This window comes from Vidua macroura, chromosome 3, assembly GCF_024509145.1.
Source record: "Vidua macroura isolate BioBank_ID:100142 chromosome 3, ASM2450914v1, whole genome shotgun sequence".
NCBI lineage: Eukaryota > Metazoa > Chordata > Aves > Passeriformes > Viduidae > Vidua > Vidua macroura.
In genome coordinates, this window is record NC_071573.1 from 7,210,287 (window position 1) to 8,334,266 (window position 1,123,980).

At 38.8% G+C, this 1,123,980-nt stretch overlaps 6 protein-coding genes and 1 non-coding gene across 17 annotated transcripts; 4 read left to right on the forward strand and 3 right to left on the reverse strand.

Moving 5' to 3' along the window:
- Positions 1-65,267: 65,267 nt before the first annotated feature.
- On the reverse strand, positions 65,268-916,001 carry MACROD2 (mono-ADP ribosylhydrolase 2). 4 transcript variants are annotated; one of them, XM_053972443.1, is made up of 19 exons: positions 915,586-916,001; positions 911,558-911,656; positions 891,604-891,711; positions 731,443-731,472; positions 653,543-653,659; positions 418,318-418,439; positions 347,945-347,975; positions 321,924-321,997; positions 150,729-150,810; positions 136,222-136,263; positions 127,938-128,006; positions 115,711-115,773; positions 112,322-112,387; positions 102,472-102,549; positions 101,779-101,853; positions 101,184-101,285; positions 75,823-75,906; positions 70,231-70,299; positions 65,268-68,396 (listed from the first exon to the last, which is right to left on the reverse strand). In XM_053972443.1, exons 1-18 carry the CDS (start codon positions 915,629-915,631, stop codon positions 70,238-70,240), a joined length of 1,350 nt encoding a protein of 449 aa, XP_053828418.1. In that variant the 5' UTR covers positions 915,632-916,001; the 3' UTR covers positions 65,268-68,396; positions 70,231-70,237. The 4 variants fall into 4 exon arrangements, with proteins under 4 accessions (XP_053828418.1, XP_053828417.1, XP_053828416.1 ...); XM_053972442.1 differs by having other exon boundaries at positions 127,938-128,003; positions 911,540-911,656; XM_053972441.1 differs by having other exon boundaries at positions 65,268-68,392; positions 911,540-911,656.
- On the reverse strand, positions 527,940-528,129 carry LOC128805853 (U2 spliceosomal RNA). Its single transcript, XR_008436602.1, has one exon. It is a non-coding gene; the product is annotated as a U2 spliceosomal RNA (small nuclear RNA).
- On the forward strand, positions 803,394-816,210 carry FLRT3 (fibronectin leucine rich transmembrane protein 3). The gene is made up of 3 exons (XM_053972438.1): positions 803,394-803,475; positions 810,623-811,366; positions 812,455-816,210. Exon 3 carries the CDS (start codon positions 812,500-812,502, stop codon positions 814,447-814,449), a length of 1,950 nt encoding a protein of 649 aa, XP_053828413.1. The 5' UTR covers positions 803,394-803,475; positions 810,623-811,366; positions 812,455-812,499; the 3' UTR covers positions 814,450-816,210.
- A 13-nt stretch (positions 916,002-916,014) lies between the features above and the next one.
- LOC128804576 (serine/arginine repetitive matrix protein 1-like) lies at positions 916,015-918,241 on the forward strand. The gene is made up of 4 exons (XM_053972444.1): positions 916,015-916,328; positions 917,213-917,308; positions 917,673-917,741; positions 918,186-918,241. Exons 1-3 carry the CDS (start codon positions 916,031-916,033, stop codon positions 917,687-917,689), a joined length of 411 nt encoding a protein of 136 aa, XP_053828419.1. The 5' UTR covers positions 916,015-916,030; the 3' UTR covers positions 917,690-917,741; positions 918,186-918,241.
- Positions 918,242-964,625: 46,384 nt separating this feature from the next.
- Positions 964,626-971,776, reverse strand: NDUFAF5 (NADH:ubiquinone oxidoreductase complex assembly factor 5). 2 transcript variants are annotated; one of them, XM_053974469.1, is made up of 11 exons: positions 971,559-971,776; positions 970,938-970,978; positions 970,662-970,725; positions 969,953-970,000; positions 969,748-969,851; positions 969,253-969,292; positions 967,383-967,580; positions 966,726-966,786; positions 965,402-965,485; positions 964,958-965,040; positions 964,626-964,831 (listed from the first exon to the last, which is right to left on the reverse strand). In XM_053974469.1, exons 1-11 carry the CDS (start codon positions 971,718-971,720, stop codon positions 964,745-964,747), a joined length of 972 nt encoding a protein of 323 aa, XP_053830444.1. In that variant the 5' UTR covers positions 971,721-971,776; the 3' UTR covers positions 964,626-964,744. The 2 variants fall into 2 exon arrangements, with proteins under 2 accessions (XP_053830444.1, XP_053830443.1); XM_053974468.1 differs by having other exon boundaries at positions 971,537-971,776.
- Positions 971,777-971,859: 83 nt separating this feature from the next.
- Positions 971,860-1,001,920, forward strand: ESF1 (ESF1 nucleolar pre-rRNA processing protein homolog). Its single transcript, XM_053974376.1, has 14 exons — positions 971,860-971,900; positions 973,553-974,246; positions 974,990-975,318; positions 976,094-976,207; positions 976,878-976,978; positions 978,133-978,285; positions 979,699-979,813; positions 980,767-980,905; positions 986,600-986,761; positions 993,859-993,980; positions 995,142-995,232; positions 999,888-999,955; positions 1,000,630-1,000,776; positions 1,000,928-1,001,920. The coding sequence occupies exons 2-14, from the start codon at positions 973,553-973,555 to the stop codon at positions 1,001,225-1,001,227; spliced, it is 2,535 nt and encodes an 844-aa protein (XP_053830351.1). The 5' UTR covers positions 971,860-971,900; the 3' UTR covers positions 1,001,228-1,001,920.
- Positions 1,001,921-1,012,902: 10,982 nt separating this feature from the next.
- Positions 1,012,903-1,093,557, forward strand: TASP1 (taspase 1). Of its 7 annotated transcripts, XR_008436357.1 has the most exons (15): positions 1,012,903-1,012,981; positions 1,017,862-1,018,079; positions 1,019,731-1,019,798; positions 1,021,258-1,021,326; positions 1,028,909-1,029,029; positions 1,029,725-1,029,809; positions 1,035,120-1,035,199; positions 1,045,581-1,045,687; positions 1,052,397-1,052,516; positions 1,053,481-1,053,559; positions 1,069,281-1,069,391; positions 1,069,484-1,069,600; positions 1,070,966-1,071,075; positions 1,077,100-1,077,144; positions 1,078,438-1,078,483. XR_008436357.1 is itself a non-coding variant. In XM_053973855.1 (14 exons), exons 2-14 carry the CDS (start codon positions 1,017,935-1,017,937, stop codon positions 1,092,151-1,092,153), a joined length of 1,266 nt encoding a protein of 421 aa, XP_053829830.1. In that variant the 5' UTR covers positions 1,012,903-1,012,981; positions 1,017,862-1,017,934; the 3' UTR covers positions 1,092,154-1,093,557. The 7 variants fall into 7 exon arrangements, 3 of the variants coding, with proteins under 3 accessions (XP_053829830.1, XP_053829832.1, XP_053829831.1); XR_008436358.1 differs by lacking the exon at positions 1,077,100-1,077,144 and having other exon boundaries at positions 1,078,438-1,078,519; XR_008436360.1 differs by lacking the exon at positions 1,070,966-1,071,075.
- The last annotated feature ends 30,423 nt before the right edge of the window (positions 1,093,558-1,123,980 follow it).

Sequence of the window (1,123,980 nt, forward strand, 5' to 3'; positions counted from 1 at the left end):
GTGGGGCACTGGAACTAGAGGACTTTTAAGGTCCTTTCCAAACCAGGACCTTCTATGATTCTGTGTTGATGTATAAAGATAACTGGGTTCCATTACTAAGTATAGCCTGCCACAATAAGCATCTTCAATTAAAATTTTTAAAGAAATAAAAAAAAATAGAATGGATGATTTAAATTTTGAGAGTATTTTCATAATTTTAATTCATTTCAGGAAAAGCAAAAGTTGGGGTAAAATTTCTGGGCCCTATTATTAGTAGGGTAGGATTTATTGCCTTTGAATATGTCTGACTTTATCTGGCTCTGACAAGTATCTTAATGCTTCAATTGGGAAGCTAAGCATTCCGATCAAACCTGTTGATTCCCAAACTGGTTTTTTTTCACTGGATCCTGGACATTCCTGGACTTCTTCATGCACTGGAGCATTAACTGCCTGTGCTTGATCACTGGCAAGGACCCAACCTTGTGATCCCTGCTCTGCCCAGTGCCTTTATTACACCTGTCCAGGCTCTCTCTGTGCACATTTCATCCTCCTGAGCACAAAGCTGTGTCTTCCCTTCCTTCTTCCCTCTGCCCTTTGGCTTTGCTTGTGCTTCCCAGATCAGAAAGTGGAGGTTGGGTGCTTGCTGGGTTCCTATGGTGAACTGAGTAACTGGAGTTTGTTGTTGCAGCAGGTTAATGGAAGACTGGTAAGTGCATGTTGTCTTGCTCTGATGCCTATATGAGTGCTTCAGAGGCAGAAATTAGGGATGATAAATAAATGGCTCTGAATCTCACTTCTAAGCCACTGATTATTCTGTTTCTCCTTCTCCCTTGGCCTGTTCCCCTTCCTACCTCATTGCAATGAGGTATGATAAAGAATTAATGCCTCAGAGTCTTTACAAAAATGATTTTGTGTAACTGTAGAGCATTATTTCCTGTCTGCCACTTCTATAAAAGGACCTAGCAGGCCAAAAACAGTAAATTGCTTTTTCTGCTGCACTGGTAAACCCATTTCCTGCAGTTGTCTTCCCTGAAAAACTACCAGTGTGCCAAGCAGAACTCCATTGCACCACGTGGTGAATGCTGGTTATGAAAAGGCAAAAGCGAACAGGACTCCTAGAGGTATTTTGTGTCACTTTGGATTTGGAGAACGTGTTAAGAAAAACTCAAAGTGATAAAGAGTTAAGTCAAGTGAAAAATTTTAATATTAATTTTTTTTCACTTGAATTTAAAAGAAGACTTGTACTAGATTCCTGTCAACAGTACAAATTGATTCAGGACCAGATGTTCCAGTGGTGTAAACTTGCCTATAAGATGGTTAATTTATGTTGTCTCGTTTATCTGACCTGCAGTGTTAAATGTGTACATTGCAAATAACAAAGGTCAATTAATCACTCTATTTACAATGTCATCAAGTTAAAATGTAGCAAATGTAAGCATGAGATTAGGACCACAACCCCCAGCTACCACTTTTTCCCACCTTTTTACCTATCTTTCACTGGTATCCAGAGTTTAATCAATGATGGCAAGCTCAGGCTAAGCTAGGAGGCATCTTTGAATAATTACATCAGTAAAAAATATGATGGCTGTTTATAACCTACAGTCTTTAAACTCAGACTTCATGAGGAGTTTTCAATAGAAGCTGAAATGCATATAGCTAGCCATTTTAAAGATGTTCCAATTGCATTTCTCTGTAGATATCCTCAAGCTCTAAAATTATCCATTAATTTTATTTTCAACATACTGACACTTTCAACAACATTGTGAAAGTTATTTTCAGGCCTGGTATGGGTGGTGGTTTTTTTCCAAGTGCCTAAGTAATTGAGAAATGTCCTCAAGTAAAATCTAACTTATGTATCAGTCCTATATATATATTTCAAGCAAAGTGTGTGTTTAAGTACTTTACTATAATGGGGCTATCACACTTACCCATGCAACTGAAGTCATGCCTCCATTAAAGTCACCAAACCACTTGGCTCATATCCTTGCTGAGCCTACAGCAGTTTTTCATCAATAGGGTTGCACCAAAAAAGACTAAAAACCACACTGGAGATGGTGCTTGTTTTTTTTTTTTTTTTTTTTTTTTCTGTGTGACATGATTAAATGCAAAAAAACTTTGAGGAAAGCCTTGTTGTTGGTTTTGACCCTGGTCTCCTTTAACTGGAAGTGCTTTTCCTCTCAATATGCTGCTGCTCATAGGCAAGAGTTTGAGCAGCCCTCAAAGCCCTGCTGATAAATGACTCCTGGCAATCTCCTTGCTCCTGTAGGTGGGAATAAGAAATAGGTTTGTATTAGACTGTGATAAAGCTCAACATTTTATATGCTCCCAGCTCACCAAAGCCCCAGAATTGGAAAAAAAATATATATTTTTAACTTGCAAGATTCTTATGTCCATCCTTGGGTTTATTTCCTCTGTGTTTCATTAGATTCTGGAAAAAAAATATGTTTGATAGACTAAAGAGCAAAAACTTTCTGTCTTCCACCTTCATAATGGGAAATAGAAGATATTCCTTTGCAGGACAGGCTTCATGAGCAATTAAGATCAATGCAGTTGTACAGGCCCCAAACCAGTTAAAAGCTTAAAGTCTGATAAAGATATATTTTCTTGGCAAATCTGTAAAGTGAATTTTTTTAATATACTGCATCCTGCCACTTCTAAAAATTGTTGTTTTATTATTTTAAGAGAGTGCTTTGTTATTATTGGTGGCAGACCAGAATGCTGCTGTAGATGTACCTTTTTATTCCTAATACAATGAAAACAAAGTTGATTAGGAACAAAGATATCATAAAATATAATCAATTAAGGTTGGAAAAGGCCTCTAGGATCATCAAGTCCAACCATTACACCAGAGCTACTGTGTCACCAATAAACCATGTCCCCAAATGCCACATCTACACCTTATTTGAACATTTCAAAGGCTGGTTATTCTACCGTTTCCGTGGGCATCCTGTCCCCATGCCAGACTACCCTTTCACCAAAGAAGTATTTCTTAATATCTAATCTAGACCTCCCCTGTTGCAACTTGAGAAAGAAACAGGTAGGGAAAGTGAACTGTGACCTGAAAATGAATTGTGTGGGAAACAGGTAAACTTCCTTATGCCACCTATCTAGTGCAGTTAAATCCATAAAAGTGCTTATCCAACTGGCTGAAAATACCTGATCACAAGCAGTACTGTTCTTTTGTCTTTTTGAAATTGAGTTTTAGAAGGAATGTGTTGGGAAGCCATATTAAGGGTGAACATTAATGTTTGACAAAATGGAGGCAAGATTTTGGACCAGAAACTTTAGTCTCATGTTTGCAGTGTGTAACAAGTCTTAGAAGCAAAAATGCAAGTGGCAGCATGGGAAACCCTGTATCTTTTTTCTTCTTTGAAACTTTTTCTTTATAAATACTGACAATTTTCTCTGAAGTTATGCTGACACTGGAGTATGTAGCACAGGTTTTGCTCTCACACAAAGTTTTGGCAGTACTTTGGTGGTTGTTTTTTGAAACTGGTCTCAGAAAAAGAAATAGGTCTAAGAAAAAAGTATACAGACTTTTTCAAAGTCCTCAGTTTCTTTTGCTAGCTGCTTCTATCTTCTCATGACAGTTTTGTCTGGGTGGCTTGTTCTCGTTCTTTGTAAGTTTTCAATTACTTCCTGTCTGTAGTCTTATTTTACAGATGGTTTATAAGAATGTGCAGGGAAGAGTTGAAGAGAAAGCAAATTCTTTATTATATGACAAATGGTAGTTACCATCTTCTGATAACTTGTTCTGATCTCCTGTTTTTCCTTAAAGGCATGGATCAGAGATCATCAACTGAAGCCACATTTTAGTTGTGTTCTCAAAAATTGGTGTCCTTGATTTTTGGTATTGGGAATTACAACAGAAATCAGAATCTCAAAAATGAGCAAGTGAAAATCGTTAATGGTGGTGTCGTTGTTCTGCCTGGGAAATCAGTGTGTTTTCAGGACTTCTGCATCATGGTTGTTTTTATTTCCCAAATGTGAATACCTTGGAGATGTATGGTTTGCAAATGACTCCTTTCCATGGTGCAGAGTAGCATGCTGATAATAAGTGCAAAATGAATCTACTGATAATGAGAGCTTCAAGAATTGTTCTGTGGAAACCAATGACGTGTGTATCGAATCGTTTTTCTCATTGAGTTCAAGAGAAGAAGGCAATGCTCTACTGCTGAAAAAACAAACCATGGCACATTTTCATTCATAACCACCTCCAGTTCTCATTATTTTAGTAGCTGAGCAACAGGAGAAGAGTTCTGGACAATGCAGAGGCATTAGCATAAGAGGATGTGAACAATTAAACACATATCTCAGTCTGTCCTGTGTTCAGATCTGTACTGTTCTGAGCTTGGGAGTGTTCATTAATGCAATGTGGATAAAAGAACATGCCAGTTCTGGGAAGCAAGTGCTTCCAGGAGGTACAGCAGACACCCTCTGGGCTCCAACACAGAAAGGTTGCTGAGCAATGTGTAAAATCAGAACCTTGGACAAGCTTCCAAGCTGCCTGAGCGTATTGATTCTGGCACCTGCTTGCATAAGCAGGTGCTCAGGTTTATGTGCCCAAATGAAGTTACCTCTTAACATCTTAATTATATGCCAGACTCTGGCTGTGTCTATTGTGTGAGTTCTTGGTGTTGTTAGAAAAGGCAATGGCGAATGGAAGTATGCAAAAAAAGTTGCAAGAAAATAAAAGAAAAACAACCCCAGACCAAACAAACAGAACAAAACCAAGTGATTGTTCGAAAAACAAAGGTATCACAAACTTCTTAATCTGTGATAACTTAACATTTGCATAACATTATTTACTGAATGGACACAGAATTGCTCAAATTTGTCAAGTCTATCAGCACAGCTCATTTCATATGCAAGGGGATTTCACTACCCCTGTTCTTTTGTAGTGATGGAACAGGGTTTTAGGGGACTGGGACTCTGCTGGGTGTATTGGCAACATTTATTTCATTCTGTGTGAATTAAATCAAGGGTGGAATTTAAAAGTCATATTGAGTAATCGGGCCTTTAAAAGCATGATGAGATTTTACAAGGAAAATTTTGGCCTGTTTATTATTAGCACTTATCTGGGATCCTGCACACTGCAGGACAAAAGCCACATAATAATTTTCACTATACCATTTTGAAGACTGTTGAATTACCTTTGACAAGGCTGCTACATGAGATTGCCTTGATGATACTCTGGAAAATCAGCAACAAGAGACCTTTCTTGGGTTAAGTGATTTATTATCCAGGCATGAAGACTTTGGCTGTGGTTATTAAGGCTGCACAGAGCTCTCTGCTAGAAATTTCTTGATAAGTATCTGTCCTGGTTTAAAGGACCAGGTGTCTGCCAGGGAAGGTGGGAAGCTCCCTTGGAATAGAAAATGCGATCCCCTTCCCTCCAAGTTATTATAACTTTGAAATTACAAGGTTTTCATGTCGCCCTGTTCTTTTGAAAGTTTTAAAGTTCTTCTAAAAGTTTTCTATGCCTTCTGATGTTTACATATTTCTATTGGAGTTTCTCACACTGTTCATGTAAATAATGATTATTTTGCATTCTTCTTTGTGGGAGGAGAGAATTGATGGACTCTTGGTTTGACCAGTGTGGTTGGAGAGGTGGCAATTTCATCCTCCAATCCACTGCCACTTTTGGAATTCTATATATTGCGAGGTCAGAAAAAAAGTTCTCCCCTTTTGCTCTTCTTTCCCTCTTTTGCATCTAGCGTGAATGTGTGAGTTATTTCATGTCGCAGTGCGACACTTTCAGGAAAAGATGTGTGAAAAGGAATAACAATTCTTTACTAGAATATATAAATATAGACAAGGCAGACAAACAACGCCAGCAGCACCGAGCAGCAGCACAATCGCAGTCCCAGCCTCTCGGGGCTGCAGGCACTTTCCCCTGTGGTGCAGTTCCGGGCACAGCCGGCAGGGGCGCTGCTGGCTCCCGGCCAGGCAGGGCAGGTGCGATGATTCCCCCGCACCTGCAGGGGGCGCTGTCTCCATGTGGGCGGACCAGCAGGGGAGATGGAAAAGGGATTTCCTTTACAAACTCACAGGGGCGTGTGGGGTGCAGCCAGTCCCGCTGCCAATCCTGATGGCAGGATAGACTCTAGCAGGAACTTTGGAGCAGCAGGCTGGAACACCAGATGTGAGCACAGCCCAGGGTGGCAAATGAAGTGTAGCATAAACTCCGAAGCAGTATCAGGAGCCTGGCGGACATGGGATGTTGGATTCAAGTCTAGCAAAAAAACCCCAAAGCAGCAGCAGAAAAAAGCCAGCGGGGCTGGGCAGCGACAGCCAGGCTCTTGCAAACAGCCAGGAGATGCTCCCTCTGGAGGGGGGAAGGGGTTGGGATTCAGGGTTCTCCCCTGAGGCACCCGAATAGATGGTGAGAGTCCTTCCCATATGCTGAAAAGGTACTGGTTCAATGGCCAATCTTAGGAGCAAAGCCTCATTCACGGTAGGAGAAGCACTGAAGGACGGAACTCTGCAGTGGCAGTGAATTGTCCCCACATCAACAGCAGCACTGTCTCACCTCCAGTCCCAAGAGTGAAAGCGAGAGAGGAGCTAAGCCCAGCCCCTCATCCCCCTGCAAAAATCTCGGGTATCTCTGCCCTTCCCAAGAGAAAGCCCCCAGCTAAGAGCCCTTACCCCATCTTGGCCACATCTTTTCTCTCTTAAGTATCGTTCCCATCTCTTTGGCAACAAATGGGAGAAAACTCTCTGAGAGAAAGAAAAAATAAAAGGAAAAATCCTAACCTCCAATCTAATCCTAATCAACCTCTAATCCTAACCTCTAATCTCTCTCTGGGAAGGTGCTGTTGTGGTTTAACTGGAGAGATAAGTAAATACCACACAGGAGCTCACTCACTTCCCACCCCTTGTGTGATGGTGGAGAGATTTGAGAAAAAAAAAAGTAAAAATTGTAGATTGAAATAGGACAAATGGAAGAGGTAGTAATAATGGTAATGAAAAAGTAATTTGAATACACAAATCAAGTTCTGTACAGTGCAGTTGCTCACCGCTTGCTGAGTGCTGCCCAGCGAATTCCCAAGCAGTGGCTCCCGAGCAGCTTTTCCCCAGTTTTATGCTGGACCATGTGATCTGGAATATCACTTTGACCAGCTGGGATCAGCTGTCCAAGCACTTGTGCCCCTCCCAGCCTCTTCCATGGTGGTGTGCTTTGTGAAGCAGAAAAGTCCTTGCCTTAGTGTAAGCACTGCTCAGCATCAGCTAATCTGTGTGTTATCAACATTTTCTCGTCCTAAATCCAAAGCACAGCACTGTACCAGCCTGTAGGAAGAAAAGTAGCTCTACCCCAGCCAAAACCAGGACAAGATACATTGAACTTAAAATAACTGATTTGTTTTACGAGCCTTTTATTTTTTCTGTACTTTGGCCAATATCCACCATTCAAGTAGACACTTTTCTTCCCTTGGCAGGTACCCATTCAAAATGCAAGAAATTAGTGGTGGCAGGATGGTAGAGGCAAAAGGGGACCAAGAAAGGTGATGGTGCCAGTTGGGCACCCCAACAGCCATGTGTTAACACCCCTTCCCCAGGTTATCCTGCTTAATGAGACTCAGGACTCACTGCTAACTTCCTATCATTTCCCACAAGTCATGGTGAAAGAGCTGCTCTGTGTTTTCTCTGCAGGTTACAATGATGTTCCATTCCTCTGGTTCCTTTGTTCAAGTCCTTTTTAAAGTAAATCACTTTTCAGTTGCATTTGTCTTGTTTATTAAAGGCATATGTAATTTTCATCCCTTTTCAATGCCTTGTGCAATTTTACTGTTCCCTTACATATTGCAGAGATGTGCAGTATCTGGGGAAAAAAAAAAAAGGGACCTGAAGTACCCATTTGTTTTGTATTTCCTCTCTCTTCCTCCAGCTTTATGATGTCCCCCTGTTTTCACCTTCATACAGAAATACACCTTCAAGGAAAATTTTACACTGGTTGGTCTCCAGGTAACCTAAAGTTGCGATTCCCTTATTATTGAACCTAAGCTTGTAACAGAAACTGAACTCTCGTCCCTTTTCAAATTAACCCCTTGGTGCAAAACATCAAGGGTTTTCCAACTCCATCAAGTGGAAGTCACTGAAGCTGGGAACATATTGACACACCAAGGGGTTAAATCTGCAGCTAATGGCGTAGATTATGTTGATTTACTAACCCCATTACAAAAATGTCCAAGAACTGATGTTGTTAGGTCTCTTAGTCAGGGAGAGACTTGAGAGAAAACCAAACAAATTCACAGCTCTAAAAAGGAAAAAGAATAAAGGGCCTGTGAGTGGAAAGCAGCAGAATTGTATGCCATGTTAACAGGCCATAGGCCAAATCCAAAACTGATAATTATAAAAAACTCCTCCAGTTCTCTAACCTCAGTGCAGCTGCAGGGTGATGGTGCTGGTGGCACCAGAGGGGCCTGGAGTGGACTGGGCAGACTGGAGTGGCTGGCTGCAGGAGGGCTCTTGGGTTTAGCCAAGCTCCCCTGCACGTCCCCCAGCTCTGGGCACGTCCCCCAGCAGCCAGTCTGGCCGTGTGACTGTGCATACGTGGGACCAGCCCGGGTGCAGGGCTGGGTAAGGGCACATCCAGGTTCCAGAGGGCCATGCCAGGACACAAGAGCACTGAAAGGCTCCAAGGCATCCCCCTGCCCGTGCTCCCAGTGTGGGAGCTGTTGACAGATGGTTTGCATGTTTGAGAAATCAAAGCCAGGATTTCTGCAGCTACGTGGGGTACCCCAGAGAGCCCCTCCTTGCCAGCCATTAGCTCAGGTAACACAAACAAGGCCAGGAAAAGCAGAAAAACAAACTTCCCTTCTGACTCTGTTGCCAAATGCTCCTTTACTGCATGGCATGGAAAGAAGAGTCCTGGCCAGATGGTGAGGAGTACCCCAAGGGTGCAGGCAGCCCTGGGACAAGTGCTGCCCACCTCTTCTCCCAGCTCTGCACTGGCATTTTTATCTTTTCCTGCACTGCTCTAATATGGAATGGGAACACAGCATCATTTTCTGACTACACAGACCACATTAATTTGAAAAGTAAACTCTGGATGTGATTTAGCACAAGGAGATGGAAAGTGGAGAGAATGTGGCAGTGAGTTTGGATTTGCAGAGGATGGTAAATCTTTGGGCATCCAGGTTTTTGGAGGAGTGGACTCACAAAATATTTATATGTATTGTCTCTTGCTCAGTGAAACATAGATTACAAGTAATTCTAGGGTCTGTAAGGCTGGTGACTGGCTGTCTTACCTTATGTTATTTTCCTCTTACTCTTGCCTGTTTTTGCTTCTACAGAAATGCCTTGACAAGACATTGCAGCAATTTTCCCTGCAGATATGATAGTCTATCTCTGGAGGCTTTAGAAGATATTTGCTCAAAGAGGGAGCATTCTCTGTACCACCCATTCTGTTAAAGTACTAAATTAGTATATCAGTTATTACATCTTACTACACAAATTACCATTTATGTAATTGTAAGTCTGTCTCTACTGAGTAACCATTTTTATGGTGATGATCTTAGTATTTACATTAAAATTGCAGTACACAAGGTAAATTGTGTATTCTAATCTACAATTTTCAACAAGAATTTACACATGCACAATAACTTATTTTTTCTTCTTAAGCAACAGTAATCATAAGTAATGTGCAGAAACATTCATAACCACAGTCTTGCATGAAAGTTCCATTTTTCCCTCAGTAACCTGCTGTAATTACAGTGTACATCAATTCTGCCATAGGTAGATACACCAGATTTTGTTTTTCCTTTATCTTCATACAATTTTAATGACTATCCCTGCTTAGAACACAGCATTTTAAATTAAAAAATTAAAAATTTAGAAGAAGTTTGTTTCCCTGACAACAGTGACAGCAACATTTAATACCCCTCTGTGTGATTTGTAGATAAATATATACAGTTGCTGATACTAGTGAGATAATGTGCCTGGGGCTAATTGTGCCATTACAAATATTTGAAGCCTGAGCTTGATAATGTAGGTCATGGTACTTAAAATATGTATGAACTGAACTAATTTGACTTTCTTGCTGCTTGCCAGCATATTGACAGAACCTTTGGTAACGGAGCTACATGATCGTCACAAAGCAGCTGAACTGTGCTGGGCACAGTTGATCGAATATTGATCAGGCATTTTGGGGCTTTATTTGGATTTATTTGGATTTGTGGTGGCAGCTCAAAGGAAGAGGCTCACATGGGATCATGGGCTTGTGAAGCAGATCCTGCTGTCTTCCTTCAGGCCCATGGCTGTCTTCTCCTGGGTTCTAGCTGTGGGACACCCCAGTTTGCCACATGAGGTATGTAACAGAGCTTTGCCTAAGTAAGCCCTGCAAAAAGATGGCAGCCTCGATTCTGACTGACCAGTCTCCAGGACTGGTCCTGAGAGGAACTGTGTGTGTCTGGGTTTTGCTCAGAACCATGAACAGGACTGCCCTGTGGTTGTGTCTGTAGTTTGGGACTCTGCAGAGCAGCCACAAAGTCATGTTGTGGTCATCCCATGATGGTAAGGCTGGTCTGGATGTGGCCAGAGACAGGGTCTGCTGAGATTAGCTGACAAGGGCCTTCTGGACTTTTTGCATTCCACATTATTGATTTATTAAGACAGAAGAGATGAGGGAAAATGCCAAGCTGTTTGGTATAATCATTGTGTCTTGCCCTGTGGCTGTGTACAAGAAATCATTTAAGCTCCTTGTATGCAAAGTTGTTCTGCTTACGGTGATCCTAAATGCTCAGTTTTGTCCTCTCAAGCACCAAGCTCAGTGAAAGAAAAGTGAAAGGAAACCCTTTATATACCATCAATGACCATTATTTAAGCTCAGGAGTCCTGGTTTAGCCTGTAAAGAGCTTTGGCCAGGCTCAGAAGTGCTTTGCCTCTCAAAGCAGATTGCAGTTAGAGGTGAGGAAACCTGATTCCTTGGCTCTGCTCCTCTGATCTTCAGGTAGAGCCTTGCTGGTGAAAAATTCCTTCAGCACTTTGACTCGGGGCGGTCCCTCGGGCTGGTGGCAAATGAACACTTGCAACATTGCTGAGTGCCCAGTTTGGGTATGGACAGAGTGAAATGTTTAAGGTTCTCTTAGTTTCTCATCTCCACTTCTCATATTCTTTCATAGCTAATGAGCACATAGCTAATGTGCTGAACTTAGTGAAAATTTACAGATGGTGAAGCTAATGCTAATCCCAACCCCAGTGTCACAAAACCTCGGAGGCAGAATTGTGGTCCTCTCCCTTTTGGAATGGCACCAGTGCATCATCCCTAAGGCTGTGTCACCTGATGGCTGCACCAGCATAGCATACATGAATTTTCTTGGAGGCTTTGGTAGATGGAGAGGTTTGTTGTCCTCATTGCATCAGCAAAATCTTAAACAGGATTGTTGAAGCTGGCTTCAATCCTCAACATGTGCCTGCTGCTGGGCCTTGGGTGAAGTCAGCGGTGTTACAGCGTTTTATAGAGTGTGAGGCACTCAACACAAGCTGTGGGGAAATATAATCATGAAAGTGGCATATTTTAGGGGGATGGAATTTCAGCAGCACAGAACACTGCTCCTGCAGGGCTCTTAGCTGGGAAATGGGCTGCCACAAGTCACCTAATAAAGCTCGGGGCAACATGCTGTGATGAATCATGTTGGAAAGCAGGAAAAGCAGACATAAAGGGAGGAGATGTAATGAGAAAGAAAAGGTTTGAAAATCCAAGCATTGTGGTTCAGATCACATTAAAAGGATTATTTAGATGTGAGTAAAGGGGTTGAAAATTCTATACCTAACTGGAAAAACCATGTGCTGTCCTATTACAGCAAGTTCTGCTTAAAACTTTTTAGATTTAACATGCTGAAATAATGTTACACATAGCCAGTGTTGGTCCATGCCAGTAATTAATTTGAGTGCAATTAATCTGAGTGAAGATGACATCTTTTGTCAGCAACAGGTAATCCTTCCTAGCAAAGGTAAAGCTGAGCAAGCAGTTGAAAGGGAAATCATTAACAACATTCTCCTTCTCCTGCAATTTGTCTTCACATCCTGTTACTTCCCTGGATGGATGAGCTAAACACAGAGAATAACAAAACAAAAAAAAGCCCTTTTGAGCTTCTGCAGCTGGTCTTTCTGGTTGAAAGGAAGGCTTTCCTTTGTATGTGTTGATATTTCTTAAATGAGATGCTCTGATGGTCCCTTAGGGATTTAGCTTGTCTCAAATGAATGTGGAAATTAAAGGAAATATGCAACGTCTAAGACAATTATATTGGTTGAAGAAAGATTCGTTGCAAGTGTCTTTGCTCAGATTTAACACATTTAGATATATTTATGTCTGTGACTTCTTTGCTGGAGTCTGTCAGAAATATGGCCCCCTTTTGGTACCACAGGAGGCAGCATTAGACAGTTATCCATGGCTCAGCCATCCAGTGCTACCAGAGACTGTCTGGGGAACTCTGCAGTAATGTCAATTAGCCATAAAAGTTCTGCAAACAAGCATTATGCCACCTCCTTATGCATCCCCTGCTGCTCACAGTGACACAGTAATGTCCAGAGCTAAAAAACTATGTTGGAGCATTGCTGTCTTTTGCAGCTCCTCTGGTGATCTAAGTTTTACTGGACATAGTCTCAAATGGAAGTCAGGTTGTCAAACTGAAAAAAGAGCATTTAGCCTTTGGTATCCTTTCTCAGGATGTGCTTTTCAAATTGGAATGCCAGATGCCAGTAGTTTGCATCTAATTCCTCTTGAGCTAAATATATTCACTTTCATTGCTTGTCTGTGCTTTTCTCTCAGATGGTGTTTCTGCAGGTGATTGGGGAATCCCTTAGCTCCAGGGGATCTGCAGACATTATTTGCCTTTTCTGTCCTCAATTCCTCCATGTTTATTTATTTACTGCCATTCCTTTGATTTTAAAAGGAAAAGCACAGATGTCTGAGGAGTGTCTACCTTTTCTCCACTGTAATTAATTATCTATTATCTATTCAGAGTGCTGCATCGATTTCTTCATCAAGGGCTGTGTAACTCAGGGAGGAGTTTCCCAAATGGAAATCCTTTCCCTGACCTCCCCAAGGAGTGTGAAGTATGGATCTGTCCCACCTGTGTGAGATGGAAGAAGAAGCTCAAAAGCTCTTAGCACTCCCATCATGCAAACATAGAGCTGGGTGCAGGAAAAGGATGCAACAACAATTGCCACATTGGCGACAGCCTTGAAATGGAGATAAGAATTAACACAGCACTTAAATTTAGGGACTGGGGAATGTGCCTGATCCCTTCTCTGCCACACCACCTGGAAAATAAGTCCTGGTGTAGAGGAGACTTTCTTTCTCTGGGCAAATGCTTTCGTACTAGATCTTGTGGTACTTCCCATATAGCATCCACCAGTCTGAGATGAATCTTCAGGTGCCTTTTTCCTAACTGCAAACGATGCATCTCTTAACCCAGGGCTACAAATCTGATGCATGCCATCCATGTGGATGAGTTTGCTGGATCGCACACCCTTTGCCTGCATGCTCACATGGGCTTTTCTGAGCACTGTCAGCAGCTGGGGGCATGCAGATCTGTATCTAATGCTCCTTTGCACAGAAGTACTTCCTCCCTTTTGAAATGCTCTGGGTGCTCCACAGATGAAGGGTGGTCAGGGCACATCTATGCATTTAACTTGGCTTAACTCATTTGTTCTTTAATCGTTCATTATCCAGATGGGAGCAACTTCAAAGTGCTGTTCTCAGCAAGACACATTTCTCCCTATCACTTGAATATGCCCAAAGCCTGTTTCATGAAAAACTTAGACTTTTTTTTCAAATGTATGGTATTTCAAAGTCACTTTATGATTAGACCAGGATCACTAGCAGTTAAATCCATCATGATCCAAAAGTGTTTGATGGCATATTTTACCTAAGTCATACTGTAGGCATAAAGGGCTCAGCTGTAGAAGGCTTCCTAGTGTGCCCTGGCTCCACATAAAAGAAAAATAATGGATATTTTCATAAATAAAAGTGCAGACCATCATATGCACTCATAATCTCAGAGTAATTAAGCAGCTGGAGAGCATAATGATTCATACCACGACTCACTGTGCTCAAAGAGTCCTTTTTCTGTATGTTTGAACATGTTTCTAAGAAATCTTGTAAATAATGTATTATTCTCTGGTTAAAAAGTTGCCTTCTGGGGATAAGGCAAATAGCATTTTATTTGTTATTGTGTATCATGATATATAACATAATCTGATGAATTTTCAAAGGGAACAGTGTGAGACCTTGCAGAGGAGCATTTCTGGGAGAAGTAATCCAATGATGAGGGTTCAGACTGTGATAGAGGCACAGCCCTGCAGAGGTTTTACTGTTGTGAACTCCTACCCTGTGTCTCATGGTGTTGGGGGTTACAAAGCACCACAGGCAGTGGGAATTTTTTGGTTCTCTCGGAGTATCAGCTTTCATCAAAAAAGTGTTTTTTTTTTTTTTTACTTCAGTCCTCATGGCGTAAGAAAAATGGTCAGAAATGTGGCAGTGCAGGCTGAAAAATCCAACAAAAAGAACTCAGACTGACTTAACATCTATCTTCTGATTAATATTGGGGCTGACTTTCCAGTTTATACTATTTGAAAGGCCAAATTAAATAACCTGTAACATTTTTATACTACCCTTCAGATGTGGATTGAAAAGTCCTTTCAGGTGTGAAACTGTCTTTTGTGATATACTTGTGATAGAGTGTTTCTGTGAATTTGGACTAATTTGGTCTTATTTTCCTATAGTGATGTTTCTTAATTCTGCCTCACTTTTCCATGAGTGATGGTCTGTACATATGCACTGCTCTCAGTGGGACCTATAGAACCCTGTACTATCCAGTTATTTCACCACAAAATTATCTGTCTGGGGATTTCACCAGCCTGAAGGTTAAGATGGAGAAGGGCATGTTTACAGAAAAGGACTGACAGCTGAGAAGTTATATCAAGAAGACTGAGCCAGGAAATCCCCCAGGAAGAAGAGCAGCTCCATGTATTCCCCAGCTGACTTGGCTCACAGGTTTTCAAGAAAATATCCAGGTTAGAGCAAAATAGAGTGCCTTCCTCCTGCTAGCTTTTAAATATGTTTTTTTTCTTGAATAATGCCAAGCTCCTTTGAGGTAAAATGTGTACAGGAATAAAATTATTGAATGAACATAAAACCCTAGAACTGATAGGATTCATTTAGTTCTAGCCCCTTCACCATGGACAAGGATGTCCCCCACTAGATCAGTTTGCTCGTGGCCCCTGGCCTTGACCACTTCCAAAGGTATCTGTGATCATTTTATGATTTCTGTGTATAAATAAGCACCTATTGGGAGAGGTTGTGGTGGTCACTGTGAATTACTTGGCCTAGGAAGGCTTGGAAATGATCAAACACAATCTCCAAGCAAATCCTGCGGTCAGATCGGCTCAGCATCTCATCCCACAGTGCTCCTTTCCCCTCTTGCCTAGAAATAATAGGCATAATTTTTCCACCAAGATACAATTTATATGGCAAACAAAATCACAGCAGCAATAAGAGCTAAGCAGTACACTCCAGGAATCTCACTGCTGTGTAAAAGTAGATGTAGCAATGGTGACTATGCACTGATATTGGCATCTCTGGCTCCTCTGTAAGTATTTGTTTACATCACCATTTAGGAGGAAATTTTCTGTGACCTGATGGTAGTTCAGCCCAGTTCCCTTGCCAAAATCTTGCCATTTTTTGCTTTACATTACCTCCCCTCAATACACACTCATCTCTTGCACCCCAAAACAGGTCAAATGTTTTGTTAAACCTCAAGTGCCTGACAGTCTCCTTGTAATATGGAGCTTCTTTCTGCTTCAACTTTTCCCAGTTCCTCAAAGTTTTCTAGTTCTTCCTTTTTAATGCTATGATCCACAATTGTGTTGATAAAGCCTTTGATGTGCAGTTGATAACCTACTCTCCTATAGATATGTCTGTCTGAGCAAACTCTGTTGCCTCCACCTGTCCTTCAAATGTCCCAGACAGAGGTGCTGAGGAAGGGTTAAGGGGAATACGCTCTGGAATGGTGCCAGAGGATTTAGGTGGTGATGCTCTGAGTATGTGCTTGAAAAGTATAAAGTGTGCTTGTCAGGTTTCATGGCTATGCTTAAAATCAACTCATCTCAGAACATGTGAAAAATAAAAGGCTTTGGAGGAGCATGGGATGTTTCCCTTGGCAGCCCAATGTACATCATACTGTAATCAGCTGTGCTTGCTCCCCATACCCACCTGGTAAAAAGTGTGCTTGGGGAAGGGGTGATATTTAATTCATGCACAAGCATAATTAAAGCAGGTTCGATCTGCAAAATCAGCTTGGTAAAGGGCTCCGAGAAACCCCTTTCTGCTTGCTCCTGAACCTCCTCTTGGATAAAGGCACAAGGCAGAGACTGATAGCAATCCCTTCATCTGCTGAGATCCAGGCATGATTTGCCCCTGCATCAGAGGTGAACAGCATCAATAACCAGACCAGACTAAACCGAGAGAATGGCAGAGCTGAGGGAAATGTGGGATCAGGGGACTTCTGAAGGCTGAAGTTCTCTCAGGGAGTGAATGGGACAAGATAAAAGGGTGAGATCACTGATAAGATGAAGCACAGAAGTTGATAAAATCCTCAGACTTTGGAAGATTTACAAGAGCCTAATAAAATGCAGCAGGTTTCTCTCACCAGGACCACAAGAATGAAGGCGTGACTGACAGCACAGGCAAGCCTTTCACCTGAAAGCAAAATTAGGAAGACATGGAAGATAAGCAACCCTAGGCCTTGGAAATCCTGTGCAAATGATGCTGAGGCAAGAACAGGAGGGCTGTTTCTGTGCTGCTCAAATCAGCCGAATCATGGGTGCTAAAAGGCTGTGCTGACCTGATCAAAGCCAAATGCTGTGGTCGGTGTTCTCATCACACAATCCTTAGATCTGGGAGGTGTTCAGAGAACAGTGGATGTTTAGTGCTTAAAAGTTCATAATGACTTTGTCAGAAACCTGATCCAGGCTTATAGAGGCGCTCTGAATCCCTTCCTTGACCTGCAAACAGGAGCCAAGTCTTCGCAGCAATGATATCCATGTTTCTCACCTCTGGGCACGTAACCACGTTTCTGCTCTGTATGGCAGGTCTGTAATTCACTACAGCGATTCACACTGACAGAACTGGAAAACATCACAGACCCTTCTATTGTCTTCAGTCCTATTCAGTATCTAGGACTAGAGAGCTAGGCTTTTTTTATGCTGTTTTTTTTTTTTTTTTAATTAATTTCTTAGGTCATCTCATTATTGCATTATGCACATTTCCCTCAAAAATAGTACTTTGGAATTAGTGTCAAGAATGTTAACTGCTCTTTTGCAAGAAGATTATTTATGCACAGAGTGAGGAATCCGGCATGGGGGACTGATAAAAATCAGAAGTCAGAGAGCTCAGGTGGAGAGGCCTTATTAGCCTTTGAGGTTTTCTTTTAAAATTCTTTAAAAATTACAGATCTTCTCCATGATTATATTACAGGCCACTGAATAACTTTCATTTATGTTGGTTTCACCTAAGTTTTGTCCATGTTATATCTCTGAGAGATTACAACTTTGAGTACAGGTAGGCCTGGAAGATGAAGATTACCTTGGTCTTGGAATATGAATCTTCCAAGAAGTTGATTCAACTTCAAAGCTATATGGTCATAATCTCCTCTCTTGCAGGAATAGGGAGGCTTTGATGCCAAGTTCTTGTTTTAGGACTTCTGAAAGGGGGCTTTGCTCCACCACATGGCTGAACCTGCTGTGGATAAACAAGGAAGACTAGATGCTGCTTTCCCAAGCTTACTCTTTGAAGGTGATTTTACTGGAGGCTGTAGATGAAAAGCCAGATTTGTTTAGTCTTTGTCTTTTGGGAAATTACCAGTCTTTGAGGAATACTGCAGTCCTATAGGCTTGTTGTCCCTCTGGACAACTGGCAAATTGTCTTTTCAGAATTTTAGGTTGTACCTAAGAATATAAATAGGAGAAAATTGCATTTATGAGAATGTAATGCTTCCTCAGAGCATGGGGGTAGCCAGGCCAAGGGCTGAAATATTGAACACCAACTATTCATTTTCAGACCTGTGCTTGGCACCTGCCACGGGCTTTTATGGTGTACGTGGAGTTGGTAGACAACCTATGACTTTTCTGAACAGTTTTGAAGCACTGTGAATTTTGGGACTTCTCTTTCACATTTTCCTGCCCCTCTCCTGGCAAGCTTTTCCAAGGCTGGCTGCAGAGTGTAAGTAGCATGGGGAGATCTTCTTGGTTTACCTTAATTTTTAGCTAATCAGTGACATTCCTTTCTGGCTTGGCTTCTTTCTAGCATTAGTGCTGTCACCTTATTAATTGCAGCCAATTAGCACCATGGCAATGCAGCCAAGTGTCAGCTGGTGTGAGCTTTTCGCCTCTTTTTTCAACATAATTAGAGAATATTCACTGTCATGTTGCTTATATATCTTTGTGGTGTTTCCTCTGTTGTGTAGCTGTGTCTTATGGCTCTCTAGCTGAACTTGGGCTTCTGCATGGGGAAAGGTAGCTGGGAGCAGAGTTTGTAATAATAATAATGCATCTCAAGGTGTAAAAGGGAAGGATTACATATAGGAGATTGTTGCCAGGAGGATTTGCAGGCAGATGACAGGTGTCCAGGACATGCACAGCACCCAGCTTCATGATCAGAGCAAACACACTGTACTGATGCAGCAAGTGGGGCTGGGGCACTTGGGTATATTATTAGTGTCCAGAGCTGGTTTCTCTGTCCACTGTGAGGGATGTTAGAGACCAGCTGAGCATTGGGAGGTACAGAAAGCTTCCATGAGGCTGAGCATCACAGGAGGAACCCAAATCCTGGTTGTGACTTGGCAGCAGCTTCCCTCTCTCTTTGTTGAGAAATGACCTGGGAATGGCTGGCCAGGAGGGATTGGCCAGGAGCTTTTTCACAGAAGGATCATGCTCCCAGAGATAGTGAATAATTTTCATGACGTTTCCTGAAGTCTCAAAGGCAAATTACTTACTTCTCATTGCATGAAATGTCTCATTCAAATTATTTATTCAGCTGAATTAAACAAAAGAGAACTTTCTTAGATAGACTGTGACTTACCAAAATGTGGTATCTTAATCATAGATTCAGTCCCATTGCTTCTCCCAGTCTGCTTCATAAGGCAAGAGCAATTGCTACCTGCTATAAACCAAAAGTGAGACAAGGGAAAATGCAAACCACCGAAGCTCTTCCCTCTTCCAGCACCAAATCATCAAGCTCATAGCCTGCCCATGTCCATCTGCCCTGCCCGGCATCTGCTTGCCACTGCAAACTCTACTGTAAAGAAGCACTCCTATTTTTTCCCTTGTTTTTCTCTTAATTTGGAAGTGAAGTCTCATGCAGGGTATAAGTTACGGTTCACTTCCACTATGTGCTTCCCTCTATTCTCTCTGTGATCAGAGGGAGCAGATGGAAAACTTTACAAAGAGAACAGACATCTCTGGTCCCTGGCTGCAAGGCCAGAGGGGCCTCAGATGTTATCCCTCATATTCTTACTGCAGTTAACTGAATTTGTCCAGGGGATTTAGAAAGAAAAGCTGCCATTGCCAGGCATCTTGTACAGGGAATATGTCTTGATATGTTTTCACTGTTACTGATGAGAGAGGGGGAAAATGCTTAATTAGGGAATTAACTGTCTTTTAGAAGGTTAAGCTTCCTCTGGACATATTTACTGAAAAGAGAAAAAAGTGTTGCAAAGTCTGACAAAAATCTCTTTTCTCAATGTGAATGAAAAGACAAACAGTTCGACTGAAAGATGAGTGTAATTGCTTGCTAGACCTAGGGCTGGTTTTGCTCTAGGGAAATAATGCTTTCCCTCCTCTGCTGATTTTCTTTTCTTTTCTTTTCTTTTCTTTTCTTTTCTTTTCTTTTCTTTTCTTTTCTTTTCTTTTCTTTTCTTTTCTTTTCTTTTCTTTTCTTTTCTTTTCTTTTCTTTTCTTTTCTTTTCTTTTCTTTTCTTTTCTTTTCTTTTCTTTTCTTTTCTTTTCTTTTCTTTTCTTTTCCTTTTCTTTTCCTTTTCTTTTTCTTCTCAGGTAGCCTGGGAAAGGGAGGCCCATGCAGGTAATTCTGATTTTGCCCCGTAAGGTCACACAGTGTTTGGCTTTGCTTCAAAGTCCTCTCTTATCCAATACCTGTTCACTGGAGTAACACAGATTATAAACTGGGAAATCCAAGTACTTTGGGGGGAAAATGGGAGCTTGAGCATATGCAGCTACAAGATCTGTTGCAGGTGTCTCAGGGTGACATGGAAAGCATTTGTCTGATGCAGTGCTACTTCTCACAAGTATAAACTAATTTACATCTCAAATCCTGAAGTCAATGAGAAGTTAATTCATAATGCTGGTATTGAAGATGATTAATCCAGTTTGGAATATGAAGGAGGAATTACCATTTTTGATGAGATGAGCACCAGGACCTGATACTCCTCTGTGCATTCCTCTGCTTGAGATTTAGTTTTGAAGGTGGTTAGGAATGTTTACCTTTTATGATTGGAAAATAGCACTGTATAAAGTGTGGCAATTTTTTTTTTCCCTTTATGAGCTAAATTCCTGCCTGGCACTTTGTGGAGAGTCTCTAATTCAAATTGACAGCAGGCTGCAATGCCAAGTAATAAGGTACATTTTACATATTTATCCATGTATGTGTGGGACAGGAATTAATTCACATTAATTGAGAGAATTTCAGGGAGTTATACAATGGGGATTACTATTTTTTTTTCTGATATATTTCATCTACCCTTCCTGAACTCAAAGATGATGATATTAGTGGTTTCCATTTGCAGTGAAGCAGCAACTCTGATGTGTCCCTAATATCTGCCAGCATTTGGCTGGAAAGAGGGAATGATTTTTAACTCCGAAATGCTGCGCTCAAACTCTGCTCCAGGCCTTGTTTCAAGTTTACATGTGAGAGAGTAATGGCACACAGCTGCCTGCCTGCAGAGGCTCACTGGCTCTGGGGTAATCCTGCAGTCTCATCTCCCATGTGTCTCAAGCAATGATTTAATTTTGCTCTTGGCAGTGAAGACTCTGGTTGGTCTCTTGCAGGAGCAGCAGCTTCTGCAATCCCACCCCATGAAGGTGCTCTCCCCGTGTGCAGTTGGTCCATTGAGGCAGCTTGTGGCCAGCTCAGCATGACATGGTTGAGGTTGTGCATCTTTTGGGTGCACAGGCAGGACAGGAAAAACCTTGGGCATGGGGCTTCCAAAGCAATCATGTTTGGAGGGGTGGGAGTATTGGCAGATGCTCATCAGAAAAGGAGTAATCAGCATTGGCATTTCCTTCATGAAAGTCCCATTCAAGCTTTCAATCCAGAGATTCCGTGTGTCCCCATCATGGAATATCCCATTGGAGGCCAGCAAAGAAGATTCACAAGCACATCTGTGCTTGAGATCCTTTTTCTTGTGTAAGCTTTCTTTCAAGCAAAAAGCCTGTCCTTGCACAGAATGACAACCAGGAGGTATTTGCAGGACAAAACCCAGATATCTGCAAGCGTGCTGACAGATGTCCTTGGAGCCTTTGTCACTTGTCTGCTGAGAAAAAAAAACCAAACCAAACCCAACAAAGATGCTATTTTTGTCTGAAAATTTGCAGCAATTGCTGGCACCTCCTTTGCTGTATAAAGATACAAGAATAGCTTTTTAACCTGATTTAGTGTTCATTAACACCTTTTAAAATTATGGTTATAGCCAAGAATTTACTTATATGTGGCACTGCGTCTACTTCTTAAGCTAATAGATCATCTTCTGTAATCTTTGGTGTTGCTAAGTCCCCCAAAATGGGGTGATACTCAATTACATTAGCTGGGCCTCATCTCTCAGAAAGCATTTCTGAAGGCCGTACGCTTTGGGGGACATGATTATTTAGGATCGTGGCAGTTGTAGGTGTTATTTACCATTAATAAATCAGACTGTTTTCAATCCATATCCATCACCACAGGATCACTAAAGAGAGCCACAGCTAGGATTTCTCTTTAGTGAAAGCCATTAACAAGGTGTACCTGTTGAGTGAGGGCTGCTTTACCATTGGAAATCCTTCACTTCTGTGGGAATGAAACTTTTATTTATTTTCCTTCCCCTCAAGGTTACAGCCACAAATCTCTTTTGCATGCAGGAGTAGTGTGAAATCATTTAAATGAGCCACAGAAGGGCTGAGTGGGAGATGCAATAAGCAGGTTGTTGTGTTGGCAGCATTGCTAATGTACTAATGTACTCGTGGAAAATGGCTGGTTCTGCTGGTAAAGTGCGGCTAAGGCAAGCCAGACCATTTGTCCCCACACACAGACCTGAGTAGGCTGAACCTAAAGGTGTTTGAGTGACAGCTGATCTGTGCTTTTGAGTGAGCCCTCCACACTGACTGCAAGCTCATTCTCTCACTCCAGCCCCAGCAGGAGGCTATTCCCAGTTTTTTGTCCCATAAACGAAAACAAAAATCAGTGAGACAGATTTATCAGACGGATATTCTGTAGTGGTGATCCCTGCTCCAAGCTTGGTGTTCTCTCTGGGCAGTACAATAATGAGTAGTTAAACACCCTTACCCTTTCAATTAAAGTTCCCAAAGTGCTTGCTAAGCATGAATTACAGTAAGGCTATGAGAGATAGACAGCAAACAATAAGCCTCAATTTACAGGTAAGAAAGACCCAGTTTGTCAGTGGAGTTTGATTTAAAAACTACCGTGAAAATTGTTGTCCCCTGCAAATCAATATTCAAAACACCCGAAGTTCAGTAGGACCAAGTTTGCACTTTAGGGATCCTCTGTGCCCTGTAAACATCACAAACAAAGGTCTAGTCCCAAAGGTGAAGTAAAAGTAAATTTATTACTTGTTTTTAACAATTTTGAATAATTTTCAAATATATCGTGATGAGGCACTGTAATTACTGTGTGAGTTTAATTTAGAGTAGGTATTTACCAATTAAATTATATCTGACAGAGGTCTTGAAGGGATGGAAGTCATCTTAAAAAAAAAATCTCAGTATGTGTATCAGTAATATTCCAAAAATCAATGTTGTCATCAAGCCATATTGACCTTGTTAGAAGCTGCATTTTTTTAAATTACATGTCTGGAATAAGATTAAAACTTTTCATTATGCCTGTAGAGTTCCCTTAAAATAAATAAAAAGCACCAAAGCATTTCTTATTGATCTTGAGTCTCATAATAAGTCTTTAAATCCGAACAAATCCAAATGAAAAAACACAAACCAGACAATCCCAACAATCCTCCTCCATTATCTTGTGCATCAAGGGAAGTTAAAATTTAATACATATTTTGTAAATGTTTAAATCATGGTGGGATTTTTCTTGTTGCCCCTTTTGGTGTCCCAGCTGTAGAATCCACCTTTGAACTCTTGAGGCCTCAGCAGAGATGGTTAATAAATGCTATTCTGGCACTTGATACAGCAAGTAATGCCACTCCATTAGAACAGTCCCAGACACCTCTTGCTCATGAATTGTTGTTCTTCATTAGAATGCATAGCTAAGATTTTTTTTAAATAAAAGAAAAAACTTTTGGCAGTGGGAGAAGGATATAGCAGGAAGGTTTCAGATCTACCAGGAAGAAGGAGCATCCATGTGCTGAATTCTGCCCTGAGCTCTTACAGAAGTCCACTCTTACATAATGCCCAAGGCATTTATGACAGTGTTCAGAGAAAGTAGGCAAAGTGAACATAAATAATCCAATAAAATTTACCTGTTTTTCAGGTTTTCTTTGGGGGTCTTAGCTACTCTGGACAAATCTGACTGTTGAAGTTTTTCTGTACATGGCTGAGATGTCTCCAGGTTGTCCTGGGGCAGACCATAGGTGTAATGTTGCTCCTCTGTGTTGGTAGTTGGTAAAGCTATAAACTAAAAGATGTGATGTTAAAATAAATCATACTAACTAGGTACATTTGTCTGTTTTTTCCTCTAGGGGGATATATTCAGGAATGTCAGGAATGCTGAAAATACTCACTTTCAGTAGGCAATTGACAAATAGATGGGGAAGAATAAAAGTTTAATTTTTTCCTTTAAAATTTTTGCTTTTTTCACAAAAGCTTTTTTCTTCCTGCCTAAATATTAACTTTAAATCTGTTCTCTCATACTAACTTCAAAAGACTGTAAACAGTCAAATAAAGGATAAAGCATGAGGAAAATATTCTGGAGGTAATTAAAAATGTGTATGTGTGGCAGTTGGGAAAAAGGCTTAGTGGTGGACTTGGCAGGGCTTGTATTTTATGATCTTAAAGGTCTTTTCCATCCCAAATTATTCTATGATTCTAAAAGCGAAACAGGAAAAAAAACAGAGCATACGAGAGATGACGCTGTCGTTTCAGGACAGATTAATCAGGGAACCAGGAGGCATCATCAAATGGGCTTCACCAAGATGTAAGTTTTGATGTTTCTCCTTTTTACTTGCAGCATGAATGTTTCTCAGTTCTGCAGCGCCTTGTCTGAGAAGTCCTTTGCTCAGTGCATGTGGCAAGGCATGGCCTTGCTGCAAAAGAAAAGCACCCCAGTGGTCTTCCTAAGAAGCCAAGGAAAGATAAATACATGTCTGGAAAACAATTCTCAGCCATTGGGTCAGTTTTCTTTAAATGCCTTTGTGCCTGGATGACTTCATGTCCAGACCTACCCCTTGGTGCCTCCAGTGCATTCTCAAATGTGCAACCACCACTGTGGGACTGGTGCAGAGTGAACTACTTCTTTTTCAACAGAACAAATGTTGCCATCCTGGGCTTCACTTGGATATTTTGCTTTTTCCTTAGTAGGACTGAACTCCCCAGATACCAAGATCCCAAGATGGTGCAGAGACACTGCTCACTCATGGTGTATCAGATTTAGGGACAAAGGATGACATGCTCAGGGCTGCAGCAGGAGGAGAAATCCTGTGGTAGTCACAGACTTTCAGAACTGATGTGGTTGGAAGGGTCTTGTGTTGTGTTTTGAACTAGGTTTCCACATATTGCCATATGAATACTTTAGAGTGAGACAAACCTGTTTTAGAGCCAGGTGTTTGGATATTGATTTGTACCTGTGACTGCTCTCCACTCCTTCAGCCTGTCCAACCTTAGCTCAGTGTCATCTCAGGTGAGTCAGAAGTGCTCCAGCTTTGCTCACATCTTCCCTCTCATCATCCCTGTCCTTTCGTTTGCAAGGTGTCAGCAAAAAAGAGTGCCCATGCTGGTGTGTTGTCTGTTGCTGGTGTCACAGGTGATGAAGACACTCTCCTCATCCAACCTGGCAGCATGGATGTTCATACTTGCTTTTAGATTAAATCCTGTCCACTGGGGGAACCACATGAGGGAAGAAGGAAGAGTTCTTCTCCCTACCACATGCAAAAACAAAATTAGATTAAAAAGCTAAAGAATGAATTAGAGGGTCCTTTTTTGTTGATTCATAGCTGTTTTCAAGAGCAAGGACAGTTCATTTCGTCACTTTCTGAGCTTTGCTTACAATTTCTGCATCTCATTATAGTGGAAAACATCTTTAAAATGCTTTTTCACATAGATGTGTGTGCATGCTTTTGAGATAAATGGTTGTTCTGGGTTTGGTTTTTCAGTGAATTTTCTCCTACCTCCTATCTGGAAGAAGGACAATGCATTGCCTGAAATTCAAATGGGGGCAATCAGAAAGCAGCTGCTTCCTCCTTGAACCCAGGAATGGGACTGCCCAAAAACCCAACCAAACCTCCAGGGTAGCCCCCTCGCCTTTTTCTCATGGTATCACCCGAAATCCGCCCCAGCCAGGGCTGTTGTGACACCCAGCTGCATCTTTTGTTTTCTGATTGCCCTTATTTGTCTTTCAGGCAAGGAATAGCCCTTCTTCCAGATAGCAGGTGGGAGAAAATTCACTCAAAAATCAAACCCAGAACAATGGTGTAGTTGTAAAAATGAACTTGAAGTCTTGAACCAGAATAATAAAGTATTGGAATTGTCTTCCCAGGGAGGTGGTAGAATCACCATCTATGGATGTGTTTAAAAAAAACTGGACATGCACTTGGTGCTATAGTCTAGTTGAGGTGTTAGGGCATAGGTTGGACTTGATGATCTTAGAGGTCTCTTCCAACCTCATTATTCTGTGATTCTGTGATCACTGTTGGCACCAATGTCACTGCATTGGGACATGTCTTAGCCAGAGTGGCATAAGAGTAACACCAAGATTTTATGGTGGCAAGTGCAAAGCATGAGGAGTGAAAATGAAAGCCTTCAGTTAAAAGAAAAAGTGTATCTGGTAGAGAAGGATGCTTTGAGGCCTCTCACCAGAAAGCTAGGTAGAAATAGCTGCTTGTGTTGAATTCTTACCTGGATGCCTGCAGAAGAAAGGAGAAAGTATGGTGTTTAATTCTTTGTACTATTCACCACAGAACATCAGCAAGAGAGACTTCGGCGAGCACTTCACAGTTTTCTCTCTGGATATCCTGCAGCATGCTGAACTTAGTATTCTCTTTACATTCCTTTTGGGAATTTGCTGATCAAAGCATTGGTTCCTACTTCAGAAAAAGCACACTTGATAGCAAAATTCATCCTTGTTCCAAAGTGCTGAAGTATTTGGGTGGCATTTCATTCACACAGACTGTAAACTCTTTGCAGCTGAGATAATATTATAAGGATTGGTATATTACCAGTAGGGGAGTGCCACATAACAAAATCCTATTTCTCGGGGCTTAAAAATACTGGAACAACATAAATACAATTAATAGGCAGTAATCAATGAGCCCCTGTGAGAAAAACCACTTGCACTTTATGGTCTCATCTTTAGGAAATGAGATGTGAAGTGAATTATAGGAAGTATGGAGTGTGTAGTCTCTGCCCAGCTGCCTTGACCCACGCCATGGCCCCATCACATCTGGCACTGCACTCGCAAAACTGAGACTCATCTCCAACCACAGAATTTCTGGGTGTGGGTCTGAGATCTCTTGCACCTGGCATTTTACCTGTTGTTTCTAGGATGCTGCAGCAGCCCCATCATGTAGCTCTGGGCTGGTTTTGCTCCCTCACCATGGCAATACCAGGTAGCTTTCCTGCAAGCAGCAGAAGGTGGTTTCCCCTCCTGAGAAGAGCACACACAGTTCCTGCCTGTATTTAAGCACTCTGCAGTGAGCCCAATGCAACATTCGTATCCCAGCTGGCGTATGCACAAGGATAAGTAGACACTGTCTTCATAGGGAGGCTGGTCAGATGTCTTGTGCAAGGCCCAGCAGAGTGGCTGAGAAACACAGATTCAGTGGCTAACACCGCAGGGGCAAAGCCCATCTGCAGAGAAGTCAGCACTGACTTCTCTGGGCTCACCCCTCAAAATCACAGAGGCACATATGCACAGAAAGGAACATAAATCTGCTGAAAATTAATCCCAAGGTGAACGGGCAAGTGCCAAATGCTCCTGACAAATGTTGTTGATGTCATGGCATTATGTAAGCTAGCAAGAGATTCTCATCCCACAGTTTTGTTTTGCCAGTATTCAAATTTGCATAGCAGCTTTTAATCGCATAGACAATTTAATAATTTTGGCTTTGCAGGAGTCATTCTGACCCCTTCTCTCTACAAAGGCTGCTTTTCTCCTTAGACAGCAGTGGTCCTAGTAGTCATCTCTATGTTTTCATTCTTGCAAATATATATCCTCTCATAATTTCTCTCTTTGCCCAATTTTTCACAAATACCTCTGTCCTCAGAGGAATATCTGGACACCCATCTTGTTTCTCTGCAGCTGCTTTAGCAATTTGTTTTCTTCCTCCTTTCATTCATATGAATGTAATTCCATGAATTTCTGGAGCATACCGTTAGTGTCCTCTGCTTTACAGCAGCATAAAATTAGACAAGAACATGAATTGTACTCAACACAGCTTAAAAACCTATACATTGTCTGTGTTCTTTTCTTGCCTCTGCCCCTCATGTCTACTTTGGTGTTTGATGTTTTCAAATGGGCCAGATTTGCACCAGAAAATGTTTTGTTTTCCTGGAGAAGGCAAATGGTTCAGAAAAATCAACATTTTTCTGAGAAGACATTCTGCATCTTAAAGATATTGCATAATCAATGGAGACATAAAAAAGCATGCAAAATTTGCAAGGAGCCATAGCAATTTTAAGAACATCAAAATATGTTGGGTTTGATTCCCAAGAGGAGCCTTTATTTGTGTGAATAGGGATCCTGTAATTTTATTATCTACTAGTAATTTTCCTGTTTTCCATTTCATACCTTTAAAAAGGTAGGAGGATATGAACAAATCTGTTCATTTGGAGTTATGTTTTGTTTTGGTGGTTTAATTTAAGTGGCACTGAAATGCCAACTGAAATTAGTGTGAGAATGCTGTAGCATTGTAGAGCAAAAAGCCCTTTCCACATTGCCAACTTTAGTAGGGAATTTCCTTCTTTTGTTCTGAGATAATCTTTACATTATGCCTCCATTGTTAAATATTTAAGGACCTAGGCTGCAAAGAATTGATTAAAAAATTCAGCAATTTATGTGTGTCATTAAACTTCATTTTTGCTGTAACATATCTTGCTAATTTGTTATGATATCTTTGATTTAGTAGCCATTGCCAGAAGCATTAGAGGAAAAGGTAAACTTTAAGCTTGTTGACTTGATTACTAAGTTGATTTATTCCTTCTTTTGACCAGTTTACACCACAGCTATTGCAAGACCTATAACTGCTATGCAGTCAATACTTCAGTTTCTCCTGTACTAGGAAATACTTTAGGCTAGGCATTTTTGTGACCAAAGCTTTCTGAACAAATGCTGCAGCACTATAACAATTCCCTCTATTTTGTTTTTTAAAGTTAATTCAGTACTTGTGAGCTACTTTACAGAAACAATCGCACACATTAGGTCCATATCAATAATTTATTCTCCTTATTAGAAACTATCAGGGCCTTAGAGAGAATTGTAGATGTGAGGGTTTAAAATATACCATTCCCTCAATGAGGCCATGGGGAAGGCACACATACTGTGAACAAGGCTTGGGGGCAAAGGACCTATTTTTATAGACATAGAGTTCGGTGTATACAGTTGGAAACTGCCTCTTTGCCTAAATTAAAAATAGATTTGTTTCCAGCTTTTTGGAGTTCACATATGTAAGAGTAATTGAGTCTGGAAGAGAGAATTTCAAAACTCAATATTTATGAATTTTAAATATGCATCTAGAAGTGCTCCTAATAGATGTGGTGGGTTTTTTCTCCAGGAAAAAATTGTTACAACTTACTGCATGATTCCATTTATAAGTGTTTTACAGAAGGCTAATTGTTCATAGGTGTTTTTATGCCACAGGTGCTACAAGCAACTTAGCCAAATGAAAACCCAGTGAGGGGCAAAAAGAACCAAACCCCTCTGGATTTAAGGAGAGGTCAGTGAATGACTGTGGATTCACTGTGTCTTGCAGAACCACAAAGGAAAAACTGCATTATTTTGGGTTTTGCCCAGGATGTTGTTAGTGCCTATATAAGACTGTAATTCCGTAATATAATACCTGTTTTTTTGCTATGTTTTATATGTATGTTTAGCCTATCATATATCTATTTGTTTCATTATTTAGTAGTAATAACTACATGAACACTAGAAAAGTGGAGATCGATAAATGTGTTGGGTTGGTGAGTGGGGAAAACTGTGAATTGGGTCTAATGCAGGCATCCAACTTGCAGTTTGAAGTACCTGGGAGAAAAACACTACCAACCAGATGTTTCCACACAAAAAGATATGCAAATCATTTTGACTTGCTGATCTGGGTCTATTAAAGCTGGAGCCTCTTGGAGCAGCTTTGGAGATCTCACTTAGGAGTGGATGCACTGCTAGGATCTCACAGTTCCTGGGGCAGTTCTCCAAATAGCCACTGCAACAGAGACTGCCCAGCAACTGTGGGTCTGGATGATGGCAACATATTAGAGCAACTGGGGATGTATCTTTCTCAATTACTGTTCTCTTTCACATATAGTAATGACTGGGTATCTTGCTTATTTTGTTTGTTACTGAAATCATAGTATTTGAAGGTGTTTAGACCAAGAGCCTAATTAAGGCATTTAACATGCAGATGACAGGCTGGCTCTTTGATGTCCACACTTCTCTCTGTGAACTAACTAAGCCCCTACTTCTCTACATCAAAGGAGATTTTTCTGCCCTGACATGGTATTTCTCATCACTGGCCCTTTCACTTGTTGCTACAGCTGAGTGGGAGGCATATAATCTATCTCAAAAAATGAAGAAACCAGGCTCTGCTGCAAATCTGCTTTGGTGACTTGATCTAGGGGTGTCCCGTCTTGGTTGAGGACAGGCGCTTTCAGAGATGCCACAGTATATCAGTTCTTTTAATTACAGAAGATTCATTAAGTTAAATTTCTTTAAGAAAAGTTTTGGGCAATTGATTACAGAATCAGAATACCTGTACTGAAGAGAACCAGAAAAATAACTTAAAAATAACAAGGTTGCACTGATACTTGAAACTTCCCCTGTGGCCCTCAGGTCCTGAAACACCAATTTCACTTCATGACCCCAAGTGTGCTGCAGAGAGTAGCCCTCTCTGTAGGCTCCTCACTTCCATTTATATTCTGGAATTCCACTGCTTTTTCAGGGCTGCCACATTTCAAATGCACCTCATTTGATGTTCTTGTCCTGGTGAACCTTTTATTTTCCCTGTGTCAGCATCCAGAAGATGTTGAAGATATTTCTGGCCATATGTAAATACTCTTTGAATTCATGGGGATCCCAAGGGCCACAGGGCCAGAGGCATAAGTGGGCGAGTTTTAGACTGGATATTAGGGAGCTGAGAAATAAGAAACACTGGAAAAAGCCTCCTAGAGAGGCGATCTATGCCTCAAGCCTGTCATTTTAGGAAGCATTTAAATAATGACATTAATAACATTCTTGAACTTGTAATCAGACCTGAAGTGGTCACTTGAACTAGATGATCATCGTAGGTCACTTCCAACTGAAAACACTTGGTTCCATTCCATTCCATTCCATTCCATTCCATTCCATTCCATTCCATTCCATTCCATGCATGGCCTGCCATGGATGATGTTTGGAAAAGCATTATTTGCACCTTTTCTTTCTCTTAATTCTGAAGTGCTGTTTCCAAAGAGCAGGCATATTATATTCCTATTAGTTACTGACCATGGGTTTCCCATTGGTAGGATTTAGGGTATTCTACCAAGAACCTGTTGACAAGCTCTGGGATGCAGAGTCCTTTCCAGAGCGATTGTCTCAGCAGAGAGAATTACAAAATTATTATTGCATTGATGACTCCTTGGCCATGTTTTCAATTTTTTTTTTTTTTTTTGCTTAACTCAGTAAAGTCTGAAAAACCATTTCTGTTAACACTTTGTTGAGTCTCTCTGACATTTTCTTTAGTGCACTGTTGTTCTTACAGATTTTACATTTACATTTTACATTTAACTGATATTCATCTTTTCTTATTCTTACACCTTGATGTTCTGCTCACCGTCACTGTTGTCTGATGATGACGGAGTATGTTCGCTGGCACTAAGAGCTTGATGTATTCAGTGGTTGACAGAAGGTAAAGCCTGAAAGCATTTCAGACACACCTTAAAAGCTGAACACAGTCCTCTATTTCCAACCTCAGAAGGGAGGCAGGGGAGTCTTTAAATCTTAGTGAATAAAATGGAAGCAAACAAGCAATTAACAAAACCACAGAGTGTGAGAGCACGGTGCTGAGCAGGCTGTGCTGGTGGCAAGGAAGGCTTTGGAGGAATCACCTTGCTCCCTTGGAAGTGCAGACTCCTGCCAGCAGTCTTAGCTAGGGCTAAGTTTGAGAGAAACCAGTCAGAACAGTCATCATGAAAGAGCAGAAGGACTTGATGTTGCCATCCTTACTAATGTGAAAAAGCAGCCTGGAAAAGAACACAGATTTTTGATCTCTTCTTCTAACAGACGTGAGAGAGGAGTAAAGACGGCTGAGAAATATCATAAAAGCCCTAGAAAACAGTGGGTGGGTCACCCCTCAGAATCCTGACTATCATTATCTTCCAGATGCCAAAAAATAAGTGTCCCTCTCTCCTGCTCCTTCCAGGTTTATACCCTTCATGTTTACAGAAAAAGGCTGGGAAACAATACTAAAATAAATCCTAGATATCAGAAACTATATGGCAGATAAAATCACTATTGCATTTCTTTAGATAGTCTTTTGGTGGTTTGGATGTCTAGCTCATAGGTTTTTATATGTACTTGGAATTAGCAATATGCCATTAGACACAGTATAAAAGCAACTCGCAGAGAGCTACTCAGAGTTTTCTTGTGCACAGAATGTTTGTGAGAAAACACACTGTAAAGACACAATTTGTTTTCAAAAAGAATTTTTAGTGGAGAATGCTGATTTTTTAATCCGTAGTCAAGGTACAGTTTTCCCTCACAAAGATTTTTTTAAAAGCTGAAAACATCCTTCATAAAACTAGATAAAACCATACTGCGTTCTAGCATATTTGTGTTTAAAAGAAAAAATCCCAGGTCTTCTCATGCTGACCCGGGGGACATATGCCAAGTTCTCTAGGGAATCTGGAAGCTTCTGTTTTGATTACTTTTTAAAATGGGGTTTTGTAATGCTAGAGTCTGGACAACAGGCCCAAGCCAGAGCTGACTTACAGATGAATCCTGTGCATTATATAACTAATACCACCTCTGCTAGTTACTTAAAAATAGATAAACCTTGTTTACAGACTCACCAAACCACTTATGCTAGCTGTTTTAATGCCAAACCAGATGCTTTAGAGATTTTTGCATGATCTTGTGCAATTGTCTGCATGATATGCTAAGAGACCCTCCCAGCCAGTATCACCAAATGTCTGTCCACTAGATATTTTAAGAAACCCTCCCAGCCATGGCATGGGCTCTGGCCAATCCCTGGTCCGGGGACTTTGGGAAGTGTACCACCAGATGCACAGCAAGATATCCAAGTCATTCTGACTTGCTGATCTGGGTCTGTAAAAGCTGGACCCTCTTGCAGCAACTTAGGAGTGGATGCCTTGATAGGACCTCCCAATTCCTGGGAAAATCCTGCAAACTGTCGCTGCAGCAGGGTCTCCCCAGCAACTTGCAGATCTGCATGGTGGCAATGTATTAGAGCAATTGGTGATGTAACTTTCTCAGTCACTATTCTCTTTCTCATGTAGTAATGATTTGGTATCTTGCTTATTTTGTATGTTGCTGGAACTGAGTGCATAGTAAGCTTATTATTTTATTAAATGTATAATTTTATTTCTGTGTTGCCTTGATATTAAAAGCAAAAAAAGAGCATTCTTTCCATTGGTGTCTGTGATCTTCCTGTTGCACCCATCAACTGGCAAAACAAGTATATGTTATTGAAGGTTTTTGCTTAAATTCACTGTCTTATTCACCTCTTTTTGGCACACCAGTGTTGAAGAAGCTATACAGAGACATATAATACCATGCAGAGAGAGTGATAAATCTCTCTGAGGAAAAAGGAGATCAAGTTAAGAAAACTTGGGAGGACAAGGAGCAGCATCCACTGCCTCAAACACTGCTGTAAAATCTTACTGATGCCTTTTTTTGTGGACTGCTTGTGTTCGCAGCCTGGCTGGACCATCACTCCAGTTACACTAACCTATGGCACTGATGCAACCCCCCCCCTGCACAGCTAGGACTGTATTTCAATTCTAGTTCCCTCAATGAGCTGCCAATATTGCTGTGACAATTATTCTGTAGCTTACTGAAAAGGGAAGAGTCACAGTTATTCAAGGAAAATGAATATATGAAATATTTACATCTGACTTTTCTTTTGTTATTGTTAATCTTTTTTTGTTGTTGTTGTTTTTCCTTATGAGCAGCAAACACAATGCTCTGTTTGTGAAAGAACAGATTGGATTTCTATGTCAGGGCTGCTTTTTATAATTAGTTCATAGTCCTAGGGAAAAATATTTATAAATCCAACCTTCACAATAGAACAACACAGAGGATCAGCTGAAGCCAAACATATATGAAGTTTTGCATTATGTAATCGTAAAATGCTCCTACTGAAATGTTTTATTGATTGCTCAATAATGAAAGAACAAGACTAAGCTTCCAAAAATGCAGCACCAAATCTATATGGACAGATAGATAATAACTGATTCCTTTCATTGTGGAATGTTAACATAGAAAAATATTAGGCTATCTGCGAGGAGCAGTCTGAATGTTCAGATTTGTATTCAGTGAAAGCTTTGTATGGTACCAGCATTTCAAGGTGGCTGTTTCATATTTTCAGTCTTATCTGTCGACAGCTCTGCATAATGCTCAATGGGTGGATCAATAAGAGCCAAAGGTAATGTGTTACAGTGTGATAATTCCTCAGAAAAGGTAGTGTGTGTTTAGGCTTCTTTGATAGCATTGATGTCAGTGGGCAAACTAAGAGGTAGTAATTATCCTTCCCTCAGACAATGATTATTTAAAAGTTCTCATGGATTGGCAATATGCAAAGCACAGAACTTGTGGAGGTGAGTGGCTGAGGAGCAGGTACCTGGCACAGTCCCTTTGGCTCCAACGTGCCCCATCACGGCCAGGGAGACTTCTGGCATGCATCGTCACAATTCCCCGTGGTGGGGGAGGAAACCTCACTCCACACTGACTTTTGATGTGCAGCACATCACAGCTTCATGTGCTGCTTCAAGGACTGTAACCAAGCATGTTGTAATGCCCAGCACCAAGGGTTGTGATAGTCTTCAGAGCTGGCATGGCACTGCATAACAGAGGAAGTGAGTTCATGCTTGGCCTCCCTTGCACGAGTTGCTCTTGTGGGCCAGCAAACACTTCTGCCACTGATTTGTCATCTGCTTATTGGTTTTGAACCCCATAAAGGGTGCCTCTGAACCAACTGTGTCTGAAGACATGCCCCTGTAACCATGAAGATCAGCAAACTAACCCTGAAATTAATTTTGAACCTTCTCCTCTGAAAATCCTTATTCCACACACGTCTGCCAGTATCCTAGATAACCTTCCCCAGCAGTCAGGCACCGTGAGACGGGGTGGATGATGCTTTGTGCCTTTTGCAGAGGTAAAATATTCACTTGCATTGATCCACCCATTGATTTTTTAGGCTTGTCTCAGTCATGTGACAAACCCCTCTATGAGGAATCATGAAATCCTCAGGTTCACTTAGAAGCTGCAGTGTGCTGTAGTGTAAAGCACAGAGTTTGCTGCTGAATGATAGACACTGTGAAATAAAGAGTACTCAGATTTTAATGTGTCTGCTTATTTTATAAGACTTTATTTTTAAGAACTTTCAGGTTCCCCCATGCTCACTTAAACAAAGGAGGCAACTTTCCAGATAAATTTATTCAGTGCTGACCATAAAAAATAATGAAATTGACAGCAAATCGAGTGCCAACATTTTTCAGACTGGGGTTCCAAACAAGAGAAGAGCAAGAGGGTCCAATTTCAGACAGACAGCAGGGAAAGGGCAGCAAAATCCTTGTACCAAGCAAAATATCACAACACTGTCCAGAGAAGCCTGGGGAAAAATTATACAATCTGGACAGAGTTGAGTTGTGCTGTCTGAAAGGAGACAGTTTAAAGAAAAATCCATTCCTGTACTCCAAAATACAAGATGAAGTGATTCTGGCACCTTGCTCCGAGCCAAGGCGAGGCAGCACCAGAAGACCTTGCCACCAGCCAGCACTGGTGCAGTGAGAGGAAAGCCAGCTTCCCAGCCTTGAAATTTCTCCCTCTTCCAACAAGAGCATGAATCCTTTCTGGCATGCTTCTTCCCCATCCTTCAGGGTGAGATCTTTTAATCCTAAATCAGCTGATAGGGAGGATGAGGAGCTGGGCATTCTGCAACAGCAGGGAAGGATTTCATCCCTGATGAGATTTCAGGTTTATATTAATTATTAATATTTATATTAACATCTTGTTGACACTGCATATTTTTAATCCATTTTTTTGCTATCCTTTTTTTGCCAGCTGTTTAGTTTAATTAAAGCTCCCCAGCCTGGGTTTCCCCCTGAAAGTATTCAGTGATACCTTGAGGTCTTTTGATGAGCCAAATATTAATTTCTCTGAATTAAGCTGGGTGCCTGCCTGCTCTTTTGCCTCAGGGAATGGGGGGTTTCTGTGCTCCCCCTGTCCCATCATTCATTTCCTATCCCTCTGCGGACAGACATGGCAACATAAAACCTTCATCTGTTCCTTGGTGCCCAAGGACTGCACCCAGAGGTGCCAAGGGAGAAGCTACAAGTTTTCCAGCAGAGAGAAGACATTTTAATATGCAAATCTCTTCCTAAGAAGCTGTGATGTGGCCAAACACCCAAGGGATAATCTGGTTTGTCTACCAGTTTTTTTAGAAAGCAAACACACAAAGGAAAAACCTTGCTCTGGATATGTGCATCTATTTACAGATTTAATACCAGCAAAGCTAGTGAGCAAGCGAGCACCCACCCCAAAGGTCAGAGCCAGCCTGTTCGCTTCTCCCTGCCTTTTGTTTCTGAAGTTTTCCTTATTCCCATATTTATAAGTTCCACTGAAAAAGAACAGAGCTGTCTCCTTCTGTGATTGAAATGCCAGAAAAAGCCTGTGGTTCCTCAAAATCTAATAACCAATGTGCTGGGATTGATTCCCTCCTCATCCTTCCTCGACAGTACATTAAAGAGAGAGGTCACAGTGTGCACCAGCAGGACACACAAGGATAAGGGGCGTGTATTTGGAGTTTAGCAAAACTGAGGGAGAAGGAAAAAGAAATTAATGGAGGAGCCAGTCAAGATCTGATACGAGGATCTGTTGGGTACACCTGGCCTCTCAACAGCAAACTGAACCAGAGCCTCAGAGGCTCTTGAGTTAAGGGTCTTGAATTTTATCTTTGATGAAGGCTGGACCTGGTATGCCAGAGGAACCTACCCTCTCCAGATCCAAATCACAGATGGGAGGGTGTCTTGATTTAAAAGACAAATGTCTCCGAAGGGAGGAGGAAACCTTCCTGGAATGGAAAATCCCCTTCCTCCAAATCATTACAACTTTGAAAATTACGTGGCTTCCAAGCCACGTAAAATGTAGGAAAAAGGAATAACAGTTCTCTACCATAAAAAAAAAAAAAAAAAAAAAAAAAAACCACAAACCCAAACCAAAAAAACAACAACAAAAAAAACCACAAAACAAAACAAACCCAAACAAAAAAAAAAAACAAAAAAAACCCCAAAAAAACCCAAAAACCCCCCCAAAAACCCCCAAAAAACCCCAAAAAACACCCACAGAACAGAACAAACAGCATCACAATAACAGATACTTCCTGTAATATATGATTTAGAATAAATTCGTGCTCAGGACTAAAAAATACAGTATCCTTTCTAATGGAACCAAGTGACAGGAAAGAGCGATATACACAGGATGAATTTCTGTCTCAAAAGATGGCTATTCTGAAGGATTATTCTGTCTAGAAGATATGCCTTGAATGATAACATGAATATTTGTTGCCAGAACAAGATATTCGAGGGGATTACCAGCTAACAGGATTTCAGCAATCAGAGTATTCTGGGAAAACCTCTGTTTAGAAGCTCCACAAGAAAAGAACACACATGAATATGTGAAAAAGGACAAAAGGAAACAGGAAGACCCCCCAGAATCCCTCTAAGTCTGGAAACAGTATAAAAAAGACCCTGTGAAATCAGTACCCCATGAACTGCCAGGGTACAGAACTGCATTATCCAGACCCAGTTCACCCAGCACCAATCGCCTGGCTCGGTGCTGATTTGCTTGTGGCTTTTTCCAATTTTACTTTGTTTTGATTTAATAAATTCCTTTTATTATGTATAATATGGATAATTCATGCCTATAAAGGGATATATATATAGATATAATATGTTATATTGCCAAGAAATATTTGTATAAAGTTTTAAGCATGAGAATCAGAGCCAAGGGATTACCTCACATATCTTGAAACTGACAAGAGGGAGGAGGACTTCATTTGCAAACGAATAAATGTAGCTGGCCGGAGATGGGTCGTTCCCCAAAGTGATCCAAGTAACTCCCAAGCGATGATCAACCTGATAACTATCTAAGACTGAGATAGCTGGTGCGACCAGAGAGATACATCTCAATGCCAAGTTCCCATAACTCAATCAGGGACATACATCGCTCTCTGGACATGGTTTTGTTCAATTCAATGTAGAGAAAAGAAATTCTATGAATATGTGAGACTGAAAGGAAAGAAAAGCCTGATCTCCAAGAACTCTGCCTCAGGCAGAATAAACTGTATAAAAACCACTCAGACAGGACAGTCAGTGTGAACATAGGAGACCCTCTGCTGTAGAGGTCGGACCTGTGTCTCACCCAGCGCCGATCCCCTTTTTGATTGGATTGTGGCTATCTCAGACCGAAGTTCGGTCGCGTAATAAAAATCTATTTTTATTAAATATTAAATCTGGCTTGATTAATTTTTACCTATAACACTTTAATAATTAAATTGACTGATTCATTTGTAACACTTCCCAAGCACTAAGCACTGTTTCCAGCTGCGACCACACCAGGCAGGGAGCGCTGGCAGGTGCTGAGCCAAGGGCTGCAGTGGCGCGCTGCTGTCCAGCAGGAGTGCGAGCCCTCATGAGGGACATTGGTGGCCTTGGATGAGATGAAGTGCGGAAATTGCCCTGAAACTCAGGCAGGAGGCCTTGGTCTCTCTCAGTCCTGCCCGTGGCCAAAGTCTCAGTCAACGGGGGGTGGTTGGGACCTCTCTCTGTCTTGTAAGCAGCGGTCACTGGCAAGAAAGTCCAGGACAAAACCGCAAGACAATTGTTCCCGCTCCCTGCATGGACAGACTGCACACACAGAGCTAAAAACTGCCACTCACTTCCCCTCTCCTCCCCACAAACCATTCTGGTGCTATGCCAGAGCCATCAGCTACGCTTTTGTTAACTCAATTACCTTGCCATCCTTCCCTGAGGTATCATCTCCTCCTCCCAGTGTCTTTTACAGCGACAAATGGGAAAAAATTCACTGAGAAACCTAACCCACAACAGGGGGACCAGCTGTTGAACTGCAGAAAGGAAACTGAGAGCAGTGTTGCTGGGTCACAAGCAGTGCCACTTCTGAGAAATAGTCTGTAGGAATCATCTTCAAAACTCCACACAGGCCTCTGCTCCTGCCCCAAGGATTTAAAGCAACAGCTTTATAAAAAAGGAGATTATTAAGGAATGAATGATTGAATGAATGAATGAATGAATGAATGAATGAATGAATGAATGAATGAATGAACGAGTTATAGATGGATAAAGAGATTATTGGATCTTGCAATTAAGGGATGACTATTGTGTGAATATTAAGAAAAGCTTTAGTGATGTATAGTTACGTCAGTGTAGCTTAAATGTCCTCTGTTCTCCCCATAGTTCCCTTTCCCCCTCTGTATTGTTGCCATCAGACAGCCTGGGTTGTCTAGGACAGGTAGAAAGAAGGTGAGCACATGTGCCCCTTGCACGGGGCAGCTGGGAATAGAAAAACTTGTTGCTAAGGGGGCACGGCATGGCAACATCTGACCTCCAATCAAGTTACAAGAAAGCAATCTCCACCAATAAACGGCAAAGAAGAGCTGACTGACAGACTTTGGGAGTGGCCAGGGTTGGCTGATGCAACCCCCAGGGGTAGAAAAGACTGAGCATCCATTTTGAAGATGAACCCGCCATGTGGTAGGCAGCCACGAGGGTGATTCCCAGCACTGCATTTTTTCCTTATTTAGTCCTTTTGTTGTATTTTTGTTAAGGGGTAATAAACCTTTTAAAATTTTTAAAGTGAGTGGTTTTTTTCTCACAAATGAATGAATGAATGAGTGAATGAATGAATGAATGAATTTATTAATTAATTAATGAAACTCAGGTTCCATCCCTGGCTAGCAAGTACATAGAGGTGTTGATGAGTTGTTGATTTGAAATGATGTGATTGTGATCTAATTGAGAGTTGGGGGGGAAGACATATTTTTGGCCACAAGAAGAAGTCTGATTCTTAAATGGCAATCACTCTGCTTGTGTCCATGAAAGGCTATGGATTTGCTATAATGGAGCTATAATATGGAAGGTCTAATCTACTCTACATGTGCATTTAGGACGTCTCATTTCTGAGGTTTCTTTTGTGAACTCTAGCTCATCTCCAGAAAACCAGAGATGGGAGCAGCTTCATCACAAACTAATAGTGGAAAGGGGATTGTCCTAATGAGACACTGGGCCAAAATCTTCTGAGATGCTTCAGATGACCAGGCCATTGCACTGTCCCAGGGACAAAACCAATTTACTGCTGTGCTTGCATACGTGCAAGGGAAGGCTGTTCTGACAGTGGTGAACTCCTGGTGCCTCACTTGACTGCTTGGACTCTTGTGTTTAAGGACCTTGGCATCCACATAGGGCTACACCAAAAGGTTCTGTGGCAGCAGCTCTCTGGCCACAGAGAGGAACAACTTTCCCAGGCATCCTCCTGGGGAGAGGGCTGTGAGAAGATCAGAGAAAAGACTGATAAACAATTCTTATCTTTGCGTGCTGCACCTCTTATTGTGAACATGTGGAATGTGTTATGGAGATTTGTTTGCCAAAGGGTGGTTTCTTAATTAGCCAATGATGATTGTAACTGTCTATAAAAGCAATGGGTTTCTTAATAATTATATACAGAATAATATAATAAAGAGATTGATCAGCCTCTGTGAATCATGGAGTCAATGCTAATTATTACCCAGCTGGGGGCCCGATGATGCAGTGACAGGTTCCACCGTGAAAGCAAGGGTTTGCTGAAAACTGTCTCTACTGGCAGCTGTAGCATTTTACTCTTCTGTCCACACAGTGCAAATTCATTAACAGTCCCATATATGCCTTTTCCCAAAGCCGTGACATCATTGTCACCAAGCCATTAGCATTTCATAGGACTTTGTTGGGGTATTGACATTCAAAGTAAGTCTTTTGGTTATGCCTATGAAACTCAAGGGTGTTTTGCCCAGCCCACAGGCACCTGCTGGCTGGAGCAATCTGTGTACAAGCTTTGCTCACTCTTAAATTTCTTTTTTGCCTTAATTTAGACTGATGGCTCAAGTAATGGCCATTTTCAGGAAGCCTTGAAAAGCTCTGTGAGCAATGACAGCACAAGGGGGAGAGAGCCCAAAAGAAGGGTATGTAGTACAGAAAACCTAAAAGCAAAAAGTGACACAGCTCTACCTCTTTATAATGAAGAAAAAATCAATTAAAATATTTGTAAGCCTAGAAAAAGCAGTTTCAAAATTAATGACCTATTTTGCCATAAAATGAGGAACATGATGTAATATTTTGCAAAGGCTGAAGAGCTGTGTAGGCATCTGCTTACTGGGTATGTGGCAGTCTTTTTTGAAAACAGAAGGCAAATTCCTCTAATACCTTCTTATGCGAGAGAGCTTTGTGCCTGATTTTATTTGTTGCTGCTGTTGCCATTATTTTAAGGCATCCTGCAGTGCAGGAGAAAAAAGGCTCAGATTTGTCAAGGTGGTGATGGCAAAGCCTAACGTGGCCATGCTGCAGCCTATTTGTGCTCCTTAATGCTTCAGAGATTTCCACATGAAGTGAATCATGCCAGAATAAAAATGCCACATCTTGCAATTCATTCTCATCAGTTTTAATGAAGATAAAGAGGCTCACTTTTTGAATCCATTTGTGCTTAACAAATTAAACATGCTGCGGAATGGTGCATATGTACAGAATATTTGTCCATATAATGTTCATTTAGGTGGCAAGTTAACTAAGCTTGTTCCGTATATTTTTATTTTTGAAATTCATCCTGTGAATTTTCTGCCTTAAGAAGTCCTCACAGCTATACAGTTGGTTCTGATCTTGTTCCCTGCTTATGTGAAGTTATTGTTAATCATTTTACTCCAATTTTTGATGTTGCAGCATCACTTTGCTTTGAGAAAGTATTTTTGGAGTCCAGCAGCCTGAAGAAGTGAGCCAGAGGGAGCAGAGGATAGGTGAAAGCCTCATAGAAAAATCTCCCTTATTTGCCACAGCATCAAAATCCACCACCAATCAACAGGTCTCACCTACAGGCAGCTCCCCATCTCCTTCCTGAAGCTTCATTCCATGACCCTGTATTTACTAATTGCTACCAGAGTGCAGCAGCCACACAGCAGAGAGCAGAGGGAGAGTGTAAACTTCCCACCGTGCCGGGGAAGTTGGCAGGTTACTCAGGTTTGTTATGAGGAGATACTATGAGGAGAAAATTAGGGATGACACCAACTTTGCCTCAAGAAACAGAAAGAAAAGCAAGCAATATCTGTTACATTAAACACTTTCATTCTGCAAACTGCTGAAAATAATAAGTTAATAAATACAAGAAAGAAGGTCAATTAACACTTGAACAAGATTTGCTTCCACAATAAACTGTGTCCAGCAAATAGCCAGGGAAGGGTTCCAAATACTTGATTGTCTGGACCTGTGACTTCGGATAAAATATAAAACAGAAGTGGAGAAACCAATGGGCAACAACTTTTGAGCTGTGCTGGGAAATAGTATTGACTACTGCAATGTGGGCAGCAAGGCAGGCTGTGCACAGGCAGTAGCAAGAGGGCCATCCAGAGGTGTCCCCAGAGAAGCTGTGCAATGGAACATGCACAGTTGCCATGATGTCAATCCCTGCTTGCTTTTTTCTGGCACAGGGAATAAATGGCTATGGGAACCACAGGGTGATAACTTTGTTTTGGCACTAAGTTATGCCACGTAGCTCAACATGGATCTCTCTATGATAACTTTTGACTTCTAGACACTCAATGGCGCAAAAAATGCTATTTTTTCTTTCTTTTTCTTCAAAGAAAAGAAGAGTTCCCTGATTCAGCTGTCTGTTAACTTGAAGGGTGACCCAAATATCTCCTGGAAGACAGGAGACAAAGAGAGAATCACTGAATATCCTGAGTTGGAAGGGACCCACAGGGTGATCAAGTCCAACTCCTGACTGTGCAGGGAGCAAGCCCAAAACCCCACCACAGGCCTGAGAGCATTGTCCAAAACTTCTGAAAATCTGTCAGACTCGGTGCTGTGAACAGTTCCCTGGGGAGCCCCTTTCAGTGCTCAAATGCCCTCTGAGTAAAAATCCTTTACATAACTTTTAAACCAAACATCACCTGACTCAGCTTCAGGCCATTCCCTTGAGTCTTGTCGTTGATCCCCAGGAAGAAGAGTTCCGTGCCCCTCCTCTTCCACTTGTGTGAAAGCTGAAGACTGCAATGATGTCTCCTGTCAGTCTCTGCCAGGCTGAAGAAGTTAAGTGACCTCAGTACTCCTCATACAGCTTCTCTTCCAGACCTTTCACCATACTCCTGCACCTCTTTTGGATGCTGAAAAGACTTGAACAGCTCAACTTTCATTTTCTTTTGTTATGAAGGGCATATCCTGTATTCTTGAAGACAAAACAGAAAACAGTATGTGCAAATGTCAAAAAGGAGAAATTAGAACACTGACTCCAGAAAATGCAGTTTTTCCCTCTGCTTCTGTCTTTTTTTCTTGTAGCTTTGTTGCTGAAGAAAGGTAAGCACAGTAGGTGGTAATAGCAGTCACTCAAAACCTCGGACCAGTTGTATCATCATCTGTCTGTTCAAAATGTTTCAAGGTTTGTTTTGGTCATGGACTCACAGCAGTTGATTAAAAAAAAGCCCTCATTGGGCTGCCAGAGATAAGCTGCTACTGACAAGAGGCAGAAGAGGAGGCACAAGAGGAGAAAGGACAGGCAGGTGAGCAACAGGACCACAAGTATCCCACATATTGACTTTAAATATTGAAACATATTCAAGGGTGCTGACTTACAGCAATTTATGCTTATTTCTAGGGGATACCTTGAAACACTATCCATTAGCAGCACACACAGCATCTGCAATTAGGATACAGAGGTGGGCACTCTGGCACCACAGGGTGAATTTAAAAAATAAAATCAACACCCCATTGAACAAAGACAGATTTGTGTTAGCCTGCTCTTTTTTTTTTTTTTTTTCTTAATTACTCCATAAAAATAGTGAATATCTTATTTCATTCACAGATATATTTTTATTCCCACTGTGAGGGCCCAAATTCGTGAATCCCAGCAGCCTTTTCTGTCCTTGTGCTGCTTTGTGTTGTCATTACAATACCACTGCCAATTTACTCTTTTAAATCCCAAAGCTGTATGTCTTGAAAAAAAAACATTGTAACTTTGTCTGTGAGGAGGCACAAGTCAGAGTCATCTAAGAAAAGTCTGTTAATCCCTTCTTTCTCCAGAGATAAATCCATAGCAATTGAACTGCATTGCCACCTGCACTTCTCCCTCTGTTTTGATGCAGACTTTACAGAAATACTGTCAACAATAACACAATTGGAACAGTTATTTGCTGCCAGATCCTCAGCTCTCCTGACAACAATTTGCCAGGGTGGACACTGAAGGGCATCTCTCGAATCAGCTTTAACACATTCATAGTGGCATCTCTTGGAAGCCCTGGAACAGGTCAGGACAACTTTTCTAGGATGCATTACAGACACTATCAACTCCGTAGAGATGTCTCTATGAAGAGGAACCATGGAAGAGGAGTATTTGATGAGAATTTTGGAGTGAAAATACTCTCCCATATTTTCACTTAAAAAAAAAATCCTAAAATTGCATCAAATGTAGTTGTTGTAAATGTTAGAGAGGGAAGTTAGGAAAAAGAGAGAATCACAAAGACATTCCCTACAGGTAGCCAAACAGTGTATCTTGTGAAGGTTGTATCTTGTGAAGAAGAAGAGGGTTTAAAATAAAAACCATTTCTGTATTTTGTGTAATACAGAGCAGGTGTCTGCACTATGATTGGGCTAAAGAAAAAAAAAGGAAATGAAAGTAAATTTGCAGGTGGGTGCAGCAGATTTTTTGGGGGCAAGAGCTGCTATTCAACGTCAGTGATAAGTAACTCCTGTCTGGAAGATAACAGAGAACATACAGGACTGGAGATAAAATTCAATTTTGGACAGAAGGTGACACATCAAGCCAATATGGGTATTATGAAATGATGGTAAGAATGAGGACTATGTTCATCCATCATCCCTGGGGAGAAAAAGATTGGAGAAAAAAGATCAAAGTCCAAGACGTCTCTTTGTACTGTAAGAGCCTCCATTTTAGACCCTCTGCCATCCACAGGATATTCTTTGTTTTGGCAGAAGAGGACCACGACTCATCATGGAAAAAAATTTCCTACTTTATTAATCTGTCCAGAGAGTCAGTTGTTCATCTACTGGATATGTGAGAGCCTGAAGGGGCAGGGAGGTCTTCAGGATGAGAGGAAGATTAATCATTTAAGAGTGAGCATTGCCCTGAAGATGGTGTAAGGACATGGGACGCTAGCGCAAGTAAAGAAAAGGAGAAAGTTGAAATACATGTGAAAACAAATGCTTTAGAAGGATTGGGAAGATCAAGAGAAGACAAAGTGAAAAATGCAATTGTGGAGGAGATGATGAGGCATAAATGGCTGTCAGAGAATAGGAAACTCCAGTGGGTGGATCGGATGCTCATGACAGAAAAGTAAAACCAGCCAAAACAAGTGATGAGGGGGGAGCTTAGATCTTCCAAGACCACCAGGCTATTCACTGGAGGATTGAGATGCTTTGAACAAAGGATACAGTCAGAATGGTGTTGAAAAGGGCCAGAAAGGAGGTAGAAATTAAGTCAAAGGCCAAAGAAAAATGACACACAGTATGGTGCTGGTGGAGACCAAAGGGGGATGTGTTTCATGTGGAGGGAATTGCCAGCAAAGCAAGGAGTGGCAAATTTTAACATACCAATGTACAACTTAGATGGGGGAAAGGGCAATGTCACAAGTCTTGGATTTACTCTCTTCTGGTCCTCTGTTTTCCTAAGCAGCCATGACAGGTTATCCAGGAGGCTTGACATTATTGCACTCTTTATGGCCATTGCAATGAAAAACTGCTGGAGTTTTCAAGAAGCTGTCCTGCCATCATCCTGCAATGAGATATTTTTAAAAGTGTTGATTTTTCTGTCTGCTAATTTTATGCAGGCTTAATTAAAAGCAACCACAGAGAGCAAGAGACTCAGAGAGAAGACAAGAGGGAGGAAAAATAAAATTATTTAGCTTCACATTCCAGGGACCCAAGCACAATTTGGCAACTAACTGAGGCTCATGAGAGATTTTTAAATTATTTTTTTTCTTTCTGAATTATATGTACTGAGTTTATAATTACAGAGATCCAGATCCTTGGCATTGTCATATCCAGCAAGTCTCATTACTTATCTTGCAGTAAGTACATGGCTGTTAATACTAATTCCATAATGACAGTGGAGCAGTGAAGTCAAATTTAATAGTTCCTCAGTTAATCATTAAAATTAGCCTATCTCTGTGGATACTGTATCTTCTAATATTTCCATGCAATGCCATTGTGGGTAATAAATAAGACAGCAAAGGGGGTTTTTTAATGTGTTATCATCCCATGGAGGCCAATAAGGCTACCTCAGTTCTGGCTCAGAAATGTTGGAGTGGGCTTTGCAAGCCAATTCCTGTCTGCGATAGTTCTCTGGGAAAAATCTATTTTGACATAGCCACGAGATATTGAAAGGTCAAAGAAGGAGAAGCAAATACGAGATAGCCAGAGCACATGGCATGTGTCTCAGTTTAGAGACAAATTTAGGAGAAAAACGCTCTGGAATGAGCATTGTTTTCTCAAGAGAAGGGATTCAATAATCTCCTTTTTCTGACAATGAAAGAAATGAATACCAGTGGGTGAAAGGGAAAAAAACCCAACTGTTTATTAACAAACAAGGTGCCTGCACAGTGCAGGAAAAAATATTGAATAAATGCTAGATATTGAACTTTCAGAACCTTGCCCCCCACCGCTCCCACCCACAGCAGAACAAAAAACTAAAATGCCTGGGGAAGAAAAACACACTGGCTGCTGTGTGGTTGGGAAGGCAAAACGGTGGCCTTCCCTTTGTCTCAGGGAAGGGAAAAAGTTCATGCAGCGGCTCAAGCACAACAGATGGGAACCTGTTGAATTTCTGGCGTTGGTCTCCTCCTCACAGCAGATGAAGCTGGTGGATTTTGGTGTCCTTTCTCTTGCTGGTTCAGCTTTTCCCAAGGTCTCAGGCTGGCTGGAGCAGCCCCTGCCGTTCTCCCTGCAGGTCCCAGTGAACCGCCTCGACGACCGCCTGACTTCGGACCAAAACCAAGCCAAACACTTGAAGAGAAAACGAAACAGAAGCCACCGAAAGGATTGCCAGAAGCTTCCAAGCCAGGGAAAGGAAAAAAGGAAACTTCTTGCTTAAGTTAGGAAAAAACTAATCTAGCAAAGCAACAATCTGTTGTCCGCTCAGCGCTGCACCCAGCACGCTCCGCAGAGAGTCTTTGAACAAAGCCCGCGCCGGGTAAAACTACAGCAGCCATAAAGCAGACGATTAGGGAATAGAGTATTATAGAGTAATACTGTGATGGCTGAACAGCAGGGCTGTAAGGCCTCACAGACTGGACTCTGACTTGATCGGCTGTACCTGCCAGCTCTTCTTGAGAATGGAATCCTGTAACAGTGGAAAACAGCTTGTTCTCCTGAGAAAAAATCCTAAGACTGTGACAGTTACTCGCACCTGTATAAACTATCCTAGATCGTAGAAGAGAAATATGCAAACAGTATCTAAAAAGACACAAGTGTTATAGATGGATAATGAGATGATTGGATCTCACAATTAAGGGATGACTATTGTGTGAATATTAAGAAAAGTTTTAGTGATGTATAGTTATGTTATTGTAGTTTAGATGTCCTCTGTTCTCCCCATAGTTCCCTTTCCCCCTCTGTATTGTTGCCATCAGACAGCCTGGGCTGTCTAGGACAGGTAGAAAGAAGGCAAGCACATGTGCCCCTTGCACGGGGCAGCTGGGAATAGAAAAACTTGTTGCTAAGGGGGCACGGCATGGCAACATCTGACCTCCAATCAAGTTACAAGAAAGCAATCTCCACCAATAAACGGCAAAGAAGAGCTGACTGACAGACTTTGGGAGCGGCCAGGGTTGGCTGATGCAACCCCCAGGGGTAGAAAAGACTGAGCATCCATTTTGAAGATGAACCCGCCATGTGGTAGGCAGCCACGAGGGCGATGCCCAGCACTGCAATTTTTCCTTATTTAGTCCTTTTGTTGTATTTTTGTTAAAGGGTTAATAAACCTTTTAAAATTTTTAAAGTGAGCAGTTGTCTCTCACATTAGCTGATACGTAAGCATGTCTGGTGTGCTGACCGATCAAACGGGGTAGCAGCTACTTCCTGACCAATTAGAGATGGGCACAATACTACTGTCAAACCCGATATGAACTGGGAGATGGGGATAAACCGGTACCTTTTTTCACTGCTTGGAGAAATGTCTCATCTCATTTCTATCTCTATCACTAGGTCATAGCGACAGAATATCATCATAAAATCACCCCCAGACTGCTTGCTAATAACTATGTGGTAGGGAGAAGAAAAAGAAAGACCTCAGGACAGTCAGATTGAGCTGCACTGTGGTGAACTCCACCAGGCATGGATTCTTGCAAATTCTTTCCAACTTCAGTGAGATTTTTTTTTTTTTTTTTAGTATTATTATTCAATATTGTTTATTTTCTTATTCTTGAATTGTATGGTTTTACCTACAAGATTAAATGCTTTGGCATGACTTAGAGTTTAAAGCTGCCTCAGAACCAGGGCAGGGACATTAGGAATGGTTCAGTAAAGTGAAATAGTTTTATCATCTTAATGAGGGAATTCTTGCTCATGAAGGTTTTCACCAGATAAAAACCTGAAAAGAAGTATTTTATCTTTGAAGAAACTGGATGAGCAACAATAAAAATGAAAATTTTGTTCTTTTTTATGAGTAGATGACTGGTGGGAGAGTACAGATTTTTAAAAATAATCACCATCATCTCTTCTCAAATGTTGATTCTTAAAAGCTGCAGACAGATTTTCTTAAATAATGGGCGCAAAATCTTTGCTGCTTTCTAGAAGAAAAGCACTGTGCTAAATGACTGCTCATTTTATAAGTACTCTGCCTTGTAGTTTGGTTGCTTCTTCATGAACTTTTGACTTTAATAACATTGCCTTGATTAGGAATACTGAAAGAAGGGACAGAGAAAAGACTGAGGGATGTTAATGTGAAAGAGATGGGATGGAGTTGAGCTTAAAGCATACAATAAACTGGAACCCAGGCAATGTGTTAGCGGGGCTGCTGTAGAGCTGAGCAGAGGAAGGTAGTGTCAAGAAAGACCCAGGCAAATTGGCAGCTGTCAAATACAAGAGGGTCTTGAGAAATGAAGAATAGAGTGGTTGTATATCCCATGACTCCAAAAATCCAGGGATCTCCTACATCATGTCAAGCCCCAGACATCTGATATTGGGATTGCTCTGCCTTCAGTGTCAGCAGTGCCAAGATTTTTCCTCTGGACTTTGGTTGCATGAAGCTCATGATCTCTTGGCTAAATTGCATATCCTCAGACACCTTGATTCCATAAGAAAATCTGGAAGAAAACGTGTGTCATTGTTTGGTGTATATTGGATTGTACGCTTTTTGTCTCTGAAGGATCCGTGTCAATTCAGGCCATCCAAATGGTCTGTGTTGTTGAATCTGATGTCCTTTGCACAGAAGATAGCAGGAGAGATAAAATTCAATTAATAGAATTGATCCAAACTGGAACTCCAAATAATTTTTTAATGCTTTGACAACAATTTCTGTAGGAGCAGATGAGTCAGTTTCTAGTCTGATGATAAGTATCTTTGTAATGAGATATGTGGTGATGCCTTTGGGGTTGAGACAAAATCCCCCCCTACTCAAAGCTCCCATTGGGTAAGACTCCACAAGACTTTGGCCTCAAACAATAATTAAGGGTGTTTTCTTTTGTGGCAAATTGCTATATCTTGTTCAAAATCAGATGGTTAAGGGAAGGAATAGAAATGATGTGCGAATCTCTTTGTAAAGACTACAAAATACTGATAATATTTTAAATACAAAATTTACTTCTTGCTCTTTCATATTTTTATTTGAAAATTTACTTTTTCAACATTCAATCAGTCTTTAAATCATTTCAAGGTGTCTCGTTTGAGCCCACCAATAGCTATACATTTTCTTAAATGAAAATCTAGGAGAGCTTTCTAGAAACATACAAGTTTTCTGGAACCTGATGTTTTCAAGAAGTTTTCTCAGGGACTTTATCCAGAAGAGATGAAGTGCAGATAAGTCTGTCAGCTGCTTTAAGATGCTCTGAATTAGTTCTGTCTTGCTGGAGAGCTTCCAGCACATCTCAAGCTTGGTGATAATATCTGGTCTCTATAGTCAGTGCATCCAAAATCTTTCTTCCAAAATAAGCCAATATATCATTTTTTTTCCCCCTGTAGGTTTCTTGGATCTTGCTCTTTGTTAGCATTGCAGGCCTCTGGAGCCTTCAGTCCAAACTCCTTCAGCCTCTTGCCCCCTACTAGCAGGGCCCAAGGGCTCTGTAGAGAGGAGTGTCTTCGGGAAGTGCCATTTCATCATTTGGCCTCGTCCCTTCCTAGTTCTGCTACAGGCTCACACACCAAGTTTGAGAACAAGCTTTGGCTGAAAACAAAGCTGAAAATTTAAAGGAAGCTGAGAAAGCATCCAATTCACAATGGAGAGAAACTCTGCAATTAGTTTTGTTGGAAGAGGCATCCAATCAGTTGTACACGTATGGTGTAAGTGTTCAGGAAGTTGGTAGCCTGACAAGCAGAACAGCTCTGCTCTCATCCAAGCTAGTGGGAAAGAGATTGGCGCATCTGTGAACAAATGTCATGGTCTGGGGGCTGTTCTCTTCCCATTCTCTTTTCTTTGGTTGTTTGTTTTCTTCCTCTCCCTCACTGTCATTTTTAAAAATGCCTAACAGCCTTTCTGTAAGAGAGAAATTGTGCAGAAAGCATGACTGCATTTAAAGAATTTCCACTATCTGCTTCTGTTTTTTTTTTTTTTATATTTCATAACTCACTGGAAACATGATTCTTACACCACCACCACCCCAAACAAAAAAAAAATCCACTCTTCAGTTCCCAGCTTTTAATGAATGGGAGACAACATGCCATATTCACTCCAAGCAAAATATTTACTTCTTCTCCATATAGTTAATTACAGTTTATCTCTTTATTGTCCAGGAGTCCCAAACAATTGCTGCAAGCTTCTCATTGAAGCCTGCAACTGAGAAAATAATTTTTTGTATTCACTAAGTTAAATCATAGCATGCTGCTCATCTTTCTAGACTTCAAGTCTCGTGTATTGCTGGTGCATTATAGCATGCACTTGTGATTAATAGACTGAGGAGTCTTGGGAAATTAGCTAGAGAAGTTGCAAATGCTACATTTCTGGAAATGTTGACTGGAGGGATCTTTGAGCATGTTGACTCAGGGAGTTTCCACCTCTAGTGGAAGGTGTGGCAGGGGCCTTGGAAACAGGCAATCTTTAAGATTCCTTCCAACCCAAACCATTCTATGACTCTCTGAATGGTTCCAAATGGTAAATTATTTCTTGCCAGAAATGCCATACAATGCTGGGGTTTTCTTTGCTATTACCTACCTATATTTTCAGAACAAGGAGTTAATACCTTCCCCACCAAATTAGGGCAACTGGCCTAAAAGGGTAAACATAGAAAGTGTTTCACCAAGCACTTTTTCTCCAGTAGCATGGGTACCAAATGTCCCGTGAGAGGTGATAGCTGCTGTTTCTGTCTTTCAGACCACAGACTCAGATGATATGAGGACTGTGACCTCTTTGACCCCCACACTGGGTAAAAGGTGTTTTCTCATCACATGCAGTGTGACCTCCCCTGGCCTATGCCCAAGGCATGCTGTGACCTACCTTCCCATTTAAACTTGACCTAGAAGGGAAAGGGTACATGTGTACCAGTTCTTAATGCCCAGTAGATATATTTTAAATAATGGAGCTTTGGGGAGGAAGGGGGAAATCAGTTAGATGGGAAACCCTGGGCTTATTTACCCTGTTTTTTCCTCACTCCAGGGCAGATGTATGTCTGTCTGGAGAAATATGATGAGTGTGTGTTTTAAGCTCTCCAGGAAATAAGGCCCAATTGATTGAAATATAAATTCACTTGATTAAGGGCTGATTTAATTTTTTTTTTAAAGCAGATTAAAAATTAAACAAGCTCTCCCTTTCTCTCCTAAATCTCTCCTTTTTTGAGAGCTGATCCACTGCTTAAAGATCCCCTTCTAGTATTTAAAAATGCATTTAAATGCCAGTCAAGCATCCACAGAGACCAGCAGTCATACTTTGGTTTTGTCACCACATTTCTGGCTGATACAACATTGAGTGCATTGCACATTCCCCAAAATAACAATAGTCTGCACATCCCCCAGAATAAGGATAGCGAGAAGGATGGGAAGAGAGATGTGGTGTTAAAGGACTAGGATGATGGGTTTGAAATCTTTTTGGTCTCTGGGTGTTTGAACAGAGTGTGAAGTTATCAATAGCAATCAGGAAACATTGGCTATGTTTGATGCTTCACTTATGGCTCAATATCTAAAATGGAAAGACTGATTGGTTTCGGAGCACGTTGTAATCAATACGGCATATTTGATGAATATTGCAGCTAATTAGCTGTGACTTGGTTGTTTAGTGCTTCAAATGAGGAAAATTATCATGTCAATGCTCTAATTTCATAAGAAGAGAATTATTGCCTTATTTTCTGGTATTTGTTTTGGTTTATGCATATACATCTTTATTTCTGTATTTGCGTATGCTCTTTGCTTTAGTGAATATGTGTTTTTGCAAGCTCATGTTGAGCAGAATTTGTCTCTGAGTCAAAATTGACAGAAAAAGCTTAATCTGCAGCAAAACCTCTTAATTTTTTTTTCCTTGCAAGGTTTTAAAAGGAGAGCAGATTACTTGCACAGAGCATGGTCATCATACTCCAACAGCAGGGAGTAGTGCTGTTAGCTTGCTTTCAGCACTGTCTTTGCAAGAGTCTGTGCAGCCTCCAGCACTCACACCATCTTCACCATCCACAGCTGCACACAGACAATGTCTCCAAGCCCAAACTAACCATTTCTTAGGACTTTGTATGTGCTACAATATTTTAATGCCACTATAAAGTGCCCTACAGCAGTGTGATTGATGAGCACATGCCTCATGTCCTGAGTGATCCTGTCACTCCTGAGGCTGTTAGATGAGCAGGGGGTGTCTTGTGGCCTCTTCGATTAGCTGACCCTCCAGTATGCACCAAGGATGCCCCAAGGAGATCTGTGCCCACTAAAGATATTAACTCTCCTTGCAGGAAGGTATGCTGATGAAACAGCATGCAGGATTGAAGTGCACCCTGTCATCATGGGTTAGGGGGATTTGTTTTGGTTTATGCATGGGTATGCAAAGGGTTAGGGGCAGAGCTAGATGCCCCAAATCAGAAGTTTCACAAATTTCAATTGCTAAACACCAAATAATCCTGATCAGGACAATGTGATCCAGAATCAGAACAACACAATATCTCTGACACTCCCAATTGGACACCAAAAATGCTGGGTCCTTCCTAAGTCCCATCCACATTTAGAGGTGCCTCTGTCAGAGAAAGGGGTAGACCTGCCTCTCTACTGTAGAGTTCACAGAGAGGAGAATGAGTTCCAGCTCAGAGGATTAACCAAGGCCATGTGCCATACCACCTAACCAGGTTGTCATCTACCCTGTGGGTGTAGATGCCCGAGGGGAGCTTTGCTTGCACTGTGAGATGAAGGTGCCTCAGGACTCATCCTGGATGCGTTCACATATCTATGTGGATGACCCTTGGGTCCCACTTCACCACAGTGACTGGGATCCAGAGGGTCCTGGAGTGGCCAATGATCACCTTACCCAGGTTCAAAGATGGATATGGCTTTGCCTTGCATGAATGCCTGTAGCATTTGTAGGGACACTGTAAGAGACCAAATGAAGAATGGACCCAGGGAGATGTATAAAGATAAATGAGTTCCTTAATTCTTGGCCTTCTCCATTCTTCTAGTCTTTAAAAACACTGCACAGGAGGTTAATCTGCCTCAAATGCCTCCAGCAGCAACCTGACCATGCTGAGACACCCTGTCTTGTAGCATACCTTGTCTCAGGTTTTTTTCCTGTCACAAAGTTATTTATGTTTGGCGCCTGGCAGTTAGTTGCCAATGAGAGAAAGTATATACAAACCTAATGCAGTCTTATACCCTCCCTGCAGCTGTGTTTGTCTAGCTCTTCCCTGGCAATGAGTACTTGCAGGGCCTCCCCTCATGTTCCCAAACCCTCAGAAAGGCGTATTTCCCCCAAAGAGAATAATAAAAGGGCAATAATCCCTGGCTATCATGAAGCATGAACCTGCTTGGGGTCACTCAGCAGCAGACAGCATAAAATGCCTAAACAAGCATTCTGAGCTTCCAGCTGGTGTCTTCTTGTCTTTCGTTTCACAGCTTAAGCTGCCAATCCTCCACAAATTCTACCTTGTAGGAAGACTTGGAAAAGGAAAATGTAAAGCAGTAAAGAAGATGACAAAAAGGTTTCTAAACATTTAAATGTCAAAATTTGGGATAGTCCAATTCCTTCTCAATAGAACATTGGAGCTTTTGAGTGGCTCCTGGTGTTATTTAAATGTGCATCAGGTTAATGGGGGATCTGATCAGGGGCTTTCTAATTGTGATAATCTTGCTCTGAGAAGCAGTGGTCTCTCAGAGACTACAACAGTCTTTGAGGTAAGCAAAGAGAGGAACTTGCCAAAAGAAAGGGGTTGTCATAGCTCCCTGAGAAGCAGATGAAGTTAGATTTCCCCTCATTTCAAAATGGGATTCCTTCACCCACAGGTTACCAGGATGGAGCCTGAATCATGAACAGTGGAGATGGGCCCTGATGAGATGATGGCCACTTCCAAATATTGCTTTCATTGTAATGCCTTGGAAATCCTGTGAAGTTGTGGAAGCTTTTTTTTCCCTCTGACTGATTCAGACTTTTTAAAGAGAATATTTTTATACAATTGGCCACTTTTTCTCCTCTCCTCTCCTCTCCTCTCCTCTCCTCTCCTCTCCTCTCCTCTCCTCTCCTCTCCTCTCCTCTCCTCTCCTCTCCTCTCCTCTCCTCTCCTCTCCTCTCCTCTCCTCTCCTCTCCTCTCCTCTCCTCTCCTCTCCTCTCCTCTCCTCTCCTCTCCTCTCCTCTCCTCTCCTCTCCTCTCCTCTCCTCTCCTCTCCTCTCCTCTCCTCTCCTCTCCTCTCCTCTCCTCTCCTCTCCTCTCCTCTCCTCTCCTCTCCTCTCCTCTCCTCTCCTCTCCTCTCCTCTCCTCTCCTCTCCTCTCCTCTCCTCTCCTCTCCTCTCCTCTCCTCTCCTCTCCTCTCCTCTCCTCTCCTCTCCTCTCCTCTCCTCTCCTCTCCTCTCCTCTCCTCTCCTCTCCTCCACTGAGTTCCAAACCCTTTGCCATAGGCAGGGACACCTTCCACCAGCATTGGTTGTTCAAATACCCATCTAAACTTTCCTCTTGAGATCTTTCTGATTTCTGGAGTTTTGATAAGAATTAAGCCATCTAAATTGCCAAATAGTTTTATTTGCAGGTATTGATTCCTGGAGAGGCAGGAAGTTTATATTTGAATGATGGATTGGCACACCATTAGCTCTGATTGAGATGACATCTTTAAATGAATACTGCCATCTTGCACTTAATTAGAGATGACTTAGTTATTTTGCAAAGCATTTCATGTCAGGATGGGTCTCTGATGAACTTTTGAACTTCTTACAAGGGAGAACATGGAGGAGGTTGTACTGTTTTGTCTGTATATAGATGTATAAAAGCAACAGAAATTTGGAAAGGAGGATGTCACTGAGGCACGACAGCAGAGAAGGATTGAGAGGGGTATGAGACCACAGCGTCCATAGTACTGTTGTTTAGCAGGGTAACCACAAAACAGACCTCTGTCTGATTTGTCATGGCAAACAGCTCTTAAAAAATGAAGGGTTTTAGAAAAAACCCTTTCTATATTTTGAAAAAAACCCACATTTTTCAAAGAAACAAAAATTTATTTGACCCACTTTCTTTAGATGGAAAAATAATAAAGGTAAGATGCCCCCTAAGATGCCCATTAATTTCCTCTTCATCTGTTTGATAGCATTTGTGAATGTTCTGTTTTCCCATCCTTGTGATTTGAGGATTATTTTGGGAGAATAAGTCTATGAGTCTAGGAGCTGCATTCCAGCATAGAACTGGGCACCAGGATAGGCCTCCCAGCTCTCTTAAGCATTGTGGTCCCTGGGCCAGAGGACCAGGGGACCTTGGGACTGCCATTCACTCTGCAAGCAAGAGACTGAGTTCCCCATACACTCCCAGCCTGGCACAGGCACCAAGTGGCTCCCAGCTACAGAGACCTTTCCAGGCACTGGAATCCCCTATTTTGAGGGTTTGCCCAATGTGAAAAGAGGAAAGGCTGGGTCCAAGCCCAGTGCTCAGGTTCAAGTCCAGGCCATGTCCAAGATGGCACTTTGTCCTGCTGGGGTCAGTTTAATTCCTGTACAACTTAGCAGTGTGTGTTTAGTCACAGATTCCCAGCAGATTTGCAGCTGTGCAAAGACAAAGCATAGCTGAGCATTAATGAGGCATAATTTAAAAAATCTTATTGTGTAAATTAATTTCACACATAAACACTGGCACAGTACACTGGAGTGCAGGCCTTGTAAGCTCAGTAAACGCCTGCACGTTCTCTGGCTTTCTCCAGGTTGAAAATGTTTCCTTTCCCTTCCAGAAACACCAAAGCACACAAATATTTTTTATTACCCCGAGGCAAGGAGATAAATCATCCAGCACAGTAAAAGCACATCCAGCATAGGGCGGGAAGGATGCAGCATGGGAGTCCGTGGAGCACAGAGCTCCTGGGTGCAGTGGTGGGAAGTGCTCTCACACCCACAGCATTGCTGGTGTACTTTCTGAGGTATGTTTCCAGTTCTCATTGCAAATAGCTAAAGGTCTCCCTAGATCCCCATTAATTATATACAAATGAGTGTTCTCTGCAGCATGGCCATATTTATTGCTAAAATTTGTTTGTGCCACTAGCCTTCCCTTATTTTCTTCCTCACAGCATGTTTCTCTGCTGGTGTTGTGTGGGCAGTTTTTCTTCTTCCTGGACCACATGCCACAGGGAAAGTTCCAATCTTGATAGCTATTAGACTAAAAACTTCTTAGAAATCAGCTGCAGAACCTGTTTTTTCTCTCTGCAGATCTAATGTCATGCCAAGGGGAGAAACAGACTCCAAATGCGCCATGGTTTCTCCTGTATAATATCAATTTGATATTTATTTGACTCCCTGGGGGCTGTTTCCTGAATGCAGGGACATAGGATGATACAGACCCTCCAGCAGAGCTACTCTGACCCCTCTACATCTTCCTCATGCTCTGTGCCAAAATAATGTATTGTGGTAGCAGGATTCCTCATCACTTCATGGAGCTAGAGAACTGGCTAAGGTGATCTATGTAAATAAAAGAAAATAGAACAGAGGAAAATAAAATAAAATAGTGGATGCAGAGGGTGAGCCTGGCAAGGCAGTGAGTGTTGAACTGAAGACATGCAGGTTCACAGGTCAGGAATGAGCCCCTGCATGGCTACCACTGCAAAGAGAGTTAGGAAATGAGGGACTGATGCATGTTGAGGAACAAGTTGTTTGATAAATTACTAGGAAAATTAAAATAATTATTCTACCCTTCCTATCTCTTGCTTTTCAGTAATGAAGTTTGATGCTAATGAAATCACCCATCCAGTTTTTCCCCAACCAGTCCTGGAGGAGAAGAAGTAGCAAGGCACAATGAGGGAACCAGGGTAAAAACTAACTCCATGTATGGCTTCATCATGTGATGCCAAATTCTCCTCTTCATGGTTGGAGTGGGATTTTTAAACTTCTTTTTCAAAGAGACATGTTTTTCACAGTGCCACCCATCTCACCTTTGTGCAACCCAGACCCAAGAACAAAAGGGGCTCTCTGTATGTTGATAATTTTGGATAAATAAATTTAGGCTTTGGGAAAACTGGATAAAATGTAGTCACATGTCCAGTGTAATGAGGTTGAGGGATCTCTTCCAAAGTCATGTTGTTGCTGGTGATTTTGTGGTGCCATAGAGGACTGCAGGGAGTACGAACTAGCCCAAGACATATTTGCTATGTGACACATCCCTTCTTAATCCCATTCAGATCCCTCTGTGTTCCTGGAAAAAATGAAAAGCTTAACTGAAAATCATGAGATTAAATAAATAAATTAAAAGGGTGTAAAAATCTAGTCAAGAAATAAACCACTAATTCTCACCTTTCTCCCAAGTGTTAGCATGAGTATGCAGGGACATGAACTTGCTTGTACCACTCCTTGCACACCCTTACCCTTCAAGGTCAAGTATTCTCTCTAGAATATATGAAATACTCAGACACACACACAAACCAGAAGTGTTCAGAGGCTGTCAGCTTTCCTAAGTGATACAAACCTTGCTCTAATAGCAGCAATAAGAGGGACTCCACTGTTTTGATTCTCAGGCATAAAGAGTTTCTTGCTGATCTGGGACAGTAACTTCAGGTTCACTTCCTAAAGGATCCAAGTTCTCCATGTGTTCTTCTGTCCTCTGAATTGAAGTCCTCCCCCCTTGGGAGCCAGATCTGATTCAAAGGATGATTTTTATGGATGCCTGTAGCTGCTGCAGCCCAAGTCCTGGAGGGGAAGCTGAGGCTGTTTAACTGCACGTGGAAGCTGGTGTTAATCGAGGGGATGCTTCTGGCCTGGAGGTGATGTGTTTATTGTGAGACTAGGAAACAGTGGAGGAGAAGGAGGCAGGAGCAGGAGGGACAGTCAGGAATGCTGTGAGAATGTGATGTCTGTCCTTGGGAGGAAAATGCCTTCCTGTCACCCTGCCAGCCATGGCTCCCCTGCCGATTACAGGGTGGGTTAAGCAAGCGGCAGAAGGGTTCTGACAGAGGGTTTTTTCAACATGCCTTTCTTTTAAAATCTCCCTTTATGCTCAGCCACTCAGAGAAAGCCATAGTTATTTTAGTATCTCTTCCCTTTCCTTCTCAGGAAATGCACTTGGCTTTGCAAGTCTCAGGAGTTGAGAGGAGACAGAGATAGGAGAGCTGACCACAACAGACCCAAGGCATATTCTGGACCGTATGCTCAGTATATAAAATGGGCTGAAAAAAGTGAGAGTTTGGAGTTATGATATTGGTCTTCTTAAGTATTATTACATGTAATGAATCCCTTCTTTCCTGGCGATTGCTGACCACCTACCTGTTCATGGGAAGTGGTGAATGAGTTCCTTATTTTTCTTTGCTTGTGTGCATGATTTTTGCTTTCCTTATTAAAGTGTTCTTATCTCAATCCACAATTTTCTGACTTTTACCCTTCCTATTTTCTCCCCATCCTGCTGGTGGGGGAGTGAGCGATTGAATGGTGACTGGCATTGAACATCTTGTAGAAGTGCCTGCCCACCTCCTAGGGCAGTTTATCCAAGAGAACTGCAGGGTGTGACCTTCACCTGGAGGGAATACATTAAAGCCAGGACCTGACTGCTTCGTCCTAGTTTGTGCTCTGCTGCTTGTCTCAATGATGGGCAGCAGCAGTGACCAGAGGAGAATACACGGCACCCTGAAAAGGCGACTAAGTATCAATTTCATTTTTCTTGTTAAGTATTTATATTTTTTTATTCCAACCTTTTTTTTTCTTTTTTTTTTTTTTTTTTTTTTGAGCCAAGGACATTTGGTAGATCTCCTTGATAGACAACAACTCTATTTTGTACCCAACATAATCTGTGCTAAATCCAAAGGTTTACTGTAACATCCAGCCACTCTCTTTGTTTCTATTATTTGTATTGTCTGTCCTTCTCTTCTCATGCTTGCAGCCCATAAGATGCCTTACCCAAAGGAGAAACAAGATATCTTTAAGTCATCCTCCCTTACCAACAATGATGAATGTGGCCCAAGGTGCAGATGTCCAACAAATGGGAAGGTGCTAAATGCAACAACAACAAAAAATGCATCCTCTGGACAGGCAACTGGCCTGTGGCACTGACTGCTCTGCAGAAGCAGTGAAGAAAACAATTTAAAAAGATTCAGGATAAATGCCTTCAAATTTTGGTTATTTATGTGGAGGTAAGGAGTATAAAGGGATACAGTCATACACTACATGCTTGTTTGGCTTCTTCTGTGTAAGAAGTGTGGGAGAGAAGAAACATCTCCTGGCTTTCTGAGATCCTGCCCTTGCCTCCCTTGCATTCTTCCTTCCCATCACTGCCTCTGCTGGATGCAAGCATCTCAGTCTCCTCCCTTACCAGGCCCAGAGTTGATGTGTGTGATGATGTAAATTTACCCAGGTTTTGGTACTGCTCTTTTTGCTTCTCTCCTCTTAGCTCTGCTGTGTTGAGGCTCATGTGAAGGCTGAGGGAGTGATGATGGCCTAGGTCACTAGAACTGGTGGTCACTGGTGTCCTGTGCTGTGTATGCTGCTTTCCCTGCTCTGTCCTCCCTTGTTTAATATTAGGGCTGCAAATCCCTGCATCTCTTTCTACATCTTGCATGAAGATGTACCTTTCCACAGCTGCCAAGGACACCTCCTGCTTGTGCTTGGCTTGTTCATAGCAAGGGTGTCTTTGGATGGTTTGTTTAATGACTGGCACTACCAGGACCACGGGTTACTCCTGACCCCTCTTAAGTTTCCTGGATTTTTCATGCCCTAGGTTACTGACAGATTGTAAAGGCAGAACAAGGTAAATCAAATAAAACAGTTGGGTATTTTTTTGATACGAAGTGCTGCACCTTAACTGAATCAAGTGGTTTGTTTAAGCTTGGTTTTAGTTTCAGCTGACTGGAGACAGTGAGTGTTGGATTGTGTTGACCAAGTGCCTGCAAGGTAGGCTTTTCTTTTCACATTGGCTTGAACAAGATGCCAACTACCAGAGGCTCAGGCTCATGATGAGGTTCAGAGGATTGTGGAAACCCAGCATCACAGAGGCAGCCCAGGATTTGCAGATGTCTTTGGGACATCATCTGTTCCAAGCAGCTCCCTGGGGATAGAGGCCTTAAGAGATGTGTCTGCTATGTAGCAGTGCTGAACCAAAACAGGCATTTGCTGCCCACAACCCCTCCTAACTCCCCTTTCCTATGGCACTGTTATTCTTTTAGCCATTTTTTGGGAAGGCACCAAGCCCAAAAGCATATCACGTCTTTAAGTCTTCTTTTCCTCGGGGTTCAGTAATGCAAGTCAGAGTTTTAGCAGGAGCAGTGTCAATCATGTTGTCTCCCTTGCTTGACAAACAAGGCCAGTCATTGCAGGGAAGGTCTAGCAGGTTGTCTCCGCCAGCAGAAAAAATGGCTCATGAATTGGGTAATTCTGCTGAAGCAAAGGAAGCAATGCTTTATCTCAGTCCTGTTCTCTTTTTGGCTAAATAAAAGTGTTGTTGTGGTTTTTGTTTTCTTGCTTGTGGGTTTTTTTTTCCCCTCTTTGGGGTCAGACTGCTAGGGCTGCCATGTGCTCTCCACAGCTGGATTAGTCTCTGTCTGCCACTGTCTACCATTGCCTCCCATTCCCAAGCACACGGGTATATCCCCATCTCCCTCCCCCTCCAGTTCTCCAGCATCCTGCTGAAATGTTGGCCTGAACTTTGGCCAATGGCTGTTCTTTCAGAGCCCTCAGCTGTGAGATAGGATTAGTGGCTGCTAGCTCAAACTCCAGTGAGCTGCTGTGGTGCTCACTGGGCTAAAAAATTTTAGTTTGCCCCACATCCAACTGTATGTTAATATAGTCAAGCAGAAAAAAAAACAAACCAAAACATGATCCAGGGCTCCCTTTGTGTCAAGAAAAAAAACAAGTGTGAAGGTCTGTGTTCTCTGTGTCACAAGTTTTGACACCTTCCACTGAAAGCTACAGGGGACTACAGCCTTTATTTTTTCCCTGACATTAAATTCGACTTTTTCCTCTTTTACAGTTTGTGCTAGGCTTGACTGGAAACAGCAACAAAGCAACACTTAGAAGTGCTTTTTTTTAACATGGTTTTTAAAACTTCCGTTTCTGTTTTTAGCTCATGATAGAAATCAATTTCACCACAGAGTCCTATTTGTTCTCTGACTCCTGGTCTCATGTCATACTATTGTTCTGCTATAAAGTTTCTCAATAAAATCTAGTGTACAATATTACATATTCTATGTTATACATGGGGATTGCATATATAGCTATCCTGGGAGTTTTCTTTGGGATGTGATAGATCCTACATGACATTTTACAGAGAATTTTGTTCAATTTTGTTAAGTGGATATACTGCCAAAAAAAAATCTACAATGACATACTGTATGTGCAATAGATATATACAAGATATAAAATACAGCCTATAGTAAAATTTATCTAAATACTGTATAACACATCATATAACATAAACATAATAATAATCGTAATAATATAAACTATAAACTATATATAGTGGATGATGGGTAGTTAATGTACTTTGGACCGTATAATGTATATTATTATATGCTGTATGTGTACTGCACCTAAAATGTGTGCTCTATAGAAAACTCATTTTAACAAACTTGGTTTTTTATACAGGTAAAAGCTGTAACATAAAGTCAATATTTGCATACAAAATATTTTGTATTACGTAAACTAAACCATCCTGGTATCATCTAACATGGAGATAATATATACCAGCAGTCTACTGGTATGTGGTTTAGACCACATATCATAGATAACATATAAGCTATATAATATTTAATATTCAATGTATATGTAGCTATATATACAGTAGCACAATAGTGGTGTTTTGTATGAGATAAATGTAACTTGGGATATAACTGCACACAACAGAACACTCTGTATTATGTAGTATATAATCCCTATGCTATTCCATTGTATACTACTCCTTTATATCATATATTTTATTTGTGTCATACCATATAGGAATTATATCATACTACGTTGTTTGTCTAGTAAATGCCATTAGCAAGATACAACACATTACATAATGAAGCATAATAAATCTTATCATAATGAACTATAATGAATCTTACACTACACAAAGTATTTACTGTAAACACAACACATAAATTTTTCTTTGACTGGGGGCAAGAGGTAATCAATGTCTCCTCAGCACCTGGCCTCTCATTTCCCTTTTCTGCAGAAAAAAAACACACCCTCCTCTGGTGTGGGGTGCTGTGAAGGGTACATTGAGCAGAGAGGGGATTTTTAATTTCATCATGCCCATTTGTGTACTTCTGGATTTGTGTGTCTCTGCTGCTTCTTTCAACTGTCTTGTGATTTGATCTCTACTTCTCTGTTTCTGCTTTTATTTCAAAACAATTTCCTGACTTGCTGCTGTGATATAGTTTAAAAATATATTAAAGTCTTATAATTTAGACTTACATTTCCCATCCAGAAGGACACTTCTACCAAGCAGGTACTTGCAAACTGGTGTGAAATAAGTAGGACTTGTACAAACAGGGCAAAGGCCAAAGAGGTTCCCTGGCCTGTACAAGAGCTGGTGTCAGCACTGCGACGCAGACTTGCACTGAAAATTATTTATAAAAGCTTGTTCTGTTTTTTCCTGGGGAAAACCAGGAAGATCTTGGTGACTATTTTTAATAGGTGAGGTGTGTCTAGTTGCAAATGCCAACCACATTTTCCAATATCAACCGAGTGCATGGACTTGCTCTTCTGCTAAGGAGTGGATGATGCTCAACAGGGTTAAACTGGAGGAAAATTTCACCTGTGTAATGCAAATAGAAGTAGCCCCCCAAACCATGAACTCTGAGCTGCCACCAGATGGAGCAACCTCCTCAACTACCTCCTCCACCGTCTGTATTTTCAAAAGAAATCTTTTTTTTTTTTTTTTTTTTTTTTTTCTGAAGGCATTCATTATGATAAATATTTTATCAATGAATTCTGAAACAATTAATAGTGATTTGACATTTACTTTAAGGAGTTCCTGATAATTTTAGTGGAGTGAGAAATTAGGGTATTTAAATGTCTCTGTACAGTTTTACTTAAAAAAAAGAAAAAAAAAAAAAAAAAAAAAGCCCACCCTCAAGACTAATTAAAACCCCAAAGCACAGTTTCTACCTTACAAATAAACCAAGGTCATAATGACCCCTTTGGAAGCTGCTGTGTGCAGGGGCTAGGGAGAGGAATCAAAGCCAATTTAAAGCATGCACATAACCCTCTGAAGAGATTCATATGGAATTCTCTTGGAGACTCTCTCTGAGAAGCTGATTAGGGAAATTGGTAATAGAGCCTCTGTTTCTGTAGACATATATTGACATCCAATGTAATCAGATCCACAGACGACTTTCCCAGGCACAAATCCACCACTTCAACACCTTCCCTTTCAGACCTTGTTTAGAAATTTGTCAAGAAGACTCTCCTAATCCACTTCATTTGGAAAAACATCCATCTCTGTGAAGATCTGCGCTACTTCAAACACATGCCCTTCTTCATACTCCAATGGCATGGACTTTTTCCTCTTGATGTTGTACTGACCAAGAAGGGTGGGATGGACAGCACTTTCTCAGCTAAGAAGGCAATTTATTTGCTCTCTCTTAAAACATACACACTCTTGCAGCAGAAATAGGCTACAGAGTGGGTAAAGTAGGTGCTTCCACTGCTGTACAGCTTTGGACATAAAGTGAAAACAGCTGAAGCCAGTGAGAAGCACAGCTATTTCTGGTATTTCTCTCTCTCACATTAGCTCAGACCATACAAACATTTGGGGCCTGCATACAGCAAAAAGGCAGACATTCCCCACGGCCATGCATCTCCTGTACCTTGTCCTCTTCCATTTAGCAGTCCAAGGGTTGCACACAAGGAAAGGTGAAATTTCAGAGAAGGAGGCCATTTGTTGGAGAGTGTTGAACCCACATAGCCCAGCCCCCTCACTTCAGTTATTGATGTTTAAAACCTTGGCTGAGAAGAGTAAGGCCGGGTTGGTACACACAGTTTCACCGATGTCGGTGTCATGAAAGAAAAAAACCCCACTTTTGTGATCTTTGAGGTATCCTCTACCTATCCATTTTTTAAATAAGTGATGGTAGAAAGAACAGATAACATCTAGCACACATAATTCTCTATTATACCTGTGGATTGCATTTATATGGAGTATTCTTTGACAGATAACAGATGCTGGGATTTAGTGCAACAGGACAGTTTTGTAACATCTCTTGTGCAGCACTGGGACCAGTCAAGATGCCTTCCCCCTTTGAGCTGTAAGATCCTCTAAAAATCCCCCCTGCCAGGAGATATCTGGTTGTTACAAGAATCTGCCAAATGACAAATTTTAATGAGGGTCCAGCTGCATGCGTTGCTGATGGCACATCCAAACCAAAACGTCGTTCGTTGACAACCAAAATTACCTCTGCACCACTGGCATGGTGAGGAGGGCATAAACACACGAGTGGCATTGCCTTGTCTTCAGGACAAGCTTTATTAACTATTTGCTTTAACAAGGTAGTTATGAAGGCATTGGTTCTTTAGGCTACAAGGAAAGTAATGAGACTCAGGTTCAGCATGTAAATGACAAAGTAACAAGAAAGGCATATTTTAACTCATATAACTACTAGACCATCTATTAGAAGACATTTTGCAAGCAACATTCTACATTTCTTTGCATTGAAGTAAAAACATATTTTTTGGTCAAGAAAATTACCTTTTTCAATTTTTACATTTTTTTAAAACTTATATCACAAATGTCAGGGTAAGGCAAATCCTGGATGAACAATATGATAAAAATCCCTATTCCCCAAGAAAATAGATCCACATACTCTGTTAAATTTTGTAATTTTAAAAGCAAAGCTGGCATGCACTGCATATAGAGAAAACTTTTTCTTTTTTTAAATATAATTTAATTCAAGTCCTAAAGCAGAACAGTGTTAATTCAAAGAGAGGCTTTCTCAGTGCTTTATAGAAAGAGTGACAATTAGCTGCAGTGACCCATTATTACAGACTATGTCTCAGTATCACCTTTGGATGTCATCATGGGAGCAGTCACCAGCCTGAGGAATGGTAGGGATGAGCACTTTCAGACACAGGAGAAACAACAATCAAGCACAGCCTCTTACATTGAATGCAAACATCAGCACCCAAAAGCTGCTACTCCCTTTACACCACCTACTGTGAATACATTGTGAGTTTAAATCAAAATCCTTGACATAAATACCAGTGTGGTGATTCTCCATCTAACATTTGTTCTTTTACAAAACCAGCCCCTTACCTTTCTGCATCTCCAGAAGAACATCAGAGACTGACTGCATCGACTGTTATTAACACAGCTGAAAACTCATGCTGCCAAAGTATACTCACTTTATGAGCAGTGAAAAATGCCAACAACTCAAATCAAAACCCACCCAAAGGAAGACAGATATAAACAAGGCTGCAAATAGTACAGTAAGGACTTAATCTACTCATAGGTTTCCTTGCTTTACACTTTCTGGACTTCATGCTTTGCCGACACATCACTGGGCAAATGGTTGTTTCGAAGACTCACTATTGTCTTCCAAGGTTAAATAAAAAGCAAAATAAAATTACTGACAGGGGCTAGAGAGTGTCTAATATGATGCATCTTTGCAGCTATTTTTTTTCTTTAACTGCCAGTCTTCACAAGACATTTAAGGGATCTTTATCTCCTTCTGAATGCCCACTAATGTTAATGTTGGCCATGGGGAATCACGATCAGAAGAGGTACAGAACTATATTCAAGGGACTGGATAGTCTGTTGAAGGTATCACATTTATACCACCTCCTGATGTATTTATCCACTCCTGATCTACCTATTACAACAGCCTGTTTCAATCATAGTAACACAGTATGAGAAATACACAGAAACATGAGGGACCATGCAGAAGAGTCCACATCCCAAAAGACATGTTCTGTCAAGCATGACCCCAAGATTGGGAAAGAAGAGCATCAGAGGCACCTAAAAGGGAGCAAGGAGTCCCTTCAAGAGTATTTGGAGAGAACAAGAGCCAAAGGAATGGTAGTTACCAAATACAGGTAATCTTAGCAAAATTCTCAGACTGATTAATAGTCTAACATTAGCTCATTTACTCCTACAATTGATCCGATCTGGAGTTGTTCATCCACTCCAGGTGATGAAGAAGCTCCTTGAGAGCCCCTCTGGTGCTAGTCACGCCTGGGTGAATATACCACAGGAGGCAGCACACAGAAATACCCTTGTGATCCCACCTCAAGCAAACCTGCTGGAGTGCCACAGAGAAGGGGAGGAGGGGAGGTGGGTGGGGAGCTGTACTTTCTCAGACCTATACTCTCTGCGTGTAATCTGATGCTTTTCCTGTTTTCCTTTCTAATCCTTATTTTTCCTTGACACCCTTTTGAATTAACAACAACCACTGCCTGTCATAGCCCATGTTAGGTACGCTCAGGTCACCCTTGACTTGCTGTTACTCCAGCACAGGATGCACAGGATTTACCATTGAAACTGCTCTAGCTGGGATGCACCCAGATCACAGGAGGATAGAGATATGTCTTACCTTTTTTTTTTTTTTACTTTTTTTTCCTGGCCAGATATGAAATACCTATTCTGTGATTCAGGAATATTTTGGGTGAATATAAGAGTACGGAACCAATTATTTTTATTAAAATTATCAAATTAGAATCAATTACTTTGCTTAAAATGACCAAATAATTCTTAGCAGCACTTTAAAATACAGTTTGTAGCACATCCCACTAGGGACAAAGGTTGCATGCTCTTCCATCCAGTGTATTTTCCATCAGTTTTGGTTACAGTACAGTTGGGAAATGTACATGAAAACCTTTTGTTCCTTTTCTACAAATTTTCAGTGCAGCATTTACTGACAGAACAATTGACATATGGAGAGACATTCTTATCCAAATAACTGTTAATTGCTTTTTAAAAAAAAATAAAAATCCATGCATATGCAGTGGAAAATGTAATGAGGGCTCACAAAAGCTACTGTGTAAAGCTGTTAAAGCTGGGAGCTGTATTTAAAGATGCCTCTAATGCAGAGTCTTTCCAGCATTGAGGAAATGTCTGTTGTCTACATGTACCCAAAGGTCATACTTACAGCACTGGTTTTGAGATGTGCAGAACTAACTGGAAAAATCAGGATTTAGGGTGCTGGCTGTTTGAGGCTACATGTGTTAGTCACATGTAAGGACATGGCACAGCATAGGCTGATCATGGGAAAGAAGATAAAGATGCTAGAAAAGGGGTGGGCCTGGAAACAGGCTACTGATGGTATGATGCAGGAGGAAAAAAGACCCAGTATTAAGAGAGGGACTCACATTTCAGAAGAAACTGTCGTAAATTGCAGGGTTGTAAATTTGCAGGGTTAATTGCAAAACATTGTGACATTATGATTCTTTCCAACAGACTTACAGAATGAAATGCAATGAAGAACAAAGAGAAATTAAAAGCAAAGACTCATTCCCCCAAAAGCTCCCCCCCTCCCAACCCGCTGATCATCTCTGTGTGCTCTTTTCGGCCAAGAATGATGCTGTAGGATGTCAGCGCCTGCCCGTAGGGTTTCCTTGGGTCTCTCCTCTCCTGCATCCTTCCTTCGCCACAGCAGTAGAGAGAAAAGTGGAAAGAAAAAAGTAAAATTTTCAAATGTCTGCACAGAACCCACATCTCATGTTTCCAGCAACAGATGCCTATGGTTTCATTTTTTGTCCAATGTGTCTGTGTGACACAGCTTATGTATAACAGCTACTATTGGGTGAGCAAATTACCTGTGCTTATCAGGGTGTCTTGGTTTTCCAGAGCACCACCAAGCAACAGCTTGATACCAGAGATGCCCAGCTCTGACAGGTGCTTTGGTGACAAACAACACATTAAAGTACTAAAAATAGGAAGCAGATGGACCTCCTTTGCTCCAGAACAACCCTTATGAGTTTCTCTGAGGTTTAACAGGCTGATCAATCCTCCCCGGGGATCGCTCCTAGTAATTAAAACAGTAGCAATGGAGTTTGGATGACTTTGACAGTGAGTTGCAATGCATTCGATGCCTGCTTCTAATCCTGTGCATGCCGTTGAACTGCGGAGCAAGACATGGTGTGCCCAGGATCTGGCCCCTTTGCATCAGAAAGATGCCACATCTTGCAGTGGAACTGAAGAGATTTATTAATTGATTACTAATTCATGAGCAAAAATTACTCCAGCCCTAAACATTCACAGATAATAATTTCTATGGGAAAATGCAGCATGAGAAACAGATTGCTTAAGGGCCACATGAAAACTGTAATATTCAAATACCTTTTTTTAAACAGAAGAAGGGTATTACCATATTGATGTATTTTTAAGTTAAGGATTTCATTATTTCCTCTTTTTTTGTTTGAGCAAGAAGCTAAGGGAGTGGGAGGAAGAGTTATGGATGCTGTATTTTAATTAATATTTTGAGGGTGCATCCTATTTTTACTTCAGTACTTTTTAAATGGGACACCATCAGGGCTACTTCTCACTCCAGCAGTATAGTAGCACATCACCTGTATGCTGATAAGGACCAAGAGTCACATTCAATAATAAGACCTTGTATTTTAAATCTCTGTGTTACAGATGCTACCATTGTGCACCTTGCTCTTGTGCTACATGAAACCCCCTTACAAGGGTAAAAACAGCATGTTGCTGTTGATGACATTGGTACTTCTCAAAAACCCTACACCAAAGGAAGCAGTGAGCACTGAAAACCACTTCTGAGGGAGAAATGGCTCCTGCTTATTTTTGTTAGGGATGAGACTTGGCCTTCTATCTTCCCACTACATTATTCATTTTAGTCCAGAAGAAATGCTATTTATGCCTATGAAAAACACTTCCTCAACAGCCACCACTGTTCCAGCCACAGCACTATCATTTAGTGTGGAAAGCCATAAAAAGCTCCAAAAGGCAGCAGAGCTCCAGAAGACAGCTCTCTGACTTTGCCTTGTTTTTCAGTGGTATTGCTGGAGACATTAGGTATGGAGAGCCAAGGGCAACAAGCCCCTTACAATGTGAACCTTTTGTTCCCAGAACACAGCTCATACAGAACTGAGCGTTGTTCCAACCAGTATAAATTGCCTGTCATTTTCCAAAGCAATGCCAAAAATTGTTTGCTCACTCATTCTTCTGTTCCTTGTCTCAGTGCTGTTTTGCCTTCTGATGATCTAAGACCATGTGCTTCCTACATCCATTAGAGCTGCAGACTGCTGCAATAATATTTGCTTGACAAATAAAGTTTTTCCTTTTTATGATGCAATACAGGCCATATTAGACAATTACTTCTCCTTTGTATTAGGTATTCCTATTTTTTAAAAATATTTGTTAAATTTTAACTTTAATTTAGGTGCTTTCAAAGCAAGTTTTCATACAGAAACTGTATGGAAAATAGGGGAGAAAAAATAGTTGTGAATATCTTACCTGTTACTTAAGCTTTCTGCTCTGTTTCCATTGGATCGTTTATACTTTCAACTTGACTATTCATTTCAGCTGAAAAAGAAATGAGATGGTCATTAAACTCTATTAATGATACTCATTAAGTTTATCATGTGGAGTAATAACTGCTTTTAAACCAAAAGGGACATTAATTGCATTAAGAAATCTCTTAAGTCATCAAATAGGTCTCTCAGGGGACCCATCCTAACCTGGAGTTCCCTGGACACTATGAGAAACAGTCCTGCAAGGAGGAAGGCTTTAGCATCACTAGAAATACAAGCCTCTGGCTCTAGATTTGCTCTTTGGTCCACATCCATCCAGTCTGACTTGGGCACCCAACCAAGGAGTCCAGCTCAAGGTCAAAAGGACCTTCATGTCTCTCTGTAGAGATACATGAGATACAGAGCCACAGAGATACAGGTATTGCCAAAGAGTGATCTAGAGTTTTGCTGGACTAAGTGGTCTTGACCCTCTGATTCAAACCTTGACCCTCAGATTCAAACCTTGACCCTCAGATTCAAACACTGGCTTCTGACAAAGTCCCTGGTAGGACTCAGGTTGAGCTGCAGGATGAACATAAATCCATTTCCATAGAAAATAGAATCATTTAGGTTGGAAAAGACCCTTAAGATCACTGAATCCAACCAAAAACCTAACACTGCCAAGGCCCACTAAATCATGCCTCTAAATTACAGGAGTCAAGCTGTGACACTTTTGATGCCATCTCAGTTACAGAGATGCTGCTTCCAGAAGTTCTTGAACTGCAAATTACTGGAACCTAGGGGAGGATTCAGAGGCAATGCTACTATATTCCTACAATAATAGTTTGCTAGTGTAAGATCCATTTAAAAGGCAATCTTATTTTCATTTAAAATGACAGAAAAAAAAAAACCTAAAAAAAATTAAAAAAAAAATAAATAGAAGGCTTAAACTAATTTCACTATGACATTTGTCAAAACTGTCATCTAAATTATGGCAGGTGTGATTGATCATAGCGAGGCTAAACATAAATATCTGCAGTTTTAAGACTAATATCTAGTATTTGTTCTGCACTGAATTTGAATGAAGCCATTTATAGTAAAACCATTTTTTGTTTCTTTACTCTGGGTTTGTGTTGTGTTATTACCTGTAGATTTGTGAGGCATTTGATATGGGCGACAGGGAAAAACCTCAAACATGAGTAGAAGATTTGGAAATTAAGATGGGAGAGAGGAAGGGAAAAAACCCCAAAATCAATAATGATGCTACTTCCAGCCAGGCAGTATGATGTCTTTTCTAAATCAATATTATGTCAATGTACCTGTTATAGTTTTGATTAATTATTTGTAAATTATTCATCACCCATATGCAGAGAAGATACTGTAATGGCTTCTTTGATGTATGTGATGAAAGTATCCTCTCCTGATTACAGAGCTCTGATGCACATCACATTTAACAAGCTTGTGTTCTTTAACAATATTTTCATGGAAAAGGCAGGACGCTTAATAAAAAAAATCACTGAAGGAAGGCTGCTGCACACTGACAGCAGCATCCTCTCCCAGCCTCATCATGCTGGACAGCCTCACTGGCAGTATTTGTTGAAAATACCGTCAGCCTTCACTCATGTTCTACAGAAACCTCCTGCAAAATAAATCTGGACTCGAGACCTGTGGTGAGGCTCTGTCAGCATTCCAGATGAACTTTTTCCTTCGTATTTGTGTTGGAGCTCAGCTCTTTGCATGAGCTCTACTAGGGCAGGGAGGTCTGACTGAAGGATGGGCTTCTGCAGACCACTGAGTGAACCCCAACATTTGCCACTATGATTCCACACAATTCTCTCTGTTTAGCTGGAAGCATAGTGAAGCACAGCAGTGAAGGACATAGCACAGGAACACAGGGAAGAACTGCCACTAGGTATGGTGGGGATGTGACTCACAGTCCTCTGTTCCTCTCAGCACAAGGTGGTGTCAGAAAGGCATCATTAACCCTGGGTGTTCTACATCCAATCACATCACAAGCTGAAATAGGGCTTCTCCCTGATAAGCAAGGTTTTTTGAGGTTTTAAACTGCTGACTCAGTTTAGCAGTCTGGTTGCATCTCCCCATAATATGCTACATCAGCCAACAACTCTGAGAAGCACCTGGAGTGCAAAAAGATCATATCTTCTAAATTCAGTTTTACCTGCACCTCCTTCTGCACCTTCACAGATGGTTTTTATGCCAGAAATGTACATCTCTGAACAATGGATGTGGACTTTCTCTGACTGATTTCTTTTAAATTTTGACCCATTTGGGGACAAAATTATCAACTCTCAAATGATGACTGGGCTGGGATTTCTCCCCCAAAAGAAAGTTCCTTGCAAGAGAAGAAATAACCCAGCAAATCATTCCCATCCATAACAAAACTGTGGTTGTTGCTGACCTGGGGGATGTGCTTTGGCAGTGCAACATTATTCCTCATCCCTGCAAGACAGCTATGTGCTTAAAGGTTAGCTAGCCAGCAATGACAGCACGGCATGTAAGAGGAGAAGACAGGCAAATGGGAGACTGGAGAGCCAAGTTAAAGTAATCTGCCAGAGAATTAGTGCATTTCTTTAGCCTAGGGTATTATGCTGTAGACCTGGACAGCAGATGACACCAAAATACTAGTGTTTTGGTTTAAATCAGGATGCAGCTTCCCACAGGCTTGAAACAAAAAAGATGATGTAGCAACCCCATTGTGAAAACTTCGATTTGACTAATACAAGCTGGAAACTAAAAATTGCCTTAGTAATCTCTAGAGCTTTGGTGGAAGAAGAAAGAAGGGATGGAAGAGATGGAAGGGAGGGAGGACTCCAGGAAGGAAGGAAGGGAGGGAAAAAGCAAGGGAGAAAGAGAAAGCAAGGAGGGAAGGGAAGGGAAGGGAAGGGAAGGGAAGGGAAGGGAAGGGAAGGGAAGGGAAGGGAAGGGAAGGGAAGGGAAGGGAAGGGAAGGGAAGGGAAGGGAAGGGAAGGGAAGGGAAGGGAAGGGAAGGGAAGGGAAGGGAAGGGAAGGGAAGGGAAGGGAAGGGAAGGGAAGGGAAGGGGAAAGGGAAAGGAAGAAGGAAAAAGAAGGCTGCTGTCAGAGAAATACCATCTAAGAACCTAATCACCAAAGGTGGGGATTGCCATCATTAAAAAAAACTAATCAGCAAATCTGTCCTGGGTACAAGAAATTTAATATACAAGGGTCTTTGTTCTGATGGCTGATGGAAATGGGCAGGACAAGTATGTGTCTGTATACATAGCCCTAATCCAGGCTACAGATGCACCTTCTGACAGTTTTCCTGATGGAGAATCAATCCCAGGTCTCAAATAATAGTAATTTCTCAAATATATCACTCTCATGGACCTGCCCACTGGATGAACAATATCGAGATCCACCTAAGCTGTCTAAACTCTCTGCATCTCTAATGCATTTTTCCACTGTGCCCTTGAACGTGAAATTAAACCACAAGAGCTGGGCTGCCAAGGGGGATGCAGTGATACATGCTTGTGCTTTCAGCTCTGAAGCAATGAGCTCTCCTGGGGTGGAAAGAAGGGGACCAGAGAAAAAATTGGCAATTTACATAAAAATTACTGTTAAAGGGAATGAGTTAGATCCTTCCTCTCTTTTTTTTTTTTTTAACATGCAGTGTATGTCCACAAGGAAAATCACCCTGTAACATAATCCTAATAGCAGTTTAAGCTGTCTAGAAATAAAAACTTCCCTGACAAGTGAAATACTTTTTGGCAGCCTAAGCAAACACCCTTTTCCTGTTCTTTCATATAACTTAGAAAGTTCAAAGAAAAGGAAGGTACAAGATGAGTCATATATAGAAGACGTTACAAGACAAGCCAGATTTGAAACAGAGAAAGCTATCAAGATCCTCATTTCAGAAACTGCTAGCTGGTCCTGCTGTCCTGTCCTATGGGCACATGTTGAAACAGCTATGCAATCACTTTCCTTTCCAGCCAGAAATCCCTTAAGATATTCCTTTAGTAAATTTGTATTTGTTTTCACTAAGGAGCCCAAAGTATCCCATGGATTCACAATTCAAATGCTTTAATGCGCTGTGACTTTTGGGCTTGTTCAAAGAATGAGTCAAGAAGGCTCCTTTATTCTGCACTTCTACTTGTAATAGCATAATCTCTAGCATTTTTTAGTAAAGAAAAGTTCATTATGCACACTTGCTTTTCCTGTGCTTGCAAACTTCTTTACAGGCCAGTATCTAATCAGTCACCAATTCAAATGCCGCAGCACAATCTGACATCAGAGAAAGGAAATCAGCATCAGATTCTTTGTGTAACTAATAGCAAAAACGATATAATTGGTTTGTCTTTGAGATGTATAAAACTGTCCCTTCGATTCATATTATGTCAATGTTGAGGAGGTTAAAGAAAGAGTTAAAAAATAGTCTTCACCACAGGGAGGAGTCTGTGGGTATAAAATGAGGATTGGACACCCAATCCCAAACCCACTGGTGTTTGGGGCAGTAAAAAATGCCCCTCTGTGTAAAACCCAACAAAACCCTGTATGTAGCTCCGTTACACTACAAGAGCTGACCAAAATGAGTGAAAAAGGCCTCACCAAAGCCTAAGCACCAATATGCTGATTCCCACCATAATTTCTTTACACACAGGATGAGTCAAGGAAGTCAATTATTTTTTGTTTACAAGGATATTTCACACTGTAGATTTTGAGTAGCATCCTAGTACTCAGCCCTTGATGGAATTTGCCACACAGATGGGTCATTGGCTCACCAAGATCAATGTTGGAGGTATATAATTGTCAAGTCAGGAATTATGTGTTGATTATGTCCACAAACCTGACTGGAACTGCTGTCGGGTCAACTAAATTGTGGTTGTTTTATTAACAGTAAAAGTCTCACAGCTGACCAAGAATGAGACTAACATAGAAGTTCAGAGTGGTTATACTTCCAAACACTTCCCCCTTGATGGAGTTGGGCACCAGCACAAAAATATTCAGAAATAATCCTCTGACTGCAGTTAGACCCCCAACCTCTTGGCCAATTCTGTATCAAGACCAACATTACAGTGGGTCTAAAATATTACTTAATTAAAAGGCAGGCAGTGTAGAACATATCAACTGAACACGTTAACCCAATCAAATTAAAAAGCAGGGCTACAGTGCTGAAAATTACTTCCACCAGACTCACAAGACAGTAGAGGTGGTGTAAACTCTCAGAAAGACTCAGCTGAAGAGACTGTAAATATAATTCAATTTTTTTTAGGAGGAAACATAGAAACAAACTCCAGAAAGGCAATGCTAGATATCAACCTCAGGACAATATACAGAGTCATAGAATGGTTTTGCTTGGAAAAGACTTTAAAGACCATGTAGTTGTACTCCCCTGCCTTGGGCAAGGACACCTTTCACCATCAGGTTGTTCCAAGCCCCCATGAGCCTGGTCTTGAACACTTCCAGGAATGGGGCATCCACAGCTCTCTGGACAACCAGTTCCACTGCCTCCCTACCCTCATAGTGAACAATTCCCTACTAATATCCAATCTAAACACATTCTTTGTCAGATTAAAGCCATTACCCTAAAAAATTAATTGAAAATAACAGAACAACATACCATCCTTATTTGAAACATCTGCTGCTTGACTTGCAAGGTCAATTTTCATAGGCTCCACAGAAGTTTCCTCTTGCTCTTTTATCCCTGTAATATAAGCCAAAGAAGGAGAAAAATCAATACCCACAGTACTTGGTTAATATCTAATTCTCAGACTCTTCACGTCTGGCTTTTTTTTTCCTTCTGGCAAGCTCTTACCTTTGTAGACTGCACTGTTGTATAGTGGCACCCACTAGAGAAGAGGACAAAGGATATAGGGAGAACACGACTTGAAAACAATTGCCTGAATATTTTTAGCAATTCAAATTATTTTTGAACTGAGATTGTTAAAATCACATCATGGTGTGTGCTTCTGCCTCCCCACCATTCCTTTCTCATCACTTTTAAAGAATCCCTTCTGCTCATAAAATGAAATATATGATGGAGACTTAATCACAGTTATAAAGTTTCTATAGCCAGCAGAAAGAAAATAAATACAGTGAAGTGTTCAAATACATCGGGTAGCCAAACACAAACTAGAATATGAATGTAGGAAAATGCATTTTATCACTGTAACTCAATATTTTTATCTCTTCTGCCCCAGGCATGTCTGGAAGCTTAGATTCAAACTAACAGTATTTGAAAAGGAAAAACAATGAATTTGCTGTTTTAGACAGAGTTCTACTATTCTGCCATTGGCTAAGAAGCCAATTTTTATTTACATTCCATCATGCTACTTCTCTACTTCTGTGGCCACTGTAAAGCCTGTTGCACTCATCCTGTGACAGAACTCTAGGATATCAGGTGATTGGTCACTAAGGGATCCAGGCATGTGGGTGGTTATAATGAGACAGCAGAGTGTAGTAAGGACTCAGATATTTCAGAAACATTTCATTCATAAACTGAAATAATTTACCCATTCAACAACACAGATGAAACCTTCACTGTGTCTCAAAAAGCTCCTTCTTTCTCCTGTGGAATTCTAAAGTGGGGTTTTTAAGTCCACCGGAGTGTACTACATTTATTTTGTCTATAAAAATGTATCTACTACTGAAAATTTCAGCCACTTTTCCTTCTAATTTTATCTGCAAAACAATGGTATAATGGAGACTTTAATTTTCTCTTTGCTTGCTGTGATGGCCAATGCGATTTTCACTGGCAACTTCTGCCACACTACCTATAGAATCACAGAATCATAGAATCATTAAGGTAGGAAAAGATATCTAAGATAGAGTCCCACTGTTAACCCAAGACTGCTAAGTACACCACAAAACCATGTCCTCAAGTACTACATCCACTCACCTTCTGAACATTTCCAGGGTTGGGGATTCCACCGCTTCCCTGGGCAGCCTATTCCAATGCCTGACCTACAGTCCTACCAAGTTTGGGGGATGGACAACTTTACAGTGATAGAAATGTTACTTATCATTTTAACAGTCCTTATTTCTCACGCAGAAACTCTTCAGTGGATCATCATATCACCAGCTTCACCTCTTCCTCACTGGTTTAAAAACATCTCCCCACAGAAGCAAATAAAATGCCTGTAAATATCTGTGAATGCTGCATATCTGCCTGAAATTGCCCCTTTGTGGGTGCATCAAGCTCCAGATGCTTCTCCAGGGAATTCATGAGAGTGAGCGTGGTTATCTCCTGTGGTTTTTTATGTACCAACTTCCCCAAGATTTCCCAGTGCTCACCCACCTGTCTTTTTGGCTCATGCAAAAGGTAAACCCAGGTGACCCGACACAAATAATATGTATATGGCAGGAATTTGTCAAGTACAAGACTGAACAGGTGTTTCAAAATCCCTGCCTGACTTCTCCTGGCAAAATCAATATGAAATTTGAGGGACCATGAAAACACTGATTAATGAAGGAAGATACACAGACATTATGATTGTGATGCATTTTGATAATAAAATTTTGAAAAATCTCAGAATAATCAGGTGGGCTGGGAGGAAGCTTAAAAACCATTTAGTTCCAATCCCTCTGCCATGGGCAGGGACACCTTCCACTAGACCAGGTTATTCCAAGCCACATCCAACCTGCCCTTGAATAATTCATGGGATGGGGCAATGACAGCTTCACAAGGCAATATGTGCCAGGGCCTCACCACCCTCTGAGTAAAGAATTTCCTCCTAATAGCCAGTCTTAAACCTACTCTTTCATGTTAAAAACATTCCTCTTTGTCCTACTGACTGTCTCTACATGAGTGAAGCCTGGAGTGGATGCAGCTCTACCCATGAAGACACCCTGATGTCTGATGTAGGTATTTGGGACGTCTGCTAAACACCCACATGCTCCAACTGGCAGCTGCTACCTCTGAATCTTTGACTCCTCTAAACCACCATGTATTAACCAAATAAAGGAGATATGAAATGACAGGTTATGTCTGGCCTCCCAGTTTCTCCTCTTGTCACTGCCTGAAGATGACCACATGAAGTTCCCAGCCCTTATCACAAGAACTTTAACTAGCCAGCATGCCTGGCTTCAGCACACTGCTGAAAGGTCTTTTGCTTTCCATTTCAGAAATCTCTCATGCAGCTGACAGGTGCAAAGGTTTATTGGCACAGTGCGAGGTGATGATGGAGGCTAATGAAAGAGAATTTTATGGACACATGTGCATATGTAAATTTCTGCACACGTGCCTAGTTCCAGTTGTCTTCCATTTGCAGTGATAACATCAGGCATGGGATGGGGGGTGGTAGACCTAGAAAGAGGCTAGGAAGAGTAACAACAGCATCAACAGATCTGCAAAATTTTTTTAAGAGGTTTAGGATCATAAATACTGTCAGAAGAGTTGCTTTTGTTCTGCTTTTTCACCTTCTTTCCATGTCTGAAACTCTGATTCCCCATCCTTTCTAGGAGGGGATTGTTGCAGTATCAGTGGTTTTTACACTGGGAGTTCACTGTTGGATATTGTCAGCAAGAAAATTATAGTGGGAAACAATGTTCAGGGGCAACCTAGGCAGAAGATATTTTAAACTTTTACTAACCTGAGCACCTCTGCAAATCTTGGGAGGAGATTTTCAAAGTTTACCATCTCATTTTCTGGGAAAATTTACAAATTCACTTAATATAAATGTAATTTCTTCCTTCATTATTACTGTGGGATGGACACAGGAACATTCACTATACTGCCATGCATGTGGGAAGGGTATTATCCAAAATAGCTCCCCTGCTGTGCAGTCAATTCAAGTTCACTTTGAGATCAGCCCAATTCACATAAACAGCAGAATTTGATCAATACCAGAAACTGCCTTGACAACCAATTTATTCATGAGGCCTCTCCCTCGATCTAATTCCTTCAGGTTAAAGCACAAACAAGCAAAGGGTGTCAGGTCTCTGTGCAGGAGCTGAGAGCTCCTGAGGGGAGGGAGCCCAGGAGATACCGCTTTCAATATCAATTCTCATTTCCAATTGTGCTCCTGCCAGAGCTCATTACCTGAACCCTTTGCCAACTGGTCACACAATCAGCTCAGCACTAAGAAACAATGGGCTGCTGGCATGGGCGAGCAGGGCTCCCAGCCTTTTCCAATGCATAAGACAAGTATATACCAGGAAGACAGAAATCTGTGTACACTTATATAATCTCTTATTTTTTTTCCCTTAATAATCACTTGTTCCATGTGCTTACAGTTAATACACCATTTTCTCTAGAGATGATTTTCCCCCCTCTAAATTCACATACTGTTTACAAGATTAACATGAAGCTCTTGTGGTACCTCTCGGTACCTTAGCATTGATTTTAAAATTGCCCAAACATAGAGGTTAGGCATCTGTTTTATGAATCCCCAGTAAATTCTAACAAGTAAAAAGCATAACCCTTGTCTTCCTCATCATCCTCTTTCTCCCTTTGCACAAGGTTTACATCTATTTCAAGCAACAAAAGCAGGCAGCAATTCAGGCTTAGAAGCTGTTACAACCCAAAAACTCAGTTTCTGCCCTGAGCTGCCTACCTTAAGGATGCTTATTTCTCTTTGATGAGTTTCAAGGGGGGTTCTCCTGGCAGAACCTTCGAGACAAGCCTTGACATTGGATGTGAGTCATGGATGTCAAGTGGGCTCTGAACCAGGAACCTGGGTTCCTGCTATTAATTTCTAGCTTGTAAATAATGTCAGAGACCCCCTTTAAGACAAACAGAAGAACCAGTTTTATGTGTAAATTCGTTCTGTCAGTGTAATCACATACTCCATGGTAACTTAAATCTTTAAAAATCCCCAATTATAGAAGTCTTGTAATAAGTGGGAAATCCTGGCCCTAAGATCATTCTGAATATTTGAGGGAGAAAAGAGTTGGCAATACTACAAGAATCCTGAAAACTATTTTTACAGGCAAAATGGCAATGCCATTATTCTCATAGCTAGTCTGCTTCACAATTCTGGGTGTTGCTGCAGGAATTCAAATAAAATACTATCCTGCCCACAGACAAGGTGCAACCTGAAGAAATTCATTAGCTGTAAATTATTTGTAAAGGAGTTGCTTCTACTTGTGTTGTATACTTGTGTTCAGCTATACTGAACAATCCGGATTTCTCCAATTCATACCCACTGTTGTTTTGAGTTCAGTTGTAAATATGCTTCCCCTAATCACAAGACTCTGAGAGTCAGGCACATTAAAAAAAAAAAAAAAATCCAAATTTCTCTGTTTAAAATTGGAACACACCCTTTTTCATCTGCAGTAACAAAACCAAACCAACCAAACCAACCAAAAAAAAAAAAAAACCCCAAAAAACAGACAAAGCTTTTCTGACCAACAGCTGCATTGTCTTTTCTGTCAAAACCAGTTCCCATTTCCTTGCTCTGCGAATAGCCGGAGTTGTTTTTTTCCTTCTTTCCAGTCATTTCATTGTAGCACTTTGCTAATGTGACTGTCAAGCCTTCACATGCTTTGTTTACTGCTGTATTTTAGTAACATTATAAATGCTGCCTCATTTAGAAACGGAAGCTGTCTGTGATACAAGGATTCTGTTTGACTCCTGTTTGATATCCATCTGGGATGACTGACCCTTTTAATCAGACCGGATTCTACCACATCAAATATTTCTGCTGTCTTTTTGTATGGCTTTACAGGTATAAGCACTCAACCTGCTGCTCTTGGGGCACTAAGAAAAAAAAACAGCAATCCTTTTCCATCTGTACTTCTTTATGTTTGAGCTGGAGGGCAGTTTTCTCCATTGTTGTCCTTCTGCAATGAGCAGGTCAAGCTTGACAGTTCCGAATCTGCAGGAATGGCACTGCCACCACCATGCCTCTCGCTGTTCAGCGTGGCTCAGTAAACAACAAACAACTCCATCTGTTATATCAGGAATACGACACCTCCATCAACCACCACCCTGTCCCCAGCAATTATGCTCCACAGAGATGAAAGAAAATTCCAGGACGGAGATTTCAAAGGAGGGTGTGCTGTTTATGGTACCAGCTTTTCTGGGCTTTTCAAGGCACTGAGTGAGCATCATTCTGGATTTGTGTTGCAGCCCCTTCATTATTAATTGGAGTGTGTACCCTCCTTTTTGGCATTTTGGCTTTCCAGAGTAAGCTTCTGTTTGTACTTCTGTTTTCCAGAGTAACAAAGAGTGATGAATCTCCCTTTTCCTCCAGTGCAGTGTGTGTCAGCTCAGCTCTCTGTTTGTGCACACAACTGTACCTAAAGGCATCATGCTGCTCCCAGCCACTGTTATTCCCAGCTCAAGCTGAACAGCAATTTAAAAAAAAAAAATGCAATTTAAAAGTGTCTAAGATCTGCTTATCCCTATCCCCTTCAAGCCTTTTATTAAACATACTGTTAGTAAAATCCCATTGTGCCAACCATTCTCCAAAGGTGAGTATGGGAGGCTGGTGAGGATTGTCACTCAGCAATACGGTCCATAAGAGCTACACTAATTTGGCACATCTAAAACCACTCATGTCCAACAGGAGCACTTTGTGTATTTTGTCTCTCTCTAAAAACAGGATAAACCTGCACATAGCAGGCTCTTGATGAATGCAAGGCACATTGTTTTAAGAAAAGCCTTTTTGATTTTTTTTTTTAATTCTGGAAAAATGTGTAAAAGGCCATGTCATTGTTTTCCCTCATCAGAGAAGGAACCTGAAGCATAGAATGTTTGAAATGGAGCACCCAAAAAATTTCATCTCATCCCTCAATTGCTGGCTGTTAACACGACTAAAATGTTGCCTGGTTGTGATCAAACTAGTAGATCACCTGTCCTGAATGGCTTCCAAAGCACTTATGCTCCACCCCTGCCTACAAACAAGGCAAATAGTATGCTCAGTAGCATTATGACGAGTGAAGGGAACATAAATGGTATGATTATTTACCTCTCTTTACCATTCTGTCATTTTTTTCCTGCTGTTTGTGAAACTCATGAGTGATTTGGTTCAGTTCCTGATCACTACCTGCCTCATCCTGAGAACTGTGTAGGTGTGAGGAATTAGAGCACTAGGGGACCCTTTTGTGTAAGCCTTAGAACATCTACATATTTCCTAGGGCACACCTTTTACCAGAGGGAATGATGCTGGGCATTCAGAAATATCTTCTGAATTCCACGGCCATGTGAGCCAGCCTGTTGAAAGACAGCTTCCTGCCAGGATGATATCTGCACCTCTACTCCCATCACAATATCACTGTTCTCCACACGCTCACCAGGCTCATCACCGCATACCTGCTAGCACAACAGCTCTCTCCAGCAGCTTTAATTCCTCTCTGCACCATTAATCTGTGGTGAGGATTCCTGGCCTTAATTTTGATGAACCAATGTGGGAGCCCAAATGCTTTAATAGGCCTTTCTTTCCCTTCGGTCCCCCCACTAAAAACCAGAACAACTTAATAGCCTGTGTTGCCATCAGCAGCACATACTCTGTCTCTATTCCTTTTCAATCTTTTATTCACTGTATTTTCTGAGCACTTCAAATGATCTTGAGAAAACCACAGAAAATCAGACTCTGATAGCAAAGAGATCCTGGATCTCCTAAGCAGGACAGATTTGTCAGAATGTGACACTGTTTCAAAAAAAAAAAAGGGAAAGAAACTTTCCATTTTGTTCCAAAGTAATAACTCCAAACATAAAGGAGACTGAGTCAGTCCTCAGCTTTGAGCAGTAGGGCAAGAAGCAGATGGGTACCTGTAGAGAACAGAAACAATATTTATAATAGAAATTATAAGGAAAAGATGGGGAAGAAGAGGGGAAGAACCTCAGAGAACCTCAAACCACTCAAGAGCTGAAAGTTAGAAGAGTTCCTCTCAGAGAAGCATCCTCACCTTTCATGGAGAACCCACTCCATCCACACAGGGCAAAAGGAGGCTTTGCCCAAGCTTATGATAATGTACTGATGGGGCTTCTCATCCTTCTGGCTTGCAAGCACTTATTTCTGAGGCCACTGCTTCTTGAAGAAATTACTGCTGAGCAAAAGAGTAGCCTTAGAAAATATTCTGTTCAATTCCTTTTCAAGAAGACTATTACCAAAATTAATGAAGAATGAGCTTCAAAGTAGCGGTGGACAGCAGCTGAGGGTGTATGGATCTAACTGAAATGCAGTAACAATATACAATGTGGGAGAAAGACTCTTCCCTGATATTTATCCAGAGACCCCAACCTAAATTTTGCAGCTTAAAATAGAACACAATATTTACAAACAAGGAGAGGCATATGAAGGTGAACAAAGTTCTGCTAATAGATTTCTAGATCATTCCTGTGACATTGGGTAAAAACTGGAGCAACTTGTTTTGAAAGCTAAGGCATGCTTTTCCTCAACCATCCTGCTTTCACTCCATATATTGAAAATTTCTCAAAGTTCTGTTATACCTCAAGGTACCAAATATAAACTAGAGGCTAAAACCATATAACATGGAGTCTGAACAAAAGTCTTTAAGAAAAAAAAAAGAGGGGGGAAAAGAGGAGCACACAACTATCTCTGTATGTTTCTTATCAGAGAATATACTTTCAAAAAGATGCAGGATTTTCCCTTTAGCACTGGAAATCATATCCCCTCTATCCATCAAACTATATTTTAACATAGAGGTTGCTCCAGATGCCAGCACACACAGGTCAACATTTTCAACAATAGCTGACTAATGTTAGGAGCACTTTAAAACAGAGTTTCAATCCCTTTTTTCAAAAACTTCAAGCTTCTAGCAGCTCCATCTGGCTTCACAGGGGGCTCACTTCATAAAGTGTTTTGGATGTGCTCAGCATTTTTGAAATTCAGGGCACCTATTTTGAATCCTAAACATGGACTTTAAAAATCCATGCCAATTCTCACTGCACTAAGGATAACACCACTTCTTTAATCTGTGCTTAGAAAGCTAAGTGACATTATAACCAACAACCTGGCTTTTCCATTCTCTTTCCCTGAACAGAATTTGAGGGAAATCTGAGAATTTGTAGAACTCCTAATAAAACTGGTGTCTATCATGAAAACTAGCGGACTTGAGTCTAAAAAGATAACTATAATTTTCCTTGAAACTAGTCAGTAACACCTCCTCAAATCCTCTTTGTAATTGATGAGCTCTTTCCTTACAAAGAGCTGTCCTGTAGGTCAGCCAGAACGTAGCAGCTAGGGCTGTGGGATACTCAGAAATACCACAGGCCATAGAAAAGTACTGAATTCCAGGCTGGCATGTTGGAATACTTAGCCCTTCCTGGAATGCCAGCTCCCTCCTACGGGTGCCAGAAAACATAAGGGCTTGTCTTTGCAATCTTAGCACCAAAGTCAAGACTTCTACCAATTAAACCAGAAGAGAATAATTGTATTAGCAGCTGATAGTGGCAGACTTCTGTCCTGCTAAAGCAGGGTGACATGCAAACACTAAAAACACTTCCTCAAGCTAAATTCTTCAGATTGCTGGATTCAGACCATGCTTTACAATTTCTCTATAATAAGACCTTCTTAGCTTAGGAACTTGCAGATGCCTAGAGCCTTTCCATTATATATCTTTCAAGTATTTTGAGTTTAGGAATAAAAAAAAATCACCTGACATAATGGTTCCAGCCTTGTGTCAAAAAGCAGCAATATTTCCCCTCTTCTTGAATACCCACAGTTGGAAGAATATAGAGCTTTTGCCAGCACATAGCCCAAGGGTAAGAATTAGAGGTAACAGGTGTGCTCTCTACAAATGTTCACATGGCCCAGCTCTGCAAGAATTTGTACGCTGGTGTAAGGATTGCCACTGCCCACAGTCTCAACAGATACCTTGGCAACTCTAACTTTCATGGGAGCTACTGAAGATTTCAAAAGAATGCAGAAGTGCTAATCTCCTGATGCAGGTGACTTCAGCCCTGACAGACATTTCCTCAGAGTCACAGATAAAACTGAAGGATTAAGCCATAAAGGATTAGGAGAGGTGTCACCTGGAATTAAGTCACTAGCCTTGAATCATGGTTTTGTTGGGCACTGAAAATAGCAAATTTCACCATCTTAAAAACAAGTTTTATTGTATTTCTTTAAATATATATAAATATATTTCAGATATATATCTTGATTTCCTGAGTAGGCTTAAAAGTCTAGATGGCTCATAGTTGTACAATTTCCATTTTTTACTACACTTCAGTGCACTAAAATACATCAATCTGACAATCTGAAGAGACCAAACAAATTTCTTTCACAACTGTGCACTGGATGTTTATGTATCTAAGAAAATACAGGAAATAAACACTTGCATGGTTCTCTTGACATAGAACCTATTTTAAATGATACAGACCCTAAAAGGGGAGGGTCTGTTAGACAGAAAATTGGTCTTTGCCTAGAAAGTTTATAGCTCATAGCAAATCTAGGTCTTCCCAACTTAGCTGCCCAGTTATTTTGCTGTAAGCACAAAAAAGAGGTCCATACATGAGATGTGCTTTAAGTCCAAAAAGTCTGTGGCATTTCACTTAACAGGTGCAGAGATTATTTGGGGTGGTAGGGAAGAAATAAGCCTAGTGCCTTAAAGGGATGTTTTAAGTCACTCTGGATACCTATGACAATGCTGAGAACTGGTTGAAAATCTTATGAGGGACTCAAGCACTGATCCTCAGCCTGATAAAACCTGCCATAATTTGGAAGTATTGTGTCTAGCTCAGGCTGGAGACTGGCAGAAGCTGACAGTGACAAAGCCATTGCAGCTACTGCATTCTGCAGGCAGGGGGTGGTCCTGCTGTACAGGGAAGCCACTGCAAAGGCACACGTGTAGTCCATGAAAATATTTCTAATAAAACCTTCTCCTGAATCAAATGATGCTTTGTTTTTCCTGGTTTAAAAGAACAGATAGTATAATGGGAAATGTAATGTTTTCAGAGAGTCATACAAATGTATCCTGTGAAGCCCAAGATTTCCAGAGAAACGTTGCTGGCTCTTGCCAGAACTATAAACTGAAGCTACCAGATTGCTGTTAAAAAATTAAAAGAAAAAGTGAAACCTCCCTCAATTTAAAAGGACATGAGTATTTTTCAATTTTGTCAGACATTTTCATGGAGAGAGGAACAAGGAGGAACTGCTTCTTGATTACCCAGCAGGAAGCATTTAAGAATATTTTTACTGGTCATTCATGACACAAGTACTTCTGGCAGAGGCAAGCAAGCTATTTTTTAAGCAGCAGAGCTGGAGGAAGCCGGTTGGTCACAGAGAATCCATGTATCAGACAGTGGTGCCACTGTGTTGGCAGTCCTTGAAAGGGATGCCTCAATTAGGCTGATGAGCATGCAAAATCATGGAATTTAGGCTGTGCATTCCTTGGATAAAGAAAATTGTGAAGGGCACTTTGCATGGTATTTCCAGTTTAAGTTTAGAGACTGGACTACACAGCAGTAATCATTAATGATAGTAAAAGTCCTAATTAATACTAATAGCACTAATAGGTAAAAAGATCCTGCTTATCCTTCTATATTCCTATTTATATTTCCTATCAGAAAAATTCTTCACTTAAGTTTCATTTCCTTAACAGACAGCAATTCATACTCTAAGTGACAACTTAACAGTGTAACCATTAATGTACAATAGAAAGTATAATGAAAATGAACCCAAATTAAAGTTCTCTAAATTCAGTTTATCTACTCTTCATCTCATGGCATATTTACTACAGCAAGCCTAAAAGTTTAGACTCATTTTATTTCTGCCTGTCCTCCAATTTACAAACCCTGAATTAATGCAACTCTTTTCACAGCCCACATACAAAAGAACTGTGCAAATAGCTGAAGGAAATGATAAGTACTGGATCACATGCCATGGATCACATTCTGTGCACAGAATGGCTTCCCTGGAGTAAGCCCATGCAGCAGTGCTTTTTGACATTCTTCATTACAGTCCAGTCCTTGGATCACTGGTGGTGTAGCCATGTGAAAGCAGGCTTCCAGTGACAAAACAACGCTTACAACAAAAGGCCATCCCTCCCAAGGGGAGCACAGCAGTGATTTGAATACCAGGCCTCAAAAACGTGGCTTTATTTCAAAAATTTTGCCAAGGGCTGCTAGTGGGCCGATCAGTTTCAGTGTGTAATGGTTTATAGCAACAAAACTGTGAAGTCTCCAGAAACTAGAAATCTGTGAAATGTGGGGAAAAGAGCTGCCTTCTTGCCAAAACAAAATTCCTGGTTATATGGAGTATTGGATCAAAGACAACGTATTTTGCAGAAACACAACATCATCACAAACCTCATCACCAAGGCTTTGGGGATGATGGGTGACAGTCCCTCTAGTGTCCTCAGCCACACTGGTTGAGCACAGCCAAGGCTGGACCAGCCCCTGCCCCTTCCTCCAGCTTTCCTCTGGACATACCCTCCACATTCTGATTTATTCCACGTTATCAGCAGCAGGGGTGCTCAGTGAGCAACTGGGGAGCCCCTGCTGCTCCAGGCAATGCCTCCTCAGCAACTCCCAGCAGCAGGGCAGGAAGAGGAAAATCAAGATGTCAATTCCAAAGCATGCCCAGAAATTTGTACCTGCAGTAGCTGCTCTCAAAGGTTTAGAGCTCACCTCTTCTTTCCTAAAGCCTGTAGCAGACCCAGCTACTTGAAGCTCTTGGACAGCACAGGGATACAGAAAGCATGGAGCAGCTTCAAGCTTTCTGCACATGTGTCCTTTGGGTCCTGGGGTCATAGAATCATAGATTAGTTTGGGAAGGGATCTTAAAGATCATCTAGTTCCAACACCCTGCCATAAGTTTTTGCCCAAAGATTTTTCCACCTCCCAGGCAATTAAGAGAAGATGCAAAATACCAGAGAAATGGCATTTCCTAGTGATTCTGATAAACAGAGTATATAACCAGCTACTTTAAAAGCAGGCTTTGAAATGCCACTGGCTTGCTTTGTTCTAAGCACAGTCCCAGGGAGAATGTCAGGTCACATAACTCATTTGTTATCTATATACAGAGGAGTTCCACTAAGCACCAGCCATCAAAAAAATACTAACATTCCTTTTAATGGAAAACAAATAGAAAAGAAAAATGCAACAACTCACTTAAAAGGAAGCCAATTAGCACTTCAAAGATTGCCACGTGGTCTGTAAACAGGGATGTTAATACACTGGGGTGCCGTGCTCCTCTTCAGCCACAGCCTGAGTTATGAAAATGGAGGGAGCACCATTACAGAGATAACACTCCCCCATGACACAAACCTACACTGTGCATTCATTTAGACACACTCTTTGCATTTTATTTCCCTCAGTCGCTTAAAAAATGCCAAAAATCAGAATAGCATGTGAAGAGCATTTTAATCTAGCCTTAGATAAGGCACTTTCCTCCTCTGGGCAGCAAGCACTCAGCAGCAACCACTTTATGTACAACATGAAGGAAAGTGTCAGGGAAAAAACTGCAGTAATTGAGGTCACATCCTCTGTGACTGCAAGGAAACCCTCTCACACATTTTCCCCCATCATCCATGGACATTTCCATGTATATACAGCTAACCATTTTAATGATATATAAATATTTATCTCCTGAGCAGATAAACTAGTAGGCATTAATTCTAGTGATGCAAACACCTGATGGATAGATGCTCTCATCTACCTGTAAATGCAAAACACCAGCCACTGAAATTATGTGGCAAAATTATATGACAGTTATCTCTGAGGTATTTGGAATTCCACACAAAATCTGTGCTTCACATGGTTAAGCAGCTAGCTCTCATGTTTTATAGGGAGGGAGGGAGGGAAGAAGGGAAAAAAGTTGTGCTTTGTGGTTTTTTTTTTAAATCTCATTTGCAGCTGTATAGTTACAGCTTAAAGATTAATAATAAAAGAGCATATGTGACAATGCAGAAACAAATGATGTTCAATGTCAAACACAAAGCAAGATGCAAATATATTTTTCTGTTAATTGACCAGACTTTCATTTCAACTGCGCTGATCTTGTAAATAAAGCTTACAAGCTGGTTTCAAGCAAACGTGGGAATTACACAAAGAAAAAAAATCCCAAACCCTAAATCAAAACACCTTAACTCAACTGTCTCCTAGTACTGGTTAGCTAATTATATTTGCCATTTTTTATTCAGGGGATTTAAACAGATTAAAACAGGTTAAAAACAATTGTATTCAGGAACTGGCCCAAGGGTAAGAGCTCTCTGGATAGTACCAGACATCAGCTCGTGTCAACCACTGCTAAAAAACAAGGGGCATCCCTAAATGTTCTGAAAGACAAGAAGAGGTTGGGCAGAAGGATGTATAGATAAGAGGACATACAAGCAGAAGGAAGAGAGTGAAGAAAGAACAAACAACTAAATAACACTAAATAACATTCTCCTGCACCTATGACTTGCCTCTAAGGATTTGCTTTCCAAGCAATTTATTGAAAATGTTCAAGTCCTTAACTTATCTTCTGGGGGGCAAATAAGGGGGCCTGAAAAGCCTTAGGTTAATTAAGCATTGCTGAGATGTGCTCAATGAGATGGGGAAATACAAAGCTTTTGAAAGGGTGAAAAATCTCCAACTATCTGGTAGTAGTGTTGAGAAGAAAGGGGAAATACAAGGGGCAGTCTGCAGCAGGGAGGTACAGAACTCCTTAATTATTGGGCTACCAAGACCATTACCACCCCAAATGCCTGTGAAAGCTTACAAAATGAACTTACAAGGCTCAGCAAAAATATCTCTTAGTAAGAATAGCATCTTCAGGAAAGCAAACAGGAGTAGCTATCCCCAAGATACATCTGCTAATTAGAAATTATGGGTAATAGATGCAGGCGGCAAGGTCCCCAGATGAGAACAAGACTATTCCTAAACCTCTCTACCTGTTTCTTCTGACTGCTACTCTCCAAGGCTCCACAGATGGTGTTCCCTTTCAATTAATACCACCCTGCCAGCCAGAAGGAAGCTTCTGTTGTACTTGGCAATACAGGTGAACAGTCTGCATTTAGATTTCAAAGCAAATGCCACAGGTGTTCCAGCAATATGGCAAGCAGCTGATGTGCTCCAGCCTCTCCAGGCCTGGATAAGACTCAGCTGTGTTTTCTTATCCCTAAGACTAGCTAGAGAAAAATCACAACATTCAAAGGGCAAACTTTGCACACTGGAGCAAAATCTCAACTATCTTTGCTCTAAATGACTTTGTCAGTTGTGAGGTGTGAAAGTGCCAATGCCATCCTGCCTTCTCCTCTTGGAGGAGATGGATATGTATCCAGCTGATTACAGGTGCAGGTTAGCAAGGAGCAAACTGGCTTTGACACCCAAAGCTGTGACCAAACCTTTGCCAAAAAGTAAAGGCATTCTGTGCTCATTCTCACTTTTGGAATGTGACTATGTGTAGCTGATTTCCTTCCCTCCTACACGCAGATTCTTCTCCAGTTTTTTTCAGCTGTGCACTGGTGATCTAGTTGGATTCACAAGCTGGGCAAGAGCAAGCTATATCTATCCTTGAATGGCAGACCTCATTACAAGAAGGAAATGGTTCTGGCAATCTAATACATTGCATGGCACTGCTGCTTCCAGGATCAGATATAAGCCTCAGGTCATGGCTACCTCTGGTGGTTAAATATCCCATAGCAGTTGTGATAAGAACAAATGGCATTAACCATATTTTACAGCCAAATCTTGACATGAATATCTCTCCCCCAGGCTCACCTTGAAAGTTCTTTCCACTTTGGAAAGATTTCCGGTGTCTTAAACATCACACCTTTAACTTAGTACTGTTAAACATTGGCTGTGTTTAATGCCAGAGGGAATGGTTTCATGAGCAGATTTTGTGATCTCTATATGCATCAATTTCTAAGATAACTTGGGTTCCTTTAGATAGGTACAAGATATATATGTACTTCTTATAATCTGTTTTTCATGCTTACACACTTCAAGAGCCAGCTGGATCTGCAAGCGGAACTGCATCCAGGAAATCTATTTTATCCCATGCTGGAAGCAGGCAATACTAGGAATATTGTTTAAAGACTTTTTCCTTTAACTTTCTTTTCTTTTTAAAGCAAACTTGCCCATATTACATTGCCAGAAGATTCAAAGCCAAGCTACAAAGGCATCCAAATGTTTGGACATTTACCTGAAAAACAGCTGTGTTCCAGCTGCAGGAGCCTGCAGTACCTGTAACTCAGTAACTGTGTGGTTACTGAGACATGTCTGTAACCTCCCAGTAACCTCAGTCATCTGCAATTCAAGACTCAGGTTTCTATGTGCAAGCAGATTTATGATGATACAGGCATTAAAAACATTGACAACAGTTTAAAAAGACCACAATAGCTGTACCTACCACACACTGGACAGTTACTGCCTTGCAAGACAGAGAGATAAAAAAAAACCACAGAGGATGCCAGTTTTACCAGACCAGTATGAGTGTGGAAGCTGTTAGCTATGCTCATATAAGGGTAATTGTAAAATACCTGCTGTCCCAAGGAGGAAGTCCCAAAAACTGAGAACACAGCTCTGGTCTCTTGGCAATCTAGCTGTTTAGATCAATGTGACCACCAGGCAGGAGCTCCTGATATCTAAAGGAAGAATTGGGTGTGTGGGTAAGGACCACAGCAAAACTCCATGGATCTGTGAGGTGAGATCACAAGAAGAAGGGCCAAGGGCTTAACCGAGGTGTGATGGCAGCAGCCATGCAAAACTTGGAGCAATGAGGATCTGAACCCAAATGAGGGAGAGGGACCATGCCAGTGCTTACCCTGGCCTTACACCCTCTTGATCAGAGCATGCTGGAAATAAATCTGAATTAATGCTGGAAGGGTTCCACCCCTGATCCTTGTGTCTTAGAGATTCCTGCAGGACAGCCATGTGGGAAGCCCCTCTCATTACTGGGCCAGCACCAATGAGAATGTGTCACCTGTAGAGACCTTTCAATGCTCAGAAAAGAGCAAAACAAAAAACAATGAAGCTGCTGCACACTCATAACAGCAAGTCCTCTGCAGTTTTCTGACCTCTCCAGACCAGCTGGGTTGATGGAGGCACCATACTAAGGTACCAGCACCCCAGAAAGGGGTGATGCTCAGACCCAGCTGTGCTGACAACCTCCCTGCTCAGTCTGTCAGCTTCCTACTAATCTTCCTTCTAGCTAGGATAGCTGGAGGAATCAGGCAAGTTTATTTCCTTCACTTGAGTTGCTGGAGTTAGGCATTGATTTTTCAGCATATTGACATCTTATTTTGAAGCACCTGAGGTATCTCCATTTGTTCTCATTTGTGTCATTTGACACCTTTGTGCTACATTTCAGGCTGTCAGACTGTGAAAAGATATCCAGCAATTGTGCTTTACCTGATGAAATGGTGTAGTAGTAACTGTGTAACTGTGATAGCATTTGGCCACAAATTGGGAATCTCAATGTTTTCTAGGCCCTGATACAGTGAATTTGCCATCCTGACCCCCTGACTATACGCCATTGTTAGCTGTAACCAGGGGGTAATGGAGAAGAGACTACTGAATTTTTCTGCTCAAAATCCAGAACAGATTTTAACCAATTTTTCTGTGCAGGTAAGAATGGTATAGCCTGTAAGTGACTGCTTATTTTCTCCACAGAGAAAATGCTGAATGTGTAGACACGCTGTCTTTCAAGGGCTGTAAATTAATGTAAGTATTGAGAGGTTTTAGGATTATGTAAATAGAATAAAGGAGGTGTAGGCCTCTGCAATAGGTATGATTACTGGCACAGTGACTGCAGAACAAACAGTAAAGGCACATCCTCATCCACAAAGGGGAATAATGAGTAAAAGGGCTTATATACCCCAAAATTTCAGTGTAACGACCCTACAACAGTGAAACAGTAATGAAGGTCATCTTTTGGTTGAAATTTGCTAGCTGTAGAAAGCAATGGATTTTAGAACTCAGGACAGACATCACAAGTCTGAACATGGGAGGAAAATCATTGGCAACTGTTTCAGCAAAGCACAGTGTTAATCAAGTAAGTACATTATAAGCATTGAAGCATGTATACAGGTAAGTAAAAAACCCCACCATTCCAATACTCTTCATGTTTCTCTTGGATCTCTGAAACAAAACTAAGTGTTTTTGCAGCTGCAACTCACAGCTCATAATTCAGAGCACTGGTTTAATTGCAACTATGAGCACATGCACAGCACACAGGAGTGCTCCAGGAAAGGTTCCTCAGAGATCATGCAACACCCTAAAAAGGAGATGCCAAGCTTTTGGTGAAATAACAGAAAGTCCCAAAGAGCAGCACTTCTGCACCAACGTGTTGAGATGACCCTACTGCCTGATTCAGATGCAGTCCCAGAGATGTAGGAGGGAAGAGCTTTCTCCCTGGTAGATCATTCAGAGTAGCTAGAGACAAGGTCAGTTGATGCTATGGGCCAGGTATGCTGGTGATGACCTTGCATGCTCATCTGGAGGCAAAATGTGATAAAAGCCAACCAAGCAGAGGAAAACTCTTCCAGATGGCAAGACCTCAAAAGAACACTCACCTGTCAACCACATTAGGAAAAGGTGAGGGGACAGAAAACCTGCTGCCAAAAAGTTATGAGTAAAGTACAGAAAAAAGGAAGAGAAAATCCAGAGGAAAGCATTATACTTCAAAGATCTGAGTGAGATTGAGTGGGATTTTTCCTGCTCTGGGTCAGCTGCAGTGAGAAAGTTTTAATCTCAGTTGAAGTCATGCCCTAGGAAAGCAACCTCTACTTTACAAGGCTGTACACACATTTCCCCTCACTATGTAGCAGTCCCTTCTTGTACAGCTCTGGCCTCCCTCTCCAAGCACAAGAAGCAAGGACACCTATGAAGCCATGGTGTACTTCATAGCTGAGCAGAAGTGTGAATACACAGAATAGAAAACAGAACAGAGCTGAATCAAAAAGTGTGTCTCTTGATCCACGTGACAGTATGGAGTGAGTAAATGCCACCCTTCTCATACGAGAACAAGATTTACTCCTCACCACAGCACTAGGCGAAACTACAGAAATAAACAGTGAAGTGAAAATGTTCTTCCACTCCTCAAAGTACAAGCAACAGAATCTTTCAGTCCTAGGGCATATGGTGTTTTCTTTTAATTCCTTCCTGTTCTATACTTGAAAAAAAAAAAAAAGACAGTTCCCCAAATCATACCTTCTCCACTCCTACTGGTTGTGGTTTCCACACAGTTATGACTGGACTCCACTCTATTTTATGAAAATCCTTGGTGAAATGCAGTTTGTCTCCCTGCTGCCCTAAATGTGTGGACATTTGAATTTTTGAAACAGCTATCCCATAGTGCCATAACCTGGGCAAGGAGGTACATCCATCCAAAACCTAAACAAGTGGGAGCACAGAATTTCCAGTTCCAGAGCCAGCTCAGTTGGATGAGTGTATTCCATCATAAACAAACTTTATTAAAAGAGATAAGAATCTAAAATTTATCAGCGCTTAACAAAATGAAGACTCCTTTTGTAGAAGATGGCACAAAGACATTTATCTGTGAGGGATCAAATTGTTTCCTGGTGAAACTGCCTGCACTCCTTTAGTCTGCTGGAAGACTGAATTTCTTACTGTGGTACACAGAAGCTAAACTCACTGTTCAAACAGGTACCTGTGTAGCTGTACAGTATATGTTGAAGTGGTGCCTTATCTCTGGAGGTGCTAAAGCTTATTTCCAGAAATATTGATGGCTGTGATGCCATCTGTAACAGTGCAGTCCTTGGCCAGTGAGTCCTACTTTTTCAATAAGTTACAGGAAGCTGTTTTTAAGATGTCAGACTCTCTCCTATATTCCTTCCCCTCATTCCTTGGGTGCTGTTTGAGATAGTTTGAGATAGCTTGAAAGAGATACGTGTTTTGTTTCCATAAGGCAATGCTGTCTCTCTGGAGAGATGAGCTAAAACCAAAGCCTGGTAGACTTGGACCCCACCGTTTGGAATACAGATTCTATTTTCTCCTCAATTTTCATATGTGAAAAGGGCCTTATCAATATCTTAAAGCTCTTCAAGTCTTGTAGCTCACAAGTAAAAAACATGCAATATCATGTAATACTACTATAAACATATGAGGACTAAGAATGACATCATAGCATCTGCTTTTTCACTGGGATTTAATGATTTTATATTTTTTGGCATTGCCAACATGGAAAATCAAAATGAAAATGGCACTTCAATATATTTCATTAATAAATCCAGTTTCTCCTCCAGCATCTTCAAGGATTTAATTTCTTCTCTTTCTTTTTATTTTCTGTATATGGAAAAGCACTCTAAAGCTTCTTTTACTTGATTTAATGCTGAGTGTGATTCAATTCAGTGCTGTAATATAAGTTAATTAAACTAAACAAAGGCTGCATTGTCAGTACTTTCAGCGGGAACAAAAAGATGATATTTTAAATGCAATAAAAATTGCTAATTCATAATACTATTTTCTGTTCTGCTTACTGTAAATAAAATGAAGAAAACAATCAAATAGAGATAATAAACCTTAAATACTGTCATTGTTACAGTATTCCCTATTGTTGTATTCCTGTTTTCTTTGCTTTTGGCTTTTTGTGTTTTACCCTTACCATCATGTCTGGTAACACAAAGTGACTGTGACAGCAAGCAAAACGTTTAAGCTGAAAAAATTTTAGGTTTTCTACTTTCTTATTAGAAAAGCACACAGAAAAAAATAAATTATTTTTCCTTTCAAGGTATGAAAAATAATTAAAACTTCAAATTAATCCTGCACCACCTATTTTTTATGTACATTCAGTTTAGAACCTGGGTATATGGAGAGTAATGAAAGGAAACAGATTCCTTCTGTGGCAGAAAAATAAATATGACTCTTTTCCCCTAAGAGACTGAAATCAATATCTAGAGCAGACTACTGACAGTGTAATAACCACCTGACTGCCAGTGCACAGTGCTGCACAGCATCCTCAGAGAAGTGCCCTCAGGAAAGCCCTGCAGGAGGTCTGCATCCCATGTGAAGCCTCTTTGCTGATGTAAGAGCCTGGACACTTCCCACTTCACAACTGACAAAGCCCCCACACAAAGAGTGGGGCCAAACCCCACTCCTCTTCTGCAGTCTGCAATGTGTAAGGAGAGCAAAGAGGATGCAGGTGAGCCTCACCTGGCTACTTCCACGAGGCATAGAAATTACTAGGATATCCTTTTCTGCCATAGCTATAATGCCTTCAGGAGGGCAGAGTGCTTGATACAGACCAAACAGCCTTGGACTGCCACAAACTCAGCACAGTGGGCTGGCAAACATAATCTGGTCACAAAATCTCCTCAATTGGCTGATACTGCAGCTGAAAAGTTCACTGGAATTTTGTGAAGTTCTCAAGAAAATAAAGGTATGTAAAGCAAGGCTTCATAGGTGAGGTACCTTTTAGGATTTCCATTTCTAATCTCTCTCGCACCTCCCACTAGTCCCATCTACTGCTTCCCAACAGCCCATATCTCTGCATAATCTAGAGCTTTAAATAACCATTTGTAACGTTCTGGTTCCACAGCTTTTCCAGCCCTTCTGCAAAAAAGTCCAATGGTGCACTTTTCTTTTTCTTTGCCAAACATCAGTATCTGTTAGAATAGGATTTTAAAGATATATTTCATATTTAGCATCTGAATATGCTGTAACAGCCCAAAAAATGGCATCTGATCTCTTCAGTATGGGTTCTTATTAAACACCAAATGCACTATATCTGGTTCAGGATATTTTTACCTCTCCTTTTTGAGCAATTGAATAAAAGAAGTTGGAGCCTTTATAGTAGAAGTAGTCTAGAAGCCACAGCAATTCAAAGTATTGTTTTCTTTCCAAACAAAGTGAAATTACCTATTTAAAGATTCTAGTGAAGACTTTTTTTTTTTTTTCCAAAAATGTCTCATCTTTCTCTACTTGAAGAATTAAAGGAGTTTGGTTAAGCAATAAAATTGCCATGAATCAGTAATAAAAATGTCAGATTTGTCCAAAAAGATCTTTCTCAAGAATTCTTTCATTTCTCTATAGTCACAATGTCATTTTGAAAGTTTTCAGTGTTTGATAACAAAGTCATTATTCTGACATTATTTATGACTGTACCAATGCATATAAAATCCTATAAATGCCTGACACTGAAGCTGTAAAACATGAGAGCTCTTTTCCCCAGGTTTTGGAATATTTTGTTCTCTCCAAGATTACACCATAAAATTATCACTCCTGCTAAAGCGAAATGGACAAGAGAAGAACGGACAAAGTGTTGCCTACATAGTTACAGGTTACAGCTATTCATGTTACAAAGAATGTTGAGCAAAACTGGGCTTAGCTAGAACAGAACCTGGCAGACTTCAACTTTGAAATTAGGCAGACTTCAAATTCAGAGTAAACAAGCACTGATCAGAAGATTGACAAAGGAAATCACATGTACTGCAAATGATGGAAACCTCCCACAGCCTGCCCCTGAGCCAGCCCTAACCTCATGGTTAAGATGAAGATTCTACACAGCCACTCTAATATGTTTCTCTTGTGAAGAAACATCACATGCCAAGCTCAAACAATATTCCAAATTGGTACAAAATGACAAAATACTTCAGCCCAAATAGAGAAGAGAGAAAACAGAGAAATAACAGCAATAACTGTTCATTTTCTAGTGCTCTGACAGAAATCCTGCCCCTTCAAAGAGTTAAACGACTTCTAAGAGTGATTAGTGAGGGAATCATCATATTGAACGTCTCAATGAAGGGAGACAGAAAGAGAGGGGAAATAAGATGACAGAGATGAGAGTGGGCTCAGAGGAGAAATTGGCTGCAGATTCAGGCAAATATGGGATTTACTTCCATGTGCTGCAAATTCTGTTGTGGAATAAATGTGCTGCTTAAACCTACAAATAAGTGCTGAGTGCATGGTCATTACAACACAACGGGACTACTTTCAAGTGTACATATAAAGGGGACTGCCAAAAGGTCTGTTAAAACTGTGTACACTTACCTAGTCAGCAAATAGGTCAGTGATCACCACTTGCTCTGGTTTTTAATAAAGGGATTTGAGAATATTCCCCAATCTTATAAGAAACATAGATTTTCATTATTCTTTTGTGAACTAGAATAAGCGCATAATAGTAGTTGAAAAAAAAATAAAAAAGGCATCTTAGCTTGCCTTTTTTCTTCAGCTGCTCCCTTATATAACTTCAAGTTGCAGTAGGAAAAAAGGGAATAAATTGGCACGTGTGATATTTTATTACTGATTTTGGAAAAAGCAACAGCAGGTTTTTATGAAACACACAGTGCCTCACATTGTTATATTCTTCAGGGTAATCTGGCTTGGTTCTTACTGCTGGCAATGGGATTTAGGAGTGCGACTGCCAAGATTTTGGTTCTTCATTCCTCTGGGCTCCCAGCATCCCAGAACACCAGGGTCTGGGACTCCTTGGGAATTCACACTACAGCATGACCCTGGAGCTGTGAAGTGAAATGAGCTACACAGAAAGGACCCTGTAAGCTTTAAAAAACCCCAAAACACAGAGATGAGCTGACAGTAAAATTTGCACAATTAAATCAGAAGATAACCTGTGGTTTGTCAGAAGTTCATGTAAACTGACAGATATCCAAAACATCAAGAAACAGACATTTTTTCCACAGAAAACCACACCATTGAAAAGCTTCCTAGCATGCTTCAAAGCCACAATCAGTAACTGAGCAGAAATCCAGCTTTAGCTTGGAAAAGGGACTTTGTTCTTTGTTGGTCCTTTAGTGGCTTACACAGCTCCAGTTCTGAGGACTGAAGGGATTGCAGATGCCTACCAAGAATATAATGCTCCCAGTGAGACAGAGAGAAGAGAGAGGCAGCTATATGCTACCCTTTGCTCTGGGATGAGTTTGAAAACACGCACAAAAAAATCTCATGTAGAACAGAAAGACCAGGTAGTTTGGAATTTAGTAGTTGCAACATTTGGCTTTGCATATAGGTCCAGAATGGGTCAAACAGACTAAAGATCCATGAATTTCTGTTTAACAGGACTAGCAGTACCACATTAGCTTTTTCCCCACATTCTTACATAAAAATACAGTATTTCATCCTATATCAAATGTACTGTGTGTGCTGCTGGAAAATTTTCAGCTGAATTACTTTAGGAGGTAGCACTTAGGTTACATAAAATAATGTCACATATTAAATCTCTTTTTAATGCCAGGTAATCTCTTTCCATTAAGAGAAATCTCTCATTGGGAAATATATCTTATTTTATCAGTCTGAACGTCAGCTGATTTTATTTTTCTTACCTTTTTTTGTCCAGATCCACTTCACTTTATGGCTAACTTTCAAAACCCATGTGCTAGAATTTGTGCCCACCAGAACAAGAAGCAACTAGCAAGATGAGCTATGAGGGTGCTTATACCCATAAGAATGAAAACAAGACAAGGGAAAGGCTTTATTTCCTTCTCTGCTCCTGCTCTGCAAGAGCACCCCATTTATTTTTCCTGTGCCAAAGACAGTACCTTTGGAAGAAGCTGAGCAGAATATTTGTGCTCTTATCCTGCACACAGACTCAACTCATCTCCTCTTATCATGGAACTTACAAAATGATCATTTAAATTGATGACACTACTTCTGTGGACTTCAACAAGCTTTGGATCAGATGAATCCTGCACAGTATCAACACCTGAGACCCCAGGTAGGAACAAGTTCCAAAATATTTAGCAAGAACTTTTTACTTAGTATTTGAAAGTTTTAAATCAAGGGCCGGAAAAGGAAAGGTGCCAAGAACAATCCTTTTCTGACATTACCTGCCTTTCCTTAACATTGCATATTTTAATAGTAAGTAGCACAGATGTTGAAATATAATCTCTCTTCTGAGAACTAAATGGCAGTCCCTAGCTGTCAGGGACACTAAAGTAGTAAAGAGGGGAAAATGTGCAAATAATGAAGGTACATTTTTTTCCAATTTAGTTGTGATAATGCATAAAATAATACGTAAATAATTTCTGTTTGGAGGAGACTAACATAAGAGCATTGGTATTTGCAATCAGAGTGAGACTGTACTGTATAACCTGGGTTTGCAACTGAGGTAGTGTGGTACCATTTACCTGAATTTGAATGTAAGAATTATATCGATTCTACCTTCACCATCATTAACACAGCACAAAACCAATACCATTAACACAAATGATAACAAGGAGATGTGATTAGTCTCAACCTGGATAGGCAATTAAAATTTAAAAAAGAAAAGAAATGGAAATATTGTTTAGCTGTATCTGAACAAAGAGGTTCTATTAACCTGGCTTTGCAGTGAAGAAAATTGTCAACGTTGCTAACGCATGTTTGCAATTAAGTTGATGTCAATGTGGCTGAGAAAAGGACTTCATAATTAGGACAACACAGTTAGTATTGACCTGAATTTTCAATAAAAATCATGTCTGCATTTTAATTTGGAACTGTAAAATTCAACCTTGGGCTCTACAAATGACCATATAATTAACTAGCAGTTACTTTAAAATTAGAGAAGTATTTACATAATACGTTATTTTTTATATAACCATGTGTCTTTACAAATGGTGAGATGATTGCAGGGTTCCCAGGAGCATCCAACACTTAAACTTCTACATTTCCTTGCAAAAGCATTCCCAAGGTGTTAAATACTTTACTCCCATAAAAAAAATTACTGCTTCAGAAGACTGCATTCTCACTCCAAATATTGGTTTCTTCATTAGAATTACTAGTTTTAGTTACTCTTTAGTTAAATCTCTATTAATGATCTCACAAATAACTATCATACCCATTTATTTAAATACTCCAAATGCTTCTAGCAAATGTGATCAAAAGGATACTTACATGGACATAAATTGGTTGTTTAATCAGCATGATGGGCTTAAATGCAAAAAACCAAAAGTGAGGAGAGTATTTAAATGCCACTTTTGAACCTGAGTGCACACTTTTTTGCACTTAGCTTCCTATTGAAATCCAAGTCCAACATATCAAAACTACACTCAAAGACAAGACAAAAAAAAGATTTTTTTCTTAGAGGGAAAAGGAGCACTTTTCTGTGCCCTTTCCACGTTTCTTCACAATAGAAAAGGATAACATGAGTCCTGCAGCATTCTCTGTCTCCATCTGCTTTATAATAGGCTCACCTGCTTCTTCTTTTCCTTCTTCTTTTCCTTCTTCCTTTTCCTCTGCACCAAGTATCAAAGGAATCTCAACTTCTGTTGTGTCTTCTTGGTTCAACAGTGGATCTGAATAAATTTGATAAAAAGATGAAGAGGAAGGTTTTTCAGAATGGACTTGAAAGGATTAACACCCACTAGAGACCTTGCCATTAAAAACACTGGCAGAGGAAAAGGATCTTTTCCTCCATGAGTACAAATAAAAAAGCTGTCCAAGGAAATCCAAGGGGTTCTAGTTCAGAGCAAAGCCTTGAAGATACTGAACTTTCTGGGGCTTCGCACAAAATCCCATGTGCCTACTCCAAACATGGGTCTTCACTGGGACTCATTGCAATCCCAGAGACGCACACAGTCCATGCCCCACCCCTTGATGTATTGAAGGCCAGGTTGGATGCAGCTTTGAGCAACCTGGCCTAGTAGAAGGTGTACCTGCCCATGGCAGAGGGGCTGAAACTAGATGATCTTTAATGTCCCTTCAATCCCAGACATTCTATGATTCCATATTCTACGTTAGTGTTTTTGCTTGTTAATCCTGCTCTTTGATTTCAAGACACAGAAGTACCTTCTATTTCCATGCAGGAGCCTTGGGAATCTGCCCCAGTTTTTATCTCCTCATTTGCAGAAATATCCTGTTGTCCTGTTAATACAACAAACAGAAAATGCTATCAGGATGATGCTGCATGCAGGCAATGCTAAATTCATTAAAACAGAACGTGAACCTTAGACACAGCATGGTAGTTCTTAGCTAAGCACCGCTTTTTTTTCCTAGTAAATGAACTATGTTGGACACATTTTAAATATGAAAATATCACTTAATAGTACTAAACATTAAGTTAGTTAGATAGCTTGTCAAAACTGACCCTGCAGCACTTATAGTTTTTCTTCTTTTGCAGCTCAGCCTTGACACTGTTTCTCATAGGAGCTGTTGTAAAGCACTTGTACTTGACAGTCAGCAGAAAGAACAGAAACACCCCACAGACTTTCAGAACCACAATAACATCTTAGGAGGACATGATAATAGTGCTATGCACCCAGGATCAGTATGGCTAAACCTCTTTAGAGACATATGGCTTTCCCAGTAGCATCAGGGGTTACTGCCCCATATCGGGCTGACACATAACCTCTACTAGCCAACAGCATTTCCTTAAGGTGGCAGAATTCAGGCTTAAACCCAGTGGGTGCTGACACTGGAAGAACTCAAGTTTCACACTGGTTCATCATGTCTGTCCTAAAAAACTTTGATACAAAACTTTACCTTTGGCTTGATCTTGTTCACACACCACAGGATGCACTGAATCACCCTTCTGCGTGCCTTTGGAGTCTTTCAGGGAATCTGAGGGGAAAAAGCAAACAAATAAATAAATGCTGAAGCAGTTTTCATGCTGGAAAAGTAAACTTGAGTTAGAGGAGCTCTTAGGAGCCAGCTTCATATTTGGCATTTTGATACACTGACCGAGTTTCTATCTGTTTAACTACAGTCTTATAAACTACAGAAGTATATTTGTGGGTTCCAATTATTCAAACTGATTTCAGAATCCCTACCCTTACTGAGCAGTTTTTTGCTGGCAGTACAAACCTTAAACCAGGAGCTGGTGAAGAAGGATGCATAAGAATAATCAGCAGCACTACCAAGAATTTTATTCCTAATGGGTGGAGCAGCACAAATCCATGAGAAATAGCACAAACCACCTACTTGATAAATAAAGTGATTTATTATTTATTTAGAATAACAGTTTTTCATAGCTGAATTTACAGAAACTTTAAATCTTTCCAGAAACATTAAATCCCATAAATCCCTGTGCAAATCCTAGTCTCATGTCACTCGATGACAAAGCTCCCAAGGTCATTATGGCCGAGAGTGCTTTTCTTTTTTGGGGCAGACTATCAAAATGAACTGCCCAAAGCAATGCTTGGAACCAGTGCCACAGTGAGACTTAAATTACATTTTGGCAGAAAGTCCAATTGCTGTGCCATCTGGGGTCTTCATAAACACAAGGCATTATTTTGTTGCGTCAAACAGCATTTTCTGACAACAGCCAGTTTTCGTATGGGGATGGAGATATACATAATGCATAATTCCACTGCATTCAGGTAATACAGCAACATAGACACTTGATTTAGTTTTGCTCATCCTCTTCACACACAGATTTCACTGGATAAAGAGCTCTCTTTGAACCTCATTAAAAACCAGTGCTGATCTAACTGGACATTGTGCAAACCACAGGGATAAGTCCACTCCAGGTTGTAACAGCGGCAACAGATAATCACTGTTTGTATTCCCATGTGAGATGCTTTCAAAAATCCTGCTCAATGGAAAAAGTAAGTGACGGTGCCAAAAGATCTGCAGCACGTGATAATAAATTACATTCTGACAGTGCTTTTACAGCTTAAATTCTGGAAGGCCCCTCTCAACAACATTGCTGAGCAAATCTTACCATATACTCCAGTATGCCCATGTAAAACTCTCTTCCTGAAAGTGTCCAAAAGTAATCTCTGATGGATAAGTAGAAAGCTAGGTTGTTAATATCTGATCCAAATTTAATAATCTGTAGGAAAGGTATGTGCTGAAATGGTGTGGCTTTAATTAACTGCAAATAATCCCCCAAGGCAAATATTTAATTACCCACACAGTTTCTTACTTCTTTCATGGCATGACAATAAGTTTAAAAAACCCAAGTTTGAAAGTAGAATAACTCACTGATGTACAATTTGCTAAACTTTATACTTGTTGCACTTTTTTTTTGCCCTACTGCACCAGTCTCCCATACCATATTGTACAATGTGGTTCAAAGGATTATCCTTATCAGCCTGAATTGGAGCAAAACTAAATTAGAATTTTATCAAATTCCAAGTTTAATCACAAATCAAGTTGAAGGATCTCCTGATATCAAAAAAATTCTTGGTAGCAAAAGATTCTATAGGGAATTTTTCAAGCAAACTTGAAACACATTGAGAGAAATTCTGGCTCTGCTGAAGTTTTTGACAAAGCTCTAAGGATTTCAGACAAGCCAAGATCTGTACTACCTGTAACTCCATACCCTAAATTAATATAGTATATTTTTCTGTATGATACACCTGCATGCTTGTAAAAGGAATTGTACTGGCAAAGCTGGAATCAGAAGGCCTCTGCCTTGAGTGTCATGATGCCAGGGCCCCAACACAGCTCTTGAAGCAGTCAAAAGCGATGGCAAGTGCTGTGGTGGACGGGGCGGTGGTAAGGTGCTGTGACCTTCCTGAAGAAGTGTCCTGAGAAGGACGGCTCAGGGACTCAGGCACGTCCTTCGTTCTTCCAGGTGACGTGGAGGGAAGAGATGAGAGCCTTGTACGACGTTCCACAGAGAATAAGCCTTTATTATGAGCAGGGCACTGTGCGAAAGACGCCAAGAACAGCACCTCCAAAGATGCAGGGAAAACAGGGGTTTATATGGGAAAGGAAGGGGGTGGGACAAAACACTGGGACTAATGGGATGAGGGTGCAGGGGCAGAGCAAAGAGGAAGAACCAATGGGGTAGAAGAAATCAACATAGGGTTGCAAAGGCCTCTGGGGGCTCACCCTCACCACAAAATTTGTGGTTCAGGGGTTGGCCTTCCAGGGGAGGGCAGCAGGTTTTCCCTTTGCCGGTTCTCCAGCTCTCACAGTAAGTATAGTATCACCTGCATTGGGAGGGGGAGATGCAAACAGCTCTGCCCCATCACTCCCTTAGAGCTCTCTTATCCCACACCTATTGCACCTTCATACTCCCAGCCTGGTGCCCTTAATCCCAGTTCACTGGTGCCACCTTTTTTACCAGGATGAGAAATGACTGCAACTTAATGCAAAAACCAATTCGCAGCATCACCGGCACGATTATGTGCAGTGGTCAATGGCAACTAATGGATTTTAAGAAGCCTTGTGCTTGGCTGATGTATGTGCCCCATCATGCTGCCATTTCTTGTGCAGCATCCCAGAGGGAGGGGTGTCATCACTATTCCCACCTATTGGCACAGCTGGCAGTCTGTCCCATGGGCTTCATTCTCAAGGAATTGTAATTTGGTGGTAAACTTTCATTTTTATCATAAACAGTTGTCCAATTGCTCCAGTGTTTGAGAAAGCAATGTAACTGCACTGAATTCCAAATTAGCCCAGGCAACCTACAATGATAATTTTTGCAAGTTGTTTTTTGCAAAGCATGTCTCTGAAAATAACAGACAATGGACAGAAGTTACTGCCTATCTGTAAGAGTCTCCCAGTTTTATGTCAGCAGCAGAAACCTGTCTTGATTGGTTTTACCATGCAGATTCTGAGCTCCAAAATCCTTAATGTCAAGATCATATCAAAGGTTCCTTCTTTTCAAATCCAAATATTGCACTAAATATCCAAGCCAAAAGGTCCAAAGACAGATTTACTTTTAGGATTAACAAGAATAAAATAAAACAAAGGAATAAATCCAGATTTATGAAGCAAATCTGTGTCAAGCAGAAGTGAAAGTGTAAAACCAAAGGCAGTGATCAATAAAAATGCTGATGATACACTACATTCTGTGTGCAAGTTTTCAGTAGGATAGTGGTATTCCTCAGGCTCAGTTGATCTTCTGTGCCCACTTAGCCCTTTAGAGCCTTGTGCAACTGTCTGTAAGGCCAGTATTATAGTCCTATATGATTCCAGGGTCTACAAGAGCTCTGGCTGTCCCTAAGGCCTTTCTTCACCTCTTACTCACTTGATTTTGTAAAATGGCATAAAGCAATGTTAGCCTTCTCCCAACATAGTTAATTATCTGTTAAGTCATACCAGAGAATCCATGCCAGGATATTCTTTCACAGCACAGTATTGCTTAACTTTTTGATATCATACACACTGGGCACTATTTACTTTGGGTAAGTACAAATTGACACTGTAAAAGTTAACACTCCTCCAGTTAGGACTGAAAAAAAAACTGTTTCTGATACCACACTGGAACACAGTTCCTAATATCACACATGAATGAACCAAACATGAGATTTAATTGCATAAATAAGCCAAAGGTAGGCCATATTTATCTACTGCACATCAGGAGCTTAAGTGATTGTTGAAGTCTGAGCATCCCTTAGTTCCCTCAAAACTCCTCCTTGCTGGCTGGAGTGGCAGTGTCCATGTCAGGAGTGCTTGTCTCTGCTACCCTCCATTTTATTGAAACAAATGTTTTGTGGGACTGCATGCTTAAGTCCACCTGGGAATTAGCCCTGGTCTTTAACAATCTGTATACAAAATATTTAGGCTTTAAATAAACTGATCAGAATACTCTGCAAGTATATTCACTGCTCCTATCAACTGTGTGTTGAATTCATCTCCAAGAAAAGCACACAGCTTGCAGTAAACTATCAATCATATCCTTCCTGCCAATAGTCAGGCACTATTTTGTCTAAATCCTGTATAAATCCCCATGCTTTTCCATACCATTCATTTTTTCTTTTGACTGTATAAAGCAATGCTGCTCAAACACGATTCTGCAAAAGCTAAGGAAGAAGGGACATGGTAAGAACTGAATGTTAAGTGGTTTTAATGCTCTTCTAAAATTCACTTCCCAGCTACTCTCTGTATGGCTTATTTACTGAGTAGTTTCTAATGTGCAGAGCACCTGGGTCCTGTACACAGCATAGATAAATCACCATGTTTTAGGGAGCTGTAAGAAGATCAAAGAGGGAAAATGCTGGTCATTAGGAAAGAAACAGGTTCAGTACATTTTATTTTTTTTAAGCATGATACTGTGATAAATGACTGGAATATTTCCAGAGTGAAAGAAATCAAGCAGACATCTAAAATTACAGGTAATGGTGTGCACAGAGGCTTCCACATGATTAGGGTATTCTTTTGCCTCATAAACCGAGGAAAATATGTCAAAATAAAGTACTATAAAATGATGATGTATGGGAAGTTAGAAAGAAATTCTTGAGCTTTCACTTTAAAATGTTATTTTTATATCCACCAAGATTTCATTTTAATCTATCTTTATAACAGATTAGATTTATTGGAGCCCAAGTTTAAAAATGCTTGGTAAACCAGACCTTTTTAGGTGCAACAACTCGTAGAGATATTTTATCAAGGTTTTAGATAATAGACCAAAAAGTTCATCTCTGCAGGTGGGACCACCAAATACTTCTCCCACCTGTTTGTGCTTCAAGCTGACAGAAGGGCATCTCACCTTCTGTCCACCTGAGAAATTCCAGGTGCAGCTGGTATAAAAACTGTGGGCATCCTTTTCCTGATATAAGGAGCTGGACCTGTTGTACAGGGCTCTGGGAAATGCAAAAACTGAGAAAAACCTCTAAGATTAGAGCCTGTCCAGGGGAAAGGACTGGAGGGAGGACATGAAAGAGCAGGATTTCATGCTGGACTGATGGGAGCCCAGCTGAATGGCTCCAGGTCAGCTAATACTCAAAAATAAGGAGGATTTAAATAAACCAGGTAAGTGGATTAGTGTTCACTGTTGCAGATGCCAGTACTGGTGAAGGGTAGAGCAGAAATACCTCTTGAGTAGTTCAGGGGCTGGACCTCATCTGGATGCACAACTCAGGTCAGATTAAAAGTGAAGAAGAGAATAACCCACATTACGAACCGCTCGCAGTGAACCTTGTGGAAGCTGTTAAGAGACTAGTGGCTGGTTGGATGGTGGTGCTGACATCCCTGGTTAAAAACCCCAAACCCCACAAATTAGCTTGTGTTAGCCAGTTTGCTTTCACAGGAATCCTTCTAACCAAGGGACAGAAAAATGTTATCACTTCAGTAGGCATGCAAAGCCACAGGTATGGCTGAGGGTGTTGAAACTCTTCCATTATAAAAGGTTCTTTTTCAGTTACCTATAATTGAAATTTTCCAGGCTGAAACTTTAGGTCTAATCATAGCCCAAGGGTGAAGTAAAAACATTTCAATGGTAGCTGCAGAGTGCTCAAAATCAAGTCAGTCATTTAGATATCTTAATATATACCTAAGAACTGATTTTAAATACCTCTTTCTGAACATATTGGCCTTTCAGTCAATCTTTTCATGTGCTTACCAATGACTAATTTATGTCAATTTGCACAGCTCCCCTGCATTTGAAATGCTCTTTCAGTTCATCCCTTCTCAATCATTTATGACTTTAGGACATCATGATTTTTCCATACTGAGAGCTACAGCTGGCCAAAGAGGAATTTATACCCATTATATTTTACAGTCAGGATACTTACTAGCTTCTGGGTTGCCCAAAGAGAATTTTTAGGGCTAACCTCTAGCCAAGTCATATATCTAATTCTGATTCTGAAAACAAAAGCCCTCCAGCCAACCGAATCTGACTCCAGAGAATGCAGAAAAACAGTGACTTGCTTTCAATGGCACTCCCACAGAAGCCCAGACATTGGTGAACACCTGGAAATAATTAATCAATCACTTCTTTATTTTTAAAATGAATTAGTATCTGATTTAATTTAGTTGACCTTGAAATAAAAATTCAGTTCTTATTAAGTGCTAATGAATTATAATCAATGTATTGTGCACAGAAACTTTGCACAGTAGGGATTTATGCTTCACCTGTACTAAATCCAGTTCCTTTTTGCATTTTCCTGCCAGAAAGTCTAATCATTAAATTGGGTTAAAATAGTAATTGGTCGAAGGAGCAACTGAGATGAAGATGCAGAACATTCTCTGTCACACACACACACATGCATGCATGTACACATACTCTCTTTAACAAAACATAAGCACAGGTTCAATCCTTCAATCCAATCTCTACATACTACATGATCAGTTCAAAATGAATTTGTAGCCCCAGCATAATCTTGTACAGACATACCAGACTGAGTGTAGCCTTCCTGATACACCCTTTATCTGCTGCATAAACATTAATGACTTTAATCACTTTGTTCTGCCTCTACACTTCACAGAAAGAAGCATCTCTCACTTGAAATATGTTGTATATAAAGGATCTACTTCCATATGCACAGTAGTGAAGCATTTGTGAAGGTGCTGCCTGGAGATGTCAACTCTTCCCCTAGAGATCATAGTTAAGCATGCAAGTTTTTAAGGGTAAAATTGCAACAGTTCTTTGCAGATAGTGGAAAGAGAAACTTGGCACAGATTGGAATAAGAGGATACCTTTACAGTGTTGCATTGAAAATCCCGTTATTCTTGAAATATGACTGTTCTCCCCCTTCCTGCACCCCCCGCCTTTTTTTTTTCTGAAGACAGATGAACACTCAAAAAATTCAGTTTGCTTAAAGGCCATGTGCAAACTGGGTTTGTATGGACTTTTTTTTCCTGGATGGTATCTCTCCTATGGTAACAGAAGACATATACTTTTAGATTAATGTGAGATTTGCAGTCTCACAGGAGGTTTTCATTTTAATCAAAGCCCCTCAAGTGTAATTCCTGCACTGTCCCTCACTCTTATCATGAAAATCCCTTTCATGTTCCCATCCTCCCTTTTTTCCTTTAAAAAATAATAGAGGACTCACAACAAAAATACTAAATCTTCATAGTAGCAGAGATGGATGTGCTTTGTTTTGAATATCATCACATTTTAGAGCAATAACCATGTCAATATGTTGGCTATATTTTAATCCCAGAAATATGAGAAGGAAAAAAAAAAGCAGAAAAACTGCTAGTCAACTCTAATTGGACACAAAATCCTTGTTTTAGTGCACTCAAAGTGAGCTGACATTTGAAAGACCTCAACTTTCATAGCAGAAAAGAGCGGTTTAAACAATGCATTTTGGGAATCCATAAGTCTTTTACAGTAATTAAGTGGAAGAACTGGGAAAACAATTTCTTTAAATGCTTTATGTCCTGTTCATTTAGTTGAAGATTAACTAGAGAAATTAATATGTGCCAGAACCTGGAGGTTTTAGCCTTGTTAACTCAGTGGGCAAACAATTTGAAAGCTGGCATTTGTTTCGGGAGCATCAGGTGTTTTCAGCAATGCCAGGATTTTGCAAAAGTGCCATTTCTCAAGAAGTAGCATTTTTTTTTATAACAGTAGTATTTATTTTAAAATCCTCTCAAAATCTGAAATTATAGAAACATTGAAGAATCACAGAGTGGTTTGGGTTGGAATGGACCTTGAAGATCATTTCATTCTAACCCCCCAGCAGGGACACCTTCCACTAGACCAGGTTGCTCCAAATCCTATCCAAACTGGCCTTGAACACTTCCAAGGATGGGGCATCCCCTACCACTGCCTCAGCACCCTCACAGTAAAAATCTACAAAGATGAAAATCTCCCAATGGAAATAAGGATTAAAACCATGGCCTAGTCCATGGTGGCCTTGCTGTTCAAAATTCTTGCTTCCGTTAAAAAAAAAAAACTAGCAAGCAAATATGAAAACATGGTCTTAGCTTTTCTTTCTTATATTTTCTTTTTTTTTTTTTTTTTTTTAACTTGTAGAGTTTTACAAACAAAATCTATGGAGGAGAGTTTGTCTCACTCCTTTTTCCCTACCAGATGCTTCCCATCTTTCTTTTGAGGAGAGGTAGGACATCAAAGAGATAATGCACTTTGGATCTCTCAGAGCACTATCTCTTCTGTCAGCCTCTCCAGAGAAGAGGGGAAAACACTATATATACTCTTAATATATTATGTGAAAAGTGAGACTTATCACACAAAGACGATTTCTTTCCTAAGAAGAGACTTCTAATGCAACGGTGTAAAAATCTGGAGGGCTTACACACTGAGAAGTGTATCAGAAGACAGCAATCTTCTTCATTAGGAACAAACATTCAGAACAATACCAATTTGTTGGGATCGTCAGCTGACTGCAGACAGAAAAGGAAAATCCAAACCCAAAGCCTCGCTGTGACCCTCACATTGTGAAACAGACAAAATGGGGAGTCTTCCAGATACAGAATACATAAACAGGCCAAATGTCATCAAAACAAGAGAAATTAATGACAGGCAATCACCAACCATGCTGGGATTGAATCTATCACTATTTCTGCCTTCCACTACCCTTGCCATGACTTCAATTTGTGATGTATCAAAAGCAAAAGCCAGTGCTCCAGCAAAGGTTTGTGGTTCTTTTTTTTCTTTGCAGCATCAATCAATCTGTTAAAAGAGCACTTAATTCAGCCTGCACAAGGCTTTGAACTCCTAATCAGGTAAGTATGTAGGCTATCTAGCATGTGGCTTTGAACAAAAGGGCAGGATCTCACACCCTGTCACACTTATCTAGAAAAATGAGAAGAGAGTCAAGTAGCGATGCTGAATTAAACACTAAATCTTTTAAAATAAATAACTTAATGGATGTTAATAATTATGTTATCTCAGTAAAATGCATGAAAATTTTCTATTAGTCTTTCTTGAAGGCCATACTGATGGATTGTATTTATTATAGATAGCATAACTCCTGTTTTGGATTACCAGTAGCAAACATTTTGTATATCAACCAGACTTCTTCCTGATATACCCCTACAAAAATGCTAAAAAATGTAGACCGGCACAAGCAACTAATAATAATAGCATGATTATTACAGGAATATCAAAAACAATACAGTTGTGCATTGGTTCCTATCTGTTGGTAAACCAACAGCTCCACAGGAAAAATCTCAGCTTGAAACATTTAAATTAGATAATTTCTTATTTCCTAAACACCCTATCATTTGGTCCTGTGACACTTTTAAATATTTATTACAAACTAAATTATCTGAGTGCCCAGCACAGTCTGCACAGATAAACATTACTTTCTGCCTCTCTGTTATGACTTCATCTCCTCCTGTCTCTTCCTGATGTGTTTATAGCTATTGTGTTTTTCTTTTCCCGCATCAGGAGAGCACTGAACAGGGAGCTGATATTGCTGAGATAGATGTGCATGCTTAACTGTATGCCTGTGAATCACCCCAGTGAGCCCAAGCTTCGGGCTTATTTTGGATATGTCATGTATGATATTTTAGTATTAATTCCATAACAAGAGGACTTAAAATTTGTGGCATCTCTCCTACCAGCACAACAGTTGGTACCAAGTACTTCATTACAAAGACTTTTGTAAATGAAAATCCAAGCATTTACCTATTTCTGTATTGTTTAACTGTGATTTTGGCTTTTTCCAGACAAAAGAAGAAACAGTTTCATGAAATGTCCTCTTGGGACGGGATATTTCAAAATGCAATTTCTAATCTGTACCTTTATTCTCACTCAGCTCAATGTCTTCTGACGATAGGCTGGCTACAGCTGAAGGTTCTGTTTCACCTGTAAGAACAAAGGAAATGAAAGAGAAGCTATTTATTAAATAGAAAACTGATGAAGAACTTTACTGAAAAAAAAAAGTGTTATGCCTTATTGAGACAAGATATTGGACCTGAATTTCATTTACTGGACTTCCATCCATTCCCTGGCTATTACTGGTCTGATCATCTTCCCTAAGCAAGATGTAATCTAACATTCCAATACAGGCAGGTTAAATCTGTATTTCAATTTCTCATAACACAGAGAGAGGAGCAGCTATTGGTTTCATGGGTATGCTGGTATTCTATTTGCTCTGAGATTTCTTTTTTTCATTTAATCCATATATTTTGAGAAAAAATAATTAAGTAATTTTTTGAATAGAATAATGTCCATGAATCCTACTGGAATCCAAATAACTAGATGCAAATGCTTTCCTGAAAATCAAAGCTTTCATGAATCAGGCCTGAAATTAGAAGTCCCTAAAAATCTGCAGCTTGGAGTTTTTTTAATAGTAGAGCATGCAAGTAAAACTATTGTAGTTAATAGATACAACTGGTACCTGAACTAAAATCAACAGTGAAAGTGAAAACATTTTATTTTCTTGCTATTTTTTGTAGTTCTAAAAATCTTCATAAACTTTCATTTTAATTTCTAGACTTTAATTTCTTTCAAAAGACTTGTTGATGATTCTGGGAAAATATTTTTCTTATATAGCCATCAGGTACTTTTAACTAGAATGAAAGAAGAGCTCAGAACCACCTGCCATGTTGTTTTTCCATGTGTTAACTGTGAAGCTCATTGATGATAGACTGGAGGCCAGACTTTAAAAAAACCCCACACAGTTTAAAATTTTCAGTCTTTTCAGACTGTTACTGTTTTCTCCACTACAATAGTTTTCTTTATAATATATACTTTTCTTTAGAATATCATGATATTTTTCACTATAATGAGAATATAAAAATCTTTATGTAGTGGACCTGGTAAAAATAGAGCATCAAATTTTTGTCCTATATTTTCTTTCACAATATCAAAGTATATGATTTGTCACACTCGGAAGAAGTTTATGCCTTCTGCTTAGATAATACAAATAAGAACTTTAACATTTGGTGGAATTACTCCTAACAGTGGTCACTCGTAGTGTTTAGACATCTTCTAAGCATACAACTGTGTACCTTGGAAAATCAGGTCATTTTCTACTGCCAAGAAGGGGTGAAAAAGCAGCAACCTCAAAGTTCCTGGTGATGCTTTGTCTCTGCAGTGCATAGAGCAGAAAACAGCAGAGACTCACTAAATGGATGTCCAACCAACTTGGGCTAATTGTGGCCTTCTCTGTTCCTGTCACTATGTAAACCAGGAGGGAAAATTAATAAGCCAAATAATTTTTTCCTGCAACACCATCTGCCCATGGTCAAGGAGGTGACTACTGGGATATGAGTAGGCATGACATTATCTTTAGGCATGTACCTAAATCACGTCCCTAAAGTATGACATTTTCTGGATCTGGGACCTCAAATGTCTGGATCTTTTATTTGATACTCTTCATGAGAATAATGAAACATGAGTACCAATACAGGATCGCAAAAGAATGTATATCATGGCTCTGATAAACCAGCTCTGACAGATCATATTGCAACAAGTCATAACAAGCTGTTTTGGGAAAAGCACAATGCATTTCAAGCACCTACAGCAAAATAGTAGTTTCAAGAGGCAAATATTCCTTAATTCTCTTGGGAAAAAGAGTATTTTATTCAATCAAACTGAAATACTCACCCCATCAGAGTGACTATCACTGACAAGCACAGTGGGCATCTGCAGATGCTATAATCAGGTTTAACAGGAACCTCAGCAACTGGAGCCAGGAGCTCCAGGCAGTATTAGCTCTTAGGTGAGCTAGCAGTCAAGCAGTACTTGGTAAAGTTAAAAGCTCAAAATTGCTTGAAAAAAGATATGCCACAGTCTAGTCAGAGATTCAAAAGAGAATTTCAATTCACACAGAATAGCTCATTCTTCTTCCTGGTCCCCTGGGCCTGTTTAAAATACAACTAGCATGAAAGTGAAAAACCAGGGAAGGATATGTGGTTGCCCTCCAGCACATACAAAACACCACGATACCCTTATCTTGGGGAGGATAAAGTTTGCCGAGGTCCATGGGAATCTATTTTATTCTGTAATACTGTTTGCTTCTGGCTTCACCTTGCACTGCCTGCCCCACATTAGGAGGCAGAAGAGGTGACAAAAAGGACATGAAACAGAGAAGGACTCCAAGCATGTACAGGCAACATCAGATGTTAACACTCAGTTGCAGAACAGTTACTTGTGGAAGGCAGGGAGAAAAGCTGCCCTTCTACCTACACAGTGGCCAATGCACAGGATGAGAAGAAGACCCTCATTCAATGGACTTCTCATTACCACAATACAGGAAGCAAATCAGGTAAGTCAGGAATCCAGGCCTTCTAAATTTATCTGTTGTGTTTGCTGACTGCCTACCTTCAGCTCAAGAAATTCCAAAGAAAACCCTTTTACTCTCTCTGTATTAAATATGTTTAAGGAACCTTCTGCATTACAATGGGAAAAAAATCTTAATCAAACGAGAAAAATCATGTGCTACATGTAATACTACAGTTAAAGAAATACTTAAGAAATAAGGGAATAGACAGACATTTTGATTGCCACTTCAGGTCTTTTGGTAACTAAGTCATTCTAGCTGTCTCTTGGAAGGAACAGAGTTGTGCAAACCATAAACAATCAGAAAACAGAACAGAAAAAAAAATATCTTCTGAGCATGGAGTGACACTATATTCCAACATACTGAACTCACTGTAATTTATAAGCGTGTCACCTGCAAAATCCACCACTTGTGAACTCTGGCATTCACTCACAGCATATGCAATATTTTTCTCTATGGATTTAAATCTTCATAACCATTGTGACTTGTATAGACAATTTTTAAAACTTGAAAATACCCTTTAAAATATTCAGGAGTTAGTTGAATTTTCATCAGAAGGAACCTGCTGCTTGCTTCCTCCTTCCCCAAATTTCTTTCCCTCATTCCTATTTTATGCAGAGAGGAAAAAAAAGAAAAGTTATGCCTTGTGAGAGGATTAGCTAGATTAGTCACCTTAAAGGGAGAATGTAGAGATGGCAAACTGGAGAAGGGTCTGCATTCCTGCACTGCAACACATTCATTCATAATGAATGAAGATTTGGTCTCTAATGGGAGAATTGCTCAAGACCTGAGCTAATCTGGTGAAAATTACAAACATTCCTCTTCAAAAGCACTGACTAAGGTTATTGTTCACCAAAGTGGATAAAACCTAAGACGGGCCTTTAAGGAGCTGGGCACAAACCTGCTTCTTGGCTCTGTGTCTTACTTTCATCGGTGTTTTCCTTATCCACTGTGCCATTACCACCTATTGAGAAAAACACATAAAAATTATTTATGCTATATCTTTTTATTGGTACCTAGAGCACTGCAATATTAATTGTAACCAGTTTAGCACAAACTGCTAATTTACAGCAAAGCACTGTGATAAAAAAGGAGAGATGTAAAGGTAAGCTGAAAAAACCTGCCAACAGGACCAGTTCCATTTAAACCAGTCATGTTTTTTATCTCAAGGTGAGGATTATAGATTTTATCTCAATAGGCTCACTGGAAATAACAATACCAAATAGAGGGATGTTTCCCTAAACACAGTCCATAATAAATGAAATTGTTGCTTGAACTTCTTTGTATTTTATAAAGAGGTTTTATTTTTCCTAGGGTTATTTTCCTCCTGTAGCATTTCAACAGGATTCTTGGGCTGTGTTTCTGACCTGTAGAATTTACTTCAATAGCTATGGAAGGTAAGAATCAATTGAATTGAAATCTAAAGCAAAAGCCACAATGTCACTTAACGTAAAGTATAAAAATGCATCACAAATGGCTGTAATGAAGACAGCACATCAAACCAAAGTAAGATTGCTAGGACTGAATGAATTTTTCCCTTTTTTACATTCACATTCATTCCCAATTTTCTTCACTACTTCACATTCATTATCCATTTTCTACCCTCCAGCTCCCTTTTGGAAGGCAGGCACCAAACAGCAAATAACCACTGAGAATGGGTAATTAGAAATATATCAGGAATTCTCTATTTTCAGGGATGGAAAAGGCTCTTTTAGCTTCATAATAACATGATAGGCTTCAGAGCTTCATGCAGGATCAGATGCCATGGCCACACTCCCTGCTTTGCAGCACCACAAGAACAGCTGAGCACCAGCCTCAATGAAATATTTGAAAAGTTGACTGCTGAGCGTATACATTGAGAGAAGGGAGATTCATTCCCAGGCCTGGAAATGTCTAGATAATGATACACATATTTTTCTTCTGTGATCTTTGCTGGCTGCTGGGTTTTCTGATTACAGCTTCTCTAAAACAACACAGCTAAAGTTCCTTTAACACATGGAACCTGGTGGTGGGAATAGCAGTGGTCCAAATGTGATTAGGTGGATGGAAGGAAGACAGAGCACGTATTTTCCACGGGCAGATGTACATCTGGTGGCACACTGCACCCAGCTGACATTTAAAGGCTGAGGTATGATGCTTTCCCTCTTTCCAGCAGGCAGTTCTTCCTGGCATCCAGCAGATGGGACTAGTGGAGAATTATTTCCAAGGCTGGCCCTGCACAGAGCTGGAGGAGGAGGGGAGGAGATGGAGCAGGAACTTGACACCCTTCACCTGAGAGAAGAGAGGTGGGTGGGGTGCGGCTGATTGCCATCAGTGGGGACTTGGGCTTCCTGCCCTCCTGGTAACTCTTTGTATGAATTCTAACCTTAATGGATGACTTGCCATAGTGATTTCTTAGCACATTAGTGAGCTCTAACCTGTAAAAAACTGCATTATGCAGATGACCAAAATGGACTGACAAAAGCTGCAGGGTTTTTCTTTTCCTGAATTGAAATCAAAAGGTATTGTTTTCAAAGTCACCATTTTGTCCACACACAATAGGAGGACCATATGGAAAAAAACCCCAGAAAGTTAGCTAAACTTTTCTCTGCCCCACCCCTTTTCTCTTAAAACACGGGCCTGGCGCCATCAAGCTGTGCAGAAAGTAATTCATAAATAAAGACAATCCTATAACACAGCAGTGCAGCGGCACTGGAAAAATCTTTACCAATAGGTCAGACCAAAAGAGATTATTGCATCACTGTAAAATGAGCAGTGCCAAAGCTTCAAGGATTCAATTATGGTCAAGTGTAACATTTTTCACTCTATGCAGAAAGAACTTCATAACCAGAAAAAGCAGGTCAGGCATAAATGTAACTACTGATACATAAATGAAATTAATTATAGCCATTACCTTACTGCATTCACAATTTAAAACTCAATTTCCAGATGATACTTGTTTCTACGTCCATTATTATGACTATGAGCACAACTTATTTGACTCAAACCAGGTATTTCAAGGGTTCATTCACATTTACTGCCAAGGAACTATATCTCTTGCTTAAGTCACTCAGAGAAAACTTAAACTACAAGAGAAAGTTTAAATGATCATCTGGTTCAGTAGATTATCAGGTAAATCACATTTTCTCAATTCTAAATGTATTATTTCACAGGACATTCACTGTTTAGAATTGGCCTCATAGAACCTAAATTACAGGATTCTCAACATGTTTTCACTTCATTTTGTTTCTTTAGGAAAAAAAATGTAAAATACTTTAAGCAGAAACTTCTCTTGCACTCTGACCCAATCCAAAGACTGACTGGATCATGACATGAAAATTCATCTTGATCGGTGTACTGACAGTAAGTGTTGTGCCTGGCAAGTGACTTCGGCAGAAATAGAGAAAAGAAAATGCTAAAAATTAAGACTGGACAAGTGATGCTCAAATAAATGACTTGCAGAAGGAATGGTTAAGCTCTGCTTGGCCTGGAGTATCTGTTTATCTTGTGAGAAAGGGAGGAAGCAGAGCATGAATACACTGACAAGAAAGCAAACTATAGAGTGGAGAAGTGACTAATCCCAAAGTCTTTGACAAACAGGTTTTTCCACTTTTAAAAAACCCTTCCAATGAGTCTCTCACAGAGTGTCTTTGACTGATTAAGAGTCTTTCTACATTTACTGCTCTTCACTGGAACTGGGTGCAGAGCAAATGGAAAGGCTTTAAGGAGCACGTCCTCAAGGCAAAGAGCTGAAAATATATTTTACAAGAGTAGTGAGACAATTTTTCCATTATATTTTTATTCACCCCTGGCTCTCCTTTCCTCCAGGCAGAAAAGCCAGAGCCAGTACATTTTCCTTGAGTCTTCCCCACGATATTATTTATAATGAAAATGTCTTTTCCTCTGGATGGCTTCTACAGTATCTGCCATCCTTCTTTTCCCACTAATGCAGCAATCAGTGATTGTATTTCCTTTAGGTGAAAGCTGTCCTCACTATATTTGCTTTTCTATTACACTGGTAATTGAACAGCAATCTGTCACTCACTCCAAAGGAGATACAAAAAGTGGCAAATGACATGTCGTGTCATTTTAGGCCAGAAAATCTAAATGATTTTAAGCCCCATCACAAGACAAATGGGAACATCTGTTTCTTTCCCCTTGGCATGAGAGTCAGTTCTAAAAAACAGAAATTTGAGGATTACAGTAGTACTGTACAAACAAAATAAGCACATCAGACACTAAAATACCTTCTTCTGTCCATATATTCTGCTTTCTCTTGCCAAGTTGACTATTGCCTGATAGGTTCTTGCTGTCTTCTCTTGTCATTTCTTTGAGGTCATCAAGAAAATCCATTCCCCTTCCCCCCCCCCCAAATGTTATATTTGGTAGAAAAGAGGCTATACAAGGATCAATCAGCATGCTCAGCAAGCTAGCAGAGTAAGTGACACTTCTAACTCCACCAGAAAAGAGGATTCTCCAGGAGTGCCTGCCCACTTTCTGTTATGGAGAGGTATTTAGCATGCTTAGTGAGGTGCCAGCTGCAGTGGCAGCCCCCACATGAAACAGATAATATGATAAATAATAAGCCAGCTGTCAGACAGGATAGGGCTGGGACAGGATCCTGACGAAAGGTCAGGGAACAAACCCTTGGAGCAAGTTTTAGTATTCTTCACATTTTCTCTGTAAGAGCCTGGAAACGTGGCTTCTTACATCTTCCACTGTTCTTGTGACAAACATGGCAAGTCAAAAATATTAATAGCCCGCTGGCCTTTTGGCTCTTCCCATATCAGAGCTGAGGAAGCGCTATGTCTGCTCGCACACCTACTCCCCTTCAGCAGCACCTTTCTTCACAAGCAGCTGGTGACATACATAGAGATGAGGCTAAAGTCAGTGCCCTAAAAACTGCTGCAAAAAGATATTTTTCAGAAGAAATCAGAATTGCAGATACTGTACATTTTTATTTCAAGGACAAAATTCTGCATAATCTGTACAAACTAGTCCATTTCTACCCCTCCAACACAGAATCACAGAATATCCTGATCTAGAAAGGATCCACAAGGATCGTCTAGTCCAACTCATGAACACAGAGGCTATTAATAATAAAATTGTTTTTGCTACAGAGAAAACTTTATTTATATCATCCATAGAGTGTCAGTGTTCAGAATAAGGTTTCTCCAAACCTCCTCCTCCTCCTTCTTGGGGTAGAAATAAAAGTGACAAAGGGCCAATACCCGAGTCTTTCATCTTAATCTGTGCAAGTGCCACATCCTGGGACACCAGGTTGGATCCTGTTACACCTCTGAATGGCTCTGCCATGCAAGTTCAGGAGCATCCTCTGCTTTTCTGCATGGCCAGTGACTTTGGCATCTCTCCACTGGTCTGACCTGTGCTTCTTTCTTGTAAAACAAATACAAGTACAACCAAGATCTGTCAGATGAGGGACTCCAGTTTTGAACTGTCTTTTTACAGCACAGAAATACTGCCATGGTAATCATATTAATGACATTGTAATTAATGAATATGTCATTATTGTATAGCAGAGAAACTAATTAATGAGAAAGTGAAAAATATAGGCCTTGATCTGCATTCTGCACACAAGTAGATATGCTGGCTTCACTGAAACCCCTAAAATGTGAGAAGAAAGCACATGTACATCCATATAGACACTTGAGATCATACAGCCTGCAACCATTTTCAAACTATTCCAGTGGTAAAATAATATCAGACATAAACCAAGAAGCACATAGACACAAAGGCCATTATTGCAGAACTACAAACACATTAAAGTGAATCATTAATGTGGTGGCCTGAGGTTGCTGAACATTTTCAGTTTTCATTTTAATTTCTTTTAATTAAATTATGATTTAGGTCAGTTTTAATCATTACTTGTATATAACCCCTTTGGGGTAAATTTTAAGAAGGGTTAGTAACGAGTTATCTGCAGTAATTGTTTAATGGAGTTATGAGACTCTTCCCTCTGTGCTGCTTCAAGAAATTACCATGCTGCAGATGCAGCCCTGAACATGCTACTGTGAATGCACCCAGTCCAGTGAACCTGTCAGTCTAATAAATAATAGTGTTTCATTTCCATGCAGCATTTTGTCCAGGAGTGTGGGAAGAGAATGAGAAAACTGCGGCTTGAGTGGCTTATCTCAGAGGTTAAAAATAAAACTTTTGTATTTAATGTATTTAATGTCCTAAGAAATACAAGTCTTGGCTAAAGCCTGGTGAAGTCACCATGCATGTCCCCCTTGCTTCACTCTTCTGTGGGTCAGAGGACAACTAACTCAGTTTTATTATAACCTCCCTAGTTAGGGAAGAACCAGGGGATAACAGCTACAGCATAAAATTAACTCCTGGGAATACAAGAGCATGCTGGTTTTTCTCAACTCACTGAGGGAAACATTGTGCTTACCTGGCTTTTCACTGGGTCTAACTCTCCATTGACTCAGATCGTGCAATAGAGGTGCTGGGCAAGGGACATGGAACATTTAGTTGCCAAAGATGCTGAGCATCGCTATTCCTGTGATGGTTCAAAACAAATAAAGGGAGACATCTCCTGGAAGCCTGAGCTGACCAACACAACCAGAATATGGATGGATATCACACCCTAGATGTCACAGGCAGTCTGTGCAGAGGACAAAGATAATATTGGCATTTTGATGCAAAAAAAAACCCCACATGGTGCTCACTTGGCTTTTCACTGGGTCTAACTCTTGACTTAGACTGTGCAGTACAAGTGCTGCACAGTATTACCACTGTGCTTGTAGTGTCTAAAAAGGGACAGAAATTGCTCCTGTGAGTTGATGCAGAGTTCACAGCAGTATAAAGAAGCCCTGACTCCTGGCCCTACAGTTAGTCCTATCCAAAAGAAACAAAATGACCCCATGAGGGAAAGTGGAAAATAAACCCTCAAATTTTATCATTACTATATAAATTCACCCTTTGTTCATACTTCTACAGTGTGCCTGAAGTCTGAGTAACTGCATACTACAAAGGACAGTCACATGGCTTCTTTTCCAAGCCACAGTCAAAATAAAGCTTGAGACCTATTTTGATTTTATACAAAGAGAAGAAACAGGCAGAGAAGCCAAAGACTACACTCATAAAAACCCTCACAAAATGCAAACAAAACCATGGACTACCTAGCATCAGCATTTTGGAATGAAGGGACCAGCCCCATCTCCTGCACTAGACCTGAGCAATCATGATGGTTTACTGTTATTCACATCATGCTTAAAAATGAGCAATGAATTCCTTGGAGAGATGTGCCCCCTGCAGGTGCCTAGGGGTGTGTCACTGGATAGAATTCTCTGACAACACTGCATTAGTCACTGCAGTAACTTAGTCTTTTGCACCTTAGCTCATCTCAGAAGGAAGACAATCTACTCTGAAGCATTCAGGGCGAAAACAGGAATTGCAAGTGTCTTTCTGGTGCTGTTACACAGACATACATTCGGTTGCTAAAAGAAACCCAAATGGGTAAATGGCCAACACAACAGGACTGCACATCACCTGTGGAGGCCAAAATGAGCTGTGTTTTCTGAAAACTGTGTTTTCAAAACTGTGTTTTGCACAGCCATTGCATGGCAATTTAATGGAACAGCAGAAGCCACTTCACCGATGAAAAGAATCTTCTAAGAAATGTTTGCTCAGAGAGAAAATACAACTGAAAATACAGATAACATCCTTCTTTACCCCTGGCTAAGTGCAAGGTGATCACCTAATATTCTGAAAGCTGTAATCAGTCAGGACAGATGGTGGACTTCAAAACAGAAGCGAAAAGGGAAGCTATCAACCACAGAGGATGGAGGTTAATTGCCACTTTTTAAATATAACCCATCTGCATTAAGGTGAAACGTCTCACAGATATGTTTGATACAATCCTTCCCAGGGAATTTCTTCTGTAGTACTTCATCTTCATTTAACATTTTATTAAAGGATTAGGTTTGCTGGTAAAAAGAAGACAGTCAATTGTAAGCTATCTTAATAAAAAGCAACACTTTTAAGGCTGAAAAAATGACTGTGTTTTTTGAAGTATAATTACGTGTCTCAATGTTCATTTTTAGAAGATTATGACTGGAGCAAAAATTTACTGAAGAATATGACTACCCCATGGGATGCAAAGAATTACTGTAACTACAGTTTATCAAGGGATAAAAGAACCCCTTGCTATAAACTGCAGAACATATTAAAACATATTAAGAAGTCAAATCTAGATAATATTAATTAATACCTTAAAGAGACAGACAATCAGGCCTGCACAGTGTTAGAAGACCCTTAGAAGAGATGCTCAGAACATCTCTGTGTACTGGCAAGAAAGAGCCATGTGCGTGCATCCCACCAGCTTCAGAGAGGATTGAGCCCACATTGGAGGGAAGTAGCACAAGCCAAGTGCCATGGACTATGGTGCGTGCATACACTTCCCTCTCCACAAAGCCAGAGAGTGAGCAGCACAGTGGCAAAATTCATGGCAAATAAAGGAGAAGCAGGAAGGGGAAGCCTTATGTTAATCTCACAATTAGAAGATTAAGCCATAAACGGAGGTTTATTTCCTGGTCCCAAGACTATGCACTTTTTGCCATTTCACAAAAGCTTTTTTGGGAGAAGGGATGAGGAACCAGGGTGTCTCCCTCTTGGTGAGAATCAAACTGAATGGCCATGACCTGCTAGACCACTGAGTTGTCAAGATTAAGATGCAGTTTTATTTTGCCTCATTTCTGCTGACATCACCAGACTGACATCTCTCATGGACAGAACATCCACCAAGTCAGGCAGGTGCCAGCTGGTGAGCCTGGATTTTTGACGTAACACTCAGAAATGTGATGTTACTTTTGAAAGCCAAGAGGCTAAATTGTGGTGACCCCATCAGGCAAAGGAACCAACACTATCAACTCTGTTAAAGGTGATTTGTGTTCATTTTGAACTTTGTGGTTTGGCTTATTCATCAACCTGTTCTCCTTCCCACCAAGTGAATGGAAAACAGACGAAGTTCATCCTGGACAAATAACTCCAACAGACCCGCTTCTTCACAGGTGATCCTGGGAGACCAACAGCCTATCAATCTATCAGGAGGAATCTGGTCATTCATCTGGGGAGCAGCTTATGAGAGAAGCTGGAGTAAGACAACTTCCAGAGCTCCAGTTATGTCTTCACATCCCTTGAAGGAGGGCAAGAAAATAGCTTTTGCTGCTATGGATTGATTTTTTTTCTGATGGAGGAAGAGAAAAAGCAGGCATTTGTGCTGCTCTTACTAGGTGTGTTACTCATCTTTGATACAATATTGGTCTCACATAGACCATGGAGGGAATGGATGGGGAAGCTCTTTGGCAGGCTCTGCTTTACATCTGAGAAATCCTGTAAAGAAGGAAAGGGCAAACAGTTTTGCTTCTCCCTGTTGCACACACCGTGCTGTTCACTACATATGGGAGAACACATGGGGAGGTAGGTAAGAGACACAAGGAACATTTAAGATTTTTGTTTTGTTAGGCTTTTGTATAAATGGTTTGCCTTTGCTTGGTGACAATAAGTAGGATGAGATCTGTGGTATTTGTGCCAACTCATGGCTGCTATGTTGTGACAAGTACTGCCATTTTGTCTATGAAGCCACTTTAAGATTGTGTTATGAAGCTATTGAAGTAAGACATGCATATGTTTTGTTTAGTACCAAACATATTTTGTTCACCTGACACTTTACAATCACTCAATCTATGAATGCCCCTGACTGAGGGAAAGGAAAAATTATCCCTGGCTGCTTTTACTCTCCCAGGATGCAAGAAAGTGCCAGGAAAAAAAAAATAGGAAGAAAATTATTTGGCATGTTTGCACATGTCAAACCTGAAATACTGCAGGGAACCTGTGAGTAAAAGAGATTTCCTAGTCTATCCATTTTCACAGACAATACCTCTGCAGTGAAAATCTATGGAATACAACCACTGACATAAGAATCTGCTGTGCAGTTCACGCTTACTTTACCAACAGTGTGGAGGCAGAGAACAATATATCTAATAGCATAATAACAGACACCTGTTTACTTTAGTGGTTTGGTATAAGATTGCTTTCATTAGCATGTCAAGTGTTTATTTTAGCTTACTGCAAAACAAACTCCTTACATACAGCCACTTACTTTTCCTTGATTGCAAAGAGGGTGATAATAAAGGAACTTACTTTCCCCAATATTCTGTGGAGGTTTTAACATGCACTGAAATGATATTGCTCCATTACCTCTAGCCAACGAATCAGCCTGGTGAGCTGGAGAAAAATATTACAGCAGAAATATTGCTGAACTCAGTGGAATAGGTTTCAGAGACTGCCACAAGGGCAGACACAAGGCTGCTATCATTGCAAGTTGTACTCCCATCTTCAATCTAAAATGACACTCACAACCAAGCAGAGGAAAATACGCTGGGTTCTTCCCATATCTCAGTGTATATTTGTTAACTATTTTATAGCTCGTCATTTTACCAAAGGGAAAATAATATCCTATGTTAAATTTGGACTTGCTTTTATTGATAAAAGATAGGGGTTGGGCTTTTTTGGGGGATTTTAATTTATTTTGTGGAGATTTTTTAAAATATTTGTTTACTTTTTTGTGTGCGATTTTGGCTTTTCTTCTTTTCTTTTCTTTTCTTTTCTTTTCTTTTCTTTTCTTTTCTTTTCTTTTCTTTTCTTTTCTTTTCTTTTCTTTTCTTTTCTTTTCTTTTCTCTTCTCTTCTCTTCTCTTCTCTTCTCTTCTCTTCTCTTCTCTTCTCTTCTCTTCTCTTCTCTTCTCTTCTCTTCTCTTTAACTTGGGGCACTTAAAGTGAATTATCCCAAAGTATAAACATACCAAACCACAAAGCACTTCAGTTTTACCCTAAGGGAAATTCAACCAAGTGGACCTCAGGCAGCGGTTTGCCTTTGTTGTGTTTTATTCAAAACTGTTTATATGCATTAGCTACTCAGTTTTTCTTATTAAAAAAAAAAAAAAAAAAAAAAAAGCTAGCTTCTTGGAAGACAAACCCCTACCTAAATAAAACTATTCAGACATGTAGTTGTTGTTCATGTCACATCTTCAGAACTTTCATAATCTTCAAGGCTCCCCATTAAAAGTTCTTTTAATTCATCAAAACCAACAGCTAATAATTAGACCAGGAGAAACTAAATCCTCTTCTCAGACAAATGTGTGCAAATCCCATTTACTGCAATGGAAATGGCTCACAGGTGTGTTACATTAGACCCCAGCCATTTGGCAACTTGACAGAAATTCAGTGTCTGGATCCCAACTTCTTGTCTCCTCTTCCAGAAGCACAGGTAATGCCAAAGAAATCTGATCCAGGTTTCTCCAGAGGCCCCTCAGCAAACACTTTAATCACCTATTCTTTTCTCCATCACAACAACTTTCAAGGCTAAATCTGAACTTTCAATCCTAAACATTACAGGTTTGCTTTCTGCCTAGCAGATGGGGGCTCTGCCACCTGCTATATTAAATCCAGCAGCAGTGATTATGTTTTACAGACTTCAATTCTACATCAGCAAAATCTACTGTATGACATCAAATTCAAGGATTTCAGGCATTTTACAGCTCAGGAGTAATGCAATAATTCTATTGCCATACTGCTTACTTTGCCCTTCCCTACACATTTATTTATGCTTCACAAAGTGAACAGTAGGTCACTGGAAAAAATGGATAGGCAGAGAGAAACAAGAAACTGTATCTAGGGAGCCACAGAAAGAGTGCAACAACATAGTTAATTTTTGAATGGAAGGAAAACCTTACAGTTTGACAATATTTTCTCTCTTCCTTTCATTTTATTTTGTTTTTTTTTTCAAGATACTGATACAATGAAAAGTTTTAGCCACACTCCATGTAAGAATATATCATAAAGCAACTGCTGTTCTGCCTGTTTAGGAACATTGAAGGTATCACCATGATCCCAACCGTGGGTTAGCCTGCATAAAAATGGACATGTGGTTTGTCATCGCTGAATTCTCTAATTCAAACATAAAATTGGTATTTTAATTTAAACTGGGTTCAATGCAGCATGAAAAACACTCAGGTGTGATGAAATTTCTTGGGTCCCTCCAATAGCTGTCCCTTCCAGGTGATGACAGCTATTGCTTTAATGACTTGCCCGTAACAACCAGTCACAATGTTAGTGACAGCATGTTACTAGCAGTTAATAAAAATGACAGATGTTAATATTTTTCTGCTCTTTGTGACTCACACTATACCCTATTCAGAATACTTTAGGAGCTGAATGCACAGCACTAAGTCAAAATGCTGAAGATTGTGGAGCCACTGAGATACAAAATTAGATAGGTCATTTGAGGAATATTAGGTCAAAAAGAATCCATGGCAAGGAAGTGTCATGGATTAAAGATGAAGGTTCTTCCTTTTATCTATGTCACAGAAGAGGAATTTCTTCAGCATTGGGGTATTTTGCTCGTCTACAAATCTGAAAGCAGTGAAAATAAGCCTTTGATGTTAACATCTTAGAAATAACTCTTCCAATGAGATAGAGATGAGGAAAATAAACTTTGATCCAGTTTTAGAGCAACATGGACCACATTAACGTCCATACACATGGACAAGCTTCCCTGAGCAGACTCAAGTGGAGGAAAATATCCTCAGAGCAGCAACACCATAGGCATAATGTTAATCACCTGTGACTTCTAACTGCTGAGGGATGTACCACACTGTGTAAGATCTAGAAACATAAACATTGTAAAAAGGAAAACAGTAAAAATTTCTTGTAGAAAAGGAAAGTGAGGATTATATCCCTCTGTGTTTCACAGCAGGTACCTGACCAACTTAACCAACCAGACTATGACCCAAGCCCCTCACAACGTGGATTATACTTGGGCTTTTTAACTACATGAAGTCAGAACTGGTTAGAGATAAAACAGCAGCAATTTATTAAGATGTATCAGCAATAATCAGTAGCCCATCACATAGAAATAGGGTTTGTACTTGTGACTCTACCTTAGGATGAAATATACTTCATAATATTTATAATCCCTTTATCTAGGCCAAAAAGAACTCTCCAAGTGTGTGCAAAGAGCATTTTTAACTGAAAGTTTTCCAGTTTTTTTCCCAAGAATTCAAAACAAACTTTTCCTCAAAATGTGAATTGATTAATAGCCCTGAGAAGTTGTTAGACCACCTACCTTCAGCATCATCCTGCAGGTCCTCAGGCTGCTCTTCTTTGCTCTTTGTGGGAGATGAAGGCTGGCCTTCTTTAAACATAAAAAATTATAAATTACATACATTACTTGGAAATAGTTTAATTGTATCAGATATTACCATGTGTGATACCACAATTGTATGTTTTATCTTAGCACTCCATTCAGTACTCAGTGCTTATCTTTCTGCTATTTAAATTATTGCATCATCTCTTATGAAATTTATAATATGTGTTTTCCAGCCTGGACTGGACTTTCTCAGACTTTCACAGGACAGCACTGAAGAAAGCTCATACTTAAATAACATACTGCTTCATCAGCACTACAGAAACAATAACCATAACCCTCAACCAAATAATGTTTTAATTTGTAGTTGCAAACATAATATTTATTATACTGCATTATGGAACTGTGGAAAAATAATCTGAACTAAATGATCTTTTTTCTCAGCTCAATTCTCCATTCACTGTTTTAACACAACAACAAATGAATATAGACTGAAATTAATAATTAAATGAAAGGCAGGGAAACAAATTTCACAGATTTCACAAATTCACAATTTCACAAATTTTACAAATTTCCTTAACTTCACAGATAGTGAAGTTAAGGAAATGAAAGCTTTACAAGATAGAAAAAAACGGTTGAAAAAAATTCATTCCAGCCTTTCAGACAGTGGGCAATATCAAGCTGGAGGAAAGGGAGCAAAAGAAGTAATTGAGGCCAATTAAATGTGAGATCTCCCTTACTTATACGGACTGAAGCACACAGCGTTTAATATCAGTTGGTTAAACTTCAAATATTATGAACTTTTTCTACAATATTTTCAAAATATCCTGTCAACATAAATGATGGCGTTACTGTTTGTTTGCTATGACACACCTCAAGGCACAAACTGGTAGCAGAGAAAGTCTGTTAATAAAAAGGGAGGCCAAGCTGGAAATTAGGCATAAAGGTATTCATAAATTAAGACATTTAATGCAAGCAGGTTCCCTAATTAAAACATTCTTTAAACATTGTTGCTTAACCACGAAAGCAGTGACTGACAGACAATTAAAACTCAATTCATTGCGCCTACTGAATGTATTCAACCGTGATGGGAAAATGACTCTCTGTCATTTGACTTTCTGTCAAACCTCCTGATTCCTTGTGGCTAACTGAGGGCTTGGTTGCAGGAGAAGCCTAAGGAAAACCTACTTTTGTGTGTGCTGGAAATAAACCTTGACCACTCGTAAGCAGGAAATTTAGGAAGACATATGACCTCACATTATTCACCCCTATTGCTGTTACCATTAGAAAATAAGAATCATGGTATTACTTCAAATTAGCTAATTACCAACTAGGAAAAAACTATCTACACATGTTTTATAAATTGCTTAAGTGTTTCAAAAACTCCCAGGTCTCTCCTGCTGTCACATATATGCCACACAATCATCTACTCTTTATGTTGCTGGAGTTTTAAACAGAGCTTGACAATGAGATGCCCAGCTGTCATGAAGGACTTGGCTCTATTAAAAGCCATAGATTCTCCCCTTTTGTCTTCTACCCTTCCACAGTTACATATATCTAAAATCACAGTTACATATATTGAAAACCAAAATGCTGAAAATTTTGAAACAGAAAGTATGAAAGCAGTTAGGATGTGAAAAAGGAACTTGCAGATTCAAGGGGTAGTTGGACTCAATGACCCTTGTGGGTCCCTTTAATTCAGGGTATTTTATAACTCTAAGAATATTGTGTTCATTCAAAAGACAAAAAAGGGAGTCAATCATTGGCTTTGAATGGAGGCCAGGGAACACAGAAATATTCTCTGCCAACCATACTTATGCCCAAAAAACCCAGAAGAGCCATGGATTGGGAAGGTGGCAGGAGAGCTCAAAATGTCAGCAAAAATTCCAAAATTGAGATCTGTATGTGAGTAGTTAAATTCTATCTCACTTTCTTAATTTTAATTAAAGAGCATTATTAAAAAAAAAAAAAAAAGGCCAAACTGAACATTGCTTCTACAAATTTCTACTAGAAGGGAGTTTACACTTCTTTCTAGAACTACATACAGCCCAGAGCATGAAGAGCCCTTAGCAATCAGTAAATAAAGTCAGCTACTGCAAAACAGAACAAGCCTTGAGGTTTGGCTTGGTACCAGGTGGTAGACTGCTCCTGAGAGCACTTAATACAGGACAGGTCATGTGTCATGCCATCATGCTTGCTCATCTGAATTTGAAATTCAAACACTGTATTTTGAGGAAAACAAGAGTTTTCAAGTGCTAAGATGAATTTCTTTCCGAAGTGAAGAAGGCAGCAGTAACCACAAGAAAATCTATGGGGAAAAATAAAGGCAAAACCTGCCAAATAAAGACATGCTTTGTCAACCCTTTAAGGGGCTCAGGAGCAATGCTGATAGAGATCAACAAGAACTGTAATACAAAAGAGAGATACTGAAAATAACCAGACTTGTGATGACTTATTATGCCAATGCTCTCACTTTCTTTCAAAAAATAACTTGAATATTTATAGTGGGCCATATCAACACATGGCTTCTTTGGCTCAAATGCCACTCTGAACTATCTGCTATGTTTTCTTTTTTGTTTGAGAATAACTCATATGAGGGGACTGAATCAATAGTAATGCTTCAATCAACACTTCCCCTCTACTGAGGATTTTTATCATCTAACCAATCCATGAAGTTTCCTTCCAGTCCCACACATCAAATGTCAATCAAGTTAAAGTGCAAATGTCCAGCCAGGTCTTTCAGGACTATTTGAATACATTAGATAATATAACCAACATCTTAATTGACAGCCCAAAGAAGGAGAGGGAAGAGGTGTACGTTCAGAGAATTCAGAACTGTTGCTATCTCAGAAGAAACCATATTTTTGCATTCTATAAAAAGCTTCAAAATGCTCACAAAAGGGTATACAGGCAGTGTCCCAGGAAAACAAGATTTCAATCACAATTTCACTATTTTTAGCAGAGACAGAAAAGGATCTGTGTTTACTATGGTCAAAATAAAACTCTTAACCCTTTCTGCTCTCCTGCCATGTGTATGTCCTTCCAAACAGTTAGCCAAATATTACAGAAATTATGTCTGTAAATTTCTTTTTAAAAAGAGCATACCTTCAGACTGGTGTCTGAACTGATCATATTAAAATCTTTTCTAATTGTGATCATTTGTGCAAAAAGGTTTCTGAGCTCTACTACTGGGAAACATACTTCTTCTTTATAGGCTAATTCAGACGGTCAGCAAGTCATGTAAATCTCACAGTCTGTCTCCAAATAACAGATTTCCAAAATCACAACTCCCAAATTTGCCTTGTTGCAAGTGATTGCTATTTTCATCTCAAGAAAAAAAGATAAAGTCTCCTTCCAAAAATCAATCTCCAAGTGTAAGTGTGTGCATACAGTGGAACATGCAAAAAAAAATCTGTATTTATGTATCTTGGTTGTAATAGGGTGTTATTAGTTATTAAGCCGTGATAGTGTGAATGAGATCCTTCATCTTGTTGTTTTAACTGGCTGTGGCTTCTAGGAAATGAATAGGTGATTCATCAGGAGAATCAGGATAGAAACAGGATAAACAGCAGGGTATTTATTAGGAATAACTACTTGATGGGAAATGACAGTACTGTGGCAACAGACAAATAGATGAGGTCAAAAGGCTTTGGTATCTGGCAGAGACTGAAGCTGAACAGGTTGAGAGAGAATATAGATTCAGATTCAGAATTAGAAGTTTTTCCTGAGTGTTTTTTTTTTCTTCTTTTTTTTTTTCCTTTTTTTTTTTTAATTGTAATGGCAATAGTAAGAGAATTGACTTATGTCAATAAACAATAACATTATTATGTGCTGACATAAGTAAATTTTCTTACCATTAGGGTGAAAAAAAAAAAAAAGGAAACAAAAACACTCAGGAAAGACTAACTACTGCATCATCTGGTACTTGTCTTGGGTTATGTAGGAAATCATTCACAAAGTAAAGCTGAGATGTAGACCTGCACAGGCCCAGACCTGCTATTTCTATATCTGCCCTTTTGACTCAAACCCTTCTAACACATCAACTGCATGACACATGATAACCTCAAAGCACTTCAAATTAAGTGGTGCTGTTAAGCCAGCAACTGCTACAAGACTCAGCATTCAGAGTAACAGACAGTTAGGTTAAAAGCCTGTGAATCAAATGCCATTAGAAGAGTGGGTTTGAGTGTGTATATTTAAAAAGAGTGGATTGTTTTTATTTTTAAATGCTTTTTCTTATTCTAGTATGTCCAATATAAGCAGTGATGTTATATGATAAACTTGCCAAAATTGTCATTCCTGCTTGTTGATTTTATAGAATGACTATAGATACTAGTGGATATTATTGTCTTGGGGATGGATTTTTATCCCATACCCATTTTTGTTTCTGTTTTTGTTTTGTGCCCAGTGTGGTCGCCGCCTCCCTTCCCCTCTCCTCCCCCAGCTCTAGGAGTATTGCTACGGGTTAGAGCCAGCCTGGGATTTCCTGTGAGAGTTGGGGAGAAGGATAGTTGCTTCCTTCTGCTAGGGTGATTTTGTCTCCATCGCCACGTGGCAGGATCCCTCTGGCAGAGATACTGTTGCCTTGTGTTTTTTGCCCATGTTTTTTTTTTTTTTGGCACTGTGACTGGAGCTTACTGGTTTGCTTCTCTGCTTCTCTGCTGCTCAGGGAGCTCAGAGCGAGTGTGTGCAGTGCCAGGACCCGGGAGCACCCATCCCCTGCTGGGGGATGCCTGCTGTGTGCAGCCGGGCCCTGGGACCAGCCATCGCCAGTGAGCATCCACGGGAGCGATTCCCCATCCAGCCCCGCTGCTCGCTGCTGCTGCTTCAGGGCTGCTTGCTACACTGGAACCCGACCCCGGACACCCCACAGCTTCAGACAGGGCCCTGGAGTTTCTGCTACATTTTGTTTGCCACCCCTGGGTGTGCCTGCTTCTGCCATTCCAGTTTCCTGCTTCCGAGGTTTCCTGCTGCAGTCCATTCAGTTTCCCGAGTGGCACTGAGACTGGCTGCTTCCCATGAGTTGGCAAAGGAAAGGCCATTGTCTCTGTCTGCTGCTGGCATCTTCCTCACTGTGAGGGAGACGTGGCTGACCTCCCGCCGCAGCGCCCCCTGCAGGCGCGGGGGAATCATCGCACCCGCCCTGCCCGGCCGGGAGCCAGCAGCGCCCCTGCCGGCTGTGCCCGGAACTGCACCGCAGGGGAAAGTGCCTGCAGCCCCTAGAGGCTGGGACTGCGTCTGTGCTGCTGCTGGCCTTGTTTGTCTGCCTTGTTATCCCTGTACATGCTAGTAAAGACCTGTTATTCCTTCTCCCATATCTTTGCGTGAAAGTCCCTTAATTTCAAAGTTATAATAATTTGGAGCGGAGCGGGTCACATTTTCCATTCCATAGGAGGTTCCTGCCTTCCTTGGCAGACATCTGTTTTTTAACCCAGAACACAGATGTAATTAAGACATTCTCTTATTTATTTTGAAGATTAATCAAAGAAAGGCAGGCTTTTCTGCATGTAATGAGATATCTGCACTTCAGGGTGGTAGAAACACAGGATAAATAATTTTCATAATGTATCCATCACTCAGTAATACACCCATTTGGTAATCTGTTATTTCTTACTCCCAGTTAATTTTCTGTCTATTCCTAAAGCCTAATCCAGTGTGCATTGAAGCCAATGGACACATTCCCACTGCCTTCAGCAGACACTGAACCAGGATCAGGTTGGTTTTTTTTTCTGTAATTTTTGCCACCAGATTTAAACTACGACTTTCTGTAACCTCCACCTCACCACCCTACGATGTTCTTAGAAGTGTGATTTGTACAGACACAATGAGCTTACATTTGTGTCCTTGCATTTCTTTGTATTTCTCTGTATTTCTCTGTATTTTCTATTGATCTGATATTGGCCCTCAGAAACACCCAGCCAAAAGGAAGCTGAGGCACAGGAATTTACCTAAAATTTAGATTTCAACTCTGCCAAAGTTCCTATACATGTCTAGTCTGCAACATGTGCTCTCTAGGAATCCAACCTCTCTTTTTCACTTTAAGCAAAAGAATTAGAGGAAACACCCCAAATGGATATGGACAGCTCAAGGAAAAAGTGTTGTCAGTATTGGTGCCAACTGCTGACTCCATCTGCTGCAGTCATGACCCATGAAGTCAAGTGGAATGGAGAATGATTATACAATTAATATCTTGTAGTGGTGACTAGAAATTACTTCTCCATTTTCCTCTTTGAAGAGCAAAAGCAGATATCCTCCAAACTGATAAAAATTTGACTATAAAAGTGAAAACTGCCCTCAATGCAAAAATTATGTTTGTATTTATAGTTCCAGTAAACACATCATACAATCATTAAAAACACCATACAAAAACAGGTCAAAAGGGAATAACTTGTATATCTGCTCCACTACTGGGGTGGATATACAAAAGATATTTCTTTTTAGCCCTGTAGGTATTAATTGCTTACAACCAATGCACTGATTCCCAAATTATCTCCAACTGATAAAGAAATAAGCAAGGATGTACTCTTAAAGCTCACAGCATCCTAGACCATCAAGGGCAGCTCTGATCTGATCTGTCTCATATGCATGGAAGAAAGAGCCAGGTAGGGAAATATTTTCTTCAAATTACATAGTTCAGTGATAATTTCCCAGAGTATCTATGTAACTTTACCTAAAGTAATGAAGCTGTGAAGGATACAAGACAAAAAAGTAGAATTGCACTTCCTTTTAATTCTAATTTAAAATGTTTTTTAAAAAAATAATTTGTATAATCCCCATAAAAACAAGACAAAAAATGCAAAAAATTTACATTTAAAAATAAATTAGAAATTAAAAAATTAAAATTAGAAATGTTAGATGAATACTGCAAATTTAACTGTAGCAATATCTTTGGCAAATGTTTGTTATATAATGACGGGCCTTTTTTTTTTTTACTTTTATGTATGTTCTTACAACTTTATCAATCACACTAACTGTATTAAAATTACTAGATGTTCCTATCCAGTAATCTTGACACCAAAATGTAATTACAATTATATGTAATAAAATCAACAGGCCAGAACAGCCATAAAGAATGTGCTAATCCATCAGTATTACACATATCTGTGTATATCTGTTTTCACACCTTTGTATATGCACCATTCTTTGAGTATTTCTAATTTCTCAGGTAAATCAGTGGTTGTCCATTTGTCTTTAGGACAATCTCACCAATTTAAGTAGTCAAAATACTGCTTCAAAACCTTTTACCTCTGTTTTCTGGCTAGTATATCCCTGCCTCTCCCCATGTGGCACTCCTTTCTGACCTTAAGTTTAAAGTCTGACCTAAACTCCTTATGTTTTCATAAAGAGAGCTGGATGTTCCTGCACAGTCACTGGACTGTGATGGGATCAGGGTCACAGAAACCTTGAAGGAAGTTTGGAAGGAGAGGCAGAGGAGTAGAAGGAGCTACTTTGCACATTAAAGGAGATGCACTGCGCAGAAATCCATATGGAACAGGAGATGTTCACTGAGGACCTCCAGATGAGGGAGGGGAAGTATCAGAAGGTGCTGTGGTGGAAGTCTGTTATAAAAAACCTGGTTAATATTAACTGGAACAAGCTTCCTTGAAAAAAAACTAGCAGAAATTTCCTGAATGGAAGCTTTTGTCCTCATGGGAGTTATCTCATCCTCTGTCCCCTCCTTTTCTTGTTCCTCTGGCGTTTCTTCCCCTTTTACCTATTCATCATTTCCATTTCATGTCATCCACAAACCCTAAACAATGACACTTGTTTTAAACAGTAGACTATGAGGACCAGGAAAAAATTCTCTGAACCATTGTGTGACCAAGATCAGCATATTTAAGACTTTGTGGAAGAGTTTTGCTACTGTGTTCATTGCAAACATATCACTGCCACTATTCAGAATGGCAAATTACTCAAGAATTGCTCTATTCACACTTTTCTACAGGCAAAGAGACTGAAGAATTATAATTATTTTCCCTTCATGTTCAAACTAGCTATTGATAAAAAGGAATGAAATATCGCCCAGAGGCTCATAAAGTGATGACATTAAAAAAGTAGTCTCAGCCAGTCTTACCATGCACTATTTACTATCAGGGATGGTTCACCCTAATTTTGTGTAAAAACCAGAGATGACTGTGGTAACATTGGCAATAATGATTAGCACTGCTTATCTTGACTAAGGCTATTAATCTTTAGATTTTTTTCAGTTTGGCTTATGCTTCAGAGAAGTAATATATTTTAGCACAAATTATTCTTTACTCACCTCTCTCTTCACTCAACTGAGGCCCTTCTTCATTAGCATCACCTGTCAAAAATAAAAAAAAAAAATGAAAGAAAAAGGTTACTGGGAATATCAGCAAACATATAAAATGAAATATTCCATGTTTGAAATTACTCATATCTTAGTCTGCCTCCTCCTGTTCAACATTTTTCAGCAAAATCTGGAGCTGGATGGGGAGGAAAGTTTCGATACTGGTTACTACCAGATACAGGTAATGCAGGGAATAAAGACAGGGAATGAAAGCCTGCATAATTTACAAAATTCTGCAAATAAAGACAGGTATAATAAGAAATTCCATTCTCTTTCCTGCAGAGCTTTTGGTTTACTTGACAAGTTTCAGTTTGCTTGGTTTCCCTGGAACAGTGGGCTATGTTAAGAAGAGAACTAGCTACCCTACTAGAAAACCACATAAGGAAGTTACTAAATATCTGCCAGACAGGAAAATTGGTTTAAGAACAATATGAATCTGTGAAGACCGAACTTGGGCTAGCTAGGAACAGATAATTTTTAAGCTTAAGATGAGAGACAAGGAAAGAAGATTCCTTTTGCAAAAAGTTCCATCTTGGCAGCAAAGGAATTTCTTATAAGTTGTTTTGCTGAGTTAAAAAAAAAATTATCAGCCTTAGCTGACATCTTGGTAATTCAGTGTTCCAGAGCCTCAATCATATAATGGAAAGCTCACTGATCACAGATGTTTGTCAATTATGTTCCTGATTCATACAGACTCCATTTGTATCCTTTTAAACAGTTACTGAGGGACTTATTACCAGAGCCTGTAGGACAGGTCAAGAGGGAATGGCTTTGAACTAACAGAAGGCTGGTTTAAATTCAGATTTGGGAAGAAATTCTTCATTGTGAGTGTGTTGAGTCAATAGAACAAATTGACAGAGAAGCTGTGGATGCCCTGTCCCTGAAAGTGCTTTGGAAAATTTGGACTAGTGGAAGGTATCCCAACCCTTGGCAGGGTAGGTTGGAATCAGATGGTCTTTCAGGTCCCTTCCAACCAGTCATTCTATGATGTGGACATGTGCAAATTCTGTAGCAAGCCCACAACTTCTGTGTGAGGCTTAGTATCTTTCAAACTGGCATATAGGCGTATTATGATTGACCACCATATGAACTCCAAGGAGCTTTGCAATATAATAAGCTAATGGAAACTAACAGCAGTATTTAGGTCCAAATTTACAGGGTTAGAACTTTACATCAGAAGCTCTGCTAAGATCCAAATTCTGTGACTGGCTATGAGGTCTCACCAAGATTTGGAGCCTGACACTTTATTCTAAGTAGCATGAGAGCAGAAAAATTGGTTAATAATAAAGGTCTCTACTGGGAATTATAATTAATTATAAGCATTGAAGTCAGGAGTGTGAGAATTTTCATGCTTCTGAATCTTCAGTAGATGGATCTGCATCCACTCTTTTCCGCATTTCCTCTCATTCAGACATGATCTGGAGAGCAGAACTTTTAGAAAGCACTACATAACAGCAGATATTATTCTGGCCCAAGGAAGGAGAAGGCAGCAGTGATGCCTTGTGAAGGCTGACCTAGAACAGAGACTAGACGGTGCTAGAGAATAAAGTCGGTATTTATTAAGAGGTCTCAGTAGATCCACCTTGGGCAGCACAACTTAAAAAGGCCACAAAAATGGATGACTGGTCACGGGGTCGCACACTTTTATAAGTTTTAGTCCATTAGCATATTGGAACTAATTGTCCAATTATAGCTTTAGCCTGTGAAGTCCCATCCTTCTTGTTTTCTCTCGTCAGTCCAACATTATTTATGTTCTTGGGCGTGAGATTTGGATTGGCTGTCCTTGCGTCCCCAGCTAGAGAAGAAGTTGTTTTGTCTACCTACTCTGTGAAGAGAGCTTATTATCCCCTAATATGAAGCCTAGATTTACACACTAAAGCAGAATAGAATCTGAAAAATACAAAAGGTAAAACCAGAGGCATCAACAGGAGCCGAAACACCTCAGTGGTGGCAAATTCTCCCCACAGTGACTGCAGCCTCTCTCCCCCTCGAGAGTGAGAATGAGAGCTAGAGGCTGTGCCCAATCCCTTCCCCCAGCCCAAAATCTCTTGGTGACTCTGGCCTTCCCAAGAGAAAACCCCTCAGGTAAAGGAGTAGCAGCCAGCTGCACCCCTACTCTGTGGCTACATCCTTTTTCTCTCTTAAGTACCAGCTGTGATTGTTTCTTAGCAACAAAAGGGAGAAAATTTCCTAAGCGAAAGAAAACAAAAGGAAAAAATCCTAACCCCCAACATACAACCTTAAGGAGATTTGACAAGTAATTTAAAAGATAAGAAAATGAAAAATATTGTTAAAGCCCATGGGAATTCTGTCATTGGCTTCAACAGAGCTAGGATTTTCAACTGGAGTTCTGTTATTCTTCAACAAACTGCTCAGAAAACATTTGGCAACGTAGAGATTATTAATTATTCAGTTTCCAATAACATGTTCTTTCCATGGAAGCATTTATAATGAAACCAGCATGATAAGATTTCAAATTAATCTAAGATAGGAGACTAAATCAGCAGAATCTTAACATATATATATCACCTGGTCTTCTGTGAAAGTTCTTAATTATAGTTTTGTAAGTGACTTGGAATATGAAATTCCCAAAGCAACAGAATCGTTTCTAAGCTAGTGATAATGGACACAGACAAGAAATCTGATGTTATTAAAAAGTAAGGAAGTCATTATGCAATATAATTATGAAGAAGCAAAGACTGCTTTTGTGAACTAATTTTGAATTAAAGGCTGGGGTTTTTTTTGGGAAAAAGTACCAAAGGCTTGCTGAACAGCCATGAAGTCTCTGCATCATTTCTGAAAATGGAAGTTGGGCTCCCAATAACTTGGTGATACAATCTCTGAGTCATTGTGGTGCCTTTGAAAAATTTACCCCAATCTAGGTATGAATCTGAGTTTCACTTTGGCACACAGCAATCCCCAGCCACTTCATGTGTCCATAATTATTACTCTCATACTATAAATCCATCTGGTAGAAGCATTTCCCTGTTAAATATAAAACATTCTCCTTCACTGGCCTTGGTGTGGCCAGCTGAAGTGATAAACACCATGTTTAGCTTACAGAGCTCTATGCCAATACCAATTATTGGAGATAAAAACCAGTGGTTTAGAAGTCTATATCCAAAATGCATTCACTTACCCCCTGAAAATAATGATATTAAGGGCAGTTTCTTGGTTACTAGTTCTGAATAAGTAAAACTATTTTTTTACTGAAGCTCTATGTGTTTAATATAAAGCAAAATCAGTGCCAATATTTCCATAAATTAGATTTGTTATACCTAGTTTTGTTTTTCTTTTGTTTGTTTAGTTTTTATAATTTTTAATTTTTTCTAATGTTTTCCTATACAATTTCTTACCCCATCTAGAGGAAGCCTTTGAAAGGTTTGTTTTGGTTTGAAATATGCAGCACAGACAATCAATCCCAAAGAAAAATTGGATAAAACCACAGGACAACCTTAGAGTGAATCTTTGACAGCAGCAAACATCTCCTTAAATACATATTGTCAATATTTCTTGTCCAAACTCCCCCACTGGAAAGACCAGAGGTGAGATCCTCTGTACCTCTCACCCTCACTTGAGAGCTGTTGAAAAATAATTGACCATCAAAACATGCTCTAGTGTGTGTACATATCTACCCAAACTTGGTTACTCCTCTGGCTGGAGAAGCAGAACAATAACCTTTCACATTGCTCCCCCATTAAAGCCCTAGATTTTAGGAAGCTCTACCAAGATGACTTTGCTAGAAAAGGAATGACTGACCTTGCGGTCTGGAGTGAGAGGAAAACTGACAGTGACTACCAGAAAGGGTCAGCTCATCCCCAGGAAAAGTCACATCAGTATTTAGAAGGCTTAGGAGACAAAAAAACCTTCTAATCCAAAATGTGTGCAAATTTTTCCAGTTGATAAATTCAGGTATTAAATGGGTGATGTGTGTGAGAAGTTTCCACTCAAGTACAAAATAATTTACAGTTGAAAGTCAGCCTATGATTGAAAGTCTCCATTAACTCCCAGGCTATCAAGGTAACTATATCTCTAAAGATCAGAGAGCTTTACATTTGGGAGCAAGGTGCTCAAAGCATAAGCTTTTGTGTAAGCCACAGGCTCCCTGTTGGGGTCATGCACTAAGTGATACCTGTGGCTCTTTCATTGCCCTCTCCCTTGTTATCTGCCGAGCTTTGGGAAATGGAATAATTACACCATATCTGCTCTTACTGACACAGGAGAAGGGGATGCTTTCTGTCAGATCCTTTTGTTTTGCCTTTTGCCTTGCTGGTCAGATTGTTTCCCTGTCTCCCTAGTCGTGGCATACAAGCAAACACAAGCGGGATGGCTAAAATCATCAATCTGTGTTAAGATTTATGTTAGGAACAGAGAGGTGAAAGGCTCTAAATACCACCAGTAATCCCCAAAGCCATTAAACCATCTCTTCCTTTTTACTCATGCTTCCTTTTGCACTCTCATTCATGTTAGCATGCAGAAAGCCAGCACTGCACAAACACTGCACATTGAGAAACCTTTACATGAGAACCAAATCTGTGCTGCAGGAGGCTGCTGCTTTATCTGCCTTCAGGCCGTGCATCCTCCTGTCACTCCCCAACAGCATTGCATGCTGCTGGCTCCTCCCTGCCTCCCTCTAATCTTTCCTCAGTTGCTTAATTGCATCCTTCAGGATTTTTATTTTTACCGAGCATTTTCTGCAGTTTCCTGATTTCCAGATGTTTCCCTATTTCTAGCCAACCTACATGTCTCAGTCTGCTCCTCCTTGCAACTGTGGTTCCATGTCCTGACCACAACCAGGGGAGAACTGGGAGGGCACTGTGGGAATGGATAAAAATCCCCTCTGCAGCTTGTATGAACATTCCCCTCTGCCAAAGAGAGCAATGAGATGGGCAGAGCTGTACAGGAGGCTGAAATGACAAGTTGGTGATCATAGTGCTGATGTCTTAAAACAGAAGCTCAAACCCCTCAAAATTTCAGCACTGAAAGCTTCAGCCATCCTCTGAGCTTATTTGCAATGCAAAAATAGGGGTCTGGTTTGAAGTGTTTCTACTGTCAAGCATTTCCCTAGCAAGTATTCCATGATCTGCCTGCACTATTTCCATTGGGATTACAGAGGAGGAGCAGTGCAGCAGTCTCACACCTTGGAGGAAAATGGATCCCATTTCAGGTCAGTCTTGAAAAACTTTTTGTGTCCAGTCTCAGAGCAGCCAGCAGTGTGGGCAAGTGTACCCACCTGAGACAAACCCTCTAAACCATGATAATATCAGGTTTCCAGCAGCTGAAAAGACCAAGCAGGTTCTCACTGTCCATATTTCTCTCTTCCACACATTTCTTTCCAAAATTTTATCCCAAAGCTTCCTACCTGACTACATGATCACCTTCACAGCCTTAGGGAGATTTATAATCGTATTTAGTTTAATCTATTTACAGTTCCTAGTAGCTGAAAAATCACTTATTTTGGTGGCTTGTAACCACTGCTGATAACCAAAAGGAGCTTCACGACAGTGTAGAGGTTTTATGTCCACCTCAGCATAAGAGTTGCTGTAGCACAGTGAGACACAGGAAGATTTCTCCAGGCCAAACATACATATGAGACTTCAATAACATATGAAATCCCAAGCTCTTTCAGTTGTTTTTATTCCTCCAACTCAGTTCTCCACTGGGGAAATGTGACAAAAAATAGCACAAAAAAGGACAGTATTTTCTTTGAGGAAAAGCAGGTTTGGAAATCTCTGGCAGATGAGATCAACTAAAACAGGCCTGACTATTTCCTCCTCTCCTAGTAAAAAGTTATATTTTCTATAAAACCTTTCTTCATCCTCAGTGCTCCTAAGATGAAGGAAAAAAAAGGAAAAAGATAAAACAAATAGATCTTTAACAAAAAAAAGTGCATTCTTCTGCTTTGGAAGTAAAAATAGGACTTTTTCTGGTCCTATTTCTCTCCTTTCATCATGCAATCCTGCATACAGAGCATACTACATAAACCTTCACCTGATACTGAGCAATTTTCATTAAATTTTTTTGTCTAATTGTAAAGAAACTCCCACTGATACACTCTGTACATCCTGGCCATACTGCAAGCAGTAGCGCTGCTTTCTTTCCTGTGTTGCTTAGTTACACCAGTCTCACAACACTGCAGCCTCACAGAATGTAGAATATGTTTGTAGTTTTTGAAGCCATATCAAATAGAAATTCTTACTACCAATCTCCAAAAAAAGTTAGGCACTGTGTCTTTTTTGTCATCAGATCAATGACCTCTTTTATGAACTGTATCACCTGGTCTGCTGTAAAACACATACCATACAAACCATATGAACCTCAGCTGCATACAAAGACTATGCAGTAACTGCTATTCCCACACTGAGGGAACTGGACAACCTCAGTCCAGTGAAGGAAATAGTACTCACACCAGGATCAGATTTGGACTTCTATTTTCCAGATGCTTCTACCTTACATAAAAGGAGCAAGGCACTCCCTGGGGAAACAGGTATCAGGTTAAAAAAAAAAAAAAAAATCCAAACATATTGAGTATTTCCTCTCTGGCCTAAAAAACTGAAAATAACAAAATTTCATTCACACAAGTGTTAAATTTGATGTTATTCTAGTAGTTACACACAAAATGGCATGTTTTGCATGTGGTCATACATTTGCAAATACAAGCTTCTAACAACATCTTATCAGTAACATATGGCAGAGGCAACCAAATGAGACAACCCCAAATTTAACTGCTTCCTTGGAAATAAGAAGCAATTGAGCACATGAAGTCATTTGGAGTATGTGGCCAGAGAGGACAGGATATTTTTGATGATGACATAAAATGCATTTGGAATGCTTTAATGAGATGCCACAAGACCCAACAGAGTAGGAAGAAAAGATCCCTGATCAAAGATATATTCACATAATGTATTTTACAGAAAAAGCTGCTTGCTCATTTTCTGGTGCAGGCATCCATGTGTGAAGGTCTGAGTACAGAAGAGAACAGCAATACACTTCTCTCAGTCTCTCCCTGAGCCTAAGGTTACATATAGGCCATGAAGATTAATAGCTGTTGTTGCACCAGTCTTCTGTTGGTTGAGCTAATCCTTTTTTAAACTGTATTTAAGACCCGCAGGCACTGCAGCACCTTGTATCAAGTACTCTTAGATCCTAACCTGTATGTTGGGTGAAAAACTACTTCCTTTTGCTTGTTTTCATCGAGATTCATAATTTCCTGGAACACCTTGCACTCTTTGTGTTACAAGAGATGGTAAATATCTACTCCATATTCACCTTTCCAATTACCAGGCTCATCATCTTCCTGTGCTCCCCCATGCTGTTGTCATGCACAGCATCCTGATCCTTGCATCTAAATAACCCCTGTGCCTTCAAGGGCATTCTCATCCACCTGCCATTTTGCTGTTTCAATGCAGCTCCTATCCAGGTGTCTCCCAGGAACTGGAAAGCTCATGGATTTGGAGTGAGTGGAAAAATACATAGAAACAACCATTTTCCCAGACTTCTGGATGGATTGTAGGCTCTGTTGTCAGTCTCACAGAAGGAGACAAGAAAAATCCCTTCAAGATGCAAAGAAGCAAAGAAGATGAGCCTCCATTTAGCAAAGCAAAAGCTCCTGACAACAGCACTTAAATAGATTATGGTCCTACTGCTGATCCATTCCCTGTTCCTGCTGCCAGCAGGAATGAGGAGGTAAATGGTTTTCCAGACCATAGTGCAGACAGCATGACAAGCCTCTCTCAAATCATGCTTTTAGGTGACCAGTACTTGCAACACACAAAGTCTAGAGCAATTCTCTGTCAGCAGTTGGCCAGAAAAATAATTCTGATGAGATCATAACAGGAAGTTTTATTATGATTCAAAAGGAAGCAGGAAACTACCCATAAACTTTTTTTTAAGTTCTGGAAACCCACTGCCATGTTGGAAGGTGCTGGGAACTCTTTCTTGATCTGCTTATCTCCTAAGATGCTGAAAAGAGTATCTGAACCATCAACTATATACTCAGTCCCTCAAGCATCACTCCTGAGCTTGATCACTCTCCTGCACTACATTGAGATGTTAGCAAAATGGGCAAAATTGACAACCCCAATGAGTGGTAGGACTGGCACAGTCTTTACTATGGCAAATAAAGACAGGAAGTCATAGAAAAAGATTGGTTTACAGTTTTATGAACACATTTAGCTTTAAGTGACCTTGAGATTTTCTTGAGATTGACCTTGAGATTTTTGAAGTTGTTTTCAGACATGTTTCAAAATGGACAAGTACTTTAAACATTGTGTCTATTTTAAGCTTCTGGATTGAGAACAATTTTTACAGCAACCTATTTACACTGTAGGGTACTTGATCAGGGAACGAAGGTGCTGTGGGAGAGAACTAGAGCAAAACCAATATCCTATTTTAGTGCACAGGCTCCTCCAGGCAGCGCTTCCTTGGAAGCCTCTACTGCTGAGGGCCAAGGAGCCCTCAGGGGAAACAGTGGGGCTGTGCTTCTCTCCAGCTGTTTGGAATCAAGTCCTTCAATAAGGGACCTTGCAGGAGCCATCTGAGTACGACATCTTCCAATATAACGACAGTTCAAAGGGATACAGAGAGCATTTTGCACCCACCTGAAAACATCAGTGTGCCATAACTTCTCCAAACTGACTGCTGTCTTCCACCCACCAAAAAAATCCTCACTCATCCCTGCCTCAACACAAGACTTCCACAAGACTCGAAATCTGTTAAATGCTGGCATGGAATCCAGAGCAGGCTGGATGGCTATGACTGCATAAATACTGAGGCGTATCCTGCTACACTTTCCATGGCTTGATACACAGCTCTGGAAAGGAAAGGGATGCGTGGTCATGGCACAGTCACTATCTGAAAAGCCAAGCAGGATCTCCAAGGGACAAGACAGAAGTTTCATGATGCAGAGAAATCAAAGTCCCCTAAGACAACAGCTCCATCAGAACTATGGGGTTGGGGAAGCAAGACAGCAAGCAGCATCTTGCAAGCTTTGTGAGGGGAAGCAGTGAAGAAAGTAATACAATGGTCTGACTGCTTCCAGTTTCACCCTGCGAGATCACAGGTGTTCATCAGCTCTGAAGACAACAACTTGGAAAACTTGCGTGGAGACAGGAAAAGCAGCAGCAACCAAAACCTTCAGGATGGCTGCCCTTATTGATCAGGAGAAGAAAACCAGAGAGATATAAAACTCCTCCAAATCTTACTCCCTAAGGGACATTTCTTTGGCGCCCTGGTGGCCTTTGTACTCCAGCCTGAACCAGTCAGAAAACCAAAGCCTTGTGACTTATGAGGCAAATCACTGCCCAGGTGAAACCTCCCATAAAGGATATTGGGCACTTCCAGTTAACTGCTTGGCACCTCTCCACAGAGTAAAATAAAGCCCATGAAAAATATTTTGTGGAATACATTCAGGTGATGAATTATGGAAACGAATTGGCTCATGAACGCTGCAAATGCAAATAGAGAGGCTAAATTTATCAGATGAATTATCCATTTGATACTGGATTACTTGCTAAGGGCTAACTTACGACTCCTTTGCTCATGCAGAGGACTGCTCCAGCCCCAGTGCAGTCTGCCATAGTAAGCAGAGAGAGTGATGCCTCTCAATACCAGTACAGAAATTACAGCCCCTGCTTAGGAGTTCGCTCACGTATTAGTGCAGAGATTGGCCTTTTTAATACAAAGGCCTTCATTCAGCCATTTAGACAGTTTCCAATTTGATTCCAAGCCTGGGAGATCTCTTAACAATGAATTTCCTCTGCAATTGTAATATATTTGCACATTTTATGCACAAGCGGGATGCTGTGCACCCTCCTGAAGTAATAGGAGAATTATTATAAGGCAGTAGCTCTCATCCATATGGTTTGGGTAGGGGAAACAGTGTTTTCATCAACCAGGATGAAAGCAGAAAATGCATTAAATATCATAGCCTGTAACAGAAGGAAGAAAAAGTTTTCTCAAGATGAAGCAATGTCTCTCTCTTTTTCCTAACATCAATTGATAATGGCTCAAAAAAGAAAAAAAAAAAAAAACCAAACAAAAAAAACCCCAACAAGAACAAAAACAACAACAACAACAAACTCCTGGGCTCAGCATCCTTTCATTAGCTCTAAAAGGACAGAAGTCTAAAAGCATGTACCTTCCATCTATAAACTAGCTTAATGAAAGTGCAAACATCCTTTCTCCAAAAATTTTTGCAATGTTTTAGTGAAGTAATTTTGTTACTCTGTTTAAAGTAGCAAGAAGTAACATAACCTTGGATGCTGCAGCTTCACAGGACATCCCTTTTATAGCACTATTTCTATCTAAAAAACATTTTCAGAAAAAAATGTTTCTCCTCTCCAATCCACTGGTAACAGGTGGTAGATTTAGAAATACTTTAAGCATTACAATTGAAGATAAACCGTTTATAATATATAACAGCCACCATGAAAAATAAGCATTTGCCAAAGGTCCTTACAAGATTATCTGTCTGACATATTAAGTAGCTTTATGTACACAGAATACAGGAAGAAAAGAAAAAAGGTATCTTTGCTCCAGCTGGCAACTGTTTACAAATGCTCTTAATTTTCCTCTTATGTATAGAATCTTAGAAGTATGTATCACTCCAAGGTAAATGTTGGCAAATCTCGCTTTTTAAGGGGGATTCAATTTTCTGGTAAGTCTTATAAATATGTTTAGTTAGCAAGAAAAGTAATGCCTGATGTCTGGACTCCATAGAGTTCTATTAGGAAAAACAATGCATTCCAAAAGAAAAAATTATCTAAGTAGCAGTTCCTTTCCCAGAAAACTCACTTGTACTACTAATAGCAATGAATCCAGCAATGTAAAAACTACACATATGAGCCAGAACTGCAGGCAAAGATATTTTATTTTCCTGAAAGACATTCTCTCTGTTTAAGTAGAAGGAATGTTCCAACACAGGTGAAGGGAGAATAGCTGGGCTATGTCATTGCACAAAGAGATAGGACTCAATTCATAAAAAGAAAAAAACCCATCACTGTGGCAATGTTTAATATATTAAAACAGTGATCCATCTTAAGCAAATGAAGTTGTTCTTTCTACTGCTCTTTTCTTACTAGAATATACAAAATCTTCTCAGCAAAACCCCAGAGGATCAATAGAAAATTCTGCCTTTACTTAACCAAACTAGGACTTTTCTGGACAACACTGAAATGAGAACCTATGTCTGAATCAAAGATAAGTGGTGCTCTGCTCCCTCTTGGAGCATGCTGGCTCTGGATTGGGTTCTGTAATCACTGAGATTGAATTAGAAATGCTGAGACAGTTACAATTGCTCAGTTACTGCACAGCTTTCCTGCACTAAGACATGACATTACTTCAAAGTCTGTCTCTTCCCACTATATATTTAAAGTTTGAAAATGACAAGACTCTTGGCAGTTGTCTTGATATCAATATTATTACTTGACTAATTTCTTCAGCATTCCACTTGCAAAATAGGCCTAATGATATGTTCAACTAATGGAACAATTTTCCTATATCTATATTCCACTTACTCTAATGCACTGAGGTGTAATTCTAGCTTCATTTCATTACCACTTTCATTACCTAGCTCTTGCATGTCTTTTCGGATTTATTAATGCAGTGGGTTTAAAGTAATAATTATTTATGTATATAACTCTATGAATATATTCTTCTTTCTAAGCATTTTTGTCCACATCTATTAAAGTAGATATATTTCACAATGTTTCTGAATGCAAGATGCACTTTTAAAATGCCTTGATGTTTTTTCTCTAAGCTTAAAGCAATACCTCAGTGTTATTCTCTCCTGTGAGTGTTTAGATAGTGTCCTATCAATTTATGTTTAGGGCAAGTCTATCCTTAAAGACTTTAATTTCACTAAATTAATAGATTTCCTTTAAACCAAAACAAAACCACCAGTTTCATTAATTTCTTCCACAGTACAAATATCAGGAATTTACTGCCAAAGGTAGAGGCAGTTGCTAACTCCTTGACACAGAACCATGTTAGCTAAGTCTTCTGTGCAGGAAAACAGTCCTGCAGAGAGATGGGACATCTCTACAGTGAGAGAGTCTGCTGATAACTTTTCCAGGTCTGCTATGTTAAATGTAGATGGCAATTCCCAAGACACCTGAAAAAAGGAACAAATGGCATCTGGTAGATGGAACGATGGTCATCTGGTGATCTCCATCCAGACCTTCAGCTGACGTTCTCACCAGGAGGCAGTTTAGCATGGGGCTGACTTTAGCTGACATCTGTTGAAGTGGTGGTACCCTGTGGAAAAGTGTCATTTCAAGCTGGCAAAGAAAGCCTGAGACTGTATATGAATGGTTAGGGCACTCCACAAGAGAGACCCAGATACTGACCATTTCTCCAGTGACAGTACAGGAGAGTGAATTGGGAAGAAAGTCCTACCTCTCCCTGTCTACTCACAAGTTGAAAATCTAAAGACACTAAAAATAAGACACTAAAAGCCCTCCTGAATCCCTGGCTACTGATCCACCCACAGGAAATCCTTCACTTAATCAGGAATAAAGTTCTAGAGCTAAACAGGTTCCTTTTAAGACTCTGGCTAATCAGACAGCAGATACCCAGCAACATTAAGGCATATCAAAATCAGAATCATTAGTTATGAGAAAATTACAACCAGGAGTCTATGAAAATGGGTCCTAAGGCATTTTATTAACCTAATCCTACAATAATCTATCTAAATTTCAGATACTGAGAATTAAACTTTCTCTGGACAGCTGTAAATTTTGGATGAACCTTTTTTATAGCCATATATGCAGAACAGTGGATTTAGAGGGTCCCTACCATGATCACCTGTCTATGGTCACACATCAGAATCCAAATTTTTGTTTGAGAAAAAAACCCATAAAAACTTTACATACATGAGAATAAACATACTTTTAAAACTATGGTATGGCAGATCATCTACATAATGTGGTGAAATGAAATTATATGTTTTTCTATAACAAAAGAGCCAGCTGCACAGGTTCTTTGTAGACAGGAGTTCAATAATGTCAGGTTAAAAAAAAATATCCAAATTAAATAAATCTTCCACTTTGCTGTCTTTCTGTCTTTAGGCTTGTCATGATACAGCTCTGAAGCATCTTCTTGTCTCTCAAACTTTCAAACCCAGGTGGGTCTTACATTTATAGAAATAATACCAGGCTTTATATCACAATTTCCAAGGCCTTAGAGATGAAAGTGAGCATTAATGATCTTGATTTGTTGACAAATTGATGCTGTATTCTTCTCTCACTTAATCTGAAGGGCAGTAACATAGCCAGCAACAGTAGGCAGGGTACTGCCACTTTATCCTTTGGGTTGGGTACGCTGACAAAAAAATAAAATCACTCATTGAATGGATTAGATATGAAAGCAGCTTCTTGAAATGCATGTTCAGTGTGCTCCAGACAAGAATATTATTAAGTGGTTAGACATCATTTGATGCTACCTGAATAATTCAATAGGTCTTTAAGTTTCAGCTGCCAATCACTGCAAAGTGGCGATTACAAAGTCATCTAAAAAAAAGCTTTGTTCTAGTGAGATGAAACAAAAATATCACAACTTCCATGCTACCAGACAAAGCAAAAGGAAAAATACACTAAGGCTATAGTGACAACACAGTCCTGTGAAATTAATGGAAATCTGAACACACCAAAGCTCTACTTCCTATTACTCCAGGGCCATTTTTACTAGACAGACAGCATGGGGAGTATTGGGAGATAAAACACTAAACTCTGGATCTTTTCACATGTAGTTGGACTGTAGTAAGCACAAAGCAAAATAAAATGGGAGGAGTATTAGGGTTGATAAAGTTACGGAGAGCAGATTTCTAATGATGTACGATAAAAATAAATCACAGTTTTATAGGAGGAGGGGGATTAACAAATTTACTATCTGCCAGGTTTCCTTAAATCTAGAAAGCAACCTCCTGTGTGAAATCCAAGATGAATGGCTAACATTTCCCAAGTGCTCCAGTGAGAGCCATCTTTCTCCCATTCATTCTTACACTTGGATAGCTCAAGTTTAAAGTCCTCATTCAGACACAGTTGGGCTCTAACCCCTGCAGTATCTTTTCAGACCCAGAGAAACCTTACCAGCATTGCTAATGAAAGACCAAAGTGTGTACAAAGTGTATAGAAAAGCAATATACACTAGGAGCTATATGCATTAGTGCAAATAATTTCCTTCTCAAGTCAAGAGAGCCAGAGCCATGCACCAAGTTTTGGGAAAATGGAATGAAGAGATTAGCTGTACAGAGCATACAAAAGCAGTATTAGATGTAGCTTAAATGGTTCACACATTTTAAATGTCTGCATTTGTCCAGGATCAGAGCCTCTATGTGCAGCTGATCTTTAAAGAAAGTTCACATTTCAGTATTTGGCTTTGGAAAGAAAAAAAGATGCCAACTGTTGCATTTTTTCTGCATACTTTTTTAAAGTCAAATGGTGCTTGATTACTACACCTACCTAGAGGGAAAAACTCGCCCATTTTCTTCTTGAAAATTTTGTAGTCAACCTCCAAAAAGACGCAGAAGATGATACGATCCACCTGTAAGAAACAAAATAATTCACAGTGAAAGCATCACAATCATCCATATTGGCAACAATAGTCAATAAAGGCAAAGAAACTTTTAAGCCAATGTGCTTTTGTGCTTCAGGCAAACAAGAAAACAGGGCTGCATGTCTTGACTTTATTGTACATCTGTGTTGTAATTTATAATATAACCTTTGCAATCACAGCTCACAACTGTATTCTTTGTTAACTGCCTCTTGTTTATGCAAACTGCTCTCGAGCACAGTATAAATGACTTTGGCATTCCAGATGAGAACTGGGATGCAATGTTTGATGAAAACGTCATGTGGGGACTTCTAATAAGCATACAGAAGAGTAAATGGGTAAGCAAGGAGCTGTTTTTCCAATCCTTGTCTGACAAACCTATTTGCAAACCCATTTAGTATTTTAAAATGGCTTTAAAAGGTTTCATGTGGCTTTAATTTACATGAAACCACTTATTCTCACTGTAATACAAATAGAATGCAGCAGAAACACAAAAGCTGATTAGATGACAGGTAGCACACAGGGTAAATAAAACATTTAATATGCCATCTACTTAGTGAGGCTGAGCATATCAATGAAACCACAACCCATAACGTATGCACCACCCATCAATGAGTTCAAATAAATTCTTTTGGGAGACCACTGTATGTGAAAAGCTTTTCTGAAACAGACCAAAAATAATTAAAAAGCTAAATAAAACAAAACCAAGAAATCTAAAGCCTTTAAGGCTGAAATACACCCACACTGGACTTTAGCCTTGCAATACCTTTGTGTTATTTATTTGCATTTCCCAGCACAAAATGCCTCTGTAGCTGAAACCCAGCTTGGAGGGGTGCTGTGGAAAACAAAAAGACCCTCTTACAGCTGAGCTGAGGGACCTGCAACCCAGTAATCATTTCTTACTCTGAAGTGCATAAGAGGTTAACCACAATGGGATGAAGCCCAAGCAATAGGAAGCTTGGCATCTTATGCTGCCATAGTGTCTCCATGGGCAATAGGACAATCTGTCACAGCAGAACTCCTCAAGAGTGCCTTTGCATGTGCTAGAAAAATCATAAGCCTCCCCCCTGCAGGGAAACAGTGAGAGGAATGCTCTCAAGATGTAAATTCTTTCCCTTATCTTCAGTGGAAAATGCTGTCCTTTTGCTGCAGCTGGTCTTAGAAGTGAAGTCCAAGCTTTGGCTTCAAAGACACTGTTATGCTGAACAGCTCGGGATGTCACTTTTGAGCTCACTTCAGCACAGCCCCATAGAATTCAGAAGGAAATGAGAGCAGGCAAGCACTGGTTATGCTGGAAAATACCAGCAGCTACTAACAAGGACATCTTGGAACAAAAGGTAATGACAAAACCTTGGCTGGGATGATGTCACCTGAATGATCAGACTGGGTATGTAATACCACAACTAGCAATAATACAAGGGGTAGGGGCCTCAAGTTGCACAAGGGGAGGTTCAGGTTCGATATTTGGAAAAATTTCTTCATTGAAAGAGTGTTTAAGCACCAGAACAGGTTCCCCAGGGATCTGATGGAGTTCCCATCCCTAGGAATGATAAAAAATGAGTATATGTGGCACTTCACAACATGGGTTAGTGGGAAAAGTGGAATTTCCTCAAAGGTTGAACATGAAGACTGTTGTAGTGTACAGCTACACAAACGGAGCAAAAAAGCTTTGTGAATTTGCAATGGGAGTTTCTGTTTCCTAAACCTAAAGCTGGAGTTTCTATTCTGTATTTTTACGTGTATTCATCCTTCCCCCTGAAGCTATTCCCATTGGATTTTACCTATAATGTATTCATACTGGGCATTGTTCTATTGGTTTCACCTTATCTCTTATTTTCCCCTATATAACCTGTAACTCAACCCCAGACCATTGTGACTTGTACGTGCGGCGTTCGAGCAAATACAACCTACTTTGGACTGCACAACAAGCGTCCAATCTCTTGAGTCTCTTTATCCCGGTCTTGATCGCGCTCTCTGAACAGCTCTGTCCATATCAAACGAACCCACAAAGGTGTTTGTTGCTTCTCTCCGGTTGCTCCTGGAAGCGCCTGGCCAGCGCCCCGGGAAAGAGGAGCCGGGCGAAAACAAGGAAGTCGGAGAGACAAGAAGCAACAGAAGACCTTGGAGATCTCCAACCTTAGTGACACCTCTATGACACTCTATGAGACTGAAGGTACAAGCTATGTTGGTGTTAAGGAAGAAGGAGGCTTGTGAGCAGGAGAGAAAGCAGCAGAGCAGGGAAGCCTATTGGCAGATTTTTCAGCAAGAAAACTGCCTGCTGCTGTCTGCTCATATAATGCTTACAGAGCCAAGCTGTTCTGTGCATCCCTCGTAAACAAAACAGGCTGGATCTTAAAAATATTCTCGACCATGGCATCAACTACTCTTAGAAAGGGATATAATAAAAAACTCAAATACTAGTTATGGGCTCAAGCCAAAAAACCATACTCATCTCCCTAGTCACAAATTCATAATGTAAAGCATCATTGCCAAGAAGTGTTACATTTTACCTACATGAGATTTGACATGATCTTTAAGGCTCCTACCAACCCAAACTATTCTATAATTCTGTGGTTCTGCCTAAGGTGGGTGTTTTCAAGAGGGAGGCTTTAACCAGCAAGTGATTTCTTGTGAAAACTGGCTTAGGATATTGCTGGGGTGTTGCTAGATTGTCATCTTCCCTCTCTGCCTTCCAGACTTTCAATCATTAAAAGTGATAGGCCCAATGAACCAGAACAGACAAAAGAGCAAGGACAGAAATGTATAAAGCAGAGGAGGAAGGATATTACCATACAGAGAAGTTTCTGAGTCTCTGTATAGTCCCATATTCTCTGCTGAAAATCCTACAGAAATTTGCCTCATTCTGTATAGTCCAGCTTCTCAAGATGTTCCCTTTCTTTTTTATTCAGTGCAGCTTGCAATAATAAAATTTCTCCATGAGAATTTCTACAGCGTCTAATATAATTTCTTGTTTTAAAAATAGGGAATTTCTCTAGAATTGGCAGACTTTTTCAAAATTTCTAGCCTCCTGATTGTACACATCCTATATATAAACCTGTTCCATTTCTTCTTGATGTGAGAAAAACTGCTCTATTTTTAAGTATGCATAAGATATTGTGATGACAGCTGAAATCCTGTGTTTATCTGATTGCATGGCATGTGTTGGCAGATAGTAAATCTGAAATTAACCCCTATTCTATCATTCTGCCAGTTACTGGCTATTTTATCTAACATCCCCAGCTAAAATAACTTGAGATTACGTAGGGAAAGTAATCCTTGTCCTCACTATGCCCATTCCAGCTACAATAAGGAAAGGTTTAATCCAAGCGAACATCAACCTACTTTTCCTGTTGGCCCACAAAAGCTCAGCAGGATTTTTGGGACATGCAGTTAGGAAAGCCACTTCTTATTCAACAAGGAAATCTCTCCTCTCATGTGGCCTGGAAATGCCAGCTTCATTAGAGTGTCACACCACCCCTTCAGAGAGGCTGAGGAATAGCCCCTGTGGACTCCCCTGATAGTGCCCAGATGAGAGCCCCAGTGCCTTTTGCAGATGCCCAGCTCCTCCACTGCTGACCAAGCACCACTCAACTGCAACAGAACTGTAAAGGAGTTCCAGGTTGAAGGTATTTAAGCTCATCCCTGATTGACAGCTCTTTTTTGAAGGCTGGTGTTAAAATCAACCATGCCCTGTCAGAGCCTGATTAAATTCTGCTCACTTTGCAGCTATGAATAGGTGGATCAAAGAACCCCAAAATCAGGAGCACTGCAGCACAGGAAGAAGGGAGTTAAAATGCATGAACTGTTCAGTTAGGCACCTTCACAGCTCAAGGCTGTGAGTACATTTGATTGGGTTTTTTTTGTTTTTTTTTTTTTTTACCTTGGGCCCTGCGTTCCTTGCTTTATTTAATTTTGATGGGAATAGCTTCCAGGTGGTTTTGTTAGCAGCACCTGATATGAATTAGTAAACTTCTGCAGGGTTTACAGGACTCAGGCTATTTTTTTCAGAATCACAGAATGGTTTGGGTTGGAAGTGATCTCAAAGATAATCCAGTTCCAATTCCCCCATCATGGACAAGAACACCTTCCACTAGATCTGATTTCTCCCAGCCCCACTCAGACTGGCCTTGGATATATTTTTTTCAGTAGAATGGACCCTAACACCAGAGTTTTAGAAGGACACAGCCATATCTCATGAACTGAAAACGTCTCCACTGGTGTTTTCAATTAATGTGATATGGGTATAAAAGCACAGTTGGTCTAATAGTAGCACTGATCTTAGTGCAAAGAAAGCGGCAAAGATATTTCTTCCTGGGTTTTGATATTTAGGGTTTTGTTAGTTGGTGGCTTTGAGAGCACTTCACATGTTGTGAGTTTTCAATTTATTGGTGAGTTGCTGTACCTTGGGTGACTTCAGTCACAGACCACTGATGGTCAGTGAGAGCTCCATGGAAGGCTGGGCAGGTGGATGCTCAAGGACATGCACAGGAATGATGGAAAGCTGCTGAGGGTCCCTTAAACTTGTCCTGAAGGGCCCTGCCCTCTACTGGAGTGTGTGAGAGGACACTGCATGTTTATATGCACATCTCTGCATGCAGCTGCTGCTATAGTAGGAATTTACAGCTATATCTGTATAAAAAAGACAGTGATTTCTTACATGGACATAGAGAGATAGGATAAGGGGGAATGGTTTTAAACTAAAAGAGAAGAGACTAAGATTAGTTGTTAGGAAGAAATTCCTTACAATGAGGGTAGTGAAGCCCTGGCACAGGTTGCCCAGAGAAGCTGTGGCTGAAGTGTTAAAGGCCCGGCTGGATGGGGCTCTGAGTAACCAGGTCTAGTGGAAGGTGTTCCTGGCCCTGGCAGGGGGCTGAAATGAGATGAACTTTAAGGTCCCTTCCAATGCAAGCCTGTCTGTGATTCTCTATATATTTTAGCATCAAACATATCTATGTTTTTATCTCAGCTCTTTTGCTGTGGTCTCAGGCAGGTGTGATTCCTCTGGCTTAATTTCTCTATCTGCTTAGGGGACAGGAACACCTGGCTGTGCACCTATACATTGCTTTAAAGAGTTACTGCCAAGCACAATCCGCAGGACATGCCAAATGCTTTCATGGGTATAGCTGTATGTATACCCAAGTAACAAGCTGGATATATCAAACACAGATCTGAAGCAAAACAATGATCAAAAGGCTTTCTAGACTATTTCATATAATGAGTGTTTCCATGTCATTGCCACCCCGTGTCCTAACAAAATAACAGCTTGCAATAAAAACAAACCCAAGTACGTTTCAGCACTCCCAAGTATTTCATGCATGTCTCCAGCACCAAGACATTTACCTAGCAGGAAGTGACTGCTTTTTATATGCATCAAAAAGTTTCATCATCACTTAAATCTTACCAGAAAATACATGATAGAAAAACAATGAGTACTTGCAAAAAATGTTTCCCAATCCTAAATCAAATGAATGATAATACAGCACAAAGAGAAGGAAGCAGCTTTTTGGTCTTTGTAGGTGTAGGAAATCCATGCCATGAAACACTCCTGCCTGGTCCCATTAGGACCTATTGTCATAAGGCAACAAAGAACACCAGAAGCTTGTGGAAACATTTTTAGTTTATCAAAATTACATGGATTTAATTCAAAACTCAGTGAAGCAAACCAGAGATTTTTTTCACTGACTTTAGCATGCTTGGATTGGCACCTATACTTTGTAGCACCAGACAGAAAATTTGCCTCCTCAAGAATTCAAGTTCTTCTGATAGAGACATTTAATTACCCTAAATGTCACATACATTCTCAAAGATATCCTTCACAGTGACAATTCGGGGCTGCCTGAACCCCTCAATATGCCTTGACTACATTGCCTTTAAGAAAGGAGCTCTGAACGTTCAAAGTTGTATGGGGCTTTCAGCAACCTGAGCTAGTAAAAGACTCCCAAGGCAGGGGGTTTGGAATGAGATGGTCTGTAAGGCCAACCTGAACCTTCTTATGATTCAGCAATGTTGGACATCTTCCTTTGTTTGGACCATGATTTCATGGGCAGCCCTGTTAGCTTTCATTGCCTGGCAAAACTTCCCTTGCAGAGACCAGTGAGAACAAAGCAACCCAAGTCAGGTTTTCAAGGCATGCTCTCAGAATCAAAATATCAGCTGTGAGAAGCTCAGAATAAGGAGCAAGAGGTTTTTAATTCACTCTAGGACCAGGCTACGAGTGCTCTAGCTGGTCCTTGCACATGCTGTAAAATCTCTTCTACTTCTGTGACAAGGGCTCAGTTTTCTGTTCTGAAGTCCATATCTCTTTCTTGCTTATCTTCAGGGACTTTATTTGCCATCTCTTTCTTTTCTATCTTTCTGACAGAGCTCCTCTCTGCCTGTAACTGAGCTGATGCCCTGAAGTACAGAGACCAACATTTCGTTCTGCCCTGCTATAGAACTGGTAGATGATATTCTCTCTTGATGCTGACAGTCTCCCCTTCAGCCTACCCTCTGCCTCATTTGATCCTCTGGTAATCCTATTGCAGCCAACAGATGGAAATACCAGCTTTGTAGAATAACACAGCCATCTGCCATATACCTCCCAGCAGCTGTGATCCACTTTGCCAGAGATGCTACCTTTCTCGAGCACCATGAACATCTGGCCAGCTGTCCAGATAGCAGCCTGTCTGACCAAACAGAGAAGAGAGGACTGCATCTCCCCTTGGAGACCAGCAGGGTTGAAGCCAGAAGTTTTCACATGCTTTCTGAAGTTGAATGCTTCAGGTCTATAAATACTAATTTCATAGTACTGCAAATTAAAAATCAACCTCCTGGTATTATTACTAATTTCACATAAACCATCAGAGCATAAAGCCTAGCTGACTGTCTGCTCCTTTTGGCATGACATCATGGTCTATAATCACAAAATTACTCCTAAAAAGTACTTCAGTTAAATATTTATGGCAAATAGAAAGCTTTGGTGCTGCCTTCATCCTAGGAACAAGATTTAAGCAGGGCAGAGGTGTCAGACTGGTGATACGGTGAATTTGACAATCAACGAACTGTGTGATGATGTTCACAAAGCTATTCACCTGCCCTTAAGAGCTTTTCTCTTGGCACAGCTTCAAATCTGCTGCAGACCTGAGCCAAAACACCCTGTATTTACTTGACCTTGCAATCATACAAATGAGCCCAGCTTCAAGCAAACAGGACATCTCTGGATTACTCTTTAATCCAGGGAGAAGTGTACTCTTTCAGGATACTGCTCCCTGGTTTTTATGGACTTGAATTTTGAAATTCTTTGGAATCCAAAGCAGAAGCCTAAATAAAAAATTACATTACTGCAAGCCTCTTGCAAGTAATGGTATTAATGGAGAGTTATGATATTGCGTCAAGAGTAAATACCTGTGGAGGACTGGCTGTGAAGAAGCAACTTTTACTTAAACTATCATATTACTTAGTTAGCCATTAAAGAAAAAAAAACAGAAATCATATGAATTATAAAATTATTTATGCTTATCACAGAGTGGAATGGTTTCTATGCTGGTCCTACCATACATAAAAAAACAGAACAAGAAAGTTATTATTAGTACTTTAATATCCTGCTTCATGATGGAACACATACTTAGCTTGGAGTGAAAGATAATTAAAAATCCAAGGGCAATTTAGAAAACCAAACCAAAATGAACTAAAACCCCACCAGAAATTTATTACCAGCTTAAAATATTAATACAAACAACATCCTAGTGCATAAGGCTTTGCAACAATCTCTGCCTCTAAACCAAAATGTTTCATTTAACACTGAAACTCAATAAAAATTCAAAATATCGCCAGAACGTCTCTCCCTGTCCTTTGTGCCTGGTCCTACAGGTCTGCTCATATTCAACAGCTGAGGGCTGCTGATACTCCCAGTATCACACAGGTACCAGACACACAGTGCAGTTATCACTATGGCCCAAGCCTATCTCCACATAACTGAAGCATATTAAAACCCACAAAACTGTCCAGTGGAGAACCACTTTTGCCCACAGTTCTCAAGCACAGGTCAGCATTACAGTTTTGTGACAGTTCTGATAGATCCCTGCTGTCAAGTGAAGATTTGATGTGCCCAAGGTCACAGAGAAACAAGAACAGCAGAAGTAGAGTAGGACCCTGGGTTTTTTTTCTCCTGATCTCTTTTGACCAAAGATGCTACAGATCAAAAAAAAAAAAAAAAAAAATCCCATGAATGGTCACATGCAAAGTTCACAAGCTTCCCTGCACACCACTGCTTTTCCTCTGGTGGAAATATATTTTCAATGCATCCATGTATTGTGTGAATCAATACTGATAACTCTTTTTCCCTTATACATTGATTGTTTTTTAAGAGTTACTTGTTCTTTGTGAGAGAATTCACCCTGTGAATACCTTCAATACTTTTTTAATACAGTGTATTATTCAAGGGCAGGTAGAGCATTCCCTTTTGGCCTTCTTTGTGCTGACCTGGTCCTTTTTTTGTGTGTGAACAAAGCATCTGCCTGACAAGCAGAATGGTTGTCCTAAAGAACCAAGCATCTCAAACAAGAAATTATAACAGCATTTTCACAGGAATTCACAATTTTGTTGTCAGCCATTTGAGTATATCCCAGTTACTTACTGCACAATTATATGACAAATAAGATGTGACAGTCCTGTAGTGGTAATATAAACACAGATAGGCTATAAAATAACCAGTCCTTAATAGTCCACATGTGCTTTTGTTCTCAACAACAAAAAGTTTTTCATTTTCCTAAAGGTGAAAAAAACCTGTAAAACTAGTTTAGGTTTTAAGGGAACGTCTCAGTACATTTCTTTTGATGGTCACTAAAACTTGTCAGGGAAGGGCCAGGAGAGTAGTTTAAGAATGCATTTGTTTTTACCAAGATATCCATCAATCTGCACAATTCACTTCTATGCCACACAAACACGATGACATAAAGCCCATTAATCTTTTCCAGCTTAATACCTACTGTCCTTTGAAGATACACGTTTGGAATATCTGAAGGCGACCTCCATTTTTCACAGTTCCCAGTCATAGGGCAGCTGACACAGCCAAGATATTCCTGTATTCAGCAAAACCGGGGGAATGAATGGATTCTGATGAATGTAATTTGCTATCTCAGTGACAAATGGCAAATGGGAAGAGAGGGTGTGCATGCAAATATAACTGCATTAAATAAGGGCTTGTGAAGGATAGTACTCTGAAAATATCTGATAGGCAGTTTTACAACAACCATGCCTTATGGAGGAGATAAATCATCAGCTTACTTAGAGTTATCATTATATCCTCATTGTGGAGCTTCGCTGAATAAGATGGAATTGTGGCATACAATCAAGCAGGGTGTTGTGATCCCATAAGCCAAGTTTTGCATCACATTTTATCTTACAACATCAGTTTTTCACTATCTTTTTAGTAAAAGTTGGACTTAAATATCCCAAAGTTCCCTATGATTATGAGCATACTAAACCTTTCTGGGCACTGAACCTGTGGTAGACTAATTCCCAAGACTGTTATGCTCCAGCTCTTTGCTGGATTGAGGTTTCACTTTGGAAAATTCTCTTAGTTTTGATGTTTTTTGCCAGTTTTGTTGCAGTACCACATAATATCTCCTGATAAAATTCCCACTCCTTCTCAAGGCCAGCAGGAAAATTAGGGCTACTTGTTCAGACTCCACCACTCAAAACCCAAAATATGCTTGAACACACAAATGTGATCACCTCCTTGCCATTATCCTAGTGGCTGCTGCAAGATTTTGAATACAAAACAGCCCCAGGACTTAAAACCACACAGACAGACCAAGTAATGGTACCTCCTACACTTCAGACAGGTATGAGAATCAAAAAATCACAGTTCAACAATAGTTGAACTGCAGAAAAAGGGCAGGAGAAACAATTCTTGGAAGATGATGATGGTTTAAACAACTATTTAAGTGTACTGCTACAGGCAGGGTAAAATGGCAGTCATGCTAAACTCAGCAGCAATTTTCTCACTGAGGTTGAGAAAAGGTTTCACCCCACCTCAGGGGCTGGGATACTTTCCAGCTGTTTTCACATTATTTTCAAATTATTGGAAAGGAAATCTGGCTGGATCTTACAAAGCTGGTTTAAAATGCAATTTTAAAAAATATTTTCAGCAAAAAAGGACAGATTTCTCCCACATACAAAATTATATAAGCATCTAAACCCAGAAAGTTTCACCTTGGGAAGCTTTTCAAAAGACATGATTTGATGAAGTCTCTCAAACCTATTGTAAATGAGAGCAGTCCAGAAGAAAACTCCCACTGAATATTTCCCTTGTTTGCTATCACTCCTTTTATCATTCTCATTTACATCTCATCTCTCTCCTTCATCCTGCATTAATGTTCACTTTTGTCACTCTTTATCCAAAGGCTGATGATTTCACAGGGGTTTTGGGGCAGTGCAACCAAATGCTTCCCACCCTGCTGAGAAGATGACAGCAGCACATGGTCACCAATTTTGTCTGACTACATCTATGTTTCCAAAAATTCAACAGATGTCATAAAAACTGCACTTTTAGGAGATGAAAAGGGCTCACCTAACCTGCAGCAATGTACTGCAAGTTCTCCTCACAGCACCTCAATATAGCCTTTGTTTGAGAAGAGCATAGGTAGAGATAACACTAGTATAGAAAGTTATTAATTCCTACCCAATGAGGTGATTAAAATTCCTGTTGTGGAAAGAAAGTAAAGGGTTAACAGACCTGCATTCCCAAGAATAAAGGCCATATGGCATAACTTGAAGCAGCTCTGAAACCATCGCTCTTACTAAAACCTGTACTGAATTATTTATGTAAATATTACCTAATCTCTCTCCTTGAAGAAAATGTTTTATGATTAAATTATTTGTCATTTAGAGATCAAATTAATCTCACTAATGCAAGCTATTAAAGACCATTTCCCAAGGACAAAGGCTGATTTTCTTAAGTACTGTATGTGTCTCATTCTAATACTGGAGATAATCTTTTTGCCACCAGAAAAAGACAGAACCAGACAAAAATTAAATTTAATGTTAAATTTACTGTACTGCTACAAAAAACACTTCCGTTCCCAGTATGCTCACTCCAGTGTCTCTTCCAAAAATGAGATCAAGTCAGGATCATTTGCTTACTGCATGTCTAGAGGTACACCCTATTTGTGCCTGAAATGCTCAGGTAGGTTCAACAAAATAATCCCATTTTTGTTAAATAGCGACTGTAGAATGATGAGCTATTTTTGTAAGATTTTGCAATGCTTGATTCCCAGCATCCAGAAAGAATCCATGCCAGGAGTCTGTATGACCTAAATGCAACCTCTGCATGTTTCTTGCTGATCAGAAGTGAGGTTAGGAGGAACAATGAGCAGCAAGTCAGGCAAATTGGATGCAAAATACTCACTCCCAAACACTCAAGAACTTGAGATGGTGACTGGGTCAACTCGTGGAATGGCTGCACCTGAGAGCCTGCCTTTGGGGTGTCTGCAGCTGTGAGAGGCTGGGACCAGTAAGGAAGATCTGTGCTTGAGAGCAGATGAGATTATAGATTTGGCAGTGTGAGCTGGGACAGCAATGCAGCCAAAATGCCCTCATGTAAAAGGTCATTAAGCCAGCTTGATGCAATTGACAGATGCCTTCCACAGAGGATATTGCAAGTCTAATATATGTTGTTTAGGAAAAAGCCCCAAACCAATGGGATATAAATGTCGACAGTACGCCAACACTTTTCATAAGGATCAATAGGGGAAAAATGAGATTCATCTCTAAGGGATCACTTTTAAATTAATTCTAATAGATGGTAATAGGCTGACAGTCCTCTGAAAACAGCCAGCAGATGTTCCAGCACTTTACCAAGTCCCTATGCCAAACACTGGGTATACCAATTCCACAAAATCCATCTTCTGGATGGAGCTCTGTTTCTGCAGTTAGAATACTAATGATGGCTCTTAGTGGGTGTTGACTTCCACCAGTGTGTTAGTTCTGCTGTGAATTGCTGAGCACGAGCAAGTAAGCAGATTTATGATTTACTAGAAAGGACAAGAAGTTGCCTTTTTTATGGTATGTTGCTGTCAACAGATAACCTTCGTTCTATCTATCTCCTCATCATAAGGTAAAATGCATCTAAATTACTAAGATGCTGCTCAAATAAAATTGAGAACATCAGAACAATTTATACAAGCTGCTCAAATGCACTGATGCATATAAAGTCTCCAAAACCATTTATTGTAAAAATGTCAATGCTAAATGCATAAAAGTGTAACTTACTTTATTCCATTAATTAAGTAATGTGTGCACAGCACTTTGAAAATGTAAAAGCACTTTGAGCACTGAGAGCTAAACAGTATTATTTTCACTCGTGTGGACACACTGTATGAATCATACATAATAATCACTTCTTGTGGAAAGTATTTTGGGTTCACTGCCAAACCCTAACCTAGAGATTTGGCACTTCGGTTCAGTAAAACATCTTTAAATGGCCCTATTTGGACTCCAGCTGGAAGTTTTCTGCAACACATTCATTACTGAGTCCTTCACAATATATACCGGGTATACAGTTCCTTCAAAACTGTATAATTAACATTGTATAGAGAGATTGTGAACACCTTATTGCATTCTCCTCATTTGCACAGAATATTTGAGAAGAGTCGCTCACTAGTGTTAGCTGTGATTTAACTCATTCTCTTTGACCTATACAAGATGCAACAGGTGTAATGGATGCAACACAAGACTGAGACTCCCTTTCATCTTTGTGAGAGCTGTAGATCTTAGATTATTTTCTGATCTCCTGGTGGAAAGGAGATTGTGTGAAAAGGTGATTATGTAAGAACTTGTTGGTATCATCATTATCTATCCCTATCATTGCTGTGACATGCTTCCCTCTAATCCCTCTCTGAATGGACTTTATTATTCCCCCCTCTATCTTTTGTGACTAAGGAGATGCCATGACCATGAGTTTTCCTTCCTAAATGAGAGCTCAGAGAGCAAGGGTCATGTGTTGTACCTGCAAGCACATCTGTTGCATCTGTCTTGAAAAAATAAGCCTGGCCACCCCTGCCTTGCACAAAATTGCTTCTCCATGATCACATTCACAGGGGAAAGTCTAAAATAACCAGAAACCAATAAAACTACATAATTCTCCTGATTAGTTAAGAGGAACAATGATGACTTAAAGCTGGCCTAAGTACCACCTGTGAAGTCAAGTCAGCTCCATGTTTCCAGCTTCCTGGCTGACCTGGTGGTAATATACTCTATCCTTGTTATAGCTCTCAAATCAGGAGATATTTTATGCATGCCTTGTATTTGTTTAAACACATGCCTATCCATAATATAAATTAGTCTGCATGGGATTAACCTAGCCAAGAATTTCTCTGGTAAAAGTCTTTCTGGATGTTCAGATTGAAAGAGTTTTCAAGAACCTTGTCTGTAAAACACTGCACCCATCTCTATTAACAACTCCCCTACTCTACCCTTGATAACAGATAGGTGTGTTTATTCAGCATAATTTTTTAAATTCTCCAATTAATGGAGATAGAAGAACAAAAGTAAGAAATATCTGATGTGGTCAACATTGCTCTGTAAAGTTTGGACCAATTTGCTCCACTTGAATTCAGAGATTTAATAATTCAGAGATTATTAAAAAGAAAGAAAAGAAAGAAAGGATATTTGAACTGACTGGCTTTGAACAGATTAAACATTTTACAGAGTTTACATTGCCAGCTTACAAACCCTTCTGGGGGGGCAGCTGCACTGCATATCTTATCCATAAGGTAAATACAGCGAGATCCCACACCAACTCCCAGCATCATGTGGCAGTGCAGGACTTGCATGGCCAAGTTGAGCTTTAAGGGGCCCCATGCTCAAAAGGAAGGGTGCTCCAAGCCTGTCAAAACATTGCTCAGCTCCTGCTCTAATTCTGCTTGGCTCTGTGGTGAGCTCTCAGTCTTTCCCACTCAGAAAGCAACATCTTTATCTTGTTTTAGCTAGACAGAAATAGGGAAAGAGCAGGGAAGGCAGAGGAGAGTCAGCTGCTGTGACACAGTGGGCTGGGCTGGTGCAGGTCAGTGTGGCTCCTGGAGGGCTTCAGCAATTTTCCACAGCAAAGCCTCTTGCCTGGCACCTCGCTTTCATGCAGTTGCTCCAAAGGTTCAGTAATACTAGGTCCTATCAGGATTCCAGATACATACATTATTCAATAATAATAAGTTACAGACTCATGTAAAACTCTACACTGGCTGTATATCTGCTGTAGGTGGAGGGGGAACAAAAGAAAGAATAAAAGCTTATCTCATGCAAATACAGTAGATAAACCATTTCAATTCCAACAATCAACTACCAGAAGTGATGTCAGTCTATCTGGCACCTCTTTTTAATAAGTCCAACCTGCAACCTTGCAACCTTGGTTCTCTGCAACCTTGAGCGTGGAGAGAACAAGGAGTTCTTGATCTCTTCCACATCCCACAGCGAGGACATGACTGTAACACCTATGGAGTCAAGCACCTCCTTCCAGATTCATCACTTCTGATTTCACCTGCAAGTATGCAGGAGCATCCATGTGGATGTGTGGAGCATCCACAAAGCTGATCCTGGAGACAACTCCACCTGATTAACTTCTGACTCCAATGTTCAGTAGTCCCATGTTAAAACCCACACAGCATGTCCCTGCATTTACATTATTCATCACCATCAAAACCAAATGATTACTCGCTGTGGATCATGTCATACCCACCCAAAGCTCCACATTCTTGTGTCTTGTAACTCACTCAAATTTCACTTGTGTAAGACTAATGTGCTGAGAGATAAGGTAAACATATCGAAATCTCCGAAAAGTCAAATCAGTTTTCTCAAATATCTTCTCTTATAAAAATATCTGTTCCAGGGCTGTGATTTTTATGCCAAGTGTCAAAGCACAATGACTGTATATGGTTAAATTACAACTCTCTAAAATGTGGATTTATAATACAGATAATGGAAGTTGTCCTATAACTGTAACATTTCAAATCTGCTATCTCTAAAAATGTCAGTTTTCAAGGGATGTCATCTGATGGTTTGAGCTGCCTCTTGATCAATGGCAAGATGATGCTATATTGGGAGAGGAAGACTTTTATTATTTTTCAGTTACTGTGGAGGATGAAGATGGCATCCTCCTCCTAAGAAGGCAACTCTGCCTACTAAGAAATTCTGTTGGAGTGATTGAACTTCTGTGGCACTAACACAGCATTCTGCTCATACTACCTCATACTGCCTGCAGAACTAAAAACATACTGTAGCTGTAAACACCATATTTACAGCCTTAATCATGATGACAGCTTAAAAAATCACAGCATTTCACAAACTAATAAATATGGGCATCTCTTCTGCCTTGTCATTTCTGTGCTTTTAGGAACTCAGGTCATGCTCTCACCTGTGTTTTCCAACTACAAAAGACTAGAACATATTAAAAGCACACATGAAATAGCTTAAAAAAAAATCTTTGTCTTGTAAGCCTTCAAAGCTCAAGTTTTCAGAGAAACATCAAATATCACAAGAGCTGGCAACAATAAGACTGCATTTTCCTTTCTTCAGAAGTCTAGGAACACCAGAAAAACACCAAAGGAGAGGCAGGGGACCTGGTTGAAACTCCCCAATATGATTTGCAAGGTTGCTCTGGTTGTGACCTGTTCACACTGAACTCAGTTGGGCTTCTTTAATTATGAGGGGACTTGGGCCAGGCTCAGCTGTGATGACCATTGCACACTTCTGCCTCCATGGAAGATGGGTCACTTCCCTCCTGCCATTACCTGTATACAAATGTCTTTAAATGGAAATTTTCTTTTTACTGCACTGAAAAGGGAGGTGCCATCTTTTTGTAGAATGGGTCATTTTCTCCTGGAACATCAAAGAAACAGCTCTGATGATTTGAAGCAGCAGCAGAAGGAAGAGCTCTGGAAATAAGCTTTTTTTCTGCTGCACTTTTCTTCCCATGTGCTGTAGGATGATCCACACTTAGATCTGTGTTTCTAGGCTTCAATTCTCTGCAGACCTCTTTCACAGGAGCCTGGAATGCTGCAGTGGGGAATAATCCCAGTGAAATGAAGAACCTGCTGCTGCAATGCTGCCAGGCATGGAGCAAGCCAAGAAGCTGCAGTCAGCTGGAGCTCCCAGTCACAAAGCTATCACTATCCTAACTTCCTTCACTAACAAAAAAGGCTCAAGAAAACCCAAAAATAATCTTGAGAGGATCTTGCCTGTAGCCTTGGAAGCCTTTGTGGGGCTTCCTATATATAAGGTTTCAACCTGACCTATTATCAGCGTTTATCTGCAAAGGTAATTACTTCAATCATATTGCCTGTTGCCAACTCCTGTGAGTGTGAATTGGTTGATCTGAGGGTCCACAATTCTGGTGAGCTGGTGAGTCAGGAGGTGTTGCATACAGGATTCCTTCAGTGATCTGTACAACTTGAAAATAAAATGTTATTTTAAATAAACTGTAGAGCCACTGACAGCTTTTGAAGCCTGAAAGCTACAGAAAGTAGCCATTAAAAATATTGGAAGAACCAAAACATGATTTCTGTTGTAATAAGACAAATATATAAATCACAGATTTTAGGAGTTTTAATGGGTTTTTTACCCCATCATAATTTTCAGAACAATGTACTTCCTTTATGTTCAAGTTGTGTTTGTTTAAAAAGTTCAATCTTCCATAATTCAGTGCTATTTTGATTGAATTTTTTTATTTTTCCTTTTCATTTTCCTTTTCATTTTCCTTTCCTTTTTTCCTTTCTTTTTTTTTTTTCCTTTTTCTTTTATTTTCTAATTTTCCTTCTTTTTTTTTCTTTCTTTTTTTCTCTCCTGTGAAGCCAGGCTACAGCAGCTCATCAAAACGATGCAAAGTGGCCTGAATTTTCTCTTATTTGTTATTGTGATGTATCTACAGCAGCAATCTGATCTCATCATGAAACCATTGCAGTAAAGATATCTAAGTGGATGCCACAGCTCTGCTGAAACATAATAAAGTGAAATGACCCCCCCCCTCAAAAATCTTTATAATACAAATCACATAGTTAAGTTGTAGTGAGTTGCAAACAGAATATGAGTACTGGAGGAGGAAGGTAAAGCCAGAAATGCCTGACTAAAACTTTTATATTATTTTTAACATATTTGGGGAGTGCATAATTAAGGGATTTACAGCATTAAAACCCAGAGCTGTTGTGCAGCACTGCACTAATCAGTAACAAGAGAAAGGGTGAATTACAGCACTTTCCCATGCAGTTTGAATACCTTGTAAGATAAACACTATTGATTTCTTTTCAGCCTCCTCTCTATTAGAAAGAGACTTCTAATTTTGGGAAATCAATAATAAAAGGTAGCAGAACACACACCCCACATTCCTCCTCCTCCCCAGCCCCGGGCCCAATTCTCTTCACATAAGCCTGGAAAGAAGAACGGACAGAACCACGCATTAAACTGGGAGATCATTGCTGATGTGCAGGGTGGAGGAGTTGGCCCTTGGGCCACATTCTTCTTCAGCGCTGGCTGAATCTGCATCAGAATCAGAACCCACAAGCTACTGTTTTAATTTCTTGACAGAAAAAAAATGTCTTGCAATGCTTGTTTTAACACAGTTTACTTTTTTTTTTGTTTTGTTTTTATTTTTTTCTTTTTTTTTTTTTTGGTTCTTTTTTTTTTTTTTTGTATCCCAGCTGCCTTCAGTGCCTGAAAATTAACTCCTTAAGTAGTTTCACAAATATCTTTTCTTTTTCAAAGCAAAGGCTTTTGTTAGAGGCCAAAATAGCTTAAGTTTTCAAGCTGTGGGGTCCTTTCTACTTCTTTTGTCTGGCTCATGATTTTAGGGGCCAAAAGGCATCAATTTAACAGCAAAGGAATGGGTGGTGGTATTGAATTACCAAAGCTGGTGTGCTGGGAGGCTGTTTGGGTCTCTGCTTTCTGGTAGTTTTTTTTTTGGAGGATGGCTGTTTTTCAAGGCCTATTCTATAAAAGCCCAACAGACAACGCCAAAATTCTAAGAACAGATATACACAAAACACTTCATAAAGCATATTTAGGCAGACATTGTGCATTACATACCATGTAAGATGCCCAGCAAGCCTTCCAAGAAAAACATCAACACTGAGTGAACCCAGGCCAAGGATTTTCTCATTAGCATGAGCAGAGGTTAGGCAGGCATACAGTGTTTCCCCTGTCTGTTTCCATTTACAGAGGCAACCGCTCCTAGGAATATTATACCTAACACACAGCTGGATAGTCTACAAAGAAATAGTTGTGGTTTTTTCCTGTCTTCTGCTGCTGAACTCCTGTCTGCTTGGTATTTACATGATTTCGCCTGAAAGTGGTGAGGTTTACCCTAATATGACACTGCTTTTCTTACAGTCTGACAGGGAATGGTCATCCTAGGCTGGTATTAAACCAGCAATTTTTCTGGTGACTCTCTTGTTAAAGCAACTACGTGTGGCCATTATTTGAATGCATCACTTAAGTCTTTGATGGCTAAATATTTAAATAAATAAAAGAGAACAAAAAGAGCTAGCAAATATCAGGAGATGATTATGTGGTTAAACCTATAAATGACAATGCTATAAGAACAGTCAGAGCTATTTTTAATAAAGTAATCACAAACAGATTAATAGCTTGGAAAGCAACAGAGGATTTTTCTCTTCCAAAGCAATGGGATTTTCAGCAGGCTCTAACCAGTCCTCATCAAAGTGGAAATGTGCTTATCTATATCCATCTCCTCTGATGGCCTCACTTCTCAACACAAAAGCAAATCAATAAGAAGACTTGTTATTGAGAGAGGTCTCAAGAGTCAGGCACTGTGATCACACCTATAATCCTGCAGGAATCTATTTCCAACAACTACATCATCTCCAGTGCAACTGGCATATTGTTTAGAACTGCTGTGCAAAGCCTATGAAATAGGGAAGGAAATAAAACTAGATATGGGGTATCCATGCTGACCTCCTGCCGCTGGATCTGACTCAGTACCAAAGGTTGTTGCACTTAAATAATGCTTTTGATTGCTTGCATTTCGAGGATGGAGACCTCTGTTATTAGAGAAAACTCTCTGATTCTCTGCACAGTGCCTGTGGATGGATTTCTTTCACTCTCATTTGGATGACCAATTAAGTAACAAGGGCAGTGGAAGGGTTAAGCATTGATCTCTGGGTTCCCCTGGTATGCCAGGGATATGCTGCTAATAACACTGGTGGCAGTTTCCTGAGCTGTAACTCCCTGTGTGATAACAACTTCTGATCTGATGAAAATTCCTCCCTCGCTGCAGCAAACACCCCTTCGTTTAGAAGTTTTGAATGTGCTAACAGCTAATTTATTAAAGGACTCCTACCGTGTCCATGTTTACAGGGCTCAGGCTGCATACAAAGGGAAAGACTATTCCAGACACATTAGGGGAGCAGAAAAGAGCTATATTTTTGGAAAGGCAGCACAGTGTGCCAGAAGAAGGGCTGAGCTGATGAAAAGAACAGCTATGATTTTGTACTGAGACTTCTTTCAGCCCTGACTAAAATGAGCACAATTACCGATTGGAAAAGATGAATAAATGAGAATAAGATGTATTTTACGAATGGTGAAATAAAGTGAAAGAAGTCCAGGCTACAAGTCTTGGAAAACGTGAAGGTTTCCTAGATGCTTACATATGGTAATGAAGGCAAATGTACATTGTGGGCAGACAGATATTTAACCGGTGTCTTATTATAAAGTGTTGTCTCTTTTTAGAAGGGCTCATCCTATAAATCACTATAAATGACAAGGTAAAATTTCTCATACCAAAAGCTGGTCTCTGACCCCAAACAAGGAGCATAAAAGGACTGAAGAGAAAAGGAGGCTGTATCTTCCAAAGAATTCTGCTTTTAACTAAGAAAATAAGATACCTTCACAAATTTTGAACAAATCACCCATCTTCTGCACAAAAAATGCTTTAACGGGTAATTTCAGCCACCTCCAGTAACAGTCACATTCCAGATGTCTCTCTCTGACAAGCTGTTAGAATACCAAAGCTTGAAAATAGAAGAGGTCCAATAAATAAGCAGGTGTCCTCCACATCTAACAGCATTACCTCATTACCTGCAGGTAAATATTAGGCATGGCCTGAGTTTAGAAAATAAGGTTAAGTGCAAGGAGCACCTGGTTAACAAGCTAATAGGCTAAATAATTCTGTACAGTTTCCAGACACTAACATTTGTATGTTAAGATTTCCACCTCCTAGCTGTGTTCTCCTTTCACTGAGAAGTATTCATAAAATAATCTTAACAACTTTGGTATTCATTTAGTTTAAAGATTTACACTTTAGCTTCCTTTTAAAATCCCATTGTTGTAAGCAAACCACTTGATATGCCGTCAAGTGATATTCTTATGAGGACAGTTTCTAGTGGGCTTTAAGTAGCTCAGGAGAAAGAAGTAAAAGCAAAGGTCAAACACCATGCTGGAGGTATGTTTATCTTTTCAAGGTACTGCCTTCTCCCTAGGCATCTGGTGTATGCTTTATGAAAATACACGTTTCTCTAATGAGCCCTTATAAATATGATGACATCACCTCTTCCTTACTTCATTCCGCCTGTATTTGAAGTATTAACTTAAAAATATATTCACAACATTTTTGGCTCTGTGAATAAATTTACATGTTAAGTAGCATTAAGTATAAGTAGCAATGTTCTGCTCCTTGCTATGCACACTTGATATGATCTACAGGTGTCTCGATTAACAGCTCCTTGCATGTGCAACACAAATGGCATGTGGTCCTTCCAGCACAGCACAGTCATGTGTGTGATGGGGCTGCCCTGTGCACAAGGTCTTCTGTTGTAGGTTGGGTTGATTTAGTCAGGGGTTTTAGTAATGTTAGTTAGGTTTGTTCCTTGTAGTTCCCCATTTTCCCCCTCACAGTGGTTTGCTCCAATTGTTTACCCTGAAAGTTCCCGCCACCCAGATCCCCAGTTACCTGTCAATCTCCTCTCCCTGTTTTCTCCTTATTTAGTCCCATCAATCAGGGTTGGTCACTCCTTGTCGGGGTGTCAATCCTGAAACCACCCCCAGCTTTCTTCCTGAAAGTTCTGTATCAATCACCCCACCTTAGCCTTTCTATTTGTCCCAGGACTCTTTACACACCTCTGTTATGTTACCACTGGTTGTTATAATCTATGTCATTTCTCTATGGTTTGTCCCCATTGGGTGAGCCGGGTTTCCACCCCTGTCCGCCCACCCCCTACTTAATCTGCTGCAACCCTTGGTTCTTGGGCATTTTGCACTGCAGTCTTTCTCATTCAACTTTACCTTTTACCTATCCCTTACTCTTTCTAGCCCCTCAAGACTCCTTGGAAGAAGAAATACTCTTCCTAAATCTTGACTGTGTGCTACAAGTAGTCCTTTCTCTTTCAAGGAAGCTGCTCATAGCACTACTCCATCCCCCAAAGTCTTGTTCCATCCCTATTTGTCCAAGCTGTAATCCTGCCACTGCCTTGTGACTCCCCTGACTTTTAAAGCAGTCAGACCTCAGTGTGTTGGTTACTTTCATCATCTGAAGTACTCTTAATAGATCAATTTACCTCAAAATGCTTAACAGTCACCTTCCATCTGTAACTTTCCTCCAAACATGCCTTATAAACAGGTTTATATCCAACTTCTCACTAAGGACTCCTGAAGTTCTCCAGTCTCCTGAAGTTAGTAATCTGTCTTTCTAGTGCTTTAGCTCCCTGCACCAGAGAGATGCCTAAAGAACATGTTCTACTACCATTCTTCTCAAGGAGGCACAATGGAAGAGTTTTAAGATGACCTTAATGCCCCATTTTGGATGTTCTGCTTGCTAAGCTTTGTTAGTGCCTGGTATGATCTGGACCACAGGCAGATGTGGCTCCACATCCCTACTAGGAAAGCCAGGTGGTGGTGTCCAAAGTGGGCATATGGGAAAAAAAAAAAAAAAGTACTAGAAAAAGGGACAAGAAACAAATTAGTCTGGAGGAACACACAGAAGAAGATTAAACCTTGGGGTTTAACCAGTAGGACTCCTTACAGCAGTTCCAGGGCTGTGAAGTCACTTGAGGGGTTATTTTGATGCTCAGCCTATGGATTAGTTGTGCTTCTGCAGCTTTGGATGTATGTATCTCACTCACCTTGTCTGCAGCTCATTCACTCTGATATTGGCTGGTAGCATTACTGGGCTCATTATCTCTTTGGTCACCACATTATTATCTCTGTTAAAAAGCATCCTGCATCACTCTTCTGAGGTTTCTTAGATTGCTCTATTTCACTTAAAATAAGTCTGTGACATTTGATGTGAAGTCACCCATAATTATAAGGTACTGAAAATACATCAAAAATAACCCTACATATTTTTTTGTGTCTATACTCTTGCAATGCTGGTAACATGGATGCACTAGGCTGAGAGGCCAAAATATTTTAATATCCATTTGCAAGGGACCAGAAAACATACCCCCTGAAAATAAGTTATTAAATTAAATGAAGATCAATTCCTTATTTATGGATGATACTCTGTTAAAAGTCACCACAAGGTCAAAGAAAGATGGAACAAATATTTATACATCACCCTCCTAGAGTATAATAATATAAAAAAAATAATTCTGCTATCTCCTCTTTCTGCAGCTCCTCTGAGGACTATGGCAATTTCACCTGATATTCAAAAGATTCTGAATTATTTTGAAGGACTTTTTTGATGTGTTTTCAGAAATTCTACCTCTAACAAGCTGCTTCCTTTGGTGCTTTTGATTGTTTTTCCTAAGCTGCTGGAGATTTGGATGGCAGTCATGAACAAGTGTCCACAGCCAATTTCAGTCCATAAAAACAAATTAGGCAGAGAAGAGTTCTCACGAATTCTTGGTATTTTCTGTTTGTCCAATATATTCCAGGAAATTCTGGTCATCCTCATATAGATCATAAAGAATAAGCTTATCACCATGTGAGGATGCAAATCCAAACTGGTTAAAGGATGTTGGTGGGGGGTTGGTTTTGGTTTTTTTTGGTGTTTTTTTTTTTTTTTTTTTTTTTTTAAGTTCTAGCTTTTGTCAACCAAAGAAATAAAAAAGAGTAAATTTCCAGTATTGATCAGTTGCCTTCAAAAGTATATTTAAGTTCAAGAGACAAACCACTGATTTTTGACAGTTTCAAAAAATGATACAGAAACAGAAATGGCAGAAGCAATATCCAGGGCAGTGTCATTGAATAAACACGTCACATTTGTTCACTGGCTAAGTCCAGAAAATTCTGCCATCTTTTGGTACCACAGAAATGTATGTCTGCCTTTTCCCAACAGTTAAAGAACATTTAAAGATCCATTGCTTATGTTCTCTCTAATCGCCTGCTCTGAGCCTGTGGCTGGGGACTAATTACAGTAGCTACTAAAAAACCCAAAACATACATTATGCTGTGTATTTTACTGAAAATATAGTATAATGAATTTCAACAGGCAAAGAAAAATGGAATATTTAAATTTCCTGGCAGAAATGTGGATTTATGAAAATAAGCCCCTAGGATGGGAAGAAAATATTGGTACCTATGTACTATAGAGATTTCTGACATTCATACCTCTGTGGGTCAAATAACTGACCCCAGACTCCTCAGTTTTGGGACCAGACTTGCTTTTTAACATTCAAAGTATTGTAGACTAGTTCCAACCTGACAAGTGCTGTTCAAGGCCAGGCTGAACAGTGCTCTGAGCAATCTGATCTAGTGGAACGTATCCCTACCCAGGGCAGATTGGTTGGAACTACATAAGCTTTAAGGTCCCTTCCAACCCAAACTATTCTCTGATTCCATAAGTACAAGCTGGATGGAGCAATTATTCTCAGAGAATAAACAGTATCAATGAAGTTTCACACTGCTTTAAAGGACCCATGTGAGGATGGACAGGCTTTTTTAACATTTTCTCTAATTCTTTTTCATTCAATTTTTCCTCTTAAACAAAAGCAGGATGTATTCCTCCCGTTCCCTAGTTTTGGGCAGCTATACTGTTCTCTTCGATATGAGGGAAAGAAGAGAACTTGTAATTCATAACATAAAATCTTCACATCATACCTGGCAGATGGCTTGATAAATAAACTAAGAACATCAATAAACACAGAAAAGAGCTGTTCTTTACAGAGGGAAGTGTGGTCCCACTCTTTGCTAGCACACATAGTGCAGCTCTGGCATATGACAAGCACACCCATGAGATATTCTTGCTTGCTCCAGAGAGGAGCTTGGCTTGCTCATAGCTTCCTTTCCCTTAGATCAGTTAAGGTGCTCCCTGCATAGGCAAGAAGAAATCTGTCATGAGACTGGGAGTCCTGGGGCACTTTGAACCCCTCTCTTTCCACACAGGGATGTGTTCATGAAGGACTGGGCTGCATGTGGTCCCTGAAAGAGCTGGGAGCCGGGGACTCGCTGATGTGACTCGCACTGCCCTTATTTCATTGGGCAGCTTCTTTGCATATCCGTGGTTTCTGTGCTTCTCTTCCAGCACCAAAATGGCCCCAACTTGTAAGGAACTTTTTCCATGTACGCTGGGGAAAACCTCTTCCTCAGCCTCTATTGCTAAGCTGCACAGAAAGGAAGGAAAATCTGCACCAATGTCAGCCAGATGCAGAAGTGAAAAGATCAGGTAATCCTGGAGGGTGGATTTACAATCATAAAATTCCCTCCTTTTACTTCACACATTAGAGAAAAAAAAAGAAAATCTGAGGATAAAGAAGGAATCATTTCTGCTTTCCTGCACAGAAGGGGAAAAAGCAGCTTCAGCTACCAACCTCGATATTTTTGCATCCTTCCAAATTGCGGCTCAAACAAACTGCCCTCAGTTCTAACATTTGTTTCAGGTTTCAGACTAGTAGAAATCTAATTTCCTTCTCCCCAAGAGCAAATGTCAGCACAAGTGGGATCTGAAATTTGTTGCTTGACACCTGCAGCAAAGAGCTAAATTGAGAGTAATATTTCAAAGAGGTACTTGGGAGGCATGCGCTTAAATTTGCTTAAAAGGCAAACAGGCTTGGGTATGGTCCTACTGCACACTGCCTCCAAAACATATTCCCTGACCCCCTGGTCTGATCCAAGGCAAAGGAAAGGGAACTGCTAGAACTGCTATGATTGAAACCATGTGGGCCAAATGTAGTGTTTTAGGAAACTTTGTAAGTCTGGCTCACAAGTAAGTATTATGATTTTACACTTCTAAACACATAGGCCAAAAGAGCCTGCCTACCATTTACACAGAATCAAACGGTTTGGGTTGGAAGGGGTGTTAAGAACATCCCATTCCAGCTCCACTGCCATAGGCAGGGACACCTTCCACTAGATTAGGTTGATGAGAACCCCATCCAACAGAAAAATCAGTTGACAATTAAAATGAATTTTTGATTCACGATCATTCCAAAATGAATTCCTGATAATGAGACACAAACAGCATCCTCAGTCTTCCTAGCCTTGCTTTGGTGTCTGGATTCCTATGCCACTGCAGGCAATCTGCCTCTGACTTTTCCAAGAAGAAATCAGCATCCAGGCTGTGAGCTACTAAATGCATCCCAATGCTGTAAATTAACATTCAGAAATTCAGCATTTAAATGTAGAAAATCAGAAAAATTCTGTAATTATATTTATTGATATTTACTCTAGTTCCTCTGTAAAATGCACTATTTTTACCCAACAGCTGGGCAGTGAAACACATGAGCTACCTATAGTTTGGTACTCCAGGCTGAGAAAGCAGGCTAAATCCTAGCCAGTTCTGACTCCATGTAACAAAGTGCACAAATAAAGTTTATTTTATCACTTAACTGATATGGCTTGTGTAATCCTTGTGGTACAATTGCTTGGCACAATTCTGAAATTTGCAGTGCAGTTTTCTCATTTTGAAAACAGGTCCCTGAGGTTTAAACCACACAGGAAACTTTTGTTTTAAGATGTCAGAGTGCATTTTCAAGTGTCACATCAACCTGAAGAGACACGAATCTTATTAATATATAAACAAACACACAGTCAGGACAACTGACTTACAGAAATGTAAGCAGAGAACCAGGTAAGATTAAAAGTCAAATAAAAATCAGATTATCTTCTTTTTTGTCCCCTGCTACAATCGCAGGGGTATAAGAATGCATATGGCATGTCAAGTTACTAGAGCAGAAAATATGCAAGTTAGCATTGCTTCCACAGTGCAAAATAACAAAGAAAAACTAAAACAATGCTACAGATTTTAAATGGATCTAAATTGGCACAGTTCCATTAAAGTCGTATGGATGAAGGTTGGAATCTAGTCATCTTCCATACAAAAATAGCAATATTTGGATAGGCTAATAGTTATTAGAAATTCCACTGGCATGGAGTTACTTTAATCTTCAAATCAAGCCATGTCTCAGAGGTGCTAACTGGAAGATTGGCATTACTTTCAGTACCCTCGTCTAAAGCCACTACAGAACCAATAATTAATGAAAAGGGCAGATTATGCACATGCAGTAGTACAAACATATTAGAAGTTCAGACTTCAGTAAGAAAAAAAAAGATTGCTGGTAGCCTGCCACCCACAGGGGCCATTCTACTATTTTTAAGTCAATTAGTTTAACTTCTCTCAAAAATCAGCCCTCTCTCCTTGTTAGCGGTGACAAACAGTTTACTGCACTTATTCTTTTAACAGCTCATTAGAACTGGAATTAATCGATGCTAAAGAATCTAAAGGCCATTTATCATCAATTTCTTGAAATACAAAACAGAAGACAAGAGCCATCTAAAACATCCAGAAGGATTCTAATTACTGTAAATAGGATATATTAGAAAACTGAAACAGAAACTCAGCAGCATCTATATTTGTGGATCATTATTAGAGAGAAAATGGGAATCACTGTTTCCTAGCTCCTACAGGAGAAAGTCCAGATTATTAACTTTCAGAAGTTAACTTAACTTTTAAAAGTGGAAATACATTCAAAATCCATTAGGATGATTCTCAGACACTTTATTGATGAGGAGCACTGATGTGCCAAGAGCAGGAAGCACCTGACCCACAGATACTGTGTGATGCAGTATCCTCTTACAAAAGCAGCATTTAGAAAGTGCCATATTCACTATTAAATGTGATTGTTTTCGAGGACAATGACTGCACAGATCTAGTAAATATCCACAGAAACCACATACTTCATTATCACTTGCTTGTATTAGTCTTTTCCAGAAATGCTGAATTCTGATAAAAATTATCAGATGCGTTTTAGGAAAAAAAAGTTAAGCATTCTGCATGAAAAATTAATTATGTATAATTACAACATAGAAATTACCGGTTAAATAATCTCATCAGTTCCTATAAAGAATATGCCTCTAGATGCCTTTAGCTGAAACTAATCCAGTGGAATAGGAAAATAGTCTGAAAACATGAAGAATTTATCAGAGGATGACAAGCTTTTCGTACAGTTTTGAACCATCTTATGTTTTCTATGCCATGGACATAACACTTTTTCCTTCATTTTTAAAAAATATCTCTGCAGAAATATTACCATTACTTATATTTTAGAGTGATTTTCCATAAGGGAAATAGTTTCCCATTTGGGGATATATTTAGTACATAAAAAATACTTAAATGCATATGTATTAGTCTGGGTATTAAATAAATGAAATAAATAAATGAAATGGGTATTTAAAAAACATAAGAATCAAAAGAAATGGAAGTTCTTAAAGACATGGTACAACAAAAATCCTGACCAAAATGGATCAAGGAACATTGCCTATAGCCCACACCTGAGAGGCTGTTAAAAATACAGCTACAAAGACTGGATAAAGACCCTTTAGGCATACATGCAGACTAGCTCTAGCCTGCTTTTTGCATCATGGATCCTGCCAGGGTCAGAAGGGATAGCCAAGGGAAGAATTCCAAATGCCAGCCCTAAGAACATTGATTCTCTCTCCCCTCAGTTAGCAGGAGCAGTGACAGCTCAAGGTTCACAGCCACCATGGGACTGGGGCTGGAGGGGAGCAGAAAGTTGTACTCTGAGAATCTGGAGACCTTTGAGGGCCTCACCATTTCCTGCTGAAGGTATCCTCTGCAGGTGAGAGGTGATTTACTTGTGAGTTCCTTTCAGTCATAAAGCACCATGCTTTTTGCTGAGGCTGGGATTTTACATTTTAAAATTTAGGTTAGAGCTAAGAAAGGTGATCAAGTTAATGCAAGTTAACAACTTCTAGCTCCTCACCTGAGCACAGTAACTCTTCCCTCCCAGCACCTGGCATTTGTAAGTGAAACAGTAACTGGCAGCACAAGAATCCCATAAGTTTTATTCAGGCCCACTTATTACACAGCATGCTTAAAGTGGAGCATTATGGAAACACCCACATTTTTTTCTATACGGACAAGCCAGAACCAGTGACAGGAGCTTCTAATCATACCTGAACCTAGGCAGGTCAAAAAGACAGTTTTATAAAATCATTAATGCTTTAATACTCTGAATTACTGTGGAAAAGTCTCAATTAGTCAACTTCTTTCCTTAGGGAAATCTCTCCTTTCTTTGTTTATTTTAATTAAATACCAAACAATGTCACTAAACACATCCCTGGCACTGTGTGGGAAGCAAGGTAGTTAAAACAATTATTTTTTCTCTTTGAGGATATAAAGACAAATGCACAGAGAAGGAAATAGCTCCTTTTAAAATGCAGCACTGATATTCCCTACCTAACATAATAAATTGGAAAACACAAACACATCTAATACATATTTATGAAAGGCAGCGTTTAAATACTCTGTAATACTGTGAATAAAACATCATGGAAGGTCTGTGCAGCTTATTCTGGAGGGGATTCTGCGTGTACAGAAATGCAAAGGTGCAGACACCTTTGGTCAGGTGTTGGGCATGAACCAACAAACCTCTTTGCTTGTTATGGAGTAATGATGAATGATTGCAAAGGTCCCTGTGTGACCACCTGCCCCTGCACCCACGTGCACCCAACTCTCCATGCTCAGCACCACACATATATGAGACCATAGGTTTATAGACCAACAGGTACCTTATGGTTTACTGTCCTTAAGTATTTCCTTTAACTTCATTAAAAAAAGGAGCTTTTTGTTCTGAAAAATGGTTTGAAAAATCCACTTTTCAAGGCAATTAGCCTGAGACATTTCACAGGGTTAAAGTGTTCAGCATTATTAATGTTCTATAAGCTTTTTCATCATGTCATTAGTAAATAAAACATCAGCTGAACCCTTCTAAAGCTCTGCAGATATATGAGGCAGTTGTTATAACTATATTTATATAGGACATTTCTGCCTTGCTGCTATAAACTATTATGACCATAGTAGATTCTGATTCAGCACCTTCAGGTGTAAAACATGCAAAAAGGAGAAAATATTTTTTATTAACTTCCTCTGGAAACAGTAAGGAAAGTCATCCTTAATTAATTTGGGTGCAAACCACTAATTTGGTAAGAGCACACATCCGTACCTGAGAAATAGCTGTGCAGTGTAATGAAAAAAAATCCAATGTAATGAAAAAAAAAAGAGCCAAACCCCTCTTTCCATAAGTAGTATAATTCATAATAGAGATCCCCTGTGATTAAACCAAAATTACTGCAAGAATTGCAAAGACAGCTACAAACCCATGTGTAAGTATATATACACAAATATGTTTAAGTATAAATTATTATGTATCTATAGGTAATATATTATAAAAGTGTAATGTATTTTATATGATTTATATTTTATATAATATAGAAGTACTTATATTTTTTAAATGTATAAAATTTCTCTCTCCTTTTTTTCTCTCTCCCTAACTGCATACGCTCAAGGAAATGAAGAGATGGTTCTGTGCTGAATAATCTCCCGTGGAGAAGGATGTACAGGGACTTAATGTACAGATCTGGTGGCTGGAGGTGGGGTGAAGATCCAGTCTGGCTGTGCCTTGTGGGAAGGATTTTCTTCCCTTCTGCTTCTCTTCTCTAGGCTTTGAGCAACCTGGTCTAGGGGAAAATGTCCCTGTCCATAGCAGCAGGGGTTGGAACGAGGTGATCTTTGAGGTCCCCTTCAACCCAAAACATTCTGTGATTCTAAGAAATCCAAAACTCTGAATTATTTTCCCTGAGTTTAGTTCAAACCAGTTTTTGAACTAAGGCAGCTTTGCCTTGAGCAGCAATCTTGCTAATAGATGGCCACTGACTGTGGGCTCACATCCAAAGTATGTGAATTTCAGCTCTGAAACACAGGAGCTGTTTCTTGCTACATCAAAACAGACTGAGGTTCCAGCATCCTTGTCACTGCCAAATACTTCAAAATAAGTTAGATTCATTTTTGCTGCTAGCAAGATTAATTCATGTACTAATCAACTCAGCTGAAACTGTGACACTGGTGAGCCTGACCAGATTTTGACCCTTACTGTACAATTTCCAGCATGAGAAATAAGCAAGATTTCTTCTGACCACAACAGATGATGCCCCAGAGCAAAAGTGATTTAAGAGAAGATTGGCATGCGGTGGTTATTTCATTTAAGCTGGTGCAACCAATTTGGGGTTTTGATCTTTGAGAATAATGTTACAGCATAACATTTTCAGAAGTGCCCAAACGACCTTCGTCCTTCAGCTCCGCTGGCTTTCAGCAGGTTAATACACTGAATCACCCAGGGATGTTCAAAAACTTTGCCAATACACTTGAATCTTTAGAAGTAAACCAAGAGAGGCAGCCTGGCTTTGCCCTGTGAGCTCCATGGGACTTGTTTTGAGGGAGCAGAAAGTGCTTTTTGTTCCACCTGTGTCCCACACCAATTTTTCACAGCCAGCAGAGTATCAGTTGCTACACCTCCATAGCTTCATCCCACTGCATCAGGAAAAACGTGGGAAATAGGAATCTGCTGGAGGAAGAATGGACAAGTCCCCAGTTTGTGATTATCTGGCCAGCTGAAGCAAACACACTCCCCCTTCCCAAATGTTCATGGGAACTTTCCCTGGGGCGGTCTTTTTGTTTTCCAGCTCCTCTCCTGGCACAAAGAGCTATCACCAGGCACATTTCAGAGGCAGACTATATCTTACTGTGAGGATAAAAAAAATGCATCAGAAATGCAAGGCAACTAATTTTGAACACTGTTTTTAATTACTGATACTTCATTATTTATTTTTCACTCTGAACGGCTTACCAGGATGATCAATTCCTTGAACCATTAATTAAATTCTGTTGGTGTAATGTAACATTTCAGACTTTTCTTTCTGCTCATTGTGTAGCCTAATCTCTTTGGATCCTCATTTCTTTGGAATTACAGGCTGTTTTCTTTAATTCTCCCAGATTCCACTCTCTGAGTTTTCATTTTACAGGGAATGTTGAAATGACATACCCAGAACAACACCATGTATCACTCCTACTATGGAAAGTGTATTCCCAGGTTTGATGGATGGGTTAAAGCTCTCTTTAGGTGGGAATGTACTGCTAAGTCTATGCAGATGGACTATTTTTCATGTGGTACAGCAATATGAATATGGATATCCAGCTGTAGTGCTTAGGTGCAATCAGGGAGGGAGATGCAAAAACACAGTGACAAGAAGGTCAATATGTTTTGCCTAATAACAAATTCTACTGTTGGTGCAGCTGAAGGGAAAGGCAAGCATTGAGAGAAATATATTTCAATACTTACTTCATTTTGAAAAATATGATAATTGCATACACAGAGTAGCCACTGGAGCTCAATGGCAGAAAATACGTTGGTTGGAAATGCATTTAAAAAACAGATAAATACACAGCAAATAGTGAAAAGATGTATTAAATAATGCAACAATTAAAAGAAATGTGTAATTTATGTGCATCTAAACATTTCCAAAATTAGGAAAAGCCTGGCATGTTCACACTCCTGGTTTCAAGTATACTCACATTCAGCCTGTGTACGCTGACATGTTAAATATTAAATGAGAAGCTAAAGCAAGCTCAGCATAGGAAGACTCAGACTTGTGAACAGCCAAGTTTTGGGATTGTGTAGTGAAAGCCATGGTGTACTGGTGTGCTTTGACACTGGCCCAACACCAGGCACCCACCACAGTCTCACCCTCCCCTGCCATAGCTGGGCAAAGGAGGGAAAGGAAAAAAAAATTACCAAAGGCTTCATGAGTGGCATAAGGACTGGGAGAAATATTTCAAGGCTCAAGTTCCAAAGTGAAATTTATTATTAACAGAATCAAAGAAGGATAATGAGAAGTAAAATAAGCCCCTAAAACATTTTCTCTCTTCCCCCCAGCCCCTCTTGTCTTCCCACTGACAGAGCAGGGAGACAGGGCATGGGGATTTTGATCAGTTCATCACTGATATTTTCTTCTGCTGCTCCGGGAGAGGAGTCCTTCCCCTGTAAGGCTGTAGGCTCCCTCCCACAGGAGACAGTTCTCTGTGAACTTCCCCAGCGTGGGTCCTCTCATGAGCAGCAGCCAAACCTCACCTGCTGCAAATGTGAGTCCTTCCCACGGGCACAAAGTCCTCCCAAAACTGCTGCAACGTGGGTCTCTTCCCATGGGGCAGAGTCTTCCAAGGACAGGCTGCTCCAGCCTGGAAGCAGGGCCCTCTCCCTCCACTGGGTCTCCCACTGGATCCCAGCCTCCTCCAGGCACCCACCTGCTCTGGCATGGGCACCTCCTCCTCCATGGGCTGTGGGTGGATCTCTGCATCCCCTGTGGATCCCCATGGGCTATGGGTGGATCTCTGCATCCCCCATGGATCTTCACAGCTGCAGGGGCACAGCTGCCTCACCATGGCCCTCACTGTGGCCTTCACCATGCTTCACCATGGTCTTCACCACGGCCTGCAGAGGAATCTCGGCCCCAGCACCTGGAGCACCTCCTGCCCCTCCTTCTCCACTGACTGTGGTGTCTCCATGTTGTTTCCCTCACATATTCTACCTCCTCCTCTTCTCTGGCGAGAAGCAAAACACCCCATGACTTTGTTTTGATCTTCTTCTTAAATATGTCATCACAGGCATTATCAGCCTCTGTCATTGCCCCAGCCTTGGCCAGCAGCATGTCCATCTTCGGAGCCATCAAGGATTGGCTCTGCCAGACATGATGGGAAGCTTCCAACAGCTTCTCACAGGAGCCACCCCTGTGGCTCCCCTGTTCCCTAAAACCAGGCTGTACTAAAGCAGTACCTGTACCCATTTCTGTGACCAGCAGCGCTCCTGAAACCAGCCCCATATTCCCTCTACTATCACCGAGGTGCTGCCAGACAACTCTAGGGCCTATGGTGGACACTGGAGCTCAGTCCTACATTCTTCTCGCTGGAGCATCATACCCATCTCTGCAGGTCTCTACACAACAGAACTGGGTGGATGGGGCAGGAATTCCATTCCTGAATGCCCATCACACACAGAGGTATTGGGAGACTGCCACAGCCTTTGCATCAGGGCTGAACAGCACTGTGGCCACAGGGGAAGAGTGGGAGGCTTAAAAGCAAGGAAATACCTTTCCCCATGATTATTGCCACAACAACTGTAAAAACTGAGGCACACCAAAGTATGAAAGAACCACAAAAAGTCTCTTCTCCAAGCCTATAGAGCCAATGAGAATGATACCACAGGAGCATAAGACACCACATTCCACATACTACCAATTTCTATGCTGTATCTGAAACCTGATAGCCAAAAAATATGAAAAGATCCCATCAAAAGCTCAATATCTTCTAAAATACTGATAGAATTAGCATTACGACTGGCCTGTGTAAATCTCCATGCCCATTCATACCCCACTACACACAAAGTCTGCCTGCTAACTGCAGCAAAAGGTAAAATTTGTGACAGCAGTTTACAGTAAATACATTCATTGATCTTTCCACTTTTTAACCAATATTTATCCCCAGACAACTTCAATTAGCCCCATGAACAAAGTGACGCCAGGCAAACAGAACCATAAATGAGACTTTGATGTTATCACATCCTAAGCCAAAGAACACAGGGGGTGTTTATTTTACTAGCTGGTCCACATTCCTAGATATACTTTACAAGGAAAAAAGGCACTATTAACACCTTTGTCTAAGGGCTAATTCTGTAGCTGTTAGAAAGTCCCTAGTCCTTTCTTCCATTGAAAGAAAAAGAGCCATAAGGAGGTGTCACCTGAAAAGCCTGCCACTGGAAGAGGTGTGGCAAATATTCTAACATCATAAAATAACAGAAAATAAGACAATGCTGAGAGATTTTAGTCAGCAAATACATAATGAAATGCAAAATTAAAACCCAAAAAAGAAACAAACAAACAAAACCCTCCAAAAAACCACAACCCAACAAAAAAAAAAAAAAATTGCTGAATGAGGGGCACTTGAATTGATGAAGGGCAATGAAGCATGGTAGCCAGGAGAGTCCTGGGCTCCACCCCTAAATCGCTCCTGGGAAAAACAGTACTTAAGTGTGCATTTCTATTTTTCTGCAAATTTTCATAACAGCAATTTGATTGAGTTTGAAGTAAATCACTTAATATTCGAGAGATATAAACCTCCCTAATAGTGTGAAGTAATCCTATAAAATATCACAGTTGTACAAACAAATAAATTATCTGAGTCCTTGGCAGAACAGCTAAGGACTGAATTGGGGAGATGAGAGACGGCAGTCCAACACAACGAAATAAAATGTTCTATTGGTATTTCTGAAGTTCTTGTGTTCTGACAAACAATGGCCCAGAAGGTGTAAAAGTTGGAAGTTGACTTTTGAGGCTTTCACACCAAATGCTAAGCAAGCAAAGAGGTGATAAAGTCATGACTCAGGTTGTACAGTGTTTTATCTGTGTTGAGCGCTCTCAGACTTGGTTCCTAAATCATGCATGGCAATTGCTCCCTAGCCAACATTTCATAACATAAAGTCATTTGGAGCAATTTAAAAAAAAAAAAAAACTTAACTGTTAGAAATTCCTGACCTGTATCCAGATTTTTGTCCTTTTTATGTTTTGTTTGGTCAAGTTCACTCCCAAGGAGCCTGAGACATCAGGGATCTCCATCAGAATCTGAGATATCCTGGCTGGATTTTGAGTTTTTTCCTCTCAATCAAAACGTATGCTCTGGCATAGTTTAGCATTAGATTAAGTGTATATTGCAAGATAATCATAATGCACTCAATACTTGATAGCATGTTATGTTGAATTTATTAAAAGAAAAAACAACCAACTAAGGCAGTAGACCCCACAATATACATTGAAGATGAATAAACAGAATAATTACCAGCATACTCTGCTAGTTATATTCCAAGTTTAATCAACCCAAGGGACAAAGTAACAGACACAGAATTTCACCCACACTTCAGAACCAGAATTTCTCCTCCAGTGCAGCATATTCTGCAAAACTCAGTGCTAGTGAAAAGTATAACCTTTCTGACTTTAAAGACTTGAGCTTGTTTTTTGAAAGCCCAACTCTCTCTTAGCTTCCAGCTGAAACGGGGCAGACCAGTCCCTCAGCTGCAGTTAATCAGTGTGGCTCCACCAAAATCAACAAATCTGTGCAATTTAACCCTAGCCTAAGAACTGACCCTGTGTTATTTCTCAGCATACTGTCCTCAGCTGAGACTACAGATATAATTATTTTGGTTCTGGCATCTGAAATATTTCATCAACAGTGAGTTAATTAGGTTACTGCAGTAGAGTGCTATAAACTCCCATAATTTTTGATGTTTGCTAAAACAATACATATTCTGCAGCTGAGTAAATATTTCTTTGGGGAACATAATGTAGGAATTGCTTCTCACTCCAGATGTAGATTGCATTTATAGAAATTTGCACTGTGGCTTTGATTTGAGTTCTCTCGTCCTCTGGTCTGTGACAACTGAATGCCTATAGACTCACAGCTGTAGTGATATTCCAAACTTCCACAGTGCCTTTCTCTATTTAGTCCTTTACTCCCATTGTTGAACTAAGCCACAAGGATCCCCCTGGGGTAAGAATGATTCTATTCATTTTACATATGGGGAATTTATGATGAGAAAGCTGAAGCCACTTGCCAAGGTTGTGTGAGAAACCTAGAGTAAAGCTAGAGAGAAGTGCAATCAATGCATAAGAAACGTTCCAGTCTTATTGAACAGGAATGAATGTTTGCAGAATTCAAGCCACATTTTAAAAATATTGTTAGGTAGGCAAGCATAATCCAATAAAAAAAAGAAAAATAAATACCATGTCATTTTGTTGAATGATAACTAAATGCTGGGCATATTTATTTGAGAAGTTTTGGAGATTTTTCCTCTCCAGGAAATTATTTTCCTAAAAGTTTTCAGCTTATATATATATTGGAATTTCCTTCTTGGGGGAAAATGTATCCCTTACTTCATTCAGCAATAAAATAGCACAAGAAATAAGGATTCTGAGTGGAACTTGGTGGCATTCATTAACAGTATTGGCTCAGATGTGTGACATTTCTGGAAGTGCTGGAAAAACAAAAGGGAGTTTCAATCCTGACTTCCCTGACAGCAAAGGTAGACAAGTTTTGAGCTATTTTCATAATTCTGTTGTCTGTTTTGACATATTGAAGAACAACAAAAGCATGCTTCACCAACTGCCCCATGAGAAATAATATTTTGATGCTCAGATTGTATTTTCAAGTTAAATAGTGAAAAAGAATTGCATAGAGACCTTTAGGAGAATACTACAGGTCACACAGCTCAAGTCAGACAATGATTTCAAATAACAATGATTAAGTTGACAGCAAGACAAATAACTGCCCATGGCATTCATGGCTGCAGCTGCAGAATGAAATGCTGGGGGACCAAACAACCCTTGACTCTCGCATGGCCCTGACTTCAGAGATGAGTATTGGAGTGTTTGAGAATTGTTTCAGAAAGGACAACCTATCATTAGCCATGCAGGTTTAGGCTCAGCCATTATAAGGATGGCAATGAAGATGCCAATCAGGAAAATTTCCTCCTTCAGGAGAGAGGAAAGAACCATGTCAAACATGTTTAAAACAATGGACTTAATCTTGTACCTTTAAGGAGCTTTTGGGGGGATGCAGTAGGTGCCTATGTCCATGTTCTAACAGAACAGAAGAAAGAACAGAAAGAATAGAAGAAGGTGACCACAGGAAAGGAGCAATGAGATAAAGCAAAACAGACTTTCTAACAACTATCTTGCTCTGCTATATGTAAAAAACCCTCACTCTGTAGGTCACGTTGAAGTAAAAAATCATTGAACATTTTAATGACTAGACAATATTTTCTCTTTAGTATGGAACTGTCTCTTTTCCTAGCTGATGCTCTCTATTTCCAGTAAAAATACAAAAAAATATTGAAAATGAGGTTCTGGTCTTGTACATTTTCATATTTCAGAGGTCAATTTGCATGCTAATCATGTTCCTCTTCTCTTCCATATTCCACAATAGGAACAAGTACATTCACAAAATATGGTACAAACTGACAAGGCATAACAGCTTCTATTGAAAATAGAAATACATGAGCACTGTCAAGTTACAGCTTAAAGCAGAACTTTGTTTCTGGCAATGTCAGTTTGCAAATATGGTAGTCACAGGATTTCTGGAATTCATGGAACAGATAGGATTCAGAAGAGGAAAAATATGTAAAGTGGAGAAATAAAGATGCTAGACAACACTAGAAAACAGGGAATAGCACAGTGAGAAAAAGATGGAGAGAAACAAGTAGTGGAGGGATGCATGTTCTATGGAGAGATGAAATGAAGGGGAATGAGATCAGAAACAAGGTTGATGGTAAGCACAAAAGAAAGTATCTCAGAAAAAAAAAGCTATTTTTTGGCTGATAAATTTTGCTGCTAGGCAGACTCAAATAATTTGCCAACACTGCTCCATAAATAACTACTTGCAAATGTGTCCTTTCATTTTATGTATTTATTTTTACTAGATCTTCCACTGGTGATAAACACTGGATAAACACTGGCTTTGCTAATGCTGTCTTCTGACAAAAAAAAAAAAAAAAAAAATATTCTTTACTCCTTCTTCAGGGATGAACAAAATGACTAACTGCTCATAAAACACAAAAAAAGAAAGCATCACAGGAAAATTCCTGCATGGCTGAAAATAAAACCTAAGATCACATCAAAATTGGTGGCCCAGAGTAATTTTCAGTGAACCACAACTGTTATTTCTCATGCCAGCTGGGAACATAAAGAGACTTTATTAATGCATGATTTCTGCATTTACCTCATATTTCTAACTTGGAATAAATTAGAAACAGACTTAAAGGCCCCATTCCACAGGATGAAGTAAACAAATGTGTTTTACCATATATGCTTTTCAGAATGAATTAAATTCATGCAGCGTTTGTTCAACTTGCTCACAGCAGACAGCTTTCATTCTGTACAAGAGGCTGTAAGAAGAACAGACAACCACTTCTCCCCATCACTGCTGTGTCACTGCACTGAACAGCAAAGGAGCTAAGTGTATTTTTAAACAGTAAATACACGTCTGTGACTGCCACCTGAAAACATAACTTCTGTTCAGCATTGTGTTGCCAGGCAAAATCACTGATAACCCAAAATTTAACAGCAATTTGAAGCAGGAAGAAAGATGGGAACTTAAACTTAATTCTCATTCCTACCAAAAGTGGTGCTGTAAACAGAAGCAGCAAGAGCCTTGGGATGCAGTAGCTCTGGAAGGCTGCTGGCTGCACACAACTGGTTCCATCTCATCCTTAAGTTTCCTCTCATGATTTGCTCTCAGAAGGGCCAATCCAGGGATTAATAGACCATATATGAAATATTAACAACATCTAACCAGAAGAGCTTCCACTTCCACTTGACTTTTTTTTTTTTTTTGTTTTTTTCTCAGATTAAGAAAGACTTAAAAAGAAGACTGCTGTTCCCAAACCCAAACTAGTGGGATTTTTTGGTTTTTGTGTTGGTTTATTTTGGGGTTATTTTTGTTTGTTTGTTTGGGTTTTGTTTGTTTGTTTGGGGTTTTTGTGTGTTTTTGCTTTGGTTTGGTATTTTAAAATTTTTGATTCAAAGGGGAGCACCAGATTCTGCTCCAAATTCAACCCCACAGTTCTGAGGTTGAACAGACAAGACAAAAAGTTGGGTCAAGATCAGGCTGAAGCCTTTGCTTTGCAAAGAACCCAAAGAATCCCTGCATGTGCTCCTCAGGCCACTTTTAGCAGCCTATACACCCACTATGGACAAGTGCTGCATGAAAGCATAGCTCAGAAATGAAACAACTGCTTTAAAATAACATCTGAATTGCTTCTGTGAATGAAAACAGCAGGTTATGCTACATCATCTACATATTTCTCAACTCAGACCTTTAAAACATATTTCTATGAGGGACTAAATGATGATGCCAAGCTCTCACTGCAATCAAAAGCAACCACTGCAGTTCATATGCACAGAACATCTAGCTATCCATCAGGTAAATAACTTGAAAAAAAATTCACTATCAGAATGGAGTTTGGATTAAACCTTTAGAAGTGAACTAGCAAATCATTACTATACACACCATTTTGGTATTTTTGCTGAACAGAACTTTACTATTCCAAAAAAACCCAAAAAGTCCATAAAGTTGAAGTAAACAATTAAAAAAAATAAACTCATAATCTTACAGCTGGGCCAGCACCATTATGACTAAATAATATCTATGGAACATTGTTCACTTGAAAAGAGAGGCTAAAAGCACCAGTGATGCTCAATTCTTTTCCCATTTGGTGTGGTGGATACCTAAAATGTTTGGTCTCTAACAACTGTAAATAAAAGAGTACTCTTACTTCAGCTAAGCTTAAGAATTAGTTTAAACTCATAATTTCCCCACTAATTTATAGTTTACCCTGGGACCTTAGGAATACACACAATGAACAGTATGTTGCTTATATTGCAGTTACTATTATGGGAAAAATGTATAGAAGAATTAATAATTCTGAGAAACAGTGGTGTTTGAAGTTAAATGCATAAGCAGTCTTTGCAAAATATATTTTCCAAACTGTTTTTATGGCAAGTTTTACAGTCATGTGGGTGTTTTAGAGGCACAAGGACAGATTTCCATAAAGGAATTTTTAATCATCAGAATTACTATGTCTTCATTTCTGTTTCATATCAGCTTTTAATATCAATTAAATTAATCTGGCTGTAGTGGTAAAAGACTGGGTTCATACTCTGGGGTTTCTCAATGAGAGTTATCAATTTATTGACAGCAATTTATGTTCCAAAGGAGACACACAAAACATAATAAACATAATAAAATGAAATAAAATAAGACAAAACATTAAATCTTGGGTTAGTTCCTCTGTGATAAATATATTCATCATTCTGAATAATTAATGAATTGGATCATACATATAAATCTCTCATTTCTTAAGTGGAGTGTCTGTTTAGGTCCCATGTATGCTGCATTTATGGATAAGGGAAAGGATTGTACATCTTGTCCCTCCACACTGTGCCCAAGCTGTGTTTTTCATGGACAGGGTTTCTAGCTGTAATAAAATAAGATACATCCCAAACACAAAAGCAAACAGAGAATAAATCTCCATCTATAGGCACAATAAACACCTATTTAGCAGGCACATCTTGAGGTTACTGAATTCATGTGGTAAGCAAATATTTTGAACAATCTTTCATTATCCTGTTGCATGTATCCCTCCTAGTCATCAACACTGGCAGGCTCCTAAGAGGGTTTAACTCATCTGCCCATCACTATTCAAGTATTGTGAAAGTCTAATGCCACTCATTCCACAATTCATTCCAATCAATACCAGTTCCTTTACATTTTTCAGGCAGCACTATTAGTCATGGAGGAAAGGAGATGGCATCCTGAAGGTGTACATAACCTCTTGACAGCTATGTACATTAAAACAATCTTCTCAGCAATGCAATTATATTAGTGAAGTGCTGTCAATCAGAGAACATTTCTATATACAACCTGGGGGCAAGAGGAGCAAGGGGTTTTGGGCACAAATTCTGGCTCCTGTTCAGGGCAGCACTTTAGCAAACCCCCGAGCTAAGCACTGAGGGTCTTTAAAGCCAGTGGACCATAGGCAAATACTTAATTACAGAATTAACTATGTTGAGCATTGAGTCCAAACAGCTTAATCTTGCAGCAGATAAACACCATCAGCTGCCATTATATTGAGAGCTGCTAATGCTTGGGGTTGAGGTAACTGAAAAGTCTGGATGTGCACATACCAGCTAGAATCCATGTCTCCAGCAATAAGGAAGACAGGCAGACCTGTGCTAAGGCTGAAGATCAGTTGTTCTTCCTTTAAAACAAACCCAGCACTTTGGAATATAGTACAACCCTTTTTTTATCCCATGAAGAAAGAAAAATGAATAACCTTGTATGTATAGTATATATGTTATTTCTTTAAACCTACAGAAGGATGAAAAACTCAGAAATAAAAAAAAAAAAAGAGGAAAAAAGGTTTAGGATGGCAAAGTTCATTTGAAAACATTATTCTCTATGGCCAGGGTATTTTGTCTAGGGTAACTTCTGCAAGCAAAGTGCATTTTAAGTGTTTTAAGTGAATTCTAATGAAAGACTCCTTTTCAGCCCTACTTTGCTTTTAGTAGCATTATTTCTTCCTTATTAGCATTTAAGTTTATTAATTACCCATTGCATGCCTAAAAGTATTTTTGGGAAGTGATAATAGCAGCACATTCTGTGATGGAGAGAAGACGTTGTTGGCACTTAGGCACTTGAAATGTGTGAAGTGGTTTGAAGGTGAAGGAACTTGAGCCCTGGGTGAAAGTGTAAGTAGATTTCAGAATATCTGACTAGCAGGATTTAAAGCCACAAGTGTAACAAGTGTACGCTAATGCAGCTGAATGTCAAAACAGAAAGAACATGTGTCACTCTCAAAATGACAGATTATTTTTTTTAACTACTTGAGACTTTAAGAATGCACATTTGATTGCTCATTAAAGCAATTATCATAGTTTCTTAAGCACATTACACAGCATCTTTGTGTGATTTTCTACCCAAGCCATTCAACTCTCTTGGTTTCCTGTTGAAAAATAACATTTAAATTATTTAATAGACAATTGGTGCAGTCTGGTGACCAAAAGTTCAGAAAACCAAGCAGAACTTCTAATGAATAAATTGTGAAAGCAATTTGAAAATTGTAGGGTTTAAAGAACATCACAAGTCTCATCTGAGAAAAAAAAAATCTCCTCAAAGAATACTGTTTATAATTTCAAACATGTTTCCTTGTGAAGGGAAGAAGGAAAGGAAGGAAAGGAAGGAGGAGGAAGGAAGGAAGGAAGGAAGGAAGGAAGGAAGGAAGGAAGAAGGATGGAGAAGGAAGGAAGAAGGAAGGAAGGAAGGAAGGAAGGAAGGAAGGAAGGAAGGAAGGATGGAAGGAAGGAAGGAAGGAAGGAAGGAAGGAAGGAAGGAAGGAAGGAAGGAAGGAAGGAAGGAAGGAAGGAAGGAAGGAAGGAAGGAAGGAAGGAAGGAAGGAAGGAAGGAAGGAAGGAAGGAAGGAAGGAAGGAAGGAAGGAAGGAAGGAAGGAAGGAAGGGAAGGAAAGGAAGGAAGGAAGGAAGGAAGGAAGGAAGGGAAGGAAGGAAGGAAGGAAGGAAGGAAGGAAGAGAAGGAAGGAAGGAAGGAGAAGGAAGGAAGGAAGGAAGGAAGGAAGGAGAAGGAAGGAAGGAAGGAAGGAAGGAAGGAAGGAAGGAAGGAAGAGAAGGTGGAAGGAAGGAAGGAAGGAAGGAAGGAAGGAAGGAAGGAAGGAAGGAAGGAAGGAAGGAAGGAAGGAGAAGGAAGGAGGAAGGAAGGAAGGAAGGAAGGAAGGAAGGAAGGAAGGAAGGAAGGAAGGAAGGAAGGAAGGAAGTCTCATATCTTTAAGACTGAGCAACTGGATGAGATTCTGTTATAAGAACACATTGCACAATTGCAGGAGCCCCAGCCTCAACCTTGAAAGCTCAAATGTTTCTTGTTGACAATTTTGGTACATTAGAGAGGCCAAATATTTAGTGCACAAGAAATAGGCCTAGATATCCACTTTTTTAATGAGGATGTAAATGTCTTTCTTTCCTTCTTCATACATACTGATTATGCCATAAGTGCATTATACCTATAAGAAGTCTCTACCTTAGTTTTAAAAAATATTTAAGAATTTTGCCTATAAAAACAATGACACTAATGAATTATATACCCAGTTCTTCATGCCTGACACACAGACAAGTCAAAGAAAAGTGAAAGCAGTCTGAGGATACTAATTTACAGAAGATGGTGTATATCTGTTTTCTTTCATGGACTTCTTGTTAATGATTTACCAATACCAATGAGGCCAGCAAGGGTCCTTCATTTTACATGCAAAAATTAGCTCTCAAATTACTGGAAAGTTTCAAAGGAGAAGAAACTTTTGCAATATGTTTATGTTTTCCTCCTAAAAATGCAGAATTACTTTTCCACGGGATTGTACTATCTTGAGTACTCCTCTGAAATTCAGCCAAGGTGCTGAAATAGCTTCCCTAGTCAATTAAAGGGTACATTTTCTCAAAAAATGGCGTTCACACAGATGGCAAGAAATAAGACATTTGCTTTTAGACTTCTAGTTTTTTATCCATCTGAAGTACTACAAACTTGGATTCACAAAGAGTAAGACACTCAGCTTCTCCTAATATTTCCCAAGGATATATAAAACAGGCAGTAGTATTGTTATGTTAACTGTCAAGTCCTTTGCAATGAAAAAGTTTAGTGTTTCTTCTGTTGTACAAACAAAAATTACACCAAAAAGGTTTTTGCACATTTATCTTCATTATGAATATGCATTTTTTCATTTTTGTGATCTTACAGATTTTTAAGTTGCACAGAAATTAGAGGAAATCAAGTACTAGCTCCAGTCCTGTAAGATGACATACAGCCACATGCTGAGTATGAATCCAGTGGTCTATAATATCTTCCTTAGCCCTTAGCCCTTATTCTCAACAGGCCTGTATGGATACAGCTGTAGGCAGCTTGTAGAAGCTAATGATTTCTTGCTTACAAATTCATATTTACATTGCTTCTTCAGTTTTTACTACATTACCACTTTTCCATTGAAAAACAAATCACCATCTAATAATTAAGTTTAAAGACTGTAGTCACCTATTCTAGCACTGTCACTACTACACCCAGAATGACATTATCACATTATTAGTAAAAGTATTATGTGAACTCTTCAATGTAATTATTTGAAGCTATTAATGTGAATAAAGCTTTTCTATGTGCATGTGATATCGAGGTCTGTTCATCCCTTTGCTGTTGACAAGATCAGACACTGAGTCCCTGTTCTCCTTGTTTCTGTGTTTCTGCTTTGATGCCTGTGAAACAGCCATGCCATGAGCATCAGCCTTTCAAGAGCTTCCCAACTATTCAACTTTGTGTCTTCCAGGAGTTGTTTATTATTGTTGGTCTGTTCACTGTTGGTAGCAGTGTCCCTTCAAGTCTCCTCATTTGCTCCCCAGCCCTGCCCCACAGCACTCTCCACAGCCAGCTCAGAGCACAGTGAATAGCAGTGAGGAACTGATCCATCACAACACAGACACGGCCAAAAACTGTGCTCTCTCAGCTGTCAGGCATGCAAAGAGTCTGTCACTAGAGGCTGTGATGGCCAAATGGGTTTTCCCTTTGGCTGTAAAGGTGAGCTTTCATGAAAAGCAGACCTTCTGTGGGGTATTTTCTGAAGAGTAGTGGCTCCAACCCCAGCTGCAAGCAGCAAGGCATCTACACTCAGACAGCTCTTTTGCTTGGTAATACGTACAATCTGGGCAGCTGGCTTTGAAGGAATAAAGAAAACTTGCCTAGCTACAATCTGGCTTTTTCTTTCTTTATGACATGCACTGTACAACAACAGCAGTTTTCATGATCAGCTGCCCTCAGTCAGAGCTTAAACCTTTGCAGATACCAGCAAATCTTCCATTTCACTTCCACGGGAACTGCAGCAGCCAGCAAAGCTACTGAAGCTTTTTACACTTTTCCTGACATTAACTTATGAACACCACCAGAAACTGTACATGTGTATTTGAAAGGATGCTGCACCCCACTGCCCGCTCCCCATCCTACTGCCCACAGCACAGCCAGCTCCCACACAGAGCTCTGATACCGGCCAGACACAGAGCAGGCAGGGGGTCAGAAATAGCTCCAGTTTGTCATCTCCTTTGCTTCTGTGCACTCATTTCCTTTTCACAGCTCTTAAATTCAAACAAGGAATTGAAACTTCAGGTGATTGTCAAACAATCCATTTAAGGAGTTATTACTGCATGTCATGATATTGATTCAATAATGTTCCTCCAGCTCCTGCTTTGGGTAAATGAGACAGGCTACCCACAGCTTCACAAACCCCTAACTCTTTCAAAGCATAGTCTTGCAATGACTGTAAAACACACTGTGTTTTGTAGGTGCTGTTCATTCATGGGAAAGTCCTACAACCCTTCTTGCTTGGAGGAGCTTGTATTTTAGAACCAGGGAATAATCAAAAGTGGTGTTGCCTTGTTATTGCTCTTTGGGTGTTTTTTGCTGGTACCTGGGTTTGCCTTCTGTATACTAGTATCAGCTAGCATTTACAGGCATCTTTACTCTCCCTGGACATGAATACACACTAATAGCATAAAAACTCTCAGATCCTAGATAAACCTGAGCCCTTCTGTCCTCTAACCTATGGTCTATAACGCAGCTGAAATCTGCCTCAAAGCAGGTCCACCACCTCTCCATAACAACACATTCATGCTGCTTTTAAAAGTGGATTATGTGAATTTGGGAACAGGCTGGTGGTGGTTATGGGATGGTGGGCATGGCAGCTAAGCTCCTTCCCAGGAACTGGAGTTGACCCAGGCTGTTCTTCTAGGGAAGTTAGCTCTGCTACAACTGCACATCAAGAAATGGAAAGTAACAAAAGCATATTAAAAAAATGAGGAAAAGGTGGCATCTGCACCAATTCAAGTTCTCCATAATGGTGGCCTCAGGTAACAGTCCCAGGATGGTCACACACACAGACACAGGACTTGTCAGGTCACAAAGCAGGTTTAATATGCCTGGGGATGCCCAAAATCACACATTTGAACCCAGCAGAACTGCCTTATGCCTTCAGCTCTCTAGGAAAAGCAAATTGCAGAGGGTGTGCTTTAGGGCATGGGGTCTCATCTCATTCCTTTGGCCCTGCATGCTCTAACTAGGAGCAATTCTAATTCCTTTTCTCCTGGGTAACTCAAATGAAGATGGAGAGGGATGGGGAGGAATACATTTGTATTATTACCAAACTCTATTTAGCAGTAAAGAGATGAGTAAATCTGTAGGTTTTATGCATCTTTAAAGCCAACAGCGGTCTTTTAAACATAGTTACAATATACCTATACATCACCTCTCTGTTGATTCATCTGAATCCTTAATGTCACAGTGAAGAAAATAATCTTACTTCCTAGGTAATTACTGTATATCTATTAAAATAAATTAACTCTCTATTGAAAAGGCTTGTTTGTTCCATATCCATCCTGCTAATGTGTATCTTTTCCTTCATTATATCTGATAAACTGTCAAGCCTGCTATGTTGGGGAAATCAATAATTAAAGAGCTTTACAGTAATTACTCCAATAACACACATTCTTGCCACTTAAAATACAAATTAAATCCGCTAAATTAAAATTTACTCTGTCAACAGACAAAGATGGGTATGTCAAGCACTAGCCCTCAAAGAGTTTTGACACTGCTCAGAAAGTCATTACATTGAGCAACAAGTCTCCTGCAGAATATTTTACAGAGTATTTTATTTGCTCATTGGTGTTTATCATCTGTGTGCTTCAGGATATGAGCTCTGAATCAATAATAGAACCACAGTAAGCAAGGAAAGGACTCATACAGCACAAATAAATTAGTGTCATTTGCAAGCAATTTCAGTGTAACTGTCCTCCCTGCATCTGATCCAGTATTTACAGCAAATGCCTATATGGACACATATACAATATGAATGCAATTTTAAATATATACGTACAAATAAATACTTCCATGTATTTATTTTTAAGTGTATATTCATTGTTTTGATAACATGCATGTTCAGATGCATAAGATAACAGGCATTTTTCTTATTTCAGGAGGGTTCTTTTAAAATGAACTGAATAGCAGTACTTTCATTATTTTATAATCTGAAAATTAATATTTTGGTGTATTCTAATAAAAAAACCACCCAATGTGTACAAACAAGTGTAGATGGGGACATGCAGGCATGTTCATCCCAAATTACATTAAATGCTTAAATTACAATAGCTAACTTCACATTATTAATCCCCTAATTATAGGGGAGACTGATAACAAATTTTTAATAACATGGGTTCATGGATATGAGAGTTGGACAGCTAAAATAAGAGAGCTTGTCCTCTCAGACCCACCCCAACTGCTTCCCTACTCTTAACTCACTTTCACCCTGGCACAACCTCATGGTAAAATTGATTTGGGGTCAGGACTAATTTTCCTTTTCATCATCACCATTCACCATTACCCCAGGGCTGGAGTAAGGATGGAATCACCATCCTTGGAAGTGATCAAGAGGCATATGGATGTGGAATCTGGGGATGTGGTTTAGTGGTGAACACTGTGGTGCTGGGTTAATGACTGCACTCAGTGATCTTAGAGGCCTTTTCTACCCTTATGGATTCTGTGAGGGTGGGGTAGGAGGAAGGAATAAGTGTCAAACTACTGCTTTGCTGAGTGGCAGAGAAAGAAATAATGACCTGACAATCATAAATCTGAGATATCTGGAAATCTTACTGAAGGACCAGCTCCAACATTGTGTTTTCCTTTAGGCCAAATTCTCTATCTAGGCAGTAATTTTAATGGCTTAGGCATATCTTTTGAGATATGAACATTTCTTACTTTAGCTTCTTATTTTAGAATAGCCAATATTTTTGTCTTGCCTACCTCAGGCAAAACAGCTTGTTTTTGTTCTAGAAAGGAAAAAAAAAAAAAAAGTAATCATAAATGCCATCTGAAGTCATGGCATAGGAAAAATCCTGAAATTACTTAAAAAAAGAAATAATCTGACATGAATATGCTATATTCAAACCTAGTCTCATTTTAAGGCTCACTTCTTCATAGTTTGTAATACGCGTCTGTGCTCCACAGGTGGAATTAACCAGCAAATCCCAATTTTCTAATTGTGCTGCAGTATATGTAAACATGATCCTGATTTTCCTATTATCTTATGCATAGAACAATTTTCTTTATTGGACATCACTAGTCAGGCTTGAGTGATTTAGCAGTTACTTCAAGGTCCCTGTTTGAAGCCATGGTCTTCTCTGGGAAGCTTTGTGACGTGCTCCTAAAACGAACTGGAGATCAGGGCCCACAGAGTTATTTAGGCTTTTCTCTCATTTATATAAAAGATGAGATTGTCTCTTATTTTTTCATTCAGCTAAGCCACTGATATTCAATCTCTGCTGAGATAATCACTTGACATTTCACAAAATATCACAGTATTCTTCCTTACAAAATAAGCCTTGCTCATGGCTTAGGTAAAGGAAATGGATGTACCAGACCAGTGTCACTGGAAAACTAAAACCTGCAACCCATGCACCTTTATGGGAGGAAACTCCAACTCCTTCTACTCTTATTGACATGACTCCTGATCTTACTGACTGAACTTTCACCAGCAATGACTAAGTTAATTTCAAGGTCACTGGTTTACACAGGCACATAGAGAATTATTTTAGATGTTGAAATGAAAAAGTTTTAGGTGAGATCGAGTGGGACACAGAGGGAGCAGGTAGAGCTGCTGTCCTATCAAAGAACCAAAAAACAATTTGGGTTGAAATGGATCTTCAAGACCATCTCATTCCAATCCCCTTGCCATGGGCAAGGACATATTCCACTAGACCAGGTTGCTCCTGCACTGTCCAACCTGTCCTTGAATGTTTCTGGGTATGGGGTGTTGCTCTTGGACATGAAATGAGTACACAGGAACTTGTTAAGTTCAGAAGAGAAAAAGGAGAAAGTTTTATTTGAACATCTGGTATTTATAGAATTCCATAGGTGACCGTGGATTCGAGGATGGAATTACCACCTCTCCAACCACACTGGTCAAACTAACAGTCCATCAATTCTCTCCTCCCACAAAGAAGAATGCAAAACAATCATTATTTATATGAACAGTGTGAGAAACTCCAGTAGAAATATGTAAACATTATCAGAAGGCTAAAGAAGTTTTATAAGAACTTTTAAACTTTCAAAAGAACTATAAAAGAAAACTTAACACTTTTAAAAATCAGGGCAACAATGGGAGAACCCAAGACTTCTCTGAGCAACCCGTGCCAATGCCTCACCACCTTCCCAGTAAGGGATTTCTTTCTAATACCTAAACCAAAACTACTCTCTTCCAGTTTGAGGCCATCATGTCGCTACCCCTACCTTGGCTATCCTGTGTGTTTCTATTTTCACTCTGGGCTGGTCTGCTGCTCTTAAGAAGTGTGTTTTGACAGGGGGGAAGTGATTCCATGGAAGAGCCTGAGCATGATCTCTGCTGTCGTTGAAGCTAAAGGCAGCGCTCTGCATTAGGGTGACTGAACTTGAGAGGAGGGCACTCCACATGCTCAATGTACTTTCAGTATCACACAGGTCAGGAAAGGCTAAGAGGTGTGGAAGAGACTGGAAAGGGAGTAAAGTGTAATCATAGGGAGAAAGGGGAAAAACAGCAGCAAAAAGATCAGCTGTGAAAAAAGCTGCATCCACTGATGCTTAACATAGCTATCACACAGAGCACTGCTCCTGTATTTTTTATAATATATATCCTTTTTTGCTTTGTATGCTTCTATTTATATTTAACAAGACCTTTTATTCACCCTCTCTCCACCCAAATAATACAAATAAAAAGTCAGAAAGCAAGCCCCACTGAGACTCTGAGCTAACACTTACACACTTCTGATGGTGGCAGAATGAGACCAGCACCATCATGGTCTCTTGACCTACATGGGAAGCACTGCTACAGCGCTGAGGCAGCACAGAAAAAGAGATAAAATGCTTTTCCTTGAAACAGCTGTGAAATAATGCAGACTCTGCTGTGTGCTAAGTGTACAGCTACTGCTGCTCTGGCAAACGCTGGAGTGGTTTTTCCCCAAGCATTGCTTCAGGAAATAAAAACTTAAAAATGCAAGAAAACACTTGAAATAGAGCTGAAGTTGATTTTTTGTCTGCCTTTTCAGTTTTGATGCTAGATATGTGTTTGACATCTCCCTTGACTATATCTGTGTTCCTCCAATTCATTATTCTCACCCAGATTTTAAACTAGGTGAATATTATTAATTAGGTGGATATGGCAGCAGCTTCTGAACTGATGCCCTGCTTGTATTACATCTGGGAAATGGGATTGTATCAGCCTTCAAAAAATATAAATAGTGTGTGAGATTTGTAAGTTATGAATTATCCTTGCCTACTAAATTAGCAACAGATAAATTAAGTGTACCCTTTTCATCATATTCATCCAAAAATCTAAGGAAAAAAAAAAAAAAAAAAAAAAAGACTGCCAAGCTGCCATTAGTTGCATGATTTTCAAAACAAAGCCGTATTTTCTGGATGTCTGATATTTCTGTCACATCATGGCTACTTGTAAGCTATCTGTCATTTTTGGTCATGCTCTCCCCAGACTGGAATCTCCTCTGCCCTCTCTGCTTATTCTCCACATAATGGTCATTACTTTAGAAGGGTGAGGTATCAATTTTAGTATTTTTAAGTTAATATTTTGGCAGAAACAAGTAATGAAAACAATTGTATCTCATTAGCTAATTACTACAGAGCTGGGAATAAACACAGGTTTGTCCATTTCCCCACTTTGTATTGAAATCTCAACCACTATCTTTGAATGCTAGAGACTACAGTGCACCTCCTCTTTTTGGCTGAAAAGAACTTTGTCTAGCAGTTTCTAAAAATACTATGAAAACTATACCAAAAATGAATATGCCTTGAAATATGGAGCATAGTATTGAATGTGAAGCTTCTTATAAAAAAATATTTCTAGATTTTCTATGAACTTATTTAGGGTATGGACTTTCCAGGTGCAACATCAAACACTAAATATAAAAATTTATTAAACATTGTGATGATGCTGCAAGACATACCAAATACAAATACCTGACACGGCATGCTCTTAGTTTTTATATTGGTAAAGAAAACAATCATTTTTTAATTACATCATGTTGCTTATTTCAGCTGCAAAAACAGAAAAGAAAAATGGGTGCTCACAGAAGTACACTAAATTTATACATTTTCAGATCCTGAGATGCTGGTTAGGGCAGGTTCCCAAAAAAGGGGATTTGTGGGGTGATAGCCTCCCCAGCCATAATGTACAGCTGTAAAGACCAATGAAAGAAATTCTTTGTTCAAGTCAGTTCTTAAAAGTAATGGGTTTAAAACATGCAACCTTGCTTTTTTACATTATTAAGCGGTCCCTTCAAGCAGTGAGATGGAGCTGTAATTTTTGCTAATTAAGATATCATTATTACCCTATGCATTCTGCTCAAAGGAGCTTGAGAACGTTAAGGTCTCTGAAGAGAATCCCTTACTCCCTTGGCCTGCTTATTTTTTATATCTGCCTACTTACCTTTTATATCAGCAGTAAACACCTAGGATTCATTCAGTCCTAGCGAGCAGCAGGCTTACACTGACTGTCCAATTTTTATAGTTAGGTGAATATTTGGGTAATAGAGTTTTTCTGAAGCCAAATTAGAATGCAAATAAATGATAATATGACATGCAATTATTTTCAGTGTCTGATAGCATAATAGTAAGGACCCATTTTAATGCTATGCCATATCCATAATCCCAAAAACTAAATACATTGAAATGCATACCTCTCCTATTATATTTAGTTAGTAACTTGCTAATATTCATCTGTTCCAGTATTTTCCTAAAATCCTCTGCTTGGAACAGGATATTATTTTATGATTGAAAAATCAGCAAAAATAAAATGAGCAGCTGTTAACCTCAGCAATCACAGAACACACGCAACTATAAATGCATAAAGCACTTATTTTTCAAAAACTGCATTTTTTTTCCTCTTCATTTGTTGAAATCCAAGTTTGGATACACCAAGATGTTGCCAATTAATCTAACACACACAGCAGAATGATCACTTAGCTCTAAGCAAATTGTTCATATTGCACATTACATCCCTGTTCATATTTACTTTACAGCTTTACATTTGGACATAGCCAATAACTGCTCTGATATTTATAAATCTAGATCAAGCAGGGTGGACTGCAGTGAGAATCCACAGAACCACTGAAACACCACCAGGCTTCTCACTTCTACTAGCAAATCTCTGCCAAGAATGTTACTTCCAAATGTTGTTTATTGAAGGATTATCCATTGTCAGAGTCACTGCCATGTAAATCATTCTAAAATAACTACTTGCCTCTCATTTTAAAGATTGATAAAAAGAAATCGCTGATGAGAAACTAAAATGCAATGTGGAAAAATGGGTCCACAAAAGAGGAGGAGGGAGGCCAATCTGTCAGGATAGCAGCTGGAAGAAGGGGGCTGGCTCTGCTTAAAAGGGTAAGCCCTCCATGGGTAAATGTAAACTGGGAAAGGAGAAAACTCGCTTAGACAGACTGGTATCATTAAAACTGGATGAAAAATATGAGACTGGAGAACAAGACTAGGATTCCAGCTGGGTACGAAGACCATGAGGAGAGTTGGGAGCCTTATTAGCAAAGACCTGGCTTCCTTAGGCATCAGGAAAAACAATGGGACAGGAATCATTCGAGGACACCAACAATGACCAGGTTAGGGGACTGGGCAGTTTCTCCTACAACGTGCCTGGAGGAGGAGTCATCGTGGCATCTTGCCATGCTGTCTTCCAGCAAACATCCCCGAGAGGCTCCGTGGCGCCACTCAGGGACAGCCACTTTTGCCACCAGCTCCTCTCTCAGCCAAGGACAGAGGGCCCTGATGAGTAACAAAAGACATCAAGCAGATGCCTCATCACAATTTCTTCCTTCAAAATCATAGGCAGCGGCAATTCAAGACCTACACAAAAGAACACCAGGAAGGCTGTCACTGCTAATAAGTTAAGAAATACATGAAATAAATGGCTCATAAAACTTCCCTCCTCCATACACAGATGTTGTGGCAACCCAGAACACCAGTCACATGGCAACAGGACTCATATTGGAAAAACACTTTCAAAATTACCATTTCCTAGTTTTTGACTGTTTTCCAACCAGAAAAAAATTGCTTCTTTAAACAGTTAGTGCCATTTTTATGTTCTTTACTAGGGATCTTCTGAACGCCATAATTACAGTGAGGCACATGCAACATCTCATTCTTTGTACCTGCTCTCAGAGGATCAATATTGAAATTGAATCTCCTTAAGATCATCAATCTTTTTGTTCAATGTATGTAATCTTTTCTAATATGAACTTATATGTAGGTTTTGTAGCACAAAATTCCTTCAGGCACACAGTAAAGCTTTTTCCTCCTGGACTAAATTGTTGGAATGAGCTGCTTTCAAAGCTGTCACCATGACATAAAACACTCTATCTGCCTCTTCCTTCACTGCCAGTGGGCAATATTATTTCATAAACAATCTAGTTCTAGGCTAATGTTGCCCACAGTTAAAAAAAAAAAAGCTACAAAGCCAAAAGGTAATCTTTTCAAAACACACATTTTAAGCATCCCATAAGGTCTAACCATCTGTACAATGTCACATAAAAATAAATGGGAATATTTCCACACTACAAATTAAGTAGCTGGTGGAAGCAGAGGAGAAACAGTGGCAGAACAGATATGGCATCTTGCTAGAGATGCAGAGGGTTTTTCCAGACTCGGCAAAAATTCCCCCTACTGACACAGCTATAATGGGCACACACGTCCATGGCCTCACAGAAATTGTATCTTAACCCTGTGAGATGACCTAATGGCACTTCAGGCTTTGACCTGGATCATCAATGCATTCAGGGACCATTTATATTTCTGGTGGCACTCATCCTCAAATAAGAAAAATAATTTTATGCCAATTCAATGCTTCTCTGAAAGTAACTGCTTTGTAGATTTGCTCCACTTTTTGTGACAAAGATTTTCCTGAGAGCGGAGTTAACCCAAACCAGCCATGGAGCACTGACCACTACACCACCTTAGGGGAGGAATTGCTCATCATCTCCTGATCTCAGTCTTTGTTCTCTGGACTCCCAAAACAGAATAGAGCAGCCCTGGCACTTCAAGGTATTCCCTTTTTTCCCAGCACATTATTAAAATTAGGAGGCTATGGCATAAAGAGGCATCTGAAGGAAAGTTATGATCAGTGAATTTTCAGTTATCATCAGTGAATTTTTGAACAAAAAGACTTTTTCCCCAGAGAAAAGGAACAAAGGAAGAATATAAACACAACCAAATAATACATATTACCATTCATTTTTCCAGCCTTAACAACCCTATGATTATATACTTTCCCAGTAACTTCTACAGATGGATCTTTAACCAGAGCATCTGAAATGGCAAATCACAACTGAACTTTGAGAGTACTCTTCCTTTATGATAATATACCGATCTTTGACCTCTTGCTTATCAATATAATATCTACCTGCCTGCAAGTCCATAGAAACAACTTTAAAAGCCAATAATATCTTGATGCTGCTTTAATCAAATGTCTGCTGCAATTGAAAGGAAAGTCAGAAGTAGATGAAAACCTGTTTTCACTAATGCAATAAAAATAATTCCATAAACATATTAATAATTTCCTGCCTCACTCTTAATTTTATTTTCTCTCCATTATATTCATTTAGGAAGATAATGATACCATTTGTTATTCTGTCTAATTTTTGTTAAGCATCCAGGCTAGGAGCAAGACAAATGAGATTGTTGGCATTTAGACAAAAAGGCAGATACTGTGGGATATAATTTGGATATAACAAATTATTAGGCAGGTATGTACCTGTAATTGGTACTTAGTTCTGCAGGTTTAGTACAAATATGGAACACATTTAATGGGTCCACAATGTGCTTCCAGCTGTTACTTGAGAGAGTAGATACTACTCAGGCACGTTCAACAGGATTCAGGGGAAATCCTCAATGATGAAAGTTTGCAGAAGCCAATGCTGCATGAGCTGGGATTGATCAATATGTTCAGTGTAATTTAAGGGGGTTTTTTTTGTTTGTTTGTTTTATTTTTTGATTGGTGTCTGTTTTGTTGGGTTTTTGTTTGTTTGTTTGTTTGAACTTTATTACTTCAAATTAAATTTATCTCTAATTTCATTTGTAGAAAGTAGAGACAAACCATTAAACCACCACAATTTCAAATAAACCCTAATTACACACAAGTGCAAATGCATCAACAGGGCTTGGACATGCAATTAGATAGCTAATTATTATTAAAAAAAAAGAGTACTCCAGATTGCTATACACACTGTCAGGTCCTGCATTCACAGAATATAGTATCATGTTAAGTGGCCAGGGTAGGAGCTTCTGCTATTTTTCTTGGGTTATTAAAGATGGATGGAGTCACCAAGGGGATTGATAAGAGTTTGCCACAGGAGGAGGTGTTGATGTGTCATCTCACACTTTCCTGGCAGGAGCTTACAAGAGAAATGGCAGGACTGGGAGGTTGGTTAGAAACTTCCCTAAGTTGTGGCTTTCTCCTGGGTGCTGACAGCTGAACCTGGACTTCCATGGGAGCAACAGAGAGATCATAAGAACTGGGCAAGAAGAACATTTACCTATTCCACCATTTCTGTATTCTCTTAGCTGAGGGATTTTGAATGAGGAGTTCCACTAAAATGAATGTATTTTTATAGTACTGCTTGTCTGCAAAGAAACTTCTTCATGAAATCTTTCCTGTATAAGTCTTATTCAAGTCTATCCATAATCCTTTGAAAGCCTGATGTCTCATAAAAGCATAGCTCAACACAGAGGCACCACTCCAACAAGTACCCAACAGGAGCAGAGTTGGAAGAAAGGGAAACCAAAGCATTCCAGTAAAAATTTCCATCCCTAGCCTGCTAAAGAAAATAAAGAAGAAACCTTCTCTGCACAAGCCACCAATCAGTAGAATCTGATTAGACCAAGACCATGATAAAAACAGATTGGCCCAAAAAAAGATGTGGAAGAAGCAGGAACTTGCTAATTATATACCTCATGAGCTTCTCACTTGCTGATGTGAAGGAGATCTTAATCCTCCTAGAAAAAGCACCAGATTTTTATAAAAAGCTGTGTTTATATTTTTAAAAAAATTTTCCTGTTGATAATATTTCCACATTTCCAGATATTTTGGAGACTTTACCGTGGCTCTGGTAGCAATTAAGAGAATTCAACATGAATCTATCTGACATAAGCAATATTTTTGTACCAGGATTTTGCCACGTAATATTTCCAGCTGCGTTATTTTTGAAATGCTATTAATGCTTATAGAAATGCAAAACAAATCTGTCATTCACCTTTTTTCCCACTGTACCAAACACATAAAAAGTATAAAATGACTGAAAGTATTTTACAGTATTCCTAATTCCCTTTGCCTAAAAGAAGCTAAAACAGTTTTCCAGAACAGCCCATGAATCAAGCATCAGATGAAATGCAGATGGCAGCACTGCTCAGCATGCATTCATCCATACCAGTCAACTTCCCTGATGGACCACTCCATTCAACGGTGTGAGATTGATTCAACTGAAGGAATCAGCTCATTCCTAGCGTTACACATTAAAAAGGACAATAACAGCATGAGCAGAGAAGGGGGTAGAAGAAGACAGGAGCCAGATGAGCCTTGGTTTAAGAGTAACTTTAGCCTAGCAATCTCGGGCAGCTGTGGTACAATGGGATTTGTGGTCAGTACTTTAGATCCCATGTGACCAGGACAGGGAAAGGCTAATGCTGTTACATGGCCTAGGTGGCACTCCATGTACCTGCCTCGGCTTCTGCCCTCTGGGATTTTTTTAAAAAGCACTCTCTGGATTTTCTTTGCATATATAAACCCCTCACAACTCATGTGCCTTTTAAGGCTGTGCTTTGAAGCAGCTGCTCAAAACAAATAATATCCTACTATGTGAGCAGCCCTGTTGTAAGCAAGGACACCATACCTAAGGTGAAGTGACCACAGGGATGAAAGGATTGAAGCACTTTCTCTTTAAGCACTTCCTTTTTTTTTGGCATGTATACAATACCATGGTTACTCTAACTACCATCTCAGATACTTTTCCTCTGGACAGCTCCTTCTGTTTCCCCTTTTTTCTCACTCACATAGTTCCACATGATTTCTGTTTTCACAAAGCTTAACTTGGCTATAAGACTAACTTCTATTCTTATTCCAATATTCTGGACACTTGTATGATTTTTTGTTTTTCAACAAAGGAACAAAGTCAAGCCATACCAATTGCAGACATCAAAAACATTGACTAGGAAAATGCTTATAATTAGGAGCCACAAGGAAAAAATCCTCAAGTTGCTTAAATGTTATACAGACTAGATATATACACTGTATACCCAGAGTCCTATTCCTGCTTATATCTTTGCTTGTTTAGGCAACAGTCTATGTCAAAATGCATTTCAATAATACCCTAACTGGCACAACAGCCTTCTCTCATTTAGTAGATTCAATCACTACTTGCTGATGGAAGGCAGAAATCCCAGCTAAAAGATGACATTTACAGTACATTTCTCCCATGACCGAAATGTTTTTATCACTCACGATCTTTTGGACAGGATTCCATATCTTGCTCAATGTATCATGAAAAGGGAAAGCAAACATGAGGCAGCAGGAACAGCTTTGTCACGTCTTTACTGAACTCATTAATCAATATTTGTACTGTCAGTGAACCAAAAACTAGGCTGGACAGCAAAAAACCCAGAACAGTGCCTGCAGCCTTGGGTCTTTTTTCCCTCCAGCACAAATAATATGCCTGCATGTCATATTGCTAGAAGTCACATCCATTATTCAATTATTCAAAATACTTCAGCATAATTCATATTTCGTGAGCCCAGAGTAAAACCAGGTTAATTGGTTTGTGTCAGATTATAAATTTAATCTGGGTAGTCAAAGCACTCAGATCAGATTAACTGTATTTCATTATTTTCTCAGAAAAAATCTATTACATTGCAAAGTCTTCATCATGTACAGTTGAAAAGTATGGGGAAACTGACATTAAATGACTGAAAACACTTTTAAATAATAAGACTCATCCAATCTTTGTTGCATGAGGAAAAAATTATATATAATCTAGAGTAATATAAGAGTTTCACATATCTCTTTTCCTACCAAACAAAAAATCCAACTTAAAAATATCTGGGAAACATTTGTTTATAACAGAAAACATTCATTTTCAGAGTTCTTTGGGGTTATATGTATTTCTGGCTGGGTAAGTAGATTATCTGAACTAATTTATTTCCCTGCATATTCTGTGTGCTGAATTGAGGAGGAAGGAGATGGGGTAGGTTTTTGCAGTGAGAAACATTTGCTTGAGGAATTCCCTCTGATGTGTTTATCTGATGTGTTATTGACAACATTAACTAATGACTATTCATTACATCAAGTGAACATCTTTGCAGCTTGCTCCCTGGTCTGCTGAAAAGAGCAACAAAGCCATTAGGGAGCATCTGAAAATCCTGCAAGGATACCCTGTGGCAGGACATTTCCCACCTCACCTCCCAGACAGCTGGGGCCTATGGATGAGATAACCCAGCAGACAGATGCCTGACAGGGGGGTTATCTCTGGTGGCAAGAGGGCGAGACCCCCAGCTAAAATTAAACATCTTTGTCTGGAGACTGAGATGTAGAGAGAGATAAAAATGAGATATCATTGACTGAAATACACTACTTTACACTATAAAAACTACACAAATTTTCACAGAGACAGAAGCCTCCTACACACTCCCTGGAAATGTGCAGGAATTCTCCCATGAAGTTTGGACACATCTCTGTGGATGCTCTTCTGGAAATTGAGAGAAAAGACCATATGTATGCCCCATCAGAAATTGGATGGTGAGATACATGGAATCCTAACCTATACCATTTCTTTGCTAGCTGTACCTCACTCGTCCACTGAATTGTTTACCTACTAACAGTGTTTCTTTTGTTTATCCTGTGTACTAAGTAATCTGTTAAAGTCTTATGTCTGTTTTTCTTGGTCTATTCAATAAATAATTCATGTTGTAATAGACCTAATCAGAAATTATTAAGAACCTGAAAAGCCTGAGTGGGTTTTGGGCCTCAATAAAGTTACTGTCTACTGCCAGAGGCCTGGGCAGAGACTGGGACTTGTCCAAACTCCCCTCTCCATTTGTAACATACCTTTTCTGGAAAGCCCCCAATAATCTTGTCTTCCCAAATGCTCTCCTCATTTCACATGGGGAAAGGCTCTGATTCTCAGAGGTGTTATACACTATATCAGTAAATAAAATTTCATCTGTAGGCTCAAAACTGAGAACTTGTTTTGCGAAACTATTAAAGCTCCATAATATTCAGTCTGCAAAGATTGCTTTTCTTGGTAACATGTTATACCTTCAATTTCCATGGCAGAAATGCAAACAATTTATAAAGGGCACAATGGATTTAGGTCATACCTTCTAAAGATGCTACCTGGCAGTAAAATGCAGAGCTGGATAGTGCTTTTCATTGAGTGTGCACAGTGGCTGTGCTTTGTTTCCTTCAACCTCCCCTTTCCAACTTCACCTCAGCTCTGCTTTGCCCTTTTTGCAGCTCATGTCTTGCTTACCTATTACATGGCCTATATTCTCTGCATTAAGGTTGTAGAAATCAAAAAAGAGATGGTTCAAAGAAACTGTCTTCCACTTTTTCTTGCAAGGATGAGAACTCTGTGTAAAGACTGTGAAGACTTAGTCTGTCTTTGAGGGACTAGATAGATTTTGAAATTTCACAAGAAAATATCAGATTCTCATTACTGTTGTGAACCTTATTCAAACTCAGATTTAGATAGGCAATTAAACTAGAAATAGCAATTATTGTCATCAGCTTTTCTACCCACACCTAAGGCAAAACTCACTGGATCGTTGAAGATCCTCAGTATCCTCATCTCTCAACCTGACTTTCAATGACTAAACTTACTTGTTCACATCATCAGAAATCTCAGGGAATATTACTTACTACTATTTCATCAAGTGTACCTGACTTTTTATCATCTTCATAGACCAGGTAAACTAAATAGTAAGTTCACATGAAAGGCTGATGGTCATGAAGGAACAGTCATTTCCAAATATAATTTTCCATCATCACTTACATTGTTAATTGGCATAAATGAAAACAAGACCAAATGCTTGAGGTACAGTCACTCTTTCAGAAAGGAAACAAAAGGAGGATCTTGTCATCCTTACATTTTGGTGATGCCAGGTGAAATTGGACAAGCACCCAGTAACAGTCACCTGCACACCCTGTGTTTGCTGTAAGTAAATAATTGGCCTGCAGACATGACAAGCCAAAATCAATAAGTGCACTGTAGGGATTCTGTAATTTACCCTGCTGCAAGACTGAGAGCACAGGGCAACTGGTTATCCACAAAGGGTATGATTACCCAGCAGGGAAAGGAATTTCATGACCTTGCAATGCCCTCTCTTTGATAACCACTTGCTCTGTGTATTCAACGGTACAAGGCTGCATACCACACCATGGAGTTAATAAACATTTTCTCCAAGAAATCTCTTCCAAAGCACCAAGTGAATACACATTTCTATGCATACAGTTGACCTCTACATAAGAGTAAATTCTCAGGTGGTATTCAAAAATGATGGACCCATCTGTAAAATCATTCTTTCATCAATTTAAACATTTGACAGCATCCAGCAGATTTAACTTCCACCTAAGCAGAGATATAGTAACTTGCCCCATTTTCAGCAGTCTGAAATTTGAAGGTGGACACAGATTAATTATCTCTTTTCTTAAGCCATTGCCATTTTTAAGATAGAGCTTCAGCTATCTAGCAGAGAACATGCCTATAAAGTAAGGATTAAACAAACTCAGAATTGAGTAGATGCTTTATTTGAGATCAAAAGATAGGCAGGTGTCAAAATTCGTCTTTGATAACACACCATCCATCAGCTTTGATTCTCCTCCTAAAGTATACATTTTTCTTTCCAGTGCAAATTTCACACAATACATCATGCCACACTTCATATTCTCCTATAAAGGTGATTTTCATTCTTCTTTCTAAGCTTGTATCTGAGCTTAACTCAAGCTTTGCATTTTTGATAAAGTAAAAGATATAAAAATATAACTGGCAAAAACGTATTATTTCCTATTTTAGACTCCCCAGTGATTACTAGCAAAAGTCTCTGTACACACCATTAAGAAGCATTATGTTTCCATATACAAACTTTCCTCCTAATGGCTTGTTCTTTCAGAATAAGATTACCTCATTAGCATGGTGGAATGAGTTTGGGTAAATGAATGGTACCTATATTGTCAGTAAAGCTGAAATGCTATTACATATATACTTCTCTAGGGAGATTCAAGTAAGATTTAAATCAATTTACCGCACATTTTTTACTATATAAGAAGGGGAAGAAAACTGGCACATCTGGTGTGAGCTGACCTTCCCTCAGGACACAAAACTTTTGATCCTGTTTTCTCCAGCATCTGCTAGATGTCATGGTAAATGCAATTAAATATGTGGCATGCTGTAATTCTCATTTGTCATGCTTTCCTGCAGGTAGAAAGAATCTTACCAAATTCTAATATTTTACCCTTATAGTATGTGAGCCCACTGTCAAGTAACAACAGCTGGACCTTACTAATCATAAGTTCACTTTACATTTCCTTCTGAACTCAGACCTGTGATGTTTCTCTAATGAACAGGTGACAAATCCCTCTTTTCTTCATCACTTGATTTCTTTATGGTGTACAGGGCACCATCTACTACACATATAACATCACAACAGAGCAATTTAAATAAACAAAGCACTTTAACACAGAGAAATAGCTGCTAATATGTTGGAAGAATACCTGCATTCACTAATATTTCATATGGTGCCTTTTTGGATTTAAAATAGACTTGGTATCACAGATCCAAATGATTTTAAATGCAAACTTTGCTTCACTAAGCAATTCAATGATGTGTGCATTATACAGATAACAGCTGGTCTTTTATCTCTGTTCCAAACAGAGATCATGCACCAGATAACTTTTTCATTATTAGCCAACAATATCACACTGAGCTTTCTATCTTTTTTACACAGATGAAAGACTGAGACATGTGCTATATATCCATATCATTCAGAGACCATAACTTCCACTCATTCATGTATCTCACTCACTTCTTAATATTTGGCAGTCATACAGTCCTGAATGGACCACAAATCAGCCTGTACTTTTCCTGTACCAGCCACTTCAACACAAACTAATAAGAAATATTTTTATTAAAATGTCTACGTTGGGGGTGGTTTGGGGCTTTTTTTTTTTTTTTCTTTTTTTGTGGGGTTGGGTTTTTTTTGTTTGGTTGTTTTTTTTGGTGCAATTTTCAAGTCATTCACATAACAGCAGAAAATCAAGTCAGTAGGAGGGAGCATTAGAAGAATCAGAGTCTGGTCACCATTGTCGCAGGCCCCTGGCTGGGAAATAATTAGCATTGACTCCATGATTCACAGAAGGCTGATCAATCTCTTTATTATATTATTATTAAGAAACCCATTTCTTTTATAGACAGTTACGATACAGCTGAACTTGATTGGTTCTCCAATCCAAATATCATCACCATTGGCCAATTAAGAAACCACCCTTTGGTAACAAATCTCCATAACACATTCCACATGTTCACAATAAGAGGTGCAGCAAGCGAAGATAAGAATTGTTTCTCATTCTTTTCTCTGATCTTCTCACAGCCTTTCCCAGCACGATGCCTGAAAAAGTTGTGTTTCTCTCTGTGGCTAGCATGCTGCTGCCACAGGTCAGTTTTTGAAAGAGTTAGTAATTATGAAGAACTAGAGCTCAGAAAAATGTTTCAAATTAAAAACTAATTTTTTTGGTCTATGTAACACACATATTACTTGCATGAGGGTTTTAGCAATATCTTCATTGAATTATGACTGCAGCAATTACAAAGTAGTTGCTTTTGCAGGTGAATTGCTGAAGATTTTGACTAAAAACATGTCAAAGTACTCCTCCTGCAAGTCCTAGCCTCAGAAATTTCTTTACAGAAGGTCTATTCTTTGGTGCCACCATGCACCACAGCATTCTAAGCCAAAAACAAACTCTAAAGCAACCCACCTCTGAAATTTCATCAAGAGTCTCAATCTGCATTTCTATGAGCACTGGAATAAATGTGGTAAAGCCTGGCCACATAGGTAGCATAAGAAATCTTCAAAAACACACTGACTTGCTCTAGGGCAACCTTTAAGGAAAACACTGGAACTCTTTCATAGCAAGAGCTGTTATTCACGACAGCTTTGCTCAACTTCAGTATGAACTTTCAGAGAGATTTACCTATAGAAAAAAATTTACAGATTTATCTATAGAGAAAAAAAAAGCCAGACTTCAACATAAAAATTCTAGTTCCCAGACATGCTGGATTTTAAGATGCACCTTTCCTTCATATTTTAGTAGTATCTCAGATAGATTTAAAACTCAGACAGACTGCTGAATGATTGCATGTGAAGTACAGCATGACACAGTAGGAATAAAACTCTGACACTAAGCAATCTGTAATGTAAAAACTCTCAGACTTTGAAGGTTTTTATTAAATCTTCAGCCTAAATTACTTTGTTCATCAGAGCTATAGAGAGATTAATATGGCCTTAGAGCCCTGGAGCCAACTTAATTGTGTACTACAATCTGTGCTGGCTAGTTAAATAGTTTTCAGTAGATCTTTTTCTTTTCCCATCCCTTGCAGATGCTCAGACCACCATGGGAACCTGAGCAGGATGACTCCTTCTGTCAATCCAAAGTGCAGAAAGCCACTGCATTTCTTCTGGTGGACATGAAAACCAGAATTCATCATTATTAGGAAGAAATTCTTCAGTATGAAAGTGGTGAGACACTGGCACAGGTTGCCCACTAAAGCTGTGGATGCGTCATCCCTGGAAGTGTTCAAGGCCAAGTTGGATGGGGCTTTGAGGAACCTGGTCTAGTGGAAGGTATCCCCACATGTGGCAGAAGGGTTAGAACCAACTGAGCTTTAAGATCCCTTCCAACCCAGACCATTCTAGGATTGTATTTGATAAAATGTCTCCATTAACTGAATTAAGATTTATCCTATTTTCCATTATTTTTGGGACAAAGACATGAAAGAAGTTGGGTAAAATTACTCCTTTTGGAGAAGGGTTGCAAGTAAATTCTTCTGGTGCAGGGCCAGCTGATTTTATCCATCCAAGGAGACCAATGCAATGACCATATATCTAATACATGTGCTAGAACTAATCTTCTCATATAAGGAGCCATCCTTCCATCTTCTCTCCTTTTACAGCAAAAATGTTTGAGAATTTGGCACAATTTGGAGCACACATTGGAGCAACTTCTTGCTATTCACACAGGATCTGAGATGCAAATTGAACATGATGAAGGAGCAGCCCCTAACCCAAGAAAGCTCTTAAATGTGCTCTTTACTCCTCAGCAGCAATTTGAGTAGTTCAAATTTCAGTGAGCTAACATTCACTACAAAGCCACATCTATTTCAAAGTATGCAAAAATACTGAAAGTGCCTTCATGGATCTGTATTTTGCTTTGCAAAGGGCTGGGGAGTTTTTTCCTTGGTGATTTTACAGCTCAGAAGAAGGAGAAAAATCTCTTGACTTAATATGATGGCCAGCAAGTTTGCAATTATAAAAACACAACGTGCTTTCAGCTGCTCAAAATGAGTTTTCAAAAGAAGTGAAAAGACTAGGAAAAGATGGTTTGGCATGAAACATTAAAGTTTTATTCTCAGTCACCAAGTTGAGTTTTTGACAGAAGAGGGAAAAGGTAGACTAGCAGCTCTCGAAGTGAGAAACTCCTCAGGACAGCTAACTTTCTGTTTAAGTACAAAAACAGACTTGACTGTAATCTCTGGGGATCCTGATCAAAGCAGGTCACCTGCCTTTGCCAAACAGACCATCTGATCTCCATTTCATATCAACAATAGATGAACTGACAAACTAGTCACAAGCCAAACATAATAAAGCCAAAAAGCTGTCAGCCTACAATAAACTTACCTTGAGGCTACAAGACTATAATCTTTGAATGTTTTCTGGCATTACTTGATCTGTCTCACCCAATTAATACTAATATACTACCCAGCTAATATAAGGACTTCAAGGATTTGTTGCCCGTCATCATGATGGTGATGAAGCATTCAGCACAAGATAAGAGTTGTAAGGTGGTTTTGTTCTGGTTTTAAAAATACATTCAGTGAAGTGAAATTCCAGTATTATGTTGCAATATGCTTTTATTAGGCGGAGGTTTATAAATTCTTCTCCAGAATCCTGTGGCTCAAAGCATCTTAAAAATGTTATTAAAAAAATATCAAAAACTCACCTGCCATTCAACATCTTTTTTAGGAAACTCAGTTTCAGATACACACACGCACACACACACACACACACATGTATACATAAAAGAATATACCTATAAGTATGTATTCAATATGTATTCAAATGGTTTCTAATTGCAAATATTTCTATCAGCACTAATACAAGTAAGACATTCTAAACATTCTTTTTGGAAAGAAAAAGATCTTTTTTTCCCTCTATATGAGAGAATGTGAGATTTTCAAACTTCTTCAGAAACGTGCATGCTACATTGGCATAAAGGTTCATTTACCTTGATGAAAACCAGGACAGGGAAATTTAAGCAGAGCCTCCATACACTTCCAGGGCTAAATAGCTCCTCTAAAGCTTTTATCTGGACTGAACTCCCACTGGGAGTGTCAACATACCTTGATCTCTTTGTACTCTATTCCCCATCTATAAAATGAGGATTAATCTATGCCAAAAAGGAGCTCTGCAATATATTAGAGTGTGTCAGGTTCTTCAATCACATGAACCACAAATTCCCAAGTATCACTGCAAATAAGCTCACTTGAGTTCAATGCAAGAAAGGTTTGGGCTTTAATTCAGTATTATATTTTAACATCTCTTTTTTAAAACACAGAATCTTCTCCTCTGCAGAATTTGAACAAAAATAATCTCCTGAACTAGCTGCAATCTCAGCATGGTAATTACTCTATCTTTTAATATGCTGATTTTTAAAAGCACGCACTGAGAAAAGAAATATGTGATTCCCTGCATTTGGCAGTACCATGAACTAAGAAATAGTGATTGAAGAAATGCATTTTAGGGCTCAAAAGCAACATACTCCAGAGAAGATTATCTTATTATTTTGCATATCGCTAGACATTGGATCTAGAGATCTGTCATAAATGCTCTTAACTGCCAGCTAACCTTTGATTTTAACAGGCAGCCCATGCCTGACATTTAATTAGTAGTCCAATTAAGTATTTTGCTGTTCTCAGCTTATTTTGTCATTTAGAAGCAAGAGAAAGAAATCAAGACAGACTTCCATGAGGAAGAATTTACAAGTGTCTTTATTAGCTGTTAGAACAGTCATTCTGGCAGTGTAATGAGATAAGGACTTTCGGACCATTTCCTTAATATTGAGATGTTTGTCTTGGATCCTTAAAACCATTCCCAGGGATTCTTTCAGTAGTTTTATGGGAATGAAACAACTGTGAAAAAGAGAAGTATCAATGTTTTATGTACTGGGTGCAATACTACTACAATATTAACATATGGTTCTCCTGCCAAGGTATGATAGAAAGATGTTCATGGGGACAATGGGCTGTAGTGAATGGATATTAAGAACCAAAGCAATGATCTGTAGAATTTTGTGTCTTCTCTTCAGTTGAATTTTACCCACCCTACAGTGATTTCACCATTAGCTGCTTATATGTTGTGAAGTTTTTAAGGCATCTGGTCAGGGTGGTTTCATTATGTTTATTATGCAGTTAACTAGTGATCCAGCATATCTGAAAAATTATTAAGCTCCTTTCCCTCTTCCCAGCCTAGGAGAGGCTGTTTTTTTGGTCCAGCTGTTCTCTTTTGAGATAACTTTTCCATGATTTGTTTCTGAAAAGATACTCCCATAGGAAAAAAAAAAAAAAAAAAAAAAAAAAGGTTTCTGGAAGTTAGAACTTTTATGGAGAGGTCATTAAGAAGGTGCTGATGCAATTCCTAGCTGGCGGCCTGTCACCTGCTGGCTGCCTGCTCTTCAGACAGTCTTGAGAATCACTCCACGCAAATGAGTGAAATGAAGCCTAATTCCATTAAATCTCTCACAAGTTGTAACTGTTTTGTACTATGCCTGTATATCATCCTTGATATGGATTCCATCAGGGCTGCCCCAAAATGCAGCAAACATCAGAGACCTCCAGGAATTGAAACCCATCTGAATTTTTAGGCTAATGGGGGCAAACTGAAGTTCCCCAAGTCAACTTAGAAAATCCAGCAGGCCGCATCACCCAGTTTTAGTGTGCATGAGCTATGTTCACATGACAGTTAAAGCAGAGTAGGTAATGTTCTGTGTTAAAACCCACCTTGAATTACTGCACACAACCATCCTATGCTGACCAACCTGACTAAGGGCAACTGAAATCGATAATCTCCTCTTGCTAGCATGGATCTAGGATCTGAGACTGATGTGTGTCTTCAGCAGGAAGGAAATCCAGGCAGGAAAACTTTGTACCCAACACTACTAGCTTCAGGCTTTATTTATGCCATTGTATTTATTTAGAAATCAAAAGGAATTTTCTTTTTTTTAATAACTAATTATGGAATTGTTGAGGCAACAGCCTGAAGTGTCATCAGCAAAAGTCTCTTCTAAGGGTGGCTTATTAGAAGATCTGTTTATAGAATTTTGAAAATTATTTACCGTTCTTTAAATCAATTTGAAAGCGACTAGCACCACATAATTTTCTATTTGTACTAATTACAAGTAAAGAGCAATATTAGATGAGATGGTTATAAATAAAGCTTGTTGAGCAGCATATTGACATTCTTTTATAAAGCTTAAGTTCTGCCAAGTTAATAATGGAATTTGGACCACGCGCAAAGAAACATGTTTGATTAACCCTTGCTGTGCTAATAACTGAAGACCATTTCTATTTCTTTAAAAAGTACTGTGCTACATTAGTATTTATATCATTATTTTGCTGGTGGTCAAGGAGTTAACAAACATCTGGAATGTGCCTTTTAAAAGATCATGAATACATTTAAACTATTTTTATCTTGGAAGTGATTTGATGTATCTGATCTACTGTGGTATAAAACTGGAGGGGCTGTCACATACAGTACCCAAGCAGTTTGAAGGGAAAAACATTTCCAGCTGTACCATACAACAGTTTCCAAATAACTCGGAATACATTTAGTAAATGATCATTTCATGAGGAAGGGGCTAAGCTGTATCACAGAACTGAAGGACAGCTAATAAATATACACTAAAACTAGGATTTTAAATGTATTATTGAGTATTTGACAACTGGATTTTCTGAATTATGAGCTCTATCCTCCAATTACTAACTAACTCCTTTTCCTTTCTGTATCTTGAGCAGTAATAAAGTTTTGAGTTTGAGTGGAAGAGTTTTGTTTGATTAGTTTTTCTGTTGCCAACAACAACTAATACTTACTATGCTTTGGGCACATTCCAACAGGCAACTGGCTAGATGACAGCGAATTCACCTACACGTGTTAATAAAAGCTGAGAAAAGCACAAGGGGTCCAGCACTGAAATGAGCTGAATGGTGCAGAAATACACCAGTAGATTCATAGCACTGCAGCAGTTCAGTCATAGTCCACTGAAGTTCTGGCTGTCAGATTTCCCTGTGGGTTAAACACTGCAGTCTTGGGCAATAAATGTTGGCTTCATATTGGTGTTCCATGCACTCACCTCTTTTGCCTACCAGGCATATTTACAATCTACAATTGAGTTGCAAAACCAGTAAATTACTTTTTTCTCATCATTTAGTTTCTCACATTTGCACAGTGACACACATCTGCCAGTTCCAGTCCTGTCCCTTGCTCCAGTGCTGTTGCCCAAACTTTCCTCCCTTTCTCAGATACTTCCTGTAGACCAACAGAGCTCACTTGTAACTCCAACTCTCAGAGAAAAAATATCTTCAATTCAAAACTAAGGTATCTATTACATGAGTTAAATAATTCCTCCTTAGCTATCATTTCCTATTAAGCCTTGAGTTATATTATTCCAAACATCTACTTCCAGAAACCAGGAAATATACTCACTGATTTTCTAGAAGTTTACTCCATCTTCCTCCTGCTTACTTAAGACTTCATCTTTCCCTTTCTTTTTTCCTTTCCTTTTTCCTTTGAGGAGGGACAAAAAGAGGGGAGGCAATCTGTCAGCCTCTCCATGCTGGGAAATCATCTTGCCATGTATTTTTGGTTTATGAAGCTTTGCTCTGTTAACTAGGCACTGAGTGAGCTCTGAAACACCAAGGTAGCAGCTGCCATATCTACAGAACATCCTTCTCTAGCAGACAGGTACAACAAGCTTCCAAGTCCATTGGAGTAATGAAAAAAAAAACTTGATCAGGTTTTGTCCCATGCCCTCTAAAGTCACAGTACACTTTCCCATTTGCCTTCCATGATTATTAAGAAAGAAGCAGTATCATATCCTGGTTCACAAGGTTAAAGATGCTCAGGGAGGAAATACTAACTCCATCTTATCTGCTGTAAAACCAGCATTTTTACCCTTAGTTCCTCACTAAGGGTGAGGAATATTCATTCAAACAGAAGCTCTCTGTGCTCTGTACACACAGAATTGACATGCGAATGAGTTTCCAACACAATTGAGACTGGCAGAGCAAAGAGGAGGGCTCTGTCCTCACCAGTCTGCCAACATCAAAAAGAACCTTCCATGTTTTTTAATTGAAAACTTTGAACAGTCCACAGGCTTATTCCAAAACTCTCTTAAAGAACAAGAAAATTCATCTTCAAAGGTTATTTTTTTTCAAAACACTCCATAATAACAAAAAGTAACTTAAACCTATGCATGAAATTAAAGTTGTCCCACAAAGGAAATAAAAATAAATAGTTAATTTTTTAAAGGTTTCCCATTTCTGGCTGGCCTGATTTCTAAATGGTGCTTGTACCACAGATGTATTTTGCTATCTAAATTTGGCACAAAAAGATCTCTGGCTGTTCCCAAGAACCAGCTGGCTCATGGGGCCTGTAGTGCTCCATTGTGTGACCTTCTTTTACAGCCTTGAGAAACATTTCTCAGTGGTCAGATTTCTCCCCTTTCTTCCTAATTATCACAGAGGTAAGTCAAGGTCCTTAACATTAAGGATATAATTAAGTTATAACATTAAGTTATAATGCTCCACAATAAAAAAAAATATTTTTTGAGGAAATAGCAATGCCGTCACAAATAGACATCTTTAACTATATTTGGAACATCTTATAGGTACTAAGGAACTTAAAACTAAATTGAGACAGTAAAAGAAAGTAAATTATTATCCAACATAAAATGCAATGGACAAGAGATTTACCCAGTATATGCATACACTGCAGTTCTTTAAGTCAATTTTGCACCTATATACTATTGAAACAATTAACTTTAAGAACAAGCAAGATAAAAATGACATTTAATGTATATTAAAAAAAAAAATAAATTGAAGGACTTGGATTAATTAAGAATTTTCTAGGCACCTGCTTTTAAGGGATTTACCAAAAATCATTTTAAGACAGACAGTGCCAAGAAAGACTATTAGTCTCTTTTGGGATATACTTGGTGAACAACTTGTCACTGTCACAATCAATAAGACACCTTTTATTTTAATATATTACACACTAGTATTTACAAATGTAATCTTTTACTGCCTCTTTGGAAAGAGACTTGACAGAGGTAGCGTTACACCATAATGCAGAAACCAGAATAAACTTGGTCTTCAGATCCAGCTGAAATGAAAACACTGGCAAAATATCCTTAAATAAAAAAAAACAATGTGCAAGTCCACTCACAAAAAAAAAAAATTACTCAAATGCCTTATTGTTTTTGAGAGGAATAGCAAGTCTGCATACATAAAGCTAATGAAAGGACTGCTCAATTTATCCGAGCAGAAATGCTTTTAAAACCTTCATAGAACGTGCAGATACTCATTAAACATTGTGAGCTGCTCACAGGCAAATGGGCATAACTTTCTCCCATGGGAACATGCTGCAGATTATCAAAGACAAGCAGTGAAGAATAAAACTGGCTAATATGACAGTCAAGGCTGGAAGGATTTGCTGAGATAAGAAATAGTTCTCAGCATTCTGGCAAGGGTATTGTTGTCAGACATTCTGTGATTTCCATTTACAGAGAGCTTCACTGCTCTTTTTTATTTCCAGAATTAGCATATCAGAAGATGAAGCCTGGAGTTTTATGTTTTTTTTTTTTCCTTATTAACTACTCAAAAGCATGTGTTTCTATACTTTTTGATTTAGAATACAAAGAAAAAATGAAGAACAGAATTCTATCATTCTTTCAGATTTCTTACTTCCCTGAAAAATACTTATAGGCTATCTTGGCTGATGAAATTATATAAACCCTGCTCAGATCATCAGAGATAGTGCAATGGTGAGCACCAAGTAATTTTAATTTCACAACTAGTATTACACAGTAGATTTGTGATAATTTTTTCAATGCAGCCATAAATTGTAGGAAAAATTTCCTCAGAATTTCAAAAATTTGAAAAATTCTGAAAACCTGTACAAAGATAAATTCAGCATTAGATATGAACAGGATAAATAAAAATAGATTGCATTTACAAATCTTGAGTGCCTTCATAGAAATTATCAAGGCATGGTTATTTTCATCGTAGAAAGAAAATAATCTGTAATAGTCTGAGGCAGGAAAGAAATTGGCACAAGAAAGAGGGAAAACAGCTCTCCATGCATAAACAGGCACATATACTCAGTGAATGGCTTCAACAGTGAAAAAAGAGATGGCCATTAAAACATTGAAGGGAAAATAGAGATTCAGTCTATGGATATGCATCACCCTCAATGTAAATGTGTGGAGATCAGCATAGAAATAAATTGCATTACTTTTGCTATGTGCTGTATCAGTAAGGCACTTAACAGAGGTGGTGATGCATTGCAAGTAGGAATACAATGAAAGAGGAGACAGAAATTGGCAATCATTGGTAACGAGCAATAAATGGGTGTTTCTTTAAAACTGAGTTAGGAACAAATTGAGCCACAGCAATTTTTCTTGTTTAGTGAACAAAACTGACTAGTTGTTAATAATGCTGTAAAAGATAGAAACAGTCAATAAATCTCTCTCTTGTATCTGGAAAATAAATCAGTAGATATGTCATACCACTCAATGATGATAACATTTATCTTTCATTCAAAAAGTAACCAAGGGTGATGTTTAAATGAAGCTTCCAGAATTAGACCTTTTTAAAGCAGCAGGCCTGAATAAGCTTCAGGGCAACACCTTCAAAGAGCAGTTTCCAAGGAGAAACTTTTACCATCAACATCAATGTTGAATAACTCTTTGAACAGTACAAAAATGCAAGAGGTTTGAAAAAAAGCAAACATGCTATTATAGTAAAAAGTAAGTATATAAAGACCTGTCACCTGAAATCAGTCCTGGGAAAAATTATGGAACACGCAACACAACTGTTTTTAAGGCAATTAAAGAAGGACTATATTAGAAGTGTTTATGGTCTTGTCAATCTAACTCAAGATCTGTGGCAATGACATTACACACTATAAGGTTAATAAAGTTAAAGGTGCTGAGATGATAAATTTCCCTGAGGTATGCAATTCAGTGCCAAGTAATATTTTGTTTAAGAAATAGGAAAACTACAAATTTAATGCAATACATTAAATATATCAAAGATCAGCTAAGTGACAGGTTTTAAAATTGAATTGGATGTTTTCCAAGTAGAGGCCAGAAAAGACCGAACATCTACCCAATTGCTACTGAACATAAATCCAGAAACAAAGAACAAAGTTCATATTTACGGAGTGAGGATTTTGTCCTAGAAAGCAACAAGTGAAAAGGACAAGCTGTTCACGAAGAGTAAGGGTGTTGGGCAGCCACTTGATGCTACTGCATCTTCCAAAAATTCTGACAACTGTCCCCTTCTCCAAAAAGGGAGAAGAGGCAGTTACAAGAAACCACAGGCCAGTCAAGCTCACCTCATTTCCTGGGGAAATTATGGAGCAAATTCCCCCAAAGACACCTCCATGCACATAAAGGACAAGAAGGGGACAGGAAAAATCATCAGGGAAGCACCAAGGTCAAATCCTGCCTGACAAACCTGGTTGTCTTCCATGACTTGGAGGATAAAGGAGGACTAGAAAGAGGAGTGGTGACCTCCATTGCATAAAGCTATACTCACTATGTACCCTGCATAATTGAATAAATGATTTTTCATATGGGATCTTGAACCTTGGAGAGATTCAAAACCCAACGGGACACAGCCCATAGCAGAGTTTTGAGCAAGGAAGCTGAAAAACACATCTCCAGAGCTCCTTGACAATCTGAATTACTCTGATTCAGCTCTATAATCAACCAAGCATGAGCTCCTAATACAACATTATAGAGTCTTTAACCTTGCAGACTAAAGAAAACGGGTAAAAAAAGAAGTTCACTAAATTCATACTAGAAATAAGGGGCAAAAGTTAACAGCAATGCAACCAGAACTTTAGTGACCTCAAAAATTAAGACATTAAAGTCAGAGTACTTCAATATCTTGCATGTTTCAGAAAGCCTATGAGTTCATCACCATCCTCTTCTCCAGCCTTATAATCTCTGCATCTGTGACAAGAAAGCGTTGAGCTTTTTTCCCCATTCTTATTCTTAGGAGAACTATACTCCATTATCCCATAGATGGAAAGAAGACATAATAAGGGAAGGTGAAACAACTGCAGCACAAATAAAGCAAGAGTAATGTTCCAGCATTCAAGAATCCAAACACTGAAATTAGTCCCGGCAGAACATTAAATCACTGCTCCAGGATGCCATCAGAAGCACACAGCTGGGTAAACTATTAGGAACTCTACAATTACAAGTATCACTTGGGGAGAAATTGTGATAAAAAGAAGTGATAGACACATCATGTTGTGAATATACAGCATTGCTTCTTAAATGTTTATATGCCCATAGTGTTTAGAAAACAAATGCTTTGTGCATAAAGTGACATAATAAAAATTCTTTCTACTTCATGAGACCTAATTTTTAGTGAAAATATTTTTCCTTATAAACATTTGATGTACACATCTGCTAGAGCTAAAAAAGTTAGACCTAAAAAAAAATAGTCACTAGTAGAAAAACCTGAAAAACACATAGAATGTAGACAAAGCATAAAACTTTGTCTGTAACATTTGTATGGACCCAAAATGACAAAATTTATGGAATTCCTTTTGCAACCTTCTCCACTGAAAACAGTATTTTGAAAATTTTATTTTTGATTACAATGTTATTCAATGCACTGAATTGCATGGATGCAATTTCAAAATAAAATTAATTATGATTGGTCATAGCATCACAGGCAATTTGAAGAAGTTAATTACACATTCAAAGTGCTTCTGTCTTGAAATTAAAAAGAGAAGTGACACCAGCATTACTCAACGTAATTATATCCTTTTACTTATGTATTTTGACCAGTGTGTAAGTTAGTTCCTGCCATCAAGGCAGTTCCATCGTAAGATTCTGTTGGTTTTTTCCCCAAATAACAAATGCTAAGTCAAATGGATTTGAAGTATAAAAGTCCAAGATATTGCCAGATTTTGAGAAAAGAGTGCCGCAAAATCTGATGCAGCTTCAGCAGTTCACCCCGATTTGGATCTTCCCTACTGTACACTTGGCACTTAAGGACACACATTTTCCACTTTAAATATAGGTAAGGACTCAACTGCCACGTGCAGTTATCTTTTATCCTCTCTCTGCTATCAGATCCTGCTTTCATCTCTGACCACCCACAGCCTCATGGCTTGAATTTCAATGGAACAGACGTTCTGATGTCCACAATATATACAATTCTTGCCATATGCACTTCTCTTACTACTTTCTAAGGACTTTTCTAACACCACTTCATGACAATAGGGCCAAATGTTTCCCCATCCACAGAGAAAAACAAAGAGGAGATGGGAGAAAATCCCCTTCCTTTATAAAAAGGAAATTATTTCCCTGTAGCAAGTTGTGAACTGGCAAACACAAGAGGTGATAAAGCCAGACCAAAGGTGGAAAACATGGGCTAGAGATATAAACATCTGGAATGCCACAGAGAAAAACACACTTGCCATTATGCTCTAGGTCCTCACGGGAGGATGGATCTATGAGTATTGCTGATGACCACCCACAAAACATACCAAGTCTTCCATAGATTAACATACAGAGTAATGCTGCCAAAATTCCAACTCTAGAAATGTATTTCCCAGACCCTTTGGTTGGGGGTAATTTTTTTGTTTGTTTGATTTTTTCTTTTTTGGGGGGGGGTGGGTGGGTATATTTAATTGTGAGCAAAGCCTTAAGCATAATCATGTTCAACAAAGAAAAAGGATGGAAAAAAAAAAAAAACAAAAACTAAGAAAGACTGCATTTGGACATATGTAGGTAAAACAATTGACACTGAAGTCTATTGAAATCACTCCAGAGACTCCCGGGGAATATGGACCATTCTCCTGAAAAATTTGTGATTGATGGGAGAAATCCCAGAGGATAGGTGGGAAATAAGCAAGGGAAACTTAAAGAGAATGAGGATTTAGGAAATTGCACAGCAATACATTACATTAGAAAGATTCTAATCTAGAGAATACATTTAACTGTCCCCAAGTAAACATCTAGAGGATCACTGCATGTCTGAGTTTGGCCAGCACAGAGCTGCTAAAGACAAATGCTTTCAAACCAACCTGATTTCCTCAGGTGGACTAGAGAGAAAGCATTGAATGGGATCTACTTTGGCTTCACTCCTGTTCCTGACATAGTCCACATGACATGCTCTGAATCAAACCACAGAAATGTAGGTTAACATGAAACCATAACGGAACAGATGCAGGTCCATCTGAAAATATGCTCCCAGATCAATTACCTGTGGTTTCCCGGCAAAACTAGAAAATGTATCAAAACAGGCATCAGTGATTCTGTTTTGGGCTCTGATGCTTGACTGTTGGTATCATTAATGATGGAATGAATACACATATAAAACTGGCCAGTGAAAAAACAAAAAGAAGAGCAATTTATTCTGAGTATGAAGTTAGAAAACAAGTCTTGCTGAAATGGAGAAGCAGTCTGAGATCAAAGACAATGAGAAGCACTTCACCTACAACACACAAGTCACAAATACAAATGGTTAGAGCCAACCTATGAAAACAGGTTTGGAGGAATTTGACAAGCATCACAGGATAAGTGACTGAACACTGTGATGCAAAATTTGCCACAAAGGATGAAAAACATTATTCTAGGAATGCACTAAAAGGAGTGTCATTTGTAACGGCCAGAGCAACTGGTCCATTGCTATCACCAGTTCAAAACTAATGAGGTCTCATGTAGAGTATGAAAAAAGTAAACTGGTGAAAGTCCAGAGAAAAGCACAAAGGAAGTGTTTAGAATAGTGGTTTCAGAAAGGCTTGGAGAAATAAATATGTCTGTGTGTTGAGACTATAAAAGATAACTGAAGATCACACTGAGATATGGCTGAGTAGACAGTGACCATCAAATGCTCCATGCATCTGGCTGGGGAAACAGGAGCTCATGCCCTGAACTTGGAGCAACATAAATTTAAGGTACCAGAGCAAATTACCTCACTGAACATTCAGTTAAGCATTGGAACAGAGCAAGAAACAGCAGAATCCACATAAGTGGGGGGCTGTTTCAAGATAAGGTTAGATATGAGTCTCAGGATTAAGTGTCATTACTCAAGACAAGCTCGTACTCGGTATTTACTAATATGGTGCTTTCTGCTTAAACTGACACAGATAGAGCAGCTGGGATGTTCCAGCTTATCCCCTGCTTCAATGGGGCAAACACATTAATCAGAACACACACTTGGCAAGAGCTCAACATCAACAAGGCTGATCAAAATAAAAAACACTGTGTAGAAGATGTGGGGCTGTAAACGTGAATGTGTGGCAGTAACTACTAGATGTTTGAACTTTTCCAGTTTGAGTCACAAACTGAGCCAGCAAAATCACTGTACATATAGCCTGTCTCCTAAGGGTGAGAGTTTGTGAACTCTGCCTGCTTGGGCTAAAGGCAACAACACAGAGTAATGCTTATTTCTGCTCCAAACTTTCTAAGTCTCCTTGTTTTTTGGCCTTTTAAGATTGCAGAATTACAAAGTCAAAATGAGCACGTGCCTAAAGCAAATAAAGAAATAGGATCTCTCAAGTAGCAATTTATATTACAACAATCTTCTGCAAGGGATGTAAACAAAATATAAAGTGCTATTTTAGTATCCATGCAGCCTCTAGGGTTTGTCTGTAAAATGCTCTGGACCAGATTTTCAGTATCAGATGCATAAGTTATGCCAGGAAAAAAATCCCTGAATGCAAAGCAGACTTCATTGCATATCGCTGTCTCTTCCAGGCAGAAAGTGGATCTTGCTGCATGCAGTGATCTCTCTTCAGCATGCCATTCTCTGTTTCTCACAATTAGCAGGGCATCAGGCCAGAAAAACATAAAGATATCAGCCATTGCCTTTGTATTTTCATACATTTGGCTGGTGAATTTGAAAATCTTCATGCTTAATTTTAGTACATGCTGCCATAGATAAAGTGGCCAAAGAATAAAATGCAACGTGAAACCCTCCTCAAACCCCAGAAATTACAGAGAAGGTGCACACTGTCCTTAGGTTTCAAAAAGAAGAGCAATTGTAATTATTTTCTCTTCCTCCATGAAAAAATATATTTAAACATATCTTATACACCAAACACCTGATCTTCACAATCACTTGTGAGACAGGTAAATATCCCATTTCTTTTTATGGAAGCAAGTGGAGACAGCTCAAGGTCCAGGTTGGAAGCATTTCAACCCCCTAGAATCATTGCATTGCTTCAGTACTAATTCTGTGAAATAGCTGCTCTGATATGGAAGGAAAGGTTCACAAGTGGGCTTTAAATGAATTCTCTTAGGTTCACAGTGCAAATCATTATCAGAAATTCAATTTTATCACAGATGTTTTATATGCTCAGACCATTACAGTAAGCTACTGTGAGAACCAACTATAAGGTAATAAAGGAGCACCTGAAAAACTTATTAGATGTGATTTTTACATTACAGATGCCCATGGAGATGACTGTGTTTTTCAAAATCATGGCATTCTACAGATTGCTTTACACTGTCAGGGTTACAAACCCACTTCAGCCCTTTAGCTTTGTGTCTACAAACAATTTGAAGTGAAAGGTTTAATTCTAGTATTATGGTCATCAGGGATAGGGCTATATAGAATGACTCTCAGGCCTGCAGAAAGCAAACAATAAAGGAAATGCCATGTGTGAGGGACACAAGCTGAAAATACACAGGAAAAGGGCTGGCTCATAGAGATCACATTATGGGCATATCCCATGTGGGGTCCATTTGGAAAACAGAGCAGGCTACAGTAAGGCCAAATTGCAGCAGACGGGGAAAGAGATACAAGAAGACTCATGGCCCAAGGAAAGTTCAGACATAATTCTTGTGCTAGCATTTAGATGAGATGGAATGGTTTCTCCTGAATCAGACAGTCCTGAAGAGGTACCTAACAACATCCCCAGCCTTCAGTGCTTCTGCTGGGGAAAGCAACTTTTTGCCTCATTTTTAATACCATCCTCATAATAATTTCAGCTTAATACACTCTGGCATGTGTTCAAAACCAAGAGCCTGGGTGACCAGCCAAGGTAATAGCTCCTGAGAACCAGCCAAGTCCCCAGGGGTGCATACATGTATCTTTTTTTCTGCAAGGAAACCTGCTATTTCTTTGGCTGTAGCTCTTGACAACCTTGCTGCACCTGAGAAAGACACTTTTATCAGGCTGTGTGACACTAACCAAATGGAACAGGTGGCCAACAATTTACCCACTTTTGCTTAAAATAATTAGCTACAAAGTTATTTAAAAAACCCACTACAACTCATGTAGAAAATGGACAGTAGTTTGCAACATGCTGTTTTATGCCCTCTCAGGGTAGCTATTTTTTACCTGTGTCACAGACTTGAGAAGCATTAGAAGTACCTGAATTTACACATGCAGTAGGATCTCAGGAGCTGAGTATCTGTAGTACCAGATTTAGTCCTCTTCAGCAGCTACGATATTCTCTCACAGAGAAGAAATCTGCAGGAGTGCTCAGGGCAGATTCTTGCTCTGAACCACCACAAAAACCTCTCTACCTTCTTAAAAAAGTGTCTTGGCAAGCAGGTCCATGCCACAGGGCAGTAGAGAGCTGTTAACAATCAATACCCTCACATTTCCACTCCCACCCTCTTTACACCCTTAAGCAGAAAAGTCTATTAGAACAAAAAAGCTTTTAGGCAAATAAAAGCCCCTCACAGAAGGAGGATTTGTATAAAGAATTTTTTCCTGTGGCCTGATGTCTTGCTTATCTCATGCTGTCTTGTCTGTGCTGCACATATCTCTCTAAAGGCACCCACAATATTTAAGTCTTGTAAAAAAAGCTGTGAAACAGGGATTCCAGATGTTATCATTTCTTAAATCCTTGGCAGCGCACTCCCCTCAACCTTTTGAACATTTCATTCCTGAGTTATTTATGCACTAAAACAACTTCTTAAAAGTTGTTTTAGTGCATAAATCTGTTTGCCATTTCAGTCTAACATCAATATGTTAAATTCTTAAATTTGTTGCCAACCATTACTATACAAACTTACTCTCAGAGAAGCTCTACACTTTACAATAAATGCTGAGAAGAGATTAAGTGCTGCTGCAGCATCACTCCTCAAAAATCATGGAGAAAATCATCAATTTATTTTTGTCATTGCAATTAATGTTTATCCATGGTGTTCAATAAATGTAATACTAGTTTTCAAGGCAAGCAAAGCCATTGACTTCTAAATATTATACAACCTATCAAAATATTGTGGATAATCTGTTCATTAATGGTGAGTTTTATTATTACTCTTCAAAATCAATTAATTTTTGTCAACACTGGTCACTTTCAGAAGGAAAGATATAATAGGTTAGCAATAGGGCATCAAGATACTGACAAGACAGCACTGATTTATGGGCTTTAAATAAGATGAATAATGTGGATTACCATCAGTTGGCAATGACAGAGATTGCAAAATGTAATGCCTTTAAATTTAGATGTTCTTATTGCAAAATAATGATCTCTTTTGAAAACATTATTAGATACGAGGTCCAACACACTTCTGCTGCACAAACTCCACTGACACAACCAGGAAAGGCTACAGAAAAAAGATTTCTGACAGTAAAATATGATGAGCAAATTTTTCAGCTTATTGTTTACAGTAGCTCAAAACCATCATGGACAGTGAAGTCCCAGGTGGAATAAATGAGATGTCAGTCTCTGGACTACAAATAGTAAATGTCAGATAGGTACTTGCTGTTTCTTACAAATATGTTGCAGGTGAAGCAGACATCTCACAGAATTTATACAAGTCATTTTGCTGTGCTGCAACACTAGACCTATATATGTGTGTTCCTGAATTCCATTCCATATGAATACAAAAGATTTAGTCAATACAATTTTATGAATCTGGAAGCATTATGCTAGATGTAATGCCACTAAATCGTATATTGCTTCCTAAACCAGACTGTGAGATACTGTTTTAACTCTTGAGAATACCAAGCTGAGAAAGTAGCATACTTTCTGCTAAATGTCAAAACCCCAAAACAGACAACATTCTCCTCTGTCATTATTATAACTGGTCTGCACGAGTCATATAGAACGAGATTTTATTCATTTTCTGTATTTCTTATCCTCCCCCTGGCAAAATGAGTGCATTTACACGCCTGTAAAAAATTGTTTTGCTCAATTCCAAATAATTTTCTCATTATTTTGAACTTTTCTGTATTTACCCATCTTTATTTAAAACAAAGTAAAGATACAGTTTTCAGTCCTTACACTCTAGAAATCTCTAGGAGGCATTGGCTGGAAACATTACTTTTGTGGTACAAATAATTGCTGCAAACTGTTGTCAGTTATTTTCCCTGTCCTCCCTTTCTTCAAACTGCAGTTAATCCTCCAATAATTTCCGACATCCATCCATTCCCTCTTCCTGCCCTGAGGATAAATGTCTCTATCTTCTTCTAATCATTCATCATCAGACTCCTTCGCTTGGCTATTTTGTACCAAACCATCCCCTACACAAAATGATTTTATCCAATTTTTCACTCTTACTCAAGACTTTATAGACATTGACTGCTATTTATCTATCTATATTTTATAGGCTCAAGTAAAGCTATGAACAGTAAAAAATTAAATTCTGTTTTGTCCTGTCAATTTACTACCAAAATGGTAGTAAATTTGAGGAAACTTTGAGGAAAGCCAATTTGATAGGTTGGGGGGTTTTTCCCCTCCTCCATCTCTAACATCTCTGCCAGTGCCAGAAGTGGTGGCAGACACCCATGTAGGGGGAAAATCAGGGAAAAATACAAGCAGTGCATTTTTAGAAAGAATGATAAGCGATGGAGAGATGAGATGTAAAGGGCTTTCGCTGAGATGCGAAGCTTGTACTGAAGTCCCACTGACCTTTCATGCTCTGATGTTAAGAGTGGATTTCTGGGTGTAAGGGATGAAATTTGAGCCTGTTCCACTGGTGCCTCCTGTCAGGTGCATGGCAGTGGTGGCAAAGCTGCTCTACTTCTCTCTATCTGCCACATATATCAACTAGTACTTTAGCAAATTCAACTCATTACCTTTTGTTTTCTCTCTTTCATATACTCAAAAATTATGAAGCAACTTTAGACAGAAGAATATTTCTCATATAAACCATGTTCATGACCAATTCATGGAATTAACACAAAACGATGATCAAGTCCCAGCCCTACACAAATTTCAGAGAACAGCAGAAAGACACATGGCTATATCATGTCACTGATTTTTAAAATAAACTCCCAACTGGAGTCAATAATGAAATATGCTTAAAAATCAATGACATGCCTACTACATGGTGATTAAATCTGTAAAATGAAGAAAATCCATTAAAACTTTGATACTTAAACACTCCCAAGTCACTGACATCTGTTTCTGAAATTCAGTTGCATTCCAAGACAATATATATGACTCAAATGCAGAAGTAAGAATTCATTTACAAGTCTCAAAAATCCCCCAAAGCAATTTTTACCAAAATCTGCAACACTGAAAGGCAGTGTATAAGTGGCCTCAAAGTGCCTCAAGGCTACCATTCATACTTCAAAAGAAAATTCTTGTTGTGATGTTAAAATGCAAGGGCAGATGACATCTGTGATGATTTCTCAGGCTGAAACTGTTGACTGATTAATATCAGTTGCATCTCTCTGTCTAATCATCCATTTTTTTTTTATTTCATCATAACAAAAATTCACAGCAACTTCCCCCAGGAGGTAGTTAGTACAAATTGTTGCTGTTAGACTGAAATGGCACACAAAAACCTTGTCACGGAGAAAAAAAAAAACAAAAACAAAACAGGTCCTGCCTACACCGCCTGCAGGAAAGCAGCACTGAGAAACACTGGATATTAGCCAAGGTTAGGGGTCAAGTGATTAGTTTGCACTGATGTCCTCATGCTTTAAAAGAGAAACAATCTTTAGTTTCAGGTTCTGCAGCTGTCAGGGATGAAAGTGAGATAAGATGGACTATTGCTTTGCTCCAGATGGCAATCTCTGTCCCTGTGGTCTTCAGAGTATCACTGAAAATTATACCACATTATTCTCTTCTTAATGAAAATGCAGGTAAACAGCATGGCAAAACAGTGATTCGCTGAACACAAGTGTACAGCAACCCTTAATTACCATTGTCACTAGTTCTTCCAGGTGCAGTCAGTAGTAAAAAAAAAAAAACATTTTCAATTATCCACAGATTCTTCTTTAGAAGTTAAATACGACCACTCAGGTTCCCACCCAGAAACGTGGGATATCTTGATAACTTCCCTTGAGCAAACTCTACAGGAAATATTTCTTTCCTGAATTGAAGGGTTGCCTTATTGAATTGCAGGGTTTAAACCACTGAGAATTCTGCTTCTAAGTGGGAAAGGAAGAAACATGAGGAACAAGAGAGGAAAATTAGTAAGCAGTAAATCAACATAAGTCTTTCAAGTTAGTTTCCAATCCCCAAGGGCATCTGACAATTGTCTTTAGCTTCAGCTCAACCATCCCATGACTTGGGGTGGTTGATGATGCAAAACTTACCAACATTAGCCACTTGTCACCGCTTTTTCCATGCCCAGGTGCATATACAGGCTGGAAGAAGCTGAGACTGTTTAAGAAGTGCAGAATCTCAGCAGATAACTCTGGCTCTAAGGAATGTGCAGCTCAGGCAGCTCCTTTACCACCTCACCTAGGGAGCATCCCAAGCCAGAACAGCTCAGATAAACCTCTCTTTCTAGATCTAACCATATACTTCAGAGAATACTTGAGTATTTTACTAGACTTTACTCTAAACTCCAAGCTACCTCAATACTTTGCCCTCTCCTACCAGGACTGAAAACATAGCAGTTTCTGGGGAAAAAAACGCAACAAATGGAAGCACCAATAGTGAGAGCCTTTGCCACTATGGAAACCATCAAAAATAATAATAAAAAAAACACATACATGCTTTTAGTCAGTCATTTTCTTGCCATCTTCCTGACTTGCAGTGGCAGTCATGGGCATCCAACCTTGGATCTTCACCTATCAATGCTGCATACTCTCTACTTTGATACTTTAATTTGATGCTGAATCTGCTCCATCAAGAACACCAGAAACTGATACTGCACTTACAAAACCAACAGACACATTGAATCCTTTCCAGGTCATACACAATTGAAGATACAGAGAAAATTAAGCCCTGGGTTAAGTTTCACTCAAATACAACAGATTTTTGTATTGCTGTAAACATGACATTTTTAAGAAATAGACATCAGACCCCAAAATATTGCCATCATAGAGCACTATATGACTTGGCTATAATGGTTTCTATGCATGTTGCTTGAAAAGAAAAGACATCCTGTATTCTACAGAGTATTTCTACATTTTCAGTGACTGGCTGATTAGGGATTGGAAGTAGATGATCTTAAAGGTGCCTTCAAACCCAAACAATTCTACATTTTAATGGTCTTTTCTTCAGCAATTTTAAAGTAATAGATGGTATTTTCCTCAAGTTTGCCACAAAGCAATGCATCAGGAAAGCGGTGTTTACCTCAGGAAAGGTAAGCATTTTATCACCATGCTTACCTGCTTGCATCATAACTATCTAAAAGCATGCAGAGAAACTGCAGCAACTGGGATGTTGTTTCAAGATAAACAGAAAATCTGCTTAAATCCAAGCTGTGACTAATGGCAGGCATAAAGCTGAGTAATGTTGAAGTGTTTCTGTAAAAGTGTCACGTACAGGTACAAACTATAGATTCACATCCTCCTCTTCCAGTCATCAGACACACCTACTTAGCACTGGTAGCCCTGAAAAGAAAGGGGCCTTTGCAAAGTGCTCCCAACGTCAACGTATAGATAACAGGGGGTGAATTATAATTGGCAATGCACAATGAGCTTTTAAAGCACCTCCTCACCATTTACTCTCCTGACTTAGTTTAAATGACTTGTGAAGTCTCTAATGTTAAAACATGTATAAATGTTAAAGCATTCAAAACTCAGTTAACATCAAACTTTGGGGTTGTCAGTGATACTGTGTTTTCACTTGGACCACTATAAAAGTATGCCACAAATTAATAATTCAGTTATGCAAATACAGAGTAGAGGTTTTTTTATATTTATATATTTTATATTTAAGGTACTTTACCCCTCATCTTTTTAAGACAGGCATATATTTGAGATGCATCAGCTGACTAGGAAAACATCCAAAGTTAGGCACTTTTGTTGGCATTAACCAGAAAGATTGGGTAAATTATGGAACCAATAAAACTGCCAAGATTTGTACTTTTCTAAACTAGTTGCTGCATTCCTGATTTATTAGTGAGAACTTCAAAGGTTTTTCATAAAGATAAATAAAAGCACATGGACAGGAGCATAATACACAGACTAGACAGCTCTAAAATACAGTTTACAGTGAACTGGGAGAGAGCAACATTTCAGGTCATACTTTATATCTAGCAGGGCAAAACATGAGAACTGATATGACTGATAACCACCGTAAAGAGTGCAAACCTATTTTCCTAAAGATGGAGAACTTTTAGATACAGCTGACCAGTGTCCAGCTTTATAAAATCAATGTCCCCTGTGATCCCAGACCTGTCTCAACAAAAATCAACAGCCCTTTGGGAATGGGAAGAAAGCAAGATGTCTCTGTTGCAATATGACAAACAGAAGGCAAAAATGTAAAAAGTAGGACAGTAAACTGATTAGGAAGATTTGTGCATCATTAAAATAATGCCCCTGGGCCATCACCTCAATAAATACAGGACAACAAAGATGATGATACTTCAGCCTTCAAAACTCTCTCTGTGACTCATGCTGCAATAGATAGTACTTAGAGAGCTGTGAGAGCAGGGAACAGACATACACAGCAAGAGCAGCAGTTCAGCCAATTTTACTCCACGAAGAACACAATGAGCACAGATTGTAGCTTACAAATGACATTCTGGCAGCCAGGTAAGGTCAGTGCCAACTCTGCCATTCAATTTGCTGTGGTCAGTCTTCTGCCATGTCCCATCACATCATTTCTTGGCCATACATGCCAAATACTTTTTCACTTTGAGGACTGGGCTGTCATTTTTCACTTTGTTACCCTGCCCTTTAACTGCCACTAAAGTGACATTGATGTATATCCCAGAAAGAAAAGACAATTCTTTAAATTATCATGTGCCAGGAACTTGTTCCCTTTTAAACATTACAGTTGCTGAGTTGCTATTGCCTTGTACCTTATTAAGGCTAACACTGACAATGTTGGTGGGTACACAGTGCACTCATTAACTGGTTTTGCAGTTAAAGCATCTGAAGTTAGTATCTAATTGCCTGGAAACACTGCTTTTTAATTCAAGTTCTTCTCTATTCATTCTACACATATTTAAAAAAGAGTATTTTCAGTATATATAAGCTGTTTCACAAACATGATTTTTTGTGGGTTCTTTTTTTTTAATCACTATAAGCAATTAACTGGAGATATATAAATCAATATTAAATTTTTAAATTAATTATTAAAAGTGAAATTTCATCAAACTTAAAAAAAAAAAAAAAAACAACCAAAAAATCTCAAGAAACACATCTTTGATATAACAGGTAAACTACTGCTAAATACAGTGAAGACTTGGCATGACAGAGTTGATTTTTGGATCGAAATAATAAACAATACTCTTGAAATAATAAAAATCATTGGCAGAAAAAAATACATATTAATTAATTTAGTGGAGGTTTTCCCTTTAAGGGATCAGATTCCAAGCAGGGACAGACGTGCCTTGGGAGCAGAGAGTAGCTCTTACAGGCAGTTGGGATGGGTGGGGATGGCAAGGACAGAAGATTGTGGTGACTGCACGGGGCTTTCCATTTGCAGCTGCACAAATCAAGACTTTCCTGAACTCTTTAAGATCAATTCCCAGTTAGCCATCCCCTGCCAGGTGTCTAGCACTGTTAACAAGGATGTTAATAAGGTAGTGAAGGTCAGATCCCAGAATGCATGCTCTAGGGCATCCAGCCTCTAAACTCCTAGGCACCACACCAGGTGTTTTCTTGGAGAACAGTGCTCCCTACCTGCTTTTAGGCATCAGTAAAGTCTCCCACGCCTTTCACAGAAGGATGAACATCTGCCAAACAACTTGGTGATATATCTAGCAACATTTTCATTATCTCTAAATCTTTCTGTGCCCCTAGTTTCCAAATTGCTACTGTCCTTTCTCTTAATCTTATACTTCAGGATGAGAGGAAATGGTCTTGAGTTGAAACAGGAGATGTTTGGATTGGATATTAGGAAAAATTTCCTCACTGAAAGCGTGATCAGGCATTGAAACAGGGAAGCAGTGGAATCACCACCCCTCGAAATCTTCAAAAATTGTGTAGATGTGGCACTTTGGGACATGGTTTGGTAGTGAACTTGGCAGGGCTGGGTTAGCAGGTGGACTTGATGGTCTTTTCCAGCCTTAACAATTCTAGGATTCCATGACATAATCTCAGTACTTAATGCAGGAAGAATTTCCACACCTGTTATTGCTATACATCAGCGTGGCATGGACTTTCAGCCTGTGTGGCACAGCGCAGGGAAAATCAGGCACCAGTCGTGACCCTGGGAGGGCTTCCTTCAGCTCCTCCAGTCAGAGCCACATAATTAGGAAGTGCCCACAGAAGTTAAGAACATTCCTGGGGAAATTCAGTCACTCCCATACTGCAGGATCCAAGGTCTCACTGAGGAGTGACACTCCCTCAGGTTCCCTCTTAATTTCCCCTTTACATCAAGGATATTTTGAGCTCTAGAAAGGAAAATCGACTTCCTGGCTCCAACCTGTGTTCTAACAGTTCATTTTAGCATCAGTTTTGACAATTCACAAGGAGATTTGGAATCCATTTCTCCACACTTCCTATACTCCCCATATTTTAGTTTAATGGAGACTTTGGAAAAAAAAAATAAAGTTTTCAGTGACTCTTTTATTTGAATAGTGATGGAAATGGCATGCTATCATTCTGGGTAACACTTGGAATGAATAATGGTGCATTTACATGGCCAGAACCTCACTGTAACCCAAAGATCTGATGTTTTCAAACTTCAGAGTCCGTAAATATGTGCAGATGTTCTCAAAGGCTGCTAGAAGAGCCAGGCTGAGCTCATGGTGCAAGCAAAAGCCAAAGAACAAAAAGTTTTATGGAACTGTTCAGATACTAAAAACTACATAAACTCCCACAAACATCTTTTTGACTATTGACTCAATTTCAAAAGTTTTCCCCACAACAAATTCAGTGAAAACTAAAAAAAAAAAAAAAAAAAAAAAAAAAAAAAAAAAAAAAAAAAAAAAAAAAAATCTTCTAGGTCCTAGTCTTTTTATCCCCCTCCTTTTCCTGCATCAGGAAAGCCAAATTAATGGTCCCAGATCCTCAAATCTGCCCAAACCTTCAGACCAAAGAAAGCTATCAGATTTTCTGCCCATTTCACCACTGACCTCTGCCTCTGCCAAATCCATTAAGGAAACACAGAAAAGCAGGAAAAAATGTGTGCCCACTCCCTGACAGACTGTTCACTTCATAAAATTGGCCATCCAACAATATAATAACTTCCTGCCCACACTCAAGTTCAAGTGGTCAAGCCTAAGGCCTCTAAATTTTCAGTATTTCCCCTGCATGTCTAAGAGTAAACATACCATAGAAAACAAACTTTTAGAATTCAAAGATAATCTTTGGCTGTGAATAATAAAACAAACCAAATATTTTCTGAGTAACCTGACAGAGCAACAATCCAAACTGAAGCTTGATTTTAAAAAGCTGAAGTATCTCTTTGCATTTTTTTTCAAGTCAACATTCAATGACCAGTTCTTTGCTACAATAAAATTAACACTCTCCAGAAATGGCAAGTTTGCTTCTAAGCAGTCTGAGATGTTCTGTAACACAGAACAATGTGTTACTCCAACCTGAATGCTGTACGGAGAGCCACAGGTATTTTAGAAAAGGAACTGAATTAAAAGGATAGAAGTAGGCAGTGAGGAAACCCATTGCTGGGGAATCAGGATAAGAAATATCAAAACTGTAGTCACATCTAAACTTCTAACAGAATTCTAATGCTTTATTTCTTTATATGTAACACAATATTATGTCGTTTATTTCACTCAGAAAAGCCAGAAACAGTAGAAACAAACCCTTGATGACTGCATAGGAGCCCTATATAATTTTCTCCTGTAGATTTGTCCTTAGGTAATGAAGTGGGATGACACCGTGATGGTTTCCTACCTGTCATTACTGCTGAGCAATGCATTGTTCCTTTAATGGCTAATGTATCCCTAAAGATAGTGAATATAGTGGCACTCATTGGAGAAATGTATATTTTTTTGAAATTGAGCCAATTTGCTGTCTCTCAACCTTACAAGATATATCATTAGTTATTTTCAAATACACAGGATGAAGAGATTTAGGCAATTTGGAGAAACTTGAACTAGACATGATGCATTTCAGGGAATTGCTTGCTGTGCTGTTCTCCTCTTGGTAAGCAATACTTATAAAAGTTCCTTTTCATGACATGTCAAGCACATTCTCTCTAGTAAGTTGAAAGATTGAATATATTGAATACTTAAATATTCTTTATTCTTAAATACTGATTGAATACTTAAATATTCTTAGCCAAAAAATTATATTCTGCCCCAAATTTAAAGACAGTGAAAATATGATATGAAGATGTTGCAGAAAATTTATGAACATATCATCAGCTACAGATGCCAAAGGCAGTTTTGGTCAGCTGACTTTGGAATCAGCTGACCCAAAGATTTACTTGTTGCCTCATCCCACAGCAATCCTACCACAGTGTGTTAGGATGCCACACAATCAAGTTGCCTATGCAAATTAGCACATCCTAACTGGCAGCAGTTGAGCTTAACTTCTAATGAGCCCATCCAATTGTATAAGTAAATGTCTGCTGGGACTGAACATCAGAACTAATAGCATTTGAAGTTTGGGTGGGCTCTTTGTCTCCCCCTGCCCAGAGAGCTTTAACATAGCCTTGAAGTAAGCAATATCAGCTCAATTTGGCTACAAGCTGTTTCTTCATTAACCTTGGTATTAGAAATATTTTATTTATCCATTTCTGAATTCTGATTTACGTATGTATCAAAGAGAACAACCATGTGGGAGCACTTTATAATTATATTTGTAAAATACACTAATGCCCTTCTCAAGAATCATTCATTCTTACAACGAAATTGACTATTTGTCCTCGTTCACGATCTATCTCATTTTTTATGGAAAAGGTTAAAGAAAGCATCAGGATTTCTGTCCTCTATGTAATAGCCCATAACCTAGCCTCGCCTAGAGCATGTGGCTTCTGTACCTGATGGCATTGCTGTGAATGAAGCAATTACTTCCCTTTGTGTCAACTTCGGCCTCTTAACCTGTATTGACCAGGTAGTTATCAATATCTAGCCCAGAGTGGAAACAGTCTTCAGCACAAAGTGAGAACTGCTTTTCCAAAATGTCTTAAAATAGGACCATTTTACATTTAAAAAAAAAGTTTAATATATGTATTTATACTTGTACCTATGCTGTTTGTACACATACAAATTAAGAAAAAATGCAGAATTTCGAAGTTTGATTTTACTCATTTTGGCAGAACCCTGCACTGAAGTCTTTGCAAATAAACCCATAACCTCAACATAACAGCAGTTACACTGCAGCAAGACAGAGGTCTACCAAGGGTCCGGTCTATTGCCTGTGCAAGAGCGGATGAACTGGGCATGCAAATAATGGTACCTCCCCTGAACACCATTTCATTAGCAGGGAGAAAGTGTTTCAAAGGCCAAGGACCTCTAGTGATTTGGCAGCAGCAGCTGAATGTGCTGGTAGTCAAAGTAGTGATGATTCACCCATGGAAATGATCATCTGTAACCACATCTCGAGGCCACCAAGCCTTGACGACTTCTTTCTAGAGCAGACTGCAACCTGCAAGCTGCACTCAAATTTTTCCACTAAAAAGTATTTTACTGCCTCTCCAGGACCAAAAATGAACCTATTCCCATGTGCTTCCTCACAAGTGGGAAGGATTTTGCAATCTGCTGAGTGGCATTACAGCAATCCAAATAATGTCAGCTATATAGCACTTATAAGCTGAACAGTGAAATGAGTCATTCATTCTTTCAGGAAGGAATTTCACAGTCTGTAAGTCAAAAGCTCTGTTTGTTATGAACATTTGCTTTCTGGTGCTAAGAATTTGGACTAATAGAAAATTTAGATTGACTGGCCCCTGGAAGAGAAAAATGTCTAAAGCAACACTGGTAAAGGGACTGTGGGTATGGGTAGAGAGACATCTGTTACTTGAGCAACTTGGGCTTTATTTTTCCTTCAGCATGGTAATATGAAGCACCAAAGAGAAATGACACCTGGCACAGAATTTCATTGTCAGCAAGACCTTTTGTGACTTGCAAATTCACTTAAAAACTGGGAATGCAGAAAACAAAACTAACATATTTTCTAGAGTGAAAGCACCGAGTTGAAAACAGATCAAGATATAGATATTTTATTTTATTTTTCTCTTTTTCCCCTTTAAAATGAAAAATGTTCTTCTCCTTTCATACTCCACATGCAAAATTTAAAATATTATGAAAATCAAAACAATCCTGATGATTTTTTTTTTTGTGGAAGTGGAGTAGGCAAACATCAAGTGACAGCTGGCATGTGATATTTTGTAGAAAATACCAATACTATCAGTTTCCTGTATTGTTACTGACCAGATGGTTATTTAGGGGACTTTTGACCTCAATTTCTTTTAAACTGGGATAGTAGAGTTGAACAGAATAGAAGTTAAGGGTAATAATTCTTCAAGAACTGCAATGCAAAACCAGTGCATTATTTTCTTCCAGACTGCACCAACTTCAATACAAAAGGCAAAAGACATTTCCTGTCTGGCAGGAAATGGGACCAATTTAGCTGCTCATTCCAACTTTTACTTCACATTTTTTATTTCCCTAGGCAGAATATATCAACTATATAAATCATCACCAAAATTTGCTAGAAATTACCCCGGAGAGTATCCAGTCTATATAGAGAAGTAAAAGATTTATCTTGATATTATTTTGAAACCACATGTAAATGTGTTATCAAAATGCAACTTCTGCTAAAGGTGTGTTTCAAATCACCTCCATGCAATAGAAATTCTAATAACAGAATGTGAGTAACTACGTTTTCTTATTTAACAAAAGCAGAGTGGGGGTTATAATCTTTCTAAAACTACCTTTTCAGAGACACTCAAAGCCTGGTGCTTTTAAAAAAGGAGAAAAATTAGTTCAAAACAGATTGAAATTAAGCTAGATAGTAAAGTCTGCCTGGATATCTTGTCTTTTTTAAGCAAGAAAGGAAAAAATTGGTTCTGAACACATACTGACACTAGAATTACAAATATGAACACCTACACGGCTACAGGTCCACTAAGACCATGCATATTGTTACTAAAAGATGATCTTATGATATTTCACCATTTCTTTTGAAGAATTCCAGACTTCACTGTATCTCATACAGCCTTATCCCAGTCTTTTCAGTTCTCCTGTAGTATTTTGCTGTTAGTTCTGTCAATTCAGCACAGAGAACCTGCCAGGTTCCAGCTCCCTGAGAATGTTACTCTGCATGATCATATTCCTAAAAAAGGTGATGTTCTGATCATGCTCATTCTAAAGAAGACCAAAACCGTCATTTCTGTTTCATTCTGAAAGAGGAGTGTCTGAAACTCTTTTAATGGTTTCTTACATCATGGCTTGGGTTAGAAGGGACCTTAAAACTCAGGTAGTTCCGAGCCCTCTGTCATGGGCAGGGACACCTTCCTCTAGATCAGGTTGCTCCATCTAACCTGGACTTGAACACTTCCAGGGATGTGGCATCCACAGCTTCTCTGGGCAACCTGTGCCAGTGCCTCACCACCCTCATAGGAAAGAATTTCTTCCTGACACCTAACCTAAACCTTCCCTCATTCAGCCATTCCCTCTCACCCTATTACTGCATGCCCTTGTAAGAAGTCCCTCTCAAGCCTTTTTGTTCAGTTAAAAGAATGTAAAGATGTATAGAAATGAAAGCTTGATGGATGAAGTTATCAGTTCTGTGCTACCTGGGCTCTGCAGAAATCAGGGATGCAGCACATGCTCTAATGTACCTTTATAGGTCACACACATCTGTGTTTTCTGCTTGAAAGCGACAGTGCATAACACTATCCAAAGACCATGAATAATTGGTATGGCACTCCTCTCCTACACCCCATGGATGAGCAGGAATAGACAGATGTGGGAAAATTTACCCTGCTACTGAAGTAGCAAGTGAAACAGCTAAGGAAAGGAGAACCCACAGCGCCCATGTCTATGGAACAATTTGCTGCAGGAATGGGTGCACTGTAGCAGGAATGGCAATTACAGCAAACAGACATCCACTGAAACAATCTGGGACTGCTACTCTACATTATGGTGGCTTCATTCCCTATGTTATTAGTGAGGAAAGGAGCACCCCATTTAACATGTCATGAACAAGAGGAGACAATATGAGCAAATAATGCCCATATTATTAATTATTAATTATTAATTATAAGCCAGTGTGGCTTATAATTAGGTGCCCCCCAAAATGTTGTTGGTATCGCTAAAAACCTATTGAAAGCAAACATTAAATTAGTGGAGGACATGAAATCACAGAGAGGTATGGATAAAACATGGAAAACTTGTATAACAACTAATGAAATCAGCCTCCAAAGATAGAAAGGATAGTTGTGAAAGAAACATGGCAATGAAGGAAAAAAGCACAATGTAAGACCACAAATCCTTGCTACCCCATAAAACTGCTGTAGCTAACTTCATCATGTTTACATGGGATGTTGGCTTGAGTTTAAAGGAAACATTCACTCTACTATATATAGTTGGCAAGAAGAAAGGTTCTCTCCAAAGCTTCTGGGAGCATATGTTTCATGAATACATGGAATAAAAGTAGTGATTTGTACCATTAGAATATATATCTTTCTAAAATGTGTCTGCATGGCTCAATCAGATTTCTTCATTTAAAAATATAATGCAATGTAATTTTATTCAACTTTTTAGGAGCGAAATACAACCCATGAATAAACTCATTCAAATCTCTGCCATGAGAGCAAATTCTCTAAATGTTATTCTGAAGCACCACATAATGACTCCCAGCATCTAAAGCCCAAACCACTTGTGAAAATTCAGCCTTTCAAAGTGCTCTAACTCTATTGCTTCCAGCTGCTTACATCTGCCTAAATGTACTGAATCTTCCACACAAAGTCCGTAAATCAAAGGAGGAAAGTGGTGGAAAGGGAGAGTAAGAGAACTCTAAAAGACACAGACTGAAAAATAATTTGCTGCTATTAGGGTCTACTGAATTTGACATATTTTCAAAAACACCACCAGCACTGAAATTCCTAGAAAGCTCTTTCCACAAAAAGAGCCATTACAACCTTAGATACCTGATATTTCAAAGTAATTTCTCCCCTAAAACCTGCCCAATACCACAGTCAAGAATGATTCTCAGAGAAATCTCAAGTAAACATATATCCTGTGTGCAATGTTTAAAATATCTTTATATAGAGAGCAAGTAGCATGCTGCAACTCTCTCTCTTTTACAGTACGAAGACCATACCTTTTATAAAGGAATCTAAAATACTTGTATAGCCTGTTCCAGTAACCTGCACACTCCTCATGATATGTAAAGGGCTCAGAAAAAATTAATGTCAGTTTTTGGTAACTTTGAATATAAATAGCCTAAAAAATGTGAACAGTTGTGATGCTTCATGATTTTAAGTATCACAAAACAGACTGGCAAAAGCTCATGAATCTGGTAAAACATTTAACAAAGGTTTTTAAAAATGTTACAGCACTTTTGATTTTTTTTTCTTTAAAATACTTTTCTAGCCTTCCAGCTTATTTGGAATGATAGAAATAGTGATGGCAGTATTTCTTTTTGAAGAAATGTATAACTGAGACAAAGCTCATATGCAAATGCAATTACTAATATAGTCACCAGAACTGGACTCTATCTTTTATCTCCAAAACATTTGTCTGTTCATCAACAGAGCTAAAGGACATTTGCTCCATGTGGTGATAATAGCAGGACCCTCATCCTTGGCCACCAAAGAAGAACCTCATTCACACACACGTTAGAGTCCAACATGCCTCTCCCTACCACAAAACTGTACAGTCCTTTATGAATCCCTTCTCAGTTTTCCAATGGAACTTCATCTTGGACAGTTGAAGGAAAACCTCAATTACAGCAAAATGTAATGCGGGAAACAGATGTTCAAGATAAGCATCTTCACATGTCTAATTTTAAAAAAATCTTAATTGTACCCAAATTTGTAATTTTAAACATATAACTGTATTCAGGTGGGAGGCATGTATGTCCATTATTGAGAGAAATCATATAAATGGCCTAGTTTTCACTTTATTTTTAATTTCTCTGTGTTTTCCCAAATTTGGCACCATGCTTTAAAGTACAACTAAACACAGGAAATAAAACTAGTTTCGCTGAAACCAGCAAATTTGGTATAAAATTCAACTGGAATAACATTTTAGTTTAAGGCCTTGAACTGAGGACAAATTAAAACCACAGAAAAAATTAAGACTAAACCAAGCTGAGAACAAAACAGAATATGCTTAAAATAACCAGCCTCCTTTGAAAATATACCATCAGACTTTTCCAGACCTCACTGCTAGCTCCTGTGCCTCTATCTACAGTGTGTACACATGAGCACAGTATCGCTTTCAGATGCCCATCCCAGCTAGAAATTAGATCATTTCATGCACAAAAGGTGATTGGTGAGGTGAGGAGTTTTCATGGTGGGATTTGTAAAAAAGAGTGAAGTGTCTTACACCCTGGTCACTCAAACCTAGGGCTAAGCCAAGGTTCTTTTGCTCTGGGTAGGTGCAAAGGAGAAAATTCCAACTAAATATTTTCAAGATATAAAAATACAGAAAGTTTACTGGCAAACCAGAAAATTAAGGAATATTGGAAAAAAAATTAAGGAACATAACACCACTTATCACAGCATAGACTTATTCCACTGAACACAGAAAGCCTTATAACTCATTTGATGTTATGTTCCATGAGAAGAGACCTAGAAGAAGGAGGAGAGAAAAACAGAAAGACAGGAAAGATATAGAAAGAGAGACACATAGCTCCTGGGTTCCAGTGATATAAGGCTCCAAAGTGAAGGCAGGGATGAAGAACAACGTGCTTGCCTCATGGCCAGGCTTCTTAAATGCTGGGCCTTCCTCCCAGGTGGGACTTGCAGTCTCTTGGCCACTCAGGGGTGGCTTAGGTGACACTGGGGGGCTGCCTCCAGTGAGCCATGATTGACAGAGCCCCATCTAACCTGGGCCTGGGGGGTGTTGGGGGCAGGGAGGTGTACAGCTGGGGGGTGTTGGGGGCAGGGCACCACCTCACTGGAGCAAGGTCTGACCCACCCTCTACTACACATTCCTAGCTCCTCAAATGTCTCAAAACAGATCACCTTTTCCAGTCTCTGACACCTAGGTAAACTAGTCAGTGAAGCCTAAATTAACTAGCCTAAAAGGTGCAAAGAAAGTTCCAAAGACACAGAAAAATAATATAGCCAATATGATAGAAGAAGGCTTTGATTAGAAACTCTGAGAGTAATGCTGTTTCAAAAATTGACTTTCAGAGTTATTCCATTGAAATGGATGTCGTCCACTACACTATGCTAATAGAGGGAAGGATAAATATTTTCAGGGATCATTGACTAACAGAAAATAGAGAAATCATTTTTCGTGCTGGTATAAGTATTCACAAGGGAAGTATCTGGAAAGGTGAAATGGATGACATGCAGTGTGTGCTACAATGGTTGGAAAGGAGAGACCTTCTCCAGGACTTGGCTGAGAAAGCATTTCTTAGGATGAGAGTTCCTGGGCGTATGCCAACAAAGAAATGGTTTCCTCAAAGATATAATACTTTAAACTACTGTTCAAGTGTTCAAGACCAGGTTGGATGGGGTTCAATGAGCAACCTGGCTGATGAGCAACCTGCTTGGATGAGCAACCTGGTCTAGTTGAAGGTGTCTGTAAGCATGGCAGGGGAGTTGGAACAAAATGGCCTTTAAGGCCCTTCCAGCACAAACCATCCTGTGATTATAGGATTCAACATTTTACCTAATACTGAACTGGAAGCATTAGTTCTGTGTACAACAAACATTGACTTAAATAACTAAATCAGCATTCAACTGGTTTTGAAAAAAAGTTGACATACTTAAGTTTAAATTTTTTTTTCTCTTCTCATGCTCTCTGACCCTCATATTTACTCTGAGTTACTTGGTAGATAGGGCATCCTTTTCTCCATTCCCTCTGTTTTTTTTTCAAAGTCAAGTGTGATACATAAAAGGTGCACTTAATCTAGTCAGGTTATGTCTTACCCTTCGCTAACATTCCAAAAATAGAGAACTTCTGTCTAAAAGAAAAAAGGCAAATGGCATCAAGAGAAACCTAAAATGTTATTGTGAAGCATGAAATCAGCTTATTTTTCACACACCTTTCATATCAATATCTGCAAACATTGCTATTTCAAATGAAAAAATGAAGGATTAGAGCCACCTGGTAGCCAACTAAATTCTTCACCTGCAATCTGCTTCTCTGCTCAGGATCTCAGGCTTCAAGTGTGTGTGTGGGCAACATAAACAAGTTCCTACAGGGTGGGAAAAGCCCACATTGCATTGCAGAGTGTGCTAAGAAACTGCTCTTTATTTTGCTTCAAATGTAAGGCACATAAATATATACAAGATTAACTTGGTACAGTTAGCACAAGACTTGAGAAAATTTTGTAAATCTAAAGGTACAGTTGTCACTCTGGACAAAGAATTCCTGAAGTGCAGGGGAATTCAGAAAATCTTCTCACTCTATTAGAAGATTTCATGGTGTGCTCATTGTGTACTTGCTCTAAGTTCCAGATTCACTCTGAGTTAAACTACTGCTTTTTTCAGACTTTATTCAGCCTCTAAAATCCTTTTCAACCATATACATATCCAGCCAAACATCTAATTATATTTTGCCATACAAAGTAGTATGAAATAAACACTCGCTTTAAATGTCATTATCTTAATTATGCTAATGGCTTCAGGAGAAACCCACAGAATTATGGCTGATGATATTAGTCTTCTCAGCCTTAGAAAATAATACATACCCAACAGCTACATAAATCTGATAATGAGAAACAGCAGAGCAAAAAGGTATTGCTGAGTGTATGCTGCTAAAATCAGTGGATAAAGATGGAAGATGCCCTGTTTTCAAAGGAATCAGAGTTCAGCCTAGCTCTTCAAGCTTAGCCAAGAGAAGAATTCTCCCTTTTATCCTGATAATTCAGATGTTGGTTTCCCTGCTAGTAACACACCCTCTGCCTGAGTCGGATGGCTCTTTATGGAACGAGGCAGGTTCCCAGGGACTAGAAATCCAGAAATACTTTCCAAGAGCTCTCCAGCCTGTATGCAATGGGCTGCCAGCATGAAAGATGACGGAAGAGGAAACAACAACAGGAGAGGGAGAAGAAGGAAAAATTTGGCACAGTGATGCACATAAAGGATCTATGACCAGAGGAAAATGAGGGGAAAAGAGAATTAGGAATGCCTTTAGTCTGTGTCAATGCTGTTGCTTTGTCCCTAATCGGCCACTGTGTTGTGCCTGTGGGAAATGTCACCTTGGGATAACAAAGCATAAACACCATGAATGATGCAACCACACCTCATTTATTTTAGACTCCAGTCTAAGACTTGATTTCTTTTCTTGTAAGGACTATGCCAGAATAAGCTGCAGAAATAGGTTTTAATGAATTAGTTTCAGTTCACTTAAAATTCATAACGATTTCTTTGCAGCAGTGCTACAGGAACCACTGTCTGCATACTCTGTGCCACTGAGGGACACGGTCTGGACACCAGGGCATGTCCAGCCTGGTTGTCCCACACCTACTGAGTAAATCTGATTTCCTCAGGGTGCCTCAGAGGAAATGTATTGTTCATGCAAAACTCCCTGAAATGTGTGCTGTTATTAGGGAATTAATGAAAATATGCAGACACAGCACTTGCTAGTAAAAGGTCCTTGATCATACTGTACAAATGGATGGCACTGTTGTCACACTTTAGAGAAAGATGTGACTAGTTCTGATGCCATACAGTTTTCTGAATCTGAGAGGATCACCACTGCTCTGTAAACATCTTGATTTCAGTGTCTCCTGCAACTGCTAAATGCCTGCATTAAAAGGGCACAATTGTTGATAAATAAACCAAAAAATTGTTTTTTTTGTTTACACAATGATGAATCTCCACCAAACACACACTACTTCCTTCTCTTCCCTCCGAGGACTTACACTGAAATGCAGAAAGCAGACAAGACTGTGCCTCATATAGTTAATGATGAGATTTAATACTTCCAACAGCAGAACGAAGAACAGCTGGTTATCTACAAGGTGGATTTTCTGGGTTGCTAGGGGTGTTATGTATAGTACACTTCAGCAAAGCATAAGGAAACACAGTCTTCTCCCCATCTGGGAGCATCCCCCTGATGTCACGTAAAAATAGGTTACACAAAAGGGATGCTAAGGGCAACGACTGTGATAAGAATGCACAGGGAGAAAACCCTTCAGTTACCAACAGCCTGTCTGGCCCTGACAACAGCTACTGCTGCAGTTTGTCAGAGGTCACTGGAACGGCAAGGCTCACTTAAGAAATAGTGTGTGAACAAAAGAAAAAAAAAATAGCCCTGAATTTTACTGCCTCATTATAAGAGACAACAGATGGATGAAGAGAAATGTCAACTACTTTGCGATTATCATGCCAAAGGATATTTTAAGGAAGGACTTCAAGGATTTAACAAATTTTAACAAATGCTTTCGGGGAGAACAAGGGGAATAATTCACAGGGTCTACAAAAGACCTTATCTAAGAATATAACTGAGCGTCTGGCCTAGCTGAGGAGGTGAATTCACAGTGTGAAATCATAAGGAAAAAAAGCCACAAAGTGAACACATCCATCTGTTGTGCTAGAAAAAGGCACCGAAAAAACCAAAATTAAGAAAAAAGGAGTAAAATGGCCAACACAAAAGAGAAGGATATGGCCCTTACAGTAGCATCCCAAACAGGTAAGAAAAGACCACAAGTGAATTTGGGAAATCCAAAGAAAAAACCTGGGCAGGCACCTGGAACCAAAACATGAGAGGATGTTTGGACCAGAGTTTCAGTTCTGTGGTTAGCCAATTTAAAAAAAAAAATAATAAAAGGTTTATTTAAAAAAATCTTCCAGCCTCCAACACGTGAGGCCCTAGTGAAGTCTAGTGAAACAGCAGCAGCCGCTCATTACAGGCTAAGGGTTAGCAATTGAGTTTGCAAGGTTGCAGTGACAAGTGAAGGACACAGAGGGAATTATTTTGGGAAATGTGACTGCTTAGGTGCTGAAACAAAGATTGAAAAACCTCATGCTTGGGTAAGAGAGTTCACCCTCACTTCCATATATGCTTTAAACAGGTTTCTGAATAACAGACCCAACCCCACAACAGTAGAAAACAGCATTAGAGAACTAATGCTCTCCCTTCCAGACAGCATTAGAGAACTAATTGGGCTGACAGCAAAGGTGCAGCTTTCCAAATATACAGAATTGTAATACTTGATATTGTTAGGAGAAATAGCTTTCTGAAAGCACTCCCTCAATGCATTAAGTGTTATGTGCTTCAACCATAAAGATGCACAAAGACTGTGAGGGGAGAGCAATGCATTTCAGCCAATTAGACATGAGATGACATAGCTGTGATTGCTCATTGACTGTCTTTGACAATATCTACTGCAAATGGCACAGATCCCTATAGAAGTCTTCAAAAGCTCACAGTATTTAATCTGCAGGCATTTGAATTTGAAATAAAAGTGATATTTTCTTCAAACAGAACGAGAACAGGGTGAACAACCATGATTCAGACAGCTTTAAAGCACTCTAGGATAAGGCTGTCAGCAGGTGATACACCTTGTACACACTCACAAGCCATGTACCTAGCTTGATTTTCAGAAGACTGAGTGGCAAATTCACAAATATGTTTTTAATGGCACAAGAAGAAGGTGTTGTTTGATTCATTTGCCAAAGAATCCAAATATCTTGTTTAGCTCAGAGGTGGGGGGGGGGGGGGGGGGGAATATCATATTAAAAAACACCAAATCAACAAAAAACCGCTTTGCAGGATGTGTTTAGAGCAAAAAAATCCTGTCTGGCAGATGTTATGGTGGAACAGAAACACACTGTGTCAACAAGCAGGTTACAAAGATGACTCCACCACTGATTTTGGAGTAGTTTTGCCATCCTGGAGAAGAGCTTTGAGAAATCAGCTTTAAGCAAACAGGAGGGGAGGGTGGAACCAACAGAGAAAACTACCCTACAGCACTTGATACTGAGGAAGTGGGTTTTCTAGGCTGAGGATAAAACAAGGCCTCATCTTCCTCCCCCACCAGTAGCCACAGTCCAGCTCTGAAGGTTTACGACACCGAGCACTGCCTGGGGTGTTCAGCCATGGTCCCACTTCCTGCTCAGTCAGCCCTCGTGTCTGCAGGAATCACCTGCCACTGTTTTAAAGAGGGATGTACTAACTGTGATGTGCTGACTGTGCTCCATTTCTGTGCTGATCCAGGTTTCCCTTTATCCAGACTACCCCATCCTGCTACACTCTAAGAGCACAGTGTTGATTGCCTTAGTTGGATTCTCCCCACAATTCACAGCTTTGACAGCAAAGAGGATGTGGCTCTGCCATGCTGAAATATTACTCCTTTATCATTAGTTGCCATTTGCCCTGCTTTTTGTAACAAATTCCAGATGAATTCCAAATTCCATATTAAGCAAAGACACAATTTATGCAAATCATTATTTTTATTCCAGGTATGTCTCCTCTAGGAAAGGAAATTCCTCACTTCTGAACAAGGGATCAAATGAATACTGACAGCATTCGCATCATGAAAGTAAACACCACGCATAAACATGCAAGAAAACAGGAAGGTATTGTAGTATTGATCAGCATCAAATTTCCTTCTGGAATCAACAGTGCACTGAAAGATGAACCAAGGGAACCATGTAGTTTTCATAAATAGAGGATTTTTTTTTTGTGGTAGATTAGAAGTTAAAACAAAGGATTAAATTATAGGAGCAGGTTGTACCTATAACAGCCCAGGATTGAGCTTTTGCAGACTCCACTTCCAGCCCAGCAGAATCGCAGGCACAGCAGAACTCTTTGGGATTGTTTTTTGTCTTAACTAAAGGTTCTGCTTTTTCAACAATTTTCAGTTCACCACTTTATGCTACATTTCTCAGCAGCAGAAGCCTCAAGATTTTTCCTCTGGAGAAATCTTGCACAGATTGCTTGTACCAGTCCAGCCACAGGCTGAGCAATCTGTTCTGGGTTTTTGTTTTGGCTTGTTTTTTTTGTTTTTTTTTTTCTTTCTTGGCTTTACTGCAATGAGGTACCACAAGCTGTTTCTTTCCCTAGCAGAAAACAAAAAATTATCTTTTATTTTAATGTTTTCTACCAAGAAGTATATGCTCTAAGTGGAGGTTTAGCTGAGCAGAAATTCAATAGCAAACAAATTGCTACCAGCATTTTGACCATTTATCATTTTTGACACAAGACCTTCCACAGGTTACAGCCATACAGGAGTATAATTCTGATAATAAATTGCAAAGTGAATTTCTGTAACCATCTTTTCCTCTGTTATAGACCCCAGATATTTTAGCAGTTTTAGGCACTTGTACCAGGTATCTGCATGCAGTCCAATGACAAGTATGCTTAGCTCATGTATTTTCTTAGATTTACAAACCAACACAGTCAGTTTCTTGGTACCTTAAAGAGATCAACAAAGAGGTTTGCCCTCCTGTAGCACTCAAAACCACTAAACCATTGTATTACATGGGATGCAGAGAACTTTACATTCATTTACATAAGAGAGACACAAAAGACAAAAACTTCCTCAGAGACTTCTAGAAAAGAAGACCTGAAAGTCAATGCATCCCAGCTTGCTAATGGATGTGCGACTCAATACTCTTGAAAAATAAAAGGATTTTGACCACCTTTGGTTTGACCAAGTCTAAATGATTTCCCCATTTTAAAGACTAGAATTATTGTCTCATTTAGAAACCCCAAGAAATTTGAGAGAGAGTCAGAAAGAACTTGAGCCTGCTGGCGTCACTGCCCCTCATATTGATCAGGAACCTTTCCTTGTCAGCATCTGCACTTCTCAAGACTGAGCACCTAATGCGTGGTCACAGAATCTTGTTTCCTGCCATGAAAAAGTACATTGTTGTTTTCAGGGCCTAACTTTTCTTAAAAAAACTAAGGATGGAAAATTAGGTAACAAGAGAACAAACCACATTTGTAAGTATAGATCCTAATCTATATCTAAGTATTAGTTCCTAATCCCAAGTACAACAATCATTTATCTGTGCCAAAGGTAGGGAGGGAGCTGCTCCAATTTGGTTGATAATAAGCATAAGTTCATTATCCAGAGAATCATAGAATCATTTTGGTTTAAAGTGACTTTAGAGATGATTTTGTTCCAGCCCCCTGCCATGGGCAGGGACACCTTCCATAAGACCTGGTTGCTTGAAGCCCTGGCCTAAGGTTTTTAATGTAGAATCATAGAGGAAAAAGAATTATCTAAAAGGACAATCACAGAGGAAAAAGAATTGACTAAACTACATTAATTTCAGATAACAATGTGCCATAAATAAGTCTTAAAAATTTTTTTATATGTTTATTGATATGTCTCTGAGCATGCACTTTCCATGCTGTATGTTGAAAACGGGATATCACTTCATAAGACAAAATTTATTTCTTTCCCTCATGTAAGAGGGAAAGGCCAGTGATTGACCATCACTCCAGATCAGAAGGATAAATTAGAAAGCTTACACGTACAAAATGGTTTTCTTGGTGTTTTTTGGTTTTTTTTTCGTGGCGTATTTTTTCTGTGTTTTTTGTTTGTTTGTTTGTTTGTGGGTTTTTTTTTTTTTGTGGGATTTTTGGGGTTTGGGGTTTTTTTTTGTATGTGTGTGTTGGGATTTTTGTTTGTTTGTTTTCTCCTTGAGGCAGAAAAAGGCTATGCTCTTAATGGAAATGAAATTGAGGTGAACATGGATTTAACAATGAAAAAGAGCAGAGGGAGAAACTCACATATGTCAAAACTTATTTTGTGATATCTGAAATGTTTGAAAAATGTTTTATCAACGTTACAGAATTTCAAGTTGTACTAAGTTCCTCTAACCCTAACCTCAATTGTTAGCTCACTAAGTATATTCCCAGAAAGAATATGAATTAAACATTACAGGAAAAATTCCACTAAATACAGCCTAAAGAAAGCAGGTGCAACTCTTAGAGACATGCCTGGCTCTAGTTCAACTCAATGGTGTAAATTACATGTCCAACATTTACATTGTTAGCACTACAGTAAATTATGAGCGGATTCTATGAAATCCAAAATGTTATGCTGATGTAAAAATATGATAAGAGAAGGGAGAGCTGGGAGTGGAAAAAGAATGATGCGAAAAACTGAGAATGATGGCAGAGTAATGCAAGGTATATGAACAAACAACACCCGTATGAGTTATAGGCTCCATTAATTCCTTTCTTCTCCTATATTTACTTTTTGCCTAGAGGGAATGTAACATAAAGGAGAATTCCTTGTTTCAAATTATGCTTCTACTATCCAAAAAAAAAAAAAAAAAAAAAAAAAAAAAATCCAGAACCAACATGAGTGTGGAGACTTCAGTAATTGGACCCATATATCACAACAGGTTGTCAAAACAAACTTCTATTCTGCTTTGCAGAGCTGGCTGTTTCAGAAGTGAAGACCTAGGAAGACACTGATGCTAAAGAGTGCTGAATGCCCCCTGCAAGGTGCTAAGTGCCTTGAATGTCCATTTAATGAGTGTGAATTGAGAGCATTCAGCAATTCACAAGAGATGCTAAAATGCTCTGCGACGCAGAGCTACAGATAGGTTAGATCCTTTTTCCTGATGGCTTTTTTTTTTTCCCTTTTTAACAAGGTCTGTGTGATGCCACTTTCATCTATGTTCTTTAGAGGTGAAGACAGCACTGGAAATGTACTTCTAGGCAGCACTTTCCCATCTTGGAATCCGTCGTGGTTTTGTTCTAAGTGGCACATTCTGGTGTGCCGGAGCAGGGCTCCCCTGCCTTCACCACTGATTCATTCCATGGGAAGCTGCTGAGCTGCAGTGGCAGCCAGAGCAGGGTTGAGAACCTCTGTCCTCCCCAGCGTGAGGGTTTGGTCTTTAGAGGAGCGAGGGCTCCTGCTGAGATGAGGCATGGTCCTGGAGGGTGCAGAAGGCACCTGGTGGAAGTCAAGGGCACCCTCCACACTGCAGATGGCACTTGAGACAAACACTGCCTCTCCCTGCACAAGCAGCGAGTGGTGATGACCTGCTGCATCCATCCATCAGTGCCAGACTGAGAGGCATTTCATTTGAACACATCTGGGACATGTCCATCCTGCTTACATCATGGCAAACATCTGCATTAAAACCCAGATATGCTGGCACATCCTATGTGGGAGTAAGTTCCTATTGTGATGCAGGACAACTTAAATTGTTGGGTGGTGGTTCCTTACCTGTCCAAACATATAAATCAGAAAACAAATAAATTTACTATAATCTGGCAGAAATGCCTGGCTATGATGGAGTGGGGGATTTTTCCAAGGAAATGCAGAAAGAGACTTTGGGTGTGGTAGATGGCATAACACAAGTAACTTTCATCTTGTATTTTCACATCTTATGACATTAACAGAAGTACTTATTTCAATTTCCAAGGTTTGGAGCAGCCAAAGAGAAACTTTCAGCTGATCTAAAACCCTGAAGCAGTCTGAGTAGCTTTGGAGAAGGCACAGTATTTTCACAAAGCAAGTACAAGGGCTTTCTGTGAATAGAAAAAATACTGTTGTGACATGGCTGACCAGATGTTTAATTACTCTGTCCAGTACAAGAGCATTTGTCTGACATACCAAACATCATGAATAAAGCAAAGAGGAAATTCTGTGAAACAAGGCATAGACACAAAGACTAATTCAACATTAATAAATGGACTTTGAACAATTTCTTGCCCACTGCTATTATAACAATCAGACATTTCCTGTAGGATGCTTCAATACACAAAACAAACACTACAGCAATCAGGTTCACTAAAAGAAATAGGCCTTTAAAAAAAGAAGTCACACAATCCATTCCCTGAAAAGACAGGAGGAGAAGGGAGAACGAATATAAAGGAAAGAGGGAGAAGAGAATGATCTCCCTTTTATTTGCCAACATTTTATTTACATGAAGTGAGATGTAAGGAAAATGTAGGATGCTATGACTTCAGCCTGTGAGTCCAAATCATAGGCTGCCTGATGTAAAGTGATGGGCCATTGAAAACATCCTTTCTAAAGCATTGATACTAATTAATTTAGTGCTTGCTGATACAAAGCTTTATTAAATCTCTTCTCCCTTCAAATATCTGTCAAGGAACAAAAATCTGCTCTTATGTTTTTTTTTTTTCTCCTGAAACATTTGACTTAGAGTAGAAAATTGGTTAGACAATTACAAAAATAATTGGGACCTGTGTGATCTCTGTTGGCATGAACAGCCCAAACCACAACTCAGCCTTTAATAATGTAAACTGGAAGGCTTTGGGAGGCCAAGAGCAGCTCCTAGGAAAAGTCTGGGAGTACAATCATGACCATTTTGGAGACAAGTACCATCGGGAATGTCTGCATTTGGGGGGGTACAAGCACCAAGGCTGCCTGAGTCTGCTTGAGTTTGCAAGTGACATTAGGTGAGTGCAAACTTGCAAAGAGAGAGAAAATGAACAGGATCTGATGGGAATAGGTTTATAATGCTTGACTGTCGTATTAAAACAACATGCCAGAAAAAGGACTTGTTAAAACAAAGACTTTGAACATTCATTGGGGGGACTGAAATGAGATGATTTTCTATAGCAGAATCAGATTCTGTGACAATCAGATTTTAAATAGCCAGAATGTAATTGCCTACAACACATCAACGTTTACAGTTTACCTACCATAATAATGCTAAAATTAAAAGTCCCAAGGTGCTTTTTAAAAATTTTAACTACTAAAATCTGATTCTCTTTAAGTCAGAATTTTGTACCTGACATCACACCTGTAAAGGTGATTATACCTGTAACAAATACACCTTGGACCCTTGAGAAGGGTCTGTGAAAGGCACATGCAGCTCTTCCGCACCAGAGGACGACTTGGCTGTGTTCCTCCTCTCTCCCCAACAGCTAAGAGAGGAGAGGCACAGGTCTCTGAACCTACATTATCAAAATAAATTAAAGCTCTAGAGGGCAATTCAACAGCCAGATTCTGGCCAAACAGTTGGAGATGGAAAGATAATGGAAAAAAAAGGCCCTGAGCTTGCTGCCTGATTTTCTCCACTAACCCAAAGTCATATGGGGAGAGTTCTGATAAATAAAAAGGAGAGAGAAACAATCTAGCTGCATGGACTTAAAAATTGTATTTTGCAAAGTGCTCAGTCTGCTTTACATCAGCCTTGAGCCCTGGGAGCTGAAGAAACAGGAAGGACTTTTAGGAGTAAACACAGTTCAGTGTTGTGGAAGATGAGGAGGTGCTCTGCAAACCTGGCATTATCTATGGTTTTAAGGATAATTATTAAGCAACTACCTAAACAGTGGATCATATCCTGCCACAAACACAATGCAAGGCAAGGAAGAAAATCTCTCTCAGACTCCAGAGATGAACTAATAAAAATGAAAGCACAAGACCCATTTTTTTTCCTCTGTGATTTATTTTAAATTACCATGAAGGCAGACTATCTCCAGATATGTGAAAATAAAATCCAGGTAAAAGATACGCTGAATGCAGGATGCATGTCAGGAACCCTCCACATTCTAAGTCTGTTTATGATAAGCAGCATAAGAAAAAAGCTTTTTGAGCAATTTCTGCCAAACCCAAGTCAATCAGAGACTGCATTTACTATAATAGGGCAGGTGTCCTCAAATCAGCATGGCAAACATGACTATATATGTACACCAGAAGCCTAGACAATTCTACAAATTGGTACAGTGTTATTGAGATCATGGTGTTCATCACTGATTCAAGAGCACAGCTAAGGTTAGGAAGTAAATCCTGACCTACAGAAACTGACATCACTCCCAATGGAGTGAAAAGAGCTGAAGCTGGCCTGCAATCCCTGCTGCAAAGAATTTTTGAATTTAAATTCTAGCAACAGCAGAGCTAGAGCAGCATAAGAGTGGTTGGACAGTCAGATAAGCTGAATGCAGCTGCATAAACCATGGAAATTTGAAGAGACTGAACCAGCAATTTTCAGGGTACTAATATTCTGTAAATCTTCCAGGTGAGTCAAGCTCAATGGGTATTTTACCTCCTAAGCAAAGAAAGATAAGTAAAGGATTATGATGATATTAGAGATTTTCAATTCACATAAGTTCATTGTTAGATAAGGTTAAAGAAAGAGATCAATTACAGTGCAACATTCAAATTAACATGGAGATAACAATGGGCAGGTACTTGTTACCTGATTAGCTGAACAAAAGAAAAATGAATATTTGCAAGGCAAAAAAAAATTGGTAAAAAATAATTAATCTAGAATACCTATGCAAGTGTAGATGACATTTGATAAGCTCAATCATTAGAACTGCAGAAGCATTCTTTTTTAAGGAATTTACTTCCCTGGGATTTCTAGACTCACATATTCCTTATTCTTCCTTTCCCTTAAAGGAATGTGAGATTTTTCATAAATTTCTATCTCCTCAGTAATGAGAATTTAGTGATTTAATATTATAATACACTAAAAAAATAAAGAATAGCAGTGAATCTAATGTAGAAAACAACTGATAAATTCCTTTGCCTGTTACCTGTCAGTCTTTTCACTCTGATTGGTAGGAAGTAATAAAATATAACTAATTCTCACAATATACATATACATATAATATACATATAAATGACATATTGCCTACAGCAGATAAAGAAAGAATTTATTGGTGGTGTTCATATTTCTCTGAAAATGCAAAAGGCAAATGTCTTTTTTCAGAATGGCAGTGCAGCAGTGTAACAATAATTGCTATTATTTAGCCCAAAAAATAGAAATACCTCTTACATTGAATTACATTGTTCCCAATGAATAGTAGTTTCAGTCCTCAAATAAGTGCAGGGGTGGGTCACATTCTTCTGGGTATTAAAAGAAATGTATGTTACGCAGAAACAAACCCTCTGTTGATAAATATGGTCCACAGAAAAGGGTGTTTTTAGGAAAATGTTTTACTCAAACTACTGTCTCTGCCACTGTAAACCTGAATGAGGGAGATAATACTGATCACGCAGTACAGTCTAAGCTTTTTAGCAGAGAGTAATGCTACAAAATCAGATAGTAGTGCCAGTAAAGCTCTGTCACTTGGGGTCTTGCAAAGTTCGAAGTATTCCCACAGTTACTAGGAGCTGGATTCTTAAAACTGCATGCTCTTGTCAGGTGACTTAAAGCTCAGTCAGGTGTAGCTGGAGAGCAGGAAATGGTGCCAAGTATTGGGTAATTATCAGAGAGAAAACCTTGTGTGTCCTGTTTACAGTGACTAATATTAATAATTGCCTGCACAGACTTTTGTTACAGATTCCCAGCATTTACTTACAACAGTCTTACTCCTCTTCTTAAAAAGCAGACAATAAAGTTCTAGTGTCAGAGTCACCACCCAACACATTTGTTAAAATGGCAATTTCAGGAGCTGTTGTCCAAATCACTCTTCCTGAAATATGTCAGGATTTTCTATGTTCTATACTTCAGGTGTCAGAGTGCTGCCTTGCAAAAACCCAGTGTCTCAAGAGTCTCTGACCACTTACGAGCCATTATAACCTCTACTTCTCTGTGCTTCACCTCTATTTGCTAAATTCTGGCATAGAGCAGTAAGAATAGAATATCAATCACATTTAGCTTTGCTTCCCTTCATCAGCAGTGGAAAACCAGGTAATTAAAAGAAGGTCACTCCTACATGGCTTGACTTTGGAAAAATTTCCTCAGGGGCAGTGGCAGATGTGAAATATATTCAATACTAAGGATCACTCCTGAATAAATACCTGGGAAAACATTCCAGCTCAGGTGATATCATATTCAGCTGAAATTTATTTGATATTAGCTTCTCAGTTCTTGGTGCTGCTAAGCATGCCCATGACGGGAGCTGCTGAGCTAACCCTGCACACAAAATTAACTGATAATTCCCAACACGGGTAGGATAGAGAGCTAATTGGAAAGTCCCCTAGCATTAAATAATTCCCATCTGTCTTCAAAAGCACAGTATCAATCATAGCGATTGCTGTGCTGGCCTTACTGTTCTGGCATTCTCCAAAGAGGAAATGGGAAAGGTACAGAATGCATAAATCATTTTGATATAAAAAGAAGGCAGCCATGTCATGAATCCCCAGCAATGTCATCTATGTTAAAGGCCATGAAAAGTTTTGTAAGGTCCTGGGTGTAAACAGCATGGAATAACAGAAAAGTGGTTTACAGCTTCACAGAGCAGTATGAAACTCTATCTTAAACAAGCACACAATCTAATATCTAAATGAACCCATAAACCACTTGCCAAAGGAAGGTAAGGACTAAGCTATGTGGCTTATTCTGAGTCTTTGGGTCTTACGTCTTAGCAGCAAATACTAGGTTGCCACTTAGACTAGCCATTTGCAATTTCCCTATTTTGAAAAGTGCCTGGGTTACATTCAAACAATGCTTCTTGCTTTTCCAGTTATTAGAAAGCAGAAACTCAAGCATTCAGGGGTACTCAGAATCTGAAGGTGGTGCTATCTCTCACAGTACAGGACTGCAGGTTAGCATTAATCATGGAAACCATGCAGAACAATTATCAGATAAAGAACAAAATGGCTTGTGCCTGGTTCAGAACAGAAGCATTCTCTCCTCTGCTAATAAAATGAAGTAAAATAAAATAAAATCCAGGTAGGGCTGGTTTTAAAAATGAACAGGTTTTCTCCATCCTACTCAACATATGCCATCCTGGACAAATTACGTGTCATGCCAGCAAATGTTTGCTGTGGACTTTGCAATGCACAGTCTGTGTCTATCATTGCATCCCAATTATTTGTGTGTTTGTGGTTTCTATGCTTGTGTTTTGCTAGAACCAGCATCTCTTAATGCAAACTTAGAGATGACAGATACACTAAAATACACATGCGATTGAAGGAAAAAAAAAAGGTTTTGTTTGAGGCTTTTTTGAAGAACTGATGTCAAATGAGATTCTGAAGACATGTGCAGATTTGAGGTGGGTCCCACACTTCCATCTGCAGCTCCTGTGCTACGCCTGTCCCCAGGAATTGAAGGGACAGGCATCTTCAGCTGCCCAGAGTGGTGGTTTACTCCTCTATGCCTCAAGATGGATATATGGAGGCAGGGTGAAACTAGATAATCTTTAAGGTCCCTTCGAACCAAAACCATTCTATGATAATGAGATATATTCACGTATTGGCAGTTCTGATGTCCTCAGTATAATGGTTTGATATTTGCCAATAAAATTTAAATACAAGTTTGCATATTAGTAATAAAGTAATGCAAAATAATATTTGGATGTTTGCTTGTAAAACCCTTAGAAAATTCCTTGGCCAAAATATGATGCAGAACAATAAACAATTTCAATAAGCATGAGCATATGAAGAAGAACATTTTAAAAGATAAAATAATTTGACTTTACATAAAATTATCATGATACTAAGCACTGATTAGTGTTTTAAATTTAATTTAACGATCCTGATTTCTAATATAATTTCCATCAACCTGATAAATATTCATGTTATTTTAGTGCTGTCACACAGAGACAAGCAAACATGACATACAGCTCACCAAGATGCAAAGTTTGAGCATTAAATGTATGCAATAGAGAAAGGGCATTCAAGCATGACTGTATAACTCTGAGCTCTGCTTAGTGTGGTTTAAGAAGAACAAGGATATTTAATAACAACATTAACAAAGGCAACAAATTTTATTTCTATTTTCTGCAACTTAGCAGCCAATTCCATATTTTAAAAGTACTAAAGATTCCTCTGTTTAAGCTGTGGACATCAGTGAAGTGCTTACAAACATACAGATTATTCACATTAGCTTGTAAAATTGATAATTTCATCAGTCCTTCTGAAAATATAGATATTTTTATGTACCTGCAATTCTGTTCTAATTCACCTGCATACGATTTTCAATGAATGACTTCAGCATTCCAGTATACTTTCATAGTGTACTAAGCAGATTTCCCTAGCTTTTCAGGGACTGCTTTTCTCCTTTCTCAGACAAATGAAAATAGATTTAAAGCATTTCTGCTAATGATCCAGTGTTGGCATTCCAGTGAGACAATCTGATTCAGTTCATACAAACCAAAATAATACCAGTAATGAGGGTTCAAAAATTAAATTAAATTTGACTACTAGAATATCCTGAGTTGGAAAGGACCCACAAGAATCATCAAATCCAACTCTTAGCCCTGCACAGGACCATTCCAAAATCATGCCATGTGAGAGTGTTGTCCAAATGCTGCTTGAACTCCATCAGGCTTGGTGCTGTGGCCACTTTCCCATGCTGGGAACCTGTTCCAGTGCTCAACCACCCTCTCTGCGAAGAACTTTTTTTATAATATCCAACATAAACCTCCCATGACACAACTTCATGTTGTTCCCTGGAGCCCTGTCACTAGTGACCAGAGGGACAAGACAGGTGCTGGCCCCTTTGCTTCCTCTTCTGTGGAAGCTGTAGACCAAGACAGGCAACCCTGTAACAGGGCCCACATGACAGTAAGCTTGGGTAGACAGATCCCAAAGATCTGTGGGATAAATAATAAAGGAAGTCCCACTTTTGAATATCCAGCATTAAGTTATGAAAGTCTCCAACTCCATGATGCAAAGACTGACTGAAATAAATTTAATCTACAAAACCACACTAGTCAAAAAATTGTTTTGGTAGATTAACAGTGTCATAGAGGGATAAACCATGTTTTAGGAATTATCTGAGTCTTTTTATCTTCATTCCTAATAACTGAAGCTATCATAAGCTGCATATCACATGCTTAAGGTAATTTGATCATACATCAACACCAGATCAGATAAAATCTGTACTTCTTATTTGATACAATAATGCACAGATCTAATATTTACAAGCATAAAATTGTGGTCTAAATTTAGTTGCAATTGCTATTCACCATTTAAGTCTAGTTGCGATTTTATTTACCCAGACAGCAATTTTTCTTGCTTTTCCTTATTTCTTTAAAACCTCATAGATAACTCCCATCCACATGACTGATAATGATCCTGAACTCCAACAAATACTCATGTAATGTGGGGTGTACATGGTCAGTCTCAGGAAGGTTTAGTGTCAGGTAGTCCTTCACTATGAGCCACCAAGATGCTTAGGATGAAGCACTTTGCTTATGAAGACAGGCTGAGAGAACTGGGGATGTTCAGCCTGCAGAAGAGAAAGTTTCTGGGACATCTTATTAACAGCCTTCCACTACTAAAGGGGCGTATAAAAAGGAAGGAGAGTGACTTTTTACAGGAGCAGATAGCAACAGGACAAGGGGGAACAGTTTTAACCTAAAAGAGGAGAGATTTAGATTAGATGTTAGCAAAAAATACTTAGTGTGAGGGTGATGAGGCACTGGAACAGTTGCCCAGAGAAGCTGTGGATGACCCATCTCTGGAAGTGTTCAAGGCCAGGTTGGATGGCCAGCACCCTCCTCTAATGGGAGGCGTCCCTGCTCGTGGCAGGGGCCTATGGTCCCTTCCAATCCAAACCATTCCATGGTCCTATGATTCTGTGACTAAGGAGAGACAGGTCTGAATAGAATTCCTGTTCTAAACATTCAGGCTGAGGGTGACTGAACTAAATGCACAAAAGTACACAGGGGAAATAGGCATTTATGGCAATTTTTGGTCAGGTGACACACAGCACATCTTTCAAAGATGTAGAATAAAATATCTCACTTGAGAGAGACTTCCTAAAGAATCAGGAAAAATTTTTGTTATTAAATAAAATTCTAGTCTCTTTGGCTTTTGCTATACCTTTCAAAATGCAAATTTTCTGTGAGTGCACTGCATCAGTAGTTACTCATTGTTGTGGTTCCTTTTAATTAGCTGAAAATGGTACTGGCCTTCTATGCCAGTATTAAAGACACCACAGTAATTGCTGTAGCTATCTAAGGTAAACTTAAGAATGGTCCTCAATTTTCATTGCCTCTTACTCATACTCACTTTTAAATCTGGCTTGCAATCACAGCATTGTTAACTACCTTTTCCACTACTGCTGGAATCTTTTACTATGTTTTCTTTCATTTTCATTCTAATTTCCCCTATGAAATTTAAATTTTGAGACTTCTAAGTCTTAAAAAGAAGCAGTCTCGATCCTGAAATTACCAGATTGAGATTAACAGAGGTTTTAATACGCTTGCAATCACATTTCAGTGTGTACATGGCTGTGGGCTGTGATGATTTTACTAGCAGGGGCATTTGACTGGTCAGGAAATAAACACAGATTTTGAACTGTCACAAGGCAAGCTGTTATTCTTCCTCTGATACTCAGGATCCCAGAAAGGAGACCAGGTGAAAGGAGACAAGCAGAAGAGCTTGTATCTTACCTAGAGACTAGCTGAGCAATCATCAGTCTTTACTTGTCTTGACAAAGTGAGGGAAAATTGGAGATTGGAACTGGCTGGCTGTGGCTGTAGGGCCCAAGAACATACCTGTCCTGCCCCAAAGCAAGGAAGGTATCTCACGTTCTTCTCATGATAAAGACAATAGATACCACACAGAGGGAGCAAGCTTCATGTGCACTCACAGCCCAGGAGGAAAGGGGAAGAGAACTTAGGGCAGCCAGACAGCCAGGAGCCAAATGTCAGAGGTGAAAGAGAGCAAGTAGTAGCTGTCTAGCTTAACTGAAGAAAAGTACCAGAGAACTTAATTTTCCTTGTTCTGGAGTACATACTAAGCCCTTCCCAGCCCTGCAGTGCAGAAAGCTTGTGCCAAGTTATGGAGATGTAATATACAATCTAGTTTGACATTTAATCCCTTATGAGAGACTTGTATAAGCCTTCACCCAAGCACTTGAACCAGTGGTCTCATAACAGCTGGCTGCAGTCTGGCTTCTGTTATCACAATCCACAGAAACAAGAGCAAAGCTCATTTCATTTGTGTGGTGGGGTCACTGGCGTTTGGCAGATGTCAGCCTAAGCATTATTGATCAAACACAAGGGAAGTGGTAGGACATAAGGATGATCAAACACCTTTTGGCAATTTGACAAATGCACTGCTTCTTTGAGTTGGGTTGTTCATCCATACATGATATCTATACACACCCATACCTGAAGACAGGATGGCAGTGTAAGGAATAACACCAAAATTTTTGTCTGATCTTTTCTTCTTCAAAAACCATATCAAACATACTAGAGAGGCTGACTGCATTTGTAGGCTCCCTACAAATTCCTACCATATAGAGCCTTTAGCACCATTTCTCATCTTTTATCTATTACTTTAGCTCATTTAAAACCCATATTTAAAATACTCTGAAAGAGGCAATCAGCATTTCAGTTGTACAATTGAATGTGTTGTTACTTCAAGAAGGTTCACCTACTTCTATTGTTCATATTTACACCAGCTGTGAGAAACAACCAGCATTTGTTGTTTCAGAAGTTTATTTTAAGTTTTAGATATTTGGTATTAAATGATGCTGGGTTTAAAAAGCAAGAAAGTTATGGAAGAGGTTTAGAAAATATGTGTTAGTAATTATTAGGCAAAAAAAAATTGTTTACTGTAGTACCTCTGGTAATAATCAGGAATAGGGAAAAACCTCCTGAAAACGTGAAGAGTCATGAGATTGTCATTGTGCCATAAATCTCCATTCTTAAGTTTTTCAATTGCCAGCTTTGCTAAGTGGAAGATACATTATTTTCTCCCACAGCAGGATTAGAGAGCAGTATGAAAATACATATTATCTGTGGGTTTCTTATCCATTTTCTTTTACTGTACCTTAAAATATCAGCTTATACCAAGTGGTTGTTGCTTAAAACTTAATTACTGTGTGCCACAACAATTTCAGGTTTCCTGCTGCAGGCTGGAAAGTCAGATCCTGTTTCTGTAAACAGGATGATCCACTGAAAATATTTAGATAAATCAAAATAATTAAAACTAAGGTTTGAAAAAATAAGGGGCATTCACCATTTCATGAATCTTCATTGGTTTGGAATCCACAAGGGAAGAATGGTCATGGAATCTGAACTATCTTATATGTGCAAAAATGGTCAGAGAGATTTTTAAATTTTGTCATGTATCTCCATTGAACAAGATTGGTAGCTTCATGCAAGCTTTTATTGCAAAGAACATGATTACAGGGATATTTTTAACTCGACATTTTACTAGCCTGCCAAAAGTTCTCACAGCACTACATTAGCTCTGTGATCCTTAAGACACGCACATATTTCTGTACTACTGTTGCCCAAGTGTAGCTTTAAGTCACTTTATCTCCCACAGAGCTACAGTCTTACAGGTGACTTCATAAAGCCCTGGTAGGTACAGCAAGGCTTCAGCACCGGAGAGTCAGCCTCCCCTCTGTTCCCCTTGCTACTCAAATATTTTGGTCATAAATGAAATCCTCTGGCTTTCAGTGAGGTCTAAGCATGATTCCTGCACTGCCTTCCAGGCTGGGAGCAGTAGACAGTGCTCCTGAGCCCTGGTCCTTAATAGCAAAGAGATAATGGTGCTGCCACCAGCAGCAAGGCTATCACTGAATCATAAAGGTTGGAAAAGATCTCTAAGATCATCGGCTCCAAACATCAACAAACAGCTTAAGGGGCACAGCTATTTCAGTAAACCTGACTGGAGAAGAGTGGGAAGGTTTCCTTCCCTGCTTCATCACAGCAAGTTGCACTTTCGTTCTCCACTTGACTGCTGACATGACAGAGGAAGTGTTATGAGAGGAACAGCACATGCAAAGTGCTTTCTATCAATAAAGGTGAAGCAGTAGACACTTGCTGAAGAAAAATGCTTTTCTTCTCAGCAATGAAAATGATGACAGGACTAGCGCAGCTTAGCTTGGCAGCTTCTTTAGGGAAGTTGCAGGAGTCCTGCTGCCACAGAAATCAGGGCACAAATCAGTCTTGTGAATGACAGGACTAAAGTTCTATCAGGACATGTATTTAACAGCAGCTGTAAATATTAGAGATATTCTTTCTAACACAATGAATATTAAAACAAGCCTGTTATCAATTTGCCTGGAGACTCAACATGGGACAACTGGGTGGTGGTGTTTCAATGCATGAGATGATGATAATGTGCAAAGTTAGCCTGGACAGCAGTATTTTAAAATAAAAGGCCTATTTGTTTCCCTAATTAAATGGATAGGGAGATAAGGAACGCTGGGCTAATCGCACAGAGAAGTCAAGCTCCTCTGTGATGTCCTTGTACCTTTTCCTGCAGGAGAGACTGGTGGAACCACATGGCCTGGCACTGGGACACAGGACACTCCACTGCAGCTCCCAGAGCCCTCCTTGAGCTTATTGAGGCTGCTAAACTGTCACAGATGCAGCAGGACAAAAAGAACAAGTTTTGCCCTTTCCTCGCCCTATTTTTAAACTTTCTTAGGAATGGAAACTTCCAGGAGAGAGTTCATGCTATCAAGTTTGTCTATGCAGCAGCTGCTGCTTTTGGTACTACAGTAAACCAAATAATTAGAAACTTCATATATGCGCCTTTAGAAATCCTATAGCCTGGCTTGTTGATTTAGCTCTGAGGATCCAAATCCATTATAAAACTTCCTCTTCTTTTGCCTTCCAATAACCAATTTAATATTAGTCACAATCTGTCTTTTACTGTAAAAAAACCCAGAAAAAAATGTGTCATGGATTCAAGTGAAAGCCACATTTTAATATGAATCATAAATTTTCTAATCCCTCTCTCCCCTCTCCCCACCCCCCATTAAATTATTCTCTGGATAATGAATCAGATATTCTTTTATTAGCATATTTCATTTCTCAGCCTTTCAATACATAGAAATAATATTTTCTAGAAAAAGACAGCTCTTAGACAATGAAAAGACATTAAATTGTAGATTTAAAAATTCCCCCTCTACTGAAAGTCCATATATATATTGAGAGGCTAACAGAACAATTGTGCTGCCTCAAGATTCATTAACTGCTGATTTCATGCACAGACAGGCAAGAGAGAAAACAAGGAAGGGAACCTTTTGAATATTGCATTAACTCTGATATTCAATTATTATAACAATGCCGCTCAGGAGAGCTTGCAATGAATTTTGTTAGAAATGGGGATTTTAAGAAAATTATAACTGACCAATTTGAAGACTCACAAAATAGTTTTTTGGTTTCAATAATACCATGTATTACTCATTCTCCCTTCAGAAATAGGAAAAAATGTTTATATTGCATTAAAATTCTTGGAATTTGAAGCAAGATGATTTAAAAACAAAAAATTGAAGCTTCCCCTATTTTTACATTAATAATGACAAATATATATAAATATATATATATATATAAAAATAATTTCTATATTTTTCCATAATGGAACATATACCCAAAAGGACTGATTTATTTTTTCTTTCTTTAACCTCACCAGAGCCTACTTAGAGTGGCTTTGTTCAAATTGTTCCTATTTTTTACATTATTATATTTCTTCTCAAAATTTTTTAAATTCTCAACTATTATCTTGTAGATTTTGGTAGCTTGCAGCAAGATTTTTCCTTTTTATTATTGATAGGCATATTTTTATTTTTCGTTAACTAGATATCTAAATATAAACAAGTCATATGCCATGTCACTAAAAGCCTCTGCAGAAGTCATCTTTAAATGGCTCTTGTGTAATGTGATGTTTCCTCCACTTTACTTCCCACCCTCTTAAGATATGTAGAACTCTGAAGTAAAAAATGGTAGGGCTTAATGCCTTACCATCAATCTAATTAGAAGAAGAACTGCTAATGAGTGTAAATTGGTAATAACAGCTACAACATACACCCAAGGAAAGAAATTCTGTATCTCAGCTGATGGAAAACCACTCATCAGTCAGAGGCATGGCAACTGCTGGAAAAAAAATTTACACTCTTATTTTCACAGGTATGTAATTTAACATCAATAAGGGGTTTCCAAAGCACGTACATGCCTCGTATTCAATGGCATCCACAACTGTTTGGCACAGGACTTCGAGCAACCTGGTCTAGCAGAAGGTGTCCCTGCCCGTGGCAAGGGTGTTGGAATGAGATGATCTTTCAGGTCCCCCTCAACCCAAAGCATTCTGTGTTTCTATGAATACTCTATAGCTTCTTACATTTACATTTCCACAATCATGCTCAGAGTTCAATACGCATATGAAAAAAGACAGGAAGTTGCTGTTGTCCATGTCAATCCTTACTTCGTAAACACTAATTATTTAGCAGTCTTATCTTCGATAGAAAGATCAGATGTCACAGCCACAGGTGCTGGTTATGCAATTGCACACAAAGCACATCTCTGTTTTGGAAAGCACAGTTAAGGCACACATTTCACTTGCTGGAAGCCATTTTCCCTCAATTTCACTGACTTCAGAAATAGTGCGTGAGCAAAACTCTGCCTAAACCACAAGCAGACAAAAGCAGCCCAAGACAATCCTTTCATCTGCAGTTAACATTTATGTGCCACTAATGTCCTCTGAAACAAAATTCACCCCAATCCCACAATGAAGCTCAGGTATGACACAATTATGTTCAGCAGAAGTGAGCCCATATATGGAAAAATGTGTCTCTTCTACACTTAGCTCTAACTTCAGCCCAAGATGATGCAGTGTCATCACACACAGCCACTTGTGAAAAATACTGCTAGTATTTAAAAGGTCTTACAACAAACTTTATTCCAAGATCCAGGAATCCTGATAATACTTTTGAAGTCTGTCCAAAAAATCTTATCCCAAACAACAAAACTAACCCACGTGAGTTCAGATGCTCAGAAAGCTTTAACCAAAGTCTTAAGCTCTCCATTTGTAAAACTAAGATGAGAATACCCATGGTACCTACCAGGGCTGTCAGAAATTCCTTGGCTAATGCTTGTGAAGAGCCAACTGCCAAGGTTGCCCTTTGATGCTGATTTTGTCAAAATTCTTCCTATCCAAGGCTACAGTCCAATAAGGCTGGAAAATGAACTGCCTGCTACCAAATAGGACATAATATGATAGACTGCACTTGCAAAATAGCTTTAAAGAAACATTTGTGTTTGCAGGTAACGGGACCTCTCTATATAGAATGACTGTGCTTATTCCTGCCAAATATAATAGACGCAATAGAATTAAACAAATGCATATAATTTCATCTGTTTTTTTTTCACAGAAAAGGACTCTGTTCGCATAACATTGAGAAAGACTATTTGATTATTCCTGTTTTCATCAACATGGTTATTGGAAAAGATATTTAGTGGAAAAACTAGATATGCATACAAATTTTATCCCTTAATAGATAAAACTGACACAAATCTGTAAATTCTCCTTACTTTATTTTCAATATAACCATTTCACTTCAGCTCAAAACATGTTTATTAAGGGTTCAGTGATTGAAGATAAACCAATTGTTAACTACTGTTGACAAATGATTGCTTGGGGACTCCTGCTCATCTAATAAAGTGAATCTGCTCTCCTCACATTTCTCCTTGCTATCACACCATAAACTACTTTCATAGCATCTTCTATGCAATTCATCACCAGGCACTTTACATTATAAAACTAATCAGCAGATAAAACACCACTGGATCTTATATCACTGACATAAAATTCAATATCTAGTAAAGCCTAAATCAAAAAGGTACGTTTTCTGCATCAATTTGCAAACTAAGAGAAACATGCATTGCTTGTACTTGAGGATGGAAGAGAAATCCAGTGATATGGAGCAGGGCAATTCAAAGCTTAGATTTGATACAGCTTACACACAAGCCTTAGAAGTTACTTTGAGAGATTTCAAAGAGCCCAGCTAACACAGAATGAAAATGTCAGATGCCAAGCCCATGCAATGTACATTCAGTCTTCTAAGAACAGAGGTATTAATGTGCACTAGTGCCTTGGCCAAAAGTAATCACAGTTCTTTCAAAACTGATGATTGCTTGCATTATCTCTGTTTTGGAGAGTAATAAGCATCTGTTTCTCTCATGGTCGAAGTGGCAAAATTGTTTTACTCAACCACTGAGAAGGTAGAGAGGCAAAAATGGTTTGGAAGGTAAATTTAACTCAGGTAAAACCTGATGAGAAACAAAATTACTGAAGACTTAAGATATCTTGAAAACAGAAATCTAATCTAATGGTTTACTTCAGAAATTTTTATTAGGTACTCCCACCAACAGTCCTCCCACCCTCACTTATCAGGATTTGTTTATAATTACACAAGTCAAACCAGCCCAATATATCAGTGAAGTACAGAGAAAAAATTACCTGTGTACACTTACAGCTGAAAGAGATTGCAATACTTCTGTGTTAATAAAAATCTTCAGCTATAGGAATAGCACCTGTGCAGTAGTGATTATCAACCAGGCTATATGTGCAGAATTCAAAACTCATATAAATCAATCTCCAGGGTATTTCAGGGAAGGACCTTTAAAAGCTCATCAACAATGAAACAGAAGTAAGTCAGGACTTATTGGAGCCCAAGATGTAAAACAACACTATTCCACAGTTGGAAAAAAGAAGGGACTCTTAGCTATAATATCTTTAAAATATTTTAAAATAAACAGTCCAAAAGACACATTTCATGTTTAAAAACAACAGCATAGCAAGTTCTCCAAGGCACAGGCATCATGACAGGACTTTATATAGTGCAAATACCACTAGATGGGCTGGATATTAACAAAATCAGCCTGGAGAGTTTCCATACACATTGTCACATGGAAATCTTTGTAACTGGCAAAATAGAACTGAAAGAAGTCTGTTAGCAGAACAAGTAATAAAGGATCAGAGAGAGAAAAGGGGCTTGAGACAGCATCACCAATGGATGGCCACACCTATTAGAAACTATAGAGCCTTTAATAATGAAACAAGAACTTCTGAGGTCTACATTCAAGTCTAATTTATTGAACCAGTGAGAAGGCAGAGAGGTAAAAAGAGTTTTGAAAGTAAATGAAATCTCCCAAAATCTGATGGGAAATGTAACTATTCAATACATGTTTTTATTTTTATAATAAATATTGAATTTTTGATAACTCTTGATTTATTATTAAATAAAGTTATTTTATTATTAAAATATTAAAACTGAATTGAAAACACAACAGTCAAAATCTACCTGCAAAATTATAATTTTATACTATGCATTTACTTCTTCATAATTTTATAATTGTAATTTTATTCTTCTAAATCCAACAAACAACTTAGCAGGTAGCAGAAAGCCCCAGTGCAATATGCTTTAGTATTGCTGCAGACACTGTAGTGCTTGGCTTTTAACAAAAGCCCAGGTTATACATCCTCCTACTTGTGAAACAAACCTGAAATTAGGTTTAGCCTATCTGATGTATATCACTTGGACTGAAAAAGCAGAAATTTTTACACTCAGAAAAAGAAGCTGGATACACATTGCAGCTCATAAACCCTAATCCCACCTGGAGAGCTTGTGTCCTGGCAGAGGCAGAGTTAACACTCTGCCATCTGGGATAACAGGATATTGCTGTACAAGTGGCTGCAGCAAGGCCAGGTATTGTACCCCTGCATCAACACAACCAGGCATAGAAAACAGTCTGCTTTTGACTGTGTTTCCCATTCCCCTGGTGGAAAGAGACGATCCGGTGACAAACAGGAGTCTGCAAGGAGCAAGGCAAGATGACAAACAAGATTAATGTTTGAGCACTTGATTGGAAGAAGGAGACTTTCACCCTATTCTTGGCAGCTGTTCCATAAGAACTCTTTGAAACAAGCCCCCAGGTTATACTTTGATACACTTTAAATCACATATTTGCAAAATAATTGTCAACCCTGTTATATTTCCTAGATCTAATCCATACCATTCGTGAAGACAAGAACATCAAGGGAGTAACCTTGGATGCGGCCAAATGATCTTGCAAGGTGCAGCAATGATATTCCCACTGCTGCTTATTATCTTCAATGGTTGAAAACAAATGAAGCAAAAAAAAGCTTCAGGCTGCTTGTATGGCTCTGCACTGATCTTAAACCATGGAGGCAGAAGACACAGCAACTGCAGCATCATCTGCAACAGATGCGGTGTACCGGATGCTGGGACAAGTTTCCTTAGAAAGAGCCAAAATAAGGTTGTGAATAATTATACAGGAAGAGTCACTAATAGAGGGAGTAGAGCCTGGAAGTTGAACACAAGCAACAAAGAGCTAGATTGCGAGGTTTTGTGCTGAAGAGTGACTGAAAACCCCTGCTTGCTCGGTGGAACATGGTTTGAAAAGCTCTGCCTGAATTGGCCAGAAATTTGCATGATGATCAAAGGTAAAATAACTTGAGCTGAAGAATAGCAGAAACCTGCTTCCTTTTTTTTCAGGCAGGATGGGAAATGGAGGCACACTGCAGGAAAAATTATGGAAAGCAGCATGGTTGTTGCAAATCAAGGTTAAGACTTCTGTCATTAGATCGAAATTCAGCTGCCCTTAAGTTTTTTACTGATATGCAACTGTTCAGTTACTGTCACATGAAGGCTTAGGATGTCATTCAGTGCACCCACCATGTCTGACAGGACAGGACTGTGATCATGATCCTTGTTTACAAGGGATACAGAGTGCAGAGGCAGCAGAAGCAATGAACTGGAGACTCTGCTTACAGAACTGGAGGACAAAGGGTCCTGAATGTACTTCTGCTTCATAAATTTCTGTATTATTGCCACAAAAATCAACTTAATTGATGCCTAAACAACACAAATACAGATAGCTGTACATGCACATACACAAGACTGTGAACTCTGAAACAGCTGCTTGAACATCAGCCACTCCTGCCCCATTCCACTCACCTTGCTGTGCCAGTAGGGCATTTCTGTTAATAGGCAGACACAACATATTCAAGAATCCACTGTGCCTTTCATCAAAAAATAGACAGGAATTTTAAAACCTCAGATATACCCTCAGCCTTTAAGTATCTCTTTGGTAACACCGAATGAAAATAAGAGTCTATTGCTGCCATAGACCTGGTTGTCTTTTACATATTCCAGATCCTTTAGTCACTAATTAAACACTGAACTTTCATTAATGCTGGTGTTCAGTTGTGCTATCTTAACTAAAAATAGGTAGTCACCTAGTTCAGTCCTGCTCAATAAACTAAATGCAGGACAGTTATATGCAATCACATGGTGAGAATAAACTGGAAGGCATTAATGACACTATGAGAGCCATGGAGGATGCCAAGAGATTAACAGATTGTCCTCATGTTGGTGTCCTTGAAAAGCTTTCCATTAGAAGACCTTAAAATAGTTTACAAGTGCAAATAGTAAATCATTACATCTCTGAACTGCATAGGGAACTAAACATACTTGCTTCCTGGCTTAATTATGATCTAGTCAGAGAATCACATTTTTGTCTATCAAAAAAGTATATAATCAGGAGAATCATTATATGGAAGTACACTGGGAAATGGGAGGTGGCAGCCAATAGCTACATCCATAATTCAAACTGTGACTTGGGATTACTCACTGGTTCACATCCTCCTGGGACCAAAACATTAGCTCCAACAGTTATCAAAATGGAAATGCAACAATACAAGTTGATGAACTCACAAAGGAAAATCATCTCACAACTGTGAATAGACATTTACTAATAATAAAACATAAAGAAATGTAAACTCAGGACAGTCTTAACTCTAAAATTTCTAGAGAACATAGATGTGGAAGATGAAGCATCTCCAACAGTTCTATTTCTCACAGAAGAAAATTTTTCTGACAAAGGTTCTTTGTCTAATTTCAGTTCCAACCTTGTTCCCAGTATTTGGCACACACTGAGCAGGTGATGAGGAGCAGACACTCAGCCCTACTGAAGAATTCAACAGTTACAAAAGACCAATATTATCTGCAAAATAGTTATTCCTGCCTGCAATTTTTTTGACTGAGTGAAAAATATCTTTCTAATGTAGACAGATGAGCTCTAACTTATGACTATCAAACATAACATTACTACGACAGACAGCAGAGAGGAAAAAAGTGAAATTAGATTCTGATTTCAGTCACAGGAATAAAACCAGAACAGATCCACGAAGGTACACTCCTTACAGATAGAGTTTAGTCCTTTGAGTTCAGAAGTAAAACCTGACAACAGAGCAGCATCTTTCTGAAAATCTCAGTCTTAATCTTTTTAAATGAGCCAATGCTGACTGAAGCCAAAGAGGACTATGAGTGCTTTGGCAGTGGTTCCATCAGATTTTCTGATGGAATTTGATGGAAATGTTAAGCACCTAATGGAAAGTCCTCTACTTTCTTTGCAACAGTCATACAGAAAGGAACATGCCTTCTCTCTCTTAATGTTTCTGTTGCTGTTCTTTTTCAGTTAATGGCTTTAAGTTGAAAACCAGTAGGTATCGATCAGATATTACAAAAACACACTTAACACAGCGAGTGGTGAGGCAGTGGAACAATTTGCTTAGGGAAGCTGTGGATGCCCCATCCTTGGAAATGTTCAAGGTGAGGCTGGATAGGGCTCTGAGCAATCTGGTCTGGTGGAAGTTGTCCCTGTCCAGGGCTGGGGTTTAGAATGAGATGATCCTTAATGCTGCTTCCAACTGAAGCAATTCTATGACTCTACACTTCGGGTTCTCAGAAGTACTCAGGAAAAGAGAAAGAATGCTAGAAAGTTGTAAAAAAACCCAAGTGTACTCCTAGTGAAGGAACAGAAGTAATTTTAAAGCAATCGACAGCGAGCAGTTAGAAAAAACAGAAGTGCTGGAGAGAAATACAAACTTAAGCCTTCAGTGCAACATGAGCTGCCTCTCAGCTGGATTGGCAGAAGAGAGGCATATAAAGGAGAGGCACCAACTTCCAAATTGCAATGCAAATATTTCACCAAGTTCTTTCTCTCAGAAAAGATAATTATCCTCTTGCAAATACTGAAGGAATATAACATAAAAAAAATTTGAATAGTGATGTGTCAAGAGACATTTCATAGTATGAAAAATCAGGCAAGGTCACCTTCATCTGAGATCAGAAAAATGTTCACAGGCAAGGAAATTAGGGTGATAAAAGAAAAGACATCTCATATTGTCACAACCCTAATTCAACTAGTATTTCATTTTATGAGCACGGCTCAAGAAAGTTTAAACAAAGTCACTATATGAACTTAATGAAGAAAACAATCCTGGTTCAGTGATAGGATGGAAATCTGGAAGGTTAGCTAACTGCTGCATCATGAACAACTACATTCTTCCACTTCCTTTAGCTGCCTTTGCCAGCAATAAAAAGAATCTTGTTCCAGATTTTAAGCATGACATCCTGGAGAGCTTGATCTGTCCCTCACAAGATGTTAGATTCTACTAACTGCATCATGTATGCAACATTAGGCAAAACACAGAAGGAAAAAAAATGTAGACTTAGGGTAGCTCAGAACTCCTTTAGTTTCAGATGCTTCCAAGGAGAAATGATGCAAATAATTTCTGTTAAAAAAAGTCTCCTGTCGATTTAGAGGTCCATGGTTTTAAAGTCATGGTTTTTCACTCCTTCCATGAGGCATATGTTGACATGTTCCTGTAAAATCCACTTAAAAATGCATGCTCTGCACCCAAAACCTGCTAGAGGTTAGGGAAGGTAATCTTCAGAAAATGGGTAATAATTTAAGAAGTAGGCCTCATCTGTAGAACCCTTTATAAATGAAAACAGACTGAAAAATGGATTCCTGAGATGTCCTTTAAAAAGCAGGAAAATTAGGCTCTTTCATTACTTCAGGCTTTGCTACTTCACAGGCTTTCCACACTGTTAGTCTTTGCTGCCTTGGGGAGCAGTAACTGTGATTATACAGTGCAAAATAAGTAGCATTAGCCCTAAGGCTGGATGGAACACCTAAAAATTTCTGACTCCTTTCAGAGTTATGAAAATGTACACTGACACTCCCACTCCACCCTTAATAAAATGAGCAAGTTGTGCTTGAGGCCGCTCAAGTTCCACAAGCCCAACTACTGAGCCTCAGTACGAGTGTGATTATCCATTGGCTTCTCCTGGATAACACTTGGAGTTCCTCTGTACCTATTTAATATGCCCTAAAAACATTCATGTGTTGTTTTTTTCTTTCAATAAACCTGCCTTTAAGGTAACACTGCAATAGTTCAGGTGCTAGTTTGTCAGCCCACATCACACTCTTCAGAAAAAAAAATGACCTTTTATATTTTCCCAAATCTCTCCAATTTGGAAAAAAAAAAAAAAAGAGAGAAACAAAAATCACCCTTTCCCCAAACAAGAAAAACAACAACAAAAACCAGAACAACCCCCCTCTCCAACAAATAAACACACCCCCCCTCAACCCCCAACCAATCTCCCCATCTTTCCTTACCCAGCCAGCTGTCTAGATCTATGGACTAGTGAATGTTGACTACCCTTTTTGAAAATGAAACATGGAAAAGCAAAAAGTCTCCATTAAATGTTTGACTGCACAGGTCAATAAAAGATTAATATTATAAAGAAACAATACTAGTAATTTGGTCTAAATGCTTAGGATTTATAGCTCTGTGTGTATTGATCTGTAGAAGTGGTTTTGGCAAGCACTCATACTGCTGTACCAACAAAAGGAATGTTACTGTCTCTCCCCACAACTTAGTATCACACCACGAGGAGCATTTCCATGGTGGAAGCCCACATTGCAATCTGTTTTACTGCCAGAAAAGACAATTTTAGCCAAAGAGTTGTTTAGGATGTTATCTCATCCACTCTTGTTCTAAAGCGATGCACAGTGCAACAAGGAAAACAGATATTTGCAAGTCCCATCATAGATTTGTCATATCCATGGGCACCTAATACCACTGCCCGGCTTCTTTGGATATTGTACATAAACATCCTATGCACCGAAATAAATACATGAAAACAGTCCACAGCATTCACTCACCACCATAAATAATGCACAAATCATTTTACAGATCTGCTACTTTTATTTTAAATTAAGCATCAGTTTCAATGTTATTTCTCTCTCCCCTAGGGAGGAAATTTGCAATATTTCAGGAAGTTACCAGAATAAGTAAAAATTAAATATTTGACAGACAATTAGTACAACCTCCTTTTTCAATAAAACTAAAAATGCCTTTTAAGTAAAGTAGAAAACATACTTTGTTATGTTAATTCTTACAGCTTCACAAGATAATGATCAAATCAATGCAGCAAAAGTGTAAATTTTGCCCAATACTGATAAAGCAAGGAAGGGACAGCTGGTTTTGGCAAACGTGAGAAGGTAAGTGGATCCTAAAAGCTTCAAACAGAAAGCATCAGATGCACACAAAGTGAGGTCTGACAAGGCAACACTGGGAAACAATCAGCAGCTTGTCTCAGCCTTTCTCTGAATTCTGGATGAATTCAAACAGAAAACAGTACAATAAGATTCTATCTGGGTACATATTTTTCACTTCAAGGTCCTACCAAACCCTGTCTAACAAACTGTGGATTGTAGGTTATGGCTCTCTGTGGAACAAGACTCCCAGGTAAAAGTCAAGCTTGCCTTTTACTGCATTCAATTCAAAGTTCTGTAATGAAACGATAATAGAATCAGGCCAAAAGCTCAGTCCATTAAATCATCTGTAAGTCACACTTGCTGGAACCAAATCCAGGTAAATCATAGAATATCCCCCAGCTCAGTGGCTTGGCCACACCATGCTCCTAAAATACAAGACAAAGACAAGTAAAATATCATTTAGACTATCAGCATGTACAGCATGTTCCCTTGAAGGTTTGGATTTGTGCAGACACCCTGATATTTTACCAACACGTGCCAGGCTCATCCCTTGACACTCCTTCTTCTCCTGACTCCTGTGGTGCCAACCTTTCCCACCTGGCTCTCGTAGTTAAAGTGGTGCTACAGTTTGAGGATAATTTCATATAAACTAAAATAAAAGAATTTTATTTAGACTATCTAAAATAAGCAGCACAGATATACAACTTTATAGGATACACTGGTGAAGAAATGAAAGTAAGCAATTCTTTAATACTTTTTCCTTCATACATCTCTCTGCTCATTGCACAGTTCCACTCTCTGCAGAGTTTATGCCTGAGGGTGTATCTGCTAGACAATGCCTACACCTGAGTTTTATCAGAAAATTTCCTTGTAAGGGAGAGGTTCCCCATGGACAGCTTCCAATAAAAGAAAACCCTTGGAAATACTTATCAGAGCTCACCCTCAGTGTCTCCACCTTCCCTTCAAACTTTTATAGCAAATCTCTCATTTGAAGTTTCCCAGGTGTCCAGACAGACTTGATCTTTCATTCCAAAATGTGCTCTAATTTCACCTTAACCAGAGGGTGGTCTTACTATTTTTTCTAATAAAATAATCACTGCTTTTCCCCCTTAGAGATGCAAACGTCTCTGTAAGACACAAGGCCAGCACTGAGTAGTTACTGAGCAGCTCTGTCTCCTTTCACAAATGAAGGAAACCTCTCCCTGCTTTCCTGACTCACTGCAGTACTCCTGTATTGAGCACTAAACTGCATCATATATCAGCACCTAACAGGTGTTAGGTACATAAGCACATGAACTCCTGATTTGACTCTGGACAAACACAATGTTAATAAATTTTTTCTGGGTTTATATAGGGGAGTTAGATGACCTTTTTTTTTTTTTTTTTAGTACTACATTATATCTTTGTTCTCATATTTAGGTTCATGCTGGTGTAATGCCCGCATGGTCAGAAATGTATCCTCCCACACCCTATCCTCTGTCCCCCATCACCTTTCTCAGATTTTGGGAACAGTAGTAAAATATATCCCACCTCTCTCAGGAGTTATCCACTTGATCCTTCTGAATAAAACACACTTCTGAAATAAACACTCAGCAAATTCATCACATCTTTCAGACACTTCTCAGAGTGTTTCCAAGGACTGAAAGAAGTTTCAGCATAGATACCTGGTGGGTGCAGATGTTTAACTACCTGTATGGACAATGACCTAATGGGCATTAAGGTGCATAAAAGTTGATACTTGCTCTGTTCTACTTCCTTTCGATCAGATCAGTCTTCTCCCTGTAGCTTGGGAAATAGGACTTAATGCTCATTCAGTATCCAGGAAAACATTTCCGCAGTTGAATAGGCAGAAAGTAATAAAACCATTCCAAACTCCAATCAGGAAAAGTGACAAGAGGTAGTACTAACTGCACAAATCCCTTTCTACTGCCCTCGAGTGTAATCACAAACTCTGCCATGCTGTTAATGAACTCCTGCATGTCATACGCTCTCTCTAAGGTAAATGAATGAATGACTCATTCTTGCAGCAAATCAGTTTGATAGCCTGGAAGTTTTAATGCAGCCACACTGTTCTTGAATGTGTCCTGTCCTTTGGTAAGACCACTTTACTGTGTAGCCTGAACTACACAGTTAAGTGAGATGACCTGCCCCCCACCTGCAAGAATGCAACTATGCAAACTTTTGTTAACTTATGCTTGACATTGCCCTCCCTATGCTATGAAAAGTTTCCTGTGTGCTCTGTTTACTGCCTTAAACACACACAAAGCATGCTGAAACAAGATGGAAAGAGACAAATAAGTTGAATTATACAAGTATATAATAGTATAGTGTATTTTTGCACATTCTTTATCCTTCAACTCCTACATGCCATACTAATATTCACAAAACAAGCATGGGTTTAATATTCTGTACCTCTGAACAAGGTGAAAAACTAAAGAGGTAGAGTGCACTTTCTTCTCATCTCCATCTTATACCCACATGCTAGAGAAAACATTCTTAAAAAAATGCTAGCTTTTCCCTAGCATCCAAGTATAGCATGTCTCCAAATGTTAGAGACATTTGTGAATTTATGGCAGTAGGCTGAACAAGCACTACTGCAAAACAAAATACAGGTGGAGAACTGGGGACAGCAAGAAGCAGGAGCTAAAGAAATGTCCCCTATTTTTAAGCATCCTACTTGAGGAACCTACATTCTCACTAGTGCTGACTCTAGCCATTTAGCCATCAAAAGCCAGACCTTAATACTTCTCCTTGGACACATCAAGAAGTTCTATTAAAGTCATGCTGGATGACTCATTCACAGTCCCAGACAGGCACTAGTTCTCAAGGCAGCTTTCTTGGCCACCATTCAATCCTTTCCCTCTTTTACAAGCATCCATAATTTTTTCCATCTTCTTGATTCTGCCACATATGGTGTGACACAACATCCTTATGAAGCTCCTTGAAACAACAGCATCTTTTTCTTAGCTGTGATTTGTCCAAAACACATACCATCTGTGCATTCTGGAGAGAAAAGAGCCCTGCAGCTAGTGAATGTACAGCACTCTTAAGCAATGAAAAGCAGGTCATAAAATGGGACATAATGGGCTAGAGATCTTGAAATCAGACCTACCTAAATTATCCATGTAAGGCATTATATGTCAATTTTGCTGTTGCATATTGATGCAACACACAAATCTAACCCACAGATCTACATGATAAGCCATGGCCATCACTACTGGGTTTTGCTCTGTTGGAAATTTGGGGAGACATAAAAATAAAATGCAATGCATATCACAACACTCAGAACAATCACCACAGATCTAGATCTTCTCCTTCTTCCTCAGTGGGTACAGAGGGACTTCCGTGTAAAACCATAAATAATTCCATGCCCTGAGATTAGAGAAGGGGAAAAAAAAGAATCCCCCAGCATCAAAAGTTAGAGACAGGATTTCAGGATGCAAATGTACCCCAGTTAACATTAATACTTCCTCAAGGTTTTTATTTTCTTTGCCTTTTAAAAATTAAAATAGCTAAAAATAAATGACAAAAGCCTGGTAAAGAAACACAATTCATCGACTTTTATGACACAGAGCTTAATGCCTCTGCCAAGATGTCTCTCTACAGAGACCTCAAAGGGTGACCATTACCCCCCTGACCACCGAATCCTTCACATCCCCTGTGAGGCTGCCAACACACACGCTAATTGCTGCCAACAGCGATAATGCTTTCTGTGTTCTGAAATGGACACCTGGCATGGGACTATTCAGCTCATTTCACAGAGGCCAGCAGTTGTCAAATAATCATGATTTCTGGCCAGAAAAAAATATTCTGATTTTTGGACAGAAAAAGCCTCTATGGAAAACTCTGGGGGGGAAAAAAAGCATATGACAACAACACAGAGGGAAAGCAGATAAAAGAAGTGACATCTTCTTGTCACAATGTTCTGCCTCTTTTCTCCTTTCCTGTTAAATATGTAGTATCACCAAAAACCCAATCACTCTAACCACTTTACTCAGCTATTGCCTGAGGCTCAAAAGCACATGTCTGGTTGTGCTGCTGCCTCTGTTGAAAGCAGAGGTTTTGGAAGGACTAGCCTTGGGACCCTCCCAGTCTCTACTTGTGTTCCTGATGCCAGATCTGAAAGTGAAACTGGAAGAGATGGGAGAACATAGAAAATGAACTATAAAACTTCTGAGGATTTTAGAAAATACTGTGGTTCACTCTGTGGGTTTTTTTTTTTTTTCCTTCATTATATGGAAGTATTTTTATTTAGGAGAGGTCAATAAGAACCAAGGAACAGAATGAAGCATATGTCTTGAAGGTGAAGTGTATGGTATTTTTACCACCAGACTGCAGAAATTCAGTCCTTTTCTAAGTTTTCTCGTTTTAAATGGAAATGGTTTAAATACAATAACTTTTCAAATTTTTACTTTATCAAAACTCCTGCATATGAACAAAGTTCACCCTCATTAATGCTGCTTAAGTGTACATATGTCCTTGACTTTTTGCCACATCCGTGGAATAACATTTATTTTTTATTAAAGTCTTTTTGCCATTTTTCAGATACTTGAGCCAGTTCTGTTCAGATTCACAGAAAAACTCTTTTCACCATTATCATGCAAGATGATTCATTTACAACACTGTCTTCTGTTAAAATTATTCAATTCTGCCCAAACAAAACAGGAAAATAAAATCTCTCTAGAACACCACCCAAGCTATTAGCTGATAAAATGTTTTAATGAAGACATCTCCATTTATCTTCTGAAAGAGTTGATTATAGAATTCCACATACAGTTATAAGACCATTTAGAAGATTTAAAAGTTGTCCTTGGAAGCATCTTCTATCACTGTTTCAGTTTTCACCTATAGGCAATTTCCCTTAAGAACTCTGAAAGGAAATGTGCATTTGTTAAGCCTTCTGTTCAGAACCCTTTATTAAGGAGGTTACAGGTTAACTGACAGGCTAAGTGGAGCTGCTCACAAATGGAAAACATCGAATAATTTATAAAAAGAAACATAAAAATACTGTGTGTAAATAAAAGATTTAGTGCAATAGACTGCAGAGTGATCTATTCTGGTTCTTTGCTAACCAAGGATTATGGTACCATCCACCAGCCTTTTACCAGCTATATCAACACTGGCTGTGCAAAATCCTCTTCAGCACCTGGACTGCTTTAGAGCTGTATTCTATGTGATGCTACAGTGTGATGTGCGCAGGCAGCTGCTGCAGGACTAGAAGGATGTCTAAAATAAAATTACAGTTTGATATATGCTTGGTGAAATGGTACTGGGGAAAAGAAAGCAGGTTCATTCATAACAGCTCTTCTGGGATAAAATACATCCTTTTCAAAATTTCTAATTTTTTTACATATTCTAGAGCCTGGAAGAAAAGATGACCTGCAGGCACTTTCTTTCAATGCCTGTCACAGTTAGGTTGTGTGCAACAACCTAGAAGGAGAGCACATGCATACACTTCATGCATTATTTCAAACTGTTACTGCTTTGGGGCTGTATTGTAATACGCTTACCGAATATCTTAATTGCTGTGATTTAAAGTGTTAACAAAGGACAGAGCAACTGGCTTTGCAAGTACTCTCAGTATCACTCGCTGAGCTGGGAGCATCTGGAATAAATGTATGTACAAAGAAGTTTGAGAGATCTATTTCAAGCACAAGTTTTGGCTGATTCAAATGAGCTTTTTCAAATCTCTTTAAAATCAATAAATAATGTAGAAACAAAAAGGAAGTGAAAAAAATGCTGTCCCTGTTTTTCAACAGTGATAAAACCAGATCAGTGGAGGACTGCATAAACATCTCTTGCCACATTCAGCCCAAGATATCCAGCACACCCTTTCCTACTAACTACCCTTTAAATAATTGATTGAGATTCTGCTCCAGTCCAGTCCAGTGCTCATTTTTAAAGTCTGGAGAATGATAAAGTAATATTATCTTATCTGTACAGTCACTTCTTATTTATTTCGCTTTATGAAGAAAAATTTTATTTTGCTGTGTTTGGGTTTTATGGGGGGGAGAGAGGTGTGTGCTTATTTTTTAATGGAAAAGGATGGGAGAGTGCTGAAAAATCTTTTGATTTATCAGTTGAATATTATTTTAATGTCTGAAGCATTAATATTACTAAGATTTGACAGCTGTGTTTTGAAAGATCTCCAAATCATGTAAGCCTCACCCACTACATGCATTAAAAAAAAAAAGGTGCAATATGAGCATTCATAAATGCCAGTGTCTAATTGCCCACTGTCCCTCTGAAAATTAAAATGCTGCCCTAATACCCTCTTTAGATAGGAACAACATAGGAAATCTGTCATATCCATTTTAGTAACTGTACAGATCCTAATGATGTACATACTAACTGTACATACTAATGATGCACTTGTTTATCAATATTAACTAAAGAAAACTAGATAGAACATTTTTATTTCTATTTTAAAAATTAAGTCACATTCTGAAACCTCACATTTGGCTTCTCTGGAATTATGATTAAATATTTTGCTGCAGCAGCAGCTCTTCTTGGTGTTAGCCCCCTCTATGTGTTTATATACCACAGTAACTATGTGAAAACTCAAAGAGATACATATCTCTCTAAACCCAAGCAGTACTTCCTAGGGAAACCAAAACCTAAAAATTCTAGACTGTTTTCATTTGGCTGTTTAAATATAGAAATAAGAGTGTAGCATTAGGTGATCCAGTCAGGAGGACTGTCCCACTCCTCTCTGAGTTCTGACTCCTTTGGTCACTGACAACCAAGTCATGAACTCCCTCCCTTTAAGGGATTAGGCTCTGCCTTACAACTACTTAAGCTGTTTTGTCCCCCAGGGGACAGGCTGCTCATAATTTCCCACTCGGATAGCTGAGCACTTTCTCACCAGCTTCAGGTCAGTTTGCTCCTGTGCCAGCGCTACCCTCCAGCTTCAGCAGCTGCTCTGCTGCTACCTGCCTGATGTATCTATAGATTGCAACGATAGCCCCTCTCTCAGCAAAATTTTCCTGGGTTTAACAAGCTAAATTTTATATCCCCTGCTCAAAAAGTAACTTCTCCCCATTGTTTTCCAGTTCCAGTCTGCGTTCTTTCAAATCTGGTTGCCCACAGAAGGGAAGGACATGCCATTCCGGTATGTTTAAGGGCAGGTTGGATAGGGCTTGGAGCAACCTGCTGTAGGGAAAGGTGAACTGCTCATGTTGGAGGGTTGGAATGAGATGAACTTTAGGGTACCTTTCGAACAAAACCATTCTATGATTCTATGGTTCTTAAACACAAGTGATCACAACAGTACAATGATTACAAGATCAGGTTTCTCCAGTGTTTTTCAGGTCATGAATGTGTGCCTATTTTCACTAAAATATTTCATGCCATCTCTCCCCAGACTGCATTTGCCTTGGCCGTGGCTTCATCACATCACTCATTCTCAGCCATTATGTGATTTAATAATTCTGAGTCTTTTTCCTCTGACATTTCCAATTGATGAACTTCATATAGCAGAAAATTTTATTAACCCCAATGTCTATTACCTTGCAACTCCCCTGCAAATTCAATCAAGTTTTTGTTACTCAGTCTTCAAAATTATCTATTATTGTTATGGACAGAAAAAGCCCCACAACTTTCATCAAGAAATTCCACTGGTTTCATCCAACTCTTACATAGTAGCCACCACTAGAAATAACACAGAAAAAGCCACAGTTTAGGATCTGTCGCCTTTCCCTAGCTCACTTCCCTGCTTGTAGGCATCTCATCACCCCCATATCTCCAGCTGGTTATCACACAATTTTCCACAGATCTCCACTTTCTTTAGCTAAGGAAAATCTCCTACTGAATATTGCATCTTGTGCTTTATGAAAATGCAGGTAATATCTAATGTTTTGCCTTCAAATAGAGAGTCAAGCGTCTTATCAAAGAAAGGTGTTCAGGAATATCTGAAACAATGTCTTTGAATTTTATCCGAGTTTCCCATTAAACTCTGGACCTTTAACTACTCTTCATTTCCTTTTCGTACTCAAAAGATCTGCATACTGCTCAGAACAGACTAACAGTTTTGTAGTGGGCCAGATCACTTTATCATCCTCTGTTGATTTGCCATCCCTGATCTGAAAGATTTATTACCAATCCTTGCTCTTAGAGAAGCCATTTCTTATTATCACATCGTTCTAAATTCTGGAAAGGAGATGATGTTGGTTCCTATAACTTCAGGGCACTTATTATGTAAGGCCTTTAGAGCCTGGCTTCTACTTTCATTATGATAATGTTAATTTCCATATATGAATTCCTGTGAGGCACCCTGCCTCTGCCCTACCTTTTAAGTGAATGTCTTTATTTGAACTGTATCTGTGTGAGCTTTAATTTGGCAGAGAAGTGTATTTTCATGATGTGGTCAACATTAATGAATGCATGTGCATGCTGAGGAAGGGTGAATTTCAAAATTATGGGGCCATTGGTGGAGTTTCTCACAGAAAATAAATGATTTGGTGTGGGTAGAGATGGCATAAGGCTTTTAAGATTTACTCTGGGAAGCAGAGTAAACTGAACAACATCTGTCGGGTTAATCTGGAATGAGAAAAAGAAAGTACAGAAATGTAACTGCCCCTGAGAAAAGCACAAGAAGAAATGGAGATCCTTCAGACAGGTTCTTTGAAAGAAGCTGAGACACTTTCCTCAATGAAAGCCTTCATCTCTCAGGGATAGGAAGTAGCACAGGGCACCTGTCAGATTGCATCACATAGGGAAGAAAAGCAGTACTGGCAGTGCCTTCCCGTGGTCACCTATTTTTCTCCCAGGAGAGAGAACAGAGATTGACAGGAGCCAGGGACAGGCAGCATCTTGCTAGGTCACAAATATGAAACTAATCTATATTTAAGCTGCGAATGTGAAACTAATCTATACGAGGAGGAGAGGTGTCAGCTTGGGCAGCTAAAATTGACAGTTTAAGAGAGCTTTTCAATGTGTGAACTAAGCGGGATGAGCAGCACTTCCATAGTGAAAGGTGTGATCAGCCATTGCTGGGAAAGGAAGGCTGGTATAAGGAACTGGAAACACCAACCCATTATGACAAGCAAAAGTTCTTTAAGATATCAGAGGGCTCAGAGCTTCTGCTATCCAAGGACTGCAAAGCCTGGCAGTGGCAGCAAGGGTGAGGAGAAAAAGAGTGAAGAAACAAAGGCACAAAAGTCAGGAAGCTGCTCCTTCTAAATAAAGCAATGTAGCCACAGAGATCGGAGATGAAGTCTTTCTAAAGCAGAGCACAGGCTGTTAAATAGAAAAATTCTCAAAGTGGTTTTATTATCCTGGCCTTGGTTATTAAGTAGCCCTTCCCAAGGACAATCATATCCACGCCAAAGGAAATCCAAAGTGTTTTTCCCAATTTGCTGCCACAGTTTGGTAAGTAAAAAACAAACAAAAGGATAATTGCATCTGTATTCCTACCTACTCTCCCAGCATACAACAAAGAGTAATGCCACTGTCCAGCACAGATCTCCTCATGCTGACTTAGACTGGACATTAGGAAAATTTTCTTCACTGAAATGGTGGCCAGCCATTGGAGCAGGCTGAGCAGGGAAGTGTAATTGTTCAGAAAACATGTATATGTGGTGCTCAGTGACATGGTTCAGTAGAGGGTTGGCAGTGCTGAGTTGATGGTTGGATTCAATGATCTAAGAGGTCTTTTCAACCTTTGAGATTCTATGGTCCTTTCCAAAGCTTGACTGGCCAGGGACAAAATTACCTCGATTCTGAAATAATCTGCACTATCTCTCTGCCACTTCAAATCCTTCCTGAAGACTCATCTCTACTTTAAAGCCAGGAAAAAAAAACTCAAAACAAACCCAGCTAACCAATTGTGGTTAAGTATTACCAAGGATAGCTGATGAAAAAAATATGCTTTTTGAAAACAATCATGTTACAAATAGCCAGTGTAACAGTGCAATTTTAGTTTACACTATTTGATGTTTTCCCTTTTCATTTGTCACACTTGCACTTCAAATTAGGCTGTTACTTCTTTCAAATAGGACTGTATGGCACAATGATCTAAATGGTGGACATTCTAAAATAATACATAATAATACGTGCTCAGGGCATTAACAGGTACTTGTTCAACATAAAGTTGTCAGGAAAAGATTCTATAACATCTGTTACTACATCATGTCTTGATAGTTCTTTTAATCCCCTCAGCATTACCCTGGGTTTATACTGTTACAAAGCAAAAAACACTTCAAAGCCCCTTTATGTGCCAGTTTAATGATAACTGTTCCTAAATAATTTACTGCAAATAGAAAAGGCTTAAGAGTTATGTGAAGATGCCACGGGAGCATTCTGTGCACCTTCACCATCTCAATTTCAGTGCCAAAAGATTGTTTGATTTTTATCCAAAAGCCAAAGGCAAAACCCTGTCACTGACAAGTGCAAAAAAATGCTGATTTCAGAAAACAAAGCCCTTGTAGTGATGATAGCATTTAGCTTTGGTCTACTGGTGGCAGACATGTCACTTTTATACAACTTCATATAGAATACACTAATAAAACATGATAAAAGTCTGCTCTAGTTATGCTGGCATGCAGCTGATGATAACCTGAAGTGGAAAGCTCATTTTTAAAAGTCAGCACTTTAATCTTCCTAGGAATTTTAAATCACCATTTTAAATACATTTTCAGAAAAATATGTTTGATAAGTAATATGTGCTCTGTGATATCATTTGGGTTGAGGTTCTAAAATATATAGTTATTTCCAGTCAAATTAAAACATTCTGAACATTATGAAGTATATTATAATCTATTTTTGAAAGTGGTAGCTTGTGAAAAAGCAGTTTATACTGAAATAAAACCATTAAAGGGAAAGTTTGTGTTCGAGTACAGTTTAGTGTATCCTGCCTGACAACAATAGATGAGCACCAATACATTCCAAACTTCTTCAAAGAAAACCACCAGAAGTTGTAACTTACACCACTTTCTGCAGCAAATGGAACAGGGCTGATAATCTGACAAGAAAAGCTCTTCTCATGGAGTTTGGAGCTCTAGCTGGATCCCAAAAATAAAGAAATTCAAGACATGAAGGATAATAGCATACTTTGATGGTGAGACTGACTGCATGCTTTTCTGTTCCGCTGATGTTCCTTTTTATTTCAGAGATTAAATTTAAAGGCTATTCTCATTCCATGTGAATCACACCTCTCACATTTGCCTACCCACAGGAGGGGGATAAAAAAAATGGTAATAAGATCTAGTAGTTTGGGGACCACTAACTGGCAGAATTCTATATCTGACAGAATACTGGCAACCAAAAGTAGATCAAGCACACTAGATCTTACATAAAAGAGCCCACGTGCCTCCTCACACTAAAATAACAGCTCTGCTATACCAAGAATAGTGTTTGTCATTGTCTTTTCAGCAAAGCCATGACTGCATAAGCAAGCTCAGCATGGGGTGCTCCAAATGATTTATAGAAGTAAAATTTTTTTTTTTTTTGGCCACAGCAATAGAGAAAACTTTCTTCTAATGCATCTAGGCAAATGCTTTAAACAAATAAATAGCTTGCCAAAGCCTTTAAATCACCTCAAATATGAACTCTGTCCTGACAACAGTAATGGAACAGGCTGCTGATTTCTCAAAGGCAAGCAGGTATTTGTGATCATTATAAATACAGCATGTAATAGTCTTCATTAATTTCTGTGTTGTTTGTTCTTTCCCCAGATATTATCCAATTTCCCAGAAAATATGTGCTTTTCCTGTCCCATTAATGTCCACACTCCAGCCTTCAGAAGGCAGGAAGATACACAGCATATGCTGATACTTGCAAATAGCAGCACTGAAAGCAGTGTACAACACTGCACATCTCTGAAAAGAGGCTGCAATGAATCACTCCAGCATGCTGATTAGCATTTTTACTACTTTAAATTTCAACTTTCTTTTTTTTACTGCATCTTAATGCACTGTTCTTTCCCTTTTCGGCTGACTGTAACTAAAGAATTCTTCTTCTGCTTTCTCTCACTCTGACTGTAAAGTAGTTTATGATGTTCTGCATGGGGAACAGCATATATAAAAATAAATTGTATGCTAAATATGTTTAGAAGGTAATATGATAGCAAATCAAGAAACAGGAAGATTGAAACCTCCCTTGCAGCCCAAAAGAAAAACAGCTTAGTAGAGATGAGGGATATCAGCTTTGCTTCAATATTCTACTTCTCCTGTAGAATAAATATTTATATTCCATATTCAGATATTATGTATTATAACAATAAATAGTGTTTCATGCCACTCCAAAATACCAAGAAAGATAAAAGGCTGGACAGGCAGTTGAATTTGGATCCTCTGTACAAAGTTGCTTTATTTGATTTCAACTCTTACCGCCATCAAACACCTAAAGGAACAATGCAAGTCTGAAATTACATTAAGCAATGTTCTCTATCACATGTTTGAAAGGGTTCGTAAGGGATTCAAGCGCATCCTAGGAATTTTGCACATGCTTTAGTACTTTGCTGTGTGGAGGACATACCTGTGGGGCAAGGCCACTGAAAACACTGACATTCCAACAGTTATTCCCAGAGCTTGACGAGCGTTCACTGGAGTGAAGTGTTCTCCTGACACTGCCTCATTCTTTTCCAAAGCCAATCAATAAAGGAAAACTCTCCATCTCTCAGAAACAACTTTCTAGAGTACATCATATAAATTGCATAAGGTTAGAAAGTATCTGTACAGCACTATTTAGCATACTAATTAAAGTTAGAAAAAAGAGCATTAACTTTAAACCAGGTCTTCTAAAGTTAAAAATATCTATTACACTGTGCTACACACTTCACTACTCAAGATCACTGAGGAGGAAGCGTATAACCATAAATAACATCCTATGTTTAATAGGGAAACTGTAAGACAGCAGTATATCAAAAACCTACTATTTACTTGACACAACTCGCACAGTAAGCTCATTTTTGCTGCAAGTAAATCACCTCAATATAAACAAGGACTTCAGGAAAAACAAGCAAGAATTCATAGTCTAACTCAGGAGAATCATAAATCTAAATGTTTCTTTATGAAAAAAATGACACCAATCCACTGCTTGCATCCAATTTTCAGCTTCCCAGGAATTCACCTTGTTCATATGCATCATGTCATTACAGCACTATTCAGCAAGATGCCAGAACTGAAGACACCCCAAATGGTCCAAACTGGACAGATGGGTAAAGCTTTTATCTTGTTCCCAGAATGGCTGTTTTCATGGCATGCCTGAAAGCAAACAAATACTTATACGACCCTTTTAAATTTTCTTCTGAGTCTGTATGCTTGGCTGAATGAGACAGAGTTCAGCAGCAGGTCTCAAAGAGTGGTGAAAGCAAGCACTCTCTTTGTGACTCCTGGGAAAGAAGGATCAGGGCACTGGATCTTGGTAAAGAATCTTCACTCAGGTACTTCTCCATCTGAACACTCCGCAGAGCTGGAAATATCACCAAACTAATTTGCAAAATTGCTGTGGGTGAAGAATCCAAGATAAGCATAGGCCATAAACCTGAAATGTCATCAGCTCTCAATGGCATCTCACTGAACCTTCTGATGCTCACAGTAAATTATTTGTAGCTAACTAAGAGCAAATCTTCCTGGTTATGATACCATCTTCTTTACACCATCCAGTAGGCTACTTCACTGCAATGACTTTTAGATTAAATTGTATTGATAGGACATGGAATTGTTCATAGGATCACAAAACAAATTTATATTCCAAATAGCTGAAACTACAGAAGCAGAAAACTCTAAGTCTGCATTATTTAGTTTTACTTATCTTTCTTTATCTTTACTTATGTTATTCACAGCAAACCAACCAACATTCTTACAAAGTAGGAAATCAGTAACGATGGAAAACATAGCCTGCAAATACTCATTTCATAACACATTTCTGAACATCTATTTTGTGCTCATTACCCACCAAAACCCAAGGCACGTGGGTTTACTCACTGTACTACTCATCAACAGCACATTTTGATTGTAGTTAAAGAAACATTCAGAAGAATATTATCTACAGCATGTTCATGTGCTGACTTTCTGATTCATGCTGAGATGGCTGTTCATTCAACCCTCTCTAATTAGCACTCCACAAATTATGAATGGCAAATATCTCCAGTGAACCATTTCTGTGTACTCTGAAGACTGAGAAATAAACACAGAAGAAGTTTTTGATGATTTTTCATATTTAGGAACAGGTCATTTTATTATCAGGGGAAAAAAGGATTCTCTGCTATTTATCAGCTGAGCAATAAATTCTGGTTATCTTAAGTACAGAAACAAAGAAAAAGCAACAAGAGGAAGAGACTTCTGTTTATCTATTTAGGTTTGTGACTTTACCTCCCTTTGCCTTACCATCAATTGTTGGGCACCAAAGGAAAGCACGTTAGAGGAGTATGACTTAGAGCTGAAGGTTTTGCATTGTCTAAAGAATTAGGAAACTACAGAAGAGCATCTACTTCCCATGCAGAACAACTCTTTATATAACCACTGCTCCCCAGACTAGCTAGCTGATTTGTTTTCTCCTTAAATTGTATCATCACTTACTCTCTCCTCTTGCTATCAGCGCTCCTTATGCAGAATTTTAAAGAAAGAAACTTGAAGATTAAGAAATTTGTGTGTGGACTGTTCTTTCAATATAGGGTCAGCTGATACATAACTAAATGTCCAATTCAGGACTGAACTTGAGCAGCTTCAAGGAGGTATTTGATCATTTCATAAATGAACAATACCCAAAATATTGACTAAACCAGAATAAAATTCTATTTATTTATGTAAGTGCACATATTTCCTATGCAGCTCCTGTTGAGATTGGAGGATCTACTAGTGTGAAGGGCTGCTTGTGAAAATAAACATTCATAGCTGGATGTTCTTGCAACTACTTGGTATTCCTTGAGTAAAATCCCCTACACACTGAATAAGAGATAGCAGGAAACCCTCAGTGGCACTACATGTGGAGTGTGTATTTCCTGATGCTTCTATAAACTCACATCTAGCTTCCCTATGCCGAAATGCCATGATTTTTCTGGCACATAAACAAGTAAATACTTAATATTCAGTTTACATCAAAGAAGCTTCATTAGTGGCACTGGTCAGCAACAAATAAATTTCATGCTGCCAACTTAGTACAAATACATATCCATCTCTTGAGTTTTGGAGGTAGGATTGGGCCATGACAAAAAAACTCAAGGACAACCTTAAATCTAGTACAGTACATCTAGTATTTTCATGGAAGTTAATTATCTTATTATGGCAGTCCAACAAAAAAAAAATCAAAGAAATTACCAAAATAAATGACTAGTAGACTCTGGCAGAAAAGAACAGGGTGGTGGGGGTGAACACTTTGCATTTAACCCATTATTTCCTCTTCTTTTTTCTTTTTTTATTTTCTCCTTATCTAAGCACCTAGCATTGGTCACTCAGAGAAACAGAAAGGGGCCAGTCTGACATTTGACTTTAGTAATTTTAACTCTTTCCATATTGTTAGATCATGTTTTTACAAGAATGTAATTTCTGTTCTCTGCCTCTGGGTTCCTTTTACACTAGGTCTTCAGTTTCCTTTAGAACGACCAGAAGAGGAAAAAACTCTTTCCTTTTGAATAAAAACTACAAGATTCCTATGTGGTTCTTACAGGATACCAGGATCTGAAGCTTTAAAGTGAGCAAACAATGCAAAATTCATAATGAAATCAGGTTAGCAAAACCCCAGAATTATCAGAAGAAATAAGGATAGTATTTTTCATGAGACATCAAAGTAATTTGACATATATCTTTTCTGTGTGCATACTGGGCAAAATTCATAATAAAATCAGGTTAGCAAAACCCCAAAATTATCAGAAAAAATAATTATAGTATTTTTCATGAGACTTTGAAGTAATTTGACATATATCTTCTCTGTGTGCATTCATCATTCCTGTGAAGAGGGACAGCATAAATCCTGTGAACTACTTCAGTCTCATTTAAGACTTTAAATTAGGACTTAATGCATGTGATGGATACGCCTTCAACTGGTCACTAGCACAGAACTGAATATTATCCACAGTGAGTATTGACCTCATCTTAACTGGTACTGTTCTTCCATTAGGTATAAAATCATGCACAGTTAATTTTAGATAAACAAAAGTGATTCTACCAGGCATTAAAAAGCCAAAGGAAAATTTCATAAAAATACAAACGAAATTTTTCAAGCCCTTCTGCATACAGTAAAAAAAAGTACTCTGTACTACATTAGCTTCATCTTATGATTCTTTAAAAATACTTGTCTATTAGCACATGCCAAGGCAATAAATCCAGAATTATATATTTCTGATTGATAAGCCTACTATGCAAGTATTCCATAACAAAAAGTCTTTGTTGCCATAACTAACATTGATGAGTGATAGTGATGTCAAACAGAATAGCTTCATACCCTTTGCACATATCACAGATCTGTTCAGGATTAGTAGGGAAAAGAAAAAAAAAAGTCATGTTTTTATCAGGAAGTAACACCATGTGAAAGCAAAGCAGGAATTCTGACGGCCTTCCCGTGGTCTTGAATAGATCTTTGAATTTCCTTTGCACAAGAATGTGTGACCTGAACTCCCACACTGTGCAACATGACAGAAGAAGAGAGGATCCTCCTTCAAAGCTGGGCTCTCAAAAACTCACAGGGACCACAATTTACTGAAAATTTAAAGGTTGCCTTTGGAAACTGCCAACCAAGTGCACAGCAGTTGGGAAGGATAATGGAAGATAGTGACACATGAACAGTGTGATACATACAGAGGCAAGTTCAAAGCTGCAAATAGAGTGCCTGAGGACAGAGGCGAAGAGCCAGATGCTGCTTCTGGCAGAATGTCTAGGAATCATTGCACCAACATCCATCAGAAGAGGACAGCATGTCAGGAGATAGGGATGTGAGCTGCGCTTCCTCACATCAAACACCTGAAGCCGATTCTGCTTTCAGAAGGATTAATTAAGGAAGGACCAATATTTGGACAAAGAAAAAGATAAGCTGAGAATGTGTTATCAAATTCAACAGAAAGACATTGTAAACAAAGGTGCAGGGACTGCTCATGTCAATGAATACCTGGTCGGATGGGACTTGGATGGGCCCCATCCAGCATTGGCCAGGCTTGGACATGCCCTGAGCAACCTGGTCTAGTGGAAGGTAGAGAGGCTGTCCATGGTAAAGAGGTTAGAATGAGATAATGTTTAACCTCCTTCTAAATCAAATCATTCTCCAATTCTGCGATGCTCCCACCAGTACACCTTGTGGTGGCCAATCCCACCAGAGCATGAAGACTGGCTTCATAAATCTAGGTAACCAGAGATCCTGAACCAACTCAGTTGTTTGCTACTGAATTTAGATTCAGCAAAGGAACAGCCATGAGGGCATGGAGGAGACTCACATGTTATGGTGACACAGAGAGAAGTGTCCTCTATTACCCAGAAACATTTCTGTAAACAGATACACCCTAACAAGGCTCCTGATTAGATGATAATTTTCTTTGTGGGGCCAGGGTGATGTTTCCATTGACACTCCCATTTTCTTGTCCGTGATGGGTAAGAGGGATGCCAAAAATGTTGCTGATTCCCTTCAGTACCAGCAGGAAAAAGGTATCATGGTGATGCCTTAAGTCTTGGCTTTTCCTATTTTCCGGATTCTGTACTGCACTAGTATATTACTTTGAACTTCATATAAAGTGTTAGCCAGTTCTCTTCACCCTTTAGTTGGATAAAACAATCCTTTTCCAGCCTGAGAACCAAGGACACCATTGCAGCTTCAGGCCAAAAAGTATAAACAAGAGTAAATTGAGGAGAGCAAAATGGGACTTCCTAACCTGAAGCTGTAATTGGACAATTAACCCCAATGTGCAAATGGACCAAAACTTACAAAAGTGTGAAAACTCATGACCTGGCGTCCATCCTGGGTGAAGCCTCGGCCAGGCTGCCCAAGGTGTATCCTTTGAAGGCCTTTTTAATAAATACTTTATTCCTTTAATACTCTCTAGCCTCTGTTCTAGGGAGCCTCTCAAGGCATCAGTGGTGCTATTGCTCTCTGATGTAGCTCTGCCTGTTGAATCTGCAGGGGACTGAGGATGGCAGGGCGTTGAAATGTAATTTATTTGCATTTATTCTGGAAAGAATGGGAGCATTTTAGAAGTGTTTTTGTGTTTGTTTTTGGTTTTGTTTGTTTTGGTTTTGGTTTGGTTTGGGTTTTTTTGTTTGTTTGGTTTTGGTTTTGGGTTTTTTTTTTCTGGCTAAAACTAAGAATTTCTGGGTTTTTCCATGCAAGAATCTGATTCATTTTGCAGTCTAAGGAAAGGAACATTTGCAGCTCCTCTTTCTCTGTGGCACAATTTGTAGTTGACTCTTAGTGGCAAGAAACATTTGTCTGGAAGTCTACTGGGAGGAAAGAAGTGAATGTTATCAGTCAGAGCTTTCTGTACCATTCCTTAAAAACAATATTTTGGTAGAAGAAGAAAAAACCCAAACCAAGCCACCACATTCAGCGTGTGGTTCAAGACTCTAGCATTCAACTTAGTGGTGTGGATTTTTTTTGTAATGTCGTACCTTAAATTTAGTTCAAGATCTGTAATGGCTTAGAGGGAGCAAAGGAAAAGGAACTTAATAGCAAAGGAAAAGATCTGCTCTGAAAATGTCCAGATAAAAGCAAAACAAAGTGAAACAACGTTTGAGGAAGGCAGGAATGCAGCTATCCTAACACAAAGCAAATTCAGTATTGAAAATACATCTACTGAAGAAGACAGAACAGGGTAGGATACCTTCTAAGAAACAATTTCTAGATGTGGAAGGGAGGAGAAAACTTAGAAAACAAAGCCTAGTATGAAAATCTATAATCTCATACGTATTCAGGGCCACGATAACATACAGCTTTGGTATAAAACCTCAGACAGAAAAAGGAACACTTTCTGACATAGTTTACAGCAAAACACTGGAGATGGCCACACTTTGACACAGGAACTCTTAGTGCTGCTATTAAAATTACAAGGTGCTAAGACAAGCTATAGGTTATGTAGCTCCCAAGGTAGCTTCCATAATTTCACTTCTACTGGTACTGTTTAAGGCTGTGAACATTCCTTTAACAAAGCATGCTTTTAAAAAAGGACAACTTTGTATTCTATTTTGTGTGTTAACATTTTTGAACTGGTGTTAAATGCTAGAGAATCAATTGCTGTGTGCAAATCTTTATGACAGCGACATCGCAAATCAATCAAATCCTTCTTTCTATGCCAAACCTGTAGAAACTATCAGTTTGAAAGCACAGACAGTATACAAAGGCATAATCCAAATATTTGACAAACACATGTCTCATAGTTAGGAGCACATTTACAAAGACTTGCAAAGCATTTTTTTTTTTTTACTTTATTGCAACCAGCGGGGCACAGATAGCTCAATCATGAATTTCCATTGCTTCCTCTGACAGTAACTCCTAAAAGAGAGTCACTTCTAAAAACCACGTCTATTATAAAATATGATGAAAACTGTAGAAACTTTAATAAATGTTTATCCATCTATGCACACACACTTTTCTCTCCCCAGTGAAACCCATTCAGCAGATGGCTTTATCTGAGCTTAAAGAAGCACTGAAGAATGACAGATTTAAGTACAAAATGAGACAAGAAAGAGTTAAACAGATGTTAAAAGGCTGTCTGCTTTTGCCTGCCTGAAGGGCTTGATCCTGCTGAGAAAAAGAGACAAGTGCTCCATGGATTCATAAAGGCAAGAAATTTATTCCCCTAAGCTGCTGTGCATGTATCTAGCAATCCTGAGGGGTCAATTCTCTGAGCAAACCAACTTAGGGAAAAATACCTTTTTATTTTCTTTCTTCTTAAAGCTCAGGAAAAAGAGGAGCTTGGACAGTCTAGGAAAGAGATCTGCTTACAACAGAGAACTAAACAGTTTATCAGGACTACATTATATGATCAACAGGAGTCTAATGTAGCTGATTTGCAGCCTAATATTTATTTTGTACCATTGATTTACAGGCACAGAGGTATTAAGTGGACTGTGAGCATCCCATGAAATTCTTTCATCTTTCAGTGTGTGTGGAGACAGGCATGCTGGGCTTCTCCCTTGGAGAGTTATCTCTTGAATGGGATATGATAAGACCTTCTCAAACTCTCTGTGGACTGAGAAATCCTCCTTGGTCATGGTGAATTCCTAGTATGCTTTGGAGTCTCATGTAGATTCGTTGTGACTGATTGGTTTTCCCCCCTTTTTACCACCCCTGCTTTTCCCCATAAAAACCCCAGTTTCTGCCCTGTTCAAGAGGGAGCTGTTGTCCCTAGCCTCCTTTGCAGGGTGCTGGCATAAAGGCTACCTCTGCAGAATAGCTGTCCTGTCTCTTTGTCCCTGTGTTGGCCAGGGTACACCTGGCAAGGCAGAGCTGAAATCACTGCTAAGAGCTGGGCTCTCTGCCCCTTGCTGAGGTTACCCGGTGCCTGAAGGACTGCCTGAGACCCCTAAAAAGTTGTCTCTTGTGGGACTTCTCCCTGGGAAGGTTTGGCACGTGGGCCAAGCCATCAGACCCCTGACCAGCTGCCCAACAAGTGTGCTTCTTGTATATTTGCCAGAAGTCATCATTTTCCAGCATCCTGGATAGCCACAGCACCAAATGATAAATGCTTTCTCGATGAAGAGAACATAATTTCATTGGATTTCTCCTTAAGCTCAAGCCTCCCTAATAATAAATATATTGATTAAAATTCCTGCTCTGAAAACAAAGGACAGATTAAATAAGTGCTTCACTGTGAGAATGTATGTATGAGGGAATCTCCATTTCTATACACAGCTCAATTGAATTTGGTGAGACTTGGTTAAAAAAATGGACCACACCCATAGATTGATGCCTCTGCAATTCAGGAAACCATAAATCAAGAAACCTGGAAGAGACAGAGCATGATGGCAGTACACTGTAGTTGATTAAAAGCTGTATCAGCTGTCAAATATTTAGCATGTGTTCTGCTGAAGAGACATTGTTCAAAAAAAGAAGGTTTTTAGATATAGCTCAGTGAGCTGTCCTATTCTGTATGTCACATAATTCGTTTGCGTCAAATCTCCAGTTGCATTTCCCTATTATGCACAAGAAGATATGATATGCTGCTTCAGAGGGTCTTTAGTCTTAAAACAGAACATATTTGAATGTGTTGCTTCATTTAAAAAATCTTGATTGTTCCAGTAGTGATAATGGGCTGTAGGTAGCCTCACACAAACCTGACATAACAGATTTACACCAAGATTCCTGTGAGACCATCTATAATCCAGCCACATGCATTAGTCTAGACCTATCTGCTAGTGGAAGCAGGTAAAAACAGGGCAATAATATCAGCTCTGTGCTGCCCCACAACACTCAACCATCAACTATGACATCAACCACAATGAGGGCCAAATGGCCCCATCTGGGCAATGTGTACCTGGCAGCACAAAACCTGCTCTGTAAAATAAAACCATTTTAGCAAAAGCACTTTTTAATCTCCAATGTAAGTTCAAAGATTTGGAAAAAATATACCTTTAGAACGCCACAAAATGATAACCTCCAACTTGTTCTTAGTAGAAGGCCTGAACTTCTGACTGATGGTTTTCTAATATCAGATCTTAAATGTCACTGATCCCACAGCAAAGCACTGATGTGCTTTGGCATCAGTTCAGATCTGTATGGGCATGTACCAGGCCTCACACTGGTTTAGTTTTCCTTACCTGAAATGTCATTTTGACGGCTTCCCCATTTAATATATAAATGCCAGGTGCCAAAGAGATGATCAGTGACCTTCTAAAATCATAGTGCTATCATTTTCCTTGAGGGCACGTTGATTTTTGTCCTGGGCACAGTGCCACAAACCAGCTAACAACATCACAGCACCATCACAGGATGATATTGGTGGAAGCAACCTTAGACTGGAAGTGACAGAGGCCATATGACAACAGTTACTCTGAGGCACAGTCTTGTCAGCTCAGGAGTGTTTGTATTTCCATGAGGGGGTATCCAAGTCCAACTGAAGTAAAAAAAAAACTGTCAGAAGTACTTCACTGTCTAGGAGCTGTGGTTACCTTTCCAGAGATTATTTAGTCATGCAGGACACAAGATCTCATGGAAAGCTTTTGAGATTTCTCACTGAAAGTTAATGAGACTTTGTCCCCTTGGTGTAAGACTTTAAAAACAGAAGCATTTGTAAAATACCTATCTGTATGGCCCACATACATTCTGAACTTAGAGACTTAATGGCAAAGTTTCAAAACATCTGGTAATAAATCAAAATTTTAGTCAGTTTTACTGGGTCACCAGATCGCTGTATTTTTAAAGATGCTACTCCTTGCAACCTGGAAAATGATGACAGTATGATAAAAGCATCTGAAACTGATAAGAGAATGAACATAGAATAAAATCAATATAAGTGTACTCAGAATAGTGTGTTTCTGGATACTATCTGAACCTCTACCTAAGAGACTTCTCTCGGAAATTCTTTTAGAGTTTGTTTTAGTCTCATCATGGGGATGATAAAAGTCTGAAAAAAAAAACACTGGCAAGAGAAGGAATCACTATTTTAAAGTAAATAATCCCATGATGGGACAACCTAACACAATACTTCTAAACAGAGGTGAAAGAAGGTTCTGCAGGAACACTTTTATTTCATTATCCTCCAGCTGTTTGCATGCCCATCTTATGTAGCTCATTTCAGGAAAACTTCTACAGTGGCCACAGTCTTCAGGAAAAAGGGAATTTTTCCTGCACAAGACAGTACAATTCTTCACAGCAACAGGGAATGCTCTGAGACATAGAGAACATTCCCTTTTCTATTCTACCCCTGCAAAAAGTGTCTTTAGTTGCAGGAAAACAGAGATGTACATCTGGCCAATTGTAATAAAAAGACCACCTAATCAGTGTTCTGGGGAAGAACTAGTGTGAAAAAAATAGCACTGAAACAGCTACTGATTTTAACTGAACTATATCTAGTAAAACCACCCTCCATTTTTGCAGCGTTATGCCTATACACACATTTTCTAAGAAGAATAGACAACTTCCACTGTTATTAAAACATATGATACAGATCCACACAGACTTTCAGCACAGAAAAATAAACTATTTTTAAGCAAATAACTGAAACTACAACATTTTCCACCCTATACAATCCAGTTGTAAGTTTCATCTTTGTTTTTCAGATAAAATTACAGTCTGTATCAGCCTGAAATTATGCAGAAAAAAGCATAGAGAACTATCACAAAACTTCAGCAGTTTCCTCTAGGTCTCAAGGGACATTTTAGTAATTTTTTTTGGAAATTATAAAAATAGGATGGCATACTTGTAGTGAAAAGAGAACAATTCACTTATGACTCCACTCTATTGTCCATTTATGACCTTTTGTTACGTTGATGGGATGCAAGTACCAAGAGGAGGAAAATACTTGTAAACAACATCTTCCTCAACATTAGCATAACAGGGAAAAAGATCTTGCATGCCTTGTGTGGAAACAGGAGAACTTCCTACAATACAGCAGAAATAGCCACAAGTTGGCAGATTTGTAAGTGTTGCTCTCGCTCAAAACTCTGCTCTTAATGTTCACCACCATCACCAAAAGCAGAGAAAAAGTGCTAAGCTCTATAAATTCACATTTTAAAATTTACTCAGTTGCCCATTAGCTTGAAGTAGAACCTATGTTGCTTTTGAACTCTGACTTTTTGATTAGAAAATCTCATTAAGAAAGATAAAATTAATTAGATGAAATTCATAAACCGTATTGAAGAATGGCCCTGAACACCTAAATACGACTCTTGTTAGAATTAAAAGGAAAAATCTTACAAGATGACTATAAAAAGAAAAAGTACTTGGATTCTTCATTGAAATTGTATAATTTGAGAGGTTAAATTAAATTTGAAATGTAGAATTACCTGCCCTGAGTAGAGCCAGGTCTTCATGTGTGATAAATCTTCCAAACTTTACTGACAGGAGCTGAGAAGTAGCACTGACACTGGAATCATGCTTCAGTGGTGAGAAACTATCTTAATTTTTGTTTTGTCTCCATATATTTTTCAAAATTATTATTTCATATATTTTATTGACCACACATTTTTATTATATTTCTATCATAATTTTTATCCCACAGTTAAAGTCATGTTTTCCCACTATTTGGTAAACCTACTTTTCTATTACAAGAAGTAGATTGGGTACATCTGAATTTAAATAGCCTCCCTGTCATTATCTCTCAGAGATCTCTCATGATCCTCCAAGACACATCTCCAATATCATGTTTCTTCATGGGAAGGCTCAGTTTCTAAGTATGATTCTAAACTGGCATCGTCTAGAAATATTTTCTGTGTCACTTCTAAAAGAATCAGTATGTGAATTAAAATATAAATTTGCCTGGCCAAATAACTATCAGTTTTTTTGTAGCATCCTTCCATTATAATGACAGTACAGGAGGACTTCATTTAGGATCTCATCAAAAGGGAGATTGCATTTAGGTTATTTACATGCAAGATATTTGTTAAAGCCTTTATAATGCAAGTGTTACTGCTGAAAAATGTTTAAAGTATCTTCTCTTCATCAAAAAAACCTAGAATTTTACAGAATCAACATGCTAATTCATAATTTTGCACTAAACAATTCAGTTTATTCCCCAGAATTAACTTTAATTCAAGAAAGATTTTGCATTGCTTAGATCAGAAAACAAAGTTCTAAGATAAACAAGTAGTTAATACACACTTCCCAGATATATTTACCTATAAGTAATTAAGAAGTGTTTTATGAAATAAAATATTGATTCCAAAATCAAGAGAACGCTCTTGATGTGTACTTTCCCCTCACTTGCTGACCCTGTACTCCTACTTAATTATATTATTAATGTACCGCTTTCAAAAAGCCAAAATTGTTAATACATTCCCTGTAATATCCTAGTTCTGGAAGTCAGAGATAGTATAATTAATGTCCATGATAAATGTCAGAAAGCTGCTGCTTTGTTTCTTTACTTCTATGGAGGGAAAGGAGAGGAGAGGGAGGTACAGAAAACCACAGAAAAAAGCCACTGAGTCCTTTAATATGTACTTGTTTTCTTCCTTTTTAAATGTTTGTACAGAAGACCAGCCTCCCAAGCAGTGGAAATAATTGGATCTCTTTACTGTTTGACAAAATAAGAAAGGAGTGCCCGGTCTTGCAGCGCTGTCAGTGTAGGCAAAGACAGCCCTTGTGGCAGAGATAAAGAGCCCACACATTCCTGGTTCAGGCCCATGTTGATGAGACCAGGACCAGAGGGTGATGCATCTTTATCAACAGCTGCCAGTCACTGCTGGTTTGCCATATGCAAATGCATCAGCGTTCACACGTTGAATTTGTTCCCCAAGGCAAAATGCTTCTGGAATCACAACTGCTGGCCAATACAAGGAACTGTTGCGTGGAGCACGTTGGCAAAAGCTGCCACAAACTGGCTGCCTATTGTCATTTTTATTGTGGTTATAATTGCAATTATAAACAATACCTTGTGTTCTTCCATTCTCATTCTAAAGACACAAATTGCTATTAACATCCTGAATTGCAGACAATAGCTTTTGATCTAATTTCCTAGTGCTGCCTTCTCTTAAACATTATGTTTTTGTCATATGGTGCACATAGTGAATTACAATTTTTTATTTTTCCCATATGCTGCAAAATTTGTAGGTATTTTGGTAATAATCACACTTAAAAACCTCAAAAACATCACCTAGAGGCTCAGCACAATAAAAAACACATGTATCTGTGTGTTCATCCAAATTCATCAAAATTGTAGGCCTCTGACTCCCTCCCCAAAAGTCTTTATCCAATGTGAATATCAGTGTTCCTTTTTAAAAAAGCCTATGACCTCTCTATTGACATATTCTCACTGAAAGTAGAGCTATAATATAGCTAATCTATATCTACTCTATTCTAGCTGGGTATCACTGATCTCAGGAAACACAAATAAAGAAGTTCACAGGGGAAAAAGAACTCATAGCAATCATTTTAGTAATACTTATAGTATTTTCTGTTTGCCACTATAATTTCTCTAATCATTCGAACATATATGTAGAATTGGTACTTGCAGACTAACCAGCTAGCAAAAATACTATCAGCAAAATCATAAGACAACAAAAGACTTGGGTCATGAATAAATTTCTGCTTGGACCTTGAACTGTATTTTATATGTATGTTCAGGCACCTTCTGAACTTTTGCAGGTTGAACAAAATATCCTGTTATAAGCCAAACTTGAACTCAAGCAAAATGACAAGAAATAGAACCAGCCAAGGCACAGAGCTAAGCAATCCATTTTTTTTCATGCCACTTCCTGCATTGCTTTTGTTTTTAACTGTGTGACCTGCCAGTAAATGAACAGTGAAGAATTTATTGGCACCAGAGCTCTGAAGTGACAAGTCTTTAAAAAGGCTGACTTTTGCAATAAACCATTTTTGCAAGAAGAGATGAAAATTGTACCTCAAAACACATTCATTAGATTAGATTGATGTATATATAACAGCACAATAGAATGGCAAGTTACAAAGGATCAAATAATTGTCTTAATAATGTCCACTACAGTGATGAACTGAAACAGTTTGTACATTAGAAGGTTATTTATGCACCCCATGATTGCATTAGGTTTTGCTGCCTACAGGCACCTCGTGAGTGCACCAACAGCTCTGTAATCCACATCCCTTTGTGGTTTGTAACCAAGAATGCAGCAATTAGTATTTCACTTTCTTTCCAATTTTTAATACAAACATTTTTTTTTGCTTTAGTAATTACCAGTGAAAGTATGACAGAAGGAAGCAGGTAATCTATATCTTTTCTTGTGTAATATTTTTATAAGTATTAGAAAATATTTTTTTGTTATTTTGTTTTCCAACCTTTCTCGAATGGGAACCTAGACAACTACATCACATCCTTTTTTTCCTGCTGTCAAAAAAAAAAAAAAAAAGGAAAGAAAAAAATTTTTTAAAAAAACCTGGCAAATAAACACATCTGGACTAAGCATTACTGAAACATGGAAATGCCATGTTGTCCACTTTCTGTCCACTTGTTGTCCACTGCTGCTGACATCCAATCAAAGCCAAATGTTGGGGTGGGCAAGAATCTGAAATAAGGGGAATACTGTGAAAATCCCACAGTAAAGGGCATTTTCCAGTTGAATGATTCTCCCAGCACTGGTAATAGCTGAATATAGGCAGCACTAAGATGATCAGTGTTTCCCATTCAAAATCACCCTTTAGCAAGGGTGGTTAACAACAAGATCAGAAAGACTTGTCTCCTCTCTTGGATGCCAATAGCACTAGAAAAGCATGAGCACACCTCTCTTAGGAGGAAAGGCTGAGAGAATTGGGATTGTTCAGCCTGGAAAAGAGAAGGATTTGGGGTGACCTAACTGTGGCCTTCAGTACCTGAAGGGAGCCTACGAGAAGGATGGAGAGGGATGATTTACAAGGGCCTGGGGTGACAGGACAAAGGGGAATAGCTTCATACTGAAAGAGAGTAGGTTTAGATTAGATATTAGGAAGACATTTTTCCCTGTGAGGGTGGTGAGACCCCTGGAGAGGGGGTGAATGCTCCATCTCTGGAAGTGTTCAAGGGCAGGTTGGATGGAGCTCTGAGCAACGTGGTCCAGTGTGGCAGGGGAGCTGGAACAAGATGATCTTTAACCTCAACCATTCCATTACCAGAGATATACACTGAGGTCCCCAGGATGAGGAATGAGGAAAGATATCCAAGAACTGTTGGATTCACAGCTCTTACTGGGGTTTTTTGTTTGGTTAGTTTTTTGGAGTTGATATATTATGAGTTTCTGTGTTGTTGGGCTTTGTTGCTACTGTTTTGGTTTTTTTTTAATGAAGAAAAGCACTTCCATCCAAAAGTCCAAACTGCATAGAGGTACAGATGATGCTTACAGAGCACTCTGAAGAAACGGAACTATCATGAAGGTATAAACAGGTTACACTGAAGCCATCGACTATATTCTTTAGTGGTCATTCAAGAGTGCCTGGTACAATTTTGGGTTTCCAAGTGTATCTCACTCTCCTTCAAAAATGAACTGCTTCTTTTTACAGTCTTCAAATCAACCTTAGTATCTGGAAGACTCTGGTATCTACCAAGGCATTTAAGGTAGATTTAGTAATATTTTTATATATTTAACATGGCATATTGTATTCCATCGACACTCCAGAAAAATGAATTGGTATGTTTTGTTTAAATTAGACATAATTTCCTTTGTCATGGTTTTATGACAATTTCCATCTTTGCTTTCATTTAAATGCTATTAAATGTGTTTGGTTTTGAACAGCCTTTGAGAAATGATTAGTGATAAAAATATTTTGATAACGGTTCATCTATTTTTGTACACATTGACACAGCAGATATGCCAGTCTAGGCTGGATGCTGAAAGGACAAGAGTCAGTGTTACACAATATCCATGACCCTCTTTTTGTTAATCATCCCTAATCAGCTGTTGCTTTACAAATCAAATTTCTTAGTCCTTTCAGGCATGCAGTGTGATGCTAATGTGTGGCAACAGAATGTTGATTATAGACCACTGGGTAGCACTAGCTGCCCCGTTAGTGGCATCCAGCTGTCCAGATTCATGCATGAGCAAGAAGGATTTAATAAGTTAAGATGAAGAACAGCAAAATGCCTGTGATGTGAAATGCTTGTGATGCAAATAAGGACAATACAGAAATAATTAGTGTTGGGGAAAGCATCTTTTCAAAGCAATAGTTGAGGTAAATGACTGTAACTTCATTAATCACTATATTAGACACTGGCATTTTCTACAGTATTTTTAATTCATCTGTTAACCCTGTTTCTAGCAATGATGAACATAAAAGCACAGTGTAAGAAACTGGGCATTCCAAGAGCTACAGAGCTAAAAAATATCCATTAACAGATTGAACACAATTTGAAATATTAACTATATTACAATCATTTAACTGATACAGAGAGTGCTACTCTTTTGGGATACCTGTGTTTTCAGCTGTAGGAAGCACCAGGGTAACATTGGCTTCAAATTTAAAATGCAGTTAGCACGCGAAAGCTGGTATTTTTTACTGTCATCTTTTAAAACAAAATCTGGAAGCTTGAATATGGAGAGTTTCTATCTTTTTCAATAGTAAAACTTCTCCATACCTGCACAGACTAGGAAGACCTAAATTCCCCTCCACAAGTATTCCCCTGAATTTCAAGTCCATCCCCAAACACCATGGCAATTCTTTACTTCTGTATCTAATTGCTGTAAGTTCTAAAAAGTGCCAAATAAAAGCGCTGAAGGTTGAGATTAGTCCATCATTAGTTAAAAGGAAACAGGGTAGCATTTTTCTGACTTTATACATCTTGGCCTATATTTCCTTAGGGTACAGAACTTGGCTGTGTGTTACTCTGGTATAATAAACAGTCAATGGTTCCATAAATACTGGGGTCCAGCTTCTGAGCTGATGCAAATTGACTTAAACAGAGCTAAGCAGCCTGACACCAGCTGAGGAAACAGCTCTGTAGATCTAATTATATACACAGCAAAAGAGTCACTAAGAACCCTATCTCAGTTCAGCCTATTTGACACAATTAACTGTACAATAAAATGTTCTGTGATCAAATAGCTCAGTTCTTTTGAAGTACTTGCTTTCCCTTTCCTGCAATAAGCACATCTAAGAAGAAATTCATTCTTACATCCCTGAACATTTGCAAGTATCCACACCAGAGGCTGCTGTTTTGTGCGTAATCCCAGCTACTCTGGAGAGAAAAGCAAAATCTCCAGCTGGGTGCCACGACTGCGGAATAAAACTCTTTCAATGCATAATGTCCATCAGTACAACTAGAGTCATGTCAATCGACTAAAGGGACCAAAGCCATGTTTTCAATTTCATCCTACAGGGGCCAAGCTAGTACAGAGGCTGGGAAGCTCTCAAACATGGAAAAAATAATCTGGACTGGAATTGGTGGTCTGAAGGTGAAGGACTTGTTAAATCCTCTCCAAGGCTTCACTCTGCCTCTCTTCTCTAGTCCTCACTCTGAAAACAAAGATGTATTTATTTGAAGCTTTGTTCATTTTGGGACAGGGGAAGGCAGTAATTAGCATGGCTCAGTTACGTAAAGGGTTAATTCCTTAAACTCCTTGTCAATTCATTACTCCAAATTTTGACAAAGACACTTGGATTAAATGCATAAGTAAATGGATTTATGTTGTTTAGTCACTCAAGTTTTAAAACTCTCTGGAGCTCCACTGCATTACCCTCCTCCTACAAGAGCTGATATGCTATTCCCACAGACAACATTTATTAAATCATTATATCATTATTTTCTAAACCAACATTCTTTATGTATTTCAGTAATTTGCCTCCTTGAATCAGGGTATACAGAGCCTGAGAACTATTAAGTTAAACAACCTCTCCTTAGTTATCTTGGTTTTATTTCCCCCTAGAAGCCTTTAAGCCATTCACAGCAATCCCTGACAGAATGTGCTGGAATACAATAATATATCAACTACAGTCAACCAGCTGCTAATACTATTTCTCCAAAATGTCTTCATTATTAATGGAAAGCATTGTGGTGTAGCAACATGCTCAAAAACTAACTGCAAAAGAAATTATGACCCAGTTCTGTGAATAATTATATTGCATTTCCTAACATTTTCCTATCACATTAATTAGCAGAGTTGTGGTTTTAAGTTCACAGAACCAATTTGACCTCTTTTTAGCAAAAGCCCACAGAGGCCACCCAGCTAGCAAAACCTTATACTTGTCATATATTTTCATTTGAAAAAGCTTTATAAAATATATACCATCTATGGCTTCATAAGAATAAATACCTTTATTAACCACTGAATATTTCTTCCAAACCACTTTCTAGAGCATTTAGAAGACAATAATCTGGAAGAAAATCATCAGCTCAAAATGACTATGTATGGAATTACTCACACAGGTGCTAATTAATCTAGCTGAAAACTGGGCCATGACAGCTCTGGAGACCATTATAAAATACAGAGTCTTTATTGCTTGTACATCACAAGGTCAAACACAGTGTAGGTGTCTGAGGGGGCAGAGCAGCTGAATTGCGGCTGCTTGGTGGCCCTGAGTGTCTCAGTCCAGGTCCAAAGTGACAATGTGTCACCATCACAAAAGCGCTCCAGGCGCTGGCACAAATTGACACCCATGCTGGAGCCTCAGCAGGGCTGCCATGGGCTAAAGGGGGGCTGGGACTGCTCTGCTCCTTGGCTCCCAGAGGTTGTCATTTCAGATTGTGCTGACATCTCAACCCAGGCACAGCCCAATACCCTTCAACCTCTTCCTCGTTTCATCCTGCTGGGCAATGTCACTACCCTGGGCAGAAAGGAAATTAACAAAATACCTTAGACATAGATTGTTTCCAGATATACACTCCATTTACCTTCAAATCTCATTATTTTTCTAAACAAATGTAAGTTTGAACACCAATGCCATGCATAATAAAAAACAATGCATCATTAAAACATAAAACTGCTGCATTATAGTTCAGAGATAGTAAAGAGTTTGGTAGCATTTATGTTCAATTTTGTTTTGATAACAGCTGTCTGTGCTTCTTGCTGTCCCTGCAGGAAGAAAAATCAAAGCTCATGCAGGGAAAAAATACTACTACTATCCTTCTTTCCAAAAGCAATTCTTTAACTATTCAGTCAATTCAAAATCTAAAAATAGCTGGGAAAAAAAAATACTTGGGAAGAAAAAAGAATGCCTTCTTAATTGCCTATTAATTGCTATACCCAATTGTATCTTTCTTTTTTCACTAGCAAGTATCATAATTTGTGCCATTATAAGGCTCTGGAGAATTGTGCCAACAGAGAATGTGCATGTCAAATAATGATTCAACCTGCCATTTCCCCACAGGGTCAATAAGGAGCAGCTGGACTTGAAATCCCTACCTAAAAACAAAATCTGCAGCACACGAGATAGAGCCAGAGTGGAGGTACAGCCTTTGTTTTCCACATCCTGATCCAAAGCACTCAGCTAAATGCCCAGGCAAAAAAAGCTGAATATAAATAGACATGTTCATCCCTCGCACAGGGGGCAGAACAGGGATGGCTGAAAGGAAGAAATTGCAAAGCGAAAGAAAGTACAAAGGAGAGGACAGCAGTGCATACTGGAACCTGCCAGATCCCTGTATCAGCAGTTAATTTTTACTCCATGCTTTGGATATGCTGGACATCCAAGATCAACCTTTTCCATCAGCACACTTCAGAAAACCCACCGGCCAACAATGCACTTACATGATCTCTCCCTTTCAACTAAGATATTTTTTGAACTAAAAATCTGGATCAAACAGCTTCTCAGCACTTCATTTCTAAAGGTCAGGCAATATTCTGGGTAAGAGACTATCAGAATTTCCTGCCCCTGCTTATTTCCAGTCCAGGTCACAGAGAAAAACTATACGGGGTCTCAATGGCTGTCCACAGCTAGACATCTGCCCCAGATCTTAGCTCATCTGACAGCAGCAGGATCCCTTCTTCCCATATACACAACATAAAAGGTGACCATGAATCACTAATAAAGACAATCATTTATGTGGAAATACCATTTCACTGGGCAATCTCACAGTGAATTAGTATTTTTACGTGGTATTATATACCTATAATTCTTTATTCTCTTAATATCTCAGAAAAAAATTTTATAGTTGCTTCTTTCCTTCTCAGTTTCTGCTATTTGGAGCCATCATACAAGCTAGATTTATTTTTGGAGTACCATGGCTATAAATTGCATGTCATGGGATTGTCCCTCAAAGATATCTCTGTCTCAAAGAGAGCACTGCAGAAACTGAAGCACCATGCTCACACTACCACAAGTGCTAATAAATAAACCACTGCATTTTTTGCAAGTGCTTGTGCTTTCAACATGGGAGCTAATTCAGGCTTTTTCTCTATCTCCTATAAGGAACACTACCACCCTAGCTGGACTTGACAATTCCTGTGTGTCCCTTCCAACTCAGAGCACTCTGTGATGATGATTAGGGATCCTTATGTTCACCCTTTCTTGTTAGCAACTGTGCTGAAAAATTCCTTCACTGCAAAAATTCCACCTTAAGTAAAATTTAGGAAGGCTTTGAAGACTAGTGTTAATCTATAGAAGCTTACCCTTTGGATTTACACTCAGAACACTGAATTACAAGTATCTTTGATAATTTGCAGTACAGCAATTTCTTACATACACAACTCCACCTTGCTAATAAGTGATTCAGTACCAACAGCATGCCAGGCATTTCCCAAACTCCCATGAAGACTCAGACCCCATCTGAGGGGTCTGAGTGGCAAGCACACACACATAAGGAACCTGTAGTTAAGATGAGATTTTATTCTCATATGATATGCCCCATAAAAATCATGCTAGATAAAAAATGTCTAGGATATTCTACAAATCTAAGCATGCATATTAATGAGATATTGCAGTTATGCTATGTAACACTGTATCAAAGTTCATAGAATCCAACAAAAAACAAGGGCAGTGGCACCTCAGCTGTCTGAAGGGAAACATATTTGCTTTGTAAATATTAATGAACTTTATATGATGTCTGTAGGAGAGATTTTAACAGGGAACACAGTCAGGAGGACTAAAGCACTTCATTTCTATTAACCCTTCTGAAACATTTCCCAACAGGAAGTTATCATCATACAGATCATATATTATTATATGCAACCATATATTATTATATGCAATCATATATTATTATATGCAAAGGGACATGTTTGTTTAAATGACCACAGGGAAGAGGTTATCATCCAACAGGCATCAGGATTGAAGTCAGGGGAGTCAAAGTGCTCTCTGATTAGTTTGTTTTGTTCTAGGTTTGAGCACCCAACTCCTATAACAATAAGCACAACAATAAGCAACAGTGCAAGTTCAAAGACTTATTTCCACACATAGAGAAGACATTTGACATGCACTTTTTAAAGAAATGCAAAAGCAAAAAGAATAAAGGAAATTATTCACATAGAATGCATTTTATCTATAAAACAATCCATCACCATCTAAAGTAAAGGATAGGACTATCGATATGCAAATAGAAGACTAAGGTTTCCTAACCTTTTGGTTAGATCACAAACCCAAAGGGGCCTTAAATGAAAGGTGAAATTTCCAGCAGAAAAGGCTGAAAATTACATAGAAAACCCTTCCCCCAACCTGAAAATATGTAGCCGGATTGATGTTTAAATGCACAGTGCCTTTTAAGTGTGTGGAAAACCTGTCTAGAAGAAACCAGAAAAAAATACAGAACCTGAAAAATCCCTTCCTCACACATCATCAAATCTAGGAAATTTAGACATGGGTTCCTGAAAGGCCCTAGTTCCTTGCAAGGGGGAGAAATCAGAAAGACACCTATTCCCCTGGATTTATTGGGCATTGATCATGTGGATGAAGATATAGCAGCTGATTCTTAGTATTTCTTTTCAGCCTAAAAATGAGCAGGGAAGTGTCCTACCAAGTGGTATCTTAGGTCTAATAGCAAAGATGAGACAAATATACTAGCTCAGAGAAGTTCAGTACTCCTGGTTCAGAAAAGCATCCCAAATTCACTTCTGGTAAATGTAAATTTACTCCTCAATGAAAGCATGCTCCTGAATCAGGATGAAGACAGAAAATAAGAGAGACATTGCAACGCCGACCTTGTTATTTACAAGGCATAACTGCAACTCAAAGCTGTGCTCTGTGCCATGGAAACTTTCATTTCAACTGTAAAATTATATTGCTTTTAAATCTACTTAATTCCGCTTTTGCCCTCACCAGTATTTATCATCTAACCACTGGCTCTTTTCTACTTATTTTACTAGCCACAAAGTATATTCATTATTTTCTCTTTTTATGTAGGTAAAAAGAAAATAAGGCTTCGAGAAATTAATTCTATTTAGATTTAGTAGCTGTAAACAGTCTATGCTTGTAAAAGGTAATCTTCATTTTTTTTCTCTAATGGGACATCAGGTTAGAAGTAAGGAGAAACCTGAGTAAGTCTCTGTATGGCGTTTGTTCAAAAACTCTTCCCATGAAGCATTGCTTACAATTCCTATGGAAGTGAAGAATTTCATAGCTCCCTAATTTATTTTCCATTTTTCATTAATCCCAAATAAATGAAAGAATCACATAATCTGTCCTGAAGTCTAAGTAGGAAGGTCATATGCACCCTTAAGCTGTTCTCACATTTGAATTTAAGCAATTTGTTCTATATAAATTTTCAGTTATTTTATCTTGGAAGCCTGCCATCATTCCCATCTTTCCACAGGTCCTCATTGTCAATGCTCTCCACATCCACAGTGCTCTTCTCAATCTGTTCTGTCATTTCATATTTAATAGACAGACCTATTTTTCACCTTCCCAGGAATACAGTAGGATACAGAACCTATGAAGTATGTGGCCAATATCATCTAACCCATTAAATGTCAGAATCATATATCTCAAATTATATGTCAAGATGCTGAAGTCTAGCAGCAATAAACTCATTCTGTTCTTCATAGGGAATGCACTCTGGCTATAGAGATCCATGTGGGTTTCCTTCTGTATATTTTTGATTGTGACCTATTGTTGATGGCTGATGTGGTTGGAAATGATGGTAGGAATTGGCCAGATCTTAGATGAGAAAGTGGAATAAAACCTAGCAAAATATTCTGTTTACAGTTATTTATTTCATACCAGTTTGGTTCTTCATAGGGTGATCCAATGTTTGCTTCAGTATGAGAGTCGCCTAATGTATTTTTTGTATTTTAGTATTATTTCACCCTCATGTTCCACACTGGACATTCTGTTTTGGGAAAAACTGTAGGCAAGAGAACTGAATTTAAACCAAACCAAAGCAGCACCTTTCCAGAAGCAAAACAGACACGTGAGTTTATTTGAAACAGAACACCCAAAGAAGCCATCACACACTCTGCAAGATGCCAGAGAAATGTCAGCAAAAACAAGCACATGCTCCTGTCCTGTGCAGAGGGGCTGCTGCCCGTGCCAGCAGTGCCATCTCTCTCCCTGGGCACTGTGGCTGGGCAGGCAGCCTGGCCAGCAGCTGGTACTCATCCGTTCCACATGGTTTATGTCTGCTGGTGACTGCCAGCCAAACCCAACCCTAGCAGGCAGCTTCTCCTATGAGTCTCCCAAAGGAGAATATCTCCACAATAGGAGCCTCCTTGCAAATCTCCATAGAGCAGAAGGAAAATCTTCTCCACCATCTCCTTCCTCTTACCCCACCTCAGCTGTAACCCACTGATACAGGTCAGTCAGACACCAAAGTAGAGCAAAACATAAATCGCAACAGATTTACTAATGTGAAGAGCTCAGAAGCAAAACAAAGATTGCTGCAGTGTTTTCTCCATTATTCCTGAAGTATTTTATCCATGAATCTCACTCACATGGATTGTTATTCCTCAGTTACATATTCCTACATACACACAGGATGAGGAACACAAACCGATTTAAAAGCCCCCAGAAGGGCAGCAACAATGAGTCCTTCCAAAATGAAGGCTGGACCTCTTCTGCATTGTGTTGATTTGAGGAGCCAGTTGAAATTATCAGATTTCTGGCTGAAAGCCAGTACAGAAATAACAGGATGTTATCCTGATCTTTTTTGTCATGCAAGAAGTAACAAGAAGGAAAATAAAGCCACTGTTTCTACTTATTTTTAAGTATTTTTTCCACACTGCTCACCACGGTTGTAAGGCCCCTCCAAACACCCAGAAATCACAAGGAAAAAAAATAAATCAAAGAAACAAAACAAAATCTCAGCCCTGAATCAGAGACAATTTTGTTAATTTAGCTACACGCCTGTAGAATTTTGAAGCTATCCAGGCTCCTGCTATCATAACTGCTATTAAACTGTAAGGATAAAAAGAACAAATTCTTTGGCAAATTTCAATAATTAGATGGTTAACTGCTGTAAACACGAAAGAACCCATGCAGAGCTCTGTTTTGTATTAGTGACACTCATTAGCTATAGTGGAGTTACTGAATGTGTTTTTGATGCAGTACCATAAGGTTAGATAAACCTTTACAAAGATGTATTCAGTGAAAACATCTACACTATGCATGGATTTCCTTGATCCTCCACAAATTTTAGAGGGAAGCGTTGACAGAAAGCCATGGCTCCAAATCCTTCCTCCCAGTTTCATTTTGGTCACAAATGAGCATCTCAGAAACCATACCACAGGACATTGGCCTGGGACATTCCCAGCCATCATGAGCTCTAACAGTTCTGTCCAGGAGTGATCCTTCCTGTCTGTTTCTCAGTAGCTGTAGCAAAAATACCAAAACCTTTTCAAGTTAATAAATAAAGCATTATGTGTAATAAAGACAGGCTTCGTCCGCTTTGCTTTATCACCCCTCTAACTAAACAGCAGCCTGAAGAACATAGAAGAAAAGCATTGCTGCCTTGGCAGCTGCCTTATCATTTCAGAAAATGAATTGTCTGTAGGGATGATAGTTAGATTTGGGCTTTGGGGACAACACTGAATCTCACTGAGCCTAGTGAGAGAGCAGCTATACAGAGCAAGTAAATCATTTTAATTTTGTACGAGTTGAAAAGCATTTTTTTTTCTCGACTTCAGCAAGATGACAGTGGCATGATGGCTGATTTTCATTTCAATCAGAGCAGCATATGATTACCACCTAATTAGAATGTAGAAATAGAAAGGAGATCATTTTTTAACCTACCCAAGAGAACAGTGCTGGGGGAGGGGAGGAGATTATGTTAATCAAGTGATACTGGCATATCAGAGCGACCAAAATAGCCGGATGAATTTTTATCGGCACCCTTACTGTCCTTGAGGATCTGTCAGTGGCTTCAATTGAAACCTGCATTTTCAGAGCTTTATTTCTGAGTAATAAATATTCTTTACAATAAATACATGTCACCGAAGGTCTGAACTAAAAGATATCGCCTTAGGCATAAATACATATATTTTTGTCAAAATTTCACATGGTTTTGTTGACAATTGTAAAACTGTAAACATGAAAACTAACAAATCAAAACTAAAAGTCATGCTGTCTTAAGGGGAGTTGTTTGCATTAATATACATGTTTGGGGTTTTTTTTTAACTTGATTTCATTAATTAAATATTGCCAGCTAGGTACTCCAGTCCTTTCTGGAATACATGCTGAAAGTTAGTTGCTCTGCCCTAGGGGAATCTAACTGAGTTTACATTAAATGGAACTGCATCAGGCAACATTTTCCAAGACACACTGTCTCCATCTCCATCCTTCTGCAGAGATAAAGCCTAGACCTCATCTCAAGATGCCACTTTCTTTAATTGTCTCTGAAGAATGAAGAGCCAGAATTAGATTGCTGAGACTGCCAAAAGGAGGGTTTGGAGAAATTAAAAACAAAATAAAATTAATATTTAAATGATCTTTCAAGCAAGCCTGCTTTGTGCAATAGAGAGTGGTGGCAGCTCCCTTTGCTCTTCCCTCCCAGGCAGTAGCTAGTCATCACAATATCTCTCTCCAAACTGGTCACCAGTAGCCAGCACCATTTTAGGAACATGAGATATCTTACCTTTAGCTACCTTAGTAGTGGAAAATACCCCCACATATCATATTTGGATGGAGCACAATATCAAAGGAAGCACAAGTACAGGGCACCCATCTTGGAGTGTGCCTAACTAGAGAAACAGGGGTTTCCTCATGAACAGTTTTGTCAGGAGGAGTGTAGGAAATGTGATCCTGATCGCCTCCCCACCCTCATTAAAACAGAGTTCCACTAATTTTGGTTGGATTGGGATTTGGCTTATCCTGCTTTGCTGGAAATGTTCACTTTTTTTTGGCTGTGGGATGATATATAACTACCTGTTAAAAGGCAAGGACCTTAGTCTCATGTACTTCAGACAAAATAAAAAAAAAGTCTCTCTTCAGCAATGAGTCTAATGAAAAGGAATCAAGAATGTGTTTATTTATTTCCCATTTATGTGCTTTTAATTTGTATCAGTTATTTCAACAGTACACACATTGCCATTGCAACTTCCTAGTCGTTCTAGCAGGGTGTGCATTAAATGTTGTGAGATATTGTGCAAGAGAAAGAACAATACTTTGAACTAAATGTGCTGTTAAATTGAAGTCTTTTCTTGAGCAGTGAAAAGGTCCTGAGGCTTTTCATGTCAGTGTATTGTATGGTGAGGCATACACTGAGATCTTTTTATTTTTCACCCTTTTGAGAAACATAGCAAAACAGAAGTAGATACTTTCTATAATTGCAAACATTTCTAGACATCTGCCACAAAACCCCAAAGATAACCCTCTCCCCATCACCCCCAATAATGTAGGGGGTTCAGTATTTAAAGTTGTCATAATGTTTTTGAGATACAGGAAATCAGCAGGCAACACCTGAAACCTTGCCAAATTATCCCAGAAACAAACATTCTGACCTGTTTAAAAAGCTTAATGTGCATTTTAAAATGAATCCCAGGGTGTAATTTCCTAAAGAGTGAACTCCAGTTCTATTTTGTGCTCTGAAGAATTCTATTAAACCTCTAGAGCACTTGTGCAAAGTGAAAACACTGTTTGCTAAGGAGATAGCCTAGGTGGTCTGCAGTAAATTAACCACTACTGCTGACTGAGGCCATACTGGGGAGTTTGCTCCAAGGGATTTCTACACTTACAGCATAACACCATTTACCAGCTTCTAAACTAGATTTGCCCCCTGGCTGCAAGTCAGCAAACCTTGGTGTAAAGCATGGCCAGAGATTAGTTTGATTAAGGGCTTCATTTCAAGAGTGGAAGGGTGCTGCTGTTACACAAAACTGAGTCCAGACCACTACTTACAATGCCGTTGTTTTTCCCAGCCAACTTTATGCAGTTGAGTTTTAGGCTGCTGGACTATGGTGGCTGTGTGTTGAGTAAATTACAATAGAAATACCTCTCTGTTGCTTTGTAACAATTAACCTCAGAAAGCAGCTAACTCCATTTGCATGGTAATGAGACATTCATCTAAGTGACATCAGAGTTAAGCATGCTAATAAGTTTTTATACAAACACCTGAGGGGTCAAGCACAACCATGGGCTTGGATAAGAAAACCTTTTATTAAATGCAAATCACTTGTCTTTTAAATAGTATGACAGAGAAATTTGCAGAACTCTAACACAGCTTGCAGAAGTCATTCAAGTTACATTTTCAGGCCCTTGGGCTGATTAAGGAATATAGCAACTGATTTATTTATATTTGGAATTAATATCAATATCTAAAAGATCTTCATTATAGCATCAAAGGAAAGAAGTACTACAGAAAGGTAGAGAGGTGAAAAAAGAATCTTGCCTTATCTTTCCCAAATTTGTCACAGATTCCTGGGTTGCTGGAAGGCAGATGAGACATGGCTGCTGTAGAGCACAACAAAAGACTTGGAAATTTGTCAGCTTTCCATCTTATTCACCTGCCTGGCTTTGCCAGGTATATTGCTATGGAGGCAGATTCCCTAGTGAGCATGCTCTCTCTCTTGCACTAAAACTTCTTGAATTCAATCAGTCAATTCACATTCTACAATCAAGGAGTTTGAGACCTTCGTGAGTGGTTAGGTCCAAGGGCTTAACTGGCTGCCAGACACCTTTGGGACTAAAGGAGCAGAACCTTCTCACAGGTAGGGCAGATTGCAGAACAAAGGCTGAGGGAAAGAAGCAGACTTTGATTAATTTAACTGTGGCAGAGCCAAGTGTAGGAGGCCTCTCTTGCTCAGGAGAGGCTGTCAGCAGGACACACCAACTCATCCTGACAGAGCAGGCAGTACCAGAGAGCAGGTTTGATCAGTGGTAACAGGAATGAGATGCAGACAACACTCTGAAAAGCTGCCCTCATGCCAGATCCTTAGAAGTTTCGCTCCCAGACTAGAAAATGTGAATTTAAATATCCAGTGGGTGTAGTGGGATTTGATCTGTCTTTAAGACAGAACTTTGTAGAAAGGACTACATCATATGGCTGTGTGCAATAAGAGGAGACCGTTTTAAAGTACAGAACGTCCTCTTAATTCCATTGCTGTATGATGAGCTACTTTGGGGAAAAGCTTGGGTAATGTATAATATTACTACTCAAAACACAAAATCTAGTTCAAGGGAGTAAGTACACATCCCTGGAAGTGTTCAAGGCCAGGATGGATGGGGCCCTAAGCAGTCTGGTATAGTGGGTAGCATCCCTGCCCATAGCAGGGGCTAGAATTAGATGTACTTCAAGATTCCTTGCAGTGCAAAACATTCTGTGGTTCCATAACAATGTAAAATGGATCACACTGACACCTGGCACAGAGCTACATCAGTTCATTTAAATCAGGTAACTATGCTCACCTTGCTGTATGCATTAAATGACAGAAACCCAGTAATGGTATGCTTCCCAAAGATCTGTTTGACTGCATAAATTACTGCTGTCTTCAATAAAATTAAGTATCTTTATTTAGCTGCTGTCCTGTTTATGGCATGTAAAGCATGCTAGTATGCCATAATTTAAAACTTAAGCCAATGGATCGTGGAAGAACCTTAGGAAGATAGTAAGCTTCATGTGAGAAAGTACAAAGCTGTGGATAACCAAACCCTCAAAACATATCTTGACAGAAACCTAATACTCCACTTCCTTAAAAAATCAACAAAAACTCTGGGGGAACAGCTCTGAATCATCATCATCATCAGTAATATGCAATAATTGCACCACCCATATGTCTTCAAGTGCATCAAACAGAGCGAGACCTCACCTTGCCAAGGCTGGGATTCAGGATGTTAGGAAAAACACGTTTAAGACAACAACTATGAGCTGTAATAGTCCAAATTGAAAAAAACAACTGTGTAAGAGGGAAGGAAAAGATGAGTGTCAGATGTAAGATGAGTAGGATAACTAAATAATTGCTTTGTAGTTAGGACAGCCTGGGCTCCTTTCACTGTCCAAACATTATAAATGACAGCTACTTATTTAAAAGTAATTCTGGTTAAATTGGAGTTCGTGAGGAGCAAGGCAGGAGGTGTACATATAATAGAGACTCAGCTTTTGAGGAAGAAAAGCTCATTTCTGGAGTAAAAAACAAAAACAAACCTTTTAGCCTATTTTCAAAAATATGTGGTAAAAATGAAGCTAGGAGAAATTTTAAGATGGTAAGCACCACAAACATATTGGTTTTAACCTTACACATCAAAATTAAAATTACAAACAGACAAGATCCCAGAAAAGTAAGTTTAGGGCTAAGCTGATGAGATTTAGGCCCTAAGAGTGTTAATCAAGTCTGTCCACCCAAAACTCCTGCTTCACTGCTCAGCTTTCTAGCTGTGGGAAGCAGTTGTGACAGCAGCAAAAGCCACAGCAGCCAACTACTCAGTGCTGCAAAGAATCAGTGTCCAAACAGGTATGTCCTCCTTAGTGCACTTCCAGGTTTGAAAACCTCAACTCTACCACTCAAATCCCAACATATTACTTCCTTTCAATCCAAATTTGGCAAAAAAACCCCAACAAAACCACATAAACCCACTAAATTCATACCCTGACACATCAGATTCTTGGGAAAAATAAGCTCCCTGAATATATTGCTAGAGGAAAAATATTACTAATTACATCCTTGTATGCAGTGCTTCTCCACTGAATGCTTTGTTCAATATTCTCAGACAATATACCAAACTTTAACTGTCTGAAATCTGCTGGCTATCGTCATGAGGAAACAGGCAGACTGTCAGTTTAAAACACAATGATTTTTTTTTTTTGTTTTGCCACTATTTTGCTGCATTTCTCCAATCCAACACTGGGAACAGAAAAAGACAAACACTGGAAAGGGGAGAGATGCAGATCACTCCATTAAAAGCATATTTTGTCTTGTACACATAATCATTATTATGTTGCCACTGGAAGATGACCAGTACTATTAAAAATTCATATATTTAGTGAGTGTTTCTGGGAAAATGAACACTTAATAGTAAGCAAACCAAAAAGTTAATGAAAACACAAAATAGGAACCTAGAGCTCTTTACTGTAAAGTGACCTCTGGAATACCACTGACCTTTGGTGGCCATTTCCACTGACAGCTGGCATGCACATTTCCTTTCCAAGAATCTCCTCATTATTACCCAAAAACTCTGACACTCAGAAACAGCTTAGGAAGAGAACAGTCTTCTGCTTTGCCAGGAAAGATTACAATGCACAGGAAATGCACAGTATGGTTTCAAACAAAGGTATTTCCTTTGAACTCTAGTATAGCTTTTAGATATAAAAATCTTCCTCTGGCTGTATTGTCCTGACCTGACTTCAGTGGTCTTAAGACTAAATTATAAAAGACTTCAAGGCTCAAGCCTATGTTTACTCTTTTCACAGTTTTGGAGTTAACCTTAAACAGAAATTTGAAAAAAAAAATATTTTATTCCATACCTCATTGTGATTCTTGCTTAACCATTCCTTAATAGTGCTAAGGGCAATGACAGCAGCAGGCTCATTTGGAAAACCTAAAAAAGAGAAGAAATGGGAAATAAATAAAATTTATGTATTTCTTTTATATATAAGAAATCAAAAAATCTGGGCTTTTTTCCTTCCTATTCTTTAAAATATTTTGGAATTACAGTTGGTCAACTCCCTTCTTCACAGATTTGTATAAAGGTTTTCAGCAACATCTGTTACATTTTTCCCCAGCTAAATAAATAGGCACAACAATGCTTTATTGGATTTTTTTTCCTTGACTCTAGTTAAGAAAAGTCCACTGCTCAAGAGAAGAAGAAACAATAGGGAGCTATATATGTGTCATACTAAGCAGGCAACCATTCAACACATCTATCACAGTAACAAATACTAGGCTTACATTTCATGGCAGCAAGAAAAACTCAGACATTTCTTAAGGCATAAGGGCTTTCTTAAGGCTTTCTTTTTTTAATCCATCTGTCAGCAAAAGTATACCACACTATGACCCCAGTGCCATAGGCCTTATAAAGAGAGAAATGTTTGATTTGGAAATCTCTCAATTTATGACCTGAATCATAACAAACAACTTTGGAAATTAAAGAATTCATGAAGCATAAGCATGTGAACTTAAGGCCTTCTGTTGCATGATACATTAGCAATAGTAATTCCCCCCAGCACTAAACAATAACAAAACTCTTTCCAGGGATACAGACTTTTTGCTTTGATGGTTTCTACCTATCAAATCCATGGATGCTTTCATTACTTAGGCACCTTAATTTAATTTTCCTTTAAATTCCTAACTTGGGGGCAGCAAATCATTTGTGTGAGGATTTAAAAATAAAACCCCATAAGCTGTATGAATCGCTCTCAGTAGGTTAGATTAATAGAACAGGCTTTGAAGAGATGGAGCTGCAGGCATAGTGGACAAGCAAGCAACAGGGTTAGAAAGATCATGAAATTTGGCATACAGCTGTGTAGATACAGCCTTTCTTACATCACACATCACCCTTTCACTATAAACTGAAACAAAGATACTGCAAAAAATTATAAATTTTCAGCTTTTGGACTCATATCTTCTTTAACCCTTTTTCAGAATTTGTGCAATGCAAGATTAGGAAAAAACCCAACGCAAACCAAAATCCCTCCACTGAATCACATTCCCAAAACATCACTCGCTGTAAATTGACTCTGCAAAGATTTGCCCCAGCAGCATGTGTACTGTTCTGAAGTAACAGATGACAACAATTCATCAAGAAAAACAAGTAAAATAGCCAATTTTGGATAATACCAACATTTAGCATGTGCTTCCTTTGAATACATTTCTCAATAATGCATATTTTTACATTTTAAAAAATAAACTTTCCAAGTCCAAGATAGAAAGCTAGCTTAGACCCTGCAAATGTTACTGTGGATACTCCTATTGCTGCTGGGAAAATAAATTCTTGTAACATTTAATAATGCTGCTGATATCATCAAGGCATATGTCTCATGACACCAACTAACCATCACTAACGAAACCCAAAGCGGGGACTTCCAACAGCCTCATTTTCATAATATAAAATAACAGAGCTCTAAGCAGACCATCTGCTCAAATTAGTAACATCCTAGCTAACAAACTGGGACTTTTTCACACAGAAATTCCATACCCTGAGTGTGGTAGCTCTGCCTGGACATAAAATGAACGCCATGCAGAGGGACAAATGTGTATTTCAGACAACTGATATACTATTGTTTATGCACTGAATGGTTTATTTTCAGAACAATTCACCCTCCAGCAAGATTAACTTTTCAGGCTTGTTTTTCACTCCCTTGCAGCAGGGTAGCTGGCCAAAATGGTGATAAAGCACTGAGTATTGTATAGAATCTCTCCATAAATTGTACACTGTTTAGAAACTGCTGCCATACTAACCAGTCTTAAATAGAACCTTATCTAGAAAACTGGTTTTCAATTACTACTAAGTCACCACAATGTAAAGGAAATAGTTCAGCAACCTAAATAAAAAGCCTTGAATTCTGTTTGTGATTTCAGAAAATATGTTGAAATCCATCACAGCCATATATGTAGAAGCAGGATGAAATTAGCCTCCTGTTGCAAACCTTACACCAGCACAAAAGCCCCTGTGTCTCTGATTCTCAAACAGAAAAACATTTTTGTTTATAGGACTGGGTTATAGGAAGATAAACCAAGATAGGATCTGTTAAAACATGCTTTTGCATTGTTTTTATCTCTAGCCTACATTTGCCTGCCATAAAATTTCTGGTTTGCTTCCACCTGCACCCCCATTCCCTCTTTCCCACTTTCAGTGAAAAAGCAATCTCAGGAAGCACGTGGGAATCAAATTACTTGAGAGAAATGAGCTCGAGGTGCCTCACAGTTTACTGACTGCTGGAGCAGCAGCTCAGGCAATTCTGGCTAAAGGCTCAATTTCACAAAAGATAAAACAGGTAAAGTAATGAGTGACACTGGGCCATGTTACTGCAGTGAGTACTCCTCCAGCATACTGAAAAGGACAAGGGCACAAAAAAGCACACATTGGCCATGAGGTACAGGACTTCACTGTGTTTAACTGCCTGCAGAAAAAGAGAGGGTTGGCAGGTTGTATGTCATGGACAGGTGTGTGGTGAAGTGCACCTACCCACAGACACAGGTATCTAACTTGGACTGAGCTTTTTACATCCTCCACTGCCACAGTGAAAACCTTGGCAACACACCAAAAAAACAGTGCAGGCTGTGTCGGCTTCCTGAAGAGCTGCTTCAGCAAGTGACAATTTTACTGCCACCATCTGCATTTTGCAGTGCCAACTGATCACATCTCACCATCCATGACCAGGATCCCAGCTCCTCAAGTACAGCAAAATCCTGGATTCGAGCAGCCACTCCTCTGGTGCCCCTTTGAGTTCAGAAGCCGTTCTTTACAGCACAACTTTCATCATCACAGCTGAGGGCACAGTGGGTGCAAGCCTTCTAAGTCAGTAGGAACCATCACATTAAGTACACCTCATCTGAACTCTACTGCTTTTGGTATGTCTTTGCACAGATACTACCCACAGTGACAGCCTAGGAAAGCTTTGAGAGGTCTTCAAACTTACAAGAATCTGCAACTCTTTCCAGGGCTTTACCAACTTATTCCTGGAAATTGTAACCTTGACCTGTGAAACAGCTGGCAAAGCAAGCTCTAGGCTGTGACAGTCCTTGCAGTCATCATGGCCATAATTTTCCTACAAAGGCACAATAAGATATGGCAGAATTATTTGGATATGAAATAAATGTGCTGTTTTAGAGGAGAAGAGTGTGGAGGAGAACTAAGATAGTAACTAGAGATACTCACTGATATTCCCATTACATTTTGTATTTCTTCCCTGGAATGCAACTGGTAAGAACATAAGTCGTCCTGTTTCATCAAACTACACAAAATATGCAATGAATTCCCTGTTGTCACACACCCTTGTGCAAATGCTCAGTCCTTTGTGCTTGGGGGATTCAGAGGAGAAACATTTACTAATTATGAATGTCTCCTACACTGCCTAATTTATCTGTTCAGTATCAGAAAAACATATACCAGTAGTCCATAGAATCATAGACTATTCTGAGTTGCAACATACCCACAAGGATCACAGAGTCCAACTCTGGCCCTGCACAATGTTCTTCAAAGCATAACAGAGCAACAAGGATTTTGAGACACAAAACTAACAGAAGTCTATTTCAGGGGCTGCGAAATTTTGTGGAGATGCTGGTAGCTTTATCTGCCTCTTTTACTGGGCTTGATCCAATCTTACAAAAAATGTCTAACTTACAATTAGGTAATGCCACCTCCCCATGAAAAGCCCATTAACAAAACACAGGTATTAAGCAATCAAACTTTAATATGATCTGAGGATTATGATAAGAGATTATAACAGGAAGGCTATAATACTAACAAGCAAATGTCAATCCAGAAAAATCACTTCAGTAGCTGTAGCGATAAGTGTTATAATTTGTCAGTTCAACTGAGATGCCTAATGTTTTCTGTAAATCAGCTGCTCGTGGTAAAAAAGGTCTGTATCCTTTTTTGCTAGTACAGCCTAAGTGCTAGGCAGGTTTTTATTCATTTAAAATGTTCTCTTCTCTATGGATTCTAAAGGCTTATCACAGGCTTAATATTTTTACTTGCCAGTTTTAATGGTTTAATTTTGAAGCAAATCATGAAAAGAACCAAATGCACATCAACACAAATAATCATTATGTATTTTCATATTTTCCTCAGAAAAATATCTACACTGGCATATTTGTGCATATATCAAGATGTAACAGTTTGCAGACTGTTCCTGTGTGCTAAAACCAACCCTGAGTCCCACGGCTTAATCAACAAGACTGTTAAAATGGAAAAACTTCCATGTTTTAAGTTTATAAATTTGTCAGTATGTTTACAGATATATAAATGATGCTCTCCAAATAGTAGCTTGTCACATTTTTAAACTGGGGGACTGTACTGAAGGCCATCTCTGCAGTCATTATGACAGGGTATCTCCACTGTGCATCAAGTACTTGCTATGTGGGAATCATCAGCACCAGATGGCACGGAATACAAAGATGCTTTAAAGGAAATAAGTGGGAAAGAAGAGAAAAAAGGTAGTAAGAATTTATTCCATACATGTTCTGAAACCCGGTATTATTGTTGGTACTGTAAACACCTTCTGAATCACAACCAACACATAAATAACTGTGCTTCATTATGGCCATGTGGGTTAAGGCCAGCTATTGACAGCACAGATGATAGTGCTTAGGACAATAAAAGAAAATAAATGAGATGCACAGTCCAGCATGTCTGAGGTAGGGTTAACTCTATACATCCACTTGTCCCTTCAGCTGTGAAATAAACAGAATAATCTTGCAACTGATCCCATATAATCATCTTGTCAGAGATGTATTTTAGTAGTCAAAATGAATTCACTCATGAATTCATGTTGATTCCCATTACCATGGTAAATCCATTCTGTTTGGAAAGAGATGATAGTATTCTACCAAAAAGCTTATTGTGTTGCTATTCTTGAGCTTTTTGCTTTTTTTCACTCACTCTTCTTTTTCTTTTTTTTTTAATAACCATTGTCACATAGTGATTGGACAAACATGCTAAGCTCCTACCTTGATCATTTTTGTGGACTCTCATAAATTGGAAAGAAAGTACCCTCATTTGGATCAGCTAGTTTGAAGACTAAACTGAAGAGCCATGAATCTTCTGCTAAATAACCTACTTTGCCTTATTGAACTCATTCAGCCAGAGAAAGAAAACCTTATTTGCTGTCCACTCAAAAACTGACTCTAAGAAAGTGGAATTAAGTACTGTGAAAAGCCAGTAACCTTTCTGTTACCCCAAGAAACAAAGCTGCACCAATTCACTGTATCCTTCACAGACCGTGCTACAGTAATTAATTATCATTCATGTAAAACAAAGAAGGGGAAATAAGAAATTTTCAAAATGCATAAACAAAACATTATTCTGAAGAAATCATAATATGCTTCTCAATTGCTCCCAAGAAAGGTACAAACCTTTACATTTTCCTTGAGAGAAAAGATTCAGCAGCAACATAAAACTACATGCAGTTCCTGAAGAATCATTTCCACTTGTGTTCAACTAACATGACAGATGCAGCTGGTGGAAGATGGTTAATAAAGAAACTCACAAGAACTTTTCTGTTCTGATACAGTGACACAAAGCTGGTAGAAAATTGAAATAAGGGACGGCCTTTCTTCATCCACAGAAGTACACTGGGTAAGACAGGGATCCCTTCTTAAGTCAGTCAGGGTCAATGCTGGCACCAGGGAATATGATAAAACTCACACAAGCCAGCAAAAATCAAGACAAGTTGGATGTCAATATACATGGACTTCTTGGTAACAGGGTACCTGTCAGGTACTCAGTCTTGGCTTGTCAGAAGAGGTGCCTAGTGTGTTCTGGCTGATAGGGGCCCCTTGTCTGACCAGCACATCAACTCACCTGCACCATCTACAGCTCAGGTGCCTTTCTATTGTGTATCTGGGCTCAGCTCAGGGCTGCAGCTGAAAGAAGCTGGTTGCCAAAAGGTGGCTACAATGCAAGACCAACTAGGTCACAGCTGTTTTCTCTGAAATACACAATATCACACCACGCTTCACTTCACGCTCTGCCATGTTATCATTGGAAAAATACCTGCCATATAACTGTGTTAAAAGTGTCAGCTGAACAGAGACATACACTGTAATCATGTAGGTCATGTGAGCAGAGGTTTGCACCAGTATGTCTAAAGATTCCACTGCAGAAAAACTAGAGTTCAAGTTTACTGCATTGTTTGATATTAGCACTGGAGAAATTGGAGAAATGGATTCTGTAGCAGTCTTGTAAAAAAAAAAAAAAACAAAAAAACATTGCAAGCAATACTTGGAGACTCTGGGAAGCAAAACTGCCTCATAGCTGTGCTGTTTGCTGTGCTGTGTGATGGAGCTTTTCTGTCTGTCAGGGAATTTCTAATTCCTAAGCAGAAAATTAGGCTTCAAGATGAGCACAGTAGGGGAAAGATCAGACAGACACCAGCACAACACTGAAAGCAAAAAGATCTCACTGCTCTGGCCATTAGCATTCTTCTACGGGAGGAGAAAGCGTAGACAATGCAAATGCAAGTGGAAGATATACTCACGCAGGCAGTTTTGCAATTACAAAATCTACCTATGAGAGTGTATAAGCAATGTCTGTGTAAAGTACACAGCTGTTTAAACACATGTATGCAGCTGTTCCTGAGCTCAAGCACATCATTCTCCTTTAAATACACTTTATACCATAACCAGAATTGCTATTCCAGAAACAACTGTTGTACAAAGAAATGTTAATTGAAAGAGATTTCAAAGTGTACATGAGCTTCCTAATGCAGAGTATTAAATCTTCTCTTTTGCCATATATAACAAGCAAGTTGGGTTTTAGGGTGGCAACATAATACAGCCAAAGTAATTTGAAACAAAGTGTAAAGCACTAGTCAGCTGTGAAATCTCCCATCATACACTGAATTGCACAGCAATGGGATATTGGCTTCAGTGTAGTTACAATTTCAACACGGTTAAATATTTATTCTACACACCGATTTAAATAAAAATGCCCTGTTGTTCTCAAGTGCAGCAAAGTGTAAGGAATCAATCCTACATTCCTAACGTGTCTTGATAATGCCACAGGAGATAAAACCCAACAAAACCAATGCCCATGCACCCACACACTCCGAATTCCACTTGAAACTGGCACTTGCTCTTGAAATGTGTGGTCCAGGGCATTGGACCTCCTTAACCTCCACTGACACTATCCCAAGCCCTCCCTGACACACACTGTCTCTACGCACCAAGGGATGACCTGTTCAGCAGTGGGAATAAAGTAATGATTCTGTACCTTGCCAAGCGCTGTTCCTCATGGCTTTTTGCTATTGATTGCAGGCTCTAACTGAAGGCCTATCTGAAGTCAAGATATTCTTGATGTGCCACTCCTTACTGAGCTTTGGATGTCTACTAATATATCTGCCAGGTTGGGCAGGGGGAGAAGGGGTAGGAATTGCCATGAGAAGCTCGCTCTTCTTGCTGACGGATCTTTGCGCAGACAGCGGGAGCCAGGAAAATGCACTGAGGAGCAGCAGATTGAGGTGGAGGAAGAGGAGGAGAGGGAGGGAGCATGGAACCTCTTGTTGCAAGATGGGGAGTCAGCTTCTGGGAAGAAGGGCTGAACGTAAGAGAAAATATCAGGGCTACTGGTTTTGCTGGAGCTCTCAGTACTTTGTCTCAAATAGGGAGCACACCATGACAGGAGTTACAAGAACTAGGGGAAACACATGCATGTAACGTACATAAGACACCACAGCAAAATGAAGGAAAATAGAAGCATAGAAAGTCTGAGAAACTTCAGAGGAATAAAACATGCACAGGCAATAGTGAAAAAAATACAAAATCACATAAAGAACACAGACAGCATTGCCAGCTGAGCTCTAGCCCTTAAATCACTTCTACCATGTTCAATTGCTCTAGCAGATGCAACACAAAGACCTAGCTGGATTATCTAAAACCAGCAGATATTTGGGGAAGGCCATCCACATACAAGAACAAACAAAACTATCTCACATTATTTCTACTGAAGCACTGCTCTTATCTCCTCTCCAAGGGAAATCAAAGATTTCCTAAGAGCACATAATCAGCTGAAGTAATATATACTTACTCCTTGTGAAAGAAAAAAAAAAAAGGAAATAAAGATGTTCTTTTATCTTTTTTCCCAAAAGACATATGAGGAAGAAAGTTATAGGGCAGGTTGGGTGAAAAAGCAAGATACTATGTCTGGCACATTTAATCTACTTAGTTTAGTCTTTTTAACAAATACATTATTGATTCTTGGTTTGTCTTTATTATTCACACTGTGGATTTTTTTCAATTCTTGCCTCAGACTGCAGTAAGCCATACTAAAGGGTCACACCAGCAGCTATTGTATTCAGGAAATCTACAACAATTCAAGACTGAAATATTTCCACCCATGTGGAGTTCAAAAATGCCAGTACACTTGGGAGGAATGGGGGGAGGTGCATTCTAAATTTGATGCTTAATGGCTTGTTCTTCACTGTACAGAAAGGCCATTCATGGTACTTGAACACATACTACATGTAAGCTGATAAAACAAGTGCTTATGCAGGTTGTTGGACTTGATCTTGATGCACAATTTTATGCATTAATTTTTTAAGAGAAAGAATTTTTTTCCCCTTGCCCAGATGATGCTTCATTTCTGTAGTAGTCATTTGCCTGGCCAAGAGGTCAGCTCCACATATCCTTCTTTTTGTCCTGCAAGGGTCACAATGTGCATTATTTGATTTTATGCTCCTGTATCTATCAGCAACCAGCCAATCTACACTATTTATCTTCATTTCAGGATGTATTGTAGCAACAACTTTTCCAACAAAAACTACATGGAATCCACTAGCACCTCTTCAACCTTCCCCATGATGCTGCACTGAAAACCTTTTCTGCACGTTCTGAGATTACAGCAATTTACACAACAGAATGAAAAGTGGTTAGAAGACTGTTAAAGTTTGGAATAATAGGGAAAACTGAATTAAAGCAAGAGTAAGGAAAAACTGAAATTTAAAACTATAGATTTCAGCAAGCCTGCCTGGTTACAATGGTGCATTACACACTTCCGATGCTCTTAGCAAGATCTCAAATGCTGAAGGATGTAAAAAAACATTAATGGGTAAAATACGAAAATAACCTTATCTCTTGGAACACCCTCATCAGAACACTTTTGACTAACAATCCCCCCAAGAAGCAGGTGCTTTTTAAGCCCAATACTGGTAGCTGAACAACAAAATAATCCAGACCTCATCAGATAATTCAGTGTTTCAAAAGATCACAGTATTAATTGTTAAACAAGTTTTTGTTACAAATACCATTTCTCCTAACATCTCTGACTTGCATTTCACTCACAATTATGCTTTTATTGAGTCTTGCATTCTTCAATCAAAAAGGAAATTAAATAACCAGTTAATGGCACATGCAATTCCAGAAACTCAAATCCAATTTAGTCTTGATATGAACTTTAGGTCTTATTGAACTTGTTTTAAGTAGCATTTTCAACATGTATTCTGGTAAGCTGCCAGTGTATTGTTGGAGTTTTTAAAATTTATTTTTAAATCATTATATGAGCAAACATGGGCTGCTTTAGGAAGGAATGAGATTTCCTAGCATTCAGAAAGGTGCAACAAACATCAAAAATTCTTGTTAGACCAACAGCGGTAAATCCAGCCTTAAAGTAAAATTATTAAATTTTGTGAGAAGCCACTTTTCAGGGGGAAACATAAAGCCCAAACACACATGTTTATCAAGTAATTTTGAACAATATTCAAATTGAGACCGGGAAAAAGCAATAACAGAGCAAATGACAATTACTGTAGTCAGAAAGAATGTCCAGATTTAAAACAAAGGAACCAGTACTATGGTTGGTCAGATCAAGCAGTGAAGGATTTGGAAGACTGAGAAATCTCTTTTGTCCAACAATGCAGTACAAATAAGAACCTGATCTGTACCATTTAAATGTAAATTTCTTACTACCTGTCAGACAAGTGAGATTTAAAGACCTTCACTTAAAAACCCAGGCATCTCCAAACCTAGTCTTAAAGTGAAAATTGACCTCCCACCTCAATTTCCTTCTAAATGCGGCCACATGGCCGCAAAGAGGTTTTTTGTTCTCACATTTTAATAAATTTAGATTATGTGTATGGTCGGCATGAGATGACCCACACTACACCTAGGGAAAACCACCCTTTCAAGGCAGGTCCATGCCACAGTCAAACACAACTAATCCTCTCGGAAACATGACATCCCAGGCAGATTAGCAGAAGGGACATGGAAAAGCATTTAATGCTTTGCAAGGAGAAACCTCATTGATTGTTAAACAATGAGGCAAATGAGGGAAAATAGAAGATTTTTAATTGGGGGATACGTAAAAAGAAGTTGTCAATTCAAAAGAGCTTATTGCATCACCACAATAATGTTAGATTTAGAATCAAGCTTAGGGAACAGTTTATTCAATGTGATTTCCATTAATTTTATTAAAGTGTCCTCACTGCATATACAATTACACTCAAGATTATTCACTTTATCATGACAGGTGCACATCTGCAGATTGTGAAAAAAAACCCATGCAATATTGAGTTGGGTTGGGATTATTTCAGTGAATTATTGGTATGCAGACACTAGCCTCCACAGCTCAGTCTTCCTCACAACTCTGGGAACAGAAATCAGTTAAAAAAACCCCAAAACTGCAGAAAGGATGGAAAGTTGTATGCATGTATCAATGCATGGGTCAAAATCTAGAAAGGGAATAACAGTACCTGGGAGTGAGTGAGGGGAAAAAAATTAGAAACAGTTCTGCAAACTCCTCTTGCAGGAGGTGGGAGAAGATTTGGGAGTGAGTGTGTGAAATTGAGCCTGGGAAAGGTGGGGTTCAGGGAAGACCTTTGCATCTCACTAGGTAAATCTATTTTAAGTGACAATACATTAAATTAATTTTCCCTAAATGAGGACTGTTTTCCCCATTATAGTACTTGGCAAGTCATCTCCCTGTCTTCATCTTGGCGCACATATTTCTTCATCTTGTCTTTCCCCCTGTCCTGCTGAGAAGGAAGAGAATTAAGCAAGTGGCTGGGTGGGCATCTGTCAGCCAACATCAAGCCACCACACAACCACAGATTCCTCTGCCATGAAACATTGTACATGTTCTACTCTTTTTTCTTCACCAAAACACACAGCTTGAAAGCCTGCAAAAAGAAGTCCCAGTCACATGCAGAAAAACCATAAGAAAGGAAGGGGATGGAAAACTAAGGCATGAGAGTACTTGTACTGGTGAGATCAACATAAGGTAGACATTTCCAGTTAAATTTACAAAACTAAGAGACTGTCATCCTACAAAAAAACATGGTTGTTATTTAGAGATCAGTTGCTAAAGAAAGGGCCTCCACAGAAAAGCAGTTCTGATGAGTCAAATCCAATGAGATCAATACCTATTTTTATGTGTATTATACATATTTATATATGAACTTCACAAAATAATCTCATGCAGTTTGGAGCTGATAAAAGTAAAATCTGATGAACTTACAGTAACTACCACGAGACAGAAAAAGAATAACATACTCAAAGTTTGTGGTGTTATGCCACTGAAAGTCTGAATATTATTATTTAAAATTATTACAAAAAGGAAGGGCACAGTTTCTATATAAACCACTTAAGAATAAGTAAAAATAAGTTATACTAGCGCTGTAATGAGTACTAATCAAGTTATGTTGAAACCACTGTATAACCAGCAGTCTTAACTTAAAAGTATTCTAGGAATACAGAAATAAAGTGGTGGGCATCCAAATGAAAGAAGGATCTCTAAAATTCAGAAAGGTTAAGGAAGAAGGATTTGTATTCCTTAGAAAATAGGAGATTACAATTAAACCTTTGTGAAACAAAATAATTTGAAGAAACCAGAAGACTAATTGCTGCAGGTTATCTGAGTTCATGCAAACATCAAAAGTCAAATTAAGACATCCCTCCTCCAGCAGGAATTTGGAAAAAATCCTCTAAACAGATGGAAAGAGCAGGAAGAAGCAGTCAGACATACTTTTGCAAATTTTAAAAACTGCTTAGAACACATTTGAAAGAGCTTCTGTGCAATAAGAGTCAAGGGGGGAAACAATGAATGTGTGAGCTTCTGGGACATTTCCTGTGCTAAAATTTTAACATCAAATTTGTTTCTTATGATTTCCCATCAGATTCCACATCTACCTTTCTCATGTGCTGCATGGGATAATGCCACCAGAAACACACCAAAAAGAACTGTTGCTTTGAAAGGATTGAAGTACTTTTGAAAATCCAGTAAACAAATAAAAAGCCCACAAACCAGTTGCAACAAAGCAAGTTCAGAGTGTGGAAGAACATTACCTTCTAAATCCAGACCTAAGAAATGAAGGTGCAGCTGTCACACCCTTGTTCCCCCAGGAGTTACTCCATGCTCAAACCTGCTGGCTGAAACATTTGTGTGGCCATCCTTTGCTTTGGGACAAATCAGTGGGTTGGATTGGATCCAACAGCTTCAGTGTAGGTGGTTTTTCACCTAGCCACACGTTTTGGGATCAAAATGGTTTGGCTAGGAGGTGGACTGACAGACCTGAGGAGGCAATGAGTCCCTGCTTGGGGCAGCTGTGGGCTGAGCATTCTCACAGCAGCTGGAATTGGAGTACAAATAGTACTTAGGACTTTCTGGGTGTTTGATGTTGGTGGTTTTGGAGGTTTTTGATAAAACAAAGTGTCTTTTAAATAACTGCATTTAACGTGTGCTAATGTGAGGATAGTGTCTTAAGCACTGAACATTATAGACAGATAATTCAGGATTGGACTGAAGCCCATGATTATCTTCTAGTATTTACTGTGCAGATATTTAGATTTATCCTGAAGGAAAAGAGAGTTTCATCATCAGCCCTGACATTTTTGGGGAAGAGAGCAGCCTTACAATTTAGAGATCTGTAGACATTAATGTATTTAGTAGGCAGTGACAAAAACAAGCAATAAATACAGAGTAACCTAAATAGCACAGATCATACATTAAAAGTTACAAAATTAAGGCTACACATGAAATTCAGACAGAACCATTTTGTTTAGTAAGTAGAAAATCAGTGAAATATGTTGACAGTGAGTCATAAAAACAAATAATAAAAATAAGTAGATTAAAAAAAAACTGTGGAGGTAAGGGAAAATTTAAGACATCAAGAATGATAAAATGTGGAGCCAAGGCTGAAATTTATTCAGTACAAATATCAAGGTGACCTCTTCTTAACAGAAAGCTTTGATACCATGAAACTTCAATAATTTGTGAAAACTGTTCTATCAAGCAAACATAACTTGTTATCAAATCCAATTTTTAAAAAAGTAGATAATTTCTTGAAATCATATGCAATTTAAAATTAATATATTTTTATGAACTTTAAGCCTATGTTTTATTGGCATTAGTGCTGATGGAGAAATGTTTCTATTTATTCCTTTTCAGAAAATGCTCATCTTAGTTAAGGTCAGCATAAATGCCATGTAATCAACATGGAAAACTCAGAAGAAGGTCAACGACTAGGAAAGAGAGTCTTGAAAACATGGAACAAGTTAAAGGATTTGGAAGCTAATACTTTACCCTCAAATGGCTCAAATTCCACAGCCAGAACACCACTGACTGCCCTTAGCAAGACCATTTTGAATATGCTGGCATTATTAAAGAAATTCAAGGCCAGAGTAGTTACATATTCCCACATCACTTGTGTACAATTTTGGAAAATATCAAGTGAAAATATTTGTGGGGAGTTACACTCAAATTTGTCAGTTGTACATTCTCTAACTCTTGGCCACCAATCAGGGTAACTACAGTCACTGCTTCTGTTTACTTATAGTCAATAAAACATTGACAACTACACCATGCCACACAACTGAGAGAGGTATAGGATTCCATAACATGAAATCCTCGTTAGGAATTCCATGGAAACATTGCCAATATGCATTCTCATTACCTGAATCATGGCTAGCAGCTTTGATTAAAAGTGAGCTTTGAATCTCTTTTTTTTTTTTTTTTTTATTTTGGGAAGGGCCTACTATACATCAGTGATTCATGGCTTTACTGAAAACTAGTAAACTGTAGCTTATAATGTTGATAGCAAAGTACAACAGTGCCTAGAAGAGTTCTAGGGCACTGACTGGCATGGCCAGCACATAAATAGCATCACTTGTTTCTTCTATATTGTTTCTAGTACTGTGAAAAATCTATCAGGTTTCCTTCCTTTCTCACTTTGTAAACTAGGCAAAAAGGGAAAAAAAATCATCTCTTAATTAAGCAGTGCCAGCTTAGCAATAGAATTGTTCTTTACTCTCATTCCTAAAGACAGGAAAAAAACACCCTGAAAACCAAACCAAACTTAGAAGGTTACAATCAACCTGCAAATACAACTCAAAATGTCACTGGACATGTTCCTAATGGCACTAGGCTAAAAAATAATGTTCTGGCCTCCTAACAGTCAGCTACAGTGTGTTTACTGCTACAACAAAAAGAATAGTTAAAAACCTATCAGTGGCAGAATGTTTAGCACCTATTACAGACACAAGTGTAACTACCTAATGGTAATTAAGGGCATAAGAGAATGACTAATGTTCTGAATCCATAAAACTGCATCCGTTCGGAAGCTATTATGATTGCACTGTCTGCAGCTCACAGCCTACACTGGGCAATTTACGGTGATAAGCATTCTGCATAAAACTGATACTCCATTTTTCCAACACTGGATAATGAGCTGGTACATAAAGCTGAAACTACACACCACACACTGGTCACCACTTGAACAGTCAATTTACTCTCGTCCTAAGGATGCACCTGTTTTTCTTAATCTTAAGTTCTAGATATTCCTATGCTGTATTTTTCTCATCAAAATGCCAAACACTTCGTGCGGCGTCTTTTGTGGTTTAGAAATACGTTTTTGTTCATCAAAACTGAGAAACAAGAAAATGGATAAAGAAAATACAATACCGGCTGGCTGGTGGCTAGAACAATGTGCTGACATTTATATCAGCTCTTATTTAGCTCAGGCGTTTCTGAACCAGGCCTTCCCCGTGCAAAATTGGCATAAAATTATTCACATTGAATAGCACATTCCTCAATGAGTGACCTGGAAGTGCTATTCCATTGGACTAAGCAACCCAAAATTTGGTTTGTAAGAGAAACAAGTCACAGTGTATGATGAACTGTTATATTTTCTATATGGGATACTCCCTGAAAATTGGCATAAAATTATTCACATTGAATAGCACATTCCTCAAGAGTGACCTGGAAGTGCTATTCCATTGGACTAAGCAAGCCAAAATTTGGTTTGTAAGAGAAACAAGTGTATGATGAACTGTTATATTTTCTATATGGGATACTCCCTGAAAATGAAGGTTTAATGTTTGTATTCCAGAGAGAATTGAAACAGAAGAGGGCAAAAATTCTTCCATTGCCACAGCATCACATGCAAGAAATTATGACCCTTTAAATTATACCATATTTCTATTAAATGGTTCTTTCAAACATCACAGAGAGAAGGGGGGTAAACTGATATACTGCATTGTCCAAAACAAAATTGGAAAATGATAGATACAGATTATCATCTAGTAATTTATAGGAAAGCAAGTACTTTCATTCTCTTATATATAAGTAATATACTGAAAGGAATAAAAGAGATATACAAATCGTTTACAAATCAGACTTTAATGTTCTTTTCAAGGGGCTAGATACTCTTTAAAGAAAAAATAAGTTAAAGTCTTCCCTGACAAAATAAAATATTTTAAAAAAGGTACAATACTTTGGACTAGATTTCTCCTCTGATGAGCTCAATGCAGTTATTCCAAGTGAATAGAGTCAACTACAAAAAACACACATTTATTCCTCTTGATGCAATGGAATATTTCAAAGCTAGTGCAAATCACCATAGCTTCACTGAAACCAATGTATTCCAACATTAACTTGCTCTGTTTCCATTTTAATTACCAGATGAAAATCTAAAATCATAGCCATAGATAGAAAAAAGTACATTAGTAAGTAAAGAACATTACTGTGAGTACTACTATGAGTAGGCCAGTTAAAGGAGTCCCATACTCCTAATGTAACTCTAGAAGCCACACAGCTGCTGCACAATTCCAAAAAATAGATAAGAACAAAGAAAGTTAAGCAAACATCTACCAAAAGTTCCAAAGTACACTACACAGCTGTTAGAGTAAATAATTTTCTTTAGGCTGCCATTGTTTTCCTTTCCATCTGGAACCAGCTTACCTCCTGTTCCCTGGGACAAAATGAGAGTCTGTGTGAAGCTATAACCACCCAGACCTGCCAGCAATATTAACAGAATCATGGAATGGCTTGGATTGGAAGGGACCCTTATATAATCTAAACTTCAACCCCAAATTTTTGCTGTTTTTTGCAGTAGCCATAACACATCCTGCCAAACCAAGGAGTCATTTTGGTTCCCGTGGAATCAGACACAAAATCACTCCACAAACACAATTGAGGTTGCTCTCTCCTCAAGGCAGGAACTTGTAAGCCACTGTGACTTTTCCTCCTGAGGTCCTCTCCAGGAGCTTGGTGTCCCACATCAGTGATGGATGAGGTGTTGGGATGCTCTCAGTAACCTTTATCACACCCGCCAAGCCCTCTGACTGAGAGTGAGCAGTTTGTTTATGGGCGGTGCTGGTGACAGGCACAACAACAAGTCCCCTCATTCAGTCAAATGGGTGAATTGAAGGATTAGTCTGTCATGCCAGCACAGGGCCTCATTTTTCTTCTGTGCTACATGGGTCACCCCCTTCCCATAGCCTGCATTTGATCATGATTAATTCGTCAAGGCTGACTATAGCACGGAAATGAAGAAATGGATTGCCAATTACAGTTATCTTCTTGCAGAATACCCCTTGAACCAGTCCTTTTCTGCAGTAGTGACAGCTCAGAAATAAACCAAAAGCAGCTCTATTGAGCAGAAGCCTGACCCAAAGTGTATTTGAAAGCATAAGGTGACTTCCCCCTGCCCAAACCAGCTCTATAGGTAAATGGGCTACTTCTATCCTGCCTGCCTGGTAGGTATGTAAAAAGCCCACTCACATTTGTTTTTGTAGTCACCTTGTTAATATGTACTGAATTTCTGACTTAACACTCTTCAACAAGAATGTGCACATTTGTTTCTGTGAACTTCACCCTGAATAAACCTGAAGGGAAATTTAATATGTATACAATTACTGCCAAGTAAACAAATCTAGCAATGATTCTGCTGTGCACAGAAGCTCTGGAAAGGATTCGAACTTTCTCCCCATCATTACTCACAGAAAGGTAAATTCTGACTGTTGCTGCATTTCCTCTGCAATAAGCCTTATGTGTTCTTACTAGCGGTGTAATATTTCATCGATACAAGAAACTAACTTAAACTGAATAATCAGATTCTGATAGATTAATTAAACAGGAAGCAATTCCACAACAACCGGATATTTTATTAATAATTATTAATATGGAATTTGACAAATAACACTGCAGCCCTGGCAACGCATGCATGCTATTTGTTTAATTCACTGATGCAATCACCAGCAAGTTACTTGAGTTGCATAAATTCAAAGTATGTGTATAAATCCAACTTTTTATTACCTCCAAAATTGCCAGTTAAAAAGAAAATCCCTTTTTCTACCAAAAAAAAAAAAAAATCAGAGCATTGTAATAGATGCTTCCTTCCACTGTAATTCATGGTACTTTACACTATTTTCTGGCACGTCACACCTTGAGACAGAAGACAGGTGAACGTTTTGCCAACATGTGCAGCACACAATAGCTTTAAATACATTCCCAAGACAAAAAGGCACAGCTAACTCTCTTCCAGGCCCAAGGTGGCCTTCCATTAACCCAGCTGCCAACACGATCTGCGGTGTGCAGAGCTGCAGAATACATCTTATAAACAGGATTTTGGCTTAGAAACAGGATTAGTCATTCACTACACAGAATCATTCAGCTCTGCTATTCTGCCTCAGTGGCAGTTGCCCTTTCCAGTGATATATGGCAGCATCACAATTTAACAAAGATGCAGGGAAAAGGACAACACAGTGAATGACTCTCAGAGCCAGAGATGCCTTTAGCTTGACTTTCAGGTACTTTGATGAGACTCAAAATAGCAGGTCTATTCTGTTGATCCTTTCTTTCATTTCAGGAGAAAGATGTTTGCCCTTGCAGCAATACATTTATTTACCTTTCACAAGCCACCTAAAAGTCTTCATATTCTCACACACACTTCTTCCAAACTTCTTGGAGTGACCAAAGTTAAGAACGAGAGATGACTTTGGTAATGTAAATTTATATATATGGCAACTTTCTGTGTTTGTACTGGAGTAGTTTTAAGGGTCTCCAACATTGACTAGGACCATTACAAGAGATACTGCATGAATAAACAGTAAGAGATAATGTCTGCTATGGAGAATAAAAAGTAGGACAAATAAGGCCCAGCATCACAATATTCTGTGGCCAGACCATAGATAGACCCTTTGCACTAAAAACTAAGGAATTAATGGGAAACAGAAGCTGTTTTCCCGAGGCATTTACTATCTAATGCAGTCACAGAAGTTCAAAAAGATACCAAAGGTCAACACCTTTGTGGTAAAACTATTTGATATACATGACACCACAAATACTACTCCTACTCAACTTTAGTGTGTCAGGGCTTTTAAAAGCTCTGCAAGGACACACAAAGACTTGTACTACTTTCCTGTCCTCACAGAATGAGTTTCAAGCTGTGAGTGGGACTCAGGTGAATACACTCAGAGTCACAGGATATCTCAGGCTGAAAGGGAATCATGAGGATTATTGAGCCAGACTCACTGCTCCTCACAGGACTACCTAAAATTAAATCATGGGACTAAGGCATCATGCTCATCAGGTTTCATGGCAGCTGCAGTCTGCTTGTATTTGTAAACTCCAGGTAAAACAATTGCATAGTATTAAAAGGAATCGAAATCTTGCCATTGGTGAGCTTTTTCTAGCTGCCAAAGTATACAGAACATGTGGTATAACTAAGATTACATGCAAGACTAGTTATGCCAGAGTGCACAGGTAGATGAAATCACTGCTAAGTGCTAAAATGTGGGAAGGCATGAAAAAGATATTATTATACTGACTATGTTTTCACACTACATCTAATGATGAAAATGGTTAAAAGACACCCAAAACAACACAGTAGAATTCACTAATGGATTGGGCTCCAAGTTTTGGAGACATGCTCTTTCCTGGGGCAAGGGGCAAGATTACATCAAAGAAAAAATTTGGATAGCAATAATTGGGCCTTTTACCAAGAAATATTTTATACTTCATGTATCATCTTAAGGCAATGTCTCTAGAATGAGGTCTACATAGCTTTATTTTCTTACTTCAATTCATTTCTTAACAAATTAGCTTCAAAGAGCTTTGGCTTTTCTGGAGTGTAAAGGCACAGAACAAACACATCAGATTATCATGTTGACATCAACCAAGAAAATTTAGAAAAGAGAATTAAGTGATTCTGCTGGTATACAACAATATAGAGTTTTAACTTTCATCATGGTAATTGAGACATTCCTAGATTTTTGAATAGAAAACCACAAATATGAAAGCAAATAATATATCTGACCAGCTGAAGCCCTGTTTATAATTTCTGCAATATGCTTTCTGGATACCAGAGAACTTTTCCAGCTTATTTATGCTTTACAGGATAGTTACCTGACAAAAAAGTAATAATACAAAAAGTGAAAGGAAAAAAGGGAAAAGTGCCCAAAGCTCAACAAGGTTTTGATGCCTTTGAAGATGTTCCTGGCTTTTCCTCAGCAGTCTGGAGGTACCTATAGAGCTCACTGCAAAAGCAACTTGACCCATGCTAGTAGCTTCAACATGGAAACCACTGTGAAATAAGAGCACACAATTGTTTCTTGCAGAGTAGAACGAAGGCAGTGAGGTTAAAGAGGATGGGCAGCTGCAAGATTGAAAAGCACAATAATATAATAACTAATATAAATATGGCTGAAATATAAATATAATTTTAAGAGGAAGAAGTAACTACATAGACTTTTATTTCTTCCTAAAGAGAACATGGAAAAGACTAAAAGAGATGCCATGAAGCAACTGACTATTTAGTCAACAGGCTGAGCCCTCAAAGGGAAATTTTTAAGGACAGTCACTAAATGTCATTTTCATGAAGGACAGGATTTGTCCTCTAGTGTTCAGGGGGAATGCTGCAAATTGGACCAGTCAGCAAGACCTTCAGAATAGATAAAATTCTAGATAGTCAAACTACATTATCCATAAAAAGCTAATTTCCACTGAAAAAGAGGGCTTATTAAGTCTCTCGTCTGGAATCAAGTTAAAGCTTCTCCTTGCTAAATACATCACATGAATGTTAATTTTAGACTGCTGAGAGCTCATCAATTTACACTTCCCTGTAATAATTTTTTGGTATTTAAATTATGGGAAGACACCAATTAGTATCATGGACACCACACTATCTGAAATAAGAACACTGTTAAATAATGCATGCAACAAATTTTTATACAAGTAGTAATTAGATTTCTAGGATTATTTGAATATTATAATAGTAATTTCATAGCTGTTACCATTACTTTTAATAATAATCTATTTAACTGGTGATCAGACCCAAAAGAAGTGTCAAAGAATGAGTTCTCATATATCTTCATTTTTGCAAACATATTACATTATGCCAATCAATGAGCAAATAGCAAAATGCAATTAACTCTCAATGAGTTACAAAAAAGGTCTTTTAAAACAACACAGTGTCAAAAATGTTGATGTGGCCTAAGCTGAGGGATGAAGAGCTGCTGATCAAGTTTAAAAATTGGCTTAGTTATGAAAATCTTCTTAATAGGAACTTTTGTTATGTGACCTACCGGATTGGGATTTTTTATCACAAAGAATCTATATGATAATATCCATTTTCCTGGATAACCTCAACTGACATATCCAAATTCTGATGATCACACAATCAGGCTTTGAGTGACAGGAACTCAAAGCACCAGACTGGAGATAAATACAAAACCACTTCATAGTTACTTATTACACATTGGTGTATAGTGGCTCTGAAAAATTTACAGCTAACTCCTTCCTTGGAAAGATGACAGTGCAACCCTTATTAGAATTGCTCATTAAAGAAACATCTATTCCAGAAATGAAATGCCAACAGAAAAATGAGGAAAAAAACAGATGAGAAAGATGGAAATAGATGGCCTCAACCTTTAACCCCTCTGTCAGGAATTTATTCTGCCTTTGAAAACATTTGGTTTAGTCTTCTGACTCAGATTTTACGAGGGCTTTTACAATCCTTCAGTAGAACACCTGTTGGTTAACCCCTTGTTATAACCTACCTTGGATCACCTCATGGGGGGAAGAGCTGATGGATATGCTCCCAGCCCTCTGAAGGAGAATGAAACACTCTTTGGACTCTTAGCAAGATAGACAGGGGCTCAAGACAGTGGTGACACAAGCTGGCACAAGACCAAAGGAACTTTTCCCCAAATCTAAACCAGAGGATATGTGCTCCTTGCATCCTCCCTTAATAACAGATTATATGCTTTTATTTCTTATACACACAGCAAATTTATTCTATTTTTTTCCTTTTCAGACTTCCCTTTAGCAACACATAGCAAAAGGAAAATGTGCAATGTTTTGCCACAACCAGGCCAAAAGCTACAAGTAAGCTTCAGTGGCCTGATTCTACAGCAGCAAGATTTACTCCAATGTAATAATGATGTTTAAAATGTGGTGAAACTGTGCATTTCCACCACCTAAATCACCACAGACATTCTGCACTTTCATGGCATTTGGTCTTTTTCTCTCTCTGTTTTTAAAATTAATGCAAGTATAAGTTCATAAGAAAATTAAGAGCTGCTTTTATATTTCTTCTCAGAAAGGATATAGGACAGAATTTTCATGAAATCAAGCTAAGGTACATCACACAGCTATAGTGATGTAGAGACAGAAATGCACACCAACTGGAATTCACAGTTTCATCTTTCCCCCTTCCCTTTAGTTCTTCTTTTCCCCCTTTCCCTTAAGTTTAAAATAATATTTAAATGCTAGTTTTTGTTGTCAAAGAGCAGCTTATGTTGCCAACGTAAGCATCTCAGAACAAAGCCCAATCCTGTATTGCTGTAAAGTAACAGTAAGGAGGTAACACATAGGTGTGCATAGACCATAACATCTTCAATTCCTTCCATATGTAGTCTATCCCACAATTATCTCTCAAAATAATTGTGACAAATGTGAAAAATCCTGTCTCCTTACATCCATCTGCAGAGCCTTGTTTTAATTTTGTGGCTTGGAAGGTTTGTAGCACCATATCCAACATCCTTGTTCACTTTGCAGGCTACAAACACCACAATTTGTAGAGAGCTTCTTAATGAGGTGCTCTTCCAAAAAATCTACTAAAGAAAGTGGCACTTCCCCCCAATCCCCTCTTCAGACATAATAAGACAGTAATTAAGGGACAACTGGACATGTAAATAGTGATCCACTGGTATAACATGAAAATCTGACACACTGCAGCCTAAAATAGTACTGTGTACCCTCTGAAATATATATTTGTCTATAGATTTTTTCATCCCCTTTTATAACTTTTTTCCCAAACAGATAGCAAAATTGCTTTAAAAAGGAAAAAGAGAAAAAAAAGTAAGAAAATCCCTAAAAATCGAACTGCTCTGGCTTATATTTGTGTGTTACTAAACAGCTGCTAAGGATGTGTGGAGCTTGATACTCCAATACCTCCCTAATGCCATGGGAGGGATGTAAATCCTCAGTCCTCCTCCCAAAATAGTTTTATTTGGGAAACTTCATGCTCTTGGTATAAACGAAAGCATTTATTGCAACAGAAAAGAGTAACCCAGGGATTCATGGAAATATAAAGCTTCACAACCTTTGCTTTCTTAGACTGATTAGCAGTTCTTAAGCTTATTAAAGGTGACAGGGATCTCTTAGGAAAATATATTAGAGATTTGGGATCTTGTAGGGAATTTTTTTTCCCAGTGTGCCTGTGGGCAGACTCTCACTTGTTTTTTAGTCCTTACAAATGTTTACCGTTGGTTGCTTCCTATGTCATTTTTCAAAGATGGAATCCCTCACTTGAATCAAACTGCTAAATCAAAGATCCTTTGTGAGTGGATTTGTTGCCATCACTCTTTAAACAGGAGCACATGACAATCAAAGTTTTGACTGCTGGCATGGTGCAGCAGTCAAATTGCCTTCTCAAGGCTGTAACTTGTTCAAGCTGAAACATCCACAGCGTGATGGGTGGAGCATCAGGAAAGTGTCTGGGGAGGAGGGCAGACTTTTCCTCTATCCAACACTCTTTCCATGGAAAGCAATCTGCCCTTTGCCAAGACCTCAGAAAAAGCCTTGTTTGCTTGTTTCTTCCCAGCTTCCTTTTTATGGGAGTAAAAGAGTGCTCTGCAGTGATGAAAACAAGAATGGACTGCTCCCCATAGAAATGTGAACACTCTGTCCTAATGACAAGAGTGCAGGTGAGCAATCTATGCATCTACAGGAGTCTGGAGCAGAACTCAATCCAGATTCTCAAACTGGATATACTCAGCCAGCCTTTAGCAAATTTCTGTACTTTAATTTGTAGGAGAAATTGCATCCTCAGCCAGGGGTTTCTGAAGGGAAAGAATTTGTTTGTATGGATCTAAGATGAGGAAATAGCAAGTGTGTTCCTTGTATACTGCTTTATTGGGACAGCCCAGTGTTACATGTACAGCACAGATACTTTAATCAGCTTGGCCACCAGGAATGAGGCTGATCCACTTTTTCATCTAGACACTGTCTTTATCTAAAGGAATATGCATGGATAAAGGGGAATACCCCAACAAAACCAAAAAGATTAAAGCATAGTTTTGTGGGGCTTGTGTGTACTTTACATTGCAAACATGTCACCACCCACAGTGTAATTTTAGCAATGCAACTGCTATCAAACATTCCTGAAAATACTGACACCTGAAGCCAGATGCAGGGCTGCCTGTTTAATTATTACTCTCAGGCAGTGCATCTGAAAGTCTGGAAAGAAGGGAAGTACTTCTTTAATTGAGGAATAAAAAACATTTATTAAAATGTAAACAGTACAATCAAGTAGAGGTTGTATTCTCCCCCCCTCCCCCAAAAAACCCCAAAAAGCAGCCTCAGAAAACCAGAGCATTTTAGCACAAACACATTTTAATCTATTTCCAACAGGGAAAACAGCAAACAATTACAGAAAAAGCATCTGCTGCAGTGTATAATGCTTTAGCAATGCTACAGCTACCTTCAAGAAAAGCATTGAAAACTTCACAGGAACTCACAATTCCTACCAGAGATCCTTTCCAGCTTTCTCTGCTGGCTTCAGGGAACCATATTTCTCACCTGCTGAGACTTTTCTATTAACTAGGCCAATTCTAAAAAATAGTCAACTATTATTACAGCATATCTTGCTTGATTTTCTAAAACAAATGTATCAAACAAAAACAAATGTAAAAGTATATCAAACAGAAATGTATCTATGTAAAAGATCAAGATTTAAGCCAATGAATCAAGGACTAAAATGCAAAGCTTGCCATCAAGTTCAAAAGGGGGACCAAAACTGAGAACTGAGGCAAAGCTTTATTTGAAACCAGATTTCTATTCAACCAGTTCTAGTGCTTATGGAAATGGCATCTGCATGTTCTGCAACAATGGAAATGCAGTTCAAGTAGAAGGGAATACAGCACCCAAATTGAACTAGATTTTACCTTCTGAAGCCTATTTCAGATTTACAATAATCAAAAAACTTTTAATGAGAGGTCCTTAAAATAGTAGGAACAAGCCTAAATATTTCTCCCCTCCTGAATCTGAATTAGTCTGAATCTAATTAGTCAAAGCTCAAATTACCTTATCTAACAATTACTGTATGTTATGACTTATGTCACACTACATCATTATATGATGATGGCTTTTTTTAAAATTTTTTGCTGTTTAGCAAAAAATTGTTGAATAGTTTGGGTTGGAAGAAACCTTAAAGATCATCTGGTTCAAATCCCCCTTGGGACATGTTCCACTAGATGAAGTTGCTTAAATTTCCATCCTACTTGGCCTTCAACAGTTCAAGGCATGGAGCATTCTCATGTTTCTTTAAAACATCCTTATTTTAAAAACTTTAAATCATACAAGTAATCAAACCTACAATCATATATTGGATCTAAAAGAAAAAAAATCAGCATAGGTTATTGTTTAAGGAAAAAATCCCTTTGTAGTTTGTATGTTTTCTCAAATTTCTCAATTTTTAAAAAATATTGAACTTGTTTTTTTCTTTCTTCAAATACCACGCTTGCTTCTTTCACAATGCCAGCCAAAAGCCAGTTAACTGTTAGTGATGGATTACCTTATGATTACGACAAAGCAAGAGACTTACAATAACCATTTCCTTCCAGTTCCTTCAGGCCATGTAAATTTGCATGTAAATTAATAAACTAAACTGGTGGAAGCAAAACTCAAGGGAACGAAGATAATTTCCTGTTACTCCAGCAAGCTGGCCTGGCTTTTTTTATTTTTTTTGGCCAGTCTTGGCCATCATGGCATCTTTCTTTCCCTCTGGATGGAAAATTTTGCCAGACCCCTATTTTTCCCTTGTTGAAATAACAGCAGCGTGTTTAAGAGTTACTGCAGAAGTGCAGTCACAGTTTCAGGTCTTGGCTCACAGGCTCTAAGGGTTATGCTCAGGGCTGCACAACAGTATCCCACTTCCCAGCACACCAGCATCCAGTCCCAGCCAAAGGCTTTGGGTCTCTGTTATTTAACACAGTATAAATATATTGGTGAACAAAATGACTGATGAAACATCTGATATGAAATATCACTGTTTGGAATACCAATAATAGGGAAAAATGAGTAAGAATAAGTGACATCAAAGGTGTGTCTTACCATAAATTCCAGTAGAAATACAGGGAAAGGCCTGTAAAACATATGAAAGGAAAAAAAAAGATCAGTGGGATTTCTGTTTACCATACTTTTTATCAAAACCAAGAGTGTTTTTAAATGCCTGTTTTTCAACACCCAGAGATAATATGTTACAGCATTCATGGATACAGCAGTCAAATCACAGGCATTCTCTTGTCATTATATGAAACATATTCCATATGTTTTCCTTGCTGCCACATTAATAAAACTGTATTCTTTTTCACATCTTGAGCTACAAGCAACATTTGAACACAGACTCATTCTTAAAACTGCCTTTTGAACTAAAATTTGATGCTATGAGCTAAAAGTGAACACCATAAGCTACTACAGTAGCAAAGCACAAAGTCATATCATCTGGGTAGAGTTAGACAATGTTTCTTCATCAGTAAAATAAGCTTGGCCAGCTTAGACTATGTTATGCCTCTTTGCCATGCCCTCATTCACTAAAATCTCCTTTTTTGATTCAGTTCTTAACCACCTCAGTTCTTTCGGATGTGGTTTATGGTGTGACCCAACACAGCTGTACTGCTACAAGCCAAAGGTTTGCAAACTGGTGCAGGGGGAGGAACTGGAAGATGCTGGTGAAAAGAAAGAGTACATTTTTGGGGCAGCTTGGACACCAAAGAATATACATCATGCAACAAGAAATATTACAGACACTGTGCCAGGAAGAACAATAATTAACATTCCTGCTAGCTGTATGTGTTGTCTTGAGATTTGCATTGCTATGAGCCAGAGTCAGTTTTCCACCAGGAAAAAACAAAGCTGACGTTTCACGAGAGAGGCAATTTTCTTCGTGTTCAGCTGATACGTGATATCTCCTTTGCCTCCCACCTCTGGACTGACAGCAGACACAGCTCAAAGGTATGAGAGCACCTGGGACCAAAATCTCAAATATCCACCCTGAGGCTCCCTCCAGATCCCCCAGCAATGAGTCATCATACAAAAGAAAGAAATTCTTCTTTACTTAATCACACAGGAAAACATTATTCAAAGCTAATGCTTGCTTTATATTTAACCAGGGAATTAATTAGGGAATGGTGATTAAGAAAGGAGAGGTCTAATGGAAAGAATACATCCTCCCCTCCCCTCCCCTCTGAAAATACTTAACTAAAATAAAGTGGAGAAGAATTATAGTCTCATTCCTTCTCATAGCCACTACCACTTACATCCTGAAAAGTACTTAGCTTTGTAGTTTGTACCCAATAAATCACAAGAATCAGCTCTTTAAAGAAATGAAGAATAGAGTAGAAAAAAGAAAAAACAACCACCACATGGTTAGAGAGCTCAGGCTGAAGTGGCAACAGATACTTCAACAATCAGAGAGAAGCATTTTGTTCAGTTTAGAAAAAGATCTTAAAATTCACCACTGTTGCAGTTTCCACATGTTAAGAGATAATTGCTCCAAACAAGTGTTTTGTTTTCTATTCTTTGCAGATTTTGAATAACAGCATGAGACTTAGACACTCATTTGCCTCAGAAAAGGAGTAACAGAGTACTCATGATTCCTTCTCCTACTGGCCCCACAACCAGGTAAGTGGAAACAGTCCTGCAGCACCTCCAGAACTCCATCAATCCCGTGGCTCCTTGGGCAACACCCCACATGGTGCCTATGGGACACAGCTCCACTACTAACTTCAGGTCCCCACATGTGTGGCAAAGCCACCCACCTGGGGGACCTTGGGCTGGAATGGCTCTGCAGCCCTCTGGCAGCAAACAGCAGCAGCTCCCAAAGGGCATCGGGCTCCGAGCAAGATCACAGATCCTTAAGGTTCTAAAAGACCTCGAAGATCACTGAGTCCAAACCTTAAATGAATCTACTTAAAGCCATGACAGGGACCTTGAAGGGGTCTACAAGACTGGCTGCTGCACTGTGAGACAGGCTCAGCACATTGCCAACATCTGGCACCACAGCTGTGTATTGGGGTGCTAGACCCAAGCACCTGAGGGCTCCAGGGGAACAAGCTTCCTTCTCATCTTTGCTCGGAGAGAGAAGATGAGAACTGCATTTTCAGCTCTACATGGCAGCCATTTGTCAAACTTGTTCATCTCCATTCACAGAATAACGTGCTCTGAGGCTGCTCAGCAAGCTCTGGCTGGCAATTTGTGTGTTCTCTGTGTTTCTGAGCACTTTAAAAATTATTGTGTAGGTACAATCACTACCTTGCTTTCAGTTTCTGTCATGAAGCTGGAACAGATCTGGAATGGAGTTACAAGACTGTATAAAATCCCATCAAGTTCCTTTGGAATATGGGTCTGTGCCATAACTCAGATGAGTTCTGCCCTCTCCCTCATTCAGAGATGATCACAGCACATAACCAGCAGATGTAATTTTGTAAAATGTGACAGTGCTTTTATTCACTCAAGAAAGACCCATGCCTGAGATCACATATCAACCGTGTTTCCTCTTGGCTCCTAGGGAGACAATTTAGTCTAGATGCCAGGTTGAAATTACTGGCAGAGCAGTAATGGGGAATTCACAGCATGGATATCAACATACTACAACATTTGGCTTATGGACAAAAGATGTTAAGGTTTCTAACCTTTTCTGTGCCTAATTAATAACAACTTAATTATGTATCTGATTTCAATTTAAAAAATCCTTTTCACAGTAGGTAACATTCATTCTTATTTCCACAATAATAACATTTCTCATCTTAATTTGTTGCTGGTAACCACTATTTATTTACGAAGTTTTAATTACTTTGCTACCAAAATAACATATTTGCTTTATCTGGGGACTAAGAAATGCTACCCTGATAGCACTCAAAACAGACACAACTCTGAAGTTAAACATAAGTAATAAAGGCAGGAGCTTCCTACTACTACTGTGCTTTTGCAATCATCTAGAGAAAGAGGCCAAATTAAATCAGGTCTGTGAATACTGTAAGACTGAAATTGATTTAATTCCTGTAGGAGAGAATGTGGGCGCTCAGCCTCTGGTTCTTTTTAATCCAATGAGTCTTTACCAGGGCTACAGCAGCAGTGCTAATTAGGATGAAATGTAATGCAGCTTTATGAGGAACATTTACAACAGTCACCATGTTGAGGCCAAGTTGGACTCTAAGACAATTCAGTAAGAAGCACCTGGGTATTTAAATACTTAAGGGCTTATCTACATCAAGGGGTTCTGGTTCACACTGAGCTGCAGTGTATTAACAGTTATACATTAGATGAATACAATTACTAAGTCTACATGACCAGATGCCTCCTACTGCAGCCACAGCTCCTAATTGCTTACACAGAGCAAGGACTTTCTTCAAATTAAGTGCTCAGCATTCTGAACTGGTCTCCCAGTGTCATTTCTGCCATAATCAAGCCATATGCTAGGTAAGTAAGCACTTTTCTTCCAGCACATAACACAGCAGACAAAAATAATATCAAACACAAACCCTTCTCTGATTTTACTGCATCACCTTATGAAGAGGATTAATTCTCCTGTTTGAGAGCCATTCCTTCATGCACCTTGCATTACTGATATTCTTGTTCATCAGCCTAAGCTTCTAAAAAGTTTGTGCACCTTGGATGCTTTCCAAAATAACATGCTCTACGAAAACACTGAACTTCAAAAACACAATAAAACTATAAAATTCAGGGACTATTGTACATCTTTTGCTGCGCAAACTATTCACAAGGTACCTATACACATATTTAAGATCAGTAACATCAAACACTCAAGTCAAGTTTTGCTGCTGTTACTAGAACAAACTTATAAATGGAATCATTTTATAAACTACTAACTATAATGCTATCCTTTTGCCTTTTAAAAATCCTTCTACTACTATCTGGAAGAAAAATAAATTAAAATCTTATGCTATTTTCCAGCCTCTCTCCTGAAATTATTTCTCTTTAGTCATAATTCTGAACCATAATTTAGCAAACAACAGATTTTGGAAGCAACTATCATTCAAAGAAAATTCTCAATTCATAAATAGAGAATTCCAACATAATTCCCTATCCTGAAAGTAAAGTGGAAAAAAAAGAAAAAGGAATAATTGAATATGACAATATTTAAGCTCTGTTTTCATTACAGACAATACTAGCACATTTATTATGTCTTTAAAGAACAAAAAAGGCAATTATCACCTGAAAAATAACCAATGTCTTGAACACAGCATGTCACGTGCAAGCCTTTAGGCACTTGTACAAGCTCCCTCATTCACACACTGGAAGGTTCTCTTCATAACAGTCAGACACTGGGCACCCAAGTGCCAAAAACGTTAGAGGGATTTTTTTTGGTGGAAACATAAGCATTCAGCTATTTCACAAGCCTAAAAGTTTACATATCAGCTATGGGGAGGTTCTCAAAGGCTGCTGACAGCTCACAAAGTGCCGGTCAAGAAACTACAGCTGAAACTTGGATTCAGACCCAACGTGAAATATCCTTTCTCTACTGTGGTTTAAGACTCTTCCAAAGAACAACAAGTTTAGAAAATGATATGCAGCAATAATCAAATTTAAGATAAAAATCCAGCAGCTGTGTGGCAAAACAGTGTGTGGTGAACCTGTCACAAAGCTACTGACAACTGATTGAAAGACTGCTATACAGTTAAAACAACTTGAACAAGTGCATAGAGAAATTCAACACAACCCAGAAAACAAACATCTGCCAGGTTTCCAGAGGACCTCCACAAGTTTCCCCTCCATGCTGGTCCCACTACTTCAGGAATTTACCACAAAGGTTGAGTCTTCTTTTTTTGTTTACACAAGAGAGCAGTTACTGAGAGAAGCCACTTGAGAGGTTAAAATGGCAAAAAGAGTATCTTTAAAATTTCCTGTTAACCAAACTAAATAGATCAGGTGGCTGCAGGGGAGGATCATCCTTTGGTGACCTGTTCGCTGTGTGACAATATTCTTATTGTTAAATTATGTGTCTCAGTTCACACAATGAATGACAATTTTTGTTTTTTACTGAAGTAATCAAAAACTTCAACCAAATGACATTCATTCAACAATGAGTGGGGTGAAAAAATACTGAGGAATGTCTACTAAGAATTACAAATTCCTTTTAGCATCTGTGTATTCTAATTTACGTGAATTTAAGATAGTCTTTTGAAGACACTGAAACTAGATGCTACAATGACCTACACAAGACAGTAGAGCATTGTAATATGGAATTAAATTAAGATGGTTCACTACTTGAGGAATCTCACTATTTTTTTTTTTAATTTTTCAAATTCAGAGTCTTTCAATAATTAAAATAATAGTTCAATTAACTGCTGGGATAAAGACCTGGACTGAAATTGAATAAATGAATTTGATTTCTCCACATACAAACTCGGTTGTGGGGTGAAGTTTGCCTATTTTTTCTCTAAACTATTTGAATGTTTGTAGTTAAAGTGAAAAACTTATGGAGTTTTCAAATTAACAGTTTGGCATATATTTTAAAAATCATCATGCATTTATATTTAGAAACACTGAGACATGAAACCTGACTGCTCAAAGCAGGGCCACCTAAAGCTGGTCACCCAGGACCAGTAAAGGCTGGAATATCTCCAAAGATGGAGACCTTACAATGTCTGTGGGCAACCTCTTCTGCTGTTTCACCAACCAGACAGTAAGTCAGTCAATTCTTGTGTTTAAACACGGGCCCTCCCAGCTCTCTGCTGTCTGAAGACTCCCCAGGGTGCTTTGTTCCCCGTCACCCGAGTCACTAATGAAGATCTTTAATAGCATTGGCCCCGCGGTCAGCCCCTGGGGTACATGACTAGTGACCAGCTGGACCTTGTGCCACTGACCATCAGCCTGTAAATCCCAGCAGCTCAGCTAGTTTATAGCCCACCTTTTGCACAGTAAAAAAAAAAAAAAAAAAAAAAAAAAAAAAAAAAAAAAGAAATAATTGGGCTTAGAAGACAGCATTTGCCTAGGATGCTTAGAAGCCATTTGAGTTGAAATACCAGTTAAATACCAGTTAAAGCAGCAAAAATGCAGATGATAAGGAAAGAATAAAATATCAAATGCAAATTTAGAACAGATTTATTTATTTTTTTCTTTCTATACCATCCTGTGCCAAAGCAGGCTTGAAATGAATGACAAACTGATTTTGAACCACATCTGTGATGTGCTTTCAGCCTCAGTAGAGAACAGTTATGAGTTTCCTTCATGCTGAAGAGCAAGAAATTACAAATCCTTCTTCCTTGTTCAAGAACAGAAAGTAACATTCAACTACGTGCCACATATTACATCAGCCTCATGGTGATACAGAGCACAGAGCAGTTTCTAGGTTTGCCTCTAGAGTCTCTGAACTCTCAGTGTCTAATTACTTTGAGAAGAAGAGCTTGAAGATGCAAATTTCTTTACAAGAACAATGCAGATACAGTCCTGATCACTTTTTTTTTTTTTTTTAATGAAGATTATGGACTATTTTCCGAAGACTAATAATACTGTCTAATCATATTAACTTAAAAACACCTATTTTCTAAGGGATTCCATTCCTTCAGCCCCACAGGGCACCTGCACAGCAGGTTTTGGGCATGTCTTCCCTACTGGCATATTTCTACTCACAAGATCCTGTACTATCCACAGACCTCATCTTACCTGTATATTGCTAAGAGGAAAGCTGGGATCCAGTTTCATCTCTGCTTGCCCATTTCCAGGCTGGACTTCTGGCCTGAGGTTTTCTCTACAGTTAATAAAGAGGGTAATTTGACCTGTTTTAGCAGGTCAAATGAATGGCTCTCATGGGGAACTGTTGACTAGAGAGCGAAGCTAAATTTAGGTGAAACAGATCCTTCCCTCAGAACAGGAAATTGTATGTACTCGCCAGAAAGATTCAGGAACTCTGTCTCTCTCTTCTGAGTCCTCACCACAGGAATATTATTCCATTGATTCAATTTAAAATTACTTTTAATGAAAAATGTTGAGCCATATTTCTCCAGCTTCATGAGACAAGCAGGGACTTCCAAGGCCAGCAAATCCCCTCTGTTTCTCCAAAGAGTCAATTAAGAATTACATATAACCCTCAGTTTTGTGCATTGGTTTCATGTCCAGGAGCACAGGTCCTGTGAGAATCAGATGTGCTAGACTCAGTGCAGGCTCCAGGTAGCCTGGGGAGATTTCCATCCCAGGAAATGCCAATGCTGAGCTGTACATGGTGCTCAGAAGACACAGGCATTACAAGCCTGTCCCAAGCCCACCCAGGTTGGTAGGAGAGGACACACCTAATGCCGCATCAGCATTTCCAGCATCCACATCATTACTTGCTAGCAACTTCTTAGTGAGCTCAATTTTAGCGTCTAGGTCCCTCATGCAAGTCAATTTGTGCCATATCTACAGATCAATAGTAGCTTTACATTTATAATATTTACAAATGAAAAGAAAAAGGAATAAGAATCCACAAGACTATATATTGATATAAAAGCTTTAGAAAGGAGACACTCAGCAACAAAAGTATTTACTGACAACGGTGACAATTACTTCATCCTTAAGACTAGGTTAGCCTGTTCTTACTGCTTCATCTAAACCAACATACTCAAGGAAATACCACTGCACCTTTACTGTGGTTCGATTCAGATCTGAGCCAACCTTGCAAGAAAAAGTTATTAAATGATATTAACATAGTAGTGAGATCATACTCTGACAAACAAGAATAATGAGGTAAATTAAGGGGAGATGGATATTGAGGCTTTCCTCTAAATGTCCTTAATTTTGAAGGTTTTAGACATACTGGCTTCTGAAACTCACTGTAATTTTAGTTTTTTTATTATTTGTGATATTTATAGCTTCCATTTATATAAAGTAATATGTAATTTTAATGCAGGTCTAATAGTTTCAACTGCCATTGACACAGATTGTAAAATGAAAAAGGGAGAATACCTTGTTGAGTGAGATGCTATTTTATATCATTCCTGCCACCCCAACCACTGCAATACAGTGGGTTAATGCCATATTTGGATTCCAATCTTGTCAACACATCAAAGATCCTCCCAGGTGAAGAGGAGCAGGGCTGTGCAATTGATCTCCCCTAACCTGTAACGTCTGTGTCACTATGGTCCAGGGTGAGTGACTGCAATGCATGTTTCTTTTTGAGAGAGGTAAGAGAGATGCCTTGAAGAAGTACACGATGATGAAAGGTATGAGACAGGCACAGACCTTGGAAAATGTCAAGGGAGATCACAGTCAAAACTGCCTTCTTTATCTGGAGTAAATAACAGCAGTTGTGGATTATGCGACTGTAATTCTGTGGAGGAGCTCTGGTGACATAAATCACAGTAAAGACAACTTGAGACTCTTTTTAAAGACCAAGGAGGTTATTCATATTTTTAGCTTACATTCCCCTGTCCCCAGGCACAATCCCTACAGGTATTTCTATGGCAATTGTGAGTCCCCTCAGTGTACTGTTTTTACCCTCCCTATTTATTATCCGCTGTCACCCCCACACTATCGTTTTTTCCTTTCCATCCTTCTGCACACTCCTCCCCGATCACGGATTGCCGCCATCTGCCCTGTTCCAAATTCACTGCTTCCATTATCACTTCCCTTGCAGCTGGGGCACATCTGCTCTCAGATCCACTTTACAACTTTTCCTGGGGCTTTGCCTTGCTCTCAGCATTGCTGGAATGCCTGTGCAAGGAAAGCAGCAGCTACAGGAATCTCGTCACCATCTGAGGCTTGATTCAGAGCCATTGCAGGCAGCAAGAAACCCTCAGCTTCAATTGCAATCCAAATCCTATTACCACTGGTTTTTCCAACTGCTGTTGAATGACACTGATAAACAAGTTAAACTGTACCAGTATTACCAAAAAAAAGGTCAGCAACTCTGGATACCTCATTTCTGGCACACTGGGTTTGGTTCAGAAAACAGAAGACAGCACACTCACTGCTTGAAAGAAGGTTCTGGAAAAATTAGTGGCAATGTCTTCAACAGGGCACTCAGAAAATGAGGAGTCCTGAATAGAGGCCAATCCAGGTTTGCAGGTTCTGGCACATTTCCTCATTCTGAGTAACCCTAACAGTGTTTCTTACCAAGTTGAATGAATCTGCATAACACTTTCCTTGGCATCAGTAAATGTGTCAAGATTTGTCGCAATAAAACTTCAATGTCAATGCAAAAAAGGCCGTCACACATATGGGAAAAGCAGAAAGAAAAAAACCCCAAAATCTGAAAAAATATGTCAATTTTCTCTAAATTCCTTCAGCTTTCATTCTCTTATAGATATATACTCCTCCTCTCGAGAGGTTTTGCTGCAAAAAATACAAGGTTAACAATTTAAAATGGAACTGTGACTTTAATTTTCTATGTCCTCCTGTTTAATATAATGATCTAGACAGGTTTTTTTAAATTGAATTCAAGTAACATAATGACTTGTTAAATTCTTCCTGCTTTCAAATATTCTGTATGGAAATAACTGGTAACTATATTTTTAAAATGGCAAAAACAGCAGAAGTGAACACCAGGCATAAAGATTTTTCTCTCTTTTTAAATACATATTTCCCGAATGAAGAAAACTGCACAGAGCAATCAAAATGAAACACAGAAATATAGCTATCACTTTGATTTCCCTTTATTTTCTGGTTGAGTTACCCCCAGATGCCTTTTTCACTAAAAAGAAAAAAAAAAAAAAAAAAAAAAAAAAAAAAGGCATATTGGAATCTTTGTGCTGTTGCTTTCCATTTTTTTTTTTTAAGGAAAGACAGACATGAAAAGGTCTAAACCAAGGACACATTATTATTCAAGAAACATTATAAGGAATAACCACTTGCATTACTCATATTTATCATTCATGCAAACTATTTAGCATGAGAGACAAAAGCAGATTATATATATATATATCTACAGTTATGTGTTTGTCAAAAGGTACTAGCTCTGGAGAACAAATATAACACACAGAAAAGGGGAAAAACCAACAAAAAAACAGCCAATACCAAAAATCCCAAAGGAGGGAGGAAAATGAAGGAAATTAAGAACTTTTACCTCAGGATACTAAAGGTTTAGCATGGTAAGATGGCTTTAGTTTCTTGTTTTCAAATACCTTGAAGAGAATTAAGAATTAACTGAAAGGTTCCGTGTCATGGTAAAGACTGTATAAAAGCAAAGGGGGAAATGTTGGTAGAGTACTAAAGCCCCAGTTCTTTTTGCTGTCTTTTCTACAAGCACCCATTGATTTCAGTGAGTGTTCTTCACATGTAGTGACTCCACAATGAGCCTCTAATTGCTTCTTTTCAGACTGATTTGAAGGCATTAACATGCATAAATTTCCATTTGTGCTCACGGGATTTGTATGGCCAACACTACTTGCTATTCTTCCAGAGTCTGCTCCCCTGGTTCTTCTACTTTTAAGGTCTACTCCAACAGAATGCTTCTGTCTTGCATTAAAATACAGTTATGAAATTCATAACTAAACAGTACTTTAAACCATATTGTTTAATCTATGACTTTTCCTCTGACAAGTGTGAAAACGTGTGCAATATGACAGAAGGTTTGCTATAGTAATTGCATGTTGTGATTGAATGAGAGAGTAACAACCACGGAAATAACTGTCTTGCTGAAATTACTGCAGAAGGTAAGTTGCTCCTGTACAGTTTTAACTCATGCACCATCTGTTTCCACAGTCCTTTAAATGTTCCTTCATCTAGTTAAGGGATTTGATTGTTGTTCCTATGGGCATTGCCACATTTTCTCTGACCTTTTGCACATTGTACCTTGGAAAGTGTACAAATCTCTCCATCCTTTTCTGCCTTCCTCCCCTCAAACCCTACTCACTGGGATTCATTTATCCACTGCCCACATCTGCCAGACCTCCCACTCATGTTTTCTAAGCTCTTCCCACATTGGCTAGCAAAGAAGAGATTACATATGGGCAAAATGCGTAGGTCCCTTTGTGTATCCAGTAGATGGAGACACAGTGTTTATTTCCCTAAAAGTTGACATTATTAAACATCAGTTCAAGAATCAAGCAATATTCAAAAATTATTATTATAGTCAAGAATTACCTAGTTGTGAAAACAGAAATATATCAAAATAATAATCACATTATAGAGTTGAATTACAATGCTAAATCATATGCAATATAGCACTAAGTAACACTGCATTAAGCTTAACAGATTATCAAGACTAATTCTATATTAAAAAAAACAAACAGCTGAAGTTAAAATGAAAATGAACAACAAACAATATCTCTTCATCTAAAGCATTGTCCCCTTTACACATCAGCAAAGCTCTACAAGGAAAGAGCCAATACAACAAAACTGTTATTGTAACACAGCACACAGTGACAATAGGTTATAGCAGTAATGTAGTTACAGCCACCTTGTAGTTACAACAACTGAGGTTCCTTCAGCTCAAACATCCAGGTGAATAAAAAAAAAAAATAGGGGATATCAGATGAAACCAATGTGTTGCAAATTAAAAATGAATAAAAGGAGATTCTTCTTCACATAAAACAGTGGATGCCACAGAAATGAGAGAAGCTTATGGGAGTTGAAAATCAATAATAGGAATTCACCTAAGAAAAAAGCCAATGAGCAATTTAAAGCATGGAGATAAAAGCTGTGGAGCAAAAAGTCCCGAAGTGATGAAAAAACAGGGCTAGGGAAGTGTTCTGACAACTGCCATTAAATGCTTACCCCATCCCTTCACTCCCCACTGAGCATCAGCTTTCAGCCAAAGCAAAGGCAGGGCACTAAGACACTTTGCATCTGGGCTGACCCAGCATGGCCCTTCATACATTCCTCAGCAAACTTTCTGCATAACTATCGAGAAAATTATGAACAAACTGGCAAAAGGTGCAGTTTTGGGGAGTTGTTGTAATCTAAAATCTCTGTGAAAACAAAGAATTGCATAAGAACAGCAATTGCCAAAATAGCAAATGACCACAAGCCTCCTCTGTCCTGACCAAGAGAGGGTTTTGGAGAGCAAGACTTCCATCCCATTTGCTTCTGCAGATGTCCTTTTGAGCAAAGGACATCTTTGTATGTAAAGATGTAAAGCTAATGGGGGAGTTTATTGCACGATGCGCTCTTGCTTCTATTTGGCACAAACAATAAATGTGCATCACACTAGCCAATGCTAATCATAAAAGGGACTACAGACCCTCTTTATCCTTGCTGGATTTGCTGCAGCCACCAGGCAGCGTTCTCACTTCCCTTGTGAAGCCACTCTCCCTCTGGTCTCCTTCATTTCTTTCCAGTGTGCTGCTGTAGGAGGCTTTAGGAAATACTTCAACACTGCACAATGAACAGCTCTCTGAATCCAAAACATAAAACATTATATTGCCTTATCTTTATGACAAAAGAAGATGTGTTTTATGCTCATCTTTCATAAACATATTGAACACAACAATGTTAGTAATATTTAAAATATTTGACAAAACTCTACTTCTGCTATATCTCACATTTTTGGTGACTCACTGCTCCATCTGAGAGCAGCATTCTCATTATAGAGCCCCCTAAGAAACATACCATCCCCAGCAACATCTTAAGAGTTGAGCATTTGATTTGCCTGTGCAGACAGAACTGTTTTCAAGAAGTCATCCGAAATCACTTTTAGATAATTTCTCCCCAAGGAGTTACAACTAATTAAGAGTGCATGCACGGGTTAGTCATTTACATGATTCCATTGTGGATTCTGCAATTTTTATCTAAATTCTTTGAAGTTTATATATAATGTCAGTCATTCTAAATCATCAGTAAATTACAATCCTCTATACTGCACTGCTGGAAAGACTGTTAAATATATGGAGCAAAACGGGTCCTGACACCACTCCCCGTAATACTGCTGTTAACCTCTTCCATTGAGAGAACAGCTCATTTGCTCATTTCTCATTTGCTAATTGATTTTTAATCCATAACTTCCAAAGGCTATCGATTTCTCCATCCCATGAATCTTTTTTGAATAAACAATGCTGCTTATTTTCTCAAGAATACCCAGCAAGGAGCTAGGCTGCCACTGCAGCACAAGCCTTCATGGTTTAGTCGGTGCCAGAAAAAAAAGTAGGAGACTCTCTCTAGAGTGTCCAGACAAGACAGTCAAGACTTTCATCCTTAGCTCAGTTCAGGGGACACACACTGCCCAGGACAGATGGATAGAACTGGTTAAAAATAGCAATTCTAAGCGCAAGTAGAAGCAAACAGAAGGCAGGAAGGCCAATACATGTGACTTTTCAGCCAAGTCTTGAGCTGTTTTAATAATAAACCAGGGAAATAGCTTGAACATTCTATGTTATTGAGCAGTGGACCCTGACCTTTCTCAGTCCATACACCACAAGCAACGTCAGCCCTTGCCTTCCCTGGCATATGGAGCACTCTGACAGCAACTCTGGCTTCAGCTCACTGAGCGAGCTGTGGCCACAGGACAAAGAGCACTGCTAAAGGTTTTGGTTTTCCTTCTTTAGAGGAAATTATTTTATTTTACAGACGTTGTGACAGTAAGCTCTCCTCATAAAAACAGTGGCAAGTTGACTAATGATAAATTAAAATACTGTAGTTTCAGCTGTACATGGAATATATTTGACTTGGCTGATAGTACTACAAGTGTAGCACAATGCTGTCTCATTTCTCTCCTTCAAAGTATTTCTTCAAACCTAGTGTCTAAAAAACTTGACACATTTTAAGTTGTTTCACTTTATCAAATCCTAACAGCTAACACTACCTCTTCAGTGGGGTCCTGGTCCTTAAACAGCCACCTTAAATACACCAGCAATATAAAAGCATAAGCTATAAATGATTTGGTCTCTTCACCTGCTGGGATCAGTACAACCCACAAATCCTTTATGAGCTAGAAATCAGAAAATTAAAATACACAGATTAAGCTACACCAACTTTAATGCACTTCAGGATTTTGGCTACCACTACACCTATAATTAATATTGGCACTAATGTGTTTTACCATATTAGTACCAGTATGGCCATAAGTCTAGCATTATGGTATGGAATAAAAAGTGGCCAATCCTATAATGTGACTCAGAGAAAATCTGCATGGGATCTGGCAAAAATTGTAGTCCTTTCTCCTCAAGACCTGGGAGTTTCCAGAGGATATGGCTATGCCATCACTCAGGACAGTGAAGGACACCTGCAATGGATTTCCATCTACAGGAAAGCCTTGTCTAAGAACTGGAAGGAAAACTGTGTGATGGTGGAGGATGGAAGGGGAAAGGCAATGAGGGTATGAGTTTTACTCTAAGAGCACCTGTAAGATCAAAGCGTTTCAGAGAGCACTTGCCTGTAGTTGCAGACACTGCAAATCACAAATTTATCTGTATAAGGATTTTAAAGCAGAAACTCCAAGAACATACAAGTAGCAAACCCACTTCATTAAATACTAACGCTTCCTTCTCACAAAACAACTTTTCTCACTACATGTAGCTGTGTGATAAGAGCAAGGGGGAGAAAAGAAACATAAATATGAGGGTGGTAAGGCCCTGGCAAAGGTTGCCCAGAGAAGCTGTGGATGCCCCATCCCTGGAAGTGTTCAAGGCCAGACTCGACAGGGCTTGGAGCAACGTGGTCTATTGTAAGGTGTCCTTGCCCACAGCAGGGGGCTTGGAACAAGATGATTTTTGAGGTCTTTTTGAACCCAAACCAATTCTGTAATTCTGTGATTTTCCTGATTGTTTTACTTTAATTCTCAGGAAGTGAAGAATACTTTTTCTCAGTATTATTTCTAATTTCTAAATGCATTTTAACAATGGAGTAATTCAAGTTATAGTGCAATATCATTGTTTTTCCATTGCATAATAATTCACTTCATAAAGGGCTGGAGGGTCCATTCTTTTGTGTTTTATGCCAAAAAAATTACATTTTCCTATGTTGTTCCTAATTTTTAGATACAAAAGGAAACTAGTAAATAAATAAATTTTACTGAAAAAAAAAAAAAAGAGAGAGAAAACCAACAAACTGTTAGGCAATACTCCTTGCCACAACCTAGATTCTACGTTTCACAGTGAAATCCACACTGTCTTAATGCTGAGTCTAGGCTAATAATTATTATGAGATACAGCATAAATTGATCAAGCTTTGTGATCAGAAATTAGAACAAGGCAACTCTTTGCCTTTAAAAAAATGAAAACAACGACAACAACAACCAGTTATTGTACTAGTCAGGAAAGGAAAGTACCCATATGTGATAGAGACTGGCAGTACATTTTACACAGTCTGTGCTCAGTCTAGTGCTGAAAGGCAATACAGCACTCAGAGGGGGACCCCACATCCTTCTACAATGGAACAGGCTGTAGGATTAGCAACAAAATGCCTGGAGATGTAGTAGGATGGCATTCCCAATATTTGCCTCTGCTGATATTGAGTCTGCTCTGTTGAAGCCTCGTGTTCAAGTTTTGCAATATTGGCTTTTGTGTAGTAGAAAGAGTGATCTCCTCAAATAAAAAACAATAGGACAATATTGTTCTCTGTAATTGTCCCTGTTGTGGGGGTGAAGCCAATCCTGTCACAGAATGGACTGTCAATGGCTGCATCTAATGTGGTCTACTCCCTTTCTGATATCACTGAAACCTTTTACTGGATCTCCCTTTTTGTCAATACCTTTCTTTCACATAAATATGATTTTCAGTTTTCATTAGTATGTTCAGTTCTCTCCCAATAGAGCAAAATTGAGGAGGAAACAAAGGTGGATTATTCATACTATGTGAACATCAGCTTAATGTAAGCTTTGTTCTACGTTTAATCAAAATTTAAGGCAGCTAATGATTTATTAAAACATCACAATAAAAAGAACAAACTGGGCAATTGGAAACCCTACAGAAAGAGCACACAGAAGCCATCACCTGAAATACTTCCAGCAGAGGTATCTCAGACATCACTTATCTTGTTTCAACTCAGATACATAAAAATCTGAATCTGACCCATACTTTAGTCTTTGGATAGGTCATTATCTCTCTCATTTCAAGAAAACCATATTCCTGATGCTACCAGAACTGCAGCAATAGGCTTAGTTGAACCTACTCTAATCAAGGAGCCATATTTCTGGTGAGATACTTCTCCATATTGAATGAGTGGGGGGAAATGCCAACGTTTCTCTGCTGGTCTTGGCTGGGATAGAGTTAATTTTCTTCTTAGGAGTGGGACTGTGCTTTGGATTTGTTCTGGAAACCGTGTTGATAACACAGGGATATTTTAGTTATTGCTGGGCAGTGCTTACACAGAGCCAAGGCCTTTTGTGCTCCTCACCCACCTCACCCTGTCGCACTGCGACACGAAATAACTCACGCATGCACACTAAGATCAAAAGAGCAAAAGGAAGCATGTTTTATTTCTGACCTCACAATATATAGAATTCTAGAAGTAACAGTGGATTGGAGGAAGAAATTGCTACCTCTCCAACCACATTGGTCAAACCAACAGTCCATCAATTCTCTCTTACAAAGAAGAATACAAAACAACTATTATTTACATGACAGTGCGTGAGAAACTCCACTAGAAATATGTAAACATTAGAAGGCATAGAAAACTTTTAAAAGAACTTTAAAACTTTTAAAAGAACAGGGCAACACCACCCCACCAGCAAGAAGGCTGGGGAGTGCACAAGGAGTTGGGAGGGGACACAGCCAGGACAGCTGACCCCAGCTGCCCAAAGGGATATTCCAGACTACATGACAGCATGCTCGGCCTATAAAGCTGTGGGAAGAAGAAGGATGGAGGGGACATTGGGAGTGATGATGTTTGGCTTTCCAAGTGACCATTATGTGCAATGGGGCCTTGCTTTCCTGGGAATGGCTGAACACCTGCCTGCCCAGAGGAAGCCATGAATAAATGACTTGTTTTGATTTGCTTTGTGTGCACAGCTTTTGATTTTCCTGTTAGACTGGGCTTATCTCAACCCAGGAGTTTTTTCACTGTACTCTACTGATTCTTTCCCCCAACCCACTAGTGAGGGAGTGGCTCTGCGGGTCTTAGTTGCTGGGTGATGACTTTCAAGGACTGAAATATTACAAATATGCCACTCAAATGAACCCATCTGCAGCATACCACAGTAAAAGATTTTATTGGCCCTGTAAAACCTGTGAGCCCTAGGAAGGCTGCTGCATATTGACTAAGGCAATTTCTCCATCAAGGAATTATTTACATATAAACAGGCTTTGCTATAAAAGCATGCCATGACATTAAAGATGAGGGAGAAGTGGGAGAAACAAGTGTTGTCAAGACCACTTCCAAACAAAAGTGTTTTCGAACTTCCCAAGGTATTTCCTTTGACAAACAAAACAATTTTTATTCAGCCATCTCTATCTCCTGTACATTTCTAGAAGGATATGCTCTCTGAGCTACCTATTACATCATTTAGTTCCTGGGATCTACTGTAATAATACTCTGTATACAAAAAGAGGTCTAAAAGTGTTTTTTAGGGCTGCCAATGTATCCAAAAGTGACAAAACTCTAGAATTAAGATTGTTTCACAGTTCTTCATGTATTTACTCTGCATTGAATATATTTTTTTTCAGTTTCATGCATTTCTTTCTGCTGAACCCTAACTCGTTCCGTTTATAAAAACACAATTCATGTTATTTGCATGAGCTAGGTAGTTCTAAGCATCTTCTGAAGGGAGTGTCTCAAGCTTCCTGGGCCTTCCCCACTCTCCCAAGTATTCCTACAGTCACAAAACACACTCCAGAAAAGGTTTTGTGAACATGTGGATACATCAGTGGCATAAAGTTTACTGTGATTCAGATGGGCTCATGACTGTGTTTCTCATGAAGGAGACATAACCCCATATACAAAGTTTTTGTTGGCTTTGAGCTGGCTGTATTATAGAGGACAAATTTTAATCTAGAAAAAAATTAGTGAGGTGCAGATATGTAACACCTAATATGATAAGGTTTTAGAAATTGAACCAGTGTAATGATTTTATGCCAGACCAGTACTGTTTAGCACGTGGCTGTAGCAGCCTTTCTGCAGCATTAAGAGACCTGGAACAGATTTACTGTTATCATCAAACCACAGTTGAAAATGAAAAAGCTTCATTTCCTAGTGTATTCACAAAAAAAAAGTGAAATGAAAAATAATGTGAAATGAAAAAAAATCAGTATCAGAGTTGGAAATGCAGCTGCCTGATGCATCGGGGATGTTTTGTCTGCTTGTTTTTTTTTTTTTTTTACTAGAAATTTGCAGCTGGGGCAAAAATCTGGGCATTTCTTTTGATTGCTGATGAACTCCCCTTATACTCAGCTTTTTTAAGCTAGATCAGCAGAAGAAATTCTGCAAACAGCCCACACTCTTCCCTGAGTTTTCATGATCTAGAACGCAAGCCTGTAGCTCATCACACGACTGCACTGCTCCATCGCTGGTGCAGACAACTCCTGCTCCCAGCAGCGACGAAATGGAATCTGAGCTTGTGCATCAACAGTAGCAGTGCAGAGGAAACAGGCTTCTTGCCAAACCCCATGTTTTATTTTCAGACTGACAGTGTGATTACTGACCCAGCACCATGTGGGGATATGTGTCCCACAGACTGAGATGCTCAGGCAGCCTTCAAAGCACAGAAACACTGCTCTCAGCCCTGCTAAACATCCCTCATACAACTGCCTCCCAACAGCAGACGGTTTTCCCATTTTCAACTATTGAAATAAATGATTTCTTTACAATTTCAACATGTTGACTTCAAAACTATAGTCAAAAGAACTTAACATTAAGAGCAAACATGAATTCATGAGGTACAAGTAGCTCAGGAACAAAAAACACAGGAAACAAGTCACTCCTGAATTTCTGCTAAAAGCAATAGTTTTTCTGTAACAATTGAACAAGAATTTCAGTTCCATACACACACTTGCTTTACTCACATTACTGCCTCAAGGATTTCTTTTCCAGAGGTGTGAAGTCTCACTTTGAGATGTCCCACTGCATCTTAAGCAGCAGCCTCAGCAACATGGACTGGAATTCTGCTATTTCTGGTGACTTCAATCATCAGCAAACTAGTTGATCAGATACATCTTCCACAGGGTCTGCAAAGCTCTATAATTTTCCTGGGGTTTTTTAGTAGTAAAATGGTGTCCATCAGCTGCTCATTAATAAACACTGGCCACATTATCTGCCTTCCTATAATAACAGTGCAATACAAGCAACCCTCACAGTGAGAAATGCTTTTGCACAGACAATGTCTGGTTAACAGAGCATCAAAGAAAACATTCAGCCACTTAAAAAAAACAAATCAAACCAACCGAAAAACCCCAAACAAACAAAAGGAAAAAATCTTTTCACCTTAGCAGAATACAGAGGCAAGAAACTTTAGAATTAATTTACATTTTGGTACACCCTAAATTCAAAATTAACTTGCTTTTGTTACCCTGATCTTTATTAAATATTCCATTTTCCCTCTCGAAGTGATGACATCTTACTGTAAATCAACCTTTGGTTGGAGACAAATAAAACCAGAAGTCATCCTACTGGGATCTAATTACCCCAGCTGGATTATGTTTTATCAAACAGATGCTTGCAGATTTTCTCCTTTGCTGTTTCTTTCTGTAAAAGACCTCTAATATCTTTTTGGAAGTTTCCCACACTAGCTGCACTTTGCTAATCAAACTTCGTGCAGAAATAGCCTTGTGCGTTCCACCTGTAAGAGTTTTCTGAATTTATATATTTTAGAAATATATAAAAGCTCTCTGAGCAGCTTATCTAGTCAGTCCTTTCTCTCTGCAGTCTGCCCTCATAGCAAAGCTCAAGGCTGGGGCTTCATAGAGTCATTTGCATGATGTAATAAATTACCAACATCAATCAGGTACATCATTAACATAATCATGTTAGCTTACAAAAAAACTCCACGCATTAAAAACCTGTTTCCCTAACAAAGCAGAAACACAGAGCCTCAGGCAGCTCCTCAGCTCAGCAGCCCCTTGCCTGTGGAGTCATCCAAGGCTGGAAGGTTGAGCTGGTGACTGGCTCTTACCCCAGAGCGCGTGCCCTAGGGAAGTAGCCAGAGTCATGGGCCAAGGATTAAAAGGTGACACAGCAACAGAGCACAAGGACTTCTGCTGGAGAGATGACTATCAGAAGTTTTAATAGTCAACCCCAATGCTGCTCTGAGAAACCAAAACGTCCCACCTGCCTATTTCTAATTTTGGTCATATCCACAAGTTGGGTTTTTTTCCCAGCTCTCCTCACTAAGTACATCCAAGTTACCACCAGTACATCGCCTCTTGCCTTTGCCATTGGCATTTCATTCATTTTAGCAACACAGAGTAAATACCAGGTTTCAGGAAAATGTCTCTGCAGGTTGAAGCTTACCTGCAAAATCTCTTTTGTCTCTCTGGTTCTGAAGCCTCATGCTATAAAGCTTTCCCTCTCCCTCTCTACCCTAGAAGGCATTAAGCAATTCTTCCAGACATTTCTGGATCCTGTCTGCAAGACTGAATATCACCAGTGCTGCAGAGACACCAAACTCCAGTTATTCCTCCTCCTCCTCCTCACAGAGGCTGTGGCCAGGTAAAAGACCAGTTAGGGAGCTTTCTTCTAATAGATGTGTTCTTCAGTTTGAGATGTGGGATCAGTACATGGTCACATCATGGCCAGCACTGCCCTTGCAGGGAACACGTACACCACAGCTAGTTGATACACCAAAGCTGAAGCTGATGTGCTGCTGACTGGTCCACAGCAAAAAAACAGAACATCCCAGTAAAAATAAGCTGAGAAAAAGTTGGCAAAATGATTATTTATCTCCCACTGTTCTCTTGTCTTTGAGTTTGGCCAGGTTGGGCTGCCTAAGGCTTGAGAGTACTGCATTTTCCTCACCTGATCTATTATTCATGAGTTCAACTATAAAGACAGGCATAAAGATCACTAAGCTTATATCAGCAGCTGAAGTTTACAGGCTTTATATCCATCAACACCCCCCAGCTTCAGCCATTAAAGCAAAATACCTCAGAAAAACTAACAATGAACAGGGTAAAATGGGAATAGCTTCAAAATGTTGACATTCCTCCCAAAATATTTTCTCATTGTCTTGAGCTACAGACACAGTAGGTTTCATCAGACCCATCACTGTAATCTGACTGTTGTATGGCAACACTTCATAGAATACATCCATTTAAAAATGACAATAATAATCAGAAAATCCTGCAGCTTTAATTGTGCAATGCACTATTATTATATATTCCTTCCCAAAGGAATGTGCTTTCTGCTGGGGAGTGGAAGAGAATGGAGATTGACGTAAGCTGCCCTACAACTCTCTGCACTCCTGAATTATAATTTTTTAACCTTGGGAAAAAAATTGAATTCTGCTACTGAATAAATTTAGCACAGAGTCAACTTAATGATCACATTAGTCCCTGTCTGTTCTCCCAATGCCCATTCACTATTTAATTAACCTATTTCTGTAGGTTACTTCCTGGAGCTATTTTTAGGCAGTTTAATCTAAGTTGTCCCTTCTCTGAAGATGGTTGCATGAGTTACCTTTCTTCTACCATGTCATTGTCTTTTGGGTGTTAGTAGGAACATGGTTATACCAAAGCCTGCTCTGACTTAATTTGTCAGTATATCACTGCCCAAAGTCTATGAGTTTTGGTTTTTTTTTTCTGGTTAATTCCTGGGACAACAGAAATCATTCCTGCTACTTTAGCAACTTGCTAGAAGATGGATTTTCTTCAGTCAGACCAATAATTCAATCATGATCACGGGCTGATTTAATTACAGGGGGGTGGAAAAAGAACCTATACATCATTTTCCTGGAAGCAAGACCCACACACCAGAGATCTTATGACAAAGGCTTCGTGTGCCAGCCCACACAGACTGCAGCTGTAGCAGCCAGAGGGGCGTCTGCTGGTGAATACGCTGACAGAAAAACCTCATTATCCAAACTGGGGAAGTGACGTGTACACTTCTTTTGTCTGCAAAGGGTGCAGGATGGACATGACTAACAACCAGAGAGTTGTTATTGTGGTCTGTTTGCCTCAGTGCACAGTTAACTGCAAAGCTAAAAAACAGGCAGCTAAAAAACATACCAAAATAACTACTAGGGCAGGAGCCCAGACAAAGATTAAAAATATATAGAATTGCCATTTGGAGCCTGGGATTTGCATAAACTCTTTGGAAAGGGAACCTGAAAAAAGAGATCCTACTTTCTCAGCTGATCTATAGAGAGACTGGGCATCTTTAGGAAAGAATTTATAACTACCAGGGTAATATTTTGAGTGATTATGATACTGGCTGTCAAGATCTCTCACATCTTTAGCTGTAGCAGATTGCTGTAGACTAGTCTTTCCCTTTGCTGAATCTATGTCTAAGATTATATCTGGTAAAAAAACTGGTTTTTTTTCTGTATGATTATTGCAATTTTGACCAATCTCCTGGCAAATCAGCCTTTCCAGCCTCATTCTCTGCCTATTGAAAACATACCAAACAATTCCTTATACCTCTAATGGGTAAGAAATGATGGCTAAAGCTTTCAAATTCCTTTTCCAAAACATTCCATTTATGTTTTAGTGAAAAAGCAAGCTCTTGGGACTTGGAGGAAGGAGGAGGGGCTGGCAGGAAATCTTAGCTGTCCCTATTATTTTATTAAAGTCAGCTGAAGTCCCTTAGAAGTTAAGAGGAAAAGAAAATGTGCTCTGTGTAGTGGTGAATCCAGCAATATAATCTCTGTGCTCTTCCAGCATGTAGTTTGAAGTAAGAAGCAGAAAATAAAGGATTGTCTTTAAAGAATTAAGAGTTTAAAAAAACTTACAGGTAAGAATCAGATGCATGATGGGCAAATGTGAAAAAAATATCAGAGAAGAACAACAATAATAAAAAGATGAAATAATGGAAGATTATTAATGATTACAAAGCTGGACCTGTAACTAAATGCCTTCAAATTAACTCAGCACGCACATCAAATACGGCCTTTTCTAGCCTTCATCTCATGAAAATACAATTCTACTCTTCTCTTCTGAAATGTTCCTATATCATATATGATTTTAATAGAATAACTGATATATTGATTATATATCATTACTAATAATATAATATCTAATTTTTCTTTCATATATATGTTACGTATCATGTAAGCAAAAACCAGTTTCAGTAAACCTTGCTAGGACTAAATGTATCACTACACCATTGCACATTATCAAGGAGATAATATAAATTGCTAAAATAACAATTATCTATTATATTAAAATAAAATATAATACACATTTTCTAAAATATTGTGTATAAAAGTATGCTTCTAATATAGCACTATTTTCCCCTTATGTGTATTTTTAACAACACTGGAGATCTGTAAGATACAGAATTTCACAACAAATATCAAGTAAGGATATCAGATATTAGGTTTTCTTTAAATATGTGCAATATTTTGGTCATTAATAACACAAAAAATTAAATATGAGGTAAATGTAGTATAGATAATTAAAATGTTCAGCCTTCTCAGGCTGGGCCGTTTAGAGGACAAAAAAAAGAGCGTGCATACCATAAGTATCCTTTTTTTTTTTTGGTACTGACTTTAATTTCCAGTATTCTGCCAGGAGTTTTTAGATGCCACTCTAATTCATCTTAGGAGACAACATGCTCATTAATAACTACAATGGATACAGGATTTTTTTTATGCTACTAATATACCTAGCAACTGCAGAAAACAAGAAATGGTGCACTACCTGGAGAGTTTTTACTGGATAACTACTTTTTTACAAGTGTGTAGTGGAACATGCAAATGGCTGTGACTTTTCGGGGGTCTGACTGCACCAGGAATGCTCTGCAGCAGAAAATGCCTTTTTTAATGCAAGATCTGTCAGGAAATATGATCACAGTTGCTTTTTTGCTGCATCTAGGAATAAAATCAGGACTTCAAAAGGATGCCTGTAAGTAGGAGGGAAAGTGGACGCAAAGCAAAGCTGAAACCAACAGTGAAAAATGAAAGGAAATTCTGAACTTTGAAGTCTTCAATTTCATGTTACCTTACCAAAAATATTGTCTCTAAGCATTACCACCTCTCCTCTCCAAAAAATTTTAGAACAAATTTGATAAATACAATATTCTTTTTTTTCTTCAGATCATACTGTGAGATTAAGTTAAAGAAAATTAAATAACACCTAGTTTAGGAGCACAGTTGTTTTCCAATTTTTGTTCTGAATACCTGTCTCTTTTAAACATATATTTCTTCCTGATAACAGCCTAAAAATACTGTAAATATCTTGGAAAATCCCTGTTGAGCTGTAAGATTACCTTTCAGCTCTGTTGCCAGTTGATATGCTAACAACCAGCAAGCAGTAAGCTTTCTTGACCTTGAAGGGACAAGCTGCTGCAATGAAGTGAAAGACCATATTTCAACAGAACTCCAAAAACAACTCCAAATCTTCATTTTTCCTGTTCTCAGCCCAGATCTGATATGTTGTCTCAATGAAATTTGGAAATTACATGTCAAAAGAACTTTGCTAAGTCCAACATAAAGACGCATTTCTCTTTTGTAGGAGCTGACAGAGAAAAGATACAGAGTCTGCAGATTCCACATGGGTACTGCATTCAGCATCCTGAAAATCAGTTCACAACTACTTGTTGCTCATATGTTCTAATCCCTTCTAAAGGGACTTCTTGGAAGCAGATTTTTAAGAAAGGGGGAGGGGGAATACTGAAAACCAGTGGTTGGAGGTCCAGCTGAGAACTGCAGCAAACAAAGAAAGCTGTCATTGCATAATAACGCTGATCAAAATCCTCTAAATTCAGGGTCAGACTAATGACTGTGACTCCTTGTCATCCAGCCATCAATCCAGCCTGTGTAGGTAAATGAGACTAGTGCTAAATTTGTCATGCCAAAATCATGCCAAAGCCCACTCCTGGAGGTACTGGGAGAGCTGTGGCCTTGTTAGGTGCTAGCTCTTAGGGGCTAGGAGGCAGTTTAAGGGGATTACTGGGACTATTGCCAGTTGACTGAAAGTCTTTGTCTATGGGGCAAAAGTTGTTGGACATATCATCATCTGGTCCTTACTCAATATGTTGAAAATTCTCACTGTGTTCCTACTGCTGCCATCTCCTTTTTTGCTCAGACTATGGAGAACAGGTACAGAGAGAAGGGCAAGCCTGCGCATTCTTACCTGACACCACGTCTCTCTCTGCCATGCACAGATAATGCTGGTTTTCCTTCCTCTTGGCAACATCCAGGGGTCTGTTTTATTTTGTTTATTGCTCACTGCAAAATGCCTGCGTGTACCTGACCTGATTATTATTCTTTGTTTTATGGACTTAAGCAAAACATGCTGCCGTGTTGAAGAGCTGAATTAGTATCACGATTCTGCACACTGCCCTGACAAAAAAGGACCAGGCTCTCCTACAATCCCTGAGGCTCCTCCTTTCAGAGCTCCACGGAGCTGCTCCGTCACGCCACAGTTCAGCATGCACATGGAATGCCAAAATACTTAAGATACTTTGGGCACTGATCCATATAGCATCCACAGCATAAACGGTGAAGTTTGAAGGAGAAACCCACAGCTGCTGAAGTAACCATACATTTGAATTTCTTTCCTTTTCCATGCCTGCAAGGCAAATTACATTTATAAAAGTTTACAGCAGTCCAAACCCAGAAATAACCACTATAATAATGTATTCTGACCATACTGTAAAACATTCATAGTACTTTGGTGGGGAATATTTATTACGTAGTATATAACTGAAGCTTACCAGAAGATATTTCTAGAAAGATATTGCATTTTACTTTAAAAACTTCACAGACAGAGCTTAGAAAAACCCAAAGCTTTATTTCAAAACAAAACAAAACCCCTGTTTGGCAGGAAACCATTCAAGTTCATTTTATACTACTTCTCCCTCTGCTTCCCTACCTCCATGTCCCAGAATCCTCTCCCTACCCATCAGCCTGTAGCTTCCAGTTATTCTAACAACTGAAGTGGCAGAGGTCTGGCATAAAAGCCCACAGCTGGACAGTTGAACAGGCATCCATTTCATTCCATAGGTTTTCTTGGTTTCAGGTTTGTTTTTAAAGAAGAGTTGAGGACAACATCCAGTTTCTTACATCCTGCTGCCTCTAGAGATTCTGACTCCTGCAATGAATGCAGGCTTAGTCTACAAAATTTATCAAAACAATTTGCAATCTCTATGTTAACCAATTTGCTAATTTGAACATCTAAAAGAATCAGCGCACAAACCAGGATGATATTGTGCCTTTATGACAAGAGTTTTGCTGCTAACTTTAAGATGGACAGATTGTACCTCTTGTTCTCATTTTTCCCCAGCTTCCCCAGGGGAAAACTCAAATCCATGTAAAATTTCAGACAACTGGCTTACATAGACAGCTAAAAGACAGACAGAAGGAACACAGATGTTATACAGAAAGCCAAATTCAGCCTTAGTAATGCAGGAGCAAACATAGCCCTTAAATTTAAAAACATGCAGGTGAAATGTAAGGATTTTCAGTATTCTCTGTTGAGTTGAAAACTGAAAGCTTTAAAACCCTCCAGTTACATAAAAATAAAGAAAACCAAAGTCTGTCTGCAGGATGCAAGCATGACCCATGCACTGAATCATGAGGATCATTCATTACAGGACAAAACAAAATTACAGTGTCTTTTATTCTGTTTGAATGAGACTTTACTCCACCAATAGTCCTTCCAGTGTCCGAAAGAGGGAGAGTGATGAAATCAGCACCCCAAATGGCATGTAAAGCATTGAATTTCCAGTCTGAATAGCTCACTACATACATTGTGTATTCTTTAGGATAATTGCCACAGGATTTCTCCGCAAGAAGCCTTTAGAAAGCTTACCAACTTTGACCAATACATTAGCTACAGTTTCAATTTCCCTGTTAATGTGAAACGTTTTTCAGCATGCAGCCTCACAGAAACCAGTTAGCAATACTATTACCTTCACACTTAGTGGGTGAAGAATTGACAAAGATTAACATTCAAGCAAAGAAGTGCTTAGCTGACTTATGCAGGTAATAATCATGAGCACATAATGATGCCAAATGGAAAAGAAAGGAAAAAACAGACTCGCAAAAGCAATGAAAATGCTGAATCTTAAAACCAATCCTATAATGACTAGTAATGCACAAGCTACACTATTTGTAAGCAATGTTGGCATACAAATGAAACACACTGAAAGAAAACTACCCAATAGAGAGTGCAACTGGAAATGTTGGTAAAGTGTACTCCATAAATTCATGCAAACAAAAGAAATCATCAAATATAACTTTGTTCACAAAAACCAACATGCAACAAACAGCCGTGTTAGCCAGCAATGCAGTGAGAAAAAGAACATGATAATCACTGCAACCCAAGTCCCACTGCTCTCCAAAAAGTGAATGTTCCCTTAGAACATGTCTTAATTGCTCTCCATGTTTGAAATGTAAATGCTTTTTATCAGCTACATTAGTCTCATAATAAGTCTTTTGAAATGGCTATATTTACTGTAGCAACTAAATAACTGTGAATTCGAAGAGGAGTTTCTGTTGCTATTTTTCTTCCTTTGTTGAGAAACAACATAAGCTTTGATTGTGGAAATGACTTAAATTCCTGCACTACAGCCCACCCCTGAACGAAGCATTACGTTTCTTACCTGTTTTGCTAAACTGCAATGAAGTTAAGTACATATTTAAATACTTTGCAGAGTCTGAATACAGCATTTGGCTAAGCCCAACTGCACAAAATTGTATACACTGCCAAGCTTGTACAAGCTGGCCTAAAAAACTTTGTTCACGTGCCAGAAGGTTTGCCACAGCATGAGCCTTAGACATTTATTTGGAAAACTTCATGTACCAAAGACTAGGTCCTGCTGGCTGCAGAACGTCTTTGCTCTGTCCAAAGTAAACAGGAACAGAAGTTTGAAAGGAAGTCAGTAGACTGCAGCTTGCTTGTACTGAATCACACAGGCATGAGAAGCTCTTCAAGGGAGATGTTACACCAGAAACCCAGAGCACCATCCAGGCCAGGAGACCTTCATTCCATTCTGCCTGGAGGCATCAGCTGTCTTGGCTGCCATCATTCTGTCTCTAGGTGGGACATGTCCCTTGAGCTCCTGCTTTAATGTAAAGCGATGAACAACCAAATATAAAACATCACTAGGGTTTCTGCAAACAATCAAGTGCTAAAATCTGCTACAAAACACCTCCTTCTCTAAAGAATGTTTTGGACTCATGACACCAGAACAAAACATCTGACATCTAAAGATGATAGAATAGCATTATGAAAGATAAGGCAGGACTGAACTCCTTTCTCCACAACCCCAAAAGCATCCCAGTCTTTGGCCTCCTGGCGTGTCTCAGTTTCCAGAGTGACCCACCTTCTGCAGAACACGCTGGCTGGATGATTCTACCCATCTGCCATCTTCTGTTGTTACTTATCTCTCTACATCCACATCATTTTTACTCCAATTTCCTAGCTCGCCTGTCAGCAAAAATGATCAGTTCACCTAGAATTCAATCTACTCTCTTGTTATTTAATACAATTCTGAGCTGCACCATCTCAGTAAACCCAAGCCCCCATGTTGTGCCCAGTCAGCTGAGGGACAGACAGACTTCACAGGAAAGAGAGCCACCTACCAAACCATCCAACCCACTCCTCATGGGCCTGCAAGTACACAGATTTTTTTTTTCTTGGAGAGCTTCCATCAAGGTCTCCTCAGCTGAAATCACTGCTTTGCACCCCACTGCAGGCCATACACTGTGTAGGGAAGTAATGTGCATTCCCAGCAGGCAGAAATGAAATAGAATCTTTTCCTGTCAGAGAAATAGTTTCAAAATGTCTTCAATACTCTTCTTCTCCTGTCTGCAACTCTTTTTTTTTTTTTTTTTTGAATTGGACTTTCCAGATAATTAGGACGCCAGCACAAATTATTTGGCAAAGGCTGGACTACTGGCAGGTGGGCTGCTACTCTGGCAATTTCGAGTTGGACCAAAAAAAATTAAATCAATCTACAAAACACAAAACAGCCAAACAGATTACTCATTGGCTCATTGGTAAGCCACATCCCCTTGAGGCTGTTGATCAGGCTCTATCCCTGGCTGCCAGCCTGCTGGAGTACAGATGGAAGAACTGGCTGTGGAAACACTTCTCTCGCCCACAGCTCAGCAGGAGAAGGGATCCCAAGCGCTGTTGGAGAATATTTCCTTGGTAACTTATCTTCTACTTATCCGCTCCTTTTAACTGCAGAAGCAGTATTTCTTTTCCTTAAGCAAGATCTAAAGGAAATTATTAGCAATTTTCAGTATTTCTTTCACATCAGTAACTCCTTGCAGAACACTGAGCAAAGTTAATGGAAATTATTTTCTTGCTCAAAGATTTTGTTTTCACTGCAACACAACTGGAGACATTAAAGATAAAAACAGCTGTTATTTTGTGGGCTCAACTTTTCCATTTCCAAATATCATACCATTCTCTTTTGGTAGTTTTGACAAGGTCCTACTTGTGTTTATACTGATTTTGCAGTGTTTATATCTTACACACTACCTGTATATTTCTGCAATAAACAATATAAACTAAATCAGGTCTACATTACATCATAATGAATCAATGGATTCAAATGTAACTTTACACCTTGATTAGAAAACGTAGTAGGGTTCTTTCCATCACAAAGCTTTATATACAAAATTATTGGTGTCATATCAAGTGCACCCTGCAGATACCTGGGAATGGCTCAAATCCAATCCCTTGTTATGATATGCCCCTGATCTTATGACTTGGATATGACTATGATGTGTCAACACAGAGATTAATCAGCATTTTTCCAATTTTAAGAAAGCCTGCAAATTTAAGCAATAAGTGAAAAAGAAAGTTTGGAATGGTCTCAATTAATGCAAATAAAAAAACATTGAAATTAATACGTGCCGATACCTGAATACCCCAAGTGCTAGAAGCAAAACCTCTCAGATTTCAAGAATTACATGTGATGATGTTTTTTCACTTCATTTATATTCATAGAATTACACAGTGGTTTGGGTTGGAAGGGACCTCAAAGATCATCTTGTTCCAATCCCCTGCTGTGGGCATGGACACCTTACACTAGACCAGGGTGCTCCAAGCCCCATCCAGCCTGCCCTTTAACACTTCTAGGAATGGGGCATCCTGCAGCTTCTCAGGGAAACCTGTTTCAGGGCCTCATCACCCTCACAATAAAGAATTTATTCCCAATATCTCATCTAACCCTGCCCTCCATCATTTTAAAGCCATTTCCCCTTGCTCTTCACCACATGTTCTTGTCAAAAGTCCTTCTCAAACTGTCTTGGAGCCCCTTTAGCTACTGGAAGATACTAAAGTTTCCCTGGAGCCCTCTCTTCTCTTAGTTGAACAAGGTTGTATTGTTCCATTCCTTTCTTAACACACAGTACACAAACAAGCATTTGTTTTTAATTTTCCAGTTTAGTGAGTTCTCCTGCTCTCCTTCACCTCCACTAACTTGTCTCTCATCTGTCTCTGATGGTGTCCCATGAATCGAGTGATCAGCACAGAGGGAGTGTTAATGCAGGTCAAAATCCCCTCTCCCAGCCCCTTTTGTTCCAGTTGACTGTCATGCCTGATCTCTGGGCAGAGCCAAGGGCGTTATATTAATCATATATATCTGTTGGTATATCTCTTGCTTCTTAAATTCTGCTTTCTGCTTTACCCAGACCTGCTCTGAGCTGGCAGTTTGACTGAATGGCAGCTGGGGGTCCCTCACAAGCAATGAGACTCTGCAAGCTGCTCAGCTTGTGGTCTGACAGTGGGACATGCCAGGATACAGCCAGCAAAGCAGTAGGACACACTCCAGAGCCTGGGAAGGACTTGCCAGTTACTGGGCTGGCAGCAACACCAGGGTAAGGTCAGCTTGCAACTTCATTTTCAATCTCCTACCAGCTATTTAACTCTTACTGTAATCAAATCCACTCATTTGGTCTTCACTCACAAATCCTGGATGGCAGAGACGTCTAGGAGAGAGGACAGGTGGGCAGACCTTGGATCCCTCAGGAGTTGTCACGACTCTTCCTATTAAGGGATAAAGGGGCAGAACCCATGGTGCCACCACTCCACAGATGTTGTGTGGCTCTCCAGAGCCGCAGGCACAGCCTTCCCAGGCACTGCCAGGTTCAGACTGGGGATTGAGGGGACCAAGTGCCAAGTGAGTGAAGAGCAGCATCCCTATGCAGATATCAAACTGGCCCCCTCTAGCAAAGAGCTGGGGAAAGGATGATTGGAGATCCAGACACTGTCACATCTGGGAGGAGTTTGTCCCTGCCAAGAGTTATAAAGTAGATGGACAGTCTCTAGCAAAAGGGAAAGCACTTTGATTTTTTGCTTAGCATTGGCATGGCAGAAGAAAACAAGCAAATCTACCATAAATTGCTGAGGTAGTGATATTGAAACACATAACAGTCCATGTTTTCAAAGGGCAAGTAGAACGGGGAGGAAACGGGACTCTCATAACCACAAAGGTGAGGGACAGATAACATAAAACTCCCAAGAAAGTTGTTTCTATACTACAGCCAAAACTAAACCCAGGCTGTAACAAATCTCTGGGGAAGGTGACCAGAAAAAAAAAAAAAAAAGTACTTTTTCAATCATTTTCATTAGGATAAGGGTATTTCTAATATTATTTTTAGCCAAACAGAATCAATGGTAAGTTGTAGAGGGAAGGTAATATAAGAAGGGAGAAAATAAAATTCCTTAAAAGTGTTATGGGAGAGACAACAAGAGACCAAATGATTAGCACGAGAAGACTTGGAGTTCATGCTGAAGCAGAAGGTCCAGAGACAAACCCATTAATCCCCTGCTTAATATTTTTAAAGGCTCAAACCCACCATACAGAGAGGGTCCATAATTTGATCCCTTTCTAAGTGGCAGCTTCACACTGAACTCCCAAACTGGTTTTCTTACTCCTTGCTATTTTCCTCCAGCACCCACATTTGACTAAAGTCATTGCAGCAAATATATGGCAAGCTGTGGAAAGCATTTTTGGCACATAATGTAAGTGGTAGGTACTTGGCAGGCACAGCAGACAGTTGCACTGATTGCCTCAGCATTGCCTCTGTCACTTAGTAAAGTCAGTGATAGATTTGGCCATGCTACTACATCCTCCCAATGCTGCATTCGGCTCACACACCATCCACTCATTCTTAAAACCAGCAAATTCAAAACCAATGTGAGAGACAAAGTATATCACCTTGGATCTACACACAATGCGCTTTTGCTACCAAGCATGAACATATTTCACCATAAACCAGAGGAGAATGGTAATTCTCGGTGTGCCACGCAATTGAAACACTGGGGCTGAAAATGAAGTGGTGGAGGAAAAGCAGTTATAGAAAAGACAGGAATGAAATGGGACTGTTATTATGAAGCTCTTTTAAAATAACTTGTACACCATAAATAATAAAGAACCAAGCTGGTTTAGCAGCAGCATGCTGTTACTGCTGATTAGGAAGCTGGAAATGTGTCTGTTAAGTCTGCCTTTTCTGCTCCAGATGCCAAAGGTTTTCCCTCTCCAACTACTTTTAAAGCATTCAAGTTTTCCAGGTTACCCTTCACCTTTACTGCATCACTGCTCAAATGCAGTATAGGCAGGACAAACAGCTGTAAAAAAAGAACCTCAAACCTCACCAAACTGTTTCATATTCATTTCCATATATAATTTCCCCTCATTTTTTATAGGGACTAAAAGGCCCAGAGAAGCATTACACAATCAGGTGCTGAGATTCATCCAGGGCAGGGGAGCTTAAGAATAGGGTCTTTCATCATTTTAACACCTATAATGAGAACAAAACATAGCTGGCCACCATGGGCTTGACTCTTGGAAAACACATGCAAAGGATATTGTGAATTTATTAGTGGCAAGTCTGGGTAAGCAAAAATGTCAAATTCAAAAAGAAAATAAAAGATTTATGCTCATACTAATGCACAGCAGCATTGCAAGAGGGCTCAGTATGTACCATAAATCAAACTGAGCTATAGGAAAATCACAGTGAAGCTAGATAGAATAGGTGCTTTATAGTATAAAGTAATTATAGCAAGTGACCAACTGTACTCTTGTATCAGTAACAGAAATTCTATACACTCTTCAACATTCTTTTATTTTCTCTTGCCAACAGTAATCATTTTATAATACACTGTTCACAGGAAAGATACCACTTAAAAGAAAAATCTACATATCAGGCCCACCATTTATTCTACAATCTATTCTGTAACTAGAACATACATGTGATATTGTTGTTCCAGGTTGGTTCCTGGGAAGTGGTACCATGCAGGAAGAGTTTGTATGCTTTGCACCTCAAAAGCAGCAAACAAAATAATGCAGGGAACAGGCAGAATGGTGTGTTTTCACTGAAGTGAATAAAGCACAAGCATTCTCTTACCTTAGAGATCTGCCTGCAAGTGACTCATGCTGCTGCTGTTCTTGACTTGTATGCATGACATAAGCTGCATGCCAGAGCAGGAATCACTTTCCCTTCTCCAACCTGGCATGACCCCTCTCTGATCGCTATCCTGCCGGACAGCACGGCAGGCACCGAGGCAGAGGAAGTCACGCAAAGCACAAGATGATGCAAGAATAAATTGCACGAGAAATATCGACTAGGAATTTCTAGTCCCTCTCAGAGATTAAAGTGTCAGTGAATGAAACTGAAAAATAGTGCTTGAACTTGGTGCTTGTTTGGTTTTTACACAGCAAATAAACAGTATACAAAAATATCAACTAATAAATTTCAATGCATTATAAGCATTCCAGAAGAGATGCAATGTCTTCTTGCATGAGAGTTGAAGCTAGACCTACTAAAAATTAGGTCAGGGACAGGTTATCCCTTAGCTGTGTGCCACAGGCTTCTTAACTTGCTCTTCTGAAGCAGCTGTCAGACAGTAAACCTGGAATTGAATTGGATGGACACCCCCTCTGATCTGTGAGGGTGATTCCTACCCAGCCCCAGGCAGAGTGCCAGCAGCTATGAGTGACCTCTTTGTAGAGCCTTGCTTGCTTCATCTTAAGTACACCAATTATTTCAGCTCTAAATTATTTCAGCTCTAAATTGCTCCCACCACAAACGAGGTGGTGGTTCTGCAACATCGACAAATGCAGCTTAAGGCTGACATTGCCAAATTAATCTTCTCTTCTGATCAAAAGATTTACTTTCTTGTAGTGAAAGACTAACAACTAACCTAAAGTTTCTGGAAAACCTGGCAACAATGTGTATCATTTGGCAGCTTGATCCCCTCTCTCTCCCTGAGGATCAAAATTAGGCTAAATTGATAATGGGAGCAAACTAACTAAATCATTATCTGCAACAATTTTAAATGTTCAGACATCTGAACTAGGTTATTTTTGTGTTTTGCACAAGTTTCACTGAAATTCTACAAAAATATATATGACAAACCTATTAATACATAAAAATCCATATGTGTGTATATATATATATGTATGTGGATTTATAGTTCCACAGTAACAAGAAAACCTTGGATTGATGCAAATGAGGAATGCAGGAGTTATTTTAATTATGTGCACTTCTTTATCTGGTTTCAACAGATTAAGCCTTATTAAAAAAAAGAAGAAAAAAAGAAAGAAGTGAAATTCTTTAACCAGCACATAAAAACGGTCTCTTCTGCCTACAAAAAAAAAAAAAAAAAAAAAAAAAAAAAGCCATTAAAACTCTTTTTCTAATTCAATCAAAAATTTCAGCTCTGACAATGCTAAGAACAGCATACTTCAGATCTTTTTTCCTAAGCTATCACAATCAATTTTTTAAAGACCTGGAACTTATCCTAATTAAGATCTTTGCTTTGATATCCTGAGAATGACCTCAAGGATTCATTCTACTAAACAGAAATGATTCCTGGTATTTTTCAGTTCTCATAAGCTTTGCAGCAAAAATCAGTTAACTCATTCCATGACAAAATAAGTTATCATTGATCATTCCATCCAAAACAGGCTCTGTGACACACTGACACAGGCTTGAAAAGGAAGATGTGGGTTGCTCAAATGAAATTGAAGTTTCTCAGAGTGAATTCATTGGATTCAGTGCAACTTTGACAAATAAAATGAAACAGCCTCCTCAGCTGAGAGGAAAAAGCCCACATTTGAAATTAAATGACACCTTGCTGAAGTAGGTGTCCTGATTCATGTCCTCAAAAGACTACAGTGACACAGTTACCTTCACAAGCTCGTCTTCTCATCTTACCCAAGCACCACCAAAGCTGACAGTAGGATTTTTACTGATTTCATCTGGAAGTACCTTTGAGTAAAGTAATACAGTGAAGATGTTACTCATCTCTGAAGAGTTATTTATTAACTCCTTTTGTCTTGTTTAATAAATCTGTATCATCTGCCCATCTTAAATTAACACTTCCCAAAAAGTTAAACTTTGCATAAAAAATTTGCTGGTTACCTGCTACAACAACACTTACTGAGAAGCTGGTCAAACACCAAACAATTTGGCCAGCAAGGTCACGGGGTGCCCATCTTTCAAGATACTCATACCCCAAAGGAACATTATGCTTAGCAACCTGCTACCAGTGGCCATGCTTTGAGTAGAGAAAGTAGAAAAAATTTCCACATCTCCAGAGGCCCTGTGCAAACTCAGGTCTTCTGTGATTACATGAAAAATATTCATGAATTATAGAGAATACTGCACCGCAGTCTACAAAAGATCACATTAATTTTAGTCTGCATGTGGCTCATTATTAACTAATTATAATTCAAAATACAGGCAGATTTCATAGAGAAAAAAAATCCATGGTCATAGAAACATCTTCACCCTCCCTATCAAACAATTCTTTATATCAAGAAGTTACTTCATGCAGTTAAAACTTCAGTTTGCTTTTTATGCATGCAGGAGAAAAGTCAACACTGAACAAGGCTTTGTCAAATATCTTTTATATGCCACTGGAAAGGATAAGGTCATATTATGAAATAATAAATCTTATCTGCTTTTGCAGGTTCCCATATATTACTGAAAGCTGATATGAAAATGGGAGTGCTTTGAGCCTCTGTTAATGAACCACACTGCTGTGCTGGGTCAGCACCACTCTGCTTTAGTGAGGTGATTTTTCCCCTTCACTTAAAATTCAAGTAGCTTTTCTTTTAGAAAAGAAAGACAGGACAGCACTAAGGAATCTGGTTTTTATGTAATCCCCAGTTCCCAGATTACCACCAGGGAGCACACAAATGTGCTAATGTGAAAAATCACCTCCATTTTCTGCTGCCTCACAGAGAAAAGCAATTTTATTCTGAATACTCACTCAACTCTTGGACATGTTCAAGTGCACAAAGGGACAGTAGTATATTCATCGATTGAGGAGAAGTGCCAGAACAGCTTCTAGATGATACCATGAATCTTATGGTTATAATGTATTGCTGCTTTCTCATGTCTGTCTCAACAACAAACATAGTCTTTTCTCCAACTTTGTGTTCAGTCACAGAATTCCCTTTTATAATATTCCAATTTCACTAGTGACAGTTACAGAAATATTTTAAAAATAACTAACTTAATTGCCCCTTAGAGAAATTGATCTTCCAAATAACCACGCAGATACTTTTTCAAACATTCAAGCCATTGACCTCAATAATGATCTGTAAAAAATTTGTTATAAAGTGGAGAAATAATTCCATTTTTGTAATGATTCATAGCATAAGCCTCTAATGAACTCAGAAACCCACCAATTCAATGCACATGTTTGAGGCTGTTTATCCACTTGTCAAAATTGGGATCTTCAAGCTCTTTTATTATGGTAATGTACATTAAGACACAAACCACAAATTTATCATTGAGATATGCTGCTATATCAGCCCATTCATTTGTGTCTCACTGCACAGCAATTCACTTACTACAGCTTTACCATGTTCATGTAGGTGAGCCTGACAACAGGAGTGGAAGAAACCAGCACCCGCTTAGATAATGGAAAGCTCAAATCACCAACCAAGTCAAAAATGAAGTATAGATTTCCTTCCCACACTCCAGCAGATTAAAACTCAGATTGGTTGAAATCCATTTTGGGATTTCAGCAAATCCATTTATCTCTGTTATGCATCCTGCTGTCTTCCCATCATGAATCCTCCATGGCCTAAATTTAGGGTGAGGAAAGGGAAGACTTCTTTAGATCTCCACGGAGCACACAACAGAGCACGTAGAGCCCTACAAGAAACACTGGGTGTCCACCTGCAACATGGAAAGGGGCATTACTTCAGCCATATGGGAATTTCTAAAAACCATTACATTCCCCAGTGACCATAAAAACATTAAGAGAAGGGTCTTTCAGTAACTTCTGGGCACCACTCAATCCATTTGTTAAGAAATCAGAATCGTCCTTGACTTCAGTGAATTTAACATACTTGGAAACCTTCAGATAGATCCTTGACTAAAACTATTACTGATATAAATTAATACTGATCTAAGGTAAATTAACTTCCACTAACAGTAGATATTCATGCATTCACAGACAATAATGTTCACACATGTTTTTTCCCCCATTCCAGGTGTGTTTTGTGGTTTTAAGCTGCTTTCTCTGCATCTGTACTGTCTACAACAGTTTGACTAAAACAGTTATACCAAAGTTAACTAATGTTGCTTACATCAAGCACAGTAAAAGTATTTAGGGACGGATACATGCCAAGCACAAAGTGCAAATGCAATTTATTCTCACTATTATAGCTACAGTTAAGCCTAATGGAAAACAAGGACGTGGTGCTATGACATCTGTAAGGGGAAACTTGCTCAGCACCTTTTATTCCCCCATTCCCATAAACACTTCTCTCACAAACAGATGTACATACACCTACTAAACTCATTTCAAAGGAGAGGGCACTGTTCATAAAAATACCTGTACTTTTACTTTCACCACTACCACGAACAGTCAAACAAATAGTCCTGGACTAAGTGCAATACAGTACATGCAACTCTTCAAGGTAAGTGCTTCACATCTGTAAGACATTGCTTAGATAGTAATGGGAGTTTGACATTTCTAAAACTCTGGAGGAAAGCCTACTGAGAAAGGTACTGCCAAAATTAGAGAGGAAGTATGTTGCCTGTGTCTGGGACCGCCACAACTGTGGGGAAATGATGTGTGTGTATCTATACCAGCCATTCCAATAGAAGTTTTATAACACAAATGTACTGTTATTTCCCCATCCCTAGAAGCATTCAGAGACAGGTTGCTTTGAGCAACCTGATCCACTGGCAGATGTCCTTGCCGATTGCAAGGGGTCTGGAACCCCCTTTAAGGTCCCTCCCAACCCAAACCATTCTGTGGTTCTTCTTCCTACTCAGTTTATCCTATCGTAACATAGTGATGAGATAGCTTAGAATCCTTATCTTATGTAGCATTGTGTTAAAGGATATTCTTTTTTAAGTAATAGTATTTTAATACTTCAGCAGTTACCTTTCATTTTTCAGAATGGCACGTTAGTAAAACACTCTTTAAAAAAAAAAAGTCAATCTGTCAAACACCATCTCTTTTATGTTATATATAATATCCATATTCATATATCACACATAATGATGTAGGGATATGTAGAGATCCTTTCAGCCTGAAAAGGCTAAAGGAAGAGAGAAAATGCAGACTTTGCTAATTCTGGGATAACTCTAAGCTTCATAAGCGAAAAGGAACAGAAGACAAGTTACAGCAACCTTGGCAGAGAAATTATCAAAATCGATAAGAAAGATCTGCAACCAATTTTACTTCTGCAATGTTCTGTTTTAAATAACATCCATGTCCATGCACAGTATTAACACAGCTGAATTTATGGGGACTCCTTAGGCAAATTTTAGCTCACGTCTTTTTCAGGTTATTTGGTCAAGATTTGTCTTATTAGATAATGGCTAATAATAAAAGGCAAAAAAAAAAAAAACCAAAAAAAAAAAAAAATACAAACAAACAAACAAAAAAAAAACACCAAAAAAAAACACCCAAAAAAAAAAAGCTGTCCTGGCTTTGTAGCTAACAGAGATTGGTGAATTAAGTAATGAGATGCAATTATGCATCTGATTCATGATGTTAAGTTTGGAACCAAGATGTACAGTAAGTGAAGACAAAGAAAAAGATGCTTGGCCTTAGAAACAGGTGCAGGAGCATCAGCAAAGTTGGCTCTGCACATGGAACAACATGAAATGAAACAGCCAGCCCAAGACCAACTAAGTGAGAGAGAAAAGTAAAGTTACGTATCATTTGTGAAAGGCTAACTGCAGGCGTGCAATGGTTAAACAGTTCTCAACTATTGTAAGCATAATTTCTTAGGGCATCAAACAAGAGAGAATTAAAAAAATATATAATCACTAATTCCATCTCTGAGTTATAATAAGTAATTTCACAAATGAAGTGGATCAAAGAATGCCAGTGAAATTGAGGCTATGAGGTGACAGATGCACTGGCAGAGAGAAGCAGGTGAATAGACACTACATCAGCCACATCTTCATTTTTAAAGGACACCACGTAAGGACTCCCTCCAACCCCAGAGCCTCCCATGCGCTGTGCCAGTCCTGGCAATTGTCGGTGAGGCACAGCCAGTGACTTGCAGCTGAACCACCAAATCGGGTTAACTGGTGACTTTGCCATGTCTCAGCTCTAAAATGTTCCACAATGAAGGATGATGACGTTTTGCCTCAAATGCTGAGACCCTGAAAGTGACCTCCAAAAGGTTTGTGAATCACCAACTTGGGTGTCTAGTACATGAGTTACATCGAAAGTAAAGGGTATTCATGTACTTGGCTTTAGCTTATTCTCACCTTCAGCACTTCGGCATTTTGAATTTGAACTATAACACTTCAACCTAACAAAATCTTGGCTCCAAAACAAAGGTTTAATGCCTCAAATGAAGGTCATAACTATTTGCCTGACTCTAACCTAGATTCAATATTTTCTCCATGTGATTTGAAAAGATCAGAACAAAGGTTCTAGGGTATATCATAAAAAAGGCACCAGATAAGACTAAGACACCTGCCCTTTACCCAAGCCTATCTAATCTTCACTGTGTACAATAATAACTTAGGGAATTAATATTCTGTGATAACCAAAGCAGAATCCTACCTTAATTTTTTGACAATAATCTGAAAATATTTGCCAGGAACCAAAAGCAAATGAAAGAATAAACGAACATTGGATTCACTCTTTCCCTGAAGAGAAAGGTTTTTTAAATATCATCAAAACTACTTAGCGCAGTCAAGATAAAACACCAGCTCCTCCCAAATTGTTAAAACAATCAAGCATCACATAATTTTTAGTAATTAGACTAATTAACATTCCTTAGAGACTGATTTGATTAATTATATGGAACACACTCTTACTTCTTACAAACCTTGGTTTTTTAGCCCAAAGGAAAACTCTAAACAAGTACCAGAGATAGTGAATACTGCTTTCTAGCATCTTAAATCTAGCTTCTAGTGAGAGAGCAAAACAGTGCTGTTACTATGCAATACTCTTCAATTTAACCCAGATTAAAGAGCAACGCAATATATAACAAAAAACCTTATACATACTTGATTGACACTGCATTGAATTCTGCAGACGAAAGAAAGAGAAGCTGTTGTAGAGCAGGCGATCATATTATATCAAACTTTGCTAAAGAAAGACTTTTTTCCAGACACAGGCATAGCCTTAAGGGCAGAACACAGCAGATCAATAGGGTGGCTTATTGAAACAGACTGATTTCAGAGGTGACATATTGGACATATCTTTCCAACTCATATATGTTTCTTCATCTTCTGTCACACATAAAATAAAGCCTTCTGCTATGACTGACTAGATGCTTCAGATACAGAAATGAAATAACACAGGGGAAAGGTTCTCTAAAACCTGGTGAGAACCCATGGCTATTTCTCACATAGTCCCTTTGTAAACCTTCCTTCGGTATGACAGAAGAGCACTTATGGTACAAGGTGATGAAAACAGTTAAATTCTTTTTTCCTCATATCTCAAGAGCACCCCCCTACCTAACAGATTGAGGAGTTGGTGTCTCTCACTCAGTCTGTCCTGTTGAAATTGCTCCAGTTTGTACAGTCAACTTGGAGACGACTGCCCACTAAGAATTTATCCATTCAATGCATGTCCAGATGCATCGAATTTGATGGAAAGCAGACACACAACTGTGATGTGCCTTTGTTCATGTCCAGACATGTCACTGTGGAACAGTTACCAGTTAAACCTATAGCAAACCACTATTAATCTAAGTTGTTAGTTATGAATTAAGGGATATAAAATGTTAGAGGGAGCTTCCCCAAGAGTCTAAGTAATTCCTCACTTCCCAAAGTACTGCAAACTTTTAGGCACTTAATTTGGCTCAAGCAAGACTTCAAGCAAAGGTTTGGGGCACGAGAGACATACAAGTACCTCACCTTCAGGTTCCCAATATTCTTGCCCCATTTATTTCTGACACCAGAGCAGAAGACATGACCTAGATCATACAGTATCTATAAAGAAGATTTTTCTCAGGTCCCATTGCTTTTCTCCTGCAGATTACCTACGTCATTTGCCACCATGAAAATCTGAATTAGAACCGGGAGATAACAAAGGTTATTCCCCCAGCTTACTGCGTTTCAGAATCACTAACCTCCATGGTAAACTTAAAAGGAATCAGCTGTTCAGAAGAGACAGAAATTGAAGCAAGCTTAAAAAATGGTTGGTGAAAGAAAGGAGAAAATATGTAGCATGTATGGAACCTTTGGTGGTTTGGCCCACTCCCAGGGAGCTTCTCCTCTGCAATTCCTCTAAATTGCCTCAGCTTTTTCAGAAGTCCTCCCGTGTCACAGCAACCAGTCATTCTGTCCTGCTCTGTCACCTCAGCTGTGCAGTGCTGGAGTAACTAATGGAGCAAATAACCTGCCCCTTCTAACGTGGATCATCAATAACATCATGCCGATGCAACTCTTGTGTTTATCATATTGTTAAGTGGCCACAAATCATCATTAAAAGGGTAACGCTTCCAAACTATCTATTTGTACTGGGCACCTCACAACTTCAAAGAAACAATCCTTCAAACCCATATATTGACATTTTACTCTGTTGTTTCACATTTTTAATGGTTCTGAATAGAAAAATCCATAAAATATGTTTGTTCATGGAATATTGCCTTGCAGTATTTTATATACCCTCATTTGCCTCACTTACTAAGTATTTAGAATACTGAAGCAACTCTGACATAAATATTTTCCGTGTTGCCCTAAAAAAGAGTATCTGATAATTTAACTGTAGTATCATAAACTGAAACAACATGATATTTTCTGACTAACAGTCAACATATTGTAATGCCTACATGCAAAAGATGTAAATATGTGAAATATCTACTTGGTTACTCTTGCTGTACATTTTCCTGAATCCAAAACATTATCATTACATTTTAAGAACATTTAAATATAGAACTAAAGAGAAAATTGATGTGTGCTATGATTTTTAAAAGACAGGGGAGCTCAACAATGTATGCAACCATTATAAAAAACAAGTGGGATGATATTTTTGAAACAGTTTTGCTTTGGCAGTTCTATGATCACTTAAATCATAGTTTCACCTCTTTCTCTTTAGGGAAGCTTCCATTCTAGAAATACAGCAAATAAAAGCTGTATTCTAGAGAAAAGCTTCCACTCTAGAAAGCACAGCTTGTGACAAAGGCTTCTGCTGTATTTCAAATTTCTCTAAGTCTTACAAAGAATTCTAGTTTGAAAAAAGAACTTCCCTTTGTTTCCAGTCCTCCCTTGCAGATTTTCGTGTGAGTGCACACTGACCTCAAGACATAAGAGAGTATTAGTCTTTTCAAACAATTCTTTGGACACAGCAGAATAAGAAAGCAAGAACATTTAGTCTTAAGGAAGGAGGAGAGAGTAGAGGAACAAACCATCTAAGAATGTTAGACTGCATTAAGCATTCCATTAAAGTTTATGGACTGACATTAATAAAATCAAGTTAACCCAGAGTTAAAGATAACAAATATTTCATAACAGTTCCTATGTATTCTGGTATTGCAAAACTGTTAAGTGGAATCACTGCCATCAGGAAAGCTCTGGAAGTGGTCGGGCATGCAGTAGACAGGTGTCAGCATGGATGATTTGTGAGGTTATGAGCACACCAAGTACCACCAGAAGTATTTTGTAGAATTAGAGAGAGTTCAAAGACTGCTGAACTTCCCAGAAAACCCCTCATGGAAAAAGACTGAAAACACTGGGATCATTTACTTTGGGCTGTATCTACATCACACAGGGTTACGTGCAATGAGGCAGAGCAAATCCAGCTGTGCCGATGCCCATGTGGTACTGCTGCTCTGCTCTTGGTGTCCCAGCTGCCTCCTTTTACACTGATTTAACCATCGGTGCACTCATATGTTGGAAAGGAAGATGCATAACAAGGAAGAAGATGGAAGTACAGAGCGGGTGACTAATACAGAGAAAAATTATGACTTTATTTTCCCTTTTTTCATATTGCCACCAACACTCTTACCAATAAAGTAAGATTGAACTGTGGAAGTCCTTACCACAGGACCGCTCAAAAATAAATTTACATGACTTAGCCTTCTTGCCAAAGGTTTCAGTAAAGCTTGAACTTTGTTAATACAGAATAAGAGACAATATTTACATCAATTCAAAGTTTAGATGGGAGTTCTGAGAATGAATCAGGGGTAGGGTCTCTTGTGGAGGCTAAAGAATTGAACAACTTTAATTATGCAATTGCAATGTCTGCCTGAATACAGCAAGAAATAATAAACCTGATGACATTTCTGAACAGAAATGGGACAGAGTGCTGAGTGTTTCTTTTCCACATTTGAACAAGGCAAGCACATCCATATGGACTTTCTCATTATTAGTAAAGATTATTTTTCTGTGATATTTATTCATGAAATTGCACTCTCTAGCATTTTCCTTATGTCTTTCTTACTCTGCTTGACAATAATTTTTGTTCTCTATATTTTTTCACTGAGACCTCAATGGACTTGTGTGACATTTTCAGTCGTCATTTTTTTTCCTTCCAAAAACTGAATTTGAACTCAAAATAGTTGATTAAAAAAAAATAGTGAGGCTTGCATGAACCTCAAATCTTGCATCCCCTCCCAAATCTTTCAAAACAGAATTACAAATCTATCCATCACTGGAATCACCAAGCTTTCAGCTGGATCAAAATATTAACTGTTAACACCCAAATCCAGTGTAGTGGGAACCTGTATGCCCAAACACAAAGGCACTTCTGGCTACCCTACTTCCAGTGGGTAAAGCAGCAGTAAAGTGTGATTAATAAGGCAGTTAAATCCCTGCATCTTTCTGTGGTCCTTCAAAAATCATTCAGAAATAAAGAAAAGATTTTTCCCTGCCTGTGAGAGCAGATTTTGAGATTCTAATGAATCTTCAAAAATCCAATATTCCTGCCAACTGCTTTGTCACAACCTGTTTCTTCTATCACTTTCCAACAGGATGCATGGATTTATAAGCATTTTAGAAAGCTGCCCAAACACTGGTTTTGCAAGATTTCTAAGATTCAGATTTAAAACTGTGTGTCCTTGACTATGAGCATTACACCAACCTCCCAGTGGTCTCGCATCATTCGGGGACAAATTAAAAGTGGTAGGATTATGAAACTTGCATTTAATTATCAAGAAATGGAACTGCTACTGATTAAAAAAACCTTTATTAAAATTTCCCAGTAACATGAATAAAGCCAGAGAATTTTTTGAAACTATTATTAAAACTATTATTTAAAATATGACATTTTAATTCTGTTCTGTGGCAAAAGAGGAATCAGAAAAAAATATTAGGTGCAATATTTAGTGAGAAAATACGTGTCCCATGGTAGTCTCTTAAATGACTAAAGCATTCATTAAGTTTTTTTCTTTCAAATAACTCCCCTGTTGAACCTTTCTTTGTATTTCTTTATCAACTTATGAACATAAAAATTTCACAGAATACAGTGTTTTGAAGCATCACTTAGCCATGGAAGAATAAGGATAGGGCTTTGTTTTGTTATTTAAACTAGTTGTTTAAGAGCAAGATATCATCAGTTAGACACAGTCACATAATTCAGTCACATCCTTTCTTACTGGTTTGTATTTTATATCCTATTAATGAGCTTTTTTAACTCCCCCTTTCTTTAGGAGAAAGTTTATTTGGAAGGGATATAATAAAATAATTAAAAACAGAAACACTCCTCACAGACCTCATCAAACTAACAGAATTTTCTCTAAGGAGGTAGGAAAGTGCTGCTTCTTCCCAGGCACATATTGATCAAAAAAGGAGGTATATTTGGGCAGAAGATTTACATATCTATACCATATAATGCAATATATTTAAAATTAATTTTAAAACCAAACAAAAAAAAAAATCACAACAATAAGCAGCCAAACCCAACTCTTTTCCCACAAAATGCACCCAATCCAAATTAACGCTTAAGATGGGTATTTCCATTTTTTCCCCCCAAGAATACACCACCACAAATGTGTGACATTTCTTCTGAGGAGACAAATATTCTTTTGACAATAATGTTCTTAAGACATAAATGAAAGACAAGGAAGTAAATGTTAAGCAAAACTCCCTTATTATTTCACATCAGCATTCATTTGTTGACTTGCACTCCCCACTGGGAGCCAAGCATCCCAATGTCTCTCATCAGTAGCTGTTTAAAAGAGCTGGCAGCAGTTTAGTTCCATTTCCCACTACTAAAATTCACAGCCTGGCTGCTGCAAGCTGCTCACCAAAGATGCCTTAGCCAGTGTCATAGAAAAAGGATGTGCTGAGGAACTTCTTTGGCAATCCTATGAGAAAAGATCAATTATGAGAAATGAATGGACAACAATAACAGCACAAACAATGATAGGAGCAGAAAAGGCAGTCTGGTCATTCAGAGCCAGCAGCAGTACGACCAGGAGCATAACTTCCAGAAGTGTTAAATTATAAAATCTGTCAGATTTGGACCTAGCAAAAGGGGTGTCCTGTGTCAGAAGCCTCACCCACACCAAAACACCCTGACATCTTGCAGGTGTATTTTTATTGATTGTAAACATGTTTTCTATAAAAGTGAAATGAGACTAAGACAGGTGCCCATTCAGATGACCATGTCAAATGACAAGGACTTTGAAGAGCCAGTGAGCCATCTCTAACACTGTAAGAAAGCTTCAGAGATCTACTTCAAAAACTTAAGCCAAGAAATGAGGGCAAGGAAAGGAAGCTCGACAAAAGGTGAAAACACTTTTGTTTCTAACACTAACACATACAATTCAGCCCTTACAGAAACATTCTGAAGAGCTACAAGACTTAAAATAAATGTACTGGGACAGTGACACCACTCTCACCTTCCCCCTAAGGCTCCACACAGACTGCCATGGAGAGAGCATCTATATACCCACCACCAACCCTGCCCTGTGGTGGGCACCTGTACCTGGGTGAAGCTATTTGAGGCAGCTCACAAACAAATCCCACTGCAAACAGCTGTGGAAGGATGCCACAATAATTTACTGCTTAGGTGATGGATGAAAGGGCAGATGAAATGCTATGTTGACAAATGCAAATTAACGTGTATTGAAAAAGCATTCCTCACTTCACTTACACAATGATAAGCTGTAATTCAGCTATTAGAACTCAGAAACAGGAGCTTGGAGTTACGTGTAATTGTGAAAAAAACATCACCTCAGTGCTTAGCAGAGATTAAGAAAAGCAAACAAAGAGGAAAAAAAATTATATTGCTGCATGCTACTCCTTTTCTCATTCTTTTCTCCAAGTGTTTGTTCTTTGCCACTCCTCGAGAGCAGACACAAGAGTTAGTGAGATCCATGATGTGACTCAGTGAAACCTTTCAAGTTCTCCTGCTACAAGAACAGCACAATTTGATAAAGGGACTGTGAATTAAAAGATTATTAAGTTTCCAAGAATTTCAAATTAATAGTAACAGCACTAGATAAACTATAAATACTTTCTTCATAGTTACACATTTTATTTACAGGATGAACCAGATGGCTCAACAAAAACAGATACAAATTTGGAAAGGTTTATTATTGTCTATTGCCAGTGCAGGCATAAAGGAAGCAAATTAGGTTTCAAGGTGCCTCAACTCTGTCTATAACACTATGCTTATTATGGTGACCGAAATATGGAATATCTAATGAGAACAGTTACAGAGCTCTTCAGATGAACTCTAAGCTCAATATGGACTGAAATTAAATCCCTCTGAGGTCAACAGGGTAGGGAAACTATTTGGCCTGTATAAAAAAACCTCAAAAAATCCAAAATTGTTGTAAAGGACAAGCAACTAAAACTGCAGTAAGATTGTAGTAAAAGATGCAGCAGCAGCTGGGGACAAGGCTCAGTGGTGGACTTGGCAGTGCTAAGTTAATGGTTGAACTCAACAATCTTAAATGGCTTTTCTAATCTAAATTATTCTATTATTCCAAAATAACTCACTCCTCACTGTGCAAGTGACAATGGTGCATCACCACCAGGTTAATGGTTTCAATCCTGACATGAGCTATGCAACTGCAACGAGAATATGCATGCTTCTATATACATGCTCCTGCTACCAACTCTTAAGAGAAGACAGTTACACATCAAATATGCTGTAAAACTAATTTTTTTCCTACTGCAGCCACTCTACTGTAAAGCCCTTGAGTCAATTCTGTGAATTCTAGACTTCAGGTACACTGAGGGGCCAAAAGAGAAATAAAGTAAAATAATAACAATGTATGTAAGACATTAAATAAAATTAAAAGATATCCAATTAAAAAAAAACCATATAAACAATGGAAAACTCCATTTAAATTCCTTGGTGTTGAAGAAAAGAGCATTGAGTCCAAGTCCTCTGAAAATGTTTTTGATTGTCACCTTTTGCTAGAAATAATGCTGCAAGGGAATTCTAAAATTGAGCACTATCTTCACAAGAAAATTTGAACAAAGCTTAATTTTCAGAAAACATCTTGTCAGAATAGGTAATATTAATTTTGACTCTGAAAAAAGTATTAAAATAATTCTTTAACTTAACTGTAGTAATTAATGAATTTTACTTACATTTACCAGTTGCCCAAATATTTTCCATCAGGTTATACAAGAAAATGCATATGAATCAAAGAACTCCTCTTACAAACCTTCTCAACTGATCTGATAAAAAGAGTATCTTAGGAACAGAGGTTTTGATGGATCTCTAAAAAATCAGCATTTTAAAGATAACAGGGGAAACATTGCAATCATGTTGCTACATGTGCTATATTATTTGTTTGCTCAAGAAATTATTTTCTGGTTTCCAATTCTATGGAACACAAATTTCAAATTACGAATCTGAGATTCAACTTTTTAATGTAACATGAAAAAAGACTCTGCAGCTTCACATGAATGTTTTGACTGGCTGAAATTATTTTCCTTCACTGCATCAAAACTGTTGTAGAGAATGATAACTAAAGCATATTAGGAGCTACAACTGTCAAGACTGAATGAAATAATGGAAGACAAGTTTAGTCCTGCAATACTGTCCAGGGGAAAAACAAAGTGAAAAACAAATCAAGGAAATCCTCTCACATTCTTTAACAGCAGAGTTGTTCTGAAAAGCTATTAGTTTAGATAATCTTCCATGAAACCACAAAACTGAAATTTTTGTAGCATATGTTGAATCATGCAAACTTGCTAGGCAGAAATTAGTAATTCAGAGAGTGTGACTAAGCTTGATTAGCTTTTTGCTGAAGTAATTTCAAAATATTCACATTTTTTTGGTAAGCAATGCTGCCAATGGATTACTAAAACTGATCACTACCTTTGTTGCTATTTACAAGCTCAGGAATGCTATTACAGCCTCCACTAAATATGGAGTTGGTCTAAACACTCAAGTTAATTTCAAAGAAAAATTGTACAAATCTATGAGTTAGAATGATTTTTAAAACTTAAAACTTTTAAAACTTATTAAATTTAAAATAAATTTCAAATTCTTCCTTTAAAAAAAAAATTACATACCAGCTGCTCAGGTAGATTTAGGTATTTTGATGTGGAGGCACTCCACCTGTAATGTCTTTATTCAAATTTCATGCACCACAAACCAGGAAGAGCCCAGAAGGTTCCCTAGTCAATCTCACAAAGAGAAAACGTGAATTTGTAGATGGGGCACTTGGTGACCAGGCGGTTTTAGGTTAATGGTTGGACTCAATAATCTTAGAGGTCTTTTCCATTCTAAATGATTATATGATTCTGTGATGTCAGAATTTCCTTGCATGGGTATTGATGCTCTAATACCCAGCTGGAGTGGTCGGTTTTGTATTGGAAGGGCCTCTCTTTGCAGCCTTCCTCAGTTTCATTGCCTTGCCCAGAGACATCTGCAAAGCTAATTGCCCTTCCACGATGCAGAACTAAGTCAGCCAGCCAGCCAAGACTGCAGTCATCAAAAAGGGAATTTTCTAGCAGGATTTTCAGTTTTGCTCTAGACAAAAGAATCAGAGCTGGGCTAACATAATATGTTGGCAGCCCAAACAGACACCTCGTCTCCCGGATTCGGATTTACAACTAGACTTGACTGGAACCATCCCTTGCTGAGCACAGAAAACAGAGTTCCTGAAATAGCTGATCTGGCAAGCTCTTCTCATTCAGGCTCATCTGGCAGAAATAACATCTGCAAAATCACCAGGAGTTAATAATGCATTTATCGACACTGAAAATGACTGAAAATTCCCTTTCCAGTTATTATCCTACCTCTGCAACACATTTTAAAAGGAACTGTAATTACCATTGTGCACTGTTGTTAGGAAAGAGAAGATCAAAGCTGCTCTAAAGCAACCACACTGTCCCGTCTCTCTTTTGCTCTTTGCTAAACAACAAACGTGTGCCTTGAAGTGATTGCTCCACAGTGAGAAGCAACTCCCAGGAATGAATTGCAATGACCTTGTGATGTTTGCTGGGGAACTTATCAGAGCTACCACTTAGGAGAGTGCAAGAGATATTTGATGTAAGCAAACTCAAAGAGTTATATCTAGAACAAATAACACTGGACCTTCTAAAATGCCTATGGCAGCCTGGCAAATGCAATCCCTACTCCCAAATTTTATTATGTTCAGAGTGATACTTTGATAGGGTTCATATCTGAGCAGAGAACAGGCATAATCTTTCCTAAGAGAAATGTTAATGTTAAGCCTAGCCTACTTCAAATTTTCAAATAAAATAAAATAAATGTAATAGAAATACCCAAATTTTCCCCCTCCAGGTTTTTTGCCATGGAGATTTCAAATAAACTTTAAACAAAGTGGCTAACACATTAAAATGAAAACACACCAACAAAAGGTTCTGCCACTGGAAGGGTTTAAGAAACGCTGAGTGTGTCACCTATTGGCAAAAAAAAAACAAACAAAGCTGTTGTGGGTAAATGGTTATAAATATAAAAAAGTAAAGGGACATGAAGAGCTCTAAACAAAACCAGAAACATTGCCTGACTGAATTATTAACTATCGTTAAATGTGGTTTTGATTCACTGGTAATTTATGAGTCTTTTATATTTATGAATATAATAACTAAAAGGAGACAGAAAAAAAAAAGATGATAAATGCTAAATATATACTACTATATAGTAATGATAAATTTTCAGTATGCCAAAAATACTTTAAAAGTCTTGGAGCATTTAAAAACAACCCCACCACCAATTTCTCCTTTTCTTGAAACCACATTTAACCTTCAGAGTGAATTAGGGCAAGATTAAATCACAGTTTCCTTGGTGAGAAAAGATAGAGAAAATAAACTTCTGAGGAATTAATGCTTTATGTAACTTAGGTATTAAAAATTGAATATGGTATTATTACAAAGTTAATAGTAGGGAAAGTATCAATAAAGAAATTATATATGCAGCAATTTTTTAATTACCTCTCATAGCAGAGAATAAAGGGGCAAAATGAATCCCATTTTCACCACTTAATAATAAACTACCACAGAACAAGCTTCACTAAGGTAAGTAACTCACCTGCTGTCTTTTATCCTTTAGTGGCCTGTTTGTTCTCTTGCTTAAATCAAATTACCTCTCATGAAATACAGATTACTGTTACATATGATTGTACCAAAGCTGGCCCAATATGGACAATCAGAGCAGTAACTCACAGGTCAGAAGTGGAAGGGTGGTGATTTGGGAGTTAGTAATTAATGGCTTCTGATCAGCCAGCTGGATCACTTATTTGATGTTCCCTAACCAGCCTTTTCCCAAAGAAAAAATAGCTAAGAAAATTGCTATATACTACATTTCCCATGGCTGCAAAACAACCCAACTGACTGCCTATGAAATAGAGCATTAGTCCCTTAACCTCAATTCTGTTCACCTAGGATATATTCAGAAGTGTGGCTTCACCAAAAAAACACATGGCTTTGAAACTGTTTTCCTGCAGGAATAAATTGGTACTAGCATCTCCACATCTGATTCATAATTCTCTTCCATCTTGTTCTGGCTTACTCAGAATTACAAACAAATGAGACTCAGTGCTACTTTCCCCGGAGTATTCAGCTGCCAAAGATACTGATCTAGAACACACACCATTATTTAACCTTTTAAAACTTTTTACAGCTGTCCTTCCCCCTGAAAACAAGGCTTTCTTTTTCTATATGAGCCTTCCAACTCTAAGAATGTACCCAGGCTTTGTCTTTTGTGTGGCAGCTGCTCCGGAGTGGGACAGGAGGCAACTGGAACCCCCATCAGAAGGAAGAAAACCCACTCTGCAGTGAGGGCAGCAACCACCATCCACACAAGAACACAGATGTCCATCCTGATGGCAGAGCAGGACCCCCAGAAAATGCTTCCCACATGCCATAAGCCATTTCCACAGCTCCCCCCCACTTTGTACCTTCAAAGTTTGGGTCATTCAATAGAACCTCATAAATTAATGATCTGTAAATGCTTCTGGTCTGCCATCTCTGTTGAAAACATAACCTCCAGTATTTAAAACAAAGGGACTAAAACCACATTTCATACCCAAATGGTCAGCAGTTAAGACAGCATTGCATTATTATTCAATACAGTAAAGCTTTTTGCATCCTAAGAAACCTGAGAAATGCTAAAAAAATCCATGGGTGGGTTCATTTCAGCCTCATCTGTGAGAGCATAGAAAAGCTCACAATTAGATTTTGTTCTCTGTGAAATGACAATTAAAAAAATGAAGACTTTATTACATTTATATATATATATATATATATATATATGTATCTGTATATGTATGTATGTATACATACACACATGTATCCCCCTATACAAAGTACCTATTAGAATTATTGAAAGGCTCATGGAAGAGAGAAGTGCTTCATAAAGAATTAGTCCAAAAATAGAAAACTTTCAACAATCTATTTAAAGCACTAACATTCAAGTGGCAATTTCTAAATCACCCCCTGCCCCCTCACTATATAGATCTTCTCTGGAAACTTTTTACTTCTTTAGCACAAAAACTGCTTTTAGAAAGCAAAAAAACATTAAAGAGCAGCAACAGAAGACTCTAATGGTTAGTGCTTCCATTGAGAGAGAAATAAAAATCATTTCAGGGGCTTGGCATTGTAAGCTTTTTCTCTTTCCCTTATATCTCTTCTGTTATCATCTACTAAAATCAGAATGCGAAAGGAAATATCCATCACCATCACACATGAAGAGACATCAGCTAATTTTGTGAGGAAATTAATCAGTCAATAGTTATTGTAAGCTCTAATATTCAGATGTCAAGCAACTCAATTCTGTATTGCAACCGCATAACTGCTCTTAGAATAACTAGTTTATAAAAAAAATATTGGCAATATAAGCCTTAAAGGAAATTGTCTCATATATTCTCAAAACATCCTGCAGAAAATAGCAGCTATACAAATTTGCAAGGATTTCAGTCTTTGCAGTGACTGGAGCCGATGAAATGGATGGCATAGAAAATGAAATGGTTTTGCTTGATGTAGGCTGCACATTATTTGAACAGTGAACCAACTGGGATTAAATATTCTAATTCTCAATCTTGTAAAAAAACTGTGATGGACAGCTTTGTCAAGCTCATTAATACTAAAGCGACTGCTGATAATTACTCCAGGTTTCAACCTCTAATTAAAGCTAAGTGGTCTGATTTGCATATAGTAAACAATAAAAGTTTCTTGTGATCACACTCCCGGAGGCCTTATCAGCTTCACAAATACAGTATCATTAAAACTTGAATGCTAATTACAGTTAATTTCTCAATGCAAATAGGAGTAATTCAGTGGACATTTAGGTCTTTCTTGCTTAGACTTAGCACTGTAGTTTATCTAAATGCACCCCAGATACTTACCAAAAATAACACACCAGGAAGAACAAAACATTCCACAACTCTCCCTTCTCTATCACGTTTAATAAAATGATGTCAAACGTTAGCAAAAGCATTACCATAAATTGAGCAAGGTAAATCAATTAGCCTTTCTCCATTTGTTCTGTTTATCTGGGTAACAATGTAGAAAAAACAAAGCACTGCTAATTAAAAATAGTTCAGGCTAAGCTATGGTGCTCAAATTACAAACTTCCGTAGTATTATAAAAAGACTTTCCAAAACAATCCTTAAACACAGTCTATGTAATGAAAAAAAAAAAAAAAAAAAAAAAACAGAAATCTGCATCTGCTGGGACAACATGTAAGATGCAGAAAAGTGTCTAACAATAACACACTTCTAATGTATTTTTAACCTCTCCTTCAGCCTCCCCTGTCAACTAAAAGTCAAGAGGAAGCAGGAGAATTAGAGGTATGAACTATTTTCCTCACATGAAATAGCAGCCAGTGCTCTGGCAGCCTCAAGCCCAGGTCAAGGAAGGAGATTGGTGTGCCAGGCTGCACATCCCTGCGACCACAGAGGGTGGGGATGTGAACACAGCACCACGAGCAGCACCAAGAGCTGAGGTGAATCACTCTTACTCAAAGAGCCAGCCCCTCTGCTCAGCAGCACACACAGTAGCTGGTGTTTGGGATGTGCCAGCCCTTTACCCCAGGTTTTTCTGATTAATCTGCTTCAGAAAAGTCTCAGATCCTCTCCCATCTGCTGTATTTCAAAATTCCATGTGGACTAGAGCACAAGTTTCTATAACAGAGTGACAAGTCACCTAAGAACAGCTCATCCATAGGTACTATAAAAATACCACTGCAATGCTGACAATGTCACTGGCTAATTACTGACTCCATATGTACCAGGGAAAAGTTACAGTCTTCTTCCTGCTGCTCTGAAGGCTGCATTAATGAGTCAGGTTTAATACAGTCCCTAGTATTTTTACATGCTTCCACACTCCTTCAGTTAAGTAACAAGTGAAAGTGAGTCATTAGGATTCAGAGATACCTGTTTCACAACAGCTGCACCATGCAGAGAGAAGTAAACTTCATTTCCCATGTAAATATTTACATATGTATAAGGAGAAAAACCAAACTTCCAAGTTGTACCATGAAAATATTTACTTGCTAAATACCTCATTGTCTTTTCTTCCTTCGCTTTCAGAGAACCTCCATTTTAATTCTTTTTTCATTAGACTCTCATCCAGCCATTTTTTACAGAGGATGCAATCCTTAAGTCACCTCCCAAAACACCTGAGATTTTGTTTTCTCTTGACCCAGAATTAATTTTAAAAATAAAAATAATAAAAATCCAACACTTGCTATCTATTCTGCCTCCTTCCAGTTCGGAGGTACTGCACCTTGAACTATGTTCTGCAACCAGATAATTTTTTAAATTGTATTTTTCACTCTTTCTGTCAGTGATCCTATAATTATTTACCCTCTAGATTTAATTTCCTAATCACTTAACCATGTCTTTTTCCATGCTTGACATTACTACAGGAATGTCTCCAAGTTCAAAGTGTGCCAAGGTTTTTAACCCCCTCTCAGTCAATCCAAAAAGAACACAATCCTTCCTGCATGAAGCTCTCACACTCAAGCCTGTCACCAAACACAAGCTTTCACCTTACCTTGCTTGGAAAAAATGTTAAAACCAAGGCAAGGAAAACAAATCAAACATAAGATCAGCCTTGGTTCTCCATGCACAGTGTGGATTCATGAATTGGCTACAGTTTATGAGTCCAAAATTTGCCCATATGAATCATCTCACTGCAGCCAGGGCACATGTCCTGGGAGGCAGGCTTACTCCTTCACTTAGCTCCCAGTAGATGTCCAACTATTTCCAACCAGTCCACTGCTGGGGCTTTGTCCATTACTACTCTTTATGGCAAATGCCACCTATTAGCCCTCAAAGTATACCAGCGTTTTGGTCTTTTAAATTATGACTTTCCATAAGCCTTTAATAATTTTGATTCCATTTAAGTGATTGGAAAGCAGGGACCATAATGAGCACAAACTGCTTGGAGCAAAAGCCTGAGGCACTTCTGAAGTGAAAGCCCAGGTATACAATGATTAAGGTCATAATAAAATGAAAATTTATATGAAATTGTGTGAGCCTTTTTGCAAAAACATAAATTTTTGGCACTGTTCTGCTCTAGAATATTAGCCCACTTTGATAATTTCATTGGTGCTGTTTTCTGACATCAACATGGTCATATGTGATTTACCAGACTATGTTACAGAGCCTTCCCTTTGCCTGAGATTTGATTATTACTTCTTGATGGCAGTTGTTATGCCAGCTGAAGACATTTTGAGTGCTGAGAATTGATGAGATTTGTTTCAGATGCACAACACGGGAGTTTGACAACAGTAGCTTCAGCTGAGTCCAAACTTTTGATCCTCAGTGGCTGAGAGAAAGCATTTATAATCATTCAATTTAAATACAAACATTTTCATTCCTTTTGGAAGTGGGGAGAGGGTGTTGGTTTGGTTTTTATGGGTTGGATGGGTTTTTTCTTAAAACCAAGCATTTCCCAATGTTTACACAAAAGTAATACCATTGTGTTCAAGAGCCCTTCAAAGATTTTTTTTTTTTTTATTCTCCAGATAATAACTCAGATGAGAACAGTGGTGTAGCTGCAAACTTATTGTTCACCATTAAGAGAGCCTACTGCATTAAGGGATTTGATTTATTTATTCTTCAGTCTAAAACATCACAATCTATTCTGGAGGAGCTTAATATACTAAAATAACTTCAGGGGAAAACAGGGAAGTGATCCACTGTACACATAGCCTTTATTTACAGATTTCATGCCTCCCAAAATTTTACATAAAACATCATTTTATTCTAAGTGAGCCATCATTTGACATGAACTTTGGTCATTAGTGGTGCTTCACTTGATGTCCAACAGAACTCACAGGATTTACAAAAAACAAACAGAAAAAAAGGATCTACTGAGCCATTTTCAAAGAAAGAAAAAGAAAAAAAAAAAAGAAACCAAAAACTTAAGAGTATAGAGGCACAGAAAGTTTCCTGAGACTTTTATAAGGCAAAAGCCTCCACATGCATTCATAACAGTTAAAGGTTTTTTATTAATATGAACCAGTTCTTCCTACTGAATGAGAAATCTTTGGACTATTACCAGTGCCACTGCTGCTTACCAATTCTTTAAAGAGAACTTAGCTTTGATTAGCTGCCATTTCTCTAGTGCAAGCCAAGCTCTTTTGCATACCAGAAGATACACAGACATGCAATCATCTCAGTAAAAACTTTCCTGCTGACACTGGTGCTGCCACACTCGCAGCACACACCAAAGTGAAAAGTGGATGCACAACCAGGGAAGCACAAAGTCTCTCTCTCTCTCTAGGAATAGCTTAATTAAACAATATCACTTGTACATTTGTAACCTCACAAGAACTGGAAAGGTTATATGCCTGATATATCTATATATATTGATATTGATATCTCTATCTATATGCTTTTAGGAAGACTTTGAGTTCAAACACCCAACCTTCCAAACACCTGCCCCCAGTCCTGCTGGAAGTCCAAAGGACCAAGCATCTGCTTCTCATTAGCCTCTCCACAAGTGTTCATCCAATTTGCAAGTTTGCCTTGGGTAGGATTTTTCAAGCGCTGAACTGACTTATTCTTTATTTTCCTGACTTATTCTTATGCTGCATTAACGCCCGAGTATTCCTGCCTATTTGCTATTCTCTTGCTTAGATTTAACTGCTGAAATAGGTACTGCTCAGAAGCCAAAATTACAAGGGAGTTGTTATCATTAACTAACAAAACCTTTCACAATTCAGTCCAAACTACATAACATTTTATTTGGCTGAAAATGCTTTTATTAAGTCCAGACTGTAATTTAGGTACTAGTAAGAATTTAACTTTGCATTTTCTACTCCAAGGCATTTTCTGGAGCCTGTCATTTAACCAGAATTTCCCTGGCTCTTTTGTAGCATTCCATTTTTTTTTCCCAAACTACCTCATAAAGGCTTGCAAGGTGCATGCATTTGTTTTATAAACCGTCTCAGCTCTCCCTTCTCTGCTGGGACTAAGTACAAAGGGATTTGGGAGAAAGTCATTTTGTGAAATGATACTTTGAATATTTATTCAGAGAAGCCCTTCACTTGGGGAAAATGCAAGGGCTGGTTTTCTTAACAAGAAGATAATAACGAAAAATTATTTCATTTATTCAAAGTACATCTGCACTGCAAAAGAAAGGTACAATGATAAATTGTACTAACTCATCCAAGCCACCCTGTTCAGAGACTACAGATGGTGTGACTATAATGGAGCTCTTCATGGTCAAGATTCGTGAGTATTTAGTTAGAATAGGATACGTAATTTCAATACTCTCTGGTTCCTGCAGAAACTCTTTGGATGATGGTGGTAACACTGGATTAGGCCATCCAAAAACTAAGCCTGACTAAGGCCAAATACATGACAACAGCAAAATATCTCCCTCCCCAGCTATAAAGGAGGAAAACAGATGTACCACTGAAATGATGCACAATAAATGGTGATTAACAACATCAGCAGCTCCTGCTTTTAAAACCATCGATCACGAGCAATTTTAATTAAAGTGAACAGTGAAGTAGGTGATTTGGCTCAATATCCATGAATTTATCAAGAGGGATGTTTCTAATGCCTGATTACAAGCTGTAGGCACTGCTACCATCAGGCCTAAGCAGAATTAGCCATCATTAACATCATTAGCTTCTGGGGGTGAAATATGATGAATATACATCATCTGGGACGGCAGCTTATTCAACTGAACCAGTGTCAGGCAGCATTGCCACCTCACAGTTTTCTAGCAACGTGGCTCTTGGAGCACCAAATGGTTGGTGGTCTAATGAAACTGCATTTTTCTTTTAAGAATACCAACTCTTTTAGTTTTTCTATTTTATTGTGAAAATACCTGGATATGGTGCTATGGGCTTGCTTGCTTTCCTGAGAAAACAGAGAACTGAACTGGTGAATTATGAGCATTCAGATATTAATACTGCAGCAAAAATTTAGCTTATATGTCACATTCTGCCAGGGCAATGGAGATGTTTTAGGGAGAGATAACCAAATGACAATCTCTACATATCTGCTGTTTTATGTGGGCCTGGATACAACTTTGCTTCTATTTAATGCAGCTCAGTGGCTTTGATAGTCACAGACCCTTAAAAATTTGACAGATTATCCAAAAGGGTTGAAATAATGAAGACACATGAGAGTAAAGAACAAAGGATGATGAGGAAAGATTAGAAAAATTGATAAATAAATATCCTACGGAGTTCGAACACAATGAAGCACACTTTGAGGGATCAAAAAAGGGACGTACATAAACTGAGTGGGAAGAAGAAAGAAACAAAGCTACAGACAACAACATAACAATTCAAGATTGCAGTAAGTAAAAATACCATGTTTGGAACAACATGTTTCTCTGTTAAAGAAAGAAAATATGGCACCACAGTATATAAACAGGGAAATTAGAATGCAAGGGAGACATGAATTTATCAGAAAGTAAAAGTAACAGTTTGATGACTTATATTTGTCTTGCATTTGTCCTTGTCACCAAACTTAGTCTTGGTGCATTTGAAAATTGAAGAATAGATAAGGAATGGTCAAACAGGAATGCTGGCATGTAACAGAAGTGTGAGAAATGCTTTGTACCATTGTGTATTTTGCTTTAAAAAAAAATCTGATCTGAAATGATCCAGCTGGAAAAAATGCTCACACAAGGACTCAAGACATAAAAGAGAACTGAGTAGGAGATGGAGATTTAAGATCAATATCAGACACATTTTAGTGACCCAGAATCATTAATGAGAGCATTCCCTCCTTCTGCAGGAGGTAGGCAGGTACGAAATTTTCTGTATTGCACAAACAGTCAGACTTTGAATCTCAGGGATGTAACAATGGTTGGGGGAGGAGAGGGGGGCAGGCACATTTCAGTTCCAACATGCCTGAGAAAACACAAAGAAGGACATTTACAGAGGCAGGCACAGACAAATCCAGGGCATGCCAAAGTAATGAACACAGACAAGTCGCACTGAAACATCATCTGCTTACAAACCAGGAGGATCAATCCCATCACTACCATGCCAGATAAATTCCCTGCAAAAAGCCTGACTCTCCTTGCTTGACTAAGAGAGGGATGCATTCCATAATAAGGAATACCAACAGGTAATTCCAACCAACAGTGTTGTGGTTCGAATTTATTTTATTGATCCCTTGTTAAGTGGTTCGTTCTGTTGTACCCCCATGTTCTCCCCGAGTTGGTTTGCCCTTGGGTTTTACCCTGCCTCAAAGCCATCCCTCATTCCATTCCCCACCCCTTGTTCCAGCTCTTTCCCTGCCTGTCAAGGCAACCCAGCCCCTTATTCCCGAACCTTCTCTGCGATTTAAACCTCGGGCCAACCCCTGACTGCAACATCCCTTTGGAATTCCTCTACTCCTCAAAGCCCCATTGGCCCATGTCACCCATCCTCTCCACCCTCCTACCCCAACTGGCCCCAGACACTTGATGTGATCCCCGCACTCCTCCCCTGAGGATTCCCTGTTGGTTCGCTGTTTGTATCCACCCCCTGATTTGTATCTGTACAAAGCCCCCTGCACAGGAGCAGCGTGGCTCTTTGTTTCTAATCCCTTCACTTGGAATAAACTCTTCTTTGTGAAACCTCAAGATGGAGAGCCTGCTCCTTTCTCCTGTGCTTCATCCCTGTCATGGCTTGTGTCTGGCACTGTAGAGCAAGTGGCTCTAAAGGTTCTGCCTCTGGTAAATCCCCATACCAAGGCAGTTCCCCGCTCCTGGCGTGGCACCGGAGTTGTAAGAGCTAGCCCAGGCTCCGGTAGCCACGGCAGTAATGAATATGAAAATTTGTTGGGCATATGCTCTCTCACCTTTCTTGTGGGTTCTGACATGCTTTCCGTCTTCCTTTTTCACACAAGCAGGGGAAAAACTGCCCTTTGGTTATGGAAACGTGGACTCAGCTGTTCAAGGAGGACATGCCAGTGGATAATTCTGCCCAAACACTAAGACTGAGATCATCACCCAAGGTTTCTGTCCAAACTACATCAAGCAGTGTGAACAAAAAGCACTGTCTTATGTGAGTTCCACCTCTGGAAGTGCATAGTTCTGTGGCTAAGATTTAATTAATAAAGGTTTAATACAACCAGGATGTCAAAGTTCAGAAAGGTATGGAAACTCATAAAACCCAGCAATACACTGATTTATCTCCTTAGAAAAAGATTTACAATGTAATATTTCAATGAGAATAGAATAAATAATATTTTTTTTAGTAAGACCACTAGTAAACGAAATGTCTGCAGAAATGTATGTTCTTGGCTTACAGCTTTCACTCATCTTTTAGGAAAGGTGTAATAAGAGCAAACGAAAAATTAATTTACCTATAATTGTCCCAATTAAATTTATTCTTTCCCCTAGCAGTGATGCCTTTCCATGACAAGCCACAGGAAGTCATACTACAGTAACACATTTTTTATATAATATTTTGTTTTACTAAAGCAAATAACTCTGTTATATTTTTTTTTCATCTCTGCTATGAACAGAACTCTAAATCCTAACTGACAGGCATCACTAGGAGTTGATATGGGAGTCAGCTTTGAAAAATCAGGCTGCTAAACTGTTTACGTGAATATAGACTGCATGTAGTTTTATATTTGGTGAGAACAGTTTTTCAGATGAAATAAATTAATATTTCATCAGGATAAATACTGAAGTGTCAATCATATTACTTAAATTATATTACTCAATTACCATTGTTTTATACTTTAGAGACCTTAAAAGATAACATGACATCATCCCACAGGAATAATACTACAAAACCTTTAGCTAAGGGTATAAATTTTGTAACTGACTACTAAACATGGCTGTTTCTTTATATGTAACTATGATTTAATATATAATTTCTGCATAATGTAAATGGCTCCAAGCAACTACTAGCAATTCAGGAAAATCATATTTAATGAGTTGTCAAATAAGGCTCACAAAAGCATGCCCCTTATGATTATTCCTCAAAATTACTTTCCAATATATCTACTCTGATCCTAACTAGAAATTATGCTATCATGACATATTTTTTTTTAACTTAGGTAAGTATTATGATGCCCATCTGATACACAGAATAATTTATGCTTTTAGTTGCTCATTTCTTTGCTTCATATTAGCTATTTAAATATAAAAACAATGTTAAAAATGATTTTTTAAAATTTGCTACTTGAAAAATTGACTGATTTCAATCAAAAAAAAAAAAATTCATGCTATCATTTGTTCTCTGTTAATTGTTTGTTCTCTCTTGAGTTGATGTTTAAACAATGCGAATGGAAGGTACAGAGATGTCTCAAAATTATCACATGAAAAAAAGCCACGTGACAAGGAGCTTGGGAGAACGGTGCAGTGCCAAAATGCAGCAACACATTCTTTTCCTCAGCATCAAATTGCAAGGGAAAAAAGAAGTCTGGTCTTTTCTTCAGGTAAGTCATTATCTGCCAGAAAGCCCTTCATACATTTTTAGGCATCACAGAAGGTACCACCAGGAGAAAAACCTGTGAATAAGCAATTTCTAATGTCAGCAAAATTTGACTCCACTTCTGGTGATGGAAAGAATCACAGCAGTCAGTGTCAAAAAAACACCCAAACAAATCAACCCTGTTGCAACTTCTATTGCACATTACTCCTGTTGCTGAGAACCCCATGAGTCTTAACAGGGATTGCACTGATTGCCCTTACAGAGGAAATATAAGCCCTCCTGAAGAGCCTACAAACTGCCAACAAGGTGACAGGGTCAATGAAAGGAAGCAACATAAAAGGACAACAATGGCTTTGCAGAGAGCCTGATGGCCACAGCTCACCAGCTCTCTGGGGTTTGATATGAATTTGTACATGCTTAACTTTTACTATGAATTTGCATTACAAGAATGTGCTATTCAAATAATGACAAACTTCTTAAATACTTGACTCTGCACAGTTGAGATGTGCATGCAAATAAGAATCCCTCTAGTCTACTTTTATTATTTTTTAATTCTCTTTCAATCCCAACGAGGTACAATTTCCTCTGCACAGAAACATCAAACATTTTCCTTCTCTACATTTTATGATGTAGACTTTCCAGCAATCCCTGGCTTTTATGAGCTGTCTCATGTAATGAACATTGTGGTCCACTGTCTGACAGATCTGTACTTTATCCTTCCCTAATGAGACAGTTCTCCAATTATTGAGCTAACAGACAGTGTTTCTCTAGAAAGTTTCACCCTTTTAAGCACAGAATTCCCACAGGGTAATTGGCAAATTATCACACATTAAACCCATCACATACACAAACTTGTAGAATTTATTCCTGACCCAGTAATTTCCTTTCTTTCCCCACCAGTTCAGGATGTTTTTTTTTCAGTGTTCAGTCAGTGTTTCATTAAACCCCCCCAAAAAATAACTCACCTTTCTCCCTCTTGTCATCACAAAGATCACCATGTTACAGAACAGCTTCAACAGTAACACCACAGAACAACAAAATGGAGAACTGAGACTGCCTAGTAATGCAGCTTTTTAAAGCAACACTGTTACTTCTTTATACCATCCAGACAGTTTGTGGTCAAAGATGAACCAAGGCACCTGTGTGGTGCCTTGCTATGAAACATATTCACAACTGATCACAGTATGCCTCTGAGCTGCTTCTGCCACTCTTAGCCATGGTAAGCAAACACTGTAATACATTTCAAGCATCAAATCAAACAAAATCACTTGGTCATAGGAAATATATACTGCATATATAACCAGACAAGGGCAGAGTCAAAATTTAAATGCTAGTGATGGCTCATCTATACATACTGGTGGAGCCACAACTTTCCTAAGAAATTTTCCCAATGTTTTACCAACCTTCCAGTTGGGAAATTTCTCACAGTCTCAAATCTAAATGTCCAATCCTGTAATTTCAGTCTGTTTCTTCTTGTCCTGTCCCTAGCCCAGACAGCAATTTACTTTTACACCTCCTAAAATAGCTTTGTATGTGTTAGGGGCTTTTTATCTTATCCTCATCTTTGGTCTTTTCTATTCTGTGCTTAAAATCCTTTCTCTTTCACTCTACTTTTGGCGTGTTTCTAATGCCATTTCCAGCTGAGACACTGTATTCCCCCCACTGGACACAGTAGCACAACAGATAACTTCACAATTTTTCCTGTTGAATTGTCATTCTATAGCTGCTCCTTTCTTGGTTTTCCCATAACAGTGTAAGGTTGTCAACACACCTCCAGTGCATGATCCACTACAAACTTCAGCTTATTCTCTGAGGAATCTCTGCCCAGTGCTTCAATCATTCCTCAGCCTTTCTCAATTGAATGAGTGTCTCTGTTTAGGTGTAGCAATTTACACTTGATCTCACTGAATACCTTTCATTTAATAAAACCCTCATTGAGGAAAAAGGGTTGCAATTCAATCTACCAAGATAATTTTGGAATAAATGGTTGGGAGCACATCCAAAACAAAGCAGCAGATTCATCTTCGATTAAGAAAAGTATGGCCAACTATAATAATTTCTGAAACCATACGGAAAGATCACAACCTCCTTATTTGATGCCAACATGATGATTAAGCAAACTGAAAAACTTAAAGTAGTAGATGAATTTCTAAGGATATTATCTGGAAAATTTCTAAAAGAAGAAAGCTAAAAAGGAAAAAAAAAGAGGAAGGCTAAGCTGGAGAGAAAACGGAGTCTGAAAACATAACTTCATATCATAACTTACAAGTTAAACAAGTGTTTCAAAGAAACAAATTAAGTGGATTTATGATACTGTGGAAATTTCCTTCCAAAGCAACTCTTCTGATTGATGGATATGAATTTATATCAGAAAACAAGATGATAAAACCAACCTTTAGGAATTTCAGACTTATAACTCATTGCTATGGCAACATTCTCAGCAAGAAATAAGTTTCGTTGGAACTAGCAAAAAAATCACTTTACTTTTCCCTAAAGCATAACTCTAGAGCACAAGAGAACAAGACAGGTAAAGGCAAGAGTGTACACCAAACTGTTAGACCAATACTTTTTAAGCATCTTTCTACAATTCAAATAAAATTCCTCTTTCATTAATTTTATAATTTATGACAGGAAGAGCTGAAAACACACTGAGTTTGAAATAGATATTGAAAATTTCAGCCTGTGAGTTATAATTGAAGATTCAGGCATCACAAAGGCTAAGACGTGTCTCTACTCAAATGAAGCTCAATTAAACTGTGCAGCCTAGCAAAAGTATAGCTTCCTTTTGAAAGTGGATACAAATACCAAGAAAATTGGTGCATACCCTTTTTAAAAATCCCTAATTACAGGTGGAGACAAATATTTTAGAAAATGAAAAAAAAATGTGTTTGTTTCTTAAGTGCTATAAACAGGCAAGTGGCAGGTACAGGCAAGTGGCAGGTACCTTTCCTAATGTATTTTTATATGCTGCTCTGAATAATTATTAAGTTGTGTTTCTGTACAAACAAGTTATAACAGTATTTGTATTGACTTTGCCAATCACAGGCAAAATATAATTACATGACATTTGTTTAAAAAAACACCTAAAAAGGATAAGAGTTTAAATTCCCTATAGATTGACTTAAATATAAATGAAAGAAATATTTCTCTAATGAAGCCTCAAATAATACTCTAATTTTAAAGCCCCTGCAAATGCACAGCTAGTATCCTGCATTGTGCACAGTGACTGAAGACCCCAGGAACGGAGGCAAAACATGGATTTCAAAAAGCATGTCCTGATCCTATTTAACATACTTTTGTAAAGAAGCTCCCCAAAATGCAGCATAAGCTGTGTGCACAGGAGTGACACACTTTATTCAGAGCCCAAAGACACAAGCTACTCTCTCAGGAATATCCCATCATTACAGGTCACTGGCCATCCTACCACCAAGCACTGGCTTTTCCACTCGACCTGATGATTAGTAAATCAGCCCTTGAATAGGCCCTCTCACTGCTGAGCTATTTCTAGATGCCCTTTTGCCTTTTCATGTACTTCAGACAGGAGGAGCAGTGTGGTTGTTCTGAGAAGTCCAGCTAAGAGGTTTTCCCTGGAGCAGAACAACTTTGTACATTCACAGTACAAGCACACAGGCAGAAATAGACAGATCTTTTTGGTGTGGTGTTTTTTTAATGCCACACCAAGCTAATTTAGTAAGGCTCTAGAATAATGTGAACTCTTCCCTACCTGATTCTAGAGGACCAACAAGGAAAAAAATCTGTATTTTACACATAATGTTGTTAACACATTTGTTGGTGATAAGCAGAGCTCCTTCTGGAACTCAAAAAGCCACATTCTTAGAGGATTTCCTCCTACCCCCTTTGGTCCCCTGTAATTCTTCCTCGTGGTGGAGGTCAGAGGGTGCAGGCTAAAGAAATGCTTCTTGTTAAAGCTTTACAATTCACCCCCTGCCAACATGAAGAGTTCCTGAAGACTGTAATTCCAAGCACAGTCCTGAACAACAGCAGAGTTGTAGTCCCAAATAGAACTCCATTTCCTTAACCACTGTGGAGGAAGCCTGCTTTGCCTTCTGAACAAGGGACCAGCACCAGCTTCCCTTCTCTGCAAACACACTACAGCTCTTTTGGCTTGGATCCCACCCACAGCAACACACACCATCTCTTTTTATTTTCTGTGCAGTTCATAAAGTCCCTGTCTAACCGTGATCTGACTGACAGCAATTAATTGAAATTTTTTTAACCACAAGCAAAGTCTGAATAAAATAGGTGGCAGGGAAGTGTTTGATGTTCAGAAAGCTTCCAGGGTATCAAATGGCTTCAAAGAAGTGCATGCAAAGAAAAGCAGGATAAGAGGTCCCATGAAAAACTTACAGCACAGAGAGTAAATAATTTCAAAGACTGTGTAAACAGGGGACCAATTTAAAATCTGAAAACAGTGATTATAACTGCCCCAGTCTGCCTGATAACCTTACACTTAATTGGCCTGTAAGACTCTTACTCAGAAAATCAGTACAGAAAAACAGGGGAAAAAAGCACCTATTAGACTGTTTTTACTATATCTTCTTTCAGTAAAGACTGGTAATGTATTTCCAGTGTTTCAGGCAGCAGAGATTTAACTGATGCACAATAGCAATGCTTAGTACTGTGCAAAAGAGAACAACATCAACATACAAATTTTTTACTATTAAGAGATTTTTCTGAATATTTAAGAAAATTAATTTGCTCAAACACCAGCTATTCACTCTCTTTGAATTGCCTTAAATATTTTTTCTCCTATTCAGTTGTACCAACTTAAGTGGAGATAAACAGAAACCTGTCTCAAGTATCCTCTTTCACCAGACAGAGGATTATATAAATAAGACTCATCCAAGACAAAAGGTTCACCCTGACCACACAAATAGTCAGACAGCAGCACAAGTGTCCTAGGGGGAGCACAGCTACATAAACAAGTGCTGAGGAAAAAGCAACATGTGGATTTGGAAATGCAAGATAACAAAGACACACACTAACACAAAATTCAGTAACCTAGAAGGCAGATGGAGTAGATGACTTGAGAGAGGCTAACTCTTTACAAAATAGCTGATATGGTATTTGAAACCTCATATTGAATATAAAATGTTTCAGGAAACAGGCTCAGGAGACAAATGTCAGGGGCTGTGTGATTTCTCTGAGCAATCTGGAGGATGATCAAATTTATTCCTGAGCCTTTTCTTCCTGCCTTAATGTCTATGCAGATCCTCACCCACAGCTGGGGTGCTGGTGGATTATGAACCTTGGCAATCACTCTGATGGGCATTTCATTACATTCCCTCATCTCATTTTCAGTTGTACCCATCTTTCTTTTTTTTTTTTTTTTTAGACATGAAGATGATAACATGTTCAGATGAGATATCAGTGCTCCCTTAGGAGTTAGCCAGAGTTGCTCTCATCCATGCCTGGACACTTTGGATGTGAAAGCGACCTAAATTACTATCAGCTACACCATATAATTGCCCTGTTATCACACACACAATGATATTGTTCTCTCTTCCCCTCCAAAAAGCTGAATCTCTGAATTTGCACAGTATTTCAAGGCAATTGCTTCCCTTCCTCAGTGTGTAAAACAACTACACACACATATGTATAACAGAGTTTGGGTCTATTTTGAATCCTATTCCTGTTCTTGCAGTCCATTTTGGACTGAAATACAATCTCTGTGGCATCCATCACTTCTCCAGAGGTAGATCAACAATATGTAATAGTGAAACAAGTAACTGCTTTAAGTACATCTGAGACTTATTATTCGAGACCATTTCCTCATCGTGCTGGTTTTCTGACACACTTTGACTATTTGTGAACTGGGCTTTTTTTCCCCAGCACACACTACTCCATCATTTCCTGTGCTAAGTTCCACTGTAGCTGTCAGCTACATTTCTGACCTCTCTTCCATTGCAACAAAGGCAGAAACACCCTTCTGGTACTGGAGTGGATGCTGATGAGGTTATATTCAGTCTCTGATCAATTGTTATCATATATCTCTGTCCTTTTCCAGTGCTTGCAACACTGCCTATTGTAGTATCATTTGTAAATGTAATTAATGAGGTGTTTATGTACTCTTCAAAAATCATTAAGATGTTAAATTAAACTGCATTTAGTGGTGCACCCTGAATCACCCTGCATGCTTTGGTGCAGCTCAATATGTTGCCATTCATCATCACTCTCAATTCATAATGCCTCCAGCAATTCTAACTCCTTTGACACAATTCATGTTCAAAATGCTTCCAATTGTGGTGGGGCTTTTTCTTCCTTTTGCAATAATTTCTAGATTTGTCCTTTCTGTTTTGAAGGTAACAGATCTGTGCTGTTACAGTCTAATGTCTTTCTGCTCTGCTTTCTTCTCAGATATTACAATTGCTAGTGCACTGATGCTCTCTGGTTTAGTTAACTCTTTTAGCGTATTGCAACTTGCTATCACCAATACCTCTTTATTTATGTGTCATTAACATATGGCTTTTCCTCCTGTTACTCATTATCTACTTTAAAAATCCTTGCTTTTCTCTTTCACATACTTATTTTATCTTCTTGTTAAAAAGGCAATCAAAATAGGCCATCCATCAGCACAGCTAATTTTCTCTTCCTTATTTTACACAGGTAAACTTTTTTTCCCCCAGCTTTTGTCTGTCTTCTCCTTACTGCAAATATTTCTGTTGCCATAACCCGAATGACACTCAGATGTTGTCTGAGTCAATTTGAATCCTTTGCTCACTCTATCAGGCCTCTGCAAGCCTCAGAAATCTGTGGATATTTTAAATCACTTTCTTTTCCTTTCCTATACACCTACAGTACTGGATCTTGTGAAACCCACTTACACTTTGCATTCCTTTCCTTCAGACTCACAGTAAACTACTGCTCCCTAATTGAATGAATTATACATCTTACTTTGCTCCAGGCTACACAGTCAAGTTGCCTTCACTTCCCAAGGCATCACTGAAATCACTGGACTTAGGGCTTTTCAGAACAGTCCATGATCTGTCATGTGGCCTTTAAAATCCATATTGCTTTCTAAGCTTCCAAATGCTGCTATGAATGAATGGCTCTTGGCTCCTGTTCAGTTTGTGCAGCTGTGTTCTGCAAGTCTGGGTGCTGAGCATTTTTTATCTCAAACAGGTGCACAGGCAACAACTCTTAACCATGAGTTAAGAGTTACATAATCATATACAATAACCTGTATATGATTTCTCCTGTGGTTAACTTTCTCATTAAAATATCAAGCCAGGTTTCACAAGATATCAGGCTAGTTTCCCTTTTTATTATTCCATGTTAAACACCATGGTACCACCTAGAATGTCCTAAAAATTACAGACTCTGTACAGATACAAGCATTACCTGCATTGACCAATGCCCACTAAAGTTTTTCCTTTGTTATTTCAATACTCTTTTTTGCACCCTTTCCTAGTTATTATTCTATTTTCGTTTTCCCACATATTAGGAACTTTATTCAAACTAACCTGAATGCCCTAAAAACCTGTAATTGCCCAGAGCAGGCAGAAACAAGGATGGATGTAGGAGCAACTGCACAAAGCTTTTACTGGCTCCAGTGAGAATCACAGCAGGACATGAACATCCTTTGGTGTTTAAACAACACTAGAGAGGGGTTCAAAATATGCCTAGCAATCCAAGGTTGTTTTCAGCTCTAATTTTTATGCCTAGAATTAAAAAAAAAAAAAAAAAATCCTCAAACCCACCAAAGAAAAGAGACCCCACAATGGTTTGTATAATGGCAAAAAGAGGGATTGCTGGGTACCATTTTCAGAAGCAGAGAGAGGATGTCATGAGCACAAAAAGTGTTGAAGAGCAGAGCTTTCACCAAAAAGAAAGAAATAAGTGACATTTATCAGGTCTGACTCTGAAGGGCACATCTAACTTCAGTTCAAAGCCCTACAAACTGTCCTGCCCCTCTCCTCAAAAAGCTTTATTTTTCATTTGTGATATTTCAGTGTTAATAGCTTCCTCTTACTGAATATTACATCTTCATATAACACCATTGGTTCAGCTTACATTTTTTAAGATTGTGTGTATGTTAGCCTTCTAAGCTGCCAAACATATGTGCTATCATATAACCAGCCAAAATGACCCCAAAGGTGTGAAGTCAGGCTCAGAATGCAAATTCTTTCTCAAACCTACAAGGAACTAACCCATGCATATGTGAAGACATAAGCTGCAACCGTGTCAGCTATAGAATTAAAGCTCTGGAGTTGGGGAAGGAAAAGCTCCATTCCTCTGTGGCCTTTGAAAATTTGGCATTTTGAGGTAAAACACTGTACTATGTATTTCAAGTTCAATGAACTTTATGGTTCAATGAAATATCACATAATAGGCTATTTTATGATCAATTTTGGTGAGAGGGTGCTAAAACCAGTAACAATTGACCAATACTCTTATTTTTAGGAAGAACTATTAATGGGTAGAATAAGCAACAAATTAATCACTTCTCAGCTAGTTAGGAGTCTATACTGCATGCAGTTATCCTCCTGACCAGTGGTTTCTTGGGGTTTTTAATAAATAATACAGTATAAGAATGAGCCATGGGATCAGCTTCCTCCCTTCTTTAATGAGCCAGCTGCTTGTACTCCTACTACCAGGTACACTTTCCCTAACTCCTAAAATAAGCTTAGCCCTTTCATCTAGCAATTTTTTGGCCAAATAATGTTTAATTTTTTAATGTTTTAATTTTTTTTTCATAGCATGAAGAGCAAAAAATGTATTGGAAGCTTACAATCATAATTATTCTACATCAAGGAAAGTAAGATCCAAACTAGAAAAAACAATAATGTGCTCTCTCACAATACTTACGATTGATTTGATGTTGTTTTCTTTTGCCAGTTTCAGAGAGGACTTATAGCAACTTGCTAAGTTTTCTTTATGAGTGTCAGTGAGATGGCCCCTTGCAATCGGCCCAACAGTATGGATCACATCTGCAGGGAATAAAAAAAGAAGATAAAGAAACATTAAAGATGCTACTGTGTTGCACAATAATTCAATCTGGTATTATAGCTACACACAAAGGTAGGAATACACAATGTTGACAAATGTATTTAACTGGAAAACATATCATAATCTACATGTGCGATAATTAAACATAAATCAGTAAAGGTTAAATTTTGAAGAATTTGGACTAAAGGAGAACATGGGAAAGATACCGGGAATGCTTGTTAGATGTCTACTGCAATACACACACTGGAGAGATGAAATATTTGCACAAATCCTCTAAATCCAAAGGCCTCTACAACTGTAAATACTGGAGAACTTTGAAACAGTTGTTCTCATCCCTTGAAGCCCACTCACTAGGAAAGTTCACTATACAGAACCTCAGCATTGTTGGTGATACACAGGTCATCTTTGTTTTTCCTCAGTAATCATTTGAAAGGAAGAAAAGTTGAGACTTGGGAATGTGTTGGTTATTCAAAAATCATGCTTTCCTCTCACATCAGACCAGATGGAGATGCCATGCAATAAAACAAAATATTCTCTTTGAAGAAATTTATAACAAGCAAAAAGAGAAAGCACAGTCATCTTAGGTACGATGCCTTTGGACTCATCAAAATCTGATGCTTCAATCAATCAAAGTCTCTGAAGTGCTGTAAGAAAAATTAATTTAAGAGCCTGGAGTAAAAAAGTATTGAAAAGATATCTACAAATTAAAAGGTACCATGATTTCCCCCTTCCTAGCCCTCCCACTATTATGAAGCACATTTACTTTTTACACATCATTCTTCTATAGTATATGTGAGCATAATAAAATTGAGTTATAGTGGCAGATGTATATATTTTTTTTTTGCCTTTCTTTATAATTTCCTACAATGTATAGCAGAAATAAACAGTGGCACTATTTTTTTTTTCAATGTTGCACTAACAGGGATTAAGCCAACACTTTCAACTGCCGTAGTACTGGTCCCCTTTTAGGTTGTGTTTCTGTCCCATGTGAGTCAGGTTTCCAGGCAACATCTGCTGTTGCTACGCTCCAGAATATTTTAATTTACTCACAAATCCTATGGAATTAACACCATTATTCTTTGTCCAAGCTGGTTTTGATGATTTCCATCCAACAAATGCCAAAGCATAAGAGAAAATTGACAAAATAACATTAAAATGCACACTGTCTTTTTTTTTTTAATTCAGACATCATCCATCAAGTCCTGCTCTCTGCTATTTAAAAGGTGGCTTTTAGGCTGAGCCACAATGTTCTGAAAAATTCAAAATCTTTTCTGTACATTAGCCACGAAGTATTGATAAATCAGGAAATAAAAGCACATCTGATTCCCAGTGCCCAGAAACAACTGTGATGGAAACTGAAACCTGTAAGAGCTATAAACTTCCCAACTGCTACAGAAAACCCCCCTCCTGTGAAGTAAATAAAAGGTTGAGAACTCTTCTTTATGTTTTGATCACAGTGATTTTCTCCAGTTGTCGGAACAAAATGGACAGGTTGGATAATTTCTGTTGAATGTCACAGCTGCCAGATAGTGACTCCAGAGAACCCTCCCTACAAATGAACCTTCAACAGGTGTCGAGCCTTTATCCACTGACGAGTGGGATGGCAGCAGGACACTAAAACAACCTGTGAGTTCAGAAAACAGTTATACTCTTACATGTTTTTCAGCTACTATCATAAGCTGAGAGCTATTAGGAAAGGACATGAAAAAAGGAAAGAGCTACTTTAAAATTTGCTTCTGTGTGCAAAGATAAGGTTATGTGAGTACTTCCATTACCAAAGACTGTAATTTCTGTTCATGACTATAGCAGTTTCCTGGAGGTTGAAACTTTCTAAGGAACATTTCTATTTGGAAGTTCTGGCAACTTCAGAGAAAGGGAAAAAAAAAACAACAACTTTTTGACTTTTTCCCCTTGATTTTTATTTTACAACAGGTAAACTTCAATTATGGAGCCAGAGACATGATTTAACAGTAGACTTGGCAGCGTGGGTTACCAGATGGAGTCAATGACATTGGAGGTCTTTTCCAACCTAAATGATTCTATGATTCTACAGGGAAAGGAAAATACTCATGAATCTCATCGCAGTCAAGTTCCCTCTACATTTACAGACACCAAGATCAGAGTTACCATGATGAATTTCGAATTCCCAATACCCAGCAGCCAACAAGCAAATCAAGGAACAACTATAAAAACAACTTAAAAAGAATGTGTAAAAGAATAAGAAAAGAAAAGAAAAGAAAAGAATCATAAACATTTTCCTCTTTCGGCTAAGGCTGTGTTTCTTGCATTTCAATATGCAGCTCCTTGAAAGCTGAAGTATAATGGCTTAAATTATTCATTGATTAATAAAAGGCAAGAAGGAGTTTTGGGGAACAGACCAAGTACCAAATTCTTGCCAGGGTCCTTCTGTATAAAACCCCCACAGTATAATTTCTAGATGTATTTCACTCACTAAATCTTTACCTCCATTCCTTTAGTCTTTCATTATTAAACACTCATCTAAAAATGCTAGTTTTGCTCAATAAATGCAACATGTTTTTGTCATATTCTTTTCAGAACTTCCCAATTTAGCATTTTCATGGCAACTCATCAGCAATCCTGTATTGGTGTACCAGACACTTCACAAAAATAAGTAACCTTTAATGCAGTTATTAGCTTTTATGTTTAAATTTTTTCAAGTCCATCATAGGTTGTTCTTTAGACAGGACACAAAAGATGGTTATGAATTGAATAGGCCCTGACCAACTCAATCTAACGGGAGGCATCCTATGGCAGGGGCTTTGGAATTAGATGATGTTCAAAGTCACTTCCAACCCAAAGCATTCTATGAACTGGTTTATAAAATATCACAACAATTGTAACTGTTTAGAGCATATTATTGACAAAGAAAACATTTTCTTAGGCACATTATTATACTGAAACACGTGATAAAGATTTTATTAGCAGTGCAGCATTACTAATATCCCAGTGTTTTATGGTCAGCAGACAAACAGGGAAGTAATAATTTTATTGTTGTGCATTGTCAATAAAATTAGTGTATATACACGCTGCCTGAACTACATAGGAAACTACAACTACAACTATAGTAAGCTCAACTACATTGAGCTTATTCTTCTTAAGCTATTCCAAAATACCTTAAAGTTTGCAGGTAGACAAAACCCTTTGAGATTATACAGGCATAAAGGAAACAAACCAGAAAACAAAACAGCTCTTCCTCCTCCTTCAGCCCATGCAGTTGCTACCTGAAAATCAGACTTCACAGGCTGAAGCAGCACTATTTATTGTTAATACCTCAACAAAGACTGTCAAACTTCAAGCTTGTCTGTCACAACCGTTTCCTTTCTGCTCACATATCATCCTCTGCAGAAAGCTGCAGGATGGAGGAGTATGTGCCACAGGGGAGGTCTACAGGCATTTGTCCACCAGGAACTTCAGGGCACAACTGCTGCCCTGCTGTTCTGGCCACCCACTGCAGCAGCCAGCCTCAATTGTAAACTTCCAGCACTGCTGGCAAGGACAACCATGGATGTGCAAGTCGTAGCTGGCGCCTTCCACACCCAGCCAGAACAAGGATCCACTCTGGGGAAGAGCAAGGGCTTTCTGAAGGAAAACACAACAGTAAAGGATTGCCACAGGACAGATACACAGGAATGAGTCTCACCAGAGAAGGCAAACCAACTGCAGCAGCAAGGCAGGCGGGAGCACCAGCTGTGGGGATGGGCATGACCATGGCCTGAAGGTACACTGTGGACACAATGGCATGACACAGAAATGGTCTCATCACCTGAAGACTTTTAAATTGGGGGAAATGTACAGAAACTCAAAAAATATTTAGTTTGGCTGGAAAAGCTGGCTCCTGTTTGCTCTTGTAGCATCTGCACCCTTTAGGGTCCAAGCACTTCTGAGTGAGGTCAAACTGGAGTAAGGGATGCAAACATTTCCCAAAAACAAAAACATGGTTTTTTATCTTCAAAACCAAGTAAACAGGTCAAAAAAGAGATTGGTCATCACTCAGAGAATGCCACACTAACCATTTGTAGTATTTTCACTTTTATGTCAAAAGAAGCTGCCAGCACTGCTGTGAAGTTGCTGATTTACTGTGGTCAGTCTTCCAGCCAAGTGCACTGATAGGAAACTTCATTAAAAAGAAAACTGCAATCTATGGGTCTGTAAATCACTGTGCATACATAGAGCAGAGATGTTTGCTTACATTTTTAATAGTACATTGAGGTGGAGAGCCCCCAAGGAAGGTATATCCTTATCTGGGATTCAGGCCACAACAATGGATCAAACTGCTTTTAATGCTAATGAAGCTGTTGGTTTAAAACAGTGTTTAAAAGGAAAGGAGATATTTCAGAAATGAAACTATAACTGCTATGGAGTACAAACTTTATGCATAAAAAGGCCAATGAGGCTTGTTTTCTCAGGTCTTTTTCTTAAAAAAGTCAATCCATATACCTTAACTTGCTGTTTCCTCACACAAGTTTTTAACTGTACTGCTATGAAGAAAGGGCAGAGCAGTGTGGACAAGGATGAAACACGACTTCCAGTTGAAAAGGGTGAAAAGAAGTGACTGTGCTTCAAAAACCAACCTGGAGGACTGATGTAAATTACTCACAATGTAATTTACTCTTCCCTTGTTCTTTGAAAATGTGACAGTAGATGGCAAAAATATTAGCACAGTGAGCTTTTCCAAACAACTAAAAAAGTACAAATAAGTTTCTCTCATTCCTTTCCTTACAGATGTGAGTGTGGTGCTTTCACACTGCTAATGAACCAGAGCCAGAATCAGTCACATATTTCTCTCATTCACCCCATTAACACATTCATACCCATAATTGGCCCATCCACCCAAGTGCATAACGAAGCTGGACCCTGTCAATCACAGAGAGAACCATACCAATTTCAAGAAGGAAGGCACTGCACTGTGTGCACCATTGAATTAAAAAAAAAAAAAAAAACAGCTTGTAAAAATTCAGAGCATTGAGGGCTCAATTTGTAAATATTATCAGTTGATTTCTAGAATAAACACCCATAATATTGATGCTGAAAAGGAATCTGAGCTGAGGTTTAGCTGGTGGCAAATGGAATTTCCTCCAGATACTCATAGCTACTGGCTATCCCTATTCTTCAGGAATGTGAGCAGCCTATTGCTTTGGTATATAAATTACTCAGCTTTTTAATTTTCTATTTCTATCTACATGCACTTGCACATAAAAACTGCATTTTCAGGATACAAAAAGCAACTGTTAATTTTAAGTTCAGCTGAAATGAATCCCACAGGACTGCAGTCTAATTCTGTATCTCCAAATGTAGATTAGCAGAGCTGAGTATTATAAATGTAAGACATCTTTTATAAATCACTGAATGCTGTGTGGACTGCATACAATACAACTTCTAAGTTCAAAAGCATTTCTCTGCTTTGTATAGGTATATATTGCATTTATGAGCAGTTAAAGAGTCAGTTGCAGGTTTTCAGGCTTGGGGCAATAAGCACTGCTTAATTTGAACTCTGTACCTTTTATAGCTGCCTTCAGTGATTAATTAGCTGTTTTGGGTGAATACAAAATAATGTTTCATTCGCTGCAAAAGCTACAATATCTAGAAGTCATTTGTGTAAAATATTTAGGCCATTTTTCACTTAAATGGCATTGTCTGCCAAGGAAAGGTAAAGAATATATTTACTGTAAATTATTAACCAGCATCCCTCATTGTGGGTTAGATGTATATCCTAACTACAAGACAGCACAGACAGTCAGAAAACAATATTCCCAGAGGGAGAGGAGAGGGATTTGCCGAATCTGAGAGCCCCTGTGGGGAGCTGCAGAAGTTTGCACTCAATAGCCTGCATTTAGCAGAGAGCGGCCGCTCGGCACCCGTGGGAAGCTGAAAAACACAGAGAGCTTGTTTACAATGGTTACACCACTGCCTCCACAGCCAGCCAGAGAATTAAGTCACACAAGTCAAAGCCCAAGCCTCTTTGGCAATCATGCTTGTCATAAAATACAAGGCCCAAGTATGTCTGTGTAATCCCAGAGCAGTTCCCCTCCCATCAGTGAACTTACAGCATCGCTCTGCCATCAGGGCCTCACCATTAACATCAGAAACAAAAGTAGGCTCTGTTCAGGCAGGAGAAGCAAGTGGTGCAATTAAGAGACACTATACTGTATCCCAAAGTAATAGGTTTTACAAAGCAATTTAGTGCCACGATGACAGATGTCAAAGCAGCGGCTAGACAGATGGCCCCACAACTTCCATGGAAATAATTGCCTACATGTAAAGCTAAAAGGCAACAGCTCTGCTTGGGATATTCATAGTGTGATACAAATGAACATGAAATGAACATGACAAGACTGAACATGAAGTTATGACATTCATGACTTGTTTTTCCCGGTCTCTTTTTTAATCTCTGCTGCAAGAATTTGCAGCAGAAATGCTCAAATGTTATCCTTGTTTCCTACCTTTCTACCCAAATAAAAACCTTAATATACCTAGGAAAAACAGAAGAGATTATATTGTGCTGCCTCAAGCAGATTTTGTCCCCCACACTAGAGGAAACCTCACTTTGCTGTAGCAGCAGAGGAGCTCAGACAAGCACCCTCCTCATCGAGTGGCTCATGAAAACATGTACCAAGTGACCCCCTTGACCCAAGCAATGCTTTCCACCTTTCACTGACTATTATTCTTCACAAGTGGACAGGGCTACAGACAAAAATGTCCTAATCTGTCATTTTGTTTATGTTTGCTACATATAGGAAAGCATGAGCCACAAAGATTCTCTATTTTTATTATATTGAATAGCAAAAGATGTTCGTGAGCGAGTTTGGTTTAAATCATTTGATAAGGCTTTTCAACACTCAAAAATAAACTTGCTTGCCCTAAACTGAAAGCATTTATTCTTTAGAAGTTAAGACAGAGTTTCAGTCTACCATTCCACAAAAATTTTACACCAAAATCCACAAGCTGGTGAAGGATATTACACCAGCCATGTAAATTCAAGGGATATTTAATCTCACTCAATTCTTGATTGAGTAGAGAATCTCACAAATATTACCCATAAAAACATGCAACACAAGTCAAGTCATAAAAATGCAAATGGGGATTAAGTTAAGTTCAATTATAGTTTTGGAACTGGATTAATTACACAGGCACAGAAATCAGAAATGAGCTAATTTATGTTCTCAGCTTCTCAAAGCATGGACCTCTTGTCACACGTTGTCTGTTCTCAGTGTCCAGCCCGGTTCTGTTGAAGTGAGTTTAGTTACCTCTGCTGGAGTATTGCACAATTAAAGCATATCCCTTTAGGATAATGGGGAAAATAAAACAGCAAAACAACAAAATCCAAATAAAACAAAATCCCCAAAACAAAACAGAAATAAACCAAAAAAACCAACCATCCACCAAAAAAATCCACAAAAAACCTCACTCAGCCTCATTACAAAACATAGTACCAGATTGTCTTTATCCAGAAAAGATTAATACTCAGAACTAAATTTCTTGTGCTCTCCTCTGAGTGCTGAACAGTGCTACAGCATACTCTGATAATTTTAACAACGAGCCATAGCAAAAGCTCTTCATTTCCTCTTTAAAGGAATTTTTTCTGTGCAAATTCTGTTTTGATAACTTCCAGGATTTCTTATAAAAATGCTCTTTATTATTAAATCAAGTTCATTATAGGATATTGAAGCAAAGGAAGACATCCCAAGAAACAAAGAAAACAATCCAATATGTTATGTTTACCATGCCATGGGATGTCTTAAATACAAGCAGATCCCCAGATACTGTGCCAATACTTCGAGGCTTTCTTTCCCTCATGAAACTATTAAATCACTCAAATTATATGTCCTTCATGTAGAAATCAAGAATATTAGCATAAAAACTTACAAAACACAGATCTTCCCTTGAAAGGACTGGTGATTACAGCAGGAAGTTTCCAGAAGACCAAACTAAACAACCCTTAATCACACCTTAGCAGCAGAATAACCTCAGGTGAAATGAGAGGAAACTGCCAGCATTGGTTTTATCTGCCCATTAAAGGGATACAAATTTTTTTAATGAGATCACTTCAGGTAAAAAGGTTTTTATAAAGACTGAAATAATTGTTTTCTTAAGACGAAGTTTTATTGGCTTCTTCAAGAGGCAGAGAATGACTCAGAGTTTCAAAGACAAATTTATTATATTCATAGCTTCAGTTGTGCATCTGTTGCTTAAGGGAAGTACATTACAAAAAGTTCCCACATTTGTTTTATTCATTTATTATTACTATAGGTTTTCTTGGGAATAAACAAACTTCTTTCACCTCAGAAATTGGAGCACATCTATTTTGTTTGACATTTCTCTAATCTGCATATCCCTCACAGCAGAAATTAGATGCTTTGCTAAGGATTTTGCATGTCTTCTTTAAGAAAAACAGAAAAAGATTATAAAATTACAGGTTCTTCATGTATCTTCTAAAGAAACCAGTGGCAGCTAAATCAGCCTAATTAACTTTCAAGTTTGAATACTGGAAACCATATAAGTATTTCCCTTGCCACAAACAATACAATACAATACAGCTCTTGCAATACAGATAGGAGAGCCTTGTGCAGCCTCTTGGTACCACTTATCACCTCTCAAATCCAGGTGGATGAAGATGGAGGAGAAGGTTAGAAACTAAAAGACTGAAACCATTAAATATTTTTAAAAATACCATAAATCCCAGATTAAAAAGACAGAGTTGAGGATTCATTTGAACTGTGCTACAGGACTCCATTGTATACAGCAATAAACACAGTGATTATAGCTCCAAACTGGAAAACTGCTTCAAAACCTGGGAGCAATCTCACAGAAATTGGTGAGACTACTGCTTAAAGGTAACAAGGATCCAAACATCAGCAAAGGAAATGAGAGCACACCTTCAGGATGAAGGAATGCACACTTACCATTTCATCTTTTAAATGGCATGACTGAAAAATCTCACTCTTACTACCTTTTTGCTTTCAGAAGAAAACCATAGTCTCTAATTTACTTGACCTTAAGTATTTCTCTTCTGTACTTTGAGCAAGCTGCATTTAACAGATCTTTGTCTATAGTTCCTTAAGACATGGTTACCCTACTATATCTATGAGCCCACCACAAAACAACAAAAGAGGAAAAAATTAAATTGACTATTGAAACCTTTTCCCCAAACTCAGTCAAACACAGTCAATGGAAACAGGAACATACGATGCAGTACCTGAAAGCAAGCTCAACTGATTTTTTAAAGCTGACTAACTAGATTTCCAGTTGGCAGTGCCACTTTAATTGCCTTACATAAGTGTGATAAGTGAAATAACTGGACAGCTCTTTGAACCATAGGATGAGACTTCTTGCCTAGAAGAGGAATCTCACTTTCTATCATCAATTGTATTTTAATTCTAGGTAGCTGAAATCACAGGAAAGCACCCTCCTGATATTAACATATTCCAGACACCAAGTTATGAGAATACATGTACACGCCAAGATAAATTCCTTTGATTGTTCTCCCCCCACCTCTTCCCCAGAGATGCTCTCTAGTTTGAAAAATAGTTTAGTTTCATCAGCTGGCAATGAGACAAATATTAGCACTTGGAATCAGTGCTCTGCAATCCATCCTAAAAGAAAACCCAGCAGATGATGGAGGCCAGGCACAAGCAAGCCTGGTCCTAGAGGGAGGAGGGAAGTAGAAAGACATGTGTCTGCACAGACTATAGACAGATTATCTACGCTATAGATACGGAACACAGAAAAAAACAGATTTAGAGAAGTACTTCAGTGCTTCAACCCTGCTACCTGCATGCTTTGTAATAAACAGCTATTACTTCTCTGAATACTTCAAACAAAAAGAGAAAAGAGGCTAATTTATATTGTTAATAAATCCAACTACTGTTTTAGGAGAACTAAGTAAATATAAATCTTGAATCAAGACTGAGAGCAGCCATTTTGCTTGGAAGAGCAGGGGTACAGTGGAGGTCGAATTGTCCCAACATCACTTTGTTACACACACGCTCAGCCACCAGAGCCTTTGCCCAGTGCAAACAGGACACACCCCACAATTTGTTAAATCTTGCTTGTTCTCAGGACTCCTTAAATCTGAGCCCAAGTTTACAATTCTCCCTTCAGTTCATACCTCCACTGACAGGGCGGCAGGATGTGACTCGTGCCAGGTGATGGGACAAAGAAACTAATATGGCTGTGCCTGGCCATGGTACTCTGCCCTTAATGCTTTTATCAATTTTCATTCAGAACTGAGCTTTCACAGATACCACAAGCATCACATTGAAATAATCTGATCTCTCCAACCTTCCAGCTCAGAGAGATACCAAAAGGAGAGAATATAAAATGACAAGAAAACACCACTCCATCTTTTACTCCATTTACTCTCTGGATTGTGCTCATAATACGACATTAACTGAGCAATATTTCTTATTAAGGCATATACACCCTCTCATGGACTGTGACCAGCTCAGCCAGGCCAGTTAGTTGCCAGCTGGGGTACAGAGGCAGCCTGCTTACAACGCAGATCAGCTCACCAACACCACAGGTAAGCACCACCGAGGTGGAAAGGAGCTGTAAGTCTTCAGCAAACGTGTTCAGAATCACTGGCAGACAAAAAAGCTAAGTCCAAACATGAAATGCATCCAATGAGGGTATTTAGCAAAAAATTGTGGTATGATATTTCACACAATATGTAGTGCTTCTGTGGTTCCAAGTGGAAAACAAGCTTTGACAAACATCTTGAAAGTGTTTTGCATCAGTGTAAGTTGTAAACAGTTGAATTTTCAGCACGATCGAACATACCAAAATACGAAACAGGGAAACACTTTTTTTTTTCAAGATAAAAAATGTATTGCAAAGTGAACTGTTAGCAACTTGCTGAGGCTTATTGCACTGCTAATGCTCTCCATGTCAATGTCACTAGGAAGAGCCCTTGGAGAAACACTGGTGTCACCTCTTGTTCAGCTCAGTTGAGAAAAATGTACTTAAACAACCTTCTGGAAAGTCATGTAATGAGCTAAAAGAGCTGTTGAAGGACATTCTTGAGCTTCAACTCTCTGTAAAGGAAACACAGATGTAATAAAGTCAAAATAAAGTCAACTAATGCTCTCAGTATTATTGTAGCATGCCATTAGCCTGTCCAAGCATTTCACAGTAATCACCAGTGGAGAATTTCTAACTCAAGTCACTCAAAAGGGATACTGGTGTTTAGGAACTGGGAACCAGAAAGATTGGGGCTAGAAATGGCAGCAATGCCTTTGAAAAAAACCTAATGGGGAGATGACAAAACTTGTGAGGGTGACAAGTGTCAGAACTACATGACATTTCCAAACCCAAGACTGTCCCTTGCTGAAGGGAACTGCTTCATTTCTGGGAAACCATCTTGAGAAAAATATTTGTAAATTTTATTGCACTTGTCATTGTCAAAATAACCATTTTGCCACCTGCAGTGTCCACAAATTCAATGCATTGTTTCTCCAGGAAAAGAAGAAACATCTGCAAAATCACAGTACCACTTGAACTGAGGATTAGAGGGACTTTTTAGAAGTCCATGTGCAAAGTTGTACTTTACAGCGCTGTTTCCCCTTGCATGGGTTGTCAGAAAGACAAACCGGTATTTTCACAGTGAAAGCAATTGCTTCAAGAATAATGTCAGCTCTTATTGTTCATAAAGCACTAGAAATCAGAGCACGTGAAGCAGCAAACCATTTGGCTGACCTTACCAGCTGAGCAACATACAGTCAAGCAAGCTAAAATATGTTGGGCAAGACAGCAGAAAAGAAAATCAAATACAGACACGTACTTTCACATGTTCTTGTGCTACCAGTGCAGTGTTTTTTTTCAAAGCAAGCCAAATGCTTGATACTAATCATGACAAACAACCTGACCTTAAGCAGGTGAGTGTTTTCAATGTGGATCCTAGGCCTGAAAGCAACACACTGAAAAAGGTAAATCCAATTGCTTCAACAGTGCCATTTACACAGTCAAGTTCTAAAACCCACCTGGGCTGCTCTATGACTTGGAAAATCACTTTGAAGCACTGGCTGTTGGTGGCTGTTGATTGAGAAATCTGTAAATAGTGCCAGATGGAAGAGACCAAGGATGAGGAATCCTGGATGATGATTTCACTACACTTTGAATCTTTAGAAAAAGGTAAAACTTTAATATAAGAATAAAGGCCTATTTTCATTCTTAAAAAAACTCAGAAGGGAACTTTTACACCATGTTAGTGCTGATACTGTTCATGGTTCATTTGTGTTCCTCTCTAGTTATATTCAGCCATCTTCAAGATTTTCTAAACTGATACCTGATACCTTTGGCTTTAGGGACAAAATAACAAAAAAACCAAAACACAAAACCAAACCAAAACAACACAAAAAAACAAAACCAAAAAACAACACAAAAAAAACCCCTAAAAACCATCCCACAAAACCAATCCTCGTTCCCAAATTCCCACAGAATGAAATTCTAATATAACTAAGTTTTGTTGGGAACTTCACCTCATTACAGTCCTCATCATTTAAATAATGTTCAGCAATAACAAAGGACCCTGTCATAAAGCTTTTGATAGATGTTCCATAGCCAACACATTATGGTCAGGATTTATGGGAATGCTTTAGAAAAATAAAAAAAAGGACTGACTATCATTTAGCAGTGAAATTATAAATGCAAATTCAGAGGAAGACAGTATCCTTTTCTTCATGGAGACAAATTTTGAAGTAGTTTCTGGAAAGGGGGACCATATAATAAACTTCTAATTTCTCTAGTAACATTAGGAAAGGAAGGAAAATTACAATAGGCCAGGTACCATGTCATCTTTGATATACTACTACACTTCTTTATGAGCACATTACAATTCAGAGACCTAATAATAAAAAGTGATGCTGAGATGATGAATTGATGCTATGCAATTAGACCTATTAGAATTCACAAGAGTCGACAGGCAATAATCAAACCACTTTCATGCTGCCCATTGCAATTATCTTTGCACTTAAGAATCAACAAAGCACATAATGACTTGCTCTCAATTAAGGAATTCATGAGAAATGGAATTTTAATTAGTGTGTAGAAAATTTGGTCCATTTATTACTTTACAGGACAACAGATTGTAAAAACTAGTTGAGTAGCTCTTAGTGTTCAGCAAAGGTTCAGGTCCAAGAAGAATACACTGATGCTTCCAAAAAGGAGTCCCTAATAACATCCCCTGAAATTGGATTGCCAAGGTAAATGCACATTCACTTCCGCTAAATTCTGGAGAAAAAAAAAAAAAAAAAAAAAACACAACCAAGAAACCAATCCACAAATCAAACTGTTGGAACTTGCAGCTAAAATGGAAACTATTGCTGATGTTCTCAGTTACCGGCTGATGAACAAGTTGGGTGCAGTTACATTTATTTGTGGTACAAGCGACAGATACCAGAAGATATAATTCTACATTCTCATCAGAAAATGAGTAGGACAAGACAACAAAAATGCGCCATCATTTAAAAAAAACCAGAATCTGAATAGCAACTTGAATGCTGATTTAAGTTTTTTTTTAATAGTGCTTGAATAGGAAGACTACTTAGATTCAAATAAAATTATTCTCATAGTTTGCTGATCTTAGTACAAAACAATTTACCAACAATTTACCAGTCTTTACTATGTCCCCATTAAAAAAACATTCACAAGGATCTGAATGGCTTCTTGTAAGTGATAGTACTTCAAAAGAAGGGAAAAAAACCCTTTCACACAGGGATTCATTCTTAAATTCCCCTACGTGCTCTGCTTAGCGAGGGCTCTGGGAAGCAGCAGGGAAAGCAGCAGGCACTGCTGCCCCAGGGCCATCCCTCCCACAAAGGGAACATTTTCACACTGCTGCAGAGCCACCATCTTCGCCCCACGCAGCATTTTCAGGGAAAGGGATCTTGTAGATACATCTTCCTGTCGTCAGCATGCTGGAACTGCCCCTTGGGAGCGGGGAGAGCTCGTTGCAGGTTAAAGCAGCTCAGCGTGCTGCTGTCACCTCGCATCAGTCGCAGGCGGCGATGGGCCAGCTCCGACACAGAAACTCGAGGATGCCTCACTTCCCACCTTCTGGTCTTGCGTCAAGTGCAGCACATTTAAATTAGCACATCTCAGCCAGAGCATCAACCATGCCACCAAAACTGCACTTTCCTCCTGCACAGCATATTCCTGAAGTCACAGGAGGAGGACATAAATGAAATGGCATAACCCGTTTACTTTGCTGCAGTTGTTAAATGTGAGTGGTTTCTGCAAAAATGATACCGACCCTGGCCTAGGTACTGCAGCAAAGACACTTTTGGGAATGATTTGAGAGCAGTGAATCTCCTTGGAGGCCTGGGGCGAATAGTTCAGTGATACCAGGCATGTTGATCAGAAGGCAAGTAATAGTTATGCTTTAAAAACTTAACACAATTAATTCAAAATATGCTTACAAGGTAAAGAACAAAGTCACTCCAGAATGGGCTCCTAGATTAACATCAAAATCTGTTAAACAGTCATAAAACACATCGTGCTGCTGAGGATTGTTATGAGTGAACCTGAACTAAGTGATTCTCTGTGCCACAGAATTTAAAAGATCATGGCTCAGTACCTCATTAAATTTAGGGTTCTGTTAATTAAAGCCTTCTTTCAAATGATAGATGGATACTGTAGATGTAAGCTGCACATACTGTTGAGATTTCATTTTAAGAATAGATAGCACACATGAAACATATAGCCCTGCGTAAAAATAAAGTTTCTTCCTACGGAAGCAAAGATTTCTTGTACTGCAATACAGACAGAGGGAGACAGGTAGAAGGTCCTTTAAAATTCATGAAAGTCTTGTTGACACCCACGTTTATTTCAAAGTCTTTGAACAGTATCCTTTTCACTAGTCTAGTCTAGGACTGGTCACAGAAAAGGTCACAGAAAGCTTTTTCAAAAAAGAATCAAGATCCTTAAGAGTGAATTTGCTTGCACCCCTGCCCAAATTCGTTCATCTGAGATTTAAACCCCACTATTACATTAAAAGGCACAATTATTAAAAAAAAAAAAAAATCCACACAAAAACAACCAAAACAAAAAGAAAAAATAAAAACAACCCACAAAAAACCCAGTGAATAGAAGTGTGCTCAATATAGCTAGGGAGACAGAGCACAATTTATTTAATCCTCAAAACTTGTTACCCAAAAACTCCTTGACTTCTAGGAAAACCTAACACTATGTTTTAGTGCTGAAAGGGACTTCTAAGAGAGGAGGGGTATCTACATCAGAGAATGAACCCAAAAGCCCTTAAAAAGAGAAAGTCTTAGGATTCTTAAAGATTAATCAGGATGACATGGAAAGTCCACTAACAGCAAGAAAGTCAATGAGGAATCTCTAAGGTCATGTAAAGGGGAGGTTTATGAACAGGCAATGAGAAAGAAAACAGGCAACACACTTTAAAAATATATCTTTTAACCAATAAGCTATAAAATTGCCAAATATGAATTCTCATTAAAAGAGGCGCTTTTTTTTCCAATTTGGTAACTTCTAAAAAAAAGAACAATTAAGACGAGCATTCTCTGCTATTTGGATATTCAAGTCTAGTTTTTATCCAGCTGACCCTTCCAAATGCTGTATTTGATTCTTTAACAGCTTCATGGTTTAGTGAATTTGAATTCCATCCTTATTTCCATGACCAAAAGGAAAATTCAAAACCAGAAGATTTGGACTACTTAGAAATTAGGTGTGTGTAGAGTTTAGGACGTGCTGTAACAAAAAAGAGAGAAATTACAGAGGTCAGAACACACTTTTTTCCTCTCCCATATCAGAAAGAGAAAAGCATGAGCCCTTAACCATTTTGATAGTCATTAATAGCTCTGAATCAAGATAAACCTGTGCACCTTCCACAAATGCTGTAAGCTGAATAGAGTTTCTAGAATTACCTACAACTGATGAAATAAAATTGCCGGTCTTACTCCAAGTTTTGACCTAGTAAATTCAAAAGAAGGAAAATGCTGCAGACCTACAGCCAGTGTGGGCTCAGTTTTAAGCATAAGCATTCCTTTATTTTCTGAATTGAAGCTTATCTTCAGAATTTATTTACTTTTCACCCCTAGAAGTGTCAGCACTGGAGCAACTAACACAGCCATCAAAATAATTACCACAGCAAAAGTATAGCAAATAGGTTGATGAACCGGTATTATCCGAATCTCTGCCTGTAATAGAGAGAGCTGACTTCCCAGATGGGACTTAGAAGCTTCTGTACTTCACCCGGTATCATCTTGATGAGAAGCTGTTCCTGCCCTGTTTTCCCTCAAAGGAAAGCATCCTGGCTCTGGGGAGCTAATTCCCTTCCACAGCTTAGGGCTGTGCAGAGTCTCAGCAATTATGCACAGCTGTATGAGCCTTTTCAAAGGGTTGATGCTTTCAAGAAAGTAAAGAGGCAACTGGGCCATGTTGACCAGAATCCAGGACATTAAAACCCTGAAGAGTTTGTACTGATTGGCTTTTTATTTTTGTGTTTTATTGCAAGGAAACTAAATGAATGAAATACAGTCAAACATGTTGTGATCACAAAAGAAATTCATTTAAACACAACATTTCTACCTTGTATTTATCTGCCTACTCTCTTTTTAACTCTGCCCCTACCCTTCTTCTTTAAAATATTTATGTATGATAATGATTTCCTGAAATACAGAATTAAATCAAACCATATTGTAATAAAACTAAATTAAGCAGAAGATAAATAAATCAAGTATCATTTTTACAGCTTTCCCAGAAATAAAACAATTAACACATTAGCAGTAAATGCAATAATAAAATTAACCAATTAGGATATTTAAGTGATTACCACATTGAATTGAAAGTGTAACTGCCATACATATGGATAAGTTCTGCTGAGATAGAGAAGAATCAGCACTGTCCTCTTCTGTTTCAAATGGAGTGCTTATGCAACACAGTGGATTTATTTCCATAGACAAAACCTGACCTGGTTACCCTGTTCTCTAGTGTCTGAAGAAGACACCTTAAAAGCAAATAAGAAGATAGTTGTGCTCATGTTAATTGTTGTTGTAATACTATTTGCAGCATCCTTTCACACCAAATTGACTACAGCATTGTAATTAGTTCTTTAGGAATGCTACCAATTCTAAAAAAAAAAAACAAAAAAAAAAAAAAAAAAAACAAAAAAAAAAAAAAAAACAAAAAAAAAAAAACCAAAAAACAACAAAAGAAAACCCCTAAAAGGTTTCACATATTAATAGCATTTCAATGTTTCTCTCCCAGATGGTAACACAGCTGACTGCCATTCCCTCGTATAACACAGCACTGTTTATCCTCTGAATGTCCCCAGTACAAAACTGTTATAATCCTCTGTTGCTGCTGTAAAACTTGGTCTACTGTCCGACAACATAAAAGTGTCAACTTTTAGATATATGGTAGAAAAAGTAGATAGGATAATCCAGCCTTTACATCAGCAACAATGCAGTTCATGGCTCAGAGATAATGGGATTGCAGATTATTAACTGAAAGGTGCAGTATTTTACCCCTCACAGCTCTGGACTAAAGTGTAGTTCCGCTGCACATGGTGCATTTTCAGCACGTTTCCTTGCTGCTCCCTTTTCCATTAGCCAGCTCGAAGCTTTACGATGCTCAGTCTGTATGACTGTGCTGTGCAGTCAACTGGAATGAAACAGCACTTTTATTACAGGCGTCTGACGATCTGTTAGTTCTTGTAGAAATTATGGAGTGGTTAGGAAATCTAATATATGATGTGGAGAGGGATTAGCAGCGGAATGGGATTTTGATTCAGCATCTTAAGGAAGATGGATGAAGGAAGAGTGAGCAATTAAAGCAGTTGATCTTGTGCAGAGTAAGAACACCCACACAAATCTGGACATCCACCTATTCCTCCCTGCAAACATGCACACAGAGGGTGCCTAAGGAATGCCATCAACAAGCCTTTATTTGCTGTCCATTTGCTGTCCCTACAATAAAGAGTCGGAAATATTCATTTACTGTCTAGGAAATATTCCAGTATCTACTACATGTCTATTACTAGGATATTATAGTTGCATACTTTTATAACTAAGCTACAATAAAGTGAGAGAATAAGGGGTAGGGATGATTAAAGAGTAGAAAAAATGAAAACAAACATCTGTAAAGAATAACATATTTACTGAAGCAAACTATTATATACTTAAAGTGAATAATTCAGAAACTAGGCAGCATGCTGGAAAGTTAAACTGCCATCAGAATAAACATCTCCTATCATCATAGAATGGCTTAGATTGGAAGGCACCTTAAAGATCATCTATTTCCAGCTCCCCTGCCATGGGCAGGGACACCTTCCACTAGACCAGGCTGTTCCAAGCACCATCCAACCAGGCCTTGAACACTTCCAGGGATGGGGGACCCACAGCTTTTTTAGGAAATCTGTGCTAGTGCCTCATCGCTCTCACAGTGAAGAACTTTTTCTATTATCTAATTTAAACCTGCCCTCTGTGACTTTGAAGACATTCTTCCCTCTTCTATCACTTCAAGCCCATAAAGAGCTCTCTTGCAGCCCCTTTAGGTATTGAAGGCTGCTATAAAGGTCTCCCTGGAATATTCTCCAGCCCCAACTCTCCCAGCCTGCCTCCATAGCAGAGGAAGACTTCCACCACTACAGCTTTGCTGCAATCACCATGTGCCCTGCAAGAGGGAGCACACATGTGCAGAGCCACTTTTCTTCCCTTTAAACCACACAGATGAACCTCTGCTCCCAAGGGCACTATAGTGCCATGTGAAGTGATGCAGCAGGACTGCATCACAGTCAGGCTCTGCCATGTAAGTTACAGGAAGGACAGAAGGGTTTGCTTCATTGGCATGTAACCTCCACCTACAGCAGTTAACCTCAAATGTTTACTTCATTACACACAATATGCCTCCATCGAAAGATGCTGCACTGTGTTATTTAAACACAGACTTTATGAATATTTTTATAGCTCTGCTATTCCCCCCTAGTGTATATTTATTTCCATTTTAGCTCAGCAGTTTTCTCAACCAAGCCTCCTGGATGTAGGTCCACGTGAGAAAACCAACTGAAAAGACTTTAAATCAACCTCCTTGTTAGTGGAAGCACACAACACTATTAACCAGTGACTTGATATTCCTTCCAAAGAGCAGGAGGTCAATTCTCTGAGCTGAATTAATATCTCCACAGAATAATTTCCTGGCAGGTGAGTCAAGAGAAAAATGACCTCACTTGTGGCTCAGCCAGGGCCACTAGGACTCAAAATGACCCTGGGCATGACCAACTTTGGCAGCCACCACCATATTCAGATCTGGGTCCAATGTCCCATCACATTTCACCTGCTCATTACCCACCTTAGCCAAAAAATCTGTTGCAGAGAAAACAAAGTTATGCTAGGCTAAAAGCAGGGCAGTGCACTCAAACCAGGCAGGATACTGTTTTCTTTGATGCTTTGAAGTCAGCAGGGTTATGCATCTTAAAGCATTGTTTCTTTTCATAGATCTGATATTCAAACAATAAAGCAAATTACTTTAAACAGTATCTGTATACCAAAACAACCGGTGAGAAAAGTATTTTACTTTTTCCACTTGTTTATGTGTAAGAAAAAAAAAATAAAATTAGACACAGAATAAGATGACAACCAGTCATTTCCATGGATTTCATCCCCATTCTGAAATAGATGCTCAACTGTAAATACTCTGTATATCCAGCAGAGCACATATCCATGTGTTTATATTTCAGTTGTACCAGAATCAAACAGATGCAAATACAAGAATTTGACAGTGACATTGTTCAGTACTGAGCTGAATTTTAAACTTAATATTGAATTTAATTTTAACATCATTTTCACACAATTTTAAACTAAAACAGACAGTACCCCATACCCTTTTGAAGAAGCATTGTACCAGAGTTTGAGCAGCACAACAGTAGCAGACCCATCTAGTAATTTTATACCCACCCTTGGACCACTGTGTTTTGAAACAGATAGTAAGCCTTACATGGAAAAAGTGTTACACTAAACATAAATCAGAGAAGCTTGACATGATCAACAACACTGGACCAGTCACCCTGAGAGAATATAAACTGCTATTAATTAATTCAGTGATGAAGAATAGTATTCCTCTTCTCGGGCACTAGCTAGTATAAGACCATTCCCACCACTTACCAAGAATTAGACTCTCAATTTTCAACTGAATAAGCCAAAATCAATGCACTGTCCACCATCTGATTTATTAGACTAGATATACTGATTTATCAAAAACTCTTTACCAACTTCAAAACAATAATGTATTATTATGCAAAATTACATTGCAGATCAATGAGAAGCAACAGTATACAGTTAGAAGAATAAGACTTAAAGCAAAAACATCTGGAGCACACAAAAAAGACTGCCAGCCTAGACATGATGACACGTCATGGTTAGAGTGTTGGCAGATGCTTAATTGTAGGGTTCAGACACCAGGGACTGACCATGTAACACATGAAAGGCTGCCAGTACGGTAAACACATAAAAAATGTGTTTGCAAAAAGCAACTGTTAACCTTCAGCAGAAACAAGCATTTATGCTACCAGGTCTCTGAAGATGCAAGTTTTTTTCCCATCATTTGACCATCCCTGTGAAAGAACCTGATTAGTGTTTTGGGAAAATAAATCATAATTCCTACTACAAAAATAATCCAAACAAGATAGTCCTTCAGTGCAAGACTAGTAGTTATTGACTGGGTTTATATTATTTTTTATTATCTGCACCAGAAGCAACAATTTTAGCAGAATCATTTAGAAACATCTGCATGCCCCATTCAACCACATCTATAGAGTCCAAGACTTTTTCCAAGCCATCACCAAGAATACCCTCACCAGCTGTCAGGAGCAGACTATTTATTTTCATTTTAAAACTCAAAGCACTAAAGGAAAGGCAAATTTTGAGGACCAGCTGCCTTGGTCCTGCAAAGCTTGTTGTTCTGTCCATGTTGGAGGAAGTTTTGTGGACATTTCCAACACAGATGGGTTGACACAAAGATAATTTATTTTGTGAATAAGTGGAACAAAAAGCAAATATAGCAAGTCTGTGACAGCACTTGCATGAGTCAGATGCAAAGGTCAATGGAAGGCACACAAATACAGATTATTTGTGTCTTGCAATATACTTCTGCTCAGCACAGAGCCCTGTTCAGTGCCAAAATTATGAGTTAGACAACAGATGTTAAGATTCCCAAAACCCTGTCAGTGGAGTTAAAGGGATGATCATGATCTTTGACTATAACACTGTTTAATCTCAAAGATCTCAACACAAACAGAAGAGGGTTATCCTGTACTTCAAAATGGTAAAAACCTTTTTGAGAAACCTGGTGTTCAGTTACTCTCTGTCCTGAAGCACTGAATCAACTGAAACCCCAAGAAGAGTTTACAAATACAACCAAAGTGATGCATTCACATAGACAAAAAGGCTAGATCACTAAAGCCTGAGAGACCCACTGCAGTCCAGACATCATGTAAAAGCCTTTGTAAATTCACTGCCTGATGGCAATCTGGCAGTGGTGTAGATTTAGTGAAAGTTCCATAAATTCCAATGCAATTAAAAACCAAATAACATTGCTGTATTTATGAGCCCTGCACTAGTCCCACCCCCATCCTAGGCATCTCATACAAACTCTAGGCCACACAACAACAGGAGGGAAAACATCGTGTTATGAACAATCTAGATCCAAAATCAGTATTTAACAGTCAAAGAAAGTGCATCTAACCAAATTTACACCCAATGTAAATTGCTGTGTGATTATAATCTGCAATTATTTGACTTTCAGTTTTTATTTTTAAATGGAATACAAAAGTGTTGCATGGGACTGTTGCCTGCAAATATGTCTCTTACTTCAGATTTCAAGAATTTCACCTATATAATCAGCAAAAAAGCATAATTTGCAGGCATAAAGTCAATACATTAGACAATATCTTTTCAACAGCAAGGAATGTGAATAAAAATTACAATGCTTAAGGCAAACTATATGTTTTCGAATACCTAATGGCATGTTTATTCTCTTTCTCAGCAGCTAGTATTTTCATAACAAGTTGATTTAATTTTTTTTTGAGAGCCAATCTTCTCTATGTAGCATAAAGGATTTTATTTTTATTTCAATCATAAGGAGCCATGTGTTCAAGACCTCTCCTGCTACATTACCAAATGCAAGGCAGAAAATTGGAATATTAAGTTCATCTGCTACATGTCTTTTAACAGACACTTTATTAGCACTTATAGTATATTAGGATGTGCTAATTTGATAACACAGAAACAAAAAAGTTAATTGTCACACAAATTTCAAATTTTGCACACAATAACTGCTTTTTAGTGGGAAAAAAAAACCCCTTAAGGATATTGCATAAGTCCTAGTACAGTAAGGCACAAAAAGTTTTGCAAGTGTGTCTTGCACAGAATGGCAGCCCTTCCTCCAAACTGCATTCAGAGTTAAAACAGGTGCAAAAAAGAAAAAATCATTAGAGATCACTGCAGAACACAATCCACATCAAACTTATCAACAGGCAATTTTTCAAAGGAATTTTTCGCTCTGGCAGACCTTAGAGTAATTCCTCACAATGAAGAATTTGTAATTTTTACAGTGATTAAGGATTTTAATCTTAACACAGAATCAAGAGATTGAGCTGCAGGGCAAAGGCAAGTCACATGGAAGAGAAAAGTCTACCACTTAAAAAAGAAATCACCAAGGAAATAAACTGGTCATTCCTGCCTCCCTACAGATTAGGCTTTGAGTCGTCCCAGCAAGGTCTTGTCAAGTGACACCTGATGAAAGCAGGAGCAGTGCAAAGCCAAACATGAGGCTCGAAGTGTCCAGAGCAATTCAGATGGGCATTCACACAGCTGGAAGGGAAATGAGGGAGCAGAAGCTATGCTCTACCAACCTACCCCATGCCACCATGTTATTTCTTCAATTTGTTCTACCTGTCTGCTCAGATTACCTAATATGAATCTCAAGCTGCACTTACAGTGCTGGCCAAAGCTTTGGATAAATTACTTTTGATGGAATTAGGAAAATTGTGCTGTAATTGGGTGTTCCTCAGTGATCAACATGAGACTGCCTGATCACCAAGAGACTTTGCCTGATCACCATGCTGAGCTGGAAAGGAGATTTCAGGCCCACTGGATTTTCTGTGTCAAGAAGAGAAAATTTCTACAGCTCCTAGGGGCTAGAAGAAAAATTCCTTCCTCACACCATTAAGTAATGTACTTAAAACACTTCCTAGAAAATAGACCTGGCGCTGTCTAAAAATGTTGGAGATCTTTGCCAAAGGCCTCAGTGGGGAAAAAGAGTGAAGAGTAAAGCTTGTTCCAACTTAAAACTACCTATCCATAGAGACCACAGAAGGCAAATGCATTCCCCAGCCCATGGGAAGAGACAGAAGCTGAAAGGGTTGCAAGGCCTGGAGCATTTTAAATTATTCACATCCTGCCACTGCTTTTCCTACTAAGAATCACAGAATAACCTGTGTTAGAAGGAATCCACAAGGATCATCAAGTCCAACTCCGGGTCTTGAACAGGACAGCCCCAAGAATCACACCATGTGCCTGAGAGTGTTGTACAAACACTTCTGGAAATCCAGCAGGCTCGGTGCAGTGACCACTTTCCTGGGGAGCCTGTCCCAGTGCCCAGCCACCCTCCGGGGGAAGAACATTTTCCTATCATCCAGCCCACTCCTCTTCTCCTTCACACAAATTCAGGCCAGTCCCCCAGGTCCTATCCCTGGTTCCCCCCAGGCAGAAGAGATGGGTTCCTGCCCCTCATGAGAGGAAGATGGAGATTGCTGCGAGGTCTCCCCTCAGTCTCCTCTTCATCAGGCTGCTGAACAGACCAAGTGACCTCAGCCACTCCTCATGTGGCTTCCCTCGAGGCCCTTCACCATCTTCGTAGCTTTCCTTTGGATGCTTTATATCCTTATCTCATGGTGCCTAAAACTGCCCATGGAAACTGAGTCCATCCATGAAATTGTGATCAGTGAGTATTTTTGTAGGAATTTACTACTCAAATTTCAGACCAATGTACTGCCCCAGATGGTCTACCCAGTGCCCTGGCCATAGTGAGCCCAGAGTTTGGGCCATGTTTTCCTCATGGAACCAAAATATTGGAAGATGGCTAAGAAGGTTGATATGGACACTTTTTGTAACATTCTATATGACCCATCAGCACACACAAAGCAGTCACACTTTTTCTTTCCAATTTGGTATTCAAGGGAGAAGTGAGGGCAAAACTCTACACAGTTTCAAGTGCACAGAGCCTGCAAATGGACTCTTGAGCCTTTCAGGTGATTTGTAGCCAGTCTCCTGAAGGAACAGAAACTAATGAGTAAAACAAAGTCCCTTTAATCTGCCTTTGCCTGCAAATTCTTTCCTATAATCCCCGTCTTTGTTCCCTCTTGGTAGACTGCTCACTAAATTTACATTTCAGAGTCTTCCTAAATATTCCTTTCAGGCTGTTAGTGACACAACATATAATCACCCTACCTGAGCCTACTACTAATAAACAAACAAGAGGATTGCCAGCTTTTTTGTGTGCCTTAATATTTAATCTAATTGATTAAATATTGAGAGCATTCAAATATTTAACTACTCAGTCAGCCCACAGAAAACCTAGAAATTTACTTTTCCTTCAGGGAATGTCACCTATTTAATGTGACTAGGATGACAAAGTGCTACAGGTGTATTTTCATAGCTTAAATTACATTTATGGAGTAAAGAGCAAGTAGGAGGTGACAAAACCACATTAACCATCATATAAAAGCATTAAAAAGTAGAAGGAATAACCAGATGTGTCCTGAGTGGATACAGTAAGATTGGTTTAAAATGATGGGAGAACCGAAGATAAACATGAAACTCAACTACTTATAACCTTGCATCAGTTCTAAAATTCCAGGTTTGTTATGTGGCAAAATCAAAGAAGACAATACAACAACAGTGTGGTAGGCACTGAGAACCAAAGGAAGTGAGATGTTTTGATGTTAAAACATCGTAGCTGTCATCACTTGTGCTAAATGTTGCTACTAATTTCTATCACCTTATCTCATAAATTAAAGAGCTGATAGATCACAAGAGTTCAGAAAAGAGCTATGAATCAGTTCAGGACCAGATTTATTTTCATAGCTATAGATGAAGAAAAATAACCCATCTAGTCGAATCCCAACTTTAAAAAAGGGGCAAAGTGTTCAGTGTGCTGGGATTCTCACTGGGACAGGTCACAGAACACATCCATCCCCCAAGCCCTTCAAGGGCTGTCTGAAAACACACAGACCAGAAAAAATATCCTCCAAATACTGACACTCGGCAAACTGCTTGCACCCTTCGGTCTTGCCAGAATCATCCTTTAAAAACAGGAATGGAAAAAGTCATATTTCCCTGAATAGCAAGGGTATTGCAGAGCTGCATTCGAAATTCTTCCCGAGATACCTGAAAGATTCAAGAGGCTGGAAGAGGTCACTAAGATAAACCTCAGATAACCATTTCAAATGCAAGGCCGGGCAGAAGCCATGGATGGATTTCAAAATCTGACCCTTGCTGGAAAAAGAAACTTTCCACTCTCTAAGACTGCATTAATTTTCTAAACTGAATATTTAGGACTTTCACCCTGCTCCTGGGAGTCAGATATCGGTTAGGGGCAGAAGGGAGAATTTTCCAAACACAAACTTTATAGACACAGTATGAGTTATTTCACTTTTTGTGACTTACAATTCAACTATGCTCACCCCTTTTTTTCAGCATCTAACTCTCTGTAAAAGAGAAAGAATTGCTGATTAAAAGAATGTCTTTCTAAAAGAGATGCCTTATTAATGGGAACTGTTAGTTTTGAGAAGGAAGAAAAGCAGATTTTCAAGGTACGCTTGTTATTTTAAAAATGTTGTTTTGAAGGGTGTGTTTAATGTACAGTTCACTTCTTTTTGTTGGACAGTAGAGGTAATCATCACTATGGAATAAATATCAGGCGTATTTACCAAGATGAATATTTAGATTCAGTAAGAGCACTGAGGGCTGCTGGGGTTGTGCCATAGCCCCATGTTAAACCTATTAAATCTTTATAACAACTGGCATTAGCAGAAGCATTTCATTAACAGGCTAATGAATATACTGGTACTCTCTGGTACTCTGGTTTTAATCACTGAAAGGTAGTTCTTGTCCCAGTTCCCAAATTTGGGGATATGTCTATGTTTGAATATAAGTGCTGGTGATCACAGCAATATCAAACAAAGTCAGACAGCACCATAATCTTACAGGGGAAAAACAGAATAATAATGAGAATTTACATCAGTACTCCTCAAAACAGTTTCAATTAAAAATATGCAACAGTGATACTATCAAACAAGAAATTGGTTCTGCATGACTGAAACAAAGACCTACTGCTCTGACTGTATTTATACTCAGTTATTGAGCAGAGGCCTTTGACTTTCCAAGGAGGCAGGCAGCCAAAAAGTTGCATTAAAACATAGCTTGAAATCCAGCCAGTTTCTAAAATTCTCCTGAAACAGAATGAACTCTGTGTTGTGCAGAATTAGATTAATTTAACAATGGTCTTTTCACCCAACTCAGTAAATGTAGCCCTTTTTTTCTACTGAAAGATCATTTTCTGAGTTGCCAGGTCTAGTAAGGTCCTGCCTTTCATGTAATAAATAAAGAAAAAAAAAAATCAGAAATCACCCCATCACACTTCTTGACAACATTTTGCCTCCTTCTCCCTCCTGAGACTTGTGGGATTTTTCCATCTGACTCTCAGTTTACTTTCCATTGTGCAGGTTACTCTTGGCTCCAAAAAAGCCACATGTACAGAATCCATTTTTATCACTACACAGGTGTAATTGAGGAATTAATATCCAAGTCTCTAGCACAGCCAGAGTCCAACAGAAATTTAAGGCAGAAAGCATAAACTCTATTTGTGATTGTCATCCTGACAATTCCTACCAAAACTGGGGCTTGATCTGAGACACAATTAATGTGAATTGTGTCCTGGGTTTACAGTTTAGCTGTTAGAAAACAAATTAAATTAGTACCAAACACTAAAAATGTCTTTGACTAAGGAAATGCACAGAAATTGCCTATCTGTCAAAGCAGAATAATAACTATTATTATTATTATTATTCACATTTAATACTGGCAAGTTTGTAAGGACTAAAAAGAAATTTGGTTGCTTTTTCCAAAGCTTCTCATAGTTCTGAAATGTTTTATTGTGAAACATTTCAGTTTTGTAACTGTCAGAAAAAAACAGTATTTCCATAGTAGCTAATACATCTATTAATATTTTAAGATAAAAGCCACCAAAATCTATGCTTGCACAAAAAAAAAAAAAAAAAAAAAGACTACAAAGCACTGGAAACCAGTGGAAATGTGGTATTTCTATTGCTATTAGAGAAAAGAGGACCCTAAACAATAGCAGAATTAAATGCTTTTGTGCTATATTCATATTTAATTCTCACAATGAACATGGGGACTGAATGTTTGCCTTTCATTAGAAATTGTCAGCTGAAGTCGGTGGGAGTATTGGAAAATATGAACACATTTCTAACACCAGAAGATTCTTAAATTTAATTTTTAATTCAGTACTTTTCTTGTAAAGAAATAGCCAAGCACATATATTTGGAAAACTGTCATTAAAATAGTCTAGGCACATAAAATCCTAATAGACACACGAATAACTACTTAGACGTCATTTGAAAGCATACTTCAGTGGCTACATTTATAAATATGATTAGAACATTAGCAAAACCAAAGTATTTAGTCCAGAACTATATAAGTATCTCTACAAAATAGATAATGATAATATCAGAACATAAAAGAATGTTTGTGCATATATCCACGCATACGTGTGCACGTTGTGTGTGTGCCTGATTGTTTGCCTCAACATGTGTTTTCATTCTTCACCGCACACACAAATACGCAGTTATTATGAAGATACACAAAAATTTTCTTCCCCACAGCCTTGTTGCATATGACTGAGCAAACATAATGCAAGAAGTTGACACTAAATGTTTCCCATTAAAGTTCTGCAGAAACACTAATAAAATACCAGACTGCCAAAATGTCTGAGTAGCTTGAGCAGCCCAGGGCGCTGGAGGGTTTAACTACTGCGGGTAAACCTGTACTGGGCTTGGCAGAAGGATGACAGTGTTGTATGGGGCTGGAGGTGGCTAAGTCTTACCTGAGCCCTCCCCCCCACTCCTCTTTGATGCAAGCCTGGGTTTGAGGCCATAAACTTGCAGGTTTTTATGGGAGAAATAGCCCAGAAAGTTTGTGATGAAGAATACAAGCATCTCATGATGGGGAGCTAGACTAGATCACTCAAAGTCCCATCCAGCCTGACCTACTCAGAAAAAAAAAGAAAAAAAAAGAAAAAAAAAAAAAAAACCCCGAAAACAAAAAACACAGTATTTGTTTACAATTTGTTTACTGGTTATTTCACTGTGTGTGCAACCCTGATGTTTTGAGCACCTTCAAATTGTATTTAAAGCTGCAAGAATGCCCAGGGCTTTACAAGTGAAATCCAAAGGATCTTTCCCAAATGAATGTGCAAATTATTCAAACCTGAATTATGACCACAATGGCAGTTTATTACTTTGAGTCACTCCAGTGCTGTACTTGGCCTGGCAACAGAAGAGAGCATGACTATAGCTGCTTTCTTCTCAATTAACTTATATAGTTAAAAAAGCAGCAGAAAAGCAGCTTGGTCTTGTGATACTGAAAAGATTAGAAATACTTTTCTCTCTCTCTCTTTCCCAAACCAGAGAACATTCTTGCAAAATAAGGTCAGCAAAGCTTTCACCAGCAGCCCCTATAGTTCATCCAGACTGTCCACTTCACAGTTTTGATACGGCTGGCACAGGGCACTCAGGCAAACCAATTCCAGCTATGAGTCTTGCATGGGATGGGTTAAGTCCGCTCAAGCTTCTGTTGGCAGAAGCAACTCTCACCCAGTCAACTTTAAAATGGAAACACCCACTTAAATGATGCTACTGGCAGGGTTTTAATATTTTTCATATATTTCAAAACAGATCCGTTTATCCTATTACTGCTGATCCAGCTTTTTTTTTTTCAGTGTACATCAGCAAACATAAATCTTTTTCTGCTAACATGGTACAAAGGCAATAATAGAACAATTACAACTGCATTATTGCTAATGAATACAAATCTTATTACACCTCTTTTTTCAATCATATATTATGTTATTCAAAGAAATATGCAGGTATCTCAACAACAGACACAACTATTCCTGTTAACCTTGCACCTTAACTGTTCTCTGGTTTATATTCTCTTCCCCATCTGCTTTTTGTTTCTGTGAAATAAAGCAGATGACTCTCACAAAGTTTAAATCTTCTTAGCCAAAACACAGAAACCAATCAAGTCTAGTCCTTTCTCCCTCCTTCCCTCTCCACCCCAATCCCATGATGACAATAGCTGCAGATGAAGCCCACAGATATAAAACGCCAGATGCTAGTCCAAATTATTTGTGATTACCCGACTGCAACTGAGTGCATATTCTTCTTCTTCAACATGAAGAACATGCCCCCTTCCCCTTGGCACACTTTATTTGGACAATTTATTCCAATATTTGTTTGTGAAAGAGGGATGGAGAAACTGCAGATGTCTTGGGGACTTCCAGCCTGAGCTTTGAATGCATTTGTTTTGATCTTCTGTTATTGCTATACCTTGTTACACTTGTCACATCTTATTCAATAAGGTCAGACTGTGTTCAGCAAGGGGGCAAACCAAAACCCCTCAGAGCCCCCTTGAAATCCCCCAAAAACCCCTCAGGACCCCCTGAGACCTCCCCAAAACCCCCTGAGACCTCCCCAAAACCCCCAAAACCCCTCTGAGACCCCCCAGAGCCCCGAAAACCCCTCAGGACCCCCCCAGACCCCCCAAAACCCTCAGAGCCCCCTTGAAATCCCCCCAAAACCCCTCAGGACCCCCTGAGACCTCCCCAAAACCCCCTGAGACCCCCCCCCAAAACCCCCGTGCTACTAAATAATATGGCTGTTCTCAAAACAAAACAAAAAATCCAGATTTGGCAAAATTTAGCTCAAAGAGGATATAGAGACCATAACAGAGTTTTCCTGTGATGCATGGACATTGGTGATTCCTCTCTGAATATCACTGGACAAATCTTTTATCAAAAGTTATTGTCCAAAATCATCCACCTATTGAAGACTAATACTTCCTTCCACATAAAGTTTCTAAATTGTTTTGTAAAGTTTACCAATGATTTCAGACATGTTTAAAATATGTGGGGAAAAAAATCGCATACCAAAAGATTCAAAAGGCTAAATCTAAACATTTCACTTCTAAACTGCCTGCGCAAAATCAAAACTGATGTGATACCTCAGAGACAAATTAAGGAACCAAAAATATTGTAACCGCTGCACATTTTGCCAGGCATGTCAGCTAAAACTGCTCTCCGACTTGCCCTGTCATGTAAATTATCATGTAACATCCTTTTGACCACCGATAGGCTGTAATTTCATCAAGCAAGCATACAAATGAAATAGCCTCCAGACCTTCTCAGTGTTAATGGAAAAGCATTTGTTTCCAGGCATATAAAGTATTAACTTATTAGTATTATCTGTGAAACATACAAGTGACAGTGTATTTTAGGGAAAGCTTACATCTCTAAAACCTCTTGACTTTCTTTAGAAGCTTTAAAGCAAACCCCTGTGCTCTGTGGCAACATTGATAAGGAAAAGCTTTTCCTGTGAAGCTAAGCCCTCCATGGGCAGCAAACAGAAGTGACTGACTCAAAATGCTGAGGAACTCAGACAGAGTCTTCTTTTTCTTTTCAACCTATCTTGGAATTGAGTTTATGTGCCTTATGTGTCTGATGTATTACTAGAGCCTGGGCAATGCTGACCCATCAAGTGGATCTGATTGAAGTGTGAACCAAGATTTCACTTTCAGATAGGAGGACAAACACAGTGGTTCATCATAAGAAAAAGGGTGTTATCTGTAGGGTGACCACAGTCATAACAGGAGATCTAACTCATGCTGCAAGTAGAAACCATCCTTCCTGCTATGTGTTCAGAGAGTTACGATTCTGGATTGTACTTACCACACTGGATGTTTTCTCAACATCAGGAAAGCAATCCCAAACCCATCAAATAAACCAAAACCAAAATCTAGGCAACCACCTCCTACAAACACCCTGCAGAACACACAAGCCTAAGCACTTAGGCAGAGTCAGTCACATATCATCATTAATTTATTGTAGAGCATCCCATACACTGGGAGCAAGAAGGTACAATCTCAGTCTTTCTTTCTGTCCTCAACCTCTGGCTCTGTTTCCTGCACGGACACGAGTGCTGCACATGCAGATCTGATCCCATCTGTGGCACAGCCTGATAAGCCATGCCCAGTGACCCCAGCTGGGGAGCTTGCCCAGGCAGCAAGCACAACACTTGCCCTTTCTTCTTCACTGCCTCTCTCCTGTGATCCTCAGCATCTCTATTCACAGTGCACACTGCAATTTAAAGACCTTTCACTGTCTGCCCCAGCTGGTCTGTCTCTTTTGAATCCACAAGAAAACATCTCCCCGACCCCTCAAGAAGTTTGTCATGGTTAATTCTCTGCTTTCAGAGTGGCATTATTTCTTCAATGCTACAGCAAAACTCCTTCCAGCCCGAACCATGGTGGAATTGTTTCATTTCCTGTTTGCTCAAAGCTGATTTTCACGGGTCCTGATCACATGATCGAATGGAAAAATTTAATAAAAAGATCACATTTAATTGGAGCTGAATCATTTCATAGAGACACCCTTTTTCAAACTAGCTTTCAGGGACAGACTTAAAGTGTTTAAGTCAACAAGTTAGTCGCTATAAAATGGGGCAGACTATACATTGTCTAATTCTACAACTTTTGATGAAAAAGCTTGCCCTGCTTGACACAGACCAGGGACTTAAATTTTATCCCCAGCTCAGTAATGCAACTGTCAGTCCATAGGGCTTATGCATCTTCTGCACACAAAGAGACTTTTGTGGCTCACCAGGGAATGAAAACCAATTGTGAAAGTTGGGGAGGTGCTGTAAGGAATCCTCCTCTCACGTTGGGTTCTGTGAAGCATTCTGGACTCCAGGTGGATTGCTTTACAGACAGAGGGGTTACATTACCATCTTGGGTGACCTCCTGCATGATGCAGGTCACAGTATTCCTCCCTGCCAAGCAACTCTGTCTAGCCCAACTACTTGTGATGGCAATAGAGTGTAAGATGCAATTTAAATGCTTGCAGTGATAGACAACTTCATGACATCCACCAGCAAGCTGTTCCATGGACTAATTACCCTCTCTTAAAAATATGCCTTGCATTTCCTGTTTGATCTTTGCTGACTTCAACTCTCAGCTGCTGGATCCTGTGGCTTTGTCTGCTAGTTAAAGAGTCCTTTGCTCCAGACATCTTATCCCTCAGTGGGTACTTACAGACCATGATTAAATAGCCACTTAACCTTCTCTTCGGTAAGGTGAGTCCTATGAGAGCAGATGGTGCTGAGCACCTCTAAAAATTAGCAGTGCAGCTATTTCTGTGGGTAAATTGCCAGCTGATTGTTTTGCTAAGGCAAGTTATGGAGAGCTGCTGGCATCTCTGACAGATATAGGATGTGCTCAGCATGGTCCAGCATTTGTTTTTCATACCCTAGTTCCTAAAGGCCAAGGACATCATCTCCTGCATTTGCCAGCCCTAATGTAGCAAGAACCAACCTCTGTCAATGGAGATGCACATTAAAGAGGAGTCAGTGCCTCAGGACTGAGAAAGCTTTACCTCCATGATCTCTGCAGGGCTGGTAATAAATAAATACCAAACCCAACCATGCTGCTCATTTTTGGCATTCTGCTCTGCATTGAGAGAAAAAACAGGTCCTGTCATAGCACAGGCAGGAGCCCTTGAGTGACTGCTGGATGAAAGCATAGCAACAGCACCAGCCCTTCCCTCTCCTTGCTAGAAACAACCCCAGCAGCAGCTGCCATGGGAAGGTATCACTGTCAAGAATTGGTCTGAAGCTTTCAAACATTTTGGATCTTTTGGGCCCCTTCTGCCCAAGCAGCTGTTCTTTGGAGAGCAGCCTAGAGAAGCTCCCTCATCTGAAGAGGCCACAGGGTCATTCCCACTGCCCTTCAGATTCCCAGGAAGGAGAGCTGTATCACAGCAAGCACACCATTTTCTTGGGATGCTAAACAGTGAGACAATTACCTGCATCTTCTGCCCAGGCACTGTAGAAGCAAGATTTGACTGTTGTAATTTCTCCATAAATAGGCTGGCAGTACTCATGTTAAATATATAAAAGTAACTCCAATTCCTTTGCTATTGGTGCTGGCCCAAACACATCTTGCAGCTGCAAGACTCCAAAACCTCCAACAGAGGAATATTTAGATGGCTCTGGGAAGAAAAACCTTTCCATTCACACAATGCTACAAAGATGTCCATCTTACTAGGTAATGGCATGAATTCCTGGGCACACAGGGAGAGGACATGGAAGATTCTTGAACTATCAGAGCCTCTAGCTTTGGACAGATGGTACATGCAACTTCCCAGTCATATCAAACTTCAGTTGTGAAATACTTTAACCAATAAATAAACCCAAACCCATCACACTGAGCCCCCAGTCCCTCCTCCTTCTGCTATTTTTAGCTCCTTGTGGGAAATAAGTCCAGTGCTAGCAGTTTTCTGAGCAGTGCTTTAAAAACATTCAGACATTTAAGAGGAGAGGATCCCAACATCTCATAAATTAAAGGGAACTGTCCCTCTGACCCTGACACAGGTAACCAAAGGCACAGAAAGTACATGAAATGTAAGAATAGGGCCCATATGGTTTTTATAATTAAAAATGAAATCCAGTGAACTGAATTCAGTTCTAATTAAAAAATTAAGAAATCTTTTTACATCCAGTGAAAGGAGAAAGAGGATTGCTTTATAAACCCACCCCTCCAAAATGAATATGCACACACGTATGCATAGATGAAAGGGGCAAAGAGGATCAGAGGACAGAGAAGAGACAGAAAATGTAAACAAGGAGGAGGCAGGCTATAGGACTCTGAAATACTTTCCAGATTTCCTGCCAGTAAACATCAATTGAATACGAAGCCACTGAAGTATAATTACCTCCTTGTCAATCCTAACATTAACATTTTCCTAACTCTTCAATGACAATCACTTCTTTCAACACTCCTTAATAACAATTCATTTACTCATCCTTTCACGGATGTGTAGGACTGTCAATAACTTCACATCCTTAAAGCAAAACTGGAAAGCTGTGGATCAGAGACAGCTACTGAAACTAAAATGGATTTCTGAAGAGCCAGAATTTTTCAGAATGGACTTTCCACTTCTTTCAAAAACTGGAAAATTAATTTTTACAAGGTTATTTTATTCATTCTTTTCTCTTTCATTCATGAAAACTTGAAAAAAATTACTATTCAAAAGGCAAGTATTATGGATAAACAAGCCTGTAAGACCCCTCCTCCCTGCATTTCCTTTCAAGCAGCTTAAAAAGTACTTCTCACAAATATATTCAATAAAGAACACAAGACAATCCAGTTATTATTCAAACCTTTAGCACAAACAGGTTGCATGTCTTGGGCAAGCCACTTAGCATACACCTGCTGACTTTCTCCAATAAATGAAACACTAGAATGGTATTCACCTTCTTCAAAACACCAGGAAGAATATGGAAAGAAAAAAAGAGAGCATCAACTAGTTACGAGGTCATAGCAGAACTAGGATATAACACTTGTTCATGTTTTCCTCAGTCCTTCTGAGTAACAGCAAATGTGATTAAAGAAACCTATTTTGAATATGAAATACTAGCATCACATTATTTGGCACAGCACAGTCCTGGGACCTGCCTTCCCCCCTCCCATTTAATTTTTGTTAAAATCAAGTTCTAGTCCTTCTGACAAGCTCTCTTCAAAATACAACCAAATGAACAGACCACATGGGGCAAGGGTGCTGACTTTTATCTAGTTTTTCTCCAGAGTAATACTTAAAAGCTGCAGAAGTTCCTGAGCCAAGCTCCACAGAAGGGTATTTAAGCACAGAACATGGTTGCTCACTGAGAAGCTGCCCTAATTGGATGTGAAGCCAATAGATGGAATGAACTAAGTAACCAAATGACACAAAAGGGAAGCAAGATACAGAAAAGAATGTGTATTCAACCTTTTCTTGTGACCACCATAAACTCAGAAAGGAAGTCTGCATACAGCCAAATAAAGATAGACTATGAAAGTATGAATTTCATCTAAAAAACGCATATAAGTGTGATATGAACTGTGGTATAGTGTGATTTGAACTGTGCACCTTAGTCAGTGAAGTAGTCATACATAGCCCCAGCCTCTTACCAACAGGGTAAGGACCTCGGTTCATCGTGATCTCCTTGTAACCATCCTGCTCTCAATCCTATCAGTTCTCAGGTGGCATATTTAGACCCTTCATGTAAAATTGCCAGTACAGCTAGAGAAATATTAATACACATAATCAGCTCTCAGCTTCTCTCTCAATAGATCATATCTCTGACAGGGGTTTATCAGGGGAAAAAAAAATATTTTTGGTTCTTGCTCCTAAACAGGTGCCTGCAGTGTTGTATGGGAGAATTCCCATGTTAACTGGTTAAGACATTTCCCCAGGATTATAGGGAGAAATCTCTGGAAGTCAGCCTGTCCTCATAAAGAAAAAAAATCTTTAAAGCCTTGTTCAGAAAACTATTTCTGGTCTTGATACACTTCTCCAGTGTCTTACCTCTGGTTCATCTGGATGCTTAACTTGCTTCCCAGAGCGATGGACCTGATTATCAGGAATACTAAACAACCATCAGTGCTCACCATCATTAAAATCACAACTAATACTATGCTGTTGGGACAAAAGCTTTCACTAAATCCTACAATTTCTCTTCATCCTTCATTTGTTACACCTAAAATAATAATGGCAATTAATAAAATCCTTACAAGGGGAGCTGATTAATGTTGTGCAGCAGTATAAAACTTCAACATCAGTCTTGCAATGAACTCCTCCAGGGAAGAACTTTCTTTTCTGTGTAGATGTCAGAGAGAAACCTAAATAGTTAAATATTACCCCAAAGAAATAAAACTTGTTAGGCATTTTCATTTAAAGACCTGCAGGCAACTCTCACCTCAGACTTGGCCTCTTGTTGAAATCAACAGCAAAACTACCATTGACTTCAGCAAGAACAAGGTCATGGTCTTTCTGTACTGCTGACTGGGTGATAGCACAGTCATAGGTCCTGAATTTAAAAAAGAGAGAAATCAATACACAGCCTACAGCTGTCTGGTTACATCTCCCCAGCTACCTATAGACTCACACCGGGGACTTCAATTAGTTTTCACTTTCTGGGCTTTCTGGACAAAAGCTTCACATGGCAGTGTATGACACATTAGGCTTTATCTGGATTCTCAGAGGGGTTATAGTCAAAAGACCATTGAGATAAACATGACTGCCAGTGTCTGGGTGTCCTGCTGAGGAGGCTGTTCCTTGTATATTATGTGCAACCCGCTGGGAACATGCAGACAAATATAAAGCTCTCTTTTGTGAAGCAGCTAATGTCAACAGTGGTGCCTGCACCACATGACTTGATACATCAGTGGAATCCAGCCCAAACATTTCCTATGTTGCACAGAAGAGGCACAAAAAATCAGACCAGATGACTATAAGGATTTGGTATCTGCTTCCATTCATGCAAAACTAAGCACAAATCTTGCCCTCTGTATGTTCAAATAAAAAAGTAATTTTTATTAAAAAAAAAAAAGAAGAAGGAAATAAATGCTCATCTGAATGAGCCTTTGTAGAAAAAATGCAGGTCCTCTTCATAAAGATACATTCACACATATACCAACATGCATATATGTAAGGGGACCTTCATCTTCTGCTTTACAGAAGACTGATTTTAATTTACAGGAATTTCTGTTGCTTTCAAAAACTTTTAAAATTGACTCATTATATTTAGTGTTTCCTTTGCTTGGCATCAGAATATTATAAAACCAATAAAGCCAACAGCATTAGAATAGTGCTAACTGCAATCCAGAGATACAAATGAATCTTCCATCCTGCCAGCATAAACTATCCCTTTGCCTAAAAAAACAACTGCTTAACAAATGAGCACTTAAATAAGCTTTTACGAAACTTTAGCACAAACTGTTAAGTGTGTATTTGGTAAACTTTTCACTGGGATTTTAATTAAAGCCACCAGCCATATAAACTGCATTGTTTCTGCTTCTTTTTTCCCCTCTATACATCAGCTTTCTCTCTCCCCAGGTTTAAGTGAAGAGGCAAATTTGTCTGAAGCTCTGGCCAAAGCCAAAAATCAAAGGCAGTTCCATTTCTTGGGATGGCTGTGAACACAGCAAGGAAATACACCCATGCCCATTACGGATGACCTTGGGAGCATCAGTTCATTGGCTGTACTTCTGGCAGCTGAGAGCTGGATCATCAAAAATCCTCCTGAACACGGAAACACATGCAGTGTTGGCAGAGACAAAGCGATCCAATACACTCAGCAAAGGCAGGTTCAGGGAAGGAACAAATAGAAAAGCTCATGCTTACAGTCAAAAGCAGCCAATTCTCTCTCATTCAGCCTTGGAAACTGGCAAAAACAATACAGTATTTCCCTGCTTCATTTTTCCTTTCTGATGAAACTTTCCCCATCAATCCTGCAGGTATAAATACTGCTATATAATCCATGACAGTTGGTTGAGGGCAGTTTCACTGAAACATATTGGCTTATCTGGAGGACTTTTGCAAAAAAAATGGGCCTTTTTAATCTAGCCATAAAAATTACATTCTTAAAATGTTGAAATATGACAATACTACATCAATGCTTACAAAACACTATTCACCAGATAATTCATGGCAGAATAACAGAGAAGAAAAACTTCAGTGAACTTTGAATATACTGACTGCAAAAGCTAACCACATTAAGGCAATATCCAGAATTCAAAATAAGCAGCTACAGAGGAAAATCTATCATGTCGGGATGCACCAATCCTTTAACTAATTAAAACCAAGACACTTGATTCTTTTGCAAATGTTAATAATCTCTTTTTGAAATATTAATCATCCAAGTCGCAAACTGTTTACCTTTTTGTCAAAAATTGAAATATATTGCCCCAAACTTTAAAAATTCCATATTAGCTATACCCATCAAGAGACTTGAACTTTTAATCAAACACTGTCTACAGAGGAGCAATGAGGTAAATTAGGCAACAGTAATTTAACTATCAATCCTTGTCATTTCAGAATGACAGTACTATTTAGAAAAAAAGTGAAAGGAAAATAGATTAAAGTGCTAAAATAAAGACGCTTTGTTCATCTGAATAAAACATTTGTAACTCTGGTCTGAGAAGTTACTTTCATTTGCAGCCAGTTTGATTTGCCACTCATCTTCCTTTGGGAATCATTCTGTTTCAAGTGCAGTAAGAGATTATTTATTTGCATAAGCCAACAGAGGGTTATTCTTTCCTCAAAAAAAAAAAAAGAGAATGACATTGCTATACAAATGAAAGAAAATGTTAACAACTCCTGAAAGTTCTCATAGGTGATTAAAGACATCATGCCACATAGCACTAAGTGATTAGCACTGATGTGGCATATATTACATTTTAAGCATAGTTGAGCTTTTGCACTGTTTCTCTAGCTACTAATAAACTTCTTTTTCAAGACACATTAGAAATACTTGATCTTCAGAAAAATGTTTTAGACTAAGAGCAGAAATTGCTATCCTTCATTGAAATAACTCTTATAAATGATCAGGAAATAAGTAGCATCCCTACACATTTATTTTGAAATTACTCTTGAAGGAGAAGAAACTGAAATTGAAGCTGGTCTTTGATATTACTGTGTTGTTCCTTATTTCTGAGACAGACCTGAATCACAGCACAGAGGTAGCTGTCACCAATCTACTGTTGCCAGACCTTCTGTCTGCGGACGTCCCAACTGCGCTTTGTAATTACAAATATTAAGGGTTTCTCCTTCAAAGGAGGTTACTCCCACAGAGTCTCTCTGAAGTCTCCAGAGAAATCTGGTTTACTGGAGCTGACCTGGACACTCACAACCACCACCTGCTGCAGCAGCAGTGTGAACTCATAATGCAAACATCAGGTACTTGCTCCATACCAAACAGGCTTTGAAAGCTAATCTAACAAATAATGCCGACCCAGAGCCTTCTGCTCCTCTTCTGACCTCCCTGTAACATTCCTTCTTACAAACCTTTTCATGAGCTTCAATTACAAGTATTTTATCCTTTCATCCTTTCAGTTTGCAATCATATTGGTAACTGCACAGCTGGAGCCAAATTTGACCATTAGCTTTATCATTATGCCATCCATGCCCTTACTCCTATTCCATACACCTCAAAAAACCTCACCTTACCAAACAAACCCTCCCCAGCCTCAGAGGAAGGCAGCTTTTCAAGCACATCCAGAAAGACCACCTAGGGAATCAGCTCCAAAGCCAAAAGTCTTGGCAGAGCCCTGCATTACAGAACCCTCATGCTCAGAACAAAACCCAAAGCAAAACCCAAACCTCCTCCAGCTGAAATGCTTCTGATAAATAACAAATTTTAAAGGTATTAATTTCTGATAGATTACAAAAAAGTCGCAGCACTACTTAGTTGTTTAAAGCTGAGACCAGCTTCTTGACTTCCCCTGGGAAGCCTGTGCATGGCAGAATACAACACTGCAGGACAGTACTACTGAGAGCAATAGTCCAGAGATAACTAAACATCTTTCATTTCCAAAGATGCTTGCAATTCTTTTTCATTTTTTTCCATATCATGTAGACTATCATCCCTTTCCTGTTAAGTCCTAGGAACTGGGCTCCTCCTTTCAAGTAAGGTTTTTTTAATATAGTTTTAGGTTCCTGGCTGAAGATGTATCACTGCTGTTCTTTAGGCTTCAGAGTAAAAAAGTATGTCTGTCACTCACTAATTTCTCTAGGGATGTTTTCCATACCAGAGAAAATAAAACTCGGATTTTATATTGTTTCCTGTCTCCCACCAGGTCACATTAAAATCTAAAAAACTGGAAGACAGTCGGGTACAAGTATGAACCTAGCTTAAACATTTTTAAAAGCTCATTTTCTTTGCAATTAATAAGGGAAAAAAAAAAAAGGAAAGAAAAAGAGGCAGTGGGGTGAGAATATTAAAAGCCATGATTGCCACCTCCTAACTCACCCAGGGCACAAGCTAAAACAATTATGGAGAGACATATGTCAATGGCAATAAAACAATTACTTGCATTCTACACCTATTTTAAATCTTAAGTGTTAGCAGCATGTTACTTAGATAATTAAAAGCCTCCAAATTTTAGTTTCAGGATGTATGAATAAAGCACTGCATATGGAGGAAAGTCAAACCCAAACATTTCTTGCTTGCATCTTGAATACCTATAATATCATGTAATCAAAAACTTATAGTTTAGAATGAGTCTAATACTGTAACTGATGATTAAAATTTGGCAGTGAAGATGACCATTTACATGCTAAGTCTGATTGTACACTAAAATAAGCAGATGCATAACAGCTTATCTTTTAAATATCATATACTACACACATAAATGCAAGTGCTGGATCTAATTTTACAAGATTTTTGGTTATGAACACATGGACACCAAAAATCCAGCATGAATGATTAGTTACAGTCCAGTGCAGTTCCAGCTGGCTAAGATAAAAACATTTCTTTCCCAAACTGCAGTTGCTAGTATAGTCAGTACAGAAAATTTCATTATACCTCCAGCAAATGCTTATTTGACATTTTACTCTTTCCTAAAGCAATGAAGCTCTCCCCCAGAAACAGGGAACAAGATAATTTTACTCAGGACCAGCTTCAGCTGCACTTTCTTCTCTTTCAAGATGGATGAAAAATACGTGGGCATGCTACTTATTTCCTAATCTTTTATCAAAGAAGATTTAAATGAGGGATAGGAATTTCTGCTCTTATTTTGGAATGTGCTTCTGAAGCTCAAATACTTCTGTTGTGTCTTCAAAAAAACACTGGGCTGACCTGGAAGATGTCTGGAGACCAGGTCTGTGGCTGAATTTGATGTCTCTTTTATTATTTAATACAGCAAAGATGTATGCAAAACAGAGAGGTGGCAAAGTGGTAACTCAGGTGAGAGAATGATGTGTTACTGCTGTGGTCAAAGCACATCCAGGCATTAACAAAAGCAGCACCAAATACTCCTGTATGTAACAGGTATAACATTGTCTTAACTGTCTTAATGTAATGAATAATAATCAGTTTGCTCATTGGGATCCATGTTGAAGCTAAATTCAAAGCATTACAAAAGACGTTGCCCAGCAAAATTGATGTCATGTTAATTTTCTGCTGAGCATCTTTTCAGGAAAAACAATAATTTCCCAGATTACAGTGAACATTTCTTACTTTGTTGATATCACTATATCTGTAAACTGTAGCACACTGAACATTAATTTAATCACATCAGCACAGGCCAAGTGACAGTGACTGATCTTTGGTATTAATTTCTGACTGTTATTTTAGAAGGATTATGGTGCTACTGCAAGCCATCCATATTGGCATAACCACCAATAATTCAAGGATTTGGTACATATCAAACAAATAAATTTGTGTTTCATGCTTACATAAGAGACCCTTGTGAAATATTGCCTAACCTAAATTTAAGAAACAAAAGTTAAATATTTATATACAAGACCCACTGGAAGCCCAGGAAATCCTTATGGAAGACACACTCCAACATGATTGACCATTCATATACAGAGTATGACATACCATAGAAATAAATAAAAAATAAACCAACATACTCCATTACTCCCAACATCTGCAAAGCCTATTTTAAACTTCCTGAGTTACACAGATGCAACAGCATGGAGCTCTTAAGCCTCGAGTGTATATTGATGAGATTGCATTTGTGTTTCTGTGATCCTGAAGTGAACGATTAAAGAACATAAATTTCTGTGTGGCAACTGAACAAATCCAGAAGGCTACTGTTTCTATTTGTGAGGATGTCTGACGTGTATATCTGTGAGACAAATTAGCAGCTTGCCAGCAGTTCACCAGGATATCTTTACTATATCTATTTTTAAAAATGTATTAATTTTAAACAAAATAAAGGAGATTGTGCTGAGAGGTTACAAAAAATGCTGAAATTCTTTAAAATACACATGAACATGGGGGTAAAAGAAATTCAGATTAGCAACAAGGAATAGCAAAATCAAAACAAATTACACTAACTGCAGAGATGACTTATTTACAACAGGGAAAAAAAAACCAAACAGGTTTTACCATCTCATTTTAACCCCCAGGTTTCTCTCTCAACAGAGCATGTTCTGAACCACACTGTCCACAGTCCTCCAAGACCAATGTGACATTTCTGCCCGAGTACTGCAGCACGAAAGAGGAAGTGGAATGGATGAGCTCTGTAAACTCTAAAAGTATCATTCTTGCACACACAAAAAAGTGAACCCTGCAGCTAAAAACCAAGGCAACTTTTATCAAAAGTCATCAATCAAGCAAGAGCACGCAAACATACTGACTCCTATATGCAGCTCCCAACTGATGTCATTAAAATCTCCAGGAGAACGCTGTTATCACAAAGACACTACTGCAGAGAACTAACGATTTTATAACTTTTTAAAAAAAACATTTGGCCCTCACAATGTACAAATACGAGGTTTTCTCCATTCACTCCTCCCCTTCTTCAATTTTCCTCTTGCAATTTGTGAAGTCCAAAAGAATAAAAAAAAAGAGAGGGTGAGATGAATGAATATCAATAGGAAAAAAGAAACACTGTCAGCTTAAGTGTTCCTTCATGACAGAGTTCAGAGTCAAGAACTGCACACACTATTTTCCTAGGAATAGAAGTGATGGAAGACACTGTCTGGAAGGAGGAGAGAAAATTTCCTGTGGAAACAAGTTTTTGGGAAGCCCAGGGTTCAACAGTAGGATCACTGAAGTTAGATGTGCCTGGAAGTCTTGATGAAACAAAATTCAACAGAAAAGGCAAAATTTCCCCATCTGTCCAATTCCACCAAGCCAAGTGGCTACATGAATGCTATCTCTAATGAGTGATACCATGCATTACAGATAAAGCAGTGCAGGAGTTTTGTAATAGTTTTAGAACTGAGCTCCAGTGATGCCTTTGCTAGGCAACACAACTGAATCTTCATTTTTTAAAACTAAATAATCCCTTTGCCATTATCGTCATTGATCCAGCTCAGTGTTGCTCCAAAGACAGGTCGTAACAAAAAGATAGCACTTTCATTTATTAATTACTTACCTCCTTAAGTCTTTTCACTCACAAGGAAACAACTCCCCCCCAAGACAATCCTCTTTTTCCGTAAATGTCAGTCTAAAACTAAATGTCTACAGTCTGTAAGAAAATTCAGTATTTTCTTAATCTTAAAGAAGCAAGACTGGAAATTAAATTTATTTATCAAAAATCACTAAAATTCTTTATTACAAAGTACATTGGGGGATTGAAACTAGATGACCTTTAAGGTCCCTTCCAACCCAAGCCATTCTACGATTCTATGATAATTTAGCACTACAGAGGATTTAGTGCCCACAGAACACTACAGGACTCTGCAATCAAAGTCCAAGTCAGTAAAAACATCAAACATCCTTTTAAACCAAAGAAAATGGAAAACTCTCTCAGTGCAGCATCTTTGTTCTGTGTGCCATTTGTCTCCAAAATGTAATGCTACTATGATGTCATTCTAAGCATCAGAGCTCTAAAGTAACACTGGTTTCAATTTCACTCTGGATTATTATTTGGAAAACATTTAGGAAAATATAATGAGCCCAACAGGAGGCTCAAAATCTAAGAGATCCTGTTGTCTGCCTTTGTGAAAAACCACAAAATCTTTAGCTCGAAGCTACTTGAGTTACACTTTCCACTCTTTTTTTTTGGAATGGTTTCTCATTTTCCATACCCCATTTCTATTGATAGATTTTTCCATTCAGTAAACAAGGCAGCTCCTGCTTATTTAGAAAGTGACCTTCAAGGCCAACAAGAAAATCTACAGCTATTAGACACAAAAAACCAAGAACACAACAATCCAAGAACAAGTGTACGCACAAGATTTTTTTTTTTCCTAGGAGACACCTCAATACCATAAATACCTGCCACAGATGTGACAAGGATTAACAGAAGCCAACCTGTGGGTTGACAAAACATTCAAGGAAACCCAGTACTGTATTATTCCTGCTCTAGAAATCTTAAATCCATGGGGAGGACTACAGAAGAGACAGCCTCTGGGAAGAGGCACACCTGCATCATCATCAGGTTTGTATTTTACCCTTAAAGCAGTTTAGAAGTGTTCAAGGCCAGGTTGGATGGGATTTGGAACAGCCTGCTCTACTGGAATTCCTGACCAAGAGTAGGGGGTTAAACTAGAAGATCTTTAGAGTTCTTTCTAAACCAAACCATTCTATGATTCCATCAATTAGAGGGAAGGTGACTGTGTTGAAAGCAGTGAAGGTCAGGAACCAAGGACAACATGAAAAGAAGGCATCTCTGAAGTGTTCTCAAGTGAGAAACATTATCAAGGAATTCAACAGCTCTTTAGTTTTTTTGTTATCACAACTATTTAATGCAAATTTATCTAAGCATTTTCTGGGTGACTTGATACCAAGTTCATTGTTTTAATGCATGTGTGATCTTGATGTTTCACAAATTCACCATGTCTACATGTTCCTGAAAAGCAACGTCCTCTGACATATATGAGAACATGTCTGGACATATTTCCAAGGTCTGTATTAAGCTGATGAACAGCAAGTTCACTAGTAAGAAAAGGGAAATGAAAATGCAAGAGGTATGATTCAATACACAGAACTAACAGTGCTCAGAAAGTGATGTTAGTCCTATAACATTACTGTCATAGGAAATGACAAAATTAAAAGACATGAATGGACTTTGTAATTTAAAAGGAATCAAAATTCCTGGCTGGAGTACAGGGAGAGGCAACATTTTATTTGTCCTCTTTCTATTTATTTTACGAATTTGATTACATGAGTGGGAGCTATACTTGAAATTGTTTCCATGGGCAAATTAAACAATAACATTTTGTTCTATAAATCAAGCATCACATATCAATGTCGAAATTACTTTTATATTTTAAAACAATCTGTACTACAAAACATGTATCACCTTGCAAGAAATTCTGGGGCCACACAGCCAGTGCTGCTGACATAGGTCTGTTAGTCTTCAGCAATTAATCACATCTGTATATAATGTTTTTAAAACTTTTAACAGAAAATGTCCACTGTTCTGTCAGGAACAGCAAAAAAATTAGTTTAAAAGGCATAGCTGAGGCTGGGAGCTAGAATACCTTAAAATACAAAGGTGGATGATAATGTCCTGAGGTGCCAGAGTGACTTTTACAGAAGGAAATGTATTATTATTATGTATTCCCAGAGGGACACAAGTAAGACTAGACATCTAAGTAGACATTCAGAGATGAAATTACAGGATTTTCACACATTACAAGACAAGCAGTATCCCTTCCAGAAAACAGCTTTGACACACTGTAGCCAGCTTTTTAAAAAAGCAAACAAAAACTGTACAGCGGTTCTAGAGTTTGTTACAGACATATTTCCACTCCTTTGTAAACATCAAGTTACTGGAACTAAACCCAAACAAAGATACCTCCAAAAAGTCAGTCTTGAAGAGCCACCAACGTGGTTGGTTTTTGGGGAGCTGCAAGGGCTCAGTAGGCTGGTGAGAAACTCATCCCAGGGCTGATCCACCCTGGGGAGGCAGGGATTCCCCACGTCCATCACCATGAATGCTCTCACCTTGGATCCCTCCCTTTCCTGCTGCACTGTGGCACAAGTACAACACAACTTGTTCATTTACAATGCATCTGTCATGAAACCAAACTCAAAATGCAAGCAACAGCAACTTTATTAGCACTTACTGATCCCAGGGGTGATAAATAAGTTTGTTTACTTCTGCACGAGCAAAGCTGGTGGTAAAAGGGAAAGCGATCAGACTCTTAGGTGGCTGAAACTCCCATTAAAAATCAAATTATAACATTATCCCAGGAAATTGCCAGGATATAGAGATAGAAAGTGCTGCAGTACCCAGGGCCATGCTGGCATCTTGCCAACAGCCTGAGGGTCAAAGCTATTATTCTGCATGTATAGCTACATAAATTTACATATATTTTGTGTAACAAGTAAGTAGAGTATTAAATACACTTTACTGAGGGACCTTCCTGGACTAGTTTACCCACTCTTGCAAGAGCACAAGGCTAGTGATTGCCTTTATTTTTAACTTCCTATATAATAACTAATCTGGGTTTAAAATGCAATCTTCTGGGAAGACTCAGGAGAACACCACAGGAAAGTTACTCTTTAGCTTACAAGGAGGTGTGCAAGAGGGTCAGTGCAACCAGCTGGGATAGACTACTTATTTATTTTACCTGGAGCGCAGATCCCTTTCTCCTATGTGTGGCATTATGGAAATTCTTAACTGCTTTTCTGCTTTACTCCTATGGCTTGTCCCAAATTCAAGTTTGGATTCGGATTTTCCATCTTTTGGTACAGAGAATCTTCCCATCCATATTCAGGAAAAAAAATTTAGCAAAACTTTTTATCTATCCTCCTATGGACAGAAACATAATCATAACTATGGCTTACATGGTTATATACAGTCATACAATCTCATCTAGATGTGCTGGAGAGCCAGAAAGCATTCCCACAGTAAGAGATGAAAAAAGTAATCACACAGTTTCCTGGAATAAAAATATGGATGTACCCTCACATTATGACATTAGCACAATCAATTCCTCCGCAGCTACAATCTAAGTAATTGCTTTCAACTGGTTTTGTAGGATGTTTTACTTTTTGAAACTATCAGAGTCCAAATATGTCAAACTGCAAACTATGCAAAAATGTGAGTTCTATTATGTTTGCAGAATGTTGTAAAATTTCAGAAAGCAGGCAAACCTGAGCTATGCATAATATTTTCTTTTAAAAAATACTACCTTGTGCCACATTTCTTGACTTCCCTCTCAATTCATCTCTTATACTCTTCAGCTAGAGATTCAGGATTGGATGTTTTGTAAAGCTGTCCAACTCACTCAGAAATTTCCAATACATAAAAATAATCCACTTAATACATAAAAATAAACTGATATTATTGCAAAATAGGAACTAATTATCTAGAATGAAAGAGCGAAGACTTGCACAAACAGCAGAAAACAGCAGGGGAGCTACAGTCAATGTGCTTCAGACAACATACATGAAAAATATTAATTTAAACTATTATCCCTTCCTAGTTTACATGCTTGCTTACCACTAAATGGTAGGATATCAAACTTCTATTTAGAATTAAAAAATGCAATCCTGAAGAAGGATCAGATTGTCTTTACTGTCCAGGTCTGCCCTGCTTGAACACATTCCTGTCTTCTATCCTGCAAAAACAGACAGCAAATGCCAAACATGCATTACACCCTTCAGAACATTAAACCTAGGCTATCATTTTCTCCTTCTTTCCTCTTTTTATGCTGGAAGTCTATCTGATTTTCTTTAGAGACTCTCTTGAAAAGCTCGTGTTTTCACACTGCCTTTTGCTTTGCAAAACAGCCAAGTGACAAAGCAAAATCTCTTCAGAAATCCTATAATAATAAACTGTGGATACAGAAAAGAGGTTGGGCAACTTTGTAGAGTAACAGATGTCACATTTAAATTTCCAGGTAATTAGACAAAGGCAATCAGAATTTGTTTTTCTTAATTTTTAAAGACAGTTTTAGACACTATGTGTAATAAGGTAATTGAAACACTTTACTTCTCTAAACACATTGCTGCTGGGAAATGAAACTGATGCATCTCTCTAAAAAACCACATGCTTTGCCACACTGCCAAACATTTCCTTCATTCCTCCAGTCATTTTCTTCTCATCTGTCCAGCTATGCATCTCATCAGCATCCACTGCTAATGTGTACCATCACAAACTTGAGCTGTATTACCTCAGCCAAATTTATAAATTCCATATGCTTCTTTATGCTCTCTGCAAAGAATTAAAATTACTGTTGTCTGGACCACCATCACATTTGCCATGTTAGCACAGTTCTGCTCAAACAGACTGTTCATCTTTCCACTTCTAGTCCTGTATTTTAAAGAGGAGATGTCTTAATGCAAATCCAGAGTCTCACAAACACAGCAGCAGCAACAGCAAAGGTTTTATTTTCCTTTATGTCAACCCATGTAAATAATACATAATCTGGGTGCTTAGTTTTCTTCTGATTGCTGCCACTGAATGCAATGCAAGGAAGGGAAAGGGGGGGGTGGAGGGAGATAAACCCTTGAAGGCTGATGGTTGGTAATTTCTCCTGCTACTTGTACATACACGGCAAGAGGCACAAAAGGCAAGCTCACAGGAATTTAATCTTATTATGATCCATTTCCACCCGAACTTCATATGTCTGGATGTAAAACTGACACTTACCCGAGCCGTGTCACCCCCTGCTGCCCCTCTGCACTTACAGATGTTACAAATTTGGCAGCAGGCATCAACAGCGGAGGCAGCGCTGCCTGGACCCCACCGACACAACAGGGACTCCTTATCCTTCCCTAACCCCAGCTGCTGAAGCACTCAAAATCTTCCTGAAATACTTCTATCGCTATCTGGGGGAGTTATCAGAGAATTAGAGACTATTTGAGAATGGAACGTGGTGCAGTCTGATGGGCATAAAAGCCCAACAGACTGTTTGGGGAATAGTTTGTTCTTCTAATGCTGACACTGTATCATTTGTTTTTGGCATCTCAACACCATCACCAACTATCATCTTATTTAAATTGTCTTGAAAGGTCTAAAACTCTCTTTATTCGGAATATCCTTTAGAAGGAAAAGAAAATAGATACATTATTTGTAAAGCAGCATATATCATGACTTTGATCTGTGCTGCAGCAATACCCTTCACAGATAAAAGCAGAGCTGTTAGAGGAGGAGTCATCAGATGAGTATACGCTATCTAGCAGCTTTTTGAAAACATATTTCTACTCAATTAGCACTTACAGTGATAGCTAATTTTAGATAATAAAGCACTGAACTTTCTGTTGTCATGCTTTCATGCTACGAAATCCTCTTCAATTAAAGCAGAATCTATAAAAAATGTTTCCCTAACACATTTTATGTATTTTTCTCTGCTTAAAGTTCTCACCTTGCCTACATTAACATACAAGGCAGAGGCTGAAACACAGGTTAGTTACTTAGCTGTTAAACTCCTGCAGAAAAAATGAAATTACAGAATGGCGTGGATTAATGTATATTGTAGATCTATAACACAACAGGGGACATACTGCTCTTGATTAGATTATCTTGATCTAGGAACTAGTTGTGTGATTCAGTCCTAGGCATTAGGATAGCTGTGTCAGGATTTCTGATGTCAAGTTTAAATTGTTCATCATGCAAACATATTTATACTATTTTAAATTGGGATATACGGGGTGCGTTTTGGAGGGGGTTGGTTTTGAAGGGGTTCTAAGTGCTGTAAAACCACATGATAAATAACACATACATACTCCTGGCAGAGGATTCAACCCAGCCACACATGTGCTTAGCATACATGTTTGCACAGATGCTGACCTTTCCTCTGGGTTATGCTTTGTCTTTCATTTTGATCATTGCTGACTGCTCATATGAAAGCTGAAAAGTATTTTTTAAAAATAAATCCTGGCACATTTCTCCACTATCTGTGGCTGTGCAGTTTATGTGCATTACAGACGAAGCTCATTATGAATACATACAAGATCAAGAAGTGCTTATGAAAAATATCAGCAGATCAGCCCTTAAAAAAGAAACAGCCTGGGGTATCGGGAGCTTTTGTGATCGTCAGAAGATTGGTAAAGTGAAACACTTCAGAACAATTTCTTTCCTAACTGCAATGAAGTTTGCCCCTTAAAATTAGACTTTCAGTCATAAACCAACTTTAAACCTGTGTTACAGTCTAAATCCAAATCCCAAACACCATAGGCCTTCCTGACAATACTGGCTGGATGTGACCTGAAAATAAGATCCAGACTCTAAACAATTCACAAAAGAATTGATTTATATCACATCCCTTTTCCATGCAGTGTGTATTTATGTAATTTTATGAGTCTGTGTAACATTAGCCTTTCGGCAACTGTGTGCAGATACATCAATATCTTTATTTTGGGTAAGGTGGGTTTTTTTGTTGATAACTCTGGGTATCATCTTCCCTATCTTTTTTTATCTCCCTATTTGTTACCTGCAATATTGAAGTCAGAAAATTCAGTAGTCTTATGGGACACCAGCTATGTTGTATGATCAATTTGAGAGAAAATGAATACATCAGCTTTTGAATTTTTATACTGACAATAATAATGTAGAAAATAAAACTCTTCCTCTGACTCTTCCTTGTACTTGGCCACTTTCTTCTAAAAGACCCTATTAATGTGTTCTGTGTGGCACCTCTTAGAGGTTAGGTATCTTCCCTGATCAGCTTCAATCCATGTTCCTAGAATCATCCTCTGATTGTTCCTGATTGTTCAGTTATGTTTGTAGGGAAGTGACCCCACCCTTTCGCAAATATGGTGAGACTCTAACCTCAGAAGTACATCTCTGAGAAAGAATGTCATTCACTCACCAGTAGACTTGCCTGAAACTGTGAGATGCCATGTCAGATTTTCCTACATCTCACTCCAGGAAAGCCAATTATATTTTTGAAGGGCATCCTTCCCATAGTTGAATGCTTTACATCATGTAAGCCACATGTTCATGGGTGCGTAACAAGGAACAGAAATTTGCATCCTTTCTACAGCTGCCTGTCAGCTATTTTCAAAATGTCTTTGGAGTTGACATTGTTTTACTCCACCCATTGATAAACTATAATGGACTTTGATTGCATTTCCCTTTCAATACACATTATGATCAAGTAGCATGTTCACAATATTCTCTTAAAAATGCTGTGGAAGTTCTGGACTTCCAGTCATTACAAACTCATCAGTGGAGTTTGCAGAGAAACCTTAGGTATTCTACTCCTGCCTCCACAGGTATCACAGAACATCTCAGTTTATTTGACTAACTACTAACACTTCTTCTTCCATATGAAATCATGTCTTATGTATACTCAAGAAGTGACAATACTGGCAGTATTTTTTTTTCTTCACTTTGGTTTCTTCTGCACTGTTTGCATTAGCATTTCTTTCACATGAATGTTCACTGCCACCCAGTTCATTTGAATTAGTTGTGCAGCTTGTCTTTTTGTGCTCTGCTACTTTTTCCATCAGCTTTTCCACTGAACTTTAATTTCAAGATCAATAGACATAGTTTACTGCAATGCAAGATTTTCCTGCTACTGCCACTGTCATTTTAGACATTTTTCGTGGCTTACAAATTCAGCCTCATTCAATGGCTTAACAGGTGAGATATGAATGCAAAGTGTTATTTTCTTTTAAACAATATATTATGAATACAAGCCTTAAAAGGGGCAGAGTAGCTGTAGCAGCTGTGCCCTACAGTAGAAAAATGGATTTATCTGATACATTCCATCATGCTTCACAACAGAGTAGCCTTGAGTTTATATGACTAAATCTAATCAGGACTGATGTTACTACCAGAAAAGCAGTAAAATTCAAATATAAAATTTGAAACCATTCTTCCTCCTTTATGCTTTATATGGATGTTCTCTGCATCACTGTAATTATACAGCAGAATTTTCCATGAAGCCATTCTGATTATAGCATAAACTTCCCCAAAAACCCAAACCTAATAATGAAAACTATGGCACTGGCAAAAATCAGGTGTTAGAAAAGATGTCTGTAGCAAAGGCATGACAGGAAAAAGTCATGTTCATTTAGACCAGAAAAAGATTTTCTGCCTTTTTCTACCCCCATCCCTTTTGTAGAACACAGTCAATAACAAAGATGCTTGGTAAATAACTGACAGTTGCAAGTCTAATACCACCTCCCTCCCAGCAGTAGTGCACCTAACATACTCAAATGCCCACTAAAAATCAATTGCCTGAAAACTAACAGGGATCCATTTAGTTATTGGAATAGTTTTGCATTGATTTCTTCCCTTATCATCTTTGTATGCTAGCTTGTTAGCAAAACTGAAGACAGCACTGCAAATCCAAAACTGCTATTTCTTCTATTATCTAGAAAACCTGCTGGTTTTTGTTTTGTTTTTTTTTTAAGCCAAACCAGACTAAATCCCAGGGTCTGCTATGGATAAGTTTGGGGGTTTTGTTTGTTTTCTTAAGGCTATATTAATGTGAAAAAGCAATCCACATGCATCAAAGGCAGCCCTGCCTTCTTTCACGTGAGTTTCCATTAAAGCTGATGTTTGCTGGCCTAAAATCCAGAGCCCTTGTCACTCCTAGGCAGTGTGATTTGATTTGCTGGCTGTAGCACTACAGGTGGACTGGCACACATGACTGACTGATCATTTGCCACCAGCCCAAGTCTGATTCAGCACAGAGGGGTGTTCAGCTTGCACTTGCAAGGTCAGTGGCCAACAATCCCCTCTCCCCCTCAGCACAGCAGCAGAAATTGCACAGCTATGTTGAGCAATTTAACTCACTAGGATGTCAGAACTTCAACCGTTTTTGACATACACCAGATTTGGTCTACATTGCACAGACATGACATTTCCCTGCTTCTCCCAGAAACTCTCTTTCAATAATGATCAAACAATAGAATAGAGTAAGGAACTAGGGGGGAAAAAAAAACAAACACAAAACAATTTGGTGCTAAGTCTCCCCTTTAACTCATGAGCATAAGCCAAGGTGATTTATTTAACCAAAAGGGAAAAAAGTTTTCCAAACCATGGAATAAATGAATTGTTCAATGAGTCACATTTTTAACAAAAACTTTCCTATTTCAAAAAAAATGCAGGAAAAAGCTGGCTCAACAGAGCCTATCCACCTTACATTTCAAAAGAAAATAGAAACTTGAAAAATAAGGAAGAAAGAGAAGCTATCAGCTTCAAACTATTATAACCTTAGGATGCAAAATTACACTATTTCTGTCACCTTAAAAGGGGCTCTTGGCTGAAAAATATGATAGGAACCACGACTGAACAAGACATGTTGAGCAGTTAAGCAACCACAAATCACACTGAATTTTGATTTTAGTGGGATGCCATGAAAATAGAAATTAAACATCTACAGCTTGGGAGAGCTTACAGCTAGATTTCATTTCAAATAATGTCTGCAGCTAAAGAAAACAATAATGACAAATGTCATTTCATAGAAAAATGTATCTCTAAGTTTATAAGTTTTAAGCAACTTCATATCTTTCAGCATATTTTATAAATTTTCTATGCTTGTTACAAATCAAAAAAACAAACAAACAAACCCTTTTACACCAAATGAGACACTGGATTTTCTGTCTGCACAGTATTTGAGTTAGAAATAAATTACATGTCACATTCTTGATTGTAGTAATTGTGAAATTAATTGTGTATCTTAATTTGGAATTAAAATAGGAGAACTATTTGTAATAGGGCTAGGGAGAATAAGGAAAAAGGGAAGCAGAACCTGAAACCCTCCCCACTAAGCTCCCTCGTGGGGAAGCTGTGTATGGATATTGTGACCTTGAGTGCCCTCTGGCAGCCACGTGTCACCAGCTGCTCTTTCATTTTTAGGCACTGCCCAGGCCTGACTCTACCTCCAGAGACTGCACTGATGGCCAGGAACCACCCAGAGCTTCTTCCCAAGCATCAAACAGAAGTTTCCTACCAAGCCCCTGCAAACTAAAGACCATTCAGCTGAAGAACAGATCAGTACAAAAACCGATCCCACTTAGGAGCAATCCAAGACACTGCATTTGAGGATTTACAGCTGTTTGAATTTAATGCAAGCTCATAGGTGTAATGGAAAGTCATTTGGCATCTGTTGGCTTCAGTCTCTAAACCATTCCGTGTCTTTCACTTCCCACCACCCCACCTAATGTACCTGATCAGACTGCATGGCTTCCCCAAGTGTTAGAAATTCTCACCTGATTGGTCACCTTAACAACACACAATACTTTCCTAAGCTTAGACATGCCAGGGCAGGGAACCATAGGAAAAACACTAACAAATAAAATCTCAGCTCACCCTTAATCCACCAGACACAAAACCCCAGTGCCCAGCCTCACTCCCTGCCCTGCCTCAGCCCATACAACCACCTTTTCCTGGGCTTGCAACAGCTCTAAGCATGATCTGTTCTTCCCACCTCCCCCTGTGACATTTGAAAATCTTTGCATGCTTTTTACAGAACATGGCTTAATCTAAGTAATAATTGATTTTAAACTTCAGTACAAAAGTGTGTTCACCACTTGAAATCCTATTGGAATTAGTGCTGCTAGATACAGGGGAGATAAAAGTTGTAGAGCTGCAAAGCTGTATATCTAACCCACCCACTGTGGGCATAATCCCCAAACTATGGATAAAGAGCTGGAAGCTTCAAAATCCCTTTCCCATTCTCCCTTGGTTCTCAGAGCAGATCTATTGCTCGAGGTGGTAACTCAGGCATACAGACTGACAAGAAAACAGCAGCTTCTGTATCCAGAATGTCCCTTCTGGATTCAGACAGCAGCTGCAAAAACACATGTTGACCAACCCCACTGGATGTCCTGCATTTGGCAAACAATCACAAAGGATTGAGGGGGAGTAGGGAATAGCCAAGGGAGATGAAACAAAACAAGGGAAAAAAATCTCCAAAATAGAAAGGAACAATAGAAAAGGGCAGCAGGGGGAAGATGAGAAATCTCTGCAAGGCAAAGAGAGAAAACAACAAGAGAGTCTGGGAAAGTGGTGAGATAAGTGAAGAAACAGGCTGTGAGGAAGATCTTCCACCATTAGCACATTAATACAAGGCTCCTGCTGCAAGATAGTTGGGAACAAATAACCAGCAGAAATAAAAACCAAAAACAATTCTGCAAGATACAAAGAGAACTCAATCACACATTAGTAACCAGAAAGGCTTTACAGCCCAGAATAATTCTGTGATGATAACTGAGAAAGCACCACACAGAAAGGTTTGGACATTGTCACTGGCTGAGTAAGTAGGTTAGCTTGAAAAGAGATCACGCACACCAAATGCAAAATGGATAACATTAAACATTTATTGACAACAGAAGCAAACTTAGGCTAAGCTTCCAAAAATACTGAGCACTATCCAATACAAGTCAAGTCCCAGGATGGAGAGAACACCAATTGAGAGCCTCCTGCAGCTTTTAGCTTCAATGGCTCACAAGCTATTCCTTCAGGTCTTTCATTGATTAAAATTAGTACTTCACTTCCTGCTGACTGCTTGAACTGCTTGCCATGGTGACTCTAAATCTGCCCCAGCTGGGCTGCCAGCTGCACAATGGATGTGTGCTCTGGGAAGGGCCATGGAACAGAACACGCCGCATCTCCTCAGGGCTGGGGAGGAGGCAAACACAGTGTTGGTTCCCAGTAAGACAGGACAGCATTTACATCCACATGCTCCTGTTCAGAAGAGGCAAATAAATGAAAGCTTTGCTCTCTTTCGCTAAGAGACACCCATTTATCTTCTTAAACCCAGCAAGCTTCAAGCAAAACAGTGCAAATAAAGAAATGAGGGGAAGGCAGAGGAGTGAGGCATTGCTTTTCCCTACTGGAGAGGGAAATGCAGTGGTTTATATAGCAAGGTAAAAAAATGGTATGAACAGACTCTTTTGTAAGTTGTATACACTCACTGTTCATACTACATTCCCTTCCACATTTATAGCAACCTGGAGTCACATAGTGTAACCTCAAACTGAACATTTCCTGGGCCCTAGGAAACAGAGATCAGCTGTTCCTCAGCCCCGACAGTGCAGCACTATTCCTGCTCCCATGATACACAGCACTTACAGGCACAAATCCCATTCTGGATGGGAAGTGGAACTGCATTTTTAATTGCTGATGATTGCTTGGCTTGGTCTAGGAGATACCTTGTCGCTGGATTTATTTTTTTTTTTTAATGTTTTCCACCCCCAGAAATGGTTTTGTCTTTGTCTCCAGGATAGCAGATATGGTTGCATTAGAGTAGCACAGCTTACACCCTCTCCTGACAGCACTTACCCTCCCAGCACAGGAAAATCCATACTGCAGAAGCCTGGAATGGTGACATGGTTGTCACTACACTTAGTTAATAGATACACCTTTTTTCTTTTTTTTTTCTTTTTTCTTTTTGTAACATTTCCTTCATCTCTAAAGGAAAAGCAACATGCTTGCAATCCCAAATTTATTACTATTTTAAGTTTTGAGAAAGTATTTACTTCTATGCAATTTTTACAAATGTGTTATTTAAGCTTACTTACAGCTAATCCATTTTTCTAATTACATTGTTTCTCTCACTATAGATCAACAGTTGATTAATCAGACTGTTCAGCAAAGCAGCAAGGTGTCTGACCCTCTTACTTGCTGTATTCGTAATGAACTTCATCTCATATTCTTCAATGAAATATAAAAAAACCCCACAAGCTATTTCAAGCTATCCGACTACAGGGAGCCCACCAGGAGCTCACCTATGGGCAAGGCTATCAACTTTATTCTCTGTCAGCTTCCTGACAAGCCTTGCATCATACTACACACACTTGATGTGAATAAAAAATATTTCAAAAGCCAGTTTTTCATAACTTAATCTGCATTTGCATGTGCTATTTCTGTGGCTCCCCTGCTACAAAATTCCCTGCAGCACAAGGGCTTCCTACAAAGCTGCAAAAGACCGCCTTTATTTAAGGAAAAAGCTGTCAACACGTAAAAGATATGTAAGCACTTGCATTTCTTCTGTGTTAAATGGTAGGACTCAATGTTCCTAGAAGTCTTTTCCAAATGAAACGACTCTATGATTCTAACCTGCAAAGTGAATAAATACATAAAACCTCAGCAAGTCTAAACCCAGTCATTCTCTCTCACTCCCAGGCATCTGCCAGTGCAGCAACTCCTTTCACACAAAATACAGACATAGCTCCCTGTTGGAGAGCAGTGTTGTCTAGCATTTTGGGAAGTTATCTCCCACCTTTAAAATAAAATCAACTAAATGAGTGTTTTTTCTAACTGTCCTAAGAGCTTTTCAAAAATGAGACCTCCATCACCTTCCCATGTTGTTTTATTCCATTCCTATTTCAATAAACAGACAGCTTTTCCTAGGCTTTAACTATCTTTTATCTGGTTGCTGCTCCTCTTACACTTCACAAAGTCTCTTCCATTTTTTTAAGTGTAAAACTACATATTAAAAAAACCCTCACATCTCCTTTATTCTTTTCCTCAATCTAAATCTCTCTTCCTCCTATTCATACCTCATGGAGTCACATGTTCTACATCTCCAATCATTTTCTGTTGGATTTTCTTTAAATTGTTATTCTCTTTCCAAATGAGCACACACTCCATTCCATCACCTAGGACATTAAGGAAAATACTGATCAGGTTTATGCCTGACATTTGCCAGTTTCTTAAATAGCCCTGATATTTGCCAGTTTGTTAAATTCAACCATATTACAGATTTCAACACTTCTCACAGGAATAGAAGTTGGGGTGTCATAACCAACACCTTTTCATGTTTATACTATGTAGCCCCATAAAACAATAGGGAAATAAGATATTGGTTCAGTATCTACCCAAAAGATGTACCTAGACAGATGTGAAATTCAAACCCTTTTCCTCAATCTTAAAAATATTTCAGAATTGGTAAATATCAATCCTAGTAGAGACAAGTTCCTGTAAACTTCTCCAGTTTGAGCTGACAGATGAGTCTGAGTAAGTAAAAAATACAACAGTTTTAGAGAAATCTCGTAATTCTTCTTTTAGAAAAAAGCTGTATTAAAATAGGTCTTTGATTTGGCAGACTTATTTCCAAACAAAAAGAGTCCTAACTGCATACATTATTTAAAACAAAGGAATTGAGGTTTGGAAAGGGCAAGGAGGGTTCTCCCCCAAAGAAGATAATTTATGTGTAAGGAACAAGCACACTCACTGAAAAAGAAATAGACTGGGTTAGCCCTAACCTGCGGCTTCGTTTGTAGAAGCTGCTGTGTTTCAAAGCTTTGCTCTTCCCAGGGCTCTGCACTGACATTTGGCTAACTGACTCACTGAATGTTCCCTTTAAACTTACATGGTGTCAATTAATAGATTATAGAAGCCATTGATTTACCTTTAAAGTACTTTATGATCTCTAGTCCTCTGAGAAGTGAGTGGGTACCTATGAAGTGACAGCTCACATCTTCATCAGCCTACAGCAAAGGCTTCCTTTGCAGTCACTGAGCTGAGACTGAGCAGGATATGGAAAATATAACATGAGCTTCAAATACCAGGGTTTCCAGCAAGAACTTTGGCTCACCTAGGAAACACCTGGCCACAGTCTATCTGCTTAGAAAGGCCACAGACAGTACTGCTGAGGCCTGTGTGGAATAAAAAGGAATCTTTATTTCTTTTGACTCACTATTTCAAATTCAAAATCATGAAAATTTAAGAATGTATCACAGTGTGCAAATAAACTAAGACATCAGTAAATGGAACTATTAGGGGATTATTTCTAAATTGGGCCCAGGCTCAAACCAAAGCCTCCCTCAGACATCCAGTCTACTGAAGATACTCCAGTATGGTCACACTGCTTCCCAGTCACTGCCTGACTGTGGGATGACAGATGTCCTTCGTTTGGATCTTCGCGATCCCACAGACATCCATGTTTCCTCCAAAACTAATATACTAACTGTATAATATACTATTATACAAAGAACAAAATCTTCCTGCCCTTTGCCAGATTAGTTGCCAGGACAAAGTAAGGGCTGAAAATTAAAAATGGCCATTTGGAAGTGGGAGCAATTTGAATGCTAAAATGTACAATAATTAAGTGGGTATTCTAAAGGATGTTCCTTATTGCTCTTCTTCACTTACTAAGCACCTGTGCAATTTGCATACTGGCCTTCATCCACCCTTACAACTTCATCTGCTTGAGCCAGGCTTGGCAATGGCGAACTGAAAGCACAAGTTTGCACCAATTCCAACCAAGACACAAAGGAATGCATCTTAATATTTAGTCACTAATTATGCTGCTTAAATCATTGCTCTAGTCCACATGCCACAGTTTCTTCCATAACAGTGAGCATTCCCTAATTGGAGACTCCTGATAAATTTAAAAAATACCATGTTTATTAATAGGAAGATTAATATTTTCAAAAGCTTTGTTCCTTAACAGTGAGTTAGAAAACTCAGTGAAGCACCTAAAGGGATGCTATGGAAGGAAAAGCACCACTACACCATTAGCACACCAGCTGAAGGAACCTACTAGCCTGAGTGTTATTAAAATCACTAAACTATATTTTAAACTCTTGAAAGATACAGAAAGGGTGATTATCCTTTCCTTCAAAATCCCATCTGCTTTGAATTCTTACAGCTTCAAAATAAGCTTACAGTTCTAATTAATTTTAATGATCCATGCTATTACTTACCATGTAAACAAAACTATTTAATTTCTTAGTGGATTTGAATTTTATTGTTTCACCTTTACTAATTTATAAATGTTTTTAATAAAGAGAAGCTACAGTTCACCTTGGAGGAGGTTCTTTCAAGTGTGATATATGGCTGCAAAGACCTGCTGTGTTAAGGTCTCCTGAGAGGGCTATGCTTAATCCAAATTAATACATAGAATTTAAACACAGATCACTTGGTGCTCTCTTTTGGAGGATGCTCCCAACTGAATGCAGATCTCAAAGTCAGAGCAGGGGTAGCACAGTTAAAGGAATCAATCCACACTCACGTGAACTGAGGGTAAAAAAGGAGAAAAATCACTATTTAGCAAACTTGTATATATGTCTCAGTTAATTTAACCATATATCATTAAGGAAAGCTTGCAAGTTACATGTTATATAAGGGTTTTGCTTTAAGATAGACTGTATTCAACAGGCCAGTTTTCTATGGATGGGACCAAGCGTTACTCCTTGGAGTATTCCTGGGAAAACAAGGAAGTAGCCCAGGAGCTTTAGAGTTCCAGTTATATCTCTGACCTTAAATAATATATATACTGCTAAACTCAATAGTTTCTCCCTGCTCAAGATAATATTCTGAATATTATAAGCAGAATATCAGCAGCATTAACACTAACAAACCACTGTCTCTTCAGCCTGGACATACACTAAGTTTTGACCTAAACTTCCCCCCCAGAACAGTTCTTTAGAGACCTATCAAGCCTGTGTTGAGAAAGGGTATACAAGGAGTTCACAAATCAACATTTTATTTTCCCCTACCTTGTATCACTCCCTTGCTTCTTCTCAATACCCTCTTTTGTATTTGCATTTAAAAAAACCATCACAGTGCATAACTCAATTCCATGAGTTGAAATCTATGTTAAAAAAATATCAAACCTTTCCCCCCCACACACACTCCCTTTCAACTCAGGGTTAACTCTGAAACATCTGTCATATTCTGCCTTGTGTTTTTTATCAAAATCTTGTATCTCTTGCAGTCTTGCAAATTTGCAGCAATGACAACTGGCATTTAATAATTAGCTTCTCAATTTCCACAAAAGCACTCTGATTTCAGAGAAAATAACCTGTGGGAAGTTTGCACACAGACCCTTTACCCTCAGTGATGTTTTCTGGAAAAGAAAAGGTTCATTACAATACAAATTAAAGAAAATTAAGCTATTAAATTAAGCTATTTTAACTACCTAGTATAAATAATTTAAAGAAAAAATCCCAAACATACCCCAAAATATTCTTCCCATGAGTCTCTATGTTTTACTGCAATGGGTATATTACAATGAAGCCTTATGCATTACAAGTCCATCATGTTTTTTCTTGCCCTAAAATCCAAATGGTTGCAAGCATTATTGGAAGTTAATATCCTCCCCCTCTTCCCCCAAGTGAAAACATTTAGCTTTCACAAATATTTTTTCTCCCAAAATCACCTTCACTGTTTGGTCCATCCATACAAGAAAATGGAGACATTCCTTCACTGAAAACATACCAGAAACCCTAACACAGTTACATAAGGTATTTCTCATTCCACCATGTTTACTTGTATGCTGCAAAGGGAGTAATCATCTACATACTAAATTAAGAACATCAGGATGCTGAGGGATTCCTCTGCTTTCAAAATATTCTACATTAATAATACATTATTCTCTTAATATATTAATGACCCTTCTCCTCCCTCTCATGGAAGCTTCAGTCACTGAAGACAACAGCAGGAATGTGGCAAGAGTCAGCAATGGTTTTCCATAATTTCAGTGGAACAGTGTAAATGTGGGTGATCTCTTATTCATAAGAGTTATTCTTCAGCACAATACAGGGGAAAAGAGATTTGTTACAATTTGTTTGTTATCTGAGCAACATCCTCTCAGCTACACAGATGGGATTTATCCTGCCTCAAATCAGCTAAAACACTCAATATTTGTAGACAGCTGATTTGAGCTGTTAGTAGAAGAAAAATAGATTATTTCTCTGCAACTTTTTTTGTAAGAACATCATTATTCATCATCTCCTTTGCAGGTGCAAAGCTACATGGACTTGATGAGAAAGATTGTGTATTTGACACTCAAGCATTAGAGATTACAGAATAAGTCCATGAAGGGCTTCCATTTTCTGTTTCCCAGAGAACTATGAAGTAGCTCTGAAAACAGATTCAGGACCAACAAATAATAATCTGAAAAGAACTTCTTGCTGTATTTAATGAACTTAAATCACAAAGTGTGTGCCCATTCTAGAATTGAACTGTCACAGTTTCTTCCTTATGCTGCCTTTTTTTGGTAGAGGGTTTTACGTTATTTTTTTAGGTGACTTTTTTTTCCGTTTTATTTTTTAGAAGGCTTCTCAAGCTGGAACCTTGATCAATTGACTCTTATTTCTCTGGTGACTTGTGCTGCTCAATTATGACATTTCATTTCAGCCTTCCTCTCCCAACACCTTGCATTAATCCACCCAAATAACTACTGGCGACGTTTTTGGGATGATCGATTTTTCACATCTGAAAGACATTTGTTCTGGTATGCTAACAGTAATAAATGAGAGAGGGGCCTTCAAGAGTACATAATGAAACTGAATGCCAAGATAAATGTTACATTTCAAAGTATAATGGCTGAAAAAAATTCAGATAAACATCGTGCTTTTTTTTTTTTTTTGCTTATTTTCTCCCACAATAGATGTATCTGTTTGTTTGTCATCAAGGATTTGAATATGACATTATCAGCATAATTAGAAACACAAATTGATCTATTTGTCATATCAATAGCAGCTCTAGCTGGAAGATCAAATATCCAAATTTGCCCCTGCTCATCAGAGAAACCTCAAGAAAGCAAACTAATATTTCAAGGATTCCATGGGAAATACATGACAAATTAAGTCTCCAAAATTATTACAACATCCCAAAGGGAAAATGTGCTCCTCTTGCAAATGACTCCTAGATTTTTACATACATCTTAAAACACATTTTAAAGGACTGATACTATCATAATTTATAAAAGATCATGTTTCCAAGATCTAAGGGTTTGTGTTTTGAAGACCTGAAATAAATCCCCAGCCCAGGACATACTTGAAAATAAGATCAGGACTTTTTACCCTGAAAGGTCATTCACCTTCCCAGGAAGAACATGCATAATGGGCTCTTCTACAGGCTTTTTTTAAAAGTCATAATCCTGATATTTATAGTTCTTTATACTTGTGTTTATAGTGATAATTAATAATACTGAGAACATAAAGTATGGGGTTTAGAAACACACACATCTATAGGGACATGAAATATGGGGTCCAGGAACAATTTGCACAACTGGGTAGGGAGCTGCTCGAGCAGTTCCTGCAGACTAACTGTGCAGAGCGGGAAAAGAGCTGGTGGTCAGGAAGGGAAGACAAAGGCATAGAAAATACTGAAAGAATGGGTGCAATTCCTAGAAATTACTCCTGCTGCAGAGGGTGACAGCACCACACAGAATGATGATAAGCTCTCTCTCTTCCCAGCCCTCCAGTGAACTGTAGCATGTATCTGATGCTTAATATTTACCTGTGGGAATTGCATGAATTTTTCAAAAGAGAACCATTAATTTCTCTGCAAGACAAGGCAAGCACCATTCTCAGTTCCTTAAAATAAATCCAGAATAGAGAAACCCAAAATAAAACAGTTTTTTTAAAAATTTTAAAACAATCCAATAGGTTTAATAACTATACATACACGTTTTCTCTTATTCAAGCTACAAAATCTGTTGTCTGAACCCAAATCAGAACTACAAAACATGAACAAATTCTTAGTCAATCACTTCCCTAGCTTTATACTACTCTTTACTTGAATATAGAAAAGGAAAAAAAAAAACCTTTTGGCAATGCCAGAGGCACCTTGAATCCAAAAAGAGTTAGATTTGAAAACATCTTTTTCTACAAATCAAGAAAGAAAACTTAAAGCAAATCCTCTGTAAATTCCACTGGCAAAATAGTAAAAGCAAGAAGCAGGCTAAAGTCCATTAGCTGGCAGTAGAAATGCACCAGAAGACAAAAGGTTGTGGTAGCTCTTGCATGTTCTTCTGTTAAGAGCATTTAAACATGTGTTGTGGTGTCAGCTTATAAAGTGGAGTGAGACTGAATTTTTGGAAACCATAAAAAGAAAGTAGGTAGAGCAAGGAACACATCATCACATCTGTCAGGCTTTTTAAAACAAAGGGATCCGATGACTGCTGGGAGGGGGGGGGGAAGGGAAGCAATATAAGTAACTAAAAAAGACATATCAATTTTTCCATATAGTCTATCTCAGTCCCCATTCCCTTTAATGACTTTGTGTTTCCAAAGAAAGTACTTTTTACAGAAGGATCAAGTATGAACACAATACTCACCCAAAATAGGAGTTTTATGAATAGATTGTTATGTATCTTGACTATATATATGCGTTTTATGAAGGCCTGAGAAGCCTCTGCATAACTTGAGTACAGTTACAAAATATTTAAGGAAATCAGAATTCATAACAGCATATCCCAGGATGCAAATTCAGCACCACAGTATTCAATTGAGATTTTGTCTTAATTGAAAGTATGTCTCACAGAATGTCCACACAACTCAGACCACAGCACTACCAGCAAAGCACAGAAAAACCCTACTAAGCCCAAGCAGCTTAAGTAGGAATTCAGGAAAGCCTCCTATTGAACCACAGGTCATTTTCCCAAAGGGTAAGAGATAGGCATTACAACCTGAATGACAGTAAATTTCAGAATGCATTTTAGTATTTTTAAATTAAAAATAAAAACCCACAAACAAAAAACCAACAAACCCAAACACAAAAAAACCACTATAAAATTCACAGTAAACATTCACATTTTCTGACATCTACTTCCATTCTACCCTTTAAAATTCTGAAACTAAACTTCAGCAGACTTCCAATGCTCTCAGCAAAGAAGTATTGCCTAACTCATTTTGAGCTTAAGCTATCCATTCTTATAGCTTATATTGTCTTAAAAACCCTACAGACCTGTTAAATTTACATTATAAAGTCATCCAAGTGAATATTGTGTGTAAGGCTGAAAAAGTCAAGTATGTTGACTGCAGCACTGCTCCTTCTTCTATTCATAGCTCAAAGCAAGGTTCTTGTATTTCTTTTATACAGGCCTAATTTCATTCACTGAAGCACATTTGGAAAAACAGCACCCGATAGCATTCATGCAAGAAAAGGCTGGTCACACATTTAAATTGCCCTTTTTTACAAGTTAAAGGCTGCTCCTACACACAGGCATCACTTCATTTAGGCAGACTCAAGCATTTGAGAATGGCAGGACTGAATCTGATTGGCACAGCAGAAATTTTATATAAGCTTTTCATTTTTTGGCCATTAAACACACAGACCATCAGCAGCAAAACACCGCCTGATGGAGACAGCAGAGGAGCGCTGAGAGTTGTGATTGTATATCACAGTTCTTAGTCACAACTGCATCAGGCCCTTGGCAGGTCAGTTATCCTCTACCTTAACTTTGGCTCTATTAACAAATTACATAAGAAATAATATTTAGACACTTCCCAACCTTTCTTCAAGACTGGATTTCCTCATTTTTTCTAGATACCACATGTTCAGGGTCATAAAATTGAGACAAAAGAGCCAGAACTTGTAACAGTGCAAATTGCTGCACTGTTTTTGAGCTTATAAACTTCCTAATACTACTATAAATACTGCTTTCTTTGTCATGATGTGTATTCCTACCACACAGCACAGTCAGCCTGAAGGGGGAAAAAAAAGTATCACCAGTGAACATCATCTATTCTGTTTGTGAATGAGTTTTTTGCGGCCTCCGAGGCCATATACGTGGCTTAATTCCCATCAGCATTAGTGTAGCTTAATGCAGAATTTATAGAGAAAAATGAAGGTTCTGTACTAGCCCGAGTAATTTGGTTGCTCTGTCTTTTGGTGCCTCTTAATGAAAAATAGCACTTCCTTCTAAGTATGCTTTGTAGTTAGACAAGTCTTCGTTGCTGCAGAGAAATGTAAATTTATGGGAATAACAAAACAAATTGATTAGTGACATGGAAACCACTTAATTCTTGCTTCCCAGATGGGAGATTGTTAAGCAATCATTTAACGTGTTTGTATTTTGTAAGGAAAATGCAAGTTTTCAGCTGAGATGCTTAAAATTCAGAATTATCATCTTTAACTTTTACCTGCCTGGAAAACTTCAGCCTTCTTACAGCCCTACGTGGGGTAAGCCATCCAGCTCTGTTCTTAGAGACAAGTGGGCTGTACTACTAAGAAGGAAAGAGGGCCAACATTCTAATTTAAAACAGCTACTAATTGGTGGTTTACATTATCTAACCAACTAAAGGCAGAAAAAAATATTTTTTTGAGTACAGTCGATGCAAATCCAAATACTTAGGAGTCCAAAAAGCAGGCTGTATGAATGCATGAAACCACATTACCCTTACCTTTGCAATGACAAGCTGTGTACAGTAACACGCACAGTTACCTGGTCTGTATTTTTAGATACAAAATGACACAACTGGACACACACCCTAAATGCCACATCCACATAACTCTGAGTAGTTCTAGGACAAACAACCAGCAATGATCAAAAGGGCTTAATTCACATTCACAAATAAACACTTTTTCTAACACATCCAAATGTGACAAACATGCATCAGCCACTTTGCTTCCCCAGTTTTGCAATTTCATATAAGCTAACAGACTGAATCCACAGGCATTTTAGAGCAGAATGTAGAATTACAATTTATAGACAATTTTACAAAATGCCAATATAAAACTGTCCCTTCCTGACTAAACTGCCATACATTTATCATTCCCCTACAAAAAGCTCAGTATTTTAAAACAGAAATACAATAGCAAAATACTGAATTGACACATGATAAAGCGCATTTGATTAAGACTTAATAAAGTAGTCTGTACAATACCAGTGAATAATGCATCATAAGATAAAGGTAGACATAAAACAAATAAAGGTGTCAAATCTAATTCTAATGTGCATTTTTCAGCCATATTACTTATTTTATTACTGCATTTTGAAACGCACGCGGAGATTCAATAAGCTTTTTTTTTTTTTAAGCAAATAACAATAAATTCCTTGAAGAAATTTACCTGATTCAGTCATGTTGCTAAGTTAAAATCAATGTAAAGATTTCCAGAGAACTTGTTATGCTCCTTATGTGAGTTCATACTCGGAATAGCATAGCTTAGAAATAGGACATTTCAAGAAAACTTTCAGAAATAAAGATAGAGTGTTTTTGAGGTTTTTTCTGTCATGTGCATTGCAAAAAACTGAAATACAAGCATGAACATTAAAATATGAGACTGATTAAATTTTTTAGCTAGAGTAAGTTTTCCAAAATTCTCCTCTTAATATTCAACACGAGCCTTCCCAAAAACGACAAGCCCTAAACTATTTGTCTCGATAAATGATATTGCACACGCTGGATGTCAAAGCACACATGCAAACACATAATAGGTAAATGGACCTTTTTCCCTATTGGTAGCAGGCTGGCCTTAACTGAACCACAGCAGTAAAGCCAAGAAACACCTTCCCATTAATTAAAGTTTAAAGATATTTGCAAAGGCAAATATTTGTATTCAAAGTCAATCCCATATTGCTTGGAAAATATAATTTTATATTCAAGTTGGAAGTTTCAAAGGTAAGGTGCCCAGAGCATTTCAAATTTCATCAAATCTCCTAAACAATTCCCAACTAAAATTTTCATTAGAACTTTGATATAAAGTTTAATAGAGCATGTAGAAATGGGCAGCAAAGCAGCTCTGCAGCACACAAGAGCTGAAAATGGACCTGGTTGGCCCAAACACTGCCCCTACTGCTTTCATGGGTTTCCAAACTCTGCAGGCATAAATCCCACACAAGGAAGCATCTCCATGGCATTTATCAGTCACATTCCACCTTTAGGGCCTCAAGGTCTGGGGATGGGGGTGAGGTAAACATGCCAAGGAGGGAACTTGCCCTTGGATCAGGTATCAGAGAAAATCAAGACAAACACTGACACTCTCAAGCATTAACACTGGTAACAAGGCTTCAATTGCTTCCCAATGTTTTCACTCTGGAGAGGTTTCCCTTAGTTTTCCAGCACAGTGGGCTCCCTCCCTCTTGCTTTCCATCACTGAAACTCCATCCCTGCCTTTCATCTTTCTTTTCATTTGGAAAGTTAAATTTTTACTCTCCCTCTCCCACACTGCAGAAAAATACAGACTGTAACCATAAACGACAGCTCTGGGGGCATATTAAAGCTTTCTTTAACCTTGTGTTTATCTTCTTTACTCCAGAAAAACTGGTAGCATACATATTATTACCCTCCTGAAGCCACATTCAACAAACAGAAGACACAAGCAGCAGTTTAGATTTCAAAAATGTCACAAAGTTCCAGGATAAGCCACAAGGCCTATCTATACTGCCACTGAACTCAATGACTCTTTTCACTTATTTTAAAACTTCAATAATTGCATTTGATATCATGTTTGAAGTTCTGATGCACAGCAGCATGTCATTTTAGAAACCTTGTTCACAATAATTTGAAGAGCTTTGGAAGTGCAACATTTTAAATATTGAAGTTTTGTTCAACAGATTATGTTGCCTCACGAAATGTCAACTTCCTTTTCCCTGAATAAATCCCACAATATCAAAGGCAGATAACTGGAAAAAAAATTATCCATGTCTCTACTGCCTGCTTGCTTATTATTTTGAGCATTCTCTAGTACAATGTGTTTCTAATCTTTCTTGGTGAAAGGAAACCCTGTCCCATATCTAGAATGGTACTCAAGAAGAGAACACTGGAAAACATTTTTGCTGGAAACCTGAGGCTCCCAAAGAATGGGCCTCTTGGCCTAGATGAGCACAGGCCACTTTATCCCTGAGTCCACTGCATGCCATTTATTTCCAGCTGGCATTTGATTCCATGCACACCTGCAGAGAAAGCCCCAATACAACAGTTTTCCCCCACACTGTTGAAATGGAGCCTTTTAGTGATGAGCAAAGATCATTCATTTTAGTAATAAAAAAAAAAAATTCTATTGCTTCTTTCTAATCTACGTAATGGAGGGGTAAGAACAGACCAAAAGTATTATTTATAAACTTTTAGGCCTGTAAAACTCCAAAGGAGCAACAAAAGCATCACTGTTTGAAATTACTTGCCCTGAAACAAGTACAGGGGAGATTTGCTTCTGACTGTTTGCAAGGAGTGGAGGACTACACACAACTCCAGCCATGAGTCATTGAGCTACATCCTGGGAAGTCCTGCTGAAGTGGATATTGCCCCATACCCTGTTTTTTAGCAACCTCCTATGTGAGTGAGACTTATCCAGCATAAAGAATAGGGTATCAAAGCACTGCATGAGAAGCTGCTTATGCAAACTAAACTTAATTAATGACAGAATGGTTTGGTTTGGAAAGGACCTTAAAGACCATTTAGCGCCAACTGCTCAGCCATGGGCAGGGACACCTTCCACTATATCATGAATCCTCTTTCCACTATTTTCCTCAAGTACATGAACATGTGTTAAAACACAGCAATCTGTTACATTTTGATCATGAAGCCCAGCCTTTAAACCAGTAAACACAGTCTGCATAAGCAGCTTCAAGAGAGCATGTACCAGCCCAGGAGAGCAGTAGGGAGTAGCCTGAGGCTTCTCTTCCATTTCTATGCACAGCCCTGTGTACTACTTCAATCTCCAAGGCAAAAAAATTACAACTCACTTACAGATTGCAGATTGTAGTGCCTGCAGCTTAAAATGAATTTCAGCGCATTTTCTCAAGGACCCACCACAAGAAGTAACTACTAATGCACATTTCAAGTAGCTCTCTTGGCAAAAGCAAGAAAAAAAATCACCAGAGGGTCAGAGAAATTTGGAGCTGGAAGACATTATGTAGTCTCAAGCATTCTATGGAAATACATTTTCATTATAACTTCTACAGAAATATATTTGCATATCTACAAAGCTGTTTTGGATCAATAGATAATATGAATTCTCTTCTATGAAGGAAATTCCATTAAAAATTATTTTAAGTCTGTGACTCATAAAAAGAGTTTTGTACATCCAAGGAGAACCACCATAGCTTCAAATGGAACCAATTGCTTTCTGAGCTCCTCCCAAAAGACACAGAAAATTAATGACTACTATATTTTTAAACCAGAACCTTTCAATATGAAAGAGCTACACTCCATCCTTATCTTTTTTTTTTTTTTTATGGACACAATTGCTACACTTTCTCCTCTTAATTCATTATTCCTACACCTCCTACAAAGTCTCTTTTCTTCTTTGGAATAGGTAGTTTAGCTGTCAGTGAGCAGCCTCAGCACTGACACAGAACTGTTGCTCCACACCCCAAACTCAGGCCTGCATTTCCTAGCTCCATGCTCACTTGAGCACTTTTCCCATCTTCATCATACTGAGGACACTGTGGTCAGCAAAACATCACTTCAAAAATATTCTTGATTTTAGAAGCCTTTACACACTCTCTCCCTGATAATGGGCAACCCACAATAGCTTTCATGCCACAGTAACTAGCTGAGAGTTCACTGGACATTTCTACACTTCATATCCTTGGTTTTTTTTGTCCTCACAGCAGCTGCTATGCAGTTCTACAGCTCAGTCAAAATTACTTCTTAATACATTTTTACTTTATATTTACATCAAATTCACAAGGAGATCACATTTTGTTCCCAAGCCTGTCTTCATACACATTATTTGGAGTCTCAAAGGCTGCACTTTTTATGTTCTCTGAGTTTTAAGTTAGGTATGGCTCTATATAAAATGATCTGAACACAGTATATTACTTGCTGCACAAGTATGCTAACCCATTGGTAATTCCTTCAATCTAGGAATTTTATTCCCAAAAGCAAACTTGACCTTACCATTCAAGATGACAAATACCCGTCGGCACTTATCTGGCTCACTCACCTTGGAAAGCCAATGAAGAAAAGTTATCTAGTGAATATATATATGCATTTTAACTCTTGAAAAAAGAGACTGTACTAGTTGGTTCACTTACAGCTAAAGTATTTTCCAATAGTCCAACTAATTTGCTTAGCAGAAACTTATATATAGCATATATATATATGCTATATAGCATATATATATATATATATATATGTGTGTGTGTGTGTGTGTGTGTGTGTGTGTATGTGTGTGTGTGTGTGTGTGTGTGTGTATTTTCCCTCCAATCATACACACAAAGATTAAAAAAAAAATCCTGGCACTTCTAGACTAAACCACTTTCATAAAATAAAGGAGTACTTTTTTACATAAAGGTCATTAACCTCTTCAGGCAAAAAAAAAAATCAGTACTATTCCAGGAGCTTGTGCTGCAGAGCTGCTACAACTTCCAGAAGTTAAAATGGAGCTGGACCTGGCAACAGATGTAGAGACCCCCAGGTTCTTCCTCTCCTTGAAGGGCAGAAAAGCTGGCCATTGATTTAAAACCTTGCAGTACAATTTACAGTTAATATTTCAAACCTTCACTAAGACAATCAGATAAACAGAGTATTTAATCCCATTCCTAACAGAATTTCTTCTGAGTTGACAGGAACAACCAGCAAATGACAAGTTCTACATCATTAGTCCTTCCTGTGATTGTTTTCAAAACAACTAAATTGCGATCACCAGAGGCCTAAAATACTGCTGGTCTTATTGATTATTGCTGTGCAAAGACATTTTTCTTTCTTGTGTTCTCCTTCCAGCTTTGCACACAAAGATAATTAACCAGCAAGACAGAGCAGAGCTGATGATACACATCCCCAGCTGGGCAGCAAGGCACTTGGGTGAAGCTGAGCACCTTTGTGTGAACTCTCCGACTGCAACGGCTCATTCGGAACCAAAACGACACAAACCCACACCATAATGAAAAAAACTCAAATAGATTAAATGACTTCTACTGGAAACAGCATTTTACACCTCCAAAGTGTTTTATGAGCATTAATCTGTAAGGTTCTCAATTCGATTTTTAAAATTTTATTCTATTTTTTTTTTCAAACAAACCTTGTTTCAAATGATAATTAATGAATTGGAAAATTCCGAGAACTTGCAGTTTTGCTTCATGAAATGCAACTTCTGGCTAGGCACAGCCATATTCTTACTCCTTTGACTGGTAGTTTAAAAAAATGTTGATTAACTCCACAGAAATGTCATTGAGATGTTCCTTATGCACAAGAAATAAAAGAATTACAGTGCAATAAGCCAAGTGAGAAAACAAGAAGTCCCAAGATGAAAAAATGGCCTTTTGTATGAAGCATTTTGGTGGTTTGTTTGGTTTTTTCTGATGACTTGGGGCTACATTCATACAACTTATTTTCTGTTTTCCATTGCAAATTCATGTGGGAAGTGCTTAATACTGCTACAGCCCACAGCATGGAATGGAGATTCCACTTCAACAGTATTCCCATGTTTAGGAGTGGCACCAGGCTCACCCAGGTCAAACAGCTGAAGGTCAAACAGCTGCTTTTCTCCAAAATCAGAAAGATAATTAGAAGGAACCCCAGCAAGATGACCAAGAAGGGTTCTGGTTTCAAACATGGCATTATACAAAATGCTAATAGGTTTTGTGCATTGTGTGAACTGCACCAAAAAAAAAAAAAAAAAAAAAAAAAAAAAAAAAAAAAAAAAAAAAAAAAAAAAGCTTTAAACAGTTCCCCTCATCTTTGCAAACACAGACCCAAAACAGGTGGGAAATCTCCCCTTCAATTCCATTCACCCTGGATCAGGGAATCCTAAGAGCTCACAGATGTGCTATGGGGGGGTGTTTCTATCATACACATGAAAAAACTGCCTGACCTCTGCATCTAATCATTTTAAATAGCAGTTAATCAATCTAAAATGCATTTTTGTTGGCAGTACTAATTCTCTCAAGAATCTGTGTGCATAAGCTATTAAAAGTTTAGATAATTTACAAAATCTATTCTCCTGTGCATTTAACAAACAAATAATGTGGCTGAACAGGGAATAAATGTGATTAAATGTAAAACTGGAAAAAAAACCTAGCTACTTAGCAGACCTGATCTGTAATTTTATAACCTCCACAACTAAACAGATTTCAGTACAACTTCAACTCCATTTTATTACATTTCATACTAGCTTTAATAAGTTATGAGCATAATTGTATGCACAAATGTTCTTCAGTATGCCATCACCAGAAAAAATTCTAACTCTTTCAGACTGCTGTAAACATCATTAAATTGCAGCTTCCTACAATGTTTTATAAAGTAATATGCAAATTTCACTCATGGTGCTCAAAGTTTCATATGATGTATAAAACAGTAAAAGGATTTCTCTTTACCTGTTAAGGATAGCAAGTTGTTAGTATGTCATGATACAGCATTAAAAATTAAACAAATGTTTATTTTGCAAGATTTGCTCATCTATAAAATAAATTAATATACTAAAAATATATGGAAAATCTGAGCGTTTCAGAACAAATCCTTCAACAGAAATATTAGTTGCAATATTTCAACTCATGACAAAGACATGATACTTCCCACCTAATGCTTTTCTCTAAACATGATCAGCAATTTCAGAGAATATACAAGAAAACTGACAAATCCAAGAGAAACTCAGAGCAAAGCATTAAGCAACCACTGCAAATTAAATCTCTTACATACTTCCACATCCTTTTGTCACTGAACATCAAACCCAAACCAGAACACAGTTTATCTTTTATTACATGGTAACATGGCAATGCAATGTGATCATTTCTGTTGTGAAAAGAATGACCATGATAATTCCCATTTTTGCATGCATACTCTGCCACAGGACAAGTGCAAGAGCTTCTTCCATTTAAATCAGAGACAACAGTGAAAAATCCCAGCTCGGTGATAGATGTGAAGGGAATACATGCAAGACATAAAATACTTAGAAAAATCTCTGCTGAAATGGCCAGGAATGTCTGCAAAAGGATAATACCCTGTTTAGGAGATGATACAAAGGATTGAGCACATTTTCTGCCTCCTTTTTAGCTATTTATTTTCTTCCTTTGCTCAATACCATCTCCATATGAAAGGGCTGGAAAATACACAACTAAGGCAACACACATGCAATCATTGAGGGAAACAGTGTTCAGGTATGTGCTGCATAGCACACCTCCCCTTGCAGCACAGACCCAGACATTCTAGGTGTCACTTTTATTATGTAGAAATAACTACATGGACACAGCTCATGTTCTACACATGTATAAACATATATGCTTAAAGGTCTTGCAACACTGTTCTTAAAAAAAATCCCAATATCAGCAAAGTAAAACAATGAAGAAATGGGAAACAATGCCTTGATGCACAAAAGAAAACAAGATCATCCATTAAAAGGCAGACTTCCATATGAAGGCACAAAAAATAAATGCTGAGAAGGAAAAGTAGCAAACAAGTCAGTGAAGAAGGAAACAGAATTCTCTTGGGTTACAATATCCACGGCACCATCAAAGGGATAACTTAGTACAACATTGGTGTTATCCTCCACAATATGTACATTGGGACTAGTTAAGGAAAACCCAAAAAACCAACAAACTTACAGGAAAGCCAAGAAAAACCCTCAGAAGGTAATTCCACCTCGAGCTATGTCCCTGAGTGAGAAACAACTCACAAAGATGGATAAAACTACTGACAAAACCTTGCATAGCAATTTTTGTACTATTCTATTTAAAATATTTACAGTATTTTTCAGAGTCTTAAATGAAGTTTGAGTATTTTACGCCTGGAACAGGATCTTGTAAGGCACCAAAAGGTAATCTACCTTTCCTCAGTTGTGTTCAAATATTTCCTGAAGCTAGCTGTACAACAACTTTGATTCCAACTCACATGCAGCGCAGTCAAGAGCCACGTGCAGACTGGATCACATTGCCATACTGCCAGACAGTAACAATCATATGTTGTACACTTCAATTATTATGCCTGCCCAGAAAAGCGCAACTAAGAGGAAAAAGAAGGAAGCAGTGAAGAGAAGAGAAAGGATAAAATTCATTTGTTTTCTGTCAATAAGCCTGTAAACCCAGCAGCCTTGTTAGCGTCTCTTTAAAAGTGCAACAGAGCTGATACCACCTGTTTTTAATTTTCATTCCTTATGCAAGCAATTGAAATAAGTTCTTTTTAAACAAAGAATATAAAAGAAATTGTAACAAATAAAAGGTATTAACTCCATTTCATTTTCCCATGATAAAAAGCACAAAGAAATGAGAAACAAAACACTTGAGACATGAAAAAATAACAACCAACAACTTGAAGCTCCTTACTTCAAGGTTAATGTGAATGGAATTTACTCAAGTTGAACATCACACCAATTACAAAAGCAAAAAAAAAACCCACTAAGCTCTGATTTCTAACAATAGAGGTAGACACACTGTTTCCAGAATGCTCATTATATACAGATTTAGGTTGCTCCAGGGACTGATTAAGACTAGAGATATTCTATCAATACCATTAAGCTCACTAAGATGCAGTTCTCCCCTCAATGCATTTATACCATCAAAAATGAGGACACAACTATAAATGTTGTAAAGTATCACATAATGTCATGATTTTTCTTTGATCTTAAAACTGTAAGGTAAACCATTTTAAGCATCAACTACAACAGACACAAAATGATCTCACATAGATAAAAACCAGCAACACACAGAAGGAAGTCCTTTGCAAGTCCCCGATGTAGCTGGTCCATTATTTCAAGGGTTTGGACAGAAACCAAGAAGAATATGTAAAATTGTACAGCATCTAAAAATGGTATATTCAATAAGGCTGTTCTCTTTGAGAATGTTACTCAGCCAAAGCAGGTTTTTTAATTATTATTTCCTTCTACACTGATAAGGTGACTTTTATACCCAGATTGACTATTACAAGATTAGCCCATGAAGAGGCACTTCAGATTAAAAAGACAACCTTTGTATGACCTTATGCAATCTAAGATTAGTTCATCTTCATATGCAGTGTTTTTATCACTCCTTTGCAATGTAAAATTGCCATACAAGATTTTCTTTCTAAGGGATAACCATAATCCAGTTGAAGACCATGATAATTTTGCTGGTGACAAAAAGTATTTGCTTTTAGAAATACAAATCCATAGCACACAACTTCGACTCCAGAGTGAGATTTATAAGTCAAGGTATCATCCTCGCAACCTTCTCAGCCAGATGTTGTATTGAAAAACTGGGTTAAACGTGTTTGCCAGAAACTATTGTATTCCTTCAACAATAAATGCTGTTTTTTTAAAAAATAGAGAAAGTAACTTACATGCCTGTGAACAAAACTTTCTTGATGAAAAAATAATAATTTTGCATTGGTAACTCTTCAAAAGAACCTACAGTCCTATATATGAAAGATTCAAAAGTCACCAGTTCAAGTTACTTTCTGTATTTAACAGATCATATTATTAGAATTGCCAAATTTGGACCTACATCTTCGCATTTCAGTGGAAAGATGAGGCTACCAATGTAGGAGCACTTGCATTCATCACCTCTGGGAGATGACCTCTCCAGAGCATTTGCCTCATTCATCTCCAGGTGCTAGCAAAGGCAATAGCAACAAATTGCATGTTTATTGTTAATCAACCACAAACTATTATCCACTAACATTAAGTAGGTGGATAATAGGCTACTTCACCTACATGAAGTAGCCGTCCTCAATTGATACAGCAAGCACTAAGTAAGGATTTTTAGTTTGCACAGCTGGAAACATTTGTTGCTCTGAGCTGATGTATACACTGCCAGAAGCCAACAGCTTCCAATGATGGGTCAACTAACTAGAAACATCCAAAGGAAACTGACCATGGTGGGAAATCTCTAATTTCTAGTCGGATGACACATCTCTCCTTTAAACTGGACTGTTTCAGCAGTGGTGAGGAGCAGAGGTAGCTGCTGCCTTGCACAGAGATGGAAGAGATGACCTTAATGTGACACAAAAGGAGGGAGATCCTTCCTGTTTGCAGGATGCTGCTGGAAAATGCACTAATGTCAGTCGTGTAGAGTAAGATCATCCCAGAGCCAGATGATCTGAGAGTCATGACCCTGCAAGTTACCTCCTACTCAAGCAATACATAAACTTTTCTGATCATAGCTTTGTCATAAGCAGAAATCAAGCCAAAGCAAACTTCCCTCTCCACAGAATCTGAAGTTCTCTGAACACCAAATCCATGACCTATCCACAATGTAGAAACACAGAGTAGGAGTCCAAATGTCTCACTGAATAATAATGATATAAGGATTCCACAAAATTATTTTCCACAGGTCTGAAAAATACATTCAATGTTCATGCTTGTTCTGACTCACAAAAACCCTGCTGATAGTTTTATTAAGGATATTTACCCTTACTGGATAAAGACAATTGGGTTTTTTAAATTGTTTGGGGTTTTTGTTTTGTTTTTTTTTGTTTGTTTTTTTTTTTTTAATTTAGAGTATATATTATTTATTTAGAGCATCATTTCCCTATTATTCATCCAAACAACAAGGCCACTAAAATATTTGAGGTCTGGAGAATGGTGCAGTTAAAGTCTTCCAGTTTAAGCAAATTGTGCCAATTCTTAGAGAAAACAGGAGCTATCTCTGATGAGCTGTTTCCCATTAGCCTTGAGAAAAGTAAAATAGGATCACCCTTTAGCTCACACTATTACTACTGTCTTCTTGGGAATGTTTAGCTTCTTTAGTGAAATCAGATGTCTTCTCAGATCCCAAATCACTTTAAAGACATACAGATGGTCTAAATGCTTGCTTTTCTTTTTATCTCTCTGTCAACTAAGAAATGTCAGTCCTGTGATGGCCAGACCACTCTTAATAGTATCAAGCACTTAATTCCCTTGCATTTAAAAAATCTTTCCTGGCTACCAGTTTTTCTACCTTTTTGTAGAGCCATAGGGTTTAGATGATCATTTGTTAAATGATCTGTTCACAAATCATGGACAGGTGGGCAGTGGGGAGAAAGAGCAGTACTATAACATCAAATAGGTTTGGACAGCATAGTGGCAACCTCTAGGAAAAAAAGGTTATCAAAAATCTTCTGTCACCAGCTTCCTACCTTCCTTCAGACTGCCAGGTTTCCAAAATATAAGGTGGGGTAGTTAGCAAACAGCAGATATTAATATATTTAAATAAAATTATATTAATTTTAATGTGGATACAGCAAAGGAACTCATTTTCCTCGAGTTATGCACTTTACAAGTTAGCAGATGACCTTCTAGCACATCAGGAGGGGCCATTCCCATTAAGAATAAAAAAGCTAGTCCATCAACTACTCATGTAAACAACCAACATAGAATTCCTAAAAAGCGTGGAAAATAAACATAAAGGAATATGTGTATTCTGAGCAGTACTCAGTGCTACAGACATTACAAACACATGGGCCAGTAAGGCTTTTACTCCCACACAGAGTTTTACCCACCAAAAGAGGAAAGATTATTCTTCTGCAAAGAGATTCTCATTAACTCACATGAAAACTACTCAAAAATGCTGATGCAGTCAAAGAAAATTATACAATAATTATTTTCTTATTAAGAAACAAATACATTCCTTTTGGCCTCTTACCAAAACCACTAATTAATGTAGATGCTACATTACATTATGAAAACTGAAGAGGCAGCTCAGTCTTGCTGGGGTTTTAAGAGCTACTCAGGTGGGATGAACAAATAAATTAACTGTTTCTGGGTGTTTTCTATTCTTCACCTCTGCATCTGCTGACTAATAAGAAGCAATCCATTAGTCACCCATCTGTCAGTCCACACAACATGCTAAATGAATACACACTAGGCATTTACATGAAGATTTAACAAATCAGTGGATATACTCGTGCATTTTTAAACAGTGGAAACGTCTCTTTTTACATTCTCAATTTGCCAGAATCACTCATCTCTCATGACTTACATAAGATCAAGGCAACTATTCCTTCAGAGCACTGAAACTGCAAAGGAGCAGCCAGTGATGCATACCTAAAAATGCACAACCTACAGTTTCATCCTGCATTTGTTTAAAATCCAAATGTAAAACTGGGCATATACATGCATTCACTGTAATTCTTCTCCATTTCCATGGCCTTGAGGGAATGGGCAAGGAAAAATATCTTTATGATTTCATCTCCAAAAAGCATCGCATTTACCATATGATAATTGCAGTCTTATGGAACAGTCAGATGCAGCTGAGAAAGATTTTCTCAAGCAGGTATGTTAAATCTAATACATTTTATGTAGAATTCAGCATTTTATTCCCATATAAAAGCAAAACATACATTTAAAAAAAATCTATTTTCACATTCTGATGCCAATGCATTCCATTAGTCACACACAGATTTTGTTTTAAACTGATAGAGAGTGCACTAAGATTAGATGTTAGGAAGAAGTTCTGTACTGTGAGGGTGCTGAATGAATGGAACAGGTTGCCCAGAGCGGTTCTCAACACCCCATCTCTGGAAGTGTTCAAAGCCAGACTGGATGGGGCCCTGAGCAACCTTGTCTGGTAACTGGCATCCTTACTCATGGAATGGGGATTGGAACTAGATAATCTTTAAGGCCCATTCCAGCCCAAACCATCCTATGATTCTGTATTTTGCCAATTTGGGGAGCTTTAACAAAGGTATCCTGAAAATATTGTCTTGCTTGTTAAATATTTCCATACTTCAAAATATTTAGCAGAAGAACGTAGAATGTCATTTGTCTGACAGTTTGTGAGATGTATTACTTTATATGAATTATAGGTATCACAAACTGAATAAAAAAGGATGGGGGAAAAATCAGGAAAAATAATTGTAGTCAAAAGCACCTAATTACAAAGACATTCAGATTCAGCTATTCATCTTAAGCAACTATGAGCAGACTGGGACCACAGGGCTTGTTTCCATTAGATTAGGATAGGAAAAAAGTCTAAGCCTTAAAGAGTTCTCCTTTCTATCTTGGTATTTTGATTAAGGCAACCACATGTAAAGCTGAAACCTAAACACACTCCCACAGAATAAGCACGTACTTTCTAAGGTTACTCAGAAACAGAACGGTTTCATCTGCTACTAAATTGGAAGTAGAACGTCAAGCTCAAAAAAGAGTGAAAATATTCTGACTAAAGTACTTAATCCTACCTTCTGGCACATCTTTGCAAGAAGAGAACCAAGGACCTCAGTAGTCTCTACCATTACTTGTCTTCACAAATATCTAGAAGTTTCCATGCAAGGCTTGGAAAATTAAACAATTCAGACATGTCCTCATCTTAACTGGGAGACAATTTTGACTGTAGGAATGTTCCAAAGCCCTGTAAATTCAATGCAATGAAGAAGAAAAAAGCTGGAAATTATCACCAGCTTCCAATGGACTTCATATTATGCCATTATTAGAAGCTTTCATACAGGATATTATCAAGTCAGATGTTGTTTATAGATTAAATACTACTTAGCTTTTCATGAACTTCAGAATACTTTTAAAAAAACATTGGCTAAAACCACAGCCAAAGACAGAGATTCTGTTTGAAACTGAACAAAGACAGAGATTCTGTCTGAAACTGAATGCAAAAAACTGAGTGGTCACATTGCAAAATGCTTTGCCCTAATAATTTTTTAAGCCAGGTGGCTTCTCAAACAGAAAACCAGTTTATATTCAGCTTCAGGAGAATATTTTTCCATAGATCCTCCTGAGAATCTCCATTCCACTTTTAATTTAAGTTATTGTAAAGAGCAGAATGTCAAACAGCAGCAGCATTCTATGGACAGTACCCCTGATATTCTGAAAATACACACTTTCAAATCAGGATTTGAGAAATTTATATTTATACAGAAATTTTCCCAAGAACAGCATAGGAAAGTAGTACCAGGGTGCAGTTTGTTTGCAAGTAACACTCACTGCTAACATGAGACACAAACTTTTCAGAGAGAAATGAGCAGCATAATGGAGAAAGGCTTTCTTGATCCTATATACTTGAAAGCCGCTATGTAAACTTGAAATAATTAAAGATATAATAACCTCTGACAGTTGTGCTGCTGTTTAAAAGAAAAGAGACAGAACAATACCTAGATTTTGTCCCTCTTCCCCCCTGCCCCTCTCACTTGACATATAGGCTTGATCTCATAGAATTCCTGAATGGTTTGGGTTGAAAAAGACCATGAAGATCATCCAGTTCCAACCCCTCTGCTGAGGGCAGGGGCACCTTCCACTAGACCAGGTTGCTCAGAGCTCCATCCTACCTTGCCTTGAACGCTTCCAGGGATGGGGCATTCACAGCCTCTCTGGGCAACTTGTGCCAGTGCCTCACCGATTTCTTCCTGAAATCTAACCAAAACCTACTTTTGTCAATTTGGATCCATTCTCCCTTGTCCTGTAACTAGCTGCTCATCTAAGAAGTCCCCTTCCAACTTTCTTTTAGGCTCCTCTTAAGGAAATTTCCCATTCTTACCATTCATGAGACTTTCTGGCAGTCACACTCCCAATGCCAGACACCGCAACAGCCAGCATCAAAGCCCCTACACGGTGGCTCCGGCGAGCCAGTGGGTCCCCACTTGACTCCCTGCACAGCCCACACTCACACAGTCAGACCAGGTTTCCTTACTGGTTTGACCCCAGGTTTCCCATGGCAGAGTCTCAGATGTCTCATTCCATAGAACAATTTATTCATGGCACAGCAAAAGAGCAACAACTTGAGCTGGTGCCTCCGAGGAGGGACTCCAACAAAGGAACCTCTGGGCTTTTATCCCTTCACAGTCTACCCCCACTCAAGTCTCACTCTTCCTCCTGAGCCCACGGTTCCTGCTGTGTCTCTCCATGTCCATTTACCTGCCTGGCACTACCCATCTTCCTGCCCTCTGTTATCCAAAGGGTCAGAAGCTTGTGTCCCACCCAGAACTCAACCTGCACCCCCAGCTCCCTGTGCCCTACGTACTCCTCTACACTCCCTCGAGGTACTGGAAGGCTGCAATAAGGTCACCCCAAAGCCGTCTCTTTTCTAGGCTGAACAAACCCAATTCTCTCAGCCTCCCAAACCCATTTCTCTCAGGACTTAAAGCAGAAATAGGTTTGCAATGTTTTCTAGCTTTGTTTCACTGTGGAGAAGCAGCTTATGGAGAAGCAGACTCGTGGCACCCTTTGGGAGGATGACACAGGCCAGCCCAGGCTCGGGGCAGTGCCAGGGACACACACTCGTGCTGAAGAGCTGCTGCACATGAGTGTCACTAAGCACAGCCAACACTTACCTTGTGCTGACCCAGCTGTAATAAGCATTCACTTAAAAATCATCAGTCAAGGAGCATTTTAAACACTTCCTCTTCCCTCTCCCCACGGGAAGCTCAGAAAACTTAGTCTGGCAAAAACCTCGCAGCAGGGAAGAGATGTCATTCAGCCACCATGCTGCAATCAACAGAGCAGGGGCAGCACTGGCACAGCTCTGTCTGCCAAACAACAGGCAAAGGAATCAATCTGACATTTTTGTTAGTGAAAACTTTTCAAAACAGAAGCTTAAGACTATTTTTTTTTTCATTTTTATTTAACAGTGTGAGTTAGCCTGATTCTTCCCAGCTGTTATCACAAAAAAAAAGGCTACTTTTTCACGGCAGCCTCCTCTCCACTGCAGAAACAAAGCTTAAGTATTTTGGTTTAGATCCTAACAGATCATGAGAGCTGTGTTTTCTTAGCTCTCTCTCCTCTATTTATCCTTCATCTCTTCCCATATACCGAAGAAGACCCTTGATCCCAACTAACTAAATCACTTACCCTGATATTCCCCTTATCCTGAGATACTTGCTACACATACTAAATGGAAATTAAGAGGTAAAACTAAAAATATCTGGAAAAAGAAAAGACCCCAGTGGTCAATATGCCACCTTTCCTCCACCTTCTCAAGCAAGCCAAGTCATTCAGACTGCATCAGAGCCTCCCCATCAATACTAAGCTGTCATGGACTTGGCCTGAAGTGGCCAACAAAGTAGCAACACTGGAAAAAAGCTTAAATTCTTCAAACTTCAGAAATAAAATAATTTTCTTTTGATTTTCAAATACCAGTAAAACCTCAGATATTTCTCAGAATCCACTCAACTGGCATGAGGACAGCCATAATTAGTGAGCAATAATTTACTGTCAGAAACTAATCTCTCCAACCAAGTATATTAAATAAAATATATTTTTGGTAGTTATAATAGACAGTGATTTAGCTTCTAAGTGACATTGCTAGTATATTTATTGTTATTACCATCACTGTACAAGGTAATACAAAAGTGGGCAGAGAGAAATGGAAGATTTTAAAAACACTGTGAAAGGTAGGTATCAGTTTTTCTGTGTAGAAATCTTCCCAAAAGCTCTGTAAAGCACCTCCCACAGTCTGACAAGGCCTCTGCCTTTTTAGCCAGGCCTCCTATTAGTTATTAGAGAACATATAAGGAACTTGAATATAATGTAAGCCAGAAGTCTTAAGTTTTAATGAAACAATGTTATATTCAGCAGCTTACATCAGTAAACTTACTTCAAAGAATTCTCATGTACTGTGATTTCAAAAGTGAGGTGAAAATAATAAAAAGCCAAATTCATTTGTGACTTGAACCCAGTAATCTCCAAACCCATAAATAAAAAGTATACCCTGAACCAAAGCATAAGTTCTTTGGCACTCCTAAAACAGACCTGATGGAAAAAGACTGATGCTGCTTCCTCACTGAGTAGGTGACACTTCACTTGCCTTATCATCCTTGCAAAAAGTAATTTCTGTATGAATCTATTCTCTTTAAAGAACTAAAGAATTATCCATTTATAATCTACTCATATGATCTCATATGATCCATCTACTCATATGATATGATATTACCTAGTAATGCAATTATTGGAAATTAATTATATGAAATAGCTCCCATGAGAATTACTCTCCACATGTAACATAATTAGGAATATTTTTGTAGTGCCACTAAATATGGAAGATACTCTGTGTATGCTGATGTATTTTATATAATAATCCCTTGCCACAACCCATTTATTTGTAAAAATCTCTTTATAAAAGACAGCTCTGCACTTAGAGTGTTTCGGCTCACTTCCATTACCACATAATGATTGCCAAATAATACGAATGATTGCATGCAGAAAGTAAAATACAGAATTAAGGGCATAACAACACACTTAACTCTGCTGGAGTGGTTGTTTGGTTTTGAGTTTTCTTTTTTAAATCAAGACTTGTTATATTTCATGATTTGATGAGAACTTTTGGTACAGTATGACAAGCAAATGAATCTGAATAACTACATTGAGCTAGATTATAGATAATTTACTTCCACCACTGTATCCAAAAACAATAATCAGTACTCTAACAAAATAAACAAATGACCATTTGTCATTTTTAGTATTTATTCTTCACCTTATCATTTGCTCTCTAAACTCAACCCATCCCACTTCAGCATGCAAAACAATTCAAGCTCAAGTTTCCTCAGCAATAGTAACAGCAGAAAAAACATGCCTGAAGAACACATTAAGAAAATTCTTTGCAATATATAAAAGGCTTCTTACCCAAATTCCTTGAAAACCACTTTTCCCTTAACAGGGTACCTGGTAGTAGTAAGCACTAATATCCAGTTAGTACATGGGAACAGAAAGAGTGGCCACTAAAACATGCCAGTTCAAAGACAACTTGACATAAATCCTTTCATAACCATTCTAAGTTCCATCTTCATGCTGTCCCCATCACTGCAAGCCAGCATTAGAACCTACATTTTGGAGTCCTCAAAGAAGGCTATGCTACCACTAATTAGTATTTCTCTCCCACCTCCCTACCTGACATCCACCCACCCTGTTCTGAGGGACAGCTGTGTCTCCTCCAGCAATCCAAGAACTCTTCAGCTACCACAGAGGGATCTCTCTTGTGGATCAGAATCATACAGGATTTCAGGAACTCACCATCCCTTGCACTGTGCTAGGGCTCTCAGGTGCATTGCATCCCAGGAAAATCCACCTTACCAATGAATGTCTAAAGGGCTGGTGCCATCAGTGGAATTTTGGATTTTTTGATCATGGGGCAATTTCTATAGCATCGGGCCTGCTAGAGTGAGATAGGCTCCATCTATCTAACAAGGGCAAAAGGATTCTAGCCCATAAATTGGCAGGGTTGAGCAAGAAGGCTTTGAAGAGGGAAGGAGATGAAACCAGGCTCTCCAGAGAGGACCCTCAGGGTGGTAAGCCAGAGCTGGGTGAAATCAGCAGCCCTGCTGAAGTGCGTGTACACTAATGCATACAGCACGGGTAACAAACAGGAGGAGCTGGAAGCCATGGTACAGCAGGTAGAGCAGCAGCGTCGCCATCACAGAGACGTGGTGGGAGGACTTGCACGACTGGAGTACTGCAATGCATGGCATCCTGGCCTGTATCAGGAACAGTGTGGCCAGCAGCACCATTCTTTCCCTGTACTTGGCCTGGTCAGGCTGCACCGTGAGTGCTGTATCCAGCTCTGGGTGCGCCAGCTTGCGAAGGATGTTGAGGTGTCCAGATGTGTCCTGAGAAGGGCAGCAAGGCTGATGAAGGGTCTGGAACAAAAGTCCTATGAGAAGTGATTGAGGGAGCTGGAGGGGCTCAGCCTGGAGAAAAGGAGACTCAGGGGAGACCTCATCACTCTACATCTGCCTGAAAGGAGGGTGTAGCCAGGTGGGGGTCGTTCTTTTTTCCCAGGCAACCAGCGACAGGACAAGAGGACACAGTCTCAAACTGCACCAGGGGAAGTTTAGGCTGGATATTAGGAAGAAGTTCTTCACAGAAAGAGTGACTGGACATTGGAATGTGCTGCCCAGGGAGATGGTGGGGTCACCATCCCTGGAGGTGTTTAAAAAAGACTGGATGTGGCACTCAGTGCCACAGTGTGGTTTACATGGTGGTGGTTAGATAATAGGTTAGACTCAAAGATCTTTTCCAACCTAGTTAATTCTGAGATTCTGAGAATCTGTGTTTCTCTTACCATTCTTCCAGAGCTGCATATAATCAATTGCTGATTCCCATCTTCTCCTACATGGACCACCTGGGAATCCAGCACACCTGGGGCTTTTCTCCCCATCAACCATTCCAGCTGTCCTGCCCTCACAATATGACCGCTGCTCTTATAAAAGCCCCATTTCCCCCGTGTCTCTTCTTATGGTGCAGCTACAGAACTCTTTAATAGACTTTGCTAAGTCATTCCTGAATTTAATTTGTCTTGTCTAACTCATGACACTCCTAGGTTCCTGTGAACACCTTCCAAAATATCCAGGGAGCTGGAAAAGGAGTTACAAGAAGTAACAAAATAAAAAAAAATTCATTCCCGATTTTTTTTTTTTTTTTTTTTTTGTATTAATGAAAAAAAACTATGATAGAAGCCCTCAGTATTCTCTGATTTCTACAAGATCCTCTACACCACTTTTTAAACCACTGCACATAAGGGGAAAAACCTATTGCTGATTTTTAAGGTCTGTTCCTAAGGAAACAGTAAAAATGAGCCCATTCAATGACCTTCACTATCAAAGTCTTAAAATTCTTCACAACAGTTCTTCCCTTGTAAGAACGGCAGAGACTGCACTAACACCTATGCAATGAAGAAACCAAACTTCTTTCTTTACATGCTAGTAGTTAAGCAGTTTTCCCTTAATTAGTCAAAGTGAAAAATGCACAAACTGAAAAAGGAAGGACTTCTATCATCATGATGTAGTGTGATAAACTACAGTGCATTTCTAGTTCCAGATCAATGCCCCAGCTGGATGCACTTCTGGGACAAACCAAAACCAGTTCCCAAAATAACAAAGTCAGGGCTACAAATGAAACAAAATGACCTGGGCCACTGCTCAGAAAGGTGCTGGTTTGGAAATGGACCAGCCTGTACCTGTGAAGCTCAGAAAGAAGGAAATTTGGCAACAGTAATGCCAAAAACCAGTTCACAGATCTGTTCTGAAAAGCAATTCTTCATACTACCTCCTTTTTCTGGATCAGTCAGTTCCTAGGGGGATGGAAGGCCCACAGTCAAAATATCCCTACTCAAAAAACATTTGAGCATGAAGTTAAGCAGAGACATGTTTACATGTCATTGCTGACTGGAAGCCACTGCTCAATTTAGCAAAGCAATTAAGGACATGATTATTCAGAAGTGAACTTATGTCCAAACCATCTGAACTTGCCTTATGCTTATAGTTAAGTAGATCCTTAAGAAGTTATGTGAAAGAAGTCATATGGAAGTGTCTTTTTAAAAATTATTTACAAGCAAATGTGTAGGGCTAGCTGTCAAAACAAAGGAAACAAAGATATCACATGTAAGTAAATCTAAAGAGTCACAGTTTTTGCATTCAGAACATAACAAAAATCAAACCATGAGCCAGGATGATTAATTTTCACATGAATACTGAGATCATCCTTTGACAAAACTGTCATCCAGGTAAGATTTCATTTTCAATCTACTAAGGATTTTGCAATAGCCTGAGTAGTTTGTGCAATACGCAATGCCATCAGGTGTGTGGCAATTTGAAGCGCTAATGCTTGGATTGTCTTCAGATGAACATTATCATTGCCCAAACAGGTCACACTGAAAATTCCTTGCACCAATAACAAATCAGCTGCTAGGAGCAGTAAGTAATAGAAATGTGTATTTCTATTTTAGATAACATTTTCCATACAAGAGTTTCTATTGCTACTGGTAACCTTTTGTAATTGTTTCCCACTAATATAGCAAAACAGATGCAAAAGATGTCCAAAATCTTATATATATGGAGTGTTTGATAAATGAGGAACACAGTTTGAATCTAACAAAAAGTGGATTTTGATACTAACAAATCATTCAAGTTGGAAGCCTCCTTTTTGAAGATGGAGGAAAGCAGGACATGGAGACCACTGTGGAAAATCTGTTTACAGCTGTACCCCCAGGTGTCTCCTTCTACTAAACAGAAACAGTAAGAACTGTGAATAGTTGTGGAAGATGAAGTGTTGCTGCTTCAGTAAAGTTTAAAAGCAGCATTGGTGGGGAATATGGACACAGCAAAAATGTTAAGAAGTCACTATGAAGCCTAAGGAAGTTAGGCTGGGTGTGGGCATGAAGATGTACCATGAAGGGAAGGTGCAGCATAATTCTCCAGATTCTGTAGGCTGTAGAGTGAATCAGGCCTGTATAGAAAAGCTGGAGAGTTTAAAGAGTCTTTTATTTATTATTTTATTATTTCCTTTATATTTATTTGTAGAAAACATTCTGTCATTTTCTTATCACGGACTTCAAGCCTGTGTTGTTGGTTACCAGGTAATGCTACAGTTTTAATTGCTCGAGTCAGTTGGAATTTTTAGTAACACAAAATGAAAATATAGCAACAACAGGTCCTCGTTTTAATTGTAACACTTCATCTCATAGGCACAGAAAGCCTGCTCACTACATCAAGCAATAGAATGCATAGGATTTATGCTGCATGCCTCCTGAAATTACAGGCATCTCTGCAGGCAGGTCAGTTTTAAAAAGATCCAAAAAGAGAAGGTCAGTTCCTTTCTTTGCTTCCCTCCAAAAGTCTTTGTGGAAATTTGGTCAGGAGAGTTACACAGAAGACCATCAACTGGGATAGGCTGATTTCAGTTCAAGACCTGGTCATATTAATTGGGAGAAAGCATTTAAAGTTGAAAAGCCAAAGTCACTTAAATTTTGAAAGTGCCAATAACTGTTGTGTGTCAAAAGGGGTCACACACAATAGAGAGGACTCAACCATCACTATGTAATGGAGGCCTCTTCAAAAGCTTCTTTTAAATTCATTTTTATTCAGCACTTTGTACTGATAGAACAGACTAGTACCAGGGACTGCACTGGGAAAAAGGCCACTTTGCAACCCCTCACTCCCTGTGAAGGAACACCCTGAAATACTCCAAGCATTTGCACGTGAGCAAGGCATTGTGGGTCTTGGAACTGAAAATAAACACACAGCCAAACTTTTAGAAATTCCTACTAAGCCAGAAGGGGCAGGGGAGTCCCATTGCCCACTGTGGTTTTGGAATGGCTGATGCAGATCTCTGTATCTCTCAGTGAAGCATTAAAAGCACCTTTCATAATGTGTGAAAACCTTTGTTATGCTGTGTAAGCCCACGACAGTCTCTTGAAAACCACCTTTTCTCACTTTGATTTTACAAAAGCCTTTCCTGCTCTAGCAAGGGAAGACCAGCTCAGTGGCTATCTGTATCCTGCCTGATGTCAGGGAAGTTCCTGCATCTTCTTAATTCTCTCAACACCCCACCAGTAACGCTGCTCATGTGGGATCAGGCAACTCAGAACAATTTATGGAGCAATTGCAGGTATTTTCACTCCATTATTTACACTCCGCTCCAGGCAAATCATGGCAATAAAGCAAAATTTTCAAAGGCATCACATTTGCAGGGAGGAACCTTAGAGGGAAAAACACAGGAAATTATCACTTTAAAATCCTGTGTCATGAGCAGTCTCCCCCTTTATCTGTGCTCCTCCATCCAGAATACAAGAATACTGCTAGTTGTTTAGCTATTTTTAATGATGCTTTAACAATTAAAGTATTATAAGTAGTAAGTGTTACTAGAGGTAAGAACAGGCCATGAGAGACAAAAGAACACAGCTGAGTATGTGGAGACCAGACTAATTCCTTTGAAAAATAACAATTTAGACCAGGTAGTTTAAAGCTGGCAGAGCAGAATCACCAGAGAAGGCTGAGCAAATAAACAAAAAAAGTATTGGACAAGAACCAAAAGACAACAGACAGAAGAATAGCACCAAGACAGAAACATTTACTTTTGAAAGCAGTGAAAATATGGGGAATAGGAAAGACAAGGGAAAAAATAAGAAGTAACACAGTCAGGAAAAAACAAGCATAAAGTAATGGATAAGCTGTATTAGAGAATAGGGAAAAAATAAAGGAGAGAAAAATACAATGAAGCAATATGCCGCAAACAGAATTCAGTGTAAATGTGCTCCCATTTGCTGAGCTTCCCAGGAACAGAAACCCAGGGATTTTTACCTGGGATCTGGCTTTTGGCAATACAGGATGTAGTGAAATTCTCCAGCCTGAATTATGCTGTCTGTGTATATGAGGATAGAAGCTTTGGCTGTATCTGACTTAGATTAGGAATTGGCTTTACATCCAACATGAAGTTATAAGCAGGAAAAGTGAATCAGACCTTTCAATTTTGACATTTTTTCTAACACACACCTCTTTCTGAGGCAGAAACCCAGGTCAGTTAACAGGCTGTTAATGTCTCAGTAGAATCTCTTTCATAAAAGTTGGGAGCAAAATTCTAAGTAATCAACAGATGAGAACTTGGTATTGGGACAGGAAATGGCCAGGATGACCTGTCTTCCTGCGTCCTTCTCTTACAAGAAATCTTAGCACAGATTTTTTTCTCTGGGTTCTTTGACAAACAACTGCAATCTATTCCAAAATTATCTTCAGGTAGCTATATATGCAAGGAAAAAAATCTTTATTGGCCTTTGAGGTCCTTGAACATCAGATTATTTAGTTTTCTATTTTCGATTATTTCATTTTTATTAGACTGAAATTTTAAAGGAGCTTGATGGCAATTCAGACTGCAGAGCACAATCTGTGTTCCATGAGCCAGGAAGCCATGCAGAGAATTTTTTAGAGAAGCAGTGTAGACCTGAATTTTGGCACATGTGGGTTGGCTGGCAGTCTTTAAGGGAACACTGGCACACTTTAACCCCTGGATTCTGGCTTATATCGGATGCTTACACAGCTCACCTGTATAGCCAACATTTAATTTTGCATATTTCAGCTGATAACACACTAGATATATAAAGAAATATGTATATATGTATACATAGATATGTATATATCTATGTGTATACTATGTATAAAGAAGCCAACCGCATTAGGATTTCCAGCAATCTGTCACAAGACATGTAGGTCGCAGAAACTCAGTGTCAGATAAAAGGAGCTAAACCTGATTTCTCTTTTGTCTCACAGATTACAAGCTATCTATCTAAAAGAAGATGTGTAAACCCTGATTATTCAGGACTGCCAGGACTATCAGTTTCTTGCACAAAGAAACACCTGGCACAAAATAAACCTGAATAAGTCTGATGTGAATATTTTTTTAGAGGACTTCCTGAGCAATGCCTTCCCCATCTGTTCTTCCAGAGTGTTGGGAAGCTTTGAATCATACTTAAATTATTAAGATGATACACTAAAATAATTGCCTACAGAAAGCTTCTCTCCAAATTGCACATGGCTTAAAACCTGATCCTTTACTCACAAACAAGGTCCCCTCGATGGTGCTTCAGACATGCACCATAGAGATTCTCCTCCCATACAGAGGCACACCTAGAATTAATACAAAGGTTCAAGCTTGTGCAAAATGTGGCTGCTCAGAAACACTCAGTAGCCTTTCTGCAATTAGAAGGGACTAATTTGTTTCACATTCACTCATGGATATTATCTTACTCTCCTGGTAGATTGAAGCCTACATTTATTCAAGCTGAAAATCTCAACCCCGATCTCCAGGGCCATCCAACAGAACAAGTCCTACCTTTATCAGTCAAGGGCTGCATTCCCTGGGAACTCAGCAGTCTGTGAAGCCCTTTGGTGGCTGCATGTACCATTCTTGTTTGGAAGCATTCCTTGAAAGTATTTTTTGAGTCTGAACTCCTTTGAGCTTCCCCAGCCAAAAGTACACTTTCATAATATGTGGCACATACAAAATTACTATTCTCCAAGCTTGCATCTCCTTACCTAGGGGACAGACCAAACTCAAATGCTAATAGCAACTGAGAGAATGTAATTTCCTTAAGTTATATTTAAATAACATTTTGCAAAAATAAATTGCAGTATTCTAAATTAGATGAAAATAATCAACCTATTTACATATTTAGTTCACAGGAAAAAAATTTAACTTCTGTTGGTCTATTTCATGTGTCTGGACATAGAAATCTAAATGACGTTGACATAAAAAGAGAATTTTCAACAAAACATAATTTGCCAAACAATAAAAGCTGCTAAATTCAAAGGGAACATCAACCACAAAATTGGCTTAAATATGCTATGCAATTTCCCTTCCTAAATTTTGGCTTGAATACCATTTGACACATTTCCAGCAAAAGGCAACAAAATTAATTCTCTACTTGTGCCCTGCACAAGCTATGTGATTTACTCAGAGGGAATAAAAGTTTTCTCAAAGTGTTTGATAATGGACCACTTCCATCAATCACCATGGCATTCTCCTCCCGTGATTTTCTGTGAAGTCTCTGAAAGATCCTACTTCCTCTCCATCCAAAAGGCAACATGAGTTTTGTTTAACCTCCCTAACCATAAAACACAGCTCTTCTGTTAATCTGTCATCTACTAATCAAGACTCCATCCGGAAGGGCCCTGAATATCCATTAGCAGCTGGAATGATGCATTGAAATCCTGGTTCCTAGCAGCAAAATAACAGGTTTTGTAACTATTACTGGTCTGGGATAATTTTTCTTCCACACATGCAGGTGCTTGTGGGAGTATTTTTTAACAGCTGTAGTGTAAAATACAGCATAAATCCCAGAAGTGCTAATGTAGAACCATCTTATCCGTTGCTCCAGTTCTAAAAAAATCTAAAATTCTAATCCAATCCAAAAATTCTGAAACGCTATCTCTAATAAAGCCAAGAGTTTTCATGGAGTATAAAGGGTATTTACAACAATGTCTCTGACAGAGCAATTGAAAATATGATACATTCTAGTTACAGACATGATGAAAATACTGCTTTGAAAATGAAAACCAGCTTGTTTTGTGATGGTTACAGATAAAATATTGGAGGAAGCATGCTGCTGTGCCTATATAAAATAAATCTTAGGATGACAAATTACAGTTCAGCAGGTAAACAAGATTTATCCATATTTTTTAGATGAAAGTGGTGCTTCTTAGGGTGGCTCAGCAACTACTATTATTTTTCAAAATCTCCATGTATTTCAGAGGTTTCTGAAAGATGACACAGACTAATATATCTTATATAACCTTTATTACCAGCATCTTATTCATAAGGTATTAATTTTGCTCTATCCTGACATACAACATGCAAATCAGGGACCAGTTTTGCTCAATTCATATTGTTCTAATTTTTTCCTTTGTCAAGTGAATTCAGAACTTCTCTGCTCTCAGTATTTTAAAGAGCGAAAATTAAATTTTGCATGGACCTCAATCTCAAATATGCTGTTCTTTCTACACATTTTAAGCATGTTTTTTGACAGCATTCTTTTTCAAACCTGTTTCACAGAGTTATCCTAACAGTTTGTGCAACTTCACAATGCTTCAGAAGCAGTTGGGAACAGTTATTTTACTACCTTACATAAATGACCATTAAATGATGTCATATACTATAATTACATGAATATATTAAATGTTCTTTCATTTCAAAAATGTAAAAAATCCACCCAACCCTTTCCCTCCCCTCCTTCTCCCAAATGCTTTCAACTTCATCAGCAGGTAGCAGGTAAAGTACAGAATGTGCAATAAAGTGCATGTAGCAACTACATTTCAGGAATTTTACCAATACAAAGATTTACGGCTGTCACTTTAAGCTGAAGTTCTCCAACATCAAAGAGTGGTGTTAAAGCATGAGTGACAGCCAAGGCAACAGCTGTATGGATAAAATATGGTTGTTTTAACACCTTCCATCTTGATGTAAAAAAGGTCAAGGGATGTTGCTTTCATACTGTGGTGTTCTGGGTGAGGGTAAGTTCATTGGTAAAGCTTCAGAAAGGGAATTTCTGAATATTCACTGTTAACTGTGCAGAAAGGGGTGATGGGGGAAAAAGTAAAATCTGAGCCTCCCTTCACTGACATTGTGAAGATTAAATATTGGGAAAAGCTGCTGTCAGAGGTTCCTGCTCATTGGGATTCCACATATAAAAACCAGGAGCTTTCTGGAACTCTGGAAACTTACTCCCAAATTCACAGACAAGCACACAGTATCGCAGATGAAAGACTGCTGACTGCTGTGCAGTTAAACCCTCTAATTTACTTAGCATATTCTCTTTCTGAGGTCTCCTTGCAGCTGTTCATTGCAAATGATCCAAGGCAACATTCCCGTGCTTGAGACAAGCATAGCAAATTTGAACTAAGGAAACACTTTTAGGAAGGGGTGAAAAGCATCTGAACTCAGAAGAAAAAGATTTAACACCTCCTAGTTCTAAAGCATTTAAAATGTATGCACTGATTTTGCAGTTTCTACGAAAGATAAAAGCTTGTGCATGAAACTTGGAATTAGTAAGATTAAAGAGTAAAGAATTTATGCATTTCTTTTAGAAACAAGGGCAAATGTCAGCCAATGAATCTATACATGTTATTTCGTCCTTGTTGCATTTGCATTACAGTGTTACACTGAGTTATAATTTACTCTGGGAAATAGTATTAAATATAGGTGAGTGCCATTATGAAGTGGGTGAAAAATTACTGAACCTAGTCTAGAGAAAGTGGATTAACAGCATTTTTATTAAAAGGCCAAATTAAAGGAGTATGAGAGTGGAAGGAATGGGGATACTAGTGTCATCTGGGAGCATACTCTTCTTCTTTGCAGTTCCTTGTCAAAGGCTTGGAGATATCCCAATCTCCAAGATCAATCAAGATACAGACAGCTCAGTAACACCCCTCCAAAGCCCACCTGGGACCAGGGAACTCCCTTGAGAAATGGGACTGAGAGGATGTCAAGTCACCAGGGCAGGACTTGGTAAACTACACTTGGTATCTGCAGACTTCCTTGACCTGCAGTGGGTTGAAGGATGCTGTTTTCTGGCACTTCTTATACCTCTGCATATTCTGTTGGGACTGATAAAGTTTGGTAACAGCTTTGTTTCATTTTGCTTTTGTGAATTACAATTTCAGAGACTCAAGAAGCAAAGTAACTAATAACAAAGATTTTAAAGCTGGAATTCTCTTTGAGTTTTGCTCATTTCATCCTGTAAAATTTACCTTTTCTCAAAACCAGTTTGTACCTTCTTGCTTCCAACTAATCCTGTCTGTTAACAGGAATAAAACATGAAATGAAATACAGTGTGTTGAATATTAGAGTCTGAAAATCTCTTCAAGTAGCAATTGTTACTGATTATTTTATTTAAATATAATTCCTAGAATTCTGAAGAAAGAGCTGTTATTTTCAATGGCACCTCACAAGATGTGTATGCCACCATATGTGTATACATGCTCTAGAGCCTTTGTGCATGTCTCATGGTGAAGACTCACTGACAGAAAGGCACCAATGCAATCAGCCATGCATTTCTTTCTGCTCTTTTCCAGTCTCACACTGTTTTCCAACCTGCCAAGCTGTCAGGGAAATAGTGTCAGTTGTAGCTCTTATGTTGTAACTAGGCATGGTATATATCCAGGTGCTCTCAAGTTTCCTTTGGTGTAAATTGGTACCAGCTCAGTCTTCTGGCAAGTGTTACTGGGATAATCCCCAGCTTGCCTAGTCCTTCACAACATCTCCCACAAAAAATTAACAACCTGATAGCTTAAATCTACTTAATTCTCACAGCTCCTTTCTTCTAGGGACCCTGGATTACAGTGCCTCACTGTTCCAGTGACCAGAGCTGGATGATACATGTCCCATACAGCTTTGTAAAGAGGTCCTATGAATCTCTACTTTAGACATACCAAGAGATAGAAGAGTCTAAAAAAAAACAAAAAATTAAGCAAACAACCCCTTTATTCCAAAGCCTCACTTTCTTCACTCCCGAATGGCTTGGGAATTTAGCAGAACCTTCTAGTGATGTCCTTTGGCAGACTGTTTTCTGTCTAGGCAACAATGTCCCTCTGTCCTCCAACCACATTGCTCCAGCTCCACAAATACTTCAGAACCATTTTGATTATACCACTAATCCTGGTTTCTTTGCTTTGCTCCATTTTTTATTAAATTCCCTTTCTTCTCAAGAAGAAGGGGAAGAGGACACAGGAATCTCAGCCCATGGGTTATTTTGTTCTAAGTGAATTATTACCATCAATTGAGAAGACACCTGTGAGCAGTAAACAGCTCAGAGGCTGACAGCTCAGACCAATTCTCTGAACCAGCAGCTACCACAAAACTCAATTTAAAAGCAGTCACTCAGCCCAAATTAATTATATACAAGGCCAGGAGCAAAAGCAGAATGCTCTGCTGGGATCTCCTGAAGGCAACCTGGCTGAACTGAAAAGCAACACTGGTAAATTTTCCCCTGCCCTTGCCCTTTCCTTCTGACCACGCCATAATTACCAATGAAGCAGTGCAATTAAACACCAAGCTCCTGATCAGTGCCATTTTAAAGGACTAAGAGAGAAGGAAAACACAGGCTTATAACACTTACCCACAAGCCTTACTCTCCCTATGTAAAGTAATCCTATAAAACAGAATTCCATCCTTTTCAACACCATTTTCAAAAAATATCTATGAAGAACAAACGTGTCCTCAGAAATGGAAAAAGTGTGATAATTGATTCCCTCAGAGTTTTATGATACTCTGCCATTGGTCCTAAACAAGATATTGTTCAAATGTGCACAAAGTTAACACTGTAGGGCAGCTCCTCACTCAGCAAATGTCCTAAGATACATGAGACTTATTTTCATGTTGTTTTCCAGACCCAACATTTGAAAATAATTTTCTCAAATCTCACAAATCCCATAAGAGATATCAGACCCTTATGCAGTGAGACAGCTGCCTGCTGCAAACATGACTCACAAGGTGGAGTGAACCCCTGCTCACTATAAAATTCACAAAGAGGAAGAAAAAGAGGTAGAACTCCCACCACCATAACGCACAACTGCTTGCTCTGTGCCTGTCAGGTAGGCTGGGAAGTCATTGGAAAAAGTTCTGTGTTCACCTCCTACACAGCCCTGTGCAAACTGTAGGCACACATCTAAAACTATCTCACTATTGGCACTAATTTATTGACAGCAGATAGCTCACTGCAGATGTTAAATCTCAGTCCAGCACTTGGCTGGGGGAAAATTCTCAGAGAGAGACCTATCACTCTCCAACCTGTGAAAGCAGTTGCAACAGCTGCCAAAGAGAGGTACTTCTGGTTATCCATAAATGTCTTGTTTTGTTATGTTTTCTTGTGCTAACTGCTCTTTTGCTTGGCAGATTACCTTTACTTTCCCCTCATTCAATTCAGTTTCATTGTGTATTTATGTCTCCCTTTTCAGTATTACATTTCCTTCCAACTATCTTGCATCTTCATAATCAATTTTTCTTCTCCCCTTCCTCTTCTCTCTCCTGACTGGAACTAGATCTTTGCTGACATCAATGCTCTGGATTTTAACTTAAACTCCTACCAATATCACTCACCCCTGGCTACTGTAAGAGAACTACAAGAGAACATAAACCCATCTCCATATGTTTCTGCACTGGTAATAATAGCTGTTTTCTAGGCATTACCAAAATAAACAGTATTAGCAACAATTAGATCTGCTTGATTCAAATCCTCCCATGTATGGTTACACCACAGAGTTGCTTAAATGACACATGCAACAAAAGAGCATGTACAATTTCATTACTTTTACTGATTTAAAATGTCACATGTTTTAAAATGCTATTGTGGGAAAATGCCTTTGAGGAAAAATCCCACAAACATATTCTGAGGTTAAATATTGCAGTTAAAAGTAAACCAGGCTTAAAATAAAAAGTTGGCATTTTAAAGGTCTGCAAATAGGATTAGATCTACCAAGACTGTATAAACATTAGTAAGTAGAGCTCCATTCAGAGATAATGTATCTGTGAGTCACATGAGAACCAGCATGAACTCTTTTTAATTTCCAACCAGAAGGTCTGGAGGTTGAAAGAGGTAAAACAACTCAGCAGAAAGGTTCACTAGGACATAGATTAGGATCTTACACTGTCAAATGTCTGTTTCTGTTGGCTGCAGCTCTGTCTGATTGCTGATGAGCTTGAGTGCTCGCCCACCTTACATCTTTAGCACTCTGAAGATTTAAAAAACTGAATTCTTTATTCAAGATGGTTCTCAACATGGCACATCCTCAGCAGCAGGTTTCTGGGCATGGATATTTCTCCCTCCCAACCCACTCCCAATCCCCACTGGTGCTGAAGAATGACATGACAGTAGTGAATTAAATTAAAGTCTTGTCCAGCTGTTGCTATGTTTCAGAACTAGAGACTATTACTTGCTGCCATGTAGTCCAGGCGAATGTTTTCTACAATTCCCCACTGCTGCTCTCTGGAATGTTTTCCCGTTGTATCCTACTTGTATGAGAAGCCCTTGCTTCTCTCTGCGAGCCACTGGCACCTTAGGTCAGCGGGTGCTGGGAAGAAAGTCATTCCTAGTGGAGAGCTTTGTCATTCCTGCCTTGCTGAAGGACATTGCAGCGTGGATGCACTTGAGATACATGTCTTGCCCCTCAGCACAACAAAAACAAGCAGAGATAAAAATCAAGAACAAAAAAAGTTTCTTTTGTATCTTGGGTTTGTTTGTCTGGGACTTTGGCTTTACTCACAACAACCGGTGAGAAAACCTGCAGGAAAAATCAAAATCCCACTTGTGGTTTCAGTAAGGATTCATCCTTAGAAAAAAAGGAGCAAATGTTTAGTGGAAGTTTAGAAAAGAAAGGCTAAGTGCAGCCTGAAATGCAATGTGAAAAATGTGAAAAATGACAAAGTGATGGTAGCAATACACCATCAAATCCCTTGCCAAAGTAAATGAAAAAGTCACCCAGGCAGATAACATCTGGATATGTGCAACCTCAATTTAGTCAAAATCCTAATGTAAACAAGTCCACTGATAGCAGAAGGGTAGTTAAATATTCCACTGCCTTTAGATAATCGAAACCATCTTCCCTTCCTAAAAAAATAACAAACCTTTCAATTATCAAACTCTAAGGAAGAAACTGACAGCTATTGGAAGGATTCCATTAATTTTTTTTTGCTTTGCAAACATCTCTGCAAACAATTTTTTGTTTGTACAGAAATGACAAGAGCTCTCAAATTACTTAATACTTGTAAATAATGGTAAAATATGGTATACTTATATGTTATATTATATAAACACAGTGTATTTTGATCTGGTTTATTAGTTTATTAGACTGATGCAAGTCTACATATTCTGCTAACTATAATGATATTATTAGATGCAGTGATATAAATATTGAAATAAAAACTGAAAGAAAATGTATTTTCAACTCTGTAACATGGAGTTTTATAACATATGCATACCCTCTTCAAGAATCATAGCAAAAAATGGTAGTAGTCACTCTGGGAATGGTAACAGTGCAGCAAGGGAATTCAGTCTCTAACAGATTTCATATAAAGGCTGTGGAGGATCAGGGCATACATATCTTATTACACCAACCTAATTATATATTGCAATAGTCATTCAGTCAACCCCTCTGTCAACTTATTGCATTAATATGTTATCACTGATAATGAAGTTTTGATGGTAATCTGAAACATCTGCAACAAGTACCATCAAAGCCATTGAATACAGAACAGCATTAACAAAGCACTTTTTTCCAAGGCTAACAACTTAATATAGTTCTGGAGTAAATGTCACATCAGAAATAATTGTAATCATATATGAATAACCTTTCATGCCTTTTGATAGAATGCATATAAATGCAATAATCTGTATATCTCAGCAGAATCCAAGCCATTTTTATGTAGCAAAGCTGAAGCCAATACAGCAGGTCAAAACCAAAGGCTGAAGAACACTAACAAGGTTAGGAAGCACCGAGGAGTTACAAGAAGAAAAGAATTCCACTAAGTTCCATTGCAAATGATCACAATAAAAAGGAAAATATCCTCCACGTGTGCACTAGCAAATCCTAATGGCAACTGATTAAATAATAAATTCTAAAAAATCTGAAATTCTCTTCTCCTGTAGCTAACAAAGCTAAAAAGCTCATTTTTAAAAATAGGTCAAGTCTCTCATCTCCATGCAACAGTGACAGAAGTATTAAACTGGCTGATTTAAAAGGAAAAGGATTATCAGAACTCTTATTCACACATAGTTATGCAGAAAAAATCACCTCAAATGAAATTCAACAGAACCATATTATGTTGAAGACACAAGTAAATCTGATAAACAACAAAGACAATGTGAAAATAGGCTATGAAGTTTCTAAAAAAAAATCAAAGGGGAGCTGGATATTTAAAAAATTAAAACATGCAAAAGTGAAAAGCTTGCTCACCAACAACTGTCTAGTTTATATGAAATAAAAAAATGCTATATGGTGCATGTGATGTTCATTGATAACTTCATTTTAAGATGTACCTCATCCTGACTGAGAGATCAACTGAGCTCAGCTCTTATGTACTGCAGAAGGCAAAACAAATATGAACTAGTTTCTGGATTAGGGTTGGAGATGGAATTTCAAAATATGGAACCCCTGAAACAGTTTGTACAGTAAAAATCACATTCCAGTGCCATTTAATAATGAAGGAATCTGAAAGAGATTATCTGACTTTTCTTGAACACACCATGCCCAAATATATGGTCAACATTTTCAAAAGTGCAAAGATAGAGGGATTTAACTTTCAAGATAGTCACCAAGACAGCCTCAAAATTAATCATTTTGAAGGTGTTATTCTATTGCTTTGCAGTTAGTTTACACCCAGCCAGGACATTCTTTGTAACTGTATCGCTTACACATGAGGATGTTAACAGTGCTGCATTATACATGAATGATAGCATGCCATTAATCTAAGACATTGTGCTTAGATCCCTTTTTATTCTCTTATTCTCAAATGTTGGAATGCTTAAATATTCTTATCCTAACAAATACCCAGAAAAAGAACTCAAAATGTATGTTTCAATCCTTCATACTCCTGCTACATTTTGGCAAGGAATGACTCATCACCTTCCATATATTGTGGCTGTACTGTGATTTTCCTTCTATTGAAGAAAATAAAATTCATTCCAAAGCTATTTGATTGTTCATGATGATACTGACCATTAAAAAAGGAACTACTTATTTCTGTTGGAATGTAAGTTTCCGAGTAGAAAACCTGAAACAGAAAACAGCAGATCAGAAATAACTCATTAGCAGATCTATTGATCTCATTGTGCCAAGTTTTAAGAAATAGAACATGTGCAGAATCCATGCTTTTTTCAAATATTACAATTCAGATCTTTAGATTACACTGATGCGTGTATTCATCCTTAGTTTCACGTTAATACAAAGATGTGCTGGGGCTCTTAAACTGTGCATCCTGCCCTAAATCTGCCAGCCAACAAGGACTTTCATTCAAGTGGCACTTGCAAAGTAATACTGCAGTGTGCCCCTCCAGGGGCTCCAATTTTTGAGAATGCTCAGTGTCCTCCTCTTTTGAATGTAAATTGTGAAAAAAATACTTCCCAACTTCACCCAAACTAAATGCTCCCAGCTTAGAGATTGAACACATCAGAAGTGGAACTTCAGTAGTCACCAGTGGACACTCCTCCCCTCCCTCCCAAAATTTTTCAGGAAAAAAAACAACAAAAATGTATGTACCACGGAGCTCATTAACATCTTTATGATAGTCTCCACTAGTTCCAGTATTCCACTTTAGAAATAATATTTCTGCAAAGTATTTATACTGTGTTGAACTTAAACCTCCTGAGCCATGCTGAAGGTAATCACAGGTACATCTGTTTCTGTCGTATTTAAATTCATAGCCTAATTCAATTGCGAATAATTAGCTATTTATCACCATGAAGTTACAAAGTCACAAAGGGTCAATATGATTCTAACCATTTAACAAAAGACAGAGGCCTTAAAAGGAGGAAAGGGGAGAAAAACAAAATAAACCCTAGTGACAAATCCCACAGTAAATCAAATACAATCAGTTCTGCTTGCCCATCATACCCCTGGACAACCCAATGCCTTTTTTTTTTTTATTTTCACAAACTTACAGAATTTATTGCCATACATATCACTTATGTCCATCTTTCACTTTTATAGCCTGAAGAGGAGGATTATTTAGTCAAAATAACTTGAGTACACAGCTCTTGTAATACTGTTATGACCTCGGTTTCTAACACCGACACTGGAGCATTACTATAAGTCACAAAGTTTTTTCACTTGCAAGGACATCTTAATTATCCTACCCATGACATGAATGTTTTTGGAAGATAAAGTCTGTAATTAACTTGTTGCCAAACAATATGTTTACTGTCCCTGAAGGTCAGTTCTAGTATAAAGGCATAAGAACACTTAACGTTGGGAGAGGTGCATTGTAACTGCCATCAAACATTAACCAAGTGGTCATCCATTATCTACAGCAGCAGCAATGCAGAGTAGGAAAATATTCTAAGCACCATAAAATGACTGTGCTAAAATAAATCTCTACTGCAACATATAAGGCTTGCAACACATAACTAGAGATACAGTGCTTGACTCATTGTAACCAGAGTTGTTAGAAATTCCACTTAATCTCAGCAGTCAATGAGTAGTAGGAGAATTTGCTCAAGACAGTCAAACAAGACTGCTCCTGTACTATGGAAGTCTGTCTTTGGTGATTGTCCTTGATGGAAGAATTTAGGTTTTGAAACTGGTTTTAAAGATTATAGCAAAATAACTGTAAGAGCTCCTTGCATTGTTTAGTTATAAACTTAAATTAGAAATTTGCATACCCCAGTTTGAGTAAGAAATCTGTGATCTGAAAAGGGCAGGGTGAGGATGTACGAGTGAGTACAGGTGTAACAAGGGTTTCATCAGCCCTGCACAAAGCCATGAAGGGCAGCTTAGCATTTGTGGAACAATTCCTATACCAAAGTAGTCCCTGTTCCAGGGAAATGAGAAAGTAACCATCTTTCATTAAAGATCTCCTATAATACCGCAATTCATCGTATACATGAGCTAGGAGAGGTACAAAGAGAAAAAAAAAAAAAGGACAAACAATGGAATAAAATTAAGGAAAATTATATTAAAGAAATATACGTAAAGCACTTCTGCGCTGTTGTGCCCGGTCTCTGACTCACATCATCATCATTATTCTGTATTTTAACAGGAAAACTAACAGACACTTGGCCCTTCCTTTGCTTTACGTTCTGCTTACAGCCAGAGACAGATGGAAGGAATGGAAAGCAAAGAAAAGCAGCTAAGAAAATCACGGAGGAATAAAATCATCTTTGCCCAACCAGACCCACTCTTTCATCCCACGCTCACAGCATGCTCTCCTTCATGTAGAGGAATAGGTAACAACTGAGAACTTGTGTTTTCCTCAAAGTATTGGACAATATGGGAACAACTTGTGAAGAAATGGCATATGGAAGAACCTAAACATGGCAAACAGGCAAGAATGAAAAAAGTAAACAGGAAAAAGAAATTTGGATGAGAAAATAGGAAAGATGAAAATGTTGTCTATTCAGATAAAGGAAGGAAGGATTCAGCTACAGAAGGGAAAATATTATGAATTTAAATAGGGAAAGAAACAAGAAATCTGGCGTGCCAGAATCAATGAATTAAGACCTGGAGGAGGAAGAGGAGTCTGGAGACATTCACATCCAGGTGTGACCATTAACACTGCACTGAACTAGCAAACAAAGAAGTTCTTTGGACATATAGAAGAACATTAAAGTACTTTGAATTTGTACCTTTGATGCAAAACTAGTTGATTCAAGTCTGTGTTGTTTGAAAAACTCCTGTATATCAGCACTTAGATACTGGAATAGCTTGTCTGTGTTGAAACATGGACTATTTGCAGGTTTTCCATTGAGAACAGATTGGATTTCAAATTCCCCCACTTAGCTACCAGAGGCCTTTCCATCAGCTGGAAACACTTTTCAATCCATTTTGCCAACTTTTGACCTATGCTAGTTACTTTTGGAAGGTGAAACAGATCAGGATCAGGCATGGATAAGCAATTCTCCACTGAGAGCATGTCAAATAGACATGCAGCCTCCCCTGAGCCAGAATGCAGCAAATGTGCATTTCTCAGGAAGGGACATTTAGAGCTGTTCGTATGGAAGCAAATAACAAGAACTTATGTCAGTCTACACTTCTCTTGTAGCTCAGTGTAGGCATCACACATGCTATTTATTTTCTGAAACAATACTGGAGAGTGCTGTTTATGTGCTGCCTATAGACCATCTAATTAAAGAGCATAGCATATTAAAGCAATTGAAAAAAAAGTAGTTTGTTTCTGCAGCATAAAAAGAAGAGTCTGACTGCTAGGCAAAATAACTGACATACTGTTACACTGTACATATTTGCCTGAATATGATGGTATAACAAGCTATTATATAGTAAGAGAAAGCTTCAGCTAATCGCAGCCCAGTAACTTTCCATCTTCTTCCTTCACTACTGCAAGTGTCAGGCAGCTGCAAGTTGAGTTTTGACTGAGCTCTCACCTTTGCGTGTGAAATGGAAACTCTGTCTCTATGGATGGCTGGAAGCTCATAGCACCTGATGCCAAAACAGTATTATCCTACAATACTGCACATGGAAGTATACCCAAGTCCTTCCTCATATTCTTCCCATCTTTACCCTTCAATATCTACCTGTAATTTTTTACTTTTTTTTTTTTTTTAAACAAGTCACCACATGTCCAGCTGTGATGTCTCTTTAATTTCCCAGATGATTTCCCATCTTACTTGTTGCTTGCAGGAAGGAAAGCCTCCTGCAGGCTGGTTGCACCCAGCAGAAAATACAGATGCCTTGTGGCAGCAGGAGGGAGAAAATCAGAGCTGAAGTCATTATCCCCTTCACCACCACCCCTCTCCATCCTCTGTGTAAACTTTCTGACAGCATTCCCCTCTTATCTTCTTCAATAGTGTCAAGCAAAATGAAAAGGTTAGACTTGAAGGCTTGTATGTGGCCTTTAGATTAGACAACCCATTAAAAAAAACCCTACACCCAGCAAAATATTTTTAAAATCACAGAAACACAAAGGTTCAAGGACTAAGTTTGCTACCTTAGCTGAATTGCACATGCTTTAATACTCCTCCACAAAGAAATACTTAGTATCATGCTTCCCAAAGTGACTGTGGAAGCCAACCACAGTACTAAAATTTTGCTCCAGTATCCAACAACGTATTGCAGATGCAAATCCCCACACTTTGGAGCACCATGCTCCTTTACATTGCTCGTCATACAAAAAGGGATGCTAAAAATGGAAGATGTAAGTTATTTGTTTCAATCTGGTCAGGGCTTTCACTTGTACTTTCTGTGTTTAGCATCTCCCTGTTCCATCGTCTTTCTCTCTTTCACATACCCACATTTCCTTTCCTTGTTCTGGTGGAGGCTATTTGGACAATTACACAGTAAGAAGTGCAGACAATGCTGTGAAACCCTCTAAAAAGCTTGGTGTGAATCAGACTCATGGGGATCACAGGCTACCACTCAACTTCTCTCACAGCCATAGGTAAGAGCCATCGGTAAAGTTTCCCATGGAAAAAAAAATATAATGTTACTAAATATTCAGGTTCCAATGCTATGTGCCAGGACATGCCCACTGGATGATGGATTGCACTACACATGGATTAGCAGTGATTTGTTACCCCAGGCTTAAGCCAGCTGAGTGGAGTAACTTTTAGAGTAGTTCATAAGTCTTTGCACATCACCTTTTAGTCTTTCAGTCTTTTAAAGACAATTCAGAGGTTTGGGGTAAAAATATATGGGCCTTAGTTTCACACCAACACCATACATGCTCAAAACAACTTGTTATCTAACATTCATCTGTTTGTCTAGAAAATAAATGTCAGTACTGTCAGGAAAGGGAAAAGTTTATAATTAAACTCTAGCTATATCAACTCTCATAATATTTGCTTGAAGACAGCAAAGATTCAGCACTTGATTTTCCATCCACCTCTTTGAAATAGCATTGCAGAGAAGGCATACCAAAGAACACTTACATAGAAACACATACCTTTAACAGTCAACGTTGTTATGTAAAAACCATTTTGCAATTAGTATAGGTTTAGGTTAGAAAAGTAATTCAACAAAATATCACACAGGATGATGGGACTAAGCATGGAAATCAATTTTGTTTGAACAGAGGTAGACATCAAGCCAATGATCTGCAATGGCCCAATGGAAAGCCAAAGTGCACTTCTCTGCTGTCCTAATGGACTGCTTTAAACATGAAAGAAAATCATGCATTTCTTCAGCATGAAATCTCCCCTCAAAAAGGAACAAAGAAACCACCCAGTTTTCCAGCATGTACAGAGTAATTAAGCAACCCAAATCATGACCCCCCCCCCGACAAATACCACCCTCCCCAATCAGTCCTACCCATCTATGAAGATCACTGAGGGAAGCCCAACTTGAGAGTCATTGTGGGATGCCTGATCTACATTATATTTATATTCAATTTTTCAAGCCATAGCACAAATAAAATAAGAGACCTGTTAGAGCATAGTGCAGAGACTACATTTCTGTGTCATGAGTGATGTCCTCAAATGAAAAAAGAGCTGTGACACTGTTGCAGTCTAAGTTAAGAATACCAATAATAAAATACTAAACCTTTGACTATTTTGAACACAGAATTAAGTTATTTATTCAAAGGATTACATAACAGCAATATAAGCAACAGGCACAGGCACTTTACTTTTTTCATGTACGATGAGTTTTGCGTGTAGATAGCTCGTGTCTTGCCATGTCATGACTGCAGAACAACAGCAGATACTTATCCACTCAGCCTTAATTAATTTACTCCCAAATGAATACTGCATTTAGAAGGAAATGTAATTTTATCCTGGAAAACCACTTCAGACAAACAGGACAAACTGTTACCTCATCTGATTTGTATCTATTTTCTAATCACACAGAGACTTACTATAAAAGAATTCAAAATAATTCTAAAAATATGCAGCTGCTATTGCACATAAATATTCCATCTTCCTCTCTGGATAAAATCTTTCTGAGGGAAATAGCAAACTTGCTTAAGTCTTGTTTTTCTTAAGTCTCACGTGGACATGCGTAAAACACTCATATCACTTTTCCATCAGACTTTACATCACCTATGTGGAAATATCTACAAGTTCAACAATGTTCTGCTGCTTGTGTTCTGCTATTTTGATGTTTTAATGATGTTACTTCGCACAGCAGAATGAAGTTTGACATTAATATTGAATCTCATAAATCATCACTTTAAGAAAATGCATTCCCTTGAGGAGAGGTAATACAGGTCATATGGGAGTCCCTGTTTTAGCTTCAAACCTTGTTAAACAACCTTAACTGTTTTCAGAAAGTCAGTGGTAGGATTGTGCCTTCTGAGGCATATAAGAAATAAGTTATATGTTATACCTTTTTTGTATATTTTATCTATTTTTGGTGGAAGTTTTTAAAAAATAATATTAGGAGTCAAAAATAAAAAATGAAATTAAATGTGAATTCAACATTAATTCAACAGTGCTGGCTCTGGAATAAAGGTATAATAACACAGTGTGTCAGATGAACAGTCAACATAGTGCCAGAGATATAGAGTCCCTAACATTTCCTTCTCCTTTTTAATTTTTCTTCATCCTCTCAAAACATTTTACTAAGGAAATGGCTGATGAGATAATACAAAAACCAGTGTACCACACATAAACATGAAAAAACAGTTTTACAATGATATTCAGTGATTCAAGATGGCAGAAGCTTACACAGACTTTAAAAATAACAAAGCTAATCATGTTGCAATAAATTCCACTAGAACTATTTTCTTAGAATGCTAATTGTTGCTTTTGTAAGGGTGAAATCATGATCCCATTGTATCACTCTCTAAAGCGAACCAATCAATCTGGTCTGTTTATTTACTAATGAAAGTTAAGTTTTAAGTTGGGGCAGCAGAAATTTTGCACTTGCATGGCACAGCTTCCACAGTAATGTGAGCTTATGCTTTGAATCCGATAGGGATGCACACAGACAGGGACTGATATCAAACACTGTGATAGCAGCAGACATACTCAGGTCTTTTGCAAAGGCTCAGATATTTCTGTTTCTTCTTAAGAGAGCTGCAAAAATGAGATGGTGGAAGTGTGCCTTTCTTTAAAAGGAGGAGGCGGCAGGGCACAATTCTTTAAGGAAATCTGTCCAACTCTTTCTGTTGTTCTTGCCAATTCTTTCAGTTTGTGCATTAAGGATGTGCCAACGAGCTCCTCTCCTAGGGTGCCCTAGGTCAGCTGAGGAGTGGCAACAGCAGTGGATGCTCAGTTTTGTAAATGAATTAACACTCTGCATTCCCTTTTCCATGTCTATTGATAAAGGGAAGACTTGGCTACTGCCAACCACTCTACTTTTTCCCCAATGCACTATGAAAAGGATTTCTGCATGCTAAAAATCTGCACAGCAAAATGCAGATCTCTGTGTTTCTCCAAAGGCTGTCTCTGAAGGCACCGTGCATTAGTACCTGTGACCTCACCCAGACCACCTGGGTTTGCGGCACAGAACCACTCAGAAGGGGGTGGGAAAAAAGGCAGATTGATGTCACTACTTATTGGCTGAAAATGAGAAATCTGGGATCCTATTGCTACAGGCAAGTGGCACATGAATCCTTCTCTGCTCTGTTGTAGGAGACGCTCTCCAAAAGAACCAGCATGTATGTGTTGATCTAGGGGAAATGAAGCCACTTCTTGAATGCTGGCCTGTGTCACAAGTTTAGGTAGCCTGTGATGTCCTGAGCTGGCCTTACCTCACCTGGGTGCATATAATACACACTAAATTAATTTTGTCAGAGAGAAAAAAGAGAGAATCAATATTTACTCCAGGATCAAAATGCTTTTCGTTTCAAGAACTCAGCTGTCTAGAAAAACGAGGAGCAGTCATTCTGTTCCCATGACAAACAAAAGCTTCCTCGCCAGTAGACACTGGATATTGACAATAACCTGTGAACATCATAGCATGCATAGTAATAAGATGGCATTTTGCTGCAGTGGATTTCTGTCTTATAGACTTCTGGGTTTGTATCTAGGCAGAAATATTAAGGAATCAAAATATAGTATTTTCCATTAAATAGTAACATTAAAATAATTACAATCAACAAGCACTTCCACATCCCCCACATAAGCTTTATTTAACATATCCTAATTGAAATACTGAGGCTATGAATAATGACTAGTAAATCACCCAGTGATTCAAAATGCAAGGAACATGAAGTTTAGGGGGCTTTTTGAAACTATTATTTTACTGCAATTAAATTGGTAGTGCACCAAGCTGCCACCAAAAATGTCACACCAAATTAACTTCCTTTTTATTAACCATGGCAGGCAAAATAATTTTAAAAAGTGAAGGTGTCTTGGTAATGAGACTTAACTCAAGGAAACTAATTTGCAATGACATGGGTTCCTCCATTCTGTATTACCTCACATATTTAATAAAACATGCTTGAAGGGTCAAATTCTTATGTCATCTAAAAATTATTTTGATCTCTCTCTATCTGAACTGTATGAATTTTATTTCTAATAGAAGACCTAATTTTCATCCTGTCATATCAACATGGCTTTTAGTGGCGTAGTTGTGTTTCAAAAGATGTCATGGGCCATGCTTGTGATCACCTTCTGCATTACATGGACCTCAGCCTGGGCCTCAGGCCTAATAAAACCAGCTTCTGTTAGCCACCCACTGACTGCAGCATGTATGAACACTTCTGGCCCTCCAGTTTACAAAATGGAATTTTGTTGGCATTTAATCAGTCAAAAACATTCAAGTGAACACCAGCTCTCCATAGTTTTTGGCTTTTTTCTATATTTTAAACACCTGCATTTAAAAAATAGTGTTTCCTCAAAGATACCAATCACATCTATTTCTTTCCAATGCTCTTTAATCAAACCAAAGTAAATCCTGAATGTTGCATTTCACCACCATGCAGAGTGTTTCTATCTGTTGGACTCTGCAGTTATTTCAGATTGCTATTTATCTCATTTTTCAGAAAAAACACTTCCTGTAAGAGTGGTCAGTGAAAATAAGCAGCACCAGTGATGCAAGAACTGGCTCTTCAGCAAGGACAAGACCAAGTATAGGCTCACTGTACCAGCAGGTACAAGGTACCACCCAGTCCTGAGGATGATAATCTGATTTTATAATACTGAATATCACAAAATAGATATTAATACAGACTGAGAAGGCAGTGAAAACAAGATTAAGATAGAATCAGAAGTGCTATTTTATTTTATTTCAGGTTTTTTTTTAATTATTTTATTTTATATGGGGTTTTATGGAGGCTCAGGAACTCACTGAGCTGAAAATTGGTGGGAATTAAGAGAACACTGTGGAGAGGCATAATCTATGTTTGCTCTGTTCCTGCTCTTCCCTTTGCACTCTTTTATGGTCATTAAGGGACTTGTTGCTTTTTTTTCCCTTTTTTTCTTTTCACACCATTCTAGAAACACAGCAATAGCAGGCTTCACGCATGGAGAGGATGGCGTAAGCTCCTAGTACATTTCCCAGTCCCCAAACTCATTTAATATAAAATCCTCCAGCTGAGGACATAACAGATATTAAACTGATAAAAACATATGCTGCACTTGATCTTGGCCAAAAGGTCAAGAGGCAAACACGAATCAGCAGACTCAACGGTTTCTTGGTCTGACTCAGTGCGCACGCTGAGACTGAATCATCCCAAGATTTTAACACCACGGTAACAAACAATTATGCAGCTTTATCACTCAGATTTATTTCAAAAAGCAGCAGACATACTACAGACCCCAAATAACTCACTTCAGGATCCCAATGAACTCATGATTTTACACACACAGGAACTGTTTCAGGACAGGAACTCAGGAAAGTTAATGATGCCATGTCTAGCCTCACAAAATATTTCAGTCTTGATCTGATTTTTTTTTCTATGGTAAACTAAATAGAAAGAGAAAACACCTAGCCCTTCCCTCTGACCTCCAAGCTGCTGCGGTTTTGATGGCCCCAGCCCCAAATATCTAAGGAACCCTCTGTTTTCTGAATCATAAAGGATTTTTTTTAGAAACTCATCTCCCCTACAGAAACTATTTCACAAAATTCTAAAAAGTTGAGGGAATTTTTAATAAATAACTTATTAAAAAACAGAACTACTGCAGTGCATTTTGTTAATCCTTGCTAGACTCATTAGAGCATCTTGCACACTAATTCAAAGACTAAATATCAGTCTTGCTAAAGCATAATTACTCGGTATCAAACTCCACCATAAATTAGCAGAGAAATTGTCCACACATGAAGAGCACTAAGTCAACACTGCTAAAGCATCAAAAAATCATTCCTGTGCATGGAAACAAAAAAGGTCTTTTCAAGTTAATGAGTGATAACAAAAGATATTTTAGTAACTTGGAAAAAGACAACTATTTCTTTAAAATTATTTTCAAGAACACTTTGTAAACAAATTTGGAAACCTTTTTATTACCAATGATATTTTCAATCACTCATCATAATCACTAATTGTTTGAAAGAATACAACAGCAGGTCACAAGGTGAAAAGAAAGGTATTGTCACAGCAATATAAATCTAATATCCTGATGTTGGTGCTCCAAGCTGCACAAGACAATCAGCCAGTTATAATGCAATTGTTTAACTTTCAGTACAGAGTTTTCAGTGAATCGGTATTAGCCAATCCACTGGATTCTAATAAGTTAAAATATTTTAATAGCCTAGCTTTGTTATTTTGTTTAATCACCTTTCCCTAAGGCTCTGAACAACATTTAAGCATGTGCTTAATTTGCTATTGAAGTCAACAGAACAAACAGTGAATAGTGAAATTCAGCATGTGCTTAATGAGATTTACTGAGCCAGAATGCGGAAAACCCAATGTGAGCAGAATCAAAGCCCCGAGGTATTAGCCAAGTCCACCCTGAGTTTCCCTAAAGATACAGGGCCTCCAAAAGGTGAATGAAAATTTTATATTATTATGACATGTCTACTGCACACCTGTATGTCTGAAATATTTATGTATATCAGACTTTGTAGGTCTTTAAAATAGCAAAAGAAAAAACTTTGGATTTACTCTAAAATACTAACTGGAAGATTTTGTGGAATTTTGCTTGGTGTCAGTAGCTCCGTAATACTTTTTGACGTGAAACAACTACTGATTTGTCTCATGTTTCCTCCAAAAAGAAAATGCACTATAATTTAGGTGTTTTGATTTGGGGCAGGAAGGAATGGAGGAATGCAGCTAACATATATATTTTAGTTATCTGTTCCTCTGTGAAAAAGAAGGAACTTAATCCAATATTACTATCCCACTTCCTCAGTCAATCAGGCAAACTGTGTAATCCTCCCATACCTGCATATGAACATCTGCATTGTACCAGTTGATTCTTTTTCTCAGACTGAATTAAATGAAATCACCTGCATGCCTTTAAGCCTCCTTCTTTACTACCAAAGACTACCACTTCTTCCTAGAGTAGGCAAGTTCAGTTTAACAAATAGCAACTCAATGAGCTTTGAATGCAGCATATAAAATATAAAAGTGTACTTTTCTGTTTTCTGTGACATTTAAACGGCCTAAGTGAACATTTGATTTCAAATAATAAATATTTTCTTGATAGTAAATATTTTAAAAGGGGCTTGATTCTAGGAGAAAAATTCTTCAGATTCCATACTCATAATAAATGTTCAAATCTGATTTTCCATATTTTAATTCTTTCTCTTTTAGCTTACATGGAGGATCTGTTTTTGGCATCAAATGTCACTGTGACCGTTTGGTGGATTTTTGCCCTGCCCAGAAAAAAATAACAGTTATTTGGAGAAATATTTAACAATTTCTCTTAACAACATACAGTCACCAACCCTTTCTCTAATGTGCTGTCAAAATCAGCAAATCAGTTAAAGAAAAAAAAAAATATTAACATTTAAATGTTTAACATAAATGTTACTTCAAAATGGCAGTCATCAGCATGGGAAGGAGTTAAACTTCCCCACTCTTTTTCTAAGAGTAAAAAAGGCAAGGAACAGCTGTCACTCAGGTGATGAATACAAGCTGCCAGCCTTTTAAACAGCAGGTACAGCATTTGAGCTCTGAATTAATTAGCATTCAGAAAGTCTAAACACGGCTTGATAACTCCGCAAGATGATTTTTGTCCCTTCCTGCAAATTAATACTGCTATTAAGATGAGCAAGGGCACAATGCAGATCGTAATTGTACCCATTAAACAAAGTTTCACAAGTAATGAATTGGAGGCTCTTGCCAAGAATGCATCAAGTCAAATAAAGCCTAGCTGCAAATAACAGACGCACAGGAATCCATCTTCACTTTTTCATGGCATTCACAAAACCACATACAATATGGATTCCTATGCAAATGCATGAAATGTTTTCTGCATATAAGGACAGGCTTCTCAAAGTTCATGTTTTTAAATGTTTAAATAGTGGCTTTGTCTGAGAAGCTTTCAGGCTACTTCCATACGAGAGCTGCTTCTAACATACACATATATACTGAGAGTTAACGAGGCCTCAGAGATTATACTTATAATGTCTTAAAAAACAAGGCCTCCCTCCATCAATTACTGCTGCAGCACTGCATCAAAGTCTACACAATCCATGTGGAAAATCTTCCTCCTATATTTATCATTTCCTTTAAACAATGAGCATATTTTATAAAGCACAAAAATGATTGATATCAGAATTTAATGATGTTTAATAAGTGGCCATCTGTCAACAGTCAAGGAGTAAAAAGGAAGCACATTATTATTTCCCAGAAGACTAGAAATATTGATGCTAATTAAAAGGCACATTATCATTATCTCAAAGCAATGTCTAAACACTAATCAGACTTCACATCCAGGGCAGGAGAAAGAGGGAGAACTACGGATATAAGTGCTCCCCAAATGGGTCACTGGAGTTGAGAGTCTCCAAACTGGTGTTATGATAGCATACAGATTGGAACTTGGCAAGTAGCTCAACTCTTTAGAAGAAACCTTTGGTACATTTTTACAAAGATTTGTAGAAGAAAAGAACTGTGCTAAACGTGGCCCTTCATTATTTATTATTTCCAATTTTCCAGCCACCTTATTTCACAACAAAATAAAACCTGTGGTGCCCAAACACAATTGCACCATACTAAACTGCAATGTACTCAGTACTTTTAGCTGAGCAGTGGCTCAGTGTCACATGTACCTAAGGGACTTATGTGGTCAAATAGACAAAAACCTACACAAAAAGGAAAAAAAACCATGCACATGGTGTCTGAAGCACTTTTGACTCTTTGGGCCTCTAAGAAGACCCTGTATGGTTCAGGATTCCTCAGCTTCTCCTGCTGAGTGCTATGGAGGAGGAAGGTACATAAAGGTAGGTGGTTCAGTCTGCCGCTCATGTTTGCCTGGAGCTCTGCCTTAAGCATTAATAGTCAGTTTATTACCTTTTAAAACACAGGATTTATTGCCATTTTCATAATTCATCTTGATCAGAACTTCTTTTAAGCAAGCAAACCTCTCCTAACCTCAAAATCTATACTTCGTATTCTAACTAAGGCCATCAGGAGCCTATAACATACTTTTTGCCTCAGTACGTAAAAGCTCTTGAGACTCTTGGCATTTATTGCTTGCAGAGAGGTGCAGTTACAGGCCACCAGCAAATGTTTCCCTGCCCTTGAGATATGAGAGTTGTGTGAGCAAGATATGACTGATCCCACCTCCCACATCATGGAAACTCTATGTACCGTCCCAGGTTTAGCAATAATGACTCTGAGCCAGGCCCAGCAGTTCACCAACTTCATGAGGTTTGGTGTTGTTAGAAGGGGAATACAGGGGAGTGATGCAGAACATTCCTGTGCTGAAGGTAAGCAGAGCATAAACAAACACAAAGTAAAAGGCATACTGGGAACAGGTGAAATGAAAATAGGGATGAGAGAATCATACTGAAAGCATAAAAATGGCAAACTGAAAGTATCTCAGGCTGGAGAAAAGCATAGCTACCCTGGCAGTCGAGGCCCAGGGGCATGAGTACCATACCTAATTGAGAGCAGGCATTTTCCCCATGGTATTTTTACTGGTTAACTTTTTCACCTATAATTGCCACTATCAAATTACCATCTCCACAGCGCAAAGCCACCTCTAGTCTTCCTCCTCAGGTCAAGGAACCCATTCATCACTGTCAAGTGAAGCATATTTCCATTTTTACTTGTCATTTTCAAACCATCACTTCACACAGGTGTGACCTCTGATCCTGACTTTCCTTCCACCACTCCCCTCACTATAGTCTGATAGTCCTCCATTATCTCCTCCCTGAGAAATATTAAAAAATTTTAAAGGAGATGTTCCTGGTTTTGATTACCCTATTCCAATATAACTCCTTGATGTTCAGCATAAACACTTCAATCATCCTGGCATTTTCATTGACTCAAATTAAATGCAGAGCCAGTAATTATTTCACAATCCCCTTGCCCTTTCATACACAAGTCTTCTGCCTTACACAATGACAAAGTATTATCTCCCAGACTCTTAAATGGTTGAGATACTTCAGATACATTTTGGATATGAATCTGGCATGAGGGGACACTTAAGTAAACCTTGTGAGGCTTACCCAGTATTAATTGTGAGCAATTACAGTACTTTTCTCATGTTGAGCTCCAATGCTCAAACATGATGTGAGCCATATAACCATACAATAGTTCCACTGATTAACAGGTTCCTCAGGGTGATCATGAGCATGAAGTTCAAGATCCCCTGCATTTTCCAGCCTCTAAATGTAAATTCATCAAAGCTGAAGAAAAAGGTAAATTCACAGCAGTGTTTACATGAATTGGACTCTGGACATTTAGATAGACACACAAAAATGACAAAACACCATCAGTATCAAGTTTTAATTATATTATTTACTTCCATATTCACTACATTTGTTTTAAACTGGCACCAAATTCTTTATTCTTGGTGCCTCCCAGATTTGCCTTCTGACTCTGTGCAATTGTTGTACATTGTATAGCTGTCAGAGCAGAAGTGGAATGTATGAAAAGCTGGATAATTGTAAGTTGGGGCATATGGTACTACGGAGGAAGCAGGGGTTAGTAGGAAGAAGGGGGTTTTGTTTTGATTTTTTTCAAGAGTCTGGATACAACTAAAGATTTTTCCAGTGGGCAAAGAAAACATCCCATGTTTATCCAATTTGAAAAGTTGCTTTCTTTCCCCCCTCCCCCCCTTTTTCTTTGGGGGTTGTTGGATGGGGAGAGAAGAAGGGTAGAAGTTATGTTTAACATTAATTCTTATTTACATGACAAATAATAGACCTTCTTTCTGGTTAGTTTCTTGTATCTTAAGAAAATATATTCTCAAAGAGGATGTATGACATTGAGATTTTCACAAAAAAAGCACTGAAATGAGCTAGCTGCTGTGTAAACATGTCAGGCTTCATACCCCACATGCATTGAAATGACCAGTGCAGTACACTCTTCTCAAAGGTATTGCTTTAAGCTGATTGCTGACTCAAGACAAGAACACAACCCTGGCCACAGTGAGTTTCTAAGTATTTTCTCTGCAGCTGCAGGGTATAGAGGGTTTTCTGTTTGTTTTGCTTTTTCCCCTCCTCCTTCATATGAAACCTCAGATTCTGGAGTACAGTTTGGCAGCACCAGGCTGAAATCACTGCCAGTTTCCTAGGGTACAGAATCTCTAATAAAACAAAGCCCTGACTATCTACTTGCCCAATAAATAATCAAAATTTTGTACCACGATTGTCTCTAAAATATATGACTTCTTGCTTTTCTTTCTTGGTTGCAGCTAATCCTTTCTGTCAACAGGGTTTCATCTGTAACAAGCCTGCCTGTGACATGTTAGGTCCCAATACATCTCTCAACAAATCCCCCGTGCACGGCGTGGTTCACAAAGCACACAGGTTGCAAAAAGGACCACAGAGACAGAGCCTCTCTCCTCTAATGGGATCAGAAAGGCGGCGCTTTCCCATGCAAGACGCTCATCAAAGGCGAGGCCAGGAGAGACAGCACGCTGTCAGGGAAGTCCCGGCTCACATATTGCATTTCTGGTGCATAAGCAGAACAGAGCATTCGTGATATTTGTTTTCCTGAAAGGCTTCTCTGTCAGGTTGAATTATTGGTCACACTGTCATGCTGGAAAGCTGATCCAGGTGATGTTTGCTTCATACTCAACAATTTTGAACAGCATTTTTCTAGCTTTAAGGGTTGGCATTGTACAACTTGCTCTTTAGGACTTGTTCTTCCTTTTTTCCTCCCCTCTTCTGCCTCTGCTTCAATTTAACACTTCTTCACTTTGCCCAACATATCAAAAGAAAATGCACGAGGTGGTAAAAACTGGATGTATCATTTTAACCACCAGCGAATTATCAGAGGCTTCCCTTGGTTTTGCAGAAGGGATAATGGAAATAAACTCCATAAGAGCCATTTATTCTCCCCACTTCCCCAATGCCTGGCCCTCTATCCACAGCAGCCTGAGCTTAATGTGCAGCTGTGGAGGGGAAGAATGTGACAGACACCCTGTTTTCCTGCTCCCTATGGGAAAGGACATTACCTCTCCTGCAAAACGCTATGACATCGCGTGGCTGCTTTCGCCCACTTTCTCACGGAAAGAGCTCCATTTTCATCTCATTTGCAAGGAAATGAAAATTGCCCTCAAATTCACTGTATAGACTCTTAACACCTTGGGGGTTGTTTTTCCATCTTATCTGAGATTTTAACCAGTTCCCACAGTTCACTGCGCTTCTCTGAAATCTGCTGTCAAGCCAAGAGTTTCAATTCACTCAATGGTCCAAAGTACTGCTGAAGCTGGTCTTGATGAGTGTCAAACTGCTAATAACTGAGAGATACCACAACAGCCATTTCATCAAAAATTGCAGAGACTCTAGTTTTGTCTTCTGAGATGTCTGAGAAAGTGTGCCTCTATCTGCATATGCACATTCTCAAGTAGAAAGACAGAAAACATTTAACTGAGGGTACTTTGAAAAGGATATAGTCTGCTATTCAAAATTGATTCTGTTCTTGCAGTTATTAGATGGGGCAGCAGAATGACAGAGCTCACCCACTGACATGTCAGTTGACACACTACACAATTCTGTATTCTTTCAGATTTAGCATCTCATATCACCTCAACAAATACTAATTATAATAAATATTTACCCTTAGTATTTTTTCAAGCAATTCTATTATTTACTTTTTACAATACTATTTATTATGACTGATGCAGTTAGTTAATGTTACAACCAGCTGAAACACCCGACGTATAATATATAAAATTTCACCTTGGGCACTCTACTGAAGTGCTGGCATTGCCAAATCTCTACATCTGCACTTAAGTAAATATTACTGCAGGCACTTTAGACAATTTTTCACACGCTAGTCTATTAATGTTGCTTCCTACATACAAAATTCCCAAATTAACCAGAGGCATTCATTAATAATGTGCATTAATAGGCAGAAATTTCTTCACATGGACTCTATAAAATCTTCAAATATTTGCAAGATAAATAGTTTGCTTTTGTGTAATAAGAAAAGACAAAAATTTGTGTTTGATGAAACACTTGGACCTAATTATTTTAGGAGTATATCAGCACTCCTACCAAGTACAGATGGGAATAAGTAAGAATTTATTTTATGGTCCCTTTGCTATGTTCATAGGAATATAAATTTGCATTTATTGTATTATTGTAACTAAATTTGAGAACCATTAATCTGGACAAAAAATGCAAGGAAGATCCACATTTCTGAATGGATGTTAATTATCTGGGTAAAAACAATTAGGCCACAGCCACCCTACCTACCTTGTAATGAGGTGAGATCCTAAGAAGGAAAAAAAAAAAAAGTAGGAAAAAAAAAAAAAATAGGGCCATTTGAACAGATTTTCCCACCTGCTTTCAGCATGGCTGGTCAATCAGCAGTCAGCTAAATAACTCGCAAAGTAAACAGGAAAAAGTTAACTCACATTATTTACTAATTGTTGAAAAAGAGCACAACAGTAGTGAAACCACACAGCTCTTCCTCTCATCCAAGTAGAGAAGCCAGCATATGCTATTATTTCAGGGGTATACTTTTCTCCCTGAAAAATAACCCTAACTTATAAATAATTGGGTTTATGCGTTTATTGACAGTAATTGCAGCTGAATTCAGGCACAAGTTTAACTTTTGTCAGCTAAACGTGAAAGTAAAAAGACTTACATAAAGCTACCTTATAAGTGAATCAGATCTGCTGGAAAAAACCAATAGTACAAAAAGAAAAACTGCACAAATTCCTTGTAACAGTCCTAAACTTTGGCTTTTCAAGGCATCTGGTCATCTAAGCAAGTCCCACTGGGACCACATGGCGCGTAAACAAATTAACATTTTGTTTAAACGTCAATCAACAAGACCTCTCCATTCAAAGCCAGGTCAGCTGCACTGGCAGCTGTTAAAGTGGTGACATTCCTTGCTTACACATATGTCTGGGAGCTGGTGGAAACACCATTCTACTTTGAAAATATCCTCCTAGAAGCTTACAGTTTAAGCTTTTCAAAATCTATATCAAAAAATATTACAGTAAAATTTCTGAGGACAACCCCAATTGTTTCCTGCATCCTCTTCTCATTCAGAATATTGGAGGTTAAAACCCCAAACTTTTCACTCCAACAGCAACCAGTGCATTTTTCATACATTCCTCTGTACTACTCATCGTCATTCCTGTAAAGTACTTCAGACACAGTTTTACTGGTAGTGACATCATGGAAACTCTCCAAGAAAAAAGGGAAAACACTGGCTTAAAATGCTAATCACCAGATCAGGGGAACTTTGCAAATAATTCTGTTGGATTACTCTTTTAAGTTGTTGGAATTTGAGAAAGGTAGCACCTCATCACTGAGGCAGTGGAGAGGGATCCCAGGATGCCAGGCAGGTAACACCACATGAATCCAACAGAACAGCAAGGGCCATCTGAATGAATCACCAAAAACCTTTGCTGAAGGTGGTACATGTAAATACAGGCTGAAACAAGCTATGAGAGCATACCTGGGAGGCACATGGAGAAAAGTGGTGGGGTGAAATGAGAAAGAAAAGTGTGGTGGTTTCAGTTGGAATCGGGCAGAAACACTGATTTTGTGTAGTGGTTTTGGTTCCCCAATTTGAGATTTTCTGGCTAACGCACTAATTAATGTGGTGGGTTCAGTGCTGGCTAAACACCAGTGCACCCACTAGGATACATTTACACATTTTTTTGCTGTGAGATAGGATTAGGAGGAAGGTAAAGCAGGCTCAAAACTTTAAAAGGGTCTAAAGAAAAGTTTAATAACAGTAACTAAATGAAAGAATAATAAGAATCAGAATAAAACCTTTAGAACACTTCTCCTCCCCCCATAAGCTTTTATTTCCCACTAACAACGTGCAGAAGAAATTCAGTCAGCTTATCACTTCTAGAATAGTCTTTTTTCAGCTCACTTAGGGAGAAGAGTCCCTCTTGTCAATTTATAGCTTGTGGCTAGAGCTGCAGCTGGGCTGGGCTGGGGGCAGTGGCGAGGATCTCAGCAGCGCCAGCGGCTGACGCCTCCCCCCTGCCCGGCAGCCGATGGCCTTTTACCTGCTCAGGCCAGAAGGAAACGAGGGCCTCTCAGGAATTTTTTGCCCTTATCATATATAGTCATAGAAGCATAGAAGCATGTCTAGCTTTCTCATTAGTTTAACAGACTGTCAATTCTCAAAGCTAATTACAAATTGGTTTTTTTTGTCAGACATGGCAAAACCAGCACACTAAGAAAGCCACAAGGACAGGTAAATTGTTTTCTTGGTCTTAACTTTAAATGTTTGTCAAAATTTTTGGTAGTTTCAGTTTCTTCTAGTATGAATAAAGAACAATGAACTTTGCCAAAAACAGTCTTGATTTGTTATGAACTGCAAAGAGCTCACGCACAAAGACACTCCTATTCTTCCTCTCTGCCATGTAAATATGCATTATCATGTTGCAGGTGATAAGCAGTAAAGAATAACAAAATCTGGTCTGCTTCACTGTGAGTGAACAAGTTGTGCACATAATCCACTTTCTAGATATTCTTCAGCACAGTGTACAAGAATTTAAAAATGTGTTACCCATGACAGTTCTCCTAATACCTTTAATTAAAACACTACCAGAAGTTTTAATGAAAAAGCATTACTTCTTTTTTAATACACTAAACCCTCAAGCTCCAGTTATTTTACATTCTGGTAAAAAGGAAATTAATAATGAAGCCACATTTTGGGACTTAACATAATCATAAGATTCTCAGTTAAAGGGCAGGAAAGAGACTTCATTTTTAAATTTCCTTTTAACAGATAGAAGCTTTATGTTCCTTTATTATTACAAATACACTAATTTAAAATGTCACCCTTTTAAGCTCTGAACATTTGTTAACAAGCTGCATCTTTCCTCTGCCCCACTACACATGACAAACACAGGGTCTCACTGATTGAAAAGAAACTAGTTAATAGTTGCCCTCATTGTGATTTCTGGCTGCCTTGTAACACCCTTCTGTATTTTGCTCTGAATGCAAAATGCTTAATATCATGAAGTTTTCCTGCTGATCAGCATGCTAACATGTGACTACTTACAACAAAGCTATTTACTGTTTGCAAACTCTCCCACTCCCTTCTGACAAAAGCATTTTATCATTTCCGGGATAAAAGCTGGGATACAGGGGCACAGAAGACGAAGGTCAATTGACTTCAAGAATTCCTGCACCCCTGTGTGAAAAGCCAGCAGGTCCACCCACTAAGGGCATTCAGCACTTGTTAGCATTTTATGGGGTTCAGAGCATCTCCCCGCTGATTTCCGTAGCAGCTGTAGGAACGGTGGTTGCCCACAGCTCTTCACTCTGGGAATGTGAATGTCAGCTGGTGAAGTTTGCCCAAAGTGATGATGCCACCAAGGCCCTCCATCAAGGAGAGGACAATGACCATGCAATGCAACTATAACAGGTCTATCTCTTATCTTCACACAACTCCCACCTCATGATTTCAGCAAATAAACCAGAAATTGAGCTCCTTCACCACACCCTCCTTCACCACACAAGCCTGATTCACGAAGCCACAAGCCTGATTCCTAGAGCCAGATCCTTTTCTGCAATCAAAAAATCTTTTGAGCTCTGTGATCACATTATCAAAAACTAAATGATGGCAATCATATACAAAGGTGAAGACAGGCAAAATTGTATTTGTAACTCTCTGATCATAGCTTCTATATGTAATTTTTCTGGGATTTGGAAACTGCAAAAATTTGGAATTGGTTTGTTTGGATTATTATTTTTTGATGTAAACTGGTTGTTTGGATTCTTGCTTTGTTTCTGTAAACTAAAAAGCCAAATTGATATCCCACTATGAAGCAGCACATTGATGCCGACACCCATATCATCCATTACAAGATTCACTTATCAAAACTCTGGTACCTAGAAGTGAAAGACAGAGCTAGCAGATTATCTTCTGTGATAGCAGGGTGATAGCATACACATCTGCTACTCATTTCATAAAGTATTTGCTAACAGCAGAGAAAAATCCTGTGTTAAGTTCCAGTTTCTGGAAGGTGCACTTACTACAGATCTGTCCCATCCAGTTCCATTCTTCCTGCAGAGCACAGCTCACCATGCTGAGCATGAGAAAACAGGAGCTTCCAGAGCTTCACTGTAACTTGGAACAACTTTTATGATGTTTTATAAGAAAAAAAAAACAGAACCACAGCCCCTTAAGTATTTTTAGACCCTTGCTCAAAGCATGAGGTCTACTTCCTAATAAAAACAGCAACAACAAGAAGCCACCAGCAACTCTGCGATAACATAGCACTGTTCTTAAAGAATTTAATGAATGTAGGCCTTAAAAATCATACCTTGATAATACTGCAATGCAACTCCAAAGAGAGCTTGAGTGTTACTGTGCCACATGATGACCCAGGTCATACTTGGAGAAACAAAACCCGATTTAAGATTTAGCAGATCAGAATAAATTTGGGATCTAACTGCAGTTACGATGTAAGACAGAATATAAATTCCTTGCCACTGCCAATATATTTTGCCCAATCGCTCTGCCAGGTCATATCGACCTAGAAAAAGGAGTCTGCATATGTGTGCATATCTGAATGCATTACACATGCACCTCTTGGAGAAGGAACAGCTATGCAAGATTGATGGCTACAGACAGTATTTCTAATGGCCTTTTTAATTGGCACTATGATGATTAATTGAGGCCTTTACAGAGCGCTGGGAGTGCTCATTACCACACAGCATGGTGTCCCAGCACACTGTGTGGGTGACCGTTATTACTAAATAGTCATCAAAACATGCAACACTGATAAGATAAATTTTACACAAATCTACGAACCCCAGAAATTGAAGCCTACTACTGAGGCAGTTGGAAAGTTCTGCTTTCTCCTTAATATATTATTTTAGCAGTGCCCATATGCTCCCAGAGAGCAGAAAAGGACTTGAGAAAGGTATTGAAAACAGGCTATGTGTGTAATAAGGATTAAATACCTCATGCAGTATTTCTTGCCTTTGCAGAAGTCTACCTTCTCTCATGGCTGTATACAGGATATTACAATTACCACCTCAGACAAGAGCCAACCACATGGCTACTGCACACCTGCAATTGCTGGGAGAGAAGCAGGTGTGCTCAAGAATGGCCATCAAATATCTCAGCTACACTGGACCTGCACAACACCCTGCTGCTGCCACTGCCGCCTTTCCCCTGGGGAAATGCTGATGGGCTGCTCAGTGTCCAGCACCCAAGGCAGGGGTTGGCTGAGTTGCTGACCCGCTGCGGGCTTCCTGACAGCCACAGAACCACTGCAGCAGGTGTGTGGGGCCTGGTAAGAGGCAGGATTGAGGATTTCTGCTTTCTCCCTTTGGGTTTATAAGCTCTCACCTGGGAGTCCTGGCTGACAGTGAGTTGAATATCAATCAGCAGCGTGCCCTGTGCCAGCCATGTTTCAGGCACAGCATCACCAGCTGCTCAAGCAAAGTGATTGTCCCCTCTGTTCTGCACTGGTGCAGCCTCACCTTGAGTGCTGTGTGTGTGCGGTTTTAAGCATTGCAATATAGAAAAGACATTAAGCTATCAGAAAGCATCCAAAGGAGGGCCACAAGGATGGTGAAAGGCCTTGAAGGGAAGTTGTGTGGAAGGGCAGCTGAGGGCATTTGGTCTGTACAGCTGGAGGAGACTGAAGGGTGACTTTATCACAGTCTACAACTTCCTCTTATGAGGGGAAGAGGAGAGTCAGACACTGATCTCTTCTCTGTGGTGACCAGTGACAGGACCCCAAGGAATGGCTCGATGTTGTCAGCACCAAGCCTGAGAGAGCTCAAGAAATGTTTGGACAACGCTCTCAGGCGTTTAGATTCTTGGGGCTGTCCTGTGCAGGGCTGAGAGTTGGACTCAGTGATCCTTCTGGGTCCCTTCCAACTCAGAATATTCTGTGATTCTCTGGTTTCTTCACCTCTGCCCTTCCCAGCACAGAGTACAGTCTCCACAGCCCTCTCCAGCTCCTTCTGGATTACTGACACTGATTACCCACTCCCTTTGTAGTTAGAGGGGTGTTTGCTGGCTCAGGGCTTCCAGAGCCCACAAATGTCTCTAATACACAACAGAGAACCGTTTAGCCATTTATAAATATTCTGTAAATAATCTTGGATAACACTAACACCATCTTACATCCTGTGAATGATTTGGGATTTTGTCGCACGCTGACAAAGAACTCATTCTCATTAGAATTCTGCAAAATCTTCTTACGCAAATCTCCTGTCAGCTTCAATCCATTAAAAATAATAAAGGTATGCTCAAAAGTGGGGACCAAAGCAAATTTTGTTTAGACTTAAGAGATCCCATTTACTGTGATGTTAATCAGACAGCAACAACTCACGTCTTCCTTTGCCTTGACAATGGGGTCTAATAGGACATTTGGCTGCTTTTCCATCACACCGTGGGTCTGTAAAACACTGGTCACAACACAGCACAGATTCGGCCCTGCCTGCAGGTCACAAGGAGGGACCAGTGGAGTTCCCAGGCAAGAAGTATGCCCAAAGTATTATCCATTGTGCTGAGCATCCCTCCTGTATACCTTTGAAACATCCTCTTCAAGTCCAGAACCTGAAATAGTGATCATCCTCCAGTGCAGGAGAAAAGCTTAGATCATCTTTTGCTTGATTAACTGGCTTTTCATTGTCTTCCTATCTCATTCCCACTCCAAAAGAAATAGAGGCTTTGCTGCAGCTGAAACGGCTCTCTTTCCTAACTGGAAGAAGACAGATAATAGATATGATGTGCAGCCAAATATAAGCTCCATGACAAGATGGGAGTAGCTGCCAAAAGTACGTTCCTTGAAAAAGAAGAAGAAAAATCTACTCTCCTGATGAGTTCAGGACTGTTTCCTCAGGTTGGCCCATACAGCTAAAGCCAGCCAGAGACCAATTTGGGATCGGGCATTATTGCACACCCAAAACAGGTGTGTGGAACACAGGTGCATATAGGCAAGTTTGGGGAGTTGCTCTTAGTTGCAAGCTTTCTGTTAAAAACCCACACGTTCTACCTTCCCAATTGTATCTCCAGCTGATTTGCACCGAAGGATATATTGCGAGAATTTATTTTTACATTGCATTTTGTGAGCTAAGAACAGGCAATATTATGGAAAAAAAAAAAAAAACAAGCCGGCCAAACATTTGTCAGAAAGCTGGGCTTTCTCAGCCATGACAGTAATGCTGGAGTAAACTGGCTTTGAAAGATTTCCGAGTTTTGTAATTTTGAGTGAGGATTTTATGAACCAGTTTTAAATGCATTTGGATCATTAAGAATTAGTTTTAGTTGCAGTTCCCTAGAAAAGAAACTAGTGTAAATCAATCTTATTTAAATACACATGAACAACTTAAAATTGCATCATATGCCATTGCTAACATGTAATAGCTTCCAATTCCAAAGTAGATTTAAGTGTTGCTACAGAGCTAAAGATATCATTTGGAAACAGATGTTAAAGTGTCATGAAAAGCAACTCTCTTACTGAATAAATGAACTTCTTTATAGCACTTAAAAAAAATTAGACAGGTTAAATAATGGATGCCCTATTCAACATTTTTAGATGGTGTAAATAGCCACCTTTATGAATCACAAATCATAACAAATTGCCATGTTTCTGGAAATGGGTATTAATCTCCTTGAAACCTTGAGCTCATGATACACAGCAAGCTTGCCCAATAAAAACTAATGGGAAAAAAAGAAAAAGAAAATCAGAAAAACTGACACACATGTCACATTTCTAAGAACAACCGAACTGGTGAATCACAAATCCCAACCTTTGTCCCAAGAGCACTGCTTCTACAGAAAAACAAACAAACAAATAAAAAAAAAACAGACCAAAAACCCCCAAAAATATCTCTGTTTTGAACTGCTTTAAATTTTTCTAGATTCTTTTTAAACTTCAAAATTCATCTATTTTGGTATTCTAAAGAAATAAGGGTAATAACACTCTAACTGTGGTTGAACCAATCTTTAATTCAAGTTTGATTTAATGAGGAGTTTGTAAAAATACTGTGACACAAATAAATTCAATATGTTCTATTCCTTGGCCTCCTGTAGACAGAAAATGGTATTTTCAAAATCCATTGACATGACTCAAATTTTTTTGCCTCTAGAATTTTTATGGTTTCACACATATCTGACACATCATTTTTGCTACCCTCTTGTTAACTCTTCAAATCATTAGCAGCATTTCAGTGTACGGAGGAGAATGCTAAATTTAAGAGTCGATTTCAGTCTTTAAGCCCCAGGGCAGAAAAGGTTGAGCACATCACAGAGAAAATGTATTTTACTTCCAGCTTGGATTGCCTGTGCTCTCATTACACTACCTCATCACCCCTTAAGCTGCTGTGTGAAGCAGAGGTCTATTAAGCTCTGAAGGGAGCTCATTCTTCTGTCCTATAAGCTAAAGAAAGACATTTCTGGAGTGCTTGAGCTGGATGGAGAAGATACTTGAAAATGCCTCGTGGGGTTCCAGCCGTACAAGCCAAAGCATAATAGCACTGAATTGGGGGTGTGGCACAGCAGATATTTATAACTGCTGGTGGACAAAGCTTTTATTGCCTTTAGAAACACTAAGATGAAAGGGGAAAACAACTCTACAGTGAGGGAGGAAGGGTGAATGCACACAATAGGGTTTTTATATATTACCCAGACAGGCTTCTGTTGCTGTGGGACTTTTCTCATTCATTGAGCTAAGAGGATAATTTTGCGGTGTGTCAGCAGATCAAGTGAAGGACGGAACTGCAGCGAGCAGGCCCGTTGCTTTATGCACACCTTGACAAATGGCTAATTGCAGCCGTGGGCTGTTTTGAAATTCTGAGCATTCATATGTCAGCTACAGAAATCACAAGTGAAATCTGGCAGAACAGGAGAAAGGAAAAGCACGGCAGGGCAACAGGGGGAGAGGAGGGTTCATTACACACAGTGTAAAAACAAGAGGACTTGGAAGAAGAGCACCAATGTGTAACTGGTGCCACTCACAAGAGGTGCTGAGGAGCATTTGGCATAGAAAGCAAAAATAAACAGGAAAATTAAAGTGAACATATATCTTTTCTTTTTCCATTATTTCTAAAGCTACAAATTTTGCTCCAAGGAAACAAATCCTAAACAAATCCAACTGGAACAAACCCCGTGTATCAAACCAACCAACTTGCTTCCCACTCCCATCTCTCTTTCCCTTTTCCAAAACCAGACACTCTAGAATGAATGTAAAAAACCCATCAGTTCAGTTACATGAAAACACAGACAAAGGAAGAAGCTTTGGACGTGATTAAACAATAATAACAACAACCACTCTCATCATCATCATCATGATCATCCCATTCTTTAATGGCTGAAGATGCACTACATAATTTCTTAGGGGATTGATACACTACAAGAGGGGCAGTGAAAGAAAGCTGCCTAAAATATTTCAAATTTGTTTCAAAAGATCCACTCAATACACCCTGCTTTTCAAAATCCTGGCTTTTCATGAAGCATTTCCCAGTCTAACTCCTCAGAAGAAATAAATTCAATTTAAGAGGGAAGAAAGGTACAAATTTCTCTAACTGGAAAAGGCAAATCAATACTTCATAAGTATGGTATGCGTTAAGATAATTAATTTTCCACAATATGCTCAAATCTCAGCAGTGAAAACAGTATAAGACTAAATTAATGACTAAATATTCTACATACTTAGAGTACGAAAACACTCTTTCATTCTTGTTGAATAGATTAAATGGAAATGGTTTCTATGGCTGTCAAACTGCAGCAAGTCTGAGCACCTTCAATTCTGAACCCTATGGATAGTACCATAATTGTCTTTTCTTAACCATTTGTTAGAAGCTTCATATTGTATCAAAAACCTTTTTGAAGGGAATGGCAACCTTTAACAGTCTCATTCATTCAGGCTCTGCCTCATTTCCATTATTCCCAAAGCTCATGTAGATTTTATTCGTCTCATTCTTTGCAAGGTCATATTTTTCTCTGTCATTTTACTTGTTACATCCCAAGCTTCAAGCTCAGCAAACACAGCCTTAAATGCACTTCACCCTCACTCTAAGAAAAAAAAAAAAAAAAAAGAAAAAAAAAAAAAAAGAAAAAAAAAAAAAATCCTTTCGAAAAGGCGATTTTGACATTGGCTGCCTGCAGCTTGACTCCCTACAGCTTCACAGTGAGATCAAGAATAATACTTCACTTTATAATGCTCACCTCGAGATTGCATCAGTAATGAAACACTCCAAGCAGGGATCAGTTAGAACAGCAAATGGCTTTAACATTCCTAGGGAGCAAAGGAATTGAAACATACACTTCACATTTGCAGAATAAAAAGGGGACTAAAAAGTGCAGAAATAAAAACAACAACATCCTTCATGGTGGAATGTCTTGAAAGAGAATGTGTATGGCTGGAGGAGCTGCTGTGCTGCATAAGGCACTAAGATTTTGTAAACCACAGCTTAAAATCTACACTAAGTGCAAAATAAATTCTCTCATATTTTCTCTTGAGGATTTCAGCCTATTTCCACATTTTCATAAAAGCAAAGACAGGACCAAAAAACCTTCCTGAAGGAAAGCATTGCACTGCAATGATTTCTTGAAGATTATTTGTAAATTTGTTCCTAAATTTCTAACACAGTACACAGGCATACATAGGGTGTTCAAAAATATACAGAAAAAATGCACAAGCAGAAACAATAAAATAAAATCTAGTCATAAAATCTGCCCCCCTCTGAGTGGGATTTCACAGGATCTCAACTGGAGGAAAGGCAATAAAAGTGGATCTGTGGGTGTTCGCACTGTACACAAGAATGTATGCAGGCATATCTCACTGTTTGATATACAAGTTACTTCACTGGGAATTTCACATCTTCTGACATGTCACCCTCACAGACTAAGAATCTGATCTAATTTTGATCACTTCTGATAAGGTATTTTTATATAGCAATGCAGGGACAGAATCCAGTAGCAGCTTTGCACCATTGCAAAGCAGGGAGAAATTGTTACCTGCACGTTTTCTGAGGCAAGGTTCTCCCTAATGGACACAGGATTTCTACCCTTGTTTGAATCAAAGCGGACACAGCAATTTGATTCTCAGGTTTTTTTCAAATTTTCTAAGTGCAACTTTATCCTGAAGGTTGAAAAGTTGAAGATAGTTCCTGCTAGCTTAAGATCTCCTGCACATGCCTCCAGAATTTAGTCTGAGGCCAGAGAAGGAGATGATGTTTAGGTGGTTAGAAAGGACAAAGCCTAACTCTGTCACTCTTGGAAGAATAGCCAGCTACAGACAAATATTTTAATTTGTGCACATGACATTGAATCTGAGTCGCGGAGACAAATGTAATGCAAAAGCTTCACTTCTACAAATACATCCTCTACATTCACTTTTCAGAGCATGAGTATGTCTCTGAAAGAAAAAGGCTTAGGACTGTGCTTTCCCATGCAGGGAATTGTTACTAGGCTAAAACAGGGCTGCAGGGATGATAGTCCAGATGTACAGAACAAGTGCTCACCAGGATGAGGCCTAAGAAGATAATAAAAGGCTGCTGGTGACTCCAGCTAGTGAAGTCACTCCTCCAGCTCAGAGGCTTTGCACTGCCAGTCTTGCACTCAGTCCTTGCTGAATATGTATCTCTTTAGATGTTAAAGCTCCCATGTGTCTTTTAAGCCTACTTAAGAAGAAAACTATAGTACTAAGGGTTTGGTGGAGGTTATATAACAGTAGCCCTGAGAAATAAAACCAACAACCCATTTTTTCAGAAGTCATGAGTCTGAAGTAATTAAAAGAAATCACTAGACCCAGAAAAAACCCCACACCTTATTTCTTGATTTTGGTATTTGCAAACTTAAGCTAATGTAAGTACCACTATACAGTTGGACACTCAGATCTGTCAGTATTCTTAAAAGGCATATAAATACTTTTGATTAAAGCATAATGATTTAATACACATAAATTTTCTGTCTTTCGTATATCTGTTTTGTAGTTACAGCAGATAATTTGCCATATGCTGATTTTCAGACAAGACTGTATATTAGGAGGAGGCAAAGTTTTCCATTCAAGAACATAACTCCAAACCCTAGTAAAAATACTTTTAGAAAATCCATAAGAATTTTAGTTCAAGGCTTTCTTATTATACTAATAAATGTATTCATATCCACTCTGTATGAAGCAACATTATCTATTGCATACCTTCTTCCAGAGGAGCACTTGTATATTTGTGGAGAAGTACAATGTATCATAATTTTTCCTGTAACTAACATTAAAAATGAAAACAACTGCTTTGTATTAAAGAATTACCCACTGCCAACCAATGAATTTGAAAGAAAAACATCAAAGTCACTTAAACTGGATCTTGACTGGTATGTTTCAGTTGAATTTTGTCCCAGGGTTAATGTCCACCATCTCTAGATTATTTAGAAGTGATGAAAAGCTACATTTCTATTCCCACCATTGTACACAACTACCAAAAATTTTTCAGTCTATTTAATATAGTATGCCAGGCTCCCAGATGACTGGTTTGGAGCAGGTGAAAACAAAATTCTGTTCAAGGAATTTAAATTTCTTCACAGGCATCTTGGGAATTTCATTTCCAGATCAATAGTGAACTTTAGCATAACAAAATCTATCAGTTCCTATCCTGGAACATAGCTGAATCACACCAGCATCATTTCAGAGTTAAAACTCAGCTTCCTTCAATTCAGATATGGTATCATTTCAGAAGAAGGAATAAGTAGAGAAAGCTCATTATTGTACAAAAGAATGATTACAGCTAACAAAAATAATAGGAATGTCTTAAAATGACAGAGCTGTGTATTACAGTCTCAAAATCTAAAGCATCACATGTCACCTGACAAGGGTGAGGAGCGCCCTCACACAGAGCCCCCAGCTCGTGAAATGATTCGTACTGTTGCGCAACACCAGAAAACAGGACGGGATAAACAGCAGCCCTGGAGAGCTGAGCTGGGATGTCAGCTACCACGGACTTCAGTGGGAGACAACAGTCTTTCCAAAACTTCTGGGTGGTAGTGGAGTATTCCCATCACATCAGAAAGTCTTCTGAGGAGGTTTGGAAGGGACAAACCTGCTGTGCGAGGAGATCAGCTCTGGGGCTGAGCAGAGAAGCAGTCTGAGTTGACTGACTCAGCTTGGAGGTGTAAAGGGGCTGGGAAGAGGGACCACTCAAGCAACAGGAGCCTGAACTGAGACATTCAAGGGTACAAAAGAAGATCAGGAACTGCAGCAAGTGGTTCTCAAGAAAGCAGATTAAGAAAAGCCACAGCTCTCAGCCAACATCTGTGGGCAGAGCCCAATAAATTGTATCATGATCCGTGGGGAGCTGTGACAGTTATTATTGGGAAAAGTGGAATTGTAACTTCCTAAGAGGGCTCTGTCTGGTCTCTGGGCTTATCCTGGTTAGTCAAAGGGATTATTTTACCACTCAAAACAGTCCTCATTCATAGAATTAATTCTTGATTTTTAAGAGGGTCAGGTGCTTGAGTAGGGAAGGTTATCTCTGGGGTGGGAAGTAACAAGCTGGGATCACTTAACCAGGCTTCAGAGACTCTCACACAGCAGAGGTATCAGCACACAAAACCACTGTCACTTCACCATGCTGAAGGATAATATTCACTTACAACTGGAAATATTTACTGGTAAGGACCGGGTACCCTTGATTATTCAGATTCTAAAATGAAGATGTTTGGACAGTTGGAGTTTTTGCTCAATATACAACCTTTTACTCTGATTTTCAGAAAGACATATTATAAACAAAGTTTCTGAAGAACTCTCAGAATTCATTGAATCACTGGAAGGAATCTTTTTAAGAATAATTTTTAAAAAGGGCACAAAATTTGAACGAAGAATTTGGGCTGCAATTATCCTCTTGAAACTCAATTCCATTGGCATCCTGCCTCACAGATGAGCAAATCACAACACGATTCTGTGATTCAAACCCGTCTGCCATCAATCCACACAACTGCCTTATACTTCACATGGACCTGCTCATGTTGTCAGTGAAGAAAAATCTCATAATCAGTTTTAGCACCCCGGAGCCCTTCCAGTTCTCAAAGTAATATTCCAAACAGCTCAAGTAGAGCACAGTAACAGAGAGCTCAGCAGCCAGCCCACTGTAATGCTGTGAAAGAGCAGAACTTTGGATGATAGAGGCCATAAATTTATAAAATCCTTTTGAGGCCATCCATACCATAATATGAAACTCAAATGACTACTTCTCCCACCTGTTTCTTACAGGTTTGTTTTTTTCAAGGAAGAGCTGGGAAGAAACAAAAGGACAGGCAGTTACCTCACACTTTAAATCTGTATGTTAAAAAAATGTATTTTGTACTCCTTTAGTCTACACAACACCCTACAGTATGGGCTGGAAATAAATACAAACAGCTCTCAAATCCTGCTTTACCTGTGTGCAATACATGTACAGGAGCACAAAGGTGTCCTTGGAGGAGAGATACACCTGATTTCCTACTAAACAATCCAATCCCACAAACAGCATCAGAAGAAGGAAACCATAGCCTATAATTATGCTGTGCAAGCCACATATTTCCACTGTTTAAGGGAAAACCTTCTGGGTAATAAATCCTAACTGACTGGAATCTGATACACCTATTATTAAATGTATGCATTTCTAATACCTCATAATAATTAATAATTACTCATATAATTTTAATACAGTCTGTAAATTAAATTGGCATCAAATACATGCAAAGAACAACTTGTCCACAGGCTTGAGAGAACCTGCACCTAGGAAAACTGCTAAGTACCTGCTTTCAATGCTTCTGATACTTATTAAATCAGCCTATACTACATTTTTTTTAATTGATGTTCAAAATCATTATGGCAAAAGTCCTAAAGGCACACCTTTTAGTTGAAGTGTAGGGGCAGAGCAAAATGTTGAGTTCAAATTGTGAAAGAACTGTTAATCTTGAGTATAAATACAATCATATCAAAATTAGGTTGCTGAAACAGGGCATTGCTTGCTCCTGATGTTGTTCAGGAATCAATAAATCATATCTTAGCAGAGGAGATAGAGTACAAAAGAGAAAGACCTGAAACTCTGCAGAACAGAAAAGAAGCAGTACTGTTTTAATACATTATCTTCCACATCTGGAATCCAGCAATGGGAGTTTCAGGAACAGATTAGGAATTCATGATTCTAGTATTTCAGCATAACAACAAGCTACATCATCTGGCTAAAGAATGCTTCATTTAGGGAAAGCTTAAACATTTGCTGCTAACAATAATTTCTGCACAAATCTTGTAAAGCCCCTTCAAACTTTCATCTAAAAGGAAGTTTAGCACCAAATACTTCAGATATTTTTCTAGAAAATAAGCTCACAACTCTCAGGCAGAAGAAGATAAAGACTTGGGAGTTGGGATTTTGTGAAGGTTTTTTTGTTTGTTTCCTTTTATTTTTCTTTTAAAAATAAAGCCACAAAGCAACGTCAAAGTATGTCCAGATGATGAATACTCTGGCCTTCGTGTCTTACTCGGGGTTCCTCTGTAGCTCACCCCTTCCAGCTCTGCATGCTGCAGGGAGAAATGGATTTTCCAGCTCCATTTCTTCAGACAGTGACTTATGTGAGCTTTGCACATGAAGGGAACTCGCTGAAGTGGCAGTTGATGTTCTTCCCAAGGCCTTTGCCATGTGCAAAAGCCAAGTCTACTGCACACTGGAGTCTGGTAAAATGGGGCTGCACATCAGCGTGTAAATCAAGTGCAGAATGGGGGGAAATAGTGCAAAAGGAGATTCACCACTCAACATTTTACCGGTACAAAATGTGTGCAATTGAGGAAGCAAATTCAAAGACAGCGGAAAACTGGGAAAAGGGCAAAATGGAGACCAAAAATCACAGGAAGTGAGAGAAAGAAGAAAAAAAAAGTTGCAAAATTCTATTTCTTGACAGCATACAATTAATAAGATGTAAAAACATTTCCAAATATTTAGTTGCCCATTTGCAAGCAAATAGTCTCCTAGATATCTGCATTTCATTCTTATTAAGATACAGTAAATCTGTTTCAGAGATTTACACTAAGTCTGGAAAAGGAGGTGAAGGAGACAGTGGGGAAATGAAAGGTGAACATACCTGTGGTCCCCATAGGAAATCACAGCATTTTCCCATTGAGAAACACTGAAAGCATGGGTTATCTTTATCCAAATAATTCAGCATGTGTTTAGCCCTTAACATAGGTGCAATTTCAATGCCATTTGGTAAATAATTACACTTCACCTTCATTAGCAGTGCCAAACTCTAGATTACACCCTGAATTGAGGCTCTTGCAAGCAAATGAATTTGAATCACATTCTCTAAACCAATTCCCACCACTAACTTTTCTCTCAGCAAAATCAAAGATGAGGACTCAGTCCAAATACCTGGAAGGAAATGTTTCAACTTTTATAGTTCAAATTAGAAGTATGCATCATGTTTTTATGACATGATGCTAAATTTAAGTCTGTCCACAATAAAACAAGAATGACCCTAATATTACACAGCTGTGGTATCTCTCCAAAGAATTACTGTTTACATATTAAAATAGTTGTCTGAACTTTTTAAAAGAAAAGTCTTTTGCATTATTTCACAGCTGAGCTATGAAATGAACCATACCAAGCCTTGCAGGTACTCATTTAGCAGTAACATAATTTTATTTTTAAATGTGTGTGCAAAAGACTCCCTAGTCCAGTTTATACTGAAGCTTTACCTACATAATCACATCAACCGGTAATGCAAATGTGTCCTGACTGGAGACAAGCCCTCATTAGATTATGTTGCATTATAAAAAATTCCTCACAGTTCCTAATGAAACACTTGCCATCGAGCAAAGTAAGGCGATTAAGTAAACAGCGCTGTAGCATGACACCATGTGGTAAAATGCCATGGGGAAGGGCTTAATTGCAGGAGCTCGCACTAAATGCTGAGCTCCAAGAGAGCTGATCAGAATCCAAAGTGATAGGAGAAGAAATGGAGCACTCTTAAGTATTTCTGGACTGTGCATCTAATTACTTGTGGATGGAAGCTAATGAAGTCCAAAAAACACACAACAAAGCAGGAAACTTGACAGTGTGCCTACGTGTGTGTGCTTGTAATTTTTTTAACCCATATAAAATTCACATCCCAAGGTAGCATATAGCGTGTGTAAGGTAGGTCATAAGCATGTATTTTCACAGCTGTTACCCTTCAGATCTCCTGTTTGCATATGCAAATGTTGAAAGGCTGATGTGATGAAAATCTGCACCCAAATAAATAAACACTGGCTGAGCCCTGCTCGTCAGGCACAGTGTTTGGATGTAGCAGTTCTCATCACCCTCAGGTGCGCACTGGCTCATGGCAAGGAGACACTCTTGGTTTCCTGGCAGAAAACACACAAGTTGATGCCTTCCCATCCTGGTCTTTGTGCACAGGAGGTTTGTATAGGCATGCTGAAGCTTTGATGAGGAATTTTCCTAACAGCCATGACTTGGTCCCACCTCCCAAAGTGATACAGATGCCAAGAGCACTTCCAATTCTATGAGCCCTAATCACTTCGTACTTTGAAACATTTGAACATTATCAGAAAAGAAGAACCTTCTCAAGTCATTTGATGACTTGAAAACTTGAGTGTTTATTGATTTCGCCAACAAACTTCCTCCTAGCTCAGCAAAAAATCAGAGCATCTGCAATTTTATGAAACCTTATGGACCATGTTTCCCAAATGACCACTCAGCTACTGTAGGTGCTACATAGCAGCAGGCAGGCTCTGAGTTTGTTTTCCCTGAAATGTAGAGCCAGACTTCCAGACAGACTTGGCCCTTGATATGTACAAGTACTAGACAGCAGTAAAGGAAACTCCTCTTTGTGAAATGAAATAAGACTGCTTTAGAGAGATGTTTAAAGAACAAATAAAAGACTGAAGAGGCACTGTCATTTTGGAGGCTTGAAGGCTGTTATCCTCTTAACTTCGGATAATGACAAGTTGGAAAACCTGCCTGACCTGCCCGTCCTGCTGACAGTCCCCCTCTGCATCTCCAGCTAGGGTAAGATGAAGGGTTTTCAAGCACTGGCTGTAGTTAACATCTGAACAGGATCTGTGGAAGTGTCCCCAAAAGATGTGTGGACATAGCACCCAGGCATGCCTGGTGAGCTGAATTTGCAATGCCTGGGCTCCTCTAACTGCTCTTTGCTCTTCCAATTGCCCCAGACATGGGCGAGTTTCCGCCGAGGAGCAAGGTTTACGTTGTCTGAGCTCTGTTTATTTCTAAGCATACCCTGAGAAAATAAAACGTGCCATAAGCTAAACAATTAGCCTTCCAAGAAAAATGGTACAGGCCAAACAGATATTATAGTGTAGCTTCTGATCTGCCTATGAAGTGGGCTGCAGCTGCAAATAACTCCACTGAAATGAAAATAGATTAACTGCATACATAAACTGCCTGATCCTTCTGTAAAACTGAGCAGGGGATTTGTGGGATCTGTAATCCTGGTATTCAGGTCTTTCCTTGTGCTCAGCAGAGATGTCTGAATCTGTTTCAGGCATGTCACACAGCTATTTTCAGCTGACTCCTCCAATACTGGAGATTTTAAAAAATGTCTTTAGAACAATATTCAGTTACTCTAGAAATTAACAATTAATAAGAGTTTTAGGTACATGCCTATAGACATTCTATTCCTCTTGGAGGGGAATATTTACAACGAAGTATATACAGTATTACATCCAATGTGGAGATTGTATTTCTGTGACATTACTATTTTCTGAAAATGTCCCTTTTTCTATTCAATTTGGAAGTGTCTCTCCATAAATTAAAACTGTCAATACTATGGAAAAATACACATTTTTGTATTTTTGACATCACTGTTTTGATGTTAAAAATATAGATCACTCTATATAGGATGCAATGTCAATAATATACATGGTGTTTCGGTGTGTAGACAAATAAACCCAAATATGGAAGCATATTTTTAAAGAAGTCACCAAAATAATGCTCTTGTTCTAGAAACTAGAATAGAATTTTGCAAATATTTCACTAACACTAACCAACCAGTCTTCACATAGATATAAGAGAATAAAAAGCCAACATGACAAAACTTCAGATGGTAAAGGTGCTTCAGGAACCTATGGCTGGCAGCTCATGGTCTGGAATCCAAAGAGGATCTCCAGTTCATCCTGCAAGGAAGGCCACTAACATAGAGAGAGGCTCCACATAATATCATGTCCTTCAAGTGGGAAGAAATTCTAAAATACACATTCTTATAGCCATGGATATTGTCACTGAAGCAGAGAATAGCATTAATAGTATTCTTGAAGAGAACTATCTCATCAGAACATGTCTTGCTACTATCAAGTTCTGTTACATATAATTAACCTGAAATAATTTAAAAAATCCAATTAAACCCACAACATTTAAGTCATGTTCAACGTATCTGTACTTTTAATTGAAACTCTATTTAATCATCCAAAATTCTCTCCTAGGCCTTCTAGAGAAAGCAAAACTGTCCATACAATAAAAACAGTTTTATTAAAAAAACCTGTTTTCTTGAAGCACAATTTTATGAAGCACAGTATTAACTCTTGGAAAATTATAACCTAGCCTGTTGCTATTGCATTAAAATGCAATTAATTAATATGTAGGAAATGAAGTTTATATTGGTAAGTAATTATTTGAAAGTTTAAATGCAAAATCAGCATTTGGGTAAGATTTTAATACTGCTTTTTGATTTCAAAAACTGTGTATTTGTAGGACCAAGAACTACATTTGTAACCAACAATCAGTAGATTTTTCTTGCACTGTTACCTTTCAGTAATAATATGCTCTAATTCCAAAAGCAGTACATAAAAATGTGCATGAGAAACTTAAAATCTGAAGAATAAGGAATTTCATAAGTGACAGTTTTGAAAGCATCTTTGTCACGTTATTTTGGTGCCACTTCCAGCTCACTGTCAAGAGAGGGAGCATAAATGCCAGCAAGGGAGAACAAGGGAAAGCAACATTGTAAAATATATCACAGGAGATCTTAGACCTGCCTGTTTGCTAAAAATCTGTATCTCAGAAAACCTAGTATTAGTCCATAATCTAACATCAATATTGTTTTGGCAAGTAATTAGGAATCCATTCAGGAAATTAAATAGAGTTAAGTTAAAATCTAGCTGTCACTTTGCTTGTTGAAGCACGAGCCTAACACTTCTAGAAGACAGAGATACCTAAATTATCAGCATGTGATTTGACTGAGGTATAAATCGGCCATTCTCTTGGGTTTTCCATAGGTATACAAAAGAACTTCTTTAAGCCAATTGCCTTTGCTTCACCATCAAACTGTCAGCTTTAGTCATTTTGCTACACAGAACAACAATTTTCTGATTTAAAAAAGAATTGAAGATAAGCATGTTTTAGGAATCCAGAATACTGTCATGCCACAGTCCTTTGTTTAAAGGGATTTCAAATATATAAAGGAATAAATAAATGAACTAATAGAAAAACATAATAATCAGAGTATATATTTTTATGTCCTCTAGCAGCCAGGTCACGGAAAGATCAAAACAAAATCGTATTTTCTCTCTGTTCTCAGTTAATGTTGACAGGGTTAGGTAAATGATTGGTATTGAAACTCGCAGTAAATTATTCTGTGAGTACTATAAATGCAGTAGCAGGAAAGAAAGATACACAGCAACCAAGCAGATCTTCCAGCATCTTCCTGGGTCAGTTACCATCATGAAGGAAAACCAAATAATTTTTTGACCTAACCAATCTATTTGCTATTTATTGTAACTCAGGGAGTATTTCCTTCTCCCCCTCCTCCATGATGTTGCTGGCACACACAAACAGAACACTTTGTTATGACAAAGGACTTATTTGCTTTTTCCCACCTCAGCCTGCCTCTCCCAATCCCTTCTGTGTGCTTTTGCCAATGAGGGTTTTCTCCTCTCTGAATTCCCCCCCTTCTGACAGGGCTGCAGTGCAGGAGTTATTTGATCAGTCACAGTCACGAGAGTTATTTGATGTGCCATGGATGTCGAAGCAAATATAGTCCCTTTGCTTTGTTCTGGAAAATGTATGTGTCAGAAACAACAGCAAGATGGGCGATTCCACATATCCTGTAGCCTTCTATAGGTCATAGCCAAGATCCCTACTCCACAGTTTGATGCACAGGTTCTCAGCTGAGGTACCCCAGTAGGAAAAGTAATTACTTGTAATTGCCTGTGACATTTCAGATGATTGGAAAAAAAACCAAATCTGAAGTATCTTCATTGCAAACTACTTTATTATTTAACTGGATGCATTTCCTCATTCTCTGTATTTCCTCAGAAAACAAAACAAAACAAAAAACTATGAGAACTAAATTTTAAAAGCCAGCAGCTTCCATTTGGAAGCCCAACCCAGTCTCTCTCAGATCTGTAACTTGGGCAAGGAAGCATCACACAGTCCAAAGGAAAAGTCAGTACAACTCCAGAGACAATCAAATCCTGTACAAAATACTAAGGAGCTTTTCAAAATCTTTTGGGGCCTACCTAAACCAGAAATCATTTCAGATTATGAATAATATGTGATTTTTTTTTTCTCCTTAGTGGGAAGATTCAGAAAGTCAAACACAGGAAAATTATAAATAAAATTCCATGTGGAAGCACTGCTACTATATAGTACAGTGAAACTACAGGCAGGAATCACAGGCATAGACATGAAAATATACATAGCAAAAAAGAAACCATGTTTAACTAAAATGAAACCTGGTTTTGGCTAAAATGAAACCTGTTTTTTTCTAAGGGCGATACTGATGCCACAAGTCCATCTGCTTCCTGAAGGACTTGCATGTCAAAGTAAAAGTTAAAAAAAATCCCAACTCTGTGAAACTGGTACATGTTTTGGCTGGAAAATTCCTGGGCTAAACCAAAATTAGCACTTGTGCATTTAGATGTTTTTCAGCCCAGTTTCAAAAATTTTAAACTATTTTTTTGGTTGTTCATTTGAACAACATACAGGAATGGTGTATGTATCTACAGTTATTTATCAGAAATGGCAAAGTATTAAAATATTATCCCAGTTTAAGTACACCTGTAGTAACTACAGTAAATAAAATCTTATTACTTGTGAAATGTAAGGTCAACAGCTCTGGTCTTAAACAGTTGCTCTCCATTTTCAGGCAAGTTTAATGAAAGTGAACATGTCAGTTCCTAAAATATAAATGGTCAAGAAGAGACTACATCCACAGAAAATATGCAGAGCTTCACACAGGGCAGATTTTGCTTTTAAACAGAGCTCTGCTGAGTTGGCTTCCACCATACACAATGTGTTGAATATGTTTAAACCAATCCAGCTGGGCCCATCTTGATTAATTGTCATCTATACTACAGGACAATTAGAGATGCAAGTTTCCCCTAGGTTGGTATCTTGATGTTTTTTTCCACACACACCTTTTATGTTCAGAAAGTCAAGTTGCTGAAACACTCTCCGTCACTGCTGGTAGCACTTAATGTAATGGTTTTCTTTGCTTCTTCATCCAGCCTAACCTCTGAGGCCTACTATTTCATTCTTTTTTGCATATAATGTTTGCAAAATCTCCTGATACTATGTTTTTTGAAAAAAAATTAATGCTAATTTATACAATTCCTACTACTCAGCAGTCAATTTCTCAATAACGAGGTGCTTCCTTGTAACTGGAGCAGTTTATTCACCTGACCCAAAGATCACCGGAGGTCCCAGTTTCCAATACCTGACCCTCAGTGGCAAAACCATTCAAATGCATTTCCTACATGCACGGCACCTGATAATACTCTGCCAAGACCTGAGTCCCACTCAAAATGCAGAGTTGTGAGGCAAAGGTCTCAACTCACAGTGTTGGAGAAGGAGGTGTTTGCCATGGACCCGTACCCGTACCTTAATTCATACAGAGCACATTTGGGCTCTGCTTTGATCCTGGCTCCTAAAATAAACAAGGTGCAGGCAATTTCCTCCCATCTACCTCTCTCCCCTTCCTTCTCTATGGAAATTGTCTTCAAACGCATTTGGAAGCGATTAGTCAGCCTCAAACAGACCTGGAAGAGCAGTGGAAAATGGTAGGCAATTAATTTCCCTTCAGTTTGGGAAATCAACAGGTGGGCAGAGGGGAGGCCCCTCTGTTCACACCCACACAAGAGTGAGATGATCCTGCCGGTGCTGGCCCTGCTGGGCAGATCCCACAGCTGCCAGACAGCTGTTCTACTGCTCCTGGCTTTGAAGTAGCAGTGGAACACCAAAGGGGTTTAGGAGCCAACAACAGAAATTTTGAGAAAACCCAGGTTTTTTGGTTTTTTTTTCCCTGCTATCCACAAGACTCTCTCTTTTCCAACAGCTGTCATGATTAAGGATGCTTTCTGAAGCTGGAGGTTATGGATCATACTGAGCACAAACAACCACTTCATCTCCCCATGCCCACCATTCATCACAGTGATTCCAGTGAGGGCTGTGTGCCCTCCTGTATGTGACATGCCAATCCATTCCCCGTTATTTCATTAGCTTACTTTATGTCTTCCCCTGTAAATTATATCAAGAACAAAGCAGGTTGTTAGAAGGAAAAACACCTTGTTTCTCACAACACATCCTACCTGCAATATCTGGACGAGGGGTGTTTTTGCTAACTAGTTTAACAACATGAGAAAAGGTGAATAATTAAAACTGCAAAAAAAATTTTATGAAAAGTCTTTTAAAGATGGTGTTAGTGGTTTGTTGCCCTTATATAAATTGAAAAAAAAAATCAATTCTCATTTGGCATCTACTGCTTGGGGTTGGGATTCCATGTTTTATAGTTAAGTAACTCTCTGTTACTTAACACACACATGCATCTGTGAAAAAGGACATTTGTGTATTCAAAGAGATAATAATACCAGATAACAGATTCACTCTCATACTAAAAGCCAAAAGACAAATTAAATATTAAAAACATGTTGAGTAATGAATAAAATTATTAAAAGTGCATTTTGACAGTATTCTAATACATTTGTTACAACATTAAAGCATTTTGGGTGTCAAAAATACAAAATCAAAGTCTTTACATATTCTATGCATTTGTCAGTGGAAACTTCAGCCTTTGCCAGTAGGCACAGAATCAGTTTAGTTTTGCAGTTGAGAACACAAAAGTTCTTTATTTGGCTTCTAGCTGTATTTGAGTGATACGGATGCAGCCCTTATAATGAACAGCAAATCTCTGTAATGTCATAATCAAGTGTATTGCAATATATTGTTAGCTATTGCCTCCAGATAGAAGATGCTGAAGAACAATTTGTATTTTTCCATTTTGATTAGATTGTGCTGTGGTGCAAGCTTTTTAAAAATAAATAAATAAATAAATATTTAAAATTTCATAGTATTTTGTAAAAAAAAACAGAACAGAACAAAACAGAACAAAACACAAAAACCTACCCACAGCATTCATGCTGCAGCAAACAAACATATCATCTTCCACAGGCTTCCCAACAACTTTGCTGCCATTAGCTTGGTTTGAATAATTACTGTTATTTTAGTAAACACTTCACATTCCAACTACTTAATACACTATTCACTGCAAACGGTCCCTTTCTGCTCTTGTCAAGTCAGTATCAATACTCAGCAACTACTTGGAATTCAGTTGTACTTGAAGAATATTTTTGTATTTTTTTCTATATACGAATTTCTCTACAGTATTTTTGTATGAAAAAGAGTATGTGCTGATTCGGGGGTTTCTCATAAATTAATGTGCACAGTTCTCAGAATTTTGAAAGAGAGATTTGTAGTCTGAGATCCTAATGATTCCCAAATTAGGATTGCATTTTGAGTCTGGTAAAATACAGTAGAACTTGGGTTTAGAAAATGACAGAAGGTTCATCTTTCTACTAGACTTGGGATACGTCTTTTTCTCCCGTTGACCTGAAGTGTTTCAAAGTTATCATACCTGTATCCTCCAGGGAAAGCAAAGCATCACATTATTCTTTGCAAAGCTCATAGGGCATTTGGATCAATACCTCAGCACATTAGACAGCTTTCCAGTGCCAGCTTTTATCCTTCAACATGTTTCCTTTCAAAATTCTTCTTTCATTTTTCCCTTCACCCTGTTTTATTTTCTCCAAACTGACATTCTTTGTCAGTGCTTGCCTCTACTCTGCCATACCTTCAACCATCATAATAAACTTTATGGCCTGGTTGCACACATATCAGGATTGGGCAATTTTGAAGAGAAATTTTGTTTCAATGGATTTGTGAATGCAGATCTAGGATTATTTTAATTCTTAAATTTTCTGTTTGCCATCTCCAGCTGTTCACACTGAATTGTAATAGTAATGATATTTGATCTTTGATAATGAATGATATTTGATCTTTGGTTTGTTTTATTTTTTTCATTCTCCACTTCTAAAAAAAAATGCAGTTTCCGTTTGTCTGGCATATCTCTAGTGTTTCCAGCTTTGTGGAAGTGAAAGCATGAGATGAAGAGAGGGGGAGGGTTTGAGCACTCTCAAATGTCTACCTAGCACTGAGAGCAACTATGAACTCCTTGCTTACAAACCCCTTGCCACCCCAGCCATAAATCTAACTGTGTCTGTGAAAAAAAGACTGAACCTTGGTTCAGAAAGGCTCATTTTCAATAGTACTGAACATTTCAGAAATTTTGCACATGTTAGCAAATACTTCAAGAGCCATATATAAACACATGGAATGGGAATATTTTGAGGGAAGTGTGGAATGATCCCAAGTGGAAAATTTCACACCTTTCCCAAGCTCTGCTGGAGGCTTCCAGCTTAACATAATACCAAGTTATTTCCTCCAACTCAGACCACAACATTTTGCATGCCTTCAAAAAATAGTTACTGACCTTCTTTGACCACAGTTTTCAGAATATAACTTTTTAAAATATCAAATACCAAGCACTGAAACATGCCTACCTATTTCAATATTCTCTTCTTACATGCCAGGGGAGATCAGAACAAGTATCCTAGACTGGCAGTACAGTTTCAGGGAACTGTTTTGATATTCGAGACGTGGACATTATTTTTTGGTGGGGATTTCTTTTTGGTGAGGCTTTTTGCTCTGCTTGGGTAGGTTATAAGTAAAGAAACATGGGAGCCATCTGTTTGTATATATTTGAATAATGACCCAAATGTAAGTCTCTACAGGCCTATCTCTAGGAAGATAAATTCATTTTATTTTAATTGAAAACTCAATTTCCTAAGAAATTGATGAAATGGATCCCACTTCCTACCAGAAGTGCCCTTCCAGATACAATTTCACATTCTTCAGTAGCAAACTGATCTTCCAGCACTGACATTAGTCCAGATGTAAGTCCAACTGAAAATTACATCTAAATGAATCACGGTGGAAACTAATTGGAGGGGTTTATTTTGCTTACCAAAATATTTTCTTAGCATGAATATGTTATCCATCATTAGCCTGTTCAAAATATTCCAGCATTACTGTAACTCAGGATCAAACTGGGGGCCATACTCTCAAGTTTTCTTTCCCCTTTGGTCTAGCTACTCTTTTCATTTAGTAGATTCCTGTCCAGCTCTGCCAAGGACACTGTCAAGGTAAATAAAGCATTTCAGATCCTTTTTTGGTTTTATGATCAGGATATGACAACATCTGTCTTCTCCTTCCCACCAGTCACAGGCCTGCAAAAGGCACAGTCCCTTAGGTCTTGGGCCAAACTCTCTGGCAGTATCAGATACAGGGGTTATAATAGTGGGAATATATGGGAACTGATTGACTTTCCTTAGTCTTTATACCTGAAAGCAAAGCAATGCTCCCAGGAGGACAGCTAACATAAATCAAATTAGTCCTGTTTCCGAATATTTAACTTTCTGAAATTTCACCTTCATCAAACAATGTGAGCACAATTTTGAATATGTTTTAAGTTAAGAATGAAGGAATGAGAAGGGCAAGTAATTGAAACTTAAAGTGATGGGGGGAAAAAAGGATTGTTTCTGCACCATTACTGAAACAGGGCATTGCACTTTACTTGTTACCAGAGAAACAGTGTCTGTTTTTCTTTATTCACTGAAGATTTCTATAAAATAAGCCACACAAAGAAACCATTTCTGAAGGTGAATGCTAATTGACTGGCTAAGCTATTGTCCTCTCAAACCTAAATTGCTATATTTATATATTTTCCTTTTTTGTTTCCTCTCCATACATATAAAATGTCATTAGGAGTCAAGTTCAGAGCACCTAATAAGAATGCAGATGTTGAATATATTGAGTGCCTCTCAATGTATAAGACTCCATGCTGACCATCTCTTGGTTCACCACTGGCTCTAAGGGAAGCCAGGAAAGCTTCCTAGCTCTGGCTCTTAGCAATGCTATCATGCCTTTATAGCATATTTCTGACCGAATTAATTTTTAATTGCTAAAATAAATTACTGCAACAGCCTAAGAAAAAGTGAAGCTGATTTTTACTCTATTAGAATAAGCCATGCTAGCATTCTTGCTGCTCTTCTCTGATTACATTGTATTGAGTCTGGCTTGTGATAGGGGAAAAGATCTGATTAGAACTGACCTAATGCAATCATACAAATAGCCCACAGGCTTAACAGAGAGATTGGCCCCACATCATTCATCTATCAGGAGTCCCATGTAACTGCTTCAAGTGATACAAGGCATCAAAAGATCCTCAGATTCTCAAAGTAGTTCAGGTATAAAGTTCTTCACAGTCAATAATAGCTTTTTGGTTTCTTAGCCCTTCCTGCAGTGCTGTCCAGACCACCTGACAACACACTGAGTCATTAGGTTTTGGGTAAAAGGACAGGAGGGAGCAGAAGTTCCATCACTGCTCCTTCTTAGCCAGCCAGCAGTGTGTGTTGTGGTTGGGCAGCCCTCCCATCCCAGCCTCATGCTCTGAGCCAGCTTATCCTCCCATAGCTCTTCCAGCTGTTTCACCTTAATGTGGCAGGCAGCACAGCCCCATTTTCCAGGGAACAAATGAATTCAATTGTCAGCTCAGTAAATGATCAGAATTTTGGCAATAAATCTGTAACATAATGGCTGACAGAGCTGCACAAAGACTGAGTTTGCTGCCTATGTTCCAAGAAAACTTTCATAAGGAAGCTGCTGGAGGCAGTAGCAGAGGATGAACAAGCCACACTGGGTGCTTGGGGAGGCTGTGCAGTGCATCCTCTTGCCTCCTCCCCTCTCGTGCCATGCTAGGTAAGGCACTGTGAGAAATAAGACAGGTCTTTCTTAACAGACTGGGGATTACTTGGTGCTCCAGTCCAGGTGGGCCTGGAAACCACTCTACTGAGCCCTTGCGCCCTGCTCAGAAGGGTCACACTCACACGGCCCTTGTCTCTGGATTTGGAGCTGGGAGCTCGATGCCTGGCTTGGAGGACAGGCAAAGAGAGCAGGTCATCTTGCAAAAGGGAGAGAAAAAAGCCAGGCAGTCTGGCAAGTTCCTACAGCACTTCCAGGAGTGTCTGAAGCCAGGCAGGCATTTTGAAGTAACACAGAAGCAGTTCATACACTTACAATTACTTGATGATCAAAAACCAGATTGCTCCTGTAGGCATAAAGAAATTAAACCACCAGTTCCCTTCGTTAGTATCTGAGCACTGCAGACAAGGGGTTGTGTGGGTGTACACATCCTGGCCTTCCTCCAGAATACTCACAGTTTAAGTAATTCCCTCCCAGCACCTCCCATTTCAAAAGTCATGACCCAACTCCACTCCAACCAGACAGGCTGGTGATGCCTGGAGTTATAGAGCAGAGCTGAGTTAGGGACCAGCTGTACAACATGGACATAACAAGTCCATGAAATAGCTCTGCTGCAAAAAACGTGGGGGCCCTGGCAGGCAGCAAGATGAATGGGAGTCAGCAGAGCACCTTTGAGGCAACAAAGGATACCCTGTCCTAGACCACAGCAGGCCAAGGGATGTGATTTCTGTACTCTGTTCAGCACGTTATGTCATTCCTGGAATGATTGTCTGGTTTTGGTGCCCTCAACTTTTCAAGAGAGACTCTGAAAGATTGGATAGGGTCCAGTGAAGGGCAACCAGGATGATTAGAGAATTGGAGAATTTCTCATAGGAAGAAAAGTTTTAGGAACTGGGCTGGAGAAGAAAAGGCTCAGAAGATCTAGTTATAACTTCCACTACCTTAAAAAAATGTACATATAGAGAAAGCAGAGGTACTCTTCCCATCAGGATATATTATCTCAAAACATAGGTAATGGGCACAAGTTGCTGCAGGGGAAAGTACAGGTAAATACAGGGGGGGAAATATTCCAATGAGAACAACTAAACTTTGGAAAAGATCCCTCAAAGAAGTGGTGGAATCTTCTTGGTGGAAAAAATTGAGGCTCAGCTTGGTAATGTCCTGAATAACCAAATCTAATTCCTCCAACAGAAAGAAACCCAATGATCTCCAGAAGTCCCTTCCAAACCATGATTTGCTGTGGCTCCAATTCAAATCCTAAAGGGAAGGGGAAAAAATAAAGCAACGTTTTTCTTAAAATTAAGGTAATTCTACAAATAAATTTCCTTCACTCAATTAATCTACCAACAGTATTTTTTAAATAATACACCTCCCTCTCTTCTCAAATCCAATAAAAAAGGACAGGACAGCAAAAGTCATCATTGTAACTTGCCACACACTGTTGAGTTGTAAAACTACACAGCTCCTTGGAGCTGCATTTCTTTTTAAAATGGTTAAGATCCCACACAAAATCAAAAGCAAAGAGCTTAAGTAATCATCAATAGTGCAAACCATGGGTTTATCCTAAATGTTAAATTTAAGTGACTCTGTTAGTGAGAAAGGAGAGCAACACATGACTTTCCTGCAGTATTGGAAGGGAAATCAGAGAACAGAGCTTCCAGCCTTGGCTTGACTTCTCAGCAGCAATCTACAACCAGCTAAAATGACAGAAGGCCCACAAAATGGCTTAAACAGACTTTTGATTAACTACCTCATCAAAATCAACACACACTAAAGGAACAAGATTGCCAAGACAATTTACTAATAAAGACAAGACTCCAGGACCATCTTAATGAGAGGAAGGGTTATACATTATTTCTACATTCCTATTTGGAGAAAAAAAAAAAAAATCCTGTGTAGAATGTTAGAAGCAGCAATATTGAGTTATGTTATGTAGTTACAGAGTGTGATCACAGCCATCCAGCCCCGTGCTGGGAACCACTAGCAAAAAGACCCAAAAATTAGAGCATATGGAAGTATCCCTAACTCAGAGCTTCTCCAGGGACATTCAGGAGTTGCAGTTTGTCCTCGGAGCAACCTAATCTAGTTGAAGATGCCCCCTCCAAGGGGCTGAGCTATGTGAACTTTAAAGGCCCTTTCCAACCCAGATTGTTCTATGAATCTATTATTCCATTCCACAGCTTTTAGATTTCCAACTTCAGCTGTGCAATCTGAATGCTTATCACAGTTACACATATCATTTAAACAGTCCCTGAAAACTCAGTTTGTTATTGCCTTGAGCAGTCAGGAAAAGTAATTTGACCAGCAGAGCGATGCTCAGCTGGAATCAAAACTGGACAGGGACTTATGCTCACCAACTGATGCTCTCAACTGAAAGCTCACACAATGTCACGCTTGTTTCTCCTCTAAAATCAAAGCAGCACAATGAGCATTTCATTCTCTGAAGTCTCTCTAATGAGAATAAAAAAAGGGCAGCAGATAGCTCCTCACAGGTGTCTGGCAGGGGAGATTGCTTGTTGGGTCTCCCACTGGGAAACAACAGAGGAAAAGGAGACTAAAAAACACACACTGAGCAAAAGCAAGATTTGGGAGATAAGGAAGAGAACAAATTATTTTTTAAATTAAATAAAGGATAAGAGGGAAAAAGAGGAGTCTTTGGCCATTGAAAAGACAACAAAAATATTTAGGAAGAAACCTGAATGATGCATAGAAAGGAGGAGCCACTTGTTTGTTCAAGGGGCTGTGTTGCCAACACTCCTTTGCAGGACCTAGGGAAGGAAGGAAGAGGAGAGCACACCACCAAGAGCCACACCATGGGGAATACTCTGGCTGTCTGATGTGCTCAGTGGGAGGCACTGCAAGCAGCTCTGCATTTCCCCAGGTTTGATCTCCAAAAAACAGCACTAAAGTAAATATATGCTCCTGTGGAAGTTCAGCCATGTCCCTGGAGCTCATTCATTTTCTAACCTTTTCCCAGCTGCTGGCCTGCAATGGTATCAGTTCACATGAAGCCAGACTGGATTTCAAAGGAAAGGTCCCAGAGGTGACAAGCAGCTCATTAATTCACTGTAGAGCTTTAGAGCTGGAGGAAGTGCTGTAAACGCACAATCTGAAACTATTTAGAGCCACCAAATAATTATATCACAAGAAGCCACTGCACACTTCACATTCACCAATGCTAAAATCTAGCTATGTAATCTGCTGAGAGAATTAATGAAGAAAAAAGGAGGAGACTGGCAATTTATTAAGAAATGCTAATCAACCTGGTTTTGAAGTGTCCCTCATTTGCATTACAAACATTATTATGAAAATTCAGCATTATGCCTCTCTGTGCTGCATTGTACTGCTCTACTGAACATCAAAAATATTCACTTCCTTAGAGCAGGGAAAAAAAGGGAATGAAAAATCATGATCAAAGATAACTTCAATTACTTGTTAATTTCACCTTAATTCCACTCCTGGGATAATAAGCCTTCCTCAAAAGTTCCCTTCCCTGTAACAAATTCTGATATATGCTTATAGGCCCCTAAATATATTCCCACAAGAAGTACATGAATAAATATGCATCAGTGTAATTTACATAGTCTTCACCACAAGCATGGTAGGCTTGTTCGTAAAAAAACCACTACAGTTTACTATGTGAAAAACTCATTAAACTCCCCTTTGAATACAGGAATGAAACTTATTTCTTAATTTATTAGACACACTTTCATTGGTCTTCTATTCAAAAGCATTATGGGGAATGCTCAGAGACACTTTTATTCTCTAGTAAAAATAAAATAACAGCAAAGGAAAATCAGAAGTTTATCATTTTGCTCATGTATCGAAGCTTCATGTATCATTCCTGAATAAAGTACTTCTTTTGCATAGATAAGTTGATATGAAGAAAAGCAAAGTAATTTCTAAGTTGGTTTATCTATCAAGAATTTTTCCATAATTTATTCCTGAATATACTTTCTTCCCTTGTCAAGGACCACTGAAATTTTAACTGCAAAGACTCAGGGAAACACACCTGATTCACCAATCAATACTATGAACAGGTAGAAAATTAAGAAATTATTAAACTTTTAAAAGAAGGTAACAGAATAGTAACATCTGAATTACTAATTCCGGTCCATCAGCTGCATATGAAATAAACGTCTTGAAAATGTTTCTATTTTGAAGAACTGGTGATCTCTAAAAAGAAAATAAATGATACTGGAAAATTCTTGACCAGCTCTGCCTAAAATCACAGACTTATATAATAGAATTTACAGAATTTTCAGTGAGGACAGACAAACTCAGACTGAAAGAATTTAAAAAAAAAATACTTGACTACTAATACAATATATCTTCTCTGGCAATGATTCTGGAATGTAATTGATCAGATGGAATGACATAACATCTAATACCCAGCAAACATACACAACGGCATTTAAAAACACAAATATTTTGAAAAGAAAAGTGATCTCACCTCAACTTCTGAATAGAAAAATTACCGCTAATCTTTCTTTTTTAGTGTATTCGTGCTTGTTTAGAAAGCAGAACCTGGGGACCAAAGGTTTCAACAGACTATTCAGAAATGAAAACCACCAAATACTGAGTATCAAAACCCCCCTTTTAGAGATACATTAGATGATGAGAACAAGCTCTCCCAGGAAAAAAACTAACTGTGCTTTCCCTTCCTTATGTCTACCATTAGGCACATATTTTCCTTCTTTCTTTGGAAAGAACATTAAGGAAAGTAAACCTGTATTAGATTCCATTTGATCTGTTTGGGAGAACATGATTGTGTCTTCACGAAGACAAAATGTGGGTGTTTCTGTAGGACAGCAGGACCACCCTTCAGTGATGGGTGTCATAATTTTTAAAGCATACAGTTATAGTAAAATAGCATCTCACTTTGGCCCTTCCCAGGAGCAGGACTGAACTTTAAGACTATGAACTGCATTTTGAAGAGATGCACTGTGATTTGTGCATGACTAAACCATTGGGTATGTAAGGATACAGAACTCCTCCCTCTCCTCCTCTCTTTGTCTTCTAACTACTTCCCCGCCGTGTTAATTTCACCAGTGGAACAGCTGGCTTAATAAAAAGCCAAAATACAAGGTCTTCTGTTTTACACACGCTTTCTCTGCACACTGCACATCTTCAAAGCTTCCTTCCTACCTGAAGACGAGGCCAGGAATCTTTTGGCCTCGATGTGTTAGGAAGGAGTCTCACCTGCAGCCTAATGAAGTGATCGATTCAGCAGCACTCTGCTTTCCTGTCAAAAGGGTTATAGATTTTCCTGACACGATAGATGTGCCAAAGAAAAAAGGTACACGGGGAAAAGGCTGTGTTGTGTAAGAGAGGGAGGGCTAACCATCATCAAGAGTACATCCCTAAAATGCATCCTTCTCTTCTGAATTTCTGTCTGTTGATCAAAACCTGACCGTATCCCCAGAGGGCAGGGCTGCAACAAATGATATACACATTATTCTTCTTTCCACCTAGACTTCAGTTTTAGATGTCCTTCAAATTCCTTTTATTTTACTAATCTGGATGATTGAAATGTCAGCCACCTTAAGGGGTATATAAAACATTATTTACTCCGTTGAAATTTAGTTTCTAAACTACAAGTATTGGTCTGTCCAATCAACGTGACTTGAAACGTAGCAGGCTTGCACAACAAAGTTCTGTGATGTTTCCTGGATTTACATTATTTTTGAGTTGTTTTCTCTGCTGCATAATGCTCCCAACGCTATAAAAACCCAGGTATTATAAGCATATGATTTGTTGAACAGACTGCATGAATTTAATTCAGTAGTTTTCATTCACAGTATTTAGATATGGCAGACCTCAGGGAGCTGTTTGAGAAGCTACTCCATTCTGCTTTCCCTTTTCCTTTTAAACATGCATTTGTATTGTTGAGGACTGTGATTTAGGAAAGACAGGAATACAACAAACACTTTGAACCATTCTGATTTTCCCTCCTAGGCTACCAGATTTTAAGTGACAATATTGGTTCTCCCAGTAGGCACATCCTCTTTTATTGGGGTGGTTGACAATCTTCACTGCTACAGTATATTGTTTTCAAAGATTCAGCAGCTGCAGCAGCCCTTAATTAAGTCTCTTCTGATCATATTTTTACTGCATAGCGATCTAATAAATACTAGGAAAACAAAATATATTAAATGGCAGAGTTATTAGGAAAAGAATAAAGAGGAGAAAACCAAGCATGGGTAGGTACAGACAAAATCACTACTTAGATGCTTCTAAAAAAAGCACCTGGAACCAGGTTTGTCAAATCAAAAGAACAAATTACATTTGTGGATGTAATCTTCTGGGAGCTACTTTTTTGTGTTTGTTTTTTTTTCTTTTTACTAATTCACCACATTTGCTGTATCAATTATCTTGGATTTCCATTCAGATTGAATTTCTCTTTTAATCAATACTTTAAACCAAGGGCTTGATCCAAAGCCAACAGGGACCAGTGAAAAGTTTCTTTGACTTCAGTAGAGTGCAAGCACCAGAATTACATTAAGAAACTAATCTTCACTGTAGATGCACTGTATGTGAAACAAAGCATAAAATATTTGAAATTACAGCTTTTTAATAATGCTTCAATACCACTTTAATCACACAGACATTTGCTCTGGGACTCTGGCTTCATAGACCAAAATTCAGACAGAAGCTCTCATTTTTGTCTCATTTACCCAATAGTGTAAACAGAAAAACATAAATTATAGCAACTATATTAAAACTATTTTACAGTGCTTCAAAAGACAAGTCTCAATTTAAACCTCCATTTCTTATAGTCTGGCTTTCAATCAGGATACCTGGAGCTAATAATTAAACTCCACAGAAATTACAGAAAGGGAACACTGGGAAAAAAAAAATCAATAAAGAAACCTTTTAGAGGAATATACCTCTGAAACAAATGGTTGCAGTATTCATTCTATTAAAGGGTACCTGAAGGAGGGAAGACCTTAAAGCAGTCCTTAGCATAATGCTGCAGATGCTACAGAACAGCTCTCTAACACTTGGCAGATGCAATTTCATTGTGGGGGAATCTACTGCCTTTTAAATGGAAAAAAAAAAAAAAAAAAAAAAAAAAAGGCAAGACAAAGCTCAAGTTTCCTGAAAACTGTGACATTAACTCTCATTTGCAACACTGCATGCAGTAACCACCAGTGATGGATGCTGAAGTTAAAACAAGATGACTTCCCTGTCCTGTGTGCCCAGGAAAGTCCCATTACATTGTCATTCAGGGATCTAATATATGGCAAGTGCTGCCTCATTTCATTCTTTTTTTCATTCTACAAATAACTCTTCAAATTATAATTTCAGGGTGGTACCTCAAAGTTGCGTGAAGCTGCATGGAGCTAGGATAACTATTCGCCCCATTTATCATCCCTTTGTTTCTTGCTTGACAGGGATGATAGCCTAATTTTTCCTCTGCATTAATAGAACATTCACGTCACATCAAATTCTGAAGTCATTAGTTAGTATATTCACCAAATCTACATTAATAAAGCAATAACTTGATCACTGGCTTTTAAAGTGCCAAATCAAAATAGGAAAAAGGGAAAAAAACAGGTGCTGTTTAAACAGCATAATCATTATTCTAATTGATACCTTAGAGTTAACACTACGGAAGGGGGACTAACTACAAGCACTGAACTCCCACATACAATTCAGTTCAAGCAAGTGTCTCTCACTCAGTGTTTAAGGCACAAGAGTTAGTGGCATGGGAGCAAGAATTGCTCCCACTGATGCTTGCAGATCTCTATCCTCCTGAATGTATGCTATTGATTTAGCTTCCAAATGCCAAACTATCAGACTTCCTCACTGTGGGAGAGTTACAGAGGAACAGGAACCCTAGACAGAGACAGGATCATTAAATGAACCACCTCTGAACAGACCTGTTGCTAAAAATAAAAGCACCTGCCATGATTCTGTGCTCTGTAGGTCTGAATCTGCTCTGCGAGATTCAAAATCCTTTGAGATTGAAAGGTATGTCAAACTAAATCCTAACGCCTGTGAGGCAGAGAGATGGAGAGAACTTTTAAGGGTTAAGAGGCTCCACCACATGCCCTGGAAGTCAAAGGATTGCAGAAAATGTCTAAATCTTGAGACCTTAAATCACATTTCTAGTAATCTCTCATGGGGTCTGTTGATTAAGCCCGCAACTCCTGACAGGATCTGGATTTGAAGTAAATATTTCTCCAATTTCTATCAGGGACAGTATGGAGTGCGGGCCAAAAAAATTGAAATCTGAAGTTTTTCAGCAGTGGGGAGAGATGAAAAAAACCCAAAAGCCAGACAGCATATTTCACAGTAACAGTGTGGCTGTACATCCCTGAGTGACCAGGGACAGGACTGTTTTCACCTGCAATCCTAACAAGTATCATTAGTGCATTTTAAATAGGCATAACCTCATTAAAAGGCAGTGCAGATTAATCTCCTTAAAACTTAAAAATATCTGTAATAGTTTATCAGTACAAAAATTAATACAGAGGAGAGACCCAGATTTACTTTAAAATATCTTCAAAAGGTGGTAGTTCATGTCCCAAGGAAGTTGAATAAAAGAAGCCCAAATTTTATGGATTTGTTGTTTTAAAAATCTATCATGTAAAATAAATGTGCAAACAAAAAGAACAATAGTACTCAACTTTCAAGCATATTCCTCTTCACACAACTGTTTTTCCATCTGTCTTTTACATAGTCCCTGTGACAGGCACTCATGGTGGAACATAAAATGTGCGTTCACTGATGATACAACTGCACAAACAGTTGTATTGAAGTAGCTCAGGTGTTCAGGCACTTCTACTCTGCCTCAAAACTTAAAAGGTTTTGCTTTGTTTAAAAATACAGGTGAATTTGTAAGGAGGTAATTACCACTGAACAACTCACTGTTCCCTAACAGAGAATAGAGTGCAATTTCCTAGAGATGCTTCTTAAACCAATATAGAAAGGTTAAGTGAAAGAAAAAAGCACAAGTAGAATATATGAAAGGGCACTGTGGCTTTGAACCTTTCTATGAGAACTTAACTGAAAACTAACAAAGCAGAAACACATTACAAAGCCGCAGTTTTGCAAAGTTTGGACATAAAAAAACCACCAAAGAATTGCAGCATAATAAAAGATTCAACAAGACTTTCCAAGATAAGGGTTTCAGGATGACCCATAGAGTGACAGGTCACAAGCCAGGGACTGTAACCCTCCACTGTAGAGAAAATAACTGTGATTATTTTAAAATGGGTAGTGGCCACTGAGGGGGAAAAGTGGGGGGAAAAAGACACCAACGACAAAGTTCAGTATAGAAGCAAAAACACCACAAAGACAAAAGACACATAACTAGCCAGAGAAATAGGTGAAAGAGCTTTCAAGCATTTTAACTTTACAGTGCCTCTGAGGTAAGTAAATATTACCTCTTTTTGCTTCATAATTGAGGCAATAAGGGAAAATGATTTATCAAGAACACATGAGAAGTCTGAGCCAGAGCCAGGAACCCAGATTTATTACCTAACCGCTATACCATGCTGACTCTCACAAACGATGGAGACAAACTTCAGGGATTCAGAAAGAAAAACCCAAAGACTCTGGGCTGGCAAGGCTAAGCTACAAAACGAGACTTAAAAAAAAAAAAAAAAAAAAAAAAAAGTGGGGTTGGCACAGGTTTGCCATGACAAAATGATCAAGCTCATAACTGCACACCAAACCTAGCACATAATTAGGGATGAAGCAGCTCACGCACACGAAGAAAAGCAGCAGAAGACCCTGCAGAAATGGAATTCTGGTCCCCACACCTTTCTCCCACTAGTGATGGAAGTAGGGAACAAAGAAAAGTGACAGGAATTACTCCCATTGCTCAATTCCGTGCTTGTTGAAATGCTGGACATTTCTGACATACTTCAGTGTAAGACCCATACAGAACAGTGCATCTTGAATAAATTCCATCCTTGGCTAAGGAATGATTAAGCATTCCTAGGGCTTAACCATTTCCATACTGTGAAGGCTGTCAATTGAAAGGACAAGATAAGGCATTCGGGTTTATCTGAAGGTATATATTATTTGGTGGAATGGGCACAACAAAGAACCGTAACATTTAGGCCTAATAAGAATTAACTAATCACCTACAGATGGGAGCACTACTCACATATCTACTGAGGGAAAATGTACACATCCTGGACAACAAATTTGTCCTGATAATAATGTAACCATCTATTCTAACTTTAAAATGTGTATTCATTGGGATCCATGGAGTATTATGGAGGACCCAGTTTGATTTATCCAGAAGCTAAAAGGCAACAGCCCCATAAAATCCAATCTGAATGTGAGATTTTTAAGAGGAGGGTAAGCATTACAGAGAAGTGGAAAACTCCTGCTGAAGTAGCACCCTTCACTTGAGCAGGCCTGTCAACACATGAAAGATTTGAACATCAAATAACTTTAAGGTCAATTTTGGCTGTAACCTTTTAACTATTCCTTTAGCTTTAACATACATAACTGAGATCACAGAATTGACACCTATCCTCCAGGTCTGCCAGCAAAATTGATGAAAACAAGACTATGTTTAGCAAAATACCCTGAAGAATTCTGTTCCTGGGATACCACTTCTAAGGAGTAATTTTTGCCTATTTATTTTTAATTAAAACAACATTTAACACAATGCAAAGCTGTAATGAGAAAGTATGATTGGCACAGCCTCAGAGACAGGGCAGCTCTTGCTGGTCAAGCAGGATGAAAGAGGTCATGGACCTTTTCTAGTTTATGGTTCATATCCTCAGGTCCTGTTTAAATTAGTTGGTTTTGAAAGAGGTCTAAGTAAGGCAGGACATCTTCTGTCCTAGCTGACAAAGTATATGGAACACCGACATATTTTTTCAAATGTGACCCACTTTTGTAGCCACAGGCTCACAGTGAGATAAAAATTTCATTGCCTTTGATGGCCTTCTCAGGATTGGGAATCCCTGTCAGGATTCTCTCTTGCTCCCACTAATGCTTGCAGATCTCTTTGAATTTGAATATTCAAATTCCTTTCATCCCTGTCACCACCACTAGCAGCCCCATGGATGCTTTCAGTATCTATCCAGGCAGATCAGGATGGTGCTGCTTAAACTAAATCAATTAGCAAGTACCAGATGTCCAGGGCAAGTAGCTTTTCCATGGAAGTCTGGTTCCTTGAAATCAGTTGAAAGGTGAAGACAACAAAAGTTAAGGCTTCTCTCTGGGCTCTAATGCCTGCTACAGGAATGAGATGGACCACAGACAGAAATCAGATCAGGAAGGGAGAGCAGATGAAGGCAGCCCTATGTAAATTGTCAGATACAAACAGGAACCTGCAGTACAATCCAACTTTTTGCCAGATGCGTCTCTAAACAAATTAGTTTATCAAAGCTGACATCTAATTAAATCTTCTCTTTAGTGTCTGTCATTCTTCTTGCAAGTCCATGCATAAGGGGTTATAGCAAAGTTTTTGATGACATTAAACATTAATAGCTAACTGTATTCTTATATACTCATTCCAACGTACTAGCTTCTAAATCAAAATTTAGGCCATGCACAGGAAAATCCTGTACAGAACATGTGACCACATTAGGATCTTGTATCATAAGCAAATCTAAAATAAAATCTATAAAGATCTAGCATGTATTGGGAAAAGCATTATTTAAAATTAAGGGGGAAAGGATCAAGACCTATTCTCCTGTTGAGTAATGTATCGGGGCCGAGGGAATTTGAAACCATCCTGTGTTATGCTCCATACATGCTGCTGACAGCCAAAACTCATGAGGAAACCTATCCTAATGCTATTTGATGACTGACATTGTCCATGTGGCAGTATTTTGATTGGCAGAAAAGAAACATAAAAAGGATAGACAACACAATGTTAAATTTCTATTGATCTGTCAGACTAAGTTAGAATCCTCATATTATCAAGTAGATTTTTTTAAAAGCTGAACATGGAGCAAAAAGGAGACTTCAAACTTCACAGGACCTAAATCCATTCACAGTAAGAAAATTTTAACAAATTATTCTTGACATCACACAATGAAGTCAAGATATAGGGGGAAATTGTCACCTAATGTGTCATACACATCTCTGTATATTTATATTTAAATCTGTAAGCCGTGTTAAAAATGTTTAAAATATATTTTAAAATAAATTGGAAGTACAAGGCTGTGAAGATGAGTACTCAGTGAGAGTTTCTGCAGATCAGCCAAGATTAGAGGACTCATTTTTCCAGTGGTTTATTTTGACAATGCTAGTCTATTCTTCCACAGAAATAATGTCCATACAAAGGTAACAAAAAAAAAACAAAAATATCTGAGTAACTGAGACCTCTACAGTGTTTGTAATTGCAAAAGTGACTGCCTGGCATATGCATCTTATGGCAGCTGGAGACCTGGGTATTTGATGTGTCTCTATTGCTGCTGCATGTTCAATTTACAATAATTTACTGGCCAAAACCCACTATGAACAACCTTAATTGCATGAAGATTATCTTCTCAGTAGGCTGCCACTATCATGTACTGTGACAGCTTTATGTTTTGTTATATTTATGGTTTCCAAACATCACTACAAAGAAGTTTGTGAGATTTCGCATCATTACACAGCCAAGCACGCAGCCTGCCATGTTTGTGCTGCTTGTGGTGTTGGCTCCAGATGGTGTACATGTTTGTGCAACCACAGGAATGTTGCACTTAACTGAACTTTTCCCAGGCTTGGGAATATTTAAGTACTGGACAATAGAAAGTTGTTTATTTTGTTTATTTAAGAAAGATTTTTTTTTTAATTTTTTTTTTTTATTTAAGAAAGATTTACAGAAACCTTAAAACCTCAACAGGATCACATATGCAAAATTTAAGGTCAGTGACTTCACTAATGTTTTCTAAGTCATTGCAGATTTACTCTATGTCAATGTGGCCCAATCTGAACTTCATCTGTATTTCAAAATACCACTGAAAGACACACAAAAAATCAGAATCTCCATTAATATTAAATACTTTTTAATACAAAATACACCATTCAAAAATGCACAATATAGAATGGTTGTCCTGGAAACATAATCTCAGGACATGGGCAGCTCTGTGAACAGTGGCTCAGGAGCCTCTTGGTAGCAATGTCTGATCTGCTTCCCATGTTAAACTAACTGAGAATCTCTTTTCCTGCCTTGTTGTTTCCACATGATACCAAGAAAAAACAATTCACTATTTCTTTCAATTGTTTTCATAAAACTAAGAAGGTTGTTGGTCCCTTTTGTACTCTGGAGGGTGTCAGAAACCACCTTGCCCAGCCACCTCATTCAGGTCAGATCAACATGGAGTGTTTAATAAGATATGGCAGCAGACAGTCCATCTTTATTGCTGTTTTCTAAGCTATTAGCACTATGGGAAATCAAAACAAAAGCAGTAAGACCAGGTTCACAGCACTGCAAATGTTTTCTGCTATTTCTTCTCTCCATAGAGTAACACAGGAGGTTCTCATTTCTTCAGCAAGTTGGTTTCCACGTTAATGAAAGTAGACCAGAGAAAACACAAGTAATTCCTAGCTGGCTTTTCCTTCTTTTGCTTAAATCACTTTTTCTCTTTTGTTGTTTCACTTTCCTGACAATTATCTTCTTACTTTTATTGCTTAATTTATTTTCTTCCCCTTAAAAATGTCCCCAGTAGAAATGTGAAATGCTAGTGCACCTTGTAAAAAATGGGTTTGGCTGAGATGAATAGAAGGATTCCTGTGACTCATGAATTTGGCCAGAAGTAACTGGGTCCTGGGTGAATGTCAGAAGATATGAAGCTAAAGCATCTCAAATTAGGCAAATTCAGATGAAGACTCTAAGTCAGCATGTCAAAAGTTCACTCTTCACTCTACAAAAAGCAAGAAGCGTAAGTTTTCCTGTCTGCTTCCCGCTTGCTATATCACCTCCAATTTAAAATGTTATAGTCTTGGGGGAATTTTTTTCTTTTTTTAATTTCCTACTTACTACCTTAGTTACACAAGTCACATTTTAAACTGCTGTCGTTGATGGAAATAATCACAGCTCTAGATGATACACTTTTTATTTTTGCTGCTCTGATTGTAAAATTGATTAATGAGCCCTGAATTTAGAAGCTTCTATACTAACAATCTTGGGTTTTAAACAGTCTCACCTTCCTCAGCTAAAACAGGATAAGTTGTTACTTCCTGACAGTGAAATATTTATGTGTTCGTGTGTACATATGAAATATTCTTTAGTAGATAAAGACTTTAGGTCTACAAGCACATGCTGTTTTAAACAAACAATGTAACCTCCTGTAACACAGTTAAGGTAAAGAGGTTGGTCTACAGATACACTGAGGGTTTAATATACACACCATCCAGAAAAACCCTTCCAATGGTTAAGCCCAAGGTCAACAGTAAGTGTTGGATACTCAAAATTTGAAAAGTACAACTCAGTTTAAGTTCTTGTTCAGGAGATGTCAATCTTACTCATGTAAGAACACTTATGCTGGCTCCAGCTGCTACCATGATGGACAGTTAACCAGCAAAAACATGTACCTTTTCCTGTATCGCCCCAAAAGCCAGCAGGTATCAAAAAACATGACAAATCTTTGATGAAATAAAGGTGGCAGGCTTCAAATCTATTTATCAACATATTCTACGTTTCTTCTGCAGATTGACTCCTTTTACAGCTGAACATCAAATAATCACTGTATTTACATACAGATGTAATGGTCCACACATGCAAAGTAAACTCATTAGTTTTCAAAACATTCTTACCAGCACTCAAGCAGCATCTCTTCAGGCAGAATTCTGACACTAGGGAATGCAACTGCAGGAAACTGTGAACTTTCAGTTACTTGACTGCTCAGCCATGAGCTCTGGCATCTCTCAGCATTAATAAGGAAAGAAAAAGTCCATGATGGGGAGATGGGGTGCTCACTACAAAACTGACATCAGGAAATGAAGAGCCTTGATCGGTATTAATCATAACTAATATGATTAATAATTCAAAAACAACATGAGGCAAGAAACACTCCTCCCAGAGCAGCAAGACTCTAGAAGTCATGTTGAAAGTAATAAAGTATGTTGCTGACTGAAAAAATGTATTGACAGCTCAAGACCAAAATATACCGCAATGCAGTGTTCTCTGAAAAAAAAACAGGAGTCACCCTGGCAGCTTTGGAAGTCACTCATGAGGCAGCACAGATGAAACTAGAAATTCAGTATCTTGTTTTGCCCATAACTGAGGGTTTAGCAAAGGAGGAGTTCTTCGTTTTTCAAGAGGCAAGCAGTTACAAGGAGAGCTGACCCTTCACCTCTACTCAAGTCTGTGGGAACAGGCATCTTTAAGCCTGGACATGATTTATTAAAAGGGCAGGATCAATTAAAACCTCATATTTCTAGCTGAAAATTTTATTACCAATAAGTCTTAAGATATTATCATTACCAAGGGGTAATGAAAACTTTTCCTGCTGTGTTTTTTTTCTCCAGTTTTCTGACTATGTGCAGATGCTAGTCTGGACAGGTAGCTCCATATAGTTCGTAAGAGTATTTCATATTTCAGAATTATAAAAACAAGTCACAACTATGTGGTTTTAACGCTAGAATTTTTCAGGAAGATGTCAGCAGTGAAATATCGGAAACTACTCCTTTCTCTAGCAAATTTGAAATATATAGCCTATGTTTAAAAAGAGTAAATATACAGGTAATCTAAATGCTACCTAGTTACAGAGATCACCTACAGTATAATATACTGCATGAGCATACAGTTGTAACTTATTAGAGTTTTAAGAATAGCAGGTTTCTTTTTAAATAGTAGCACCTTTTAAGTCTCTTTCAGGTTGTGCGTTTTCCACTGCGTTACTTCCAACACAGCAAACCCCTGCTGCAAGGAGGCTCTTTAACAAATAAGTGAAAGTTTTTCTGCCACTCTTGACAGCTCAGAAGGTGATGCAGGTGACATTTCAGAGGCAGTTCTCAGAAGGTAACATGGCATTTTTTCTGCACACACTTGTAAGTGGTGTGACAAAAAGTGAAAATTCCCTCAAGAACCTGGTACACAGAGCAAGTTGAAGTACCTGAAGTGCTACCACAGAACAGGCATCAGCACCGGAACGGTGAATCCTGAGTCTCAGGATTGTGACTTCTGTATTCACACAGCCTGGCCCAAGCTGGGACCAACAGAGAAGTCACAGCTGTATCTTCACCTTTTGTCTAGCCTACATCTCTCACAGAACATGAGGAGAATGGGAAAACCAATCTTTAGTCAGTGTTTTCACTCAATGGGAAAACCAATCTTTAGTCAGTGTTTTCACTCAATGCATGCTAATGTGAGGAACAGGCCTCAGCCTCTGAGCACACAGCGCAGTAAAGCACCACTTGCTGGAACTGGAACACAGAGCTGAGTATGGAGATATGCAGCTACAGGCAACCAACATGCCACCCACCAGCACCAAGTAGGCAGAAAGGAAAACATGCTTCCCATCAAACCTGAATCCTTGAGATGCTTTGGTGTAGCTCCAAAGGTGGAACATCACTTTGTGCACCACCAGTGCACAAAGAAAATGTTGTAACTCTCTCGAGTGTGTTTAGGGCTGAACCTCAGACCTATGAACAGCATAAACTTCTCAAGTGCCTCATGCACACACTGAGAAATGTGTCTGCTCCGAGAAAACAAGGCGCTTCAACATGTGGATTGGCACTTTCTTGTGTTATTTTCTTACAGATTCCTTGAATTTGTAAAGTATTCCCCTTTAGAAGACCCTACAGTGGCTATGGTTAGAGGTCAAGCATTATTTAAAACAACACAAAGCACAGAATAGCTTGATGAAGACCAAATATGTGCGAATAGGTGGTAATAATGCAGAAGCTGAGACTAGTTGTACCGTTTTACTGATTTATAGTAATTTAACCTATTTTTTTTTTGTGCCTTATTCTCAGTCCTAAAAACAAAACAAAAATCCACTTGAGTCAGGACAGAGGTCAGCAATCACCATTTCAACTTAAAATATCTCCATTTAAATGCAAATACTAGCCTTTCTTCTTGACCTTTAAATATTCATTTCATAGAAATGGAATAGAAAGTGTAAATTTTGTGTCTTTGTATGTCTAAGCAGCTCTTGTGTAATTTAGTTGCAGTTTTTGACACATAAATCCTTCTTATTAAATATATTCCTTCTGATTAAATATGTCATTGTATCAGCATGCTCAAGCTCCTCAGAGACAAAACCCAGTAATTTTCCATGATGTTTCATTTCACAGAGTACATAGTTTAAAATGGAGATTATCATTGCTTCTTACTCTCTATTATTTGAGATAAACCCAAGTTTATGTGGTATCAACAAAAATGCTACAATATTCTTTCTGGGGCTTGCTCATAACAAATTTAAACAATACTGATACCCACAGCAGAGGCTTGCAAGCTCTCCTTGAACACGTTCATCTAACTCAAAACCTCCCTTGTGTACCTACAGCCACGTATTATCCTTATAATTCTGAGCAATTAGCAGATGATTTATGCATGAAAACAACAAAATAAATGAACTAATATTTATTTTCACACAACAAGACCAAAGAGATTCTTCCCTGCTCCTAGGAAGAGCCATCCTGTGTTTCTCCTCTTCCAGGTTCTCTGCCCCTCCATAGCAAGGCGGGGAAGGCCTAGTTCCTTGAAAGAATGATCTTCCACCTGTTTAAAAAGCTTGACAACTGCCATTTGAAAGAGCAATATTTTGTAAAATGTCAGATTTTCAACTGAAGGACAAAAAAGGTACCAGTTCTTGGGTCAAATATAGTCACATCATCATCACTGCAGATCAAAGGTCCCCTATTAGCTGTATCATCATTTCTCATGTCATGGGTTCCCCTCCCTGTTTCACAAAAAAAAAAAAAAAAATGTTAATGTTTTTAATATCCTCCCTACTCACAAGGAGGCAAGTAGGATTTTCTGTGCTTGCACATGCAGAAACATTTCTGCTGTTTCTGTTTTCACCAATTCAGTCATTAGTTTCTTAAATTAGAGCCCATCCCCTTCCATGTATCTTATTTCATGATTCAAATCAGGACAGGCTCAGTTTTAGTGCCAATGAATTACGTATGCAAATCACATTCATGCTCTGGCAAACATGACTCTAACTTTGATTAAAAAAACATAATTATGCTTTATTACTCCATTTATTGAGGGATGGGGAGAAAAGTTTTAAAGACTGATTTTTCATGATGGCATTTGTTCCTCTGACTATCAATCTGGTTAATGGCAGTAGCAAGCCTAAGGAATTGTCAGTCTCATCTCTCAAATCAAAAGATAATGAAGAAAACCCAAGTGTGAAAATTGGTGTTTTGTACAGATCATCACAGTAATTTCTTGAAAACATTTCAGAATGAAATGCATTCCCTGTTTATATTCTTTTACATTGTACAAAGAGTTTCTCTACTGATTTCTCTACTGTGCATTTCAGAGCTTAGATATTACACAAATTAACTCCTTAACACATACTATGGAGTTGAGAAAAATTTATGCATGCAAAGGACACAGCATCACATCAGACGATTACTAACCACAGCAGCTAGAGAATCACAGCACAGTCAATTCAATTTTCAGTGATGCCTCTTTAAGCTCTAACGAACCATGGGGCCCTAATGAGAGGTTTCACTGAATCCAGGCCAATCAAGCAGAAATTTTATGGAGAAAAGGTAAAAGCTAAGAAGCAAAACCACTCAATAACTATATTTTACAGCAATGTATTCAACCATGGCTTAATAGTTACCCTTTAAATCTGTAAAAAACTAATCATGATAGAATTGTAACTTTGCAGCGCAGGATTGGCTTCCTTCTTCCCACTCTTTGCCTCCCATCAAAAGTGGGAGACAATTAGCTGTAAGGGGAGAAGAAATAAATGTTGAAAAAAGTGGAAGTAATCATGATACCTTGTTTTGTATGTGGCAGTATCTTAGGGTGCCCTCAATATCTCGAGCCACTTTGATTTATTGGGCCATTAAAGTTCTAGTAATTCCAGTGCAGTTCCACAACTAATGGTTACTGACAGGAAGGGGTTTTGTCTTTCCATTTAACAGTGCTAAAAGATGGAATCCTGACCTTGCTAAAGTCAATAGCAAAACTTCCACTCAGTTCTGACTGGTGGAGTTTTATTCAGACATCTTCCAACCTGTAAAATGTTTTCTAAAGGAGTAATTAAGTATGGCAAGTGAGTGTTGTCAGTTGGCAAACCCTGTGCCAAAATGAAAACTTTGATCAGAGGGAGGGGTAGTCTTTTACAAAGCAAAGGACAAAAATGGGCTACCTGCTAATTGTGTGTCTTTCAAAATATTCTTGGGCTCAAGTAGATTGCATGATAAGATATGTTTCCATAGAAAGCAGCAGAATCTGCTGAGAAAACGTGAGCCTTAGCAACAAATTTAACTGTTCTTATTAGAGCATATCAGAGGGAGAAGAAAGAAGAAAAGTAATCAATACCTCTGAATGCTTTCCTGTTGAAAGGGGAGAATTTGGATGCTGATGACTTAGCAAAAGTTGTTCTCCTTAAAAGAGTTCAAATTGGAATGGAGGAATAGTTCTTCACAAATTTCAAGACCATAGAAGCTTTCTCTTCAGAGGTTGATGATGGGAACAATAAGGAAAAAAAAGATCTTTCCTTTCTGGTTTTAAGAATTACAGCAAAGATTATAATGTCACAGATCTCTCTCTCCATTCCTCCTGAAGGAGCAGAAGTAGGACATGTCATATGTATTCAAGCTGAAGAGAAAATTAGTGGATTTGAGGCCTTATTCTTTACAGACTTCTAGAAAAACCCAGTGTTATGGGGGAAAATGACTTCTCCAAAGCACTTAACTGAGATTTCATGGGCACACTGGCACAGATTTTCTGAGGAGAGGATAAAAGAAACTAATCTAGTTTGCTTGGCACTGGAATAAATGAAGTCATTTAGTGGTCACTGATATGCTGCATTTCACCTCTATGTTAGGTCCAGAGGATGAACCTGCTTTCCATTCTTCATCTGCAAAATGGAAATTATACCAACAGAGTAAAATCATGCAATAATATCAGTAAATAAAAATATAATACTATCAAGGAACTTCTGATCCTCTCAGTTCAACCTCTCGCACAAGGGTGCTAGATCCCTTCCGGATATAATATATCCCTTCAGTCTCAAGGCACATTTCACTCTGAAGCTACAATATCTCTGTTTATAAACAGAGATTGTCATATGGCTGTGATACTTCTAAACTACATAACCTCATAGTTTAGACTATGCATAAAAAGATTCTAGTGCTTCGAATTCTGGGCTAACTAGAGACAAATATGTGAACCAGAGGAGCAAAACTCTGCTCTGTTTCTACTGCTTTTATATGAGAAGCTAATGAAAATTTAACCAAAAAAAAAAAACATTGTTTCATAAAGATCCTGAAAATTGTATCAATGAATTTTAACAGACAAATGTAATGACACAATCTATATGCTTGTAATCATTAATATGAAGTCCCAAATCAAGAGCTGCTTTACTGTTTTTTGTGTCAAAAAGACATCTACCACATTCTTCAATCCTTGCCTTTCCAATGTCATATTTAAAGTTTCCCAGTTTTTTATTTTAATTTCTAGGAGTATATGGATAGTTCTAATAAGTCAATGCTTTTCTCTCAAAAGTTTAGTGGTTTGGTGGACACCAAAGTCCACATACCCTGAAGAAAAGACAGAATTTAGCAACAGTTTAGTATAGTCTAGACAATCTAAAGGATTGACATCAAAAGACAGAATTTTTCACTGCTATACCTTCATCACTCTGACCTGAGCTCATAATTACCTTCATGTCAGTGAATCAATTCAGCTGTGCTGCTAGAATGCATAAATACTGACCTTTGATAAATGTGAAACCAGATGGCTTCGTTGGATCACTGGAAATTTGGCACATATCACACACCACAAAAAACGATGCTGGTCTATCAGCAACTCTTTTAGGCCTCCTCTTTTTTTACAGAGCAGAGAGCTGGATCAACACAGAACATATGCTACACTCAAAAGTCAGGGACGGCTGTTCCAGTTTGCTCTTCAGGCACGTTTAAGGAAGGTAGCAAGGTAACACTTTCTTATCCCTTCACAAGCCACTCTGGTTCTCAAATGCAACAGCAGTTGGGTTTAAAATTCTGGAAGGAATAAAAAAGTCTTAAATTATCAGCACATACAATCAAATTACTTAGTAAAAGAATTTGTATGCTGTATTAATCAGGGTAATGAGGACAGTGTGGTAGACTTGGCAGTCTAGGAATTGCCAGACAAGATCATGATTCAACTTCTGCAGTATCATTTCACCAACTGTGGCCAATACCAAATGTTTCCAAGGAAGATAGAAGAAATCCAGATGGACACAGTTAAAGGACAAAATTATGCTTAAAGATAAATGTCTTCTCCACTTTGTGAACATAATCCAACTTCATCTTTTGCTGTGAAGCAAGGTTATTTAAATTACATCCAAAACCCAGTTTTTCTCATTTAGCTCTAGTTTTACATAGCAAAAAGGCTTATGTGACTGCTGTGGCCATGACAGCTTCCCTTCTTCCATCACCAGAACATGACTTTTGAACCTTTTGGCCAACTTCATCAAAACTGAAATGAAAGGGCAGGAAAGTCTTTGAGACAATTAAACTCCCAGAGTATCATGAACACTGGTTGACAGACCTAAAGAAACACCTACATTCCTGCATCTGCTGAGGGAGAGACAGGGAGAGACAGGCCATTGCCTGCAGCTATACATCCCGTTTGGCAGCCCTCGGACAATCCATCACATCACACTTACAGGCCAATCAGCCGAATCACGCCTCACCCAAGCCAAAGCCTTTTGACCCAGCAGAGGTGAGGGTCTCCTGTGCAGTCCAGGGCAGGAGAAAGAAAAGGAGCTGCTGTTAATTCACTGGGGATATTCAGGTGGCAAAGGACACATCCCCAGAGGAAACCCGGTTTCATTCATTTGACTGAACACCAAGTAACTTGAGAGGCTTTTCCCTTCGCGTCTAAGTATTGACCTACAAAAGTCTAATCCCAGCACCTCACCTTCCACCTTTTGCTTTTACTTCTTTTAAAGACTTGGCTTAATATTTTAGAGCTGTAAGTAATCAAACATTACACACTTTTTATGTCAGCTGTTGATTTCCATGGCTTGTTCAGTTTCATTAAACTTTTCCCATTTTCTTCATGCAGCACAAACAAACCAAGTTCTCCCCACTGTGTCATTGTATATAACAACTATTTGATGTTTTCTACGTCTTCCTCTACAGGGAAAACAATCTTTTGAGTCTTTCTATTAAAAAAGACCAATTCTTTCTGTGCCTCTAAATTATTTTCACCTCTTAAAAATTGATTATTTTATGTTCTGTGACAGGTTTTCTCTTGGAAAACATGTCTGGAAGCATCTGAAGTGCAAACACTCAACTAATACAGTCTTACATTCTCTTCTGCACTCTCACAGTCCATGCCTTAGACAAGGTAGCATTTGGTTCAACTTTTTAGCTGCAATCACACATTGGTCAAGAGCTCATGATAACAATCATTTCTTAAAAGGAGGGCATCTGAGATTAAATGTGTTTACATAGAAAGACACTGTCTAGAAATACAAACCTGTACAGGAAAAGGAATTTAGACATGTCATGAAGAAGGTGTCTGAAATTCTGAGATTAATTTCATTTGCATTCCCTTGTAGGTGTTACAATGACAGACATAATAGTATAATACAATACCAGAAATATATGCTATCTGTTAACAAGCACAATAAAAAAATTTACTACAAATTGGACTGAACTTTTAAGGATGCTGTAATCAATACAAACCTGTTTTATCTTAGAGGATGTACACACATAAAGTTTGCACAGCAGCAGGAAGAAAGTAAAAGCGATTTTAAAAGTATAACCAGAAGTGAACAATACCACACTATTTTCCTGTTGCAGATACTATTGAATAAAATTGCTAAAAACATGCCCACAGGCAGAAAAAACATCTGGAACAGAAGGAAACAGTTCACACATATTAGACCATAAGCTGAACTTTTTATATAACCTTAATTGTGTGCATGTCAAGGCATGGGGATCAACTTCACATAGCATGTGGACAATACACAGCACCCTGACACACCCAAGCACACAGCACTGAAAATATAATCCATCACACAGAGGAAGGTGCTACTGCACCTTCTGATAATAAAAGAAAATGAACATGTCCTAGCAAAAAGTAACTTTTGCCAGCCTTCCTTCAGCGTTGACGTTAGTTCATCCTTAAAAGGCTAAATAATGAGCATTGATGCCTTAATTTGTTCATTTGAACATTAGAGACTTCCAGATCTATTAATTTGATGCTCTATTTAAATAGCCTATTCAATCGCTAAACTTGACTACATTAAATTTGAATTTTAAGTGATTAATTTAAAACAACTTTTCTCCTGGAACAGCAATTGGTATTTAAGCTTTTCATCTGCTGTCAACATTTAAATTAGTTGTATATAAGTGTTCCAACCTTGAAAGGGTAATAAATCTATTAGAACCCATTTACTATGCCATATCATGAGCACATGTCACAAATATAACCTGGTGGTCCCAGGGCAGTATTTTAATATTTTAAGAGGGAAAAGGAATGGCTACAAAGCAAAATGTGGTGGAGGCACATCAACACAACTAGTAATATGCAGGTCAGTGATGATTAGTGACAAAACACTTAGTGACCATTGCCTATGAGTCTGTGCACAAGACTCAACAAGCTATGCTTTATTATCCCATTTAATATTTTCTGTCAATGGACATATTTATTTGAAGAAAATAGTGATGTTACTGCAGCCTCTAGTCAGGCAAGGAAGCAGAGCTAGTAATTTTAGTGTGTCCTGGAGTAGGACACTGGTGGCTCAGTAACTGAGCAACTGTCTGCAATCAACTCCACTGTGGGGCTTTCTGCAATAGAAAACTGATGTTGAACACATTAACAAAAAATCCAAAAATAACCAAATCCACCAAACCAAAAAAAAAAAAAAAAAAAAAAAAAAAAAAAAAAAAAAAAAAAAAAGGCAAACCAAAGGCTGGTAAGCAAAATAAGTTCACATACAGCAAATTCTAGGAAGCCAAACTAACCATTGCTATTGTCTAGTATCCCCAAAATTCATCTTAGCCAATTTGATTTGTGATTTGTTTCTTCCAGGAAATAATTGTGAGAGCCGCCTGCCAAAGCAGCCCTAAACCCCCTTTCTTGTGTCTGACTTTACTACAGGAAGTTTATTTAGCAATATTAAAGGAAAACAGTGGCTGTCCTGTAGTAAGACAAAACTACAGACAAAAAGCAATTGGAGTTGAAATGAGTGACACCATCAGATTTGGAGTGGCTGGTCTGAACGGGCTCCTTCTAGGCAGTGATATGGAATAACCAAAGGTCAAAAAAGCAGCAAGTGGAATGGAAAATCTGATTTTCTCTAATCAAATTTTGTTCATACAGGTACGTACAATCTAATTCCAGGCTGCCAGATTAAGTTATTAACCCAATTATGTTCATTTTATCACCTTGTAAAAATGAGCCATCACTTTATTTAAATTTGTTCAACTGTTAAAGGCTAAGAGGGTAATATATTCCTATGTCAATATAGTGCCAAAATGCATTTCATATAGAAAGCATCTATTTATATGAATCTTAATCAGTCTAGACATGTGCAGAAGCATTTCTTAGAGCAGACCCAGAGGCACAGCAGACAATAAATTGAGTGGGCATAGAGAAGACTTACATTAGTGGAACTGAAAACTCATTTCTTAGGCCCATTCATAATGGGGAAATTATTGTCCCATTCCCTACAGACTTTCCATTATCCCATTACAGAGAAGCCAGAACTTCTATCTCTGCTTCCACGCCCATGCACATATTGCATCAAGAGAACTTCATTTGGCCGAGGGCCATAAATTCACTGTGAAAGGCAAATGAAGATCCTCTCAATCTGGTCACCAAGGCATGACATCCTAAAACCCAACAAGGGTAGAGCTCAGAAGCCTTGTAGAATACAGTGTGTTCCACCTAGGTGGTAAAGACCAACTGTGCTCTAACAACATGCCTGTCCCAAAATTAGCAGAGTAAATATATACATGTATCCTTAGGGTCCAATGACTAATTTTCAAACTGTTAAAGACAAGCAAATTGAGAAAGAAAGTGCATGGCTCTGCAGCTCAGTGGCACTAATTTCTTCCAAACTGTGACTTGAAAAACCAACCTGAACTGTTATTCTTCTAATCCTACCATGTTATATTGAACATTAGTGCAAAAACCATGGCAATTGGCAGGAAGACAGGATACCAGAAAAAGGAAAAATGGATTTTTTTTAATCAGACAGATAAAAAACTTCCCTTATCAGCCATTTATTCACCAGGGCTCTTCAGCCCATGCTTAAGTGCTTTGGTGAACCGGAGCCATGGCACCTTATCCATCATGACCACAAATAAAAAGAAAAAAAAAAAAAGAAAAAATATATAACAAACAAACATCCTTGAAAATACATACTTTACATTTGGAAAAAAAGAGTTTCTCTACGAAACAATGAACCATCTCCTTGTCAGAGGCGATCTGTTATGAACAGAGAAGTATCACAAGATGAGGAAGAGAGCTATGAGAACTGATGAGGTCTGTTTTAATTAATTGTAGGCAAAAAATCCCTTTTCTCAGTGTGTTTTTACCCTTTCCCATTTTGCCTGCTATTCTTCTCAAATAAACTATCAACAGCTGTTACAAGATTTCATGAAACACACTCTTTTTTTGTATCTAGTCGCCTGTTATCTATTCGTACAAACCCAGCCAGATCGAGCCACTAACAGGTGACAGAGGTTCACGCTTCAGAGAGGAATTCTAAGCCGATTGTGAAGTTTTGTATCAACACTGTCCAAACACACCAGGCAGGAGAGGGAAGCAGGGTATCGGTCAGGAAGAGGCCCACACGTAGCACTGACCTCTCTGCTATCACTGCTGGCTAATGTGCATTTTATTAAGGCAAGTTCTTGTGTGAGCTACTCAATGTCAGCTAGAAAGGACGGCTTATCCTGTAGGGGAGGTTTTGGTGAATCCCTACCAGCCCTTAGAAGTAGCCAGCCCCACAGCAGGTTTACTGTCCCAAAAGATAAGCCATAATTGCATTAAGAGGGACGCCTGCCTCTCAAAACCAACACATTAAGGCAAATGTAAAGCAAATTACATTAAGGCAGATGCAAAGCAAAACATGCACAATGCAAAATAGATGGAAATGAACCATAGTGTGTTGCCCTTTGAAACATGAGCTATCTGACCATATAAGCAGCAGCACTGCATTAAGAAAAAAGGGCGCTTGCTATGTAAATGATGTACCTCTCTCCTAGGAGCAGCACAAGTAAAGCTCACCCTGGAGAACAGAGCACTGGCTGCTTCCTGGGTGTGACACAAACCACAAGAACAGATCAAAGGTATTACCTTGGAGTGGTAAAAACAGACAAATCAAAACAAAGAAAATGCAGCTGTACACACCCCTCCAGCAATCATGTAATTCCCTGTGTTTATATGAATGCCTGGACACCACCCTCTTAAGAGAAGACTACTTTCCTTCAAACCCTGCAGAGGGCTCCAAGAACTCAGCACGCAGCCCTAACCAACACACAGAAGCCATTAAGCATAAAAAAAAAAGCCCCATTGTTGTTCATTAACTAACATTAAATATTTTAAAATGTCAACTCTAACTGTTATTACTTTAAAAAGTTATGATGAAGGATTATAGTAACTTGAGTGGCCTGGAGAAGGGGATGAAGTAGCAGTTGTTCACCACCTCTCCACGTGCAAGAACTACCGTCACATATAACAGGCTACACGGAGGCTGAAGAAAACCCCAAATAGAAACAAGGCTTTTTAATAAACATGCAATAAAAGAATGAATAAAGTGACAGAATACTCAAATGTGAAACATTAGGAGAGTTCAAAAGCAACAATAAACATTCAGGAAACTAAAATCTAATAAGTTTGTTTTAAGGAAAATAACACTACTGTTGGCTGAGGAGGTCTCTGTTACAACTATCTGGAAGATGGCCTAATAAGCTGAGATTTGGGAATATTCTCATTGGCACCTGACATGACTGGGCTAAACACATCTTCAGTCAGGTCCACTACAACCAGCAACGTTTCTTTTTACAAAACTGGTATAATTTGTAGATGGCTGTGGAGCATTCCAACCTTTAAACTTCACATCCAAACCCATGACACAGGTACTTTGACACAAAGGGCTACAGATTTCTTGAAAGCTGCTGGCTTGTACCTGTCAGCTTTTCAGGCTACTCCAAATTTAAAAGTTGGAGTTTTTAAGTAGCCTTCTAACAAACTGAATGTTCTCTATCAAACAACATAAAAACCAACTCAATTTTGTGGATTTTCAGTTTCATTCATTTAAGCAGTCCAAACATTTTTTTTTCCTTGTATACACACTGCAATTACTCATTTGAATGCACTTCTGTTTTATCAGAAGGCATAATATAAAGATCTCTTTAAGGCCAGCACCCCATATAATGTAATTTTCCTCCATTACTCAGTTTGCTTAAAACATTTTGCCTGGGAACAGTCAGTAATAAAAAGCACTTCAATCGATCTCATCCTTGAGCTGTGCCATAATTTTCAATTCAGGGTGTCAGCACCACGCACAGAAAGGCAAGCTGGAGTCTGTTATAAAAATATCAAGCATATTAAAAAAAAATTGGTGAAAGAACTTGAGAGATCACTGTTCCCTTCTTTAATCAGTCTCTGAATCTCAATCTGAACCCAACTTGAACAGATTAATACGTGAATTTATAACATCTCCACATTAAAACATCTCAAAAATTGTTAAAGGTACCTTTTCCAAATGCACAAGTCCAACTGACTTTCAACAAAATTTATATTCTGACCTCAAAGTGAAGTTGGGAAGGTGTGGGAATATAACATCCAGCTTTTAACTTCAGGATAAGAGTCTTTAAATGCTTTCCTCTCCTCTTAGTTGCTCCAGCATGGATCTGAACTATTTTACTAACAGAGTTACTTAGATTTCATACCACCACAAACAGTTTCATCTTGTAGAATCTTTGATATGTCAAATAACATTAACCTTTTACTGTGTTCTGACAAACTTAGATTTTCCCACTGGGTGGAAACTATAGCTGTATAGAGATGAGATGCATTCTTCTCTTATTTAAAAATTTCTTTAATAAGTAAAACAAGGAGATAAGGGTACTCCTGTGAACTCTTAAAAATGCCATGTGACCTAACTGTACATTTGCAAGACCTTTTTCACATTATAAAGCCCTAAGCACAGAGGCAGTGGGCTCATCTATGATTACCAGTTCCCGTGGACTGCTGCAGAATAACATCGTACAATAGCGGATTTACCCTCTTTTGTCAGAGGAAAGAGACTGAGCTGATCAGATCCACCTGTGGTACTCCCAGAGCATTCCCATACTACCCAACAGGAACATTTTGAAAACATGAGATAGATGAAATGAGTGAGAAAACTCAAAGAAGATTAAAAAAATCCTTTTCTGTCAGTGCAGGGGAGATTCACGGCATTCCTTGACCCTCAAAATGTAAAACATAGTGGCTTCACTGATGTCTGTTCAAAATAATATTAATAATAATAGAATAATGGAATAATAATTTCTCAATGAGAAATTCTAAAAATAAAAGTGTAAAAATCAAGGAAAGGTAAACAACAAATAATGAAATGCAAGACAGGCAAAAATGAGGGAAGGGCAAGTTTGCTATGTATTATACATGTTAAATAGTCCCTTCTCCTTGCCATCTCTACAAGACCTCTCCTAGGGTATAAAGTTACATCAGCAGATGCACTAAAATCCAAGCATAGGTTGGTTATTTTGCTATATGGACTTAAATTCATCCAGAGACCATCCGATATTTTAAACAAACATTCTTTCAAAGTAGATAGTAAGAAAAAACACAAAATTGAAGTACTGTGTACCTCTGTGGAAGAAAGGCTTGATTCAGCAAATGATGAAGAGGCACATCCGTGAAGATTTGCTTCAGTATATTCCATGTTCTTTAAATATTAAACTTGAAAAGGTTTTTTAATCAGGCCAGTATTTTATTAAAATTTATGCAAACCCATGTTTTTTTTTTTCTTTCTTTTCCACTTGTTTTATTTCCTGAGGTGAGAGCTCTTGCAATTAATTTTAAAATATATTTAAAACCAACCTGCAGGCCATAATATTCGTGACCTGTCAAGCCCCTTAACAGAGCATCACAGTTAAATCCACAGAAAGAACTTAGGTAACCAAATTCAATTTTCTAAGAAACATTTGGCAGTATGTGGAGAGCCAACCCAACCAGCAGGCTAACTCCTGTAGATATACTAAGTGTCATTAGCTACATGAAAGTGGATTATTCATTACTAAGTTGTTTGCTCTCCTCCTCTCTCTTTCCCCAAGTCAATATGTCGTGTTTCGCTCCAGAAGCCATTTTCTTTTCCTCTAATTCTTCCTATGTCTCTAATAATTAATTCATTCTGCTTACACTGCAGCAGTCTCAAAACCATGGTTTGAGTTTCTCAGCAACAGAAAGAACTCTGCCAAAGGCAATGTGCCATGCCATAACCTCAATTACAACTTACATGGGAGAAGGCTCCACTTACTTGCTGCGGGAGTCACTGTCTTGTCTTAAACGAAATTCTCTACAGGTTATTGGGTCTCAGAGACATACAGCAAAAAAGCACAGCAGATAATATGAAAAACATCCATTTCAGAGACAAGATGAAAGATCCATGTCAGAAAACACAGATTAGAGAAGTACTTCACTATTACTAGTTATCCTGCCACACGCTTTCACAACTACAAAATACAGCATCTACAAAATATTTTTGATGGGGCTATGAAAGCACAACACGGATCTACCTCACTGACTGAAATTCCCAGCAACTGCTTGAGCACTGGCTTTTACACTCCCCACTTCTCCCTCTCATTAGCCCAAGAAAGGTTCTCTTTGGTGGCCAGATGCAAATACTTTTGACAGACTCCATGCGTGCTGTTCTTTCATTTACGCATCAGCCAAAAAGGTCACCCCCTTTCTATGGAAGGGAAGGCAAGTTAGTGGAGACTTGTGGCCACTATAATTGAAATTGGTGGAATTAGCTGTGCAGCCTTCAGAGAAAGGCCTAAAAATCATTTATTGCCCCGACCCCTGAAGTAGAGCAAAAAAAAATGGGTTCCCTGAAGTCTTTTTAGAAATCTGACATTCCAAGAGAAGTTCAAAGTCTTTCCACAATGTGAAAAATCAGATAGAAGACTTTGAAATGTGAATGAAGAAATGCATTGTCCAATTAACCTCCAACCTTAAAAAAAGAAAAAGTCTACTGCCTTAGGATCACAGAAACCAAAATAAGTGAGAAAGGATCTTTTACAGGGAAATGGAGAAAATGTTTAAAATCTTGTAGAGTCAGGAATGAATTGGCATGAATATTATTTATGAAATCAGCGATGTAAAAATATTAAATTAATTCTTCTTCCCTTGCAATGAATAACAGTGAGTTATTCGTTTATCTTAATGAACAGTATTTATTCATCTCAAAAGACAGAAAACTATTTTGTTAGTTAAGTTTAGGTAACTTCTATTGGGTATGGATAGCAAGAGATAACTCATAAATGTGAATATGACAGCAGCACTTCAAGTCTGTTTTCCCTTCTGCAATTAAAGTTGGTAGAAGCTATGTGATCTTATTTACAAGCTGTATGAAGTTTTCTGTTAGAAGAAGCATTATGAATCAAAATACTAAAATGAATAACATTCAATTATAAGACAACAAAACCAAAACAGCAGCAAAGAAAATAAGAAAGCCATTATAAGAATTTGCAGAGAGTTTTAAAGATGCAAAAATTGTTTAACTGGACTCATGACAAATTTTGGTTTAGTGCTATGAAATAAGAAGCAAACTGAAAGGTCAAACTGAAGGCAAGATTTTCAACAATGGTTTGAGTTTTGCCATTTTAGTCTTCCCTCTTAATTGTAATTGAGAACAGTCTAATACTTTTCCCCAAAGTGTCTTCTGTTCTTAGCTTAAGTTTAACATGTATGGCATGTGCCTTAAGCAGCATACTCACAGTGCAGGAACAAAATGGTCAAGACACTTGTAATTTTAGGAACTGGAGTGTTTAATACATGGAAAGTAAAAAGAAATAGTGTAATTTGGAAAGAAACTGAAAAAAACCTGACAGCTGACAAAGACAATAGCAGAATTTTGCCAGATGTTTTCCACAGCAGGGTGGCTCTGATCACTAATGCATCTTACTGGAATGAAGAGGAAAAAATAAATGGAAAAGGGAATTACTGTATAACCCAAAATAACTGGAGCCAAAGGCGAAATGGATAGAACCATCTCAGATAACACTAAACATGAGAACAGTTCTTCTTCCCTTTGTTTGATCAAAACCTGGCTCTCTTGCGAATCAGTGCAATCAAGCAACAGTAATAACTGGTGCTGTCAACAACCTCACCCTAACTTCAGAATCACATCTGGGGATTGCCAACCCTTTTGCACAGCTGGCCAGAACACACAATGCCTTGGGTATAACCTGGTCTTGAGTTTGTTACCTCTCCATCAGCCTACTTGTGCCCTAAGGACTCTTATGGGCATGCACAGAAACTATTTTTAACCAGGATTATCAAAAGCATATTATAGGCAGCAGCACCCACTACTCCAACACCAGCATTTTTAAGCATACTTGTACCTCATTCAACTCATAATACAGGTTTGGGAACAGCGTCATCAGTGATGACTCTGGCCCAGTTTAGGCTCAAAAAAACCAAAGGACACGCTCCTCTTTTAGAGTCCTCTTGGAACTATGCTTTAGATAACTCTCTACATATACGTATGTGTAGTTTTAATTAAAGCTTTATCATCTGCTTTTGCATATGCATTCTAATCTGAAGTCACAATCAGTTAATTTACTCCAGTTCTAAGCCAGTTTTAAAATAGTATGGAGACAAATGCAGGAAATGTAGTCTGGAAGCTGAACTATCAAGACTCTCTTGATGTTTAGCACAGTATTAAAATAAATGTATTAAAAAGGGCTACTTTGAACCAAGAAACTTAAACTTCACCCATCAATTCAACTCTTCATATCCATATGAATCTATCTCATATGGCTAATAATTGACTTGTCCCAAACCCAATCTGATTTACATAAGAACACAATCCTAAAACATAAGAAGGGACTTTAAAAACCCCACAAAAACATCAGCATATATTGTCTTTAAATTTTCAGACTGGACTCCTCTCTTATTCTTTTTGTCTTTTGGAACCTCTGTTATCCTCCCTGATAACTATTATGTGAATAGAGGATTGTTAGACAGATACCAAATTCAAGCTGGATGTCAAAAAGCAAATCTAAACTTTCTTGTGTAGGATCCTCTCCAGTTTTCTGATATAATGTCTCCTTACTTCTCTGTCAGGGAGTGACTTTTTTATACTGCGTATCATGGATTAACTTTATGTTTAATATTTGCTTCTGCATTTCCAGAAGACTATCTAAATATTAAAACTGAGGTTATAAGAAGCATTAATAATTAATAAAATAATTTATATCACATGAAGCAGCGTCACAACAATCCTGAACAGAAATCCTCCAAAGAACATACTCATGTTCCCTTTAAGGAACCATGTGTGTATCTTGAAGAAAGTTACACTTTTTGTTTTTAATGCTTTCCACTATTTTTTGGGCATTTTTAAACACTGGAAAACTATTTAGTTGGTCAGTGTATCAATGACATGACCCTAATCTGAAATTTTCCTTTTATCTTTTCTCTCTGTTGTACCTTCCATACAGCTAAGTCCCAAAGAGAGTGAGTGCTCTTCTCCTTGAGTACACGAAAGGATAAGAACAGAGAGTACAAAGAGAAAGTTAGGCAATTAAGCAATACAATCTCTGTGACCTTTACTCATCTAAGAGGAATTTGACCTGATGCTACCAAAGTGGCCATATAATGGAGCGTGGCTCTCCCCTAGCAGTTTGAGCAAGTTCAGTTTTGTTGGCCTCTGTATTTGCATCTAATCTCTTTATTTAGTCACAGAACACTGAGGTCACTTATTTAGAAACCACCTACAGAAAAAAAGGGAGCAAGTGTTATGTTTCCCTGGTTCCTGCAGAACGTTTGCAAGATAATGGCAAGCGGAGACTACTCCTTCCATTAACACTTTGACCCTTCCAGTTAATGGCCTTTTGGTTCACAGAGATACAGCAAACAGAGCTCCCTCTGAGACCCTAAGCTATAGGTAACCTAAGGAAGTATGGGCTCTGTAGGTACTTGGAAAATGTCCCGGACACACTTAACTGCCAAGACAGAGGTTCACAAATTGGCCCACTGGTTTCATCATCTCATGCACCAAATGATTCCAGAAGAAAGGGACATGCTGAAACATCTTCGTTTTGTACATTACAAAGCACAGTCAGATCAACAAAGCTTTCAAGAAAAACAGCCTCCTTCAAAGCAGTAGTTCAAAAAAGGAGAAAGTCCCTTTTCCCCCAAAAAGAACACATGGTTTAATATCTGCAGCATACTTTTCAAAATGAAAAGCAACATCTCTGTGATGGACAAGTATTTATACCTATTACTACAAAATCTTATGAGGTGATAGAAGCAATTATTTTCACTTGATTTCATGCACTCTCATTCCTGCTTTGAATGGGAAACTTTTCTCACAGGGAGAATACCTTACACCATGCTGAACAGCATCACTGGAAGAGGAAGGTTCCCCAAGGCCAGTAATATTTTTCATCCTTTGGTGCTTAATACTGACTTAAGGTATGTCAACATTTCTGCTACCACCTTCCCTAAAGTCTAACTCATGACACTAAGACTGTGACTAAGCAAAATAATTTGGTTTCTAGTCTATTATTTTGGCATATTTTGAACAGGAATTATGAAGCACTGGTTTTCATAACCCCAGAAGCTGGCATTCCTGTGATTTGGAATTAAAAATAAAAATTAAAAAAATATATCTGGTCCCAATTCTAAAGAAATCTGTGGGGGTCTGTAAAATTTTGGCTTCTATAATGATTATACAAATAATAAGACCCTATTTTAAACAAAGCTACATAAATCCATTAGACAAATACACAGCCAAACACCACCTGAGAAAGGAAAGAGACCTTTCAAGTGCCAGATTTAAGGACTACAGAAGAATAAGGAAGACTGAGTACAGACACTCCTGTTCTGATTCCCATTTTCCCCTTACACGTCTCCATCTTCCTACACTTTTCCAGTTCTTATCACATCATCACCAAACAGTTTTACTTTTTCCATGCACAAGTGACATGTAGTATTTGTGATCATGGTTGTGCCTATCTTTGCTGACCTACTCCATACATTTATTCCACTTATTTAACCTTTGGAGGCATCAGGATGTGACACAGGGACTTATTCTCACACTCTTACAACCTTAGCTTAGACTCACCTAATGGAAATATAAAGTCCTCCTGGAAGACAAACTTGAGAAAAACAACACAGGATTCCTAGCTAAGATGTTTTTCTGTGGCATAATAGTAAATTAATTTTACCCCAAATCACTGTCATCAAAAATCAGTAAAATAAGATGGGTATCAGATATCCTAAGACTTTTAGGAGCTTAGGATCAGTTTCTACACGAGGACTTTTAAAACAGATGTCGAGGCCCAGTATTACACCTGAGAATGAATCAGTGCAGAATTCCTGCCTAAGTGGACAGAAAAAGACATTAAAGCTCAGTAGCATTTTGAACATTAAAGTTGATGACAGCATTTATGTACGAGTTTGTTTATGTTTTAATTTATGCAGAAATGGTTATTATTTGTAGACATTCCCATGGTGATTTTCAAAGCAGCATCAGGGATCTGATTAGCGGCACGCTCTGAAAGCCAGGTCCTTAGAACTGCCTTTTAAACAGAGACAGTCTGCACATGAAGTCATATTGCACTTGAAACTTGTTCATTTTTCAGTGGAAAACTTCTTTGCTAATAGATTAGGATTTTTTGCCATCCACTGTTGCCAAAGTTTATAAAGCAGATAGTATTTCACTGTCCATAAAAACACCTACAAAGCTGAGACCTGTGGTATCTGGAGCTGGGAGCACAATCCCTTTGTTTGGGGCACCCAGGTGTGGGATTCTTTCTGTCAGACACATGGTAGCTTAACCTCTGCAGTGCTGCTGAAACAGTATTCAATTATCATTTTCCCAAAGAAAAGCACTTGTGAGACACACCACCTCCCGTGTTTTAAAACCAGATCAATTTGCTCTTATGGATTCCAGTTGTTTCAGGATCAGAACACTCCCCAGGGCCAGGCGGATCAAACACTGCACTTAAGCCGGAGATGAGGCAGGCTAAGAGATGATTCACCTTATCCAGGAATATGGCTTATTTTTATTCTTTTTTTGTTTCATTTTGGCAACTGGGACTCATAAAATATCTGAGAAGATCATAGCTACGTATTTTTAAAGAGAAAGAAAGAAAACAAAACACAAAAAATCAGACCTTTAGGAGACAGGGAATTCCTCCTAGAGCCAGAAGAAAAGCAGACAGCCTCAGGCAAGATGTCATCTTCTTAGTTAACACACAGTTCTTTTTCCCCATCCTTTCAAGTGAACTGCTGGAAACATTTTAGATCTTGTCTAGAGATAACAGTTAATTTTACATGGTGTATCAGATACACAGTACAAATTCATAAATGAAATAATATTTTTCCAGTGAGGCTCTGCTGGTGATGCGAGAGCCTGGCTTTTCACTCTTGCAGAACCTTCCTATAAATAAAGTTTCTACATATAAGGATTAAAGCTACTTGTCTGTCAGCAGGATTCAATAAAAGAAGTTCACATTTATTAAGTCTATAACTGTTTAACACCAAATGCTGTTTTCCTCCATTAAAAAGGATTTTTTTTTTTTTTTTTTTAAGAATGCATTTTTTCCTGGTACTTTCTGAATGCATTACCAGTTTGTGTTACTTGAAGTTATATTTTTGGGTAACTCATGAAGTTCCAGAAGATGATGGATGTGGCATCGTCTACACATGGGGCTCCTGTTTTATCAGTAAGAGTTAACAGTTACTGTGCACTGGATGAGACATGCCTATCAGCTGAAGAGGAAGACCATGAAAATAAAGTCCAAAACCAGCTCTGGCGATGTATTTGCAATATGATAAGAAAGATTTTAGCATGGTCCCATGGATTGAAGTACAGATGTTTAATATGTAAGCACAAGGGTCTGGTGCAGACCAGGTAAACCAAGGGTTTAGAGATGCAGGTGTCCTAAGCTAATGCCTTCATGCACCCAAGGTAACTGCACAGAAAGCCTGTTTATCTGAGTGCTTCTTCAGCTTGACAGCAAAACCTGCCCTCACAACAAGAGTGCTCTGGCAGATCACCAAATGATTCCTTCATACTCAGATAACCAGTTTTAATCCTCAGAGGCCATCCTAGCCAATCCTCTGCCATGTATGATGAATGCAATTAAAGTCTTACCCTAGAGTAGTATAAAGTGATAACCTTTCATATTTCACTGCTCGTTCTCGTTGCAAGAAAACACCAGCTGAATAGATGTAATAAATGCCTTCATCTGACATAACTGAAAACTGAGGTAAACAACATTCCAAAACAATAGTCAGCATTTCTGCTCTCTGTATTTTCTTTTTTAGAATACAGTGTGAATATGAAATCATTTCAAAGAACAGTACACAAATTATATTATACTGGTCATTATGAGCAATATGAGAGGGTGATGAACTCACCAGTATGACATAATAATGCCAGCAAATCAAGCATAGAAAAAATCATGACAGTAGTACTTAAGTATTTCCCCTGAGCCTGAGCAATTTGTGCATTAGCAGCCTATTGCCTCATCGCTTACCACAAAACAATCTGAACCGGTAACTCTTTCTGACAACAACTGCCATTTATTATCCATTCCTACAGTGCCCAGCACAGTGGTGTTCAATTTATATCAGTAATAACCAAAACGAAAGCATCCACTTTGTAACACAGAGCTGGTGTCCAGGAGATTACAGTCTACAGCCCTTCTGCCACTAAAGATGTACAGAAGAACCTGCACTGGCAACTGCAGCGTCCCATGGGCACAGCAAAGGGCACAAAGAGAAGAAGCCTGATGCAATGGAGCCATGAAGATGATGGGCTTTCCTTTCTTGGTGGACACCCTCTGTGATTTAACCTCTTGACCCAAGGCTGGTAAGAAGCCAGGGAAGGTCACAGCAGTGGGACAGAGAAGGCAGGAGAGATTTGCTGGCACTTGCAGTGAACTCAGGACAGAACAGGGAAACAAACAATGCAAGGCTTTGGTAGTGCTCCAATTCAGCTCTCCTTGCCCTGAGCTCCATCCAATAATGAAGGAAGAGGGCATCACAGCCTGATCCAGGTGGCCAAGACATGAACCTGACATCATCAGCATGTAGAGTTTTTACTCATCTCTCTCTTTTCTTTACCCCTCTTATCCTCATCTTTCATTGTAAAACAGCAGCAACAGAGATAAGACCTTCTTCCAAAAAGGATTTTAGACAGGATGTTTTTCCAAATATATATTTTCTTTTTTAGAGCAGATACCAGTTGATAACCAAGACAGATATAATAACTTAGTTACAAATACAATTATGGTACTAAAGGATGGCAAGCCTACAAGAAGACTGAATAAGGCTACTAAGAGAATAAAAACCTTATAAAAATACAAGACCTTCCCACTACTAACAAAGTCTGAAGAATCATTTACACAAAACAACCAAGTCAATTAAGTGACAATAACTGGTTCTGCTTTGAAGCATCTCAAATTTCACGTTTAATTATGCTTAATGCATCATTTTATTCTCCTAACATAACGGGTTAGCATAAGCACACCAAGTGCTGACAGTGACCTTTCTGTCTCAAATATGCTATTCACAGCTATTTAATTAATCCCTTACGTGTAGCTGGACATACAGCCTAATGTCCTACAGAAGGGCACTGAATTGGCCTTATTGTCACCATATGAGATGGCATTCATCTCCAAATGCCAAAGCGGGCATAAGGAATGCAGCACAAGAATAGGAAGCATTGAAAAGAGCAAGAAGACAAGAAACTCTTGAATAGCCTGCTCCTTGATTATCATTTACAGATCCACTTTTGCAATGAAAAATATCCAAGAGATTGTTTTCCCACTTGTCCCAGTCTTTTGCACTTCAAAGGGGTGTTTCTTCACTTCTCCAGCAATTAGGAGCCCAAGGTCACTCAAGGCAAAATTCATCTTCTCCACTTTTGTAATTTTCCCTCTTATCAAAATGTGTGTGTGCTCAAAGCACAAGCTGCGATGGCTGTCAGTAAACAGCCTGAAAGCTTCAGAAGCAAAGAGAAAGTGCACTATGGCTGCTATGGCTCAAGCATTCTGGAAATTTTACAGGAATCTACTTCTCTCTTTTCTGATCTGTAAGTGTCAGTAAGTAAGAGATTTCCATAACAGAGATTTTGTTTGTTTGTTTGTTTGTTTGTTTTGGTCTGAATAAGGGTACATAAAAATGAATTTTAAAAACTTCCCAGTAAAAAAGTGAAGAAAATAAATATGAAGCCACTCACACCTGTAAGTTTTTAAAAATATAGAATGTGCTTAGGGTTGACACTATATTTAACACAAAATTGTGATTACCAGTGTATTTAGCTTTCCAGCTGAAGTGCTAATGCTTCTTCACCCACTAAACCTCCTGTAGTCTCTCCTCCTAGTGCACTCTATTTAAAATACACTCCACATCTCACAGTCTGAACTGTCAACTTCAAACTTTATCAAGAAACACAAGTTAAAAGTGACATATTTCCTAATAAAGACAGTCATTTACAGCTGCAAATCTCTATAGACTAATCTGAAGTTATTTGAATTCTTATTGAAGAGAAAATTGTTCCTGGATCATGTTTTGCTCTGAGAAGTGTTAAACAAACTTGTTTCCATAGGTCTCTACGTAAACAGGATTAAAACCAAATAATCCAAATGTCTCTTTTAGACTGAAAATTTAAAGCACCTAAGAAAATACCAAGAGAGTTATGCAAATATAACTGTATCATCTTTAAACACTTCTACTGATGAGCTTTTACCCAATAAAGCCCCAAAGATCTCTTTGTACTTCAGTTACTACCAATAGCATTTGTTTTTTTATAAACACAGACTAAAGCATAAAACAAATGTGTGCTGTCTGCATAATCAATTATTGTTATTTTTGAAAAGCAAAAATACTCCAATATTTGTATTACTTTCTTCTTCGTATAAAAGAAATAAACCCTTCATTTTCCAGGGCAAGAATCCATGCTACATTTTAAAGTGAAATTCTCTTTCCTGAATATGTTTTTCAGCCTTGTATGTACAGAAAGATAACAGTTTTCTAGTTTTGGGTTTAGTTTTTATTTTCTTAAGAGTTACAGACACTTAGGTTAGTCCCAAAGTCAAATGTACCTACAGTTCTGCTTCAGCTTATCAAGGAAAGGGATGAATATTTAGACTGGAGTCTTTCAAGGCCCCAAAGTCTCTTTTTCAACTTAATGGGACCTGCTACATCTCTGAAGTTTAGACTGAATGTCACAAGTATGACACTTACTGCATCATCAGACTGACAGAGAAGAAATCAATAGGAAAAAAAATCTGTTTTCATTGTCCACTGTAAAAAAATATGGGATAAATAATTAAGGACAGCTGAGCAGAATTTATCCTTTTGTACATGCACAGTACAAATTAGACAACTAGCACCAGCTTACATAAATCTGAAGAGTACAGATAGAAATATTTCTTGGGTTTCTTATCCCAGTGCACTTGTTTGGACCTTACTTGGTCTTTTGATGCTCTTCTGCAAAACACTTGCTGATGTTTTCAATCCCTTTCACCGAGGTACAATTCAAATTCAGAATTGTCTATGCCGCTCCTAAAATGAAGTGATACTCTGAAAATCCAAACAGTTCTTTCAAAAAGCTGTGTGAAAAGTGGTGGGACACCAAAAAAGATGCTGGGAGCAGGCCTTTGCTTCAGCTGCAGGAGGAAGAAGTGGCAGGTAGCAGGTTTGTTCAGACAGCTGACGTACCATGAAATGTATTCGCTCAGTGCTGTGGGGATGCACGACCAGACACTTTGTCAAGAACAACCTGAAAACTTCTGTCACATTAAAGCACAGGAGTGCAGTGCACACCTCACATGACAATTAATATTATAATAAACACTTCAAGCAGCTAACGTGCACTCATACTGTGTGTCAGAGGGATGTTCCTGGCATTTTGGGATAGCTGCCTTTCAGATTTGACAGTTCATACTCTATTAATCAACACCGTAAATCCCAACCGCTCCTCCTCACCCCCTGAGGGCCTAAAAAGTAATTTTTTACAATTTTGTCAGAATGACTGGAGAAACTCAAGTCAGAAGAGAAGCAGAGGTATGTCACTGAGAATTGAAATCTACTCTGTGTAATAAAATTGAGATTCTATTTCAGAGCAGCTAAGCTTCTGCAAGTCCCTTTTCTCTTATGAATCAATTATCTTTTACTCTTTCATTCTTCCAGCTCCACATTAATGTTAGTCTTCTGTTCTGGCCATTTTTACCTTTACAGGGTCTTGATGCCTGGCTAGAAAGAGCATACACAGGGACAGTGTGAAAGCCCTCAGGATGGTTTGGGACCAGAGCGTATAAAATAATTCTTGGCAAAATGAATAAGTTTGGCTTCTTTGAAGCCAGCCATTCCCTGTTTACACTTCCTTTTAGTACTAGTCTTTCTGCTCCATCCTGGATTTTGACAGTAATTAAAGCCCCTTCTCAAAGGCTTTGGATATTGATTCTAGATCAGTCTTCTATTCCCAAATAGCTCCATAATCTCTATTTATTTTCCTAAGTTAAAACCAGCATGCTTTTCTCCAAGTTAGTACATTTTCATTGGAAATTTGTTCATTGGAACTTTCATTGGAAAGTTGTTTCCAGTGGAAATTTCAAGTCCCCAGCCTCTCCGGACTTGGGCTGTACAGCATGGAAAGCCTGGCTTGTGCAACTCTGTGAATGCTACAAAAAGAAGCCCATGCCAGAGACAAAAGCAGCCCTTTGATTCTGTCCACCAGATCACACAGCTTCATGTCACCGAGTGTCCTCTCCCTCTGAGAAAGGTTACACTGGTGTTTTCCAGGGAGAAGTGCTGAGCTGCAGCCTGAGCTGTAAGAAACTTGGAGCACGACCAGTCAATGATGGTCCACTCACCTCCAGCAGGGACAAGCACAGCAGGTATCCTGCAGCACTGCCAGGTGGCTATTGACAACTGGTCCCTTTTAGAAAGGGAACTCTGAACCCCAACAAACATCCCATTCTTATTCCTTACACCAAAGGCTACCAAAGTAAAGAAACGATGAAACTTCCCTTTCTTCTCTGATTTTAGAATATGTGAGTGTAGGGAACAGATGCTCCTTGATATTTCCTGTGTTGTCTCAATTAGTGGCCCACAAATCATGGGTTTTAGATTCCCACTGAATTCCCCCTCTACAAGACTTGCAATCTGGCACTCAGCAGGCACCAAAGAAAATGACTAGTGTGGATAGGTATGCAGCAGAGATCAGAAGTGCAGATACAGTCTACCTGTCCATTCAGGCACTGTGTGTTTTCAATACCCAGGCATTCAAGTCTCACATTCATCACGTTCAGAGCAAGACAGAATACTTGCTTTTATGTGCACCCATTCAGTGTACAGGGAATCTATACCCACATCCATCACATTCAGTGAAATAGAGCCTATTTGCAAATGTTAAGCTTTCATTTCCCTGCAGTGACCTGAATTACAATAGGCTGCAGGTGAACATGTTAAATTTCCAAATTGATAGACATTAAAAAATTCTGCTGGAGTCATTAATAAATGTGGCTAATGTGGAGAAAGACTCATTTCAGAACGTAGCTGTGCACCATAAAGGATGCTGGAAAAAGCTCTTTTTCAGCAAGCAAATATAATGCTTATGGCAGATGTCAGTATATGTAAGAGATAAAGATGGAGCATCTGCATTTATTTCTATACCATGTAAAATGCTGGTATCCATAGTGTATCTACCCAGGCAATGCTGCTTCTAAACCTTCCAAGGCAACGTCATGTATTTTCAAATTCATTCATCATGACCATGTTGAACTCTTTCTTTTCCTACTGACAACCTATCAGTGATGCCAAGTACTGATGATGGAAACCTGTTTTTGGAGGAAAAGTCTACATCATGCATAAACAGCAAATGTCTGTCAGGCATTTGAAATAGTGTTATTGTTCTCAGGCACTGCTGGCCACTGCCATGCCACAGGAAAAAGGAGGAGGGCTTCAAGTGAAGTTTGTTCTCAGTGCACCCTTTGCCATAAGATATGCAAATACAGCTCAGGATAGAAGAAAAATGGAACTCCATATGAAGACTAATTCAATTCACAAGTCATGATAATGCCCATAAGCCATCTGGGTATGTGAATAGTAGTGAATAGTATGCGAACTGCAACCTTGAAGGGAGACATTTTGCTTTCTGGGAAAAAACAGGATTGATGGTTGAATACTGATTAGTTAGGTAAAAGCACATTGGTCCCTCAGCAATGTACTGGTTTGTTTTCTTTTTAATCTCTCCTGCTATGCCGTTGGGAAATAGGGAATCTACTGGTTTCAATGTCTGAAATTAGTTTTTAGAGGAAAATAAAAACTCCTAATGTATAGAGCATTAGAACCAAGTGAATAAAGATGAGAATTTAATAATCTCTGGAAAATGGGTAGAGGGCTAACAGAGACCCTGTTGGAAAATAGATCCCATTCTTGTTGCCATAAGCACAGTACCTGTGCTATTCCTGAACAAAGGTCGGAAGAAGGGTAATAGGAATTGACTAAGAAATTGGAAAAATCTCTATGATAGCCACCCAAAAAAAACCAACCAACCAACCAAACAAACAAACAAACAAAAAAAAAAACCTAAAACCACCCTCCCCCAAAAAACCCACCAAAAAAAAAAAAAAAACCTCAAAATAAAAAAAACAAACCTAGAAAACCCAAAATAAAATCCAACAAAACAAAGCCCAAACTCAAAACTGAGTTGCAGAAGAGAGGACGGCTTCAGTTTCAATTTTCTTACCCTGTATCCTTCCCAGCCAGTCCCCACAAAGCTACATCATCTTGCCCTAAACCTGTGATTTCTGCTGGAGCCATCCTGCTCCACAGCCTTGACTCCTGAATAAACCTCAGTGGTCTTCACGTGGGAAAGCACAGATGCTGCTTTCTGTGGATTATTCCCTGCTGAGAAGCTGTGTATCAGTCAGAGATGGGAACTGGCCCTGTCCCACTGACAGACTCTATCAGCTCCCTGTGCACACAGCTACAAACTTTTGGAAAAAATCACCTTTGTTCTGCCTTGCTCCAGGCCAGAAACTAGTTGGTTAAATAAAACATACAATCTATTATAGTAGAACTGCCTCATGCAAGACATAACATGCTTCTCTAACTGCTAGGGACAGAAAGGAAAAATAAAAAAAAAAAAAAAAAAAAGGTAACTGTCCCTTTCCAGGATGGCCTGGGAATTTGATAAATTCAAATCTACTGGTCCTATAGATGAGTAAAGGCACACCCATCCTTTACTGGGCTTAGCCTGAGAACCCACTTAACCATGAAATAATGAAGTTAAGATAGCACAGTGCTGAAATGGTATCAAATGGACTGTGGAATGAGCATTATATAAGAAGAATTTTCTTATAATAGCAAATTTTACTTATTTTTATGGGACTCTAAATATTTCTTTCTAGACTTTTTAAATGGCTTCTCAGCATTGCATAAATGAATCTCAAACAGCTATTTAAGGTTTTTCCTATTTCTTTTCTACTTTGATACTTATATCTGATGCAGCATTTTAGTGATGTGAAAATTACTGAAATCCATATGTCTAACAAGAAAATGGAGTGTGAAAAACATGCACATTCCTAAAAAGACCTCTTTCAGATGTACAAGCTTTTTTTATTAAGTTTTTGTGTTTGAAAGAGGCATTATTAAGTATTGTATTTTAGTGCACAAGCTACCAAATAAGAGCATCCTTTTTATATTCTCTGAACTCCAACTGGTGCCACTTAAATTAGTGTTCTTGTTAACCAGGATGTTTTTTATACTTGTGTGGTCTAAATAAATCACTTCCATATTTTTTCATACATTACCAGGACCGCTTTTATTATTATTTTTTTAAGTATGAAGCTGTCACAGGCTAGCATTAAAATGTCACCTGCAAAACAGCAGGAGAAATGGATCACTTAATATCTGCTTCAGCAAATAACTATGCAGACAATATTTCTTGCGGCCCTCTGAAATCCAAGGCAAGTCCCATTTGTTTGTCAGTGTTTCATTATTACAATGCTGACATTTCTGTCATAAGGACCAAAAGATTTCTCTCCTTCAAAGATAAAAAGAAGGGAACATCCTGCCTGCTTTAGGTCTTCAAAATGAAGATGGAGTATTTTGAGATTTTCTCCAATTCATAACTGTGCAGCTCTTAACTTGTATTTCTGAGATTGCACATTTGGTCATGCAAGTTATGCCATTCACAGCATTCATCTGCAGGGCCTGTCTTTTTCAGTGATGCTCTGTTTTTTACTATGCCTCTTCAGTCTCTGTGGAATTCAGTATTTATTTTAGTGTATCAGATAGTACAGTTTGACAGATTTGTGCTCCTACGTTTTTATTCTTCAAAAACAGTTAAGGTTTCCATCTAGTGTTTGTTGAAGACACTTGGTGTCATGACTGACAAACCTAAGACTGCAGGTAGCCTTAAGAAATTTGGGCATTTTCCATCAAAAACATTCTGTATCTCTTCCTTCCTGCTTTCCCCTCCTCCTGCAGACCTGAACTGATTCCTCTCAGCCACTGCCATACCACAAAATACCCAAACTGATGGCTTTTTTTGGACACAGTTCAAAATGAGCTGCTTTCTGCTGCTCTCTGAATGCACTGTAGCCTTTTAACCTTTCATTATTTTCACTTTTGAAGAAGAGGCTTATAGGGAAAATTGCTGGGCTCCTCTAAAGGACAAGAAGTAGTTTTTCTGTTCACTAGCAGAACTTGATATTCCTCCACAGGCTCCACTACCTAACGTGCCATTTTCATCAATATTAGTACTACAGCGATGCCTTTCCTTTTGGTATTTCTGCATTCATTGCTCCATCCTCCCTCTTACATGATTTCCTCTTCCTATTTTCCACTGAAAATGTGACAATTTCTAACTAGCTTCTTTGCATGCCTTTTGATCAATGCTGCCTCACTTCTCTAGGTTTCCATCTGAACCCTGTCACTGAATCGTTAACTAAATATATTATATGAATATTTTTTCATTCCTGCATTTAGCTCTCTGTCTGTATGCTTATTTTATTCAGACTATCTTCTAATACATACAAACCAAGACCTTCATCTAGGCTTCTCTACATACCCAACATGCATTTTCTAGATTTTTGTTTCTCATTCCCTGGCAGTTTGAATTTCCCACCCATGGCAGAGGACAGCTCTGCCCCTCATTCCCACTGCACTGCAATCAAAGTCGGGAGGAATTCTTTAAGCCCTCAAGTGAAGGGCTTTTATTCCACTGCTGGCAGACAGCCATCTGTTTCCTAAAAATCCCTCCCTGCTGCAACCATAGCCACCAGCAGCGTTCAGTCACTTCTGCTTCCTTAGCTGCATTTCACCTGCCCACTCAAAAGAGAAAGCAATTGGTGAAGAGTGCAACTGAGAAAACACCATTCAGAAAATCATTATTCCTGAAGGACCTGTGGAGTTTGTTATGCCAAAATGGGAGAGTGAATGAGTATTTCTTGAAAGTTACTAGTTGTGACTGAGAATTAAAATATTTATTTGAGGGACTAAGAAAAGTAAACCTTGGAGGCTCAATACCCAGATTCAACAACTTACGCCTCCTACATTTCACTACAAAATTTTGCTTTGTTGTTTTGAGTTTTTTTTTAACTGACTTTCTCTCTTCCTTTCTTAAAGTAGTCATGGCATATGTAAAACATGTTACAACCATATCCTTATTCTTTATTCTATTTAGAAGAGATACAAATCTAAACAGAAATGTTGTTATGTAGATATTAAAATACAAATTCTTGGATCAGATATGAAAATCTGAGGAAGAAAGATCCGACTTGCATTCAAAAGCAAATAAATGCTGGTTCTTTGTAACACAGAGGAAATTCCAATCTTTTCTACAATAAAACCCAACACTAAATGATCCAGTGCATAAGTGTAATTTGTACAATAAATAGCAAGTTAACCTCGATGGGATACATGCTTTGAAATTTGAAATTTTTCTTCTCCGAGTATTTATTATTCTGCATAGATGTGAATCTAATTTGAATTTTAGGTTCAAGGAGTATGTTAGGGTATATTAATTCCAAAACCACCTTTAACTTAACATATAGCAAAAAAGTACAAATGCAGAAAAGTCCAATTCTTTACAAATATTTAAGCAGAGTATCTACATAATATCAAGGATATAAATTAATAAAAGGGAGAAGCTTGAAAACTAAGGAAAAGGTCACATCATATGATACAGCAGTGTAATTGGTGTGAGGACAGTGTGCTGTGTTTGAACGCTGGAAGTGTGAAAACATTTATCCCTCCTTAGATGTCAAACAGCTTTTAAAACTATGCACAATTAGACCTAATAACATCACATTTCTTTTTCAAGCTACTGCACTTTGACTGTAGAATACACAAACTCCAATGCCTGTTTTGGAAGTTTTGGAGAGATACTTTATAATGCCATTGCACAGAGAGACAAAACCATTAAGAACTAACTTCTCTGAATGTTACAGATGGTCGGAAGATACTCTTAGCTGTAAATGTCATAATAATAAATTGCATTAATCTGAAATACAGAAACGCTGCCATCCCTGAAAAGAATTCTACTTTCATTTACATATTGTTGATGCACTTTACCCTGCCAAGGATCCAAAGTTTATGTTGGACCTCTGATAGTTTTTCGCACTTTTAACTGAAACACATGGTACGTTCATGTCGGGTTAGAGCAGTGTTTTCACTAGACACTCACTCTGCTTTATTCACAAGATACTAATGCATCTAATTTACACTACAGAAAGCACTCAGTTCCTACAAAGACACTTCTCTTTCTCTCTCTTCACTTCTGAAGAACACTGGGAGAGGTAAAATTAGACCCTCCCAAAAAATCATTCCCATTCACTTAAAATTGTTAACAAAACAAAGAATGTATTTTGTGTCAATGTTTTAAATCAATTCACTTTCCTTTGTTCTTTAAGGTACTTTTAGAGATCAATAATTAATTATATCCCAGGGACTCAAGGAAATCAAACAAAAATCCCTAATGAATGCATTTAGCAGAAGTGTTCCTCCACGGACAACAAATGAAAAACAGGTGAACAGGTAAGTCCAGCTGTAATTCATTTCAAGGAGCAGGAGTGATTCACATGAGGTTCTGCTCTGACCCCTCTCCTTACAAACTCAGTTCAAAGAACACTGTAAAGAACAGCCAAAGTGTGGGAGTTACGAGGAGAAGAGACACCACAGAATGTAGAGATTGAGATAAAACCACGGATAGTAAAATCTGAAGTTGGTATCTCCTGAGTTTTGTCTAAGTGATCAACTGCCTCTTGCCAGTGCATATGGGATGCTCCAGTGAACTGGTTTCACATGGACAGACTTTCTTGGGACAAGCACAACTACCACTCACTCGCTGCTTCCTGTCTGATTAAGGAGAGGATTGTATAAACAACATTTATAAACAACACTCAACACTTACAAGTCAGCAAAGAGTTACTAAAATGCAGGTAAACTCATCTTGATCAGTGGAAAAAATAATGTACCTTGCTTTTAAAAGACCACAGTGTAGCAGCATGTGGTACTGATTTTGTTAATACCACCTACTCATAATTTTAATGCTTCTTCATAATAAATATTTTAGCATTACTTTTTCTACCAAAAATGGTTTCACACTTCCAAATAGGTGACAGAGTAAGAAGCACTTGCCAATTTAATGAAGCTGTGATTTTTTTATTTTCCTACCAAAGCTGAGAAAGGGCCCCGAATGACAGGTACATTGCAAAAATAAACTACAGAGTGCTACAAAAACAACAAAAAGTGAAGTCATCAAGGTTTTCTGTGAAACCATGGAAAGACACCCACTGGGTCTTCAACTTTATAGAATGTTTTGAACTGAGCTGGGCTAAACATTTCTGGAAAAATCTGTAATCAAAAATTCAAGGATTTTCCACTGAAAAATTTCTTCTCAAAAAATGGAGTAAAATGCTAAAGAATTAAGCTCAGTTGACATGGTTTATTGCCATTAAAATCGCCTAGCTATTTTCCATTTAGGAATCTGGCAAAAGGTTTCAAAGACAAAGTCCTCACCTTTACAAAGCCAAGTATTTACATGCTTGTGTACAGCCAAGAGTGTACCAGTGGAAGCATGTACATTAATTACTTTGTGATTAAGTTAAGATTACAGACATAGGAAAAAAGTCACTGCCTACCTTTGAAAACTTAATTTGAATACTCATACTGCCCAGCAGGGGCCTGAGAGGACTGCAATGGGACTATTCCCCATTGCAATGGGTATAGTCACACTTTCTCCCCTCCCCATTCCCCCAGGTATCAGAGACTCAGAAAAGGCAGGAGCCTGCGACACCATGCCAGCTGACATGCAATCAAGCAAGTCACATATGTTATCGAGGCATGGAGTTTAGAGCCACTTAAGGCTGCTCATATCATAAGGATAACAGACAATTTGGCAGGTATCCCTTTGTGCCAGAATCAATGCCTGTGGCATGGGAAAGAAGAGTTCTGTCTGAGGAACATATCTTTTTTCCTGAAACAAAAATTGTAGAGGATGCCTGTGAGGCTCCAAGGATCACTGTCTCAGAGAACTCACGCAATCCAAGGAAGATGGTACATGGAAAAATAGAATGAATGTATGTATAGCTTACAGGTCTGGACTGAAGCTGTTATGGCATAGACTAACTTTGTGAAGTAATGCTACTTTAGTCTGAAAATAAGATTATTACTGAGCAACATGCTACATATATACATTTGCTTTCTAGTTTGCTTTGGAAGAAACTGTTAGCATTGGTTTAGTACGGAAAGAAAATGAGCGTGCATCAAAAAAGAACCTCAGGCCAAATATTTTAATTCCCAGGTCTCAACCAACACTAGTGTTACAATAGCAAACTAGATGTGCATTCTGGGTGCGGGCAGGCAAACTGCACAGCAAATGATCTCAGACGGCGTCAGCGTGTTGTACCTGGCTCTGCCACGAGAAGTAGCTTTTGAACTAGGAAACGTGCAAGCATGGGAGCCCTTCTTTTATATTATTTGGAGGCTCATTAGCACATTTCAACAATCTGCCTGGGAAAATAAGACTTACTACTGAGAGTAACGCTCAAGCTGAGAATGGAGATACTTCCACAATTCTGGCTTGCAAAACAAACCATGTCATTCACATGCATGCCCAAACCTGTTTGTTCCCAGAGCTGAGACAGCAGCACTGCTCATAAACAGCTGTGAGCGAGGTAATGACATGCAAATGCTGAGCATGGGAGATTTCTTTACAAAGCAAAGGAAGTATTTACGGTATAATACACACTATCTTTAAGCCTTCGTGTATCACAGCCTCTGTGAAGCTGTGAACCTGTGAAAAACCATTATAGAGGGTAAGTTTTATGGAAATTATGTTCATACTCAGAGCTGATTAGGGAGCAACCAAATTTATAGCAGTGCATCCAATTCATGGAAGACGAACTCTTTCAGAAAACTCTCAATTCTCATAAATTCTTTCTCTGCTGGAAAAATGTCAGTTTCTGATTCACACAATCATTTCATTTTGAAACATCTAATAATAACCAAGAAGCCTAAGGTTTTAGTAGACAGGGTTCTCCAAATGGAGGATGACAGGAGGTCTTTTTCTAAAGCTAGCAAGCCAGGATAGCATAATTGTGTACACTAATTCACTGCTCAAAAAATGTTATTATCCTAAAACAGAGAAATGAAGGAAAAAAATTGTCTCTGTTTTACAGTAAGATTGCAATAATGTGTTCTGAATCCTGATACTCCTGCCCTTCTTGTGCCATAGCCCCAGAGAAGGGAGAAGTCCACACGTGGGAAGATCTTCACTCTAATATATGCAAGCCATATGTTGACAAACACATAATATCTGCCTCTTTTAACAAGGAGTTGCACCATGTGATTACATAAACTACATCTGGGAAATGTGGTGGCAGAACTTGGCCATATCTGCCAAATAAGATAAAACATTGCTTTTCAAAAGATTTCTTTTTTCATTTCATTGAAGCAATAAAGCAGAAATGACAGGATTTCCCCACAGCTTTGATGGAACTTGAGCTGCACTTTGTTGAGTTGAAGATAGGTGGTGTAGGGTTTCCCTTTCTTTCAGACTTGGACAGGACTCTGTCAAGCTTCATTCCTTGCCCACAAGCCATGCTCTCTTCAACTGAGTCAAGTCAAGGTGTCACCCATCAGAGAGCCTTCCTGAAACTCTTTTTATGCAAAATTCTTTTGCATAAGTACATATGTACACTTGGAAAAAAAAAAAAATCCCACATCATGCCTTTTATTGAACATGCTTGGTAGTCTGAGTAAGTCAAGGTTGCCATGGATTTGTCTTGGCCTTACAGAAAATGGTAATGTTTTAATCTAGGAAGACATGTAATGCAAAATTAGGCAGGTTGTTGTAGGTTTGGGGCTTTTTTATATAGAAATCCTCAACTTTGATGACTTTAGACAGACAAATAGATTACAAAGGCATCTGCTCAGTAAGTCAATGTGTGTCTCCTCATTAAAGGATCTCATGATTGAATCTCAAAGAAGATGTGTGGGTAATCTTCAAGGAAAAGAGTCCCAGGTGATATCCCTTCAATTAGAAAGGACCTGACGCTGCAGCTGAATTCCTTTGTAACGCTATCTGATGAAGGTGATGTGAGGTGCATGTAATTTCAGGGCCATCCCCATTCCACTGCAGCATAAGGACTATTTGTGGAACGCATCTCATTTGCCCTATACCCCAAAAATACCTCAAGAGGGCATGTCATAGGGTAGGAACTGAAATACTTGGTAGTGTCTGTGCTTGGCAGAGTTGCAAGAAAAAGTAATAAAGCAAAGATAATCATACCCAGTCATAAGTCATACAAAGACTGCAACACCCTGAAGAAACATGACAACTTATGACCCAGTCTGAAAACAGGTAACAGGCATGTGAAGAGATCAGAATGGCTGAGCTCTCTCTGGTGACAGCCCTCTGGACACACTGGTCAGACTAGTTCTGACCTATGAAAAGACAATGTAGTCCTTTGGACAAGACTGGTGCAGGAAGTGTGGAATAAGTGAGTATAAACGCAAGTGGAAGTTGGGGAAGAAAGGTGTCACCCACTGGCTTTCCTCGTGCTCATCTGGCTCTACCTCAGGGATGAGAGGCCATCCCAGTTTGCAGCCAGCAGAGCCCACAGTACAGCATCAGGTGTATGGTACTGTATGCCTAAGGCTTGACTAATCTGTTGGATTAATGCTTTATTTTAGTTGTTGAAGTGGTAGCATAGTAATTTAGCATAAATAATGCTTATTTGTGTTTGTGGAAATCTGCCAAAATATTCCCATTACAGTGGTCCCTGATTTCCTAATCAAAATAACTGCTACACTAAATCACCCATATCTGAGCTACCCATTTGCATACCAGCTCTAACAGATTACAAAACTTGAATTCGATTAATTCCAAAGTTAAGTCAAATGTACCATTTCAGAAACCCCAAATTCCTTGTTGCTGAAAATAAATGAAAAGCAATTAATTTACTTTGGAGACAGGCAGTATCAGCCAGCTACCTCTGACAAACATGCCTGAATGTTGGGTACAGACTCTATCTACAAACCTACTGTCTCACCCAGGCAATCAGACAAACACGTCCACCAAGAACACAAACATACCTGCTAGTCTGGATTGAACCAAAGGACAAGCTTTCCAAAGCTTATATTCTCTCAGAGCAACTATGTGCACAGATAAAGACTATGGATCAATGCCCATGGGACCTCAGGAGTGTAAAGAATCCCTTTCATGTGGTAAGTTCACAAAACTGAAGCAAGCACAGGAAAGCTTTCTATTTAATGCATGAATTAAACACCCCAGACACACAGGTTGTTACTGCTGAGGGCTGTGATTTCCAACTGCACAACACCCAAGCAGTAGCATCAGCCTGGCTGCCTAATCAAGAGTTCACTGCTATCTGAGACAAGGAGCATAAACACCTCTTGTCTCAAGAGGCTGGAAGCAGCCCAAGGGACAGCAAGACAAAGAAAGCTGTGTCACAAAGACATGGGTAAGTGTACAGAATGCTTGGCTCTGCAGAAGCATACAGGAAAAAAGCCTATGGAGAGAACAGAGCTGTAAACACAACGATATGTAAAAGGCAGCTAAACTCTAGATCTTGGTGTACTGCGAACATGGATGTACGTGACTGCTCCAGGTGGCATTGCATTTCTCTTTGTATCGGAATGACATTCCCAGAGGCAGTGGCACAAGTGTGCGGGGGCTCCTCTTGTTCTATTCATACAACACATTAAAGGTGTAAAAAACAAACAAGAGGAACTGAGACAAACTATACACGCTTGTGTCGCATCCTTCCAAGTAAAGACTAAGTGATGCAGTTGGTTGACTACAGAGAAGCAAGATGTTATGCAGCGCATGTTCTTTGATAATGCCCTACTTTAGAACCAAAGAGCAGTCTGATTATGCTTTGAAAGCTACATGATCAAAGGAATTCAGAAAAAGCCTTTTGAATCATTTTCCTAGATGCTTCTATCAAACTGTATTAGGCCAAATCCGCCCTTTCAGTTTTAACAGTTTGAGCCATAGCTCAAACTTAAATCTATTCATAAACAAAAAATAAAAACCTTCCCCAAAGAAATGACCACACTAACCCATTATCTTGTGTAACTGAGTGCAATCAAAGACCTTCATTTACTTTATGTAAATGTCCTCTCCCTTTCCCAGGCCTAAGGTTTTCTTACTCTCTGTTGTGTCATCTCATATCTAAGCTAGATACTGAGATCATCTGGGTGGAGATTCTGTGTAAAAAAGTCACTACTGACTAAAAAAATACAGCACCATGGTAACACAAGATACTTTTGCAGTAAATATACTGGTTTCTTCTCTGTTTACCACATGCAAAAAAAAAAAAAAAAAATGGATGTAATATATCCAATATTTCCATATTAATCATGTTCTGTTTTCTGACAATCAAAAGGTTACAATTCCTTATGATGTAAAATCAAGAGTGATTTTCAGTAGCCTAAGATGTTTGAAGCAGACAGGCCCACAGGGTGATATTAATAAATATGGAATTCCTTGATGCTTACAGCATTTCCTCTGTTACTGTTACTAACCCAGGCATAGAAGTCAGAACTGCCTCCTCCAAAGAGCACCACTTGCTCTGCCACTGTTGCCAATGTCGTGTCTGATGCAAAGGCTGGTAGCAGAGAGCCAGCAAATGGCAGCTGCTCCATTGTCCACAAGTCCTATGGCACAAAACCTCAAGTCATGGCATAAAGGGGTTAAATGTGTGATGTGTGACAGGATTTTGGGGGGACATTAAGGCTCTCTGAAGCCTTGGCAGTTTATTACTGAAGTGTAACTGTCCTATGTTTCGTTCTGTGGCTGGTTACAAAACTGTGAGGCATTTACTTGTATGGGAATTCTTACTTCCACTCCACTTCCCTCCTGAAAGCTACAGTGCAGTGTTGGCAAAAACAAACAGTGATGACATTTTGTGGACCAAAGTCTCCTCAAAGATTCAGACACTAACATCCACTAAACAAATGTGAGAGGAAGATTTGCCTTATATGCTTTGATGAAGTCGAGTTTGATGGAAGAGATTTTATCTCCATTTTCCTTTGTTCTGTTTTCACTTAACAGGAAATCTTTATGCATTGGCAGCCAGATTTCACAGGTAAAAAAAAATAATACCTGCCTTGAAAATTTGAGTCTTTCATCTATTTTCTTTTAGTGTGTATCAGTGAGTGTTTCATCTGAGACACAACAGGATATACACTGAGCTCTTAAACACATTAAACCATCTGGATCAAGTCCTTTAAATGTGTTAACTTACATCTGCCTTGCTCTTTCATTTTACATCACGATTTTCTTTTCGTCTATTATTGTAGTAAAGCAGAATAAACTAGAACTAACTTTTTTTCTCAGGCCATTTTATATCCCCAATTCCTTCATCCCCTTGCCACATTACATATTTCCAGGAATCATACCCCAGACAGGCAAGCAGTATCCTTAAATCATGAACAGGAAAAAATTCAGTCGTTCCTCTTTCTTGTTGCATCCCTTATGGTTCCAACTATCAGTGACATTGCCACTGCTCCACAACCAAATGAAATTCATACTTCATGCTTTGCACTCCTTTTTCCCTTCCTAATAGCATCTTCTATAGTTTTTTATTTATTTACCCATTGCAGAATTTTTAGTAACTATCTCTTTAACCCCTCAAAGTTTCCCATTCAGGTCCTAAATATTTTTAATTAAAATGAAAGGATCCTCCCATTCTTGTGCTGCCACATATCTGTGCTATCTTCCACAATTGCTTTTATATACATCCAGAATATTGTTAGCTAAGGCATTTCACCTCTCCTATCACTTTGGTTGTGTCCAGCTTATGCATATTCATATTTAGCTATTAACCTTTATTTAAACAAAGTACACCAAATCATTTTACTCATCCGTGTAATATTAGATTAACCCATATAATCATTATAGGTGAAAGACATTAATTGTGTCATCAACTTCAGCATCACTGTAGTGTGCAAGACTTGCACTGGAAGTTGATCTTTTTATTGATGTTGTTGTTGTTGTTATTGAACATTAGAAGAGGTCACAGATCTAGCTTTTGCAGTGAGCTAGTTCACATATTCTGTGATATCTTTATTTCATAGATACCTACTAAACGTAACCAAAATAACATGGAAGAGGAACCTCCAGTCTACCATGGCACAGACAAGCATTTCAGCAAGTCAGAATCTATGGTTTCAACAGCCAGGAGAACAATCTGCAGGATTTCCTAAGTTATTTCAACAACTCTCTTTCATAGCACCACAGCTGAGCTCAAGTAGCCAGAGTAATTTTATTTGTTTCACATAAATGTTGGTGGACCCCTTCCACTCAAAAGCACTTGAAATAAGTAGAAGGAGGCAATTTCTTTACATGCATTGGTTTTATAATTTGGTCTATTGGTTGAAAGAGAGGAGTTGATGACAGGGCCATAATTGGACTGACGTTTTACATATGTAACTCATCTCAGAAGCTCTTCATCTCTTAGACTCCCTGCTATCTTCAAACATGCCAGCAAAAGCAATGGGAATGGGCAGAAATCTAACACCCCTAGAAACTAAAAAAGAATCCTAATGAAGGAAAGCAGTGAAAAAATACACACATGTATGGCAAACTTCAGACTTGACCACAACAGCCCTACACTCCACTGTGGCTCATCTGTACCAGTGGAATAAATCTGAATCTCAGTTTCATTCCTGATTGAACCATTAAATTCTATGCCACTGGGATACAGGTTGCATTAGGCTAGAGGATGTAAAGTTTATGTTTGATACTTTCTAAATATTATTTGCTTCTAGGAATGATTTGCATCAATTTTTATTTCAGACCAGTATATGTAACATAGAAAAAAGTTTGTTGTTTTTTTTTTTTTTTTTAACTAAACACACACTTTATTTGTATATTCATCTTTCACTAAACTCCGTTCTTCAAGACCTCCTGTTCTATTGGAGTCCTAGATGTGACCAGGGACAAATAACTGGATTTTCCATTCCCATGGCCATACACATAATAAAGAACTGAAAGGACAAGAAATTATCTGAATTTGTAATCTCTGTTTCTATTTATTTAGCTTTTCTAGAAGCAATAGTAGAAACCTTAAATTCAGCAAAAAAAACCCTAAAACATAGCTTTCTGCACAACACTTTTCCAATCCAGTGCAATCCATGGTAAGCATGGTATTCCATGGTAAGTAACAAGCAAATTCTGGATTTTAATAGCCATTCCTGCTCTGCCCCAAAGAAAGCTATGGGCAGCTGTGGGTTGTACAAATGACACTATGTGTCTGTGTTACTCAAACAGAAACATGTTACATGAATGCAAATTGCACATGGTGAAAAACAGGCAAAAAAAGACAGGGGAAGAAGAGCAAATCTCTGAAAGAGAAATACATTATTAAAGGATATATTTGTAATATATGCAAAGCTGTCTTTCTGACTAAGTTATTGACCAGGAAGAAAGGACTACAGGTCTCTGCTATTATAGTGCACTGCCAGCTTTCAGCTTTATATACTCACTTCTCCAGAGAGATTTGAATATCCTCATCCTTTGCCATTTTTACCCTCTCTCCCCAGCATTTGACTGAATTTTAAGTGTCTAATACATTGAAATTCAGTGAATGAGATGGAATAAAACTGTGCAGTGAATAATCAGCAGTGAATAACATCCAGAAAGCACTTGTGTATTTTTTTCCTACTGAGAAAAATGTCCTAAACAACATTTGATTTATCTACCCCGAAGTTCTCCTTACAGGGACTGACATTGCTGTTGACTGGGCATTTATTTATGATCAGTTGGTACCAGGCTCTGTGGGTTTCCTAGCAGGAAAAGTGAAATTCATTATTCTTGCCACACTACACCATCCATCTTTTATGTATTATATAATGCACCGATTAACGGCAGGTGTAGACTTGAAAACCCAAAAAATGAATATTTAATGATTATAATATTATATATATGCCTGCATTCTGTTGTAAGGAAAATGTATGCATGTATTTTCCTGCACATATTTTTCTAGCAGGTCAGTATTTGCAATGGTACTGCCCCACTATTGTAGCAGACATTTATTTTTGCTTCACCTGGCATCACTTCTGCCAATTCTTTCAAGTAAAAGAGGTGCCACTAAAAACAGGAAGACCAAGATGATGTCTCATCAATGAGAAAAAATACTGAATCTGATAAAACAAAAGTCGCTTTCCTTGAATCAGAATTAAGCCTGTTCTCATACCTTGCCTGGGAACCAAGCTGTAGTCTCACTTAAAATAAATGACCATTGGATTCAGAATATCAATTTAACAGGTGAGTTTTGACAGAAATATTTTTCAATAAGGAGCATTGAAACAGAAGTACTTCCAAATAAGTTTCATACTAAGCTTTCCTTTACATTTAACCTATAATGCAATGTTGTAGTTGCTGACCTCAAAGGCAATGTGCATATATTTCTATTTATAAGCTAAATAACTATGACACACAAATAAATGCTTCAGCTTATACTCTAAACCTTGGAAGTACATAGTTCATCATGTTAATTCTGCTTAATTCACTTGTGTGCTATCACACATTATTAAGATACATAAAACGTATGTAAGAAAAGTGAGCAGACTAACACTTCACATACCAGATTTGATGTCAAGCATATAATGGCACAGCCAACCTAGCATTCTTTAGCATTGCTAATCTATAGCAATGAAATGAAGCATAAAGGAAGGGAAAAAAAAGGGGGGGAAAGGGGAAGAACACACAAAACCTCAAAAGAAAATAGCGATCCAGTTATAAGATTTTCTATGAAACCATGAATATTTATGAAAAAGCAAGGAGGTATTTTTTATTCAGTTAGCTTCCAATATCTCCTTTAAAAACTCTTCTGAAATATTAGACACATTAAAAAAATAAACTGTGCATATAAAAGAATGAAAGACATGCAGCTTTTAAGATAAGCATGCTTTCAGTGCAAGCATCTGCACTCAAAAGAGCATTTACACAAATTAACATATTTTATCCACTGTAAGGACCATAAAGCATTTCCAATTCAGCATATAATTTTTATTTCCATTGGCATGGCAAAATCTTTAAGTGTAGCACAGTAGAAGATGTAAGAAGCTGCAATGACCAAAGGCAATGGTGGATTTCCCTGCATAAAGGAATGAATAACAATCAAAAAAAGGTTTGGGTATTTGGAGTAGAGAGAGGATGTTATCCCCAAAGGATGTTATCCTTCACAGAATCAGCTTCTTGTTACTATATTTTGAAGCAAATATAATCTCCTTCTGAGTGAAGACAGAGAAAAAGATTACATGATACAGTACAATCCCTTTGCTAGAAACATGGCAATTTTGTCATCAACACATGGGGGAGAGATGTCATTACTCTTGGAAAAGAATTAGAAAGCTACTATACAGCTCTCAGGCACGGCGCCTCACCTGGCAAACAAGGTCACTCCACATTCAAAGTTCTATACCATTTGCAGATTAAGGTTTCTAACACTAGAGCTAGTTCCCTCATCTCCCAAAATTCAAATTGCAGTGCTTTGGTACGTGCCACAGACAGGGTTGCTATGGTACAGCACTCACAAAAGCAATAACTGCTTCCAGCACTTTGCTTCATGGCTGCAAGGACTTGTCTGCCCTGATTAATTTTATGTTAGTGATGAAAATACTAATAAGGCTGAAACAGGAAAAGCAAATTTAGGGAGCTACATTGGCACTTGGACTCTGCTGTGATCTACTTCTGTGCAGTAAAGCTTTCAAAAGAGACTGTTACTTCTCAGGTACACATAGGAAAAATACTAAAGTGCCTTCTTAGGATACAGGACATACATAATGTCCAACATGTACTGCCATCCTCAAAAAGCACTTTTCCAATAACAAACTGTCTTTTGCCTATGCTTAAGGGTGGTGTTTATCCATCAGACACTTCACAAATATGCCTAAATTATCAGCTTAGCTGTCCTTCCTCAAGAGGGAGGAGGGAGACGTGGGTGTGCCTCCTTCACCCACACCTGCAGATCCTTCAGTTAATCACCCAAAGACAGGCAGAATGAATCTGGTCCTTAGCAGGCCACAGTCTCCCCAGCAGACTCCATGTCCTCACCTGAATGTTCCTGTGGAATCGAGATTTTGTTTGCCCAAGGCAGACTATGGCAGAGTTCTCTTTCACAACCCTGTTTCTCAAAGGGTTCTTAGTCACTCCAGGCATTTTTTTAATAACACAGGGGCATGTAATAAGGCCTATGTACAATAATCTGTCTGAAATCTATAGCAAATTATTCTAATGTATATTTCTTTCAGTGTATTTCATTGCTTCATGAGCACTACAATCTTACAGATTTAGAAATTAGTTTCATTTACAAGCTGAGAGTCAAGATCCAAGTAAATGTAAAATCTGACCCAAAATAGGTGAAAATACTGTGAAGAAGCTGCCATTACTAACATGTTTGAATCCACAAAAGTAGAACCTCCACCTTGAACCTGAAGTCAGAAATTAGCAACCTGGACTAATGCATGAAATCATGGCAGCTGTATTGTCAAATAAAAATCTCACTGAAATATGTCTGAAATGATACCAGTAATTTGTTACCTTTGTTCAAGCAATGTGTAGGAGAGACAAGGCTCCGGTGATCGGCATGCAGGTGAACTGGCACTGTATTTACCTGTTGTCATTATCTGGAACTCCAGAGGAATAAATGGATGAAATGCAACTCATAAAAATATTCATATGATGAAATTTATGGCTTACATTAAAGCATGTTTAACTTGAAAAATGACTGTGTAAAGCTCAACTGATCTGTTCCCTGTGTATATTCACAGTCATATCTGTTTACTTTGGGACTGCATGTTTAAATTTATTTCCTCTTCTGCATATCCAAACTGTGTGCATGTCCCAAACAACTGTAACTTTTTCTCTCCTTTGTTTTCGTTTTTTTGTTGGTTTTTTTTTTTTTTTTTTCCATTTTAAAAACTACAGGCAGGTACTATATTTAAAACAGAGCCTGATACAATTCAATCTTCTTGACCACAGACATGGCCAAGTTCTGAGATGGGAAGTGAAGAATGCTAGTCCCCTGCCCTCTGCAAAGCAAAGGCAAGAAGGATGGGTGAGCATCACAGCTGGTGGTGGAAGCAACCAGCTCTGCAAAGTCCATCTTGCCAAGGATTGCACCCAAGCACGAGTTCCCATATTTTTTAACACACCTTTCATGGGAAGAGACACAGTTACCCTCTGTTCACAACACAGCTGTCTGGGACCATGGAGGAGAACGTGTCTAACAGCCAGCCCTTCTTGCCCACCTCAAAGGCTGCTGGGGGCAGGAGGCACCGGGAGGAGGTTTGGCCATGTGAATCGACCTGCACAGGCAGAGCCAGCAGCTCCTGCTTGGGCAACCCAGCCTCAAGCTCCGACCAGAAAGCTGCTCCACTGATGCAAGTGTAGATTACATAGGTCTTCTTATTCATACCTCTATTACCATAACTAACAAGGAGTAAGCAGGATTCGCTTCCAGGAGTAAGCAGGATTCTCTTCCACTCCCTATGTAAAACAAGGATCTCCTTTAAGTCTTTCATGCTGGAGATAGAGTGGAAAAAAATTTCACATGCTGTTAAGCTTCTCAGTTTTCCAGCAGCAACACCACTTTCTTTTCTGTGGAACAGCAGAAATATAATACTTCTCAATACTTCTCAATGTAACATCCCCTACGTTCTTTTTGTGTGATCTTTCCTGTAGTATCTAAATTTGTAGTATACTGAGGTAAAATAAATATGAAACTTCCTCAATGAAATCTTCCTCATCTTCAAACAACACACCACAATCACAACATGACAGAGTACCATAAGAAGTCATCTCAAATTCCTTGCCAAAGACTTTTTAAAGCAACTAGAAGTGAAACACCTATGGATAATGTATTTTGCATATATTGCAATGTATATTGGAGAATGAAAAATGATAATTTAAAAATCCTGATGGGGTAGTAACAGAACAAGATGGTTTGCAAATTGGACTTGTACTTGAAAGGATAGCACTGAACCACAATGTTTCCAGTACAGAATTATTTTCTCTTTGTTTCACTCACAAATACAGGTCACCCTTATGGAAGCAATCTTTCAAAGACAGAAGTACAATTTTCAATATGCACACATCAGTTCCACAAATGCCACAGTGCAATTTGTGTTACTCATGTAACAGTTGATGCTTTTATATATAAATAAATATCTCTAAACTTGAGGGCATTTTCTTTTTCTTTTCCCTTTTTTTTGAGACAAAACTCACCCACAACCTGAAAACCAAACCAGCATGTGCAGAGAAGGACAATCAGGGAGGCTTGGGAACAACCAGATGACTTCTCAAAACTGATGTGTACGTAGATGTGACTATTTGCAATTTAATTTCTATTGCTATGTGTTAAGTGACTAGCACATACAACTGTTTCAAAACCAGCATCTATTCCTAATTCCATGACATCCAGCTAGCTAAAGAGCAGTCCCAGCAACCCACCATTTACAGAATGAGCACTCCTGAGACAGACACATTTAATAGGGGGTGGTGAAAGACATAATTCAGATGAGACATGTGGACTGAGAACCAGCCTCTTCTTAAATCTTTTCTGTACTGTCTTTTATTGCTCAGTTGAAAGGAATTTGCAGTGCAAAACGATAAGAAATACAAACCACCTCCTTAATCCACATGCCAAAACATTTACTTTCCTTTTAATGCCCCTTTAATTCCTGGTAAAATTCCAAACCTAGGGTTTATATTTCATGATATTGTCAACTTTGCATAAAACTACTGGTACTACTCATGACTTATACAGCCTCAGGGAGACTATTGATTTTTTTTCCCCTTCATAAATCTGAAAATGCTCTGTCTCTTCCCTATGGACCCATTATATTTATTGGTATCTATCTCAAAACAACTGCTCAAGGTTATAGCTATAAGAACATTTGGGGTTCTAATTCACTATACAGAGGCTAGAGAAGCCCAGAGATCTGGGCTCAGAACCCAAATTTTGCCCTGATTACAAAGGATAGTTGGGTTCTTCTATTATGTGTCAGGATCACAAGACAAACCTTTTTTGGACAGAGCTTATACTCTCTTTGATGGAATATGGAAGCAAATTTTATAGGAATTTAAAAAGTGGCGCATGACCTTCTTCATGCAGCAAAGATCAGACAATAACAGTTAACAATAAATATCGGTATAAAGATTTCTCACATAAATATTTCCCTAAAACTCAAACTTCCTTAAGGACTAGCTAAAATAAAGACATCCTGGTCCCCATGCCCAATTTTTGAAAACCATTTGACTGTCTGACATCTCAGATAGATATAAAATATGTGGAGATGTGGTCAAAGATGAAAAAGAAGATTCAGCTCTTTGCTGATTAAAATACAGTATGCTGTAATGACTGATTATGTTGCTATTGCTTTAATTGGCAGTTGAATCTTAAAAGATAACTTTGCATTAACTTTTAAGCTACTTTAGGAAGGAAGAAGGCATCACATCTTTTCTACTCACTATACCTGTACTGAGTCCAAATGGAAGATTTGCATGTGAATTTTTTTAACTATACTAAGCCACATATCCTGTGCTGTAATGATCTTCCAAGAGAGTCTGTGCCTGTGGGATGTTCCTCTCAGCACTAAAAAACTGCTGCCAATAGAGACGAAGGTACTTTAAACTGAGCCATGGGACTACTTGAGAACTTATCCATGGCCACCCGTGGAGCAGGTGTTAGAAATATGTGGAAGAGCATCAGAGTAATGATTCTGATTTATTTCCCTGTTATTAGTATGGAACTGAAAAGTGGGGGTACCAACAGCCTTACCACACTCCCTGTTCCACAAAGCAGCTGTGCACCACGCTGCAAGGAGAAGAACATCGCCTCCAAAATCAGCAGTAATAGCAAAGCCATTTAGTTTACAGACATGCAAAAATATAGTCATCACAATAAAAACTGTAGCCTTTGCCAATGGATTTCACTAAGTGGTATCTGAGATACCATAATTTTGATTACATTTAGAACAAAAGCATATGCCTAGTATGCAGTTAAAGGACACAAATGCTGACTATATATTGCTTTTCACTGTACTTTAATAAATTAAACACAGAAATTGCAGTATGTTATCCATATTCTATGTGAAAATACCTACAGCATAATTTATACCTGGCAGCTGACCAGCTGGCAAGGCAGGCCTAGGCTTCGCATATCACATGAATACATAGTCTTTCATTTGTAATCTAGCTTTTATAAAATGAGCAGTAGCAAATTTTCAAGTCTGTAAATTCTGCGCTGGACCAACCCACACCACTATAAAATATCGTATCCCAAGAGTATGACCTGCTCCAGAAAAAAAAGGTTTTATTTTAGATCATTTTACAATGTCAGCTTTTATAAACATATTTAGTAAATACAAATCAAGGCACACACTTCTGGTTTTGATATAAACCTTTGATAGAGAAAAACTTCCAACAACAATCCAAAAATGAGGGATATTTACAACAACCAAGAGTGTCAAACGTTAACACCATGGATTTACATGTTTTCATAGCTGGCAATTTCTGTAATGGTGGTATTTCATACCATTTCTCTATTCCTTTACTCTTCCCAATACTAAAGTTATTATCAGCCAATTATTGTAGCATGAAAATAGTAAAAAAATCTTTCCTGCTTTGCTCAAGTAATATTTAACAAATTCAAAATGAGAAAAAATGTTCCATGTATATATTCCAGTAACTGTACGTGGAGTTAATCATAGACACACAGTAATGACAGAAACTGTAGCTTTCATAAATTAATTGCTAATACATTATCATTAAAATAGGTTTTACATTTACAACTTAAAAACTCATTGTCATGGTAGAAAAAATTCTTAGCCTAAAATCATAGAACACATGAACTTTCTAAAATTTATACAGTGTATTTTGATCTAAGATATATTTTGAGAATTAGTTTTTCTGTGACAACCTATGATGGGAAAATGTGGAGTGTAAATGTACAGACAATTAAAATATCTGGATATTTAAGAATAAAATGTCTACATAAATTACCGAGGCTGCAGTTAGGGAGAAAACACAAAGAGAATCCAGGCTTGTTTCAGGATTCAACTGACTTAAAAGTGAAAAAAACACCTCTGACAAGCACAAAACATGATAAAATTAACCTTTTTTTCTTTTCAAACAGAACTCATTATTGTATAAAACCTTCTGTCTCCAGGGGAAAGTGACAGTAGTGGATGTTAAAGAAGGACTGGAAAGCACCACATGTGGGCTGAGAGCCACGTGCTCTATGCTGTAGCTTTTTGCTTGGCTATTAGAAGCAATGACAGAGTTACTCAAACACTGAGCTGATGGGATGTCCTGGGCAGGTTCAAGTGCTAGCCCTTCACATCATCTTTAGGGACAACGGGGTGTGATTTGGAACCTGCCTTTGGCTGTCCAAGAGATCACCACACAAACAGAAAAAGTCACAAGGTAAAAAAAGATGACATATTCTTGGTGTTATCTTGGTATCAACATGTCAGTGAATGTGGCATGACTCACTTGGTCCTTTCAGCCCAGTTTATCCCAGTACAATTCCCTTGCTGCTTCCCCTTTTTCTTCTGAGCACAAAGAGAAAAATTATGTCTATAATTTTCCATGATTTATCATGTTTCCCAGCCTATCCTCCACTGACTCTAAAAGAAAAAGCAAATTATACAGAACTCCACATTAAAATTGTTACATATATTTATACAGCAAAATGAACATGTGATTTAGCATTTTCAAGACTTAATTTAAAGTATTAGGTAAGTTGTACTATTTTTTCCTTTCGTCTGCTAAGCAATGAAACAGAAATGAGCAGTGGGGCTAACCATGAATCCATCTTTTGAAATCACACTCATTGAAAAAAAATTACAACATTCCCAATCAGAAATAGCTAAAATTTCAAATAGAATTATCTATACAAGTTGCACTTCTTGATATTTACTAAGTTTTCTTTTCAACTGCAGAGACAGAGACTCTCTCTCCACTCTCTAAGGATAGTTATGGCTCTGAGCAACAGACATTGCTACACTCAACCCTTTTTCCAGGGAATACGAGCCTGTGTAACACTGCTGGGGAAAAGATTCTGCTACATCATGTTTAGATCGCTAAGAAATTGTCACTGTTGTAAGAAAATGCCCCAAGAGGCCAAGAAGTGAGTCATGACACTGTGATTTTGCATTGATTTTATAGAGAATGTCTGAACGCTGCAACAGTGAGTGGTGTGCTCATTTCCTCAAGACCACAAGACAAAAAGAAATGGATTTGCTGTTGAAAGCAAATAACCATAAAAGATAACATGAAAATGGGATGTAAAAACATGTGTGAGGAGAAACAGAAGATCTTTAGCAAAGACAGCAATTATTATGAAGCACCTTGAATGGCACATATAAAGTTATCTCACTTGCACCTACACAGAGGTTGTCTTTCCAGAGATATTTCACCAATGTACATTTCCTACTCTCCTACCTCTGTTTACTGCAGTTTCAAAAGAATGCATAAGAGTACCATATGAACAGCAGCAGGAAATAAAATCTGGTTTTAATAGGAACTACTTAAATAAAGTTTAAAAATAAAGTACTTATTTTCAAAACTAGATTGCTTAATTTTTTTAAGGGCTTTGGCTCTGCAATGTACAAGGGTGCTCTAAGATGCAGATACCCAAACCTCCGATTCACTTTAAAAATTAGCGCTCTCTTAGAAGTATAAATTGCTCCATCTGGAAGTGATTAGGGTTCCAAGGATGTGCAGCATTAAGTAATTTAACTTGCTGAAGTGATTCTTTTTTTAATAAGCTCTTCAATTTAAAAATAAGAATAGTTTAAAAAACCTCCACCTTCTTCCTAGTACAGCTGTTTGAATCACATGAACCACTTTATTCATTTAAGAACCCGAAAAAGGTGGGGAAGGCATTACTTGAGGCCAACAGTAATAACTGTATTAGCGACAAACTCGAGGTACAACTTAGAGGAAAAAAAAAGTGAAATAGTTGACCTCAAATGTTTGTCTGTGATAGCCACCAGGCTATCCCTTTGCACAGCTGCTACCACTACCATTGTTTATCTCCTGGTAGAAGCTTCTTCCTTATCTGTCTTCAAATTTTTTGATGAAAATTTCTTAGAATGTTTTCATGGCATTTAACAGAAGGGAAGTTAAAAGTTGGCATTTGACAATGGTAATTTCAGCATTTTTCAGGTTAAAATCCCTATTTAATTTTAAAGAGTTGAAAAGTTAAAGTGAGAAATGCTAATTGCTCTGGGGAACATGAAAATTAAAATATATTTCTAACTTGAATGAACTGACATGCATCATCAGTTGTATTTTCAATTAAGGTTTTGCAATGTTGATTAATTCACTCATTTGAAAACAATTTACATACAAGATGGTCAGGGAAGTGGAATGCTGCCCTGGGGGAACTCAAGAGAAGAGTCAGGGATCAAAGTCTAAAAGCAAATTTGACATATCTGGGGAGCTTTCAATACCATGGTAGTAGTGGTTGAAGATCAGAGCAGGGAGATGAATGCTTTTTGCTTGGATGACGATTACTACCATCACTGAAAATTTAAGGCTTCAGATTTTTCATAAACACACAGTCATGTACTTCATATTATTAAGAAAATTCCAACCACCAGTGTAAGGAAATATCTGAATACTGAAATGAAAATTAGCTTTAAAATTTGCATTTAGGAATGTGTAAGCATGTGGACAGGCTTTTATGTTAAGAAACTATTTCCTTGTTACAACCTTTGCCAGCAGACTCCAGAAAAACTCTGACTTTTCCTCTATACCTGGCTGCTTAGATTAACCAGGAATATGAATGGGAAATTGACCTATTTATAAAGTAATTTAGAGAGAATTATTACCAATAGTTGCTACTGCATTTCAATGGGATGCCCCAAGTTAGATTTCAATTTGCAATGTTTAAATTGCAAAAACAATTCAAATTGCAATCAGCTGTGTGGTCTCTTTGAACTGTATAGAAAAATTTGAGATGCAGCATCTGAGGAAATTATTGTAGGTAACATTTTAAAAGCAATTCAACCAATTATAAGATTTGCTCACAATGCTGACACACCATGCCAAGACTATTGGTTTCACACTTCCCACATAAGGCAGTGTTCAGTAAAGTAAAAAGCACATATTACATATAAGCTAAAACTATGTCAAGCAGAAACAAAAAATTTAGTAAAAATCATTTTGAACTTGGAGACAAAGTAGGAAATAGGAAACTACGTGCTTTTTTTTTTTTTTAATCCACTTCATAATGAACAGTTAGAAATGCCTTTTACCAGCTGTTGCTGGAAAGCTGTCAGTTCATTTTTAAATAGAGATGTCAAAGGTCTGCAAACCTGTTATTGAACAAGACTGAAAAGCATATGCCAATGAACAATTGAAAATGACTGGGGTGACGGGGTTAGGTGCAGGAACACATGATTTTAGTCAACCTTTTGGCTTGCCATATTCTTTGAAACTCAGCTCTCTGGAGCTTTCAAGGCTCTACGGTTACCCAAGAGATAAATAAATTCAGGACCATAAAGCATACCTAAGCCTCTCTGCATTAGAGGTTTGTAACGAGTTAAAAATGAGAATGTCAGCACAGATGAACTTTCAGAAGTGAAAACTTATGCTATATATCTTTGGAGGTAAAAAGCAGATCTAAGTCTAAGCTCATATGCAACACACTTCTGCTCTAATAATACATGCTAGAAACAGAAAGAATCCCCATAAAATACCATGCCTTTAGTGCCAGACACATAAAAAAAAGTTTAAAACTCTTAGCCTTTACAGCGAGAAATACAATTCTTTATTGTTTAAGTAGTTTTTCCTATGATGGTATGAAGATACATATTTTTATTAAAGTAACTGTGTAACCAACTCTGATGCAGACATTCTAAGCAGGAAGGTGCATTCATGCAAAAGTTCCACCTGTGCCGGTGTATGACATAGGAACAAAAACTTTTCTATTTGGGTCAGACTTCTAATGCCACAAAAAAGACTGTCCTTGGACAAAACTGAGCATCCAATGTGGATAATTATATAAAAGTATGTCAACAGGTCCTCTCTACATGAGAAATTAATAATGCTACGTGCAATCATTAACAGACACCAAGAATAAGTTGCCTCCACCTGCCAAATTTAGCAGTGGCATCAAAGGCTCATTAATGTAAACAGTGAGAAATGTGCTCCCTTTTGAAGTGGGGGGAAAAAATATGAAATGATAAATGTAAAAAAAAGGGCAAAACAAGTGGCTGATATAAAGCCTAACTAAGGCAATGAAACAGCTACACTATCCATCTTGATAATCCTATTGTCAGGTTATTTATTCTTAGGGAACAAGTTAAAGCCCGTTTAACTAACTCCAATAAAGAGGTAAAGCCTATTTAACAAAAAGCCTGTGTAACTGGATGACTGTAAGGATCCTCATGTTAAAACATCAGAAACATCCAACTACTTCAAGAGCGTACATACGACAAAAGTCTTATTAGGCAATGAAAATAATATGTCCTTTTCCCTTCAGCAGGCCTATTTATATGCCTAAAATTAAACACATGCCTAATAATTAAGCATGATTAGGTTCCAATTACTTCATTTGTGCTTCTTTAGTACTTTTTTCATTTCATTCTAGCTGCATCAAAATGTGATTCACATTAGATGTGAATGGCTGAGATTGACTGCCATACATTTCAGCCACATTTCAGCCCACCCTGGAAAATGTAAGCTTTCTGTCATAAGCTGTCAGTAAAACTCATGTCTTCCAAACAAAGGTTCTGAGAACCAAGCTTACATGGCACCTTTAGATTTTATATTTTGTTTGACATCTACCATTTGCGAGAAATGGCGTTGTATAACCGCTTTCCATCCTGTCTGTCCCCATCACCCCCACCCCCACTAAACACAACTGCTTTTACTATAAATATCTGACAGTGCTACTGAAAGTAACAGAGTGAGATTTAGAAAACTCTTGTTGACTGCCTGATAGATTTTGCAGAATCACAGAATGGTTTGGGCAGAAGGGACCTTGCAAATCATCCAGTTCCAACCCCCTGCCACGGGCAGGGACACCTTTCACTACACCAGGTTGCTCAGAGCCCCATCCAACCTGGCCTTGAACTCTTCCAGGGATGGGGCACGCACAGCCTCTCTGGGCAACCTGATCAGTCACACTCAAAAAGAAGAATTTCTTTCTAATATCCAAGCTAATCCTGCCCTCTGTCAGTTTAAAGCCATCTCCCCTTGTCATATAAGTGCAAATCTTCTAGTGTTAACGTTAAGTAGTTTATTTTCCATCAAATCAAAAAAAGGAAGGAATAAATAATTTTTTACAAGTGGAGAGCACAGTCTGGCCAGGAAAAAGAAACAACTGTTGTACTTACAGAACATTTGAAAAGTTAGCTTATTACAGCAGGCAGCATGGTACATACCTACAAGTTTCATCTCAGAGATTCAATATTAATGTCCTTTTTTAATTGGTTCCTTACTTGAATATATCCTAAATTTTGTAGGTACAGTACATTTACTAAGCAAAGGAAAATTAATCAGGTTTGCCCAGGCAAATCCCATTATTTTCCTATTACTCAAATAGACATTACAGTAGGAGATACCTGAGATGACACACTATATTAGCTACTGTAGAAAATAACTGTCAATGAATGCTCAATTTACTGAGTGGATATTTAAAGTGTTCCAGAACTGCCAATAATAACAACAGAGTGGCAAGCCTTGACAGCAGAAAAGCAAACCAATCGATCTAAAATGGTAGACACAGAAAGCAATCTAGTATTAAAAAGAAACTCGAGCAAATCAAATAGATTTGATTTAAAAGGTAAACATGATTCCAACATTAGTTATAATTTACAGGTATAATGTTGCATCCTGGGATTGGGTTTTAGGGGTTCTTATTTGTGTTAGCTAGCCGAGTCTTGTATAATTCAGATTATATGCGTTATTCAAGGCACCAAAGACCTTCCAAATTTAAACTGCAGGATTGTCTCACTATAGAAATGGTTCTGGTCAAATTAAAAGAGAGGATGAGCATCTAAATAATTTTTTGCACTACTCTTACCACTTAAATAGATCTGTAAACTGAGAACAAATCTAGGGAAGAGCTATTATGAAGACAACCTTAGAGAGCAAACTAAAAGGGTTTTCCAAAAGTGTTACTTATGTATTTCTGTATGGAGCAAAAGCCCTGTGTTTCACAAACAGCCAAAGGGTGGCTGTTCACAAACAGCCAAAACTTGCCCCTTTGTGCTTTTGCAAAATTTCACCTACATAAAACATACGTTGCTAAACTCAGTGAAGAAAGGACCCCAGCCAGAAGGTTCCACCTTATTCCCAGGATCCTGGGAAATCATGAAGTCCTGAAGCAGCACTAGGACTGATGCATATCTAGAGATTTCTCACAGGATTACACAAAGAGCGTGAAGAGGAGGAAACACAATTTCACAATCAGTGTCAAAGTTCAGGAACAGATCATAGCAATCACAGCCTGAGGAAAAACCACCCTTCCAGCAGTACCCCTAAGTGGAAGTGACCCCCTTCCCCCAGGCTACCCCTTCACTGCCCAGACCTCGTTCTCTGCCTCATATCCACACCCTGCCCCAGCAGCATCCTCTGACAGACTCACGTGTTCCCAGATCATCCATCGCAGTGACTTGCAGGAGGAACTAGCCCAGACGTGACAGTAACTTGCCTCAGAAGCACAAGGGACAGCTTGTACCTCTCAGAGCTGCCATTTCCTAACATCAAGAAGTAATTAATCTAAGCTGACTTCCATCATGGCGTGAACAGTTTGCCAACAGTTACCACATAATATTATGTTAGAAATTATACATGTTCACTACACTGGAGATGTGCCTAAGGCATTAACTGTAAATGGTATTTTTCAGCAGGGATGTGTATGTGGGCATGCACGCTAGAGCAAGAAAAGCCCTGACAGTCATGGATTGCACAACCGTTTCCATAAACAGAATTTTTTGTTGAGAGCTTTTCTCACTGCTGTACTAAAGTTTTCCATGTTTGGCCTTGGAAAAAAGCAAAATTACTCTAAATACTTCAGGACTGAAGTATTCAGGACTGCTCCCATCTCAAATCCATCACCAGGAAGAGAAACAGGAGTCTGATTTCACTGCGTTTGTTCTCATCCCAGATTTACTTCAACATATTTCCCCATTTTCATCTTTAATTTTTGATTCCTCCATTCCGAAAATATTCACTGAGGCAAGGTTTATGCAGATGGCTAAACATATCTGAGCAGCAGGAAGCCCTGACAGTGCTTGGAATCAGCTGGTACATCTGGGGATGGAGGGCTCATCAACTGAACCTCTCAAAGTGTGGGCATGTTGGGCAAGGCTGGGCATCAGCTTATGCCCTACCTTTTGTATTTTGAAGCCTAGAAAGCCTAGAAAATCTATAGCAGGCATTAAACTTCACATTATGTAGATGTGCTAGGGAGAATAGAAGAGCAGCAGTAGCAAAATTCGTAAGTATGCAAAGATCATGGTAATCTGTCTGAAGCATTATTAGCAAAATTTAGTGCACTGGATGAAATTCATTCAGGGAACCAATTCCTGCCCTTCCTATTGCCTAAGCTATTATTTCCTCAGGTAGTTCACAAATGCTGTGATGGCATTTTAAGCAGTGTGATTTCACACTGAAGCATTTCCAGAAGTCCTGTGAGGTATGAAGATCTATTGGGCTGTTTCAATTTGTTATGTTCAGAAGGTTTTCTCCAGAAAAAGCTCACAACATAAGGGAAATAAGCCCCAAGCAAAGGAAAGTATCAGTCACATGCACAGAATAAAGTTTTCCCCTTACAATCTGACATTATCTGCTTAGGATGAAATACAATCTATGCTTTAATCTGTTTTAAGCATTAGGAAAACAAAAGCCCAAGCACACACATTAAATTGGTATCAAGAGGAAAATCCATATTATACAGGTGACAGGTTTTTCTAACAAAGCATTTAAAAGAGCAAAGTACGGAAAATACCACTGTCTGCCTCCAAATACTTGCAAAAAAGGTTAAGGAATATAATAGGCAAGAGAGGAAGAAATATTGGCACACAACCGCATAAACTAAGGTGCAAAGCATGTTAATTAGTGTATTATAATGACTTCTGACAGTTTCACATAATGCCTTTTCATCAGCATACTGTTTCAATTACACATTCTCCACTTCCCACATTAAAACCAGCTTCACTATGATTTTTCACCTGCTGCTTCAGTATTAAGTTTAAGCCCCACATCTTCCAAGAAAATAATTTTATTTTCCTAAAGTTACTCACAGATTCCTTCAAGAAACACAAGGGAAAACATTCTTCTGCTTTGTGAAAGCATAAAAGGAAAAGGGAGGGAAATGCTATAATGTAGTCTACCTCGTTATCTCCAACACCATGATCCTCCATGCTGCACAAAGCCCTTGGTTAGAAGTAAATCATGCAGATCAGAGGTGAAGCACACTGGAACCAACACCTTAAATCTGGATTAACTTTCCCCAAATACTGAATAAATGATCACAGAATGACAGATATGCTGTGTTGGAAGAAGGCACCCAGAAGGATCACAGAGTCCAACTCCTGGCCCTTTACAGGATCATGAGACAGCCCCTTTTTTTTCCCCCAACATCTATTAAACATGGAACCAAACATTAAAACAAATGTCTAGAAGTCTGGTCTGCTAACAATTAAAAGGTTGTTCGATATTTCATTACTAGTGATCAGACAGGGAAATTTGTACTTCCTAATTTATTTTTATAAACTTGTGCCTTGGAGGAATCACAAATAAGAAAATACAAAATGAATGTTCAGCTAGGTCTAAATCCTTTACAAACTTTAAAATGCTGAATTCATTCACTATTGCCATGGAAATGAGGCACAAGGAAGATGGAAGACTGCCTTGCTCCTCTGCTTGCAAAACCAAGCAGGGCACCATGATGTCAAGCTGCATTCTGCAGGCAGAGTGTGAATGAATTAAAGGAGCACAACTCCAAGGCAGATCCCTACAGCCACACACAGGAGCAGGCTCTGACAGCAGATCTGGGCCATGATGAATGGGTCTCCTCCTACACATGCCTCTGAGCTCGCTCTGGGGAGAGGCAGCCACTGGAGGACGATGATTGCCTCCAGGAAACAATCTTTCCCATCCCAAACTGCACAGGACACACCCTATCTCCAGTCATGGTATGGCTGGAAGAATTTTTTCCATGCACTCATAGATCACTCTGTTTCAACAAGTCTGGTACATTCTTCCTCCATCTACTGCTGAAAGGAGCCAGGAAACCTGTAAAGCAAGTTGGGATTTTTAGCAGTGGCTCTGCTACTCCACTAGTAGCTCGAGAGGTGCCCAGAGCCTGACAGGATTTGGTGTTTGGGGCATGGGCAGAGCAGTCACACAGGGTAAACAATCTTGCTCATTTAATGACAGTTTACTGTAGTCGCCTTCAATATACCCACATTTTCAACCACTAATCCACTCAGTTTATGAAACAGTCACATAGTAAGAAAGCTCTTGACACAGAGCCACAAAAGAAACTCCTCCTTGAAATTTTCATGCAGCAACTCATCACCCAATTATTCCTCTTCCTTCTACATCTCACTGAATTTTAACAAGGAAAATGGCAGGGAGTTAAGAGGCAATGTTTTAGCCCAAATTCTGTATTTGGTCAAAGTTCTAAATTCCTCTTCTCCTCTGCTCCCTCCCTCCCATAACATAATACTTTAAACCCTTAATTCAAGTTTGTACAGCCAGGGTGACACTCCCAGGCAATGCAAATGCATACTTGGAGCGTCTTCCATCAAGCAATGCACCCCATCAAGTAGCTGCAACCGTTTCTTAAGGCATTTGGATGCTTGCAGCAATCATAGACTGTCGGAATGAATTTTCAACCCCAGGCACACTTTAAGCGAGAGTCTTCAGGCTCCCCGGTGCCTTTTTGCTTTTTTATCTGAAGAATTATTTAACGTCCAGACTTTTCCACGTGCCTAGTACCCATGCACTCATTCTGCAATCTCTCTGCAAAGGCTTCTAGTAAGATCTTAAATCAACACTGGAGTGCTTAGAATTAGTACTTATTAACAGATTTAGGTAATGAAATTTTAAGCTACTGAAGCTTATTATTTTCCTCCTCAAAATCTATTCATGTAAGTACAGTCACCTTTTAATTCAGATCAGAAGATTTGAGATTTAAATGTAGGTTCACTTGAAGTGAATTTAGCACACAAAAAGTGACAGGAGTTGGAATACAGCTCTTTTGTGAACTGAAGAAAAAGAAATGAAAGAATAGAAGCAGCAAACAAATTACAAGACCTGTCAACCTTGTTAGGTATTACGTTGAGAACAGTAGGGATGAATGGGGACTTCCCACTTCTACGCCTATCACAAACAAATGAAAATATATGCATGGTTTTGAATAAGGTATTTAGGAAGTGACAGATAAGTCTTAGGAAGGCACATTTGCTTTCCCTGCAGAGAAAATAACATATCTCAATAACACCACTTCCTTTCAAATTCCTCAGGACAACGAATCACAGAGGGCAATTTTAATTTATTTTGACTGTTTACTCTGTGTTGACAATTTGAATTGGTAGCTTCTGATATTCTGCTGCAGGAAGCAGTTTGAAACATGACAGCTCAGGCTCCAAAGAATTAATACCTTCAAAATTATACATCTCTTAACCAACTGTCTTTTTTCCCAGCTATTCCAGACTTCATTTCAGCATTCCAGTTTGCATTTCTTTTTTTCAAAAGGACATCCCAGAATGTTATTATTTCCATTATTTTGGAATTGCACACATGCATTAAACATGCCTGGGAAAGCCCAGAAAAAATTAGAAGAAAAAACATTGCAAAATTATTTGACAGTCAAGAAATTCCTGTCCTTCAGAAAGATCTGTGCTCATTTATGTATTTTAGAAATTCCTTGTTTTTAGATTTCTGTTGTTTGAAGAGCATGACCATATGCTATATGAACATACATATTCAGTGCTATCCACAATATGGAAACAGATTTACACAGACAGCACATTTAACTCTACAGCATCCATTTTAACAGAAAGGGCACAAGCCAAGGTAAGAAAATCACTCTGATGCATAGACATGGGTTGTGACACTGCCAAAACCTAACCAATTGTTGTTAAACATCACAAGAAAACTTGCAAACTACATTAGCTCCCCAAAAGGCTTTAGAAGCAAACATTCTTCACCACCACTTTGTTCAGGTTGCTGAAATGACAACTTCAACAGAGGGCAAACTGAATTTTTTCTCATGGAAAGTCTCAAACAACAAGCACCATTCCGCCTCTCAAGCAAGAAACAATTTTTTTTTTTATTTGTTCCATTCCTTTCTCTAAGTAGAAAAAGTACACCCTACTATTAGCTTGCTATTGTCAAGTAATCTGAAACGTATAGGGATATAAAATTAAAGCTCTCACAAAACTGATGTAAGCTTCAAAAATTATTCCACATCACTTGAGGATTCCTGCTTCACTAAGTTTTATTGTTCTCCAGTCTAGTTAATCTTCTGATATGTAATGGTTATTGTTCCATGTATTCTGAAGGCTTATACTTAAGCAGGAATGTGGGAATGGTTGTGTAGGTAACTCCAAAATCAATCCCATTAGAGTAAAAAAAAGATTGATGCCAGAACTCCTCTCTTACAAAGATAAAATGTGAATGCTCTACAGAAAGTGAAAACAGCTCCTCAGGGAATTGTTAAGAACTGGGCAAAAGAGCAATGCAAACGTTTTGTTAGTCAAGTAGGAACTTGAAGGAAGAGAACTGGGAGTGCTGGTGAGAACAGCAGAGCTCTGCCGGCACAGGCAGCACCAGAGACACCACTGACCTTGCACGCGCATGGAACGTCAATAAAGTAAAAGGAAATAGATAAAAATCTGTGCGTATAAAGTATATGCCATTTTTATTCCTTAAAGGATTTAATAAATTCCACAAGTCTCCAGGAACATAAAGATAAGCTAGCTGCTCATGAAGGGCAAAGCGCTATCAGTTTTCAAACCAACTCCACTGAGTTTAGGAAGGACTTCAGGGAGAAAGGGCATTTAATAACATCTCTCACTGCTCCTAAAACACAGAGCTGCTTCCTAAATGGGAGTCATAATTTAACCTTCTTTCCTGCAGAACACTGTCCTCAAGAAAACATTTCAAAATGAAGAAGGAAAACCAATTTACTTGTCTCTTTCTCAGCTTGTTTGTTAGGACTGATTTCTCCATACACTACCATTACATTCTGAATGCATTAAGTATGATTGATACTCAGGAAAAAAAACAGCAGTTTATATTAATGATCTGCCTTAATTTCTTTGATTTTCAAAACTTTTAATATAAGAAAATATGAAAATGTTAAGGGTGTTCAGCTGGAAGAGGAAATTAGACAGATAAATATAATACAGCCTCTTTAATCCAAACATTTTCTTTAAAATAAATTCCACTTTCAAGCTTCATTTACAGTCTCATTTGCACAGAGTTGCCAATCCTGATTAGCCCGAATGAACTCCCTAAACATGAAGGTGAAATCTCCCAGACAGTGATATAGCAGGAGATTAGAACACCTGCAGACAACCAGTGTGCTACAATAGACTTTCTTTTTACTTGGAATTACCCTCAAATGAATACCTTCAAACATGAATGTAGAAAAGAGGGGATCTCACAATCCATGGTTAAACAGAAACTTCACATTTTAAAGCTAAAGAAATGCATTCTGTTTGAGACCAAAAGCTAAGAGACAAAGAAGTTTCTCTAGCTTTCAAAAACAGCGAGCCTTTAAAAAGGGAGAAAAGCATGATTTCTACCAAAGTCTCAAAACACTTTTAACGGGATCTAGTCATGAGTGATGTTACAGTAGGCAAGATACAAAAATATTTGCTCAGCCCACCAGTGGAACACATAATTCCTCATGGAGACCCAAAACACAACCCTCTAGAAAGCAATAATTTCTTTAAAAAACCCAAACAACTGATAATTTGAAAGATATGTATGTTGTGAGACTGATTGAAAATGAACACTTGGGTCATGAAAGTAAGAAATAAAGAAGGTAAGAAAGAAAGAAAGTAATAAAAAACAATTTTCACACTCAGCAAATCATCACATGCCATCTATTCCAGTTGATTATGGCATTTATTTGGTCAAGTATTCACAAGTTAAAACTCCATGTGTTTAATCATAGTCTGGCCTGTTATAAAGCATTATGTCTTAAGACTTTATTTGATCAGAAGGCAAGCTTAGACTAGTTCTTGCAACTTTGAGAAATTACAGTCAACCATTTCTCAATATCTGATAGGCAGGAAAAAGAAGAAATTAATTTTAAAATGAGTATGGTTTGATAATTGATACACAAGCCATGTTTCAAGAGCTGTGATTGGTAAAAATGAAGGGGGATTCCCTGAATGTATGGAACAAAGTATGGCACATAGCACACCTCATGCCAGAAAAAAAGAAATGTCTGTTATCTTTTTAATGCATATATTAAAACAAGGTAACAGATGAATAATGGATGAAGAATAAAATACCCAGGAAAATACATAACAATCATACTGAGAAATCACCACTTGAAGTGACTGCACAAGCATGTGCTGGAAAGAGGAAGAAAAGCTTGAAGTAGAAAAATGCAGAGGTATGAGAAAAATTATATACTTGCCAGGAGCAGCATGTAAAGAAGAAACTGTAGTTAATTGTACACTGTTAATTGTATGCCTGCCACTTTACCAGTTTGGACGCTAAAGGTGCAACATATACTGGATGCTGGGGTTGGAGCCAAATCACAGCTCCTGATGTTGAGCATCCAGACACTGTAAGCCAGTAGAGGTGCTTTTATGATCTAAAACACTGGCAGGTAAATACATTGTTATCCAAACATCAACAGCACATCCTTGTTACAATGTCTCCAATAAAACACATAATAATTCAAATGAGCATTGTCACTGCTTTGTATTAAGGAGGGCCTGAAGGTAATAGCTAAAAACAAAACCCTCTTTTAAAGAAACACATTGAATTCTTCTGCCATAGGCTGGGACATATGTTTGACTGGTTAGGTAATATGGGAAAGTGAGGAAAGTGTGGGAGGGGAACAAACATGTGTTTTGCACATGAGGCTAAAAGGGACACTGCCTTGGAAGCATTTATTTCAGGGCTCAGTGCAGCCAGCCCTGCCTAAAGCTCTCCTGGGTTTGAAGACACTGAATTCACTCCCTAAAAAACTACACAGATTAGGAAACCATTCATTCACCCTACAGGGGTACATCAAAATCTCAGACTGCTGAAAAAAACACAAGACAGGGACTTACCACACCTGCATCTAATATGCATCACCATTTATTTAATAAAATAGGATTCTTAGAAGGAAGCAGATTAGATAATGGGTTACAGAGCAATTGATTATGCAGTTCTGATTCAAATCCAACACAGAACAGGAGTGACAGAAAATTATTACCAAATTATGCCAGCTCAATGGATTACTCAAATTGCTGTAATACCCTCAGTTTGTCCTCACTGGGTATCACTTCAATACAAAAGTCACTTCCACAGTTGGAATTAATTCAAAGAATACCTTTAGAGTACAGAATATTCCAAAAACTGAATGTTCCTTTCTTACTAAAAACCAGTCAGCCTAATCAGATTTGGAAATCTTTCTCCTTCCCATGGCTGTCATGCCTGTCCATGTGTCTGTCTAGTGTAGCTTACATACATGGAGGGGTATTGTTTAATTTTAAACAAGCACTTAAATTCTTCATCCCTGCAGGCATGAGGGTGACTCTGAGCGGTTGGGAGGAGCAGTGGAACAAGCTCTGAAGCTACAATTTCTTCATATGCTACAGCCAAACACAACGTACCAAGCAGCATCACAACATGTGAAAAAGGCCAGAGCCCTCAGCTCTTTTGTATACAAGGTGAGGGTTTGTTCCACCTTAGAGGATTTCCTTTCAGAAATGCTGTGTCTGCCTTACAAATTTGCGTTTACTCATTTCTGATTCATGGTCACTGGGCCTCTAAAATATTGTTACTAAAAAAAAAAAAAAGACAAAAGAAGTCCTTTCTCATTTTCAGCCTCACCCTCTGTCTATGCTCACAAGGGATTCTCTGACCCATGAACTAACTGCTCTTTTTGACACAACCAGCTGGTAGGAAAGCTAAATAAAGCATTGTCTCAAACCAATAACAAAGAGATGTAACAAAAAATAAGAAAGGAAATCTTACTGTGGTTTTATAGAACTGGAAGTGTTGCAAGTTACATTAACTAGACAAAAAGTATCTGAGGACTTCAGAGAGAACTCCAGATACTCCAGCGGAAAAATTAAAGTTCCACACAGAAAGAGGACTCATGGATGTGTAGGTGCAAAAGGACATCCATGTATCGGAAAGACTCAGGAACCTCTGTCAGGGACCTTCTGCCTCTTCTCTGATGCCTTTGAATTCCCCATGGTGGGAAACTCATATAATACAAGTTTTCTTTACTTCTAACCTAATTATTCCCAAGCTAACATAGTGGTAATCCTTAAGAAAGACAGCTAATAAATATTCTTTAGCAATAAATCACACCAAGAGGGGAGGATTTATATCCTGTAAAAAACAAGCTCATAGCAGGGATCTGGCACTTCAGGAGCCTTATATCCTTCCTTTGGCTAGGACCAAACCTTCAAAGGCAAAACTCACTCTCAGAAATTCTCTTTCTTTGCCAAGTGTAAGATTGTAATTTACAGTGACTTTTTTGCATATTTGTTTTGTTCAACTCTCTAAAGTGAAAGAAATCCAACAATATCCATGGCTTCCCAGTCAATTTTGCATTAACTTCACTTTCAGCTTCTAATGAATAGGGCTGTATTGCAACAAACTAATTTTAAATGAAGTCTTCCCTGGGACTATTTCTGCTTCATTTTGTGGGGGAAAAAAAAAAAAAAGTTGTTTTAAACAAGATTACACCTCTGACAGGATTACACCTGACATAAATGCAATCTTTTACTTGAGTGAATTGTGATTTTCAAAACTACAGGTTTTCAGATAATCTATTTTTACATTTTACATTTACAAACTTCGGGCTTTTAATAATGTATTACATAACATTATTTTGTGTCCATGACACTTCTCAGAGTCTCAGTGGTTTTCTCCCCCTCTCTGTGTTACATATAAACACATGTGGAGCTTCCCCAGTTCTGTTGGAGGATTAAAATTGAATAACGCAGCTGTTAAAACAAAAATGCTTCAATAGAAACTGTTGTGTTCATGGGTCCTTCAGTTTATAGTCTTGTTTTGATGACCGGCTGTTTACAGTCCATGAAGACTATGAGATATTTAAACAATATTCTTATTGTATTCTTACTTTCTCAAAACCAACCCACGTGTTTTAATTCTAATGAAAATATTGTATAAAATAATACTGAAAGTGTAGTGAGAAAGTTACAAAAAAAAAAAAAAAAGTGATCCAGACAGATATAGCTATAATCAGATATCAAAGGGGTTATTTTTAGTGTTGCAAAGCATTTTACATTTATGTATTTATGTATTTATTTATTTATAAGCCTTGGAAAGCTACCAGCTATTTTTATTGAAAAACTAAATAGGAAGCATACTTAGAAGAGTGCAGTAATGTTCCAACACATTGTCATGTTGAAATATGAAGATTGTCAGATATTCCTCTGTCCATCTCTCTGACATATCACTAGGAAATATGACAATTCAGACCACTGTGTTAAAGGAAATTCAGTATAACTCAGTTTCCCAAGGAGCCAGAAGAGAGATGCATATAATGACAAATAGCTAAGCAAGAGTATGTAAGAAGATGTAATTCAAAGTTGGGGACAGCTGTTTAATTAATAATTTCTTCTAGCTTCCTACTGCATAAATTATATTATACAAATTATACTCACCAACAAACCAACACATGGGCAGAAACAGGAATTAAAAGTTTATGTTGGGAGTATTAGATCTTTCATGAATATAGTTTCCTCCTAAACCTAGTCCTAGAACTATTATCAGTCTCTTGGAGTACTGATGAGTCTTTTAAGTCACAGTTTGGGTTTTCTGTTTAAACATTTAAATACAACCAGAAAAGTCTAAATCCCAGATCAGAGTGACTGCTGTGCCCTGCAGATGATGGATTCCAAAGCTCCTCTGTATTCCCAGCAGTGAAACTTCAGTCCAAGTCCAGCAAGCTGAGAACCCTGTGCTGCAAACATTAAAAACTTTTCCAAGTAGTCGGTAAATGGCCAAAAATGAACCACATCCCGAATCTATGTTTTCTTACCAGCTAATAATCTAAGATATTGCCATCTACTCAGAGGAGAATAAATGGTACAACTTGAAAGCCATGCAATGGTGTAAATAATCTGCAATCCTGACTAGCTTGCACAGAGCTACAGATATACAGTAACGTAAATGTGTCCTTTCCATCACTTGCTTTGGCTTTTTTATGTTTGAAAAAGGTAAAAAAGTCACTGATGGCAACTCAAGGATCTTCATAAACATCATCAAAAGCTCACAAATACCAAACAAAGGAAGAAATTAATCTGAGAATTATAAGTGAAAAAAATAAATCCTTAGTGTATGGTCTTGCATTACAAGTCAAAAAAAACTTTAAAAAAAAATCTGTGTGAAGGCAGTATTAAGAAAAGGGGGATGCTATCAGAAACTAAAATAAAGGGGGAACAGATTTCTAGTGCTGAACAGCAACAACAACAAAAATCCTCGTGAATTTGGCCCCCATACTTGAAGGCAAAACATCCTCGATGATGTTCTCTTTTCACCAGTAGTGGAAGAGCATCTTCAATATATAAAATAACACCAATTTTACTTCTTACTACTATCTGATTAATCACTATTTAAATTCCTTCCTACAGCAATTAAAACATTATTTATACCCTATAGTCTCACACCTGCTGTTTTCTTTTTAAAGAGAAATGTTTCAAACACTTGGCCTAAGTTTTCACAAAAAAAACCCTAAGTACATAGATCAAAACATTGTTACATGGAACAGCCTCAAAATTCCTCGGCTGAGTGAAACAAAGATCTTTAAAAAAACCATTTTACATAACCTTCTCCTCCTATCTACTTAAGCCTGGTCTAAAGCAATTACATTACAGATAAAGAACTCACAAAACCGTCCTGCTTTTTGTCTGTATTATTCCTTCAAAATATAATCAGAAAAAGACCCAACACCAAATTAGAAACTTTAAACCTCAACTGCAAAGTTTGTGGGTAAGTGAAGGAGAACTCAAAAAAAATCACAGCACCATTCAGATTCATATTATTCCTTCTGCTTTATTTCAAAATAGTAGAAAGATCTTTATTTATTACTTATGATCTGATTACTTCCATTTGCAAATAATTCGTCATATTTTTGGCTGCATAATGTGCAGTTTCAGCACAAAAAGGAATCCTATTCTTTGCTTTCAAGAAAGAAAATTAGGCTGTACTGTTTTTAAAACATTCCAGCTACAATCATATAATTATTATTAATCTGAAGAAATTATATGAAGGTAATGACCTCTAAGGGGCTCCAATTTTAAACCTTTTTGCTACTCCAGGGAAATAGAGGATCCGCAGTTACTGTTCTGATTCGAGCCCCAGGCCTGTGCCAACACACTTTATAAGCTAAATCCAGGTTTGGGAGACAGGCTGCATATTTTTCAGAAACTAAACCAGCATAAATCACAAAGTGCCAACACACTATGAGGTTAATGTTGTGTTTTACTACAGTAAGCAATTTCTATCACCATTTAAAATGAGACAAGCAAAATTCAGGCAGACAAAATCTCATGCATCAAAGATTAATTTCCAAGTACTGAGCATTGGCTTTGGCTACTGAAGGAACATATTAGAGTGGGAGCAGCATCCACTGCACTTAAAGGAGTATAAATATCTCTGTTCTAACCCCTTCTCCTTGTCAGCTAACAGTAGTGATGGGGATTTTGTTTATTTTTCATGCATTAGACTTTTCCATCTTTTTATTATTATTTGAGTAAAAAGGACCAACTATATCCAAGTACGGAGGAAATAAAATATATTAGCCTTGAGGGGCAGAACGCCCTTATCCAGTGCCAACATACCTGAGGAATGACTCTACACCGCCAGTGTGGAAAGGCATATTCCAGCAAATTATTTTGCACCTAATTAGGAGACATTTTAAATAGTACTTTGCACATAAATTAAGCATTAGGAAAGTGTTTACACCTTGTAACTCACTCTCTGTTCCATCAAGGGGGTTTCCAGACAGTGCTGAATGCTCATGCCAAGCAACTGTGATAAAGAGTGCAGGCTGCTGTCCCCAGTACACCACCCTGCAAACTCAGTTCTGTTACTGCTTTCAGTAACAATGAAAATCAGACCTTTGCAGAAAATGTAGCTGTCCAGAATTACAGAAGTAAAGCCGGGGAGGGAAATTCATGGCATCAGGTTTCTACTGCCTGCTATTACAACGTATTAACACACATTGTATTTTTGCCAGTGGTGGAGCCAATTACTGAGCAAATGGCTCAGGGCTGCTCTAAAACGTCTCAGTGCCCACTTCTGTCCTGGAGTTCAGTATTCAGTGACCAGACTATAACAAGCAATGCCCAGAAGAGGAAGATCTAGATTTAGCAGTGAAGATCGATAGTAAAACATTTCCTTTAGCCACAACACATACATTTGTAACCAAACAATTAGATGCAAAACGACAGCTTCCAGCAGAGCAGGCCATGAGTTAACCACAGCACGACACTGCAGAGAACACTGACAAACACAAGCTTGAGTCCATTCACAAATTAAATTTTAAAGAATCTATCTATTAAAAATAATGTCTGTGAGCTAGGCTCAAATCCAAGGACAAAGACCATATACTCTTGTGATGGAGGATTCTTGCCAATTCATAACCTCTGGTAGCTACAGCACTTGTCCCTTTTCTTCCCAAACTGATGACAGACCCTATACAGACTTGGAAGAGAAAGAGATGTTTGAACTTGTTTAGCTGAAATTAATAAATGAATTCCCCATCATCCCCAGGAGTCCTAACTTCTCCCTTTTCATAGGTGTGTGGGGCTGTATGTAAGGAGGAGACAAGCCGTACAGCTTTACAAGAAACCCTCTCTAAAATCTAAGGTGGTTTTAGGACCAAAGAAGTAACCATTAATACTTCCCTTCCAACACTATCACAGTATAGGCATGTATGTGAGTGCTCATGGTGAATACAGCAGGTCATTAAGATGACTGGACCCAATTAGATCAAATTAAAACACAATAAAGACATGACTTCACTTACTTTCAAAATGGTCTTAAAATACATAATATGATCTTATTAAAAAAACTTTTGTAACCCAGAAACCACTCAGAAGAAAAACACATAAATATGTGGTAAGTGGTTTTGTTAATTATAAAGAAAACCTTTCCCAAAGGAATCTGAAAAAGAAAAATATCTCTTAAGGAAAAGGGGTCTCAGACCTTTGATTAGTACTAACTTGCTTTGCTTAATTTTCAATTTGGTTTTAAATGTACCAGCAATGATAACAATTTAAAGGGATGGGAAAGAGCAGCTCAGTGCTGCTTCAGGAAATCCCTGTGTTTCTCCAGCTACATATTGCCTTCTCAGGAGGTGTCATGCAGTTTGGGCACATGGCTGACAATAATGTGAGGCTACTCAACTAAGAGTAGAAATACATCTCTGCTGGAAAACTATCATAGCTTTTATGAGTTTATATGCTATTAATGATTGTGTCACCTTAGGCTGCACCTATTTATCTGAAATTTCATCAAAATTCATTCAATTATGCATCAGTTGTGGGAGAAGATCAAGAATCTTGACCAACTGAGAGTTAGGTCAAGATTCTTGACCTAAGAATCAAGTCAGTCTTCTCTAAGCAATCCTGTCTTGTCCACATATTGCTCACTTTTACACCTTCCTTTCTAATTTCCAAACATATTTTTCAATTCCCAGACTTACCTTTTACCAGAATAAATAGGGAGGTAGCAAACTGAACAACCATCAGAACCATGCAGAGGAAAGCAACTCTTCAAGCCTCACATATCAGAAATTTAGAATAATTTGAAACAAAACATGTATTGTTTTATAAACAAGGTAATAAAAATAAGAAAACAAATTTCTTTTTGGAATCCTGGAAATATGAAAAATATCCTTGAACATGATGCCCCAGGCCTCCAACTGGTCAGTTTTGTAGTGCAGTAGAGTTTTGGAGTTCCATTTCTACATAAATCAACCTTTTAATTACAGCTCTGCACCTGATCTCCGAGAAAATTAGGAGATTTAAAAATCAGTACCATTACAGCCTTACTTTAAAATAATACTCTGCAAATATTCATCTTTTAAAGACTGGAAATTATGTCTACATAACAGAAGCACATTTTTTAATCTCTGCTTTTTAATCTCCACTTTTTAATCTGATTAAACAAATTTAAAAGATTATTCCTCCTACTGCGTTTAATACTAGCACTTCTCCTAACTACTTATTTCACAGCAGGAACTGCCTCTGAGAGCACATTCACATTATTACTCTAGGCTGATCTTGGACCAGAAGACTTCCTATATATGCTATTTACTCAGGGACTGTGCTTAAAGTACTAAAAATGTCAAGCAAACAGAAAAAAAAAATTCTAAATATTATAGATTTATTATAAATATAAACCATTGTATTAGAAACTGGTTAGCAAGGTGTCTCCACCAAAAGTCCACCTTTCAAATTTACTGATGGTTGGTTCTATCCCATATTAGAGGCTGTAAGATTTTATTTTCCTAGATTTAGGAGCTTTACTATCTGACATTTTTCAGAAAAAGAAAGAAATTGTTTCTATTTGTAACAATAGAAAAACGTTTGTTTGGGGGTCCTTTCCTGCCTAGGTCAGGGTACCACATGCCTGTGCTGGTTTTCAATTGTCTTTAGGCCTGTTAAATACCAGGCAGAATGGGACTCTATTTTCTAATATGTCCTGACAGGGTCTTTTTTTATAGTGAACCTCTGCAAGCAGATAACAATCCACAAAGCTGTTATGGACCCCTCGTTCCAGCCATAAACACAATTTACATCCAGACCATTTTCTGCCAGTAGAGCCAACTGAGACTATTAATCAAATGAGAAAGAAAACAAGCAATAGTAGAGCTTTAAACAGATACTGTTCATCTGTTATTTAAAGCATGTCAGTATCAGAGTACTGCTCAATGTTTGAAGATCAGCTGTACAATATTTAGAATGAACTGTTCTTTAAAAGGAACAACAATATGAAGTACAGAAGTTAAGTAATTGATGATCAGTCTGGGACAGCATTAAAGGAAACGATCTCAGAGCAAAAGGCACTGCCTTTTTCAGCCCTCCAGAGCACTATGGAAACTTGGGTGCCTGCATAGGTGTTTGCTGAAAAACAACAATAGATGACATCAACCAAATTATGCATTCAGCAAATAACTTGGTTGGCATTTGGGGGGGCTTTGTGTAGGCTTTTGCAGCACAGGAGGCAGATGGTGATTACACTGATTTCTGTAAAACTGTACTGAATGTTACATTAACTGGTAATTAGAAAACTCAGTTTGACTTCCTTTCTATTTTCAAACAGAATACATTTTGGCATAACAAAGTATATATCTTGAAAAGTTCATAAAGAAACATCTCCAGGCCACAGACATATGTTAATCTTGGTCTGTTCACATTATTACAATAAAGAGGTGAAGAAAGTTATGAACTATTGTATGTATTCTCCCTCTGAACATTTGCTGTTACTTGTGTACTTCACAAACTGATTTCTGACTCAGATGCACCAAGAACAAATCACAGAAAGCCAGCCTATACACTAAATCTTTGCATTTTTCAGTCAGATATTATTTTTTCAATTTTTCCACTATGAGGAAGTTATTTGTCAGACCTGTTCTTGTTTAACCTAAGTAAATATGGCAAAGTACTCAATAAAAATACAATAGATCATAAAGATGGCCAGAGTGGTTTTTATTTCCCAACTACTACCTTCCTAACAAAGCATACCTTCCCTTCGGTGCCAAACTTAATCTCAGCTTCCTCCAAGTCATTGATAAAATAAAGCAATATGCTGCATGATTTTTGAATACTAAATCTTTTTTAATATGGAGTCCTTGCTGAAGCCCAAGTCCTGCATCAGACAGCACACACAGGCTGCTGCGTTCCAGAGCAGCTTTGCTGAATTCAGGAAACTGTTTCCAAGCAAAGCATTTCAGGATCAAGAACTTGAAATGGGGAAATCCCAGGGGTAGGAAACAAAATTGTAACATTTTAGAATTCTGTTAAATAACAAAAACACAACAAACACCCAGACACAACAACTCATCATGCTAAGAAATGCATTTTACATTTACTATAATTGTTTGTCCAACTACAGTCACAAGAACAGACAACAGAATAAATAATTCACTACTCAAAAAAGTGTTAACTGATTATTGTAGTTGCTCCCCTACCCACAAACAGATCAATAAAAAGCAAACTGCTTGTGAAAGTTGGAAGTTAGCAGTCAACCATAACCTTCAGCAATTTGCTGGCACACAACCTTGCCTCACAACGGATCTGGATGGGAGAGTCTGGACCTCCTTTCACAGTGCTGCTTCCTCAGGAAAGTCAAATGCAAAATAGTTCCCACAGTTAAACTGTCATACTATTAAGACAAAGTGACAGAGAGTGACAAAAGATATCCAGTAGCTTTATAGCTCTCTAAAATATGAAACCAGTCTTGACTGTTTGATCACTTTCAGATGAATGGTTTAAAAGGTACAATAATTGAATGAGCCTATAAACTAAAGCTTATAGAGGCAAAGTAAAAGAAAACAATAGTGAGAACACAAATATATTTTCATGAAAAAAATTAATAAATCAAGAGTTTTAAATTCTCAGCCTCTGCATAAAAATTGTATGTTTCCCTCTCTGTGCCTGTTGATGTTAAAGGTATCCTGTCCCCTTCTCATGTTGATGCATGATCAAATACAAATAGACATGGCTTTGATGCAATTTCAACTTCTAAGAATACTGATTAAGAAAAATACTGGCTTTTCCCCAGGCCTGGTTACAGGTTTTATTTCCAGCTTCAAGTGATAATGAGTTTTCTAATTGTTTTGTTTATTATTCCTACACAAAGAACTAAGATTTTCCTATAGCCTTCAAATAGGATCTCATTTTTCAAACCTAACTTAAGCAGCCCCTTGAACTGCTGCAAGATTTAAAGGGAGGTCACACCTCAGACATGACCTTTCCTCTTTCTAACACACATCAGTTGCCTTGATACTTTGTATTTAATTTCTGTCACTAAAATACATGGGAGGAATTATGCACCTACTGATGAGCAGCTTTTTCTGTCCCTCCAGAGATACTTTTTGGTTAAAGGGGGAGAACATCAAACATCCCCAGAAGAGTAAATTACAATGTGTCATCCAACAATCCCTTTTATGGGAATCTGGTGATGATTTGAGCCATGTACAAACCCAAGCTAACTACCACAATGAATCTTCCTCAACAATTTCCCTGACCTCTAGTCAAATTAGCCTTTCATAAATGACCATTATGATGTGGTAAAACTACGTATAAAATACAGCAAAGTTTTCCCACACATAGAAATTACCACAGTCAAGGAAATAACTGGAAGCTCTCATGATCGTCATCATAGAAAGAGGAAAAAAATGACTGGGAAAACAATTTTCATACCTTTCTAAGACATTAAGGACTACAGGAGCCTAGAGAGATACCTGCTACTGCAGCCAGCTTTTGATTTTACATGACAGTAAAGTGAGATCTAGATATTTTTGAATGAGCCATGTTCCTGCTGCAGCCTGCATATCCCAAAAAGAAGAAAAAAGAAAAAAAAGATAGTTGAATTCTAGTTATATGAAGTCTGCAATGCTTTTTGGTATTTGTATCTTCATGTCTTAATATACTATTCTATAAGATCCTAATTTGCAAAGATTTCTACTTTATATTCTCATATAATGGACTGGCTGACCAATGTGCTGTGAACATGTTAGAGTTCTGCAAGACAAGCTCAACAGCTACACAACACAGTCAAATAACCACCTTCCTACTTGAAATAGGAGGAAAATTTTTGACAATTCCACCTTCAAAGTGCAAAAACATTCCAGCACTGAGCTGTACTCTGTCGAAAGCTAAAGTGTGACAGATGCCTTCACAGTAATTGCCAATCAGACACTACACAGCAGCTGAAAACACAATACATCACTTTGATCTCCTGGGCCCTCAAAGTATTCACAATCAAGGAATCTGCATGAAGAATATCAAATATGCAACATTTCAAAAAACTGTCTCCGCGGAACTTAAATATGATAATGTATATTTTGTTCATATTTCATAAAGCATTTCCAATCCTTTATTATGCATATGAAAGGATAGGTTTTAGCTTGCAAAAAATAAACATGAAAGATGCTTTATATTTTAGAGACATGTAAGTTTTCATCGCGTAACATAGGTGAAATAATCATTTAGAAAAGCCTGAATTGCTTTGAGGGGAAGACATTATTACAGAACATGCTTAATTAAGTCCCACTGCTAATTCTGTAAAATGAATACCCTGTTGAATTAGACTGCAGGGAAATGAACCATGCACACCAGCAACACATGCTGGAAACAAGAACGCTGAGAAAGGCTTGACTTACATTTTGCAGGTAGGTCGTAGCCACAGGTAATTTTGGCCTGTCCAGTCTCACAGCCACTCAGGTTGCGACACTCAGCAACTAAGCAGGGCCCGGCAGCTCGGTGTATGCAGCCATCCACTACAAAACAAGCCCAGAACATGGAATTTATTAAAAGCCACTTTTTATGTTGTCTTCACTCATGGTCATAAACATTTACTGCCCATTTTTATAGTCAAAGCCCAGACCAGTTGATCTGTAAGTTGATATCTAAATATATACCATTTTTTTCTTTTGATAAATTAGTCAATGAGTTTTGCAAAAACATAATTTTTAGCCAACTTCTGCTAATTGAAAAGCAAACATCCAGAAAATGTAAAGTAGAATAAAAGTTTCAGTATTAGAAAAGGATCTTACTGAAGGCTCTAAGAAATTCTCACGACGAATTATGAAAAGAATTTGATCCCTATCTAAATGCCAAACTCTCTTTTATAGCATACCTCTGATACTTCTACAACTGTGCAGGCCATTTAATGTCACCATGCTACTAATGCCTTAATAAAAATTCCAATAAATAATGCTTACTGTTTTGAAATATAAAAAATACCTACTTCTGAGCTTTTCAAATTTTTCCATCTTTTAAAATTTTGCATTATTCATGCAATACTTTGGAGTTAATTAAAAAATAATTACTAAAGGTTGCAATTGCAGCTAAGTATGCAAGAAAATTCGTAGAGCACATAGATCTTATTGCCTTCAGGAGCCAGCAAAATAATAAAACAAGGCTGCTGGCACAGCAATTCTGCCCTCTCAACATGCAATCCAAGAAATCGTTTACTGTAATTATAGAAAGAGGATAGAAAATAATAAAGGAAGTAGTGTATGCATGAACATATTCACTAGAGTAAAGCCCTAATTCAGCAGCAGTTATGGAGTTCAACTAGAAGAAATAATCTTCACATAAACTACAACATCAACTCAAAAGGTAAAATAAGCTCAAGTATAAAAGCTAAACAAATACTTATATAGCTAAGAAAGGACGAGTCTGTATGAACATTGTTTAAGATTTATTTCATATTTTACTTCAGATTTAAATAGTTCAAACTTAGAGCTATGCCCTGCAGCATGTTTCAAGCAGGTAAACCAGAACAGGTTTGAAATGGCAAGGGGGGATGGGTTTTTAAGAGATTCACATCACCTGGTCACAGCAGGAGCTGTGTAGCTTCCTACAGGCTCACATTTGGGCAACCCATGGCACTCAGTGCTCCCACTGACCACGCAGAGCCAGCTGCATCGCAGCAAGACGGGGAAACTCCCTCACCCCGAGATGGTCCTGGAAGCCACAGTGGAAACAATGGCAGTCCTCTCTACATAAAGGCCATAACTGGTTTTATGAGGTATTGAGTATTTCCTGAAGTAAGGCATCTCCAAGTGGGGAGGCAGATAACATCTTCAAATGGATGAAACCGTCTTCTGCTAAGTGTTAAAAACCTGATTGTCCTTTCTGAGGAGTTCTATACCTGAGTTCATGTTCTGGTGACACAGTAAAAATGGATAAGCAGTTCCTTGCAACACTCCATGCCCATCCTGGACGCATTGTCACTGATTTTCAAACTGGTTTTTTGTAGTACTTTATATTAGCAAAAGATAACTACGGAATGATGTGATACTGCACTTTCAATGAAATTTTCTAAAATTGTTTATTGAAAAGACCATGGATGCCAAGCCACCAACTGTAAGTACATTGCACATTCTCTGTCCCAAGACACCAAGGCTTCTTATTCTACCTCAGCTGAACTTTTGTTGTTAACTTACCCAAAATCTCTGCTCAACAGACTCCAAGATGCTACTGCAAGAATAATATTTTGTAACATTAAAGAAAGAATGTTTGAAATTTATCCTGTGTTCATAATATCCAATTTAATTGTTTTAACCTAATTACTAAATGCTCTTCCAAACTAAGCAGGATAAGTAAACAAGTATGCATTGAAACCTCAAGAGTATTTTTATAAGCAGCATCACCACAATCTTTACCAACCCTAGCACTTCCTGAGACACCGACATAAAAACAGCACAGATGCTTAGGACTAGCACTTTCTCCACGATTCTTTACACAGGAAGAAGTCCTTAGGAATACTGGACAAGGGCTCAAGTCCATGCAAGGATTCACTTGGTGGCTGATGAATCATTTCCACTGCTGAGGTCCTTCCTGTCCCCACCAGTTCAGCCCTTTCCTTTGAGCAGTGTCCGTGCAAGGCTCAGCTGCCCTCTCAACTGCACAAACCAACCTCTTCTTCCTCAATTCACCAGCCTCTTCCTCCATTCACTTTAGCATAAGTCCAGCTCAGAGCACAGCCAAGCAATGGGACCTGCAGAAGGAAACCATCGCCTCTGCCAGGGAAGTGGAAGCACAGGTTTGCCACTTCTAAGCCTGTGATGGATTAAAATACCCAAAATCAGAATTCCATGTGTCAGAGCAGCTGTGATCACACAGGAGATCCCAGCTCCCCATCTACAACCCCTCTCATGTTGGAAGGGTGCTCTTAATGCAAATACAGCTATGATAAAGATGGTCTATCAGTAGTTTCCTGGTTCCACATGTCTGTGTCCAACCTTTATAAGCAAAGAAGCCCCAGAAGGATGAAAGAATAATTGAAAAAAATTGAATTCTTAACAGAGAAAAATCAATTCTATCACAACCAATCCTGACATATGACAAGGAAAATGGAAGACATCTGCCAGAATGGAACAAGTAGACATGCATACTTCCCTTATAAAGGTGGCACAAGAGAAAATGATTGAATGCTCCAGACAGGCTTAGATGGAAAAGTAGAAATTAGTATTTGATATACTTCAGTGACTGATGACACAGAAGAATGAAAGTGGGGAGGCAGGAAGGGGGAGAACAGCATCAACAAAATCAAAACCCAAAACCCAAACACCAAACCACCCAAAACTTTCATAATAACCTCTTTTTCCTATCATACTTCATTAAATACATTAATAGAGATGACCTCTGGTCTGTGCAGCATTTTTTATTTCATAACTCAATAACTCATGCCAGAAATACTCTATGTTTCAAATAATATATTCACTTCAGAACTACACTGAAATATATTGCCAAATATGAGCACTCTTCCTAACACAAAGTAAGATAATTGCAAAGGTAGAGTAGATTGACAAATCTAAATATGATTCTTCAGCCTCTGCTACAACATGTCTTAGCCATATTAATTAAGAAAAAAGAAAAACATGGAACAGGCATGTATAAAATATTTACATGAGATATTCTGTTTCTGGAGGTGTGTAGCAACTAGCAATGTCAGTGTACAGAGAATCAAGCACTATGAACAGGGAAACTTTGTGGAAATTACAGATAATAACAACAACCTCAGGAGGGAAAAATTATGGTCAAAGACATTTTTTATTCTGTAGTAATGAGGAAGAAATTTACACGATAATAATGGCATGCTGCCAAATTAATAGGAACGTGAAAAATCCTTGATATATTGGTTTCAGATATTTCATCTGTATTTTCAATTTTCAGTTTGCTATATAGATGCTCATCTGCATTATTCCAAAAAGATCTGGAAAACATTAGACCATATCCCACTATTCATTGTACAACTGGCTGAAAAAAACAGTCAAATCTGATTTGGCATCACATGACAATGATAAGGAATTGTGCTTTATCAGTGCTTTCTACAACCAATACAAAATGTGATTTCACTTCAAAGCCCTCACTCTGACTCACAGTGTGCCTTTTCTTCTACAGGCTGTTCAGGTTTATGGAAATCACATAGATATGCTTTGGGTTATTTTCATACACAAGTGACCTGCCATTTAAGGTCTATGGGAAAGATGTGGGAAAATTCCCACAGACAAAACTGTCAGTCATAACTAAAAGAAATCCGATCTCTGATCTGCATGCTGATCAAGCGACAACACTTGAAGATACTAAAGAGAGGGTTTCTAACTATCCTTGGTACTGTGCTTCTTGAAATGAGTTTTGGGTTTATAAACCAAGCTACTTTGAAGGATTTTTGAGAGCACTGAGTCCTGCCTAGGGCCACCAGTGAGGCAGCAAACACCCACAGGATGGTGGAAGAACACCGTCTTCTCTTTTGCCTCCCATCCCAACAAACTGGTACCCCACAATCAGAGGTCCCATAAATTCTCTGAAATAGCACACAACACTTCAGCTTTTGAATGACTGCAAAGACTTAATGCAGGTCAACCTGTCTTTTGAAAAGTGATCCTGTTACCCAATGCCTTCATGTGTGGAGAGCCCAGAAAAACTGGGTTTCTGTATTTATTGTTTCACCATGCTTGGGTGGACAAGCACATGGAAAGGGCTTCTCAATCCTGAAGACTGACAAACATGAACAATATTTTGAGGGCTGAAAAACAGCTCAAGAAACTTCAGATTCATTTCATCTCTATAGTTCAAGTTGTTCATGCTTGTGTAAAGCTATCAAAAGTAGTACTCTAATTTTCTTTTCATGAAAAATAATAGCTATTTCATTGTATGCTTCCATAAGTTTCAGGAGCCACTAGGGACAGTGCTTTGTTCTCCCAACAATTCACCAGAAGCCATTAATGAAGAAAAACTATTTTCAAAGCTACTGCAGCCAATGGCATTGGTGGGCACAAAGAAGTCAGCTGAAAATAATTGCTTAAAATACACGAACAAAGTCAGGTATCAAAATAAAAATCCTACACAAAAGGACAGCATATTTATAACATCATGTTAAACAAAAATATGTAATCTTTGACACCATCTTTCTCCCTATACACTGAAGGATGCTAACAGGTGAAATCCTGTCTTAATTAATTTATTGTAAAACAATTGCATTTGTCCTCCACAATTAAAGGGTTAAAGTTATATAGTAAAAAATATAGCTAATTTACTGCTATACAATATAGAACAAATCTATTTCTTAGAGAAAATGTCTTAAAATTGCATATGAAGCAAAAGCACAGGAAACACAGAATTAAGGGTATCATGGGATGCTGCTTAAAAAAAATAACCTCAGCAAAACTAGCCTTGCAGTGCAGATGGTAATAAAAAGGGTAAGGTAATCTAACACCACAGCAAAAAATACAAACTCCTCCAGGAATAATAAGGCCCAAATTTCTTTTGTGACCTTGTGTGCAAGGCTGAATAAAGTGAGCTATGATGTAAACAACATATGCAGATTTATTGTGTTACAATTCAAGAATCTATATAGTCTTTTTTCCATAGTAATTCCCGTTCTCTGGTGCTTTTCCAGATATTCATTTCTTGTTTTCAGTAGGAAATTCATGAGATTTGCTTATCTAAGAAAGTCACCTGTGCTTGATATATCTCTGAAGTGGTACTGCTCTTCCACATGGCATATGCCACAAGTGCATACAACCAGAATAATATCATTGCATTAGATGCAGTGCTGGGGACAAAAGAGAAAACTTCTTTGTGCATTGTAGAATCTCTGCTACACATGTCCTCTGTTCTTGTGGACCTTCCAAAAATGCCCATTGCAAGGATGTGTGTGGCAACCAGAAGGAAAACAAACAAACAAAAACAAAGACAAAAAACACCACTCTCCAAAAAACCACCACCAAACCCCCACATAACAATCCAAGAACCAACTCACATGAAACTCAGCTTCACTCTGCTAAACTGGCAAAGCACCTCTGAAAAGTTCATTGGAATCAACTGCTGCCAAAGTTGCAACTGTACCTCTGAGACCAATGTCAAGAGGAAATAAATCCTGCCATCAAGAGACAACAGGTGATGGTCTAGCGAACAAAGGTGGGGATCTTAAAAAGATTATAACACAGATGCCAGTCGACTGCTAGGAACAGCAGTTTTTATTACTGAGATGGCCTCTGTCATTTGGAAGTTTAATGAACTGGAGATTTTTAATCTGCACTGGTTTATAGGCCTCTAACATAATTAATTTTAAAAACTTAGGAATTATACAGTATTTCCTGGCCAAAATCTCAGCGTTGAAAAGCATGATCTTAAGCTTTATCCTTAAAATTCTCCATTTTAAACACAGAAAGCACAGATGAACCATTTATTTTGAGATGGCTAGTTCCCTGAATTACATTCACATTCCATCACAATCTACATTCACGTTCCTTAAATATTCATACTTTCAGAAACCCTTAGTGGGTACGCCTTAAGACCAAAATGAGACCTGCAAGTCTTGATGCTTAAACTACTGATTACCTAATGTGGCAATCCACATTCTCTGTACAGTGCCTTCTTTTCTTAAGAGTCAACATTCTGAGGCTGTACAAGGGGTCTTCCGGCAGGTAGAATTCCAGCTGGGGATCCTCCCAACTCCAACCAACCATACTGCAGAGCAAGTTTAATGAAAAGTAATAACAAAACATAATAAACCATTCTTCCAGTATGTACTGCAAGGAACAAAACTACTCGCAACAATGCTAGGTGTAAACCCTATTGTAAAGTCAGACATGGGAAACTTGTTTTTTTGAGTATTGTTTAGCTGAAATCCGATAAATTTAGCATTACAAACCACCAGTAATTGCCTGTCATGTTGAAAAGTACTGGGAATTAAATTTTAAAACCTACTGGTTGTTTTAAGAGAAGGTTAACCTTATCTGGATGCAGTTCACAGTCAAGCATAACAAAAGCAGCTGAAACATCCAACATAATCAATGTCCTTGCCATAAACTGGCAAAAAGCCCATATGGATAAAGAAATCAACAACAATTCAAAATAATTCTCACTTGCCCACAAATCTGAAAATTTAAGTGTCCTACATTTATTGCACACAGCCAATTATTCCTACTTTGACAAAACACAAACCAACAGGAAACTCACACATTTTGGCAGATTTTTTTATTTTAGTTAAATATCTCAGGATTTTAGTTAAATATCTCAGGATACCAGAAACTCATATTAAAAATAAACAAAAAGCCAAGTCAAAGCTGTCCTGTCATGCTGGCAATGATGATTGGCAAATTCCTTCCATAAACAACTAAACAAAGAAGAAAGTGTTCATTTTATCTCACACTTATGACATCATCTTTCTTAGCCTTCGAGCGCCATGCTCCAATTTTGTAGACGAGAGCTGTAATGTCAATAGGATTCACACTTTTGTCAGCCCACTCAAGCAGCATAAGGGCTCAGAGAAACACAGGGCTGATAAACCTGTCTGAATGTCACACTTTTGGCAAGAAAAAACAGTAGGAAAGGCTCCAATAGTGCTTTTCCAGTTTTTTCCCAGTCCAAACTGCTGACATTAAGGCATGTGTGAAGGAGCCATTCACTTCTTTTAATTGTGTTAGTGTTGAGACACCTGACATGCCACACTCTTTTCCAGATGGAAAGGAGACAGCTAAGCCCTACATACAGCGAGCACAAAAACTGCTTGTTGTTGTTTACTGAGGAGGGAAGTGATAACTCTGGAGAAATTCAGGCTATCCTGGGCTATTAAACCAAGCTTGGTTCACACTCCTCTCAACTTGCTCCCCAGCTTCCCAAAACAGCTATTAAGAAGGTGCAAGTTGTTTTAGGTGGTATCACCCTGAAGAAATGGGTCTGGCCACTCTGAAATCCTTTCCTCAGGCTCCTGGGCAGCCACAGTACTTTGTTTCCAGCTGGATACTGCACAGATTGGAAAGACAACGAATGTTTATCGCCATTTCATTGCTAAGACGCCTACTTTGTCCTGGATTTTTACTCACGTTACTGTGCTATTATTACTACAGGACTGTCATTTTTTAGTAAATATCCATATTATTGCTTTCAAAATGTCTCTGAAACCCTCTTTGCCATGATGGCTATTGAAGACATCGGGCTACTACCACCATACCAAGCTCTGTCTGGTGCATTGAACTATGGATTCTCTTTTTCCTCCTGCACAGTTCAGACACATTAAGTTAAACTCAGAGAAAGGCTAAAGGAGTAAGAATCTGATAATAAGATAAAAAGTATGTCTTATAGGGCAATGAAAATCAGATTTTATTTTAAAAAAGCTATTTACTGATGTTCTGATGCTGCAATAAAGAACACAGAAATGGACAAACTGGTATGATTCACTGTCCATCTGTCTCAGCAACCTATGTCACTTGATGGTCAAAGAAAATGTTTAAGGGAAGAGGGCAAGATCAGAGAAAGAAATGACCAGGGCTTCCACAGCACTGGAACATCACAAACATGAGAAAGATGTCTTTTCTGTGTGACTATGGCCCTGCTTTTTATGTTGTAGTTTTGGCATTTTTTGGTTTGGTTTGGGGGTTTTTTTGGTTGTGGGCTGCAGTTTATTTTTGAGTATTTTCTAAGTGTCTCAGACTCAAATAGGCTTTTGATTTTGTATCTTCCAATTTTACGTAGTCTTCTCCTAATGCAGACAAGGAAATTAATACCGCAGGTTATTCTGAGGTATTGCTAACCTAGAAAACAGAATGATAATAGAACAACCTTCTCTTATCCTTAAGGAAGTTTTTTGTTTAGGGGCTTTTACCCCTCATTTACAACACATACAGACAAGTGCTTCTTCTCTGTTGTCTGATGTCTATTTTTCTTCGGATTTTTTGGACATCTTTTTCTTCCCTGTACATTTCAGCATTTTAGAGCTCAGCACAAGAAGACAGGAGACTGCAATGGTGTGCTCCATTGCTTATAAATATTTTGAAAATTCTAAGTGCATGGGCTGGTCAAAGCAGATGAATTGTATTAAGCCAGAATAGATATTTGCATATTTGCAGTACAGTTATTAAACAGTCATTGTGCAGTGATTATACAAATTTATTCACTACAATCAGCCAGCAGTTGACAGGAACAGGTCAAGGATTTAGATGGAGCAGGCTATCAAGTAATAATTATAAAATGACTGTGTAAAAAGAAGCCTTATAACAGTGATGCATCCTCACAGCCCAAAACGCTTTTGGCATGTCATTCCAGAGAATTTTAAAGGTATAGTGAAAATTAAAAAAAAAAAAAAAGTATGATGTTAACCACTCTTTCCCCACGAAAATGCAAGGGGACGTGATATAAGCCCTTCTTGACAGAGAACATGGAAGGGGGCCATTCTTGCATAGGTCTGTGTGGATTTGAAGCCTGAGGGCTTCCATAAGGAAATATGACTTCTAATTAAATATAACTAATCCAGACATGGGAGAAGGTGATTTTTCTCTTTAGCCATAGGGTGCACCAAGCACTGGAACACTATACATCACTGATGGAATGAATGAATACATTAAAGTTTCTGAGAAAGCCTGGGAGGAGACACTGAGCCGGAGCCAGACAAAGGAGGTACATTGTGCAAGGAGAATAGCACCACTTCTGAAAAATCTTTCAAAAGAAAGGTGGGCAGATCTGCCAAGAAAAAGCTTTCATGATTTACAACTTCAAGTATTATATCCACAAAAATTTTTGTAAGCAATTTGATTGTTTGTTTTCAAGAGCCATCTCTTCCCTTCCCCTCTAACCCATACAGGTTTAGTTTGACCATGCAGATAATCTTCCTGGAGGTTTCCATGATGTACCAACTGTGAGAGAGAGGGTGAAGAAAGTACCAGAGGAAAGGTCAGTTACAGACGCAAAGTAACAAAGTTACATTCAGTGCTGGGCATACTTCTAAAGGACTTTAAAAAACCATGGGGATTGTAGGAACTCTGAATTAGGGCAGCAGCTGGAATGTACAAAGGGTAAGACTGAGCATCAACAAAGAAGATACTCTCTGGCTTGCAGCAAGGCTTAACAGGCTCTAGGAAAACTCCAAGTTATTCACTGAGGAGCAGCTGTTTTTCTTATTTCCTGGACCATTTTCACTGTGCTAATTTACTTTTATTGTGAACCACTGATGGGAGAAAACTTGGTTGAGATACTTCTCAGTCTGCAATCACAGAAACATCCTCTCAATTTGGAGTGCTGTTTCAAACCAGATTAATTAACAGTATTACGTATACAAAAATTGCCTTGCAATAGGTAAATCCAATTGAACGTATTACAATGTATTCTAAAGGAATAAATATAAGGGAAGAAAAAGGTAAACACTAGATTAACCAGAAAATGATATATGAACAAGGTTCTTTCAGACAGTTTTTTAACAGAAGCCTGAGAAGTAATTACCCATAAAAACAAATATTCTCAAATATTCTTTCCTGTTGTTGAGAGCCTGTGACAAATCCTATGTGCAACACCATCAAGAAAAAGATAACTTACTAGATCTTGCCAAAAGATAACTTATAAGATCTAGGACACAATCAAAATTTAGCAATGCTGAAATATCAACTTGTTCAGCCACATGCAGAAGTATCACATAAACTACATACAACTTCCCCTCTAAAACCAGTACCACATCCTGATACAGACTTACACTCCAAATCAAATGCAGAAGAGAAACTATTTATTCACACTAATATGTCAGATTGCATTGCAGAAACTGACAAATCAACAAAAAATATTAGATCTATATCTCAATCTATAAAAAACCACAACCTTCACACATAATTAACTGTATCTGCAGTACGGGAGATACAGGGAGCAAGCTGCCATCATCGGACCATGCCTTCCTTTTCCACTGCTAGACAGATTGTGTCTGACAGCAAAGCACTGTTTCTAAGGTAAATGGAAAAGCCTCATTCTAACTTAAGTCTGTCAGATATATTCAAAATTATCAAGTGGAAATTAGTGACAGAATAATCATGAATAAAAAGAAAAGGAATAAAAACCCTTGAGTGTTTGTTTATTTATTTATTTATTTAATGACAGAAATAAGAACAAGATAATGGCAAAGCTTGAGATAATATGCCTTCCACATTGCCCACAGTACTTGGGGGTTACTTGCAGTGCAATCACTTTGGACAGAAATAATATGAAAAACCCGAGAAGGGCACAAAGCCTGATAACAGCAAGCGACTTTTAAAGTTAAATGGAAGACTGATTCCAAAAGTTACATGGAGAGCTTCTCTGAGCTGTTTTCTGCCCAGTCCTCCACAAGGCCACACCACAACAGCTTGTTTAATCAAGGCCCACACAAGGTTTTTTAACCTACAAAAAAGGTAAACCTATAATTAATGAACTTACTACTTATCTGAGCTGGCTGCAACCCTCTTTATGCTCCATGAGTTGTGGGAAGGGAAATTAAAGTACTAAGCACAGCTTAAATTTACAATCTAATAGTTTTCAAGTAAGAAACAAGACATCCCACACAGATGGCTATATTTACCAGTTCAGTAATTCTGGTAATTCCCTCCCAAATAACTTTATGTTTGTCCTAAAACACCATTAAAGCATAGATAAGGAACAGAAGAACTAAAGAGCTGGTTAATCTGTGTAGCATCATTATGTATTATTTAGTTTAATATCTTCTTGTAGTAAATACAAAATCATTATGTGCCATTTTCTTCAAGAGAACATTGTAGTAAATTTGGTGTTGCAACAGAACCATTAAAGTATAATAGTGTACACAGAAAAATTCTACTGATTAGCAAACAAAAATATGTAATTATAGCCACAGTGTGGGACTCAGTTGGCTGGTGCTTTATTGCATACTGTTCTGTAAGACTACTTTGCTGCCAAAAATAATGAGGAAAATACTGAGTTGCTAGTTCCAGTTGTACTAGAGTTTTTTGTCTTGATTTTATTGACATTTATAAAGCGATCGTCACATGTAACAAACAAGTCACATTGCCAACACTGTGAGCTGCAGTCTGCAGTGATTAACGAGTAAACAGCATCAATTCCATAGCAACATTCTACGGATGTGGATCGATATTAACTGATTTTTTTAAAGAGGTAATTCTGAACAACACTTTGGCCAAAGCATCTCAAGTGCTCTGCAGTTGAGCAATATTAACAAAATAATACAAGAGCACTGAGACATGGCTTTAAAATGAAAAAGCAGCTCAACATTAGCCCATAAAAGCTGTAGTAAACACGTTCAAGTGTGCATATTTCTAATATATAAAAATACAGTTCTAGAAGAAAATACATATCATCATGAGTAGAAAGACTGAATAATATATATCCTGTGATATTTGGTATTATACTTATGCCTCCAGATTTCATTTCCAGCTTCCATTAAAGGAAGGAGAGGGAATGAGATATATTCGATGCATTGTACAAAAAAAAAAAAAAAAAAAAAAAAGATGTTGCCAGTTTAAAAAGCTTGCAAAGAAATTAAAATCACAAAGGGTTATCTGTTTCTGAAAAGTTGCATTGGAATGTTTACATCAGAGGCATTAAACCATAGGTAGTTCATATCTAAACTGCAGCCTGATATCATTAGAAAGGAGCAACTACTCCAATATGATGAAGTGAGAGGATAGGTAACACTGGCTGAAGGTACCGAAGCTACAAAGACTATCCGTGATCAACCCTGCGAATAAATTCCTCTTCAAGTTTGGCCTCCTTCCTAGAAACATTTATAGCACAAAATCTTTACACATTTTTAGAAAAATAATAATAAAAAAAAACTTTATAGATTGTCAGTGGTGTCAAATGCAGAAAAAAGTTCAACATAATTGTTCATATTAATCCACTCACTCTCTGAAAACATACTTTTAAAAACAGCTTCACCTACTTACTTTCATAGAAGTCAAAGGCTTGCAAAGAGCAAGTCATATGCCAGATTATGAGAAGAGATTATGGTGAATTGGGCAAGGCATCATAAACAGCCATCTATACAAAGGGGACATTAAGACTCATCTGCACTTCTCTATTAAAATTTACCACTTTGGGTACATCTTCATTAGCAAATACAGAGGACCAGTAAGAACACACCTGTGGAGTAAAACAGCTGGTGGTTAGAACCTGTTGTATAAATACTATATACAGTTCAGGTGCTTTTTGATGGTGCAAAGGGTTTTTGTTTGTTTGGGGGTTTTATTTATTTTTATTTCGAGCTAGATCTTGACTGTTTCTAGGGCTGAATGCCAGTTTTCCAGTGGAATGCATTAGGGACTCATTTTCCAGTCTACTTTTACCAGAAAGAAATCTAGTTCATGTGCTCCAAGGTACATGATAATGCTAAATATCAAAGTGTTTAGCCACAGGATATGGGAATTTCCTTCAAAAGCACATGCTGGGCCCTAACTATAAAAAGCAAGGTGCATGCACCTTGTATGGGTTTGAGTTGAAATATATTTTACTTTTTCAGGATTTTTAGCCACATCTGAGTTAGTGTACCTGCAAATAAAGGGGGAAAGCCCCATTCTCACTCAAATAAAACAAATATTTACATTTTCATAGCACAAGTTTGGTACTGAACAACCTGTGTCAATCAAAGTTCAAAAGATCAAAGTAAAAACTCACATCAAACTCAAGCTCTGTATCAGCCACACACAAAAGTCAGCACAATAGGATATTCATCCCTTAAGGTTTTAGTTGCAAGCTGGCACTAACAAACATCTGAGCAATGGTAGAACAAAAACATTCAGCAGCCACCCCAGCGTGCAGGCATAAACAAGCCCTGTCTTACAATGACTAATGCGTTCTGCTTGCAGTGGTGATGTTAAGGATGAAGTGTTGGGAATCAACGAGACTGAGGGCAGGACAGACAAACTCTTTCAGAGCATCAAGACTTACACAAATAACCTAATCCTATGGTTCTAGTTACTTCTGATGGGAAGATGGAGAAAAGGAACCCTTCCCCATCTTCACAATATTATACAAAACATTTTACATGGCAAAGTCCTTGTGAAATGCACATCTAAGGTCAAACCAAAAGCAACATGTGTGAATATGCTGAGGAAACATTTTACAAGACAGTCTCCAGAAGACCAATGGTTAATTTACAGCTCCACACCATAAATATTCCCTGTATTCCAGTATTACCAGCATCACACTGTAAAGACAAACTGGTCATGATCCTATGGAAAGATGGTGTCTTTCACTCTGATAAATGAATATCTTAGATTTACAGGCTTTAATATTATTAATGGCTTTTACTTCCAACATACATGCTTTCATAGAGTCAGAGAATAAATTAGGCTGGATTGGAGCCTTAAGGGTATGCAGTCCCACCACCTGCTCAGTTCCCTTTACAAAACAAATGCATGGTTGAACTAGATCAGCCTTCCATCCTTCTGAAGTGATGAAAAACTACAGAAAAAGTTGAAGAGCTGTTCCACCATCTAAAATCTGTTTATTGTTATTATTTTTACTAATTATGTTTATGCTCCAGGGTAAAACAACACCCAACACCTACATGTTATTGAAAGTAAATGCTTTTCAATTATTAAGATGGAAGAGTGAAAGCTAAACAATAAAGAATGAAAGCTGGCACAAAAGGCTCATGCAAAAACAGTCCCGAGACGACACCTATCCAGTTTGGCAAGGTGCCCATTTGTGGTGATAGCAAGAACCACAAAAAAATAGGTGCAGCTAAAGTATTAAGGAGGATGAAAGGTCTAAGCTGACAGCAAATACAAACCAGATCTGAATTCTCCAGTCAGACTCTGTGTGGGGAGGCCGGGCTATTATTTGTTATCTGAGGACTGAGGTATGCACAACATGGGCAGGCACTGCTGGCACAGGAATGAGCCCAAAGAGCCTTAATGAGGGACAATCTGAAGCCTCAGGTCTCTCTCTGACTAACATGGTGAGAGGCAAAAGAGAAAGGGGTGACTTTTAATACAGCTTTCAGCAGAGACCTAGGGTTCTGATTTATTTTTCTCACATCCAGATCTTCTTCTTAATTTTCCTCTTCCTTTTCAACAACAAGGTTTTATTTATATCTCTTCTAATTAGAAGGCAAACTTCCTGATCTCTTGACCTATTGCACAATATGATTTTAATTAGTTCACACTGACATGCAAAGGCCTGGAGTTTAAGTATTGCTTTGCCTGAACAAACCTATTTGCCCATTGAAATCCTTTACATAAACATCCCAACAAAGGACTTTTTAAAACATTTTTTAAAATATTACTATACAAAATTCAGTGGGATAGAGTAATGCTGTAAAGAGTGACATTCATGACTTTCTGAAAGACAGTTTTCTCCATTGAACTATACTTCTTTCAAATTTTTTTAAAATAAATAGGATTTTTTTAAATTGAGTACCAATATATGATTCCTTCTCAATTAATGCCTTATGTATATGTCAGCACAGATACAGATATCACAAGAATATTTGTTTTGAACAGCTCTTTTATCAGAGAATTTTATGTACTTTGTAACAGAGATGGACAACAAATAAGAAAACACAGCAAGGGAAACTGAGGGTAAAATGATGGATAGTATTTCCAGTACTGTTCAAACCCTCCCTGTAGCTCCAGAAAGCCCGAGATCTCCTGTCTTCCCTTCACTCACTTCACACTCAGCTCCTCCACATCTCCAATCTGGACTTTCATGAATTGTTAGCCAGGTAAAAGTCATATGTGCTATAGCTGATCTGAAATATACCAGCCACATGATTCCAAAAAAATATATAATGGTACAGTCTCCCCAGCTTAACAGAGGCTTTAGCTTCTCTCTGGATGTCAGATTTTAGAAATGTTTTAGAAATCTACTTGTTTTGAAACTTGCAAGTCTCTATCAAACACATCTGCAAATAACCCTTAGATTAAATAATGCGTTGGGAATTAATAGTAGGTAACAGACAGCACAAGGAAACCAGAGTAAGAGTGTTTCAAAATCTGCAGACTGCTAATATAGGATGGGGCACAACCAAAGCACAAATTGACACTATCACTATTTCCTTTCCAGTTGGACAAGAAATCCCTGACAAAACTGTCTTGGACTTCAAGGAGGCCCAGGTCACACTACAGCAATCTGCCCATCTGTGAATGAGTAACAGAAGTCTGGGCACCTGTGGTCAGGACACTTAGGAAATACAGGAAAGATCATGGACGTGACAGACAGGATGACTCAGTGAGCATCAGGGCTTGAACTTCCACTTCTGGCATTTATTGGTGGAATATCGACCATCATTCCATCTGAACATTTTCTCATGTTCAGCAGATTCCCTATCAAATATGAGCTAGTGTTGCAAGTCTACCTATTTGAAAGCAACAAAATAGCTCTATGAGACAGCACTTTTTTTTAGAGTCAGAGTTAATCATTGTGAAATTACCGATGTTCCCTTGATATTTTAAATAGATACCCCAGAAAAGTACAAAATAAAAAGTGACAAGAAAAAAGTTTAGATAGCCATGCTGCATCTTTCTCTTCTATTATTCATTAACCTGCAGGTTTTAAGGGAGAATGCAGTTGTTAGGGCTTCTCAGAGAAACCTGGCCTAATTAAGTTTTAATTCCAGCAAATCATGAGGTATACTTTGTCCCTGTCAAATACAGAGATACATTTAAACATCATTTCCCAAAAAGACAACCTCTCTTGGTAATTCCACAATGGATTTAGTCCAAAATTTGGCACCATCTGTTTATCATAAAAGGTCTGTGATTCAGGAGTCCAACCAGCCTCTTTGTCTATAAGACCTTGGCCATATCTGCCTCCAGAACTCTGTGAACAATCAAAAAATCATTGCAGAACAGCTCCAAAAGAGCCCCTTCCTTCCTCTTAAACCTCTTTCTACTTATTGGCTTCAGGCTATGCTTAAACTTAAAATTATGGAGAAGTGCTTTAATAGTAACATTATATATATATATATATATATATATATATATATATATATATATATATATATATATATATATATATATATATATATATATATATATATATATATATATATATATATCCCAGGGTTCAATGCCTTCAAACATCAAAAATCAGAGGGACTGCAGCAGGGGGAAGGGAGAAGTGCAGAGATTTGTATGTAAAGCTTTTTGGAGCGTCTCAATGCTCAGATGAGCCAGAAGACCCAGTAGCCAGTGTCACTATTCTCATTTCCATTGATGAATTCCTACATTAATCTCAAGAACAAAACAAATCGTTCCCACCATGCAGTGGACAGTAAAGAGAGTGATTTCTTGCAATACACAAGATTCCTCAACTGAGAGGAAAGCTTCCCCCTTTATTGCCATTGATCTCTTTAATGGTCCTTTCTAAACAAATTCTGGTCTTGAGCTTTCTGAAAGAGTTAAAACCCAAGCCTTGCTAAAACACACACAAAAATAATGTATGTATAGGCATAGCAATCACTACAGTCAATTAGCTGTTCATGGCTCTGCTCCCATTCCTGCTGCAGTAGGTGTGACTGTTGCATTTTCTCCCCAGTTCTCGTGTTCCATTTACTTACACTAGGTGAGATACTGCTTCACCACACATCAAAACAAAAACTGCTACAAAGTAAGCAGAAATGGATTTTCACTGTACAAAACAAGGCATATTTTTAAAAAACAATTAAATTGGATACAATACACATGAAGCACCACAGAACATGAATGTGGATCTCGGAAAGGTTTCTTCATAAATGAGGATTCTGGGAGCATTCTCCACTGGAGGCAGAGATGCTTGGGTGGATGCACAAAGCACCACACCAACCTCAGTGGTCCTGTCCCCCACCGCGGGTATGGGAAAACACCAATAAAGCTTTTGTCAAACATATCCTTTTTTCAACAAGCAAACAAATTCTTTCTAAATACCTGTGCTGCCAATGTCTCTCTCACATGTATAATTACATAACCCTTCTTAAAACACTACAAACAGTCAAATGGCATTGTTAAATAACCAAATGTGTTTTCTCTATCTTACTTCTGATTATTCAATATTAGCACATAAGTTGACAGTTATTAAACAAATGATAAATGTTATCTATTCATACAAAAAGTACTTTACTGAATCAAAACCATTAACAGTTCCCAAGAGCATAAATGTAATTCTTCTATACTACTGAAAAGAAAAGCTACCAAAAAAATTAGGAAGAGATGTTATTACATTCAGGAGCATATGCAGACATTCCCCAGAAGAGGCAAGTAACAGACCTAACCTAACACAGTACAGCTTAAAAATCATTACAAAAGGAATTTAGTGTGTGTAAGATTAGAAAACATGAAATTTGATTTCTTTTCCTTATGCCTCAGATGTTCCATAATGCTTATAGTCAATTTTACCAGAAGAAGAAATACTACAAATTTTAAGCATAAATCTACGCTTGTACATTTTTTTTGCTACATTATATGTATCCTTTGTCAAGCTCAATGATCACATTAAAGAATGGGAACATAATATAAAGTTATTTGTGTTCAAATACTTCATCTAGCTCAGAAGATTCAGAAACACAGCAGAAACTGGAAGTACAGACTTCGGAAATTCTTCCAGGACAAGTATTCATGACTTAAAGCTACAATCTAGAAGATGTCCCATGTTCCCCTGACTTTTCAAATGGTGTTACTCTGACATCTGCCAGGGAAAGGAATGGAAAAAAATGCTGTAAAAGGACCAGCATTGTTTTTCTACTTGGAGAAAAGCACATCTTGTACCTGTAAGAAATCCCTTGCCCTTTGTATGACTTCTTGACTTAGCAACACCAGAGTTTATGAAATGGCCATCCACAACAACCAGCACAGCCACAGAGCAAAGCCTTTTCTCTTGGTTTTCCTCCATCACACTTGTCAAGCAAATGAGTGATACGAGGTCTCAAATCACAAAGTGAATATCCTACAAGTATATGGTTTTCCTGAAGAAAGGGAACAGAGGTATTTCTGGCTAGTGGGACAGGAAATGTGTAAATCCTATCCCACTTTCTCATTTAGGGAGTTTAATAAAGCAGCCCTGTATTGTGGCACACCAATCTATTTTGGCAGCATTTGGAGAGATAGCACCTCCTGAGCTGTGAGTACTACATTTTACTGCACCCTGTCAGGTTAGATAAAAGTTGTCTGCAACTTTTATATTCTTCCTAGACAGAAGGGTTATACAATCTTGCCAAGAAGCTTTAGAACCATACCGGGTAGCCCATCACTACTGCCAAACAATAAGATTCTATTTCTTCCTCTGTCTAAAAGGTGTTCTGGCAACTCTACAAACATTCAAGAAAGCAGCATATTCTCCAGCTACTCTGCAACATGCATTGAGACAAGGCCTTAGAGAGCCTGGCTTTGGAGACTGACGTCTTACAATTTCTTAAACAATTTATAAAACAACCTTCCTATGAAGTGATTTTTTTTTTTTGAGTTTCACAGTTAGAGAACAAACATTCTTTAAAAATCAAGCTCCTTTGTCCAAAACTAGTCCTAAAGGAGTAAGGTACAAAGTAAATGGAACAGGGGAAGTAAGAAAATAAGTGCACACAGTACGTATGTCAATTATTTCACCATCCTAAATATGACTGGAGAAGAGAGAAACTTCAGTTAATAGCAGGCTGATTATTCCAGTAGGGCCACTTAATAGTAATGATGGAAAGATAGCACTTGTTTAACTAGTGTTTGTAAAGTACTTTACATTCCTCAGATAGAAGAACTATAGATACGCCAAGCACCATCATCATTACACCGGCTGCTGCTCTGACTTCTGTAAATAATGAAAGGTTGTGACATTATTCTGGGTAAGCATATCGTAATGTAACATCTGGGGATGGGAGGAGCACACATGACCAATCCCTCCATCCTATATTTTATGCATGAGGAGTAATAATTTATCATGTGGTCAGAGCACAGTCGCCAAGAGGAACAGCTTGGAGTTGATAATGCTTCCTGGAGAGACTATGGAGTTCCTTTTGGGAAGACAAGAAGTGATCAATAAGCGTGAGAGGCAAGCTGCAATAATACAGGTTGACTCTCGAAGTACTCTTGCTTTTAAAGAAATTTGTTTTGTTTACTTTGTTGGAAACTCTTAAAAACATCTTCCAGTCCAGTGCTAATACCTTTAGGGCACAATGACACCTTTGCCAGAAGCACTAATTAATTTTAATTACTCCTTCTGACAAATATTTTGTACAGAGAGGTATGCTTTATTACTCCAGGAATTTAAGATTTTACATTAGAAAAAAACCCCACCTGTTCTATTACAACAACAATAATTAAAGGAGGAAAGATACAAAACATGCAACACAAAATGTGCAAAACTCTGAATTTCAAAGTAGGAAGGCAACTTTCTGCAACTCATTTTTCAGATAATTTACAGTAAATACAATTTAAATGGACTTGGTTTTGCCCAAATTATTTTTGCTACTCAGCTATCAGATAAGAGGCAACAGTAGCATACAGTGGCAGTATGCTATAAAGGTGCAGTGGAAATGGAATGGCATGACAAATAAGCCTGTTCCAGCACAGAGAAGACAGACAGAAAAGTTTGGTGATGCTTTAGTTTATGGGAGATGCCCATTATTATTTTCAATGGTGAGGTAATTCATTAAATGGTCTTGGGCAGACAAGTCTGTCAATACTGGAACAAAACTACATACAAACCCATCATTTTAATTAAGGACTTAGAGGATGTCCAGTGAGTTAATTGCTATTAAAACACATACAAAGAATGTTCTTATTTCATCTGATGTGTTTTCTTACAGACTCTCACAGGAGGAATGCTAAATGCAAAGATAAAACTGTTTTCTGTCTTTCGGTGTAGGAAGAGATTATCAGCAAGCTAGGAATTAAATTCCACTGGATAATCACTGCCTAGTAGCTAATTTTGTAAGATACACATGTGACTGTACTTCACTTAAATATGTATTTAATTCAACTAGAAATTCTAATATCAAGATGCTGCTTTAAAACATATAAAACCAAGCAAGCTTTCAGTAAAAAACAGCATCAAAAAACATTGTTAATTGTATAAAAAAACTGAAATTAATGAAGCTGGTGACACTCAGTGTTGTCAAGAAGCATCTCTTTATGCCTAAGGTGACCTTAAGCCATGGCTGGACTACTAAGACAAAAGGAAGAAGAGAATTATCTACACTGCATGAAACAACACCACAGAGAACCCATTATATTCCACAACCCAAGTGCAAAGAAGGGAATCAAACTGAAATATGGTGCACAGCAATCAGAAATATTAGTGATAAGAAACCTGGAGTCCAGCCTCTCAGGGGCATGACAGTCCCCACACACCAGAGCTGGTCAGTCTCTGTATGTGTCATTTGAGGTGGCTGGAGGGGACTGGGTAGGAGCTCATTCCTCCAGAGGAATGCAGTTCCTGTCCTCTTGTTGCTGTTTCATGTCATGTTCTGACCAGGGAGAGCTGGAAGGTATCAGGAGGAGACAAGTCAGCTCCCTGAAGCCAAGGCAGGGAAAAACTTCCCCAGTGCTTCTAGCAGGTGACCTCCATCCTGCTCCACCTCATTAGCACCGTGCTTCAGGCACCCTACTTTCCACTTAGGTAATGAGGAACATTCATCAAAACTATTGTCTTAGCTTTTTTTCAGTACACTACAGACTTTGCAAAACTAACGCTCTGTCTGCAAATACATTTTCTTCACCTTAACATTTGTGCAGTATTTATTAGATGGTTTTTGCAAAAACCTTTCCTTTTGAATGAGTAAGATCTGACTACTAGCATTGTATTAAATATAATGAGAATTTTCCATGCATTTGGGTTCATTTCTAAAGACCCGTTTCAGCGCCTTTCTGATTCAAAACCAAACTCTTGTACACCCATCCTACTCATGAGCTAATTCAAACACAGGTATCACCTAGTTTCAGTGAAAAGACTGAAATGAAGACCAAGATAATAACTTAATACAAGCTGCTATAGTATGATGAATAGGACATTTTAGAAGAACTTGCTAGGAAAATAATTCATATTGTATACTAAATAAAAAGGATCATACTCTCAAGAGCTTTTGAAATGCTCCTTTCCCCTTGATGAATTACAATGCAATTTTCTAGCCAACTAATTTCACTAAAGAAGATAATGACTTGAGCAAAAGGCTAATCAACTGCCAATCAGGATTCCTTAAAGCACAGAATGTCAAACATCTGAGCAAGTTTTTTTACAAGTCATAAAAGCACTAAAATTCCATGATATGTCATAAAACCTGTGATGAAACTCTAAAGTTGATGAAGCATTCTTATTTCTCCAGTGATATTCTTAAACAAACAAGTTCCAGCTTTAACCAAATCTTACATTAATATTCAGACCTATTAAAGAAGCATCATCACTACACAATTAGCTGTGTAAATGTCAGTCAGAGAACTAAACAGATTAATCATCCAGGTTGCTTTATCTAGCAAGTGTCTGAACTGTGAAATGTTATTTAATTTCTTCAGGAGTGGAGGGTGAGAAGGGAAATGTTTTTTTAAATCTTCCTTTATTAGACTTTTATCATGATAGTGAGTGCTAATTTATCATGACTATTTGTTGTTAATTTAAATTGGCTTTGTTTTTTTATTCTGTAGTATTCCACTTACACCTTTTTCTGTAATTCAGCAGAAAACATTTTAGAAGGGAAGCTTTGTAGAAAAACATTAATTGCCATCATCTTTTCTTCACAAGAAACACGGGTCACGACTTTTTTACGTGTGGCTAAATAGTAGTCTCTGAAGTCAGGACTTCATTACTTTATGTATCTTGTCTCGGCCTTTCTATTTTTCAAGTCAAAAATTAATTATTTGTCTGGGCTTCTGTTTCACCATCTTGTGTAGTTTTCTGGGAAGAAAGCAAGGCATCTTGAACCTCTGTTACCCACTTGATCTTGTAATGATGTTTTGAGTTGGGTACATTTTACACAAGCAGAGTATTATCACTGATAAATACAGGAGAATGGAAGAGAACAACTTTAACCAATCTAAGTCAACAGTGTTTTCAAACTCCAAAAGTTTTGGACAACAAGAAGTAGAAAAGCAGACAGTCCAGTCTCATGTTCTCATAGCTTAAACATCTATTTCTGAAAATTAAGTACACTGCATAATCTCAGAAGACACCAAGGAAAAAAAAGGGTTGTATGTGATAGATTAATTCAAACATTTTAAATCAGGACATGGCATGCCAGCTAAAAGTATTCAGTTCATTTTTGGTCCTTACACAATTAAGAACCATAACTAGATATGAGAAATTAAAGTCATCAAATGTTTTATTAGAACACCATTATTTCACCCTACTCCAAAAATCTGTGTACATAAATGCCTGTACTGACTTAGGCAAACAGAATTAGTGCACTTCTTGGGAAAAGCTTAAAACCCAGGATGGACAACATGGACAACATGTACTGAAGCCCATGGTAAGCACAGATCCCTCCCCTAACTACAGAGTTATTGCTGCCATTTCCCACTCTCATGTGGCACATTTCTCCTCAGACTAGTCCCCTCTCCTCTGCTGGACTTGGTAGGCCTGGAAAAAACATTTTGCCTCTTTTCTCATACTAATAAATGTTATCTATGAAATTCAGGTGGTCTCACTACCATTGATATTTATTTCCTGGGTACAGACTGCATGCAAATGAAGACCTAAAGTGGCCTGCTCCACCTAGCCAGCCACTTCCAGCTGCTGGCAGAAGGAATACCTTGACCAAAATTCACGGTCTCCACTGCATTACTCTGGGCTTTCCAGGCCTGCTTGCTATGTCTGCTTGCTGTCTCTTGTCCTCTCCTTACACCATGAGCTCTTTAGGGCTGGGATGGTCTTTCATTGTTACATGCTGGCACCGAGGGAAAACAGCAGTGCTATTTATGGTCACTAATAAGAGCCACCTAGAGCTACAGCAATTTTTAAAAGGGTTTTAAAACCTTCTGAGAGACACTGGAGGCAGCAAAACTACAGGATTCAAGAATTTCCCACCAAAGCAAGGGCCCTTGACAGAACAAAAGCAGACTTGTGAGAGAAACAGCCTCAGGCCCTGCTCATCAGGATTACCATCGCTGACCTCGCTTTTCTATGAACTGGGGAAAAGTGTTAGAAACGACAAAACTCTTTTCAATGGGGAAAAAAAAAATAAAAGAGCTATGGGCAGAGACAGGAAAATTCGGGGCTTTTAAAGCCAATGGGCCAACTCCTCAGTCAACACCGCAGAGACAGGAAACTTCCCTTTTTTTTCAATAGATTTCATACATAAATACATACAAACATACATATATATATATATATATATATATATATATATATATATATATATATATATATATGTATAATGTGGATGTCAACACACACAAAATCCAGGAAGAGAAAGACATAAAAAAACAGTTCTTGACAAGATCCTAGGTCCTCCTTAGGCCTCCATCTGTTCCTAGAAAAATTCTCTCTCAACAAAACCACTTACTGTCTTGTTAAGATTTTTACCTCATTTCTATCTATCAATTACTTTGGAAACAGTCCTTGGGTTTCTGGGAGGGAGGAGGAACAACTAAACTTAGGTTTGCTGAACAGTGGTTCCACCTTCCCACTGGCCTCCCCAAATCCCCCAGGTCTGAAGAAATCCAGCAGGTGATGACAGTCAATCAGCTCAGCATGCAGCTAAAGGAAATGTTTTAGTATAAATTCTCTCCAGGCAAACAAGCACGGAGAGCACGCAGCTGGACAAAGCCACTTCTGAAAGCTGCCCTGCCCAAAGTACATGTTTGTACCTCAGGAATTAAGATCTCAGACCAGGGAAAAAAACAAAGACCGGGGGAAAAAAACCTGAACAACTCTACAGGCACCCAAAGTATAAAATCAGTTACAGCACTGCAAGCATAGTAAAGACACTACGTGTTCTACAGTCCTTGGATTCTGAGTCCAAGAACATCCTTCGTCTCGCCAAACACTTGTTGAATACTGAAGATTTTAACATATTAGGTTTATTAGATCACTATTTGGAAGCCTTTCCAAAAAAACTGATCTGGCAAAGCAATTACTATTCCAGGGAGCATAGCTGAGCTGTGGAAAGCCACATGTGCTAGAGAAGCTTGACTTGTTTTAAAGCAGTCAGTGGAAGGGCTGTGTGGAAGAATAGGATAGAAATAACTTGCATAAAAATCCAGATTTAAGGAAATACAGAGAGAAGTTAAAAGGTTCATAAAGGCCCATCGGACAAAGGCCTATCAGACCTAATAAAATTACACTTCCCAAGAAGTGAATAATTTTCCAATCATGTATGTGGAGACTGTAGACAGACCACAGTCTGTGATTTTCCAGCTCAGAGCACTGTTTCCAGATTCTGCTATATTTTCCGGTATTTTGCTTTTCTGAGTCAAGTGAGATGGGCGTCTTCTTTGATGGGAACATTTGAAAAAATACTTGAACCAAACAGGTAATCTGTGTCATAGAATCGCAGAATCAATGAGGTTGGAAAAGATGTCTGAGATCATCAAGTCCAGCTTTTGACCGAACACCGCCTTGTGAACTACAACATGGCGCTGAGCGCCACATCCAGTCTTTCCTTAAACACCTTCAGGGACAGTGACTCTGCTACTGCCCTGGGCAGCCCATTCCAATGTCTAACCAGCATTTCTGTGAAGAAAATCCTACTGAAGTCCAACCTGAACCTCCCCTCCATACAGAAGTAAAAAAATGTGTCAATTTTGCACTGTAAATTGTCTCCTCCTTCCTTACCACCTTCTTTATCACTTCTGTAGGATTAGCCCTGCCAAGAGTGTTCTTGAGTGGTGTGGAAGGACTTGGAGGGAAACAGAAATGCAAAATCTTTCCTGAGACACAAAAGTGCGTCAAGAAAGAGACAATGCAAACCAATTTTCCAGTCGACTGTAAGAACATACTGAAACCCAGCTCAGACTTTCCAATATCCCTGCTGAAAATTACTTGCACACAAACAAATTAAAAAGAATGTGATGAGACTGCTTATGGAGATATTAGAGAATCGCTGAGGATTTTTTTCTTATATTTATGTATATATATAACCATCCTGTTCCTGGATTATTTCATGAAACAGCAAGTCTCAAGCGAAATCACGCCAGGGAGTGATGGAGTGGAAAGCAGTTGTGAGGACTGTGAGAGGAAGGATGAGGCAGTGGGCTGAGGTGGGAATAGCAAGGCATGGATTGGGATCTGTATTGGCTGTGGGTTCTTCTCACCCATGGCACGTTGCAGGGCAATGAAGCACCATCTGTCTGAGGGGTTTGCAGCCTGACGGTAGGGAAACAACAGAGGTACTTGCCAACCTGATGACCTGTGACTTAGCTTTCCATTATAACAAAAAAGTACTAGCAGTTTAATTTTCCTGAGCTTATATAGCCACATATTCTCTGTCTCATTTATTAACAGCATTTCTGCCTGCTTTTTCCCACTTCTGAGGAAAATGCTCCAGAGTTCCAAAACTAAAGGCTGATGCTGGAGCAAGCTTTATGCACCATAACATGGTATCTGTATGTACAGGAAATTTTAACTTTGAAGGCTAGACAGGAATAGAGATGGTGAGAATACTACCACTGGATCACTTGCTTTCAGAAAAACTAATAAAGAAAGACAATTTGCAGAAGAGATCTTCTGAAATTAATGGGGTATATTAACCAAGAAACAGGACACTGATTTTTCTTGCTTTTTAACCTTTGTAAGCCATTGTTTACTGTCCTTCCTGGTCTTCCTCATTGTACACATTTATACAGATACTTTCTCGTTCCATTTTCCTGTCTCCACCTCAGCTTTTCCAACAAAAGAATGGCTTTTGCCATCTGTCTCGCTCTGCTTCTGCCACTAGGGAACAATGTCACAGACTGAGACTCATATAAAAGGCCATGAAGATCTAGTGAGCCATGGGACCCTGCTGATTCAGAGATGCTGAAGCACCATGCACTTTGTTAGCATGATAGTGCTGCCTAGCCTTGCAATAAAAACAGGGAGGTGCACATATGCCCCAGACACAGTGTTGTACATCCTACAGCTCTGCTGAAAATAACAAGCTTCCCCCACAGCATGGAGTGATGGGCTGTCATTAAAACATGGCATTCAAGTGAACTGGTTGGATTTTAGTCCTAACTTCATTTTGTTCTTAATTTGCAAGGCTCTCTTTAATGGTGCACTGAAGTAGTGACAAGTATATTCCCTGCTCTGAAACAGGCAATGTCTGTGTGAGCTGACCCTGTCAGAGCCCCAGAGCTTTCAGAGCCAAGGCTGCAGGCTTCAGCTTTGGTACAAAGAGAAGTGGATGGAGGCTCATTTTGTAAACAAACTGGAGACAGATCTAATAATGCATTCACCAGCAAAGATAGAAAAGCCATATTCAACATCAGTCAATAAATACTAACTCATACAATTTCTATGTATTACTTGAAGTTATTTTTTTCCTACTGTTTTTCCATGCTACAATTTACAAACTTCTCCTTTTTGCAATGTATAAGTTAACCCTCATTTTAATTAACACCTAACTATATTGTACAGAGACATAAAACTTGTTATAATGGGCCACCGCTGAGAATTAAGTACTTAAAAAGTGACCACTGCATTAATTTGTGCTTAAGCAGTCCTCTTGGTGATCAGACATCTGGGTAGATAATTTTAACTAAAAAGCCTTATAAACAATGTGTACATTGAACAAACCAAATATATTCTAAAATTTAGTTTCATAGGTATAAAAGCAAGCAATCTACATGTTGCTGCCAAGAGCCCATGAGTGCAATTCTTTCTTTAGATAATGTTCTCTTTTCTGCTCTCTAAAAAAAACATTCATCTAGTTTATGATTCAAATTCTAGGTAACTGCCTGAATATTCTGTCTCACAACTCCACACCTCATTTTAAAACGTAGGCAATTAAGGAATAATGAGAATTTGTTAAGTAGTCGGAACATACGGCATATAACAAATGATAGCACTTGGGATCACTGATGGATATGTTCTGAGAATCTCCACAGTACTGCCTTCCAACAGAATAGGCTAGAAATGCTCTGTGAGGCAAGGCAGAGGCCAGTGAATGCCAACAGTCAAATGTTTAATTTACAACAAGTAGAAACATCGTAACTCCTCTCTCTCCCTTCTACAACCCATCCACCTTCAGATCCCTCTGCAGAAATCCTTCAGTCACATGAACAGCACTCTGGGGGAGCTGCAGCTATGCAGTGTATCACTACAGTGATGCTCTCTAACAGCCCTCAGCAAGGTACAGCGCTAGAAGTTTAACCTGGAGTCATTTGTAAGGGGTAGCAGAAGAGATAAGTTCTATTATATGCTTTAGGGCAAAATTCCTGCTGACCAGAGATGTAACAAAGCTGCCAGACACAGAAATTAACAGTGAAGTAATGAATTTCCATCTCTCCGGTAAAAATCTGTTCCAGTAATCTATTGTCCACAATAAAAATCTGTTTTGGTAAGGATCGCTCTTGTATAACATGTAACAATAAAAATAAAAAAATAAAAACCAATAAACTAACCAAAGGGAACCAATTATTTGAGAAACTTTAGGGAAAATGTCTGCCTTCCCAAAAACACACACAAGCCAAAACCATGGCCAAGAAAAGTCTGACACTGCACACATTCATCTGGTGTGTGAAGAACAGACACTTGACATAAAAATTAGAATTCACAGCACTGAATTCACTCATAATAATGCAAGTTGGAACCGCAGAAATTCGGGAAGGCAGGAGTGATGCAGCACAGGGTCTGCAGAAGGCTCTTGGAGGAGATAAAAGGGAGGTGCAGAGAGGTATGTGGGACACTTAAAGCTGCTTACTGGATGAAACAACCAGGTATTGCAGAGATTGGGACTCAATTTAGTAGCCAACTTGTGCTGCTGTGCCTCTGCTGCAGTGTAGTGCACAGATATGGACACAGGTCTCAAAATCCCCAGGGCAGCTCAGAGCTGGGGATAAGTTACCTGCCTGGGTGTTTATTCCGTAGTGCAGGCCTGGCTCCAGCAGCTCTCGGTTACTGCTAATGCCCAGACAAGATGTGCGGTGACCACAGCCCACAGGTATCCTCAGAAGTCAAGAACAGCAGATGTAGTACAGAAAAAGAGAAACCACAACCCTCTTGTGAGAAGAAGCTGATTTTGACATACATCTGAGTATCTAATCCAAACCTGAGGAGTAATCCTACTGCAGGACAATTCAAACTATTGCAGTATGAAAGCTGCTTTTTACCAGAAAGTGCCATTTTCCCAATCTTTCATTTTATCTGAAAGGAATCTACTTTGAGAGGCAGTATTTTGTTTAGCTTCTTGATACCAAGTGTTGTCCCTATAAAGGGGCCTGGGGAGCACAACAGACTGGCTCTCTGCTGGAAGGAGCTGGTCCTTCCCCACAGCAGAGGGTTTCCCTGGCTGGTTGTGGTAGACAGAAAAGGGGGAACCCACAGACAGATATGGGGAGCCCATGATCTGACAGAGGCTCCCACACGAGGTCAGCAGTTGTCTCTCCAAAACCTTCTTCCCATCATCTTGCTGTTGTCCAAGGGCACCAAGTTGACTGACACAGAGCGTGAAAGCAGGAAGCTGCCAGCCAGGACAAAAGGGGAAATTGTCTGCTAAACCTTTTTATTTTGGTTCTGTCCTGCCTAATCACTTCAAGTTTTCTCTCTGTAAAATGTGAGATATTGTAGTGCACATCCAAATATAATGTGGCTTTTGGAGTCTAATGGCTCTGCCATGGGACAGTTCCCTTTCCCAGCTCTGGCCAACTCAAGGTCTTACAACAAATTTGGCTCTCCCTTCCTCCCAGGGTTAATCCAACTTACATGTCCACAACATTATTTAGGGTATTTTACCATCTTAAATATATTGTCCTTCCTGTAAGGTTTTCTTCTTTTCTTCTATCCCAGACAATATTTATTTTATGCAAGTCAGTGACTTTCTAGTGCAAAATATGAGACCCAGCACCCCCCATTCACCACTGGTCTGGAAATTCATAGTGGGTACAGGAGCTGGGATGTGTTTCTAATGTGAAAAGTGACTTCATACTAAATGTTGGCCAGCAGGCTAACAGCAAAACAGGGTCGTTCCAGGAGCAAAATGTCTTTCCAGCCCATGAAAATGTGCTTTGCACCTATACTTTTTTTTGTCCAAGGAATTGTTGTGCCTCAGAAACTGAAAAAGAAAAGGTGCCTCACTCTATGAGGGGAAGCAGAAGAATCACAACACCAGATGTTACAAGACCTCTTGACACCCTGCCCCTGGAAAAAAAGCCCAGCTGACACTCAGAACAGACTGTCAGTGGAAGATATCAGTCTTCAAAAAGGAAATATGTTTTGTGTCTTTCAGAGTGAAGACATTAGTAAAAAATTACATTTTTGAGGTTGAAAAAAAGACATTACTCTCCATAAAAAATTATGTAACCCCCACTTCAAATAAACAGCAATAACCACCCATTTTGATGTTATTGTTAAGAGCAACAATGTCAGTAGCAGTACAGCATAACAATATTTTAATGCCACAACACACGCAGAAGAATTCTGCAGATATTATATTTATAAGTTGGAGCAAACCTCATTAACTGCCTGCAGCATTGCTTCAGTTCATTACATGACACAAACAGAACAAATTTATATAGTTGTATCTAAAATTACAAACAGGTAGTTCTATATTTCCAGGGCTACAACTAAGCAGTGGTATTTATGCAGCCATGAATAAAGTCCTGCCAGCATTTTGATTATAAAACTATAAGATTTATTTTATAAGTTGCTCGGAAAAATGTAATTTAACTTCAAAGTTACTACTAATATTTGTCTTTAGTGATTTTGTACAACTAATAAGTCCTTATTACCTAGAAAAATTTTACATAGACTCAAAGTAAAGGAAGTCAGTAATATGGGAATGAGATTATTTCTCAAAGAGATACTGACAAGTTCACTAGGATGGAAATTTAACTTATCACAGATGTTCCAAATCTAAAATGGTCTGTGGTGGAGCTAAGCATCCTTTTTGGAAATGGCAATGGGTGTCTGTAAGGGACATCCATGACAAGGATGTCTTTACAGGAACATGGTAACACTATAAGCAAATGCTAATAAAATGCCAAGAGATTAAATGCTGAGATCAAATAAATATACCAAAAATATTTATCTCTGAAGATGTTTACATCCGATCAGTTCACAGCTGTACTCCTTTGTTGTCTTAAAAGAAAAGGATAATGAAAAGAATCAGACCCTACAACTACTTTTTCCCAACAAGATCTTTTGTCTTGGACACAGAAGCAGCAGTGGGGGGTATGGTTTAGTGAGGTTATAATTCATCTCCACTAAGAGTTTCCTGACAAAAGCAGCGTGAAGTGTCATTCTTCCCTTCCTCTGGGAATTGGTGAAAGTGTTTCTGTCTTGCTTTTTTCTGTCCCTTACAATACAAGGTGTCAGAAGCTTCCAGTCTGTTCCTCAGGTTTTTCTGGTGTCTTTTGTCCATTTTTATCACTCAGCATTGCGCCTGCCCCCGAGTTTATAAATCTTTGATGAGATCATATGCTGCTGCTCACTGGAGGTCTGTATCTGGGAGATGCCAAGGATGCAGCACTGTGTGACACTCATGTGCCAACAGCTCCCCAAACATAACTTAACTCTTAGGCCATTGCCATTTACTGACTCCTAGGGGGCCAGTTCACAACATGGTGACAAAGGCATCGAATTAACTGCTATGAACATGTACCTAGAGACCTTACTGGCCCTTCTTTTTACTCCTAAGGAAAATAATAAATTTTAAACATTTTTGGTGAATATTAAAATAAATACTAGGTATTTTTCCAGTATCTTTTCAAATGAAATAGGAATATATGCCTGACTAAAACCAAACCAGCTAGCAGTGGAGGCCTAGGACTCTAGGATAGGCTCAGATGTCCAGTGCTGTGTTACTGTTGTTACTACTTGAGATGCAACAAATCAAGACCTTGGACCACGGCTTCCGAGCCCCACAAGGCACAGGATCCATCAAATTAAGCAAGAGTCCCCCAAGAACCAGCTGTCTTGAACCCACCACATGTGGAGCTAAGAGAAGGAATGGGTAACAACCTGGTAAACCTCCTACCCCCAATGGCCACAAAACTTCTAGTGAGAAAGAGCGCTGGCTATCTACCCACCAGACCCTGCAGCAAACATCAGCAGAGATATCTGACATTAAAAACACTCTTTGGTATCCCCAGCACAGGAAGGACATGGAGCTGTTGGAGCAAGTCAAAAAGATTAAGGGGATAGAGCACCTCTTCTATGGGGCAAGGCTGAGAGAATTGCAATTGTTCAGTCTGGAGAAGAGAAGGCTCAGGGATGACCTGATTGTGGCCTTCCAGTACCTGAAGGAAACCTACAAGAAGGATGGACCAGGACTATTCACTAGAGCATGGAGTGACAGGACAGGGAGGAATGGCTCCAAACTGAGAGAGAGTAAGTTTGGATCAGATGTTAGAAAGAAATTCCTTACTGTGAGAGTGCTGAGGCACTGACACAGGTTGCCCAGAGATGTGGCTGCCCCATCCCTGGGAGTGTTCAAGGCCAGGTTGGATGGAGTTCTGAGCAACCTGTTCTACTGGGGATTGTCCCTGCCCATGGCAGGGGAGTTGGAACTGAATGAACTTTAAGGTCTTTTTCAACCCAAACCTTTCTATGATTCTATGATATCATTAACTAAGCAAAGATCAGAGTCCAGCAAAGCTCAGGAAGAAATAAGGTTCATGTCTAACATATATAGAATTAACCATCTGGAACAGCTTCTGACACAGGACACTGTAAATTAATTAGGAAAGGGGAATTTTTATAAATGTGTGACTGCGAGATGGCATTTTGCTAACTTGAAATAAAGAGACAGAAACCTCAAAACCTTTGCAAACAAACAAATTGTGCAGTTCATGTATTACAGAATCTCTAAGGGGAATTATGCTAAATCAGTCCTAACTCCATTAATCTGTTCCTGCCCTGGAAATTGTTCTTACAAGACACACAATAGATTATTAAGGAGGGTACTTTTAAAATTGTTATTACTCATGCAGGTGAAGTATTTTAAATATGAATCATACGCTGACGCATTGCATTAAAAATCCAGGCATTTTTATGTCATGTCTCACAAAGTAGTTGCCACTGAGATGCATTAGACTGTCACCTAAAGCCTCCAGGGGAAAGTAGAACACTAAACTGGACAAAAAGCTATCATTGCTTTTGTGGGACAACCCTGAATGAGCCAGGAGATGGGAGAGATGATCTAACAAGATTTGTCTTGTCAAAAGTGAGAACCTCAAGGGATTTTAAAAAAGAAGAAAAAAATAAAGGGCAAAAAAAATTTTTACATTTGAAAATTGTAAAACAAACATTTGTTGGTGCAAGGAAAAGGCTAATGGGAGTAGCTCCTTCCAAGAAAGGTGATGAACCGATTCATCAGGAAATTATGGTTTTCTTTCTGTTAGCTGTTGTCAACACACAGGGAGAGAGCACAGCTGCCAGACACTGCCCGAGGCATGAGGAGTCACTGTTCCTCCCAGAAAGGTGCCCAGCTGAGAAGCAAAATGTGCAGTTCCCTGCTTCAGTCCATGGTGGAGATCACCCAGACAAAAAATAAAAATACACTAATGGAGGTTTCCATTCACACCCTTGGGAACCCTTGTCTTTTCCAATTTTCCACAGAAGGAAGCCCTATCTCAAAATTATATTAAAGCTTGATTGTAACGACATCTTGATATAAGTGAACATCCAGCACTGAGGGAAAGAAACACCTCCAAAGAAACACAGAGTGTCACGGTAAAATATCATCCTCAACAGTCATGAGTGGGTTAGCTAGAAGCACAAATATGAACACATTTAAACACCAGTAGTTTAAAACGAAGCTAGTCTAAAGACTAAGTAATACATCATAGAATCATAGAATGGTTTAGGTTGGAAAGGACCTTAAAGACAATCCATTTCCAGCTCCCCTGCCATGGGCAGGGACAATCCCCACTAGAGCAAGTTGCTCAGAACTCCATCCAACCTGGCCTTGAACACTCCCAGGGATAGGGCAGCCACATCTCTGGGCAACCTGTGCCAGTGCCTCAGCACTCTCACAGTAAGGAATTTCTTTCTAACATCTGATCTAAACTTACTCTCTCTCAGTTTGGAGCCATTCCTCCCTGTCCCGTTACTCCATGCTCTAGTGAATAGTCCCAGTCCATCTTTCTGGTAGGCTCCCTTCAGGTACTGGAAGGTCACAATTAGGTCACCCCTGAGCCTTCTCTTCTCCAGGCTGAACAACCCCAAATCTCTCAGTCTTACCCCATAGCAGAGGTGCTCCATCTCTGTAATCATTTTGGTGGCCTTGTCTGCCTCACTCCAACAGCTCCATGTCCTTCCCCTGCTCAACCCCAGATCTGGACACAGCCCTGCAGGTGAGGTCACACTTGAGCCAGGCAGAGCGGCAGAATCCCCTCTCTCCCCTGCTGCCCACAGGGCTCTGGATGCAGCCCAGGGCACTGACCTAGGGTTAGTTTGTGTGCAAGAAGGTTTAGAACTGAGCTCGCTAAGCAAATGCCAGGGAAAAATCTGACTGTATTTCTCGCCCTCTTCAACTGTTTTCAAAACATAATTGGCATTTCTGCCTGGAGGAAATGTTTTTCCCCATCCCAGCCTACTATCTGTACCTTGAAGCTGTAACAAGGGCCTGTTAACAGAGTTTTCTGGTTACAGTTTCTCTTCTAAAAGCACAGGGCATTTTCATGCTGCTGTGGGCTCTGTTACCAGAAGTTCTTATTTACCCAATACAAAGGCAACAATATTTTTTTCTAGGCTTACACGAGAGGCAGAATTCAGCTTGATTTAACAAAGCTTTTTCAACAGTGAGGCAACATTTGGCTTTGAGTCTGCCATTCAAACAGCTGACCTCAGGGAATGAGGAGTATATTTCTTTCCCAGAGTCAGAGTCTTGTAATGATGAAAAAGTTCCTGTTAAGCATTGATGCATATAACTAATTTGGACAAGTTGGGAAATGTACTCTTTGCTCATTACCTGGAATTTACAGTATCTGTGGGAAAAATATCAGTTATGGCACTGAGTCTCATAATGTCATCTGTGCTTCACCAGTGCTGAGCTATGAAATTTCTAGATAAGCTTGCTATTATCTGATAGCAATGGGTCCTCTGCAACTGCTGAACTGCATTAGGAGGAACAAAATACTCCTGACATATTTATTTTCCTTCTGAGCAACAACTGAAGTATTGATAAATCAGAAAGGCAGGATTTAAAGTCAGAACTGGAAGACACAGACTTTGCAACCTAAAGTACAGCAAAAATGTGGGCCACACTCTGAAAACATTTGCAAACACTTGACTCAAAGCACCTAGAGAGCAGCAATATGTTCACAGACATGTTTTATAAGGGCAAACACATATACAGTAGTTTAGGGAAAAAAAAGAAAGAACTGTGATTACAAACAGAGGCAAAGCAGCTAAAGATGTGTAATAACAACAAATTATTCTGCACAATTTCAGATACAGCTCTCCTTAGCACACAGGCTGGTAGCAACAGCATTAGCTACATTGAAAATGTTTCTTTTACAGCTAAAATATGCTTTAAGATAATTCTTGTATGGAGAACCACTTGAGAGTTAGGAAACACTAGCTTGAACTTAATGTGTATAGGCTTGATTTGGTCCATTGTATTGTACTACATGGGTGGCTGCTTTTCCCCAAATAACATCTGCCTGACTCAGAAGAAGGAATGGGTGTTCTAAATACTACAAAATTTAATTTTGCTGTTGAGTATGAGGCCACTTTTTGTTTACTTTTTGCTCAGGTGCTGCTTAAAATCAGCCATGAAAACCAATTTATATAAGTATCCTGGCAGGAGTCATGACATTTGACATGGAATTATCTGTGTGCTTAATAATGTTCCTCAGCTTATTTTCATACTAATGAAATAGCACTATTATTTGCATTGGAGAACTGCATGGAAACATATTTGCCTAAGAAGTCTCTTTCATCTCTGAAGCAGACCATGTTCCATATGGATACACTCTTTACTAAATATGTTTGTTAAAATATTAAGAAGCCTGAAAATTCAACAATTCGTTAAAAGGCAATAAAATACCATCAAACAGGGGAAGATGCTTGTCCTGTAGTCAAATATTGAATCTGAGCTCCAAAACTCAGAAGTGTTACAGCTATTTCAGGAAAAGAACAATACCAGTCTTATTCTTGGGAACTGGAGAGCCATTTTACCTGAAAAATATGAAAAGTGAATAAAATTGGCAAACTATTCATGAAAATATTCATCCAGTGATGAATATTTAATTTTGCACAAATAAGGGGGCAAATTTACAAGCAATAAGAAGATAGCTGTATGCACAGGATCAATCCACCTCTAAAATTTTCCTCTGTGGTGGGCTGACCCCAGTTGGATGCCAGGTGCCTACCAAAACTGCAGTATCACTTCCCTCCTCAGCTTGACTGGGGAGAGAAAATATAATGAAAGGCTCATGGGTTGAGATAAGGGCAGGAGAGATCACTCACCAATTACTATATTGGGCAAAACAAACTCAGCTTGGGGAAATTTGATTTCTTACCAATCCAATCAGAGAAGAGTAATGAAAGAAAATAATCTTAAATCTTAAAACACCTTCCCCTCTACCCCTTCCTTCTTCCTGGGTTCAACTTCACTCCTGATGTCTCTGTCTCCCCTAGAAGAGCATAGGTAGACAGGGGATAGGGGTAGAGGGGTGGCCTGTGATCAGTTTATCTCACAAACGTCATTTCTGCTGCTCCCTCCTCCCCAGGGAGAGATTCTTCACACTCTTTTCCTGCTCCAGGGTGGGTTCCCTGCCATGGGACATAGTCCTTCTCTACATTTTCCAGTGTGGGTCCATTCCATGGGGTGCAGCCCTTCAGGAATAGGCTCCTCCAGCATATGCCCCCCATGGGATCACAAGTCCTGCCAGCAAACTGCTCCAGCATGGGCTCTTCTCTCTGTGGGTCCAGAGGTGCTGTGAGGAGCCTGCTCCAGCACAGGCTTCCTACAGGGTCCCAGCCTCCTCTGAGCATCCACCTGCTCCAGTGCAGGTCTCCTCCACGGGCTGCAGGGGCACACCTGCCTCACCATGGGCTGCACCCCAGGCTGCAGAGGAATCAGCTCTGGTGCCTGGAGCACCTCCTTGCCCTCCTTCTGCATTGACCTCGGTGTCTGCAGGGCTGTTGCTCTCACATATTTTCACTCCTCCCTCCAGCTGCAATTGCTCTTGCACAGAAACCCTTTTTCTGTTATTAAATACATTCTCCCAGAGACTCTACCATCATTCCTGCAGAGCTCAGCCTTGGCCAGCAGCAGGTCTATCTTGAAGCTGGCTGGCCAAGGCTCTACTGGACATGGGAGAAGCTTCTGGAAGCTTCACAGAAGCCACCCTGGTAGCACCACCCCCTCATACTCCCCCCACCCCCCAAAACTTCCTATACAAATCCTACACAGCAGAGCTTTACTTGCAAAGGTTTTAACCATTTTCCCTTTGGCATCACATCAAGTAGACACAACCCTAGTTTAGTTATTAGAGATGCAAGTTTAAGTCCCCTCAGTTTAGACCATCATTGGCCTTGTCCTTCAGCACCCAGTGCAAAAGACAGAAACACATCCAAGGCACTGACATGCTTCCACTTGTCTGGGCTGGCAGTCAGAGGGTACCTAAGAGAGTTAGAGATGCTCTGTACTAACAGCAGATTTTAGAAAATGCATTTTTAAAATAATTCATACTACATCAAGAAGAACTTTTTTTTCCTTTAAAGAGAATATGAATCATTTAATGCCCCCCGAAATCCATTACTTTCATGCACTGTAGCAAAATAAATATTTTACAAACAATGAACTTCCAGCTCTCTGCCTCTGAAATCTTATTCATCTCCAGTTACAAATTGTTTAAGCCTGGTTTGCCATCTTAGAGAGCTAGAAAAGCCAGAAAGTTTCTGCACAAATGATCTTTTCACAGTGTGCTTGCTATTTAAACTCAAATATGTAAATCTAATTATTTGTTTCAAAGGTTTCTGCATATGCATTTTAAGAAGTCTGTTCATAATGCTGAAGTCAAACCCTACAGTCTCACAGAAGAACCCACGACCAAATAAACTGACATGTGGAACAACTAATTCAGAGAATGAGATCTGTTTAATTAGTCCACTAAAGCAAGGTATACAGTTGTGAAATCTGTGTTAGTAGAAGCCTTTTTCTTTAATCTATGCTGAATCTTTTTTCAAATCTTTTCCATGAAGTATCAGCAGGTCTTTAAGATCAAGTATTGTTTGTTAGCAAATGTTCTCCTGATACCACTCATCTGTTAGGTGTTAGTGTTGATCTTTTAACATTCATAAAACACTCTTTTCTCTATTGTAATTATAAATATCAGCAACTGTGTAGAAACAGCTTTGTTTAGATCTGCAAGACCCGCTGTCCTGCAAAATGTTGAGTATTAATCTCCAGTAAAAACAAATTCCAAAGGATTTTTAGTATTTTTAATTAGCGTGTGCTTTTTCATCTCATTAGAAGTATAATCAGTAGATCATTTGTTATGTAAACATTACTATTTCTGTACACTGAGAACAAACAAAAAATATTTATTTTAGAATATTAATTAATTTTGATGTTGAACTTATCAGAAAAGCTGCCAATTTGCATGTTAGTCACTTGCAGTCTTTAAACCTTAGAGGGAATCTACTTAGACATAAACAGTTAAACACTGAAAGATGAAGCTAAAATAGCCATAAAAAGGACAAAAGAGGAGGAAGTACATTTTCTACATCTGAGGCAAAGCAAACAATTGCAGTAGTAATTATAGTCCTTTTCTTTAAAGGAGACTTTAGACCAATTGTCCTGAGGCCACTGAAGGAAGAACAAGATTTAGTTACAGTGGCCATTTGATACTGCAATTTATTGCTTGCAGTATTTTCCTTGAAACAAGATATTTAAGAGAGCCAGTTGCTTGGTGTTAAAAGCTTAATTTTCAAAGCAAATTTGAAGAATGATTCCAGATTTTGACATGGCCAGTCTTCTCATTACTGCTCACATATTTTCCTAGGGCTATGAAAACAATTCCAGGTTCTTTTTTTTTCATTTTGACCATAGCAAATTAATAATGTGGCCATTCAAGTGATACAGTCAGAAAATCAAGGTCTGCAAGGAAATTCTGCTCTTAAGTTCTTTACTGATACCCAATATTAATAATGTTTTATTATTAGATTACTTGCTTAAATATGCCTATTTTAAAATGTTTTATATGTTTTGTAAAATATTACAATCAGAATATATTTCTGTTAATAATTCTTCATATAATAACTTAGAACGACTCAGAAGTAATTTTAAGAAAAAAAAAATCCATTTATGTAATGAATAGACAAAAGAAGCCCAAGTCAGGGCTATCTGTAGGTATATGCACAAACTCACCCACATTTTTTAAGACTCAGTATGTAGAGATGAGATCAAGATCGTCATCAGGAACCTGAGCTGCTAAAACTATGTATTTAAAACTTTATCGCTGAGATTTTCCAAACATCCTATACTGATTTGACTTAAACATATGGAAATAAATGGCCACAGTGAAGTGATCTGATGTGGGCAAGTCTAACCTGCTGCCTGCCCTCCAGTTAGGGAGAGCTGACAGAGCTTTGAGCCTCTGGAGGAACAGCTTGGCACTGCACACGATGGAATTTTTCAAGTGCTTGTGCGACAGAGGATTATGAATAGGCAAATACAGACTCATGGATAAAGCGTTTTTAAAATGATAGCTCCCTTCTCTAAATGTCCAATATATAGCAGTCAGTCCTACTCACAGGAGCTGACAAAACAAGCAAGGTTTTGCTAAAACAACTCAGAAGCAGAGGGAATATGATAGTCAGTAAATATTGAATGAGCTATGTATGCTCTTTCCCTACAGCTGGAAGGGGCTTTGCCAGGAAATGATTAGGAAAGTGAAACAGTGAAGATAATGTAAGAAAGCACATCATCAGAAGTTCAAACCAAGTGAAAGTAAAATAAGGAAACAAAGAGAGAAAAAGAGGAAAGGAAAATAGCAATAAAGTTCATATTATACTAAAAAGGAGCATTTGAGAGGGCAGATGAACACACAGCTGCAGATTACAGGCTGGAGTAGAAAATGGTAGGTATGGGGGGGACAGGAACATCTCCAAAGTCTGAGAGCTTTGCATGCAACTGGTTTGACAAGCTCCTGCCAAGTCAATCTCTATTTGAGTCTGTTTCATCTCAGTGACACTCTTCTTCCGTAAACCCACATCACACAGGGCCAGGCAGCATGCAAAGCATCCTGCTCCCTCTTCTCCTCCTGTGTTATCTCTGCTCCAACTGGTCCCATGCTGCTTCCTGCCAGCTACCCATACACACCCAATAACCTGAGCCAGTGTCAGGGAATTGGTGTGCTCAAGCACTGCTTTCTTGTTCCACTCATCCACCTCTGCTCTCTGCCCACAACTGGGGGAAAGAGAAAAATACGTGCACATGCAACTGCTCAAGGAACAACTGGGAAATAAGAAAACTGGTGGATGTAATGCCAGCTCTCAAACATCTCACCATTAAAATATACAAAATTATTTTATTTAGTTTTTCTTATCTGTACACTGGAATTAACATTTCCAATCTATTTATGCACAGTCTTTTAAAACATGATGATGAAAATTCCTTTAGCATTGCTAAATATTAGTACAATTAATGTCATGGCATGTTTGAGAGTAAAGGTATTATTGAAGTGGTTATGAAAATTTGTCAAGTTCTTGTCTCATTCCGACTTCTCAAATACTGGAATGAAAAAAGCCCTAAAAATAGAGGGAAATGTGGATGCTGTCCATTTGAATGATATGAAAAGCTCGATATTAGTAATCTCAGCTCAGTTTCTGTTAGCTAGTTCCTCAGAATGTACAGCTGCTCCTGATTTTCCTTGTTCATTACTAATAGCAAGAGTCTTGAATGTATCAGAAGAAAACATTAAATAAATTAAAATCTCCTTTTCCCATAAAAAGTAATTAGCTTTTTTTTTTTACATCCTAGCCAGGTACTTCCCTTATTACTAGTTATTCTCTTTGGCATACACATTGGCTGGGGAGAAGAAGTTCATATTTTCCACTGTCTGACAAGACAATTTATTCCACAAGGACTATAAGCTAAGTCATTTCACATATTTGTTTAAAAAAATCATTAGAAATGATCAATATGCAAAATCGTCATGTAGCTGGCCACAAGAAATTCCAAGGTAACTATTTTTGGTAGAATCACTGCTATCTGAATTGAGGAAATTAGAATACATTGCTGACATTAACACCACCAAATAAAAAAAAAAAAAAAAAAAAGGAAGTAAATTTTAACAGCAAATTTTAACAGTAATTTCACAACAAAGTGATGCTGTACTTAACATGGCCCTTGGGGTCTTGAGCTGATGTTCTGCCCAACTGCAGAGAAGAATGGAGAAACTTAAAAGGCACACAAATGCAATTTCAGCCTGACACAGCACTATATACCACAGCAATAATAGCAATAATTTGTGTCAATGGCTTCAGAATTACTGTTGCTGAGATGTACTTTATTACGTTTCACCCGTCCTTCAGCAGACTTTCAGTGCTACACAGCAGAAGAGGAGCTGGCTCAGAAGCAATAATTTACTACACAAATGCAAAAAAAAAAAAGGCAGTTACCATTTCTGACTTCCAAAAAATTCAAGGAATGTTTTGATATCTAGATTCACTCATGCCGGTATCATTAAGACAGAAAGGAAAGGAATACATCACTAATGATCCAGTTTGTATTTCCAGTTCCTGAATCATGCAGGGCTTTTTGTCTCAGGTAGTAATCCAGCTTTCTCCAAGTTTTTTTGTCTCAGCATATACAGTTTGGATGTTTTTAAGCTTTATTCAACCATCCATGCAAACCAGCTACACCCCAGACTCACAGCAAGCTAGTTATAAGCATTTGTTTATCCTTGACTCCTTCCTCTGTACTTAATTTATGTTACATTTTAGAAGCTTTTAATCAGGGAGCATCTACTGATAACAGGAAGGATATAGTTTAAAAGTACAAGAACAAACTCGGATGGAATTAAGTTAAAATAAAAAGAAAACATGAGAATGTTCATTCTAACTCACAGCTGTGACCTCCTTGTACTGACTACAACTTCTGCTTTAGGGAAATGTGGACTATGAGAAGATAAAATTTTGTTTCACATGTGAGAAAATAGCAAGATTGCAAATTAATTTGTGTACTAAAAGGTCTTTGCAAATTGCGCCAATATTATTCAAAACATCCACTGAAAATGACATTGATGAGGTTTTGCCACACAAGAGTTTCAAACACCATTTCAGAACAGTGTATTTCACAAAGGATAATGAGAGAAATAAAAATCAAAAAATTAAAAAGCACCATTTGTGCAGAGATCCAAGGAAGGAGAGCAAATCTCCCAGGATGGAGCAAGATCTGTGAGACTCACGGCTCACCCATAGCAGGCTGGGGAAGATCCTCTCTGCAGCTCTGGATCAAGTGGCCACTCTACTGTGAACCCAGAAAATCATTTCTTACTATTGCAGATAGATCTGGTACACAGCCCAGAACAACCATCTGGAGAAGATCCAAAGCTCTTGGCTTTCACATCTGCTTTCTAGATAGTGGTCTTGCCCTCGTTTAAATAGATTTATGATCTTCGTAAATTAGAAAAGGTTAAGAATATACCACCCTTAATAATTGGCTTTATTAATTATCTTTACAATAGATTATTTTAAATTTGGTACTATTTTTACAACACAATAAAACAAACACTCTTAAAACAGAAAATATACAAATCAGTAGAAAACTGGCCACCAGTACTTGTGAGAATATTTTTCACCTTTCCAAATGTACTTTTCTGTCCTTCTCCTCTCTCCTCCCTGCATTATTTTCTGGTTTATAACATGGCTGTTATTTGTATGAGCCTGATAAGCTCCCAGAACTCAGTTTGACCTCTCAAACAAGATTCCAAGAATATAGCCATCACAAGAAATCAAAATAGTGCATCCACAACAAACTAGTTTAGAAGTTGTGCTTATCACAAGCCTTTTTAATTATCTTACATAGCTTTGATTCCTTTCCTTAGGGTACTAATTACATGAGTGTGTTAGGTTTCTTTTAATGTTATGAAATAACAACCACTTTTTCCACATTTTCAAGCAATATTCTGCATGCACACTACTTTTAAATGCACAACATTCAATTCAAGCCTTAGCAGTAGATTGGCTTTAATCATCTGAAACATGCTATGCCATCTCTCTAGTGTCAGAGAGAAGCCTGACTTACTGGATAACCTAAATCACACTATAGCAGGTTTGGTACATCAATTACCACTTACTTTTCAAGTTCAATTACTGCTATAAAAATATAAAATGTTGGAAAGTGAGTTGAAAAATGCAAAGTAAATGCTAGGGGTCACAAAATTGAATTTTCAGGCCAGTTTACATAAATTGTCACTATTTTTTTGTTTGAAAATCAATGAGTAACTAAACCAAATCAGCCACCAGTGTTTCACTGGAGACAGATATCCTTCACTGTCACAAGTTAAGTTGTTATGAACAGTTTTGGTACATAAGTTTTTTATTTTCTTTAGGAGCTCCCAGACTTATTTATACAAGAAAAGAGAGGCTTCTGTTCAGCTCATAACCATATAATAAGCCAATACTAGACTGTCAAAACCCACAGTTGCAGACTGTGGTATGGCAATATAACCAAACAGAGTAAGGAGTTACTCTGTGTTAGTCTTAAGAACATAACTTCTTCAGCTTCCCTATTCATCTGTCTTCCTACTCCATCCACAAAACAAAAAAGTCCAACACAAATGACTGTTCAAACCAAGCCTAGTCACTTTTCTCACCTTCAGCTGAAAAAAATTCCAATGCTAGTTAGAAAAGAGATGTACTATTAGCAGCACATAAACTGGAATATATATTTAAACAAGACAAAGGGTTTCTTATATCAACTAACTAATTAACTGTATGTTTGATTTGGATACTTTGCAATGCCAGGTTTTACCCCTGGGGGAACTCTTACAGACTTGTCCAGGTAACCGAATGCCAATGCTTCTAGGTATGCAAGCCTGCAGAAATCATCCTGGGCATTTGATGATTGAATCCAGATAGTTTATACATCATTTATGTAGGCTATGGATGTGAAGGGTTTGCTTTTATCAAAATGAGTATTTTCACTTAGAAAATGCAAACCAACTTTAGCTTTACTATTGTTCTCAAACTCTTTTCAAATGACAGGCATCAAGAACATGAAAACCCTTTAATTCATAGGGAATGAACAGTGTGCTCCTGACAAATACATACTCTCCAACTGCCTGTGATATGATATTCTCCAGGTTGCGTAGGAAAAAAATGTTTTCCTGAAGCATATCTCACAAAAGCAATGAAAGGAAACTATTATCTTGGATTAAGTATTTTCCTTTGTTCTTTAATCCCAATAGTAAAAGGGATACCATACCCTATTTATATTTCAGTCAAAAGCAACAAAAACAAAGGTTTTAAATTAAGGAAAAAGTAGGAATTAAGAAAAGCTGAGCTGTACCTACATTTCACTCAAAATGTTTATAGGCAAGTCTTATATAAGTTTTGCAGGTAGAAAAGTTCCAACATGCAGACACAAATAAGGGAAAGACAGAATGACTGAAAGTCAGTAAATGCACCATTCAGGAAGAGGTTCAAATGTGATCAGATCTACAGGGTGTTGAGTGCCCTCACCTCATGCCACAGTCACAGGAATCCTATAACTTACCAAACTGGACCCAGAAAGAATGAAACAGGACACCTCAGTGCCATTTATTTTTCATTTTAAAACACAATCACATAAACAAACACTATCACCCTGAATCTATCCACCTTCCATCACTGGATTGATACACTCAGGAGAACAATCTTCCCAGCCTTTGCACAATGTCAGAAGCACAAACACTTCAAAGCTTTATACTCCTCAGTACAGCAGAAACACCACCTGAAAAGGGAATTTTCCATTGAGCCATCGAACATAGGAACACAGATTTCTCACAGAAAGTGCATGGCTCATTTCCTTCGGAAAAGAAATGTATTGTTACCGACATTAAATACCAAGTACCTAAAGCCATTGCATAGTTATATACAATTGCTATTCCTACTCTTTCATAAGCAATGCCATCTAAAAGGATAAAGCCAGGGTTAAAACCTTCATTTAAACTAATCAGAATAAATGTCAACATAAGCATTGGCAGAGGAAGGCATGCCAAAACTAATAGAAAAATAGTGAAGACATAACAAACAATAAAGCTACTTAAAATCATGGATACTGATTTATCCTATGATGCAGCACAAAATACTTGAAGACAAAACAAAAATTCCACTTAATTTTCATTTGTTTGAAAGATCTAAATGTAAATACTGGCTTTCATTGCTCCTGTGACTTCTGCAAACAAATGATTTTGAAATAAGTTCTTTGCTTTTCCTTTAAGGAGCTATATGTGCTAAGCTGGAACAGTCCTGAAAACAGAAATGCATTCAGTTAGGGCAAAATAGAGAAATTATACAATAGGAAAGGTTCTTCAGGCCCAGCTCCTCCTGGGCATTGAGGCAGGGTGTCTCTATGGACACAGATCAGGTGATGCTGCTGGGACAGGCACGTGCATTAGCAGAGTGAATTTAGGTAACACACTCAAAAGAATTATGTCTAGTTACTATTACCTCCAAAGCCAGGAGGTTAGCATTCTCTAACTGTTATTTGTCTAAAATTTCCAAGGCTAGGAAAACGCCATCATGTCTGGCAAAACAGTGGAATTATACCTTTTAAAAACACAAGCCAAAATTAGGCAACTGATAAGGGAAGCACTGCTCAGCTCAAATTGCTCCAAACTCTGGCTGGCACTTTGTAAACATTCATATCAGGATTCTTTGTTAAGCCTCAGTCTTGGGTCCCCACACTGACTATGCAGCTTTCACTGCTCAGGTGCTGACCTTTGCTCAAGTCATTCTCTATGTCTGGACATTACCTGACTCAAGTCCAAAGCATTATGGGCTGCCTAATGTACTTTTTCTCTTCAAATAAAGGAACTGAAATGCTCAAAGGCAGTTATTAAAAAAACAGGAAAAAAATTCAAAGAGGATGACTCTAAAATGATTATTAAGTCTGACCAACAAGTGGTGCTTTTCTCCCAAAGTCTGCAGTATTGGCAAACTGATGTCCTGCATGCATGCTATGACTACGTTGGCTGTCGGGAATCACTACTCAGATCCAGAATGCTGTGATGCATTGAATAATTTCCTTTAAATTCCTATCACTCATTGCTTAATATGATGACACAAACCTGCACTGTAAAATGACCTACTGTAGGCTCATTAGTCATGTTCCTCTTTTGCTCAGAAATGTAGTGGGGAATTTGGAGACAGATTAAAGAAGACTGCTTTTAAGAACTGTCCAAATACATTGTAAAGTCTTTCCTTCTCTGTTTTTATGTCCACCAGTAATCTTGCCATTCCTTACCAAAATTAACCTTGATCTAAGTCATTTGTTGCTACTATGAGTGATTTACTGAACATTACTATAATTATGCAAGATGCATGCAAGACATTTGTCCAGCTAATGGCAAACTTAGGTTTGCAGGACATTTTCTCTCTCTCAGTATCAGCAGAGTATAGCTGAATTAAATGAAGCAAGAGACCTGAAGCCTCTAACCTATTTCTGTAAGGGGTACCAAGCTATTTAACTCTTTAAACCAAGATGGTATTTCATGTAGACTTCAATTCCAGATCTCTGACAAATTTCTGAAACAGGCCGTTGCATTTGGTTGGAAAGTTCTTCTATTTGGGAATAATCATTTGCAAGATCAATAACTCAATTTACAAGCCTGATAAGTCAGTACTGTTCCATTTTCCTTAGAAGTTATGCACAGAATAGCTGAAGACTTTTAGCATTCTCTCCTGATGTAGAAATAACTGTGCTCTGGCCAAATTAGAATATTTTTAGGCATGTGTCTGTGCTCACACATTTCCCCTATTTGCTACCAAACCTGATTTGACTTGGAGAGAGACATACTGGTTGGTAACTTGATGGCCAATCTGAGTACACGGGGTTTTAACAGCACAAAAAAGGGTTAACACACATGCTGTCACAAAAGGAAGTCAAGAACTACAATCTCAAATGACAAAACATTGTTCCAAAGAGAAAAAGGACTGAGTACAACTTCAGCAAAGTGGTACAAATTATAAAATAACTATCTAGCACTTTTGCAAGTACAAGAAGTGACAATAAAGGGGTTTAGGTGGTCTAGAGGTGATCATCCACCAACACCTCTAAGGGCTTTGAGCAATTACAGAGATTTCAAATATGAACAAACACCTATTTTCTAAACTGCTGAGCACATACAAATGGGAATTAACCATTTACTGAGACAAGCAATTAAGACAAATTAGAAAACAGTTTCATGTGCTTTCTGCACCAGAAATACCTTATAAATGCCTTTCAGTGACCCAAAAAGTGAACAATAAGCCTATGTTAAAGGCTACTGTCAGAGAGACAAAGAGCAAAGACATGCAAGCTTTGTCTACACCCATCCAGAGAAACTCAGCAAATTGCTCTGTCATGCATCTTGTACCCTCCCCAGCAATCATGTGAACCTTTGCCCTTTTGCCCTGACAGATTAAATCGAAGCATGAAGAAGTAGGATCTTAGCCAAAGAATATTACATTTTAAAAGCTGACCTAAGCTCTTTTTATTTGCCCTTTCATTTTGATCTCATGATGATGTTTCAGTACTTTCTCCAGAAACTGAGTTTATCAATCTCTAACCCTTTCCTGATGTGTTGTAGGTTTCTGCATTTCTTCCATTTCAGGGAAGGGTGATGTGCTTTGCACTTTACAGACCAATTGTAATAAAAGGGTCTGTATGATTCAGGAGATCTAGAATACTTAGTCATAAAGAAATCTTGTCATCTGGATTTCTCTTGCCTCTCAAACTATGAATATTTTTATGCACTAACACTTAGTATAGTAAAACAATTATTATTTGCTTAAATACTGATTTTGAACTCACATAAAATTTATCACAAGGGAAAGGATCTGGGCAAGCACCCTCTTTCACCCATGCACCCACCCCACCAACCATTGCCCTTCCTTAAACAGCTGCATTTAGAACCCTGTAAGTACTTTGTAATCAGGTGCTTGGCTTTTCCTAAACCTCTAAAACTGATACAAAGATTAATGACATTTGACACTGTGAGTGAATAACAGCATAAATTATTACACTATTTTATCTGAAATTAAAATTCTCTAGTCTGCTACAGTTACCTTTTAAATGGGCCTCAGCTTTCAGACCTGAAAACTGAGGGTGCGATCTGCACAGCTCAGGACTAAGTAATGAAACACTGAATCTTCTAGCTCAGCACTCCCACATTTTTGAAAGGCCTAAGCACCTTGTAGAGGTTAAGAAACCCTGTTTGCCTCAGTCTAGGTCTAAATAGATGTATCATTATTATCAATAAGAACAAAAGCTCTCAGATGTTTGAACTACTCTCCTACCTTTCCAAAGGACTAAAGTTTGTAACACCATTGCATGAGCTATCAAAATACTTGCTTGGGCGATCTGACTTGTGGAAACGTTCAATTCATATAAAACAAATGAAAACACTTTTACAGAGAATATAATTGTAACAATTTTTTTAAAAAATCCGTTTATTAAGCAGCACAGTAGAGCAAGAGTATATCAACTTTGAGTTTTTATGTGGGATACACTCCACACTAAGCACAGAAACTAAATTTATGTAATTCCCAATGAGTTAGAAGCTAATAGCTCTTCTTTCTACACAATGATCTAATATTGCACACCATCATCCAAGTCTTCCTGACAAAGCAGGAGAAAAAGCACATATATTTGTACACAAAAGGATCAATATTTAGAGACTGCATAATCCTCTATCTCTTTTCTTTTAAATGGGTCTTCCTAGAAATTAGTCATCTTTTAAATTGATATTCCTGTAGAAAAAGGATTTTTTCTAGAGTTTTGTGATGTATATAGAACATGCAAAACATCTAGATACACTGCTTTTTAATTTTTTATTAGAAAACTCAACATTTTTTTCTATACCATTTTTCACAGGTAACAGTATAGAAAAGTGGCGAAGTAATATTACAGGTAAGAGAGGAGTTAAATTTGATTCTGAGAAAAACAACATTCATACAGATTGTTTAAACCACTATTTAGTAGTATTTTATGACCAAATCTCTCTTAATATTCAATGACTATGAACACAGGAATACAAGACATTGCTCAGCTGTTAATGAGTGCTTACTCTTACATTTAAAGACTGAGAAAGCTCCCAACAGATACCCAAAGAAGACAATACTAACACTTACTAAAATTTAAGTGTAACAATCACAAAGAAATACAAAAATGAAAGATAAAAAAGAGAAGAGGGAAGGAGGAGTATTATGGAGGATACAAAACATAGATGTTTTCAAGCCTCCAGCTTTTGGAAATAAGTATATCTTTGCAAAATCAATATTCGCACATAAGAACAATATTTCACCAGCACCTAAGTCTGCTATTGGCCAATCAGCTCTGGAAGACACCAGCCTGTTGTTGACACAACTCAAGAAAAGGGTATTTCAGGGCACTGTATAAATGGACTAGATTTCACTGCTCCAACTGTAACAAGAGGCTGTGTTTCCCACTGCAAATTCAAAAGTACTACAGTGTTACACAACCAGTATATTATGGCTCACAACAGCAATTTTTCTCTCACTTAAAGGCAGCTGTTTACATCAAAGAACCTCCCAGAAGGGTTTTGCATACAAGTGATCATCTCTTAACTGAACTAACATCACTAGCAAAGTTATAGTCTATTATTGGAATATCTTTTATTATAATGCATGGGTTAGCACTTCATACTTACCAGAGGTAAGTGCAAAATGTTTCTATACTCATTGAAATAAAACCATTTAAATCCACAGAGAATGTCTATATACTTAGATAGAAGCTAAGAACGTTAATTATATGTGCATTTAGAATGATGTCTGAGGCATCAGCTACTCCTATTCTATGCACTGGGCGGTTAAAGCAGAGTCTGAAAATACTGCTCTGGTCCTTTATACTGCGAGGACAACAAGGTGTTCATGGCCTCACATCCCTACACTGTTTATCAACATATTTTTTCACTGTAACTTGATACACTTTATACAGAAAATTTAGCTTGCTGATTTCCTATGAAAACAGATTTGTTGGGCCTGTAGGTATTTGATTTGATTTCACAAAAAACATGCTGAAGATGTGGATTGTCGTGGCGGGCGTTGTTCAGAGTGCCGCGACCTTCCCGAAGAAGCATCTTCAAAAAGACACCTCGGAGGCACGGGCACGTCTGTGCTCACACTGAGTGATTTCAGCTCCTCTGTGATCTGAGCGATGTAGGAGGAGAGACAGGGTCTTTGTGTGGGGCTCCAAGGAGAACCTTTATTGAGGCTCTTCCTTGAAAGACTCCAGGGATAACATGTATCTCAGGCAGGGAAAGCAGGGGTTTATATATGGATTTTGAGGGGTGGAGCAGAACACCAGGGCCAATGGGATGAGGGCACAGGGGTGGAGCGAGGGGGGAAGGCCAATGGGATACATTGAATCTGCATGTCACAGGTGGCATGCTGGGAGAAGCCTTTTTCCTCACCCTACAAGGGTGGTTATGGCTTGAGGGGCTTTCCCTCCAGGGGAGTAGTGTGGACTTTCTCCCGGTTGGCCCACCGGCCTCCACAGTGGATGGCTCTAAGGATCATCCAGACAGCATTTCAAGAAGGCTGTGCTTCAAATGGTTTATGCAATTCTGGCAATCTTTTAATTCCCTTCCTTATCCAGCAGCAATAAAGCTCAGTTCTATAATCTGACACCTCCTTTGCCTGGATGTCCAATTAAATAAATCGAAATAAGTGAAGGACTCCTCAGAAACTGTGGGTTTTCTACACAAAAAACTCCCCTGAACTCTCTCTTAACATGCTGATGTAAATAAGGAAATACTGCTCCAGACAGAATGCATAGAAATTATGAACAGGTCTCAAGAAGTCACCCAGCCCATCATCTCACACTCCCTGTTGCTACTTAAATATCTATGTTAAATAGATATTATTTAACAAATAATATCCCTGCCAAATATTTGGCTAATATTTAAAAAGCTTTTCTGCCTCTTTACTATTTAATGGTTATGTATCTGAGATATCCTTCTAGATTTAGGAAGAAGTCTCTCCCCTTACTACAACTTTAAGCTGTTATTTCTGCTAATGTAGCCACCAGGCACAGAAAACAATTGATCACTATTCTCTTTTATACAGAACAAATCCAAGTCTGTAAACCTTTTCTCAAAGATCAGGTTTTAAATATATTTGAGTTTGACACATTTCTCTGCATTTGCCTCTCTAAAACTACCAGCATGAGAAGCAAACTGAGAAATATGGGATGCTAAAAGGCATCTGGAATCCTTTTCTGGCATGAGAAAGGTATTTCACTTTAATCATTCTGCCTCCTGTATCTTTAAAAACCCGGGGCCAACCTTCACCAAACCCTTTGTAGCTGCTCAGTGTGGAGGTTCTCAGATATTTCAGACTACAGAAAAGCCTTTAACAGCCAATTAAGCTCCATATCTCTCTTTTACTGGGGAGCCCAGAACTGGACACAGTATTTCTGATCTTTATATATTATTTATCACTCCTAAGCAAACACACAAACCAGACAGCATAGCACTAATTCTGTATTTCAAAAACAGTCTATGTGAAACTTTGACAATGTAGGTGAATTTTCTAAAATGACAAGCATTGCAGTCATTACGCCCTTGTTCATGTATTTGGTGAGGCCAAAGAAAGCTTTTTAATTGCCATTAAAAGACCAAAGGCAATTCCTGCAAAGTTGTCTCTGTCATCTAAAAGGGACATACACAAATCACCTAACTAATACTTCCTTCTCTTCGGATTATGAAGCTAATCTAAATATGCTACTCACAGATTAGGTCTAGGCCATTTTGTCAGATTCAAAACCAAAAAGAGGGTTTTTTCTATTTTTCAAAACGCAGGAACTAAAAATAAAAGTGAGGCTGACAGGCATTTGGTTGAGTGAACTTATCTACTTATCAACCCCCAGCCTACAGAACTGCCCAAAGGAAGAGGGATAAAAACATGAAAAAACTATCATTCTGCAATCCTAATATTGTATAATATAAAGAGAGAGACAGTGGTCAAAACTGACAGGAATTAAGTATTCAAAGGCAAAACAGACACAGCAGAGAACTAGAACTCATAATGCAAAGAAGAATGAAATGCATCAGCAAAAAGAAAAAATATTTAAATCTGTTAGAAGGACAAGAGTTTTGTCTTCACCAGATTTTAAATTTTACAATTTAGAATAAACAAAAAGGCCCCAAACTCCAGACAAACAAAACCCCCAACAAATAAACAAACAAAACAAAACAAAAACAAAACAAAACAAAACAAAACAAAAAAAAAAAAAAAAAGAGAGAGAGGAACAAGTTAACAAGTTTCAGCCAAAGAAATTCTATACTTTTAAGAACACGTCTGGACTATTTAATCTAAGGACTGAACCACAACAGCTTGGGGGCACGGGAAGGAAACTAGACAGAAACATGGACTTGTGGAACTCCTACTTGGAAGGGTGGGAAAATAATCCAGGACAAAAGAATTAAGAATTAGAGAAGAGGTTACAAGCAGGGAGGCCTGAGCACTGATTTAAATATTTTTGTGTTATGCTTAAGTTACTTTATTCTCAGTTTATTTTACCTACATGAAGCACATATAAGAACACACCCTCACAGTGAAATCTGATGTACCAAAAATTAAATTGCTCCTATCTCTAAGTTAACAAACATTAAGAGACTGATGGGAGGAAACTGATGCAACTCAAGAGAGAAGAAAACTGAGTTTTCTTTTCCTTTTGCTTTACATGCAAAAAGTCAGCAGAGAATAAAGCGCCTTTATATTTACAGTATGAAATACTGTATTTCATAAAACCTGATGCCTGAAATAATGAAGGCACTACAGACTTGGCCAGGTCCATGTTAGATTCTGAATGCAATAATTAGCTTTTTACAAAAGGCATTAATTTCATTTCAGTGAAACCACAGAAATATTGTGTGTTTACATTATCTTCTCTAAAGTCTCATTTCCTTTTCATTTATTACATGTATGAGACAGAAAGTTCAAATAACAAAGCTGAAGTGCATTAATGAAATGAAGAATTACTTTTTATTTGCAGCACTTTGCAGGAAGAGATACATGTATGTGCCAAGAAAATTTGGGTGAGCATCAGTACTCTCTTTACCTTTTAGGACTGAAAATAAATTACTCCAGCACAGATGATTGCATGTTTGATGAAGTGTTAGATGCTAAAGTAAGGAAATAGATGCATAACTCTAAGGAAAACCATAACACACAGGAATTCTGTATCTGCTTTGGTCATCAAAATATTGCTGTGGAATAAAGGAGCAAGTTATATTCCCTGCCTGTGTTTCAAGGGATATCTTTATTTTTGCAAGTTAAGACAGATTTCTTTCCATTTTATAAATGGCACATTCCAGACTGCCATCTTCTTAATACATCATATTTCTTTTAAAAATGCACTATCGTGTCCAAAGGAAGTTAAGCATTTAGTACATGGCCAATGCAGAGCGAAATTCTCACACATACAAACTGTTGGGCAGAGCCTGTGTTTGGTTTGGTTCTTGTTTGTGAATGTCAGTAGAGAGCCATAGATTTCTTAAAACATGCCACCAAAATGTGTCAACAAAATGAAATGAAAACACTGACCTCTTCAACAAGTCAGTGATGTTTAAAGGAAGTTTAAAATTACTTCCTGAACTAGATTTCCAGAGATCAGTCCAGACACAAGACAATGATCTTGTGCCCAGAAAGGCCGTATTGTCTTGCAGCTTCCTCCCAAAAGGCCTCCCTTTCATGTCGTGATCCAGCAGCAATACAGATAGCATTTAAGTACTACACATAGTCCCTTTCATCTTATTCATGCCTTTTTTCTAGTAAGAACACGATTTCCTCTCAGACTGTGCAAACATCTCCCCTTTTCCCTGCTCTGTCCATGAAGCAGTGAAGGGGAAGAAACACACTATATCCTCCCTTGCTCCATCTTGAGGACATCGGAAAGGATACATATATCCTTTAGTATTTTCTGGTATTCATTTATGAATTATCCTCACTTCCTAAATAATCTGTGTTGATATTGGGACACCATCATCTCCATCTGGAAGGAATATCAGTGTTTTGGATTACCATTGGTAATTCAAGAGGTACTGGGAGAGGTTGTTACAAAACTCAATCAGAACAAGGCAGAATTCTGCTTGGGTTCCATGCCAGCACTGAGAAGACAAACCACTGAAGAGCAGCATTATTTTTCCCTGTGATGAGTTGAAAGTGTTTTTTCAGACCTCTCAGAGAAACTCAGAAACTTGGCTTCAAGAGAAGGAATAAACAAACAAAAAGCTCCGCCCCAAAAGCTATATTGTTCTGAGACTTCAAAAGATCAGGCCCATGCTGAGTGGCTTGTCAATCACTTTTGTGTTCATACATCACTTCAAAACATACCTCAAATTTTTTTAATTGTGTTTTGAGTTCTTGCAAGTCACAGAAGTTTAGATAATTTTACCCAGCCGGTCTCAAACAACCCTTTGCAACTGTAACAGCTGTCAAAAAAGTGAGAGCATGAAAACTGAAATGAAATTTTCTAAATTCATGTATTTGTGTATACAAACATATTTAGATGGATAGGCAGATACCCACACTTCCCCTGAGGCAAAGAAAGCCAGTGCCAAGGGATTCCCTAAGCCTCTGACCACCACCACCAAGTGACTTGCAGACAACTGAGGGATTCAGACCCACTCCAGCTCAGCAGTCATGTTTTTAATTCTCACCAGTTCAGCCCCCTCTTCATTGGTGTTTCTACCAATACATGGAAAAAACTCAATTTCATATTTAATATTTAGGCTGCCTTTGGTTTATCAATTTGCATCTTTCTCAGTTTAAGACCATTCGCTCTTTGCTCTACTTTCAGACCCAGAAGTTTCAATCTGGCAACATCCAACCAGGTCTTGGCCAAATAACAATTAGTTGCTATTTCTCAGGTTTCAGATACCCAAACTGCAGGGGAAAGAGCTTTGGTTGAGCTCACAATCAACTCTCACCCATAACTTCAAAGGAACTCAAGATTTAGCATGTATAAAAAAATTAATTTTAGTAGTGGCTTGATGGCAATAAAACTTAAAAATCTATTATTTTTCTTCTGCTACAGCAATGTGCTTAATCAGAGAGTCACTTCTTCTGAGCATGTGTGATTAATGTGCAACAGAAGGAAAAAAAAAACCTGCTTCCACCAAAGCAAAGAGCCGCTGCATAGAAATGCAACTACTGTGCCAAAAATTGTTTTAAATAGTCTCAAATTTTTAAAATAGACTCCAAGATTAGCTCAGATACCATACTACATTCACACCACATCATAAACACTGATTAAGATTGTTTTATAGAAAAATCCTCTTCTGAATTAAAAGAAAAAATATTACTCGTAGTACGTTATGCCTCAAATATTGTAAACTACCCTTCAAGAAACACATATATATTAGGAAATCATGAGTGTAGTAAACAGCACCCACATATTTCCTAAAAACTGTGCAATATGCCATCTCTTTTTAGGTTTCAAAGCTTAAAACAGTAGAAAACAGCTTTGTCTTACAGGAGATTGCAGATTCCCTAACACTGTAAATTATATGATGCAATGATGTCAGACAGGAGATGGCAGAACAAAATGGTCAGCCAAGAACAAATTATGAGTAGCTGGGACTTGGGGGGATTCATTTTGAGAGAGAAAGGGGGCATTTCTGCCAAAAGAAAACCTGCTGGTATTTATATTCACAGGAGCAACATCTTCCAATGTATTAAAGTGCCAAGCAACCACAACCTTTGTTTAGAGCTCTTTTTGCTAAGTTGAAACCTCCTCATGGCCTAGGTACACGTTACAGCCCCTGATGTTGAAAAAGATGGACATACCCAATAAAGGCAATTAAGCCAGTGCACATTGGGATTGTTTATCTGGAAACAGGTCCTTCTGGCCAACAGTTACAACAGCAGATTCTGCTTCTTGCAAGGGCAAAGTCAGAAAACTCTGCTAAGGGAAAACAAACTAAGAGAGGCAATGGTGAATGAGGTTCAAAAAAGCCATTCAGAATGGTGATTTCTCTGTACACATTCTCCTACAATGACTACAATCTTCTTTGTACTGTATGAAGCTTAGCCCGGGCATTGCTGTGGTGCTGCATGGAATCAAACTGTACATCCCAGTATCTCATCTGAGCGTGTAATCACTTGACAAATCAATCAGCACTCACTTCACTCAGAAATACAAAGGAACAGATTCACCTCCTAGTTCCAGGGGGATCTGCAATCAGAGATTGTGATGATAAGAGCCCAGGACTTTGCCTGTTCCTCTGCTCTGCCTGTTTCACCTCAGGGAGCTCCAGCAGGATTCCAGTCCTATCAATGCCGATGACTAAGAGGAGGCACTTTTCCTCATCTGGCTTCGAAAAAATCCAAAAGCCAGCATAGGAATGGGAGGTGAACAGGAGTCAAACTTGGTGCCCAGGTTGTGGTCAGGTACCTTTCATCTCTGCTCTCTAGCTGGAGCTGAGGCACATACCCCACAGCCAGTCAGGGAGGCACTGTGTTCCTGCCCTGCCAATGGGTTGCAGTTACACAAGAGAAGTAGGACAGAAGTAGTCGACCAAAGAGAAAAACACTTTTCCCACAGGCTTTCCACTTTTTCTTCCTGAGAGAAGAATCTGCCTTCTGGATGAACCAGACACAAAGCAAAGCTTACAAAACATGAAACAGTGCTTGAGAAGAAAGAGAAGTAAAAAATCCTGTATAATGGAGATAGAGCTTTCTACTTGTGCTACCCAAAACTAAGGGGCTTCAACTAGAGATCAGTTCAACCCTGTTGCACAAGTCATTGCAGGAGATTGTACCTCTGAATCCTGTCAAACATAAGAACTTAAGGAATTCACTGAAAATTCACTTTTACATTGCAATGGAAGAAACAGCATTTATATCCTTAATAACACATTTTTACAGTGGAAAGACTGGCTTATACCAAACCCAAAGTAGTCATTAGAATGTCTGCAGAGATTGTGCCATTTTCCTGCATGTTTCAAAGGCAGTGTTTGAATCCAAAGCACCCCAGTCCTTCCCAAAAGAATTTTGTAGCAGGTGGTGTTAATAATCCCCGAAACAGGATTCTCTTTGCTGCACCAGCTAAAAGTTCAGGGAAAAGGGATTATGACAAAGACTTCACCTGACCCAGTAATGCCTCTGTCATTTGTCACCTCTCATGTCAGTTTTAGAATAAGCAGGTATAACATTTCAATCATAATACTGCAGATGTACTTCTACACCTGCCAAGGTTGAAGGCTAACATGCTCTTAGAAAGCCATTCTGCAGGAAAATACATGTAAATCAGAAAGACCTACAATTCTACAAGGAACTGCCAGTTTTCTGGAGGGCTTTTACAAGCCCCTTCTCCTCTGTTTAATCATAAGAGAAAAAAAATAGAGAGAGAGAGAGGAAACAAAAAAAGGCATGGTGAGATAGAGGACAAACCAGAATGTCTCCAGTGAAATATCTGTGTGAGAGTTTTCTGAAGTCACCTTATTGAAAGTAACATTGCCTCTTGTCTTACCATGAATGCTTTCTAGTTTTCATTTATGTTGATTGCTCATGCATTAAAAAATGTCTGGGGCACCAGTGTAACATCACATAAGGAAGAGTTGAAAGATATGAAACCTTTCTAATGTCTAAACCCAATGGTACAGATACACCAGAGTCATTATTTTGTCATTAAATTCTTATCTTTATAATTAATTAAAGACCTTTGGACCTGTATTATACACAGGAGTTATGTAAGTACATAAGCAAAGCATTTCACTATTAAATATGTACTTTTCTAAATTGCAATAAAAATAATTTATTTCACAAGAGGCATTTACCAGATACATCTTAAATATACCATAAAAATTCTTGGATGTTCTTCCATAAATATATTATGTGTGGAGGAGAAATAAATCAGATATTAAATAACATTAATTGGTATTTTAAATTAATTCTAAACTAGTCAATCAAATTTTAGACTTCTTTTATCTTTTAAATGGCACTTTAGCACTTTAAAATGCTACAAGATAGGTATATCCACTTATTTGAAAACAACTCCAAAAGGCAAATTCACTGTAATAACAGCAAATGTAGTAAATCAGTGCCTAGAGATCTAATTTACTGATTTTTTTAAAGGAAAACAAAAATTTTCAGAGTCATCTCAGAGTTTTCATTCTTCTAGTGCTACTGGCCATAACTAGAAACATTAGTCTGAAATACCCTTACTCTCATTTATCTACAATAACCTGTGAGAAAAACAGAGCACCACTCTTAATGTCTCAAAAACCCAAATCAGCATATACTCAGTTTAAATAAGAGTAAAATGACTACAAATAACTACACAAATCATATACAGCTGTATAAGACTTCAAAACCCTTAATCCTTTGGCACTTGAGAGAGATGTTTATTTAAAATACTAAGCTATTAAGAAAGTACCTTTTTGTGCTTTAGCTCTTCATAAAAATCTACTAATGTATTCCACTATTTGTTTTTAGCAGATACAGTATGTCAAAACCTGGTCCTCAGTGACTAAAGCAGAAGCTATTTTACTATAATCAGGCTGGTTTCTTTAAAGAAAACAAGACATTTCAGAAATTTTCTTTCCCAGTCCAATTTACTCCTGCCCACACTTCCCAGTGCTTGCAATCCCACACTCTGATTTCCTGTTCCTCCCACTCCCTTTCACACACTCAGAACTATTCTTTTCCCCTTCCTTTTCAGCCCATCTCCCTTTGTCCTATGAATCCACCTCTCCTCCCACTTCTGCTATTTCCATATTTATTTTAAAAGAAAACAAAACAAAAGGAAGCCTACAAAGAAATTCCCCCCTTAAAAAAGGGAAATAACCCTGAAAATCAAACCTGAGTAAAACAAATGAATAACCCTGCAACTGTACCAAGCTCCACTGATTTGTATGCAACATTAGACTCTGTTATCTCCTAACTTTTCATTTATTTAGACTATAAAACAAACAAGATCAGAGATTTAATTCAGTAGGTCACTTATTTGATTTCAGGATGCAAAGATGGATGGCTAGAGGAGTTTAGGTGGCTTAAGCAACTACTGAAAAAAACCCCAGACAAAATTAAGCTTCCATCAAGGAGATGCAAGATTCTTCCTAAACTCATCATCTTAACAGCATCCTGGCTGCATCAACAAGATTACTTACGTCTTGCACTACAACCAGCAGCAACCAGGAGGGCCCTGCAGTGCCTGGTTGCCATGTAATTATCATCTGCCATCTGAAGATCCATGTATGTCTGGAATAGGAACTAAGCTTTTCCCATGTTATTGGCTTAACCAGAGTGTGGCTTCCCCTTTATCCTCCCCTCTCTGGCTTCTCTACTTCTGTTCTCCAGGCACTGAGATTAAGTGCCTATATATCAAAGGGCAATTGCCAAGGAAAGCAAAAGTTAAGATTATAATCAACACAGAGCTGCAGCTTCAGTGCTTACACTTGTCTTATGGCTGCTATCAAAACACTAAGTGCTCCATAGGCCTGTAAGACACATTCAGCCACACGCACTTTTGTCCCTTCACGGAGCAAGTGTCACCAGCCTGCAATGAATAGTGCATATGCACCTGCACACATCTAAAAATTGAACCTGAAGTTCACATTAATAATGGAGCACTCCAGGTGGTCTGCAAGCTGAGGCCATAATGAGGAACTTTCAGTGACACATTAGTTATCAAATGCTAAGCCAGGTCACTACACATGAATAAAGTGATCTCCCCAGAAAGATGAAAGGGGAATTATTTTTCTTTTTAAGAGAGATTACACCAACCTTCTGTAAAAGGTCTGAAGAAAGACAATGTGCTAAAACAGTTGACTTGATTAGATTGGAACTGAATAAAACACATCAAGATCTACCAAAGGAGCAGAAAATTATTCTGAACTGTATATGCAACAGTGGCTAAATCCCACGCGATGCCCTTTGACCCCCTGCTGACAGCAGACCTCTGAACTGGGACTGCACTGCCTGCAAAACCAGTGGGGGAAATGATGCTGGTCTCAAGTGTGGCTGCTGGGGCCACAGGGAATGTCAGAGGTGACACCACTAGCCCTGGGAACCAGGAGCACCTTTCCCACAGCCTGCCTCTGCTGACCATTTGCCCATTCCAGGGAGCAGGCTGCCCCCAAGCTCTGTAGGGACAGTCTTCAGGCAGGGGGACGACAAACACAGGAAGGAAAATCAGGGTCTCCTTCAGATTGTAAGAAACTGAGACCCCATTTGCCCTGCTTCATACCTGCCCTGTCCACTGGCAAGTAGGAGGGACATGAAAACACTCTGGGACTTTTCACAGGGAACTTGCTCAGGTCAGAGGATGACAGAGGGTCTGTAGAGGATCATTCCTACTTCTAAGAGCCTGGGCAGTGCGTGTTTAGGGAGTAACAAACATAGGACACAAAACTGATGTCCCATGTTGCCCGTGCAGCAGGCGTCACACGGCCTGCTGGGAGGCCATTCCAGCAGATGCCACACAAAGGCTGCACAAGAGCTCATCCAGTGCATCCAACTGGTGTTCTCAGCCAAAATCCAGTACATCCACCTGGTGTTCTCAGCCAAAATCCAGTACATCCACCTGGTGTTCTCAGCCAAAATCCAGTACATCCACCTGGTGTTCTCAGCCAAAATACGGCTTTGCCTCTGCGAATGAACAGTAGAGAGGAAGCAACTGCCTACAGAAGGCAGGTCACTCAAACCTCAGGCATCCTCTTTCACCCTACAAGGAGTAAACAGAATCAGGATCCAGAAATAAGAAGGCTCAGAAGGTCTTAAGCTTTAAATACTTCTAAATCTTCACCCCAGTGCCTTGCCCTGGGGCAAAATTATTTTTAAAGCTTTGTCTTCTGAGAAAGAAAGACCAGTTATTGTAAGAGGGAGCAAAGGAGTACTGGATTACCCACTCATCAACACTACTGCAACTGTACAAGAGTAGGTTGATGAAATCTGGAAATGAGGAAGGGACGAAAGAAGAGAGCAGGATGGTGCCCTAAAACTTGGCAACACTGCATCTGTTCAAAGTGCTCTATGTATTGTAGCATTGCTGTGAAGCACTAGAACAATACAATTATGCTATAAATCAGTTCAGTCTAGAAAAGCTATTCATCTATTTCACAGATGGTTCTAGAACAAGGACATGGAAAAATTTAACAAGTAAAGTCTCTGTATTTTGTTACTACATGGTCCTGTAATCAAAGACAGGAAAGCTTTTACTGCTTACTACTCTGCTTTTTCATGAAAAAGGTATTTCAGTGAGATACCCAAAGATATAATACGAAATATCACCAAATACAGAATAAATCAGCTAGTTGTTCTTCTCATAATTAAAGCACTCTACAGAAAATACATCTAAGTGTTCCTACCAATATTCACAATTCAAAATCAACAGCACTCAAACATCTTTGGAAAGATGAACATAAAGGAAATCACACCAGCTTGGGGGGAAAAAAGGAAAAAAAAACCACAAAAATAAGTCTATCTACTGCATGACTCTGGAAATTTAATGCAAAGCTCTCCATGAGAGAAAGCTGGCTCCCAATCTTAAGAAGCTGTTTTAGCTTAATTGTTTTGAGATGTAAATGTAAACAGCGCAGAGTGACATTCTTCACTTGGGAGAAAAACCAAAACCAAAGAATAAACACAGTTGCTGGATCTGAAGCAAGCTGTTCACTGTCCTGAAATAATATAACTTACTTAGACATGTTTTCATGCTGAGAAGCTGGAGAAGCCAAAGTGCTGCTTAAGGCCCATTTGAGACAGTTTTGCACCTAATGAAGCCAGCACATTTTTTGCAAGATAGTGTTATTTTCTTTTTTTCAAAGCATCCCTATATGGAAACTGATAACAGCTTCTGAAATACCACAGCCTGTGTGTTATCACCCAAATAAATCATTGTACTTCTAGGGGAAAAAACAGATCCTGGAATAGGAATAATGGAAAAACAAATCGAAAAGCCAAAAGCATATAGGAACTAAGTGAAAAGTTGTTACTGCCATCAGTGTCAGGCCTTGCTGCCAGAAAGCATTAATCCTGATACTAATCTGCAGACCTAATCCTGATACTAATTTGAAGACTTCTATGAACTAATACCAAACATACCTATTCTAATATTTTTTTAATTATTTTTTAATGAAACCTGACCACTAACTCTAGCAAGCTGCTCTCAGAAGTCAAGCTTACTACTTTTCACATCACCTGAAACATGGTCTTCTGTCCCTAACAGGCTCTTTCTGAAGAAACAGTAACCCATTGATGTATAGTTTATTTGTGGTTTTAATGTTTTCAACCACTTTTCTTTGATGCAATACATAATCAGTAGTAATTAAAAGACTTTTTAATTTTTAAAAAATGGAAGCCTCTGAACAAATTTTGTGATAAACCATCAAAGGAGTGGAGTTTGAAGTAAAGGCCTGAAGGGTAAGAAACAAACTAAACTTGAAGTAACTTAGGTCTCTAAAAACATGGCAGGAGTGGGGGAAATCTCTACCATTAACAGCCCTGGAAAGCTTAATGGAAAAAAAAAAATCAGACACGGCTTGTTTACCTGGATGTAGAATTAAACCAATGGATACTGTCATTCTTGCACCAGAATAGACTGGAACTTTTATGTTTCTATACTGAAAATGGTTCAACTGTAAAATCACACTTCACAGCTCAAGGCAAAACGATCCCACAGGATCCATAAATGAAAAGCAGTGTATTTTGGTTCACTACCACTGACTTGTCATCTGTGGTCGGCTTTAAATCCTTCTTTAAATGAATCCTTGAAAAATAACTAAGAGAAGAAGGCATCTGGCAGCAGGCTTGAACTATTGGTACATACAGGCTGTACTTCTACTAAGACATGTATACTTGCTCACAAATGCCAAGAGGCTGAAAAAGGCTTCTCCAGACAATTTTCTTTCATTAGTAATGGGAATGTTGCATGGGTACCTTATGCTTTAGAATAAACATGCATCAATCATTTATCTAATTTTTCTATTACACTCAATGCCAAATTTATCTAATTATAGATTACTGATGACTAACTAGAAGCTAGAAAACACAAGCTTTACTTATTTTTACTTAGTAAAGTAAAACAATTGTCAATCTGCAGGTGGAAACATTTACAGCAATTCCTGATCAGTTTATTTAAAAATTAAAGTTATAATTTCAAAACCTTTTGAGAGTCAATTGCCTCCAAGCACACTCTTACATCATTTCAAAGCTCAGATCCTTGAGCTTTAAAAATAATACTTGAGTTTATTCTTGCAGGCAAAGAATTCTGCGGAATACTCTTTCAAAATGTTTGAACAAGCACTGGTGAAATGGTAGCAAAAAGTTCACAGAGCCAGGCTGGCAGTCACAGAAGCAGTTTTGCAAGTGTTCCATGAAATTCAGCTTCAGACAACAGACCCCTACATAGTTCAGACTTTTCCAAACAGACAGGAGCAGATCTGTCAGAGAGTGTGGCAAGTCTGCTAACCCTCAAAATCAACAGGATAGCTGGGAAAGGGAGTCTGAACTACTGCAACACCTGAAACCAAAAATGTAGAGCTCATAAATGGTTCTGAACACATCTAAATTAAAGGGTAATATAAGTGTTCAGTCCTCATTAGTGGCTCCTATGTATATCAATCAGAAGTGCTACTAGAACTCCTTGGAGCAATCAAATACTGTAAGCACTTTTTTCACTGGAAACTGAAGATACAGAAAAAAAATCTTACATAGTACAAAGATAAAAGACTGCCTTCTCAATTCAGCTACTATTAACACTTGCACCTGGTGGTTACATAATTAAATACAGAAAACAACAATTGTACCCTAAGAGAAACTTAATTAGATTAGGCATGTAGTAACAAATGCAAAATTACCACCATTAGTATGTCAGTGTACTACAAATGGAAATGCTTAAGTGCCAAGCCCACAGCTCCCATTTCTGATTTATTCCCACAGATGAGGAGGAGACAGCAATTTGCTCCCTTTTGTAATTTCAGGACAACTGCATCTAGGTAAGATTTACCCAATAAAGAGCAGGCAGGAGTACTGCTGGCATCTCTCTCCCTAGAAATTCAGATGAACTGTTGTTGACAGATGTTCTGTGCTACAAAAGCAAAACCAGATTGGGCAGTGTGGAACAAACTAATGAGTCTACAAAGCTCCTGTGTGTCCTGATCCTTTCACAGGCACCTGCTTTGCTCACAGATGAGGCACTGAATGATACAACAGCTTCTCCCCCAGCTGAAAGCAACAGGAATCCTTTAATTTCAGGTTTAAAGCTGTACCAACAACCAAATAAAAATTAAGATTTCAGGAAAAATGTTTCAATGGCGTGATGGTCTAGATAGTGATGAATTTGAAAAGACTGCCTATGGAAGCTGCAAACTAATAATCAAGAAGACAGGGAGGAGTTTGAGAATGATCCACCAAGAGTGACCTAAGCAAAAGTGCTACTGTCTGAACGAGTCTTGCCTTCCCCTGATTATATATAGAATCTTTTTAAATAGCTGGAATACCCTTTCCCAGACTGGCTAAAGATCAGCAGCTGCAACGCCTGTGTGCAAAGTCACATGAGGGAAAGGGATGATCTCCACAGTTAAATCAAACAAGTGTTTTTCCAATTGTCTTCTACCATCTTAGGGGGAACTGTACTCACAAACTTTCAGATCCCACCACCATGACAGATCAGACTCAGTAAGACCAAAGACAAACGTGGATGTCACAAACATGGGATCCCAAAGGTTCTATTTCACATCAAATGGAAGTTCACACACTACTGGAAGTTTGTAGTTCTCTAAATGCCAAGATACTCCAATTTGTCAGGAATTACTGTGAGCTTAAAATGAGCATTTAAATGCTTCATATATATAATCATCTTTCCTCAATTATTACACTACAAATAGTACTCGAGTTTTAGGGCATCAATTTGCCCAAAAAAATCTCGTAGGGACCACAGCAGCCTTCCTGGATAGTTCATGCCTATGAAACAATTTAAACGTTACCACTGGAATTGTAAAGCCAAACAAGTCTTGCTCACAGTTGTCTCCCCTGACAGGACAGATACTTAACTAAATCTTGCACCTAAAGCTACATATCATTTAAACAGTTTTTTGGTAAGAGTTCCAAAGGAGATCTGATCCAACTTGTTCAATAAGAACTATTAGGATTTAAGTAACATAAATGAGAAAAATACCTAAGAATACAGGTTGTTTTTAGAAAAGTACAGCCATATTCTTATCCTTGATGGCAAACCTGTCATCAGGTGAGTGCGAACTCTGCCATACTTGTGCTGCAATACTAAAATTTGCAATTTCTCCTTCCAAAAGGTAAAAATCCTTCCCTTTATTAAGAAAACCCAGAGAAGCACTAGGCAAAGTTGTGGTCTGATATTAAACTTAACCATGTAGTTAAGAAATAAAAATTTAAAAATAAAAGAAAGAAGCCTGGTTTATGATGTTTTTAAGGAAAATCAAGGTATTATGGGGTATAGATAAGTTTGTTTCTGGAGAAATCTACAGATACATAAGGTTACCCAGCTGTGCAGTCATTAAACATATTTTTCCTGAATAAATAAGGAACTATAGCAACCAAGGTACCATGGCCTCACATATGCTGTAATAATGAAGGGTCTTCTGGGAGCTCTCCCACTACTGCTAAAATTTTATAGCATCAAATTTGGGAACTAATTTTGAAAAAGACAGAATCCTATTTAATATTTGATGTGCACTGGTACTTCTTTCCTTTATAATCAAACAATTTCCTTCTAAACATCCACATTCTTTATGCTGGAAAAAAAAATCAACTGCTCCTGCTGAATCAAGTCTCAAAGGGAAAGATAATAATATCCCATATGAACTTGATAGTATTTGCTTAGTATATCCTATTTGCAGATATAATCTTTTTTGAATAATCATGTGTTTGCAATTTTCCAGCTCTTGATGAAAAACTGACCTGTCATCAGAGCAATTTTCCTTCAAAACTCACACATGACTGTTATCTGTAGCTGGTATTATTAAGAATATCCCTTTTTTGAGACTCATTCCACCAGTTATCTATGTATAAACTTATACATGTAAGAGCTCTCATCTTATTTCATGGTGAGGACATGTGACTTTTCCTTGCTGTAAAGTGACTTGAAATAATTTTCTGATTAATCTTCCAATTCATTGTCCAGCTGCCATTTCAAGGGAAAAGTTTTCTGCTGCATCTTTTGTTCCTTGCAAGGGCAGGCAGTCCTGCCTGCAGCACTAATTGCTTGTAAGCCCAGAGAAGGGGTGAAATTCCACAGCAGCTGGGTTATATCTGGACTGAACAGAGGCCCCATCCTTGGACAAATAATCCCCATGGAGAAATTACTGCCCAGTCATCAAGGGTGAAGAAATACGAAGAAGGTAGTAACACCAGGGCTTTTATCCTTTTACAGTGACAATACCACCTTCATTCCTAAAAGCTATAGAACAGCAGACAGAGTGACCACTGTGGTACAGCTGGACTGAATTAAATATTCTAAATCAAAATTGTGATGGGAAGATAAACAAAGATGACAACCACAACTGTAGGTTTTTGTAAACTTTTCCTTCACTTGCAGCAGCTCTGAAATTGGCAATTCTCTTTCATTTGCCTGAGTAATGAATTCATTTGGCTTAAGAAATTACTGCCTGCTCAGAACACTTTTCCCTTCATCCCAGCACAAACTGGTGAAAGGAGGAAGTGCCACTACCTGCATTTAGAGGCTGATGATATGATTGAAGATGAGAGGGACTGGTGGCTAAAGCTGTGATTAGGATAGAGCATAAGAATAAAGCTGGCAATGAAAGGGCACAGTCATGCAAATCCAAAGAGAGAGAATCTGGGAAATTGGTCTGGGACTAAAATTAAACCATTTCCCAGTAAAGAAACTGGACAGTAAGCCAGAAGCAGGGAGGAACTGTATCTGGCTAGACATGGAGACTTCTTTTTAGAAGTCAACATTAAGGTAAAAGTTAAAAAGGGACACTCACTTCCTGCACCCCAAATGTTTGAGAACACAGTCTCACTTTACCATCTGCCCAGCAGCAGAGGAAGTTATCACTCATCTCTTCCCCTCCCCACTTGTTTCCACACCCATCACTCCTCTCAATCAGCTCTCTGTTCCTTAATCACATCAAAGCACCTTTTTAAGACCACAGTTTGAAATTGCCTAAGTAAAAATGCTCCCTAAACCCAATTTCTCTTTAACATTTAAATTTAGGCCTGCAGTCTTTGGAATGGATGAGAATAAGGGAGTGGTAAACTGTAAAATGCAGGTAGTGGGACTGGGAACAAGTAGAGAAGGTGGGAATCTCAAGGTACATTTCAAATGAACGATTTATAATCTGGCGTGACATCAAACTGATAATCTGGCGTGACATCAAACTGATACATAAGCTCCAGTTTAAAGAATTGCTTGGAATTTATCAGACCTACTTTTTGAAACCAAAGGACTTCCATTCTTCAAATAAATCAGCCCCCTGCTGTATAGCCTGGGCCTTAAAATTAGAATTCTGATATTAATCTCTGGGTTTGGTTTTTTTTCCTTCTTCTTTTGGTGAAGGAAATACCATTGTTTTGGGGAAGACAAATAAACTACCTATGAAACATTTAATTTACTTATCAAATCATATACCATAACAAATACTGGTTTGCAGACCAGACTTGAAATATTCAACAAGTAAACCTTGGGTTTTGAGCGAGGAGGATGACTGAGATGATGTTCCAGCTGGAAGAACAGTGAAGTTGTACAGTTAGAGTCAATATCATATACATACACACATGCATAGAGACTGAGAGCCTCCAGGCAACTTGAATTTTGGCACTTCCTAACTATAAGTACTTGTATTTGCACCTTAATAAATTCTTTTAACATTGTGTGTGTATAATACATTCATAGATCACTCAGCCAAGACATAACTGATTTAATCAACCACATTTGTGAATTATTTGGGAAGCTTACCCCAGTTTGATAAGTTGCAGCCCTGCCCAATAAAAATTAAAGCAGATGCTTCCGTGAAGCCCAGAGAAACAAGCTGATAATGTAAAAGGAACAGACTGAACTGTAACAGAAGTGTGACAAAAAATATTTTGTTCTTTGCTACTGTATACGTAGCCAAAACTACAACACTACAGATCTGCCAGTCCAAATGGCAAAAACATCATTTTAAAAAGAAAATCAGCTTTAAAAGAAACTTGAATTATAAACCCTACAAATTATAAGACATTTTCATAAAGAACAACGAAAAATATGTAAATTGGGTGACTTTCTAAAGAAAAAATTCCAACTATTCTACACATAATCATAAGATAGCATTTTTTGTAGGAGAAACATTGAAATTCTTCAGCTGTTGAAAGAGGTTAGATTTGATTGATAATAAAATTAGATGTTTTCTTAATGCAAAAAACTTTTATCATCAAATATTTTAAAACACTTTTTTATTAATACTATACAAATTAAAATTAGAAATAAACAGTTTTTCTCTAACATAATGAAAAAAGGCCCAAGTAAGAACAGTGAATTCTGTGTATTTAGAATTATCAATGGCAGTAGCCTCAAATACATCCCATTTGTTCTATATTCCCTTCTAGTCCCTTAGTGTAGAACTGTTTTTCTAGTAGTACTTATTTCCAGTTGGTACTCCTGCCATTCCCTTAGAGAATTTGCTGTATCACCAATTCAGGTCTAATTGTTGCTCTCAGCAGAGGATTGTTTCCCTCCCTCCAAACATCAGCCTGTTTTTGCCAATAACACTCATTCAAAAATTAAAATTCCTCTTCCTTCCAAATAGGAATCAAAATTTCTACCTGCAAAACTCATCTAAGTTTTTACATTCTTGCTTTGCCTTCAGGGAGCTGATTTTTGCGCTTTTCTACATGGACCTTTTGCAAAACATACGGTTCCCTAGAATCATTTTCCAGCTGGAAACTGGAGAAAACATTACTTCTCTGCTCACAGAGTAATTAGGTCTGTGGAGTATTTAGTGATAATAATGCTCATAGAAATGAGGTTTACCAGGTGTTTTCTTTTATGTCCATGCCATCTTCAGCAGTTACTGGCCCTGGTCACTTCACATCTCAGGTTACTGTTTCCCCACTACATTTGGTTTTAAAAAATGAAGTCTAAATTGTTGCTACAAAGTCATTCAGGTTAAACTTGAAGCCTTAAAAAGGGCAGGGGGCTTTTTATTTGTTTCTTAAATCACAAGAGCTGTCTACTTTGTAGTCTTCCATATGTCACTAGAATGAAAATTAGCAACTCTAAGCTGCATTGCCATCCAATATTATCAATTCAAAAACATGAGTAACTGCAAAGACAGACTTGTACGTGCAGTTCTTCCACTAATGTTTCTTAAAAAGCAGTTCCACAGATGTAAGAGTTTTAATCCTTCATTAGCAATCACAACATTACATTTTCTGTATTATGCCGAAAGTTCGTTCCACTTCACACTGTCTGATACAGGGTTCTTAAAGCTGGAGGGAAGAAAAGCACACTGCAAACAAAGGAGGATAGATTTTTCCAAGACTCAACTATCTTGCCATCTACTCTGCCAGAGATTTTCCTGGCTTTTGATAAGCTGCGTGTTATAATCTGTAAGCCCTTTGCTTAGAAGAAAGACCTTTGGAAAAATGTGATCAGGAAAGAGCGACTCATAAATGAGTAGTGAAGTTCTGTAGAAAGAGCAGAAAATTTGAAATTGAAGGTGAGAGGTGAATGCAGACCTGATTTCATATTCCTTCATCCTATGCAGCAAGAGGAGAATTGTAAACTCTTTCTGTAATATCTGTAATTTCAATACTTGGGTTTTCCTTGGCTCTGTACTTTAATCCTGAGTTTTATTCAAAATTGTCTTTGAAAATATAGTGACTAAGATGTAATTACTTTCATTAGAAACAGAAAGAAGAAAGTATTGTAAATTCTTTTCATTACAGGATGTGGGGAATTACAATCTCCAATCTCTGACCTTTGGGGTCAGTACATCAGCAGACAGCAGTACAGTGATTTTCTCCCTCTTTCTGGGACGTGTGACTGCCATGTAAAGCCCATATTGTCATTTTATTGGATATGCACATTTTAAAAGAATAAGCAACAAGAATCAGCAAACAGCTGGTGCCATTTCTCTATGCCTTAATGTTCACACCTGTACACACATTTGATGTAGAAATTCATGTGCTTGGGGCTTACAGATACTTTTAAGGAACATTCTACTGATTAAGGACTTTGTTTTGTATTTAGGCATACCAGCATGAAAGCTTCAGTAAATGGGTTGATATTCCAAAGTGCCTCTATATCTACAAGTCAAGTACTTCCACCACTCCTTTATTTCACTTCTATTTCTTTTAATACCCCCCTGCAAAACTAATTAAAACAATATTAAATGTTTTAAATTGCATTTCGCATTTTCCTCCTATAGTAGCCTGGTTCTCATTCAGGACCTCCTTTCCTGGTTCTCCTCAGGACCAGGAAAATAGCTGGAGAACTTACCTCTGAAAAACAGATATAAAAACATCACCACCCACTCTTTGAGCCTAACAAATCATGTCTTTGCTGCCGTGTTCCCTTCATTCTTACATCAGCAAAAGGGACACTGTCAAAATTGTTCGGCAGGAAACTGAACAACTTTGACAGATGTCCCAATTTACAGATTTTTCATTAAGGAAACCAACCAAAGGCTTAATTTTCAAAAACATCTTCAGTAGACTGGTACATATATATATACTCAAATACTCAACTTTTTTCTCACTGCAACCTGCAGAGATGTGCATCACTTCCGGCACTCCCAGCCCGTTTTCCCTTGGCAACTGTGCCCTTCATCTTCAGTTACGGGAAGAGAGCCTCAATAGAAGGTTCCTAAGATGACTGAGTAGCACTTTGTTAAATGAAAAAAATGTGTTTTCTGCATTCAAGACATGTGACACATACATGTATGTGTCTGTATGGGGAAAAAACATTTTTAGATCACTTTGCATTGACGTAACAAATGGACAGTGAATTGCCTCATACATCATGTGGTATCCGTCATTTAGGGGAGGTTTGTGATCTCTCTCCCAGATTTTCAGCTCTGTCCCCCAAGATGAAACAAAAAAGAAAAGGAAAGAAATACATTCCTTACATAACCACCTGCCTTTTCACCTTGGATTTGTATCAAGAGTGCCTCAAATTTTCAATGACCATGAACTAAAGGTCCCAGTCTAAGAAAATTAATGTCCTATTTTTATGCATTTATTTTTGCACACACATGCTAAATCTGACTTTATGAAGCAATTGCAAGATCAAATAAAAATCATCCATGGTGACATGCACATATATACATATGAAAGTCATGTATAGATAGAGAGCAGACGGTGTGTATCTTCATGCTTTACTTGTGAGTACATAACACTGTAAATATCTCATAATGAAATTAAACAAAATGAGCAGAATTAATTAGTGCAATGGTCTATTTGAGACAAAAAGAGACTTCCCAATTAAGTGTGAGTTCAGAGTGTTATGGACTCAGCACTCAGTAACTGAGGAGTGAAATATAAAACATCACTTCCTAATGCCCAATTAAGGCAACGCAGCAGCAGTATTAAAAGGCTAAGGATAGCAGTGAGTATGATTGGATGGACTAAATCTTAGATTATTTTCATGAACGAAACAGTCATGGTCCTGTATCACCAGCTGGAACAGGAGCACCCCTTTAAAGAATCATAGGCTGAACATGTATGTAAAAAAAACAAATCAGAAAAACCCAAACTGATTGTATAGTGTATCAATTCCTGTAAATAGCAAAATGTAAGTTATTTATTTATTTTTAACTAACTGCTCTGAAAGAGTAATTAGCAGGATACAATTAGGCGACAACTGAGAAATACTTAAAATCAATCCAGAGACTTCCTGTTTATGATTATTACCCATAAGATTGTATAAAAAGACTGGAGAAAGGAAGCTGGCATCCTATTTAGCCAAAGAGCAATATATATATCATATTTTAACAAAAACAAAAAAGAAACAAGAGTAGAGCACACATTTTAAATACAGCCACAGCAGTTTATGTTGAGTCCTTTGAAATAAACTGTGCTTATTTATTTATAGAGCTTTCATCATTATATCTCTAGATGCACTACAAAATGAGAAAATCCACTAATTTTCATTTAAAGCTGAACTAAAACTCCACTGCAATAATAGAAGGCAAAACATATATGCACAGAAGAAAGAGGGAAGGGGAAGGGGAAGGGGAAGGGGAAGGGGAAGGGGAAGGGGAGGGGAAGGGGAAGGGGAAGGGGAAGGGGAAGGGGAAGGGGAAGGGGAAGGGGAAGGGGAAGGGGAAGGGGAAGGGGAAGGGGAAGGGGAAGGGGAAGGGGAAGGGAAGGGAAGGGAAGGGAAGGGAAGGGAAGGGAAGGGAAGGGAAGGGAAGGGAAGGGAAGGGAAGGGAAGGGAAGGGAAGGGAAGGGAAGGGAAGGGAAGGGAAGGGAAGGGAAGGGAGGTTGGTTTCAAGAATAAAGACAGACTTTTCTTGCATAGTAAGTTTGAATAAATTCTATAAAAGATGTTGAATTACTGAGAAATCTATTTGCTTTGATCTGATACAACAGAAAGCTCATGAATAACAAAATTTTGGGCTGAACCAAACACCTTGAAAGGGTTACAGTCTACCCTGAGCTACTGGCCTACCAATGGAACTATCACAGAGGTGCAGAAAAAAATACATAAATATTAACATTTTAATTGGCTGATGCACTGTCACAGTGGGGGAACTTGTGGATACAGCCCTCTCAAACCCACTCCATTTACAGAGATGAAAAAGAACAGCATACAAATAGTAAAAGGAGATAAAACACTTTAACAACCCTACAGAATTGTAGCAGCAATCTTCTAGCAAAAAGGGATTAATTAGCAACAAAGGCAAATGGCCATTTGCCTTAAATTATCCGTTCTCCTCATGGTCATTATTCACCAGGAAAATCTTTGTACCTTCATAGCCATTATCTACATACCTAGCCTATGACAATGCAGTGTACAAAGCAACTGAAGCTTTTGAAGGTAGCTGAAATCCCAGATGAAGCACATTTGTTCCATGCAGCCATTTGTTGTGAGCACACCCCAATCTGACAAATGCATTTGACATGATACAAGAACATGCCAACAGACTGACATAAAAAAATACCAAATAATAATGTTTATTTTCTTGATGAAAGAATCCTGTCAGTGCTCCCTTCCCAAATTCTTTCCTCTCCCCTCACGGGATGATTTCATGTTATGTTCACGTCATGAACAAATTTGAACTTTGGATTTAAACCCCTGCTTCTCTTGCATTTAAATTATGTAAATATCAAACCCAAGCCCTGTGAAATCCAAACCAGAGAGCATCTAGTCCTGATTTAGGACAAAGCAGGCTTGTCTTCTTCCTGTTAACACATTTTGAATGGGCAAGTGCAGGGCAAGTCTGGTATTTAAATTCTTCTGCTGTTATATATATTGCTACAGGGTGCTCTGCAACTTATCTCATTCCTGACTCCAATTTTCTATTGTACAACTTTCACTTCTCAGTGTCATTAATATCCATTCAGTAAACTGATGTCAAGTTACTATTAAGAAAGTGAAAAAACCTCCTTTCTTGGGTGTTTTTTGGGGTTTTTGGTTTTTTTTTTTTGCTAGAGATTTAACTATCAGAAGACGGCTGGACATGGCCAGTAATATACCTAAGACACAGCCATGAGAATAAAAATTTATCCCTGGCTAAGGGGAGGGATGTCAAGATATTTGTGTCAGCTGTTCCTTACTGACTGGATAATCACTGGATTTTTCTAGCTCAGTAGCTCAAAATTAATTGAAAAATAGACAGGGTGGCCGGCAAACAGCAGTTGACACATCAACTCCAGGATAAAAGTCAGCCTGGTAATTTCTTTCAGGAGAAAACACTTTTTTTTTTTTTTTGGTCACTATTATAACATAACATAACATAAAAGCAGCAAATCCCAAGTTCAAAATGGAGTCTATGCAATGCAGTACAGAGAAACCCAGCTCCCTGCTGTGACCATGAGCACAAGTTCCCCATGCCATAAGAATTGCTTAAAACTGTGCCTACAATCTGTATCTTGGCAGGGCAGACAGGTAAGTCTGGTCTACATTTAAGATATGCTAACATACTTACGGCTATATGGGAATTATTTTTTTTTTATGCTTGCAAAAGCCCTAGGGAAAAAAATAGTTACACCAGGCAGAAAAAGAGAGATGGAGAGAAACAGAAAAGCAGACAGATCTTCTGGGGCAACCAATTTAAACTGGGTCTAAATGAGGCTTCCAAGAGACTGTAAATAAAACCTGTCCTCTCTCTGAGTTTGTAAAGACAAAATTACCAATTTTAAGTACAGAGCTGAAAGAAACTATGATCATAATAGGACACACTAATAGGTGATGTCTCCTTCCCAAATTTTAGCATAGGCAACAAAATCTTATGGAGGTAAAAAAAAATCCAAATTAAATATACCCTCAATTTAAGGTCAGCTAAATCAAGCCAATGCAGAAATGAGCATGCAACAAGAACATGATTACAGTCAGCAAATCAAGTACAAGAAAAATGAACCATGAGGAAAATATCTGAATACTAGGTGGGAACAGCAGAGCATAATACCCAAAAAAATCCCCACAGACTACTCAAAGCCATAAGGGAGAACAAACTTCAGCTTCTGCTCATTTTGCTTGAATAAAACACATTCAATCATATGTTTTAATTCCTTGACACTAATGTAAAATAGTATAAAGAAAAAAGGTTGCCATGCAAAATATGGCACTTTGATTTCTGAAGTCAAAATTCAGGACACATTTTTAAAGGAGATTACTTTTTCTCAAAATACCAAGTTTTTGTTCACTCCGCCAAATGCAGGTACTTTTCTTAATATTTTTTCACTTTTGCAGTATTGAACATAATGGGACGAATAATACATGATGCACAAATAAGTTATAATGCTCCATGCAAGTTATTAGCAGTGAGATGCTGAATGTGTGATAAATCTAGATCTGAAAGTGAAATATGCCTCCTAATTAAAAATCAATTATTAAAAACAGTAAAGAATGAAAAAGAAAAAAGGCTCACTCACCTAACTCATAATGAAATCCTGGAAACTTCAGAGTTACTTGAAAAGCAGAAAAAAACTTTCAACATCTATATTTAACTAAAGACTCCATTGTGGGTTTCTTGATTTTATGATTAAACAGTTGTGGTATCTTTTGTGCTTTTATCTCTTCGTTCCAAACGGTCATGAAAATGAACAGACGGCATTTAAATGGGGAATGCAAGAACAAACCATTGCCCCGACTCTGGGAAATCAAAGTACAGCGATGCCCTGATGTGGCTCCGAGGTGACGCACAGAAGATAAGCAGCCACCCAAAACCACCTTCCCCTGAACTTGCAAGCAAGTGCACCGTGTTCACTCACAATGTAGCGCATTGGGTTTCTTAGCAGGTCTCTTCAAGAAAATGGTTTTAACACCCAGAGAAAGTGATTTGCAAATATTTGATCAGGATGTGCAAATAACTATTTCCAATTAATTTGTGTTTAGTTCTGAAAAGATTTCAAACACAGAACAGCTCAGAAGCAGCTCAAAATCACAACACCTGTTGCATAAGCTTGGACAAGCGGAAATTTCCAGTTCTCTTTATCTGTAAAACTAAGACATGTATTCATACCTCCAGCAGGGACAGAGAGATTAAATTAACGAGCACTACCAAGGAGATCTGAATCCCATTATTGGAGAAACTACACTGGTATTATGCATTATCATAAATATTCAGCATCTGCAATCAAAAGAAGGCTTTGGTGTTTACGTATATAATAAAGTTTTAATAATTCACTATCAATATTTCACACAGAGTGCTACCATCACTTTCTTCTGGATAAAAGAAAAAATACACCCAAAATTTAAAATCCTCAACCATTCCACTGGGAATAAAAAAATTCCTTCTACAGAGAAATGCCTATGGAGAGTACCAAGCCATTTTTCCAAAAGCCAGGGGCTCCAGGCTCCACCTGCCTGTGGCTGGCCAGGGCTGCCTCCATTTTATGTACCCCTGAGCAGGATCTGACCTGCAGACCACACACACTTCTCCCTTCTCAAAACATGCACCCTGTGGCACCTGTCCAAAATCTAGAGTACTTTGGCAATGAAATTCTTGGGATTTTTATTGAGAAAATTTGGAAACCCCAAGCGAGTGTGGTCTGAGGACATCAGCTGCCCTACCCATGGGTGGCTGATGGCACCTCCACACATGCAGCCCCTCAGCCATGAGTGGTCACCCTCTAAGCCATAAAACTGTCAGATTTGGTGTTTTTCCTGTACCACAAGCAAGAGTTATTGTTAATATTAAGCATTGTTATCCTTCCACCAGAGATCAAAGGATGTTGGATTGGGGTTCTGGCCATGGGGGCTGCAGCAGCTCATGCCCAGAGAAACTCACTGCATGCCCAAACCCAACCTCCCTCAGTAGCTTCCCCATAACCCTGAAGGCACTGATTTTTTAAAATGGCAGTAAAAGTCCCAAAGGATGTCAGGGAGGGAGGGAGGGAAGAAGGGGCGGCAGCACCTTGGGCTGCCATCATCTCAGCCTGCCATGAGGGGAGAGAACATATTTTTAATTGCCATTTTTAACACATAAAATGCAGGGAAAATCCTAATTTGACCCACAGCACAGGCTCATCCCATCTGCTGCAGAGGGAAAGCCACATTATCAAGGGCCACACTGAACATCAACTTCTGAAGTACAGTCCAGCTGAATAAATAACACGGAAAGTTAATAGCCAAATCCTTTCAGCAGCAGCAGTGCCCTGGGAACCTGATTAGAATTTGAACATTTGCATTGATTTATATTTTTTTTCGATGTTACCAGCTGGGAGCAAGTGCTGGAGGGGAGGTACAGGAACAGCTCTGCAGAAACAGGAACAGCTAGCAAAGGATTACCTCCTAAAGGATTATCTTTTAAACAAAGAAAAATTTGGTATACTGCAAACAACTAACTCAAATCAAAAGAAACATTAATCCAACAGGATTAACAGGTAAGGCTGCCCTGTACTTTAATGTCCAGACACACAGCTGAAGAACGTGAATGGTTTTATTTAGATTATTTTATTTAGTTGTCAAGCACCTTTTCATAGTCCAAAATAAGAGCTGCCTGTTCAGTTAAAACAAAAGCTTTGATGACTTAGCCTGCAGCCTCACAAGCAACAGAGATCTCCTTTTTACAGAGCCCTCTCCTTTACCCTTACATATGTAATCTCTGATCACAGAGTTCTTTTAACTCCCATCAGGATGGAGCATGAGTTGCTGCCTGTACCACTCCTGCGCTGTGAAATTTCCAGAACTGAGCTCTCTTAGCTTCCCTCTGGGTGGCAGGGGAAGTCACTGAAACTGAGATGAAGCTCTTTATGGGTTCATTTTTCCTGAATTGTTACCACTCATGTAGATTTTATGGCCACAGTACTACAGAAATACCAAAAGTAAAATAGCATCAATCTACTAAAATAAAACAGCATCCATGTATTTGAAATTAATACAATGATATGTATTTGAGCATCCCTGCCTTAGCAGTAGACACGTTAGTAGCATCTCTGACTTGCACCAAAGATTTGCATTGAAATCTACTTGTCTATTCTGGCAAGCAGAGTAAGGTAAGCAATCAAGTGTAAACCATAACAATATTAAAAAAAAAAAAAAGTACAAAGATAAAGCCACATTCATTTACTAAAATTACATTTTACTGTATTTTAATATTTCCACATTTCTGTTAAAATTGTTTATTAATCATACATTTGAGATTCCCCTGGGGTAAATTAAAAAGCCTAAATACTTAAAAACACAAAACAGCATAAGGCAGTTCAGCAGTTCCTTTATGTTTAGTCAGCCTCATATACATGACAGCCCCTACTTTGACCCAGAGTTGAAACCAAATTCAGCAGCAGTTGCAAACCTTACCTCTTGATGATAGGAAAGATTATGGACTTTAGTGAATTTTTCCATCTAATGAATTTATATTTCCAACTTTTGAATTTATATTCTTTTATAACCAACTAACCTCTGCATTGGTCCAGCATATGTTTCATGTTTGTTTAAGAGTGAATTAAGCATTATGCAAAGACTCACCTCCTCCACCTCCAAGAAGGCTGGAATTAGCTGTAAGAAAAACAAAAAGGGAATTATTAGCATTGAGCTTCCTAAATATACATGGAACCAAAATAGAAGATGTTTCATAAGAGATTGTCCATTGTTTCAGTGACTTTGCTACTCCTCCCTTACCTGAAAACACTTAATGCAAAAACACTTATTGTAAATTGCAATCACAGTCTTTACCTTTGCAGCATCTTTGAAAATGTAAGCTAATAAATAAAATAATAATACAATTACTAAAGCTAATGCACTGAATAGGTTATGAAATTACAATCCTGCATTTATAATTCTATAAACCATATTCCTTTGTGATTACCAAATTAATTTAAAATTTTCATTGTAGAGAAACTTAAATAGACTTTGATGCAACTTCTGATTATCTCTCCTTGTTTTCTATGCCGTGGGACCTTTGGGGATGATGATGAGAAATCCTGGCTCCATTGATATAAAAGGGTTTGTGCAATTGAGCTGGGATTTCCCTCAGCAGGCTTAATTGACTCAGCACTGTAACCATCCAGCTACCCAGGCCAGAACTTGATAAATCACTTATGAAAAGCAATTTTCAGAGCATGGTGATACAAGATGGTCCTTCAAATTAAGCTAGTACAATTGGAGCCATGCCAAATATTTTCCTTTCAGTGCCTAGGCAGAAACAGAAGGAATGCCTAAGCTTCTAAACCTGCCCTTTAGATGTGTGGGAAACAAATCCTTGTTGTATCACAATATATTTAAAACAAAGTAAGAGCATAAAGGAGAGACACAGGTACTTCTGATGAGTAAAGAACAGATACCTCAAACTATGTCCTGCTCCAGGACAAGGGTATATAGCAAGATACACAGAATGAATTAGGTATTGTTTTAATATGTTATTGATTATGACATTTCCCTCTGTCTCTTCAATAGAAGTCTGTAAACAGCAAATTCCCTGCTGTTGGGATTTTTCATCATTTTCTTGAGACTTTTACATAAAATTGGCAATTATCTTTATTTTCTTTTTTATCAGATATTCTACAAACACCTTGGACGTAACATCCATTTTTAGCTCAAACATTTGCAGCCAGTTTTCCCTGACACTTCAGCAGAACTGCCTTCATCAGAAAGCCAGATTTTCCATCACAGACAAGATGCATGTATGAAAGTACCTCTACATTACTCAAGAAGTACTTCTATATTAGTCAAAGTGCAATGTTCTTTAAAGAAATAAAATGCAGTTTTATATCCAGCATAGCTGACCATATTAAATCAAAGCGAACTAATTAACTAAGTTAATTAGTTAATTAACTAATTAACTAAGTTAATTACTCATCCTAGGATTAGTTGTCCTACTGTCACTGAAGAATCATTAAAACCAAGACCTAGAGTGATGTTCTCATGCCTTTTCCGCATCCAAGTCTGGTTCTAGAACCCTGGAAAATTAGATGAAGGGAAATGGGACAAAAAATCCTTTTTCTCTGAAATAAAGTCATTTGAAGCCATTTTCAAAGAAGTGCTTGTTTGGAGACAGAGAAAGGTTGGAGCAACAGGCACAAAATGGAAAACTTTAAAAACCAACAAAATTATCCATAAGTATGAACATCTCTTGCCTATCCTCTCTAAAGTGGTAGCAGAGAACAAATACTGCCATGTATATATTGCCTTTGACAAAGGCATAATGATGGTAATAATAAATGTGTGCAGACATGTTGCAAAGAACGTCAATCTTTCTGTATTTACCTAATTCTTGCCCTGACTGAAATTCACTATTAAACAAAGAAACAAATAAAACCAGCCTCACATATTTCTACAGCTGCTTCTGAAGACCTCCTCTAACAGGTAACATCACTTTCCCTGCAATAAAAAGTACTTATCTGCTATAGAAATCAGGAGAGTTCTTATCAGAAGAAACTAAAAGGAACAAAGTGTCATCTACTGCCTGCTTTTCCACCTTATTTTTTTGGCACTGTAGAATACACCTACAATTAAACTATTCTAATCCTTACATGAGTCACATTCTAGGATTTCAGTTATTATGTTCAAGAGACTTGAGACACACAGCTAAAACCTGTTACCAAAGTTTCCACTGCTAAAAAAGTTTCTTCAGATACCCAGCCAACATCCCCATTGCAAACATTCATTCAATGGCTTCTCAGAGAATTATGCTTCTCTCATTAAGTTTTCCTGACAATGTTCATCTTTCCAGTATTTTCCAAAAACTTCTTAATAACATATAATATGTCAGCACCACCCACTTCTCTATAGAAACAGTAAAAACAGTTCAAATAGGTTTTTGGCTGCAATGCATCTACTACAGCTATTGAAAATGCAATAATAATTCACAGGGACTCTTCATTTTTTAATTTTGCTTGCATAATAGAAGGGAAATCAAACCATCTCCCTGTGATTCCAGGAAAGAACAAGACTCATTGATATTTACACTTTCTTTTCTAGAAAGATAATGTGTCAAAAAGCAAGAACTTTTATTTTCAGATTTTTCAGACTCTTCCTGAAAGGTTCCATAAAACATACATCTCTTTCCATATTTGGCAAAGTCTTACCACTACAGAAGTAACTTGTCACTTAGCACCTAATGAATCTTCTCCCACACAGAGGTCAGCACAGCCCCATGGCTCCAATCACATCGTATCATGGTGGAGCAAGCATGGCCTCTCCTCTCAGTCCCTCTGTTTATCTGCAGCTGCATTTTATCCATCAATACTCCCAAATGACCAAGTCTTGGAAAACCCTTTGGAAGCTGCTCCTGCTGTAGAGGTTTAACTATGGGTAGCTGTATGAGCAACCAGCAGAAGGTCCCAGGAAGCTTTCAACCTCCAAACCTGACAGAGTCCAAATTGCCCCAGAGGTTACACCACTGCAAGTCCTCTCACTCAGGGCACGCCCAGCCTTAGGCAGAACACTTTACACCATGTGCCCGGAGAAGCTATGGATGGCCCATCCCTGGCAGGGTTCCTGGCTGGACTGGGCAGGGCTCTGAGCAACCTGATCAAGTGGAAGGTGTCACCCCAGAATACCTGCCCACAGCAGGACAGCTGGAATGGGATGATCTTTAAGGTCCCTTCCAAGTCAAACCACTCTAAGAGTCTATGATTTTATGACTGCAGATTGTAAATCCATCTTGGCTAACCCCTTGCTCTTACTTCTCTTTTCCAAAGCTGTACAAGATTCTCAAGTCACAGGAGACTTGGGGTGGGAGGAAACAGGAAGGCTGAATTGCTACCAAGTTACCAAGGCAAAGAACAATAAAAGAAAGGAAATAAGAGTAAGAGGGGCTCCAAAGAAATGTGAGTAAAGGCTTCTTGCACCTCATTTCATTCCCCGCATCACCCTATCAAAGTGACCTGCCCAACCTCTCTGAAATTGCCTCCTTAAAAACTAGAGTCCACAATAGATTCCTGGGCATTAACTCTGAAAATCTACCCACAGTAGAAACTTGAAATATTATTTTAATATATACAGAGAGTGGTCAGGCAGCCAGCAGACTACAGTCTGCTGTGCCAGACTGAAAAACAACATGCATTGATAGAGCCCCATCCAAAACATCATTGGCAATGGCCCTAAAGAGGCAGCAGAGGTGAGAGTTCATCTAATTTTAAATATTTTTGCCTACACCAGTAACATAGGCTTCAATTTTTTTAAAAAAGTAAAAAGAAGAGCATCATATCTGGGGACCAGTTCCTGTGGTGTCCTTTAAATGGTGGCTTCAGGATGACACAAATTACAGCTCTAGAGATACTGTGCATCACCACTGCTTTAAAAGGAGACTTGAATGCTGCATTCTGAGAGAGAGATCTCATCTTCACAGACTGTCTCAGTACAGTGAACAGAAATACATCTAGAAGTGTTAAGATGGCTTTCAGTCCTTTAGGTCTGGTTTACTTTTTAATAGGGACATTAGAACCATTAGCAGAAAAAGTCTTTCTATGAAGTTCAGCCTCATCCTTAAGAAAAAATCCATTCTAAAAAAATCACTTCAATGAAAAAACAGTAGCTAATCACTAAGGATAATGATTAGCCCTTACTGAGATGTTTACAGCCCCAGATTCAACCAGAAATTCAGTATTTCAAGTTACTTAAAACCTCAGTGGACTAGATAAATATGCTTTTTAAAAGCACCAGGAAGCCCTGCTAAAGAAACCCAGTGAACACTAGTGTGCTGTACCCTGAGAATTCAACTCTTGCTTTAAGAAACAAAATTCTTTCAAAAAAACTAGTGTTGGGGAGAGAAGGGAAAAAAGTAAAGAAAATAAAAAACATGGAAGGAAAGAATTTAAAATAAGCTTAGTTGCTCATGATGGAATACTCACAATGAAAGCTCAGGTTACTAAAATGTACAAATTTTAATAATGAATGTACCAGTACATTTGACAAATAAGAACTGGACATCAATGTTTTAAATCTCAGACTTCTTAAAGAGTTATGTTGTATCACTTTCCAACAGTTTTTTGACTGAATAAGCAGATCAGAAACTCTGGTGTGGTTTCCTCACTGTTCTCTTTACAACAACATTCTTACCAAACAGTAATGTTATTTGAAATTTTGAGGAAAGCAATTGAATGCTGAAGAAGTTCACCTCAAACGAAACTCAAACGAAAATCTTCTGCACTGCTAGCCAGAACATACAAAATGTGAAGGAGGATATATGTATGGGAGGCAATTGCAGGCACAGAATTATTTTTTTCTGCTGTCAGTTCTGAGGAATTTAGAGAATAGGAAAGATGTGAATAGCAATTTTTGTGATATCTCTGGAGATAACACACTTTTAGCTTCGTTAACAACACGGCTGAATAACTGTTTGCTTTTTGTTGGCACATACTCATCTGACAACAATTTAAGAACATAAATTCTTCTGGGAGCATGTCTTTGTCAAGTATTAATGGCACTAGTAACTTAAATTGACATCTATGTCATGCAGCCATGCATCTGTCAGTATAATAAAAATATAACTCTAAAAGATTAGTTGATATTGTCTGACTTTGGCAGCAGATGTTTGAGCTTATTTTGATGTAAAAAAGATTGAATATTTTTGTCAATACTTTCTAATTGTGAAATTTATTCAAGGAGACAACTTTATAACTGGCAGTATTGTAAGATGCAAGACATTCTTTTGCCTCAGACACTATTTTTATTCATCAATAAAACATCATAAGAGGCAGCTGGTGAGCAGAGTAACAGTAATTTATGGAATGGGAAGTTACATTTCTTCTACATGTTTTGTGAGACATCTTTACCTGTCACTGCATTTCATTTCATCTTCTCTCAAGAAACCAGAGAGAACAAAGAGGAGTGAGATAACAGCTGCACCTTGTACATCCAAACATTTTTAGCGAGAGATGTGTTTGGGTGCCTTAAAGTAAAAAGCTTCAAGCTGAAAGATCATGAAGTCATTTTGCAGCAGGTACAGTAAATAAAACACAGTCACCACTCTGTTTAAAATGCTTCCCTGCATATAAAGCCACAGCAGTCAGGAGAGGTAAAATAACATTCTAACAACAGACTGGGACAGATTGGCAAAGTTATGTCAGTGGCTAATGATGCAAAGCAGAGACTACTGGAAATTAGGAAACCACTAGGCCTAAGTGGCCTAAGTGGCCAAATAAGATTGACTTAAAACACTTAAGTAGCCAAATAAGATTGACTTAAAACACTTATGCAACCATACCCCACAAACAGCTCCAGAATACAGGCGGAACAATTTGTAGAAGATTTCTACAAACAAGTTGCTCCTCTCCAGGTTTTCTTACTTTTAATGTGTGATCAAGAGCACATCATACTCTCAATACACACTCAAAAGACTTTAGCTTCATTCCTAGAAAATCTCTTTTTCTCCCCATAAACCCCCTCTGCAAATGGACACAAATGTTTACCCAGTCTCATTTTATTCATTATAGGAAGTACCAACTTCAAGGTCTCTTTCTAAAAAGCCAAGATCCCCAGAAGCATGACCAAACAATTCAGCTCATGAAGTTTCCATCATCTTTGTTTTAGCAAAACAGATGATGTGGGATACTACAGAAGGAATTGAGTTTTCCATGTCTTACTTTTTTTTAGATATAGAGAAACGGCATAGTACAAGTTAAAGATTAAAAGAAAAAAAAACCTTAATGGAAGGCTTTGTGCAATTAGAAGCACAGGTTTTGTATTTGGAACCATTAAAATGGCCTTGTGGCTCACTTGTCACAACCTGTGATATTCTCTTCCCCACTCTCAAATTCTGTACAGAGAACAGATTTTTTTAAATTAAGGTTTGCAAATAAACCAGTCATTGTCAATAATTTCAAGCTTGTAAAAGGTATGTCAGAGGTAGATTAAGGGGAAAAAAAATAATCAGCATACTAGTAAGTACTCTGGAGTTGATCCTGTCAAGGAAATTGCCTTCACAACATTGTGAATTCAATAAAGAAACAATAACTGTCATAAGGTCTCAGTTATTTTTCTTTTTCTAATACATTACCAACTCAATACATGATATGCATTTATGCAAGAAGGTTATTTTTTAAAGTTATCTATTACATCCATTAAGCTTAATCATTCATATGCAAAGCATGTCTGAAATCTGATATGAAGAGTAAAAAAAAAAGCAACCAAATGCACCTAAGACCCAAGGCAGGTAAGGCAGCAGACAGCAGCATGGCACAGAAATGAGCACACAGCTATCAGGATAACACCTTCAACTTGGCCTAATTGGAGGCACAACTTCAAAGCAGAGGGAGCAGAATGACAGGTATTTTACCATACAGTGAAATACAGTAATTGCTTTAATGCAGGGAGAAAGAAAATTAACAGAAATTGAAGTTGACTAACGTATCCTAAGAAAAATCCATGAGAGAAGGTGTTTGGCCCAGACTACTTCCTAAATGCTGCTGTATAAACTTCCATATGGACTGAAGTTTAGGCTGCAGCTTTAAAAGAAGCCTAAACTTTACAGTAGCCTGAGGGCTCCACCAAAATTGTTTCTTGGTGGGGAATTCAGACAACCACAACAAAAAAAAATGTAACTTAAAAGAATATCCCAAAAACCAAATGAACTTGGTTTTTAAGAATGGTCCCAAACACAACTTCACAAAGCACTTCCAGGTGAAATTTTTGCAAAAACAGCAGTTCACACTTTCCGACCAATGAAATTCATACTTCTCATACCTATCCATTGGTATTAATTTGAGCTGGACATGACCATCTATTTCAAAAGAAAAGCAAGAAAGTGATGAAGAAGGAGAAGGTTTCCTGCCAGTGCCTCAAGAAGGACAGTTAGAAGAACCTGTTTGATGAGGCTGATGTCATCCTTGGGAGGGAGAAGACGACAGACTTGTTGAATCAGAACCTGCAGTTTGCAGGGAAGAAGTCAGAAAAGGCTAAAAGTGGCTGGTCAGCACAGAAAGATCCATGGTCATGTTTTGTGTGTGCCCCTCTGCAGAAGCCATGCTCATTTTCCCCATTCCTCTCATTTTGGGAAACATCAGAAAAGCACAAACCAGGAACAATTTCATTCTAAAACACAGGGTGAGAAATTGTCACACGCACTACAAGATGATAAAGGGAAAGAGATTAATTAAGATTTGATACATTTTGTGCATCAGTTTGTGATTTGCTCAGCCACTTAAAAGTTGCCTTCTAGATCATTAAGGTATTTAACAATCTAGCTAAGCTGAAATGTAAAGCTACAGGAACTTCCTTCAGCGCAGAATAACGAGGACAAAAATATTCAGGTCTACTAAAACCCATTCTTCATTACACAGTTTAGGCCATTTGTGTGGTTTTTAAATGTAACATTAAAGGGAATCAAAGTGTTGCAGTATATAATTAATCCATTTAAGTAGAATCATTATCAATATTTAAAAGCCTATGCAAAATAAAGTAAGACGTGGTCCAAGGTTCTACTAGCACAATTAGAAAAACAGTTTTGGTAGTAATTGTTGCAAAATAATTAGTGAAATTTATAAAACTCATGCATCTTTCCAGTATCCCAAAGGAACTAGAATATGTTATATGGAAAACAAGAAAAAAAAATCAGAGTGAAGTTCAAGCTTTTGTTGCCTTTGTCTTTTCAAAATTACAGCCCGCTCTGAACCTACCAAAGTCTACGTGTATCTTATGACCTTTTTCTTCTATTTTTAAAACATAGCTATGGTACTTATGGTGTAGCTATATATAAATAAAACTAGGTTTCATTTCAATATTTTGCTACAAAAAAAACTGCCTAATATTTAACTTCTCCAAGGAAAATGTCAGACTGCAAAAAGCTGTATTAAAGCAACAGTTACCCTCTGAAAAATGAAAACAAAAGGCAAGAAAAACTAACATATTTCAGTCCTGAAACATTAATATTTAACATTCAGGCTTCAAATCAATTTTAAAAACCCTAATTTGTTATGAAATCAAAGACCACTGCTGGAAAGAAGCTACCTGGGGCCTTGTCCTGCCATTTTTCCATGGGGCAACCAGCAGGAAGAGTTTCCCTGTGGTGCAGGCACATCCCACTCTGCTCCTGTTTTACTCACAGGCAAGCCATGTGAGGATAGTCATGGCTCCAGCTGCAGGGCGACCTCAGTGGGTGCATTTTCAAGTTAAAGTAGCACATGTCCACATCACCATTTTTTTTTTTTTAGGGTATTAACACTTCTGAACAATTCAGTTAAAAAAAAAAAAAAAAAGAAAAAAGGCACACCTGATCTCCTACAAAACAGAAACAGCCCTGGTGTTTTGGTTTGGTATGGTTTGGTTTTTTCAGCTACACAGACAAGACTTCACTTGCAACTTTTGCCTCCAAGTTAGAGGAAGGCAAGCTGTTATTGCACTGTTTTTGCAAGAGCAGCCTGGAAGGAAGATTTTGACAATGAATTACAAGCTCCTGCAAGCAACTAGCGCAGACTTGTAGGAGCTGAAGAGCCTGCAAAGAACTGAAGTTGACTTTAAAATGTGTCCAACTGGGTGAGTGTAACATGCTCTGCACATGATCGTGTTGCATCACCTCCCTAATGATCCTTTCTTTATATAGCCTGAAATTAAAAGCAGCTCCCACTGTGGTCTGTGGGAGCCACATTACAGAAGAAGCAGAGGATCTGGTTATGTATTTAAAGTCATGGGGGTGTTGTTTTCAAACATAGGCCCAAACTGTTTCTATAGGGCTAAATATTTGTATAACGACAGTCATGTATTCCTTTGTAAGGGAAAGTGGAACTTAATAACCTCAGCATTTCAGTCAAACCAGAAATAATGCATTATGGTAAAATACGGACTGCACATCATACCCTGCCTCTAATAATACTGTCCCAAATATTACTGTATCCTGCTGTCAAATATACTATCCATACTTCTTCTTAACTCTCTGTTTCAAAAAGCTATAGCCTAAAAAAAATCTGGAGAAGACCATAAAAGACAGTAAGAATAAAGTGTAGCCATCAACTTACTCTATCAGAGACATCAGAAACTTTCCCTTTTATCATAAAAGTAAGTCAGCTTAGTTAGATCGATCATCCTCTCCATTTTATTGCTTTTGGAATGTACAGTCCATGACACATCTTAAAATGGAGAAACATAAACTAAAGTTTGAAAAAAAACCTGTTAGCTGACGATTTTCACATTCCCTGAAAACCCCAAAAACTCTATTCAGGAACTTTAAAGAAAAGGAAGATCACAAATAATCAAAATGATAGGAAGGCCTGAAGATATTTTCAAAGGCATGACAGAGCCAAGAGCCCAGATGAAATCCCTGGCAATGACAGATTTTAGATTGTGTGGGACAATTCTTTGTTCCTGTCAGCTTGTGGAGGGTTTCTAATCTTTCCTAGCTGCAGATGCTCACGGTTCATAGTTGTTTTATCCCAACAACCATCAGATCGAGCTGTGCTGTGTGGTTATTTCCCTAGCAAACAGTGCCCTGCACCCCATTTCCCTGGCCATCACCTGTGTACCTGCCCCTTGTGCTCCCCATGGCTGCCTGAGTAATAAAGCAATGAGTCGATTTGTTAAACTCTTAAGATCCCTCTTTAACACTACGATTACAGGCACTTTTTAAAAGATAAGGCAGATTAAAGCTATTATCCAAAAATTTGCAGCAAACAGGCAATGTTGTTATAAGGTTGTGCATTCCAGCAGGTAGTATCTGGCAGAAGCAGCATTAAGGCTTTGATGAAAAATTTACTGAGGTTATGCTGGACAAGGGGCTTTCATTTTCTGTGAAGCACAACAGGAGGGCAGGATGTTGCACTGTGAACACTGATAATGCCGTGCAGACAGAAAAATAATCATCAAGTTGCAACTCCTAATCAATAACTTCATCATATAGGCACCACTGGTCATCCTTAGAATTTCATGTCCTTGCTTCCTGCTAATTCCACTGGTCAATTTAGATATGGAAAGGTTGCCTGTATCAAGCAAGACACATGACACCTTGTCATGTAGGGCGATTCCCAGTCAGGCAACATATTTCCATAGTCTAGGTGAGACAAGACTTCTGGATGCAGAACACGTGTGGAAGACTGATTTCCCTCCACAGCCGATGATGACAGGCAGGCACTGTCCAGTGGCAATGTGGGACATCTATGTTTTGTGAACCCAAGACAGATGATATGAATTCACCCTCTGGTGGCCAAGATGCTTGTGGTTAATTTACCACCATCACCACAAGCACTTCCACCACAAATCCTTTCAGCCATAACCACTACCCAAAACCGCAAGAACTGCTCATACTTGCTATTTTTGCTTTTTTTTTTCATGGCTTCTAGTCACAGTTTGCCCACTAATTCAGGAGTAGTATCAGCACGTAAAACAAGTAATAGAACATATCTGCCCCTCTGCCTGGGCCACAACTCAATCACGAGCTATTTTGTATAGCCTACAAAGTATTCTCACTGAGAGTTTCAATAAAAAGGACTGTGGCTTAATCCTACAAACAATTTCTAAAGATAAATAAACCAAAGATAAATTGGGGAAAGCTGATTAATCACTTCAAAGTATGCTGCTCCTTTTTTGTGCTGTTACTGAGCATTTTTAAAGTGCTTCTGTGCTTTTGGTTTACCAATCTTTCTGTAAGGCAAAAGGAAGACAAATACATGTAGCTCAAAAACCCTGCTGGGATGAACGTTGGTCCAAAAACCACACTAGTCCAAGCTGAAACACTTTTCTTCAAAATGCTGCAATATATGCAGTCCATCTAGAGCAACTTTCTAATGCCTTGCTGTTAATGAGATGATATTTTAATGAGTTATTTTTCCTTCTATACTTTACCTCGAGGAAAAATAACGATCTTAAGAAGCTCCAAGCTTTCACATAGACCATCTGAATCCAGGATTAGCATGTAACTCCCAGTGGTCTATTCCACGTCTAGGAAATATAAACAAGGACACTATAATCTAATCTGTGCAGAGCAAACACTTCAGTTCACTATTCTAATACTGCTAGAGTGATTTATGAGGCAGCTGAGTAATTCTGAAAAATGTACTAAGAAAACAAAGGCAAAATTAGGCAAAGTACAAACGTTGTTTATATGAATACAGAGACCAGCAATGTCAAAGGATATCACAGGCATCTTATGCTACACATAAGCACATCTGTGAGGCAGGTAAAGTATGTTTTTATAGCTGTTCAGAAAAGAAAATGATGAATCATCTTTTATAGCTCTATATAAAATTACTTTTCTAGTGGCAATTAATAGAGAGAGGCCCCAGAACACCAGTCACAAGCTCTAACCATCAGGGAGAAATAAATTATATGACAATAAAACCCCCCAAACTTTAGTGAATATGGAAAATTCTGTTTTCTCTTGAAAAGCAGCCACATCAATCACACGTTCTATATGCACATCAGCAAAGAGGTGGCTCGGTGGAGCTAGAGAGGATCTGCTGAGCCCAAAGCATCAGGCAGGGAGACTGCAGTTCAAAGCCCACATGACTAAATACCCAGCACAAGTTTATGGTCATTATTTGCAGGAAAAGACGTCCTGTTTATTTATCTCACGCAATGCTGATATCATTCCTACCAATATGTATAAAACACATTAACAGTCCCAAAATGTTACCAGACTATGTTAGAGGCAGCAAAACCCACAGTGATCTGGCTGGAATAAGGGACTGCACTGAAGCATGGCTCTTTTCTTCCCCCAAAGTCGCAGGCAGTCTTTTCTTTATACTTAAAACAAATTAAATCTACTGCAATTAATGATTATAGTTTTCCCTTCAATCAGCCCATACTCCTCTAGGAAATTAACTTAGCTATTAAAAGCCTAAAGGCTGGAAAGGAACCTAGTTAGATGAGTTTTACCTCCTCTGTATTGCCTGTGTAATCAAATGCAGTTTCCCCACCAGTTTAATTCTAATCAGTTTAATTACTGAAAATTACAATGAAAAAAAACCCCTTAATTCTTACACTAGAACAAAGGAGAAAAGCTACATTTGGTAGCAGAAGAGAACTGGGTGACATGATACTGCACATAAGGGAGAGGAAATGACCAAAAATAAAGACAAATTCCAATATTTCTTAGACAACAGCTATCAGACTGAGGAGGTGGAAATAGTAAGCTATGAGCCAAGAATAAAACTCAGCATAGACTACTTCCAGGACATGAAGTTGTGGGGAGAGTTTATTACTTCAATATTGCAACACCTTGATTAGACAGGACTTGTGTAGATCCATTGAGCCTTAATCTGTATTTCCTACTCAGTCTTTTGGCCCTATACAAAAGTCTTTTTGCTGTAATATAAATATAGTGAGATGAAAGGTGCTTTAAGCAAGTCTTTTGGACACACGTGGTGCTATATAGATACATTTAGTGTGAAAGCACATTTCCTGCACTTGATTTCCACAGCAAAAGTATTTCTTACTGCTATGAAACTCTGTGTTTACAAAGAAATTATTTCATGGTATGCTTTTCTTACCTCTTGCCACAAGGAAACCTCCATGCTGATCAGAGCTATGAAAGGCAATATAATGCCTTTATTTCTTCTGAAATACCCAAAACATAAACCAAATTCATTCTTACATTGTATCTATTTCCCATTTTTCATTTCTCCTTTTGTCCATAATGGCTTTGCTGCCTACTTCACAATTCTAAGGACCTTAATAAAGGTGACTTTAAATCTTCTCCATCCAGATGACTAATCCCAGTTATCTCATTTAAACTGCTAGTTTACATTCTACTAATACTGCACAGCCATCTAGTCTGTGCAAGGAAGGGATAGGAACAGGCCAGTGACTCTTACTAGAAGACATTGCAATCCCTGTGCAAGCGGAACTGCCATAAATCAAGGATTGGTGCTAGTAAGACAGATAGTGGCATTTTAAAGTTCAAAATATTGGAATAAATTATTTTATTTTTTGCTGAATTCACCAATCAGCCAGCCTTGCATTTTGTCATGTACACTGCAGAAAAGAGAAATTCTGTCTCACCACAAGAAATGCAATCCTTCTCCAAAAAGGAAACTTGTTAAATCCAAGGCAAGTTTTTAACTATGTGCACAATCTTTTACTAATGGAGACTGGAGGGAGCCAGAGGGGAGAGAGAATACCACAGAAGTATTCATAAGCATCCTGGAATATGCTCAGAAACATGGAAATGTGAACTATATAGACCTTACCAACAGGCAAACCATGCATGTTGGAGAAATATGTCATGTCTCTTATAAAAAGGCTACATTGCTGCAAGACAGCAGATGTGCTTTTCACAAAGTCCCCTTCTGTGCCAAGATGTCTGTAGCCATGAAGTCTTTAAAAAGTCCTTAGTTTGCAAAGATCTGCAGAAAGCAGCAGTATCGCTCTGAGCAAACACACACCAAGCCTTTGTCTGAGTCTACAGGGCCCTCCTGGAGGGGCTATTTAATCAAGGTTGAGATAGGAACTCCTAGGGTGGAGAAGCCTCATACTCATGTTAAATGCAAGTCACTTATTCACCACTTTTGTTCAAAAATGCCTGGCCTTGAACATTTTAAAGGCTGTAATGGGATCAAGCATATCTAAAAGAACAATATATCTCAAAGTTCAAACCAAGTTCTAAACTTAGATAAGATGTCTGCATATATCCTTATGCACTCCCAATTGTTTTATCCCAATCAGCTGAGAGGGTATTTTACAAAACCCTTTCCCAAGTTTTTCCTAGACTTTCTTCTCTTAGAAGATGGGGAAAGCTACATAGAAATTCCTGAAGGTTATGACTTTTGAAGCACTCATTAAACATGCAGTGAATAAAATGGGGAAAGAACTTCAATATTCCAAAAGCATGGATCTACTAGCAGTAACTCCTTACTAGTTGATGGCTATTTTCTGCCCCATTCATGATAAAATTTGGTTTTACTCTGCAAGATCAATAGTTAGAAAACAGAGGAAGAAGAGAGGAGCAGAGGAGAAATAAAAAACAAACAAAAACACAATTTAAAACAAAAAAACAAATAAACAAACAAGCAAAAAAACCCTGAAACCACACACACACACACAAAAAATACAGCCAAGAAACAACCACAAGGCGTACAAAGGCGAGACCGTAAAGTAAGATTTGCAAAACCTCTGTCTCCTCTTTTTCCCCCCAGACAATACACCAATGTAGCTTTACTTCAAATTCACATTATGCATTTTAAGTACACCTTGATGAAGCTTTTTTAAAGAGCTATGTTTATAAAAGGACCCTGTAACAGGCCCTACAAGAAAGAGCACAAAAATCAGTTGTGAAAGGGACCCTTCAGCATGGGTCCCTTTCCTGTAACAAACTGACGAAGACTCCACACAAACTGCATCTCACGTGGCAAGACCAGAAAACTGCTAAAAAGGCAATTGCATGATGTGTTCCACCATTACTTGTTAAAAATTAATCTTTAAAATAATTAAATTGTATTTGCTTGAGGCATCTAAGATAGTTCTTTAAAATGAAGAAAAAGAAGCTGAATTGGAATTGAAACAGACCACAATTTACAGGGTATTAACATCTGCTCTATGACTGCCATTTCATTGAAGCTGAGATCTGAAGTGTATAATGTCTGGTGCACAAAACAGCCTTTCATAAAGACAAATTCACCTACTGGTGGGCCCAAAGTATCCTTGAGAAGAATAAATGCACTTAACCTGCATTTCCTAGAGGAAATGCACTCTAGAGGATGTCCTTTTGGAGGTCTGAGTCCCTTTCATGTAACCTACAAAGCTCCCACAGGATCCAGCCAAAGCTCAGAGCTGCATGGAAAGCTCTCATGCCACAATTGCCACAAGGGTCACCACTGACTAAACAGCCAGGCTTAAAAAGATTAAATTCCCTAATCTGAGAAATGCCGTTGAAGCAGAAGACCGGATAAGTCCTAAGCATAGTTTCAGAAAACAAATCTTGCAGCTCAGCAATTCCACTTTTTACAGTAAGGGATGTTACAACAGCTCAGAATTCATGTTTAAATAGAACTAAGTCCCCTCTTGCATCCTCCAAAACATCCATCACTGTAACTTCAGCCTTTTCATAATTTAAATTAATAATCTTCAGTGCCTAAGTACATCTTTAGTCTGTTTTGACAGACAAAATTAATACCTCTTGCAGTTACTGCTGGAAAGTACTAGAAGGCCCAGTTATCAGATGTTTTGACCTCTGCCCCTCCAGCCAGTTATTCATGCTGCCAGCCAACTTCCGCGGGTCTCTGTCCGCAGCACGCTGGCCAGGAGCAGCCCGGCCCAGCCCAGCCCAGCGGAGCACTGTGGAGCTGTACTTTTAGAATGCTTTTAGAATGCTGTGCTTTTAGAAACAGCATGTATCATTAGAGCAAAGGAAGTGTTTGAACAACCTTTCTACAGACATATGTCCCAATAGTAGGCTCAATTTAACCTGCTACAATAGAAAACTGTAGGGCTATTATTGAGGAGAAAAAAGTTCTATGTATCTTTATGCCAAAGATGGGTTATTTAGATGTTTTGCTTATTTATTTGGGGGGAGTTTGTGTGATTCCTGGGGCTGTCCTGTGCAAAGCCAGCAGTTGAACTTGGATGATCCTTGTGGGTCCCTTCCAACGCAGAATATTCTATGATTCTATGCATTCTAGTTGTACTAGTTAATTTTAATCTACGCATAATTTTTGTCTTGGACCTTTTGACCTATACTGAGCCCTGAGATCTACTGAAGGGTATAAAAAACCAGACAACCCAGAAAAGGCTCAATTCTCAGCTTTCCCAAGTCTATCCGACTCCCCAGTCACAAACTGCTTTTCTAGCCAGTAAATGAAAATGAGCGCAGGAAGAGCAGTAATGTTTTGTTACTGTTGCCATGGTGTAAAAGTATTATTCCATACAGAAACTTTCACTACATTTGTCATCAAAATGATATTCAACAGGTAAAGGCACAGTACAAGCATGGGAGGCATCAGACCCTGACAGCCGGCAGCCTTGAGCAGGGTTGATAAAGACCCAGCCAGCTGGAACTGAATCATGCATTACTTCTCAAGGTAATTGATAAAATGGTAAAATGTGCAATATTGGAAACTGGTAATATTAACAAAAACAGGTTTTACCAATATTAATTAAGATGCTTGGTAAATGCATTAAGAATGCTTTATTAATATAATCTATTTAATAATAGACTACAACCATTTATTAATGGTACTGAATTCACATGTGAAAGAATTTGGTTAAAAAATACAGTGAAAAAGGATGACATGCTCCACTTTAACACACTGTTTAAAAAACTCACCAGAAGGAACAATATCCATGAGAAAAGATACAAGACCTTGTTTATTCATGGAATATCTTAAAGTCTGAGAGCTATAAGAAAACTTGCTCCATCCCAAGGAAATATTTTTTAAAAACTATCATCTTTCATTTTGTTACACAACAAATACTTTGAGAATTTACTCAGCTGCAGTTAAAAAAGCTGTAACTATAAATTCTGTATAGTATCATCTACTTATTAAATTCATCAAACTGAAAAAATATTAATTTCTTTTGGTGAAAAAGAAAACTATTAAAATGTACAGCTGCTTTAAAAACTTGCAGAAACACTTATTTTTCCTCTGATATTCCTTTATTCTTTCTTTCATTGTATTCTTTTTATAAATGGCTGTATAGGTATTTCCAGAACACCGGGTTGAGATACTTTTATTACTATTCAACTGCCTAATGATTTCACTTTCCATGATTTACACTTGGAAGAATGTAATAGCAAATAGATATAATGACAAAAAATGTTTGCTAAACCGGCCAAGTGCAACTAATGCTGCTAAAACCACATGGGCAGAAAGCAAATCGGGAATTGGTAAATGACAGGGTTTGGAAGATTACATTTCACAGGATGTTCACAAATAATAATTTACCATAATGTGCTGCTTTCCTTGGTTCCCCAAGTAGCTATCAGTCTTCCTAGAAAGCAAGTTGGATGTAGCCACTGAACTTTCCATCCTGCAGAGCAAACTCCCTCTTTCCACTGACTGTATGAAGGATCCAGGTAGCTTTAGACCTACAGGTTTTACAGCACTCTCACCGTGCATATTCAGGGCTGGAAATCTGCATTCTGGAGGAGATCAAGAGACAGCTGGGAGCAATTTTCAAAATCTTGAAGCATAAGAGGTCCCAGTGGTTTGGGAGCAGATCAACATGTTCACTCTGGTAGGATACAGTCAAACAACATGGTAGGGAAGCCCAGGCTTTTACCCACAGTAACACACACACACAGATCCAATGCTGGAACTGCAGTGAATCCTTGGCAGAAGCACAGAGCAGGTACAGTGGGAGGATTCCAGTGCTCGGCAGATACTGTCACAAGTGGAAATGCATCAGAGACCGACTCCAACCAGGACTGGCCCCACTTACACAAGTTAAAGTCAACTTGTATGAACATAAAGTTAGCAGCTGTACTTTCACACTGCTCATGACATCCTTCTGTCCTGAGACTCCAGCGAGGGCTTGTCTTGTACAACCATTTCACCCTTCCATGACTGCAGTTATGTTTAAATAAAGACAATTGCCAAAAAAACTACAAGCTGTAGTATTTAATTGAGAGCAACCCTTTGGGAACTGCTACTTCTGAGCAAAGAAACAATCATGAGCCCAAATGAGGCATTGTTATCAGGGGCAATAAGCATTATTTGTCCAAGATTTTCTACAAGAGACAAGGATGTTGTCTCCACAATTTTCTTTCATCTTTTCTCAGCTCTCATGTCTCTGACATCCCACTCATGGTTTCTCTCCCCCTTGATCTAATCCTTACATTTCTCCCCTTTCCAAGGCTGCACGTATGACATTTTCTCACAACCACATCGTTTACAGGTACTTCACCTTTCTTTGGTTCCTCTCTCAGCTCTCCAGGTTTGTGTTGCCCAACCAGTTTATTTTTCTACACCCCTCTGCCCCCCCTCACTGCTCTCCTGAGCTGCCCTATGCCCATTTGCTATTCAGCTTTCCACTACAAGATGACATTTTGCCTTTCGGTTTCAGTGCATGCAGTTCCCAGTAACCGGATTAAAGGGACTTAAATTAGACAGAAGGCAAATATGTAAACAAGCAGCTATGAGATATAAGCACCTGATGCAGGTTTCATTCAAGCAGCATGCATGTTTGAAAAAGCAACCTTTTTTTTTTAATTGCCCCAATAAATATTGCCTGAAACTTCCCTTATTTTCTTGTCTTTCATCCTTCAATAAAGACACCTCAAAACATTCATGGGTAAGTCAAGAAAAAACTCCAATTCAAATTAATTTATCAGAGCTTTCTCTTGAGAGGGAATGCAGCTGCTAACTGGAAAACCTTATCTGATAGCCTGGGAGTTAAAAGGTCACAGGAGACTAGGAAGTAGCTGATTGAAGAATAGCCATTATCTTTTCCTATGCATTATGGTAATTTTTTTCAATCAAAATCAAAGCTCTTAAGAATATTTTACTGGACACCATATTGATGGTTTAAAATTTGTCCCGTGGAGTCTTATAAACGTTGGCAATATAATTATGAAACTGCAAACAGAGATGTATTATGGAATCATACTATTTATTGAAAAACAAGTATGTAAGACATAAATGTATGTATATATACACTCTTAAGATCAGATATTAAGGCAATTTTCAACAACAACTCAGATGTATAAGCAAAAAGTTTCACTTACCAAGATTCATCACCAATATTGAATCATTAAACAAACAACCTAAACTGGATATTGAATACCAAGCATTACCACAATGTCGAAAAACCCCTTGCTTCCCTTGAGACTAGACAATTTAATCAGCCTACAGGAAATAAATACTGGAAAAGTTAAATTTAATGCTCAGTGAGTACTATTTTAACCTTCTAGTTTCAGCAAGATTTAAGATTTGTCTCAGAAGAGTTATCTCTTCTCAAATTAACTTTACTCTCCCCATCCTTTCTTCTACTTGTTTATGCAATTTACAACAAATAAAGCTGCAAAATCCTGTATCGAAATTACACTTCCACTGTTGTACGTGAAACAACAACCCTCCTCTTGCTGTTAACTGGAAACTAACTTTTAGATTAAAGCCCCAAGTTTTTCCACTTATGACCATTTGTCTTGATTTCTATCCCATATTTTCATGATGCCGATGGCAACTTCTAAGTTCTAGCCACAGAACAGCGACAGTAGACAGTAGACAGTCCAGAATTAATGATGGAATTGGAGGCTTTACTACATAAATTAACCTGCCAGTGTCCTGCCACCTGCTCTACAGGAACTCCTCGGGGTGAAACTGGGCTCTGTAACTCTGTGCGGTTCAGATTTTAAGTGATGTTTAAACCAGAAGTTTAACACTGTAATACATCATCTGGAAAGCAGAGACTGAGCAGTTATATTTGAAAAACAATTCCATCTAACACTTCTTAAATAGGAAGGTAAAGCAAATGCACAGCACATAACAGTGCAGATCAAACCCTGCAGAAAATAGCATGTGCATAGTTTAGCTCCACACAGGAATATGGTCTCTTCAGCCACTCTCAACTACCTCCAAATGCCACAGCAGATCTGGTGTGTGGATGTCAGTAGACCTTGGATACTCACAGGCCCACAAGCTCTTCTGAAGTAAAACATGAGCAGGTCTTACTAAGAGGAGCTTACAAATTGTGATCATGGGAGAAGCACTCTGTCTTGAAAAGGAAATGCTCAGGAGGCTCTGTTCAAATGCGCCAAAGTAGTTTTATTTCGTGTGAGTGGACATAAAACGGCTGTTTTCTCCACGGTGGGGAGAATAAAGATATTTTCCCCTTATTTGTTCAGAAATAAAATTGTTGGGATACTCTCCACAAAATGCCACTTGTGAGGAAAATGAGACAGCTTGGGAACAGCTTACGCAAAGTGGAAAACTCGACGTTTTGACATGAGGCACAACTCTCCGTGCGGCTTTCCTGCTGCTGACAGGCAAGTCACGGAACAGCGTGTGCTAACTCCTGCTTTCCACAGCAGTGTCAACCCTCACCGACCAACCACGGCATGAGGGACAGTACAGAAATCATGTTTACATAGCACTTGGCTTGGTTTCTCTGTGTAGGGTTTTGCAGGCCTGAGTCATTCCTTTATAAAGTTTAGTTCTTCCTCAGCACTACTCTCTAATGATAATTATTCCCTCAACAGGGTTTGTGTGCTACCCATCAGGATGTGGAAAAGGTGATCAGAGCATCTCAAAACTAAAAAGACGAAATATGTTTTCTCCTTAATTGTATTAATTTTACATAGCAAAACATGGCAATCCCAAGTACCCTGGCCTCTGAAACACCAACAATGCTCAAAGTCACAAAGAACAGTAATGGGGAACAAGCCACGCATAAAAATGTTATCAGTGAAAGGTTCACTCAACCTTCAGCTCCACCTGCACCAAAAAGCACCAGGTTTAGTGAAATCTACAGAACAATTGTTTTCACCTGAGTTCCAGGACTGCTGATTAAAAAAAAAAGCTTTAAAAGTTCAACTGCAGTTATTTTTGTTGTTGTTGTTATTTACAGCATTAAAAGGGGAAAACCTTTGGAGTACTTGAAGCACACCATCATTGCCTGTTTAACAAAACAAAAAGATGCCACTTGCATCTGGCAAAAACAAAGGTTAAATAAGTGGGAAGAAATAGCAAAGCATTAACTAAACACAGTTCTTTACGCATAAAACCACAGACAATAGAAAGCATTAGCTGGGTGAATTCCTGGCTGATATATTGACTCCCAAAAGCATGACTTTAAAAGCTATCAATTTCTAAACCACTGCCTCCAAGAGGCTGAGAAGGTCAAGGACCATTTCTCCTAGTGCTCACAACAGCCTCATCCTTGTCAATGGAAAACCTGCTGGTTGAGTAGTGAGCCTAAGGAAGAGATGCTCAGGCTAGGCCCAGTTTTTCAGAAAGAAAAAATACTGTGGGCCAAAATAGGGGTTTTGGTGGTTTTTGTTGGGTTTCTTTATTTAGATGGAGATACAGTGAAGGTGCATTTCTTTAGGTTGCTTAACCAAAAAACAATCCTATGCTAATATCCTCCCAGACAATTCCAAAATTAATATAATTTCTAAGAATTTGCAAGCATCTTTATCTTAGCAGCCATATCAGCATTCCTAGGAAACGCCACTCCATTTTGGTATGTTTTGTTATTTTTCACTTGTATCTTTGCTTTCTCCTTTGACAAGGAGAGAAAAAACTTCTTGCCCCAAGGCAGGTACTCCTCCCTTCTACACCTGGGGTAATCAATTGGACTGAAGGATGTATTTCAGAAGCTATGCCTGTAACAGTGGTCAAAAGCCTACTATTTAGAAGTACTTACAGTATTATTTAAGAAATATTTTCTTGTTATTAATATAATGTACACACATAAAATAAGATAGTGGAATCCAACTTGGGTACTTAAAGTATCAATTAACTTCAGTGACTCGTTACGTAAGAGCTTTTATATGAGTTATCAGCTAAGTCACATCACAGTCAGTATAACTTTTTTGAGAATACCTCAGGATTATCCAAAGTGAAGTTCTGAAATTTGACAGAAATTAAGAGTGCAACTTCCACACATAAATAGTTAAGAGTTTTCTACACTCCAACATGCGATATGGAAAATACGCCAGTTAGACTTAAATTCTAATTAAAAGGAGTAAAAGCTGATTGCCAGAGAATGTGCAACTTGTATAAACAGATATTCCCCCATACTTTCACAGCCACTGAAGATGATTATTCACACAGACAATTCTAGGAAATCTATTTCAGCATATTTTATTATGGACTAAAACTGAACCCATGCTCTACAACAATGGAAAAATTGTTAACAACATTGCCTCTAGAGAGGGCTGGGTTTGTGTTTAAGGCTCTAATTAGCTGGTTTTCCATAACACTATTTTGTGCTGTTGGCTTCAGTGCTATCAGTTGTAATTAAAAACATGAAGTATTACAACCCACCTCTACAAATCAATTCCTAAATCATTGCAATGCAAGTCATTGTTGAAGTATATATATATTAAATATTACAAGTGTTATCTACGTTCCATGGGCAATCATAATTCTCCTCTGATTTTTCTTTCTAAAGCAGCCTTGCCTTTCCAATCCTGAAAATAAAACACTTAATTGCCCGTGTCAGACTGAGTGTCACTGCTGCTTCTGCCACTAACTAGAAGTCTAAACAACTCCATGGTCCTAACAGACTGTGGAAAAAACCCACTCAAAAACTATTGCTTAAAATTAAAAGAATCACAGCCTTCTAAGTGCAACCATATTGCCTGCTCCTCCACCAGGAAGAGAGACCCCTGGAACAGCATCTAAGGACAAAGCAGATGACATTTTCATCCTTGCCAAGTGCTGCAGGACCACTGCGTGCTGCCTCCAGGTCACAGTGGCCCAGAACAGAGGGTTTGTTCCGTTAATTCAGTGTGGTGAGGACACAAGTAAACTCTGCAGCCTCCTCCCTGCCCTCTCCCCATGTTCATTATTCAGACACACGTTTCTGCAATATAAGGGCCAGGTCATGCTACTCTGTGCCTGTACAAGCAAGTGTGGATTCTACACAGCTTCTTTAAAAATTCTAACTGACTGCGACCCAAAAAATTTGCAAAACTCTGCAAATTTTGATGGAGTTTGATAGGATTTTTCATAATCATACTGTTTCAATACTCCAATGGCTGGACAAACAGAAGTTAAAGACCTCTATGCTCCCAGTTCCATACAACACTTTTTTGATTTACAGCCTCAGAAACTGAAAAAGATCCAAAAGCCTATTCTTTCAAGAAGAGAAGAAAGCAAATCAATACCTATTCTGCCTCTACAAATTCAGGTCCTCCAAAACAGAGGGTCAGTATAATGAAGCAACTGACTGAAGTAAAAATGAGGCTCCATGTGACATTTATTCCCAAAGATGATCCAGTATGCATATGTCGTACTTTTCAGCAATGCTTGTTTGATAGTAATATGGAGGCTACTGGAGAGTTTAAAGTCCATGTTGCCTTGTACATACAACTTCTTACTGGATTGTGTTTTAACCTGCCCCCTATGACTGCCTTTTCCACATCCTGCTTCCAGGAAATGAGTGCTCCTGCTGACAAGCTTGTGCCCGCTAATCTCAGCTAAAAAAGACAGGCTGCCACTTCGTACAAAAGCAGCGAAACAAGATCTGAAAGGTCCTGCCCTCAGGAGAAGCACTTGTTCCTCCCCTTTCCATACACCAGCCTGGGAATGGAGCAGAGCAGCCCCAAATCCAGGGAAAGCGATGATGCTGGCACAGGGCATGGAGAGCAGTGATGCAGGAACTCAGAAGCATGTAATAGGGAGCAGGGAATGCAAGTCCCTGAGTAAAACCAGGAACTGAGGTCTCCCACTCCCCTCCAGATGTTCCAGATGCGCCTTTCATACCAGGCAAAGCATGGGATAAGAAACAGACTCTGCAATTCCTTGCAACCCTCTGTAAGAGCACAAATTTAGAGCCCCTGCCCTAGTCTTTCTTCCACCATTTCTTTGTCTTCTTGTTCTGCAGAGGAAGGGACAACAGCCAGATATGATGGGTACGTGACTGGTCTATGGACTTCTTCCCACATACCACCAAAGGATTTTTCTAATAGACTCTGTTTTCTGACATTTGTTGGTTTGTTTTTGTAACTGACCTTTCATACATGGCAGATGGGGTTCAGGAAGGAAAGACCATGAGAACTGCAGTACTCTTTCAAAGCAAAGACCCACTAGGCCTAAGATCCTACTTCTAACAGAGGTGTGAAAAGATGGCCAAGAACAGGATAACCGAGCACAATATTCCCAAATAGTTACTCTTATTAATACTCCACATATTTTCAGTTGCCTTTAGTTTCTAAATAATCCCCAGTAACTTTCTCATCCATGAACTCATCCAGCTTCTCCTTAAACCATAAGCAACTGTAATACCATTTGGCAACAAGTTCCACATGCCTTGTACTCATTGCACAGCAAGTCTATCTCCTGCACACTTCAAACCTGGCACTGGCTCTATTTATGCAGGTGTTAGAAGTTTTATTTTTTATTACACTCCTTAATAACTTATTCAGAACGTAAAATGATTACAGTCCTCAGCTTTACCAAGCTGTGTTCAACATAATGATATTACATCTGCCACTTGGCACACCAAAACCATTTCAGCCAACCATTTACACCATTAGTAATTCACCTTTTTCATTCTTCACAAGGTTTTGGAAATAATGGTTTTATCTGGTTTTATCTGAAGGCCAAATATTTACATTTCCAACAAGAAGACTGTACGAAGGTTTGCTGTAGCATTGATCTCTCCAGTTGAGAGAGGTGGGGAGCATTCACATGATTTTTTATATCTCTACCCAAAATTCCACAGAAATGAGCTCATCACTGACCTTCCCTCAGCAGACTTTTTTGCTATGTGCCTTACATATAGCGATTACATTAAAGATATTTTCACATCTTTTCCATCTTCAGTTTTGACATAAGAGTTTGCTTTTTTTTTTTTTTTTTTCTAATTTGCAGATTGTCAATGGTACAGACCTTATCCTGGAAGGCATCAGATGCAAAGTATGCAAATGGAAAGACCTCCAGAAATGCTCCACTTAAGGAAAGACAAGTGAGCCTGATACACCTTCAGAAGAAAAAAGGCACTAAATGTAATCAGCTTAAATTCTTTCGGTACTTTTAAATTCATTAGTATTTCCAGGTAGTGCTACAAGTAATGCTGAAGGGCTCTTGGAGAACAGAGGATCTTGGGTAAAGCAAGTATTTGCTATAATTTGATTCTGATGAGAACAAAATAGATGGAATTGTCTGGAATATATTTATAGCAAAAAGACTTTATTAATCACAGCTTTTTGACCTGATCATCCTGGCATACAGGTATGCAACTTGTCTCTACATCCTCTTCTTTAACTGATGACAACAGGAGAACAAATTAATTTGAATATGAAAATGTTACTTAATTAAGAAAACTCCTGTTATTTTCCTATTGCAGGAAACAAATTTTATCTAACAAGTATGAGATAAGACTTTCACGTATGTAGAATTTTAACATATTAAAGAACTTTACTTGAATATTTATGCTCAATTTTAGATATGAAACTTGCATAATAGCATATAAAGACAGCTATATTTCAATAAAAATATCAATTTTTATAAATACCTTTTAATATGTGCAACTCTTCTTCATGAATAGTTGATGCCATCAATATGCAATTTATTTTGAGTATATTAAATATAAAACCAAAGTTCTTTGTTTAATCTTTTGAAAAAAGACTATCATGACTTGCCTTTCCCCAAAATTTCAGACCTATCAATCTCTCTGGCAAAGTCAATGTAAAGAACACAGTTAAAAAATCTATTTCTATTGATCCATCTACACCTTTTTTCAAAGCAAAAATATTCCAATCATGGAATGATCTAATAAGAAACAGAAAGAAACATGTTAATAATTAAAATTAGTCTTGTGAGTCAAACCAACACAAACAGTCTAATCAACTAGCAATAAGTAAATAAGAATTACCAAAGCAGTGGGCCCGTTTAAGTTATGGTTTTGGACGTTCATGTTAATGTTCTGCTCAGGAAAATGAGCAATTCAACCCAATGCTCAGAGCTCCATCCTCCAGTCTTTTGCACAACACTGAAACTCATACAAACCCAAGATTCAGATTACAAAGAGGCAGATTTCTTCTCTGCTGTCAACACTTCTATATTTGTGTTGGTTGGCTTGACTCCTTGATCTCCAAGAAATCGTCCCGAAGACTAAAGGCAGATACACAACCGGAAGAGCAAAGAATATTTAAGGAGCAGAATTGCTCAGTGGGAGCATGTAGGTGTTTGTCTGCAACATTGAGATTCTGATGTTGTTTTATTTTCAAGCCTCTTTTCTAGCCTGAACAGGTTAGATTTAAAAACAGGCCTTAAAGCAGCATGCTATTTCAACTGAACGGATGATTCTAATCATTAAATGACTGACCAAAGTTGTTGAAGTTGTACTTTTGGCATTCACCTGAAAGCAAGCAAAGCAAACCAGATAATTTTATACCATACTTTTCTTTCTTTTTTTCTTTTTAATATATGTTTCTTGAAAGCAAGAGAAGAGTTGATTTGATCCCAAAGCAATATTCAGCCTGTATTGTGTCAGGCAGACACTTCTTCCCTGATGGATGGTCTAATCCATGTTAGAACATCTCTGATACTGGAAATTAGGAAAGGAAAATTCTTTGCTCTTCGTGGTTACCAGCATTTCAGTGCAAATCCCTTCTGGTATGTGTATTATACCACAGCAACATTATTCCACACGTTCTATCAAAAGTCTTCACGACACACTCCCAGATTTAAGAGGAGACAAGTTCTGGTATCAGAATATCCACCTGAAAACTGATTTCTGACATCCAGTGCAATTTATATAACATACACTTCAATCAAACAGGGACTTAAATCAAACAGGGAAAAATACTGTAACACTTTTGAAATTATCCCAGCTCAGTGCAAGGGTCTTTTACTACAGATTAAATACTGGTTTTTCAACATATCTGTTCTGATCTCACTGCATGAATAAAGGATTGCTGTGGCACACCATGTATTTCAGCCCATTTTCACCCCCACAGAGTTTGCAGATAATGCTCAGATGCAGATTACTATGCCAAGTAGGTGGAAGAGAGTACTAAGTGTTTACTCTTAGTAGACTTAGTGTCCAGTTAAGTGAAGTGACATCTTCCAGCTGAAGTGGAAACTCTAGCAAGACCTGTATCAGCCTAATGAACAGCATTTCACACCTGCAACATTTGGGACAAATGCAATCAGCAATATTTTTCTTCCTTCTTGAGTCATTTCCATCATTAAAAATAACTCTAAAAGACTGATTGTTTCCTAAATTAATTCTTCAACAGATTCATCACAACAGATGGTTTGTTCACTCCCCAACACCAGCTTCAAGCAAGGGAAAGACAAACAGCAACAGTGCAGTAACCACATATATAATGTCTTGGAATACCTCCTAAATTGGAAACTCAGGACAGAAAAAAGTACCACAAATATTAACAGGGCCAAACTAATGTCAGTAGAATCCAGCAAACCTGTCACATCACCTTGGAAATATATTATTTTGCTAAGAATCCAAAACTTCTTTAAGTAACACAATTTATTACCTCAAATCTTATTATAAAACTCAACCAGCAAATCCTTCTATGATGCTTTGTAACATGCACCTTATGTCGTCTGAACTTTAAAAACTTAAAATCAAAATTACAATCTTTTATCTGACTGCTTTGCAGAGACTAGAATTCAACTGGAATTGTATTTTCTGTTATGCTAAATATCCCACATCTAAATCCCTTCATATTTTGAAGTGGAAAAAAGCCAAAAGACAGTCACAAGCTTCTGAAACTCATTTCTGGAAACAGAAAAAATGTCTTACTTTTTAGATTCAGTGAAACATTTTGTTCTAGATGTATATATATATATTTTAATACAAGCTTATGCTAGCAAAAATCATATCTAGGAAGCTGTTTTAGATCCAACCATGTCACGCTAAGACAGTTTTAGGTTTTTTCCCCTAAAAGAAATTCCCCATCAGCTACAACTCTCTTTCCATCAGAACTTAGCATTTGATTGCACAACCTTCTCCTAAAGGAAAAGCAGTCCTCCAGTACTTTAAACTGTAAACATGCTTCCAGGCCACTGGAAAACCTGTTGACGTTACTGTTAAAGAAAAGAAATAAACACCTTTCCTGTCTAACATAACCTAATCTGTTGAATTTCTGTGCAAGGCATTCTGGAATTCAGTAAAATAGTTTCCAAACAAAAGGCAACATTGGAATGAGGATTTGTGCCTCAAAATTACACCTTCCATTATACTTAGGATACACACATTTGAAAGATCCTGCAGCCTGGTCCCAATAGGATCAGCCATTATACTTGTATCATTTCTTTCCATCTGTAATTCAGTGCATTAGGTAATGAGCTCTGGAAATTTGTAAATTTTTTTTTTTTTTAACTGCTTTAAATCACATCAGAGACAACTGACAAAACTGAATAACCTGCTTACTATTTCACAAAGTATTTCCATCCAATTATGAGCCCAACAACCATTTCATAGCTCTGGTAAAAATAAAAAATGATGAAGCCACAGAATAAAACCCAAGCCCATAAAGCTCTACTGTATTGTATTTGGCTTATTTCTTTCAGAGAGATTAACAAGAGCTACACAATTTACAGCTACTTAAACACAACTCTCACTGCATAAATAGCCAACATCACTGTTTCACAATGTTGACAATAATTTCTATCACAAAAGAGATATGATCCAATCTGCCAGTATTTGCCATTCAAAGGATCTGGCATACTGCAATGTCTAAAATGAACCTGCAAATGAAAAAGAACAGCAAACTTATACATGTTTTGTTTTGTTACACAGCAGGGAAAAATTCTGAGTTTACAAAGTATTTTCAAAGCAAGCCATCATACAGTACTTTTTTCCACAAGACCATCTGGAAAAATCCCTGCCCTAAAGAAGAGAGATCTCTTTTCTGCCCATGTCAATTGTCAGAGCACACGAACTCTCCACCACTGGATTTCCAAGGAGACACTTGTTTTGATGCTGGGAAGGTACCAGCAGGGAACAGTTGGAGACTCCTGAGGATTTGCTTGCTCTGTGTGCAGTCCCCAGGGATCCTGGGTGGCAAGCAGCAGCAGCAGAGCCACGGGAGTGAGCAGCTCAGGGAAGGCTTTTCTGCAACACCTCTGCCTGTGAAAGGGCCACGCATCCCATATTCTACAGCCCTTCGCTTGCTATGGCTGCAGCTCTCCGAAAAACTCCTTGAAACCAAGCCCCCCACCTTGCATGTAGTTACATCCAAGTAAAGCAAATGCATTTGAGAGCTGAAATTCGGAAAAACTCAGAAGTGGATGCAGCCCAAGCCCAGCCCCTGAGCTCTCATCCTCAGCAGTGAAACCTCCAAGCAACTCAAAGCCTTGTTGTTTCCAGAATTCTCCTTTTCTCCATCACTCCACCTTGTTTTTTTTTTTATAATACACAACCCAGAAACCTTCTAGACAACAGCCCTTCAGCCACAGACACAGGCACCTGCAGGAATGAGATCTGCAACCTAAGCAGGGATTATACAGAATTTCTGTCCACTGTTATTTTTGTCTCATGGCACTCAGGATTTTTGGAATGGCTGAAGTTGCTCTTTGTAGCCTAGTTTATTTCTGATCAACCTTTCTCCTGTGTTCCGGAGAATTTGTCCAACAGTGTTGTCACAGTATCAGCACAGGGTAAAAAGCTGAGCTGTCACTCTTACTCCTAGTTTTAGATCTCCACGAGACTCAAGCAATGGGACACTCACTCACAGCACACACCAGAAATTTTACATTCATTTACACTGGGGAACCACTTTTTAACAGCCTTATAATATTTTGAGAACTCCCTTTGTGCCAAGATTGTTCACACAGAATGAGAGTTTCTTTCTGTATATGCAAGAGCCTTGGTTTGTGCTTGTACAGAAGCTGTGCCTGAATTTTAATGCTTTACAAGCCTTGTTATGAAATGTCTGTTCATTTGTACTGCATGTACCTTTTTTCCCCCTCCTAGGAAACCACACTCCAGCTCATCTGCAGGAGTGAAGACACCCACCTGAACTCCTCCCCCCCAGCCTCCTCAGTACAGCTTTACAAGTTCCCACCTTGCATCTCCTAAATTCCCTGAGAAGGTGATAGTCTCTGCAAATAAGAATGTGTAAGCTGAAACTCTAGATTTTGTGGAACCTTCAACAAGTTCCTAAAACCTGTAACTGACACACATTTCTCTGACAAGAAAATACCAGTAGAAAAGTAACTTTCAATTAAAATTCTCATTTTCACAAGGGATCTTTTTTGCAACTTATCCTAAAGCCCTGACCATTATTTCTAATATAGTGATTACAGAGTATGAAAGGCTTGAGGTACCTCACATTTTTCAGTGGTATTCTACTTGCCACTCCTTCAGAGAGGCAGACTTTTGGAAACAGCAAGGAAAATGGGGAAAAGAGAACTCTAGTCTAGAGTTAACATTCTTGCAACCAATCCTTTCAACTCGACTCACTCCCGTACGTAATGCTTGGGGTAACTACAAGGTGCACTGTCTGCAGGCCAGCACGGGCCCTGCCAGACCAGAGAACAGAGACTTTCCATTACAAGATCCACAAAAAATACGAACCTTCATCAGCTCCTCCCTTTTCTCCCCTCTGTTCCCACCCAGGCCATGCCCAGCCTTGCTTTACAAAGGGGATGATTCCTCATCCCTCATCTTTTCCACTACAAGTTTCCACTACTGAGCAAAGTTACCCAATTCTAAAGGAGGTCTCCTTTCTCATTCAAGGAAAGGGAATAAAAACCTTGATAGTTGGTACATTCTGCATCCTTTTGAAACATCTTATTTTACGGAAATATGTTATTTCCAGCCAACCCATTCTTATTGTTCATTTAGAATACAACCAGCTTTTTTATTGCAAAATAACACTTATTGAGAAATAGTCCTTTAGCAGATTTCATTCTTTCGCTATTTTTCACCCAGCCCAAATGCAAACACACAATAAATAAGCTATAATTTTGGTTCTAAAACAGCTGTCATCTCATAAAAACTTGCTGCTCACAAGCAATGTTTGTTGCACATTCAATCCTATAAGGATATAATACACATAATTATGCTATTGTTATTAAGGCAATCATAACAGATACCATATGGACTTTAAAGTGGCTTTGAGAACCATTTTTTAATAAACGCAACATTACTGACACATTTTGGAAGAAAAATCTATTCCCTAAACTGCACACTATTGTAACATATACAGCTTACTCTTTTTGGGGTGTTTTTACAGTGTGTGCACTGAGAGTAACAATACAACTCATAGCTTCTATTGAGATCTCACTTTCAAAGGCTCTCCAGACTCACTGCACATCATGTTTTTAATACAACAGTGACTGCATGCCAGAATTCAATGCTCCTGCAAATATGCCAACTTGTAGCTACTTTCAAAATGAGCTACTCACTAGGAATTAGTGCCAGGGTAAATCAATGGCACATTCAGCTAGATGTCCCAGCTCTGCAAAATGAATTATACGCTATATACAGTCCTTTTGTACATGTCTGGGTTTTTTGCATCTTTATCAACGAAAGCTGAAAAGAGTAGAAATGAAGTTCCAGAAGGCTGTAAATTATCCAGCAAAGGATTAGCAGAACAGGAAGCAATTTTGTCTACCTGCGTGTTTAAAAACTGGATTCATGTATTAGAATAAATTCTACACTGTCTAAACCATTTCACCCCTTCTCAAAAAACGCTGCTTTCTTTGGATTGTTCCCACTGTGACACACACAGAGCGGCGGGATGCTGGGAGCTGCACCAGCAGCCTACTAATAGCTGAGTGCTGGGTTGTTGGGATAAAAAAAAAGTCACTTAAGTTGTAACAGCTAATGGGTGGTAGATAATTGGGGGCAGCAAAACTGAACTTTTGAATGCTCAAACACAAATCTGCTACTTGCTAGCTGCAGCTGGTATGGACACGAGACAGAACCAAAAACTAGGAGGCGGATCCCACGTGCTTCTGTACGTGGGACTGTTAGACTGGGAAAATGGGAGGCCTGGGAAGCGGGAAGGAAGGGAAGATGCTGGTTAGATCCTGGAGCTCAGGCTCATGCATGGGGACGGATATCAGGAGCTACCTGTGAACCTGACTTTCAGTCCCACCTCCTACAACCAAGATCATCCTTGTGGGGAAGGCCACAGATCATCAAACAGGGTAAAGTCTCTCATATTTTTGGTTTTTAAACTGCAGTATCCAGAGCTACTATGTATGATAGGGGTTTTGCCCCCATTTTTTAAAAAAAATAAGTTTTTCACTCATGACATGGAGGTCATCTCCATTTCTTTAAAACAAAAAAGCACTGCCAAGTGCACACTTGAGCAATCTGCAATGCTCTTATTGCAAAATCCAGTAAGCCTCAGGGATGTCCACTCTTATGAACAGCAGGTAAATTTTAGAAATACTTGAACCTTGTGGAGTTGTGTTTGTGAGGAAGGAGCCTTCTCCACAAGGCTAAACAACAATTTGCAGGAGAAGTCTCAGCAGCCTGTGTCCCATTTATAAAACCTTCTTATTCAGTACCCTTTCATTCCCTTCAGACATTAAATTTTCCATCCACATCTCAAAAGTGCAACCAATTCTACAAGTTGTGTGCAGTTGTTCCATGTGTTAATCATCTCCTCCTACAGAACCAGCTTCCTTTATCTACTACAACCTCAGAGGAACATGTCTAATTCCACCTGACTTCACCATTCAGAGATAGTATATCATATTTATTTTCATATGGATTATGCACAGTGCCTTAGGTGCTTATACTATGGGCATTTTATAAGTGTGAACTTGATTGATTGGTCACAAGACTGTTTTGGATAGCTGTAAAATGGATTTGGCCCCCAGCCATGGTTTGCTCAGCACAGATATACTGTAGGACTGAGATAATTTCAAGAATTCATAACACATATGCTAAGAAATATTACAAACCCGTATTTGTACGGTTGGCATTATACATGCATCACTAAACATTTCTCAATAGCAGTGCATACTATAACATATAAGAGAATTCTGGCTGGATATTTATGAGGAAAGAAGATGTATGAAAATGTGTTTTCAATAACTGGTGTGAAGTCAGCCCACTCTGTGCTGATTAGATGCAGTGGCAGTTCAGAAACAGCCTTATTCAGCATAATACGAAGCAATCACCCGCTGTACACAGGCTTGAATTGGAAGCTTCATGCTTTATGCTGAGTGACTAAATGCAAAAAAAATCAAGATGACTGCATTAATTGCCATCTTCTTCTTGAATCCAAAAGGAAATCCAACATCTAACGCCACCTCTCCACCTGGATTCTTTTTCTCGAGTGCTGTTTCAAAAAATCCCCTTTGTAAGATTAGCTCACTATAATAACATCATTTTTATCAAAGTACAAAGGTACCACCCTTCTAGGAAGACATCATTTTTATATAAACTATACAAGCTTGATATTAAGATTGTTTTCATATGCAGAATTCTATCTTCATACCATTTTATGCTTCTCTTTCTTGTAAATTGCAAAGGAGCCCTTGTGTAAGCTGGTATTTCTATTCTTGAAATCTGGTCTTTAAGAGTCTTCAGTTTTGAAAGAAGTGGACTGTTTTCAAGCAGTAAGTCATCAGCATAAATATTTCACATACTGGATAAAAATAAGGTTTTCCTAAATAGCCATAACTTTCTAGGGTTTTAGAGCTCCCCAGTATTGAACTGGTAACGACAAAGACCGTAGCCATTAAAGCCAACCTTGTGATATATCATCCACTATTCTATTTCTACTTCAGATAATAGTCAAACCAATACATTTCACTTAAAACATGCAATTCTTTTGTTCTGATGTATTTGCAAACTACTACCTGTAACAATGTGGAAATATTACAGCCACCTTGATATGCATGGTCTGGGTTCATACAAAAATTTGAGAAGGAATTTATTTTTAATCTTCATGCTTTGAATAATCCTTTCTATACCAACTCACACATACAACTTTATTGCTAGTATAAAGCAAAGCATTTAATTCAGATGAGGACTAGGTAAGCATTGTGGACAGTCTTACTTGTCTTTGCAAAAGCATGGCTCCAATCACAAACAGCAGGAAACTCTCTCATTAGCCTCTAAACTTTGGACGTAGTAATTTCACAAACCTCAGCCGAGAAGAAAGCAGCATTTGTCCATGCCAGATACAAGCACTTCTTCCTAAATATCATTTTAAGTCTGATTCTCTTATCTACAATGAAATAGGCCAGATTTTTTTCTCCTGCAATAAAGGCTAAAATAATTTTCAGGTACTGTCTCCAAAAAGCTCTGCTGGACACCACTGAATCAGCAGCGCTAAGGAGAAAACACCTTTTTCTTCTTTGAGACAGCCCTGATGTTAACTTAGAAATATTCTTGCAGGCTGATTCACTACAGCACCAAAGCATATGTTCACCTTTAGGAGTGCACAACTGACGTAAATGAAAAAGGCCCATGTTAATGGTTTGCTGGATCAGGTCCTAGTCCACAGTTGGTTACCCACTTAATCTGTTGCTGATCCTCTGTGTGCTCACAGGGGCTTAGAAGATGGCACGGGAAAATAGGAATAAAAACATACAGAGACAAGATGGACCATTATGACAGTTCACTGAATCATCAAGAGCGTGGCTTATCAACCACAGACAACAGTTAAATCAAATCAAAATAGGGTTTGGGGATCAATGAAACCATATTGCTGGAATCATGCTGTTAACTGGCACCTGAACATAAATTAACACAATTAAGCTACCACAGTTCAGGCTACCAATAATGTTAAATTTCACTCCTTGGACTGCAAAGCTTTTTTGACTGTCTTCTTTTTAACTTCCTTAAGTTAAGTTGATTTTTAAGGCAATCCATTAAAGTCAGAAAGCATATTTTTCTCCCCTCAACAAAGAACATCCTTAGTGGCACGGCAATGTCACTTTGCCAACAATTAAAAAGGCCTGATTTATACAGTCTTTAGTATCAGTGCATGGGACAATGAAATGCTTCCAGAAAATCACACGATTTTGTATTTTCTGTCTCCAGGGAAAGCCACAGAGACATGGGCCAACACAATTACATGCCATTTACAAAATGAAACATGGCACTTGATAAAGAAAGAATATCTTCTAGGTAGGATGCTTGCTAAGTAGGTCCAAGCTTTCAAAGCATCAAAGACATCACCTTTTCCTCCTGTCACTCAGAGTACTGGCAACCCATGCCCATTAACATGAGAACAGAGATACTGCTGAAGTTAAAAAAAAAAAAAAAAAAAACCACTGGAACCTTTTGGCTTTTGCAGTATGAGAGAGTCCACCAACGAGAGTTTGGTGGAGACATGCTAAGGTTAATTTTTTTACTTGTGAAAGTAATAATAACAGAACATTTTTTAAAACTTCAAATCAGACATACAAAATTATAGAATTGTTTCAGTTGGAAAATACCTGCAGGATCTTTCCACTGAATTCCCCAATTAATTAATCTTCAATACCTTGGCAACTAGCACGCTTCATAGGATCATGAAATGTTTTGGGCTGGAAGGTACCCTAAAGAACATCTTATTCCAAACTCCTGGCATGGGGAGGGACACCTTTCACTTGGCCAGGTTACTCAGGGCCCCATCCAGCCTGACCTTGAACATTTCCAGTGATGGGGAAGATTTGCTAAAATTTTTAATGAGAGCAAAATTTTCAGCTCACGTTGTAGACCTGGAGAGGGAAAACAAAGGCAGAAATTATAAGACAGAAAGGCAGGGGAAAGAGAAGGCAGTATTTTGAAGTCCTACACTTCAGCATATGCTGGTGATACCTTTAAACAAGTAGAAATTTAAAAGAAGTTTAAAAGAGAGATTTAAAAATAATCATTGGAAGCAGTAACAAGATGCTCAAGCCTTTCAGCTACCCAGCCAGCCACTGACAGCATCTGGTGTCTTCCCTGATGGGACAGCACTGAATCCTGTGCAGGGTGGCCTGAACCAGGCTGCATCCAAGGACAGCCACTGTGCTCCCTGAGCTGAGGTTTCAAATAGTTACATAAGGCCTTCTTAAAATATGTGTGCATGTTAATGAAGTGGTATAACCCTCATATACATTTTTAAAACTGCACAAAAATTAATTAAACTAGAATTAGGGTGCATTCTTTCCCTCTCCCATTATTTTACACTTTGGCTTCCTCAGGTGATCCTAAACCCAGCAGAAGTATCTTTGAATGGGCCTGATGCACTCATGAAGGCTTGATGCACAGTCCTCTGGATAGGGCATATCCATTGGACAACTGACGGATGAATGCCGACAAAGTGGCCCTCCCCTAAAATATCACCTGATGATGTTTCTGAGTTCTCTGCTGGAGACAAGCGTGGGGAGGCAAGGTAAAAGGCAAGCTTTCTAAAGAGAAACAACATGGCTTGGGCAGACCAGCAGTGCAGCAGCAGTTGGGTCACTCTCATCATACACTTTGAAGAGCTGATGAAAGCTGCAGCATCCAGGGGAGTTCTGAACATAAGCTTTTCAATACTCGTTCACTCAGGGGACACACACTAACAGCCTAAATATTCCTGCTTCCCACTTCTACGTACGGCTGCCAACAAAGATGGACACTGAAGGCGATGTAACGCCACACTCCACACACTTCTCATCACAAGTTACGACCTGGCAAAATCGAGTTGGGGGGGGAAACAACGGGGTTTGAGAGTGAAGACTCACCTTCTGTCTTAAAGGTTTTAGAGGGAAAGAGGGAAAATATCCTCTTAAATCTGCCATTTCTTCTTCCCCAGACAAGCTACTCTTTTGCTCCTGCCACACAGCTCTTCTCTGTGCTCACAGCACATATCTTACAGGCCTCAAAATCCTCTTCCTCCTTTTAAGAATAAATCTTCAGTAGGTCTTAAAACTGAAAGACCCACTCTGACAGACACACTCTGATACACCTAGTGTGGTTAATGAAGTTAAATCCCACAGTCTGGAAGGAAGCAGCTGCCCTGGAACAGAGGAACAGCCCTGCGGTCTCTCTTCATTTAACTCCTGGTTCCCCAAAGCTCCTACGTTTGTTTTGGCCCAATACCGTCCCCTTTGGTACAAGTACAAAGACTCTGTATCTCCAGACTGGCTGCTCTGGCTTGAGCTGCAGCTGCAATTCAGATTTCTATTTTAAACTTGGGCTAAAACCTGTCATCTTTTCAGGGAGCACAGCAGCAAATACATCAAAGTGTTCATGGTCTTCCGTTAACTTTCCTGCTATTTGCCCTAAAGGACATGTCTGCTCCAAAACTGTCACGATTAACTTGGACAAGGGGGAGAGTTGAAGGCTACAGAAGCATCTTAGGAGAAAGAAACCCATGATAAGTCCCAAGATGTTCTCATGGGAGCACAGAAATAGTGCACTAACAGTAACAGGGGTGTATCTCTGCTCCCAACATCAGCACGTGGATGCTCAGCCCTGGGTTCTTCCACTCACAGCCTCAGCTCCTCCAGGGAAATACACACCCTTGGTACTTCAGGCAATCTTTGCAAGGCAAATCCCTGGCTGCCTTGACTGGAATACAGCCATGCTGCTCAACTCTGAGCTTAATTTAGGAACCAGTTTAGGATTTCAGTTCAGCTTTATTAGTGAAGTTGACGGACTGAGAAGAACTCACACAAAGCCATGGTCTCCAAGCCATGGCTCTTGTAGCATGGAGGTAATTTTATTGACAAAATTGTTTCACAAGCCGAGTAAACTGTGGTTTAGGTGAGCATTGCTTACTGCTGCTGTTTTCCCCTCCAGAGTCATCAGAAAGTGATAAGCCTTTTAATGACAGTATCCTAAAACTGCAGCCACTGTGATTGACAGAGGAAACCCATTCCCAAAAAGCCTTCACCTCAGACAAGAAAGGTATTTATATGGAAGCTTGCTAGCTTATAAGAAAACACAAATATACTGACAAAAGTGTTTTCCAAATCAAGCTAATGAATACCAAAACTGCAAGCAAAATCGATGATCTGGGGGAGAAAATTTAAAAGGAGGGTGGGAACAGAAGGCATCAGGCACTGAGTTGCAGGGATGGCATACAGGGATGTTTCTGCACAGTTAAAGATTTTAAAAACAACTGGTGGGACAAACAGTAACCCAGCTAATCCTTGGTACTGGCACGCTGCCTATTTTGAGAGAGCAGCAGCTGGTGAATCTGACGTAAGTCTCTGCATCCAAAGCAGGAACTTACTGTAATGAAACCACAGCCCACACTGGAAAAAAAGACTGTAAACTCAAAAAAAAAAATTTAAAAAAAAATCAGGATCTCAATACACTAAGTGCTACATTTCCATCCAAGTAAAATTAACCACAGCATGTCACAATTAGGCCGATTCAGGAAAAAAAGCCAAATCATCCCCCAAATCAAAACCATCAGTTGGACTGAACTTAGTATTAAAAAATAAATAAATAAAAAAGCCAGAACAAGGTGAGGATTAAGAAATTACAAGCCTTGCATCTTCTTCAGTTTGAAAAGTACAAATCTAAGACCTTAAGTGGCATAAAAACACCATTCCAGAAGCCTGAGGCACTAGGCATAACCACATGGCTGGAAAAAATAGGCACATTAGTGAACCACCTAATTCAGGATCCAGTTACTCTTCCACCCCCATTGGGGCACTGCAAGAATGTCAGTCCCTTTATCTTGGCACCTTCTGATAAAAACGTCCACACCTCTCTCTCCTCCTCATTCCCTCCCTCTCCCTGGCCTCAGAGGAGGGCCAGGTTCACGTGAGGCTCTGAGCAGATAATCTCTGCATTTCCCTGACTAACTGGTTTCCAGGATTCTTTTTTCCTTTCTTTCAGAAAATATAATGGGAGACCAAAAAAAGGGTTTGAGGAACACAGTGCTTTTTAATCTTTCTCTTAGCTGTTTGATAATAATTAGCATGGGAAGAAATTACCATCTGCATAATGGTAGGAGCAATCACACAACGCCCCTGAATTTCATTTCAGGAATTCCAGTTGCTGCACCTGGTAAGGGTAATGGAAGGTGCCGATTTCATGGACAAAAAGCCCTTAAAAGATCTTTAAATGGGCTGAGAGGCACACGAAGGGGTGAAGAGGGTTATATTTCATTTAGGGATGATAGAAGAGGAAGTCATCAGGTCATTAAATCGTTTAATTTGCTCTATAAGCAAATGAGTGCATAAACACCAGAGTTCTGGTCATATTATCTCTGACTGACCTTCAGTGTCAAATATGCTCAGTTTAGAAAGAAAATGTTTTCTTTTGTCTTTAAGAGCCAGCCTTGTAAAAATAGCTCCGGAGCTGAAAGTCAAGCTGTGTTCTTTTTTGTTCATGCATCACCATAGAAATTGGTGATGGAAAACTTATTAGAAATTGTCACTGGAGTCAGCAGATACCGGCTTTCAATAATCTTTGGCAGCGCCGTCGAGTAAGAAAGGGGATGTTTTCCAGATCAGAACTCCTCTTGAAACAACCAGATTGTGCCTCCAGGGCTGTGCGTGAAGCAAGGGCACGGAGAGGGGCTGTGCAAGATAAGCGGGGGGATGGGATTGAAATGACTCGCTGTTTTTTCCCCTGGCTAGCAGATCCTCAATGCCCCGCATGCCCCCGCCCCAGCCGCCGGCAGAATGCGGTCACGTTGTGATGCTGGGATGAGCTGTCGGCTTGCCAGGAGCTCCCTGCCTTCTCCTGCGCCAGCCTCAGCGCTGCAAATGTGGCTCTGAAAACACCAGAAGCGCTCTGAAAATTTTAGCTGCTCTCATCAACCACTCGTGCTTCTTAACCCCTCGTTAATTCCCTCCTACACCACAGCCTGTGCTGCACATCTCAGGGAGATGAACCTCAATTTGCAGCAGGAACTCTGCTGAAACCAGATCGGCCTCACTTGATTCAACCTCCAGACTGTCTTGATTCCAAGCCCACTTCTGCTCAGTGTTCAAAATCTTCACAGATTTCTCTGTGTAGCCAGAAGAACCAAGTTCAACACAGAAACTAAATCTGTCCTACTTTAACATCTTTCATTTCCAGCATTTAATTCCTAGCTTTTAATGCATGAGAACCAGCACTTCTCTAAATAAGCTTCTCCACTGCTTTTATAGACTGTACATCGTTGATCCAGGCTTTCCCAGTGCCATTTGCTTTGGGATCACCATCATCCAAAGAGAAAGTTTGCTACAGAACAGCAGTGGCAGAAGCAGCTCCAAAAGGGAGTTTTGGGAAGCATTACAGATCCAGCCCTGACCCTTCTCTTCTCCTCCCATGTAACACAGTAACTTCTCAGGTCTAAGGAAAATTCATGCAGCTCCCAAAGGAGACACACTTCCTTCCCTGAAGAAAAGGCAGCTGGAAGTCTCCATTTAATTTCTGAAATGCTTTACATACCACGAATGTTATGCATCTCACATTTTGACTTTAGTAAGTTATTATATCATAATGGAAAAACATCATAAATATTACATTGAAAACAAACATAGAAGTATAATTTAAAACCACTGACTCAAAACTAGCTGCCTTGGAACTCCCAGGCCATGGGGCCACCATTTGCCTCTGCCCATCATCCTGTTAACTTTTGTCTCCCACAAGTGTCATCACAGGGAAAATGGTGAGATACTTGAAATCTCACCAAGTTTATAGTTAATAAAGTTGTTTAGCATGGATGAAATTATTTCATATTATATTCATGACGGAAATCTTGCATAAAATAATTTCATGCCTTAATATTCACAGAATTTCAGCATTCTTCACACAGGCTTTGCTTTAATTATCTGTAATGATTAACTCTACCATTTAAATGGTAAACTGAATCATTTCTGGCACTGTGAGAAGGGAGGAAGCTTTTCACTGATGTGATGCAAATAGATCAATGAAACATAATAAATGTAACATTTTTGGGTAAAAGTTGTCATTTTACTGTTCAAATATTGAAGTATTCCTTATAGATTGATAGAAAGATGTATTGAAATAACATTCTGCAATGTCCCTCACACAAGGATTAGAAACAGCGTTATCTGCCTGGTCTCTGACAAGAGCTGGAAGATGCTCTGGAGGCTGGACATACCAGGAACCTTAAAAGTAGTTATATTTTGGACTTCTTTCCTCAGAAGGGAGGAGCAGATTGCTAAATTTTACTCTTGGTAATGGATTACCTCCTTCTATTGCTCTTTTTCAATCAAATGATTTTTTCTTCCAAGATATCTGCTGGGAAGGTTTCCTGGAAAGTAGCAGAAGTGGTTTGGGATGTGATTTCTGCAGCTGTCTTTGAAGTCACTTATTTCTGAAATAAAAACTTGGACACAAAACTTCCTTCATAATTAAAAATTTAGAATGGGGGAAAAGGGGAGTAGGGTGGAGATTTTTGGAAGGTGTTTAAGTGATCCTACTTCTTTAAAACATGTTTTACCTCATTCAAAAAAACAAGAGTGTGTTTCAGAGAACTCTTAAAACCAGAGTTGCTTAACATGAAAAATAAAGCATAGATGTACAAAAGCACAGTGAGATGAGTTTTTGGCAGATCCTTGCTGCTCCATCTCCTTTGCAGGCAGGGCTTTCACATAGCTGCACACGTGTGCCCAGGCTTCCCATGGCAGTGGAATTTATCAGGACATCTCAACTGCATTTCAGGCACAGAAGAGCAGAGGCTCCACACACCAGCACATCCTTCAGACTCATCCTTCCTCTGAGACATGCTTCCCATCACTGCTGAGTCAGCCAGAGCCAAGCTGGGCATCCGGCAGCACAGACTGTCTGTGCTGCACGGGCTTTGACTCAGCTCATGCCAGCTGATGAGGAAGGGATTGGCCTGAGCACTAGGACATAATTTTCCAAGGTGTTCTGATGCTCCTGAAGCCAATCTGTTGTTTTACAGCATTTTGATTTTTATAGGAAGTCTTCTATTAAAACAAAAAAATCTAACCTCCAGCCTGGAAGAAGCTCAACTGCATGTTCAGAAGAGAAATACCTCAGACACATGCATGCCAGGCCAACATTTCTTAAGTAGTTTATGAAATAATTCCTAAAATGTATACAAAAAGAAGTTTATAGCATTTCAAACCATATTGTATTTCACCACAATTTCACAGTTGTCCTCTTCCCACACCATAATGGCCTAAGTTCCCAATCCTGCCAAAGGGATTTGTTTCATAAATTAAAACCATGGATTTCTTCATAATAGGCCACTTAGGATCTGCATAGTGAGAGTATTTCCAAAAGATCTGACATCCCTTCATTAAAATAGGTTACATCCCTGGTAGACTAAATGCTAACTTGAGAAGCCTTAAACAGATGCTGTACAAGAAATAAATTTTTCGAGGCACATGGTGAAATAGCAGCACTGCTGAAACCATTTGATCCTGTGACATTACAGCGAGAAGATGCTGTAGCTAAGAAAAACGTCAACTACATTTCAGCCCCAAATAAGTTATAACAGCAGAAATGTTGGCTCAGGGCATTTTTAAGGAATTAATAACCAGCTAGGGTTAGTAGCCTGAGGCAAAGTCAAGGATTAAGCACTATGAGGATAAACACATACAGCAGCTTCAAATAATATAGCTGACTTCAGTTTAATCATTTTGTTTCACTTTCAAAAAAACTTATGATCTCCAGACAGAAAATATAATTCATATCAGCAAAAGAATATACACATACACACCCCCTCAGGCAAGAGCTGAGGAGATAAATTGAAACACTGTAAAAAGTAAACATTTTCTTCTTAGCAACAGAAGGAGAAAGATTCCATTGGCTACAATTAAAACAAACAACCAAGAACTTCAGAAAATAGGCAAATATTCCCAAAGGATGATATCACAGAGGAAGAGAGGGACTTTTGCAAGGGGTGATAGCATAAGGGGAAATGGCTTCAAAGTGACAGAGGGTAAGGTCAGATTGGCTGTTGAGAAGAAATTCCCTGTGACAGCCGTGAAGCCCTGGAACAGGTAGCCCAAAGAACTCATAGATACCACATCTTCAGAAATGTTCAAGACTAGGTTGGATGGGGCTCTGAGCAATCTGGTCTAGTGAAAGGTGTCCCTGCCCATGGCAGAGGGTTAGAACTGGATGATCTTTAAAGGTCCCTTCCAACCCAAACCATTCCATGATTGTATGAAAAAATACCCAAATGATGTTAATGACTGTACAGGAGAGGAAAGGTAACTTAGGTGATCCCAAAGTTCAGTATTTCCCCCCAAGAACAGTGGACCAACCTTCTACCATAGCCTTCACTATGAGCAGCCAGAACTGCTCACAAAATTGAGCAAATATACCAATGTGATTATGCTTTCTTTTTCTGCTCAGCTAGCAAATAAAAAATCATCTCGGATATTTATTTTGTTTGAAAGGACTACCTACTTCTTTTCACTAAAATAAATCAAGCCAATAAACTTCAGACCAATTTGGAAAACATGTAGTCAGAAAAGGATTCAGATTTTACTAATAGGTAAATCAAAAGCATCTTGAAGGTACTGCCATAGGCCGTAAGTTTAAAAGTTCCAATAAAGACGCTAAATATCTAAACTGACACTTGAATTTTTAATAAAAGTATTTCTTTGAATCACTCAAAGTCAAGATGGAATAATTGTAAACATGGTATGCTTCAGCATCTTTTTATTTGAGAAGGTCTAACCAGTTGCTACCCTAACTCAGAGAGCCTGCAGTTGGAATGTTTACATTTATCTTTGCAGATCAAGGGGAGAAAGAAGCCTCTTCTACCTGGGTGACTTTTTACCACTTACATCTAAACTCAGTACATGGCATTTGCTCTCTCGTAGAAGGTAATTTTTCTCTCTCTCTCTCTTTTTTTTTTTTTTTTAAGCAGGGAAAGGTCACTCTCTTACATCACTGAAGATGTTTAAAGGACATTGCAAAATTCAGATGTTACTTAAAATTAGTTTAGGACTTTTCTTTCAGTATTAAATACTGTATAGAAAACTTACAATTGGTAACTATGAAGATCCCAAGTTGAATCTTTCAGACAACACTTTTCATTTATTACATAGAAAAAAATCTCTGGGGCCAATTAAATATTAACATACAATGGAAAAGTTAATCACCTTTTAATCTCTAATTTATGTTGATATGCTGATCTAAATACACTTATTACAATTTACTTTTAAAAATGTATAAAAAGGGAGGAATTTTTAGACAGATTTTTGATACTCAAAATGTTATCTGACCTCAGTGAAGTCAGAGGATGCTTTGTCATGGACTGAATTAAGACCTCACTGTAAGCTTTTGTTTGATCATTCTTTGTTCAGAAACATGACAGTTATATCCCTAGAGATTTGTTTGATTGGAGTTGTTTCTAGTCAAAACATTTCTCATGCGACCAGCACTTCCTTACTCACCCCAGAAAGCCTGTCACTGCCTAGAACAGCATCATCCACCTCCCTGAGCACGAGCTTTACAGCAAGGGACTCGAGAGCTTTAGTCCAAGTTCTTACAACATCCTTCCACAGCTCCAGGGGAATAACATCCCTGAAGACTGGGACAGTATTCATGCATGAATATATCACAGGGATGTTGAAAAGGTTAACATTTTGAGAGCACAACACTTCTATCTTGGTGAAAGAAAACATGCATGAGGGAAAGAAAGACAAAACTTGTAAGTTATTTCAGACAGAATGGAAAACTCAAAAAAAAAATTACATAAAACTTTCAGGGGCCTTACAGTCTAATATGGAAAAATCAAACACTGGAGTATTTTACTAGAAGTTCCTTTCACAATAGCTGGTGATGAAGAATGAATGAATGCCATTCCAAGTGCCAAGACATGTTTTCATTGCCTCTTATAGACAGCATATTTCTGAATATTGAGCTATACTCTTCCAATGCTTTTCTACCTATAAATTCTACATTTAGCACAGGGTTATCCATTTCGTGAATTGCAAAAGTACACAATAAAATGCATTTCATCATGTATATGTGACAGCCTCACTTGCTGTTAAAGTATCTTCCAAATACTATCATGCTCTTGAAGAACTCTAAAATAAACATCAAATCCCAACCACAAGCAAGAAGCTCAATCCTCCTGAACAACTGAGTGTTGCCACAACTTTACCCCAATTTCAAAGTACAAGTATTCAGTTCAAGTCCAGCATTTGCAGGGAATTATCCCATAAATTTTAAGTGTTAGGTTCATCTTCTTTTTACCGCTCAGGAACAAGTGGTTATCTAATTGTTCACTTCTTAGATGAAACAGTTTCCATGCCATCAATCCAAAAAGTTGATAGTATTATGAAAAAAATCCATGCCAACAAACTTGTAATAGATTCAGTCTTCTACATTAAGTTTTATTGTTTTATTTCTGCCTTTACTCCTAACTTGAAAATACTAGTCAGTGTCCATGTTTCAAAGAAAGATTTTTCTGACAGCTCATGCCAACAGTTCAGATGGTTTAGCTGCCTCAAAGAGGGAAAAAAAAAAAAAAAAAGAGCAAAAACACAAAGCACAAGCAAACACAAAACCCCACATCCTCTCCTTGGTGGTCACCTGGTGTCTTCCCAGACACTTGAGTGCTGGATGCCAGCGGAAACAGCTTGGCTAAAGCAGTCTTATTATTATCCAGATCAAGTACAATACTTCACAAGTATTTATTTTTATATCTTGTCAACATTTGCATAGTCTTTGTCTGGAAATTCCAGAGCAGCATGCACAAGCTGTCAGCTACCTTTATGCAATACTGCATCCTTCTCAGAACTCATAAAATACTGATTTCTAGTTAGACAACATAGCTGTCACATCAAAATACATTCAAACATTTAAACTGTAACACATCGCTCACCCCAAAATCTCTTTCCAAAGCGTATCGGGCACTTAATTTGTGACATTAAACAGACAGAACACTGTCTGCTAAAAGCAGCATCCACAATTAAGCAAGCAGAACATATAAAGGGTGGTACAATAACAGGAGGCTGGGATTTCAGTCACCTCAGGTAAGGTTTCCACGGGTTAATGCAACCAGCTCACATTTAACTGTCAGTTTCCTACAGACAATGGAAAGGAATAAACGGCTTAAGATATAAGATAGCAATTACTCTAACTTATCTTCAATTCCTAATTTAATCAAGCTGAATCTGTTTCTGTGATTTATTTCTCTCCATTGATTGTAACCTGAGAGACGTGTAGCTCACATTTTGGTGTTTAAAGGTTAGACATATAAGCGGAAGTAAGATGGATCTTACCTTACTAACATGTTTCATCCTAAAGTATGAGATTGAGAATGGAGGTTTCCTCCACAGCATGCCCAAGGAATTTGAGAACTGTGGAAATGCAGTTTTCATGAAAACACAGAGTGCATATTGCTAGCAAAAACCAAGATCTTGCTATAAACACAGGCACAGAGATGGTCTGGGCTCAAAAAATGAATGTGGAGAAGCAGCATCTACAGCAGGAACATAATCTGATCTGACAATTGATGGCTGCCACAGATAGTGCAGGCGACAAAATCCCTTGGACTGATAAGCAGTGGATCCTATCAAACACCCAGATTTTTGCAGGCACATGTTAAATACGGGAAGCAGGATTCCCAACCCCGATGCTCACACCTTCAGCAACAAACAGGACATTATGTTTCTGGTCAGCTTAGCTGGAGTCCAACCAATCTTTCCCTCTGCAACAAAGAAGCCAAAGGAGTAGAGGCAGAACACAGAATGTCAAATTATTTACCTCATTACCCTGGCAAGAAATGTCACACACCACACATAATAAACTGTGCGTTTCACTACTAAGAAACACCCCGGTGGATGTTTATCTCTCCTCCATACAATGTCCTGGCACACGCCATCTTAGATTTCCATTAACTGGAAATTCCAATGAGACATAAGGCATCATTTGGGCAGTTAAGTACTAAAAGATGGCCCAGAAAGGTTGTAGAATCTCCATCCTGGGAGCCATTGGAGGCTGGGCTAGATTCTGCCCTGAGCAAACTGATCTAACTGAACACAGGGTTGGACTGGAAGAGTCCAGAAATCCATTTCAACCCTTTGTATCCTGTGCCTGTCCTTTCAGCAAACAGCATCATGTACTGCAAAACCATCATCTATAGCCACGTACAGGAAAGCAGTCCTGGTTGTACATCATCCTGGTTTTGACAATCTTTGCTCAGAGAGGGAAAAGCTTCCTTTACTCTTGAATAAACATGTTATAAAAACTTGCAAAACTACCACACTTTTGGCCAAACTACCATTTTGATTACATTTTTGAAGGTGTGAACATCTTTTATTTTTCAGTTTATAAACCTGAATCTAGCACCTCTCCTCCTCCCCACCATCACACTACCCCCAGAAAATAGAGTCATCACTACACATGGATCAACCACAAACAAAATCATGTAGAGGAACAGGGAAAATTCAGCTTTTATCATCTGTGCCACCTAGCAACACACAGTACTGGATCCAAAACATTTGCAGATCTGACACAGGGGAGCACATGAACATCAGAATAGGAGAAGAGAGAAAATCTCCTTTCCCATTTCAAAGCTTCCACACGCACAAGAGCTTTCTATTAATTCTGAAATATTGTCATGCTCACAACATAACTCAAATATTATTTTTAAATTGCATACTTCAGTTTTGAGCAAATACAGCATTTGTGGTTTTTTTGTGTGTGTATGACTGATAATTTCATGCTCTATAAATCAGAACCAAGCCAAGTATTTCTGAGGTATGAAAAACTTTGCTGAACTTCACAATTAAATACAGGACAACTACACTTTTCCGGATCTTCTGTGTACAGCAACAGAAAGGACAGTCTTTTGTTTTTATATTATTACAGTGGGCAGACTTTATATGGACAGAGGCTTTAAGGTTTTAAGACCAGATCCCTTCAAGAACATAAGAATTTAATCCAGAATAGTGAGTAAAGTATTAGTAAAAAAAATAGCATAAACATAGGCACACATAATTACTTGCACGCTATTCGTTTATTACAATTTACCCGTTAGCAACTTCAGTTCCTGCACTACTCACATGCTTCTGAGCCAGGGACACAAACACCAACACATTGCATGCAGTAGGTCCCAAAATTGCAGCACATCTGAGGACAGGCTCAAGGCCTCCTGGCTTCAATGTTCTAGCACTGGAGTAACCTTATTTCAGTTTTAAAGTGTATTTAATATTTAAGCAGTGTTATCTATACAAACAATGCATTTGACTTTCAGTTCAATAAACAGCATGATGTATGTAATTTTAATTCTTTTTAAAAACTGCAAGGTTAGTCAACTACAGTACTTGGAGAGTCAGTCTGGAAGAAATGAAGTATTAAACATCTCTAATTTCAGTCAATAGTCTGGAAACTACTGTAGCTTTTCACTTTTTAGGCATTCCTATTCATAATTCACCACTGGATACAACAAAAACAATACTTTATTCATAAGCTGGGTAGTAAGTTCAGTGTGTACAAAAAAAATTAATTTAGGATAAATTCTGAGAAACTTTAAAAGACATCCCTCTCCTGTTGGATTTTTTTCCCCTAGAAAAAAAAAAATCAGTGGAACTCAGTTTAGGAGATGGTCAAAGCACATTTAAAGATTTGTTTGGACAGATACATACATATTCAGTCTGACATTTTCATCTTGATTTTTGACTAGCCATTTCCCAACTGAGGTATCTTTTATATATCTCTCTCACTATCTTATCTTAGCCATTCTGGACAAAGGGAAGTTCATTATTCATCTTTAGATTGCTTTTTAAAATATAACATCTTCCCTGCAGATTCTGTTTGGTTGTTTTGTTGTTTTTTTTTTTATTAGAATGTAAAACCACCAGCCTGCTTTAATCTTTGCATGTGGAGGGGAGCCCAGGAAAGCGATGCAAGATTTGCCACACAAAAGGAAGATGCAACACAGAGACCCGAATGGAAATGAGCACAGGAGACGAAGCCAAAGAAAATTGAAAAGAAAATAAGAGATTAAGGTAAATGAGGCAAAACAGAAGTTCAGAAGCAAACATTAAGATTGACAACTGTCAGGAACTGAATCACCTATTCAATCAACTAAGCAGCTCATCATGAGCAGAAATAGGCTCCTCCAGAACACTTCATCAGGCTCCCTTGAATCTGACTGAATGCAGCTTGGGGCTTGCTCTTACATGAAACCTCATCTTTGCTTTGTTTCTTCTTAAAATTCTGTGCTGCAAAGCAATAATCAGCAGTGACTGGTGATCCACTATAATTCAAAAATCCATGGGAACCTGACAAATTGTGGCATCAATTCACAAAATGTCACACAGTAGTAATTACTGTCCTGAACTAGTACTCAAACTACATACACAGCACCTTGACACCAAAATCAGAAGGAATATTTGTTTCTGCTTAAACAGGGAAGTAAGTCAGCCAGATGTCTGTATAAAATTGCACTCTGCTACAAGTTCCTGTTACAGTTTTAAAGACAAAACTGAAAATGGGTGCAGAACATGCACTTTGCACTGGGTAGAAACACTGGGGGGTCAACCATGACCAGTGGGACTTAAAGAATGACACAGAAATCCCCTCCAAACTCAGCTGTAGAAGAAACGGGGAATACTATTCTCTTTTTAAAAGCTTCTTAAAAGCAGAACTAAATTTGCTAAGACTGTAATAGGAGATGTGCATAGTTTAGTAAAAAAAGTCAGTTTGCCTCTGTTAAAACCAAGGAATCTTGGTCTATTAATTTTTGGTGCTTTGGGATTTGCAAATAATTTCACTTCAAGACAGAAAGGTTTGTGGACCAAGTAACTCCTGTTCAGGTTTTGCTTCCACATCAGCCTCACAATCTCTACTCGTGCACACTGCTAAATGTCCTTACTCACCAGAAAAAGGAAACCAAAGAACCAGAAATGTCCTTTCACTCTAGCTTTTCTATTACCATATAATGCACTTAATCAATACTTATTTTAGCATAGGAGAAACAAATATCTGACCTTTGTTTAGAGAGTTGATTCTTATATTTTAATTATCAACAGATCTGTGCTGGTTAAAGAACTTTGAGCAGATTTTAATACAGTGAAGCAATAACACAAGTCATAAACCAGAAAACCCAGCACTCTGCATTAGTTCATTTCAAAGTAAACATAGAAATTAAATGATTGCTCTATAATGTCTCAGAGACTGCAAAAACAACGATAAAAGGATAACTACCATACTGATGTAAATGTTTTCATAGGATCCAATTAAGACACGGCAGTGTTGTTTTGCCTTTTAAGTTCTGTTCAATACTTTATCCATGTCTCATAGCCTTCACCCTCTCACTTCTAAGGAAAAATTCGTATTAGCTTACTTGTACTTCTTGACACAAGAACCATTTTCAGCTTGATGCAAAAAGTGAAGAGCTGAAGCTTTTTAGGGGAGGGCTCAGTTAGCAATTTTCAATTCCCATCCAACCTTCAGACCATCTTCAGACCAGAGATAGGGGAAGAAACAACATGGTACAGCAGATCTCAGGGCTGTGGTTGACTTTCCTGGGATTCTGAATATGAGAGGTGGGATGCTCCGGGAGTTTTGGCTGGTTAGGCATGGTCAGTCCCTGCTGCTTTGCATAATGAGTATCTGACTTATTTGTAACTAGGGGAAACCCCAACTTTCAGTCCTTCAGAGAACAAACAAGTTATGACATTATACCCATCATTTTTATTATTCACTAAGTCCCTTCTCATTGTAATCACTTACTTACCTATTTTTTTATTTACCAGTTGCCTTTTTTCCCCTGGACACACAAAACACTTTCCATAAAGGATAATTCTCTTTTCCTTTCCTCAACTTCATTTCTACATTGGCTTTTTCTGAACTCTTCAAGCTTATCTTCTGAAGTATTATCTTATAAGTACAGAAGTTTACTTATCTATCATTTCAGCCTGATGCCCTAAAACAACATATATACTAAAAAATCTTCATAAAATGCAAATGATCAACCAATTCAGACACTGACTGCATAGCTTTGTTCATGATTCTTTAACCAGTTTTCAGTACATTGCAGAGTGTCAAACAGTACTCAACAGTAATTTATGTTTCAGGACACTTACTTCACGTGATGCATACAAAAGGCAAGGACTCACTTAGACTACCCTATGTTCTTTGGACAAAACTTTTAATAATCTCAAGAAGTTTTTTTTCCAGCAATGCCTAATTATTTCAACTCATCATACTTACTGCTCACAGCTCCATTATCCTCTGTCTTCTTTCATTTCCCTTGCCAAAAGGGAAGGATTTAGTTGGATATTAAAGACAGTTTTTACTCAATAAAAAAAATTAAGGCTATTTTCTCACTGTTCACCAGACTTGAAATAGGAATCCCCATTGTTCCTTTTGCTTTCCTCCAACAGGATCAGCCTAAGATGTGATTCTGAAGGTAACTGCAGTAATTGCATGAAATGAACTAATTTCTTACCAAGTTGATAATATTTTGTCACCCAAACATGTCACTTACTAAACAGAATAATTTTTCTACCCAGCAAAGTCTTCTATAGGTGTATTGGCAGGCTCTTGATCGTTTTCTAATTGCCTTTGCTTCTTTCTCACTGAAGGCTGATCAAACCCAGTTCCAATCCTGGCTCCTTACCAAGACTTTCCATAGCACTAGCTGAAACATCTTTACTTCTTCAGCTGGAGAATCAGGATAAAAGACCCCATGTTCACACACCGCATGTCTGTGTGTGCCTTACCAAACAATTAGTGCCTGCATCTTTGCCTGTGCCAGCCTCCTGCTCCATTCCTGGCACTACTTATTTGTGTTCTGCTTCAAAAATCCTTTTCTTTTCTCCTTGGGTTTTTCCCCCCTCCTTTGCATTAATTTGTTTTGCTTCTAAAATGGAATGTAACAGCTGGTTTGTAGTTCATAGCTCATTTATAGTTTATTCACCTTTTGTTGCTCGACATTTTAGTTCTCCTTATTTAAATGAGCATTATGTGCTGGGATTTTAGCATTAAATAAATGCTTTTCTGCCCAGTTTCACCTCTTACGAGTTCCAAACTCATGAAATACATTATAAACAAAGACCTACAACAGAACATATAAAGCAGCACTTAGAAATCCAGCTTGCCAGTGATGGATTAGGGATTTACATTCCCAAACTACCAAATACAGTGGTCTCCTTGACCACCCAGCTATGGTGATTTATACGCAGCGACAGATTAAGCAGTCTTCATCATTACATATCATTAGTGGAAATCAAAGTCATGTCAGATATTGATGGTAATACCTTTCAAAGGTACATTACTGGCCAAGCTTTATGAGCAGCTTTCACATTAATTATTCAGTGAGCAACAATGCTTAAAATATATGCATATATATACACTTGGATCTTTGGACTATATTCATCACTGATGATTTTGGAGGAATGGAAAATAAACTCAAAGTTAACCTGTACATGGAAGCAGCAAGTTCAGGCTTCTCAATTTATAGATTTACTATTTTAAGTCAATTGCATTAAAGTGCAGTAAGACATCTCAATTGCAAAAGCAAAAACTCCTAAATATCTAGATTCTAGCATTAAACACAACTCTTTCTCTGGATGTTGAAAGCCTATTCAAATCACTGACCCCCCCCCAAAAAAAAAAAAGTATTAAACTTCCATTTAAAGGCATGCAGTTATTCTGGGTTATGTTATTGTACGTTATCAATATGCTATTGATTAAAACTAATCTATTATAGGTACAGAACAATCCAGTGTTGATGCTTATTTTAAAATCAAGAAGTGATGAAAGCAATTTCCATAGCCCATTTTAAACTTTCACTCAAAACATGTAGGTTAATGGAAGTTAATATAAACAGCATGGAACAGAAGGACTAAAATCTGATGAGAAACAATCAGAATAATTTGGTCTGCCAGCTGAAAGAATACACATGTACAACTAAATTGAACTTTGTTTATGCCTTTTGATTTTCAAGCCTTCTCTAACATGATTACCCTATCTCCAGTTTTGTCAAGGGGAAAACTCCTCCCTCTTTCTAAATCTGCTTCTAAATCAACTTTTTAAATACTGTTTTTACAATATTAGGTATGTCACACTATTTAGTTTCTGCTCTAAACATCTGCAAAGAAAATGTACCTCCCACAACTCCTCGCCTGCTCCGTTCTCTACATCTGCTACTATTATTTTTATAGTCTTTGATTTGTTCTTGCCATTTTTGATGTAAACAAGAGTAGGGGAAGCCCCTTTTTGTTTCTCCTCTCATACACATTTGAGAAATGGGATCGTAATTACAGTGCCAAGCCATTTATGCAGCTGCAAGTAGTATTGCTGGGCACTTCAAAAGAGTTCTTGACCAAAAAGAAATCTCAGATGCTTTATAAAAATAAGAATGTTCACTATGAATGGAATTAAAATGAAACATTACCTAAGTACGGGTGCACAGTAAAAGATGAGATTTAACACAGGAAAATAGCAAGGCCTCCATAAGCAGCCTGCATTATGCTTGTGTTTATGTTAAAAAAACCTGCAGTACTTTTTACCCTTAAGGGCTTGTTTCATTTTATACACAAATTACATCCACTCTGCCAGACACCATTTATAATGGCAGACAATCAGATCAGACACGACACTCAAGGGTTTTTATAAACTTCACATTAAGAAAGCAGCATGTCAGTAGGTTTGGCTACTACAGATTTCCCCCATCATTTAATTCCCATTTGTCTTAAATTGGTAAATGGCTTAAAAGTCGCTGTACACAGTCACTCATGTAACCACACCACACATGCAATGGTCCAAGCCTCTGGTTTGAGGAAATCACCTTGAAAAATCTGCTTTTGTGCCACTTTTGAAGTCCAGGGAATAGACTTCACATTAGAAAGTTTTTTTACAAGCTTCCCAAATAAAATTTTTGAGACACAAAAATGGTGAAAACTTTAGTTCAACAGGTTTATTTTGATGCAGTGATGAGGACAGCAGTGGTTTGTTATACACTGTGTTGAAAAAGAAAAAACACACAGTACTTGATAGTACAGAGTTATCAGAAGTTACTTAATTATCATACATAAAAATTGTTTTTCAGAAGTAGACTTCAAATCACTTCAAGTTTTGCTTGGGCACATTTTGCACAGTAAGATTAGTATAAAGCAAATTATTCTGCAAAATAATTCTATTATTCAGTAATTTTTTTACAGTTCCCTTTTTGATTCTTCATGTTGAGCCTCCACTTATCCACGTTTTTTATTAAGAAAATGGATACCTAATCTAATAATAACCCCAGACACGAGCAGCTTCATGAATTGTAAAAGTTAAAACTGGAAGAATTATATCTCTCATAAATCAGAGCTCCTCTATTAACATCAGGAAAGGATTGTGGAAATTTCCATCCCTATCAAGTACTGCCCTGAAAGAAACCAGACCTTTGATGTGACTAGCACAGGCTGCCCTCAAGACCATCAGGAAGAAGAATTAGTTTCAGATAGGGAAAGACGTGGGCCAGTAACAGTGCCTTGAGTTTCAGCAGGAATGAAAGCTCAGACACAGGGACAAGTGGAGGGGCAATGCTAGGGAGCACAAGGAAAATTCATGGAACTATCCTAAAAGTGGCTGCAAATGAAAGGATTCTGATTGTTCAAAGCAGGGAAAGCAAGCTCTGCTGTCAGTCATTCCAAGGGTTCTCTGGAGCTGGACAAAGGGAGTCCCTTTCTGTGGAGGTTTTGCAAAGGTACTCACAGCCACCTCTCCTGCCGTGGCTGAAGCCAGTGAAGGATATTGGTGCTTAATGGACACAAAAAAATCTATCAGAATATGTGGCTAAAACATCTGTCAAAACATACAAATTAAAACCTAGCAAAACTCACTATTAAATTGGCAAATTTCCTTGATTTTGGTGGGTCTTTTGGAAGGATATGGCATGTAAATTTGTAGCCAGGGATTCTAATGCATTTTTTACTCTTCCAGCATTTGGTTTATCAGGTTTACAATTAGTTTATTATATACCAATAGTCTGCATCCAGTAGAGAATCACTGTCCATATGTTAAGATGCAAGCCCTTTTAATACACTTCATGACTAGGACATGGAAACTGAGGCTAACTTTTGTCTGCTGCAGCATTACAGAATAATAATTCAATTTGAGATGCAGTTCCCAACAATTCAAACAGGCCAGTAAATCACACACAATAAGGCTCTAGAAGCCAAGGGATCTTGGGTTATATCGTCAATGTCTGAATCAATATATCTACAGAATGGTAAACACGTTTTCCCACATCACAAAGCACATTTTGAGATCTGACTAGCTCAAAGTTTGAGGTGGGTTTTTTTTTCATCTTTCTTAATTATGTGGTTCTGTCAATCAGGTAAAATTCCCTCAAAATAATGACCGTAAAGAAATAGAGTCATTACTAATCATTGAATGATCACAGGCAAATCAAACCCCTGCACCAGTATCTGACAGCTCCCAGGGGATACAAGTGCTGTCAGTCCAGAACCTGCCACATTAAGAAATCCCTTGGCTGAGCTGTTCTACCGATTAAGAACTGAAAGGTGCACAGAGCTGTAAGGAAACAAGTGGAAGAGTTTCCTGAAGAAAGTTTGCAGCAGCTGCTTTTTCACCTTGGACGAGAATATCTTTGTCTGAAAACAGCTCTCCCAGTCCTGGTATGGGACCTGTACAAGGACCAGCAGTGCCTCACCCTTTTACTACCCAGTGCTCTATCCATTATTTACTATTGATGTGAATTGTTGGTGCTCTGCCCCAGTTCTTGTGCAGTCAGACCCCCTCTCCCACTTTGGTTGCATTCCACAGGTCCAGCTGCAGTATTTAGTATATCCAGGTATGCCACACAAAGGGAACTCCTCAGTTTTCCCAAGGCCAAGACAAACTCAGTTATTCTTTAAAAGAAACATTCTTCAAAAATATCAGTTAACTACTTAAGACGCAGCTGACATATGGAAGTCTCCACAACACTGATAGGCTTGAAAGAATTTATACAACAGAAGGCTTAGGGGTGACATACTCAATACCTGAAGGGAGTCTGCAAGAAAGATGGAGAAGGATTGTTTACAAGAGCATGGAGAGAGAGGACAAGGGGAAATGGATCCAAACTGACAGAGAGTAGGTTTACATTAGACATTAGGAAAGAATTATTTACTGTGAGGGTGGCACTGAAATAGGCTGTCCAGAGACATTGTGGATGACCCATCCCTGGAACTGTTGATGGTCAGGCTGGATAGGGCTTTGAGCAACCCAGTTTAGTGGAAAGTGTCCCTGCCCATGGCAGAAGGTTGGAACTGGATGATTGTTAATGTCCTTTCCAATCCAAAACTTTCCATGGATGACTCTGTGTATTGATGGAACCAAAACTAACTGCAGGTGAAAAACTAGGTGCAAAAGCAGCAACCTCTCACAGGGGAGGATGTGAGTATCAGAGAAACAATTTGGACTGGTGGAGAAGAGCACCTACGAACACAAGAAACGGGGGCAGCACTTAACTCTCAAGTACTAGATGAGTTCTCTGAGGAAGAAAAGGAAACTGCACTTGGCCAAAGGAAAGAGAGAGCTATAGAGAAAGAGGCTATAACATATCCTACAAGGCTGGAAAGGTAATACTGGAAAAAAAGGAGCTTCTTCTTGTACTCGCAGCAACAATGAAAGGATAGCTGAACTTGATTAGTCTATTCTTCATTAGTATTAGAATAAAGACAACACTTCACTCCCAGAACTTCAGATTGAAGGGAACAGAATCTGTTGAATATCAAATATAAGGATAAAAAAGGTTTATGAAAATGATCCAAAAAGCTAACAGTGCACCTTTCAGAGGCATAAGTAATATATTAATGACTCTGAAAGAACAAAAATATTTGTTTGTTATGCCCTTGATACAGCCCAATATAACAAGCCCTGACAGATCAGCATTTATTTTGCTGACCATTGGGTGTCCAAATTCTTCTGCTGCAATTAATTCCAGTGGATTGAAGAGGAAATACTACACAGTTCTGCCAGTCTGTAATGCAGCACCAGGCAATCAAGTCCTTCCCAGGACTGACAATATTCTTCCATCCAGCAGCATCAGGACACCGTTGCAGAAAAGCTCTCACTCCCCTCTTCATCTAAATTAGTTTTACATCAACAGTTCCTACTTTCCTGCTGTCAACTACCTAATGATGAATTGAGAATGCATTTTGATGAAGGACAGTGTACCTATATAATAAAAAAATATTGATGTTGCTTCCATAATTCATTATAAAGTTTTCATTCTTTTTATTCAGTTTGGAGACTTATACAAGCCATTAGCTGGATTTCCATTTCAATAATAAATTCCTGGTTCACACAGATGTTATTTCAAAATCAGAAGCTTGCTGAACATACTGGGATATAGTGCATGTGACAGTACATTGCTAGGGTTTGGGGAGTTATTGGTTTGGGGTTTTTTTTTTGTGGTTTTTTTTTTTAACTACCATAGCAATGATGTCAAGTCACCCAGAGCTTCTCAGTTTTATGCAACATGCATCATTCTCTGAAAAAAGTGCAATAGTGCAGGTGTGCAAGTAATAAGATCTTATGAAGGAAAAACATTCTTGCTCATAAAGTAAAATGATCAAACAGCAACTTAGTCTTCTTGGATTCTGATAAAAATGGGCTACATGAGACCAAACCAAGGCTTATTCCACAAGGAACCCATGTAAGTCATCAAGTGAGCCATATTTCCTTTTTTAATTTAAAAAGTTTCATTATCTAGAGGAAGAATGTAGATATGTTATTAATATCTGACTATTACATGTATGAAGAAGGGCTTTTATTAATAACTACCAGGAAACAGGCACGTCAACCACAGATCTCTTGGCTTCACCTCACCACCGCAGAGGAAAGCGCACATCTTTCATCGAGAATGGCAATACATTCTTCCAGCTTACTATTTTACATCCTCTCTGAGGCTTTTAACCACTGGACTGAATCCTGAACAAAGGAATCGGATGTCCAGAACGAAGGCGCAGGGGAGCAGCAGCTATTTATCCACTCTTTGCAATATTCTTCTGACAGTGTGAAGCGTAGCAGCCGCTGCCAGTGCCCACTGCCGCTCAATATTGAACGCTGGCGCGCAGCGGAAAGGACCTTTCCATCAGACATCTCCGAAGATCCTCCTATTAGCAAGACTTAAGGAGGCCTTTGTCATCTCAAATATGCTCAGCTGCTCACTGCATGGCGAAGCAGTGTAAGAACCATTTAAAGATGTGTCTGACATCATTAATCTATTTGCCCTCTGACCTGCGGAGCTGAACTGTAACTATGGCGACTAAAGCTTGACCTTACTACGCTGAGAAACTTTAAAGCTCAGTAGTATTTTGGGTGACATTGTTAGGATGAACAAAGGAATAAAGAAGAAATGTGACAGTTTCCTGGGAATTAAGGTCAGCAGGTCAATTGCCCTAAAACTGCATTGTTATATGATAAGCAAGACTAGCTGAAATAATTTTTCAGCAATTAGAATTTTAAAAAAACCCAAACAACAAAATCTAGAGCTTTTGTTGTCTGAAGTAAAAAACTGGTCTCTGTAAAAGCAATATGTAGCCCATCACTGAGCAAAATTACTCAACAGCCTTTCCTGTATAATTTACAGCACAAACACTGGAAAAAATGGGCAGTAGGTATCATTTTCACATACTCATATCAGGTTTATTGTTAATTCAAGATTTGGGGGCGTATGAAACGTATTTATTAATGAGTATCTGGAATTGCATTTGCTAAAATTGTCAGTGTTTTCCATCCTCCCTCTTCAAATGATTCATGAATGTAGGTGGGAATAAGCAGCCTGAACACACTGATTTGGAACATCTGTGTAAAAGCAGCATATGTCTTAGGCTGGGAATAAATACAGTATAGGGGCTTGTCCTAACTAAATGCTATGACAAATGCCAATCCAAATATTTACAGTCTATAAAATTAGGCTTACTAACACTGTTTATACAATTAGGTAGTGTGAAGCAGTTTTCACTTTAATCATGCATTGGCAAAATTTATAGGTGTCTCCTCCATTTTATTATGATTCCTAATTTATTCAATAAAATTATTCTACATCAGAATTAACTAATTACAAACATTTTTTAAGACTAAAAGTTTTTCAAATTTTAGGTATTCCAACCCATACCATGCAGGACCACAAATGTATCCTATTAACAGCAGCTAAAAGGCAGATAGATACAAAAGATCGAAGTTGTGTATTGATTTATCGTGTTGGGTTTTTCTAATTTCTCACATCATTACTGAAGAAAAACTATTGTAATGCAAAAGTGCAGCACAGACTGTGCATAGCATGCCAGTTTAGCTGAGTATATCACCCACAAAAAGTGGGTGAAGTGTGTGCAGGAAAAAGCATGAAAAGGAAAGTTTGTGAAGCAGTGTCTTCTTTCACAGCAGGAGAATTAAACATATCTCAACATAGTGTTTTGGGGTTCTCCAAAATTAGTATATTTTATTTAATTATCTAATAATTATGTAAGTGGATGCTAAAACAGTGGCACTTGTTCATTAAGAAACATTAACGTAGCACAGATGTACAGTGCAGGGCAGAAGTACCAGCTCAAGCTTCTTATGACTATTAAAGAATACAAAAGCAAAATTCCAGGCACCCTGCTAGATAGTCCTTTCTGCTTTTCTTTTTATTTTTTTTAATATTCTAGATGTGCCTGAGAAATAGAATTCTACAAAACTGGTTTTAAAAGGTCTGTAGACTGTGAGTCTGACAAAAAGGCGTAGTAAAATGATGCCAAAGTGTGAATGCCATCAATAAAGAATTCAAATTTTGTTTAATTATTTTTTATTCTGAATTTGCACTGTTCATTGAGCGCAAACTGAAGCAATCACTGCTGCAGCTGTATCCAACCTGGGGAAAAAATGTTAATGGCTCTAGAAAAGCACTAGAAAAGCTCTAAAGAAGGAATTCAAAACCTAGAAAATTTGTTTCAGTGTGGGCAAATGGAAGAATGTAATTAATATACACATCCAACAGCAAGGTAGGAGTGATTTACCTGCAGCCATCAAACCCCAGAATATGTGTCAATTCTTATCACATAGATTACCCTTGTCTTGCTGAGACTGTCCAATGCCACTGCCACCAGGCGGATCACAAATTGGAACAGGTTTTAACAGCGGTGGTAGTTTGGAGGACAAGCATGCAACAGTTCATATTTAAGATATGCAGCGGACTCTTCACCTTAGAAGACAGGAAGTCTTTTGAAGCTGTGCCTGTGACAGCTGTGATACCAAGAAATAGTGCCAAGAGGTTATTTGGGCCGTATTATACAGAAGGTCACTCTAAATGTCATAATGGCACATCAGGTTATTTTCATCTTCTCTAAACTTGATACAAAACATTTAAGAGTCAAAACACATTTGCTCTTAATAAACTATCCTTTTGAAATCACTGTATTTTAGAATTGTTATAAAAACAGTGACAAACTAACAAACTTGACAACTTACTGTGTGAACCCACAGTGCTGAAACTTGGCACAGAAGGGGGGCATTCCCAGGTGCCACACTCTCATTATCCACTCATGAATGAATAATCATTCTGGAAGTAAAAGGAGACCCTGGAAAACTTCAAAAACCTCAACAGTTATTACTTTCTATACAAGAGAATCCTATCTGAAGTCATACATTGAAGTACTACTGAGTTGGCACAGAAATGGATTAAAGCCAGGAAATTCTAAGTTTAAGCTGACTCGCCATCCTTAGCACACTCTATTGTCCTTTATCCCTAAAATTTAATTAAACCTGAGTCCTGACCAGTTGTAATAAGTAGTACAGAAAACTGATTATCGGAATTGCTTTCCTCCGACGGGTCTATTGTGTTACACTTCCCCTCTGCAAAATACAAAAGACCCTATGTACATTTCTCTTTCTCTGTGAAAAGAGGGCTGGAAAAAAAATCCAGTCTGAACTTTTATTTAGTTGCCAATTGTGCTGGGGAATGAAAGTAAGCATTTTCTTTTAAAAGCTGATTCAAATTCAGTACTTAATCATGCCATAGCAGAGCAATAGCAGCAACAAATTATGTTACAATTACAATAGAAATTTTTCTACAAGATTTTGTTTTCAGTCACATCTAATCTTTCAATAGCTGTTGTTTCTAAGACTGATATTTTCCTAACAGCATTTGTGCCTGCAACTAGCTCCTCTGATCAGAAGCATTTGGAATGTAAGGAAAATATGTATGTGCATGTGTATGCAGAGCACAGACAGGGAGGAAAGCAGTCACGTTTGATTATAAAAAAAGTTCTAGAAGCCATAAAATATTTCCTTCATTCTTCTATATGTTTTTTTCCCTTATTCTAGGAGATTATTTACTCCTGTACTAACCAATTTGTTTTCTCTGCTGCAGATCACTGCAATATACTATTATAAAGTAATGGTTTTAAAATTTAAAGTGCTATGAACTCCACTTCAGATAACAGACCCAAAACCCAGGCCTCAAGTGTCTACATTAAAGCAGAATCACCACTAACTGGATGGATGACTAAGCCATCCAGAAAAAGGTAAAAGAGCTGGCAGGCCACAGGACACATAAATTGAGAGCCCAGGTTTTAAAATTCCTGTTTGTCTGCAGTGCTCTCCCTCTTACCCAGAAAAAGTCAGATTACTTGAAGATATCAAATAACATCTGTTTTCTAAACAATACACTATTGCCTGCAAAATTTATAACATCCACTTCTGAAACAATACAGAAGACAGCTCAGTCTGCAAATCCAAAACCTTTAAAGGAATTTTAATTAGCAATTTCAAAAAGATGCCTATAATCCAGGCAGCATATCACTGCCATGAGATGAAATAAAAAATATGTATGCAAAGCTATCTATGGTATTACAAGGATATCCAACAGAATTCTGAAAGCCTTTGGGTTAAAGCTATTAAACTTGTAGAGCTTCAAAGTGGAAAGGTACAACCCTTCACAGGCCAGCAACAGGTCAGTGCCTGTTAGAGTGATGCCTCATCGTTCCTCTAGTAAATGACTCCTGATTTGGCTGCCATGGCTGCCTTCATTCCCATCTACCTCTGCTTTTTGCCACTAACACAAGACAGCAACGGTGTTTGTTCACCAAAATGAAAATGCAAATCCCTACCATGTCATCCTGACTCTCTGGCCAAGCCTATGTAAATATGTTTTCCTAATACACAGCATTCTACAGATGGGGGTACCATAGCAAAGGACAAATTGACATTCTCTGCTTTTCTGCACAGCATTCCTGGGTTTATAGAGGTACCGTGATGTCTTCCCAGCAGTCACTCCAAAAGCAGCTAATGATCAATGCTAGTAACTTCATCTCTAAGAAGAGAATGGACCCAAACCACCCTAGGATGAGAAGACAGATAGATTTCAAAGCTGGCTACATAGGATTAATAATCATATAATAACAGAATATGCTGAGTTCGAAGGGACCCATCAGGATCATTGAGCCCTGGCCCTGCACAGTACATCCCAAGAATCTCACCATGTGCCGAAGAGCATTGTGCAAATGCTTCTGGAGCTCTGTCAGGCTTGGTGCTGTGACCTTTTCCCTGGGGAGCCCGTTAAGTACACACCCACCCTGTGGGTAAAAAACCCCTTCCTGATATTCAACCTAAACCACCCCTAACTCAGCTTCATTCCATTTCCTCGGGTCACTGGTCACAAGAGTGAAGAGATCCTGCCTCGTCTTTGGCAGCAGCCACTGCTCAGGGACTCCCAGAATAAGTGCTGCACATTTCATCAATAGTTACATGAGACCGTTTCTACTTGAAACCTTAAGTAACGCAAGCACCACATTGCGAGAGCAAAGAGTTGCTACAGTCACGACAAAATGAACAGCTGCCACACAATTTGATGAAAGTGCCAGTTTCCATGCCAATACCACAATCCTTTCAATGAGGCATTTGGCCAACATATTAAAATCCTTAGACCATCGGGAAAACAACAAAGTAATTCCACAGTAACAGCCACAGCATGTTATGGCATCTATTGTTATTAAAAATACAGTAGATGTAGAATTACATGTTACAGAAAGAGATGAGTATTTCTTTTTAGTTTCAGAAATTGAAAAGCAGAGAAGAAAAATGTTTTTGTAGTAATATGACAGGCGACATAAACAGCAAGAAATTTGACAGCTGCATATGCCAAACTCGTACATTTACTAAGAACAAGGTTGTATGAGACCTCTAAGGCAGAAGTTCACAGATGCAGCGTTGAAGTCAGTTTTGAATGGCGATGGTGGGTGGAAAACCATAACTAGCAGGCAGCAGGGCTTTGCAGTTGTTTTGCAGGCAGCTCAGAATGGTGAAGTAAATAAACAAGTGAAACTGAGCCAGCAGCAATTTGTAACGTGCAGTGTGACTGGCTGTCATTCAGAGCTGGCTCATCTACTCTTCGAGTGCATGGATTTGACTTGAAACCATTCCATGCACACATACACAGAAAGTTTCCATTAAATCCATAGAGACTAAATAGAGCCCCTAATGAGGCTCAAAACTTGACTTTTCACCTCTCTGAAAAGCATACCTGCAGTACAGTTAAAGCTGACCACAAAAGCCATCTTCAGCTCCACAGTGCAGCACGCTGGACCCAACAACCAAAGTGCAGTGGAACAGGATGGTCCCACAGGCACCAGCACTTGTCTGGCTCCATCATAAGCTGCATGGAAAAGCAGCACCACCAGAACGTACTTCATTCTGGGAGGAAGTCTGCATTTTTGGCAGCTGAGCTGACTAAACGCCTGGCCAAACACAAGCTGATACAAAAGTGGAGATGGGGCTGCCCTCTGCGGCAGCAGTCAACCAGATGTATTGCGCAAACCCATTTTTAGATGCTCTTGCCTGGAGTATTGAGGACCTGAACTCAATAACCTGAATCCCTTCTGTTATGTGCTTCTAGGCTTCACTGTGTGCACAGAGCACAGAGAGCACAGAGCTGACCCGGCACAGGCTCAAAATGATTGTGGCTGAACAATCCATAGCAATCACGACTTGTTCGCTAAAGAATTTACAATTGCAATCAGAACCTCTCTACAACCCCTGGGAAAAATGATCAAGAAACGAAATAGGCTTTGTTATATCCACGAACAATAATGTAAAATAACATCAACTAGAAATAAAGACAAATACTAGGCAGGCTAACAACAAATAGAGTTTTCATTTCTCACTGGGGCTATTTTTAGATGCATTCATATTTAAATATGAAGGTAATTTCCCAGTGCAGCTGTTAACAGCTCTTCCTGAGCTTCTCTTGGAGTTTGGGTGTTGCATCTGCTGGCATTTGCAAGGCAAACTTCTGGTTTCAGAGCATTGTAACTACAAAAGTAGATGTTTCAAGCATCACCTTCAAAAATCATACTTTGCATCTCAGGGGGTACTATGGTCAATTTATTTGTAAAAGGTTTGAGGTTTTGTGTACAAAACTATGTTGCTAGTGTAACAAGCATCTTGCATGGTTTTTAATATACCTGAAGGCATGCTGAGGGACATATCAGGTGAACAAAACCTATAAATGATGTGCCAGTTTGGGTTGCTGATGGTTTGAGAAATGCATGATTTTAAAGAATCATTGAACAGGTCAAGAACTACTCCAGTTTTAATGAGGGACTCTGACTACTTCTCTCATTCAAATGAAGATTTTATTTTTTCTTTGTCAACAAGTGGTAATTAAATAGTTCTCACACATTTTACTGTATGAAAGCCTGCTTATGTGGAGAGAGATACAGTAATGCTTTAATTAGGACTTCATATACACCGTATTTGATTCAGATCATGGGTCCAGCTAGCCCTGTCAATACCACCACTATGGAGTTCTGCTTTCAGAGCAATGTGCAAAACTGAGTTTTGCACCTCCGAGTTGTTGTCAAAATACCTGAAGATTAGAAATAGATTTATATTCTGGTTTAAAAACCCATCTAGAGTAGCAAGCAAATAAATGAAAAGCCAAACCACTCAAGAGTGTATATCACTGATATCTCTATCCCATGGCATCACTTACACTGTGATGACTGTGCTACAGACCTTGTGTTCAACCTGCTGTCTTGGGAGAGCTAGGCCTGCCTTCGACGTTTTTTACAGAAGGGAATGGAGACGAAACCTCTGGCATCAATGCCACAAACCTTTAGTGAAGAGCAGTGGGGTTTAGGTGGAGAAGCAGGTGAAAGAGTGACAGTAAAGCAGCTTTGAGAATCTTTTTCCCCGCCAATGAATTGGATACAAAGCTACTACAGTGTAGACCATTCTTGGGGGAGACAAAAGCATGTTCAGCTGTGTATATGAAAGGCAGGAGTTTGGTTTTCTTACTTGTAAGGTGAGAGGAGAAACAAGGAACTCAAAGAAAGAGTCAGACTCTGTTCTTTACTAACAAAGCTGCTGTTGTCACCTTCTCAGGCAAGTCAACTATCTTACGTGCTGCACATCACACACAGCTACATCCAGGTCAGCCAAATGGCTTTGATTTCCTGAGTCACACAGCTGAAGGTCTCCTACGGGTTCCTACAGGTTGCTTCTCTTTAGGACTCCCAACACTTCCTCCAAGGCCCTGGGACTGGCAGCAGCAATTAGTGTGTACTCACCAAAGACCAAAGAACAAAACCTTTGAGGAAGGAGATTAAAGATGGATTAAGGAAGGGAGGAAAAAAAAAAAAAAAAAGAAAATGAGGAAGACTGCTCCAGATACTAAGCTTAAAATGAATTTCAGATTCTGATTCCCATGAAAATTCAGCCTCTTACCACTTCAATGAACTTCATCCTCAGTAGCAGCAAGTCATACCCACTAAATAATGCATGTCCATCACCTGCTCAAAGTAATTCCCAGGTCTTAGGCCTTCTCCTCACTTCCCTGCTTACCAGCAAGTTCTGGGCAGACACCTGGTAGGGGAGAACTTCTCTCACTCCTCAGAGTCTCTAAGTCATTCTAGGTGTTGGAACTGGTGAAGACTGAAGAGGATTGATCTAGGAGTACCTGGGAAACTGTCCAACTTGAATGTGCTTCTGAGACTCAAAAGGAAATAGGATGCCTCTGCTGAGCGTGCCTGTGCTTTAGGAATGAGATCTCCTTTGAATTTGAGGGAAATTCTAAACAAAATTTCATGGGTAAAAAGTAAAATCACCATTAATAATGTATGACTAGGATAGGAAATGTGAAAGAACACACACATATGCCTTACAACTATTTTTTTTTCTGTTTAGCTTCAAGGATCTTTCCACAGCACATTCAGCCAGCAGATGCTGAAAACACGCCAGCACCCACACCAATTCATGCAGATGGTGCTGGTGGGGTTGAGCCTTGTACAAAACTTACTTGTCTTCTCAACTAAGATAAAGATTCTGCATGTGTGTCCTTTTCCTGAGTCAGAATTTCACCACTACATTTATCATGGCCAGGGAAATTGGGAAATTTCAAAATTCCTGTTAACTCACTTTTAATGACCATATCAACCCATAACTTTCTGCCAACCCCATTAACTGCTGTTGTACAAAGCCATTCCTGAAACAGCCTCTCTTGCTGAACAGAAGATGACAGAATAATAACCCCTGCTCATGACTAAATAAATCTGTTCAGACAATGTAAACTTAGTCCTTCCTGAGAATAAACACTTTTGAGTTATTCATATATTCAACACTGGCACAGCCTTTCGTAATTTCAAACCCAGGTATTACACAAGCAAATCAGCAAATGAACAGACTCCGGCTCATTGCTAGATGTTAACACAGACTAGACACAAACAACTAGGGTGGTGCATTTGGCCAAAATAAATGTGCTAATGCTTCGATTTGCCTGCAAAGCAGGGGGTGTACATTTTTGTAGAGATTACAGATCACCACCTAATGCCTTCAGCAGCACTGTATATACTTGCTTTGAGTTTACCAGGAATGCTAAATATTCAAATTGGGGAACTCATACATTATACAAGTGCAGAAAACTTAGCCACTGTAATTTTACCAGATTAGACCTAAGTGAGACTGCTCAACTAATAGGAGAAGGGAAGAAAATAGGAAACTAACATGTAAAAGGGGCCAAAGAAGGACAATAAGGGAGAGAAAAGAGCTCAGCAGAAGCAGCTTCTCCCGGCATAAAATCAATGCACACAAAAATGCACAATGCAAAAGAAGCTGGAATGTGAATGTTTCCATGTGGGTTGATGTGTGGAGAAACAACTGTTGGGCACTGCGGGAGGAGGTGGATAAGAAGCAGGGCATATGCAAGAAGCCTGGCAGAGGGAGGCTAAGTACAGTGAGAGGAAAGACAAAGGCAGAAAATCATCTGGGGTTATCAGGAAGTAAAAACAAAGAGAAAGGACCAGAACTATTTTCATGGCCTGCAAATAGAAAGCATGTGACTTTCAAGTTTTCAGAATAAACCTATGAAGAACTGAGATTTATAAAAACTGCATATGAATATAAAACAAGAAATATGAATTTTGCCCAACTGATTGTCTGATCAGTATCTAAACAGGCACCAGCAGGAGCAGCAATGAGTTCCAACATTAACAGGCAAAACAGGAACATGGACAGAAAGGAGTCATCCATCCCAAGCCCCTCCTTAGCAAGCCCCAAATCACCCTTGCCTTGCATATCTCTCTATCCTCGAAGGCTGGCTCCTGGCAGCTGTTGCATAAGCAGCAAACAAAGCTCCAAGAAAGAGCCCAAGACCAAAATTGCACCGGATTTTTTTTTTTTTCTGACATTTCAGAAGATTTCAGGTTGGTATTTTTTTTAATGTATTTCTGTACTACTGGAACTCTTTTTATAGAGGCAGGTGTAAAAATGCATTTACCACTTTGTTCAGCTCACTATAGGCTTCATCCATAAAAATGTGAATTTGCAAATGCAGAACTCTACCCTGAGGGCAGAACAGCAGGTTTTTTCCTTCACAGGATTCTTCCTCACACACACTAGACATTACTAACAATCTCAGCTAAGGTTTTCAAGGTTGTTTTGGAGGAACATTATTTTTCCTCCCTTTAACACACTTTCAAAGACACATCAAGCAAAAGGAAAGTCTCTTGTGTTCTGACAGCATTGCTTACTTTGTCAAGTAAGCAAGGAAAAACTCCATGTTCTTCATAGCTGCGAAGGAGTCAGCACTGTTTCTCCTAAAAATGTTGTCATGATGGCTTCATGGTTTGACATCTAACAAATAGAGGAAATTGCTTTTTAAATACAAATATTCACTTTAAGCATTAGGAACAAACTTTCCTGGAATGGACTATACAGAGTCAGCTTTCTTTACCCACTGCAGTATGTCCTGTAAATAATAAAAAATAAATACCTTACTCAAAGGCTTTGCAATTTCAAGTGCCCTATTAAGTTACTTAATTTTGCTATCCATAGCACATGATCTCACAAGCAAAGCTGTTTATTTGCCTTAGGGAAAATACAGATGTGATTGCATCACGAGTGTTTCTGAGTTGACAGGGCTTTTCCCTGGGGTTGTTTAGGAGAGCTGGAAAGAAGAATGAGAAGAAAGCATGGAAAGAAGAGGAAGGAATGGCAGAAAATACAGGTACAGTGGTCTAACCTCCTGGCCTTTACAGACAGACAAAATAACCACAATTACAACTATTGTCTCTTACCTTCCTCTGGCAGGAGAAAAGAAAGAAGCACACTTGAGCCCACCTACTTTTAAATAAGTATTTAGTTTTAGACTCTTCATATCTTTCTAGCTCTGCTGTGGACTGTCTTGCATGATTACACTCCCATTTTTGTCGCATTTGATACAGAGCTGCTGCACCAACTTTGACAAGGTACTCTATGTACATACACAGTGCTGAAAGATTAATTTGACAGACATTTGTACTTGGAAGGAATATATCTAAAACTGGATTCTAATTCTGAAATGATTCTGATCATTTAAAGACTGAAGTCTAATACAAACTGCAGTATGCATTTGCTGAGAAACACTACTTAGTGAATATCAGGAAACCTTACAGAACATGTATCATACTGAAGTTCATATATCATAGTGTCCTCTTTCCTTACATGTCTCTACAAATCAGCCTAACTTGGATTTGGGACAGTTTGCTTTGGAAAATCATAACCTCATAAAAGTCTGAAGCTAATACCCACTAACATTCATTTCAGCTTATTCCATTGAATATCAAACTATTACTCTCAGCTTTATCTGACAGAAATCTGTCCTTGAGATGCTCAACGAAGCAAGGGTTCAGTTTTGATTCTTGAAGACAGCCAGCCCTCTCCTTCACTGAGGATGAGTGATCTCAGATTCAATTTCACTTTCACAGTCAAGGTGTTTGGTTTCTCAATATTTCATAAATGTCCTGCCCGGAAATGTGTATGACTGGAACCTGATCTACAGCAGGACAAAGCCTGTCAAGTTACAGGGAGAGTCATTCAGGTCAACCCTTGGCTGAGGGAGTTCCCAGAACTTCAATTCTTATCACACCATCAGGATGCTTAAGAGGAAAAAAAAGGCATCATCATTACCACACTGACCTAAAAGCACCTAAGAGCATGTTAGAAACCTGCATAAAATTCTGTGAAACACAGTATGTAGTGTGAGTACTCTGGATTTCCCACCCAATATCTTTAAACCTCCTCAGCCCATGAAGTATTAACAAGATTACTATGTCTTCCAAAAGGTAATTTCCCTGTAGGTCTGACAAGAACTTTAATCTCAGTGTCATGAGCATTAATTAATTCTATAAACAAAATACAAGTAAAACATTATTTTAACTTAAAAATTCAATTAAAATCTCTCATTATATTCCTAGGCTTTGGCACGCCTAGGAATACACACGCCTAGGAATATACACAGACCTATGTGTTAAATATTCATATTTTTATTCCCAACATATGAGTAACTCCATCCTTATTAACAGAACTTCTCTGTTCTCTTGGAACTGAAGACACCTTGAATTCCTACATTTTAAGAAAAAGATGGAGAACGTGGTCAAGATCTCCATGTACAAGAGATTTTTTATGGAGAGTATTTTAAAGGCTATACACCTTCTTAAGAAATATATTTATGGAGTTTACACAAAATAATATAGTCAAAAATGTTTGCAACAGCACATTAAAGACCTTTCAGTACTCCAGAGCAGCTGTGACATGGTAAAATGTAATTATTTTTCACATGCCCTTTGGAATTCTTTAGGAATATGTACTGTAATTTCTAACCAGTGCCATAAGCACTGGGCCAGCCTTGGAATTAAGCTGAGAGATAGCTGGATGAGTACCATATACATCTTTTATAAGCATCCCACAGATCTGTATTAAGGCTTAGCAACACGGCACAACAACATAGCCCTGGAATCTGTTACCTAATACAGCTTGAGAAATACCAAATACACAACGTTTTTGAAAAATACTACTATAATCTTAAAGGAATCTCAGTTAAAAAAAAAAAAAAAAAAAAAAAAAAAAACAGAATAGTTGCAGCATTTCCAAAGCCCACTGTTCTCTCCCACATGATGAGATACGGCCATGCTGTAGTACCAGATGTATCACCGTTCATATAATACATGTACATATGTATCCATATGCCTATAATGGGCTAGATGTGCATTAAGATGTATATGCAATACAGTTGCTTATTCTGAGCTGGTTCGGGCACAGCTCACTGCCAGGACTATCAATACAGACAATTGCACCTTAACCTGAAGTCAATTTATTATTAGTTTTTACTCTCCTCAGGGAAAGATTAGAATTGAAGTGGCAGTGAAAAAAATGCTTTTCCTTCCTTATGAAGCAAAATCAATCCAGATTTTTTTTTTAATTAGTGGAATAAATACAGCATGTATATAACATTTCATATATCTAAGTATCAAATCCATCAAGTGGCATTCAAAAATTTATTAAAATCCTCTTGAAAAAGGATGAGGTCTGACACTTTTAAGTTCATCTGGTTTTGTTTTTGACAAAAAGATATCAACAGCAATTGAAGTATTCAAACTTTACACAGAAGGTGCACCTATGTGGCAGTTTCTATAGGATTTACAGAAGTCGAGCCCTCTTTGAAATCAATGGAGCTTGGTCTTGTAGTCTTCTGATACCAGCAAAAAGTGCAACTAGAGGATAACTAGCATCAGCAGAGCCAGTTTTCAGGAGTTTGCCTTCCCCCAGACATTGGCTCTGTGCTGGAGAACACGCTGGTCAAAACCCTGCATGAGATGGCCAAGATCATTTGTGCATGGCTAATGAAGAGAACAGGATGCTCATGAATGCAGCAGCTGTCTGCTGGGAAAGACGCCCCATTTAATGGGAAATTTAAAAAAAAAACAAAACAATAGAAACATCTACCTCATCTGCCAAAACTAATGCCACTTGTGTGCTTGTAAGCGATGGCTAAAGGAAACTGGGTTTTAGGGGAAAAAAAAAAACCGCCTGGGGAAGATGTTTTCTACTTTGCCCTTTAATGACCATAAATTTCTGGTTGTGTTTGAAGGGCAGAAACTTTAGGAAAAATCCCTAAGGACTGCGGTCTGGCCAGGTCCCAATTCCCCCCCAATCTCAGTCCTGCCGGGGATGATAAGGTATCTCCCAGCGAGCGGCATCCCGGGTGGAGCAGGAACCAGGCAGTTCGTATCCACTCGATGATTCCAAAGGGAGTCACCTCGGGAAAACCCTCAAATCTTCCAAAGCTGCCATAGCCTGCAATGCTTTACACGAAGCGCCACAGCCAGGGAGATGCCAGGGGAGTGACGGCACCCACAGCCATGTGGCGACTGGGACTGAGGAAATTTATTAATTTATTTGTGTTTTAAACAGCGTTTTTTCAAGCCCCTTCGTGAAACTCGCGGCCTGTCCTGGTCCTTGGACCCAAAACCAGGGAACTGCGATCACCTGCCCAGCACAAAACCGGGCACGGGGGGATGAACTGGGGGATGAAGGGGAGCCACCCCGCTGCCGGCACGGCCACCAGCGGCACCATTGCTTCTCTGCCACGTCAAAAGCAGGGTAAAGAAATAGTTTTAAAACCTCTCCCGTGCGGAGCTGAGGCGCCACGTCCGCCCCCGACACCCCCCGCGTGGCGGGGCCGCGGCGCCGCCTGCTGCGCCCCCTAGCGGCGGCCTCGCGCCGCGCCCCGCCCCGGCCCCGCCCCCCCGTGACGTCCGGCCCCGCCCCCGCGGCTCCGCCGCTGCCGCCGCGACTTGAGGGGCGCGCGCCGAGCTCCGTCCGCGGCCGCCCCGCGACAGCGCAGCGCCCGCTCCGCGCCGCGCTCCGCTCCGGGCCCGCCGGGACCGCCGCCCGGACCGCCCCTTCCGCGCCTCTCTGCAGGTAAGCGCGGGATAACCGCTTCTTCTCCTCCGCGGGACTTGCGCGGGTCTGGGGGTGCAGAGAAGGAGGAGGATGGGGAGGGAAGTTTGGGCGCGCTCCCTACACCACCGCCCGCTTCCCAGCGCCGGAGTGCGGGCACGGCGCTGCGGCGGGGAGAGCCCGCCCGCCCTCCCGGCGGGGTGCGCAGCGCGACGCGCAGGAGCGCAGAGGGCTTAGCCCGCACATCTGGAGAGCACCCGGGGGTTCCCCACGCTGGGCGTGCGGTGCCTGCGCTGCCCCGGCCCCAGGAGAAGGAGCCAGCGCAAACCCGCCCTGCGCGGGGGCGGAAAACAGCGCGGGGGGACCCGCAGAGCAGCACCCGCGCCCCGCGGCGCTGGGACCCCGGCCGCGCGTTTTAACGCGGATGGTGGGGGGTGTTCCTGCGCGCAACCCGGATCGCTTCCACGGTTGGGAAACTTCCCCTTCCCTCCATCCCTTCTTGCTGCATTTATTAAAAAAAAAAAAAAGAAAAATCGAGGCGATGCGTTCGCGCCCCTGCGCAGCGCTGTCCCCCGCACCACAAAGTCTGCGGGCGAGAAGATGGGCAACAAAATGGTTGCACAGAAAGAATGCAACAGGCCCAAATTCCCGCCCCGACGCCCCACTTGCTTTGGGAAGAAGAGCTGGCTCATAATCCTCCTGCCATTCCATAGGTCCTCGCCTAGTTCCAATCAACTTTTCTGCTGTTTTCAGTGTATTAAGTGATTGTGTGCCCTCGTACAGGCGCAGCTAATTAATTTTTAAATGGCTTGCAAATAAATAGTTCACTACGTACTTTGTTGCACACCTCATCTCTACGTGATTCTGACCTCGAAAATCGTTTCACGACTGCTGGATGTGCCAAAATCTTTCGTTTTTAACCCTCTTCGTCAAATGCAATTAGAAGCTGCAACTTAGTTGATCAAGCAGAGCCCAAGTATCCCTGCATTTCCCAACGTAGTGGTCCTGCTTCCCAGCATCTGCCACAGCTCACAGCAACCAGGCACAGCTTTCTGATTTTGGGGTTGGTTGGCTGGTTCTTTTTTTGGATTCCTGCTTAGTTTCCAAGCTCATCCCCTTGGCGAATAAAAGCTCAGCTCTTGCACAGACAGCTGCCTTTCTGGCTCAGTCCTGCTCTTTGAGGTCGCCTCAATTTTAATCTCTCAGACCGCAGAGGGGTTTGAGCTCAACCCTGGCACATCCAGGCAAAGTTGCAAGGAGTGTTGCAAACGCGAGGACGAGTGTATGTAATTAACTAATTCATGGAATGCTGTTACCAACGGGTTATTAATTCGGGCTGAAGGCAAGTCGCTCCCCTTCTGCAAAGGATCAGTTCTGGATAGTTAACAGAGTATTTTCTACACCAAATTTACACCAAAATGCAGAATTACTTTACAGTTAAATCTTATTTCTGCACATTAGCTGAATGCATTTTCTCTTTGCCTCTTTGAAACAAGAAGATTCACATTTTGCATTTCCATGTACATCTTTTATACAAAGAGGCTGAAAACGTTCAGACTTAAAGAAACAGTTCATTATCCTGACCCCAATTTCCCTGTCTAAAATATACTGCCCAAAAAGATAGAAGCATCAGTTATGCTCACCATCTATTGCCTGGGGATATGGCGCCTTAATGAACACTTCTTTGAATTAGACTGAAAAATACATTTGTCAATTGAAGTGTATAAAGAAAATAATTATTTGCTGTAAAACAGAAAGATCAGTCTGTGTTTTCCTTGTCAATATATGCCATGCATTAGGTCATACTCAAGATCTTTCAGTGCCCTTCCCTCCCTCAAAAGAAAACCCACCTTCAAGTTTCTTTTAATTTATTCCAAAACCATACAATACAGCCCTGTTTAAGATAGGGTTTCAAATATTTCATAAACAAAAGGTATACCTGGGTTTACAGAAAGCCAATTATCTTGAAATACACGGGGTTTATTCTAATCCTACTTCATGCTGCTATCAAGCTTTTTTATTTTTCCATCCACATTTAATCACTTCTAAAAGCTGGATTTTTTCCTGTCTTTTGTGCTCCTCCTGTATACCAGAAACAGTGACAGCCCTTGGAATATATTTAAAATGCTAATTCTCTCTTTTTTTTTTTTTTGGTACACTTGCACCATTTTAACTGGAGAACAACCAGATAAATACTGCAAGTAATCAGCATGGGAAATTCTGTAAACTCTCTTGAAGAGTGGTTTATTTTATTTTTTTATAACTCCCTCCTTTGCAAGCTGCCTCTGTTTTTCTCACCAGGATACTTTGTTGTAATTAAAGCTGAGAAGACTGGACAGCAGCAAAAAACATCTGACTTGTGGCTCTTAAAAGCACAGGTTTTGTAGCATGTACCACCCCCCAGTGGGCAAAAAACTCTGTAGTAAACTCACAGCGAGCTTTGATCTCCAGAAAAAAAGTGGATACATTTTACAGCAAGAACGAAATAAAGACGAATTTCTGGGTTGGGGTTTTTGGTGTTTGTTTTGGTTTGGTTTTTTCCCTCTGTCACCAGTATCTAAAAATTGTCTGATATTGTGTAAGGCAGTGGTGACTAATCAAAGCAATTGCTGGAGTTTGCAAACTTTGCAGTTGCAGTTATTTGAAGTGGCTTCAGTTGGGAGATGGCCATCTTTGTCTCCTTGTAGCAGGAAGCATGGATGCTAATGGCTAGTTAGCTCTTAAGTTTTTTCCTTAATCACTTCAAAGCGCAGGAATGCACAGAGGAATTAATATGTGATTGCTTGTCTTTATTTTTAAAAGCAGCCAAATACCACTCAGGGCAGGAATCTTGAAAAGTGGTCAGTACATACCTTATGGCATCACTAACACTCTTCTGCCTTTCATGAGCTGTAAGAATCCAAACAGTCTTACAGCTTCACATTTTTTCTAATTTTTTGAGGAGCAAACTTAGTAATCAGGATATGAGCAAACAACTGCTTTAAAAAGGAAAGAAACAAAACTACTGAAACTTTATCTAGTGTTCAAGTAATGTTTTTACATGTTGGGACTTTGTGCCAGAAACTCCCTATCAGGTATAATTCTACCTAAACTTGTCAAGAGGGGAAAACCAGATTTTTTTCCCCTTGAAACAATGGCAGCATTTGTTCTCTATTATTTAATGCCCAGACAAGTTACCTCAGCAGCAGCTTTCAAAAAGAAAACCTAGAAGCCATAATTGGCTAAACTCAAAGAGCACTAAACACAAACCAAAAATCCATTGCAGAAGACTCCCCCTCAAAGTGTTTTCTTAACGTGCAACCTTTCCTGCAGCAGAGTAGTCAGAACAAAAGAGTGAGAAAGAGTAGAATAATAGTCTGGGTCTTTTCAACCCAGCATCTTCAAAACTAGGAAAGATTTTAGAAGTAAACTTCAGAAGAGAAACACTCATAGTTCATTTCCATCCACTACAGCAAATACAGGTTTGGCTGATCTTGGGTGTGGAGTCAAGCTTTTACTCAGAATTCATTTCTAAGTCAGATTTACTTGCATTTGAGGGAAGTTCACATAAAAATTTACATTTTTTAGGACACTTGAGTTAGACTTAGTAAGACACAAGCAGTTATTATTCCTACTGCACAAGAAGTGGCAGCAAGTTTTCTGCAAGTAAATGAGATCTCCAACAAAAAACAACAAATTTCACTAACACACAGTGATACAGTCTGACTGAAGGGCTCACCCTCACTTTAACAAGCTCATTTACATTTTTTACCCCTTGGAAAGACAGCTAGAGGACCTTCTGCTTGCCTAGCGTCAGACAAAAGGCTGGGGCACCTTCCTGAAATACGATGATCGTGGAAATGGCAGCTCCTAGACAGGGTGCTTAGAAAGCATTTTGCTGTCTCTGTCAACTAACCCTGAGTACTACACTTAAAGAAAACAAAGTGTGGACATTGTTTTAAGTCTAGATTAGCACTGTGGAACTTCTTTAAAAAAAAAAAAAAGTTGGTGAAGCTGTTTAGCTGCAGCATGACCTTTGTAGCACAACTGACATTATAAGCAGTAGATGGACTTCACAAGTATTTTAAAAAATAAGCACATTTTGTGTTTCCGATATGTTTCGAATTCTACACAAATAGAGAGCTAATTCTGGAATAGAAGTACACTGGTTAAGCAAATTGGCTTATCAAGTATGTATATTCTGGTGGTGGCTTTGAATAATAGTTTTGTCTTTTACAACCTAAAAATACCTAGTAGTTTCCCTTGCCTCTGTTACTTTGATGGTAAGAAAGAAGCACTGAGCTACCAGAGAACACAGAGGTAGATTAGAAATTCAAATAAGCATTCTATGACCTCGAGTGAGGCAGGTCTTGATTTTATTCACATTTTATATTAACGTGGAAAAAAAACGGTTTTTAGAAAAAATCCCAACTTTTCAAATACACCAAATCTATTTATTTTGTTAAGCCATTGCCTGCCTACAGTATAGCGAGTGCAGCTGGACTCCGTACTTCAGGGTATATACATTGTTCTTCTTATGTTTTTGGTTTTTTTAATAGCTCAACTTATGTTGAACATTTCAAAATGAGATGTCTCTTTAACTGTACCACAGCAGTAAGTCCACATGCAATGTCCACACGTTCCTGATATCTCTAGTAATTCACTAACTTACACAGTCCCAGGAAAACTAATTTAACTATGTGGTTCAGGAAAGTTCATGAAAACATTCAACTTGGAATAAAGAGCAAAAAGGCTGCTGTTCAGTTTTTCCAATGTTACTTTTGTTACCAAAAAAAAAAAGGACTGATTTTTGCATTTAAAAATTATTAGCAGAGTTTCTAAAATCTGATCTGCTCAAAAATAATGGCTTCTTTCAAAACCATGTGTCCATGAAGCCTCCCAGTCTGATGCTGCAGAAACCTGGACAGTGTCTGTACCAGTGGGGGTCACTTTTCTTTTCATCCTGCCGGATCAGCTATAATGACTTGGTGTCAGGGAATATTTAGAGACAGCTCAAGAAGGGGAAAGTTGGAGCATGGCAGCACGATTCCCTTCTTCTCTGTAGACAGATCACTGGAGCCTTTGATATGCAAAAACATTGTTTTCAACTATAGCTTGAGATATAAAAGGGAAGTGTGAGATATCAAACAATCAAGACCTGAAGAAAACTATTCTAAGTTTAGAAAAGGGAGTGGGGGGTATAGCCTTAATCCACATTTTTGAAACAGTGTCGTCTTCTCCAAAGAGACCTTTTCTTTTTCTTGCTCTTGTTTTCATGTAATTTTGAGAGACGGGATAAAAAAAATTCCAGGAACTTAATGAGCTTTAGTGCTTTCATTTTAATCCTACACATTACTGCTATTATAATAGTGGCAATAAATGAAGAGATGACTATCAAATGAAACACAGAGGAAACAGTTTATGTGCTAGAAAGGTAAAATAAATGAACTTGCTGTGTGCATGTATCTATGTAATGTATGCATACTAGAGCCAACGTTTTGCTTAATACTAACAAGTTTTTTACAGCTCAGAGTTCTAAAGAAAATTTATGATTTTAAGTACTTAAAAGTTATTGTAGCCTTCAAAGGCCTATTAAAGGGATTTATATTCCTATTTCACTATACCCTTCCAGAAAATACCTTCTATCACGACTTCACATTAGTTCCTAAGAGACACCATTTTTTTCTACAGCTGTTAAGCTGCTCTTTATTTCAGAGTTTTAGGAATAGGGTCTGGGCTTCTTTCCCCAAACACTTGAGTAATACAGAGCAAGAAAACTAGACACTGGAAGAATACAAAGCTTTTTTTGTTCCATTTCATAATGATTATATAATTTACCCAAATTACATAAGTTACCACTAAACATGCATTCCCTTCTATTCTAAAATGTGGCCACAGAGATTGAGATTTTGCTTTAAATAAAGCATACATAAAAATACTTATTTATGCTACCATGGGGGTCCCTCACTTTGAGTTCTTCTTTTTTTTCATTGGACAACTGCTGTAAACAAGATGCTGAAAACAAAGCTCAGAGGAGCATGAAAGCAGCAGCAAGAGAGAAGAGTCTTTTCCACTCCCTCACATGATGGGTAGTCACACCATCTCTCAAATGGGGGCTTTGGTTTATTTTCTTTTTAATGATTAACATTTTTCTATGAAAAAGAGCAGCAAAATTTGTATCTATTTAAATATATCACTGCCTATTCTGTGTTGCTGTAAGGAGTATGACTGGTGTGTTTCATAACAGACCTGTTACAAATTGCAAAAGGCATTTTTAAAACAGAGAGTGTTTGTGTTTAGGTCAAGTATTTTACGGAGGAGCAGAAGATGCTCTAGTTTTGCTCCCAGGAAGGCAGTTAAGCAAGCATTACTCAGCACACTGTTCCTGCCAAGTGTTTTGGTTCCAAGGATTGTGCTCGGTCCCTTGGACAAACCTTAAGTCACAAAAGGGAAAAAAAGCAAGTACACGTTAAGGATTTCTTTCATTTCAGATTTAACCGCTTTTATTTCAAACATGCTACCTACAAACTCGCTGGGGGCTTGGTATCTCACTGGATACTTTACGTGGTAGTGATACGAAGTAGCCCAAATTAAGAACGCTGTTTAAAAAATAATTAGTGTTCCGTAAGAAATACAAATGAAAGAAATAATATTTTTCTTCTTTAAAGAAATTTTACAACCTAAACCCACCTATGTATTGCCAAAAAGCAGACACAGATGCCTGGCTCAGAATCAACATGCTGCATGTCGGAAATATATTCATAAAATACTTTAGCAAAAATGCTTTCCCTTTCACCCAGTAGCTAGTGAAGAGTTATTAGCTCCCTTTACACTTAAAACCAAGGAGAAGATCACCTATTTACCAGGAACACAAAGCAAGCAACCATTTTGGCCTCCTCCAAGGAGGTAACACTGGCATTTGAATCAGATGAAAAACATAATTTACAAATATTTTATAACTCTCTGCCTTTATTTTTCTACTGAAACAAAGTAAAATACAGTTCCAGCAAAACTGCAGTAACATGAAACTACACAGCAAAACATTTTTTGAAAGAGCTCTGTGGATTTTGCTGAAGTACCAGTGCCTTGGGGAAACAAGGTGTGCTACTCATGTACAGGGAATGCAACCCCTAAAACTAGTGTGTACCAGTTGTTATTAATTCCAATTTTTTTGTTTTTACTTTTGCAGGACATTAGGAGTTCGAGGAAAGCTTTCAAAGGGGAGTTTTCTGGGAAGGAAATCATATTTTTGTGGGGGTTTTTTATAATGAAGAAAACCATCTGAATTGCCTGATGTTTCTGTGGTAAAGTAACTTGCATTCTTGCAGCACAGGAGGAATTCTTTCCTGCATTACAAATTTGGAAGAAGTGTTAAGAAGTGAGAGTTGGAAAATTGTTCTCCGAAAGAGGTGTGGATGTACCAGGATGTAGCTACTGTACAAAGGTCATACTTGGATAATTCTGGATAGGAAAAAGCATCCCTTTCCTGACCTCCTGAAGAGGCTGCAATCCTTCGAGCCTCAGCATAATGAATAGTTTCTATCACGCGGCACTAAAGTTCCCTCCTCTGACTACTACGCTGCATAGAAGAGTTTGTAAGAGTTACAAAGAAAGTAATTCCTGCTAAAGGCATTAAACCAAACAAAAGAGGGTCTTCATTCACAGACTTTACATGAGGACTAAAATAGAAGGAAGCTGAAGCTTTTCTACACTGTGGCCTGGTGTGCTTATGTACCATGATAAATCTTGGTTGGAATGCTCATTGAGTATCGTGCCAGGAGCCAGGAAACACACACCACCACCAAGGACCATCTGAGTAAACACCATCGAGAAAAAACTGCTTCATGGAGTAAACCGTAAGAGTGACTGGGCAGAAAGACATCCCTTTACTGGATATCCTCAAGCACAAAATTTTCTCATACCTTTAAATACGGTAGGATCAATATAAATTTATTTTCCTTTTCATGCCTCTGAGAATAAAGTTCAATTAATATATGAACCCATAAGAGAAAGGGTCATGACACCGCTTAATGCATAGGTCATCTTGCAGGAGTTCTCACAACCCTAATTACAATGGTAATTGAATTATGTTGTCTTAAAAGCTATAAAAATGCTAATTACCTGAGCTCAGTGTACAAACACACTACCAATGCAAAGTACAATCTCAGTCTCAAGAGTTAATTTATACTATGCTGGTAATAAGATGGGAAAATGTGGTTAAACCTGCCAAATAGACTCTTATGAGTGTGCTACTTAGTAAGACGACTTTTGAGAATGACAAATATTTAAACATTAAATTAAGCATGTAATGAAGTATTTCATCCAGTGAACTAGAAAGCCATAGCTCTACCAGTTATAACATTCACCTTTCTGAGCAGGCACTTAAGTTTGAAAACCAAGCAAAATAGTCCACGGTGTTCATAAGTTACACACTGTGGAGCTGAGCACTGGGAAAGACTTGGGAAAAACAGTGAAGACATTGGGAAAATGTGTTCACTGGCCCTCACTCTTTTGTCTGCATTTTATGCTTTGCTTCTAGGGCTTTTGTTGAACTTCTGAAATAGCTACCACTAGACTTGCAGGTTTGGTAAGGGTTTTATAGTTCACTTAAGGGCTCCTGAGGAAGTTAGCTGGCTTAGGAATTACTTCTTATCTTTCAGATATAGAATGATTTACTTGAACTCTGGTGTGACTTCAGTTCTGTAGTTATCTGGTATCTGTGAACAAAGATTGTCGGTATAGATGAAATGGGAAAGAATCCTTAGAAAGAGTCTTGTTGCTTAAGCAAAATAATTCACAGATCAGGCATACTTGATTATATTATTTTCAATCACTATGCAGTTAATTAGTACAAGTAGTAGAATTACTGATGTAAGGAAAAGAGAGTAAAATGCATCTTATGCACTTGAATTTTGGTTTCATGTGTGTTTCAGATATCTTCTGTAATGTTGAAGTTGATTTTTTTTTATTGTGGTTTATTCACTGATGATCTGGATAATTTTGTTTGTTTGGTTTTTTTAGATTGTTGAAGATCAGAACTGTATAGAAATCTCATCATTCCTGACCATGATTAGTGTTACCTGGAGCATCTTCCTAGTTTGGACTAAAATAGGGCTGTTACTTGACATGGCACTTTATTCTGTTAGTGCCAAACCATGCCCTTCAGTATGTCGCTGTGATGTGGGTTTCATATATTGTAATGATCGCGATTTGACGTCTATTCCTACAGGAATCCCAGAGGATGCAACTACCCTCTTCCTTCAGAACAATCAAATAAATAATGCTGGGATTCCTTCAGAACTGAAGAACTTGCTTAGGGTGGAAAGAATATATTTATACCGCAACAGCCTAGATGAATTCCCCACTAACCTCCCTAAGTACATTAAGGAACTGCATTTGCAGGAGAACAATATAAGGACCATTACTTATGATTCACTTTCAAAAATTCCTTATCTGGAAGAACTGCATTTGGATGATAATTCTGTTTCTGCCGTTAGCATTGAGGATGGAGCTTTCCGGGACAACATCTATCTCAGACTTCTTTTTCTCTCTCGAAATCACCTTAGCACCATTCCCTGGGGTTTGCCTAAAACCATAGAAGAGCTACGCTTGGATGATAATCGTATTTCCACAATTTCTGAGCTGTCCCTTCAAGACCTTACAAATCTAAAACGCCTTGTTTTAGATGGAAATCTTCTAAATAATCATGGATTAGGAGACAAAGTCTTCATTAATCTAGTCAATCTTACAGAATTGTCATTGGTCCGCAATTCACTCACAGCTGCACCGGTGAATTTGCCGGGAACAAACCTAAGAAAGCTTTATCTCCAAGAAAACCACATCAACCGTGTGCCACCCAATGCTTTCTCTTACTTACGGCAATTGTATCGACTAGATATGTCCAATAACAATCTCAGCAATTTACCTCAGGGTGTCTTTGATGATCTAGACAACATCACTCAACTTTTTCTTCGCAACAACCCTTGGCACTGTGGGTGCAAAATGAAATGGGTACGTGACTGGTTACAGTCATTGCCTTTAAAAGTGAACGTACGTGGACTGATGTGTCAGGCTCCAGAAAAAGTACGTGGAATGGCTATCAAAGACCTCAGCGCAGAACTGTTTGACTGTAAAGACGATAGCGTGATAAGCACCGTCCAAATCACTACTGCAGTACCAAACACGTTATACCCAGCCCAGGGACACTGGCCCATTTCTGTGACCAAACAACCAGACGTCAAAACTCCCAACCTAAATAAAAACTACAGAACCACAGCAAGCCCAGTACGCAAAATCATTACAATATTTGTGAAATCCGTAAGCACGGAGACTATTCACATCTCCTGGAAAGTTGCACTACCAATGACTGCTTTGAGGCTGAGCTGGCTCAAGATGGGTCACAGCCCTGCCTTTGGATCTATAACTGAAACTATAGTTACAGGCGACAGAAATGACTATTTGCTCACGGCTCTTGAACCAGAGTCACCATACCGTGTGTGCATGGTTCCCATGGAAACCAGCAATATCTATCTCTCTGATGAAACACCCGAATGCATCGAGACTGAGACGGCACCTCTTAAGATGTACAACCCTACCACCACCCTCAATCGGGAGCAAGAGAAAGAACCTTACAAAAACTCCAGCTTGCCCTTGGCCGCCATCATCGGTGGTGTGGTGGCGCTGGTGGCCATAGGGCTGCTGGCCCTGGTCTGCTGGTACGTCCATAGAAACGGGTCCCTGTTCTCCCGGAACTGCACCTACAGCAAGGGACGCCGGAGAAAAGATGACTATGCCGAAGCAGGAACCAAGAAGGATAACTCCATCTTGGAAATCAGGGAGACTTCTTTCCAGATGATACCAATAACCAGTGACCAAGTGTCCAAGGAGGAATTTGTAATACACACCATTTTCCCACCTAATGGCATGAATCTGTACAAGAACAGCCACAGTGAAAGCAGTAGTAACAGGAGCTACAGAGACAGTGGTATTCCAGATTCAGATCATTCACACTCATGATACTGAGGGACATGAAAGACTGGTTTGGGTTTTGTTGGGTTTTTTGGGTTTGTTTTGTTTTTTAAAGAAAACAAGAAAAGACTGACTTAACAGTCGCTGTTCTACTGCAAAACACTGGATTAAAAGACTGACAAAGCAATGTACTGTACATTTGCCATATAATTTATATTTAAGAACTTTTTATTAAAAGTTTCAAATTTCAGGCTACTGCTGCGATTAATGTAGTGGGGATACCTGACCACAATTCTATATTTTAGTATTTTTTAGTAATTTGTACTGTATTTTCCTTGCTAATATTGAAGTTACAGACCATTTAACTTTTGTGTTCTACTGAGTAAGATGATTTGTTGACTGTGAAAGTGAATTTTCTTGCCGTGTTGAGCAGTCAGAACATTCATCTGAGATCCTTGTAAGTGTAAGCACAGGTCATTTTTCACTTTGGTATCAATAAAATAATGTTGAACCTGGCAAATCAGGAAGATCAAAAAGTGGTTACAAAAACTCACAGAACTTCCAGTGTTGAGTCTATTAAATCTGTAAACCACAACAATATTCAATAAACAAAAATGTGTGTAGTAATGGGCAATATCAGCTGTCTGGATATATCCATTCAACAGTGGTGAAATCCAATTTAAATTAGAATAATCGAATTGATGATATGCATGAGACTGAAGCTTTTGACAAGTGTTAAAAGTGTTAAAAAAAAAGCAATAGGCTCTACAAACCAAGGGGGTAGATACAGTTCAGGAATAGTTTTTTGGTTATTAGAATCAGTGGTCTGTATATTACAGACAAAATAGTGATAGATGCTTATCGAAGCAGTGACCCTTGAAGGGGGAATAGCGTGCTCTGACTCCATGTTGCAGAAGGCTGAATAAATTGTTTTTATTAAGCTAAATTATATTACATTAATACTATACTATACTAGAACTATACCATACTAAAAAGATACTAAAGAAAAACCTGTGACTCTCTCCAGACAGTCACGACACAGCTTTGACCCAATTGGCCAATCAATCCAAACAACCTTCACCGGTGTCCAATTAACAAATCACTCTGTGGTAAACAATCTCCGTAACACGTTCCACATGTGCCAAACAACAGGAGCAGTGAATAGAGATAAGAATTGTTTTCTTCTTTCTCTGAGCTTTCTTACTGCGTCTCACAACTTCCCAGGAAAAATCCTGGGAGAGAGAATCATGTCTCTCTCTGTTCAGAGAATGTGAATACCACAGATGCTCACAGGCATTTGGGAGACAAAGGCAGGAAGACAGAGACAACACTTTGAAACTGCTTTGAAAGGAAAAAGGGCTTAAAGTGCAGTTTCACAAGAAAAGAGAGCAAGACAAAACCCAAGGCAATAAAAGCAAGATCTCAAAAACTAAGGTGGTCCCAAAGGTGAGCAGACAAATGGAGAATGCAGCTATTCTGAAGCATATACGAGTCTGTGTTCAGTATAATGCTGTTACAGTCAGGAATACTGCCCATTACTGTCACAGTTATCCAGAAATTCCTTGGTAAATCTGTAAGGTAACATGTTTTTTTCTGCCTTCCTGCTGAACTATGAGCTATTTCATGTTTAAACCCCAAGCCACTCTTTGTTGCAATAATCATTCTGTTTCTTCAACTGAAAACCAAAGTGCTTTGTACGCCCTTTGGCCAGTCTTGTGTGTGCCTTGATCCAACGCTACATGTATCAAGCTTTTAAAAACTAAGAAAAAAGGAAATAATAAAATACCCAGCTTTTCATACATAACTTAACTATGAAAAATACTGGTCTTATTCATGAATGAAGTTGAAAAACTACTTCAAAATTATGCTGCACCTCTGCAGAGCTCGGATAAGAAACACACTTGGAAGCTACTACTTCTCAGGTCATGAGCTTCACCTCTCTCTGTGTTCAGGTTAACAATATTATCCTTGCAGGTTTTCTTCATTATTAATCGCTTGGGAAGAAAGTTTTCACAACAGTGAACAGTGTGAACAATGAAAGGGAGGAAAGGCATGGAGTTACAACCCTCTGAAATATGGGAGCTTTTTAAAAGAAACAGCAAATGAAAAATACTTAATATTTCAGACAAGAAGGAATGTATACCAAATGCAGTTTAATTCTATGAGAATTTTAGTGATGCTTGGCCTGTCTGTTTCTCTAAGAGTAGTAAAGAACAAGAGATGAAGAAAGAGTGACCAACACTGAGACATGGTTTCAGCAATCAGTCTGCAAATGAATCTCTTACCAAGGGATCCATCTAACTGCACAGACCAAAATTTTCCAGTAACACACTTTTTTTTAATCCTCATTTTCCAGATGTGCCCAGGGAAGTTCCTCTCCAAACTCCCTGTACCATGGAATTGTTGACACACCATTTTCAAAAATGTCTCCCGCAGTTTCCTGAGCAGTGGAGGCAGGCAGCACTGTGCTTTCTTACTGACCTTGTACAAAACAAACAAAAAATGCTCCTTTGCCTGGAGCATTGAATGGATCCATGGAAAGGGGAGTGTAATGCTCAGCTCAGTGTAATGCACCAAACAAGACTATTTTGCTCTGTTGTCCCATCAGGTGCCAATCTAGGCAAGGGAAGGAAAGCCAACACTGAGCATGTGGAGCCTCATTACCTTGATGTGCAAAAAGCTTCCTAAGCAGTGAGCAGGGAAGGAAAACAACACAGAGGGACTGGACAGACCTGTTCTTTGTCTTCACTCACACAGGGGCATCCCTGATATCTGAGCCTATGTAATGGCTGGGTCACTGGCAAGAGAGCCTAGTTCTTTGCCAGCAGTTCTCCAGTAACAAAATTAAACAGGTTTTGTTGGATTTTCAAGCTATTTGAAAACCTCTGTCTCAGTTGGCTCCAAATTTATGTTGTGAAAAAGGTAAAACAACATTCAGTGAATACTTTACCTTCTGAGACACCTAAGCCAGAAGGGCCTGGTAATGGTATGTACCAACTCCAGTGATGCCACACAAGGTCATAAGGGTATAAAAAAGTTAGCATTTGAAGAGATAATTGTATGACAGTCTTAAGTAAAATGACCTTTTATGTGACATTTTTGCCTGTGAGGCAGAAGGGTACAAATCCAAAGCAACTTCAGTAAATCAACCCAGTTGTTCCTACTTCACCTTCCACCAGCAAGAGTGAAAACCTGGGCAAGGCTGTCTTCCTCAGGCAATTAGGTCAGGCTTGCAGGAGAGCTGGTGTCCTCTTACCACATGTGATGTCAATGCAAAAAATTGCTCACTGGAGTGTATAAGACCTTCCTCGGGTTCTACAGGAAGTTTTACTCCACACACATAATGTTAAAATTAATTTGGCAAGTGAAAGATTGCTTTCAAACTAAACTGTGTCTTTTTTCCTTTGGCTGTTTATACAAATTTCTATTCCTCTTCATGTCAGGCCTATCTCTTCAAGACTGCTACTTATCCTAGTGCTGCAGTTGCTGCATGCAATGCTCCCCAGCACCATCATAAATCCCTTCAGTTAGAGAGGTATATATGCAGGCAAAGCAGATTACTACAGTAGGCACTTTGTTCAACACGTTTATCAAAATAACATTAATCCACATAAATTTATCTAAGTTTTCAAATTCCATGTTATTTCTGTGTCCTATTCAATATTTAATTGTGGAACAAGGGGTGAGATGTTTTTCAGGTGTTGCCTAAACCTATGTGCAGAACACACTTGATCTGTACTCTCCATATTCAAATACTCTGCTAAGTATCTTTTACATTCTTTATCGTGGTCCCTTTTTTAATTTATAGTGCTATCCTGAATTGCCCACAGTTCTGTTTTAAGCTGAAAGCTGTCTCCAAAAACAGCCTGGTACTTTGGAAACAGTTAATTTTGTCTCATCTTGGCACCTTCCAGAACCAGGGCCAGGAGCTGGACTCAATGATCCTGATGGGTCCTTTGAACTCAGTATATTCCACGATTCTGTGAGAAACTTGCTTCATTTATAAGCTGTTATTTCCTAGCTTTCTACCAGAGCCTGATGTGCAGCAACTGTTGGGGTTTTTTGATTGTTTTTTTTTTTTTCTTCTGCCTTTAACAGTACCAAATTCAAAGTATTATGGTCTTGGAACACAGTTTCCATCTCTCCTGCTAATGCACTAGTGAGCATGCAAGCTATCTTGTGCCAATGCTGTACATATTGAATGTAGAGCAGCAAATGCAATAAAGCAAGAGCAAAAGTAATAAAGGCTTATTTGCTATTAAAATAATTTACTGATGACATAATGCACTAAGGCATATATAGAGACTTCCCTTCTAAGAGGATAAAATTTTGTACATTCACCTGCAGCTGAAGTTGGGTAAGACCTTCAGAAGTGAGGCCGATGTCATCTGCATCAGTTTATCCAAACCACATTTGTTTGAGATAGTTTTGGGCAGAACCATAATTCACACGGGTACCCCTCCACTTTCAAAATGCCTTAACCTTACTTCCAAATCTGTATATTGTTTCAGCATCACCTAGGAACTGATCTTTGTTTGATTAACTGTTTCTTTACAGTTAATCAAAGTATACAGTTAATCAAAGTATACAGTATACCAGATCTGCCAGAGCTTCAAGCCACAAGTCAGCATTTAACCATCAGTGATTTTTTTTTTTCAAAACATGAAGTTACTCCATACCTGAGAAGTTTTCATCTTCCAAACTAGCCCAGAGTGGTTCCGTTAGAGAGAAAAAGCTCATTGACTGAATTCAGACATCAGAATTTTACTTTTTTTTTTTTCTTTGCAAATTAATTTAATTTTGGGGTGGTGGATAAGAATTCCACCCTTGTGAAGAAATTAGAGCCCTTTCAAACACTCTGAAGGTACAGCCATGACACACATATTAAATTCTGGACACAATTACTTTAAAAGTTCTTTCTTTTGGTAGACATGAATGTTTGATTTAATAGTTCTTTCATCAAATCATTGCCTGCTTCTCTCAAAAAACCTAGATAAAAGCAGAACATAAAAGGGTGGCAAAGCAGATGCTCAAAATAAGCATCACCTTGTTTTCTCAGCACAGGACATCAAGTAAGATACTCACAGCATGGTAGTCTTTAAGTGATGCCTGAGGAACATTTCTCCCCTGGGGGAAACCAAGATACTTCAAATGGGTGTTAAATAAACATTCTCTGGATTTTTGATGGTCTAAGGCAAAGGTATACAATACATATTTTGGCAAACAAGCGAATGTCCATCATGCATGGGCATCATAAATGCCCTATGTCTGAAAACTGCTGGTCAGGACTGCAGATGTAAATTTCCCAACTTCAACTGCTTTTCACAGCCCCTTTTTGTTTTCTTAGGGGAAACCTTAATGGAGTCACAGTATAAAACCCCTCAAGATTAACAACATGAGCTGAAAACATCTTTTTGATATCTGAAGCTGGACCTTCTAAGCTTAGCAAGAACACTCATAAATTAGTTATAAAAATAGAAGGATCTTAATAGGGCTAATTAAATAATCTGACTTGTTCAAGCTGGTTGATAATGTTCATCATATAGGCTGATACTCTGTCCTGAACAGCCCTCTTAAGTCATCAAAAACAGGGAGCAGATCATCGCCAAGTGCTAATGCACGCTTCTGTCCCCTTGCTGAGCTTAAGGAATATCTATCTATAGAGAGAGCTGTGGAAGGTCTAATTGTTCCAACTCAAGGGGCTGCACCATGTTCTTTAATCACTAACTGTGGGAACATCATTTACAAAAGGATGAAATTATGCAGATTATGCATCATTTAATGTCCCTAATTTATGCAAAATATTTAAAAATTTATTTAGCTCAGAACTGCACATCCAGTTTATATAATACCGCTTTCCTCCAGTGGCCTTAGTCCTTGATAAATGCCTACTAGGAAACTGGCTTTCCACATGAAAACATGTTTTTTGTGGCTGTGGGGATCAGTTTTGTTTAATATTTTTTCTGTTTTTTTTTCTTCTGTTAGGAACAAGAGGAATTAGGATTTTTTTTTCTTTTGTTAGGAACAATTAGGAACAATAAATAATTTTACTGAAAATCTTTCCGTTTTTAATGGGATACAAATTCAACTGGTTGATAATTTTAAATAAATACCCTCAGACACAGCAGGTGCTGGTGTGATAAAAGATATCCCCACAAACTCTTCTTTCCCATCTCACAATAATGCTTTCTAGGGTTTTAACTTGAAGCCTTGCTTTTATTGCAAGGATTGCAAAAAGGTAATGAAATCTGTTTTCACTACTGTAAGATCAAAACTAGGGACTTATAAATTTTGAGACGCACACAAGCAGTTGTATTTACATAATGCAGGTGTGGCTTAGAAGCAGCATCTTTCAGGCTAGATTACACACAGAAGGCCACGGCAAATCTAAGCCTTTGTCCACCTCTGAGCCTGCTGTATTAACAAAACTTCCTAAATGACTAGACCAAGCATCAGCAGCTTCAACAGGCAGTACAAGAAGGCCTCCCTACCTTACATATCATCTTCAGCTACTGGTTTGTTTGTAATTTGGCTTCCTTAAGTGATGTTTTTCCATGGACTCAATGAGGAAGTACAAGAGTAACCATTTTTAAAAAGGTAAACCCTTCTACCAAGGAATGCTGACAAAGCAGAGGATTTAAGAAATTATGCTTTAACTGTTATTCCAGAATTACATCCCAAATACAAGCCTGTGTAAACCCTACGCGCTTCCTGATTGTGTGTATAATATGCTCACCCCCTGTTTAAGCTACATTTAATGGACGTGAGTGATTTGCATTGCACTTCTCCTCAAACTATTTTCATTTTCTACACAGTTTGAGCATGGATAGGTACAGAATCTGTTGTATTTTATTTGTTTACCCAGTTTCAGTAATCTTCTCAAGAAACATTAAGACACTTATTTCCAAAGCCTGATGGAATAAATTACTGCCCACGTTCATTAACAGAAAGAAAGCCATATACAGGGAAATGCTAACCCAGTGAATAAATACAATTTTATGGCATTAGCTGATAACACAGAACCTCCGCCTAATGTCTTTAAAGCAATTATTTTACCTTATGAACTCCTTAATGGCATGTAACCTACTTCATCCTCTAAAAACCTTTTCATTTCTCCCTGATACAGAAATTACATATAGCATGCTAAAATAAAAATTAAGAAAAACGCCACAGTACTGCCAGATCTTGGAAGTTTTTCTGGTAGTTGAAATTCAGCACTTTGCAGCCAAATGAAGCAGTCAGGAGAATATCACTCAGGGAGCTAAATTGCTGACCTCATGCAATTTCCTTGGAAAAAGGAAAAAAAGACACTGATGGAACTGCATGTAAGACCTCACCAGCTCAACCATGGCTGTCTCAGACAGACCCTCACCTCTCCCAGTTACGCACCTTGGTGCTTTTGATTACAGGAAAATTTGTAAGTACCTTTAAGGGTCAAAAAGGGTTCAGCACCAGCAGGACAACCACTATCTCTGAGCTCTTCTTTCTATTCTTTTTTTTTTTTTTTTCTTTGTTAATTAAATAATGGAATAGTGCTGAACCCTCCTTAAAGAGTTTGCACTTAAATCCAGGGCAGGCACATCACAAAATATTTTTCCTGGAAATCTCCACTATTCCCTGAACTTACAGTTACATGATGTTAAGGGTGGGGGAAACAAGATAATAATATATTCCTAAGAAGCTGCTCTTACCACTGTTGCTTTCCCATGTTCCATATATGAATTTAGTCCAAATAAAGTCCAAATAAACAAGATCAACTAAAGAGAATTTTGGAGGATAAGTGCAATTCCACAAAATCACATTTCTACTACTGAGAATTGAATTATGCTAAAAAAAAAAGAACAACTACTTTGTTTATCATAACTTATCTGTCTCAGGAAATGCTCAGGTCTTTCATTATCTGCTGGCCGAGGGACAGAGGTGCACTGATCAGTGTTCCTTGGGTACAGACAGAGGCATTAAAAGGAGCCAAATACACCTGAACAAAATTATAGGGACTGGTTTTGTCCCAAAAAAAAAAAAAAATTGTCCTAAATTTCTGTGTTTTGTCCGAAACATTTTGTCCCAAACTCTGAAATCTATTACTATCTTACAGTATTCTTTAAAAAAACAAAAAACAAGCAAATAACTTATCTTTCAAGCATGGAAAATTTGATGTAATGCCAAGCTTTACCTATAAATAAGTTTTAAAGGTTTGGTTTATATGACTTCATAGCCAATGCTATGATGAGCACATGTTTATTGAGGACCTCCCGAGTGTTTTTCAGTATATTTCTGTACAGAAGTAAATGGCCATTTGTGCAGTATAGTTCCCACCCATTTTCCCTTCCCATTTCCCCTGTGTTGTCAACTGACTTCTTTAACACTTATATGATTTTAGTCATAAAATACTATAAGTGCAAAAAGTGGTTTATCGAAATTTTGTTAAGGTCTTAGAGATGGGAGAGGGAAAGGACATTATACTAGGATGCTAATTAGATGGAAAAAGGTGCTATTGTATGCTGCAGGGAGATTTCCCTTGTTTCACTGAAAGGAAAAAAAAAACCCCAAGCTTCTACAATCTCAGCTATTTTGACAAAAGGACCTATGGAGCTGCTCATGCAAGAAACACATCTTGTTCCCAAAGCAACCACACCACGTTGGGAAGGGAGGGAAAGAGAGTGTCTCTCTTTGATAGGGATTTGAAGGTGATATCCTGTGTTCCATGAAGGAGCACCCCACTGGTACAGTCAGTATAAGTTGGGTTGTCTTAGTATCCATTTTAAACTCAATGCTGGTATTGCTGCAAAACTCGAGAGCAAAGCAACCGCGTCTCAGGGACTTCAAATAAACCCCCAAACAAATCAAAAAAACAACCAACCCTACAAAATCCTCAAAAAGCACCTATCAAAGTGATTTCAATCCAGTGATCTGGTACACAGTAAAAGGATGTAAGCTGTTCTAATCCCACTCTTTGAGCTCCTCCAGGCTCCAGCTCCTGTTGCCATGGCCCAGCTGACACCTCCTGCAAAGGACCGGAGCCTCACAGCCCAGCAGTGCCTCCTGCACGGCCTGACGGCTGCTGGCTGTGCGTTTACACACTGCAAAAACAGCTTGGGAGGCGAGGAGCATGAGCGGCACCCATCCCAGTCCGGGAGGTTTTATTACAATGAGTTCAGTTCCAGGCAGGCTGCCGCCATCAGCATATTTCTGACAGGTATTTTATTTTTCCTCACAGAATGCCTAACACTACTGAAAGCACCCACTGCTACATTAGATACTGCTGGTTTATTTAAATAAAATAAAATAAAATTTTAAATTACCTACTGTTCTCCTTTGTGCTAATAAAGACTGACTTTATCCTTCAGTATAATCCCACCAAATCAATTAAAACGTGTTCAGCAGGTTGAAAGGATACTAGTGAAGTATTAACACAAGCCTGGGTTGGATTATGCAAAATTTTTGCAGCAATTGACTGATGCAAAGATTCCTGTGGCAATACTTTCAGGAAAAGAAAATAAATCTAACTCTTCAAAATGTTTCTTATTCTGTTTTGCTCAGCAGCTCTAGGAAGTTATTAGGTCAAATCCCCACAACACTGACCTCTTTCTGAGGTTTGCAAGTCAGTATGTGAGTGATGAGTGAAGTTTCCCATAGTCGTTCATGGAAATCTCTGAAGTGCTGCTATAAACTGGTGCTTAAGGATATTAAATAGGAAAATGTCTTAAAACAGAAGCAGCTCATGTTTGGGTATGCTTGGATGCATCACTGTCAGCTGAGGAACCCATCTAGGACATTCCTGTGCCTTCCCAGGAATGAAGCAGAATTCCTGAGGATAGGGAAATGAACCATGCTAGGTATCAATGGGGGCTTGGAAACCTGCCAAGGCATGTGCTCCCATGTCTCACAACCAGCTAAAATGGCACTACAGAGGGGAAAAAAAGAAGTTCCCATTCTGATAAGGATATCTAGCAAGTGCTCTTACTTGTGCTAGGTCTGGTCAGCAGACAGTCAATACTGCTTCCTTTGCAAAAAAAAAAAAAAAAAATTATGATAAACTTTCATCTGTCAAACAAGCCACGGATTGTGTTTTCTAGTGCTTTCACATTTGTAGGAAGCTGCCTCTGACATCTCCCCCCAGGGCTTGATCATACAACAAAGGAAAAATAGAGAATTTTAAAGACACTGGCAAGCGTTTGGTCTTTCAAAATGTCATCGTTAATCTCCACATCATCCAGCCTGCTCAGTAATCAAGATAGAGGAACTGTACAAGTGCAAATTAGTGTCACTTATGTCCTGAAAACAAGTAAGAATTAGGATATGGAATAAGTATGCCCAAAAACAACATCAGATTTATTCTTCATGATCAGATGAGAGATTTACTGAAGTTTACTTCACCTTACACAGAAAAAAACCCCAAACAAACATGAAGGTATCTCTATGACATTTACCATCTGGCTGAGCAGGTTAGTGCTGTATTAAATGGATGCTGTACAGGCTCAATAGCAGTGAAAAAAGGGAGGCAAGGAGTGGTCCTGAGCTCCTACAGCCATTTTCAAACACTTCCAAGATAGAAGACCCGTCTTCTGCAAGATTATTTATTTTTTTTCTTTTGGGTCCGTTAACAGAAAAATTAGCAGGAGCACTAGGGTTTTTTTAGGACATTATGCATCCCATTGACCTCATATGAGTGAACAGAACAGATTTATGGGGAGTCACCTGTTCAGGTGCAGCACAGACATCTAAAAGCAGCTCTGTTATCAGTCCCAGGATGTCACATGCCAGCCTGTAACGTCTCTCTCTTTCACAGGAGGGCAGTGGCACTGTGAGCCCACGGGTAAGCAACTTCAGCACGGGACTCAGAGAGCACATGAAAAACTGCCAATGTTTCCCTGAACCACTGAAGCACAACAGGGAAGCAGCCGATTTATACGTGGGCCCTAGGAAGTTGTCCAAGACCATTAAACTCCTATTCTTCTGGGAGCTGACCCAGATTTGACTATTACTGTAACGGTAAAAAAAAAAAAACCACTCGCTACTTAATACCTGCGGTATACGATTATATGCTGATGATGCAGGCGCCTTGAACACTGTGAAGTGTGGGGGTATTTGTCGTTAAATCAATGGTTTTGCAGGAGTAATCATTGTATTTGCCTAGGAAAAACCCCAGTATTTCCTATATGGGGCAAAGCAACAGTGTTAATTGCAGGTATTTCATATTAGAAGAAAATTAGCAGGAAAAGAAAAGCAAGCACCACTTCGGCCGACTCCTCCAACCATAGTGATCAACTTACATATTCCAACTTTATTTTTAAAAACTGAAAATATTCTGTGTCCAGAACAGTCTTTTTAAAAAATGTGCTTTGTAAGGTCTTTTTTAACATTCTTCCTTTACTAATGATTTTTAAATGTTCTTCTAATCAGCTTGAAAGGGACCAGTAATTTTTGGCTCAGCTGTAGCAGCAATAGAAGGAATCAGCACAACATGCCAGAGGAATGTGAAATGCACTAACCAGATATGAAGTCAGCTACGCAATACTGAAATCCATGCAAGTCTGCTTCAGATTGTCTAACACTGCAGAATTTGTGATATTTACTCTGCCATTCAAGAACACTCTTTACATGACACTTACCCTGATCTCTCAAAACCACATATTACATACACAGCCATAGTGCAAATGGGAACATTAGTGCTCTTAATCTATTCTCCATTTTCTTTGAAAGCATAATGTATAATAATAAATTTATACATAATTAATACATGTGATTATAAATATAATTATATGTTATATTAATAAACATAATTATAAATTTATGTAGTTTTTCCTTTTAAATTACATTTCATTAATCTTTGTCCTTTAAAATAAAGATACAAGCATATGGCCAGATATTTTTCTGTATACAGCATCATCATTTCTATGATAAAATTAATAGGTCTTCCAAGCAGTTTTTGCTAAGCAGCCAAAAGTAAAGAGTGAGCAAATTACAACACTAATACCAATTTATTAAGCTACTTTCAAATGCCTTCAGCTTCCCTTTTCTTTGTTTGCAGCATTAGAGGATCATTTGATAAAGCAAAACTGCAGATGTTCAGCCCTTTGTTTACTAAGGTAACTGCGACTGAAAACAAAATAGAAGTGACAGCACCAGGGCTACCGCGCCTTGCCAGGAGCAACTATGTCCTGGAGCAGTTGCTGCTGGAGGAAATTAAACTATAGAAACTCTGAAGGATGACATTACTGGGGAGCTCTGCAATTCAGACTGGCAAGGAGGCAGGAGTGGGAGCCTTGGAAAGCTGCCACCACCTCCCTTCTATGAACCATGGTGTCCTTTTCCCACTATGCTGTTTTCTGGGTTGTACAATATGTTTTCTTAGAACTGCCACCCATATGGAGACTTGGACATGTTACACTAAGTCAGTCATACCGGCCACTCCTGGTATAAGCCAAGCCTGACACATTTATACCTCTGTCAGCACTAATTCTGCTGCTTTTTGAGGCGGTGACAAAACTCTGCTGTGTAGCAAGCAGAGGTTCATCATAGCTAAGTGAACATACTGTGGGTTCACAAGACAAATAAAAATTCTTTTTTTCAGCAAATTTCTATTTTTTAACTTTTTTAAAGCAGGTGCTTGTCGCTGCAGGTCCCCAGCCAGGTAGTAAATAGCACTGACTCCATGATTGCAGAATGCTGATCAATTGCTTTATTATATCATCCTATACTATATTATACTATAGTTATTAAGAGACTCAGTAACCCTTACAGCCAGTCCGATACAGCTTTGACCTAACTGGTCAATCAATCCAAACACCATCCAGTATCCAGTTAAGAAATCACCCTTCGGTAAACAAATCTCCATAACACATTCCACATGTGCACAACAGCAGGTGCAGCAAGTGGAGGTAAGAATTCTTTCATTCTTTCTCTGATCTTCTCACAGCCTTCCCCAGGAAAATGCCTGGGAAAGTCTGTGCCTGTTCTCTGTGGCCAGAGAGCTGCTGCCACAGATGCTTATGAAGGCAAATGCTACAATGCTTGGTCCTTAGGATTGCATTTTAAATAATAAAAGCTAAAAGGCTCCAATTGATCAAAGCTTTTTTTTTTTTTAAATCAGATCAACTGTTTCACGCTGTTGAAAATAAGAGAACAAATCCAGGCAATATTTTCTATTTCCCACTCCCACTCTTAGAAACAAGTGTGACATTTATAACCACAGTGTAAAAAGCTCATTAATACTGTACACTGACCTATTAATAAGGGTTATTGGCTTAACACAATAGGAGACATTCTCGTGGAAAACAGGCAAGGAAAGGAGAGAATAGCTCAAGATAAGCCACCTCTCCACAAACAGGCTCAAAGGATGAGATCATTAAATGACAGTGTTAAAAGTGTGCAACATTTTTCACCTTTTCTCTGCTCATTTCAAAACAAGCTTAAAACCACAGAATAAAAGCCCAGTGAACAACCCAGTATATTTTAAAAGGCAATTCTCTCTCAAAGGGCTGGTAGCAGGCAGGGAGTGGGAGAAAGGTTTATTTTAGTTGAGCTAATCTGACAGACTGGCACCTACTCAGAGGTGTTGGAAGACGTCTGGCGCATCCACACACCCACCAAGAGCAGCACTAAACTCTTAAAGAAGACAGGGCTGCCTATGCATTAAGTTCCCTTTTTAAGTACTTCTCCCTAGAAGCTTTGTTCTTTCTTTTCAAAGAAATCATTTAAAGCAAGCTCCCAATAAATGTGCTCTGTGGGGGAGACACTTCCAACACTTCACCTTGGCGTTTGCCAAAACTAGCAAATGCTCAAGGCACCGTGCCTGGAAGCACCAAAAACAGTGAGAAATCACCTGCCTGCCAGATGAAGTGGGAGTCCATATTCACACCCCTGCGGCCTTCTAAAGCCATCCTTTAGCTTAAACAATTGTGGTTTGCTTGGGTTTTTTTCCTACCATAAACTTATTGAAAACAATCCTAGTCGCCCTCAGCTTATGATTTTCTAGGCTGATGCCAAGCTCTTCCAGGCCACTGGTAAAATGCTGGCTGATCCTTCCACCATTATCCTAATTATCCTTCCTTGACCTGTGGCTGTTTAAACTCATCTTCCTAAGCACAGATAGGACACCTTCATTCTTTACTGCTCCCAAATGGTGATGTTGAGCTTATAGAAGGAATTCATATCATCCATCCTTAAGTACACAACATTCTCCTGAAACCAATTAATGGCAGAGGAAAGCAATTCTTCTCACTTAATAATCCAGTCCTCCCCCGCCTTGCCAGTGTCTCTCAGCTTTGGAGTTGGCAAATTTATTTAGCAAGCTTTTAATTCTTCTGTAAAGGCTGCTAATGAAAATATTAAATAAAGCACGATTTGATCTTTGAGGAGATCCAGCAGTACCTTCGCACAAACTTGCAGTGATAAAAAGGTTATCAAGAATGACAACATTGAAAGACTCCAGTCTTTAAAGGTATCTTAACCACCTCAAAAGCCCTTCTTGCATGAGACATGATTACCATGATGCAATCAAATTATGTCCAATTATCTCAAGTATTTTGAGCATTTGTGCCAGACACCCACCCCAAAGAAAAACAAAAACTGAACTAACACTGTTTGACTTGCACAGATGCAGCAAGCCCAGTGACCACTTTTACTCAAACTAACCCAGAAAGAAGGTCATTGTCATCGTCTCCTGGTTCCCCCCAAGATGTCCCTCTCATCCGCATGAAGATGCTTTCATCACGAAACAGCTTGCAAAGCACAGATCCCCTATGATATGATACTGCAATTAGCTAATTTCCTATACTGATATCTCTTATACAGTGAACAGCATTTTAATTAATTCTTTAAATATATATTCCTCCAATAGGTTGAACCTTAATTAAAATTAGAAGTGCCTGATAGCATCTTCTTATCTGGTTACAGACCCGTTTTTTTTTAAATTTGCGGTGATGATATCGCAACCACATTAAAAGGAATACATATTAAATTTTATGTTCTTTCAGTTCAGCATAACACTAAGAAAATTAATTCAATCTGCATTTACACTCACAGAATCTGTCTCCTGCTTCAGTAATAAATATTTTTGCTTTGTTTCAAACACAAGTTTTACAAAACTGTTTTAAACTTTGCCCTGGGCACGTCTCTGCCCACCAGAGATCTGCTGATGCTTAATCTCATATTTCATTAGTTATTGCTTAATTAGAACCCCATTTGAAAGAAGTTGAATAAAAATGGACCATTTAATTATTGTGAGACATGAAAGAGGCAGAAAGTTCTTTGTAATCCAAGCTGCTCCTCAGCAAGTTTTTATCATGTTTATCACAGACATCAGACTTCACCGTCTATCTCTCTCAGCTCTGCATCTCCTGATGCAGCTCTTCAGTCAGCACATCTGCCACTGCTCCTACATTCATCTTCACACAGCTCCCCTGGCATCGGGGAACACCACAATCCCGTGGCTGGGAGACACATTCTTGCAGCCCAGGATCACCACCACCACCACTTCCCAGGCCCCACCCTGTGATTTATCACACTTTAAACTGAAAGACCAGCACAGCAAGCAGGTGAAAAACTCCAGCAAAATTGTTCAGCTGTGAGAAGCGCACAACTGAACAGAAGGTCTTTTCAAACCTAGCAGGGTTTATCACAGCTCTAAAACAAGCAGGGCTTCTTTGGTATTACCACTACCTGTAAATATTGATTAAAAAACTAAAAAAGTTTATCCTGAGTCCCTCTAAACTGCCTTTTCTCTTTATAGCCAACCAATTAACAAAACCAGCAAGTTTACAATGCAAGTACAGAATGACCAAGTTAGTATCTATTACATGCACAACTAAACACCCAATTGTATCAGTATTTCCCCTTGTTCAGGAAGCATTTACACACGAACGCCAAATTACATTCTGTTTTCAGGCTTGGGCATCCGAGTATAATTTCAGCTTCCCAATATAAACAAAATGTGCTCAAAACCTTCAATTTATTTGAGAAGCATTCACAAACTTCAGTCATGTCTGAAACCACTATTTGAAATGCTTATTCATGAATTGTAAATTGAATTGTTACTGCTCTGTATTATGCAAATAGCCAAATTCTAGCATTGTAACAGAAGCAATGAGCTTGTTATCCTGTCAGTCCTGCAAGCAGACAACTTCTTAGAACATCATTTCCAAAACTGCTTGTGTGCTCCCTTACCTGTACTAGTTTTGATACTAACAAAGGAATTACCACCAACTTAAATGAGATGAGTCACCCAACAATGAGACCTTCTGAAAAGCCGACCATTATCTTTGACTTGGAATGCAAAGAATATCCTCATACTTATCAAAAATTCCTGTAAAATCATTTATGTTAACAAACACAAGATATCCAGTGGAACTGAGAAACAGAAAAGTAAGATAGCAGGTATCAGGACTCTTGTTAAATAAGCATAACATGATGCATTCCATCAATGCAACCATTAGCTTTGCTTGGGTGTTGAACAACTAGTTTTAGTTAGATAAATTATATCGCTAAACAGTTGTATGTGAAAAATAGAGAGTACGTGCAACAGTCTTAAATTGAGATCATATATATCCCAACAGTCATCCTTTATGGAAAAATTATGCATATGGTGCGTGTGGGTGGACTGAAACCACAACGGGATGAGCGTTACCTCGTTGCATCTCCGTAACGCAGGCCAGGCTGGAGGGCTCAAAGGAGACAGGGTGCCTGTCAGATCCATCAGCACATAAATCAGAGTATTGGTATCAGCAAGTTGAGTCACGTGCATCCCATTAAATCCTGTAGCGTTACCTCATCTCTGCAGCACTCAAGAAAGCCTTGTCAGACAGATGCTGCCTCCCACCTGCTCCCACTCAGGTAACGCCTTGCAGGTGGCAGGTGACTCGAGGACAGGCTGTGCCAGGGCATGCTGGCACCAAACCACACCAACTGGCACATCAGCCATGCTGACCGGCACATCCCACCACACCGACCAGCTGGGACACAGGATTCCCACCTCCCCAGGCCTGAGAGCACCCAACAGCCAGTCAGGGATTTGCTCTGTGGAAGATGCAGCCCCAGAGGATAGATGTGCTTTCCACAACAGACAATGTGATGACAGACCTCCCACACCACCAGGGAAAAGGCTGCAGTCCTAATCCCTCTGTTACTACAGCACGGAGCCTCCTGGCCTGGCTGGAGTGCAAGGCAGGAATCAATCCAGGAATAGTGCTGGAAGCAAACAGGATTGTGAAAGCAGGAACATATCTGAGCCCTCAGTCCATGCTATTTCATGCCAGAGCACTTAGCATCATGTTTGCTTAAATTCAATTCTTTTCTTTACCTCATTTAAACTGACTTCATTTTACAAAGAAAAGCTCCATTTAATGTATTTCTTTATTCCTTCCCACAGCATTATGCTACTTTCTTTACAACTTGTATTAGAGAGCAGCTTCCCATATCTGTGCATTTTTTTGTTCAAGACAGACATTTCAAACACATCTTGTTGTTGAATGGAAATAGGGAAGAGTTATACTCTAGTGTCTTTGGATAGGAAAACACTGACAGTGTTTGCATGCTGCAGCTGAAAACAATATACTGATGAAGCATCAAGGGGTGTTTCCCATCAGCAGAGAGGAGCATGGAGCAGAAATAAGGCTCAGACAGAAAGAAAGGAATTGATTTGGAACTTGAAGAGCCACCTCTGTTTCCTCTCATTTTTCACAGCTATAAATTAGATATTCATCTCCATAACTGATTTGGGGGGCTGCTTTAAAAGCTGCTAACAGGGTCTGCACAGCTTGCAGGCTTATGCATGTCATACATGAATAGAGTCACCACCATCATTAAACCCACAGCATCATTAGAAGTACCATACAAATTATGTTGCAAAAAAATGGTATTTGAATATATTTTTCTTTCTGAAATATCAACACATGCAGAGCTGGCCTGCAATCTAAATGAAACCAAGGGAGTGCTTCCTCTTAAAATGCACTGATACTGCTTGAGTGAAAAGCTTGCTGCTGATGGGTTTTATGTGCATCTAAGCTGAGCCAAGTGAGCTCAAGACAATCTAGCAATTCTACCATTTACCATGCTGCAGTAAAATAAGGCTTTTTGCTTCTTCCTAATTATATTCTCAGACTGCCAACAGACTTATCTATTTCCACTACCTATAAATGACAATGCTGTTGTAATATTTCGTAATGTATTTCCAAATGATAAAAAAAAATCAACCAATGAAAAGGAACAGTAAACACAGAATAAGAGGCTACTGTCCATGCTTCCACAAACACTTGAGCCAAGTGTACTTACACACCAGCATAAATCAAACAGGCACAATCCAATTTAAATACAAGTCCTGCAAGGCTTTTTCATTAATGTATGGTTTATGCTTTTGTCATCTTTTGACTAATTTTATTACCTAATACTGAGAGATTTACTATATTACATTACATTACAGTTCAGTTAGTCATAACAGAATTGAAAAAGTTAATTTTGTTTCTCTGTTTCAGAAGCTGGCGAGTATATTATGTCATACTGGTTTTCAATCAGTACATTCTTCTGAAATTCCTCTTTTGTTTCCTCTTCCCATTTCACATTAATACACCTCCTGAATACTAGTGCTGTTTTAAAAGGCATACCAAAGAATGCTTCCATACTTCTACATGCTGCCTCTCAAAAAAATCAGATCTTTAAGTTTTTTAGTTTCTTCTCTATTTTGCTCCATCTCATTTTTTCAGGGTCTCTGGTTAAGCAGTAATAGCTCAGCAGTTCAGCATTGACCTCACAGAAGAAAAGATAAAGGGCCACACTGCCTTCATATTTCCCTTACTTGAAACAGCAAAGTAATTCCACTTAAATTGGGGAGATACATTTATAGCCCATTTTTGAAGATGGGAATATAATTCTGGTGGGCTTTTACTAGCTTTTTGTCTTTTTTTATTGTCTTCCTTAAACAGCTGCTACTGAACACCATCAGAGGCAGGATGATGCTCTGCCCTGAGATGGCTGCACTTGGGAATGAATCACCACAGACAGAGCAGCACTACTAGGAATAAACCCAATGCTGAACATTATGTGTGCACTAATTTCCATTTCTCTGTTTAAATGGGTTTCTTCTTAGTTTTATTCTTAAGTATCTTATTGAAATGTCTTACTTCCTCAGTACCAATATACAAAAGGACCCAGCCAGAGTACAGAAAATTGTCCACAGCAAAGGCTCCTGTGCCTACATCATCAAACTAGTATTGCTTAGAAATTTCAATCTACTGTCCCAGCTGTTAATGAAAAAAGAGGTTGTGGCCGAGAAGACTGTGTAATGCACACAAGAACAGAAAAAACTGAACAATAGGAAGACAACCATTATTACAGTATGCAGCACATACAGCATGACACAGGTCAAAACACATTGTAAAAAATGTAAGTCATGTTACTGATAAAAACACCTTCCACAACACACATCGGATAATATACCTATTACTAGGGATTTTCTACCTTTTTATTTGCAACTCATTTTAAAAGGACTGCTCAGGGAGTGCTGCTGCTGGTTCCAGACTAATTACCTCCAGATTGTGTCGGATTTTCCCATACCCAGAGACAAGTGGCATGCTGAATTTGGTCATGCTAAGGAGTTTCCACCAGCTGTTTCATAACCACTTTGAGAAACTTATATGGATGCAATTATGACTTTACTGCAAAGTTGTTGGTTTGTTTTTTTTTAAACACCGGACCACAAAAATCATGTTCCTCATTCAATTCCCATTGGAGTAAATAGAATGGTTTCAATAGACTTTAATGACTTCTGAATGAGGTTTCATAAAAAATTGAAAAATAAATCTCTTCATCTACCATACAGTGAGGTTAATCTCTTATTCTTAAAGCTTGCACATCAAAGAAATCCAGCGTTGCACAGGATTGCTGCACACTAAGTCCAATAGATGGCTATATGATAGTCATAGTCTGAAATGAACAATACTTACATAAAACACAGCTCCAAAACTAAGGACTTGGATTCAAAAATGCCAAGCTCTTGTCTGTGAAGTAGTACTTTATCAATTCAAAGAGATTAATCTTTAACTTAGAAAAAAATACAAAGCCACTAATTTCATTCATAGATTTTCTTTTCATTCCCCTCTAACTAAAGTATAGAAAACCTCACCTGAGTAGGGTGTACTTTTATACCTTTGTCACAGAGCATAGTAAGACATACTTACACATATTTTCTCTCCAGATGACATAGTTGAAGGCAAAAACCATTTAAACACTACTAGGAATGGGGGAATACTGTAAACCCTTTCCCAAGATGAGAGTTACAGCCACCACACAGATTTTCAGCACAGTCCTCCTCTGGAGATACTACTCCCAAGAAGCACTTGGAAAGAAAACACTTGTTTGCCTGAAAGCTCTTCACAGAAACCTCAGTTCCGAACTCAGACTCAGGTGGTGCCACATGTGGTGGAGGTGTCTTTGCAGCAGCCAGCTGCAGTAAGCTCATGTGAACAGAGACCACAGCGTGCACAACAGCCACGTGTACATATTAAATAATAATTTCCTCTTCACTCAAATATCTACAACCAACAAAGTGAGAAAGTGGTGCGTCACTAACTAAGGGTCTCAATAATCTACAGAATTCACAGCTTTGCTTTTGCCCAGAAGCATTTGAAGCTGCTTCTGTTTTTCTGTATAGCCATGATTATAAGAAAGCAGCTGCCTTAATGAACCACAGAAAGTGTGCTGGAAAAAAGAGGCAGGGGATGAGACCTTGTTCTGCCTTCTAAGAAGCTTCTTGGACACTATTTTTCCTCCTTGTCACATACTCAGTCTCTGGAATAAACATTTCACCTATAATACAATGAATTACTTATAATGAAATATATAATGACACTGCATTCTACCTTTTGTTAGAAATGTGTTGATTTTAAGTGTTGATTTTAACTTCATGTTAAAAATAAAGATTAAGTTCAAATAAATATTCTTACCAAAGAAGTTTTTCTTTGAAGTTAAAAAAAAAAAAGAAAAAGAAGAATTGAGAGAAGCTCCTTAGGAGCCTTTTATTAAAACTAGAATTCTGCCCACTTCTTTCATTAGCAATGGACCAATTCCCAGCATATTCTCATGCTGAAATGCAAACTGCTGGCATTCTTCTCTGGTGTGCAAGCAATGATCCCGTTGTTTCATTCCAAATATGACAATTAATGCTTAGCATATACTGAGGAATCCTACATATAATTGCTCACTATTATGTGGCTTGTTTAAATCATGCCATACCTAGCGGTGACTGAAAGTTATCAGATTATGGAAAATTAAACAACGGTTTCATTCCTTGGTAATAATTATCTTTCTTTTCTAAAAACTTGGAGATTGGTACCTGAAACTTCTCCTTTCTACCTGTTCTTCCAACTCTGTGAAAAATTAAAAGCACTTTTGCATGCTGTAAACTCCAGCTACAGCCTAAAAACAGACCTGTAACAGCAGAAGAAAGACCATTTGGACTTGCACAGACTGCACTGCAGCTGGGAAGAGAGCAGGGAAGGAAGAGCTTTATTTATAAATTCATATAAGCTGCTCTAAGATTTACGGGAAAAGTCCACCCTTCACCACCAGCAATTATTCACCACCATCTTCAGTAGCCATTTATTGGGTATGCTTTAATTTTTGGAACTCAAGACAATTGTTTATCATGTCATAATCTGGAAATAATTGTAGAGATTACAATGTATTGAAATGGATTTTTTTCTGATGGTTGGCAAGGTTAATAATGTATTTACAGCATTAAGTAATTTTCTACTTGTATTTCCTAAGACCGTTTCAATTGTTGGGTGGGGTTTCTTCCAGTGAACAGAAGAGTCACACAAGTACAATAATGTTGGATGTTCAAACACAGGCAAATTTAGCAGAAACCATATGTATCAAGTCAATAAAATGTCATTAAAACAACATATTTTAAAATATGGAAATGAGAAGATGTAAAATTGTTCAATAACCAAGGAAAGCATCAGTATAAGGAAAACCTTTAATACATGCATCTACAATAGGTTTCATTTGCTTGATTCTCTGTTGGCAGCATTGTAATAACATTGATGATGTTCAATATGATACCATTTTTTTTTCCCACCCGTGTCTTAAATCTGAAAGAAAAGACGAGAAACTGCAGAGGAGGAAAACACATTCCACTGAAACCAAGAGAAGTTTATGTCTGAATTAATGAAAACAGTATTTGACTCCAAGTTGAAATGATTTGCCTCAAGTGGCACAAGTTAGAAGCAGAGCTGCTGGTTTTAATCCACTCCCTCGACACCTCTTCTCCTAAGTCACTCCACCAGATTGTTTACCTGCCTGTCTCTGCACAGAACAAGACACAGTACACACCAGCTCTGCTCCACTGGCAGTCATCTGTCCCCCTCTGGATTTAGTCCAATGCTCCATGTAACTAGGAAATTACCTCACATTTCATATTTTAGGTGCAGAGCAGGAAATCAATACACACTGCAAAACATGCAGAAAATTCTTCAACCTATGTTTCTCAAACTGAGAATCCTTTCACAGATTTCTGAAGAATTCAAGTCTTCAGTTTTCTCCCAAGCACTGCCATAGCCAACCAGAGCATCACTACAGCTTCAGCAGAGTAAGAATCAGCTTCCCCAAATGCCACACAGGAAATGTGTTGACAACACCATGCAAATACTGTCCTTTTCCCACTCAAATGTGCCCCCAACAGTTTTCACTGCATTTGTCCACAGAGCACACACATTTTGCTATGACTCAGTTATTTTACTTTTTAGGGCTTATCCATAACAGACCAAATTCTGTTAGTGCTACTCTCCAGATAAGCAGCTCCAGTAACCACAAAGAATTACTGATGGCAGAAAGCAAATAGAACTTGCCCCAGTTTCCTTAACAGGCTAGATTGAAAATCTGTCCAATTAATCCTCTTAAAAAAAAAAAAAAAAAAAAAAAAAAAAAAAGAAGAAAAAGCCTACTAATGCACTTAAAGTTATAGCTCCAGGACTGAAAGCCTCTTGGCCAAATTCTGCCAAAGATCCTTTAAGAACAGTACTGGAGGGCTGAGTTTTACCACTTACTTTTGGTCACTGTGGGCAGGCCATTTACTTACAGGTGTGGGGGGGTTTTGTTGTTTCTTTTTTTAAGAACATTTGCAAATATTAATAGTTATATATCTTCAAGATAAATAAAAACCTGTTGGGAAAACTCACACCAAAGAATTAAACTTAGTGTTAAAGAACGCAACTCACTGCTAAGCATCAATTTATCTTCTAAGTTAACTGAACACCAGACAGAAATTGTGCCACACAGAAAGTGTGCAAAACCACAATAACTATCATCTCAAACAACTGATTCCCTGCACAGGATGTGGTAGGGTGTCCAAACACCTTCGCTGACTTGTCTTACATTAAGAAGATTTTGTTTTCTGTCAGCAAGCAGAAGCTACATAACAATTTTGCTCCGTTCCCTAATAGCATTTGTTATCCAAATTCTCTGATCTCAGGGGCTGCCTGACACTTGATTCAGAAATTGTTTAGTCTTGGCCTTTTAAAAAAAAGACAAAGTGGTAAATTAATAGGAAAATCTTAAATAAAGACTGCAAGAACTCCTGCACATTCATGTAGAACATCAACTGGGCTGAGAAAAACCAAGTAGAAGAGACAACAAAAGCTGCTAAGCTGCTCCTCGACTTCAACTGCCCCTTGGTGACTAGAGAGTGTTTTCATCTTTTCTCAAGACAGCACCAGTTACACATGAATGCTTTTGAGTGCCAGCCTCATTAAAGTCTATGCTGGTACCAGCCCCTATAGCCAATGCAAAATTAATATTCAAACTTCAACTGAGAAGACTGTCACAGTTGCTCCACCAGAGTTTGCATACAAGGAAAACAAGTGTTACAGAACAGGAAAATCATATTAACTGTGTTCTCAAATTGCCGCTCTGAGCATTGCATACTAATGTATTAATATTTGTTTTTAAAATAAGCATCTGCTACTGGAAGGCTGGAAGAGAACAGAAAATCAGATGTTACCCAAAGCACCACGACACTTTAGGAAAAGGAAGGCTGCAGGTCACTGACATCTGCCTGTCCACTGTACAGGAACAAGGACGTTAACGCCAAACCTAGTTAAAGCAAGGCCAAAGAAGGGACTGGACAGAAATAAAGCTTGGAAACCATTTCATAGCCAAACCTTTGTGCAACTGTTTAAAATACAGATTAAAGACAACTCTAGATTTCAACAGATTCTGAGTGTACAGGGAGAAAAGAGAGATCTTCCTTACCACCAATAAAAAGATATTTGGCCACCTGAAGTCAGGAAGCGCCTGATACTGGATCTGAAACAATTGGGAGTTGATTTATATTTTAGGGGCCTCCCATTCTCCCTCCTCCCTTGCCTCCTTGGGCTTGCTTTTCCTCTAGCCCAGTAGGGAAAGCAGCACACACATGCACAGAGGCTACATGACTGTAAGCTGGTAAAAAGCTGCTAAGCTAACTGATTGTAAATCTGACCTTCCTAAAATGCTTGACAAGAATTTAAGAAGATAAATATTATTATTTCAAAGGAGCAGGATTCTCATGGATATCCCATTAAACTTCAGCAAACCACGACAGGGTGCAGCCTGCACATGGCCAGCAGGAGAGGGATGTGCCTCTGTAAGATCAATGACAGAGTTATTCAGAGGGAACAGGTACATACAAAATATAAACCAATTTCTTTATTTTTTAATAACATGCTGAATGTTCTCAAGTTCTCCAAGTAAAAAGCATTTAAAGATCATTGTAATTCATTCCTCCTAATGTTTCTCTTAACTGCATTATTACTTTTGGTGCCAAGACACATCTCAGTACCACTTCCATACCTGACACCATCTACATCATGAAACAAAGTTCAGAGCCAATATGAGGAGATCAAAGCAATCTTATTTCCACTCAAGATGATTCTGTTGCACACTGCATTTATTTTAGAAACCTCATTTTTTAAATATGTGAATTTACATAAGCAATACAATAGCTTGCACAGAGTAGTGCTAAATTCTTCTACACCACCTGTCTTAACTTTGGGACAGGACTGTAGGTCAGCTGTGGTCCAAGTAAAAATGACCTGATGCAGTTCTACTACAACACAAAGGCTTAGAACTTTTTTTATTTAATACATCGTTTATGACTAAATGAAACAAGAGATGGCTAATTTGATTGATTCATATATACTTGTGTGCATTATTCAAAACAGTAATATTTTATCTGAAAACAGATTAATGAATACATTCCAGAATTCTAAGCTAACTACTAAAATTTGCTCAATCTCCCCCTTATAAGAAATACAATTCAGTTGCTGTTTCAATTTTATTTAAAAGATATAAGCCCAAAAGCAATTTATCACTTAAAGCAGCATACTAAGAATTTACCTGTCACCCCTAAAAAAAATTGTTCCAACATAATAAATTCTGTTATTGATAAAGATTTTTTTAATGACAAGACACAAGGTCAGTAACCCATCACCACAGATTCCACTATTCTCCCCAAGTGTCACTGGTAGAGATGTAGAACAGTAATGGAAATTATAACTCTGTGGCCACAGTCCAAGGAATATAAAGTAGAGTCAGGTTCACCTTATTCTGGATCAATTCTATTTTTCTTGGGGACAATTTTGTATGAAAATCCAGCAACAGAAAAGCCAGACCCATAATTATGCTCTCCAAGGGAAGGAATGCTCAGTAACAGAGACAGATGGCTTCGGCTCATATGCTGCACTCCCCCTTTTTCAAAAGTTCTGCTGCAATCTTATTGTAAAGGCTTTGTAACTCGCTTGTTTGCATCTGTTGTCATATTTTGTGAGCTGTGTGCCTTCTGAATAGAAAAAAAAATGTTTTGTTTTTGAGATGGGAGCAGATTTTGCTCATTTATCATAATAATTCCCTCAATTGGGATACAGCTATTTTCTCACTAAGAAAAATTCGAAGTGTAACATTATACTGTTCCTCTGCTGTCAAGAAAAGCAAAATGAAGCATTTTTAAAAAATGGAATCATGCATCTGGATCAATAAAGACCATGACCATACAGGTTAACTACCTCCAAAATGTGTTAGGTGGCCTTTTGTCTCTGAATACACATGTCCATGTCCACAGCTAATTGAAATAACTTGGTCTTATCCAAATAAAAGAACCTTTTACCACTGTATAAGAGCTGCAAGACCCAAGGTGAACATCAGATTAGTATTTCCATAATGGTCTTGTCATGTATCTCACCTTTGTTTGCTTTAAAACAATCACAGTTTATTACATGCCATTATTTACACCATTTGCCTCTCTGTGCCTATAAGCCAGTTTTAATTTGCATTAACGACTGAAGGATTGTCTTCTTCTTTTGTCCAAATTTATGTGCTACTTTTCATGATGCTAAAAGACAGAGTATTTTGAAATATGAAATATTCTGTTGGAGTGAGTCCAGAGGAGGTCACAAATATGATCAGGGGGCTGGAGCACCTATCCTCAGGACAGGCTGATACAGTTCAGTCTGGAGAAGAGGAGGTATAACTGAGACTTCAGAGCACCTTCCACTATCTTAAAGGGGCTACAAGACAGCTGGAGAGGGACTTTTGACAAGGCATAGAGTGTGACTGGACAAGAGGAAATGGCTTAAACTGCCAGAGGGAAGGGTTAGATTAGACACAGGGAAGAAAGTTTTCCCTGTGATGGTGGTGAGGCACTGGCTGCTCAGAGAAGTTGTGGATATCCCATCTCTGCAAGCGTTCAAGGTCAGCTGATGGGGCTCTGAGCAACCTGCTCTAGTGGGAGGTGTCCCTGCTCGTGGCAGATGACTTTTAAGGTCCCTTCCAACCCAAACCATTCTATGGTTCTATCACTAAACACTATGACATCCCAGAGCGTCCACATCCCATCATGTCTCAAAATAAGCCCCTTTAATAGTTCCAGCGCTGACATAAAGATAAACATTTTGTGGCCAGGAGAGGCGTAGAAAACCCGCTGGGTGTAACATCAGGCAAGAACCAGCGTGGTGCAAAAGGAGTGACTCACACAAGCTGCAGCAGGGTCTCACCTCTCCAACCAAGTAGAGCAAAAGGAGAGTGACAACAGTACAGTTTATAAATGGAAATGATACTCAGATACATTAAAAATGTAAAAGACAGGATGATATGCAATGGAAGTATATCCTTAAGAACTACTAAAGTAAAAACTTAATTTACTGCAAAGAAATAATAAAATTTTGATTTTATGGAAATTCCCACAATAACTAGGCGTTAAGGTTACCCAGAGTACATGGCAATATTCATCTTTTGTGGTCAGTATTTCAGCTAGCAGGACAGAAATCAACTGTAGGTTGCTAAATCACGTGTGTCTTTCTCCACATATCTATCCATCTATATAAAAATTGGTGCATCACAAAGTTGCCAGTAATGCTGAAGTCCCACTTTGACAATTTTATTTTTAATCTCTTTCCATGTTAGTCTCTCAAATTGAATAGAGGACATGTCAACTACCAGGCTTAATTTCTGTTCTCATTAGCTTCTACATTATGCAGATGTCAGGTCAGGAAGAACCATATCAGATAACCAAAAATTAGTAATAATTAACCAATAGCAGTGCAGTTTGCCTGAAGAGACCTATTCTTTCCAAGTGGTAAATTATTTTTTAATTATCCCATTGAGATGGAGACTTCTAATTGCAAATACTCTAAGCAAGGAAAAAATATACACTGGGGAAATCCCAGATTATTAGCAACTGTGCAACTTTCTACATAGATTTTGCAAGTAATAATAGACTTTTTCCAGTTTAAAAAAATATTCCTAGAAGACTTCTCCATCGATGCAGATAAACCTGAAATTGAAGTACACAAGGATAATGGAATTGTTAATCTATTTTTTGATGTCCAAACACAATTTTTTGAAGTCAAGAGTAGAATGAAGTCAAACCTATTTGGAATGTGCAGATATAAGAAAATGAAACGGGTTTTGAGCAGCAAACATATTCTATTAGCTTAAAATTACATGACATCAATATATACCTATTTATTTGGCACTTTATTCATTTGTTCCAATACAATTTTACAGATCCAGAATTACCCCTGAGCCCTTTATCCCATCTTTCCTTCAGGGAGAAGAGGTGAGATGTTATTTAATACTTGGGAACTTCAAGATTTTTCCACTATCCATAACCACCAGCTTGAATAGCTTCTCACACAACAAAAGAAAGGAACTAAAGAAGTCCTAAAATCACCACTGGATCTCCACCGGGACCAGAGGAACCAGGATTTTGGAAACCACATGTTTGTGGCCACTGTTGAGCATGGCAGCTTTAAATATCCACATTGTTCTGCATTCAGTGGTCAGCAGAGCACAGTTCAGCCTGTGCTGTCCCCAGCCCTGCCCAGCCCAAAGGGACAACACAGAGGCGAAGAGTTCTGACTCTTGTTTTTTCTGATTCAGCCACAGAACTGGCGCTCAGTATCCTCCTCCATGTCCTAACAGTCCTTCAGCTGCACCTTGATATTCCACACTTTTGTCTCCTAAATAAACCCAGTTGCTTTCTGAAGGATCAGGCCATAACTGTCCCTCAAACTGAGCAAAATTAGAAGTATATATCTATGTTCTGAGCATCGTTTTAAGATGCTGCATGTAATTAGATGATCTTTACTATTTTCTTGCCCCCCTGGAAATAACATTCTCAGGTGGCCCAAGACAGCAGTAACATTACACCCTTAGCACATCGATTTCTGAGGCTCAAACACCCTGCATCAAGCATTTAATAAAAACGTTAGCTATAAAATCCTAATGGCTAATTTGTCACTTCCAGATTTCATAACGAGCATTATCATTGTCTCCCAGGATCGCAACAAGCAAGGTTTGTACTAATGCTGTTCAGCCACAAACATTTCTATTAATATGGCTCAGGCACACATTTTCTATCAGCCATATGTCACTCACTGGAGACTTCCCTTGAAGTTTGAAGGGTAGAGGAGAATATTATGCACTAAAGGTAGAAAAACACAAAATCCTCTTTCATGGCTGCATTTCAGGTTTTTTTAAACCAATGTCTTTGCTGCTGAAAGCTGGCAGTACTACCTAGGTGCAGAAGGTGCACAGATTTCTGCTCTGTGGGTGCAAAATATAGTTTATAGGCCAAGTGAAATCCATAGTCAGCATCCAGTGAACTGCTGGCCTTGCAAACAGCCGTACTGCAGGAAGGAAAAGTCAAGTGTGTCTCCTGAGGAAGAGCCTTTGGGTGAGGCAGGTTGTGCAATAAATGTGTACAGATTAACAGCTTTAATTCTGGTTTCCAGAGAGTTTGGGAGGATAAGAGTTTGTGAAAGAATGCCAGTAAGATGCAGAAAGCTTTTGAGCCTACATTCTTTACCACCCTCATTCATGCTATTTTAAATGTTCCACACAAACCCAGGCTGAAAAAGCTATCAGTAAATCCCTTGTCTCAAAGAATTTGGGGTTCATCTCTAAATCTGTACACAACAGTATCAAAGCTCTGAGGCTGGAAATAAGCAGGGCAGTAAAACTGTTACACCCACTTGGCAACTCTTGCACCCAAAAGCTGTTTTAACAAAAACAACTCAAAAAAAGACAAAGTTTTCAGTGAGGGGAAAAAATCAGCAATTACCCTTTTCAGGCTTTCTTAAAAACCACTGGATTATGCAGATTTTTACTTATCCTAATTTGCTCAGTGCTAGCCTACCCTTGCTTTTCAAACGTTTTTGGAGAAGCAAAGCAAGGCCACTGCAAAGAAGCCACCACAGAGCAAAACACCTCCCACACCAACAGTCCCATTTTGATCCAATACTGTGAGCATGACATTTAGATCCAGGTCACTTCACCAACTTACCACCGTGTCCCTGGACTGCTTATTTTCCTCATTACGTTACTAGAGAAGGGGGAAAAAAAATCTATCAAGAGGTATGAGCCATATCTCTGATCTGACCTAAAACCACAAGCTGAAACATCTGTAATTAATTGTCTATTGTCTAACACATGAGCAGAAGACAACATGTTAATTGCCAATGTCCTTTCAAATTCAATTTGTCCAGCTCCAGTGGTTCAAAAAGATCCCTGAAGTCAGAGACATTTCTTAAATTGTCATTACAGTGATTTTAGTTCAAATGTTGCCCCCAGAAAGCCTATAAAATCAAAAGAAAATTTGATTTTATCTGCATCTGATTTTTCTTCTTTTATATAAGCTTTAATGCAGCTCATAATTAGGCACTGCTACCTAAGGGAAAATTAATGAAATAAGAACAGACCTCCAGATGAGGATTTTAAAGCATGTGTCAGTGACACAAAGTTTTTTTGCCATGTTAGCATATTTAATTGAGAGAAGAGGCAGAAAATGGCTAGAAACATAGATGACCTCTTGTTCTGTGTCAATGCACCAGTATCTTGTAATCAGACACTGATATACTGAATATGTCGCTGTGCTTTTTTCTCCCCTTTCCCAAATACAAGTCAGAAAGGAAAATTTGCCTATGGACTGGGGTTTGTTGCTGTTATTTCTTTTAAAGGAAAACTAAAATGCTACCTTTTGTTCTGTCAAAATGTATAATTTTCATTGATAACATAAAGTCTTCTGTCCAGGTACACAGAAGTTTAAAACATGCAGGTAAAATGCCAAAGTCAATGAGACCATTTCAGAAGAGGAAAGGCTGTATTTGTAAACAATATAATAATTTATAAACAATACGATGTATTTGCCATATAAAAAACAGAGTTATTCCCTCCAAATTTTCAAAAAATAAATAGAAATGTAATCAGAAAAAGACATTGCTTTTTCCTAGCACTTTAAGATTTAAATATACACTAAGACCCTTTCGATAAAGTTTAAAATTATGTTAATTTAATGAAGTCTTTAGTCAGCTCTTCAGTTATCCTTTGAATTCACCAATTCTATGATGAAGTACTTCTCAGACTGCTTTGGACAAAAAGACACATTACAGTATTGTTGCTCCAGTAAGTGCAACAAAATAGATTATTTTTTCTGAACACAGTCACTACTGATCTGAAATTGCAAAGCTGCCTTTAAGGCTGCCACTGCACCAAAAAGAAGATGGCTAAACACAAAATTATTTTAATAAGAATAAAATACTCCTATGCAAATACATGCAGCAGCCTGAATTTGACAGAGAAGGGATCAAGTCTCAGACAAGTTTTGTAATTTTCTATTTGATCTGTGTCACTTTTATTGCTGCTGTGACACCAGATGCTTTTCCCATTTGTAACTATGATTAGAAAGAGTTATTTACAAAAATAATTAACATTTAATCAATTAGTTTTCATATTTTCTAGTGCTGTCTCCCTACTTTGTTTTCTCAGTTTACAACTGAAATAGAAAGCTGCGTCAAGGAAGACAAGAAAGTTTCCATTCTCATTTCTTGCTGTCTCAATATATTGAGTTTTCTCAATGTTCAGTTCTTTAACATAGCTGTGTTGTTTCCCAATCAAGTCATGGTAACTGCACACTGAAAACAAACCACCTTTCAAAAGCTTAAGAGCTGAGCAAAGAAAGATTGAAGAAAATAAAGCAACCCCCAGAGGAATACAGTTAGATATGTCTACTAACATCTGCTCTTTTCCCAGGATAACAAAGTGGCTAAAAAGATGGGCTGGAGACTGAAATACAGAGAATGTGACCAGTTTCAAGGCCAAAGAAGTACCAATGGTGAAATACCCATGGTATAAGACCATGCTGCTCATCACCATCACCTGGGGAGGAGATGTGCTGAAGTTTCCTATTTCCAGCACACAGCACTGGAGACCTTCCTACTGCAAAGGTCAAGGATGTGCAGCTGAGATCCTAGAGGTTAAGTATCTATATTCAAGCTGTCTCTGAGCTACCCATCAGAGGAGGCTGAAAGCACTCTAGGAAAATTCATTACTGCATGTTCACTGCTCAGATGCCACTGCAGCCAATCCTAGATGGCTCCAGAAAACCCTTCCCACATCCTTATTAAAAACTAGAACAATAAACAAGGGAAACATCGTATCTCAAGGTAAGGATTTGCCACCAGGGTCAGTGGACAATTGAAATCAAGGCTGGGAGAATGAATCCATTCGCCAAGACACAACGATCAAGGAACAACTTCTACATGAACCTCTTAATTTCTTTTACACCTCCCCATATAATTTGACTTCTACCTAAACAGTCAGTTATTCTAGTTTATAGTATAATAAAACCTGCTTTTTTTTCCCCATTTCAAAGCCTTCTAACATTCATTGAAGTCACTGCAGACCCACCTTTAAGTTCTGTCTGGCAGCAGGGCCCTAAAACCTACACCTAAAAACCACCATGCCCACAGCTTGTTTAAAAAACAAGAAACAAACAAAAAAACTACAAACAACAAAACAACAAAAATTTTACATTAATGGGAAGATGTATCTAGATGTATCTCAACTTCCCATTAATAGGTTTTTCGGAAAAATAATGTTAATACAGTTTCTTCCTTGTGCAACCTTGTCTGTCCCTCATGTCACTGTCTCCAGAAATGAGTGGCTGATTTTCATTAATGAATCTTTATGATGGTACACCAAAAGGAAAGTAAAAAAGTGAAAAAAAAAACAACTTTAAAACTTGATTACTCAGTGATGAATACATAAAAGTTATCTGTGTCTGTGAGTAATTTCTATCCTATCTTAGAACAAGGGATTAAAAAAAAGTAGTAGGCTTTTTCTCAATTTCTTGTTATACCTTTGTGCAAACCATCTAGACCCTATCTTCATATCCCATTATGTAAAATAAGTCTTTGTGGAAAAGAATATCACACTTTCCTATGCAAAGCATGTTTGGAAAAACCTTCACCTGAAGACTAAGTAAGGTACAGGGCAAGGTTCTCTATTTGGGGCGTAAGTGACACATTCTCAAAAGGTCCACAGTATCAGAGGTTCCTGGAGAGACTGGATTCACTCTTTGCTCTTCCCCACTTTTCTTGGGAAGAAATTGGAGAAGGATTGGCTTTTTGTGTGAGTTCCTAACATAGTTCCTGAGTAAGACTGGAGGATATTGGAGTGGAGCAGCAGGGAACCAGAGCAGAACAAGAGTATCTGGAACCAGAAGATCGAAAGCACTATACATGAGAGGATATAAGTGCATCCAAGACTGGTGAATAGTGAAAGGAGCATAGGCCATGGAAAGAGGTTTAGCAAACACATATTCTGGGAAAATTGCAGAATGTGAAATATAAATTGCCAGATTATAAGGAAACACAGATGAAAGTTTGATTACAAAAACTTGGAAGGCAAGAAAATTGAAGAAGTCACTGACTGAGAAAAAGACCGTGAAAGAGAAATAAGCACACAGCAAGAGAGTGGAAGTAGAGACAGAAGATGGTTTAAGATAGAAAAAGAGCACAAAAACAAGGGTTGGATACAAAATTTAGAAGTATGCTTGTTAATCTGCTTAGATAAACTTTATTGTAAAAACTACTGTGCTACAATGGTAGCTCCTAAGTCCACAGTTCATGGCTCCAAAACACTGCTAGAAGTTGAGAAGATGTGACTTGTGACACGAGCCTTGCTCAGAGCAGCCAAAACCCCTGTCCCAGTGGCCTGCCAACTCTCCTCATGCAGCCTACCCAGAAACAGTCACCAGGTATCTGGGTATTGCAATATAATGGACATAAAATTAACACCAAAAAGCAAAACAAAAAAAAAAAGGAGTCATCTTACAAGACAAGGACAAAATCACGCAATTCTCAAAAAAAAAAAAAATAGTTGTAAGATGGATGTAAACCTTTCCAAAATGCAGGAATGCTTCACACTGAAACAGAACTAATCACTTCAGCCCCAGCTGGGCAACTGGTGTGAATCAGAGACACAGTCGCACAGGTTGTCTGCCTTCAGCAGATGGTGGGAAAATGTCCATAAAAGCTTCCCAGCTTTTCCTGTGCACAGAGCAACCCAGTGTCCAATATCTGAGGAATGCAATGCTTTGTGGCAAAGTTGGGCTGGGGAAAACAAAAGAGATGCCACATGGTTTAACATCGAACCCAACCATGTCCCTTAATTTTAGGGTTTGGTTTCTTCTTTTTCAAGAACTCTAATGCCACAGGAGACTTTTCTGAGAACAACTCAAGAAACACAAACACACAGTGCCATTATGCTTTCATCATCAGAAATCTCTTGAGAACTTTCATTAAACGCATTTTTTAATTCTTTACAAATCCATAAAGTAACAGTTCTACAAGGACATTTACTCTCTTAGGTGAAAAGGTATGGTCTGACTCCTGCTTATTTCCTAGCAAACCCTCACTGCAAATGCTGCTCAATTACTGTACCTTACACAGCAAGCTGCAATTTAAAAACTATACAGCTGAAAGCATACATTCGTGCATTGACATTAGCAGGAGATTGGGAAGGCTGGGACTCTCCAGATTGGAATGGGAATGGTTAAGGTTAGCAGAAATCCAGGTTTACAAAGCAACACCCTCTGTGGAGAGGCTGAAAAAAACACATGAAACTGAAAGGTATTTAAAAGTAGGATAAAGTTCATTTAAAACAGTTAAAATAATTTTTCACCCAGTGGGCAGAGGACCCTGCGAGCTTCCTGGCAGCAGAGGCAGCCTGCGGCATCAGCTCAGAGATGGTCTCAGCCACCTTTGTGCAGTCATCTCTCTTCACTTGCCAAAAAACAGAGCAACTGATGAATTCAAGGTAAGAAGTCCTCCCTGGGATGGTGTAGGGTAAGACAAAGCCATCAGAGGTGAGGTTTGCATCCCACCTTGCCTGTCCAGAGCTCGTCACCTATCCCCAGCCCAGGCACACAGTCCTGCCAAAGCCATATGTCCTACCATATGTCCAGAGAAGTGCTGGCATGAGAGACAAAGGGACTCGCCTCCCTGCTGCTACATCGCTTTCCTGCTGCTGCACTTGAGGCTTCTGGATCAATGCTCTTGCACTGATCAATCAGGAATATCAGGATTTAGCCTTGAATTCCCTGAGCAGCAATATAATTAGATTACTTTGATTCGATGCAGACTTAGATCCCTACCAGCGTTCTGGCTTGTTGCATTTGTATTTCCTAGACGTAGCCTGGTGAACAAAGAAGCCAGGTTAACAGATGGGAAGGAATAAAATGGAAGATCTTGGATCCATTTCTGCTAAATTGACAAGCACATTTCTAGATACTCGGTATTATATATGTCACACAGCACCAACTAATGAAGTGATTGACTCCCTGAGATACCTAACGAAGCTACCCAGAGAAATTAAACATGTCATCTTTGAATGCCCCAGAAGGGGAAATAAAGAGAGGTAAATTCATAAGCTTATTCATAACCACCAATCTTATTCATAAGCACCTATTTCACAGCATTACAGACAAAAAAACTCGGATTTTTACAGTCTTAGTACTTCTCATAGGTAGTAAGTCAGCTTCAGCAGTTAGGTAAAGCAGTTAATTCATAAAGCCACAAGTTCCCCTAACACATGAACATCTTGCAGCTGTTTTGTATTCAGGGTTTGTGCAATGCTATCAATTCTTTTCCACTTTGTTTCTTCTCCTTGCTCCCTCAGAAGAATAAAGTAAGTCTAAAGTAAAGAAGAAAGAAATCATTCCTTAACTACCTTGAGAAATATTTCAGCGTGACTGCGAAAGCCAAGTAAGACTGAGGGATACAGGGTCTTGAGCTTTAAAAATTGCCACAGTTACTGAAAAAACCCAGAGATTTTCCTCAGAAGCATCTGAGGAAAGAAGATTCAGTGAAATTTCATGGTATCAGAAAAAACAATCTGCTATAGTACATATCCAGCAATTTTTCTAAATAAAACCAGAAAACTTCTGATAAACAAATGATGAACATTTGCAGGGAAATGAAAATTCTTATGCATGAACAGGAATGTGACCCAGGGCACTACCTCCTATTCCCTTAGGACCATTTGAAAGAAATGAGAAATTTTGATAAATTACGAAATGTATGAATGAAAGAGCCTGGAAACCAACAGGACAGATCATGAACTTCACAGCATTAAGTTTTCTTTAAATCTGATCTTCCTGCAAAAACACATACACAATCAAGTATTCAGCAGATTTTTAATAACACTCATTTTGTTACACATTTGCAACAATCCTGCTTTCTCTTTCAGAAATCACTCGCACAAGCAGAAACTACGTTCTCAAATGCAGAATTAACAACTGCTAGTAATAACATAATTTTGCTTTTAACAAGTACAATATGAAATCCATATTATTTTTGCATTTTCTAGAACTCAAGCTACTGGCAGTCTCCAAGGTAAAAAAGGGAAGATAACGGCCAAGGCACCTCAGGAGACAAAACCAGCTGGTTTTCATCATGGTCTTGAGAATGGTTGTATTAAGAGATTAGTCAGGCCTAAGAAACACCTTTCTTTATTTTTCTCAGTTTGGAAGCAGATACATCTCACAAGAGCAGTAGAAATCAATATTAGTCCGAACCACAATGAGCCTTCATATTCAGAAGTTCAGCTGCAACTGGGGTCAAAAAGAGCAGAGAAAGAGTAGTTGAATAGTGGAGTGATCCATGAACTCAATTCAGGGCAGTAAATAACATCTGTGCCTGAGTGAGCTATAATACTTTATAAAACAATAACAAATGACTACACTTCTGATTGATAGGAAAGGTTTATACCACAGGCAAAACTGTTGTCAATGTAATCTCTTCTCCTAGGGAAAGGGGCATTTGTGATCATTCCTTCCTGCGTTAACTTTCAGCTTGCTAACTTCAGAGGCAAAGATTAAAGATATTGTATTTAAGTTATATGTTTGGCAACAAAGCAAGTTGGTGTGGATTACAGAGACCTGGTTAACACTTTGCCAGTCTTACAAAGCAGGAATCTGCTAGGGCACAGAGACCTCTGTCCCAGCCAGCAGCCAGGTGGGAAAATTAAAAAAAAAAAAAAAAGAAAAATTAAAAACATAAACAAACAAAAAGAAGGAAACATGTAAAAGTGGCATTTGAAGACACAGAGGGGAAGATGCACTCTGACATCTGGGTATAAGAACATATTTACATCAATGCACATCTGCACGGACATTCCAGAGAAAAAATCATGGGCCTTTTACACCACAAAGAATAAGAGAATTGTTTTCACTCTTGCAGTAATGCATGGACACAGTACTGAGTTTTTACTGAAGACAAATGTTTGGTATATTACTCTTGGTCAGTGCCCATTAAAGGGATGAAAAGCAGTCAGTAAAAAAAAAAAAATCTGGTGACCCTCTTTTGCTATATAAAGTACAAAATACCCTCTTGTTTCCTCTTTTTTGTGACACAATGAAACTGGAAAAATACTATTCTTCATGCTTGAAGGATCTTTCCCTCAAGTGAATAGCAGAACAGGTTCAAACAATTTAGCCAAGATCATTACTAAAAGTTTTGTCATCTAATCAAGATCCAGATTTTACAAAATTTTGACTGAGTTTTCATTCAGAGTATCATGAGAATGAATCCATTTCAAGTCTGGCTATCTAAAGCTCAAGTCAAGCTTTGTGACTACAGAAGCAAAAGGAAAAACCCCAAATAATCTCTACAATATCTTCTCCTTTCTTCCTCTCAGAAAACAAGCATTTTATATTAACTATTACACCTTGACTTTACCACTCTCTTGCACACCACAAACTGTTGACTGGCCAGCTTGAAATGTTTATAGAACAAGCTGACTGTATATATAGATAAATATATATATATTTGAAAACTGAAAGCATACACAAAAACAACATCCCTGACACATTTAAGAGTCCAGAATACATAATGAGAATAAACTCTAGGTACTATGCTACTATGCAGGAGGGTGTAAGAGATAAAACAGTAATTCAGATTAAATTGCTGAGAAAGTTAAAGTATCACAAGTTTCTAGGATGGTTTTTATAAAAGTAATGTTTTAGCTCATTAGATAACTGATTTTTCTTCAATTTCTGGTAGTATTCCAAGTAGTATTTCCTGTGTAAAGATGCAAAAGCAGTGCTCCAAGAGCAGCACCGCATGTGACTACTGTGCACACTTGAAGGTAAGAAAGTGACTTCAGAAAATGTATTAATTTAGGGTAGTAACAGACATCACAGTACAAATTAGCTACTGCATTTGACAACACTATATAAGTATTATCAAAATGCCTCACTTGAGATTGTCAGTCCATGCTCTCACAGGGGCAATGAACTGCTGGTGATCCTGGTACCCTACAGACAGCACAGGCAACAGGTCTGATTGATCACTATTTACTCAGTTAATAAACTGCAAACCAAACTTGCATCATCTCTTATTATGAAGTCTAAGGAATGTTTCACATTTCTATCAGAGGAAATTATTCTTATTTATTTTAAAAGACATTGTCACATTTGAAAAACATGCCGAAACACAACTATTGTTATTGATAATTAGACATGCAACTCAAGCTACATGTGGTAGAAACAGCTACCTCTCTTCAAATGATCCAAACCTTTGTAGCAATAGTAATTAACAAGAAAACAGCAATTACAGATTTATGTGCTACCTTAAACATGAATACTAACATCATATAAACAATTCTGCACAAGTTGCTGTTTTAATTAGTCCTTGTGCACTTTGTGTGAAAATGAACATTCCAGTGACTTACTGTTTAAACACTAAATTAAGAAATTTATATTGCAGAAGTGATAAAAATCAAACAAATAACTGAGACTCATACCCAGTCTATTATTTCTAGCTATTATCTCTACTGGGATACATATTTTTTTATATACACATGCATATATATGAATAATTAATTCTGAGATAAACATTCCATAAGCTGTCATTTGTGTCTTGCAGATTTAGGTTTCCTCTAAGAGTTTGATTTTACTCTACTCATCCATTTTATATAACTATTTCATGCAAAACTTTTAAACTATTTAAGCACTTGTACTGCAAGTGTAGCATCCCCTGTTGCACAACGCATTCAAAATTTTTTTTCTGAATTCATTTCTTTCAGAAATCAACTTTTCCTCATGTATTTTTCAATTCTATCACGGTAAAAATTCCATGATTTTCAAAGCACCCATTATTGACTGATGCTTTATGTTAGGCTGCACTTGAACAGCTGCATCATGGCTGGTTTCGTAGGGAAGAAGTGTTACAACCTGAAACCGCACGTCCTGGCCTGTTTGCTCCAGCCTTGTGATTTCTTGTTTTGAAATCAAGTATCCTAAATTCCAATAAACTTTTGAAGCAGCTTGTTGCTTTTAATGATCATAACCATTTTGAAGCTAAGCTGAATAGTGCCTTCAGGGCATCGTTATTAAGGGAGAAGAAATTCACTGATGCAGACACCAGCGCACGCTGCCTCTCAGGCTCTATTTTTATAGACCATTAGAAATCTGCCATGTTTTGTCACATTCCTGCAATGTGGCACTTCAGGCTTTGCCAGTGCCTACCCTATGAGGGATTCTTCTGTCAAATCTTATGAATACCTTGCTGAGTCTTCAGGGGTTTTGACAAAATTCAATTCCTACTGCAGTATCTTCCCTGCCCACCCCCAGAAAAACACCCACTACCTTCAACCTTCCTTGTACCTGTCTGTAAAAACACTTAAGAAACTTTGAGTCAAAGCAACATGTCTCTTCAAAGAGAAAGAAGTCACATGTACCTGTAATAAGTTTGGCATTATGTCCATAAAGCTCAGGCAATTTGGGCAAGAAAAGTCTTATTCCCTTCAGAAACCAGTACTGCACCCACCTGTGCATGGGCATGGAATGGAATGAATTCCCTCGGAGTTCCCAGCAGAAGCTGAAAACCATTAAGGTATTTCACTGCATCCCATGGAACATCACTGCCTCAAACAATTTTAGGGGAGCTGCCTTTCCTTTATCTTGGTATTGTAACTTCTTCACTGGTATGAATCACCCTTTCTCTCCCCCACTGTTTTTGTTCCATAGGATTTGCTGGAACTTCTCTTTGGCACCAAGCAGTACCAGCTGCTTTTATGCACAAACAATGACTACTTTTCTATTTCCACTAAGGTACAAACCAAACATTTTCATAACAAATATGATCTAGTCACCAATACTTTTTCTTCACTCTCCCTTTTCTTTTTCTTTCAAGAAATAAAAACACTCACTACTATTCCTTAGACAAAGTTTAAACATCAGATATCTGGGATGTTACTCCTCCTTCCTCATGTGAATTCTATCTGAAAAAAAGCTCAGCAAAGGGAACTATTATCATGATTCCCTGGCCGGTAGCAGTACCATTGAGGGCATAAGAATGCACAAAAAAGGGAGGTTTTGCCAAAAAATACACCATATTTGGACATATAAGTGCCACAATCACCACTGAAAGGCCCCAGCAGCTCCTGATTACAACAGCTCCTGCCTGTGGCAACCCAGGGAAATTCTTTGCTAACTTTTACAGCATAACAAGATACTTAAGAAGAGAACTTGGTTTCACTACATCTAAGAAACAAAATACGCTAACAAGCTGGAGCTCATCCTGTGAAAATTACCACAACTAAGTAAAATGTCATTTAAAGTAACAAAATGCAAACTAAGGTTAACAGTACCAGCAGTACCAAATCTCATGTAAACTCGTGATGGGCACACACACGTGGCAAAGTGCTTCCAACAATAACGCTCAAGATCTGACTTTTTTTGTGCCTGAGTTCTGTCTTTTGCTTTGTTACACTGCATTTGGCAGCTGTTGCAAACACACAAAAGTAAGTTAGAGAGAAGGAGCAGGGAAAAAACTGTTCATATGTACTTTGAATAGTTAGGACAAATGCCTAATTGTGGACTATTTATTGAAAGACTGTATAAGCTTTCTTTATCAGATTTTATTACAAGACCAAAAGCATGGCCATGACAAGGTATGGGAAGGGTTTTACAATGTCTGGCCTGTTGATGCACATATACCACTGGTAGAAAAAATCAGTAACTGAAGCAAGGAGAAGCAGAGATAAGGACACCTGTCCACTTTCTCCATCATCCTGAATTTCTCACCACCACCATCCCCACTCCAAATCCCCAAACGAGCCAAAGAGTGCGGCCATCCAGCACTGAAGAGCCGTGTTCAGAAAAAAGGTAATTCAGCAAGAGAAAATTACTCCCTGAAGCTTCTCATTCCTTTGGATAATCTTTTCCAGTTCCAGGATTTGGAGGTTTTCAGTTCTTTTAACAAGTGTTGCGTACAATTAATGCAATATACAGTGAACATATGGTAGGAGAGAAAAATAAAAAACACACCAAAAACCTCAGTTCTTTTCTAATATTGCAGGAAAATTTAAGTTACAAAGAGAATTTATTAATCTTATTTGAGTTTGCAAGCCTCTACATTTGTTTAACAGAGGTAACTGAAAACTTAGAGACTAGTTTTTTTCCTGCCTTAGTTATAACTGACAGCTGCAATTTAATCCTAACCATTGTAGTTGAGAGTTACAGGTGGATTTTAGCTTTTAATAAAATGGAAATAGCAATTAAGTCAGGGCTGTCAATTACCATCATATATACACCTGGGTAAACCACTATATGCAGAGCAAGCAAACTCAATTGGTACCAGCTGAAGGTGAAGGATGGAAGTAAATCTGCAGAAGAAACACAAGATCCTATGTTTTCTATGTTGTAACCTTTCCAGAAAATATATTTCCATTTTAACTGCATCAAAAAGTGTTTTAGTTTCTTATATAAGAAAAAAAAAAAAAAAAAGTAAACATTACTTAAACTGCTCTAAGTGCTTCCCTGCTCTGAACATTTACTCACCCAAGTTTTGGGTTATAAAAGCAAAGATACAAGTTTTTTGTTGCCTTTCCAGAAGTCATTGCAACCTGATCTTTCATTCTTTAAACACATTAGAGACTTGCGTTACTGCTCCACTGCTTTTATCCCTTTTAAAAATTTACATGCAAAAAACTGTCTCGAATTATTTCATTTGCATGGTAGCACTAAGCATGAAACATTTTAATGGAAAGAATTTTTACACAGCCATTCACAGCACCAATATACATGAGCCAAGTTAAGTCAATGGCAAAAAGATGTGTTAAGAGCACCCACCAGAAATTATTACTACAGAGGGTTTCTGAGTGAAAGTACTGTCCATTGCAAAAGAGTGACTCAATTGCACGTTTCACTGAAGAGGGAAGATAAGTTAAAATATCAGAACATATTTCTGATTTCATATTTCAGGAAAAAGAAAGGGATATGCCTGATAACAGATGTGTCATAAATTCAAGTTACTGGAAGCTAAATGAAAAAATAATTTTAGCTACTTCTATGTGATGTTTATAAGCCAAAACTTTTAAAATTCAGTGCATGACATTACATTACAGAAATAAAATACACCCAAATGCAAATCTTGCAAAAGTGAAGTCAGTTACTTCTTTAAAAGTGTATAGCACGGTTCTCAATACCAAGTAAAAGTCCCAAAAGACAGCCCAGGTACTCTCCTGTCAGCACTGATCATCCTCAGCTGCTGCTTTACAGCTTTAAGGAACTTCAATAACAGGAACTCTTGGAATGCAAGGATGACAAATTACAGGGAAGACTTGCCCATAAGCTAAATTAAAGGAGTTTTGACTACTCCCATACTTGTGCATATGCACTGCTTTGCTCATGTGTGTCTGCTGAACCTGAGCCCAGGCCATGCTGGATGGGGCTCTGAGCACCTGGCCTAGCAGAAGGTGTTCTTGTCCATGGCAGGGGATCAGAACGAGATGGTCTTTAGGGTCCCTCACAACCCACACCATTCCATGATTCTATGATTTATCACTTTTGGATCAAAACAAACTCCTACAGAGTCCCCAGGGCAAAAACAACAACACAGAAGCATCAATCATCCCCTTTCTTCACTACCTTTTTATCTGATCATGAAAAAAAAATAAAACCAAACCAACAAAAAAGACAAATTCTGGTGGAAAAAAACCAACTATCAACCTAAGTCTGAAGAGAGATTAAGTGTAGTTATCTTTTGAAGTGTTAGATAATGATTGGAACTATAATGAGTTTCCAAGTAAGGCTGCATGTCACAAATTCGACATTAATTCAAACACAGATTCTTAGGGAAAAAAAAAAAATCATACTACCTTGTTAGCACACATTGTTCAGCCAGAGTTCAAAGTGAGAGAATGTAATTTAGTTTTTGCTGTCACAAAGGAGTAGTTTATAATTCCATAGTTAATAGCTGAAAGGATTTTCACCTAGCAATAAACCCAACATTTACTACAGTCATAAGACTGAGATTACAACATTTACTACCATCGTAGAATCGAAATTACGAACGGCTTTTGATCGCTGCGGAGAGGAGGAGTTTCAACACTTGTGCAAGATGAGAAGGTCACCGTCTGCTGCCTGGTGTTGCCACAGCCACTCCACAGGCTCAGGGAGCATCAAATGAGGAGCTGCACAGCCTGGCAGCTCTGCACACCAAAAACCAAGGAGCACACGAGAAGGGCCACACACAATTACAGCACATCTCAGCTACGTGTGCATTCCCTCTAGCAAGGTAAGGGAAATACACATTAGGCTGTAATTACAGCCAAGTATTCGGCGTAAGATTTGAGTGCTGCAAATGCTGCCATCCTCCTGACAGCAAACAAGTCGTAATTTTGACCTGCAACTTGACACAGCCACCAAAATCAAACAGATGGTAGACTGCAAATTAACATCTGGAATTCAGTCCCAGGAAAACAGATGCATTGGAGGCATTTTTGCAACAATATGGCAACAGCAGCATTAGTTCTAATGATGTGAAATACCAGGTACCTATTTGAAGAGTATCTGTCATTTATATTCTGTTGACTCTTCAAGAAAGGGGGGGGGGGGGGGGAGGGGAGCAAACAAATTATGCTGTTGTTAAAAGCAAGCCTTCTTCAGCTATTAAAAAGACAAGTATAATGGCCAACTTGCCCTATAGCTTAACAGTTTTACCTCAGTCAAGAAGTAATACAATGAGCTGAAAAATTTAAACCTAAAACACTTTCCACAAAATATGACAAAAGAAGCCATTTTTGCTTTGTTTTACAAAGTATTAATTGGTGTTAATTGGTCAATATTTGAAAGAAACCCACTGATGGTCAAGTTATGATTCTAAATACATTAATTTGGTGACTCTTCCTCCAGCGTAACAGATTCTATGATATTTTAAGTAAAATTAGCTGCTCAATTAATCCTTTTATTTAAAAGGAAATAAAGAAAGATGTTATTTTACAGCATATTTGAGGGTTTTTTTACTTCTTGCTTAAAGAAAGGTAACAGAAAATATTACAAAATCATTAAGCCTAAGCCAAGCTACAAAATAAAAAAGACTTATGTCAGTTTATGTGGCTGAGGCCTACTCTGACCCTTCTGTATCTGCTTATGGAAGTCAAGTCTACCTGGCTTACCTGGCTACTTGGAGAATATGCTGGGAAGCACTTTGCTAAGGTGTCTCAGTTCAAAGGTTGCCCGTGTTCCTGAACAAGAAGCCACTTAGCTTGACATAAACAGGTAGAAACATCCACTGAAATCCAGTCCAGCTAACTGGAAGTAGCAGTCTGAAACAGACAGCTATTGCAAGCAAAGATGTGAAAGATTCTACTTTTAATATGTTATGAGCAAGACAAATGTCTAAGTTAGACATTTTTCCTGGGGTAAATACTTCCCATCTCTATCTATAGGAAATGGAGAGATATCCAAAATAATCTACCTCTGCTGTGGAGTACCTCTTTAAGGAAAGGCTGGATTGCCTTCAGAGAGGTGCTCTTGTCCTGTTGCCTATGGAAGAAGCAGAGGGCCAAACTGGACAGTGGAAAGGGAAGCAAATTCATCCACATATGGGAAAAAATACAGAAGATATACATTACTACACAAACATCATGCCTTTGACTCAAATAAAAGAGAAAATGAAAATGTGAAATTGAGAAAGGTTTCTTTCTCACAAGCAGACAACTGAAATTCAGCTATTCTGTGTTTAAGATAACAAGGTTTTTACTCCGAAGTCAGAGTCAGTCCCTGCTCAGGGATGGGGGTTGGGAACTAAATGATCTTTAGGGTCCCATTCAATGCAAATCATTCTGTGATTCCCAAGGGCAGGCTCATCAGTGTGGACAAAGAGGACAAGAAGCTACAGGCTCTCACGCTGCTACTAACAATCCAAACACTCTCCCATGACTTGCTGAACTGCAGCATTATGCAATTACATGGGTATATTAAATCCGAGAACTACAAGCTCAGAGCATCTTGTAGAAGAAAAAAATCAATTTGGCTGTTACTTGGTTAGTTATGGCACGTTATAATTAGCCCAGCTCATTAAACATAAGACAGTGAATACAGAGCATCTTGTATAAACTTTATTGACAATATTATATATATAATTTGCATCTTGCTGAAATGAGCAATAACTGCATCAATTTTCTTTTTGAAAGAATAAGCTTCCTATTGCTTAATGCTAAAAGAAATTAAGATTTCCACAGAAATTTAAGCTTCTCATCATTATTCCCTGAAACAGAAGTCATACTAAAAATGGGCTCTTACATCTTTGCCTGGGATAAAACTATCCTGAAGAATCAAGTAAACATCATCAATTTCTTTTCTTCTCAAAACCTTCATACCAACATCCACACTTTACCTGCCTCCATCAGTTCTGCTAATTTCCCCCTTAGCCATTTCACCTGATCATGCACCCACCACCACCTCAACACTGTCTGTGGAGGCTTCTTCCCCTCACTCACTTACATCTTCTCAAAAACAGCTACTCCTTACAAAGAAAAAAAGTAGCAAAAAATTACTCTCTGCTGTCATCACACTACTCCCCTACTACTTAAAAAAATTTCTATAAAGGTTCCTCCTCTCCGCTATTTAAAATATACTTACGAGAAAGGAGCTGCCTACTACTGCAGCTCTGTGAGGAGCAGATTTCTAAGAACCTTCCCCTCACCTACATTTTCCATTTTTAATATACTCCTCCTCTGACACTGAAAAAAATGAGCATAGAGTGGTAAGTAACTGCCTTAAGTCCCATGCCACTTAAGTGTAAGAGAGAAGGCCTGGGTTTACAATTACTACCAAGATAATTTGGATGGAAGAAGCCTCCCTTTGCTATAGATGATTTACTGAATGATGGCCATAAATATTTTTTTTTCAAAAAACTGCAGCAAAGAAGGTCCTGGTTATTGAGGGAGAACATCAGTCTCAGATTTCCAGGGTGGGGAGTTCAACCAGTGATATAAATTGTTCCCAAAAGAAATGTGAAGTAACTAATATGACTTCTGAAAAGCAAATGAAACAAGCAGTATTCAGAAAAGTGGTTAGAGTTGCAAATGGGAATTGTTGGTTTATTACACATAAATTGCATCTTAGACATTAAGAGTTTGCGTGTCCTATCAGGCATAAAATTTCAATCCTGCTTTATTTGTCTCCCAGTTATATGAATTGTTTACAATATTCACTGATTACAGTTATATTAGAAAATAATAAACAAGGAGTAGGAAAAACAAGTCCATTATTTAAATCTAATGTTTAATTTTGCTTTGCATTGATATTCAGCAATATCAATTGGGTACAAATAGGTTTTGTGCATGCTATTTAAATAGCAACAAAGAAACTTGATCAACAACAGGAAATGCATGAAGGAATGGAAGAATGAAGGGACTACATTAAAAGTCATAAAGCATTTTTAAAAGCTTCATTAGATTTAGAAATGTATCAAAAACCTACATCTTCTGGAAAAAATCTATAACATTACACAACTGAAATTAGAAAGCATGAGATTTCCTGTAACAGGGGAGAAGAATGGAATCTGAAACTTCCCTTTACAGTTCAAAACCCAGCCCTTATGGAAGCGCACAGCTGTGCCCAAGTGAAAGAGATAGGCAGCTCAACATCTTGTATCAGTAACATATGGCTTAAGGCAGGTACAAAGAGATTTACTTCCCATGTGAGCCATTAAAATCTCCAGATACGTTTAAAGCTCACGCTGTGGAATTACAGTAATGGAACTGTCCTGGGACCTCAGAGCTCCACCACAAGTGTCTTTTGTTAAGAAAGCTGCAAAGGCTTGAATTTCCATTTAATATCAGTTTTCTACAAAAATATAGATAGCCTATCTAAAACATATGGACAAACATGTGTTTTAACATAAAGCTTTTGGGGATTTTTTTTTAATGCTTTAAACATATCTCCAAGTGTTTCACTTGTGCCAACATTGGGACAGGACTTCAGGAAAGCATTTCCTACTACTCTTAGGGTTTGGGCACTACTATTCAGAAGTCCTTATATGGATCCTTCTAAAACATGAAAACATTCGGAAATAAAATCACTTTGACATACAAACTAAAGAAACACCAACTAGATCATCTAAGACTGATAATACTGCTTTTTTAAATAATACTGATTTTTTAAAGTATTTCCATATGGATAGAAAATGCAGATAACTTGTCCTATAATTCCTACAGTGTACTATAAAAGCAAAACCTTGCTAAGATATTGAAAAGCAGTCTTTATCTCAATCTTTCCTCTGAACAGAGGAAACACAAGGATTGAAAAGTGGTACATGGGAGTGAGATTAGCTGTATTTAGGCCAAGCTGACGAATCCGAAATAGTATGTGTGTGTGTGTGTGTATACATATAAATGTAATAACACATAAAACCTCTCCAAATCTCAGGACTGCCTTGTGCTGACATGTAAGCTAACATCTAAGGGAATATTGTTTCACTTCCATGCAAGCTTGCCCTAAATGCTCTTCCCAGATGTTAACCTTCCTCATGAGTCTCTGAAGAAACTTTCATTAAAACTTAACATCTGGAAAAAATTAAATTGGAGACAAGTAGTTAAGATGCTACATTAATTAAACTATCAGTTGATTATAAACCTACCCCATAAATTACTTCAGCACTGCCCTGTTTCAAGACTCATTTAAGAACCTGGCAACTCATGAAAAGCCTGGCAAGTTCCTTGCAAAGGGACACTGCTCCTGTTTACAATGCACAAAATTTCTCCTGCTGTTCAGCTTTATGAAGACCTGGCTTGCTGAGCATCTCATCTGCTGAACCCAGAGAGAGCTCAATTCTGCAACAGGTTATTTGATAAAGGAATCTAAGTCTTGCACTAGAAATGCCTTCCTTTACAGCACTTCCTTGCAAATTTCATTCCATGAAGCAGTTTTGACTCCATTACTATTACACACTTCAAAATTATAAATGTGTTTTGAAAAAGCTTGGATTCAGGGCAGAAAATGCAAATGCTCTCAGGCTTCCTGGCTGCTTTAGAGGCACAAGCTGTGCAAAGCCAGGCCATCCCTCATCTTGGAGCTGGTGCAGGCAGCGTGTTGCTTTCACATTAGAGAATTCAGCTGCTGAGACTGTTTTCCACAGGAGAAAGCTCCAAAGTCTTTCCTATCATCCAACTGAAATTTCTGCTCTCTCACATTTATTCTAATTTTCAAACCATAATTTCTCCTTGCAGGCACGCTCATCAGAAATGAGTGGATGTGCACTCTGCCTTCATTACCCACACAGTACACCTTCACCCTCCTCCTCTCACCCAGGGGATGCTTCTCCAGCCTGTCACCCAGACAACTGCATATTTTAGGAATATAAATACCACAATGATTTCCAAACACTTGGAATTCAAAACACAGGTATTTCTAAAGAATTTGGTTACTTGTATGAAATGGCTAAGGAAACAAAGAGGTAAATAGAACCTGACAGAGGGAAATCTGTCATTGCCAAGGCGATGGGGAACCTCACCCCGAGGCTCACTACTGATGCAGCCCACCAGGTGTGAGTCTCAGCTTCCAGCTTGCTGTCACACACCTGAAAGCCACACTTCTGCTATTTTCAGCTAAGCAAACGTTAGTTAACAAAAGCTTTCCAGAAGCCCAGTAGGAAATTTCAAGGAGAATAAAGGAGCACCTTTAGTTTAATTTTAATCACGTTAAAATGTTAAAGCACAAAGCAGCTACAAGAAAAATTAATGTCATTTAAAAAGACCAAGCTCTATGTCTACTCCCATCTCTCTTCATTACACTGCAATCTCAAACCTAAATTCAGTCTTAGAGGAATTTTATCCTTTGTATTTACATTCCAAAGCAATGCTGGCTCTTTAAAAACTTATCATTTGTGCAGCAAGGAAAACAGACCAATAAAAAAAATCCAGATATGTGAATGAGAAAAAAACTGGTCTGTATAGACCTCAAAGAAGCTCAATAAAATGCTGCTATATCAAAGTATTTATGTTTGAAGTGCCAAAAGATGCTTTTTTAGTGTATTAGGATAAAATCATAGAATCATAGAATGACTTGTATTGGAAGGGATCATTCCAATCCCCTGCCATGGGCAGAGACACCTTCTCCTAGACCAGGTTGCTCCAAGTCCTATCCAACCTGTCCTTGAACAATGCCAGGGATGGGGCATCCACAGCCTCTTTGGGCAACCTCTGGCAGTGCCTCACCACCTTCACAGTGAAGGACTTTCTCCTAATATGTAATCTAAACATGCCCTCTGACAGTTTGGATCCATTCCCCCTTGTTATGCCATGCCCTTCTAAACAGTCTCCCCCCATTACTCTTGTAGGCTCCCTTCAGGTACTAGAAGGCTGCAATTACATCACCCCAAAGCCTTCTCTTTTCCACGATGAACAATCCCAATTCTTTCAGCCTTTCCTCTTAGGACAGAAGCTCCATCTCTCTTATTAACTTGATGGCACTCCTCTTTGGCTCATGTCCAGCCTCTCCTCCACCAGCACCCCCAACTTCTTCTTGTCAGGGCTGCTCCCAATCCCTTCATCCCCCATCCTGGACTGATACTGGGGGCTGCCCTGACACAGGTGCCAGTAACAACATCCATGCTTCACATGAATAACCCTTTTTTTTGCTCCCCTTGCATGGAGTTTGGTATCTTTATAAAAGTGGAAAAAATAAAAATGAAGGAAAAAGCAAGTGTTCCTGTTAACTGTAAGCTATAAGGCTTTTAAGGAGGCTCTCAAAAGAGAAACAAAGATGCCCATATGGCCAAAAGCACAGAGAACACCATATGAACAGATTCGGCGTAACTCAAATCCCACATGTCTGGATGCAGATAATCTACAATGCTTAAAAAGGCTAGGGATAAAAAAAAAGTTACAGGGAATTAAAAGCAATTTAAAAGAGTCTGATATAAAGATAAGATTCAAGAAGTTTTCAATAATTCTTCAATTCAATAAAGAGGTTAATGAATAAAAATGCATGACATTTGTTTTCTTGCCCGTCATCTTCATTAGCAATCCAAGCAAAATTATTTATGAATATTCAAAGTTCTTACTTCTGCATATGGCATAACTGAATACATGCTTGGATTTGTTGATAATTTTTTCTTCTCAAGGAAAAGAGTGTATTCAAAATATCTGGCAATGATATTTCAATGACTAGTTGAGCATTCCTGTTGTGAGTCAAGGAAAAATAATAATTTCCAAAGAAAGAATAGGAAGTATTTCTGTAAATTTTAACAGTGGCATAACTAACGCAATACCCTGTGCTATCTTTCTGTTGCCATATACTATAGATGCATCTTGATATCCTACTAAACTCCTGCATTACAGTTCTAAGAGAATGATCTTGCCTTGCCACAGAAATTTTGATAAGTAAATTGTCATAACATATTGCTTTAAAGATGGCTTAAAATTATTCAGACATTTCTGTTGTTTTCTTCCGAAAGCACTGAGAAGGCTGAATTTGAAAATATATGACTAAGAGAAGTCCAAGCACATATACTCACAAATCTTTTTCTCATTTGGAAATATAAATCCCTAATTAAGTCACATGAAACTTTTAAGAAAACAAAAAGTCTTAGGTATTATCATTCCACAAAAATATCTCTGGTTTCACAAAGCTGCATTGAATAGACAGAAAACAAATTTTGGGCAGTCCCTCTCCAGAATAAGTAACCAAACCCAGCCCCCAGCTTCTCCTAAGAAGAGGCTGAAAGAGAAGGGAAGCTAAGGTTTAAATCATATTTTTTTCCTTTGTTTTAGTGCAGCAGCCAGCAGCGGAAGGAAAGCAGAAAGCTGCCCCAGCACAAGGAAAATTTTGAAGAACTTCAGTGGATGATTTTGCGACTTCTCTGTCTCATTAACTTTTTTTCCCTACAAAGGATTTCTGCTTCCAAAGCCCTGGCTACCTGTCATATTTCCAGAGAAATCCCATTAATTATGACATTTAACAACACCAAGGAATCATTCCAAGGAATTCTGCTGAGCTAAAGCTATCACCACCAAAAGAGAGGTTATTAGGGACTTTATGAAAACCTGCAGTACTACTTTAGATTTTAATTTTTTTAATGAAGCGATTGAAAGAAAAAAAGTGAGAAAGTTAAAGCACACAAATGAATTAATACCTGAATAGATACAATCTTCTCCTTTACTCTTGCTCTTCTTTCCCCCCATGATGAAAGTTAGATACCTAAAAATGAGTGTGACATCTGTCCTGAAGATTGGCACAGGATTGATCAAAAACACAATGCAGCCTGACGGGGATACCCAAAGAAGTCTGCAAGGCTGGAAAGGCAGGGGACTTAAGGAGGCAGGAGGTACACTGAAAAAACTTGTTTTCCCAAGGGGTAAGTTAAGCTGAAGAGGTAAGAAAGAAATAATGCTCCATAAAAAACATGTCTCTTAAAAAAATAGATTAGGCTTGCATTTTCTCAGGTGTCCTTATTACCATAACCATATATAACCAGTTAATGGCTCTAATACCATTCAGCTGTTTATTCAATAGTTTAAACTGAAGAATTAGCAGCAAAGCCCATTTCTCCTGCTGCAAGTATGTACATCCCAGTTCTGTGTACATCCCAGTTCTGTGTACATCCCAGTTCTGTGTACATGCCTCCCATCGTTAGGGAGGCAGGAGCAGTTGTGATCCCACACGTGTTGTCACAGCAATTCATCTATCAGATACCCTCTGACTGATCTTAGCAAAAACAGAAATATGAAGGAAATCCTTGAGCTGGCAATGCTGCTGTGCAAAGCTCAAATCCAAAATAAGCCCTAAAATAACACTTGCTAGCAGCTGAAACTAAATGAAGGTTGGACTAAATTATCTTAGGTTGAACTAGATGATCTTAAAGGTCTTTTCCAACCTAGTTCATTCTGTGATTCTGTGAATCTCATGGCTTCTCATGGCAAAACCAGAAAAAGTTCCATTTACAAACAAATCAGAACACAGGTACTAGAAGCAGATAGATACAAAGGTAGAAAAGCCTCAGTCTAAACTCTCCTTAGAGCTCACTCTGCCACTCTCGAGTCCAAATTTCTCCAGTTAACAGAAAGCAAACGATGGGAATGATGTTAAATCAAAGTCCATCAAAAACCTGCAAGAACCACTTTCTCAGCTACACTCACTTCAAAGCTTCCTAAATAACACTTCTTCCCTTTGCAAAGCAACAAACACGATTTGAACCTTGACCGTATTTACTGAAACTCATGTGGCAAACCTACTTTCATTTAAAATTTTTAACTACCAAAAAAATGAGAGGTAATGACTCCATCTTAAGCCCATATAAGAGATTGCAGAACACTACTCTGAGGAACAAAATCCATGTGAATGGGGGAGGGAGGATGAGATCAAACCTAAAACCCACTAAGCTTTTTTTTTTTTTAAATGTAGTCTCTAAAATGGTATTTCAGCTCTTATCATCATTAAAACAATGCTGGTAGGAATTGTAATGTCAGTACATTAGCAGCTATGATTATGTATTGAAAGAGTCATTGGTTTAATTCAACCACTTGTTTGATATGTGCTTCTTACTGGTGGTTTATGTATTTTAATTATTTCACAGACTTCCAAGATCTGTACTTTTTAATAATGTTCTGTCACATTCTCAGTTATCAAAACACAGAAAACCATTTAGGTTTTGAGCAAATGTAGCATAAAACACAGATAAAGGTAATGCAGGAGGCTACTGTCCAGCACAAAGACCCTACTGGCAATAGCCAAACAAACATTGCTCAGGTGGTTGAAACCATTCCCTGTTCTCTCCCTTCCAATTGTTTTTCTTTCTTAAATCATAAATAAAGATAATGCCATACTTCTGCCCTTATGTTCAGTTTTTTCCTGAAGCACTCAAGACTAGTTTCTTCAGACTTGTGCTTTCATAATCTGTTCTCAAAAATGACAAAAGCTTATATAATGAAATGATTAAACCAAAAATAAAGTTACATAACTATAAAGATGCAGACAGAACAGCTAAAAGGGGTAATAGTAATAGCCAAAATCAGAGACCTGAGCTTAGTGTTCCAGTAGTAACTGTTCAGGTTATAAAAATATATTCCAATCTTTAAGAAAAACAAGCACTGATGTAGATTACTTCAAAATGTTATTGAAAGTATGTTAGTTCTTGTTGATATTGAGTTTTCTGATGTGGAATGGTAAAGTAAAATCCATGTACAACACCCATGGAAGTAAACCCATGAATTTACAAGAACACTGGTTTCCTACAGACAGCCCATATGGAAGAGCAGCTTTGGCAAGTACCAGTTCAGGCAAGAGCAGGTATTTGTGAAAGCCAGCTCAAGGCAAATGGTGAGCCTACATTGCTTTCAATACTTCCCAACACTTCCCATATTGGTGAAGTTTTATAGAGCAATCATTCATCATTTCATATATGAATAATAAAGAAGATTATTGAACTGTAGAGGAAAGCCACAAGCAAAAAAGCTGGACACCAGCTTCGTCACTGTAAGAAGTATAGATTGTACATTCATATAGAGCGTGACTCTGCAAGATAAACTTTTTAAAAAGCACTTTGTCTCTAGCTTCATCCATAATGCATCCAAAGACCTTTTTCAAAAGAATTGAGGGTTGCATACAGATCCTTTTCAACTCCTAACACAAGGCACAAATATAGAGGGACTTGCTGCAGGCTCCCCATAGCTAAACTAGTTTCCTATTTAAAATCCAAATGCTACACTTACAATAAGCATACAAAATATAAAGATATTCAAGCACAAAAACAGGAATCAAGAATTCTATCAAAAATAACTACAAATAAAGTCCTAAATTCCCAGAGATTAGGATGCACAATGCATTCAAAAATGCAGAGAGAGGGGAACCAGCTGGCAATTAGGAGAGCACAAACAAGACCTAAAGCTAGGTTTAATTCCATGTTGTATCCAGGAATACTTCGAGCCTCAAAGAAATAATTCCTGCTGTTCCCATATACTTCCCAAAGCAACCCTCCTCCCTCCCCACTGCTTCATTCAGGGAGGCTGTGACCCCATTCCATGAGTACCAGAATCACAATTGGAAAGCTGCATGGGCACTTTGCAGAGCATTTTGCAAGTGTGTGTGTACCAACCACTCCTCATCATGGGAGCAGCTTCCTGTCAGCATGCAAAATGCATACCTGGCAAGGAAGATCTAAATGCCTTTTAAAAATTTAAAAACCAAAAAAGTATCCTAGCAGCATTTCTTCCAAGGTGGTGACTGGCACTACTGTAAAATGTGTAAGTTATTACAGTAGCTTCACATATTATCAAAGAAAAATTAAGGAGGTGACTTTTTCAAGCAGTGAAGTGTTTTAATCATTAAATTAATTTTCCTGTAAGCACAGCCACGGTGTGTAGGTACGTGGAAGGTACTTCCAACACTTGACAGAGTCAAGTCTCTTGACAGAGACCTTTGCAGCATCTTTTGCAGGTAACCAGATAAAGTTTCTCTCACACAACAGAAAAACTTAACTTTGGGGAAATCTTCACTCTGTTTTCTGAAGATACCCAATGCTGCAGGACAGAGTAACCAAGCAGTAAGTTCTCAGTGCTTTTATCTCTCAAGAGGCTCTGCAGCACATAGAGGAGAAGGACAAAGGTAGGGGTGTGATTACTGATCGTTCCTCATGAAAACAAGTAAAGGGGATATGTGTTTAGCTCAGGCCACACAGCAAACATAATTCAAGGTATCTTTTGTTCCTGTAGGAGTCCAAAAGGTGGCACAGGCAGATCTCATCCACCATCAGCAACTTCAACAATTGAGAAAGAGGACGTTTCTGATGCACAACAAAAGCATCTGCCCCTAACCTTCATTAAAAGTCAATGGGATTTTGGCTCCTGATTCTCATTACTTCTTTTGAAAGTCTCCCCTTTTGTCCTTCCACTGCAGACCACAGATGAAAGCAAGAATTTTTCTGTTTGAGACAGGCAGCAGCCCCTTCAGTTATGGCTGACCAGGAAAAGCAAGTGTTTCACTCCTGTGTGGACTTGGGGTTTTCAATTTGCACAGTATTGATTGGGCAATGGGTAATAACCAAATTATAGCAGAGCCAGCAGGCCCAATCAATCTCTTCTCAGATACAAATGTGACCTCTCTCACCAGCTGCAACTTGCAAGCTTTGGAAGCCTTTCATGGTAAAGCAGTAGATACTCATTTGTTCGAGCACTGGTATGAAACATGAAGAGCGTATTTACTCCTTAGCAGTAGTAAGCAAAAAAATGTCATTGTATTTCTCTGTGAAACACAGAATATCAGAAATACTCAATAGTTACAGCAAAGGACTCTGTGATAAAAACCACTACAGATGTGTACATAGTATCACTCAAATTATCTTCTAATGTACAACTACTGAAAGTTCATGACTTTCACTGACTGAACAAGACCTGTAACTGAAACACTACAGTTACTGTTCTGGTGCTGTTTGAAGACCCATCTCCTTTGTAATCATAGTTTAATCCTAAAATTCAAACAAAAAAATTACAAACCCATGCAGTTTCTGCTTCAAAAGTCCTCTATTTCCTACCTGGCACTAGTAGCTCTCAAAAAAAAAAAAAAAAAAAAAAAACCTTTAAACAAACCCAAAACAAACAAGAAAGTTATTACAAGCTTTTGTGCCTTCATAAACAGATAGTCACATTCATTTTAATTGTTCCGTGATAAACAATGAAGACCTGTTTTAGAAAAGGAGATTTAGTAGCTTTTTCCACCAAATTTCTATGTTAAAACAGGATTAAATAACCAGTGGGCAGCAGAAAGCAATCCCCATAAGCATACTGAAAAACAAGTCATCCAGGACAGCGTAACAAGCTAATCCATTACTTCTTTGATTTGTTTGCTTGTTCAGGGGCTTGTGGATTTTAGTGATTAACGTACGGTTTCTAGGTATCATTAGCAACTCCAGCAACAAGTCCAATTTACCATAGTGTAGTTTTCAAAGCAAATTCAAAACAATTTGGTAATCCACAGTGAACTTCACAAGAAAATACCCCAGACTTCTGTATGCACAGAAACAACAAAATTCTTTCCTCTATGTATTCTGTACTTTATTCAATTGCTGCGGTAAGAAACACGTATGTGTATATGGCTGCACATTTCCATTTTAGTGGTTATTGTTTATTAATGCACTCAACAGCAAAACCCAACAGGTATCACATTCTAATCATTCAATTATAGCCACTTGGCTATTGCTGTTTCTAGGAATAGACTGCACCACTTCACGTCACTGCCTTGGTCAGCTTTAACCACTGAAGTGCATATATATGAATAAAGGTGTCAGTCCATGGCATCCCAAATAGCTTCATGGTGCTGAAATAATTGAACTGCCACTCATTATAAGGCAAAAGAATAAGGATTTAGAGAAGGTGGACTTGGCTTACAGTACTTGTTCCTGAAAGGGAAAAATGGCTCCAGATATCAGTGCTAATGGAAAAAATAAATGCAAAAGCATTTCCTCCATATTTTATGAAAATTTAAACTTACTCCTGCTGACAACAGCAGTTAGCAGAAATGAGCCTGAGAAACCTGAGCAGCTTGGTTTTTAAGACTGAGAAACACCTATTCCATGATACTATTAAGAACAAATGCCTTACCACACAAGACTAATTAGTCTGTCTAACTAGGATTTCTTCCCTGATGGGAGCAACAGGGGATGATTTTTAGGGAGAACATGTCAGCCTGGAAACTGCAAAGTCCCTTCCCCTTGCATTCCTCCTGCATCCACAACTGATCCAATAAGGATGGTAGAGCATACGTTTATGTCCAAGTCCTTTTGCTGTGCATTTATGACCTGCTGACTATGAATCTGCCTAATCACTTTTACCATAAGAGAAGTTTAATGCTGAAGTTACGTGTGCTCTGAAAGGCTGATCCCATAAGGAGTGAGACGGCCAAAACAGAGGAGTTTGGTAAAGAAATCGGTCAAGGAAGTTTACAGCAACAGCAGCAAACAACCTAAAATACTTTTTGCCTTAAGAAAGTTGGCATTTAGGGGTTGCTGCTCAATGTAGAGCTCAAGTTCCCTGCATCCATGAACACAGAACAGCTCAATATGATTGAATAGTACCTTCTTCATCCAACAGACATGGAGGAACTGCCATGGCTGAAAAGCTCTCAGGACAGTAACATCTAAAGAGAGAATCCAGTCTAACATGCTTATTATGTACCTTTTTTTTTGTTGTTAATAAATAGTTTCAAGATTCTTTCACCCAAAAATGAAGCCCAGCAATTGTGCTTCCTTGATTTTCTAAAAACACTCAGCGTAAGTCTATTTTTCCTTTTAACAGAAATGGTTCATTAAGTTTTTAACACTACACATTGATCACTCAAGTCATCTCCACGGAAGTTTCTTGAACTGACATTCTGGTCAGACAGGTTGTTTGAGGCAACAAATTGCTAAACCCCAGCTTAGAGAGCACCTGCTCTAAGCACAAGTTATTCCAATCCCACAGGGTTTGTTAGCGTCTCTTTGAATTGCCACTCCAGTCAGGTTAAACAGACCTCCTCTGTGTAGTTGCTTTTGAGAGCTTGTTGTGAAGAGCTACAGAGAGAAGAATTTGCCGTAAGGGTGAAGTCTACAACACCAAAAATTCACAGGAAAGGAAACAGTATTATTTCATAATTGCACTTAAACATGACTGATGAAATTATACACAGACGGTATAGATGCAAAGACTCAAAGCAAGTCTTACACAACCAGTTTGATCTCATATGTTTACAATCTTCATATATGAAAAATACCTTGGCAACATAGTTGTTACAAAACTACCTCTTTGCAGCCTGCAATATCCACCAAGCTTTTTTACTTGCTAAGACTAATACTCTAGGTCAATTTAACTCAATACCTTTAAGGAAATATCAGGGTTGAGACACCCAAAACCACAGAAAGTCAACAGACATCCAATCCCAACTCATACTTTCAAGCTCATCTCCTCAATTCACCTAATTATATTCACACACAAAGGATATCAGTAGTAAAATAAATATATACACACATGGTATACCTAGAAGTACTACTTTGAAGCTGTTCCCTAAAAAAAAAAAAAATTAATTTAAATTGCAAGACCAAATTATTCATCATCCCAGTTGGAATTTAGCTGGTCACGTCTGATATAAATTTCATGGTACGTAGAGCTTGGTGAAATTTTAGATAAAAGTTTATTTAGCAGTAGTAGGATATAAAACTGGCATCAGCCTTTTTACTACATGTCTTTTCAGATCTTTTTTTCTCCCAACATATAAACAGATCTCACTAAATTTAATAATAAAATTTAAAATTAGTTTTGAAAGTTATCAACATTTTGTTATTGTTTTTGGAGGGGAAATGGTTGAACTAGTGAGCAATGCAAAGAAATTTATTCCTAGACAAGCAAAACCACCAATTCCACTCAGCAATCTGCCCCAGCACCACACTTGAGCCCTATATGATAAAAAAAAAAAGCAAACAGTGCCTAAGTTTTACTACTCATCCATAAGAAAAGCATGAAGGAATGGCCTGCTTGGCTAAGTTTTTTAACACATGTGCTTGCACATACGCACAGGTGCGTAAGTGAAGCAGTTTCCAAATCTGTGTCAGGCAGCCAGAACTGAGTATGTAAAACATCAAAACACATTTGCAAACTTTCCTCCTACAAACTGCAAAATGCAAGAAATTCAGTTTTAACATGCCAAGATCAAACCTTGACTAATATACCTAACACCACATCACAAGAACAAAACAACAGTCTTCAATTCCATTCTTTGAAATAATTTCTGATTTTTAGGAACATATGGATAGTGTATCCTTGTTACAAATAGTGCTATTCCCTATGCAGATTCTTTCAAAAACCTACTACTGACCGGAATTATAAACTCCTTCTTCAAAATGCCCCGAGAATATTTTGATTTTTCTTGTAAATTTTGATGTCAGTGTTTATTGGAAACATTACTAATGATCAACAACTCTTCATTCAACAGAATTTCGAATCAATTGTATCTGGCACAAGACATTTGAAAAATTTCAAGTTATAGAATCATAGAATGGTTTGTATTTGAAAAGACCCTAATGATAATTTATTTCCAAACCCTTGCTGTGGGCAGTGACACTTTCCACTACACCATGTTGCTCAGAGTCCCATCCAGCCCAGCCTTGAATAATTCCAGGGATGGGGCAGACATAACTTCTCTGGGCACCCCCACAACGAAAAATTTTCTCCTAATATCTAATCTAAACCTACTCTCTTCTAATCTGAATCCATTCCTCCTTGTCCTGTCACTACATGCTCTTGAAAATGTAGACTGCCAGTGGATATTCAAATATTTTAGGAAATCCAATATTCTATCAGATTTTACATTCAAAATAACCCATATATGTTCTCCTTAGTCTTGTAGGGCTATTTTAAGTATACAGAATATACAAACACAAAGCAGCTTTTCTGAATCAGAAAGAGTTAAAGTGGCTTCCTGAGGAAGTTTCTTCTATAAGAATTCCTCCTCACAAGTGAAATCAAATCACAAAGGAGAAGGAAGACAGACAAAAAGATTCAAATCTCCATATTGTGGGCAGGATATACTATTTGACATGCTAAAATAGACATGCACAAAGGGAAACATACACACAAGAACTAGAAGGTCCTTGAAGCTTTTTTTTATTATGAGACAGCTGCAAACACATAGCTGTTAGCGTTACTGACTGAGGAAAAGATTCATTTATTTCAAGTAGCAGCTAAGCAACCTTTGACCACTCTAAGACCTGACAACTTTAATTAGTTTTAGCTTAAAACGGAACCAAACTTGGCTTTGGCATCTCTCCAAATAATTTTATCCCAGACTGCTCTCTGTTCCTAGTGGAGCATTGCAGTATAATTACTTTAATCTCTTCATAGGCATGTTCCATTTGCTAGCTTTCCAAGGAAATTTACAACCTTAACATATAGCTCAAAAATAACAATAAAAAAAATTCTCTTATTAGCAAAAAAAATTAACAAGAAGCCTCCATCTCTCACTGGCCTGTAAAGAGAAATTATATTTTTCAGAAGTTGCTATGCCAAACCTATGCTCATCACGTTCAGTTAAAGACACCAGACGCAACAGCTCTCTGCAGTGTATGCACAGTGAAGCTGCTAGACCTGTTTGTATGGTTGAGGTTTGGTTTTCTTCAGGTTTAGCTTGCATCATTCTAGACAAGAAAAATTACTATCTGGCACAAATTCCAGACATATTAGCAGCCATAACTATTTCCAGATTAAATAATGTTATCACGTTGCTATAAAACACTAACAGCACTTAAAGATTCAGCCACTCTCATCTGGCCACTTCACTCACAAGCTCAACAGAGAAAATAGCTGGACAACCCATTTCTGCATAAAGTCAAAGTTATCAGAGAGAGCAGGAAAGGGGGCCCTTCAGCAGAATATTTTTCCCTATCTGTCCTAATCCACGGTCATATTTCCCAGAGAGTTCTCTGTTGAATTGCAGAAGATAGTCTGCCTGCTTCACAGAGCAAGTCATGAGATGAATCCTGGAGCATGGAATAGCACACGAGCTGTAAGGGAAAGGAAAGAGGGGGCTTTGACAGGAGCCTGAAGCTCATAACTGTGGGTAATCCTGCTGTGTATTGGGTGCTCAGGTGGGCTTTGCACTTGCATTCATTTTCCTTCCAGCTGAGTTTTAAGTAACAAGTTGCAAAATGTGCAGGTAGAGAAATGTACACATAATGGGACTTCTTCTTAACAGGCTTTCGTTTTGGAAAAATCACAACTTGAAAAATATGTATTTACATGGAACACAGGTTAATCTCGTACTTCAGATGGAAGGCAACTGTCCTTTGCTTCTGCATGAAGTCTCACAACTTTAGCCCTGTCCCTATGAAAACTGCTCCCTGCACGGCTGAGCTTCTCTTCTCACGTCAGAAACCCACTGTGCCTGCAGAGGAGAATTGTCAACCGTGATCTTCATCCAAGAAGAAGAGACGACGTTACGGATTTCCCACTATAATTCAGAGCGCAATTTTCATCAGAGGATAAACTTAATTGAAATAAGACAGGACAGCAGAAGTAATAAAAAATCTTTTAATTACATTTCTATGGTTTTGGATTTGTCCTCAAGCTAGACATCCAGACTGCCTCAGCCTTCACCAAAAATATGAAAGGAATTCAACTTACAAAGTTTTCCTTAGCAAGCAAAAAAGCACTGAATGTCAAAAAAATTACTACTTTCAACTTGTGCCTCTCTATCAAAGAATAACTTGCAGGAACACAAAAAATAGACCATATTTATTCTAAAAAAGACTGAACTAAGACTTTTTGGTAAATAAACGAATACATTTCCATACTCTGTATAAACCATGTGTTTTCTTCCATACACAGCCCTGTGCAGGAGGTCTGCATTTTCTTCCCCACATTCACCACTACAAAGCTCCAAACTTGAACTTAATAAACATTACTACACAGCACCTATAAATTGTTTAATTAAATGCTGTTTATACCAATTCTTTATAAGCCATCAGCGCGGAAACCTCTCATGGGCTCCTCAGTCAGCAAAAACAAAGGTGGCCATAGGGGCAATACAATGCTTAACAACAAGATGCTCTCCCGGGGCACACAGGTACCAAGCTAACGAGCCACCAAGTCATTCACCATTCACCGCCAGGGAAGCAGGGTGCAACACAAAGAAAACAGCAGGGAAATTCACTTAAGTTGCCCAGGCGACAGCAAAGCAACGTGATGAAAAATTCCCAATCGCCCAGTTGCAGGGAAAGCACTGGGGCGAGCTCACACCAGCCCAGGACTGGGACTGCAGCACACCCTAGTGACCCAAAGTCTCCACAGTAAAAACTAAATAAATTCAATGCTGAGTTCCCAAAAAAAGCTAAAGAGCAGTGATTTGAACTCTGCCTCCATTTACAAAACATTTGATGCTTGTTAAGAGGCAATGTTAGTCTGGGACCGCCAACCTTGTCCCCATCTTGCCCTGTGAAGGCAACTGTGGTTATTATGCAGTTTGCCATTTCTTTGGGGCAGATTTAAACATTGATAATTAATCATTGATGAGCTATGGCTTTGCACTTTGTCTTACTGGCTGAGAGCTGACATGCAGCAGACAACAGCATGGGACCTTATGTGCAGATGCCACAGCAGCACCCCAGCTCCAGCAGGACTGCACCAGGACACTCTTCCCCACAAACCACCAGATTCCAGGGATCTTTGCATACCATGGCTTATTCTTGCAGTATCTAGGCTACACATACAGTCTGCACTGTAAAATGTAACTGAACATCAGCAGCTTTTCAACAGGTGCTTCAGCTACAGCAACAAACATTCCACCTGCAAAACCAAAAATAACATGGACTTCTCCCCCTCCCAACCCCCTGTAAGCATTTTACAGTTATCTTGCACAACACTATCAAGAAAATTAATTTGTATACAGTCTCAAAGCACATTGCTTCACTAAGGCTGGAAAAGTGAAAGAAATACAGAAATAAATTATTAAAAAAATTCAGCACAGCTGACTTCCACATTTTCATGCACTTGCCCAGAACAGCTCTGGCTTAGCAGGTCCTAGAGGAAGAGTTCAAGCACATAGACAGACCCCTCTCATTCAGTGTAAAATATTAGTCATTTCAATTGCTGAGAAGCTTCCAAATTGCCATGTAACTAACTACAGCCCCAACTCACAGCACCTCGGTCAAGTGGCCCTTTCCCACTCACTTCTTTAGCCCATCACTCCTCAAATTAAAGCATGATTTTTTTCACATCCTGTGGTTTTATTGACCAATCTTCACAATCTGGAGGTGTTGTCTTAGTGACTCCATGGATTCAGTGACAGGATAAGCCTCAATAATTCAAACCAATCAAACCACTAAATTTTTTCCCCATGTGCCCTCCTGCATTTCAGTGCCAATTTCCTTCTCCCACTCCTTTGCAGCACTTCAATTTTAATTCTCCCCTTTCTGTTTTTCCCAGTGTTTCGCTGTGATTTCCAGTGTGCCTTTGTTTCTCCTTCTCTTGCTTCAATTTGTTTAAAAGTGCTTAAATTAAAGAAGCTTTTCCAATCATTCTGCCATGTCTACAGTTGTTGCTCTTGTTCTTAGTGCAAGCGTGAATTATTGATTAATCCAAAGCCACATACACATGCACACACACACTACACCAACACACAATGTTTGACATTCTTCTCATAATGACTTCACAGAACAATCACCATTACACAAGAAACATTTGGTACCCATGGCAGCGCTACTTCAGTCAGGAATATATACTCAAAAAAATAATTTTGGAGAGTTTAAGTTTCAGACTGTTAAGAACATCATGACTACAGCAAGTACTTACAATGGATCATTGTACCTACTAATGAACAAAGCCTGTTGAAACACTAAACTACATGATTATTGCTTAATTTCTAGATGTGGATACACCTCATTGCCTCTCTGTACAGACTACACTTTGAAGCTGAAATAATGAACTACATGATTAGAGAGCAGCTTTAAAAGAGAACAAAACTTAGTGCCTTTTTTATTAAATACCGGGGGGGAAAAAAAACTTCAATGAGAAATAGTCCTTTAACACATAATTTTCAAGACTTTTATATGTCCTTAAATTATGTATGAACAATCCTTCCCAAGCGAACGTGACTATGCCTGCACTAAATTTAAGAACTTGTGCAGCTTTTTCCAGGTTCAACGCTTAAACTCGTATCTTCTGAGTGACACAAATGCCTCATTTAAAATCAGCATTTTCATTAAACTTGCAAGCTATTATATATGTGCTGTAGGTATTAAGCTTCAAAAGCATAATGTGTTGGTACCAAAAAGAGTCATCCATGCACTCTGAAAAGGAAATATTTTGGACAAAGGAAGAAGAAGAATGCTTTGGTTCTTCCAAGATGTGGATTTCCCATCCTTAAGATGAAATAGTTGACTAAGTTGAGAATAGAAATGCTACATCCATTAACAATAACATTTAACACCTTCTCTCAGCAAGGTGTTAAAAAGAAAAAAGTGAGCCACCAGTTGCACTGGTGTAAAAGAACAGTTATAACAATCCATAAACAATCTCTTCAAATAGCTTTCTTGCCATTCCCTTCTCAGCTAGTGATCAGCTATCTTCACACAAGCATGCATGTTACATGGCAAGCAATTCAATTATGACACTCTATAGAAAAAGAACAAAGCATTTAAAAGAAGATATCATTAAAAGAAACTTCTGGAATATATAAACAGTCCTTTCACCAGTGCATCACTCAAATTGTATAAATAGATTTACCTCAATATTGCTAAGAACCAGCCCTCTGAGTTACTTGTACCAAAGTTGTATTAAAGCCTAGGGTTCTTCAGTAACTGATTTTATTTCCAGTTCATATGCATATTTCTTTTTCACCTAATTCACAGATTCATTATATGCTCTGACAAGGGATCAAAATTCAGGATTGTTAGTAAAAACTCTTCAGTCTCACTAATTATATAGGATTTGTCTTCTGTATTTGCACAATGCCACGCAGACTGCTGACAGCTCAGACTATTTCCTTAGCTGGTCTGGAAGAAACACTTAAAAGTGCAGCTAATTTTTTTTTTAAGCAAAATACAAAGAGTGCAGATATACACACATATTATATGCTGCAGTACAGACATTGAAAATTAAATACTATGCTTGAAGTGTGTAAGCATCATCTAGACAGAGCCCATGTCTAAACAGCATAACAACCCCAAGCAAAAAAGTTAAGCCAATTCATTAACTGATTTCACCACAACCAGAAAGCACCCAAAATTCCACTTCTAACATTAAATCATTCTCCGTCTCACCAGACTATGTCCACATTTGCAGCACAGTGTTCATGCCAGAACTGGAAAAAGTTTAGACCCAAGACAGAACAACGATAATTTCTAAGTTATATATTTAGTAAGACTTGTAAGATAATGTTGTTTAACAGAGGCAATATAAACATTTTTTAAAAAATTAAAAATCAAATCAGTATTTCCAGCAGGAAGAATGCTGCATTTGGCCAAGGAACTTAAAAAAAAAATCCCTTGATTCAGGACACCACACTGGGGAAGAGAGAGACTACTCAGTTTGCACAGCTCCAAAGTGCCTATGCCCTTTTCCTAAAGCCCTGGATCATGAAACTATGCTCTTGCATCACTGCCACAAACAAGTCAAAGCCCACCAGAGTTCCACCGGGCCCCAGCTCACAGCTGCATCTTTTCTTACTGAGGAGTGATGCTTTACCACCTCCAGCACCAAGTATCAAGGCATGCCTGCCTTGAGTCTTCCTCTCATTAAACAAAAACAAAACAAAACAAAGAAAAAAAAAAATCCAGAGAGGATGACACAATGCCACTGATTCACGTTCCAAGCCAGGAAGAGGTAACGATGGACTTCAGTTTTCAATTTAATCAAAGCAAAAGAGTGAGCTTTTCACTACATATCTTGGCTAAAAAAGAAACATGTCCTAGCTTAGCTCCATCACGTCTGCACCAGCAAATTGACTTAATTGTCAGCAAGGAATTATGAAATATGAAGTGACTCCAGCAGTGCTCCAGGGAGACTCCTGAGGCATCGTGTCTATAGCAGAGACACCAAAGTGCCATCCATCTCACTCACCCTCGGGCAAAGCAGAACAGCCTTGGCTCTCTAAAAGAGGCTGCCAAGTAGAACAAAACCTGGCTTTCCTGAATGATTAGCAGCGGCCAAAATAAGAAATTTTAAATACATCAGCACAGCTTCCCTGGCTGCTGAAAGAAGTCGTGATTTGAGACAGCAATTTGTAGTTACAAGGCTACATCCAGTTAGAGCTCACAGGGGCCTTTCTAAGGAGAGAGGCAACACCGTGCACGCTTGCCCTCTCACAGCCTGCTCCCCAGCGATTAGGGTAGAAAGGGAGGTTACAGTCAACACAAGCTGCTCTGCTGGGTGCTAGCACTAGAGGACAGGACAGGAGAGGAAGGCAGCAGATATAACCTTCTGACTCAAATACTGGTTTCAGTCTGACAATGCCAGCATGACAGAAGAGAAGCCACATGTAACTCAGCCCCTGGGACATGGCAACTAAGAAAGAAGTAGGGAATCCAAAACCTTCTGCTAGGTCTTTGATAAGAAGTATAGAGATAAGTACTCCCACCTAAAAACACCCCTTTGGCCTGTCCATCAGGGATTCACTTCAGATTTAAGAAACAGTTTCTATTTTAATCTCATCTGTTACTGGCAGTGGAGACTAGTCTGAACTAGAGTTGCAGCCTCTGAAGCTGTAAACCCCTGACCTAAAGAGCCTTTGGGCTGTAAGCCCTGCCAACACTCCAGGTTTGGGCCTCCTAAGCAAGTTCTTTCATATCAAAAGGGAGGAGGAAGATAGAGAAATCACTCTTTGTGGTGAAACAGCCCTAATACTGATCACTCAGCTCCCTGAAATGCTGTGTTTGTTACCTCAGGGGGGAGGGGGGCTATAATTAGTTGAACCATGGCCAAGGCTAGAACTGCTGGTTGGCAAAACTCTTCTGGGACATTTCAAAAATTGTCTGGCCTCCAGCACTCAGAGATGCCTTCATCCAAAGAATCAAAGAAAACCAACAAGTAAGCCTTTGCCCTGGTCTACTCTTCCCGCAAGGTTGATTTAGCAGTTTTATTTTTTAAGGTAATGGACAATCTAAAATGAAAATTGTTTCAGAACCTAAGAAATAAGTTGTCATTAATAAATTCTCTTGGCTTTTTCTCTCTCTCAGCTTCCCTGGCTCGGTGAACTCTGCAGGTAATATCCACCATTCTTCACTGATTGACTATTCTGAAAATCATTCTAAAATGTGATTTTCATTTCAGAAAGAGTAATAAAATTACTCAGATTTGTAGAAATTCAAAACTAGTCAAGTGAACTTGACTACACTGCTCAACATAATCCCTTCAAAGTGGACTGAAACTGACATGATGAGAAAAGAGAGTTCCTTTGAAATAGCCTGTACACCACAAATTCTTAGAAATGTAAAGGGAATGGGTTGCCAATTACTATTATCAGGCATATCAAGTCACAGGGAAGACTTACATTCCTCTATAACCTGGTTTGATAGAGTTGAAAGCAATATCACCTCTTTCTTACATAAAAAGTTATTTCACATGACACAAGAGTACAGCTCCCTTGAAAAAGCAATATGGTTCACACTTCAAATTTAAAAAGCATTTCTAACATGGATTTGCAATGCAAAACATTCTAAATACAAATCAAATATAGCTGACAGAACCATCTTTTTGAGGCAGCCCACAACTAGGCACGCCAGATATTAACTATTTCTATTTATTACTAGACAGAAACCATCTTTCAAGCATAAAATGAAGGTGCTACAGAGACATATTGAGGTGATTCATGTTGCACACCAGATTAAAGTTACTTCGGCACAAACATGCAAGTGATAAAAGAGAGAAGGAACAATAATCTGAAAATCTTCTCCAAAACAGTATTTTTCCCACAGGTTTCAACTACTCAGACACAATAGACAATGAAAGCCTCAGGCTCCAAGGCTTCACTGGTGAAACCATCTGAGAACAAGGGCCATTACAACATCGCTCCTACAAGGAGCCAAGTCATCTTTCGTTCATGACACTGCCGGCCCTCGGGCACAGCTCAGGCAGAAGCTGCAGAGCTCCAAACAGCTCCTCTGCAGCCAGGAGGACAGGATACCCTGAGGGCGGAAGGAACAGGACCACCCACGTCCCCTGAACGTGGCCATTCAAACACACTGTGCAAGTGACAATCCAGGCAAGAGATACTAAGACGAACCTTGAATGTTCCTGTCACCTCAGAGTGAAGGGAATAAGCCTGGGAGCAGCAGTAGCTCATCACCCCACTGCTGTGAGGAAAGCACAGGGCCTTGCACACCTTCAATATTGTAATTAAAACAATTCCCAAACACATCCAAACAACTCTGAACAACGGTATATTAACATGCAAGTGACTACTCATTGCACACGACGCAAACACTCTTGCCATTGTGCTTGGATTAACAAGCAAATACCTCTTTCACAAGCTTCCACCGACCTTTGATGTGTATTTAGCTGCCATTACTAATTTTTATGACTGGAACAGCAGGTCACACAAAGGAATTTGGAGCCCAGATTTTTAAAGCCAAGCTGTACCCTTAATACCAATTTCTAAGCGAGAGCCATTCTGAATTCCTAAAGAAAGCAATTTGTGTTTTTGCAAGCAGAAATGTTTTTCTTTTCTCAGAAAATCAGTTGCTAACAGCCATAGGTCAAAACAAAACCTAAACTGCATTTCACAGTCCATAACTATTTATTTAACAAGTAATGGAAGCTGTATTTCAAGGGACTAACATTTCCAAGACCTGCAGCAAATGGCAAAGCACTAGGCAAACCCAAAACCCTAGCAAAGGGTGGAACACTCAGTAGCTAAGAGAATCAAGCAAAAGCAACTCTTCCTGCCGGAGAAGGCAAGGGAGACAGGGTCAGCCAGCTACACAATAGCAGTTTTGAACATCAACTCTGACTACTGCTTTTTTATCCCATTTTCTGCATCTAGCAAATTAGATAAGATAAACCTAAAGCTAACTTGCTCCAATCAAAGTAGACCTTCCTCTATTCAATACTTAACTGCATATATTTAACAAGATTACATTACACACAGAAATGCTAATTCCCATGCTGACCTTACTGTACTACTTACAGTGACTGAGATAGTGTTGAGACAATCCAGAAAAACCCAAAGTGTTCATGGTTAGAAACAGAAAGGGAGTTAAAAAACAATATACATCTGGACAGAGGACTGGGGTGGGGGGGTAATATTAACATTACAGAGATAATCTCAGCCTACCAGCTGACCTATCACTGCCAATATTTTGTAAGTAGAGAGAAGAGGCCTCAAAGAAGTCTTCTCTTTTGTGTCCCAGCATTTGGAAATTACTTGACTGGTTTGGGTTTTTTAAAATGCAAAAGCTTGAAAAAAACCCACAACATTGCATGCCTATCTTGACTGACAACACACTATTGCAACTATCAGCTTAAAAAACCCACAATCCTTTAGATAATCCGCCACAAGTCCTGATTAAAAGTGGATTTAATATTATGAAACGAAGCATAATTGTTCAAGACGACCTTGAGTAGTTTCTTATACCACTCTGCTCCATCAGTGCAGTCAGATGACAGCTGCACTGTCAAATGTATGATATGACAGGCTGATAGCAAGGTCTCTCCAAAATATTTTCCTCTATGAAGTAAAACAGATGCTTACAGTTCTTCCAAACCACGCCTGTCTCCTGTTCTCTTTCAAACACACACTGAACACACATAATGAAATGGAGTCGGTATTTAATAAGCATGAGCTGTATCGATGGACTATCCAACAAGCACGCCTCGAATACATGCATTTTGTTTCCTCTGCTTAAGTCATCACCGATTTTATGTCCAGGAAAATTAAGGTACGCAGGCCTAAAAGTGGTTTTACGAAAACAGGGGCGCTATTGCCACCTGCTGTCAGAAAGGATTCACAGCATCCCATGCCACATCATGCTTCCCAACTGAGGGAAGTCACAAACTTTTGAAGAAATCCAACTTTGCAGGTGTTTTGCTTGTACACTGCTAGTTTTCAGTAGAAAGAGTACACGCAAAAAAGATCCAGGGTAACCATGGCATGAAGGGTCAGTAATCACACTGGGATCAGAGATAATAAATGGGTTCAAACAACTGATGCACCAAGAAACAAGAACACACTGGTCTATGTACAACAGATACTGTCCTGAAAGCATCAACACTGAAAACAGACAGTAAATAAATCCAGCTAGCATAGACCATCAGGTTAGATAAAGCTAATAAAACATCTACCTTGCCCATTTATTATTAGATTTTCAGAAGACAGACTATGCTGAATCCTGTCAGAGGAGAGAGTTGGCCATTAATTTTGTGCCAGGGTATTCCCTAGAATCACAAAATGGCCTGTTTTGGGAGGAACCATCAAAGATCATCTAGTTCAACCCCTCCTCGCCATTTCACTAATCCAGGTTGCTCAACTTCCCTCCAATCTGACCTTGAACATTTCCAGGGATGGGGCATCCACAACTTGTCTGGCAAAACTGTTTTAGATAGTTAGGTAGCAGATACTTAAGGATCATGCATGCTCATCTCATTCCACTCAGACTTTCTATGGGAGCACAGAATAACATGAAAAGTCGAAAAGCATAGCTCTGAACCTCAACACGTGTGTCTGGTGCTTCAGCCCACAATCTGTTAGTTTAAGGAGCCTTTTGAGTGCACTGTTCCAGTGGAAAGTACATTTCCTTCTCTACTATTTTTTTTTTATGGCTTCTCAGTAAGTCACTGAACACTCACATCCCACTGCTTGAAATCATCACTTGATTATCATTATCATTAACATTCAGTGCCTCTCTGTTTGCAGTGCCTGGCCATATGGCAGGTTGAGTGTCAAAGCTCTCCTTGAGGCACACAAGGTTTAGGCCTCCATTCCACCACCCAAGACTCGGCTCGCTGGCCCCACACACAATGTGGCAGGATAACGTCCAGGTGTCTGAGGCACATTTCCACCCAGAAGCCATCTCCATCAGCTACAGAAGATGGCTGTAAACACACTGGTGGAATATTGGAATGAAAATACTTCACCACAATTAATTTCCCCTTCCCAAAGCACCCTAGAACAAGGAACAAACTTCTTCCCTGATATCTGTCTGAAGCATTGCCAAACATTTTTTTTTTTAATGCTAAAGTTTTGAGCTATGTTATTACTGAGCTTTATTTGAGGATATTATTATTATACTAATTACACCTGAGATATTTTCAAAGTTCATTCCAACCACTCCTTCTGCAGTGCAATTCTGAGTGAGCCTCCTCAGTCATAAACCTTGGCCACACAGTTACAGCAAATGGTGTTTGACTGAGGCAGCAGCTACAGTTCTCCACCTAAATTAAACCACACCTACAGCAGTACTTGCCTTCCATTTCATTCTCTTGAACACTATCACTATACACAGCCTTTTCATCCAAATGAATATTACACTACAGGGCAGAACATCATTGGAATGAAATTAGACCAAAAGCAGAGGGCAAGTTTAACCACATCTACTGCTCATCAGCCAGGCTTAAAGCATTTTCCACAGAAAGCAGTAATAAACTCACTCACAGATGTCACAATTGAGCATGACCGATTCCCTCAACTATTAACACTGACATTCCTGATGAGTAAGTGAGGACTATATATAAATTAGTCTGGGATTTTACACAGAAGTGTAATTGTACCCACTGTAAAATAACTTGAGAAACCTTTGATTAACACCACAGTCTGCTCACAGTAAAGATGAAAACCAAATTAACAACAATTTGTTAGCAATATTGGTTCTATTCCTAGAGGAAATTACAATAGTGTAAGTTACATAGGTAGATGCCAGATGACTCCATACAAGAGATTTCAATACAAGTTTTCTATTTTCCTATCTCTATACTAGAGATAAAACATGTAAAGTATATTTACAAAACATTCTAATGGATAGCAAACTCACTAGGAAGCTCCCAGTATAATCAACCATTTATGTTTAGCTCAACTGAAAAGAAAAGTAAAAACCCCACAAAAATCAATACTATAAAATGTAAAAATATCAAAATGCTATAAGCAACTTAAGGGCAGATTTTACATTTTGTTTCTTCCATATGCAATGGCAGGAACATTTGAGTTAAGTGACTTATTTTCATAGAAAATTATTGAAGAATAATTTCAAATGAGCTCCAGAGTAAGAATTACTGGTCACTGTAAAATAAAAAGGGGGAGAATAAGTATACACACAATACCATATCATGCTCAACAACTGACTCAAATACCTTCATAATATTCAGACAGGCCACTTCTGAAATAATTTCTACTTCAGAAGTTACAAGATGAAACTTCTGTGTGATAAATTAAGTTGCCAAAGGAAAGGGATTAGCAATCAGTGAAATTGCCTGATGTCAGATCTGTTCCAGATTAGAATCCATCCTTCTTCCCCACCTGTTCATTAAGCACCAAGTTCAAGGCAACTGCAGTGACTGATTGCACATTAACGAGCTGTTTGTGTGGAAAGCCAGAGTTCAATCCCTATCTATACTTACACACTTGTATAAGCATAATTCACTGATAATATATTCAGTTCCTAGTATCAATACAGCTCTTCTACCTTGATGTGTAATTTTTAGCTTGAGAAAAAAAGGGACACCTCATTAAGTTAAACGGTCATATTCAAGGTCAAGGCCAGGAAATTATGAATCTGTAAGGAAATATGTGCTATCTCCAGATAAAAAAACTGGATAAAGATATTGCTGTGACACAAAAATGCTGAAACATGGTTGTGAAGTCAGAAGCTTGAGGGAAGAAAGGCATATTTCACTAGGAAAGGTGAGATTCAGTATGAAAATATCTATTTCATCCTATAAATCAAGTCATGTAGAGGCTCCAGTGAAAACCAGTCCTGCAACAAGCAAATCAAGCATAGGGTGTTTAAAACTGAATATTTTTCAGTTCCACATACATTCAGTACTGGGACAGGGAAGCAGGACAAGCATTCCAAACTCTTGCAAATTTGTTTAAATAATCAGCTGTAATTCTCTCCCTGGAAACATCTCTGCTTCTTAAAGCAACCAGGAGACCATCACGTCCATGCACCTTCCCTCGGCTGGCCCTGCACACTGCGCCAAGGAAGCTGAGGAGCCTGAGCCTGCCAAACCAGCGTTCCCAGCTGAGGCAACTCACTGCACACAGGTAGATGTGTGATGCTCTTCTTGAGCAATGTGAGGCTCAGTAACTAAATTCCAGCATCAGGGTTAGTAGAAAAGGGACATAAAGAGTTGTTTACTTATGTTAGTCACCAAGCCTTTTCTCTCTTTATCAGAGGAAGATTTTAAGTCACATTCGTTTTGTCACATGGAAAAGATATTAATTTTAAAAATTGAGAGTTTCTTCCCCAAATTTTTGAGTATTAGAAAGTATTCCAACACTCAAATACAGTTTAAAGGGAGACACCTAGTTGCTATAACTGTAGCAACTCTCTAACTGCAAACTTAGATGCAGTACTACAGACTTATTAACAGGAATGTCTAATTGAATAGACATGAACATCTTCCTTTTTCCTGAAGATTAAAGGTTTCTGTTCTCAGTACCATACTTGTGTACTGATACAAAGAATATTTTTCAAAGATAAGAAGAAATATTATCTCTTCTAGTGTTCTGCAAGTCACCCTCCTCCTCCTCCCTATCAGATAAAAATTAGGAGAATCCTTTTTTCCCTTAACATAATGGTTTCCCCTTGATCTTCCTCCTAGTAAAAACTTCCTCACAAGCATATTAGTACATGCCTCCTTATCTTATAACTGGGCAGCAAGATTTATTAACAGGTAGGAAGTGAATGAATACGTGAGGTCAGTAGTGATTAACTGCTGCTTAAGGTATATGAGGTACACAGACATCCCTGCCACACCCACTCCCAAAATACCACTTCTGTACCTACTTCAGATAGTTACTGCATATCACAGAAATAGCAACACAGTTTTCCTTATTAAAAATGCAGAGGAAATGTACTCCTTTACTGCTCAGTTGATACTATAAATATTGAAGAAATTGTTTTTCAAACCTTACTCAGGCTTTTACTGCTTATTTCTGTACTGGGGATTGCCAGAAGGACTAATGGCCACTTTCTCCCCACCCTAGACACCACAGACACACTACACCCCCTCCAAGCTCTGTTCTGATGATTTATTCAGATGTTGGCTAATTGTGGTATCTGGATTCCAAGTGCTTGAAGCACTTTTGGCATGAGGATGAAGTGACATCCGGGAACATTTAATATGTTAAAAAGGCCAGTCAGCACAGATTAATGCAGTAAGCACATGCCTCAAGGAGAGCCTGTTTACATTCTTACAGTGTAATAAAAAAACACAGAGGAGGACATAGGAGTAAAAGTAAGATTTTCATACAAGTCTTACCTGAATCCTTTAAAAAAATGTGTGAAGGAAATGGCATAACACCACACCTTAAGCAAAATATCAAGTTAAACTAATACCTGTCTGCAATGAAATCGGTAGTAAGGAAGTTTTAGGAAACCATTGTGTAAGGAAAAAACATTTACAGGGGTAGATAATTGACATCAATTTTAGCAAAATCGCACATCAACTCCTTTTTTCAGCTCCTTTCTCTCTCACAATGCATCTCAGTTCCTCACTCTAGTCTTGAATGATTTCAAAGAGGCTGTTTTGATGTGGTTCTTTTGAGAACCAGCAAACTATACATAAAATATTTTTGGAAAGTAAGCAACATTCAGTTTGTCTGCTAAAAGTCTAGGACAAAAAAGGATCCTTTTGCAGCAGTGTTTATCAATGATATCCTGATATTTAGCTACAGAAGATCACCATTTATATTAATTTATGTCTCATTTCCTCCTTGTATATTTGAGAATACACTTTTTTTGCCAATAGGTTTGCATCCAAATCTGGAGACAATTTGAACCACCTGGAACCCTTCCACAGCCCCAGAATTTGTCAGACCATTCCCTTTACTTCAAGCATGTTTAGATCTTCACATAAATCAATGTAAACATTCATCCTGTATCTTTCTGTGGCTTTAATTTGGATATGACTTGCTGTATTTTAAACTATGTATTACAGGAGACAGTTAATGGAATTTCTAAATTCAGAGAGAAAGTCTCTAGAGGGTCTCTTCCCCCCTTCCTAATCCAGGGCTTGCAACAGATAGGAGGGAGTCAATCATTAACATTTGGGGTAGTCAAAAGGCATTAAATATAAAAAGAACTTGCACAGATTTACCTCCAAAAAACCTATCTCCTATTCCATATTCAACAGGCTGCATTTTATTCAACTTACATACAGAAACTGGTACTGTGGCTACTTACTGCTTTATGTCTTTGAGGCTTGGATAAGTTCAGTTGCAGAAGAAAAAACAATGGAGTTCTTTGCAAAAGCATGATATGGTGCAGAAACATGGATTTAGATACCATCTAAGAGACACTACAATTTCACTGAAACGGTTGGGTTTAAAAAGAATCCCAGCACAGCAGATGTTTTGCATAAATAATATGGATCTTGAACCAAAACACCCTCCTCATGTAGCTTTCCAGCTATCCTCAGCAAACCAAAGGCTTAGACTTAATTATTGCACTGATATAGAGAGCATATGGTTTTTCCAAAGTAACTGTATGTTAGTATTTTAACCTAAATTTACTAATATCTCATAATAGTTAACACATTATGCCCTTTAGCAACTATAGAAGGTTAATAACGAGTTAGAAGAATCTTAAAAATCCACCTGTACCAATGCCCTGGCCCTAGCACTGCTGTTTTGTGTCCATCTGATACACCAAAGTATCACTGTATAAACATGTTCTAATCATTAAGTAGATTTGCCAACATCTAATCTCAATCTCCCTTTAAGCCCAAATTCAAGTTACAGAAGACAACAGTAGAGACAACTAAGCTTTCTAGATACTTTTAGAGTGTTTTGTCCCTCTTTAGGTCTTTCAGCCTCAGTCTGTTTTGAGTGGTCTTTAAACCTTTTCTCAAAATTGCATATCAATACGTGTTGATTTGATTATTTTTTTTTTTCTTCTCAGAGAGAGGCATTTCTCACCAGGATGTCAGGCAGATAATAGGTTTATAGGCAGATAATATCATTTGCAGTCTGGGATATAGGTTATTTGGACCTTTCAGGATAATTAAAGGGGGATTTAAATCAAGAAAAGTGAAGTATTCCTATTCTAAAGCTGATCTGTAACTAGTTCCAGCCTGTAATTCAAGGGAGGCCTATGAACAAAGAGAAGCTAAATATAAAAGGAGGAAACTATGCTAATATTGACTTACTGTAAAGTAATAAAGTAAGGAAGTCAGCAAAGGCACTACTGGAAAAATCATCTTAAAAAAAGAATGAGGAAAAAATATTGAAATACTAACATTTCAGAGGCCTTGTCAACACAGTGAGGAGAGGATCATGTTACATGGATGCTACTGTAATTTTGTTACTTAGGAATGCTTTTCTGCATCAGTAAACTAGAAGATGAATTAAATTTTTTTCCAAGGAATACCAGCCTCAGTCCTTGGAATGCGAAAATGTATTTTGAAATGGCTAAGGATTCCACCTGTACTTCACAAAATCCATTAACAGATGTCCACTGGTAAAGTAGGATGTCATACAATCAAACAGTCGAAGAGAGTCTGTTCACTACCCTCTACACTGTGTGAGCAAACATTCTTGTGCTTTTTACAGACATTAACCAGTAACTCCACACAGCATTTTCCTCTGACAAGCAAAGACATCAATTTTAACAACCCTGGGAATCTCTGAATTTAACTCCATCACACAGAATAATACTGCAGCACATTTCCTTCTAAGAAATGAATACCACCAAAATTAGTTCAAACGACACATTCTTTTCGGAGTGGAAAGTGCAGGCAAGATATGGCTATGAGCATGTGTATAGGGGTAAACCTTCCCATTGTTTTTCTGCTAAAAAACTGAGCTAGTTTAACATAATCTAATACACTAATTAATTAGTTGCACAGGCATTTCCCTCTTTTTGTCACAAGATGCTACATACAGTTCTTCACCACGACTGCACACATGGAGACACAGTCACTGAGCAAGAAGAGGTACTAAAACACTTAAAACTCTGTAGATCATGGCCAAAAACTTGAAAAATACAATCTCCCAACAAGAAAGCAAATATGAAAACCACATAAATGAAATTCTGTTTTCCTATCACCCTATCATTAAAGTTCTCACATAACCTAGCCCACACGTGGCTCAATTTATAAAGGCAGACTGGAATGTACTGCATTAGCTTAGTAACAAAAATGAGCCTTCTACAATGCAAAGTATGAAATCTCAGCTAACCAAGTGAAGTCAAAAGATAGACACAAGATCATTAATTTTTTCATGGTGACTCTACTATAAAAGTTTCAGAATAATCCCTGACACAGTAAATGCACACAGGATGAACAGATACAATATGAACAAACTGGGGAAAAAGCCGTATTTTCAGATTTCCACAGGATGCACCAGTTTTAGGCAACTTTTCAGAGTTCACACTTGTACCACAGAGCAATAAAGGATTTTCAAGACATAGCTACATAAAATATTTAACCCCTTACCAGCATTAACGATGGCATCAACCTCAAGCAGCGTAATGTCACCTCTATAAAGAGAAACTTTCTCACTCAGACTCTTCTTCCCTTGCAGATCTTCTTTAGCATTTTCACCTACAAACCAGGAAAGCAGAAAAACCAGGTTATAAGTGTGGGTCCGAGGTCATTATTTACAAGCCCTGAACAGGCAGCAGTACGGTGAACTACTGCTGTCAGACTGCAGCGTCTTTCGGTTTCACCTCGAGAGGGCACCGGTAACCCACAGGACATCAGCACTGCCCTAACATCAGGCTGCTTGCTTGTTACTTGTTTCCAAATAGAAGCTAGTAGGAAGCACTGAATCCTTATCCACATACCGTTTGTTACAACACTGTAGAAACATACATATTTTTGGAGTGAGATCCATCAAGTAATTTTATTTGGTAATCACAAGGGTGTAAATTGCAAAAACAAATTGAGGAATTAAGATTATCCTCCTAGCCAGAGTAATGATTTCTCCAATCCAGAATTATACCAAACGAGTACAAAAATACGCAAGCACACCATTTGCCAACAGCTCCAAAATTCAGTATGACTTCTAAAGACATCTAGCCAGACAACAAGCCTGAAAAAAAATCCACGCAAATTTTAAACTTGGAGTTTTGTCACCTTAAATTGCTCAACTAGGAGGAGGCAGGTGGTGAAGACAACATACACTAGCTTGCAACAGATTTGTTACTAAATAATGTTACCATAGGCCCCTTATTCCTGTAAACGCTTTAGATTTTGCATCACCAAATCATTTATATTCGATTCACTCTATAGAACAGCTCAGTTACCTCAAACCCTTGCACAAACATACTGCCCAAAGCTTCACCAAGTTAGACATGCACATCACCAGAAATGAACTGAGGAGGGAAGATTATGAAATTCACTTTGACTATTACTTTTTTTAAATTCTTTCTAACACAAGTCTCAAGAAGCTTGACTTCATCTATTTGTCTCAAATCTTCAAAACACGTGAAGTTTGTTGAAAAGCAAAAAGTCTTAGTGAGAAAGTAGAAGCAGTCCAAACAAATTTGTCCCTCTAGTCTTACCCTCCATTTCCATCAGCTCAAGAATATTAACTCGGATAGGTCAGCACTTCCTTCCTGAGCACCAGAGAGCACATCCCCAAAGCTCCCGAGTCCTGTCCCACAGTGGCAAGACAGAGCAGCAGGCTGAGACAGCCACAGGCTCAGACCCTCCAGCCTGGCCTTGCTTTGACAATCCCAGCCTCTGGCTGCCAGGCAACATCCTTGTGACATCGCAGCTGATGCCACCACCTTGCACAGAGCCCGTGGGCACTGCTCAGCTCAGGGTCAGGGCCGGAGATCGCAGCTCCTCAGGCAGCTCTGCCATGCTCCGCCCGGGGCTCTCCCTGCTCCTGGGGCTCTGCGTGGCCTCGCTGCTCGCCAGCACGCCCAGAGCTCACAGCTGTCCCGCCAGGAGCACGGCCCGGCTGCCTGTGCCAGCCCAGGACGTGCAGCAGCCGCACACTGGCACAGGCAGTGCCAGCCTGCGGTCCGTGCAGCCGTGCTGCTGCGCCTTCTTAGCCCTGTCCCTGCTGCTCGCCGCGCTTTGCCTTGGCTGCAGCCTCCGGAGAAAAGCCGAGAGGCAGCGGAGAGAGGTGAGGGATGGGGACCAGGCAGGTGGGATGGTGCCGGGGGGGCGGCAGCTACAACGTGTAGGGTGAGGAGCGCCAGCCCCTGCGGAGAGAAAAGCCTGGGCAGGCACCAAGGGTCCTCTGCCTCTTCCCCAGCCCCGTGCCCGAGCCCAGAAGCAGAGGTGGGGCTCAGCCCCCTTCCTCCCAGGAGGAAACAAGGACAGGCTGAGCCACCAGAACAAGACGGAACCTGCCCGACGTCCTCTCCACACAACCTGCAGCCTGGGGCAGCCTGGCTGAAACATAAACTTTAAGAGATTTAGAGATTTTAGAGGAGCTAAGATTTTAGTTAAGAGATAAGACTTACTAGAGTTAATTAAAATAAAAGGATTCTGTAAGTAGGCCTTGATGAAGTTAAGAGTTAGTAGTTAACTAATAATTGATTGCTTGTCAACACAATGTTTAGTTAGCTGGGTTTATAATGAAGACTATAGAAACTGACAAATAGCTTTTAGGAACATAAGACAATTGTGGGCCTCCTCTGTTCTGAAACCGACTGAAGACAAGGAATGGGAGTTCTACCAAGGTTCATTTGTCATATTTGCATTGAAAAGGTAGAAAGGTCAAAATGAGGAAGACTTCATTTACTTCCTCATTTTGGGACCCCTCCCCATGAAAGGGACCACCGACCCATTTCAAGGAACAAACTACGCATGCTTAATAGCTTTCGGAATGATTAGCACACAAAGCGAGGAATGGGATGTACCAAAATGATGAATATGTATTTGTATTTTGGGTATTCAATTCTTGTGTGGATAAAAGGACTCTGTAATCATTTGAAAGGCGCGGTGTGTATTTGGGAGCTATCCCACACACTGCCCAGCGTCGCAATAAACATACACTTTCTAACTTTACACTGTTAGAGAGTTTTTGTCCGTCACAGTTGGATATCGGTACTAGATCAATATCCATATTTCTTTAATAAATCACGGCCAGGCCCCAGATTCCCCAGGAGAGCCCAAGGGGGCCCAGCCCCCTGCAGCCCCCCTGCCCCTGTCATCGTGCTCCCTGCCCTGTGTCTCCCAGGAGAAGGCCTGGGCACCCTCAGCCTGGCCAAGGACCTGCTGCCTGGCTGACTGCTCCCCCCTCAATGACGAGGTCATCGGCCGCCAGAAGGAAAACTCTGCCTCCATCAAGAGCTTCCTGAGGCACCTGCGCCAACGCTGCCTGCGGGGGGACATGCTCCAGAGAGGAAGGAACAAGAAAGTGTGGCAGGACTTAGACGAGGAGGCAGCGCTTTTCTCTGATTGAGAAAACAACACCTGCTAGGCAAATGGAGCAATATACTGCAAGATTACTCTTACAGCTTTTTATTATTATTAAAATTACTTATTAAATAAGACAGCTTTTATTTCTGTTTTAACTTTAGTCTTGCAAACAAGTTGATTGTTACTCTTATGAGAAAGCGAAGTCAATGGCCACTAAATCATCTCTGCACACACACTCACAAAGGATAGAGATGATTCTGGTAAATCCTTTCCAAAATGTGGGGGTTTAGGCTATTACTGACAATACACAAAAGTAGCAACACTGCTGTAGGTCCTCCTCTTGTCTCCTCTGCTCCAGCCTCAGTAATACATTACAGCTGAAAATCTTCACCAGAAACAGTTGAACATTCATATCCCACCCCCACTTTTTCCCCTCTAAATCCAGCCATCATCTTCTACCCCTCTGCTTATACAATCCAATTTCATTTAGCTCTTCCTCCTACATGATCCTTTGGTCCTTCAGTCATGTTCAAAGCATCTCAGAGTCCACAGAGCCACAGCTGGAAGTAGGATGAGGTTGATTACCTGAGCTCTTCACACCAAACAGAGAAAATAGGCAGTCCTAGCCCTCAGTTTTGTTTACAACTCCTTCCAGATCAGTTGTAAGGAAAAGGGCCTTTACAGCTTACACAAGGGTAGAAAAAAGCATTCGATTGAGTCGCAAAAAACGCACTTGAAAAGAAAATGTGTAAAGTTCATCTGAACCAAGTGAATAAGGGACTGTCAGAAAATCTCGCTAGAGGGAGCCCCCACCCAGGATATAAATGTACTCCGCTGGTGCAATGGACAAGGATGGCACAAACCTACAGTATTGGAAAATCAGTCCTGAAACTCAATCACTGCTCAAATAGCCAGAGTTTTAAAGTCTAATACACTTTAAAGTATATTAATTTTTTAAACAGGTCTCAAGCATCCAATTACAAAATCCCTAAAGCAATACCAAAGAGCTTACCACTAGAGGGAAGAGAAAAACCTACTGCTTGAAGAGTTTATTACAAAAAAACCACTACATTTGCATTTTAAAATGACTGTTAAAGAAAGAGTAGAGCACACACAAAGTAGTAAAAATAGGTACCAAAGCCCCACAGTATAAAGCGATACCTGTGGCAAAGCAAAAATCCCTTGGCAGTCTATGAGCAAAGGTCGATAAGAGAAGAAATCAGAGAAGAAGTGAGAAGGATTGATGGCACTGAGGTTCTCATACTCACATTCTTATAAGGGAAGTTTGTTAAACACGTAACATGACACATTTCTCTTCAAGTTCATCAAAACAAGTAGCAGACTGCATTGCAAGTAAAAAAAGCTGAAAATAGCAGAGTTCCATAATTTCTAGTCAGCTTTAGAATCCACAGCTGAAAGAAGTAAATTAATTCCAAATTCAACAGAAATAAGTCTGCCCACTACCTTATCCCTGCTACAATAGCTACTAGTAGAAATGTATCCCCACATGGAAGGCTTCTCTAAGAGAATCTGGAAAAAGAACCTGAGCAAGGGGCAAGAATCACATTATCCCCAGACAAGAGGCAGCCCTTCCACTCCTGGAAGAATTCTGCTACACACTGTGCTTTTTCCCTTCAGTGCCTATTTTTTTTTTTTTTTTACTTCAGCCTTTGTTTCCACAAGTTTCCTGTACAAACTACAAATGATGAACTATTAGCAATTACTAATATCACATCTAACACAATTTCCATTCCATTTGTTTCTGCATAGGCTTATGGAGCGTTAAAAAAGACAGATTGTAAGACCTGTAATATTATGTGTCTGCTTCTATTCCTATTAAGCGTGGATGATTGTATAGGAAAGGCAATTGCTTATCTAAATCAAGATAAGTATTATTTCCATATGTTCCATCACCAGGGGTAAAGCATTCACAGATGCACTGTACTACTTCAAATTTGTAGTACAGATTTGCTCTATCACTTCTTGGACCTAAACGAGATCAGAACCTGAGCACAAGGAAGAAACATCTGTTGCAAACAAATCACTTTCTACCCAGCCAAAAATGCACACAACATGCAAGTCAAAAGCACTTGATGATGAACAACAACACCTTCTCCCTGGCTGCACACTCTGCCAATATGGTCTGTTTCAGCTAATTACCAAGTGGCATAATTGGATTAACTGAGGACTACAGCCAAGCAGCAAACTCCGGAGGCAGACGTGATGAATCATGGAATGGATGTGGTTGGTGGCACCACTAATGATCAAGTCACCCAGAGCAAGTTGTCCAGGACCCTATCCCAGTTGAATTTAAAGTATCTCCAAAGACAGAGATTCCACAACCTCTCCAAGTAACCTGTTCCAGTGTTCAGCCACCCTAATAGTACGTGTGTAGCTTTGTTTTTTAATGCTCAGAAAGAATTTCCTCTTTCAACTTGTGCCTACTACCTCTTGTCCTGTCACTGTGTACCACAGAGATGAGTCTGGAGAGATCTCTTTTACACCCTCCCCTCTATGTTTATAAACACTGATCGGATCCCATCTGGGGTATCTCTTTTTCAGTTTAAACTTCAGCTCTCTCAGTCTTTCCAGGCACAGGAGATGCTCCAGCCCCCTTATAGTGTTTTAATCATCTTTGTGACTCATCTGGTGCATGAACTATGCTTCCCAGTTCTGCACCACCACCTGAGGTCACACTTTGCTCCATCTTCCAGGTCAGGAAGTCATGGTATCTCCTATTCAAAGTTCTACAGGAGGCATGAAATATCCCCCATCTGAGGGGCGATAGCTCACCCCTGTACAACTATCACAAAAAGCCCCGAGCTTGCTCGTCAGGCCAAGTTTAATGTAGTGACAGGGCCACTAGCAGCCCTCAAACAAGGTTGTAAATGGGACCCTTGAATTTTCAGCCACATTTAAATGGGAGCCATTGAAGACATTTACACATTACAGACAGAAAGACTGGCATACCATGAGAATTGATAGAAACAGCCAGTCCCTCTGAACAACCCACACAACGCTCATGCAAAATGCAATTTTCCTGTGTTACAAGGTCTTGCATAGTCCTTAAATAACCTTTTTCTCAGTCTATCCCACACAGCTCTCTATATCCCCAAAATAACAAAGCTGAGAGGCACAAGAACCCTTGAAGTCTGGGAGAGAAAGAAGTGGAAGGAAAGGAGGAGCCTGCCTTTTTTATGAAGTTTTTGTAAACTGAGAGAAGACTTGATATGGAAAGCTAAAGTACCAAATAACAAAGTTTGAGAAAGGAGTAACAACAAACGAGGAGAACAAGAACAGGAATGCATTCCCAATTCGAATTTGTGATGCACCCTTATCTGCAGGGACATGCAATTGTCAATTCATAAATCAGAGTCTTCTCACTTCAACAGCAAGCACATTGACAGCAAAGACATAAGTAGGCTGAGACCCTTGGGTATTTGTGTGTTTACTTGGAGAGTCAGCATCCAGCTGTTCTGGTTGCTATGCTTGCTGGAGATTTCATTATTTAGAGTCCATAGAAAAGGCTGCTGGTTCAGCTGTGACTGAGAAGAAGATGTGCTTTGTCTGTGTGAAGAAACCCATTCAATCACTGTCTTGTTTGGTTGGTTTTATAACGAAGACCATTAGAGGTATTCCAGACTTTGTAATGATATAGGGGAATAAAAATGCTGTTGGATGCGGTATTTTGCTAAATTCTTGCCCAAGCCTGATTACCAGTACCTCACTCCAAGTGATACCAAGAATTTCAATACAGATTCTTCTCAGTGAATGGCAGCCTGAGTTGTACTGAAGTACATCAAATGGTCAGCCAAGGTCACTTGGAGGCAAGAACTACACTACATTGTCTCAATTCCTACTTTATAACCTTCCTCTACTACAAAGAATTCATAATTAACAATGGAAGTTCAAAAATGGAGACACAAACATATGACACTGCTTTAGATCACTGTTCATTGCCCCATGAGTATGTTGATACTTGTCTATAAAACTAGAGGACTAAAGGTGATTCCACTTCACTAGATTCCTTCCAAGACAAAGCACATTCCTTCACTGCAAGAGATGTATTTTGGCAATATCACAGCATTCGTACAACTATTTCTGGTGTGTTCAAATTGATCTAGTACCACTTCGGGTAACTATGAGCCTTCATCCAAAACATACTACCAGCAGAGCAGCATTCTCCCACTCACCTTTATAAACTCTCTGGAACAAAATTGCTTTTCATGACCTTAGTCCTCAGCAGCACCTGCTTTACTTACCAAAATGTGAGAACCCATTTAAATAGGTGAGCATATACAACATCAAGGAGGATTAAAATAAGTTTATAGTGGGGAACCACAAATTCATTACTTTCATTCATTAACTTATTAAGTTGTCAAACAATTTATTCTACATTTTCTGGTTTTTTATTCTCTACACCATTGCTGAGCAATGACTTCTCTAGTTGAGTATTACAGGCTTTTGTAGTACTTGAAGTAAAGCTTGGAAATAAAATGTTACTACCAGAAAACTACAAAACTTGTGCAAAACCATCAGCAAATATTTCATGGCATTGTCATTCAAAAACCTCTCTGCCTGACATAGAGTGACAGCTTACCAGGTGGGAGTACGAGAACTTTTAGTTTTCTAGTACTGCGACAGGTAGGTAAGGGTTGGGATTTAGGATTTTTTCCTTTTGTTCTTTCTCTCAGGGAATTTTTGCCCATATGTTGCTAGGAGACAAAAATGACCAGGTACTTGAGAGAGACAAAATAATTTGCCAAGCTCAGGGGAGGGGTGCAGCTGCTGCTCCCTCTCTTTACTTGGGGGTTCCTGTGGGAAGGGCAAAGGTTTCACAAGATTTGGGCTGGGGGAAGGGTTGGGTGCAGCTCCTAGCTTTCTCTTGTGCTCTTGGCATTTGGAAGTGAAACAGGCTGCAGTCACTGTGGGAAAAATTTGTTACCACTGCAGGGTTCTGTTTTCTGCCTTCTCCTACCATGAGCGGAGTTCTGCTCATAAGAGCAGCCGTTGCACTAGGACCTTATTAACAGCTGACCTCACTAAACAAAGGACCCTTCACCATCTGCCCAGATGCCTCAGGGGAAATCCTGGGATCTCTGAGCCCCTTCACCTTCTAAGGGAGCCTTTGCTGGCTGTGTTCAGGAGCCAGGCAGCCACTGCCCAGCCCCGCTGTTCTTCTGCCACTGCTCCGGGCTTTTTTTGCCACTGTAGCCACACAGCCCCTGCCTGCTGGGACACCCCAGCTGCAGAGTTTCTGATACATCTCCTTTACCATTCCAGGATTTTGTTCACCCCTGCCATTCCAGCTTGCTGTTTCCAAGGTTCCTGCTACAGGCCATTTTGCTATCAGGAGGGGCACTGGGACCAGCTGCCCTGTGAGTTTGTAAAGGAAGTCCCTTTTCCATCTCTTTCACCGGCCCGCCCGCCATTGCCGCGTGAGGGAGACGCGGCCGAGCTCGCTCCGCAGCGCCCCCTGCAGGCGCGGGGGAATCATCGCACCCTCTCTGCCCGGCCGGGAGCCAGCAGCGCCCCTGCCGGCTGTGCCCGGAACTGCACCGCAGGGGAAAGTGCCTGCAGCCCCGAGAGGCTGGGACTGCGTCTGTGCTGCTGCTGGCCTTGTTTGTCTGCCTTGTTATCCCTGTACGTACTGCTAAAGAGCTGTCATTCCTTTCCCCATATCTTTGTATGAAATCTCCTTAATTTCAAAGTTATAATAATTCAGAGGGAAGGGGATCATATTCTCCATTCCAAGGGAGGTTCCCACCTTCCTTGGCAGACACTCGTCTTTCAAACCAAGACAGTAAGTTCTTATGCAGCTGCAAAAGATTATGTCTTCTACATAGAGATATTAGGCTTGGGCTTAGCTCTTACCTTGCAGCATTTTCTTTCCCCTACCCCTGAGATACCAGATGTAATTTGCTACACTGAAGAATACTAGAGGTTCAACCCAAACAGCAAAGGACAGAAGGAACTTTGAATACTTGAAGACAACTCTACCATTACTCATTTGTGTTGCAAGTCATGCTTGCTTCATTCAAGGACTTAAAAAATGGAAATTAATACAAACTCCTAAGCAGTTAAACTCACTAGCAGTTAGCAGAAAAATCTAGCTCTATCTTCTTTCACATACCTACTTAGAAATGAAAGACACACCAAATCTCAAAGCCTTTAAGTCAATATAAGAATGTCTGTGTACATCACCTATTCTTCTGGATTTAGTTATTTGCAGTACACTTACAATCCTTCCTCTCTAAGAACACTGGTGAGAATGGAGAAAGAAGGGAAAAAACAGAAAGGAACTCTACTTTTTCTTTAAATATGACTGATCCATACTCTCAGTGACAGCTACATGAAGTCTGGGGTTTGCTTTCAGTGGATGTTGATTCATTAGGAAATCCCACCAAAGGACAGCACTGCAACACACAATACATTGGTAGGTGAGCACTAGAGTACCTTACACAGAAAAGGTTGCATTGAGCACACTGGAATAAATCCAGTGCCGGCTGAAGTTCAACTACAAGTCATACCTGTGCAGCAAATGGAAAACACAGAACTTGGAGCATCTTTACAGTCTAATCAGCCATATCAAGGAGACCAACCAAAAAGCCCATAATTGCATAAACAAGCCCTTGTAAAAAAACAAAGGTCAAGATAACACAGGGAAATGTTTTAAAGAAAAATGGAGGTGCAACCAGTTTCTTCATATCTACACTTTCTTCATACCTACTCTGCATTAGAGATGCAAAAGACTGTATCTTTTGGACAGGAGCCTTTGGTTAAAATCTAGAGAAGTCTTTTCCAACACAACATTTGATGACCAACTCCCAGGGATGCTATTAGTGCAAAGGTGCTTGCAGAGAACTACTTCCACTCTCAGAAATAAATGTATTGGCTACACCAGCACAAGGCTGAGGAGGCTTCATTTTCCAACATGTGCATTCTATAGCACCCCATCCTGAAAAAAACAACTGAAAATGTTGGTGAAGGACCTTCTGACACATTTCTGCAAACATGCCAAGTCAACATGCAATAGCCTGCAAGTCTCAGGACAATCTCTGTGCACAGACACTATGCTTCTCTCTCACACTGTACATTGAAATAGAAAATACTTTTCAATATCATTTCAATGGTTTTTAAAGCTGTGCGAAATCCAAATTTAACATCTTTCCACTGGATTGTTAAGCCTTCTCTCCAGCACAGAAGAGCATTTTCTGGGCATTAAAAAAAATAAGCAGTACTTCCTACAAGGCTGAGAAATTTTCTCTCAGCTCATTTTCCAAATACACATCAGCTAGATGTCCTCACATGGAGAAAGCCACGAATCACTTCACAGAGTAACTACTGTCATTTAATGGTTGGACTCAATTAACTTAGAGGTCTTTTGCAACCTTAACAATCCTATGATTCTACACTATAATTATTCAGACCCTCGCTGACTTAAGAGACATTTCTTCATGTTGAGCAGGTAGAAATTAATCAAAAAAGGGAATCTGAATAAAAAAGGGAATACTGAATCAAAAAAGGGAAGCCAGGCCTATGTTATTTCCAGTGACTGGGTTTTTAACACATGTGCAATCATGTGTTCAACTGTGCATGAAGCAAATACAGCTACACATGAAAATTAGTTAACATGATCCAAACAGAGAGCTTGGTGAGCCTAAACTGCACTAGTGATCCCCCAACACTACCAAGGGAGTTAAAGCAGTATCATTACTTCCTTTAAGTTTGAGGTTAGTTTCCAAACTTGTTGCAAGCCTCTCACACCCAGAGTTGGGTGGCCTACCCTGTGTCATTGTTAATTATAAAGAGCCAGGCAGCAAATCCTAGTTGAGGCAATAGTTCAGCACCTTCATAAATACCTGTCATATGTAAGATACATCAAATTAAACCAAGCCACACCAGTCTCCACCTGTCTAATCAAAAGAGGACTCCATCTTCTGCAAAAGGACATCAGCTTTTTCCACCTGCATTTGAAAATATCTTAAAGTCACATAGGCAACAGATCCACATAAGCGAGCCATGACAAGGGTACAATTTAACAGCTTGGTTTTGGCCTCAGTCTAATCATAGGCACATGGCATCTAATCAGGCTGTCACACTGGCTCACATCTGTCTGCAAAAGCCTGTGAGGACGTATGCCACAATCCATCACAAATTATAGGTTAGGGCACTAGCCAAGCTACCATACTGAGAAAAACTAGATGACTTACTGAAATTGTCTTTGTAGAGCAATAGATTAATTTGGTGGTTTGATCCTCAACCCCCCCACACTCAAAAGAAGTTCACTTTTTATATATAAAATGAAGAATGGAAAAAAATAATAATCGAAGAAAAGACAGAAGCCAAAATATATAACCTGTTACTTTTACCCTGCATATGTTAAATTATCTTACTCAAGTCAGCTACCAAAATATTCCAAGCTGGAACCTACAATTTTTCTCAGCAGTGTCTGAGGAACAGCACATCCCAACTTAAAGCATCACTGCTGCTAAAGTCATCCTCCCTCACACCCTGAATGAGCCTGCCAGCTGACAGCACACTGCATCATCTTGACCTCCTAACTTTACTAAGTACTTCCTTAGGGACCTCTCTACAAAACTTCAGTGCAGTGACTTTCAGCAGTTGCAAAAAAAAAAAAAAAGGATTGTTTCTCATATTGCACAGGACAGAAGCTTGAAACTTACTAATCTGCTCAAGATTCATGTCAGCAGTAATTAAACATTAGAACTATTCTTTATGGCAAAGATGTACCTAACTTCCCTTTGCATCTCCACCTGCTATCCCTCTCTAAAACCCATCAACAGCTTGCAGAGCCTCAATAAGGACACCAATTTATCAATTTATTGTTGAGGGCAGCATCCTTTCCTATGGTTAACTTTTGCCCCTCAAGGAGCTGTCTGACACTGCAGATAAGAGAATTTTCTCAGCTGCATGCAGAAGAGCCACAAAATAATAACCCTATCCAGGACTTGTATAAGCTTAATGCTGTATGGAAGTTACCTTGTTAAAAAAGTCACAGAGCAGCAGCTTAAACAGAAGTCATCATCTTAATTACATCAAAGACAAGTGATTTACTTTCTTAGAGAGAGGATTAGCTACACTGGATTTTGTGTTCGTAATCTATGTAAACAGACCTGAACTTTTTAATAATCATCGTCTCATACTTGCTGAAAGCAAGAAACTTTTTTGTTTTTCCCAAAGACACTTTCATGCAAACTGTAAAACAAGCGTCATCTCTTTGGCAGCTAATCCATCCTATAAAGGCTATTCACATGAAGCCCACCAGAGAATTACAAGGTCAACTGAATACATCTTCATTCTTTTTGTTTACTATAGTTTCCCTCCGCCCCTTACACTAAACACGCTGATTTATCTACTTACATCAGGGATATCACTAACTGGAGATGATTCACCTCCAGGAACAAAAGAACACACACACACACAGATTATTGCTCAGTTTATGCTCAAGTAAACTTGCACCTGAAGAGTGTAGTGGTTTAGGTTTGCCAGTCTGAGTTTCCCGGCCAATGCACCAATTAATGTAGCGCGTCTAGCGCTGGCCAAACGCCAGTGCACCCACTAAAATTATTTACTCATTTTCTGCTGCAAGGTAAGGATTAGGAGGAGAGCAAAGAAGGCTCAAAACTTTAAAGGGTATAAAGAAAATTTCATTAATAGAACCAAAACAAAAGTAATAGTAAAAAATCAGAATAAACATTCAGACCACTTCTTCTCCCTCCAACTTTTTTTTTCCTACTGACAACATAAAGAGACTAATTTGTTATTTCCAGTCAGTTTACCACTTAAAAAATAACGTTACTTCAGTTCACTTACTGGAACTTAAGAGTCTCTCCTGCCATGCCATGGAGACTTTTCCACAAGAAACAGCTTTCTCATGGTTTTAATTTTCACAAATAGTAGCTGCCCAGAAATCTGCAATTGTGAAGACCCTCCTACGGTTAGTCTTCCCATAACTACCACCATGGGTCATCTCAGCTTATTGGGGTGCAATTTTAAGGATGAGCTGTTCTAGTATAGAAATAAAAGTTCTCTTCTTACATCTCCAGGAACAGAGGTTTTCTTCTTCTATCCCTGGGGCAAGCTTTCTCATCTCTCTCTGTTCAAGTGCCTCATTTGATCACAGCTACTTCAACATCTGCTTGCTTCAACACTGGTGTTTCTGCTCACAGCTATGGCTAGAATGCTACATCCCCCCAAAGCATTCAATGAAAAAAACCTCTGGTGTATCAATTTTATCTTCACCATAGCCTTACAAGAGAATTCCAGCCCAAGACTAAGGCATCTCCTCATTCTCCTCCCATCTGGGATTTGACTCCTTCTTCACTGACCTCAGTGTCTCCATGCTGTTTTCTTTATGTGTCTTCACCCTTTCCTTTTTCTCTCACTCAAGAGAGGACTGACATCTGCAAGTTTCATCTGTGCACTGAAAGAGGTAATATCTTGCCCAGGCCTGCGGATGGTTATGTGATCTCTGCCGGGCGGTGGCCGCTTTGGCTGCATGGCTGTTTGCCGGCCCTTGCCACATTCAGTTCCAGTCCCGCGTGGGGCTGCAGGGTCAGCTCTGTTCTCAGCCGCACGATTTTCCACGGTGCCAGCAGGATGGCTCAGCAGCTCACAGCCAGAGCGGGGCCCGACTCAGCTCCATCCAAAGCCGAGCAGAGCCAGCCTGGCCTGCCAGCCGTGGTTTGAACTTGGCGGTGGCAGAATCTCAGCCAAGCCATGCGCCAACCTGGCCCTGCAGAAGAGCAGGGCCTGGCCTGGCCAGCATCCAGTTACCTGTTCAAAGGCCAGAAGCCAAAGTGGTTTTACTGGGACTTGTCCATCTTTAAATGTGATTTCACAGAGGTATATGCAGCTCTCTTAAGTGATTTAATAGGGTGTCAATATTTAAAACTAGCCAGATGATAGGTTCTGTCAGGTCCGAAGGAACCTGCCAAGGTCCTTACAGGGAATCACTTCCGTAGCTCATGGATTTTTTTTCCTTAACTAAAAACCAGACTATGTTAAACCATGACAAAGGGTTATTCCCACCTCTGTACTGTGCAAGTCTATCTTTGGAAATCAATAGCCAAAGTATGTATTGGGAAAGCCAGAAGGGTGTGTGGGGTCACCAGATCATATGGTCAGATTTGTACCACTCTGCAGCTTTGTGTCTGTTCAGGACACATCCTGAAAGGGCAGCCAAGAGCCTGAGGAAAGCAGAGCACACAGGGCTCTGGTTACACCCTCGTGCCCTGGCAGCCTTGGATATCTGTCACAGCCAAACAAATACCAGCTCAGCCTTAAAGTTACTCCACATTATGCCACGGGCACACAGACTCCTGGACACCTTCAGGACAGACTAAGAAGCTGCAAACATGGCTTGCCCTTCTTACCCCTCTAATTCCTTTGCTGCTTCCTTAATATGCATATAACATGGACAGAGTGTAGAAATGAATAAACACATTTTCAGCCATTTCTACAAAAAAGCATGTTATTTCACAAGTATTCAAAATACTTAATTACCATAATCCTCACACAATTCACAGAAACCACGGTTGTTAGTTTTTTCATGGTGCTTCCCCAGCTATTATACATAGCAATTAAGAAGCAGTGCTCTCCATGAGCATCTAGGAGACATGGTTTTCTAACCTTAAACACACCAGTCTTGAAGAGACCTTGTGATAAGATATTTAGCATGAGTAACAGTGGTATGCCAATACATGAAAAGTAAGGACAAAACCGAATACGACATGAGTTTAGGTGAAGCTGGAATCACATTCAGGGCCACAGGTAATAGAGGAGACCCTGAACAGTGGCACACAAGTTATTGCTGTTTTCTGTATGTACTCACCAGAAAAACCGCTGCCCTCTGAACCTTCTAAAAGCAAGAATTTCAGTAGCAAAAGCTTTTTTTTTTTTTTTGCGTGAGATAGCAAAAATTACACTAAGCTGTCTCAATTTATTTTCATCCTTGCCACTCAGCTAAGAATCTGTTATAAAGACAGTTGTTACAGTCATTGTAAGAAAAAAAATATCACAATGAAAGCTGATGGACTTGGATTTTTGGTGGGGGAATGGTCTTGAAACACACAGGTTTCACACAGCTCTTACCCGACAGATCTTGTGATTGTCAAACTGGTCTAACAATCTCAATGTTGTAGTTGAACATAATTTCTTTTTCTGTATAAATCACTGATAATATTGAATGGTTTAGAGAGATGCCATTTCTTAATTGTAGATGTCTGGCTGAATTTCACTGCAGCTCAGTAGTGGTGTCATTTTCCAAATTCTGTTTAATACTAATCACCTTGGTTCCTAGTTCCTGCAGGACAGATATTCCTATCAAGCAGGGCTGCATGGAGACACTGGAGAGTTACTTGTCTTAGTTACCCATCTCAAGAAATGCTGGTCAGAGCTCAGTCTTACTTCACATTTTCTTTTCACCATGCAGCATTTGGACTAGCTCATCTACACGCTTTGTCTCTGTAATCTTGTGTCAACCCACTGTGAATATTTAGAAAGCTACACATTGATAATACAACAATGCTTTTATTAAATCCAAACCTTATGATTATACATAAAACCCTCAGTGTTAGATCAATTTGAATAGTTTGAGCCATATCATTTTCTTTAAAAATAGCAGATTAAAAAGATTCAGAGACTGCCAAAACATCTAAACATATTTCAAGACTTGTTTAAAAGGACTGCAGACCTTTTGTGTCGTTTAACCTTAAATAAAAATAAGCTCAGTTATCATGTCCTTCCATTTTAACTTCATCCTATAAAAAGCAGTTCTTACCACTAGTAAAGACCTTTAAACCACTACCTGAATTTGCTGTTTTCTTGGCATCACTGTCATACCAATGAATTCCAGGGGCTGTGAGAGTCAGCAGGACTATCAGCTGCCTGGAGTTAAGCAATATCACTTATTCCATTTTCTGAATTACCCAATTAATACAAGAAAATGTTTTTCTACCAGTGACACACAAAACTCAATGACAACAAAATTCCCAAGATTCTGATTTTTAAAAAAGCTTTCCAGAAAAGTTTTCAGAAGTCATCTCTCAAATTCACCACTGCAGAATAAAGATATCTTTGGGAATTAGTGTGTACCCAACAAAAAGCTAATATATGTATTTAACTTCAAAATACACTCTAGTTGTTAGTCTACATGGTGGCATTTAATTCACAGAGCAACATTAGCTCCCTTTGCTGTACAAGATGAGTGCCTAACAAAATGGCATGTAATAAATAGCATTGAAACAAAGGGATCTAAATTCCAGAACTTCATAAAACAAGTTCATTATTCACATGTTGTCAGGAAGACACTCTGTTTCAAAGTACATGAGAAAACAGATGAGATGTGCTTTTGGTCTATCTGAAGGATAACAAGTGGGGAGAACGATACATTACAGTATATTCACACTATCCAGCCCTCTATGGCAAGCTCATTCTTTGTTTCCAAAGTGGGCAACTCCTTATTTCCTTAATAAATAGTTAAATCAGAGAAAGCTTATATTTAAAGGACCACTTCAAGAACCAAAGTTTTGTCTTCCTACCATCCCCTCTTGACATTAAAGAGGGCCATTTGTCACTAACTGTCCCTTTTCCTTTCACTGCTGCAACACTTGATCTCTGAGATCCACTTGTTCAGCCTGGCAAGCAGCACACCAAAAATCAGGGGTTTTGACAGCATAGCCCTTCTGGAAATGACCATACCCACATCAGATTGCTTCCCTTAGTGCAGAAAAGTGGACACCAAGCTTAGTCTTTGCATTCCACTTTGTGCCACCCTCTTCCCAAAACGAAGACTTAACACAAACATTAACCAAATTCCATGCCACCATACACCAACCTAATTTCTTATGGCTAGTCGCCTCCGTATGAGGAGACCCGCAAAAAAGCTAGGTTTTTTTGTTTTTTTTTTTTCCTCACAGCAGAGCATTTTAAAAAATACTGTGTCTTTGAACTCCAAATATTTTTTATAGCTTTGCTGCTACAAAGAGACAAAGCCCTTGCCAGCTGCCATTCAGTATTCAGTAACTTTACTCCTCAGAAGCCTTTACATAGATGTGCATCCCTCTGTTATGTTGGTCTATTACAAAGACTTCCATCCTCACCAAAACACTGAACTTCTGCCAAGCTTTGCTGGTTTTCTTCAGAATTTAGTTCTGAACACAACTTCTATCAAAGGGTAGAAGAGGGGTAGGGAAAAACTTTCTTCCACAAATTAAGGTATGTTCTTTCAATTTGCCAATAAAGAGCACCCATGAAGTACCCCAGCAGTGAGATTGGTTCCTTCCCAATATTAACCTCATTTCAGTTTGCATAATTCTGCATACAGACTTTTTAATAATCTGCCATTAGACTTCCACATAACAAAAATGTATGCTTAACTGGAACTCCCCAACACCTTGCAGTGAGTCATTCACATTTAAAAATGGGCACTGTGAAGGTTTTGTGTTGTACACGCAATTTTTCCTAACAGCCAGTACAAAAACTTGTGCAGTACTGAACACCTGTAATCTCCAGTTGAGTACTGAGTGTCTATGGGGATGGCTGCCAGCTCAGATGCTCTGCCCTTCTCCTACAGCTTCTTACTCCAGCAGCTGATTGATTGTGCCTGCTTCACTTGATTTGTTCTTGGTTGTTTTCTTGATTTCTCCTCATCACTCTTCCTGAACAGCCACTCTATGCTTTACTAATCAATCTGTCATTTTTTTACTGTGGTATTGGGAGTGAATTGTAAAGAATTTTTTCCAAATTCCCCATCAGGTTATGTTTTGGCTTGACAAATACACAGAAGATTTTATTTTCACCACCACTCCCTTTCAGATCCCTTCCGTTTGTCAATGCAAGCAGCCACCTTTCACTTGAAGGAAATATCAAAACTTGAACACAGCATTGTCAGATCATCACCAATTCCACCACACCTGAGGCTTCACTTGTTCTCTCACCAATTCCATCACACCTGGGGCTTCACTTGTTCGCTCACCAATTCCATCACACCTGGGGCTTCACTTGTTCTCTCCAGAATCTCATTCAGGCTGTACCTGTTGCCCTCTGTATGTCCCATCAAACAGAGCAAAAAGTTCTCATCAGCAATAAGATTTAAATTCTAGTTTTTCTGTAATTCAGCTTAAAAAGACAGCTTTTAGACACACTTGATACCTTCAGAATGGGGTCAACATTTAAGAGAAATAAAGTTTGAAACAGAAGCAGTAAGAGTCACATTAATACACGTATTTCTTTTAATTGTCCTGATCAGTTGGAATGTGGGAGCATTTCAGCAGCCCAATCTTCCAGACGTTCACTATTACACATGGCTTACTTACAACAAATACATCAAAGAAAAAGAGTGACTATGGATATTTTCTCCTGAACATACAGTGCAACAAAACCTTCAAGCAGCAGAGAAGTGTTTTGTTCCAGCACAACTTTTGCCTTCCAGCATTTTTTGCAGTGTACTGGATACTAACAAAAAGAATTCAAGAGCAGCTACAAGGAAATAAATTCACCACTGCCATGATTCAATACCCACATATTAGACACTGACATTTTGCTTCTGTGAAGTGTAACAGCAGTCACAACGTAAATCCACACCTTGTCACTTTCAGCAGCCCAAGTAATGCAACATCTGTGAATTTCAGTGCTTTATAGAGAATCTGAGAGTAGCTGAAAAAAAAACATAGTTTGGGCTAGGAGGGATAAAGAGTCTCCCAGTTAAACCACATGACATACTGTATATTCCCACATACCACAGGCCTCCAAAATCAACTTGCAAGAAGTCAGGCACTCTTTATTTTTATGCAGCCTTTGCTTTCTAGATGGACAGGCTTTCTGATGTTGCAAGATATAAATGTCCTACTCAAATGGGAGAAAGATCTATCGGTACTGATGTAATACAGCTACTCAGCAGGGCTGAAGAGCTCAGCAATCTCTTGACATATTTTCACTTTGAAAATTATTCCAGATGCTTTTAGGATAGACAATAGTAATAGCTACTTTTGACAAGGACATCTGAAAATCTGTGAGCTCCTTCAGATTGTGCTAAAATAAGTGTTACAGCCTTCCAGTTTAAAAACAGCTGATCAGCTCCATGCCTCATTTCACCTGGACTATCACCATAAAGACCATGTTCACCTGCAGCCACGAGGTTACCTCTTCACCCAGGCCAGTATTTGCCTTTAATGATAACAAAAGGGTCAGAAAATTAGTCCTATATCTGCAGAGGCAGGAAGCACTTCAGATCTCATAGTTAGATACTCCTTCAAAAAAAAACACAGGCTTCAGCCAAGAAGGACAGCAAGACACAGCAAAAAAAAAAAAAAAGAAGAGGAGGAGGAAACTAGCTCAGAAGCCATCCCTATTCCTCCATACCCTTGTGTGAATGAAAGGGAACTAGACAAAGAACAAAGCATTGTAACAGAATTACTTGCAGAGTAGAGAAGTCTGTAAGCAAATAGGATTCACATTTTTGGTTAGTTCTCACTGCAAGTATTTAGACAACTCTGCTGGTGATCACAACCAGGATCAGGCTGCACACACTAAGGAAATTGAAGTTAATCCTGGCCAGAGGAACATCAGTTCCTCAGCCCAAGAAAGCAGGCAGGACCAAATGTAAGGGAGGCCCGATCTTCTCCAGTTTCTGGATTCTTAGAAAATAGCACAACTTGCACACTTAGCCTCTGCTTTTGGGTCACCTGCAGCGTTGTTTTGCCCAGATTCCCCATATCATTATGATCAGTAAGTTTAGGCATGGCTGACTGCTGGAGTATCTGGAAAGTAAGTCTCATGCAGAGAAGATCTATTTCACACACTTAAGGGTTAGTGACTCCATCTGGGAATACCAAGAGAGTTCTGGGACACCAGTGAGGTGTCCAGAAATGTAAGAAATTTTGTTGAGGTTTTTTCGTCCCAGTCCCAATTTTAGGCTATTGCTGTTCAAAACAACATGGGTTCTAAGTCTTGGCCTTCCTAGAAGTAATTTCACACTGAGAAATCAGAGTGGTCTATATTTTAAAGACTCCCCCACTTCACTTACCATCACTTTCACTCTTACTTTTTAAGTCTTCCATCCACGTTGGAATAGTTTTTAATGCAACATAATCCCCCAAGTACTCTTTGCGTCTTTCTTCCAAGGTCATCTTCAGCAAACGCTCTGTTTAGGGGAAAGAGAAATAAGAAAAGTTTTGCAAGCTTTCATACATTGTTGCATACGAGTGACGCAGTAACCAATGCACTGCCCTTGATGAATGAAATGCCACTTGAGGGGACCAAGCATGAGTGATGCAGTGAGTTACAACAGGAGCTAACCATGGTGCATCTGTACAACTGCACATGCCCATTTCTGGCTATCCCACTTCTGCAAAGTTAACACCTCTTCCCCACACTCCAGGGGGAGAGGCTTCTTCCCCACATCACTATGTGCTGCTTCTTCCTGCCACTTTAATTCTTGTATTAGAGAACAGCAACTTTAGTTGTTTTATAGGGAGTTTTCAGGTATGAAAGTCTGTTCTGTAGGTCTTGCATTTGTAAACTGGAACTAAAAGAACAAAAGTTAAGTAAAGGCAGGGAGCATGGTGGGAAATTAATAAAATGCTACTACATAAAAAAAGAGATCAGAGCTACAGCAGACGTTTTGTCAATTGCTAGGTGTCCGAGGTGGTAAAAAAGGCAAGTTTAGCTTTAGAGATTTTCATGTGAATATTAATAGGACACACCGGGTTACCACACTAAAATACATATGGACAGTTGTTTTTGTTTTCTACTGAGAATGTCACCACCTCTTTTTTCAGATGTTTAGTGAAAAGTAAAGCCTCAAACATCACACAAGTATGACAGCAATTGCCAACTTCACTCTTCTTCAGACCCTGCTATAAATGGACTTTTACAGTAAAAAAAAAAAAAAAGCCATCACAATGACCCAAAACTACAAATAACCCCAGCACCTTAGCTCATTTTTGCAGTCACGTCCTCTTTTCCTTTCCTACCTCATCAATCCTTAGTATTAGCTCAGTACAAGATGAAGAGCTTTTTCCCTCACAAAAGAAGAGGGGAAAAGAAAAAGACCAGTAGAGAACATCATGACACCCATACTCTACTCAAATTTCTCAATCTGTTTTTACAGTAGATCTGTGCTACTTTAACCACACTAACAGTTTTTTCCTGACATGTTAATCAGCAATGACTGAAGAACTTTTAGGGGTGTGGGGAAAGGCTAGACCTGTGTTATTTGCATTTTACATAAAGGACTAGGCAGACATAAAAAGAACATTTTCATCTCAAGTTGAAGCAGCAAAAGATGAACACAGAAACTGCTTCTCAGATCAAATCTTAAACCAAGAAAGAAAATCACTTGGGTCTGGTTTGAGGTTATTTTGTGTTTTTTCAAAATAAAGTTTCCTAATTATGTAGGCTGCAGTCAGCACAGTCTAATTAGGCAAGTTTTGAGCACAGCCTTCCTTAACAAAATAAGTTTATTTTGTTATTTTTTTGACAGTATTACCAATTTCTTTGGCTGACAAAACCATTTCTCTCCCCTTTTTCAGCCTGGTATCTCAGTGGGATATTTACACCTGCCATTAGAACTGACTAATGAGGGCCACCATTCTGCACAACAGCTGTGCACCCACCTCTGTTACCCAAGCTCCAGGCATACAGAACTCCAAGTATGTGACATGTACACTGGAAGTCCTACAGGTGGGCAGACCTGAGAGAGCAGGTCAGTTTTGAGGGACTGACAAACAGAGCTAGTCTAGGTGCCTTTTGCTGAAGAGGCAACAGAGCCAGTCCTGTGCCTTCAAAACACAAGTTCTTCTCTGCAGGAAGGTTTTGCAAAAGTTTGTTCTTGTGAGTCGGCAGCAAGAACTTAAATTGAGTCTTACAAACCTCCCAGAGGATGCTCCCAACAGCCTTCACCACAAGCACAGTTTTCTGCCTGTGGCAGAAACTTGGGAAGTTTGCAGGCAGCCCAGTCCTGTGTCTAAGGCTCTGAAATCACCTCCACTCCTGCTCCATTTCAGCTGTCCTCATAGAAGATCTCCCCTGAGAGGATGTGGACCAACCCTTAATTACCAAGAAAGTAATTAAGAAAAGCAAGCATATTGTCAGTGGGTTTGAACTCAATATTTAGCAATCAGTGCTTTTTTCATTTTAAGAACTGCTTCAGAATATAAAAGGCTGAGAGCAACTGCACTCAGAGCTTCACGGGAAGAACAGAGCCAGTGAGCACAGCCAGCTTTGCAGGGGTTCAGGGGTGCTTGTGAAAGGTGAAGGCAGACCTGACAAGATTTGATTTCCAAAGTGCTGACTGGGTAAGAAGGAAGTTTGGCTTCTGTAGTTTTCCTCTCTGGTAAATGAGGTACTTGATAAGAACAGTCTTAAAGAGCTAAAAACTGAAGGGCAATGCCAGCAACAAAGAGAAAAGTTTTTTCTGCCCTCCTCACTCAATGTACTCAGGGCCAACATCAGCATGGTGCTGAACACTTACTGGACCAGAAGACTGGCAAATGCTCTTCGTTCTCACTGGGCAAAAAGACAGGGAGTTGTGGCCAGCTAGCACTCAAAAATGTGTCCTGGATGGAAAAACTTCAGCAGCACTGATATGCATTCAGTAACATCACCACTCTGATGGAGACCACCATCCTCATAACGGACGAGACACCAAAAGTGTCAGCAGCTCCAGTTTCCAGACCCTCCACTCTGCCCTCCTTACTAATGGTTTGAGTTCACTTGCCAAGCTATGAATTCACACAGAGAGTAACAGAGCTGAAAGAGACAAGTGAGAGTAATAATAACATTCACCAGAGCCTACCAGTAACTTTTCCCCATCTGCCCCTTGCATTTTTCAAAGGTAAAACATACAGCATTAAGGAAAAAGTCGGTTATAACTGATCACACATAAACAATCCTTGAGACAATTTAACCGTACTTTCTTCATTGAAAACAGAAACTTCTGTCAGGTAGAAATTTGTTGCCTCACCTTTACTAGAGAAACATGGATTGTAAGATGGTTTGAAAGAAAAAAACTCACTTCATTTGAGAGGAGTTTGACAGGAGCAACTAACCTACAGAAAAATAAGTTAATTTCTGTTTTAACAACTTTTCCTTAGAAACGTGCACTTGAATCCTGTTCATTGAACTGGTCTTCTGCCTTCTTAGCTTGAAACATACTTAGAGTCACCAGGGCAATGGAAGAAAAAAAGAGAACTTAAACTATGACCCTCTGATAGGTATTTCTTCCTCTCCTCATCTATTACAACATTTTTTGGAACACGCCAGGCAAGAAGCTTTGCTCCTCACAGATATAAACGTTTCACTTCCACTCTGTGAATTTTTTTCTTATTTTTACATTGGTCTCCCCGGGATCAATATAAAGTACAAACAAAACAATGCATCAAATGCTTGGCCCACAGTTTTCATCCTCTGGAGTTTGGCTTAGGGGCTTTATAAACTGAGAATACACAGCTCGGGGTCCTTAAAATACATATAAAAATACATAAATAGCTCAAAAGATGGGACGTAGGGGTGCTCTGAGATTCCCATACCCCAAACATTTCACCCTGGCTGAACGACACTAGAATCCAAACTGATAACACCAATGATGCCAATAAGCCACGCTTCCCCTCAGAAAACAAACGCATTGAAAGGAGAAAAAGCACGTTTTGAGAGCATGTGCCCAACTTTCCGGCCTGAAACACTCCCACAAGGTGACTTGGGGGCGGGAAGCCCTCCGGAGAGGGGTTGTTTACCGCCCTCCCTCGCTTGCTTCCCTCCGCCCCAGGGCTCCACTCCTCACGGATACGCCGAGATGTGGGGGAAACATCCCCAGTTCCCGCACGCCCGGGCTGCCATGAAGGCTGTTTCAGCCAGGAGACCCCAGGACAAACGCAGACAACACGGAGTTCCCCCTTCCCCACCCCGTCCCCTCAGCTGCGGCCGGCGGGAAGCGCTGCCGGACACCCCCTTGGTGAGGCGGCGGCTCTGAGGGCACCTGGACCACCCCCCCGCTTCCCTCGCTCCCTCCCGGCTCAGCGTGGGGTTAAAGGCGGGAGAAGCGGGCCCGGCCACCGGGAAGGGCGATAATACCTTTCTCCTCCCGCCACAGCTTTTTCCGCTTGTTGCCGGGGTACATGGTGGTGTGGCTGGCGGCGGCTTTGAGCTGCAGGTTCCCCAGGCTCACGAGGGGGTGGAGGAGACGCCGTGCCAGAGCCAGAGCCGAGCGATACCGACGCCCCGCGCCGCCGCTGGTACCGCTGATCCCGCCGGGTCCGGCTCCGCGCCCGCCGCACGGTGCCCGTCAGCCGGGTCACGCCTCGCTCTACCCCGACACCCCCGCAGCGCCCGCCCCGCTCCCCGCCGCCCGTTGGCTCCGGCAGCCGCCGCTCAGCAGCCGCCTCCTCCTCCTCCTCCTCCCGCACCGACCAGGAGGAGCTTGAGCGCGGTGGCGCCCGATCGGCAGGATTTGGGGGAGTGTGTTGTGCGGGGACACGGCGTGGCCGGTGCTTGGGTGCGACACTGCGTGCTCTGTGCGATGCTGGCGCTCGGAGCCCCCGCGGGGCGAGAGGGAGGGAGGGAGCGGGCGGACACCCCTGTCCCGTCCCGCCCCGCCACCGCCCCCCGCCCGCCTCCTCCGCCCCTCTGCTTCCGGGTTGCGGCGGTACCGGGCTGTGCCCGGGGCGGCGGGGCTGTTGCCGAGCGACAGCGCCGGGGCCCGGGCCCGAGCCTGGCCGGGCTCGCCCGCTCGCCAGCGCCTCCCGTGGGACGACGGCACCCGTGCGGCCCTGGAGCTTCCGGGACGCAGGAAACTGCCCCGACCGGTTTAAAAACAGGTGCTGGAGCTGCAGATGCCGCGCTGAGGTTTCCGGGACAGGGGCTGAGCTGGTGTGTCCGGAGAAGGGCAAGAGAGCTGGTGTAGGGTCTGGAGCACAAGCCCTATGAGGAGCAGCTGAGGGAGCTGGGGATGGTCAGCCTGGAGAAAAGGAAGCTCAGAGGTGGCCTTATCACTCTCTAGAACTCCCTGAAAGGAGGCTGCAGCCATGCGGTCCCATGTAACCAGCGTCGGGACAAGAGGACGTAGTCCTTAGCTGGGCCAGGGAAGTTCAGGTTGGACATTGGGAGGAATTTCTTCACAGAAAGGGTGATTAGACATTGGAATGGGTTTCCCAGAGAGGTGGTGGGGTTACCACCCCTGGAGGTGTTTAGGAAAAGATTGGACATGTCACTCAGTGCCGTATTGTAGTTGACAAACTGGTGTTCACTCAAAGGTTGAAGTCGATGATCTCGAAGGTTGTTTCCAACCTGTTTGATTCTGAGATTCTGTGACTCCTGGGATCCCTACACCACGCCCCCAGCCCCTGGTCCCACCCATTGCGAAAATCACCGCTGGCTGCAGCAGAGGCCAAGGTCCACCTGGGTCCAAGGGTCAAGGAAGGCACCTTGGCCCCTGTGTCACTCAGCCTTCTCTGTAACAAGAGTAATTTTCTCCTTCACACCAACTTCCATGGACTAAATAAATAAATAAATACAAAAGCTTCCCTACAACTTACAAATTCTCTTAGCTTCACTTGTGCCCCCATGGAGGGAAAGTCCCTTCCCCATGCAGGTGAATGGATTTAGCCCTGGAGCACAGCAGGTGCTTGACGTAGAGCAGGAGTGATGAGGGGCTGGTGTGACAAAGGACACATCACAGCCTCACTGTGCTTATTTGACACAGCTTCACCAAGAAAGAACAGTTCACAGGGGAACAGAGATGTCCAATTGAAGTCAAACACAGGGTCTACATCTCTTCATATGGAACATGGAATTCCAGGTAAATCATAAATCGCCATCTTGTGTGCAGCCCCTGGTCAAGGACTGGCTTTTCTCTTGTGATACCTTCTTGTGCTTTACATGTATCAAAGAAAGGTGAAGTACAATTTAGCAACATTTCGCTTCTTTTCTCATAGTATTTGCTAAACACAAACCTTAGCATCTCTACTATAACCATTAATCTTGGTACAGTTCCTTACAGCGAAATCATTAATCTTATCCCACTCGCTGATGCAGGAAAGAACCCAGTTTACTTTTTAATAAATCAGACTGAGTCCTCTTTACAAAACATATTTGAGCATTCATATTAGACCACCTATTGAAGGGTTGTTGCTATCTTTACCTGATTTCTTTGCTTTGCCCAGGTGATGTGCCTTGGTAGCCCAAGCACAATTTTCTCATCTTGATAAGAAGAATGAGAGAGAAACCAACAGGTAAATTTTTCTTTTCTTCTTTTTACATCTATTATGTGGAGCAAATATTTGAATGCATATCCTAGATCATTGAATATTTACCAGGCTACTGAATATTCTGGTGTCCTGTGGGATCTGTTCCACATTTTATAAATCAATGTTTATTGGACCAGAAGGGGAGAAAGAGAAAACTTAGCTTTCTTCCTATAGAGGCCATCTGCATGCATTCTGCAGTTTCATTTGTAAAAGCAGCTACAACAGCCATGATTTTGGAAAATATCTAAAGCAAGTATGTGTATATATAAAAGGGGAAAGAAAATTAAGCCTGATGTTTACACCAACACCAAAATGAAAGACAAGATAAAAGACAGGAATAAAACTGGTTTTCAGCTTAAAAATAGAAGTGTCCAAATGTTACAATTCCAGTAGGAAAATTCTTACTGCATTTTATATTTTTTTCTTCAGGTGCTGGTGATACAATTGATCCCACTGAAGAAGCAATAAATTGTGCCACTGACTGATATGAGCATGATCTGTCTTCTTACACTTGTTGATTCTGGAGGCCTGAAGGCAGAGAAACAATCAGCATTATCATGCATGGTGGGAAAATTCACCTAAAAGTAGCATTTCAGTACTTGGATGAAAACCAATCATGCTGCAAGCTGGGAGATTATTTTATGAGAACACTGTAGCAAGCTGGTATACATTGAGGGCTAAAGCAATGCTCAGAAGGGCTTTAAAAAGTCCTTCTGTTGAAAAAATGAGCATGAAAATAGCACCAACAGAAAATTGGTGTTGATCTAATGATTTGTGTGTATTTAGTCCATCCAAGGCCTAGTGAACTAGGTTCAGAATGATGGCATTCTGCAGAGGAAGACAGGAAAACTGAGCAATGTCCAAAATTAGTATTTAAGAGCTATATAGCCTAGATAGAATACTAATAGCTGTAAAATGAACATTTAACATATGGACAAAGTAATGACTGGTTAGAGAGTTCCCATTAGAGATATAATAGGAAATGTAAATTAATATGAGAGTGAATACTATGCTATAGAAATGAATAAATGTACCAAAGGAGAGCTAGAGCCTCGATCCAAACTGCTGGATCATCCAACTGAACCAGCATTAAGGCCTCTACTGCAGAATTTCCACTGCCATGAACCATCCTGACCAAAATAAAGGCAGTGGCACAGCAAATCCTGCGCTGAGCCCACCGCAGAGCAAAGCTGAGCAGATCCAGGGCCCTGCAGAAGGCAGTCTGGGGCCACTGGGTGAGCCCTGGGTCCATGGGGCTCAGCTGTGGTGTGGGAGCCATGGCACACCAGGAGAGTCGGTTTGAGATGCAGATCTTAAAGAAAGGATCAAAAGGATCAGTTGCTGGAGAAATAGAGAGGATGGGAATGGAAGTTGGCTGTTCCAAGTCTTGATAGTCTTAAAAACATTTGAAAAATTCTGTGTCAAAGAGGGAAGGGCAAATTAGTGCCACCTTCACAACCACAGCGTGGTACAGGGTCAGGGCCTGTGTTTGTGGACATTGAACCATGGGCAGCAAAACTGGGCACTTTTGTGAGAAAAGTTGTGAAGTTTAACAAGAAAATTTGTATGAAAACGGCAGGAAGCAGCTCTTTTTATTGTTTACAGTGGAAACCAGTTCTTTGGTTTTTACACTGTTCATTTTTTCCTTGAATACAGTGAAAAAGGTAAATATGAAATTAAGATGTCTTAAAAGTTCTTAAATAATTCAAATTTTCATAATTTAAATATCAATTTTATTGATAAAAATTTTAAATGCAGATCTATATTCAGATTATTTCCTCAATTTCTACCTCATTAAAGCAGAAAGCAACAGAACATTGTGGGCAGTTTCACATGTTAAGTAACTATTTCTTTGTCATGTATGTGAAAGTACCTTTTTAAACATATAATATCTGTAGCTATTAAACAAAATTGATTTATTACACTGATAATAGAGCAATATAATAATCTAAAATGTGTTTATAAATTATTTCTATTTAATAAAAATTTATTATTTATATTTAATAAAAATTTATTTCAGCCATCATTATTCTTTTCAAAGCTTGGTTGCATAGCAAACTGTGCACTATACATGGTCCCACTAATTTTGATAAACCCTGTGCCATGCACGTTTCCACTGCTGGAAATTCAAATACAGACTTACAGCCCCTGTACATTAACCATGAAGTCTCTCCTCCTGTCCATTCCAATCACATGCTGGAACTGTTCCAAGTCCTTTTCCCAAGGCTCCTGCAATATCGCTGGTAAGATGTCATCTTTTATTAGCACGTCCACTCTGAGATACACTAACATGCACTGAAAACATAAAATGCACATCATCCATCTTTCATGTGACAGCTGCATCCCACCTACTGAACTTTCAAGCTCATGGCACACCAGGGTCAAGGTTCTGTTAATAAAATGATGCTGAGTGGCAGAAGAGTGGGAGTTAACTGCCTGAAAGCATTTGATAAACTGTTACCTGTAGTTTCTTTGGTTTGTTGCCTTGGGCAAATGTGCTAAAGAGGAAACAAGTAACTACAAGCCCCATTTGTCCAAGTGGGTGAGTGGAGATGAAGATGAAAGGCAATATACTCGTGTTACTCACAGCTTTATGATTTTTGTTCACTTTGTCAGGGAACTATCTTTTGTTCCATGAAATAATTAGCTTAATATAGCTAAACTATTAGTGATAGCTAAACTATTCAAAGAAAGACATTGTTTCTGTACTTTTGATACGTCTTTTGATATGATTGCATGAATCTGTTGTTTCATAAGTAATCAAATGCACAGTGTTTCAGTTTAACCACTAAGGTTATAGTTGTATCTAGATATTGTCATTTTTGATAGTAAATAAATAACACATTAAACACATAAATATATTGAGATAATTAGTCAAATAATCTAATATATACCCATTATTAAGCGACACTTATGACAAGACTAATTTTTTAGTATTTTGATATGCATGTCTCATTTTTGATTTGTTGCAGCATTACAAACTTTGAGAAGAGAATTTTGTAGATCCTTTGTGGTCAGACCTATTTTAAATCAACTATTTTGGAAAACATTGTTCCAATATAGTAGTATTTTAACACAGTTCTGTCTGGTGATGTAAATGAGTGGAGCATTTTCCCAAGACTTAATTAGAGTTCCAAAATACCAGGTGTGATTATGTACACCATGTGGGACTGATGCATGTTATAATTACTGCATGTTGTTACCATGTTGTACCTGAGTTCTGCAGTCAGTGCTGCTGTTCATTACAGCCATAGGCAAAGGAGGCAAGGGAGAAAGGCAAAAGAGAAAGTGCTTTTCAGAGTTTCCACAATAACCCCACAGACCTGATGTTTCATGTGCAGCAGAAGACCCAGGGAAAAAAAGGCAGGAATATTCAACTTAGGCTCCTCTCCAGGATCAGCATCATATGGAAGAGATAAAAATACAATCTGAAAAATTCAGCAGTTGATCCAGACTGAAACTGTCTTCTGCTCCTGGAACTATTCCTGGCTCAGAGAGGAAAAGAGGAAACTGTCCCAACTCAGAGATGACTCAATGCAGAGTGGAGTGGAATGCCACACTGGCTTCCTGGGATTTTGCCACAGTTCAGGTGTTTGTAGGTGGGATGGTGGTGCTTGCACAAACCTTTTCAGGCTTCTGCCAGTGGCTGCTGGAAACAGAAGTAACTTTTAATCTCAGTTGTTCTGTATCTGAATAAACTAAGATGTATCTGAATGGAATAAGATGTATTCCACAAAGTACTTGATAGAAAAGAAAACTTTAAGTAGGAAATTACTCTTCCGTATGCTGCTTGAAAAAGCAGAATTCCTGTTCAGCCTACAGTGTCCTCAGTAAAAAATAAAGATTGAAAGCACAAACAGAATGAAAGTCAATGTGACCTCAATAGAGAAGAACAGAGTTTAAAAAAAAAAAAAAAAAAAAAAAAAAAAAAGAAAAAAAAAAAGAAAGGAAAAAAAAGAAAAAAGAAAAAAAAGCAGGGTATAACCATGTGCTCAAACATAAAGTACATAAAAGCAATTCCATTGACTTCACCAGCACCACTGATGTACTCTTTGACTGCTGGGTACTTGACCTCAGCAGGCTGTGTGCAACCTTCTTATCATCAAGAGAGTCAAGTGTCTCTGCAAGGACAGAACATAATTAAATGGGATCACATCTAGCAGAGGAAAGCATAATATTAATCTGCAGTAGTAGTAAAAATATTCCCTGGTTATAAAATTCCTTAAATGATAGCTTCTCTTCTTTCCAGAAAAACAACATCCTGGCATTAGAAATGGTCAAGCCAGGTGACCATAAGAAGAGGCAAACATGCATTTTCATGTTTTGGTTCTTCCCCCATGACTGCACACATCTACATTATACTTGGATTTTTATTTTAAGACTGAAAAGGGCAGAAGGCAAGTGGTTTATTCCAACATGCTGTGCCATTATAGAGCTGAACTGGGGCTGGTTGGGCTGGGAAGCAATTGGTTGCTAAAACCAATAAAAGATGGGAGTAAAGACATCTTTAAAAGACATCTAACATGCTAATTGTTAAATTAGGCTGAAATTACATTATTAAAGAAAGCTTTCAAGTGTCTGAAATGAAAGAATTTCATACATTCTGAGGAAATCTAGATCTTAGCAGAGGCGACATCCACTGTCATTATTCTACTATTTTTTCTGTTTTGTCTTTTATAACAACTTTGTCACCAGACTGAAAAAAAAAAAAAAAAAGCTAAGATGTGGTTGAGAGTTGAAAGAATGAGCAGACAGATAAATGATGTAAGAATTGGAAAAATAACTCAAAATTTTAAAATTACATACAGGGTAAAGCTGGTACAAAACAGTTGATAAAAACTGAGGCTATTTTGAACGTAGATGTTATACATCTTACTATTTCTGTTCCAACAGAGAACGTGCATCATCAAAATCAGTGGAATTATACCACTAAAAATATGTGTTTATTTAATATATAACAAGAAATAACTGAATTAATTTTCAAGTCTGCTTTTCCATCTCTCTCCTTTGCTTGGTTATTTTGTTTGGTTTAGTTTTTTTCCCTCCAAATGATGCCATCTATTCATGGCATCTTCTATTCATGTTGCTATTCTCACCATTTCTGATTGATTTTGTTGTTAAATCTATCCATTCCTACACACCTTTTGGTGCACAGACTGGAAGCAAATATCAAGGCACATTTTGATTATGAAAGTACAGGTGCTAGTGAACGTTAGTGAGATTCTATGTGTGATACAAACAGAATCCCAGCATGTACAAAGTGAAGAATTACGGATGCACTGTGGCTGGAAGGCCCACAGGAGATCTTAGTCCAAAGGAAGGTTGCACCAGGGTGCTCAGAGATTCGACAGGTTAGGTGCTGAACACCTCTCCAGGCCACCTGTCCCAGCCTTGGCTGGATTTGCTGAAGTTTACCACCACCCTTTTTACATTTTCATCTAGAATCCAGCTTTAAAGGAATAGTCCAAGGAATTTCAATTCAATTGACTGGTGTACCACAATACGTAGGGCTGCGTGAGCGTATCCCCACACTCTGTACTTTCTTGCACTACATTGCAAGAAAAGATCCTGATGTAGCCTCAGACTCTGCTGGATAGTGTGGCTTTTAGGCAAAGAACTGTATCTTTATACTGTATAGAGTCCAACACAAAAAAAAGAGCTGGGGTGGAGGGTGTCTGCTGAAGGAATGGCATGGTTATTTTCCAAGTAATTTTTCTTTCTAATTTTACTTTACTCTTTTGTCTTCTCTTGCATTTTGTTTGCTTTGCCTAACATTTTGTCTTCTTTATTGCTCATATTTCCATTAGTAGCACAGTGTATTTTTATAAATGTGGAGCAGAAAAGGAGCAGAAGCACGTGTAAATGCAACACATGCTTCTGCTCCTTTTCTCGCAATGCTTCCAGCATTGCACAAGCATATCTAAATTTTCCTTTTTTTTTCCATCTTAATACAATATACACCATATCCACTTCACTACTTTCCTCTCAATTAAATTGTTCTATATTATTTGTTTGGTGTGAAGGGAGAACAGAAATGTCATAAAAACAACTGCTTTACCTTTAATCACCTGGATATCATAAGAGTTTATGTGTATTGTATTCAATACACAATTATCTTATAACACTTGGCAAAAATTCATTCAAAATTTGGGAGTTCAGATTTTAAAGGAGATAATTTAAAAAAAAAATTAACATATTATATATAATAATACTGAGCCTGAATGGTGTTAATTAAAATGTCCTCCCCATAACTTGAATTTATTGCTTTGTAACTAGCGGTTACTATGATATACAAGAAAAGAAGGAGATTTGCATCACAATTCTTACAAGATGTTTCAATTCTCACTTTTGTTGCCCTGGTTATCAAGAGTTTTCTAAAGCCTTCTGAGTTTACATTCTTGTAGAGAACTTTCTCACACAACTTTCTGTAAACAACCTATTGTTTTGCATTCTTTCATAGAGGCGGAGAAATTTGATGTACAGGTAGTTTGTCCAGTGTCGTTGGAGAGGTGGCACGTTCATCCTCCAATCCACTGGCACCTTTTGAGAACTATAAAAGATTGGAGTCAGAAAAAATAAATTAGTCTCTTCATCATGACCAAGGCTGTGGTGCGTCATTTTTGCTTGTGTCATCTGGTGACACTCTTTCATTTTTTTTATAGTCCTCATCACCATTAACTATTTTTTGCCTGGTTACAGTAGTTTTTGTTGCTGGTATGTTAATAGCTTTTCCCAATATGCCCAAAACAGTGCAAATCTTTTTACTAGTCTACAAGTATTTCTTGACCTATAGGAGGCAGGTTTGTTTATATTCCTCCTCAAGTTGGTCAAGAATTGTATTATGAGTTCTGTTCTGTTCCTATCGAACTCCCCATTAAACCCTCCTTTTATTTTGACTGTGAGAAAATTATTTTTTGTAGATACAGAATGTTCTTTGCAACAGTGAATCCAAATCCAGGTACTAACAGTGTCAGTGAGAGCAGGGAGTGTAAAGCACTTTGCTCCCTCCTGCTGGGAGCTGGGCAGGACTCCAGTGCTGGTCCCTGCCCTCTCCTCCTCGGAGCTCTGCCATCCAGCAGCCTTATCCCCAATGGCTCTGCAGAGCTGTCTTGCTTCCAGGCTGTTTCCTGACTGCACAGTAACACGGAGGAGTTTGCATTGTGTATCCTCTTCTGTGGGTTATCTACAAGCTTGATAAAGGTCCTGATATTCTCTTGGTTGTTAATTCATCTGTACTTACGTACAAGAAGTAGTATAGTTAAGGCTGATATATAGCAAATTCTCCAAATAATCCATTCCAGAGAAAATGAAGACCTTCTGCCTGCTCATGCATAGCAGTCTAAGGGATAGCTAGCTGGCTAAAACATCACTTAATTTATGATTATTCATGTAGGTGGCTACAGCTCAGTGCCACTATACTGCCTTTTGTTATAAGCTGGAAAATGAATTTACCTTTTCTTTTCTTCTTTCAGCAATCCCTTCCTGAAAACCCTTTTAAGAAGTGGTCTGTAGTGTTCTCATTAGAATTTAATCTCTTATGTTTTAATAACTATCCTACCAGATTACTAAAGTGTTAGAATAATCTAAAATAAGGCAAGGCAAGGCAAGGCAAGGCAAGGCAAGGCAAGGCAAGGCAAGGCAAGGCAAGGCAAGGCAAGGCAAGGCAAGGCAAGGCAAGGCAAGGCAAGGCAAGGAAAGGAAAGGAAAGGAAAGGAAAGGAAAGGAAAGGAAAGGAAAGGAAAGGAAAGGAAAGGAAAGGAAAGGAAAGGAAAGGAAAGGAAAGGAAAGGAAAGGAAAGGAAAGGAAAGGAAAGGAAAGGAAAGGAAAGGAAAGGAAAGGAAAGGAAAGGAAAGGAAAGGAAAGGAAAGGAAAGGAAAGGAAAGGAAAGGAAAGGAAAGGAAAGGAAAGGAAAGGAAAGGAAAAAAGTATATAATTAGTTAGCAAATTAAGACTATTTGCCTCAGATACATTCTGTTTAGATAGAAACAAAACAGTTTTATAACAAAATGAACCCGTTTACCAATAACTTGCATATTCTCAGAAGCAGAAAACACTTTTTTTTAAACCACAGAGAAATAATGTTTCAAAACAAGTAAATGCATTTCAAAGCATAATTGTATAATTTATCAGGAAGAAGGTTTAGTCCCTTCAACACAGTCACAAACTGTGTTGCACATTACCTCTTTTAATAAATTTGAAAAATTGTCTGAAGTACCAGTACTTTTCAGTAGCACCCAAATTGCATCGACACAGTTATTTGAAGGTAGCATGGATAGGCAGCAGTCCCACACGCTCACTGCTAATGGAACCTTTGGAACTGGAGCATTTAGTGCCCACGCCTGGGAAGCAGCATTCAGGAGTCTCCAGGCAGGCTGTGGTGGTATCTGGGGTGACCCAAAGTGCTGTGGAGGCCAGCAGGAGCTGAGACCCTGCTGGGTGCCATGGTAATGAGGCTGGCCAAGCTTGGCAAAAATCAGCATGAACCATTCACATCGCTGAGGAATAACAGGAAGGGAGGGTCAGTCACTGTGTGTACCCTGAGTTTCCAGGAGGTGAGACCACAGCATCACTGATATTTGTGTGAATGACTTGCAGAACCTTCCAGGACTGGAAGATCACAAAGCAATGACAAAACTTCCAGTTGCTCCCAGGGAGCACTGCAGGGACTTGTGCTTCTTGTCAAGCCCTCACTCAGAGGGTTGCTGTTCTGTCTGGACACTGAGGTGACGAGAACACAGCAGGCAGGAAGAAGAGAGATCAGATGACGTCTCATAGACACTCACAGCTCTTATGAATGGCTATAATGGGACACAATCTAAACAATTCTCTGGAGGGCAGCTTCCACAGGGAAGAATAAGTCCATGCACTTCAGAGTGCAACTGCCCACCTTTGCAATTTGGTTGCCCAGCCCTGGCCACCACAGATGTTGAGACCATGTGTTCCCAAATGACTCGTCACCAATATTGCTGGAGATCTCAGGTCTGCACTTCACACAGCAGTAAAGTCCAGCAGCCATGTCCTGTGCTTGGGAGGAGCAGGAGCATCAGTTTGATACATTGCCTGGAATTTGCCACCAGGACCCAGAAATTAATTCAGTAAACAGCTACCACCTCACAGAAATTGTCCTCCATCCCCCAATCACACATCTTACTACAGATGGACTTATTAGTAATTAGCTGAGCCACAAGCATCTCTCATTATCTGTCCCTCCCTCTGGTAGTTGGTCACCACTACAGAACTGGCCAGTGAAATACATTTGAGCACAGAAATGGGTAGAGCTAATGACAGCTCATTTTTTAAAATCCTGAGGCTTAAAGACTGTTTCTTACAGTAAGTGTTCTCTCAAGTGATTGCTAAAAATTGCAATTTTCAATAAAGTCTTACAATGTGCTATCATTGCTGTGGTGAAATATATTTTTATTATTGGAAAAGTGAAATAGCTTTAAGCTGCTGCTATATATAGCAGCATGTACTATCAATGTCTTGTATCTTGCTGCTGATAAAGCAGGAACCTGAAAAGTCCCTCCAAGACTGATGAATCAGTCCAGGTCCTTAAACTAGGAATCAGGTAGAAATGGAAATTCACCACATACAGCTGGAGTTGCCCCACAATATTTGGATACAACCACATTTTGTAAAGTGGCCATTAATTTTGGTTCTGCTAATTTTTAGTATCCAAATCAATACCTCATAGACATGATTTGTGAAGAGAGCACTTATTAAATGAGTTCAATTTCAAATGCTAAGATACAGTTGAGATGTATGTGAGAAATGCTTATCAAATATTTGCTGACAGATGCAGCTATTTTAGTAGTAAGTTTTTGAAATAAAATCTTAGTTTATGCCTAAATCCAGTTGCATTTGTATGTTTTTATTGGAAATAAGCTATACTGGAAACAGTCTCATCTGTGAACAAGAGAATTACAGGCTGCTCTCCATAAGCCTGTTATTGTTAATTTTTTTCTGCTAGGGACTTGCACATATTTTAGACTGAGTTTATTTTGTGTTGATGCTTTGCATGTTGGGTAATGAACAGGTTTATCAATATACAATCCATTTGAAACCAGTATATTAAATAATTTATTTAGTTCTTTGGGCCTTGCTTCAGTTGCATTTGAAAACATGGTTAACATTCCTGGATTGCTAAATAGCACTGTTAACAATAAGAAAAATGCTATGTTCATCATGGAGCACTTCTGCGGTTCGTGAAATATTAACAATTTTCTGTTTACAGAATATGTATTCCAGTTTTTAAAAATATTGTTTTAGACTGCCTCTGTAAGGCAGCAAAACCATTTTCATGATGATTTCTGGATTTGACACTCATCTCAATTGCTGATCATTTCCCCTATTTAACATCACCCTAAAAATTAAGTAATATGAAATGTTGCCAAAAAATATTATTTAATCATAACGGATATAAATTCACAAAAAACCCTCTAGAATATGACTTCTCAGACCTTAATAATAAATTGCCCCTTCTGGCAATCTAATTGGACAATTGAACAAGTTTTCTGTACAAGGGAAATCAACTTCTCCTTAAAAAAAAAAAAAAAAAAAAAAAAAAAAAAAAAAAAAAAAAAGATGAATTAGTATTTCAAGTTATAGACTCAACTCTGCAAAACTTCAGTCTCATCATGTTGCTCTAGTTGTACAAAATGGGGTAGAAATAGCCTCAGGGAAAAATCCAGAAGTAATGAGGTTAGTTCAAGTGGAGCTGACAGAATAACTCTCTATCAGGCCCCCAACACTAAGCCATATATCCAGGTGCAACAGGTAATACTCACCTTAAACTATCACAAGATCAGCAACAATTTTTCTGTGGTTTCTACTTCTGTTTTTCTAGTTAAACACACAACTTAGGATAGAGTTAGAAGGTACAGACCACAACCTTTATGAGAAGTTAAAAAACAGATTAACAATGTACAACCACATTTGCCTTAGCAGAGCTCTGCAGTAAATTTGCACAATTTCCCCCCTTTCTTTAATAACAGTATCTGCTTAGCTTTAAAATAGTTTATGTATGAAAGATGGAATAACAGAATGTATTTTAGTTCACCCTGGACATTTGATGGCAATATACCTGCCATACCTACAGTGGCACAAGGATAATTAATTGAGACATTGCAAAGGGACATAACACTTTTACTGATAAATTCTTTACATTTTTCCAAAGGATCACAGCCAGTATTTCAGCTTTAGGCTGGTTTATTGCCTAGAGCAAATGTGATTTTGATAGACTTACAGAAGCTATGGAAAAGGTGATCTAGAATGGTTATATGCTTCAAACATTAAAAATATTCCAGGGAAAATAGAAAAGCTGCTGCATTTGAACTTCTTCATGCAAATAAGGACTTACCTGAATATAAATGATGTGCATTTTTGAACAAGGCTACCAAGCAGAAAAAAACCCAAAGCATATTAATATTATAATAGCAAGATAGTTTGATCTTAGTTTGATAGAGATAATTTAAAACCTAGATTAAGGAGGTCATCACAGTGCAAATCATGGATAGAGGGAAATGAAAAACCAGAAAATAGAAATCCTAGCAGTATTTAGTGAAAAACCAATTTCGATCTAAAAAAGTTCTAAATTAGAAACACCAGTGAATTTTATTTTTAGTAGTTCTTCACCGTCCTTCCAGCATAGACACAACAAGTCTGATATTAAAGTGCTTTTGTTAGTATAGCTGACTTGGCTTGATGAACCAATCCTTGCCAAAACACTCATTTACTGATATAACTCTGCCAGCAGACTTTTTCTTGTGCATTATCCAGCCTCTTACAAGGTCTGCCTCTGCCTTTCTTTTGATCCTTAATTGGCCATCACCCTCTTTAGGCAGTTTCACACCATGCTATCTAAAAGAAATATTTCAGTGATTCAGCAATGACAGCTAGAGGTTTAAAATGTTTGTACTTTTTTTGTATGCTAGTTTAATATAAGTGTATAAAACTGTCAAAACTGTCAAAACTGGTCTGATGTCAGAGTCTTGTTGGATTCTCCTGGTATATTCTTGCATCTGAGCAGGATTAGAGAGAAGACTGAAAAGGTTTTTAGTCCCAAAGGGCAGATGCTGCAAGCAAAAGTGCCCATTACCTTTGATGATGATTGAATAGCATCTGTGGCCACAAATGCCATTTCAGAAGTGATGTTAAGTATCAGTTGAAAAAGTAACACCCTGCTAGAGAAAACTAAAATGGGAACTACCTAAGCACCAGACACTGTGCTCCAGATTCTGAAGAAATATTAATGGGAATGCTAAAATTTTATTTCTTCAAAGACTTATGGGATTCTCCCTTATAGAAATAAATTGATTATAAGAGTTTTCTCCAGGAAGAAAAAGTAGATCAAGATAGCTCCAAACAGTAAGTCACAGTAAGAGGCATTAACTGAGGGGCATTAACAAGGTTTATACAAATAGCTATGGACAGTATTTTGGTGAGCAGAGAGGGCTGGGAAATTGTGCATGTGTTTTGTTGGAGTTTTTTGTTTTCTCAGGAAAAATCAGAATTTGGGTTCCTTGGCTTAAGAAACAGCTTTGGCAGGATAAAAATGGAAGCAAGTTTCCTTCTTATAGGTCAAATTCCAGCAATAATAAAACAAGGCTATAGCTGCATTCACTGGATCTGTATATATCCCCAGGCTGTCTGTGGAGGCTACGCTGACTCACAGGGAATGAAACTTGGCATTGCCTTTCAGATGTGGGTAAATTAGGTCAGGCTAATGTGAAACACAATCAGGCAAACACTCAGAAAAAAAAAAATGTTCAGTTGATAGTGATGGCCATGGCACACTAAATGAAACAATAGTTTTTTGAGAATTCCAGTGAACCTTTATTTTCAGTGAACTTTTATCTCAGTTATTCTGTCAGATACTATACTTGGAAAGGGCCTATCAGATTTACTTACTTATTGAGACAAGTGTTTTTGTTCCAGGTTTGTAAGTTCTAGAAACATGTTGACTGAATTCATTGTGTCTGAGAAAAGAGCAGCCTCCTTGAATGAGAATAGTTTAAGAAAAGATAAAATAAAATAGAGAAGCACAGGTACAATATTACGAACAGTAACAAATGGAAGATGTTTACCACACAACTATATCTTCTTTTTGTTTTCTGCAAAATCTGATAAATATTAAATATTATTAAATATGAGATTTCATTGACAACTCTGGAGTTCTGATATTGTTATTACTAAATTCCTCGTGCTAATAAAGCAGAATCTTTAAATACTTATTGAAGTGTCTTCTAAACAGTGAATGGGCCATTAATCCTGCTTCTTAAAAGTCAATACATACAGAGTAGTATATTTTTTCAATGATCACACTGTTTCCAGCTACCAATTATAACCTGCTTCTCTTCAATCTAAGGAGCCCAGAGTCCTTCAGCTCATAAAATATTTGAACATATTTGTGCCATCTCAAAAGCAGATAAGCTGAATTTTTAGATGTTTTATGTATGGGATGTCAGTCTTAACAAATGTTGCAAATACAGCTCAGCAGCATAACAAGACTGTTTAAATTCTATATATTAAGAATAAAAGTAGAGAACTTATGTGACATTTTACGTCAGTTATTGCTAATATGAATGATGAACAATAGCTAGAAATACACATAAATCCGTGTGTATACCTCAAAAATATAGATTGCTTTGAAAGAAATGGTGCATCATTTCTTTTCTTCTCATATCTAGGACACACTGAATGAATTTCAAAGATTAAGAATGGAAGACATCACCTCACTGCAAATTAACAGCCTTGGCTTTAAGTATCTGCTTCCCCCACATGCTGCTTGCCCTCTGTGAAGCATGCTGGCAGTGTGAGACAATGGAATTACAAAGTTTTTCTAAAGCAGACGTGTCTCAAAAATTTAAAGTGTCATCTTTAACAAAAATTTTCACTTTCTTCTACTTCTACGTGTTACATCATGTCCACTCCAGATGTTCCCCTGCCACACTGTGGGGTCCCTCCCAGGGAGACAGTTCTCCATAAACTTCTCCAGTGTGAGTCCATCTCATGAGCAGCAGCTCTCTGCAAACTGCTGCAGCCTGAGTGCATCCCATGGGAAGAGTCCTCCCCAAACCGCTGCAGCGTGGGGTCACTCTTGCATGGGGTGCAGCCCTTGAAGGACAGGCTGCTCTAGCCTGGGCTCCTCTCTCCATGGGCCTCCCACAGGGTCACAGCCCCTTCTCAGGCAGCCACAGCTCCTCCGTGGGCTGCAGGTGGATCTCTGCACCCCCATGGATCCCATGGGCTGCAGGGCACAGCTGCCTCACCATGGTCTCACCATAGGCTGCAGAGGAATCCCAGCTCTGGTGCCTGGAGCACCTTCTGCTCCTCTTTTTCCACCAACCTTGGTGTTTGTTCACATGCTCTCACCCCACTCTTCTCTGGCAATTACAACTGCACGATAATTTTTTTCCTTTCTTCTAAAATGTGTTATCACCGAGGCGGCCCAGCCTTGGCCAGCAGCATGTCCATCTTTGGAGCCACCAGGCATTGGCTCTGCCAGACATGGTAGAAGCTTCTGGCAGCTCCTCGCAGAAGCCAGCCCTGTAGCCCCCCACTACCAAAACTAGGCCATGGAAGTTAACACATCCCCAGTCTAATCTTCCGTAATATTGCCATAAAAGAGGACAATTAATGAGACAATAAATACAAGTGTCACCTTTGATTTCTGGGAGCTCACATGACTTTCCAGTTCAGCATTTTAATCCCATACGGGGTTAATTTTCAATTCACATTCAGAAGTGCTTCCATGGGGTAAAATATCTGAGCATTTGCCTAAACTTTTAATTGAATCTGGGCCAAATTCGTTATTGTTCACTTGTTTTGCATTTGGGAGTAGGTTATTATTTTTTGAAAACCGTTCTGTAAAATGCAGATTATAGATTGTTTGATGATCCAAGAAAGTGACTCAGTGGGGAAGTGTGCAGTGAGTATATCAAAATGAAGAAATAGTCGCAGAGGAAAATCATTAAGATTTCTGAAATGTTTGGTGTATTTTAACCGTGAAATATGCAGTCTGTAGATCTATATAGCAGTCAATAGTGATTTTCAGTGCTGTGGTAGATGTTGGAGGGATTTGTGAGGCAAAGAAATTTTCTAACCTAGAGCTTTTAGAATGCTAAACCATCTAGACCAAATATTTTTTTATCATTACTCAGAAATAAAATATATTTATCAAAGTATATATTATATACAAGCTAATTCTAGTAAGATACCTGTTTTACATAACCTACAACCAAGCTGAGCAATACAGACATTTTTTTTTCCTTAGGAAAATAAGTAGCAAGTAGCATCTGTAAAACTTGACCAGACTAATTTGTAAGAAGTTTTGGAATTAGCTATATCTATCTAAAGTCATCTGTTACATTTAAACTGAAACTCATCTGCAGATGAATTATTGAAAAATGTGAGAAGCAAAAAGATGGGTTTCTACAAGTAGGTCAGCAGCAAGAGGAAGTGTAGGGAAATTGTAGGACTACTCTTGAGCAGGACAGGGAACTGATGACAGAGGAGAGGACACAGAAAAGAGCAAAGTAGTTGATGCCTTCTTCACTTGAATCTGACCCTCAGTAAAGAAAACTGCCACTCTCTTCTCAGTAGTATCTAAACAGGACAAGAAGCATCTTAAAATACAGGAAACTCCAGCTAAACACAAGAAAATGTTTATTTATGTGAAGGTGATCACTACAACAGGTTGCCCAGGACCCCATCCCATCAGGTTTTGAATATCTCCAAGGATGAAGCCTCCACAACCTCTCTGAAGACCATGTGTGATCATGAGCCCTGGACCAGGTCATCTCTAGAGATCCCACCCAATCTCATCCATTCTATAATGCTGTGATAAAATTAAGTAAAGAAAGCAAATTTCCTTTATTACAAAAGAAGCTGGAGTCATGGCATTTTTCCCTTAATGCAATCTAATCTATACTCAAGTACTCAATATTTTCTTATTTAATTTGACTGCTGGATTTTTCCAAGTAGTGCATCGATAATAATATTATCAATGATATCAATTATTTTTATTATTATTGATGTTGTCTGACTGGAGATGGGATTACCTTACTTTCATTGTGATTGGCAGTCCTTTTTAAAAAGACATTGAGAAGTGTTTCTGTTAACTGTTTACCACTAAAGCTGTTTCAGTAAGATAATAGATGGGGAAAAAGAAAATATCTCTTAGCTATGCTTGGTGCTGTAATTTATTTGGTTGGTTCTTTTTGCCTGCAAAACAAACTGGCAGACCACAGCAAACCCCATCATGATAAGGATTGCTACCTTACAAGTAAATTCCTTGCTAGTGATGATAAAGGCATAACAAACATGAAATTAGACAGCTCCACTATCTATTAATCATGGAGCAAAGCAGAATGCTGCCTATTGTTCTGCACAATGGATGGTGTAGTACTTAAGCAGTGGTGTTTCCTGAAAGCCTTAAAAATGATTTTGTTTTTTTTCTTGAACTTGTCCAAGATGTATTTTTTCTCTAATCTGAAAAAGGGGTATGACAAAGATATACAAAATCATTAATTGTATGGAGAAGTTGGATAGAGACCAAGTATTCACCGCCTCTTCCAAAACAAAACTTGTGGGGGATCAAATTAAGCTATTAGGAGCTACACTGGAAACAAATGAAAGTTTTCTTCATGTAGCAGAGAGGAGATCTAGGGAACTACATGCCAAAAGGCGTGGTGGTGCCAAAAAATTTGCAGGAGCTCTAGGGGACACTGAACAACTTCACAGAAAATAAAACCACTGAGAGTTATTAAATACTCCAGCATTGTATCTAGAACAAGAAGTCCCTGAGCTTCTCAGCAGATGGAGACTAGAAAGTATCCTGTGTACTTACCCCCTTTGTAATTTTTCAGGAACATTCCCATTTGGTCACTCTTCCTTTGAGTCTCCACTTCAGGACAGGCTGAAGTGTTTCTCCCTGAGCAATGTGGGAAGAAACAGAAGACAGGAAACAGAAAAGGTGGAGGGGAAAATCAAAATTAAGCATAATAATAAATTTCAAAAAGGAAGAGATCCAGACCACCCTTGACAGCACTAACTGCTATCTTCAAATCTATATGATCTGGTGACCACTGGTCAGTGCCTGGGGCCACATCATCTGTGGTCTGAATTGTGTGACCATGGGGAAATGTCAAACACAGCATAAACGTCACAGTAAATGTGATAATAAGATGTATCATTTTACAATATTATTGCAGAAAGATTATGTTACTTTATGCAGTTATATTAATGTGATTACCCAAATGATAAATTAATTTGCTTTGATTAATTTGTCTCATATCAATGTGTGACTATTATAAATTAAATAATTCTGTAAAAAAAAGGAATTATATATGTAAAAAAAGTTATGCATTGAAATAAAGCTTTTGAAAACCACTGAAATTCATTTAGAATTCAGTTTAGATAAAAACTAGCACAGCCATAGCTGAATTAAACACATTAAGACTTAACAGATGTTATAGGTACCAATCTTTCATATAACCTTCTCCTTCAAGTAGTTGTACGTTTTAACACAACCAAACCAAAGGAAGAAATATGCAAGATAATGTTAACTTGTAATCCTTAAGAACACACACAAAAATAGGTGAAATCCTCATTTAGAGGTTGAGGATGAGGGAAGATAGATTGAGAAGGAAGTGTGTTCTTTGTGAGGGAGCAGCAATTTGTACTTTCCTAGCAGCCATTCACAGCACAAAAGTCTACTAAAGAATTCAAGAAAAAAATTGTGACGGCATTCCCTTGCTCATCTTTATTACAGAAAAATAAGCATCCATAAGCAAAATAAGAAAAACAAGCATGTTACTAAGAATATAAGGCATTTTAGCACCTAAGGCACCTTCTTATAAAGGACTGTTGCCTGAAGCACAGGGCTACTACAGAGAGAGCACTGGTTATTGCAGCACTCTACTTATCAAACAGTAACAAGTGAGATATTTATTTTAGCCAGTGACAAACATTTAGAATCACCAATTTCAGGGTGTGTGTTTTTCTTTTGATGGAAGTATTGCCCCATCTATTCCCCAGTCCAACTGACTACCAAGGTGCAGAGCAGTTGTGTAGCACGCACATGCATGCACAGATGCACATGTGTTACATGCTCTGTCCCTCTTTTACTCAGAGGAAATCTCTAGGGCTCAGGTAGAAACAAGGTTTCCAAAAGCACATTGTACCCAGAAATCAGGCCTCAGAACAATACACTTCCATCCAACCAGAAGAATTACTGGTACATTAGGTAGAATGGAAGAAAATGTTTCTTTCTCTTCCACTTAATCTTCATGCAGAATTTCCTTTACACCAAACACAACTATCTTCTCTTTTCACACAAAGTTTAAGTTGGAAGTGCATTGGCACCAGAAGAAATAATCATCTGTTCCTTGTTCTTACCACGTGCCATCCTCCCCTTGCACTGGCAGAAGTGTTGATCTGGGTGAAGAAACTGATCTGGGCTATCAGTGACTGGTATTTTACTGGCCCTCTGGTGGCTTCCTTTAGGTTTCTGCAGCGTCCGGTGCAAATCCAGCCCTGCCATTAATAAATGAAAAGGGATTTAGAAGTCCTCTCTCTCTTGCCAGAAGCTTTATGTAAGCCTGAACCAGACTTTTTTTCCTGCAAGTTAACTTCCAGGTCATCTTTTTAGTCTTTAATGTTACTAACCCTAACCTCATGTTAATATTAATGTTACCAAGTAACAGTCACATTAAGTTGAAACTAATACTCTGGGAACGTGGGAGAAGAAACAGAACTTGAAAGATTTTTGTTTCCAAAAAAAAGTGTTGTAGTTAGCTGGCAGACAGTAGAATAGTAGCTATTGGTGTTCAGGCCATTGCTCTGTAACTATTCTTAAAGGCTTTAGGAAACACTCAAATTCAATTTGAACCCCTCAAGCCTGAATTACAGTCTATTGATGCCAGCAAAACAACAGCCATAGGAAATCTGAATGCAATGGAAAGAATAGCTACTGCTTTATTCTTCAGACCTCCTGGGCTTCTGCACATGATGCCACTGCAGCTGTGTTGCTGTATGACATCTTTGGGGAAAGAAATGAAGTTTTTATAAAAGCCAAGCTAAATGCACTATTTTAAATTTTCTTTGTAAGTGTATAAAGGTCTAATTAGCACTACTCAGCTGGAAACTTATAAATATTTGAATAGCAGTAAGAATTAGTTTATTTCTACATATATCTTGGCATAAATTGGGGTCATGTGTAATTATCCAAATGACAGCATCTTCTCTGAGATAGTTTTAGAGAATCACTTTTCCTGATCAATGTTGGAAGTAACTAATATTAATGAGTGATACTGAACCTTTAATGTACTTTCTTTTTTATTCTTTAAAAGAACTACTTATGTTCAGAGCTTCATTCACACTGGAATAAGCTGTTCCATGTCACTTTTTGTGACAATTACTAAAGTTCTGTTTTATTCTGTGGCTCCAAAGATAATGGCAATGTTTAACTAAATATTAAATATTAATCCCCAGCAAGGTTTTAAACCTGAATTTTGAGTGAGTGCATAATGTGAGAGATGTTTTGACTGTTTTAATTCAGATGTTCTTACACTACCACCAAAAACTAGATTTAGCTGTCAAAGTTCATCTTTAAATGCTAACAACATCAAAATATTTTTGTGGAAAAACATTAACTATAATTCAAAAATAAAAAATACTTTAACTTCTCACAGTGAAGACTTTTTGATTAGCCTAAGTCTCTTGAATGCCAGATGTAATTTTGAAGATTTTTAGTCTGAGTGAAACTCCTTTGTGACTACATGTGCACTAAGTACATGGGTTAAAGGCCTTCCCTTAAAAATAATGTCTTTCCCAGTCACTCTTTTCTGATGACTCACACCAGGCTCACTTCCCATTACAACTCACTATCATTTAATGCACCTTCATTTCCAGAGCCAGCCAGCATTACCACTGTGAGCTCCCCCCTGGGGATGTCACTACAAAGTCAGGTACTCCAGATTCTATTCATTTTATTCATAATTATCAATGGATGAGATCCTCAAAATGTGTATCTGTTAAGATGTTTCTCATTGCTTAGCACAGACTAGTTCAGCATAAGCTAAAGTGCTTTAATTGATGCTTAGTTTCAAGCCAAGGGGGATCTCCAGATGCCAAATATTTACTTGTACAAACATGTTTGTTTGGTGAAGTTAAGTAAATTTGACATAAACCTGTCACTCAAGAGGGTATTTAAGTTGATTTTACTGTATTCCTGTTATGCCTTGGTATTGCTCTTGCTAAGGTTTTGCATTTTGGTTGTATGAACTTCCTTAGAAAGAATAGTTTTGGCATCTGTTTCAGATTCCGTGGCACCTATGGCAACAATAGAATGAACAGACTGAGTTTCCACTTTAAACTAAAAGCACCAAGCAGAGTCTCAGATTTTATACAACTGGCAGGCAGACATTTGAAACAAATGCTTCATGTAGGGGAGCTATATCCTGCATGGGACAACTTCTATTTCCATTGAGGCAAAGCTCCTGTTCTTTAAAGTATTCATTACAAAAATATTCAAGAAACACCAGGCTGATCCAGCAGGAATTCACTGTAGAAATGCTCAGATTTTTCAGTTGTTGGTCTACAGAATGTTCACTACAGACATTAACATTATTGTGTATCACAGATACCTTCCCCTCCTGCTTCTGTAACACCCTCACACACCCAACACTGCAATAGAAGCCAGTCCAGGTCAGTAACTAAAAACTTACTCCAAATATTCAGAGCAGAATTGCTGAATTGTTAAGTAATGATAATTGTTCAAATAAACACCTAGCAACTGCAAACAACTTGATACATTAGAAACCCTTAAAAGCAGCATATGGTAAATGCCATACTACAGGACTCCTTCACATCTCTTAGATGAAGAGAGTTGAATGTAGCATTAAGTTAATACTTAAGCACAAAAACAACCAATTTTGACAGCTAGTACTCTGCTTTTTACTCCAGTAGTGCCAGAAGCTTTTGGTAAGCTCATAATGCATTGTCTATTTTTTTTTGTTTGGTTTGTTTTGGTTTTTTTTTTTTTTTTTTTTTTCTTTTGTTTGATTGAAATGTAAGTTTTTCTGTTGGGGGAAAAAGGAAAGGATGCACTGCAACTTGTTGCATCCTGAGTTTAGGATGGAGGGTCTTGCCTTGAGGAAGCATCTGTGCTGTGCTCCTTTCTCACATGGATTTAAACATCATTCTCCTCAGTGTTACCATTGGGTACCATGTCCTGGGAATTCAAGACAGATCCCAGTCTCATAATATTTTGCTGTAACTTCTGGTGCTGTCACATACAGATATTCCCATTGCATCCATCCCAATATCAATACTTCAATTACAAACCTCTACACCATGCAGAGTTACAACAATTTATGATAGGCACCCCAAACCCCAGAACAGAGCTCCTCCTCTTCCAGCAGGCATGGGTTATATTATTAGCCAAAGAGCTGTCACTCTTGATTGTGAGTCCTAATGCTTAAATGGGAGTCTGGATTCCATTAGAATCTTATTCAGCATGGATTAATTTAAAATTATTTCCTGTTTGTTTAATTTTGTGTTGCAGTAACCATGGTGATAAGCTGTTCAGGAATCAACAGAATATTTTGAAATATATTAATGCCATCCTTCAGACGCTAGCTCACAACACTGTTAGTGTTGAGGTCCAGTGGACTTCTGTAATACTATTAAAGTAATTGATCTAGCTCCCAGCTTTATCAAGAGGCATTTGCTACCATCTAAAGTACACTACTTCAGTTTTCTGGATCAGTTCCAAAGCACAGCATCACATATGGGCAAGTCCTAGAGGTTTCTATTTATTTATTTAAGAGGAGAATTAAACCACAGGACTAGAGCATTATCCACGGTTATTAGCAACGCACTTGTGCTGAAAAGGTTTTAAGGATTTATACAGCAGTATCAGGAGCAGCCCTATAGGCTGCTTCTCCATTTTATGTTCTTTGCATTATTGTATAGTGTGGGTTTTCTCATAAGATTATTGTGCTACTTGCATTACTCAAGTAGGTGACTGTGGTGAATTTCAAAGATAAAGTGCTTCAAGGAACATAAATGAAAATTGAAGGAAAGACTTTGCAAACAAAATATGTAAGTTAGATATATCATAAACAGAATACAGGAAAAATTATTTTTTAATCACAGGCAGCAAGACATCGTTATCTTGGAGTTAAGGTTGCTAAGCAACTTAGCTGGTACAAAACTACAGAGCAGAAATCTACTGTTATAAGTGTGGTAATGTCCAAAGTAACATGGATTAAACTGATAACATTATATTTCATATGCTCTCTTATCTGTACAAACCAGGCAAGTCATAGTCATATTCGCAGTTTTCATTTGAATAATTTTTCATTTTTTTGAACCCTTTACCACTGCATAACAATATGGCATAGAAAACATAGTCTAAAAGATAATGCACGAAGGACAGAAGAATAAATATCAAGTGATGGCAGAATTTTCTAGACATTTTCACTTACTATTGAGACTGTAGAAAGTGTCTTACCTGAAGACCTCTTGTGCCTGCTTCTTATTTCATTCATAAAAATCCCATAGCTGTAGAACTTGAACACGTTTTAGAAATTTTGGTCCTTGGGTCTAAATGCTACTTGTCAGGCCAGGTTCATCACATAATTTGTCTTAAAGACATAAAAATCACTCTGGAAACTATGAACAGAAAGATAAAGAAAGTAGATAATAGTAAACCCCTTTTAAACACTCTATGGACATACTGAATGTGTCATGGTAATTACAAATAGTCCTCCAGTTATTTCCTAAATAAGCAATTGATGTGAAAGGAGGCTGAACATGCCGAAGTTATGACTGGAGTTCATCACGTAGCTCTTACACATAAGAAAATAAGTCAGGATTTGTGAATCACAGAACAGGAGTGAAGGAGAAAGGAGAATACACTACAATTTTATTTCTCCCAAGAGGAGTAAAAACTGAAATCCTCCTCATTCCTGTCCAAACAAAATCCTGCAATTTCAGGAACTTCTTCCCTTTCTTTCAGCATTGCCCACATGCTTGCGCATTGAGTTTGTCTGGAGCTGACACTGGTGTCCCCAGAGCTTGAATGTGACTCCTCAGTCACTGAGCTCCTCTCTGTGACCAGGACCACTTGTCCTGGAGCAGGGCTAGGTGGTCTGTGGCTGGACACAGCTTTTCCTTGTACAACATGCTCCTCCTGCTTCTGTTCCTCGCCTGTATTCCAGGTTATTGTTATAAATCTTTGTGGGAAAAGAAGGCAAATTCAAGACAGTGTTATCTAATGAAGGTTATGTCTCAAGCAAGGAGTTCCAAAAGTTGAAAAAATAGCATTTTCAATTTCATAATTCAATTACTTTACCTGATAAAATACAAAGATCATTGGGTCAGTGTTCAGCTTATTGGGCATTCTATTCTGCATTTCAGACTATGGGGATAAGTGTAATAAAGGTTAGAATAAATGCATTTAAATTTGATTTAGACCTTGAGTTAAACAACCTTATTTCCCATATACCTTTAAAGCATCAAGGCTGCAACAGTCCTTACACTAACACTGTTGCTGTAGGGCTACAATTACTTCTAAAATATAAATTATGTGACCCTTCAGATTATTTTTGTTGGATCCCTGTTGCCTCAATACTCACCCTAAGAGCTTTTAATCGCAAGCATTTTTCCTCAGCTGCTCCACTGATCATAAAGCATCACAGCAAGACAGGGAGGGGAAGACATTAAACACCCAGTGAAAGATTTCAGCTGACTTCAGTAAACATTAGATCAAGCAAATAACCATGCATCAACCTCTACTTCGATTAATGGGTTTCAGTGAGTACATATTTCATAAGCAAAGCCCACAGAAAAAACACATTCATCCTTGTTTCTCTGAACTTTTAGTGGAAGGAGCACAGAGTCAAAGCACCATGTCAGTGATCTTTTCTGTTGGTTACCAGCACATGACCAGAAGCAAGAGAATTATTACACCAATTTCTCAAGTAGGAACCACAGAAGAAGTTGGATAACTATCTGTCCAGGGAGCATGGGCTGTCTTTATAAAACTTGAAATAGAATACAAAATACACTTCTTCTGCATCCCAGCTAGATGTCTAAGCCAACAGATCAGTTTTATCGACACTGGAACAGCTGTCTCTTTACTGGGTCTAGGCTGTCTGGCCTCTATAACCTATGCTCTTTAACCATGCAGTTTGAATAACATGTTTAAACTCTTGTGCCACGTAGTGCCCCAGGCAGTTCGAACTTCAGGTTTCTTTGGCATGAGTCTACCTTTCTTCGGATTACACCAATTCGAATGCCCGTCTTTCTCCTTTTACTCCTGTGCTCAAAAGGGAAGACGGTCAATCTCTTGCGACATTACTCTCTCCAAAGCAGGAAGTTCAGTTAGTTTGGACTAACAACTTTGCAAACCAATGAGTGGAAATAATTTGTGTTAACAGCAGTAGAGTCTGCCCTCTGGATTTTACTCTTCTTCAGTACCATTTATAAACTACTTATAACAAAGCTCATTGTTACACCTTATTTAAGAGCTGTTTAATATAGTGGCTTTCCTGTTTTGCTCTCTATGTGCTAAGCCCAAGAAAATAAGGAAAAAAGAGAGTCATCAATTTGATAGCTTTGCAGTAATGAATAGTTATTGCTATCTCCAGACTCCTCAGGTAAATGACCCATCCAGTGATTGCCACATCCCTGGAGAGATTGAACCTGCAGCCCCTATGTGGTCTCCCCTCAAGGGCAGCCGTTTAACTTCCAGGCAGAAGCAGTTATCTTTGTCTGATCAGCCCCTGCTCCTTCACTTCCTCAGCATGGTATTGACCAGAAGCCTCTTGTAAATCATGGTGATCATTCTCCACTGTTCTGAGTGCAATTCAGCAGCTGCAGAAAATGCTCCCCTCAGAGGATAACAGAAAAGCAGCTGATAACTGCCTTACTTTGCAGTGCAAAATAAGTTTAGGACAAAAGCACTAGGAAAAAAAGCAGATAAATGACTGCAAATGACTCCTACACATGCTAATCAAACCAAGTTTTGCATCAACTTTACCCAGTTCTGGATTGAGCAGGAATTTCTTTTCCCTCTCCACTTACTTTGTCTTTTCCCCCTCCTCCTTAAGATACCAAGAAGGCTGAACTGAATCCACCGAAGTACTCTGTCAGGATCTCTCTTTGCTCTTCCCCTTGAAGTACGAACTTCACAGTTTGGTGACTGCATCCCACTGCAAAGGAGTTGGCAAAAACTGCCATGGAAGGCACCAGATAGAAAGAAAGAACACGTTGGCCCAGCACCATTTATCCCTTCCTTTGTCCCTACAAACCAGATTTGCCCATTCTGCTTCTTGTGTGAAAGTTTTTTATCAGTAAAACAATTTCACTCACCTGCATTTCATCTGATGCACCCCAGAGACAAACACGTGGGGCAGCTGTCTCTCTGGGGCACATCCTGCAGAGCTGTGACACTTGGATGCCTTTTCCCACTTCACTGTAATGCTTTGTCACACATATTAGGGATTCATGTTAGTGTGTGGCTTCAGTTTCTACAAGAGACCTGTCTTGTTCAGCCAGGAAATAGAAAGCTTATATAACAGTAATTCTCTGTTCCTCAGCTGCTCCATTCTCCCATAGCATCTCAGACAGCAAGTCTGCTTTTGAAATTTCTGCCTGGCAGCTTGCTCTGGTCTCCTGCAGAGAACCTGAAAAATAGCACTTATTTTTCCTATAATGTTCCTTTACAATATTTCCTGTAGTTTTACAGTAGACAAGATTAAAAAGTGCCATGACCAACAAGGACTTCTGTAGTGGGTGACAATTAAAGGTGCAATTGTACAATAAGAGATTGTTAGGATGGCAGTTTGTTACAGCTTTGCAAGAAACAGTGTGCGACTATGCAGTTATATTTAGAAATTGTCACTCTTGACTGTGAAACCTCCATTGCCTTGGTCAGAAGTCTCTCCAGTATTTCAGCATGGTTTTCCTTTAGACTTAACTCACATTCCAGAGGAAATTGTGGAAATTCTATTTAACATCACAACAACTTCTTTTAAATTATACAGGTGATGTTTTTTTTTTTTTTTTCCTTCAGACTTTCCCTCTTGTGCAGAATGGTGGGCTGCAAATGGTCCACGAATTATGCACTTATCTTTCCCAATCATTCATTTTAAAGGCTCTGAAGAACTGTATATTCTTTACAAAAATACATTAATACATAAAATGGACATGAATTCAATCAAAATAATAAAAATAATGCCTGGTGTAATAAGTATGTCTAGAATTATCTCTAAGAATTATTATCTGTATTTTGAATATACTACAGTGCTGTTTCCTTGGGTACATGGAAGGAGCTTCACTAGAATATCTGCAGAATTTGCTGTAGATTTCTATATTTCTAATTTCAATTATCATTCATGTTTTTAATTCCAGCTTGTAGCTACCAAAAATCTTGGAATACACTGCAAGAATGGCATACCCCAGACTCTACATCAGTTTCCATTGGCTTAATTTGTAGGTTCCCAGCCTTTATGATTTTGTGATTATCTGCATTTCTGAGCCATTGAGTTCATTGGACTATGTCCAGTTCTCAGTAGCCGACACAGGAAATATCAAAGATATTGTGATCAAGATGATTATATTTCTAAATTCCATACAAAATGTTAGGTTTTGAGGTGGGTGGGTTGTTGTTGTTTTTTTTTTGTTTGTTTGTTTTGTTTTGGGTTTTTGTTTGTTTGTTTGTGGGGTTTTTTTTTTTTGGTTGATTTTTTAAAAATGAAAGCCACAAGCCAATGAAATCTCTTCACATTCTTCACCAGAATTTCCAAAGTGTGCCTATGAAAACTTTACTAAATCAAATAGGTATACCTATTTGTGAAAAACATTTCTAGGTTCAGTAGTTGACATATTCCATAAAACAACCCCAAAACAAAACCAAAACAAAAATCCAAACAAACAAACAAAAAAAACCAAACAAAAACACCCAAAATGAACAAAACAACCCCACCATGCAGAGGTTCCATCAGACAGAACTTGCTGCATTTTGTGCCACTGTAGCCTTACATCTCGAATTTCAACTATGCACTAGTGCTTTAAGCCAAGAAATGAAACTGACTGTACAGCTTTGCAGCTTTAATGGCTTTATATTTGATTATATGTATGTCCTATTTAGTCTTGCAGAGCATGAGAGAAACACATTTAAGACTTCTTAGAAATCAAGCTGAGCCAGCAGAGCCATAGTTCACGAGACCTGTGCTGCTTCCCTGACGTTACAAGCAAAACCAGCTCAGCCCTCTGAGTTGTGTTCCCCAAATACTTTATTCTTTCAAAATGACTGTACCCTACATTAACTGCAGAGTAGGTGTTAAGTTTTCTCATACAATTTAAAACCATACTATTGCCCTTTATTTAACAGAGCTGACTAAGCTTCCTGTGGGAAATGGTGCCAAGTTCCGTTCTGCAGGTGGGTAGGGGTAGGAGCATTTCTGGCCTTCATACTGAAGCACCAGCTAGAAGCTTCTCTAATTCCCAAGATTATGCTGTACTTTAAAAAAGTAGCCATGTGGTACTGTAAGTAATAAATTTTTACTTTTAACTCTGTTTCTGAAGCATAGTGAGCTTCATCAGAAATTCTATTTGTAATGGCTGAAACTATATTTTACCATTTGAAGTTAATAAAATCAACTTGACTTTTCTTATATTATTCTGTTTTTGTTAGAGATAATTTTATCCTTAAAGCATCATCAGTAGAACATCCAGTTTACATGAGTGATGGTAAAATGAAAGTATCGTATTTTGCAAACCAACAGTCTTGAAATAGTGTCCTTAGTGCAGCAATAGCAAATACAGAGCTAACAGAGACATACAGAGCTAACAGAAACCCTATGTTTTGGTAAATAATAATACCATTATTTCTCATTCTTGGCCTTCTATCTGCAGCCACATGAAGGGTGAATTGTTGATAATTTCCAATGTAAACCCTGGCACTGAATTCTTTCAGCTACTGTTCTTTTTTTACTGAACCGTCCAATATCTACTAAGAAGAGAAGTGAATTTTGGAAATATTTTCTTGTGCATGTTTATTCTAATTACCCAACATGTTTATGCAGTTTCATTATGTTTAGCATAAACTGGCTGCTTTGATATGTCTGGGTCACTATATACTGCTCTTTTTTCATCTCCGCCTTAGGTCTTACAGTTTATTAACAACTGTTGTTGGATTAAAATTGAAGATGGACAAAAGTTGAGTGTTTAAGAACTAAACTATGTGTTGGTAACAGAAGGCTTGGGAGTGTTCTGGTTTGAAAGCAAAACCAGTGAGAGACTCCAAGTCAGAAATACAATTTATTAGGAAAAGGGAAAAAGAAAAAACAAAACAAAATACATGCAATAATACAAAAGAATAACCACAGACAGAATCAGAATACAACCTGACACCCTTTTTGTCAGGGTGTTGGTACCAAACTGCAGTGGCTGCAGTTCTCCTGGAGTGGCAGATGTGGTTCTGTTGGAGCAGTGATCCTGTAGAAGGGTGTAGTCTTCCTCTGACAATCCAGTGGGAAAAACACAGTTGTTCCTCTGGGAATCCAGTGGGAAGGCTGAGTCTGGTGTCCCAAAAACTCAGATTATATCCAGCTAGGAATGCTTGGCTCCTCCCTCTGGGCAGAGCATCTCACAATGGGACGCTGTAATTTTTGTCAGTCATGCAGTGACATTCAATGGGCCATTAACAGCAGATGTCCCCCCCCCCCGGGAGGCGGGGAGGATTGGTTTGTGGAAGAGATAAAGAAAACTGCCCAATTAACAGAAGACAACTGCCACACCTCTAACAGATGGCAATTGAATACATCTTGCCTTGCAATCTAGGACAGAGAAACTCAGATATTTTGTTACAATTATCTGGGGGTCTGGGGCAAAACAAGAGCAACACAAAAGGCAACAGTAATTTGTGTGTTTATGGGGATGTGTTTCAGCCCTCTGCTCTAACAGTGTTTCTTGAGTTGTGCTCAAGGTAGGCACTGTCACACGCAAAAAACTTGTGAGTGTTGTGTATGAGAGTCATTAAGGCCTGTGTTTTGGGCACAGAAAATCATAGAAACTAAGCAGAAGATGTTAAGCCACTGGGGTCAACTGGATCCATTTAGATACATGCATTCCCTAGGCACTAAGCATGTATAGGTCTTGGACATAGACCATGTTTGTGCTACTACAACAGCAAGTCTTACACAAACAGTCCTGGGTTTGCTTGTTGTGCTCAAGAATGTACTTTTGAAAGCAAATCTCACTGTCCCCATTTACCTGATTTGGTTTACATTATGGACCAGGTTTGATGTGCACTGACTCAATTAGTTTAAGGGCCAACTAAATTGGAAGTGCACATCAACCATGAATGGGCAATTAGTTCACAGAATGAAATTTTAACTAGTGTGATGTAAAGCCACTCATCACCCCTTCAAAACCCACACAGTGGGTACCTGCAGCCTGTTTGCTCCTGCAGATCCACATCCACTGCTCCACACTACTTGCTAACAAAGACAGCCTACAGAACTGTAAAGCTTGTGGAAAAGCAGATTGTATTTTAAGGCTTCTCAGGGTGGAAGCTGGTTCTTGTACTTGTATTCACTGTGCCCAGAACAATAAGACTTCAATCTAGATCCTAAGATCCAATACTGCAATAGTTATAAAACCTAGCAATATGAAAGAAAGATAATAGGCTGCAAATATGAAATCAAAGTAGATTCTAGGTCTTCAGCAAAAGGGGAACTAAAGCTGCCAGACAGCATCAAACTAGGAGAAAGTTCCTTCCTACTTCAGTGCTGTAAAGAAAAGCAATTGAATCAGAAGGTTAGTCTCATTCCTTTCTATCCCCACTGTCAGAAAAGAATGAACAATTCTTACTTATTTGGTCAGCATAGTCTGCAAGGCTTTGCAAAATAACAGATATGTAAGTACTTCCTTGTTGTGAAAAATGCATACTTTATGATTGGCTTTTCACAAATATTACAATGAATATTATATGTGTAATGTTAGAAAGTTATGCTGTATTAATTCTCTTAAGTAGTGTGTTAAATATATTTTCAGGTTATAACACAATGTTAAAATAGAAACTATGCTATGTAAGATACTTTTTAACTAGCTCAAGAAAGAGATGAGATAATCAAGAAATTCTTCGCACAGAGATAACAGCGAAAGGGCCCATAAAGAGTTACTGCCTCCTTATCGGAAAAGACAAACGTTCTTCCACCTTCTCTCCGTCTTTATGGAACCACCAGGATTAAGGGGAAGAAGTTGAGAAAAACTAGAAAAGTTCTTAATTTGCAAGGAATTTATGCATCATGTATGAGATATATGAATATGCAACAGGTTATTGCTTTTAAGGGTTATTCCTTTGTTCACAAGGCATGTCAATGCTTGTTGTGACTTAGTGTCCGAGAGCATCCGGATGTCCGTAATTCTTTGCTTTTTATTGTCTTGTAATTGTCCTAACTCTAAATTTTATTACTCTATTTGCATTGCTATTTTTATAACCATTTTATTATTATTAAACTTTTAAAATTTTAAAAACCAAGTGTTTGGCGTTTTTCATACTTGTGCCTAAGGCTTACCCTCTCAAAAGATATCTATATAAATCATACACACATAAACATATATATGTATTTATTAATTTTCTACTTTGCTGAGCACTTTTAGAGATACTGTCATCAGCTGGGCAGAGCAGGGAATGTATGTGCAGTGAAAATACTTTGGAACACCATATCATGTTTTCACAAAAAGTAACATCTTCCATATATGCCAATGCACTGCAACAAGAATTCCAAATTGCTGGTTTGTCTGGTTTAAGCAGAGTTAACCTGATCTTGTTCTTTAGAAAGAATTTTTTCCAGCTGAAATATCTAACTCTTTACATATGACCTCAAATTCAGCCACTTTCCACCTTCCAGGCTAAACTATGGCTATTTTGTCATGACAAATCTGCTGAGTGGGACTGCATCTGCAATAATCACTTTTAGGAAGAAATCAGATTTAAAAGTTAATCAGGGAAACACATTTTTGTGCAATTAAATATTTTTCAATTCATATGAAACAAAATGAAAATGTAGAATATATCAAACGCATTTCACCTTTTTGGGGGTGAGTGGAAAGACTCATTTTAAAGAAAACTTTACTATTTGATAAAGACAGTCAGAATTTGGCATGCTAATGGTATAGCATTTGGGAAAAGGTATGTATTATTTTAAGGCTAATTTGATAAATTGGCATCATTAAGGACTTGATAATGACTAAGTCTAATGCAGCTGTTCAGGTGCATAAGGGTAGTATGATAGCTGCTTTTTGTTCTTTTCCAGAAAATGCTGTAGCTTCACTTGAGCACTGGTGACAGAATGGGCTGATTGTCACTACAGCCCAACCTGGGGAACAGAATTTAGCTCTTAGGAGTCATGCAGTTGGTGACTTAGTTTGAAATCGGATAAATTAGAATTAGCAACAGTATTACCCAAAGAAATCTCTCTAGGATCCAGATTGAGAAAATTAGTAACACACACTTACTTTATACTTAAACCATACCTGAAGCAAACTCAAAGAAAAGCAGGAGGCAAACGTAGAGCTTAACTCCAAAGACAGAGGACCAAGTTACACTGAGCAGTTTGGCTTCACTGAGCTCAGTGAGGACCACCAAGTTTACATTCCAAGTTTATAGCTTTAGGCATTAAAGGGGCACTTGGAGCAGGAGAGTGGCTGCCTTGCCTTATGGCAACAAGGGCAGAGAGTGCTTTCACAGGTGATGCAAGTCTTAGGTGGGAATCAAATCTATGGAAGAACTCTCTTATTTCTATTGAGAGTCTTAATTGACTGATATTAAATAGGTTGAATTTAGATTTGGGACTCTGCAAGTTCATATGAAGAAAGTTTTGGGTCCATAATGCTTGTCTTGATCAAATTTTAAAACACGCAGAATTTTAACAGTAATTTCCATGGATTGGTTTCACTCTATGTAGCTGGTGGAAATAGAAACGCTATTTCATTATCAAATAAAGACAATACTTACCAAATTAATATGCAAATCCCATTTTTTTCTCTGTTCCCTGACTCAACCAATATTTTGGTTTCCTGGTGTCCAAATAACACATATGCAACAAAACTCTTGGAAGGAAGTCATTATTTCTCAAAGAAGGATAAAACAGGCAAAAAAAGAATTATCTTAAAGGCATTTAAGTGGAAAAGAACAGAGCACATGCCATCTTTACATTTTTGATTCTACAATCACAGCAACAAGGACAAGATTTATTTATTTTATTGACCAACATTTCTGGAAAAAAATCAGAATTGTTCTTTTGCCTTTAAAATTTTCATAATGGCAGTTGAAACGGTGTCATTTCTTATATTTTTAATATGATATTTAATCTGCACTTAATTACAAAAGGACACCATGTAACCCACTTAATGGGATGGAGTTAAAAATAGCAAAAAGGGGTACTATAATATATAATGAATTTTGTCAGCTGCTTATATTTAGGGAAATAATGAATTCTATCCAAGAAGTTGAAGAATTGAAAGAGGGAGCAAATTCTCATTGTATGCCTGAAGTCTGAAGGGCTATTCACCAGGGCACTAACAATCTTCAGAGCCAAAGAACAAGATCTCATTAAAGCATAGAATACTTCATGCATATTAAAACACTGAGGTCTGGCTCATTGCTTAGCTGTGCTGCAGAAGTATAAAATCTCACTTAGTTCTACTGCTACTTTTCTGTCCAGCTTTACCAAAGTGCTGCTCTAAGAACTTCTGTACTGTATATTTTCTTTTTCACACTGGTGAAATCAATCCACATTTGGTTCTGAGAATGCAATTATTGTTCATCAAAGGATTTATTCTGTGTATCAATTCACAAAATAACATGTGTTATGAAGCTTTATGCATATTAAAAATCATGTACAGCAGGTTTTCACATGCTCAGGTTGTGCAGCCATACCTCTCACTTATATAATCACCATACATAAATATTCTTTGCATCAAAAGTTATCTACTCTGTACCATATCTACAGTCAGTAAAACTGTAAAAGAAAAAAAAAATCTTCAGCTAAATGAATCTCTTCTAGAAAAAAAAAGTCATCATGTTCCCTCAAAAAATTGAAAGAAATTAAGCATAAAAATTGAGGGAAATGGGTAAAAAGATCTTTCCTGTTAAATATACAGTACTTAGTGCAATTAAATGCTGTTTAAAGAATAAGCAGTTCTAAAAACATTTACTTTCTTTTTTATCCAAATATGTTAAAATGTAATTTGATCACCATACACTCTCAGGTATGTTTTTTCTCTGAAGGTCTACAGTCTCACATAGCAATCCATAATCAATGCAACAGCTGCAAGCTCCAGATTTAAGGCTGAAAGGAAGGTTCATCTTTTTTTAAATAGTGAATAATTAATCATTGCAAATAAGGCCTGTGGTAGCTTCTCTTGCATTTGAGCTCTCAAATCAAGATTAAATAAGTTTTGAGTCCTTTACTGAAGTCACCAAGGCTTCTTCAGTATTCTGAAGGATGTCCCTGGGAGGTGATGCCCCAAAGACAGATATTGAGCTCCTGATGACCCCAGGCACAAAAAGTTCTACCAATTAGCATGAAAACTCTGAGAAACTTTCAAGCCAGCACGACTCTGCTGGAGCCTTCAAAAACTAATGGACTGTATTGAATGAAGCTGCCAACATAAAACAGATATCTTGAAGTACTTCCTCACCTGTATCCTTAAATCAATCCTACTGACAGACTTAATTTTACTATTGTAGTGAGGAAAAGTTTTTATTCAGAAAACAGAAACATACCTTCTCATCTTTCCATTAAAAATAATCAGTTTTGTTGATGCCTTCTCAAGTGATTTAATCCCTGTCTGTGTTCTTATCTTTAACAATTTGAATGATATCTTTTCTCATTTGTATGCACTATTATCAAAGCAAACAATTACTGGGGGGGAGGGGGAGAAAAGATAAATAGCTTTTTAGACTAATGGGATGGAAAAAGCCTAACATAAGAAAGCAAGAAAAGGCAGACTTGCTTGGTCTCAGAGCAGTAGCCATGGCACTTGTCTACAATAGCTGCAGATTTACTCACTCTCTGGCAGGTAGCAGCAGTCACAAGAGTTGGTTTTCATCCTCTCTGGGAGAGGAAATTTATTTTCCCCTCACCTCTTAGACATTAAAACTCAACCTTGTTCACAGTGCCAAGAAATACTGAGCTGACCATGCATTTCACATAGAGTAGGGGTCAGCCTACATCACTCCCCACACTGTCTCCTCTCATTTTCAGCCTCTCACCTTCATCAGTGAACCCGTTCCAGTCAACCCCTCTCCAAAACTTTTTCAGTGTTTTGTATAGCAAAGTAATTTCTATTGTTCTACTACTTCTAATCCTTTTCAATCTACAACATATTTTTCCTTTCCTTCACTGAAATTTGACATATCTGAGTGACCAGGATGACAAAGTCCAAATCTTATCATCATAATAACTTTTAAAATATTTTCTATGACTGCACCTATCAGTCTATATAATGTCAAAGGAGAAAGGAGAAGCAGTAACTACTTCTCCTCCGATTGAATAAGGTGATAAAAAGATAGATTTCCTTTTCCTGCAGCCTCTTTTCGTGGACTTTCTCTCTTTCACCTAAATGATATCACCTATTCTCAGTATATCCAAAAGTAATTTCTGCCTTTGAGTGATCTGGCTGTACTCCAAGCTCCCATTTTTAGCACCAGAATTGAAGGTGTGCCTTGTCACCTCCAGCTAGCTAACAAGAAGAAAGTTTCAAGTTTGTCAGATCCCTTTTCCCTCATTCAAACTTATTCTTCTCCTTCCATCATTAGAACACTCAACTGATTTCTCCTTTAGTGAAGCTGTTTCTAAATCCTATCTGCCTTCTTTTCATGTTGTTCTATAAACCTGTTTTCCTCTCCCTCTCTCTTATCCTGAAACCATAGTAGATACTTTTGACAGTACCCCTTTTCCTGCTTGTCACCCTAATTTCTTTGGTGTTTTGGGAATCCAGCTGCTGACCACCCCACCCTTGACAGCTGCTTTTATCATTCCTTTACCTTTGACGTTTAGACTTTTCATTTTCAGATTCAGAAGTCTCTGCCTCTTATGTGAACTGATATCTCAGGCTTTAGCTTAGCCTGTGTGCCCTCTGAGCTGTCCTCTCTCAATGTCCCATGTTTCTGAGTCCTTTTCATAGTGTTCTCTGACAATACTCTATACAATCACATGGGAGCAAAATAGCTTCCCTGGCATAGCTGCAAACATCATTGCTTAATAATGCTTTTTATTTTTGGTAACAAGAAGAGGAAGCAAAAATGCTTTCTTGAGTCAGGTCCCAAAACAAGGGCTTTGCCCTCAGAAGTCCCTCTATGTTCCAGCTAAACACAAAACTATAACAAATGTGCTGCTCTGTACTGCTTTTATTCGCTTGGGAAAAATAGTCTCAGAAATTTTAAAGCCACTTGGCAACCTTGGCACTTAAGGGTCTGAGCAACAAGGAGCAAATAGAAAGTACAATCAAGATTTGTTCCTCAATTCTTTGTGCCTTCTGCCTTGCCTTTGCAGAGGCTCTGTCATCAGGAGCCTAAACTTCTATCCCTGCAACTATCTGGGACTGCTTAGAACAATGACATTATTTATGTGCTGGCCACAGTTTCACTGTTGGTAGCTATACCCTTTGCTTCCTTTCAGAACAGCATATGATAATAGTCACCAGCTTTAAAAACAAGTGCCTGCAGCAAAGGAAAACACCAACTGCAGTAAGTTGGCAATCTGGAGGTCAAAGTTCCATAACTGTTCAAGTGAAACTGCTGTGTGACCTGCTGTCAGATTATACATGCAACTAATTTCTGCATAAGCAATAAAAATACTTGAGCTCAAGCAGGCTACAAGGCTTGCCTCCATGCCATACATCATATATCCGACTGCAGCCATATATCTTCACTTTGCACAAATTTTCCTTCTTATATTTTTCAGTGAATTTGATTTAATGGTATCAGGGCACTTCTTGCATTTACTTTCCAGTAGTGCTCAGACAATTGACTTTTCCTGATATAAATAGCTGTGGATAAGGAATTAATATCAAGGTCTTAAGCCTAAGCATTTGTAGCAACCTAACACATGAATCAATGCAGAAATGATATGCACTGTCACTCAGTAAATGGAAAGAAAGATACCATTGTGATATATAATTGAGTACCTCTAAGTAACACAGCTTGGAAATGAAAAACTAGCAGAGTTGTCTACAGTATATAAAGGGGAAGGCAGGGCATGAAAAGGTGAAATGGAAAAACACACATAAAATTTAAATTATTAAAGAAGGTTAATGAGAAATATTATACTTTACCTTTTAAAATCTTGAGCTGATAATAACCTGTCGCTCATTAATTTTGAGTGCGAATTTCAACATTTAGGTTATGAGTGATCTTCCTCTCCTTAGTTTCCTTCCTTTGTCTTCACTATTCCAGTTCTCAGTGAAAGAGACAGGTCTTCATGGTTATCACACACATTCCTCTAATAGAGCTGTACCATTCCAAATTAAATTTCCCTTCCATCACAGATTTCATTCTCCTGTGGTTAGTTTTATATTGTGTAGCTGAATAAACTTTACCAGAACCGGGATTTTCATTATTTGTTTTATAAATAATTATGCTTTTTAATAAAAAAGTGTATTATAGCAACATACAGTTAGCTGTATTCCACAGAGCTGGACAAGTTGCAAAACAGCTTAATACAAGTGGCAATAACTGCAACTATAGACAAAAAAGAGTAACCATATTCAGTATTTATGCAAATTACATTAGAAAAAATTAAATGTGCATATTTTACTAAAATACAAACCCTATATGAGCCACAGAATGCTGAATTTAATGTCCTTATTACTATTAAATTATTTGTTTCTCATGGTACCATTTTGCAAAAGTAGCCAGTTAGTGGCACCATGTTAGAATTTAAAATATTACTTTTTAAATGAAATAGGCTCAGAAATTCAGTTCTGCAAGAATACTGCTGAAAATATGATTACTAGGAGAACACTAGGACAAAAGATGTCTTTGCCAAGCAGCATCTTTCTAACATCACAATCCCATTTTCACTTAAAAGTTAAACCTCTGTATAGAATTTAGTAACTTTTCCCCATTTCAGTTTCAATTTGTCTGTTACATAAGGGAAGACAAGTGGAAGACAGTACTGACACAGCACAGACCTACTTCAACAGCTAATTATTCATTTCAGAGCACAAGTGCTCTGCTTCCAATAGATGGTAAAAGCCTGTGCTGAAAAAAATTCACAGAAGAGAAAAATCAACACAATTATTTTTACAAGCAATAATGTTGCTCTACTCACCTGACCTTGCAGCCAATCTCCAAACTTACCCATGTGTCCATTTTAACTTCTGAAACTCCTTGGGAGACAGGGGTTTGCTTTGTGCTTACATCTGGTTCTATTTTGTTGATCACAAAGCATTTGATGGGAGACATACATGATAATTTCCACTTTAGTAAGATCACAGAATCATAGAATGGTTTAGATTTAAAGGCCCTTTAAAGACCATCTAGTCCAACCTCCCTGAAAAGAGCAGGGATACCTTCAACCAGATCAGGCTGCTCACAGTCCCATCCAACTTGACAATATTTCCAGAGATGGGAATTTTCAATTTTTTTTTTACTTTTTTTTTTGTTTGTTTGTTTGGGGTTTTTTTGTTTGTTTGTTTTCTTTTGCCCGCAGAAGTGAGGGCAGGCCTGAAACACTGCTGGGGCTTGGGAGCAGCTACCCCTATGAGCACAGCAACCAAAATCAGCCCCTTCCTGCACTGCCTGTGAATAACTTTATTCCTATAATCAGGATTAAGTGAGGTGGTTCTCACATTCCAAGTCAAACACACCTAAATTCCTACATAGACCAACAAATTATTTTACTTCTTACAAGTTCTACTGCCAAAACATCCTTATTATAGAATCACATCTTCAATCTTCAGCTACTAGTGAAGAGAGGTGCACTGATTTATCAGGTAAGATATGAATACACACTCCCAAGAGATTTATTTAAAACTTTGACCTATCTTTTCTGCGACTCTCTCAGAACAAAAGACCTGAGAACACTTTTCTTCCATAAGATGTTCTATTTTAGCAGAGCACAGCTCAGTTTGAGGGAGGCCAGCAATGGACTGCTCCATGCCTTTCTCCCCTTGCTGTGTGGTTTACATTGAGTTCAGGAACTTAAAAAAACCCCTTTTTAAAAATACCTGCTTTAAAATACTATTTCTTGAATAAATCCAAGTTAGTAATCCCATAGGATTAACATTCTTAGGGTTTAACCTGGAACAGAATTGCTAATTACATGTTAATATATTTTGATAAAATAATTTCCATTGCCCTGAGTTAAATCTTAGAAATGTAAAGATACATCTTTTACTGGCCCTACAACCAAGTAAATTGAGGACACTGCCCAATTTGTTTGGCAGGCTGCTAGTCACAGAGTACACACAGTGGCCCAACATCTCTCCAAAGCAGCCCAGGACCTGCAAACGATTTCATTTGCTCAGTGATAAGGCAAAAGAGGAAGGCAGGCAAGTGCACTCTATGAAATTATCAAGACAGGGAAAGATGTGGTAGGGCATAAATCCCAAAGAGAGTTGCTGTTCTAACGCACAAGAAATAACTTGGTATTTTGACAGTCACAGCTCTAATTTTATTCATTGTATTTAACAGAATGATGTAATAAAAGTAACTTTAAAATGGATGCACTCTTGAAGAAATTAAAGAATTTTCATGATTGGTAAATTTGTTTTAGAGATTTTTACATTTATCTCTCTTTCCAGTAATGTCAGCCTGCACTAGTGTGAAATCAAAAATCCATCATGAAAACTTTGAAGAACTTGGTCCTAATCTCCAAGCCTCAGGGTTGGATTTTTTGTTTATTCATTCTCTAGGGAACAGACAAAGCAGAAGAAACTTCATATTCTTCTAAGTATGTGTTCTCTCTCACAGCATTAATTTTCACCACTTTAGTCCCAGCAGGTCACCACAACTTTGCTATGTCTGAGTTTACAGTACTAGATGAAAGCACATTTACATAGAGAATTCCCCATCATAAACAAATCAGCTGTAGAAGGGAGGGAAAACTATCCTTTGAATTCCATCATCTAAAACTTCTGAAATGCCCCACAGCTGGTTACATCCAACCAACTGCAAAAGTGCTGACAGCAGCCTGAATCATGATTTGAGAACCTCTGCATCAGGTGTGGGACTCTAGCACCCCTTCCACTTTCAAGAGTAAATAAATAGTATTTTATTATCTTTATTGTCAGCTGTGTGTATAATCTACATTTAGAACAACTGATCCAGCTATTGTTATGAGGCTACACACAGAACTGGCCACATGCTCACATACACTACAAGTTTGAACTTATAGTCAGAAAACCATCTTTAAAAGGTAAAAAATCCTACTGCCAACCCAGCCAAAAAAATTCTCTGATTGAAGGAACTTTCAAACCTACAGGCATGCCTGTTTGAACCAATACCTTAAGAACTCCTTGTGCAGAACACATTTGATTGATATTTTACAGTAATGCCTTCTGTCAAGGAAGCATCTAATGGGAACAAGTTACTATATGGACTCAAATATAGCTTGCCACATTTTTACTAGTGTTTTCAATGACCACACAAGAAATTGCCCATTAAATTTATAGACCAATTTTATGCTAATTACACTTATTACACTCCATGAGAAAACTAGGTAATTGGGTTGTTGTACTTCTATCTTTAGAAATAAATTAGAATTCCTGCTTAGTTAGAATAATTTAAAATGTCTGACTGTGCCTGTTCAAAGCATCCATTAACAAATGCTGGCTTCTACTTGACTTCCCACTGCATTAAACAGGCCATTTCTACACACAAGACAAAGCAGCTAATCAACTGGAATTGAAAATAAATATGCAGGGAGCAGGCATACAAACCGCAGCATTAAAATGCATTTGCCTTATGCCAAGATTCATTTGTAAATTCATCAAGTGTTATACTAACTAAGTCATGTTGATGCGTTTTCAAGATGGTTAACTGCTTGAAAACAGTAATATTTACAGTATAGTTCAATGGAGTTATTCAGCAATACTCAAAAGCAGAGACTGAACAGGTAGGAGCACAGAACCATTTGTATTGCTGCAGCACTCAGGGCGGTGCTCTGGTGACAGGTGCCCCTGCCCATGGCAGGGGGATTGGAACTAGATGAGCTTTAAGGTCCCTTCCAACCCAAGCCATTCTGTGATCTAACTCTCAGATCCTTTTTACAGCTAAGGGGCTCTGATTTCAATTCTCAAGACTTCTAAAATTATGCACAGTCTCTATGTGACAATTGAGAGACCTAGGAGAGCCAGTATAACAAAGCCAAGCTGTCCAGCAGAAAATGCCAGAAAGGAGTGCAGGGACTGAGTAATTTGTGAAGATTTACTAACTCTCTGCAGGGAAACACTTCCCTGCACTTTGGAAGCCTTTGTGTTGATAAACCTGAATTCTTTCCCAAGGCAGAGCAACTGAGTCTGCTCCAAACATAGGCTAATAAATAATCATACTATTATCTTAATGCCGTATCTTTGGGATAGAATTTAATTTAAAACTCAGTGCTTAGCTATCTTCTAAGGGATAATAAACTTTTAGGTACAAAAAAATACCAGCCACCACACTGTAAACCAACCTGAACAGAGATGCAATCACCCAATCCATTCAGTGCTCAAAGTTTCACTTTCCATACAATGAAGATTCAGTGAGTCAGGAGGGAAAAAGAACACACACAACAAAAATAAACAAAAGAAAATTGTTCACATCTACTTGGAAAGCTCACATATAAATAAAAGAACAGATGTTTTCATTTGTTTTGTGAAAGGTGGTAATCGAAGATCAGTCATCCATGTATCAAACAAGTGCTCTACCTCTGTTGACTCAACAATGCTGTGACAGCACCGCAGCTCCTCCTGAGAACGCCTTCGAAGTTGAAGCCTGGAGGCAAAATCATGCGAGGAATGCTTTGTTTGAGATGTGATTAAAAAAATCTCTTTGCAGTAGCTCCAGCTCAGTTATTCTTTTAGAATTTCAGAAACAATTATAGGTAAAAAAAAAGTCACAGACAAAAAGTCAGGCCTGGACAAGATACTATCTAAATTTCTGTTAAGTGGATACTGAGTTCTGACTGGCTTCTATTTTGAACTTAGCTACCTATGAAGTTCAGCATTAGTTTACCAAGTAAAGCTTACTACAGCTGCTGCCTCAGAACTGCAGTATTACTCTAAGACTGGGCATCCTGCTTTTGAGTCAGAAAAGAAATTGACTGGGAATATAATCACCAAATCTGAAGTGGTACTTGATGGGAATTACATTTTTAATTCCAGAAGTGAAAGCAACTGACATTAGGAAATAACATGGAGAGTTCTGTAACAAATATACGTTCTGCATCAAATTAAAGCAATCAATAGTTCTAGAACTGGAATAAAGTAATAAATCCTCATAAAACTGAAAATAGAACACATGGTTGATGGGTTTCTCCTCAAACCAGGTCTTATGAGCTCCCAGAAACCCTATCACACCTGAGACAGGCCAGTTACCCCGAATGCATAAAATTAGCAGGATGGCTTCTGAGGTAGTGTTGGAAACAGGAAAAGGTTTAATAAAAGACAGGATAACAAAGCTGCTACAGAGAAAAACCAAGCCAGGGGCAAGAGGTCCCTGCTCCTGCTAAAACACCCCACAAAAGCAGTTATTTCCTTTGTTCTCTTCCTTTTCTAGTGAATTACCTAGGCAGGACCTCTTGGCCTCTGTCCAATCAGACAGCCCCAGGTCTGAGGTGAAGTCCAAAAGGTTCTATGAGGTGTCTTCTTAGCAAATTGGGAGAGAAACTTCTGGACTTCTTGCTTTTTTAAGCAGACAAAGAATAATTTAGTCACTTCATCAACAGGGGGCACATTCCTACACACGGTAGAAAAAGAAATGGGAGACTTCAAGACATTCCTTATGTAATTTTTGGTAAGAACTGATGCCTCTGGCACCTGAATACTACAGCAATACACACTTTGTGAAGACAAGATGATAGTACAGCTAAAAAAATGGGCACCACATATAACCATCTGTGGCTCAGTTTAGGGAGAAAACAATTCCAGAAGGAAAAAATTCCAGGGAGAAAAAACCCTGAGGGAGTACAGTGATTCCAGTATCAACAAAAACTTTAAGTTACTACTTCTTATACCTGTTGCCCAGTAGATTCCCTCAGTAAATTGTTCATTTTGGCTAGTATTTCCACAGAATAAGTGATATTTTAATATTAGGGTGCCTTACTTTAGATGTAAAAAATTCAAGGTTAGAGATTCAAACCATTTAAACCAATGCAGGTACCAAGTAAAACAATAATTTCTTTTATGTTGTAATTTGGCTAAAAGATGGTATTTTATGCAAAGGATCATAGAATGGCTTGGGTTCAGAGAAATGTTAAAGGTTGCCTTGTTCCAACCCCCTGCCACTGGCAGGGAAACCTTCTGCTAGACAAAGTTACTGCAAGCCCCATCCAGCTCGGCCTTGAACATTTCTCCAGAGATGGGACATCCACAGCTCCCCTGGGCAACCTGTTCAAGGGCCTCACCACCCTCACAGGGAATCATCTCTTCCTATTATTTAATCTAAACCCACCCCCTGTCACCTTAAAGCCATCACCCCACACACCATTAAAGTCCCTCACCAACTCTTTTGCAGCCCCTTTAGTACTGGAAGGCTGCTGAAATGTATCCCATGTATTTCCATAGTTTTGGCATCTATGAAACCAGAAATTATATCAGATATATATTATATAGATTGTATTTGAATAACAAAACCTCCTTATTTTGCAATAATTAGAAAACTTGCAAATTTTCTGGCCTATCATGAGTTTGAGGCCAAATAGAATTCCCCAGTATTCATCGTTCATTGCTTCAAAATAAGGCTCCAAACAGGAACACTTTTTCTGTGGAATTTGTCTCTTCCTTTATCAACACACCTTGTACCCCAAGACACAGCTCCAAATATTAGGGGAAACCTACATAAAGTACAAGGTGGCAAAAAATCTTGGACATCATCAGCTGCTATGATAGAACTGCATGTGCAATGTGTGTGAACAAAACATTCAGTACTGAGAAGGTGTTTGCTTAAAATCTGCCAAGATTGTCTGAAAATGAAGATAACCATCAGCCACATGAAATAGTAATCAGGCAGTTATCAAGAGACCTCAGATGGGAAAGAAAAATCAGCTAAAAATATATATATATATAAAAAGCCCTAACATTTCTAACAGGGAGAAAAAAGCAGTGAAAACCTGGTTTGATACCAAGAAGGTGCCCCTGGCATCTCAAGCTCTATGGGGCCTGAGGGAACACCCACCCCTGGCAGTGGGCTGAGAACACAGGGCTCAACAAGCACAGGTCACTCCTGGGGTGTCACATTTGGGGTCCTGCCCCAACAGCTGGGTGGATTAGCAGGTGATAGGAACAGCCCAGGTGAGAATGCAGCCACACCATCCACATCTCCTCAGGTGATGGATGCACACAGGAATATATTCTGAGAAAGGTGGGCTCATACCACTGAAACCTCCTGGTAAAGGGACAGGGGTGAGCATTTACCTGCAAATTTGAGAGTATGTGTGGGGGCTGTGGGGGTTCCTATAGGAGTATGTTTAGGTATGTGAAGGTGTTTACTAAGGTTTTGTAAGGGTCTAGTAGTCATTTATCTGTTATATTGCTGCTATTAATCCTGCATGCATAGTTCACGGACTAACAGTCAATCACAAGCTATCAATAAGTCAACAAATCACTTCAATTTTAACTTGATTTAAGTAAGGCATGAGCTGTTTTTCCCTTACAAGCAGCAAATGCACCCCTTCAGTGTCTTCTGCTTCACTCTTATATGTAGCCTTCAACTAAACTTACCTATCTCAGGTTTTTATTTTTCTTTTCCTTTTCTTTCACTTGAAGGCATTCAAGATATTCAGGAAATCACACTTGCTTCAGTACTCAGACTGATTCCAATCAAAGGACTACAATAATTGCACTTCTCCAAAGTAACAGCTCCAAATCCTGGGCAAAAATGGACCACGTCTTTGAAAAGTGCATATTAAATCTCTGGGTTAGACAAATGAAAACTTAAGAGGTTTAACATACATGCTAGCCTTCTAAAAAGTGGCTTCTTAAAGATGCTCTAATGAATTTAATCCCTGAGATCAGGTTTTTGCTTCAGAAAATTCCAATTAAAAACCATATGAAAGATTGGTGTGTTTCTCCCCTGCAACTGAAAGCTCAGTATTAGCTCATAGTTTTTCCAGAAAACATTAAAAGAGTGTCATTCATATTTTTCTTTTTTAAACATTGTAAAGAAATACAGCTAAATTTAATTTTGTATGGTTCACTTTTGTACTTCTGCTGATGACATTTTTATAAATTAGAGGTAATGAAGAATCCTCTCTAATGTTTTAACTTCACAGATTCTTAGTCTTGAAAGTACAGGCTCTCATTCCTTTATCCTAAACAGACTTGAATAAAACTATACATTGACAGATCTTGTAACCAAAGATCCAGACCAAGCATACTCACTGATCTGTGACTCAAATTCTAAAATAAAAATACTCATGTTCATTAAGTGCAACCATGCTTCTTCTAAACTTATTTTTATTTTATTTATGGGCTCCTAGCTTTTGATTAATCAAAATAATTATCTCCTTGAATTCTTTTCTCATTCTGTATTCAGGAGAAAAATATTCTGTATTATACATAAAGCTTTTTAAGTTAACTAAGCTTACAAGAGACATTATGTCACCTTCACAACTACTTTTTAGAACTTACTCACTCTGAAAAAGCTGACTCTCAGCATACAAAGTACTAGGCTAGCAAGTGGCAAAAGTGCTCTTCTCCATTACAATTTTAGAGAGCCATAAAGACTTAAATGTGAAAAGGAATTAAAATGAAACAGAGTCTTGTAACAAAAACATTTCTTCATAGTAAACTAAGTGTTTTCAAAGTTACTTATTCAAGCAACTAGGAGTAACCTAGAACTTCAAGAGGTGCTACAGAAAAAAACCCTATAATTGCAGTTTAAAGCTCCCACAAAAGGCAGGTATTCAAACACAGACAGGGAAATTAACACCTTACTGCCTGTTACATGTTCCCTAATTCCAACCCACACTGCTCCAATGCCATTTTTACTACTCCTTACTTCTATTACTCCCCAGCCCTTTTTCAAATTAATAGAATATCTACACCTTTTTTCCCCCCAAGGGCTAGGAGGAAAGCTAGGTATCTTTTCTCCCTGTTCAGAAGATGCTTCCCCACTACCAAAACACTTTACTATTTATGTATGCCATCTATGAAATATGAAATCAAAGAACTGGAAATCCTTCCTTTTCGCCACAACTTGAATACTTCAAAGGAGCACAGCAGGAGCACTTGTCCAATTAACATTTACCCAGCACATTCCACCTCCTCATTTACTTAACACGTCTGAGTCACAACCACCAGCTCAAGCGATTGGAAATTAACCTACTAAAGCAGGGATTTATAAAGTTACATTGATTTGATGCATAACTTCACAGAACCCTACATCTGGGAAACCAGAGATTTCTCCAGAAACAAGGAGACTTTATTTAAGCCAGAGAAGACCTCTAGAGTGACGCAGTATTTTGTACCAAATCCACTGATGGAGTATTAAAAAAACAGAAGCTTTCACAGAAACAAGCTCTTGTTTTAGTCTTTAGAGAGTTTTAAAGGTTGTCACACCATTTAGAGTCTCTCCCCCCTTTTCCAGCAGAATTACTGTTCTTTTCTAGGAAAAGAAAAAATGAACTAATTTCTCTCAAATAATTATGGGTTAGGCTTGCAAGCAAAAAAGGACAGAATATTCTGGCCCTCCTTCTCATGACTTGTCTATTCTCTGCCCATTTTTTATTCAAAGTCAAAACCTGGTCAATAAAATAAACCCCCAAAACACGACCTTACAGATGGGAAGACTTCTGCCTACCTGGCCTGTTGGGTTTGTGCTATGCACAAGTTCTGTCAAACTCCACCTGGTGGTTAATCTTAAAAAAGCCTAGGAAATAAATTTTAAAAGGCTTTAGCTCCACCAGGATTGATATACCACTCAGATACTAAGACAAAAATTATGGAACTGAATATTTGGTTGTATAGACTTCATCCTTTCTGTTTCTCCACCTCTATGAGTGCTACAATCAAGCAAAATCTCTGGGCAGGTATTTTTTCTAAACCTCTCATATTAATGGGTCATAGTTGCAATTAATATAAATTTCTGGTAATGCTGTTATAGACAGGAAAAGTCATAACTCCATGGCACAGCTAAAGAGAAAATGACTCTTCTTGCTCTTTAGCCTCTGACATAGAAAAGTGGGAAGTAATGTGTAAGTGTAATTTTCAACTAACATTTACATAACATATCACTTAATTATTCAAATATATTACAGTAACTTTTTACCCATACTTCCCAACTCATAAAAACCGTAATAATTTATATCTTTGTCTTTGCTGATAATTTCTCTTATAGGTTGTCTCATAAATACACCTGCTACCATTCTTTACTTTTATAATACACTATTATTTATTATGATCTACTATCCTTGAGAAATAATTTAAAAATGCATTCAAGACATGTAAACCATACCTGGTGCAGCCTGTGATACTGAAATGCTGAAGGAGGCATTATTTTTGAAAATAGTAAATTTAATAAAAAATTGAGAGTTGCTCAACTCAAAGACTTGAGAGAGCAAACTGCTCAAATATTTATCTAGAAAGAAAAAATTAACACCATTTCACACAGATAATGCTGTGGCACAATACAAAACCTCAAATTAGAGTACTTTATTATCATTTCAGGATGTCATCACTAAATAAGCACAAGTGAAGACTGTCTGCAATTAAAACTTTTATAGAAGTTTCAAGACAATTATTATTCTGAAGAACAACTATTTTTTTCCTGTTTTAAGCAGTCCTTCTATTTTTGCCAGATCTCCAAATGAAACTGTTGCAGAACCTCGCTGGGCTGGTTTTGCCTAAGGAAGAAAAAAAAAACAAACCATATAGGGCTAATTTTAAATAAAAATGTTTTATAAAAAAACTTTTAAAACATCACTTACTTCAATAGTACCTTCAAAGAGAAAATAACAGCTTCACATTACCTGTGACTCATGGTATTTCCAGCCAATCATGTAGTAGATCTGAAAGGTGGCAGGTACGGAGCCATTGCTGTTTCCGTACATTTCTGTTAGGGCAGGAAGGGAGAGAGAGAAGGTGCAGGCTGTCAGCACTAGGAAACACTCAGTTCTCAGAACATCAGAACTGAGCGTGACATATTCATCATAATGACTCCTGGTGAAAGATTTGGGACAATAAAAATATCTCATACTGGTGCATCAATGTAGTTCAAATCCTGGCATTATAATTGAGGTTAAAAATAGCTTATGATAATGGCATTTTGTTCTGGAGTATTTGGAGTTTTTGGTTTTGCTTTGGGTTTGTTTAGGTTTCTGGAGTTTTTTTTTTACACAAAAGTCATAAAAAAAGACACAGAAAAAATATTCTTAAAGTCATTTTAGATGAACCCATTACTCTCAAATACTGACCTTGGTATATTGCAGCAGCTGCCAGCATTGTCTCCCTGTGCAGCAGAGGTTTTCTATTCCAAGAGCAATTACTCTCCCCCATACCTAAAAATATGTTTTAGCTTTAAGGAAAAGAAGATATTGCACATGCCATGAGTTAAGGTCATGCACTAAGGACAGATTCTTACAAAACCAAAGTACAGAATCCTCTGTTATTCAGTGTAAGAGAGAACATACCACAGATCATTAGGTGAGTTTCTTATGTGTAAGACTCCAAAACTTTTAACCTCCTATGCTTTGCAATTTACAGTTTGCATTGCTAGGAATCATTTCAAATGATTACTTCTTCAGCTTGAGTCTTTGAACATTTAGGCTTTTAAGTATAACTAATTTTAAGAATGAGTACAAAGGGTTTATTCAGACACATGACTGTATTGTTTTAACAGATAATCATTAAAATTACTAGTCCAAGAGATTTAGAATACAAAATAAAGTAACCACAATTCTAATCTTTTTAATCACTTACTGCATCTGAACGTTTCTGCTCAGAATAAAAGTTGCCTTTCCATTAAGGAATTAGTCCATACAGCAGTCGATCCAGATAAGAAATGCCCTGAGTTGCTGTCAGTAACAACAGACTCCATGTGAATGACTGCTTTACAATCCATGACAAATGCTATCAGAATAATAACAAAATCGTTACTCAATTGTTTGCTGCTCCTCAGCAGATTCCAAATTAAGGATGTATTTGCTCTCATTCCAAAGCAGCTTGCTGATTGCCCTGGTAATTAGAAAGGCTCACAGGAAAAGTCAGTGTGTGGGATATGGACTTCTGTCTCCCTTTAAGGGTTTTTCTGCACCTTACACTGAACAGGCTCATGCAGAACAGGAACCCCAGGGAAGCAGAATATTCATAGCAGACCATGAAGTAGCAAATCTTTGACTTGTGCTTCCCAACAAAAATCTCCTGACGGGCATAATCTCCTGACTGACTAGAAAGCAGGAAAAAACCTAATGCTTCCCCTGTTGCAGTAAGATTTATTTGTATTTTTTTAAGAAAGAAATTCTTTGTGATGAAGATGGTGAAACACTGGCTCAGGTTGCTAAGAGAGGTAGTGGATGACCCACATCACATTGAAGACCAGGTCGGATGGAGCTCTGAGCAACCTGATCGAGTTCAAGATGTCTTTGCTCACTGCAGAGAGCTGGACTAGATGGCCTTTAAAGGTTCTTTCCAACCCAGACTAGTCTATGATTTAGAGTTAAGAAACACACAGTAAAACAGTTCTGTGTCTGGTCCACTGATACAAGAAAACATTTATGTTTCCACAAAGAATATACTTGCCTTGTAAGTCTTCCATAACCTCAAATAACCCTGGGTAATTCACTTGGATTTCATCAGTATCCTAGAAGAATTGAGAAGTTCAATTTTAGAGCATATCAAACTAAACCAATAGCATTATTTCAACCTTGCTGTACTACCAAACTATTCCCTGCTGTGGCAGGAGGGTTGGAACTAGATGATTTCTGAAGTCCCTTCCAACCCAAACCATTCTACAATTCTATTCATCTGCCTCTTCTGCTCAAATCACGTATTTCTAGGAAGCATGTACTATTTTAACATTTCTAAAAAGTTTTGCTTAGTAGCCCGAATGCAATCAAATTTTAATTTAAATGCCATTATCTTCTTCTTGGTTTTAGAAGAAAGAGCAAGTGTCTATAATTTTTTCATGCAGGTCTAACATTCTCTGACATTTCTCCAAGAAAACCATCCAAATTCTATTGGGCCATGAGCCAAAGATACACTTCAGTTGGTTCCATTATCACCACAAAGCCAAAAACAGTGGCAGTCCGGGCTATTTCTGCAGCCTGTTCAGCAAGGTGCGCCACATGCAGAAGAAAGCAGTATGTTATTACTACATTAGCAAACAGTGATTTTCATATTCCAGCAGCTCTGACGTTCTGGCTTGTTCTCCCTGATGGCTCTCTTACTTATAATTACCACAGTGAGGGTGTTAAAGCCAGCCCTGGACAGCAGATGTCCCAGATCGGCGACGGCGGTGAAGGGCGACACGTGAGGAGAGAAGCCCCCTTCCCTCTCCAGCTCCGCCAGCTGCAGGGAGCAGCGCAGCTCGTACAGAGTGTCCCCCCCAAACATGGCTCCGATGAACACTCCGTTGGGCTTGAGCACCTGGTGGATCTGCAACGCACAAACACACAGCTCACGGCTTTGCTACGTGAAGCCTACATAACTAAGTGGTTCTTTTATCTTAAAGAACTCAGAAGTAATCATTGTAAGAGCTGTGACAGACTTTTAATATTGACTGTATTCTGCAGGGCAAGCTGTGACACAGCTTCTGGTCACACTGCAAACAAATACGCTGGTTGAAGAGAGACTATTTTCTATTCTTAAGAATAAATCCTCAGAAATTACACTTAGTCAGGAAATATGGAACAAACTGTAGAAATTGAGGGTAAAACTATTTTCAGCACAATACTCCTAAAATAATATTCTAAATTAATTTACTTATAAAAGGAGGGTAGATTAAGGCAAGTATGCTATTTACTTTTACTTTCTGAGAGCTGCAAAAGCACTTTTTAATGGTTTGATTTAAGAGAAATTAAGAGTTTAATTTCCAGTACTCTGCACTTGAGACAATAGAGTAATGCCATTTTTATTATACCTACAATTATTTATTATTGACTTGCCAAAACAGCAATATCATAATTCAAACACCAAGGCTGACAAGCTGCTTTCTGGTCTCCTAAGTTCTAGCCCTCTTCCTAGTGAGAAGGCAAATAAATTAATGCTTTCTAATTTCTTTAAGAGTTGGAAATTATCTCTGCTTTAGACATCCAGAAGAGCCTGATTATATAACCAGGCTAACAAGACAGCAAGCATTTCCAATGCCTTTGAAAAAAAATATTTTCCATAGAATTTAATGATGTATTAATCAAGCTACCTTTTCTGTGCTAGTAAAAAAGCCTTTAATTGACAGGTAAGAAAATTAGGCAGTTAAAGGCAGTTTCCATTAGTTAAAGACAACACAGAAAATCATGAAAGCTGGCCAAGAAGCCCAGTTCCCTTGCCATTGTGAGACAGTGTCAGTTATATTTACTGTGGGAGAAAATATTTGACCCTCCATAGAATACTTAAATTCCGGTGAAAATTCTGTATTTCTTTCAAAGTTTTTTTAATAAGTACTGAATGCATTTCAATTGATTTTTATTATTTCAGTGACAGTAGGGTAGTCCTATTCCTACCAACAGGCGATAGGACAGCACTGCAAGGACTGATCAATTTGAAATAAATGAAAAAACACATTCCTTGTTCTTGCACTACGTTTTTTGATTTGACTAAAGTTTACACCAGCAGAAAAGAGTTGAAGTAACCCAAAATAACCAAATCTGCTAGTGAAAAAAAACTATTTTTCTGTCCTCAACAAGTATTTGCTTTATGCCAATATCAAAAAGCCTTGGTCAAAGCTGTATTGCAAAATAAACAGCTGAGACATACAAATAACTCAAACTCCATAAAGCAGCTCTGGAGAAGTGTAGTATTTTACTACAAATAGTAAGAGCTAACAATAAAAATCAATAGCACTGTCTCAGGTGACATTAGTTACCTGCTGTGGAGAATCCAAATATTGCACAAGTATGTTGTTTCAGTTATTTTTTCCAAATTGATCTGAGGGAGCAAATTAGTAGCAATATCAGCTAATGCTCCTCAAACTGCGAAAAGTATTGCAAAAAATACTTGTGTGCAACATGAGTTGTGTGCCTCTTATTTAAAGAAGACCTGGAAATAGAGAGTGCGCTCAATGCAAGTAATGGCAAGTGCTAACTTAGAGTATTAAAAACCAATTTCTTACCTCTTTGAAAGCTTTAGGAAGGTCATTCACCCAATGTAAGCTGAAATAACAGAAGTGTACATTTTATAATTTCAGATTAAATCAAATGCCAGTATCTACCTAATTAGCTGAGTAAGTTTCAGGAGCCAAAACCACAAACTGATTTCTGAAGGTGTGACCATGCTGAAACACCTGCTTGAAACTGATACCAAACAAGAACAGAAGTTTATCCACATAGAGCTTCTTTTTGGTGAGAAAACACAAATCTTTGAGACTAGTTTGTCAAAATGCAGGAAAGAGAGAAGCTCCAAGTGTTTTGAAGGAAATTAAACAAAACAGGAAGAATCACCAGGACAGCAGTTTTTCCTAATACATGCTTATATTAACTATGCAAGTACTTTTACTGCTTTTTAATGGACTAGTAATCTTTGTTGGATTTATTTTCTTAAAGCTACTCTGAAAAGAACATTATTAACAACTTAAACAAAACAAAATAAATGAATTATGAATACATACCTTAAGCTGCTGACAACAAGATCAAATGTATCTTCTTTGAAAGGAAGGAATTCCTCATCAGCTACGACCCTGACCGTCGGGATTTCAGATTCCACAGCATTTTTCTAATGTTGGGTTGGAAGAAAAACAGCTCATCAAAACCTCACTTCTTTTGCTTTCCTGTATTACAGATTTCAAGCACTTTAGCATGCAAAAAGCTACTTACTAAAGCATTCTCTGCGATATCAACTTGAATAAGTTTTTCAACTGTTTCCTGAAATAAAATTTTAAAAGTCCATTAAATATGTGAATTATTTTGTAAATGGACATAAGTAATTTTTTGGCACTTACACCTATTTATAATAAATTAGAAAGAATCTTTCCCACTCTTGATAGAAGCTTTATATAAAGCGCAAAGCACTTTTCCCCACACAATGTGGCACCTGCTCCCAGGGAGAACAGCTGAGGCAGAAGTGGTAACAGAAAACACATTCTGTAATTTTAGGCATAAGTTTAGTTAAACATAAACCATGGATTAACAGCCAAGGAAGCACCTTTACTTACAGAGTGGTTCATGAATGGTAAACTGTTAATGGCTTCAAAGCCTCCATAATGACACTTCTCTTTAACAGCTAACTGTAGCCAATAGATTCACCAAAAAAACAGGAATATTCCTATCCAAAACTAAGGGTTAACTGTACTATAATAGATAACTTTCCTTGCACATTTGTCCAGTTTTCAGTGGCAATAAATGAAGAACAGCCTGCACAACATGTAGCTTTGAACTATAACTACAGGTATATGGGTACAGGGGGGGCAAGATTTACCTCATCAAGACTCAGATGATCGTCTTGAGTTGTAACAGAGCCCTATTTGAAAGGGAGGTATACTTATGACCTTCCTTTAAACACTTTTAAGTATGAAGAGAACAGTACCTTGGTTAAGTGCTGAGCTATGTAACCTCTTCCAGAGCCAACATCCAAAGCGAGAGGAAACGTTCTAAAGGATAAGATCAGCAATACAGAACATAACCAAGTTGTACAATATTTTTAATTTTAGAGCTGCTAATCTCTAAGGGCCTTATTGAACTGAGCCCACCGAGCATCCTTCTGCGGTACCTCGGGGAAAGGCACTCCAAGGCCTGCAGCGATCTCCCCAGGGCTCCCATGGCCCGGGGATGAGGGGAGGGCGCGGGACAAGGTGGGGTTTACCTGGTGATGTCAAACACCCGGTCCGCGATCCTGCCGCCGACCTGGGGGGAGAGCGGGCGGTCAGAATCACAGGATCAATGAGGCTGGAAAAGACCTCTGAGATCATCAAGTACAACCTATTAGTAAATAGCACCTTGTCAACTAAACCGTGGCCACTAAACCATGGTCAACTAAACTGAGTGCCACGTCCAGTCTTTCATTAAACACCTCCAGGGACGGTAACTCCACCACCTCCCTGGGCAGCCCATTCCAATGTCTGATTACTCTTCTCTGTGAAGAAATTCCTAATGTCCAACCTAAACTTCCCCTGGCAAAGCTTGAGACGATGTCTTCTTATCCTGTTGCTGGCTGCCTAAGAAAAGAGACCGACCTCCACCTGCCTACAACCTCCATCCAGGGAGTTGTAGAGAGTGATAAGGCGACCCCTGAGCCTTCTTTTCTCCAGACTGAACAGCCCAGCTCTCTCAGAGGCCTTGTGCTCCAGCCCCTTCACCAGCCCCGCTGCCCTCCTCTGGACCCGCTCCAGCTTCTCAATATCGTCCCTGAGCTGCGGGGCCCAGAACCGGCCACAGCACCCGCCAGCGCCCCCGGCCCCGCACCTCCTCCCTCAGGTAATCGCACTTGGCGGGCTCGGCCTGCAGCGCCGCCCAGTTCTTCTGCTTCCGCTTCAGCCGGCGGTCGAACGGGTTCAGTGCGCCCGAGCCCGGCGAGAATCCGGCGGGAGGAGGAGGCGAAGCGGCGGCGGCGGCCCTTGCCGGCAGCGCCCACAGCGAGCGGCGCCATCGCGCGCTCAGCGCCGCCCGGGCCAGGCCCCTCATCGGCTCGGCCTCGCGCGCCCCTCTGCGCGTGTGCCGTGCGGGCGGGGAGCAGTGTCCCGCCGCGGCCGCCGTAGCGCCGCCGGAAGCGGCCGTGCAGTGGCGGGGTGCGGGCGGCGCCGTGAGGGAGCGGCGGGCGTCGGGCACGGTCGGTGTGAGCGGAGCGGCCTCGGGGCTCCATCCTGCGGTCGCCTCCGTCGCTGGGGTCGGGGACGGAGCGGGTGTGGGGGGCTGAAGCCGTCTTGGCGCACCTGGTGCTGCTGGTGGGCCGTAGCTGCGGTGCGCACTGGGTTAATCTCGTTGAAGGTCCCATGCGCGGGTCTGGTGAGGAGTCACGGAGGGATGTGTCTGCAGCCCAGGTGTATACGTTATCACAGAATCATAGAATGGCCTGGGTTGAAAGGGGTCTTAAACACAGTCTCGTTCGAAACCCTCTCCCATGGCTAGGGGCACCTTCTGCCAGACCAGGTTGCTCAGAGCCCCATCCAACCTGGCCTTGAACACTTCCAGGGATGAAGCATCCGCAGCTTCTCCGGGCAACCTGTACCAGTGCCTCACCACCCTCACAGGGAAGAATTTTTTTCTTCCTATCTAATCGAAACCTACCTTCTAATAGGTTGAAGCCATTCTCCTTTGTGCTGTTACTCCAGACCCTTGCAAATAGTCTTTCTCCATGTTTCTTGTAGGCTCCCTTCAGATGGAAGGCCACAGTTAGGTCTCCTGAAGCCTTCTCTTCTCCAGGCTGAACAATTTCAATTCTCTCAGTCTTTTCTCATAGGAGAGGAACTCCTGTTACCTTGGTGGTCTCTGGACTTGCTCCAATAGCTCCATGTTCTTCCTGTGTTGGGATCCCAGATCTGGACATGGCACTTTAGGTGGGCTCTCACCTGAGCAGAGCAGAGGGGCAGAATTCCCTTCCTCACCTGCTGTCCATGGAGCTTTGGATGCAGCCCAGGGCACAGGGGATTTTTGGGCTGCCAGTGCAGCTGACAAAGCAAAGATTTGTGGCTGAGACTGTGGTAGGTACAGGATTATTTGTGACTTGTTTAAATCTGCTGCTGCATCAAAGCCAGCAGGGTGCTAGGTTCCATCAGCAGACATCACCAGCAGAGATAAAGAAATCCTTTTGGCACACAGTGCTTGTCAGGGCACATCTGTGTTCAGTTTTGGTCTCTGCCATACAAAAAAGATGTGGACAGGCTGGAGAGGGCCCAGAGAAGGGCCACAAGGATGGCCAAAGGACTGGCAAGCTGCCATGTGAGGAAAGGCAGAGAGAGCTGGATTTGTTCCACTTTGAGGAAAGAAGGCTCAGGGGAGACCTTATCCTCACGTCCTAGTGTTTAAAATGTGGCTACAGAGAAGTTAGAGACTGGTTTTACAAGAAGTCACAAGCAAAAGACAAGGGATATTAGGTACAAGTTATTCCTGGAGAGATTCCATTTAGATACAAGAGGAAAATTTTCCTCCATGAGAACATTCAACCACTGGAAGAATCTCTCCAGGGAGGTGGTGGATTCCCACTTACAAGATTTGGCTGTCAGAGTGCTGGGCCATCTTGTATATTCAATGCTTTTGCCAGGAAATGTTGGGCCAGGGAATCTTTGAGGTCCCTTCCAACCATGTGGCCTGTGATGCTATGAAATTGCCATATGTGCTTTTGGAAAGAACTCCTTAAGTATAGGTTAGAAATCCAACTTTGTTTAATCCATTTTTTTTTTTTTTCAGTTACGTATCTAAATCTGTGTTAATTGGTCAAGGTTTTTTTAATCAGAAATGTTTGGGGTTTTTTCCATATTGTAGATGTCCAAGTCTTCAATGGCATCGAAAATGTCAGCCCAGGAGGAAATACTGAGCGATGGCCGGTTCAGCTGCGTGGCAAGGGATCCCAGGTTTTGGGAGATGCCTGAAAAGGAACGTAAAGTCAAGATTGACAAGCGCTTCCGAGCCATGTTCCATGACAAGAAGTTCAAGCTGAGGTACACAGTGGATAAAAGAGGTCGCCCTGTTAACTACACCTCTACAGAGAACCTCAGGAAGTTTTATGCCTTGTCGGAATCTGACTCGGATCTTTCAGAAGGTGATAGTAAAGAACTCATGGTTAAGAAAAAAAAGAAAAAGAAAGCTAAAGGTAGAGAAGGAGATTCTGCAAAGGCTCTTGCTGGTGGCCTCCCAAAGGAGGAGGGCAAAAAAGCCCAACAAGGAGTGGACCAAACATGTGAAGCAGTGACTAAACTAAATGACCTTAAAAAAGAAGGACAAAAAAGTAAATCTAAGTTCAGCTTGAAAGAGGACTCGCAGAAACCCGCAGTGGAAGTTGATCACTCTCGGAGAATCAAGGACCTTTTACCCAAAGGGGAAAACAAGCAAGGAGGTATATCAGGGGGAAGATCCATTTCGATTCAAATCAAGGAAAAGTCTTCACAAGGAAGTGCTACTAAGTCAGTCAAAACTGCCAGGAGGGACCACTCCCTAGGAGGGAAAATAAAAGAATCAGGTTAGTTGTTCAAATAACAAGGAGAATTCAGCTGTGTTCATTTGGATGTTGATGCTTTTGTTTTATCCATGGAAGATATTTTGCAAGATTAGTTATAAAACAGCTAACTGACTCAGATTCAGTGCTGCTGAAGGATTGGAGTTGGTCAGCTCTATATAGAATCAGTTCTGATTCTTCAGTAAGATTGTGAACATCCCTGTTCTTTTAATTGTTGGTGCTGAAATTGTCGGTTAGTTAGGAAAGTAAAATTTATAGCAGCATATACACTGCTGTATTTATCAAACTGAACAGCAGATATCTGAACTGATGCCATGAAGGCACGTCACAGCTTGTGGGCAGAAATTGTAAACATGGCAGCGTTGAGCCATTAATATTAGGGAGGATTAGAAAGAACAGGTAACTTGAAGAAAAACTTTATTTATATTGCTTGTGCATGTGTATAGCCTCCATTATTAAATAGATTTCTACCTCTTGGTTCTGTAATATAAATAAAATAGCAAAATATTTAATTACAGTTGGGATTGATAGTACAATTTTGAGCCTAAAGAGTAATTAAATTAGATTAGACCAGACCAGACAAGCAAAAGAGGAAATGCTGTTTTCTGTTACTTGCTCCTGCATCGTTACACCTTTAAGGAGTCCTGTAAATAGGTATGAAAGAGCCCTGAACTTTTCCTTTTTGTAAAGAGTCATGTGTAATTCTAACATAAAAATGTATCTAATGTTTATCTTTCTGTACTCAGACATCTGTGACCAAAGTGTAAAATGTAAAAGCCACTTAGAAGAAGAAACCTCTTCAAGTGAAGATGCAGAATTGGAAGAAGATGAATCAGAAGATGGTGGAGAAACAGGCAAGGAAGAGGAGCCAGAGGATGATGGGGAAATAGGTGAAGATGACAGTGATTCAGAAGATGATGAAGAAAGTGATAGTGGGCCTGATCTAGCCAGAGGCATAGGGAACATTGACACGAGCTCAGAGGATGATGAGGATTTCAACGAGCTGTTTCCAAAGGAGCCAGAGATCGAGCACTCATGGCGCGAGCTGGATAAAGATGCCCCTCGTGGAGATGAGGTAACAATACTTTGCCTGTGAAAAGTTGCTACATGACAAACTCAGAATTGTTATGAGTTTGTTATAGATCATCATCTATGGAACAGTTTGTGGAAGTATTTTTCATAAAGGTTTTTCAGCCTTTTAGTGACAGAATGGAAGTGGTAATGAAATTGTCTGACAATGACAGACTTGCAGTTTTCACTGGTATCTCCTCTTCCCCTAAGCACACTTGCCTATACCTATGAATAAGCTGTCTACAGGTGAAAGAACAAACAAAATCAAGCCTTTCAGTAATTCCAGAATTTAAATAGTACTGCTTTTGCTCATTACTGATTTTTTTCACTTTTCAAAAATTTAGTTATTTAACTCACACTTCAAGAAATTAAGGCATCATGAGACAGTGAAATAGGACTTTACAACTAGCACAATCAGTGTGTAAGGAAATCACAGTACTCTAGTGCTGTCACAATAGTGGTAGTGGTTGCTCCTGAGACTAACAGTGTTTGATGATAACAAAATCCTAAGCAATTATATTGTCACTGCAGTTCTAAATCTGTGATTGGTGCAGTCTATTCTGTGGTGCTTCACTATTTATGTCCTTTTTATGTGCTCTGGTAATCAATGCTTCTCATCTTTGCTACTTTAAGTGATAAAAAGTCATGACGACAATGCTGCTTTTATTTTTTTCAGCAAAGTTTATTGCTGACTTTGATTTTTACCACTGAGTTCTGCTAGTGTATTGTGAATTGTGTATTCCCCACAACAGTTAACAATTAATTTTATGTTCTTTCAGATTACAAGTAGATTGGCTGTTTGTAATATGGACTGGGATAGGTTGAAGGCTAAGGATTTGTTGGCTCTATTTAATTCTTTCACACCCAAAGGAGGAACAGTGTTTTCTGTTAAGGTAAGAACTGGTTTCTAAAAGGAGTACCGACTTCTACTGTTTAAAAAAAATAGACTAGAAAATAAGAAGCAAGACAGTACTGTGGAGAGCCAAAAGAAATATTAATGTGTTTAAAGAGAAATTATGTTGCAATTTAACTTGCTGTAACAGGTAGGTATTTGCCAGAGTTAGAGGCCAAAGCCATTAATTTCTTTTGTGTATGAGGTTGGCCCTCATTGCTGGTTTTCTCTAGTAGGAGGAGACTACATTTCCTTGATTAGTTTAATATTCAGTGGTCTGTATGGCAGACAACCCAACCTTAGACTGAAGACTCAGCCTTAGACCTTACTAATAAATTGGTTGTATTCTGGCCAGTTAAGTTATATTTTTCCATTATTAGTGTCTACCTCAGCTCTCAGAGAAATTTTAATCAGATACCTCTTTCTGAAAAGGGCCACAATGTACAATGAACAAAGTCAGGGTTCCTGTTGTTCTTCATCTGCCTCAAAATTCCTAGCAGGCAGTTTGGTTATTCTACTGTCTTTTCCATACTTTCCATCAGTTATGGAATTGATCCCTTTACTGATCCTAAATAAAAACTGTGAAGTGTAAAAGCCTGGAGAGATATTTTTTTCCTTAGTGTACATTACACCACAGTTAAAAACTTCGTTTTATGTTGTTGTATTTGTAGATTTATCCTTCAGAGTTTGGAAAAGAGAGATTGAAAGAGGAAGAACAAAAAGGACCTGTGGAACTGTTTGATCTTCCAGAGAATACCACAGAGGATGACGGGTATTAATTTTAATTTTGTCTTCAAATGACAGATATAATATGTTTAATTCTTAGTGGAAATCCCAATCAACTCCTTTTTTCAGGAGTTCATATGTGGAAGTGTCCTGTGGACACCTTAAGTTTTTAGTTTTGTTCAAAGGTTGTTTTACAACAGGCACTGGTTCATTATCAGTGCATGTAATAAATGCATGATGATGAAACTTGAGAAGTTGAGATTTGCTTTTTGATGTGAGTTCAAAATTTTATGATGTAGCTCATTGGAATAATCAATGGAACAAATGTGTGGTTAGCTTAAAAACCAGCATTTCTCCTCTACAAGTTGCCATTTGTGCAGTAAACTCCTTTTAGTGCTCACTGTCAAAATTCTTACCTGTGAATCAACAGGGACCTTAGTCCAAGAATTCCCAGACTGATATTTCTTGCATGTCACCAGCAACAGCCCTGGCCTCCTAGGCTGAGTTCCTCAGTTCTACCATTGTCCTGGCTTCTTCAGGCATGTCTTTTTTGCCTTTTTTTAGCTTTTGTTCAAGGTTTTGCTTTGATGTTTTTCCAGAATTTCCAGATGTTTGGCAGCCTGACTGGGGCCATATTTGTATAATGCATCCTGCTAGACTGCCCTGTATTTAGAAAATCTAGATGCTTCTAAAATAAGGGCAGATCCCATTGAAGATATTCTCTGGTGTGTCAGGAGAGTGTAAGGTGGATGTAGAGCATGTTCTGAGGTCACCTGCATTGTGTTCCTCAAGGTGCATCCTGAAGTGTTGGATTTACTGCTCAGTGGGCTTGAGAGCATCTGGAATCTGACACACAGAAATCCAGGTATCCTGGAGGTACCACCACAGTGATACCTGTGCCCTTCAGAATCACTGAACCTCATCCCTGTGACCTATCAGTGGAGTCATGTACAAATTTTACACTTAATAAAGCTGTCTGAAATGGTCTTTTTTCTTGAAGAAAACCCAATACTGGTGGAACTTCGTGCTGTTTAACATTTCGTCTTACAAGATTAGGAGAGTAGTTGATTGGCGCATGCTTTTAACGCATGTTTTTAATTTTAATAAAATTATAAAATTTTAATTTTGACTTAAAAGATATTGTGAGTAAAAAGCTGTTAAAGCCAGCTCACCTGACTGGTCTTTTCTCCACTTTTGCAGGATTTATAGGGAAAAACTGCGGGAGTACCAGTTTAAGCGACTGAAATACTTCTATGCAGTTGTAGAATGTGATTCTCCTGAAACAGCCAATAAAATTTATGAGGAATGTGATGGACTGGAATTTGAAAGTAGCTGTTCTTTCATAGACCTGAGGTAACTCCACTGGTGGTATTTTTGCACTTTGGGCCAGGGAGGGTGAATTAAAGGCACTTTATAATAATTCAGAGTAAACTATATTACTTTATTCTGTAACCAGAACGAGATATGAAGATAAATTGGGCATCCAGTGAGTTGTTAGGTTTCCCTTTGGTTTCTCTTCTTTTTAACCATTTTTATTGTAACATGGGAAGTTCAAGAGGATCTCTGCATAGAGTGTCTATTTTCAGATAAGCCAGATAAAAAGTTCTGATTACATCTTCAAGGTTTTGGTACAATTCAGTAAAGTGATAGGATTCAGAAAATTAAACTTTTTTCTTTTTCTCTCCCCAAGGATCCAGAAGTGGATCTTTTTTGTGATTCCTTACCACAGGGCAAGATTATTGCTGCTGTTGTCACAAAGCTGCAATAGATATGTTAGTCCTTGTGAATGAGCTGGATGCTCTGCTATTTTAAAAGTCATGTTTGGGAAAGAAAGGATTTAAAATTATGGTTTTGTTTATTGTTAGTATTTCCTTTTATTGCAAAAGCCCCCTTTCGTTCTAAGCAGAAAAGTTACTAAATCACAAAAAGTTGTGACAAAAGCCCTGTTTGTCTGCTGGAGCCTCTATTAGGACACCCTTGGAAGTCAGTGAAAGTTAAGGGGTTTTGCATTGAATCATATTCTAGAGAAACTCAATTAATTTGCTTTGAACCATTTTGGAGAAGTCATCTTTGCTAAGGGAACATGTAACTTTTCATCATTTTAAACACTGATAATGTTTTATAACAAACACAGTTGCTTGAAAATCTCCAATGATTTTCCTAATCTTCTGCTTTGTTAAATTTTAATGTTGAATACTGTTTATCAGATTACATTTGCAAAGATCTAAAAAAATCACAAGTAATTTCTCAAGTAGTATATCAAGGTTTTGGGTTTTATTTAAAGTAAGTTCTTCAATTGTTACTTTTTAACTTTTTTCCCTTACTAATTACAATTTTCAAGATGTACTAAACTTTCCTGAAAAGTTTGGAATTTCTTATTCATCTGTTTTCAAATCCTATTTTATTCACTTTTTTCTTTTTAATGTTTAATATTAAACTTTCTGAAAAGATCATTCTTAAAACAAAGAAAACCACCAAACAAACCACCTGTGACCCTATTTATACCAGACTGAAAATTGAAATACCTCCCAAAGGGCATGTTGTTATACACTGAAAACTTGTGGAACAGATCTGCAGAAGCCAGGCAATAAATCTTACATGTGTGGAGTACTTGTCCATATCTTTTGTTCCCTTTTCAGACTTACCCCCTTTTTATTTTAGCTAATTCTTTCATGCTGATGTACCATACTTAGGAAAGCTTATGCTGTTTATACTATGCAATTTCCCGGTGTATTTGAAGAATAACATGTTTTATTCGCCTTTAAGATTTATTCCAGATAATGTTACATTTGATGATAAGCCAAAAGATGTAGCCTCAGAAGTGAACATAGCTGCTTATAAGCCAAAGTACTTCACATCTGCTGCTATGGGAACATCAAAGGTATCTTTACAGTGTTTTTGTAATGCTTTTCTTATTTGTTTAGTTTTGCTGTCAGCTTATGAATGATATATGTACTGGGGAAAAGATTCCTGATTATCTCCACCATTTCAAAATAAAGACATCAAACATATTAAAAGATTTAAGCATGCTATGGACCTACAAGTTGCAACCCTGGTTTGGTATTTAAAGGAGATTGTGCTTCTCTTTTACAAATTCAATACTGTATTTTGACCTCATTATATCTCTGTGACAAGTTGCACATAAAATAACTTTGTTATTTACAGTTAAATTCTTTAATTTGCCTAAAATGGATGTTAGTATATAAATCAGTAAGAGTTTTTTTGGTAGTAATGCCAGGCTTCAACAGTTGCTTCCCCTCCTTGTAGCAATTAATTCCTACTCTGTCCTACTGAGAGCCAAAATTTCCATCTGGCCATGAAGTGAACCAGATTGGAGAAGTGATTAGTTGAGAAATAAGTACTTCTGTTAGATCGTTTTTCAGTCAGATCTGTTTCACGTTCTGGTTGAGGGTGCAGTTGCGCAAACACTTTCATTGTCTCCATTGCAGTCCGTGTGTGATTCCAGCAGTGAATTGCTGCTGGAAGAGGAAAAGAGAGGGGTTAGTGGCTGCTTCAACTCTAGTATCTGTTGCCACAAAGGAAATTCAGCTTACAGAGGTTTTGTCTTGTGGGACCTGCTGTTACAGAACCATTCAGTGCATGAGTTTTCTTCAGTTCTTCTTGTAGTTCCAACTCCTTAGAAATGTAGCATAAATTCCAAAATGTTATAATTAGATTCATGTTACAAAATGATTTATTATAGTGAGATATTGTAGAGAGCATTACTAACAGGTAATTGAATGGAAAGTATAAAATAATCTTCCCTAAAAAGACAATGTTACAGTCTTCAGTTTTAATGTTCCAGCTTCTACAACTGGCATTCTTTCTTTTAAGGTAGATATCACATGGGATGAGACAGATCATGAGAGAGTGACATCACTCAGCAGAACTTTCAACAAAGAGGAGCTTCTTGACATGGATTTTCAAGCTTATTTGGCTTCATCAAGTGAAGAAGAGGAGGAACAGCAGCAAGGTACTTTGGTAATAAATATTGTACACAAAGTGATTAGCTGCAGGGTTCTGAATACAAATTATTTACATATTTAAATGTCATATCTATAGCAAATACTTTGAGCGTCATCTTTTACAAGGACAATATTATATTTGTTTTATAATGATTGTACCCCTGAGCAGAATCTTTAAATAGTCCAGACTGGAAAGGACCTTAAAGACCATCTAGCTCCAATACCCTGCCATTGGCAGGGACACCTTCCACTGGACTACAGTAGCTGCTTTCTGAATAGGAGCTTGCACCTCTGAGTGGAAAATAATTTTCTTGCATTTTGATTCTCCTCCTACTCCTTTTTTTTTCTCTTTTTTCAGGGTATCTTGACATCTCTTTGTCAAGTTTGGCAATATCTGCTTTTAATCTGTTCATTTCTGAGATAAATTATAGGCCCATAGAACTTGAAATGTTTCCTTTTCAGAGGAAAGGTCCTAGTTTGAAATGCAAGGTGGATAATGACTAAATGAACAGGAACATATTTCAAATGCTTTTTGATTCACATACTTCTTAAGAATATAAAGAGAATTTCTTCTAACTTTGTAAGGTACATGAGTCTTCTGAATATGGTGCAGCAGTGTTTAAATTCCTGATTTAAATTGCTTGTTTTCAATCAAAAATTCATCCTGCTCTTAATATATACAGCCTAGATTACAAGGCAAATAAAATTTCATTAAGCCTTAATTAGGTCTTTCAAACAGATGTTAAAATTGATTTATACCACATTAAAGTAGGTTGCTGCAATCAGAGATGAGCTTGGAGCATGCAAAGAAACATTACAGATTCTTCTGGTTACAGAGTTGGGAAATCTTGTGGCAGCAAACTCATCTTGGCAGCAGTAATGTCCACTTGTGTCTTATCTTACATAAAAACTGCACTGTAATGCACTTTAGTTCCTCTAGCAATACTTAGTGAAGTCTATAAAGGGAACCAAGGGATACAGAGTAAAGCACATCTTCTCTCAGGTACAAGGCTACCAAGGTGCTAAAGATAAGCATCTGTGATAGAGTAGTGATGAAAGCAAATATTCATGTGAACAACACTTCAGGAATTTTTAAAGAGTAAAATTCCATTGCTGGGAAGGAAAAAGAAATGACCTTAAATAAGCTTACCACACTGATAAATTTTAAATCTGGAAATATCTAGATTCAAATGATGTTTTGAAAAGTAAGTTGCTAATAGAGGAATTATGTTGTCATGTCTTTAATATGTTCCTGACATTTTATCCATTCAGTTATGTGATACAAAACAGGATTCCATCTGTCAGGGTTCCATTTGGCAGAATTATGTGGTGCTATGCACAAATGGGAAAAATCAATGTCAGCTGCTTGAATTGAAATGTAGGAGTCTGATAAGGAGGAAGAAGTGTCCTGGACTTCAATTTATACTTTTCAAACTTACTAAAATATTTTATTTTTAAAAGGGTTTTTGTTGGTCTGTTCTAACATGTTTTTTTATGGAATTTTTCACCTTAAAATATGTGCATCATGAATGTTAGTATTACTGTTAAACAACAGTTCTGTAACATCAAGGATTTCAGTGACCTGGAATCTTGTGGTTCATAGCACAAAACTTGTCCTTTACGTAACTTCTGAATTTTGTGTTACTTGGGTACATTTATCCCAGTTAGGAAGTGTTTGTGGCATTCATCAAGTCCAGCCCATAATTGCTATTTTGACAATGTGGACCAGTGACTGAGTGTATGGCATTTTAAATATGCTTCAAATTAAGCATTATGGGGTTTATGTCTAAGCTTTTAATCTGTTTTTTTTTTTTAGTCTTTACAAGAGCAACATATTTTCTGCTGTTCTGCTTTGCACAGCACACAAATAGTGAAACAGACTCTATGATAAATACTTCTTTAGGACTTTTTTTAATTAGCTGGTCTTTATAGAAGCGTGGAATCACGCAATATCCTGAGTTGGAAGGGACACATGAGGATCATTGGGTCCAAGTTGTGACTCCACAAAGGGAAACCTAAAAGTTAAACCTGAGAGTTGTCCAAACACTGAACACCACCAGGCTTGTAGGAGCTTCCTGTAGATCCCTGCTCTCCTCAGTAGGAATCTGAGCAGGAAGCCCAGTCTCCTGTGGTATTTGACTTCCAGCATAAGACTCCACAAAGCCAGTAGGTCTTTTGTTTTGTGCTGCTGTCCTGATGCCAGAGGTGCACAAGTGCAATGAAAGGAAATGTAGTGGGAGGGAGGAATTTTTGTTTAAATAATGCTGCTAAATCTTATTTTCAATAATTAGGGTTAGATAGAATCAGACTAGTTATTAAATCTTTTTACAACTCTGAAAACCATTTGTTGCAATAACTCATGACCACATATATAAATTTAAATGCATATATAGCATTTTATAAGATAAGGTACAGCCTTTTTCTCTTAAAAATGAACAGTATCCACATGTGTTTATGTTTGCTAAAGCTATTACAGAAGGCTAAGAAGTGAAGGGTGACAGAAGTAGAACATGTGGTTATTTATTATTGTCTGTGGAAAGAAGCAGCAAGAGGGTTTAGCAGTTTATGAGTTGGCCAAGCCTGGGTGGAATTTCATGGGAATTTCAGAATGCAAATACCACAACCTGCTTATTTTCTTTCTGTGAAGCATCAGAAACTTGATATGACTGATGCAGATGTTGGATACTTTTCCAAAGCATGTTTGCAGGAACTCTTGGGTTGGGTTTGTTTTGTAATTAAAGGTGCTTGTAAGGCCAAGAAGGGTCATGTCAGCATTCCTCCTAGGAAGTTCATATAAACTGTTGGAGGTGTCCAGTAACATGAAGAGCACATCTCCCCGTGCTTTTGCAGGCCAGTGTGTCCCTACTCAGGACTGACTCTGATTGCCAGAGTGTTAGCCTTGCCTTAGGTCTGGCTGGCTCAGAGGCATGACTCTAGTGGTGCCAGCTCACCTCTGCACAGACAGGTGCTTGAAGGCTGCAGCTACAAAACTCACCTGGTTTGCAAGAGGAAGTTTAAAAACTGCACCCAGTGCACACCCCTCAATAGTTAGACTACACAGACCTGAAGGAAAATGCAAAAAAATCTAAGAAAATGCCATAATTAAATGTTTACCGTTCATTTACTGTTATCTGTCTGTTTGCATTCTCTTCTTCCAGTATCTCTTCTCCCTGAAAAATCTTACAAAAAGGCATCAACTCTGATAGGCTTTGAATAAACTTCTTCTTGTATTCTAAATTTTTCCATTTTTTTATTATCACTGGGATGAACTAATGGGATTTGCACAAATCCTTGTTCAGGAAGTGCTTAGAATATGGGGGAAAGGGATTAAACCCCAGTGTTTTCTTTGACATTATTTTCTAGCTCACAACTGACATCAACACATTTAATTTTTCATAGCATGCTGTAGTGCAAAAACCTCTACCTTAGGCTTGATTCTTGAGCACTGGAGTGTAAAGCTTTTTGGTTTTAATTCTCTAGGTCTACATGTATTGTACATATTTTGTTTTATATTTTTTATCTATCTGAATTTGAGTAACTACCCTGAATAAAATTGAGATATTTAGGGCAATTTTTAAGGTACTGATGACCCAAGTCAGTAGCTGAGTTTTCTGCTTTGCCATTACATCATGGAGAGAAAATTCCCCCCACCTTTAAAATAATTCAGCTTTGCAGCAGACCTCTTGTCAGATGTTATATCTGCTAAAAGTTTTCTACTGTCTTTAGTTTCTAAGGCTGAGGTTTTTAAAAAAAGGAATCATCTACTTAGCTATCGCAAGGTAATTTTAAACGAAGAACACAATCTCTTCACAGCCCTGTGATTACAAGAACATGATCTCAGCTAACTCAGCTGCCAGTCACTAATTTAATATATTGAACCTCTGCATTTGGTTATATTTGGTATTAATGTCATCTTCTAAAAACAAATTGTTGCATTGGAATGTTTCTGACTAGCGTCACTATTTGAACTTTCTTATTTTAAAATCCTTTAGCACTTCTATTACTACTTTCCTTTGAAAACAATAAGAATATGCTTGTATTTTATACTCTAAATTTCATCAGTTTTTGCCTTTTTCTCCTTCCCAGGTTGATTGTATTTCTCTTGCAGTGCAGCGGTTAATGCCCCAAAACTTTTTGGTTTGTGTGTTTTGTTCAAAAAGCCTTTGAACAAGCTGTTGGCAGAAAGCATTGCTGCCTTAATATCCATCAGAAAGTGGTTCCTGATGTTGTGCGATACAGCTTGATACTTGAAAGCCACTGACAAGGTTTTTTGAACTCTGAACAAACTTTGAGAACAAACTCAGCTCACTTTCCTTTCTTGCAGCTGTTGTCAAATGTGTGTTATTTGCTTACAGAATTATAAGCTCCTACAGTTCGTTTGAAGGCGATGTTGAACATTTGTTTTAAAACTGTTAGTTTTGACAGAAGAAATACAAGTTCTGTATTTGAGAATGACAATATGCATTGCCACTTAAATTTCTCCTAGCAAAACAAGTGAAAAATACAAACTGGTAGCCCCTTGCCTATCCAGGTTCTAGGGATCCTCTTTCAGCTTAAGGATTTTTTCAGTTCCCATGCAGTTCAACCTCTTCTTTCTCAGGACACTAGGAATAAGAAACAACCAAATGTCTTCTTTTTCTACTTGTCTTCAAAACAGAGTTGCCTTTTGCTTTCTGGATGAGCAGATGCTTCCCTCTTAGATCTCAGCTTCTGATGAGGAAAGTAGAAAAGCAGCTGCAGCTGACTTGTCCCCATGTGCCATGCAAAAGATGAGCTGGCAGGGAACGAACCCGGCCTGGCTGAACAGAGAGCTTTGGCTGGAACTTAGGAAAGAAAAATGAGGGTTTATGAACTTTGGAAGAAGGGGCAGGCAATTCAGGGGGACTAGGTTGTTGGGAGGTTATGCAGGGAGAAAATAAGGGTGACAGCCAAGCTAGAACTTAACCTGATTACTGCCGTGGAAGACAAAAATTGTCCATATAAATACATTTGCAGTAAGAGGAGAGCTAAGGAGGATCTCCATCCTTTACTGGATGTAGAGGGAAGCACTGTGACAAAGAATGAGTGAAAGACTGCAGTACTAATGCCTCCTTTGCCTCAGTCTTTAATAGTAATGCCAGTTCTCTGGTACCTGAACTGGGAGACAGGAACAGGGAGCAGAAAGAAGCCCCCTTAATACAAAGGGAAATGGTCAGTGATCTGCTACACCACGTAGAGACACAAAAGTCTGTGGGGCCAGATGGGATCTACCCAAGGGTACTGAGGGAGTTGGCAGATATCTTATGCTCTTAGCCACTTTCCATCATTTTTGAGCAGTCCTGGATAATCAAGGAGGTCACAGTTGACTGGAAGTTAGCAGATGTAATGCCCATCTACACAAAGGCCTGGAAGGGCTGGTTTTGGAGATTTACATTCTACTCTGCTGGAAAGGACTCTAAAAGTAATAATTCTAAAATATGGTGAGGGATGTTTGTCCAGTGAGTGATTTCCTTTAAAGGACAAATTGTCTTGTCTTTTCAGATACTATTTTAATTCATCTAAATAAGGGAATTCTTAAACTGGCTATTCTGTGGGGTAATAATAGATGAAAATATATTATCTTCTGGAAATAATGTGTATGTGTTAGGTTTATTTTGTAAAGATTAACTTCAGTTGCTCATTTTCATGAAGCTGTCTGTGATAACTTTGCTCTCTCCTCCTAGATGGTGATGTAGCTCATGAAATGGAAGATGACAAACCGAGGAAAAGCCAAAAAGATGATGAAGAGCAAATTGCCAAGTACAGAGAACTTTTGCAAAGTATCCAAGAAAAAGAGAAAAAGCAGGAAGAAAAGGATATAGGAATGGAGATTAAATGGGTTCCAGGTAGGGGGTTTTTTTGGTTTGTTTTTTTTTTTTTTCCTGCCTTGGCAGATATGCAATATTGGTCTGCTGACAGGGATATAGTGTAAGGTGCTGAATTTATAGTAGGAGAAACAAACCCTTTTTTTTTTTCCCATAAATTGAAATCCAGATTGTTTACAGTGAGGGAAACAGAAGAAATAACATGACTGAACTTAGTTCCTCAGCTGTAAGTTTCTCTTTATAGATCATTTTTTGCCAAGATTTTTTGTACTTGCTTTTTCAATTATCACTTTATAGATGTTTTTTAAGTAGAATTCATGTGTTTGCTATAGAGTCATAAAATATACTTACACTTTTAAAAATGAAAATCAGTATGTTTGGAAACATAGTGTATAAATAGAGGAGAGTGGTTTGGAAGTGTTGCTTGCATAATGCTAAAGATTTGGGGAAGAAAAGAGGAAGAAGACCTTCCAGTGAAACTGCTCTGGGAGAAAAAGCAAGGTACCAGGAATGGTTGGGGAACAGTGACATCCAGATTGACATCTGGAAATCAGTGAAAGGTAACTTCACCATGTAGCATCCCAGCACAGCTCATGTGGAGAGCCAAACATGAGTGTCTAATTCTCTTTTTCCTTTGTGACAAAAAACCACTCAGACTGAATGTTGTCTGTGAGGTGCAATGAGCCAGTTTAACAGCTCACTACATCCACAGAGAGAAAGGTTTGCACTGTGGCATCACCTTAATCCTGGCCCAGAGCTCATTCTGACTGTCTGTACCAGCCCTGGCACTTGGCAGGTGTCATGGTTTGACACTGGCACAATGCCAGTGCCCCCATGAAAATACACCCTCCCCAAATGAGTGCTGTGAGATGTGATCAGGAACAGAGAAGAGCAGGCTGAAGCTTAAAAACAAAGGAAAAAAACTTTATCAAGCTACTACTATAATAAAAGACACACACACAGTTCAGGATGAAAACCTTCCAAACCATTCCTCCTCCCCCCACCCAATTTCCACCAAAACACAGTGAGACACAACCGTGGACTCCTGATCAAGTTACCACCCTTCAGATAATCGTATAATTCAGATAATGCGTTCTTCGCTGACCGGAACAGAAGAGAAAGTTCCCCTGGCAGTTCTCTGCTTTTAACCCCCTGTGTTCTCAGAGGTGTGTCCAATGCCTTCAGTGGTCACTCCAAGTGTCAGTGTCCAAACCTGACTTCTGATTGGTTTGACCCCAACTTCCTGAGAAAATTCACTTCCCTGTCAAACCATGACAGTAAGTCTCTGCAAGTCTAATTTTGTTTGCTAAAATAACAGAACTAGTCTGGAAAAGAAAAAATCCGTATCTTTTCCCCTGAGTTGGCAAGCCAGATAGGCACATGTTCAGAGGGTTAAATGTGCAGCTGAAAGACTAGGGAAGTGTGACATTCCCTTCTTGGGAGCAGCAAGGTGCAACAGCTGTGGGACTGCAGCCTATGTCAGGACACAGCCCCGTTCTGTTACTGCATATAGCAAGACCAGACACATGCCAAAATCCAGGCCCTTCACTGCTGATGGATTAATCCCAGCTAGGAATGCATATCTAATGGTATGATTTATACCAATATTATTCTGAGTTGTAACTCAGGTAACTTCTGCTGAATAGAAGTTCTGCTCAGTTTGAAATATTCTGGTCTGTAGCGGTTCACTGAAATGGACTAAAGTGAAAGGAACAATTTTATTCCCATTTCTCATTGAGACCTGTATTCAAAAGGATACATGGGCATTATAAATTATGTGCTTTCAATCATGCTTTTATAATTCCAATAATTTCTGACATGAATTCTGTCAAAACCTTTTTGAAAAAGCACGTATCATGCAGCCAGGACAAGTGACCACTGACACAGTGTCGTACTCCATCTGTCCACAGCATGTCAGTACTTGCATTCACGATGTTGCTCACTCAGTATTTGATTCATTTTGTCACTGAGCATTCAAGGCTAAGGAGTTTTCATAGATAGGTAACTTTATAAGACTTCTACAGAGATTTGTTGTTGCCACCTTTCAGAGTGAAGGTGGAAACCACAGGTGAATCAATTGCTGCTAGGAGTGTGTTTTGTATTTATATATTTTTGTATTTAGATGTTGTTAAAGTAACTATTTTTTGAGTTGGTTTTTGTGTTGGTTTTGGAAAACACATTTGGAGGGTTTTTTGTTTATTATGCATTCTGTTTTGCAAAGAATTTTGCAAATTGTGTGAAAGAAGTCCTGTAAATTTAAAAAAAATTGAGCAACTTAATGTGGTAACATATTCACGAATCTAGAGCAAACCATTCATTTTAGGAGATGGAAAATTGTTTTAAGGGAGACCAAAAGAAACTCTTTAGCCTTGCTTGCCCTGAGAGAGCAAGAAGTTTTCTAAGAGGCTGTACCTTGCACGCTACATTTAGTAGCAATGGAGTATTAACTGTAGTAGAGATGGAATCCAGTTCCATGATGCATGGGCTCTCTGTTTCTTTGCAATGGAACTTTAGAAAATTGGATTTGTTGCATACTTATACCTAGTCCAACCCCTTCCCTACTGCACCTTCTTGTAGGACTCCTAGGGTTTTTGCTATGTCTTTATCTCTTTTGAGGGAGGGATGGTAAAAAAACCCAAATAACCAAACAAAAAACATACATTTGACTGATTTTGTCTAAATTTAGCTGGATGTCCATGCACAGGATCAGGTTTGTTCATATAATTTTAGGATCAATGTGCATGTGCACACAATGAATTTTACATGGATAGTTTATCGTATTTCATGTTAATTTAGCAACTATGATTTTACAGTATGTGTTAACATTTCCTCATTTCTTACCCTGAAAAATGAGAGGTTTGTTGAAGAGCAGAGGTTCTGGAAATCATAGAAGTGTTCACTTGCCTTTGTTAGAGACTGTTCCCCTCCACAAGGTCAGCAGTGCCACTTCTGGCTATTGACACCTGCAATATAGTTTTGTCCAAAACGCAAGTCGTAAAAGTGAAAATCAGTGTCTAAAGTTTGCTTTTGAGTCAAAAATTCAGCCATTACTTATTTCGGGCAGCATTTGGAGAAGAGGTCCTGCACACCCGAGGGGGATACTCTTTATATATGTTTTTTTGTATTGTGGAGCATAAGCAGCACATGTTGAACAGTAGTTTATAGCTCTGGCAATTTATACATGCTTGAGGCTATGCTTCCTTATGGGAGGGAGGATAGTTAGTTGTTACATTATTTTTTCTTGAACAAATGTGCTCTTTTAAATTTCAAAATAATTCATGTTTAGTTGGAGCATTCTAGGCATTCAAAAATAGTTTTTGTTGTATTCTCTGAAGCCTCCGTATTTTTTTTCAGAAAACTAGTTTATGTCTGTTGAAATATTTTTATTATCAAGTTCTGCCTTAATGTGCTTGACTTATTGCAAAATCTTTTTCCTGCACAAATGTTTAATACATGGAGGAATTACAACAGTTAAATCTAGGAAGTTTTTCAATTGAAAGGCAGATATTTGAATTAATTTAAAATTTTGAGTTTTGGCACAGTTATTTACACATGGTTATAGAAAGCATACTTTGTCAATGATTCAGTTATTCTTGAATCATAATTGTTTTAAATAAACCACAGTGCCAGCAAAAATAAATTAGATGTAGTTCCAACTCTCTTTGGCCTGTTTCTTCTAGGCACAAAATCAGCGTTATATTCAAGCATCCATCTGTTTTCTTAATCATATCTGATTTAAGCAACAATTACTATGAATCCTTATCCAGCTCCCAAAGCTCCCCTTAGAAAGTGAAAAGAGAGAAGACCACAACTGCATTTCTTGATGATATTCAGCCAAGTTTTTGGGGGCATTTTATGAACTTAAAAAGTTTTCCTTTGGGAAGAATGAGATGTAAATATTTAGCTAGGCTTAGAGCAAAAATTTCAGATTTGTTTTGGTGAGAAGCAGAATAGAAGGCTGGTGTCTGTAAAGTGCGTAGTAAAGCCCAACTGTAGTTAGAGATGATGTTGAGCACAGAAATGCTTGTATGAAGTATTTATCTCCATCTGGGTCATTGCTGAGTGTGTCCCCTTCCTGGAGTGGCCTCAGCTCCTGCAGCATGAAGCAGCATGTGCTGAGCTGTGTGGGGGCTCACACATGACAGCTGCTACGTGTGGTGGGTTCTCACAGGCACTTTTACTGCTTAGGAAGGCTTGGTTGACTTAACATATTTTATCTTTGGGGGTAACAAATACTAATGTTATCAGAATACTTCTATTTGCTGTTCCTTTCAGCTACCTGCTAAAAGGTGTTTCAGTTTTCTGGTGAGGCATTACATGCAAAATGAACTTGCTTGTTTAGGTTTCCTGAGAACAGAAATGTATCTTTCTAGCCTCTAATAACAGTGACAGTTGCAGGCTGTTGTACTTCCATTAGTTTTCAGAACTGAGTGTTTGGAGAAGTAAAAATTCTGCCTGCACCCATCCCTTGCTGTCCCCCCAGTGTGAACAGCAGTGTACTTAGGGTTGCTGTAGTATTTAACAACACATTTAATCCTTTAGCTGAAGTATGATTTCGTTGCATGCTAATATAGATGACATTTTCCCTCTCTTTTCTTGCCTTCTTTTGTGAAGATTAAATAAAACTATTGATTCATTAATTCTAAAAGAAAATTATATCAATAAGGGTATATAAGTTAGACCTTTCTATGGCCAGCTAATATTTCTACCTAAAGTAGACAGTTCCTTTCCCCTTCTGGAATCAAAATCTTTTTGACCACTTAAATACACTCTTATTCTCGGGAAGTGGTCTGGACAGTAGTTTCTAAGCATTCTAATCTGTGGAGAAACTCTAATGCCTTTCATGAGACTGCCAAATACCACAAGAAAGGGCTGGATTTTCCTCCCAAGTTCTTCAGTGCCAGATGGATCAAATGATTCAATTTTCCAGGCAAATAAATCAGAAATATTGTAACTTCCTTTCAGATTTTGGGTCTCTCTTTTGCTGGAGATGTGACGTATATTTTTTTTAATTCTGTATTTACTATCTTCAAAAGAGAATCTGCAAGATTGTTACCTGACCAGTAATTTTTTCCATAAAAGTACTACAAAGTGTTCAAAGTTATAGTGGTTCAGTTTCAAGGAAGCTGATGACTCTGCTTTCATGGACTTTGAAGATAAGTAAATATTTGTTCTTGATGTATGAGAGTTTCTTAATGGCATGTTTTTAGTTAATCTATGCAAAATCCTTCCTTTATCATGGCTCTGATTTGTTTGCTGGTTAAGTACTGGCCAATTTTTGTGGCTGTAACAGTTTGCCACTTACAGTTCATTCTGGTGCCTTTCCAGAGTAGTAGAAGGATCCTTTCTCTTGTTTTTGCTCCACTCTTTTCCTCCTACGATTCTATGGTTTAATATGATTTTATATCTTGTCCACATTTCGTATTTCAGACAAGTTGCAACCAGCTCCCCAGCCTTGGAATAATTTTTGGAGTGTCAATGAATGCTAAAACAGGGATTAGTGTTTGCAGTTTTTCAGCAAAATCTTCTGCGTGCTCTTCTGGGGATGGCTAGAACTGTCCATGAAAGCTGCCCTGTTTATTCAGTCATTGTTTTCAGTTCCTCCATACTGAGGAGAGCTGGAAGGAATGATGAGGAATGGGGACTTGGCAACTGAAGAATCTGGGAAAAAGAATGGGATCTAGTCTAGGACATCGGGAGAGGTCTGAGTATGCTTTCTAAGCAATAAAACTGGGATGAGGGGTGGGAGAGTAGGATGTAGTTAGGTCAGGGCTGGACTGGTGTGGCAGAAGAGAATGCTGAAGAGAGACCATTAGAAGTAGGACTGAGGAAGGGATAATAAATATCAGACTTGGAGAGTGAAGCAGAACAGGATTCCTACAAACCCCGAAGCAAATTCAGTCACGTTGTGGGAGACAATGTTACCTGTAGGATATCTGACTAATTTGTTACCAAAGTTAAAAAAAAGGTTTAGCGAATGAAGCAAGGAATTGCAAGTAGGAGAAAAATACTTCATTGCCCAGGCTGTTACCTCCTACTCCTTGATTCTGTTTCTTCCAGTGAATTGTGCTCCAGTGTATTGCAAGGCAAGTCACTTGATCTCCTTAGATCATGAAATTTTGTTTTTGTAAGCACCCATCTTCTGAAGAGTGGGCTGAATGTTTATGAGGTGCATCTGAAATCCGTTTTCATCCTCATAACATCCAAGTGCTCTGTGATGCAATGAATTTTAGGACAGTATTCTTGATGTATATGGAACTTTTTACCAAAATTAGAAGTTTGCTTTTAAATGAAGTGCATATTTTGGATTTAAGTATTCTACATGTACAATGGGAATGCTTCAGTTATTAAATGGATTTATTTTTAAGGTGATGTTCTTACATCATTGAATACTCTAATGATGCATATTTATAGAAACCTTCATTCTGTTCTATTTACAAAAAGGTTAAAGGTTAGGACACACTTTTCTATGCAGATGAAAGTACTGGGCATGGAAACAGTGGATGTCTGTGCTAAATTATGGAATTTAATGTAAACCTAATTCACACATCCAAACTCCACTGTCCTAATTCACATATCCAAACTTAACTGTCTGATCCTGTTAGGCCAAAATTATTAAGAGCCAGACGTGTTGTACTTTGGAGTTTACTTTTCTAGAATGAAAAATAGAGTGTTCAGCAGAGATCCTCCAGCATTTTCAGAGTATTGCCACAGAGGCAAAGTTTCAGCAATGTAACTAATTCAGAATCTTAACTAATGATAGCGTGGTACATTAAACATAAGGGCTCTGTGTGTGTCTGTTGGTTTTGTTTTGTGCACAATTGAATGTCTGGAGAAGAGACCTTTCTGAGGAACAGCAGGAGTGTTGGGGGTCAGATACCACATAGCAAACACTTCTTCTGATTCTTGTACAGTTTTTACTGAAGGGATGTTTTATTTGGAAAAACACATCCTGTAAAGCAATCTTCTTTATAAAGATGGGTTTTTAAGCAATATTTATGTTGCTTCCACAGACTTGTTGAATAAAAGCTAGATAGCTCTTATGCAAAGGAGAAAACAGTTTATTAAAAAATTCAGATTCATCACATTTTTTAAATTTACTATGGCTTTTTTCCTAGGCCTCAAAGAAAGTGCTGAAGAAATGGTCAAAAACAGGTTGGAGGGAAAGGATAACCTGACTCCATGGCAAAAATATCTAGAGAAGAAGAAAGAAAAAAGAATTCTTAAGAAAAAGAGAAAGGTAATGTTTATATTGGCCATTTGAGGGGGAGTTGTTGTTTATTTTCTTATTTGTTGTTAAGGTTTGTTTCAGATAAACAAAATAAATTGTCCAGCTGCCAGTGCTATTTTAAGGTTAGAATATGCGGTGGTCACTCATGTGGAAGTACTGGGAGTACTTGATCAAACCTACAGAGGAAAAGGATATTCAGCATACTTCTGACCATACATATGCTTACACAAAGCATCTTTTATCTACTTGTGCTGCTGTAAAGATAAATTAGTCCTAATAATAATTGGCTGTAATTTACATTTTTAATGCATTAGAAGCATCTTTTTGCTACTGTGTGCATATCAATTCAAAGTTGTTATGACAATGATAATTGTAGTTGTTATGACAATGATAATTTGGAAATTTTGAGGCTAAAATAATACAGACTTGTTTACCAAACCTGTAATAGCAAAGAATTAATAGCTGCAAAGAACTATTCAAATTCCAAATTTCAAGACAAAAAATAAAAAGCATGTTGCATGCAGAATGTAGATTCTCTGAAGTCTTACTCCCAGTGTAACTCACATTGCTGAATTACACTTCTAAGACTAAACTCTACACCTTGAGTTACTCTGTGCCTGTCAGTTAATTTTAACTGGCACTTGACAAGTAACTTCTTTAAGTTGATAAGCGCTCAAAATGGAGAAAGCAGCAGTGTTAGTAGCAGAGCAACTTTGTCTAGCTTAACATGCTAGACAATAAATTAAGTCAAGGAGCAAGGTGTATGGCACATTACTACCAGAAAGAAAATTTGTTCTTTTAAATCTGAACTCCAGCTTTTTGAAATCTGCAGCACAAAGTGAACTTTCTTACTCAAATTTGTCCCCAAGCATAAAGTAAGGACGTAACAGTACTGATCCTGTAATTTTGTTGGAATGGTTGTCTGATGCATCACAGTTTGGGGATATGCCTGAGAAAATGTATGAAAGAGGGTTGAAATTGTTGATTTGTCTTTACTATCAACTTTTACTGTGCTGTGGATTTTTGATGTTCCATGTACAGTATTTCAGTTTTCATCTTCATAGCTACTAACAGAACATCTCATTCCAGTGAAACTTAAATAGTTGATTGATTGAAATAGTGTTGAAATAATCAAATGTTGATTGAAATAATGTTTGTGCTTTGTTACAGGCTGCTGCTGAGAGAGAAGAGAGTGAAGATGAACTTCCACCTGACGTTGATCTCAATGATCCCTATTTTGCCGAAGAATTTGAGAAAACAGGTCAGTCAAGACAGGCAACTTCTAGAGTAAATCTGCCCTTTTGTTAAATACTGAGTTTCCAAAACAAAGTCAGGCTGGACTGAACACAGAGATAGAATGTTCAGAATTAAATTAAGTCGGTGTTATTTGCCTAAAATTGCTATTCCTGTAAAATTACGCATATTGTAATATATGGAATGGTACGGAATATTCTCTTGGCTTTCACCAGAGACCATTAGTTATCCAGTTTCTGGGGATGGCTGTTAAAAACAAGCTGCTCCCCTAAGTATTCCAGAGAAAAGAATGCTTCCACTGCTTTTGAAGTCTTTTTATTTAAAAAGAGACAAATCTATATGGGTCACTTTGAAGCTTGGGTCAATTACAAAAATGTCAAATGTTTTTGCATCATAAACAAAGTTGTCTTTGAGAAGAAATCACTTTTCTCTTAGTTTGATACACGTTTTTACTGGAGTACTCTTGGCTGCTTAGAAACCCCAGTAGAGAAATGTAATATTTTAGAAAATAACTTGCCCAATTTAGATTTTTAGGATACCTTTTTTACAAACTTTTTATTCTGATGTTTAAATTAGCTTTTGCCATGGTAACAGCAAATTTATTTTGAGTGATTTTGCTGAGTAAAATCAATAAAGGTAAGTTTCTGATGTTCCATACTTTTGGGAGCCACATCCTAAGGGTGGCTCATGTTGCTGTATATTAAAAGAAGAAAAATGACATAAAAACAAAAGGAAGAAAACAAACATAAAGAAGATAGCAACTGATTTACTCAATATTGCCAGTCTGTTGTTTGGTTGGGGGTCTTTTAAGCATAGTAGTGCAGATCCAAGTTCCATTTAAAAAGGGTAAGTTGCTTTTAATTTTATACTTGCCAGCACAGGCTTCTGTCCTGAATGTTAAAATCTATCCTAGGATAAAATAAATAACTAACCCCCCAAATATGGATGATTTTGTACTTAATAATCTGAAATACAGAACAGTAGAGTGAGTCCTGTCCATGTTTTAGAGAAAAACACCACAGTCCAAAGTGTCATGCAGTGCTGTTTTCTGCCATACTTTCTGGGTGGCTTGTGTATAGGTTGAAGTAATTAATTGTAAAGATAACCATTCCTTTCACCAAATTGTTTATTTTTTCTTTAATAGCAAGATTACCTATGTACTCTCATATGATGTGTGATGTTCTCTGTGAAATCTCTGAAAAAATGTTTGCTTCTGCATTATGTGAGAAGTTGTGTCCTAAAGGGGCTCGGCAGAGAATGAGCTTATCTGCACATTTTTAAACCTTGTCCATAACATAGAGAATAGCCTTTAACGTTTGTGGAGTCTTTGAGGATAGTTAAATACACATAAAAGTTAAGAAAGTGAAGCTTTTGTCTTCAAGATTACTGATAATTACTGAGATACAGGAGAAAAGCAGGACGTGGTTAGCCCTGGAGAAGTTCTAAAGGGACAGTACAGTGGCTGGCTGTGAGCCAGTTTACATTTTAATGGTAATTACACAGCACAGCTTTGGCGTTCACCAAGTTTACCCAGAACAGCCTCTGTTTCATAGTTGGGGTTGCTTTTAAGCACAGCTTATCCAGTGAGGGAGAATAGGTTACAGTCATCTTTGAACTTGGCTGTAATTCTGCCAACTTTGTATTTAGGATACAGGCAACTTAAATGACCATCATTTTTCACAAGCGTTCCACAATTCCCCTGGAAGATTGAAATTTCACCCTTAAATTGACTGTCAGATTATTTTAGATTATGCTGAAAAAGCGTATGGCAGGGTTTATTTGCAGACTTATGTGGACCGGTGCAGAAACTGAGGATGCAGTAGTGCTGGATTCGTTTGTTGGCTGTAACATGCATGGGTCTTGTGTAGCTTGGTTTCTGTCAAGCTGAGGCAATTGAAGGGAAGCGAGAGTGAAAGGAGATGCTAGACCAAGGGCCTAAAAACTCTGAGTGCTGTGAAAGGAAAACTGGAATTTATGGGAAGTCCACTGAAGCATATGTTCCTCAAGTATGTCTTTGTTCCTGATAAGCAGGCAATGATTCTTACACTGTGGATGCTTGGGAGAGGCAAGGTAGAACAAATTCTTTGTGCCTGCTGTGCCCAAGAGCTGTCTGTGTAGGGTTCATGGCAGTACTTGTTTTGCACAGTTTTCATGTGACTTTTTAATAGTACCACAGACTAAAATGTCAGATGCTGCAGATACATGAGCCTTGATGATCCATTCTAGAAGCTTGACTCTAGTTTCATATTGTGAAGAAAAAAAAAAAGTCACTTTCATTTTACACTGATGCCCATACTGTTTCAAAAAGCCTTGCAAGACTTGGGTTTGGGTTTGTCAGTTTCACTGTTACTGCATCAGCTTCTGTGGGATCTTAGTAAAGGGAGACAAAATGACTCTTGCAGCTTAAACTGTTGAAAAATTAATGGCTAAATAGTGTAATTGCTTATTAACATGAGACCAAGGTCCTGCTTTTGGGGATCACTGAACAGTTTCAGAACACATTAGACTATTAAACATAGTTTCTGTTGAACCTTTGAGGAATTCTCCACACATTATTGTAACTCCTGTTAGTTCCAAACCATTAGATGCCTTCTCATGATCTAATTTATGATATATGTAGGAACTGATGGCTCTTTAAAGCTGGAAGGGAGCAGTATGAGTGCAAGGACCTACGAGCTTAACAATAGAATCAGAGTATAGCTGTAGAACCTGTACTTGAAAGATAAAGTAGATGAAAATATTCATTTACCACGTGTCTTTGCAAGGCTTTTGAGACTGACTCAAGTTTCTGAATAAGGCAGAGGTCTTGTGAGAGGAGTTTTTGATTTGGGGTCAGTTTCTGTATCTGAAGTCCCAAAGGTAAGATTAGCTTTTACTGGCAGCTGGAAAGTTGTTGATGTGCAAAGTTAATGTTGCAAACAAAATTCTTGAGCTGAGAAAGAGTTGAATGGCAGCTTGAGTGGGAATTACAGCAGAAACTGGACAGTCCTTATACTGGCTGGCAGCAGCTACCAATTAGTTCTGCAGCACACTGAAGTGTCTTCTGCTGTAGGTGGGACAAATCTGATTGAAGGATGGCAGTGGGGATGAAGTGCTAGGAAAAATCTGATGGATTGCAATCAGTTTGCCATAAGCGTGCAACAAGTGTGTGTGGTGGGGCTAGCAGAATGTATGTGGGAAGAGGGACTGCAGCAGGAATATGTTAATAATACAGAAAATGATGCATTTGTGAATTTTCAAGCAGAACCATTTTCAGTATGATACAAATTTTTGAGTCCCAAGGGTGATTTTAAGTTCCAAGCTGGTTTTACTAGCTGCATAGTGTCAAAAGAAATAAAGGGTTTACTAATTTATTTATTTTCATGGAGAAGAGGTCAGTTTGATACCAGCTCCTTGTTCAGCCCCATCTGCATCCACAGAATACTCTGAAGGCATAAGCATCACTGCTGTGATTGCCCATAGAGTAAAAGAGGAGGGAAGGTGACTTGAATTACTTTCCTTTGGGAAAAAGAAAGAAAAGAAGCTTCTCATATAATTGTCTCCAATTTTATCTCTGTGCTCCTTTTCTGTAGTTTAGCCACTTCTAAAAGATAGAAAGATTCCATAGTTGTTGAAGGCCTACAGAAGACATTTATTTCTCCCTTCTACACATTAACTTAAATTGTGTCGTTTAGGTAACAATATCATATCTGAATCAGCTTTTCCTGCACATTATCTGGAACTACTAAATCAATAGTTTAGTTTTTCAGCTGATGACATTGTGCATCAGGATAGTTTATTTTTTCACAGTGGTGGTTTGTTTCTTCTGGAAATCCATTTCCAGTTTGGAATCCGTGTACAAATAGTCAAGGGAATAGTCAAGGCAGAAAAAAACCTTTCTCAAGAAATACATCTTCTTCCAAAGTATCCTTAGTGATATAACTTGACATGTGTCTGGCATGTCTGTATTTCTAGTCTGAGTACAAACCTGTCCGAACAAAATGAAGCCAAGTATCTTCCTTAAGAGTACCCCCAGTGGACTGCAGTAAATTGCCTGGGAATGTCATCCTAGCCTCAAAGGCCAGAGTGTGTGGTTCGGGTCAGGAAATCTTCTGCTTTTCCTGCTTTTTCTTGATCAAAATCTACAGGCATTCCAAAAAAAAAAAAAATTTGATTTAGTAGGATTTATAAACAGGTCTGTTTTCATTAGAAGTTAGGTTTGACTAACGTCTTACGCTATTACTGATCACTATATCTGTCATTATCAGCACTGTATATCTGAATGCTAAGGGAGTAGGAGAGCTTCCTCAGAACAATATTCAGTCTGAGCAGAGTCAATCATATTTTAATTTCCACTAGAAAATGCCCTGGGATGTCATGGGTTTGCCTGCACTATTATGATACTTCTCTTTACTGCTCTATGAAAAATACAGTAAAACCATGGTTTTGACTTACTGATGCCATTTGAATGTTGCTGCCTCCTTAAACTGAACAACTATTCAGTGGATTTTTATTGCTTTAAGCGTTCCTGGTTTTTATTAACTTTGCAGCCTTTTTCCACATCCGACATTCAAATACTGAGTGCAAGAAAATGAGATGTACTTAGAAGTTCTAGCTGTAGGTAAATTATGCCCTCATGCATAAGCTTGGATAAATATGTTCATGCCCTGTATTTGCACTTAGGTTTAAAGAAGAAGCCAGAATCAGTAGAAAGTACCTCAGAAGATGAGGACGAAGTTGAAAAGCAGAAGGTAAAGTGGTGTAAAATGTTGCATTGTATGAATTCTACAAGTATTTAGTATGTGTTTGTGAGCGGAACTGCAGAATTCCATAGGATAGCAGTAGAATAAAACTATACAATTTTAATAGTGAGAGCTTTTGAAACTAAAACCAAGAAGAAGTTTGTGTGTTGGGCAGTGCCAAGTTTTTATTTTTTAACGTCAGTATTGTATGAAACGTTTGTAAGTTCAAACCTTGTCCTATATATTTTTCTCCTTGAAGAGTGAGTTAATTGCTATTTTGTGTTTTCTTTTCATCCTTTCTCAGAACAAGTTAACTAAAGGAATTACTTATATCCAGATATGTTCGTTTTTATTTTGCTATATGAATATCAGTATTAAATTGTATCCTCTAGTTATTTCTAAGCTGTGGTGTAAAATTTTCAGATGAGATTTTTACTGTGTTTGAAAATTGAATGTGCATATTTGCATTCATTTTACATCTAATAAGAAGGAAATCACTTTGTATTAATACTACACCTCAAAATGTTAAAAGAACGTTTTTATGGATTAAATAATACTGCCCTGATGACCCTATTTCAACTTATTTAAACAAATGTAGACTCATACAGGCTTTATTAATGAGATGCTGAATTTTTTCATAGAAAACTTTCATTGTGTACATGGACTTCCTTATTTTGTAACAGGCTGAAATGGCCCTACTGATGATGGATGATGAGGGTGACACCAGAAAACATTTTAATTATAAAAAGATTATAGAACAACAGAATTTGAGCAAGAAGAAAAAGAAAATTCTTATGAAAAAGAAAGAATTACTAGAAGATGACTTCCAGGTAATTGTGTATTTCTTGACTTTGTGACAGGAGCAGTTCCAGGAATCTCATGAACTGTGACTTCTGAAGCAGTTCATCTTTTATTTGGCTTAAAAGCTTTGCTGTCATGGGAAAAGTTTACCTAAAATAAATGTTTCTTTTCTCACTTCAGGTAGATGTTGCTGATACAAGATTCCAAGCCATGTTTACTTCTCCCCTGTTTAATTTGGATCCTTCAGATCCAAATTTCAAAAAGACAAAAGCAGTAGAAAAGATCCTGGAAGAGAAAGCTCGCCGAAGAGAAGAAAAGGAGCAAGATATCAAGGAGGCAAACAAGGGCCTGGAGAACAAGATGGCAAAGAAAGGAGAGGTTGCCAAGAAAGCCATAAATCCTGCCCTATCAATGCTAATAAAGTCGGTCAAACATAAAACTGAAGAGTTTCAGGCACGGAAAAAGCAGAAATTCAAATAATTGAACTTTTTACTGTTTTTACTCAGCCTTTACTTTAGTACAAGCCCTGCTAACTGGAGACATCTGTTAAAGTTATTGTGGCCTGCTCTAATCCCTGTCCACCTAAAATGTCTTGAAAATTCATTTAACTATGTTGGTGAATTGTGAACTGTTCAGAGTAATAATCACTCTTTTCTTATGCCACAACAAATACTGTTTTGCATATATGTAAGGACCTTATGGTTTTGGGATGGTTTGTTTTGTATCATCTCTTTAAAATAATAGAAGCGCTGAAAATGGCTAAAAACATCATAATTATGGGTTTATTTATAAATAATAAAAACCGTTCTGCAGAGGTTTATTACTGAAACTAACTGGTTTTAAAGTTTTTAATCCCACAGAAGTCTGTAAAACATACCTCTCCTGATAAAGAAGGTAATAATATAACTATAAATGGAAGAAATTTTGTATACAAGTTTTTCGTAGATTTTTAAAAGATTGCATAAATGCTTTATTCATTTCTCCTTTAAATACTTGAAGGTCATGGAACTAATTCGTGGAAATATTGCCATTTAGAAGTGTTTAATTAGCATACTTTGGAAATAAATATTTTAAATTGACCCAAAAGAGTTTTGGGTACTAGCTATGGTTTTTTCTTTAATGCCTAAATGAAATAACATCAAAATAAACTTTTTGCTATTGTTATTACATTTCCATGAATATGATACTTATACAAAGTTTTCCAGCATTGCAAGTGTTAAAAAAAAGGGGGGATTGGAAGGGGAAAGGAAAAACATCAAAGGCAAATCTAGATGATACAATTTTAGAAAACATGTTGTTTGGCCATGTTAGTGTTGGTGATGAAGGTATCAAAGGTGCAGGGAGAATACAGTAAGTAGAAAATGATCACTCTTCCCTGGAGTATGGCCATTGATTAAGGTTGGGTGTCAGTTGGGGTGTTGGGATTTTTTCAAAGGTTTGCTGTATCAGCTATAATGGAAATACAACATGGCATTACAAGAAACACGGAAAACTTTAGAAACAAGGAGTTGTAAGGTAATTTTCCATTTTAAATACATTTTTAATTTCTAAAATGTTCTACTAATCTAAACAAAGACTTCTATGAATCAGAGATTAAACTATTTATAATCAAAGCCAGTGTTTATAGCAAGTAAATTTATCTCAGTATGTAAATGAGATAAGAGAGCTGGATTAGCACATGGGAGGCTGTAGAGTGAGCAAAGCAGTCAAAGATATTAAGGAACATAATATACAAATACAGGTGGAGATGGATTTTACAAGAGTGCTTTGCAATGATGTGCCTATGGAATACTTGGAGAGTGTTTTAAATGTAATTACTCTTCATAAACATTTGAACATCTTCAGAGTTACTTTTTTTTTAATACTGGGTCCATTGAGAGTCTCCCATAATTTTGTTTAGTCATTTGTATGGAAAACAGATTTGTTGGGAAATGAAAGGCAACAACAAACTGCACTGTCTCTTGAATCCTCTAACCCTGCTGAGTTCTACCAAACACTTCTGTGTTAACGGTGCTTTTCTTTTCAGCTTGGTGCTTTTATGGCTGGAAATCACCGTGGAATCAGTAGATCTCTGCTCCTGCAGATTGCCCAGATACGCTGAGTGACTCACTGGTACAGAACTGCACCAGAACTTCTGTACTCCTGCAATGCCTCTGTCCTTGACATGAACTTTGCTGGAGGAGTAATTTGAAAAATCTGGTTATAAAATTTAAAAGTCACAAATTGTGAGGATTTCTTATTGAAATTAGATGATACAAATTATGTCTTCACATGGACATATGCTGGCTACTTTCTCCTATTAGGAAACCTTGCCTCTACTTGGATGTCATAGACAAAATGCATGGAAAGGTGAATGCAGACTTCATAGTGATTTTAAACATTGGTTTAAATAATTATTTTGTTGTACAGAATTGTGTATTGGGTATCCTGTAAATGCTTAATGTATGATCATTTTATGTAATCAGAAGTTTTTGTTGTTGGTTTTGTTTTCAAGTTACTGAGTGCTGAGGGGGCATCTTAGTTGGGAAAAACTGGAGAACTTCAGGATCTGTCCTAGCATGCACCTTAGATGAGAATTTTTTTGATTGTTTATAAAATGATTAGCTCTAAAATGGCTTTTTCCCCTTAAAAACAAGGTTTAATTGCTAATTAGTAATTCGAATCACATTATCTAATCTCCATGATTCCAGATCAATGTAAGCAAAATCTGACATGCTGTCTTGTGTCTCCAGCAGAAGCATATATTGAAAATCTGGTAAGAGTCTAGAATTCCCTGCAATCCATATGCCTGGGTGTAAACAAAACACATGATGGTTTTGACCATCTAATTCTTTTAAACATGAAAATAGGATCTAGAAGTTTCAACCTCTCAACTTTAAGATACGATTTTACTTTTCACTTTCACTAGTTGTCATGTAACCAGCAAAAGTGAAGGCAGTGAAGTAAAATAACACATTAAAAATTGGGACAGTTAAAAGTGAGACAAATAATTTTTCTAGCAACTTATGGAGGTCTGTTATAAAGTAATTTGTCTCCAAGTTGGCAGCCAGCAGAGCTCTTGTTGAATATAAGCCAGGCCTTTAAAGCTCTAATATTACAAGTGGAAATCACAAGAGGGTTTGAGTTATTTAAAAACAGAACGCTCAGACAACAAGAGATAAAGAGCCCTGTATGTTTTCAATCTTTCCTCCAGTCTAAAATTTAAATGTATTATTTCCAATTAATAGCAAGTTGGCTTTTTGTTCTTTTTATATTTTGATAATATCCAAAAATAACAGTAAGTTGTGCTATCACATGCTTTTTTAGCAAATAAAGCAAACAACCAAAATAATGTGGGTTTTCTAAAGATCTTAGAAACTTATGTTATATATGATCTATATTTAAAAGTAGTAGAGCAATTAGTTTGCTTTGCATTTGTCTTAAATCATGTTAAATGCCTTAGGTTTTGTAGCTGTGATAAGAAAAACAACACTGGTGCTTCTGATGGCACAGTAATTTTCATTAATTCCTGGAATACTTTCCAGGAATACTTTCTTAATGTAAAAATGGACCTTTTCATGTAGAGGATTATGTTACTGCATTCCTGTAAGAAGCAAGACAAAGTGGCAGAAAGGTCTGTTGAAGTTTTCTGTCCTTAACATACAGCATTATAAATGGGAGTATTTTTATCTGGGTTCTGGACTCAGTCTAGAGGAATGTCACCTGAAGTCATTACTACTTTCTACCCCTCTCATCACTAACATATGAGTAATCCCTACTCTGGAGTGTTCCAGCTATGTCTTTCAGCAGTGCAACACTAGTGAATTTTGAACACCATTGCTTGTAGCCATGAGTGAGCCCCACTGGCAAACCGTGCTCCTCGCCCATCCTCACAGAGAGCTGATCCCGTGGCTGGTTGCCACAAATTCATGGGTGAATGCTCCTGGACTGCATCCTGTGAGCTCCTTGGCACTGCACAAATCCTTTGGCTTTGCATTGAAATCCTGCCCAGTGCACTTAGACTTTCCTCCTTTTGTATTTCTGGGACAAGGAAGGAGGGAAAGGACAATCGAGGCAGATGGGATTTGTAGCGACTTCTGACAGTAGGATCAAGGATGGGTGTTGTAAGAGTAAACAGAAAAACTGCCCAGTGCAGTCAGCAATGTATATGGCTGAACTGCTGCTCAAAGGGGCTGGCAGGTTTTCCATGAAAAATACATGTTAACAGAAGTGGTTACCAAAAGGACTGGGAATAGCAAAGGAATGGCTTAGGGTGGCTGTGATTGTTACAGGTGATTAAGAGTTGAAATCAATTCTGATGAATGCAAAACCCTCAAGCACAAGCTGCTTCCCTTCCTCATTGTCCTGTCTGCTTTTCCCCTTAGGTTAATGCCTGGGCACTCAGAGAGTAGATACATGAGCTGGCCCAAGAATGGATGCCTTGGGCTTTGGAGGACTTAGGGACAGTTTGATCCTTTTCCTCGGCAGAAGGAACGACTGAGGAGAGTCAGCAGGGAGAGAGCCTGAGAAGATGTGCAGTGATGAGCAATGCCTCTGGTGTTCACCAAGAGTTTAAGGGTGTCCTTGCAGTTGGAGGGAGGAAAGAAGGTCTGCAATACTTGAACCAAGCAGAAGATAGACTTTTTTTTTTTTTTTCAAATATTTCTTTTTTGGTGAATTTTAGAGCTCCCTATGAGGAACCTAAATACAAGTGCCTAGGAACCAAAACCATGTCAGAGAGAAAATCAAGCACAGTAGTTGTGAAATCCTCTCTGGCATTTGTTGCAGTTACCTAAACAGATGCTTTTCTTTAAGCACTAATCTGATATGAAAATACCATGTTAAGGGAAGCAGTCTTCATTATTCTGTATTTTGGTGTCTTAAGTGCTCAAGTTTGCAAAATAACTGTTTTGTCAGCAGGGTATTAATTTTCATGTATTTGAATGAAATAAAAGCCACAACCTTTATGAGTCACAGAAGCTCATCTGTCTCATGGATGGATGATCACCTCAATCCAAAGAGGAGACTGGGCACTTCCGTGAACATCCCAAATATTGGCAGGGAACAATTCTGTGCTCTGTATGCCCTTTGCAGAGGAGTAGAAATGCTTCACAGGGTGGTGGCCATACAGCTACTGCAAGACTTGTGTAATAAAATCAAAACAGCTGTAACAGACCACACTTAAAAGGAATATGAATCTATCACTTAAGTTATCCGCTTTTCTTAAGAAGCCCAAAATTCACCTTTGATAGCAAAGCAAGTTGCTTTGGTAAACAAAGATGATTTTGTCAGAATAACTGCTTTCGTTTACTGTGAGTTACATTTTTTGAAAGACAGAAGGCATAAAATACAGAAAAAGGGTAACAGTAATGAATTTAGTTGTGTATTAAGATGTAGTTTAAAAATGCAAATTCTGTCCTAAGATAAACCTGTGCTGATTTTTGTACTGATCTCAACTTCACCAAAATGTGAATTTGCTGATAGAGCTCATGAACTTGAGGGATGAGAACAGATATTTTTTTTCCTCATTTTGTATCTTGAAGATCAAAACTTCCCCAGTAAGAGAATGATTCTGCTAATTATTCTTAAATTATAGTGAACTTAGGAATCCTGAAGCCTCTCTGTTGCAATGGGATCAGTATCACAGAATTTGAAGGGCAGGATGCTGTGAAGACTGCCTTACTGAAATCATATCATACCCTGAGTGCAATAAACTAGCTCTGGCTTGGACTAAATCATTAGCCATGGAGAGCTGCAGAGAGCAACCGCACAGGTCAAAATCTGTAACAATAATGAGATGATCTAACCTGTGGAGAAAGCCTAGTTCAGGAATTACTTAGTCGCCAACTTGACCTGTTTTGCCAAAATATGTATTTTTAAATTGCCATATTTAAACCTTCACCATACTTTGTGGGCGTGAAGAAAAATGTTCTCTGATTCTGAAAACCACTTTTCTTGGCATCCTAATTTCCTGTAGCTGTCATTGAGAGATGACTGTCCTACCTACTGCAGTGGCCAGTATGTACCCAGTACACATTTAACTCACTTTTCAAGGAATAAAGAAAAAAACTTGCAGGGATTTACTACTTGTGGTTATTTTGGCAACATGTGATTAATGCACTTTTGAAATTGCATTTCTCAAAAGTCCCGTATTTTATGATTTGGCCCCCCTGAAAAGCTGGCTGACAGATCGCAATCACACCGAGTTAGATCTCTCTGAGCTGCAGTGGAATGAGCGTTGGAAATAATCATGTGGGTGATTGAGCAGCAGGGAGTATGTGAAACACTAAGTAGATGCTAGGTCCAGGATGTTAGAGTATTTTCCTCATCTGTAGTAGCTCATTATCTAGAAAAAAAACGTTATTTTACCAGCTGGAAGTCAAAGAAGGGGCCTCTTCACATGGAGAGGAAGCAACAAACATGCCTGGAGAAGACTGCAGGCTTATTTATGCTACCTGCAAGGATCAGCCAGTCTGTTAGGGGGATTGATGATGTGGTGTTTGAGTAGACTGATTCCAGCCTTCAGTTTCTATTCTCCTCTTTCATGCCATCATCCACATAACAGTTCCTGTTTGTATTTACGCATTCAGCTTCTTTTTCTGTTGACTATAGAAGTGAGTTGCAAAGCTCCTAGAATGGTTCATATAAGGCTGTATTTCTATGCGCTTGGCTTTCTGGGGTTTTTTTTCCTCTTTTCCTCGTGGCAAATTTCCAGACAAATTCTTCATTATAGCATTAAAGTTGTCTTTAATTGATTTTTTAAAGTGTGTCCTCTTACCTGGGTTAAAAGAGATAGAAAAGGGATGTGTCTTTTCTCCTCTTCTACTGCCCTTTCCCAGCATCTTTGTTCTTAACAGGTGTCCGAACACACTGAAACCTCCCAAACCAAAGGTTCAGGTATTTCTTGCCTGGAAAATATTTTGTGAAACCTCACTGAAGTTTAAAGACTTCAATAGACAATTTTACCCAGAATAAATTAAAGGAGCAGATAAGCTCTTTATCATATCAGGAAGTAAAACCAGTAGAGTGTGCTTCAAAATACAAAGTGCAAGAAGAAATCTAAAATAATCAACAAGAAATAGAAAAAAAAAACAACCCACAGGCTTTAAAACACAGCTGGAATCTTTGTAAAAGGAATAAAGAAAACCTTTCACTTCAAACCTGGATGCTGAGGAACGATTTACAGAATGAGATCACCTTTTTATTGGAGTAGCAACACAAATCTACGTAAGAGTAAGGACCAGAAAATAGGAAAAAATCCGAAGAAATATCTGGCCAGTTTGAAAACTGTCACCAGCAGCAGAGAGCAAGTTCAGTAAAAGCATCAAAAAACAAGTAAAAACAGACATTTGGATTTGAAATCCAGTTCTAGAAAATGGTATAGGCCCAAACATTGAGATGGCTTTAGCCTCCCCTCTAAAGAATGAAGGGCTCTGTGACATTGTCTGTCTATCAGTATGACAGCCCTACCTTTGTAATTTCAACCTATTGCCATCTTCAAGGAGATTTGACAGTCAGGTCAAGTCAAAGTATGTGTAGCTGAGAGTCAGACACGAGTTGCCTCTTTCTTAGCCACAGATGTAACAGCTGGACACAAAAAGGCAAAGCGGGAGGCAGAGGGTGCATAGGACCTTACACAGGACAGAGAGGTGAATGCACAAGGTCAAATCAAAGCTGCCCTGATGGTGGCCAATGCTGTGCATTGAAGAAGGGCTGCAGCCAGAAGGCAAGTGCATTGCAACACTTCCACAACACTGTGAAAAACGGAGTTCAAGATAAAGAATTTTTGTAAAGTTTAATAAAGGATAAAATAAGAGGCAGAAGTCCAGCTCTGGGGTGCTCCTGGCAAACAGCCAAAGAACACAGGGGTATATCCCAGCAGTGTTATCTTTATACGGTTACATCGCTGAGGTACATGCATATTCATGTGTTTCATACATTATTTAAACATTCTTGTGAACTTTCTGATGTTTTAGGAACTCCTTTGTTTGGCTTCTTCACACTCCGGCTTATCTGCAGGATATCCTGGGTCAATATATTTTATTTCTTCTTGTGTCTCCATCCTGCTGGTTCACATTCTCTGACAAGGATTTAGTATGTCCTCCTTAAATTTAACATGGTGCTCTCTAATTGTCCTCCGGTGCTCCGGTTTGTGTCATGGTTACCTTACCACTTGGAGGATTCAGTCAAGGGGAACACCATGATCACTTTACACCATTTGTTTGGTTAGATAGAGGTATTTTAACACCTACTGTTCAGCTAAGGCCTATAAGATAGTATATTCACCCCACTACTATTTCTATAAACTATGCAGTATGTACTTAAAGATTTTGTTATACTGACAAACAGCTAAACAAAGGTATACATGATATTATATCTGAATACTTATGATCAGTGCAAAAACTAATATATATAATGCAAAAGCCAATATTATATTGCAGTCCTCTTTTTTTTAACAACACCCTCCTTTTCTCTCAGATCAGTCTGTCCTACCTCAAATGTACCTATTGCCATCTGAGAAGAAAAAAAGTACTTTGAGGAATCTCCTTGGTTCAGTTCAGCACTGTCAAGAATAACAAGGGCTTGAAATAAAACAAAACAAAACAAAAAAAAAAAAAAAAAAAAAAGGCAACAAAGCAACTTGCAACTTGGATTTGGACCTCAGGTTAATATCTGTGAAAGAAAGCCAAAGATTTCCTGAGGGTTTGTGGAGTACATGTTATTTCCTTGTAGTCTTGTCCAACAGAATAGGAAGCACCTGGTAATGTTGAAGACAAAAGCTGCTCTCCAAAAACCACATAGTTTTGTGTGCCAAAAACTTGTGTTGAAAAAGACTTGCATTTGTTCCTGACATATTTTGCATTGTTAAAAAAATGTAAGGCTGGTCTTTGAAAAAAGAAGTCAATGATACAAAAGTGGAAGCACATTTTTATTGGGAAAAAAGCTACAGAAAGGTTTTCTGTGACTATTAGGCAGGTCAGGAAGGAGCCTTCTGAATTCCTGGGGGAGATCCTGTGTAGGGCAATTAGGATATCTTGGAGATAGAATAAAGTCCGGGGGTGAAAAAGTTAGTTTCCAGATGTCCCTATCCACAGCAGGGGGATTTGGATTAGATGTTCTTTAAAAATTCCATCCAGCCCAAACCATTCTATGGTTCCACAATTCTTTGGTTGTTGCCAGTTCAGTGCAAGTTCCTGCTAATGTTTAATACACAGTACAACCTGTGTTCACCATAAACATGAAAACACATGACACTTCTCTTGATGACGGCAAGAAGCGTAAGCAATCTGTCACTAGTTATTATTTGCTACTGTTATAAATGAATCAGTCAATTTAATAATTAAAGGAGTTTATTAAATTGAATCAAAGTAAAATTAGAAAAGCCACAAGCAAATCAGCACCGAGCCAGGCGATTGGTGCTGGGTGAACTGGGTCTGGATAATGCAGCTCTGTACCCTGGCAGTTCATGGGGTACTGAATTCACGGGGTCTTTTTTATACTGTTTCCAGACTTAGAGGGATTCTGGGGGGGGTCCTCCTGTTTCCTTTTGTCCTTTTTCACATATTCATGCGTGTTCTTTTCTTGTGGAGCTTCTAAACAGAGGTTTTCCCAGAATACTCTGATTGCTGAAATCCTGTTAGACAGTAATCCCCTCGAATATCTTGTTCTGGCAACAAATATTCATCTTATCGTTCAAGGCATATCTTCTAGACAGAATAATCCTTCAGAATAGCCATCTTTTGAGACAGGAATTCATCCTGTGTATATTGCTCTTTCCCGTCACTTGGTTCCGTTAAAAAGGATACTGTATTTTTTAGTCCTGAGCACGAATTTATCCTAAATCATATATTACACTACGAAATCTGTTTTGGCTAGTGAATGAAACTGGCGTTACTAGGAAGTCCTATAGTAAGTGCTGCAGAAATATAATTTGTCAAAATTCCCTTTAAAAACTAAAGTCTGGCGGGCGAGCTCCCGCCGGCCGCCGGCTGGGAACGAAGCCCGCAGCACCACGGAGCCGCCGCGCGCGGGGGCTCTCCGCGTGACGTCACGGACCGCCGCGGGTGACGTCACGGACCGCCGCGGGTGACGTCACGGGCCAGGCGGCGGGAGGAGGCGGCGGCGGCGCTGCGGGGCTGCTCGGTCCGGCCGGGTCAGGGCTCGCTCTGAAATCCCAACCCGCTCGGGAGCAAACTCTGCCGCGCTGCTGCTGTCGCGACACGGACATCGGAGCGTCGGCCCTGCCCGCCCCTGCGTTCCCATCGCTCCACGGCCGCTCCCTGCGGGGCTGCGGGCCCTGCGGGATCCCCCGGGCTGGAGGGGGCTGCGAGCGGCTCCTGCTGCCTCGGTGTGACCCTCGCGTGTGTTTGTCTTTCTCCCGGCGCCTGCTTAACATTCAGAGTTACTTTTGCAGTGCAGTCAGGCCTTTGGGCAGCTTCCAGGTTGAAGGAGACCAGGTTGCTCAGAGCTCCATCCAGCCTGGCCTCGAACACTTCTAAGGATGAGGCATCTGCAGCTTCTCTGGGCAACCTGTTCCAGTGCCTCACCACCTTCACAGCTCGGAACTTCCTCCTAATACCTAATCTGAACCTACTCTCTCAGTTTGAAGCCATTCCCCCTTGTCCTGTCATTCCATGCTCTAGTGAATAGTCCCGGTCCATCTTTTCTTGTAGGTTCCCTTCAGGTACTGGGAGGCCACAATTAGGTCACCCCTGAGCCTTCTATTCTCCAGACTGAACAACCCCAAATCTCTCAGTCTTTCCTCAAGGAAAGCTGCTCCATCCCTGTGATCACCTTGGTGGCTTCTTCTGGCCTCACTCCAGCAGCTCCGTGTCCTTGCTGTGCTGGCCACCCCAGATCTGCATGCAGCACTGCAGGTGGGGTCACACCAGAGGGGGGGCAGAGAGGCAGAATCCCCTCCCACATGCGCTGCCCACAGGGCTCTGGATGCAGCCCGGAACAGGATTGCTTTCTGGGCTGCCAGAGCACATTGCCACGTCATGTCCAGCCTCTCGTACACCAACACCCCCAAGTCCTTAAATCATTTTTGTGAAGACCCTGGGGGGCATCCCCTAGGTTAGGGGGACACAAGCCGCTTCCCCCGTTGAGCCGCTCCCTCCCTATTCCCCGACTGGCCCTCACCCTGGTACTGCCCCGAGACTGGGTGGATCTCCTGCCCCTTGAGAGAGGAAAAACGTGGAGCCTGCCCAGGAGGGTGCCTGTGACCCTGAACGTCTTACCAGGTGTCTGATTTAAACATGTGTGAATATTATGCAAAGGCCCTTTTTGCTTCCTTACCCTGGACTTTACTAGCAGCAATTCTGGCTGCAACACATTTTTGTTCATGTTCTTCAGGAGTCACATTACCGTGTATTCCTCCACTACTGTTTCATTAGGTATACAGATGTAGAACAGCAAACTGTATGACCTCCTTGACCCAACGAGGCTCAAGATCAGGATTAATGAAAGTATGACAGCCAGGAAGGAGAACGGATAAATACTAGAAGTTTGAAAGTGAAAGGATGGGTCCAATGTCATCTTACAAAGTGGAAGCAGCAGTTTTCTAAATGAAATGTAAATGGACATTAATAATATTTTGAGGTGAAAGTGGTTTGCGCAAATTAACCTGATGAGGAGGAAGTGTTATGAAATTATTGAGATAACTCAACCATATGTAAAAATAAGTATATCCTGAGACACAAATATATGCAAAGGCCTAATTAGGATTCTCAATCTGGAGTTACGCTCCTAATTAGTGTTTAAGTGGCATCTCTGTCTTAATTTTCAAATGCAAGGGCAGAGTGAGACAAAGCAGCCACTCACTCAGACCCTCTGGCCCGGCCTTGCTTTGACAATCCCAGCCTCTGGCTGCCAGGCAACATCCTTGTGACATCGCAGCTGATGCCACCACCTTGCGCAGAGCCCGTGGGCACTGCTCAGCTCAGGGTCAGGGCCAGAGATCGCAGCTCCTCAGGCAGCTCTGCCATGCTCCGCCCGGGGCTCTCCCTGCTCCTGGGGCTCTGCGTGGCCTCGCTGCTCGCCAGCACGCCCAGAGCTCACAGCTGTCCCGCCAGGAGCACGGCCCGGCTGCCTGTGCCAGCCCAGGACGTGCAGCAGCCGCACACTGGCACAGGCAGTGCCAGCCTGCGGTCCGTGCAGCCGTGCTGCTGCGCCTTCTTAGCCCTGTCCCTGCTGCTCGCCGCGCTTTGCCTTGGCTGCAGCCTCCGGAGAAAAGCCGAGAGGCAGCGGAGAGAGGTGAGGGATGGGGACCAGGCAGGTGGGATGGTGCCGGGGGGGCGGCAGCTACAACGTGTAGGGTGAGGAGCGCCAGCCCCTGCGGAGAGAAAAGCCTGGGCAGGCACCAAGGGTCCTCTGCCTCTTCCCCAGCGCCGTGCCCGAGCCCAGAAGCAGAGGTGGGGCTCAGCCCCCTTCCTCCCAGGAGGAAACAAGGACAGGCTGAGCCACCAGAACAAGACGGAACCTGCCCGATGTCCTCTCCACACAACCTTGCAGCCTGGGCAGCCCGGCCAGGCCCCAGATTCCCCAGGAGAGCCCAAGGGGGCCCAGCCCCCTGCAGCCCCCCTGCCCCTGTCATCGTGCTCCCTGCCCTGTGTCTCCCAGGAGAAGGCCTGGGCACCCTCGGCCTGGCCAAGGACCTGCTGCCTGGCTGACTGCTCCCCTCTCAATGACGAGGTCATCGGCCGCCAGAAGGAAAACTCTGCCTCCATCAAGAGCTTCCTGAGGCACCTGCGCCAACGCTGCCTGCGGGGGGACATGCTCCAGAGAGGAAGGAACAAGAAAGTGTGGCAGGACTTAGACGAGGAGGCAGCGCTTTTCTCTGATTGAGAAAACAACACCTGCTAGGCAAATGGAGCAATATACTGCAAGATTACTCTTACAGCTTTTTATTATTATTAAAATAATCTATTTAGAAAGACAACATTTATTAGTAGTGAATGAATGAATTGTCAGAGAGGTACCATAGAAATTGTATTTTCAAAAATTGTAATTTCAGAAATTGTATTTTCAAAAATTTGGCTGAAGCAGGTGGTTTTCTGACAGCTTGTTTGCAGAGAATGAATTATATTGTTCACTGTTGCAGGAACCAGTGTAATAGCTACATACTGGGCTTACTCCTAGGAAAACAAAACTGAGGAGTTAAAATCTTCATCTAGAGTGGTCAGGATAATCTTTTGTATAATAGATATCCTTTCACTTCCCATGTGCAGCTTGAGCAAGAGATTAAGCGAATTCTGCAAACAGAGCAACCTTGTTTTGATGTAATAAAAGCTTTAGAGTTTCAGCTTTAAAAGGTTGAGCTTTGCAAATGAGAATCTGAGCTGTCAGCTAAAATAAATTTACAATACAAGTAAATCTGTAAGGACATCTGGACTCATTTCATGGTTCTGTAAAGAAGAGGAGCAACAGGGTGGAAGTGTGGAGGTACTTTGGGAACAGTGGACTGTGTGGACTGGGATAATGAAGTGTCTCACATATACACAACTGGTTCCCAGGACTGATGATAGTGACCTTCAGAGAAGGTATCATGGAAATGGGATTCATATACAGCTGTTCTTGATCCTGGGGAGGCAGCTTCAGTACACAGTATGTTTTCTACAACACCTCTACAACAAAGTGGACAGAAATTAATAAAAACTTATTATCTCTAGCAGAAAACAATAGTTAAGTGCTCATTGAAGCAGAAAGATGTAAAATATCCATTGTTGCGAGAATTTCCTACCAAGTCTATTATGAAATATATGTATTTTTAATCAATAAGGTTAGTTTTGAGCAGCTATCAGAAGTCACATGTGTAGATATATATGTATCCTACATATGGATATGTGTATATTGTATTATATAGTGCATACTGTGTTACATTTATGTGTAATGATACATATGTATATTGCATATTAATATATGTATATTGTATATTGCATGATATATATCTACACTGTATGTTGATATATAGATGTACTGCATACTGGATGATATATAAGTATATTGAAAAACTATATCTGCATATTGATAGAAATATGTGTATTAATATGATATATGGGTATGTAGCATATTTATATATTTGTACACTGCATACTGTATGATATTTAGATATATTATATATATGTATATTGCATAGATATAGAGATACATTACCTATTCTATGACATCTATATTGATTATATATCGATACGATATATACGCATATTGATATGAGATATATGTATATTGCCCTGGGGCTCACGGTAACAACACCGGAGGTTACTATCCACCCCCTTGAGACACAGATGGCAGCTGGGGCTGCGCTGCTTGGCCGGGAGGCCGTGCCTGGCGCCGATCGTGCAGCCGGATCGGAGCGGGGAGCGCCGTCCCGGGCCCGACCCCGCCATGCCCGCCCCGCGCGCCATTGGCGCTGCGGAACGCCAATCAACAGCGGCGCCACTTCCGGCCGCGCGGCCCGGCCCGGCCAATGGGCGCGGGGCGGGGGCGGGACGCCTCACGCTCACCGGGGCAACGGGCGGACGAGCGGGCGGTCCCGGATGGCGGCGGTGCAGGGTGAGTGCGGCGCCGCCGCGGGGCTGCCGCGACCCCTCGGCACGGCCTCTGCCGTGCGTCCTGCCCGCGGGGCCGCGCGGGCCGGGGACGGGCCCGGGCCGCGCGTCCGCCGGCGGGGGCTGCCCCGGGTGACGTCAGCGGCCGCGGGCCCCGCGTGACGTCACGGGCCGGGCGGCGGGCGCAGCGCGCCGCCGGGATCGGGGCGGAGGCGCGGGAGCGTCGCCCGAGCCGCCGAGCGCTCCGCTCGCTGCCTCGCCCTGAGCCTCCGTGCGATTGTGCTTCTCCCAGCGCCCGTGTAGGAGTCAAAGCTACTTTTGCAGTGCGGTCAGGGCGCATTGGCTGTTTTGGTAAAATGGCTTTGGTTCCTGTTCTTCAGCAGTCCCGCTGTTGTGCGTGCTTCCACCGTTCCTGCCGCTGTACAGATGGGAAGCAGGGAATGTGTAGCAAGGAGGAATCAAGTCAAGAGTGGTGGAAGCATGAAAGCCCAGGAGGGAGAAATGATAAATTCTAAAAGAGGCTTGAAAGGGAAAAGTTGGGTCCAGTGGGAGCTTAACAAGTGGAAGCAGCAGGTTTGTGAACGAAATGTAAAAGGACTTGAAGAACAGTTTGAGATGGGAGGTGTTTGAGAAAATTGAATTGGTATGGAGGAAGTGTTACAAACGGAAGCAAACGAGAGAGATAGGTTGCCTGTATGCTCTCTGTAGAAGTAAACATATCCTTAGACCCAACTCTATGCAAAGGCCTAATTAGGATTACTAGCCTGCAGTTACACTGTTAGTAAGTCTTCAAGTGACGTCTCCATCTTAATTTTCAAAAGCCATTTTATCAGCATTATTGCTTTCCCTACTCCCACACTATTTCTTCCATTCCTGTGAGAGTTTAAATTCCTTACTTGCTCCTCTGTTTCTTTACTGAAGTCTGTGCTGTGTCCTTGTTGTAGGAGTGACTTCCTGTAGGGTGTAGCAATATGCAGCAAAGAGGACCAATGGTTGCTGGAGCCATCTTTACTATTATTGGTAAAAAGGAAGTAAATGCAGTGATGAATACTTTAATCTTAGCTCTGAATTTTTTTCAAGTGACCATTACAATTGGATATAATCCATAAACACTTTCTCTCTGTAGAGCCTGTGTATTGTAGTGGCCTTTCATTATGTATTGGGACATATAAAATGATAATAATCAGTTCATATTGAATTTTGAAAAGTAGATTTATAAGTGTATGAAGATTACTAGCTATGTTTAGTATTTAGGAAGAAATTATGGTAAATAAATAACTTCCTCCAGAGCTGGGCTGATTCTTCTTATCAAAAGAATAGCTGTTCTCTGGCACTGCTGAATCTTGGTAAACATCATTTACATAGTTTGGGCCATTTAAATGGAGTGGTATTTAATTGCTGGAGCAAGCCATATAGCATTTGAAGAGTCAGTGGTTTAAGTCTTACGCATTAAACATCTCATTTTTCTGTTTCTGTTCACCTTCCAGTGTTCTTGGGTTTCAAAGTCCTTTTCAGATGGTAGGAGTGATAGATGCTATACTGGAATATAGAGGTGTAGAGTCAGAGAATGGTTTGGATTGGAGGGGACCTTAAAATTAATCTAGTTCTTAATATATAAACTATCTTAATATATTACAGAGGTTTTCTCCATTTCTGCATTAGCACTACATGCTTTTTACTTCCTTAAGTAATTCAGTGTGTGGAATGTCTCTGTTTTACCTTCTGAACTAGACAAATGGTTTTGTCAGGATTAATATGTAGTAAGCTGTGGATAAGAGCAGCAGTAAATACAGACACTTTCTTTGGCAACTCCTGATAAATACATCATTCTGTACTGTTATTTTTTTGTTTCATGTACTAGATAATACTGATAATATTTCCATTAACTTTCTATAAACATTAATTTTCTTAGCATCTTAAGGGTAACCATCAAAGCCAATAGAGTTACTAAATTATTTGAGCTTGACTTAAGCACGTTGAGGTTCACTAGTAATCATGGTATCTCTTCTTACCCAGACAAACATTATTTGACTGTTTTAGGCTTACTTGGTTTTGTTTTAGAAATAATTTGTCATTAAAAAAAAGTTAATTTATTTTTTCTTTTCCTGCTGCTAATTAGTGGGGAATTATAAGGAGATGGGATGAAACAGTATAGAAGAATAGGAGTTCATTATAGGATCTTAAACAGGTATTTCCTGCAGAGAAAGGAAAAGGTGTGGTGTTTTAAAGGGTTAGTCATGTGCCAGTTAGATGTGATGAGTGGAGAAATTAGTTGTATTGTTGGAAAACAGGACAGCATGGAAAGCAAAACTTATATTAACAGTTCCTTCCAGTGTCTGGCAAGACCATTAGGTTCAACCTATATTGTAGTGAAAAGGCTGCTTTCAGCTTGCAGCATGGACTTTGATTATTTTAGGTCTCATTAATGCTTTTGGCTAGGGAAGAGGCAGAACTTGGAAGCCTTGCTTTGGAGAGGTGTGTTCTCCTTGGTTTAAACTTCTCTCCTAAAAGTTCTTTCTGAGGTTATTTGTGTGAAATGCATCTCTTGAAGTCAGTGTCTAACATATGTATCTGATCTGGTTTTAGGATGATTTCTCTCCAGAGTTTATTTTTGAATGGAAGTGTGCTCCTTCCCAGTAGAAGATGGTGATCCTAATGTATGATCATGGAGAAGGGGATAAGTTCAGTAGAAGTGTTACCTTCCAAATCATCTCAGGTTACAGCTGTAAAAGTGGTCGTCAAAGAGCCCGAAACAAAGCAAACCCAAAGAGGGAAACGAGTAGGATTTGTGCTTGTCCATGCAGGTAAGATGTGGAAGCAGAACAGCTGGAATGGAAATAATGTATATTTTGATATCAAACTAGTTACCAACAAAAATTTTATAGTGGCTTTGGACTACTAGTGTGCTAATAAAGTGACATTAACTCTATGTTCAAGTCTTGGAATGAGGAGTTTCATTGGAAGTTGCACTGGAAAGTGTTAATCATAATGTGGTTATTTGGGTGTTCTGGATGATATTTTTGTTCTCCTTCCTAAATGTAAATGAGTATAAAATGTCATATTCTGTAGATATCTGCTAAGCTTGGCAAACCCACAAAATGAGGGAGATATTTCAGTCGGTTTCTTTACCTATGGAAGGATCAAATACAGTCCTTTCTTTCATTGCTGATGGTTTCTTGTCTAGCTTGTCCATGAGGACAGTCCAGCTAAGACCTCCTGAAATCTGCTTGGGCTGTTTGTTGCAGAACTCTTTTTACCCTTCTGACATTTTTTCTTCTATTTTTTTGATCTTGTCATGTTTAAGTGAGTTACTGTTTATTCTTTCCACATGTAATGAAGGGCTCCTCTACTCGGATCTGATATAGAAATTATGTATTATGTGTATCTTGCTCATAAATTCTTCTTTCATAGGTTCTTTATTAAATACTATGAATTATGAAGTTAACAATGCTTATGTCTGGGTGTATATTGAGCATCTGTGTGAGTACATGAGGTGAAATAGAGGAAAGTGGACTGGTCATACCTAAAATATTTGAAAAGCCAACATGTTACTTGCTTTATAAAATCACTAAGATTAAAAAAACAGCCCTAAACCTTAAATAATTTGTTCTGGGTTGATGCTTGATGACCCTGATATTCTAAGGGCAAATGAAATTGCTCAATATAGTGTCCTTTGCTGGGTCATTTTGGTATTAGTGTTAAAGCTTAGTTTATTAGAGTTTCTCAAAACTAATATTTCTAAAGGTGAGTGAAGGGAAGTTGAGGTAAATACAAGCATGTTTTTAGGTGCAAAACCTGGTAAAACAGAAGTAGATTTTAAATGCGTGCACCACTCTGGTTTTTCTGATGCTGCATTTAGTTGAATGGTGGCATTGATAAACTTTTCAGGTGTGGAAGTAGGGGCAGTGGCTTCAAAATAGGGCAGAATGGTTCAAAACAGCAGGATAGATGTAAAGACTGAGAATAAGAAAAAAGGTGAAAATCTGTATGAGCTTCATTTGAAGGAACTCTTTGTTCTAAGTCAGGAGTAACAAGCTTTAAAAATGTAGCATAAACATGAGAAAATGAGCAGAATTGCGGAAAAAAAGAAAATCAGAGTTTGACTTAAAACGGAGGGTTTTGCCCAATAATGGACAGTAAAGAAAAAAGCTATGCTGGAAATCCTCCAAGAATGAATGAAACTGGAATCTCTTGGAACGTTTTTATAGGAAGAGATTGATGCTGATATTTATACCTCTGTGCTTCTGGATATATGATCTGTATCCTGTATTTTACTGAGTGTGTTTGATTCTGTGTTTGAATGCATAAAGTTGTCAATCATTGATAGAAAAAGGAAATGCCAGTGTAATCCAGAATAAGGAACACTGTATCTGCCTGTGTCTTAAATCTCTATGTGAACTACAGGCTTTAGTTTGCCAGGTACTATAATATATTTTCCTTCTGTTTCAATTGCAGGTGCAGGTTATCATTCTGAATCCAAAGCTAAAGAGTACAAGCATGTGTGCAAAAGAGCCTGCCAGAAGGTATGTGTCACCAGCTCCACAGTCCTGTACTGGGTACACAAGAAAGATCTGGACTTAGCTGCTTGGGCTGTATGTATTTGTAGAAGGAAATGAGGGAAACCAGAGCAGAAACAGTTAAAATGATACAGAGACAGGACAGTGCGTAGCCATGGGATGCAGCAACATTCTCATAGTGCTGGCAAATAGCAGACACCAGCTGATCAGTGGGAGAACAAGAGAAGGTCACAGTGGTACCTACAAGGAGTATTTCTACAGCTTCCTGCACTTCTCCAGGCTTTCTGGAGCTAAGTATGGTATCTATATGTTGATTTTTTCCATGTCTGGTCTTTGGAGTTTAAATAAACTCTAGCATCAAGGTTGCTCTGTGAATGCAGGGATTTCTATAATTATTATATTCTTGATAGCTCTTACTGTCTTAATAGGAAGGGAGGTAGAAACAGGAAAAACAAAACCAAAAAAATCAAAGTTGGAAACGGAGAAATGGCAAGACTTCCATTTCCATTGAAATTAATATGTTTTCATCTCTTCCAAGAACTTTGCTTTGGAACTGGGAAGCCCTGTCTTTTAAATGTTGAATGAGTAGCTGGAAGACCTCTCTCTAAAATTTTTAATGCAGGGAGAAGGAGCTTGGGAGCTTGGCAGGATTTTTAGAAGAGTCTCAGAGTTGGTCTCTGATAATTATCACTTTGTGTTACAGTTTGTTGCTCAATCCTAATACCAATCTAATTTTGTAATGAGAGGCCTCACAAATCATCCAAACTTAACACTGGCTTTTTTAGCCTTGGTGAAAGTAATTTTCCAGCTAGTTATGTGAGATCTTCTGTTGAATTCAAGTCCAATTTGAGATTCTGTGTAGCTACTCTTGAACTGAGTAGCCAACATCAATAACTTCTGTGAAGAACAAACAGTTTGAGGTTTGTCTTGCAGCCAGAGTTGTTTTCTGGGGTTCCCTGAGAAAGCTTGACTGTAAGATCTTGTTCAGTATGGATCTAATGAATACTATTAGGACCTATAAGTTCATTGTTGTGTGTGTATGCAATTTGAAGGTAGCATTATCTTAGGTGATTTGTATTGATGATGAGGTTGTGAAGTTCTCTTCAATTTTATGGTAATTGCTATATGTGGTACTAGAAATTTTGGATCTTGGAAGGAAAAGTTGAAGCTTGTTGACTGACATTTGGTGTTTGAGGACATGAAGTATAAGAAATTATTTTGATAGAAATTTGACTGTGCAGAAATCTGCTACTAAATGCAGTGACACATAATAGTAAAATCATACCTTCAGATCTGCCCTCATATGATTCATACTGACTTTTTCCAGTGCCTCTTGTTCTTACACCCTCTTACATTTTAAACTAATTTGGTGAAGATTTTATTTTATACAGGATTAGAAAAATGTAGGGCTCAGTCACAGAATAATAGAATTTCCTAATCATCAGCTAAAACTTGTGTTTTACAGGCAATTGAAAAGCTACAGGCTGGTGCTCTTGCAACAGATGCAGTGACTGCAGCACTTATAGAATTAGAGGTATGAATTTCTGACTAGTAGTAAATATACCTCTTGGGTAAATCTTGCCAGACCTTTCTGTAGGGGGTATTAAATGGGCAATCTCAGTGGATTTTTGTTTTTGTGCTACACTGATTTTATCTTTTGCTTTTCCACTATATTTTGCTGTAAGTGTGTTTAAGTACTTTATAAAAATGCAAACTCAATGAAAGTTTTCTAGTTGGTGCAATTTGGTTGTCATTTTAGGTATGCCGTATCAGATAGTCTTTACCCTTTAAGAATAAACACAGAATAAACACAGATTAAAGATTTACTGAACACTTTGTAAGGAACTTCATTTCTGACTTCCTGAGCCACAGACAGGTTGTTCTGGTTCTGCTTCTTAGAGAGGGAAAATGTATCCTACTGGTTTTGATTATTATGACAAAATATATGTGAAGGAATAGGGCAAGTAATGTTTTTATTTCAGTACTTGTTAATTAAGATAGAACATCTTGATGAGCAGCTGCTGGTGAGGTTTTTGGAAAAGTGTCTTTTTGGAGTGATGAGGTTTTTATAGCATCTGCCTTCAGTGAAGGTCCCCATGAAATAATGTAGAAGTGAGTAAAGGTAAACATTTCTGGGTGGTAAATGAAGCAGTTTGGTCATTGTCCCAGATCCACTAATCCTTCATGACAGTAATGATGGAAACAGGTACTCTTCTTCTCCTGTAAGTAGTAATTGCTTCTTCCTCTCCAACTTTATTAGTAAAAAAAAAAAAAAAAGGAAAGCAAGGTAAGTGTTGTGCTGTAAAAATAATTTCCTGCACTTGGAATTTATGGTAGTATTCCAAGAGGATTAGCAGTGGATTTTCTTATCCAGATGTTGGGAAAGTGTTCATTAATGTACTTGATGAGGATAGTGTAAGGCAGGCAGTAAGTGCATACTTCAGTATGTGTTAGACATGCTGACTGGGAGCCAAGGCTTCAGTCACACTGTGAACTTGGCAAGTGCCTTGGCTTTTAGCACTCCTGTGGGTCTCACTGAGCCGTTCAAATATGCTTTCATGTGTAATATTACACATTAGAGTATAGCTCACAGAAAGCAGCAGGTATCTCTCTCATGGAATTATTTACGATGCACTTCCCTAAGCTCACTGAGGCTGCTCTCACTCCATGAGACTGGTTTGTGTGTCAGCTCCCTCCTCAGTGGAAAACAAAAATAAAAATCTACTTTGGGTTGTGATTTTTATTGTGTTCCTGAGCTACAGAGAAAAACATATTTTGAGAAGCTTAACCGAGCAGTTGTAGATCTTTTTGCAGCTGTGTCTGTGGTAAATAGTTTATATGTTTTTGTTATCCCCAAGAGACTTTTCTTTTACTTTAGTAGATTTAAATACTCAGAAGTAGCTTCTGTAGAACAAGTTATGGCTCTAAGATGAAATGAAAAAGTTTTTTCCAATTACTCCAATCAGAAACCTTTTTCTCCTTATCTGTCTTGCTACTACTGTACTGATGCCTGTCACCATTCCACTTTCTGGTTCAGCAATTGTCTTAGGTAGTATTTTTGTGTGTTCTGTTGCACAAAACATTTTTTTTTTTCCTTTTTCCTGTTTTTAAGATAAAATGTTATTTTGTTCAGATTGTAGTGCAGTCATTAATGTAATTATTTACTTTCATTTATTCATTAAGTGATTTATATAATCTCTTAATTGAAGGTTCTGTCTGTTACTGGAATAGGGAGTACTGGCTTTGGGATTTGGCCTTCTTTAGATTAAAGTATTTAGTTATGCAGTTACATTGAGGGAAAGTCCAATTTGTACCCAAACCAGAAAATGGTGTGGTTTGCAGTGGCAGTTTTTTGGATCTTGTCTGAGAAACTCCCAAGTGTTAGACTGTCAGCTTCCAAAATATGGAATGGTTTGTATCTACTCATACCTCGTTTTGAACACCACCTCCAGACATCTCTGTCATTTCTGGAGCTACGTCTTCTGGTTTAGTACTGATGGTTTTTCTGTTGCTCTGTGGAAAACAAACGACACATGGTGAGTCAACAAAGCAATCAGAATAGTTGTTCTCATTAACAGCAAGATTTTATGAGTAAAAATATAGGTTTGTGTTGACGGTCTCTCTCGTGAGCTGTCACTCCCTTTTGTTTATGCTCTAGCATAAACAATGTGTTTTAGCATTTGAAGTTGACAAATAACAAAAATCTGTGTGAAACTGTTTGTGTTCTTGTCTCCCTGTAACACAAATAAAGATGCAGAACAACAGAATATTGTATTAAATGATAACAGATTTGATTATAAAGTATACTGACTGTAACTTCTTGATATTTTGGTTTCTGTAGGACACATTGCTATGAGTTTATCTGAAATATTTAATCAGTTTTACAGTTCTCTCAGACTTTTAATGCTGTGTTCCAAACATTTGTAATCTTTGCAAGGCAAAATATCTTTTCATGGAAATATCACAAGAGATTAATTTTTTTCCTCAGTTCCGCTCAATTACAGAACTCCTGTTACACAGGATTGCAGCTCATCCAAAAGGCATCACTTCAAAGAGTTGTTGAGGCACAAGAGTTGCTCTTGATCTTTTATGAGCAAGCAGACAGTTTGCTTGTGGTATGCTGTCTGTGTTTTATTTTTTCAGCCTCTAAGTGCAGAAAGAATAGCCTTTCTTTGTTGGACTGTGTGACTCTCAAGTGAAATGGTGTTCTGTGAATACAATAATAGTAATAATTAACTAGAGGAAAGGGTGATTTCTTTTGCGAAGAAACAAGACTGACACAGAATATTGTTAAAACAACTATGCTGGACTTCATAAGCATCAGCTGTATTTGATAAGGTCATTAAGGCAGGTATGTTTTGTAGTTTGAGAACTCTGGTATTGCAGAGAAACAAATGCATGTGTTACCTCTGTCAGCCTTTTGGTAATAAAATGGTCTGGACAAGGTATTTTGTAAGACTCACTGTTTACTTCCACAAAGACATTATTGCAGTACTGTTAATTTTTGCACTCTTGCTATCAGCCACCATATGATGCCTGGATTTTTCTTGAAACACAATGAAATTACTAAACAGGTTTTTTTTGTAGGGGGAGGAGACCCCATACAACCCACTTAAAACATGCTGTTTTCAGCAAAACCACGTTGATTTGCATTTATGTCTGGCTGTGAGAAAATGATGCAATTTCAAGCTTATCTTTGACTATAGAGCACTTAATGAAGTCTACTGATCAGGTACTAGGAACATACAGTGGTTGTAAAGAATGAAGATTTCAAGTTATTTCTAAGTTTAGTGTAATCCTTTACTAATATATATGTAGATTACTTGTTTCATTATCTGACTTTAGTAGAACATGCTTTATGAACATCATTTAAATTGGGAGTTAATATGATTGATGGGGAAGCAGATGTCACATTTTGGGTTCCAATCTCCTTGCTACTGAAATTGCTCAGTTTATTTTGCATGTTGTTATTGTGGATCCATACAAAGAATGTTTTGGACCTGTTATACTCAAGCAGTGTGTTTCTATGGTTGTCAGCAAAATTTTGCAGTGAAAGAACCTTTTTCTTGAAGAATTGTTTTCTTCTGTTTTATTATTATTATTTTCCTAATAGTTAAGACTTTTGAATATACAGTCTTAGTCCCAAGGATTTCTCTTTCAAGGACAAGCATCCTTGTTGTATTAAGGCAGTCACGGTAGATGAACTTCTAATAGGTAATGAACTGGAAGTTGTTAATTCCAGTTAAAAACATTACTATGATGCTTTGCTGCAGTGACCAACAGTAATTTGTGACAAAAGTGTTGTCTAAAAACATTTTTGCTTGTGTAATTGAAAGGGATGTGACTCATCATTGTAGACTTTTGATTGTCATGAAATTCTCATAGGAAAATAACTTCTAAAATTACAGTATGTGGAAAGAAATGCCTGTACACTTTGAATTTGCTTTAAAAGTTACAAATCAGCCATGGCCAAAGCTGTATCAAAGATGGATGGAATGTTCTTTCATGTTCATTGAAATCCAAGCATTTTAACTGTTTGCCTAGATGTGTTACAGAGCTGAGTAACATCTTCAAGCATTCCAACTTTGACCACAGCTACAAATTCCAGAATGCCTGTATTTGCTGCCAGCAAATTTATAAATACATTTTGAAGTAAAAAGGATTCTGTAAATAAAAATGGTGCCCTCAGAAGCTTGTGAGTTTTTGTAAGATGGGTAACTTGGGAAAACAAAACTCTTATTTCACGTCTTAAAGCTTTCTCTTACTTCCTTTGCTGCAGGTTTACATGGCAAGTTAGAGACACTTTTTGGAGTCATTGCCAGGGAGTCTAGTGTTTTTCACATAACTGAAGAGTTACATTTTGTTAAAATGCTTTGAATAGCCATTGTTTGTCTTTTCTCTCTTCTTACTTAGTGTTCTATGGTGGCAAGGCTTGCTGTTAACGTGCAAAGCTCAGGCTTGGTTTGCTTACTTGTCTTTTTCAGTTTCCTTAGAAACACAAAAGCTGATTGCTGCTGTGGTTTTAAATAAAAGTATATTCCTGAAGCTACCTTTTTCTCTTTTCCTGTCCTCCCTTTTCCTGGACACATGCTTTGGTTGGGTTCTTCCCCATTTTATGGTAGTCAGGTCTTGCAGTGCTGCACTTTTCTGTCTGAGGGTATGAAAAGACTTTCACTTAGGTCAGTTTGTTTCTTGCCTCTTTAAAGGCATTCATGCTTCTGTTTAAATGTTTCTGCATTTCTTGTAAGTTTTGAATTTTCATTTCAAACTACACCTTAATGTTCATACATTATATTCTTCCACTTGCATCTCAGACTCTTGAAGTCTTTTGGTCAAACTTCACAGAGATTCATGTTTTCAAATAGAGATTTTATTTGTGTGGTGTATTTCATGTCTTTGCTTATTCATAGAAGTAAGTGTGAATGTCTTGTTTCCATTTTTTATAAAGGTTTTCCCCGACCTTGTTTCAAAGGCTTTTATCTCACCTCAGAGAAACTCAGGTAGATATCAAAAATTCCATAGGTTCACACCCAGTTTCTCTAAAGCTGTTTTCAGATTGCCTTTCAGATGTGTGAAGTTAAACCATCTTCCTCTTAGGAATTCTAAGCCTTTTTTCTTAATTGAATGCAATCTGATTCTAAAGCTGATTGAAACTCCATAGAAATTTTGAACAGATGCTTGGAATTTGGTCTTTATTTCTTTTTACTCATGTTGTTACTGATAAGATTCCTTCTGAGTCCTAATATGAGAGTTACCCCACCAAAGAGACATCTGCAATTTGGTGTGGAGTTCTTATAATCAAAAATTCTGTAGTATTCTAATACTCTGTAGGGAGAAATAGGTGTTTGTTCTTAGATCCTCTGAGTAAATTATGTCTTGGTGCATCCTTGAGGTTGTGCCAGTGAAGATGCTATGCTAAAGCATGTAGCACATATAGATCCTTAGAAATAAAGTGAACTCTGTATCCTGTATTTTTTCTTTGGCCTCTTTTGATTATTGCCTTTACTGGATGGTAGAGACCTTTGTGCCTTGAGTGCAGAGGGATTCTAGACAGTGTTACCAGGACTTCTTTCTGGTGGGTCCTTCTTGCTCCCTTTATTTGGCCATGACATTTACTCTTAGGATAACAACTGTCTCTGCTTTGTAGCAGCAAAAAATCTCTGGAGCACAACATTTTTCCTCTTTGCTAATTCTTTTAAGTATAATGCACTGAGTGAATGTGTTTGGAACAGAACATTAGAGATTTGTCTTCAGACTCACAGGTCTTTGCACTCTGATTACCCAGGGGCAGAGGACTTGGACAGCACTAGGAGCAAGCATTGGTCATCCTAAACATTCCTGGTTTTACTGTGTCTTCCAAGTACCTTTCACTGTTTGCTTTCAATTCCTTCCACCACTTCTCTGCTCCTTTTTTTCCTAAACTTCACTGACTTAATTTTCTTCATATTTGTAGAGCCTGGGGAGCAATGAAGCCAGTTAAGCCAGCAGCTACTCTGAATCTTCTGCCTTTTCAAGCCCATCAACTGTTTCTAAACATATCTTCCCCCACCCATCCCCTTTCTACAGAAGATTGTGCACTCGAAACTGTGAATGTTTCATTATCCTAAAATATTTTCAAATTTACTTACTTGCTGTGAGGGGTTGCTGTCAAAATAAACAACAAAATGAATATACACAGTGACTTGGAAGAAGTGTTGTGGTATGGGATAAAATAGGATAAAATCTTGTGCTGCTTCAGAAGGAAAAAGCAGAAAATGAAGCAGTTTCATGATTATGTATTAGTCAGGAATCTTGCATTCATGATTCTTTAGAAAGATAGTGTTTTGGTACTCAAACACTGAGAACTCTTTACATGTCTGTAAATTTGAATCAACATCTTGCAGAACAGATTTTGAATTTACTCACTACTTGCTGATTTGAAAGTTAATAAAAGCTAACTGGCATCAGATTTATTTTTCATTTGTATGTGCTCACCTCTTTTATTTCTTTAAATTCATTGCAGATTAGAATGTTCAAAACCCATCCAGTTAATTTTAAATGTAAGACAGAACTTTGAGCTGTTTCCAGTAATTTGTTTCCTGGTTCAGCTTTTATTACTCATTAGTGAAATGAGATGTCATACTTCTACAGTGCACACTGGTCTCCACAACCATTGTTCTTTGTTGCATCAGGTTGTTACACTGTTGTAATTTACTCTGAAAGCATGCAGTGTCTCTGAAATTTGATTTAGCTATTATTTTTTTTGTCCTATATTCCTTGTGTATAGAAGAGGGGATTGTTCTGAACTGACAGTGAGACTGCTGAACTGTGTTACTTAGAAATTTTGTGTTTTTAAAGTTATGGGGATGCTCTGATGAAATGGAAGGGTAAAAATGGGATTTAGTTCTATCATGCAGAACTTACTCTTTGACAACCTTGGGTTTGTTAAAAGCAACAGAAGGTGTTAACAAAAAAGGAGCTAGCTTTGTGATGTTGTTAAAATGTTATTCCATAGTTTCTATGAAATAGGAATTGGTTTTCAGTCAAGAAGCTTCCAGACCACAGTCCCTGTGCTAATGGTCAAATAGGAATTTTACCAAGTGGATTTTCAGTGATGGCAGTTCATCATTTCTGCATGTGGAGTTGCAGTCATGAGTTTAGAGTGTTCAGAAAAAGGACAGTTCTGTTTTGCTGTAGTGTCACACTTGGGAATTTCAAAGGTAGACTGGTCTGTGGAATGATTATAAGATGTTACTTAAATGTTACTTGATGGGTTAAGGACCAAGGAGGGTTAAGGACCGAGGAAGTGTGTACTTTGGGGGAAGGAGAGATTTTCACTCATATTGTAAGGCTTTTGCTTGCATAGAAATTATCATCTTTAATTGTTATGTGATTGGTTTTTATATTAGTGCATTATTACATTTGAGATATATCACACCCTACAGAGGTGAAAGCTGTCCATTGTAGTAATTTTAGATGCTCTGTTCAAATTGCCTTTGTTTTTGTTGTGGAAGATTAAACTACTAAAATAAGAAGATGCATTGCACCAAAATCAGTGCCATCAGATCAGATATACAGAGGTTTGATCTAGTTGATGTTGTGGCTGTGGCCTTATAGTGTTCTATTCTTATTTTTAGGATTCTCCTTTTACAAATGCAGGATTGGGATCTAACCTAAACCTACTGGGTGAGATCGAATGTGATGCCAGTATAATGGATGGAAAGTCATTGAATTTTGGAGCTGTTGGAGCACTGAGTGGTATGTTAATTATGTATTATAAAGCTAACTGCTGATTTAAGTGCAAAGATAAATTGTTGAGGTTTCATTCTAAGTATATGAACAGCTTTAGCTGTTAATAATGAATAGCTTTTCTGACAAGATTTCAAGCTTTGTTCTTTATCCTAGAATAGTTCTAAACTGTGGTAATAGCTTCCTCATGTAAATATAAATCTAAAATAAATTGTAAAATTAAGTGTTTCAAGCCTTATTTGTTACAAAGTGTATCCTTCCAACCATGGGGAAGGAGGAAATTGAGAGTGTGAGACGGCTGAGTCTGAGTCCTGTAGTTTCTGTTCTGGCCAGATAGATCCAAATGAAAATTCCACCTAGAAAAATTAATGCTTATAAACATCTTTGACCCTTAGGTACAATAGACTTTACATGAGATTTCTGTGGTAGGAGATCACTCCTCCTATTTCAATATGGTTTGTTCTTTATTTTTAAAAAAAGTGGGGGATGTGTTGTTTGGAAGACTTTGTCACTAACAACAGCACGTGAAGGGAAAACTGAAAATGTTGTTGCTACATTGAAACATAAGGTGCCTCTTAATTACTTGACAAACCCTTGGAAATGAAAAGAATCTGAGTTCCACTGCCAAAATGAACTCTATAGTGCTATGAGGGAAAATATTTTTAATGTTTTGTTCCCTTTTTTTGCTAATTTTTCTTTTTTAGGAATCAAGAATCCAGTTTCGGTTGCAAATAGATTGTTGTGTGAAGGGCAGAAGGGGAAACTCTCTGCTGGCAGAATTCCACCTTGGTAATTGCTTTGTTCTGCTTGACTTTCCTTCTGTCTTTCGTCTCTACTGCATGGATGCAATATTTGAAGGTTTTATCTCACCCAGGAAGGCTGGTGCTGTTTTACATACCAGTGATAGTGTGTCTTTAAAAAGAATATAAGCTTTGTTCTCTGATCTTGAAACTTCTTAGGCAGTCAGTGGAAGGAAGTATTAGATATAGATGGCAACATCATTTTGTGATAGTTTCTGTCTGTCTGATTATTTCCAGTTGTCATACTTAATTCTTATGTTTGTTACTGTAGCCTTTTGAAAAATCAAAAAAACCGTCAAGATTAAATGGAAATTCTACTGTCTTTGCCTGTCTACCTTTAACAAAAAGCAACAAGCAGCTTTTAATAAGTATAGAAAAAAAGTCATATTTTATTGCCTTTGTGGCTTTGTGGAAATGTGCAGTGTTTAGTAACTTCCTCTTATTTTAAAGATAAATTTAATAATATTTACAACAAAAATGAAAACAAGCAGACCCTTATTAAGATGGATATAAAACTTAAATGGAAGAGGTAAGTATTAAACACAGAATAACTTCAAATGTTATTGCCTTACTTTGGAAAGAATCCAAGAAATGTGTCAGAGTTGATTGCTCTTAAAACCACCTTATTTTCATTAGCAATTTAAATTGACAGCTAGAGAACTTGAATAATTTATTCATATTAATTGACTGCTATCATCGGTTATACCTGTGGCAGAATTTGCTGCCCTTTGCCAACTAGTGGTCAGTATTTGCAAAAGTGTTAAACCAGCATTTGTGTAGTTTAAAAAAATGTAAGTATTAGATTTACAAATTTGACTTTTCTTACCTGTAGTGTTCTGTGAAATTAGCCAAGTAGCCTATAGCTGGATGGTGCAGTATTCATATTTAAATGGTGAGGATTTCAGTGTTCTGTCATGTGCAAAAAAAGTTCATAGATCAAAAAAAGCCACCTTGAAATCAAACCATCAACAGGCAAATTTTGCATTTTAAACATTTTTCTTTAATATATAAAGAACAGAGTAATTGTGGGGAGGTTTACTAAAGAATAGGAACTTTATGTTCAGTTGCTGTTAGCTGCTCATTTCTTTAGCTGTCAGGAGAAAATGAGGCTTTGCTGAGGTACATTAAAATGTGACATGAGTGTGAAATGTGTTTTTTTGGTGTTCCAGAAGTATTACTGAAGTCAGCTATAGGAGAAAACACTTGAGATTGTTTTACTTGTATCATCAGTGTTCTAGAATTATTTTAAGGAAGAGCACTTCGATATTAGGCTGTGACTTTATGACCTACTTTATGGTGCTATTTTAAAAATACTGAGTGGAAAAGGAACTATATCCTCTTGCCCTCCAAGGGCAAGACTAAGTCTTCTGAGGACTGTGCAAGACTAGCAGATGCTTTTAAAGGCAGGGTAGCTCAAATCTTGAGATGAGAGATGAGCTGTCTTTGGAACCAAGGCATGCAGTTTATTTTGCAAATGTTGTGCTCTTGGGTTACCTGGTAAATATTTTCATTTCCTCTTTTCCCCCTTCTGGATTTTGAATGCACATCTTAAAATTAGGGCAGATTTTTTATCCTGGAAACAGTCTATAAGAGTGGGATATGATGGGTTATGCTTTGCTGTGGTGGATGCTTCTATGCCAAGGTCAGCATGATAGAGTTCATGTACATTGATGGTGATGGTATGGAGGATTTAATGTCCTGCCTTTCTGACTGGGGTTGGCATGACACATTGTTTTGGGTCTGAAATATATTCCTGTCAAAGCTAGGAATACTTAGAATCAAATGACAAGAGATTAGCCATATTTTGGCATTCCTAGCAAGTGTCAGGATTCTAGTAAGTGATTTTTAATTGTAAAGATATATGATCTTCATCTTGGTTCTCATTGGTACATAGTGTATTGGGGAATCTTCCAGATACTGCTTAGCATAAGAACCTGCTTAAAGAAACTTATGGTAGAGACTCTTTCTATAGCATGGTCTAAACTAGCTTAATGTTTTCTGCCAAAAATGTTTGGCACCAAACAGAAAAATTTCAGGAGCTGTGAGGTTAATAAAAGTAGCATTAGGGAGTTTTTTTGCTATAAAAGAACAGTGGTGATAGTTTGCTTGGGCTCTTTACCCCTGTGCAGCATACATTTTCATAGTGGCACTTCCAAACCAATTCAAAGTGGTATATTTCTGATTTTCTGTAGAAGAAATTCCAGTGAGTTTGAATTAAGTTATTCAGACATGGTAAGCTTACTGGGATGGAGGGATCAAGTGTCTGAACTGATGTATCTAATGTGCTGTAAATTGCTCTGTAGAGTGTGTCCTTCAAGAGATCAATCTCTTATTGTGTTATTTAAAACAGTATCCCTCTATCCAAATAGAATTTTAAAAGTTTAGAGAAACCCTGAATGCATGGTGCAGTTGTTGAAACCTCTAAGGTCTTGACATCTTTCTGTCATACTTTATTCAGCTTGGTGTTGTCACAATTTTCTCTGATGAAGGAACAGAAAATACTTAACTTGTAAATATTGCATTATCTCATGTACGATATTCCTGTTCCTTGTATAACTTTTACAAAAGAAAGTACTTTTGTAATTGCATGGTTACAAACTGGATGAACCTTTGGAAGCGGTCTTTGATTAAGTAACGGATTAGATGTTTCATAGTAATAAGCTTGAAGATTTTCTGTTTCCTGCTGTGAAACCTTGACCTAAGGAAAGAGGCTTCTTTACATCTGTCTGCTCTTAAATGTATGTTGGTGAGATTTGCAGGACAGCACAAATGCACCTAAATGTCTCCTTTCTTAGAACTCCTTAGTAGTACTGACATTAAGTCCATGTCATATCCCTTTCTCAATAATAACTATATGGGAAAGAATTCCTTCTTAGGTTCCCCCCACCTTGGGATATACAGAGATTTGTAATTGCTTCACAGCTTTACACAATTATGTGCAGGTTACAAACATTGTGTAACTAGTAGGGCAGTCCGTAGTCAAAGTTCCAGCGTGAATGAACACACACCACCTTTTATCTCTGCTCTGTATTTCTTCAGAACAATTTCTTCTTTGTAACATTGATTTCAGAGTGATTGCTACATTTTATGATAAAATGTTACAAAGTGTATTTACTACGGTGATCAGCTTGACCATGAACCAAACCAAACCTTCTGACACTTCTGTTTAGCTTGGAGCAGCCTGTTTCCCTACAGCCCATATTAAATGGCCCTGTTTGGAGTATTCAACACCTGCATTATCATGTTCTTGGAGAAAATTGCCTAAAAAGATCATTTTAGAGGCCTTTACTTATATTTTCTATTAATATAGCCTAGTGTGCCTGGAACTGGAAGGCACATCTGAGCACCACTTCCTTGCTGGGAGGATGTTTTCATCTTCTGTGTTCTGAGCCTGTATGAGCTACAGAGTACTCTGTCTGATATATTTGCAAGAAGGATCTTTATGTCCTGTTTGTGCAGACCCAACTTTCAGAGTAGCAGAGAATAAACTCATTAATCCTTTGTTTGTGTTAATAAACTCATTAATCCTTTGTATTTGTTTTTCCCCTCCGTTTGGGAAACTGTATTTTGAATTAGCCTGAAGGCTTTTGAAACTAGTGGTTGTTTTGACTGCTTTCTATAGTGCACTGGCTTTATTCCCTCTTCCCTCTCCCCCAATAAGTCAAGCTTGGTGGTAGTTTTGTTTTTATATGCACACAACAAAGCATTGAGATCCTGATGCTATTTATCTTGTAACCAGTTTATTTTAACTTTTCTGTGATTATGGTGTCCTTTAAAGATCTGAACTGAACAGTCTTAAAAAGGTGGATGATCTTTGTGGTGATATGGAGCCTCAATTAGTTTTCTGCTCTGATTTAAAGACTCTTTGGAACTAAAACAATATGTGTTCTAGGAGGGAAAGGAATCTAAGGATTAAGGACAGAAACGTGAACAAACTGAAAGTCAGATCACATAAGTTAAGAGACACTCTTGGGTGCTTTTTTGCATTCTTCATAAAATACTAGTGACATTTTCTGGTTTTAAGTATTAAAAAGGCAGCTGTGAAACTGCTTGTAAAACACAGTATTTCTGACTGACCTGTGCTTGAGTTACCATATATCAAACTCCCAATGTTGAGTTTGATGCTTTTCCCACCTAACCTTTCTCTCTGTGTAAATTATTTTATTTCAAAGAAATTGGTTAAACCATATAGAAGATAGAAAATACCACCACAAAATACTGTATAATGAAAGCTGCAGATGTTGGATGTACCACTGTCAAGAAAACTTTCAGCAGGATTAATGCTAACAAATTTGCTATATCCGTAGTGTTCTCAGAAACTGAGAACTGCATGGCCCAACGGATTACTTTGTAGCTGGAATAACTTCTTTAGACTCATCTTCTTAACTCTAATATTTTAGTGAAACTTTTTCCAATTTGCTGAAAATTCTTAGTCTTTGCTTCTGGTGTCCATTAGGCAGTTGTGTTATTCTTAACTTAATTGTCCATTTTTGAAATAAGTTTGGAAGTAGTTGTCCTTTATTGTGTTGCACAGCAGCTTTATGAAAGTGTCTCATTTCCAGCTACTACATACCCTTTTTTGGCAATAAGATTAATTTCTCTAAGGGGAGACAACATGAGGTTTGCTTTTTCTTCCATCCCTAGAATTCTGTGTGTGTGTATATTTTTTGCTCTTGTTTGTTGTCACAGCAGTTTGTACTGTCTCACTATGGTAAAGTGTTCAGTACTGACTAGAAAACAGCTTCTTAAATGGCTGGAGTTTTTTTACAAGTATATTTAAAATTCAATGGGCTAGTCTCATTTGTAAATGATTGATATAACTCCATGAAATAGACCTTAATCATGCTAAATAAAGTTAGTTTTTAGCTTGTGTTGTACTTCTCAAAATACTGCTTGGTATTCCTTTGACATTGGCTGGCTTTACTGGAAATACCTTCCCATTCTCACCTTTCTCATCCCATATTTTTAGTCTTCAGGATCTTGCTAAGTTGATATAGAGAGCAAGATTTGAGACAGCTCTGTCCTGTTTTAGCTGCAGTTGAAAGCTGATGCTGATTTTGTATTGAATTTCAAATTTAATAGCACTTGGTTTTGTCCAGTAATAAATTTAATGTCAGAACTGCATAATCTTTTAATGAAACTATGTAAGGTTGCCAAATGTAATTAATAGCAGACGGTCCTGTGAAATATAGACAGTTTATGATTTAAAATTGACCAAACCAAATAGAAAAAAATAATTGCAAGCAAAGGGGGATTTGTTATATGGTTTTGTTTAAACTCCCTCTTCTGTGTCTCCTAGCTTTTTAGTTGGTGAAGGAGCTTACAGATGGGCAGTTGATCACGGGATACCAGCATGTCCTCCAGGTATCATGGCTACAAGTGAGTAAACTGGTGGTGTCAGTAGGAAGAACAGGACAGAGTAACTTTAAATGGTGCCTCATCTTTTGAGGTGTACATCACTTCATTGTTCTTAACATTCAGCTAGCTTATGGTGTTATGGTCTATAAGGGTTGTTTAAGTTTACTGATTTTCTAATAAGTTTCTAAATAGAAAAAATTGTGAACTCTTCAGCTGCATTTTAGCAAGATCTAATTTAAGTGATTCTTGATTCTAGGACTAAATCCAATGATGGACTTCTTTTAACCAAAATGTAGGCTTTTTAAAAGCTCAGTCCTACAAGTCTCCAGTTGTGGTCCATCTTGGATCCTAACAGCACCAACTAGCCGTATGTCAAAATTCAGCAGGTGCCAGTTTGTCTCTGAGATTGTGTAGTTACACCCATCTCTGGGTCTTTGTCCAGAACTGCTCTTGTCTAAACAGGCTGTCAAAGTAATTTGCCTTTTTTTTTTTTTTTTTTTTTTCAACCAAAGGCTTCACTTCACCTAATCTGATAGAATAACCCAATCTGGAAAAGAGACTTGGATTATACTGTATATTAATCCTAGTTTCTTATAAAAGCTTATTCTCTTAAAATAAAAAATAGTGGTTATGTTATATTGAAACATCATCTATGAACTAGGCTAAAAATGGGTGTACTTAACCATGGAAAAGAGGATATGGTTCTCTTCCTTCTCCAGCCCCCCTCCCTTTTGGGAAGTGCCATAACAACCAGTCTGTAGTTTGTTTTAGGTGAGAACATGCTTTGTGCTGCCTGTCGAGGTTATGCAGGAAAAAAAATCAGAAGTTATTACCCAAAGAAGGAGAACACAGAAGTTTAGGAATGCTTATTTTATGGTAAACAGTACTACAAATATCTGACTCACCCCTAGATCAGAGGTTGAAACCCAGGGCTCCCATTAAACCTTTTATTGGGTTTAATTTTAAATGTAGATAAATGTCTAGAAACTGCAGCTTGGAATTGTTGATACTCAGTGCTGAAGTGTAACCCCTGAAACAGTGGCACTGTTTTATTTGATTGCACCGATTTTCATACGTATTCACGATACATTTCATTTTGAACAAAAACATTTTGATCTCCACATGACTGGAACTTTTGCTCTATCTGCTGTCCAAAACAGCATTTGCAGAATTGCAGAACAGCTGTTGTGCTGAGTTGAGCAGAACACCTTTATTTCTGTGGCTCTAGAAAGAGTAAAAACACTTAATGCCTTGAAGTTTTCTTTGGGGGGAGGAGGGTTGCCTTCTTTTTTTTTTTTTTTTCTTTTTAGAAAAGTAGTTCCTATTTACATGCAGGAGATACTTCACAAAGAAGGTGCCCTAACTAACTAATTTTGTTTGCATGCGCAGATTTCAGCTGTTTCCAGTAACCAGTGTGTTTCAATTGTGACATTAATTGCCAGATGATACATTTGCTAGCTACAATGTACCCAAGTCAGAATAAATATGCATATTAGCAGGGATGGCCGCTGTTAGTTTGGTTTGCCTAATCCATACTATGAATTTATATTGGAGAAACATCAGAAGAATAATCCCAGCCAATGTATTTTCACAATCCTGCTCCAATAAACCACTACTTGCATTTTGTCTCTGCAGTACATTCAGCATTTAGCAAAACAATTTGCATTAAAACAGTTGAAATATCCAGGACTGACAAGTTAATTTTGCAGTATACTTATTAATGGTAGTATATCTGAGGTTTTTTTTCTCTGAAAAAAAAAAAAAATGCAAGAGTAAACAAGAACCTGAAGAATCAGTTCCAGAAGATGTTATATTGATTCCCATCCCAGTTCTCAGCAAAGTAAATCTTGTACTTCACTGACCTCTGGTCAGTGGGATTGGAAAATGACCATTAACAACATGTGTGACAACATGGGATTGTTACAAGTTAAAAGAAATTGGAAACTCTCTCACAGATAGGATATAAGAAGCCAAAATAAATTTATCCAATGTTACCATGGAAAGAAAAGTTAGATATGCTTAAGAAACAATCAAATAGAGTTTGTTTCCAAGCAACCACAAAGAGATCTCATCTGAAGTCAGCTGTTTTGTTAAATAATGTACCAGTCTTCAAAAAAAGGGAGATTTTTTTGTTGGTGCTTGCTACCATTGCTGTGGTAAAGATTGCATGGAGAACTGGGGGTAAATTAAGTAGACATCATGTAACTTCTGAATAGCTCTGTAAAAGAAAGAACTGAACAAATTGCCAAACATCAGAAAAATACGTTTAGTAACTTATTTATAAAAAAAACAGACAAAAATCCCCTCCAAAAACCTCTAATCCAAATTTAGAGCTGTACTTGCAGTAAATATTGGCAGGGAGAACTGTGCATGGTCTCCATGTGCACCAAAACAGGTGCATGTTTTGGCTTCTCTGTGCTGCACATGGGAAATATGTTCTTGAAGTTGTCTTGTTCTGTCTCCTTTTCCTTGGACCTGGGATGAGAAGAGTAATGTGGTAGCTGCTGTCAGTAAGGCTGGGGGATTGGGTGGTTGGTTTGCATGGATGGAGCATCCCTGTGATCAGTATCAAAGAAAGGGTCACGATCTGCTTTGTGGTCATGCTCTATAGTTCTCTCAGAACTATCAAAGTATCCAAGCACCAAACTGGAAGCATATTTTAAACCATGTTAATTGTTGAATTACATCAAGGTTTTGTCAAGGCTCATGTGCTTCGTCTTCTTCGGTTTGTCAAGTGTGTGAGGAAATGGGATTTCCTGCATTTGTAGAAACCTGACTGGTGACTTTCCAGTGTACAGAGTGGGTGGTTTAAAAAAAAAACCCAAACACCTGAAATGTGATCTATCTGTATTACCCACAGTCTGCAAGGAAGCTGAATTTATTAATCCCTGCCCAGATTAGAGGCTGCCAGTACAGAGCCCATACTGGTTTATCCCAGTGCTTTGCTGCTCTGTGCTAGAGAGACAGCTTCGACAGTGTAATCCAAGTGTTAAGGTGTAATTACAATTTAGAAGTGCTGAATTACTGTACATTGCAGTCTCTTTAAAATGTTAAAAGGACACTTTAAATATGCAATGTAAATTTGAGGTGCATCCCCAGCTGTCACTATCTGTGCCTGCGCTAGTAATAACCAAAACACTTCTATCTGAAATTATCAACTCAGCCTATAATAGATATAAATTATCTTTGACAAAGATAACATGTTGTAAGACAGCATCTTGCATTTGCTTACAATGTTAAGTCTTCACAGGGAAAGAGAAGGAAGGCACCTACTCATGCAGCAAACTTGTCACTCTAACGATGTGGAAGTGACTGTAAGCACCTCAGTGAATAATGTTATATAAGAACCAAAATAGCGGCAGTAGATCCACATAACTGGAACTGCAGTTCAAGAGTAGCCATAAATAAGATGCTTAAGGAAGGATGTAAGAACACAGCAAGTATTTGCTTCCCTTCCCCTATCCCTTATATTATTCCAGACTCTAAATTCTGGACTTGTTAGTGACTCCTGCATACATGGAAAGTAAACAGTGCAGTAAACCTTTACTACTATGAGTTACCTCATTGTCATTATTTTGAGACTTGCTGAATAAAAGCTGCTACTTCATTGTCAGAGTCCTACTCAGAATCCTTCTTCAGTCAAATTCTCGAATTTCCTTGAATAACTTCATGTCATCAGTAAAATCACATCTTGTTCAACAGACTCAGGGCTGCTATGGGTTGGTTTGAAATTCTGTTTGTAACAGACCATTTCTTTACTTGTACTTTGCTACTTTTTTAAAATTTACTTTGTGCATGCAAGGAAATTCCTGTTTATCTTATGGCTGCTTGGATTCTTTAATGAGGGAGAGTCTTTTTTTTGGATGACTGTAGTGCAGACTGTGCTATTTCTAGTGACACTGTATGTCTCCGTGACCACCAGTACTGCCTGCCTCTCTTCCAAAACCCCAAATCTCACCTCACTCCCAGTTCTCTCATTACTTCATTATCACTGTATTAGGAAAAAACATTTGCTGTATTGCTGGAACTGTGCTATGAATTTCAGGCAGTGGCTCAGACCATGTTTCCTTTGTTTTTAAGGGGAGGATGAAAGATTTGGAAAGAAACTCAAGGGTTCTGGGGATTTGGTTAGGAAGCTTGGTTAATCTGAATACATGATGTAAATCTTCCCTGGATTTGGAGACAGTATTGTAGTCACTTGATGTTCTGAAATCTGAACAGCTGAGTGCAGCCAGGAGAACGGCTGTAAGTTACCCAGGAAAAAGGTTGAGCCAAAGTGCCCGGAAGATACTTTGAAAATCTTCCAGGCTCAGGAAAGGCTGCCTGATGAAAAACAAGATTTCTTGCAGGAAGTAGTAAGAAACGCTGTGTCCAGCAGCAGTTTACCCTGAGTTTATGTTGTAAAGAACAGATCTATGGAGCAGTGCTCTGAGAGCTGGGTTATTTTTTTTAATATGCTTTTGCCAAGTGCCTTTCCCCCTCCATTCATTTTTCTGTTTCTGTCAAAGTATGGCAACATGGAAGCGATCTCTGTTAGTCTTTTAGTCCCAACACAAGCCTAAGTGCTGTTAATCTGTCATTTAAAATAGCTTTGTTAAAAAGAAATTTATTTTCATCTTTCTGTTTTGTGTCATTTATTTTAGTAACTGCTCAACAGAGTTCTTCACAAGATCATTTGAATTCCTGTGGGTTAACTAATTTGTTAGTATATTTCTTTTTAATTCTCTTCTCCAATAGTTGCATTCTACTTTCATATGGAATAGAAAGATAAATTGCAGAAAGCTTCTGCCAGCTGACTCTAAGCACAGTCTGCCAGGGGGTGCTATATGACTGGTCAGAGCTTTATCTCTGCTTCAAAGATTTTTAAATATTCTTGGAGTTTTTGTAGTATTTTCAGTTTATAGTTTGATTTTAAACGAGGATTGCTGAACACGTATAGGTTGCGTAATATTTAGTTGCATAGTAATTATTAATGTGTCTGATTTAAAGTTATTATTTGGGGTTTGTGTTCCCAGCTTGCTGTTCCACCACTGTAACCAGGAGGGTTTGAATATTGTCCTGAACTTGATTTGTCATTTAGTGGTGCTAAAAATTTGTATTTCCTTCCTCTATTTGAAAATATAGTTGTTCACATAGCCATTATCTAAATTTTCAACCTTGCTGAAAATAAATAAGGGAATACATGTGGCTTATAAAAGCACGAGGATTTTAAGGAAAAATGGACTTTGTAGCAAAAATGTTTTGCATTAACTTTGGGCAAGAAATTAACAGTGTATTCTAATAAACAGCCTGTCATGTGCAGGCCTGTTTAAGGTACATAGGGCTAGAATTAACAAGTAGATATGTATCAATTGTACCATTATTTAACAGATGAAAAGGTGTCTTAGTGTTGTATTTAAGTCTGTATGAACAATTCAGTAGTTTCAAGGACTCCATGTATAGGACAGGTCTGCTTTTCATATGCCTGTGCTCTCTGAATCATTTCTAATGGGCTATGAAAGGTGGCTGAGAAAAACTTCTGAAGAGCTATGTAGAATGGGGAATACAGTTGTGTTTCATTTACTTAGTCATTGTATCATTATCTAATAGAACTGTCAAGATTTTTGATTATATTTTTACTTGTACATAGTATAATGGTTAAAGGAGTTAAAGGAATGATCAGAGTACAGGAGGTAAATAAAGGGTGTGGAAGTTTTATGGCAAACAAGTGGCACAGATGAATCTCTTCATCATTAGTCAGAGACTAATGATCTCTTCCACTGACCTGCTTGCTGAAAATTACTTTCTCATCTCCTTGTTAGGTGGTGATAATGATGAAAAAAGCATGTAAAAGTTTAGGAGATGAATCTTGAGCTAATTAATTATGTAATGGAGATCTTGTGGCCTTTTCTCAGCAGGGTATCCAGGAACATCAGAACTTTTTGAACATCAGTCTTAGCTTTGAACAAGATGTGCCTGTGAGACTTTTCTTCTGCATTTACAGATAAATATTATCAAGTGCATGTTCTGATACCACATCCACTAATGCCAACCTCTCCTGCAGGCGAGTGGTGTTGGGCAGGAGCTACTTCTACTTGTTCTGTGCTCAGCCACTGCACCTTCTCCCAGGAAAACCCCTACACTTGTCTCACCTCTGCTGTGACCAAGTGTTCCACCAGAGCTTCCCCTTTCTGGCACAGTTGCACCCAAATTGCAAAGTACATGTGGACCGCTCATGTTGGTACCTTGGGGGCTGAAGGGAGAATGTGGATGATTAGGAAGGTGTTTCCAGGTCCTTGAAGATTATTTGTTCCAGAAGAGGCACCCCATGCTGCGAGGCAGGGATGTGTGATAAATACTGTGAATGAGGTTGGATTTATTTGTAATACTTTGGTTCTGATGTGCTATGGTTGTCACTCATTGAGTCTTTAGTCTGGGTGAGGCCTGAGAAAATGACATCTAAACAAGAACAGCAATTTTGTAAAGCTGTGGGAGTTTTCATTTTTCCCTTCCTCTCCTAGCAGCTCAGAGGCGGTTTTATTTATGCCAGTAGGTGCATAAATTAGAGAGCAGAACAACAGGGCTGGTTGTACTCTGTGGCTCCCAAGACTCAATTCTCAGTTCTTCTAAGCATGATGTGGAGTGCACATGCTGTTACTGGGTAGAGTAGTAATTGCCAGGGATTTTATCTGAAAGTACTTGTTTGAATTGCATCTAAACTTTTAAGCTCTTGAGCAAAATCAAAGGGCATTTTACTAAATACCTTTCCATAGATTTCAACAGCAGTACCACTGGGCTGTGATCCAAAACTTCTTCAAGCTAAAATTCCATCAGCTCCCTTACTGCTCTTCCTAGCTTTCTCCCTAGTCAGTAAGCTTTGCTTCTCTTGCTCTTCTCTTCCTCCTTGACCCAGGCAACATCAGGCTGATGTAGCTATATTGCATTTGTTTTAGGAAAACATGCCTGTCTTCATCACTGTGTTGTGACCCTTTCCTTTTCTCAAGCTTGGAATGCACTGTCTGGTTGGAGAAGGTGAGAGTGGTTTTTATACTGTCATTAAGGACAAATGAAATTTTGTAGTGTCCTTGCACCACAAAGTTGAGGTTTTGTTTTAGATTTAATGTGAAATGGATGGATTTAATGTGAACTATGAACTCAAATTGTGTATAGGTGTTTTCTTTCTGTCTGTAGTGTGTATTCATAAAATAAATTTTCTTTAGGTCTTTCTTCCATGTTGTGTGTGTTGTTAACTAAGCACGTTTGAATCCTAGATTGTTTTTTAGTTCATGGAATGTTTTAATATGTTCTTTGTCAAGGACCAAACTTAGAGGGTGTTTTCAGAAAACTCTAGTTTCATCTTTCATGTGTGTAGTTTGGAGCTCGCTTGTGTTCCTCAGTTTCTTTTGTCACTATAGTAGACCAAGACGAAGCAATGAGAGTACTGTTCATTTTAATGGCATTTATAGTGGTTTTACATAGAGCATCACAAAGGCAGGAATAAACTGAGGGCAGGCAGCCTGTCACTTGCTTTAGTCTTTAGTCCCTTATTCTGGGGAGAGAAAAACCAATTTTAAGATTCAAGTAAGAATCAAGACTTTTTTTTTAACTGAAGTTGGACATAAAACTACCAGAGGTAAAAATTGCCAGGTTTTGAGTTGTAACCTGGTCCTTTATTTCATGGTTATTTGGTCACTTTGGAGGTATTAGCTGGCTTATCTTGCTAAGAGGAATTGATAATTACTGCTAGTAATTTCCTTAAAAAATGAAAGGCTGTTATTCATAAGTCCTTGCTAAAACAAAATCTTCACCTTTCATCTAAAAGTTAATCCTAATAGCTATTTTGAAGTTCAGTGTAGCCTGAGCACAAGAATTTCCCTTCTAGGGGATGTCTGACTAGACTGACGTTCCCTCACAGGTCTGAAAGGTATGATGTTTCATGGTAAACTGAACAAACTGAAGACTATGAATTAATACCTTATTTATTTAAACCTGAGGTTGATCAAATATTGATGCAGAAGCCCAGAGTTGTAAAATCTCCATTGTTGAAAGTACTCAGAATCTAACAAATCCTTTTAAATTGGATGTGAGTTTTTTTGGAGGTTGGACTCCACAATCTCCTAATATCCCTTCCAACCTACATCATTAAATGCTGCTGGAAAGGTGTCTTCATCTGTCTGTCTGACATGGCCCAGGAGATGTGTGCTTCTCTGCTCATAATGATGTTTTTTTCTGCCCCGTATTTCACAACTTACCGATACCACCTTGAATTAACAATGCAGATAAGAAGTTACTGTTAGCAGATCATTCAGAGTAAGTCTTCAGGCTTTTTCTTGTTTTGAAAAGACAAACAACCTTAAAGCACAGGGTAGCATCTGAAAATTAATTGCTTAGCTAGGGATTGTTGTCTTAAGTGAATGAAACTCAAGCTTGGACAATTCTGTGTGTTGTGGAAAAACGTCTGGATAAATATGCTACCAGGGTATAGGTGGAGTGGAGATGCTGAGAGGCCATATAGCAGCACTTTGTGCAGCTGGCAGGGCAGCTTGGAGCTAGTCCATGTGTTCTGTGCATTTGATGTGATTTTTGTGCATGTGTTTGAACTGGTGAACATGCAAGTACTGCAGAAGGTTTCAGGACACTGCTGACATTGGGCTCTGAAGTACAGGGAACCTGTTCAGGTTTGCATGTGTGGGCTCCTGCACCCTTTTGCCTCTCTATGTCCACGTTTTTTCCAGCTTGGCAGGAGGTAGTGGCAGCAGCAGGTAACAGGCTTAGGCATATTTATCCCTGTGTAATGCCTGCTTTTGAGGAATACCAAGGCCATGCACCATTCTTACTCACCCTGTATGGCTCTGCCCATAGGTATTTGCTGTGCTTGGTGAATTTGTGTCAACTTACAAGTTCTCCTGTTTAAAAATTCTCTTAAAAACAATATGCTGGCTTAGTTTATTTTGGGGCACTTCTGTTTACAAAGTTCTTGATCTGTGAGAGATTTTTAGTTTGTTTTTCCCCACTGCCAGTTAGTACTTGACTAAAATGATTCTTTGTCTGCTCCCTCTTATCAAGTATTTAGTTTTTACCTCTTCATCCTCATTTCAAACATAGAAATGTGTTGTCCTAAGTAGCTGCATTAATCAGCTCTATATAGTAGAATGAACGCCTTTCTTGTTGATGGCTGATTCATATAGGTTTACATTTTTAAAGAACTGGTATTCATTAGGTTTTTGGAGAGAAATGTCAGCTTTCTCACTACTTTTTGAGTTATATACTTGAATAACTAACTGTGTGGACATTAAGGTCCAGTTTTATATACTTAAAAACATGATTAAAAGAGAGTTCACTAGGTGAATTTGATACCTGTGTGGAGAAGTTTCAAAGTAAAAAGCTCACTGTCTGTGTACTTTGTGAGAATTGTAAATGAAAGCTCTGGGTTCCATTGGCTCTGCAACATTGAGTTTATTACTAGACTTCATGTAGCTGTTCCAGTCTTCTGAATAATAGTGATGTAACTATGCTCAGAATTTCATTTAAAATGACATTTTTTGAAGTTTATAGAAAAACCTGTGCTTTTTAGTTTGTGACTTACTTGTATAAGTAAAAGATTCAAATTGCTCTGTTCTCCCAATAGCTTGATTTAGTGTGGTTAAACAAGTGACAAAAGACATTTTCTCTCCACCTCTTTACATTTTACAGAGGATGTTGAAACAGCCTGGGGATGATACTAAGTCAAAACTAATTTAAACAAAATATATCAATATCTGCAATTTGTTCATGAACTGAAACTTCTAAAATGGGAACATGTCATTTTAGTCTCTTAAGCATAACAATTTTATTTTTTAGTCCACTTTAGAGAGCACTTCCTTTCTGAATGTAGGGCTTAGATGTAGAAAGTAGATGTTTGTCTTCTTGAGACCTAGGTGGTCTTTAGACTGTGTTGGATTATGGAGCGTAAACTACTGCTAGACTTGTGTGTGGCTTTAAATATATGGGTAAACATACAGATATGTGATTAAGGTAATAAAATAGTAACCTAATTTTATGGCTATCAGAATGAGCTCACGTGGTATCTATTTTCTTGTCAGCAGTCAAAAACAATTTTAACACAAGCCACTTATTCTGGTCTCTTCTGTGCAGTGCTGCTTCATTGCCAAAGATATTTTGACCAGCTTCCAATGTGTTCATGCTGTGTTTCTACCAGATATTTTACTCATCACTTTTGCTGCACAATAGTAGAACTTTTAAACTTAGGAAAAGATGTGAACAACTTGTACTGAAACTGAAATACTTAGGTTTTGGCTTTTTATTGATGCTTTTTGCATCAGTAAAGAAGTGGGGGATGTGTCCTTCAAAATGTAGACTTATCAATATTTGCTTAAAATAAGTAAATTTTACTTAGTTACATGCTTTTGAACTATTTTTATAGGGTTTAGTTTAGCAGCTTTTAAGAGGAACAAGAGGAAGCTGGAGTTGGCCGAAAAGGTGGAAACAGATCTCATTCAACTAAAGAAAAGAAGACAATCAAATGAAAAGGTTAGCTCTTGTTTCGAATTCTTGTGTCATCCTAAACTTACAGCTGATTGCTAATAAACTTCATGTCTTATATGATAAGACTGATGTAGCCTCAGAAGCCTGTTCTCCTTGTCCATCTTAATGTTTAGATGATATAATGAAAACTTAGTGCAGTTAAAACCTTCTGCCTTGCTATTTGAAAACCAAACCATCACTTTATATCTTGTTTGTGCTAAGAAAAATATTTTGCTCATTTTAAACTGGAAATACGACAAATGTAAATACAAACAGATTTACCAAAACATTTTCTACTATTTATTCTATTTACTAAAACATTTTCTTTAGCTTGGGATCTCTGTCACTGTTTCCCACTTTTTAATGTCTCCTGAGCACATTGCATTATGGAACTGGAATTGGTGAGATTTGAAATACCAGGTAGGTAAACATGTGCATCTGTGCATGCATCTGGCATTGACCTGGCCCATATTACTTGTGCTACAAAACTACCAGGGATTCCCTCTGCTCCCTCATTTTTAGTTTAAATGTAGAGCTTCGGTAACCTGTGAGAATGGCATTCACAGTATTTGTGTTTAATGTTGAATATCAAAGTATGGCTCATTAAATTAAATCCCTGTGCTTTATTTGGGGCCTGTGGACCTTCAGATTGGCCATTTCTCTTTGCTTTGATGAGCTGTCTGACCACTTGTATTTACATATATTGATATAAATAAGGTATAAATCCCACAGAATTGTTAGCAAAGGCAAACAGTGATAAATTAGGCAATTTACATCTGTGTTCTTAGATAAGATGCTTCTCTAGCAGGGTACTAATTTTTATTTTTTCAAGGAGCTAAGACTTGTGAAGAAATTTAAGGATGGGGGAGCCATGGAAGTTAGTTGTTCATTTTGGAACTTTTCCTGATCACAGAACTTCAGTTACCTCCTTGTGAAACTGGGAGTGTGAAAGTGTACCTGGGGGAGAAGGGCTCCCTGTGCAGTATTGCTGTTGATGTAATAAGGGGCAAGTCAATGCTTGAAACATATGCCAGTGCATGAGCTTACCGACCTGCAGTTTGAAATTTCAAGGGCTCCAGAGTCCTGTGCAGCGCTTGTGGGAGATTCCCAAAGGCCAGTGGTGGTAGGTGAAGGAGGTGATGAGATAGAGCTCTTCTCCCCAGTGAGTAATCCAGTAACAACATGCTGGTTTTGTCAGCTGTCTGGGCACATCCTGTCCATGGAGCAGGGATGAAAACCAACCCATGTTCTCAATATGGAATTCTCGTGCTATCCACAGAGTGTAGGATAATTGCAGCCTTGCAGGAAGTAAGGTTTTCAAAGTAGTTTTTCAAAACGAAATAGAAATGAAAAATCAAATTCTAAAAGAAAAAAAATCTAGAATATATCTCCCCAAACTAGTAGAAAAGGGTTTAGCAAGGACCTTTCCATGTGGCATGTGATTTTTCATGTGGCATATGATTTCATGAGGCATGTGATTTGTTGCCCTAAGACTCACACTGTCAAAGCTGTGCTTTCATAAAAGGTTTTAAAATAACTAGTTTAAAACCATTTAAATACTTGAGTAATTAGAAGTTAATCTTCTTGTCAAAGTAATTTTAATTGATAAACGCTCACGTAACTTTTTTATCAGCTGTGCTTCTCTGGAGCTGCAGACCATTCCTTTCAGCAGGACTTCAGAGCTATTTTATTATCTGGTTTGACTCACCCATTTTAACTTTGTGGTGCAGCTGAACATGTGTGCCTCTGTTGTCAGTGCTGCAGGCTGTGGGAAGAGCAAGGTAGAAAGGATGTTAACAAAGGTGGAGTTGAATGGGATCAGAACTAATAGGCCAGTGTGAAGAGACAGTATTGCTACCAAAACAGAGTGAACTTAATTAGAAGTTTGAGCTACTGATAAATATCACCAGCTAAAAAGAAAAATACGGGTTTAAAAATTAGTTTTCAATAAAAATGTGGTGATACCAACCTTAAAAAGAATGAGGCTGTTTAAATTTGTCAAAGTTTGTATGGAAAATCTTGGCAGTGTAACTTACTAAAGGAATTTTATTTCCTGATAAATGGAGTTTTTTTCTGTATTTTTTCTTTGTTTACCCAGTGTAGCATTTGCAGAGGGTTATGCATTTGCATACAGGAAGATCCATTAATAATTTCACCAAATTTTGAAGGTGTAAAAATTTAGTCTTTTTTAAGTTGCAGAGTTTTACTGATTTACATAGCTAAGAAATAATTCACACACAAACAAAAATTAACTAAACATTCTCATGGGGGGTGTCTATGATGTGTTCATTCAGCCAGATGCTATTCTCAAATTCTCCCCTCAAGCACCAGTAAATATCAGAAGTAAATATTTGTCTGCTTACTGTTAGTCTGTCTTTTACCAGAGGAAATTGTCTTTGAAAATAGCTTAGCAGAGTTTGGCTTGAAGCCCTGATTTTACTTTGTCTTTTGCTATTGCAAACTTTTACGAGTGATCTCAGCATATCTGTAAAAAGTTGTCCTCTTCTTGGTTTGAATAAGTGACACTAAGAACCCCTAGCACACATGATTTTTTTTTGCAGATTAGTGTTTGTAAGTTAGTATTTTATAGCCTAGTTATTTAGCTCTATAAATAACATTATTTAGGTTGAGTTTTATTAAAACTGGCTTGATTTTTATCTAGTTCAACATAGGTACTGACATATGTATACATCAGTTGGAATTATATGCGTGGAATCAACAGTTCCTTGTGCTTCTGTTACTGTATTAAGACTGAACATATTTAGAAAATATTTTTGTCTATGTGCAGATAATTGTAAGGCAGTCAACTGTGGCAGTCCTAGTGTCTGCCTAGTGTTGCAGTTTGGAAATTTCCTTAAAAAAGAAATAAATGTTCCATCTCACATTTGTGTGCAAATGGTCTTTGATAATGAAACCTTACAGTTTTCAAAAATATGCTTCAAAATCCATTTAGTATGGGAAAATAAGCCTAAATAATTTTCACCCATTCTAGTTAAGTTTTGTTGTTTTGTTTTGGCTTTTTCTGTGGAAATACAGTATGGGATAATTTCCCCATCTTGCACATGAAAATCAAACAAAATATTCTTTTTTACACACCAAACAACTGTTGAACCAGGAAGGCTGGGATTGTTCATCAAGCTTTGTATAATTAGATAATTGGGTAATAGCATAGAAATGTTAGTTGCTTCAATCTGATTAATTTTGTATTTTGTCAGTTATACTCAGAGATGGAATTTAGTGGTAATTACTTTCCATGGTATTTCAAAACTATCTCAAGTGGAGATAGTGTGTAGAATCTTTCAGTGGGCACTGAGTAGAGCTCTTCTAATTTGCTAATTGCTTCCTTAGGGGCTTGCAGTGATGAATATTTACATTTTTTTATGTGCAGGAGGGAAGGAGGGTTTTTTAAAAATACTTGATAGAACTCTGTATTTGTGCAGGTGAGCATCTTTCAGTTTTGTGTGCATGTTCTTAGCAAAATATGAGTATTTGGACCATGATTGATTTAACTAAACTCCAGGAATACATTAAGTTTTTGGGGAAGTGTGTGGGGAAACCAAGAAACCTGCATATCCCTGACAACAATCTCATTGATTGATGACACAATTAGCGTCCCAGTCCAAACTACAAATATATAAAGGACTTATTTAACAATGGAGTCAATACTACTGCACCTACAACACCACATTTGATTCACAATCACACATGGTTTAATAAATTAATTTCCTTTCCTGCTGCAAAGTGCAAATTAAGTAATGTGAGGTCTGACTTATAACACTGACTTTCAATTTTTTCCATGCAAAACATTAACTATGTAATAGATATTTAGGTTGCAATTCCGCATTGTTAAAACCCCCAAACTGTTTTTGCAGTGGACAAGGATCATTTAGTAGCTGAACTCAGATACAGAATTTGGTAACAGATTTCACCAAGTTTCCTTTGCAACCTGCAAAATTTTAAAATTTAAGTAGCTAAGTAAATCAATCAATAGAAAGGTGAGGACAAGCAAATAGGATCTTGTTTAGTCCCTATTGGACCTGTATAAAGTTTGATCTTATTTTAGACTTTGTGAATTGTAGTATTTATCATACTTGCTTTTATTGTCCTGACACTAGCTTGACAGGATCCTCTGCTTTTCAATGTTCATGTGATTTGAAGAGATGAAATGTGTGACACTGAAAGTCTTCTCAGCAGGTACAGTCTTGCAGTAACTCCTCAGGCACATGATACTTTTATATAGGGAGATGTAAAGAAAGTTCCTTTGTTAAATTGTGATGAGCTCTTTATTTACTGATCCAGAAATCAGGGTTGCCAGTACAGTTCACGTATGTAGAAGATACTGATAAAGTATTTTTCTCTTTGGATGTGGAATAGAACATAGCTGATTTTCAGTGTGCTGAATAAGGATAAATACAGCATCAGCTCTATATCAGTGTCTTTTTTTTTAATCAGAAACCAGTCCTGTGCCCCCCCCCCCCCCAAACCTATATTACTGAGAAATAAAATACAGAATTCCTTTGCTTCAGAGATACAGATTTCCTTCAGAAGGTTGTGTGGGCCAGCTCAACCTTCCCTTAGAAATGCTTCCCTTAGAAAAGATGTCTAGCCTCAAAGTCACCTCATTTAAACTAACTTTGATAGGTTAGATTTTTATATCTGTAGTTGTTTATTAATTTTTTTGTTGTGAGTATAATTTCCTTTGATAAAAGGGGGCAGGGGGTAGACAGCAGCACCTGTATCATAGTAGTTCTTCTCTACAGAGAAATCTTAAGAGAATTAATGCAGGGAAGAGCTTTGTCCGGTCTGGTCTTGGAAACCTCCAGGGATGGCAATCTCCACGTCCCTTGAGCAGCCTGCTCTGCTGGTTAAGGTCTTTTCAGTCCACTGAGTAATATTGTTTGAACTGGGTTAGTATTAGCTCAGGATGTATCTGGGAGTCCTGGGAGTTAGGAAATACATTTGCACACAACATGAGATGTTAAATAAAGGTTCCTAAATTTTTTTTCATCTTTAGAACTTGGAAGGAAGCTGGCTCTTGTCTTATCCCCTTTGCTCCCAGCATCAAACACCCTTTTATTTCTACTTTTCCTATCCTCCCTGATCCTTCCTTCCTTCCTCTGTTTTTCAGCTTACCTTTCTTCCTAGTACCAGTTGAAACCGTGGATCTTTAGCTTCTCACCCCTCTCTGTCTTTGTGTAGTTATTCTGCTTTATTGTTAGGACACCCGTCCATTTGTTTTAGTATTGAGTATGGTCAGTGCCAGTACCTGAGTGCAGAACTTGCCAGGGAAGATCTATGTGTAGGTGCAGAGAAGAAACTTACTGTTTCTCTGTGTGAAAGCCAAGGATGAATCTCCTGCCTAGGAGTTCTAGTTGCTTGCAAAGTACTGTGGAACATGGTAGCGCTGTACTGCATATTTTTCCTTTTGAGACTGACACAGAATTAACCCAAGTGTTTTCTCTTAAATTAAGTGTGGCCAAAGTATCATCAGCATTGCAGTACTAGAAACCATGCTTGATAAGTGACATAGTATGCCCAAGGGAATTTTAATTGATGATGGGAACTTGATAATTTAAAGTTGAATAGTTAGGTGTTTGTTTTTTTTTTTTTTTTCCTTAATTCCTCCCTCTGAATTCTAGTCCAGAAAATTCACATTTATATGAAAAGCTTAATAAACTTTGGCATTATTTCAGTGGGTAAGTCTATGTAAGAGGCTTGAGGCTTGTGCAGCAACTGTGCATCTCTGGAGTACGTGATGGATGATGGATCAATTTTGCTTATTTGTTTTATTTTCTGTACACTGCATGCTGTGTGTGTGGTGGAGCATGAAGTCTGAGTGCCTTGCCCTGAGTTCTGCAGAGTGGGGAATCTAGGCTAAGCCTAGGCAGAGAGGGGAAAACTGTTCCTTCTCTAAGAGGGACTTAGTGTAGTGCATTAAGTAATAGGGGAAGGATATAAAGGAAGACCCCTGCTCCTGGGGAGAGTAAATCTACCTCAGAAGTCATGGAAGTAAGGGCACTTTTCTAGTTACCCTCTAGTTACAGAAACAAAGGGTAAAATTGCTTTACTCACTAAAGATTCCTGAACTGAGAACAAGTCTGGCAGAAAGAATCTGTCCTAGGGGAGATTTTTTTTTCTTGAGGTTTCTATTTATTGTCTTGCTCAGAATATCAGTATTTTCTTGCTCAGAATATCAGTGTTTTCTCTTTACATGATAAACAGCTGCTTGGCTTTTTTTGGTGGTGCTTAGTTGTTTTTTTTTGGGGGGGTGTTGGTTTTTGTTGTTGTTTTGATTTTTTTTAATTTCACTTTTTAAAAATCACACATCTTCAAAGATCAGAGCCCCTGAAAATGCTTTTTCGGGCCTTTTAGGAAAGGCCTTTTGATGTGGCATCAGTTACTGAATCATTTCTTAGTGGACAAGTGGCAACCTCTAAGAAAAAATGACTTCTGGCACTTCTGTGAGTAAAAGCAGGTGATCTAAGGATTGGATTAGTTCTGAGATGTTTATTGCCTTCTTGTTACTGGAGAAGTTTTATTAAGGTCCTGTCTCAGGCAAAGCAGCATTTTGGGAAGATTTATGGCAGTGGGTACAAGTGCATGATAACAAATCCATTTGGTTGCTAGGCCTCTCACTTGCACACTGCTAAGGAGTATGATCTGACTTTAATATACTATTTTTGCTAGGATTTTTTTCTATTTGTGTGTTTTGCAGGAGAATGACTCAGGAACCTTGGATACAGTTGGTGCAGTTGTTGTTGACCAAGAAGGAAATGTCGCTGCTGCTGTCTCCAGTGGAGGTTTAGCGCTGAAGCATCCTGGAAGAGTTGGTCAGGTGATCATTGTACATTTTTTTTTTTTTTAATTGGGAATTATTGTTCAGTGTCACAAGCAGGTGTGGTATCAAGCAATTGCTGTGACAGCAAACTTCTGTTCTCCCTTCCTGTTAAATGCTGAAGGCATTTTCACTGCATTGATATGCAAGTGTTTTTAGTGTCCTCCATCAGTGTAATAAAACAGTGATAGATAAGATGTTCTGTAGTTAGTTACCTTTTGACAGAGATACCAGTAAGTTAATTTCTTAGGCTTAAATACATCCTTAAATGGTCTCTTAAATGCTTAGAGTCTTAAAATAAGATTTCTCTCAATATTTAGGGAAGCTGTCCTAATTAATTTTTAAATGATCTTGTGAATTGGAGAAAGTGACAAAAGTAATAAAAGAACATATCAGATATTTATGATGTGTTATATATAATTATGAATATAAATAATGTATAGTTCTATGTATTATTAATATTAATAATAATAATATATTTATTATGTGTCACCATATTGTTGTTAGAGAATTTTGAGGTGCATCAGAAATTTTGTACTCCATTGCTGGACAGCTGTATTTTTGGTTTACATTTTCCACTGTCCAAAAAGTGGTTCTATTTTGAAATGTAGTTAAGATTTTTTTTGTTTGTTTTTTGAATAGCAGAGTGAAAGAGACTTTATATGAACAGGGTTATATCTTTACCCTCATCTTCTGTTAAGCTAGGCTAGAATACTGTATCTATGACAAACACTCAGATCTCAAGAATAGTAAAAGGATGTAGCAAAATGGAGTGGAATTGCAATATGGTTATGATATTAGTCTTTTGTATTAATACTTGGATTTTTATTGGATTTCTTTTTTTTGTTGTTGTTGGTTTGAGGTTGTTTTTGTATTTTCACTTTTTTTAATGAAAGAGAATAAAGCAAAAATCTCATGCACTTAACATGTTCAGAAGCACTGAACAATGTGCTTCTTTCCTTAGGCAGCTCTTTATGGTTGTGGCTGCTGGGCTGAAAATACAGGAGCTCATAATCCTTATTCCACTGCTGTGAGTACTTCAGGTATTTACTACTTTTATAAATATTTAATGAAGTTGCTATCTTTCTCTGTGATTAGTTTGCAAATTTAAAATACCAACATTATTTCCAGACTATATTCTAAATTTGTATAATTTGTTTATTTGTGTCATTTAATTTGCATCATTCATTAGTGTCAGTATTGTATTTAAATCCATTAATTGATCTCTTGTTGGTTGCTTATATTGCCCTTTTGAGTTAATTAGCAACCATGGGAATTTTTATCCTGTTTTGTATTGCACTGAAAGGATGTGCTTTATTTGTTAAATATTAGGGAACCTGTCCTCCTGTGAAGAAGTGCTTATTAGCCCAGTACTGTATTAAATGATGAAGACCTCTGGGAATGGAAGCCTTGTATAAAGGACTGAGATAATCAGAGGGTCCTTTGGATACAAAAATGCTACATGCAGTGTTTTTTCCTCAAAAGTGTTTAATTACTATTTCAGATGAGCATTTAAGTGAATTTTTTCTTCATCTTTCTTTTCCTTCTGAAAGGAAACAGAAAAGGCAAAACCAAAATACTGGAATAAGTGTATCAGGAAATATTTATTCAGCAATTGTGAAAGTGATGTAAGAATTAAGAGAGCTTCTGTTCTCTTTGGAAGGCTTAGGGTCCTCGACACACAAAAGTATTGTGTTCATTTGATGCCTTGCAGAACAAAAAGTCTTAAGGTGAAGTTATGTAGGAGTTGCTTTTACTTTTTTTTTCTCCCCCTAGCTGTATGAACAGCCTCAATCAGAAAAACTACTTGTAACACTTTTTCATAAGTGCTTATTTCAGGTTGCAAAATTTATGTATTGCCCACTGCTCAGGGGTCAGAGTTATCAGCATTCAGTATAGGTAGAGGTGAAGAAAATCTGCAGAGTTCAGATTTAGGTCATGTCAGCTGTATCCCATGGGCAGTGCAGAGTTGGAGTCCTGCTACAGAAATAGGAAGGGGAGCAAGGTGACAGATTGCAGAGTTAAAATTTGATAGAGGCTGAAGAGCATCAGGAGTATCCTGTATTGCTTTTATTTCCCCTGTATTCACGACTGTCTTGCACTGTTGAAAATGTATGTAGATGTTCACCCTTAAGATTAATGTCAGTAAAAGCAGATGTCCTTTTTGGTGCTTACTCAGGGGATGGTTTTACTGAACGCAGGAGTGTCACAAGGCATTTTTACTCAAGGGACACCATATTGATTTTAGTTTAATAAATGCTTACTGATGTAACCAAATATATTTAAGTATTTGGGACCATATTTTAATTAATTAGTGAGCACAAGTCCAATATTAGAGATTGTTTGTGGAAGAGCTGAAGCGGACAACTTTATTTACTTCTTTAAAGCTGTTCTTTGCAAAGTCAGCTGGATTTGAAGTCTGTGTGAGTACTGAAAAGCATCCTGGTGCACTCATAGGAGATGGGTAGATTTAATGATGGCCTGAAATAGTAGCATCCTCTCTTTTTGCTGGTACCACTTTTGTATTGTGCTAAATACTTCAATGTTATACTATTTATAACTGTCACAAATACACATATATGGATATTTGTTTGGTTCAGAACTTCTAGCTTCCATGACATTACCCTGATCCCAGTCCCAGTTAATTGGAGTGGCCTGCTGGCGGACTCTGAAGCGTGGCCATCTGTTCATTCATGGATTTGAAATTCAGACTAGTGGTGTTTAATTAAACTCTTGTTTCTGGTTTTCCTTTAAAGTATGTGTATGTCTGTGAGAGAGAGTGAGATAGAAATGTTTACAGGAAGTGAGAACTCCTCTGTAATCAATACCATTCTTTTTTCCATTTCAGAAGCTCATAATGTTTTATTTTATAATGTACTTTATGTTTAGTGCAGTTCTAAAATATATTGATGCCTGACTCTTATTTAAAATATGAACATCCAATGATGTGAACCATGAATTTAATTAAGCAGTAAAAGGATGGAAAATTAAGTTGTAGGAAAAGTTGAAAGAATAAAACTTACAACTTGGCTGGATTACAACAAGAGATGGGAATGGGGGCATAAACATCTGCAGATATTCAGGTGAAACTGCCATGTCCAAGGAAGATAATAATGCATTAAGATATATCATTGTTAAATATTTAGAAAATAAATGTACTGTCTGAATTCTAGAAGATGCCTTGATTTAGAAAGCTCCAAGATGAACAGTGCTTCTTAACAGAATATCACCACTGTCCCTTGATGTAACTAAACCCAGACTAGACTGTATTTTTAATAGTGATTATACCTTCCTCTTGTAGGTTTCCAAACAGGTTTTGTGTTAACTTTTTTTTTTTTAAATCAGCAACACATGCAACTTGCATGTTATGTATAAATAAAAACTGTGTACATGCACATTCATTTTATGTTTCATTTTACATTCAGACATTTACACCTGTATGTAAATGTATATAAAAGATGTACATAAAAGAAACCTACAATCAGTTTAAATTTCTGTGGTTTTCACAATATAGCATTTTGTTGTTTTAATTTCACATGTCTATTTATTTTATTTTTTCTTTGAGTCATAAATTTGGCACAAATATAATAGTTTCTGCAGGAAATTTTTTCCATTTTGTGGGGAGAAGAAAAAAAAGAATAAAATTAGACAGTGGTTGCTGTGGGCATTGAGTAATGTTTAATGTTTATTGTTACATGACTTCAGAGAATAGCTGACTCATCAATTCACATTTGGAATTAAAAAAAAATCTTAAATAAAAAGTTAAACTCTAATTCCCCATAAGCTTTATCAAAAGTATCCTCAAAATTATTTTGTATTACTGTGTGTTAAACCAAATAATTTTAGTTGAATTATTCTTTGGGAAATAAAAGGTTTCTCTTTTGTGCTGATTTACACTTCTAAACTTCTTTTTAGTGATTGCTGAGAATAGAAATTTAAACCTTGAGAGTTTGTTATATCAGGCTCTATATTCAATAATGAAAAAGGATATTCTTTGGCATCAGTTTCGTACAAGCAATTTGGAAGGGTCAGGTGTTGTAAACTCTGCACTCCATACTTAAGAAATTGTTCATGTCTTTGGGTCTTGGAAGTGTTGATCAACTACACATTGAACAGCTTAGGAAAAACCTGTGTGTGAGGAAAGTAGAATTTGGAATAGTAATTCAAAGTGGGCAGAGTACAAACTCCTGCACCTTGAAATCCACATGGAACGGACACATTGGGTTGAACCAGAGCTCCAGACAGTTTGGTGGCTTGTCTCAGAAAGAGGGTGTTTGCAGTTCTCCAGAGGAAAGTACAGGACTGGTAAAAGCACCTCCACTGCATTATCCAGGCTTCTGGCAATTTGTGATATTGGGACTATATAAACTAGAGATATATTTGTTCTAATAGGTCAGGGTGACTTCTCAAGATTTCTAATTTCTTCTTGTTCTTCAAAGATCAGATATTTCAATTTTGCTGGGAACGGTTTTATTCTGTGATTACCTTTGTAAAACTTCTTTGGAAAAGGAAGTTTTAGTTTAAATGCCACAGTTAATAATACAGTAGGCTTTATTCTTGAATTTTTATTAATTTTGTTCTAAAATTCTCCAATTTAAGCTTCAGTATCTTTCAGTAACTGCCTCATTAAAAAGAAGCAGGCTGGGGGAAGATGTCCCCACACAAGTACTTAAAAGTAATTCCAAGTTCCTGTAGCTTTCTTTCAATGGTTGTGTATTATTTGAAGACATCTTGGATCTTCTGTTGGCCCTGTAGCTGCTGGGAGGCTTCCTGCTTTCACCTCTTCAGGAAGGATTTGGTATTAGCTCTTACGCCTTTTAGCAAGTGGTTTCTTAAATAGTTTTGGGTATTTTTATCATGTTGTTATGCTGAATGTGCCAAAGGTGGTGGTTCTGTACTTGTTTGGGCATGACTTCAACTTTCTGCATGGTAATTTCATACCTCTAACAGTCACTTGACCATGTTGTTTGAACACAGTGTCTTTGGTGGTTTTGGGTTTTCTGGGGTTTTTTTTTTTTTTTGGCTTTTCAAAAGTTACTTCAATGTTTACAAAATACAGCATATTGTAAAACTCATATTTTATGGTTATAGTTTAACAGGGCCTGGGACAACTGAAATCAAAAGATGGAGACTTTCTTAAAACACAGTGGGGGAGATGGTGAAACTTAGGAATGACTGTGAGTTTAAGGGGCCCTAAATCCAAGGCTTATTCTGTAACTCTCAGTCTAAAATTCAGTTTCTGTGTAAACAAGTAAAGCCTTTCTAATTTTTTTTTCCCATCAACTTTTTGAGACATTTTGGTGTATAAACTCTGAATTATATTAAAATTAATATTATGGTTGGGGAAAAAATGATTATGGGACTTTATTGGCAGCTGAAGGATAAACATTACAGGAATTTAAGTATCTCCAAACCAGTATTAAAAATTCAAGAAATTCAAAGAATGTTGCAGTTGCAGTTGTGTTGGGGGCACACCCAAGATACCTGGGCAACTTAACTGTGACATCTAATAACAGTGCAAGGGCCATTCCGTGCAGGAATGATGGTGGAGATGGAGTGAAAGCCTGGTAAATGAGATGAGCATGACCAATGGCCTTTATTTAGTATAAATGTAATTAACAGCTAAACTGGGTTTTGGATCAACATAGTAGAAGCCAAATCTGTGGTATTTAAAAGCTTTTCCATGCATGTGTGCACACAGACAGAAACAAAACAGGCTTCCCTTTAAGCACCCCCACCATCTCCCCACAAAAAGAGGCCAGAACACTTGTAAGGCTGCTTGGAACTCTGTAGTGGGTGTTTTTTTTTTTGCTGGTATATGAATGTAAAAACAGGAAGATGGGTATTATTTGGAGGGAAAACATTTGTGAACAAAACCCAACACAGGAGAAGCAATAGTCCATTTTTTGGCTGTAGTTTAAGAAAAAATTTCCTGTTTTTTCCTGAGCATAATAAGAATCAAAGACTTTGTGCATATTCTTCTCATTCAAAATAATATCAAGTGTGACACTGAATCTCCTACCCAGCTGGAATATCCGTGATGATTGTGAATATTCATTCACTAACTGTGCCAAAAGTAATACTGCTGGTGTAAGAGGCAGGCTGTATCTTTCCCAGGAGATAAATTGAGAAATACTAATTCTCTTTGCATATGCAGAACCTTAGCAATAAATATAAAGATAAATATAAAATTACAGTAACAGCTAATGCAGGACACTTTGAAAATTAAACCCAAGTGGAATTTTTGAGTGGAAGTGTAGAGACTGAAAATGATGTCTTGCATTTCTTTCATCTTAACAACAGCAGGAAATGGAAAGCATACAAAGGATGTGGGTGTGTTTTGTGTCTAGGTACCAGCCATGGAAGCCAGCAAACCTTTAATATTGCATTTCTGAAGATAGAAGGTCTTGCATTATTTACAAAACACAGAAATTCTGTGACATAAAGCTGCAAAATCTCCATCTTTTACTAAAATTAATTTGAAGAGACTATTTGATACAAGAAAGGCACATAGTTTATCCTAGGGAAATTTAAAATACGATCTAATTTATGATCCTAAAGAAGGAGTAGAAGCTTGACATACGTTGAAGTCATTCAGAAAAATTAAGGATGCTAACAAACATCATTTGGTTTCAGGACTGAGCCAGAGTTGCATTTTGTTGAGAATTTACGAGGGATGTCTGGAATTCTGGAAATACCAGATTTATTTACGAGGTGTAGTTGAGGATTCTGTCTGGGAGAAGTCTCTTAGTGATGTCTTGCTCTTCTATCCTGCACAGAACTTTTCTTGAATGGAATGAAAATCAGATAGAGAAAACAGCAGTGTTTTAGGAATACGTGTACAAACTGTGTTTAGTCTGTGTAAACTTCCTTGCCAGTTTCTTGTGTTGGTAAATTCACCAACATCCTAGAAAACTGTTAAGGTCTCATGACAAAAGCAATGGCCTCTGTTCTCATAAAGGCATTTTAGAGATTAGATCATAATACTTTAAAAGCTGTGTTGGATATACATTTGTATACACAATGCATCATTCCATGAAGGAAAAATAGCACACTTTGTGTTTTGAAGAATCACAGAATTGTTTAGTTTGAAAGGAGCATCTGGAGGTCTAGTCCAACCCACTGCTCAAGGAGGTTTCTCTTGTTTTTGAAATCGACATCAATAAGGGAATTAATAAATTCAGTTTTCCTTGTCCCACCTTTTCCTGCTCAAATTGTGTTCACATCTGTTGTTCTTTGCAGTCCATTGTGTGTCTTAGGGTGCTTTTTCAGGAAATGTGGAATGGGTAATGTGGAATAGGATGGAATAGGAATGACACCTGTGCAGAGATGGGCTGTGGTTGTTAAATTGTTCATTGAGTTATGCCCTCAGCCAGCATTTTGGTCTTATGGAAGTCACTGATCTGTAGATTCCTACTTGAAAACTCCTTTTGCAAACAAACCATACTGATGTGCAAATCTACGGAGTAAATACTTTTCAAGGAAGCTTTAATGCAAATAAATTGACTTGTAATGCATAACTTTGACTTTGTGATTCCTTTTTGTTGAGGGCAGTAGTGGCTGTGTTAGGATCCTTTGAATGAATACCTGGCCAGTGCTGTTTCGTAGAATCATGGAATAATTTGGATTGGAAGGACCTTAATGGATGGAACCCCTCTACCCTGGGCAGGGATAACTTCTCCTATAGACTCCTTGATGCTCAAAGCTTCATCAAGCCTGGCCTTGAACACTTCCAGCAATGGGGCATCCACAGTTTCTCTGAGCAACTTGTGCCATGATGATAAAGCTTGCTTCAAACTTGCATGTGTTGTTAACCCTTATATAACACACAAGTGCAGCACTGTCTGTCTGGCCTGTCCTTCTGAGTCCATGCTCCCAATGCCCAGAGGAATTTCATATGCAAATCTTGTACCCTGTACAGATGGTTCGAGCTACACTATGTGAAATAGATATTATGATACAATTAATCTCTTTGCAGACACATGTATTATCTCTCAAAATCAGCCTGGTCCTGTAAGATTTGGGGAATAAGAGGTAATTTAATGCATCACAGATGAAGCAAATGGAGAAGAGTTATGTCATTGTTACCCTGAACCAGAGGGTAGGGTGGAGGAAGGCGAGGTCTATCTCCAGACAGATCAGTATTTACCTATGAAGTGAATGTTTCTGTCAAGAGTTCATGCAGCCTGTGTGTCCAGATGCAGTTGGGAGGATTCAGTGCTGTAGCATTTGGTGTGTGAACTAACTCAGCACCACCACGAGTCTGGGAGAAGAGAGAGGAAGCCCGAGGCAGAAATTATTTGTGGGAATGGTAGCATTGAGAAGCTAATCAGTTAAACACAGTACTGCAGTGTTCACAGCTGAGGGGTTTGTCCTCAGAATGATCAGAATGGTTGTTTGAATTGCCTTTGGAGGGTTTGCTGGGAAGCAGAACTCTATGGATACAATAATCAGAGGGCTTATTACCTCTTGAAATGTCAATTGGACTTGATGTTATAGTATCTGTTAGGCTTGAAGGTGCCCAGGCTTGTGGAAGTTGCAGCTTCCTGCGGAGGGCCCGGGGCTCATGAGCAGCGCTTTTGTCACCAGGGCCAGCAGCTGTGCAGCACCAGCCCCTGCTCTGGACACTTAGTCCTGTCCCTGCTGCTGTGCCTGGCGCAAGTGGCTTGAATTAGGTACAAGGATAGAAAGTGGATTGAAGATGGTGGCAGACTGAACTCCCTTTCTATGTCTTAAACACTTTTCTGGGATTTGAGAGTAAGTGGTTTTGTACCTTTAGTTAGCAAACACATAAGCTACTGTCATACTTTCTTCCCTGTAAGTTTTATATGACAGAAGTGATGTAGTTTGGAGAGGAATAGTATTTTTACAGAGATCAGTCGCAGCAAAGCTTCTGAGGAAGGCCTAGGCAAAAGTGTTTGCTTCTTTCTTTACAGCCTAACTGAAATTAATCTTTCAAAATGTATTAAATGTAATGAAGAATGTAAAAAGTACATCCTCTTTAAGGGACCTATGTTTTTTCTTCATTCGAACCTCTCTTGGAGATACATCTGAAATTCTTTTTGTTCATAGTAACTCACACAAAAAACTTAAAATAAATTATTTGCCATTTACCACTATTTAGAACTTAGAGTGCCAAATGAATGAATCCTTATCTCTTTAACCATTTTTTTTCTTATCTGTAAAATTGTAGAAAAGCTGAATGAGTCGTTTTTTGGAGTGATTTTAGTTGATTTTTCCCATATTAAAAACTTACAGGTGTGTTTTCCTACCTTTCCTTAGAGAAGGTGCTTCAGACATGAGTGTGTCTGCATATTGAAATTCTTTAGTTATCTTTGAAACCTGCCCAAATTTACTAAAGGTTCAACCTTTTGGAAAATTTCCATTGCATTTTCTTAGTTGATAAATCTTCTAAGGATATTCTGTCTGCAGCAGGAATGTGCTCCACTGAGCCCTCTAGGATCAATGCTTTAGGAATTGGACAGGACTTTGTTTGCAGGTGTTTTTTCTGGCAGAAGGTCAGTAATTTAAAAATTCCCCCTGCTAGTATGGAGACAAGATACAGCAGCTGATAGGAGAAAAAAACTCCTAAAATTATGTTACTTTAATATAACACTGTAGTGCATTCTGCTAGACTGCAGCATTTTGTCTTTTGAGTATTATGCATTAAATTTTTTTTCAACATGTATGTACCTGTATCAGTGTCTTGCCAACTAAATATTTTTATTGTACTGTATTTTGTTTTATAAAAACACTGCCGTGCAAGGTTTTAGTCAAATCTTTCTAGAGATGCTGGAAATGAAGAGCAGAGCTTACTGAAGTACAGGTTCCACAGTGTTTCCATTATGCATAACTAGAAGTTATCCAGGAAATAGAGCAGAAATAGTAGTTCTTTAACTTGTTAGCTGATACTTTAGCGACTACTATTGAACTGAAAATAACGTCAAAGCTTAACAGGACAGAAACAACAGGGCCAGGTTCAGACTCTGCTGTGGAGAATAGATGATAAAATACAGATAACCTGTAATTTCTGTCTTTAGCTTCTGTAAAGCAAAAAGTCATACTTTGTCAGTGGAGTAAACTAGATGAATTTTTCCGTTCTTGACTGTATATGAGTAATGCAAGTTTCCATTCTGTACTCTTTTAAAACAAGTTCCAACTCAACAACTTTGTGTTGAGGTACTGTGCATTTCATAGCTAGACAGGCTCCTGCAGCCTGTCAAAGCTCCATAAGCTCTCTGCTTGTGGCTTGCAGAAAGCAAACTCGATTTTCATTTCTCCTTCCATTCAACAGGAGCCGCTTTCATGTCTGAAAATTGAAAACGCGTGTTTTTCAGTGTGGTGCATGGATGTGTGTGTGCCCTCTGGCACACCTGTTTCTAATTTCCTGACTTGAAAGCATCTCCCATCAAAAGAAGCAGAAAAACAATTTCTCTGTGACATGCTGCTCGGAGGCCCTCGCTTTGCACAAGGCCTTCCTTTCGTTTGCCATCTTGGTTCCATCGGAGGAGCATTATAAGATGCAGAGCACGCATTGTATGGGATGTTCAGCTTATATTGTGCTGGGTTCTTTCTCCTCTTGTGGTTATTTCAAGCATTAGAAATCTTCTTGAGAAGTCAGTATGCTGAGGAAAAACCCAGTGATTTAATCCTTAGTTTCTTGCATGAACTCAAATGAAAGATCCAAGTCTGTAGCAAGTTAAGGTTTGTATAACCTGTGACTTGATTATTAGTTACTGTTTGGTACGGAAAGATTAACATTTAAAAATTATAGCTCAGATTTCTTACCTTTTTTCAGAATTGTATGCAATGTAAGATAGTATCTAATATAGTACCTAAAAGTTGAAGATGTTAACAATCTTAAAAAATAGAAACATCACAACCCCTCCTTCCCCCTAGTAACATGGTTGTTATGGAAGTTGTGCATAGGCTAACTAGCAAATTATTGCTGACGTAGTTACTTGAGGGAACTACTGATACATCCAGAACAGCTAAATTATAGTAGAATAATAAGAAAAAGAGACTATGAAAAACAAAGGTTATAGATTCCCAGACAATTCTTGTAGTAATCAATGAGGAGTATTTGAATTGGAGGTAAAAGTGTATCAGAAATTACACCTTTCAATACCCACAGAAAAGGGAAGTTCTGTTTCACTGTTGGTCTGCCTGGCACTTTGAAAGAAACACTGCATCAAATCTGTATTGTGGCATGGTCCAAGATCTCTGAAAATCAATGTTGGTGTTTATGTATGATCTTAAGTGATTTTGTATATGATCTTCAAGTAATTTTCAGAAAGGAATAGAAGCTTCTGGTTTAAGACAGGTTTTCCAGGATCCTTTAGAATTTCGTTTGGGTTTGTAGTTTGTTTACAAAATAAAGGTGTTGTGGCTATTTAGCCTCATTCTTCTCTCCTTCCCTTGTCATAGAAACCTGTTGCTATCATTGCCTGGAGCCTTTAGGAATCTGTATATTCTCTCCCCTTCATCTAGGAAGCTAGATACTTGCATCAAAATATCTGTCTGTTTCTGTTTATTTTTCGTAGGATCTTCAAGTGGTTTGGGTTGGGAGGGACCTTAAAGATCAGACCTTAAAGTTCCTGCCATGGGCAGGAACACCTTCCACTAGAACTGGTTGCTCAGAGCTCCATCGAGCTTGGCCATGAACACTTCCAGGGATGGCACATTCAGAACTTCCTGGGCAACCAGTTCCAGTATCTCACCACACTCAGAGTAAAGAATTTCTTCCTGATATTTAATCTAAATCTACCCTCCTTTGTTGTAAAGACATTCCCCCTTGTCCTGTTACTATAGGCTCTTGTCTTGGATGCAGTGCTGCAGGTGGGCTCTCACTTGAGCTGGGCAGTGGGGCAGAATCCCCTCCCTCCTCTGCTGCCCATGGAGCTTTGGATGCAGCCTGGGACGTGGTTGGTTCTCTGGGCTGTGAGCACACATTGTCAGGTCATGTTGAGCATCTTGTCCACCAAAAACCCGATAGTCCTTCTCAGGGCTGCTCTCAATCTGTGCAGCACCTTGTTCTTGGCCTTGTTGAACTCCATGAGTTCACACTGACCCAACTTCCCAGCCTGTCCAGGTCCCTCTGGATTGCATCCTTTCCCTCCAGCACGTGGCTGCACCGCACGGCGCGGTGTCATCCACACACTTGCCGAGGGTGCTCTCAATCCCACTGCCCCTGATGCTGACAAAGAGACTGAAACAGCGCCAGCCCCTGAGGAGCACCACTCGTCACTGGTGTCACTTGAACATTGAGCCATGGCCATGCCTCTAGTGTGACTGTCCAGCCAGTTCCTTGTTCTCTGAGCAGTCCGCCCACCAATCCATGTTTCTCTAATGTAGAGACAAGGATGTTTTGCAGGGCAGTGTCAAATACGTTGCACAAGTCCAGATGGATGGCACCAGTTGCTCTTCCCTTACCAATGCTGTAACCTCATTGTAGAAGGTCACCAAATTTGCCAGGCATGATTTATCAAAATAGTCTCTATAAACTCTTTGTTTTCTGTAGAAGTGTTTTTGCCTTTGCCAGAAGCAATACTAGAGGAAGGCAGTTAATTGTACTTAGCCCTGCAAACATGGACAACAGCAGTTCCAACAGTAGTTTTTTTTTTGACAGCAGAGGAGTTACAAGTAGGCAACATGGTGTTTGCAGAATATTACTGTGTTAGGAAAATAATTTGTTTATTTTATGAAAGTTACTTCAATGTGAAGCTCTAATTTAACCCAGTAAATTTTTCCAGCTAGTCATCTGCATTTGAGTCACTCATGTGTGAAATCTTAGGGAAGCATTTGTCTGTCATTGCAAAATATTCATCTCTGAAATATAATGAGCTTCGGAATACTGAAGAAGTCATCATCATAACTGGGGCAGGATAGTAAAATTATTTTAACTCTGTTTACAGGAAAGTTACTAAAACAAATGTATTTGAGACTTTAATGTAGAATTGAAAAATTCTTAGTGAGAGTCTCTCTTGGTTTGGTTGTACTTGGTAGTACTATTCAGTGAAAGAAATGCCAAATGTATTAACACTTGCAGTTAAATGTAGTATAATGTGAGATAGTTAAGCAAATTAATCAGATTTACGTTTTCATCAACTTGTGTGCATGATTTGGAAATGTGTTTAAGTAGTTTTCACTGGAATTGCTGTCTTGAGTCATGTTAATACAACTTTTTTGGAAGTTGGCTACTGCTGGCGGTTAGACTAAAGTGACTGGAACTATAAATTTGAACCCACAATTTTGTATTTTAAGTTATTAATCAGTTTTGATTGCTCTAGTAATGTATACATTAATTTTGTGCCTAGTCCTAGTATTATCTACAGTTTGATGCTATACAGACATATAGATCTGTTAAACCTGCAAGAAATTTCGTTCTGACTTGAGATAATAGAAAGTGTAATTCTTTTTCTCAGCCTGTATCTGGTCAAAGTATGTGACACACTGCTTAGTTGTTTTTTTTTTTTTTTCTTCTTCTTCAGAAATAGATGTTCCTACATCAAAAACTACAGTAACAAATTTTTCTTTTGCAAAGGGGGGAATTGTTTTCCTTAGTTATCTGTCCCTGCAGACTGCCAGCAAGCAATGTGCTGAAAGATTTTTACATACGCTGCCAGTAGCAGTCTGTAAGTTTGTTGCCTTATAGGTTGACATAAATATGACAAAAAGCAATGACTTTGTCTGTGGGGATGTAGAGATGTGTGATGTGTTAGTAGAATTTCAAAGCTACTTTCCTTGTGGTTCCCCCTGGATGGGGACGTGGGCTGCAACTGTTTTTAACCCATATTAAGTTTTCTCTCTCTGAATTTTTTTTGAAGCAGACTTGATATTATGGGAACTCTTCAATAAAGTAATTCTCTTGGGGGGGAAATAATATTATACATCGTGCTAAAAAATGGCCATTTATTTTTTTATTCCAATTTAGGAAACACTTGAAAACTGTAAAGTAGTAACATCTGGTTTTATTACTTGATGCACTGAAGATACATAGCCTCACTGATTTATGTGTCTCATTTGTTTGATTCCTCTTCTAAGTCCCCTGCTTCTTATTCATATAGTTATATTTGAAAGTGTTACATGTTATATTTTAAAGGTACTAACAGCTTTTTTCAAGAAAAAAACAGCTTTCTCAGTTTTTGCCGGAGCATATGCCTGTTTAGTTTTAGTTGTTACAGCAAAGCTTCATAGTGATTAAAGTTTCCTAGTTTTAAAAAAGTGATGTCCATGTTGTGATCTATGGGTAAAATGCATCTTGTGGGGTTTTTTCATATTCTTCATCCATCACTTTGGAATAAATAGTAGATAACTCACAGTTCTATTGTGGACAGAAGCTTCAGAGTGTGAGTATAATGAGACAAATGAATAGACAGACCCTCCTGTAAGCAGTTGCTGAGGTTGCTGTATTGCATGAGCCTCTTGAAGATTATCTCCTAACCAGGACACTTCTCTCATTAACTGGAGAGCTTGACAGTCTCGATGAAAACATTTTTTCCCTTGTGCTCTCAAGAACAACTTCCCTTGTCTTCCCTTGTCTTCCCTACAACAAAATGTTGTAGTATTTTTGCTCTTTCATTTTCCTCTAAATTTGTTACTGGATTTTACTCAGTCTGTTTGCTATACAAAGAATTTTTTTGTGTTTCTGTTGTGCCAATTGTATGTAGATTCAATGCCAAAGTGTCTCACTTCAAACAACTCAGTTTAGCTGAATTGTATTAATCAGGAGACACTTCCCATTAGCAGGGGCGCATAACTGAAGACCAGGGTATTTATGTAAAGATTGAACATAGCAGGATTTTGGGACATTTGTACACAGTGTTTCAGCAATCTGGTCTCTGGGCTGATTATCTGACATCTAATGCATCCATGATGCTCCAGAGGGCGTTGTTTGTTGTTTTTTCATTTTTTGGGTTTTTTTTTTGGGGGGGGTGGGGGGGAGGGATTGGGTTTTAATCTTGAAAATGAGGGGGGTAATTTTTTTTTCCTCCTCTATTAGCAAATTTTTAAGAACAGTGGAAACTCACTGTGCATTTAAGGGGAAGGGTGTAATTGTGTGTCAAGTAGCCAGAGAGGGAGATTCTTTGAGTAGGTTGCCGTGTTAGAGTTTAAAATGGTGAGAAGAACTAGGAACCCATCTGTGAGTTGTTGCAATACACAGTGCTGGACCTGCCAACGTGTTTGTGCCCCGTTGTACCCACACCAGTCAGTGCTCTAAACTCAGCATGTGCACAGTGATGAGAGACTCAGCAGGCTGCACTGGAGCCACTTTGGGTTGGGTTTATTTATTAAATTTTTCTTTGTGCCACATCTAGGCTGGCTTCAGCCAGTGTCTCTGTTCTGGGCTTGTTAGTGCTTCCAGTAAGGTGTGAGTTACCTGTGGAGACTGAGCTGCCTTTGTCTGAAGCCAGCCTAGGTCTGATGTCTTACCAGCTCCAGCTCCCTGCCACTTGGAAGCAACTAGATTGTTTCCAGCCATAAATTTGTTTCTGGAGGCTGTATAGGTGTATTTATGTAGTTCTGTACCTGAGCTAATAAGTCCAACTGTATTATAACAGATTTTTTTTTTTTTTTATGATTCCACTGCTTGCATCATCTTGTTGTATTTAATGAGAAATATGCTAGAAATATTTACATATAATTGTGAACAGACTGTATCTGACTTCTCTCTGTGTATTCTAGTGTCTAATGCAGTTTTAGGTCCTGATAAGTTACAAATCTGATCAAAATGTAGTCACTTGCATTTAGATAATTTGAGATCATTGTTACATTACAACTCTACGTTAGTTGTGTTTTTTTCTTTCCTAACGGGATAACAACAGTTCACCTGGCTCTTGGTTAAACCTCTTCTAGCTGCTTTGTCTGCTTCCCTGCCCTTAAGGAAAAATGTCAACAGGAGGCCTAAGTAGTGTAGGCCTATACGGAGAAGGTATCAGCAGTGAATTTTCTGTCCAACAACTCCAGCTAGTCCAGTAAACATTCATGGTGCCATTTGGCTGCAGCTGTATGTCCCAAAGCACAGTACAGGAAGGGGAAAGTGTGTGGAGAAAAAAATAGCAGGTGTGAAAGTGTTCCTACAGAACAAGAGTAGCAGTAATGACCTGCTTGTCTTTACCAAAAACAGGTTTCAGGGGGATAGGTACAGAAAGCACTAAGGCAATAAGTGATTGTTTGCAGAAGCTTTTTAATTTTTTAAGGATAAACCTTTAAAAATTACAGGAATTTGTATTAGGGGTCTGGTGACCAGCCACTCTGGCAAAACAGCATGGCTGAATTAATGTATTCATTTGTTGCAAAAAGGCTGAATCAGATGGACTAAGTAGAAGATTCTGTCATGCAAAAGACAGATTCTGTCATTCAGTTACTGTGTCACTGAAGTTGTTCTTGGTTTGAAGAGTTGCATGCAAGGATCTTTCCCAAGAGAATGGTTAGTAAGAGGATTTTATCTGGATAAAGATGCTACGTTAGAGACAGTGTTGCTGTTTCTTTTTTCTGTACTTAATTTTTGTTTGGTTGTGGAGTCGAAATTTCAGGAAAGTTGTGAGAAAACCACTGACTTAATTGAATTTTTCAGTGACTCCATGTCAGCCTTTTTGAAAAATAAAAACGTGTGGTAGAAACTTGTCGTTTGCATCACTGTGAAGAAAATGTCATTATTTTGCATCATCACAGCCAAATTAACATGATGATATAAATTAATTACCGGGTTTCTTCAAAGTGATATCTGTATTTTGACTATTCCCAATTTTAATATTTCTTTAGGTTGTGGAGAGCACCTTGTCCGGACCATACTGGCCAGAGAATGTTCATGTGCTTTGCAAACAGAGGATGCCCACCAAGCTCTCCTAGAGACTATGCAAAACAAGTTTATTGGTGAGTATATGGCCCAAATTGCCTAAATGCAAGTTAGTTGAAAATGCATGTAACTCTATCAGTGATACTTATTCTTGTGATTTCTGTTGAAGCTTTGTGTTGCAGTTGGCTTCAGATTTAGTCTCGTGTTACATCTGAAAAATGTTAAACTACAGAAGAATATATTACGAAATTTAAAGGCAAACCCTTGGAAATACCTCAATTGTTATGTGAGTCATAGAATACCGGAGAGGTTTGAAGAAAGAATTTCCTGTCTGAATCATGGGCTGTGGTGTACAATTGCATGTTTTAGAATTGATAGGTTAGGACCATTAGTAAAAATTATTCATCATGTTAACCCTTTTAAAAATAGTAAACCTCAAAACCATTTCATGTTCTAATTAAATGCTTTAGACAGACAGATTCTGGTTTGCTATTTACATAATAAAATTAATTTATTGAAAAAGTGAAATATACTTTGTTAAAAAAAAATTGATTTAAGAGAATTGTGTAATATATCTTCAATTTCTTGTAAATATAGATCTTGTTTTCTTTCCTCAAATCATAAGGAAAATATGAAAGTGGATTTTTAAAATAACCATAAAATCCTTGCCCTTTTGAAAATTCCAGTGAAGCTTCTGGTGTATATGTTGACTTGCAGTGTTTTCATAACTCCTTAAAATTTTTCAAGCTTTAGAATCCAAAGACAATTTTAATATTGAAAATTTCTTATGGACAACATAATACTTGTACACTGTATTGCCAAAGCTCATTTTGTGATACTTTAATTGGAACTGAAAGAGGGGCATATACACACCTTTTGGGGTCCCAGGGACTAATGCCCTTGGTCTTGGCAAGCAGTGCATTGCAACTTCTTGATTTTCTTTTGAAGTGTTGAATCCATGTTAGATTCTGCTTCTGACATTTGACTTTTTGAAGGGAAGTCACCTTCGCATTGAAAGACTGCACTTGATAATGTGCTGCTGTACTGCAGTCATTTCTAGGTGTTGTAAGAGTGCAGAACACTCTGTGTGTTCCCCAAAAAGATTCTAATCCAAGCAGCAAAAATGTAGCTTTTTCTATTTAAACACTCATTCCAGTGCATAGTGGCACAAAATTAGGAGTTTGTGTACCCAAAAGGAGCGTTTAGGAAGGATGCTTGTGATAGCTTTGCTAATTTGTAACCTGCTTTGCAGGTGTTGTATGGAAGTGGCCTAACTTTAAGAAAGTCAGATCTTTAATCCATGCTCTTAAAATTTATTCTGCTATTTGTTCTAAGAGTATTAAAAGCAAGCCCAAATTTTATGAAGCCTTCTGCGATTTCATATTAATGGATGTACACACACAAGATGGAAACCTACTGATGAAGTAATTCATAGAGACTGGCTGATAAAAGCCCAAAATTTAAATTGTCTTAGTTAAAGGTGCCTTCTTTGAGTTGCTTTGAGTTTTCTGGGTTTTCTTTGTTAGGTTTGGTAATGGTTACCAAAAAATGGAATTCTCATTTTGCTTGTTTAATGCAAACGTATTTTGCCACCACTTTGCATATTAAATGTTAACTGGCTCCTATGTGATATATGCATTGTGTTCTTTAGTGGAAATGTGAAAATGTTTCTGTTGGAGATAAAAGCCTATTAAAGGTTGCTGAAGAATTTGTTACACTTGAACTATCAATTGCAGAGGAAGAGGAGCTGCACAGACAGAGGTATCAGGGTATCAGTGTGATGTGTTATTGCCTTGGGAAAACACTAAACCCAGCTAAACAGCAGAAAGAACAGAGTGAGAGACAGGATTAAATTAATGCTCTTCATGAAAAGAAAATTTGAAAAAAAGTTTATATAACATTTATATAAATGCTTTGTAATTCCTTTTTAAAGTTTTAATTCAGGACAGGTCTGGCTTGTATTTTCAGAAACTTACCACTGCAGCTTCTGCTGCCTGACAGCAAGACTGTGTAGTATCTGCTCAGTTATACTCAGGGCAGTGCTGATGTGGGGAAAAAAGATACTGCCACATTTGTGTTTTGTGTAGGTGAAGTGCTTGGAGTAGAAAACAAAAAATCTAGTTTGTGCTCAGCTGTCCTGTGAATGAAGACTGATTGAGGAAAACATCAAAGACCAGATACATCTTGCTGGTTACATGTGACATAGTATTGAGTTTGTAGCTGGTAGAGAAATTGTGGCCATCTTGGCAATTCTGCAGATGGAATGCAAAGTTACACATGGCAAATACAGTGCAACAGTTAAAAATGTGTATTACACCTAAAAACGGTAGGTTTATACTAAATAGGTTTTTTCCTGTGACTTTTCATAAGTAATGTGTTAGTTGATAGCACAGGATGTGTGGTATGGTGCAGAATTTCTTATTGTGAAACATCAGGATAAAATGGGGTAATAGATTCCTTGCTGATAGCATGGATGCTTCCCTTGCCTTCCTTAGAGCCCTGCTTTGTGGTCTTTCAAACTGTCACCAGAATTATAATGGACCAAGGCATTGGAAAAAACCCCAGCCTTTAACAAATCTGAGCTAGAATGTTTTATCAGAAGTCAAAATGTGTGTTACTTGTCTCAGAGGAATGAACAGCTGATTTTGGCAGTAGCCATCAGATTGGTGCTTCCTGTTTACAGGACTCTCTGAGTCTCTGCAGAGTCCTGGGAATCCTTCCAGCTAGGGAATGCCTGGCTTAGACAGTGAGTGCTGTTTAAACAGCAGGTGATGAACAAACTCATGTCAGATGTGCTTCTCTCATCCTTTATCAGAGCCAGCTTACTGTGGAGAATGCACAACTGATGGTTGAATCAGAAGTGAGAGAAATTAAATATAGACTTTTTGTAAATGGAATGGGCGCCATATCTTTAGTCAAAGAGCGCAGAAGGCTTGGTTCACAGTTAAAGAATGGTGTTCTGTAAACATAAGTACCTTCCAAGCAGAAGAACGGTGGATTTTGTTACTCATCATTCCTTTCAAATGCAGCCAAGTTTGTGTTTGTAGACTCTAATGTAGACTTAGAGTAAATATTTGTGTCATCTCATTGGCAGGAAATCTGGGCTTTTAACAATGGCAGCATTACTAATGGTACTTTAGAACTTCTTATGAAGTATTAGAAAATAATGAGCTGAAAGACATAGTTGGAATCTGATATTTGTTCTTTCCTTAGCAGAGATATGTTTCTCTATTCTTGCATTTTTAAACTGCGCTTCAGTTGAGCGAAGTCCGCAGAAAGGTAATAGCAAAAGAATAATGCTGACACTTCTAGAAAGTTAGTGTCAAAATCCTCTCTTCTGATCAGGACTTTGGACAGCTAGGAATCATAGAAAATGAATTTCCTGATAATTAGTTATGCTTGCTGGGGAGGAAAAAGCCTTGTACTTCAACAGTAAGAAGACTGTGACTGGCATTGCACAGTGTTATAGTTACTTTATAGGGCATTATAGTTTCCTTTGGTGCTGCACCACTCTAAGCTTTGTAGTATCCTTTGTGGTTTTCTAGCAGGGGAAACAAACTATGGAAGCATTATTATGCTTTTCCATTTCACAGAGAAAAAGATTTCTGAAAAGAATGAAGTGATCCTGAAGTTTCACAAACACAACGTGGTGATGTTCCACAAGGATTTGTATAGGTCCTCCCTATGCTTCTCCATGTCAAAAGCATTGGGAATTTATTGGTCTGTGGTATCCTCAGTTATTTAATTTCTTAAAATCTTACCCTTGAAGTTTTAAAGTGCAGGTGTTTTCTCTTGCAGCTTCTTTAAAGTTTCAATATAGATGTTGTAACTTAATGTATCATGAAATATAAAGACCACTGACTTGAGACAGCTTGTGCTTAAATGTTCACCAAATAATGGTGCATAAAATTAAAAGCAGGCTTCATTTAGTGCTTATTATATTTGGAGTTTAGTGGGATACATAGCAGAAGCAGAGTGGCAAACAGCTTCACTTCCACCACATTCTGTACACAAGCTGACAGTCCAGTGGCCAAGGTGATCTGTAGACTGTTGACCTGAAAAAGTCAGAGTTTCACTCTCACAGTGCACAAGAAGGTTTAGAATTGTCTAGTTGCCCTCTGTTAAAACAGGGGGATGCTGAAGCACTTAATTGGTTACACCACATCACAGTCAGTGTTCAGACCCAAGTTCTAATCCTTTGAAAGCTGACGTAAACAACGAAACTGGTAATGGTTTCTCTGCTATAGAAGAGTGTGAATGTAGAACATCTGATGAGCAGCTGGTTCATTCTTCAGCTGGGTAAGTGTAAATAAAACACTTCATTTACAGCTTTGTGTTGAATCTGTGCTAGAATGATTCTATGCAGTAACTACAAATGGGGAAAAAAGGCACAGGATCAGAAGTGAACAACTTCATTCCCATGATCTGGAGGAAACAATCTTCATCATGTGAGAGCTTTAATTTACAAGAGATGCTGAAGAAAAAGTGTTCTTCACTTATAACTGTAGCTCCTCCAGAGCAAGGCTGAATGTTGAGGCCATTTTTTGCTTTAGCACTTGTGAAATCTCTCAGTTCTGTCCCTGATCAGCAGCTGAACCTGGGTCGTCATGTTCAGCTCTGGCTGCTCTGCCAGAACTTCATGGGATCAGGGAATGTGGAGTAGCTGTGATGACCTGCTTGCTTGTTTTTGAGAGACCATTACTGCAGATTAATAACATACAAAATACATAAATAAAAATGTAGTAATGGTTTCTGTATGTCGCATATCAATAACAAAGTAGTTGAGCTTTGTCCTACCCCTTCTCTGCCGTGGCCAGTCAGTGCTAACATTATTAGTTAATGCTGCAGTTGGAGTTTCACTTTGGGTTTTTCATCCCACATTCCTCAGTGGTATGCCAGTGTAACTGGGAAAGGAACACTGAGCTTCATGAGACTTAAAATGATATTTAAAGCTCCAGGTTTTTGTAATTTTGTCATTAGCAAGCTATTAGATCAAAGATTTGTCCAGCAATTCTATTTTATTGCACTGGAAAACAATATTTTTGGGTAGTAGGCATGTTTTGGTTTTATTTTAACTAAATTTTGAATTTGTAGAGGAAAACCTGTCTTTCTGAAAAGTACAGAGAGAGAAAAAATGGTGTAGGAGGTGGGAGCCAGATCACTTTTTTCTTCTAATGAGAAACCATTCTGCCTTTAATATACATGGTAGTATTTTAGTTCCACTTTTTCTCCTCCTCTTGAAATACTAATTATAATACTAAAAAGAAAAAGGTCATTACCTATATTGTTATATTTTACAAAAGTCTGCTCTGTTATTCTTTTTCTCAATCGGTTGTCTGTAACAAAAATGAGTTTTAGAACTAAATTGATGAAATATGTTCCTAACCTTTGAATTCACAGTGTTGAGAACAGTCAAATTAATTGGTGGGTATGGTACATGGATTCTCTTTAAAAATAAAGTATAATACTGCTTTTGTACCATTATTTTTAGAGATTCAGTGATAGATGCATAGCATTCAGCTGTCTGGAATTTTACTTACCATAGACCTACTCATTTGCACTGTCTAGTTTATTAAAATATACTCTTTAGCATAATTGTAATCATCATCAGTAGGTCCACATATCTAGAAAGATCCTTGTTTAAAAAAGGTATTATATTTGAATCCCTCTTTTAACAGTTTTGAAAAATTGCTTTAATTGGAAAATAAATAACTTTTAAACAATATGCTTTTCAGCATGTATTTAATTTGGTTTAGGGTCTGATTTTTAAGAGCAGAGAAACAGCCTGAATTTACTGTAACATAGAATACTGTAATATTATTATTGAAGGCAATTAATTTTTGACACTTCTTAGAGGTTGATTCTCCACAATTTAGGCAGTGAATTGGAGACATACACTGTATTGTTGCTGATTTTGCACTGAGATGATTTAGCTGAACTTGCTGCTGAAGGCATCTGGGATGGGTGAGGGTGTAGTCACACAGTTTGCTCCTGATGTTTCTGGGAATGGCAGCCTTCAACAGAAATGGGGAAGCAGGGTGGCCCTTGGAAGTGGTGTGGGTGGGAAGATCCTGAATCTTTGCAAGTGACTGTGTCTTCATTTGCTGCTTGTGTTTGGAGATGGAAACAAGGGGTATGTACTTTTTCAGACTTTTCCCACCATTCCAGAATAATGCTCATTCTGCAGGTGATGATGAAGTGGTGTAGAAGATCAAAAGGGCAAGGAAAGCTATGTTTTTGTGTGTAGGAGAGATAATGTCTCCCATCATCCTTGCTTTGTTTGCATAACACAAATTTTTAAGACATTTGGTTCAATACTTCATTCAAATTACCTGCTAAAAGTCACTTTAAGTAATTTTATTCATCTCACACCAGTAGTACTGCTACAAAGTTAGTGCAGTGTGACCTGGTTTCATGTGGCATAACCAACATGAAGAAGAAGACTATTTCTTCTTAGTCTAAGGGTCCAATCTGTGTCATTCTTAAAGAAGTCAGTGTCTTGCCCATCTATTGTGTTTTATTGGTGCTGAAGTTAAGACTTTCTCACACTTTTATCAGGTGCAGTGTTATTAAATTAATCCTCTTCTGGAGTTTTCCAGTTGCAGTAGGGTGGCAGGTCTTCAAAGCCTGTGAGTTTTGTGGACTGGTAATAAAGCGTCTGTGGTGCATAATCGTTGAAGGAAGTAATTTGTTCAGAAAACAAATTGTGTACGTACTTAGGGCAATATATAATGGATACCATGTTTAATGGCAATAAATAAATGCTATTTATGCTGACAGAATTTCTTCTTCTCTGCTGACAGAGGTTGAGCATCTTTTTGGATGAAGTTGTAAGCTGAAGACTTTGTCTTATGTGCTTGAAGCTCAAATTTTAAATTACTTATTTAAACCCTTTTTCAAAAAAACACCTGCTTTGAGTGATTGTTTTTTTAATTCTGTGTTTCGCAGAAGGTGAATGTTTTGTTCTTGCAAAACATTTACTTCTGTAAAAATGGAAGTTTTTTGATGGAAATGCAGTGTTACGTGTTCTGCTGCAGAGTCTTTTCTAAGCCTTGTGAAATTTCAAAAGACCATATACAGGTTACTCAGATTACTGACAGTTTGATCAGTCATGATGGCATAATTGACAAAAATACTGGGAAAATTATGAAATATGTAATTAGCTTATTTACAGACTTCCCTTTCATCTATTTTTTTCAGAGTGTGAGAGAAACAAAATCCCTAAAATAAATTATTAAACTAATGGAAGCATTTCTAGAACAACACTTCAGTGGAACCAACTCTACAAACTACAATCAGTAGTTACTGTCTGGTGTATGTGCATTCATACAGTCCCAGTGTTTTACTGTGGCCTCGAATGTGCTGTCTGCTGTGAATACTGTTTGGTGGCTGTGTTCTGATGAAGTAGAAGATTTTTAGCCATTCTAATTAAAGAGATAATTAATATTTTTCACTAGAACCTTGGAAGAATCTTTCACAGCTCTTGAAAGGGAAGGAGAAACTGCTTATTAGAAAGAAACCAGAACTACTTCAGTCTCTTTGCAATGACTTTTTGCCTCAGCTTAGAGAGCTTAGACTTTTCACCGTGGCTTAGAGCCTAAATAATTTGTGCAGTTTAATGTAAGATTGGGTCTGCAGATCAAGTTCATTGTCTTTGAAGTGCCTGATTTTGACTTGGGTGGTAAAACTCTTCACAACTTTCCAAGCCTTGTGTTTCTGTTTTAACCAAACATATTTTCCTGTTTTATCTGCTACTTAATCATGGGCTGGATTCTTGTTTCACAGGGACTTGGTTGCAGTCAGTGAGTAATTCAGGAGGTGTATTACCAGGTATAACTAGTAATAGTTCTTTTACAAAGCAAGTGGCACTTTAAAGATAATAATCTGTTTGCATTACATCAAATATGATACTACTGTTTATTAAGCATGCTGCATTTATTATTTTCCTGCAATGTGGGCTTCTATTGCAGTCACCACCTTGTATCATTTTTCAAGGTGGCTGCTCTAGGTTTAGAGAAAACACGATAAAGCTTTTAGTTTTCCTTATGGTAATGCTCAAAGTTGGTTTTTATTGGGCTGTTTTGTTGTTATTTGCATTAAAGGAGTAATTTTAATCATACAAATAGCTGTGGGCAAGTTAAAGGAGGCTGATGAATAGAGCTGCTCTGAAGTTCTAGTGGCTGGCAAATTACAGTGTCTGTACACTAATTTATTTAAAAAAAAAAAGCATTGAAAAGAATTACAGTAAATGGCTGTTGCAATTGTATGTTCAGTTTTAAATGACAGTATAATGCATATATTTAACTAGGATGTCTATGAGCCTAAGTGCAAGAAGGCACCATTCTTGATTAATGTTCTTGATTAATTTTGTGGCTCAAGACATTTTAAATTGTATGTAAATTATACCATTGTTTCCACATTTAAAGCAACAGGAATCTTATTTCAAATTGCAGACCAGAGAAAAAAGGCTTGGTTCAGCTACCTTTAAAGCTTTTCCAGCTTTAAAGGAGCTTTTTTTTTTTTTTATAGGAGACTTTTTATCTTATGTCTAAAATTAACAACAGAGGAGCCACTGTAAAAAGGATGTGCTTAGGCTTTTCTGTTAGTATTCATCAAACAGCAAGGGAGACAGTGTAGCAGTTTGATGATGCCTCTGTACAAAGGGTTTTAAATTGGCAAAAATGAATAAACTGTAAAAATGACCCAAATTTGTCTGATTTTTAGATATGTCTTTATATAATCTGTAAAACAGAAAGAGATAAATATTGAGTCACAATTTTTTTTCAACTTGACGCTCCATTTTTTATTATATTTTCCTTGATCCATCCAAATTACATTTGAGGTTTGCACTCACAAATGTAATTTTAAATGTTTTTGTTTTATTCCATATAGCTCTTCAATTTTTGATTGCTGGTGAATTAGTAGATTAATGTTCTAGAAAATTATTCTTTTGAAACACTAGGAAAAAGAGAACTGATGCTTTTATAACGCACTGTTTGATCTGTCAGTCTTTTCAACCCTTAGTGACAAGATTAAAGGGAAAAGGCAGAAAGTCAAATTTAAAAGAAAATGCCCAAGAAACTATTCCTATTGCAAGTAAATCTCCCCAACACTTTTGCCCAGGTTCACCTTTTCTAGCCAATGAAGATGGTGTACTCGGAGGTGTGATAGTTCTCCGCTCCTGCAGGTGTTCAGCCGAGCCTGAATCCTCACAGGAAAAGCCAACTTTACTAGGTAAGGAATTCTTACTCATTTTTAATTCAGCTGGATGCTAACTCAAAATGAAGGGTGAAATGAAATCTCTGTGCATGCTTGAAAACCACAGAGAAAACAGAAAGGAATTGACTTTGAAAATAATAAAAATCTAGAAAGTGAAATAGGGAACAAAAAAGGCTAGTATCAACAGAACTCCAGAAAAGAGCATTCTTTCTGACTCATTATTTCTAAGCAGAATTGTCATTCAGAAGATTGTTTGGGATCCTTCTAAACCTATGGCATAGATATAATAGTTGCTTGTGGCAAGGTCGGATGTATTCCTCATAGGAAAATTTGCATTTATAGCTGGGAGTAATGCATGTAGCAGTTTACTGCTTCTCAGTAGCTTATTTGTGAAAAATGCTTTCTAAAAAGTTCTTTATTCCTTCTTTTTGCAGAAGAAAATGTGTGAATTTGGAGAATGCACTTAAAATTTGTAAGGAAAGTTGTTTATAGTTGTTTATTCTTGGTAATGCCCAAGAAAATCGGTTTAGATAAGTCACAGTTACTATTTGCATTTGCACCAAACAAGACTTTCTGCTGCTTCTACTGAAATCACCTGGACTTTGCCTCTACCAGTAACTGTCTGGTTCCAAAAGGGCTTTACATCCCTTCATCCCTATTTCTGTCCTGCAAACACAATCCCTCTCTTGCTGCTTTACGGCAGAAAAGTGTATTATGGAAAACTGTCATGTGGTTTGTGTGGGAGAAACAGATGGGAACTGAAGGCTGTAGACTATGAGCAGAACAGGGTGGAAATGCAACCCTGAGACAGTAAGGCCTCTCTTAGGGAAGGAATTTTGAATTGGGGGTATATGAATTACTTCAGGATGACGCTGGTGCCATCTCCCTTCCTGGTGCTCCTCAGATGTGCATATTTATTGGGTCACATTGACCTGTCTAATGTTACCAGAGTTAAAGTGTTTTTCCTTTGTCTAATACTCTGCTTTATTGTTATTTACCCAATTGTGACATTATCTAGTGCAACAGCATCCTGCAACATAAATTCTGTCCTTATAAAAAGAGTTAAGAAAATGAAAATACAAGTCTGGTTAAGTAAGAGCAAACAAGATCAACGTAACCTTCAATTCCTGAGATTTGGAAGTGAGAGAATTTTTTCTATTCATTTAATGCTTGTCATTTATATATGGATAGTAATCTTCTATTAATGAAGATTTGGCAGTTTTTCCTCAAAAATTAACTTATAAAATCCCCATATATTGTGCATCATAAGTAAAGACTATTTGTCCATTGATTTTTGGTTTTCTTTCCACTGAAATAACACTGGGATTAATTGTAACACAGTCCTTTTTCTGTGCCATGGAAATTTCCTACCTTATAATGAATGCAGAGATAATACACAATTAAACATATGTAGTATTTGTGTTGTTTGGACTGAAAATAAGTTGGTTAATACTGAAAAACTTTGTGTATAGAATAAAGAACTCTCATGTCTTTGTTACAGGAATCATCTTTATTTCTTACTTTTTAATGTTGAAAGAAATGGCAAGGAACTGACTTATCAAATGGTTGAAAATATACTTATCTGAAGATATTTCACATGTAATTTAGAATTTTCAGTATAGTTCACTACCTATAATGGCTAACAATAACTTAGGTTTGTGCTAGTACAGGCTACTTTTGGTAGTTTTCAAAGGCAAAGATATATTATTTTGAGGGTATTTGTTCTGGACTGTTTCTCAACTTCTCAAAATTAAAAGATGGGATTAAATTTATCTTTAAAAAAAATGCTTTCACTGACAGTGAAAAAGCATTTTGGGGTGCCACAGAGAGGTTGGGTGCCTCAAACACACATTGATTGTGCTGGATATGTTTCACTCTGTGAAAGCTTTTGATTCACCTTTGGTGGTATCAGTCATGAATCTGTTATGGGGGAGCAGAGAACACACCTCGATGAAGTTCATTTTTCTTTTATGATGGTATCTGCATATCTGTCAGAATCTTCAAGTCTTGCTGGGATCATCTAACATTTGATCTCCTTCTCTTGTTTAATTGCTATGCAAGGAGATGTGGTTCAAAGGATGTGTGCTCAGCAGGCTGTGACCTTCATCAGCCACGTTAAAGGAACGTGAGGGATAGGAATGAGTAAAGGTTTTAAACCCATCTAGTGATGCTTTTTTTTGCAGTATGTGAAAGTTACTCTCAAAAGAAATATGTGGAAATGTCTGTTCAAGGCATCTTGTGTAATTCATGTAAGGCACCTCCCATAATCCAGAGAAAGAATTTGTGCCTCAATGCATTTTTTAAGCCTTTTATAGAATTCTGTGAAATGCCTTAAATTCTGATCAGCTATTTTTTTTCTTTCCCCCCTTCCAAATTATGGACTTTATAAATACAAAGAAAAATTACCATGACAGAGAGCAGGAAGAAAACAGTGTGGAGTATAAAGCTCCACTGACAGAGAGCTGAATATATTAATAATGTGCTCTTTGTCTGAATTCTGTGTTGCAGCTGAGTAGGAGTGTGTTTGTGTACATAAAGATACCTGCATATGTATCAGGCAATTAAAGATTACTGGAACAGGCTGTTAAACAATTCATAAATCAGAGCACTTTCAGACTTCAGGACAGCACCTTACTGGATTAACAGGCATTAACAATACTTGTGAGCAGTGATTAATTTTCTTAATCATTATCACTGCAGGCATGGCAGTTGGTCTCTAACACTGATATCCTAAATTAGCTGTGAGTGCAGTACCAGAGAGCTGATATTGTATATCTGGTGCTGGAAATCCAGGTAATCAGATCTGGGAGTGCTTTGCTAGGAGTTTCTTCTTCATCTTTCTTTCTTCTCTTACCTTTAGTGCTCCTTGCACTCTCCACAAAGAAAAGGGGTGTTTGCATTTGCTGCTGTAATTCAGCGTACTTTTGAATTCAGGACTTCCTCTAATTTTGCCAGAAATCTTTCTTATTGTGCATGTTACTCTGTTTCCATCATACACCTCTCCTCCTTTTTATGCAGGATAATTTTGCTTTTACCAGATGTCTTTCCTGCCTGATCTATATCTTCAATTCCCATATTGCAGACATGACTATTTCTACATGTTTGCCTGTATCCCTGCTTGGGCAGCTAAGCCACAAATCCCCCTTTACCTGTTGATAGTAGGCCATCTGGCTTTATGCTGTTGCAGGGTGCTTTTGTCTGGGTTCAAGGCAGGCAAATACAAGTTCTGTCAGCTTTTACTGATGAGTGGAACAGGCCACTGCTTTAGAAGTTGGTCCAGTTTTTAACTGCAGTTGGCATTGATGTATGTCTCATCTTGGAGGCTCCATATCATCGAAGTAACATTCTTATGCTGGGTAATAGTTCTGCAGTATGTGACTGCGAATACTCAGGAAAATCTTGTTTGTTTGATAGCTGTTTCTTTTGAGATTTAATTGCTCTGGTAAGTAGTTTTTGTTCTTTGTTTTTTATCCTTGCTATATTTGTTCCTCAAGACACAGTCTTGTTAAATTGTGTCTTGTATTTTAAACCAAGGCCTTTTTGTAACTTCTTGAATTTTCATTTATAGTGGAATTTCTGTGGAGCCATACAACAGAGAGCATGTGTGTTGGATACATGTCTGCACAGGATGGCAAAGCTAAGGTAAGCCATGAGGAATAGGCTGTAATACAGTAGGATGACTGCAAAAGCTAAGGAGAATTTGAATTACTGATAATGAAATATATAAGAAATTTCTTTCTCTAAGAGAACAGAAGAACTAATGGTTGCATAAACAGTTCAATGTGTCAATTGATTAGGCATTTCTAATTTCTTTTTTTAATTGCAGCAGTTAACAACACTATACCAACATATGTTCCTTGTCAGGATAAGGTACCACAAACACGTGTCCATTCCCTCTGCTGACAGTATTTGGATTTGAATAACTATATTCATCTTGATTCAGTTATGCTGGTACCTTATTTCTCTGTGGGCGTGTCTTTCTTTGGATAAAGCAATTGCACCATCAAGGAAGATATAAAACAAACTTCAAACAAGTTCCTAGAATATCCTCTGTAATACATAATTTCAGTTCCTTGGGGCCTTATAATTGATTTTTAAGGAGAGAAATATTACATTAAATTTGAATTTAACAGTGAAAACTGGAAAATTCTGTTACATCATGATCAAGGAGTAGGGATTAACCAAATGGATGAGCCATCCATTCTTAGGAAAAGAGCATGGAAGGGAGAAAAAGGAAGGTACTGTAGAGTAGCAACTGGAGCATTTAGGAGAGATGTTTGGAGAACAGGAATGATCATGGGAGAAGCTGCAAGCAGAGATCATAATGGTTTCTGTAGACATTAATGCAAAGGGCGAATGTGACCAAGGTAATACAAGAATATACAAAAGAAGAAAATCAGATATTTTACATAGCAGAACTGGTATAACACTCTGTTTCAAGCACTGGAATGGATGAGTTCATCTTCAAGATGTAAAATGTGCAGGAAAAAAAAGACAAGAATGCCCCAGAAAGACAAGGAAGATAACAAGCAGGCGATGAAGGAAGTGCTAGTAGAGGTATAAGTGAAGTATTTGCTTCACTTTTGATTAACTTAGGTACAATTCTTTCCAGATAGCTCTACATGGAAGAGAGTGTGGTTTTATTTCTTTTCTTAATATTTGTTTCAGATTTAGTTGAAAAAAAAGTCCAAACTGAAGTTAAAAGCTCAAATTGAACTGAGTGAAACTAAAGCAAGTTCAGCCACAGATGTTCTAGTATTTGCTAGTTAGCTTTAAAATTGTTGCCTTGTGTTTGCAGTGAAAGAATAACTGAGAATAAAGGATGTTTCCAATGTGCACACCTGTCTCTGACTTACACTGTGAAGCTCCAAATGTTATTGTTTCTTCCTGGCAGTGTCTAATTAATAAATAAATGCTAAATATGAAATCTGTCTGGTAATGCGTATTAACATGACAGTGCCATGCCCAGAGTTGCTTTCCTACTCACAGTTGCAACATTTGACATCTGGTGTGCATTGTTTTCATACTGCTGGTAAATTCTCCAGCTGGTAATCCTGATTGTGCTGACAGACACAGCTGCTCTTCTTGGATCACTTTTAAATTATGTTTTTGACCTTCACTGAAGAGTTAATCCCCCTCCCTTTCTTCCTTCTTTGAGTCTGTGGCCACAAATGCTTTCCAGAGAAAAACCACAAACGCTTTTGCTGCTGACTTCTATTGATCAAAAAAAGTCCTCTGTCATAAAAGCTGGAATTTTGTTCTGCTACAACTAGGACTAAGTTATAGATGGAAAACTGGGCTTGAAATAGAACACAATGTATTGCAAGTGAAAAAAAAATCTCTGTTCTTTAATAGAGTGACTGTTTTGCTACAGTTAATTTTTGAGTGCTTGCCATGAAAGAATAATGGGATGAGAGTTCATAAAAGTATAAAATATCACTTGTTTATGAGGACCATAGCAAAATGATTAGGCAGCAGCTTGTAAGGAAACATTTGTTTTCCTGTTTTTCTAGGGTGGTAAAGACCTTCAGTCTAGGACTTGAGTTTTGTTCTTAAATGGAAGGGTTGTCATAGTGCCTGGTTTTGAACTGGTTAATTTTTTACTAGATTAATATTAGAATCATGAAAAGGGGTACATATTAAAGAGAAAAGAAGCCTGCTTTTCTATCTTAGTGTGATTCTTTGGGTATGGGAGGTTAATGCAATTCATAATAGGAACTAGCAAATGGTGGTTCTGAACACCAGATGGAAACTGGAGGTACAGGATGTCTTTCTTACAAGGCAAACACAGGGTAGATATGCAGCTCACCTGCAGACACTGGTGTGCTCAAGACATAGAGACAACCAGTTATCTGTCAGCAACTGCTTAAAAGAGGACTGGGTCAGGAAAGTGGAATCAGTGACTTGAAGTGGTTTGTACACTGTGACCTGCTGGTGCTTCTGCCTTCTGGCAGCATGAGCTCTCCAAGCCCTGGTTTGGAAGTATCCTTGCACCAGGGGTTTGTTTGCTCCCAGTTTAGGCAAGACTGGGTTCTGCAGCTGGCCACTTCAGATCAGACTGCCTTATTGTTAGTTCACCAGCACCAAATGGCTGAGCCTGCAAGAACTGTGCACTAATAGTGGTCTGATTTGAAGCATACTTTCTGGAAAGGTGTCCAGTTTTGGTTTTGTTTTTTGGTTTTTTTTTTTTTTTTTTTTTTTTTTTTTTTTTTTGTAAAACCAGTTGCCTGGAAAAGTCACCATTTTCTGTTAAAGTGTTTAGTTGAATGTTGCTTTAAAAGTCCTGCATAGCCTTGCCAGATGGACTAAGTTCACACCTTATTGCTGACACGTTCATCTCTGTTTGTGTGTCCTATCAGCTCTTTCCGGATGCTGGAACTATTTCAGTTCCTCCACTGCTCGTAACTCTGGGAGTGTCGTCTCCAGCACCTGCACAGTGGATGTTCAAGTGGCTTCCCTCAGATTCTTACACCACAAACAGCTAATCAAGGCTGATTTTAGCTGGTTCAACTGTGCTTTTCTTTTTTTTCTTGTCATCCTTCTCAACACAAGCAGCTTCATTATCACTTGGTGCCAGCGTTTGTCACAAATTGGATGTGGAAGGACACAATCTTTTCATCTCAGCATTTTGGCTCTTTCCTATACTTCTTGAACTAACCTGTACCACCTGGTGCTGCAGCTAATCCAGGCTGGTGCTTGGGAGCCTCAGTTATCATGAGCTTAAGAGGCAGACACCCTCTGGTTTAGGAGTTTCTGGAGCCAAACCTTCCTGAGTCAATACTGTGACAGATTGTTTTAACATCGGCCCTGTCCTTTGGAAGATGAATGGGCTTCCCAAGGTCTCTTGAAGCAGAGGTCTTGCACTGTCACCTCTGTGATGGTAGAATTGTCACAGTAGCTGATGCTCAACTCTTTCTATCCATTCAGGAGGCTGTTGGAATATTCTGGGCTGCAGTGGAAGTTTCTGGCTGCAGCTGTGAGAATACATAGAAGCAGATAGAAAATACTAGTTTGTGAATTCCCTCTGTATTCACACAGCTCCTTCTGTAGCCATAACTGCTGCATCCACAAAGGTATTGACTTCTAGATTGAAGGACTGGGGGATTAAATAACTGCATGAACTGAGGAGATTTTTTTTTTTTTGTTATTGACTCATTAATTACTTGATGTGAATTTAAGCAATTATTTCTTTTTCCAGCCCAAATTTTCTTCTCTTTCTGAGATACTAGTTGGTCTTCAGAACAACCTTCCAGATGCTTGGGTTTCTTTATGGATCCATAATAGATCTAACAACTGTTCATAGCATCAGCTAAGAAGGTCACCCTGTTACTGGGGCTCTGACTTCTTTAGCATTACTCCAGCAGAGTTCAGTTATCATTTCCTATTTTCATGAACTGATCGGGTTATGTTCTGTTCACCCATAATGTGATTTTAGATTAAAATGAGGAATGGGAAGGAAGGGTGTTAATGGTTAGGTTGCACAAGTTAATTGACTCTTCTTGGTTACAAAGACTTCATATCTTCTTGTTCCATGTCTGCTTACTCAATGGAGGATGCTTCAAAGGAAAATAAATTCTTCAGTCTCAAATGAGAGTGCAGTGTATGCCTGCAATGCGAGTTCTCATACCAACAACATCTCTTGAAGGTTCTGGCTATGGGTAGGCAGCCTTTCCTTGATTTAATGTTGTGTATCTGTGCATAGTCAGACAGGAGCCCTTTTATCTCAGGTAGGGTCTGCAGAGTATTTGTTTACTCAAGTCCTGCATTATTCTGCATGCAGAAAGTGTTAGTGGCTGAGATACTTACTTTTTCCTGAATCTGACCAGTGTATTGTCATGGTGATTGAGAGTAGTTGCTGGTGGCTGATGATTTTGCTTGAAGATAGGTAATGCCTCACTTTGTTTTCAATAGTATTTGAAGTCAAAGTCCTTTTTTCCCAGTGCAAGATTCAGTCTTAATACCAGCAAAAATGCAGTTTTGGTAATTTATTTTTTGTAAGTATTTGAAATAATTTATCAGCTCACTATGTTTCTTAGTATTTATAAATCTGCTATATGATCTCTGTAAATGTTGTAAACTTTGGCATTTACTGTAAATGTTGCAATATTTTTGAGTAGTAGTTCAGACTCATAGGTTTTAGTTCTTCTAACAGCTGGATGACTTAGATGGCAAATTTAAAAAGCCCAGTTGCAGTATTGAATATAATCCAATTCAGTTGCCAGTTTGAATCTCTTTTTGGCAGCTATTCAGTTATTATAACATGAACTGGTAAGCTTTATGTTATGGCAGGTTTTAATAATGCAAAGCTGCATAAGCCATTCTTTCCATTCTCAAATGAACCAAATTCACATTGCTTTGCAAGACGTAGTACAGCATTAGTGGAGAGTGTTGCATATTGCTGTGTTTGAAAACATCCACCAGCAGCAACTGCTGTCCACACCAAACGCTGTGGTTGCAATGTTCAAAAAGAACCTTTTATCTTTGACAGTTAATTTCATCTGCCAGTATGAGCAAACATAAACATGGTGGACAGAGAGACCATCTCCAGTTCACTTTTTCTGTGGAGATGTAAGCTGTCATCATCAGATTTATTTGCCTTTACAGATGTTGTAAAATTTAGCAGAAGTCCTTCCCTTTGTGTTTGAAGTGATACATTTGACAAACACTGATTGTAGTGATTGTTGTTGGTTTTCTGAGGATGAGCTTCTGTATTTGACTTTGTGAGTGAAAGGTCTCTGAAAGACCTTTGTCAAGAAAAGGGCAGTTTTCCAGTGCTCACTGGGTGAAGAAACACATCTTGGAAGAATCTTAATTCTAATTTGAAAATTATTGGAAAAATTTACTAAGCCTGTTTAGTGAGCAGAAATACGAAGTCAAATAATTCAGTCATTCATTTCAGACTACAGAGACAGTCTTTTAACTTCCTGAGACAGGAGAAGTATATGTCACTGTTCTACTTATTTTCTTTAATCTTCACGCTTGTCTGGAGACTGGAGAATCAGTCAGAAATTTTCATTTGAAAACTATTCCTTGCATACAGTGGACCATCTAGTTCTCTTGTAAAAATAAGTTTTTTCTATTTGTTGGAAATAACCTTCAGTGCTAAGATACTGGTTAAAATGTTTGGCTCATAGACCTTCATGGAAGTTAACTGGCTCTGATATGAGAAGATAAGTTCACTTTTTCGGTTGGATTCTTGCATAAAGCTATTAGTTCTGGAACTCTCCCTGGATTTGGCTGACAGAGTGGAGTAGGGAAGATGGGACTGTGTGTGCAGGTATGAAAATATAAATGCAATAACCTTAGCACCTGCAATTCACAATGATACAAATCACATTTGAAGATTCATGACAAGGTTTTACAATACCTCTATAAAACCCTGGGATGCTGAGCTGATTAGGTGACTGGCTGGTATGTTGGTATATGTCTTTAGGCTGTCTTGATACAGGTATGAGTAATTTAATTAGATACATAAATAGTTTATAGTAATATACTTACCCACAGAATGAATTTGAGCTTGGAAAACTGTTAACTTCCTAAGTAACCTGTATGTAAAATCATTATTTGCAGTGCACTGAGACCAGAAGTACCCCATCACTGTGTTTTTCTGTTGTTTCCCGACAAGGACAATATTCTGGAGCCTCTCTTTCTATTTTTCCCCTTTTTTTTTTTTTTTTTTTTTCTTTGCTAAGGTTTCACCAAACAAGATGCACATGGCATTTTCCCATAACAGCAGTTGCCAGTATTTAGTGGGGCACCTTCTCCTGCCATACTACAGGTGTGCATACAAACCACGGTGGAGGAGAGATTACCAGGAGACAGAGCAGCAGAATTGCTGCCAAAATGGGCTCTTACTGCTTAGAAAATAAATTCAGAATGTGTGGTCAGATGGTTCTGATGGTGGAAGTGTGTACCCAGCTAGAAGGCTCCAAATTCCTAAAGAATATGTGAGTTTGGTGCTACTCTTTTTTTCAGGGAGCAAAGCTGTCGAAAGCAATTTCCTTAAGGATATGGTATCTTTGGTCTTTCATTATATTTCATCTCTATAGTGTAATGAATGGAAAAAGTTTATTTTATAAATTATTCTGTCTAAAGCATATCCTGAGTGTGTAATAAGAGTGCTAAACACATGAAGTACTCCCTAGATTTGCTTAAGAACTGAATGTGCTGCCATCTGGTAGTTGTACTCTGTCCTCTTGGCAGTGTTTGATGGATTTCAGCTTTCTCATGCAGCACTGAATTGGCTGAAATTTTATATATTCATTTTACATTGTATTTATGCTTTTAATGAAAGAAAAATTCTCTAAGTTGTTGTGACAGGCTGATACTTTTATGTGAAATAGTTCTTTAGAAGAAAATACTTTTCATATTCCTTGGTCTTTAAGGTTGGTTCAGGATCCTTGTCTATGAGACATGAAGTAATAAAAGTCAAAAAGATGAAACCATATATTGTTCCTGTAGTAGTTGTATTCCATGTATTCCAGAAAGAGCTATTAGTTTGTAAATAGTAGGGAACTTTGCAGTGTGTGTCAGAAAGCACTGGGAGAGAGTAACCTTGCAGTGTCTGCAGCACTGTGGTGCTGGGGGGGATCGGTAGTTCCATGATGTTGGTTTGGTTAGGAGGGAAAGAGGGAAACACTGTGTGTTTGGATGTCAGGAACACAGAGCAAGAATCAGCATTGAAAGGTTGGTTAGTTGAGCTTTATAGAGGGGTAGGAAGCAAAAGATCAAATGTTTCTTCCAGCATTTACCTTTTCTCCTGTGGAACTGTGGGCAAGAGGTTACTCTTCTAAGCTGCAGCAAAAATCTGCAGCTGACTGCAGCAAAAAAATCTGCAGCAAAAATCTGGTGACTGACTGGTGTCCTGGATGTTGATGTCCCAGATCTCCTACTGGACCCTCACCAACCTTGCTTTTCTCTGGGAAGGCAAAGCAAATCAGAATATTTTTGGGACAGTAAAGTGCCTATATATGAAGCTGAAGATATGGATAACTCATCGTTCTTAATCTACCATTCTTTGACATACACTTTCCTCAAAGAGAGGCTTCTGTGGAGTTGAATGGAGGATTAACTCAGAAAAAATATTTGTTTTCCTTTTTTTTTCTGGTCCCAGGCACAATTTCTTCCAGGTGTAGGTTCATTCATTCATGTGGCACACTAATTGAGTTCAATTAAAACCTTTCCAGTGTTCTTCTTTTTTGTTTGCTTTTTTATTTTTAAGTTTCTAGAATCTAAACCTAATTGACTATACAATCTGGACTTAATGTAAAATATGATGTTGGGATATGAAAATGTAGTGAACTTTACAAATAAGTTCTGTGGTTCATTTAAAAATATTCAGCGTTCTTTGATGTTTCTTTTTATTTACTGGAGCTTGTTCTTATGGTTAAGAACAAGGGACATATAAATGTAAGAATTCATTTGGGAGTTTTCTTCAGTTGTCTTGACATGACTGTTACCCTTTCAAATTACTTATTAAGTAAGATCTTAAACATTATCATCTTAGATCTGTCTCATTTTTGTTCTGCACAAGGCAGCCGTTGGTAAAAGTAATGAAAAGTAGTCAGTGTAAACCAGATCTGTATTTACTCCATCATAGAAAGTATGCAAATAAACAGGACATAAGTAAAGGCTTTAAGAAATGCTTTGTTATATGTGGTTTCAGTGTTTCTGTAAATGGGAACCTTCAGGTGCTGGTGTATAGTGGTTTGGGGGTCTTGTGTATGGGGAATGTGTTCCTCCTGACATAGGAAATGAGGTTTTCTATAGGAAATGTGTTTTAGTGGCTATTTAAACATAGATACTTGCTAATGTATTAATAGATAGTGACTACCTGCTTATCCCCTCTTGTACATTTTCCTCCCCTTGCTCAAAAACTTATTAGGATTAACTTACTGGTTTGCTCTGATTGCAGTACCTCGCTGAACAACAAATGGCATTCTTCCTCTCAGGAAACAAATTTGCTACCATGCCCATCAAACAGTGCTGCTTTTATACTGTCATCCTTTTCATTTAGAAATTTTTACAGACCTGGAAAAATATCATGGATCTGTCAGTCATGGAACAAAAAATACCTGTCTTCCACTTGATTTTGTTCCTTTTTTTAATTTATGAAATGACATGCACAGAAAAATTGTCAGTTACATTTTGAGGGAAACTGTAAAAGATTTGAACAGATTATTTTCTTCTTGGAGTTGTAAATCACAATTGTAACTGAAATTGTTCTGAAAGTAGGAACTTGTTCATATATCAAACAGGAAAGCCAGAGGTCAAAGTTTTAGCAATAAAATGAAAACATTTAAATGTTTTAAATTTAATCTTATTCTGTGATTTAACTGAAAACGAGACCACCTAAGTGCAGGCAGCAGGATACCCCCCTTATCAAGAAAGGAGTTAAGCTGCTCAAGACACAAAATGTTTTTTCAATGTGACAAACTGAGTTTAGAGTCTCAAATCACTTTCTGCTCAATTGAAGCAGATTTTTCTTACTGAACTTTTACATTGTACATTTTGTGACAACCCATTACCTCATTGCAAGTTATACATTTTGCAACTATTAAATCTTCTAAATGGGATAATGTATGTACAAACAAATATGTTGTGGGCTGCACTTACAGGAAACTGTAGTTTCTAAATGCCAGCAACGTTATGTTGTGAACTTTATACCATAGTAGGAATCATTTCTAGTTCCTAATTTAATAGAACATGATCAGTTTTCACAGTGTAAAAATCATGTGCAAAGGGGGATAAAAAGTCATTACTCTTAACAGTAAGTCAAATTATCTTTTCATAAGCAGATGCTTTTGCCCGTCAGTAATAAAACATACCCCAGTATATAAAGGATCATTAACAGATTTTTAGGATCACTGAGTTAAAATTCAGCTATAAAATGGAGTTCTGTGTACACAGACAAATGTACCCACTTCCTGGCTGAAATATTCCAATACCTTCTCAAAGGCTTTTAAAATTTTCTGTGGAAAAGATGCCTATTGGCTTACACACAATTGTTTTTTGGGTTGATTTATTTGGTAGCTGGCAACAGGAAGTCTTTGAGTTTTTTAGGTGGATGTGTAGGTATTTCTTGCAGAGCAATTTCTTATTTGCATCCTGATCACTGCAGTTGCCTTATCCTCTGAAGTGTTAGTTTGTCTGAGGTTTCTCGAAGGTATATTTCTGTATGCAGTAGTAAAGACTTCTGACTCGCCCTAAGAAATAGACCTATAAACCATTAAATGCCAGAAGTATTTTCTTTTGTCTTCACTCTGGATATTTCTTTCTACTTTCAGTGCATTGATTCATCCAATTTGCCTTTTCTATGCATCTGTCGTGGTCTTTCTCTTCATGTGTTAAACATTAATGCAAACAAAATAGAAAAAGAATCTCAGTTGCTTTTCAAGTTGCTTTGTAGTTTGTCCTTAGACTTCAGTGAGGGAACAGCTTAATTGTTCAATACTTACAAACTTACTTTGTCCTGCATAATTTTGCCTTTCCACAGTCCATAATATTCTCTTGACTTTTCCACAGACTCACATTTCAAGACTTCCTCCTGGAGCTGTGGCTGGACAGTCCGTGGCAATAGAAGGAGGAGTTTGCAGACTGGAGAGTCCAGAAAGCAGCTGATTCTTGACTTCATTGCAGAGAATGTGAATGACTCTTTGTACAATAAGGGTTTTTTTGTGTTTTAACAGATGTTGGAAATTCTGCTTTTGTTTTATATTCCGTATTGCAACCATGTGCACCACAACTTGAGACAAGTGCTGCTGTAGTTTATGTTCTCACTGTGTGAATGGGGGTTATGTGCATGTTCATTTGTCCCATGGGATATATAGGAAACTCCCCAGATAAATAGGAACACTCCCCAGTTGCGCAAAGATCATGTATGATTAATGATTTCATTTTTCTGTGTTGAAAGATAACCAAAAGTTAAGAAAAAATAATTTAAAGATATGGTCACAATTGTCATTCATATTCTAAATTTAAAAGTAACAGGCCTTTGAAGTGGCTTTATAATTATGCAAAAAATGATTATGGTTTCTAAGTTTCTTAGTGGTTTAAGGAAATCCAGAGGTGATTTAAACATGAGTTGTTTTTTTTCCTCTCCAGTAAGGAGGATTTTTTTATTTTGTTCAAAGAATGGTTTCAGTGAAACAAACTAGAGCAAAATTAAGGCTCAAATTGTTTTTGAATAGTCTTATAGGTCATATCTGTGTTCCCAAACCAAGATGTTAATAGCTCAAAGCTGTATGTATTGCAAAAAGCTATATGAAGATAACGTATCGTTACGCAGTCTTTATGTATAATGGAATATTACACTGTAAATAAGAAAACAAAGTTTATGGAAAGATTCGATATTATTCTTCACTTCTGCTTTAAATCTATTTTTAAGAGAGGTACAGAAATGAACATATTACTGGATGCGAAGTGCAATGTGTATCAAGTGGCTGGTGGGAGGTCTGATACTGAGCTTTCGTGTTGGTAAAGCAACTTCCTCATGTCCAGCCGCAGCATGGGTATTTATATAACTGTGTGTAATATGTATGTACTGTGCATAAATTTACTGTAACTCTTTTTGATACCTTGAACAAACCTGCAATGTAAAACAATGTAATCCTTGTCTGCCTCATGAAGCATTGGCAGCTGAACTGTCATTTGTCACCAGTTTGGCTATGTGAGCCAGGTTGCCCAAGTCCTAAAAGTGAGTTCTGATGTAAAACCTTCCACTCAGTCCTTTTTCCTTCTCAGCACTGGCAGCAATAGAAGACTTTTGTAATTGATTCATTGTCCTGATAAGTATGCCAAAGAAAAACTAAAATAGTTCATCCTTTTCCCTGGTGGATATTTGATAATTCTGTTTTCAGAAATAGTGGATGAATAGATATTCAGACTGTATTCGCTTAATCAGGCATTGTACTTGCCTGTTTTGTAATATTGTGCCTGCCTATAACAGACATACTTGACTGATTAAATGGTTATATTGATTGTAGTACCAATCTTTCATGGAAAAGAATAAAATTTTTTTTAATAGCCTGAGTTAATTTTCACTATTATACTACAGCATACATTGAGATACTGTCATCTGTGTATGGTTTTTTAATTGTGACCTCAGTGTAGCCCTACAGTTGAAGTTATTTCAATACAGTTCTGTAAGTAATATAAAACAGCAGCTTTCCAGATTGCACAACAACAACGTGGAATGTGCCTGTCTTGAAATAGTTTGTGCTGAAATACAATGCTTGAGGTTGGATCCTCAGTGGTACAATCATGGTCTGAGAAAATGAAGGACCCTTCACTGTGTGAAGTGAGTGAAAAATTGAAGATCATGTATATGGGTTTGTACATAGCCAAATCTGAAAATGGCCTTGTTTGAAAAGCTAAAGGAACAGCATTAGCTTGCTTTTATTGTGAAAGTGCTTTTCTGTACTGACATAATATAGAAATTTTGGCATAAATTCACTCTTTCATGCCATAAGCTTGTAAAATGTAAATTCATAAATGCTTTCTTCCCCTTACTTGCTTAATCTCTCTTTTTGAAGGTTTGGATTCCAGCATAGGATTTTTGTGGTTTGTTTTTACTTTATTTTTGTATCTATACAATACTCCAGTCAATTTGTTTTTCTTCTTCTTGGTTCAGGGTTTATGAGAAGAAAATCATCTTAGCATGTATGAATTTTGGTATCAGTAATTGTGAAGACTGATAGGAACAGAATTTCCTATCAAACTCTCACTTAAACCAATGAAATATCTTACATGACTTTAATTATGCAACTAATTGTGCTACTAGTTCTATTTTGAGCTTAAAAGAGGCTTATGAAATATAAATGGTGAGGAGGGACACTGCAGTGATGTGTCCTGTAAGCCTTGTGTGTAATGAGTAACCATTGCCACTGGCATAAGCAGATAGAGCCCAAGAGGAAATTACACTGTGGACAGCAATAGCTACTGAAATTATAAAGGAAGGGTGAGCAAGTGAAATACATAGAAATAAAATTTGAATGCTGTCGATTTTATACTCAAAGACACAATTACATGTCCTAAAGGATTAGCAGATGGGTCAGTGCCAGAGTAGTCCTATTCAGTCTTCAGCCATAATAAATTGCTTAAAGTTTCTAATAGGTTAAACCAAACCTGACACATAACCCATTTTTGTCTTACTTTGCTCCTGTGCCTTAACAGCATGAGCCTGCAATGAATGATTTCAAAGGGCTCCCAACTGAGCAAGTTATGGAAGACAGGTTTGTTACACTAAAAAAAACTTAAGAGGTGATTTGAATTCCAGTCCCGGGAGATTTTTTTTTTGGTTGGTTGGTTTGGGTTTTTTTAAATAAAAACTCCTTGCAGTTCTGTACAAATGAAGACTATGCTTTTTTGCTTGTAAATTAACCTTTGGAAATGCTGTGGTTTATGAGAGATTTGACTGAGGTGGAGGATTAGAGGACTTGGTTTGGAGGAACTGCAGCCATTCACGTGTGAAGGACAATACAGAAGGTGCTGTAAAAAGAAGGAAGCCTAAAAGAAAACAAGGTAATAAATCTAGGGTTATTAGCAAGGTTGGGGTAACTGCTGTTGTTATTCAAAATGTGAATTAAAAGCAGAATATAGAAAAAGTAGCCAAAGGAACTGGTGCAATATTTCACAGTGGCATGAGATTGTTGTGCCAGTGGACAATCTTCATAACCCAGTTTTGAGCAGAATGATGCAGTGACCACTTGGTGCCTCCCTGCTAGCTCCGACACGGTGACTGCAGGGGACACTTTTCTGCACTCGGAATGCAGAAGGGTGGCTAAGGGTTGTCAGCCCTTTCCTGGAAGAGACACGGCTGACGATGGTGAAGGAAAGGGAGCAGACAATCCAGAGGGATTAGGGTAAGGGGGAGTGAAGCAAGGAGTAACTGACAAACAGAACAAGCTATTGGGGAGCAGGGTAGGGGGACCCCTGGCCCTTGTCCAATCACTCGATGCCCTTTGTGGAAACCTCTAGAGAAAGGGGATGGGGAGCTGAGTGACGGACAGGGTGCCAGGGAGGGGATATGAGGATTGCCAGGGAAATTTCCAGGGATTTGGGAGGAGTGGGGATGGGATTGACACTCTGGGGAAGGGGAGGCAATTTAGGATGAGACCATGAGCAGAGAGGGAAAACAGGAACAGACCAAATAACATGATACAACAATGCAGAATTAGATGGGAAGCTCCCAAGTGTGTTATGAGACTTTAAGGGAAGGCTTGCAATTTAATGATTTCTTTTTCTTCCAGTTGTTATGTGACTCATTTACTTTTGAGTCAGTGAGGTATATCGAGAGTTCTGTCATTCAGTCATAGCAGGATTTATCATCTGTTGAAAGACACTGAATTGCATGGCCAGTTTTTACAGCGTTGTGTGTGCAAATAACTGAGCACCATCTCCTCATTCTCAGAAGATTTGCCACTCTAACAGAATTTGGATCAGTGTAATTCTGGGTGGCTGACATCCCATCCTGTTAGTAGAGAGTCAGTTTTTCATACTAAAATATGACTTAGGCAAAGAACCTGGTTTTCAGGTCAGCTTGGTTGATAGGAGATGGTTTAGGAGAGAATTGAAGAGTTGAAGGGGAAGTTTATACTGTAGCTGGGTAGGGAAATAAAGGCTCTTGTTAGCAGAGTATACAGAAAAAAATTGCCAAATGCCAACAGGGGAGAGGAGAAATCAATGGAAAGAGGTAGAGGGAAAACACAATTATGTTTAAGGAAAAAAAAAAAGAATAAGAGACAGTAACCAAGAAACTTGGATTTTCAAAGAATTGATATGTTCTTCACATGCTATTAGGGCTTGTCTTCCAAAGGATATTTGAAGACACAAAGTATGAATTGCTCCCTTACACTTGGTTTTCACGTGAAATATTTGTTTTGGGTTACAGCAAAGTGAAGACAAACACAATTTCTGTGGCTTTTAGCCTCCATGTCGTGTCAGCAGAGGTTTTGTAGATTACTTGCAGGAGGGTTGGGAAAGGGCCACTGCCTCATACCAGAGGCCAGATCTGCCAAGAAATGCTGAGAACCTGTAACTTGCAGGAAATTGTGTTGAGATTTTATATGGAAGCTTGTGGCAAAGGACTCGGGTAGTGGGTCTAAGGGCAGCATTACTGATTAATAAAACTTACCTCTTTTCTTTTTGCTCATTTTTTACAGGAAGGCTTGTGGGAGGTTTTGCTACTGTAAGTGCCCCGTGCTTGATTATTCACTCTATTGGGAGATAGCACAGAGATAAGGAGGACTTGTACACTGACTTTTATTGTAGATTTTACAGTGACACAGATTAGATGTACACATTCCACATAACCTGGGGCTTAAATCCCCATAAAGACCATTAGCATCACTTGATAGGGATTTAAACAGATATGTCTTGTTACCCATTCCTGTCTGCCTAATGAAGCAAATAAAGTGTCAGCATGAGTAGCAGGTACTGTGGGACCTGCTTTCCCTTGGCCTTGTGCCTAAACCATCCTACCCTCCCTTACCTCCGATGTCTCAGTGATAATGTTGTATTGCTGCAAATATCCACTAAGGCATAGAGATAGAGACCAGCTAAGCTCATCTTTCTGAAACAAAAAGCCTTTCAAAGTGAAATGCCATTTTCAGAAAGCGTCACACGAAGGCAAGTGTCTGAGGTGAGATCAGATCCTGTCCCCAGTGAGGTCACTTGGAGCTCAGCCATCAGCTTCAGTGGAGCCAGGATGTCATCCTTGAAGGTATTTATCTTAGGGGACTCAAACTTTATGAGTCCCTTAATGCCAGTACTGAAGGCTTCAGAAATGAGGTTGTGTGAGATGTTTTGATGACTCATTTTTTGGATTATCTGGGAATATCTATTGGGTGTGTAGGGCTCCAGCAAGCCAAATGGAAGAACCAAACTACAGACTCCTCTGGGCAAATAATCTGCTGTAGCCAAGCAATGACTGTGCTAAAAGGAGCTAAAGGCTCTCAGCACTGTTTCGTAATTCACAAGTTTTCCTAAAGATGATAATTTCTGCAGCCCTGGTACATGTGAGTGAATGGTAGCAACAACAACCCATCAGAGCACAACCTTAGGCAAGGATTCCCATGGTACAACTCACCTGTGGCAAACCACTGTGTCCCAGATAAGTTCCAATAAGCCATGAAACCAGCCTGGATTGTAGCATCTTCTGTATGTACTGTACCTGTGATAAAAATCTTACTGAACTTAGTTTTTAGAACTTTTTCCTTAAAATGTGAGTTGTGACTGATAGCAGCCACACAATGCAATTCTGTGTTGGAGATCTCCCAGTCCTGCTCCCTGTCAGCTTGAGATTTGGTTTAAAGTTGACATCAAATTGTCCATACTTGAAAATACTGCTACTTTTTGCAGCTAAGAGTAAACTCTTTTGTCTCTGCTATTCTGCTCTGCACAGGTGCAAAGGCCCTGGCTGTGAGAAGCAGGATGGGTAGCAAGGAGTGAGAAAAAAATGTAAGAAACAGCCCTACAAGCCCTTCTTGCAGGAGAGGGTGCAGGATTTATGGATTAGGGAGTAACATTGAGCCTAGGAAAGAGAATAGGGGGGAAGGTAGTGTTTTAATTTGTCTTTGTCTATTGCTATCCAAACCTATTTTAAGTAGCCATGCATTAAATTGATTTTCCCCTAGTTGAGTTTGTTTTACCCATGATGGCACCAATATCAGTTATATCTGCAGCCATGTTTCTCTTCAGGATTATATCCAAAGAGTAAAATTTTGCAGGAAATATTCTTCTGGTAGGTTATTTTTTGCTTGGACTAGGGGGCTGATCACTTGTTTTTGGGCCCTGCAGCTATATGACTGTGTAAAGGAAACACAGGAATGCATGCCTGGAAGAGGGATGGGGAAGACAAAAATGCTTGTCTTTTGCTGATGTTAAATTTGGTATAAAATGAAACTGCTGACATCATCCCACTCACTGTGAGTCTTCTTTGTGTTGGATGTTGCTCTTACTGCTTCCAGTCCATCCCTGGAAGTAACTGCTTACAATGCACCATGGATCTTGTTGGGAAAATATTGCCATGTTTATAAAATTGAATTTTTGGTGGATTTTATGGGAATCAATCCTAGTGAAGTACAATTCTCGATCTGATGAAGAAACAGTTTCTAAAATTTGAAGGCAATTAACTCCTCTGGGGAGATAAGGACAGGCTAAGGCTTGAGGTAATTAATGATCAGTGTTGTGCCATGATGGCCTTTGAAACTAATTGTGTGTCTGTGGAGGGGAGAGATATTGTTTCAAACCCCATTTTATTGTATCAACATGTCACCTAATGTCCATGAAAGAAAATTTATCCAACCAAAAGACAATGCCATGGCACAGCAGAGAATGCGGTATGATAGATGATTTGCAATCTGTTGCAATTAGATTACTGCAATTCCATTAATTCCTCAAGGAAAAGGTTTAATGGCTAGAAAAAACATTATTTTGAGTATTCTATTTGCACATCAAAAGAATAGTTATTCCCAGATAAGTTTCAAGAATCCTGACCAGCATTAGGGAGGTACCTGAATTAGGAAAGAACTCAAAAATAAGGAAACACCCAACTAAAAATAATGAACAGAAACCAGGCAAAAAGTTCACTGTTAATACACAAGGGGCAGAAGGCAAATGAATTATCCTGTTCTCCAAAGTGAAATACATAGAAATAAAATATGAATGCTGTCGATTTTATACTCAAAGACACAATTACATGTCCTAAAGGATTAGCAGATGGGTCGGTGCCAGAGTAGTCCTATTCAGTCTTCAGCCATAATAAATTGCTTAAAGTTTCTAATAGGTTAAACCAAACCTGACACATAACCCATTTTTGTCTTACTTTGCTCCTGTGCCTTAACAGCATGAGCCTGCAATGACAGAGTTTTAAGTTCAGGTATGAGCTAATGCTGTTTTCTTATTTTGGTACTTTTCTGTTTTATTTGTTTTCAGTTTTGAAACTAAGATGCCTTTGCTTTTGCCTTGCTAAAGTGTTTTCACTTTAGGTATCTCTAAAGTAATGCAAATTAAATTAAAACAAAGATGCTTTTACTTCTGTAGGGATGCCAAGCCCAGCTGGGTAGTCAATAGGAACTAACCCTGCAGAGAATGGCACCCAAATGCATTCAGGTGTCTGAAGAAATGGGTAGGCTTTCAACGCTCCCCTGTGCTTTGTCTTCAAAGTAATTCAAATTCCAATCCTTCATCCATTTCACTGCAATAGAATGAGCCCATATTAGGTAGTCTCACAAACTGCACACACAAAGTGGTAAAAGCCTTCCTTTTATCCCTTCTGGTGAGGAAATGAAGAAAACAAGACCTGTTGATTTTGTTTTCCTCCCAAACTGTGTTGTACCTCTCATCCTGCCCAAGCCCTGCCCCAAGGACATGTGGCAATGTCTTCAGGATGCTTCCTGGGTGCCACACTTTGGTGATTCGCTCTCAGGGCAATGGGAGTACTAAAGCCTGTATCCAGCACTCTGATGCTGTTGTCCCTTCTGCATCACTGCCAAGAATCAGCAGAATAATTTGCCTGGGAAAATGCTTGAAGTCTCCGCTTTAAAAACGTCAGAGACTCCAAAACCTACATTTTAAAGGGTTTTTTAGTAATAATGGTGGCCAGGCTGGCTAGTCAGTGTGATTAACTATTCATTTGGAAATCCTAGGTGCAGGTTCTTTCAGGCCAGTGGTCTCCTGAATTGTATGTACATGTGTCGTCTTTATTCATGTCCAATTTATGTCCTGTTCTCTCCACTCTTTTCAACCCAGCACCATCATTTGTTTCACTTTGTTATAGGTAAAAAAAAGATCAAGCTGAGTTTAATAATTAATACAAATAGATTTTTATTTTGCGACCAAGATTCAGTCTGAGATAGCCACAATCAAAACAAAAGGTCAGTGCCGAGCCCAGGTATCGGCGCTGGGTGAGACACAGGTCCGACCTCTACAGCAGAGGGTCTCCTATGTTCACACCGACTGTCCCGTCCGAGCAGTTCTTATACAGTTTATTCTGCCTGAGGCAGAGTTCCTTTTCTTCCTTTCAGAGTCTCACATATTCATGCGGTTTCTTTTCTCCATGTGGAGCTGAACAAAACCATGTCCGGGGAGCGATGTACATCCATGATTGAGTTACTGGAATGAGGCATTGAGATGTACCTCTCCCCTAGTCTTAGATATTTATCGATTATTCATGCTTGGGAGTTCCTTGGATCACCTTGGAGAACGACCCATCTCCGGGTGGCTATGTTCATTCGTTTGCAAATGAAGTCCTTATCTCTCTTGTCAGCAGTGGTTTCCACATACTATGAAGCAATCTCCCAACACTAGCTTGCGTGCTTAAAATCTTATAAGAATATTTCTCACCAGCATAACATATTTTATATATATTTCTTTTTATACGCACAAATTTTCCAAAATATACACAACTTGAATACTATTAACAGAGGGTCAATAATTAAATTTCCCCTGTGAAATGAATGTGTGTGGCTAGAAAGAACAAGGAAATACATCAAGTTCCTGAATTGAAAGGAGACTGAGGAGTCCCTTGAGGATCCATGCCCAAAAAAGCCTTTGTACAGGATTTTTTTTCCCAGTTAGGGCTAAAATGTAGGTTGCTGTGAACTCCATTGGCACAAATGTGGAAGTAATGCCTGCTTACTTTGATCCAGTGATTACAGAACAGCTTCATTCACAAATGAGAACCTTTTAAACTGGTACAAAAGTTTTGAATTTTTATTTCTATTTATTTTCACCAGTTTTTTGCCTATTTAATTTCTTAGATTTTTTTCCTTCTCAGATTTTTCACAACTGGTAAAAATCACCTGTACAGTAATGTATTGCCAGTCTTACACTGAATATTACCTGTAGAAGGCACTGCATCCCTGCTGGCAACAGGGGAGCTGGTGAAGGAGGCAAAGGAGTCATCCCTGCTTTTTGTACTTTCTGGTGAGTTTATTTTTTCTGCCCTGAGAATTCTCCATCAAAGATGTTGCTTCATGCAGTCCTTTTGCAAAGACCAATACAGTATTTATGTAATATTGCCATGAAAAAATCCTCTATTCATGACATAGAAGTAGATACAATGACTTTTTTGAACAGGGCTTGTAAGAGAAAGACCACATAAGCTTTTGCTTCTTTGCTGAAACCTTTCATGTGGCTGGAAAGAAAATACAAGCCCTTTTCCCTTCCTGCTAACTAATTCACCTTACCTGAAAATACCAAAAAGGAAACATTCTTTCAAATGAGAGCTGACATCTCCTCCTCATCTTAAATACCCTAATTATTTCTATCTCCCATGCAGATAGGCTGCAAGATCTTGTTCTTGTTAGTCACGGGCCAGTGAGGATACCAAGTACATTTTGTTTTAGTCCATTTTGACTGGGAAAAAAAATGACAGTGGACTTTTAAGTTTATAAGTTTAGCTAAACAAGATAAATTTATTTCTTGGTGAAAAAATGCAGCTCTCAAATTCACTGTCTGTGCATACAAATCCAAAAAAGGTCACCTGCTGTTAACCTTTTCCTTTTTCTGTCCTCCTGATAACCTACTGCTCCTGCATCCCTGCTTACCTGGTTGCAGGTGAGCTATGGAGTCTTCATATTGTGCTTTTGGCCTCGGGTTAGGCAAGAGGTCTTAGCTGAGAACTTTGATCTCAGGAGAGATCTCCAAGGAGATCTGTGCCATGCTGTTGTGTCCAGGCTTTGAACTCTGGGATTAGGCTGGGGAAGGCAAAAGTCCTGCATGATATATCCTTTTGATGTTGTAATATATGTTATAGAATAATTTGTGCTTATGTAAAATATACATGAAATAAGTTGTGCTTGTATGAAAATTCTTAAAGTTTTAAAACCACAAGCCGCAGCCGGGGAAAGATTGCGAAACCACAGATGGCAGCAGAGAGAAAGGCCTAATTTACAAATGACAAAACATGGCTCCCTGCAGAGATGGGCCCTTTCCTGGGACAATCCAGGAGACACCCAAGCGATGAATACTCGAAAAGTATCTACGATCAAGATAGTCAGAGTCAGGGGCGTGCATCCCAATACCAGGTTCCCGTAACACGATGATCAGCATTCATCACTTCCCAGAAACAGCTTTGTCCAGCCCAGCACAGAGAAAAGGAGACCCCATGAATATGTGCAGCAATGGAAAGGAAAACCTCTGCCTCAGGCGGGAAAAACTGTATAAAAGTAACAGGACAGAGACAACATGCGTGAACAGAGGGGATCCGAAGCGGTAGAGTTGGGATCAGTGTTCACCCAGCGCCGATCCTGGGCTCGGCGCTGTCCCTTTGATTGTGGCTATCGGAGACCGAATCTTGCGAAATAAAAACCTATTTTTTGATTATTAATTCGGCTCTATCATTTATTACCTGTAACAGTGTGAAGCTCTGGTGGGTGATGATGTGAGTTCAGCTCAGGACTTTGAGTCTCCAGCCTCTGCTGAAGGGCTGTGATGAGCCCTTCTTCTCTCCTGGGACAGAACATCCTCACATGAAGGGATGGAGAAATCCTGGGATTCCCCCATTCTGGGCTATAGCTTTGTTGACAGACTTATTTTTCACTTGAGCATAGTAAATAAAGCTTGTCTCCTGCTTGGAGATGATTAATCGCTCATTATGCTTAATAATTTGAATTCCATGCTCGGCTGCCGCTTCCCCTGTGCTCTGCCAAAGTGAGCGGTCTCTGCTCTGTACAGCTCCATCTGTCGGCATTGCTTTGCCAGATCGGAAAAAGGCTAAAACATAATAATCCTTCTCCTCCTTCCCCCGCTTCAGCAAGAAGAGCCTTTTTGCTTGGAATGGAAGGAGATGATAGACAGGGGGCATGGGGCACCACTTGCTGGGATCTCAAACCAGTCGGGAAAGTTCCTGCATCCCTGGGCTCCCCTGCATCTTCAGCATCCTTCAAAATCAGGAGTGCCCAGTGCCTGCTGAGCATGCTGCAGATCTGGGCAGTGATGAGGACCGAGTGCCCCCACACCATTTCCTTTGATTTTCCAGCCCAAACTTGCCACACCAGGTGCAGCAGCAGCTGCCTGCCAAGGGCTGACAGGGGCTGTGCTTGCTGGAAGCAGAGCAAGGGGCGGTGGCTGGCAATGTGGAATGGCTGTGGGAGCTCTGAGTCCTGCCCATGCACACAGACAGCTGGAAGGGGGCTGCAGGAGCAGCTGGATCTTAAGAGAAAAGAGGCAGGAGCCATCCCTACACAGTGCCCAGGCTGGCAGCTACAGAAAGGACAGCTCCACTCCTCTGGACAGCCTCCAGTGAGCAACAGAGCCAGGAGCTGCTGAGCCCTGTGTCGTGGCATGTTCAGACCCTTGGGATCTCCCTGTTCACAGAGGGCTGTGCTCCAAAACCAGGGGCCAAAGACCAAGGTGGTGTGGGGATTGCTGGGGAGGAAGCAGTGCTGTGGGTGGCTTGGAGGTTGCTCTGGATGAACACAAGGGATGGTGATCACTAGGGATGAGGTATTGCAGAGCAGGGCAGTCATATGGATGAAGGTTTGTGCTGAAACACTGGCACAGGTTGCCCAGACAGGTGGTGGGTTCCCCATCCCTGGAAACATTCATGGTGAGGCTGGATGGGGCTCTGAGCAGCCTGGTCTGGTTGAAGATGTCCTTGCTCATTGCAGGGGGATTGGATCAGACGACCTGTAAAGGTCCTTTCCTATCCAAGCCGTTCCCCGATTCTCCAGTTCGGAGGGCACGGAGCGTGGCAGGTGTCAGGCTGTTGCTATGTCAGACCGGGCCACAGGAGGGTACCACAGACAGGGACACGCTTTCAGCAGTGGAACTAACACACGTAGCAGCACCGCATCTTGCTGCTCCATTCCCTCTCCTGCCCCGCCGCTGCAAGTTTGGGAGCGGAGGTGTGAGCAGGGCTCGTGTCCGAACTGGGCAGAGCATCAGCCTGATGTGTCTCCGCATATGAATCCCTCGCAGAGTTTTTTCTCCCGGGCTGCTGAGAATCTGCTGGATGAAGCCATCGTGCCAATTCTGGGGGGCAAACCAGGAGCTGGCACTGCCTGGAGCAGCAGCCGTGGGGAGCGAGGCTGCTTCCCACCCTGCCCTGGGGAAGAACTGAGAGTGAAGCGGTCTGTGCAAAGCCCGTGTTGCTCGGGGAGGTTGAAATTCAACACATACTCCTTTCTGTTCTCAAGGAGCTAGAGCCCAATGCTGAGTGCCAGCGCATTCACTCATCTCCCCGGTGGCTCCAGACACGCGGGCTCGGCTCTGTGGCTGGGCTTGAGCAGCTGCATGGATTCCACTAGGCAGGATTGAGACTGGCATCCACCAGGGTGGCTTCAGTTGCCTGAAATTGTCCAAAAGCTGGAGGAATTAAAAAAATGAAAGTTACAAACATGCTCATAAGCAAATATTTTTCCCTTGTATGATTTATATGCTTAAAAAAAAATAATATATCTGCTTTCCTGGAAGCAGCAGGAACAACTACTTGCTGGTACTTGTCTTCTTCCAACTACTAGTGGTGTAGGTATGAACTTGCTTGACATCAAATACTGAATGTTTTCAATATTGATACCTCATATGTGGCAGGTCCTAAAATTAGAATGGGGCTTTATTAATTTTATTATTTATATTAAATATAATATGTATGTTTTATATATATTCTCTCTATATGTTATCTAAATATTCATTTATCCTTTAATGATGCTTATTATTTGATTTTATAAGGATCTTCTTCTTTAAGGTGCATCAGATATTCAGAATATCAGAAATCAGTATTCTTTATGATGAGAGTAAATATTCTGATTTTTTGATAGAGGCTTTTTTCCCTTCCATAAAAGGAGAAAGCAATCTACTAATTAAATAAATGCAAATATTTTGTTTCTCATGCTATCAAAAGCAGCATGCAATATGATCCAGCCTCATTTGTGAAGGAACCGTTCTAGTTACACAGATGAAAAATTATACTTAAAAGGCAAAATCAAACAGAACTGTGTAGCTTCTTTCTTTGTCTTCAGCTGTGATTGTCCTTCCGAGACTGAAGTCTGGCCAGAAGCTGACAAAACACAAGATAGATTGCTTCCATGGATTTCAGTGGGAGTTTGGATTGGATGATGTGAGGTTGCAAAACTATAAATGCCTCTCAGAAGGACACGAGTATAACTTAATTCAAGATGGAGAAAGTAGGATACGAACACTGCAGTGACTGCTTCAGTTTCCCAGATTTCTCTGCCTTGAAAAGGTGTTCTGCAGATTCATGTTGAAGATGGCCACTCCCAGAGGATGGCGTGCAAGCAGGATATGGAGTTTCCCCACTAAGGAGAGCTGCTCTGTGTGCTCCATTATCACAGAATCATGGAATGGTTTGGGAAGGAAGGGACCTTAAAAGTCCAGCTCATCCAGCCCTTCTGCAGTGAGTAGAATATCTTCCACTACATCAGGTTGCTCAGGACCCCACACAACATGACCTCAAATGTTTCCAGGGATGGAGCATCCACAGCTTCTCTGGGCACCTTATGCCTCTGTTTCACCATCCCCATTGTAAAAAATTTCTTCCTAATACCAGCTCTAAATCAACCCTCCTTCAGTTTAAAATATACTTTGTCCTATTGCAGTGGGACCTGCTACAAAATTTATCCCCATCTTTTTTAAAAGCCCCCCTTTGGATACTGGAAGGGACTTGAAGGCTTCCCTGGATCCTTCTCTTCTCCAGGCTGAACAAGCCCACCTCCCTCAGCTTTTCACAGCCCAGGTGCCCAGCTCTCTTTCTGATTATCTTCAAGGCCCTCACCTGGATCTGCTCCAACAAGTTCATGTCCTTCCTGTGCTGAGGATCCAGACTTGGATGCAGCACTCCAGGTAGGGTCTCACCAGAGAAGAGTAGAGGGGCAGAATCACCTCCCCTGATCTGCTGCCCATGCTGCTGCCCTCTGGCATGATCTGAGTTTCCCTAGCTGGAGTGCAGGTACTGCCATCCTGGGAAGAGCAGCAGTCTCAGCAGAAATCCCCATGCTGTTCCAGGCCCTGGAATGTAGCAGACACAACGGTCCACTTGCAGGCAGGAACCCACCTGCAGGCTCAGCATCGTGCTGGCCGTGGAGCTGAGAGTTCAGAGAAGAGTAGTACCCCTTCCTTGGCAGGTGGGAAGTCCATCCACTGAGATCCAGCAATGTCAGACAGAGAAAGTCAACCAGAGGTTACCTGGGTGCCCCAAGAAAAGTCTCCTGGATTTCTCATAAGCTTTATCACAGAACTGGGACAGAGAAAGCCACAAAAAGTCCCAAATTATTATTCTTCTTTGCTGAGCTGTCCCAACCAATTTGCAGCAGCCTTCATATGTCTTCACAGTTTGAAGCAGAGCTGCTACCAGGGCTTGGGAAATGTGAGTGAACCTGCAGTTATGGAAAACCTACAAGGCAAAAGTATGAAAAGCTTGCTCGTAAATAATTTACAAGAAAATATCTTGCTCAGCATGGGGTTTGCAGTGAGTGTGTCATATTTAATGACCTGCTTCAAATGTTAATATAAATCATTACTTCCTCACCAGCTAAATCATGGCTGCCTCATGCTCTGTGTGCTGTTCCCTAAAATGTCACTGATTCGTGAACATGCTGAAGTTTGGAGCCACGTGGCACCCAGGGATGGAGAGAAGGACAGAAAATGTGAGGGACTGTCAGGCATCCCAGGGGCCATGCCCATCCCTTGCTCAGCTGTGCAGCTCCCAGGTTTCCACAGCATCGTCCACCTCTGCAAAATGCAAAGACTTTGGGAACTTTTTGATAGGCTGCTATACTCCAGTAACCTAAATGAACCCTAAGTGTCCCCTGGTGCAGAAGCAAGTGTTTGGCTGTGGTTGAATGATGCCTGTGAGTTATGCAGGGAAACTTCTTTCAAACTGCATCATAGACCTCAGGCTCAACTGGGCCAGTCAGCAGAGCTTCTCAGAGGAGCCATCTCAGGAGAATCTCCTCAGGTCAGGCACAGTCTGCATCAGTTAGAGGTGCAGGGATGGCTGCCTCTGAGTGCAGCCATCTGAAAGGCAGCAGTCACTGCAAACACGAGGGAACATGAGTCCCACATCTATTTCTTGGCAGTGGATACGCTTGGTGTAGGAAGGAGGCTGTGGGCTGCTTTCACCTGTTTATTTTACACAGAGGAGTGAGGGAGAGAAACTTCAGAATGTCAACAGACAATTGGTAGCTCATTGCTTTTTTTCCCTACCTTTAGATCATAACTCAAAAAACCTAGAATGCATGGCATACTCTTTGTCCTTGTTGCCTGTGTTAGAATGTCAGTTCTGCAGGTCATTCAGAGAGATTTTATGGTAACAATATTCAAGTGAAAGCAGTTATTGCTTTTGACAGATATGTTTAACACAATGATGTTTTTACACTTTAAAAAATGAGAAGAAAACTTTAATCTCTTCAGTCTATAGTAAGCACAAAAAGCAAAGTGAACGCATGTTTAAGGTGTTACCTTTTCTTAACAGAACTACCTTAGCCAAGGAGAGGAAGTAGGATTTGAGTCAGTAAGGCTTCAAAGTAAATGGACAATTTTGAATTAATGATGAAGATGGAGTAAGAAGGTGGAGTACTGTGTAAATGGGAAAACAAAACCTGTTGCAGAAGCACAACTACCATAAATATATCTGTAAGATTGCCCAGAGAGGGACTTACTCTGGCAGGGCTGTCCTAATCCCCACACAGAAACTAAGACTGGTGTTTGCCAAGTCTGTGTACATAGTGTTTTTCTCAGTCTCCTTTCTTTTCCTCCTTTATGCATGAGTAAGATTTTAATTTTAGCAGAAATTCTGCTAAGCTTTTGTGGGCAGGTTGGGGAAAGGAACTGAAGGATGATATTTTTATTTCTTCATAAGAATACAGGGAAGTTCCTCTGAGCTCAGCTGGCAAGGCCACCATCAGAGAGGTGTCACAAGTCTGGTTTGCATTTGATTTCCCAGGGAAGTTATTGAGAAGAGAATATTTGAGAATGTTTGAAGTCATCACTCATGAGCAAGCACAGAGCTCAAACCATTGATACAGAGTGGTCTGCATGTCAATTTTACACTGATATGACTCACCCAGGTTTGTCTGCCCATGCACAGGAGGTGGCACAGGAGGGTTCCCAGGCCCAGCTCCTGCTGTGATGTTGCTCCATGCAAGCAATACATGTTAAGAAGTACAAAACTCTGCTCATACATTCTGCAGCTCTGATGGACTGGCATCTGCCTGGTTTGTAAAGGAATCTCACTGACCAGATTAATTCATCCAGCAACTGAATTTCCTCCATGTTATGCTTCTTCAATAGCAAGGGGCTCCTCTATGAGTGGAACGATGTTTCGATGCATTTAACCACAAAGTAACAGGAAACTGAGCTGATGTCACCAGTTCAGACGGGGACCCCAGGCACCCCTACCAGTGTCTGGTGTGAAAGCAGAGAGAAAATAGCTCAGGGTTTCTCTTCACTCCCACACTGACCTATGCTGGAGTACAAAAAGCCACCCTTGCCTGCTCTGTTTATTTGTTTGTTCAGCCCTCGTACACCCTTGTTTATTCACCAGCACAAGGGACACTGGCTCATTTGGCAGCCTCTAATGACAGCTTAGGGTTCACCACCCTGTACTAATTCTGTGTTGTTAAAAATACACTTTTTTCCAAATGAGTAACGGCAGCAAGCAAACACAGGGAATGACTTTTCTCTAGTTTGCAGTGTGTTTGTTTTGTCCCACACCTTTGTTTTGGGGGATGCTGTTTTTGTAGAAAATTAGTCCAGAGCTGCATAAGTCTAACTCAGCTCTTTCTAAGCATGTTTTCTGGGGATTATCGTGCTGGCTGAAAAATGAGCTACTTCTCACAGCCAAAAATGTGAACTGAGAAATGAGCTCAAGAACTATTGATTGTGAGATAAGCAGAAGCCTTTCAACTGAGATTGGCCGCAGTGCTGTAGGATGACTGTTACTGGTTGGACACTTCCTGAAATGCAGTGGTATCAGGAGCTAAAATTACCAACATTTCTGTGAGGTTTTGAAAGTAATTCTTACTCTGTTCCACCAGCCACTGGTGGTGGAGTATTTTTCCCTACATATATTGGTCACAATTGTGGTGACCAATATTTTTACCTACAGTAGTACAAAGGGAAATAACCAGAAGTCAACAAGCTATTTATAAAGATGTAATGCAGTGCACAGTCATCTGCTTCTGATGAGTGGATCTGACCAACAGCAAAACCATGAGGGATTAGAGAAGAAAGTGATTTTGTGTTTCTTCCTGTACTTTTTACTGTTAATCTGCAGCATTTGATCTGATGCTGTTCCAACATTTGAGCCTCAAAGCATTTGTGAGGTGAGACTCTCCTTGGTTGCTCTCACCTGACTCCTGAGGTGGAATGAATGGATGGAAAGGTCCTGGTGACACATTGAATAATCACATTCCTCATGTCCACTCACAAGCAAAATATCTTTTATTTAACAAAGGATTTTTTGTGCCATTCCCTTTAACATCCCTGCAACTGAACAGTACACATTATTCATTTTCTGTGGGCTGCTGAAGTTGTGATCATTAATCACTAATCTCACATCTTCAGTTGTGATCATTAATCACTAATCTCACATTTTCAGTCAATGTCTGCTCTATTGGTTTGGTGGTCTTGTAACACTTTGAAAATACTTGGGAATATTTAGTAAGTTTTTTTAAAAATGGAAATAAGTATTGAGTTCAGTGGGAATAGACATCCTTCTGTGCTGTCTGAAGTTGATAACACTTTTCTTTGCTAAACTGTATTTGAACTCTCATCTCTGGTTTACCTGAGACAGTAATTTCATGTTGTATCCGTGTTAGATAGTTCAAGCTGCATCCATCTTTAAAAGTAACTCTTTTATCCGTTCAGGTAGTAATTGGTTAAACCAGGTAGACATTGGTGATAAAGAGGCAGTGGGGATTTGCCTAGTGAGGGCCCTGCAGTGCTCTCATTTTTATGCACACTCAGATTTATCAAAGAACGAATGAAAGTACCTTTTGGCCTTCAAGATGTAGTATCTTCTCATCTTGAGATGGAGAGGCTTGAATGGTTGCTGGGATTTGCCTTATGCCCATAATTATCACTGTATGCAGCACAAAGCGTAATCTTGTGTCTGTAATCAGGAAATAATCAGTACTGCCTGTTATCTCTGCTCTTAGGGAATACGGGATCAGGCAAAGCAGTTGTGACCAACACCCTAAACCAGGGTCAACCCTAAACCAACACCCTAAACCTCTGTCTCACTCACTCTTCCTCAGCTGGGACATGGGGCTTTCCACACCTCAGCATGAGCAGAAACTGCTGTTCTGTGAGGCCACTAAGCATGTATGCACACATGTCAATTCTATGGTGATCCAGATGCCCTCCTCCAGACAGCTTTCTGAAAAAAATGACTTCATATAGGAAAGATGTGTTTTTCATGTCTGGCTCTTGTACATTGTTTTTTGGTTACGTGGTATTTTCTGTAATTAGCAACAAAAATTCAGGCAAAGGAATATAGTGTGTGTTTGTTCCATGAAGAGCTGGGACCATTTTTATATTTTGCAACCAAAAAAAAAAAAAAAGCTCATTTAATACCAGCCCAGCTATTTATACCTTTCACACAAACTTAAACATAACAAAAAGAGCAACATAACTCATGAAGCAAAGGAGTGTCTCTGCCAAGTCTAATATTTGTATTTGGAATTTGGAAACATGGTCTATATTGTATGAAGCAGTAGCCTTCTAACTGCCTCCAAGGTTTCTTTTGGCTGATGTTTATCCAAACAGTCTTGCTCTTCACTCATTTTAATGGCTGAAAGGGAGCTGAGGGTTTTTACTCAGTGGGACTGGTACAGTTCAGCCTCTGCTCCTTCAGCTGGCGCTGACGACCCCTCTGAGCCCCTGTGCTGCCTCTCCTTTGCACATCAGCAAAGTCTCTTCTTCTGCCTTTGATTTTGCCCTATGTTTCCTGCAGATCTGTCACGATGGGAATGAGTCACAAGCACCTTTGTTTAAAGGAGACACTGCCCTTTGCTGTCATGGCCATGGGTGACTTGGGCAAACCCTCTGGATGTGGGACAAGCACTCCCTGGTACCATCAGGGAGTCTGGAACTGGGAAACATCTGTGAGGTCCTGCTCTGGAGATGACAGTGCTCAGATAGAAGGTAGGAATTGTGCTCTCTTTGTGTTTTAAATACCTGATTTTGTAAAATGTGGGTGCTGCCTTATCTCATATGTGAGGCTGATGTCCTTGTCATTCTTTCCCATTTAGAAGAAGTTCACGGATTCACAAAATATTCTGAGCTGGAAGGGACCCACAAGGATCATGGAATCCGATTCTTAAGTGGGATTGAACTCACAACCCTTGTGTTATGAGCACCATGCTCCAATCAATTGAGCTAATCTCGGGTTAAGAAGTATTCCCTAGATCTTTATTCCCCCTTTTAAGTTCTCTTTTAAAAATAATAATAACAATAAAAATAAAAGTAACAACAACAACAGTAGTAATACTAATAACAACAACAACAACAATAACAATAGTAATTCTTCATCATCATCATCATCATCATCATCACAATAGAGTTGTCTGGACTACCAGGCTGCACTTAAGCCATACCCTTTGGGTAAGCTGAATGAATTTAGGGATGTACAGATTACGTTAAGTTTTATACCTAAATGACTGAAGCATGAGCTTTCCAAATCCATGTCCTGGAGAGACCAAGGCATCAGGATTTATCAGAGGAATATTCTTAAAAACAAAGTAATAAGACTTCTGAGAATGGTGAAGTTAGGAATAAGGTACAGTTGCTACACAAAGCAGTGGGAGCAGAGAGTGGGGAAGATGCAGTCATTCAAATGTGAGTCAAAGGGAAATATTAATAATGGAATATTAGGAATAAACAAAGACCAAGCTTTGTTTTTCCCTCTACTTTTCCCATCTCTCAGTTATGTAGCACATTACCATTGCCTCACTGTTCAGGACACTATCACAGCAGCCATTTTTTCATGTGGATGAGCTGTTCCTGAAAAATGCAGTTGGCAAAGGCCACTCTTATTTTTCACACAAGGAATGTAGGTCTTCCTGTTCCACATATTTTTCTTCAATGAGCGTAGTTATTGTTGTCACTGGGAGGAAAATCCTCTGTCTGTCTGCTAAAATACTTGAGGGGGGAGATAAAGCATGAAACGTTTTTGTTGTGGCTGAGGATTTCCTCTACAAGGCTCCACTTCAGTGATTCACGGCTCTTCTCCAAAAGAAATGCAAAGCTGGGATAGGTATTAATTATGATTTGCAGTCTGGGGCTCCATCCATGGCTGGTGCAACTCAAATATCCACCAGCACCTATGGGGGAGATTTAGGCTGGATTAGTGATCAGAGCTGGAGTAAGTGCCACCTCCTCACTCTGCTCTGGGCTCAGGGATGTGCCCTCATGCTGCTTTGAGAGCACTGCTGGATGCCATTGGTGCTGAGGGGCATTGCCAGGTATGGGGCATAATTTGGGCCTTCCCTTTCAGGGTTTCCAGGGCAAAGCTCAAGCCATTACCCAGAAAACTCTCTTCAAAAGTCACCTCCCAATCCATATCACAGCATGGAGTCTGCTTCTGTGTTTTAGTGCAAGAAAAGATGCGTTTTTTCCACTGATGGAATAATAATAATAATACATTTTGGCAGTTTCAAAACAAAAAAAAAATAAGGGCAAGCGTTCTGATTTTTCTCTATTGTTCATCTGGGCAATTTTTGTGTATGAAATGAGGGCAGAAATCTGTGTTTTGGGGGAGAGCCACACTGTGGATAAGTGCAAAGGAATTCTGCCACAGCTTTGCCATGAATTATATATTGTCTGAGGGATTTAACAATATCACAAAGTTCATTGAGAACAGGAACAATCATTTTCCTATCTTCTCCTGCCAGCAAAATGAACAAGTGATTGAGCTTCCTTAAAGAAATTCTACCCAGTAGCTGTGCCAGCTCTGTCTTCCTCATGTTAGTATGCATTTGCTTTGTTCCTGAGTCCCAGATGGATTTCTGAAAATGGCATGGGGTTGCCAAAATGCATCCAAAGACACATATCATCAGTATGCACAAACTGTAAAGAATGCAGCCCCTGGAGCGACGGGTGATTTCATCAAAAGTGACTTTCCAGCTACGCTGAAGCCTTTCATGTCTCTTGTGCAATCTGCAGTGCTAAAGTAAACAATTCCAGTGCCAGATTGTCATAAGGATATGAATACTTCAGCTTATTAAAGGGCCACAACCTTATCAAATCAGAGAATAAATGAAATTTTAAAGAAGGTTAAGCTGCTATAAATACAACCAGGTAGATGTAATTGATTTCTCTCCCTACAAATAAAATTCCCAAACACACTTTTAAACCTCTTAAGGATTTTTAGTCAAAGCACCAAGACCTATTTGCCAAACCTTTGGTTTTCTGGAGCCCTTGAGCCACATTTTTGGTGCAGTGCTGTGCTTCTGGTGGCATCAGGGGAGTTTTTCAGTGTCTCACCTGGGAAAGAGTGGGGAGATTTGGGATTTTTGAGAAACGGGTGTTGTGTTTGGTTATTTTTTTGTTGTTTTGGGTATGGAAGTCTGTATAGTCTTGGGTTATGACAATAGTAACAGAGGCAAATGGATTCTGAGTGAGTTGTGGATAGTTTTCCAAAGGGTGGGTTGACAGCATGAGAGCATGAATTGAACCTGAAACACGTGCAGGAGTGTGTTGGAGCTGTGGTGCACCGGGACAAAAACATGTCCACAAAAGTGTACCCTGGCAGAGAAAGCCCCATAGGTTTGGGCTCCACATTTTATGGAAAGGGAATAAAAATGGGGAAGTGAGAAGAGAGCTAGAGAGAAAGTGCAAGGAGCTACAAGATTAAGGGTGTGGGACAGTGACAGCCTCCAGCTCCACCAGTGCATGGAGAGAGGGAAGGTGTTGCTCACTGTGTCTGTCACCTGTAGAAAAGGGTGCCTTGGAAGCAGAAAGGGAGGAAGCTTCTGCAAAAACTTAGTGGTGTGGAAGATGGCTTGCTCAGGTGTAGAGTAAAATTTCCATCAGTGGAAACTTCTCAAGATATATGTAACAAATCTCTGCTAGAAACAGCTTTAAGTTAGGACGATGACTGGATCTCCTTGTGAGCGCCACTGGAGCCCAGTTTTCCTCTCCCAAGCAGTGCTGCTGCAGCCACTGACTCCTGTAGTGTCTGAAAGAAGGCAGCATCTCAACTCAGGGGTTTGGATATGGTGCCTCCATTTCCCCCCTTCTCTCATTTTCCAGGCTTTGGGAACAAATTTTAAGTGCTCATCAACTTTCAAGACAGCAAATTAAGTAGGTCACGTCACAACTTTGCCAGCTGATTTATTTTAAAGGAGTGAACCAGTGATGAATTCCATACAGCCTCTTTTGGTAAAGGCATAATCTCCTCTACAACTCAATTTATGGTGTTAGAAGGTTAGTATTTTTATAGCACTTCTCTTCAACATAAAAGGAAATTTTAATGAAGATACTTCAATCACTTTCTTCTATTTTTTTAAAAACAAATTAGGAAGGTTTTCTTGTGTGTGTGTTCAAAGGCAGTGCTTATATTCTGGTTGGAAGCCTCTTTTTTTTCCTCGCTGAGGATTTCAGCTGGATCAGCTTCCTGAATTGAATTGCTGAATGAACACCAGGGTGAACGCAAAAGCTGGCAGGAGAGGCAGTGAGCACATCTGGCTGGAGGCAGGGGGTAAGGAAAAGAGACAGTCTGAGTGAGGACAACAAAGGGGATCTGACCTCTGGTTGCTTTTCTGAGGGTCTACCTACATCACGAAAGGTGGTCACAGCTGTGGGATGGAAACTTGTGAGCAATGGTGATGTAAAGGAACAGCTGACCCTGGAAGCTGATTTTAAGTTGTAGCTTTTTTTCCCTTCCAGACCCTGTGGGGATACAGCAGGTTTCTCTCTGAGGTCAAGACATCTCTGCCACAGCAGCAGAAGCAGCACCCGCAGGTGTTCGCTCCCCCTTTTCTCTCCCCTGGTGCTGCTCCACAGGCATCCTTGTTTTTCCCAAGCATGAGCCAATTGATCAGCCCAGTCTAGAAGAGAGGCAAGAACCTGTCCTGGTGAGCAGCCCCCTGTCCCGCTGTGGCTCTCATGGTTGGGCAGGTGTTTAATCCCAGTGAAGACTTTTCAGTCTGCTGAGCAGAGGGGTCAGGAAAACACTGCCCAGCTGGAGCCAGGACGTGCTACAGCCCTTGCTTCCGTGGGCTCTGCATCCCGCTCTCCAGTGGGCTCTGTCCCACTGCTTGCAGGCTGCGCGCTGCAAAGGTGTCCTGTGCTGGCAGCTTCTCTTGCCGGAGCTTTAGAAGCACTCATTGCCCTTCCCCTTTCTCTCCCATTTCCTAGTTTATCTTTTAAAAGGGGCTGGAGGACAGACTGTCTGCCTGAGTGCTGTCTGGCACCAGGTGGGAGGTGATGGCTGGGGCTGTGTCCCAGCCTGTGCCCATCCAAAGGGCTTTGCTGGACCTAAGCAATCCCCTGTGACGGAATACACGTCCTGTGTGCTTTCATCATATGTGTGCTCACACAACCGGCTTTGTGCCTCACCCTTTCAGCTTCTGCAATTGCACTTAACAAACTCAAGGCTGAGGTTTCACTCCAGAGAACAAAGCCCTCCTGGATGCAGGACAATGTGTCATCTGTGAATGGCACATTGCAGAGAGGCAAATCCTGCACCATGTGCACTATCTGCATCCACCCATTCCCAGTTCTTTGAAGGATTTGTCTGTGTGCTGCTTTGAGGTGTGGACAGTGTTTAACATGGACTGGTTTTTGCCTCACATGCCCTGGTGGCTGCTCAGTTTCTGTCTAAACCACTGGTGGATATGAGACTCAATTACCGGAATCTTCAGAAATATCAGCATTAATACCACTTGTGTTTCAGTGATCTTTCATAGTAGTGCTTATGCTTTTGGAAGTAAAGATGGAGCCCTATGGGAAAAGAGATTTGCAATCAGGTCCCAGTTTTGCCACAGCCCTTTCTCTCTGACTTTAGCCAGGTTAATTCTCTTGACACCATGAATTTTCCTAATATTACTATCATGCTTTAAAAGCTATGGGGAAATTAGGTAATGAATATTTGTTGAGTTGAGATCCCCAAGAGGGACTTAGAGATGTTTTGTAATAGTAGCATAGAAACATTCTGAGTATGGAGAACCACACCAAGGTATGGTTGTGATCCTGCTGCTTAAGCCTGTCCTGTCCCACTGTGTAGGGGCTGACTGTGGCTCCTAAGAAGCCTCGGAACATCACTGATTTTGGTTTTAACATATTGAGAAAGTCTGTGTTAGTAGAAAGGCCTCGACTTCTTCCCCATTTTGACCAGAAATCCTGCCAAAGGTGGAGGATATGGTTTGGTGGACATGGAGGTATTCAGCTGAAGATTGGACTTGATGATCTTAGAGGTCTTTTCCAACCTTAATGATTCCAGGATTCTATGAATGATCTCAGGAAGGGCTCTGCTCTAGGCATATAGTTAAGCTAACAGCTTAACCCTGAAAACATTTGGTTATGTGCTGATAATCTAAGGAATCTGAGTATGCATGGCCTATGGCTACAGGCAAGTACCTCTCCATGGAAGTACAAAAAATCTCACCCATATGTGTGTGGGATCCCCCAAAACCAGCACAGCCTCCTGTCTGCTCAGGCTTTAAGCCCTTTGTCTACAGTGCTGGTTACAACTGGCTTTTGCAGCGGGGCAGCTTGTCCAGGGAAATTGAACTGGGACCCTCAAATGGTCCCAGTTAGCTGTGGTCTGCTCAGCATTGATGCCAAGACAATGGACAGTGTTTTCTTCCCAGGAAGAATCTGGAATACTGCAAAATGTGCAGTGTTTCACTTCCTATGTTTTCCTCCCTCAGTGAACCCATCTCATCTTCCTTTCCACATTTCTTTCATTGCTGGGATGCAGTGCAGCCGGGGCATGCATGTGAGGAGCTCCAGCTCCAGGTGAGGAGGTCTGGTGGGCTGTCAGCAGACATCTGCCCAAGGAGGGCACGGGATCAGGGAGCCCAGATATTGGGACGCTACTTTGGTTTTTTCTAGGCTCCTCTGTGACCACCAACAGCTCTGGAAACTGCCCTTTATTTCCAGTTCATTGCTTCCTAAATCATTGGCTTTGCAAAACTATTGCAGAGGTTGATTCACAAAAGTGCTCTGAGGTCTTGGGTGTGAAATATTGTGACAAAAGAAGGCATTCCAGCTCTTTATTGCATCGCACATTTTAAATCATGGAAAATTGGACTAAAATACAGTAAATTTAGCATAAAAAGGACTGTTTTCCAATTGCCTGTCAGGATCCCTTCAGCCTCATAATTGTTTTCGTGTGAAGCAATGAGTGTAATGCCTGTTGATAGTTGTTTGTTCCCTTGCTGTCTCGAAGTTGCTGGAAGCAATTTACAAGTTACTCTTGCTTAATGTCTAGGAAGAGAAGAAGATGGAACATGTTTACTTGTTTCTTCTTGGTAAAGAGTTGATTCCCAAAAAACAGATTGGGCTACGGATGATTTGAGCCTTGCTGTTGGCTTTGGGGGTTGAAGGCTCTGGCCCTTTGTATCCCCACTGCTTGCCATGAGCAGAAATATGGGTGTCAGGCTCAAGTTCCCTTTGCTGTGCCTGCGTGTTTCAATGCCATTTGTGCCACTCCCATTACAGAAAAGGTTGTTGTTGAAAGAAACATTACCTGAAGGGCAGAATCATTTACTCTTTGATACTATGTGTTGGTACAGAGTGTTTTCCCTCCAGTGTTTAGTACAGTCCCACTTGCTGCATCTGCTCTCCTGCTGGTTGTGCCACTGTCCCTTTACTGCCAAATGCAGCGTTTTGCTCACCTTATGCAAATTTGAAGATAATGTGCAAACGCTTTTTAATCAGTCAGGGTTTGTTTTCACACCTTTGTCTTCCTTCATTGACTGGCCAGGGTGGATGGGGGCCTGAGCAACCTGTTTTGGGGGTGGTATTCGTGCCCATGGCAGAGGGGGTGGAACTGGATCATCTCTGAAGTCCCTTCCTTTCCAAACCACTCTGTGATTCTGTGACTGAGGAATGGCATTTGGAACTGCAATGCAGTGAAAGAGCTCCTGAGGGTTTTCCAAACCACAGTCTCCAGTCACAACCTGTTCAGGGATGACAGCCAATGCTGTGGGAAAGGTGTGATCATCTCCTGGGGACTACACAGCTCCCACAGCTCTGAAAGCATCACCATTTGTTCTGTTTGACTTCCAGCAGATGGTCTAATTATATGAAAAAACATTGCTCTCCATTTCGTCAGAAGATGTATTCTGAGCTAAGTCTACCTAATGCTTTCCTGATTTGTGTGGTTTTTGCTTTTTTTTCTCCCTCCCCTGAGCTGGACAACAATGTGGTCTTAGTCCAGCAATCAAACATGAAAGCGAGCCCATATGTATAAAGTACACTCCTTGTGCTGGAACATACCCAGAAGAGACAAATTATCTTCATACAGGGGGTCTGGATTTAACTTTCTTCCCATTAAAAAAAAAGAAAAAAATCTGGCATAAGAAGTGTTTTGGAATGAGGGCAATGCAGTGGCCAGTGGCGGACAATGCTGGTGGTGCTGAGTTGTGCTGCCAGACCTGAGAGCTCAGGGATGCAGTGAGGCCTTTGAAAAGCCAACACAGGGCAAGTTCATGGTAGGAGAGGGGCTGTCACTTGTCTCCTGTGCCCCAGGGTTAGCAGCAAACATATTGGATGAGTGTCTCCTAGAGAAGGCTTTCAAGCCTTTTCATTGAAGTCCACACCTGGCCTGACCTGAAAAACTCAGCCAGAAAGGGCCAGAATGGGCAGGAAAGCTGGGATTGATGGTTCAGAAGGGGCTGGCAGCTCCTGGCATTTTTGGGGGTGCAGTGACATGGTGGTGACTGTGCTATGGGGAAGTCATATTGCTGCTGTTTCCCTTCTAGGTTTTGCTGCCAATGAACCTTTCAAGGTTGGGTTAGATGGAGCTCTGAAAAACCTGGTGCAAGTTGTCCCTGCCCATGGCAGAGTGGGTGGAACTAGATGAGCTTTGAGCTCCTTTCCAACCCAAACCATGATTCTCTGTAGAGGGCTCTGGATTTGAAGATGTTGGAGAGCAGCTCTACATCTGCTGAAAGCATTGGGAAATTTTGCAGAAGGCAATCTGTGGGAGAAATAGGTGGATATTTGTGGGAAGGAAAAAATCTCACAGTTTCTATTAAATTTGCTCTACCCTATTCAAGCTCTGTTCAGGACTACTTCTGCAGCTCATGGTAGAATTGCCAGCCTGGAAGTGTCAGATGGAGCAGATAGTCCTGTGAGATTCCCTGGCCTTGTAGATTTCCTTTTCTAAAGCTGGAATTGTCTGGCCCCACCTCCTTTCAAATGCAGACCAAACACACCCTGACAGTGACTTAGACATCAAAGCTGGGCTCTCCTTCCATGTGTTCCTTTGGCCCCAGCTCCCTGTGTGGCTGTCTGGGTGCTGCTTCCATCCCAGGACTGAGATTCAGATTGGCAGTGCTGGCTCTTGTATATAGCTGGATCTAAAAGTGCACAGCTCTCAGAGCTTCCCACCTTCTGCACAGTCAGACACGGAGCATGCCGCTGCTTTCCCTCTGGCTCACAGACTGAATCCATGGGCAATCCCACCGGCAGCAAAAACAGCCCAGCCTTTCCAACCAGGCCACCCACCCTAGCAATGATAGATGCGGTTGTGTTTGAGGTTGACTCAGCTTCCTCCCCCACCTCCAGCCTGTGCTGCTCCAGTGGCTTCGTGCCTCCTGTCTGTGTGCTGGGAAGAGGAGGCCAGGTCCCCCTTTTCTTGTGGGAGAAGAGACCCAGGCCAGTGCTCCATTGTGCTGTCAGTGGTGCTGGGAGGGGGAAAACCCGCTGGCCTGGGTGGCTGATATGGGGGTCAGAGGAAGAGGGTTGACCTTCTGAGCAAAAGCCGCACTAAATTACAGAAGTAGTGAGAGCTGTGCCACTATGGGCAAGGGCAAAACACAGTTATTTGTCAAGGTTAACCACCGCCATGGAGCTGTTGCGGGCAGCTGGAAGCTGTGGTGCAGCCACCACTGTGCCACGGCCTCTCTCAGCACGCGCCCATGGGGGCTGTTATTCAGGAAAATGGCTCAGGAATGTTTCCTTCCCTTACACCTACCAGCTGCACCTTTTAATTTGGCTTTTCTGGGATTGTGTACCTAGAGGTGATTTAACACATGGTGAAATATCTGGGGAATGGCTCTGTCAGTGGATAGCCAGGCATGGGAAATCCTTAGCCTGCTTTGGACGTAGACATTGTGTTTTCTTTGCTCAGCTCCTTTTCAAGACTTGCTTTGTTCCTTTTGACTTGCCCCTCTCTGAGACCACTCTCCTTCAGGATATCATTATCCACATGCTGATTTAAATTGGGATCACCCTTAATGAGGCCATATTGCAATTCAATGCACTGATCTTTCCTCCCCACACTGGCCAGAAATTCTTCCCATTCCTGTTATTGCATCCTCTCAACCCAAAGAGACTCCTCCTGTTTCCACACTCTTTCTTGGTGTTTCCCAGGCAGGCTGTATGATGAGAGATGTGTAGGAGAACTGATGCACTGAATTCAGGGTGTTCAGATGTGGTTACTGCTGCAGGCAGTAGTGGCAGACCCTGCTGTTTCTCCAAGTTGTCATTTACTGGTTGTACTGGAATAGCTGAGACATTTGCATATGAGATGGAGCTGTGCTTCTGCCTCCTGGTTGGAGCTGACTCCTGGATGGAGATGTCATGCCAGGCTGGATCCCCTGTCCTTTTTGGGGTAACAGGAACTGCAGCAGTGCTGGAATGCTACTTAAGATTTGCCCTCATTTTTGGCAAGCAGGAGGTGTATGAAGCCAGGCTGCACTGTGATTAGAAGGTGCTCCCTGTTGAGTGCTTGACGGTAAACACTGCCAGAAATAGATACAGGAATGCCTGTGTCTGCACAGTCCAGTTCATTTGCACTTCTTCCATTTCCTTACCCAGCTCAGTGAGTCCTACTCAGGCAGATGGAGCTTTTCCAAGGCCAGCTGTGTCCATGTTCTATGTTTCATGGCTGAGCAACATCCCCTCAAGAGCTGCCCCTGGGAAGTGTGGAAAGGGGAATGACTGCAGCTTGGATTTGGGGACAAAGGAATGGGCTAAGCACAGCAAATGGGTTAAGCACAGCTGTGCAGAGGCAGGAGCTAGCCTGGAATATGGTGCCTGGACTGGGAACTGGTTCCCAAGCCTTCTCTGCTCCCCAAACTTTCTGACTCACATCCTGTATCCACCACCATGGTGTGCACATGCTGTCTCTTGCTTCAGGCATGTTTCAGAGTCTTACCAGAGTCCTCCTGAAATCCATAAGTGAAACACTGTTCCACTTTAAGCAAAGCATTGGTCAGACCCATAATAAACAGCAAGCTCTGACATTTAACACATGTAATACTGTTTGCCCAGTTTTAAAAAGGCAATATTATCTAAGCACTTCTCTGAAGACTAGAGCCACCCACGCTTAGCTGTGTTCAGTTTGGCCAGTCTGACCTGTGCAATATTGCTATCACTTCCAGAATATAACATTCTGAACCCCTTACAAACTGTGCAATGCACTGAATGAAAAGTTTCTCTGTATGTTTAAAAATCCCATCCCCCCCCACTCCCAGATCCTTTTTGTGATAGACAATAAATTAAGAAAAACTTTATAACTCCCTGAACTGATAGAAAATTAGCACAGTCATAAAAGGCCTCTGTGGCTTTAGCAGTGCAGCTGAAAAGGAAAAATGAATAAACCTGCCACTCATAAAGTAAGAGGCAGAGCTGAAGAATGACTGCTGCCATTTTAGCCTCCTGTCCCTTCTTCCCCCTGTACAAGTGCAAAAATAGCCTCATGCCCTGTGCAGGAGGCAAGGAAGTCGTCTGCTGTGGGACCCTTCCTGCAGGCACTGCTCGGCAGTGAACTGCTGTACAGCACATAACTAGAGGATATCCTAAATTAATTTGCATAGACATTTAAATATATGCATGTGTGTGTTTTCTGTATGAAATATGAAACCAGTGATTTCTTAGCCAACCCCTTAATTTGTCTGAAACAGCACAGGCATAATGGAAACTGCCCACACATTTTTCCATTACAAGTTACAAAGGTAAAGAAGCGGGAAGTTGGTGATAGAAAAACACATGCTCTTTCAGCTGGCACAGAAATGCCACGGAGCTAGGTGGCAACACACACTCACTCCAGTTTGCTGGGAATATTTATTCTGGTGGTCTTCTTGCTGTGTCATGTCTGTTCTGGTGGTCTTCCTGCTGATGTTCTCCCTCCTCAGCACGCTGGGTTCTGTGTGTTTGGAGGGGAGGGATATGGCCATGCTGGTGCTTGTGCAGGTGGATGCAGTGAACATGAAGAAATTCGAGTTTGTCCATATGTGTTTTGCAGGTTTCCTCCTCTGGGTGACAAAAAGCCTTGCCATGTCACTGCCCCTTGTGTAGTGCTGCATGGTCCCGTGGGTGACAGTGGAGCTGCAGAGTAGCTGTGCCTGGGTGGGTTATGAACAGGCTCCCTGCCCTGACAGCTCCCTGCCTCTGCTAGGAACAGCAGGCGCCAGGTTTCTGCGTGGTCTGTCCAGCCTGAATGTGACTTTCTCCAGAGATGGATGAGTGTGTGACTCTGCTGCTGAACGTAAGCCAAAGCCAAACTGCTGTGAGCCATGTTGGCTGCTGGGCAGTTCCAGGCATGTCCTGCTGGAGAACAAAGGAAAGAGAGAAAGGGAAGGCCTGGGGAGCACCAGTGGCTCCTCAGAGGAGGCAGCTCCCTGGGCCATCTCTCAGCTCTCCCTCACTCCCTTCCCACCACTAACAAGGGAGACACCACAAATAAGACACCATGACATTAAGGCCTTGCCATTCAGGCAGGGCAGATTCTTCAACAGGAAAAGGTAACTTTCCCCCTTTCCTGCCTTCAGCTGGTGTGGCCTCACTCAGATCTAAGTGTCAGGTGCATCAGCAACTCATTGCAACCAGCCCTACAACCTCACTGTGATTGCTGTATCTGGAACAGCCCCCTGAGCTCACCAGCATTTTTCCAAAGAATGCCTTGTGTTGACAGTGCTAACCAGTCTGCACAGTGGGAGGGGGGAAAAGCAGCTGGTAACTAATGCAGGGCTGTGGGGATTCATGGATGTGTGTATGGTTCTGGTTTTGGCTATATTATCCTATAACCCATATGCATCACTGTGGGTTATGTTAGTGGAATTTTGCTGCTCAGCAGCTGTCTGGGCAATGTGAAGCCAGGCCCACTCATCCTTTTAAGCATCAAAAGTACAATTCAATCCATTTATGGCTGCCTCAAGGCACTGCTCCACACATCTTTCACAGCAGCTGTGCCAGCTTGATTCATTCCCACCAACTTGACTCAGAAACTGTGCTGTAATCTGTTATCTGCTGATTGATCGGGGGTTAAAAATAACTTGACTGGTTCCTTGTTTCAGTTTGCCTGTT

Excerpts from the sequence above, each read along its gene's own strand:
- ESF1 (XM_053974376.1), top strand. The coding sequence starts at position 973,553 with ATGTCCAAGTCTTCAATGGCATCGAAAATGTCAGCCCAGGAGGAAATA. Across the intron at positions 979,814-980,766 it reads CTGCTATGGGAACATCAAAG|GTAGATATCACATGGGATGA; the intron begins GTATCTTTACAG and ends CTTTCTTTTAAG. Across the intron at positions 1,000,777-1,000,927 it reads TACTAGAAGATGACTTCCAG|GTAGATGTTGCTGATACAAG; the intron begins GTAATTGTGTAT and ends TTCTCACTTCAG.
- MACROD2 (XM_053972441.1), bottom strand. The coding sequence starts at position 915,631 with ATGTACCCCGGCAACAAGCGGAAAAAGCTGTGGCGGGAGGAGAAAG. Across the intron at positions 653,660-731,442 it reads CCTTCTTGGAGGTGGAGGAG|TGGATGGCTGCATACACCGA; the intron begins GTGAGTCTTTGC and ends CTTGTTTTGTAG. Across the intron at positions 70,300-75,822 it reads AGATGTTTCAAATAAGGATG|CTGAAATGAATAGTCAAGTT; the intron begins GTATGTTGTTCT and ends TTTCTTTTTCAG.
- LOC128804576 (XM_053972444.1), top strand. The coding sequence starts at position 916,031 with ATGCTGGCGCTCGGAGCCCCCGCGGGGCGAGAGGGAGGGAGGGAGCGG. Across the intron at positions 916,329-917,212 it reads CCCGACCGGTTTAAAAACAG|CTTCACCAAGAAAGAACAGT; the intron begins GTGCTGGAGCTG and ends TATTTGACACAG.
- TASP1 (XM_053973855.1), top strand. The coding sequence starts at position 1,017,935 with ATGATCATGGAGAAGGGGATAAGTTCAGTAGAAGTGTTACCTTCCAAA. Across the intron at positions 1,019,799-1,021,257 it reads GCAAAAGAGCCTGCCAGAAG|GCAATTGAAAAGCTACAGGC; the intron begins GTATGTGTCACC and ends TGTGTTTTACAG. Across the intron at positions 1,021,327-1,028,908 it reads CAGCACTTATAGAATTAGAG|GATTCTCCTTTTACAAATGC; the intron begins GTATGAATTTCT and ends TCTTATTTTTAG.
- NDUFAF5 (XM_053974468.1), bottom strand. The coding sequence starts at position 971,755 with ATGAGGGGCCTGGCCCGGGCGGCGCTGAGCGCGCGATGGCGCCGCTCG. Across the intron at positions 970,001-970,661 it reads TAGCTCAGCACTTAACCAAG|GAAACAGTTGAAAAACTTAT; the intron begins GTACTGTTCTCT and ends ATTTTATTTCAG. Across the intron at positions 964,832-964,957 it reads GGAAATACCATGAGTCACAG|GCAAAACCAGCCCAGCGAGG; the intron begins GTAATGTGAAGC and ends TTTCTTCCTTAG.
- FLRT3 (XM_053972438.1), top strand. The coding sequence starts at position 812,500 with ATGATTAGTGTTACCTGGAGCATCTTCCTAGTTTGGACTAAAATAGGG.